This window comes from Canis lupus, chromosome 8 (genome assembly GCF_048164855.1).
Source record: "Canis lupus baileyi chromosome 8, mCanLup2.hap1, whole genome shotgun sequence".
NCBI classification, from domain to species: domain Eukaryota; kingdom Metazoa; phylum Chordata; class Mammalia; order Carnivora; family Canidae; genus Canis; species Canis lupus.
The window spans coordinates 44896855-45816189 of NC_132845.1; the positions used below are offsets into that span (position 1 = coordinate 44896855).

At 45.6% G+C, this 919335-nt stretch overlaps 6 protein-coding genes and 3 long non-coding RNA genes across 17 annotated transcripts; 3 read left to right on the forward strand and 6 right to left on the reverse strand.

Moving 5' to 3' along the window:
* Positions 1–106097: 106097 nt before the first annotated feature.
* Positions 106098–652698, reverse strand: GRIN2A (glutamate ionotropic receptor NMDA type subunit 2A). 3 transcript variants are annotated; one of them, XR_012035468.1, is made up of 15 exons: positions 483330–483978; positions 482506–482696; positions 480633–481064; positions 261210–261802; positions 222973–223087; positions 186408–186613; positions 180668–180836; positions 180406–180559; positions 174197–174322; positions 170383–170612; positions 162453–162613; positions 144781–144968; positions 121402–121640; positions 115452–117363; positions 106098–114928 (listed from the first exon to the last, which is right to left on the reverse strand). XR_012035468.1 is itself a non-coding variant. In XM_072835762.1 (14 exons), the coding sequence occupies exons 3-14, from the start codon at positions 481044–481046 to the stop codon at positions 115564–115566; spliced, it is 4395 nt and encodes a 1464-aa protein (XP_072691863.1). In that variant the 5' UTR covers positions 481047–481064; positions 482506–482696; positions 652469–652698; the 3' UTR covers positions 106098–115563. The 3 variants fall into 3 exon arrangements, 2 of the variants coding, with proteins under 2 accessions (XP_072691863.1, XP_072691862.1); XM_072835762.1 differs by lacking the exon at positions 483330–483978 and adding an exon at positions 652469–652698 and having other exon boundaries at positions 106098–117363; XM_072835761.1 differs by having other exon boundaries at positions 106098–117363.
* LOC140638429 (uncharacterized) lies at positions 194048–200122 on the reverse strand. Its single transcript, XR_012035470.1, has 3 exons — positions 197882–200122; positions 195273–195394; positions 194048–194195 (listed from the first exon to the last, which is right to left on the reverse strand). It is a non-coding gene; the product is annotated as an uncharacterized lncRNA (long non-coding RNA).
* On the forward strand, positions 276091–280930 carry LOC140638428 (uncharacterized). Its single transcript, XR_012035469.1, has 3 exons — positions 276091–276259; positions 276550–276757; positions 277165–280930. It is a non-coding gene; the product is annotated as an uncharacterized lncRNA (long non-coding RNA).
* Positions 650902–706025, forward strand: ATF7IP2 (activating transcription factor 7 interacting protein 2). Of its 4 annotated transcripts, none has more exons than XM_072835764.1 (11): positions 650902–651028; positions 666084–666928; positions 667958–668082; positions 672198–672332; positions 672911–673009; positions 677455–677612; positions 693836–693909; positions 695218–695279; positions 695717–695786; positions 703623–703708; positions 704494–706025. In XM_072835764.1, exons 2-11 carry the CDS (start codon positions 666094–666096, stop codon positions 704905–704907), a joined length of 2058 nt encoding a protein of 685 aa, XP_072691865.1. In that variant the 5' UTR covers positions 650902–651028; positions 666084–666093; the 3' UTR covers positions 704908–706025. The 4 variants fall into 4 exon arrangements, with proteins under 4 accessions (XP_072691865.1, XP_072691867.1, XP_072691864.1 ...); XM_072835766.1 differs by lacking the exon at positions 650902–651028 and adding an exon at positions 651145–651259; XM_072835763.1 differs by lacking the exon at positions 650902–651028 and adding an exon at positions 651266–651385.
* Positions 706026–723595: 17570 nt separating this feature from the next.
* EMP2 (epithelial membrane protein 2) lies at positions 723596–757693 on the reverse strand. Of its 2 annotated transcripts, none has more exons than XM_072835768.1 (5): positions 757572–757693; positions 733199–733331; positions 730809–730899; positions 728419–728565; positions 723596–727146 (listed from the first exon to the last, which is right to left on the reverse strand). In XM_072835768.1, the coding sequence occupies exons 2-5, from the start codon at positions 733274–733276 to the stop codon at positions 726959–726961; spliced, it is 504 nt and encodes a 167-aa protein (XP_072691869.1). In that variant the 5' UTR covers positions 733277–733331; positions 757572–757693; the 3' UTR covers positions 723596–726958. The 2 variants fall into 2 exon arrangements, with proteins under 2 accessions (XP_072691869.1, XP_072691870.1); XM_072835769.1 differs by lacking the exon at positions 757572–757693 and adding an exon at positions 741554–741708.
* Positions 757694–807873: 50180 nt separating this feature from the next.
* Positions 807874–847587, reverse strand: TEKT5 (tektin 5). 2 transcript variants are annotated; one of them, XM_072835770.1, is made up of 8 exons: positions 846919–847587; positions 844181–844264; positions 843296–843366; positions 838424–838567; positions 834053–834275; positions 812188–812391; positions 811952–812106; positions 807874–808276 (listed from the first exon to the last, which is right to left on the reverse strand). In XM_072835770.1, exons 1-8 carry the CDS (start codon positions 847492–847494, stop codon positions 808060–808062), a joined length of 1674 nt encoding a protein of 557 aa, XP_072691871.1. In that variant the 5' UTR covers positions 847495–847587; the 3' UTR covers positions 807874–808059. The 2 variants fall into 2 exon arrangements, with proteins under 2 accessions (XP_072691871.1, XP_072691872.1); XM_072835771.1 differs by lacking the exon at positions 812188–812391 and having other exon boundaries at positions 846919–847584.
* A 6503-nt stretch (positions 847588–854090) lies between these two features.
* On the reverse strand, positions 854091–862373 carry LOC140638434 (uncharacterized). 2 transcript variants are annotated; one of them, XR_012035472.1, is made up of 4 exons: positions 862061–862373; positions 861082–861242; positions 858002–858172; positions 854091–857346 (listed from the first exon to the last, which is right to left on the reverse strand). It is a non-coding gene; the product is annotated as an uncharacterized lncRNA (long non-coding RNA). The 2 variants fall into 2 exon arrangements; XR_012035471.1 differs by lacking the exon at positions 854091–857346 and having other exon boundaries at positions 857888–858172.
* NUBP1 (NUBP iron-sulfur cluster assembly factor 1, cytosolic) lies at positions 862026–883551 on the forward strand. Its single transcript, XM_072835772.1, has 11 exons — positions 862026–862170; positions 862250–862354; positions 864455–864588; positions 871577–871645; positions 874168–874200; positions 874802–874892; positions 875520–875674; positions 878298–878408; positions 878676–878778; positions 881754–881837; positions 882367–883551. Exons 1-11 carry the CDS (start codon positions 862152–862154, stop codon positions 882423–882425), a joined length of 963 nt encoding a protein of 320 aa, XP_072691873.1. The 5' UTR covers positions 862026–862151; the 3' UTR covers positions 882426–883551.
* Positions 882524–912938, reverse strand: TVP23A (trans-golgi network vesicle protein 23 homolog A). Its single transcript, XM_072835774.1, has 8 exons — positions 912780–912938; positions 912458–912537; positions 886134–886278; positions 885566–885655; positions 885209–885337; positions 884022–884150; positions 883253–883312; positions 882524–882727 (listed from the first exon to the last, which is right to left on the reverse strand). The coding sequence occupies exons 1-7, from the start codon at positions 912786–912788 to the stop codon at positions 883253–883255; spliced, it is 642 nt and encodes a 213-aa protein (XP_072691875.1). The 5' UTR covers positions 912789–912938; the 3' UTR covers positions 882524–882727.
* Positions 912939–919335: the final 6397 nt, after the last annotated feature.

Here is a 919335-nt window from a genome sequence, read left to right on the forward strand (position 1 = left end):
TTATCATAAAACTTACAGTCTACTGGGGACTTGGCTTTAACAAATGCCTCTGATGCCCATAAGATTCCATGCATAACTCAAGTCTTAAATATTAAGGGCAGTGAATCATCTAAAAACTTAGTGGCTTAAAATCATCGTTTGTTCTTTCATGGCTTCTGTAGATCAGGAATTAGAGAACAGCTTGGGTTGGCAATCTGGCTCAGTAGGGGGTAGCAGGGGGTGGCGGGGGGCGGTGAAAGTCTCTCATGAAACTGTGGTTAGGTTGTAACTGAGGTGATGGTCAATTTTCCTTGGCCGTTGGTGCCAGAAGGACTCAAAGACATGGAGGCCAACGTAGCTTGGCCATCTCTCTCTGGCTCTGAGACTCTTCTACCTGGCAGCCACAGGGTCCATGGGCTCCTTGCTTGGCTTAGGCATCAAGGGCAGGAATGGAGAGAGGGGGAGAGAGCACCAATTGGATGCTTTTTTGTCTTTTATGACCTGGCCTTGGAAGTCATGCAGTATCACGTCTACTTTGTTGTATTGGTCAAGGTGGTTACAACGATCCACCCGCCATCCAATTTGAAGGAAAGGGGATAAAAAAAAAAATGAAGGAAAGGGGATATAGATCCCAGTACTTGAAGGAGGATCGTCAATGTCACATGAGGAGGAGAACACGTGGGGCTAGATATACACTGGTGTGGTCATCTTTACCAAAAATAGTCTCCCATGGCTCCTGATTTTAGCCTCAGCTATAACAGACAGCTCTGTGTGACCTCAGAGTCACCTTGTGATGAAGATATCCCACCACTAGTATGCACCACGGGGTTTTCTGCTCTCTATCCCGGAACCTTCTCCATTGCTACAGGAAACCATTTGGCCCATGTGCAAGCAAAGCTTGGAAATGTGGGCAGTTAACACTCCTTCAGGGCACCTTCAACCCTTAGGGAATGGGAGCCGATGGCTACATGCCCCAACCAAAGTGTCTTTCTGGAGAACATTCTCTGGAGTCTTCAGAATGTCCTGTTGGAAAGGTCTGCTTAAAAAGCTTTGTCATTTACTAGCTGTGTGACTTTCCCTGTGCCTCAGGGCCTCATCCGTAAGATGGGGACAATAAAATGATCTACCTCCTAGGATTGCTGGCAGATTGATGGGATGATTCAGGCAAAGCCCTTGGCACATAACAGTTCAACAAGGGGGTGGCTGCTGTGGTGCTGACAATCCCTGGACTCTGGAGGGATTTCTAGAATTTCTCGTGGTTGGGAATACAGCCGCAGCTTCTAAGTGAGGGTCACTGTGTGTGACAGCGAGGAAGAAGCAAACTCCTCCTCCTGGCCCCCAGACTGATGACCTTGGAGCTCAAAGAAGTGAAGAAGGGGAGGTTGGCTCACAAGAACGACCTCTAAATCGGATTGGAAACTTAAGAGAGCCTCCCCCGCTGCCCCCACCTTCTGCTTGCTGAGAAGGAAAAACAGTTCTATGAAGATAAGAGAAAGGGGATTTAGTAACCACTGTGATATGCTCTCATGGTTTTATAAATACATTCTCTTATGGTAAGCAGTAGTTTATCACAATGTCTGGATTTGACAAACTATAAGGAGCTGGTTTATCAGATGATGCCTTTTGCATGAGCCCCATTTAATATTTCTGCAATAAGGAATGACGTATGTGCATTTCTAGCATTTTTATGACTTGAACAGATTATAAACCATATGTTTTGAAAGGCCTTGCAACTGATCAAACTGAATGGGGTGGGGGTGGCACCCAAATCCCAGGCATTCTCTTTGAGCTCTGTGACCTTGGAGACATCACATGGCTGCTAAGTCACATGATTTAGCCAAATGACCAAAATGGGCTTTGGAAATAGAAAATCTGGCTCAAATCTTGGATTTACCAGATTGCAGTTGTGTCGGCCTTGGGCAACATACCCAGCCCTCTGGGAACCTCACAGTTGTCAGCTGGTAAACAGAGAATGAGAACACCAACCTAGTATGATTGCCTTGTGGACACATTGAAATCAGGTGAAAACTGTAACAGTGTTTGACACCAAGCGGGGGCTCGATTAATGTCCATACTTTTGGTTCTCTTTTCTTTCATCAACGGCCCTGCCCCCCTCCCCAGCTATCTCCTCATCTTAAAAATGGGGCAATTTCTAAGTATCCTTTCAACCCAAAATAATTCTGGCTAATGTCTGGGGCTAATCTCTAAGATACAGATGGGTCATGCAGATGTGAAGGCACATCAGAAGCAAGATGGGATGGGGAAGGGGGAGCAGGTGTTAGGGGGGAGCAGGTGTTAGGTGGGTGCAAGTGTGAGGTTGAAAAAAGGCAGCTTGTAAGTGAACAGGATCAAAGATACATGGCAACAGTGACTATCTTTTTTATGGGGCAAAATGGATGCTTCAGCTGAAGCATCTTGGACCTAGAGAAATCAAGTGCAATGAGTAGTTAAATGGATGGGTCATGATATTATTATTATTATTATTATTATTATTATTATTATTATTACAGATGGAATAAGGCCTAGTTATTAGGTGCCTAGTTGAGATGAGACGTGTGCCAAATGAAGGCAGGGCCTGGCGGTCAGCATTCTTCATCAGTTAAGTGCCACAAAAGGAGACGCCTCCACAAGGCTTAAAACTTCACATAAGAACAAGCTAGATTCTTTCACGCATGGACGAGGCCTTGCTGCAAACCCATTATGTTAGTGACGTCATTCCTGACATTCACCTTGCAACACAGGTACCAGTATTGTACGAGGCATAGGAAACGACGTGGCCCAAGATCACAGAGCTTCCAACAGGTGCGGTGAGAACTCAGATCTTCTGGCTCCAAGGACCCGGCTTTTAACCACTGTTTCTGCAAATCATAGGACCTGTACACCTTTTAGAGCCATCGTGGGCTCAGGCTCCAGAGAGGTCTGCTTGGTGACCAGTGGCATTCAGTGGCCAGCCTTGGGAAGGATGCAGCTGGTCACATGAGCATCCACTCTGGTTGGGGCATTTGGGTTGTATCCATTTATCAAGCAGTGGGTCACCCAGTCAAGCAGCCAACAGGCTGAAAATCTGTGACATACCTTGCCCCTGACTGTCCTGTGGTGGACAGCTTCTCCCTGGATATGGTAGTTAATTCTAGCTTTTAGTAGCTAGTATTAGGGGGTCATCTCTAACAAAACTAAAGCCAGAGACATGCTCCCCATGCAGGTCCAGTCTCAAGGAGAAGGACATGACTGTGAGGCCATAAGTAACACACGTATCTGGAAGCTTATCTTACTCCCAATAAAACTGAAAACTTTCATTTGTGATGGAAGAGCCAGGAGAATGATCTTTCTATAAACCCCACATCCTTTCTGAGTAAGATTTTACAGGATTTTAGGAAGGGAATTAAATTTTATTTATTTTTACAAGATTTTACTTATTTGAGAGAGAGAGAGAGAAAGAGAGCGAGAGTGCATGAGCCAGGGGGAAGGGCAGAGGGAGAGGGAGAAACAGACTCCCTGCTGAGTGGGGAGCCCAATGCAGGACTCGATCCCAGGACCCCGAGATCGTGACCTGAGCCAAAGGGAGATGCTTCACCGATGGAACCACCCAGGTGCCCCAGGAAATAAAATTTTAAAAAGCAAAACTAATTTGAGTCCTTGGGGTTGGTTTTGACTCCCTGTTCTGTTATTTGTTAACACTGAAACCTCACTTTGCTTCCAAGGAACTTATTTCATGAATCAAATAACCCACATAAGTGGTATGTAGAAGCAGCCAGACATCTCGGGCCGAAGTCAGCAGAGAGAAGCGAAGTGGGTCATCCCGAGTACATCCCAGCAGCCCCCAGACTCCAGCAGAGGAGAACCCCTTCCTTCTGCTTCACTTAAGACCAGTTGGTAAGGGGCCCGACTCCTCCCCACAGATGGAGGTCAACGCGCGTGGTAAATGCAGAGCAATGCTTCTTAAATTTTCATGTGCATACCAATCACCTGGGGCTTTGTTAAAATGCAGGTTTTGATTCAGCCAATGTATTCATTTCCTTGGGGGTCGCTGTAACAAATTACCACACACTTGGTGGCTTAAAACAACAGAAATTTATTCTCTCACAGTTCCGGAGGCTCGAAGTCTGAAATCAAGAAGTTGGCAGGGCTGGTTGTGCCTGGAGAATCTGTTCCTTGCCTCTCTCCTGGCTTCTGGGGGTCACTGGGAATCCTGGGCGTGCTTGGCTTGTGTGTTTGCGTGTCCTCTCCTCTTCTGAGGACACTGGAGGGTGTGATTGGTCTCAAGATCCTGCAGGTAGTATCACCTGCAAAGACCCTTATTCTGAATAAGGTCACCTTCTGAGGTATCAGGTGGACAGATCTTTTTTTTTTTTAATTTGGGGGGGGGGACACTATTCTACTCCTTATGGAAGTTCTGGCGTGTGGCCTGGTGCTCTGCATTTCTAACGAGCTCCCGGGCACCGTGCAGTAGATTCACAGATCACACCCTTAGAAGCAGAGCTCTACAAGGGGCCACAATATTTGTTTTTGCAGCATTTCAGGTACATTACATATCACTTGGATGCACACACAGATCCCCTATAGGTTACAAGTTGTGTTAGCCAAAATTCTAGAACTTTTCAAGAGTGCAGAGTGAATGCACAGGGTGAGAACAGCAGAAGCATGATCTGAACAGGGATTTCTCGGGTCTCAGGCCTCCTCAAGTAACACTTGGCTTCTGATGACAATGTCCAAACAAGTAGGTCCTTGCCAAAATATGAAAGCAAGCAACAATCATGTTTCTGCTATTGTGTTTTTGTTCTTGGGGCTCAACAGGAATCTCTCCACCTGCCAGAGTAACTTTGACTAATAAGGTATGTGTTTCTATTAAAGGGGATGTTTAATACAAATATCCAAGTCTCCTTGTTACTTAAATAAACTCGCATCAGCAAGGCCAGAATTTCATCTAAGAGAGAAGCCAGGATCAGCAGCCTGCTGTCCCTAGTTGAACCCACTGCCTGGGTTCAGATCCAGGCTCCGTCATTTATCAGCTGTGTTACATTGGTCAAGTTTATTGCCTTCTCTGTGTTAGTTTCATCATAGGAAAAATATGGAAAATAATAGTACTTATTTCATAGAACTGTTTGAAGGTGTAAGAGCTAATACATAGAAAGCATTTGGAATAGTGCCTAGTATGTAGTAAACATTCCCCAAACGTAGCCATTATGATTATTATATTTATTATTATTTCCTTGTAGTTCACTCTGTAGTTCTGATGTAATGCCACCTTCTTATCTAGGTGTTCTTCAAAAAAGATCTTATTTATTTATTCATGAGAGACACAGAGAGAGGCAGAGACAAAGGCAGAGGGAGAAGCAGGCTCCCCACAGGGAACTTGATGTGGGACTTTTCCCAGGACCCCAGGATCATGACTCAAGCCAAAGGAAAGATGCTCAACCACTGAGCCACCCAGGTGCCCCTCTAGTTTTTTTTTAATAGAGAGTTTGGTCCAGGGACCACGATAAAAAAATCTATTTTCCTGTGCCTTTTAATATTTCATTTTTTATCTATTGATTTATCTCTCAGCTCATCCCCAGAAGGATATGAGGACAGTAGGAGCTCTGTAATCCATAACACTGACTATCTAGGGCTGGGTCATGGTTGTTTCCTGACCTTATTCCTTGGCATGTGTGAGTTGCCCATGGACATTTCATCCCAAGAGGTGCTACGTGGAGGAGATGATGCTGCCCCCCAATATTCGGGTTGACAGTAAGAAACTGGAGAAATGTTGACCTCTGATCCCTCGAGAGCTGGTATGGGGGAAGGGCTGTGACAAGCCTTTCCTAAAAATCTGTCTTTAGAGGGCATGTCCTAAGTGACAATCAGAAAGCGGCCGTGCTGCAGTAAGAAGCATCCGGAAGATGACCCCAGAAGATGGTCCCAGCCCAAACCTCTCCTTCCCTCCATGGTAAAGATTACTTTCAGATTGTTAAGTGTTCTATTACCCAGAATTCCACCTTCTGGATATAGCTCTTGGGGGGATAGAGTGATGGATGGTCCATCCACTAAACTTTAAATATTGATAAACAGAAATATGGTTTCCATAATAACAAAATCTTTTAATTTATGGTGCATAAATTGTCTATTAGGGACAATACTAGACATCTTATATATGGATCCACATTTAATGCTCATTATAACTCTGTAAATTAGGCACATTGTGCTCATTCTGCAATGTAATAAATGAACTGTAGAGGATACATAAATTCCCCAAGATCATAGACTTTGCGCATAGAGGAACTGTTGTTTATTTTGTTTTCCTTTTTTGTTTCTTTAAAAAGATTTATTTATTTGAGAGACAGAGAGACACAGAGAGAGTGCATGAGCAGAGAGAGGGGCAGAGGGAGAAGGAGAAGCAGACTGCCAACTGAGCAGGGTGCTGGACATGGGGCCAATCCCAGGACCCTGGGATCATGACCTGAGCTGAAGGCAGATGCTTAACCAATTGAGTCACCCAGGTGCTCTGAAACCAATGTTTTTTTTAAGTTTATTTTTATTATTTTATTTATTTATTTTAAAGCTTTTATTTCTTTATTTGAGAGAGAGCATGCACACGAGTTGGGGGAGGGGCAGAGGAGAGGGAGAAGCAGACTCCCCGCTGAGCAGGGAGCTGGACAATGCTGAGCTTGATCCCAGGGCCCTGGGATCATGACCTGAGCTGAGATCAGATGCTTAACTGACTGAGCCACCCAGGCGCCTGCCTATCTATCTATCTATCTATCTATCTATCTATCTATCTATCTATCTCTATCATCTATTTATTTATTTTTAAAAAATAATCTCTACTCCCAATGTGAGGCTCAGACTCACAACCCCAAAATCAAGGGTCTCATGCTCTACTGACTGAGCCAGCCAGGCACCCTGGGAGGAACCTATATTTGAACCCATGGTGCCTGACTCAAAAACTTTTAGGTTGTAATACAGGATATAGTATATATAGCATCCAAAATGCAATGTATAACATATAATAATGCCCTGGATACAGTGTTTCAATCATATACTTTACATGATTCTGAATGCTTCCCCATTTGCTGTCATGCACATTTGTTATTTTTCTAATATATATCTGTATTTTAAATATATCTATTTTAATATGTATTTAAGATTCTAATATGTTTCAAATATAACGTATTTGTGTGTGTGTGTGTGTGTGTTATATATATATATAATTATATATTCTTTTCAGCACTTTAAAGCAACTAACACAAAGCCAACCTGACAGGAGATGGTGATGAATGATAAGCTTTTCATAAAATTCCAGGCAAATGAGGCTGAATTCACCTGCGGATTTCAGAAATAACCTGAACAGGCCATTGAGTTTCATGGTCTGCTCAAAGTCAGTGTCACAGTGCATGATGGATGCTTTTATATATTTGTTGCATATGAGCAATCAGTGGCTAACTGGTAAGAAAATTACCTGTCAGTTTCCAGAAAGAACAGATGTCAATAAGCAAACCATGCTGTCGTACACATTGGAATGACTCGAACTTACTAGACATGTTTTGGACAATTGCCTTCTCTTGGAGCTAGAAGTTTTGATTCAAACCATCTTTTGATTAGTGCAGTCAGGTGGACAAGAAGGAAGGAAAGAGAAATATGGTTACAAACATTTATTGAGTTTTTATTATATGTCAGATACTGTTCTGAGTGCTTTGTGTGTGGTAAAGCATTTACTTCTCACAAAAGATCCACTAAGTAGCTACCATTCTAGTTCCAGTTTTACATATAAGAAAACACATGTGCTGGATATTCTCTGTCCCTCCAGGCTCATTCATTCTCCATGTATCTCCACCCTGCTCTATGACCTGGACACTGAACACCATGAACTGCTTCTACTAGGTTCCCTGGCCACCTGGCTTCCGATCAGGTTTGGCCAATAAGAGGCATCAGCTAGAAACTGGGGTGTGGAAGGGAAGAGAAACTGGAGATATTTCTTCCCCTGCCCCATCCCGGGTGGGCTGTGTGTTGGCAGTGACTGAATTCCTTTGCTGAAGACCACAGTTCATGTCAGGTGGCCCTCTCTAAAGGTTCTTGCAAAATTCTGATAAATGATCCCTCTTCCTATGCCTGCAGGGAGGGTGACTCTTTGCCTTTGCTGGTTCAGGGTATTTCAACATGCCTCATCAGGTTTTCTAAACCTTCCCATACCTTTGCACACACTTCCATCATTAGACTCTTCCATGGCTGCACCTTTTCTGACCATGGCCCCAAGAGTTAAGGGGAGCTTCCGGAAACTTCCCCAAGTGACACAGAGAGTGAATACAACAGGGAACACCAAAGAATGAGCAGATTTGGAAGTGAGAGGAAAGCTGAGTTAGATTTTGGACATGTTGGATTTGAACAACCTAGTGGAGGGTCTAGAGACAGCTCATACCAAGGTCTCAAGCCCTCAGAAGTGGACTGGGCTGAAGGACACAGACAGCAATGGAACGGAAGCCATGGGATGGTGTGAGACTCCTAGGAGCATGTTTCAGAAGAAGAAGAGTAGAGAGAACAGAACCAAGTCATGGGAAAAACCAACATCAAAGGCCCGGGAGGAGGATAGTCAGGGGTCCCTGGAGAGTGTAATAAAATAACACGCACCTTCAGGTCCTAGAAGTCAGTGGGATGAGAAGATGTCAAAGATGAAGGAGTGGTTAACAGAGTGGAATTTCCCAGAGTGGTCAAGTATACCAGGAATTGAGAAGATACCATGGCATGTTTAAAAATTGGGGTAAAATACACATACCATAAAATTTACCATTCCAACCACTTTAAAGTGTACAGTTCGATGTGAGTTTGCACAACTAGCCCATAATCTAGTTCCAGATATATCTGACTTATTACAAAGCTGTTTTATAAAACCCCATGGTAGCAGCACAATGAAACCCTTTTAAGTCAATGGTATGGTCTGCAGAGCCCAGAAATAGACCCAAACTTATATGGTCATAGATGTGAAAACGTTCCATAGGGAAAGAAAACTTTGGCCTCCTTCTTAAAACATATAAAAAAATTAGTTAGGGATGAACCACGAGCTTAAGCATAAAAGGCAAAAGTTTGAAGTTTTAGAAGAAAAGATATGCAAATAGTCACACAACCTGGAAGTGGTTAGAAATTTCTTAAGATAAAGAAAGAAAGAAAGAAAGAAAGAAAGAAAGAAAGACCTTCATCATCAAAATGAAATACTTTTGCTCATCAAAAATTGGAAAGAAATATTTTGCAAAACACCAATCCAACAAGAGACTTACATGAGAATATATAAGGATCTCCTGAAAGTCCATAATAAAGAAACAAACAATCCAGTTGAAAAGGGACAAAGCCTTCAGCACCCTCTTATAAGCAAAGATACATAGATGTCAAATAAGCACCTGAATATGTGCTCAACATCATCAGTCATTAGGCAAAAAAGTAAAGCTGCAGTGACATATCCCCACACCCTCACCTGACGGGCAAAACCAAACAAGATTGACAACATCGAGTGTTGGCAAGGATGTGGAGCAACCACAACCCTCATCCGTTGTTGGCAGACATGTAAAATGGTACGTCTACTTTGGAAAGAATTGGCAGCTTCTATGCAATAATGAAGCAATTCTACTCCTAGGTACAAACTGAAGAGAAATAAAAATACACATCCATGAACAAACTTGTTTAAGAATGCTGACAGGAGCCTCGTCGTAGCAAAAAGTTGGAAATAACCAAACTAGGCATAAACAGCAAAATGCATAAATAATTGGCATCATACTTACACAAGGGACTAACGACTCAGCAATAAATAGGAATGAACCATTTATCTATGTAACAACATAGATAAATCACTTCAATACGCTGGGTGAACATACTGGATGATTCCATTTACATAACGCTTTTTTTTTTAAAAAAAAGATTTTATTTATTCATGAGAGACACACAGAGAGAGGCAGAGACACAGGCAGAGAGAATAGCAGGCTCCATACAGGGACCCCAGTGTAGGACTCGATCCCAGGACCCAGGGATCACACCCTGAGCCGAAGGCAGATGCTGAACCACTGAACCACCCAGGCGCCCCTACATGACATTTTAATATAAGTAAAACTTGTCTAGTGGTGAAAACCATCAGAAAAGTGGCTGCTTTTTGTGAAGAACTGACTAGAAACCGGGGCAGAAGGGAATATTTTCTGGTGTGATGGAAACACTACATATATTGATAGGATTATAGATTCCACAGATGTATGTGTTTTCCAGAGTTCATGAATTATACATTTAAGATCTGTGCATTTCATTCTATGTAAATCTTACAAAAAAAAAAGAATTAAAAACAAAATTTGAACTCTAGTTAATTGGTTTGCTTTTTATAGTGGCATGAGTTAGCAAGTCTGAAACTACTCTTGTGTATCTTGGACTCGAGCAAAAGAGTAAATATTTTGTGATAACGAGATCTAGGTTTCTCACTATTAGAAAGGGAAGCTGTAAATATGGGGGTGAGGATCCAGAACTTTCTCTGAGCTGTGGGATTAGAATTAGGAGTATCACTATAAACTCGTGGTTTGTTGTTGTTGTTATTTGTTTTTAAAGATTTTATTATTTATTCATGAGAGACACACAGAGAGAGGCAGAGACACAGGCAGAGGGAGAAGCAGGGAGCCTGATGCGAGACTCAATCCCAGGATCCCGGGATCATGCCTTGAGCCAAAGGCAGACGCTCAATCACTGAGCCACCCAGGTGCCCTAAACTCATGGTTTTTAATACAGGTGCATGTGTAGACATGTATATATTCTAGTTGTTTCTGCTGCAAAAGTCTAGGAGCAATGTGCACATTCAGACTCACATCTTTTTGGTTTTTTGTTTTGTTTTGTTTTGTTTTAGTTTTAGCCTAAATTTCAGTTAGTTAATATATGGTGTAATATTAGTTTCAGGTGTACAATATAGTGATTCAACACTTCCCAGATGTACATCTTGGTTTCCAAATATCATTATCCTCTGGAAGGCACTTGATTCCTTGGAGAAAAGGCCAATTCAGGGCTGGAGATCCATTTTGTGCCAAAAGATAAGGACATGCTCAAGAGTGATGCGGATACGTCAAAAGGACATGGCCTCAACATGAAGGAGTTCCTGCTGGCTTAGTCTGGTACTGGTTGAGCAGGGAAATAAAAAATAATAATAGATTACAGCTCACTGAGTAAAGTAAGAATCCACGAGTCCAGAGTGATACAAATGATAAATGTATAAATAAACGCAGAAAATGGACAGAGTTTGAAAACCATCAATTAATGTTAAACCACAGTTGTGAACGTTTGATAAAGGAACAGGGTATGTACAGAGTTCCAAAGTATCTATGGACAAATGATGAATTTTAAAGGGAATTCAGTGCATGTGCCATGAAGAAATCTGGTAGGTACCACATTAACCAAGTGACTTTGAGGAACGTGCAACGAAGTAACCAATTGGAATCCTCAAAAGATTCAAGGTCAAGAGAGACAAAGACCGAGGAACATTCCAGATGAAAGACCAAAGAAACACGACCACTAAGTAAGTCAATGAGTGTGATCCTGGGTTGGAGGGTGGGGTGAAGTGGGGTGGGGGCTACAGGAGACATCACTGAGGAAACTGACAACATTTGAATACAGACCATGGATTTCACATGGTATTATGTTCACGTTATGTTTCTCAAATTTGCTAACTATACTGTGTTTATGCAAAAGAATATTCTTGATCTGAAGAAATACATTACAATTAATGACAAAGGGGTATGATGTCTCCAGCCTCTGCAATGCTTCAGAAAGAATACTTATGCAGCATGAGGAATGAGATGGGCACCATGTTAAGAATATGGTCAAAGGGTAGTAGGATTTTTCTTGGACTCGTCTTGCAGCCTTTCTGGAAGGTTGACATTATATCAAAACCAAAAGTTGAGGGAATGAAAGAGAGTACGGCCCAGGAGGGAACCCCTGAAGAACACGGCCTCAGGCCAGGCCCTTAAGCTCCATAAGCTCTGGCTAAATAAGACAAGGTGGAGCCTGGGTTGGCAGCTGCTGACAGGCAGAAATTGATGATTAGAAGTCTGTAAATCAGGGAGCTGGTCTAGACCATAAAATTGGAAGTTAAAGAAACGCATGTTGAGCTGTAGGCAATTTAATTCCTTTGCATATATTATTCTGACGGTTACTTTATAATTACAAGCATAACTAACACAAAGTTACATACTTTGTGGTTAAGGTTTTGTAGAGGAAGGAAAACGGTTAGCAGCTGGAGCTAGCGTTTCCATGCCTGTGTATGTGCCAGGCACCGGGAACCCACTTCTCTGGGTCTTCTGGACACCCGTCTCGGGGAGATGTCACCTGCATCGTCCAGAGCAGGGGTGTGTTTGCAAACTGGCCCCACACACCGAGGGCAGGGAGAGAAGTCGGCCACTCCAGGTAGCCAGGTGACAGGGTTAATAAGCAAGGAAACTTACTTAGGAGGCTTGTCCCAGGTGACACAAGATGAGTCCACACTTGCTGCTCAGAATCTTAAAAGATGATAGAGAGGCCTTAATGGGGTTCAGGTGCATCTATCTCCCAGATGGTCTCCACAACACATTGCTTTCTTAAGGCTGCATCCTTGAAAGTGGCTTCCCCTGTAGGACCAGGAAGGGGAACCCACCTTCCAGGAACTAGGGGATGGGGTGTGGAGCCTGGCATGTCTAGGAGCAGGTCCATCCATCAATCAGGGGTTGCATCCTCTCCATGACTGCCTCCAACAAGGGGAAAATTGATGCATTGGAAGCTGTTGTAGAAAATTGATGTTTTGGAAGTTGGTCCTGCCCAAGGTCACACAGCTAGAAAGTGTTTCAAGAAGGAGGTTGGGGGCGAGGGGGACTGCAGAGAGAATGGAAAATCGGGAGGCTTTTGACCTCATTACCTCCTCTGCAAGGTAAGGCCCAGGGAGTTAAGGGTCTTTGCCTACTCTGTTCAGGGATAGAAGTCAGAACCTAGAACAAACATCGCTCAAAGAAATGCTCAATAAGTAATTGCTGCATGAGTGAATGTACTCCCTCTTGGCTTTGGCTGGACCTAGGTCATTGTCAACTTCTGGTGACGGTCATTTGCAGTCAGGTGGCTCAAGGGGAGGATAAGAGGGAGTGAAGGCAATGAGTTAAGGCAACTCTTTTGAGGAACTTTGCTCAAAGGATGGAAGGGAAATTGGGCATTACCTGGACAGTGTGTGGGTCAGTGGAAGGAGGTCCTCTAGGACCTGTTACGTCGTATTTATATATCAGTGGGATGATCCAGTTAAGATGGAGAAATGACACAGGAGAGAAAGGGGATGCCAGGATCAGATGGGTTCCACAGTGACAGAATGTGGTCAGAAGGGACAGCATGAGAGCAGAAAGTGCCCAAGTCTTTTTTTTTTAATTTTTATTTATTTATGATAGTCACAGAGAGAGAGAGAGAGAGAGAGAGGCAGAGACACAGGCAGAGGAGAAAGAAGCAGGCTCCATGCACCGGGAGCCCGATGTGGGACTCGATCCCGGGTCTCCAGGATCACACCCTGGACCAAAGGCAGGCGCCAAACCGCTGCGTCACCCAGGGATCCCCGTGTCCAAGTCTTAAATACAAGCTACGGTGGAGTGTGCATGTTGTCGGTGCCTAGCCCCTCAAAGCAAGCCACTCTACAAGTCCTGGGGAGGATGTCTAATGTCCCTGTGTTATGTTATGCCAGTCAAAAGTTACCTTCCTGGTTTCTTTTTCCTCGGGGAGAAAAAAATCCCATAAATGTCTCATTTCTCTAACAAGCTTCTGGAAACTTCAGTCTGAAAAAAAGAGCTTCCTTCCTGAATATGCATTTTCCTAGAATGTGTCAGGGTCATATCAGATGCCTCATTGAAACCCCACAGTGATTATTAGGAAGTCTGTATTATAAAACCCACTTAATGATGTGGAATCGGAAGGCTACAACATTCACTCACTCATTATTTTTTTATTTTTAAAGATTTTATTAATTTATTCACGAGAGACACAGAGAGAGAGGCAGAGACACAGGCAGAGGGAGAGGCAGGCTCCCTGTGGGGAGCTGATGCGGGACTTGACCCCAGGATCATGACCTAAGTCGAAGGCAGATGCTCAACCACTAAGCCACCCAGGTGCTGCCCCCCCCCCTTTTTAGAGATTTTTATTTATTTATTCGTGAGAGACACACAAAGAGAGGCCACAACATTTAAAGAGCTTTCTAAACATCACATAGCTAAAAGTAACTTTCAGGAACTGACCCAAGTTTATCTGTCTGGGTCCATACTTTTCTATCACATCTTATGGGCTTTGTTGCTTATTTGTTGATGGCTTTTACAGGGTTCCCTGGACCAGAGAGCCCAGCCCAGAGGGAGAGCCCTGTGTGCTGCAGTGTGGCTCCAGAAGCTTCTGGCCAACCTGCTTCTCCGGTAAAAACCCCCAAGAGTTTGCCAGCATTTCCCCTGCCAACGTACTGGGGTAGGGCAAGCCAGACCCAGTGATTTTAATGTCACAGCGGGGGTGATATTTTTGCATCAATGGAACGAGCTTTCTTTCTATTTCTACAGAGAGCTTTCCAAATATCAGCATTTCGTCATTTATAATGTGCTTTCTCCCCACAGAGGAATGGAGGAACAACCTGAAGTCTATTCGTTCATAGAAAGAACCAACTACCCACATGTAAAAATACGAACGAGTCTCAAAAATATTATGTGGAGGGGCACCTGGGTGGCTCTGTTGGTTGAGCATCGGCCTTCAGCTCAGGTCATGATTCCAGGGTCCTGAGATCGAGTCCCACATTGGGCTCCCTGTGCAGCGGGGTGTCGGCTTCTCCCTTTCCCTCTGCCCCTCCTCCTGCTTGTGTTCTCTCTCTCTCTCTCTCAAATAAATAAATAAATAAAATCCTCAAAAACAGTATTATGTGGAGCAAAGGAGGAAGACACAAAAGCAGTGTGATTCCATTTACATAAAGTTCAAGGACAAGCAAAACCAGTCTACAGTGGTGGAAGTCAGAATAGGGATGGGTATTGATTGGCAGAGCTCAGGAATACATTTTCTGGTGTAGTGGGAATTTTCAATATTTTCATCTGGGTGGTGGGTTCACAGGGGTTTATATCCATACAAATTAATTGAGCTGAATCGTATATCTTGTAGGTCAACTATAGCTCTGTTTTAAAAGATTTTTTTCCCCTGAGAACATGGTCTTGGGGCCAGAAGGGTGAATATTCAGAAAAAGCATGGGGTGGACAGTCTTTCAGCAAAGGAGACATGAGACGGACTTGGGTGGTTAGGGGAACAAGCCAGGAGGGGGGTGTCTCTGCGGGCCACCAGGGCACTCCCAGGAGCTGGAATTCCCTGAATGGGAGCTGGGGACTGTCCGTGTCCTCAGCTTGGTCACTGGCGGGGCTGCTATCAGAACCAGAGGCCAGCAGAAGAGCTTCTCCCTTGTTCTGTGCCTTTGCACACTGCTGGGGAAGGAGAGACCTTGGAGCGCAGAGCTCTGTAGAGTCCATCAGGTTCAAAATCCGTGCAAGCACTGGGTGTTATTCTATATGTTGGCAAATTGAAGAAAGAAAAAAAAGAAAGAAAAGAAAGAAAGAAAGAAAGAAAGAAAGAAAGAAAGAAAGAAAGAAAGAAAGAAAGAAAGAAAGAAAAGAAAGAAAGAAAAGAAAGAAAGAAAGAAAACGAGATAGAATTAAAAAAAAAAATCTGTGTTTGTGTTTAGGTGGCCCTGCTCCCAGGAAGCCACGGAGCTGCCCTGGGAAGCTCAGCAGAATGGGCTCTGGTCGGGGATCTCTGGGTGGCTCAGTGGTTTAGCACCTGCCTTTGACCCAGGGTGTGATCCTGGAGGCCCGGGATCGAGTCCCGCATCGGGCTCCCTGCATGGAGCCTGCTTCTCCCTCTGCCTCTCTCTCCCTCTATGTCTATCATAAATAAATAAATCTTAAAAAAAAAAAAAAAAAAAGAATGGGCTCTGGTCAAATGCCCACACCCAACATGCGCGCCCTGTCCTCCTCTCTCCCTCCTTGATCCCTGGGTCACCGAGGTAGGTTTGGATGGGGTTTCAGCCGAACGCTCTCTCTTCGTCCACCTGGACGAGCCATTTTGTGGGACTTCATTCCAGAGTATTTTTCACAGAGCATTTCAAACAAGATCACAGGCTGTGCTTAGGACCTCAGAAGGGACGAGGAGCTGGGAGCAGGGGAAGCGGGAAGGAAGGGCAGGAGGGGGGCGGGCAGTGGGATGGAGGGGTGACAGGCAGCGAGGGGAGGATGGGCGGTCAGGGGAGGGGAGGAAGGGACGAGGGGGAGAGGACACACAGATTAGAGATGAGTCTGCTCTCCCTCTGCCCAAATCTTCTGCCCACGTCTCGCTCACACCCTGCCATCCTCACGTCCACGGGTAAAGAATAATATTCAGCCACAAGAGCCACTTGTGACCACATGGAGAGACGTTGAGGGCATTATGTTGAGTGCTATAAGCCAGAGAGAGAACAACAAATACTGCAGGATCCCACCTATATGTGGAATTAAGGAGGCCAACGTCGTAGAAACAGAGTAGAGTGGTGGTCACCTGGGGCAGGCAGGTGGGGGACTGCTTACACAGCATTGTAAAGTCCCCTGGTTTTTCCATCATGTTCATTAAGGGTTCCAGACAACAAAACCTTTTCAGACTCTTTGGAGGAGAGAGAAAGAAGAAAAGGATGCAAACCTTGGGCTACCTCATCTTTACAGCTCCTAGGAGTAAGGAATGAATGGCCAATTTTGCTTAACTTAAAATCTTCTCTCTCAATTGATGCTGAGCACCTCCCTGTGTCCACAGGTGCACATCGATTACATACTATATGCAGCCCTGACACGCTTCACTATGCGAAAGTACAAAAGAAATAAAAGGACTGATAAAGACACATATGTACACAGCGTATCAGTTACAACCACAAGCACAAGTAGATTTCTCTATTACGAGGCAAAAACTCCTTGTAAAATCTGTCTTAAAAACCCAAGTTATGTTGCTTGTGTCTTAAATGAGAAATAAAGGTGGCAAGTAGAAACTAGCAAGCAAACCTTAAGGAAAAAAATATTAAAAAGAAGGAAAGCAGACTTGGTCATATTACAAAATGGGCAATTTATTTATCTTTTTAAAGATTTTATGTATTTATTCCTGAGAGACACAGAGAGAGGCAGAGACACAGGCAGAGGGAGAAGCAGGCTCCATGCAGGGAGCCCGATGGGGGACTCAATCCCGGGACCCCGGGATCACAACCTGAGCCGAAGGCAGATGCTCAACAGCTGAGCCACCCAGATGCCCCCAAACCAGGCAATTTAAACAGTGTATCAGAATGAAAAGAATTTGGGTTTTGGACTTTGATCTCAGTTTCTATCTTCCCCTTGACTGATTATCAATCACCTTATTGAAAAAGTTAGGATTAAATAATACATTTCAGGCTTGTGATAATGAAAATGAATGATAAAGCACATGTATGGAACTCCCTAAGTATCTTGGCTCATGGTACCTCGCTCAGTATAGGGTGATATATACTGTTTCGATTATCACTATCTTAAAACTGATTCCTGCTCTAAAAAAGAGACGCAGTAGATCATCAACAATTTCAAGATCTAAGTCCTGAAATATGTACAAATCCTTAAATTCACACAGAACAACAACCAAACAAATAGTCCTTGTTATATATTTCTCTGAATGCTCACAAATAGACCAAACCCCAAAATGACAAGACCTCACATGATATCGAGCTACTAAAATCAGCTGTCTAGGCCAGGGACTGAAAAATCAAATCCATACAGAGATCAAGCTGGAAAGAAAATGAGCGAAACTGTCTGGGTAAGATGTATGCTTTCGACACAGACATACCGCATTTATATATTAAACACACAGGACGCATTTCAATTCCACAATCCTAAATTTTCTTGTGTTCTTGTGAGTCTGTATTTTGAAAGAAATGGGTGTAATAAATATTTCACTTTTCCCTTAATTATCCCAAAAGGAAAAGAACCCAAATGCGATTATAAACGTTAAGATGCACTTGAATTTAGGCTCAGAGAAGCAATAGGGAGTGGTGGGGAGTAGTGCAAATCAGTAAGTGAGACACCGTCACCTCCAAACAGGTGGTTGCCAAGTGGGTCTAGCCTTGCTAGATTTCTCAGTCTTTCCAAAGACACAGGAAATCTGGATTTTTATGGAGGAGGGGGTGTAACATTCCAATATTTAAATAAGGCTTTAAAAAAACAAACAAACATGATGTGGGCTGACATTTCATGAGCCAAACAAAATACGTTTATGGATGTCTGGCTGGCAAAGGTCCTTAATAAAAACCACATGGCCATGGAATCATCTTATAAAAAATCAGTTATTAATTTACTCCATACATAGGCACTTCTTCCTCCTGAGTTCCAAGCATTCATGCTAAACACCAGAGGAGGCCTCAGCCTGAGGACACTGGAGTAGAGTCTGCAACTATGGCTTTTGGAATCAGACATCCTTCTTTGGCACCTCAGCTGTGCCACCTCTGAGCTCTGTGTGCAACTGGGCGATATGCCCATCACCAACCAATAAAGTGGGAGTTATTCCTAATTTTTTAGGGTGTTATGACAAATGACATAACATGTCGATTGTTCGTAGCGAACCTATATTTGCTGACTGTTCACAGCCTGGCACAAATAAAGGCTTACCCGTATGATAATTCACAGCCCAGCCATAAAGTCCTGGCATTTTGTCCCATGTGTCTGTAATCTTCCACGGCCACCTTCCTGCCAGCTCTGGCTGGGGTTCCTTTTTCTTTTTGGATAATGCCCACTCATCCAGCTACCAACCAAATTAACACAGCTGATGGAGATACAGATGCCTCTTCTCTGGACATTTCGGCCGTCATGTTGAATTATGTGGCTCAAACCTCATCGTGCCACCATGCCTTGTAACAGGCTGTTACATCGGATGCCGTGAATCACCCAGGCCTGTTAGACCCAATTTATGTCCAGCTGCAGAGCTGTATTTTCTTGTGTCATGTCATGTTATATGCATCCTTTCTGGCTCACTGAGGCGGTGGCTGGAAGATCCCCTAAATTCAGAGTCCTGGAATGTGCTGCTGTATCAAGGAGCCCCTTCCCTTCCCTTCCTGGCTCCGTGCACCCATCCTCAGCGTTCCTGGAAGACTCCACCTTGTTCTTACTAGAAAGCTCACATTCTCAGGCCCTCTGATTCAGGCTAATTGCTTTCCTACTTCATGACTTCTCCAAAAGCTTGATGGATCTGCTTATCCATCTTGGGTAAAGAACTGATGCTGGCTGCATTCTAGATCGTATACACCCTTACATCCTCACGAATGCTCTTTCCGGCCCTTGTGTATTTTCCCCTATACTCTTATTCAATTTTGAGGACTTCCAGAACTCTTATTTTTATGACTTCTCTCATATTTGGGAAAAAGGATCATTTATGCGTACAGCATGACATAAAGAAAAGTCTAAAACCTCTGGGGTCAGGTAGCCATGCATTTTGAGCTCCACTTACGTGCCAGCTGTTTGACTTTGGGCGGGTTACTTTTCCCCTTGAGCTAAGACTCATCATCTGTTCAATGAGGTTGTTCATGTTACCTGATTCATACAGCTGTAGAGCCTGAGTGGACAGTGAGATTGACCATCAGCATTTCTGGCACATAATCAACACTTGACACATGTTTGCTTGCTCATTATAACAGGAAAAAATGCTTATTATAATATGCCACAGGATTTTAACTCCTGAGGGTAAGGACGATGACTTCATCCTTTCTGAACCTACTGGAGAGGCTAACATGTGAAGGAAGAGAGATGAGTGTGTGGACAGGAAGCCCTTCTAGAGGACACGAACCCATAATGCAAGCCCCTTGCTTCCCAAAGTAAACAGAGCTGTCAGAATCTTCCCACCCCCAGCACCCACAAACTTCCCTCCAAGTGTGGGCTGAATCCTTGTAACACTTACACTAATCACTCAGAGGACATCAGAATCACCTGCAGGGTTTGTTCAAACAGACAGGTCCTTAACAGGTCCTTAACCACCACCACCCATCTTCTGATTCAGTAGGTTTTGGGGGGACCAAATGGTTTGCTTTTCTAACATGTTCCCAGAGGTAGCTGCTGTTGCTCTAAGAAGCACACTTTTGAAAGCCATTGACATTTTTATCACCACTCCACTCTTCCTTAGTGGTTCTCAACCAGGGATCAATTCTGCACCTCCCAGAGGACATCTGGCAAAATCTGGAGACATTTTTGGTGGTCACAACTGGGTTGGTGGAGGTGCTATGATAGACAACCAGTGGGAGAGGCTGGAGATGCTGTCACACATCCTACAGGGCACAGGACAGCCCCCCATGACAGAGAATGTCACTTGTGTCCAGGTTGAAAAGCCCTGCTCTTCCTCCCCATCCCAGGAGGTATTCAGAATGACATCCACCCGGAGGTCAGCAGGCCTCCCCTGCTGGTCCCGTCTCATCCCCTCTGCCTTGCAGAGACAACACCATGGTCTCATTCCCCAGGGCTCCCCACTCTGCAGCCAGAGCCATCTGATCACACCACCAGCTTGCCTAGAGCCCTTCCGTGGCTCCTCGCTGCCCCTCTGACAAAGACTAAGACCCTGCCTGTGGGCCGGCCTCCTCTCCACACCCACCTCACCGACTTTATCCATCAGCCACTCAGATCTGCCCTCGGATTCTCGAACAGTATGAAGCTTCCTCTTACCCTGGACCTTAGCTCATTTGCTCACTGGTCTAGAATGTGCCTCCTCGGCTCTGGTACCAGTCTGCTAGAGCTGCCATAACAAAGCACCATAGTCTGGGTGGGTGGATTAAGCAAGAGAAATTTACTCTCTCGTAAGTACGGAGACTAGAAGTCTCCATATCAAGATCAAGGTGTTGTCAGGATTGGGTTCTCCTGAGGCCTCTCTTCTGGGCATAGAGATGGCCATCTTCTCCCTGTGTCCCCCCATGGTCTCCCTTCTGTATGTGCCTGTATCCTAGTCTCCCCTTATAAGAACACCAGTCAGATTAGATTAGGGACCACCCTAATGACTTCATTTTAACTTAACTGCCTCTTTACCTGACTTCATTTTAACCAAACTGCCTATTTAAAGACCCCAAAAGAGCCTCATTGGAGGTTCCGGGAATTAGGACTTCTGCATACGAATCTGGGGGCACACAGTTTAGTCCATGACAGTAGGTCACCAGAATTTTCCCTCAACTTCAACTTCCTCATCTCTCAAATAGGGACGATGATGGATGGAAAAGCCCTGGCCCGGAAGAGAAGTTTGGTGAATAAACATGTCCTTCCGAGTACCAACTCAACGGCCCATCATTTATCTAGCTTCTTTTCCAGGGGGGCCAGAGGTGGGAGGGTTGGAGGAGGGACAAGTGTCTCACGCAGCATCACCGTCTGGAATCCTGCTCCTTAGAGCGTGGTCACTGAACCGTCAGCCGCACCTGGGAGCTTGCTGGCAATCCAGACTCTCAGGCCCCCCCTCACCCCCCAGACCTATAGAGTCAGATGCAACATTTTAACAAGATCTTGTGGTGACCTGTGTGCATATTAAAATAAAGCAGTGCAGGTATAGGCAACGCACGGAGTCGTTCGATTGCCTCCCACTGCAACATGCCTCCCCGGCCCTGACTGCACTTCCAGAGCTAGGAGTTCTGTTTACCATGCTTTTCAAGTCCCTCTTCTTCTTCCTGTTGTCATTTCTCCCAGAAGACAAGAGGAGGAAACATTTTCTCAGAAAGACAAGGTTCGGTCCTGACATTTAAACCCTGGGGCCTGCAGCCTGTCAATCGGGGGAGGCCCGGAGGTCACCCACCTGATCTTCGTGTGGTTCGGGCCTCCTTGTCTGCTCTTGAGAAGGTCAGCAGGCCCAGCCTTCGAATTAACGCAGCAGAGAAGCAAAATCACCCAGGATGGGTCATTAACACGCAGCAGGCAGACAGCATGGCTAGGAATTCATGGTCCGGAATGTCAAACTGCTCTTAGACCTGTCAGGAGACATACTCCATTAATTCTGTCCTTTAACATCTGCCCGAGAAAGGTCTCTGCACAGAAGCGCAATCCACGCTACCAGGTCTCAGAGCTCACCTGCATGCTCCTGGCTTGGGCGTGTGCCCCCAGAATCTGGGGATGCTGGCTCCAGACACACCAGGCACATCCCACTACCAGCCAAGTGCTTTCAGCTGTGGCCACGCATTCGGAACCAGGAGAACTTCTGGCCCCAATTTCAAAAAGGCTGCCTCGTTTTTCAGCATGGCTTGGGTCCCACGGCTCCCCTAGGGCCGCTGTGCTCTCGGTAAACACGGCTAACCCCACAAAACAGATTAGCATCTCAGCCTGCTACGTTCTGCTGCCCAGACGCTGCCGTCTGTAGTCGGACCCAGCTGCAGCCACAGCAGCCACAGATGGAGCGGGTTAGGAGACAGGGACAGCCGTTTTGTGTCCCTGTGCATGGGGTTCTGAGCAGCCTGGATGAGCGGCTGAACAATTTCCTAAGGCTCTTCGGTCTGTTGCCCAGACACCTGGGGATCCCACTGCCGTGTTCTCTGCAATGCCTCATTTCTGGCAACCTACCACACACGCGCTGTTAAATATCCATCCCCAAATGTCAGCCAGGCCCTTGCCTGATATCCACATCTGAGGGTTTCATTCTGTGCACCATCTCAGGTACAAAATAGCCCCTCAACCCACGGGATGCAGCCCTTTGATTTGTACGTGATTCCCAGGTGGTGCTAGCACTGATGGGCGATGCTCTAAATATGTGCAGGAGCTACTTGACCTATGTCAGCACCTGTTTTTTATAAAGTTATTTTACTTTTAAAGATTTATTTATTTGAGAGGAGGAGAGAGAGAGAGAGAGATTGAATCTCAAGCAGACTCCCCACTGAGCACAGAGCCCGATGTGGGGCTTGATCTCACAACCCTGAGATCAGGACCTGAGCCAAAATCAAGAGTTGGACGCTTAACCAACTGAGCCACCAAGGCACCCCGCATCAGGTTTTTTGAATTAATTTTTAATTTTTTAATTTAAATTCAATTTGCCAACATAGAGTATGACACCCAGTGCTCATCCCATCAAGTGCCCTCCTCGGTGCCTGTCACTCAGTCATTTGATCACTTGATCCCCCCATCCCCCTCCCCTCCCACAACGCTTTGTTTCCCAGAGTTAGGAGTCTCTCATGGTTTGTCTTCCTCTCTCATTTTCCCCACTCAGTTTCCCTCCTTTCCCTTATGATCCCTTTCACTATTTCTTATATTCCGCATATGAGTGAAACCATATGATAATTGTCCTTCTCTGATTGACTTACCTCACTCAGCATAACACCCTCCAGTTCCATCCATGTTGATGTAAATGGTAGATATTCGTCCTTTCTGATGGCGGAGTAATATTCCATCGTGTATATAGACCATATCCTCTTTATCCATCATCTGTTGAAGGATGTCATGGCTCCTTCCACAGTTTGGTCATTGTGGACATTGCTGCTGTGAACATTGGGGTGCAGGTGTCCCAGCATTTCACTACATCTGTATCTTTGCGGTAAATACCCAATAGTGCAATTTCTGGGTCATAGGGTAGCTCTATTTTTAACTCTTTGAGGACCCTCCACACAGTTTTCCAGAGTGGCTGCACCAGCTCACCTCCCCACCAACAGTGCAAGAGGGTTCCCCTTTCTCCACATCCTCGCCAACATTCATTGTTTCCTGTCTTAATTTTCACCATTCTCACTGGTGTGAGGTGGTATCTCATTGTGGTTTTGATTTGTATTTCCCTGATGGTGAGTGTGTATTAGTTTTTTAAAAGGTGAATGGTTTTGATTGAATTTGTCTCCTTGGCCCCTCTGAAACGTTGTGAAGCTTAATCAATGGCAACCAAGTAACGGCAATGATGACTGGCAGATGTCTGGTGGTGTCGCGTGGTGCTTCCCAAGTGAAAATATTTCTGTACCACTTTTTTTTTTAATTAAACTTTTTTTTAAATCAAACTTATGTGAATTCATGCAAAGTCGTAAGAATTCAGGCAGAGAGTTCCAGCATACCTTTCATCGAGTTTCCCCTAAGCGCAATGGCACCCAACACTATGTACAATATCACAACCGGGCTGTTGATACTGATACAACCAAGATACAGAGCACCTGTCCCCACAAGCATCCTTCGTGATGCCCTTTTATAGACATACCCGCTCTCTCTTCCCCCGTGTGACGCAAATATGTTGTGCTCCATTTCTAGAACTTGATCACTTCGAGGAAGTTATATAAATGGGATCATATAGTACCTAACCCTTTGAGATGGGCTTTTTTTTTTTTTTTTTTTTTTTTCACTTAGAATCATTCTCTGGAGATTCGTCCAAGCTGTGTTTATGTGTCATTTGTTCCCTTTTATTGCTGGGCAATATTTCATGGTATAGATGTACCAACTTGTTTAACTAGCCACCCACTGAAGGACATCTGGGCTTTGGCTATAATAAATAAAGCTTATGTAAACATCTGTGTACAGATTTTGTGGGAACATATGTCTTCTTTTCTCTGGGATAAATGCCCAGCAGTGCAATCGTTGGGTTATATGGTAGCTGCCTGTTTGATCTTTTTTTAAAAGAAACTGCCAACTAGTGTTCCAGAGTGGCTGTACCATCCCTCACTCCCGCCAGCAATGCAGGAGTGATCCAGTTTCTCCACATCTTTCACAGCATTTGGTGGCGTTGCTGTCTCTTATTTTAGTCACTCTGACCGAAGTCAGAGATGTATCGTGATAGCCCATTTGTTTTCATTTGTATTTCCCCGCTGGCTGTTAATATTAAACATCTTTTCACGTGTTTATTTTTATCTGTTTATCCTCTTCGGTGTAACCTCTCTTTATAGCTTTTGCCCATTTTATATTTTTCTTTTCTTTTTTTTTACGGTTGAGTTTTGAAATTTCTTTATACATTCTAGATGCCAGTCTTCTGTCAGATGTGTGGTTTGCAAATATTCTCTCTCTATCAGTAGCTTATCTTTTCCTCCACTTACCAGGACCTTCCATAGAGCCAAAGTTCTTAATTTTGATAAAGTCAAAATTTGGTCTTTTTTTTTTAATGGATCATGTTTGTGGTATCAAGTCTAAGAATTGCCTGATCCTAGATCTCCAAGACGGTGTTTTATTATTTTTTAAATGGTTTTACATTTCAGACTATAGTTCATTTGGAATTTATATATAAAGTATAAGACTTTGGTGGAGATTCCTTTTTTATTTATTTTGCCTCTGAATGTTCAGTGTCTCCAGGATCTTTCATTGAATCTTTCTCCATCAAATTACTTTTATGCTTCTGTCAGAATAAGTCAGGTGTATTTGTGGGAATCTATTTCCGCATCCTCCATTCTGTTCCACTGGTCTATGTGTTCATCTATCAATACCATCAATTTTTACTATAATTATTATAAAATATTATAAAATTATGTAATTATTATAGGCTATAGCTATATAACAAATCTTGAAATCAGGCTGATTACCTCACACAGTATTTTTCTTTTTCAAAAATGGTTTCACTTATTTTAGTTTCTTTGCTTTACATATACATTTTAGAATAATCTTGTCTCCCATAAACTTGCTGAACTCATTTATTAGTTCTAGGAGGTTTGTCTGATGGGGCTTTTTTGTTTTGTAAGTAATTTGGGGGTTTTCTCTATAATCATGTCATCTGCAAATAGGGACAGTGTTTTTTCTTGCCTTATTACATTTGCTGGAATTTGGAGCACAATGTTGGTTAATGAGGGTGAGAATAGATGTTCTTGCCTGGCTCCCGCTCTTGAAAAATATTCAGGATGTTCTAAAAAATTATGAAAGTTTGTTTCTAATCCCTTTTTCTGAGTTTTTCTTTAATCAAAAATAAGTGTTGAATCTTGTCAAATACTTTCTCTTTGCCAGTTGATATGATCATGTGATTTATTCTTTAATCTGTTACTATGGTGGATTACATTGATTGACTTTCAAATATTATATCCCTGAAATAAACCCCACTTGGCCAGGTGTGTAATGCTTTCTATATATTGTTGTTCTGTTGATTAATATTTTGTGAAAGATTTTTGTATTTATATTCATGAAGGATACTAGTATGTGCTTTTCCTGTTTTGTATTATCTTTTGTGTGGTTTCGGTATCCTGGTGTCAGGATAATATCAGCTTCTTAAAATGAATTTGTAAATTTTCCCTCCTCTGAAAGAGACTGCATAGATTTAAGGTTGTTTCTTCTTTAAATCTGTATTAGAATTCTCTAGGGAAAACATCAGGGCCTGGAGGTTTCTTTTTTAAGAATTTTATATTACAAATTCAATTTCCTTAATAGCTATAGGGCTATTCACATTATCTGTTTCATATTGAGTAAGTTGCAGTAATCTGTGTTTTTCAAAGAAGTGGTACATTTCATCTCAGTTGTCAAATTTGTGCGTATAGAGTTATTTATAGGGTTCCCTTATCCTTTTGATAGCTGTGGGGTCTCTAAGGATAGCCCCTGTTTTATTCCTGATTATGGTAATTTGTGGCTTCTCTCTTTTTTGCTTTTTTCAGTTTCACTAGCGGTGTATCGATTTATCTTTTCAAAGAACCAGTTGTTTCATCATCATCTCTATTGTTTTCCTGTTTTCAATTTCATTGATTTCCGCTGTTGTATTTATTATTTCCTTCCTCATGCTTGCTTTGGGTTTACTCTGCTCCTCTTTTAGCTTTTTGAATTTGGAGCTTAAGTTATTGATACTTATGGATTAAATTATTGCTACTTCTCCTAATGTATGCATCCAGTGCTATACATTTCCCTCTCAGCACTGCTTTAGTTGCGGGCTACAAATTCTGATATTGTTGTATTATCATTTTCATTTAGATCAATATATTTTTAAAATCTCCCTTGATACTTTCTCTTTGCCCCATGGGTTATGCAGGAATGTGTTGTTTAGTTTCCAATTGCTTGGAGATTTTCCTGTTATCTTTCTGTTGATATCTTCTTTGATTCCATTGAAGTTGGAGGATGTACTCTGCATGATTTCAAACCTTTTCAATTACATGAGGATTATTTTATGGCCCAGGACACAGCTGTCTTGGAACATGATTCCGCCAGGTATTTGAAAAGAATCTGTATTTCGTTGTCAGGTGGCATGTTATATAAATGTTGATTAGATCTTGTTAATTGATGATATTGTGTTCTCTCACATTCTCGCTAATTTTCTGTCTCACTGTTCCAACAATTACAGAAGGAGAGGTGTGGATGTCTCAGCCATCATGATGGACTTGTCTCCTTTTATGTCTATCCATTTTTGCTTCACATACTTTGCAATTCTGTTGCTTAGTGTTTACATCTTTAGGACTGCTCTGTCTTCTCCTTTGAGGAACACTTTTACGTTTATATAATGTTAATGTCCATGTCTGTTTCTGCCCTTTTTTTTTTTTTTTGGTTTTTGCTATGACATCATTTTATCTGATATTAATATTGACATCCCTTTTCTTCTATTAATATTTATAGCATAGGGCAGCCCAGGTGGCTCAGTGGTTTAGCGCTGCCTTCAGCCCAGGGCCTGATCCTGGAGACCCAGGATCGAGTCCTGCGTTGGGCTCTTTGCATGGAGCCTGCTTTTCCCTCTGCCTGTGTCTCTGCCTCTCTCTCTCTCTCTCTCTGTCTCTCATGAATAAATAAATAAAATCTTTAAAAAAATTATAAAAAATATTTATAGCATATATCTTTTCTAACCACTTACTTTAAATCTGCCTATGTTGTTATATTTAAAATGAGTTTCTTGTAGATAACATGTATTTGGGTTATGCTTTTGAATCCACCCTGCCAATCTATGTCTTCTAATTGGTATATTTAGATGATGTGCATTTAATATAATTATTGTTTTGCTGGGGCTCTAGTCTTTTTTTTTTTCCTGCTTTTTCTTTCTGCTTTTAATTTCTCTGTTTTCTTTTCTTTGCTTTTCTATAAGTTACATGAACATTTAGAATTCCATTTGGAAGTATCTATAATATTTATTAGTGTATTTCTTTGTACAGATATTTCAGTTGTGCTGTTTCACTCTCTATACAGAAATTATCACAATCTACTGCCGTCATCACTGTACCAGTATCTGCAAAGCATAGAAATCTTGCTTACCTTTATGCACATTTACCATCCCCATTTATAATGTCATTAGCCTCTGTTTTTTTTTTTTCTTTTTTAAGTCTGTGCCTACTGGCATTTCTGGGTTGCCAGCTCCTTCATCTCTGTATCTGAGAAGACATGCAGAAACCCCAGAGAACTCAGCCTTGAGTCATTCCTCGGTCTCCAGGGTCCTCAGCCAGTTTGTCTTCTCACCATCTTTCAGAATCTTCTTATACTTATTTTATATGTAACTTCTAGGATTTTTATTTGCACTTGATAAGAGGAATAGGGAAAGCAGGTCTACTCCATCTTTCCAGGAACAGATGTCTACCCTCATTATTTTTGTCATATTTCATCAACTCTAAGATGATTTTGTCACATATTTTTATAACAACCTTTTTGAGAACCTTATTCACATCCCATAAAATTGACTGTTTTAAGTGTTCAATTCATGGGTTTGGTGTATTAGGGAGTTGTGCAACTATCACCACAAACTGACTTTCGGACATTTTCATCACTCCCCAAAGAAACTCTATACCCATTAGCAGCTATTCCCCATTTCCCAGTCCCCACACCACTGGCAACCGCTAATCTACTTTCTGCTTCTGTGAGTTTACCTGTTTTGGACATTTTGTATAACTGGAATCGTACAACATGCAGTGGTTGGCTTTTTATTCATAATATTTTCAATGCTCATTAACATAGCAAGTATCAGTACATCATTCCTTTTCTTTATAGCTAAATAATATTCCATTGTACAAAGAACACGATATTTGTTTATCTGTTCTGCAGTTGATGTATGTTTAGATTATTTCTGTTTTTTGGCTATTACGAATAATGCTGCTATAAATATTCATGTACAAGTTTTCATATAGATATAAGCTTTCATTTTTCTTGAGTAAATACTCAGCAGTGGGACTCTGCTGGGTCATATGTTGACTCTATGTTTACCATTTTGAAGAACTGCCAGACTGTTTCCAAAACAGTTGCAAAACCATTTTGCATTCCCATCAGGAATGTCTAAGGCTTACATCATACATTTTTTAACATCTCTGAAGTTGGGATGTATCTTTTAATCGATGACACTCTAAAATGAGAATTGGCAATGTCTTTTTTCTTTCCTAATGGCAAATAAAATGACCCATTTTGCAATCCACAGCATCTTAGATTTGATGGTACATGGTAATTGTTCATCGTCGTATAGACATGACCAGTCTGGATAATAATGCAAAAGCACAGGTGATATAAATTGAGTGGTGGGTGAGGGAGCAGAGTTGATAGGTGGAATTTAGATTTCACCTCTGGTTGACAGAACAAGGAAAGAAGATATGTAGGGGATATTTACAATAAAGGGACTTATAAATGTGATATATTTGAGAGGAAGAAAGAGGTGAAGTAGTTTAAATGAAGCAGATCCTCATCTATCATAGCAAGGAATCAATAGATAATGCATAAAACTCATTGATCCATAAACAGCAGAATGAGCACATTACTTAGAAATATGGAATTAATGATCATAAGAAACAATGAAAGGTGACAAGGGTGGTTGGTGTCTTTGTCATCATGTATTCTAGGAGTGGGAGGAATGTGGGGTTGGTGATGTGCAGGGGCTACTCCTTTATAAGTCCTTTTGTTCTGTTTGTTGTTCGGCCATGTATATGGCTTTAATAAAAATGTCTAAAATCCATACTAAAATGAATTTTAAAAGACATTTTATGAAAGTAAACTCCTTGTGAACTTTGACAATGCAAAGAAATATAGGATGACAAAAAGGAAGGAAGTAATGCCTGCCAATAGATTGAACAAAATTGCCCACTACACAGACACTATTTATCCAACGCCAGTTCCATTATATCCATTACTTAGGCTATTTCTCCAAGACCCAAGGAGACCATAAGCTCAAGAAGAGAAAAAGAGAGAAGCATATTTTCAGTTTTACAACATACTAACGACTCCAAGTTTTGAGGTGGAGGAGGTTAACATTGGGATTCAGATTCTCTTCCCCGCATTACCCAGATGCATGATTAAGCTATTTAATCTCTCTGTGACTCAATTTTCTCATCCCTAAAATGGGGATAATACTCGACTTAGTTCACAAGACTGTTATGAAAATTAAACAAAACTGATGGTATAAAAATTCCTGGACAAGTATGGAGTGTGGGTAAGCATTCCTTGTTAAGGCTTCTTGCACATTACCAAAGTAGGCATTTGTAATTATGACATGGGACTCCCTAGGCTTTCCTGGGAATTATTAATATTTGACAATATGGAAGCTAAGCTTCCAGTTTTGCTTTGCTCCTCTTCCTTCAAAATATTAAATACAAAGAATCAAAGCATTCACAAATCATCTCTGTACGAGTCATGATGTAAGAAATGTATATGTCACATGCCAGTTGTCAATAAAGTGTGACTCTAAGGTCTTGTGTAGTGTTTCATGAACCAGGAAACATGCCTTGGGCATGTGTGAAATATTCTTGTGTGGCAAATGACTGAAGGCTTCTGTTTACATACATATTTTAAGATACTCCATCTGGTTCTCTCGTCCCAACTCAAATGGACATGGGGCATCACAAGCAATTCACCGTCGCCCACAGTAAGACTGAAAGCATTTTCTAGACGACGATCATTTTTTTGACTTTTAGAAACATATGTCATATGTCAGAACAGAGTTAGCTCTTCCTCTGTGGCCTCTGTGGACTCCAAGAGTGTAGGAATGAAAGTCTGTTGACATGTGTGGCATGCATACAATGAGCCTCAGCACTCAGCTTTTTGCTGGGCATGGAGCCTCTCATCTTACACAAATTTAAGGCATGCTGTTCATTCTCCCCACCTTACAAATGAGGAAGCAGGCTTAGAAAGATCGGCCAAATTGTTCAGAGTCAATGGACTAGAAAAGGAGAAGCCAGAAGTCAAGCACTACCTTGGAAGGCTGAGCTCTTAATCAGGTGGTGTGCACCCCTGTTGTGTACACCAGGAACTGACTGAAGATCCAAAGGGGAAGAGGCCTTAGTATCTATCATTTAATCTTTGCAGTAGCCCCGAGGGATTGATTTTATGATCACCATTACTCTTTTCTTCTCACCAATGAGAAAATAAAGAAGCAGAGACATGAGGAGAAGAGGGAAGTAAAACAGAGGCAGGGTCAGAAGTGATGGCCATGCAGTCCATGGGAGGTAGGGAGGAAAAAGCTGGAACAGTGTATTGGTGGGTGGAAGCCAAGAAGCAGGTAAGGGGTGTCAAGGATTCTGGCTCAATGCTCAGCTTATTATGATGTGCCCTGGCCTGGAAGTATCATGAGCCAACTTTATAGTGAAACCTGGAGTTGCCCATGGGACAATAAAGCTAGAAGGCAGTAAACATGGTGCTGGATGCCTCTTTGACCCCATTTGGGAAGTTGGTAACGAAGCCAACACAGAGGTCACCAGAGCCAAGAGATGGAGTGAGAAACATTCCTAATGATGTCATTTTGGCACCTGGATCCGGCTACGTGTGAGGTCACCACTGGACTCTGTCATGATGGCCAATGCCCTTCTCCCTTGTGCTTAGTCTGAAATGAGTTTCCATGCATCTAAGTTGCAAGAGTTCTGAAAACAGACGCCTACAGCTTTTCATGGCACAGATATCCAACTGTTCTATCCATAGGACCATGACGCTATCTGGGACGCTGTGGTGGACATGAGGGACTTCCCCAAGGTCACGCTGCCAAACACAGAGGCTGAGATTCAAGATCCAGAATTGCACTCCCGATCTCCACCTTCAACCTACAATTGGGACAAAATAAGGAGGCTTTTCACTATATGGATCTTGTTAATTTTCTTTTGGATTCTTTCGATCGTGTTCCACAACTAGAGTTTCGCAAGCAACTGGAGAGTAGCTCCTTTTTTGTAGTACTTGGGAAATCCTTTTGGGGAATAAATGGATGAGGCATTGTGTAGGCATTTGGGGAGAGATTATTTATCTCATTTATTTCTCAAATTAACTCTCAAAGAGGATTATTCTCATTTCCACAGGGTGGATGAAAAATACTAAGAGTCTAAACTCAGCCAGCTGATCCCATATCCCATACCTGTAACAGCTTCACTGTGGGGCTTTCTACACAGTGATATGGGGACGGGGGGTGGGGGGTGGCTGTCCTTGAGGAGCTCCTGCACATTCTGTATAACTTGTAGCAGAAAGCAGCTGCGAGATGAAGCTCATCTCGCCTCCATCTATCAGCCGTGATTTGGACAAGTGACATCACTTCTCTGAACCTCTCCGCTTCCCATCTGTAAATTTGGGATAAATCAAATACCTACGGGAGTGTTGTGAGAATTGATTAAATACACGTGCAGCTACAGTAATCCTCACCACCACAACAAAATAAAGGAACCGAGTGAAGTGATGGATATGCTAATTAGCTTGATTACAGTGATCATTTTCCAATGTATGCGTGTATCAAATCATCATGTTGCACATCTTAAACATATACAATTTTTATTTGTCAATTATATCTCTATAAAGCTCAGGGCGGGATGGGGGGTAGGGTGGAAATAGCTTACAGAGCATCTCCTGCATGCCAGCAGAAGACGGTGGGGGGGGGGCATGATGGAAGCAGTGAACACAAGGGTGGGGAGTGGGTGTCCCGATGTTAAGGGAATTGATAGACAGGCTCAGGCACCTATAAGTTGAGCGATTTTGAGTAAATCCCCTGACATTCTTAGACTTCGTTTTCCTGCTATGTAATTCAGGGACAGTGGTATGATGAATGACACAGTGTGTATAAATCGCAAAGCCTGAGCCACATAGTATGGGACCTCTATTAGGTGTTGCTGCTACTCCCAGACATCAGCACTGGATGGGGGGGGGGGGGTTCTTCATCTTCGGCTGCCTGCATATGAAAGTCGCCTGGGGAGCTTTTAAAATTTTGATTCCCAGCCATACTAGGCCAACTAAATCATAACCTTCGAGGATGAAAGCCAGAGATCAATATTTTGTAAAGCTCCCAGGGTGACTCCAAGGTGTAGCCAAGATGTATCTTGTGGCATGGAATCAAAGATGATTTTAGGGAAGCTCGCCCTCCCTCTGGGAACCTCACAGTCTTCCTGAGAAGCCTGGCGCGTAATTAGATTATACAGACGGTGATTCTATATTCCAGGTACGGGCAAGGCAGGAGGAGAAAACTGCAGGAGGACTGGTCAGTACTAAGGTGTCTTTGAATCAAAGAGGCATAAAAAGTAAGGAAAAAAAAAAAGAACCTCATACTATTTTTCTTGTTTTATATTCAGAAGAAAGTAACTGCCGTTGAGTCATATTCTGGAAGAAGGTGCTTTTTCATGAAAGTCACTAGGTCACTCCATCCCAGCCTGACTCCAGCCACCGGCAGTTACAGAGAGGTCCTGGGTGTCTGTTAACCTCTCGGGGCCTCGACTTGCTCCTTCATGAGGTGGGAGAGTAGCTGTAATGCTCTTTCTAGGGCCTGCCAGATGGTGAATCATTACCTGCCTCCAACAGGTGTTCAAAGAGAGCTGTGGAGCCCAGGAGACTCACCGCAATCCGCTCAGGGTGTCTGAGATCAGAACCATCCTCTGTGATCAACGCTGCCATCCCACCTGCACAGCCCACATTCCTCTGGTTCTTTTCAGTGAAAGACTCTTGATAAGTCAATGCTCAATTCAGAGTTCACACCAAGGACAAAGAAGCCTGATACCAACGACTCTTGATAAGTCAATGCTCAATTCAGAGTTCACACCAAGGACAAAGAAGCCTGATACCAACCCGTGTGGTGTTATGGGTTGAATTGTGTCTTCCGCCAAGAGATATGTGGACGTCTTGATCCTCAGGGCCTGTGAATGTGACGTTCTTTGAAAATAGGGTCTTTGCAGATGCAGGTCTTAGTGGATCCAGGTGGGCTCTACAGTAAGTGCTGCTGTCCTGATAAGGAGACGGAGGTATCGACGTGCAAGGGGAAGAGGCCAGGTGACAATAGAGGCACAGATCAGAGTGATCAGAGGCATGCCAAGGACTGCTGGTGGCACAAGCTAGAAGAGACAAGGGACCCTCCCCTGGACCCTTCAGGGACACCTTGATTTTGGACTTCAAGTCTCCAAAACCGTGAGCCAATACATCTCCGTTGTTTTCAGCCAGTCGGTTTTCTGGTCATTCGTCACTGCAGCCCTTGGAAACGACTACAGCCAGTGACCTCTCCCTTTTCAAACAGGAGCAAGAATCAGCGGAAGCCAACTAGCTCTGCCCAGAGAGCCTCAGAGCAGAAAGATCACTGTCCACTGGGGACTGAGATTGAGTGTGTTGGCTCTCGCAAGCCAGGATCTCAGGTGTCTCAAGCTTCCTAAGAATTGTTCGGAAGGCTCATTGCCTTTATTTTGCTCATGGCAGATGGAACATGGCTTTCAAAGAATTTGGTAAAATCAATTGGGTTTTTAAAAGACCTTTACTTTTAAAAGTGAAGATTTCTGGGGGGTCTGGGTAGCTCAGCTGGTCAAGCGGCTGCCTTCTACTCAAGGCATGATCCCGGGGTGCTGGGATTAAGCCCTGCATTGGGCTCCCTGCTCAGCAGGGAGTCTGTTCCTCCCCCTGCTTATGGTCATTCTAGCTTAAATAAATAAATAAATAAATAAATAAATAAATAAATAAATAATTTTTAAAGATTTTATCTATTTATTCATGAGAGACACACACAGAGAGAGAGAGAGGCAGAGACACAGGCAGAGGGAGAAGCAGGCTCCACGAAGGGAGCCCGATGTAGGACTTGATCCTGGGTCTCCAGGATCAGGCCCTGGGCTGAAGGCAGACGCTAAACCACTGAGCCACCTGGGCTGCCCAATAACTTTTTTTAAAACATGAAAACTTCTGTTGGGTCATCTGGCCATAAAGGCACTAATAATAGCAGGCTCTCCCTACCCCCATAGTAAAGAAGGTCAAAGAACCTTCCCTTCCATTCCTTTAGCTTCTTGAAAGAAGACCATACTTGGCTTCAAGCCAGACTCAGCTTTATGATATTATCTCTGGTTTCTTCCCAGGCCCGCCCCCTTCAATAATCACGATTCATGACCAGAGTTCTGCATAAAATAGATGTTTCCACCTTTCTAGGACCTCCTGAACACTATGCAGACAGATTCGCTCACAATCCACAATCTAAGTCCTGTTATCCTATTTATGTCTAACACACCCTTATTTGTTCATTCAGACACGTTTATGGTGTCTTTTGTCTTCATAGAATGGAGGTAGATGCTGGGGATGGATGGAACAGAACAGAGCAGGCAAGCTCTCCATTCTCCTGGAGCTCGGGTTTGGCATTATCAGGAATCCTACAATATAGAGTCTGCAGATAACAAAGAGGGGCCGGTGAGACCCCTGTCAAGAGAGCTTTAATACAGGAGATAAGAGGAAAAGCATAGGTGGGAAAAAGGTATTTTAAAGTGCTTAGCTGGGAAAGCAGAGAGGAAGAGAAGGATCAATTATGGAAATAAAGGATTAGTTCTTGAGAAGTGTAGAGATGCTTGTTAGAACACAAAGGTAAGGGAGGGATCCCTGGGTGGCGCAGCGGTTTAGCGCCTGCCTTTGGCCCAGGGCGCGATCCTGGAGACCTGGGATCGAATCCCACGTCAGGCTCCCGGTGCATGGAGCCTGCTTCTCCCTCTGCACACAAAGGTAAGGGAGAGAGAGGTGTTTTTTCTTTTTTTCTTTTTTTTTTCTGGTCCTTCCTCTTGGGTCATTTCCATATGTTTGAATACCAAGCCCCAGACTGCTTGGTGGGATTACAGCTGGAGAATGCTGGTTTTCATACAGAGGGAGAGGTAGGAAGGCCAGGTGGGCAGGGAAGACCCAGTCTGGGCCTCACCCCTGCCAGCCCTGGGATTCCGATAATTTCCCTCACTTCTGGATACCTTGGTGTTCTCATCTATATGTATTTTTTCTGGAAGGACCTCCTTTAAAAATGAGATAACTTACTATACACAGCAGCTGGGAAGGACTCAAGGAGATAATGCCTATAAAATGCACCTCGGGTGGTTGGCAAATAATGTTAGGTATTCTTTTCACGGGTTGTATATGAAATATTTACCACGATAGCACTCCTATTGGGTGGCTTCGCTTGTCATGCTTGGATTCACAAGCCCCTAATTTGTTTTCCCTGCAGATGCCAAGCACCGCCTTCCATTTCTCTTCTCACCTGATATCTGGAATCCAAGGTGAGTGGCTCCTCTCAAGAGAGAGAACAAGAAAATACACATAAAATAAGGACAGGTATCATTCAATGCTCCAAAAGACACACAAAGTGAACAGTAATTGTCGGACGCTACGGCACATTATCAGAGGCTGGGGGAGGGGGGGGGTCCCAGGCCCCTGAAGACCACAGAAGTGGCATTGCAAGCTGAACTAATGCTGCAACACGGAGTGGTCTTCGTTTGGATGTTCATTAGCTATGACAGCATAGAGGTCACCACAGGCCTGCTGGTCACTCAGCAAAAGCAAACGCGTGCGGGAGGCGAGGATTTTGCCAATAGCTCCTGTAAATTCTACCCTCTGATCTCCAGTTACATTTACCACCTTTGCTCTGACCCTTAGATGTATGTTTGCAAGAAGGAAGGAAGGACAGGAGGAAGAGGAGGAGGAGGCAGCAGCTAGCATGGCTGTTCAGAGATAAAACCTGCCTTGGTCTTTCTAAAAAGGTCATTGTGGGATTTTAATTTCTTCTCTAAGCAGTAAATGGAGATGAAGTTTGCCCCCCCCCAAATAATTTGAGAATATTGCTTCTTCATTTAATCAGGAAATTCCCGCAGAAGTATTTTCACTGAAAAAAAAAGAATAACTCAGTTAAGTATAATCAAAGAAGATAAGCATGCAGATCTCGATGGAGGAGGCAACTCAAAGCTTGGTGGTGGAGGGAGACTCTCAAAGCCCTGGGAAGGCTCTCCAGTGACCCACGTCTGCCTCTCCTCTCCAGAAGCTCTGTCCTACCAATGACTTTCCTCTATCACCAGGTGGAGAGACCAGGGGGCTTTGGCAAAACGACAGGTGCCAGGGTGGTCAATGTTGGTGGATGGACTTTGACCACCTCTGGGTAAAGGGACCCCAGTGGTGCTCTGCCCTGGCCCGGATGACTGGACATCCTTTCTCCCCACCACCTTCACCTTTCTCCCCTTCACCACCTTCACAGCTCTTGGCATATATAAGATGCTGCTGCCCTGGGAGATGGTGTGCTGCGAAATGCCTTCAGAATAAGAAAAAAACCCTGCTTGGTCGCCTCCTCTGCCTTGGACAGTGAACCTTGCCTCTCAGGTGGTGTTTTCTGCTTTGTACAGTAGGGACCTGAACACGGGGATTAAGGAAACGTCAGCATGTGTGTCAATTATCTGGCACATAGTAGGTACTCAGTAAATGGTTTCCAGGGTCTTCATTGTTGACCTTAGAAAATAAGAGTCCAGCCATAGCCAGAGGGTCCTGAAAGCAGAGAGGGACTCACAGCTTGGCTGAGGGTGGGAAGATAACCAAAGCAGGAAGAAGAGAGATGCAGGAGTTTGAGTCCCTCTGTCTCTCTGGCCACCTGAGTCACTCTCCTAAGCTGCTTTAGCCTGTGCCCACCTGCTTTTGGAGATACAACAGAGATCTGAATGAGTGGGATGAACACTACCACCACCTTCCTATCCCTGCTTCTCTGATCTGTTATTTGACACTCACTGGTGCCAGAGGAAGTGGCTTCAAGTTCAGTTATGACAGTGACCTCCAGAGCAGGACTTTTCAGCTTTCAGGGGGATTCTTGCAAATAGCATTTCGTTGGATCATCACAAACATTTTTTTGAGACCTTGTTTGCCAGGTGGGTAACTGAGGCCCAGGACCACCAATGGACTCATGCCAGATCCAGAGAGATGCAGAGTCAGACTTGAACCCAGTTCTCAAGACCAAGGTGTCAAGCCAAAATCCCAAGTGAGAGCCTCTTTTTTTTTAAAATAAATATTTTATTTATTTATTCATGAGAGAGAGAGAGAGAGAGGCAGAGACACAGACAGAGGGAGAAGAAGGCTCCATGCAGGGAGCCCGATGTGGGACTCCATCCCCGGACCTGGGATCGTGCCCTGATCTGAAGGCAGATGCTCTACTGCTGAGCCACCCAGGCGTCCCCCAAATGAAGGCTTCTCCATGGTGCCTTGTGCCCAGCACACAGCAGCACACACCTCTGTTGAAGCCAAGTGAATCCATGCCAGAGGCCAACTCCAGAGGCATGAAGGAGAGCCACTGAACAACACTGTGGGACACACCTTTGTGGTTCTGAGGCCAGGGGAAGGAGAGCTGACGCTTACCTGGGCTTGCCTGCTCTTTCCTCAGTACACTTCTCCCATGTGGCACAGCTGCCATGTTCTGTGGCTTCTTTCTATGCCGTTGGCTTTGATTAATTGCACCTTTCATGATTCATATTGCCCAATTGCTTTCTAAATGGGTTATTCCTAGGTGGTAACCTTATGAGAGAGGTTTGTGGGTCTCCAGAGTGCCTTAAGTATGATGTTGCGAAGCTATAACTAAATGAGGCATGATCTCCTGATAGTACAAGGCAGACACAGGAAGGATGTTGCGTATTCTCCAGAGCAGTGCTGTTCCACAGAACCTTCTGCGTTGAGGGAAATATCAGACACTATCCAATGCAGCAGCTACCAGCCACATGTGGCCATTGAACACTTGAAATGCGTGGCACTCGATTTTTAATTTCATTGAATCGGAGTGATTTTAAATTTATATGTAAATAGCCACACGTGTCTGGGGGCCACCATATTCGACAGTGTAGCTTGAGAGTAATCAAAAGATTGATTTCGCAGAATGAGATTCGAATCCCAGCTCGGCCCATCACTGCCTGCATGACCTTGGACATGCCAGTTAAGCTCTCTGAGCTTCAGTTTTCTCGTCTATTAAGCAGGCTAAATAAATTTTTTCCCCTGCAGCTCTCATAATAATTTGATCATATACTGTATATTAAAGGTCCTGATCAGTGCCAGGCACATAAAAATGGAAGCCATTCAGTGACAGCTGTTAATCTCACGCTTCCAACTGCAGGTGTTCCTTTTGGGCCCCAACATGAGAACAAATGTGGCTCTGACTCCCGTTAATTCAGGAGCTAAGGGACCAAGACCCTTACACTTAGGTATAAGTTGTTGAGCCTCAGAAATAGCCCTGCATGACTCCTGGGGGTGGGAGCATGTCCCCACATCCCTTCCCAATTCCCAGGCACTTATCATGTAGACAGCTATAGTAGAATGATTTACAACTACTCCGTGTTTTCCATCAGGAAGCTGAAAAATGTCACATATTTTGTAATACCAATTCCAGAGCCTCTCACACAAAGTGGCCACTGGTGACTTTCTGCAGACCTGCCTACCTTTGTCCCCGACCCACACATACTTTCTAATGAAGGGCTCAGCTGGCCCGTGGCAGTCCTGCCTTGACTTGGCTCTAAGCAGCAGGGAGGGACACACATTGAAACCACGGCAGTGTGGAGAAAAAGGTATACATTTGTGGGTTTTCTAAGTAATGAAATCTCCCTGCGTCTCCACTGGGCTTCACGTAGTTTATTAAACTTTCACATTCTCCTTCTTCATAACAAATGGACTCACTTAACAAATAAGGGTTAATACTTACCGAAGCTCTTTCATGTGCCGGATGGTGGGGACACTGAGCTGGAAAAAATACCCAGCTTCTGTCCCCACGTCTCGTTGGAGGGAGGGGGATGGCACGCTGCGCTGTGCGGTGTGATAGACATTATGGCAGGGTCAGGGTGGGGTGCTATGGGACACAAGGTTGGGAGGGGGCTCTTGCTCTGCTTGAGGAGATCTGGGAAGGCTTCACAGAGGAAGGGGGCATTTAGGTTGTGCGTCTGTGGCTTGCAAAAGTGAGAAAGCTGGAGGGAGGCGCAGGCAGGGGGAACAAATTTGGGACAGGCCTCGGGGGCATGGAAAGCTGCTTGTACCTGACCAGGCTGTGGCACCAGTCACCTGATCAAACCCTAATCTAGGTGTTGCTCCAAGGGTGGGTTGGAGGTGGGAAACACCTATCGTCAGTCGATTCCAAGTAAAGGGGAGTATTGGCTATGATGTGAGTGGGCCTCCCTCAAGGAGCTTAAAGCGTGTAGGAGCCAAACCGAGGTTTTCTGCTGAAGAAATGCATCCTCAAGACTAGTACTAACCTCTGCCTGGGCTTACAGCTTGAGGGGCTGCTTTCTGGATTTCAGATCTACCGGCCCGCCAAGTCCTTGAGCTAAATCTCTCACAATGATCATGTCTACATCCTTCTCTTTTTCCCTCTTTGCCTCAGTTCTGTTCCTCCGCAGAGCCCTGGTTGGCAGACCCAGGTTGGGTGCTAGCTCTATTACCCACCAGCTGTGCAACCCGGATGAGGCTCCCCCGCTCTCTAGGCTTTGGGCTCCTCTTGCACACACGAGGGCACAACAGTCCCTGCCTTACAGGGTGGCATGGAGGATGAAGTAAGACAGGGCCTGTGCAGTTGTGCTGGGCATCTCCTTCTCCCACATCAACCCTCTCTGTGCTCCGAGAGCTGAAACCCCTCAGGCTGTGGCAGCCTGGGCTCCCTTGCCCCTTCAGGCTGAGTGGTCCCTGGTTTCTCAGTGGGCTAGCCCTGGGGTACCTCACCATATCTCTTAACTTGCCCCTATCCTTGTAAATGGGCCTCTTATTAAACTGAATTACCTCTTTGGTGTATGTCCACCACACTCCAATACTCCAATACATGGAGTTGTTATTATAATTATTATTCTTACCATATTATGTTTCTTATGATCAAATAGAGATACAAAGAGGACATTTGACTTGCTGAAAGTCCTAAAGAAGCTAATGTTTAGCGGGAACCCTGTGTCTGCTAACTGCCTCGCACACACAGGAACCTTCAGTCCTCATTGTTGGTCTCATCTCCACTGACAAGCAAGCAAACCGACGCACAGAGTGGTGAAGACACTTGCTTGAGTTTGCACAGCTAGTAAAGGGCAGACCCTGGGTTCAAACCCAGAACTTTGGGGGCTTGCCCCATCCCGCAGCGACATCACCTCTTCGCTCTGGCCACCCTGAAACAGCCAGAGCTCTACCCTGTGCTGTCCTCCTTCTTCCTTCACCTGCCAAGACATCTCTGCTTCCCATCACAGCCATCCCCACCTCTCAGCTGATAACATTAGACCACGAGTCCATCCGTCCGCAGGAGCCAGGAGGGCCTGGGAGGTGCGTGGGGTTGGGATGGGCCAGTCTCAGCCAAGTGTATCATTGGAATGAGGTCCCCCTTTCCTCTCCTGCCTGGGTTAGGTCACCTCCTCCCTTCCCTGGAATCAAATCAGTCTGCCATCTCCAGATCTCCCCGAACATCCTCCCCGTCTCAATCATTCTAGATGCCTGGGAGGATTTGTCAGGTAGTTGGATGCGTCAGCTCCCCAGGATGAGGGCTCACAGGGTCAACCCTGGCCCCCCGGCTGACAGCCTCAGGGATTGGGTCTCTCATGTGAACAGTTTGAGTCAATACCGCGCTGTTATTAATTACGGGCCAAGGCTGGGCAGCTAGTTGTCCATCAGGCCTTCACAGGCCGGCCAGACCCGAATTGTCGGGATCCCGTGGCCCCTTCTGCTAGCCTAGGGCTTGAGCTCCTGCAGTCAGGATGCAAAAGCTCCTGTTCTATCCAATGATTTGAAATTTCTTTGCAGCTGAATTGTTGGTGTTTGTTGGGCTCTAGCTTCGTGAGTGTGTAATGTCAGAGCAATGGGATTTTGAGGTCCAGAAATTCCTTTAATTTCATTTCAATTTCTTTTCTTCTGTTATGTACAGGAGAAAATTTGCTTGCTTTGCTATTTCTTTATTTATGTAGGACACAGAGACCAACGCAAGGCCTGAACTCACGACCCTGAGATCAAGACCTGAGTTGAAACCAAGCGTCAGATGCTCAACTGACTGAGCCACCCAGGTGCCCCTGGAGAAAAATAATTTAATATTGTAGTTCCAAAAAGTCAGGATACTATGGTCCCTTTTTTATGAGCTTGTATCTATCTGTTGACCTCCTATCTATTAGTACATAAGCTTAGAAAGGTGTCCAAAGTGATCTTCCTCAAGCGTTAACCATGGCTGCTTCTGGATGGCAGGATTTGGGGGTAAGTCTGGCATTTATTTCTCCTCTCTACTTCTCTAAATTACTTAAATGTTTTACAACTGTTAAATATCATTTCTGAGAAGACCATCATAATTCTCTTGAGAAAGAGAGAGAGAGAGAGAAGTATAGGAGCTTATAGGTAAGAAGAGGGCCTCCAGAGTTTCTTTTTTTTTTTTAATTTTTATTTATTTATGATAGTCACAGAGAGAGAGAGAGAGAGAGAGAAAGAGGCAGAGACATAGGCAGAGGGAGAAGCAGGCTCCATGCACCGGGAGCCTGATGTGGGATTCGATCCCGGGTCTCCAGGATCGCACCCTGGGCCAAAGGCAGGCGCTAAACCACTGCGCCACCCAGGGATCCCCGCCTCCAGAGTTTCAAGTTCACACTTCCATAACATAGATGAAGAAACAGAGGGTCAGAGTTACAGAGTTACCTCAGGTCATGTGGTAATTTGATTGGTGAAGCAAAGCTAGATCTTAGTCTGGACTTTCTCCAGTGTTCATGCATTCACTCATCAAACCTTTCATGAATATGTAGAGATAAGAGGAATCCAATGCCCTCAAAGAGAGAGGGCTGAATCAAGGTGTATATTGTAATCACTGAAATTATGGAGGAGGCCACAGAAGCATGAGGGGTGGACCTAGCCCAGGCAGGAGAGGAAAGGGGGGCCCCAGGAAAGCCTCATGGGGGAGAAGTTATAAGTAGCTACGTTAGATGAGGAAGGTGTCCAAGGCCAGAGAACGGCATGAGCACATCCATGGACGCTAGAGGGAACATGAGCCACTTATTTGAGAAGCAAGAATCACCATGTGGTTAAAACCATGTGAGAGCAGCAGTGAGGGCCAGGGGAGGTATCGAGCTGGAGGGGTGATGTGGAAAAGTTAGAGTGGATCTCCCTAGAATCGAGAGCACAGACTTTGTCTTTCTTATTCACTGCAGCATCCCCAGCTCCTACGATAGATGGGCAACAGCTATTTGTTACAGAAATAGCTTAGCAAAAACGGGTACCCCTTGCTGGAAGCCTTCTCAGCTCCCCCTCACTCCGGTGCCAAAATTAACCTTGCAAACAAAAAACAAAAACAAAAACAAAGAAACAAAATTAACCTCACTTCTATTCCTTAGACCTTTGTTGATTTATATCAACACCGATAATAATTTGTCTGGTAGAAGAGATTTTTTTTATATTTATTTATTTATTTATTTATTTATTTATTTATTTATTTATTTATTTATTTTGAGATTTTTTTTAAATGTCTGTCTTCCTCACTAAAAAAGAAATGCCTGATTCTCCTATGTATCACCCCAGAGTACCCAGCACACAGTAGGTACTCAATAAAAGTTTACTTTAAAAGAAAAAAAACAACACCTATAATTCCAAATCTTCCCTCCCAACTTACTCGGAGCCTTTCAGTACACGTGGCCACAGCGTCTAAAATTCTAAGCACCGACCTAAAGGGTTCCACTAGGATCTTCAGGAAGGAGGAAGGACTCTCCTGGGATGGTGAGGACTACAGTGGGTACCTATGGCTGCCACCTGTTTAGGGATCATCCCCCTTCTCTTGGTCACCAACACTTGTTTTCCTTTGGTGAGCTACCCATTGAATGCAGTTTTGGTGGGAATGTCAGTCTAGGGGATCCATCCAACCCTGACCTGTGGTTGACTGACAGGCTGGGCCAATTGACTCGTCTCTTCCAGGATTTTCAAAAGCACACAGAGTGATGCCCCCAAAAAATATTTGGAATGAATTCACCCCAAATGTGTTTCCCCATCCTTACGGCGAACAGAATCTGCTTCTGTGGACAAGGCCAATGAGATCAAGGGATGACTGAGTTTCGGGACAGGAACATGCTCTGTCATGTGGCCCTCAAAGGCCCCTGGGCCCCCAGCCTGTTGGAAAGTCAAGGTCCCGGTACTCACGCAGCAGATCAGTGCCGCCTGTATGACCCGGCTGGTCTTGAAACTGGAGGTGACCATCTTCTCCTCTAAGGCCAGGGAATCTATGACATTCTCACACTGTACTTGGTCTGCAGGGCAGAAAGGAGTATCGAGGGGGAGACATGTGCCCAGAGGCACAGGATGCATCCCTGGATGAGGACAGAGCCCCTTCAGCCTCCTCCACTGGCCTCAGTTCATCAACCGCCTCCAAAAGCGACTCTGTCATGGGGAGTGGGGCTGGGCCAAGGTTATAAAGCCTGGTCATACATCATGATCATGAAGCTCTGGAGCCAGACTGCCAGTGTTCAAGCCCTGACTTGGTCAGTCCTAACAGGGTGACCATGGGGAGACAAGCTAGTACCCCTGTACCTCAGTTTCTCCATCTGTATTGTCTGAGTTTTAAATCAAGAGTGTTTAGCAGAGTCTGGTACATAGGAAAATTCCAGGAAGAGCTAGCCATGATTGGGACACTTGGATGGCTCAGCCATTGAGCGCCTGCCTTCAGCTCAGGGCATGATCCTGGAGTCCTGCAATCGAGTCTTGCATCAGCTCCCTGCATGGGGCCTGCTTCTCCCCCTGCCTGTGTCTCTGCCTCTCTCTCTCTGTGTGTATCTCTTATGAATAAATAAATAAAATTTAAAAAATACAAAGTAGCTAAGTATGATGGAATCTAATTACATGTTGTAGATGGGGATACAATGATGAGCTTTGTATTGTGGCCAGATGCTCATTGACTGGAACTACACTGGCTTTTTTCAATTTCTTGTTGTCACAATGCTCTTCTCTCCACAGGACCTTTGCATATGCTGTTCTTTTGAGTTCTCCAACCTTCTTCACCTCTTTAACACCTCATCATCCTTTGGTTCCCAGAATTAGCTTCATTTCCTCAGGGAAGTCCTCTCCAACTTCCTTACCTAGGTTAAAACTTTCTAGTATCATTTGCTACTACATCACAGCCCTTATCATACAGCCCTTTTACATATACTTTACAAACACTGGGTTACTACCTGCCTCTTCCAATAGACTTTAAGCAACACGGGAGGAAGACACTGGATTTTCTTTTACTAATCACTGTATCCCCAGGACCCAGTATGGTGTTGCATTCAGCAGGAGAAGAATATGCTTTTTTTTTTTTTTTTTTTTTGTAAGAATGAACAAATAAGTGAATGAGTTTGGGATTCTCCCAGGATCTGCTTGGAGAGTTTGGTACTTTGGTTTCTAGCCTACATTCGGATGATAATTTGATTCCCATCTCTTAAATGTCACTATAACTTAAGCTCTGTGAGGACAGCGGGTCTTGTCTGCTTTGATCTGTTGTAACCCAACACTTGTCATGTTTTAGATCATAATTATTTTTTCCCATGCCACATCTCTTCACCACCTTTGAGACTCGGGGGAGCAGGCGTTAGATCCTGCCCCCTTGTGTGACCATGAGTCATAAGCCTGGAACCAGAACTCAGTGATCCCGTGTCCCTGTTGCAGGGCACCGCTTGGAGCCCCTGCAGACAGTTTAACGTGGACGTCCTACTCAAAGTTGGACTCACCAGTCCCCTAAATCTTCACAGAGCTCACTCACTGACCAATGAAGACATGCAGGTTCCTCTGGTACCCAGATCTCCCTCGTTGTGTCACAAATGATGTACAAGAAGGCATGACCTCGCCCCTGCCACTGTACTATCACAGGGGCAGAGGATAAGAGTTCCAGGCAGCATGGAGAGGCAAGGATCTGAGTTCAAGCTACAACACTTCCACACTACTAAAAACACTCTTATAACACATCTCTTTAATGCTACACACACACACACAAAAAAATAAATAAAAAAATAAATAAATAAAAGGAAGCAAATAGCCGCGAATGTGGTGTTAAGACCATCTTATATATGGTTTCATTCTATTGATAGTAAGTCTATAGAGCGGGCAATACTCTATATCATTTTAATAACTAGGAAATGGATATTCAGAGGTGAAAATCACTTACTCAAGGTCCTCCTGCTGTTAGCTGGTAGGGCAGAGAAGAGAACCCAGACCTCTCTGACCCCAAAGTGGGGCTCTTTCCTCGACACCAGCTTGCCTTCGACCCTGGCTGTTCGACCCTGAAGAAGCTGCTTAACCTCTCTGATCCTTCCCTTCCTCATCCGGTGACGGAGATGATCACCTCCAACGGCTGCCCTGAGGGTCCAATGATAAAGACAGCACGGATTTAAGGCAATTACAAATGTCAGTTACCGTGCTCAATGTCCACAGAGATCAGAAAGCATAAAGTCATTCGTTTGGTGTGTTTAAGACAGAAAGAGCTCTTACTATTCCTGAAAAAGTTATCACAGCCGGAGAAGCAGCAGTACGATTCCTGCAATAAAAGTGAATGTATTGGGGGTTGGGGGAAGGGAGGAGGGGGCTCCAAGGCAACGCAGCTCTGTCTCTTCCAACCCAGACTGGTTTCATTATTTATTTTATTTTATCTATTTATTTTTATTTTATTTTATTTTTTTTTTTACCAAAATGCAATTTCAGATTAGATTGGTTATTCTTGGTTGGAGGTATGAGAGTTTACAGCCCAACTGTTGGGAGCAAGCGCAGAGTGTTAAACATTGCTCTGCACCCTGGCTCCCTGCCAGCCGCCCGACACACGGCTCAGCCCACCTCGCTCATCCCCCTGAAACTCTATCTCTGTGCTGCCTTCTGCTCTGTACCATGTGCCCCACCTTTCCCTGTGCGGGGCTGTTTTCCTACCTGTTGAAAGGGTCAGTCATAGTCACAAGGTTGGCAGTTAGCAGGATATCCAATTTGGACCCTAATGATGCTCCAAAGCTCCAGCACCTTACCTTGACTCAGTTTACCTGTTTCCTGAGAGTTGCTTCTGAATGAGTCCCCTGACCCACCACCGACCCCAGGGAGGTGGGGTTGTAAATGCTCACAATGCTCAGAAACCCAGTCTCTTTTTGCAGCATAGGGAAGACAAGAGAGCAAATAATGACCCCCGAGTGAACAGAGGGGAAGAGGCCACTTGACTGCCCTCAAAGAGTAGACCATTCACAAGAAGACAGTCATGCCATCACCTCCAGAGCTCAGCGTGGGCCAGGCATCGCTAAGTGTGTGAGGCAATTTACCACGTTTGAATTTCACAAGTCCAAGAGGAAGGTATCATGATTCCCCTCCCCATCTTACAGATAAGGAAACTGAGGCTAACTAAAATCGTGGCTCATACCAGGTGGGAGGAGGAAGCTGCACACCAAGAGTCTGTGCTCTTAACCACTCTAGTATAGCTTCTGTGATTACCGTAGCCTATCGTGTAGGCTTGATGGAGGGGAGTTTTAAAGACTGTGCGTGGACAAAGGGATTCCAGACAGAGGCAGCCACACACACATGCAAAGTCCCTGAGGTAGGTGCCAAAGGACCTGCAGAGATAGGGAACAAAAACCCAGCTCACGTCAGTGGGAGCATGACAAGGCATGGGGGAATGAGGAGATACAGATTCCATGAGACAGGAAGAGTGGGTGGTGGCCGAACCATCTGCTTTGGTCTCCTGCATTTGGAGAGAGACAGCGGGGCGGGGAGGCCCTCAGGATCCCGACCCCCCGGGGTGTCCCTCAGCCTGAAGGCCTGTGTCTTGGCAGTAGTGTGCCTGTAAGTAACCAATACGTGCTCATAGATTGGATTGCTAGTCCCGCAAGGGATGAGAGCTGGCCGGTGAGACCATGGGCAGAGAAATCTGCTGCCCTTCCACGACTGAAACGTCTAATGATAACGTCAATTTTCTGGTTATTCGCAAAGGACAGAGAGCCACTCCCTAGCCCACAGGAACTCTGGAGGGCATCTGGGTTTTGCCTGCCTTGGGGGCAGGGGGCACCTGCCTGCCCCCCTCCCCTCCTCTGTGTTGCTCACCGGGACTTGTCAGCCAGCTTCATTTCCCCCACGGTGACTGGCCCAGGGGTGCACATAGGCAAGGAGGATCAATCAAGAGTTCTGCTATGAAATCTGACCGATGGATACAGGGTCAGAGCCAGCCCCTGCTGGGACATGAAGCCAACACTCCCGACGTGCGTTAGGGAGTGAGCCTAAACACGAAGTGACATCCAGGGAAAGGGGACTGGGGACGGGGAACGATGGAATCTCCGTTATATAATTGAGCCCTATTGACACAGCTGAGCCTGAAGTCAACCCAGATCTATTTGCAAATTCACATCCCCTCTCCAAGGCCGCCAACAAATTAGAACTCAGTCTCACCGGCTCGTCCCCGTCCCCCAGTCAATCACTGAGGTCAAGGGGGTGGAATATGCTGGGTGGCCAGGCCTGAGTCACGTGACCCCTACTGAGGCCAGGTGCTGGGCCTGAGTTGGGCAGGGGGCTTTGGGGGGGTGGGGGTGGGCTACGGGCGTTGGGAGAACCACCACAACAGAATCACACAAATAGGAAGTCAGGGTCAGGGGCTTCCCAGGCAAAACCAAGGTCTTATTATGAGAAGAATGAGACATGGTTTCCGGGCTGGCAAGAAACAAGTCGTACTCTACAAACTTCTGCAGGACAAATGTTAAGGTGACATCAGTCTCTCACACTCAGGAGGCCTTAGACAAGAACTCCCAGGCGAGCACAGGTGGGATAGGAGGTAGGGGGGTGAATGGCTGTCTTCATCTCAACACCCCCCCTCCTCCGTTTTCAGCCCCATCTCCTCATTACTCTGTCACCCAAAGCCACTGGGGTCAGCCAATACACAAAGTTTTGTTTCTGTGAGCCCGGGGCCTCTGCTTCTAACTTCTCCTGCCTTTGCCCTCACATTAGCATCCATGGACTCAGGCTGTCAGAGAGTCTCAGATAATTAGAGGCGATAAACAAATGCTAATTAGCACTCTGACTGTACCCAGAGGATGCCCCAGGCAGAGACCCAAGCCTGGTGTGTGCGTTTCCAGGATTCCTTGAATTCCCACATCTAACAACCCTTTACGAAGCTTCTTGATGCAAGAAGGCGCTCAGAGGCAGTACGGCATTTGGTGGAAGGCTTCTCCACCTCAGCTCTGCTGCTTACTGATGCTAAATCTGTAGGCAAGTTACCCAGACTCGCCGAGTCTCAGTTGTCTTATCCATAAAATGGGAATAACAATCATCTCAACTTGAACATCTTTTTATTATGTGAACTAAATAACGCTTCCAATGTGTGCAGTACTTGGCACGTGACACTAATGTATCATTTAGCAAATGAGTTTCCGTGAGTTTATAGTAAAATACAAGGGGGGGGAGGACGGTGGTGATGGGAGGGGACACGTGAAGATCTGGGTGGAGAGTCCTCTGTGCTCCCTCCGTCCCCATCACCACTCTTTGGCTTGACGCGGTCACCGTTCATGTGTGGACCTCTGCAGCGTCCTTTGGTCTGGTTGCGATTCCTTCTCTATCTTCTCCCTCCAGATCGTTTTCTGTGTTTCCTAAGATTGCTGTGACAAAGTGCCATAAAACTGGCAGCTTAAAACAACATCAACGTGTTGTCTCGTGCTCTGGAGGCCAGAAGTGTGAAGGCAAGTTGTTGGCAGGGTTGATTCCTTCTGGAGGCTCTGAGGGAGATTCCATTCCTTGGTTCTCTTCCAGCTTCAGGTGGTTGCCAGAAATCCTTGGTGTTTCTTGGCTTGTGGACGCATGTCTCCAACCCCTGCTTTCTGACTCCACGTGGCCTTCTCTTCTTTCTGAGTCTTCCCCTCTCTGTCTAATCTCCTTCGAGACTCTGCCCTTAGAAGGACCCCTGTCATTGAGTTTGGGGCCCACCCAGGTAATCCAGGGTGATCTCAAATCAAGATCCTTTAATTACCATCTGCAAAGACCCTTTTTCCAAAATGGGTCATGGTCACAGGTTCTTGGGGTTGGCACGTGGACATATTTTCTTGGTGGTGGCTCAATTTTCCACCTACTACATGTCCCAAATGCCCCATCCCATTTCAAGGTTGATCTTTCCCAAAACCATCTGTGTTCCTGGCATCCCGCCACTAACATGCCAAGAAGTCCACAAAGACTTTTCACATTTTCAACCTAAAAGATCACGTTAGTCTTCCACATGAGGCCCTCCCAGAGCAGACCCCAAGCCTCTCCTCCCTTCATGCGCCCTTGACGGCAGGTGCTAAGCTTCTGCCTCCCCACTGTTTCCTCTTCCCACCTCTTCCGAGGTCCTTCCATCTAAGTTCCCATCCTGGGCTCTGAATTAATTTTCTTTTGCTGCAGACAAAACCACTGCTAATGGAGGCGCTTAACATGACATGCATTTGCTGTCTTATAGTCTCTGTGTGTCAGAAGTTTGGAGAGAGCATTGTTGGGCTCTTTGCTCAGAGTCTCACAAAAGCACAACAGGGTGTCAGCCAGGCCGTGTTCTCAGATGGAGGTCTGACTGGGGAAGAGTCCACCCCAAACTCATCCGGGGATTGGTGGAATCCATTTGCTTGCTCTGGAGGACTGAGGGCCCATGTTCTGCTGGCTGCTGGCTGGAGGCCACAAGGAGTTTGTAGAGGCCACCCTATTGACACACCATACGTCCTGCCCACCCTCAAAGGGAGAGGGTTGTATAGGACATGACAACCTGGAGGCTGGAATCTTGGGACCACCTTGGAGTCTGCCTGCCACTGGCTCACTTGTGCATCAAAGGGGAGCATCCCCCTCTACATCCCCAACGAGGCCACTCTTATCCAGCTGGATCATCTCTCCCTCTTCCTAAGTCCTGGTGGCTTTGTTTTTACCCTTCTTAAGGCATTTATCGATTTATTTAAGAGGCAGCAACACAACAGCAGACAAGAGTAAAGAATAAGATCTCAGGAGTCAGAGAGCCCTGGGTTCATCTGGATCCTCTACTTATGCAGTGTGGCCCTGGACTACTCACCTTTCAATGCCCAATTAGAAACATGCACAAGAATCTCTTCCTGGGTTGTTATAATGATTGGGGGTGCTAAATTATCATACAGTTTGCAGTGTCTAGTTCACAGGAAGGATCCAAGACAAGGTTATTTTGTACAGAGTCAGGACGGGCTAGGTTACACTGCAGTAACAAAAGGCCCCTGACCCAGAAAAACTCAGGGGCTTAAAACAAATATTCCTTTCTTCCCCCTGCTGCATGCCCACTGAAAGTTCGCAGGGGAGTTCTGTGCATGTTTCTCTCTTGGGGTCCCAGGCTGATGGAGTTCCCATCGCACTAAAAGTCGCTGGTTGCAGAGCTGAAGAAGAAAGAGACCAGGGTGGGTCTCACCAAGTGAATGAGTGGTCCAGCTCAGAAGTGAAGTGGGACACTCATGTCCACAGCTCGTTAGCCAGAATGAGTCACATGATCCCATCAGGGGGCCAGGAGATAATCCCGCCCCCATGTCCCTAAAGGAAGGAGACCCATATATAGGTGCTCATGATGGTATTTCTGTTAATTTCAAGCTCATTTCTCCATAAGGAAGAATAGGTTCTCACCACCCTTTATCCATAAAGGCGCTGACCACAGTGCCTAGCGCACAGGTTGGGTGTAAGAACCAAACGTCAGAAAGTCTAACTCTAAAAATAGAACAGTTCCAACGCACAGAAGCCACCATCGTCTTTATAATATAGTTTGAAGAGACAAAAGTTCCCATCTACCCTTAAATATTTCCCTTCTTCATGCACTCCCATGTCTCCTATTTCTGCCAGTAGCTTGATCCATTAGGGGTTTTCGAGGTACATTTGTACAGCCCAAGGCACTGCACTGTCCAGGCAGGGTAAGATATTTGCTAATACACCATTTGTTCAATTTAGCCTGTTACTGGGGCTGCCACACAATCCACCCAGTATTTGTTTAACTCGGTGCCAGGCGGCATGCTTGAAGCCAGGACAGTTTCCAACGCAGACCCAATCCTCGATCTTCAAGTAGCAGGCAGAGTCTCAAGAGGGGACAGGAGACTGATACATTTTGGAGGAGGAAATAACAGTGCCAGCTAATAATTACAAAGTGCTTGGCTAGGCAAACATGGATTTGTGAGACTTAACCTTCATAACAACCCTCAGCAGGGTGGAGGCTAGAATTTCCCTCTATAGGAGGCAGATGGGAGAGGATTTCCACTGCTCCTTCACAAGATGGGTCCTTCCAGGAGGTACGAGGATGTTCTCAGGACTCCAATAACGTGGGGGCAAGAGGACAGAGAACATGACATTAAAGTTTTCCAGAAGCTGCCTTTGCTACAAACCCTGCCGGCCCCTCACTAGCAGCGTGAACTTCTCTGGGTCCCAGAGTCTTTTATGGTCATTGTGGGCTCCTGAATTCTCCCCAGGGGTTTGGCCCTGGTGTTATTCTCAGACCAGGAAGAGCCACAACAGCACAGAGACACTGAACCAAATCCCTGGCTAAAAAACTTAAAAACTTTTGAATGATCGGGTAATTTTTTAAAAATTCATTTTTAAGGAGCGCCTGGGTGGTTCAGTCTGTTAAACGTCTGCCTTTAGCTTAGGTGCTTAGTGGGGAGGGACTCTGCTTGTCCGTCTCCCTCTGCCCCTCCCCCTTATGTTCAAATAAATAAATAAATAAATAAATAAATAAAATCTTTTTAAAAATTCGTTTTTAAGACGATTTTCAAATAAGTTAAAAAATTATTTTCAGAGCTGTCTAATAGCACTGATTCAGACTGGGAATACTGGAGATGAAGTTTTGGAAAATGCAAGCTATTAAACTCTATTAAAGACCCCATGTGCATTTTTTATGTAGAGAAGCAATTCCAACAGTTGGGTGTTGATGTGTGATCAGGGCTGGGCTCCAGCACTTGGGGTGTTGGAACAGAAACCCCTGCAAACTGCAGAAAGCGCATTCGGCTTGCCTTGAGCGACACACAGATAATGTGCGCTCGATTGTTTGGGACTTGGCGGCAAGGAGCAGTGGAAATAATTCTTTGGGAACGAAGAGAATCAGCAAAACATGAGGCAAAAAATAGACAAACGGAGAGAGAAAATGGAACAAGAGAAAGACGGTCGGGAACGGGCCGGTTTTCTCTGCCTCACGCGGCTTTGGTGGCTTGCAGTAAATGAGTTCCTAACGATGTTTTTAAAGAACGGGTCTTATTTATCGGGGCTGACGCAGCTCCTGCAGCGTCTTGGGCTGTGTCCTGGGGAACCAGATGAAAGCAGGAGGGAGAAGCTTGGGCCTCGGCTGTCTTTCCCTTTGTCCTCCTGGGAAGGACCCCGGCCAGATGCTTGTCCCGTCCCCACTCGCAGCACTGGGTAGTTGAGCAGACCCTCCTCCTGTGTGCCCTCAGCCCTGACCCTGGAGATTCTCAGCATGTGTGTGAAAGCCACACAGACACACAGTGATAAAGCTGTGCTAAGAAGTGTTTCTTTGAATGACTGAGGGGTGCCAGGGGAGGTTATTTTTTGAATGAATGAACAAAGGAGTGAATGGATGTGTGAAGCACAAGGTACTCTGTGGGTCCGGAGATAGCGTGTGCTCACCTTGGGAGGAAGGAGGGAACACCGAAGGCTTCCTGGTGGAGGTGATGCAGGAGAACTCAGGAAAAGATGACACACATGGGAGTTTGAGGCAGAAGGGATGTTGAATGAATTCATGAAGGGCTATTGAAAAGCACATCCCAGTCCAGGAATTTCAGGTCAATCCCATCTGGGTAGAAGGTGTTGCAGGGAGGAAAAGTAATTTTTCCTCTACTCTTGTAGGTTCTTGTCTACCCCCTCCCCATGATGAAAGATTAATAGGAAACAAAGAAAAAGGAGCTAAATAACATGTATACGTCCTGTATACATGGGACCTACCCAGGAAAACTGAGTAATTCCCTGGAATGGCCCAAGCCACCAGCTTAAACACCCAGCTAAGGACAAAAGAAGACACTGGGGGGCTGGTGGGAGCCAGCAGTGGGGAGGCTGTCAGGAAAAGCATGGTAATCACAGGTGAGGTTGCTCTGCGGATTTAGATCCTTGTCTTCTTTGAAGAGAATTTCTAGAGATTTAGTTAGTCTCTCTTCCTGATACTGAGAGGAAGACACCCCTATGAATAGAGGTTTTCCCCAAAAATGTACCTTTCTCTTATAAAAGGGTAACTTCTACTTGCCTTGCCAGAGCTTCTCCTGTGTCTGCTGTTTCTTAAAAATAATCAGCCTAAAATAATCCTTATGCCAATGACGCTCACTTTGGGGTGGCACATTCTGCTCCCCTTCAAGGGTTTTAGAGGCAGGTGTTGGAAGCTGATAAGGATGGCCCTTATCAAGCACATGCTGTGTACCTGGGGACATCTGGCAATAGCTAGAGACAGTTTTTGGTTATCACAGCTAAAGCGAGGAAGGGGGTGCCACCGGCATCCAGAGGGATACAGGTCAGGGATGCCTCTAAGCCTCCTGCAGTGCTCAAGACAGCTAACTCCCGAGGCCAGATATGCACAGACTAAGGAAACTTGATGGATGCCAACCTTGGAGGGGAGGGGAACACAGCTCATGCTTCAAATCCTTTCATTCTCATCATAGCCCCATGAGTCATGGACTTATCCCCATTTCTCAGAAAGGAAAATGAGGCTCTGAGAACTTCAGTCACTTGCCTAAAGTCACAGGGTAAGAGGCAGAGTGTGGATTTGTACTCAGGCAGCCGAGCTCCAGCTCCCAGCTATTAATGACCACAACTGAGAAATCCATGGCCCTGCCGTGAAGGTCTCTGGATGTACGTTACAGGGTTTGGGTGTACACCTGTTCTGTAATTCCTAAATATTTTTTCATCTTCAGATTTGTCACCTTCTCACTCACTGGAGTACTTTCCCCCTAAGAGGTGAGTGCTGGAGTCAAGTGAATTTCCCATCTGTAAGCAGAGAGACAGAGCAGAGGATTTTTCCAACGTGTTCATCGAATTACGCTCCTCCCCGCCTCCCTCCTGCCAGGCCAGACAAGCTCTGGCCCATCACTAAATACAATGGCAAGAGCAACTGCCCGAATTTATTCAGAAAGTGCCTTAAAATGTAATTAATGGAAGTCTCCCACTGTGGCTTCAGGTTTTCCTTCCTGTGTGGTAGGAAACCGGAGTCCTAGTGTGTTCTGTTATTATGACATTTCCTTGAAACGGTAATCAGGTGCACAGCGATTTCTCTGCAGGTCCTTGCAGAGGTGCAGGATTCCAGTGCACACTTGTCAGGTCTGTTTTTCCTCCTAATGATGTCACATGGGCCAGCTTCCCCTGAGCAGCATAGGCCACTGCAGCTTAGAGAAGAGGAAGCTGCCTCGGGCCTCACGGCAGCAGGGACAAGCTCAGAGTTTTTGCAAGCAGACATCTAGAAACAGGACAGTGATGGCTCTTGCAGCCTTTGGTTGGATGCCAGCTTCAGTACGGGATCTTCTTGTGCTAATACCCCTAGTGTTCACCACAGTCTCGAGAGGCAGCAGTTAACCCTCCCACTGGACAGATTAGTAAACTGATCTCAAAGAACCCAAGTCATAAATGTCCCGCTGGCATGCAAACCTGGGCACTTCAACTAAGCACAGGGTGTAATGAACCAACAGGCTGGCCATTTATTTGTTTAAAGGCTTCGGAGCAGAAGCCCTTCTGGTTTTGTGTCCTGATCTTAGCACAGTGTCTTTGCTCAATAAAGATTATGTCAATCACATAAAGCAAACTTATCACAGACAGATGACCCCTGCAGGGAGGTTCTTGATTCTGATCTCATTCCTTTTTCTCTAAATATGTAACTCTAATAGGATGGGAGATTATGGTGAATTTCTCTATTTCGCAACTTGTTGAGAACACAGGCTCTGGTGAGAACCAGGTTTGGGTTTGAATCCTGGCCCTCACCCTCCCTGGCTGTGTGACATAGGGCTAGTGAATTCACCTCTCTGAGCCTATAAGATGGAGATGATAAACCCCCACTTTGCTGAGTTGCTATGAGATAAACCAAGAGAAGAGGAAATTCCTTTATTGACACTGTACTATGCACATGAAGTGATTATTTAATTCCCTAATCATATTTTCCTTAAGGCTTTTACTCATTTCAACACAAAGTTTTATATTCCCTTTGATAATTGAAGAAAGGCTCAGAGAGTTTATGTAACTTGCCTGGAGACACACAGCCAGAAGGTGCCATAGCTGGGATTTGAATGCAGAGCAATCAAACTCCGCATTTGCCACTTTCTGATATACCTTCTCAAGCCCTCCTACAAGGGCTTGAGAATTTGGAATTTTGATTCCAAATGTAGAGGGTTTGGCGGTGAAAGAAGGGGACAAGGAAGTATTTCAAATGAGTGGGAAGTAGATGAGGAAATATCTGTCTTTAAAAGTGAGCATTGATAAGTCTGAGTTTGAGGAAAGCTGATTCTGCTCTTGGTCTGTTGTATCTGGGGCTTTACTCTTTTGAGGGAGTAAGTACATTACATCAAATCCCTTCTCTGATGGGAAAGGATTATAGAACAACAAAAAGGGACACACAAGATAAGAACAGAAATATGTATTTCCTGGAATGAAACACTGACATGCAGTCTAGAGGAAAAAAAGGCTGAGGGGTTGAATGTCTGGTCTATAGAAACTTGTACCCATAATATATAAAGAACTCTTACAAATCAACAATAAGACGACAATCTGATTTTTAAATTGGCAAGAGACTTGAATAGATATTTCTGCAAAGATGACATACAGACAGCCGGTAAGTACATGAAAAGGCTCAACAGCATTAGCCCTCGGGGAAAGGGCCTGAAGCCATGACGAGGTACCACTTCACACCCATGAAGATGGCTAAAATAAAAAAAGAGATAATAACCAGTGCTGGAGACTATGTGGAGAAATTAGGACCCTTACCCATTGCCAGTGGGAATATAAATGGATAAGTAGGATGCAGTCACTTTGAAAAATACTGTGACAGTTTCTCAAAATATTAAGTCTAACATTACCGCATGACCCAGCAATTTCATTCCTAGGTGAATTAAAAACATGTTTGTACAAAAGCTTGTACATGAATATGTGTAGCCGCATCCTTCATTACAATTGAAAAGTGGGAACAACCCAGACGTCCATCAAGTGATGAATGGATAAACAAAGCATGGTCCCTCCATACTGTGGAGTATCATTCAGCTGTGAAGAGGAAGGAAGAACTGGTATGTGCCACACATGGGTGAACCTCAGAGCATTTTTGCTAAGTGAAAGAATTTGGGCACAAAATGTATTTGGGCACAATACATTAATTCCATTTATATGAATTTTTCAGAAAAGGCAAACTTATTGAGACAAGTAGATGATGAGTAGTCACCTAAGAGATGGGGTGAAGGAGGGGGACTTGGAGAGTGACTGCTAATGGACATCAGATGTTTTTAAAGATTTATTTATTTATTCATGAGACACACACACACAGAGAGAGAGAGAGAGAGGCAGAGATTCTCAGACTCAACCACTGAGCCACACAGGCATCCTAGGAGTGAAACTTTAAACATTAAAAAGAAATTAAGAAAAAAAAATAAGAAAAAAAAATAAGAAAAAAAAATAAGAAAAAAAAAAGAAATTAAGAAAGAGCTTGTTAGGGATTGATTTTTTTTAAAGATTTTATTTATTTATTCATGAGAGACACAGAAAGAGAGAGAGGGGCAGAGACACAGGCAGAGGGAGAAGCAGGCTCTCTTCTCTCATCAGGGAGCCTGATGCAAGACTCGATCCCAGAACCCCAGGATCATGCCCTGAGCTGAAAGCAGATGCTCAACCGCTGAGCCACCCAGGCATCCCGGACATCAGATTTCTTTTGGGGGTGATGGTAAGATTCTAGTATTAGATTATGGTGATGGTTGCACAATTCCATAAGTGTGCTGGACATCACTGAAGTATATACTTAGAATGGATGAATTGTACCGTAGGCAAATTATATCTTAAGCTCTTAAAAGGGGTCTGGGCCATTACCCCGGCCAGTGAGTGTCACCCTGGACCCTAAGCGGTCTGACCCCACTCTTGTGTCCACCGCACAGCACAGCCCTCCTGCAGCGTGAGGCTACATTCTAAACTTACTTAGATCACAGAAGCTTTTTCTCATGGGGCCCAGGAACCCAACTTGGATGAAGTCAAGCTCCCGGTTTGTTCCCGAGGGAGTCATTACTACGGGGCGCTCCCAGGACAGTCACCAGCCAGTCCAGAGGCCAGAGGGGACCCTCCCCGGTAACATCTCTGGCATGATTAAGTCAGCAATCTCCAATGTGTCTGTTAGATTTGTATCAGGGCTCCCCCTACCCCCCCACCCCCCAGCCTGGCTGGCCATTCATCCAGGACTTTGTGGGATTGGGCTACCAACTGATTCATCGCTGTATCAACAAAACCCAGGGCTGGCCATCTTCTGATGAATTATATTGTTTAAATGAACTTAACAGCTGCATTAAAGAAAGAAAACAAGGGAAATCAATAAAGGAGAATTCCCTCCATCAAAGAGTCAGCATCTCTCGCGGACTGGAGGTCAGTGTGGAGATGAGCACTTAGCACACAGCGGAGATGCTGTTTGTCACTGGCAAGATGGTACCTTGCTTACACACAGGATCGTAAAACAAGAACAGCAGAGCCCTGGAGCCCAGGAGAAGCAGAATGGGGCTGGCACGAAGCCCAGACTCTGGAGTCCCTGAGACCTTGTTTCAAATACCAACAGCTCTACTTCCTAGACATGGGTTGGGGCAAACCACCTAACCGGGGCCTTGCTTTCTTTTACCTGCAAAACAGGATGATAACAGAACCAATATCTCAGTGTTGGTATATCGAGTGTCAGGATTACGTTCGATAAATTGGAGTAACATCGTAGTTCTTGCTAAACAGGTGCTCGATGAAGGTGTTTGCCATTGACCGTGTAACATTTTTCTCATGTTAAGAGGCTTCCAGGAGCAGAGCCTCCTCCTTCCATCCTCCTCCATGACAGGTGACATAGTGGCTGCTTTTTAAATTTAATTTCTTGGGACGCCTGGGTGGCTCAGCGGTTGAGCAGATGCCTTAGGCTCAGGACGCAATCCCGGGGGTCCTGGGACCAAGTCTCGCATGGGGCTCCCTACAGGGAGCCTGTTTCTCCCTCTGCCTATGACACTGCCTCTCTCTGTGTCTCTCATGAATAAATAAAATCTTCTAAACATATTTTAAAAATTTTTTTTTAAAATTTAATTTCTTAAATCGACATACGTTCACATAGATGTTTTTGGTGTGAAGTTTTTTTTTTAAGATTTTATTTATTCATTCATGAGAGACAGAGAAAGACAGAAAGAGAGAGAGAGAAAGAGAGAGAGAGAGAGACAGGCAGAGGGAGAAACAGGCTCCTCACAGGGACCCTGGGATCACACCTTGAGCCAATGACAGACACTCAACCACTGAGCCACCCAGGCATCCCTTTGGTGTGAAGTTTTATGAATTTTAATACAAGTGTACATTTGTATAAACCACCAACCACAATCGTGTCTTAGTCTGCACGGGCTGCTACAACAAAACACCATGGATGGAGTGGCTCAAACAACAGACATTTATTTCTCACTGTTCTGGAGGCTGGAGGTTCAAGATCAAGGTGCCATCAGGGCCTGGTTTCCAGTTTCTCTCTCAGCTTTCGGACATTTTCAGACATTTTTCAGCCTTTTTACTCTGTCTTCATGGGTCAGACAGAGGAAGCTCTGGGGTCTCTGCCTCTCCTCGTAAGAGCACTAATTCCAACACAGGGGATCCACCTCCTAATACACTGTATATAGCAGGTGAGGATTAAAACATATGAATTTGGGGACACGGAAATGTGCAGTCCGTGACGATCCGTATACAGAACAGACGAACACCTGCTCCTACTTGTCTCAGGCTATCCTTCTGCAGTGACATCCTACCCTCTTCCTACACCTCGCCCCTGGCAACCACTGATCTGGCTCCATGCCCATAGCTTTAGCTTCTGGAGAATGCCCCAGAAACGGAATCACATAGCACACCGCATTCCAAAACCGGCTTTAGTTCGATTCTTTTTACTGCTGAGTAGTATCCCAGTATGTGTGGACGTACCATATGGTTTATCTGTTCATTCGCTGGAGAACATCTGGGCTGTTTAGGTTTGGGTCGTGACGAACAGAGCTACTCTAAATGTCAATGGACAGGTTTTTGTACATATGTTTTTGCTTCTCTAGGGTAAGTACCCAGGAGTGGGAACTCTGGGTGGGACACTAAATGTTGCAGTACATTAAAAACTGCCACTCTGTTTTCCAAACAACATATTTCTTGGCCCTAGCAAACTATGAGTGTTCTTTTTTTTCAATGTTTAAGACCTTTCTCTTTTTTATTATTTTATTTTTAATAGGCTCCACACCCAACTGAGAGCTCAAAATCAAGACCTGGAGACCCAGAGTCACATGCCCTATCAACTTAGCCACCTGCCCTAATTTGTCCGAATCTAGGATTAGATATTGACAGTTCTGTCTACCTCAACCATCTCTATAATGTTTGGTAGTACTTTATTGTGCTTTTAAGTTGAATTTCCCTACTGGCTAATGATGCCAAACAAGTTTCCTGTGCTCACTTGCCTTCCATCTACCCTCCTCAGCAAGGTGTCTGTTCACATCTTTTGCCCATTTTGTAATGTGATTATTTGTCTTCTGGCAGTTGGAGCTGAGAGCTCTGTCTCTGTTGCGGGCATGGGTCCTTCATCAATTGCACCATCAGCAAACTCACGGTCTGTAAGTTTGTCTTCATTCTCTTCACAGCATCTTCCATGAACAAAGGATCTAAATTTTGATGAAGTGCAATTCATCAATTTATCTTTTATGGAGTGTGCTTTTAGCATCATGTCTACTTCTCCTCCTATATTTCCCTCTAAAAGTTTTATGGCTTTGCTTTTTACACCTTGATCTATCAGCCACTTAGGTTGATTTTTGTCTAAAGGTGTGAGGTGCAGGTCAAGGAGTACTTTCTTTGCACGTGCACATCCACCTGTTCCAATACCATTTGGTTGAAAAGACCACCCCTCTCCATGGAATGTCCTTGTCAGCTTTTTGAAAATCGCCCAGACACACTCATCTGGGTCTATTTCTGAGCTCTCTATTCTTGTTCATTGATCTATGTTTGTCTGTCCTTTTGCCAATCCCATAGCGTACTAATTATTGTATTTTCTCCTAGTAAATCTTAAAACAGGGTGGTATGATTCCTCTAGCTTTGTTTTTAAATTATTTTGGCTCTTTTACGTCTTTTGACTTCCCACATAAATTTTAGATTTGGGTCGAAAGATTGTTTCTTGGAAGGCTTTATTTTTTAAAAAAATTTTTGTTTTACTATGAATTTAATTTCTTTTATACAACTACATCCATTCAGATTATCTGTCTCAGCTTCGTGAATTTGGTAGCTCACACTTTTTAAGGAAATTGGTCCATTTCATCTAAATGCTTGAATTTATGCATATAGAGTTGTCTGTGAGGTTCTCATATTAGTCTTTTAATAGCCACAGGGTCTGTAGTGTTATTCCCTCATCCATCCCTAACATTGGTAATTTGTCTTCTTACATTTTTTTTTCTTTTCCCATCTTAGAGGTTTATCAAGATGCACTGATCTTTTTCAAAGGACCAGTATCTTTTGATCTCGTTAGCTTTTTTTCTCCCCTATACTCCTTTTCTATTCTCAAGTCCACTGACTGCTACTCTTCCCTTAATCATTTCCTCATTGCAAGCAAATAGAATAGTGTTATAGAATAATGTTATTCTATTTGCTTTGAGATGTTTTGCTCATTATTTTCAAATTTTTTAAAGTGGAGGCTTAGGCTGTTGATTTGAGACGTTTCTTCTTTTTAATGCTATGAAGTTGCCTCCTGCATTATTCTGTTTCCATCCCACCAATTGTGCTGTGCTCTACTTTATTTCCATTCAGTTCCGGTATTATTTTCTGATTTTTCTTGATTCAAACCTTTTTGAGCATCCCATTTTCATTTATAAATTGTAGCTGAGTATATCTATTGTAAAATTTTGTTTTTGTAGCAGTTGCTCTAAAAATGCTTAACTTCACAGCTTATTTAGAGTCTTTTTTTTTTTTTTACCATGCCAGGTGGAATATGGAAATACTGCCGCCGTACGGATCCCCTTGCCCTCTCTCTTCATGCTGGCGTGGCTTATGTATTGCATCTGCATACACTATAAATCCCACCAGACAATGGTATTTTGTTGGCTTTCAACAAGTCTACTTTAAAGAATTCAAGAGGAGAAGAGTAGATTATATTTCACCCAGATATCTTCTACTTCTGTAATGCTCCTTTCATTGCTAATGTTCCCAATTGTTTTTCCAGTTTAGTTCCTTTAGCCTAAAAGAATTTCCTTCAGCATTTTTTTTAAGGAAGATCTACTGACAACAGATTCCTATTTCTCCTTCATGTAAGAATGTCTGTATTTTACCCTCATTCTTGAGGGATATTTTCTCTATATATCAAGTTCTGAGTTGACAGTCCTTTCCATCCATGTTAAAAATATCGTTCTTCCTTTTGGCTTCCATAGTTTCTGATGAGAAATCCAGTCACTCAATGTGTTGCCTTATAAATAATATACTTCCCCCAGCTGTGTTCAAGATTTTTATTTTAATTAAAATTTTTTGAAGTATAAGTGACACACAATGTTACATTAGTTTCAAGTGTACAACGTAGTGACTTCAAGGGCCTGTAGGTTATGCTGCACTTACAAGTTCACCAAACAACTACCTCTGTTCACCAAACAACACTGTTACAATATCATGGACTGTGTTCTCTATGCTGTACCTTCATAAGATTAAGTTCCTTGACTTATTCTTTCCATAGCTGGAAACTTGTACCTCCTACTCCCCTCCACCCCTGTTGTCCACCTTCATTTTTAATTTTCTGAAGGTTATGATGTATCTGGACAAGACGTTTTAGGGGCTACCCTGCTTGGGGTTCACCAAGGTTTTGTAGGTTTATGTGGTCTGGGCAGGGGAAAGTTTTCAGTGATGATCTGAAATATTTTCTCCACTCCCCGTGTTCTTCCACTCATGATATGAATGGTACACGTTTTAGTATTATCTGTGTGAGTGTGTTCTGTTTCTAAAAATGTTATCTCTGTGGTTCAGATTGGATAATTTCCACTGATATGTCTGGAGAATCATGGACTTTTTCCTATTTCCATTCTGCTCTTAGATCCTTCTGGAAAGCTTTTTAATTTTTTATTGTATTTTCAGGTCTGAAATTTCCACTGGGCTCTTCTTTCTAGCTTCTCTTTCTTTGCTGACACTTTTGATGTTTTCATTCATTTCAAGGGTGTGTGCCTATTGGAGTTTTGTCACAGATGCCTTAATGTCTTTTTCAAATAATTCCAACATTTGTGTCATCGTGGAGTTGGCATCTGTTGGAGGGTCTTTTCCCATGCAAGCTGAGTTTTTCCCAGTTTTTCATAGTCTTGGTAATTCTTGAGCATATCCTTGTATTACATTCTGAGACTGGACATTGTTTAGATCTTATCAAGAAGGTTGTATTTCTGTTTTAGTGGACTACTGACTCTGTTGGCTTGAGACCACATATTCCTACTGCCCATGTATAGCTTATGGTTCAACGTCACTTTACTTTCAAAGGATTTGCAGTGCTATTTGGAGCTGGCTCTTGCGTGCGCCACCCATAGTCAGTCTGGGATCTAGCCAGTGGTCTACTTTATCGTGAAGAACCAAACCCAACCCATGTGCAGCTCAGAGATGAGCCCAGGAGCTCCAACAACATTATGTGGGCATTTCTCTAAGCTCCCACCCTTCTGAAACCTTCTAGTATTTTCTGAAGCCTTTCTTCTTTTTTGGTCCTTCATCCAGGGAAATAGGGGTTGTTTTCCTCACTCTGCTGAACACTCTCATTGTTGTATGAAAGCAGAGAGGGAAGGAGCAAGTTTTTGCCTCGCTGCCCCAGAGGCTCCCTGCTGCTGCTGCTGCTGCTCTTCATAGGAGACCCCTTTCCTGTTCTGGAGCCTGACCTACAGGATTTGTCCTGGTGCTGTCTTCACTGATGCTTGCATCCTGGTTTGGGGGCTATTTTGAGTCCAGGCTAGGGGATATCAGAAGAAATAAGGCCAAACTTCTTGACGATCCTGGGGTACCATCCAATTATAGTCTTCCCTCCAATCTGCCTGCTACTTTTTACTTTTCAGAGTCCTCAAATGCTGGTTCACACCATAGACTCAATTTTTATAGCTCTGTTCAGTCAGAGAGGCAGGGGTTTGGATACTCCCAGCGTACCCAGAATTGGAAACTTCTAGCTGTTTTGAAAGCACGGTGATACCCTTAGAGACTAGAAATAGTTAAGGGCTTATTCATTAGTGTCAATGTAACTTTGAAACCTGTTACAGGTTTGTCCAAATAACTTGTGAAATTAATTATAGAGAACACATTGATGGTCCCCAGAGGGGAGGTGGGTGGGTGGGGGATGGGGGAAACAGATGATGGGGATGAAGGTGAGCACTTGTGATGAGAACTGGGTGATGGATGGAAGTGTTGAATCACTATATTGTATGCTTGGAACTAACAGAACACTGTATGTTAGCTATACTGGAAACAAAAACTTAAAAAAATGTTTAAAAGAATTACGCCATTTTGTGAGGGCTTACATAAACTAAGCAAATTCCCTGGAGCACACGGCTGGTCATTAGCATAAGTAGAATTTGAACCCAGCTCCTGCTAGGTCACAGACCCACTGTTCTTTCAGTACCACTTGCTGCTATCACAGAATTGGCTTTTTACCTACAAGCACAAAGCTTATGCTTACCTTTCTTAGAGAGTGGTGACTGATGGCAGCCCTTAAGTGCCACCATTGGATTATCAAGTCCCAACACAATTTTGTTCAATAAAACAATAAAAACCTAAGACAATTCATTGCTTTCTGAGCCTTTGTTCTTTCACAGAGATTTGTGAGGGGGAACGGCCACCTTCTCTGGCTTTATGCCTTATCCTTTGAAAATACAGCTGCCCTAGAATCCTGACCCTTTGCTCCAATTTTGCAGATACCCATTTTGGAAAAGAGAGCAGTCTCCTCATGTTGAATGCAGGGAATATACTTAAGCAAAAACAATTCACTCTGTACTTGTGAAAATGAGGGACATGTAGCTAGCAGCTGAGACCCAGACAGAGATTCAGAAATTACTACGTGCTTTATCCCCCGTACATCTGCCCAATAGTTCTGTTCCCTTTGGAGCCAAAGGGTTCAACGAATATTGGTTGGTTTTAGGAGAAAAGGTGTTAATTCGCCTAAGCATCTTCCTGACCCACTGGAATATCTCAGTGAATTGATACCTTTTCATCTGATGTCAAGAAAGTCCTATTGTATTCAGACTACAGAGAATGACACTAAGGAGGAATGATGGAAAGCTCTGACATTCTTTCAGAAGAGAATGGGGCTCTGAAGTCTCTGCCAAGAAGTTTTAAAATCACAAATGCAAGGGGCAGAGCCCTAAAATAGAAGTCAGGAGGCTGCATAAGTTAGGATTATTTTAGTCGGTGTCAGAAACTAAATTAGCTTCAGGAAGGGAATAGAAAGTATTGACTGAAAAAAAATGTCTCTTTGCATTCTAGGAATGGTCCTAGCTTCAGGCACGGCTCAATCAAGGCGCTAGACAACAACAGGAGCTTCTCTACATACTTTCCTGTGTGCTGGCTTGATTCTTGAGATGACTGTCCACATACAAAGGCAAGGATGATCACCAGTAGCTCCTGACTTCCATCCCAGCTCTTCAGCAATCCTACCAGAAAGACAGCATGTCCATCTCAATAATTCCAGAAAAGGCTTTAGGGCAGACTCTCATGGACTGTTCTCAACCAGCCTGGGTTATACGACCACTTTCGACCATGACTGTGATCATGACGACGCATTTCTCTGATAACCCATGGCTAAGCCTGGATTATCCAGTCATTTCTGTAGCCTCCCCCTAGGAGGGACCAGGTCAACCTGAGTCACAAGGACAACGAAGGGAGAAGAGGTAGCATCCGAAGGAGAACTGAGGTCTTGCCAAACGAATGGAGAGGGCAATGGTGGTGCTAGGTAGTAGAATAAAATAGGAAGGCAGGGAGGAAAGGGGGGTGGGAGGAGAAAAAGAGAGAGAGAAAAGCCTATCTGCTACGTCTGCTGCCTGGTACTGGTGCTGCCGTGTACTACTTCCCTGCCGCCTTGAGCAGATCTGTTCCCATATTGACCTTCCATTTCTTCATGCGCAGAAATTAGGGATGTGGACAAGCATTTAAGATCCTTTCCAGAGATGCCTGGGTGACTCAGCGGTTGGGCGCCTGCTTTCGGCTCAGGCCATGATCCCGGAATCAGGGATCGAGTCCCACGTCAGGCTCCCTGTGAGGAGCCTGCTTCTCCCTCTGCCTGTGTCTCTGCCTCTCTCAGTCTGTGTCTCTCATGAATAAATAAATCTTTAAAAAAAAAAGATCCTTTCCAGTTCTAAGTATTCCTGATGACACACGATGTACACTCAGATGCTCCTCAAATCCCACATCACGGACAGTATGGGAGCCTGAAGCAGCACCACCCCTGGACCTTAAAAGGAGATGATTTAAAAAAAAATACAAGAACCACCTTCCTCGCAGAATTTATTGTTTGGAGAACACAGACTCTGGAGCTGAATGCTTAGGCTTGAATCCCAGATGACTGAGAAACTGTGGCAAGTGTTTAAACCCCAGTGCTGATGTGTACAGTGGATATCATAACAATACCCACCTCAGAGAGTGGTAATGAAGGGCATGGCACACAGAATCCTAAGATGGCCCTGTGGTTCCCACACCCTGGCACCTGTGCCCCTGCATATTCCCTCTGTATGAGAAGGAATCTGCCACCTGTTTTTTTTTTTTTTTTAAGATTTTACTTATTTGAGAGAGAGAGAGAGCAAGCAGGGGAAGGGGCAGAGGGAGAAGCAGGGAGCCAGACACGGGGCTCAATCCCAGGACCCCGAGATCACAACCTGAGCCAAAGGCAGATGCTTAACCGATGGAGCCACCCAGGCACTTCCTGTGAGTTTGCTTCTATCCAACAGGGTATGGCAAAGGGGATGGGACAGTCACTCCTGTGCTTGTGTTGCATTATGTAAGGCCCCATCTAATACACAAAAAAGGAAAAAATCTAAAATTTTACCATTTGAGAGAAACTTAAAACACAGGTGGTTCCTACAGGTTTAGCCACCTGGTGCTAGAGTTTTTCCTGCTCTTCTTGTGGCAGGAAGCTGCTCTGCTAGGAGGGGAGGGGACCAGGACAGGGACCAGAGGACAGCCTCCAGGGCCTTCGAGAGGTCTCAGGCTGATGGCTGACAAGAATATAGGGACCTCAGTCCTATGAGGATGAGAATGTGGATTCTGCAAGAAGTACCTGGGGAAGGTTGGAAGTGAGCTCTTCCCCAGTCAAGACTCCAAATAGGAACGCAGTGTGACCAATACCTCAAATGCAGTCTTAGGAAATCCTGAATAGGGGACCCAGCAAAGCCTAGAATCCTAATCCTTGCGAAATGGGAGACAATGCACATTTGTTGTTTTAAGTCGCAAAATCCGTGGTAATTTGTTATGTAACAACAGAAAACTCATACAAAGGATAAATGAGATAATGCATGTAAAATGCATAAACTTAGATGTTGCGTAGCTAAGTATTCAATATTAGCTATTTTTTGGATTATAATGAAAGAGTCGGGTGTTGTAGATTCCAGACAATACCAGGCTATAAATCTCCCTGTGTCCTTCCGAGACAGCCTTCTGGGCTGCAGGGAGCCCACTCTGGGGCCATCCTTCAGTACAATGAACGCCATCTCCGCGGACATCTATACAGCCAAGTGATGGCCAAGGCGATGAGCCATTATTTGCAATATAATTTATTATCATCCAATTTCAGCAGAAACTGGCTCAGTACAGCGGGAAATGATCCAGAACATTAGTGCTGGAGGGGCACTGAGCCTCCATGGTGAGATGAGATGAGATCAGGTAAGGGAGGAACAGGTGCTTCAAACAAGCTCAGCTTAAAAATTCTAAAATTGGGTTCATCCAGGCTTTGCCGATGAGGAGAGCACAAAATAATATTCATCGAGCACCTGCCAGATGGCCTCAAACACATTATTGCCTTTAATACGAATCACCCAGAGGAAAGAAATTATCCTCTTCACTCTAAGGCTGGAAGAGATGAGAGGAAAGAAAGTGAGCCCAGGGAAGTTAAGTGACATGCTGAGGGGCACCTGGGTCTCATGGACACTGCTTGATGACTTTGACAACTGGGAGAATTGGGAGCCCACTGTGAAGGGGATTATAATGTGTGTATGGGAACAGCACCTAGCTCACAAAGGGGGAAATGGGCATGCATGAGTAGGAGCAGAAGCCAAAACACCTTGATTTGAAAACTTTGAAAAAAAAAAAAAGAAAACTTTGACATTTGGCTCAACTCGTATCAAGTCTGTCCCAAGAAAAGAACCATAAGGGAGACAACAGGACAATAGATGTATCCATTTCTGAAGCCTCAAGAGAAAGGGGACATGAAGAGCAGACACCTTCCTTATTGTTCATTTTACTGTAGTAAGAACACTTAATATGGAGATCTACGCTTTTAAGTTTTCAAGCGTACAGCACAGCATAGCTATATATAGACACAGTGTGGCACGGAAAGCTCTGGGTCTTCTTCATCCTGGTATAATGGAAGGTTTATACCCATCGGTTAGCAGCTCCTCATCTCCTCCCCTCCTGGGGCCCTGGCAACACCATTCTATTCTTTGCTTCTATGGGTTTGACTCATTTAGATACTTCGTGTAAAGGGGATCATGTGGTGCTTGACCTTCTGTGACTGGGTTAGTGCACTGGGTCAGTCCACTCAGCGTAGTGTCCCCAGTCTCCATCTGTGTTGCTACACATCACAGCCTCTCCTTCTTTTTAGGTGGAATAATATTCCATTGCTCATACACACCACATTTGCTGTACCCATTCTTTGGCCGATGGACACGTAGGTTGTTTCCATATCTTGGCTATTGTGAAGAGTGCTGCCATCAACATGGGAGTGATCTCTCTTCAAGACCCTGGCTTCAATTCTTTTTGGGTAAACACCCAGGGGTGGGATTGCTGGATCATAGGGTAGCTCTATTTTGAATTTTTTTGCAGAACCTCCATGCTCTTTTCCACTGTGGCCATATCATCTTGGATTCCTACCACCAGGGCACAAAGGTCCCCCCAATTCTCCCAATCCCTACCAATGCATTTTTTAAAAAAATAATCGTCATTTTAACAGGTGTGGGTTTTTTTTTCTTTTTTAAGATTTTGTTTATTTATTCGAGAGAGAGAGAGAGAGAAGCAGAGACAGAGGCAGAGGGAGAAACAGGCTCTCTGCAGGAAGCCTGATGTGGGACTCAAACCTGGGGCCCTGGGGTCACAACCTGAGTCCAAGGCAGATGTTCAATTGCTGAGCCACCCAGGTGTCCCAGAGTGTGGTTTTGATTTACATTTCCCTGTTGATTAGTGATGCTACATGCCTTTTCACATACTTGTTGGTCATTTGTAGGTCTTCTCTGAGGGAATGTCTATTTTAATCTTTTACCCATTTTTAAGTCAGATTAAAAAAACCACAGGTAACAAAAGCAAAAAAATATATTAAAAAAATAGAAAAGTGGTATAACACCAAGCTAAAAAACTTTTGCTCACAGCCAGGTAAATAAGGAACAGAGTGTAAAGGTAACATATGGAATGGGAGAAAATATCTGCAACCCACGTATCTGATAAAGGGTTAACTTCCAAAAGATACCTTCCATTTCTAGGGTGCTTATTCCTCATTTTCTTGGTGGTAACCTCTATATTGAATTTTTTTCTTCCAAAATTTTTTTAATTGATCCCTGAGAATTGAAATGCTAGAGACTGTCAGGTTCTTTTTTTTCTTTAATTTTGTATTAGAATGTTTCTATCCTAGCTTGTTTCAAACGGGATTTGAGGCAGATATGAAAGAAAATATACAATCTTTCACATATGATACATCATAACTAATTAAGAAGATGCAACCCCCCCCAAAACACACACACACACACACAAATCAGTCAAGTGAGGGAGAGCCATGGGCAAGATTTGTTATACAAAGTCTGTGCCTAGGAGTCCTGGATGCTTGCTGAATGCTGGCCACAAATTTGCGTCTGTACCTCCCAGCATCTAGCAGGATGAGGCAATGACAGTTATGAGTTACGTGTCTAAGCACAGGCACAGACAGTGGTGAGCTTTTACCGAGCACAGACTAAATCCCAGGCCTGTACACACTTTACCTCCTCTAGTCCTTACAACCAACCTGCCAGCTGAGTATCACTGTCCATGTTTGAAGGGGCCCGAGAGAGAGGCTCAGGTTTAAAGAGCTAAAAAGTGTTAAAGGAGGAAATTCACATCCAAATCCCATCCCTCCAAGACCTGACCCTTCCCACTGCCCTGTCCTGCGTCTCCCCACCAGCAAAGTGTAGCTTTCTCTTGTACTGAAAACCAAACAGAACTTCTCTGAGGGCTTCTCAGAGGGACAGCCCCATGTTAGGTAATGAGCTCTGCTGCCAACAGCAGCCTGAGAGCAAACACAGGAACCTGGTCCCTCAAAGCAAGTGGGTGGCATCACGCCAAGGTAAAGTTTGGCAAGAAGGCACCCCCACGGGGAGATATCCAAGACGTGATGGGTCATTCCTATTTTATTCTTTAAACATGCTGATGGGAAACCTACTCCAACAGAGAAACTTCTGGTCTGCTGCGAAGTCTCGGAGGCCCCTGCAATCGGAGTCCATGTTCCACGTCTGGCATCTGACTAATGAACCCCAGAGAGGTCAGCTCTGTTTCAGTTAGCACCTGCGGGGAGGTAATGAGCTGCAGCCGGGCCTGCAGTAATTACCCAGGTTAGAGGCAGAGGCTGAGCGGGGCCCGTTTCACTGGACACAGAGCTGCCAAGAGCAAGAGCATGACGGGTGTGGGTGAGAGGCAGGAGAGATGTGTCTGGGAGACCGCGGATTTCAATCAAGTGCAGGCTTCATTAGAACTGAAATGGCTAAAAAAGTAAAACATCTTCATGTACTCTCAGAATTACCAGCCATGTACATCCTCATCTTGGCCGGATCCTAGATTCCAGGGCTCTTCAATCACCTGTTCACAAAATACCTACTGTGCAGCCTCTGGGGGCACGGAGTGAGCCCTGCCCTCTTGGGGATCCCCTTCTAGAGCATCTGGGCTCTTATCCCTACCCCAGGCAGCTGGGAGGAGAGGGAAACACCTCAGGGAGACAGAATGGAGATGCACTTCGCTCCGATGGATGCAGATAAAGGGGTCTAGCTTTCTGGAGTGTCATGCACTTGGTACTCCTGAGCCTATGCACCCCGAATCTTGGGGATGGGGGACCAGCCTCCGTGTTGGGGGGTAACGAAGGCTGGGATTGGGCTCTAGTTTGGTCGGACTGGAAAGTCCGATTCCCTTCACAGCATCTCGCGGTGCTTGACGAGACGATCAGAGGTCTGGGTCATGATCCAGCACCTGCAATGGAAATGCCTCCCTTGAGCTATCTGTAGCCTTCCCCCTGGGGGAATCTCGAATGAAATAAAACCCCAAACCTTGTTATATAGATCTGATGTGTTGTTCGTATGCCAGTGGTCATTTTCAGAGCAATCTTGCCTATTCAAATCCTCAGTGAGAAGCAGGGATTAGCCAGCAACCTGACGCCAAAAAACAACAGAGGATCCCAAAGTAATGAGGCCAATATTGCTCAAAGCAAACCCTGGACTCTGAAGTCTGTGATGGAGGCAAGATCTCATGCTTTGAACTCGACCAAAGAAGGGGGTGAGGCGGAGCCTGGGGAAGCAGGTATAGTGGGGCAGCTGACAGCCCCACAGAGGAGGATTCAGAAAACCTGAAGAGTCCACACAGCTCAGAAAGCTCATTATTTCTAAAAGCCAGCCCACCCAGCCCTGGATATTTCCAAAGCCTCAGAGCATTATCGGACTTGGGGAAGTTGCCAGAGAGACTGTGTGCTGAATAGTAATAAGTCAGGGTTACCTGGGCATAGCATGACTTATACTGAGGTTCAATTATTAGTTAAAACAGGATTGGTATGGGGAAAAAAAATCCTGATTTTTTACAGCATCCCTGTAATGCCCCCCCCACACACACACACAACTGATATTCTGATAGATATCTGATATTATCTCTAGGAAGATGACCATGCATGGCCATGTATTAACATGATTACTTTCATCCCTTTGGGCATTTCTGTTGCCCTAATTCCTTTAAAATACCTGTGTTATTCCAGGTGCCTGGGTGGCTCAATCGGTTAAGAGAGTCTGACTCTTGATTTTGGCTCAGATCGTGATCTCTGGGTCGGGAGATCAAGCCCCACGTGGGGCTCCCCACTCAGTGCTAAGTCTGCTTGAGATTCTCTCTCCTCCTCTCCCCTCTGCCCCTCCCCTTGCTCATGTGTGTGCACGCTCTCTCAATAAATAAACAAAATTTTTAAAAATAAAATACCTGTGGGCAGCCCAGGTAGCTCAGTGGTTTAGTTCCACCTTTGGCCCAGGGCATGATTCTGGAGACCCAGGATTAAGTCCCACGTCAGGCTCCCAGTGTGGAGCCTGCTTCTCCCTCTGCCTGTGTCTCTTTTTCTCTCTCTCAAGAATAAATAAATAAAATCATTAAAAAAATAAAATACCTGTATTATTTCCATTCACCCTTCAGATAGGTGCTTAGGCCCATCAATATGGAAAACATGGATTCATGGGGCATCCTCAGAGCACAGGACTGAAAGTAAGGGGTGGTGCCATAAACTTTGGAGGCATCAAAGGGGAGCTCCCCTGACCCATCACGTTGCCATGGTGATGAGAGCTTGGAGGAGACCAGGCAACATCACTAACCAATGCCATCTGGACAGAACCTCCTGGGCACCAGGCACTGTGCATTCAGCTTTAATCTGCAGAAAGACTCTCCCAGGGTCTGCTTTTTACAGATGAGGAAACCAAGGCATGGGAAGTTAAGTATCTCATGCAAAGCCTTGCATCTAGAGGATGCCACAAGCCAGGATCCAAAGCCAAGCAGTGTGGCTCCTGGTCACTGAGCCATCACTAGCTGCTGCCTAGAGAGGGGATGAAACGTGGCGATGCTCACACTATGGATGCACATGGTCCTCTCCGATTCCTGCTGCAGGACAGGTATGCTGGAGGCAGCAGCACCTCATACGGTGACCCTAGAACCACGAAGGGGCCGCCACGGCTCAGAGGATGGCTCCAAGGATGCTCATCACCTCGAGTGATGAACTGGATTCTTCCCTCTAAACTGTTCTGAAGGTAGGAAACCAGTGGGTGACAAAGGGGGACAGTCAAGGGAAAGAAGAAGAAAGTCCACATGTTTTGGTTCCATGAGAAACCCCAGCAGACATTCCACAACGAGCGACACGTAGGGGTTCACACCTGTCGTCTTTTTTGGCAACACAAATTCTGGTTATTCTGGATCTGCTCAAAGAGAAGAGTGTACAGTAAGACCTGGCTGTTCCCCATCTAGATACTTACCCAGAAGAAATCAAAGCGTATGTCCAAACAAAGACTTGTGCGTGGACAGGGAACAGTGCCAGCCAACAACCCAAATGTCTCCCAATAGGTGAGAAGACGAATGCATCGTGCTGTATCTATTTGCTACGGGACAGTACGCAGTGCACCAGTCAGTCCATGGGGATAAAGTGCTGATACTTGCAGCAACCCAGATGAAGCTCAGAAAGACTCCAAGTGAAAGAAGCTAGACCCCAAAGAGCCCACCCATGCTGCAGGACTCTACTGATCTAAAATCCTAGAAAGTGCAAACCAGCCTCTAAAGGCACAAAGTGGACCTAGTGTCTTCCTGGGTGTGGGAGGCCTGCAGAGGGACAGGAGGGAGCATCTGGGGTGATGGGGAGGGGTGGTTCCTATGCTCCTCTAGATCGCAGCTATGGTTTTACAGGTGCATACGCTCATCAAAACTTCTCAAGCTGCACACTTGAAACAGTTGTATGCATGTCAGTTGTGTCTCAATAAGAGGACAAGCGTGCATGACAGGCCTTCTGGTAGAGGAAGCTGCTTGCAGGAAACAAGGGGTGGGAGGCCCAGTGGTGCAATGTGGAGCTTTCGTTCCAAAGGACTAGCTCGGAGAAAACAGAGTGGATGCAAGGAAGTCATAGAACCAAGCTGGGAGGCGGTGGGGTAATGTGGCCAGGGGTACTGGGGAAGCTGGCAAGGAGACAGACGCCGCCGAGGGATGGTGTTCTGGGGTGGCCCTGGGCACGTCAGATGGGGAGCAAACATTGAGGGGCAACGGGGGCAAACTAGAAGTACCCCCGTGCTTCTGAAGTTTCCAGAAAGCTTCTCAGAGCCAGTGGGAGCTCGGTCAGCAGGCCAGAAGACCTGGCTGCTGGAACACAAAGCTTCCTCAAAGGGCTTTGCTTGTCCTTTTCATAGAACTGCTGTGTCCTTGAACTAGGGCAGTGTGGGTCACCCAAGGTCACCTGGGGAGAGGGAATCTCCAGCCACCGTGGATAATGCAGCCGGCATGCCTCTCCTGCAGTGACCACCACAGCTTCCTGAGGACTCAACATCTACCACCTCGAAGCCCTTCCAGAACATCCTGCCCCTCATGGGCTGTCTGTTCCACGAAGGTCTGCTTCACAAAGCAGTGGATGGACTGCCGGCTCCTCCCCAGGAGTGAGACAGACCCAGGTTGGGGGGGCAGGCCAAGGGTGGCCAGCGTCCCTTGGTGCCTTCATGCTCCCTAGGCCCAGGGAAGGAGCAGAGGCTCCAATATGCCTCCCAGCCGCCTCTCCACACAAATTCTGCAGGCAGCTCTTGGTCTAAAGCCACAGTTTCAAGGAAGTGTCTCTGGAAACGAAGGCAAACAGATCTAGCGAAGGTGGGGCTGGACCCGGAGGTCACATTCAGGTGTCGCTCAGCGATGGCCAGACTGAATCACTGACCTGTGCTTGCTCCCAACATGCAAATGCTTTGTCTTTCACCCCTCAAAAGAGTTTGTGTCTCTCTCTTGGATTCTAAGAGCTAGAAAAGATCTTGGAAACACAATCTAGTCAACCATCGGTGAGGGCAAGGCAAGGAATCATGGAAAGCCATGGAGCAGTGGCTTCAACTCTGTAGATGGTGGGGCCTGGGTCGAGGTGGGGGTGGAGTCGCAGGGTGAGAGATGGGGAGGCCCCGAGTCACCAAGGGGCTGGTGTGCTTGCCTTGATCCTGAAAGCTTGGGAGTGATGCTCTCAGATTTGTACTTTGGAAGATCATGATGGCAGACTTGAGTAAGATAAAGCCAGTTCAAGAGGCGGGAAGACCATCAAAGTCCAGAGTCTGGTCTAAGGTCACAGAGGTACGTAGGTAGGGACACAGGAAGGGCCAGCATGTGTGCTGGCTGGCTCAGAGGTCATCCCCTTCAACCTGCCCACCTTCCTGGCTCTGCTCTCTGCCTGCAGCTTCTACTCCCTTCCTAGCCCTCCCTTACAATCTCCAGAGGCCCCAATTCCTCGGCTGGTCTGCCACAGGCCCTGACCTCTTCCCAATTAGCCTAAACCAGGGCCTCCCACATCGTTTCTCTGGCAGGAACTCCAAGAAATTCACCTGTCTAATGTCATCCTGTGGCTTGAGCCCTCTCAACACTAATACAAGCACACAAACCCTTTGGGGTTCCTCAAAGCACCAACCTCATTCCTGCCTCAGGACATTTGCACATGCTGTCCCTGCCTTGCCCATCTCTGCCTCGAATGACCTTCCACCTCACTGCTTCTGCAAATGTCTCATCCTTCAGGGCTTAACATTTATCTTCAAAGCAGACTTTTTTGGTTAAATCTCCCACTTTCCCACCCTCTACCCCAGCTGAATTAGATTTTTTTTTCAATTTAAATTCAATATATACTGTATTATTGGTTTCAGAGGTAGAGTTCAGTGATCCGTCAGTCCTAATAACACCCCAGGACTCGTTACATCCCCCAATTAGCCCATCCCCCACCCCCCTCCAGCAACCTCCTGTTTCCTTTTTTTAAAATTTTTTTAAAAAGATTTTATTTATTTATTAGAGACACAGAGAGAGAAGGAGGCAGAGAGAGAAGCAGGCTCCATGCAGGGAGCTGCATGTGGGATTCGATCCCCGGTCTCCAGGATCACACCCTGGGCTAAAGGCGGCACTAAACCACTGAGCCACCAGGGCTGCCCTCCAGTTTGTTTCCTATGATTAAGAGTTTCTTATGATTTGTCTGCCTCTCTGATTTCGTCTTATTTTTCCCCTCCCTTTTCCCATGCCCCTCTAAGTTCCACATGAGTGAAATCATAATTGTTTTCTCTGATTTATTTTGCTTAGCATATACCCTCTAGTTCCATCCATGTTGTTGAAAATGGCAAGATCTAATTTTTTCTGATGGCTGAGTAATATTCCATTGTGTAGAGATATATAATAAATATAATATGTATATTATATATATAATATATATACCTCCCACATCTTTATATATCTCTATCTTTATATATATCTGAATATATCTAAATATTCCATTGTGTGTAAATATATCTACGTATATAGTATTTATATATATGTCTATATAGAACATATCTAAATATAATATATATTATACATATACATATCTATATATAGATATGTCGATGGACATCCTGGCTCCTTCCATAGTTTGGTTATTGTGGACATCGCTGCTATAAACACTGGAGTGCAGGTGCCCCTTCGGATCACTATGTTTGTATCTTTGGGGGTAAACACCGAGTAGTGCAATTGCTGGGTTGCAGGGTAGCTCTGTTCCCTTTGTTTTTCTTAATAACACTGTTCATAGTCTGAAATTATATGACCCATTTATTCTATGTTAACAACAGTCCTGTGTAGTAGACTACACAGGGCAGGGAGTATATCTGTTCTGTTCAGCTCTGCATCCCCAGCATTTATTTCCGTGCTTGGCATAGAGTCAATGCCCGATAAACGGTTGAATATTCAGGCCTATCCTGCAGCTTTGGTTCTGCTCCTCCCTTGTCTGACACACAATCAGTTACAGGAAATATCCTCAAGTGGTTTCTAATTATTATAACAGTCCTATTACAAAGGAAACCTATTTAGTGGACCTTTGGCATCCCCAAGACCTGGGTTCGAATCCCAGCTCTACCTCTGAGTGGGATCATTAATTTTTGAGACTCAGGGTTCTCATGAGCAGAGTGCAAGATCTTTACTTTATCCATGTGGTTTCTCCAAGCTTCAAATACAACTATACATCCATCCCTCAGACAGTGCCCAACATCTATTAAGCATGTGGGAAAGGCGAGTCCCCTCTCCTCACGACCAGGTGTCACTGGCCAGGAAATGGCTTCTATTTAATAGAATTAAACATTGTGATATTGACCAGAACTAGAAAATACAATATTTGAATTCAGTTCCATGTAAAAAATAAAAGCAATTTCCTGATTCCCACCATAAGTGCATTAGCCACATTTTCAAGTACAGAAACCTTAAGTACACGCAACGGTTTATAAAACATGACTCTGTAACACATTTGCATTCATGCCATAAAATCGTATGTATCTGTAGCTTCAGCATGGGGCTTGAAATCTGACTGCGGCTCACAAGCTGAGGGACCTCAGCCCCTAGGAGCCCATTTCCTCAAATGCACAGTGCAGATGATCACTGACTTCACAGCAGTCAATCTGCACAGAAAGCAGAGAAGTGAGGTCTGACATGTAGAAAGTTCTAGGTGTATTTTGGGGCGATTAATACACTTTGGGACGGTGCCTGATGCGCAGTAAATAGGACTCACGTGGGCTACGATCAACGTGCTTCTTGCTGAAGTCTGTTGGGTGGGATCCAGGAGCAGTGAGAAGCGGCAGGGCGAGGGGTCTCGGGCAGCTGGTCTACACAGGGCTGGGGGGCTGCTGTTGCTTTAAGAGAGAAAGTCAAGGATGCTTTTCCTCTAAAACCCACAAACAAGTGAGAACGTCAGGAGGAGACTGGGATTCAGATGCACACGTTTCACTTGACATGTTCTAACCTCACAAGTGTGAGCCCACGTCTCCTCTGTGGCGTACTTTCATGGATATATTAAGACTGTCTATCCAGGAGGTTTTGATTTTTTTTTTAAGCACTTGGAAATATTTAAGGCTTTCAAGCAAGAGCAAGAGAGTTTGGAGCGAAGGGTAGGAAAGAACCCTTATTTTCCCTCTGAGATCTTACAGCCGAGCCTCCTCCAGAGAAATAAAATGGGAGCAATTTGGTGGCCAGTGTCAGGGGCACGGCACCTCCATCCGGTTGAAATTGGTTTCTAGCTTCTAACTAGTAAACTAGCACATGCTTAGGCTGCCCGGGATGTAATTCTCTTTAATGACTGGTTACCTTGGGCACCTCAGAGTGGCTCATCCGGGAGAAAAATTAGAGGTGCCAAAAGAACACTGCTGTTTGCTGGCTTCTGATGTCACGGGTGGGAGAGGCTGTGCAGTGAGAAAGAGCTGGAACCCCGAGAGCCATTTTTCAGCTTTGCAGGGAGGAAACTGCAGCCTCAGAGGCCTCCAGGACATTGGGCAGATAAAGTAGCCTGAGCCAGCATCTGAACCCAGGACACTGGGGTCTCTGGGTCCAGGGCTATTTTCTCTGACATGTTGAAGTCTTTATTTATTGACCCTCCCACTCTTGGGGAATCACTGTCCAACAGCATCTCATCTATCTTGGTGCATGCATGCCATATCATGTGGTCTCAATTTGGGGAACCCCACCCTCACTTTGGAGGGACAGACAAGTCCTCACATCGTGGACCTGACTTAGTGACACCCAGGATGGCATATACAGCCACTCCTCCCTCAACAAGCCTCCACTGAGCACCCAGAATGGAGCAGAGGAAATCGCTCAGATGGCTGCAGGTGCTATTTTCTTCACTAAGACAGGGAAGTCCATGAGCTCCCAGAACTTTACACTTTAGTGAGGGGACACGAGAATGAAGAGATGCCTACCATAATTTCAGATGGTGGTAAATGCCATGAACACAAAACAGAAGCAGGTCACGGAGAGAGACTGGAGATGGGGGGCCAAGGTATACAGAGCAGTCAAGGAGGGTCCCTGGGAGACACACGATGCTGGGGTGCACAGCTGAATGGATGGAAGGAAACAGAACATTCTTGGAGGTGAGAACAGCATTCCTAAGAATGAGCCTGGTGTGTTTGAGGAATAGTCATGAGCCCCCAGTGCCTGGAATGAGTGAGGGATGGGAGTCTGGTAGGCGATGGAGTCAGACACAGAGAGGCAGGAGCCTACTGCCTGTGAGGTTATAGTGGGTTGAGTGGAGGCCCTCCAAAAATATATGCCCACCTAGAACTTTATTTGAATGGGATCTTATTTGAAAACAAGACCTTTTCAGATATAATTAATCTTGAAATGGTATTACCCTGGATTAAGATGGGCCTTAAATCCAACAATTGTCCTTTATAAGAAAAAAAGAGGAGGAGAAGATACACAGATGAGAGAGCGATGTGAAGACTCAGGAAGAGATTGGAAGGATGCACTGAGAAGCAACCAGAAGCCAGGGGACAGCATGGAGCAGACCATCCCTCAGAGGCTCCAGAAGAAACCAACCCTGCTGACACATTGACTTTGGACTCCTGGCCTCCAGATTTGTAAGAGAAGCAGTTTCCTTGGTGTTAGGTCACCAAACATGGGGTAACTCCTTACAGAAGCCACAGGAAACCCACACAGGAGTCATGACTCAGGGCTGACTCCGAGAGCCCACCACTATTCGGCTCCAAGCTGGTGCTAGGGGTCGGCACCCCATCCAGCTCCTGAGGAACCAGGTCAGACTCCCATCAGCTCGTCCCCTCTCCCAGAAACATCTGCCTCTCCATTCGGAATGTTCTAGGAACGCTCAAGAGACCATCATCACTTGAATTCATGCACTTGGAAAGATGACATCTGTGTGTTTGAAAATTCAGCTCAATTGTTGAGTCCGCCTTGGCAGCCATCCTTGCACGGAGCTTAAATTATCTTTCTGGTATCATCGAAATTCAATAGCAGAATTGTGCTGGGTCCAGCTCTAAGGGCTTCAAATAATTATTAGCAATTGCTCATTATATCTTTCGGAAACCCTAAATATATACCTATTTTTTAAGACATTGGCCCATCAGGACGGGAAAGAGAAAGACTCAAACTCTTGGGACTGATGTGAATCGGGACATCATTAGGAAAGCGAAAGTTTGTGGGCTGCTGGATGCCAACTGGAAATATTGATGGTTGGGACATCAGCCTCAGCTTTCAGATGTGACACCCGAAATAAGACATGGGGGACGAGGAGGGAGCTGTTTCACTGTGTTCTCCAAGCCATCCAACTTTGTCTCAGGGATGCGTGCCCATCATTTGTCAGACCCCCACCATGTCCTACCTTAGAATGAGCAAGCTGGTCTCACACACGTACCCAAGGTCAGCTGAGCAGGTGGCAGGGACGAGTGGGTCTAGGATGAGCTCACTCACATGCCTGGTGGGCTGGCTGGTGGCTGGGGTGTCAGGGACTGGGTCACACGTCACTTGTCATTCCACAAGCTAGCTGGGCTTGCTCACAAGGCAGCTGGGTGAGTTTCCAAGAACAGGGGCGCGAGTCCTGGAGGCCTCAGCTCGGAACTGGCCCTATCACCCCCACTGCATGCTGTTTACTAAAGCACGTCCTTGGGCCAGCCTGCACTCCAGGGGGTGCAGAACGGGCCTCCAGCTGTGGATGAGAGAATCTGCAAGGGCACCTGACAAAGTTATGGGTGCAGGGAGTGGGAAAGACTCAGGGACCATTTTGGAATCAATCTAGCACACACAGAGGTTCTAGATGAGGAAGGCGAGGCTCAGAGAGGCCCAAGGCCCTGGAATTCTGATCCAGGCAGTCTCAGCTCAGAGCTCAAGCCTGGAATATGACATTATCTGGTGGGCATGTCACTGCCCCTTCAGAGTCCCCATGGATGGGATCATCTTTGCCCAACTGGTAGAAGGTACATAAGGAAAGCTACTAGTTTCTCTGCCCCTGAATCTCTCAGTCTGCAAGGGGCTTCAATCTTGGGGAGGAGGAAGAGAACGGCTTTTGGACTTTAATGAAAGGATCCAGAATCAATCTAGGGACCGAGGGCAGAAACAGACACCGTGGGTTCTGCTCGCCCAGCCTCAGGTCCTGCACTGGCTTCTAGGACCCCGACTTTCCTTTGGGAAGCACCCCTGGCACACATTCCATCTCTTGTCCACACTGATGGATTTAATGAAGCCTGTCAGAGCCATTGAGAGTTAGCCCTGTGACCCTGGGCATCTTGGGGAAGGGAAACTCTCCTTCAGGTGGTTGCTGAGTTGCTACAGTGAAAGGGTGGCATCTCATCACCGCACATGGAGAGCACATGGCAAATAAAGCCAACACGGAGGAAAGCGAGGACAAGAGATGGAGGGAAATGCAAGATCCATCCGTGCCTGAAGCTGCACATTGCTGTTAGTTATACGAGCCGCTACAGTTCTGTCTCCCCCTCTAACAGTCTCTATTTCTCTCTTTCAGCTTATGCAAATTTTTTTTTAAAAGATTTTATTTATTCACAAGAGATGCACAGAGAGAGGCAGAGACACAGGCAGAGGGAGAAGCAGACTCCTCGCAGGGAGCCCGATGCAGGACTCGGTCCCAGGACCCCAGGATCATGACCAGAGCTGAAGGCAGATGCTTCACCACTGGGCCACCCGGGCGCCCCAGCTTATGCAAACTTAAGCTGTGTTTCCATCCACTGAAACCAGCAGCCGCACGCAACATGGAAATTCAGCCATAACTCCATCAATCTTTCTACAATTTTTCTTAACCAAAAGTCCTTCTTTCTTCCCCAAATAAAATGGCCTTGCAAATCAATGAATGCCAAGAGTCTGGCGTGACCAGGAGAGGTGCAGCATAAAGAAGATGCGACCTGCAATCGGCTGTGTCTGAGCCACCCAAGATCCATACTTCTTACACACATACACATGCACACACAGACTCTTTCCCCTGGAAAGCAAGGTTAGATGAACTGAGGCACGTGGTTTCAGGTCCCATGACGTCTGAAGCCCTTCTGTGGGTTTTCTGTCAATCTGGGAGGGAAGGGGTGGTAGGATCTTGAGGTCACCTCTGATGTCAGGGTCCGAGTTCTCTCAAGCCTCCTCTGTTCCAGCCTTCCCTGAACAGTGCGAGATGCACGCCCTCCCGAAGTGTACACATACACACAGATACGAAGATACGAAGCACTTGTGATTATCGATTGAACAAACACAGAGACAACTGCACAAACAGCTTTAAATGGAGTGACACAGACCCTCTTCTTTCAAGTGTCCATCCTCTCCCCAGAATCTCCCCGCTGGCGCAGAGCCTCACACAGTCCTGGGCACTCCCCCTCCTTTCCTTTCCCGCTCCTTCTCCCGAGCTAGGAAACCTCCCTCATTCTTCCACACAAGGAGCGCCTCCCTCCCTGAACCACACCAATATCCCCAAGCTCATCTTCTACACCAAACAGCTCTCCATTGTATGATTTCAGATGCTAAAAGACATTCATGGCCAGATCTGAAGATAATATTTTCCCTTTATACCTTCCTGGAGAAACATCAGATAAACTCTAACATATTAGCAGTGGTCAATTAGGTTATAGGTGGTTTTTATTTTCTCCTTTAAAGAATTGTATTCCTAACTAACTTGCAGTAGGTGATGTATTGCATTGTTGTATAAGTGTTCCGGAAGAGAACATAAATTAATCGGTTATTCTTAGACTCACAGAATGTGGGCTTTTCTGACAATACACGGGCTCAGGGAATGACACCTGAGCCACCTGATTCTAGCCTCATTTTCTAGAAGGACTTCAAGGACACTTTTTCCTGCTAAACACAGATACTCAGAGCTCAGAGAGGTCACGGAATTTCTCCGAGGTCACACAGCTGGAAAGAGGCAGAGCCCAGATTCAGACTCACACATCTGAGTCTGAAGACCATGATCTTTTCACTGTTGTACATCTCTGCCTGGAGACCCTGAAGCTGCAGGTTTCTCACAGGGCTCCCCAACATGACTATGAGTGCCCAGGCATGGGAATGTGCTGCTGGGGGTCGGATGATCTTCATGCTTCGCCCCCAAGCATGCCTGAGAAGATATGCTCAGCATTCCTCACCACCACTAGACACACTTCGCCTGTGTGACACAATGCTGGGGAGGGTCTCCAGGACAATTATTCCTACAAAATGTTGTGATTGAAACATGGCCTTTTAAAAATGAATGTAATCAGGCTGAATTTGGCTATAGTCATTTGAGACACTGACTCATCACACTTTTATTAGAACCAGAGGATGGTCTCCATGGTTTTCTGCCTGGGAGAGAGGCATCCCCCCCGCCCCCGCCCCTCCCCGCCACCATTCTGGAGCAAGAAGAATATAAGCTGTGGATGATGTGTGTCCGTCCATCCATGTGAATACTTGTGATTCTGCATTTCGTGTAGGGGCCAGGGAAACAGACCCCACCCTGGGAAGGCAGGCTCTCCTCCTCCAATCCCCTCTCTGAGTTTTGGGCTCTATTTTATCTAGAAGGCAATAAAACAAGCATCAAAGCCCAAAGTGATAAGGCCCTAATAATAACCATGCAGAAGATGGAAGCACAGTGATTAGAACTTGACTCAGGCGGGCTCCTTTGGTCAATTATTCCACAAATACTTATTGTACACCTACTATGTGCCAGTCACTAGACAGTACCCTTGCTTTCATGATGTTTCAGGTCACACTGAGGGAGAGAAATAGCTTATAAGCAAGGACCTAGCAATGGCATGGGGTGACAAGGGACAGAAACCCAGGGTGGGGTGACGAGGGGAGGGGGATGCAGGGCTTGGGGGCTGCTTTCACTGTGGTTGCAGGGGAGTGGTGGTGATCAGGGAAGATCCCTTTGTGGAATGGCTTTCAAGTGAGAACCTGGAGGATGAGAATCAGCCAAGATGAGAATTTCTGGCAGATGAATGCCATGTACTAGTTGTGACCTTGGGATAGCTCTGAACCCTGCGGGGCTCAGTGTCTCATTTACAAAATGGGAGTAATAAAAGACCACTGTTAAGACTGAATGCCATGACCCATCTGCAGGCCCAGCACCCCGCACGAGGCCTAACCATAGGAGATTAATGATGCCTGTTTCTGGCCCATAAGACGGCATGTTATATCATCCAACTATATCTCTGTTTAATTAATGACAACTATTACTATTCATCATTACTGTGTATTGAGCCCTGGCTATGTGCCAGACACAGTCTTGTTTACTTTTTCTTAATATGGCTTCTAAGCTCTACAATTTAACAAAGTACACATCATGAGCTGCATTTTCTAGACTAGGGAATCGAGGTTCAAAAGAGAAGTCATTTGCCCAAGGCCACAGGGTCAGTTACAGGGACTGTCTGTCCCCAAGCTGATGGTGCTCCAGCAAACCCCCTGCTGCCACGGCGGTTCCAACGCAGCCGCCCAGAAGGGGCTCAAATGAGCCCCTTGGAAGCTGGTGCTGCTTCCCTACATCCAGGATGACCAGGAATGCCTTCAATAACCCTGAAGATCTCCCCAGGCATCCCATAAACTCACTTCCCAAGTGTCATTTCAAAAAGGCTATGGAAGTTTCCCTAAGTGGCATAACACATCTGGGCTAGGATTTGTCACAAGTCTAAGATAGAAAACTCTAAACAAGCTTTAATTAACCCCGTGCACATGGAAACCATCCAGGAGGCTTTAAACAACGGGGATGCCTAGGTCCTGACCCCAGGGATCTGGATTTGATTGGGGCCAGCACAAGTATATATATATATATATATATATATATATATATATATATATATACACACCACACACACACACATACATAACTCTCTCTCTCTGGAATATTACTCAGCCATCAAAAAGATCTTGCAGTTAGCAATGACATGGATGGAGCAAGTAAGTGAAAGGAGTCAGAGAAAGACAAATACCATATGATCTCACACACATGTGAAATTTAATAAATAAATGAGCAAAGGGGGAAAAAAGACAAATCAAGAAGCAAACTTTTCACTATGGAGAGCAGATGGTCACCAGAGGGGAGGTGGGTGGGTGGATGGGGGAAACGGGATGAAGGAGCACCCTTGCCATGATGAGCACGGGGTCATGTATGGAAGTGTCCAATCACTATATTGCACACTCAAAACTAACTCAACGCTGTATGTTAACTGAAATTCAAATAAAAACTTAAAAAACAAAAAACAACCCAGGACATTTCGTGTAAAGCTAAATAAACCAGCTTTGGACCAGTACTTCAGGACAACACTTCTGAGTTTCTCCTCTCTGCCCCAAGAGAAAGCTAGCAAAGGAGAAAACAGCATATCCCCTTGGTTAGGGGCAAGAATGTGCACTAAAAACCTGTGGGAACATGAAAGACTCCTAACTCTGGGAAATGAACTAGGGGTGGTGGAAGGGGAGGTGGGCAGGGGGTGGGGGTCACTGGGTGACAGGCACTGAGGGGGGCACTTGACGGGATGAGCACTGGGTGTTATTCTATATGTTGGCAAATTGAACACCAATAAAAAATAAATTTATTAAAAAAATTAAAAAATAAAAAAAATAAAAACCTGTGGAACTGTTCCTGACCTGCTGTGTGACCATGAGCAGGTTACTGAACCTCTCAGATTTCAATTTCCTTATATGTATAATATGGACGGTGAACCTACCCTGTGAAGATACTAGTCTCTCTATATATGAAAACATATATACAATACGATAGTTATTCTGTAATATACACCTATCACATGTATCCTAAGTATATTATACAAATATGTTTATAATATATAAATACACATTTCTAACATTACTGTATCTACTTAGCAATGTGCCTGCCTAACACATAGGAAATATTTAAGTAACAACAGATGCCATTTCTTAAAAGATATAGCAGGGGTTAGGAGGCAGCCATCCCCCTGGTTGCAGCAGCAGACATTTCTGGGTGATGGCACCCCAGACCATTCCTCCCGCTGTCCTGGAGCTGGGTGTCACTTCCATTTTGCAAATAAGGAAACTGAGGCTCAGACTGGTTCCCTGGCTGTTGAGAGCACATGTTTCCCAATGGTGAAGCTGCAAACTGGATTCAGGCATAACTTTCAATTCTGCCACTGAGCCATTCAAAGACTTGGATTAAAATATAAAACATGAAATTACTCCTGGAGCCTGACCACGGGGGTCGGTTAACTGTTCCACCCGATGGCCGGGCTGAGCCTGCAGATCAAGAGCAACTGCATTGCCTTGGTGGACACCATATCTGAGGCAGGAAGGGATTCTTGGGCTTTTTCAGGTTTCCTACAATGAAGGCTAAAGCCGGAGGATGTCCCTCATTAAAATCTCTCCCACCTGTGCTTGCTCCAGGACGCCTCAGCTGTTACCAATTCATTTAGATCCAGAGCTGAGTCCAGGTGAGTCAGAGAGGAACCGCACAGAATTAGGGGGAAATCTGAGATTCATCAGAATCGCCTGAGAGCCTTCCGGATGCTTTTAAATTCAGCATTGAGAAAGGACTTAGTAAGATATTCTGACTCAGTACACACAGTTGGGGCCCTCGAGTCTGTTTTTACTGGGCACCCTGGGTCTGATGCCCATGTGAATGAACAAAGGCTGCCCAAAGGAAAATATCGGGCTTCTCTCTACAGGCTGTGCATTGTGCACTGCTTCTACAGACGTTCACTGAGCATCTATTACGTGCCAGCAGTGATACCAAATGTGGGAGATACAGACAGTAATGCCATTCCAGTTGAGTACATCATATTCACTGACTGGGGTTAAGTTTCTTCCTTCAGAATATTTTATTTTTTCAGTTTTATTGAGATATAATTGACACTTAGGAATAGAGTGCATTTAAGATACCGAGCTTGACATTTTGACATGGGTCTACCTTGTGGAATGAGCATGATGATCAGGTCAGTTAAGGTACGCATTACCTCCATTGCCCTAGACTGTTACCTTCTGTTTTTTTTTTTTTTTTTTTTTTTTTTTTTTTTTTTTTGTAGCGAGAACACTTAAAGTCCATCCCCCTAGCAAATTTCAAATATGCAATACAATATTGACAACTGTAATATTAGTTGGTAAATTGGCCCAGCACACACAAGGAGGGCAGGGGGTTAGGGGGTAGGGGGAGTGAAGAGAGAAGCAGGCAGCACCAAACCGGCAGGCACTGAGGTTGGTAAGCAAGGGGACTTACCTTCGAGGCCTGTCCTGGGTGCTGTGAGGCCGGCGGATCTCTGCACCTGCTGGAGGGTCTCTGCACCTGCCGGGGGAACCCTGATTTTACAGAGAGACCCTAGGGGGCCAGGCCACATCTATGATGGGAGGGTCTCCACCCCGCCTCACCCTCCAGGCTGCTTCCTTGCCCTGGCTCACACCCCCTGGGGCTGGGTCACCGGGGTTGTGCCCTCTGGCTGACCTCCTGCATCATCTTCTCCATGGCCAGGCCTGGCTTGGTCCCCAGCACCAGGGCCCCTCGGTGGGTCGGGAGGCCTGTGCACTCCTGGCCCGGTGCAGGGTGACCAAGGACCCCAGCGTCCCCTCCAGCTCGTGCACCCCGCGGGGTGGGCACGGAGCGCTGGCAGGCGGTGGGGCGCCCACCCTGGGGGCCGCGGATCGGAGGGTGCGCAGAGGCCTCATGGGGCTTGGCTGTCCGCATGCGGGTCGCCCCCCTGCCCCACACCTGACTCTCCCCAGGCCTGGGCCTGGCAATGCCTGCAGGGGGCAGGGGGTACAGCAGGCCTTCCAGAAAGGTCTGAACGGGGAGCCGCCCACCGCGGGGTCAAGCCCTCGCCGTGACCCGGTGCAACAAATCTGCATGCTGTTCCGAAGGCCTGCGGAGCTGGTTGGTCCGGCCTAACTGAAACTTCGTACCTTTTACCACCATTCCCCCCACCCCGCCCCACCCCACCCCACCCCAAAAGCCACCCTTCTGTTCTCTCTGCCTCTGCGAGTCCAGCCACACAAACTCCTGCCTCTAAGTGAGTTGATTCAACATTCAGCCTTGTGCATCTGGCTTATTTCACCAGGCAAAATGTCCTACAGGTCCATCCTTGTTGTTCAAAAGGTAAAAATTCCTGCTTCTTAAATAACATCATATTCCATTATCTATGCCTTTATCCGTTTGGCTGCTGATAGATGCTTGGGTTGTGTCCGTGCCTTGGCTGTTGTGAACATGGGCACACAGATAACTCCTCGAAATTCAGAGTTCATTTGCTTCGGGTAAATACCCAGAAGTGCGATTGCTGGGTCCTATGGTAGCTCAATCTTTAATTTTTTTCAAGGAACTTCCATGGTGCTTTCCACAGTGGCTGCACCAATTTGCATTCCCACCAACAGCGCACGAGGGCTCTGCACATGCTCACCAACACCTGTTGTCTCTAGCATTTTTTTTTTTATTGGTGTTCAATTTACTAACATACAGAATAACACCCAGTGCCCGTCACCCATTCACTCCCACCCCCCGCCCTCCTCCCCTTCTACCACCCCTAGTTCGTTTCCCAGAGTTAGCAGTCTTTACGTTCTGTCTCCCTTTCTGATATTTCCCACACATTTCTTCTCCCTTCCCTTATTTTCCCTTTCACTATTATTTATATTTCCCAAATGAATGAGAACATATAATGTTTGTGCTTCTCCGACTGACTTACTTCACTCAGCATAATACCCTCCAGTTCCATCCACGTTGAAGCAAATGGTGGGTATTTGTCATTTCTAATAGCTGAGTAATATTCCATTGTATACATAGACCACATCTTCTTTATCCATTCATCTTTCGTTGGACACCGAGGCTCCTTCCACAGTTTGGCTATCGTGGCCATTGCTGCTAGAAACATCGGGGTGCAGGTGTCCCGGCGTTTCATTGCATTTGTATCTTTGGGGTAAATCCCCAACAGTGCAATTGCTGGGTCGTAGGGCAGGTATATTTTTAACTGTTTGAGGAACCTCCACACAGTTTTCCAGAGTGGCTGCACCAGTTCACATTCCCACCAACAGTGTAAGAGGGTTCCCTTTTCTCCGCATCCTCTCCAACATTTGTTGTTTCCTGCCTTGTTAATTTTCCCCATTCTCACTGGTGTGAGGTGGTATCTCATTGTAGTTTTGATTTGTATTTCCCTGATGGCAAGTGATGCAGAGCATTTTCTCATATGCATGTTGGCCATGTCTATGTCCAAAGCTGTGGTCATCAAGACAGTGTGGTACTGGCACAAAAACAGACACATAGATCAGTGGAACAGAATAGAGAATCCAGAAGTGGACCCTGAACTTTATGGGCAACTAATATTCGATAAAGGAGGAAAGACTATCCATTGGAAGAAAGACAGTCTCTTCAATAAATGGTGCTGGGAAAATTGGACATCCACACGCAGAAGAATGAAACTAGACCACTCTCTTTCACCATACACAAAGATAAACTCAAAATGGATGAAAGATCTAAATGTGAGACAAGATTCCATCAAAATCCTAGAGAAGAACACAGGCAACACCCTTTTTGAACTCGGCCATAGTAACTTCTTGCAAGATACATCCACGAAGGCAAAAGAAACAAAAGCAAAAATGAACTATTGGGACTTCATCAAGATAAGAAGCTTTTGCACAGCAAAGGATACAGTCAACAAAACTAAAAGACAACCTACAGAATGGGAGAAGATATTTGCAAATGACATATCAGATAAAGGGCTAGTTTCCAAGATCTATAAAGAACTTATTAAACTCAACACCAAAGAAACAAACAATCCAATCATGAAATGGGCAAAAGACATGAACAGAAATCTCACAGAGGAAGACATAGACATGGCCAACATGCATATGAGAAAATGTCTCTAGCATTTTGAGGGCAGCCTTCCTAACAGGAATGAGATAAGAGCTCATTGTGGTTTTGATTTGCATTTCCCTAATGATGAGCGGTGTCTGGCATCTTTGCAGCTACCCTTTGGCCACACGTGTATGCACTTGTGTGTTTTCTTTTGAGAAATGTCTGTTCAGGTCCTTTGCCTCTCTTTTGGTTGGGTTATTTATCTTTTATTGCTATTGAGCTGTTTGAGTTCCTTATATATTTCGGATATCCACCCCTTACCAGCCAGCCTCATGGGCCGCAGATGGAAAAGCCGGGCTACCAGATGTACAGCCTGCCCTTTCCAGGTGAGAAGCTGAGGGCTGGGCTCTGTCGCTGGCCTGACTATGAGGAGGGGGTCATGCTTGCACCTGGATGTTTAAAGGCACCAGTCTGTTTTCTGTGGCCCTGGGAGGATGAGCGAGGGCTGGGCCATCAGCTTCAAGAGATATATGGGTTGGGAGCCAGTCCCTCGGGGAGCAGCTTAAAACGGATCCCTAGATGTGTGGTGCAAACCCCTTGGTTCTCAGTGACATGTTGACCGCCCTCTGCTGCATAGTGCATGATGGGAACTAGTGCTGCAGGCGGAAGGGGGGTGAAGGAGATATGGCCTTGCCCCCAGCAGCACGCGCTGGCATGGATGAGAGCCCAGAGCGAGTAAGGATGTGCAAAATCCACTCAATCACTGCTGGGAAGGTACACCAGGGTCTCCAGGGACAGGGCGGGCAGGAGAGCCAGCGGGCTGCCAGGCCTCACCCCCTCACCTGCAAGGTGGGTTAATAATAGTACCTTTGTTGTGGCTTCAGTGACGATTGTCCTGAACAACAGACACATGGCTTGAGTCGCTGCCCCGCCCTGGATAGATCCTCCCTGATAGCAGGTGCCCCACCCTGTCTGGTGAGAGCAGGTTTTGACAATACATCATATGCTTTGGGCCAAATGGAGTTTTTACCTGGCTGTGTGCACAGCACATCTTGTCTGCATTACCATAGCTCACCTGGATTTGGGCACCTTTCAAAAATCCCATTTCAGGTGACTCAAGCAATATATTACTTTTCCTTGTCCCCTAGGACATCTGACATGGGCCAGATAGGCAGAGATGGAGACTACAAATCATTTCGCATTGATAGAAGTCAGTGGGGCTATTTATTCCCTGGGACTATCTTGCATTTGAAGCAATAATCATTAGCAATTTTATATAATCGCCATCTAGGAGACTTCGACCACAAATCCTCTGCACAGCTGTATGCATGTACTGTGGGCAAGGTGGCGAATTGGGAGTGGCTGTGCATTCCAGCCACATTTCCTCCTCAGGGCCTTTGCACAGGCTGTCCTCCACATACAGCACAATCTGCTCCAACCAGCTTTACCCAGTTAACTCTGCTCAGCCGTCCCTTCATCATGGATGATTTTCCTGTTCTCCTCATCTAGCTCAGGTTTCTTTGATAATCTCAGTTCCATAACCATGTTCTGCAATTAAGCACCAAGTAGTGAAATTGTTTGGTTCTTCTCCGTTAGACTGAGGACTGGCCATGGGAGCAGGGACAGTGGCTTCTTCTCACTGTATGGTTCCCAAAGCATGCGTGGTATTTGCTTCATAGAAGATGTTCACAAAGTATCAATGAGAAGAAGGGAGGAAGAGAAGAAGGAGGGAAGTGGGGAGGGAGGAAGGGAAGGTGGTGGTTCATGATCATCTAAAATGGAAGCCCCAGGCATTTGGAAGCAAGACACATCGTTCTTGCTCTTTGGCCAGGAATTATCTTTCAGTTGTTTGTATCCTGAGATCACTGACCTAGAATGACTTAAAACGATACAATCCATTATCTGTAGCTGGCCAGAGTGGCATTCAAGGATTGGGTACCAGATAACAGGACAGTTTTATCATTAATCAAACATCTTTGGTGGGCTATGTCTGGGGTCAGACACTTTGCTCTGACCCTCTGTTTGTGCTGCAGTCAGCCCATTATTGCAGCACTTGCCATACTGGAGAGTAATTGTTTGTCAGTGTCCCCACCTAGATTCTCAGAGCACAAAGGCCTCGTCCAGGGGGTGCTGGGCTCCATCCTAAACATCTCTGTGCAGTAAATGAACGGGAATCAGATGGCTCCATCCTGTAGGGTAGCCATTAAAAAACAAAAAAGAGCGACCATCTCAGGGAAAGAGCCTCAAAGAGTTCAGAATTGTGTCGTAAATAAATGAATGGCACACCGTGTAAACTGCCTTTGTGAAAAAGCCAAGAGTTTATCTGAAAAATCACAATTCTTTTTCCTCGCATGGGAGAGATGAGCAGAGAAGGCTGGCAATGCAATTGTTTGGTGAAGCTGCAAGCGCCTTAGGGAGAAGGAAAAGAGAGCGACATACGTGACATTGAGCCCTACCAGGCACTCAAGCATCAGGCTGGTGCAGTGAACAGGTGTTGATTCTGGAGTCAGGATGACTTGGGTTTGAATCCTACTTCTACAACACCTGAACTCTGGGAGCCCTAGAGAAGTTACTAAGCGGTGTGGCTTTCTCCTAAAAGAGGGGGAAATTCGCCTATTTCGCTGAGTCATTGTAAAGTATAATCAATAATGAACGAGCGAAAAAACCCAATGATCAAACCAGAGAGCATATGCACAATGCCTTTGCACTGTGGATTATACCCCTGGGGAGGGTCTCTTTGAGAAGGTGACAATTAGCTTGAGGTGACAATTAGATCTAGAGGGTGAACCAGAGCCAATGGAGAAAGCAGGAGAAGAGGGGTCTTGGAGATTAAAGGCAGGTGGTGTGGAGGTCCAATGTGTAACAAAGGTTGGCATATTCAAAACCTGACTTTTAGCCAGTGCACTTGGAGCCCAGGGAGGCCAAGGGCTGTCTGACTCAGGCTAAGTCACTCCATGCCTTCAAGGTCCTTGATGGAGGCTGGCTTGCATTCTAAGGGACAAAGAACTAGATTCAGGGGGGGGGTCAACATAGAAGCAGAGAGAACCCAGCTGTTGCAGCGGAGGTCATGGTGGACGTGGTCGGAGGGAGGAGAGCAGGACGGGGCTGTGTGGTGGGTATGGGTGAGGCTGGGAGGGAATGCTGTGCTCTCTGTTGTGATCGCGGAGGCTGGAGGCACCGGCTGGCCTCTGCAGCAGGAAGGCTGTAGGATGAGTAACCGGACTTTGGGGAATGAGCTCAGGATTTCAGTTTGGGGAGTGTCAACTCTAAGATTATTGTTGGAAAGCCAAGTGGAAATGTCAGGTAGGCAGATGAAAATTGCCAGCCTGAAGCTCTCTGGGGAGGTCTAGACCAGAAATAGGAGTTTGAGAGTCGTCAGCCTATGGCGCGTGGCGAATGCCATGAGAGGGCCTCACAGACGGAGTCCGTGCAGAGAAGGAGACAGACCTTCATCTGTAGTTCAACACACACACCTGCTGTGAACAATGAACTTGGGGACACGGCTATTTGAATCCTGCCTCTGCCCTAACTTACAATTGTTGGAACTTTGGGCAAGTTATCCCACCTCTCGGACCCCATTTTTCCATAAAAGAGGAGAAGGTCTTCCGGGGGGTCAGAGATGATACGCCAGTGCTCCCCGGGCACGTGACCAGGGCACCGCAAATGAGAGTTGGTACGGGTTGCCCTAGACCCCCTCCCCAAACACCCCTCCCACATCCCCAGCCTTGCAGCTCCTTGGTTCACACCACACTTGCTCCTAATCTCATTCCAAACCTCCAGCAGCAAAAGGCAGACCATTGATAACTCTCTGTGGGGTTCCCAAGATTTCAGATATCCCTCCAATTTCCCTGCCTCTGAGTAATATCTGCCTCATCTGAGCAATCTCCAAACTTCTCATGTGGAAAAAGAATAGACTTTGGGGATGAGCCACTTTTGAAGCTGCATGCTAATAAGTGGCGTTCTTATTGTTATTATATTTGCTTTCAAATCAGCAAGAATTCTGATTAGATTGTGTGGATGGGGGACAATATTAGCCAGTGGTGTGAAGAAAATAAAAGCTATTCTTAGCAAATCTCTCTTGATTAGACCCTGCTGCTCATTGGGTAGTGGATAGTGTCAGTAGATGATCTGGAGAGGTGCTGGTGGGGAAGCTGAGGGGATGGTGAGGGTGGATATCTGAGTGTGGACCGGGGTGTGGCCTTCTGCAGGGCCACCTTCCCTCAGCAGTTGCTTCCAGGCCGGGACCCGCACCAGGCGCATCAGTTTTATTTTTTTATGTATTTTTAAAGATTTTATTTATTTATTTGAGAGTGAGCGAGCACGAGTGGGGGCAGGTGCAGAGACAGAGGGAAAAGCAGACTCCCCGCTGAGCAAGGAACCTGTTGTGGGGTTCCATCCCAGGACCCTGAGATCCTGGCCTGAGCTAAAGGCAGACGCCTAAATGACCGAGCCACCACCCAGGCACTGCCACCAGGCACATCTTCAATATCAATCGTGAGGCCGAGAGAGGACAATGAAGGGTTCAGGCTGGGGTCCACCCAGGATGGGTTCGATTGCAGTCTTTTCCAGTTGCTGTGACCTTGGCCAGGATACAAATCACCCAAGGTTTCTATGTCCTCTTCTGTATCACGGGAGACATGATGCCACCTGCCTTGTAGCTTTGTTGTGAGGATTAAAGGGGACAATTGTGGTAAATACTCAGGACTTTAGTAGGGGTTGGTGACTGCTCCATAAATGTTCCTTTTTATCATCTCATTATTTAGGATGGGTGCCAATATCATGTCACACAAACACACACCCCTGCCCCCGGCCCATCATCTCTTTGCTCAACTCACCCACAATGAAGCTCAAAGAGGTTAAGGACTGATCTGGAGATCTGGAGAAGATCCAAAGGGACGGTGTCTGATCTAAGATTTGAATCTGAGTCTTCCCTGACCGGGTCCGGCAGCCTTTCCACTACACCCATAACCGGAATATGTGCCAGAAAACCAGTGATGCGCCACCGTGGTGACCCGTAACTGACAGATGGTGGTGCTCTTGAGTGTGTGCAATCTGCCCAAAGACGGGCCTGTCATACTCAACACACACAATCTGCAAATACCAATTGAGCTCCCAGAAGTGCCGCCAGCTGGGCCAGACGCCAAGGGAGTCAACGTGTGTGTGTGTGTGTGTGTGTGTGTGTGTTGGGGAGGGTGGTGTGGAAGGTGATGCGAATCTCTGTCCTCCCACACTGTGTCCCTGACTCCCCGACCTAGCTGGAGGGCTCAGAGACAGCTTTCTTGAATAATTATAATAGTCATCACTTAATAATAATTATTAATGCATTTATCACATTACTATATGCCACTCTCTGGGTTTTCTTGTCCTGCTTTACCTATTATGCTCACAGCAGCCCTGTCGCATATCGCTACTGTGAGGCCCATTTTTAGAGATGATGGGGAATGCCTGGGTGGCTCAGTTGGTGAAGCGTCTGCCTTGGGCTCAGGTCATGATCCCGGGGTCCTGGGATTGAGCCCCGCATTGGGCCCCCTGCTCAGAGGGGGAGTCTGCTGCTCCTTCTGCCCCTCCCCTTGCTTGTGCTCTCTCTCTGTCTCTCAAATAAATAAATAAAATTTTTAAAAAGGAGAGATGAGGAAAGTGAGACCCAGAAAGGTTCAGTGAATTATTTGCTCCAGGTCCCAAGACTGGCAAATGGCAGAGTGGGTCCAGGTGGCTGGCTCTGAGTCTGTGTCCTTAGCTGGGTGGAGGTGTGCAGGATGTGGAGGCACTAAGCAGGAAGGAGGGGAAGCAGAGGACGGCAAGCATGGACCCCTCCATAGTGGGGGGTGCAGACTGCCCAGGCCTGGGTGAGCTGGAGCTCATGAAGATAGGGGAGCCGTGGGACAGCAGGGGTCACTGCTGACAGGGGCACGGGTGGACCATGAAGCCCCGCAGGCCAGGTTAGGGGCTTTGGTCTCTAACCTAAGAACTGTGGGTGTTCATGCAGGATTTGCATTTTCCAGAGTTCACTGTGACTGCTTCATGAAGTACAGGTTGAGGAAGTAGCAGAAGCAGCAGCAGGGAGACCAGTGTTGAGAGAATCTCGTCCTTTTCCAGGGTCTGGTGACAGAGGCCCCGACTGCAGGGTGACCGCAGGGCCGCAGAAAAGGTGACACATGAAAACCCAGTGGGGGGTGACACAAACAGGGCTTGTGGGTAACTGGAGCTGTGGGTAGGAGCCCTGGATCAAGGGCATGGCGAGCGGGTCACCAAAGCCAACACTGGGAAGGAAGACGGAAATGGTTGTCAACAGTCTGTGATCTAAAAAGACCCAGTAGGTTCTAGTGTAACTGAAATAAGTATAAATTCTTAGAATCATACCCTAAGGGGTGCCTTGGTGGCTCAGTCAGTGAAGCGTCTGCCTTTGGCTCAGTTCATGATCCTAGGGTCCTGGGATTGAGTCCTGAGTCAGGCTCCCTACTCAGCACAGAGTCTGCTTCTCCCTCTCCCTCTTTAATTTCTCACTCTCTCTTCTTGTTCTTTCTCTCAAGTAAATAAAATCTTAAAGAAAAAAAAAAAAGAACGAGGCCCTAAATGTGCACCATTCAAGGAGGTGATGGGGACGTCATTTCTCATCAGAGCACATGGTGGGAAAGGCTTTGGGCACTGAATTAGCTGGAGATGGTGAATCGTGTGCACAACACAACCACCAAAAGAATCCCATTGTCTCAGGTTGTCCCGCCTGCAGGAGGGGACACGTACCCTTTTCTGAGATGATCAGAAGACACAGTGAGCGTGACACACAATCCTGCATGGCATGCATTCAAGGAACCATCACACCCCAAGTGTTGGGACAGCATCCAGGATGCTGACAGGGAAACACATCCCCTCTTAGTCCGACCATTTATTCCATATCAAGCATTTGTGAGGCTCTTCATACATGTGGGCCCTAATTCTCTGAATCTTGTACTATGTTATTGCTGTTGACAAGGGGACAATGGGAGCTCAGATATTAAAGTGACTTATCAAAGCTGGGGCATCTCTTAAGAGACAAAGGAGAAACTGTAATTTGGGATCGCCTGGTTCAAATGTTTATGCTTTTTCTAGTATACTGTTTACAGTGGAAGGATGTTTAGCCTTGAAAATAAAGACTTGGTATTTATTTTGTGATACTTGCCCGAGGTTCCTCCTCTGTAAAATCGAGATGATGAGAATACCTAGCTTGTGGGATTATTTTAGGAGTAAATGACATAATGCTCATAAAACACCCAGTCTTGTGTCTGACACCTAATCCTTTAGAAACGTGAGTTCTTATTACCATTATTATTATTGGTGGCACAGTTGTCATTGTTGTTGAAAGGAAATTGAACTTATTTTAGGTGAGTCCAGAAGATGAAGGCAAAAAATGAAGGTAGATGTTACGGAGAAGTTGGTACGTCTCAGTGGGGGGCAGGCAAGTCTTTCAAATGGGTAGAGCCAACCCACAGTGCAAGGAACAGCCTCAGAAAGGGGTGAGCTCCCCGTCCCAGGAGCTGCCCAAACCTCGGCTAGACAGCCACTCACAGCAATGACAAATGACAGATGTGCTCATCAGATTGAGTTATAGAACCTCCAGGGGCCCCTTAAACCGAAAATCTGATTCTACCCTCCCCCTGCTCTGAAGTGCCAATTTTATTGTGACGTCGAGTAAATCTAGGGCACCTGTACCAAAAATAGCCTCAGAGTAAGGCAGAAGGAGGGGTTGGGCTTGTGTACGTCACCTTCCCTTTGACTCCCTCCTCCTATATGTCACAAGGCCAGACGGGAGGCGGGAATTGACCAGACAGTCCTTTTGCCCCATCCTCTGACATCCCGCAGCGCCTCACCTTGGGCAGGTGCCAGTCACTCCATCTGGCCCTGGGAGATCCAGTGTGGTGGCGGCTCCTAAGGGGCAGGCGCCCTACCTCTGACTGAGGCGTCTGCCCCAGGGACTCTTGGCCTGCCCTCTCTAAGGTCCTGATTCCGAACATCAAGAAGCCATCACTCTAAAAGGAGGCCAGGCTTTTGCTCTTAAGACTTTAGGACTAATTCACCCTTAGGACTTCTTTGAGGCCTCACCTGGAGGATTCATTGATGTTAAGCAAAGCGAGGGCTCCTTGAAGCTAAAGGTTATATTTATTCCTCTTTGTAGGCCTCGCAGTTTAGTCTGGGGTCTTGCACATCATACATGCTCGGTGAACATATGTGAATGCACGTATGCAGTGATGAGCAAACGCTGAAACAGTGGGATCTAGTCATCTGACAAATACGGCTCTACTGTCTTCTAGTTCAGCTCGGTGTTGACAAGTGGAGGGGTGCAAGTTAATGCAAGTATTAGTGGGTGGCTACAGGTTCAGGCAACATCTCTAGGTGAGGAAGAGTTCCAAACTTGGGGAGTACAACTGATATTTACATTTCTATGGGCAGGGCTGGGACGGATGCAAGATCCACTCCCATGCAGCAAAGACCAGGAACAGAGCAAGGATTGAACCACCATGAATAAAGTCAGGTCAGATATACTTGACTCTTCTCCCATACTTGGCTCTCTCTGCCTTGATAGTGTGTCAACATATGGAAACAAATTCTTTGATATGCCTCATCGCAAAAAAGTGAGGCTTGATTCCCTCTTTTTGAATGTGGGTTGGGCGTAGTAACTTGCTTCTGTAGTGTAGGCTATGGTGCAAGAGCTGGGTGTCCACTTCTGAGGCTGTATTACAGAAGGCAGGGCAGCCTTACCCCCCCTTCCCACCCCATCACTAGCCCCTCCTGGACCAGAGGATTTCACATCATGAGCACACTCAAGCAGCCTGCAGAGAGGCCCCTGGAGTAAGGAAAGGAGGTCTCCTGTGGTGGGTACATGAGTGAGCCTGGGGGTGCAATCTCCAGCCCCAGGCGAGCCTTCAGATGACCGGAGCCCTCCTTACCATCTTGACTACAGCCTCGTAAGAAAGCCTGATTTAAAACCACCCAGCCAAGCTGCTTTCAGATTCCTGACCCACTTTAAGGTAGTATGTGCCACTACTTGTTTGTACCCACTACATTTGGGGACAGTTGGTTTGGTAGAAATAGATACCGAATGCTGTTCTCTTTGCCATGCTTGGTGCCACATGTTGTGTCAGCCAAGACCCAATCAGATAAGGAGCACAGGAGATGGATTTGTTACAGGGACCTGAGCTTGTGTGGTTCTGGGGGCTGATTAAGGAGTGTCTGTGAGGTTTCTGTCCTCAGCTCTAATGCTGAAGTCTGAATTCTGCAGGAAAGGCCTCAAGGAGGGGAGGCTGATGTAAAGGGGGAGGGAAGGGAAGGGCAAGAGCAGTATGAAACCCATCAGCATGAGCCTGGGACCCTTGCCTTTGCCATGGAGCTCAACACCCACCTGGCTCCAGAGTCAGAGAAGCAAAGGGAGACCCAGGGGGTGGTGGAGCAGTTGCAGGGCAGCTGTGACCCACCCCAAAGAGGTGAGTAGCAGATGAGCAGCATGTAGGCATGACCCTGACCTTCCAAGTATAAATGTGATGACATCTCTCCCTCTCCATATCAACTTCTCTTTCTCTCACGGCCTATCCTGACTGGGGGGGGGGGGCAAGGGGTGGGTGGGCGGAGGCCCAGTGCAAATCCAACCCACTCTTCCAAGTGGTGTTATCCACATCCTTGGCTTTAATTATGATCTGTATCTTAGTGGCTTCCGAATTACCTCCATCCTTCCCCTGTGCCTCGTATTGGTCACTATCTTTTTGTCAAATGCTTTATTGAGGTATGATCGACCTGGAAAGAGCTTTACATATTTAATGTGTACAGCTTGATGAGTTTGGGGATCAGCACACGCATGTGAAACCATCACCACCATCAAGATCATGACATATCTGTGGCCTCCCAAAGTTTCCTCCTGCTTCCTTCTTCTGCCTCTGCTTCCTTTTCTTCTTCTTTTCCTTCTTATCATTGTAAGAATATTTAACATAAGATCTATCCTCCTACAGGTGGCTGGGTGACTCAGCCGGTTGAGTGTCCTACTCCTGATTTCAGCTCAGGTCATGATCTCAGGGTCATGAGATTGAGTCCTGCATTGGGCTCTGTGCTCAGTGGGGAGCCTGCTTGAGATTCTCTCTCTCTCCCGGTCCCTCTGATCCTCCCCGCCTGCTCACACACACACTTTCTCCAAACAAACACACACACACACACACACACACACACACACACACACACACACTATCCTTCTAGAAAATTTAAAGTATGTAATCAGTGTTTTTAGCTATAGGCCCCATATAGTATAGTAAATATCCAGAACTTATTGACCTTGCATAAATTAGACTTCATATCCTCTGATGAGCATCTCCCCATTTCCCTGTCCTTAACCCCCATGCCCCTGGCAGTCACCATTCTACTCTCTGCTTCTATGGCTTTGACTGTTTTAGATTCCACATATGAGTGAGATCACACAATATTTGTCTTTCTGTCTCTGGCTTATTTCACTCAGCAAACGTCATCCAGGCCCATCCATGTTATTGTCGCACATGGTAAGATTTCCTTCTTTTTGAAGGCCAAGTAATATTTGATTGTATGAGCATGCACCGCATGTTCTTTACCCATTCACCCACTGTTGGACACTTACGTTGCATCCAGGTCTTGGCTGATGTGAACAATGCCGTGCAGAAGATTGGTGAGCAGATATCTATCTCTCCAAGGTAGTGATTTCCTTTTTTTTCTTTGGATCTATACCCAGGAGTGGGATTGCTGGATCAGGTGGCAGCTCTATTTTTGACTTCTGAGGAACTTCCTACTGCTTTCCATAGTGGCTGCACCAGTTTGCATCTCTACCAACAATGTAGAGGAGACCCTTTGCTCCATCTGCCCACCAGTGAGTACCTCTCATCTTTTAATACTTGACATCCTGACAGGTGTGATGTGATCGCTCATTGTGGCTTTGATTGGTATTTCCCAGAAGAAGATTGATGGGGAGCATCTTTCCAAACCTACCTGTCGAGTCCCACAGGCCATTATCTTTAAGGGGACCCTACCAACAGGGGAGGGTAAACATGTAAAGGGACACGTGACACACTCCATTGGAGAAATGTGTGCACAGAAAGGCAGGGGTGCCCTGAAGACAGTGCCACTAAGTCTGGGGGAACAGAGAAAGGGCTCATGCAGGTGATGTGTGAGCCAGGATTTAAAGGCTATCCATGTGCTTGCCGGATGGTTACAGGTTATTTATGAAGAGGAAATAGTATTCGAGGACCCACTGGAGAGGTTCCGGAGGTTTGTTTTGGCTGGATCTGCATGTGCGTGCAAGGAAGCAGTGGGAGACGAGGTTGGGGGGTCAGTGTCTGCAAAAGCAGACCAGGAGCCTCCTTGCCAGACACGTCACGGGTTTTCGTCTTCGCTTCTGGGCAATGGGGAGTGATCAGAAGAGTTTCAGTTGGGGATGACATGGTCGGAATTTTATTTTAGAGCAATTACTGTGGCAGACAGATGGAGAAAACTCAAAGGTGGGTCTGGATTGGAGGCAGGGAGACTGTCACTAGACCATCACCATCAGTCATGAGAGAGAAGGTCAGAGACAGAAGGCAGGACGTGGGGACGGAGGGCAGGGGACAGCTGGGTTGCAGAGACCAGGAGCATTAACCAGAGTAGGGGAGGGACAAGAGGACAAGGGAGGAAGGTCAGGACTTGGATCTAGTGGCTGGGGACTGATGCTGCTCCTCTGCTCTCACCCGGGGAGACTCTAAAGGGGAGAAGCAGGTGTTGGCCACAGCAGGAGGAGGATGCATTTCACTTGGAATGTGTTAGGTTTGGAGGGCCTTCAGGATATCTGGGAGGCAGCCAAAAGTATGTATGTGCATTATTGTTTTTACTTACCTTATCTTTGATGAATGAATGTGAGCTTCACGATCCCGAACTTTATCCCTTAAGGTCAAATGTGAAAAATGCCCCAGACCAGTTAAACACTTTCCCCATGCTGCAGGCAACACAGATGCTCATGCTTCCTCCTCTACATTGTCCTCCCCTGCAGCTTATGATGGCAGGGCTGGGGCCAGGGTAGCGGGGGGTGGCGGGGGGAAATGTAGAATGGGCTTTGTGGGTAGTGGATTCAGAATGCCCTGGATTGCAAAGCCTCTTGTGTGTGTCATTTACACTGAAATAGGCTCGTGGTGCCACAGTTTGTATTCTGAGGACCTTTAAAGATCTTTAAGTCCAAAGAACATGCTATGGTTCCATGAGCCGGACTGGACCCTGGCTTCTTTATATTACTCTGAGCATACAAGGGAGGCCACAGAGAATCACCTCCTTGAGCCACAGCATCATAATTTACAAGGGGAAATCCATTGTGTTCGGTGAAAGGGGAGACAGTGTGGTATCTGAGTGCCCATGGACAGGGGCTGGCCCCTCTTCTCTCTCTCTTTCTCTCTCTCACTGCACATCCCTATTCCTCAGCTCTTGTTCACATGAAAGGCCCCAAGCAATCAAAAGTACCAGCAGCAGTGAGCACATCTGATGCCGATTGTTCCTGGGCCCCCGCCTCTGACACAGTGACCAGGGTTTCTTATCTGCTCAGGAAGGAATGGGAGAGAAGGAGGCTGTCCTTCAGATGGCAGGGCCGCCTGCAGCCCCGCTGAGTTAAGAACAAGGCAGCTGCTGCTTCTTCCCGGGAGAGGCCCGGGAAAGAAAGGGGAACTCTGGCATGTCAGCAGGGGTTGGGACATGGGGGAGACTTGGACTCTTCTTCAAGAGAAAATAAGGAATTTCAAATGGAAAGTCACAGCACGGTCTGTTCCCGACGTCTGCCAGCATGCTCGCTGGATGGAGCTTCTTGCCAAACCAGCGTGTGTACGCCTTTGTATCAACATCCCCAGAAATTTTAGCACCTTGGGGCTTCCAGAAGCAAAAGTGGGGACCTCTTTTCTATCTGCCTTGGGGTGAAGGCTTTGCACACTGAGCCCTGGAGCTTACAGCACCCTGGAACGTTCAAGAACAAAGCTGGTGGCCACTTTTCTCTCTGTTCCCTGAGAAGAAAGGCATGATCCATGACCTCTGATTCATGGGTCATTTTTCCCTCCAGGGAAAGATACTCCTTGTCCCCAGTAGAGCTGGGGCCAGGTGGCATAGACTTCCAGCCACTTCATAAGGAAGCTGTTTTTCCTTGGACATGCCCTGAGCACAACTTTTAAGTTCTAGAACTAAAAAAAAAAAAAGTACAAAAGGGAGTTATCTTTTGCAAGGTATGGTTAGTAGTGTTTCTGCACATGCCTATGAGGAGAACAAGCTGGAGCTAGATGCTCACTTCAGAGATATGAATAAGAGGACCGTGTGAAGAAGCAGAGGAGGAGGGGACTGGCCAGAGGTCACGTGGCGAGGCTGTGGCCAAGGACCCAGACCTCCTGGCTCCTCTCTCAGCTCCTTGTTTACTGAAAAATATTTATCGAGCATTTATAGTGTATAAGGCATTAGGCACACAGGCAGTTCCTGTCCGCCCTCCACCAGAATCTACATGACAGTAAGCACAGAAGTAGAGATGAAAGATCACAGAGTGTGGAGTCCAGCTGACAGGTGCTCACCCCTGACCCCGGCGACACAGCTGCCCGGGTCACCCCAACTCTCTGAGCCTTGGTTTCCAAATATGTAAAATGGGGATTATAATCCCCACTGCAAAGGAGTGCTCTCAAGATTTAAAAAGGGTTCTTTACAAAGTCGGGTTGGTTTAATGACCTTGGGCAAGTTTCCTCAGCACTTTTGGAAAAGAAGGTAAATGACCCCCAAACTCCATGTATAGGAGAGGACTACAGGATCTTCCAAAGAGAGATCTTTCTGGTCCTCTGAACTATAGCAAATTTGACTGGTAAATGAGAGCTTTGCCCTCCCGCAGGACAGTCTGTTAATTAAGTTTGGTCTGCTGTCTGGTCATCTGACTTCAGCCAGCAGAATCTTGGGGTGGAAAAGAAAGAACCGAGCCATTCTGGAAAGCCACATCACTGGCAGAAGCCAGTGTCCCAAGTTCCAAGTATAAATCGCTTTCTAATTAGGAAATAATTATGCCCCCAAATGGGGCTACATGGATGTGAAGGCATCTCACAAATTGCCGATTAGTTTCATAGCAGTGATGGTATTTAGTGCCACTTCAGTTCATGGAAAAATGTGTTGGAAATGGCCCATCTTCAGCTGCTCAAAAAAAGTGAGAAAAGGTCAGGGATGAGAAGCCCAGAAGAGGGGGGATGAGGTAAGAGGACAGGGAAATGTCTGCCTTCTTTTTTTTTTTTTTTTTTTTTTTTTTTGGGAGTGTGCAGTCATGTCAGAGTGTAGGGCACAGAGTTATTACAGTGGGAAAGAATTTTGACTTTATTCTCGTTGTAATGGAAAGGTAGTGCAGCCTCAAGAGCAGGTGAGGGATAGGATCAGATACCTTTAAAAGATTACCCTGCTCCTGCTGGAGAATGGCCACATGTGGAGGGTTGGAGAGCTATTATAGTCATACACGTGGGAGGTGATGGAGCGGAGGGATGGTGGTAGAAGGGCTGAGAAGCAGTGGCTCCTGAGTGGATTTTAAAGATGATACAGACTGAGCTGGCCAAGGGGGTGGATGTGATGGGGAGAGAGGGATGAAGGGCAACCAGCAGGTGTTCGGTCTGAGAACCCAGGTCCATAGCTATGCCACTTCCTGCAATGGGAACACTGGGGAGGTCAGATATCTGCTGGGAGGACTGGTCCTGAGGACTTTTCAAGGCATTTTGGAATGTGAATGGCTGTAACATCTCTAGGCGATGATGTCGGTAACATCTCTAGAAACTATAGATATGGATATAGGAGTTGAGAGTGTATGGAGGTGGTTGGGCCCAGATATAAAACTTTGGGGGTAATTGGTGGCATTTAAAGTCAAAGGATTGGGTGAGATATGGTAAATAAGGTAGAGAGTGAGGGAAACCAAGAGCAGGTCCCGAGGCCCTCCATCAGTCTGCCCCCCTGACCCCCACAGCCATCCCCTCACCCACCAGCCATCCACTCTTCCAACTAGCTGTCCCTCCATCCACCCAACAGTACTGAGGAAATGCCTTCTTTGAGTCCGATGCTGGTTGCTGGCATTCAGAGGTGAACAGTTATATACCCCTTGTCCTGGAAAAGCTCACAGATAGGGAGAGATAGCACACTTCACAAATATGGCAAACCTTGTGAGTGATTTGATAGACGCTTGTACATGGGGCTGGATTGTGGAGAAGTCACCTGTTAACTCTGCAGCAGGGGAGAGTTCAGAAAGGCTAAGGAGAGGTTTCGTTGAAGATACACCTCAGAGGGGGGTGACCAGTGTCCCAGGAAGATAGAGGAAGATAGATGCGGGAAGGGAGCTCATGGTGTCTCTGTGGAGGAGGAGGGTCACGAAGACCTTTGATGCAGAAGTAGTGTGAGGTACTCGGTAAGAAGGGGCCTGCCGGCGACCGGAGGCTTTGTGTGCTGGGCTCTGGAATCCAGGTTTTTCCTGTGGGCCACTGTTTTAAGCTGAAAAGGGGCAGTGGATGTGGCTGCATTTGGGTTTTAGGAATATGGCTTGATCTAGGGAAGAGAGGGGTCAGATCAAAATCCAATCTGGATTCCAGAAGGAGAGATTTTATGGAGGCAACTTATTTCAAGGGGGAGACGGGACTATTAAAATAGGGGGATAGGCAGTAAGAGGTTTTCTTCCACAGGGAGGAGGAAATGAAAGCAGAACAGGGGTTGAGAAGTGAGGTGAAGGGGGATGGCATGGGTGGACAGATCAGAGGATGTGGGGTCACCCTGGTCCCAGGGGAAGGGTGTGTGTTGACACAGGTCGACCATGTGCGGGGGCCTGGGAGGAGAGACACTTAACCATCACTTGGTTGACAAGCATATGGTTCCATCGAATGGTGGGGATATGAAGTTCAGCTAATCATTTGTGGGCAAAGACCTGGAGGGTCTGTGTCTGGCCATGACCTGAGGGTTGCCTGCGGGTCATATCAAAGTCAAATGGACTTTGAGGCAGTTCTTCGCAGTAAGCTGTTCCCTGGAATTCAGAAAGGAGGGGAGGTCTTTGACCACCACTTTTTTTTTTTTCTTTTTTGCAGAACCAGGAGTCACAGAAGCTTGGTGAAGTTCAGCATTATCAGAGTCAAAGCTGCAAGCACAGGAACTGCACAGGAAGATGATAACCAGGTAAGGGACAGTGGCAAAGCTTGCTGCTAAAATCTGGAAGCCGAGCCGTGGCTTCTTTGCGGCGTCATGCTTCCATCTACACTCCTATACTGGACAGAGAGGGAAATTAAGGTCGTTGCCCTTTGTACAAATACTAAGCCTGCCTGAAACGTTAATGGTGCCCACCATGGCAGCGCCAAGGACAATAAAGACCACAACTCCATGTCTCGTTTTCATATCAATCGGCAGAAATTATTTTTATTAGAAAAATGAGATTTTCCTGTATTTACATTTTTACACCATTGGACTGGGCACTTTTGTTGCCTTGGGAGTTATGTACATATCAGTTTGCACACACATTTCAAACCCCATTCCTTAAAACAGTTGATAACACGTTGAACGAAAAGAAAAGACATACTACAAGAAGACGACCATAGTATATACTTCCTCTATCATAGAAAGGTGTTAAGCAAACGTGTAATTTTGTAGCTATGCTTGGAAATATTGAATACAGTTATCAGCACTTCCTCATGCAGTGGATTAAAACATGACAGGTATAAACTGCCGTGATTGGTAAGTGAATGTCTATTCCCAAATGAGAACCACCGAGTAGAGCATACAGCTTGCATGGGGCTCCACCATACAAGAGATCAAGCCAGTTCTGACGTGGGTTTTGGACTGTGTTTGAGTATCACTGTGAATGGGAACCCTCTGCATATGGAGTTTGATCCTGCCCATGTTGGGTTAAGGATGGACTCGGACATGGGTCTTCAAAGCTGCTTTAATCCATGACTTCCTGTGGGCAATGACCAGCTTGTGTATTATGTATGCAACAGGTCTCATAACGTGACTCAAGGATATGAAGGGTTACCCTCTTTTTTTTCTGTCTGAGAAGGCCACTGTTTGTGACTTATCTGTTTCTTATTCAAACCACCAGTGAGACTCACCTAATTCTTTCTGAATATTCAGCTTGAAATATATATACTATACATAGACACATACGCACAAACATTCTATTGTGATCAACTACAGTGAAGTCTACTGACTAAATAATTTGGCAAGTATATGCTTTTAAGTTGGCTTTAGCAGGGGAATGAACAAGATTAAGATTTGGAGCTCCAGAACAACCGGTAATGAAATCTTTGGAGAACTTCAGGCTTGGAAGGCATCTGAGCCACAGCTAGCCACATAATTAGTGGTATCGAGTAGTTTCCTGACTTTTCTATGAAAATGTTATCCTTGACCTTATCTCTGACTTGGGGGAAAAATAGGCAATTGGCATCCTTTCCTAGTGAAAAACATGGGGAACGTGAATGTTACAAGTGCCCCTTTCATCTTTGCAAATCCACTAGAATTTTCAAAGATGATCACCTGAATTTGACCCAAAATAGTCTGAATCTTCAATTTCTCAACTGGAGCATTTCCTTAGCGGCCATGGCTTCAGAGCTGTGTCTACAAACCTAATAAACTTAAGAGTTTTTTTTTTTTTTAAATAAAATGGGTTTTAAAAAGTCAATACTGCTCATTTATTTGAGTTAGCTAAACTGAGAATAGAAATAATTCAATAGGTCTTAGATGTAATGTAATGTTAAAACCTCAGTTGAATTCGAAAGGCTATGATTATTTTTCATGGAGAAAACTGACAATGTTTTTATATTTCTGGACCTTCACTATTTGCTCAGCTATCAATAGTCTTTGATTTGAGCCCTTTAAAAGCTTAAAACAGCAAAATGTCAGATCAATGAGAAGCATTTAAAATGGCAAAGACAAACTTATGTTTGCTGGAGAACAATTAACCTTATTAATTTAAAAGGCAGCTGTGGTATTGGCTACGTGTTACGTTAATATTCTTTTGAAGGCTCATCTTAAATCCTTCCCAAAGGTGTGGGAGAGAATTAACTGGAGGAGGTTATGACCCAGGGCTATGGCTAATGAGGAATGTTCTAGACTTGCAGAGATGCAAACTTATCGTTTCATGGACCTGGTACCTAAGAAGGATATATGAGTGATAATTTCAGTTTCGTTTTGTTTGTCTCTGCATACTGCTGACACCTTACTTGAGGAAGTTAATCTGAGAAACGAGTCCATTGGAAACAGTTTGGTTCTGGCTCCCTGGAGAGCTATGTGCTTTGAAATCCAGCCCCAGGGAAGAAAGCCTACTGGCCAGATGGTTCTTTTGAGTGGTCCAGTTTCTCCACAGCTCAACAGCCCTGGGAGGATGTTCTCGTTCACTTGCAGACCCAATGATGGGATCTCAAAATAGGTATCAAATAATGATAACTATTTTTTGGCTTATGAGACTTTTTACTGCCAGCTTGAAAGATGTCAACAGCTAAAGAATTTCTCGGGGACAATGACAACGGTGCTTGGTTAGATTAACTGACCCTCCAGAAGGACTGGATCACAGAACCTCCCAGAAAAACATCCCTTCGAGTCCCAGTTCAGTTTCCTCACCTATGAAATGGACCTAATGTGGCCCCAGTTCACAGAAAACAGAAATGCCTGGCAGGAGGAGTGTGGCTTAGGACACATGAGCAGTGCAAGAAAGGCATGCACAGGCTCAGTGTCGCTGCCTCCCCAACGCATAACGCATGCCACCATTTTGGACTCGTAGAAAGCCTAATGGAAACATTCCAATTTAGTGCTCTTGAGTGAGGCAAACTGAATGAGCACTCAGTGGTTCAGCAGTTATCTTGGTGCCAGTGATGACCTAGCAGGGACGGTCACTTGCAAATACCATGACCTTTCTGAAAATGGGCCACACTGTTTAGGAGAGCTTTGATTGGGGGGGGGGGTAGCAGAGGGAAGTGTGTGTGCCCACACACATGGGAGGGTCTACTACTTTGCAAATGTTTAATGGAATTAACCCTGATATCTACTGAGAAAAAGAAGAGAGATTTGGAAGGGGATAGTTAAAATTAGGCACATGCTAAGTAGACAAAATAACTCCCCAGGAACCAAACAAGTGAATGCAGAGTGCAAGCAGATGGGGAGAGACACAAACGGCATTCAAGTGTCAGAAGGGATGGGAACAGAGGTGAGATCCCCTGGAGTTCTCGATACACCCCAAACCAGACGACGAGGGGTGGGACACTAACAAACCTCCTCTCAACAGAGGCTGAAGCGCAAGAGAGAGCCCAGGGGACCTCAAAACAGCCTACCTCTCTTTCCAACTTTTATTCTGACCTCCCTGGGGGAGGTCAGGCACTTTGAGAATTCACCCAATGTTAGGGATTTATTAGCAAACTCCTGCTGCTGATGAGGCTGAGACCAACCTGAGCCTCAGTTTCCTTATCTATAAAATAGGAGCAACTGTACTTCTATCCTATGGTTATTTGGAGGATTTCAGTCTAGGATATGCCTGGAATCAGTCTACACTCAATGTGGATGCATCTTGATACTTCCAAACTCATGTGCTGACCCAAGGCATATACGTGGGATAAGCAGAGTATCTCACATTCTGGCAAGGCACGGGATAGGACGGACAGAGAAAAGAAGCTCCCTCTGCACCTTGCCATTTTCCCGAAACACATCTTGACTCCTTTCACCATCTCTATGCCCCATTTTGTCTCTAGGGAACCTGATACGCTCTCTTTTGTCAGCCAGACAGTAGGCACTTGGGACTCAAAGAGGATTTCCCCCCACTCCCTTCCCTGATACATTTATACCCTGAACAATCAAAGGTATTCTTCATAAGACAAAAATAAAAATCAAACAAAAAAGCTTTCAGGAAATAGGCTTTTTACATCGCGGTCTGTTTTCTAATCCCTTGGAGGATTTCTTTCAACCTCTTCTTGAAGCCCATGCCATAATGCAGGGCTGGAAGGAGGCAGGATCTGGCAAGGGCTGGAGAACCCAGTGGAACCACAAATGCAGAAGGGCAAGTCTGGTCACCTGTTTGGATGCTCCTGGGTTTCCCAGATACTGTCTTTGAATAATCAAGGTTCAAGAACCAAGGATATCTCTCCAGGAGCACCAACTATATTCTCCAGAGTTACGTACGGCTTTAGGGAAGGATGGGTTGTTGGATTGTTTGGTCATGGAACCAGATTTTCATTTCCTGGTAAGAACTTGATTTCTCATTTCTAGTTTTTACACACAGTCTGTGTTTGTGTTTCAAGGACCCTTAGTTGTCTTTAGTGTTAGGGAGCACAATTTCTAGACCGTAAGCTGCTTATGGGAAGAGACTATATTTTCTGTCCCCTTTGCATCTCCCAACCTCAAATTGGCCTTAAAAGGAGAGTAGATACTCAGTCAAGTGCTATCAGCTGATCAGTGTCCTTTGTTCATCCTTGGCTCGAGAGAACTAGAACTCTATTATCTCAATGATCACCACCAGCTTTCATCTTTGGTTTGAGGTTTTAAACTATATCCCTTGTTGGCTCTTCCCAGGGAATTAGGTCCCTGAGAAAAGTTTTCTCTTCTCCAGGATTCTGAGGCAGGGAGTACTGGGGAGCTTAAGAGAAAACCAAATCCAAAGGGGGATGTATGGGTCTGTATAAGGCAAGAGGCAAAGAAAGCAGGGGCAATTCTACGATGTTCTCTGGCTCTTATCCCAGAGGTACCTGGAGAGCACTTTTGAGAGAAACCTAGAACTGAGTCAGCCTGGCAAAGGGAACCAGGCGAGGAATTAATTGGATCATGCATGAAGGTCTTGGTTTCTAGACCTGGCTCTGATATTGTCAATCCAACGATCCCATAGCGATTCTGTCCCTTTGGGAGCCCAATCTCCTAGTTTTCTCATCTCCCTTCCCCCAGATCTTGGTGTAGTTCTGTAAGTTCTATTTTTCTAAGACCCTTCTGGACAGGCACCTTTAGCTGATGCCATATCGAGAGTACTTCCAGGCACAGAACAAGTGGGCATGGAGAAGAGGATAAGGAATTGAAACAGAGACTGTGCCCTTTGGTGGGTTTACAGAAATCACCCACGTGTCCATATCAGCATTGTCTTCAGAAGTTAATGTGAGCAGAACATGGGCCACACCCTTAACCCCAGATGTCTTTTTTTGAAAAGAGGCCAAGAACACCAGCACCCAAATCCCACTTGGGCCCTGCCATTCTCCCTCCCTAGAACTGAGATTATTATTTAAAAACAAAAACAAAACAAAAAGAAAAAAGAAAAAAAAAACCAATAGCGCCCTCTCTTCCTAATTATCAGCCCATTGATAATCAGAATGGGTTTTCCACATGGTAATAAGCATCATCATGACTTAATTTTTAACATAAACTTTACATTATATACAATTTTATTTGGATAATACACTTTACGTGTCAGTGGTAGAAATCAGGCATGTATAGTATGTACATGTGTACACGAGCATTGGTATTCACAGGATTAAGTGCATTTTCTCTCCTCCGATGTGTATCAGGTGGCAAGCTGCCCTCATTGCTACGACTAGATGTGAACACAGTACGATGTGTAGGGGTTGAATGGAAAAGCACAACCACGCGTTGGTGTAGACCCCACCAACCCTCTCATTCAGCACTTCCGACCCTGTTGGCCAAAAGAAAACGGGGCATCCAGAAGGTCTAATTTTGTCTCAAATGAAAATACTGCTTTTGCATTGAAAACCACCTTCACGTGGAATCCTTAACTCCTGTTAAACACCAACCAATGAGTTTTGTTCCCACATACTCATTTTTTTCTCCCCCTAGAACTCCCAATTCTGTCCACTATAGCCGCGATTCGTACAAACAGTTTCTGCTTCAGAAACAATTCATGTGCCCTCTGCAAGGATTCACAAGCCACATCTACGCACAAGGAAACAGTATGGGGATGTGCCTGAAGTTAACGAATATATTCAGCTCTTCTGAAAGATACTTAGGTTTCTCAAATTAGTATTTATTTAGGTCTTAAACTGTATGGGATTTCAGTGCAAGGTATTTATTTATATGACAACTGATTATTAGAGCTGCACTTTTTAGGTTTAAAGGAGATAAATTTTTAATCACCATTTAATTAACATCAACCTTTACCACCCCCCTTTTTCATTAGCAATTCTATTTGCAAAGAATTCAGGGCATTTGTCATTTCCTGAGAAGGACGTAGAATATTAAATACACATTGGCAGACATATCAAATAGAATAAACAATGCGGGACTATATGGCTGCTATGGATCTTTTGACTAATTAACTGCCTTGGCGAGAATCCCATTTAAGTGAAACTATTTCATTTGTAAACAAGGTATAATTTTCTTGTTTCTCCCTTGAAAATAACTGTGAGTCGATGTGACTGATTTTGCGGCACTGGGTGAATTTTAATGGTTCTCTCAGAGCAGCTGAATATGAAAACTTCTCAGGCTCTCTGCAATGGGGAAGAGAAACCAGGTATAGGCCACAAGACATCTGGTCATGGTGCTGGCTGCAGTTTCGAAGTAAGATTCGCAGAGGGCGGAGGAGGAGTGGGGAGGTTATAATCCTGCACCTCTCAGGAAAGCAAGCCACACTGGCAGAAAAAGAGACCCATTAGGGACTTGTCTTCTCAGAGCATTGAAGCCAGGAGTGGCCTGGGACCTGCAGGGGTAAGGACAATGAAGCTTATTTTCTGGGGGCTCCCCAAGGTTTCCAGGGTAGAATTCATCCCCTGGAAGACTCTTTTCTTACAACAGACTATTTTAAGTTGGGCCTGTGTGCACTGTTACCCGTCGACAGAAACGTGAGTGTCTGCATTTACGTGTACCTGTTGGGGCCCTCTCAAGGGGAGAAAGCCACGTAGAGTCATGGAAGTACCATTACGGATGCCAGCTCCGACTTGAGTCAGGTGAAACTCAGGCCTGGTTTTGGGTTCAGAAATTCTGACTCTTTGGCATCAACGGATCTCAGATCTCAGGCTGGGATGTCAGAGGAACCCTCTATAAGGGATCCGGAGTTGGGAGGGCTTTCTACTGATGTCTTGATATTCTTTTTCCAAAGAACAGAACTGACTTGAATCACTTTCAAATAGCTCTACATCAATATCTTTCATTTGAAAGACTGCCTGCCTGATTAATGGTCGATTTTTATATGCTTGGGATCATTACAATTGAGAGTCAATGAATTTGTGCAGGAAGAGAATTGTGTATTCATTATATATAGCATTCTAATCCTCAGTGTTTATTTAAAGAAAACAAAACACGTTGGGTTTGAAAGGAACCACATTACTGTCGGTTCTTCCCAAAGCCTAATTTTTGGTCTTTTTCTATGTGAAAAAAGCATGGGGTTAACAGAAATAATGCTGTTATTAGAAGGGCTTTTGATCTATGGAACAGTTCTGACTGTAATTTGCATTCTCCCTGGAGGTCCCTGTCTTTTGGCAGGTCCCCTGGGCTTTAAAGACATGAGAGGAAGAGAGAAAGCCTCTTTGGATTGATGACATAGCACTGTTCCATGTGCTGGGGAGATTTTTAAATTCATGTCATGTCATGACACGCCAGTCTTCTGGGGAAATGAGGTGATCCTGGCTGGGGGTGGGGACATAGGTCTGGAAAGCCATGGGAGGACAAAGGCAGGATGTTCTAAAAGACAAAATAATCAGGAGCGTGCCTAAGAGTAGATATGGGGGTGAGGCCCTTCAGTCTGGGCTTCTCTGTTGTTGGGTCTTGGGGCAGCAGAAGGGCCAACATCCAAGAAAGAAAATGCAGGGGTTGGATCCATTTGTCATCAATGTCTAGCCAGCCTCTTCTACCTGTCAACCTCAAAGATGACGAGAAGACTTTCTCACCCGTGGCCGCCTCTGCCTCCCCACCAATGATCCTGAAACTTCCTGCAGCCACTTCTCGCCATTACTGGGTGCGCTCGCCCAAAGATGGGGCCATTCGATGAATCTGAGCTCTGAGAGAATTACTCCCAACACCTGCCCCCTCAGAAGAGAACACTCCCTACAAAATAGGACATGCTATAAGTAAGAGAAACAGGGTAACGTTTCAACCTGTCACTCTGTCCGCCCACTCCAGGAACCTAGAGCAAAATGCAGAAGGAAGCCAGGAGATGACCAGGCTAGTTAGCCTCGGCTGCGTGTCGCCCAACGGACTCAGCTACACTACGAGACCTGATGGCTAGTTATCCTGGATGTCTCAGGGACCTTCAGGAATTTAAAATACACTGAATTAGAACTATATGGAAATGCTGGGCTAATACCATTTGTGGGTTTTACAATACTTAATTTTTAAACTACAATAGTCTGGTCTGTAGTGACACAACCACTACCTTTTTGTTTTTGGCACTTGGTGTGTGCCAGGCCCGTGCTAAGAGATTTCCGTGCTAAAGACTCCCCTCCTTCCTGAATGAGTATCATTCCAGATCACATAGGCACAGATCTGAGTAAAGTAAGAATGGGACAATAGGGGTGACTCGGAAATGACAAATGCTCTGAGGAATTTTTTTTTTTTTTTAACATATCCCTGTCGGTGTCAGTGAAGCAGGTTGGCTCCAATGGAGCGAACGTTTCAGAAGAGCGAAATCACTTTCGCCACTAAAGTTGATCCACAATTTGGAGGATGCTCAGAGTGGATGCATGAGTGTCTCTCATGTTTTGAAGGCTTTTGATCTGAGGAGGTTGGGGTGGAAACGAGTGTCCAACCAAATCTCACAATGCTCAGGAAGAGAGACCTAGAACCATGCTAGCCTTCAGCGGACAGATGGCATTGTTACTTCCTACAGATCATAGTACACATATGGCTGCTGGCACATGCCACCACGTTAACCCGGGGAACGGCAACACACACTTAATTAGATGCCACCATGGCTGTTTGGGGACCAAACGGGCCATGGTCACTCGGGGAGGGGAGGGGTAACAGATACTATACAACCCTGAGTCGTCACCAGAAGGGGGGAAACACAAACTTACATATACGAGAGTCTTCAGGATAAACTACAACAGCCGCTGTGTCAGAGACAGGAGATCCAGAGATCAGAGAACGGAGACACGTTCTGTGTTTGTGCAGCTCTGAAGGAGACCATCGGGGCCAAGGGTGAGAGAGTGGTCTGTGGAACGCACGAGTCGACATCCAGAGAGATCCTCGTAGCTCTCCACCTGAGGGCCCTTCTGGCCTTTTATTCCAGATGTGTCTTGGAAATGGACTATAATGAAGGTAGTAGCATAGTTACTGTGCACACGGATTGGCTATTCTTTGGGGGAGCCTGGAGTTCTGGGGTTGGGCCTGGGCAGTGATGGGAGGCATAACAGTAAAGCTGAAACGGTTACAGAGCCAAACTTCCTAATCTCTTGCACATCCATCTCGCTACAACGCAGACGCATTCGTAACTGTTCTGTGTCAGGTGTACATGCATACCATATTGCTTATTCGGAATGAGAGAGACCGTTAGGCATTTCTGATGAGGAAATCACATGGTGGACTGGTCTGAATGGAATTTGCAATATAGGAAATCATAACATCACCATGGGCATCCAACGCATTCTTATTGCCAACATACCCAGCGGGCGTGTCCAGGAGACTTGCCCTTGTGTTTGTGTTTTTGGTTAAGGACTCACCTATCTGGTATCTGCCATGCTCAGCACACACCTCACAAGATTCCTTGAGTGGAAGACTACGGCATGGAGCCATGTGCAAAAGAACCAACAAAAAAAAAAAAAAAAAAGTACCTTCCTAAATCCTCTTCCTCTTTGCAGGGCACCATCGGACATCCGACATTTACCCTCCGGAACAGTGGCCGTTACGTATGTTTCCCTATAGATAAAACATTAATGGAAGGTTTTAAACATCAGATTCAATACTAGGCATTTTCTTGTACACACGTCTATTGCTGCAGGAATTCAAAACCCTGGGGGTAGAGTACATACTGTTCTTATTCGCAGCATAAGGCATAACATGCTCTGAAATATACACATCGTTGTGGCCTCTACTGTCTCTGGAGCAGTACGATGCTGTCGACCTCAAGGACGACCGAAGGTAGCTGTCGTTCACGGCCGGGGATGGCAGCGAGTGTTTGTAAGGGTCTGAGGGACATCTCCCGATGACTAAGCGTCGGTCGTCCCCATAGCAACGGAGGAAGGGGTTATCGGAGGTGTGGTCTGGCAAAAGGGACTTGCTCCGCTTCCTGTCCTCCAGACCCTGGGGGAAGAGGGAGCTCTTGTTCCCCGAGAGTTTGCTTGAGGGGACGCTAAAGAGACTCCCGTACAGATTGCCCTCCAGGAGCCGTTCCCGGTCCTTGAGGCTTATGCTCCTGGAGGGCCGGCTAAGGTCCATCTCCCTGGGCTTGTCAACGATGTTATCGTAGGAATGCTGACGGCTGATCCTGAGCTTGTTCTTCTGGAACTGGAGGGTGCTGTTCTGCGCCCAGTCCTGCTGGTAGACCTCCTCCTGGGCGGCCGGGCTCCCGGTCTCCTGAAGCATCTGGTCTTCATCGATGTCGTAGAGGTTCCCCATCCGCAGGCAGGCGTCGCACTTGAAGGGGGACCTCACGGTGAAGTGGCCCGAGTAGGTGGGCAGGTTGGAGAGGCAGCTCCGGCAGTGCGTGGAGTTCTGCCGGTAGCGGTCGCTGCCCTCGCTGTGAGGGGAGCTCTTGTCCTTCAGGGTGAAGTGCTTGGAGTAGAATTTGTGTTTGTCGTTGTTGGGGAGCACGTCTTCATTGTGCGTGGGGTTCCTGTTCGTGGGCAGCGCCGGGTCCCCCTTGCGGAAGTTTTCGTTGGGGTCCTGGTACGGGTCTGGGAAGTCCACATTCTCGGGGAGGGCCATGTTCTCCACAAACTGGGGAGGGTCTAAGTGGAAACTGGGCTCCTTCTCACCATCGATGGTGTAGATCTTGTCCCTGGGGGAGCTCGCTTTGGTTTTCAGATAGGAGCGCTCAACCTCGCTGCAGTCCTTGGGGTATTTGGAGGCCGCCGACCTTTTGAAGTTGTCCTTGGTCTTGTGGTTCTTACTGTTGTCGGGCTCCCTGTGGCATGTGGCCCGACTTGAAGTTTCCGAAATGTCTGAGTGGGCCACCTCCTCCGGAAGGTACCGAGGACTCTTCAGGGAGTGGGTCCTGTTCTCTGCTGCAACCTCATCCCTCTGGGAGACTGGGTTCTGGCTCAGTGAATCCTGGCGGAGCGACTCCATGGATTTCTTCCAAAGCTGCCGGGGCCTGGAGTTCGCCTTGGACTCTGTGCTCACGGCCACCTCCACTGTGTTCGGGTTGGACTCGTTGAGAGTAAGAGGGTGCTGTCCCTGGAACACGTAGTTATTGAGATTGTCCTTGTGCCTGTTGGCCACGAACGTTTGCAGCTCATTCATGTTGTCCCCAAACATGTTGTCCTTCCCCTGAAAGGATCTGTTGTCTGAATATATCAAATTCCCTTTCTCGGAAACCATGTCCATGATGAGGGAACCTCTTTGGATGAAATCAGCAGCCCTTTTGGGGGAATCCATTCTGGAGGAGTTCACGTTGGACACGTCGGAGATGTTTTTGGCTGACCGAAGGAGTTTCAACATGTTGCTCTGTGATCCGGTCAGGTTGAAGTCTGGAGACTTCTTCTTCTCCTCGATGTGCACTCCATGAATGCAGCTGTAAATACCCTGTGGGAAGGAAAATGAGACATAATCAGCAGTAGCAGGAGCACGAAACCACCACACACTTGGTCTTTACCTGCGAAGGTGAGAGGTGTTCTTCTTGGAGGAGCCTTGGAAGGATCTTAAAGTCCAATCTGAATCCCGGGAATGTTCCTGAAATCTATGAGACCACAGTTGCCAGGCTTCTTTCGTCTCTCTGGCTCAAGATTATTACTTTTGTGGATGGTCATATATGTTGGGTTTGAGAAAGGGAATCAACTAATGCTTATGTATCTATAAAGGTCACAGTGCCCCCGAGTTGGCACGTAAGGAGATTGAGTTGATCCCTGGTTCACTAGCTCATCTTTTGCCAGAGTTTCCCAGGGTCATCTCTAGAGTCTGGATACCAGACTCAGCTATTAAACTGGGCTTAAAAGGACCACCAGTTATTAATTCTTCAGGGGAAATGGCACCTACCCACATACTGAAGCTATTGGTAAAGGCATGAGACCCAAGCAGGTCAACCAGAAATCCCTTTCTGGGTGCTTCAATGCTGGGCATAAAAATCCATGGAAGATCAATCAGCCATTTTGGGGAAGGAAAGCTGTAGAAGCTGGGCTAGAAGGAGCAGATGCAGGGGACTAGTCTTGCCACCATGTGGGATGTTAGCCTGAGAGTGAAACCATCATAGAAAGGAGCGGAGCACAGGGGATAGTTTGGACAACACTTGGGCCTTTTCACATATGCCACTTAATCTATTCTGTGTGTGTGTGTGTGTGTGTGTGTGTGTGTGTGTGTGTGTGTTCCACATGGTCAGAGTTGGGTGTTAGCCACTAGGAACAGTGAAGACTCCTGAGGACATAGGAATGAAGCACTAAAATTCATCCAGGGACGGAGTGACTTCAGGACTTCTGGGTGGCTCAGACATGATGGGTCTCTTGTTTTCCACTGCGCCTTGTTCCTTTCTTAAAAATAGCTGTTTACTCTGACTTCAAAGTAACTCGTGCTTCGTGGCACAACATAGGCAGGGCGGCTTCAGGGACATTGTGATTTATGTTCCCCTTCCCCACTGCTACCCCCAGATGGTGGCAGCCGGACATAATGGGGACAGTCTGAACAGGACTCCTGGGTCTGGGCTGGTCTCCCTAAGACTGACAGGGAACCAGCCCAAGAAGGGGTCTGGAAAGCAAACGTGGTGGCTGCTGCTGACCAGGGCATAAACCAGGAGATGCGTCATTTCAAGGAAATATAAGATGAAGCCAAAAGAGTCCTATTCCAACCTTTGGGGCCTCAGTTTCTCCATATCCACAGGATGGGTGTGATTACATCAAACTCACAGGTGTCGTAAGGATTAGAGAGGATGGAGGAAAGCTATCTGGCCCTGCCCTTATTCACACATGACATAATTCATTGTGGGGTTGTGGTCTTGCCTTTGTGGGAAGGTAGGTTCTCAGCTTGGGAATTGCCTGTGGAGATTTGTTCAAGTAAATGATTATGTGTGTACAATGAAGACACTTGTCTGTGTGTGCTCTCTGCTCTGTGTAAGGAATATACACGTAAGGTGGCATATGTGTGAATGCCCATAAGACAAGCTTTAGACGTGTGTTAGCCCTTGATGAGAAAGGAAGAGTGTTTATTTAGCAACCCAGAAGCCCCAGAAATGGGAGCTGAGCCCATTTCAAGTTCCCCTAACAAACGAGAGAGGCAGGAAAGTATATTAAATATGAAATCCTTCTATTCATGCATGTTGGGCTGTGCTAATTTTAAAAGACAGATATTATCTGTGGAGAAGGGTGGGTCAGTGCAGAAGTAGGGCTCCCTGCAGCCTTTGAGGACAGAGGAGTGATGGTGGCTGGGAGTCCCCAAAAGGGGCATAGAAATCCTTGCAGTGCTCCTATGAGACACAGGGTCTTCTCTCCCCCAGGGAGGGGAGACTAAAGTTCAGATTCCAGGATGCCTGCTCCTGTGTGCCCCAGTCCCCTCCAATCCCATCCCTCAAGATGCTTGGAAGGGAAGTGAGGATTTAGTTCATTTCTCATAACGACGATCCTCTCAGCCTGGCTTCCTTAGTGGTATCTCAGACAAAGGAAATGGTCTTCCAGATACAAGCAGGATTTACAAGGAAAAGCAACAGTGTGCATTTGCTCATGATAATCCCAGAGTCATTTGGATATGGAAAGCCTTTAGTAATTGGTGGAGAGAATTAGCTTAACGTTGGCATAATACCTAGCTATACGCATGCACGTTGTTATATTTAAGCAATCTGTGTGTTTAGACGCCATCAAGTTAATTAGGAAATATGTATTTGCACAGAATGCAAGTTAAGAGTGCCACTGAACAGAAAAAAATAAATCATCCTCACTAAGCTAATGTGTGCCTTCTGAATCTCCAAAGTTCTTAAAATCACCTAATGCTAAGAATATACAAATCCCCTTAGACATAATTGTTTTGTTTTCCCAATAACCATTAGCATATAAAACTAGGTGTTTTTAACCAAATGTGTTTCACCATGTTTCATATCCTCTTTAAATTTGTTCAGAGTAAAATCATTCCAAGGTGAGCAAATGGGAGAAATAGCTAGATAAATAGACAGGCAGATGGATGGATGGATGAATGGATGGGATGGATGAAATAGGTGGATGGATGGATGGAAAGATGATCGGCTGCACGACAGATAATGCCATGTTTTGTTAGAAGATGAGTGACTATGTACATACGATGCAACTAAGTGACAAGATTGTGTTGAATATGTAAACATGTCAGGTGTGTGCACATATGTGTTGCATAGTATAGATTTCTATCAAATCTCTTGTGTTGCTTGCATTGGATGTTCATTGCTTGTGTAAGAGCATGTGCTCTGGCTGGTACCACACCACCTAGATTTGAGTCCCAGCTTCACCAAGACTGTGCAGCTTTGAGCAATCATCTAACCCCATAACGTTGAGCTTCCCTATAATCTAGGGCTAATGACAGTTACCCACCTCACAGAGATAGTTTGTAGGTTAAACGAGCTGAGGAGTACACAGCCCTTACAGGGTGCCTGGCACATATAGGTGCTCCACAAATAATCATCATTTTCTGTGATTGTCATCATTACTGATGAATTGTAGGTGCTGTTTTATGGTAACATACACATGCTGCATTGTGCCACACGAGAGGGGTTACTTTGAATACTGTGTGAGCTCACTACAGCACGTGTGTTCTGTTGCTGTGGTTTATGCTGGGTTCAATGTTACTTTGGTTTCTATTTGATGTGCCAGGCATTTTCTCATGGTTCTTCCCATCTTTGTTCCATTTGAGACTATTGCATCGCACAGCCTACTTGTGTTTTGTTAGACGTGTATACACACAGCATGGTCTTGTGTGTAGATTTTGTTTTGGTATACATGTTCCACTGGAATGGCATGTTCCACTGGAATGGCATGTTCCACTGGAATGGCATGGTCCACTGGAATGCATGCATGAACTGTAATGTCTTGCATAAGGATTTTAGGAGCATCATAGAGCACATCCGGCTGCTAATGGTGGATGCCACATATAGACTGCTTTGTTTGGCCTACATGGTTTAAAAAAATTGAATTAGTTACTAATATTTAAAAATGGAAAGGTTTCACATAAAATCAGATGACTGCATTCTCTTTTAAAAACTAGAATACCTGATAATATTGCCCTTGCATTCCCATAGATAATACTCAGCAGGACTTGAGGAGGGCTGACCCCTTCAGGTGGGGCAGGGCAGGCATACTTAAATGTTCCCTCACCCTGACGCCCAGGGGCATTTGCTGTTTTTTTTCATCGCATTTGTGCTATTTTGTTGTGCCCAGCTTGCTTTACCCCATCCTCCTCCCCTCTCTGGCCTCCACAGTCACCTGGGATTGCAGTGGCTGGGTTGTGAATGCACAGACCTGGATTCCTTTCCTACACGCCCAGGAAAGGTTGGTGAGCGAGGGGGAGGATGTGCTGACCGTCCCCACCCTGAAGTCAAGAATCCCGGATTCTCTGGAAGCCCCCGAGCTCCTGTGGACCTGCCCACAGCATTAGGAAGTAGCTGTCTGAGGTACTGACCCTGCTGATGGAGAAGAGGAGCCCTGGCCGGTCGGAGCACACGCCCGTGAAACAGAAGCGCAACTTCCAGTAGAAGAGGTGTTCCCAAATGAAGGTGATGAGGCTGAGGGCCATGGCGGCCGCCAGCATGTAGAACACGCCTGCCATGTTGTCGATGTCCAGCTGGCTGCTCATCACCTCGTTCTTCTCGTTGTGACAGATCCCCGTGAGCCACAGCGTCTCCAGCTCCTCCATCTCGCCTGCACAGAAGACAAGAAACACAGGCCGTGAGGGAGCAGGGCATGCACTCTGGGTCCCAGTCACTTACACTTCTGGGACCTTAAGGCAAGTGACTGAGCTCTCCAGGCCTGCGCATGCTCACTTGAGGGCTGACGCTAATCATGGTCAGGGTACCCACCTAATATTGTTGGAGGGAAGATGAAATAGGATGATGTATAGTTACGTCCAGTCCCTATTGTGTTTTCTTAATTATTGTCACTATGTTCTGCTTTACTCCACCTGTGTCCCCTGCCACCCACCCATGCCTGGAACAGGATGGGACATAAACTCGCAGCATGCTACCTCGGACACACTCGCCTTCCAGTTATGACTATATCATTCACTAGCTGTGTGACCTCAGAGCCACATCTCTCCCGTCTGGGAAATGAACAGAATAAAAGTGCGCACTTCCTAGAGTTCTGATGAGGACCAAAGGAGCTCGCGTATGCAAATACCCCAAAAGAATAAATTTTCATAAATAGTAGTGTTGACGGGATTGTTCCAGAGGAAGTGCCCAGCACAGTGCCTGACACACAACAGTCCTCAAATGTATTAATTTCTTCTTACATCTTCCTTTAGAATGTCTGGGATTGTTCCAAGATGCCACCCACTAGCAGTGCACTGAGGGCAGAAAACCTTGAAACGAGACATCCCAATCAACTCTTAATGGCCCCTTCTGAACTAAACACCTCCTCACTTCAGTAAGCAGGTAAAGAAGCAGGTGGAGTTTTCAGCGAGAAAGAAAAGGTAGGCCGTGCTTGGCGTTATTTTGTCTTTCTTTTGTGTGCATTTCATCCAGTTGCCATCTAGGAGGAATATCTCTGATCTGAATGTCTAGCAATTAAGCTGACTGTCTAGCAATTCACTAAACGATGGCACTTACGCTGTAATTCAGACGTTAAAAATTATTCTTCAAGGACAGTGAAAATCCAAGAGGATGCATGTACTGTTAAATGCAAAGTATGACTGGGTTGTGCGTGTTTGTGTGACTAAGATACAATATGAAACGTACAGAGGAAAGGAAACACTCCAAATGTTTCTTTGATTCTCCTTTGAAGAGGTTAGCATAATTACTGCTTTCATACTGCTGTCTTTTTTAAGTTTCGTGAAATTAGCGTGTCATGCTTTTGGCTTGTTCGCGCTCTGGAATGATTTGGCTGAACAGAGAAATCTAAGTTGCTCCTTCTTTTTCCTGGACCTTTTGAAGATGTTACTGAGTTTTCTTCTGATATAGATTATGGTTGTTGAGAAGTTGGCTAATAATCTAATTGTCACTACTCTCTATGCCATCTGTATTTTTTCTCTGATGGTTTTGGAGACTTTCATTTTGTCTTTGGTGTGGAAAGTAGGTGTGGACTTGCTTTATTTTTTGTTCTGCTCTGGACTCAGTGTCTTTCTTCAATGTCTGACTCATAACTTTAATTCTGGAAAAAAAAAAAACCTCACCCATTCTTACTTTGAATATCAACTCTCCCTATCCCTTTTTAAAAAAATATATTTTACTTATTTATTTTTTTAGAATAGTTTCAGGGTCATAGAAACATTGAACAGGAAGTACAGAGGCTACAGAGAGTTCCCATACACTCCTCCTCCCCATTGCCTCAGTTTCTCCTATTAACATACATCTGGCATTGGGGTGGTTTCTTTTGTTGTTGTTTTTTACAATTGATGAACAAATCTCAATACATTATTATTAACTAAAGCCCACAGTTTACATTAGGGTTCACACTTTGTGTTGTACCTTCTGTGGGTTTTGCCCGATGCTTAAAGCCATGTGCCCATCGTTACAGTATCATATGGAAGGAATAGTCTTGTTGCCTTAAAAGTCCCCTATAGGGCCCCTGGTTCAACTTTCTTCATGCCCCCATCCCAATGCCTGGCAACCACTGATCTTTTAATGGTCTCTATAGTTTTACCCTTTCCAGAACATCACATAGCTGGAACCACTGCATACATAGTAGCCATACATAGTAGCCAGAAGACTGGCTTCTTTCTTTCTTTCTGTTTTAAAAATATTTTATTTATTTACTCATGAGAGACACAGAAAGAGAGGCAGAGACACAGGCAGAGGGAGAAGCAGACTCTCTGCAAGGAGCCTGGTGCAGGACTCAATTCCAGGACCCTGGCATCACGCCCTGAGCTGAAGGCAGACGCTCAACCACTGAGCCACTCAGGTGCCTCCAGACTGGCTTCTTTGATGATAACAAGATTTTTTTTTTTTTAATGTGAGCAATCATCTGATTTGTACAAAGATGAAAGAAAATTTAAAATGATATGAAATATCAAGTTCCAAACAACATCAAAAAGTGTACTTAATCATACTCAGCTCCTAAAAGAGCAAATGGATAAGAGGAATGATCCCTGGCAGTGCATTTTGCTATATGAACTGGCCACAGAAAAAGCTGATAAAGGGAGGTAGAGAAAATCCATCTTTGAAGAATTAGAACTGAGGGGCTCTGTAATCAGCTCTATAATCATCTCTTATGGTTAGAAATGTCCACGATGGGAACTCCAGGGATCTTTTGGATCCTTCCTTTAAGGTCCCTGTTACCTGTGGCCACAGTGTTAACACTTGTGCTGAGAACAATACGCGTTCAAGTTCCTCTACTTCTTTCCATGGCTTGACCACTTCCTTTTTTTTCTTTCTTTCTTTTTTTTTTTTTTTTTGCAAACATTTTTCCATTACATAGATGGACAGTTTGCCTATCATTCACCTACTGAAGGACATCCTGGCTGCTTCCAAGTTTTGGCAATTATGAATAATGCTTCTCTGTACATCTGTGTGTGAGAGGTTTTGGTGGGGAATGAGTTTTCAATTCATTTGGGTAAATACCTAGGAGTACGGCTGCAGGATTGTGTGGTAAGGATATGCTTAGCTTTGTGGGGCACTGCCAGGCCCTCTTCCAAAGTGGCCGTGCCACTTTGTGTCCACACCAGCAATGAACAAGACTTCATATTGCTCCACATCCTCACCAGAATTTATTAGTGTTGTCAGTGTTTTGGATTTTAGCCATGCTAACCAGGTACGTTGTGCTATGGCATTGTTTTAATCTGCAAGCCCCTAAGAATGCATGATAATTCTGTTTCCTTTTCTTCTAAAGAATGGTGTTTAGGATATTCTAACCCTTCTCATTCTATCCCTCTAGGTTATTAACTTTATTTTAATATTTTCCACTCCTTTATGCCTCTGTCCTACAGTTAGATGCTTCCCACAGATCTATTTTCCAGCTCATTTATTCTTTCATTAATAATATTTAGCCCTATGTTTTCATTTAATCTATTTTAATCAGATATTCATCTGGCCATCTTAAAGTTCTGCCCGTTGTTTTTATTGTAAAACAATAAATCTGCTCATTCTTCTCTTATGATTCTTAAAAAACTTTTAGACATTTAATCATTTCAAACCCACTGTCTTCCAGATTATTCTCTTGCTCTCCCTCCTCCCCACCACCTTAGTTCTTGGGATTCACATTTGTCTGCTTGCTGTGTGTGCTGGCTCTTATGGTGGATTTCTTTCTTGTGATGTTTTATGTTTTAACTTTTTGAGTATGAGCTCATCTTCAGCAAGGCTGGTCTCCCTCTAAGTCCCATGGGGCCCCCAAGCACACTGGGCTATAGAAATGTTCCTACAGCGGGTTCTGCCCGCTGCTCCTGCCACGGTTCCAGGAGCTTCAAACGTACCCGTTCTTGTAGGAGAAAAATGTGATTACCACTGCCACACTCTGTAGGTAGTATACATTTGGACTTCCATACTCATCTAGGTTTTAATTTCTCACCCAGAGCTTCAAACAGATGGTGAGACTTCTTGTACTTTCTTGGTTTTGATGGACAGTTTTCCCCAGTCTTTTCACAGATGCGCTGAGTCGCTCCCGATCTCAGATTCATGCAGTGGTATCATTTTCTACTCTGCATAGTTCAGGGCTCCCATGTGGATGCTAAAGCCTCGGTGTCCACCCCTGGGCTCTATGTCCTCTTAGGCTGCTGCACTCCACAGAGAGGTGCTGTGAGAATATTCCATTCCCCTCTGTTTCCAGCACCTGAAGAAAACTTCCCTTTGCTTCACTGTGCTTTGTGCATGCATGTGTGTAGGTATGAGCATGCAGTTCGTGTGTGTGTGCATGTGTACGTGTACGTGCTTCTAATCCTGCCCTGCTTTGTGTTTGTAACATGAAAGGGGCTCCTGTCACTTTAGTCTCCCATCATGCCATGACCATATAGTCATGCATAACTTTTGTTATCATGGCTAAAAGAGAAAAAAATTCACATTGATGGGAGTTAAAAATGGGAAACCAAAAAAAAAAAAAAAAAAAAAAAAAAGGGAAACTTATCCCTTTGTAGATTCATAGCCCATAAGGAAGGATGCTGGTTAATCAGAGGTGCAGGCAAAGTTATGGGAAGGGATATCTTCGTCTCAATTCCTTTCCTTCCAGCAGCCTCTGGTCCTTTCTTCATACAGTCACACTTGTCCTGGGAGCCTCTGCTGTCCAGCCAGCAGCTCCACCTGCTTGTCCAAACTCATGTGCCTCAAGATTTACATCATTGGCTTCCTCTTCTCAAAACCACTGATGCCATCTCTTTGGAACTACAGCACACTGTTGACTTTTCTCTACCTTGGGAGTTTGCGAGGACACAGAAGTGGGTTTCCTCGCCATGTTTTTTTCCTGTTGGTGTCGTCCCAAAGATAGCCAAGTTTGTATGCCTAGAACAGGGTCAGTCTGGGTAGAAGAAATATCATTAGATTCTTTTCATGATGTAAATATACAGATCTTTCCTCTGCCTTCTGACCAAACACCTCTCTTTGAATAAGTCAATTTGGTAAACCAGACCCGCGTGGTGAGAGGAGGCCAAATGCACATTTCTCAATCCCAATTACAGCCTGTTCCAATCATTTTGCAGTTATTCATTTCCTGCCTTGTGGCCTTCCACTAGTGCACTGAACTGTAGTTCAAATACTTTCTTATTTCGTTTTTAATTTACTCAAGTATATTGTAATCTCCTTGGGGGCGATCAGGGACCGTGTTTTATGATTTTGATATTTCTCATAGCCTGCAGCACAGAGCGAGCACTGAATCCATATTTTCTGTTTCTATTTCTTTCCTTGCATTCTCGGGCTTAAATTAGGCAGCATTGCAAACATGTTCAGATCTGCCGGGTGAGTTTTTCTGCCATATAAATAGAAGGAAGTACAGATCAAAAGGGAACTTGCCACAGGCCTGGGAGTCAGAGGTGGTGAAGTCCGCATGTCCTTAGCTGGGGTGAAGCAGCAAAGGTCATTTTTCCAAGGAGCAGCTTTCAGATGCTCATTCTGTCGTCTGTTTCCTCCGTTACCAAGAGGCCATGATCTTTGTCAATGTGGTCCTGTGAACTGGAGCTGGTAAGTGGGACAATAAAATCTGTTTCCCGAAGCAGGCATTCTTGCTGGGAAGACAAAAGCTAAACGCTCTCCCGGGAGCCAAGGGAGCCTGAGCCGCTGTGGGTTTGCAGCCAGGCTACAGTCTTCCTGCCTACACCCAGGAGGACTGGTCCCTGCATGATGCCAGAAGGTCCCCCTTTCTCTATTTATACCTCTAAGGACAGGAAGCTCATGTGCACCAGAGAACACCTCTGCATCCGTGCAAGTCATGTCTGCTCAGGAGCCCTTCCTGGATCTGGCTTCAGGGGGAGCTGTTGCCTGCCACAGGTCCCCCTGCCGACCTCTGGGTTCCGTGCCATCCTGAGGAAGGCCATAAGGCCAGCACACAGAGCAGGAATCCCAGCTCCCTCCCTGTCCAACGCTGCTATTAAAAGGCAGACTGGTGGGGCTTTAAGAGGCAGGAGCCAGGAAGTTGTACAACCTAAAAGGGAATGCACAAGAATAATTGAGACGGCGTTGTGCATATGCCTGAGATGTGCTTCCGTTAGTGGCTGGGATGCTACGCAAGAGGCTGCATGGTACGCATCCCGCTACTTGCTCACTCACAAGGTACAAGCCATGGGTTTCTAATTTGCAAAAAAGGAATCGATGAAAATTCAAGTAGACACCATCCCAAAAATCACAAGATAGAATGTTTCAGGTAGAAAACACTGGAATGAGCCACAAAAGGGAGCGCCCTGCCCTGACGGGTTTGGGGAGCATGGCAAGTCAGTGTGTGAGATCTAGATGCCACAGGAGGTAGGATGAGGGTTGCCTGCTGGCACCCAGTGCCTTCACCCACTATGACTGGTCTGACCTTGGTCCAGGTACTCTACTTCCCTATCCATCCACTCATCCATTTCTTAATCTATTTTCCTATTCTGTGATTTAACAAAGTTACATAAATTCCATCCCATTTCAGGCACTGTACTAGGACTTTCAAAAATTAACCCATGAGGCCCTCCTAGGAACCCAATGTGGCTGGTGCCATTATCACGGCCGTTTACAGACGAGGCACACAGAGGCATTTGCTTGGCCTCTCTAGCATCTACTAACTGGAGCAAAACAGTATTTACCTCATACGAGTCGTGCTCGAATTAAACGAGGCTGCACTGCACACAGCGCCTGGCACATCCTGATTACTCAGTAAGTATCACTGGAGACACCTCTCTTTGCTGCCTGAAGCCAGGGCCGCCGGGGGTGGGGGGTGGATCGCATACCCCTCCCTGTGCCCTGCCAATTCGTGGAGTCTGTGATTCTGGAGAGGCATGTCCAGAGAGAGGGCTTAGCCCTCCAAGAAGAAATCTGTTATGTCCAAAGTAAGAGAAATCAGTTCCTGATTTGCCCTCAGACTCATTCTCTGTACTTCCAGAGGGACTGCAGTAGCTTTTCAGATTAGATTTCACTCTATTCCACAAGACTGTCTGAGAGCTGAGGGGATTACTCCAGGAAAGGATTTTATAGCATGCAATGTGACTAGCCTTCAGACTTCCTGAGCATTTCTCCCCCGAGGTCGGTTGTAAAAAGTTCATTTTGAACCTGTAGCCTTTAGGCTGTCCAGGGCCTGTGAATATGCTGGCGTGCATCTTCGACAGTCAGCCCACACAGAGACCCTAGCAGGCGCACATCTATATAGTGTTTGTCTTGTTTTCTGGCCAGAGCACCTGACCCTACGCAGTGATGGTACTGGGAGATACCATGTCTGGTTTTGAGAGGCTGGCTTTGTGTCCTGTCTCATTACCAGTCAGGGAAGCTAATGCTTTTTGGTTCTCAGAGGACTTCATTTGGTTTTAATCTTCTTTATCTCTCTCCCTCATTCATTCATTCACTGAATTCATTCATTCATTGGAAAAGGAACATTTCACACTGGGTGTTATTCTGTATGTTAGTAAATTGAACACCAATTAAAAAAAAAAAAATAAACTGCTTTATACGAATGCAAAAAAAAAAAAAAAAAAAGGAAAAGGAACATTTCTAAAGCACTTAGCACACATGGACAGCGGCATCTCTGTATTTTCATAGGGAGACAAATTGCACCTAGTCTTTGGGCTCCATGAGCTCAGAGTTCTGTGGGAGAGAGCGTCCTGCAAGCCGGTCATTCTGGCCAGATGAGATGACTGAATCCGCATAGGGCTGGAGGCAGAAAGAAACATGGAACATTTGGACATCAGAGAGAGGTTCAGAATTTGGGGGAAGGAAGAAGTGATGAAAGGAGAGGCCAATTGCAAAGGACCCAGCCTTTGTGCTGAGGAGTTGGGGTATCCTGGGAATACTGGGCGGGGGGCAGTGGATGAGACCAGCTGTATGCTTGCTGGACCTACGATTCTTAGTTGTTGTGTTCTCACACAGAATATAAGGCAGGCTGTTACAGATGGGTGCTGTGGCAGATTTGAAGGACTCCATCCTTCTCCAGCAAACTCCATCCCACTGACATAATCACTGCGGGGTCCTGTGGTAGTCTCAGGGGCAGGCAGGACATGCAGTTGAAACTCTCCTGCTCCCAGGCTATGTGGTGACTAGAGAGAAACCCATTTGCAGGAAGTGACTGATAAGGATCCACTCTGAATTGTCATCCATATCACCGTCGCCCGTAACAATTTACTCTGGCTAGACCAGCTGCATGGTATCAGGCTGAAAACTTGCCGATGGCTACCTCTGGAGCACAGCTCGGAGGTCTCCACTTCCACGAAGTCTTCCCTGGGTGGACAAGGATGTGCGTATGAGACAGTTTCTCCTTTTACAACATCCTGGGTTTCTCATCAGTAGAGAATCTGTCACACTAGAGTCTAATCGCCATTTGCTCCTAAGTCCTTCCCTTTGGGAAGTGAGTTTATTCAAGGGTGGGCATCTTGCCATATTCTTTTTGTATCCCCAGTCCCTGGTGTGGGCTCGACACACAGTAGGGGGTCCATACAACTGTGTTGACTGCCAATGACACAAGACTCTTCCTCCTTGATCAGCTTGTGATACACTGTTCTGAGCATCAGCAAAAGCCTGAGAAAGGGAGGAATCTGTGAAGCCCCACACAGAGGGGTCAGGGATAATATCTGAAGCCCAGAAATCAAGGCTGACTCTCGGGGCAAGCAAGTTCCAATCAAAGATTCTAGCGGTAGAGTTTGGTGGTTCCCCACAGGGAACCGACTTCCATCTATAGCCGAAAGACGTCAGAATGATGTTGCTGCTGATCCCAGTAGGGTTCACTGTGAACACCAAGAGGGGAACTGACCCCGTTTCAGTCCTGTTTCATGTCTTGCCCAGGGATTGGGCACTCCAGGTTTCTCAGAAGCCCGAATGGAATTGGAAATGGCAAAGGAACAATATTCTTTGTAGAAAATCTAGGGCACCATCATCGACAGGCCCATGTTCTCGATGAGGACGGATTCAGGGGCTGTGAGCTCTGGAATGTGGTCCCTGGAGTGAGGACAGCTTGGGGGCTGCAGGGTTGAGGCCACGTGCTCTCCTTGCCTAGTTGTCCTGGAAGGAAACTGCTGGTCAGATCTGGGATGTAGTCTGTGGACTTGGAACAGGGTAAGATTAGCCAGTCCATTCAATTACTGACCTTGGTGTCTTAGCTTCATTCATCCTATACTCTTGACTCAAAGCCAAGTCACCTTGGATCTGGAAATAATAGCATTCTGGAGCCTCAGACCTCTGTATCCATGACCTATGAGGGTCACTGAACAATTTGCTGGAGAGAAAAAAAAATACCTTCAGGGGTTGTGGTGGTGGGTAGAGTCCAAGATTCTGGACACAGACTAAATCTGGAAGGCGCATCTCCCTTATTTAAATGTCAGAATATTCCATTTCTGTATATTGCTGAGAAGTCACAAAAGCAAAATAAAAATAGGGCTAAGCTTAAAAGTATCCAGTTAGATGCAGAGACAGGCTGTCTTTGGTATAAATGTTTTACTACCACCTTCCAGCTGAGGTCCGATGGCGCCCCAGCCCTGCCGGAGGCACTGCTGTTTGCCGCCATCTGGCTGGTGTTTCGCGGGCCACAAGATCAGCCATGCAGGTTGGAGTTGGGGCTTTTTGTGTGCACAGGTCCCCAACCTGTGTCTCTTGAAGAAGAAAAAAGGAAGAAGAGTGCTGAGGTTGGGTCTCCCCATCAAACACCAGACAACGTACTTGGTCACAATTTTCCAATGGGGGTTGGGGGGAGATTGGCGAGAAACAATTCTCTAGAGTAAGGCTACAGAAAAATGTCACTGATGAATTCTGTGTATGCCAAGCACCTCTGGAGTCTGCTTAGTCCATTTGTCTCACCCACAAATAGATGGTCAAGGTGCCATGACTTGGAAGGCACAGGTGCTGGCGTGCATAAACGAATTCGCAGTAACTTTAACAACTGTACCCTGTCTCCATCGACAGTCCTGAAAATCCTGTGATTCTTCGTGAAAGAGTGGAGTGCTTTTCAGTGCCACAGAGGGGTTCCTTGTGTTTTAAAAGGTTGTCGACATAAGGGGAAGGAGAAGAAAAGCATAGCAATAATCCAACATCCCAGGTTGAGAAAGCTCTTTCCTTCTTTGAGCAGGTAAAATGGCATCCCCACTTTTTGGTTCCTTTTTTTATTGAAGTGTGGTCAGTGAGCTTCCTGAGGCTATGGAGTCCTTAAGCAAAGGGATCACAGCCATTGTCCAGGATGGTGCAGGGACTTAAAGGCATTCAAGTCTTGGTTGTGGCATGGAGGAGAGAGAGGAGGAGAGGGTGGGGAGGGAAGCAGAGAGGGAGGCTGTGAGGGGAAGACAAAGAAGGCAGAAGAACAGAAAGGGGAAATGGGACCTTTATAGGAAGGACCCTGTATCTGCTGGCAGTGCTGCCCCTCACCAAAGCAGAAGGCAGGCTCAGTTTGTCTTTTTATGGAGAGAGTGGGTTACAACTTAAGAGAGCTCTAAGACCTCATTGATGACCATCCTCTCCCCTCATTACAGGTGGCAGCGCTCCTCTGGCCTCTTCTTCCTTCTCCCAAGTTGGAATCACCAGGTAGGGGTGAGACCACTGCCAGGGATGAGTGGGAGAGTGTATGGGGATGGGAGTATGATTACATTCAGATGCCAACTCAGGAACGTGTTCAGGGCAGATACTACTGCATCTCCATTCTGCACAGGAAGGGAGATGGAGAACCATGGGCTACGATTGTACAACAACCTTCAACCACAGCCACTGATGACCACACCTACAGTTCAGGGACACAAGCCCCCTTTACCTCTCTCCTGGAAGGGAGAGTCAAGGCACTCAGAAATTACAGGGACCACATACTTTGCTGATGGGAACGTAAACTGGTCGTTCGTTCTCTTAAAATTCTTAGGAAGTATCTACTGGAACACAGTATAGGCAAGTTCTGTGACCCAACAATTTCACTCATAGGAATATTCCCAGTTAAGTGCCTACAATGCACTGAAAAGGTATGAGGATGTTCAAAGCAGACACAAGTGAAAAATAACACAAATGTCCATCAATAGCAAATGTATAAGTAAACTGCAGTGTGTTCGTACAATGGAACACTGTGCAGTAATAAATAGGAGTTATATGCATTGATGTGGATTAATGTCCTAAAGGATACAAATGAATAGATGTTGTTATGATTCCGCCATTTATTTACAATTCAAAAGGAGGCAAAGCCCATCCGTACTCATGAAGGTCAGAATGGTGGTTACCTTTGGGGGGAATATTGGCTGGAAGGGAGTTTTCTGGGTACTGGCCATGTTCTCAACTCTAAGTGGTAGTCATACAGTTGTATAAAAATTAATTGGACATGAGATTTGTGCAGTATAATGAATGTATATTATAATTTACAGAAGGAAAAAAAAAAGTAACGGGCATTCTTCCATTTTGGTTGTCAAGAGAGAAAATAAGAAGCAAAGGGGAAGAAAAAGGACTTTCTAACCCAGAAAGAGGAAAAAAAATCCTCATTTCTTTTTTAGAAACATGACTTTTTTTTTTCACAAAGAAAAAGTTCTTAAAGGATAAAGAGGGATGAGTTATGTTAAATTCTTCCATATTGTTGGAATTATTTTAAAACAACATGTTGTATTTTTATTGTTAAAGCTAAAAGTCACCAACCTTTCTGAAGAGGTCTAATTAGTAAATATTCTCAGCTCTGTGGGCCCTGTCGTCTCTGTCCCAACTACCCCGCTCTGCCCCTGCAGCACAAGAGCATCCTTAGACACATACAGTGATGTGTCTGTGTCCTAATAAAACTTCATTGACCAAAACAGGCAACAGGGCAATGTGGGCCATAGTTAGCAGAATCGTGATTTAAGTGATTTTTTTAAAACATGATTTTTTAAAAAGTATATATATGAACAAGAATAAATCTCAATTTAAGGAGACTCGAATCTTTGTTATGATCTATGATAACGTGCTGAGTACCTACCGATGGGTACTATACCTAGCAGTTCTCATACATTATACCCTTCAACTTGTTGAGGTCGGTTCCATGACAATCCCTAATTTAAAGCGGAGGAATGTGGCCCTTACAAAGGGTAAATAACTTTCCCGAGACCATAGAGCTAGTAGAGATCAATTGTACATTTGAACTCGAAGCCTTTGGTCTCAACTATATCCTGTGCTGCTACATTTTTTTGCATGAAATACTACAATCGAGGGTTTAATAAATTACTACGATATACAAACTATTAAAATCTATAAAATATAAAGTATTTTCATATAAAATAAATATGAAATAAAGTATATTTTAGTATACTTTAGTATGAAAGTATAAAACTATAAAATAAAGGATATATAAAATATATACAAAGTATATAAAATATACCTTAGTTAAATGGTCAAAAAAGATGAAAAGACAACTCATTTTTTTTTTTTCATTTTCATTGCTATTCCAAGGAATTCTAAGGCAATGCTGAGAGGCGCCTTCTAAAATAGCAGAAAGAACCATAATGCTCAAAGCTGCTTGACTGTTTTAAAATTGGTACATGGATTCATTATTAATAGTACTTTTAGATGGGAACAAACCTTTTGGGCATTCATATGACAGTAGAGATCAAGACTCCTGATGGTGTTTATAGCCATTAACCCTTCAAATTCTACATCTAAGAGTTTGTTACAATTAGACAATTCAAACAAAAAATGCGCATGAACATGTTCCTCCCATCATTATATATACATATACCAGCCAAAAAAAAGAACGTTTTAACATTAGGAAAAATAATGTAATGAATTATGGTTTAATAATGACTATGACATTTTATGCACAAATTAAAACAATTGTGGGGACCCGATTGTGTAATGACATAAACAAAAGTTCAAAACATAATGCAAGTGAAAATAATGCAATATAAAAGTGCCTATAACCAATCATTATATATATTTAAAGCAATGTGTCTGCAAGAAAAAGGTCCAGAAGGTAATATCTCCACTGAAAACAATTATGTTAAGGTAGTAGGCAGGGTGATTTTATATGGATATTATATTGCCTTTCCAAATAGGTGTTTACAAAATCATAGACTGAAAGGGATTTGAGGCCAGTGTTTATCCATCCCGTAATTCCCACATCAGATCCTCTGACATCAGCTTTTGACTTACCAGCGTGCCATTCATTATGTCTTATTTCAACGTTGATGGTTCTCTTGACATTTGACTTTCCCTGGTTGGAGCGATTCACTGCTTGTCAGGCACAAATCTGGCACCACTGATCTTGCTCTAATCCTGGCGTCGGATTGATAATAAACACTGCAGCTCTGAATCTCAGGAGACCTATCGGGGAAATTCACTGAGAACTTAACGCATATGAAAACCCTCAGCGCTCTCGAGCACACAGGGAAAGTCAATGGCCCTCCAGGATATTTATGGATTTTTATCTGTTTCTTAAGTAAGTGCTGTTCCATTATTATTCCAAATATGTCTCTAGTTAAAATTAGGAGGGAGATAAACAAGTCTAATTTTTATGATACCATCTGGTCACAGGCCAATGAAGAAGCAGTTAAACCCTTTATTGCTAATCTATGCTTAGGACCAACACATTTCTTCCTCTCAAAGCATTTCATTTCTGAATGAATAGTGTGCCATGGACATAGTTTTTAGGTCGTAGGAGGGTCAAAGTGACTTGGTTGCTGGGGGCATCAAAGTGGTCACTGGTCATCACCCTCTTTGGGGGGTTGTGGCATCAAAGCTGCTATTCTGTGTAGAAGTGAGGTTGGTGTGTGGATGTCAGAGTCATCTGCAAAGAGCATCACCTCTGTTCCTTATTGTGGGAGCTGTGCCAGCTGATGCTTACACGTTCCACACGATTTCTCTCTTGGGTTTTCACAATCTCCAAGGCCTCTCGATATGGAAAGCTAGTTAAGAACCTTGGGAGAGGAGAGTGGATAAAACTCAGGATAAAGATGCAATTTCATGGACCCTAAATGAGTGATCTGTTGGCCACTGGCACTTGTGTCCAGTACTTGGTAATTAGAGAATAATGCTTCTAAGTGCTAAATACTGTTATTCTAAGGAGTGGCTCTTAAATCTTACTGGGTATTAGGATATTCCAGAGGGTATGTAAAAAAAAATGCCACCATGGGGTCAAAGTTAGGAATCTATATTTTCAACAGGCTCTCCAAGTGAGTCTGATGGACACAGATGTGCCACAAGCACTTTATAAGGAAACTATTTGGGGCAAATAGAGCGGGAGCCTCTAATCATTTTTATATCCCACCACCTGGAGCTTAGAAGCTGCTCAGTTATTCTTTGTTGAATGAACGTCTAGAGGCAGAGTGAATGAATGAATGAACAACTGGGTTAATAAATCAGGGGGGCTTTGTCAATGGCACCCGGTCTCGCTAACTTGATTAGAAAGTTTGTGATTTATAGAGTAGCCTAGCTCAGACCAAACTGTGAGTTCTGCCTTTGAAGTCTCAATTTGATTAAAACACGTTTAGCAGGGAACAATAATTTTCTGAAATGCTGAGGATTATGCAGCTCGGAGGAGCTCTGTGGGGAACAAGCAATTCCGGCAACCAGGGATGGTCTTTGTGAACCTGGAGAGGCCGCTCTGCGAGCCTGTATCAGGGCCAAACATCTGACTCCTCTTAATTACATTCTGTCCTTGTTTCCTTCCTTCTCATCTTTGGCTTCTGGGTCCAGAGTTTTCCCCAAACTGCCAGGGCTGCATGATCTCAAAAATTAGGCTGAGCCTGTTCCCATGGTGCCAGGGCCTAGGGCATGGACAAGTCTCCTCCTCCATGGAAAAATGGGAAAAAGCATAGGGTCACTTGCTCTCCCACCCTCAGCCTCTGTTGCCAAGTTAATTCTGCCCAGAATCATCTGCAGGAGACTGATGCTATTCCTTCAGCAAAAGGAGGAACAAACAGTGAATCTGGATTCGGACCAATCTGCATGTAAATTGCAGCTTTGACCCTTTCCAGGTAGAGACAGAGAGAGACTGCTATGAGGGTTATAGCAAAGGAGAAACAATACTGCATCGTGGTTAAAGCAAAGGCCCTGTGGCCCATTTGACCAGTCCCAATCTCTCAGGTCTACCCCTTAGGAGCCACACCTTACTTAACCTGCCTGTGACTCAATTTCCTCATCTGCACACAGGGCTTAATGATCATAGCTCACGCCACCTAACCATTGTGAAGACTGAATGAATTAACACAGAGACAGAGATGATTCTGTGACCCCCAGTTATCCCTCCCTCTGCAAGTGTCCCCTCTTATTATGAATGTCGGTAACAGTGATCAGTGGGGCTGCTGAACAACTTCCCTTTGGAGAACTGGAAACCGTCTCTGCCGCTCACATGGGGCCTCTCAGATCATCGGCACCTCCTCTCCCCCCAGCCCCACCCCGCCTCCCTCCAGTCCTTATTTTGGCGTTTATCTCTTTAAATGGGCTGAGGATGCTGGTTGCAATAGGGTGCTGCTGAGTCATCCAAGGACACGGGGACCTATGTCACGAAGAACTGCTGGCAGGGAAGCAGTGGGAGACAGATTAAGAGGCCTCGGAGGCAGAAGTGAGTCAGCCGGGGGTCTATGCCTCACTCCAGCACCGAGCCAGCTGAGATAGGGGTGGCCACTGGCTTGCAGACTTTTCCAGTTTCTGCTGCACCGAGGCTAATTGCTCTAGATCTGTGGACGCCCAGGCTGAGTCCTGCCTGCCCGGTGGCCCCTATACACCTCCCTCTGGTCTGCTCTCCTCCGCTCCTCTGTCTCCTCCTCCTCCTCCCTCCCCATCAGGCTTGCTCCTTCCCCATCCCTTAGGAGAACCGGACAGCGTAGGTTTTCCAGCCTTCTCTGCCCTTCTTGTCTCTCTCCAGACAGCCTACGAACAGAAGCCGTCACATTTTCTATGAGGGGCCAGACTGCAAATATTTGGACCTTGGCAGGCGGCGCAGTGGCTGTCGCGGCCACTCAACTGTGCCAGTGCAGGCTGAAGGCAGCCACAGGTGGTTCCTGAGCGAATGGATGTGGCTGTGTCCCAATAAAACTTTCTCTTCAAAAACAGGCAGTGGTTGGAGTCTGCGCCAGGGCCATACTTTGCTAAATCCAGAGGAAAACACCGGTTTTCCTGTCTACCTGCTTGACTCAGAGACGGTAAACTTGGTAACCATTTACAATGTATTGCAATTCTAAAAGCCAGGAAATACATAATCTTGCCAGTTATACCCATCCTAGAAAATCACGTTACAAAGAAAACGCAAATCCGATGTTTGACTACAAGAGCACGGAGAATAAACAGTGGAAGACTGTGCTTCTGTCTTACAGTGAATCCAGGGCTCAGAGGCTTGGGTAGATTTTCAGATTAGACAGTGAATTAGTGACTACTTCCCTGCGTCCCTCTCCCTAGAGGGACATCTCGTGTCCTTCCTAAAGGAAATGACGTTCCCTTCATCAGAGAAGATATTTAATTGTTGGAATAAGCCCTGCAAACATGCACCCGTGGCATTTTTGAATCCATTTGTTTGCCCATTCATCCATGAGTTCCATGTGAGCACCTACTGTGTACCAAAGTCAGTAGTGAGTCCTAAGGGAGACAAAAGGGGAACAAGAATGGGTATGATAGTGTCCGCCCTCCAGGGACTAAGAACGTAGTGCCCCTCGGTGGGTTTGGTGGGTCAGGGACAAGGGGAGGACAGCGGTGAGTGGGCATCTAATACGTGCTAAACACCAGGCTCTTTCTGTTTGCTTTCACATTTAATCCCCGAACAACTCCAACATAGAGATAAGAAAACTGGAACTCAGAGAAATTAATTTGCCCAAGATCATCCAGCTTGGAAGTTGTAGAACCTTCCATCTTTCCCTGTTACCGGTCGGGCTTTGCTAAATGGCACAAGAACACTGTAAGCATAGAGCTAAAAGGGTTCACAGTTTATAAACTTTAGTGTAAAGCTGTGATCTTTAAGGAAATCTTAAAGGAAGACATCGACAGAAGGATAGGTCAGATACCGAATTGGGAAATGGGTTTAGGAGGAGATAGAAGAAGGATTTTTTTTTTTTTAAAGAGAGAGAATCTTAAGCAGACTCCACACCCAGCACAGAGCCCAAAGCGGGGCTCGATCTCACAACCCTGAGATCATGATCTGAGCTGAAACCAAGAGTCAGACTCTTAACTGACTTAGCCACCTACGTGCCCAGGAATTTCATTTTTAAAGGAGTTGCATAGAAGATTCCATGCTTATCTGAGAAAACTTCCAAGTAGTAGAACTGCAGACACTGTGGAAAGTGGAATGAGGAAAACATTTACGAGCTCCCCAGTGATCTCCTCAGCCAACACTGCCAAACATTCCTAAACCAGCCCCGGAAGACAGGCTGCAAAGGCCACTTAGGGAGGAGCCCAGCCTCGGAGTGGAGGCATGGGCAGTTATCACCACCCAAGCTGCGGGCATGTCCAGCTCTCCCCGAGACTCGGACATTAGCCCAAAGATATTAAGCTGAGAAGCTGGAGTTGGGCAGTGAGGAGGATATTAGCAACCCATCCAGTGGCTCAGAGCAATTTATGAGAATCCTAATTAGAGACACAAAGAGCTTCTGCAATCACACGCTCTCTACTCTGGCCAGCAGCATGGGGTCCCTCACCATCAAGAGCCATCCTGCATGCTTCAGTGAAAGAGAGGTCAACAAACAAGCAATCAGGAACTGTTAACACTGACTCACTTGGAAGCAGGGAGTGGGCTTCTCCCCTCCAGCACTCCCCACTCCAAGATCTGTGAGCATGAGCATTGTTATCCTGGAGTGGTGCTTTCCAAAGCTCTAGAGTCTATGGTAGCAAGGTGTCTTATTAATACAAGAGCAGAGGGTTAGGTCCCTTCCAATTTGTTATCAATCTGGAGGAGTCTTTACGGTTGCTTGAAAAATTGCAAAGTGTCCCAGAGTACCTATCCAACTGAAATGACATATATAGTATTTTTCAAATATTACCGTATGATACTCATATATACCCAAATAGGATATAACTGGGGTCACTAACTAGTTTTAAACTGAGCAAGTCCCAGCAAAATGGATTGAGTTAGTCACCCTATTCATATAATATTAGCATATAAATAAGGTATAAAGATATATGATAAATACATATATTTGGTTTTATTTGTCCACTGAATTCAGATGAGCTACCGGGGACAAGTAATGTATTTCTGGGTTTAAAAATAAACCAACAACCATGAAAACTGAGCAAAGTACAAAGAGGAAGATTAAATGCTTCTTGATGCTGGAGCGTATTATTTATAGCTAAGGTGATCTGGCCACTAGCAACCAAGATTTTTTTCCCTGGAGCATGGTTTAATGGAAAGACGATCAGAACTGGAGTTACGTGAACTACAAAAATCCATACAGGGTGTTGTCCAGAGACCAGCAGCATCAGCATCACCTGAAGCTTGTTAGAAATGCCAAATCTCAGGCTCCCCATCCTCAGACCGACTGAAACAGAATCTGCATTTTAACAAGATCCCCAGGTGATTCCTGTTGACATTACAGTTTAAAAGTTGTGCTGTAGCTCATTTAACCCAATGGAGCCTCATTTTCCTGCTCTGTGACATGGAAATAATATGTACCTGAGAATACTGTATGAAGCGTTGGTAAGAATATTTGTGACTCACTTGGCACTGCACTGGGCCACTGAGTATGGGCTCAAAAACAATTATCTCCTTCCTTTTCCTCAGCATCATTTGCTGCTGAATAATATTATTATACACCCTTGTTCTCCTCAATTTCTTTTTGTTGGCCTCTATATGCCAAAAGAACTTTAACCTCTATGTCTTCCTTCTGTCTCTTCAAATCCCAGGATCACATTTAAAAAAAATTACAGAATCCATAAGATTGATGGGACCTAACAGATCTCCCATTCAACCTGATCTTTGAAGCTGGAAATGCCATTTTTTAGGTCCCAGACTGACTCATTCTTTATGTTCTCACTCAAGTGTCACCTGTTAGGTGCCAGGGAGATACCAGATACTCAATAGATATTTGCTGGTCACTGGATAAAGTAATGAATGACACTCTATGAACTCTGGCCCATTCTATTCTTCATTGAAATCTTACTTTTCTTTATGACTTACTCTACCTTTTCATCTTTCCATTAAAAAACCCTGTATCTCATATTTCTCCTTGATTCCTCTTTCACTTATCCAAGATAAGAATATATACACACATACGTATATATGAATTCACATATACGAATTATTATCAAATATGTTCATATTTTGAGATGAGATATTTTAAGTTTATATATTGCCAATCAACATGACTGTAAGTTCCTTGAAGGAGAGATGAAAAGGACCATGATATCCTCTTCTTGGAACATCAGTGTCTAGGAATGTATGTTTCTCAGTAAATGTTGGATACTGGTGATCAATGCTGAAAAGTACCCATGTGTTGTTACTAAAGTACTAAGAATTGAAGATCTCCATGGTGCACTCTACTATCTCAGAAAGGATACAACAATTAGACAAGGAAGGTAAGGTCTTACTGGGATCCTGTGTTAGAGAAATCAACAGTCCTTTTCCTAGGGAAATGCCTGGCAGGCTTCATGTAAGAGGTTCTCCCAATAACCAAACACTCCACTCAAAGGTTATATTTACACAGCTCATTAGGAAAATTTTTTATACTTTTGACACTCATTAGACTCGTAATCGTCCACTGAAGCTACTCTATAACAAGAGATAAACACTCCATTCTAGAGGATGAATAATAATTAGGTACTGCTTAGCACTGTGCTCTTTACAGGTCTAATTTTAGAGCATAATTAATCCTGCTGAAGCTGCATAAGATAAGTGAAATATTTATGCAGCTGTGTTAATTCATGTATTTACTCCTAGAGAGACATTCAGAATTGGACATGGCTTTCCGGGAAGATTATCTTAAGACACCCCCTGGAGCAATGTCATTTTCTCTCCAATGTCTTTGCTTCCAGATGGTCTCTAAAGATGAAGCTGAGAAGACACGTTTCCCAATCCCTACAGTCTGACCAGGGAAGCAATGAATTTAGATGCTCTGCTAGTACAAGGAACACACTTCTGGCCTATCTGGATGCCTTTACTTTGTATTTTTTATTTGCCACAAAGAGGACATTTTGTGTTTGGCATCATAAGTGTTGTTTTCATGATACTCTTAGCACCAATACCCAATACAACACTAAATAAGCTATATTGAATACTGAAGTTGTGGATGGACAATGAGGAGGAGAACGAGGTGGAAAATGGTGAATGATGATCATGCTGGTGATAAAATGATGGTAGTGTTGGTGATGGTGGTGATGACCATGATGATGATGATGATGATGATGGTGGTGGTGTTGGTTCTGATGGTAGTGGTAATGATGATGGTGATGATGATAGAGGTGACGGTGATGGGGGTGGGGGTCGGGGTGGTGGTGGTGGTAATGGTGATGGTGGTGGTGATGATGATGGTGATAGTGATGGTGATAGTGGTGGTGATGGTGATGATGGTAGTGATTATGATGGTGGTGGTGGTGGTGATGATGGTGATGGTGGTGATAGTGATGATGATGATAGTCATGGTCATGATAATGATGATGGAAATGATAGTAATAGCTAGCATTTATTGAACCATTTCTATTTCCAGGTGCTGTGCTTAGCTAAGTTCTTTACATATATCCTCTCATTTCATCCTGACACCAACCCTATTAGGGAAATATTTCTGCATGTATTTATTCACAGATGAGTAAACAGAGGCTAAGAAAGATTACCCACTTCATAGAAGTATTTGTCAGTAGGACAATAGATTTAGTTCAGATATACACTAAATTACTCCTTTCTAAAGGATCTATAAATCTCAAGCACCTAATTAGCCAACTTCAATAGACATCCTAGGGAATTAAATGAAGCAGTTTTACATAATTGACCTGCTTCCAGAGCAAGGCCCCTGAAGTAGAAGCCCTACCACTTACTAGCTAGCTCTCTGAACTTCTGTTTTCCCCTCTGTAAAATGTGTAGAAGCAACAAAAAATTTCATAAAGTCATTATGAATATTGAAGAACATAGGTAATGTATCCAATATGGTAACTGGCATATCCCACTCCCTAAATATGTTGCTGTTCCATAGCAGATGCTGCCAGAGTAACAGCAAGGAGTTAACAGTAGGAATAGAGTTAGAACTCACTTATTTGACAGCTATCCATCATATTTAAGAGTTTCCTGTCAAATGAAATATATTTCAACACTGACCATTCACCTGTGCATGTGTTTGTTCATTCATTCCTTCATTGACCAGTTATCGGGTCAGGATAAGCTCAGGATTTTGTGGTATTTACTGATGGAAACAAGACTCATTTGTTGAATATTCACTCTGTTAGGGGGACTTGGGCGACCAGTGTGGTAGGTGGAGGAAACGGTCGCAATTGTTACCCCCACCCTTCTCTGCGTCCACATCCCTTGTCATTTAATTCCAAATTCCTCCTGTAAAAGGCAGAGTATACCTCTGATCCCTTTACTCTGGCGTCGGCCATTTGACTTGCTTTACATGGAAGTGTGTTCGTAGATGTGAACAAGGCAAAGCAGAGCCTTGAAATGCACATATACGATTAGGTATCCTCCTCTATGCCAGTGACATAAGCAAGAAAAGACCTTCTCCCAGGCGACTCTTACTCTCTTGGCCTGAGACCCAGAATAAACACATGCAGGGCAGACACCGCACATTTTAATCCATGGCTGCACAGCAGGGGACAGAGCCATCACGCCATCACAGCCTGAGACAGAGCTCCTCCACTCAACCTGCACTCCCCTGAGCAAAATAAATGCATAGTGGCGTATGCCTCTCAGATTTCACAGCCAGAGCTGACCGACACAGCCACAAATCACTGTTACACAATAGAGAACATGGCTCATGATCAGAAGAAGGTACAAATGCCCCATAGGGAATTTGGAGGATCAGATGTTCTTATTTGGGAGTTAAATATAAAACACATTTAGATGTTTTGATGGCACTTGGAGAATCCAGGGCTTAATTCTGGGAGCAGAGAGAGGAGAAGTTGCAAGGAGATAGGTACCTGGTTCAAATTCACACCACACTGTGCACTAATGTCAGTGCACTTCAGTGTTGTGTTTGACCCACAGTGGTTGCCGGATTCTCCTCTCCCAGCTCTGGAGAGCTACGACAGACTCTGCAACCATCTCTGAACATGGCCTCCAGCTGCCTTTGCATGCAGCTTCTGCCCTGGGCTTGAGCTTTTGTATCCCATTCACACTTACTCAAGTTCTCGGGATCAACCTGCCATTTCTGCTTTACCTTTCTCACTGTTGGGAATTCCAAAGGAAACCAACATGCCTTTTGAGCCAGGACAGTATCCTAAAAACCACGTTATGGAACTCCATGCAATGAGATCAGCAACTGGGAAGTACGAGGGCAGACTGAAGGCAATGCTGCTGGAGACATGGTCCACCCAAGTATCTATACTGCTCCCTAAATGCCATGGTCCCGTTAGACTGTAAGACCCATGGGGGTAAAAACTGTCTTTTGGCATGAGAAGCAGGTAGGTTTTAGTGGAAACCCAAGGGATTTCTGCTCATGTTCCTTTTCTAGAGATTGCTTCTCCTTCACTCCTCCACTGGATAATATCAGGAGCCTCTGTGTTAGTACAACATAACCCCACCCCTTAAGCACTCCTGATGGGTCCAGGAAAAAGTCTTCGATTCAAAAATGCACCAGGAATCCTTCCTCTTAAATTTGATATTTAGAATCTAGAGAGCAGAGATTAGGGCCAGAGCCAAGTCATGTAACATCATGGTTCCTCTACCCCAGAGCTACTAACCTTTGAGGTCAGACAATTTTGTGTGCTGAGATGAGGGGGCCGTCCTGGGCATTGTATGATGTTTGCCAGCATCCCCGGCCTCTCCTCACTTGATGCCAGTAGCAAACAGCCTCCCAATCATGACAAACAAAGATGTCTCCAGACATAGCCAAGTGCCCCCTGGGGGGCAAAATTGCCCCCATTGAGAATCACTACCTCAGTACAAGACTTATGAATTCCTGCTATTAATATTCCAGGATTGCTCTGGTTCCTGTTTTATTTTTTTTCCTAAACCTATTTGCTCAACTCTTTCCTAAATTCACTGAGATAGACAGTTCTGCATCCTTAAAATAAATTTCTTTAGAAAATGTTGTTGTCTAAAATTGGTTTCCATTATAAGCAACCTAAAAAGCCATGGTATCGTGTGAGAGGCACCCAATAAATAGTGAGCAAACTCATCATACGAAAATCCATTGGAAAGCCAATCAGCAACAAGAAAGAGTGCAAGGGTGTCCAGTCCCCTGAGAGGGGGTCACCCAAGGTCTTACCATCACCCACAAACTGGAGCAGGGCCAGGTCAATCTGCCTCTTCCACGGGGAGCCCTTCTGGAGGGCAATCCCATAACCAGTGGTGGCAAAGATGTACCCACTCCCAATGGTCACCAGCTTGCAGCCTTCATCCCTCCCAGCCTTGTAATTCAAGACTGCTGCATCGTAGATGAAAGCGTCCAGTTTCCTGCAATGACAAGAAAAACAGGGGGTCATGGGCATGGCCAGGTACCATTTTGGGGCCCAGCTCCCAAGGCCTGATCCAGCATCACACACTTCCTTTCACACTGTACAAGGTGACTCATGGCCACTCCATCCCCTCATCATAAAAGGATCTATTTTTAATGAGGAGATAAAAGCCAGAACCTTTTCTCTCCAAGTTACAAGAGGCAGCTAAATAAAGACATGAAGAATCCTTATGCCCAAGTGAGTAAACAGTTGAGTTTGCTGGTTTGCTAAGTGTTTGGCCTTAGCACTCCGAACAGTGGGGAACAGCGGCCTATTTAGAAAGGTTTGCATCAGACCAAAATAAACCATTAAGGTTCAGGAGATTTGGTGTAGGGTGCAGGAAAGCAGAATAAGTAAATAGGAATGATGTCTTACTTCCAAGGGACACATATTTACTATTTACATTACAAAAAATATTACATGATAATTTTTAGAAACTCAAATAATATAGAAAATATAAAAAATGCAATTGACATTTAAATTGCCTGATAATTCCATAATTCAGAGGCAACCTCTGTTAACCCATTGGTGAATAGCCTTCCAAATTTCTTATGTGTGTGTGTGCACGTGCATGTGCGCAAATGTGCACACCCCTTTTAGAATAGGAGTTGGCAAACTTTTTCTGTAAAGACTAGATAAATAGTTTAAGGTTTATGGGCCATACAGTCTGTATCACGACTATTCAACTCTGTTGCTGTGGTCCCTCCACCCCTCAAATCCGTATGTCGAAGACCTAACCCCCAGCACCTCAGAATATGATCTTATTTGGGAAAAGGTCATTGCAGATGTGATTAGCTAACATGAGATCACATGGGGGAAGGGTAGGCCCCCACCCCAAATGCTGGGGTGTTCTCATAAACAAAGAAGGAAATCAGACCACAAACGCACAAACAGGGAGACCACCACCATGTGAAGACTGGAGTTAAGACCCCTGCAAGCCACGCAACCACCAGAAGCAGGGAGAAGGACCGGAATAGATGCTACCCTCGTGCCTTCAGAGCAAGCACAGCCCTGCTAACACCTTAATCTCACACTTCCAGCCTTCCAGAACCATGAGATGGAAAAGTCCCATTGTTTAAGCCTCTCTGTTTGTGGCACTTTGCTATGGTAGACCTACGCAGTGAATACACAGCACAAAAGCAGCCCTAGATAATACATAAATGAATGAATTCAGCTCTGTTCCATAAAAGGTTATTTACAAACACAGATTAGCCCATGGGCCGCAGTGTGTCCTTGTTTCAACCCCTAAAGCTTATTTCAAATCACATGTGAATGTATCTCTATGTCAATAAACATAAAGCCTTTTCCCCTTCATTGATGTGCTTATTTTTATTAACCTGCAACACATCTGCAATAAGTGGCGAGGTAAATTTTTGCATGTGTGTCCATCCTGGAAATCACCATGCAGATTAAAACATCGAATGTTATCACCTCAGAAGTCTTGCATGACCCAGCCCAGTTCTCACCCCCAAAAGGCAAGTGTTGAATCATCCCTAGATGGCATGGCTGTGACTTATTCATTACCTAGGTCACTACCAGTGGACCTGAGGACTTGTTCTCAATTTTTAGAGTTATTTCCCAAGGCTGGAGTGATCACTCTTGTGCATGGGGATGGATGGCTCAAAACTAGGTAGGGATGGGGTGGGGATAAGCTAAAGTAGGTTGGAAAACTAAAATGGAGATTACTCAAAGTCCTGACACTTTCTCAACGCTACTGCCTTTCTTTCTTTCTTTACCAAGAGCACATAAAACAGTGAAGCAAAGAAAAATAAAAATGGCAGGGAGAGGAGGTAAAATGTTGCATCCTTTCAGAGACAGCTGCCGAAGGCCTCCCGAAGGGAACAAAACTATTTGGAATGTTTGCGGCTGCATGCTTCATTTTAATTTTTCTGTTTTTGTGATGGTGAGAGGTAGGGCAAGACTACAAGGCTCATCTCACCAACACAAAGACTCTAAAGCCTTTCTCCCAAGGCTGTAGGATTGGAGGTTTGGTGTTATGCTTAGAGAGTATTAAAAGGAGATCAGATCATCCAAGCGGAAGGGGAAGGAAACGAAGCATTGTTAATGGTGATGGTAAACCAGAGCTGACGAACCGAGAGGAAACAGCCTTCTGGACAGCCAGCAACATCGAGAGCTTTGGAAATACGGAATGGGGAGTTAAAAGTAATTTGTATGTGACGGCAGGAGCTGTGTGATAGGAGCAGTTAGGAGGGGATCTGGTTTCTACTCTAGATTTGGATGGTGACAGGACCTCAGGAGAGTCCCTTCCTTTGGATTGCGGGTTCCTCATCTGTGACATGAGGTGGTCACTTTGGGCCTGTTGAGACACTCATCTAGCCATGGCATTTTGATTCCTCAAGCCAATAGTCACCTGCTGTGACTATTGACAAGAACACTGAGACACTAGATGACGAGTATCCTGAAGGCTTCAGGCCATGGATGGCATCTGTCCTTTTGATGAAGCTGGGGTGTTTGCAACGTCAATACCTAAACATATCAACGCTGCCATGGAGATGCCAGGAGCCCGGGTTTTACTGAGCCCTTCACACCTTCTTCTCTTCATTGCTTAAAAAATAAACAAATACACACATACCTGTGCACAGAGGCATTCAAATACTAAGGCCATCTGTTTGTATTCGTGTGGTAAAACCTTTCCCTGTCCTGCTAACCCACCACACACTGATGCACTTCTGGGGTGGAATTCTAAAACTGCACCTGGCAACCACACAAAAGTCACCCAACGGCAGCTTAAATCAGTATTTATGGACAGGCACAGATTTCTGCAAATCATTACCATATTTCATGACAAAATACTCTTTAGCTGAGAAACAGCCAGATGAGCAGAAAGAAAACAGGAAGTTTTCTCAGGCGACAAAGTTTACAAAAGTAAGATGCTGGCAAGTCAGAGGGAGGACAGTCACAAAAGATGTGAGCGAAGCAATTACACAGCGGCGTGCCTGGGGTGGGCTGGTGGCCACAGTGGGCCTGCCTTTCATGGGCTGACTGTGGTCTCGGGGCCACATCGGAACCAAAATGAGGATAGCACATGAGGAGAGCTGCAGAGTACGTGATGTTGGTTTCTCTCTGTCATCAATGATTCTAGAGAGCTGGGGTCTAAATGCAGTGGTCAGAGATGCCTGCATTTTACAAACATCCAGGGGTGGGACGCCTGGGTGGCTCAATGGTTGAGCATCTGCCTTTGGCTCAGGTCATGATCCCAGGGTCCTATGATCGAGTCCTGCCTCCCCAGGGGGAACCTGCTTCTCCCTCTGCCTGTGTCTCTGCTCCTCTCTCTGTGTCTCTCATGAATAAAATCTTTAAAAGAATAATAAAAAAAATAAAAACATCCTGGGGCTTGCACAGCCCCCTCTGATAGACAGGGCTTGTTTGCACAGTGCTTTACAAAAGCGAGTCCAGTGGAAAGATACACAATTATTATTATTATTATTTTCCTATGTTGTCTCTGAGCGGAGGAGGCTCCACGAAGCAGCCTGAAGCTCATCAGTATTATTTCTAAGTTCTGTATTGCAAACTCTCTATGACAGCGCTGTCTAGTACAGCTTGCTTGCTGAAAGAAATGCTCTAGATCTACGCTAATACAGCTATCATGCGCTTGAAATGTGGTTAGTGCGAACAGGGAACTGACTTTTTAATTTTATTTCATTGCATTAATTTCGATTCTGACATAAATGGTCACGCATGGCTGGTGGCTCCTCCAGTGGACAGCAGAGCTGTAAGCGGGCAGGGGAAAGCTCGGAGAGCAAGGCTCTGGGTTCCTTCCTCGCTCTGACTCAAAACGGTCTACTTGCTCTCTTCTCCATTGAAAGAAAAATGTTCCCATTGTTAAAAAGGAAAAACTAAGACTGGCTGATGTCTTCAAGAGTGCGCTCTGTTGGTCAAAGTCTTGGAGCAAGGGGCCTGTGTTTCCGAGCCCCAGTCTCCTCTCTGTAAAGCAGGGCAGACGATCTCTGCCCTCAGAGGGCTTTGGGAGTAAAGAGAAGGTAGGTAAGTGTGCACCACGCCTGGCACAAAACAAATGCTCAAAACATATGGGTGCATTCAATCAAATTTGGAATTTATGGCAGTGCTTATGGCGTTTCCCACACCATTCTACGCATCCTCTGTGACAGATCCAGTCCTGGATACTTTACACGCATTATCTCATCCCGTTGACTCCTACCAGCATAAGGATGAATGTGCTACTGCCCATCCCCACTGCCGGATAACGAAACTGAGTCACTAAGAGGTCAGGTGACTCAACGCCACCACCCAGCTTCCAGGTGTCACCACAGCATTTGGACTTCCACAGTCTGATGTTAGAGGCCGCAGACATAACTGCTGTGACCACGATGTCCATGACACTTGTGGCATAAACAAAGGCAACTCTGTCTATTGCTCATGAAATTCAGACGGTGGTTAGAGCTCTAAGTCAAGCCTGGTGTAATGGAAACAGCAGCCAGGATGAGAGCTGAGCAGCCGGGTTTAAAGAGCTTTGATGGGTAGCTCAGCTTCATTTGTCTCTTTCCCAGCAGGTGCACAGCCACATAAGGGCCAGAGTCACCCCCCGCAGAAACCTTCTCTTGCCCCCAGCACAGCCTACGCCTGCCTTCTGGAGACATTTAGGCCTAGAAAGCCATAGCTCCTTGTGAGGGTAGAGGGTAAGGAAGAGGAAAGCCACCCGAAACTAAAGCCCAATTTAGGCCACAAGCATCTGGGGGACTGGAGCTGAGGTCATGGGAGACGGTGATGCATCAGGCTGCAGCCTGGTAATTGGCAGCCCCCGGTCTGGAGGAACACAGATTAAAGGCTGGCTCTGCAGGAGAGCAAGCCTCAGAGCTCCCAGCAGTCAGCTGGAGGCTGGCCTCCCAGGTAAGGAAGCCAGTTATGCTGCTCCGCTCTGTGTTTCTTGCTCCTGCTTTGCAAGAGGAAACCATCTCTGTCTCCACCTTCCCAGCTCCTGCCCATGTCCCACAACTGTCATCAGCTTAATAATAGCTGCTCCCACGGGCCCAGCGAGGCTCCCGGGAGTGGGTGTGAGAGCAGTGATGGGGACAAAGCACCCACCCAGGCCCATCTTTCTGCCTCCGCTCCGCACAGAAGGGGTCATCTCTTCTCCAAACATTTGTGACAAATGAAAGGACACCTCGGCTCCTCAGCCTGAGGGCCGGAACAGAATCGATGCTCGAAACGAAGGCCTGCCCTGCCTTGCTCTGGCCTCTGGTGCTATGCCGCGCTGGTGGCAAGATGTCCCCTCTGCCAGGCCTCGTGGGGGTGCCGAGGGTGTGTCATTCTCTCCCTGCCATGGGCAATCCTCAAGGAAAGCAAATGATTAAAAATGACAGTAATTCAGAGCAAGAGGGGGAAATAAGATCTCCTGTCTGCAAATTTGCGGAGAAGCAACGTAAGGAGTCACACGTGTCCCACACGACTTTCAGCTGGTGGTTTCCTGCCAGTGTTTTCGACAGCTCTCAAGAGCTGCTCTGGCTTCCTGGGGGGTGTCGATGTGACCCTGTTACTTCAGCCGGTCTCTGCTGGACCTGCGGTGATGGCCTGGAAGTTCACTCCCAGCCCCCAGAGGGTCTGGGGGCGCATCCGCTGCCCCCTCCACAAGGCAGGCCATGGCCCCTTTCGGGAAAGGAGCTTGTACCGTCAGGCAGCTTGACGTTTCCTAATCAAAAGTTTCCGGTTTTAGCTCATCATCTCCTTATGCGTGTTTTCAGATGCTCTCTGGGGGTCTCAGCACATTTAAGGCTAATTATATAGTTAAAGTTAATTATTCATTCATTAACATTCAAGAAGGCTTTAACAAGACACTGACTTGTTCTGATGAATTAATGAAACTGGAGTGTGCACGGGCGTGTGTGTGCGTGCGTGCGGGTGCGTGTGTGTTTTAGAGTCTAAAGTGTCATGAAAATTAAACATCTCTTTGATGATAACTGAGTGCACTTTTTAAGGTCCCATCAAAGCCTTGCACAGAAGGGAAAGGTATCAGCCAGCCATATGGGCCAGTCCGCACACCCAGGCCCCTCTCTGCCCGCTTGGTGGAGGAGGCCCCATCATGGGACTTCTCTGAGGTTCAGTTTTCTCATCTGTAAAAGGGGGAAATAGCATCTCTCTCCAGGGGTGGCTGTTGGGTGGATGAAGACGGAAGTGAAAGTGTTGTAGAGATTTAGGTGCAAATTCAGGACGCTGACATGGCAGTGACAACATCACCGTGCACAGAAGCAAGGGCAGTGTAATCCTTAGCCAGCACCTGGACACAGGCTGTTGAGGGGTGGAGGGTGTTTCTGCACCCAAGAAACAGGACCACTGAGGCATGACAGCCTTTGGACGTGCCTGCTTGGGGAGGAGACAGCGTGCTCAGAGACCATGTTGGCCATCAGCACAGGATGGCCTAGAACTGGCTTTAGGAAAATGTCCTGGAATCACATTTGAACTCTGAGTCTGTGAACACAAGCTGTAAAATCAGTGTTATATGGACATGGATGCATTTTCACCAGGGAAGCATTTTTGTTTGTTTGTTTTTTGGGGGGTTTTTTAGAGCAAACTCCATTAAGCTAATCTAATTCCTAAATTGATGTCTCCCACAGCCTAAACTGTTTCCTACATTTCTGGAAACCGTTTTCACTGGGATCAATTCCTTTGTGTTTAAAATTCTATAAGGATTTGATTCACTAATCAGTGTTGGGACCGCAACCAGCTTTACCAACTTATAGCTGCTGCCATTTGGAGCTTCTTACGTGGTTACGATTTCCACTGAGTTTAATTCTCCTGGGTCAAAATTGTGTAGAGACTCAAAGTTGCTGAGGAAGATTCAAGTCCTCTCTGGATATTTTGAGTCTGTAACAGGTCTCAGCCTGTGTGCTTTTAACTGTTGTCTGTTTAACTTGCATTGATCACATCTGCTGGTAATAGTCACTATGAGCAGGGTTTTAAAAAGACCCATGGTTAATATTTATTTTTTCACTGAGAACTTTCTTAGAGGTTTTGTGAGACAGAGAAAGGCAGAGAAGGATGGAGACTGAGAGGGAGGGAGAGAAGCAGAGGGAAGGAGGCACTGAGCAAAACAGGAAGACAGAGAAAGAACGAGAAAAGACGAAGTCAGAAAAAGAGATGAGGAGGGCGCCTGGGCGGCACAGTCGGTTAGGCGTCTACCTTTGGCTCAGGTTATGATCTCAGGGTCCTTGGATCGAGCCCTGCATTGGGCTCCCTGCTCAGTAGGGAGTCTGTTTCTCCCTCTCCTTCGGTGCTCACCCCCACACCGCTAATAAGTAAAATTTTAAAAAGAGAAAGAGATGAGGAAGGGGGAGACAGAAAGACACAGACAAGGAGAAATCAGGGGCAGATGGATTTATGGAGAAAGAGAGAGAATGTGAGAGCAAACAGGGAGCTGGGATGTACCCCTTACCTATTGATTACTAACCTCTAAAGTAAGAAACAGTTTAAAAAATACAGCCAATCCCTGCTTTGTTTCTGTTAAGTTTAACCCTGGACCCAAACCAGCTGTGTCCAAGGAGTTGGTAGGCCACACAATGCAGTCTTTTACTACTTCAGATAAGCAAATGGAGGCCCAGGGATCTTCGTGATAGGGTCCATGACTCACCCAAGCATGTGCCTTTGGGACACTGCTGCAGGGCCATCTCATGTGGGATGTGGGGTCAGAGGAACAAGGCTGTGGCACGTCGGGTGAGTGTCTTTCTCTAAGCCTTGAGTTCTCCACCTGACCAGAAGGAAAGCAGTCTCTCCCACACGGCTATATGCTGGTTGGATGACGTAACGACTGTAAATTTGCTTGGTGAGCTGTAAAGCACTAGGCATATGCTGTTCTTCACTCTACCGCTCATGACATTGGAAAAATATTGATTCCTTCTGGAATATAAATCTTTTATATAGAGTTCCTTAGATTACACTCCTCAAGGGGTGGGATCATGCTAACTGCCAATTCCATGGCACATAGCATATTATAAAGAACGTTCAGAAATGTGTTCCTTGGGATCCCTGGGTGGCGCAGTGGTTTAGTGCCTGCCTTTGGCCCGGGGCGCGATCCTGGAGACCCGGGATCGAATCCCACGTCGGGCTCCCGGTGCATGGAGCCTGCTTCTTCCTCTGCCTGTGTCTCTGCCTCTCTCTCTCTCTCTGTGTGACTATCATAAATAAATAAAAAAAATTTTTTTTAAAATGTGTTCCTCGTTCAGACTTCTCTCGAATGTTTACCAGAGGCCAGACGCTACGTTGTTTCCTTGTCTATCTCATTTAACCCTGCAACGTTCTCCTAAGCAGAGGAGCCAAAATTAGCATCATTTTGTAAATAGGAAAACTGGAGTCTAAGAGGTTAATTAACTTGTCCAAGGCCCCACAGCTGGACCTCGGCAGAGGGGGCTCAGCTTAAAGCATCACACGATACTGCTGGTGGTGATAATGATGCTGTTGAACTTGTCACACACCAGAACTCAATGGTGGGGAATCCCAAATACCAAAAAATACCATGAAAATGAAAGAAAGAATGGAAAAAGGATCAACATTGGATAAAATGCTAGTATGTGTCAAGATACACTGCTGAGCACTTTCCCTAAAGTCAATTCATTTAATTCCAGGGGACAGGATTGTACAGTTGGGGTAAAAGATCAGAGAGGTTATTTATTTGCCAATGGTCACACAGCTGGTCATTATCACAGCCAGGATATGAAGCTACTTATTTCTCCCTCCAAAGTTCATGTTCTGTACCACGTGTCCACTCATAAAATAAGCCAATCAATCATCTGCAGAAGACTAATGTTTTTCAAGAAGGTATATAAATACTTTGAGTCAGAAACTCTACTTCTCACAATCGTTCCTAGAGAATGAGTTGCAGAGGTGTGCAGAGGACTCATCACAGCCATGTGACCAACAGTCCCCAAAGGGAAATGGCTAAACAGACCTGATGTGTGTAGACCATGGAATTCTTCCCAGAAGAGAATGAAGACAAAAGACACCTACAGATACAGAAGATGTGTCAAAACATATTAATTAAACATCCAATTGTGATATACTGCATAGAGTTTGATAGCATCCCACAGAATGAATTGATTATTATATGTAGACATGTCAATACATGTGGATGCATAGAACAAAGGTCTAGGAGAAATGGCATGTACTAGCAAACAGATAATAGTGCCTACCTGGTTGTGTGTGGAAGGGTTGTTGTTGGTGGTGGTTTGGGATTGGGATGTAGTCAAAAGGGTACTTATTTTTCTGTATTTTTGATTTTTTACAAGGATTTATTTTTCAGTGAGAAGTAGTACAGCATAGTGGTTAAGGGCAAAAGTGCTAGAGCCAGTTTGAATCCCAGCTCTGAAGTTTATCAGCCCTCGCCTGGGCAAGAGCATGAACCGCCACAGTCGAGCCTTCCTGCCTCATGACAAAGGCATCCAACTCTCCCAGGATTGTTCACCTGCAGAGAGTTAGCATCCATGGGTAGAAAGAGATGTTGGGTTGAGTTTGAATGCCAGCTCTGACACTCACTTAACCCTTAGGCAAGTTTTCTCTGCTCCCCGAGCCTTGGTTTACTCTTCTGTAAAATGGAGAGAAGGCCTATTTGGCAGAGTCCAAAGCAGGATGAAATGAGATCGTATATTTGAAGTCTCCATGTGAGTTCAGGAAGCAGTAAGAGGAGGCAGTCCCTTGGGAGATGGAATCTTCCAGGGAGCTCCTGCCTCTCTTCATGGTCTCCAGGAGAAACTCTGAACCATGTGTATCCCAATATAAAAAATATATCCTTTTGGGGGGGGGGGTTGTTTTGTCCTTGACTACATTTCTTCTCCCCATTTCAATGGAAAGAGAAATATTGCCCCCTTTCAAAGCAGCATTAAGATTGTCAAAGGAAACAAAAGACATTTTAAAGTTAAAATGTGAACAAAATTGGTTTGGTTTTGTATAATAGTGGGCAATTAGAAGCAGGCTAATTGTGCAATGTTACGGGAATGTTCATATTTATTATTTTGAATTGTGGCTCAAAGCCTGGGCTCTGGAGCAAGTGTGACCCAGACAAGCTATTTACTCTCTCTCTCTCTCTGCCTATTTCCTCCACTGTAAATAGGAAATCATGATAGTGGCTGTGTCACAGGGTTGCTGTGAGATTTGAATAATGCAGGCAAAAAATTCAGGACAGTACCTGGCATGTAGGTAAGCTCCCAATAAATGTTATCTGTTTGTTAGAAATGCCTTGCTTGGTTCCCAGAAGAATTCAGGTAGTTTATTACAATTGCAACAGAATAAGGTTTAAACAAACGGATAAAGCCATCTGATTGAGTTAAGGGAATTCAGAGGTAGGACAGTGGCTAAGGCCTTGGGCGAGTCAGGAAGCAGATATTCAGGTCACAAGCTCTCCACAGCTGCTAACAGCAGATCATAAATTGAGCTCTGAATTACAGCGTAGCCGAAGCAAGAAGGAAACTCCGAGGAGTTACAGGGATTGTGCTGTCCACCAGACAGAAGCACGCCTTCCAGGGGACTAGAGCAACACCGTTCATGGTGCAGACGTCTGAGAGATGGTGGAGGATGGTGTTCTTAGCGAATTGGTCTACAATAATAATATCAGCCAGCTCTCTAAAATAGCTATTTCTTGTAGGGGCCCCCAGCGCCAGCCGAAGGAGAATGAAAATGCAGAGCAATGCCAGGTAAATTAATTAATATTCCTTTCGCTCAGTGAAATATCTCCCAGTGGTTAAATGTGAAAACAGTCCAACAGAACAGTACAGGTTCAACTGGGAAAAGCAAAGCATGGATTTGCATGCACAGCACGGATTTGCACGCGCACCGATGTGTACAAACTGTAGGAACACCAGACACCAGGAGGAAATGAAGTGTTGTGTTCAGAAGAAACTTCTTTCCTGATGACTGCAAGTGATACTTTGGTTGCAGAACGTTTGTTACATGTACAAGGATATAAAGGAGACCATATAATCATCTAGCAGCATCTCTGATAACACTTTGGTGTAATTCATTCTTGCTTCCTTTATATCGCTCTGTCCTGCTCGCTCCATCTCTGGGTTTACAGAATTGGGACCTCACTCTAAACTTTCCCCCATTTGTTCCCCTTTTTAACGCTTTATGGGGTGGCCCTGAAAATCCACTAGGATCGTTGTAATCCAGTTTAACAAGAATTAATTGCAACCACATACACACATGCACAAAAAAAGCTGCCTGTGCTTTCCTGAGTTTTTACTAAGAACAAAAAAATTCCTAATGCTGTGATGTGGTGGCAATTACTTCTAAGCTTTATTTGCAGTGTGGGGGTGGATCTCAGAAACCAGGTCACTGTCCATCTGATTTTCTCTGGAGATGATGCTGTCATCCCCTAAGATGACTTAGGAGAACGGTTCACCTCACCCTGACGTCTATGCGTGCTCTTGAACACAGTAGCTGAAAATGAACCCTTTGAGTTTCATTCTACATGACTGATAAAATATAGCAAATAAAACCCACTTAAACAGCATCCTGAAAAGAACACACTCTGCATAGCAGCTCACTGTCTGGGAGGATCCTTATGCCTCCCCAGTCCACCTTTGCCTCGGCAATCTCCAAGTCTCTGGACCATTTCTTTTGAGGATGGAAATGAGAATGCTGTGACCTCATCAACTCTCAGATAGATAGTCAGTTGATACATATATAGCATAAAATAGATGTATGTTATATGCAGTATTAAATATGTATATATACTTATATAGATATAATACATAACTTGAGTCTCTAAATTCTTCCCTGAGCTCTAACCTCTTCCACCCAACTGCCAAGCTGGCACTGCCAAGTGGGGAGGCCAGCCCAATAATAATTCTTAATAATTCAAACAATATAATTACTTAGTCAAATAGCCTTAGTTAAGCTCAGCTTCTTCAACTCTTGAGAGAGATAATGATATCTAGCTCGTAAGAGTGCTGGGAGGAGGGGTGCCTGGATGTCTCAGCTGGTTAAGCATCCAACTCTTGATCTCAACTCAGGCCATGATCTCAGGGTCTGAGATTGAGGCCCATGTGGGGCTCTGCGCTTGCCAGGGAGTCTTGCCTGAGATTTTCTCTTGCTCTGCCCTGCCCACTCATGCTCTCTCTTAAATAAATCTTAAAAAAAAAAAGTGCTATGAAGATTAAATGACATTATGCCTATGAAGCACCTGGGACTGCATCTTGGAAACTGTTAGGTTTCAATTAATGCAGGGATGAGATGGCTATTTGATGATGCTGTCTCAAAGGCACTTCCAATTGAACATTCCCAAACTGTCCCTCTGGGCCTCCGCTCCTGCTATGCCCTCCTCCTGAAATGCCCTTCCTCTTCCCTGTCCTGTCCGCTCCAGACAGAACACCATTTCCACATATTCAACCAACAAACCTCTCAAAAGCCATGGACCACCTGTATCTGAGTCACCAGAAGTGCTAATAAAAACATGGATTCCTCGATCCCACAGGCTTGGAGACTCTGTGCTCCAGAATAGGGGTTCAGTGCTCACCCTTTATCACAAAAGCAGTTCTGAGGCATGCAAGAGGCTGTGACCACTCCCCTGATTTTATTCTTACAGACACATCACTGGGCACAATGCGAGCCTTGCAGTAAAGGCTTGTCAGTCAAAATGCAACCTTGCCTCCCAATTCTTCTCTCCAACTACTCAATATAAGGGAAGCCAAAAGATGCCAGCCTGTTTGCCAACATCATGGGGCTGGAAATGAAATCAGATAAATAGGGGACCAGGTGGCCAAGAGCTAAAGATGGATGCTTCTAAAGGAAATCACGACTTTTCATAAACTTATGTACAAATAACCGTACATGACCATCAGTTAAAATGAACATAAACCATCCCACTATGTCTTGAAATATTAGGCTCTTAGGAGTCCTGGGGATGTTGATTGTTTCATTTAAATCTGGCATAAATGCTTTGCTTGCAGTTCTGCCCACTTGCCAAAACTGCTTGGAGAACGTCAGCTTCTGATGACGGAGCATTTGTAAATCTAAATCTGCCTCCACTCATTTCAGTTTCAGCTCCCTCTTCTAGAGCAGATGTTCTCAAAATTGGATTAGTGCACGTCAGAATCACCTGAGGAGCTTGCTGAAGCATGCAGGTTCCCCGGGCCTGCCCCTGGAGATCTGGATTCTGCAGGCTTGGTGGGGCTCAGGAATCTACCTTTTTATTAGCACCCCTACTGACTCATTACTCAGGCCACCCTCTGGGAAATCCTGTTCTAGAAACCTGCGATCACAAACCACTTATCCGCCTTTGGTTCTGGAGAGCCCCACATGTCACAACAGACCTATTCCTATCGACGTTCGCACGTCAAATCTTGTTTTCTCATTGATTCGCCTGATAACCTCTGGAATGGTTTCTCTCCATTTATCTTAAGTTTTGATAAACAATGAAACTCAATTTAGTTTCAAGTTTCTCCCTACCTATGCTTTTAGAGCCATTATGAATCCCAGAGATAAGCTACATGGTTATATTGATTGGTCTACTTTTCTTATGTTGTCTCAATAAAACGTGTTTATGGAACTTACTCCTTCAGAACAGTACTTCTCAAAATTCAGCATGTGTCAGGATCACCTGGTGCTTGTTAAAATGCAGGCTCTCAGGCTCTAGCACCATGAGAGAAGGTCCTACGTCAGGCCCAGAAACTTGCATTGAACACGTAACCATGTGACTCGGGTAGAGTTGGTTCACTGGTCACGCGTAGAGACCCCCCCAGCCTTGGAGACTTATTCTACATCCTTTCTGCACAACTGACAGCATTTATATACGTGGCTTGTCTAGATTTTGTATTTTTGGAAAGTTCTAAATTAAGTACTCAAGCGTTCAACCCAAACAAGAGAGTATCAGGACCATTTCAGAGATCTAAGAATTCAGCGTTTTAACTTTTTAGATGGGAAACGGAGACTCTGAGACATGACATGATTAGCCCAAGGCCATGGCTGGCTAATGACAGAACCCAGGCTGAGACCAAGCTGGAACTCTTAACCATAATCCAAGGCCTCTGTTGTGTTCCAGGCTTTTCCAGGCTGTATAAGGGAGCCTCCACATCCATTGACCCTGGTGTATATGCCCACGTCTTCACTGAGCAGCAGATGTCACAGACCTGTGTGCACATAGGCAGGACCCAACAGCTGAACTATGCTCTGGTTTTCTAAGTCAGAGCTCACTGGATTTTAGGGTGCTGAGAGCCCCATATAGGGAATGCCCTCAAGTTTAACAATTCAGGGGCACACAAGGCATCTCTATCTTCCAGAGGGATAGAACCTTCCAGAGATGCTTTGGTGAAGGAGGGGAATGACTACATTTTTAAAGCCAGGTGGTGGGTACATGAGTTCGTTTTGTTATTATTATTCCTTCAACACTATATCCCCATGATATTTACTCTTGTAAAATTATTTCATACTATACATCATAAATTAAAATAACTTATTTCATGATGAAAAATTTAAAAAGGAAATGAGATATGAGAGGGACAGAAAAGATCAGAAGTTAAGCAGACACGTAAAGGACAGAAGTCTTGGAGGAGGAGGAATAGAAGCAGAGATGACCCACACAGAGTTGGGTGGATCTTGAGAGCAATTCTATGGTGGCATTTAGCTTCTCATTTTCACTTGAGATCACTTGAGGGGCTGTAGTCATAGCTCATGCTATCTACACCAAGAGGAAGTCAAAACATGAAAAATGTAATCAGAATAGAAGAAAACACCAAGAAAGTAACTTTCTGCCTTCAGAGTGGAGATGAACTTTTAAATTACGACCCACAATCCAGAAGCCTTAAAAAAAGATTGATAAATTTGACTGTAAAAAAATAATAATAATAAAAATCAGCATGAAAAAAAAAAAACCATCTGGAAGCTCAAAAGATAAGAAAGCTGGGAACACCATTTGTAACTGCACCACCAACAAAGGGCTTATTTCTCCAATACATAAATTAATAAGAAAAAGACCAATAGACCCATAGAAGAAAAAATAATGAATGTTTTCAAAAAAAAAAAAAAAGGAACTGCAAAAGGCTTTTAATTACACATTGATTGATCTGGAGGGACACAAGGACACTCAGGAAATGTGGTCACTGTGGGGAGCATTCGGCAGAAGAGAAACAGTGTGGGAGGAAGTTTCTTCACTGTTTAGCTTTTTATACAATACTTTTTGATTTTGTATTATGTAAATGTGTTCTCTATTCACAATTTAATTTAACTAATTTAAATAATTAACTAAGCTGCTCATTAAACTTGTAGTGAGTGGTTTTCCCAACCTCAACTCCACCAAAACTGAACCTTCTGGAATGATCATGGTTAAGCCTTCACCCTTATGGGCATGCAGAGTTATTTCTTTAAAAAAGACTCATAGCCCCTCTAGCTCTGAGTTTAATGTAACAGCACAAAACGTCCCCCACATGGAAGACTGAGTATAGGGTACACTCGCCATCTGCCCAAGTTTGCTGGGATGGATGTCATAATTATTACAGGGCTTCCAAAAAGCAATTTGTACAATTTATGGCCAGGAACTGTTTCCATTCCTCTACTCCGTTTTGTTCGTATTGTTTTTTAAAAAATGGAAAAAGAAAGAAAATGCAGTTTGTGCCCTGGGTGACAGATGGATAGAGAGGAGGCGAGCGAAGCTTCGCTGGTTGTTTCTAACCATTTTCATCTACGTTTGCGTTCACGGTCTGTCCGAAGTGATAGGACGTGTTGATGAAAAGACCATGGCAGAAACAAACAAACAGAACCCATACCTGGGGCTCAGCTGGAAAGTCATCAGAATTTTCTGGTATCTGTTAGAATCGAACATACATGTAACCTATAGCTTGGCAATTCCTGTCTTAGGTATATACCGAGAGCGGCGTGCTCACTCATGCAACCAGAGATGTGGTGAGAGTACGCCTAGAGGCCCTACTCGCCATGGCCCCGAAAGGGACACTACCCTGATGTTTACCAAGATTAGAAGAGAGGGGTGACCCCATCATGAAACATCATGCAGCAATGAGAATGGAAGACCTAGAATGACCTAGAATGACATGCAATGATGTCACAAACAGACCTGCAAGCTAGAAGATGGGCAGAAAAAATGTCTGGTGTGATTTCATTTACATGTTAGAATAACAGGCCAAAAGCATCCTCAGCTTTAGAAGTGAGGCGGGCCACTGGGAAAAGGGTGTGCTGGGGTTTCTGGGGCCTGGCTACATCTTGGGAATTGACCTGGATGGTCCGTTTTTACAGTCATCAAGCACTATACTTCATATGTGTCTCTTCTCTGTATCCCCATTATGCTTTAATAAAACATTTTTAAAAATCACCCCGGGGCCAGAATGAGCAGAATGAGTCTGGGATAAGTGACTGGCGCTCTCTCTCTCTCTGCTTCTCAAACCCCTGCTGAGGTCCCAAAGAGATTCCACAGAGACAGAAGGGACAAAATGCTACCAGCCAGAGATCCCAGGAATCATGCAGAGACGGGGCTGAGGGTTTAGGCGGGGCCCATCTGCCCTCCCAGACACCACGGAGGGGCCCCAGTGGGCCTGCAGAACAGCCGAGAGGGAGAGGCTGTGGATGAAGCTACAGGCTAACCCATGACAGTCATGTCTCCGAGTTCAAAAATCCCTGATGACTGACATGGCCCATGGAAATTCATTTTCTAGATAAGCAAAACTGCCCTCCTTCATTTAAAACAGAATTGTTTTTGATGGCACCTTCCCCAAAATGCACTTCGCATGTCCCCGACATTCTGAAGGTCCCATTATGATTTCCATCTTACAGACGAGGCTGAGAACAATGAGGTATCTGCCCAAAGTCGGAAACAATAGCAGCAGGGGGAGGAGAAGCACACTCCAGCTTCACATCCTAAACTGGCCTCTGTGAGGTCTTTTCATGACAGCTCCTTATTTCTAGTGTGCACGCTCTGTACCACCAGGAACATTAGCAGCAGCATTACAGAGGCCAAGTTCACATTGCTTTTCTCTCCCTATTTCCTTTCTCCTTCATCGATGGTATGCTACTGGCTTCCACACAAAGCTGTACCCCAAAAACTCCTACCTAAAATCAGATAAAAATCTACAGTGCTTTGTTTGCAGAACTTTAAATAAGCTAACAAACTCTTTAGATCTTTCTCTGTGGCTAACATATCCCATGGAGTTGGGCCAAGTTCTTTATCAGTCTAAGAAACCCCTCTGGTTCTCTGCATTTCAAAGTGTCCTGGATTTGCTTTTCCTTAACACAGCTCAGAAGGAAGCCTATGATGCTCATCAGGTTCACAAAAGCAGCCCTCAACTGGGGTTCAATCTTAACCACAGCTGCTTTCCAGAAAATACAGTGGTGAGGGCAGATAAGCACCAAGGCATGCAGAGAGTCATTTTCTGTGAGGTTTATGGGCTGGCAGGCCTGCGAGGGGAAAACAAAACAAAACAAAACAAAACAAAAAAAAACCAAAAAAAAACAACCAAACAAATCCCATCATCCTTACCCTGTTTTCAAGCTGACCAAGGCATCCTCCACTCCCTTCTGATTGAATTTGGTCATGTACTGATGCATGTAGGGGTAGTTATTACGAATGTTTCTCTCCGTACTGCCATTAGGCACCGTGCCAAATCGGAAAGGTGGGGAATAGTCGTGAGGTCTCTGAAACTGGAGAGAGACAGACAGACAGATGGAGAGACAGGACAGAGACAGAGAGAGAAAAGGAGGAGAAGTCAGCCACCATTCTGTCTTGTGTCAGGAGTTAAACATACGCCGCATGCCCTAGCACAGGACAGATGAAAAATCATTCATTTCTATGCTTCCTTTTTTTTTTTTTTTTTTTTTTTTATTTAATCACACCTGCTACTGGCCTGTGAGCTCTAGGAGTTTGGAAACAATGTCTGCCTTGCTCCCATCTGTCCCCCAGTATCTAGCACAGGGCCTGGCTGGGTGTGCAAGAGATTTTTGTTGGATTGATTTTTCTGGCCCCATTCTAGACACTAGCCTTGTGGTTGGCACATGGGCCATGCTCGGGAAACACTAAGCTGGAATTAAGATATTACTTTAACTCAGTTTGTTTATCTACCTTCTGATGAAATTTCCTGTTTTCCTCACCAATCCCTCCCTTCTCTGAATCCCATTGACAATTACCATCACCTCCCCCAGGAAATGATGAAGAGCAACCGAACATGTCATCCCAAAATATGCCTCTTTGGCATAAGCATCCTCTTAGGCTGGTTATTTTTAAGAAACAGCAGAGACAGGAGAAGCTCTGAAGAGCAGATGTTAACCCTTTCGTAAGAGACATTTATACTGAGAAGGGAAAGCTCTACTTATAGGGATATCTTCCTCTCAGCACCTGGAAAAGGAATATGACTAAAACTCTAGAAACTCTTATCACTTTTGAAGGCACCAACTTCAATCTTCATGAATCTCACCCTAGTTTACTATGCTTTTCCTGACAACCTGGCCTCTCCACCCCAGCTCCCAACAATTCTCTTCTGTGGTTAGCTGGAGGTGGTGTTTAAGCTGGTGGCTTAGGCCATTTCAGGGAGTTACTTGGTTTTCCTGGGTATGTCTCATGTCTACAGAAAGGATCCATATTATTAAACTTGTTTGTTTCTCTCCTGTCAATCTGTCTAGATTAACCCAAGAACCTAAAAGAGTAGAGGGAAAATTATCTTTCCTCCCCTACAATGACTGTATGTTTGCCATTCACTCATTCTCCATGCATACAATACTTATGGGGGAGCCCTAATATATTCTAGGCATAATGGCATGCTCCATGAACATTTCTTGAGCTGAAATTCTTCCCAACCATTAGCTTCCTGAGGATGCCCATGTCTTGTACAGCTCTCATGCCTCAAAAAAGTTGGATGTCCATACTCTGCTTGTCTTTCCTCATTGACTGACATGGTTTGTTCACAACTTCAGTGTTTGGAGAAACTCAACCAGATTAAAAGTCAAGAATTCTAGGTCTACTGAGGTGCCTGGGTGGTTCAGTTGGTTAAGCATCTGCCTTTGGCTCAAGTCATGATCCCTGGGTCCTGGGATCGAGCCCTGTATCAGGCTCACTGCTCAGTTGAGAGTCTGCTTCTCCCTCTGCCCCTCACCCCATTTGTTCTCTCTCTCAAATAAATAAATAAAGCCTTAAGGGAAAAAAAGAGTACTAGGTCTGAGTCTCAGACATACAATTAAAATCTAGAGTCAGCACAGGGCAATAAGTTCAAGTGTGAGCTTAGGTTCAAAGGTTAAAAGTCAGATTCTACCATTAATAAACTGTGGGATCTTAGAGAAGGCACTTCACACTGCCTCCATTTATTTTCTGTCTCTACAGTGGAAAACATACCAGTACTTCCTTTGTAGGGTCAATGGGAAGTTCTAAAACTGCTAAAACTTTTTCAAGTAATTAAAATAGTACCTGGAACAGAGTAAGCACTCAAACATAAAAATTATTATTACTTTTTATTTTTACTATCAGAGTGGGCCAAAGAAAGGGGCTTCATTTTTTCCATGAAATACGAAATTCTGGAAGTATAAAGTAATTATAATAATGAGTAGCACTTTTTGAGGACTTGCGTGGGGCCAGATTTGCTAGATCACTTGCTAGATCATTTCATCCTCACGATGAACCTGTCAGGTAGCTAATCTCAGAGGCTCCATTTTACAGATGAAGAAATCAAGGTTCAGACCTATTTAGGATCTCTCATGAATAAATAAATAAAATCTTGAAAAAAAGAAAATCGTGTCCCCTAAATTAGGCATGCTGCCATGTAATAAGCAACCACCACTGCATTTGGGGGAAGTGGCCATACATTGTCCAAATGAGATCCTCCTTCTGGTGCCTTGCACTGCAAGAATGTGTGTGCATGTGTGTGTGCGTGTGTGTACACATGCAAATGAACAGCAAGATGCTCTTTGCACTCACTCTGGCAGGCAGTGCCTCAACTCATCACGAAAAGAGGAGGAGGCACCAGCCCCCGCTCGATGGCACAGCAGCCACCTGCTTTGGGGACAGAGGTAATGGTGTTGTTCATAAATCTAGGTGTTACAGCAGCTGCTCTAATCTCCAGAGGCATGCGAGATGGCCCATTTGACCAAATGCCTTCCACTTCACTCCCCATCTGCTGCAGAGGAGCCACGTAGCTCTTTAGATTTCCTTTCACCTCTACCTCTGGTTTGCACAGTGACAGAGATGGATATTTAGCCTCAATGATGAATCTCCACACTCCTCCGGCCTTGACTATACCCTCCCCACACACACAATTCAGCCCAGCACTGAGACCCAAGAACCTTTCCTGCCGGGGTAAAGACTGTCAGACTTCTAGAAGCACGACTCTCAGTACTTGTCCCATGGACCAGGACATGTCTTCACGTCCACCCTGTCCACACACACATGCACACGTGTGCCACTGCAGAGCACTCTTTCACAGAGCACATGTGATATACTCTGATGTCATCCGCTACGGTCTATTTATTTTTTTAAATAGTCATGATCCTTAAAATAATTTCATGGCTCACTAAAAAGCCAGGACATACAGTGTGGAAAATAGGTAGGGGCAAGCATGGCTCATCTCTTAAATCCTGGGGCCTCCCACTGAGGGCATATTCCATGCAGCTTATAGGAATGTTTTCTAGTGCAACTTTCTCCCAGAGAGTTCTGTGTGCAAACAGGGAGGAACAACGGTGGGCTCTGGCAAAGGAAGGGGTGCTGCAGAGGTGTCCACGGTCAGCAAGACCACAGAGCAATGTCATCATGATGCCCAGGGTCTGGAGAACTCCCTGGGGTTTCTCTCTCCTTCAAGGCTCCCCTCACTCGTCATGTTAACTGGCTTCACCTGGTCTTGTGCTTAGACACTGCAGCTTCTCATCAGCCCCTTGGAAACTGAGTCATTTGGGGCAACTACTTAACCTCTCCGAGCCTCAGTTTCTCCATCCATAAGTGGAGGATTGCTTTTGCATGCAGTGCTTGAAAGAATACCTGGTATCCCATATTCTTGATACATATCACCTTGTCACCTGTTGTCACCCAAAGTGATGTTAGCCAAACAATGGAGCCAGTTTCCTTCTAACTGGAAAACAAAGGACTAGGAGATTATTTTCTAACATTTTTTTTTGCCATTCACTAAGTGAACAGGTCTGAAAGTCATCCAAGAGCATAAGACATGGCAAGCCCTTCAGTTTGGAGGAAGTAGAGATGCAAAATATGGGGAAAATGTTTAGGGAAAACATGGCAATTGACCAGGACATTTCTGCCTTCCTCTGACACATCCTAAGTATACATTCATTAAAAATATCTGTCCTCCTGGGTGCCGGACACTGAGGTGGGCACTTGACGGGATGAGCACTGGGTGTTATTCTATATGTTGGCAAATTGAACACCAATAAAAAATAAATTTATAAAAAAAAAATCTGTCCTCTGTGGCTATAAATAAGGGGCATTGGCCCCTAAAGCGCTGTATTTCAAGTACAGTCTTCTCCCACTGTTGAACTGCTGCAAGCTTCTGGAGGTCAGCATCAAACAACCATGGCCCTGAGGAAGGAGGAGAGGCTCAGAGGCCTCTATTTAGCCAGTGACCCCTCGGCAGTAGAAGCACAGCGCTCAGAGATGGCACAGCTCCATGGGGACACACTCGTGGGCTCCTCTACCAATGGATGTTCCCCAATTATCCCATTGTCACCAAGGCCAATGAGTGCAGTGACACTTTAGACCCCAGAAGTGAGGAACAGCTTATCATACAGTGAGGCTGATAATGCGGAGGAGGTGGGTGATGAAGAGGAGGGGAAGGGGCAGTGGAGGAGGGGAGCAAGAGGAGGTGGAGGAAGAAGCACTTATAACAGGATTATCTACCCTGTGCCAGGCACTGTGTGAGGATTATTTTAAGCCTCATATCAACCTTGCCAGAAAGGTATTAATACCCGCCCCCACTCTTATTAGGAAATGAAGCCTTGGGGATACTGACATACTGAAGGCCACATGACCATTTTATGGCAAGGTCAAGATCTGAATGCAGGTTCATCTGACCCTGAATACAACATTGCTCTTCCCACTACATTAATCTGCCTCCCAGAGCTGGAGCTCATCTACCCTAGTGATCGCCGACACGTTGGAAAGCTTCCACACCAACATTTCAACTTTCCTTTAGTAACTCCTAGGGGAAGATCTACCCATGAATCTATTTATAATTGAAGCCCAGGCTCATCTGAGCTCACCGTGGGCTTCAAAGGTGCTTTTCCCAGCAAGCACTAAGACTGCAAAATGCTTTAAAAGCATCATAAACCTGAGTTGTTATACAGGTAATCATGATTAAAAAGAAAAAAATATGAAGAAAGTGAAAAACAAAACAAAACAAAAAAACAAAAAAAGCCCACTGTGTACAGTATTAAAATGAATTCATTCAATATAGATTTTTTTTTCATTTTGCAGACTTTCTTGGTGTATCCGCTATTAATCTTCTGGGATCACTTAGCTTATTTACTCCAAGAATTTTTCTGTTTACCTAATTGTATCAAACATTTAATTAAAAGAGCTATCTGCTTGCCACTAATGCTCCCAGCTTGGAAGCTGAGCTGCGTCCCGTGAGGATGTGGTATCTGTTCCTAGTTGTCTCCAACTCAGAGAAGGTCAGTCAAACTATTAGTGATTCTAATTAGTTTTCCCACAAGCGGTCATGTTCCTTAGACTCAAAACTACGGAACAAGGGATTTCTTTTTCCGCCCTTGCCTTGGAAAATAGCAACAAGAAGCAAAACAGGTTGCCAACTACTTTTTTTTTTTTTTTTTTTTTTTAGTTTTTTTTGTTTTGTTTTGTTTTTTAAAGCTCTATGTTTTTTTCTTTTAATTTTTATTTACTTATGATAGTCACACAGAGAGAGAGAGAGAGACAGAGACATAGGCAGAGGGACAAGCAGGCTCCATGCACCGGGAGCCCAATGTGGGATTCGATCCCAGGTCTCCAGGATCGCGTCCTGGGCCAAAGGCAGGCACCAAACTGCTGCGCCACCCAGGGATCCTGACAACTACTTTCTTGAAAAGCCCTCCACTGAGGACATGGTCCCCATTGCTTCTGCTGGAGCTCCTGCTGCTTCTTCGAGGAACTATCTTTTGCTCCCGCAGGGTGATGGGAGTCATGGACCCCCACTTTGTGGCCGTGGGGGATTTCATAGGCTACAAGGCACATTCACGATTGCTGTCTCCTCTCACGCCCACTCCTACCTCTTCTCCCAGATGGACAGGGAGGAACGAGGAGGCACGGCCAGGTTCTGTGACCATAAGAGCACCACACAGCCAGTACCTGGTAGAGGGGACAGGGACACAGCCTTCCTGACTTGATCTGCTGTCTCAGTGGCCACATGCTTTAGAAGCCAACCTAAGCCAAGGGTTGGGCGAACATGACTTAGTAAGTTAGGGCTCCCAGAGAAATCAGGAAGGGGGTGGAGGTAGGAGAGGAAGCCAGCCGAAGCTGTGATTTGGGGCCAAGTCTCTGTCTCCACCTGATCCCGCGGGGAGCCTCAGGGGGTTAACCCCACTCTGAGTTTGCCCCGCCTGGAAGCAACAGTGCGGCTGGGGTCTTGTGCTCTCACACTGGGGGTGGTTACAGGTAAGGGGTTGGGGGTACTCAAATATCCAGGTGTTCACTGTTCTAGGGCCCCAAGGTAAGCACCCTGGGAAGATCCCTGGTAGGAGCCTCTGTCAGCAGAAATGGGATGTGCACAGAGAACTGGAGTGGGGAGGCCAGGAGAGCCAGATAGGGTGCCTACCGTGTCCTACATGGCACGCATTTCTCACTCAGCACACAAGCGTGTCCTGAGCACCTACTAAGTGCCAGATAACTCTATCCTGAGCATTCTCCTTGTCAGCCCCTTCCCCAGCCACCTTTAACCTTATCAGTCTTATCTCCTTTATAACACTTGTTCCTGCCTGGAATGTTCTTCCCCATTTATGTTTACTTGCATATTGTCTGTTTCTTCCAACTAGAATTGGAGTTTCACGGGAGTAGGAGCTCAGGCTGTGAAGTTCGCCACAGTGGATGGGAGGACCTCTCCCAAGAGGTCATATATTTCCCTAAGACTTGAAAGTCATGGAGAAGCCAGCCATGAATAATGGGGAAAAAAATATTCCAGGCAGAGGATGTAACAAGTGCAAGATCACTGTGGTGGAAAGATGCTTGGGCTACTGAAGGGACATGATGGTGGTGGGGGATGCAGCTTGTGAGCAAGAGGGAGAGAACTGATAATTCAGGGCTCTGTGACCACGGGAAGCAGAGTGGCATTTACTCAAGCTGCAATGGGAAGCCGACAGAGAGAGGCCAACCACTAGCCCCCGCCCCTCATCATCTCTCTGATGACAGGCCTTCTCTGTACCCCTTTCAAGCCCAGCATATGTCACAGATAAGCTGTTAGGGCTTTTCATGGTTGATTTTCTATTCAGCAGTTTGTTGATGAATGCCAAAAGAATATACGTAGACTTATGTCAGCAAGACACGCTGGTGAGATTTTATAAAGAGAGACGATTAGCCACACGCACGAGACGGACAATCTTTGCCGTGTGGCAATCCCCACACTGCTGAGCTTAGCAAGTCAGGATTTGTTTCCTGAACTTAAAATTTCAATGGGAGGATGCACCCAGTTTACATCCTTTCTTCCTCCGTGTAGCTTTCTGAATAGCCACTCACATCCTGCACCCCTCGCGACACTCGAGCGGAGAAGGGAGACAGCAGGTGTGATTCCTGCCACCTTATTGATAGGGGATGCACAACCCCATGGGGGAGGGCTGGAGATGTGTGTGTCAATGGAGCTGGTGGCGAATGAAAAGCCTCTCTGCTCCTTCTGTGTCCCCTGAGGAAATTTCAGGTGAGTCGGAAATGTAGGTAGTGGGGCTGCCTGGCTACTACCTGGGTAAAGAGGAGCTGCAAGTTTTGTCTCTGGGTAGGCCTTAGAGACAACTTTTTTCATGTCATAGGTGAGAAATCCAAGGCATGGAGTCTATTAGAGACTCAACCAAGGCCAGAGAACGGGGAGGTAGCTACAGCCTAGAGCACCCCACTTCACCCTTTCTCCTCGTCTAGGCTCATGGATCTTCTGCAACATCACACACTCTCTTGTAGGGAGAGCTCCAGCCAGGGCTCTAACATGAGTCACAGTGCCTTGGTAAGCATCACACTCATGATCCTATAAATAAGAGAAATGACCACTTGGGGAAACTATGCTTCCACATTGGATCTGGAATCTTTTAGAACTTGGAGGGCCAAGCTTAAGGTTCTGTTTCTAAAATTCTTAGAAATGTATCAACTCAAGTTAGGAGAAAAACCAAAACCCCTCTGGCTTTGTGTTTTTAGAGTCGGTGGGTTTGGATGATAGGAATCCGTGTGGTGCTCTGCTGAGGAGAGAGCATTTAAGATCTACTCCTTGGCATCGAGGAAAGCAAGGTGACCTTACCTTTTTGTCACTGAGGCCGGTTACTTGGTCCACAAATTCCTCCTGGATCATGAAAGCAGCTAGATTGGCTGTGTAGCTGGCCAGGAATATGACGGCAAAGAAGGCCCACACGGACACCATGATCTTGCTGGTGGTCCCTTTGGGGTTCTGGACAGGCACGGAGTTATTGAACACCAGGCCCCAGAGAAGCCATATAGCTTTTCCAATCGTAAAAGAAGGCCCGTGGGGTGCTGCAAATAACAGAAAGGGCATTCTCAGCATTTTCTCCTAAGGGCTACTTGGCAGCCTCCCGCAGCCCCGCCAGCTGCCAGAACACAGAACCGTCTCTTGTGCTTATACCCCCATCATTGCCCAGAACCAGAGCCACCACCGCTCCCTTGGTCTTTAAAAAACAAGCATTCTTCCCACATTTCTATCTGGCTGGATTTTTGCCACGTTTCTGAAAAGAAGGGGACATAAAAAATAAGCAAGAAAGGAAGAACAAATGGCCATGCAAAATGTGGGTCTGGATGAGAAGTCGCATTAGGGCCGGTTTTGAATTTGGATTCAATTCCATTTGGGGGAACCAATCACCTTAATAAACGTAACAAGCCTTTATGAAAATATGTGTGTGTGAGGGGGGGAGTGGGGGGGCGCTGCTTCAGTTCTCATCGGCTGCACTGCCGCTGCCGGGTAAAGACCGTGTAGTGGGACTGATGTGTGGGCCTCTAATCCGACGGTCCCTAGCAATTGCTCTCGTTCAAACTCAGATGCAGAGAGTGCACAATATAGTAATGAAGCCAAACTAAAACCCTCCACAAATGGAGACATCAAAAGACAGGACAACAGAGCTTAATTCTTCCATCACGTTGCAGATGGAAGACATTTAATTGCAGGTCATGGAAAATGAGCTCTGCTATCACAGCACTTTTTCTCCTTCTGTGTATCCTTGCAACAGCCACGGGTCCCTTTTAAGATTCTTAAATGTTCCTTGTAGCCTCTTAAGAGGCAGGACAACATGGCACCGTTTATTGGGGTGGGGAGTATGCACTCTGCAAAACGCACACGTTAGGGCTTTTGCATCTGTTTTGCACAAGGGGAAAAAAAATTCAATTTATGCCCTCATTTCATGGGAAAGAGGTCTTCCTTTAACAGAAGGTTAATTTTTATGTCATCTAAGTAAATGAAGATATGAATAAATGATCTACTCAGACTTCAGCTGGCAACGCAAGCAGAGCAGACAATAAATAAAATGGCAGAAGTGAATCACTGATGGAAGGTATGAAGTTCTGGGCAGGGAGCCTGGGAAAAGCAAGCTTTCTACATGTTGGAGGCCAAACTCTGGCTACAGCAATATTTATAATATCCCCGTACAGCACATTAAAGGGAAGGCAATTAATTCTGTTATGCTCAGTCTCAAACTCTTCTGTCTCTCCTTGCCTAGTTTTATAATCTTCTGGGCTTATTCCCAAGATGCCAAGAACTCTTAGGAAAAAAAAAAATAATTAGAGTCAATCCAGTTAACTGTATGAACTATTTAGTTTTATTAGGGACACATGTTGATCAGAAGTGACAGCTGTTTGGGAATCAGAAATAGGCACTTGCGGGGGTTCTGTCCAAGACTTTTGGGAATTCCCGATTCATGGATCCTATAATTGAGCTGTACATAAAAATCTTCCCCATAAAGTTCAGTGAAATGTAAAAGAAAACCATATTACACCAACAGACAAGTCACTATCATTTCTGGAGAGCTTCCACAAGCAGATGAGCAGGAAACAAAAAGCCTTGAGGTAATGGTTGGGCCGGGGAGTTGGCGTGCTAGATTCCTTGCTTTATGATAGTCTTTGAAGTGTGCGCTTCAGCCAAAGGAGGAACGACTGCATGTGATAGCCTCTGGATCTTTTTTTTTTTTTTTTGTCTCCCAAGATATATCCCTGATTTATCTACTTATCTCCAGCCAAGTCCAAACCACCGTAATCCTTTCTCTCAGAAAACTGACACCCTCTTAATAGAAAACTAACACCTAACTAACTCGCTCCATCCACTGCTACTTGCCCATCCTGTTGTCCTGACAGAGCAGCCCTAGTGATGTGACCTTCCCACATTGCATATGTTTCGTCCCACCTCTTCCCTTCATCTTGTATCACTGCCCACCTTACTCATTGACATCTTTTCTGTTCCATCAAGATTGATTCCCTGACAAGGCCTTTGCATTTGCTGTTCCCTCTGTGTGAAATGCTTTTCCTTCTGTTTTTCACTTGATGTCTCATCCTTCAGATCTCAGCTCAAATGTCATGTCTTCCAAAAGTTCTTCCCTGATTGGTCATCTCATCTAAAGTAATGGCCCCCTCCCTCATCACTTCACTTTGGTTTCTATTCCCCTTTTCCTTGAGATTTATTACCATCTGTGATTATCGATGTATGTGTTCACATGTGGTCTTCACAACTAAATCCTCAGCTCTCTGGGGGTCAGCAAGTCTCTATCCAACCTACCATGTTGTCCCCCTGCACTAGCACAGTGCCTGGCCCATTGTACTCACTCAGTAAATACTCATTAAAGAAATGCATGAATTCACAAACAGCACAAACTCCATAAATGTGAACACTGAGGTATGGTCACTCACAGAATACCATCTCAGGTCCCACTCTGTTGGGAGCTCCTTATAGGTTGGTTACATGACCCTCTTAGTGGAGGCTGAAAATTCTCCCATTTTAACACAAAATGATTATTTACAGCATTTTCACTGTGTTTGGTTGATGGGAGATGGTTTACGTAGTAACCACCACTTTTCAATGGTGAAGAAGTGGGAGGCTTTCTTTAAAACTAAGTTCCTCCCTGGTTATTGGCCTGTTCTAATGGCTTTATAAAAAATAAAATTTAATTTGACCTAATGCTAACAATAATTTTATAACTGAAACAGAAGTTATGACATTATACCAATAAAGAAAAGTAATCCTAAAACTAAGTTCCTAACAGATTGCCATGACCTGCTGGCTGTTTCCAATTCTGAATCTTCCAAGTGAAAACAGTACGTGGCAAATTCAAGTGCCTTGATTTTGCGTGACTGTTATGAAAGGCCTGCTGTCTTCTACCAACTTAAGTCATGTTTTGGGAAAGAGATTTGGTCCTGGCAGCAGCCTTTGGAGCCATCCACTTAGGACTTGTTGTGCACGGAGGAACATTCACTCAGAGTGATGTAATGTGTTTATGTCTATAACATGAATATTAGTTTTGCATAGGAGCCTCTTAATAAGCTATAGCCAATGAGTGTCACCCAATGCAATTTACTATCTCCTGATGGCAGTTTTATCAAGTATAATGCACTAAGGTCAGGCACTGCCAAGAGGAAAATGTAATTCTTTGGGGGAAAGTACCACTTTATAATTATTTTTATCATCAAATGAACACAAGCGTGATTCAGTAGTCTGGAGAATGTTCTTAAGCTAGGTTCTATAAAAGCCATTTTCTCTGCATAGACTGAAGGTGAGATTCACTGCAATCTTAACATTTCTTTTGACACAGATTTTAAAAGTTAATTGCCAGAAAGACTTCTTCAAATCTGCTCTCTCGACAAATTGTCAGTAGTTTCCACCTAACAAGTACAGGTTCCACATGATAACAGGATGAAAATGTTTCATTTCGTTTGATCCCCTTTTCAGTTGGAGCAAGCAATCCACAATTGTATGGAATTATGAGTCATACTGGTGACCCAGCTCCATTCATATCATGGGATAGCAAGACAATACAGGGCAATGTGTTCTGAATCAGAAACCTTTGTGGGACATAAATTAAACAGCATCAACTTTGGGTCATACTTATGAGAGGGGGTCTCACCTTTCCCTTTGGCTAAGTTTCTGTTGTATCCAACAGGACTGAAGTACTCGAAGACAAAAACAGCGATGGCGGACACAATGAGCAGCATCACAAACATCATCACCCAGACGGAGGCGCTGAACGGTTCTGCGGGCGAACAGGCCAAAGGAGTGGGACATGGTCAGTTGGCGCATCCTCACAAGCAGGGCTGGCAGGAAGCCCAGAGGTCCACTTGCAGGCTCCCTGAGAAACCCTCCCTCACGTGCCTCCCATCATTCAAAAGAAGCTAGTCATTGTGGATTCATACATCTGCACCATCCTTCACTCCACAAAATATCTGAGGTATTTTATAAGGCTGTATATATAGTAGGATAAAAATAGAGAAAACTGTATGACATTTTCCAAATTGGGCCAAGGATAGTAAAAACAAAATGGGAGAAAGAATGCAAATAAAGAAGCCATCGGGTCCTATGTGATCATAGCATCATCCAGGGGATCAACACTCCGGGGAAAGCAAGATTAGATCCAAATGGTCAGTCCTAAGGCTTCTGCAGATCAGCAAGGGTTTAATTCTTATTTTCATTTTTATCCTTACATGCCAGAGGGATGAGGTGCAGGGAATTCCAGAAGGAAAGAGAGCATTACAGCCTGTTAGAAAAGGCTCATAAAATCATGGGGTTGACAGCAATATCAGAAGGTCATCATCTGCCACCATGACCACCACACTCCCCATCCTGCCCTGAGCTCTGGACCAATGAGATCTCTACAAGTTTAAAATCTTGTTGATGTTGGTCATGGCCTTCAATGTATTTGAAAAGTCATTTGAGGAGATTATGGTCATGGTAATTCAATGAGAAAGCATTGCTTCAAGAGTATAGGCAACTGAAATTATAGATGGATAAATGGTTATTTCTCCCCCAAGGAGTTTACGTCAGCTCATGTTCATTCAGATGTCTCAGAAGGGCAGGCCAAATCACAGGGTTCTAAATCTTAGAACACTCTAGAAAGTTAAGAGATTTTATGTAAAATAAATTAACATTTATATTCAGTCCAATTGAGGATATGAAAAATGAGCTGAATGGAGTCACTGTATCCGTATGTGACACAGATTTGCTAGAAAATTGACAGAGGCTAAAATTTTGAAAAATGAATATATCTCCACCTGAATGCATCATTGGGAAGAAACTGCCCTTGGATACCAATAAACTTATAATCCTTTTCATCATAAGCAAACATTTTCTGAAGGTAAAATATAAGAAGCCCAATAACACCTTTTGAATAGTAGACATTTTATTATTTTTAAATTGTTTTTCTGATGGAGGTGGTAATAATCATAAAGAACTAGACTGGTAGCAAGCCACCTTATGATTAAAGTCTGTGACTACCTAACACAGCTAGAGGTCATCATAAATTCCAATTTAATGAGCTTACTACATCACAAGAAACTAATATGTCCGAAGCTTTAACTACACAGGATAATTTAGAAACTGGAAGGAACGCTTTGCAATGCAGTTTCAAAAGTGCGAATATGTTAAAAAGGAACCCGTAACAACACAGCCTACTCAGTTTGAATAACACAAGATGAATTTGAAGAAATCAATGAGATTGCAACTATATTTTAGTTAAAATTACCTTGGGTAATAACAATATTACATCCCTGAAATCACTGCAATCACTGTAATGAGGTGTATCCAAAAAGGAGAACTAAAGGAATAATTAGGGGATTAAAAATACTGAATATTCAAGATAGGAATAAATGGTAAGGTAATTCTCCAAGTAGGGTATGTTAAAGGCCTGGTGTGTCTTACCAGATCACCATGAGGGGTAAATGAGCATGCACACGGAAAGCGTGTGGTGGTGTGTGTTGCACACTGTACACATGATAAATTAAATGGAATAGTTATCTGATTCTATGGTTAAAGCCAGACCCGATGGTGGTGGTGTGCTGTGTAGGGTCCTGAAAAAGGCATCTTGGTTTAAAACATTATTAACATTAAGTAATCCGGTAACTTCTTTTCTCTGCAGGCTGTGGTAACATTATGAAAACTATTAGGGGGCATCCTTCCTGAATTCTTCATTCACACGTCAGAATCTGTAAACCTGCAGTGGACTTCATTTGGCAGTTGATGCATCCTCATGGGGACACTTACTGTTCCAGAAATTGGGTGGGAGCCTGAACAAGCAACTGATTGTCCAGACGTTTTCCCATTTAGCAGTGACATCTGTCCCTTGAGTTGTGAGCATGGCAGGGGGATAAAAGGATTCTGCTGCACTGTTCTGGTTTTAGTAAGGTAGGTACCTAGGAGTGTCCTGAAGGATTGCTATTCTCTCTACTACCATCACCACCACCACTACCATGGAGAAAAGCGCTGGAATAATGGTGAAGCACCATCTATAATGTCTAAGGAGTACCCCAGAAATATCTTGGGTAGATATGGATTATATCCTCTACTGGTTTATTTTTTTAATATTTTATTTATTTATTCATGAGAGACACACAGAGAGAGGCAGAGACACGGCAGAGGGAGAAGCAAGCTCCTTGCAGGGAGCCCGATGTGGGACTCAATGCCGGGATGCCAGGATCATGCCCTGGGCCGAAGGCAGGCGCTAAACTGCTGAGCCATCCAGGGATTTCCCCCTCTACTGGTTTAAAAGCAAATACAACATTCATCCACAAAGGGACTTCAATCTAGGATACTCTGGGTTGGCATTTCTTTGGATCAAACAATCCAACCTGCTTGGAAAGCCTTTCGGAAGTAACTGAATGGAAATATTGCAAGAGATGCTGCCTCTGTCCTTGAAGAGCTGCTGGTTACATTTTTACACAAACGCTCAGAGGCATTACCTGCAAGTGTTTCCAATGTGAGTTAATGGAGTTTGCGGAGAGAGGATAGGAAATAATGACGAGCAATGCAATCAGATTTTGAATGTTTGGGTTCTTCCAGATGACTGAGCCAGTGAATGGAAAAATGTAGCTTAGCATGGTTGGTTCATTATGACTTTCAAAACCTGCAGATAATGACCATAAATAAGGGGGTGCACAATTGAATAGGGATGTAATTTAGTGACTGGAAAAAATATTAAGCCTACTGTGTCAAAACAGCTTTGAAAATAGTTTCCTCTGGCTACGATGTATTTTATTTTCTTTTTAAAGATACAGTAGGAAGAATAAGGAGGAAAGGAGGCTTGGCTTAACTTAGTAAAAATACCTGATTTGTTATGGAAATGCTGTACTAATGCAGGTAAGACAAAAATCTAGGGGAACCTGGGTTGAGGCCAGATTTTATATTAGCGACCCCCCCCCGTTTTTTTTAATGAGCCAAGCCAGTTGATGGTATTTTTTTTTTCACTCTGTTTGAATTGGAAAAAACGTTCACTCTAGTTCACTATGGAGATATGTCAACAACTTGTGAAAAGAAACAGATCTCTGGGAGCGCCTGAATGGTTCAGTAGGTTGAGCGTCTGACTCTTGATTTTGGCTCAGGTCATGATCTCAGAGTCAAGATGGAGCCCCAAAATGGGCTCCATGCTGGGCGTAGAGCCTGCTTGGGATTCTCCTTCTCCCTTGTCCCTCCTGCTACTCGCTCTCTCTCTCAAAAAAAAAGATATGAGGAAGGGAAGAAGGAAGGAAGGTGGAAGGAAGGAAGGAAGGAAGGAAGGAAGGAAGGAAGGAAGGAAGGAAGGAGTGAAACTGAACTCTTTCCATTCTTTCCATGAACTCACTTCCTCTAAACTTTTTTTAACCTCCAGGGCCAAAGAGCCCTGTTAAAGGGTCTGCTAGGGAGTGGGACACCACGACAAGGAGAGTGGCTCATGCGCGAGGGTCCACCCAATCATTGTTAAGAATCTGCACGTTGTCTCTATCAGCTGCATTTTTCATGGTGCTGTGAGGCTCCTTTACTGAGAGAGGGGTCCCTTATCCATATCAGACCAAGACACAAAGGGAACATAATGAGGTGTGTATCTGTCAAGGTCCACATTATTCCAATAAAGGTGACGAGAATGGAAGCGGGGAGTGCAAAATCAAATCCACGGAGAGCGGTAAGGATTTCAACGGCTTAAATGGATTATCAAAAATGGAAATAGCAAATCCATATGTCTCCGTGAGTGAGGCAGTATCCAAAATCCTGTTAGTCAACGTTTCACTCAAGAGAATGAATGAAGCACAGACAGCTTCCCTGGAAGCCATCGTGACATACCAAAGAAGATGGTAGGAGAACAAGACTGTGGGCTTGAAGCGTGTGTCCACAAAGTGCTAGCTCTCTAATAGACAAAGGTTCTTCTGTGTGGGTCTGGAAAAATGCAAGAAATTTACTGACTTTGATCTGGCTCCCCTGTATCATGCAATTTTCTTTTGGGGTCAGTGTTTGCCTTAGCCTTCCCAAATCTGGGACAAACCCACGGATGACGGGGGTGCTAAGGAGAATGAAATTTGAATCCTACAATCTTCAAGGTAGTCACTGTCAAAAACTGTTGATAACCAAACATCCCACACAATACTTTTCTTTAAAGAAAAAATAAGTAATGCTTGCCTTTGTCCCATGCAGTTTCTGCCTCTCTGACCAGGCCGCATCAGGCATATATACACACAGCGCTAAAGAAAACAAGATGAGGGACAGAGGGACACCTGGGTGGCTCTGCAGTTTAGTGTATGCCTTTGGCTCAGGATGTGATCCCAGAGTCCCAGAATTAAGTCCCACATTGGGCTCCCCTCAGGGAGCCGGCTTCTCCTTCTGCCTGTGTCTCTGTCTCTCTCCCTATGACTCTCATGAATAAATAAATAAAAATTTTTAAAAAAATTTAAAAAAAAATAAAACAAGATGAAAGTCGAGCTCTACCTTGCTCTAAAAAAAGAAAGAAAAAAGAAAGAAAGAAAGAAAGAAAGAAAGAAAGAGAAAGAGAAAGAAAAGAAAGAAAAAGAAAGAAAGAGAAAGAAAGAAAGAGAAAGAAAGAAAGAAAGAAAGAAAGAAAGAAAGAAAGAAAGAAAGAAAGAAAGAAAGAAAGAAAGAAAGAAATCCTGCCCTACGACACAGCAATTGCACTGCTGGAGATTTACCACAAAGATACAGATGCAGTGAAACGCCGGGACACCTGCACCCCGATGTTTCTAGCAGCAATGTCCACAATAGCCAAACTGTGGAAGGAGCCTTGGTGTCCATTGAAAGATGAATGGATAAAAAAGATGTGGTTTATGTATACAATGGAACATTCCTCAGCCATCAGAAATGACAAATACCCACCATTTGCTTCAACGTGGATGGAACTGGAGGGTATTATGCTGAGTGAAGTAAGTCAATCGGAGAAGGACAAACATTATGTGGTCTCATTCATTTGGGGAATATAAAAAATAGTGACATGGAATAAAGGGGAAAGGAAAGAAAATGAGTGGGAAATATCAGAGAGGGAGACACAACATGAGAGACTCCTAACTCTGGGAAACGAACAAGGGGTAGTGGAAGGGGAGGTGGGCGGAGGGTTGGGGTGACTGGGTGATGGGCACTGAGGGGGGCACTTGACAGGATGAGCACTGGGTGATATGCTGTATGTTGGCAAATTGAAATCCAATAAAAATAATTAAAAAAGAAATCTTTTATATCAAAACATAAATTTATGAAATAGTTGAGAGTAAGGAATTTCATCCCTTACAAACCAGACAGCTTGAAGGATAGTCACATTTAAAGTATGATTCCATTAATTTTCAATCAGTGTATGCTCTTCAGACTACTTGTATTTTGTTTATCGGAGTGCTGGTATAAATCACTGCGTGGTCATCATCATTTCACCCTCACATCCAGTAAATAAACGGCTGTCATGCCAGCGAGGGATGGAGGATGGGAACGAGGATGCCGGATAAAGGCTTATGGGCTGATTTAAATGAACTGTGGACAGACAGGTTTATTTATTTTGTAACGTTTTCAAGGCTCTGAGACATATATCCACTGATCTACATTCTACACAATCAAGACCAGTATCTGAATATGTGATTGTGTTTTCAACAGATAGTTCCAAGTCAGAGAGAAATGAAAGATGTTAATGGCTGGGGCAGGGGCGGGGGTGGGGGGAGGATTGAATTGAAATGATTCAAATAGGACTCACTCTGGAGTGTGCTGATGGCGCTACATGGAACTGACCAAGGTCCTACCTGGTTCCATCCTTTGAGCAAAGACAAATAGCTACAATTGCTACAGTTCCCTATTAGGAAAACAGTAGTGACCGTGACGTTCACATACCTAGAAAAGCAGAAGGTGAGACAGTGCCGTTGCTTCTTGAAACCATGACACTGATCCCTGTCTCCACGAAGGGCACAGAGAAATCCACCACTTCAGAGCGCTCCTCATTGATGGTGAGGGAGCCAACGGCCATGACCGCCCGTTGGTAGACCACCTGTATGCAAGGCAAAGGAGGACAGGGATTTAATTTTTCCTTCCCACCACTCCCAAGCATCGCAGGTGTAGAGGCCGGATGGGAGCCCGCAGGAGGAAGGCCACTTACTTCGCCAATCATCCCGTTCCACACGTTGTTGACTTTCTTGCCATGCTTCCCGTTAGTCACCAGATAAAGGTCGTAGGTGAACTTCACGGTGCGGGAAAGCTTCTTCAGGATATCGATGCAGAAACCTTTGCAGCATTTTTTAACGTTCATTCCCTCATTGGTTGAATTGCTGTAGGAAAAACCCCGAGATTGTAGAGTATTAGCACCGCAAGATTTGTTCATAGTCATTACCAAACACACTTCCACTGTTTTCCGTGCGGGAAAACATGAGGAGGTGGCTTTTTCGAGGACATGCAGTAGTTTACGTCGGCAAAAGTAGAAAGTGTTCTTAATTGTGACAGCAGCCATGACAACGGCTAACTTTTACCGAGTTATTATTATTTTTACCGTGTACCATGCTTCCTAACCATTGTTGAAATAAACTTCAAGGTATTTCTCTTAGTTAATAATGTTTCCCCCATTGTACCGTTGAGAGTTGCCACCTCTTATTCTTAAGTTTATGACACCTACAGCATCTTTAGGCCAGAGTTCAGGCACAGGATCTCAGCAGAATTAAAAAGCTTACGGGAAAATGGAAAAGGGACAGAAGACATGAAATTCTCCACCGAAGGAGGGTTTTGCTTTATCCTATCACCGCAAATAGAGGTTTGCAACCAAAGAGAAGAAATAAAGGTGACTTACTTAGGGAAGGCACTTTCCTTCCTGAGGAAAATGTGGCTGAGAATCAGAAGACCCAGGATCCACCTGGTGCCTGACTCCATGGACTTAATGTGTCTTGATGGAGTCATCTGTCAAGTGCGGGCTCATTCCTAACACTTTCCCACCCTCCCTATATGGCAGGAAGTATACAAAGTGACACTATGAAATAGCAATGCCCTTTTGCAGGAAAAATCCCTATTACTGCAGTCTTAAAAGCCATCATCACCTACCAAGGTGACATACTTTGCTTTGTGCCAGCCACCTCACTTTATTTACCTGGCCAAGTCCTATTCAAAGGACGTATAAAAATCAGAAATGCCTTTAAAAAGGAAAGAAACAGGGTCTTCCCAATTAACAGCTACTACTTAGATGACTCATGGAGGAAGATCAAGACCTCTCTGGGCAATACACCCGGTCCACCTTGCGCTGGGGCATTTGGTTTAGCTCAACTCCCCGAGTCATGCATGTCATGAGATATGTGCTCTGGATATTCCATGGCTGGCACACCCACACATCAGATGGTTACCTAAGCACTACATTGATGTTTATGGAAATCCAACATCACAATAGGAAAATACTTCCATTTCCATATCACAGGGGAAAAAAAGTAGGTTACACAGTGTTACATACAGAACAGTCCTAGCTATATAAAAACAGATGAGCTTATGAAATATCTGGATGGAAAAACAATGAAATACAAAGCACAGCTATTTTTGAATGGTGAGAAATTACTTTTTCTCTTTTTCCTATTTTTAGGTTTTTCCCCCACAAATTAACTGCAGTGAGTATATACTACATATATAATTAGATATACACACACATCAAGTACCATTGATGTCTATCTATGCCCATGAAAGGGGGTAGATTTGACAATGTGACTTTGAGGAACGGAAACAGGTTGCAAAATGCCATAAACATGATAGAAATGTGTCCTAAGTACATTAAACCAATGACATGTCCAAATATGACCTCCTTGGTACCTATCTGTGGCTCATTAAAAAACATGCAAGAGCCAACTCTCTCTTTTTTCCTGGCCACCATGGGCCACACATTGATGCTCCTTCTCTACCTCTTCCCTCTGCTCCCTCCCTTCCTCTATCACAGGGTCTTCCTTCCCCTGGTCAGGATTCCTAGGAGAGTCTGGATAGGAGTTATGAACGCCCCTGGCTTAAGATCCAGGGTCACAGGCACACGGTGATATTCTTTGGCCTCATGGAGAACCTCAGCCAGTTAGTGAGTTGATTATCTCCCCATGTCTCCTAATGCCAGGTTTATTTCTAGATACAGCCATCATTAATACATTTTCAACCAACAAGCCACCACTGAGTACCCACTATGTATAAGACATGCAATTAAGCACTAAGGACAAGGGATGAGAAGACATGTAGCAAATGCGACAGATGAATTTCTCAGATTTCTCAGAGAGATTATGAAAACACAGACCAGCTTGTAATTGGCAACTTTCATTGGTTCCAATCACAGCCCTTGTGTACATGTGAAGGGGGGTGTCACTTGACTATACAAACATCTGAGAAATGGCGCTCGATGCATTCTTTCCCTGCTCCCACCAATCACCCGAAAGTAAAGGTGGCCCATAAAAGTCAATGTGGGGAAACGACTCCAATAAGGAATCTAGTTCAGCTCCAGTTTCCCAGCATGCCCAGTGGATAGGATCGCAGCCATGCAGGTTGACAGCACTGCCACCAGGTCCCAGGTCTGCTCCTAACAACCAAGAAGACACACATGAGTGTCTTCACTAATGAGCCTCAGTTTGCTCACTTGCAAACTGAGAAGGCTGATGCTTACCTTGCAGGATAGTCGGGGAGATTAAATAAAATAAAGCATCTAAAGCACGTCTCGCATAAATGCTTAGAAATACATTTCCTCTCTTCTCACCGACAATCTGACAGTTTGGGGGATTAATCGACAGTGTGGCCATTTCCCCTGACATATCAAGCCAGATCATTTTTCCTCAATTTTCTCTTCATGCCTTAACACCCAACTAACAGATGACGAGAGATGCTTGATTTCTCAGCTCATTTCCTCTTACCTATGTTTTTAGAAGACTGATGTGTGTCCTAAAGACCCCACCATTCACCAGAAGTGAGAGACAAAGAGTTTTCCCTGGGAGACTATCACCAAGAAAAATATAACCATGTTACCTAACAGAATCCTTCTTAGAGCCAATCAGCCTGCCTCAAAGATATTACCTGTAGGAAATGCAATTGATCTGATCTGTGTTAATGTTGGGATGAATGGGTCCCAGTGATTGCCTATGGCTTTCAAAGACTTTAATGACACCTAGATGTGCAGTCAACTTGTCATGTCGCCAAGTGGGGAAGGGAAGCTGCAAGCCGCCACCTCCCACAGCAACCAAAAATGTGCATTTGAACCTGTTAATCTGTTTATAGTCTCCAGTAAAGAAAAAGTCAATTCTTTTAAAGAGAGTAATTTATTGGGGGGTTCATTTTCTCCATACAAATGTGGCTCAGGGCTCACTGCCCTATGTTGTCAGCTCCAAGGCTTCTGATGTTAAAGATTTAAAGCTCCTATTACTGGCTGTGAAGCCCAAGAGGCTCTACTCGATTGGCCTTATTGAAACAAAGAAGGCGCTGCTGTCATAAAGGAGGTCCCCCTACAGAGGGAAGAGTCTTTGCTTTGTGACAATCTCTCTGCTTTCTTCATCTGACCAAGTTGTGCTCGAAGAACGCCCACCCCAATCAATATCTCCTTGGACAACTTTCCCACATTTACCCCTTCTGTCTCCTGCCCAGCTCATCACTCTCTGGCATTGCCCTGGGCTTCCTTTTGTTTCCCACACCTGCTGATCTCTTTCCTCCCCCAGGGCCTTTGCACCTGCTGCTCCCTCTACCCGGAAGGCTCTTCCCTCTGTTCTTCACATGTTCATCATCCTTTTCTACCTCATCTTACGCCTCACTGGTGTGAGCTAACGAAGCTCCACATACTTCAAGTTACTCTCTCATCACACTAGTTGTATCTTTCACAAGGTTTATCATAACATGGATATGATGTCCTGGTCTTTTATTGGTTGACTTGTTTTCTTCTTAACTGTGTACACTCCATACTGCAAGACCCTGGTCTTCTCTGTTCACTGATGTATGGTCTGTTCCCAGCACTGTGCTTAATGTATATTTATTTATTGACTAATCTATTCAGAATATTAACTCCAAAGAGGCTCCTCATTGATTAAAAAAAAAGAATTTTCTGCAAACGAAAATGTGCCTTCAAAATACATTTTGCAATCATATTTTTAAAAAATTATCTTTATCCCAAGTGCTGAGCTCTGGGGATCTGCATCTCGTATAATGACTTACATCAGAATTCAGAATGTGGGAAGATAAGTAGCCATTCACTTGTCTGTTTAAGCATTATCAACACTGGTGTGTCATATTTCATGCTTGTCACTGAGCATACAGACACGTAAGCCATGTTTCCAATATTTAGGTAGCTCATACTCCAGTGGGCAGGGGGAGGTGGGGCTTTATAGGCCATAAAAACAGGTGATAGAGAGATCCAACGGTATGCACTGAATGTTTGGGTTCCTTTGAATTCATATGTTGAAACCCTAAACTCCAGTGTGATAGTGTTAGGAGGTGGGGCCTTTGGGAGGTCCAGAGGTCAGAGGGTGAAGCCCTCATGAATGGGAGGAGCACCCTTAGAACAAGACAGGAGAGCTTGCTTCCTTTCTGTCTCCGCTCCAGCATGTGATGATACTGAGAGAAGAAGGCCGTCTGTAAACCAGACACCTTGCTGGTGGACTCCCAGCCCTCAGAATTATGAGAAACAAGTCTCTCTTTTTTTTTAAGCCACGTCATCTGTGGTGACTTGTCACAGTAGCCTGAACACACTAAGGCACAGAGACACACCCTGGGTTCTGTGGAATGAGGGACCACAAACTCAACTTGGGAAGGAACTTAAAGTTCACGGGAGAATTATCTGGATGACAGGAAGGGCTCAGAAAAATATGGATAGGGGTGCCTGGGTGATTCAGTGGTTGAGCATCTCCTTTGGTTCAGGTCGTGATCTCTAAGTCCTGGGATCGAGTCTCCCATCAGGCTCTCCTGCAGGGAAACTGCTTCTCCCTCTGCCTGTGTCTCTGCCTCTCTCTCTGTATTTCTCAACAATAAATAAATAAAATCTTTAAAAGAAAAGAAAATATGGACAAAAATACTCCAACGGTAGGCCTTTTCCTTTGGCAAAATCCCCACAAGGATGTGTCTTTATTTGTGTTTGCACTAGAAAGACTAGACTCGGGGTCATGGACTTGGTCATGAAGCTTTATGCTTCCCTAAAAGGCTGACAGGTTAAGGACAAACTTCACCAGAAGCTCTCACAAAAACTGTCAGTTCTTCCTTCGATTGTTAATAAAAGAGGAAACGGCACAGATGTGATACTGGCTTACTGTCGGTGAGCTAGGAAACCACCAGAAGGGCAGGTCTACACTGATCACATCAGAAAGTCATATGGAAGGTGTACAATGACCCCCAGCTGGAGAGAAGTTTTCAAAGTTTTTGAAGAGTTTGTATCTGGGATATATATTAAAAAAAAAAAAAAAAGATGGAAGGGAGTAGATGGATGTGCAGGGTTGGAGGACGAACCAGCCAGAAAAATAAAAAAAGTAATAATAATTTAAGGTGAGACCGAAGGGGAAGTTTGAGTCAGCACAGTGGTTAAGAATATGGAGTTGGACGGAGCAGCGTCTGAGTCCTAGCTCATCCGTTCACTCATTGAATGGCTTTGAGCATTTTTCTGAATCTCCCCATAACTCAGTTTAAATACCTAAAACCACTTACCTCCTATTGCTGTTGCTGGAATTAAATGAAAGTAAGCCACCTGGCGCAATTCCAGTTATTTATTTCAGTCTTTAAAACACCCCTAATATCATAGATCATCATATAGTATTATAATGGTCTATTTTATATGACATTTTATTATGGTATTATGGACACCACCATTGTCGATGACACTGGCTATTTGTAAAGGATTGGGTGCGTTCACCCAATGGCCTCCCCAGACTCACTTGATCTTGACGAACTTCCGACATGGCACGGTGTTCCTCACACATGTCTCGGTCAGCGGGTCTATGTCTTCCACGATGACAAAGGGGGCTTCCTCTAGGGTGACGATGCTCAGATGGTTGTCGTCTGGCTCACAGTCTGAGAAGGATTTGTACCTCGGCCACACGGCATGCCTCAGGCTCAGGCTCTGGTTCTCCCACTTGCCCACCTGCATCAGAAAGACAAAGGCACATCTGTGCTTTCTGGCAGCGCCAACTTCTAGAAAGGTGAGTCCTTCCCCATAAGAGGAACGAGAACCCCTCCTGATCCTCAGGGCTTTGCTGCGACCTACTTCAACATATGCTTCTGTTTATATGCTAAGAAACATAAGGATAAAGGGAAAGCAGAATATTGGGCAGTCTCCATGCCCTGGCCTCCCCCAGGCTAATGAATACGGTGGTGGCGCCCATGCATGGAGAGGAGTAGAGCTTCCTCAGGCGACCCTCATGTCCTGCCAGAAGTCGGGGACCCCTGATGTCATGAGAGCAGCAGGGGCTTTCCTAATCAGAGAAGTCTTGCCTGGGATCGCCACCCTCTGCCACTTTCTAGCTACACAAACCCGGGGAAGCTCTGAACCACTGTGAACATCTGTTTCCTCCTCTGTAAACAGCACACCTCCACCTGCTTTATAAGGACCTTGTGGCGATCAAATACGATGATCTGTGAACAGCACGCAGCCCAGTGCCCGGCACGTAGCAGGGACTCCATACTCTTAGGTACAGGAGGGAGATGGGGAGGAGATATTTTTAAAGATGCTAAAGCGAAGAGGAAGAGGAAGAAGAAGATGATATGGAAGAGCCAAAAAAAAAAAAAAAAAAAAGGCAGGAGGATTGACGGGAGAGTCGACACAAGGAGGACGCACAGGAGAGGAAATCAGGAGTGTCACATCGAGCTCAGATATGGTTCTATTTAAGTTGCAAAGTAACGTGAGCTGTTATTAATCTGGCCCGGAGCGGAGACTTCCAGCGCTCAGCACTGCACCAAGTCCTGTCAAAATAGGATCGATCTGTTCCCTCTGAGCAGCAGTCGGCATGTTAGTGAAATCAGATTGAAGGCTGTATGTTTTGAACCTTGATTTTATTTGACAGCTTATTGGCACTATTCATATACACACCGGGGAGGGAAAGCTGCTCCTAGCATTGCGCTTCCTCCTTCCTCCCGCTCCCAGGCGCAATTGCTTGACACCACAGGTCAGCGCTTTATTTGTAATACCAACCTCAAGGAAACACCTCGTCTGAAAAGCTAAGTGCCAAGTCCGGGCTTGTCTGTGTTGACGTGACTCACTGACCTCCCTTCCTGTAATGTGAGTGTCGCCAGAAATGAATTTCAGGCCCGTAAAGAGAATTCAGACACGCCGGGCACCCGAAGGGGTGATGGGGTGGGAGGAGATGCTCCCTCAGATTGCCTTGTCATTTGGACCTGGAAAATGTTTGCTGCTCTTACTGAAACATTCCACGTGGCCGATTACAAAACTGTCCGGCATCGCTGATACCCTCCCTTTTAAGACAGGAAAGGCAATAGAATGATTTGGTCAAACAGACACGTTCATCTCCCCGAGCTGGGATGTGTAACGCAGGCTGGAGAGAATGTGGAGCCCATCAGATTCATTAGTCACTCAACGCGGATTTACTGAACACCAACTATGTGTGTTTGGTAAGTTCGTGTTGAGTGTGAAGGAAGGGGTCAGATGATGCAAAGCCTTGCAGGTCCTCGTAGGGAGCTGAGACCGATGATGGATAAAACTGAATAATCCCTGCCTTGGCAAAGTCACTTGACCTCTCTGAACTTCACGTTCTCTACCTGCAAAATGCAACAGGATGTGCCCTTAAGGACTGTAAGGAGCTTCGTTCGGGTGAGCCAAAATGTCCAGGAAGCGTTGAGCCCGTAACATACACGGTAACTGCCATCATTTTATTATCGCTGTGGTTTGCATTTAAGACTTTGCTCAAATATCAACTGACCTCTAAGGGCATACCTGCCTTCCCTAGTAATAGAGAACTTTGCACCTGTCCACCCCAGCTCTTTGGCGCTATAATTATGACAGTGTCACTTTTGAGCTTGCCTTTGTAGTCAGGAAATGTATCGATATCGCCAGCTACTCTGAGCCCTACAGATCCCCAGGGTAAGGGCTGTTATTCCAACTTTGCAGTTCAGAGAACTGAAGCTGGGAAGCAGTTGGGACCAGGGCCACACCACAGGGCTGTGTGAATCCAAAGGTGCTTCTATTAAGTGACCCGTGGTAACCATGTTATGGCTCAGAGACCCTTGCTCCCCTGCAGAGACAGCCCTGAAAGTCCCAAGAAATGGAAATTAAGGCAAAGACCATTTAGCCTTTGATGATGTCATTGAGGGCGTCACTGTACCCTCACCTGTGGAGTCAGGCAAAGGTTCCCGCCCAAGGCCGACTGGCTCCTGGGAGAGAGGCCATGAAGGTTTATGAGTTCCTGGAGTTCAGTGACTCCCCAAATCTCCCCTAAGTTATTCTCTCCCTTCTCCTGGCTAAGTAAGCACCCACCAGTCAGCCAAGGAGGCTGGAAGCAAGCTATGAGTGGAAAAAGTTGAACAGAGCCAAAGCCTCTGTGTCAGGGCTGCGCTGCATCTCGAGAGGTCCCATCACCTCCTCTGAGTCCAACAGGCTGTCCAGATAGGCTCCCCAAGTCCCCAAATCCCCGCTCCAGGATTCTATATACCCCCACATAAGGGGTAGGAGGAGACTTTCCCCTTCTATGTGCACGTTCACAAGGGACTATAACTGAGTCAACCCAGTGCTTGTAGACAGGATTAAGAGGGATCCATTCAATCCATAAGGATTTGTGGAGTGGCCACTAGGTGTCAAGCAGCACATGAGACACCAAGGAGACCATGGAACACGCAATGAAGTTTTTACTTTGCACGGAATGTCTATGCTAATTGGGAAAACAGGCCTGAGTCAGATAATTGCACAAAGACACACCATACAACCTGGGTGGAAGAAAGAAAAAAAAATGGGTCTAAGAGAACAGATGAGTGAAGGAAGGGGTCGGATGATGCAAAGCCTTGCAGGTCCTTGTAAGATGAGCACTAGGTGTTATTCTATATGTTGGCAAATTGAACACCAATAAAAAATAAATTTATAAAAATAAATAAATAAATAAAATTAAATAAAAAAAAAAAAAAGCTAAGATTTACCCTACTAGTGTATCTAGTCTGTTAGCCAGGGTGGGAAAGCTGGATGGAAGCCACCAGGGATATGCGTCCATATGTAACCTGCCCGGAGTCTTATGTCCCCCTCAGTTCATCTCTGTCTTCTTTTTCATGATGGAAAATTTTAAACTCATACGAAAGCGGGAGAGTATAATGAATCTCCATGTTCCCATTATCTAGCTGCAATAATTACTAACTCATGACCAATCTCATTTCGTTTATACTGCCACCCACTTCTCCGGTATCATACTGAAGGAACTCCCAGACAGGGTAACATTTCATTCATAAATCCTTAAATCGATTTAAATATCTAATCTCTATTTGCTTAATAATATTATACCCCAACAAGCTATGTCTTTCTCTGATTAGATTACACTTCCCCAGCCTAGGAGGGATTCCACACAGGCAGTGATTGGTTTCTCTGAGGTCCACAGCTTCTAACTCAGGGCCCTGCACAAGAAGAGACTTAATGGGACAGGGACAGCTGTCGATGGAATGAAGGAACATTCGACCTGAATTTTTAAAAACGTCTATGAGTCAGAAGATACTAGTAGACTCGATCAGCCTGTCCATACTGGCCTCAGCTACGGGATCTTGCACTCTGAGAAAAATATTGAAATACCGAACCTGCATTCTCTCCCTCACTCATGCTTCACTTTGACTTCAGTCCCCCGGACGCAGAGCCATTGAGAGTGGCTGCCCAACAGCCTGTGTATACATTTTCCAGACAGAGCCGAGACCATCATGCCAATGCCGATTTAATAGGGGCTCCGGCCGCACTGAGGTGTTCAGGAGGATGGCAAGCTTCAATGGAATAAACTCTGAATTGAGAAGAAACTTCAGTCACACCATCTGGACTTGCCTCAGTGTCCACAGGCACTAAATGGATACAGAATATGAATGCTCCACATGCCTTTCTCTAAAAGTCATGTCCAAGACAGAAGAACCCTGTACCCTCTGAGGACAGTAGTAATCAATCTCTCTCCCTGCTCTCATCTTTGAGCTGATAGTGACTGTCCTGCTATGCTCTAAACTGAACCTTCTCCTGGCTCCCAAACCCCTCCAGAATCGTGCATGCCCCATGGGGCAGAGCCTGTAACTTTAGATCAGCAGTTACTGCCTGACCAGGAGGAGCTGTGCATTCCCAAGCTGCACCACATTTCCTCCCAGGGTAAGTTTTCTTTTTTTTCTTTCCCCCAGGGTAAGTTTTCAATGCATCAGAGCAAATGAAGTGATACAGTCTCTGTTGAACACACGGTCCTATTTCTGAAGCTCAAAGGGAAAATGAAGTCCCAGGAGGCCTTGCCTAGTCCACAAGACTAGGACAGGAAGGTGTACCTGTGTGTGTGTGTTGGATACAGGCACCTACGGATCCATCGACGTCCCAGGGATCAGCCTCATCCCTACGGGACCCTTCCCTTCTCTCCCTCACATGGAACAGAGGGAAAATCTTCAGAATCATTAATACCATGATCTTCAGAAGAGTCAGACAGGTTCAAATCCCACCACGGCCCTTAGCTATGTGACCATGTGTGAGTCACATGATCTTTCCGAACTTCAGTTTCCCCAACCACCAAATGACAATATTTCAATTTTGTCATTGTGAGGGTTTTAAGTGACACAATGATGGCAAATGTCTCTGAATACACAGTTCCTGGCGCACAGCAAGTTCTCCATATGTGGCACTATTATCATCGATTCAACATCTTTTAAGCCTCTCTTTGGGAAATCGGGAAACCTCTGCATCAGAAGCACTCACTGAATTCCCATGACAACATGCCTTTGACCTTTAATCTCACTGGGTCTTGGTCTCCTCTCCTGTAACAGAGAGATGGGGGCTAAGGGTAGACTGATGATCTCTATAGTTTTTGGGACCCAAGGTTCTGTGCCAAGTGCAGGAAAAGTTGCCCTCTCAGCTTGCTCCTTACTGGGATCAGGGCAATGACTAGATCATTAGGAAGGGGTCAATGATGATAGCGTGGCTCACAACTTGATGTTTAATTCTGGAGAGTGGCTACGTGCCACCAGAGGCCGGGGAAATGACATGCCTCACTCTGAAGAAGACATGATAGTTCTGAGAACCAAGCTGGAAGACCAAGAAGAAAGAATGAGGTCACTAGAGCCTTCCTAGTTGGGAGTTCTCTCCTGCACAGGAGCTGGTACTGCTCAGACGTGAAGCTTCTCTCAAAGCTGACTCTTACTCATTCTGCACAGAGGAGTGTGGGTTCAAATCCTGACTTGGCCAAGTCCTAGCTGGGGCAAGTCAGACAATAAGGATCAAGTCAGTCGTTAACATTTATCAGGTGCTTTACTATGTGTTTCCAGGCTCAGCGCTGAGAGTTTATCATGTATTATCTGACTCAAATCTCAAAGCAACTCTAGGAGGTGGTGAACGACGACTACACTTATTGCTTGGTGGTAAAGTGAGGCTCAAAAAGATGAAGTATCTTGCTTAGGTCACAATGTAAAGGTCAAAGCAGGAATTTAAACTTGGTCAGTAAAGATGAGCACTGCTAGGGATGCCTGGGTGGCTCAGTCAGTTAAGCGTTTGCCTTTGGCTTAGGTCAGGATCCCGGGGTCCTGGGATCGAGCCCCAAATGGGGCTCCCCACTCAGCAGGGAGTTTGCTTCTCCCTCTGCCTGCTTGTATGCTTGCTGTCTGTCTCTGTCTCTCTCTCTCAAATAAATAAAATCTTTAAAAAAGAATAAGCACTGCTTCATCTCTACCTTCCTCTATGAAATTTGGTTTCTTCATATCTTAAAGGTAAATAATAGTGTCTACCTTATAGATTTGGCATAAGAATTACATAAGATCCTAAATTAAGTCTTTCTGAGGGCACCTGGGTGATGCAGTCAGTTAGTCAGTCAGTTGAGTGTCTGACTCTTTTTTTTTTTAAGATTTTATTTATTTATCCATGAAAGACAGAAAGAGAGAGAGAGAGAGAGAGAGAGAGAGAGAGAGGCAGAAACACAGGCAGAGAGAGAAGCAGGCTCCATGCAGGGAGCCCGATGTGGGACTCAATCCTGGGACTCCAGGATCATGCCCCGGGCTGAAGGCAGGTGCTAAACTGCTGAGCTACTCAGGGATCCCGAGTGTCCAACTCTTGACTTCAGATCAGATCATGATCTCAGGGTCATGAGACTGAGTCCTGTACCAGGCTCAGTGCTCAGCATAGAGTCTGCTTAAGATTTTCTCTCTCCCTCTCCCTTTGCCCCTCCTGCTCATGCTCTTTCTCACTAAAATAAATAAATAAATATTCTAAAAAAATAAGTATTTCTGTTTCCACTATTCTGGGAATTTTAAATATTAATTCATGTAATTCTAAAAAATAGACTGGTGAATAAGATATTATACTATTATCACTTCATTTTATGGATGAGGGGACTGAGGCATGGGGTTTAAGCAACTCGTTTAGTCCCTGCAGCATGGGTGGGAGAATCAGGATCTGAACCCAGGACTCACTTTTAAATAAGTGAGGAAATGCAATGAGAAGGTTTTGCTAGGGCAAAAGGGGGAGGGCAGGGAGAGGAGAAAACTTGGATAATGCAGAAACCTGACAATCAGCCAGATGGTTAAGGTCAATTCCAACAGGGATAGGTCATTTTGATAGTATGTGTGGTCTTCCTCCAAAAGCACATAACCTCACTCTGATCGTTAAGAAAAATATTGGAAATTTCCCAACTTTGGGGCATCTTTGAAAAGAGCTGACCAAAACTCCTCAAAACTGTGAAGGTCATCAGAATACAAGGAATGGCCGGGAAACTGTCACAGCCATGAGGAGTGTAAGGAGACCTTGTGATTGAATGTAGCGGGGTGTCCTAGATGAGACAGTAGGATGGCACAGAAAAAAGACAGTAGATAGAAACCAGTGAAATCTGAATGAAACATAGGCGTTAGTCAACAATAACGAATCAATACTGGCTCATGAATTGGGACACACACCATATTAGTGTCAGATGTTAGTAATCAGAGTAATGTGAGGCATGTGAGAACTCATTGTATTGCTTTCTCAATCTCTCTGTAAATCAAAAACTATTCAAAATACAAAGGTTAATTTTTTTTCTGAATTCGAAAGAGAGAATTTTTAAAAATAGCACATATACTCTCAGAGAGACAAGAGTAGGAGAGTTGCCACAAGTGTGAACTGTGGAACCAGGTGTCCTGGCTTCAGATCCCAGCTGTGCCACCTGGACATACAGTTGACCCTTGAACAACATGGTTTTGAGCTGTGTTATATGCAGCTGGTCTTTGATCAAGACAGCATGGTACCATAAGTGTATTTCCTCCTGCTTGTGATTTTCTCCATAACATTTTCTTTTCTCAAGCTTATTTTATTGTAAGAATGCAGTACGTAATAAATAGGACATGCAAAATACATGTTAATCAGCTGTTTATATCATCAGTAATGGTTTCAGTCAACAGGCCATTAGTTGTGAAGTTTTTGGGGGAATCAAAAGTTATACTTGGATTTTCAACTGCATGGCATAGGGGGTAGGGTAGGCGCCCCTAACCCCTCTGTTCAAGGGTCAGGTGTATTGCTTGCTGTCTTTCTGCTTCAATAGCATCATCTGAAAAATACAATGATGATAGTAGTATAACTCATGTTTTTGCTGAGAGGACTAACTCGGTTACTCTATGTAAGACACAAGGAGAAATGGCCAGCCCAGGGGAAGGTGCTGTATGTCTTTTGTCGTGGCTTAAATCAATGACCAAAAAAAAAAAAAAAAAAAAAAAAAAAAAGCTTTTAAAGGGGAGTTCATATTGGGGTGCCTGGGTGGTACATTCAGTCAATCAGTGGACTCTTGGCTTCAGCTCAGGTCATGGTCTCAGGGTCATGAGCTGGAGCCCTGCATCAGGCTCCACACTCAGCAGGGAGTCTGCCTCTGCCTTTCTCTCTCTCTTTCTCAAAAAATAAACAAATCTAAAAAACTAAATAAGTAAAGGGGAGTTCATATCATTTCATGTTCTAACTCCATAAAAACATTTCTACTTTCTTTTTTTCATAAAGGCATTCCTGGATACTAACCTGAGTTAGTTTTTTTCCTCCCCCACAGCAGGGATTTTAGCAACATGTCACCATCTTCTCCACATTTCGCCCTAGGGTTCTGTAACAACCTTCTGCTTCGTGCATGCCCATTGTCAGTTTCCCGTGTTTTTAGGTGGCAGCATGTTGGCTTTCCTTCGTTGAGATCCCTGACTCTAATTTTGAGAACAGGCACGTGGCCCTTACATGGCACATCTGTGCATTTGGCCTCTGAGCCATAGTAATTTCGGCTCAGGAATGTGCATGTGACCTAGGCTGAGCCAATGGGAGTTTGTCCTGGGACTTTTGGGATGATTAACATAGGGTGGTCATGATGGAAGAACCTATCAGAGAAAGGCTGCAGAGCTAAGCAACAGGAGACAGCAATAAAATCTGAATGGCATTGCTTGAGCTCTTACAAAAATAAAAGCTGACATTCACAAGGCACTTAGTATGTATTAGGTGCTATTCTTAGCACTATTTTAATTCTTATAAATACTCTACACAGAATACATAGGTGCAAGCAGATGATTTTTACCTCTATCATGAATTTTTTAATAATTAAGAACAGTCCCAAACCCACCCAAATGTACTGTGTGGGAGGAGGAAAAAAAATCTTTACCTTCAAAATAAACTGGATTTTGGTGATAAACCTTTGAGCATTTTCGGCAAATATACTGAAGTCTTGAGGACAAAGAAAAATAATTGACCTCTGATGGAGAAAAGCGATTCTGTTAAAAAGAACTATAAAAGGGGGAAATTAACTTTGCAATGATTTTTTTATCCATTTTTATTAATAAAATTTAAATACAGTGCCTTTAGAAAGCTAATTGCTCTTCAGCTCTTGGAAAATGTTTTCTGAAAGGGCAGTGATTAGTTATCAAAATGTTCAGCCACTATTTTCTTAGAGCAGAGATAATTTCATGTCCAGAAATTGTCATAAGTTAATGTTCACCCCTTCATGGCTGGGTAGATTCAGAGAGATGTCACAGAGGCCGTACGGGGCTGGAAGAAATTAGGTTAATAGGTGTTTGTGGCTCTCCTCTCAAAGAGCTGTGTTTGATTTTTATTTGATCTGTTCATGAAATGCTTGCAAGAAACAATTAAAATCTCCTCGTAACTGGTCTCCTGAGCCACCCCCTAAAATCACATCAAAACACCAAAATCATGCCTCTACCCTCCCTCAAATCTTTCTATGACTCATAGAGTCCACAGAATCAAATGCAGACTCCCCTTAAGATGAATGGACTAACCAACGGATCTCACCACCTTCTCTGCTCTCTACTTGCTCTCACTTTTCCTCTCTCTCAGACGCCCTATGCACACTCTCACACATGTAGGCATCCGAATGCACATATACTCACACCTACACATACTCATCTATGTGCACATGTACAGATATACATATCATTATACCAAAACATCTATACATAAACCCAAAGGCAAACCCACATCTATACAGACACATACTCATACCTGCCCAAACTTGCCATACGGCCATAGATGCACTCACATCCACCCACACATGCACAACTACACAGCTACACAGACATTGCACACACACTCACATGTCTACACATCCACAATACTAAGCCACAACAGTGCATACGCTTTCTGCTTCTCACCAGACACACCCAGGCTGACACCCACTTCCTTGCCTTTGCCAGCACTATTTCCTTCTCCTTGTCACCTCCACAAACTGAAGTCCTACCCGTGCTTTCCAGATCCAGCTCATATACCACTTCTTACATGAAGCCTGATTCTCCAGCTGGAATGCAATTTTGCATTTTCTGGGCCTCCAGAACACCCTCTCTTGCCCTTGAATTCTCTCATGTGTTCATTTATGGCTCGATATGTGCATCTGGTGCTTGACACCATTGCAGGCACTGTAGGAGGCCCCAGGGCTACTACAATCATGAACAGTGCAGGCCTGGCCCCTGTCTTCAGCATTTCCACTCTGGTTGGAGAAGAGAAGTCAAAGCTCAACAGCAATAGAGAGAGATAATGGCCGCGCAGGGAGTGAGCACAGGATGAGAGAGTTTCCTGCTCTGGAAGGGGACCAAGAGATACTTCTAACAGGAAGTGACTTCCAACAATGAACCAGAGCCCACGTGTGGCTTGTTAAGGGGTTCCATCTTTATTTAGCCTTAGGATACTTTTTATCAGGGGAGGGATAAAACCGGTCTGATGGATCAGAATGCTTCTTCTCAATGCAGTGCAGAGAAAGGGTTTGTGGCTAAAAGATTTTGGACATGGGGAGATATGGCTAGGAGGCAGCTGCATTAATTTGGATGAGCAGGATGCAGGACCACCAGGATGAGGCTGGCATGAACTTGAGCTCTCCAAGTGGCCCAATCACCAGAACTCAGAGACTGACTGTATGACTGTGTGGGTATGGGGAAATGAAGGCCCAGTTTGTCTTGCGTGGTAGTTCTGTTAAAGGGTTGACCTGGCCAGTCTTGCGCAACCACGTCAGCCACATCAAGCTGCACCACAGTGCTCACCCACCAGTCAGCTTGATAAATATTTGCTGAATTGAACCTGATTCAGACTGCCGCACACCCTCCATTTTTACTCAGAATTCAAAGGTAAAAGAGGAGAGTAGAGTAGCCTGTTTACTCAGCTCCTCTCCTTGGAGACAAGACAATAGGGATTGCTAAATTAAAAATCAGAGAGGAAATTTATTAAAACCGACAATGGAAGCAGAGTTCACACTATCTAGGCTCCAGGTTGACTGGCCCCGCTTAGCTCATTTCATAACCAAGGGACAAACAGGCTTTAAAACAAACACTTAGCGTGTGCGAAACATCGGAACGCATTTCACTCCAGATAATAAGCAGTGATTTACTCCCAAGCTGGAGAAAATATGAGTAATTAACTCTTCAGGAAGATGAATTTAAGGAGAAAAACAAAGCAAACAAGAGGCCAATTTCTCTCTACCTGAAATATAAAGTCTTTCAAAGGACATGAGATGAATGGTCGTGAAGGGAATCTAAAATGATTTAATGTCCATATTTAGCATAAACAGCATCATCGATTAGCATCACTTCTTGCCTCAGCATGCAAATCTAATGCAAAAGCAAGCTGGTGGCAGCTTTACACACGAGTAATTCTACGTCTTGGGTTGTTCCTTGAAACCAAAAGCAGATCTGAATTTGATTGATCTGGAAATCACAACAAGGATGCCGGAGTCCCAACCATGGCCTAATAGGGAACTGAAATGCACTCTACCTGGAGCACTTTGCAGTTGAGCCCAAAGATTTTTGTTTTAAACCAAGATCCGACCTAAAGTTCATCCAAGGTGGCTAGGGTCTTCTGAAACCAGAAGTCACACCGGAATCCGCTTTCTCCTGCATGGTGTATGTGAACAAGCTTCTGCAAAGAAACCACTGAAGAGCAGTGGGGCCAAACCATTTTGTCTTTGATGCCACAGGGCCTCAGATGGGGCCAACTGGCAGAGTGAAACCAAGAGCTGCTTTTCAGTAATGAGGTACAATGTCTCGTTTTTTTTGGTAGTGTCCCCTTCTTTTGAATGCCTGGGTTTAAATGCCATTATCCAAGGTGGTGGTATCATGAAACTTTGGTGTGAATAAGACCCTTTCCTGGGGGGCTGATTCAGAATGCAGACCTAGATCTTTAAAGTGCCTGCATCAGTAGGTCTGGGATGAGGCCTGAGAGTCTGACTTTTCAACCAGGATCCTAGGGCGTTCTGCTTTAGGTGGTCTGAGGATCATATTTTGGGAAGCACCAAAAGGATCATACCTCTGGCCACCAGCAGGATTAAATCCGGGGAAAGTAAAAGACGGAAATCTTTCTTCTCGGGTTACTTATGTAACCAGTGGCAATTGCCAGCAGATCTAAAATAAGTTTAATCAGCTATTAGAGCCTTAATTAAATTCCTCTCAGTTGAAATTTCAGAATTGCCTAATTGTTACACAGCTCACATTAGAGCAGTTGCTTTTTTTTTTCCTCCCATAATAACTGCTCTCGAGATAATCTAATATCTTTATGGATAGCAGCATCAACTGTCTTAGAATCCAGCACTGATCTGGTAATTCATGGAGATGAGTTTTGATCGCTGCTATTTCCATAAACAACCTGCATATTTGCTTTCATTCTTCTCTTGAGGTTCAGCCAACGGAAGAAGAGCTCCAAGCTTGTTCGACCACAAATTTAAAAATGAAAGTCTCTGGAATGATGGGCCACCATTTTCTTCAGCAGTTCACTTAAAATACCTCATCCTCCAGAGTCCCTGTGTTCCCAGGTCCCGAGAGAGGGATAGAAGTTCTATTTCTTTGGTTTACTTTTTTGTGTGTGCTCTTAGAAGTGATGTGACCTGATAATTAGCTCAACAGTTAATCGCATTTTCTTTGTCTTCTTTGGCTCTACATCGGAATGATACAACATTAGAAACTTGAAAATTCAGCAAAACATAAAACAGAGCTAGCTTATAATTACTAATTAACTTTTTGCACATGCTCTTGGGATGTATCTGTCGGCCTTCCCTGGGCAGCAGTGATGATTATTAAATAATTAATAACTACAAGAACTGCATTTCTTGATGCCTTTTTTCATCTCACTCTGACAGCCCTGTAAGGAAGAGCCCATCATCACCCTCATCTGACCAGTTGAGAAATGGGGAGCTTACGTGGCTTGTGGCTTGCCCAAGATCAAACAGTGACTGTGACTTGAGAGCCTGGGGCCATTGTCACTGCCTGTCTTGTTCCCAAGGCTGCCATCATATTTGCTTCAGTAAATACGAGGACAGACAGGAGCAGTTTGCTCTGTTGAGGGAATATTCCATGGATCAATCGGAAAGACAGAAAAGAGCCATATCCTGGGCAGCTGGGACTCCTGAGAAGGAGAGAGAACAGCCAGAGGTGGTGGTCTCACAGGTCTCTTTCATGTATGGCAGTTTTCCTTCCTCAGTTTACCTAATAGCTAATTCTTCTAAGGACCCTGGACTCCTCCATGGGAAAGGCTCTAACAGCAGAACTGTAGTCAGCCCTTACACTGCTACCAACACCCCACATCCAAAAGGCGATTAGAATAATAATAGATCAGGGGGAGAAAAAAATCAACCGCTCAAATGTGAACTGAGTGACAATTAGGTAATTTGGGGATTTCGACCAAGAGGAATGTAATTAAGGCTCTAACAGCTGATTAGACTTTTTCTGTGCCTCTGTGGTAATCTCCAACCGTTACATAAGGAGCCATAGAAGGGAGGATTCCATCTTCCTTTTGTATCATGGTTACTTGGGATGCTGATGGTCAAGGCCTCGTGTCTCCAACTACAGTGCTGCATGGGTTATTATCAAAACTCAGACATAAACTTGGTGGAGATCCTTATAGGACTGTAGCCTTGGAGAAGAAAACCAGAGTGGATACAAGTCTGCAAATTCAGCTCAGAAAGAGACGTGATGGGGAAGGGGACAATCATAGCATCACGTGGGTGGCCAGGGCTGGGGAGGCTTGGGGGTGGGTAGGAGCAGTAGGCATAGAACACTGACCTAAGGAATAGAATAGGCATAGAATCTGACCTAAGGTCAATCCTCTGTAACAATAGCAGGGATAATCACTATCATTTTTAACACCTTCACAAGGACACTTTAGAAATACGCTCATGGTTTCCCTTTTGACCTTCCAATGTACTTTTTCTGGGTAAATTTCAGAGATCAGGGTGGTTTCTACTTGTGAGATAAATGAAATGCCATCTGTAATGTGGCAGAGTAAATAGCTCTTTCTTGATTGTTTTACCTGAATGATATTTAGCAGCTCTCACTGCCTTGGCAGAGTTGCCAGTAAACGTTAGGATGTGGTCAAGAGAGGCAGGCTCAGACCCAGACTGATACCTAGGAGGACAGCTCCTTGGTTGGGATTATCAAGTCATTCTTCATTCTCACTAGACTGAAAATTACGACAAGGCTGGGCATGAATATAGATGGGATGCCTCCTTTTCACCCTGGGTAACTTTTTTTTAAATGAAAACCTTGAAAAGTGGCAAACATTTTGGGCTGAGTGTGTAACAGTTTATAAAAGGAGATAAGTTCCAGGTAATTAAATTGCAGACCAAGGAAGCAAGGGACTTCAATGCATCAAACTTGACTTGAGGGATGGAACAGGCAAAACCTGATGGATTTCCTCACTCAGCATTATGTAAAAAAGCCAATTCCATTTGGATCTCGGCCCTGAACGAAGTTAACCTCATTGACAGTGTCTGCAGAGTTTTAAAATAAGGTTAAAAGACCTGAGGGTATCGATTAGCTGCAAAGCATTTCATCCCCTTGCCTGTGAAGTTCCTGGGTTGTCAAAGTGGGGTGCTCAGAACTTGGTGTCAGGTCTCTGATGGGCATTTGTTCTTCAGTATCTGGGGAAAAATAACAAATTTAAGTCTTTGAGCTGGACGGTTTCCTCCTTCCAGATGAAAAGGGAAAGCCAGGGGTTGGTGCCTGAGGCCCTGCTAGTTATTAGGAGGATGCTAACCTAAACTCCCCATATGTGGGTAAGACCTATTGCCGTGATGAAATGCACTGATCACAGTTCCAATTCTCCTTAGGTGAGACGGCGTTTTGACAATCGTTTTTCTTTGCTCAGCTCAGGCCCCAAACTACTTTGTTCCAGGCTTGTCTGAGCCCTAAAGTCTTCCAGCAAGAGGATGCTTTGAAATACTAAAGCCAACAGAAGATTTAATGGTGAGGAAACAGTAATAAGCTTATCCACAGCTTTGCCCACTATTAAAAACATGATTAGTAGGAGGCAGTGGGGGAGAGGAGGATCCCCTTAGGATCGGCTAGATAAGATTCACTATTTCAGAACACTGAGCATAAGTAACCCTCCACTGTCGATCCAATTTCACCCAAACCAATTATCCTCATCTTGGACACTAATGAACAATTCCAGAGCGCTGTCCATACTGGGACGAAATTCAGATCTTGGTGACCAACCAGGCAGCTACTCAGCATTTCCTGTTGAATTATACTGGCAACCTCATAGTTTAAAAGGCTCTTGGAGTCAAAAGATCCAAGTGCAAGTTCAATAATGGTAAGTATGAGCTGTGTCACCAAGGTTAAATTAAAGCTTTTCAGACCCTCGCAAATTGTTTCCAAAGATTCTGAGCATCAACAACTGATAGGCAAAGCTAGTCTCTAGGCTTTCAGCCACTTAGGGTTGGAGTACATGGATTCATGGGTGACTTTATTCAACAAATGCTTACTGAGTGCCTAGCATGTGTCATAAACTGTTCGAACACTGGTGATACAGCACTTAGTAGGCTCAAAGCTGGGGAACGGTCAGCAAACTGCAGCCCAAAGGCCAACAATACTTGGATAGCCCATGAGCTAAGAATCAATTTTACATTTTTAAGTGGTTGAAAAAAAAATCAAAAGAATCGTATGCCATCACATATGAAAACTGTACAAGATCTGAATTTGTGTCCATAAATAAAGTTTGATTGGAACACAGCCATGCACATTCCCTTATGTGTTGTTTAAGGTCGTTTTCACACTAAAACAGCAGAACTGAGTACTTGCCATCTAGACAAATGGCCCACAAAGCCTACAATATTTACTAGCTGCCCTTTACAGAAAGTGTTTGCCAACCCCTGATCTAAGTTCCTATCTAGAAGAGACCCACTTACTAACCAGGAAAATGAAATAAAAGGCCACAGAATCAGTTTTAAAAAATATATTATGACAAGTGACAGAAACAGAATGGTGAAATAAATTGGTAGGGGGTGGGCACCAGGAGTGGGAGAGCAGATCTCGTGGGAGAGATGAGAAGTTACAGGTAGAGGGTCAATGGGGGGAGGGGGAGTGGTGGTTTGCAGAGAAGGCGCAGAAGTTGGAAAACCAGAACGGGGAGAAGTGACTTCTTGGATGAATGAATTGCGTGGACAAAAGCATCACAATTTAGCCAAGGGACATGTTTGTTGAAGGAAGTTCAACAAATTGGATGAAAGGTAGTTGCCTGAATTGGATAAAAAGACACACGATATACAAAGGAGATGAGAGAGAAAGAGGGATAAAGGGATACATCAGAACGGGATGACAGAAACCCTGGGATGTTGGGCTCAAATACGTGTATGTTGGAATTTGGTTGCACATGAGTTCAAACTGGCAATTGGCCTTGGGGCCCCCGAAGGATTTGCTCAATACCCAGGGATAATATGGTGACTTTATCCACGTATGGCTGGTTTTTATCATCTCCTACATCTTTTGGAATTGTTGCATTTTCAAATTATTGTATCGTTTCCTTCATAAATACTTTCATACTTGTCGGACCATATGGATCCAGTTAGAGGTCAGTTTTATAACTTCCCTACATTGTCCCCTTCCAGTCCACTTTAGCCATCCTTCCTCATAGGGGGAAATTCACTTAGAATTGCTTGATTTTGATGACTTTAAATTTAGCTAATCCACAATTCCACAATGCCCTCCCTCGGCACAGGTCTTCCCTCGCATCCCTCTGGCATGTGTCCCTGGGGCACTCTATTTTTCTCCAATTGGTCTACTCACTCATGCCTTCACTTCCTCCCTGTTCCAAACTAGTCCTCTTCGTCCATCACATTGCTCGATGTTTTGCCTACCCACAATAATCCCATCCCTGCTCTGTCCCTCTGTCACACCCTCCTGGCATCACCCTCAGGTCATCAATCTAACCACTGACTTGGCTGTAAACCACTGAGTGCAGGTGGGGATCACATAACCACAGAGATCAATATCATTTCAAATGCAAGGAATCCCTCTCTGCCCCAAAATCCTGCTCTCCTTTCCTATCCCATTCCCTAAGAACTATTTCAAACCTTCACACCTGCCCACGAGACTGCAGCTCTGCCAGCTACATCCTCACTCCCGGGTGATGTATCTGTCTCTTATTTCATAAAGTCTTATGGACAAGCCACACAGCCCATAGGCTTACCTGCTGCGGGACACCTGTCTTCCTTCTTCTCTCCTTCAGTAATGAAAGAGGCCTTCTCCTCAAGCCTAACACCACCATTTGTCCTCTAGTCATTGTCCTTTTGTGCAACCAAGACCACCAGTGGCTTTCTCAACACCAAATCCAGCAGATGCACATGTGACCTTGAGAGACCCTCCCATCTTCCATGAGTCTCCTTGCTCTGGACAGTCACACTCCTACCCTTTCTCTGCACATTTTACACGTCCTGATCCTCCCCACTGGCCTCAGACCTCCATGTTCATGTTTCTCTTACTGCCCACTCCTTGAGTATCATCGCTCTGTTGACCACCCTCAGATCTGTCTTCCCTCAGTTACTCTCAACTGCCTTCAGGAAACCTCAAACTCAATAGACTTTGAGTAGAACTCACCATCTTACCTTCAGTTGAAAAATATGCATACTTTCTCTCCCAGAGGCCAAATATGAGTTCTGGGACTCCCAACCCTGGAAATATGCCTTAATTCACCTATCTCCCTGCACCACCATATATATTAAATCAATCAGCAATCCTTGATAGCCTTAATGTTTGAATAGTTTTCCTTGACCACTTCTTCCCTAGTTTAAGATCACTACTTCATGTTAGCCCTCACCACTCACTGGTTTCTGTCACAGCTTCCAGACTGGTTTCCCTGCCCCAGAGAGGGCCTTTCAGCCTATCCCTTCCACAGTAGCCCTAGCCAGCACTCTAAATATCTCTGCATATGTGATTGGTCCACTCTCTCCCTTAGAGCATTTTGATGGCTTCTCACTCCACTTGAAATAAAGCAGAAATGCCTGATCATAGTCTAATCAACCCAGCCCATTCCCAGGTCTCTGTAGCTGGCTGCATTCATGCCAACATAATTTCTGACAACAAAATCCCCGTTCCACCCCTACCCCCTACACATTGACTCTTGAATCCCATTGAACTAATCATAGCCTTCCAAGTACATCTAACTCCTCCCGTGCTAGCTAATAATCAACACCTGCAACTCACCCTGCAAATAAAATACTTTCCCACTCTCTACCTGGCAGCCTCCTACTTGCCCTTTGAAACTCAACTTAGAAGGCAGCTCTTCTGGGAAGCAGTCCCTAACCCCACAAAACCGGCCAAGTGACCTCCTCTTTGCTTATGTCATCAAGGATTTTAAGTACCCATCAAGTCGCCTGTCTGCCCCAGCAGACTCACTGAGGGTAGGGACTGTGTTCTGTGCCTTAGCATCCCTTATATCCAGCCCAGAGCCTCTTGCAGAGTAGACACGTGTTTATTATGTAAGCAATTGAATAAATAAATGTATCAGCATGGCCACCATCACCATGATCTTCCTGTAACCAATTGCCAATTTCCTGTGGTATCATCTGGTAAAACATACTGAGAGTAATGTGGATTCCAGAGTTGGCTGAACCTGAGCACCAGCTCTTCTGCTTCTTAGCTGTGTGACCTTGGCCTTTGCTTCCTCCTCTGTAAAGTGGGCATAACACAGGTAACCATATCCTATGATTACTGTAAGAATTTTTTTTAAATGCCTACAAAGACTTTATTGTTCCATTTGTCATGTGGTCATAGTACAACCAGTATCAGGTGTTTTATGATATACAGGGCTCTGGAAAATATTACATGAATCCATTTAAATGAACCTTCCAGCCTGTTCCATCACAGGTATTCAATCAAGGTTAGGGCCATCATACCTACAGTGTGCACGTCTTCACGAAGTTGAAGTTAACCCCTGTATGTAAGTCCAGAACTGGAAAGAGCAAGGCACTAATTTTATCAGAACTCTTATTTACCAATATGACACTTAGGAAATGCATTTGCTCTTTTCCCCCTCAGGGGAGACAGATATGCTCATTCTTTACTGTTCTCTATTTTAGATGGAACGGGTATTGCCCTATTAATATAATTCTGTGCACAGAGAAGAAGGTCCTGCCAAGAGCAGCCTGGTGTTATTTTAGCTCTATCCATAAATCCAAAGGCCTGACAATTATTTTTAATTCCACTTGCTAGTTTGAGGTTCTGCGCAATTAATCCATACCATTAATTTCATAACTATAAATATAACCCAAGTTTTCCTGGATCCTTATGCCAAAAAGTGCAATCTTATGAATATACTTGTTAGTGTTCCACTGGCTAAGAAGCTATATTGGGGAAAAAAGAGAGAAAAGAATCAGAAAAAGGAAATTTCAGATAATAGACACACTTGGAAAAGCATCCTGGCTGGAGTGCTACGTGTCATTACATGGATAATAATATAAAATCCCAAGCTTACATAGCCTTTTATGGGCTACCAGTTGCTGTTTATTATCTCATGTTGTTTGAGTCTTATGGTGGATGGTCACATACAGAGAAGGAGATAGTATTACCATTTTTCAGAGTGGTAAACTAATGTACATTCAAGGAACGTGGACCAGAAAGTTCAGCACATTGATGAAAGAACTGGAGACAGTTTTCTGGCCACAGGCAGGACCTGTGTGATTGTATATTTTGGTATTCATCTTGTGTGGGGTGCAAAGAGAAAACAAGTGGACAATGATGCCTAAATATGTTCATCTTCAAAGTCTGAGCCTAGCTCCTCTGAGAAAAGAAAATGCTAGCAATAGGCTTCTAGAAATCTACTCAAAATGCAAAAAAAGTCCTAATAATCCCCATTTAAAAATCCATATTGCACTGTGCAGAATAGTTTCCATTTATTAAACTCCTTTTACTATATAGCAGGCCCTAGGCTAGATGCTTTATATACATTATTTATAATCCCCACAAGTTATGAAGTGCCTGGGTGACCATGTTCCAATGAATTACTTCACTGGTCCTCAACATTCTCATCTACAAAATAAAAATAATTATAATACTCACCATTTAGGGTTCTGGAGAACATAAAATGTGATCATGTATGTAGTATGTTTGGCTCAAAGCCTATGTCATGGTCAATGCTCAGACATTGTTATTAGGCTTTTTGTTTTCACTGTTTGAAATTATATAGAAAAAACTCCATGCTTTTCCCATTTGAACCCCCTGCCTCCTGCAACACTGGATGATGTCACCTGCATAATAGAATTTGGTTGGAAAAAAAAAAAAAAAAGAACTAAGTGGCCAGAGCGTGGGTTTCAGAATCAGACAAATGGGGGTTCAAGCCCAGTTCAGATTCTTGGAAATTAACTTGTCCTCTATATTCTTCAGTTTTCTCATTTATGAGATGGAGATAATAATAGTACCAATCCCATAGAATTTTTGTGTGAATTAAGAGAAACTAAAAGCTCTTTCTGCTCACAGGAAGTATTTAATAAATGGTAGCATTAATATCCTCACAGGAAGCCTGTGGGGTGGATGATATCATTAGCTCCGTTTGACTAATAGAGACACTGATAATCTGAGAAATACAAAAATTGCCAACTCTTCAGGGTTGGTTTGGATCTCAGAACTAAGCATTACCCATGGCCAAACTCAATCCTGTAGAGTTGCTCAACACCCTCCCCCCCTTAAATGTCTCAGCTGCTAACCAGTGCCATGCTCTAAGGGGCAGGAATGGAAGAGGGCCTCCACCCATTTCTGCTGACCATGGTGGTGACCTCTCTTTGTGTGGATCACTCCCCTATCTTTTGAGAAGGATTTGGGATTGAGACTCTGGATTAGATACATCTTTGTCTTCAACTTCTTTTTTTTTTAAAGATTTTATTTATTTATTTATTCATTCATTCATTCATTCATTCATTCATTCATTCATGAGAGGCACACAGAGAGAGGCAGAGACATAGGCAGAGGGAGAAGCAGGCTCCCTGTGGGGAGCCCGATGCGGGACTCTATCCCAGAATGCCAGGATCATGACCTGAGCCGAAGGCAGACGCTCATCCACTGAGCCACTCAGGTGCCCTTGTCTTCAACTTCTGTCCTGATTGATTCATAGTATAACTTGATGACTATTCCATATTTTTTTTGTTCCATATTTTTTTGAAGGCTCATCCATTTTCAAAGAGACGACAATTCCTGAATGCACAGCCTAGGGTGTCATTTTGGTAATGGAATTCAAATCTGGCTGTGATGATTCAAGTTACCAGCTCAAATGCTATTTGGGGAGCGAAATGTGTTCAGTCCTTTCTGAGAAACCTTGAACAAGTCGCTTATTTTGCCTGAATCTCCATGTCCTCACCTGTTAAAAGGAGGGAAATGTTCCTGTTCTCCTTACAAAATTGGTGCTTGTTGGAGGTTGATCCAAATCTGATTTTTGCCCTCTTTTTCTACCTTATATCTGCTTGTCCTATTTTCTTCAAACACATTTTAATCATGAAAATAAAAATATAGATAGCATCAGCTCTAATCTGCTGGCACGCATAGAGGCTAGTGTGGTGGGAAATGACACGAAGAATCAAGATTCCTCCGACTCAGATTGTCCATTTCAACATGAAAATTAAACACAACATAAGAGAGAGGCTATTGGTTTCTTCACATCACTCTACAACTCCCTTCAAGGAAATAAAGGTTGATTATCTTGTCTTTTTCTCAGTTTCACATTTTTCTCCTATATGCATTTCCAATGGAGTCTTTATTTGCACACTGAGAGAAACCAAGATGGTTCAGCCCCTATCTCATTCCTTCTCAAACAGGTCCATTCAGTCTTTCTAATTTACAGAATTATAATTCAAATGGGAGGAAAATAGACTCTAAGAACTCTCTAGATGTGATTGTGATGAGTTTTAAAACACATTTTCGAGACAGTGGCTATAGATAACGAACCGTGTGGTAGAGTAATGAGGAATGAACAAGCAGCACCCTGCAGGAGTCAGGGGAATTTACATCTTCAGGTTTGCAGAGGGATGCTGACTGGTTTTGCACAAAGCTGCAAGAGACTGATTATGTGGCAGATTTGCATGAGGCTCAGTGGGATGCTCTGAGCAAAGCTCAGGAAGACTCCTGGTCCAGCAGGGAATCTTGTACCTGTAATAGCTCTTCTTGCAAACATTGGGAGCATGTCAGCCATGCAGGGATGGGGGACTCCCAATGTAGCTTGTCATAATTAAAGCAATGGCAACCTTTACTACTAACATACAAAGAACCTCTCTCTCTACCATATGGTGTTGTTGAAATCAAATGGACCTCAGCATCTAACACACATGAGCCAGAGTCTAGAAGTTGCCACTTCCTTGCTCTCTAACCTTGAGCAAGTCATCAATCCTCACAGAGCCTTGGTTTCTTTAGATATGAACTAGGGGAAAGACTAATAGTACTCTTGTTGAACGCCTGTTAAAAAAGAATCAAAGTAATACATATAAATCCCCTAAGCTATAGCCAGGACACAATATTTTTTTCCATTGTTAATTATTTTATACAATGTGGGGAATTATCTTGAGGTACAGAAAGCTAGTTTCTTTGTCTTCAGAGTCTGAAAGCACCCTCAGTGCTTCCACAGCTTAGAGACCAACACTGGGAATATTCAAATCACTCTCTATCTCTGCCTCTCCCTCTGGCCCACCCAGGCTCCAATGCCAAGAAAAACAGCATAGTGGGGAGTGCAACCTCTGCTGCCAACAGTACAAATAAGAAAACCACACTGCAGCTACAGAAGGCAGCCTGACACAGCCACTTGTAGCCAGAAGCAGATTGCCGGGGTACACCACTTCACTGTTCTCTTTTCTAACAGACAAATGTCATTCCTGTCTGCACCAACAGCATGTACATGGGGAAATAAGAGAAACTGACAGAGACAATGTTGAGAAAGTCGAGAGCAGTTTCAGACAACAAACCACTGAGGTCTGGTAGTCGTAGGTGGGGTGGGAAGCAATCCAGCTGCTGCCAGCCAGATGAACTGTGAAATGAGAAAAATATGAGGAGCCTCTAATGTTTATGATTCAGTTCATAAAGTGGGTCAGATGACCCACTTGATGTCCCTTGGATAACTCTTCTCTATCCTTTAGGACTCAGGACACGTGTTAGCTCTTTCAGGAAGCCTTTGTTTGTTGCTTTCCTCACAGCCAGGGTGGGTAGACATTGGGCAGTGCCCGAGGCTTGCCTCTACTATTAGCACTCATCTTACTATGAGTATGCCGTAATAGAAAGTTCGTTTCAGGGCTCCTGGGTGGCTCAATGGATTAAGTGTCTGCCTCTTGATTTCAGCTCAGGTCAGGATAAAGCCCTGTGTCAGGCTCTGTGCTGGGCATGGAATCTACTTAAGATTTTCTCTCTCCTCCCTCTGCCACTCCCCGCTCCACTCTCTTTCTCTCTCAAACAAAGTTCATTTCTCCATGTCTCCCACTAGACTGTGAGCTTCCTGAGGTCAGGGACATTGTATTATTCATCTCTGCTTCACCCATAATTACCACAGTCTTGGCACAGGTCGGTAATCGATAAATACCCAGCAAAAGATCAGTAGGGGTAACTTGGTAGGTTCAAGAGTGGATGACCAACATGGATGGATGAGAGATGGTTTGTCAGATGAGTTGATGGATGGATGGACAGACAGATGGTTTATTACTGAACATTGGATGACTAGATGGATGAATGGGTGAATAACTGGATGGGTGGGTGAATAGTTCAATCGTATCACACACTCATAGTTAGTAGTTACTTTACCCCAAAGAGTAAGATTTGAATCTATGTAATAGGCTAGGTATTACACTAGCCTCCTAGCCCCCTCCACTCAACTTTCAAGGCAGATATAAGCCACAAGAATCTCTAGGCCCTTTATGAAAATTGGCATCATTCATCCTAGAAACTGTACAACATGATGGAACAAGCACCAGATGTGGAAACTCCTAAGACCTACATTTGAATCTTTTATCAGCTATTGATAAAAAATGTCACTGAATATCTCCAAGTATTCCCTACTCAAAAATCCGAGAGTACCAGCCACTTCACAAGATTATCACGCAGCTAAAATTAAATTGTAAATATGAAAGCCAACATTGTAAGGTTTGGCATAGAAGATTTGCATTATATTCAGAGGGCCATTAAAGTTGATCTCCTTTGTCTACTCATTTTCAAATTTGTTTTAGAAATATTCTATCTTTTCCCCAAATGAGAGCTCACTTGGAATACCAATATACCAATCAGACAGAGCATTACCATCTCTGGTTAAAGCTGGATCCTGTCTCATTAACCCCTATCCATTCAGAGACCACTGTGGCACTCTGGAAGAATCTGGCATCCCGGAGAACGCAGGAAAAAGCTCTCTCCTATATGATGCAGGGAAGTCTCATTCTATGTTCTGCAGTGTTGGGCTGAAACCCTGCTGTTCTACTTATCCTCCCTCTCCTTCTCTTCCCCCTTCTGTCAGAGGAGCACAGGGCTTTGCATTCATCTATGCAAAGAGGAGGTGATGACCCTGTCAGAAAATAAAAATGGTTTTCATCTGTCTCTTTAGGAGTTTCTAGAAATACTTCTGACTGAGAGGCTCTCTGAATAATTCACTCATCTGAGATCATTTAAATAATCTATTCACTCATTTTCATAATTGATGGCAATGGCACACTATCAAGGGTACAGCCTTTGCCTTACATTTATACCATCTATCAGCTTGATCATGCCCCCATCACCCTCAGATAGCTTCCTTATCAAGTTGGGTTTATGGGTTCCATAGACATGGATTCTCCAGATGACATCATGGTTGACTCTGGCTCTCTTGAGAGAGATACTGCTGGGGTTCCAATTCTACCCTTGCCACTGTCTCCTTGGGCAAGTCATTTATCCTATGCAGCTTCTGATTTCTCTCCTATGATATGGAACTCCAATTATAATTGAAGCTGGCATTTACTGACCATCTACTTTGTGCCAGTCAGTATTATAGGCACTAGATAAACATATTTTTAAAATTTCCCAACAACCTATGAGGTATGTACTATTATTAGCTCCCTTTTAGATATAATAAAATGCAGAGAATGTTGTGATATTTAAACAAGATAATGCCCTGAAAACATTTAACTGCATCATATAATAGGAACTCAACTATTGGCACCTGTTACTATCATGACCCTCACATCAACCAACACCACTACCATCATCACCACCAAACATCCTTATTATTAACATTCCCATCAACGCATGTTCCCACAGAGATATCTTGTCTGTAAACTGCTTTTTTCCCCTAACTTCTGAAATCGAGAAAATTTTTAGCAGAATGTTGCCTTGCAGGAGAGCACTGATTTAACTGCTATTCTTTTGGGAATTGTTTTGATGATACAAATGCAAAGAGAGAAAGAGAGAACCAATGCAAGACAGAAACAGAAACACACACACATGCATACACACACACACACACACAGAGGGAGACCGTACCACTTACCTCAGTTTCAAGTGTTAATTTGCTAGAGACCTACTATCTTTTCCCCACTGTGACCTAACATATTGTACTGTGTAGGTATTTAAAATAGCCACAGTGCATGACTCTAGGGAAGTCAGATGATCATTTTAAATCTTCTGTGATGGCTTTACTTTCCCTCTCTAGGGCTCGCATCATTTGAAAAACTTAATGATCATTACATAAGGAAACAAGTCAAATTTCACACAGATTCTGCTAAGGCAGTGGAATCACCAAACCCATTTTACAAATGGGCTCTTGACTTTAGATGTGGCTTAGGAGGAAAAAGGAAAGGGACGCCTAGGCAGCTCAGCAGTTGAGCGCCTGCCTTCGGCCCAAGGCATGATCCTGGAGTCCCGGGATGGAGTTCCACATTGGGCTCCCTAAATAGAGCCTACTTCTTTCTCTGCCTGTGTCTTTGCTTCTCTCTCTGTCTCTTATGGATAAATAAATATCTTTTTTTTTAAAGGAGTAAAAAGGAAAGAAAGAGAGAAAAGGAAGCAGGGGTCAAGGGGGAATAAGGAAAGAAGGAAGACAAACAATGTCATTAATGGGCATGACAGATTTCTTCCAGAAATACTCAACCCAGAAATGCCTAAGGACAGACCCGAGCCTAAAAATTAAAAAAATATATATATCTGACTGATTCTGCTCTGTTATGAATCTCTCAGCCAATCATCCAGTGAATGCTATGTGCTTCCAATACCCTTCTGAGGTTCCTTTCAGATCCCACTGACACTGTCCTCTTCATACCTACACTTCCTTTAAACCAAGCTATTTAAACAGCCCCTGAGAATTTATTCCAAAGATCCCTACCAATCACCACTTCATTTTTAAAGCAGCAACAGAGTTCACGAGTTCACATCTAAGAGAACAGGCTGTGGCTCTGCAACCCTGTGCTAGTTATTGAATTTGTCTGGGCTTCATTCCCTAATTTATAAAAGAGGGTAACAACATCTGTATTCCAGTGTCCATGTGAGGACAAGATGAGTTTATATATTTGAATGCTTAGCGCCCTGCATGGTGCCTCGTCAATGCTAAACAAATGTTAGATATTACTAATCATTATTTTTCTGTTTTCTTCTCCTTCAATAGCGCTCCAACAATTACTGAATAAAGTCCTGCAGCCTAGAATTCACATTCCAGCACGGTGCTTCCTTCTCATCGTTTCTTCCCAACAATACATATTCATTTTCTGTTGTCGCGTAAAAAACGGCCTCCAACACTGTTCTGCAGGCCCAAAGTCCAGTGGGGCTTGACCGAACTCTCTGCTTGGGGTCTCACAAGGCCAAAATCAAGGTGTCAACCAGTCTGGACACATGGCTGGAGGATCTGGGAAGAATCCACTTCCAAACCCATTTAGGTCATTGGCCTAGTCCAGCTCTTTGAGGGCTGTGGGACTGAAGACCTTGCTTCCTTGCTGGCTGCTGGCCAGGGACAAAACTCAGCTCCCAGTGACCCCCGACAGGCTTTGTCACGTGGCCCCTCAGTCCTCAAGCCTAGCAGTCAAATCCTTCCTGTGCTAGAATCTGTCTGGCCTCTTCTGCTGTTGCAGAAAAGTCTCTACTTTTAAAAGTCTCATGTGATGACATTAGGCCCAGCCTGATAATCTCTCTCTTGATGAACTCAAAATCAGCTGACAACCCCTTTGGCTCCCTAACATAACAATGATGGAAGACCTATCTCATCATATCCACACACCCTCCAGGAGGGAAAGATTACAGGGGGCAAGGGGCATTGCCCCCTACCACGCAAGCTATTTCAAACACATTAGAATGTTGAATGTTGGAACATTAGAATGTTCCTTACCTTAGAATGTTGCCTACCACACAAGCTATTTCAAACACATTGAACTCCTTGATACTGGGCTTGCATTTATAATGTTCCTTCTACATGGAATGGCCTCCTACATATATTCAGAAGTCCAGATCATGCTTATTCTCTGACACTTGTTCAAATGAGAAGTCCTCTGTACAGATGCCCTCAATCTTTCTGCCTATACATAATGCATATCTTCTCTAAATATGATAGAGTTTTATCAAAACATCTTTTGTGGCACATATCACACTGTCTTGTGGTTATGAGTAATCCCTAGTGCCCTACTAGACTCTATGTATCTTGAAGACTGGTCCATGTGTTAACCACAACTCTCCACAATGACCTGCACACAGTAGCTATTTTGAACATCTTGTTTGATGGAGTACATGTATGAATGAATAAGCGTTATGCACCCCAAATCCAACCACCTCTGTTTATGCAGGACAGATTTAACAGAAAAATAAATCATTTAATAACAACAGTTATGGAGAATATACCAGGTGACAGGAACTGATCTACATTATTAAACAACATTTTCTTTGACATTGGTACAGTCTCATCAGAGATTATTCAAGGTGCAACAAAAAATCTCCTTATTTCCTTTTCTCTTAGGCTTTGCCACTAAATATTGTATTCCAAAGGAAGAAAGAAGTGCAAAGACTAAGAAGCAGAGAGTCCTAATAACTAGGATGACATAGATAAAACCATTTTTTCAGGGTCACAAAGAGTAGATCTATGCCCTAAAGCTGTGCTTCTAGGTCTTTCAGGGGCATGAGAATCATGAGGAGAGCTTGTGAAAAAAGCAGAATCGGAAATGATCATTCTGTAGGTTTGAAGTAGGGATAAGACCTCCACATCTTTCCCACAGTGATTCTGATACAGGGAGCCCCATGAACTATACCTGAATGACCAACCAACACTGAAAAATGCTCCTCGTATGGGAAAGTTCATGAAAACCAATCTTTCCATCCATTCTTACATCCATTCTACAAATACTGAGTCTCAGCATTTAAGCACCAAAAATCAAATGGTAAGAGAACAGTGAAAATCTGAGAACAGTGCTCTCTCAGGGCTAGTCATGGCCAGAGTGCATGGCTTCATCAATGGGCTGCCACTGTCTTCCAAGCAAAGTGAGCACATAGAAGAAGCCAGAATGTCCTTCTCCCTCCTTGTAGTATGTGTAAACCATGCTCTTCACTTTCAGCAATGCACACAATTGTTCTATCGATTAGTCATTTACTAGTGGTGTCTCAATTTTAATTTTCTTCCAAGACTTCATTCACATAATCACTGGAATATGTGTGTGCAGAAGCCAAGTACAATGTTTGCATAAATACTTCACTCCTTTAGCAGGATGAACCTGTTTGCAGATTATTGATATTACATGCAAATACACACACACAAGCAAACACATACTAGAAATCTTCTGCACATTCTCATGAGTTCTTGAGACTACTCACTGAGTCATTCTGGGCTAAACATGGTGGGTAACTGACAGTGGGGTAGTTGAAACACAGTGATCTAGAAGAGAGGGAGTTACAGCAATCTGCAATTAGGAATCACATCCTGTCACAATTGTACCCCATGCATACACCACTGTTGGTGAAAGCCTCCCTAGATCTCATCACCCACTGACATGCCATGTCAGAACTAGACATTCCAGACTTCAGTCTAAGCTTTTTCAAAGACCTCCTGTATCATATATGCACCAGGAATTCTTTAAGAGGCATCTCCTTCATTATGCACAAAAAACAAGGGACAGGGTATGATCCTGGAAGATGGAACTGCTATAGACCAGAATAAACCATGGCCTGTGAAGTATGATAAATATTTATCCCCCAAGTTCCAGTGAGTTGGGTTTGAGTGGAATCTGCTGCATCTCATGAGAAAAAGGAAGTGGATGTCACTCTAAGGTGGGGGGTAGAGGGAAGAACTCTCAATTTCTCCTCTAAAATATCCCTGTGCCACTGCCAGTCTTTCCTTAAGATATGATTAGGAATGCAGTCTTTGGGGTCAGGCCAACCTCCACTCATACTCTTTTTTTTTTTTTAAGATTTTATTTATTTACTCATGAAAGATACACACACACACACACACACAGAGAGAGAGAGAGAGAGAGAGAGAGAGACAGAGGCAGAGGGAGAAGCAGGCTCCATGCAGGGAGCCTGATGTGGGACTTGATCCCAGGTCTCCAGGATCACTCCCTGGGCTGAAAGCAGGTGTTAAACTGCTGAGCCACCTAGGGATCCCCTCATACTCTGCCTCTATTACATACTAGGCTGGGGGAATCTGAAACCAGTCATGCTAACATGAATTTCTGTTTGTGAGGCAGGAATAAGAAATGCCTCCTTGAGATGAGTTGTGGGAACCACTAAATGAGATCATGCATGTGAAATTCTCACATAGTTCTTGGTGCAGAGTAGCCCTAATGAATGGTAACTGTAATCTGAAGTCCTCATTACCAACAGATTGTACAGAGACCCTTCTGGATGCTAGAAACAAAGCCCTATGGCAAGGCTAAAGAAACATGGAAGGAACAGACCTTTTCTCAGGTGGGGCTGGTGGTCTAATCGGAGATAAATATGCAAGCAAACAATGACAATGCAAAGTGACACTCTTAGGAGTTAGTACACAGGTCTGTAGAAATGAAGTGGAAAGGGCCCCACCCACTTGAGATTATCCAGGAAGGTTGTCCTTGGCAAAATGAGAAAAACATTCAAAGGATCAAGGACATCAGGGAGCACAGCATAAGCCCATGACAACCGAATATGAGGGCATGCGGCGAGGGGAGGGGGGGCAGGGGGTTTGGTACTGGGAGGGTAAGAGTGAAGATGCCTGTGCTGGGACACAGGAGAATGACCATACCTTAGACAAGAGGAAGGTGGAGATCTGTGGGCTCTCTGAATGGGGGTGTTGTGCAAGCAAGAGTGGAGATCGGAGGTCTGGGCTGGTGCAAGGGATCTGGGAGTCATCCCATGTGGAAGGCAGCTGGCACCAAGGACATCAAAGAGAATGCAAACAGGGAGGAGGAGGAAGGGGAGGCAGATGCATCAGAGCATGGGAGCAGGACTTTTGGTTTGGGAAGACATGATGGGTCTCTCTCATGTCTTCTGGGGCATTGCTACCATCCTTAATTACTGCATCTCTAGAAAACAAAAGGATTATTTAACTTTAATATATATATGGGTTTGGTTCTCTTTATGCTTGAGGTCAAAAATTCAAAACTGCTTTCAAAATCTTTCTGTGAATCTCTCTCTCCCTGTCTCTCTTTCTAAATCTATCTCCATTTTAAAGCTAGTCTGTACATACGTGTATATATGTGTGTGCATATACACATACATATTTTCATTTTAAAGCAGTATAACCTGAATATGATGAGTAGAATTATTCCCAAAGCATTTTTTCAGGTCATTAATAAGAATATTATTCAATTTGGAGAAATCCTGTCTATGCTCAAACCCTAGCCCCGAAGGCCTTACCCTCTTGGAGACTACCCCAATGGGCTGAGTCAGGTTCAACCTTCTCACCCCAGTGAAGGCTTGGTTATGAGCCACTTGAAGAGAAGGATGGTTCCTACTCACCCTTGGATAAGTCCTAGTGCCTGATAGAATGATGGCCACAGAGTTGGTGCCCAGGGAGTACTGGTTGTACTGGCCTGGGCTGTCAATTGCCTTGCTTCCGTGGTACTGTTTGCAAACATCTCTGGGAAGCCTTGGGCCCACCAAGCTCCAAGGCAGAGCAAAACCACTAGAGAAAAGGAGAGGCAAAGAACATGGAAACCCTGATTTATAAGAGGAAGCCTTCTTAGCACTGAATTCTATGTCTGCTGGACACAAGCATGCATTGGTCTTGGCCCTGGAGTAATCCACACCAGCCATACACAAGGGCCCAGCAGAAAGCAAATGCCCCTCCAAGAGCTTGTCATAATTTCCAAGACACCCTCATTACATGCTGCTGCTTCCAATGAGGCCAGAGATGACCTCAGAGATAAAAAGAAGTGGCAGCTGAGCCCCAGGATAACAGCTCCCTCCTTCCGTAGGCCATCCCCTCTGATGACCTGCTGAACCTCGGATGCTGCTGGCAGGCAGGCTTAAGGATAACATGACTGGTATTTACCTGCTCCACTGCCTTCCTCTTTCTTTAAGACAGAAGCACAAGGAGTTTTTTTCTGAAGCACCTGATCCCCTGAGTGCCAAGAGAATAGCCCAACTACAGGAAGCATTTGTACATTCTAAGCTCAATTCGGCAGTAATTCCCTGAGCTGCCTATTTGAGAAATTGTTGTATTTCAACAAGAATTTGAAGGAGGACACACAAAATATTAAAAGGCCATTTTCTGTTTCTGGAAGCGGAGGATGTCAGGGGCAGCTTTCTTTTGTGCAATGTTATCACCTGCGAGGCAGTGGTCTCCCTATAGACAGGCTCCCTGGCAAATGAGCTAGATCCAAAGGCAGCACTGACAATTCACAGGTGTGAGCCAAGTCTGACCCAGGACTGGTGAAATCCAGCCAAGGAGAACAATTTCACAGCTCCACAAGTGATCCTCAGGTTGTATAACTTCAAACAGCTGAAAAATAACCTCAAAAGGCAACACCATAAGGCAGAAAAGGCCCACATTCCCTACCTCCTATTAAGAACAGGAAAAAAGTAATTTGCATTTGGCTTTGCCTTTGTAAGAAAGAAAATCCAGAAGTTGAAGGATGGATAAAAGAAGGTGCGGGTACAGGAAAACATTACACATTAAACAAAACAAAACAAAACCAGCATGTTCAGTGTCCCAGATGCACAAAGGAGCCCAGCTCTGTGATGGGGAGGTGGGCCACAGGGTATATCAGATGCCAGTTAAGTAGAACCCAAAGCTTTCCTCAAGCATCACTCAAGGCACAGACTCCTACCGCCCCCCTCCTGTACATACAGACTAGAATCTAAGTTTCATGAGTACAGAAATTATTTTTTTGTTCACTGATGGATTCCAAGCATCAAGAATAGTGCCTGGCATACAGTAGGCACTGAATAAATATTTGTTGAATGAATGAATGAAGTACAATTCAGTGCTGGGGTATATTACCTAGAGAAGAACTAGAGTAAGTGTTCAATAACTAGTATTCGTGTCCAGAAGTTAAATGCAAAAACTCAGTAAACACTGGTAGTTAATTGTGCTGGGTATCTCAATTTGAAGGGTTTCAAAATTGTTTTTAATTAAGATGTAATGACATGCAATAAAATAAACAGATCTTGAGTGATAATTTGATGAACTTTGACAAATGTTCATGATAGGAAATATTACCATAACTCTAGAAAGCTCCCTGTGCCCCCTTTCTGTTGATTGCCCTCCTCCACAAAAGCAGCCATTATTCTTGTATCTAATCCCATAGACTGGCTTTGCCTCTTCTTGAACTTCACATAAATGGAATTATGCACTATATTCCTCAATGCCTGGCTTCTTTTGTTCAACATAACGTTTTGGCAACTCATCCATGTTCTAGGTATTACCACTTCATTTAATGAGCAGCATTCCATTTTATGAATATACCATAATTTATTTATCCATTCCTTGTTGATAGACATTGGCATTCCTTCTGATGTTTTGCTGTGATGAATAAAGTTGCAGTGAACATTTTTATACAAATATTACTTTTGGGGCATATGTTTACATTTCTTTATAGTAAATACCTAGGAATGTAATTGCTGGGTTGAAAGGTTTGTGTAAGTTTTTCACTTTGTGAGAAACTGCCAAACACTTTTCCGTAATGGTTATAATTTTACATTTCCACCAGCCATACAGAAGCGATTCGGTTGCTCCATATCCTTACCAACACTTGGTATTGTCAGTCTTTTTCATTTTTAGCCATTCAGCAGGTGTGAAATGATACATCATTCTGGCTTTAGTTTGCATGTCTCTGAAGGTCAACGATGGTAAGCACATTTGAGTGTCTAACTTAATTTTCTGTTTTTATGTTGTTTTACTTTTTATTGTTCTATAGTTCTTTATATATTCTTGATATGAGCCCTTTGGGATATACACAGAGAGTTAATATTTTTTTCCCCAATCTACGGCTTGCCTTTTCCTCTTTCAACTGTCAGTACATGAGCAAAATTTAACAATTTTTAAATTTTGATGGAGTCTATTATTTTTACTATACACTGAATGCCTTTTGCCTTCTGCTTTCTCAGATCACAGTAATATCCTCCTAAATTTTCTCCCAGAAATTTTACAATTTTACCTTTTACATTTAGGTCCTAAATTTATTTTAAGTAATTTTTGTGTGTAATGTAAGCTATGGACATAGGTATTTTTTTCCTACATAGATATCTGGTTGATATAGCACCATTTATTAAAAAGATTTACTTTCAGGGTACCTGTATAGCTTAGTCAGCTAAGTGTCTCACTCTTGGTTTTGGCTCAGGTCATGATGTCAAGGTCATGAGATTGAGCCCCGTGTAGGGCTCCATGCTTACTGTGGTGTTTACTTGAGACTTTCTGCCTCTCCTTATTCTTCTGTCCCTCCTCTACAGCTCATTCCCAAGCTCTCTCTGTCTCTCTAAAATAAATAAGTAAATCTTTTTGGGGCACCTGGGTGGTTCAGTAGTTGAGCGTCTGCCGTCGGCTCAGGTCATGACCCCGGGGTCCTGGGATCAAGTCCCACATCAGGCTCCCCACAGGGAGTCTGCTTCTCCCTCTGCCTGTGTGTCTGCCTCTCTCTCTTCCTGTGTTTCTCATGAATAAATAAATAAAATCTTAAATTTTCTTTCCTTTCCCCCATTGTCATAATTATTCATCAAAAAGCAATTGAATGCATGTTTGTGGATTTATTTTCATCATTTCATCACTATATGAGATGTCAGTTATAGGGTTTTCATAGATAACCTTTATCAGATTGAGAATTCTTCCTCCTTTATCATGAATGGATATATTGGATTTTGTCAAATGCTTTTTCTGCATCTAATGACATGACCATACAATTTTATCCTTTATTATATTAATATGGTAAGTTACATTGATTTATTTTTTGAATGTTAAACAAATCTTGTGTTCCCAAAATAAGTACCATTTATCCATGATGTATTATTTTTTAATATATTGCTGGATTATGATTACTAATATATTGAAACACTATGTAGATTGGTGTTATTTCTTTTTAAAATGTCTGATGGAATTCACATCAAGGCCATCTAGGTCAGGAGTTTTTCTTGTTTATGAAATGGGAAAGATTTTAGTTATGAATTCAACTTCTTGGCGAGCTTAGAAAGAGACTCCAGACTATTTCATTTTTAGGTCTTTTGGAAATTTTTAGGTTGTTTTTTTTTTTTCAAAAACTATACCCATTTTATCTACATTGTAGAATTTGTTGGCATACATTATTCATAATGTTTTTTACCATTTTATTGTCTGTAGTATCTGTAATGTCTGTAGTGATATTCCCTCTTACTCTTTAGTATTTTTTAGTAGTATTTGTGCTTTCTCTGTGATCACTCTTGCTAGAAATTACAAATTTAATCTTTTCAAAGAAACTATCTTTTGGCTTTGTTGATTTTCTCTATATTTTGTGTTCTACTTTGATTTTTACTCTTATGTTTATTATTTTCTTCCTTCTATTTCATTTGGGTTTAATTTGCTCTTCTTTTTCTAGCTTCTTAATGTAGAAGTTTAAATTACTGACTTTACACTTTTCCTATTTAATTATAAGCATTTAAAGCTATAAACATCCCCTGTAGTACATCTTCCACTTCATTCTTCAAATCTGGTATGTTGTGTTTTCATTGTCATTTCATTCAAAATAGTTGCTAATATCTTTTGACTTCTTCTTTGACCCACGGGCTATTCAGAAGTTTTATCTTGGGGACCTGGGTGGCTTAGTGGTTGAGCGTCTGCCTTTGGCTCAAATCATGATCCTGGAATGGAGTTCTGCATTGGGCTTCCCATGGGGAGCCTGCTTCTCCCTCTGCCTCTGTCTCTGCCTCTCTCCCATGTCTCTCATGAATAAATAAATAAGTAAAATCTTTTTTGAGAAGTTTTAACTAATTTCCAAACATCTGGGGATTCTCTGGATTTATTTTTATTATTAACTCTTATTTTAACAATATGTGGTCAAAGAATGCATTCTGTATTATTTCAGTCCTTTTAAATACATCGAGACTTGTTTTACCCTCCAGAACACAGTCGACTTTGGTGACTTTTCTAAGTACGCTTGAAGGAAAGTTTCTTTTGTAGCTGTTGGGTGTAGCGGGCAAAAATTTATCCAAAGCTTTCTCTTCATCTTCCCTTCTAGGAATCTATCACTGATCCCCCAAAGTCAATGCTTCTGTTTGCACAGTATTTTCTTCTGATCCTAGTTAATTATAGTATGGCTCCCACACCACATCCTGCATCTTCCTACCCCTAGGATCTCTCAAGCCTCCATCTGATGTGCAAAGTGAAGAGAAATCTCAAGCTGCTTGAAGCAGTTTAGAAGTCATGCCTTGCTTGTCAAAAAAGACAAGATAGTGACCCAGGCTTCCTTTTGATATCTTTTATTCTGCTCTGTATGTGATAGTGTGGTGACTAACTTGGGATTTGGTGGGAGAGAGGGCAAGTGGGGCAGATGTTGTCATCCTTCATGTGGGGTCATCTGTAAATCCCCTGTGACGTCTCCCCTGTCTGACTCAGGACACGGCTTGGGTGGGACGTGTGATGATTTTTTTCCTGCAGAGCTTTGTTTTATATTTTTATATTTTTTATTTTTTTTTGTTTTATATCTTTAATAGTTAATACACATGTAGCTAGACAGTGTACTTCACAAACAACAGAACCTCCCTCTCCAACCTTTGATTTACAGAAGTGATACACTTATGTCCTGGAAATTATTTGACTTTAAATAAATGACTATGTAAATGAAAATACAGGGGTTCATCTCTATGGCCAAATGTGTAAATAGGGTACCTAATATGGGGTTTAGGCAAACTGGTGTGATCACTGCTATATAGTGAACATTTGCTATTACAACAATGTGAACCAAACTGTAGTCTTTAAATTATTTATTCTAAGTCCTTAAAGGACCCTTCCTAATGAGATTAGAAAAGCCAGCATGAGGATCAGCACACAGTTACCACAGTTTACCCAGAAAAAGCATTCCAGCTACACCTTACGATATTTGGTCTATCTCGTTCCAAGAATGATCTGCTTCTGGTCATGGGATGGGATCTGGAGCAGTTCAGCAGGAAATGTATTGGGAAAAGGAGTAAGTTGGCCACCTCTGTTGCCCATGCTTTCATCCCTCCCCGGCATCTTCATACATGCAGAAGGATGCTCACCTTTTCCCATTCTCGGTCCTTGTTCAGCACGATCACTACCAGCCTGGGGTGCACCTGGTAGCCTTCCTCAGTGAAGGACAAGTCTTTGCCATCCCATGTCACATTGACCATAAATCTAGAGAGGGGAAGAGAGAAAGACAAGATTTTAGGAAAGAAGGAAAGAGGTCAGACGAGTGGATGGCACCATCTGTGTAACACTCAGAAAGTGAAGCCTCACATGGCCATCATCACTCATGACAAGTGGCCTATACCTGTGTGGGTATTAGTACCCAGGCAGGCACTCATTTCCATGGGCCTATGCTCACCCTCAGAATCTCCCATCCTGCACAGATGTTATCAATTGACTGTAGTTAGCACATGGGATGGAAACTTTCTGTCCTGCCACATCCATAGACCTCTGTCCAAATGATACTACAGGAGGATCTTAAACCATGTTCTGTTAAGTTTAAACAAGTTTCCCTAAAGGAAGCTGATGGCTCATTAACCATATGGTATGCAACTTCAAAGAAATGGTATGCCACTAGTCATTCCACTAATGCTTATTAAACACTTGCTACATGCCAGGACTCAGCAACTTGGCTGAGGATGAATAAGGAAACAGATATGATCCCTCTCCTCATGAAGCTTAGAGTCTAAAGGAGAGGACAGGCATTAATTAATTACAGATCTATGACAAGTGTTGTAATAATGAGGTGGATGTGCTATTTGGAAGTAAAAGAGGGGTCAGGCAAGGCTTCTGCAGGGAAGTGCAACTTCGCCCGAAGGATGAGTTAGCATTAGCTGGGTTAGAAAAAGAGACATGAGCAGATTCCAGGCAAAGCAGGCAGCATGTGCAAAGGCCCTGTGGCAATGCACACAAAGGACTGACTGCAAGCCAGTGAGACCAAAGCAGAGAGAGACAGAAGAATGTGGGATGTTGTGTGGCTAAGAAAGTGAATAGGGGAGATAGTGCAAAGCTTCTCAGGCCATGTTAAAGAGTTTTGTCTTTGTTTTAAAATGGTAGGAGCACACTGAAGGTTTTAATTAAGGAAGCAATACAATCAGACTTTTCTTTTCTTGTATAATATGCCCTGAAGGCTGTGTAGAGAATTGGTTGGAGGGGACCAGCGTGGATACAGGCGGGGGTAAGTTATGGGATGTTTATTATCCAGGTCAGAGCTGATGTTGGTTTTGGCTCTGTTGTGGCCCCAAAAGAGGAGGAGGAGACGGGAAGAGTACAAGTCGTCATGAATAGGACCAAGTAGAGAATATTTAGCAGGTATGTAGTGATGTGAAGGTTGGGGAGAGAGAAGCAACAAGGACAATGCCTCAGCATCTGTCTTATATAACATCCGCAAGGTCAACCATCGGCCTAGTACATCAGTGCACATGACATTTACCTGCCTTATGGTATTCTTGCCTCCACCACTCCTCCAAGCCACCTTGCCTGGAGGCGGGCTGGACGCAGATGGGGAGGGAGGTAAGGCATAGCTCGCTTCCCAGGATTTGGGAGGGAGGATCCCCGGGAGTCCACATCTCCTTGTAGCTTGAGAAAAAGGTGATATTGTTGGAGACTTCCAAGGGAATACACCACTTAACAGGTACTCAATTAATGCAGTACGGTGCATTGAAATATTCGGAGATCCCCCAGAGAGACAGGGTATCTCAAAACCGTGGCATTTTCTTGCTTTGTGCTCCTTTAACACCAAAAGCAGCTGAAGAAGTAAAATATTAAGGAGGAGAAATAGACTATAAACAATTTCAAAAAGGAGATATGGACCTAACCGGTCACTGTGTGCCCCTGGACTGCCAGAGTGCAGGCTGTGTCTTGTGGATGGAGAGTCAGGTCTCCCAGGAGAAGTTAAAGAAATCAGGGAAAAAGGCAAAGAACAAATAATGCGTATCCATTCAATGAACTATTTGAGTTTTTAAAAATCATGTCTTTGATGACAAGTTAATGGCGAGGAGAAAATGCTCACTGATGTTAAACAAGCAGAAGAGGATAAAAATAGGGTTTGCTACGCATAAAAGGATTAAGGTACCTTTTATTCTCTTTTGTGTATCTTTGTTTTCTCCAGGTTTTCTGCAAAGTGTTTGTTTAAGAAACAGAAAAAAAAAAAAAAAACCCACTGCAATTCTAGGAGCAGAGAGTAATCACTCTTCTATTTGGTACATGTGCGGTATCTGTGATCATTTCCTAGGAGGATATTTTGTTGATTCAACAACTATTTGCTGCATGTCTATTATGTGTCAGGCCCTATGGGGAGTCCTATAGATACAGAAATAAAAACCCCAGTGCCTGTCCGCCCTCCTACCCACATCTTCATCACTCAGTGACACAGGCATATAAACAATGACAGCACACAGAATGCTGCTGGTGCAGAGATACACAGTAAGTGGAAGAAGTGAGTGCAGAGAAGGCCCCTCACTCAACCTAAGGGATTTGGGGTGGGGGGGCTTCCTGGGGAATCTTGAAAAATGAAAGTATTAAGAAGAGGTGGGAGATGGGCACGTGGGTGACTCAGTCAGCTAAGGGTCCAACTCTTGGTCTAAGCTCAGGTCTTGATTTCAGGGTCATGAGCTCAAGCCCTCCACTGGGCTCAGGGCTGAGCATGAAGCCTACTTAAAAAAAAAAAAGAAGATGGGGCACCTGGGTGGCTCAGTGGTTGGGCATCTGCGTTTGGCTCAGAGTGTGATCCAGGGGTCCTGGAATCGAGTCCCACATTGGGCTCCCCACAGGGAGTCTGCTTCTCCCTCTGCCTGTGTCTCTGCCTCTCTCTCTGTCTTTCATGAATAAATAAAAGTAAAATCTTTAAAAAAGAAAAAAGATGAAGGAGGAGGAGAAAAGAACTCTGAGCAAAGGAATCACCTTGAGTAAAGAAGAGTCAGCAAAGGTCGGCAGCATGACACATGCTGGGCAAAGCAGGGAATAGCTTTAGTAAGCTGAGGCGCAGTGGGATTTGTCTGGAGAGGATTCCTGAAGCCAGATCCTAAAGGACCTTGGATGCCATCCTAAAGGGTTTGGATTTTGTTCAGAAGGTCAGAGGGATCCATGAAAGATTTTAAATAAAGGAGTGATGCATAGATTTGCTGACAAGAGAGGCAGAAGTAAAAACGCTTCTATCTCTGCATCAGAGGACAACTTCCAACATTTATGTTTATGGTTGCTAACCTTTCATTAATGGGGGGGGGGCTAAATTAGGCTATTGATATTTTCCCAGTTGACTTTTTGTTTTGTTCCCCATGATTATTTTTAGGCTTGTTACATTGTCTGGTACACTGTAAGGCTGGAGTTCATGTCTGGTGGTTGAGTGTGTTGATAGATCACCAGAAGTGCCAACCATCCACGTCTACAACCAAGAGCCCATCCATCTTGTCCCTATGTCCATCTATCCATCCATCTGCCAATCCATCAATCTATCCATCCATCCATCAATATGTTCATCCATCTATCCATCCAATAGAAATACTTGCATACACCTACTATGTGTCATGACCTGTGCAAAGAACTGTGGTAGGAAAAATGATACAAAAATAAACAAATATATTTCTGCAATCAATAACTGCAGTACAGAATAGTAGGTGTAGGGACACCTGGGTAGCTCAATGGTTGAGTGTCTGCCTTTGACTCAGGGCATGATCCCAGAGTCCTAGGATCGAGTCCCACATCAGGCTTCCTGCGTGAAGCCTGCTTTTCCCTCTGCCTATGTCTCTGCCTCTCTCTCTGTGTCTCTCAAGAAGAGATAAATAAAATATTAAAAAAAACAGTAGGTGTAAAAGTAGAGATATGTATTAAGTAGGCTGGTGAAGAGCATTAAGAATAGAGTGGCCAGGGATCCCTGGGTGGCGCAGCAGTTTAGCGCCTGCCTTTGGCCCAGGGCGCGATCCTGGAGACCCAGGATCAAATCCCATGTCAGGCTCCCAGTGCATGGAGCCTGCTTCTCCCTCTGCCTGTGTCTCTGCCTCTCTCTCTCTCACTGTGTGCCTATCATAAATAAATAAAAATTAAAAAAAAATGCTTCATCAACTTTAAAAAAAAAAAAAAGAATAGAGTGGCCAATTCTATTGCAGAGGCAGAGCTGGCAAAAGGAAACAAAGTGGAAGAGCATGGGCTGGCCGGGTGAATGGCCAGGGATAAGGGGTGGTGAGGCACTGCAGGGAGGAAACCGAAACGCCAAAGGCATAGAACAATGGAAGAGGATGGAATACTGTTCACGGAATCTCAACATAAACACTGCAGACAAAGCAAGTAGTCTTTACGTGAGCTCATAGGCAATCAGTGATCAAGTCTCTGTATCTGCTACCCCAAACTCGGAGTTAGGTCAGCCAATTTGCTGAGGTTTTTAATTTATTATTCTTGTTGTTGTTGAATCAAGTTAGCTATCAAGCCAGGTTTTGATCTGTCCAACACTTTGGGATGGATTGAGTTCAGGTTGGATCTACCCAATGACCCAAAGGCGGATGAACTCAAATTGTCAGTCAATTCTCAAAAGGTTCAAAAACACCCAGTTTGTTATCTTTTTGGAAAAGGCAGACCAGAGAGCAAATGCTTTGGTTTTGACATAGACATGTGGCCCTGGCAAGAGCCATCTGCAGGGTTACATGTCGTGTGACCTGAACATCACAGTCATCTTTTTAATCAAGGAGCTAGCATGTACCACTGGGCATCCAGATCTTTTGATTTGCCAGTTGAATTTACTCAAACCTCCCTTTCTTTAATTCCCCATCTTTACTTTCTCTACTCAATCCCATCTTGTGGTGAAATCAGATGGAATGAGCAAGGTGACTATTTAGATGTGATCACTCCTCTTCAGATAGTATGGAAACCACTATATGGATGTGCTCCTTCATTGTCTGTGTTCCTTTAAGATTCAATATCCTGGACCGATAGGTCTGTATACTCCACATTAATATTATTTTTTGTTTCTCCTTTCTTGTTTTTTTTAGTGACAGTCTTCAGCCCCTTGTGTGTATTTGGGGGGGGGGGGGGCTCTAACAGAATTTTTTGCTGAACAGTAATTTCATTGTGAAGTTGTCAGGATGCAAGCACCTATTACCTTAATTCCCCCATCCAATTTCTAGGAATGACAATCCATATTTTCTCAGACATTCCTCCCATTTAAACTAGCTCCAGAGCAAAATTCTTTACCTAGGGAAATCCCATTACACACCCCATTGCTTGGTCCCCATTAACACCTGCTGGGTACTTGTATTAAACAGTAAAATCTTATCACTGTTTTGTTTATCTCTCAAAAATGGATTATAAACTTTTAGTGACCAGATGAAATATTAGAAATTCTGGTGGCTGCTAAGCTTCAAATTACATCTTCAATATTTCCATTAGGAGCAATAAATACAGGAAAGCATGCTGGCAAAATGTGGCAGGATGGAGGCTCCAGGGGTTTGCAGAGGATTTTCTCCTGTGTTATTATCAACCATTGATAGTAAAGCCACGTAGTTGTTTTTTTTTTTTTAATTGTCAATGACGTACATCACGTTAAACTAGAAAATATGTAAACTACATGACATACACACGTACAAGACTCCTTTGGTATCTACTTAGGTGTATGAAGCTAAGTTCAGGTGAAAGAAACACTTGTCTATTATTTGTATTCTGTGCCCCGTGAATGGCTGATGTGAGGGGATCAGAAATAACACTGAAGAACGGGCCATTTTTCCTAAATTATGACTGCAAAAGAAATTAGGCCTAAATTATCAAGTTCTCTCCAGACCTGTACTGTCTAATCTAATCTAGCAGCCGCCAACTACATGTGGCTATTGAGCACCTGGTTAGTCTGAATGGAGATGTGTCACCTGGGCATAATACACACTAGATTTGGAGACTCCATATAAAAAAAAAATCACGTAAAAAATCTCATAAATCATTTTATATTGACTTCACGTTGAAATATTTTAGACATCTTGGGTGAAATAAGACATATTATTAAAATTAATTTCATCTATTTCTTTTTATTTGTTTAATGTGATGCCAGAAAGTTTAAGATGACAAGAGGCTTGCATTCTACTCCTGTTGGACAGCTGCTCTTGACTGTCGTTGGCTTGGGTTTTTTTTTTTTTTTTTTTTTTTTTTTTAACCAGTAGACAGTACGCATCATGAAGGCAGGGACCTCTTCCATGTTTAGTATCATATTTCCAGTGTCAAAGAGAGTGCCTGGCACACAGCTGGTGCTGATGAATAAAAGAATGAATTGCAATTTCCACGCCGTGGAAAACAGAACAGGGATCAAAGCCTGGCTCCATGCTCCCGTCTGTGTCACTTTGGGCAGTATATTCAAAATTCTCTGAGCCTTCATTTCTTTCCTTTTAAAAAATGGATCAGGTTAAACCGTATGAAGTAACCAAGACAGTCTCATGTGGTTTCAGCTAACTGTTACCTAACTCCCGGGTTTAGGGGTAGCACGAGGGATGGTACACTAAAAATGCCTGGCACCATGCCTGGTTTATGGCTGTCACCTAATAAACAGTAGCTAAGATTTACAGGCATTTCCTAGCATTTTTGTTGTTGTTTCTTTACTACTTTTCCAGCCTGTCATATTTTCTAATACCCCATCCCAGATGCAACCTGGTCTTTTTAAGGCCATGCTTATTGTGGCTACTCATGCGCTCCTTTCCAGGGTCCCTCTGTCCTCCCATCAAAAGTCAACCATATACAGGCTGCCGAAGTGCCTTGAACTCTCACTTAAAATGTCTCATTCCCTCTGATTTCTATTTTCTCTCTTTTGCCTTTACGGTCATAAGTCTCCCTTAACTTCCAAAATCTGATTATTTGAAATGTTCTCGAGACATATTTATTATTCACTATTTCCCTTCAGACTCTAATTCTCTTACTGTCTCACAAATGCCACTGTAACCCACTTAGTGTTTCTCAATTTTTGGTTAATTTCCCATCTGCTTTGCCATTTCCTACATTCCCCCCGGGTTTTGTTTTTTGTTATTTTCCCCAAGTCACGCGCTGCCTGAAGTGCCTCCTGGAACTGCTTTGGGTGTCACCCTTCTTCGTCTGTCATGTAATTTACATGTTTCTGAAAACAGAGTCACTGTTCTCTGGAACCTCTTTTCACTCCTCAGGACACTCCCATCCTTTGCAAATGTTTTTTGCTCTCTGCAGCATCCTCGCAGTGTGTGGTTTGGAATCCCATCAACTCTGATGCAGCGTCTGAGGGCTCCCCCATCTTCCATTAACCCTTTCTCCATTACAGGCCAGACGCAGGGAGCTTTCACCAGCTCCCACCCATGCACTGGCCCTTCCCTGCACACACGTGTGCACCACTTCTTTCCAGTAAGCCTCCAGATGACCGTATTTCCCTCTTTGCCCTGGTGCTCGATTTCCAGGCTCATCGATGCTTTCCCACTTTCCCTGAACAAATACCAAAGGCATGACGGCAGAGCTACAACTTAATTGTCAGGACAGAAAGAAATGTAATCACTCCAACACACAGATCACCATATATTCTAGGCCAGTAGCATCTAGAACGGGCTTAGAAAAACAAGGAGGAAAAAAAAATCTGGATTTAAAAAAAAAAAAGAGGGAAGTATTTACTTTTTCAACTCAAATTCTATTGTGGCCCTTTACAAAAATAATAATGTCACTTGCCTTGACTGAGCAATACTGAATTTTTAAGAATTAGAACAGGAGATGGTAAGTTCCATAAAGGCAGGGATCTTTGTCTTGATCACTGCTTTTCTAAGACACCTAGAGAAGTATGGTTTGCAGCACGAACTGAAAAGCAGGCATAAAGAAATGAATGAATGGCAGACACAGGCATCCAAGACCTTGTGCATTTAAGGCTTATGTCCTATGCAACAGCCTGACCAGGGTGAGTCTGCGAGGCAACTGTTTAGTCTGGAATCAGCCTGGGTTAGAATGCTCTGCTGTTGCTTTCAATCACAGGTAAGTATCCTAAATTCTCAGAGCATCTGTCTCCTCCTTTGTAAGAACAAGGTTGTAATAGCCACGCCACTGTGTAATTATAGAGGTAAACTTAGATGGAATGTATCGGGGTAACATGAGTGCCATGGGCAGCAGAGTGTTTGGCACGTAATAAGTGATGGTGGCAGGGGTAATAGGAGTTGTCACAGTTTCACAAATTTATCTTTTTTCCTCTGAAAATTTGAGATTAAACAGCTTTCATCTTTTAGATGCTGGAGGACTATTTTGGTTGCTAATCCCAGTTGTCCAAGGGAAGTGATGTGCTCCCGTGGGCCCTTACACCTCAGGAAAGAGGAGAAGCTAGTCCAATGGCTCAGCGGCCACAGTACCCCTGGGCCAGGTTATGGGGCAAGGACAGTGACCCAGCTGCCAGCCTTCCCTTCACACCACCCGGGCTCCCCATCTCTCTTTGGTGAGCACGTCGGAACCAAAGGTGGCTTTTTGGGGACATGTCCCACATGCTGTCTTTTGTAACACAACCTCTAAGTCTAAAACTGGTAGTAAGTGAGGGCAAAGCTTTTTCTGTGAATATGACCATTCCCTCTGTCCTCATCGCCAGACAGCATACTTGAATCATCTTGCCAAGGATTACACTGGGAGCAGGAAATAGAGAGTAGGATCTAAGAGGCATGCCCTAATTATACTTTATCAGGAGTTTTTGGAAGCCCAAGCGTCCACTAATAGAGTGGTTCTCAGAATCCCACATGTGCTTTTGTTCCTTATATGTGTACTTCTCTCACGAACCTGGTGGGGTTCTGGAAGTTTCTGAAATCCTGAATAGTATTTTTTTTTTAAGATTTTATTTATTTATTCATGAGACAGACACACACACACGGGGGGGGGGGGTGGGCAGAGACACAGGCAGAGGGAGAAGCAGGCTCCATGTAGGGAGCCCAATGTGGGACTCAAACCCTGGCCTCCAGAATCAGGCCCTGGGCTGAAGGCAGTGCTAAATCACTGAGCCACCCGGGGCTGCCCCTGAATAGTATCATACACCACCACCGACATAGCACCAAATATATCACCATTAACTTCTAATGGCTCTGCCTCGCCTAACCATTTGGAACTGGCTGGCACAGGGTTAATGGAGCCATCTCATGTCACAAACATCTATTCCAAGATAACCAAAGGAAATAAACAACAGGTAATGTGACAAGCAGTTTCCATGAGCTCATTCGATCACCTGTGTCTATGCAGTCACACTATTCAGGATCTCAAACAGGCAGTATACATGGGAGTTGCCTCCTCACCACCCCCAACCCCCAAACGTAATATGTAGAATGAGATGATGCGAATCAATTCAAAGTGCGATTTTACCCAAGAATTTCTGGATACCCCCAACTCTGGAATATAGGCCCCATAAGGGCAAGGCATTTGTCTCTTGTTCTCAGCTGCACCCCATTCCAGAACTGGGAACTGTTCCTGGCATAAAGCAGATGCTCATTACCTGCCTACTGAGGGAACGAAAGGTCTGGGTTCTGTCCTATTTTCTCACTCTCTGACAATGAGCCCTACTTTATCTGTCTGTCCAGTGGGCGTCTACCTGGGGATCCGATGGATGAGGGAACTCAAAGACAGAGGAGAAAGACTGGGGGTGGGGGAAGCCAGTGGGCTTCTAGGATTCCCACCTCTGCCTGAATCACCCATACACTGCACTTCCTTATAAATTATTATTGGGAAAAAAATTCTACCACTCATATCAATCAATTAAACCAACAAGCCAGAAAACACTTAAGAAACTGTTCCTCCACACTGTAGCACACGAAGACCCTGGTCTTCAATTCAGCAGAAGCTCTTGTTCTACCTCCCCGGATATGTAATAACAATGACCTTTAAAAGTGGGGGGGGGGGATGAAAACATATTTAGCACCGAATAGGTATTAAATGCTAGACCAGATACTTTCCATATGCTACCTGAATTTTTACCTGAAGAACTAAATGTGCATTATTCCATTTTACTGAGAAAGAACAGAGGCTCGGAGGATTCTATGATGGTGCCAAAGGCCACGCAGGGTGTCAGACTTTCTGGTTGTTCTTCAATATCCCTGCTTCTCAAAAAAAATATCCTTGCTTCTCTCCCACTTTAGTAATCAGAAACCCCCATTTTTAGCTGTGCACATAGTCTTCTATAATAAAGTTTACATTTTCTAGCCCTCCATGTAGCTAAGCATGATCATGTGGTTATGTTCTGGCCAAAGGCAAGGAGGAAAGCATGATATTTAAAACGTATACGGAGGGAATGAATCCTTCTTTGCTCCTTCTTCCTTCCTGCTGGTTGCAATGCAGACATGATGGCAGGAGCACTAGCAGCCAGTTTGGACTGTGAGGTGGAAGCCACTGGTTAGCCATGGCAAAGCCACAAGGCAGAGAAGCCTGGGTCCCTGACATAATGCAACACCAGGCAAGTCCTGGGGATAATGCCTATAAGTGGCCCACAACCCCTGAGTTCAGGGGTTGGAGCTAAACTGGAGTGGTAAAAAAATCAGAAGAATCCTACAAAGAAGAATGCTTCTGATACAATAAATAAAATTCTGTAACACAGTCCTCTTTGGACAATGGGAGTATGATGTCCTTGAAATGTATTTTTTTGGATGACATCTCGTCATCATTGATATATAGTTAGCGTGTTGATTGTTAGTCCTAGTGCTAGTCGGGTTATTGAGTTGAAGTGAAATCATATGATTAGGTTTATGATGTTATAAGAAGGGCTGAGAGAGCTCCTGTCAGTGCTCATGGACTTGGATTAACTATATGATATGCACGAGTTTGGTGGGTCATTAGGTGTTATCATGTAGATATAAACTTACTAGTAGGGTGAAGATGTAGGCTTGAATTAAGACTACAGTGAATTCAAGAATGGTTAATAGGATTAAAATAATAAAGGTAATAAGAGTTGTGGTAGTGCTAATATTTATTAAGGTGTGAGTAGCTCCTCAATAAGGTGAATTAATAGGTGGCCTGCAGTGATGTTGGCTGTTAGTCGTACGGCCAGGGCTATGGGTTGAATAAATAGGCTGATAGTTTCGATGCCTACAAGTATTGGGATGAGAGGGAGAGATGTTCCTTGGGGAAGGAAATGTGCTAGGGATACCTCTGGACTTCATTTACAAGAGAGGCAATTCATTCAATGCCTATCCCATTGAAGCCACTTTTATGTTTTGGGCTTTCTGTCACTTGAAAACAAAATTGATCCTGACTGGTTTAGGTGGTATAGTGACTATCTGAACCAAAATAGAGTCCAAATCCTTTGAATTAAGCTTCACCAGTTCCTAGTTGGCCTCTCTGCATCTCAGTTAACCTTCTCTCAAAAGAATGGGCATAGTACTATATATTTCTTTGTTTCCTTCCTAGCTTCACAGTATTTGATCCTCTCTCCTGATTCCCCTCCCAGTACACAATGCATTTGGGCCTACTCCCCTCTTGCAGTATATGCTGTTCCTCTTGCTCAAAATGTCTTTCCCCTCCACTATCTTTAAACTAAACACAAGACTTCCTGGGGCAGGGTAAAGCTAAGTATCAAGCTCTATTTCTCCCATTGGTCTTTCCTGATAATCTTTCCTTCCTTAGTTCATTTTTTAAAAAGATTTATTTATTTTTATTTATGATAGACACAGAGAGAGACAAAGAGGCAGAGACACAGGAGGAGGGAGAAGCAGGCTCCATGCCGGGAGCCTGACGCGGGACTCAATCCCAGGACTCCAGGATCGCGCCCTGGGCCAAAGGCAGGCGTCAAATCACTGAGTCACCCAGGGATCCCCCCTTAGTTCATTTTAATCCACACCTCCTGTTATAGCCCTTAGCAATACATCAACCCTGACTGTTCCCTAAAAAATTCACACTCATACATTTGGTCTCAACAAAAGCAGAGAGCAGGTCTTGGCTTCAGTCATTCATGTTTATCTAGCGCCATGCTGTCGGGCACAGCATACTCAATAGTTATTGACTTTATTCACAAAGCAGTGTATTAATCTTCACCCCAGGATCACGTTTTCCCCACTTAACACCAAATCCAGGACTGAATGGTGACAATAAGCCAGGCCATATGTCTTTGTCCACACAATATTCGGTGGCTATAATTCCTTCTCATCTACCCCCCCCCCCCGACCATGTATACTGGCCACCCTTCAAGACCAACTCAAATAACATCTCCTCGACAAAGTCTTCCCTGACACCTCCAAATCAGATACACCCTCTCTCAGCTCTCAGCTGTATCAAGTAGTATGCTCCCCTCTTTGAGGACCTCCATTATTTATGTGTCATCCCAACCACTTGGAATGACTTTTTTAAAGACATCTATTTCAGAAGATCTTTGTGAGGGTTAATTTTATGTGACTGGGCTAAGGGATGCCCAGAGAGCACGTAAAACAATACTTTTGAATGTGGCAGTAAGGATGTCTCTGGAAGAGGTTAGCATTCAAGTTGGTAGAGTAAATAAATAAGACTGCCCTCACCAGTGTGGTGGGCATCATCCAATCCATCGAGAGAGTGTGAATTGAATAAAAAAGCAGAGGATGGGGAATCTGTTGTCTTTGCTTGAGCTTGGACGTGCATTTTCACCTGCCTTCATGGATCTACATGCCTGCTTCTCAGACATTTGGAGATGAACTGGCACCACAAACCACACCACTGGCTTTCCTGAGCCTCTAGCTTGCAGACAGCAGATCATGGAACCCCTCAGCTCCATATTCATGTGAATTAGTCCATCGTAATAAACCTCTTACTTTATAGCTTCTTGGTTTTGTTTCTCTGGAGGACCCTGGCTAATACAACCCTATACTACCATCTTCTAGAAAAATAGAAGAAAATCTCTGATGAATGTGATGTGAAGGGAAATTCCCAGGCTGGTGTTAATCATAACCTGCATGACTTCACCACCTATGCTAGACTAGAACCTTATTGAAGACAAGAGTTCATAACCCAGGACTCTGAACTCTTAGAACATTGTCAGGTAGAAGACAGAAGAGCAGGTGTAGGAGATGAACTGGGGTTGAGTTTTAAATCTACCATTACTGGCACTGTCCCCACAAGCAAGGCCTTTGAGATTCAGCTCAGTCCCATGTCAGATGGGGGGTAACACCACTGTCTTAGCCTGCTGTTCCTGCTATAACAAACTACCATAAATTGAGTGGCTTAAACGATGAGACTTTGTTTCTCACAGCTCTGAAGGCTGGAAATCCAAGATGGAACCCTGGTAGATTTGGAATCTGGTGAAAGCCTGCTTCCTGTTTATGAATGGCCATCTTCTCATCATGTCCTCATGTGTCAGTGAGGGACAGCATACTCTGGTCTCTCTGTCTCTTCTTCTAAGATCACTTATTCCATCAGGAGAGGTATGACTCTAAGACTTCCCCTCCAACTCACCTCTGAATCACATCACATTAGGGATTAGGGTTTTGACATATGATTTTTGGGAGGACACAAACATGCAGAGCATAGCACCCACACAGTGTAACTGAGAACTTTCAGGGCAGGACTATGAAGAGTGCAATGAGGGCCTAACATGAACACATTTCTTGACTGACTTCCATAAGTAATGTGAACAATTATCTCACTTTTCCCAGCACAGAGGGGTTTCCTGGGGCATGGCACATTCAGTGTTAAAACTTGGACCATAAGTTACAGACCATGAATTCAGAGCAATATCTCAAAAGCACACCTATTGAAATGCTTCAAATCCATTTTCTTAGCCAACACATTTGTTGAACCATCAGTTCAAATAAATATTGCTTGAGTACCTACTATTGGTTGATTGGTTAAGTACCTACTATATGCCAGCAACATGCAGGAGATAAGATGATAAGTAAAAAACTTGTGGTTCTTTCACCAAAGTCACTTAGAGTTTAGGGAAAAACAAATAATCATTATCAGGAAGTAATTATACCAACATAAATAATTACAACAAGTGTTAATATATTTGTAGCTGATGTCCCTGATGCCATAGCAGTATTAGTGGAAGATCTAATTGTCAGAATACTGGTTAGTCTTCCATTATCCCATTTCTACTTTTTTTTTTTCCCCAGGACAAACAACAAGTTGAGTTCTCAGAAGGAAACACAAACCCTCATGCTTTCTAGGATAGGGCAGGTAAAAATCCATGAGTAAAATGGGCCAGGTACAAGATTATCTATTGAGAGCAGTGAAAATCCCAGCTAGAGGTAACCAAATTCGTTTAAAAACAGTATTTTAAGTGAAATAAAACACATCTGTGGACCATTCATTTGAACTCTGTTCTAGTTTCAAACTTAAGAATTTTCATGTTCCTTCCCCTAGCAAAACCCGGGCTCTTCTCCTATGGTGGCTTATTGGTATGCAATAAGTCCTCTTCTTTGGGAAAGGCCTCCTCTATATAAACCTGAATGTTTATACGTCCTTCAGATATAAAAAATAGGTCTGGTGGGAGAAGGGGGTGCCCCTTCCCAAGCTGGATCCACCACACTCTCTCTCCTAAGAACTTGAAGACTGACAGGTAAGAGAGAGACTGGGAATTATTCATCAGACTTAGGACAATAGTAACTTTCCTCCATCAATGACTGTGCCTCACCTTCTGACCTTTCCAAAGCTGGGCCGCTCAACTTTTACTTTGTTTTTTTTTTTTTTAATTTATTTTTTATTGGTGTTCAATTTACTAACATACAGTATAACCCAAACTAGAAGTCCTAACGACGAGGGTTAACGAGGTGGAAGAACGAGTGAGTGACATAGAAGACAAGTTGATAGCAAAGAGGGAAACTGAGGAAAAAAGAGACAAACAATTAAAAGACCATGAAGATAGATTAAGGGAAATAAACGACAGCCTGAGAAAGAAAAACCTACGTTTAATTGGGGTTCCCGAGGGCGCCGAAAGGGACAGAGGGCCAGAATATGTATTTGAACAAATTCTAGCTCAACTTTTACTTTGATTTGTTAAGATATCCCAGTCAAGCCCCAACATGTTTTCTATTATTCCTTCTTTATTGCCTACTATTGATTAAATTAAGGGAGTCAGAGTTCACTTCTGTTGCTTACCACCAGAACACCCAAAGCAGTACTCACTCTGCTCCAAGCCAGACCTTTATAACATCTTACCTGGCCCCCAGATTCCCTGTGTTCTCATCCCCACACTCAAAATAAGTCTACCTGCCAGATAAATGTTCCTAAGCTTTGGTCCTGATTATGTAAAACTCTGCTCAAAAGCCTAAAATGGTTCCCTATTGTCCAGAAATAAAATTCATGCTCCTTAGCCAAATTTAACTTCCAACCTTACTTCCTAAAACTGTTCTTTACATATCCTGCATTGGAGCAAACCCAAACAACTCATGATGTCCTTGTGATTTCCCACTTCTTGGCTTCTGCTCCTACACTTCCTTCCATTGGGAAAGCAGTAATACCTTGTTGTTTCTGGCTACTTCCATTTCCTTATATCTTCCCCTACCCAGCCAAGAGGAGTATCTCTGACCATGATGATTGGTTCAGGGGTGGATACTTGACTCAACCTCATCCAATCAGATTCCTTCTCTGGGACTAGTTGCAGCTAGAGAGGATAATTATCTCTCTTGACTGAAGGAGATGTGGTAATAAAAGTATGTGAATCCACACCTAGATGATGTTCTTCCCCATCTCATGTTGGGAAACAGTGAACCATAACAGACAGAAACACAAAAGAGATAGATAGAGAGAGAGAGAGAGAGAGAGAGAGAGAGAGATCTGAAAACATCATTTGAACCTGGATCTAGATATGCTAGATAACAAGCACACTCCATCCATTCCAGTTGAATGGGCGGATAAATCCTTCAGGTTTTGTTTTTCTTTTGCTTTTGCTGTCAATGAGAGTTGATTTTCTATCACTTAAAATCACAAAAGTCTCACCTAATACAAAGATTTTTATACCCTAAATATTCACATGTTCAGACCATCTAAAACTGAGTTTACCTCTTCCCAAAAGGTTCACTGAGATTCCAGCCTCCACTCCATCCTGAGAATTCTCATCACATTCTCTGCATCTCCCTTTCCACCTTGTTATTATAGTTTTTCACACACATGTACACACACACGCACACATACAATGTCCTTTGCGGGAGGCTAAACTCCGGGGGAACAGAGAGACCATGTCTGATTTTTGCTGTATACCCCACACCCTGAGCACAGCGTCCAGCATATGGTAGGGGATCAATGACCATTTGCTGAATGAACAGGAGCAGATTTTCATCTGGCCAGTGCTGGAGTCCTCAGCAGCATGAAGAATGTCCCGTTGTGCTGGATGACACCTCAGAACCATCAGGACAGAGTTAAATATGTCCTGGCCTAAATAGCAGTCTAAATGCTGCCCAGTCTCATAATGAAACTTGACAGCCCTGTGTAAATTCAGCAATAATAATGTCTCACATCCTGCCACGGATTTCTGGTGTGGAAATGTGTCCCCCAGAAGACTCAGCTTTGCAATCCCAGCCACTGCCCTGAAATTCCTATCTTCGCCCATAACTGCTAGGCTACTTCCTTGTTGGGGAAGAAAATGATGTATTTGCCTCCTAAAGAGCAAAGAAGAATGGCTAGACCAAGCAGGAACTTGGCAACTTTTTTCTTTCTGTATAAGTCATAGAAAGAATACAGTTTTTCTTGTTTCTTGTATCACTCTTCCTCCTACTTTTTTTCCCAAATAGTTAAGGGTTAATTTTACAACTACAGGGAAGTAATTGTGGGGAGAACAGAAAGAAGAGTAAAAGGACAAAAGGAGGAAGAGAAGTTACTAAGAAGGAAAAGCTACAGAAAGAGAGAGCAAGACAGACAAGACAGTAGAGAGAAGCGTGGATAAAGGAGGGGCCATGTCTTCTTACACTTGGATAACAAAACAACATGGAATGTGAAGCAGAGCGGGGCCCTTCAGGAAATCTGGAAAGTGCTATGTGGGAGGAGATCCTCGCATCAATAGCACAAGAGGGAGAGAGAGTGGCAAGATGGAGTGAGGCCAGAGCTGGCCGAGCAGCAAGCAGGAAGGGGAGCGGCGAGAGGAGGTCCCACGCTGTGGTTTGGCACCAAGCCCTCCCTGGTGACATTGGGAAAGTAGGTCAGTTTGAGAGCTGGCTGGGGGATGAATGGTCAGCCAGGAACAAGTGATAAGAAGTGCGGATGTTGAGTGAGAGATTGACCTAAGCATGGGATCTGGAGATAGGGTGCTTCCCTACTATAAGAAGAACAAAAGCCAACTCTAGAAAATACTGGCCAACTGACCTTTCCCCAAGGATGGAAAAGTCATATATTTTTGATGTCAGAGATGGTACCACTTGTCACCTGTGGCTATCGCACTTGAAATATGAACAGTATGACTGAGGAACTGAATTTTAAATCTTATTTCATTCTAATTAATTTAGATCTAAATAGTCACATGGCTAGTGGCTGCCATATTAGACAACTTAAATCTAGGGAAAGGAGCCATGTGGATCAAATTCAAGAAGGAATTGACGGCCAAGAGAAACCAAAAGGTTGTTTTCCTAGATGTCATCGGTGTGATTCAGGTGGTATACTGATGGGTACATTTAGATAGTACATGGGCTAGCTTTATTTTTAGAATTAAATTTGTTTTAATTAATGTATATTCTTATATGGAACCAATATATCAAACCCACTGTTTCATAGATTTCATTACTTAGGAAGAAATTACAGTGAAATTTTATATCTCTAAAAAAAGTAAATCAATGTAAATAAAAAGAACTATGTGAAAAATATTGCAGAGGGTTTGTTTACAGAGATGAAAAAAAGTAATAAACATATTTCATATAAGTGGAATCACAATATGTGGCCTTTTGTGTCTGACTGACTTCACTGAGCATACTATATCTTCAAGATTCATCCATGTCAGGGCAGGTATGAACATTTCATCCCTTTAGGGCTGAATAATCTTCCACTGCATGGATACACATTAAGCTTATCCATTCATCTGCCAATAGACATTGGAGTTGTTTATACCTTTGGGTTACTGTGAATAGTGCTGATATAAACATTCATGTACAAAATGGAAATTTTTATATGTATTTTGCCACAGTGAAAAATTATTTTTAAAAAAGCAATGAAGACAGTTAGCAGAGGCTGAATAGAGACTGAGCTAATTTGAATGATACAATAAATAGTCTAAATTGGGATGTAAGGTTAATCAGAGTTCCAAGTTATTTAGATTCAGCATTCTACCCAACAGTCATTTCTACAATACCTCCAACAGAAACATGAGCCTGGACACCAAAAGCACAAGCAACAAGAGAAAATAAAAAGCAAGTGGAACCACATCAAACTAAAAAGCTTCTGTAAAACAGTCAACAAAATGAAGAGGCAATCTACGAAATGGGAGAAAAGTCTTTGCAACCCACATATAAGGGGTTAATACCCAAAACATATAAGAAACTTACATGACTCAATAGCAAAAATAGTAATACTCCAACTTAACAATGAGAATAGTCATTTTTTTCAAAGGAGACATAAAAATGGCTCAGGAAAAGATGAACATCCCTCATCATCAGGGAAATGCAAATCAAAGCCACAGTGAGATAGCCCCTCACACCTGTCAGAATGGCTGTCATCAAAAAGATAAGCGATATGTGTTGGCAAGAATGTGGGGAAAAAAGGGAACCCTGGTGCACTGCTGGTGGAAACGTAATTGGTACAACTCTCCCACTTCTGGGAATACATCTGAAGCAAATGAAAAGAGAATCTCAAAGAGATACTATACTCCCATGTTCGTTGCAGCTTTACCCACAAGAGCCAAGACAGGGAAACAACCTAAGCGTCAACTGCAGATGAACAGATAGAGAAGATGTGAGACACACACACACACACACACACACACACACACACAAATAACTTTCAGCCACAAAAAAGGAATGAAATTCTTCCATTTGTGACAACATAGATATACTTTGAGGGCACTATGCTAAGTGAAATCAATCAGACAAATATCATGATCTCACATGTGGAATCTAGGAAACAAAACAATACAAACCAAACTTATAGATACAGAGAACAGGCTGGTAGTTGCCAGAGGCAAGGGGTAGAGGTAAGAGGTAGCAAAATGGGTGAAGGAGGGTAAGGGTAGAAATTTCCAGTTATAAAACAAAAAAGTCCCGGGGATGTAATGCTGTGGCATGGTGTACCATGATGACTGTAGTTAATAACACCTTACTGCATATTTGAAAGTTGCCAGGAGAGTAAATCTAAAAAGCTGTTATCACAAGAAAAAAAATTTTAACTATGAATGGTAGCAGATTAACTAGACATATATGTATATACAAATATATATTATATAATAAATAGAATCATCATAATATGTTAATTATTCTTCGAATAAAAATAAATACTTATGGGGCTGCTGTAAGCATTAGAAGAGGAAGGTACACAAAGCACCTTGTGCCAATCCTGGAACATCGTAACTGAAGAATAAATGTTAAGTTACACTGGTATCAATGGGCATAATCGAAGCTGAAGTGATCTGGGCCAGGAAACAAATGCTATGAATTTCCTATCGAAGGAGCAGTAAGAGCTGCGCTGTTGAGCAAAAGTGGATGGGAAGAGTCCAAAGCAGAAGGGTTATAGGGTTATTTATCTAAACTGAGGAACTACCTCTCCTCCACACATTGTACAACCCCTGTTGAGAAGCAATCATTGTCTGCGTGATATCCCCCCACTTCTGAGGAGGGTCCCTTTCACTGACAGCTCAAAGTGTTTAGCAAAGACTTCCTTCCACTGAGCCAGAATTATTTCCTCAGGAATTCAACCACTGGCTCTAGTTCTCTGTTATCAGTGAAGAAAACTTATGACAAACCCTCAAGATGCTGAAGATGACTTGCGTCACCCCTCAGAGGCCCCTTCTGTGGAATCTTTCACCCATTCCTCACACAGATATATATTAGACACGGTGCTGCTTCCTGTCCCAAAAACACACTTGTGGATTCTTCTCCCTTTTGTCTCGACAGGATCTAAAATTCTCAGAACATTTTCAGAATGAGATCCTATCCTAGGGGCCTTTTGGTAAAGATTTCTAGGCATTCACTGCAAAGAGCTACATATTCTTGTATTTCTGGCCAAAGAAGTAGTTGAAATGAGTTGCTTTATATTTCACCTCTATGTAGGATTAACAGTAATGTTAAATTGAGGGTCGAACATGTGCCGGGCTCCGTGCTGAGTGCTTAACATAAGTCGTCCCACTTCAGATTCCAATAGCTCCATAAGCTAATAAGCAGCAAATACAATCGAGAGTGTTCACGTGTTTTGGAAATTGGGTCTTGGATCCTGGAAAGGAGCTCTATTCTGTGCTTCATTTGCACTTCACTCATAAAAACACCCTTTGGTAAGAGCCATTTGATGTACAAGGTCCCTCTTTTTTAGCTTTTGGCTTTAACTAAGAGGTCACGTTTTGTGTTCTCTGACTCAGTCCTCAAAGGCTCTCAGCCTGCTTAAAAATGTAGAAGGCAGATCACATTGGTGAGGACTTGAAGGTGGGGGAAAACATTTTCTTCCCCATCTCTTCTTTGGGAGGGATATTGTTATTTTAGCCACAGGGGTTCTTTCTACTTGTTGCTGATGTTGAAAAGAAAAAAAGAAAGGAAGAAGAAAAAAATACAAAAATCTATTATGCGAGGACATTAAAATCGAGTGTGAGAAAACAATTTAGAAGAGGCTCTTGAAAACCTATGATTTAAAGAGAAATAGAAAATCATTCTTGGTCAAAAAGATAAGGCACTTGCAATATTAACATGAAATCAGAGACGAATTCCTTCTAGGTGAAATGGAGCTGGGAGTCAAAAATGCCAAGTCATCATTAAAAAGAAAAAAAAAAAAGGGCAAATCTTCGCATCTCTCTGACGGAAACACCTAGAAAGACAATAAAACTTTACAGAACTGTCAATTTCCAACATGCTGGCAGCCAAACCCAGCAGATGTACAACAAGAAAGGCAGACCTAACCAGCCGAGCAGGGGCATCATTTGGCAAGTGGACGGCCTGCCACCATACTGGTTTCTATTTCAGACAACAAAATTGTCCAACACAGTCTAATAGAGTTAACTCAACCAGCTGTGTGGCTGACAGGTCTGCACCTGCTTGCAGCGTCAGAACTGGCTTCTGAACAGCACGGTCTATTCTGGTTCTTCTCACCATGGTAAAACACAGCACAAAATTTCCCAGTGTACAAATTCGAGAACTAGCTCAGTGCATGTGATATGCTCTGGCACAGAAGTTAGGTTTATCAAAGATGTACAAAGGGCCCCAGAGTGAAAAGTACTAAGGGGCTTTCAGACCCAAGGCAGAGCGAGAAGTCGGTGACCCGAACTTGCTGTGAATGCCACGTTAGCTCCCTCACCTGGATATCAGACCAGCCCCCGGAGATGAAGAGCCTCAATTGGAAGCTGAAGCTTCACCCTTGCAAAGGCAGCTAAGCAGCAGAACAGCCAACAGCGACATTTCCCACATGCAGGGAGGTGCATATGTTTCCATTTATTTGCATCCTATTGACTATGCAGAATTCTTAATAAGGCAAGCGGAAGGAGCAGAAGCTGACAGCAAAATACAAGGCAAGAAAATAGGAATCAACTGGTTAAGGAACACATCAAAACCAGGAAGGCTGGAACTGAGCCTGCTATCCTTAACAACAGCAGCCGCCTTCCTTAGGAAGAAGGGCGGGGATCTATGCAACTACCCAAACATTCTGATTCTGGTAGAAGATACATTGAGGAGCAATTTTTTCTATGATGGCAGCTCCACAATCCGATTATTTATCATGGTGATTGCTTCTATTACTCGTTTCTATTTGTTTACATGGAAAGAACATAATGGCATCCTATTCCTAAAACTTTCTTCTTCTTCTTCTTCCTTTTTTTAATCAAGAGTGAGCAAAAAAATTCACAACCAGGAATATGCTTAATGCAATGAACTGGTGTGATTCCCATAAGCCAAAAGCATGCCCTCAGTGGAAGCAATGTAAGAGGTGATAATGATACCGTTAAACCGTTGGGGTCTGGGAACTATCTCTGCAATGTGACGATTATACAAACTGGGGGTGTTTCCTTTACCTCTTTGAGCCTCAACTTCTTCATCTGTTAAATGGACATAATAACACGTACTTCATGGTGGTGTTATGAGGACTGAGTTGGTTAATCAATAGAAAGAACGTAGCACGGTGTGCCAGGCACACTCTAGGCACTCAACCAATGCCCAATGTTGCAGAAGAAGTAATTCTGTTAGTTCATGTTATTCATAGGCATCTTTACTACCCCCCACCCCGGATTGTTGAGAGAGGTGGGACCACATCCCACTTCCACTGCTTTGCACCCTTTATCTTCTGGATTTGGAGGCAGAGAGTTGGGTCATTGTCTTTGTGTGATCTTGAAGACATGTCACCTCTGTGAACTTTATTACCTTCACTTGTTATGTGGGAATATATAACGTGTGACTTATAGAATTGTTACAAGGAGAAAAGGACCTTTGTATTTGAATCTCACAAGCTCTAACTAATACTATTGTGACTGTTGTTAACCGTGTCTATGCAGAAGCAGAATCAGGCAAAATGATGGTCGTGTTAGTCATAGATCCTCCCACATAATGCAAAGCTTCAGGATGTGAGTCCTTGGGAGAAGGAAAAAGGAAAGTGACATTAAAGTGCCACCCAACCTTTCAAGGGGTCGAAGGGATTGAGAATGAGAGCTTTCCCTATACCCTGAATCTGTGGCCATTTGTAAATGGCTGGGTCCTCTCACTCTGTGGTCCTCCTGTTGGGAGCGAAGATGCTGGAGGAAACCATTCTGGAGCTAAAAGGCACAACTTTAAGAGCCACAGGGGCAATGTGCCTTCCAGTTAGTGGATTAACAGAGACGTCTCATGTTCCAGCAGGGGGCTGGGAGCTGGTCCGAAAGGAATTATCCTCTGGAGGAGTAAGTTCTTGATGTGAGATGATGGACATCCCTCTGACAACCACTGCTCCATGGTCCTTTGTGCCTTTCACTCAAAAGCTCCTTCTGCAGAGGCAGGGTGGCCTCATGGTCAGAAAGATCTGGAAGGGAGTCTACCATCCTCACATTTTTTTTCATTTCCTTATACACACCGAAGTCTTTCTCAGCTCAGAGACTTTGCAAACTCTGTTCCCCTTGCCTGGAAGGACTTTCTCTGGCTTTGCTTTTTCTTCACCTAAGAAAGAAGTGCTCCTCCCATCCTTGATGTTCCCCATTTCAGGACCCCATATCCTTCCTTCTCAGCTGACATAATGAAGGACAGTTATTTTATTTATTTGATTCCCTTCTCATCTTCCTTAGAATTCCCTATGAGGCCATACTCTCATGAAGATAAGAACTATACTCTTGTTCTTCCGTCAACGATCCCCTTCCCTTGAGGACAGTGAACAGGAGTTAAGTTCTTCAAACAAATGGACGAATGCAATTGTGACTCTTGCCCACCAATGATATGATCTTGAAAAAGTCACTGAACTTTCCTGAACCTTGATTTTTTCATCTGTAATACAAGGGGATCACCAGTCTATAGGCCATTAGAGCACTGGACATGGTAGTCACTGTTACTCTAGTGACCCAATTTTAAGATGCCCATCTCCTGCATGCTAACCCTTTAAAAAAAAGATTTATTTATTTATTTGAGAGAGAGCAAAAGTGGGAAGAGCAGGGAGAGGGAGAAAGAATCTTAAGCAGACTCCACTCTGAGCACAGAATTCAGTGCGGGGCTCCATCTCAGAGTGGCGCTGAGATTACGACCTGAGCCAAAATCAAGAGTCTAATGCTCAACCAACTGAGCCACCCAGGCACCCTGCATGTTAACCTTTTTGAGATAAAGATCATTTTATAATAGCTTGGGTCTTAGATTATATTCAATAGAGTAACATCTCACTCTTAGGCAGGACCCACATTCTCGTTGCACTTAATGAAGTCCTCTGGAAAGCCGTGGTGCTGTGGTTCCAGGCAACAGCTATTTCTCATTTAAGAAGGAAGTTAATATCAACACGAATGCATTCAACTCCACAATTTCACCATTGCCTCCCTCTAATTTCCCCTGTAAGTCCAGTCTCCTCCCTACTCTCTTAGTTAATGAGACGACTTTCCCAAATTTTTAAAATCTATTTTTCCTTCAAAAGCCCCAGGGAGTTAGAATAATGAAACACACTTAATTAAGCTATGCAGAACAGTCCTGCCATGTAGGTGGTATTTTTCGTCCCACTTTCCCTCGTTGTCCAGAGAATTTTTCTTCTTATGAAAGAACTAACATTCATAGCATCATGGAGCATGTGCCGGGCATCGAGCTAAATGCTTTTCATGCTTTACTAGATTCTCATAGACTCCCCACCATGAGTGAGGACCAGCACAATCTCTGTTGTACAGATGACAAAAATGAGGTCCAGATGTATTTAATTACTTCCTCAAGATCCCACAGCTAATATGTGGCCGAAAAAGTTAGGATCTGCTTCCAAAGGCTGTGGATTTATAGGCTGGTATCCTCCAGAGGCTACAAAACATGTATTGAGCACAAATTTTGTCCATCAAGGAGTTTTCTGTCTGCAATTATAGAGCTATACTTGTCTTGTATAAAATAATCTTTCTAAAATTTTTAGTTATAATATCCCTCTGTTGGTCAAATTCAGCTTTACCCAAAGCAACCACATTCATTTAAGGAGTATAATACATGAATTAATTAGCATACTACTCCAGATGAGCTGCCAAATACGCACATCCATCAAAATTCTTTTGGTTGCAAGTAGCAGGAAAGAAACTTGAACCAACTTAAACCAACAAGGAATCTGGTGGTTAATATCTGAAAGGATCAGTGTTAGGGTGAACTTCAGGTGCAGTTTGATCTTGTCTCTGGATTCTTCTTTTTGTTCTGTCTCATGTGTGAGTCACCTCTATCCTCAGCTTGATTGATATTTTTTCATGGAGGAAAAATGGCAGCAAAAATTCCATGCCTCTCCTCTGCACATTTCCCATATATCAAATGGATAGGATATATGACCTAGTAGACCAACTCAGATCTCATGTCTGCTCTTCAACCAACTGGCACAGTGAGATGGATGGGGTATTTCTTTATTAGCTGTGGCCAAATAGGAGCTGCCCACAGCACAGGCTGCATAATGCAGGTGGGGAAGAATGAAGAAGCAAGTGCCTTATACTCCACAGTAAGTAACACTTGTTGCTAACAGGAAAAGAAATGGCACAGGGGAAGAAAAAGACAAATGAGGCTCAGGATTCACTGTGGAAGCTTACCTCACAACCCTGCTAAAACTCTCCAGCACCTTCCCATGACACTTGAAACAAAGCCTGACACCTTACCCGTCGCCTCCAAGACCCTATAACTTGGTCTATCTCTCCACAGGCATGTTCTACTCACCCATCCCGCTTCTGCCACTTGGACCTTCCTGCTGTTCCTCAAACCATCCAGGCAGTTTTCCAGCTCTGGTCCGTGCCCGTGCTGGTCTCTCACCCAGAATATTCTTTCCCTAGCTTTCTTATTTACTTCATTCGGATATCAGCCAAAACGTCACCTCCCCAACCACTGAATCTAAAATAACCCTTTTCATGATGGACATGATGAGGGCACTTGATAAATTAGTACTGGGTGTTATATGCAACTGACAAATCACTAAATTCTATCCCTGAAACTAATATTATACTATATGTTGACCTAACTGAATTTATATAAAAAAATCAATATTGGAAAAATAAATAAAAAATAAAAGGGCCCCTTTCATTCTCTATCCCCTTACCCTGCCCTATTTTTCTTCCTATCCCATGTCCATCCCAACTTGACATTATATGTACAATCATCTATTTGTGGTCTCCCCACCAGAATGGGAGCTTTAGGTGGGGAGCCTTTGTCTGTTGTGCTTGTGGCTGCCTGTGTCTCATACCTACTATAGGGTTGACTACATGAGTGGGTCCATGCACAGAAACAAATGCAAGCATGCAGGAATGAATGAATGGACAAATGAAAGAATGAGATGCAGGCAGCCAGTGAGCATGGATAATAGATGCCAGGGGGCCACTTTTGTTCTGATTGTTTTTGTTGTGTTGTGTTTTCAGCTGAAGACAAACACTTTCTCCCAGTCCTGTGTTCAGAGCTCAGAATCTATTTAAGAAAGGCTCTGTTTTGAAAGTGGAAGATTTCTTCAACTCAAGCTCTCTAAATGGCTTAGAGGCAGGCACGATAGCTTCTTCCCCCATCTCCTATACTGAGTGGAAGCTGTGAGCCGGTGGTTTGGCCTCCCTGCACGCATGTGAACACTTTAAAAAATCAAGGCAGATCACCCCCATTATGACCTGCCACACACCCAGTGTCAAAATTGAATATGGGTTTTCTCTTCCTTTCTGCCTTTTATTTTCTTCCCTCTGCCTAAGCCAGAATTACTGAGGCTCCCTTGTTGATGTTTTTTCGCTCAATTCTTTGCATCCAGTTAATATTTATTGGCACTCCTCAGAGATGCACAAAGTCTGAAGGGACTCATTCTAGAACTAATTTAAAGGGAGCTGATGACTCTGCAATTGAGCCTTTGACTATTCTCATAAAAATTCTCCCAGGAAAGGTCAACTTCCCCGCTTTGTTCTCCACTCTTTTTATTTTCAACAACGCCAACGCTCATCTCTATGCTAATGGCAATAATAATAATTGATGTTGATGATAAGGATATTAACATTTTTAGGAAAGTTTTGTGATTTATAAAATGAAGTCCCATGCATTGCATTTCTGTGACAAGTTAACTTGCAAGACACTCAAGTGACTCCTGCCCACAATGGGCGGATCTCCGTACCTGCTTTGTTGCACTGGAAGACTCCCTAGGGCCTCCTGAAAACACATCTTGAAGGTCTCTTTCCTGGGGTGCCAGAGGGTCAGAGGAACAGGTGCTAAAACCAGAAAGGCAATCTTGGTCCTGGCTCTACCATTAAATGACCCTGGGAAAGTCATTTTTATGAGATTTTTTTTTCTCATGCAAAAATGGGAATAACGGTAGCACAAGTTTCATGGAGTTGTGAGGATAAAATAAAATAATGCTTGTAAACATCCTTAATGTAGCATCCCAATAAGAGCCAGTGCTGCATTAGCAGCTATCATTATGCACCTACTGACATGCGTTTAAGTGTCTACACTATGCTAGGTAGTGGTATACACAGATAACATGGACAAAGTCCCTGGAGTTGTTCTTCATCATCATCATCATCATCATCACCATCACCACCAATACCACATTATTATTATTATTATTATTATTATTATTATTTCACAAAGGATCTAGAACGAAAGAGGACACAGGTGCAGTGGAAGCAACCCACTTAAGTCTGGGAGGAAGGGAACCTGTGTTTCATATGCCTCTGCCATTAACCAGTCTCCCATCAGTGAAAACTGAGCCCTGTGTCTTTCAGGCCGCAAATTCCTCACCTGTAATAAAGCACAGAGAAGTAATGGACAATTTCAATGTTATAAAACTAGTTGAGAATAATTTGTAACAATTAATAATATATTTTGTGGATTTTGAGCCATAAAGAAGAAAAATCAGCTTAGAAACACATATTTTACAAGGTTTAAATGATAAAGTGGCCTTGTCAGCAGTGACCCTTGACACGTGGTATATAGGTTCCACCAGAGTCCCTTGTTTGCCATTTATTTGACAGATTTCAGGATACTGCAAAAAGCTGGAACCCATCCCTTTGCCTCACTACCACCCAGAAAAAGTATTTTCTTCCAGCTTCACAAGAACATCTACAACTTAATCTGAACTGATGGGTGGGAACTCCCTTTGGGTAATTTAGTAAGTTCTTGTCTTTCGGCAAAGTCACTATAAGCACAAACAATTCAAATTCCCATATGTAAGTTGAACAGAAAAGTAGGTTTATGAACTAGGGCCACAGAGAATGACTACTTAGTCCCTGATGACTATGTCCTAGGCACCCCCAGCTGGAACTTTAAAAGCCTGTTATGAAAAAAAAAAAAAATAAATAAATAAATAAAAGCCTGTTATGTTTTGAGAAAACGTGAGTGAGAGATTAGAGGCACCTCCCCAATATTGTGGGGCCTCTCATCACAGAGAATCACACACCAACAGTTTTTTATGTGATTTCACCAGAATGTCTGTCCAGTAATGCTGAAAGCATACAGAATGAGAGAGACTCATGCTTTCCATAGACCTAGTTGTACAGACCCAAGTCTAAAGATCTCTGGAGGTGAGATACCAAAACTTCCTGTTATCACTCATTCTAAATATCTACCAGCCTGAAGGTCCATCAAGTTCTTGTTTTGGTGATGATTATTAAGGATGATGATTACAACAAAGCAATAAAACAATATAAGATACCTTGTTACAAAGTAGAATGCTTAAAGAGGCCATAGATGTAATATGAATAAATGGTCCAGGTGAGGACTAAGATGAACTGGGAAGGGCTTCTTGATAACACCCAGTTGACTGCCTCCAGATAGGAGGAAGGTTCTGGTCCAAGATGGCAGCATAGAAGACTCCTGAACTCACCTCTTCCCATATACATCAAATCTAGAATTACATATGCAGCAATTACCTCTGAAAGAAATTCACAAACTAGCTCCATGACTCCTAGACGTCAAGTGAACAAGAAAATGCCCATATCAGAATGGGTAGGAAAGGCCAAGATGCTCTTTCCATAAACCCTACCACCTGCACAACAACATATAGTTAGGATGTGACTCACAACTCCCAGCTTCTCCTTGAGGAGGGAAGGGTTTGGACCTCAATACCTGGAGCTCCAACTTTGAAGACTTTGAAAGAGGAATGTGGAATTATCATTTTTTTTTGTATTTTTCAAGATTAGCTGAAAATCTAATTTTTGGTGATATCTTTCCATTTTTAGACGTTGAGAGTTATTCAACTTTTGAAAACATCCTGTGAGTCAAACAAACAGAATAGGAAAATACCACAACTTCAGGTCAATTTGCAACCACAGGAAGGAGTATAATGGGATTTAGATCTACACAAAACTGGATTTGAATTCTAGCTCCATGTTATATTAGTTGTGTGGATTTTGTCAAGTTGTAGAACTTCCTCATCTTAATATAAGTTGTTAGGATTTATGATTTGACCTTCTGGTAGTCTATTCAGCATCCATTTTCCTTTCCTCTTTCCTTCCTCAAAAAAGGTGGCTGGAGTTAACAGAATTCACATTTGTTGAAACTTTATGCTTCCTGTAAGATTCGACAGGCTCTGGAGGGAGCTCACCCAATCCTCAGTTCTTTCTTAGAGTATATCTAGTTTGGCTTAATGTAATCCTATTTGCCTTTTCAGTGATTGGACTAGAAGTCCAGAATTAAGCCAGTCAGTACAGGGCGGTTTTAAAATGGCTCTTATTGGCTCAACGATAGGCATATGACCTAATTTGGCCATGAACAAAATAAGTCATCCCAGGTGTTGCTGACTGCCAACTTAAGGTCACAGAGGAAGATATTTGATAACAAAAACTATAATTTCCAAAGCACAGAGTCAAGAGATCATAGGGAAAAGAGCCAGAATCTTGATCACACTGCATCTGAAGTCTGTGCTACCTATGGAATTCCAATCAAGTAATTCAATCATATAACTGAATTTAACTGTTACCTGCAGCAAAAATATCCTAATTCATATCTGAAGAATTAAAGAGAATGTATTTAAAGTGACTAGCACATAATACATGAACGTTGTATCATTAAGGTTCTTTAAATTTTCCATTATATCATACTTTAAAATATATATGCTTCTGTAACATTATGTAACTTATAAAACTTGAAGTTTCTCTGCCCCCCCCCACACACATAATGATGTATTAATCAAACTGTTAAAACTTCCTTTTACTAACAGTGATGGAAACAAAAAGGAAATCAGTCCATGTCTCAGCAGAACTGTTCTCCATCACACAGGAAATGGAGTGGTGTGTGTATTTATTCCTTGTGTTTGGACAGGACTTAACCAAATGAAGCAAATCCTAAGGAACTGGCTGTGGGGATTTGGACAAGAGTACACCAGGCATCAGCAGGTCAGCCAGTTCAATCCCCAAACTGTGGGGCCTGGATAAAAATGTGGTTGGCCTCCCATGCCCGTTCCAAACCTAGCTAGTATCACCAACCTAACAGTGGCTCCTCCATCCCTGGGATCCAGAACAGGTACTGAGGTACCAGGAGGCTGCATGGGGGCTCAGTCACATCTGCAGGCAGGCAGTATCCATGTGAAGGCAAGAGAAGGGCAGAAGCTGAGAAGCAAGGGGACAAAAGCAGAGAATGGGTGGAAAGGCTCGTTCTGGCTGTCTAGCTCCCATCTGGAAGGGATGACAGGGAGGGCTTCTGTCCCACATGTGAGGAGGTGCACAGGCAAATGCTCTTCCAGAAGAGCAAACAAAAGACAGCTTGTAAATAAACCAGCCCTTCACACTGGACCACTGGGCCTCCCTTGTGCTGGAGAAAATTTTTGATTTGTTGCTTTGTGTGACTTTGGATGTTTTTCAGTTCATGCGAAGAAGGTAGCAAAAGCAGAGAATTTTTTCCTTCCCCTTTCTTGAAGTGTCATCTCCTCATCCCTCCTGATCTGAAGCTCAGCTTGCCATCCAATCCCTGGCTCCAGCCAAGTATATGGTACTGGTTTCCTAGAACTCCAAGAATTGGCTGCTCTGATGACCTGCCTGGCACTTCATCATGTGATAAGTTTTACTTTCTCCATGTATTGATTAAAACTGCTCGTAGGATTATTTAAATCTCTTGGGCTGCACTAAATCCAGGTATATTAGCAGTGGCCATAGATTATAGATCTTTGTAAGGCTCACCGTACCTGCCACGATGTCTAGCGTATGGCAGACACTCTACAGACACCCATCAAGCTCCATAACAAAAGTGGGGGGACAGACGGTCTCCATGGGAAAAAAAGGCGGCTGGAGTTCCCAGTCTGACCCTCTCTCCCTAGGATTCTTCTTTCCCTCGGGGGTTATTTGCCAATGAATGTGAAGTTCCTCGGGGTTTGAGTCCAGTCCCTCTTCTGATTTTTTATTTCCCCTCTCGGTGATGTTACCCGGTCCTGGGGCTTTAAACACCATCAACAAGCTCACAACCTGTGCCTTGCAATTTGCAGTCTGAACTCAGACTCTCCTCTTCAATTGCCTACTTGAGATTTCCACTTGAATGTCCAGAGTGTGTTCCCCTGAGCGTGTTTGAAACTGGGTGTTTCTCCTGACCTCCTCCTCCCCCAATCTGCTTTTTCTCTAGTTTTGTAAAAGGCACCATCATCTATTCAGCCATCCGAGTGAAAAATTATTAGTTGTTTTATCTCTTTTAACACTTCATATTCATTCATCTGTCGGGTCTTACTCATTTTACTCCAAAACATGCATGAAACTCACCCACTTCTCTCTGAATACCCGGCTATTACTCTCACCCAAGTCACTGCCTGCTCTCTCCTAGACTATGCCACGGTCTCCTAACTGGTCTCTGCGCTTACACTTTAAGACCATCTGTTCCCAATATACTCTCTGTCAGCAGGTACCAGGGTAGGGAAGATGCTGTTTTTTCTTTGCTTTATCTTTTCACAGAAGAGAATTGCAGCAAATTATTAGTATAGGTCACCGAATTAACAAGTCTGAAAATGAAAAGTGTCCTCCTGTTCAGCCCTGGAGGAAACAGATCAATAGATCTTTTTGTTAGGCATGCTGGTCCCCAAATCCAAAGACTTGCATCTGACTGAGGCAAATGCGAACAATTTGTGTGCTTTATGTATGACCCCAAAACAACCCAAACCACCTTTCCCTCAAGGCAAAGGCATGGCCAATTTCTGGTCCTTTCAACTTGCCAGCATCAGGTTTCCACCATTTGTCGAGCTATTCATTGGATGCCAGTTGGAAATGATTGACTTGCATTGCAGGGTTGGCATACGGTACTTTTGACTTCCAGCCAAAAAAAGAGATGTCTGTGTTCCAGGAGAGAGGCCACAAACAGAGATGATGCTGAAGAGAGGCTGTTGACTTAGCTGTCAGGCTGGACACCCACAGAGCACAGTCCACCTCTCCTGGGTCCATCAAGACATAGGCGAGGGCAGATCAAGCTGTGCATCTGGCCCAGGGAAGAAGGACAATTAACATCTGTAGGGTGCCAACTATAACGTAGATGCTTGGCTGAGTATATAACATGTATTTAAGTGTCACCATGGTTCTCTAGGGTTGGAATGATCTCTGTTTGCAATCAAAGAAGTGGAGGCTCAGAGAAGTTCGGTAACTTGCCCAAGATAACCGCAGTGAGAGGGTGTGACATGGCACCATCCAAGCCCACATTCCACAAAGTCACAGAGCCTGGTGGAATGTGCTTTGGGTTCTCAATTTGGCACATGCCCCTGGATCCTCTCATATCTCATTTCTACATACCTCTTGCTAATTTACTTTGAGGCTCAGCCTTCCCCCACCACCCGATTGCTGAGTCCAAAGTCTCACATTTACAGCACAAACCCACAGAATGGCTTGGTCTCCTGGGTAAGCGGTGCCATTGCCAGAAAGCTTGTGGTGCATATGGTGATCCCACAGATAAATATTTGCAAAGAGTTATCACGTTCACCCAGGGAAGTTTTCACTCTGGTCAAGCTCTGAGATTTAACTGAGTAGGCTCTTTTATTGGCATTAAAAAAAAGAAACCAACAGTGATAATTTTGACTATCAAATAAAACTATGCCAACCCAGGTTAGTGCAGTCTCTTAATGGGTCATTAAGCCAGGAACTTTTCCTGTGGTTATTTTAGAAATGAAGATTGAAAAAAGTATCAAGGGAACTTGGATATGAATTAAACGCACATTCAGGTATATATCTTCCTTCCATTTCCTCTTCTGTCAGGGTAATAATTTACAGTGTTGTTGCTTCTTAATGCAGAAGCCTGACTTCATAAATCAAGGAGTTAATGTAAAGTACGTAAGTGGTCAAGCCAGGTATCATCAATTAAAGCCAAATAACTTCTCTTCAACATGAATCCATAACTCTCTCGGGAGAAGATGTTCTTTTCCTCCCTCATTTGTGCTATAGATCTCCTTGAACACCTCTGACTTCCAATGCACTCACCTCTCCACGTCCTACTCCCTTAACCAAAATAGGAGCCGCCATAGGACACACAAGTCATAATTCCACAGTTAAAAAACAAGATAGAAATCTATTTCTCACTTCCCTGTGAATACCCCGCAGTACAATGAGTATAAATTAAATAAATAATAACAATGATCACTACCACAATAATAATAAGACAATAATGACATGACCATTATTTGTGAAATGTCTACTATATGCCAGGCACAATGGTGTTTTGTGTATGTGATTTCACCTAATTCTGATACAACAAGATGATTACAACACACATACACACACACAGACATAAGTGCACTTTAGAAAAATGCTGGGTTTAGGATGGTTAGTAACTTACACTTGGTAAGCCATATGTGGCTAATTCCAAGCCTGGCCATGTGGACTTTTCTATCACACTACCTTCTTCTTCACATGGGCTGTTCTCCTCCCAGGGCAATCCTTTAGTCAAAGGGTTTAGGCCTTAAAAACATCCACCTTCTCCCTTCTATGACCTCCTCCCTCCTCAGTGAGTGGCAATGTGTCCCCTGACATGTGGAAGAGGTAACACGTAGGAACACATACACACATGCACACACCGCTCACAACACAAATTTAATGTTTTGTGTCCTACAGAACTGCAGTCCTAAAATGTGACACGGACTTCTTCTGGTCTACAAGCTTGAGCCAAGAGACAGAGTGAGTCTTACCAAGTATTACTAGAGCTGTGCTATCAGAAGAAGGAATAAAGGCCACCAGGAAGAAGTCTGGGAAATATTAGCAGAGCATCGAGTCCTCCCAACTCCTGAGGTGTTCTGTTTCCCCAGAGGGACATAATACCCTTTCCTCCAACCTACTGATATGAACCTCTGCTATGGGACAGGTCCACTGACCCACAGGCCTCAGAGACAACAAGACACAAATGGTGACTCTGTCTCGCCTAATATTCACATGGGGGTTTCCTCTGTCTCACCATCTCTGGAGGGTTGGTGTCTCATGTAGGGAGGGTACTAAATACCTTTTTGGGGAATGAATAATTGGCAATGTTGTGAACTATGGTGTGCAGATACATTGGGCTCATTCACAACTTTATACCTGCAAGTTTTATCATAATAATAACGATTGATAGATTGCTTTCCATGTGCCAGGCTCTGGGACAAGAAGTAAACACTTTTCTTGTTCCCATTTACATCTCAGGGGGCAGACTTGGAGGAATTAAGGGACTTGCCCAAAGCCTTAGATCTAGAAGAGTTCTGACCCAGGATTTAAACCCAGGGAGGTTGGCTTCAGTGCCAGATGCTCCACTCTGATGTCACACTGCCTCCCAGGGGGCCCTGTCCACCTGCGGCCCAGAGGCACTCTCGGGACAGGACCGGACAGAACAGCTTTGGTTCCACGCCAGCAGAACAGGTAATGATCTACCGTCACGATTCCAGGAGTTACCAGTGATCTGCCCTGAGCCTGGGAAGGGACAGATGTTTAATAACTTTGCAGTAGCAAGGAGGAGGTTACATAACACGGCTGAGCTATTTTTGAACTTTATAAAATGCTGACTGCTCTTTTCAAAGTGCCTTCTGTAAAACCAGAAATATTAAACATAAAGAACATTTTCCCCTTTCCCCCACCTTTTTCCCCCCTGAAATCCCAGGGACAGAAACAGATCCACGTCATCCTCAGCAAGTAGTCTTTTCTACTAGGTCCCACATCATAAGCAGTAAGTCATGGTTACAGTGTCCTAAGTACACAAGCTCTGGGTAGATTACAAGCCATGTCCCTGACGACCACAGAGGGACATGTGTAACTGATTCCAAGATGGTGCACTCAACCAGTCAAAGCTGCACCCCAGACCCCCGCACCAGTGCACCAGGATACCCATTAGCATGAATTCATCAGAGCTCCTTCTGAAGCTTTGAGCATCCTCCTTACTACACAGGGGGAGTAATGGGAGCTGCTTGGCTATTGGATGCTTTGGAGAACCCTCAACTCCAGAGTCCTGGGCTTCTGCTGAATAAGCGGATGAATCCGACTCAGTCTACAGATACTAAAGATCCCTTACCAGTGACAACATAAAAGTCCATCAGAGGGGGATGATCAAACAAACAATGCAACAGTTATACAACAGAACACAAACAGCAACCATGATGAATGTACTAGAATGACATGGGTCCTCATAGATTCATCTTGAACCACAAGGCTGAGGTAAAGGAAACTTGAAGGTATCAGATACCACTCAGGTGCATTAAAAAGAACTGTGCGTATAAAGACATCTATACTAGAAGTACAAAACAGGCACACAGGTTTGGATCCCTACCAAATTCAGGACAGTGTTTTTCCCTCCCAAGGAGAGGAAGGGAAGAAAGTGGGACTCGAGAGAGAGAGAGAGAATCAGGACTGTTACATCATCAGTCATGTTTTATTTTTTAGAATTTTGAAACAAATGTGACACATTCACCTTTGTTCTCTGTGATGAGTGTTGGGGTGGGTGTTTTATCAGACTCTGTACTATTCTTTTTTTTTTCTCTCACCCTAATATTTTTGAAGAAAGTCCTTGCTACCCGAGTTTGTCGTGAGACAAATTTCGTCTATCTTCACCAGATTGTGCATTCTTTGAGAAAAGAAGTTGTATCTTCATTCCTGTCTGTATTTCAGGGACCAGCACGGGGTCCATTTGATGGGAAGAATGACCAATGTAGGAGAGAATAGTGCCCTGAAGGCTCTTCTGAAAAACTGCTGTTTTGGGGGGTGGGGTGGGGAAGCTTCCTCCAGCTCCCAGTCCTTTCCTTGCCTGGCAAGCTTCTCTGATTCCCTGGGTGAGTTTAAGAAACACCATGACAGTGGGCAAGTGTGGGAAGGAGCCACTGCCTATGCTGCATTCCAGCCTCATATGTGGGGTGAGCACTGTCAGTGCCCCATGGATGGAGAGATGTTTCATTAAACACCAGGCAGTGGGTGACGGCTTACCACACTTGATGCATTGCTACTCTGGGGCTGAAACACCATCTACAAAATTGCTGCATTCAAACATAACTCCTAGAAATAGCATGACAGCATTTCACAGCAGTAGGATTTTTTTTTTTTTTTTTTTTTTAGAAATGGAATTCAGGGTGCTCACTGGAAGGAGCTTTGCATGTCTTGACGATTACCCTTCTCAAATTCCTTTTCCTGTATATATTATATTTCAATTGCCCTAAAATTGAGTTACGTTTTCATCAGAATTATACATTTCTGCATATTCCAGCTGTAGGGCACTTCTTATGGGAAGGAAGCATTCATTAGCCCAGCCCTTGTCTTTGGGCTGGCAGGAATCCTGCCTCCATAAGAGGCTTCCATGCCTCATACTGATTGATCTGAGTTCCTTCCTGATATTTAGACAATTATTTAAAATGCTGGAAGTGGTAATGTAGAAAGAGGATCCCTAGAGAGCAAATGAGGAGATGGGAGGGGAACATTTCAAAGGACCACAGGTTCTTAATTCAATAGTTCATTTTTTAGGTGTAAACCAATTTTAAAGAAGTATAATCTCTCTATCTTGTTATACACACACATACACACACATGTCTCCAGACTCCGCTCAGAGATAATGCCTGAACTGTAGCAAATTCAAAGTCATAAAACCTCCCAGAGACATTTGAAAGTGACGTGTTACTCTGCTGATAATCAATCAGCCCAGTCTGATGACTGTAATTTCTGTTGACCAAAAGCAACTTCACTGGTCATTCTACAGTTATTTGATAATCACTGGGTGCCAGGCACGGTGCTAAGCAGTACTTTTCATGCATCACTTAGGCCTATCTATAGAATATTGGTTCTCAATGCATGATCCTTAGACCAGCAATATTGAATCACTCAGGAACCTGCTGGAATTGCGAGTTCTGGGGGCCTACCCACCCCAGGGCTACTAAATTACAGACTGTGAAACCCAGCATTCCATGGTTTAGCAAATCCTCCTGGTGATTCTGATACATACGGAAGTTTGAGAAGCGCCACCTAGGAAGTAGTGCTATTATCATCACTTTGCAATGAGCAACTGAACCCTAAAAAGGTAAAATGATTGTCCTGAGGCACATAGGAAGTAGACAAGATTTGAACCCTAACAAATCAACCTCCAGATCCCAGTCCCCTCATCACAGAACTACACTGCTCATTATCTGAAGAAGGAGTGTGGATTCAATCACCAAACAACAGGCAAAGGCATGCAAAATGGATACAGGAATGATCATCCTAAATCTCAACAGCTGAGCCATAATGATGGGCCACAAAGAACAATGACATTTCTCAGAAATATAAAATTGAAATGTCTACCAAGATGGGAGTAGTTAAATAAATTAGAATGTACCCATAGGATGAAATATATGCAGCTTTAAAAGTGGTATTTGCCAAGATTCTCAATGACCTACAAAAACAGGACATAAAAAGGGAAGAAAGTCAGATGCAAACTCAGAGGATAGAAGCCCCAACATGGGCAGTCTTCCTGAAGTGTAACATGTTGGTGAGGATGTGGGAAATCTAGTGACTTCACAAACTGCTTGTGTGAATATAAATTGGTAGAGTTCCTTTGTAGGACAATTTGGTGACAGACACTTCAATTTTTAAATGCAGGTACTCTGTGACCCCAAGATTCTACCTCTTAGGATTCACCCTGAAGAAACAATTTGCACATGTGCACAGAGATGTGGGATGATGAGCACTGCAGCTTAGTTTCTAATGGAAAAAAATCAGAAAACACCTAAATTTTTTATCATTATGGAGACTGGATAAATAAATCATGGTATATCCCTGTTGAGAAATGCAATGCATAGGTTGCGACAAATACACACACACACGTATATCTACACATACATATCTATCTATATACCTTCATACATGTGAATATTACGTATAATCCATACATGTGTGTCTGCATATAAAAATCCATCTATATCTATATATACACACACATCCACAGGCACACGTGATATATAGCTATAGATAGAAAATGGATAGAGAGATACATAGTTGGATACATAGACAGGTCTTGGGCATAGGTTTCCAAGGTAGATTGTTGAGTAAAAGAAAAAAGTTACAGAAAACAAAGTATGATGTAAGTTATAAACAAAAGAGGAGTCAACAGGAAGAGAGAAGAAGAGAGTAAACAAAAAGAATCCCATAAGCACACATGCAACATTGTCTACTTGTAGCGCACATTTCCAGTAGGAATTATGTACGAATTGCTCTGACTATTCACACACACAAACAAGCACACAAACAACAAAACTCCAGTCCCAATTGGGAGACAAGCAAAGATCGCCCTCTTACTGGTGCAGAGTGTGCAGTGGGGTCTCTGGCTTCTCCGTCTGTCCGTAGCAGCTGGCCTTGGCCTCAGGGATGTAGGAGAACTTCTCCAACATGGAATATGCGGCAGTGGTTAGGATGCCCAGGCCATCCCTCACTCTCGCCTCCAGGCTGTAGTCCCAATCATCGTAGGAGACTGAAATGAGTCCTGATGGAAACTCCTTAGGGATGAGTTCTGTGTTCCCAGAAACCAAGCTGGGAACAATCCAGAAGAAATCATATCCGGTGAGGCCCAGGGAGCGAGCCTCACTCAGGATGAGGACAGCCTCATCTTTGGAACAGTACAGCAAGATGACGGAAGAGTGGATCTTCTTCAACTGGACTTGCGTCTTTGCATCCTCAAAGGAAGTGTCCAAGGTGATCACATTCTGCATGTCCCAGCCCACAAAGCTGTTGTCCACTGTGGTCTTGATGAAGCTGATGAAGTCCCTGTAACCAGGGAAGATGGTGGTCACTAGGGAGAAGACATGCCAGTCGTAATCCTGCATGATCTTCAACATGACCGTAGCTTGTTGCTGGATGGACGCTCCAAACTGGAAGAAGGTTGATGTCGGATCCTGCCAACAACAGGTGTAAAAAAAAAAAAAAAAAAAAAAAGCAAAACAGAGGATGAGGCAGAAGGCGGTTTATATAGAACCATCTGTCTTTATAGGCTTAAAAAGCGCCTCCTGAGAAGGGAGGGAAAATACATCACACACCTATCCATTTGCAAACATTCCTGAGCACCTACTATATGCCACACTTTGGAACAGACACTGGAAATACAGAGGAGAGAGATCCTGAACTTGGAGTCTGCAGCCTCATGCATGAAGGACACCTGTTCTTTTTGCCTCTGGTTTATCCCATTCCTCCTGCCCTTTAGACCCATGTGGTTTCAAGCCCCATATAGTTTCAACACAACAAACTCTATCTGGCCCCTGGCTCAGGACTGAAAAATGTAAGCCAAGAGAGACAACATCAGGACATAGAGGCATCCAAATGATGACACACTTGGAGCACCCAGACTCTACCATTTACTCTGGATCTGTTGGTTAGAGAAGCCAATAAGTTCCTATGATCACAGGAGCCAGTTTGGGTAGGATTTCTGTCACTTGGACTCTAGACTCCTGTGTAACATGAAGTATAATAAAGGCTAGCTGGACACCTGTCTCAACATCTATCTAAATAAATGAGTATTTGTTGAACATCTAATTATGCAGAAATGCTATTTTAGAACTTGGGGAAACAATGATAGATAAGACAGACACAGACATGGTCTCTGCCTTCCTTCATAGATCTGGTAGGAATTTGAGGAAGAGCAATTTCCAGGGACTAGAGGCTGAGAGAAGTATAAGGGGATGCTGAAGGAGTATCCGGGTCAGGAGGAAGGGAAATGGGAGGACATTATAGTCAGAGGAGTTCTGTAGATACAATCTTGACTATTTTTAGGAGCTGGAAACAAATGCATATGGCTCATGAAGTTGGGGGGATGTGATGATGTTGAAGAGCTTGGCAGGAACCCTATCATGTATGGCCTCAGGGATTTGTTCAGAGGCTTAGAGCTTATTCAAGCATAAGGGGGAGCTGCTGAATGCTCTTACTCTGGAAAGTGGCATGGCAACTTGTGTTGGGTTAAAGGGCCTCTATCAGTTCTTTTCTTTTTAAGATTTTATTTGAGAGAGACAGAGAGAGAGAGGGGGTGGGGGAAGAGAGAGAGAAAGAGAGTGAACAAGTGCACCAGCAAGGGAGAGGGGCAGAGGGAGAAGGAGAAGCAGACTCCCTGCTGAGCAGGAAGCCCAACTCGGGGCTTGATCCCAGGACCCTAGGATCATGACCTGAGCTGAAGATAGATGCTCAACCCACCGAGGCACCCAGGCTCCCCAAGGGCCTCTAATAGTGCTAACACCTCCCTAAATCATGATCTGATCATGACAGCAATATTCCACTTAGAAGAGGCAGGCAGCATCAGGGAAATACAAATCAAAACCACAATGAGATACCACCTCACACTAGTGAGAATGGGGAAAATTAACAAGACAGGAAACAACAAATGTTGGAGAGGATGCGGAGAAAAGGGAACCCTCTTGTACTGTTGGTGGGAATGTGAACCAGTGCAGCCACTCTGGAAAACTGTGTGGAGGTTCCTCAAAGAGTTAAAAATAGATCTGCCCTACAACCCAGCAATTGCACTGCTGGGATTTACCCCAAAGATACAGATGCAGTGAAAAGCCGAGACATCTGCACCCCAATGTTTATAGCAGCGATGCCCACAATAGCCAAACAGTGCAAGGAGCCTCGGTGTCCATCGAAAGATGAATGGATAAAGATGTGGTTTATGTATACAATGGAATATTCCTCAGCCATTAGAAACGACAAATACCCACCATTTGCTTTGACGTGGATGGAACTGGAGGGTATTATGCTGAGTGAAGTAAGTCAATCGGAGAAGGACAAACATTATATGGTCTCATTATTTGGGGAATATAAAAAATAATGAAAGGGAATAAAGGGGAAAGGAGAGAAAATGAGTGGGAAATATCAGAGAGAGAGACACAACACAAGAGACTCCTAACTCTGGGAAACAAACAAGGGGTGGTGGGAAGGGAGGTGGGCAGGCGGTTGGGGCGACTGGGTGACAGGCACTGAGGGGGGCACTTGATGGGATAAGCACTGGGGGATATGCTATATGTTGGCAAATTGAACTCCAATTAAAAAAAATGTTTTGACCACCGCTCCACAGCAACACCCTGAACTTACAATCAGGGGGTTATATAACATTGGGGAAAAAATTTCATGAAACAATAAAAAAGAAAGAAAGAAAGGGCAGGCAGGCAGCGCATACAGTTGTAGAATTTACAAACTACCTTCACACCCCTTAACACATAAAATTCCCATGATGACTCTATGAAGGTGGCGTTGTTGGCAGGGGGAAATGAGGCTCAAAATGAACTTGGGTTCTGGTTCCATGGCCAGCCCCCTTTCCAAAACACAGCCACAACTTTCTTGGGATCATTGAAGATCTGCAGATAGCAGATGCTTAAACCATGCTGTTGACGGACTGGCATGGTACAAAAATGCCAGCTAAACAGAAGGTATGTCTGCGTGTTACAGCAAAACACAATTTGACAAGTGCTGAGATATTATTTTTCTTTCCCTGGGACCTAAAAGAATTCTCAAGGAGTCATTATAGTGTAGCCATGCTTTCATTTTGCATTCTGTGGTTACCGTATGCATTAACCTCAATAGTAGGAATATGGGGATTCCATTGTATTTGTGTGTATTAAGAGTGGATTGATTCCATTCATCTTTCAAAACAATAAGGCTGTGCATGTCAACCCTTTCAAGAAGTGGGCAGAGTTTTCCCTATGGGTGTTCACTGAATAGAAAGTTTTATCCGAATGGGCCAAAAGCTATAGTTCTTCAAAATACTTCCCTTTTCTAAAATGCATAGGTTTGGGGGATAATTCAAGTGCAGCATGGCCTGAAGGCAGAGAGGGAAAAAAAACAACAACAGGAATAAATGCCTCTGGGCTCCTTCCAACAATACAATTTTATGAATTTTATCTAATTAAATCAATTAAAGTGGGTAACAGATTTAAAGACTTTGGATAATTATCTTTTTCCCTACAGTAGCTTTTGGAGAAATCCAATATTCTTGGATTGATTAATCATTTTTAAATCATGCCTCAACAAGACCATGAATGGCTCAAGGGCAGAGATTCTGCTGTCCTCGTCTCTGTCCCCAGAACCTGGCAGAAGGCTTGGCACATGACACATCAGGGAATGCAGCATGAGGGAATGCATGAGTAAATGAATGTGTGAATGAAATCTAAGAGGAATGTCCTTGCTTTAAAAAATATAACAGCAAAACAGTAGAATTCAGTGTCTGAGATTGTATTTTTTATGGCTCTTGAATGTCATGTCCAGAAAATAAAATCTTTCAACATCACCAACCTACCACTCCTCCATCCAATGTCTGAAATAAGGGGTGACCTTTATTGATCAGAAGAGGAATACAGGAGTCCTATAAGCCTCAACAGCTGTCCATAGGACCTCATTAAATACCAAAAAACAGCGACAACATAAATAACCCAACAATTGAAGAAGGCACAGAAGTCTCAAGGCAGTTATATTATCCATCAACCTTATGCGCTGTCAGGTGCTTCTTGGGATGGGACTGAGAAGTTCCAAACTTAATTACAAAGGATATGGAATAATTCCTATGGAGCAAGGAAGCTAGTGACCGGAGTCAACATTAGGACTGCAAAAGGCAAAGGGATCAGGGTCTTCTTGCACTGAGCACACGTGGAATGGAGAAAGATGTCAGGAGGGCAAATGCTAAGGGCACGATCAGAACCCAATTAAAAGGGTCTCTGGGATGATCCGTACATACACACTTCTTAGGAATAATCGGTATTAGTGTAGAGGTGAGGATGAAGCATGCTAGATGCGGGGGTTGGTGATGTTTGGGATGCTCCAACACCCCTGCTCTGTGTGCTATGAGCCAGACGTTACTGTATCTGTGAGCAGCTTTGTGCAACAGAACAGAGCTGTAAGCAAGTGCAGCCTTATCTAATTCTCCATGTGGGGAGGAGGGCATGGCTGCATTGTGAACTTGGTGAAAGAGAAAGATAATTATAGGGACAGCAGTTCATTAGCCAAGAGCTCACTTGGCACAGCTATCTGTATAAGAATATGTTCCAGCTCCTTGCCTGTGCCATTCCTGCTCTCCGATCTTGCAGGGCTTTGTCCAAGCTGCATCTCTCCTATAACTCTCTCCTGATCCCCATTAGTACCTTCTCCCCAGGACGGACAACACTGTAGCTTCTGGGGTCATGCTATCCAGGTACCAGTCCTAATTGTGCGGACTGAAGTAGTGAAAAACTACTTCACCTTTCCAAGACTCAGTTTCCACATCTGTACAATGGGTAATGGCAATGCCAACAGTTATGCTAGTTAATGTGCCTACGAGAGTCATGCAGCTCAATGGTTTCAATGTAGTGTCTCATTTAATCCTACCCCCAACCACCTTCCTAAACTGGTACCAGCATTGTCCCCAACATACAAATGAAGAAACAGACCCAGAGGCAGGACACCTCTCCCAGGGTCATACAAGGCAGTGACTCAGGTTTGCCTGCTTTGGAGGTTCCAAGCTTTTCATCCCTACAGTATCTGGTTGGTGATGATAGCACTTCCTCATTGAGCTGTGAGGATTAAATGACCTTGTATAAAAGCAGCCAGTATAGTATCCATCACATATCAAGTACTCAACAAATAGACGTCACTGTTATTCTCCCCGTGGGTGAGGACTCTTGGTGTTTCACATCAGGGGCTCATGGTACCCACTCCCTCACAAGAGGCAATTCCCACTCTGGACTTGAGCATTCCAACAATTAACCCCATTCATGACTACCTGATTGAAGTTCCTGGTTGAACATTGCTTTAACCATGCCACTCTTCTCCACTATGGTCATCTGTGGCTCCCCTAGATAATCACATTAAGTATAAACTCTCCAGCCTCCCCCTTAATGCACACTAGTCATGTTATAGTTGAAATAGTGTGGGCCCTGGGGTGTATTGGACTCAAGTTGAAGTGCTGGCTCAGCACTTGCTAATCACGTGACTGTTAGTAAATTCTGAAACTCTCTGCATCTGAGTTTCTTTGCCTATAATGTGGGCATAAAAAGCACCATCCTGGGGGGGGGAGGGGCGCTGTCATGAAGAAGGGCTGAACCGGTAGGATGACAGGCTCATCTATCACCTACACCTGATTCCTAACAGTCTAGGAGCTGTCCTCTCCATGTCCGCAGTCCTCTAGACAACATGGACAGAGCCTGAAACCTAAAGGGATCCTGATCCTATTTCAGAAACCAGTATGTCCAGATCCACTGCCATGCAAGTGTCACATTGCCCCTCCCCTCCACACACTGGCCTACTCGCTCTGAGCCCAAGGAGATTGCATGAAGAGAAGGAACTGTCTCCTCAGTGATGAATCACGCTTTGGAGAGAAACTATCACTCATGTCCTTCATGGACTTCCCGCAGTTACCCTACACCACTGTCATTTCCATTGGCATCCGCATCTTCAAAACCCAGGATGGACCCAAGGCACTGTATGCCTTATGGAGGGATGGAAGCGAGAAGTTATTTTCAAAACATACGGCACCACAAGACACAGAAGAGGCTCACGTTTAGCTCTGGATTTTTCAAAGGTATTTTTATGGACTGGCAGGAGGTGATAGAGGAATTTGGCCACACTCCCAGGGCCTGGCATCTGATATGCCACATGGCCCTGTTTTCAAGGCCCTGAACATTCCTCCCGCTTCCTACCTTAGTAGCCGAGGATGTCTCTCCTGCACTCACCACCTCCTGCCATCCCTCAGCCTGTCCTTTTCGGATTCCACAGACCAGTCTCTGACCACCTCTGGCACCGGTTTCCTCGGCAGTGTGCAGCCGGGGGAGAGGAACAGATTTTAGACACCCACTTTGCTTCTGAAGCAAGAGCAGCTCTCTCCCCAGGCTCGCTGCTCTGCTGAAGACAGAACAAACTGTTTTAAACACAGAGCGAGGGAGGCAGGGGGGTGTGGGATTCTGGGATTCTGCTCTCAACTCTCCGCTTCAGTCCTATCCTAACTGAGGTCTCATGAGAGTTCCTGATCTAATGTTCCAGAATGTTCCAGAGCTTGCTGAGTGTTCAGGGTGAGACCTGACTCTGTGGGTATTAAGGCATGATGTTTAATAGAGTTTAATACCAACTTTCATTTCACTTACCCATTCACAAAGGCTATAAAGGACACTCACACTCATTGTCTCTTTGATTGTAACTACCCACGGGATGAGGTGTTGCAAGAAGTTATAACCCCCATGGATGGCATTTCTCATAAAGACACAGGAAGAGGGGTTAAGTGATTTCCCTAAAATCTACATGGCCCCATGCTGACAACAGTTTTGTTACAAGATGTAAGATGTCATCCAATGTTCCCTTGCACACACCAGTGGCTCTTGTTCCTGCCTGCACAGGAGAATCACTTTAGGGCTGTAAAAAAAAGAAAAAAAGAAAAAGAAGAAAAAAGAAGAAAGAAAAGAAAGAAAGAAAATGCCCATGCTTGTGCTTCCTGCCAGTCCAAGTGAAGGTGAATTCCTGATCTAGGTATGTGAACCCCAATGCTGATTTGTTCGTTTTTCTCAGTCTTACCCCAACAATAGCATGAGTATTATTTAAGTTAGTATCTTCAGAGCCTAGCACAATGTCTGACACACAGTATGGGCTCAATATATATTTGGTGAGGAAATAAATGAGCGGGAAGCTCATCCCTAGGAAGCATGAGAGAATTGGTCACTGTTGTCAACCTTGCATCCATGTCCATAGCTTCTCTTTCTTTCTGCCTGCCAGGGTGGATACCAAAAAAAAAAAAAAAAAAAAAAAAAAAAAAGATAATGATGCAGGTGACCTAGCAAAAATCGAGAGGGGCTCCTTGGGAATTGTTTCTCTTGTGAGAGGATTGTCCTAGTGAGCCTTGGTGTGTTTTATGTCACTCTTATTGTGTATTAACTGAGCTTTTAAATATATTTTGTTTCTGCTTCCGTGGATGAGAGGAAAAATAAAGGCATCAGACTTGATAAGACTGAGGATTCAGAAGAATAGCATGCTCACATACATATAAGCTGGTTCTGTCCCACTGAAGGATCTCTATCCCATCATCAGCCATTCTTCTCCTCCTCTTCCATCACTACCTCCATTATCATCTACTGTCATATCCTCTGCCAGTATCATTATCCACAACCATCATCATCTATCACCACCACCACCATCATCATAATCCTCCAACTCTACTATCTACCATTATATCGTCTACCACCATCATTTTCCACAACCATCATCATGTACCACCACCATCATCACTTACCCTCATTCATCATCTACCATCATCATCATCCACTAGCACCATCATCATTATCCATCATCACATCCATTTTCCTCCTTCACCTCCTCCCTATCATCCACCACTGTCATCATCGTCATCCACCATCATTGTCCATCATCACATTCATTCATCCATCCATCCCTTTCCTCCTCATCAGAATGATCTTGACCGTCACCATGGTTATCATCACAGCTAACATTTACTGGGCATATTTGGTATAATGTAGCATGTAGCAAAAGGTCTTATTATTTTCCCTATATTACAGATTCTAAAACTCCAGCTCAGAGAAGGTAACTTACCTAAACATTCACAGCTGGTACATGGTAGGGTCAGGATTCAAGACCAGGTAATGAATCTAGATGCTTAGCTAGTGGGAAACACAGATTCCAGGTGCAGAGAACAGGAAACAAGTAGGTAGGTAGGGGTGTGTGTGTGTGTGTGTGTGTGTGTGTTGAATAACCACCAGTCATTCTTCAGGCATCCAACTAGAAAAGAAAATGCCCAGAAATAGGAAACCAATGCCAGTGATCTCACATCAACTGTCAATCAATTGATGCAGAAAACTGGGGCTATAAGGAGAAATTGTACCCAGGGGCCATTGCCTCAAAACATATCAGCTCCATCAACCACAAACATGCAATTTCACTCCAGGCAACCTCCATTTATTGATTGTTTTATAATTTATGTTCTATCACTTATTTTTCTTCTTTCAAGATAGGAAGGATCTCTTCCCACATTTACTACTGCACTTAACCACCACTCAAACATAGAGGCTATCCATTATTTCTTTTTCCTTTCCCTGTTGTACCTGCCCACGTTCCAGACCCTTGGTGGTTCTCTCTCAAACAAGAGTGAGAACCTCCTGTATGGAGTCCCTACCAAGTCCTGTCCCTCTCCCACCCACCTTCCACACTGCTGCTCTAGTTACTTTTTTTAAAGTTCAAACTGGAGCATGATGTCCTCCTTCTTAAATTTTTTTTTTCATTAGTTCTCACAACATTCAGGATAAAGTTAAAACACACACCAGTCCCATGACAGTCTGGACTCAAGTGTTTCGGGCTCAGTGCCCATCTCAGTACCTGAGAGAGGTCAGGTACCCCCACATACATGCAATAAAGCAAATTTCTCAGTGAGCTAATGAAGCCAAGTGATATATACCTGGGAGGAAGACCAAAGAAAGTCTTCATATTTTACTCCTGTCCATCATTTCCCAAGAGGCACATCACCTCCCTCACCAACACCGAATTCCACTCTAAGCAACCTCCACTCATAGGACCATTTCATGATTTATACTCTCCCCCATTTTGCTTCTCCTGTGAGCTGATCCACCACCATTCTTCTAAAATAACCTAACACAACCTTTCTTTGTTCTCTCCTCCTCTCTGTTCAAATGAGAAGTTTAACCTTAAATATCTGGTGACTGGTGGGTTTCCAAAAAACTAGGGTGGCTGTCATGTTCTGAGTTGGAAACCAAGAGAGACACTCCAGTCTTAATTCAGTCTGTGAGCTAGGCTCTCAGACTCAGTGGGAGAAGATGGATATCATGTAAAGTAATTCCTAAGAAGAGCTCTATCATTGGAGATGAAATGAGGAATGGAACCTCTTACAATGACCAAGACTTCCACTTCATCCTAGCCTGGGTCTTCAATACAGCACCTACTGGCCACATGTGACAATTTAAACTTAATTTAAGAGTATTAATTATTTGGTTTCTCAGAAACACTAGCCAGCAGTCTTTAAACTTTAAAGCAGATGCTCTCCCACCCCCACCAGCCCCACACTTAAAGATGCCAACTGACTGGGTCTGGGATAGGGTCCAGGATTTTTAAAATTCCCTAGGTGAATGTGATGTGCAGCCAGGGTTGAAAACGCTAATCTAAGTCTTCAGTATCCAACCCTGTAGCTGTGCTCCCCTGGGGGGAGGGATTTCTCCTACCCTCAGATTTCCAGGCTCCAAGCCACCTCCATTGAACCAGAATCTTTATTTAGGAGTTCTAGAATATGTGTGTTCTCCAGAATATGCTGATATTCAGCAAGACTTAGTCCTGCTAAGTCCAATTTCTCTATCTATTTGCTAGGTGAGGAAATGAAGTTTCCAAAATCTTGCATGACTTACTCCATATTTCACATAATCAGTGGGGACCGCAGGAACAGAGACAGGGTCTCTCCCCCCAATTCAGTGCTATAATAATGTGTCATGACACCATCAAGTGTGAAACGTTTTCTACACAGAGAAACCACAAGGAATGGGGGCTGTGTAGGAAGAACATGGGCTTTGCTGGCAGCCTGAGCAGCATCTGCTTCTTTCTGCAAGGAAGTTGTTTGACCTAAGCCTCTGTTTCCCTACCTGATAAATGGAAATGACAATAGCAGGCACCACCTTGGAGGGTTTCTATGCATACATTGAGAGATGATGCACATAGAGCACTTGGCATGTAACACGGGCTCGGTCAAGCTGAGTTGGTGATGACAGTGGTATAGACAGTAGCCTTGACCGTCAAGCCCCAGCTCCCACATCTGTCATAGACTCCCTAGTACTCCCACTTCTGAATTTCCAGCACCTCTCCCTTTCTATCTCATTCCTCAGCCCTGAATTGTATGCGGTTGCTTAGTTACTGAGAGGCATGCATCTTGCCTGCTCCTCAGACTAGAATTCTTGAGGGCAAGGCACAGTGTCCTTCTGAGACATCCTCAGTACCTTGCATGGCACTGGGCCACTGCTTTGGGGATAAAACTGGGGGCATAATTCTGAGTCTGCAAGGATGCCACTGGCTGGAAAGAGAAACTAGCACTTTATGTATTTGAGCAGAACTGCCACATATACTGCTTGAGAAATGTTCATCTATTGATTGCTTTCCATCCACTCAATGAATCTAACAAACTCCAGCTATGTACCAGGCATTGTTCCAGGGGAGTGAATCTAGGGAAAGAGGATACCAGAAGTGAAGGTCCCTGCTTTTATGAAGGGAGCAGATAGACCAAAAAAGAATGAACTCAACACACAGAATAACTTCAAGGAAATCAGATGATGTCACAGTTTGGGAATGGCACGGAGAAGAGCACCACCTTAGATCAGCTGGTCTGCTGCCCTAGTGCTGTTCAAAAAAGATATGAAGAAATCAGCCAGGCAAAGATGAGGTATGGGGCAGGGTAAGAAGAGCCATCCAAGAAGGAGGAGAAGCATGTAGTAGGAAGGAGCTTGGCAAGGTCAGGGAACAGGAGGAGCATCAAAACAGCTGAAGTTTGGGATCCCTGGGTGGCGCAGCGGTTTGGCGCCTGCCTTTGGCCCAGGGCGCGATCCTGGAGACCCGGGATCGAATCCCACGTCAGGCTCCTGTTGCATGGAGCCTGCTTCTCCCTCTGCCTGTGTCTCTGCCTCTCTCTCTCTCTCTCTCTCTCTCTCTGTGACTATCATAAATAAATAAAAACTTAAAAAAAAAACAGCTGAAGTTTAATGACTGAGAGAGAGAGAAAGAGAGAGAGATGAGAGATGAGTTAGGACAGGAAGCAGAGACCACAGGGAGTGTCCTGAAGATCATGGTAAGGGGTCTTATTTAATTCCTAGGCCAATCTTATTCCAAATAATTCATCTACTAAATGCACCAAGTAGCATCTTCCATCTGGGGATGTTAGGGCTTTATGTGAACCAGCTCTATTCTCCCCTTTGGAATTCTGATCTGTGCCGAGAGGGGAGCCTGCATTCAAAGCGCAGTAAGGCACATAAATGTCTGCTATATTGTTCAATCAACTGGTATGCTAATCTCAGAGAGTGTGGCTTTAACTCCCATGTCTACCTGAGCATTCCAGACCTAGTTCATCATCCAGATGCAAGCTCTCCCTCTAGCAAGTAATGCAATGTTGAAGGCAAGAATTCACAAACGCATGGAGAGACGTATTCCTTGAGTCCCACTGCAACTAGTTAAAGACAGCCCAACGCTCTCTACATTCATCAAAACCACACGGTGATTGCTGCTCTTGGACCCAGCCCTGCTTTCTAGATCATTAGCAGGCTGACCAAGAAGAGACACCTGCTGAGCCTGAGGCTCTTATATCTATGCAAGGACAGAGAAGTCCCAAGCTGGCTTCACCCAGTGCTCTGTCAACCTGCGGGTGAGCGTCTGACTCAAGGCTTCAAAACAGGGTCGTTAGTGATGATGGATTAACCGAGGCCAGGTCCAGCCATTCCCACACAGAAAACCAAAGGGAAATTCTTTGAGTCAGGTCTCTGAGTTGCTGATAAACCCAAGTACAGGGATCTTTTTTGTTTTTTCCCCTGCCAGTCCCAACTGTGATTGAGCTACTGGCCTTGATCAATGCACCAGAAGCCATTTTTTTCAGATTTGTTTTCTTGGAGAACCACAAGCCTCTCTGAGATACACCATGGACATTTGTTATTCCAACCACTGAGCATCCTTTCTTTCTTTGTTGGTAATAGTGAATTTTCATAGAGAGCCATCCTTTCCCCGCTGTCAGCCAACCCCATTGGCTCATCCAAACCCCATAATTCCAGCAATCAGTTCAAGGGTGGGAATGTGTCCTAAAAGGTCCAATCAGAATGACTCTCAGGGTTTCTGGAATACGTGACTAGGAAAAGACAGTTTCTCTTATTGTTAAACTTGAACCTGGAAGGATGTTCAGCCAGGATTTCTGGCAGCCATGATGCCACCATGTACCATCCTGAGAAGGAAACCATCACAGGCAAAGGCAAAGCTGAAAGATAAAGAGTTACCAAGTCCTGATATCTCTGTTGAGCACTTCGTTCAACCCATACCTGAAGCCATCTTACCCTGTCACTGCCATGTCCCAATTAATCATCTCATTTTGCTTATGACAATTTGAATCAGCTTTTCTGTCCTTAGCAACCAAAGATTCTGGACACCACTTTGGCTCAGGGAAAAAGTGGAGAACAATAGGACTCCTTCTGCTCTCATCTTCTGAACTTAGATTGGAAGACCTCAACAATGATGGAGTGGTGTATTTCCATTCACCATCCTCCCCTTTTCTGATCCATGCTTTTACCCTAGGGGCAGCTGCCTCCCTCCACATAGCTCTGTCTTCCCCACATGAGCTCTTCATCCTTCCTTTGTTTCTGTTTTGTTCTTCTTTAATAGGCCACTGAGATTGGTTTCCTCTCTGGGAGTCTGAGAGCCACCACTGCCATGACCCAGACGAAAGACATGACAAGTTGCCGCCAATAATAATCGCTTGTCATTAGGCTGTTCCAGCAAGGAGAAAATGCAAACAAGGTCCTGTTCATTATGTTTTTGTCTCTAGCTGTCATACACACAGAGGCTACTGCTGGACTGAAGGAGGCAGCTTTATTTTTGGAAAGAGGAGAATTTCAGGCTTTCCCATAACCTCTGTGAGGGGCAGGTCCTGGCAGTAAACATTAGAGTAGAAATGTCCTCTTCAAAATGACTCTGTCCTCCAAGAAACACCTACAAACAGCTCTGAGAGCTGAACCTCGGGAGGTAATGGCTTCTCCCCTTGGGAGTCTGTATGCCGGTGGGATTGAAGGCACAGAGGCTGTCGTCACACAGACAGAGGGTTCAGTCTCAGCACCTCCTCTTACTGAAGTCAGGGCTTGTGCAAAATACATGGTATCTGCAAGGCTCCATTTTCTCATTTGTAAGATGAGGGGGATTTAGTCCCTACTTTAAGGAGGTTGTAGAGACTGAGATAATGCATGTGCCACTCTCTCCAGTCGAGAGATTGATTCATGAGGGCTACGATTATGAGGGCTGTTGTCCTCACAAAAGAACCAACCACGTTGGTGATGATGAAACCCAAAACAGTACAACCAGCCAGCACAGTGTCAGTGCAGATGTGAACAGTTCTCCTGTGGTTCCTCCCCATGTGGCTCCTAAACGTCCTAATAATGGCACTCCACTCCATGGGAGCTATTACTGTGTGCCAGGCATGAGCTGGGAGAAGGTGGACAACTCGTCCCAGGGTTAAAACCTGAAGTCCAGCACCCTGGAGCCCCTTGGCCCTGGGCAAACCAGGGCAAAACTGCAGCCATACAGAGAGCTCTGCATGCACTAACCTGTCAGGGAAGGTATTTCTGATCCCATTTTACAGGTGAGGAAGCTGAGGTTTATAGAGAGGTCCTTATTTATTTTAATGAGCCCAGGAATCACTGGGGGATCTAGTTCTACCACTGATTTGGATTCAGCACACAAGGGCTGCAGTGTTGCCAGCAAGCTTCCAGGTGGCACTGAAACAGCTGGTCCATGGACCGAGCTTTGAGTAGCAGCGCTACAGAGGTTTTCAGTCACATGCCCACAGCCACCCAGCATTTGGCAGAGCAGAGGCTCAGACCTACAGATCTGACCCCACAGAGGCCTCTGTCTTTCAGGGAAGAATGGGGAGTGATGCCAGACAGTGTCTGCTGACATCCTCACCTCCTTGTGCTTCCATCCAGCCTCCCCAGCTGAGACAGCCACATGTCACAGCCTGTCAGTCCCCTCATCTCAACCAACAAAGCACTTTGGGGAAGATGGGGGACCCCGTGAGGCAGAATGTACTATGGGGGAGCAAAGGCAGAGAGGCCTGCCTGGGGTGAACTGCTCCACTCCCGGGAGAGAGCCGGAGCCATCCAGGAACCAGGCAAGTGGTGGCCACCAGGCGGATGGTGCCCGCTCCCAGGTGCCACATGAGAAAGGACTCCACCGGGCATGCCACCCTCTCTCCCACACGCAGGCCCTTCTGCAAACCGGAGCCAGTCACTGAATCTCCCTGTACCTCCCTGTTTTTCATCCGTAAAGTGGACCTAGCGGGACTCTAGTTACCTGGAGGGGTGCTGGGTACCCAGGGCTTGGCGACGCACAAGAGCTCCATGAACCACAGAGCACAGACAAATGCCAGCTCACCCACTGCATGTCGAGCGGCTGCCACCTCTTCTGTCCTCCCTCCCCCACTCCACCCCCACGATGCTCCCAGAACACACTGTCCACGCCTGTGCTGTCGATCTCGTCAGCAGGTATTTTGAGTGTCTATTTAAATATCTGTCTCCATGCAACTAGATTCATGCGAACTAATTCATCCCCGCGGCAACAGTACCCAGCCCGGCTCCTAGTAGCTGATGGAGCTCAGAACACGTTAGCTGAAGGTATGAGTAAGCTGAGGCATGAATGAACGAGAGTGGAGGAAAGAAGGAATGTTTGGTGGAGAAACTGCGGCTGCGTTAGGAGCACGGATGGAGCTGGGGACGGGGGTGCCTGCGTGCTGTGCGATTGGGGGCGTAAGATGAAGGCGCTGGAGGTGGAGCTCAGAGTCTGAAACACAGGAATCCTTTGCTGCCCAAACTCCTGCGGGCAGGAAACAAATGCACAGTTTGGGGCGGGGGGAGACTGGGCCAGCCTTCCTCACTGTCTCAACTCTTGCTACTTGGCTCTCCAGAACTGGGGAACCAAACTGATGCAGACAGAAATGGTAGCCCCTGTCTACCCACGCCCCGGAATGGAACCTGTGTCCACACCGCTCAGGGCTTCCCCAGCCCACACCCGACTTCCGAGCGGCTCACCCGAGGTATCCCCAGCACAGGAGGCTGGACACAAAACACCTGCGTCTACTGCAAGGCTCCGATTATATGACACGTCTGCAACAGGTGAATCATAGAGGTGGGAAGCGTGGCAGTGCGTGCCAGGTGCTGGGAAGGAGAGAGGGACCAGAGATGGCCCAGGTGGAAGGAGGAAGCTCCTGGGGGTCTTGCGGAGAGCACACTGCCCACCCCCCACCCCCTGCCTGAGTCCCCAAGTGTGCCAAGTTTCCAAGCAGCCCAGCGGTCATCACGCAGCCCCGACCTCGCGCTCCCCCCAACAGGAGCAGGCTCTCACATCAGCCTGCTCCAGACACGGCCCGTCCCCTTCTTTGACACACTCAAACAGGGCGGCTATGCTTGCTTTTCATGAGCACGGACCCAACGGCATCGTGGGAAGGGAGCTGGTGGGGTGGAAGGCACGGGGATCTGGGGATGAGACATATCTGAGCTCAAACCTCTGTTCTCCCACATAGCAGCTCTGTGGCCTTGAGAAGCTGACTCAACGCCGTGAAGCCTCCGTTTCCTCCCCTATGCGACAGGAAAAGCAACCGCCACCTACCTACCTTGTGGAGGCGATGAGCCACACACACAGCCGGGCAGCCCAGGGCCTGACCCACCGTGGCTACTGTCTCCCCGTTGTTGATGACGGTACCTCATTTTATCATGAGTACAAACACATGGAGTCAGCAGTATTCAGGTCAAAGTAATTTAAGTTGGATTTTGTTGGATCCCAAAGCACTTGCTCACCACCACTGAGCAATGGCACCTTCCTCTTCATCAGTTTTAACCTGCCAGGTTCCTTTCCTTCCACCTTTCCTTGATCCGTGTTCCTGCTGCATGTGTTCAGATACCACTGGAAGATCATCCCTTCCTGTCATCATCTCCTAGAAGTGATGCTTTCAGGTATTAGAATGAGGCCCAGGGACGGCTGGGCGGCTCAGTGGTGGAGCGTCTGCCTTCAGCTCAGTGTGTGATCCCAGGGTTCTGGGATCGAGTCCCGCATCGGGATCCCTGCATGGAGCCTGCTTCTCCCTCTGCTTGTGTCTCTGCTTCTCTCTGTGTGTCTCTCATGATTAAATAAATAAAATCTTTAAAAAAAAATGAGGCCTGGACCAACACCGAGAGATTAGCAACCGAATCTGCCCCATGTCGTTGGGGCCTAACACTCTGCTTCCTAACTGCTTCTCCATGAAGCTAGTGGAATGTGGAGCCTCCTATACCATATGCAGACCTAGGAATTTTCAGAACATCAAATTTGTTCATCTCTCACACTTGGAAGACTAGTGGACCAAACAAAAAATACCACTGGCTCCTTTAAAAGAGCAACACTTGTTTCTCACGTGCGCATTTGTGCTCTGTGCGCACGCACACGGCAAAAAGCTACACCTGCTGGTTCCCTCCAACAAGGACTAAGCCAGGACCCACCAGAAGCTCAGAAAAAGAGGATGGACTAATTGGGACCAGAGTTCGCCATCACAGTTGAACCCCGAGCACAAAAGGCATTAGGAAACGTAAACAGGAGTGGGAAGGGAGAGATTTTAACAGAAAAATTGATGGTTTGAGTGTTTTCCTAAGAAGTGGCATAAAAGGGAAAATTGAATGTCAATTCAATGTGGATTCAAAGTGACGTGCAGCCTCTGAAAAGCGTTCCAAATGACTGTTGGAAAGGAGAAACACATAATCGATGATGGTCCATTTGTGCTCCTGCTCAGCCCCAGGGCCTCCAGTTCCGGCCATGCTCAGTGCTGGCTTCAGGCCAGGGCCCAGTCAGCTGCCCAGCTCTGCAGGCTGCAGAGTCATTGAGCACAGAAGCGACCCCTTCCTCGGGGTCTCCGAGGCAAGGAGTGTCCCAACGTATCACCCTCTGACCCTCCCCCAGTGAGGCCCTCACCCTCAGGTGGCAACCCTGAGACATTGGCAGATGGCTCTCCTTCTTCCCATTCTGTACATGAGAATATTGAGACTGGAGGGTCGGGGGGCTGGCTGGGTGGCCCCCTAGACTCACTCAGAGAGAAAGCCACAGGGCTCGGCTCATCCTCAGGGAGCCCACAGTCCAGAAGGGCCGACAGCCGAGACCAGGGAATGAACACGGAACCAGGGGTGGATTCAGAAAGAGGGAATCCACCTGACCCAGCCAGTGGGGGGCATAAGGGCCCAGAGCTGGTGACCCCTAAGCTATTTCTGATTGGAAGGCAACTGGGCACAGGCCAGAGAGGTGTGGAGAGAACATCCTGTGCCAAGATGCAGAGGTACGAAGAGCATGGTGTGCACTGAGAACGGCGAGCAGCTTGCTGCCAAAGAAATGTAGACAGAAAAGCCAAGAGCAGGGGAACCATGAGGCTGGGGGAGGAGGTGGGCCCAAGGGGAGACCTATGCTTCTGGCACAGAGGCGGAGTTCCACACAATCTGGTGTCAAAGCACACAACACCTTGAATGTGCCGTGGAATTCACACGATTTCCTTATCAGGCTTGTTGCTTCCTATATGGTCCCCGATAGAATATAAGCTCTATGAGGTCGGGAATATTTTGTTTGTTTGTTGATGTATCCAAAGCGCTTGTCGCAGAGCCTTCCGTGTGATGGGACTTAATAGATAATACCTGTGGAGCTGAATTGAAGATGCTCAAATCATTGCTGGAAGGATGGCCAGAGCTCAGAGTGACCCAAGGGACGGAAGGGGACCAGACGGCAGGAGACGGTAGAAGAAGCCCCAGCCTTCCTGTGCACCGTATCTGGAGGCAGAGAAGACCGCTCTCTGAGCTGGGGTTCAGGCCCCTGGCCATCCCACATCTCGTGGCCTTCGTCGCTCTTCCCATCCGCCAGTCCTCCACGTCCTTCCTCCCAGGCTGGGCAAAGACACGCAGGCAGGAAAACACGAGAAGTTCTAAAGTAACGCCCTCCGCACCGAAGGACCCCGGGCTGACTGTTGTTCTGTTTGATTCTCAAATGCATGCTCGCAACACACAGCATCCAACGCTGAAGGCTGGCATTCCTCAGATCTTCGCTCTGGGCCTCTGTCCTTGCCGGACAAACAGACAACCTGGCCGTGCTCGGCTCCCAGACGCTCAAGTCCCTATAGCCAATTGCCTGAATCAGGAAACGGTTTCACCCTCTTGATACCATGAGTTTACCTCCATCTTGGCACTGACCCCTCAGTGTCAACTGGCTTTTGGGACAAATATCACAAACCACAGTGTGCATAATACCCTCCAGTTCCATCCACGTTGAAGCAAATGGTGGGTATTTGTCATTTCTAATGGCTGAGGAATATTCCATTGTATACATAAACCACATCTTCTTTATCCATTCATCTTTCAATGGACTCCAAGGCTCCTTCCACTGTTTGGCTATTGTGGACATTGTTGCTAGAAACATCGGGGTGCAGGGGTCCCGGCGTTTCATTGCATCTGTATCTTTGGGGTAAATCCCCAACAGTGCAATTGCTGGGTCGTAGGGCAGGTCTATTTTTAACTCTTTGAGGAACCTCCACACAGTTTTCCAGAGTGGCTGCACCAGTTCACATTTCCCACCAACAGTGTAAGAGGGTTCCCTTTTCTCCGCATCCTCTCCAACATTTGTGGTTTCCTGCCTTGTTAATTTTCCCCATTCTCACTGGTGTGAGGTGGTATCTCATTGTGGTTTTGATTTGTATTTCCCTGATGGCAAGTGATGCAGAGCATTTTCTCATGTGCATGTTGGCCAAGTCTATGTCCTCCTCTGTGAGATTTCTGTTCATGTCTTTTGCCCATTTCATGATTGGATTGTTTGTTTCTTTGGTGTTGAGTTTAAGAAGTTCTTTATAGATCTTGGAAACTAGCCCTTTATCTGATAGGTCATTTGCAAATATCTTCTCCCATTCTGTAGGTTGTCTTTTAGTTTTGTTGACTGTATCCTTTGCTGTGCAAAAGCTTCTTATCTTGATGAAGTCCCAATAGTTCATTTTTGCTTTTGTTTCTTTTGCCTTCGTGGATGTATCTTGCAAGACGTTACTGTGGCCGAGTTCAAAAAGGGTGTTGCCTGTGTTCTCCTCTAGGATTTTGATGGAATCTTGTCTCACATTTAGATCTTTCATCCATTTTGAGTTTATCTTTATAAGTCAATCGGAGAAGGACAAACATTATATGTTCTCATTCATTTGGGGAATATAAATAATAGTGAAAGGGAATAGAAAGGAAGGGAGAAGAAATGGGTAGGAAATATCAGAAAGGGAGACAGAACATAAAGACTCCTAACTCTGGGAAACGAACTAGGGGTGGTGGAAGGGGAGGAGGGCGGGGGGTGAGGGTGAATGGGTGACGGGCACTGAGGGGGGCACTTGACGGGATGAGCACTGGGTGTTATTCTGTATGTTGGCAAATTGAACACCAATACAAAATAAATTTATTATTAAAAAAATACAAACTGAGATCCTATATATGACATGTTTATACAAAATGGAAGATCATCAATGTATTAGTTTGGGTGTCAATGGATAAAGATTAAGAGAGAGATTGAGAGAGATGGGGAGGGACAATAGACACAGACTTTGGAGTAAACTTTTTTTTTGTTTGATCATTTCTGCATACACTCCAGATTCTTATGATAGTACAATTTAGGAAAGTATAGTTTGTATGGAGCTGTTGGCTTCAATTCAGACTGGCCTGCCCAAGTCCACTTTCAGTAGAGTACTCAGATGAGCGTAACAATACTGTGAATCGGGACTTTTGTGATATGATGAAGCCAAAACAAAGAACAACAAAGAAATACATATAACCAATGCTGATGTAAGGCTGCCACTGTTACCATTTACCTTGTTAAAAAATTAGTTCCTAAAAATAAAAAATAAAAATAAAAAAATAAAAAAACCACAGTGTGGCCTGTAGAGGCCAGCGGTGTCTGAACCCTGTTACCTTAGAGGCTCGTCTCACACCACACACTGCCTCAGTTTCTCCCCTCCCACTGCAGTAATCTCTCATGCCCTCATGTCTGCCACAGGGCCTTTGCTTGTACTGTTCCATTTCTCTTGGAAAGCTCCCCCTGTAGGCAGGTTGGGCGTCAGGGTTCCCAGAGAAAGAAAGACAAGACGTAGCTTCCTTAACATGAGAGAAATCATTTTAGGCCCCCAGCCGTTTTGTGCTTGATGCCTGACTGGCACTACTTGCCCAAGCCCGTTTCTTGCAGAACTTCCTGGGCTGTGTCAGAATTGCAGAAAAACAGACCTCAGTAGTTAATGATTTTAAGGGAACAACAACAACAAAAAATGCAAAAACAAACAGGACTACCAGGCCAGGAAATACCCTAACTGTATCAGAGATGATAAATCAGTGGCAAAATGCCCAGTGATGTTTCGAAAGTAAAGATTGACCTAACACACAATTTTGAGTCATTTTTGCAGGATTTAAACCCCTTTGAGCACTTACTGCTGGACTAAATGGAGCCGGAAAATTCATGCGGTCAACTCTTGCCTGCCTCCCAGGGCTTTGGCCCACCAGGACCCTGGGCTTCGGCCCACCAGGACCTCAGGGCTTCGGCCCACCAGGACCCCGGGGCTTCAGCCCACCAGGACCTGGACTCTGTCAACTTACTGGATGACTTCTGCCTGATTCTAGACCTCCTTTGCCAAGCCCATCATGAATACGCATGCACCTTTAGCTTAAAACTTCCCCAATTTAAAAACAAAACAAAACAAAACAAAAAAAAACTTCCCCAATTTTATTGTTCGGTGGGGACAACTGATTTTGGGAAAAATCATCGGTGGTCTCCCAGCTATTGCAAGTAAACCCCTTTCTCTCCCCAGTGTTTGGCTCAATTGTGTCTCTCAGCCCTACAGCAGCAAGAGGCGATCCCTGGTTCTGGTCACACCTTCTTCCTCATCCTTCCTTTCACTGCTGAATCACCAGTTTGTAAGGTATGCTTCTCCTGCCCTCCTTGATTAGGTAAACTTCCTCCCTTCTACTGCCCTTCCTTGTATTTTCATAGCACTTAATATGGCTGATAATTGACATTTATTTATGGGCTTCCTCTTGTGTGTGTGTGTGTCCCCCCTGGAATATACATCGACTGTACAGAGGCAGGTACCGTGTGTGATGTTTTATTTTGTTTGTTCAACTTCGTTTTACTAATTACTGTATCCAGCGCACAGAGGGGTCTGATCCAATTTTTGCTTTGGTTTGGTTGACTGGTTTGTTTTGAATGAGGCTAGGAGTCCTGCCCAAGTGTGTCAGCGTGAATTAAGTCTTCTAGTCACACAGCACCAAGGAAGACACTTAATTCAGGCTCTCTCTCTCCACATCCAACTTCAATAAGCCAAGAAGCTCAGCCGGCTGCACAACCTTTGGGCAGAAATGCCCAGTGGCTCACATACACATCGTCATGCTGACAAATCTCAGCCAGGCATTGGGTGCTGGCTCCTACCATCATTCCATTATTTTCCACATTGTTCCTTAAAGTTGCTTGTGTCATGATCAGAAGGTGTTCCTGCCTCAAGCTGGTGGCAAGGTACAGAAGACAGAGATACAGAACCATTCCTGGGGCTGGAGTCAGCCCCTGCCCAAGCCTGCTGCCAGGTGAACACGAAGGTTTGTCCCAGGCAAATTAAAGGCAACAGTTAGTTGACCCAGAAGTAAAGAGCTCCATCCAAATCCATTGTCCTGTGTGCTTTGTTGTCTCTTTCAATTCTTGTTTTTGTTGTTGTATGCTTGTTTTAAGCTAAAATTTTAAGCTTCTACTTTTACTAATAAGCGACCTGATGCCCACTAGAACAAAATCTCAGATACTCCAGGGTTCCATACACCTTCCAGTTTATGAGGTGTGTGTTTGGGGAAATTTGATTCATGTCACTGATCCCAGAGCTTCAGTTTCTTCATGGGCATGACAAATAGCACAGGCTTTACCAACTTCCTAGAACTGCACCAAGGTCCAGATGTCAAGTTATCACTGAACAGTATAGTATCTTTCTTTAGTTAGTTAATTAATCAATTACTTCCATTTATTTATTCATCTCTATACCAGGCACCATGCTGAAGGCTGGAAATCCAGTGGTGAAAAAACAGCCATGGAATCTGTACCCACAGAGTTTATGGTCTCAAAGGGAAAGACAAAGATTAATCAAACAGTCACATGAATGTGAAATTGGTACTAACATTTGTATTTTGAAGGAAAGCTCTATGGTGTTTTAAGAACCCACAGTGAAGGAAACTGAACAATCTAGGTAGTCAGAGATACCCTTGAGGAAGGAGTAGGAATGATGTTGACAAAGAAGAGAAGAAACATCATCACATGCAAAGGCCCTGTGATTTCAAGCAAGTAGGAGGGTCTGAAAGGAAGCCATTGGGGCAAGGGTGGGAGAGAGCTGTTCTCCACTTATAAAATATAATTTTATCCCTTTATATACAGAATACAGGCTATTACCTTTCTCTCACTTCTCAGTTACCCAGGGATCTTTTCACAGTTTCTATTTAATTCTCTTTCAATAATTCCCTGGCTGCTAATCAGAGAAAAGGTGCTAATTACCTTATTAGCACTCTGCTTCTCTGTGATCACAAAATGCTCTTAACTTTCTCTACCATGGGAACTCCATTGGCTTGTCACTCTGGCCCTGCCCTCAGCCAGTTTTCAGCTAGGAGTGTCAGGAGTACCTGGCACCAGGCCCTAGTTTTACTCATGGGGAAGATGAGTTAAAGGACCTACCCCAGGTCAGCTCACCAATGATGGTTCCAGGCTGGCCCTACAAACAAATCCAGAGCTGCTTGGGCTGCATGACACAGCCACAACTTGCCCCATGGGCCATCCAAGGAGGGGCACGGTCTTTCACTTCCAAAAGACTCCTCGGCATTTGGATGCAAGACTGTGGTTTCCTTTAAGGAACCTTTTTTTTTTCATGCCTCCCCTTGTGAAACTCCAATTTACCTTGTAAGATGTTATCAGGAACAAAACTGCAATCCACAGTTTTTCTCTGATTACACTGGGCAACCAGAGTAGCAGAAATGAGGCAAATAGAAACCTCGAGGGGCAATTCCTAGAGGAAAGGAGATCACTAGAACAATGCAATTACATTGTGCCCAGAGACGGGGTGAGAATCCCCAGCCATGGGAAAGGCTGCAAGGGAGGGGGCAATGTCAAGTCTTCTTTGATTAGAGTCTGACAACACCAAGATGATCAAAGATGACTATGAAGGTCTAGGTGGCTCAGAAAGGTATTCCCTGAATCTCTCTGTACCTTACCCAAGAACTGTTCTATAGATCTAGGCAGGAGAACGTTGCCTGGACCTCTTCCTGGAGGTTTCTAGCAACCACACTCAGGGTTCCAGAGTGTGACACGGGTCACCCTCATGAGCAAATCTGCCAGTGAGATAAAAGTCCTCCTCAAAGGACAGGCTGGCTTGGTATTCACATTTTATGGTACATGTTTCTCTTATCTTTTCTCTCACTTATACTGGAAGGAAGGATATTGAGAAACTGCATTAGGATTCCAACTCTGTCATCTTCACGCTGGGCAACTTAAGGCTATTTGTTCAATCTCTCTGTGCCTTGGTTTCCTCCTCTGTCAGTGGACATAACAATTGTACATTATGCATAAGAGACTATGAGAAGAGGCAATGATGTAAAAGCACCTGGCATGCAATGAACTCCAAATACACTTAGCTATTACTATAACTGCCATTATATATAATCCAGCATTCCTTGAGCTTCCTACAAGTCCATCCTCCTTGAATGCTTACTGGCCACAGGACCATGGTTCCCCTTGCTGAAGTGGACAGTGTTGGGTCTCTAAAGCCATCTTTGCTGGCAAACCAGATTGTAAGCTGCCAAACTTACTATTGGGTACTCCTCAAATGTATCAAGGACCATACACACACACGCACACAGTTCAGTATGCTCTCCATATTTTTATCCATGATTCCCTATGGCCCTATTCCCATATATTTTATTTGGTATCAGTAGCCTGAGGTGTGGCACAGGAATCTTTATTAAAAGCAGATTCTGAGTCCTCTGGCCCTCAGATTGGCCCTAGGACCAACCCCGTGGGATAGAAACATTCTTGCCAAAATGTATAGTCAGTTGGGAAAAGAGTATTTGCTTCATGTTAAGTATGTGTTGCACATTTTAACTTTCATCCAGATTGCAAAGTACTTGAGGGCAGAAATTGGCATTGAAGAGCTTCATACTTCTACCTCCCCCTGAGCCTCAGAGAACAGGTGCTCAATAAATATCTAAAGTATTTATTTAGACCATGGTTCTACCCCAGCAGACTACAAAGCTGTTCGTAGCTGTACTGGCTATGTGGGCATACAGGAGGTGTTCACATTTTACTGAATGAATTAATTAGCAGATGAATATAGTGGAACTGGTATAGAAAAGACAATGCAAAGAATCAGCATCAATTTATATTGGTATAGAAAAAATCCTCAAATATTCCCCTTGGCACACATTTTTACAGCCATCAAGCCTCCAGACAGCCTCATGAGTACCTGTTTCCATTCACATGTTTGGTCTTGAGTGTCACAAGGTTGAGTTGCCATCCAGACCAGAGAAATAGGCTGGATTTGCATTCATCTGCTGCAATGCCCAGAAATCTGTCTCACAGGATTCACAACCCTCTTGAAAAGATCTTATTCAACCCCCTACGGGATACAAAGTCTAGCTTCAGTGGCCCATCCCTGACCCACCCACCAGCTCTCATCTCTGAACCTCAGGGGAAATTACCTGACATTTGTCTCCTCCTATCTCAATTTCTCATGCCTTGCACGTTCCACAAAAAGAGCTCATAATAGGCCTGCAGATGACACCTGATTCTGAAAATCAAGTTATGGCACTAGGGATTTGGAATCCCTTCAATCTATTTGCAGAGCAAGCCTTGTTAGTATTTAAATATGCAACCCGAGCTCCCGGTATGTGATATCTGAACTCCTCACCTGCAATGATATATTCCAGAGTCCCTGCTCCAATTTGTTACACAGGATTCCTGGTGAACAAAGCACAGACCCCAAGGGATATGTGGGGAATTGTTGATGGTGTTCTTGTGGTTTTTCTTCTTTTATTAATTAAAAAAAATAGCACAAAGCAGCAAAACTAGGAATTCATTAAAGGCACATAATCCAGGAATGCCAACACTCTAAGCAGGAGATGGTATGGCTTCCTGGTTGGGATCTAGCTACACTGACTCCAGTAGGGGACACTAGAGCCTAATAGTAAAGAATATGAGTTTTGCATTGTATTCTGCACACAGGAGGGCTCAATAAATAATGTTGCACAGAAATAATCCATATATATCAGTTAGATGAGTACTGAATGAAATTCACGGGGAATCTGGGTGGCTCAGTTGGTTGGGAGTCTGCCTTTGGCCTAGGTCATAATTCCAGTGTCCTGGGATGGAGTCCTACATCAGGCTTTCCGCAGGGAACCTGCTTCTCCCTCTGCCTATGTCTCTGCCTCTCTCCATGTATCTCTCATGAATAAATAAATAAAATCTTTAAAGAAAAAAAAAGAAATTCACCATAGCCACTGAGTTTATAACAATCCAGGAAAACGTTACATGAAAAAGTAAGGTAAAATAATAAAGATGAGAGCAGAAATATATGAAATAGAACTAAAAAAACCACACACAAAAGAACAGTTCAATGAAATCAGGAGCTGGTACTTTGAAAAGAACAACAAAATTGATAAACCTTTATCCAGACTCCTCAAAAAAAAAAAAAGTGCTCAAATTAATAAACTCAGAAATGAAAGAAGAGAAATAACAACTGACACCACAGAAATACAAAGGATTATAAGAGAATATTATGAAAAGTTATATGTCAACAAATTGAACAAACTAGAAGAAATTGATAAGTTCCTAGAAACATATAACCTCCCAAAACTGAATCAGAAAGAAATAGAAAATTTGAACTGCCCCATAACCAGCAATGAAATTGAACCAGTCATCAAAAAACTCCCAAAAGACAAAAGCCCAGGACCAGATGGCTTCCCAGATGAATTCTACCAAACATTTAAAGAAGAATTAATGCCTATTCTTCTCAAACTATCCAAAAAATAGAAGTGGCAAGAAAGCTTCCAAATTCATTCTATGAGGCCAGCATTGCCCTGATATCAAAATCAGATAAAGACACTACAAAAAAAAGAGAACTCCAGGCCAATATCTCTGATCAACATGGATACAAAAATCTCCACAAAAATATTAGCAAACCAAATCCAATAATACATTTAAAAAATCATTCATTGCAATCAAGTGGGATTTATTCCTGGGATACAATGGGGACTCAACATTCACAAAATCAATCAATGTGACACACATCACATCAACAACAGAAAGGATAAAAACCAGAAAAAGTGTTTGACAAAGTACAACATACACTCATGATAAATACCCTCAATAAGTAGGTTTAGAGGGAACACATCTCAACTATGAAATTCCCACAGCTAACATCCTCAGTGGTGAAAAACTGAGCTTTTCCTCTAAAATGAGGAACAAGACCAGGATGTCCACTCTCACCACTTTTATTCAACATAGTACTGGAAATCTTAGCCATAGCAATCAGACAATAAAAAGAAATAAAAGGAATTTCTATTCCTTTTAAGGAATATGAACATGAAAGGAAAGAGGAAGTCAAACTTTCGCTGTTTGCTGACAGTATCATAGCATATGTAGAAAACCCTACAGAAGCCACCAAAAAGCTACTACAACTAGTAAATGAATTCGGTAAGATTGCAGGATACAAAATCAATACACAGAAATCATTGCATTTCTATACACTAATAATGAAGTGGCAGAAAGGCAAATTAAGAAAATAATCCCATATATAATTGTGGCAAAAATAATAAATTACCTAGGAATGAACTTATCCAAGGAGGTGAAAGACCTGTACTCTAAAAACTATAAAACTTTGATCAAAGAAATTGAGATGACACAAACAAATGGAAATATATCCTACGTTCATGGATTGGGAGAAGGAATATTGTTAAAATGTCTATACTACTCAAAGCAATCTACAGATTTAATGCTATCCCTATCAACACGCCAACAGCATTTTTTTCACAGAACTAGAACAAATAATCCTGAAATTTGTATGGAATCACACAAAAAAAAAAAAAAAAAAAAAAAAAAAAAAACCCTGAAAAACCAAAGCAGTCTTGAAAAAGAACAAAACTGGAGATATCAAAATCCCAAATTTCATGATACATAACAAGGCTGTAATAATCAAGACAGTATAGTACTGGGACAAAAACAGACACATAGGTCAACAGAACAGAATAGAGAGCTCAGGAAAAAACTCACAATTACATGGTCAACTAGTCTTAGATAAAGGAGGCAAAAATATGCAATGGGAAACAGTCTCTTCAACAAATGAGAACTGGACAGCTACATGTAAAAGAATGAAACTGGACCACTTTCTTACACCATACACAAAAATAAATTCAAAGTGCATTAAAGACCTAAATGTGAGACCTGAAACCATAAAAATCCTGGAAGAGAACAAAGGCAGTAATTTTTCTGACATTGGCCATAACAAAATTTTCTAGCTATATCACCTACAGTAAAAGGAAACAAAAGCAAAAATAAACCACTGGGACTACATCAAAATAAAAAGTTTCTGCACAGCAAAGAAAACAATCAACAAAACAAAAAGACCACTACTGAATGGGAGAATATATTCGCAAATGATATATCTGATAAGGGACTCGTATCCAAAATATATAATGAACTTATAAAACGCAACACCAAAAAAACAACCCAATTAAAAATGAGAAGACAAAAACAGACTTTTTTCCAAAGAAGGCAAACAGATAAAACAACAAACACATAAAATTTACTCAACATCACTAATCATCAAGGAAATGCAAATCAAAACTGCAATAGGATATCACTTCACACCTGTCAGAATAGCTAAAATTAAAAAAAAACAAAAAAAAGAAACAAGTGTTCGTAAGGATATGGAAAAAAGGAATCTTCATGCATGGCTGGTGGGAATACAAACTGGTACAGCCACTGTGGAACAGAGCATGGAGGTTCCTCAAAAAAATCAAAATCAGAATTACCATATAATCCAGTAATTCCACTATTGGGTATTTACCCAAAGAATATGAAAACACTAAATTCAAAAAGATATATGCCCCCTTATGTTTATAGCAGCATTAGTTACAATAGTCAAATTATGGGAGCAACCCAAGTGTCCCTTGGCAGATGAATGGATAAAGAAGATGTGATATATATATATATATATATATATATATATAATGAATATGACTCAGCCATAAAAAAGAATTAGATCTTGCCATTTGCAACATGAATGGACCTAGAGAGTATTATGCTAAGTGAAAGAAGTCACTCAGAGAAAGATGAATACCATATAATGTCATTCATTTACTGTGGAATTTAAGAAACAAAACAAAGAAAAGAGACAAAATAAACACAGATCTTAGCTATAGAGAACAAACGGATGGTTACCAAAGGGGAGGAGGGTGGGAGGATGGGTGAAATAGATGAAGACGATGAAAAGTACAATTATCATCATGAACATGGAGTCATATATGGAATGGTTGAATCACTATTGTACACCTGAAAATAATACAACACTGTGTTAATTATATTTGAAGTAAAATTAAGAAAAATATAAAAAGCAACAGAAAAAAAATAAATACAAACTTTTTCAAGCTTTAAAAAAAAGTAAGATAAAAATTTTACAGGTGCACCATGACCATAACTATATTTTAAAAACAAGTACTATGCTGTACATAGGAAATAATAAAAGATGTAACATACCCGAAAATATTAATAGTGATGGTCCCGGGTGGTGGCACAGAGATGCCAACATGGATTACCAACAATGGATTACCAACATCCATTCTATGTTTTCTTCCTCCTGCTTTTCTGTATTTCTCAAATTTTCTAATAATTACCCTGTTTGCTTTACAAAGGAGAAATCAATTTACTTTAAAAAGAGACAGCCCAGGGGTACCTTGGTGGCTCAGTCAGTTAAGCATCTGACTCTTGATTTCAGCTCAGGTTGTGATCAGTCATGAGATTGAGCCCCTCATGAGGCTCTTTGCTCAGCGTGGAGTCTGCTTGAGATACTCTGTCTCCTTCTCCCCATCCCTCCATGCATGATAGATAGATAGATAGATAGATAGATAGATAGATAGATAGATAGATCTTTTTAAAAATCAAAATAAAATAGACAGCCCTGACTAGTGAGGAGAACATATTCATTGCAATCAACCAGTCTATCACTCTTTAGCATAGGATATGGGTCAAACCTGCCACTTTATTGGTCTCAATTTCCTGACTTATATACTAGGGATAATAACATCTACCATCTACCATTCAAGTGAGCTGTTGTTTTCATTTACATGAGACAATGAATGTAAACTGCTCAGCACTACAGTGTCTGGTATATGATAAACCCCCAATAGATGTTAGTGCTTGCTCATGTACTCATTTATTTAATGGCCCTTCATTAAGTCTCAATATGTACCAGCAGCCACTTTACCATTGAAGCTGTCACCCATGAGCCAGACACTCTGAGCTTGAATGACCACGTACCATTCAGATGTCTAGAAGGAGCCATAATGCAATGAAAGGCTCATCCTCTAGTCTGGGAGCTCATCTAAGAGAAAGGGGATCACTGGCCGAATGCAGAAATAAAAGAGCTTTCTGCATGCAACATTATGGATGAACCTCAAAAACATTACACTACATAAGAGAAGCCTGCCACAAAAAGAATGTATACTATACAGGTCATTTATAACAGAACAGGACAAAAATTTTATATAAAGCTCAAGAACAGTCAAAACTAATTTATGGTGATTGATTTCAGAGGAGTAGTGCTCTTGGGTTTGATGGGAAGGGAGTAAAAGAGAACTTTCTGGGGCACTGGAAATGTTGAGTATCTTGATCTGGGTGGTGATGTCATGGCTGTATACACACGTAAAAATCCAGTGAGTTGTACACTTCAGATTTGTATATTATACTATATATAAATTATACCTCCATAAATTATCATTGAAAAAATAAATAAAACACTTTTCAACAATTACTACAGGCTTACCAACATCCATTCTCTGTATATTTACTAAAAATGTGCTACTCACTAGGTCATCCATTCAACAGACATTTATTATGTACCTACTATGCTCCAGGCACTGTTCTAGGCACTGGCACACAGCAATGATGGGCGAGGCAGATCTAGTGCTACGTCCTGGTAAAGAGAGGCAGTGTGATCCACAAACTGGGAGAGCTCCGTCTGGTGGGAAGACAGACACAGGCAATGCTGTACTGTGTGGAAGGTGCTGTGATAGGGCATGTAGACCTCTTTGATGCTACTGATACACAGGAAAAATGGGTCCTGTGGCCTGGCCGCAACTTTGGAGACACAACATAGCCTGAGTGGAGGGCTGTAGTGGAGCTTCCAGTGGATCTTTAGAGGAGACAGGACTATTCTCAATGGCGTGAATTCAAAAGCACAGCTGAAATGGTGGGGAATGGATGCTCAGGGATCCACATGGAGTTTGATACTGTGGCACCAACATGACATCTCTGTGCATGTGTGGCTCTGGGACCAAGAATCCAATCCTGGTTCTACAACTCGATAAACATGTAACATTGGGTGTTTACTCAGCCTTGGATTCCTCTTCCCAAAAACGTGACTAATATTAGTAGTTTTGAGCACTTTTGAGGTTTTTGAGGATTTATTGAGATCAACCATGGTGTATTAGTGTCCTCTTGCTGCTATAACAAGGTGCCTTGATGGCTTAAACAGTACAAGTTTGTTTGTTACAGTTCTGGTGGTCAGAGTCCAAAGAGGGTCTCTCTGAGCTAAAATCAAAGTGTTGGCAGGGTTGTATTCCTTTCCGGAGGCCCTAGAGTAGACTCCACTCCCCTCCCTTCCGGTTTCTAGAGGCACTGTATTCCTTAGCTCATGGCTCCTTCCTCCACCTTCAGAGCCAGTTGTGCAACATCTCTCTGACCTTTCTTCTGCTACCACACTTTTCTCTGATCACAGCCTAGAAAGGCCTTCTGCTTTTAAAGATTCATATGATTAAATGAGGCCCATCTGGATAATCCACAGTAATCTCTCCATCTCCACGAGAGTCACAACTGCAAAGTCCCTTTATGTCATGTAACATAAAGAATTCACAAATTGTGGAGATGAGGACATGGACAGCTTTGGGGAGCCATTGTGCCTACGGTATACAACACTACTTAGCACAATGGCTGGCTTACAGCAGTTGCTGGAGAATGCTTAGTTGTTATGATATCACTCTTGTTATTATGACGCCAGATTCAAAGAAGTATGAGAAGGAAATGCCCGAGCCACTTGGGGCCAGTAGGCATACAAACCTGAACCAAACTAGTTGTAAATCCTGGGCATGCTCAGGTCTTAATAAATGGCTCCAAAGGATGTACAAATCTGGAATTTCCATTTGGACAAAGTTCCTAATAAAGTAAAGACTTTCTCACTCGATACTCCCCATTGCATGCTCATATGCTGGCAGAACAAACACTGATGGTGTTTCAGCATTTCCATACCAACAGCAAGAACAGATTCCTCTCCTAACTCCCTATGCTGGATCAACCAGCTGGTCTTATCTGACTCATAAATGATGATGGCCTGGTGGTGGGTGACGAGAGCTCTGTGAGCCATTTGCAAAGAACCCCCAGCAACTGGTGGGGTGGAACTGAGAATGCTCCCCTAAACTGCCTCAATCTCTTTAAAAGTTGGGCAGTTAGGAAACTGGAAAATTGAGTGCAAGTATATTGGGCAGAGCTACAGAATAGATGCTCTTTGGGTAGCTAGTAAACTCTCTCCCCCACATTACGATGAGCCATTGCAATAGATTTCAACACTGTTCAACTATCTACACACACACACACACACACACACACACACACACACACACATACACTGGATGAGACCACAAGCCCCATAAGAGCAAGGACCTCCCCAGGAATCAGCAGTCATTCTCCCTGTGTGCCCAGTTCAGTGTCAGGCACATGGTTGAGACCTAATAAAAAGTGTTGAATTAAAGAAGGATGGATGGATGGATGGATGGATGGATGGATGGATGGATAGAGAATCACTGATGGGAAGATGAGCAAACCGGGATCACACCCAGGGATGACACTTAGATTCTAAAGCAGGAGTTGACAATCTGTCGCCCAAAGGCCAAATCTAGCATGCAGCCTGTTTTCTACGGCCCCAAAACACAGCCATGCTCACTCTGTAACACACTGTCTTTAACTGTTTTCTGCTACAGCAGCAGAGCATGTGGCCTCTTTGTCTGCCAAGCCTGGAATAATTACTGTCTGACCCTTTACAGAACACATGTGTGGACCTCTGCTTTACAATATATTATGGTGGCTCAAGAGAGTAACTGTGGGACAATTTAAATATGTAGTCACATAGGACCAGGATCTGTATTTACCTAGTTTTTCATGGTTGAGATTCTTTGCACTAAAAGAGTACCGAACTGATTTCACAAGGACATGGTTCTAAATGTTTATATTGAACCAAAATCACCCAAAAGGCTTGTGAAAACACAGGCTGACAGGCCCTACTCCCGAAGTTTCTGCCTCAGTAGGACTTCATTGTAGGCCCAAGAAGGTATACTTCTTAGTCCTGTCCTCGGCTGCTGCTGCTGCTGCTGCTTATCTAGGGACCACACTTTGAGAACCACTGTATCCATCACTGTTCAAGCATCACTCATGTTCCACATTATCGGCAGCAGATTCTGGGTTGAGTGGAGGTGAAACATGGAGTGAATTCTTCCTGCAGCTCTGCGGCAATAAAGGGTAGAAACTTTGAATGCATGAGGAGGCTGAGGTAGCAAACTGTCAGAGAGATACTTAATGACTGTGGCTGAATTACTTTCGTAAAGTGTTTCATCCCCTACAAAGTTCATCTTCATCTATCACCTCATTTAAATCCCAGAACAGGGATGCCTGGGTGGCTCAGTGGTTGAGCGTCTGCCTTCAGTTCAGGGCATGATCCCAGGATCCAGGATCAAGTCCCACCCACATCGGGCTCCTTGCAGGGAGCCTGCTTCTCCCTCTGCCTGTATCTCTGCCTCTCTCTCTCTCTCTCTCTCTCGATGTGTCTCTCATGGATAAATAATTAAAATTAAAAAAATAATAAATCCTAGAACAACCCCATAGGGAGGCATTATTACTACATGATCCTCCTCCCCATTTTTCAGAATGAGGCTCAACAGGGTTGATGGTAGAGATGAGATCTCTCTCTTTCATGCCACCCACCTGACCAGTGGCAATCTTTCTAGGCCTGTCTTGCTTCATTCTTTCTTCCTAACTCACCTATCATTTCTTCTCTATTGACTCTTTTACCCTTGGCCTCAAACACGCCCAAATCTCCCTTCCTAAAAATAAACTTTGTTTATTTTACTCTGCCTCTTACCCTAAGATGACAAGGAAAACATAATGCCAGCCACATATGTAATTTTACATTGTATTGCACAAACAGGTGTAATCAATTTTAATCATGTATCTTATTCAACCCAATATATCCAAAATATTATCATTTCAATGTGCAATCACCATAAAAATGATTAATGAGATATTTTATGTTCTTTCTTTCTCATAGCAAATCTGAAATCCAATATGAATTTTATATTTATAGCATATCTCAGCTCAGTTGAGCCACATTTCCACTGCTCAGGAGCCACATGTAGTCAGCCGCAGTGTGGCCACCATATTGAAGATGAAATCTGGTAGATATATCCCATGAACCCTTTTCAGACATGGTATTAGTGAATCTTTCTTCTATCATCTCTTTTTACTCCTTGCCAACTCTTCTTCTAGTGTTTTCTGAAACACCTTCTTTCTCGTTATCCTTCTCCTACATCCATGATTATTTCTTCTTATGGGCACCTCTCTTCCTTCACTCACCTCTTAAAGAGTTGGTGGTGTTCCCAAAGGTTGTTTTCTGCCCATTGTTCTTCTCTTGGTTCATCATTTACTTTATCCATTCTTCATGGTTTTAACTATATGCTGATGAATCACAAATCCATATCAGTAGGCATTCATGGTACCCTAGAAGCTGACTGAATTCAACAGGCTCTAAAACTGACCGTATAATCCACAACTTAAGCCTGCTCAGTGAATGATATACCAATCCATGGGCCATCTAGACCAGAAACCCTCAAGCCATGGTTCTCAGCAGGGGATGATTAGACACCCCCCCCAGGGGGGCATTTGGCATTATCTGGAGGCATATTTGGTTGTAGCTTTGGGGAAGGGGGTGCCACTGGTACTAATGGGTAAAGACCAGAGATGGTGCTAACCACCCTGCAGTGTTCAAAAAAACTCCATCCAATACAGAATTATGTGGTGAAATTGGGTTCTTATGCTAAACCATACAGAAAAAATCAACTCAAGATGGATTAAAGGCTTAAATGTAAGACCTGAAACTGTAAAATTCCTAGAAGAAAACATAAGGGAAAAGCTTCATGACACTGGTCTTGGCAGTGATTTCTTGGATATGACACCAAAGCACAGGCAACAAAAACAAAAATAGACAAGTAGGACTACATCAACCTAAAAAGCTTCTGCACAGCAAAGGGGAAAAAATCAACAGAGTGAAAAGGTGATCCCCAAAATGGGAGAAAATATTTACAAACTATATATCTAAACAAGAGTCAATTTCTAAAGCATATAAAAAAAGTTCTACAACTCAATACCAAGAGCTAAATAACCTGATTTTAAAATGGGCAAAGAACTTGAATAGACATTTCTCCAGAGGAGACATTTCTCCAAAGGACAAGAGGTATATAAAAAGATGCTCGACGTCACTTATCATCATGGAAATGCAAATCAAAACCATGAAATATCACCTCACACTTGTTAGCATGGCTATTATTGAAAAAACAAAAGATAACACCTTGGATGAAGAGAATTTGGAGAAAAGGGAACTCTGATATAGCTACTGTGAAAAACACTACGGTTGTTTTGCAAAAAAATAAATAAATAAAAATAGAACTACCATGCAATCCAGCAAGTCCACTTCTGGGAAACTTAACAAAGCCACTGAAATCCAGATCTCAAAGAGATACCTGCACTCCTATGTCCATCGCAGCATTATTCACGATAGCAAAGATCTGAAAACAACTTAAATGTCCATCAATAGATGAATAGGTAAAGAAAAATGTGACACATACATACAACAGAACATTACTCCACCTTAAAAAAGGAAATTCTGCCATTTGTGACAACATGGAAAAACCTGGAATACTATGGTGAATGAAATAAGCTAGACACAGAAGGACAAATATTGCATGACAGCACTCAAATGAAGAATCTAAAATGGTCAAAATCAGAGACGCAGAGAGTAAAATGGTGGTTGCCAGGGGCTGGTGGTGGTGGGAAATGGAGAGTAGTTGTTCCACAGGTATATTCTGTTATGCATGATGAATAAATCTAGAGATCTTCTGGATAATATTGTGTCTATGGTTAGCAATGCTGTACAGTACACTTAAAAATTTGGTAAGAGGGTTGATCTCATGTTATGCATTCTTACTATAATAATAATTTTAAAAGATTAAGCAGCCTAAAATGTCAAGAGTTCCACTGTTGAGAAACATTGCTTTAAAGCCTTGTCACTCAAAGAATAGCCTAGGGACCAAGTTGCTTTAGCATCATATGGGAGCCTAGTGGATATGCCATTCTTGGGCTCAACCCCAGACCTACTGGACTAGAATCTCTGGAGCGTGGTCCAGAATTAATGTTTTAACACATGATTTCAACCTTCAGAATCCAACCTCCTGGGCCTCCAGGTAAATAATTTGACTCTTTTTTCCATTTATTAGCATTATTCCAGAAGAATCAACTCATATGTTTCATGGTCCAAGGCAACTAGTATTTGATGCACAATCTGCTTCTTGGTCATGGAGCTCAGAGCTGATTTCTTCGAGTTTGAAACTGAGAGAGACAGAGAGAGAGAAGTGCTTGGTGCATTGCCCATTAGAGGGACCAATGCAGGAAAATGCTCAACTCTTTCCACCCTATTAAACTCAGCTTATACTCTAAAATATGAAAGGATGTGCTCTTGAGAAGTAGGATAAAGATGTAGCCTGGATATACTAAGGAAAATGGACCTTGAGGATTATTTAGATTTATTCAGCTGCCAGAGAACCCTAGAGGGAATTAACTTACAGAGAAATAAATCTGGAATCTACTTCTGGTTTTGCCAACTGACCATGTGAATTAAAAAAAATCATTCTCGTTCAAGAAATGTTTATTAAGCATTTCTGATGAGCCAGGCACTGGGAACATAATCAACAAAACACACATAGTCCCCCAACCTTAGGGAGGTTGCAGGCTGGCAAACTCTCAATTGAAGAAATGGTGGATGAATCAAATATGTTTGGTTACTTCCCTTGAGTAATTCAGACTAGTTGGTGAGGAAGACAAAGAGGTCTTGTAATTGCAGAACAATGTGAGAAATGCTGAGGTATGTACGAAGTGCTAATGATAACAGAGAATGGAAAGTTCATTAGCTCTGGGGAGTAAAGGAAGTCTTTCTCTCTCACTCTGCTCTCTCCCTCTCAAACAAATAAATTAAAAATCTTTAAGAAAATTAGCAGAGCAGTGTTTAACATACATGGGATTAAAGTGCCTGAAGAGTAAGAATGGGTTAGAAAACAATATCGAAGAATAATGGCTAAAACCCTCCCAAATTTAGTGGAAGACACAAATCTACAACTTCAAAAATCTCAGAGAACCCCAAACAGAATACATGTGAAAAAAACCATGCCAGGCACATTGAAGTCAAACTAATGAAAATCAAAAGAAAAAGAAAATCTTGAAACTTGCAAGAGAAAAAGGACATTCTATACAGAGCACAATGTTCCAGAATTTCAACAGACTTAGCATCAGAAATTATAGAGTCCAGAAGACAGTGGAATAATATCTTTAAGGTGCTGAAAGAAAACAAAATTCCATATTTCATGGAAATTCCCATCAAGAATGAAAGCAATTTAGGGCACCTAAGTGGCTCAGTCATTAATGGACAACTCTTGATTTTGGCTCAAGATTATGAGATCAAGCCCCGAGTCAGGCTCACATGGGGGGTGAAGCCTGCCTGGGATTCTCTCTCTCCCTCTACTCCCACCTCCCTGTCAAATGAATAAATAAATCTTTAAAAAAAAAAAAAGAATGAAAACAAATTAAAGACTTCTCTGATAAAAGAAAATGAAAAGTATTCATTGCCAGCATACCAACACTCCAAGAAATGCTCAAGGAAGTTCTTTAAGCTGAAGGGAAATGATCACAGAGGGAAATCCAAATTCCTCCAGGGACAAATGAGGAGCATTAAAAATGGTAAATATCTCAGTAAGTGTAAAAGATTATTTGTCCTCAATTAAAAAAAAATACATATGCATATGACTGTTTAAAGCAAAAATTCTTATATCGTCTCCCGGGGTTTTAATGTATGTAGATGCTATGCATATCACACTATATGGTCCATAGAACTAGGAGGGGTGGTCATGGGCTTATATAGTGAAAGGTTTTTACATTTCACATTTCATGTGCAGTGGTACATTATTAACCCAATGCAGCCCTGTGAAAAGATACGGATGTTTAACATAATCCCTAGATAGCCACTTTAAAAATACAAGACATATGGCTAAAACTGATAAACAAGTTAAAATGGAACTCTCAAATGTCCTAAAATTTTTTCTTTTCTTTTTTTTTTTTTATTTTTATGATAGTCACAGAGAGAGAGAGAGAGAGGCAGAGACATAGGCAGAGGGAGAAGCAGGCTCCATGCACCAGGAGCCCGATGTGGGACTCGATCCCGGGTCTCCAGGATCGCGCCCTGGGCCAAAGGCAGGCGCCAAACCGCTGCGCCACCCAGGGATCCCAAATTTTTTCTTTTTAATTTAAAAACAGGCGTTGTGGATAGAATGGTGCCCAAAGATGTCCATATCCTAATCCCTAGATCCTGCAAACATGTTGTACATGGAAAAACGACTGCAGATGTATCTAAGGACCTTAAAAGCAGCAGGTTATCCTATTGTGCCCGGTCTAATCGCACGTGTCCTTAAAAGCAGAGATTTTCTGCATCTGAAAGCAGAGACATGTGGCAGAGAAGCTGGAGAAGTTTAGAAATGCCATGTGTGAGAGGAACGCAACCCACCGTTGCTGGAGGGGCCAAATGGAAAGACAGGGAGGGATGTCGGCAGCCTCCAGAGACCAGCTCCCAGCCCCACAGACAGCAAGTAAGCACGGACCTCAGACCCACAACCTTTTGCAGTTAATTTGTGACAGCAGCAATAGAAAATACCGCAGCAGGGCAGGGAGAAGGGAGGAAGGAAAAAAGTAATAAAATGGTCTATCTAATCCAAACACATCCACAGTCCCATTAAAAGGCAGTGGGCTAAAAAGACAGAGATTATCATAATGGATCCAAAAAGCAAGAGCAACTCTTTGCTCTCTCCAAGAGATGCACTTTTAATATAAAGACACAAACCAATTGAAAGTAAATTAATGGAAAAAGATACGCCACACCACAGGCAAGGCCGAAGCATCAGATAAAATAGACTTCAAGACAAAGGGGACAACCAGAGGGACATTTTGTGATGACAAAAGGGTCGATTCATCAGGAAGAGATGACCATCACAAAAGTGTATGCACTTAATAACAGAATCCCAAAATATATAGGATGGTATTAGAGGGAGAAAGAGACAACGCTACAATCAGTTTCTCTTCAGCTTAAATCCCAGACATTTGCCATTACTCATTATTGTTTCTAAATCAGCTCACTTTTTAAAATATAATTAAGATATTTTAATGCAAATTTTATTCCCATGCATAAATGGGAGACTGTGTCCCGTACATAAATAATCAATGTAAAAACAAAAATAATCAATGTAAAAAACAAAGCACACCGTATTATTAGATCCCAGAGTTACTGCAGGATACATGCCAGCTCTGTGAATCTGCGTTCTTTAATCTGGGGCAAACCCCCACGAAACCACGGCATTCACCAGATGTGTCCCATGTTCTGGGAAACACAAATGTAACCCAACTCCTTCACGTGTGCAAAGGGAGTAACTGACTGGACATGTCACAAACCATGTTATAACCAAACCCCCACCTCCTCGATCCTCTGCTGAGTGCTCCTTCCTCTGACCTGTTCAATCTCCTGCTCGTCGTAAGTGCACCCCAAGTCTCCCCCTTGAAGTCAGCATTTAGAGCCCAACAGAAACCCCAAGGTCCCGGAGCCAGAACCAACTTAGAGTCACCTATGGGTATTGCATAGACTTTTAATTTTCTGTATCTTAGGATGTTCTGACATCTTTAAAAAAAAAGCTTTCTAGCTCAGAAAACATTGCCGCTTCTGGGGCTACGCAATTCCTAGAGATGCCCAAGGGCTCAGTGGGAGCATGGCTTTGATAGGCAGCCCAGAGTCGTAGCTCCTCTATCTGGGCAGGACACACGAGGAAATAATACTCCTCGGCCTTGACCACCCCAGGACCAGGTACCAGGCAACTAGGGACCACCCCTGTAACTCAGAGGCCACTGAAATTAGTCAAATTAGCCAATCCTACACTATCTACCCCATCCTGTCCTGCCTGTCCCCCAGAAACCTCCCAAAAAGCACTAGCCTGAATTTACCACTGCTTCCTAATCAAAAGCTGGTGCTCCTCCTCCATGGCAAGTCACGTGCCTCCATACGTAACGTGAGATTTTTCTTTCAATGGCAACGGCCTCTCTGTGACTCTACTCAGTCACCTTTACAAATTAAGACCAGGCACAGAACAGTCTTGGTAGCAGTCAGCATCCAAGAATACTCAGCGTCAAGTCTATGCTGTCTTTCTAATATGACCGATGTCATCAGTAGAGTTAACGGAAGACTGGGAGTGACCACTCCAGTCACAGAAGTGGACTCTCAGGCGAGCAACTCCTCCCCAACACCCCACAGGAACCTCACGAATGATGCATGCCCTCCGAAGCTGTTCAGTGGTGGGACGTGTGAATTGATCCTTGCGAGGAGGCCTTTATTCATCAGGTGGCCAGACTGGTGACACACAGGGTGAGGAATGAGACCTCAGAGTCCAAGGCTCATCAGGCAAAGGCTGCCACATGAGTGGAGCACAAAACAGCATGTCTTGCGTATGCTCAGCTCCCTCTTAGAAATGAACGGCGTCTGAGGCCTGAAACAGGAGAGCTTAAAACAAGATAGCTTCTGCTTCCAGTAACAAAGAGGGGCTTAACTCTCCTCCATGCCCCCCACTTGATCCATGATGGTGATTAATCTCCAATCAGCCACGTGGGTACCTGGCCCCACTCCACGGGAAGCTGGTATGCAAGGCACCAATTGGAAAAATTAAACAGACTGGGGTTTGAGTCCTGGGCCTGTCATTTGCTAATTGCGTGGTTTGGGGAAGCTGGCTAAATCTGCCAATCTCGATTCCTAATCTGAAAAGCTGAGGAAGTATTATTTATCCCACAGTAAATGGGAAAATTATAAGAAAAATTCATCACGTGCATTAAATGCCATCTGCCAGAAGCTGGGCCGAGACTTTTAGGTGTCCTGGAGCATGAATGCAGAATGTACAGGAGAGCTGTCTACACATCCAGGGGCTCAATGTACAATATATGGCCCAACCTGGGCTGTCTACACATCCAGGACTCACTGTACAGTATGCTGCCCAAATGCCGGCTATCTACATATCCAGGTGCTCACTGTAAAGTATGCTGCACAAACCAGGGCAGTCTACACATCCAGGTGCTCACTGTACAGTCTGCTGCCCAGACCCAGGACTGTCTACATATCCAGGTGCTCAGTGTACAGTCTTCTGCCCACCCCGGGGCTGTCTAAACATTCGGGTACTTATATTACAGTATTCTGTCCACACCCGGGACTGTCTGCATTTCCAGGTGCTCACTGTACAGTATGCTAACCAAACCCGGGGCTGTCTATACATCCAGGTACTTGCTATACGGTATGCTATCAATTCCGGGGTTGTCTACACATCCAGGTGCTTACTGTACAGTAGCCTGTGCATACCGGGACTGTCTACACATCTAGCTGCCCACTGTAGAGTGAGCCTGTCTATGCCTCCAAGTGTTCACTGTACAGAATGCTGCCCACACCCGGGCTGTCTACACATCCAGGCATCACTGTACAAAATGCTGGCCACATCCTGGGCTCTCTAACACCCAGGCACTCACTGGACAGAATGCTGCCCACACCCGGAACTGTCTACACGTTGAGGTGCTCACTGTACAGTATGCTGCCGAATTCTGAGCTGTCTACACATCCAGGTGCCCATTGTACAGGATGCTGCCCACACCCGGGACTGTCTACACACCCAGGTACTCACTGTACAGAATGCTGCCCACACCCAGGACTGTCTACACATCTAGGTGTTCACTGTACACTATGCTGCGCACACCCAGGCTATTTACACATCCAAGTACCCTTGTACACTATATGACACACACCTGGGTTGTCTACATATCCAGGGGCTCACTGTACATTATGCTGCCCACACATGGAGCTGATTACACATCCAGCTGCTCACTGTACCATATGCTGTCGAAATCTGGGCTGTCTACACATCCAGTTGTTCACTGTACAGTATGCAGACCACACCCAAGGTGTCTACACATCCAGGTGCTCACTGTACAGTATGCTGCACACACCCGGGCTGTCTACACAACAGGTGCCTACATTACAGTGTCCTGTCCACACCCGGACTGTCTACACCTCCAGGTGCTCACTGTACAGAATGCTGCCAACACCTGGGCTGTCTACACATCCAGGTGCTTACTGTACAGTATGCTGCATACATCCTGGGCTGTCTACATACCCAGGTGCTCACTGTACAGAATGCTGTACACAACCGGGGCTGTCTACACATCCAGGGGCTCACTGTACAGTACACTGCACACACCAGGGCCTGTCTACACATCCAGGTGCTCACTCTACAGTATGATGCCCACACACATGCTTTCTACACATCCAGGTGCTCATTGTACAGTCAGCTGCCCATACTCTGGGCTGTCTACACAACCATGTTCTTACTCTACAGTATGCTGCCCAAACCCCTGGCTGTCTACACATCAGTTGTTCACTGACTGCTTTATACCCACATTGGTGGTGTTGACAAGTCCAGGTGCTCACTCTACTGGATGCTGCTCACACCACGGGCTTTCTACACATCCAAGTGCTCACTGTACAGTATGTGCCCACACCTGGGGCTGTCTACACATCCAGGTACTTACTCTAAGTTATGCTGTCCACAACCTGACTGTCTACATATCCTGGTGCTCACTGTACAGTATGCTGCACAACCCAAAATGTCTACACATCCAGGTGCTCACTGTGCCGTATGCTGCCCACACCCGGGCTGTCAACACATCCAGTTGCTCACTGTACAGTCTGCAGCCAACACTGATTGGCTACACATCCAGGGGCTCACTGTACAGTATGCTGCCCACACCCCAACTTTCTACACATCAGGTGCTCACGGTACTGTCTGATGAACACACCAGGTCTGTCTTCACATCCAGCTGCTCACTGTACAGAATGTTGCCCACACCTGGAACTGTCTACACATCCAGGTGCACACTATGTAGTATGCTGCACCAACCGGGCTGTCTACCCATCCAGGGGCTCACTTTACACTATTCTGCCTACATCGGGCTGTCTACACATCCAAGTGCACACTGTACTGTATGCTACCCACACCTGGGCATCGATACATCCAGGTTCTCACTTTACAATATGCTGCCCACACTGGGTCTGCCTACACATCCAGTAGCTCACTGGACAGTATGCTGCACACACCCGAACTATCTACACATCACATACTCACTGTACCCTCTGATGCCCACACTGGGCCTGTCTACACATAATGGGCTCACTGTACTATCTGATGCCCACACCCGGAGCAGTCTACACATCCAGGTGCTCACTGTACAGTATGTGGCCACACCCGGGGCTGTCTATAGATCTAGGTGCTCACCGTACAGTATGCTGCTCACACCCAGGGCTGTCTACACATCCAGGTGCTCACTGTACAGAATGCTGCCAACACCCAGGCTGCCTACACATCCAGAAGCTCACTCTACAGTGCGATGCCACACCCGTGCTGTCTACACATCCAGGTACTCACACTACAGTCAGCTGCTCACACCCAGGACTGTCTACACACTATGGTGCTCACTCTACAGTATGATGCCCACATCCCTGGCTGTCTACACATTAGGTGCTCACTGACTAATTTATATCCACACTGGGGTGGCTTACATGTCCAGGTGTAGGCCACCCGGACAGTCTACTCTTCCAGGTCCTCACTCTACTATATGCTGCCCACACCTGGGCTGTCTACACATCCAAGTGTTCACTATAGAGTATGCTGCTCACACCACGAGCTGTCTACACATCCAGGTACTCACTATACAGTATGTGCCCACACCTGGGGCTGTCTACACATGCAGGTGCTTACTCAAAGTTATGCTGTCCACAGCTTGAATCTCTACACATCAAGATGCTCACTGTACAGTATGCTGCTCACACCGCAAGCTATCTACACATCCAGGTGCTCACAGTACAGTATACTGCCCACACCGGGGGCTGTCTCGACAAACTGGTGCTCACTGTAGAGGGTGCTGGCCACACCCGGGCTATCTACACATCCAGGTTCTCACTGTACACTTTGCTGCCAAAACCCGGGTTGTCTACACATCTAGATGCTCACTGTACAGTACGCTGCCCACACCTGGGGCTGTCTACACATCCACTGTACAGTCTGATGGCCACTTCCAGGATGTCTACACATCCAGGTGCTCATTGTACAATATGTTGCCCACATCTGGTCTGTCTACACATCCAGGTGTACACTGAACAGAATGCTGCACACACTTGGGGCTCTCTACTCATCCAAGTGCTCACTGTACAGTATGCTGTACACACCCAGGGCTGTCTACACATCCAGGTGCTCATTGTACAGTATGCTGCACACACCTGTGCTGTCTATACATCCGGGTGCTCACTGTCTGTCTAATGCCCACACCAGCTGTGCCTAGGCATCCAGGTGCTCACTGTTCACTCTGATGCCCACTCCCAGGTTGTCTACACATCCACGGGATCACTGTACAGTCTACTGCCCACATTCAGGCTGTCTATGCATTCAGGAACTCACTGTACAGTATGCTGTGCAACCCAGACTGTCTACGCATCCAGATGCTCACTGTACCGTATGCTGCCCACACTCAGAACTGTCTACACATTCAGGTGCTCACTGTAGAGTATGCTGCAGACACCCAGGGTTGTCTACACATCCAGGTGCTCACTCTACATTCTGCCTCCCACACCCAGGGCTGTCTACACATTCAGGTCCTCACTGTACAGTATGCTACCCACAACTGGGCTGTCTACACATCCAGGTGCTGATGGTACAGTATGCTGCCCACACCGGGGCTGTCTATACATTCAGGTGCTCACTGTACAGTGTCCTTCCCACACCGGTGTTGCCTTCACATCCAGGTACTTACTGTACATTATGCTGTGCATACCCAGACTGTCTACACGTCCAAGTGCTCACTGTAATTATGCTCTACACACCTGGACTGTCTACACGTCCAAGTGCTCACTGTACCATGTGCTGCCCACACCGGGGGTGTCTCCATATCTGGGTCCTCACTTTAGAGGATGCTTCCCAGACTGTGGGCTGTCTACACATCCAGGTACTCACTGTACAGTATGCAGCCCACACAGGAGCTGCCTACACATCCAGGTACTCACACGACAGTCAGCTGCCCAAACCTGGGGCTGTCTATACACCCTGGTGCTCACTCTACAGTATGATGCCCACACCCGTGCTATCTACACATCCAGGTGCTCACTGTATAGCATGTGGCCCACACCCAGGGCTGTCTACACATCCAGGTGCTCACTGTACTGTCCACAGCCCACAACCAGGGCTGTCGACACATCCAGTTATTTACTCTACTGGATATTGCCCACACCCCTAGCTGTCTACACATCAGGTGCCCACTGACTGTTTGATGCCCACAACCGGTTTCTCTACACGGCCAGCTGCTCACTAAACATTATGCTGCCCACACCCGGGACTGTTTAAACATCCAAGTACTCACTATACAGTATGCAACCCACACCTGGGACTGTATACACATCCAGATGCCCACTGTATACTATGCTGCCAACACCTGGACTGTCTATACATCCAGTTGCTCAAAGTACAGTATGCTGCATGTTCCTGTTCCTGGGCTGTCTACACACCCTTGTGCTCACTGTACAATCTGCTGCCCACACTCGGGTCTCTCTACACACCCAGGTGCTCACTGTACAATCTGCTGCCCACAACCAGGAGTTTCTACACATCCAGGTGCTCACTGTACAGTATGCTGCGCACAACCGGACTGTCTGCACATGCAGGTGCTCACTGTACAGTATGCTGCCCACACCCGAGCTGTCTACACATACAGGTGCTCACTGTAAGGTATGCTCTACAAGCTGGGGCTGTCTAAACATCCAGGTGCTCAATGTACAGTGTACTGCCCAGACCCAGGCTGTCTACACATCCCAGTACTCAAGGTACAGTATGCTGCCCACACTTGGGGCTGTCTACACATCCAGGTGCTCAGTGTATAGTATGCTGCTCACACCCAGTATGTCTACACATCCTGACGCTCACTATACAGTATGCTGAGCACACCTGGGGCTATCTAAAAATCCAGTTCCTCACTGTACAGTATGCTGCCCACATCCAGGCTGTCTACACATCCAGGTTCCCAAGGTACAGTATGCAGCTCACACCCATGCTGTCCACAAATCCAGACGCTCACCACAGTATGCTGCCCACAATGGAGCTGTCTACACACCCAGATTATCACTGTACAGTATCCTGCCTACACTCAGGGCTGTCTACACATCTAGGTGCTCACTGTACAGTATGCTGAGCACACCCGAATGTCTACACATCCTGATGCTCAGTGTACAGTATGCTGCCCACACCAAGGTGTTTACACATCCAGGTGCTCACTGTAGGGTATGTGGCTACACCTGGGCTGTCTACACTTCCAGGTGCTCACTGTACAGTATGCAGCCCACACCCAGGCTGTCCGCACATCCAAGTGCTAACTGTACAGTATGCTGCACACACCCAGGCTGCCTACACATCCTGATGATCAGTGTACAGAATGCACCCCACACCCGGGCTATCTATACATCCAGGTTCTCACTGTACAGTCTGCTGCCCTCACTGGGGCTGTCTACACATCCAGGTGTTCACTGTATAGTATTGTGTGCACGCCAGGACTGTCTACACATCCAGATGCACACTGTTCATTATGCTGCCCATACCCGGGCTTCTCTACACATGCAGGTGCTCACTGTACACTATCCTGCCCACACCTGGAGTTGTCTACACATCCAGGTGCTCACTGTTATCGTGGGCTGTGCACACTCAGGGCTGTCTACACATCCAGGTGCTCACTGTACATTATGCTGCTCTTACCCAGGCTGTCTGCACATCCAGGTGCTCACTGTACACCTGCGGACCCCACTCAGGACTGTCTAGACATTCAGGTGCTCACTGTACAGTATGCTGAGCACACCTGGGGCTCTCTACACATCCAGGTTCTCAGTGTATAGGCTGCTGCCAACTCCTGGGCTGTCTATACATCCAGTTCCTCACTGTACAGTATACTCCCACACCCAGGCTGTCTACACATCCAAGGGCTCACTACAGTATGCTGCGCACACCCGTACTTTCTACACATCCCTATGCTCAGTGTACAGTATGCTGCACACACCAAGGGCTGTCTACACATCCCAACACTCACTGTACAGGATGCTGAGCACACCTGGGGCTATCTACACATCCAGGTGCTCAGTGTAGAGTATGCTGCCCATTCCTGGGCTGTCTACACATCCAGGTGCTCGCTCTACCATATGCTGTGACAATTGGGCTGTCCAAACATCCAGGTGCTCACTGTACAGTATGCTGCTCACTCCATGGTCTGTCTACACATCCAGGTGCTCTCTGTACAGTCTGCTGCCCACATCTGGGCTGTCTACACATCAAGTACTCACTGTACTGTAAGCTACCCATTCTTGTGCTGTCTACACATCCAGGTGCTCAGTGTACAGTATGCTGCCCATTCTGGGGCTGTCTACACATCCAGGTGCTCACTGTACAGTATGTAGCCCACACCTGGGGTTTCTGAACGTCCAGGTGCTCCCTGTACACTATGCTGGACATACCTGGGCTGTCTACACAACCAGATACTCACTGTACAGTATTGTGTCCATACCTGGGCTGTCTACATATCCAGGTGCTCAGAGTACAGTCTGCTGCCCACACCCCGGGCTTTCTACACATCAGGTGCTCACTTACAGTTTGATGCCCACACCACAGGCTGTCTACACATCCAGGTGCTCACTCTACAGTATGCTGTCCACACTGGGGCTGAATGTGGGGGTAGAACTGTTCTTAGACTATCCGCCACTGAATTGTACCCAGCACATGTATAAATGTGCCTGGTCCCCACCTGCCCCCCCCATGTGTGCACGTGCACACACACACACCTCAACTTAGCTGCTTGGCTCTCCCCAGAGTAGACTGTGGTGACCACCTCACTTAGCCTATGTCCCCACTCCAAGAAACTGCAAATCCTCCCAGTTGAGAAAGGAAGGATGTCCTTAATTAGCCTGACGCTGGCGCTTGATCACACAGGAAATGAAACAGAAGACCTTTGGCAAGATCAAGGCAGCCATGGTTTGAGAAGGCAGTGAACGTGGAGTTAGGACTTGGCTCCTGGCTCGGCCGCTCATTAGCGGGGCAGTGGGGACACATTCTTCACCTTTCAGAGCCTCTTCTTGCGTGCAACATGAGACCGCAGGATGCTACATTTCTGGAATTGTATGATGCTACAGCATAAGCAGGCACCAACCCCTCCCTTCTCAAAGCACTTGTGGAGAAGCTGTGGGCTGCAGGGAAGAGTGGTGCACAGGCCACGTTTCACTTCCTGCTGTCTTGTGTGAACGTGGGCAGGACACTCACCTCACTTAGCCTCAACTTGTAGAAAGAGGATTATTAATGCCTAGCCTGGCTGGGGTTTTGTAAGGATTAATGTGAGTGTGTAAAGTGCTCCATAGGCACTATTCCTCCTCCTCCTCCACCTTCCTCCTCCTCCTCCACCTTCCTCCTCTTTCTCCACCTTCCTCCTCCTCCTCCTCCTTCCTCCTTCCTCCTCCTCCTTCCTCCTTCCTCCTCCTCCTCCCTCCTCCTCCTCCCTCCTCCCTCCTCCTCCTCCCTCCTCCTCCTCCTCCTCCTCCCTCCTCCTCCTCCTCCTCCTCCTCCCTCTCCTCCTCCCTCCTCCTCTTCCTCTTTCCTCCTCCTCCACCTTCCTCCTCCTCCTCCTCCTCCTCCTCCTCCTTCTCCTCCATAAAGGGAGCGTCTACTCTCAGTGACCACATCACAGCTCTCTCCCTCTGCATCCCGGGTCAAGTTCACCATGAAAACAATCGTGTCAGTAGGAACATGCTCCAGAAGCCTTTCTATCACTTTCCTCTCTGAAGAAGGGCAAGCCGGGAATCAACAGTTGGCAGCTCCCACAGGATAAAAGTTGCTCCGTGTTCTGAGCTGAGGCTCCACCGGAATCAGAGTAATGCCTTCATCTCTGTTCTGATGACAACACGTGGCTTTGGTTCTTCATCTCAAATGGCAGGTTACTCAGCAAGACCGAGGGAGAGCAGCAGATGGATGTGACAGTAAATTCTGCTATGTACCCACAGACACTTCTAAGGCATTAAGAAGTTGTGCCCACATTTCCTACTCCCACGGCGGAACCCGTGAAGAAATCCTGATGTCAGTTGGAGGAGCACGTGGGATCTCGCTTCTCTCTGCCACACAAGGTGCCTCCCTCAGGTCACGTCACACGCAGCTGAAACTGACCTCTCTGGTTGTGAGAAAGGGAAGGCAAAAGGAGACCAAGGCTGTAAAGGGTTTATTTTGTCTGCCTGGTAGGAACACCAGATCTGGAGTCTCGGAGGAGACTTGGGGAAAGGATCTGAGCTTTTGTTCTGTGACTTGGTAGCAAGGATACGGGAGGGCTGCCTTAGGTGTGACATCTGTAAAAGGCGAGGAACGAGAGAACAGCCCCACATGGTTATTCTGAAGACCAGATTAGACCCCATCCCCTGGGCCACTCCCTGCTCATTGATGACACTCTAACCACCAGACTGCGACCGTTTCCATACTGTGACAGGCGGGTTCCTGGCTTAGCGGCTTTGCACTGGCTGTTCCCTCTGCCTGAAATGCTTTTCCCCCAGCTCTTCCCATCACTCGTGGCTCGTTTTCATGCTTCAGGTCTTAGCTGAAGTGTCACCTACTCTCACCTACTCTGAGAGGTCCTCCTCTTCTAGAGCACAGCCTCATGCCCATGAGTCTTGACCACAGGCTCTGCTTTTTTATTTCCCAGAACACTTCTCCGAATCTGCAATTTATTTACTTGCCTGTGTATCCATGTCTCCCTACACCAGAAAGTAAACTAGAGTCTAGTTTTTTCATACTGTATCCTCATAAACCAGTGCAGCGCCAGCTACCTAAGCATTTCATAAATAGTCACTGAGTGAATGAATGTACTAGAAAGCACGGGGGACCTGTAAAATCCTATATACGTGTAGGGGACGTCATATGCACACCCACATACCAGACGCAAAGTGAAATTACAGACTCATGCTGGTGATCTGGGAAGACTGGAGATCATTTCACCCAGGGGTCCCCCAGCACACGGGAACTTAGAAGAGGAACAGAGGGTGTCATGAGCTCCAGAATGAAAAGACACCAGTCTCAGCACTTGTCATGCACCCACCAGGAAATGCACAAATTAGCATTAGAATAAAAACTGAAATGCCATCCGGGCTGTCTGTTATTAACTTCCTGACTCCACGGATTCTCCTCTATAATCTGAAGGCAGCACAACCATGCCGTTCAGAGTCTCCAGAGATGTTTAAAAGAAATTGGGTTGGTGGATGCTTACCCATCTGCAAGGCTTTGTGATAGCCCCCTTAAGTCGTTTAGGGGAACGTTTACAGAAACTCAGGTCACTATATATTTTTTTTGAACTTGCTATCATGAGAAATGGCAAACACAGAAAAGAGAAAGAATATTATAATGAACTCCTGCATGCCCATCACCCAGCTTCAATAATTTTCCATTTCAGACGGTCTTGCTTTGTCCATATTCTTACCAATGTCCTCCTTTCCCTGGATTATTTTAAAGAGGACCCCCAGATGTCATGTTGGTTCCCATGTCAGTATTTCAGAATCTCTAAAAGCCAAGGACTGTGCTTTCCAGATATCACAACACCATCATCACACTGCAACATGTTTTTAAATCCTTAATATTATCAAGTATCTTTTCTGTGTTCACAATTTCCCTGATTCTCCTGAATATTAAAAAAAAAAAATGGAGGCACCCCCGTGGTACAGTTGGTTAAGCTGATTAAGTATCTGACTCTTGGTTTTGGATCAGGTCATGATCTCAGGGTCATGGGATGGAGCCCCGTGCTGGGCTCTGTGGCATGGAAGCTGCTTGGATTCTCTCTCTCTCCCTTTGCCCCTCTCCCACAACCCCCTCTAAAAATAAATAAACTTTAAAAACTTTTTATTTCTTTTAATTAGACACAGAGTCCATAGAGTATGATTGGCCAATTTGGCTCAAATCTCTTTTATAGATTTAGATAGATATAGATAGTATAGCTAGATAGATAGATATAGATAGTATATTTAGATAGATAGATAGATAGATAGATAGATAGATAGATAGATATAGATGATAGATAGATAGATAGATAGATAGATAGATAGATAGATAGATAGATATAGATAGTATATTTAGATAGCTATAGATAGTATAGCTCCTCATTCCACCTTTGTATTTCCTTGGTTGAGAAAACTGGGTCTTTTGTCTGTTTCTTGCCCTCTGGATTTTGCTGTTGGCATTCCTATGGTGGTGTTAAAAAGAAAACCACAGGCCCGAAATGGAAACACTCAGGCCAAATCACCAAACTAGACCTCAACACCTAATCCAACTGCAGTTTCAACAACCCCCAGAGCACTGGGTGTTATACTATATTTTGGCAAATTGAATTTAAATTAAAAAAAGACCCCCAGCTCTTCCCCCTAAGGGAAGGTGACCTTGCCTGGAGCAATCCTTTCTTTCCTTTTGCTAATAACTTCCTTGCTGCCCCCCTTCTTGGAAAAATCAATTTTCTTTAACTCTGGAGCTCCTCTCTACTTGCTGGATGGGATCCTCCTAGATTCATGAATTGCTTAACAAAGCCAATTAGATCTTCAAACAGCAGACACTGGAGAAGCCAAAGTTAAGTTGAATTTTTGTTCTTTAACAATGTCATTTATCAGATGTTTTCCCCCTCCTGTTGGAAATCGGTAGTTGAATCTAAAGGTTTGCTTGGATCCAGATTTCATTTGTTTTTCCAAGACTATCTCATAGGTGATATGTGTACTTTCTTTAGGTGACAAGAGTTTTCTAGTCTCTTTCTCTAACATTAACAAGCATTGATGATCATTGCCTAGATCCATTAATTCATTAGAGTTTGCAATGTAGTGACAGTCCAATTCTAACACCTTCTTCACTCATTACCTTGAAACAACGCCAACTGTCACCTTTGGAACAATGACAAAAAGAGAAACGCTGCCCTCATCAATATATTTGGTTAGCCTGAAGGACAGTTTATCTAAGAAAGACAGAATAAATGCAGAGTGTTTCCCTTTACATAGATTTTTAAAGCAAGGAGTTGGCTTTTTAGCATCCTCCAAAGGTTCCCATGAGTTATCTTTTAAAACATTTTATCATAAACTCAATGAATGTATTATTATAAACTCATGGATTTTGTAGGCTTCAATCCCTTGCAGTATCCTTATTGATGACCACATTGTTCCATCTCTGGCCAGTGGGGATTTCATGTTGGCTTCCATCTCTTTGGACCTGTCGTCTTTGCTAACTGCTGTGCTCTCTGCTATGGAAAGCCGCTCTGAGAAGGATCAGCCCCTCACCTTGAAACAGCCTCTTCCAATTTGAATGACTTTTATTTCTTTTTGTTGCCTGATTGCTGAGGCTAGGACTTCTAGTACTATGTTGAATAGCAGTGGTGAGAGTGGACATCCCTGTCTTGTTCCTGATCTTAGGGGAAAGGCTCCCAGTGCTTCCCCATTGAGAATAATATTTGCAGGGGGCTTTTTGTAGATGGCTTTTAAGATGCTAAGGAATGTTCCCTCTATCCCTACACTCTGAAGTGTCTGTCAGGCTCTGCCAGAAATGAAACTATTGACCAAAGTTACCTGATACTTCAGGTCTCTGACTATGCCCCTCAGCTGATCTCCTAGGGAGGTCAATTCCCTTGCTATCAGTAAGAACAAACCAAATGGTATTATTACAACATCCAGCTATGAGGCCAAATAATCTATATGTTCATTTCTATTTGGTTCTCTATATGGAATGGGAAGAAATTTCAACTTATCCTTCTGATTCCTATCTATCTTCATCACCAGCAAGTAATGTTTTATTACTAATACAAAGTGTTTTAAAAGGAAAATACATTGAATGAGGTTGTAACTTGGCCAAAACCATATGCAATCAGAGTCATTTTGCTCCTGGCTAATGGAGCGTTCTCAACCATTTGGCTGGGACAACAACTTTGAAAGAAAATAGTAGCATCCATTTTCCTTTGGGAACAGAAACCATCGACACCTCTATCCCTTCTGCCTGGGTACGAGGATATGCTGATAAGAAAGGAAATCCCCCTGATGGAATTTTCTATACCCAATAAAAAGGAATTCTACAACCAAGAAAGCAGTGTTGATGGAAAGGTTGTAGTAAGGGAAATGCTAAGATATTGGAGATTAAAAGCAGTATATGCACAAGACAATCTTAAAAGATACTCATATGCAAAAAGAAACATTGAAAATTATACCAAAATGTTACAATAGAGATGGGATAACAAGTGATCTTTCTGCTCTGTTTTATAATACTTTCTATTTTTAACAACATGCATTTATTATAATAAACAAAAGGCTTTTTAAAGAAATAAAATATGCCAATTTTGTCAGCATTTTGTTCATTTTTCAAGATCTAGAAGTCATTCACCCTCTTCCACAAACCCTACAAGCCCACATAGGGATTTTCCATTCTCCAAATTTTGAAAGTGCTAAAAGCAGTAACTTGATAATTTGATGAACACCAATATCACTCAAATGAGCTCTTTAAAAGGTATATATCTGAGTTCCTCTCCAGTCCCACTGAATCAGGATCTCTGAACATGGTGCCCAGGACTTTGTATTTTGAACCAGCATATCTGGTATTATTGATGCAGGTGTTCCTGGACCCCACTTGGAGACACTGTGTTAAGGACCTGACTTTTCATAGGGCACACAATTTGATACTGGTATGGCTGTTTGTTATTGTGGAGTGTGTCTAGTGCCTATAACCAGGTTGATAATTATGGAAAAAAGAGCCACAACTTGTCCCTGAACCCTTTAAAATGATTCTGGGCAGCAGACCAATAAAGATGACCCCAAAATGTGCTCACCTCTTCCTTTTTTTATGGAGTTGCATATCAAAGTCTATTCACTTCCATCTGTAACTTAGAAACTACCAGAGTAGCAGAAAAACAGCTAGAATAATGTGATTTTATTTGTATACCTTTAGGCACATATGTGGAATCTACCTCTTTACTAAGAATAGTATCTGTCTGATAACGGCTAGTTTATGCCCTGTCCAGGTGCCGTAGAATAAACAAGGGCATGTGAAGGTAAACAAATATGCCCATACATATTTTAAAAGACGCATACTAAAAATATCTAGTCACCTCTGCCTTGAGCTAAGCTGAGAAAATAAAACCAACAGCCCCAAAAAAGAAGCAAACTATTAGACATTCAAGTTGTATACGTTTGGCTTCAACAAAAGCAAAAGAAAAAAAGACAGAGAAGTTGTCATTCGTATGAGATCTGTTTATTCTGCTGAGCCCAATTCAGAGGCAGTCGTCTTACATAGTTCTTGGGGTACCTAAACGAACTCACATCTAGACTGAATATATATGTACCCATTCTAGAAGGGGAGATTTCCCAAGCATGGAGCCAATTTAATAAACATCAAGAGGTTGCGCTTTATAAGTTGATGTCTTTCCAGACTGCAAGTAGGAGGATGACTCTACCCACTCTTAAATCCAAAAAGTGTAAGGCTAATATTTCAATGGCCAGCACTGTGCTAAATAGTTTACCTGAATCGTCTCTAATCCTCCAGCAACCATTCTGCAGACAAGACATCTGAGTCTTGTACAAAATAAATCCAAGGTTCGGACCTTAATTTCTCTGCCTCCAAGGTCCATGTGGCTTCCTCTTATACCAACCTACCACCTAACAGAAGCAGTGGAAGAATGCTGGGCCCAAAGGAAAATATGAGCCTAAGTCATATTCTTTGTCAGGGGCAGGAATCAATAGTGCAAGAAAGGAAGTGCCAAGATGTTCTGGGATTGTGTTTCTCCTGGACACTGAAGAAAGAGGTCCCTTGTTATAAATAGGCATGTGTGGGTGTGATAAATCTCACAGATACACATTTTTAGTAAAATTTTAGTACATGAGGATGGTGGACAAATTGTTACAGTATACCACTCAATTGATTTTTTACAGTGTGAACACACCCTTGTAACCACTTCCGAAAGCAAGTTACAGACAGAAACCTACCTCCAAGTCTATTCACTCAAAGGCTCTCTGTGGCTCTCTGGTCATCTCTTTCTCTCTCTCTCTCATCCTCTGTTTCTCTCTCTCCCTCTCAATCACACACACACACACACACACACACACACATACACACATACACAATTTTTATAAGGACAAAGAATATCTAAAGAGCACCTTCTTGCAAGATACATCCATGAAGGCAAAAGAAACAAAAACAAAAATGAACTATTGGGACTTCATCAGGATAAGAAGCTTTTGCACAGCAAAGGATACAGTCAACAAAACTAAAAGACAACCTACAGAATGGGAGAAGATATTTGCAAACGACGTATCAGATAAAGGGCTAGTTTCCAAGATCTATAAAGAACTTATTAAACTCAACACCAAAGAAACAAACAATCCAATCATGAAATGGGCAAAAGACATGAACAGAAATCTCACAGAGGAATACATAGACATGGCCAATAAGCACATGAGAAAATGCTCCGCATCACTTGCCATCAGGGAAATACAAATCAAAACCACAATGAGATACCACCTCACACCAGTGAGAATGGGGAAAATTAACAAGGCAGGAAACCACAAATGTTGGAGAGGATGCAGAGAAAAGGGAACCCTCTTACACTGTTGGTGGGAATGTGAACTGGTGCAGCCACTCTGGAAAACTGTGTGGAGGTTCCTCAAAGAGTTAAAAATAGACCTGCCCTACGACCCAGCAATTGCACTGTTGGGGAGTTACCCCAAAGAGATGCAATGAAATGCCGGGACTCCTGCACCCCGCTGTTTCTAGCAGCAATGTCCACAATAGCCAAACTGTGGAAGGAGCCTTGGTGTCCATCAAAAGATGAATGGATAAAGAAGATGTGGTTTATGTATACAACAGAATATTCCTCAGCCATTAGAAACGACAAATACCCACCATTTGCTTCAACGTGGATGGAACTGGAGGGTATTATGCTGAGTGAAGTAAGTCAATCGGAGAAGGACAAACATGATATGCTCTCATTCATTTGGGGAATATAAATAATAGTGAAAGGGAATATAAGGGAAGGGAGAAGAAGTGTGTGGGAAATATCAGAAAGGGAGACAGAACATAAAGACTCCTAACTCTGGGAAACGAACTAGGGGTGGTGGAAGGGGAGGGGGGCAGGGGTGGGGGTGAATGGGTGACGGGCACTGAGGGGGCACTTGACGGGATGAGCACCGGGTGTTATTCTGTAAGTTGGCAAATTGAACACCAATAAAAAATAAATTTATTATAAAAAATAAAAAATAAAGAGCACCTTCAGTTCACCTCATTTTAACAACAGTCTTTTGAAAAAAATCATTGTTCCTCCATTATGACCAAGTGGGAATCAAGGCTCAAAGATGGCAAAGAAATTTCCCAGGATGATATAGTGAGAAATAAGCCAAGGCATGATCTGACCTCAAGTCAGACTAACCGCAAGCCCATGGCCTTTCCATACCACAGAGCCCCCAGTACGCCCCCTTTGGATGCAATGTAACCTAAGATCCCCAAAAACCAAATGTCGCCAACCAGAAAGATAAGAAGGAAGAACATATTATCAACATAGCTATCTAGCTAGGGGTGCCTGAATGGCTCAGCCGGTCAAGCACCTGCCTTCTGCTCAGTCATGATCCTGGAGTCCGGGATCTGGCCCTGCATTGGGTTCCCTGCTCATCAGAGAGCCTGCTTCCCCCTCTCCCTCTCCATCTGCCCCTCCCCTGGCTCATGCTCTCATTCACTTTTCTGTTTCAAATAAATAAATAAAATTTAAAAACAAAAACAAAACAAAAAATCCATACCTATCTAGCTAATAGTTTCCATCCTACAACCAGCCCTAATTTTTGCCATAAGTCAATGTGGAAAATTTAATATGTTGGTCCATTTTTCCTGACTTAATAAGGAGATGAAATCTGAATATGTGTGTATCTTGATGTGTGATGGTGACTCAGGCAGGAGTCTTACCCTGAACATCAATACTCTTTGCCGAGGGATCAAAAATACAGAGTTATGGTAAAAATGAGCACTGACACTAGATTCTGTCTAGACACAGAATGTTGACTACACTCTTAACATTGGCATTTCTTTCACCTGCCTTTCTCATAAAGGTCAAGTGTAGGAGAAATTTTGCCTAAAAGAGCTTGTAACGTAGGTGTTAGATAATACAGTTTTCTTGTTTTAACAAATAACCTGATATTTATAAGATGCCAATGTCCTCATTAAAAGAAAAAAAGGAAAAGGCAAGTGCCTGGCATTTCTTAATGAGGCTCTACATTCAGCATATCACAGAAGATCTGATTTAATGCTCCTAACAATCTAATATCAGGTACTATTTACTCCATTTGCAGTTTAGGAAAGACAAGCAATGACATCCGTGAGGTGGAGAAATAACCAAGCCTTGGTCGTTGGACCCCATAATCCAGTTCTGTATTATTAAGTGGCCTAACTGGTAAAAGACAGGCTGAAATTTCAAGTTGCAATCATAGTTCTTAGTATGAAGGCTTCTCAGATATTAAGATAGTTTACAGAGAGTGCTGGAAGAAGAGAAGACAGGGATTTATGTGCCTAGAAGCTCTTGGGCTTATGTTCCCATGTGAAGATAGAACAGAGAAGAGATATTCTATTTGCTCAGCAGAAAAAGGGTCAGCTTCCCTCTTGGCCAGTTAACTGCAAAGTGTTTGTGTCCTATTTCTTTGTGCCATCAAAGGTAAGAAACAGGTCAATATATTTCTCAGTTCCCAAAGTGAAGGAGAAGCTATCTGTGGCGAAAATAACCTGTTCTGTTTTAGCTCCTTCAACCAGAGGCAAAGTACAGGACCAACAAATTCACTTATTGTGAGTAATGTTCTGAGTATTTGCTGATGGGGCAGGTTATAAATTGCTCTTGATTTTGCACAGAGGTTCGCTTTGCATCAACCAAGGCTAATAAATCAGGCCAAAAAGGAATCAAAGCAGCCACACAAATTGCAGTTCGTGGAGAAATGTTGACACGGGACAAATCTGAGACAGAGAGGCGATGCTCCGCTAAGTAACTGAGTGGTATGCAACAGAAAGTACAGTGGGTACCACACTCAGGCCCCAATTTATCTCCTTTCAGTCTTGTTTCCAACACTACTTCTTCCTGCAATAAATAATGATGGTAAACTCTCACAATGTTTTAAAGATTTTATTTATTTATTTATTTATTTATTTATTTATTTATTTATTTATTTATTCAAGAGACACAGAGAGAGATTGAGAGGCACAGACACAGGCAGAGGGAGAAGCAGGCTCCATGCAGGGAGCCCGACGTGGGACTCGATCCCGGGTCTCCAAGATTACACCCTGGCCGAAAGTGGTGCTAAACCACTGAGCCACCCAGGCTGCCCAAACTCTCACACTTAAAAATATATATATATATTGTTTCTCTAGGAGTGGAGACTCTTTGATTTCAAATTTCTCCCATTCATGGAATGTGCCTCCATCCTGTATTTCAGGTGATGACATAGAGACATGGGGCAATTGGATGACTTCCCTAAAGGCACCCAAAACACTCTTGTCAAAGGGAGAACTGGGGCCATAACCTAAACCCACCACATTGGCAACCCCCTCCCACAATGGTAAAGATCCTGGGCTCTGGATCAGTAGAGGCAAGAGGCCCCAGGGTGCATCAAGAATCAGGAGAGATGGCCTGTACAAAAAAGAGAATACAATCCTTGTCCTTGTTACTGCCCCAGATTTCAGAAGCATCATTGCCATTGTCTGATGTTCTGTTGTACTATCATTTCTACTCAGTTGCAAAGAGTAGTTTGCTATTGTACAGGAATTGTAGGTGGACTTATTCTCAAACATTCTGGAGCAAGGGAAGAAGAAATACATCACATGGATATCATCCTGCATCCTCTACCCTCACATCTTTAGCACAAGCGCCCAGCAGTAAGGGCTATACTGTGAAACACCTTTCCCACTTAAAAGAAAGTCTCTAGATCATCAATCTGGATCATTTTCCCAATTTCCAAGGCAAACTGCTAAAGGGGTCCTTGCACTTGTCAGAAGACAAAACCCATTTGTCAGCTCTTGGATAGTTTCTTTCAGTTATTTGAAGAGGTGACTTGGGTTACTCATCTCATATTGCCTGTGTCCATGCCTTGTATCTCCTTCTTTCCAAGGCAATAAAGCAAAATGTCATTGTTCGGGGGACCACGGAGCCCTCCGCATCCCCAGGTGAGAGGTGGAATGAAAGGTTCTCTGTGCAGGGATCCAATCAATTAGGAGGAAAACATTCTCTTAACTGAGTTCTGCCCCCAAGGATCGACTTCCCCAAGATGCTAACCTTTGTGTGCCAATGGAGAGGGGAGACTGGAGAGTTGGTCTACTTTTCTAAATGCAGGGGCAAGATGAAGGGAACTATTGATTTCTGTCAACATAGACAAAGAGCAAATAGAAGTGAAGACTATGGACAGGGATGGACTTGAATACAAATGGAAACCACCAGGTATAACATTGAGAGTTTCTGGGCTAAGTTTCATTTCAGGCCAGGGGCAACTACATCACCAGCAAACAAAAAAATATTAAGCAAAATGCCAGTCTCAACATCTCCATGTCAGTGGATTTCCAGTATCCTGAGAGCGTTTCCCATTGCCTGTAGTTGCTATGGTAATGAAGGTGTGCTTGGCCAGGATCTTGACAACAGTAAATAAGCAAACAAACAACCTAGTTTCAGCTAGTTATAAGGGTTAAGAAGCAAATAAATCAAGCTGATGGGATGGAGTGTGATAAGGGAGGGGGGCTCTTAGAGACTGATGAGACAGTACAGATGCCCAAGAGGTCCAGGGATGGGCTGCAGGAAGCTGAGAAATCCCTTGAAATTGGGGGTAACAAAAATCGATGTGAATACATGCATGTTCCTATACATCCTATACATCCAAGTTCCCAGCTTTTATCAAATGCTTCAAGATGTCTTCTCTCCCTCCCTAACCGCCCTCTACCACCAAAAAAAAAAAAAAAAAAAAAAAAAAAAAAAAAAAAAAAAAGTTTAGGAATAACTTCAAGAAAGAATCATGAGATTCTCTGAGGGCCCAGATTACAAGAAGAAACCAAGCAGAGCTGGGGAAATACAAGGGAGAGTAAGGCTCAGCTGACATAGTTGATACAGTGATGGTCAAGAGAATTTAGGGAACAAACAGGAGATGAGAGACTTTTGAACAGGTTCATGGAAGGGATAGAGGAGATGATAGGATCTTAAAAAGACCTTCTAAGTGTTCATCTCCTCAGGAGCTTCAATAAAGAAGAATTTTGTTGTCACTTTGGCTAAGATATCACGAGGAACTCCCACTTTTTCCAGCTATACTGGCTAAATTCAAGAGGGAAGGCTGGGGCACATGTGAGCAAATGGAGGAAGGGTTCAAAAAACCAGTCTGACCCATGGCCAGAATAAAGCATCTCCAAATATATAAATGTACCCAAAGTCCTGGTCGCCTAATAACAAAACTTCCCATGTCCTTGTCTCCCCTAAGCTCACTCCAGCAACACAATGAGTAACACTGTGCTTAAAATGTTAATGATTCCTGCAATCCACATTCCCCAATGTTCTCACTTTTCTTTGAATGTATCTTCAGAATGCTTTTTCCATGCAAGGGGTTAATAGTCCCTAGAACTGTCACTGCCACCCATGGAGGGGTAATGAAGTAATAATGCTTGCAGGGTCCATGTGGTCCCTTGGATGGGTCTAAGATATGGGGGAGGGGGTGGAGCTTGTAGGGAGGGAGAGAAATAAAAGGAACAAAGATTGGGGATCCCTGGGTGGCACAGCGGTTTGGCGCCTGCCTTTGGCCCAGGGCGCGATCCTGGAGACCCGGGATCGAGTCCCACGTCGGGCTCCCGGTGCATGGAGCCTGCTTCTCCCTCTGCCTATGTCTCTGCCTCTCTTTCTCTCTCTCTCTGTGTGACTATCATAAATTTAAAAATTTTTAAAAAAAGGAACAAAGATTGTTGGGAGTACACTGAGCAAGGGTGAGAAAAGAGATCAAATAATAGACTAAGGAGAAAATGGGATGGGACCAAAAGAGGGCAGGGACAATCAGGGAAGAGAGAGGAAAGGAAGAGAATGGAAGGAAAGAGAAAGAGAAACATGTGAAAATAAAAGAATAAAAGCATGGAAGATGACGATGCCAGGAAAGGAAGAAGCAAGACTACCGAGAAACTCAGAGTTAGGCAAGGTGGAAGGTCATCTCCAACACTTAGGACCGACCATGTCATTCTGTGCTGCTTTCTGCCCCAATGAGTCAGCTGCGGACAGAGGAAATCCAAGTCTCTTCCACAATCATGCACCATGTCAGACCACGTCTGTCACCACTGCCATGACGCGTGTTCCCCCAAACAGCCAGTCACTCCGACTGGGGGGTGCATGGATTCTGAGTTCAACTAAATTCACACCAGACTCTGAAAGACAGGTTCCTGCTTTACCGTGGTCATTAAGAGAGAAAATAATTGTCTAAAGCCAGAGTGTGGAAGTCCAACTAGAGGTCTCTTCCCAAGACATGTGTCCCTGAGTGGATGCTGTGGGCACACCTGTAAGTTATAGTCCAAATTCATCTGTCTACACAGAATTTCCCTTGTTAAGATTTATAACCACATATACCATAGTTGTGGTGGTGGTTGTTGAATATCCATCTCCCCTAATACACTATAAACTCCATCCATGGGGACAAGCCATGGTTAATTTTTTTAATCCCTTAGCATTTTGTGCCTACTAACCACTCATTAAATAATTCTGAAGAATGGGAAAATGAATAGGGATGGAGATCCCAGCCCAGAACTCACAGTTATTGACAAGGAAAGCAGGCTAGAAGTATACTGCTCAATTTTCTGGTCTGATTCCTCTAACAGGTTTTTTTGTTTGCTTTGTTTTTAAATCTTAAGATTGTTGGAACGCCTGGGTGGCTCAGTTGGTTGAGAGTGTCCGGCTCTTGATTTGGGCCCAGGTCATGATCTCAGGGTGGTGAGATAGAGCTCCACATAGGGCTCTGTGCTGGGCATGGAGCCTACTTAGGATTCTCTCTCTTCCTCTCCCTCTGTCCCCACCCCAATCCCCCACCCCTGCTTGTGTGAGCTCTCCCTCTCTTTAAAAATAAAAAATCTTAAAATTATTTCTCCCACATTGAATAGTTAATTGCTATAAAGTTGCAAACAAATGGCGCCAATCTTTACACAATTCCGAAAGCTATGATCCTCCATTCTTTTTTAGCAAACCACAATTTTATCACCACCATCCCCCAAATTTATCATCCTGACAACACAGAAAGAACAACTTGATTAAACTTGGAAAACTTTCTCGAAAATCGAAACACTGATTGTTGAGTCAGACTCGAAACAGTAGATGTGTCCTGAACCGGCCTCTAGACTTTCTAACATGGGAACAAACCGATAATCACCAGCGTTGGAGATGCTATAATTAAAGTCGGTTCTTACAATGGGGAGAAGGCCGAATCTAAAATCTCTCACTGTTCGGCACTCCCCCACTCATGCTGTTCCGCTCCAAAGCGTAGAGTAATGATGTGATGGATGGTTTCACCCAAATTCCACCCCAGGGCATCTCAGTCTTTGTGGGCTTCCCTCTGTGCCTCTTTGTTGGTTTCTTTCTCTTTGTCTTTCCCTCTGTCTCTCTTTTTCCTTTCAATCTGATTCACTTACATGTACACATTCTGTATATAAATATATTCTTCTTTGGCAAACCCAGACATTGAGAGGCAAAGCTGAAGTCCCCTTGACCACCATCCCAATCCCAGGTCATCCCCCCACGGCAACCACTATTGTGTTCTTTATTTGTTGTATACCCAACCAAATCTCTGCCTGTGCATTTATGTCCCTACATTTATAGAGAGAGTTATATCACCCCATTTCATAACTTTTTGCATAAATAATAGGATATGCTTTTTGTTCTAGAACTTGCTGTTTTCACCCAAAATGGTGTCTGAGAGACCTCTCTACATCAGTCTAAGACTCTACTTCACTCTATCAAGTTTTTCCCCCCATGGTGCATAGTTTAGCCACAGCTCTACAATTCTCATAGTTTAGCCACAGCTCTACAATTAATATTTAGTCCACGTCTAGTTGTTGGTGTTGCCCTCGAAAATACTGTGCTACGGTGAAAGATGCCATTTATAGAAGTGCCCAGGTCAATGCATACAGACAGATCACAGACTGGTGGTTGTTAGGGGATAGGGGGAGGGAAGAAATAGTGAGTGACCACTTAATAGGCATGGGGTTTCCATTTGGGGTGATGCAAATGTTCTGGCTCTAGACAGGGGTGATGGCTGCTCAATATGGTGAACGTACTTAAATGCCACTGAATTGCACACTTTAAAAATGGTTAAAATATTAATCTTTATATTAGGGGTATTTTAGTAAAATAAAACTTGCTGGATTACAGAATATATGTTCCTTTAATTTTAATAAATATTGGTAAATTGCAAAATCTTACTCCTTTTCCCTGGTGTTTGTATGACCATGTATCCCTTTCTATATATCTTTCTCAATTGATTTCAGCGTCTGTCACTCCCTCTCCCTTTCCCCTGCCCCTCTCTCTTCGTCTCTCCCTTGCTCCCTTCCTTACCCCGCAATGCTCTGTTCAGGAAACCCCCCTCTGACCTTCCTCTCTGCCTCTACAAATCGTTCTGATGATAGTCACATAGTCACAATTGCTCCTTCTGCCCCACAAAAAATTCAGATGACGTGTCGTTTGGAATTATATGTGTGGCCTTCCCCTCCCTGTGGCTCACAGCTGACTCCCTGGATGGCTGATTGAAGAACATAAACACGCTGAGTGTGAGGACACATGGAAAGCTTATCCCTGTAGTCAGGTCAGAATCAGGAGAAGCACTGCATCAGTAGAAGAACCTAAGTTAAATCAGAGGCCCCAGTGGGCCACAATTCCTGTTACACAAGTAAAGGATTTCCTTATCAACAGCACCAAACTCTGCATGTCAGGCAATTTCCCAGGTACCTGCTGGCCCAGAAAGGACATTTCAATGTCTAAAACTTTCCAGCTACAGTGCAGTGGTTAGGAACCCAGGTTCTGGTATCGAACTGCCTGGGTTCAAATCCTGACTCAATCACCTAACTAATGAAGAGACTCTAGGTATATTAATCTACCTCTCTGGGCAGTATTCGGCAATTTTTACGATGAAGGATGGATTACAAAGTAAGCAAGAATAATGTGTATAAAACATTGAGCACAGGCCCTGTCATGGGCTGTATCAGTTTCCAATCACTGCTGTAACAAATTACCATAAGCCTAGTGGCTTAAACCAACACATACTTCTTATCCGACAATTCTGGAAATTTTAGATTACAAATGAACCTCACTGGGCTAAAATCAAAGGGTCCACAGGGCCGTGTTCCTCTGGGTGCTCTAGAGCAGAATCCACTTCATTGATTTTTTTTCCAGCTTCTAGGATTTGCCACCTTCTTTGGGCCCTCCCCCATAACTTCCAGCATGCTCATTACTTGGACCTCTGCTTCTTCTGCTTCTGTCATCATGTCTCTTCCTCTGCTTCTGACCCTCCTGCCTCCTTCTTTCACCTAGAACAACCCGCGAGATCCCATGGGGCCCACTCAAATGATCCAGAATTATCTCCCCATTTCAAAATCCTTAACGTAATCACGTCTTCAAAGTCCCTTTTGCCATGTGAAGTAATATACCCACCATTCTGAGGACTAGAACATGGATAACTTTGGGAACCCATTATGGTGCCTACTACATATGGTGAGACTCATGTATTAGCTGCCGCTGTTTCTGTGTTCCTCCTACTACTACAGAGAAAGACAATCTCTTGTCCTCCTGAAAGGAAAATGAGAAGCAGTCATGGCTCAGCTATCAAGAAACAATATCTTTCTCTCTTAAAATTCCTCTCAAATGACTTAATAAAACATTTCCTTCCTTTTTGCCAATGGGCCACCTGTTTGAAGTACTAAGCACTGAGTTATGTTCTAAGGCATTTTTAGTGGCCCTAAAGTACTTGAAGGTACTTTGGCATAAAATATCCAAGGGAAAAGAGAAGAAAGAAAAAGTGTTCTGGGTGTCTTGGCTTAGCTGAACCACACGAATTTCATTGTGTTAAAGAAGAGAGAAGGGCCCGGATTCTTCTTTTATTCCTCATGCTTCTTTTGTTTTAGATAGCATCTCATGAGCACCTTTTTCCTCTTTCTCTGGCCTTTTTCTTCTTTTTCCTTTTTCACTGTCTTCACTCACTCCCTTCTCTCTCACTTTTCAGAAACTGTTGCAATACTGGGTATCTCCAGCTTTCCATCCCTATTGCTTTGGTCCTAGTCTTGGCTACAATATGTAGGCAGACTCCACAAACAAACTCCAGACTCCTGCTGGTTCCAGGATGCCTATTCCATCACCCACAGTATCCATGATCTGTAGGCAAGGGCTCTAGATCAATGAGGAAAAAACAACATTTAACTAGTATGATAAACCAAAAAAAGAAAAAAAAAAGGAATAAAGGTGCTGTGATGTGAAAAAGAACAGTGCACTGGGGTCCAGCCCACCTTAGCCTTGAACTCCAATTGACTTGGACAAGTTCTTTTTCCTTTCTTGGCCTCAAGTTCCTTGTCTGTAAACATCACAGGCTGGACAGTACAATCTCAGTAGTCTCTTTCAGCTCTGAAATTCTATGATTCTATGGAAAGAAGGTCTATCCAAACCAAGCAAGGAAGAACAAATGGCATCGATTTGGGGGCTAGATGGTTCTGGGTTTGAATCATGGCCCCATTGCTTGCTACCTACTCATGTATCCATATCTGGTTGCAAATGACAGAAAATTCAAACCATCTTAAGCAATAAAGAAGATCATCAGCTCATGTGACTGTCATGCTATCATATGACTAGCAGCTCATTTGACCGAATGACCAGTGACAAAGATGGCTTCAGGATTATTTGAGTTGGTGGACCAATGCTGCCATCAAGATTTTGTTTTTTCCAACTCTTGTTCTGCATTCCTTATGCTAAAACCATGCTATAGGCACAACCATTCCATGAGCCACATGCATGCTCCTCCATGTCCTAGCTAATAAAAAGAGGGCTGCGTCAGAAGGTTCCCAGAATCCCCCTGACCAAATCTTCTCTGATGTCATTGTTTTAACAGTGATTCATGCTAAGCAAGGAACCAATCACTGCAGCCAGTGAATGAGAATTGCCCTGCTTGGTTTAAGCCTGAGACCCATGGTCTGTCTTCCCCAAAGGACAGGAACTGCATGGGGCGCAGATGGATATCCAAAGGAAAAATTATGGCAGTTACCAGAAGGCAGAGGAATCGGTTTTAGAGAAACAAACACAATGTCTACCACAATGGTCTCTGAGAATACATGTAACAGCTCTGAGCCTCAGTTTACTCATCTACAAACTAAGATAATACCTACCTTTAATTAGGGTTAGACACAATAATGCTTGTTAATCACTTATTCTGGCATATGGTTTACCCTGGCTGCAGTTTTCCAATAAAAGATAGCTACTAATATCATTATCATTATCAACACACAATTATCATTATAAAAGCTAACATAAATTCCTTTGGATCCTGCCAAGTGAACTTTGAGAAATCTCTCAGGTGTCCACATACATCATACTGGAGCTTCCAAATGGCATAAAATAACTAGATAAAGAATGTTAGAGGATGAAAAGGCATCCTCTGGTGCTTTATAATTAACACAGTGCAAATGTTGAATTACAGCCCTTAGTGGGCCTAAGCCCTTGGGAATGCAGTGGAAACAAGTCTGGGAGGGGTACAATAATCCACATCAATGCCCCATGAGTATACCTCCAACCAAAGGAGGTAAGAGATGAAAATGTTACTTCAATCTGCAGAGGAACTTCCTTCCAGGGAGAACTGATTATAGAAGGAATAGCTACATGGGAAGGTGATGAGCACATCACTGGAGGCTCAAAGACCGGATTCAAGATATAGGAAAGGGACATTCATGGATGAGGTGGGTGAGGGAGGGGTCAGTGTTGATGTCTATATGATGCCTTCCTCCTGTGAGCCCAGAAGACAAGCTGCAAACTCAGATGCCTACGTCAGGCAGATAACATAATTGAGCAAAGTAGGGTGGATAAATACCAGATCAAAATGAACCAAAGATTGCCACCTTATCCCCATGGGCAGCAAGTGCTCAACTCCAGCTATCTATGGCCATACAAGAATGCAAGCTTAATCTTACCAGATCTTTCAGTTTTTTAAAGATAACCCAGAAATCAGGGTTTTGTGTGAAATAATCCTATTTTAAAGGTTGGCAACTCACCCACATTTAAGATCTCATGAGAACCCACTGGTGAACCAGAAGCATCCAATGCCCCCCCCCATCTTGTGGCCTCTGTGAGAAAGATAATTTCCATAGATGACCCCATGAAGTCTTTTATTCATGTCAAAATTCATCAAAATTTATGAAATGTAATAAATTTTAAGCATTAACTACTAAAACTGGCATCTTGCTGCTGAGTAAGTATATAGCTGCAGGTACTGAGACTTATTGACATTAAGGCCCAACCTAGCTCTTGAGACACACTTATTTTTTTTTATTTTTTTTAAGATTTTATTTATTTATTCATGAGAGTTAGAGAGAGGCAGACACACAGGCAGAGGGAGCCTGATGTGGGACTCGATCCCGGATCTCCAGGATCAGGCCTGGGCTGAAATCGACACCAAACCGCTGAGCCGCCTGGGCTGCCCTTGAGACATATTTAAAGAGAAATAAAATATATAGCAGTCAATGTAAAATTAGAACCACATTTCTTGGGAGGCCTCCATGTGTCTTTGTATGTGGGGAATACAGAGTCCCTGATCCTCCATTCATTTCGATTGGTCCAGTCCAGATGTAAGGAAGCAGAAATAGAAACCCTGGATATGGAGTCCAATGGCAGAGGTGTGGAGTAGTCAAGAGTGGAAAGGAAGAGAGAGTAAAGCCCATGTTGAAGGGGTTGAAGGTAATTACTATAGAGGGACTTCAGATAGCAAATCCATTATATAGGAAAAGGAAAAGACAGGGTTAGGAGGAATTAAAGAACTAAGTTAGTAGATGCAGGAAAAACTGTATAGACCTGTTAAAACATTGATTAGAAAGAGATAAAAATGAACAGGCTTGACCACGGAATGGTTTGCACTATTTTGGCTCCAGGAGACACGATAACCAAAAACACAGTGGGAGCATCCCAGGTAGATCCGAGTTCTTGGACAAGACCAGAATTGTGCGTGCTGGCGCTTATGGTTGCCCTGGCAACGAGACTCCTACTTTATACTAATGACATTAGAATGAGTAAAACCCTAAGCAAAAGACTCCTACTTTATACAAATGACATTAGAATGAGTAAAACCCCACACTGTGATTAGAGGCATCTCCTGTGACATGTAGTCTAGATGAGAACACCATGGCAGAGGAAAGTTTAGAATATTGTTTGGCTGGGCCTGTCCAACAATGAATGAGGTCACAAAGGAAAGAAATGGAGTTAAGAATAAAAGGGGAAAATGCTTGAGAAAGACTGAGTTTTCCAGACCTGTTGGTTCTCCCACTGATTTGCGTCATTATAGATAACAGATCATATAGTCATGTTGTCCACATTGCCTCATCTGCTCTATTTTTCTGTGTCCCTCCTGGAACAGGAATCACAGAATGGGGAAAGATGGTGGCTTACTGTCCTAGTCTCCTGTGCACACTGCCTCACTGATACACCCAGAAAAGAGAGTCAAAAGGAACCTGGAAAAGTTTCATGGAGTGACTTATGAACACATAAAGAAACAGGCCTGTTATGGAATGTAATAGCTTCTTACAGCTGCTGTGACAAACTGCTACAAATTTGATGGCTTAAAACACCTTCTCCTATAGTTCTAAATGTCAGAAGTCCTCAATCAATTGCACTGGGTTGAAATCAAGGTGCCAGTACTCTCCAGAGGCTCTGGAGGAAAAGCCATTCCCTTGCCTTTTCCATCTCTGAAAGCTGTAGTCCTTTCGTTCCTTAGCTGGTGGCCCCTTTCTCCATCTTCAAAGCAAGAAGCATAGCATTTTATTTCAGCCATCAAATGCCTTCATCTCTTTCCATCACAGAAGCTCCCTCTGCCTTCCCCTTGTTAGGATATTTGTGATTGTATTACTGAGTCCACCTGCAAAGTCCAGGATAATCTCCCATCTCAAGATCCTTAATTCAAACACATCTGCAAAATCTCTTTTTGCCATATACAGTGACATATTCACAGAGTCCAGGGATTATGACATGGATATTTTAGGGTATTATTATCTAGCCTACAACATGGAGCAAGAGAGAGTAGACGCAGAGGGGAAAGGTGATTTTTATGAATCATTACTTAAAGTGCTTTATATTATAAATTATATCCTCATTAATTTGTTGGGAAGATACAAGTAAAGATGGGGATTTCTGTTAAATAACTGTTAATTATATTTCCTCTGAATTTGACGCAGTTCTGATACTGGACCACAAGCAGTGCCGGCATATATGTAGGTAACATACATTCATCAATTAAAATAATCATTTGGGGGAAATGACGTCCAGATACATGCATCACTTAAAGTAATCATTTCAAGTAATGACTTGTTTGCCAGCATTTATTTTAAATAAGTACTGATGTGCAAAGCAGCAAGATAAGATTTAGATATCAAGACACCTACTTATATTCCAAGCCAGTGTAATCTTAAATGTTACTCCCTCATCTGCTCTCTCTCAGATGTCTGCTGTGTGTATTGGTAACTGTAGGCAATTATATCAATTAACAAACATGGATATATTGTTTTTTATTACTCACATTACTGCCATGTCCCATTCTGAAGGGCAATGGATGAGAAATATCAGAACAAAGGTCACAAAACCAAACCCTATAGGAGCTAAGCATGTAACGTAAGTCCCGAAAGTGGGACAGGTGGGAAAAGTGGCAAACCCGGTGGGGTACGTGCCCTACCTAGAGAAAGAAGCCAGTACTCACCTTGATCTTGCTATAACCATTGCAAAAGGCAGTATCACCAGAGCTTTTAAATATTTGCAGGACATTAATATCCCAGAATTTCATGCAATATTTCCTGATTGTCAAATGTTGGAGACTGATTCAAAACACCATGCAGACCAAATAAAGCTCATGTTACCTGTGGCTTGACACTGTGTAAGCTCCACTGTAAGTTGTGCTAAGTATTTTTGACTTTTCAACCTGAAGATACAGAGATTTCACTGAGTGGCAAGATATGGCCATGTTTGTGTTAATTTTGTTATTTCTAATGCAACCACGTGCACGCACATATATGCACACACACACACACACACACACACACACATCCCTACCTAGACCTACGATAGTGCAACTGCATCATTTCTGAAACCATAAATTCTTAAAGGATAGCTTTTCTCCTCACCTTACAGCTTTGGCCAGCACTGTCCAATAATTTGTTTGCCTACAGTGAAGATCTATTTAGGGCTATTGGTTGTTATAATAATAACCTACTTGATATAACAGAAAACAATCCTCCCAAATGCAATGTGACCAGCCTCAGAGGTCTATCTAGGCAAAAGGAGCCCAGAAACCTGCAGCCGAAGAGGTCACTAGCCATGTCCTCCTGACCTGTGGTTAGGTCTTAAATGGAACTGTCCTAGACATATAAGCATTCACTCAGATTTCAAAATCTAGGTTTCTTTTTTTTTTTAAGTGACTCCAAAGTCCACACCAACAAATAAAACATGTGACCAATGAAAATGATTTTGTAAGATAGTGAGAAGAGCTCTGTGCAAGACAACATAGGGCACTGAGGTAGAATGTGATCAGAGGGGGAGGTCAAGAAAGATATGCCACTCCTGAGGAGGTGACATTCATGCTGTGAAAGAAACCAACCATGGAAAGATTAGGGAGCTAAATATTCTTGGCAGAGGGGAATAGAAATGCAAAGGCCCTGTGGCAGGAATGAGCCTGTAAACTCACATGGCAGAAAGAAAGCTATGGGACCTGGAGCAAGGTGGGAGAGGAAGCAAGTGGGATTAAAGTGGAATTAAGGCCATTGGCAAAGAACAGGTAAGAATATGGGAGTGCTCTCAACTGGAAGGTCTTCAGGAAGTCATTTTTGTCTTCTTTACATTTTTGGAAGAAGTAGAAGTCATTCTACTTCTTTGAGCCTCTGTTACACCCTCTCTAAGAATATTAGCCATAATATTCTTGTTTTATAGGACTCTTTAGACAGTTAAATTGGATCTTGAGCAGAAGGCATCCAACATACGGTAGGCGCACTATGAAAGTGAGCTGAACCTGTGCAAGTTGAGCAGTTAGAGCGCTAACTCCATGGAGAGGAGGTAGGGGCTGCAGGTAATGGAGGGAACAGCTCTCCTGATCCCTGATGGCCCCAGCTCCTAAGAGAGATTGTGATGGCATGGCAGGACCTCCCCACAGCCTGGACCTGATCCCTCATGCTACAGCTGTGCCCCAACTAGCATCCTACTGTGGCTTCCAACAGGAAAACTAATTTGGTTGTATGGTACTGAGAAATCCACCTTCTAATATAAATGTAACAGGTTAGCAGGCAAAGAATAGATTGCTGGGGACCACAGAGGTTAGCAAGACAGACTGGGCAAAGCTGAACAGGGGGCATCTGTTCTCTCCTCCCATCACTGCAGCTCTGCAGAGCCAAGAAAGGGGGTGGATTGTTTCTAACAGTAGCCACCAGCACACAGTGAAACAATGAGGCAGTATCTACTCCAAATCCCACCAACCACAATCTGTAACACAGCCCAGCAGTTCCCTTTTGTAGGGAATGTCCTGGAGGTGCTGAAACCTATAGACAGGGAGGTGTGTGCAAACATGTTCAGGGCATCTTATCTGTAATGGCAAGAGATGAGGAACAAGCTAGATGGTCATCAGAAGGGGACTGGTCACCTAGGTTAGGAGACATCCTCATCATGGATGTACATTCTCTGCAGCTGATTAGAAAGCAAAACTGGGCTGACAAAGAACAATTTGAGAAACACAGTGCTAGACAAGGAAGGCAAGGTCCAGACTGGTGTCAACAGACAGCCACCACTCGTTAGAGGAGTGAGAGGTCTATTCATCGATTGACTGAGAGCCTTTTTTGGTGCCAGGCACTGGGGCTACAGCACTGAGGCAAACAGACCGTGGCTGCATGGAGTTTACAAACTGATGAAGAAAGACAGACAAGCACAGGAAAATACATTATACATCAGGTGGTGAGAAAATACAGGTACCATATTTCTGCTTGAATTCAACTGAACCACATGAAATTGCCAGCATTCAACTACTCTGACCTATAAGGTAATTTCCGAAGGTCTAACCTATCACGTACACAGACAAAAATGATATAAAATGAACAGCGGGTCCTCCAGGTAGGGAGAGTAAGGAAGAGAAACGCTGGCTCTTCATGTGGTGGGCTGATTATTTTATCACACGTATGCATTGCCTATTCAAAACAAATAAATCTCTTAAAATATGTAATCATAGGAGGAGAGGAGACTTGGCACACAGAGAAGGAAAAGGTAGATATGAATGGAGTGAGGATTAAGAGCTAAAAAGAGGTGGAATATTTTAAATGCAAAAGTCAGCAGGTACAGTGACATAGTGTACAAGGGTATGCTCAGCTTGAAACTCAAAGTGGCCTTTGATTTGTGATTCAACTCAGCCCCCAAGGACAGCACAACCCCTAGACACAGATCAGGAGAGACCAGTGGCAACTGGGGAGAGACCTGGGCAGGATGGGGTGCAGTGGGCTCTGTGTCTAAGCTCACCAGTGCACCTGCTCCAGATGATCCTCGTCGTGGGTCTTTCTGACCTGCACTCGCGCTGATACCAGGAGGGATTACAAAAGGTCATTTCCCATTGTCACCCTCCACGTCCTCAGTGCCTCCCTCAAATGGGCAAACCTGCTAACCCATCTTTCCTGCAAGAAATGAAAACCAACATATATTGTTCCAGCACAGACCAGAGAGGCGTCCAAGCAGCAAGGTCTTGTGGCCAGAGGCAAGCTCCCCAGGGAGAGGTTCTTATGGGACCGAGGTGAGCAAGAGACGGAAATAAGATGGGATGACGGCCAGATACACACAGAGACTGGACATGAGGTTCCTGAAGATGCGGCCTGGCACGAAGCAGCCACTTATTCTGGGCCAGACACAAACCTAGTCCACTCTACCCTATGCGAGGGTGGTGACGCCTGATGAGACATGAAAACTTTGAACTCGGTCCACATTCCAGCTCTCTACTGCCTAGCTTTGTGCTCTGGGGCACACCAACAACCATCTCTGAGCCTCTCAGCTCCAGCCTAAAAGGCAGATAAACACAAGACCTATCTGATTGGTATCCTCATTTTATTATTAATTACCTAGTCATTCATTTTCACATGTATGTCTTGCTCTTTGTATAACTCTAAATGTTTATGCAAGAATAACCCCCACCTACGTGAATTCCCACATCCTTATTTTTCAGAGCCCTCCAGAACTTTTGAGGTAGGAGCTTATTCTAGAAACAAGACAGTATTTGGTCTTGAGAGGATTAACAATTGTACCTACCCCTGAAAATCATTGTAAAATGTATTGTAAATTATTTTACTTAGGTGCAGTTCCTAGCACTTAGTAGATTCTCAATAAAGGCTTCCCATCATTATTGCCCATCCAGGAATACCATGGGTATGCAGCATTAACAAGGGATAAGTGGGCCTGGGTGGCTCAGTTGGGTAAACATCTGACTCTTCGTTTCAGCTCAGGTCATGATCTCAGGGTCACAGGATCGAGCCCCACCTTGGGATCCACACTCAGTGGAGAGCTGGCTTAGGATTTTCTCTCTCTCCCTTTCTCTCAGAAGGCTGAGAGAAAGACTTCAGAGATTGTGAGAAACCTTACAAGTAATTAATAAAATCTTAAAAAAATAAATAATCAAGGGATAACTCAAGAGCAAACCTGAACCCTGGACACCCTTCTCTTGCCCATCTAAGGCCTTTACCCTGGTCCCCAGGGAAACTTTTGTGCATTTAGATTGTGCTGGTCTCTCAGCCAGGACTATTACTTTGCACAACTGTAGAGGGCAGCATTTAGATAGTATTCCATGAGCACAATCTCCCACAGGCATCTGGGGTTGTGCAACATGGCAGTCCTTGCATGCTAAAGCTTTGGGTTTGTTAGGTTATCACCATAGCATTTGCTTCCATGGTACCTCACCCTGACTCTTCACAGCCATCCATCAATGCCACACTCCTTCCTTAGCAACCATCACCCACCAGCAACTGGGCAGATACGGACCTATTTTTCTGATTCATGAATCAACTTGAAATTACCGGGAATATTTGTGCCTTTTATATGGAGATGGTTCTTAACATTAATTGCAGAAAAATGTTAAACTAACTTTTTGAATGCTATGATGATTTTGCCCGGGGCTTTATGCCAGATAGAGTTCTCAGCTGGGAGGTGAGAGGGGTCGTAAAGATGTTCCATGCTGTGCTCCCCACTTTAAGAGAAAAAAGTGAAGCCAAGGAAGGAAAATAGATTCGATCAACTCCACTGAGCTCACAACAACTCTCTGCACTATTCCACATCTCCAGCTCACCGTCCCATACTTAGATGATGAGGGACCTCAGGAGTCACTTGGGCCTCAACCTAAAAACCATTTCAAGTAAAAAGCTGACATCAGCATCCAACTCTTCTTGTATTAGTAGCAATATCCTATTTCCCTTTGGGAATCAACTCCCCCCAGTCACACCAGTAAAGGCATCAATCAAGGCACCTGCCCTCCCCAGGTCAAGGTGGGACCAATAAGACTCATTCCCCCAAGAATTCACATCTCAGAGGGAAGACATACGTTCAGAGCTGATTCACCCAGGCTGCTGAGTATTAATGTAACTGCCCATCAGATCCTGCCTCATTGGTCCCCAGAGAGATCCTCCTTCCTGCTCTTATAGAGGTGTGCTTTTTCAAAGCATCCCTGACACCTACCTGTGAATCATTTTTCAATCTGATCTAGCCAAGCCCTTTAACTCAGAGATCACCAAGGCAAATGTCTACAGTGGAGAGGTAGGTAAAGGAACTACATAAAACCCATTCAGGAGCCTAAAGGGGTGGCCACGTGGGGTGCATGGGATAATGGCCCCCAAAGATGTCCACATCCTGATCCCTGTTACATTACACGGCACCTTTTGCCATGCAAGGTAACATAAAACAGACCCAAGTACAGAGACCTGTGGCATACCACCAGAGACCTGCTTTCAGGTGACTTATTCAAGTCCGCGACAACGACTAGCTTCCTCAAGCAAGAAAAAAAAAGACTTCCTGCTGATTCTGAAAGCACTTCCAATGTCTGCATATACTTAAAATTGGAAAATCACTTTGCCCTTCTGCATGTAGTGTGCATTAGATTCATCTGCATGCATTTAACAGTGCGGTCTGAGCGTGCTAAGCCCTTCACCTGTTCCATCACCCTTCACTGCATTCCTTCAACAAACATTTACTGAGCATATACTATTTACCAGGCTCTGGCAACTGCAGCAGACAAGGGGGCAAAACCACTCAACCCCTGCTTACAGGGAGCTCAGGGGCAGTGAGGGAAACAGGCACCCAAGCAGATCCTCCATGTTGATGGAGCAGATAAAGCAAACGTTCAACACAATGCCTGGCACGTGACAGGGGTTCAGCATATGACAGCAATTGCTTATTTTCCTTTCCTAATCATTGCTATCATCACTTTTATTAGGCTGTGAGTATTAGAATTAGATCATGCATGTAAAAAAAAAAATCCATCAGTCTGGCACATGGCCAAAGCACAAGAAACGGTAGGCATCGTCCTAAGGGTGGTGGGGAGGAAACAGCAAAATCTGGGAGGCACTTTCAAGAGGAAAACTAAGATAGTATTTCTAAGAAGAATCTGTGGGGATACATCAATGTAAAGGCAAAATGCATTTCAGGGCGCCTGAGTAGCTCAGTGGGTTAAGTGTCTGACTCTTGATGTCAGCTCAGGTCGTGATCTCAGGGTCACAGGATAGAGCCCCAGGTTGGGCTAGGCACTGAGCGTGGAGCCTGCTTGAGGATTCTCTCTCTCCTACTCCCTTTGCCCCTCCTCTCTCTCTCTCTCTCTCTCAAAAAAAAAAAAAAGAGAGAGAGACCGAAAAAACAAATTTATAATTAGTAGCGTTATTTGCACGTAAGACAACTTATCTACCCAAGGCAAAAACAAACACAAAAAACAAACAAACAAAAAAAAACCGGTTTGCTCTCAAGGGGATTAAACCACCCCCGCCTGTGCCCCAATTTCTCTTTCTGCTCATCTGCTTGGCCAGTGCTTTCCTCTGAGACTGCAGCCAGATCAACTTCAGCCTAGCACAGAAAGGACTCAGAACTACAGATGTCGGAAGTAATGACTCCTGGGTTTGCCTCACACTGACTCCCCTGCCAACTTAGAAATTACCTTGAAGACATGAAGAGTCTCCGTAGCTCCATGCCCAGGGTGTGACACCACAGAATTGTACTTTTCCCCCACAGGTGGCTGGTTTAGAACATTTAGTCTCTGATCTTAAAAGGAAGTTTGTCACCGATGCTACTGTGGGGCAGAAACTTGGGGGAATTGTTCCGTCTAGGAGGTGGTGCTATAAGACAGCGACCTGCGTTTTTCTGTGTTGGAGATGGTTCATCAATGAAGAGGGAGAAGAAAAAAAGCAGGCTCATGACACCCGGGCTGCTGAGCTTAGCGATGTTGGAATTGCAAAACTGGTCCAGCTGCTGGCTGGTCCAAGCTCTGCTTCTCTGCAAGTCCGTGAGGACACACACAAGCTGTCCCTGCAATTTCAGGGGCAGTCAGGCCTCCAGGGGCTGCCCAGACCTGACCTCCCCACCAAGTACTGACTTCCCCGTTCCTTTTCCTTTTCCACCATCCATCCAGGGGGCCAGGGAATGCACAAGGACTCCCATGGAAAGTGGCCTCCAATTAAGCAAAGGCACTTTCAAGATCCTCCAGAAGGAGAAGGCTGTCCCTGAGCTACTGGAAGGAAAAAAAAAATAGCCCTGAGCTGGGATTGGAGATGGTACTAGATCTGGCTTGACCATGAACCTAATCTCTCCAGCCCTCAGCTTCCCTGTCTGTGAGACATGGGGAAAATAGGGAATAATCTCCATCTGCCACCTCTCAAGAACTGTTTCCAGCAAAATATTGGACATAAGCATTCAAAAGCCATCTTAACCTTCACTTTAAAATATATATATATTTATTCATGAGAGAGAAAGAGTGAGGGGAGGGGCAGAGGGGGAAAAAAATCCAAAACAGACTTCTTACTGAGCAGAGCCTGATGCAGGGCTCAATCCCACAACCACAAGATCACTACGGAAGCCAAAACCAAGAGTCTGATGTTAAACAAACTGAGCCACCGAGGTAGGTACCCCATAGGGTACTTCTTAAAAATTCAGATGCCTGGGCCCCACTTCAGAAGCACTAAATCAGAAAGCCCTAGGGTTGCTAATGGGCACAAGGGGTAGGGAGCCACAAGGCAAGATAAAGACGAGGTAGTGCAGAAGCATGTGCCTCTCAAGGCATGCTGCCCCTCGTGAGGTCCACGGACCTGTTTGTTATGAGTCCTGGACAAGATGATACAGAAATTGAGACTAAAGTGTCTAGAAACTTTTATAAGCAATTTGGCACTGCTGCAATGTCCAGCTGTAGGATCATTTGTGTAGTAATTAATGTTGATTACATTTTACAAAAGTTCCTGACAATGAAGGATTAAGAATTTAAAAAATAAAAGTAGATCTCCTCTCCCTCTCCGCCCCGTAGCACAGAGTGATCAGCTGTGACCTCAGGTGAACCTCTATCCAGACCCAGGCTCGGTTTTCCTTCATGGCACTGAAGCTCCTTGGGTCCGCTTTCCTCATCTGGAAAACGGGAATCTGCATACGTGCCCTGTGTTATTTTTCTGACCAGCCCAGGAGTCATTTATGTAGAAAACACCTTTTGTGTGCAGATGACCAATAAATATAAAATTTAAGTTCTGCAGATTACTGCAGTACAAGGGGGAAGTTAAACACATAGGGCACATAGTAGGTGCTCAATAAATGTAAGGTTAGATTTTTCCCTGCTGAGTTTCTGAATAACCAAGGAGAGCTTGGACTCTGGAGTCAGGGGATCAAATGTGCTTACTAGCTCTACCATACAAGGTGAATTAATTCAGTGTTCCCATCCTCAGCTGCAAAATGAGGGTAAAATAATCATGGTATAACTAACCCATGATGTTATAGGGATGAAATAAAATTAAGTATATATGAAGCACCACGCATAGTGCTTGGCCCTGGTTACATGTTAAGTAAATAGCAGTACTGTACTGTGATGATAATCACAGATCTGGCCCGGGTCAGCCCCCCCGGGCCTAGAAGACCACGGATGCAGAGTCTGGCCACGTCACTGGGAGCCGCCGTGGGTCTCAGCCAGGGCCCCCGCACCTCTGCAGCCTTTGAGCAGTGCCATCCCATGGGCTTCTCTCTCTCACCTCTCAGTATGTGTGAAACAGCTTACCAGGCAGCTTCAGACTCATTAACATCTCATCAGTTGTAATTAGCTGCAATTCGGCAGACTGGGCTGTGGGAAACGTTCTCCTAGGGGGCAGGTGGCTGCTAAGATCCACACGGAAGGATACCCGTGGCCTTTGGGGACCAGCCACTTAGAGGATGAGAGAGGAAGACCAGAATTAGGTCCTTGAAGAAACTGTGCCTCCCCAGCTCTGAGGCAGCCACAGAACATAGGCATTGAAAGAGGGAGTGAAGGACACATTGACCAAGCGTGGGCCTGTTCACACATACTTACTGAGCACCTACTATATTCAGGTAGTGTACTAGGTACTGGTGGTACGGCCCATGAATAGAATGGATGGTTCCCTGCCCCCATGGAGTTGAGAGTCTTGTGGGGGAGATAGATCAGAAAGCAAGAGAACAAAGGCACTAAAATGACCAGCAAACATTGACCACCTATGGTGTGTCAGGTTCTGCTCTCCCAGAAGCCCTTCTTGAAGATCCTATGAGGAAAGGTGTACTATTAAACCCCCTTTTCAAGAAGATGAGAATGGAGCCCAGGAAGTTGGCCCAATCTCCCAGCAGCTGGTAAGTGGTGAAGCCAAGAGTCTCACCCCAGCAATCTGCCCCAGAATGAGCAACCACCAGATATCAAGATGGTAGATCCCAATAAGGCTGACCTCATACCACATTGTAAATAATAGGATGACCACCAGATGCTGTCAGTATTCCAGGTGCATTCCAATGCTAGACATTTCCAAATTTGGAGTGATTCAGCCAACAAAGGCAGTGGCTCTCTAAACACCACCAGGAGCCAAGGAGAAAATATGGGGTAGATACCACATGGCCTCTTTGCTATTTTCTCTAATACTTGTGATTTTTCATAATGACTCTTCAAAGTCTGTATTACGATTACAACTTTACAGATGAGGAAACTAAGGACGAGATTTGTTTAGTAATCTGGCAAAGCCTTAAAACCAGCTGAAGGGGACACACCAGGATTTAAACCCCAACACAAGCTCATTTTCTACTATTACCACTGATGGTTGAGAACTGAAAGTCCTCAGTAACCAGAGATGGAAGAACTATGTATGATGGAATTAACAGAGCAGAGAGAGCCTTCTGGAATTTCCTCTTGCCCTGGTTCAGTGACCTCTCCTGGGAGGAAAGTTGTCAGTGTGTGTTGATTATAAACAGGCATTGTCGTCTTGCTAGTTGAACCTGCAGACAGAAATAATATGAGCAGTACCAAGTCCACACATTTCCACAGGTGTTCCTAAGAGGGCTTTGATATATGGTGTGTCAGCTAATCGCCCCACGGCCCTGGGAGGTGGGCTCTGGTGCCATTTTATGAACAAAGGAAGTGAGATCCCAAAACGGTGAGAACAGTGATGACAAATTTATATTAAGTATGTGCCTTTGGGCAGGCACTTGGCACATAATGCCATTCAATCCGCTCATGTGAAGCTGTCATGGTATCCCCTTTTTAGAAGAGCAGAGTGGGGCTCAGGGAGGTTAAATGACTCACCCAAGGTCCTATAGGTGGTCATCAGAGCCAGAACTCTCACCCAAAGACATGCTCTTCACCAGCAAGGCCTCCCGCCTCTTCCCAAGACAGACAAGGGTTCATCCTGCATTCACCAGACTCCCAGCAGACACCTGCCAGTTTGTTTGGATTTGTGGCTCATTACAGACTTTTGTGAAGACTTCCTTGATGCCATACACAGTTCTGAACAAAGATGTATTTTGGTCTCAGCCAACCGAGGTCCTTGCCACCTCTTCCCTGTCTCCTGTTGCCTGCTGGAAACCGCATGATAGACCACAGGGGGCCCAGCTTTCAGAGACTTTCCTGTTGCAATCCCATTTGAGCCACAGAGTTAGAGTGGTACCCACATGAGAGGCCTCAACAATACTGGGGAGACCCGCATTCAGGCATCACCCCCTATTCCCCGCTCACCGAAGATGCAGGCACAATAGCTTTCCCACTGCTTGGCATTATTTTATGTCAAGCGAGAATCATCGAGCGGCATGAGAGACCACTTGTAGACACAGAATAGCTCTTTGGTTGGTTGGTTGTTCATTTGTTGAGGAAACGGAAAGAGCTTTTAATTCCAACACAACCTCCAACAAACCAACCCAAGAGTGAACAAGAAGGAGGTGACAGCTGGAGTGAAGAGAGTCTGTGGAGACCAAAGGGTCTGACCGGGAGAGGGTCAGGGAGGAGGAAGAGTGACAGAGGGGTGAGGAGAGGAGACGGTGGGACGAGACCGTGCAGGAGAAAATAAAGAAATGTGGCAGAGACTGGGGGGCTGACAAGGAAAAAAAAGACATGATCCCTGGTGCAGCTGAATCATAAAACTTGCATGTTTATTAGAAACATGACTCCACCTCTGTGTGTGTGTGTGTGTGTGTGTGTCTCACGAATAAATCAATAAAATCTTTAAAAAGAAAAAAGAAAAAAGAAACGTGGCTCCAGGGTTTCACAAAAGGTGCAATGCCTCAACTTGCCAGACTGGGGAAGCACCAGGACTTCTGGAACATGCTGAAGTAAGGAGGCCAGAATGCCTTGTGATTGGACTCCAGGAGAAGGATGGTTTGCCCCAGAGGTGAAAATAAGGGCATAAAGTTAGCATAGGGAGCAGGGACCACCTGAGGGTACTCACAGGAGCCACCACCACGTAGTGTTGCCCGACTGTGAGAGGCAGGCCAGGGCGTGCAAAGGCTCACTGGCAGACACACAGTCTGGCTCCCGAGGAATCCTGCTGCAGACCCAGGAGACTCCCAGGCCAGGCTTTGGACAGGGTTGCAATGACGTTATGTATTCCAGGCAGTGGAAGTTTCCTCCAAAGGAAAAAGGGAGGCAAGAGGCTTAAGCAAGGCAGGCAAAGCACACTTGGGCAGCCAGAGCCCTGGAGTAGACCCCAAGGCAGCTTCTCCGACCCACAGTGCTGTCTGGCTCCATGGCATTGCCGTTCTCAGCCTCCTGCCTCCCCCCTGGTTGCAACAGCCCTGGACGCTCACCACGGAGAGCAGACACAAAGGCAGAAGGATGAGGAGAAGATGTCGGGAACCCCCAGCCACTGGCAGCCACAAGGACACAACTCAGCTGCTCAGGAGCTGGGTTCAAATCCAGACTTAGGTTCTCGCTAACTGGGTGATCTAGGGGAAAGGCACTTCACCTTCCTAGGCCTGTTTCCTCGTTGGTTCAATGGAAGTAACAAAATGTGGAAAAAATGAAATGCCTGATGCGCCGTCCAGCAGGTATAGGAAGCTACTGCTGTTATTGATTACTGTTCGTATTTGCACCTGTTCTTCCCTCTCTCGCAATGCTCTTCCTCAAGCACCTGCAGCGATCACACCTTCTCCTACTCGACCCATCTGCTCTCAAACGGCTCTTCTCAGAAGTCCCCTCTGATGGCTCTACTTAGAATCGAAACCCCCAATGCACCAGCACCCTAACCTTCCCTTTTGCCTTCCCAGCTCTGTCTCTCAGCTGATGTATCACACATTGTCTTTGCTTACGTCTCTCTACACCTTCTCCCTAATAGGCTGCAACCAAAAAAAAAAAAAGAGAGAGAGAGAGAGATTTTGCCTATTTTATGTCTCTGCAGCACTCAGAGCTGAAAGAGAGAGAGAGAAAAAAATAGTTGAGTTGTTTATAGCTCTGCATGAAGGTGTAAGGGAGCTCATACAGCAGCTGTCCATGTTACCAATGAGGAAACCAAGATCCAGGGAGGAGAAGGGACTGGTCCAAGGTCTCTCAGCAAAGTTTAGCAGTTCAGCTGGCAAGAACACTCTGATACCACTGTTTGAATGCACTGCATGTCCCCTCACTGCTTGGAGCAATGTTCATCTACCTCATCTCAGAAATGATGTCCAGTATCAAAGCAGCAGGGTGGGAGCCGGGCTGCCAGCCCCGGGTCTGCGCTGACCAGCTCTGTGTGGTTGGTGCATCCCTCAGTGATTCCATCTGGCCATCTGCACAATGGAACAGTAAATCCCGCCTTTACCACCAACCAGGGCTACACTGAGCATCAGTAGAATATTTTGGAAAGTTTCTCGGCTCCCGTGGCGGAAGAGAACCTAGTGAGACATGGGGCGCTCTTGCTGAGTGCCACAGGGAGTGCTAAAGTCAGTGTGCTCCCAGCAGGGCTGGCCTAGTGCCTCAGTGACTTCTCACTCAGACACTCCCCCGCCACTTGTCATAAGCAAGGGGATGTTGTCTCAGTAAAGGACAGAAGCAGGGGTGCTGCTGCACCCACGAACCAAGCACTCTCTGCCTGCCCACCTCTGCCTCTCCCCAGGCATTCCATAGACATCATGTGCCTTGGACAGAGGACCCTTCCACGCTCTGTCTGTCCCCACTGTCTTGGCCTGGATAAATCTCTCCAGGAAGCATACACACAGCTTCCCCCAGAGAAGAGCTCTAAAGGATGTTGCTCATACACCATTGGGGTTTTCTGGGAAGTCACTGGAAATGTCATCATGATCGTCGGTGACTGACTTTTCTGTCTGCCCCAGGCCAGACCTGTGCTAAGCACTGCACACAGCACAGAGGGTTCCTTGCTCCTACAACAATTCTAAGAGGTAGGCACTGTTGCTACATCCACTTCCAAGATGTGGAAACTGCACAGTGTTTGATTAAATTCCTCAAAGTTCCACAGTCAATAAGCAGCAGTGATGATTCAAAGTCAGGCATCCAGCATGGCCAGGAAAGAGTAGGGTGGTGACAGCTATCTGCCCAAAACAAATGTGTGCTCCCTATTACATAAATAGTATGGCCCCTGCGCTGGAGGCAGCTGCTCAGCCACGGACTACATTTCCCAGCATCCCTTGTACTTGGGCGTGGCCACGTGACTAGTTCTCACCAATAGGACGCGAGTCAGAGTTCTAAAAAAAGGTGAAAAGCCTTCTCCTCCCCTTCCTTGCTGCATTGGCTGGCTGTGGAGCACTGCAAGGTGTTGGAGGATGAGGGAGTCACAGGATGATAGGAACCGAGTCCTTAAATCCCCACATGATGGGAAGCTGCCTGCTGACCTGCCCTGGACCACTGGATGACTAAGAAATAAGTTTTATTTTATTTTTTTAATATTTATTTTATTGTTTATTTATTTTATTCTTAATCAGAGGTCAGCAAACTTTTTTCCCCGTAACAGGCCAGAGAGCAAATGTGTTCACCTTTATGGTTGACCTAACTGTGCCATTGTACCATGAATGCTTCTTTAGGCAGTCTGTAAATAAACAGGTATAGCTGCGTTCCAATAAAAACTTTATACACGAATAAAGCAGACCTCGGGCCAGATTTGGCCCACAGGCTGCAGTCTGCCAAACCCTGGGGTAAGCCATGGAAATGGGGGGTGGGGGGGAGCATTGGTCTTTGCAGCTAATGTTAATCGGGTATTATGGGGGAAGGGAGAGGAATGGTCATAGTCCTCATTGGTCCCCTGATCATCCATGACCCTACACACTCGAAAGGATCTCAGGGCACGGTCCCATGTCACCTCCCCTAAAGCTCGAGCAGGCCACGAATCCAGACCATAGGCTTCACCGCCTGTGGGAAACCAGAAGGGGGTGTCCCCAAAGAGGGCACTCCACTTCCCAGCCAGTTCGCACATTCTCCCAAAGGCTGCTGTCATGTGGATTCACATGAAAAAGAGCATTTTAAAAAGAGGACATGCTGAATAAAACGTTAAATAGGAGGGAAAAAAAAAAAAAAAAACAAGCAAAAACCCAATGCAGCACTTAATGTTTCAACATTTACTTGGGGGATGAAGCATATGTCTCACCTCATCTGTGATTTAAAAGTTCCCTGCCTTACTCGGCACAGCGGCTTTTTGGTTGTTTGCGTCGTGCAGCCAATGAGAGTAGAAATAGTGGGTGGACTTTGCTGACTGTGATGGAAAGGGAGCACCAGCAAGGGGCTGCACCCTGCTGCCCGCAGGTGGGAAGAAATCCTTCCAGACCTCTCCGGAGTCATCTCTCCAGATGCCACCTCTCAGGAGGGGGGGCCACAGCTCTCCGCATTCGCATCCGGGGGCTCTGTGGGCAGCGGGCTGTGAAACCTGAGGGTGTTTCCTTTCCGGCTCCTGCCTGCACTTTCTTCTGCGGATCCAAGCCACCCCGGGGAAGGTCCCACACAAGCACCCAGACATTTTCATCTCAGGTTCCTTCTATGTGCACTCCATCTCAAGCCCATTGACTTTTTCTTTTGCACTTTTATAGTGATGAATGACCAAGGGGCCTCTCTCCCTTCCCTGTCTTCTTTCTAGCCATCGCCCCCTCTTTTCCAGCCAAACCTCCGCTCTCCAGCCAGGAGGGGTTACCTAGACATGTTAAGTGTAGGGTGATCATCTACTCGCTCAGCAAATAGTCCCTGATGTCTACAGTCTCACAGCCTACTTCAGCCTCGGAGGCACAGTGGTGAGCAAATCACAGCGGCCACCAAGACGCCTACACTCTGGTGGGGGAAAACAGTAAACGTCTAACGTGTCACCCCCAAAATGAAAAGTAATGCCTCCTTGGTTTCACCTTTCCTACACCTTTAGGGGATGGGCTTTGCTGCCCTGGCTTCTGGCATTAAAAAATGCTAGGGACCCAGGGAGAAATCCGAGCTTGGGAAAACAGCCTGGGGTGTCTTGGAATTGGAAGACTGAAAGGCCTCAGCTGGAGTCCTCCTGCCACTCCCTTCATGTCATTTCCCATTTCCACAGGCCTCTTCTCACTCCCTGAACAGAGTTGAAACCCTCAACATGGACTTCAAGACCCCCACGTGATCTGCTTCTGCTACTTCTCTGCACACACCCTCTATTCCCTCTCTCCGGCCCACTGGCTTCTTTCTTGTTCTATCCACACAGAGCTTGTTTCCGCCTCAGGGCCTTTGCACTTGCTGTGCCCTCCCCCTGGCTGCTCTTCCCCCAGATAGTCACAGGGCTGCTGCACTCACTTCACATGTCAGCATCTCAAGAAGTCTTTCCTATCTAAATGGCAGTTGAAAATTCATGTTGAAATCCTAACCCTCAGTGTGATAGTATTTGGAGGTGGGGCCTTTGGGAGGTGATGAATGGGATGGGTGCCTTTATGAAAAGACAGAAGAGCTTTCTGTCCCTCCCTCTCCTCTCTCTCTCTCTCACTCTCCTCGAGTCCCTCTCCTTCTCTGCTCTCTGTCACGTGAGGGCACGGCAAGGAGACACCATCTGCAAGCGAGGAAATGGGTCCTCACCAGGAGCTGAATCTGTCAGCACCTTGATCTTGGACTCCTCGGCCTCCAGCACTGAGAGAGGTAGGTGCTTGTTGTTCAGGCCACCCAGTCTATGGTAACAGGATGCAGCAGCCCATAAGGGCTAAGACACCAGCTTTCAGGTCTTCCCAGCCCACCTCTCTTCCTGCCACAGTATCCGTGCGCTCGCTGCTCTCTCTGGTGTCCTCCTCCTCCAGAACATCAGCTCTCGAAGGCTGATCCGTGGATGATGAATGCCGCTTAGCAGCTGTAACCTACTGTGCCCACTCTGCTCCCCTCCTGCCAGCTTTCCATGTGGCTGTCAGAGGATGCTTCCAGAAGGTACATCTGATGCTTATCACCACCCTCCATCATGTCTTTACAATCTTCAGTGGCTTCTCTCTGCTCTCAGGATACAGATACAACTTCCCAACGTGGCCCTCAAGCCTCTGCACCTGCCACCTCCATCCTCACCGTCCAAGCTCCAGAGTCTTCTGTGGCATTTTTTCAGGCTTTATGTTTGCTCCAGTCTCTCCTGCCACAGGGCCTTTGCCTGGGCTGCTCTCACCACTTGGGACACTCTTCTCTCCTCATCCAGTCATCACCTGCTCATCCTCATATCACAGCTTCTATCCGTGACCTTGGGAAACCTCTGACATCCCTGATGGGTCAAAGCCCTACCTCCTGCTTTCATGCCTGGGTTTCACAGGATTTGTTATGGGTATTGCACAGGATTTGTTATGGGTATTGCATTTTTATTTGAGTGATACTTTTTCCCATATCTGTCCCCTCTTCTGGACCATAAGCTCCAGGTGAGCAGAGAAAGCATTGCTCTTCCTCCCCATTTTATGCTCAGAACCTAGCACATAGTAGGCTTTCCAGAAACACGTGAACAAATAGCTAAAGGAACATGATTTTCAAACAAGCTACTTAATGCTTGCCAAGCCTTGGGCAGTAATGGCAGGGATGTGGGGGCCCTTGATGAGATAAAACTTAAAAATCAGGATAAAGCTTTGTAAATAGAAATAGGCATGCATCACACAAATTAACTGATTATTTAAAGACGTGGCCATCCTCCCCCAACATCTATGTGTGTTATCTGATCTACTGACTTTGAAAGCTTCCACAAGACTCATGAACCCACATAACCACCTCTGCTCAGTTTATCAGTCTTTTGCATATTAAAAATCAATATTTTAGAGGATCTCCTGGGGCTCAGTCAGTTAAGCGTATGATTCTTGATTTCAGCTCAGGGTCCTGAGATCAAACCCTGAATCTGGCTCTGCGCTTAGCACACAGAGTCTGCTTGTCCCTCTCCCTCTGCTTCTCCCCCAGCTCACAGGCTCTTTATCTATATATTTCTAAAATAAATAAATAAAATCTTAAAATAATTTTTTTTTCAGAGTATCTCCTCACCAAACCAGCAAGTTGAGCATTTACTGTGTGTCTTAAGTGCTTTACGTGATGAACACATTCAGCTCTTACGACCTATCTTTATTTTTGTTGTACAGATGGGGAAACTGAGGCATGCAGGAGAGAGAGGGCCTGCCAACACACACACACAACTGGAATGTGGTGGATTTGGGGTTTGAACCATCACCTAGCAGCAGTGGAAGTCACACGCAAATGACAAACAAGGAAACAGGCCTGGACAGGGTTTCTTGTCTGCCTGACTCAGAGTATGAAGCCACCATGCATGAAAGAGACTAATGTCCAATGTCCTCACCAGTGGGGAGCCCCTTGAACCCATCACTACAGCATCCTCCCTAGCATACCCAGGCTCCCTGGATGCCTGCGATGCCCCAGCCAGGCTGCACCTATGGGTGCAGTTCACCTGCACTCCTGGGCAAACACTTATACCTGTACTGGGTCACTTCTGCGACTCCCCCAGGTGCATGTACCGGGTGCCCCCACCTGTTAGGTCAAGCTCAGGCTGTAGTTCCATTCCATCAGCACCCATCAGGGTTCTACTACATGGAACAGGGCAGAGGGAAAAGGCTACAGTGTGAGGCTTTAGTCAGGCCTGTGTTCGAATGATCCATTCCTTCACTCCCTCATTCCTCTCTCTGTTGTGGAAGCCTGCCTACATGATGGGGCTGCACGATGCACTCAGGATACCAAGGTCAACCCACCAGGCAGGGGCAACTCAGAGCCACTGAGACACCACACACGCGAACACACAAGAAAATCAGTGGTTGTGCTTCACACAGGGATGGAGGTAAGCAAGGTGATGTGGCATGAGGAAACCAAGAGTGAAGGGTTGGAGAGATCTTTAAAACAGGGCCTGGGACCTGCCCGACATGTTCCATGCCTTTGGGCTAGTCACTTAACCCTCCAAGCCATGTTTTCCAGATCCTTGGGTGGGGATGGCAGTAGGTACTGCATAAGTAAAATGGCCAGAAACGAAAGCTACACTTTTCTTAAGCTGGGTGCTAGGCATTCAAGTGTGAGTAGGATATTTTCTGCAGCCCAGGAAGGGAGAGACCATAGGAAGGCATGTGCCACCAGCCTTTAGGGGACACCACAGTTGATCCTCCCAGGAGCCCTAGCCCCAGCTCCTCTCAGTGCGGCCTGCTGGGGAGAGTCCGTGCCTGTCCACCGCCCACCAGAACTGGCGAGCTCTCCAGGCCCACCCTGCCCAGCAGCCAGCCGTGAGAAAGGCAGCGTGACGCGCCTTCCTCCTCTCACCTTGCTGGGTCATTGAGCAAAGAGGAGACAGAGGCAGATGGGCCCACTTTCTGACTCTGTCTTGTTTTTTTCCTCTCGCCCCAGGTCAAAAAAGCCAGCAAGGAGTACCTGCTGAGAGACGTCATAGGAAGAGGCCAGAGCTTGGCATAGATGGATGTCTTCATGAAGCCAGGCTGCCATGAGAGCCGAGATTAGAAGGGTGACGGGCAGACAGCCCTACATTCTATCTGACCAAATCATATTCCTCCAGAAACAACAGCCCATCATTCTCTGCCTTCAGGCTGGGTCCGCGATCAGGGGAGCTTAGCAAATTGGGTCAAAACCGACTCAGATATGATAGAGCCAGGCTCTGGTGGCGGGGAAAGAATCGTGATTTGCTGTCTAATGGTCAAGGTCGAGAGATAAAGGATCACTCATCTTTTAATAGCCCCAGGTGGGAGAAAATGGGTATGTCTATTTGGGAGATTTGTTGGCTTGTGGTATTCTTAAAGATTCCCCAAATCAAGGCATTCTCGGCATCCCCACTACACACATATGCACATATACAGATACACATGCATGTATATAAAGGGATACAAACACATATGTACACACACACATATACATAGTGGATAGACACACACATGGCACATAGACACATATGCAAACATGTAAATACATACACGTTTCCACATATAATGATGTGTGTATATGCAAACACCAAGGGACATTATATGTAAAGACACATACATGTAGAGACAGAAAGACATATATGCATATAAATGCACGCGTATGTAGACATACACGCCCGCGCAGGCACTGCTGTCGTCTCGTATCACATTCACCCTAAAAAAAAACTTCAGTGTCCTCCATGAAGAATAAATTCCTCCTTGCCCTAAGACCTCCACAATTTGACCTCACCTTCCTTATACCCAACTGTTCCCTTTTTTAAGCATTTATACTTTCCTTTTTTTTTTTAAGATTTTATTTATTGGACAGAGTGATAGAACCTGAGAGCACAAGTGGGGGGAATGACAGAGGCAGAGGGAGAAGCAGGCTTCCTGCTGAGAGGGAGCCCCATGCGAGGCTCGATCCCAAGACCCCAGGATCATGACCTGAGCTGAAGGCAGACGCTTCATTGACTGAGCCACCCCGGCGCCCCAACATTTATACTTTTCATTGCATCTTCTACACTGGTATCTCCTCAACTTCTATCCTACAGAAACTACCTTTGTGATTTTTTTGCCGTGTGTTGCAAACCACCTGTTTTATTAGTGACTTAATATTTTTTTAGATTGGGTTAGGTTTCACCTAAATCAATTTATTCTGAAAGACAACTTTATTTGCAGTACAGTAAGTGAAAAGCCAGTGCCATTCACCATGACATCAAGGCAGCCATAAAAGTAAATGCAGTGAATATGAGAGAAAGCTGGTGAATTCCTGCTGGGGACAGGAGCCAGGCCAAGGCCCTCAGTCAGAGATCTGCTGAGGGTTTGCTAAGGAGGAGGAGGAAAAGCCAGTGCTGGAGGTGGGACACCTTCAAGTAGCACCTTTTCCTCAACATGATCTGGAAAACTGGAAAAAACTTGAAACGGGGGTCTGTGATTCTGCTGATCTAATCTGGTGTGGTGTGGCCCTTCCCTTCATCTCGAGAAGCACCAGACTTCAGCTTCCACTTCGAGAAACAGTGGCTGAGACGCGTCCTCGGTGACTTGTCGAGTGGAGCATCCTCACGTGCTCAGCCTTTCTGAGTGTCTTTTACACAAATTACCCATCGATGCTTCATCCTACAGCAATCGTCCTGAAACTCCTTCAGGGGCTCCCCATTAAATATGAGCTCTCCTGGCATTGGAATCCTTCACGACATGACAACGTCCTTGGCTTCCTCCTCACTTCTCACCGCGTGCCTTTACTAATTTCCACTCTCTTCTTCATGTGCTCCACCCCCGGGCAGACTGAGCTGCTCTGTTTCCCCTAAACGTGTCTCATGCTTCCACATCTTCCTGTCGCTGCACCATCTGAAATGTCCTTCCCTGGTCTTCCTGAAGCCCTACCCATCCTTCAAGGAGCATCTCCAGTGTCACCTCCATCACGAAGCTTCCCTGGCCTTCTCTTGGGTCTCAAGTACCCTGGGCCAGTGGCTCTCAACCTTGAGCATCTGGCAGCACCACTGGGGGTTTCTGTTGCAGGAGGGAGGCCCAAGAGCTTGCACTCCTCGATGATGCTGATGCTGCTGGTCTGGGGACCACACCTGGAGAACCACTGCACCAGGCGATTAATAGATTTCTGTAAATTTCATTTCCTTTCTGCCTCCTGCCTACAGGTGAAAGTGGCGACTGTGTGGTTGTTAGATCCTTCTTCTAACAACTCCTCGCTTGTGACACTGAGATCAGAGGGTCTTTCTGAAATACACCAGGACCTCCTCCGTCTGTGCATCCCGATATATTTGTTCCCAGTGCTGACAGAGCAAAGATCCACTAGTGAGTGGCTTGAACAACAGACACTTATTCTTTCACAGTCTGGAGGCTACAAGTCTATGATTAAGGTGTTGGCAGCATTGGTTCCTTGTGAGACTGGGAGGGAGAATCTATCACAGGTCCCTCTCCTGGCTTCTGGGGGCCTCAGGCATTCCTTGACTTGAATATGGTGCTCGCTCATTTAGGCCATTAAAAAAATATATTAGTACTTGCCTATTTTTAAAAAAATTATATATGTCTTGGGGCACCCGGATGGCTCAGTCGGTTAAGCATCTGCCTTCGGGACAGGTCATGATGCTGTGTCCTGGGACTGAGCCCCCAGTAGGGTTCTCTGCTCAGTAGGGGCCTGCTTCTCCCTCTCCCTCTGCCTCTGCTCATGCTCTCTCGCTCTCTCTTTATCTCAAATAAATAAAATCTTTTAAAAAATTATATATGTCTTCACATTACCTTCCCTCCATGCATGTCTAACTCTGTGTCCAAAATTCCCCTTTTTCTAAGGACACCAGTCATTTGGGACTATGGCCCACCCTCATGACCTCATCTGAACCTGATTCCCTCTGTAAACACCCCATCTCCAAATCAGGTCCCATCCTGAGGTCCTGAGGGCTAGGACTCCTACATGTATGAGGGGGAAAGGGGGTGGACACAATGGGACCCATGATACCCTGTCGGGTCATACCTATGATCCCAGGAGTCCCATGTTATGGAGACAAACAACTCACTTGCCTTGATGACACATCATCCCAAAGGGATCCCTCGTCACCAGTCCAAGCTCTGGGGTTTGGGCTACCGGAGAATTCTGCTCGAGTTAGCAAAAGCAAGTTGCTCATATTATTGTGCAATGTGCTGACCCGGTTGATAACTTCAATGAACGGGCGCTGGCAGCCATGCAAAACGTTGGACACACATCTCACCAACGCTTGTCTTTCCAGAGCTTTCTTCTTGAAATATAAAAACGACCCTGTTATGTAACTGCATTCCACAGCACTGAGTTAACTAAGCTGACTCTAAGCCCTTCTATGGAAACAGTGATTGCCTCTGGGCTGGCCTGCAGTAAGAGACCCCTGCCCAGGGGGCCAGCCCTGTCTCCTCCATCCCACTGGCCAGTTCCATTCCTCTCTCCCCTTGCCCCCCTCCTTGCAGAGTGACCTTTCTAAAACCAAACTTAATCATGACACTCCCCTGATGAAAACATTGTAGCAGACCACCTCACTCCAAGATAAAGGGACAGTCAAGCTCTTAGCAGGACAGTCAAGCGTCTTCCTTAACTCGCACATGACAACATCTCTATTCCCATTTCCAAGCCCTCCTCCACAGCCGGCAGCCCTTCCAGAAAGGCCCAGCTCCCTGAAGCTCCTCTCTCACAGTACCCGGAATGCCCTTCTCTTCTGTTTTGCCTGAGCCTGGAGCTTCTCAACTTAATATTGCCCACATTTAAGGCTGGGTAGTTGTGCCTTGTGAGGGGCTGTCCTGTGCGCTCCAGGATGGTTAGCAGCTTCCCCGGTCTCTATCCACTGAAGGCCAGTAGCAACTCTTCCCCACACTTGGTACTGACAACCAAAGATGTCCCTAGACATTGCCAAATGCCCCCTGGCCTGGATAATTCCAACCGGTCCTTCAAAAATCAAGGCAGTGTCAACTCCTCCAGAAAGCTCTTCAGTCCCTCCTCCAGGACCCAGTGTGCAATATCCCGCTTTTTACTGCGCCTAGCACACTGCTTTTTTCTTTTTAAAAATTTTGTTGATTGATTGATGAGAGACACAGAGAGATAGAGGCAGAGACACAGGCAGAGGGAGAAGCAGGCTCTCTGATGCAGGACTCCATCCCAGGACCCCAGGATGGACCTGAGCCAAAGGCAGATGCTCAACCCCCGAGCCACCCAAGTGCCCCTAGCACACTGTTTTGTGTTTACTTTGGGTCTCCCCCAAATTAGAATGGACTGTGTCTGCTTTATTTTGAGCCCCTGGTGCTAACACAGCACCTGCCTAGCAGGAGGCAGGTGTGTTTATGGACCAAGCCAATGAAAAAGCGGTGAGCAGAGAAGAAAAGGAGAGAAGGGGCTGGTCCTGCCCCCTGGTGCCAGGACTTAGGGAGGTCCTCGCTGTGTCTGCAGAGGCCTTCTGAGCTGTGCTCAGGCTCACCATTCAAAGGCAAATAAGGAGGTACCTGTATAAATCGCCTGCCAAGCCACACCACACCTGTTCTCTATCCCTGGGGTCTCAGATAAATGTTGCCTTGTTTCAACTACACTCACTAGATTTTCTTTTCTTTGCTTTTTAAAAATTTTAAAAATAGGTGTGATTTTTTTTTTAAGGCAAGAAGCTAAAGTCTTAAGGCTTTTGCTGAAGCTAATCTTCCCAGATGCAAAGATGGGAGCAAGGTTTATCAACGCTGCCACCTACAGAACAGTGCGGCCGCCAGGAGCATTACGGGAGAAGGAACGGGCTGGAGGGGCCAGGCAAGGACATCCTCCAGGAGTAGGGCCCAGGGTCAGCGCCGTGGAGAGGCAGGCTCCTGGTCCCTCAGCTAGTGGGAGGAGACTGTCTTGCAGAGAAGCTCTGAGAACAGGGCGAAAGGCAGAAATCAGTCCCCTCTCAGCCACAAAGGAGCTGGGCTAGAGGAGAGAGAGAGAGAGAGAGAGAAACCCATTGTCCCAACTCACTCAAAGGAAGGGTATGGGGGCAGCCACACACACACATTCACAACCCTCCCCCCCATATGCTCAGCACACAAAGAGTCAGACTCACACACACACTCACACACACACACAAACACACATCACAGGCAAAGCAGGAATGCTTTTGCATACACATTCACACAGATCACATATACACACAATACACTCATACTGTTGTGCCTTTCATTTTCTTTACATCTGCCTCTCCCGTCCTCAGAAAGCCCCTCTGGAGGCTGAGGTACAGCTGCGGGGTGAACGCAGCCATGGAGGGGGTGCTCTTGGAGGGTGTCCCACAGTGCTCCAGGCTGGGCTGCAGTCCAGGTTTGGCACGAGCAATCACAGCTCGTAACTTTCCCTTCTAATAGGTTTGTTTGGGTTTGGGTTTGGGTTTGGGTTTGGGTTTGGGTTTGGGTTTGGGTTTGGGTTGGAGCAGGGGGTTCTCTGCGCTTCCTGTGATCCCCTCCCAGCCTCTACCTGACACCAAAGCATCCTGGCAAAGTAATCACGGTTGACACACTCCCTCCTCCCTCTGATACTCTATTCCCATACACAAGGGATCTCCAAGTGAGTGGGTGGAGTTCCAGGTGTTAATTAACAACAATTAATGGGTTTTTACTTCAATAAACCTTATCATCTTTATAATTTTTTTAAAAATGAATTTAATTTTTAAGACCTCACATCCGCCATGAGACCTTCCCACTTTCACAAAACTAGTTTTTCAAAGCTAATTGTTCTAACAACCTTGTCCACAGAAGCTACAACACAGAGTAGGAATTCAGGGGGAGATATGTGCAAAGTAAATCTTAATAAATTTTGAATCATATTTTCAATGTGCTGGGTGGGGTGTGGGCTTGATAATTAGGGAGATTCTTTAGTAAAGGTTCAATAAAATGACAAATTCTTTTGTAAAGAGATTACTCACTGCTGTACCTACTCCCTAAAACTAAATTATTATATAAAAAGCCTGACTTCTAACAAGGTAGTCACGTTTCTTAAGGCAAGACGCTGGCTCCCAGGTTGGCTGAAACACAAGGATCCCATAAGCAAGTATTCTGAGTGGAGCCTCTCACCAGCGACTGGGGGAGCACTTGAAGTCAGGAGTTTGTTTCTCCATCTGTAAAATGCAGATAATATTGCCTGTCTCCCAGAAGTGTTATAAGGGTTAAAAATACCCATGTACCATGTGGTATTTTATTAGGTGTTCAATGAATGCTAGTTAACACGTTTGGCAAAGTCATGCTCCTCACCAGCCCCAATCCCCATCTCTGACCATAGATCTTCCAGTTCAAAGCCTACCTCCTCCAAGAAGTCTCTCCCTGAATGTGGAGAGATGTGAATGTGCTTATCTGAAGTAAACCAATTCCTTCTATAATCTACACCCACCCCTTAGCACTTCAGCTGTCTCGCTCCTGGGGCACCTTCAGCTTTCTAGATCATAATACAATTACCAGCATGTCTTACCACAATTACCAGAGTTCATGTCTAACTCACCCCTATGCCTCCCTCAGCACTCAGAACAATGAGATGCACTCAGATGCTCCATGTGGGTCATTTATATTAGTAGTAATAATAGCTTGGCAGGCATCATGGTTGGTTCCCCAATGTGCACTTTACCCCTGAACACTAGATAACTAGTTCTAAGACAATCATGGATTTTCTGTTGCACCATCCATGGGGTAGTTTTAAAATATGTCCCCCAAAATATTTACATACCACTCCTCCTTCAAAGAATGAAGACTGATCTCCTCCTATGCACTTAGTGATTCATTTCTAATGAATGGAAATGTGGTAGAAATAATAGAGACTACTGAGATGAGATCAACAAAAGCACTGTGGTTCCCTTCTCTCTCTCGTGGATCACTCATTCTGAAAATCAGCTGCCATGACCTGAGGACACTCAAGTAACCCCTTGAAAAGGTTTTCAAAGGGAATAAATGGAGCCCAATGCCAATAGCTGTGTGAGCAAGTCCATCTTGGCAGCAGATACTCCATCCTGGTCCAACCCTTACCCAACCGCAACCCTAACCAACGTACTGACCTCAACCTCGTGAAATACCCCAAACCAGAATCCACCAAGTTGTTTCTGAATTCCTTATCCACAGAATGTTTAAGATAATAAATGTTTGTTGTTGCAAACTAAGTTTGGGGATTGTTTGTTATGCACCAAGAGCTAGCTAACACATTCCATCAGCACATGGTTCCGAAATTTGGTCTGATCCTGGCCAATGATACACTTAGAGGAAACAGCTAAGGGAGAGAGGTCTGGAGAATACTTTTTTACTCATTTCTAAGGGGGTCATAGGAAGATAAAATCTCTCTTCTGCTACAAGATGTTTGTGTCTGGATGTGATGCCTTTTGGTACCAGTCTATGAGTGAAGCCAATACTGAGGATGGTAGGCAGCAAGAAGGAAGGAAGCTGGGTGATGACGGTGAACCACTATCTCCAACAATCCCAAAGCCTGATCCACTTCAGTTTCTGGTCACATGAGATAATAAACTGATACACTGAACAAGCTACTTTCAGTCAAACTTCTCTCACTTGCAAGTAAACACACCCCAACTCATTCAAAGAGCTACATGTAATGCACTTGTACTTTACATTAAACAATATTGTCCTTGACACTTCCTTGACACAAATTATTTCTAATCTCTCCGGGATCCTACAATCGTACAATTTAGATATTACCATCCCTATTTTATTTTATTTATTTACATATTTTTAAGGATTTTATTTTTTTTTATTTATTTGAGAGAGAAACTTTGCAAGTGGCGAGGGGTTGGGAGAGAAGCAGAGGGGGAGGGAGAGAGAATCTGAAGCAGATTCTGTCCACATTGGAGTGTGGACCCCAATGTACGGCTCAGTCTTATGACTGCGAGGTCATGACTAGAGCTGAAACCAAGAGTCAGACGCTTAACCGACTGAGCCACCCAGGCGCCCCTACAAACCCTATTTTAAAGATGAGGACATTAAAGCCCAAAAAGGTCAAGTAACTTGTCTGAGTTCACACAGCCAGTGAGAGGCACAGCTGGGATCCAGTATATGCCTTTACTGAAACTCCAAGTCCACATTCTTTCTAACACACCATCCCGATGAGCAAACGGAATGCTTAAACAGTTCCCCAGGATTCACTCAGACAGGCAGCCAGAACTACAACAGCAGCAAAACTGAACCTGACATGCTAACTCCTTATCTTTGTGTGTAGCTAAACACTGCCCTATGCCATGTAGCCTCCCAAAGCTGGACAGGTCTTGATGTGATTTTCCACTTCTCACTATATAAGGTATTATTTCTCAATATCCTACAAAGACACCACCAACCCTCAATTACCTCAGCTGGGTATGCTTCTGCAACCACTCTAACCCACGGAAGGCTCCCTGCTCTGAACCCCTACTGTATGACAACCAGAACTACATAGTTTCACACTGAAAGGGCTTTCAAATTGCTTCCAGCATCCAAACTTGCCTCCATCATCCCAGCTGTCTGCTTCTTTAGATCAAATCCCTGTGCGGAGTTCTTCTCTATCCGGAACCCAAGTCTATGTATCAAAGTATTAGGTATAATGTGGTGCCTAATACATGCTTTCACACTGTCTGATCAATGGAAAGGGGCTGCAATATTATTTTTTAAATCTTGTTTCCATGGCTTTTTGCTGCATCAAAAACTTTGACTTGTCTGCCCTCTGTGACACCTTTTGTTTTCCCCAGGCCTTTGCTCAACCCTTGTGAAATCTGTCCTAACACCATCCTCAACCCCCCCAAATTAAGTCAGTTTCCTTCTAGGCTATCATTGTGATATATATATATATATATATATATATATATATATATATATATATATCTTTAATAAAGCAAAAATCCTATTGCTTTATGATTATCTGCCCTTGAAAAGCTCTTGGGGATTCAGGTATGTGAAAAGAAAAAAAAAATTTTCAATTCCCCAAGTACCAAAGGTTGGTATTTAGGTATTATGGTATTATGCTTAATAAGTATTGGTGAAATGAAACAAGCACATTTATGATTCAAATGATATCCAGTGTCTGCTATGCTTCGGCAACAGTGACCACCTGTCTCAACCCACTACGTTGCAATTATATGTGCGAGACTATCTCCTACACTGGACTGAGTTTCCAAAAGTAAAAACTGGATTATTTTTACCAGTGCAGCTCTAACATCAAGCATAGGGCACAAGGCAAGCATCCTTGCCTTGGTTGGAAGCAAGTGGTTGTTACCTGTCTAGTTAAGCATAAATGGTTGATTGTTCCTCAATCAGTCACCAGTGAATTTTTGGACAATACGAAGAAACTGGTCTTGAATTAAAAATTTACTATATACAATATCTGGTGGAAATAGTTCAAAAATTTTAGAAAATATTTTTTTGGGGGAGGACCATTAGTTGAGTCATAAACTTCTTTGAATCAGTTGACAGCTTCCTGCCAACTGGCCAAAACCTCGCATAGGAAGGCTGCAGACCTAACTCAAAGGTTCGTGATAAGGTCTGCCTATGAAAGTGTATCCCAGGAGTTTAGCAACACAAAGTGGCATTTGAAAAAAAATACAGATTCCCTCTGCCAGGAAATTATTATTTCCTTCCCTGCATAAAAGGAAGTTAGGGACACCTGGGTGGCTCAGCGGTAGAGCATCTGCCTTTGGCTCAGGGCGTGATCCTGCATCTGGGGATCGAGTCCTGCATCAGGCTCCTGTGAGGAGCCTGCTTCTCCCTCTGCCTATGTCTCTGCCTCTCTCTGTGTGTCTCTAATGAATAAATAAATAATTTTTTTAAAAAAAGAAGGAAGTTAAAAAATGTTCTTCCTCTAATGAGGTACTGTATGTTGGCTAATTGAATTTAAATGAATAGAGAGAGAAAAAAAAGAAAAAGAAAAGAAACGTTCTTCCTTTTCCTTATATTCACCAGGGGTCTCTCACTAGTCCTCCGCCCTTTGCATAGCAGGCTCCACCTCAAGCCTCCTGGAAACTGGTCGGAACTGCTCAGGCTGCAGAAGAGAGAGGTTCAAAGTGGGACACAGCTTCACCATCAATTAATCCTGACTGATCTCCTGCCAGAGGTGACGTCTTATCCTCGGGGTTTGGCAGCAAGCCTGATGGAGATAAGAAATGCCAGACTGGGTCAGACCAATGGCCTGTTCAGGCCACAGCAGTGTCTGACGGAGGCATCCAGAGATGTTTTGTAGAAAAGAACTGTATGTGTCTCCTGTGACATCAGTCACCAAAAATGTGCAAAGCCCTTCTGCAGCAGACTATCCTGGTGGCCCGTCCAACTTCTCTGCCTCCCTTCTTCCATGCTGATGGAGTCCCCATTTTGTTCAGGTGTCCATGCTCCCACTATGAAGGTTGGGATTCAATCCCTTTTGCCCCACACCAGAATTTGTTGACCTCTCCACTACTGATATTTTGAACCAGATAATTATTTGCTGTGGGGACTTTGTAGGATTGTGCATTACAAAACATTCCTCAGCATCCTTGTCACTTTGTGCAATATACTAATACAACCCCCATCCCAACACCAAATTGTGACAACCAAAAATATCCACAAACATTGCTCTGAGGGGGAAAGGAGACAAATATTCCTCCAGCTGAGAAACACTCTAAGCCAATATGGTAGCCCCACTGCCTTAGCCAGTCACTGGTTGAAGGGTGAACATATGAACCAGTTCTGAAAATGAAACATGAGGGTAAGTCATTTTCAGGGCATCTTATAACTACCCTGAATGCAGCCAGTGAAAAGGATGAAAAAGTTAAATTTTAGAAACCCTGGTTCCCCAACTGACTTGACCTACCTGACGGCCAGCATTCAAGAACTTCTTGTTACATGAAAGAATAAATGTAGTTATTGAGAAACAAATCTGAGTTGGGACTTTGTTACTTGCAGCCAAAAGCACACGAATAGATACACCTTCCTATCTTCTCCATAACCTACTTGGCCTCTAAGTAAATCAAAATGTCACCTTTGAATTCACTCAATAGCCACGTGGGATAGTTTCAAGGGCCCAGGATGTTGTTAGTAATCATAATGCAATACATGAAAGTATCAAACCAATGGGTGTACCTCAAATGTACACAACGTTATCTGTCAATTGCACCAGTAAAAAAAAAAAAAAAAAAAATTTTAAGGAGCCCTGGATTCGGAGTCAGACCGCTAAGTGCAAGCAGTAGCTCCACATACAGCTCTGGCATCTTCAGAAGTCACTTATTTTCCCTCATCTTTATGATGGTGAAAATATCATCAATTATGTATCCCTTTGGGATTTTATGATGGTCAAATGAGATCATGCACATAAATATGCTTTTGGTGAACTCTAAATTCTTCATGAGTATTCTTTTCTTTTCAATCCCTACCACTCTTTGAAGAGTGCCACATCCACACATTCATCACCAGTTATTGAGACATTCAGCTAACATTTATTAAGCCTGTACTCACCACTGTATAGATCAGTTTCCCAACCCCCAGCACTGTTGGCATTTGGGGGCAGATCATCCTGTGTTAGTTGAGGCTGTCTTGTGCATTGTGGGGGATTTAGCAGCATCTCTGGCTCTACCCACTAGATGCTGGTAGCAGCCACTCTCCCAGTCATGACAACCCAAGATGTCTCCAGAAGTGATAAATAGGGGACATTTGTCTCTGAAAGACAAAATGGCCCCTCACTAGAAACCACTGGTGTAGGGACACCTGGGTAGCTCAGTGGTTGAGCATCTGCCTTTGGCTCAGGGTGTGATCCCGGGGTCCTGGGATCGAGTCCTGCATCGGGCTCCCTGTATGGAGCCTGCTTCTCCCCCTGCCTGTGTCTCTGCCTCTCTCTCTCTGTCTCTCATGAATAAATAAATAAATTAAATCTTAAAAAAAAAAAAAAAAGAAACCACTGGGGTAGATGAGGGTGACATATAGATGAAAAGATTTGTTCCCTGACCTCAAGGAACTGACACTCTTGGGTAAATAATCATTTATTTTCATACTGTAAAACCAGTACAACTATTACTTGGGAGCACAGAGATCATAGATCTACATTCACTCTCTTACTAGCCTGGGGCATTACTGTCTCAAACTCAGTTTCCCTATCCAGAAAATGGGGGTAACAAGGCCTACCTCATCTGGATCATTTTCAGATTTAAATAAGATAGTGTGTGCAAAACGTCTAACAAAATGCTGAGCATACAGTTAGCACTTAATACATGTTGGGTTTGCTTATTATTATGTTCTTGGTTCAAAGATTGTCTGGTTTTAAGAATGAGGATTTAGTCCCTATTAACCCTCTTTACTTCATTCCATGTCTATACCGACTTGGGTCTCACACCTATAAAACAGATGTCGTTGGTGATCCACTGAAATACCATTTTGTCAAGGCTAGCTTGACTTCCCCTAGCCAGTACCTGCATCCTTGCAAGAGGGCAACCCTGCAGATGTTGGGCCCCACATTCCCCAGACCCTTCCGACCTCCATGCATCCTCCACTGGAATAGTTTTTAACTGATGACTGATAATGGGTGGGGGAGTATAAATACCCCCACTTACCTCATTCCTCTGCAGGGATAACTCTCAGGCATATGTTTTATATGGATTCCTAGAACTTCCCTGCAAGATAAACTTTTAGCTGCCTACCATGCTATCAGGCTTAATAACGTACCCATCTTGTATCACCTCTGCTCTCCCCCCGCTGGTGCTTCTGCATGCCCTAGATAAACCAACCATGTGCACTGCCCTTAGTCAGGGTCTGTTTCTAGGGGGGAATTTAAAAAAAAAAACACTCTCCTTTGAATTTAGTGATTAGGAGTCCAGCTCCTATACTGAGAGCTATACTGTCTGGTTAGAATTCCATTTCCAACATCCATTAGTTTTGCAGCCTTGGGAAAGCTATTTACCCTGTCTAGGGCATCATTTCTCTATGTAAAATTGAGAATATAATACCTACTTCATAAAGTTATTATGAGGACAAAACAGGTTAATATTTGTTAAATACTTAAAACAGTGCTGGATACCTAGTCAGTCCTACGTAAGCAATTATTCTTTAAATGCCTTCGTAATGAATCTCAGTCTCCTTGGCATTCTGGGTCAAGTTTCCAGGGTTTAGGATTGCTTCCCATCCTCTCAAGCCAAACACATCAAGACCTGTTTAAGAATCTAATTTTCAAACACAGTCAACAGCGAGAAGGAAGCTTCTTCCATTTGCCCCAAGCACAATCCCAGTCTTCCTTGGTGGAGACATATGTGGGGACATGTTGCTTGCATATTGTCTGGATTTCTGAACTTCAATTAACACTCAGGAAATATGCCTGGTTAAATATGCAACTGCTGAATAATCCCTCTGACATGGGAAAGACCAGAGATACCAGTGTCCCCAGAGGCTGACACACCCTACTACAGTACCTGGCAGACACAGGCATTCATTTCCCAGGTGGTGGAATGGGCAAGCAACCATCCATCCTGCAAGACAGCAATGCCACCACTCTTAACCTTTCTTGGGCTGGTCCTATCAGTAGCCCAAAATGTTTCAACCTAGAAAATATTTCTCTCCCCACTTCCTCTCTTCACTTCAACCCTGTAGGATCTCTATTTCCCAAAACCTTTCTACACTGCAGTTGGGATCTCAGTGCAAACTCCAGAGCCAAGTTCTACAAGTCTGTGATCTGCTGACATAGGGGAAGGAGCAAGAGAAGACTTCTCTGGCCCCAGTCTGTCCAATATTCTTTCATCAAAAACTTACTTTCCCTATTGTGAGTTATTTGCCTTCCACTTGTGGCTATTCCAAAAGAGAGCCAAATGGGAGGAAAATCTCTAATAGAATCTTAATTTTCTACTATGTCATACTCCATACTGAAATAGACCTTCCGAAGTTAAGAGTGCCTTTTGGCAAAAGTCCAGTGAATTTCAGTGAATCTTACCATCCTGAAAGACTGGATTTTGTTTTATGTGTGGTGGGATAACAATAAGGGGATAGATTACCTATTTATGTATTTAGCTTAATTTCTAACCTACATTTAAGAGAATTTACACTGTGCCAGGCACTGTCCTAAGCCCTTTACATTCATTATCTCAAATGTCACCTTCTCAGGGAGCTCCCAGCATTCTCCACTCTCCTCCCTGCCTTGATTTTCGTCCATCACACTCAGCACCCTCCAATATATTACATCATTTATGCCTTTGGGTTTTTTTAACTTCAAATTTTATTTCATTAACTTAGAAGGTGAACAAAATGTGTATTTCAAATCTTATTAAAGTCATTTATCTTAAAGGTGTTTACAAAGAGGACACACAGATACAAGATTTCAAGTAACTTATAGTAGAGTCCACTGTGCATTTAAAAATATGCTTCTTTCTTCCACAAAAGTGGCATTAAAAAGCAAAATAAAATAAAATAAAATAAAATAAAATAAAAACTTTCTTTTCTATTGCGTAAGAACTAGATGCAAACTTCTGCTGTAAATTTATTTCACTGTCAACTCTGATGCTGAAGCTGGGAGGCACACGCACTCATAGCTCAATTAAGTGATGCAAACAAAAAGCTTCTGTTTCTCAGGGCACCTGGGTGGCTCAGTCAGTTGAGCATTCAACTCTTGGTTATGGCTCAGGTCATGATCTCAGGGTCATGGGATTGACCCCCATGTCAGGCTCCACACTCAGCAGGGAGTCTGCTTGGGGATCTCTCTCCCTCTCTGTCTCTCTCAAATAAATAAATAAATAAATAAATAAATAAATAAATAAATCTTTTAAAAAATAAGCTTCTGTTTCTTTCAACACAAATCAGAAGCCTCCATTCATGGATGTCTCACAATAGAATGATACATTTTATTCTCATAACAGGGCACTTCTTTCCTTCCACTTTCTCACTCCCCTCTCGTTGAAGACTTGGTTACTGCCTCGTGTTTTTGGGGGGGTCCTTGTGTTTAATTTAAGTATCATTTCCATGACATACAACTTGACCTGACTCACGATGTGAACTGTACAGGCGGAGGATGCCATCTTCCTATTTGAGCTGGACCTGGACTCTGCACTAGGACTGAACACAATTCCATTCGCTTGAGTACATGTTATTTTTCTGAAGAAATACATTAAGTACAACTGCTGAGCATGTGTCTTGAATCTCTGCAGCTGTAGGGGTTCAACAGCCTTACCTACAGGGATTTGCCTCCTCTCTCAGATGGTCTTCTTGTTATTAAAATAAGCAGGATAGATGCAAATGAATCTGTCCCAGTCAGTGCACAGCCCTCCTCACCGAGGCCCACATTGTACCAACCCAAGGCTAGCAGTGAAAACAGTCACAGTGATCCTGCTCCTTTACTTTGCTTGTCTATTTACCCTGATTAGAATGGAAACTCTATGAGGACAAGGAATTCTGTACTTTTTTGGGTGTGTGGGCAGTGCCCAGCTCATAGGAACCATTTGATTAACATCTACTGAATGAATGAATGAATGAATGAATGAATGAATATCCTGGCACCCTTCCAACAACCCAATAGGAAAGCCAAGGTTATCATTATACCATATCATTTATATCGGCCAGGCAGGATGATGCGCCCTGCCTCCAACTAAAGATGTAATTACCCTAACAGCAGGAATCCATGAATATTACCTTACATGGCAAAAGAGAGTTTGCAGATGTGATTTAGGATCTTGATATGGGAAGGTTATCCTGAATTATCAGATTGGGCCCCATGTAATCACAAGTGTCCTTGTAAGAGGGAGGCAAGAGGGTCAGACAGAGACAGATATTTGGAGACAAGGTGGCTAGCTTTGAAGATAGAAGGAATCATGCATGAACCAAGGAATGAATGCAGGGGCCTTTAGAAGCCAGAAAGGGCAAGGAAGCCTGTTCTGTCCTTGTTACAGAGAAATACAGCCTCGCTTTTTACACACTTTGTTTTTCACCCAGTTAGATCCATTTTGGACCTCTGTCCTCTAGAACACATAACTTACGTGAAATAATAAATATGTGTCACTGGAGGTTAATATGTTTGTAGTCACCTGTTATAGCAGCAAGAGGAAACTGATACACCCATTACTCAGATGAGGAAGTCAGGACTAGGATCATATCCCAGGTCCTGCAGGCACTTAGGTGGTAGAGCACAGATGCAAACATAATCACCCAAACTACCCACCTCTCCCTCTTAATTTCTTTACAAAATAGAGCAGTTGGAGCTCAGCATTTTGGTCAAATGAAAAGAAATAAACTATGTGTAACACCCAGCTCCCAGGACATTCATACCATTACATTGATCATTCACTCTGCAGTTTCTACAGCACCTACTATGCCTTCAGGGCATACTTTTTCCTCTGTGTGCAGTTGTTCACCTCCTACTTCAAATGCCTGCAGCCAACAATGAAAATGCACAAGACACTGCCACATGTGATCTCAGAGTTTAGTGGAACAGACAGAGTCATAGATGAACAGCAGTAAAGCACCAGGAAGATAAATTCCATGGGTTCAGGGAGTCTGCCTTGTCATAGAGCCTAGATCAATGCCTGACACATATAGTAGGTGCTCAATGAATATTTGTTGAAGGAACAAATGAGTGAGTAGTACTCAAAGTAATCTTTTACAGCATGGCCACTTTTATTATAATGAGCTTTCTTTTTGGCAAATAACACTTCTTCTATGGTTGAAAGTTTCAATATGTATGTAATCCTTGATTCTCAACATTCCTTTGTTTAATTCTTGAGAATAAACCTGGAGTGATCATAAAATACCAGCAAGAGAGGGGCCATGGAATTCATAGAGTTTGTTTCTCTGTCTTCTCCCTTCCTTTTATAGAAAAGTCTACCTCCTTCTTGGACCTAAACAAACAATGTTAAGTTTGGCCATGCAGGAGGTCAATGTTCTAATCCTTGGGACTCACTTTTCCTTCCCCAACTATATTGACTTATAATTGACAAATAAATTTGTATACATCTAAAGTATACAATGTGAGGTTATATGTACACTCTGTGAACATATATTTATATGTTTTATAAATATATATTAGATCTTTTATATTAGATCCTCAGAACTTATTCATCTTATAACTAAAAGTTTGTGCACTCTGACCAGCATCTTCCCACTGCCCCCACCCCCCAGCTACTCTCTATTCTACTCTCTGTTTCTATGAATTTGAATTTTTTCCTTTTTTTTAAGATTCCACATATAAATGACACCTATGCAATATTTATCTTTCTATGTCAAGCTTATTTCACTTAGCAGAATGCCCTCCTGGTTTATTCATCAAAGTATTTTTATAGTGCTTTGGGCATGCAAAGCTGGAAGAGATTAATTCTGCCCTGGGTTTGTGTATGAATAGGGGCACAGGAAGGGGAGATATCAGGGAATGAGCCATTTGAAGTGAAATTCCCAAGACTCATAAGATTTGACCAGGAGAAAGGGCATTCCAAGCAGGGGAACAGCATAAACCCAGAGCAAAAGAGGTGGGAAAATGGTAGGGAAGGCAGGTTATTTCAGTGCAAGTTCAATACTGGGCAGGTGGCTCAAAACATGGGAGATGGGCTGACCAGGTGGTACCTGACCAGCCTGGCTGACCTGCTCCTGTCAGCCACCGGGCCAGCACAGATGTTCAAGCAGAAGGGCGATTGGTATTTTATAATAAAAAGACTACACGTGTAGCAATGTGGACATCATAATGATGCATTTTCATTTCTCATATCACTGTCAATTCAAAAAAACAAAACAAAAAAACAAACAAACAACCCTTTTTTTGTGTTGAGGGATACCAAGCTACCTGTTTTACTGAAGACTTTAGTAGAAAAACTGCAGAATCATAATGGGCTGGAAAGAGAAGTCCCTGAAGGACAAAGATTGAGGCCAGAAGACATCATGCATGCTGAAAACAATGTCGTCAGGAAATTCAAGAAGTTATTAAATCTTACCGTAGAGGAAAATAACAGAAAGGTAATCTTAATGATAGATGTATTCTTGCAATAATTTAAGCTATTTCCCATTTGGAATAGGAGAAAAGGAAATGACTCTTCAAAGAGCCTATGATGTTCAATCTTTCCCTGAAGACCAGTGAGGTAAACATAGCTATCACCATTTTATAGTTAAGAAGACTGAGCATCCACTATGGAAACAGCATGGAGGTTCCTCAAAATTTTAAAATAGAACTACCATATGATCTAGCAATTCCACTTCCGGGTATGAATCCAAAGGAAATGAAAACAGGATCTCAAAAAGATATCTGCACCCTGCCATTTTCAACACGGATGGAGCTTGGGCACATAAATCAGAGAAAGACAAATCTGTATGATATTACTTATATGTGTAATCTAAAAAAACAAAACAAAACAAAACAAAAACCGAACTTGTCCAAACAGAGAATACAGTGGTGATTACCAGGGGCTGGGAAGTAGGGAAATAGGGGATGTGTTGTTTAAGGGGACAAACTTGAAACTAATCAATAAGTAAGCCCTAGAGATCTAATGCACAGCAAATTACATCTAGCAATATTAAATTATAAACTTCCAAGCTGCTAGGAAGTTTATAAAACTTCCAATCTTAATTGCTCCCACCACAGGAAAGAAATTATACTTATGTGATGGGGTATTGACTAGCAATATGGTGGTCATCATATTGCAGTACATAAACATATTAAATCAACATACTATATACCTTAAATATACATAAAGTTTTATATCAACGGTATCTCAATAAAAATACATTTTTAAACCAGAAGAAGACTGAGAAGGTTGAGCCAGGTGTACCAGACCAGAGTCAGAATTTTAACCCAGGTAGTAACAAAGCCATGCACTACACCATAGCTATGGCTATCTATTCCATGCAAAACATTTAAAAAAAATTATAAGGAACTCAGTAATGTCAAACAAGATAGGTGAGACAGTATGTAGAAATTTTAAAACCTCATTGAATGACTTAAAATAGGTCCCAAATAAATAAATGAAAAAGCTATACCATATTCATGAATGGGAAAATTACCTACCGGATGTTGATTTGCTCTAAATTGATCTGTGAATTCAGTACAACTTTAATCAGTCAATGGAATCAGTGGAATGTTTTCTATAATACGACAAGCTGAGTGCAAAATTTATATCTAAGGATAAAGGCCAATGAAGAGCAAAGGAAATTATAATAAAGACAAACAAGGCAGAGGGACCTAACCTTAGAAAGTAAATCTTATTATAAAGCTATATTAATGCAAAAAATAAATAAATAAACCAATATGAAAAAGGTATGAGGATAAATAGTTCAATGGAACAAAAGAATCCAGAAAGAAGTGTATTACTGAGGAGTTATTACAAATTTGTGAGAAAATGATGTGATACTCAACAAACAGTGTGAAGTAATTGGCTCCCCATGTGAAAATTAGATCCCTATTTCACATCACATACAAAAGATATTCTAGATGATATAAATATCTAAATGTGAAATGCAAACCTTTAAACTTTAAAGGGTCTATCTCTATGCCACTGCAGTAGGAAATGAGTTCTTTTAAAGGATGCAGAAAGCAAAACCCATTAAGAAAAAGTTTCCTAAATTCTCATTTTTTAAATTATGAGACCCAATTTATAATTTTAAAAGATAAAGACTGGGATAAAAAAAATATCTGCAATGCATTCAGGAGATTCAAAACGTAATATCTATGATATATTTAAAAATGCCTATAAATCAATAAGAAAAAAATAAACACCCCAATAGAAAGGAAACCCAAATGGCCAATAAACATGAAAATATGTTCAATTTCCCAAGTAATAAGATAAATGCAAATTGAAAAAAACAATAAGACTCCATCTCACACCTATCCTATAAGCAAAAAGGGACAAGACAAGATTTGAAAAGAATGCATGAAAGTTGTATCATTTGTTCCTTGCTGTGGAAGTGAGCATAGCCTGGCTCAGTCATTTTGCAGAACAAATTGGCAATCTCCAGTGATGTTGAAGATGCCCACACCTTGTCTCTCAGAAACTCTATTTACAGGCAGATTTGCTTGAGAAAATCTCTTACATGTGCAAGGATTTTTCACTGCTTCGTAGCTCAAAATAACAAAAAGGTTGCCCACCACTCAGTTTGTGGATAGGTGAAATTTTTACACATGTGTACAATAGATACTATAAAACAGTGAAACCAACTGGAGCTAAACATAAATGAATCTCAATAACATATTATTGAGAAAAGAACAAGTTGCAGAAGTATATGTAAAATAGAATACTGTTCATAAAAAGCTTTAAAATATTAATACCATCTACTCTTTAGGTTTGCACACATAGGGAAAGACATGGTTATCCACTTCAGGGTAGAGGTCTCCTCTAATGAGGGAGACAAGGAAATGGCATGAAAGTGAAAGGCTTCAATGAGATATTTATATTTTTATATTCTGAAATAATTGTGACAAAAATGTTAACTTTTGTTACAGAGGTATTTGTTATTTTACTCCCTATAATTCTCTGTATGTCTGAAATATTCTAGCATTTATAAATCTTTTCTCCTTAGAGAGAAATAGAAAAGTCTTTAAGCACAATAGGACTACTTCTCTGAGACTTCCAAGTTCACATACCTGGACCAATGCTAAAGAATGCTCTGAGCAGACAAAACGTCTGAGATCTTTGGCATCTGATGAAGTGCATCCATCTGGCACCAGCCTGCAAACCTCCCTATTAAAAGAGTGCTGGCAAATGCAAATCGCTTAAATAGACAACATCAAAGCAGGTGCTTTTAAATTCAACTAAACCCTTCTCCAGACAAATAAAACCTTCAATAGAAATCAACACTCAAACTTTAGAATCATCAACACTGTAAAATTAATTGTTGTCCAATCTGAAATCATGAGAGCAAATGCGGATACCTATGGAGTATTTATCTGCCACCAGGTTTAAGATTTTAAATATATAACAACTAGGATATGAAACAGTTGTACCTATAAATATTTTTAGCTCCTAAACAACACAAATTATACCCAACATGTAATTTCTTAACAGAGTTGTTCCAAAAGCCAGAAACACATTCCAGTCTGGACATAAATCCAGACTGGTTATCACACCAAGTGAATACACACGCACACACACACACACACACCTCTCTGATGGAGGTTCACAAACCAGGAAAGCAATCAGTAGCCACTGCAGTGAATCTCTTAATGCAGAGAAAACAAGACAACAAATATTTAATAAGCACTTCCTGGGCAGCCCGGGTGGCTCAGTGGTTTAGCGCCACCTTCAGCCCAGGGCATGATCCTGGAGTCGCAGGATCAAGTCCCACATCAGGCTCCCTGCATGGAGCCTGCTTCTCCCTCTGCCTGTGTCTCTGCCTCTCTCTCTCTCTCCTCTCTGTGTGTTCTCATGAATAAATAAATAAAATCTTTTAAAAAAATAAATAAACTTTATTGAAAAAAAATAAGCACTTCCTAAACACAAAGTGTCATACTTTGTGTCAAGTATTACAAGTGTCATACTTGTAATAAAGACAGAGATAAACATACATGCCATGAATTCTACTACGAAGAATTTTATAATCTAATTGATTCATCCATCCATCCAACCAGCCATCTCTCCACTCATTTACCCTTCTACCCATCTAACTTTCCATTCAATCTGATATCCTTTATAATCATCCATACAACCTCTTCACCCATCCATCCTTCCACCCTTCCAACAACCTTGATCCTCCCTTAAAGTCTCCACTCACCCACTCAACTCCCTTCATTACTCCACACATCCATCCTTTCAACTCTCTAACCATCTTTACTGGGTTAAATAGTGTGCCTCCCAAATTCATCCCCACCCAGAATCTCAGAAGGTGACCTCATTTGGAAACAGAGTTTTTACAAGTTTAATTAGTTAAATTAAGATGATGTCATATTCAATCACAGTGGGTCCTGATCCAATGACTGGTGTCATTACGAGAGGAGAAAATAGACACAGAGAGACACACACACAAGGAAGCTGCCATATAACAAGGGCAAAGGTGAGAATGATGTGTCTACAAGCCAAGGAATGCCAAGAATTGTTGGCAACAACTAGAAACTAGGAGAGGCAAGGAAAGATCTTCCCTTAGAGTCCTCAGAGAGAGCACAGACCTACCAACACCTTGATTTTAGATTTCTGACCTCCAGAACTCTGGCACAATAAATTTCTATTGTTTTAGGCCACCAAATTTGTAGTACTTTGTTTCAGCACCCTTAGGAACCTAAAACACCACTCTTCCAACCAACTACTCCTTTCTACATCTCCAATCTCCAACCAGTGATTCTTCCAACTATCCAACTCTCCATCCATTCACTCTACCCAATATTCCTTCCATCCATCCCTCCATCCATCCATCCATCCATCCATCCATCCGCCCACCCAACCATCCATAGTCTATTTAGGGTCTATGTGCCAGGTATTGTTCTGTGCACTAGGTATACAGGTAACAATGGCAATAGCAAGATGATGTCATGAGTTCTGCCTCCCATAGATACCAACATCCCCACTAATATCACCAGATCCTAAGTATAAACTAAGTAAATATCATGACTTGCTAAGCAAGCAAGTTGAGCTCCAAGGCATGTTCCCTAGCCATCCCTGGCATCCCTAACCACAATGGTGGCACTTAGGCCCTTCCAAAATAAAAATTCTGATACTTCCACTAGGTGATGAGCAAAACATTTGTGTTTTCATCTCCTACAAAGACATTAAGCAAATAATCATACAAATAAATACATATTCGTAAGCCATGCTAAGTTCTTCGAAGGAAAAAATCTCAATTCTGTGAAGAAGACAGCAACACTGCACAGGCCAGGGTGCTAATTATAAATGAGAAGGACTCTAGGAGTTGGAAAATGAAGACAAACTCATAAAAAGTGACACATCCCCTCTCAAAGGGGCTTTATTGCAGGATCAAGGGTTTATTGGGTTTGCCAAACATATGAGTAAGTGCTACACACTTTTGAAGGAGGGGGAATCTGCTGTGGGATACAAAGACTTTTTGGAGAAAGATCTGCCTGGACCCTGAAAGAAAAATGGGATTGAAGGGGTGTGGGAGAGAGAGGGAGAGAGATGCTCCTATTCTTACGGGGGTGCTCAATAAATGAAAGTGCTCTCTCTCTCAAATAAATAAATAAAATCTTAAAAAATATATATTAAAAACAAGTGAAGAAGTTACTCATTCATTCCAAGGGAATGACTTGACTTTTTTCTGCCCAAGGACCACTTTGGCAGGCGGGTGAAGCCTTCAAACTCTTTCTCAGGACAAAGCTATTATGTGACTAAAAACACATCAAACTACAAAGGAAACCAGTTATATCAAAACACAGTTATATCAACAATTTAAAAAATAAGAAATTTATGAAATGTATATGTCTATATTAACATGTTAAATAAAAAGGTCTATGCTCTGTCTAGTAATGACAATGATCTCAAAGTAATCTGATGAAAGTATACAGTAATTCTAAGATATCTGCAACAATGGTGATGTGATATGAAAATATAAGTGATTTTTCTTGGTGAAAAGAATCAGGGAACTGTTACCATCACTGTGGTTTGTTACTGCCATTCAAAATGAAAGGAAATAGAATTTTCAGTTACAGGTGAGTGGAAATAGGTGGTTTCCCCCATATCCAAGTTATAGACCACTGAATTCTATCCACAGACCCCTTGGGGGCCCTTGGATCCCAGGTTCAGAACCCCTGACTACATGTTTAAATATTTATTCAGTGAACTACTCACTTATCCATTCATTTGCTTCCCAAATCCTGAGTGCTTATGACATGCTTGACTATGGGCTTAAGTGCTAGGAACACATTGGCACAAAAAAGACAGATGTGGTCTTTGCCCCAAGGAGCTTATATCCCAGGGGGCAGAAATAGTCAAGAAGCAGGTAAATATACAAGACAGTTAAAGAATGTGATGACTTCTGGGAAGGGAGTCTGCAAGTGACATAGTAGAGACAAACTACAGTAGGGACAGGGGAAGTACGCTTGGTGTGAGAACCCATGAGGCTTGAGCCATGCCAGAGCCCAAGCCACTGCCAACCAGGGAAGAACGCAGAACACAAAGGCCTAGAAGGGAGAGGAGCTTGGGATGTGAGGAACGGGAAGAAGGCTCGTCTCGTTGGAGTGATGACAGCAACAGGAGAGGTAGAAAGTGAAAACCAAGATGGAACAACTGGACTTTGCAGACCATGGGAACAGGTCTGGGTTGCACTTGAAATACAGTATATAACCACTGACGTTAAGCAGGGAAAGAAAAGGATCATGGAGCATTTGGGTGACTCAGTTAAGCATCTGACTCTTGATTTTAGCTCAGGGTCATGTTTGAGCCCCATGTGGGACTCCATGCTGGGCATGGAGTCTGCTTAAGATTCTCTCTCTCTCTCTCTCTCCCTCTGCCCCTTCTCCCCATGCTCACAGCCTCTCTCTCAAAAAGAAAAAAAAAAAAAGGATCTGATCCTACTGCTTTAAAATATTTCTTTGGTTGCTGAGTGGAGAATGAATAGTACAAGAGAAAAGATAACTGGCAGGAGTGACCAGCTTAGAGGCCATTGTATTCATCCAAGTGAGAGGCAATGTGCGTTGTGTTGGGGCTTGGGCTGGGGCTGGGGCTGGGGCTGGGCTGGGGTGAGATGAATGAGGCATCTAGGGTACAAAAGAAGTATCAAGGAAGCACTCACTCCCAGGGCTGTTCAAGTGCAGGGTTACAGGGTTCAGATAGCCACGGCTCGCACTGGTGGCAGAGATAGAAAAGTGTGGGCAGCTAGAAGATATATTTTGGAGGTAATGGGCAAGACAGAAAAAAAGAAATTATTCCGGGAATATAAAGTTCAGAAGTGAGTAATAATTTTAGAAAGGAGCTTACGCAACAGTATATGGAGGGTCTTGAATAATGGAGAAAGGAATCTTGACTTTCTCCAGTAGCAAATGAAGACTCACGGAATTAAATAAAATTATATGCGTTGTCCTGACCAAAGACTGTGGTGCTCCAACATCCATTTAGGAACATGCAGCAACTTCAATGACACAAACCATATACTTAGGAACACAAGAAATGCAGAATGGGCCTTGATCTATGATGACACCATGAAGCCATCATGGCAGCCTGACCACCTACCTCCAGGCTGCTTTGAGCTAGTAGAAAGTAAAGGAAGTAAACTTCTACTTCGTTTTAGCAACTCACTTCCAACCTGCCCGCTGGCAAATACAACTCCTAACCAATGCAGGAATGTGCCCACAATGGCTTCCTAAAATCCACATGAATAGAGATCCCTGTGCATACTCATTTCCACTCACTCATTCTGATTTTTTTTTTTTTTTTACTCATTCTGATTTAAATACAGTCAACTGTGTGTCTCACTTTGGTTGATTGAGTGTCATCAAAAGGAGACCTTTCTCCCTTGTTGCTTCAGAAAAAGACTCTCAAACCCAGAGTGAAATAACTCTGGGGCACAGAGAGGTGGTGTGATATTATATATGTCATTATAAACTCTAAGTGCCTCTTTTCCAACTCAGAGAAGGTTAGTAACAGCCAAGGCACCAAAAAGTCGCAGTGATGAATAGAACACGTTGGACCTAATGAATGCCAGCTCTGACAAATGCCAGTTGTCAATCCAAAATGAAGAAAGTAAGGCTTTCGCTCCAAAGGTGGGGAAGGGGACACCTTCACAAACAGAACACAAGGCAACACAAGGCAGCCAAATGGAACGTGCTCAATCCGTGCCTGGCATCTTGTCAGCCCATAAAATCAGCTTGTCTGCTGAAGTCAGCCAAGTTCTGCAAGGGACTTCTGGAATCAGTTGTTCAGTGTCCCCGTTCTGTGATGCAACGGAGGCCCAGACAGGGTAGCAGCCTGACCAAAGTCAAAAGGAAAATTAACGGACTAGGACAGGAGTCTGGGTCCCATACTTCCCTGTTTCTCCGTTGATATACTACCTCCTCGTGGATTGTGAGAATCAGCTTTTACCTAAGGCAGGAACTGCAAACCCCTCTGCAGCAGGTTTAGGTCTGAGAGCCCCAGGGTCTCCATGGCAACTCCCAACTCTGCTATTGGTGCAGTATGCACCCTAGCAAACAACTGGGTGTGGCTGTGTTCCAACAAAGTTTATTTAGAAAAACAGCTAGATTTGACCCACCATGGGCCAGAGGTTGCCACCCCCTTACTTAAGTCACTGTTATCCATGTGGGCCCTGCTTCAGCAGCATCAGCAACATCTAGAACTTGTTAAAAATGCGGATCCTCAGTCTCCCACCTCCAAACCTTCTGAATCATGAATTCCAAGGGTGACATCCAGAAATGTTTTTGTCACAAGCCCTCCAGATGATTCTGACACCACACCAAAGTTTGAAAACCATCAAGCTCAAACAGAATCACAGCAAATCACTGTCCTACAGAGTCATTCTTAGCACACAGTCTCCGGTGTTTGGATTCTAGTAGGTGCCTGAGAGAGCAACTACTAGTTCCCATCAAAAAAATCTATTCTACTCTTCTTCTTATTGTTAGAATCCCAAGTCTCAGCTGGACTTACAGCTACTCAGAAAAAAGCCTGCATTTCTACACTTTTCAGGTTCCCTTGCAGCTTGGTTTGGCCATATAACTAAATTCTGACCACTGATGTAAGGTTAAGTATTGAATGGCAGCTCCTGGGGAGCTCCATATAAAGAGAGCCTCTTTCTCCTCTTTCCGCTGTCTGAAATGTAGACATAATGGCTGGAGCTCTAGCAACCATACTGAACCATGAGGTGACCTTGGGAATAGAAGCCATGCAGTAAGGAACAACAGGATAGAAGAAACTTGTACTTTTGTCCTCATGTGGCCACTTTACAGGAATTGAGCTGTCTGCCAGATTTCCATTATTTGAGAGCAAAATAAAATTCTGTCTTGCTTCAGTCACTGTTAATTTTTCTATCATAAACCACCAAACCTAATCCAATTGGCTCATTGTCCGGTGAATATCTGTTGAATGAATAAATCAAATGCAAGTAAATGAAAAGAATATGGATGGCAAGTTACAGGGAAATTTGATTAGTATAAATGATTCTTCAAAGCAGAATGTCCACGGGGCCAAAATAAGAAGGACCACATTTGGTGGTGAAAACATTGGAAATTTCTATGCATATGGCAGGCTTCATTTCTTGCACTGCCCAAAGCCAGGCTGGTAATGGAACAAAATCCCCCTCCCTCAGGCTCCCAGAGGAGGGGTCCCCTATATCCCTGACCCAACAGTCCCTTCATCCTGGAAGTCCTTCCTAATTAGAGCATTCCTGGCATTCCAGGGTTTTGTGTCTCACAGCAATCCTATAGGATTGTTTTGTCCTGCTTCATTCAATTCCCACTGATCTGTCATTTTGCAGTGATTCTCAAATTACTTTTCAAGCAGAGAGCTTTTCTAACGCGTGGTAAGCTCTCAATCGATAACCTGTAGAATTGAACTAACTTTGTTGGGGACTGTTTTGTTTCTCTTGCCAGAACAGAAATTCCTTGAGAAGCTGGGACTGACTTTTCCATTTCCGAAGCAATGCCACCCCACTAGCCACAGCCACCTGCTTGAGCTCTGCCCCTGCAGGCATTCAATGAGTGGTCTTTGGTGCATGAGTGCTCCTGAGCACATCCCAACACTTCCCCTCCCCGGCCCATTTTCATGCACCAGAACAACTTTGACACTGACCTCTCCTCATCTCCACTTTCTGGAGACTGAGGTCTAGCCTGATCCCCAAAGCCCTAAACAGAGGTCCTCAAACATTTTCAATGATGACCTTAGATAGCAACCAGAAAAAAGTTAGCAATTTTGCTGTGCATCACACCAGCAACTACATCAAACCAATGCTTCTTTCTACTGCTCATGCCTTTACACTAGTGTTTCCCAGGCTTTTATAACCTATGTCACTTTAGTACACGTTTTCAATAGCTTTATTGAGATATAACTGATATACAACTGTATATACTGATATACAACAAACTGTACAGAAAGCATACAATGTGATGTTTGGATATATAGGTATACCTGTGAAACCACCACCACAATATCAAGGTAACTGCCTATGCATCACGTTGGTGTCTCCTTGTGTCCCATGTATGTTTTGTTTTGCTTATGGTTAGAACACTTATAACTTAAGAAGACAGATCTCGTGTCAAGTGCATAACACAGAACTATAGACCACAGGCACTACATCTCTAGAACTAATTCATCTTGCATAACCGACTTCACACCAGTTGGACAACTCCTCATTTCCCCCTCCTCTTGGCCCCTGATCACCATGGTTCTATTCCCTGCTTCTCTGAGTTTGACAATTTTAGGTACCTTATGTAAGGAGAATCATCCAGTATTTGTCCTTCCATGACTGGCTTATTTCACTTAGCATAACGCCCTCCAGGTTCATCCATGTCGTCACAAATGACAGAATTTCTTTCTTTTTTTTAAGGCTAAATATTCCACTGTTTTTTTCTTTTTTTTTTTTTTAGGATTTTATTTATTCATGAGACACACACACACACAGAGAAGCAGAGACACAGGCAGAGGGAGAAGCAGGCTCCATGCAGGGAGCCCAATGTAGGACTCAGTCCAGGGACTCTGGGATCACAACCTAAGCCAAAGTCTGACGCTCAGGTGCTGAGCCACCCAGGCATCCCTCCACTGTTTTTCTTTACTCATTTATCTTGATATACATTTTTCACTTGCACCTTCCTCCAATGCTATTTGAAATTTCAAGATAAATTAACATTGTGACTAAACATGTCAAGTCATGTCAATGTTCAGCAGCCTCTACAATCACGACCCAGGAACACTACACACATATGCCTCAACTAGAAAATCTTTGCTACATGTGCTATTCTTTGACTCTTGCTTGTTCAATCTGTTTGACTCCATAGACTAAAGCAGGGGAAAATCTCCAATGCTTAGGACAGAACTCATATCAGGCCAGTTGTTAGATAGTTGGCATCCATTCATTTGGTCAGTGCATCCATTCAAACTGACCAGTGCCTATGCATGACCAATTATTGTAACATGTAAGAAGACTCTCTACACATCTCCTCACACAGAATAAGAGTGTAATAGATCTCTGGTGCGACTGTGAATTCAAACAAGCCAGTAAGTTCTGTGCTTTATTTTAGCTTTTTTTTTTTTCTCTTAAGTTCCAGCATGGAGCCCAGTTTGGGGCTTGAACTCACAACCCTGTGATCAAGACCTGAACTGGAACAAGAGTCAGACACTTGACCATCTGAGCCACCCAGGCACTCCAAGTTTTGTGCTTATTTTAAATAAATATATATGCCTGCCGCTACCCACCTGGGAGCCCATTGTGTGGAGGTATCCACCAAAGAAACAACTAGTTAGCAAAATAATGCACCTGCAACTCAGAGCGTTTAGCCTTATGACTTCCTATTTAGGGCTCCTTGTTCAAACCAGTTTCTTTCTCCATCACTACCTATTTCTCCACAGTGGCTTCAGGGTCTGCTCACTCCCAAAGTTCATTGAATGTACATTTAGGTCACTGTCATTTGCTCCCTGTGTGGTCTTGGGCAATTTACTTAACCTCAGTTTCCTCATCTGTAAAATGGAACTAAGAATAGCCTCTACCTCATAGGGTTTTTAAAAGAGTTCAGTGGGATCATGGATCAGAAGCAGGCTTGGTGTGCAGCACATTTTCAATAGTGTTAGTACTTACAGGACATTTCGTTGGCCACTAAACCGGTAAAGGGTTGAATGTACCATTAACTGGAACCCTGGCCCATACTAAGACCATACTAACAGCATGCTGAGAGCTCCCTGTCCATTCCTTACAGGCTGTTCCTTGAGAGAACGTTTGGAAATGGACTGAAGCACCATGACTTCAACAGCCAGGAAATCATTTCTCCTGTCCTCCTGACATCTTCTATCACCACTCACACCCTCATCCCATCTCAGGAGCTGAGCAGAAACATCCTTCAGGCCCTGGAAAGCAGATGACACTCTGTCCTGCCACAAGATTTCATATCTCCCAGGGTCACAGCAGGAGCCTGACAGCCTTTGAAGTTCAGAATGTATCTCTCTCTATGTGCCTCTGGGGGTCTTCTGCTACACTGCACTCTGGGGAGGGCTAGCTAAATGCTAGCTCACAAAGTGGCCCCTGGGGTCCTTCCCAGATTCTGATCCTGTCTGTCTCATCGTGTCCTTCTTCCAAAAAGACCACTAACTTATTATCTCCCTGTCATAAAAAGGAAAGAGGGAAGGAGTGGCGGCAAGTTTCAAGGTTAGCCAATGTCTGTGGAGTCTAGATGGTATGTGGCGCAGCGGTTTGGCGCCTGCCTTTGGCCCAGGGCGCGGTCCTGGATATCCGGGATCGAATCCCGCGTCAGGCTCCCAGTGCATGGAGCCTGCTTCTCCCTCTACCTGTGTCTCTGCCTCTCTCTCTCTCTCACTGTGTACCTATCATAAATAAATAAATAAATAAATAAATAAATAAATAAATAAATAAATAAATAAAAATAGTGATATGAAGCACATACTGGGCAACAGAAACTTTAAATACACACCCCTAACTGTTATACCAATGCTGAAAGGGGAATATACAGTCATCACCACCTCTCTGGGCCTCACTTTCACCTGATGGTAGTGCTGACCTCATAGGGCAGCTATGAGAGCTAAACAAGATCACCCGTGAGCAGGCATGGCATGCAGGAAGCTCCAAAGAAACTGGCTGTACCAGCAGCGAGCATATGCAGCTCACTCTCTCTCTCTGGCCCCTTCTAAGCTGCCTGCTGAAAGTGAGCAATCTCCACTCAAGACATTTGCTGTAGTTAGAAGGAAGGATGAGGACCCCCTGGGATACGCCCAACTCCCCTCTTCCAGGAAATTTTCCCTTATTGCCCCCAAGACAGGCCTTGAGGCCTTCCTCAGACTACCCTAGCCCCTATGCCTCCCTCTTCCCCACCATGACATACTGTGTCGTAATAAATGTTGACTTGTGTGTCTTCCACAGACACCTAGAACAAATTTGTACCCAACCCCCAGCACCACTACACTCCCTAGCATAGTATGTCTGATGGATGAACAGATGGACAGACAGATGAATGGGAGGATAGACAGAAAGACGGACAGAAGGATGGATGGATGGATGGATGGATGGATGGATGGATGGAAGGAAAGAAGGAAGAAAGGATAAATGAATGGGAAGGTGGGTGGATGGATGAGTGAACAAAAAAGGGAGTCCTACCCTCTAACTCCTCTGGGTAGGAGCTCACTCACATTCTCTTTCTGACATACATACTCCTTTTCTATGCCCTTATTCATCCCTTATACTTAATAAGACACTTGCCTTTGCAGCTTCTTCTGAAGCTCCATCTCTTGTACTTTAGAAGACATCTGTATTTGGGAGTGAATTTCATCTGCCCCTCCAAAAAGGCAGGAAATAAATTCTTACCTTAAAATCCACACAAAACACCCAAGAAAAATTCACACTTGTCCTTGAATGAAGAAAGTCTGAGCGTCTAGGCTGTTGTGGTGGTAGAGCCACACGTCTGTTTTGACAAGTTATCTCCTCATAAACACACTGGTTTATCTCATGCTAAACAATTAGACGTGCCATTTAGGCAAAGGAAAAAAAAAGTATTGCAAATTTTCTAGGCAGTCTGTTAGTGTCCATGCCAATGACACAAGCAGCTGACATAGGGCTGATGTTAAATAAACCAGAAAAGCAAATGTTTATTGCAACACTTGGAACACACCATCCATTTGCTGCATTCCCAGAAGGATACACAGGAAGTCTGCAGGAAACGATGGGATGAAGAAGAGCCCACAAGAAAAACAGTGGCTCTCTGTCTGAGAGGACTAGGACAGGCAGGGATCAAAGCAGGGGGCATAGGAGAGGCTGAAATTATCCACAAGCTGAGCTAGTGATCCTCAACCAGGGGCCAGTTTGGATCCCAACATTGAGAGGGTGGAGGCCAGGGGCTGTGTTAAATGTCCTAGAGTGCACAGGACAGCCACCTCTCCCACCCCACAACAAAGAATTATTTGGACCCAAAATTGTCATGCCAAGGTCAGGAAACCCTGGGCTAAGACTAAAGCAGATGCAAACCAGCTCTGCTGCTCAGTGGCTGTGTAACTTGGGCAGGCTGATCCAAGTCTCCAGGCCACAGCTGAACATGAGAGCAATCTGTGGGAGAGAGTAAATGAGACAGTAGGTGCGTAATGCACACAGTAGGTACTTCGATGAATGTGAGCCCCTTTCAAGCACTCATCCCTGTCCTCTGCTTTTGCAAAGCTTAGTTATTCACTAATTCATACTCTCTTTTAATCATTAGGTGTTGAGTATCTACTCAGAGCATAGACCTGGGCACTGAATATTCAACAGTGGACAAGGACGGCCGGATCCCTGCCCTCATAGAGCTAACAACCAAGCAGGAGAAGTAGACAATCAATGATGCACAGACCAAATTTCTGATCAATACCATGAAGGTAAACTACAGGTGTGAAATGCAGTGAGGTCCGTGAAAGTCTCTCTGAGGAAAAGATAGCAGAGGTCAGAAGGCAGCAGGAGCTAGCAGTAAAGACATACTTTTTTTTTTTTTTTTGGTTGGTTCTAGGCCAAGGAACAGAGTCTACAAAAACTCTAAGAACACAGGATGTGTTCGGAAAGGAGAGAGAGCCAGTGCAGTGGGGCACAGATGGCAAAGGGAAGAGGGGTAAGAAATGTGGGGCTCTGAAGGTCAAGAGAAGGCATGGGGATTCCAGCCAAGAGGCCATGAGAAGTCTTCGAAGGCTATAAGAAGAGCAGTGACCTGGCTGCAGTGGGAAGGATGGACTGGAGAGGGATAGAGGTGGGAACAGAAAGACCAGTTAGAAGTGATTCTAGAGGTCCGTGGGAGAGATGATGGTGGTGGCAGTGGAGACAGGGAGGACTTTGAGATATATATTTGAAGGTGAATAATTATAAATTGCCCTAGACTGGGTATGAAAGAAGAGAGAAAGGGGATATCTCACTGTTCAGTGGGTGGTCAGGCTGCATGACCAAGTTTAAAAGACAGGTAAGTGTCACCCAGGGAAGAGATGAATGCATGACGCAAGGTCACTGAGAACAGAAAAAACATGCACACTGGGCTCAAATGGTCCAGTGCTTACTTACAGCAAGAGGAGAAAGAGAATGTACAAGATCCAGTCCTTTGCAATATGTCTGTCCCCATGGCCAGGGATCCATACCAGAGCCGATGCTGCAGTGTGGCTGCACCCACTTCATGCTGCAGGAAAGGATCCCAATCCCTCCCCACTGGGAATAAATAGAGCAGTGGGGGGTGGCCAGGTGCCATATGACACACATACATAAGCAGAACAAAGAAGTACATGTCAAGCTCAGAACAGGGAAAGATATGCCCAAGCAAGGACACAAATCCAGCACAGGCTGTGAGGGCTCTTTATCTCTTTGCAAGGAAATGTTCCAGGCCCACGGCTGCCCTTACGCAGCCATGCAGGAATAGTCCAAGCTATGCAGGCCTGAGAAAAAAGGTCAGCACTCAGGTCTCCGGTTTAAGCAGTTGGGGGAATGGTGGGTATAATTACTGAGCAGAGAAAGACTTGAGAAGACACAGTTGGGGGCAGGAGGAAAGACAATCAAGAAAAGTATCTATGTGTTCCTCCTCCCTGGCCACTCCCTACTCTCCTTCCTCCCTGGATCATCCCTCTGATCATCCCCTACTCTCCTTCCTCACTGACCATCTTCTACTCTCCTTCCTCCCTGACCATCCCCTACCCTTCCTCCTCCCTGACCATCCCCTACTCTCCCTCCTCCTCGACCATCCCCCACTCTCCCTCCTCCTCGACCATCCCCTACTCTCCCTCCTCCCTGACCATCCTCTACTCTCCCTCCTCCCTGACCATCCCCCACTCTCCCTCCTCCCTGGCCATCCCCTACTCCCCTTCCTCTTTGACCATCTCCTACTCTTCCTCCTCTCTTTCCCTAAGTAAGCTCAATGTCAATGTTCTCAACTCCAGCAGCCATGAGATTTTGAGAGCAACTTCTCTACCTGAGAAATAGCCAAAGAGGCTGATTCTTTACCCTCCCCTAGAGGAGTCTCCAAGCCCTCTCCTGGACAAGGACTCCAGAGATGCCAGCAATGCTTTCTGGGTACCTCAGTTGCTGCTATGCTACCAGGAAGGACCTCCACTCAGGCCCCTGCATCTGTTTATCAAGCATTCCTGTAGCCTCACTACTCATGGTGTGGTCCACAGACTGGCAGCACGGCATCGCCTGGGAGCTTCTTACAAATGCAGAGTCCCAGGCTCCATCTCAGATCTGCTGAACCAGAATCTGCATTTGAACCAGATCTCAGATTCGTGAGCACATTATAGTCTGAGAAGCGCTGGTCTACACAGCTCAGACGCCAGCCATCTATAACATTCCTATATGTCAGCTGTTTGTAATTATGGTAAAAAATGCTACCAGCGTGGCCTGAGATGATTTGTTCTTAAACTTCAAGCACCACCCGGGGGCCCAGGATCCTGGTGGCATGGAGATATTTATGTTATGAATTTTCCCCTCATGTGTTGTCTGAGCACTAATCATCAGATTTTCCAGATAGTAAATTTTAAGCAGGCCCTTCTTTTCCCTCTGCTCCCGTCGGGATCTCTGTGGCTTCTCTCTGAGATTTCATGAACTGGCTCAAATTGTTTGCTTGGGCTAGCCAGCTCTGCAAGCTGCCTCACACGCAGACCATCTGGGCCCGATGGTTTAAAAAAAAGACATGTTCCAAGTGTCCTCTTTCCTTTGCCTGCCTTTCTCGGGGGAACTTTCTCCTCCAAAAAGTCGGCTCCCTCTGTCTATTCAGGTTTGCCCTCCTCTCCCCACTCCTCTGCTTTTGGGAGAGCCGCTGGCATCAACATGGCAGCTCCCTGAGAGCTGCCCTGGATGTGGAGATCGTGGGGACTCCGTATCCTCCTAGAGTGACAACTGTCATTTATCCAACACTTTCCCGGTGCCAACAATGGGCGGCATTGATCAGAAGGGGAAATCTAGCATGTTGAAACTGGGAAATCAGTTAAAGTAATCATACGTAAAAGAACCATGGCCAAATGTTGAATACTGTTGAACAAAAACTTGGGGCTTGTGGTCGGTTTTATAAAAGTATAATCCTGTAGATGCATAAACTTGGAGATATTCTAAAAATTATGCTAGTAGAAATGCAATGTCGTTAATTTACTAGCTCAAAGAGAACATGTCATTGTCAGTCATTTGGATCACAGCCAGGTGAGGTAACGGCAGAGCCATAAAGAGTCTACACTCTACAATTGCAATACACTCAAACAGGATAGTTGGGAGTCTGACCAGGTGAGACATGATCTCGCCAAGAAGAGGGACACGTATCCCTTCTGGTTGCCTCAACAGGAACGGACCATCCTCACACTGTGGACATTATACTGAACAAAACTGCTAGTGCGTTAGACAGCCAAGATGGAGCTACATGGTGTTATCACAAGCTGTGCCTTCAGAGAGAGACTGTTGTGGAGTCTGGAAAGGTGTTAAATAGAGGGCAAATGATAGTCTCACCAGCAGGGCTGGGGCAGTAAATGAGAGGGACCTACCAAGCGTGTGCCCTTGAGAGCATTCTGGACGAGGTATCCAGCCATTGTTTCTATAGCTGGCATGGTCCCAAGCACCCCCCTGCCTGTCAACATTGCTGCTTGGAAGGTAGCCCTAGAGAAAGAAGGGGAATTGGCATCAGCCATGGGCTAAATATTTTACATGGATCATTTTGTTTTAATTCTTAAGACAATTCTTTTTTTTTTTTTTTCTTTCTCTCCGGAAGCTTAATCACATTCATCTATCTATTTGTTTGCTTATGTTTATTTTTATTTTATTGGAGAAAGAATGCTTCACATGAGATCTATCCTCATAAGACACTTTTAACTACACAATATAGGACTGCTGACTTATAGGTACAATGTTGTCCATTAGATCTCTAGAACCTATTCCTTCTGCTGAACTGAAACTTCATTCCCATTGATTAGTAACTCCCCATTTTCCCCTCACCCCAGCTCCTGGCAACCATCATTCCACTCTCTGATTCTATGAATTCGACTATTTTAGATTCCTCATATATTTGGAATCATGCAGTATTTGTGACTGGCTGGTTTCATTGAGCATAACATCCTCCAGATTCATCCAAGTTGGCCCATTGCAACGTTTCCTTCTTTTTTTAAGGCAATTATTCCATTATGTGTATATATTCTTTATCCATTCATCTACTTAAGACGGTTATTCAGTACCTTTTCTGTATCCCCACTACACAGATGAGAAAACAGACTCAGGGAGGACCTGTAGTCCACCCACCTAAGCAGGAGAGCTAAAATCCAAACCAGGCAGCTTGACTCCAAAGTCTACACTGTTTTTAATAATATATATTATTTATTAGAGAGAGAGAGAGAGAGCACGAGTAGGAGGAGGAGTAGGAGAGGGAGAACTAGACTCCTCACTGAGCAGGGGGCCTGACACAGAGCTCGATCCCAGGACCCTGAGATCCTGAGCAGAGAAGGCAGACGCTTCACCAACTGAGCCACCCATGCACCCCAAAAGTCCACATTCTTTTTTTTTTTTTAAAGTCCACATTCTTGACCACTTTGTAGGACATCATCCCCAGAAAGATCCTGGAGCCACAAGTTCACAATCAGAAGCTGACAATCCCTTTCTCTGGGGGTTTGGGATGTCAGTGGCTCCCTCAAAAAGCCCAGGTCAATCTAGTGCCATCATGAGAACGAGTAAAGATGTGTCAAGTGTTGTCCTGTGTGGTGAGCAAAGCATTGTCGTAGGAACTTGGAGATGTATACACCTGCCACCTCTTACAATCTTGTGCCCTCAAATCTGCAGCACAAGAATAAAAACCTGCAGCATAGGTAAAAGAGAAGAGTCAACCCCAGAGTCCCACTTACCTGAGTGGGTTAGAGGGCTCAGCAAAGGAAAACAGCACATAAAATTTACAGCTACCAGTGGAGGCAGATTATGTAACCTCTGATTTTCAGCCCTAGCTGCACCTTGGAGCCACCCAGGGAGCTTTAAAACCTGCTGATGCCTGGGTCCCACGCTCAGAGATTCCGATTTGACTGGTCCATGCTGTGGCGTGGCAGTCAAGAGGTTTTAAGATTCCCCAGGTGACTCTAATATGCGGCCAAGTTTGAGAACCATATCTGGGGCTTACCATATCTGGGGCCTCGGGACAAATTGGAGCATGTAGGTCAGCGCCTCTCAAAGATGTGGCCTGTACCCTCAACCCCACATCCTAATCGCCTGAGGATCTAGTTAAACACACACATCCCCCAGAAATTCAGATTCAGTGTTTCTGGGGAATGGCCCAGGCATCTGCAGGTTTATGAGCAAGTTTCCGGGGCGGGGGGGTTCTGACACATGTTGGGGTTTGGGACCCCCAAGAATTGAGTGCAGCCAGAGCCTGCAGTTGGTCTTCATCAAGGAGGCTGTGGGGACGCAGAGGAAAAATGAACTGTGATAGACGCAGACACAGACACAGACACAGACTGAGGAAATACAGGACAGGACCTCATAACTCTTTAGTGTTCCTGACATCTAGGGAGGGAGACAGAAAGTGCTTGCAGGTGAGGTCCAAGGGAGACAGGAAAAAACATTCACAGACAGATGCTTCCAAAGAATGGGCTGCTTCATCACACACTGATGTCAGGCAGGATTGGTCTAGGAAAAGGAATCTGAAGCCGGGGAAGTGATAGAGGCCACAAGGTGCTAGCTCTGAGTGACCACATGACCCCTCTCAGCCTGAGTCTGGGGTCCGCCAAAACACAGAGGGCTGGTCTTCTTCCTTCCAGCACCAGCAGAGCACTAGCAAGTTCCTAAGCCGCAGTCATGGATGAAGACAAGAAAATGGGACCAGAGCAGGAAGCAGATTGTAAACAGCAATACTAGGCAAGCTTCATCCAAGCTAAAAAGTTTCCCGCATCAAAGGACACTGTAGACAAGTGAAAAGACAACCCACAGAATGGAAGGACATATTCAAAATATCATATATCTGATAAGGGTCTACCATCCAGAACATATAAAGAACTCTTACAATTCAACAAAAGACAGGAAAAAAAAAAAAACAATTAAAAATAGGTCAAGCACAATGTCCTTCAACAGATGAATGGATAAAGAGGATGTGGTCTATCTATACAATAGAATATTACTCAGCCATCAGAAAGGATGAATATCTACCATTTACATTGACATGGATGGAACTGGAGGGAATTATGCTGAGTGACATAGGTCAATCAGAGAAAGACAATTATATCATTTCACTCATGTGGAAGGAATATCAGAAATAGTGAAAGGGACCATAAGGGAAGGGGGGGGGGACATTGAGCAGGGAAAAATCAGAGAGAAAGACAAACCATGAAAGACTCCAAACTCTGGGAAACAAAGGGTTGCAGAAGGGGAGATGGGTAGAGGGCTGGGGTGACTGGGTGACGGGCACTAAGGAGGGCACTGGATGGGCTGAGCACTGGATGTTATACTATATTGTTGGCAAACTGAATTTAAATAAAATATTTTAAAAAATAAAAAATAGGCCAAGGACCTCAGTAGACTTTTCTCAAAAGGCAAAATACAAATAGTCAAAAAGCACATGCAAAGATGCTCAACATCACTGTTGATGAGGGAAGTGCACTCCCACGTTCACTTCAGCATCATCCACAACAGCCAAGATGGGGAAACAAGCCAAGAGGCTGGAGATGGATGAGTGCATAAGGACAATGGGATATTATTGAGACTTTAAAAAGAGGGAAACCCTGCCATGTGCGACAATGTGGACGAACCCAGAGGACATTATTCTATGTGGAATAAGGCAGACACAGAAACACAAATATTGCTCATATGTGAAATCTAAGCATCATAATAATCATGAATAGTAAAAATAATAAAAGCTGAACTCAGTGAGTGAGAGTAAAATGGTGGCTACTAGAAGCTAGGGTGTGGGAGAAGAGGGAGAGAGGGAGGGAAGGAGGAGGGAGGAGGCAGGTACAGGAGGCTGGAAGTAGGGAAATGGAGAGCAAGTGTCTCATGGGCACAGGGTTTCAGTTCTGCGGGATGAAGAGTCCTGTGGAGGCTGGTGGAGGTGGTCGCACAATATGATGGACTTAATGCTATGAAACTATGCACATCAGAATGGTTAAGATGTTAAATTTTACATTATGTATAGTTTACTACCATAAAAAAAATGAAAGAAAGAAAGAAAGAAAGAAAGAAAGAAAGAAAGAAAGAAAGAAAAAAGAAAGAAAAAAGAAAGAGAAAGAAAGAAAGAAAGAAGAAAGAAAGAAAGAAAGAAAGAAAGAAAGAAAGAAAGAAAGAAAAAGAAAAAGAAAGAAAGAAAGAAAGAAAAAAGAAAGAAAGAAAGAAAGAAAGAAAGAAAGAAAGAAAGAAAGAAAGAAAGAAAGAAAGAAAGAAAGAAGGAAAGAAAGACACTCAGCCCTGACGTTGCTGGCTGTGGAGTGCTGCATCAGCCATCCTGTCTCTCTGTGCCTCAGTTTCCCATTCCATATACTGGAAGAAACATTAGTGTCCAGGACCTGGCACACAGTAAGCATCTAGTAAGTGCTGGTGATTATTTTCACAACCACATGCAATTGGGCAAGGAAACAGAGCCAGAGAGTTGACATGAGCAGTCTAAGATCCCAAGGCTAGCATGGACAGCTCAGAATGAAGGCTGGGGGACTCCGGAGACTGTTCTTAGCCATGGTGCTTCCAGAAGGACAGTGAGTGAGAGAATTCAAATGGTCGTAAGGAAGTGCATTCTGAGACCCACCTGCAAAGGTAAAGCGCGTGCCTGCTGTGCTCTGTGCTACCCTGGGAAGGCCCAGGAAAATCAGGAAGTTGCTTGTGCTCAGACACGGGGCAGACCTGAGCAGAGATTGCCCTCGTCCTGCATTTGGGATGTCAGCTAGCAAAGCGGGTGAAGGATCCCACCCCCACAGGCTTTCCTCTGAGTCCCCAGTAGGAAGTGCTCTCCTGCTGCTTGTTTTTATTTACCCTCTCCACTGTTAGGCACTGCTAAACTCTGCAGATTCACTCACGGCGGGATCCAGTGGGCCACAGAACTGGGCCTTGACCCAAAAACCATCCACAGGAGAATGTGCATGTGGCAACATCTGCTGCATCCGTCCCACAGAACCCCAAACCACAGTGCCAAGTCCATGTGCAGAGTGACAAAGGTGGGGACCTGACGGTCTGCCACTGGCTCTTAGGAGACCTGCCATCGCCACGAGGCCGGGCAGAGAATGGGTGTCGTTGGCTGTCCTGAGAGCTAGGCCCTGGATCTCCCTTGGGTCACAGATGAGTTTGGTGCAAAGTTGGTCTCAAACTATATTCATGTCACATTCTTTGGGGTGTGGCTCTCAGGAATAGAAAAAGGAAAAGACACAGGCTCTGTCCACACAGCGCTCAGAGTCTGGAGGACAAGGAGCCACAGGCATGGAACAAACAGGACATGCGAGTCCAAAAGAGCGGAGAGGACTGTGGGCCACCCCCCAAGCTGCAGCTTCAGCTATGCCTCCCCCCCCCGAAATCCAGACTCACACATCCAGCTGTCTCCCGACATCTCCACCTGGACACATGTGCCGGCTGGCAGGGCAATGACCCCAAATGAGTCCATGTACTAATCCCTGGAACCTGTGTGTTCATTACCTTACGGGGGCAGAGGGAGATCTGCAGCTGTGATTCAGAAAGAAAGAAAACGTTATGAAGAAAGTCATAAGGAAGAGAAAGTACATCTACGGTACTGTATTTACTAGGAAAAAAGAAAATCCATGTCTAAGTGGACCCAAGTAGTTCAAACCCATGTTGTTCAAGGGTCAGCTGTAACCACAAGGGTTCTTAGAAGCAGAGGGCCGCTCCCAGGTTTGGTTGGTGGCAGATGTGGCTGTCAGAGAAAGGCACAGGGATGCGATGTGCTGGCTCTAGAGATGGAGGGGGGAGCCATGGGCCAAGGGAGGCAGGCAGCCTCTAGAAGCTGGAAAAGGCAGATTCTCCCCTAGGATGTTCAGAAGGCACCCAGCCCTGCTGATACCTTGATTTCAGCCTGCAATGGATGCCCAGGGAAGACCTCACTCCATCCTATAAGGCCCTCTGCAGTCCAGCTACAGTCCTACCCTTCTGCTATCATCAGTTTCCCAAGCCATCCTGGCCTCTTTAATGGTCCTCAAGTGCCTCCACCTCAGGGCCTTTGCACATGCTGTTCTGCTTCTTAGAATGCTCTTCGGAATGGTCTACTCCCTCACCTCTGTGGGGTCTTTATTCAGATCTCCTCCTCCTTGACATCCTATTTAAAACTACAGCCTCATCTCCAACACCCTTCACCTCTAAGATGAATGTCTTAGGGCGTCTCTAACGTGAACATACACTTGTCCAAGCTGAGATGTTTCTGAGACTATCAACGATCACCCTGCAAAAACAGATCTAAACTTGGACAGAACCTGGAAACTCCCTCCCTGATTCATGTTTCTCCATAGCAGCTTTACAATGTTGTAACTACAGATTTACTCATCGATCTCATTTATCTTCTCCATCTTCCCCTTCCTCCTACTCAAGAAGAGAGACATCATAGGGGCAGGGATTTTTGCCCACCTGGTTCATTTCCCCAGCACATAGTAGCTGCTCAGTAAATATTTGCTGAAGAAAGAGAGGAATGGGCCTCAGGAGAGGGGTTCTCAACCCAAAGGGTGGGTCATGTCACAGAAGGCTTTTGGAGAAGGGAATGGCCTGAGAGCAAGGAGTGAAATAGTCACATGGAAGAGGGGGAGGGAGAGAGCAGAGGAGGTGGCCGCAAGAGGACAAGTTAGTTCGAGAGTAGGGACCAGGTGGGCAAACGTGTGGTTAGTAACCAAAACCACCACCACCAGCAGCGGTAACGGCACAGCATATCCTGGGGCCTTGGCTCCGGTCTGGACGCCATACTAAGCATTCATCGGGTGTTGCTGAGTCAGTGCACAGAACACACACACGGGTCAGTGCTACTACTATCCTCAGTGATGAAACCGAGAGCCCAGAGATTAAGAGACTTGTCCGAGGTCACGAAGCTGGCAAGCCGCAGAGGTGGGCATTAAACCAGGCAGCGTGGGGCAGCCCGGGTGGCGCAGCAGTTTAGTGCCGTCTTCGGCCCAGGGCCTGATCCTGGAGACCCGGGATCAAGTCCCACATCAGGCTCCCGGTGCATGGAGCCTGCTTCTCCCTCAACCTCTTTCTCTCTCTCTCTCTCATAAATAAATAAAATCTTAAAAAAAAAAAAAAAAAAAAAACAGGCAGCGTGACTCCATGGACTAGCAGTTCAAGGAGATGGAGAAAAGATACTCTGGGTCGGGGAGGAGCAAGGAAGAGCAGTCCAAACAAATGCATGGAGTCTAAGAAAAGCACCCCAAAAGCATCCAGAGTGTGAGCGGAGAAACACGCACAGGATTTGGGGGAGGACCGTGCACAGGATCTGCACAGGCACCAGGTCCTGCAGTTTCCAGGACCTCCGGAGTCCAGCTCTGGGGAACTGGGATGCCACATCTAATAACACCCATCGGGTTTTCCCCAACATCCCCAGGTGCCACTGAGCTGAGGAGCCTGGAATCAGCCTATGGGTTTGGGACGCAACCAGTAGGTGATTACCTCCCTGAAAAGCCGGAAAGCTGTCGATCTAGACCACCACTCTGCCCTCACAGAGCTGCCCGTCTCATTGTTGTAAAGTGAGCTCACTGACATGGTGTCCAGCTTGCAGGCGGTAGCGGTATGGGCCAGGAGACCAACTGACGCCAACACAGCTCAGGTGGCTTTGCTCTTCAGCGCTGCAAACCGCCAAGCGGGTGTGAGCAATCGTGCCTCCTCCGACCGCAGCAGCAGGGAAATGTCCACTACCCAGGGAGGCGGTGGTGGGGAGCTCGGGCCCAGGTCAGGCAGTTCGGCCTCTGGCCACCAGGCAACCCAGGAGAAGCCACTTACGCCTCTCAGTCTCTGTTTTCCTCATCGGTAACAGAGGCACGCAAGAAGGCTTGCACAACGTCACAGTAATGGTTTCATCCGTGTGCGTGTGTGTCAACACTTGCAAAGTCGTACAGTTTTTTGCAGGTCAACTGTGCCTCAACAAAGCTGTTAAAATCACACTTTTAATAATACCGATAATGTAGTTATTCCAATACCTGAAACATTTTCATTAAATGTGAGATGCTAGGGGTGCCTGGGTGGCTCAGTCGGTTGAGTGACTGCCTTGGGCTCAGGTCATGATTTCTGGGTTCTGGGATCGAGACCCGCATCAGGACTCCCTGCTCAGTGGGGAGCCTGCTTCTCCCTCTCCCTCTGCCCCTCCTCCTGCTTGTGTTCTCTCTCTGTCTCTCTCTCTCCAAATAAATAAATCTTTAAAAAAAAATATGAGGTGCTGATTTGTTGTCATTAGTGGGATGGGACAGGCTCCATAGGATTTTATCAGCCAAGTGTCCCAGACAGTGCCGGGGAAATGTCAGCCCCATCCAGTCCTCACGACAGCACCATTGGTCACCATAATCCCCATCTCACAGGGGAACAGAGTGTGACTCAGAGGCCACATGGGTCGAATGTTCTAGAACAAAGTCCTGTTTCTGGCAGGTACTCGTGACAGATGATATAAGGCGTAAGAGAAGGAAGCAAATCAAGAGGCTGCAAAATAAGGTGCTGTGAGGGCGGCAGCCAATGGCACCAAGGATTCTCCGAGCACCGGACAGGTCCCCAGCTCCTGAAGTTCGGTCCTTAGGGAGAAAGCAGCCTGCACCCTCAGCTCTGTGCTGGGTCACTGCTGCCCTGCAGAGGCACCAGCACAGACTGAGATTCCCTCTTTTTCTCTGCCTGCAGCAGCTGCGTGGGATTCAGGGCACTGCCCCCTTCTCTGAGAGAAGGGTGGGGCAGGGCGGGGGGCAGCTGTCAGGGAGCTGATGTCTCTGTCACCCACAGAGTCATTGCAGAAGCAGAAACCTACCAAGCCACCCCACAGTTGGCAGACAGGCCCCCCCCCCCTCCTGTCACCCTGGAGGAGAGGCGCACGCTGATGGGCTCTCTTGATCCTGGTTCTGCACTGCAATCCCAAATGTTCTGTTGTGCCTTCACAGTGTCCGATGTCTCACCTCTTCACCAGCCACAGTAATGAAGGTACTAACAAAGGCCACACAGCCTCCCACTCACGGCTTCATCCATCCTGACAACAAGGCATCCACGATGCCTGAGATTTGTCCTGTGCCTGTGTCCCTCCCCTGACCATGCACGAATATTTACCAAGGACCCACCACGCGCCAGGCTCCACCTTAGGGCTACAGATATGAAGGTCATTGAGATGCACGAGCTCCACACCTCCAGGAGCTTACATGCAGTGGGGATTGGCGGGGAGGGACAACTGGATTGAAGCGAACAAACCTGGGAACGCCACAATGCAACAAGGACTGTGAAGGAAATAAAGTGTTGAGCCACAGAACAAGAGGGAAGAGCTTAGCGGATACTCCGAGAAGGCCTGCGGAAGAGCTGGCCCTCAAGCTGAGCCCGGGAGGACGAGAAAGCCCCACCTCAGAGCTTGAGCAAGTTACCCTGCGTGTCCTACTGCTCTCAACTAGCAAATGAGGCACCCAAGTCCTCCAACTGTTGTGAAGACTGATCTAGTTAATTCGAGGGAAGTGCTTAAAACACAGCATGTAGTAAGTGCTCAATAAACGTCAGCTATTATTTCTATCACTCCCCTGCCTGGTTGCTGGGATTCGATACCAAAGAGCATGTTCAGGGCTTAGTGTTTAGCTCCGATTCACCTCTGCAAGATGCCCCCACTGAGTTCCTTGTTGTGGTTGTCGCTTACAAGGCAGTCGGTAAATATTTGTTGAATGAGCAAATAAATGAATGAGTGGGCTTCCTGATTACCTTATCTCTGAGCCACTGAAATGCACCATCAGGTCTCCTTATGATTAAGATTTCCTTTGTAAGCTCTGTGATCTGGCCTGGAGTGTTGTGTTCCTGGAATTTGCAGGAAGAGAGGGTGGAAGGGAGATGGTTATTAGCCACTGTCTCTGCAAACACCAGGCCATCTGCACCCCATTACCTAAGTACAGACCTCTGTGAGCGCCGAACTTCAGAGCCCTGAAAGTTGGAAGGGATTCCGAGCTTGGATCCCTCGGGCTAGGCTATTCTTGGAAGCTGAGCACCGTGCCTGCCACAGGGAGATGACTCATGCACAGGGTAAAGGCTTGATGGATTTCTCCGCAAGCGCAGCTATTTATCGGCCGATCTGTGTGCCCCAGAGCCCCGGGACGGGACTGGACGCGAGGGGAGGGCTGGGTTCCGGCCTGATGCTGCTAAAGCATACCATCCTCGCCTGCATCCTTGCACTGTTACCAGGTAACACCAGGGACCCTCTCACCATGCACATGCCCACCTCAAGGAGGCCAAATGTGGTCCTTTGACATACTGCCCCCGGCCACATACGCGCAGCCCTTCGTAGAGCCGGAAAAGCAGTGCCTGGACACGGCTCCCCCCTTCACGCCATTCGTCAATTCCTATCTTGTGGGTTCTTTCCCCCTGAGGGCCCTCGCCTTCCTGTAGGGCTCTAAGATCTTCGAAGGTCTTGTATGCAGAGTTCACCATTGCTCATAAAACTCCACGTTGCGCCAGAAGGCAGAAATCACAGTGGTCTTACTTCGTTTATTTTTTGCCCAGTCCCAACTGTAGAAGAGAGTGACATGCCATAAACAGCGTGAAAGCCAATGATATAAATAGTCATTGGGGGGGGTGGGATCGGTTTCTTAAGATCCAGTTGTGTTGCCCCAAGTTCAGCATGAAGCACCCACACCCACCGCTCTGGCTTTGCACACTTGTCTCAGGGGACAGCGGGCTGGGCCTGGGATGGACAGGGGGCCCATGCACCTGATTTGGGCACCTGGTTAATCCCACCTGCCTGGTTTCCTCTGTGCTTTCCAAACTGCCTGGCGACGCGTCTCGGATGTCAGCCTCCGATGGCACTTCTGAAGTCCTGCTCCTCACATTTGCTCCCAGAAAGTTGCTCCAAGTGAAAGCGGCTTAATTAAAAACCACATTCAATCAAACTGTCACGTTGTTTATGAAAAAGTGTCGAGTGGCTGGAAATGGCAGGAACAAGCACTAAAGATTAATGCTCAAGATTTGTTCTGATTAAAAGTCCGATGGAGGCATTAAGAAAGAAAGCCTGTGAACCCGCGGGGGCCGTGAGCCCGACACCTGGCCGGCTCCAAACACAACTGGGGATGGCTGCAGATACAAATACAACTTTTCTCTGCCTAGAGGGTTTCTCTACCTTCATGCAAAGCATCGAGCTGCAACTCGATGAAAGGCAACATACCGGCCTGTGCCCACCGGTATCTCTCCCCACACCTGCCTGCTTCTTAAATGGCACATGTTCCAAAGGTGATGTTTGCTGGATCCGGGTGACACCGTGGAGCTGACATTACAACGAGGAGGGACCCCATGCCCCCTCTGACCCTACTCCCTCATCTCTCAGAGTGGGAAGCTGAGACCTAGGCACACAAGGCACAGACGGACACAGACCTGCAGTCGGGAGGCCCGAGGTTAGCTTCCCCTCCAGAACTGGTCAGCCTCTAGAGCCCTTGTTTCTCCCACAGGGTTACAAAGCCACTGCCCTATTTCTCCAGGAGAGTGACCAGTTCTAACAAAGCCCACCTAGAAACAGGTGGCTTTTACTTGGCTCCAAAAACAAGGGGTGCTTCTTCTGCTTCCACTTTACCCATATCTGAAAACCCCAAAATACTTGCATGCCATACGCCACCTCCTCTTACAATGGCATCAGGAGAGGGGTTCACGATACAGCTGTTCTCCAAGCCAAAGATCAGCAAGAAGAGGATAGTCTCTCCCTCCGGCTTAGGTTACCAGCTCTGGCGGGCAGAGTCCAAGCTGGCCCCCACCCTCACATGCTCATGGCTGGCTCCTGAATATGATGGGGAACCACTCCTGTGACTATACCACATCCTATGATAAAGGCGAAAAGATTGACAGATGTCACGCAGGGCCCTAATCGCTTAGCTTTGAGTAAATCCAAAGGGAGAATAACCTAGGTGGGCCTGACCTCCTCAGGTGAGTGCTTTAAAAGAGGGGTACGAGGGGTGCCTGGGTGGTGCAGTTGGTTGGAAGTCTGATGCTTGGTTTCAGCTCAGGGTGTGATCTCAGGGTCATGGAATGGATCCCCGCATTGGACCCTTGGCTCAGCGTGGGGTCTGCTTGAAGATTCTCTCTCCCTCCCCTTATGCCCCTTCCCTCCCACACTCCCTTTCTCTCTAAAAATAAATGCATACATCTTAAAAAAAAAAAAAAGAGGGGCTAGACTTTCCCTTCTCTTCCCTCTACCCCTCCCTCCCTACTCCCCCTACCCCCCCCCACACACACACACACACAAGGCTAGTTTTGAAGAAGGACGCCTCTAGGAGCTCCGCACCCACAGGGAAATGATTCTTGCCACCTGCCAACCATCTTGTGAGCTTGGAAAAAGACCTGGGCCCCAGTGAGACCCCACGGACACCTGGATTGCAGCCCTGAACAGAAAACCCCGCTAAGCCACCTCCAACCTCCCGACAAAGTCTGTGAAATAATGAGTAGATGTCAACCACTACGTCTGGGGTAATTCGTTACACAGCATTGCACCAGCCGATGACCAACGATCCCTAAGGAGGCCAAGGTGGGGATGACGTCAGCAGTACCAAGATGAGGAACTAGCTAGCACTAGACATGCCCGGTGTGGACCTCCTCCAATTATAATAAAGCAGAAAAGACTTCAAAACCTAACTGGCCCATTTCCTTTACCAGTGGTTCTCTTTTTGAAAATTAAAGGCTAACACAGGCACCCCGGGCGGACTTGATCACAGCAGGAGTAGAGAAGCTTCTCCTAAGAGTTCAAAGGACTTTGTTAGCATAGGAGGAACAAGTTGCTCTTTGAGAGAGAGAGAGAGAAAGAGAGAGAGAGAGAGAGAGAGAGAAAAAAAAACATGTTTTCAAAAGGAAACATTTGAGTCTCAAACCTAAAAAAACAACAATTTGAGCCAAGAAGAAACTCCCACCATTTGGCATTTGCAGGAGCTAGAGGCGATGATGCAAAAGGGAACCAGCTCTGCGTGTGCAAATCTGACAGGTGTGCAAGACACAGCACTCCCTACATCGGGTCCTCTCATCCCAGGCCCCTAGCAGGTGCCTGGACACGTGAGCAGACAGGCCTGGCTGCTGGGAGGTGGGATGAAACTCGTGAGACAGTATTTAATGAAGTGCTAAACTGCTGGTCACTGGGTTTCAGCGGTGACCTTTGTGCGAAGCCAGTTTGATCATGGGATGCTTCCGTGTCGGCAATTACTTGTGTGGTTACCCAATGCCGTTGGGATGAGAGTCCAAGCGATGGAGCGAGGCCTCTAGAGCCCCTGGTGTGCTCCCCACCGCGCCCACCTCCCCGCCCCACCATCCTCACTGCTCGTGTCCGTGTCCGTTCTGTCCTGCAGGCTCACCAAGCTCTCTCGTGGAAGCAGCTTCCACTTACCATGTGCTTCCCAGCTCCAACCTCTCCCCACCTGGACAGATACTACTCCTTCCTCGAGACGTGCCTCAGTCACCACCTCCAGGAAGCCTTCTCGGACTTTCTACGATACCTAGATATCCCAGGATGGCCTGTGCCCAGTTTCCTTATCGGTCCAACCGTGACAAACAGCGCTTCAGCTGTAAAAATTAAATAAGTTCATCTATATCAAGTGCTTACGACCTGGCGACACATCTTCAGCGCTTAACGAGCCCTCGGTGAATATTTCTATTATTCGCTGAGCACCTACTAAGTATAAAATGTTATGCAGGCCGCTGAAGTGCAAAAGCAGGCGCTGGCCCTGCCCTTTCTCCCAGCACCAGGTGTGTGGGCCCAGCACAGGCCCCTGCACAGAGCAAGCCCTCCTCATGTCCTTGCCAGGGATCTGAAGCTGGGACAAAGGCCTTCCCGGAACCCATGACCCTAATGCCAATGCTGTTAAGTCCAGAACTAAGCCCGGGGTCCTGATCTCATTTGGAATCCGTTTATAGGAGCGGAGAAGGACAACGACGACGATACTGCAACGTTTCAGCAAGATCTCATTTGGGGACTGGATGTTGGGTACCAGCCTCCTATGGCTGTATCGTCACCTCGGCTGCTGGCAGCCCTTCTGGAGAGGCTTTCATAACCTCTGCTCATTAGGAATTCATCTCTCCCTCCTCTGACTTTTCTAGAGTCTGACTGGAACCTCTTGTGTACATTTCTTCCAAGCCCTAACCACCGGCTGCTGCATTATATATTTATTTGTCTGTTTTCTGTCCTTCCGTCCTCTGAACTGTAAGCTCCCCAGGGGCAAGGGTTTGGATGTGGCTCATTGTCCTGTGATGAGGACCCAGGTCAGAACTTGGACTTCAGTAGATGCTCAGTAAATATCTGTTGAGTGGATTATAGGAGAGGAACCAACACTTTGATAGTGCTGCCTCTGTACCAGGAACTGCTCTGAGGGCCTTCCGTAGATTTTGTAATATGGTGATATTAGCTCATTTAATCCATGCAACAACTCTGTGAGTGAGGCACTGTTATTAGCTGAGCCACAGGGCATTTCAGCCACTTGTCCTGTCAGACAGCCAGTGTGTTAGAATGAGGATGCAAACTCGGGCAGTGTGGCTCTAAAATGTATGCTCTTAATCACAACAGTGGAAAGAAAGAAGGAAAAGAAGGACGGAAGGGGGGATTCCTGGGGGGCTCAGCGGTTTAGCTCCTGCCTTCAGCCCAGGGCGTGATCTGGAGTCCCGGGATCGAGTCCTGCATCGGCTCCCTGCATGGAGCCTGCTTCTCCCTCTGTTTGTGTCTCTGCCTCTCTCTGTCTCTCATGAATAAATAAATAAAAATCTTAAAACAAAAAAAGAAGGAAGGAAGGAAGGAAGGAAGGAAGGAAGGAAGGAAGGAAGGAAGGAAGGAAGGAAGGAAGGAAGGAAGGAAAAGGGAGGAAGGAAGGAAGGTAGTTGGCTGGTTTAAAAAGATATTATCAACGGGGTGACAGGCACTAAGGGCACACGATGAGATGAGCACTGGGTGTTATATGTTGGCAAATTGAATTTAAACAAAACAAAAATAAATAAATAAAAAGTTAATGTCTATCACATCTGCACATGTGATGCCTGGGGTTATTGGAGGATGTGCTTCTCTGCTCCCCAGGGGTCTTCCGGAACATCATAACCTCTACACGAAGCAAAATCCCATGCCTTGCACAGAGTAGGTACTCCGGAAGTGTTTCCTCAACTGGATCCCACCTGAGTCAGTACTTCCAGTTATGCTAAACACCTCTCCCTGCAAATCCCCAGCTTTCTTTCCCATGGAGATTCACAACACCTAGGCAACCAGATGCAGGGCTGCTGGTCCTTATCCAGAGCTTTGGACAACAAGCAAACCAAAGCCACAGTGCCTCACGGTGACACTGCCACCAACTTCTGGACCATAAGAGTGTTCGATACTTGCAGATGAGTTTGGAAGAGCAATGATGCCAATGGCAATCACCACTTCCTGAGCCTTCAGAATCTTCTCATTCTCCCTGAGGAGGGAATGTGCATTCCGCCTGCCCAGGAGGGGAGGCGAAGCTGCAAACACATAAGACGTCTGTGGCAAGAACCAGCAGGTTCCTGGCCAGACTCAACTGCAAGTGAGCAAATCCCACCATCTTCGCTGGCTCAGAAGCAGCTGCAACATCATGGTGGGTCCCCAGGAGAAGCTACACCATACAAAGGGGAGGAGCAGTCAGCGGAGAAGGGAAGCAGAGAAAAAAAAAAATCTGGCTACATATCTACCTGGGACAATCTGTTTTCCCAACAGCACAGAGGACTGTGTACCAGGACCAGGCAGGCAAAGCGCGGACATATGCCACTCCTGGGTTAATCCACGGACCGCGAGGAAGAGCAAGCAGCACTGCAAGGCTGCTGAGCTCTAAAAATACCCAGCACATTCCCACCATGGCACGAACAGTTAGCTCTCTCGGTGGACAGGAATCCTGCCAAACAAATGGCTAGCTGGACACTCCAGAATGAGTCTCCGGGCTGGGCACTCTGAAAACGTGGAAAGCAGCTAGGGAAGTGGTTTTCTCTTGAGCACTGTCAGGGATTGGTGAAGCTTTAAGAGACTGGTGTGTTTGGATTGCGCTGAGCTGGAGGGAGGGAGGAGGAGAGGGGGAGAGAGAAGCCTGCTGCCACAGGTTAAAGCCACAGGCTCTGGAGTCACATTGAGTCCATTTATACTGGGGATCCAGCACTTAATAATCACACAACACTAGAGAAAAATTCACTCCCTCTGAGCCTCTGTTTCCTCATCCATAAAAAGGGAAAGATAATAATAACATTAACTACCTCATTGATTTTTTTTTTAAGATTATTTATTTACTTGAGAGTGTGAGTGTGAGTGTGAGCAGGGGCAGAGCAGAGAGGAGAGAGAGAATTCCAAGCAGGCTCCATGCTGAGCACAGAGCCCAAGGCAGGGCTCGATCCCATGACCCTGAGATCATGTCCTGAGCTGAAATCCAGAGTCAGACACTCAACCGACTGAGCCACCCAGGCGCCCACGCTCATTGACTTCTATGAGTTCAATAGATTGCATTGTTGTTCAAATATTCACTGCCCCTTTCTGCAGGTCTGCAGGATCCCTCTGTACTGGGCAGCCAGAGTACCCCCTGATGTCAGATTCAGAGCCACTGGAAGTGATGTGTGCCACTTCCAAGAAGAACCTTTTTTTTTTTTTTTTTTTTTTTTAAGTAGCTCCAAACTGTAGGGGCCAAGACGGGGCTTGAACTCACAACTTGAGCTGAGATCGAGAGTTGGATGCTTAACTGACTGAGCGACCCAGGTACCCACAAGAAGAACCCTTAAGATCCATTTGATGGTCTATACTTTTCTCTTTTCCCTGTACCACGAGACTTGCAATGACCCACATAGGAGCTACTTGTGCAGCCCAAGTCCTGCCTCTAAGATATGAAGCAGAGCCACAACTAACTTAACATAACCTGTGGGCAAGAAATAAACTTGTTTTGTAAGCCATTGACATTTCGAAATTGTTTGTTACTGCAGCATAAATATGCTTAAATTGACTGATATAAGGATTAAAAGAGATAATGTATATAATGCTACATATCTGGCATTTTCTAAGCACTTAATAAAGCCTATTTATCATGACTATTATCCATATTGTCATCACTGGTTCTTACCCTTTTGGAGATGTCACATGCCTCATTGGGAAATGAGTGAAAGCTCTGGATCCTCTCCCTTAAAAAATGCATTTTCAGACCAAGTACGCACGCTGCTACAGGTGGCTCATGTGTCCCAGGCTGGGAGCCCCTGGTAGAGACATCCAGGCTGAGAAACTCATGGTGCAATCTTGAAACAGATTCCCCAAGCTCCAGCATGGAAATTGCCATCATAGCATATCAACCATTACCGGTACAGATGGGGAAAAATGCCACAGAGCCGCTTTCTATCCTAGATCAACAGGCCCAGACACACAGAGGACACAGATCAGTAGATATGGAAGGGAACTGGCCATGGCTAGGTCTCCACTGCTACACTCAGGTTGTCAGTGACGATGGCACAGAGAAGATTCCGGATCTCCCTGAGACCTGTCGCAATTCTTGCTCTGTTCCTGCAACACAGCTCCTGGCTCCTGATTCTGGTGCCCAGGACTCAATGGAGAACATGTAGCTCTCTGGTGTTTAGGTACCACTAGCTAATTTCTGTGTCCGATTTCAAAGGAACTGTTCTTCCCTGGAGGAGATTCTACTCAAGGGATATGCTATCTTTGGCTCCCACCTACTCAGCTTTGTTGTGGGAAGCCAGCATTTCCACTCACTCCATCCTAACCCTCCCTTTTACCCCACTTTGAGGCCACAGCATGGAAATCCAAACGTTCCCCAGACCTCTCCATAACCTTATAATCCCCTCCTCCCACCAAAAATGCAATTCAATACAGTGCAGAGGCCCTGTTTCCAACCAGAAACAAAAGGATCACTTCATTCATTCTGTTTATTTATTCACCTATTTTTTAAAACTAAATACTTATTGAAAAGCTTCTATATGCCATGGCATATTGCCTGCGTGACTTTGAGTGTACTACATAATCTCTTTTTCTCCATGCTTCAGTTTCTCATCTACAAAATGAGATGATATTAAGCCAGCAAGGCACAATAGTGATTAAATATATTAATATACATACAAGACTTGTTTGATATTTTGCAAGGCACTGTGCTAAGCCCTAGGGATCAAAATGATGAGTGAAAACAAATACAAATCCTGCCCCTATGAAGCTGAAGATTCCCTGGGAGAGATATATATTAATCAAATAATCATACTAATTAATATTTTAAAATGTAACTATCAGCAAGTGTTACCAAGAAGTACATGGTTCTATGAGGGTATATGATACGACAATGATCTAGGAGATTCTTCTCTAAGGAAGTGATGATGGAACTGAGGTCTGAAGGATGCTTACAAATTATGTACATGAGGATTTGAGGGTGGGGGTGATTCTACATGGGGGTGGGCATGCTGTTCCAGGCAGAAGGAGCAGCATGAACAAAGGTGTCTTTCCATATCCCACATTTTAGACATATAAAACCTTCTGACCTATAGCCTAAGTGGTAACTATACGATAGCACCAACAAGTTATCTTGATAAAGTTCTTCCCTCTCTCAAAAATTTATAATCAACACCACTTCAAGAATTTCCCAAATCCTCTAGGATCAATTCCATCCTCCTCCAGGAGCGGTGACAGGTGGGAAATGAAATTGAAAAGGACACTCAAGTATTATCACATTAGAGGATTTAAAAACCTTTGTGAATTTGTGAATTTCACACTCTCTGATTTGGTCCAGAATCTTTCCCTGCTCTCAAGGTACAGAGGGTGCTATGTGATCAAAAACTATCTTAGGATATATTTATCCATTTCCTTAACAGATATTTTAGAGTATTTAGGTTCTAGCAGGTAACACATGAGATACTAAAGATGTAGTGGACAGCAAGACATGTGCGGCCAGGGTCTCTATCTCCTGTCCTCCATTTTATCTTACCCACCCCAACCCCTAACAGACACTGCGGGAGGAGTCTCCAAGAGCTGCCGCAAAATAGACTAAAATAAACAGCTGAGGCAGCCTTCAAATAAAAATGATGGTAGTTAGAAGAAGTGAGGGCAAGAGGCAGAGACCGCTGTCCCCCAATGAGATGGAGGAGGCCTATAGCACCAGCAAGTCACCTTTTCTCTATAGCAGAAAGATGGAGCTGAAGTTAAATAATAAAATTCCATATGAAATTTAGGATTTTTCCCCTCTATTTCTGTGGAAAATGCCATTGAAATTTAATAGGTATTTCAAAAAATCACTTTGGGTAGTAGGGACATTTTCACAATTTGATTATAATGTGTCTTGGTGTAATAATCTTTGAGTTAATCTTGCTTAGAGTCTTTTGAGCTTCATGTACCTGGATATCCATATCTCTCCTAAGATTTGGGAGTTTTCAGCTATTATTTCTTTCAATAAAATTTCTGCCTCTTTCTCTATCTCTTCTTCTGGGACTCCCATGAGGCAAATGTTCATTCACTTGGTGATACCCCATAATTCACACAGTCTTTCTTCACTCATTTTCATAAAACTTATTTATTTTAAAATATCCTTAACTAGACTGACCAAGAAAATAGGAAAAGATTTCAAATTACTAAAATCAGGAGTGTAAGAAGATATCCCTATCAGCCATACAGAAATCAAATGGATTAAAAGGGAATATCATGAACAACACTATAGCAACAAATTTAACAACTTAAACGAAATGGACACATTCCTAGAAAGATACAAATTATGAAAACTGACTCAAGAAGAAATAGAAAATTTTAATAGCCCTATAGCAAGTAAGGAAATTGTATTAGTAACTAAGAATTTTCCTGGAAAAGTCTAAGCCTAGATGGCTTCACTGCTAAATTCTATCAATTATTTTAAAAATACATAGTACCAACCCTTCACAAACAGGGGAGGGCACACTCCCCAACTTATTCTATGAGGCCTGTGTTACCCTAATATTGAAACAAAATGTGGACAATAAAAGAAAACCACAGTCCAGTATCTCTTATGAATATAGATGTAAAAATCCTTAACAAGATATTAGCAAACTGAATTCAGCAATATGTTAAAAAGGATTATATACCATGACCAAGTTGGATTTTTCCCAAGAATGCAAGGTTTGTTAAATATCTCAAGTTCAATTAATGTAATATACCATATTAATAGAATTTTTTAAAAAGCTTCCTCATCATCTTCATAGACTCAGAAAAAGAATTTAACAAAATCCAAACCATTTATGGTAAAAACCCTCCAAAAGAGAAGAGAAGGTTACATTCTAAAACTGATAAAGGGCCTCTATAAAAAATCCACAGCTAACACTACACTCAATCGTAAAAAACTGAATGTTTTCCCTCCAAAGATCAGGAGCAAGGCAAGACTTTTTCCATTTCTATTCAGTATTGTCCTAGAGATTATGACCCATGCAATTTGATAAATAAACAATATTTAATTAGCTAATTAACTAAGGCCATCCAGATAAGAAAGGAAGCAGAATTGTCTTTATTCACAGATGACATAATACCAATGAAAATCGCAAAGAATCCAGAAAAAACAAGTTGCACTAATGAACTAATACTAGGAACAAAATTTAGAAAACAAGTCCATTCATAATAGCATCAAAAAAGAATAAAGTATTTGGGAAAGAATTTAACAAAAGAAGCGCAAGATTTGTACCCTGATGGTTGCACAATATTCTCTGAGAGGATTAGAGAATATCTAAATAAAAAGAATGACATCCCATGGTCATGAATTGGAAGACTATTAGATCCAATACAATCCCCATCCACATTCCAGCAGCAGACATTTTTGTAAAAATTGACAAGCAGATTCTAAAATTTATATGTAAATGTAAAAGATATGGGATAGCCAAAATACTTTTGAATAGAATAACAACGATGGAGGAATTACACTACCCAATTTCAGACTTAATATAAAGCTATGGTAGTCAATCAAGTGTAGTATTAAAGTAAGACTAGACATGTAGATCAGTGGAATATAACTAAAAGTTCAGAAATAAACCCTTATATTTATGTCAACTCATTTTTGACAAAGATGACTCAATTGGGAAAGAATAGTCTTTTCAGCAAATAACACAGGGAAAACTTAGTTTTCATATGTAAAACAGTGAACTGAAGTCTTATCTTAAGCCACACACATATATTAACTCAAAATGGATCATAAACATAAAAGTAGAAGCTATAACTACAGAGCTTTTAGGGGAAAAAAAACTGGAGAAAGTCTTTGTAACTCTGGGTTAAGCAATGAGTTCTTAGACATAGCACCATTTTTTATGAGCCAATATTTTTTATGAGAAAAAACATGGATAAATCAAGACTTCATTAAGCTTAAAAAAACCTTTGCTCTCCAAAAGACATCATTAAGAAAATGAAGACACACTACAGACTGGGAGAAAATATTTTCAAATCATGTATACGATAAAGGGCTTGTATCAAGAATATATAAAGAACTCTTACAGCTCAATAATAAGACAGACAAACAACTCAATTGAAAAATGGTTAAAAAGACTTAACAGGTATTTCACCAAAGACGACCTACAGGTGGCTAATAAGCCTATGAAAAGGTGCTCTCACTATCAGTCATTAGGAAAGGAAACTCAAAACCACCTTGAGGTACCAATTACACATTCAATAGAATGCCAAATAATAAAAAACTGGCAAGGAACTGAAATTCTCACTCATTGCTGATCGGAATGTGAAATGGTACAGCCACTGTAGAAAACAGTGTGACACTTTCTACTCCTAGGTGTCTACCCAAGAGAAATTAAAACATGTCCACACAAATAGTCATGCATGAATGTTTGTAGGAGGATTATTTATAACATACAAAAGGTAGAAAGCAACCCAAATGCCCATCGCCTAGTGGATGGATACACAAAATATTATATGTGCACACAACAGGATAATATTTGGCAACAGAAATGTATGAAACACTGATACATAGATACATACTATGACATGGATTAACCTCAGAAACATGATCCTAAGTGAAAGAAGCCAGACTCGAGAGACTACATGTTATATGACTACATTTATGTGAAACGTCCAGGAAAGGCAATTCCATATACAGAGAAAGCAGACCAGGGGTCATCAGTGGGTCGGAAGCAATAACTGACTATGTACAGGCTCGGGGGAATTTTGTAGAGCCGATAAAAATGTTCTAAAGCTTCCTAGGGTCATGGTGGCAAAATTCTGTAAATTTACTAAAAAATAAAAATCACTGAATTTACAGTAAGCGAATTTTATGACTTGTAAACTGCACAGCATTAAATGTGTGAAAACAGAGAAAATAATTAAGCTCCCCCCACTCCCACCCACAAGCCCACCCAAATAGTCTACTCCTCTGTGTGGCTTGCTGTAACCACCAACCTTTCCTTTCAACAAGGGGTAGGAGAGTCTAGTCAGAGGATGGGGTCTTTGAAGTTGGAGAGGTTCTTAACCTCTTTCTCTTTAAATAATCTTCCCCAAACAATATTTAGGAAGACTTTTTAAAAACTGACACAAACAGCACATGGTGTCAGCAGCAGAGTTACATATAATTTTAATCTCTTCAGCTCTAGAAAGGGAGTCTTATTACAGTCCAGCAAAACTCAGTCTTTATGCTGAATAATAAATCAGCATTTCAGCAAAAAGGCAATGTTGTGTGAGATCTTCCGGCGCCAGCATTTAGTCAGACCGCAGGGAACAGCAGCGCCTCCAGGGGGATGAGGAGCCAGGATGGGCAGCGTGAGCTTGGTAAATTCTTGACAAGTGCATTCTCTCTGAAATATCAGAGTGGAAGGGAACCTCTTTTATCTGATAAAATAACTTCTCAGTTCCAAAAGAAGAACTAGAGATTTTTTTTCTCTCTCTCAATGATTTGGCCTTTAATGATAACTAACTCTTAATCAATGCTTACTTTGTGTCAGTTATTGCTCTAAGCACTTTATTATTTATTTATTTATTTATTTATTTATTTATTTATTTATTTATTTATTTATTTATTTTTACTTTTGAGAGAGAGAATGTGCACGCATGCAGGAGCTGGAGGGCGAAGGGTGGCAGAGGGAGAGGAGGAGAGGATCCCAAGCAGGTTTTACACTCAGCGGAGTCCAACAGAGGACTCCAACTCACGACCCTGAGAACATGATCTGAGCCCAAATCAAGATACAGATGCCCAGCCGACTGAGCCATCCAGGCGCCCTCCACGCACTTTATATGTATTAACTAATTTAACACTCATAACAACCCTATGAGGCCAGTTCTATGTTATTCCCCTTTTACAAACGAGGAAATTAGAGCACAAAGAGCTTAAGTAACTTGCCTAAGATCACACAGCAGGGTGGTATAAAGGAACTAGTATTTGTACCAGGAAGATAACTAACTCTAGAGTCCCTTTTCTTAAGCCCTCCACCTCTTGTACTCAGAGGCAGTAAATCTCAAAGTGTAAGAAAAATATAAGTAATTTAAAAAATATATTGTATTTATTTACTAAAGAGAGGCAGAAGGAAAGGCAGGCTCCTTGCAGGAAGCCCAATGCGGGACTCGATCCAGAGACTCTGGGATCATACTCTGAGCCGAAGGCAGACGTTCAACCACTGAGCCACCCAGGCGTCCCCAAAATACAAGTATTTTTAATGCTATTTCCTATCCCTCTGAGACCTAGAAAGAAAAAAAATAATAAGTAAGTGGAAGTAAGAGTTACAGTTCCCCTGCCTTGTAGGCAGGATATGTATGTCATAATAGCAGACCAGGGTACGATAAGTGGTTCCAGCAGCCTGCAGGTCCCAGAAGAAGCCGTATCCCTTCCTCTTGCCTGGTCAGAACCCACCTATCCGAGGCACATCCTCCAGGGTAGTGTCCTCTTTCTCGCCGGGTCTTCCCAGATACTGGACCACTAACTTCAGACCTGACTTGCAGGAGGGGCCAGGCATCCATAGGTTCTAAAAATACACAGCTAACATTCGGTGTTACTCCCCTATTTGCCACACAGCGCTGGCACCTTAACTCCAGTACTGTATTACAGTCAGGTGGCATCAACCAGCTTTATATTTAAGACCTACAGTCTCTGGTTACTTTAGGGGACACCCTGGCAACCAGAAAAGCAAAGAGAGGAACCTTTTGTGGAAGATTATATTCTCAGCTCAATTCTTCGCTCCTTACTGTGTACGTATCCCTTGTTATGGGATTCTGTGGTCCTTTCCAAGAAAGGGGCGAGCAGGGGCTGTATTTCCTATCACTTTACTTTGGGGTTCAGCATGTGACCTGGTTTGGCCAATAGCATGAGACAAGAGTGACCAAGTGCTGGTTCCAAGCCTAGGCCTTATGAGACCTTGCATGTTTCTGCTTTGTTCTCTTAAGTCCCAAATTAATCATCAAGGGGAACTTCCCCAGAGAGCAGCTGCCTTCTCATCTAAGCCACAGAACAAACACACACCCCAGAGCAGCCCTGAGCCCAGTGCTCACAGTGCAGCTAAGCCAGGCCAAAATCAGTAAATTCCTGCCAACCCACAGGTACCCAAGTGATAATAGGTCATTATTGTTTTCAGGGTAGTTTGTTACGCAGCAATAGTTAACCAGTGTACTTTGTTACAATGTGGCTCTTGCTGAGGGGGGTCCAGGATGGGGATGGTCCTAGGGACCACTGACCAAGACATCGGCATAGGGCTCACACGGTTTGGTCTCTTTCCTTTTATAAAGGAAACATGTGGCCCAAAGAGGGGAACTGATGTGTCACCCAGTGATCTACATTGTAAACCCACATCCATCATCTGTCTTCCTAATCTAGCTTACCACCATCCGACATCCCAGATGTCAGTCAAATCATCTGAAACCCCAAGATTTTACTCAGCAGCATATTTGTTTGCTAGGGCTGCCATAACAAAGTATCACAGGTGAGAGGTCCTCAACAACAGGAATTTATTTTCTCATGGTCCTGGAGGCTAGAAATGTGAGATCAGCAAGGTGCCAACAAGGTTGGTTTCTCCTGAAGTCTTGACGTGCCTTGTCCTGTCCTCACTTGGTCTTCCCTCTGTACATATCTGTGTCCTAATCTCTGCTTCTTAAAAGGACACCAGGCATGGTTGACTGGGGTCCACCCTCTTGGCTTCTTTTTTAACTGAATTACCTCTTTAAAGACCCAGTCTCCAAATACAGTCACATTGTGGGATACTAAGGATTAGGATTTCAACATACAAGTTTGGGTGGAGCGAGGGGGAGGGACACATCAGCTTGTAACAAGAAGTTACCGTCTGCTCTGTGCTGTGACAAGTGTTATGAGGGAAACACATTATAATCAGAGACCCAGTCATGTTCTTTATTAGTACCTCCTCCATAGCACTTGGCATATTAACCTGTGATGGAGCAAATGAGTCACACCCCTGAGACAGTGAGACATATACACACCAAACAGTTAGGGGGCAGCAGGGTTTGGTTTTTGACAAGCGCAGCCCTGGCAATCAGGAGGTAAGAAAGGGTTGTCGGCTCAGGTCTGCCACGCGTCTGCTATGTGACTTCGAACAAATCCCTCCCCGTCTCTGTCCCGGCTTCCTCATCGACACAGTGTGGGCGTGCAGGAGGGGGTTGCTCAAGAACTATAGTTCTCGAATCTGGCAGCATTGTATTCTCACCTGGGGAGCATATTTTTAAAAAAGAACCCAGATGCCTAGAGAAATAACTGATGGCTGACTCCTGGGTTAATGCAAGGAAAGTACAAGATGAGCCTGAAACATCCTGTTGTTCCAGAAGGTAAGTATGCAAAAAACCAAGGGGCATGCTATGAAATGAACTGTGCCCCCCAAACCCCTCTGTTGATGCCCTCAACACCAATGTGACTTACCTTTTTTTTATTTATTTATTTATTTATTTATTTATTTATTTATTTATTTATTGTGACTGTGTTTAGAGATAGGGCTTTTAGGAGGTAAAATTGAGGTTAAATGATATCATAAGGGCAGGTCCTAATCAGACAGGGCTGGCAGCCAGATAAGGATAGGAAGATATCTTTCTCTCTTTCTCTCTCTCTCCAGCCATCCCTTCACCCTGTCCATGCACAAGTTCATGCACCAAGGAAAGGCCATGTGAACACACAGCAAGCCAAACTCCAACCATCTCGGAACCCTGATCTTGGACCCCCAGCCTCTAGAACTATAACAGATAAATTTCTGTGGTTTAAACCATCCAGTCTAAGGTATTTTGTTATAGCAGCCCTTGCTAAGACAGTAACATGTCAAAAGAACACAAGAGCCGGGCTGAAGAGAGGCTGATTGGCCAAACCTGGGAAAATTTAAGCATAAAAATAAATTATAGTAGCAGACTATAGCCCATTGAAAAAATTAAGAATCCCAAGTCCATACTGATAAAAATAAATGAAGAAACTCTTCCTTTTTGCGGAAAACCAACAAAGAGAAGGAATGATGTACTCATAGCACAGCAATGGATGCTAAAACTAGTGAGCAAAAAAAAAAAAAGAAGATGGGAAACAGGTGTATATTGTCACCTCCTCTCCCTGCAAATCTCTTATTAATTGCAAAGAGGAAAACAGTAACTTTGCAGTAAAGACAGCAAACCAGCAAACGCTACCTTAACCAAGTAATCGAAATGAGTCTCACCAATATTGGGACCAAGTGACATCGCATGCATCTTGATAGGAGGACAGCACATCACTTCAGTGATGTTCCTGCCGGAAATGTGTAAAGAAAATAGGGCAAAATGTAAATAGTTGGTGAATCTGGGTAAAGGGCATATAGAAATTCTTTCTACTATTCTTCCAACTTTTCAGTAAACCTGAATTACATCAAAATACGCAGTTTAAGAAAATATATGCATCCAGGGCCCATCCCAGACTCATATGCGATTGGATTCACTGGGTGTGGGGATGAGGCACGTATATATTTGTTTTTATGTGTGTTGTTTATGCTCCCCGGGTGACTGTAAAGTTCTTCCTGGGTTGAGAACTCCTATAGGTCACACGGAGGACCCTTACAAACTGACCTTCTCTGGAGCAGTGCACACCGAGGTGAACGGTCTACTTCAGTGCAGCTCACACTGCAGCCCCGAGCCAGCAGCAGCATCACCTGGGAACTTGTCAGAAATGCATATCCTTGGGCCGCACTCTGACCAATGAATCAGGCCCAGGGGAGGCTGTTTTAACAGGTCTTCTGGAAGGCTCTTCACACTAAAGTTTGAGAGTAATAGTTTGCACTCTTTCTCAGTTATTTTTAAGGTGACTGATTGTATTCCTCTTTTTCCTTGATTTTTTTTAAAAGATTTTATTTATTTATTCATGAGAGACACACGCAGAGGGAGAAGTAGGCTGGATCCCTGCAGGGAGCCCGATGTGGGACTCGATCCCGGGACTCTGGGATCACACTGCTGAGCCACCCAGGCATCCCTCTCCTTGATATGTTTTAACTTTTAGTTGGGGTTTTAAAAAAGACCACATAAGATAAAATTTACTGGCTTAACATTTTTTAATGTATAGTTCAGTAGCATTAAGTCTATTCACAGTGTCATGCAACAGGGCTCCAGAATTTTTTTTTCATCTTGCAAAACTGAAATGCTGTGCCTATGAAACAGCTGCCTGTTTCCCCCTCCCTACAGTCCCTGGCAACCACCTTATTTGTGTTTCTATGAATTCAACAACCTGAGATACTTTACCTAAGTGGGGTCACATGGTATCTGCCTTTCTGTGATTGGGTTATTTCACTTAGCAGAACATCCTCAAGGTTTATCCATATTATAGCATGCAACATGGTTCCATTCCTTTTTTAAGGCTGAATAATATTCCACTGTCTGCATATACCACATAATATTTTTCTTTTCATCTGTGGATGGGCACTTAAGTTACTTCCACTTCTTGGCTACTGTGAATAATGATGCCATGATCATGGGTGTGTAACCTCAACTGTAGTATTTATACAAATCACCTGTGAAGAGATCTTAAAATACAAGGGATCTTGGTGGGAACTCCCAGATTATGTATTTCTAACAAGCTCTGAGGCTGATACTGCTGGTCTACAGACCACATGTTGAACAGCAAAGGTCTAGACCCAGTGAGAGGAGAGAAAGGAGCTCAGAAAAGTTTTAACTCAGTGTAGACCCTAAGCCCCAGATCACCTTTCCCAAATGTCTCCCAAAGGACAAAGTCCAGATACAACAGTGCATTTGTGCATTTGGCTTCCACTATTCCAACCCATGCCAGATGCCCTCCTACCCATGCTACATACTCCATCTTTTTACTTTCCCTGTAGGTCAGTACCCCACGCACTGCCCGGCTACAATGACCACTGACTCCTTGAAACTAACCTGTCTTCTCCATCACTCTCATGCCAGGCACCCTGACATGAACAATAAAAACCAATCTACAGAATCACCTGATTCAGGGTTGTCTACTGGAAAAGGCTAGAACACTTTCCCAAGTGTGAGGCTGTAATACTGGTGTTAATGTGATGGTTTTTAGGTGGTACAAGAATGCAGAATAAAGTAACATCAAATCACCTGGTGACAAAGCCTCTCCCTCTCAAGTCTGTGTTCAACCCCTCTGAAAAAGGTCAAGGAAAGAGTCCCAAACACCAAACACTTGCCGATCTTCCTTTCGAACAGAGATCAGGCCTTGGGCTCAGGGCCTTAGGCAGGCGGCAGTCTCCAGCTAGAAATGAAAAGCATGTTTGGTCTTTGTTGTATTTATTTTTGCACTTACTTTCTATTTGTGGGAAGTGATCCTGATTTTCCATTTATGGCTCTGATGCCAAGTTGCTTTTTTTTAAAGTAAATGTACTCAAATTTAAAAGCAAGTGATTTAAGGCACACATTAAACAAATAATCGTAGAAATGTTTGAAGCTGGAAATCCGAAAGGAGGAAGACCTGGGCGTCTTCCCTGCCATGCTCACACCACACATGACCCTGTGTCTCACCACACACATGATCCTGCATCTCAGAGGTGGCATCCTCTCGTGATCTAACCTATAAAGCATCAGGGAAGGAACAGAGCCTCCAGCCTGCCTGGAGAGCACCTGTTCCAGTAGAGGAACCAGCAAAACCTGTTTTCACCCCTCCTTCTAGTCCCTGAAAATCAGGGGCTGGAGAAGGACCCTGACCCAAGTCTGCCACAGTGGGAAGACCCTCTATTCTGTGGAGCCCAGATGGACAGCAGTGGAGACAGGAGAAGGCTGACCCATGTGGTCAGATCCTTAAACTGCATGCGGGCTTCCCGCACATTCTCTCTTAAACTCCCCCATCTACAGGAATTTGGATCAGAGCAAAGAGGTTTCTAAAATTCTCCATACTGTGTGCATCTGACCAAAGATTTCCTCCTTGACCTTAAAGACTTATAAAGGGCATCATTATGGGTAATTGCAAAACCATTATGAAAATCAACTACCTATTTTGAGATGACTCCACATGTTCAGTATAAAAGATACTTACTCTAAAGCTTTTGGTGTTTTCATTCCAAAAGGAACTTCTTTTAATGCTGCGAGAGCAGCATTACAATTTTAAAAGAGAGGAACATTCTCAGTAATTAAATGCAAATCACCAGAGCTCCAAATTCAAGGCCCTGTCTCCGGGAGTGAGTGCACCTAGATTCAGCACTCAGGGGAAACAAATAACTCAGGAAAGAGGATGTTGTCCTACCTCCCTCTCTCCTACCCGCCTCCTCAGCTCACCGATGCTCCCGGGCTCAAGGAAAATGCGGAAGCAGGTGATCATTCATGAGGCCGATGTGAACTGGAGCTGCTTTCTTCCAAGAGCAGGATGGATCAGAAGAGACCCGTTCATACTCTGCTTCCCAGTCCTGCCACGTCTCTGAAGTCCTGATTTGTTGACTTGTTTACGAAGGCTAAGACACAGAATCCAAGTAACTGGCTTCAAAGGTTGGATTCCAATGCTCCTTCTTCCAGAATGCCATCAGGACCCTCCCTCACTACCACTTAAAGGGACTCTGCTTTCCATGGTGTGGAGTCAGAACGTTCTCTGTTCAAGCAACAGCGCTGGGACATCTTCCCTTTTCAATAAGTTCTGGTGCACCTGCTATGGGCAGAACACTATGCTGGGTGTGAGAAATCCAGCAGTGAGGACAAATAGGTAATTCTCTATCCTTCTGGAGCTTAGAGTGCAGGGAGACAGGAGCTAGTCAAATAAGTCGCCAAAGTATGTGGACCATCACAAATTGTAGTGAGTGCTGTTAAGATGCCGGAAAGGCATTTACTAGTCAAAGAGGAATAGTGGAAGGAATGCCAGGTGCCAATGGCCCGTGTCAGAAGGAAGCAAGGGACTGTGAGGGGAACTGCAGCGACAGTATGGCTTGTGCACAGAGCAAGGGAGCAGGGGAGACAAGCAGCTGGGGCAGCAGCTGAGAAGACCATGGAGACCCAGTTTATTCCAATCACCACAGTGAGGGAGTCATTGAAGGGGCATAAGCAGGGGAGCGATAGGACAGGTGTGTATTTGCTAAGATCCCCTGGCTTCAGCAGACAGGAGGATTGGAAAGAGGGGCTAAGACGCACGTGGGAGAGCAGTGTGAGGACCTGCAGTGGTTCTGGCAAGAGATGCTGAGGGGCTGGGCCACGGAGGTGATGGCGGAGATGGGGACCAGCATTTGCACAGTTTGTGCGAGGTCAGTCCGTCCCTCCTCTGCACCCTCCATTTCCCCACCTGTAGAGCAGGAATGACAACACCCACACCTCCTAATGAAACGAGATGACCTGTGGCAGCCGGTCTTCCGTTAGGACTCAATAAATGTCAATGATTTTTATAATGATGTTCTTCTCTGCACCTCTCGTAAGACCCTTGTCCATTATACCTTTTAAATGATCGTTTGGCCATGCTTCTCATTTCATCTGCGAGGCTCTACATTCTTCAAAGCCAAGGTCCCTGCTGGGTTCACTGGACAGCAAAGCAGGCTGCCCACCAGGGTGACTCGCATCCAGGCAGTGAATATGTGTGGAGGGAACTCTGCCAGCCTCCCTAATCTTTTTTTCCTCCTCCCTAATCTTTTGAGTTTACCCATCATAGACCGGCTGGCCTCCAGGTATGACTTCTATGGAGTTCCAGAACATGTTGCTCTGCCAGAGGAGCACAGTTCACTTGGCCTCCAATGAGAGTGCCCTCTAGATCATTTCCGCTTTGGAGCTGAGGCCACGCCTTACCCAGTAGTCCCCAGCCAGTGACCAAGCACAGTGGGAACACTGGGGCCTGGCCATTCCTGCCCAGTGTAGAACTCCTCCAATGGATGACCTCTGCTCCAGAGCTTTCTCTTGGGTTGGCTGAGACTTTGTCAGATCTGTATCTTGGTCTCCCCCTTTGCCCAATCCTGCTTGCTCCCCACCTCGTTTTATTTTTCGCAGGCATTTACCCTCATCTTACACTCTTGACTCTGACTCAGCCTCTGCTTCTTGGAGGAGGTAATGGGCCAACCTTGGGAGAAGAGAAACTAACTGCTACCACATGAAAGGCACAGAACAGAATGAGGTGAGCTAAGTAACCCAGCACTATCTGTTCGCTCAAAGGATTAAGAGCTCCAAGAGCTATAAAAGAGAATGGTCTAATTAATTAAGTTGGCTCAAATTACCAGGAAGCCTTCTGAGTAATAGCAGATGTTGGGGTTCCAGGAAAGATGGCTCCCTGCTTTTGGCCAGAAGCCCAGGGGTCATTTAGGGCTGTGATTAGGCAGTTCTCCCCTTCGGGCCAACACCTCTCAATCCATTATTTTGGATACTAATTATAAACTTGGGACAAAAGCCTAATCTTCCAGCAAAAAAATACTCAGGGATGTCAGTCTACTTTACCTCTGCCTGCCTTGAAAATCAGTGTGAGTCTCAAGCTAAGAGAAATCGGATGGGGAGACATAAAAAAACATAGATACACATCATACTACCATCCCTAAAAGACCCATCCCTAAAAGACCTTCCAAATCCCCTATTGGAGACAGAACACTACTCCAAGAAGGAATTGCCATTGCTAGAATTTGGGGGATAGTTTGGCAGGTTTGGGGGAATCCACTCAAAGTTTAGTCTAGTCTCACTTTCTAGGACATCAAGTCCCCATCGAGAAGGCAAAGGTGATAGGCTAAACTGGCAACAGGGTAGTAATCTTAAAGATAATATTTAGCAACTGGTGTTTCTGAAGCAAGCAGTATGTTTCTAGAACAGAGTGAGGTATTTTGACACACTTAACTCATCTATTCATCACAGGAACTTCCTGTCATTGGTGATCCTATCAGACATGTTTTCAATGAAGACACAAAGGCTCAGAGAGGTGAAATAACTTGTTTGAGGTCACAGAGCTCATAAGTAGTAGGGCTAGGATTCAAAGTGAGGTCTCTCCAGAATCAAAGACTACATTTATCATCCTTCTCTCATTGTCCTAGAGCTCTCCTTCTCTGGGATTTCACTTATTCTCTGAGACAGTCACCCACTCACAGACAGACATGGATGCTTTGGTTGCTGCATCATGTGACAAACATTTATTGTCTACTCTGAGCCACACCTTGTGCTAGACAATGGAAAGAAAGGAATGAATGATCTCTGACACCGAGAAGCTCACAAACCAGTGGAGGAGATGCTATGCAGCAGTTTCTCTTATGCTCTCTCGTGGGAGACCCACCCTCAACTCCCAGGAGTTACATGTTTTTAAGGATGGAGAAACTGAAAAGGGAGGACACAGACTTGTCCAAAGATGAACATCGGGTCATAACAAAGCTATAAGCCCAAGCTAGGTGAGCCAACATATCCCAGCCTCTGGATCACCACCACCAAAAGAAACAACACATGTGGGGAGGGAGAAGGCTCTCCTTGCATAAGTCAGGATGCAACTTACAGATATTGTGTGGAACAGAAAACATGTGAGTGTCTGAAGAGTGGTGATCAATCATTTCAGCCAACTTAAGCGAGACCAGAATAGATCCAAAGAGAATCACAACTGCACATAATTCTAACAGTCAAGGGTATGAACTAACCTCCAGAATATCTCTTCTTGAAACTCTATGGCCATAGTTTTAGCAGTGGGGTGGATAACAAGAGATAGTAGTTTAGGTGGCTGAAGCAATATCTATCTATTAGATGGGACTATTGCCTGAAGTCCTAATAACCTCATAGAACTTGGGGGAAAAGAGAGGTTACACACACACACAAGTCAAACCTCATGCAAGAACACTCACTGGAGCCTCTGGGAGATATGCTCATTCAGACTATGACTCTCCAAAGACAAAGAACTCTAAACCATTGTTCTTTTCTATACTTTACAGAGCCAGATTCCATCTCTTCTGGGCTCTACTTCTTCCTTGAGCTTCTAGAGCACCATGGAACACATACAGACCTTCAAATAATCACATATAGCAAGCTACTCAGCCTTCTCCCTCCTTCATTTGTCTCCAATCCCAGAAACACACACACTTATCTTCCCATTGATGTTCCTAGGGAGCCATTTCCAGCAGCCTGTACCACCCCCCAGACATTTTCCTCTTAACAAGCTCAGTCTATCACTATCTTTAAAATACAAAACCCAGACTCAAATACAGCCAAAGAAATCGTATTTGTGAAGGTGCTTTGAAAACTATAATATATTAGATAGAAGCAAAAGAATTTTTCCTCCCCCTGGAACCAAGCAAGAATAAAAACAACAGTTCTCTGAATACAAACTGGTTTGAAGAAACTATGAAATTCATTCATTCATTTGTTCATTCATCTCGCAGATCTGTGCTGGTTATAAAACTGTGGACTAAAAGAGCACACCCCAAAACCATAAAGAAACTCAATCTGTTCTTTATTGGTCACCATCAATGCTCAGTCCATGATCCTCTTCTCTTCCCTCCTAGCGTGATCTTATCTGCCTCCAGCGAAGCTTCTGGAATGCTCACCAGCCACCCAGCTCTAGACTTCTGTCAGGATCACCCACAGCCTCCTCCAACCCAACAAGTTCAAAAAAGAACTCCTCGTTTCCCTCTCTTCAAACTAACCCCCCATCTCGGTGCACGGCACCACCATCCTGTCACGTGCCCAAGCTGAAACTCTGTGATTCTTGCCTCCTTCCTTTCCTTCACACTCATCCCCAGTCACTATGCCCCCTATTTACTATTCAGATCCATCCATCCACTTTTCTCATTTCTCTCATTCCCCAACTCCCCCCTGTAATCTCCAGGCTGAACATAATCAGTAACATCTGAGCCTTTCTTGCTCTTCCATGGTTTCCCCCTATAATCCTTCCCCCACCCAGCAACCAGGGAGATCTTTTAAAGAACAAAAATGTCAGGGTGACCTGGGTGGCTCAGTCAGTTAGTTAAATTCTACCTTTGGCTCAAATCATGATCCTAGAGTCCTGGGATTGAGCCCCAAAGTTGGGCTCCCTGCTCAGCTGGGAGTCTGCTTCTTCTTCCCCCTCTGCCCCTCCCCATCGCTGTTCTCTCTCTCTCTCTCTTTCTCTCTCAAATAAATAAAATCTTAAAAAAAAAAAAAAACAGACAATGTGATCAAGTCTGTTTCCTGCCTAAGTAAAACCTTCATGGATCTCCTCAAAGTTGCCTGCTTATCTCTACATGGCCTGGCCTCTCCAGAGGCCACCAGCATCATTCCATTCCTCTACTCTCAACTCCCTGATCTTCAGCATCATTATTTTGACCTTTTAATTCTTTAAACTCACCATATTCCTTCCAACCCCAGGGCCTTTGCACATGTTGGAATGTTCTGCCCCTTTGCCATTCTCTCCTCCAACCCTTGTCTTTACCTAGCTAACTCCTCACTGCCCTTCAGAAATGGTTCAAACATCACACTTCCTTAGAGAAGCCTTCCTTGAGCACCACCTTCTACCCTGAGACCTCCCCCCCCACACACACAGCAGTCTGTAATGCTCACGCATTGCAATACGGCAATTACAATTAAACAATTTGTTGCATTCTTCATTATGTGGTATTTCTCTCTGATGAGACTGGAAGTTCAATAAAGGCTGAGATTTGCATTCCTGTCTTGCATTCCTACAAATCACTCATGGCTAGCACCTTGCACTGTATATAAAATAGGTGATCAATAAAAGGACGAATAGAGGTACAAAGTCAGAAAATACAGGTATGGCAGATACACATACGAAAAAAAGTATGACTCAACTCCATCAAAAATAAAAAAGCTGGGTAAGAAAGTTGAGTCCAAACTTTTCCTCTTAACCACTTTATGTATATAGACACAGCCATGATTCAGACATGGCTATGAACTATTTATGTTTCAACCTGAGGCTCCCAAAAGAATCTCACCAAATATGATGCTCATTTTTCATAGCTCCTGGAGAAACTCTCTTTCCCCATCCTCTCCCAACTCCAAGAAAGAAAGAGAGTGGGAGGTGGGCAAGTGGGGAGAGAACCCAGAACACGCTGTTTGTTTGTGGGCTTTTTTGTGGAAGGATTTGAGGGAGAGGGACAAGCAGACTCTGCACCGAGTGCAGAGTACAGAGCCCGACGTGGGGCTTGATCTAATGACCCCAAGATCACAAGCTGAGCCGAAATCAAGAGTCGGACACTTAACTGACTGAGCCAACCCAGCACTCCCGCTTTTCTTTTGCCAAGAACCTGGCATGACAGTAATGCTCCTGCCTTTATCATTCTATTTCCCTACTGTGGATGAGTCTCTAAGTTCCATCTGTCTTGTTTACTGATGTATCCCCACCACCTCAAACAGCAGTAGACCCTCAATAAATATATGTTAAATGAACAATTTCAGACGTGAGAGTTGCACGAGGCTAAGAAAAAAATGTTTTCAATTTTGTTATTCCCGGTGCCTCGCAGGGGGGCCCTGAATATCATAGAAATCCCAAACATACTGTCGGGATAAATTGTTTCATGAAATAAATAATAAATATGTAAGCTACATTAATTCTCCTACGCCACCTAATTTCACTTAATGATAAAATGCCTTCTTCTATTTGGGGAGCTTGCATGTGCGTGATTTGAGCTGCAGGGAGGAATGGTGTCCCCCTCCGTGTGTGTATACGAGTCTATATGTATTTTCCGGTTACTGGATGCTTTGGGTCACCCGCATAACAATGCCAAGTTTCTATACCGAGTCCTGATTCCCTGGAGGAAAAGTGAAGGGAATACTTATAAATAAATAAATACCCAGCCTTAAAAATCGATAAAATGATCCCTCAGCCCCTGGCAGGTCAATACGTCAGACCCAACTGTGTGTGTGCAGGTACACCAGCAGATGCCTGGGATACAAAGAGAAACAGACATTTACACATCCTTCATGACCTCAAAGTCTCTGAGAAAGACCGATGGACAAGCCAAAATAAAATAAAATGAAAAGACAACACAGTGTGATAAGCAATATAAGAGAAGCACATGCTAAGTGTTATGGGAGCACAGAGGAGGCATAAAATAAAAGCCTGAAGTCAACTTTTAATTAATTGCCAAAAAAAGTCTTTGGTCTTCTCTGCCAAAATTAAAACAATGTTGCCCTGGGTCTACCACCAGCAATCATGGTCCCAAAGGAGCCAAGGTTCATCCTAAATCTTTTCTGTAGATGAAGCCCAGAGAAGTTGTTCACCAGAAGCAAGAAGGTTCTGAAACCCTGATAAAAAGCTTAGGGATCCTAAAAAAAAAAAAAAAAAAAGCTTAGGGATCCTTACCTAGCAACACCGACCATGACAGTTAAAAACTGAAGCTAATCCTCCAGAGAGGAAAAAGCCTTGCCCTTTAGTGAAGCTGCCAAAACTCTCCAAAGTTAGCAATTTGTACGGTGCTTTTTGCAGACACAGAAAAATGACAAGGGAGACCTAAGGGTCACATCAAAACCAGGAGAACATTGGGCTATGAGCCATCATCTCAGGCCTGGGCGGTAGGACCAGATGATCCAACGTTAATAGAGACACTAAAAATATACAAACAGAAGGAAACTACATTTAAAAGTCACAACGAGGGTGCCTGGGTGGCTCAGTCAGTTAAGCATCTCAGTCTTGGTTTCGGTTCAGGTCATGATCTCAAGGTCATAAGATTGAGCCCTGCACTCAGCACAGTCTGCTTGCAATTCTCTCTCTCCTTCTCTCCCCCCTCTCCTAGCTCATGCACTTGCTCTCTCTTAAAAAAAAAAAAAAAAAAAGATCACAAGGGGGCGGTTGGTTAAATGTGTATGAACCAAGCCATAAGATAGAGCATGTGGCAGCTATGATAAACATAAGTAATTTTAATGCCACACAGGAATTCCTTATGACATCCTAAATAAATAAAGCAAGCTAAAAGTTATACAGCAGACCACTGTGTTAAAATTTTTTCTATAGCCAACCTTGTACACATGGAATTTTTTTATAGATTTTATCTATCTGTCTATCTATCTATCTGAGAGAGATGTAGAGAGCGCAAGCAGGGGGTTGGTTGGGGAGAGGGAGAAGCAGACTCCCCACTGAGCAGGGATTCCCAACTGGGGGCTGATCCCAGGACCCTGAGATCATGACCTGAGCTGAAGGCAAATGCTTAACCCACAGGTGTCCCTACACATGGAATTAGGAATGGAGAAAGACCTGCATTCCCAAGAACTCCGACTATAAAGTGAGACAAGCATAGCTCCCCATCTAAAACATCAAAGATGATGAGCATTCTAGAGAAAGAAATTCATGGGAAGTTTCTTTGGTTTGGGGTTTTCTTTTTCTTTTTTCTAAATCCCTATTACAAAATTTTTTTAAAGAAAAATTTTTTAAGTAAGACATAGTTCCCAAATGCCACCACCTGAACACAGCCATGCTGACTACACCAACACACAGGAGACAGTTTGTAGTGCCCTGCTCTAGGGCCCAACTCTAAGTTTCTTGATGGCAGGAGTGTGGCTAATTTGTCTCTGAATCCTTAGTGCCTGGAAGCAACCTGACACCAAGAAGGTGCCCACATCATGTTTGTTAGATGCAAGTGTGAAGGCAGAAGAGATGTGCTTTTTTAACAAAGTAAAATGGCATTCCAAGAAATGGAAGCCTGTTTCTCCACTTCTGGGGAAAGGAGGAGAATCAGAGGCAAAAATTCAAAATACTCTTGTGAAGATCCATGCGATCAGCAGGGTAGGTGTCCATGAAGGGAGAGAAGGGAGGAGAGAAAGGAGAAGGACTGTTCTTCTGGGGTTCACAAGATCCCGGAAGTTCCCTTCCCTGCACAGGGATCCCAGCAGTCTAGAAGATTCTTGAGAGGAAAATGAACAGCTCACCTGAGATAAGCTGTGCATGTGGAGTAAACCTGTGTATTATTCCATCCTGTGAAGAACCCTTCAAGGTAGGCATGCTGCCATCATTAAGTTCAGGTGGAGAAAACAAGATAAAGGAATCGGAATAAAGAGATAGTGTTCACAAATGGACATGTGGAAACCTGAACCCATGTCAGCCGGCTTCAGATCTATAAAACCCTAACCCTGAAGGAACATTGTGAAGCTAGAGCATGGTGCAGGGGGATTGCACCAAACTTCCCTACTGAAGGAACACTGAACCAAGCATGTGGGCAGCAATCCTAAGCCCACAGAGGAAAGTTCTTTCTGCATTTGCAAGGACCAGGTGTGTACAGCACTGTTCCTATGCCCTGCTCCTTCTCCTAGGGAACAGGACACGTTCATGTAGGAAGACGAAGAACAGCTCTATGGGTCTCCTAGCACCAAAGGAGACCTCTGGGCATGAACAGCAGCAGCCCCTCCCCTTCCCTGAGAACATGACACACACAACCTCTTTCCTCAGCTCTGGTATGGAAACTGCCAGGAACCAACTTTAAATTCATCACGGGTGGTTGCACGGAAAATACTTACAGGATCCTGCTGAGTCTGTTTTTTACGTTTTATCACTGAGTCCTGTAGCCTTAGAATAAATGCCAGTGCTCCTGTCAGGCCAAGTTAGCAAACAGCACAGTGCCATGTTTGGAATTTGCAAACCCAGGCTGGAGGAAGATGGGCATGCTCCTGTGAAAAGGAACTGTTCTTCTGGGGTTCACAAGATCTCAGAAGTTCCCTTCCCTACGCAGGGATCCCAGCAGTCTAGAAGATTCTTAGGAGGAAAATGAACAGCTCACCTGAGATAAGCTGGTGCCAGCAAAGATGACCAAAGGCTAAATTCTAAGGCTACTATTTACCTGCTGAGCTTTGGGGCACTGAAGGCAGAGCTCAGACTTCATAAATAAGCATTTTACAAGCGCTTCTAAGTGTCTGCTCTGAGCACACAGTTCTAGGTGGTGGGGATATAGAGGTAGGCAAAACATGTAAAGTGTCGGCCACAGGGGCATTTACCCTCTGGCAAGAGGAGCTGATGTCCTTAGGGATGGAGTCTGAGGGAGGAGTGCTCCATCCACACAGACAGACCCAGGGCTAGGTCTTCCTTAAGCGGGTCTCATGCAGGTCTCCCCAAAACCTCACAGTTGAGTACTCTGTCTATGAAATCATTTTACAGAAGAGAAAACTGGGGCTCAGAGAGGTCAGTGGTTGCCTCCAAGGTCAAACAGCCAGCAAGCTGGCAAAGACATAACTCACACCCCAGTCCTCCAGCTCACAGAGCCAGTGTTCTCCACTGCCACACTGCACAGCCCTCCTCTCGAAAGGATCAGAAACCATGAGAGAGGACTTTGTGACTCACAACATTTGTAACCCATGCCATTGCACGGAACTCTTGGCACTAGCATTCTGTGAGATGGGAGTAACAGTACCTGAGGCTTGTCACAGCAATCAAGAGAGTCCCCAAACCACCCCAGGCTGGCATGCTCTGGGTGCCCAGCTGGGCTCTCTCATTTACAAGCTTTTAGCAGCAATGATTCAGAGGATCTCATGCCATTTTTGTCAAAAATCATAAACATTCAGGGCAAAAATCAATTTCCCAAAATGTTCTCCACATAACTTTATTCTGCAAGATGCTTCCCAAAGAGCTTTTTTAAAAAGGCAGCCTGGGGCACCCGGGTAGCTCAGTTGGTTAAGCATCTGACTCTTGATTTCAGCTCAGGTCATGATCTCAGGGTGATAAGATCCAACCCCATGTTGGGCTCTGTGCTCATTGGGGAATCTGCTTGAGATTCTCTCCTTCTCCCTCTGCCCCTACCCCCAACATATGCTTTCTCATGCTCTCAAAAAAGAGAAAAGAAAAGCAGCCTGCATTTATTAAGCTCTTACTGTGTAACAGGAATTGTGCCGAAAACATATTAACTCATATATCTCCCACAATCCCATAAGTTTCTACTTTACAGATACAAAAACTGAGACCCAGTGAGGTTGGTCAACCAGTATGTGTCTAAGATCACATATCTAGTAAATGGTAAAGCTAAGATTCAAGTCCAGATTGGCCAACTCTAAAGCCTACTCTTAACCAGTAGTGTTATTCCAATACTCTCAGAAACTGCCATGTGTGTCCATGGAAATCTGCAAGGCACATTAGCGTGTTGGATAGAAATATTACTGTTCATGAATATCTGAAAATTATGTAACAGCAAAGGCACATAACAAACAGATGATGAGCAAATAAAGAATATAAGTACATATGCCACTTTAAGTAGAACGGAAACATTCTTCTGAGAAGACATTTAGGCAGACATGTAAATGAAAAATAACAGAAAAACACCAATGAAACCCAAAGATGGTTCTTTGAAAAAAATCAATTAAAACTGATACTTAGATTGATCAAGAAAAAGAGAAGACAGTAGTGAAAATAAAATAGGAGACATCATTACAGACCTTTCAGGTATTAAAAGGACAGCAAAGGAATATTATGAACAACTTAGAATATTCTGACAGCCTAGATGAAATGGACAAATTCCTTGAAAGATGCTCTTCTGGTGTTCTGAGACCAATTTCAATGTGTTTGGGCGGGCAGGCCCACTCCAACAAGCAATTCTTGGTCTCAGTAGAGTGTCTAAGAATTCAACTCAATTCAACTCCATTTTACCTCTTTTCTACCTGGATACTGCATCTGGTTCCACAGGTAAGAGTCCAGGTCCCACACAACTGCTCCCCACCCCTTTAGACACCCATCACAAGTCCAGGTAATCACCCACGCTTCAAAGCAACTGATTATACATCAGAGGTTCCCACAACATCCTCCCTCCTTTAATTAACTTGCTAGAGGGGCTCACATAACTCAGAGAAACAGTTTACCTACTAGATTACAGGTTCTTTACAAAGGATGTAACTCAGGTACAGCCAGATGAAAGAGAAACCTAAGGCAAGATCTGGGGAAAGAATGAAGAGCTTTCATGTCCTCTCCAGGCATACCTCTCCTGGAATCTCCACTAACCTGGAAGGTCTTTGCCTTTTTTATGGAGGCTTCATTACACAGGTATGACTGATGAAATCTCTGGTCCTTGATAACTGATTCAACCTCCATCCTCCTCTCCCCTTCCCAGAAGTTGTGGGGGATGGGACTGAAAATGTTCCAACCTTCCCAAATCACAAGGTTGGCTCCACTGGCAACTATCCCACCCCTCCTCAATCCCATGCCTATGCTTTCCAAAGGTCACCTGATTAACATAACTAAAGACACTTTTATCACACTTTACATTTAGAAAATTCCAAGGGCTTTAGGAGCTCTGCACCAGGAACAGGGTCAAAAACCAAAAATATATTTATTATAAATCATGGTGTCTCAAATGCAAATTACCAAAACTCTCCCAAGAACAAAAAAGCTGAATAGCCCTATACCAATTTTAAAAAACAAATTCATAATTTAAAACATTTCCACAAAGAAAATTTCAATCCCAGATGTCTTCCCTAATGAATTTTTATCAAACATTTAAGGTGGGAGGGACACAATCCCACACAAATTATTGCGTAAATCAGGGCGGGGAGGGAGGATACACTTCCTAGTTCATTTTATGAATCTAGTGTTACCCTTGAATCCAAAACCAGAAAAAGCCTTGGTAAGCAAACTAGAGATCAACATCCCTCATAAACATAGATGTAAAAATGCTTCACCAAATATTAGCAAATCAAATTTAAAAATATCAAAAGGTGACGCATCTTAACCAAGTGGGTTAATCCCATGAATGTAGGCTGAGATGGATAAGTCAGGGGATACTCTGGACAAAACCAACTAGATGTAGGAGATGAGAAGACATTGTGTAACAGGGTCTGGATAAGTGATCACAAAACCCACTTCCTTTCCTTATAAAGCCTCCTGTGCTCCTCCCCTCCCCTTCCATACTCTAGGTAGATGAGCCCAGTGGCCTCAGAAGCCACGTGGTGAAGCAGGCAGGGACAGGAAACAGAAGGAGCTGAGTCCCTAACTTGCCACTAGGCAAAAAAAAAAAAAAAAAACTTTCCTCTGAACACAAACACCCTCATCAAACTTCAAGTGATTGAGAAAAAATTTCTACAGGGTTAAGTCCCTGATGTTCAGTGCTTTGCGTGGTATGACAACCATTCTTAACCTATTATTTAATCCAGAAAGAAATCAAGAAAAACTAGTTTACTGGCTTGACCAGTTGACCAAGTGGAGCTTTACTGTACCCTTACTTCAGCTCTTATAAGAAGAAATAAATGAATTTAACAGAAGTTAGACAGCGGACTCTCAAGAGATGAATTTGATCCCATGTCTAAAAGCAGTCTCTGCTGGGGAACCTTGGTGGCTCAATCAGTTAAGGGTCTGCCTTCTGCTCAGATCATGATCCCATTGTCCTGGGCTAGAACCCCATGTCCCCTGCCAATCAGGGAGCCTGCTTTTCTCTCTCCCTCTGCCTGCTGCTCCCCCTGCTTGTGCTCTCTCTCTGTCAAGTAAATTTTTAAAATCTTTTAAAAAAATAAAAGAAATCTATGCTAAAAAATAATGAGAAATATAAAGATTTATGCACAGGGACGTTTATGACAGTGTTATTTCTATTTAGCAAAAATGTCCATGCAAACAGCTGAGACATCCAACACTGGATAAGTGGTTAAACAGCACCATCAGGATATGGCCTTAGGCAGGCATTAAAAATGATGCTTACAGAGAATTTGATATTAAGTGAAAAAGGCAGATGCAAACTTTATGTATAAATTATTCTTAATTATTGGTTAATGTGTGTGTATAAACACGCATACGTGCATACACACACTCTGCTATGGACTGAACATTTCTGTCCCCCCAAAAATCACATTGAAAACCTAACTCCCGGGACGCCTGGGTGGCTCAGCAGTTAAGCACCGGCCTTCAGCCCAGGGTGTGATCCTGGAGTCCCGGGATCCAGTCCTGCATCAGGCTTCCTGCATGGAGCCTGCTTCTCCCTCTGCCTGTGTCTCTCTGTCTCTCTGTCTCTCTTTCTGTGTATGTGTCTCTCATGAACAAGTAAATAAAATCTTTAAAAAAAAAAAAAAAGAAAACCTAACCCCCAAGGTGATGGTATTAAGAGAGAGGTGGGGCATTTGAGAAGTGCCCAGGTCAAAAGAGTACAGTTCCCATGAATAGGATTAGTGTCCTTAAGAAGAGATCCCAGAGAGATCAAATGTCCTTTCTGTCATGTGAGGACATGAGGAACAGCTGGCCATCAAGGAGGCATGCCCTCATCAGACACCGACTCTGCCAGCACCATGAACTTGGACTTGCCAGGCTCACAAACTGTGAGAAATGAGTGTTTGTTGTTCACAAGCCACCCAGGTTATGGTATTCTTGTTACAGCAGCCTGATCAGACAAAAACACATACAGACACATACTGACACACACATCTATAGAAGGAAATGGGAGGAAAAATGCTTTTGTGTCTAATACGGATGGCAGGATTATTGATCATTTTAATTGTATTCTGTATCTCCCAAACAATGAAGATAAAACATTCTTGAGATCAGATGAAAATAAACTATATACAATGAAAAAAAAAAACTATATACAATGAATATCATTTTTGACTTTTATTATTTTTTATTTTTTATTTTTTTCATTTTTGACTTTTTAAAACACCATCTCATGACCTGGAGGAGTAGAGTCCTGAAGAGCATCTTAAGAAGTGGTTCAATCCTTCATAAAATCATAAAACTATAGAACAGGACCTAATGTCACTGTGCCCTGCAATACCGTTGCTGAAACGTGCTCTTGGGGAGCCTAAGCACAGGGGAACCTACTTGGATACTTGAGAGAGAGTTGAAGGAGTTATTTTTGATCTGCTCAACAAGGTATAGGTGTGCAAAGCCAAGAGAACTCCAGACTTAGAAGTTCCACCCTGGGTGAAATGAACCCAATGAAGCAGAGCAGAGAGAGGATGCTGTAGGCCACTCACCCACAGAGGAATCATAACCTTTGCTAGTCGATTGTGTAAACACATGACAGAGAGGAGGAAGATGTATCCTCTGTGCCCCAGCAGTCCCCAGGCCCCAGCCACATCGATCCCAGGATGTCCATGGCTGATTTGTTTTGGGAAGCTAAAAACAATGCCCACTCGCCAAAATAAAAGTGGCTTCTGCAAATAGTTATGCAGCCATCGATTCCTCCAGCAAGTATATCCCAGACAAAATCCAGACCTGTGCTCAAAAAATCTGGTGATCAAAACCGAGGAATTCACAAAAATGATAGTGTCCTACCGGAGTCAAGTTAGCACAACGGCCATGAATGAACTCATGCCTCCTTTGATGGGGCAAAGTCAGGCCCCCAATCTATCAGACCAACAAGCTGTTTTTAAGACTTTTTTGTTGGGACATGTGGGTGGCTCAGACGCTGAGCATCTGCCTTCGGCTCAGGGTGTGATTCTGGGGTCCCGGGATCCAGTCCTGCATCAGGTTCCCTGCATGGGGCTTGCTTCTCCCTCTGCCTGTGTCTCTGCCTCTCTCTGTGTCTCTCATGAATAAATAAATAAAATCTTTTTAAAAAAAAAATAAAACCTTATTGTTTAACAATTTTTTTAATGTAAAAGTAAGGTTATTTCATTTACAAATCTCAATTTCCAGTTTTTTTCTGAAAGATTGGAAAAGCTGACAACAGCAAGCCTGTATTCCCTGGTGGCACTGATCGGGTGACTGGCTTCTGGTCACTCAAAATTCGCCACTGTCTTCTTTAATTTTTTGAGTTTGCAGTCCCTACAGTAGGTGAGTTCCCTACCACTTAAAATGTGATGCTTCCAATCCTCTTCTGGAATTGTGTGCAAAGTCAGATGATTCTCCTTTGAATAAAGCACATAGACTTCAAGACTGTTGTTGCCCGTGATCTAAGATTCTTTTTTTCTCATCTTACTTTGTGATTTTTTTTTAAGATTTTATTTATTTATTTATTTGAGAAAGTGAGTAAGCAAGCATGAGGCCGGGGGTGGGGGGTGGGGTGGGAGGAGCAGAGGCAGAGGGAAAAGTGGAGTCCCCCTGGAGCAGAGAGCCCGATGTGGGGCTTGATCCCAGGACCCTGAGATCATGACCTGAGCCGAAGGCAGACACTTAACCAACTAAGCCACCCAGGTGCCCCTCTATCTTATCTTTTCTTTTCTTTTCTTTTCTTTTCTTTTCTTTTCTTTTCTTTTCTTTTCTTTTCTTTTCTTTTCTTTTTTTCTTTTCTTTTCTTTCTTTCTTTCTTTCTTTCTTTCTTTCTTTCTTTCTTTCTTTCTTTCTTTCTTTCTTTCTTTCTTTCTTTCATTTTTTTTAACTTTGTGATTTTCTTACAGGTTCAAGGTGCCGGATAACTGGTCTCCAGGTTAGTGGAACACTGCTGGGACCCTTTAGTGAAGCTGCTGATTTCAACATCAACTTAGCATTTGCAAGCACATTTTCACTCATAAAGAGTAGGAAAGACACCTTTTAAAAGATTTTATTCATCTATTTAAGAAGGAGAGGGTGGGGGGGGAGGAGGAGCAAAGAGGGAGAGTGAGAAGCAGACTCCATACTGAGCAGAGTGCCCAACATGCGACTCAATCCCTGAGATCCGGACCTGAGCCAGAAGCAAGAGTCGGACATCTAACTGACCGAGCCCACCCCAGTACCCCAGGAAAGACACCTTTTTAGAAGATCACAATTCTTTGTCCTCAGGCTCAGCAGCAGTGAAGGACAAGAAGATGGGCTTCTCAGAGTAGCACTCAGATTACCCCATACGTAGCTTCCTCCTCTGGAGTCACAACTGAGGCTCTTATTCTGGGTCCCTGTGACCATGGCAATCGTACCAAGGCAGCTCTCTAGAAACTCCAGGAATACAAAGGCACAAGCTCATCGATTTCCATAACACCAACGCAAGCCAAGGCACCAGCCCGGCCCAGCCGCACATCAAGAATTTCCAGGCCACTGTGACTGAGTTGAAATCATCTTTCATTGCACAGGAACGTGGGGGTTTCTCAAAACTATGACTCATGGCAAAGCACCTAGGCAAACATGAAGAAAACCTTTCTTTCCTGGGAAAGGAGGTAAGCAAATGTTAAAACTTTTGACATTCTGATACAGCTCTGGCCTTGGCCAATTTGACTCGGTATGAAAGATTTCAAATAACAGGAATGCTGTCAGACAAAAAAAAAAGAGGTTGGGGTGGGGGAGAAAGCAGAATGTGCATAACATCTCCCATGGCCCTGCAAACAAGAGGGAAGCGTGATTTAATTAAAAGAAAGTAAAAGGCTGTTTCCAGGCTCCTGAGCACGCTTCCCACAGGTTTCGTGTCAGAGGGGCTTAGACACGACATCCAGCGGCATGGGCCCGGCTGCCACTCTCCCAACATCTTTTCTTTCTGGCCACTACCAGCTGTGAGATTGGTAACCTATTGATGAATATGTCCTTTTTCCAGCTGCACCCATCCTCAAGAGCTTAAGCAGCAAAACTCCCTAATAATACCTGGCCCCGAGTCAGAATGCATTATGCACCTCCTGTAGCCAGAGCCAGAAAAACGCAGAAGAGACCTGGCACCGTGCAAAAGGGCCCCTTTTTAGCATTGGCTGTCCCCTTGCAGTTCATTAGAGCTGGAGGAGTATTAATCCAAGTAAAATCTCTTTCAGGAGACTCTTGGTAAAGAAGCTACAAAGAGGGAGGGGGAGGGGGAGGAGCCCCAGGCTCTGCAAAGTAAAGGAACATTACAGCAGGTTAGGCTATTCAGAACGAGCTATTTTCTCCCAAATCCTGTAATTGCCTGGAGCACGTGATCTCTGTGAAGGTCATTAAAGACATGCTGCTGTCAGATTCCTCCCAGAAAGTTTCTGCTTTGATTACTTTCCTGATGCTTATTTCCTAAAAGGCTCTTTTTGTCCCTAAAAAAAAAAAAAAAATGAGGAGCATTAAAATTTTGAAAAAGGAATTGGATGAATAACCTGCTAAACGGAACTTGGCAAGATGAAAAGAAACAGCAAAGTAATATGGAAATGGCACTGACCTTGCTAGGATCCCCCCACCCACCCCCTGCAGGCTCCTTAGAGACAGGGTCAGCAGAGCCCCTCCCCAAAACTAAGGTGCCTCCTAGGTACTTGACGTGAATCCTCTTCTACGCAAACCACCCATCCTTTTGACTTGAACGGGACCACAGACGTCGTTGGTAGAGCTGACGTGGCCTCACAGCCTCTGGGGCATTTATAGACTGGAAAAGATTTTTTTAAAAAGCCTCTCCCTGTGTATAAGGATGCAGGTGGCTCAGAGCATCTAGAAGGATCTAATGAAATAAAGAACTGCGAGCTCAGTGACTGACCATTGACAGCGATCGCATCTATAGCTCACCATGCCAATGTTCCGAATCAAAGAAGGAAACCAAAGTATCTCCTCCAGCACAGCAAGATGGAGCCAGTTCCTTTTGGATCAAAGACTCCTTTTGTGCTCGCCACATCTGCAGACATGTGAGTCACAGGCAGACCCAACGTGATAGTTACCTTTCCAGGCCGTGGAGACGCAGCTTGCCAAGAATCCACCAGCCATGTGGACGCCTGCAGCAATGCTAGCTCGGAGGCTCCCCGGTGGTTTGGATGTAAGACTGTGTCAATAGTGTCCTGGAGACTACAGCAGCCTCCTTTTATTATTATTTTTTTGTTAAGCCTTGGATCAACTCTGTAAGTTCCACTTGCTCTTATTTTTGTCGAAGGTACTAAATTAATTTGTCATCACTCATCCCTCGAGCAAAGGAGGCAACTGCTCGTTAACTCCATAATTTGTAAGATACTGAACTCACGGGCTGTCTTCCACAACCCACATGCCCTGAACCTCCAGCTTTTGACTTCATTAAGGCCCCACTTCCTTCACATTCACACGGCTTCTGGGGTGGCGCATCTCAGGCGTCACTGGCATATGGCACATGCATCACCACTGGGGGGATTTGCTAAAATGCAGATTCTGACCCAAATGTTCGAGGGCGAAGGCCTGATACCTGGCATTTCTAACACGCTCCCAGGGCTGCTGGGATCCCATGGATCACATCCTGAGGGGGTCAGAGCCTAGGAGGCTTTACTTAGCTAGTCAGTAGGTACATGGTGGTTGAGCCCGTGAGCCCTGAAATCAGGTTACCTGGGTATATCCGTATAAAGCACTCCACACAGCATGTGGCCCCCAGTAAGCACCCTGGATGTGGGCTGTTGCTGCTCTGGCATTTTTCCCCAGTCCCCTTGGGTCCCCTCCTTCCTTGCTGAAGGAAATCAGGGGAGTCCCAGAGGCAGAGGACGTGAAATTGAATGTTTCTGACCCTCACGACTCTAGCCACCGACTGGCTTAGTCCTTTTTGAAAAGTAAGGTGTTGCCAGGATGCTCACGACAGCATCCTAGTTTGAGAAGGTGTGAGTGTGCATGTCTTGCAAAAGCCAGGGCGCACCACAGAGTGGACAAACAGCATGGGCTTTGGAGTCGGGCAGCACCATGTGCAAATGGACCTCTGGCAACTTCTATATCCTCACCTGTGAGGTGGGGATGGTAAAACCTACGGTGGAGGGATGATGCATGCCAAGTGCCTATGCCACGTGCAGCAGACAGTCAGTAAATGGAGCTGGTAATGTGCTGCTACCAAAACCCCATGGGCGCAACGACAGGAGAGGGCACCAGTGTAACCGGCAACACAGCCTGGAGGACTCTGTCCACCCCGGGCAGGCAGATGGGAGCAGGACTGCTCAGTGCCTGGGGGCAGAGCTTTTCCGTGACCTCTGATACAAGGGCACTGAAATGGGTGGATGCAAGTGGCTTCTCCCTGAGGCCCAGGCATGACTGAGCTGAGAGGGCAGGAAAGCTGTTTTCCTAGAGAGTTACCATTCATTCGTAATAATTTTGGGTTGGCCCTCGTGCCAGCTGCTCTACCAAACACCCAATGGTGAACGAGGCGGAGGCGCCACCCTCAAGGAGTGCCCATGTCACGGAGGACACAGAACCACATAAAGGAACGGGTAAGGGTCCGGTCTGCAGTGCAGGGCTCCTAGGAGGACAGCTAGCAGAAGTGTCATGGAGAGCCTCTCCGGGGAAAGGCATTTAAACAAGACAGGGAAAGGATGAGTCTCGAAGGATGGGAAGGAATCCACCTGGTGAAAAGTAGCAGAAGAATATTTTAGGCAGAGGGGACAGTAAGTGCAAAGGCCCTGGGGTTAGAAAGGAGAAGGAGGATGGTAGGAAACAAAGCCTCAAGCAGGTTTAAACAAAATGCCACACATCTGTCCTACAAACCCAGAGACTGAACACTGCAGGAATCAAGAAACCTTGGGGTCTGGCCTTGTCTTTTAAAAGCCTCTACATCCACGGCATCTGGGTGGCTCAGTTGGTAGGTTAAGTATCCAACTTTTGATCTCAGCTCTGGTCTTGATCTCAGGATCATGAATTCGAGCCCCGCATTGGGCTCCACACTGGGCATAAAGCCTACTTAATAAAAAAAAAAAAAAAAAAAAAGAAGAGCCTCTACTTCCTCCCTCCTCCTAGGAATTGAAAGTCCTTGACCCTGGGGACACCATCCCAGTATGGAATTTCTTAGAGCCTTTTGCATTCAATAACAAAAGAACAGAGGAAGCAAAGTACTTTTGGAAGTCCCTGGAAGCTCTGGATAGATCTGCCCCAAAAGCTTGTTTGAGAAGTGAGCGCTCTGGGAGAAGGTGCTGAGCAAACACGCCGCTGACCATCCCTCCATCATGGGCTCTGCACTCCTATGGAGCAAGTAAATCCTGCCGTAAATTGCCCTGGCAGCCTCTTCAATTACACAAATCCAAGACATGACGGTGAGCTGCAGAGAGATTCTCCTCCAGTGACTCAGAAAGCCCAGAGCAAAGCGGAAGAGCTAAAATCTAATCCCCACGCCATGAAGGAAGCAGGGCTCCCCAGGTCCCCTGGCCCCTGGCTGCGTAGCTCAGCCCTAGGTCTGTCTACCCGAGGCTGGGCGGTCAAGGGCAAAGCGGCCTCCTTACCCTCTACGGCGATGTTCCAGGCACTCTGGGAAAACGAGAGGGAGGGTACCTTCTTCCTCTGCCAAGAAACTCGGGCATCCTGCAGGGAGCAGGCCTAAGGGAAGAGGCTGGGGTAGGAGGAGGCTTGAAGGCGAGTCTTTCCCTGTCCTCAGCTCACTGGAGTATAGAGTTCTCTCCCACTCAGAACAGAAGGAGGTCTGACACATGCACACCTGCTGGGAAACCAGGGTGCAGGCAGTGGGAGACAAAAGGAGGGCACAGGAAGCTGTCAAACCACAGAGGGGAGGAGCCCAGACCTCCCTCCCCTCCCCTACGCCGCTTCCCACCAAAATGAAGTAGGAAGGCCTCGGAGAAAACCCCTTCCGACTGCCCTGTTTTGTGTGCTTGTGGTTTCGTGGTCCTTAAATTATAAATATAATACGGATCCCCTCTTAACACAGACTGTATTCACTGATTGACTTCTTTATTTTGTTTCAAAAATCTTGCATTATTAGTGGGCTTTAGCATTTTCTCAGGGGTTATTAACCTTTGCGTTTTTATTCTCTAACCGCTTATTAATTTTCCCGGCCTGTTTTTCATTTGGCACATTTGCCTTTTTCTTAATTTGTAAGTAAGCTTTTTGTATACAATACTAACCTTTGGCCAGTATCGCCAACTTTTTTTCCCCTCCTGTTTGTTGGTTCCTATTGCTTTTTCATGGCGTCTTGAACTCTCTGAAAGGACCACACAGCGGCCATCTAATTCTGCCAAAGAAATATTTTCTGTCTTTGAAATCTGATAATCACTCATCACCAGGGAAATACAAATCAAAACCATGAATGAGATACCACCTCACACCTGTCAGAATGGCTAAAATCAACGGCACAAGAAACGACAGGTGTTGGCGAGGATGCGGAGAAAGGGGAACTCTCGTGCACTGTTGGCGGGAATGCAAACTGGTGCAGCCACTCTGGAGAAGAGTCTAGAGGTTCCTCAGGAAGTTAAAAATAGAACTACCCTGAGATCCATCAATTGCTCTATTAGGTATTTACCCAAAGGATACAAAAATAGAAATTCTAAGGAATACATGCACCCCCGAGTTTATAGCATCATTATCAACAATAGCCCAACTATGGAGAGAGCCCAGATGTCCATCAACTGATGAATGGATAAAGAAGATGTGGTTATACATATAATGTGGTGTGTGTACACACACGTGCGTGCGTACACACACGCGCACACACGCTGAAATAGTACTCAGCCAGCAAAAAGAATGAAATCTTGCCATTTGCAACCACATGGATGGAGTCAGAGCATATTATGCTAAGTGAAAGAAGTCAGGTGGAGAAAGACAAATACGCTCATATGTGGAATTTAAGAAAGAAAACATGAATATATGGGAAGGGGGTAAAAAAAAAAGAGAGAGAGAGAGAAGGAAACAAGCCCTAAGAGACTCTTAACTCTAGAGAACAAACGGAGGGTTGATGGAGGAAGATGCGGGGGTGGGGAAAGGGCTAGATGGGGGATGGATATTAAAGAGGGCACCTGTTGTGATGAGCACTGGGTATTGTATGTAAGTGATGAATCACTGAATTCTACTCCAGATACCAATATTGCACTGTTTATTAGCTACCTAAAATTAAAAAAAAAAAAAATTGGGCATCCCGGGTGGCGCAGCAGTTTAGTGCCGCCTGCAGCCCAGGGTGTGATTCTGGAGACCCGGGATCAAGTCCTACATCGGGCTTCCTGTATGGAGCCTGTTTCTCCCTCTGCCTGTGTCTCTGCCTCTCTTTCTCTCTCTGTGTCTCTCATGAATAAATAAATAAAATCTTTTAAAAATAATTAATTAATTAATTTAAAATATTTTTAAAGAAATATGGTTTCAGAATCTCCATGAATCACCTCCCAGGCCCAAAACATCTCAGAAATCCTTTGCTTTTATAAACAACAGCGTGGTCCACAGCACCACTCTACACTTTTTCTTACCCTGTAGAGTTTATGACCACATCTGGGAAACTTCTGAATCACACTCCGAAGTCCTGAGGTCACTATAGACCAAGGACAGTTTTTTTGATAACTTGGTGATGCCCCAATGTCAATGAAAACCGCATCGCACTCAACCCCTTCTATTCACCTCCATTCCTTTTTGTCTAGAACACATCCTAACAGCAACAGGGTCAAGAATCCCTCACAGAAACCCCAGTTTCTTGGTTTCCATATCCAACTGCACTGGCACAAGATGGAGGAATCTCTGATAGTGTTTGTTGACCACACACTGAATATGAATCACCTGTGAGCTGTAGCCTCCAAAAAAATGCGGAGTGCTTCATGCTCATCATGTGCTTTCCCACCCCCACACCTTTGCAGTGATCTTCTTTTACCTAAATACCACCTCCCACTCCCATACACCACCTGGGTTGGCCACCTTCTAGTCATGTGTCCAATCTCAGATTAACCACCACAGCCTTTGGAAAGCCTTCACTGTCAGCCAGGCTGCAATAGCATCCCTCCACCAAGAACCCTTAGAATCATTTCTAGCACCATAACTGTATAATTATCTTCGAGTATAATTGCCTGTTTACCCATCTGTCTCCCCAGCCTTTGATGGCTTGAACTATGTCTTTCACCACTGTATCCCTAGCAACTAGCAAAGAGCCGGGCTCATGGCTCACAATCAATATACATTTGTGGAATCAATGGATCTTTTCAAGTGTTAGAACAAGAAAAGGGCTAGGCCCACTGCCATCTGCAAAAGTCCATATCAGGAATGTCAGGTTTAAAAAAAAAAAAAAAAAGGAATGTCAGGTTTAACTTTTATGTAGTAAAGAATTAAATCTTGCCCAAAGGAGATCTGGTCTTTCCCTTGGCTTCTCACTAAATGCCTGGAAGGTCATGGCTGATGGGAGTGTTTCTGTCTCCCTGGGAACCTTGTCTCAGATTGGATAGTCTGTCTAACAATGTGATTTAGGGTGGGGACATTGAGTCCCACAGAATCAGCTCAACTGGAGACTGAGATGAGCCATGTGGGCAGTCAATCACTCAGTTAATCCTCTGAGCACTAAGGCTCCAGCAAGCTTCTCTGGTTGACAATACTACATGCTTATTGTCACACGTCTTTGCAGGAAAAGTAGCACTGTCCATGACTCCTTAGGAAACAGACAATGGGAGGCTCCATGTTTGGAACCTCCCCAAACTCTGTTCTGTGTGCTTCCCTTGGTCCATTTTAGTCTGGATCCTTAGCTGTAATAAAACACAACCGTGGGTATGACAGCCTCCAGTTCTGTGGGCTTCCAGCGAATTGTTGATGCTAAGGGTGGTCTTGAGGACTCCCCAACTTACAACTGGTACCAAAAGTGGGGGTGGTTCTGGAGACTGTGCCCCCCCACCCCCACTCCCAGATTTGCAGTTTCACTTCTAAGGACAGTCTGAAGGCGGTGGCTGTAATAATAACTCATCTGGAAAACGCGAACCATAAAGGGCAGGCCCCCACGTACAGAATGTCGAGACTGGCAAAGCCAACACTGTGGATGCTTCATTCATTAAAACCAGCCTTGGAATGCAGACTGTTCCTCTGTGTCCCACCCTTCCAGGATCAAGATGGGCAGCACCCTCCAGGCAAGAGAATGAATCATGAGTAGCTGTTCACTGCTCCCCCTCTCTCTGACAGATGACTGGGCAAAAATAGACGAGAATTCCTCCTTTATAAATATCTTTACATGCTAAATGTCTCCAAAAGGCACCATGTGCCAAGCTAGTCTGCTAAGACACAGATGCAGCACAGATGCAATGGCCCACCAGATAGCTGAGAAGTTAGAGGATTTTTATTCAACAAGAGGCAGAAAAGTTTCCTGGGAGCAAAATATGATTCAGGACAGCCTGAGGCAGCTAGTGAGCCACAGATAGTCTGGCTCCCAGCTATTAACATAGCATGTCTTACCAAGGCAGTTTCAAAGCATATACACATGTGTGTGTGTACTTTTATTACATCCCTGTGTTCACTCTTTATTCATTCATTTAGTAGATATTTATTAAGCATCTACTATATGCACAACTCTATTCTTGAAATAAAGGATATAGAGATATAGAGGTTACCATGACACGTAATTTCCCTGGTAGCGAAGGACACATTCTAATAGATAAAAATATGAACAGAATAGTGTTTCGATAGACCTGCGCAAGGAAGAAAACAGAGCTGATAACATAGTCATGCTGAAGGAGGAGGCAGCCTGAACTCGAGTGACCAAGAAAGGCCTGTGAGAGGCAGCAACAGGTGAGGTAAAACCTGAATGATGAGAAGAAGCTAACAGAGATCTGAGGGAAGACCATCCCGGCAGAGGAAACAGCAAGAGCAAAGGCCCCGAGGTAGGTGGGAGGATTGTTCCAGGAAGACAAAGAAGGAACAGGGGAAGGGAGAATAGGAATTGGTCTGGTAGATGATCAAGAGATTATGGCAGGCTTTCTGGGCCATGGCGAGGCATTGATTTTAATTCTTGGTAAAATGGAAAGCTGTAGGAAGGTTTTAGGATTAATGTGATTAGATTTATGGATTTTGTTGTTACTGTTCTTAATCACCCAGGCAGCTAGGTCATGCAGTGACTATAGGGTATTGAGACTGGAAACGGAGACCCTCTGAAGGTGTTGCTGTCATCGGTGGTGGCTTAAGTAGTTACAGCGTACATGGAGAAACATTTTATGGCTATGTTTTAAACGCAGAGCTAACCACGCTTGCTGATGATTTGGATGTAGCAAGTAAGGGAGAAAGAAATCAAAGACGACTCCTAGGCGTGTAGTCTGAACAGCTAAACAGAAAGGGGGGGCCATTTAACTCAGACAGGAAAGGTAGAGGGAGGCATAGATTTGGGGACAGACGAAATAAGAAATGAGACTCAGAAAAGCCAAGAGATTCGTTCAAGGTCACACAGCTGATGGGATCCCTGGGTGGCGCAGCGGTTTGGCGCCTGCCTTTGGCCCAGGGCGCGATCCTGGAGACCCGGGATCGAGTCCCATATCGGGCTCCAGATGCATGGAGCCTGCTTCTCCCTCTGCCTGTGTCTCTGCCTCTCTCTCTCTCTCTGTGACTATCATAAGTAAATAAATAAAAATTTAAAAAAAAAAAAAAAAGGTCACACAGCTGGAACATGAGGGAGGCAGGGTTTGAACCCTGGTCCACGGGCCCCCCCGGGGGCAAAATCCAAAAGGCAGAAGCAAGTGGAATTTCCAAGCCAGGTTCAGAGAGGACTTGAAGGGAGAAATCAAGTCGGTAACCCAGGCAAATTCAGGGCACGCCACGTGGCAGATCTATTTTTAGCACCCACTCATGTGAAGGCTACTTGTAGAATCATACAATTAATAGAATTTTCGAGCTGAGCAGATCCTTAGGCTCAAAAGGGCACCTGCGTCTTTGCAAACATGATTCACCGAGCATCCCCTGAGTAGGCAGATGGGTCAGGCTGCTGAGTAGACTTTGCTTTGAATGGAGCTCTGGACACAGACCCATCTTCCCAACCATCCTATCCGCTTCCTCCCCCCACCTCCCCCGCTGTCAAAAGGAACAGGACATTATATAAACCTCCTGAAATGCCAAAAGGAGGAATTCTATATTTAACTCCCCTCCCAGCATCCAAACATCACGTGATGGAATGTTGAGGATCCAATTCAACAATATTGAGTAACGAAGAGATAACCCAAGGGACTCTCCCCTTCTCTCTTCTCCTCTGACTTCCTGTCTCCAGCCACCCACTGTCACATCTTCATTAAGGAAGTTCAGGAGCCGTGTGGCTCCGGCAGTTCCCCGGGAAAGCAAACAGCTGGGGGAGTCAGAAGGATTATGCTAATAGAGATGCTATTAACACAGGCGTCGCTACCGCTACCGGGGAGCTGGAACTCAGAGCCAACCGTGGGCTTTACCTCGCCAGCATTCCCGAGAAGTGTGGGAACTGAGGAATGAGAGGCAAGTAGGCTGCTAAATAAAAATCCAAGGCCCTCAAGGCTCAGGAGACAAATCAAATGGAACTTCAGCTCCTGCCATCTCCACTGCTGCTGGGACTTCAGTTAGAAAGGTGCAGGTACCAAAAAAAAAAAAAAGAAAGAAAGAAAAAGAAAAAGGTCAAGGCACGTCTACAAGGTCGCAAGAGAAGAGCTGGGGGACGGAAGAAGCATCAGGAACAGATCAAGAAGGCATGGAGAGAGGCTCCCAAACACACTTATTGACCAGACTGCATGCTGTGGGCGATCAATAAATATTCAACACAGATGCTGGTAGAAGAACAGGTTTTAATGAGGCCAGGAACACGGAGAGAGTGGGCTGTCGTGGGAAAGGGCCATGGAGATGCTAAGCAACCAGCTGCATCTCTGCGGTCCCATCCACGCCTTTCCCTGCAGTGCTCTTAGTCACAAAAGGAAAAAAGCAAACCAACTCTGGGGAAATTGGAAGCTGAGGGGCCTTCCCTGGCATAGCTCAGGTCTCATCCTGCCATTCATTTGATTAAAAAAAAAAAAATCCACAGGACAGAATAAATGAGAGACTGAGGGAAGCTCTACCTTCAGCAAGTTTCCAGGTCCCTGGGGCAGGTGCCAAGCATACTGATGATACTGGAGTAGGGAAGTACTTTGTGGTATACAAGCCCAGAGAGCAAGAGAATCCGTTCCAGCCAAGGTCAGGGAAGACTTCCAGGGAGAAGTGGCTTTGGAACAGAGAAATGAACCAAAGAGAGCAACCAATGTAAGCAGCAGAGAAGGCTGGTCCAAGTGGGGAACGTGGCATTTGCAAAGGCTTGGAGGACTTGCCTTCCCCACGTTACGTGCTCATACCCCTTGTGCACCACGGATCTTGTGTTCTTTCCCCCAGTGTCACTTTGCCGAGAATTCTATAACAGGTGAGTGATTCGTCATTGTTATTATATAAGTCAGTTGTCTTGTTATTACCATCACTATCATCATCATTATTATTCTATTAAGTGCCAGGAACTGTGCTAAGCATTTTACCCACATTTTTCTCTTTTAAGCCCCACGTCCCTATAACGACAGATACTACTGGCTTCCCCATTTGTTTATTTTTTATTTTTATTTTTAAAACATTTTATTTATTTATTCATGAGAGACACACAGAGGCAGAGACACAAGCAAAGGGAGAAGCAGGCTCCCTGCAGGGAGCCCAATGCGGGACTCAATCCCAGGACCCCGGAGTCATGACCTGAGCCAAAGGCATATGATCAACCACTGAGCCATCCAGGCATCCCTGGATGGTGAGGACAGACTCAGGCCAGAGAGGTAAAAGGTGACCCCACTGGTAAACATGGCAAACTGGATTTGAGCCAGGCGATGTGACTCCAGTGCCCTTGGACCTCTGCTCTCCCACTTGCCACTGAGCACCACACACACCTGTGCAAAGCCTCCCAGTGAACTCGGTCCTCACAGCCCTCCAGCCTGCCTGTGTGTGCCCCTCACGTCCCTCAGCATTTATCATTCGGGACCTCATCCATACATGCTGGAATCAGCTGGAGGTGGGGTTAAACCCCAGACCTCTACCTACGGGCTCCACCATTTTAGGCAAGCTCTCTAAACTCTGAAGGCTCCCATTTTCACAGTCACAAGGTGGGGACAACGAGGCCCCGATCCTGAAGGGCTGCTGAGAGCATCAACAAGATAACAAGTGCACCCGAAGGTCTAGCACTGGTTGTATTAGTTGCCTACCACTGTCATAAGAAGGCATCACAACCCCAAAACAATGTAAATCTATTATAGTTCTGGAGGTCGGAAGGCTACAATGGGCCCGTAGGGTTTCCTAGAACTTCCCTCTGAGGACTCTTGGGCAGAATCTTGCCTTTTCCAACTTCTGGAAGCTGCCTGTGTTCCTTGGCTCATGGCCACGTCTCTCTGAACCCTGCGCACACTATCACTGCTCCTTCTCTGACTCTGACCCCCTACTTTCCCATAAGGACCGCTGTGATTACGTTAGGTCCCCCAGGTAATCGAGGCTATGCTTCCCATCACAACATGGGGAGATTCTTCACTTGATCATACGTCAAAGTCTCTCTGCCATAAAAGTGAACATATTTTCAAGTTTCTGGGTATAGAAGGTGGCTATTTTGGGGGGCCTGTGATCCTGTTTACCACTGTCCACTATCTGCCCCCAAAAGGGTCACAACTGTCCCACTTTCAAAGTATATCCCTGAAGGTTTCAGCCTGTTACAGCATCAACTCAGAGTCCTAAAATCTCCTTTTAAATTTCATCAGCCCCATCATCTTACTTAGGTGTAAGTACGAGACTCTGGGATATGCCAACCTGGGGCCCAACTTCTCTCCATCTATGGACTTACAAAATTAAAAACAAATGATCTGCTCCCAACATCCTATTGTGGGGCAGGCACAGGATTCCAGTTATAGGGACACCTACATGGCTCAGTGGTTGGGTGACTGCTTTTGGCTCAGGTAATGATCCTGGGGTCCCAGGATCAAGTCCCACACTGGGCTTCCCACAGGGAGCCTGCTTTTCCCCCTGCCTGTGTCTCTGCCTCTCTCTATGTGTCTCTGATGAATAAATAAATAAAAAAATTTTTAAAAAAAGGACTCTAGTTATGGGCACTACTGATCTAAAAAAAAAAAAAAAAAAAAAAACCAGAAAGAAAAAAATATTTACAAAAAAAAACCCAACCAACCAAACAAACAAACAAAAACAAAACACCTAGTTACCACACCCAAGCAATGTGGAAATCCAGTTAGGCAAAGTAGCATTAGGGTTTCCAGGCCTGGGAATGATCCCCAGGGTCTCCTTGCTCTGCCTTCTGAGTGACCCTCCCTTTATGAGAAGGGGCAGCAGGTGTCTGAAGCCTCATATTTAGGAAGCCCGTCTCCTGCCTGTGGAATCTGGGAAGTGCCCGGCCTTCTTTCATCTCATCTTTTCCCTGTTTCTTTGGTCCAAGTTGGCAATGTTCCTGCTGGTATGAAATTTCAAGAACCTTGTGGGTCTTCTGTGTATTTCACAGGGATTCACTGCATCAGACATGAGACTCCGCCAGAAATCTCTCCTAGATAATTCTATCTCTAACCCGGCTTCTGGGTCGATGACCGAGGGGTCCATGAGTCACATACATAGTCTCTTTCAAGATCCCTCTGTATGATCAAATACTGTGACTTTTTGATCCTGTCCAGGTACTCGGAAAAATGTTACCTAGCCATGCCCTTGGTTTTCTCTCCAGAGTGCCTTTCCTGGCAGCGAGTCTCCTATTTTAGCATCTTTTATAATTTCGATAGGCTGAGACATTTCCCAGGTCAGCCCTTCTGTCTTACCAGTTCTCCCCTCAATCTATCTCTTCTCTCACATTTTATAAAAGCAGCAAGAAGAAATCAGGGCTGCGCCTCCAACATTTTGCTCAGAAATCTCAGCTAACTACCCAGGTTCATTGCTTGCAAGTTCAGATTCCCATATAACTGTAGGACACAATTCAGCTCCGTTTTCTGCCTCTACCTAACAAGTATCCTCTTTCCTCCAGTTTCCAAAAACATGTTCCTCACTTCCGTCTGAGCTAGCCCTCACAGGTAGGGCCTTTGATGTCTTTATTTCTACCAATAGTGTGTTCATGATGATTTAGGTATTCTCTAAGGTCATATGTGTTTTCTCTCTGATGCCCCTGTTCTTTCTAGTCCTTGATCCCAGAGTTGTTACTGCTCATATTTCTGCAACAGCATGTTCAGGAAAATCTAGGGTTTTTCTATGATGTGTCTCAAAATTCTTCCAGCCTCTGCCCACTGTCCAATGCCAAGGCCACTTCACTCTTATAAGTATATTTGTTACTGCAGCACCCTGCTCCTGGCCCTAAAATCTGTATGAGTCAGGGTTCAATCAGAGAAGCAGACCAGTAGGTGATATAGATAAGAAGACTTATCACAAGGCATTTGCCCGCATACTTGTGGGGAATGCACAGACACATCTGAAATCTGTAGGGCAGGCTGGAACCCTGGGACAGGAGCCGAGGCTTCTATCCTCAGGTGGAATTCCTTCTGGGAAGGCTCAGTTCCACTGGAGGCCTGTCACTGATTAAATCAGGCCCACCTAGATTATCTAGGATAATCTCCCCTGAAGTCAACTGATGACAGACTTTAATCACAACTACAGAACAGCTAATAATCCACACTGGATTAGTGTTTGATTAAATAACTGGTGAAAGTAGCCTAGCCACGTTGACCCATAAGACAGACACATAAAACCCATCAAGTGGGTGCTATCTTCATCATGCTATGTTCTTGACATTCAAGACAGCCTCTGATGCATTCCTACCTCCCCTTCCCAACATCCAGAACCCAGAATAAGCACACATTAGTCAAATGAGCAAGTTTACAAACAAATAAACTTCCTTTATCACTGCTTTTTATCACCCTACCACTCCTGCCCCACCACCCAAGCCCAACTGGCTTTGAAGATGCCCTGCAGTCCTTCCCTCCCAGCAGGTGCATCATCTTACAGGATGGGAAGCCAAAACTGCAAACACTGGAGCATAATAACCCACAGCATAAACCCTATAATCCCACCTCTTCAACAGATAAAAGCTAATGAAAATCCACGAGTAATTCTCTCTGGCCCCCAACAAGGACTGCAAGCTTGAATATCAACAGAAACTTCAAAGATGAGGTTCTTTTGCAATGAGGTTCTCACAAAACCAGTTCTTCTTGCAAGAAAATCAAAACAGGTAACTCAGAATGACCAAATGCAGATGCAGAAAGTACTTGACTAATCATATTCCCACAGACCTGCCATCTGTGGTGCTGAACAAGGACTGAAGGTTAAAAAAACTGATAAATAATTAATAAACTGTCTCCTTAAAAAAAAAAAAAAAGAAACGATTTCAATACTTTGCTGCACACACGCTGGGTGACCTTTTCCTTCACATTTTTCTTCATAATTTTGGATGAACTTATCTGTCAGTGCAAATGTCTTGAAAGAATGAGCTCATTCTACCTTCAGAATGATGATGATGATGATGATGATGATGATGGTGATGATGGCCATGATAGCAGGTAGCATTTATCTTGTGCCAAGAGACTGTGCTAAGCACTTTAATATAGCATTTAATTTGATCATTTTAATAACCTGTCATATTTTGAGTTCTCCCAGCAGGAGACCCTGACACAAAGATACATCCAACACATCTGAGAAATGATCCCAGAAAACACTGGTGGAGGCACAGAGAAGAGAGACAGGGAAGGAAAGGGGAGCAATAAATGGTATTTTTTTAAAGCAAACTCTGAGCAACTGAACCTTATTACCACTGGGGGCATCTGGAATCTAGCATAGAACATCTACATCATGGTCATTCCACTTAAAAGGCGAAGGCCTGAGTACTTACCCACAGCTCCCTATCACTGGCTGCTTCCCTCCATTCACTCACCTGCACAGCCCGAGGTGCTGGGAAGACACTGGATGGAGAGTAAGAAGCCAGAGCCCAAATCTGGCTCTGCTGTTCTCTGGCCACATCAGTCTCAGACCCCAGTTCTGCCATCACCAAAGTGGGCAGAGCACCATCCTTAAGGTGGGAGCAATTAAAGACTCTGTTGATCATGTTCTGTGAATAGCGAGTTTCCTTCATCGAGCATGACTCATGTTCGTTCATACGTGTCATGGTTAAAAATGCAGACTCAGAAGTCAGAGAGAGCTGGGTTTGAATCCAGGTCCAATCACTTACCAGCTGTTTGCCAACTTGGTTTCATGTCGATGAGCCTCAGTTTTGTCATCTGCCAAATGGGGCTAGGAATACTGACAGCATCACAGTTAGTATGACGATTAAATGAGATATTTAAAGCACCTGGCACAATGCCTGGTGCATAGCAAATTCTCAGTACTTGCCAAATAGTAACATTACCATTATTATTAGTATGCCATCATTATCAGAATGCTTCGACTGAATGAAAGCTGAGAAAAGAACATTATCAGCTAAGGCCTGGCAGTGCCTGGATTTCAGAATTCTTCATATGGAAGTTCTCCGCTGGGGAAACAAAAAGCGTCGCAATTAAGAAACCTGAAAAAGAACAGAACAGGCCTGGCCAAATTGCCTAAGCCCAGTCATGTGTGAAATGCTTCAGAACACTTGATGGGGATAGAGCGGGGCAGCCTGTGCCAAAATTGAAATCATGAGAGAGGCCTGGGGGTCTGGAATTTGCAGAGATCGGAGGACCTGGGGTCAAGCCGGCCTTCTCCAACAGGGCAAGATCTCCAGCTGTTTAGAATCTTGAGCTTCACAGAGCGCCTTCCCCTGTCATCTGTGAGTGGCAGGAGGGATGGGACAGGTCTCTACTAGCAGTCAGGCAGGAGAGACAGGAAGAGGCCTGGGGCAAGGAATTTGGGGGAGGAACCATACTAAAATGAAAACAGAAAAGAGGTCAAATCAAAAGCCAATGTATGACACCGCTCCGTTCAAATGCAGATTCTGGTCTGGCTGGAGTAGGGTGGACATTTGCGATTTAAACAAGATACCCCAGGCAATACAGATCCTTCCAGTCCGTTGGCCACACTCAATAGCAAAGCTCAGATATTTCTTAGCCCAGCGTTTCCAAACCTCCTTTGTAAGTCACCTGGGAGTCTCTTGTTAAAAAGGCAACTATCCAGACTGAGCAAACCCACTGAATCAAAATGGGTGGGATTGGGGGCTGGGGCGGGGGCGGGGGGGTGGGGAAGCTATCCCAGAAGCTGTGTGTTTAAAAAGCAACGCCCAGGGGCCCCCGAGTGGCTCAGTTGGTTGACAGACCAAACTCTTGATCTTGATTTTGGTTCAGGTCATAATCTCAGGGTTGTAAGATGGAGCCCCAGGTCCCTTCGGCACTGAGCCCGGAGCCTGGTTAAAATTCTCTCTCCCTCTGCTCCTCCTCCGCTCTCACTCTCTCGCCCAATCTCTCGCTCTCTGTCTCTTAAAAAGAAATGAAGAAAGAAAGAAAAACAAAAAGGAACTCCCGGTTATTTTTAACATGAGGGAGGTTTAGAAAATGCTGATTTGGTCTGAGTCCTGTGCAGCAAATTCAAACACCCCAGAACCCATGATCTACAGTGTCCAGATGTAACAACAGGCAGGGACCGGGAGTGTACTTTGGAGCAGCATGCCTCGGTTAAAGGAGGCAGCCAGTTCTCTGCTAAATCAGACACTGCCAGGAGGAAACCCAGGCTGCATATTTCCAGATCTTTTGATTTTTCAGCAGAAACTCCAGATTCAGATTTTTCGGTGAACTGTCTTGACATATTTTAAGACTCCTGCATGAGCAAAACAAACACATCTGCAGGCAACCATCTGTAACTCCTGGGGCTCAGCAGATGAGAAACTGGGATCCGCGGCTGTGCTGAATATTCATAAATCTTGGCAGAATTCAGGCTGCCCTCTGGCCATTCCGAGGACTTCATCCCTCGGCCGCAGTGATTGGCTCAGTCGTGGTCACGGGGTGCAGAGAAGTCCAATCAGACTTAGCCCTGGCTCTTTTGATGGAGCTACCAGGAAGGAAACTCTGCACTCTGGTTTCTCAGAGTCATTTAACCAGTGGGGGGAAGATGCAAAGTTTCTGGCAACGATCTTGCCCCCCTGAGCACCAGGGTGAGGGGTATAATCCCTGGGAATGAAGCCAATCCAGAGAAGAGCCAAGCTGGGAAAGGGGAGAGACCAATGGCTTCTTCTAGCCAGACTAGAAGATGACTCCTGGCATTTCCAGGTCCATCACCCAGCTTCTGACTTTGTACAGCTGCCAGCGCTTAATAATAACTACAAAACTGATTTTTTTTTTTTTTTTGGTACTGAGATTTAGATTTTACAGATAAAGTTTGTTTGCATTATGGCGTGTCATCCTCAAAGCAACTCTGAGAGGTAAACAGGCTACGGGCTGTTTTCCACATTTTACAGATGAGATGCCAGGGCACAGAGGGGAGCATTGCCTTGCAGTAGGTCGCACAGCTCACCAAAGGCAGGACAGGGGCAATAAATCTAGTCTCATAACTCCAGTTCAGAGTGCTTCCCAGCTTCCACGCCTGCCTCAACTAGGAGACGTGTCCGTCTCTCCTTTAACACTCAACAAGGATGTGTCTGGGAGGCTGGCTCCGGCTCCAAGCTCCACTGCAAAATTCTTCCAGGCTGCTTGTTCTGAGATACGGAAAGAAGAACAGTACATCCCAAAAATGCCCATGTCCACACAGTCCAATTTGTGGAGGGACACGAACCCACAAGGAGAAGCTGGAAGATTTACCAAATCACAAGAAGACAAGAATAAAGTAAGTGCAACAAAGAAGACAGAGCCCAGAGTCGGAGTCAGCTGGAACAAACAGAGCTCAGATGCTTACGTTCAGAGTGGAGAGTAAATTTTAAAAACAAGTAAATAATAAGGACCCAGGGTGCCCCAAAGGCAAGAGCTGCCCAGACTCAAGTTCAACCAACCCTAGACATCCAGATGCTCTCCAGTTCCTTCCCTGGTGCACACAACCCCTGCCTCAGAGTCAGGCCCCCTAGCTCCGATGGTCCTCAATTGTGTTCCCGTGTAAAATTCTCGGGTCTCGTCCCTTTCCCAATTAGGTACTTAATACAACTTGGATCCTTGTGCCACCACATAATAATTTACACAGAACACTTAATTAGCTTCTTAGATAAAAATAACATGTAATTTGTTTGGTAATTATATGTTTCCACAACTGCTGAAAGCAACTCATTATAGGAATTTGGTACACTTAGGATAGATTACCTTAATTCTATTTTCTGTTTATCCAATTATATCTGTCGGTCTTAATTGTATTGTAAATTGTGTGGAGCTGGTGAAGGTGACTGTAAAGCTGTTGTTCCTTCAGATGTCGTGGCTGGTTTACAGGTCCCCGGTGTTCATGCCAGGCACCAACTGGCTCTGGCGGCATGGTGGGAACAAGGGCATGCTAAGACCCTTCCCATGAACAAAGAAGAAACTCGGTAGAACTTTCTGCCAAGTGCCTCCTTAACATGGCGGGTCCCAAAGTGAGGGTGTGTGGATATATTTTCTTTCAAAGTTTTTTAATAATTCAGTAGCTATTCTAATGTGCATGAGAAAAAATATAAATAGCATTTCCAAGCCATAATTCCAAGCAAATTGTTGCTTGGAATGAAGCTTCGGTAGGTATTTATGCTTAAAACATTGAGACAATTTATGTGTAACCGATGGTATTAAGGATTTATTACCTTTTTAAATGTAATAACAAAATTACATTTATATTCAACAAATGGAGCCCTTATCTTGTAAAATACATACTGGAATTTTATAATAAAATGATAATAATTCCCGCAACATGTTTTAAAATAATCGAGGTGGTGGGTATTGAGGAAGATAGGATATTAAGAAAACAAAATTAGCCATGAGTGAATGCTAGATTGATGGTACATGAGGGTTCATTATATTTTCTCTCTACGCTTTTGTGTTTGATAATTTCCACAATAATCATTTAAAAATCGAGTCAACCTAAAGAAAACATTGGTTAAATAATAATGTAGGCCAGAGGTCAGTATACTTTTCTGTAAAAGGCCAAAAAGTAAATATTTTAGGCTTTGGGAGTCATACAGACTCTGTGATGATTACTCAACTCTATAGAAGTATCATAAAAGCAGCCACAGATGCTATGTACATGAATGGGGACTGTTCTGTCCCAATAAAACTTTATTACCAAAAAAGGGACAGATCTTTGATTAGGTAACACACCAATATGGCAAAAATCATGAAGGTAGTACAGAAAAGACTGTTAAGAGGAAGAAAAGTGCTCAATTCTTGGAACCTTGAGACTCCTTCCTTTAGGGTAATCAGTTCTTATTGACTCAGTCTGAGACACAACTACCAGCCAGGTCCTGTGCTAGGCAGAGACACAGATAAAAGGGAAACAGGGATAAGGTGGGAGCAGAGCAGCATATCCATTCATCTGCTCATTCAACAACATTTCATAAAGGACGACATCATACCATGACACCACTAGGGGGTGGTGCAAGGGGACTTAACCCATTCCTTGTCACTTCCTGCTTCTGCTGAGACCAGCTCACAGATCTCCCTCCATTGTGTCTAATACTGTGGGAATAAAGGCTCCCCCACCGAGTATAAATTGGTACAGCTATTTCAGAGTGAGGGCTATTAATATTATTATTGTTCTGACTCTGAAAGTCCACTAATCTTTGGGTTTCCATCTAGAGGTGAAGGATAGGCATTGGGGAGGTGACTCTAGGGGATTTCAAGCACTAGCCTGAATACTAGAACCCACAGTTAATAGTCACACTTAAGAAAAAAAGCACCTGGGTGGCTCAGCCAGTTGGGTGTCTAACTCTTGATTTTGACTTGGGTCATGATCTCAGGGTTGTAGGATCAAGCCCTGCTTTGGGCTCCATGCTTAGCAAGGAGTCTGCTTGAGATTCTCTCTCCCTCTGCCCCTCCCCCTGTTCACACATGTATTTGTTCTCTCTCTCTCACTCAAAAACATAAATCTTAAAAAAAAAAAAAAAAAGATAAAGAGTTTCCTTAACTCTGATATCCACTTGCTTCTGGAGAAACTATGTGACAGTGGCCCTCCCAAGCTGCTGAAGGAGGTGTGAGGTGAGAGACCTCAACAGTCCAGAAATTGCATGAGAAGTGACACCAGGATGTGATTGTCTCCATGATGATGACTACATAGCCCTCTCAAGTGCAAATCCTGTATCCCCAGCAAAGATCAGACATCCTGAACTCTTCCCTGCAGACTTCCCTTCCTTCTCCATTGTGTCATCAATAAATCAAAACCCTGCTCACTCAACAAAATACTTACCAAGCCTTTAATACACAGCAGGCACAATATTAGGAACCAGAGAGATCTAGAAGAATGCACTGAGTTCCTGCCCTCCCAGGGCTCACCTTGTAACTCAGTGGTTCTCAATGAGGAGCGGTGGTGTCCCTAGGAAATATGTGGCAATGTCTCAACACACTTTTGTTTATCTTAACCAGGTGAGGGGGGTGCTATTGTCATCTAGTGGGTAGAGGCCAAAGATGCTTCTAAACGTGTTACAGTGCACAGAACAGCCCCCGCGGCAAAAAAATTATCCAGCACCAAATACAAATGCACTAAAGACTGAGAAACTCTGCCCTCATAGAAGACATGGATTTTAAATAAATGGCCACATGAAAGATTCAATTATAGAAGTGTGTACAGGGTACAAGGGCAGAAAATGGTAGAGATCGGCTCTGAAATACAAAGCTTCTACCTTAAAAACAGAAACAAAATCCCGTGTTTGATCCCATGCCCCTCTCTGGATAATTTCCATTTCTCGGTTCTCTTTTACAGCAAAAATGATCTGAGTTGTCTATAGCGACCACGGCTACTTCTTCATCTACCATTCTGTCCCCTACCAACTCCAGGCAGGTCTGGTCACCATGGAGCTGCTAAAAGGCTGTCATTAAGGGCCCTGCCACCTCCATGCTGTGAGATCCACCTGACATCTGACCCTGTGGATCCCTCCTTTCTGGGCTTCCTGCCCCCCTACTGGCGCAGACTCCTTGCTGATTCCTCCATGCCCTCCTGACCTCTCAACACTAGAGGCACCTAAGAGTTTACAGCCTGAGGGCCAAATCCAGTCTCCCGCCCTGTTTTTGTAAATCAAGTTTCATTAGACCCCAGCCATGCCCACTCATTTAGATATTGTCTAGACTGCTTTCTCTACACCGCAGGGTTGAGTTGTCACAACAGAGACTGTATGTTCTACAAAGCCTAAAACATTTTCTATTTAGCCCTCATAGAAAAGTGTGCCGACCCCTGGCCTAAATTATTGAATTTTATTATTTTTGCTTAAATTGACTCCATTTTTAAATGAATTTTTCATTAGAGAAATTATGAAATATACAAGAGTAGAGAATTCTATGATGTTAAGGAACACATAAATGCAGGCAGCAGTGTCTACAACCCAGGCTCTCTGCTGACTTCCCAATTCATGTAGCCAGCCAACTTATTTGACATCTATCTCCACTTGGATATAAAAATGACATGATACTATGGCCCAAGAAGAACTAGAGACTCTCCTTCTTCTCTATATCTTCTCCCATCTCAACAAATAGCAATTTCATCCACCATGTTAACCATATTAAAACTCTGGGATTTGGGGGCACCTGGGTGGCTCAGTCAGTTGAGCATCCGACTCTTGGTTTCAGCTCAGGTCATGATCTCTGAGTCGTAGGTTCTGGCCCCATGTCAGGCTCTGTGCTCAGCATGGAGTCTGCTTGAGATTCTCTCCCTCCCCCTCTCCCCTCCCCCCTTCTCTCTCTCTAAAATAAACAAAATCTTTTAAAAACCACCAACTCTGGGGTTTTACCCAGTAGGGAAAACCAGCTGAAAGGTATACTGAAATTGTCTGTATTACCTTTGCAACCTTTCTATAAATCTGAAATTATCTCCAAATAAAAAAGTTCACTAAGTAAAATTCTTAGGAGTCACTCTTCCTCTCTCATTCCTGATCCCTCTTTCTCTCATTCTGCATATCCAATCAGCCAGCAAGTAAGAGCAATCTACCTCCCAAGCAGATACCAAATCTGACCATTCTCATCATGCCCACCAGCACCTGCCAGCCCAAGTAACTCTCCCCAGCCACAGTCTAGTCTCACACCCGGATTACTGCAATACCCTCCCAACTGGCCTCCCTGGTGCTCTTCTTGTCCCCTCCTCACACTCTTCTACTGTCAACACAGCAGCCAGACTAATTTTTAAAAGCATAAATAAGGCTATGTCACCCTTTTGTTCAAATTCCTCTAATGGCCCACAAGTTCCATGGGAGCTGCCTCTGCCCACCTCCCAGAACCTGTCTCCTCCAACTTTCCATCTGATCACTCTGATCCAGTCGTCCAGATCTGTTCCCTTTATGTGCCAAGCCTTCCCACCACCACCCCAGGGGCTAGACACTTGCTGCCATCCTCTGTTCATCCTCCACACAATTCACTCCCCCTAACTCCGCAACTTAAGTCTCTACTGAGATGTCACCTCCTTCAGAGAGACCTTCCTTGGTCAGTCTATCTAAAATCCTCTACCTCGCCCATCCCCAGTACTCTGTCTCTCACCTCACCCTGCTTTATTTCCTTGCCCAGCACTTATGGCTACCTGAATTTATCTTCTATGGTTATTCATTCCTTCATTATTTATCTTCCCCACTAGAAAGTAAATTCCTTGTTGGCAGGGGCTTTGTCTATCTTGTTGATCGCTGCACCTGGTTGCTTTGAACATGCCTGGTGCATAGTAGATGCTCAAATATCTGTTCAATGTTACATATTGAACGAACTCTGCCTAGAGAAGTCAAAGAAACTTCCATGAGGAGATGACCATTGAGCTGGGGCCTGAAAGATGGTGAAATGCTCACATGTTAATTTCTTTGCCAGCAGAACAACCACCACTACCATGAATGAATGCCTTTGGGGAATCTTCACCCTTGCCATCCACCATCTTGGAGAATCTGTTACATGCCCTCCCCTGGTCAAGATCTGAGACATGGGATTGGGAGGGAGGGGTTTGTGTGGGTTTTGAGTCGCTTTTATTCCTCTAACTTCAGGAGCTGCTTTGGCCCTGCCCCTTCAGCCTCTCAATTTTATTTTATTTTATTTTATTTTTTTTTTTAGGACAGCCTCTCAATTTTAGATGCTAACCAACCTCTCTTCTCCTGGCCAGAGAATGTGCCTACAAGTGACTTTTACGATTGGGTGTGGAGGGGCATTCTAGACACAGGGAAGAACTTGACCAACTGTAGGAAGCATAACAAAAGGAAATGATGAGGCATGAAAATCAAGTCCCTTCAAGGTACAGACGTACTGTTTCCAAACTCTGAAACTCCCTAGGGATTTGATTCAAAAGCTGCAGAGCTATTTTCCTATAACATCTCTGACTCACAGAAAACAGGACATTTTCTGCAAGATCAATGTTGGGCCAGTATTTTTTGGGCCTCCATTTTTGCATCCTTAAAATGATATCCACTGGAGAGCTCAAACTTTCGTCTTATCTTTATCATAACTACTCTAACAGTCATTCCCATCTTGTTTGTCTAGTAATTTCAGTTTTTCAAAGAGCTTCCAAATCCACGAACACAGAGGTGCTTCCAAAGCCTCTGAGTTCAAGGCATTAAAATACCAACATGTTAAAACAAGAACAAAAACAAAAAACCCTCAAAGTCACCAAGAGAGCCCAGCTTTTTTGTGACCCCTGATCCTTCTTATCAGACACTGAAGCTTTTCTCAAGGAAGCTGCAGGTGAGACATTCATTCAAACCAGCAGGAAGGTAAATGCTGAGCCTGCACACTTAGAACCTTCTGCTGACTTAGTATCATGCCAACAGAGATGCTGAACTTGTCACTCATTCTGAGGAGTCACCACATGCCCAAGTGAGCCAGTCTCAGGCAGCTTCTCCCTGGCAGTGGCCACTAGGGAAGCTGGTACAAAGGTGTCTGAGTAAAGAGGCCCACAGGACTGGGTAAGCAGTTCCCAGAAAGTCAAGACACCTGGAAGATCCAGGAACATGTTTGGATCCTATTTCCATTTGTGTCAAATTAGAGTCAAAATCAAGAAGAGTTAGGGGTAAGATGCAAACACCCCATGCTCCAACCACAACCATCTATGTATTGTTCCCCTTATGCACCGTGTACTTGGCCGCCTACATCTTTATTCATGCTGTTTTCTTTTGCTGGAGAAGTGCAGGGAAATTGCTTATTTTTGCCAAAGTCAGCATTTAATATGGACATAATTAATGGTCAAACACCCATGTGGTGATCTCCTCCTCCCCAGCCCCAAGCTCCACAATTGAAATTCTACTCATCCATCAAGCCTGTTCTTCCTCCCCACAAGCTCTCACTCTAACCTGGTTCATTTCCCTGTGGCGTCAGCTAATTGTTCCTTAGCTTCATCATCCTCCTTGACTTGGTGTTCAACTCACCATTGCCTTTCCCAGATAAATTCACTCTTCCTCAAGTTACATCCATTTCACCAATCAATAGGCAATGGCCCTGAAGTCAGAACTCTTTCCATAGTCAAACCCTGAAAAATGGACAGCCTTCCCTTCCCTCAGCCAACCAGTCCATAAGCATTGGATGTACTGGTTGTCCATCACTTGCCAGGCACTCATCTAGGAGCTAGGGATACTCACTAAAGGAGACAGACACACCCCTGCCCTCTTGGAGTGTGCCAGGGAATCTGGACAGTGCTGGAGTCACTACAAAGACAATAACGCCATCAGGTATACACATGGGTAAGCACTGCCTTTCCTCTTTATATGCATTTAGTAAATATTATATGGTTAGAGTGACTTTGTATGTTTCTGTCTTGTTTCTTGGCTAAAACATAAGATCCTTGAATGAAAAGTCCTCAAAGAATGGGTCAAAGTAAATCATGTAGCCAGAGGCAAGCTGAATAAACTGATTCTATGTCCTTTAGCTGAAAGACTCCAATATGAAACATCATTGTTTGGGCTGGTTAGATGTTTTGTTCCCACAAACATGCATGTACCTCTATCTGTCACTTGGGCAACCAGAATAACAAGATCCCATAAATGCAGAAAGTCCTGTAATTCAAAATATTCATTCAACAAATATTGCCTGGTCACCTACTCATGCCAAACCCCTTTCTCCTCCATCATGACAACCAGCCACACTCCATGTGGCACTCCATGTGGCCCTGCCCACCTCAGTGCCCAAGTGAAGGAATGTGGAGCAGAGCTCTTCACTGACCCTCGGTGGAAATGCCGCGTAAATGAAAACTAAGCCTTCATTGTTATGAGCCACTGAGATATGGGGACTATTGTTTCTGATTGTTTCTGCAGTGTAACCTAACACATCCTAGCTGATGCAGCTTTTTGGAAATCCCTAAGCCAAAGGGCAACTCCAGTCATCCTCTGTGTCTTTTCTGGCATTTATCTTAACACTTACCACAATCTGACATTATCTAATTTGTCCTAAGTTCTTATTTTGTCCCCAGTCCCCTTGAATGTAAGCTCTCTGTCCACCCTCACCACCACCCCAATCCCCAGCATCCTGAGTACCTTCAACTGTGTGCCTGGACACAGGAGTCACAATATGTATTTATGGAATGATTCAGTGAGTGAATGAATAGAAATAGATAAGACATGGCTTCTATCCTCAGCAAGAATATCCTCAGCAGAAGCTACAAAAGCTCAGCAAATACATCTCATCCCATGGGGGTTAAGGGTGCAAGTTTTCCCAAAGGGCAGGACATCTAAGATGAGTTTTGAAGGATATGAGAGAAGCAGGAGCAGCAGCAGGGGCCAGTGCCAGAAAATGTGAAAGATGTCCAGCGTACTGAAGCCACCAGAGCAATGGTTTTGTTTTATTTTATCAAGCCAACAAGAACAAATGTTGTATAAAAAAACAAAAGGGGAGTTTTACGGTCAAATTGATGTAGGAAACAATTTAAACACAGTTTAAAAAATGTCTGTAGCACATGACTTCTCAGAACCTTGAATGGTCTAACATGTTTTGTAAATGTCTGAGGGTTTCCTGACATTCAGTACCTTCTTTTTTTTTTATTTTTATTTTTTTTTTATTTACTTATGATAGTCACAGAGAGAGAGAGAGAGAGAGGCAGAGACACAGGCAGAGGGAGAAGCAGGCTCCATGCATCGGAAGCCTGATATGGGATTCGATCCCGGGTCTCCAGGATCGCGCCCTGGGCCAAAGGCAGGCGCCAAACCGCTGCGCCACCCAGGGATCCCCATTCAGTACCTTCTAAACTTATTTTGGCTTAACCTCTTCTCTGGAGAGAACACCTTCTGGAACTCTCTCTCTGGGAAGTGTAGGACAAGAGCAAACCACAAAAGGGGGAGATAACTGAATAGCGGTGAGAGAGTGTTGGGCAGAGGTCAGAAATTAGGGAAAGGGGATTTGTATGGCCAGCAGTTTACAATTAATCTGAAAGCAATGTGGTGTAAGTGATGAGTTTGCAGCAAGAAGAGGTTTTTCTCACCAACCCCCATCATAGAAAAAGAGTGTCACTGCTGTCCCTTTCAATAACACCAGTAACCAACACCTGATGGGCCAAGAGGCTTGTGGCCTAGGACTCAGGGAGGAGGGGGCCTTTCAGCAAGTCCGTGAACCTCTTGGAGCCTCATATTCCACATCTGCCAGACGGTCCAGCTAAATACACTCTCTCTATGGACTCTGTCGATTAATGTGACTTCGATACCATCAACGATTATAGTGTGAGGTATAAAGGTCTAAGGAGCCGTCTTTCCCACTGAAAGAGCTCAAAGGCTCAAAAGATTTGAAAAGAAGCAAAGAGAGTAGATAATTAAGCAAATAATAATAATAATAAATACATTTTACGTGGAAGGGACCCCAGACAACGGAAGGGATGGCTTAGCCCGGAGACCAGAAGTGTTCGCTCTCCTCCCCACCTCCGCACCTGCACATGTACCTGCCTCCTGACTCCCCCGGGACGCCTGGGTCTCCGCGCGGTCAGGCGATTTTCAACACTCTTGCCACTCAGGGAGTCAGCCATTCTGTGGCTCCACCCAAACCTTCTGATGCAAAGAGCAAGAGGGAAAGAATCATGCCACGAGGCTGGGCTGCCTGCTAACTAAGTGTGGTCGGCGGTAGAGCACGATAGACATTTTCAAAGCGCAAATGATTAAATTGTCACCGTGTGCAACCAATAGGGCATGAAAAATCAGCAAAGAGGATGGAGCCAGGGCAGCTCCAGCTCCCTCCACTCCTGGTCCAGGAGACGAGACACTCTCTCGCCAGTTTGCTCTTTCAAACCACACGTACTAGGCTCTGGGGGCAAGAGCAATGGACAGGCTGCATCAAGGACAGACAAGGACTGCACTCAGCCACGTGGGGAGGCTCTTCTGTCTGTCATGTGGCACGAAAGACACCGAGGGCACAGCACACAGGGAAGGCAACTGCTTCGAACTTAAATGGAAAAGGCCCTGGAGCCCCTAACACTGAAAACCTACAGACCGAAGAAAAAGCAGGACCAGCAAGGACATGTTTTGCACTCGTATTTCTTTTTAGAGGGTTCGAGGTCTCATTTGATCTTCGTAAATCCTGAGAGTTAGGGACGCCTGGGAGACTCAGTGGTTGAGCACCTTTCTTCAGCTCAGGTCGTGATCCTGGGGTCATGGGATCTAGTCCTGCATTGGGCTCCCCACAGGGAGCCTGCTTCTCTCTCTGCCTGTATCTCTGCCTCTCTCTCTCTCTCTCTCTATCTGTCTCTCATGAATAAATGGGTAAAATATTTTTTTAAAAAATCCTGAGAGGTCAACTGAGATGAAGAGTGACACTGGTGAAGCGGGGTGGGGGAGGCCCTCAGGGACAGCATCAGAACAGTGGGACAAGCTCTCATTCACCTGATGGGGACAGAAAGAGCTGGAAATAGGGCAGATTGCAGTGATTCATGGGCACCAGGCTAAGGGTTTTTTTTTTTTTTTAAAGATTTTATTTATTTATTCATGAGAGACACAGAGAGAGAGAGAGAGAGAGAGAGGCAGAGACACAGGCTGAGGGAGGAGCAGGCTCCATGCAGAGAGCCCAACGTGGAACTCGATCCTGGGTCTCCAGGATCATGCCTGGGCTGAAGGCAGCGCTAAACCGCTGAGCCACCGGGGCTGCCCAGGCTAAGGGTTTAGATGTGACCCTGGAAATCATGGAGATACCACCAAAGCTGCAAGAGGCCAGAGCAATGTGCTCCAACCCCTCCTTATATGGTACGAGCAGTGACTGATGGTGGGCATGTGAGCAGGGATATTAGAAGACTGAAGGCAAAGTCAGGGTCGGAGCAAGAGGTGAGAAGGACCTGGTGACAAAGACAGGAAGGAGATCTCCACGAGGTGGGGGGATAGAACCTGAGGGCCAGGTGTGGTACAGAGATGCTTCCATCCTACGAGGCAGGCAGTAATATTAAAGCACAAGGGATAAAAGCCCTGATCCTTTTTTTGATCCCTCCAATTAGTTGATGAGAAAGTCTCATTTTTGGAGCTAAGAGATCTTCAACACCTTTCTAACACTTACTAAGCTCTCCTTTTTAAGGAGCATGTAACATGCTGAGTCTTTAGTAGGAAATGGCACCTAGTTATATTTTAATAGCACTGTTGCATTTCCTCTTTTTAAAATTTTCTTTTGAGGTTTTTTTTTTTTAATTTGTGTGATTTTTATTTGTTTGTTAGTTTACTGCTGCCATCTATTAATGGCAAGGGAAACTGGTTTCTGTTTTTGGTGATGGTATGGAATTTCCTTTTTAAATATATTTACTTTTCTTTTAAGATGTAAATTCTAGCATTGGTGGGGAGGCACAGTGGAGAAAAGGAATAAAAAAAAGTCAATCCCCCATCAATTCAACATAGCTTTACCATTTGACCCAGCAAGTCTACTGCCGGATATATACCCAAATAATTGAAAATAGGAGTTCACACACCTGCAAAATTGTATAAGAATGTTCACAGCAGCAGTATTCACAAAAGGTAGAAAAAAACATAAATGTCCACCAAGGTGTGAATGGGCAAACTAAATGTGGTCTACCCCCACAATGGAATGCTCTTCAGCCATAAAAGGGAATAAAGTTGCCCTGACACCTGCTACAGTGTGTTTGAACCTCGAAAACATCATGCTCGTTGAAAGACACCCGACACTAGAGGCCATGTAGTCTATGATTCCATTCCGTCAGGGATAAGTAAATCTACAGAGACAGAAAGTCTAGTGGACGCCAGGGCAACAGGGAAGGAAGCGGGGGGTCATGACTGATTAATGGTTATGGGGTCTCCATGTGGAGTGATGAAGATGTCCTGGAACCAGAGAGAGGCGAAGGGTCATACAATAGGGTCATACACTAAGCACCACTGAATCGTTCACTCAACCTATTTATTATTATGTGTTCTTTACCACAATTTTAAAAAATAGCCAAATGGCCCCAAAATTGTGAAGGTGGCATGGGAAGAACTGGAGCTTAAGAAGCTCTTGTGAGAGGGATTCCTGGGTGGCTCTTTTGTTAAGTGTCCAACTCTTGATTTTGGCTCAGGTCATGATTTCAGGAACGTGGGATTGAGCTCCACATCTGGCTCTATGCTCAGCACACAGTCGGCTCAGGATTCTCTCTCTCTCTCTCTCTCTCTCTCCTTCTACCCCTCCCTGCCACATGTGTGCACATGCATTCTCTCTCTCTCTCTCCCTCTCTCAAATAAATAAATCTTTAAAAAGGAAAAAAAGAAGCTCTTATGGGAAAAAACACAGGCTGTGGGGTCAGAAGACTGGAGTCCAAGTCCCAGGTCTATTACCTACTAGCTACATGACCAAGGGCAAGTAGTTACTACTCACTGGGCTTTACTTCCTTGCACACAATGAAGGTGGTGCTCCTCCATTACCAGCCAGCAGCATGCTGCCTGTACATCTAGGAGCTCAAGTTACATCCACCCGTCCTTCCCCTTCTGAAAGCATATGACTTGAATAGCAGAAACATCAATGACACAGGGGACCCATTATGAGGATGAGTCAGGAGGGGACAGGTTCTGGGCACGTTCAGTTTGAGATGCTCATGGTTCAGCAGCTCCTGCATGGCTTGTGGCTTGTGGATCACTGCACAGCATGTGCTACTTTATGTCAAGGGGAGGAGCCCACCAAGCAGCTGGGGGAATGGGACATAACCCAGGGCAAGAAGTTGGGACTACAGGTACAGACTGTGCATCTACACAGCTCCAGCTAAGGAATACCACATCTGGAGAGGAGCAGTTGTCAGAGATGTTTTGAGGGCCTCACCTGTACAGGGGCACAGGTCTCACTCACCTGTACAGGGGCACAGGTCCTGCCTCACCTGTACAGGGGCACAGGTCCTACTACCAAGTAGAAAGAAGGCAGATTATTATCAGCCAAGTTGGAGGGACTCCTGACCCCCAAGCAGCAGCAGATCCCCATTATCAAGGAGGGGCACTTAAACCAATCCCAATCCCATTTTAAAGATAAAGAAAGGTGAGGTCCAGAGAGGACAAAGAAACAAAGAAGATACACTACCAATGTGTGATTTCATAGATATAAAATTCCTTTTTGACAGGGGAAAATGTTGAAAGTCAGATGCCATCCTGGGTCTGCCTAACTCAATGGCCCCAAGTTTCTAATATGACCTGCTGTTCTCACCACACAGCTCACCCAGAGGAAGAAAGATGCTTAAGCTGGAAGAGCACTCAGCCCAACCTCCTCACCTACAAATGAGGAAACTGAGCCCCAGAGCTTTCCCAGCCTTCCCACCCAAGCTCACTCTACTAGCATGGTGGTGTGAAGGACATTCGCTAGCATGATCCTGCTGTGTGCCCTGTGATGAGTCAGTTATTATGACCCCTGTAGCCAGCTAACCCATGGCCTCTAAGATACCTGGGCCCTAATCCCTGGTAATTTGCAAGTGTTCCTTTAAATGCCAATAGATCCTGTAAGTGTGATTAAATTAGGGATCTTGGGGGGGCACCTGGCTGGCTCAGTTGATGGAACATGGAACTCCTGATCCTGAGTTCAAGTCCCACATTAGGTGTGGAGCATACATATATACATACATACATACATATTTGTTAGTTTATAAAAATAAATAAATTAAGGATCATGGGATGGAGGGAATATCGTGGATATTTGGATGAGCCTTAAATGTCATCACAAGAGTCCTTATGGGAGACACGACAAGGGAGGCAAGATGCTACACTGCTGGTTTTGGAGATGGAGGAAGGGGCCAGAAGCCAAGAAGTGCAGCTCTAGAAACTGGGGAAGGCCAGGAAACACATTCTGCCATAGAGCCTCCAGAGGCAGCACAGCCTTGCCAACACCCTGGTTTCAGCGTAGTGAGCCTGAATTCAGATTTCTGCCCTCTGGAGCTGTAAGAGGATGGCAATGTGTTGTTTTCAGACACTGAGTTTGTGATAACTTCTTTACAGCAGTGATGGGAAATGGATACAGTCCTGGCCCTAGCCCTTCCTACTTACCCACTATTTCTCGTAAACATCTACTGAGCACCTACCCTGCCTCAAACCAGTGTACTGGTTCCTGGGAATAGAGATCATAGATGGGGTCATAAATAGAATTGGGGTACAGTCCCCACAAACCAAGTAGGTGGGAGCACATGCCACAGGAGGGAGTGGACCTAATGCAGGTGAATGGTGGATGGGACATGGACTTGGGCAAGGCTAAGTCCAGCTTCTAAGTCCTGCCCCAACCAGGATGTGACTTTAGGAACAGAAGAGAAGGCTGCCTGAAAGGCCCTCATTAAAACTTACAATCTCAGTGGGATTCCTGATAACGGGTGGGATCAGAGATCTGTCTAGACCTCGCCTATTGTAACTGTGTGGCTGAGGATTCATATTCTTGCTACAACTGCTTGGAGGAGGACGTATGGTCAGAGAACAAAAGCTTTCCTGTGTGCAGTTGAGCCAGAGATCTTGGCTGCTTTAATGAATTCTTCCAACCAATTGCACTAACCCAAATCACCCATAAAAGTTAACAGATTCACTTAAGAAATAAAATTTGATCTCAATGTATTTTGGAGAGATGCCCAAATTTACAGAAAGCTCATTATTAATTAGTTTTTTTCTCTTTTCTCTTCCTCAAGTATCTTGAATTTCTTGACTCTTTTTTTTCCCCATCCAGGTCCAAGAATGATAGGGAAATTGCTCATGAAGAATTTGGTGGAGACACTTTTATTTTTCAGACAACTCCCCGTAAGGCCACGTGTGAGCTACATGAATCATCCCTCTCCAAAAGGATATTAAGCACCGATGTGCACAAGCGTCTGTGCCTTTTGCAATCTGCTCAGTGCCCTTACTCACTCTGCCTCATCGTTTCTCAGCTGCCAGAGAAGCCAACAAGAAGTGTTAACACACTTGCACAAAACGTCTCTCGTGGTCTTGACACCAGCCCTCAACTAGGGGAGTAGATTCCACAGGACACTGGTTTGGTAAAGAGATAGGAACATTAACTGACCCTTGTCTGTTCAGAGCTTTGCAGGTTTTATGAAACATGGAAGCCCAAGTGTAATGATGACTCTACTTATCGAGCACCTGCTGTGTGTGTTCAGTATCACACAGTGATCAGACCTTAAACCTTGGAACCATGCTTCTCAACCAGGGATGAAAGTCACCCCCAGAGAATATTGAGCAGCGTCTGGAGACAACTGGGGGCGGGGGAGATGCTACTGGAATCCAGTATGTGGAGACTAGGGATGCTGCTAAACATCCTGCAGTGTACAGAACAGCTGCCACAACAAGAAGTTATCCAGCCAACATGTCAGTAGTGCAAGTTTAAGAAACCTTGCCAGAATGCCAAACTAGCTGGGTTCCAATCCTGGCCTCCCCTACTTCCTGCCTGTGTGAATTCATGCAAATTATAATAACATAACTTTACCCATCAGGCTGTTGCAGGGATGAAAAGTGTTAATACATAGAATAGATTTGTATTAGAGCAGTGCTCACTACATGGCACGTCCTAGTGTGCTATACGCTTTTCAAAGATAATTGTTGGTCTTTACAACAACCTTGCAAGACATCCGTCTTGCCACCCATTTTATAGATAAGAAACTTGAGGCTCGGAGTAGTTAGGTGACTTGCCCAAGGATACAGAGCTAGTAAGTTCAGGAGCCAGGTTTTGAGTTGTCTGGATGGAAGGCACACACCCTTCCAGGATCCTCACATAGAGGTAGGCACAGCCCAGTGGTGCATACTTGCAAGGAACGAATATAGTAGAGTGTCCTAGAGTATTGATTTTGCTTGACTACTTGATGAAGGGATAAACTGAGACATCTATCTGGAAAGTCATTTTAAAATTGGGCAGCCCGGGTGGCTCAGCGGTTTAGCGCCACCTTCATCCCAGGGTGTGATCCCTGGAGACCCGGGATGGAGTCCCACGTCAGGCTCCCTGCATGGAGCCTCCTTCTCCCTCTGCCTGTGTCTCTGCCTCTCTCTCTCTGTTTGTCTCTCATGAATAAATAAATAAAATATTTAAATAAATAAAATAAAACTATTTTGGCTTTAATACCAACACAGTTATGTTATGAGATGGAGTGAATTTTCAAGGTCACGTGCTGAGAGAAGGCCACTTGGGGCACAGCCTGCCCTCCAGCACATGTTTACCAGATTCTCCCCTGTACTGGTTTCCAACAAATTACCAGAAACTTAGTGGCTTAAAGTGACACACATTTGTCCTCTTATAGCTCCAGAGGTCCAAAGTCTGGAATGGGCCTCACTGGACTGAAATCTAGGTGTCAATGAGGCGGTGTTGCTTCTGGAGGCTCCAGTGGACGATCTATTTCCTGGCGTTTCTCAGCTGCTGGGCCCCCCTGTGCTCCTTGGCTCATGGCCACTGCCTCCGTATTCACAGCAAATCACTCCACCCTGGGCTCTGTCATCATCTCTCCTTCTCTGGCTCTTCTAAAGATCCTTGTGATTACATTGGACCCACCCGATAATCCAAGAGAATCTCATTTGAAGATCCTTCACTTACTCCTATTCACAAAGTCCCTTCTGCCATATAAGGTAACGTATTTGTGGGTCCAGGCATGGGGACATCTTTGGAGGGCCATTATCCTATCATAGCCCCTAGAGTAAAAATTTTTAGGAAGCACTGAGCCTGGACATCCTAGACATGTCCCAGGAAGGATTCCAAGACAAGGACTTAGTTCTTCATGTGGGAACCCTGCTGCCAGAATGGAAACCTCACCATGGGAAGTCAGTTTTAGAGTGGATATGGGTCTGGGTTCTGAGCTGGGGCACTGTAACCTCCTCCCAGTTCGGTAGAAGAGCACTAAGGAGCCTTAGAACTGAGCTTCATGTACCTCCCCACCTCTCTGTACTGGTTTGCTGGGGCTGCCGTTAGAGAGTGCCAGACACTTGACAGCTCATAGAACAGTTTCAGAGGCTGGAAGTACAAGATTAAGGTGTCAGCAGGCTGGTTTCTCCTGAGGCCCCTCTCTTAGGTGTACAGACAGCCATTATCTTTTCTTTTTTTTTTTTAATTTTTTTTTTTATTGGAGTTCAATTTGCCAACACATAGCATAACATCCAGTGCTCATCCCACCAAGTGCCCCTCTCATTGCCCATCACCCAGTCACCCCAACCCCCCGCCCACTTCCCCTTCCACTACCCCTTGTTCATTTCCCAGAGTTAGGTCAGACAGCCATTTTCTCCCTGCATCTCCATATGATCTTTTCTCCATGCATGTCAGTGTCCTAATCTCTTCACATAGGGACATCAGTCATATTTTTTTAAGAGAGAGAAAGACAGAGTGAGCATGTGTGTGCATAAGCAGGGATGAAGGGGACGAGGGAGAGAGAGAATATTAAGCAGCTTCCACACCCAGTGTAGAGCCCAATATGGGGCTTGATCTCATGACCTTGAGATCATGACCTGAGCCAAAACCAAGAGTTGAGACACTTAACAGATTGAGCCACTTGGGTGCCCCACACCAGTCATATTGTATTAGGGCCCATTTTAACCCAAATTATAACCTCATTTTACCTTAATTATCTCTTTAAGGGCCCGAACACCAAGTACAGTCACATTCTGAGATACTGGGTGTTAGGACTTCAACATATGACTGTTAGGGTGACATAATTCAGCCCATAATCTCGCAAGCAATAAATTCCAACCCCAGGCTCCTCCTACCCTCAGATGAAGCCCGAGGTGTGCCACTTCCCCTGGAAATCACTAGAATTTTAAGACCTCTATGCACAAGCACAGGGGATGGAGAATTTCCCATTCTGAAGGACAAAGGGAAGCCACAGACACAACCAGCAAATCAAGTACATGATCTCATTAAGGTACATCCATGGCCTTATTTTGAGAATTGATCTTTAACAAAGCTTATTTAGGTTGCAGAGTATTTCCACTGAATTACAAGATTATTTTCTTGCCTCTGCAAGTGGCCACATCACACTCCAAAACCAGAGACTGAAACAGACCCTTTCATCCAACCCTAGGGAAAACAGGAGTTTCTTGGGAAGGTCTTACCCTGCAGGACAAGGGGGCAAGGGGCTGGAGACAAAAGCTGGCTTTGGTGTCTCACAGTTCTGGAGGCCAAAAGTCCAAGATCAAGGCACTGGCAGATTCAGTGTCTGATGACAGTTGACAGTCCATGTCCTGGTTCATAGATGACCATCTTCCTAGCGTGTCTTCACAGGGCAGAAGAGGTGAGGGAGCTCTGTGGGGTCTCTTTTATGAGGGCACTAATCTCATTGGTGAGGACTCCACCCTCATGACCTCATCACCTCTCAAAGGCTCACCTTCTGATACCACATCATTGGAGTTAGGATCTCAACATTCGATTGTGGGATGGGGCGCACATTCAGTCCCTACTAATGATCATTCTATACTAGTAGTTAAATATTTTGAAGACTCCCCCCACAACTGCTAATGGCAGTCCTAAATCCCTTCTACTTTCGTTTAAAATTCATTTCACTGCCCTCACCCCCGCCATGGGAAAGAACAGCTACTCATGCCGCCCACATGATATCCCTTTCAGATTACAGGGCAGCTACTGTCACATCATCACCCTGCCTTCGCTCTTCTAGAGAAAGGAACAGCCCACAGCTCCAGATCCCTAAGGTTCCCCACAAAACCCATGTCGCGAGCACATCCCAGGCCCGCTAGGACAAGGTTCTCTATCGCGCCTCCCAGCATATCATAATAGTCCAATCCCACAAAATGATTTTCTGCTGGGAAATCTTACATTGTAAAGCAATTCTTGAAGCAACATTGATACAGACACAATGGTTGAGCAATGCCTGGTGACTAAGAATGAATAATCACAGAACTCTCTGCCAGGCTTCAAAATATTTATTATTTTTTAGAAATTCAAATTATTTCACTGTACTTTATATTGGAATCCATCATTTTCTGAGGTTTTCCATTTACACAACGAAAAATATCAAAGAGGTGAAGATGTACAACACCTAGGGATATGAAAGTCTGACTAAATTAAAATATATTCCGCGGCAGGTGCCATAAAAGAGATGCAAATTAAGACAACGAATGAGGTAACATTTTCACGGAACCAATCGGGACAACTTCTGTTTCAAGAGCAGGCCAGAGTTAGGTGAAGGAGGTACTTCAGTGTAGCTACTCAAAGTGTCCGTTATCCAATCCTTCTGGAAACCAATTAGCAGGATGCATCATGAACCTTAAAATTATTCACACACAGTGATCCAGTGATTTCAGACATAGGATTTGATTCAAAACCAATAATTTGGGGTGCCTGGGTGGCTCAGTTGGTTAAATATCTGACTTTGGCTCAGGTCATGATCTCGGTGTCCTAGGATCAAGCCCATCGGGCTCTGCACTTGGTGGGGAGTCTGCTTATCCCTCTGCTCATCTCCCTGTGTGTGCGCATGCACTCTTTCTCTCTCTCATATAAATAAAATTTTTTTTTTAAAAAAAAGCCCAATAATCTGCAATTCAGACATTTCATTATGAAGATGTTCACTGGGGGGTTGTTTTTAACAGTAACAAATGTGAAGAAATCCAAATTATCAAAGAAATCATGTGCCCGTGGAATGGAAAAGTAGCAGGTAAGAATGCTTACAAATAATCTGAAATGCTCACGAAAAAATGGGAAGTAAATTAGAAGCCGTCCATGAAATTATGTGATTGATATGTATGTGTGTTTGTATAGCAGGTACAGAAAGGACTAGAAGGAAATACACCAAAATGGCGAGAGTAGCTGTCTGCGGTTAGGGACATCCAAGGTAATTTTTATTTTCTTTATACGTCTTTCAATCTTTCAAATCCTTTGTTAGATTACTTTTATGTTAGCCAAGGCTATTTTTTTTAATAGTTTGCAAAATTCTCTGGAGATGTACATCGACATATTTGTAGGTGAAATGAATAATGTCAGACCCGGTGGTGGGGCGACTGGGAGTTGAAACAAGAGCAGTCATGCGATGGTAACTGTTGATGCCAGGTGATGGGGACAGGAGGGCTCAGACAATTGTCTCTACTTCTGGGTGTGTTTGAAATTCTTCATGATAAAAGTGTTTCTTCGAACACTGCCAAAGAGCTTTACAAAGGAATGAAAAAACCAGACAATAACAGTACCAAAAACGAGTACCAATTAACCAGGGAAAAACCAAGAGCAATGAACTAAAGAGCAATTTGATTGTGAAGCTCGGTCTTCACCTGACGGCGCTGCCTCTTCCAGAATCCCGTTGGTAGAAGCATTGCTGACCACTCGGCGCCAGAGCTGCAGCAAGCCTGTCAGCTTCTAGAGCTTAGCACCCTCTCCCGCATTCTGGCTTCATTCACCCGAGTCAACCAATATTGCATTTCCCCAGCCCGACAAAGAGCTTTAAAACAATTCGTCTAGAAAATATGTTGTTTTTCAGCCCTAGGACTACAGACATGCAAGACAATATGGATTTCAAATGCCACTCACTCTTTCTGGCTAGAGTTTCCTAATTTGGAAGAGACGAGATAGAGCAGGAGACATCCAGCCATTTGTGACAACAGAACAGAAATCGGTGAAAAGCTCAATGTTTTGATTGTGAGAACTGCCATCCAGAGGAAAATTCACGAGCTATCAAAACAACACTCAAGCCTGGCAGCCTGGAACATGTCAACGGGAGGGAAAGGCCTAGACTATAAGCTGGCACCTGGGCCTCCGTGAGCTAGCCTCTTCCACTCTGCAGTTCATCCTCTGACGCCATGAATGTGACCTGCAGGGGCAGACATGTGGGATGCCAGCCTCTTCTGGCCTGGAGTTCTCAAATTCAACTCTAGACCACAGCCCTCCAGGGCACCTCCTTTGACAAGCCCCTACCTCATGCCTCTGGATGAGGTGCCCCTCTGCTCTGTTCCCACAGTCCCCTGGAGCAACCCCAATTACCGATACCTCGTTCTGGTCTTTAACTGCCAGTCTCCCCCAGCCAGGTGCCTATCAAACCAAATAATCTGATCACAGAGAGAGCTACAGAACATTTTTGGCACTGGGTACAGGCTCAATAAATGTTTGAAGAATGAACATATTAATAAACCAATAAATAAATAAATAAATAAATAAATAAATAAATAAATAAATTCCAAGGAGATCTACAAATGGGTTCCAGAAGATCTACGAACCCCTAACAATTGCACATAATGTTGAATGCTTGCTTGGGAGTTGAGTGCACACTCCTCTGGAAAGGGTCTATAGCTTTTATTAGCGTATAAAATGATCATGACCCTACCTGACTCACTCTGAATTATCTTCTATTCCTTGGGTGAGTATGTGGCCCCAGCTTTGATTTTAAAGAAGTCAATCTTATATTCCAGAGTGAGTTTTTATTTTGTTTTGGGAAAACAAGCATAGTTGGGGACCCATAGAAAATGATTAACCTCTTCCAAGTCAGCAAGACTTTGGAAGAAAAGATCCTTGTAACATATCAACTCCAGCAAAAATTACAAATGGCAACAAGCTACCACTCCCGTTTCATATTTTTCCTCTTTGAACAGGTAATATGGTCACCTCCAGAGAGAGGAACATGTGTCCGAGGAGCTGCCATGCATGTGTTGAGCAAATATTCCTTCTCTTGGACTCTGTGTTGTTATTGTTTGGAGTTTTTTTTTACTCTAATTCTAATAAATAAATAATTAGAATATACACCATTTCCATCATATGGCACATTGTAAAATTTGAATGCAAAGACAAAGCGTTTGGAAAGCAACTCTGGATTTTGTTTTTTCTTGGGAGATGTGAAGGAGAAACAGGGAAGGGAGTAGGTAAACAATGACTAGCACCCAGAGCCATTACTGCCGTAAGGAAATGTTCAAAATGCAAGGGGTACAATAGACAAGAAAGAAAAACTTGACAACTGGAAGTTCAGAGAAGGTTCTGGCTCTCTCTTTAGGATATGAAAGTATTCTTACAATAACATGTACAAAAACGTGAATATACTTCAGTTAAGTAATCATGATTAACTGATGCAGTAGCAAAAGCTCCCCATTTGGAGATTGTTGGCAATTATTCTAAACATCGTCTTCAGTAGCTGTGCTTCTTAGCCAAAAACATTCCCACTAGTAAATATGACGCCGGCTGACCTACTTATGTTTATATTTATATATGTGTGTGTGAGTTGGTATATACATAGGTTTTCTGCTTTTCAAATACTGTCTACCCTTCAGGATGATGTAAAGTCCTTTGGGGATTTGAGGTGATGATGCTGGGATCATAAATTCGTCCCCCAAGCTGGGCAAATTTATACTGAATTACTCACACGCTTGCAGAAAGTGAGGATGTTGGTTTTCAGCCAAATCCAAAGGCCTAAAGTACCAGGACTTGGGGATTTAAAAAAAAAAAAATCGAGGGTTTAAGAGGTGCAGAGTCTCTGAGTTAGAAAGAATCTCAGAGGTGACCCCATCCAATCTTGCCACTAGGAATCCAGCTCGCCACCCCGTTCCTGACAGATGGGCAGTCACTCTAGGCTCAGGCACATCCGACAGACACTCATTCTATGAAACATCACAGCCTGCAGTCAGGGACCTAATTGCCAAAGCTGAGCCTCACATCAAGCTGAAACTTTACTCCTGATAATTTCATCTTCTGGCCTCAGTTCTGTGCCCAAAATAATAAAAACAAAAATTAGGACTAAACCTTCTACCTCATAAAAGCCCATCTTTCACATCCTCTCTGAGACTTCTCTTCCCCAGGCTGAATTACCCTAAATATTTATTTCTGAGACTCTTACCATATGTCATTTAGATCCTATGCAATCCCCAAAGCTTTATTGCCTCTGGACACACTAGTTTTTCAACACCCATCTTTAAATATTATCCACTAAAACAAAGGCAAGTCTACAGATCATGGTGCTTGTGTTGCTAGAGACATCATCAGTTGTATCACTTATCCATTGCTCCTACACTCCTGCTAACAGCAGCAATTTTTGCATTGGTGGCAATTATCCATTCTTGGAAAAGAATCTTGACTTTTAATCTCTACCAGTGATGTTCAAGGGGTGGCATGTGACCCAGTTCTGGCCAATGAAATGTAAGGGGACATCAACTCTGATGGAAGAAAAGAAGGCCTACAAGAAAGCTTCTTTTCCTCTCCTTTTTCTTCCCATTTTGAATGCTGGCGTGTGAAGATGTGATGGCCGGAACAGAAGCAGCCATCCTGTGACCAAGAGGCAACAACAGCTGAAAGAGGCAAAATAGAAAAATGGAAAGGACTTGAGTCCTTGATGGGTTACTGAGTCACTAAATCAGACCTGGGGCTCCTTGTTAAACAAAAAAACTACATGTTTTAATTGTTAGAGCTACCACTAGTCAAATATTCTGTAATTTGCAGCTAAAGGCACTCTTAACAACAGAAAAGGTATAATGGAGCTACCGCCTCTTTTGATTTGGACATTGTATTTCTAGAAATGTAGCCTTCACTTTTTTAAGAGTCATATCACTACTCAGAATCTGCTGTGCATCTGGTCCAAACCAAACAAGCAAATAAACAAAATCCCTATGACTGGAGATCACAATCTCAAATGCTTGCAGAGACCAAGCAATTAACATAAATGGGTGAATCTGGCTAGATGTGAGATAATAGAGAACAAGGACATTGAAATTCAAGCATTTTAAATACTATATTAGTGAAACAAAATACTAATATATCTATGAGGAAGATTTGGCAGGCAGTCCACCAGTTCATGACCCTTGCAAAAATCATCCTCAAGCTTGACAGCTACATATCCCCGTTCCTGTAAGAGTATCATTTCTTCTTAAATCCTCCAGTATAGCCTGTAGTTTAGTCTGAGTCTTTCATTTCAATCCAGAAATACAGTCCTGAATTTTAATTCTATCACCCAACATCTTAATCAATTTAGTTAAGACAACCAAAATATTAACATCAAAATCTACTGTCCCTCTTTAATCTAAGCCTCTTGCTTAAACCAGCAGGATTCACAATCGTTGATTTGAGAAGGCAATAAAATAAGAGTGTAAAGAATAAGCACATAAGGATTCTTTAACCAAATACCTTTGGGGCTGCCAGGTTCCCTGGGCTATCACTGAGTTATTTTATCCTTGGCAGAGACAAAATGAGAAACTATATCTGTCCACACCCTAAAGACCTAAGCCCGGTGCAAACATATGGTCCAATCGGGGGAGTTATTTACTGCAAAGCTCACTGAGACTGGCTCCTCTCGAGGTCATTTCTGCACTGGCAACATTTACCTTCAGTTTGCCGGGATAAAGCCCCTGGCAAATCTGAAGAACTAAAAGCTCCTGGTTGTCCCAGGAAATTCTTATTGCTATTCATGTTCATGTTAAGGAAATGTGAATCAGTTCGTGTTGGACTCGCCACTTCTGAGAGTTCTAGAGGATTCATCCCCGGTTGTTTGCAGGGCTTACCATCATATCCCCACGTCACCCTTCATCATTTCTCTAGTTCTTAAAAAGTACATGACCATTTGACAAAAACAAAAGCTAGAAAATACAAACACAATAACAAGAGCATTCCCATAGTATTTTTTATGAGCCAAGCAGTGAGCTATTCTATGAAATAGGTACCATTTCTGTCTCCTCTTTAAAAATGAAGACACTGGGGGTAGGCTGGGGCCAGAAACAAAGCAACAACAAAGACCCTAGGCTCAGAGCCATTCAGGAGCTTCCCCATGATCACCCATCTGGTAAGTGAAAGCTTAAATTTAAACCCAGACCACCTAACTCAAGGTTCAACTTATTAACCATGCTGGAATGACATTTTTTAGACGACTGAAATAGCCATAAGTCTATCACTCACAGATAACCACTGCTCACATGCTGGCATGTTTCTTGTCGGTCTTTTCTCGAAGGTGATTAAAATTTTCAGAGCTGGGAAGAGGCCTCAAAGATGGTATCATCCCAAACCTCATTTCACAGGAGAAACTAAGGCCCAGAAAGGTGAAGAGCCTTCCTCCAGGTCATACTGCTATTTGGAAATGGAATTTAGGCCCTCGGACCCTTCGTCTAAGGTTTTTCTGGGGCCTTCTGACTCAAATTGGTTGGCAGTGGCTTTCGGGAGTACCATGTTGAGAAGGGTTTAAGGCCTGTGGGCTCAGAGGTACTACAGTAGATTAGTGATGGCGACAGTGAACACAGCAGCATGGCCACATGCACATCAAGAATTTACCACCTACCAAGAAGCAGCCCCTGGAAGAGAAGGAGAATGTCCAGGAAAGGCTGCTTTTTTTTTTTTTTTTAGATTTTATTTATTTATTAGAGACACACACACACACACACAGAGAGAGAGAGAGAGAGAGAGAGAGACAGGCAGAGGGAGAAGCAGGCTCCATGCAGGAAACCCGACATGGAACTCAATCCCAGTTCTCCAGAATCACTCCCTGGGCTGAAGGCGGCACTAAACTGCTAAGCCACCAGGGCTGCCCAGGAAAGGCTTTCTTAACAAAGACCAGGTATGTTCTTCCCCTATGTCGGGGATCTCAAACCCCAGGGCCTTCAGGGCCAAGTCTCTAACATGAATGGGTGAAGTGGGCAAGTGCAGAAATGAACAAAGAAGAGCACCAGCCAGCTCCACTTCATCTCCAGCCAACTGTTGCCTCCCGAGGGGAAAGCTGGGGCCGATGCTCCCAGGCCTTCCTATTTTTTCCAATGAAGCATGAAATTCAGATTTTTTTTTTTTTTTTTTTAGAAATGTGATGTCTCCTAACTTTAATGCTGGCAACTAATTCAAATTGGAATAATAAACAGGCAGTGTAGGACAAACAAAGCACATCAGCTAATAACATTACAACCTCTTGTTTTCATGATGGCCTTACCAAAAGTTATCATTCTGTATTACAAACCCAAGATTCTATTTGTATTTTTCCTCCCCTTTTCTCTCACTCTCTCCTTTTCTACCTCCCTCCCACTCCCCTTTATCTTCCTCCACCATTCCATCTAGAGAAGCATCCTACCTGGGGCTACCAAAAAGAACATGGACACTGCCCCTTCCAAACCCACCAGAGCACAGCTATGGAGAGTCCAAGTGATTACCAATGACCCCGAGGACCATTTGGGAAGTTAGTCATGCCTCTTGGGGTGATGCCTTTTGCTCTCCGATGACTTATGTAAGGAGGAGTAGATGATTGCATCTGACATGCCTCATCGCAAAGGCTAAAGATAGGCCTCCCCACTCTCTCAGAAACTACCCGATGCCTCCATAGCAGGAGCTGAGTGGGCTCCACCAACATTCTGATGTGCGTGTCTGCCCTTTCCATGAGCTTTCAGTGTTTCACTCACAGTCGAACACCAGAGCTGCCAGGTTATCAGAGAAAGTTCCCCTCCTGCTGATGACCTATTACTCAGCAGCAGCAGCCGGGCCTTTTGTATGGAACCCCCCAATTTCTGTTAATCCCAAGGATGGCTAGTAATTATCTGCCCACTAAAAAGAAGAGGAGACTTGGCACACACCTATGAAATCAATCAGCATTTAGGGAACAAACACTGCATGGAAAGCCCTGAACCACAATGTGATAAGTTCATCTGGAAACTGCAGCAAGCAGGCATCAGAACCAATAACTTGATTCATTCATTCAATCAACAAACAATTACTAAGCAACAAATACAAAGGGCAAGATCAGAACAAGGTGTCAAAAAGAACACACTGTGAACAAGAAATCAACCTTACTAAAGGTAGAAAAATAGAAGTATTAGTTTCAATAATTGTGGTATAAACAGAATACTCCACAGCCATTTAAAATCATATTTGAGAAGTCTATCCAATAATAAGGGAAAATTTCATGAATACATAATCAGGTTTGAAAAAAATAAAAGCCAGATGTGAAATATAATTGGGTCAAAATCAGAGTGAACACACTGAGTAACCTCCCTTTTCTGTTCCTAAGACACAGAACTTATAGATAAATCTTTAGATGTTTTAAAATTTACATAGTGCTGCTTAGAAATAGGAAAAGGGAATCACAGATCAAAAATAAAGAGGACTCCCTGAAAATAAATGAATCAAAAGATAGGACTCTACAATTTCAAAATCAAAGCCACATAGTTCATGGGGGATGGGTCCAATATGAGCCATGGAAGCAAAGGTCCCAACATCTACCCAGGAAATAACAGGCAAAACTGTACCCAAAACCATACTGCTAGGAGTCACAGCCAAAAAATATGCCCCTGTCTGTGGCAAGGAGCCAAAATGAAGTAACTTACATGGGACTAGTACCCAAGCCCGCACCACAAGATATATAGAGCAACGAGAGAGCTCTGAGCGGCGATGTTGACATGAGCTTTAGTTTAAAAGCACATACCCTTGCGGACATAGGGCAGAAAAAAAATCACCTTAAAATTCACAAACAAAAATTAGAGGACATATGAAGACATCCAATGATCAGAATCTATAAAGTGAAAGAATTCATACCTGAAGAAACAAAGACACTAAAGCAATCAAAGAAGGACTTCACAGTATTTTATTCTTTAAAATCCTCAAAAGGACAGAGGAAGGATTTACATTCACAAGTGAAAAGAGTTTTTTATAAAACAAACAAACAAAAAAGCAGGAGGGTATAAAAAGGGGCCGATTATTTATCTTGGAAATATGTGAGCCACTGTTGAAATTAAAAGCTCAACAGATAGGCAAAATAAGACACCAGATACAAATAAAAAGAGTTGGTTAACTGGAATATAGAACTGAGGAAACCTTCCCAAACAATGCACGGAGAGATAGAGAATTGGAAAAAAAGATGTTTAATTTAAGATACCTGGAGGACTCATCGAGAAACTACATATGGAGAGAACAGAGAAAATGTTGGAGAGGAAACATCCAACACATAATGGCTGAGATTTTTCCGGAATTAAAGAAAACCCTGGATCTTCTGACTAAAAAAAGCCCACAGAGTGCAAAGTACCAAAAAAAAAAAAAAATCCATCCCATATATACAGTATAATCCTAAACTGATAACTAACTAAATGGAGCTTAGAAGGAAATAGACCCACATGTCCAACTGTGGTTACTCCTGGTGAGAGGACATAGAGGGGAGAAATTTATTTTTTCTTTAAACATTAATATACTAAGCCATCTACAATGAAAAATTATTTTTATAAACTGTGGAGGAGGAGTATTCATTATTTCAAATACACATAAACACACTTTAAAAAAAAAATTGTCCTCAAGGAATTTACTGTCTAGTAGAAGAGATGAGGCATGCATAGAAACATCATATAAAGCGAAGTCCATGTAGTAACTGACATGGATAGATGTAGCTGAAATCTAAGCCTTGCCTTTTCCCCCAGGGAGCCAACAGAAATAGAGGAGAGGGAGGAGGATGTGAGGACACCGAGCAGAAATGTGAAGGTTTAGTGCATATGCCTGATTTATTAGGGGCTATTGCTGCATCCAGAGTGTATTCCATTTGGAGAGGATCAAAATGGCCAAACCAAGATAGGATTAGAATTTTATCTCCATCAACCATTTATTTTTACTTCTAAATTAATTATATTTCAAGACCACCCATTGACAGGAGCAAAAATTAACATCTCTATTGTAAATTTACACCACAAAAATCTGCCACTTAACAGATTATTTCTATTTTTATATTTCAATTATTATAAGGCTTTGTTCTTTTTTTCATGGGTCAAGTAGACTGAGGGAAAGGTAAAAATAGTGTGGAGGGGGCAGCGTTCAATTTACATAATAATCAAATTAACTACCACTCCTATCCATGGGGGCACTATCAACTATCATGTTATCAATTTGGAAGTGAAAACAACACAGGTATGTTCTGGGCTTTACCAAATGAACATCTAAATCATAGCGGGAGACAGAAAGGCCTTTTCAGTTTGGGGAGATTCAGGCTTTGGGGTCATAACACCATTGGCACACTCAACCAAGCAAGGTAGGGTTTTAGGCAACGTCTCATGGCTGCTTCTTAAGAGCCAAACAAACTGCATGCAGCGTTCAGCTCCAAAAGAAACAGGTGGCAAAGGCACAAGCCAACTAGATGTGCTACTAATGGAAGGAAGGGCTGTTCACATCTCAGACAATCTCTTTCCTTTTTTAACACATCCAGGTTTCTCAAAATACCACTCTTTAACCCACCTCCTGTCAACATCACCTGCTCATCCCACACATGGGGCCCAACATATACCCCAACATTATCTGCGCTCACTTCTTTGATTCCCTGCCATCAAGACCAACTCGGAAAGCCTCGACAATAATGAGGAGTAACCAATTCCCTTCACCATTTTTGAATCAATGTACACTTTCTTTCCTCTCCCCTTTCTCCGCTCTTAAATCTCTCTCTAATCTTGATTTCTCTCAAAATGTCCTTTCTCATCTTCTGCTTGCCATTTCCTGATTCTCTTTTCCTTCTGTACTATTAAGTGGGATCACGCTCCTGTCCATTCTCCATAAAGCAGTTTCATTCTACAGGAGCAGAGAATGCTTCCACGCACATCCTCAAAACTCCCTCTTAATACCCCTTAAGGGAGGAACAGCTGCTGGTCCAGTAGGTCAGAGCCTGACATTCATGGTGGACAGGGTCACCGTATATCAAACAGGTGCCCAACTATGAGCCCGCTCTCTGTTCTTACTTCTTTGCATGGGTAGGTCCAGTAAGAGCCTGAGCTACACACCTGCCAACTCAGACCTCCCAGCCTCAAGACACCTCCTCTACGTCGGATTTCACCAGATTTCCTCTTGATTGTCCTGAGCCCTAGTCTATACATACGTTTCACTTTCAGCATGGCTACTATCTTTTGTGTGTTGCCTCTGTGGTCAAAACTTTAGAAGTGGAGGAGGAGTCGGGGGTAATATTTAGATCCCCAAATCATACTCTAAACCCCTACTAGGAACTGCATTCTTCTTCATGTCTTCATCAGAGGGCTGGTCATTCCTTATGCATAAGCCCTAGGCTCTGATTCACTGCACCTCTCCATGGCTTAGTACTTCCTATATAAAATGGAGATTAATTCCTTGACCCTCTTGAAGATGTGATGACAAAGTTAAAGAATAGGCTTAATTTGCTGGAATGTGAGATCACAGGTTGCAAACGGAAAACTGAGATCTAGTTCCATTGTCCACCATGTGGCCTCGGCCAAGTCATTACCTGCCCCCTATGCCTCAGGCACGCCATCTGAAAGTTGTAGAATGCTCTAGTAGATTCTAAGACCTTTCCCAGTTTGAACAACTGGTGGCAGGGCACAGCTGCTCCTTACTTTTTTCATCCTGGAAAGGAGCCCCCCACCCTGCCCCCAAAACTGAGAGATAGTTGGGAAAATGCTCAGCCACACGAAGGATTTCTGCTAGGCTGTAAACCATGTAAAATGAATGTTTAATAAGATACCGCATCGGTTGTATACTTGGGCTGAATGTGCTGCAGCCCAGGAGACCTGAAAGAATTAATACTGTTCCCAAAGGAGCTGGTGGGAATTGCTGAGGCAGAGGCAGCATCTGATTTGATGAATATAAAAGTGCTTTCAGAGCGTCAGAAGGAAAGTGCTCTGACAAATGTCTGCTCACTCCATTAGGATGTCTCCTGCTATCCAAGGAACACACTCCAAGAAGGTCTCAGGGCTGGGGCCCATGGCACACAAATACACCCACCCCCTCCTCCGTTCTTACCCCAGCTGGTCCTTTCCTGGGGCTCAGATGGAGATCCTGTGTGCCCCCGTAACTCCAATGTTTTTCTCCTTCCTCACCTTGCTTCTCCCTTCTGACCCTCTTCCGATCCTTCACTTCTGCCTGACTCTCAAACCAGGCCTTCATATAACCTCTCACCCCAGTCTTGGAATCTTTCTCTCCTCTTCCCCAAACCAACACTCTCAGACACTCCACAGAAAGACTTTACCTCTCATTCTAAGTCAAGGGCTGTGGACACACCTTCTTTCATTAGGACACTCTCCCAACTTCATGCCAAAACCCATCCTGGGGAGGCAACCCCTCCATCTGAGGTTCTGGGTGCCCCTGTCAGCCCCACTCGGGGAACATGTAGGAAAATGCTCAGGGTCTGCAGTCAATTGTCTCCACTCACTCCTTAGAGGAACATTCTCCTGGGCACCTCCAGCCCAGGGCTTCTCAAATTCTTTACCCCACTTCCCCCAACAGTAGACAGTCTATGGAAGCATGACATTTCTCTGCTCTTTTGTGCTTCACCTAAAAACTAGGCATTCTATTCCAATAACATACCCACATTTAATCTTTTTTTTAAAAATAGTTTTAGTCACTTACCACGGAGGGGGAAAAAATGACATTTTCCCACAAATCCGGTAAAATTGGTATCATAGAAATATGAGCCATAGTGTGGCAAGTGCCCCTGGCTCACCTCTGTGCACTACTTGGAAACCTCCAAGCATCCCACCACTTCATTACACATCTGCATCTTCCTGGCACACCCAAGGTGCCTCTGAGTACCCCACTTTCAGAACCAAGGGAAAAAGCATTGACATTCATTTCTGGGTTTGGAGAAGCAGGACTTGGCTCTCACCAGGGCCGAGCGGCCACGACCCTCTTTCAAATCCAAACAGATGCCAGAGGCTCCCAAAGACCTGTGGTGGCTGCGGTATGCTTGGCACACTCCCGGGTCCCGGCGGCCTATCACCTCTCCGACTTACCTTGTCAGCCATGATCATAGATGCGCCCCCGTGGATGCCCAGGATGGGGATGAAAGTCTGTGAAGAGATAAAATCCAGCATCTGAGCCACGGCCTCCTGGTCGGTGTCGTCTCCAAACACAAGGCCATGGATGCGCGCCCCAGACATGAGGTCGCACACATGCGTGATGAGGCTCTTGGGGTCTGTGCGGTTCATCAGCAGGGCTACCACGTTCACGTCCAGGGGCAGGCCTGTTGCCTGCTCAGGGCCCCACAGGTTTCGCAGTTCGCGCTCCGTCACGTCGTGGCTGTGACCCAGCAGCACCGCAATGTTCAGCGCCGGAGGACCCTTCTCCGCCGCCGTGCCCTGCGCCGGACCGCGCCAGACCAGAAGGGCCGGCAGCACCAGCAAGGTCCAATAACCCAGTCTGCCCATAGTCGCCACTTACGGTCCCTGCAAGGCGGAGAGGGAGAGTCAGGGCCGGGGAGCAACGGTTCTGGAAGGAAGGGATCACCGACCCAGCCCTTGCGCTAGGAGCCACGTGGAGAGCCCATCGCCCATCCCCAGAGCCCGCCGACAGAGTCACCCACTCCGCTCCCCATTCCCAACGCCATCCACATCCCTCCACCCAACTCTATCCATAACTCCAATCCGAGCTAATCCTCCAGCCCTGGCCCCATGTCCATCTTCGCATCCAACCTCCTCCCCCCCGTGTCTCCAGCCTCCTCTCCACACACCTAGCTCTGCCCACATCTCCCACCACACCCCCCAAGGTAGCTGGGGACCACAGCCCCCGAGCGTAGGCGCTCAGAGCAAACCCGGCACCCGCCCCCTCCTACCCGGCTAGTGCGGATCAAGTTACCGACCCCGCCCCCTGCTCCCGGCGAGGGGAGCGAACTACAGACCAGCCCCCGCGCGTGCGGAGGAGAGGAGGCGGAGGAGACGGTGCGGAGACTCCGCAGCCCCGCTCCCGCGCCGGGCTAGTTGGCTGACCCCGCCCCCTGCGAGCCCGCGGGGCGCAGCACAGGCCTGCCTCCGCGGGGCACCCCCTCCCAAGCGCAAGGCAGCGAGGACACTCGCTTGTGCGCCCCGGGGTCCGGGGTGCCTGGGGGGAATTTCGGGCCCGCGCCACCTCCCTTGGAGGGATCCCGAGGCGACTTCCACTCAACTGAAGGCGGGCTCCAGGGCCCGCCCCCTACACGCGTGCATGTGCACACACACACATACACACACACGCCCTCTCTCACGCTTGCCGCGTGCAATGCAGAATCCCGGAGAGGAGAGGAGGCGCGTCCGCCCCCCCCAGCCGTGGGCCGGCGCGTGGGAGCCGGCTGGGAACGTGCGTGGGGGGAAAGGTGGGCTCCTAAGCCGCTCTCCAACCGACGTGAACCCTACAGCCCCTCCCCAGGCTTTGCAGCCCAGATCCTGTTACCAAGTGTTAGGGGCACGTGGGCAGTGGGCTGCACAGCCTCTCAGGCACGCGCGCATTGCTGCGCACAGCCGCAGGCCGCCGTGGCGGTGCCCACGGCCATCCGGAGTCCGCACACGTCCTCGGCCGGTGCACACACATGTATCGCGCCAGGTGCACAACTGCGCGTGCCTGCAAATACCAGCACGGTCGTGCACGCGTGCACAGGCGCGCGCCCCTCGGGCCCCGCGCCCGCCGGAGCCAGGGGAAGTTGGGGAGAAGTCGTTCTGGCCGACGCGCTCTTCGGGGCGAGCGCCGCGGAGCGCGGAGCCGCAGCGCCCCCTGGTGCTCCTCCCGCGCCTTGCCGCAGATGCTCCCTCTCCCGCTCTCCTCTCCCTCGCTCTCCTGATCCTCCCGCTCTCTCTCCTCGGGTCGAGTCTTCCTCTTCCCCGGCCGGCCCAGCCCAGGTCTCCCGCTGGGACGTACCTGTAGCCGGAGAAGGTCGAGGATGCAGTGGGGCGCGCTGCGCGCACGAGCATCTCGGCCGCCTCAGCAGCCACCGGGTTTAGCGGGTTCCCGCATGCTGCGGCCCCCGCGCGCTCCCCTGGCTGTCCCGCGCTGTCCGCATCGCCCCCACGGGGGGCGGCTATCCCAGCCGGAGGCTCTGCAGCAGGGCTCTACCGGGGTGGAGAAGAAAGAGACAGAGAGGCAGGGTCAGCTCCCCGGCAGGGGAAGGGGAGCTGGGGGGGGGGGGTGCGGAGGGCAGGCTGCAGTCTGCAGTGCTCACGGCCCCCTGTGCGCACAGGGGGCTCGCCCAGAGAGGGGAAGCCGGACCTCAGTGCCCAAGACCCGCTGTGCGTACCCTCAGACCCCGCGGCCGATATGGAGAGCTCCGCTCCGGGGCGCACGGGAGAACCGGAGCCCCGGGCTGGCCACGCACGAGAAGCTAACTGGGCATCTCCACCCTCACCCCCTACCACCTCCCCGGCGGCGCCGGCTGCTGGGAGTTGTTCGGCCAGGAGCTGCTGCGCGAGGGGGGTAGGGAGAGAAAGAGGAGGGAAGGGGGGGTGGGGGCTGGCTGAGTTTGCGATGAGCCGGCAGGAGAGGGGGAGGGAAGGGCTCGGGCTCCCGCGGTCCCGGATCCCCGAGGGAGGGAGGTGCGATTATTCCCACACAGCGACCCTCTTGCGGTCCTGCCGCCCCCTCCCATCCAGGCCTCCCACCCTCTCTCTCCCCCCCACCCCCACCCCCACCTCCACCCCCACCCGCGAAGGGGCCGCCCAGGCCCCGCGTCCCGCGCCAGCACTCACCGCAGCCTCTCTCCACATAGTTCTCAGCAGTGGCCGCTCCTGGTCATCTCCAGGGCTGATGGCTGCGGCCACGACTCTCAGCGCTCACCCAGCCCCATGCTCCGGCCAACCCCGCGGCGCCTCCCTCCAGGAGCCGGAGCTCGGCTTCCTGCCCCACTCCGGACAGCAGCTGCCCGGTCCTCTGTGCGCGCCCAAGAGCCCTCTCCGCAGCCCAGGCTCGGGGCTGGTGGTGTGTGCGAGGGCGAGTGTGTGTGTGCGAGTGAGTGTGGGAGCGCGCGCGCGCGTGTGGCCGGGGATCCCCGCGGTCCCCGGCGGGGAGAGGCGCGGGCGGAGGATGGCAGCTCCCCCTCCGGGCCCTGCGCTGCGGGGCCGGCTCGCCGCCGGGCGGGCGTTCAGCTCCCCATTTCCCGACGGGAGTCCGGAGAGCGCCTAGCCACCCTGGATGCCGGCACTGGCCACGCTGGGCTTCTGGGGCGTGCTTCTGCTGCGGTCGCCTCGGAGGAAGGGGAGGAGGGGGGCAGGGGCGCCCCCCACGCCAACTTGGGGACTTGTTCCCGGTCGACTAGACGCAGCAGCCCCCGCGACAGCCAGGGAGGCTTGGAGCTCCGGTGGGCGAACGCATCTCCCGCCCGTGGCCGCCTCCCCGGGGGCGGGCCGGGGCTGACCCCGCAGTCCCTGGGCCGCGGGTTCCCGGAGCGCACGGCGGCGGCCAGGCCAGGCCCGGCGGCTGCCTGGCGGAGGGGGCGCCTGCGGCGGCGAGCCGCTGTCCGTGGTGCTGAAACCACGCTCTCCGCCCGCTCCCGAGCGTCTGGTGCGGCTGAAGAATCAATTATTCACATCTCTGCTACCGCTTCCTCCTCCCCCAGTGCCTCGCGCTGGGTACAGCAATCCCCCTCCACGCACAGGCGCGCCGACACACACACACACACACGCACACACACACACACACACACCCCACAGAATCTGCTCCAGTGCTTCTCCCTGTGCCTCGCCACCCCCGGAAGGGAACCCACTCCTCTGTCTCAGGGAGCCAGAATCCTAAAAGTAAAGACTTCTCAACATTCCCCCACTTGCTTCCTTCTTGTTTTCTAAGTTACATCAAACAAAAGTCGCCCTGAGGCTGCCACTTCTAAGCTACCAGCAGGGGTGAGCCAGAGAGCATGGGACTGCCTGGGTGTGTGGCGGGGCCTGGCTGGCAACCTGGCATGAATGAAGAACATTGTCAGATGAGGACCTTTGCCCCTTTTACACTCAACTGTATCTCTCCTTCCAATTCCCTGGTCCCTGTTTTCCTTACCTCAGGTTTGGAAAGAAAGAGGCCTTAAATTATAAGAGGTTTTCCCAATCACTGTTCTTTCTAACCCTGCATCCTCCACTCATCAGCCTGATGTCACCTTTCAGCTTGCTATATATTTAATCTTCCCTTATCAATTCCTAATCTGAAAAGTGAAAATATCTATTTCTCGGGGTTATCTCAAAAAGAAACTGAGATAGCCTTGGTAAAGCAGCCAACAAAACCCAGCACATAGTAAGTAGGTGCTTGATCAACATGGGGTCCCTAGAAGGTAGGTTAAGAGCACAGGGCCTCTTTCTGGGAATGCTCAATACTGATATAGAGACAAGAAAGGACACAGTTTAGAGAACTATGGGTTTGTTATCAAGATGGCTGTTGTATGTTAAGTCTCTGGAGTTTTATTATTCAAAAGACAGAAAGAATGGAAGAAAATCTGGAAGGAAAACGAAAATGGTGGGTTGTGTGAAATACAGCAAAGAACAGAGAAGCATTCCCTTTCTTGAGGCCGTAACTGGGCTGAGCTGGATTGACTGAAGACAACAATGCGGATTGTATCCATGGAGCTTTTTAAAATACAGGTAGTTGTACCCACTTTAGACCTACTCCTTCAAAGTCTACAGGGGTGAAGCCAAGCATGTCTATTTGTTTAACTTCCATAGCTGATTCTGAGTATGCCCTGCTTAATAACCCACCATACCTTCCATACTTGTATATCATCGTGGACCCTGAAATAGTCTCTGATAAAAATTATTGGCATGTAGAGCTTAAAGTCATTCGTGACCAGACCCATAGAAAGGTAGATCAAACAGGTGTGGTCTCTTTTGAATAGAGAAAGAAGACAGTCCTCCATTTGAAGGAACCATCTATCTCTGCAGACACAGGCAGCTACAGTTGCCCCAGGCTGGACATCTCCCCAGGGTGGAGAGCCTTTTAGGGCCAGACACTTCGAATTCCACCACACAGGTGAAGACTGTAACAGTGTGTATGTGATCACGACAATTTACCATGTTCTGTGCTGCAAAAACTAAACCTACCACAGAGCCAAGGACACTGAGCAGGATTTTGCTACTCAAGACTTTCAGATGAAAAACCTTCATAGCAGCTATGCTGACAAAAACTATGTGAAAAAAAAAAAAAAAGAGCCCCTAGTCACACTGTTCTGCAGTCAATTTTGCCAATTGGTTTTATTGCCAGTCACATCATTAAAGTGACTGAAATTACCTAGTCTAGTCTTAAGGAACAAATTGTTTCAGTTGTTTTCAATTCGATTGATTTATCTCCAAATGCTTCACTAAAGAAATGACCCCCATGGTTGCCACTTGCTTTGAGCCACTTGAATGCTGTGGTTAGAAACCAACCACCATATCGTGTCATTTTACAGAGAAGTAAAATGAGCCAATCATTGATTGTGCTTCTGTTAATATCTCTATTCTCAAAGGAAACAAATAAAGAATGGCAGCATTTTAGCTGAAAGACCTTTAGAGATGATCCTGTACTGTGCATTCTGTTTTCAAGTTTAGGGAACTCTACTTACCTGAGTCACTTTAAAGTGAATTCTTACATTAAAGGATCTGAGAAGTCCTGTGGGTTAATGTGTTTATTAATCCAGCAATATTCCAAAAAAAAATTGATCATGGAAGCCTGCTTTATTTCACATAAAAGTTGCTGCCATCCTATGGAACTAATGTTTCTCTGAATGCTTTATTTTTTTTTTAATTTTATTTATTTATGATAGTCACAGAGAGAGACAGAGACATAGGCAGAGGGAGAAGCAGGCTCCATGCAAGGAGCCCGACATGGGATTCGATCCCGGGTCTCCAGGATCGCGCCCTGGGCCAAAGGCAGGCGCCAAACCGCTGCGCCACCCAGGGATCCCTCTCTGAATGCTTTAAAAGAATTTCAGACCTAGCCCAAAACCTTTCTTTTGCATATGGGGAAAGTAAAACTAATGAACTTTAGTACTGTGAGATAAGAGGTCAAAGGCAAAATTTGAACCAAGATCCAAAACTTTTGTTTTATGTGTTTCTGTGTAAAATAAAATATAAGTGTGTTTGCGTTCTACAAGGCTATTGGGGTTCCAAAGCAGGGTGATAGAATCCTGAGAGAGAAAGAGTAAAAGAGAAATTTAGGGTGGCCAAGAAACCTGAAACACCAGCCTTGCCACCACCTTCAGTCCTTGTTTCATCACTGGTAATCTATCTGTACCATCCCTCCAAATTCCAGCCTGTGGGTCCACCTCTCATGCTAACCATGGTCCCTTCCTGATGTTATCTTTTACATACTAGCAGTTACATGTGTACCACATGGATATATACACAGGACTGGCGAGAGCACACTACTCACCTGTCCTGTCCTGTGCCAAGGCAGACATCATTAATCAATTTGTGAACTCTTTCTTTCAAAATTTTGATAGAACATCATAAGCTTGCTCAGTTCTAGGCATTCTGGGTGGCCCTGTCCATTGATCAGAACTGGCTCCACTTTGACATTCCTAATGGCAAGCTCTCATAGATATCTGAGTGTAGCATAATCTGACTCTGATTACCTATATCTCCTTTACTTTCTCTCGGATCCTTACTTCCATGTTACCAGGTGACCTTAAAGACTTTCTCCTCTTTAGATCTCAGTTTGTCCGTTTGTAAAACAAAGGTTTACACAAGCCATGATGACCTCAGAGCTGCCTTCCATGTTTGATGCTCAATGATTCTGTAACTTTTTTTTTTGAAGGTCTTGACTTTGGGATCAACCGAGGTGCTAGTTAACCCTCCCATAATATCCAAAAGGCTTTAAAAATCCCTTCCTGCTCCCATAACTCATTGAGATATCAATAGTTCTAATCAGAGAGTAAGGTTTTTTTCTAAACAAATCCACTGCTAGTCTTGAGAACTAAAATTAAGAGAGCAACAAAAGATTTTGTACCTTGTTGGTCTTCACCCAATGCAACCCAGTGTCCTACCTTAAACCAGACAGAGGCCTGGGAGACACCACAACATGCCATTGAGAAAGGAATAATTGTACATTCTACCACTTAGAGAAAAGTCATGAACCTTTCCAGGTCTCAGTTTTTTCATCAGTAAAATGGGAGTAAAATCACTCTGCCTCCCCCCAGCACCACAGTGAATGTTACATAAGAGTATGTTTTAGTGTGAATCCCTCCAATAGCCTAACGGTCCTACACCCAATTCCAAAGTTGGGGGTGGGTGTCCCCACACCACCAAGCAATCTTTGACACCAGTTGGGTGTCCTACAATTCAACTCAAATCTGACCCTACATGGAGATACCATCAGACTCCATAGGTTAAGGACTCAGTCCCTACCCTCCAGTTCAGATGTCAACTGCAAGTCCAGGCTGTTTCCTGTGTTTCTGATTGGCTATAAATCAGAGATTCCCACGGCCCCCTCCTTGGGTTTGATCAATTTGCTAGAGCAGCTCACAGAAGTTAGGAAACCCGTTTACTGACTAGATTACTGGTTTATTGCAATAGATATTAAAGGAATCAAATCAACAGCAGAGATATGCAGATATATAGACTATAGAATATAGATTATCATATATAGGGCAAGGTATGGGGGAAGGGTGCAAACCTTCCACATCATCCCCAGATGCACCACTCTCCCAGTATCTCCATGTTTCCACCAACCTGGAAGCTCTCCAAACCCTGTCCTTTGGATTTTTATGGAGGCTTCATGACATAAGCGTGATTGATTAAATCATTGGCCATTGGTGATTGAGTTCACATCTCCCCTCCCTCTCCCCTCCCTGGAGAGCCAGGGATGGGACCAAAAATTCCAACCTTCTAATCACGTGGTTGGCTCCACTGGGCAGGTAATCAGCTCCCATTCTTAGGGGCAAGGAAAAAAAAAAAAAACACCTTTTATCATAACAAAAGGCACCTTTGTGATCTTATCTCTTAGGAAATCCCAAAGATTTTGGGAGTTCCAAGCCAGAAACAGGAACAAAGAATATATATCTTATTATAAATCACCATATCACAAAAAGACCCTGAGATCAGGATCTGAGAACCTTAGTTTATTTGGGAGATGATCTAGAAAGCACAAAATGAAGTGGGAGAGGAGGAAGCCAATAAAAAGCATGTTTAAAGGAGAGGGGTCAATAGGGGCAACTCAGCCCCAATTCAGCTGAAGACCAGCTGAGAGACTGTGCACAACACACTCAGGATTATCACACTTCGTGGCAAGGAATGAGGGATGGAGGGCAGAATTAATCCACCCTCTCATCAGATGAAGCTATTAACTCTTCTATTAACCACCTTTCTAGTGTGCCCTGTATACAGACATACAGGAAGGCATTGAGGTCCACTTAGGCTTCCTACTAGTGACCCTATGGACAGGGTGGGCCAGGGAGATCTGAGTGGAGCTAGGACCATGCTGCCCAACCAATCACAGGGGCCTGGATCAAGTGAAGGCACCAAAGTGAGTGGGACAGAAGAGAAGGGCCAGAAGGAGAGAGATGGTCAGGCCCCTGATGTGAAATGAGCCTGAGCCTTATAACTCCTTGGGCTTCCGAGAGGAGGAAACCAAACATGTGTGTCACCTCTAAACAACCAGTCACCTTGCTCACTAGAAAGCATGGCTCCATCAGTGTTCTGAAATCTGACCAACCAAATCAGAAGCATCTTGTCCAAAAGAAAGAACAAGGAGGGGCTCCTGCACCCCCCTGCAGGCTACGCTGTTATACCCCAAGGAAGTGTCTTGGGTGCTCTTTCTTGCACTCACCAACACAGGGAAATTTCTGTGCTCAGAGGAAGGCAGGCCTCTCCTTTAGAAATTTCTTCCCTTCCCTCCGACTTCAGGGTGTGGAGAGTCCAGCCTGACGTCAAGCTCTCTCACTCGGCTGTGGCTGGGTCAGAGCAGTCCCTCAGAACAGGGCTTTGAAAGCCCTGCAGCCAGACCATTTGAGGCCAATTTCCCAAGGCCAGGAATACTCAAAAACTCTCATCACTCACCTCACAGATAGAGAGGGACACTCGGTCAATTATGATTCTGTCTGATTCATGAGTCTGCATGTAGGGAGAAGACTTCTCGGAGAAATGTCTGGATGCCAAGGAGAGAGGTCATATTTCCCGGTGCCTACAATCATTGAAGCATGCCATCTTGAAGCTTCAGGGGCCCATGGGGATCATCAAACCTCCAATACTGCTCTTTAAAGGTGAGGGCACCAAAGCCTAGAGATGTGAAGCTAGGTGCTGAAGGTCACACAGTTACTATGGGTCACACACAGCTTCTTATTTGGGTCTTTTTGTCACAGGGATGGCCCTTCTCTAACCCCGAACACAGACTCTGTGGGGCACGAATTGCAGTAGAGGTTGCCAGACGGAAAGTCTCTACAATTGTTCTTTGAGGTGGGGACAGTCTTTGGGTACCCCTGGTATCTGCATCTAACTGGGCAGGTCCAAAGACATTTGACTTGGAAATTAGGGCTGGGAGTGAGGAGGGGAAGGAAAGATGATCCAGTTACTGAGTTCTTTCACTAGAGGAGTAACTTGGGACATCACTATCCCTCTTAATGGTAGTAAAACAGTGCAACAGTGCAGTAGTCAAGAAGTCAAGTAGGCAAGTCAAACACTTGCCTCTGACCAAGAATGCCAAATAGTACCAGGCAGAGCTAGGGCTTGAACCCATTTGTGTCAGGCTCCAGAACCCGCATTTTGAACCACTGCATTGTCTAAGTCACCAATATGCTGGATCTATTTAGATGGGTCCCTTAGTCTCTCTAAGGCTTCTCTTCCTCCTCTTCTAGGATATAAGAAGGTCAGGTCAGCAATTGCTAATGCTCATATCCTGAGTAGCAGGACCCCTTCTGCATGCCATCCCTCACAGGAAGCAGTGAAGAGTGGTGCTTTGATCCCAGGTGGAAAGGGAGTAGGAGGTTCCTCGCCCCTTCCCCAACTCCACCCCCACCCACACATAGCTCCTGGAAGAATGCTAGGATTCTGATGAACGCAGTTTGGAAATGTGGTCCAACCCCTGCACTGTAGAGGAAGAGACTGAAGAACTATAAGGAGCAGGTGACCACACAGAATTGCTCATCAGGGAGTCACTGAGCCAAGATCAGAATCCAGGGCTCATGAGGCAGCCAAGCAGTAACAAATAGAATGTGAACCTGGCTCTTAAACGTATAAGCTGCGTGACTGTGGGTAGGTCCTGTAGCCTCTCTGTGCCTCAGTTTCCTCCTCTATAAAATAAGGATGATAATAATAGCACTTAATTAAATATGGGGCTTTGTAAGGAGTAAATTAGTGAGACAATACACAGCACTTAGAGCAGCCAGCCATAGTCAGAATTGTTAGTAAGCTTATTATTGCCTGACAGGAACCTTTGGGGGCTTAAAGAAGAGGTTCCCCTGGGATGATCTGTCCCCTGACAGATACTTCCCTCAACTGAACACTCCCCGTGTACGCTCAGGGAGGTGAGGCCCACAGGGCGGGGGAGGCAGCCATTGGCCGGCCCTGGCTCCCCCGGCTCAGTGCATCCCAGATGGTGCCCACAGGGGAGCTGGCCAGTGACACGTTGGCAGAGTCTCCCTTCCTTACACAGTTCACCGAGCCACGCAGGGCCCAGGAGCCTCGGGCTGTAGCCCACTGTGCCAAGGCGGCAGGCTGCCCAGCCAGGACTGATGGAGCCAGGCGTGGTAGGCCCCAGGGAGCTGCTTGTGCCTCTAGCCTCTGGAGAAGGTACAGGTAAGGCACTTGTCCGGCCACCTCCCCAACCTATCCCAGCACCCCAGCTTCTCTCTGAGAGGGAGAGGGAGGGACCGAGTCAGAAGCCAGCTCCTGCTCCACCTGACCTGGGTCCATGCCTATCTTTACACTTTTGCTGAAAGCAGTAGCTCTTAGAACACAACCATGCAGTGGAAGATGATGATCCTCTCCTTAGTCAAATGGCAAGTCAATGTCTTCAACCGTAAATGGAAATAAATACGATTCCCACCTCAGAGAGTCGCCTCGGGGATTGAGTGCTATATTGCATACAGTGAGTGGAAGAGTATATGCCACACAGATACGGGACTATATGTGGTGGCCACTGTCTGTGTCTGTGTTACATTCATATTTGTATCAATATAGTAGCACAGTGATAAAAAGCAGACTCTGGAACTCCTCTGCCCAGGCCCAATCTTGCATGTAACCCTTCCTATTTCTGTGGCTGCCCGCAAGTTGCTCCATGCCTGACCCCTCAATTTCCTGATCCACAAAATGGGGAGGATATCTGTACCTCCCTCCCTGATGGGATTGCTGAAATTAAATCAGGTGATAGACATGAATTCTTTAACCACAGCACCTGATACACAAGAGATCGACAAGGAGAGGCTATCGCTATTATATTAATGAGCATTAATATTATTGCCCAACAGCCAGTTAGGACTAGAATTGGTGCCTCCTGCCTCCCTATTTGGTGCTCACTCTGCTACTTGCTGCTGTCTCTCCTCCAGTTGAAGTTCCTGGCTCTGCCCTCCGAGAGTCACTGTTCCTAAAAAAGAACTCCATTTTTACTGGGAAGTCACAAAACAAAGTGTCGCCAAGTCCAGCGGTCGGGTCCAAATTGCATAAAGAACATTTCTTTTCATTAGGCAAAGCCGCCCAAGGATCCAGGCTATAGGGAAAGGAGGAAAGACCGAAGTCCCAGCAACCAGACTCAGGTACCAACAGACCTGGCTGCAACCACACTTCTGTGCCTCCCCTCTGGTTGCACAAGTACAGGCAAGCCATCCTGCCTTCCGGGGCCTCAGTTTCCTTGTCTGTAAAATCACAGTGGCGGCGAGAATGAAATGAGGTAAAGCATCTGGCACATACTGGGTCTGTAATAAATGTAATAAAAGTAATCATACTTCATAGCTTTCTTTGTTGAATGTGATATTTGTGGGGCTTGGGGTTTTTTTTGTTTGTTTGTTTGTCTGTTTCATTTTGTTTTGCTCTTAGTGAAAAGATGGAGGATTTTTATGCTTTCTGCCGATGGGCGTGTTTTGCAGTTTCTAGGGCTCCTCAGCCCCTGGCAGACAGCTGGATCTCTTTCCATTGGAAGAGATGGGCCAGGTCAGCCAGAATGAGCTTTTCTGGAAAGCTCAGGGACATAGGCATGCTGGAGCCTGAGGCCCTGCCTTGGCCATGGAGATCCCTCCCCTTTGCTACCATCAGGGTGTTGCTTTAAGCACATCACCCATGCCTGCCCTGAGACTGTGAGCACGTGCAGACACCCACTCTCACACACCAACACAACCACCCACTACATCCTTGCCATCTTGGCCTTTTACTCATTTCTTTTTTTTTTTAAAGATTTAATTTATTTATTCATGAGAGACACACAGAGAGAAAGAGGCAGAGACACAGGCAGAGAGAGAAGCAGGCCCCATGCCAGGAGCCCAACGCGGGACTCGATTCCGGGTCTCCAGGATCACGCCCTGGGCTGGAGGCAGCACCAAACCGCTGAGCCATCCGGGCTGCCCATTTTTACTCATTTCTTAAACAAAAGGTAATATTTGTGCACGTCAAAGACAAACCAAGCCCTACAGCGAGAAGCAGCTCTCCTCTCTCACTTGTCTCTCTCTTTACTGTCCCTTTCTTTGCTCTCTTTTTTCCCTGCCCTGGGCACCTAGTTTCTCTCCCCAGAGGCAACCACTATTGCCACTTCCTCAACAAGTGGTTCAGTTTATGAAGCCTCTTTTACTTCCTCAGGTAAATACAGCACAGGAAAGGTGTCGCTAAGTGACTACTGAGGCTAGACTGTCAAAAAGCAATGTAATTCCACCTTGTTCTCATAGGACATTCACTCTTGGAAAGTGTAGCTGCCATGCTGTGAGGAAGCCCTAGCATCCAATGGAGAGGCTTCCATAAAGAAGAACCAAGGCCCACAGCCCAAAGCCTACAGTCCTGGCAGGAATCCTCACCAACAAGCACACTGATCTGCCAGCCACGTGAGTAAGTCACTTTGAAAGTGGATCCTACAGGCCCCAGCTGAGCTGCCCCAGCAAAGACAAGCTGTTACTGCTAAATGCTACCTGAGTTGAAGATTCATCAGCAAATTAACTATTGTTGTTTTAAGCCACTAAGATTTGGGGCAGTGTGTTACGCTGCACTTTTAACAAGCCTCCCACCTGTCATAGGTGACCAGAAGTTAATACTTTGGGAAGTTAATACTTTGGGAAGTTAATACTTGGCCAACCTCTGTGAACATGGGAGGCACCTTAGTGAATCCACTACAGGGTTTATAAACACCAAAGCCACCTTCACAGAGAAACTTTGAGAATCCCTTTTTCTACAATGGGGTTGATGAGCAAAACCTGGGCCTCCTTTGTACCCACATATGTTTGCACCAAAGGCTTTCCCAAGAATGCTTGCAGCTCTCCCCCCTTCTGAATAAGCAAAGTCAATTTCCCATCCATATTTGCAGAGGTATTTGTTACCTAAGCAAGAAGCAGGTTTGCAAATTCTTGGGTAAATAACACAAGTCCAAGAACAATACTCCCATGCCAGTAGCCACGAGATGCTGGAAATGACAGATCTCTTGGGGACCGCTCAATCTCACAGACTCAGCAAGGCACTGACTTCAAAGACTATGTGGCCCCTGCTACTCTCAGCAGAGCAGGAAGCTGAAGGCGAGACAGAGCACTATGATTAAACACGAGGACTTGTGTTTGCATCCTGGCTCTGTGACTCACTAGCTGTGTGACTTCAGGCAAGTTGCTTAACCTTTATGAACCTCAGTTTTTCACTATGCAAAATAACACTTTCCTCATTGGGTCACTATTAAGATAACCATGAGAATCATCTAGTGCAGGGTAGAACTTAGTACATACTCAGTAGATGGTAAGAGCTACTATTTTTTAACATGTTTTATTATTATATGCTGCCCAAATAAAAAGTAGGCAGAGGAGGCCCTGGGATGGAAGTCAGGAGACTTGGAGTCTTATGTTGTTTTTGTTACTTGCCTGCTCACCTATCCAGGCAAGGTGATTAACAATGCTGGAGGTAGTTGTAAAATAAGGTAGAGGGACCAGAAGGTGATCTCTAAGCTCTGGGAACACCCTAGCTTTCTCTTTCTTTGGACTCTGAAAGGGCCCTATTGCCTAATATCTCAGATATCTATCTATCATCTATCTATCTATTTATCTATCTATCATCTATCTATCTTATTTATTTTCAGATACCCTTTTAAATGGCAGAAACAACCTCAGAATCACTTAAGCCAAAAAAGGAGGGGGCGGAGCAGAGAAGGAGAAATGGTTGGCTCAGAGAAGCCAAAAATGGGTTGAACAGTCAAACCCCGAGATACAGTTTGATCCCAAGGACAGCTGGAATCTGGCTTCCACATGTCTCTCTCCCTCTTACTCACTGCATTCACCCTCCCTCACCAAACTGCCGTCCTCTATAGTCAGAGAGCGTATTTGTGCTCCCTGTTTCCAATAAACCCTAAACCCAGAGGAAAGAATGACTGACCACCCTCCCTCTCCGAGCCCAAACAGCCCAAGCCAATGATTCATTGGCCCAGCCTGCGTCAACTGCCTGACATCTTGACCAATCAACCGTGACACTGGGGTAGGGTCATGTTAGAACATGGCAGCTCTCCAGGAAAGCATACGCTGCTATCTCCCCAGCCAGGGCAGCACATCTGAACTTGCAACTCTTGCAGTGCACCCTAGAGGGGAGCTCTTATACCTCCATCATTTCTTTTTAAAGCGCTCCCACTTCTATCCCTATATAATCTTATAACAACCTCACATCAGAAATAGAAGTGACAGCTTTAAATCTGACATAATGCAGAAGGACACTGGGGCTTAGGGAAGCCAGACACCATGACCAAAGACACTTAGCCTGTCCATGGCAGAGGCAAATCTAGCTAGGAACCCAGGTGCCTGAATTCTCCTAGTGTCCTTTCCCAAAGGCACTGTGTCCTTTGCCTGATTTTTCTAGAATGAGCATGAATGCAGACCCAAGAACGGAATAGTTGGAGAATCCCATGTGTCCCTTACCCTGGCAACTACGAAGGCTCTCTAGAGGGCTGCTTTCTGGGTCTGATGTCTCCTTGCCTATAAATAGCAGACTCTGGAACTCTCAAGCCCAGACAAGGAAAAGCACAAGCTTCTTAGGGCCCTTCCAATCTGCTAAGAATGGAAGAAATGGAAGGAAAGCAGGAAAAAAAAAAGGTGAAGGAAAGCAGAAGGAAGCCCTGGAGATGTTCAGAACAGCTCCAAGCTCTGGCTCAAGGAGAGACTTAATCATTGTAGATGCCACTCGATCCCCTCCCTCCAGACTCCTCCCCAGGCATCATGGCAAGGTCCCCTCCCTGGAAGATGGCACTGAGTATCCCCAAGGGAAGGGGGAGTTGGCTTCCCTAACTTCCTCCTTAGTTTGCAGTGCCTCTTTCAGTTCTTTTAACACTGGGTGGTGGTTAAGCATGCTGGCTTGAGAGCCGGTCTGGCCAGCTCTCCAGCCCTGCCAAGTTATTTCACTTGTGTGCCTCATCTCCATCATTTATAAAATGATTGAATTTTTTTTAAAAAAGAGTGTTTATTCCTTGAGTTTATTGTGTGAATTATTTTCTTTAAGACTTTATTTATTTTTTTGAGAGAGAGAGCACGTGTCAAAGAGCATAAGCAGTGGAGAGGGAGAAGCAGGCTGCCCATGGAGCAGGGAGCCAGATGCAGGGCTCAATCCCTGGACCCTGGGATCATGGCCTGAGCCAAAGGCAGCTGCTTAACCCACTGAGCCACCCAGATGCCCCATTATGTGAATCTAATAAGATACTACAAATAAAGTGCTTAGACATGGCACATGTAGTTGCTATTGCTGCTTATGCAGTAGGGAGAGTGGCTGGGAACTACAGAGGTGGTATATTTTGTATCACATTGTTGTCCTATTATAAAAGCAACTAACCAGAAAGGAAAAGCTAATGCAGAAGCTGAGACATTCAGGGGAACACCTGGCTGGTCTGTGTTGTGCATGATTTTTTTTTTAAGATTTATTTGTTTATTTATTTGAGAAGGGGGAAGGGCATGAGCAGAGGGAGGGAGAGAATCTCAAGCAGACTCTGTGCTGAGCATGGAGCCCAATGCGGGGCTCAATCCCAGGACCCTGAGATCATGATTTGAGCCAAACCAAGAGCTTAACTGACTGATCCACCTAGGCACCCCCATCATATTATATATATTAATATATAATATATATTAATTATATATTGATATATTTTATATATTAATATATTTAATATATATTAAGGTACAAATGGGGAAATTTGAATATAGAGTATGTATCAGATAACATTAAGGAATTATTCCTCATTTTGTCAAATGTGATCATGGTATGATGATTAGGTAGGAAACTACTCTTATTTTTTTTAGAGATACATATTAAAATATCTAGGAAGAAAGTAGTATGATATCAGTAACTCTAAAATGTTTCACCCAAGGGGCACCTGGTTAAGCATCTGCCTTCAGCTCAGGTCATGATCCCAGAGTCCTAGGATCGAGCCCCACATCAGGCTCCCTGCTCAGCGGGGCATCTGCTTCTCCCTCTCCCTTCCCCTGCTCATGTTCTCTCCCACACACATGCTCTTTCACTCTCTCAAATAAAGAAATAAAATCTTTAGAAAAAATTTCACCCAAAAGAAAAATAAAGATGAATTGAATATGGCAAAATGTTAACAATCATTAAATCTAAGGGATGGGTTTATGTTCATAATATTTATTCATAATACTAGCCTCTCTATTTTTGGGTATGTTGGGAAATTTTCATAATAAATAAAACATACTTATGCAAAAAATTAAAACCTACAGAAACCACACTGAAGAAAATAGTAATTCTAACACATGAAGAAAAAAAATCACTAAAAATGTTCCACTGTATCTCCATCATGTTTTTATTCTGTTTTAACATCACTGCAATCACAAAGCACACGACATCCTGCGGTCTGCTTTTCGTAAACTTATCATAACCTGAGCATTTTTCCCTGTTATTAAACTGTCTTTGCAAACACCATTTTTAGTGGCTGCAGAATATTCTCTGAGGGGATGAACCAGGAAACTTTTTAATTCCTCCCCTTCTAGGCTTGGAATTATGATAGTTAAATATAATTTTAATTCAAATTATAATGATAATGAAAATGATGATTATGAAGATGATGATGATGGCTAATATTCACTGGGTGCTTACTATGTGCCTGGCACTTTAACAAAGGACACCCCTTTTAATCTTTGCAACCTGTGAAGTAGCTATTATTATTACCAACTAACACTCAGGGAAGTCTAGTGACTTATTCAGGGTCACACAGCTAGGAAGGGGCAGAGCACAGACTCCTATTCACAGGCACAAATGTAAGCTCGTATCTTTAATTTCATTCCTTTATTTATTCACCAAACATTAGTAGGGTCAGGTACTCGGCTGTGAACAAGGTCTGTGGCAGGAATGCTAACAATTTAAATCTGTCAGACCCAATGTCTCAAGAGCAGTGATTCCGGAGGCTACGATACCTGCACTCCTTCTCTGAATAAGCCAAATAAGCCAAATCCCAGACTTGTGGTAATGACTCTTCCTGTCCAGGGAAGAAGGGATCCCTGACAGCCAGAGAGAGGGTGGGGGTGGAGAATAATTTATCATTGATAATTCCTGACACCAGAAACCTTTTAATATTCAAATTATTTATTCTTAGTCCTGCCTGCCTGAACCAGCACTAATAGTTCGTTGTTAATGAGACTGAAGCATTTTTAAATCAACTTAATTGACATTTTTATGATGTTCAGAAGGGCCTAAACATAGGATTTTCAGTGGGGAGCTGAATGTGAGCTATGGGAAGGGACAGGACCCCCGGCGCCTGGTGCGGAGGAAGGTCACTAAGGAGGGGCCGAGGGGCAAGGAGCCTCATGGCTCCCCAGCTGGATCCAGGAATTCTAACCCATGGCTCCTTCTTGGTCCTCCACTTCGTTCCCATCACAACACTGCCCCTCCCTCCAGCCCTTGAGGTTCCGCTAGTTCTGCAATGTTGGGCATGGGACTGTAACTGCTCAGTGCCTCGATTTCCCCATCTGTAAAATGGGAATGAGAACAGTCCTTTCCTCACAAGGTTGTTATGAGGGTTTAAATGGGTTAACATATGGGATGAACTTAGAACCACATCCGGTACTTTGCTACTGTTGGTATCATTATTGTTTATAAAATGAATTTTATAAGGTTTCCATGGTTGATTTTGATGATGTCTTCCAAGGATTCTGGATTATCTCCTATGTGAGTTTTATGTCCCCACCCTACGGGACTCAGCAGTGGCCATGTGACTTGTTCTGGCTGCCGACATACAGGTGGAATGGACATGTGTCACTTCCAGGCAGATTTAACATTACTCACCACGTCTTCTTTTCCCCCCTCTCCTCAAAACTGGCATGTTCCACGCAGTGATACTTCCATCTGCCAGATCCCAGAGTGAAGATGACATGGAGAGAGGCCGTGGGTGGACAGGCGATGTGAGGAAGAAATGAACTTTTGCAGCTGGAGGTCACGAAGCTCTGGGGTTGTTTGTTACTGCAGCAAAACCCAGCCTATAGTAGCTGACACAGTATCTTGCCTTAAGGTGCCCTTGGTCCCAAGGGGAAGACATCATACACAGAGAGGGCTGTGACACTGGAGCTCAAAGGGGTGCCGGGATTCCCAAGGAAGAACACCAGACCCAGCCAGGAAGGACAGAGGGGGAAGAAACCAGCCTGCCAGTTTGAGCTGGGAAAAAGCATTACATCACAGGGCGGTACGCTAATGTTGATCGATTGCTTACTCTGCTCCAGATAGTTTTTCATGTTCTCCATTTAATCTTCAAAACAGCCCTAGGAAGTAGTTACTGTTATTGTGATGACTTCTTCTTTTTTTTTTTTTTTTTTTAAGTAGGGGTGATGAAACTTTAAAAGTTTCAGTAAGTAAGTAAGTAAATAAATAAATAAATAAATGTTTCCGTAATCTGCCCCAAGTCTCATAGGAGAGGATTGGGACTCAAGCAGAGTGTACAGACTTTCCACCACGTTGTATTGTCTCCTGTGCAGGCCCTCACCTTCCACCTGCATCTGAACCCCTGGGAGCATGGGGGCAGTCGGGTCATTAAAATGAAGATTTACAAGCCCATCCCAGGTCTGCCATAGGAGGCAGAATTTTCAGATGTCCTCACATGATTTCCACCCCCTGGTGTTATATTCCGTACAGTCCCCTCTCCTGAGTGTGACCAGGGTCTGTGACTTGCTTCTACCCAATAGAGTATGGTATCTGTAACTGGGTACCTTCATGTTCTCTAGAAAGTAGGAAATAGGGGCACCTGGGTGGCTCAGCGGTTGAGCGTCTGCCTTTGGCTCAGGTCATGATCCCAGAGTCCTGGGATCGAGTCCCACATCGGGTTCCTCGCAGGGAACCTGCTTCTCCCTCTGCCTGAGTCTCTGCCTCTTTCTGTGTGTCTCTCATGAATAAATAAATAAAATATTTTTTAAAAAAGAAAGTAGGAAATAAGGCTAAAGCTATAATTGATGGAGATGCAGCGGTCACTCATATTCACCAGGATGGGTTTGTAGCTTGGACACGCTTCCTGTTTTGTCTGTGTTCAGACAGGACTGCAGAGTGGTCTTCTCTGTCTTGACCCATCAGGGTCACAGAATGGCCTTGTCTGATGCCGGCGATCTATGAAACCTCTTCTGCTCAACAGAACACCGAGGCCCAGCTATGAGCACCAGGCCAGCTCCCAGCCAACAGGGGCTGCTTTCCTCTTGCTCAGAAAGGTGGAAAGTGAGGAACACAACAAGAGGGAGAGAGAGGCAAGAGCCAGTTGCACAGGGGCTTCCGCATGGAGACCTGGCCCCTTGGAGGCCGTTAAAGAGACAAGGTCTAGCTGTTTGGAGGCTCTCACTCCAAGCTTAGGGAGCAAGAGGAAGGATCTCTCCTTCCTTCCCTTCTCCTCACGGCTAGGAGCTGGCATCACTTAGGACTTGGGTTAGGAATTACAACCATGTCGTTGCTTGAGAAATAATGACCACCCAGCTGGGCTTTAGCTCTCCCCTCCTCCACCCCTGGAGACCAAACAGTTCTTGATTCCTTAATTCATGCATTCATTACTTTATCTAATATTTATTAAATGCCAACTGAGTGTCAGGCACTTTGCCTGAGCATTATTGATAGAACAGAAAACAAGACTGATGATTGTGCCAGCCAAGTGATTTTCAACAAAATCCCTTTTCCCCAAATTGCATGCTTTCCTCTTCTAGCCTCCAATGCTCTCACTCTTCTCCACACCCTGCCTATGAAAACCCCAACTATCCATCATTTGAGGTCCATCCCAGAAGCTTCCTCCTCCATGAGGATTTCTAGATCCATCCTGGCCCCGAACAGGACACTCCCCCATAAGACCCTTTCCCCAGAACCCTTTTGCATGAAGAGGTGCTGCATGATTGGACAAGGGTCTGATGGGCTTGATACTGGTTGGGTCTGAAAGACAGACAGCCTAAACCAACAAGAAGAGAGAGTGGGCCCAAGGGATCAGTGAGGGCTGATGGTCATCACTCCCTAATGAAAATGGAGAGACTTCACCAAAACTGGGAAGCCCCAGGAACTGGGCCACCAGGGAGCAGGTGACCAGTGAAGTGTGTTGGGGAGCCACCCACTTGCGGACTTTCATGAGTTGGAAGACAAGACTGAGACCTAAACGGAAGGGCTTCCTTGTGCATTCTACTAAACACTAATCATAGAGACTGTTGGGTGCGGCCCTCCCTCGGGTGCAGAGCTGGGTTCAGTGCATTCCGGAATCATGGTGGTTGCAAGGTCGAGTTCCCAGCATGCACAGCACTCTGGGCAAGACACCAGCCACCAGCCAAGTTGAGATCATGCCCCTGAGAGCTGAGACATTCACCCGAAGACTGGGGCTCCCAACACACTTTAAAGAGGCTCCTTTTCTGCTTCATCAGCCCAAGCTGGCTTCTATTAAGAACTCTAATGGGTACACCCACCATCCACCTACTCAGGGATGATCACCATTAACTCCACGGGGTTCAGATTTCCCAATCTTTTTCTGGTCATATATGAATTAACACTTTTTCATAAAAGTGGAACTGCATTTTATATAATGTTGTATAACCTACCAGAATTTATTTGAGCAATTCACTGATTGTTTGAAGCTTTTTTCCTACTAATCCTCTATTTTTGAACAATCTGATTGCTCCACCTAATCCTTGACTGTTTCCAGTGCTCACACAGAGGAGCACTGTCTGACTGATAATGGTTTACAAAAGAAGAAAAGCTCCTCACCACCTCTAGTTCTTTTAAGGCAGACAAAATATTAACGGCTGACTACCAGGTTTTTAGTGTTTATTTTTGTATCAGGGAATGTTCTAAATTCTTAACATATATTATCTCATTTAATCCTCACCAAAATCCAGCATGGGTTGTGAGAGGTGGGTCATTCTCCCCATTTTTTCTGGATGGGGAAGCTCAGACCTAGGGTAGGTCTGATGCTTGCCAAAGACCACACAGCCTGAATATATATATCTATATATTCAAATCTATATTTTCTGATAAAAATCTCTAGGCACACCACAGCAGGGAGGATCCCCATCTCTTGTGGATGTTTGGAAATATCCACGTAGGAACAGCTCATAGGCAGCTCTGACCCATCCACCATTTGCTTCAAATATCTGATAAGGTCTGACCGTTCACTCCTCTGAATTTCTTACTACCCCTGCCATTCCCTCCTCTCTTCCTCTCCGGGACTAACTCAGTAACGGAGAGAGCTGATACCACGCATACGCATGTCACTGCTCCCTTATCAAAAACCCACTGCAGACATTGCCAATCAATCATGTTCTTTTTCCTGATGGGTCTGAATGGACCTCAGAATCTTTCTTAACACAGTACCCCCAAGCACTGTCAATCGGTTAGAGTTGACATACGAGACAGAGCCTCTTTGCCATCTCTATTCTAGACTATGAGTATTTCCAGAGCAGGAACTGTACATTATTCAACCTTTTAATACAATTAAAAAAAAATACCGGCGACAACTACCATTTTATATGCTTTTAATGTACTTCAGACACTGTGTTTAGGGGCTTATAAATATCTTCTGCCTTAATCCTTAAGGAAGATATTTATAACGCCCATTTCTCAGATGAGGAAGGAAAGGCATGGTGAGCTTGACCGAACAAAGCATGAAAATTGTGCTGCTAATAAATGGTGGAGGCAAGACCACAACCTATGCCGTCTGAGTAGCAAAACACGCTCTTAATCATATGCACCATCGCCACTGCCCCACTTCCAAAGTCCCCAGGCTCCATCCAGCGCGTGGCACGCAGTAAACACAAACTCAGCATTCCATAAATGAATGCACGCACACATAAATAAATGGATTAGATCAAAGTCGGGCTCCAAGGGGGCAGGGCAAGGTGGTTATCAGCCTCTCCAGGAGGCTGGGCTGTGGGAGACGGTTTCTGACTCAGACCCAGCTCCCAAACCGGGCAGGAAGAGCTGCCTCCCTGCTTCTCAGCCTGAGATTCAAACCTTCCAAGATTATAATTATCTGGCTCGCCCCGCCCACGGCCCTGCTTCTCCATGGAGCCACCGCTCACGGCCTGGGGGCTCCAGAGGAGAGGGGGCGGCTGAGGGTTGGCAGAAGGGGGGCCTCCGGGGTTCTCTTAGTCAGAGAGGGAGAGGAATGAGCCAGAGGGGGCTGCAGCCCTGGGGTGGGGGAGGTAAGCCTTGGAGGAGCCACAGGTCATCAAGAGTCCCCTCGCATCCGCAGCTGATGCCAGGAGCAGGGGGTGGGGGCACACAGGCAAGGTGGCAAGCAGACACAGAGAGCCAGGACTCGGTGGGTGGGGCCCAGCTGTGCCCCACTAAGGCACCCGGTCTTCGATCGTTCATTTCTGCTACCCAGGCCTCCACTGGCCCATCCTGAAAAGTGGCAGAGGAGCAGGAGCCTAATGTTCTCTAACTGGCACATTTTTCATTGCACAGGAAGCACATGTGCTTTTCCCCCTCCTACCCCCACCCTGGCTCTCCCTTTGGATCCAGCCTGGAACCCTGGTGCTCAGACCTCCCCGCTCCCCGCCCTTCACCATCAGCATTTTCACCACCCAAAGCTGTCTAGGACCCACCTGAGTCGCCGCCGGTCCCTCCCTCACCAGGCATACACGGGGAGGCCACACAGTCTGGCACCACAGACCTTATTTGGGCACTTATTTTAGGCATGTATTTTAATATCAGTAAATCATCTTTTAGGCATTTTCGCCTTTGCTTCTGGACTTGGTGGCTACCCTACAGAAGGCACCCTTCACAAATGCGATGCTGGAAATCTCCTGGGCTTTGCCACCAAACAGGCTGAATTCCAAACCAATTCCCACACCGACTGCCTGCATGGTTTTGGGCTAATCTCCCCCTTCCAGAGTTTCGGCTTCCTCGTCTGCCCAAGGGAGACAGGACAGGTGCAAGGAGAACAGGTTTTTGTTACTAGACATACGGTAACTATCTTGCCTCCTCAGTCGTTTTGCTAACTCCTTTGCTAAGAGGTTTTTCCTACTCAAGACCAGGCAGGGTAGCAAAGGGCCCCCGCCCAACCCCCCCCCCCCAGGAACAACCTCTAGTGAATCCCTGAGCTGCCCCCTTGAGCATCTGGGCGCACACCGTGTCAGGAACCGGGGAGAGCACACCTGCTCGATGCAGGGGAGCAGGTGATGTGTGATGGCTTGAAGCCCCGTTGTAGTAAACAGTTAATGTCAGCTGTAGCCATCATCAAGGGGGAGACGTGAGCCACCCGATGGAGCAGATAATCTGGCCACCTTCTGTGCTCACAGCATGTGTAAGTGGAATAAGAAGGAGAAGCAGGAAAAAAAAAAAAAAAAGAACGGAGTCCTCTGAGCATTGGTCTAGCCTGAAATGAGCCTAGAGGGACCAGGTTGCCAAGAATCTGTAGCTTTTCTGGCATTTCCGTCTGGCCATGGCCAGCCACTCTGCATCTCCTTTCAGCTAGCAGGAAGGGGAACGAGATGAAAATGCAGAGAGAGTCTCGGGAGACACAAGGAGAACGTCCTGGCTGCAGTGGAAAGCATGGGACTCCAGGCAACGGACACATGGCACGGGGTCTTCCGCGCATCCTTCCTCCCTCTGCCACCAGCTGTGGCTGCAGCTGCGCCTGACACCATCCCTCCTCAGGCTGCCATGGCCCTCCATATTTCTGTTTCGGGACTCTTTCCAGAATGATAGAAGCTCACTCAGTTGGGTCTCCACACACAGGGCAGTCTGGGCTTGCAGAGAAGTCACACCCTGGTGCGATCGTCAACCACCGAAAATCGGTGCCCAAGCTCCCGTGCTCCGGAGGGACAGCTCTGAAGTATATTTTGGGTCCAAGAAGCACCAAGGCCTAGGTGCCTACAGGTCAATAATACACTTCTTATTGGTTTCCTCCCTTCCAAGACATATCGTCCCTTGTCACCTCTGTCCTGTCTCCTGGGGTCCTCTCCCAAATGAAATACCTGCACCCACATCCTTGTGCCGGGTTCTACTTTCAGAAAAGCCTGAACTAGGACTAAACCTAGAGTGACATCACCTCTGTCCTCACTCCAGGACACCCCTGTTGACCTCAACCCCAGGCTGACTTGATCCTGCATCTCCAGCTCCGGCCAACATCTGTGCAGACATCCGCATGGTCCACCGCATCCCACTCTACAGTCTCAGGGCATCTGCGAGCTCACTCCTAGGTGCTTGCAGACCGAGACATCTCCTCATCACTGTAAGGCTAAAGGCACTCCTTATTCTATCGCAGTTGTGATCATCATTATCAACAGACACATCGGCTCTGGCAGCCTCTACACTGACATTTAGCTTTTTTCTAGAAGGTAATGTGGTGCTCTATGGAAAAAACAGAGTTGACAGTTAACTTGATTACCTGATTCTTAACTATTACCTGTGGATTCAATAAAGTAATAGTTACATGAAAAATGACAGCAACAGACTACTTTGCAGCCATTTATGATTTTAAAGTATTTTATTATAATAAATTTTGCTGAGCACTTAGGATATACCACACACTGGGGTAAAAGGTTTTAAATGCATTATTTCATTTGATCCCCACAATAACACTACCATATAGGTTCTGGTATTATTATCCTTATTATCATTGCTGTTACGTTACAAATGAAGAAATTGAATCTTTTATAAGATCGATGATTAATGCTCATAATGTAATATTGAGGTAAAAATTAGGATATAAATTTGTTTGATATGTCAGTTCTGTTTAAATATATATGTGGAGGGGAAAAAGACTAAAAGGTAATGTATTAAAATGTTAGCTGTTGTTGTCTCTGAATAATGAGATTATAGGCAACATTTCTTTCCTCTGAGTATATCTAGCTTGGAGATTATATATAATTAATGTCTTTGGGTTGGGTCCCAATGGCTCTATCTTCGTCTCCCTGAGATTCAGGATGGGTTCCCAGGGCTCCATCTTCTCCACCCTGAGATGCAGGCTGGATCTCCAGGGCTCCCTTCTCCTTGAGATGCAGGTGGATCCCCAGGGCTTCATCCTCTAGTCCCTGAGATTCTGGTTGGGTCCCCAGAGCTCCATCTTCTCCTCCCTGAGATGCAGGCCGGGTTCCCACAGCTCAATCTATTCCCTAAGATGCAGGTTGGGTCCCCAGGGCTCCATTTTCTCCTCCATAAGAAACAGGTGCCAGAGCCTATGAACCCTGAGAGTCCTGAGGAGCCTTCCTTGGTTAAATGTGCCAGAATTCTACAATTTCAGTGTCGAGAAGAAATTGCCAAGGAGCCAAGCAAGACCCAGCATACAAGAGAGGCTACAGCAATTATGCTGGTCAGACCACTGAAACAACTCACAAGACTCCCAACAAAAAAAGTCATGAAAGGCTTTGTTACAGGAAAAACTCAGAACAACAGGGTAAGGAAACTTGGAGGAACTTGAGGAAGATATGCCAACATCCATGAGCAGTTGCTAGGGCCCCTTGATCTCTAGACCATTATCACCTAGATGAAGGATCTCAGCCTCAGGGATGCCAAGACATAAGTTTCAATGAGACATTTGTTCATTTTATCTCCCCAGACTGGGCTGAGCTACCCCGCATAATAACTGAAACCAGGTGCAGACCATACATCTATGTTTTTACAATAAACTATGTAGCAAATTAGTACATGGCACCTCCAGGCAGTTTTGGACTTCAGACAGCGCACTATAAATCACTGATTAATACATCCCATCCCATCCTGGCCAAGTCTCTGGTTCTAGTGTCTCTGGAGATAAGCACAGAGTTACATAGACCAGCTGCAAATTGGCCCTATTCTTAGAAGGGCCAACACTGAAGATTCCTGGGTCCCAAAAAGCCACACCCAGCCATGCTCCAGATAGGAAGAGTGGCAAGTGTGCAAGAAATCTCCTGGTCATGGAGAAAGCATTAAAAAATGTCCCCCTAGTGCCTGGGTCCAGACTGGAGTGTCCCTTTCAGTCACCACTGCTCCTTCGATTCTGGCAAAGTAAGAGCAGTGGAAGTGAAGACAAAAACTATTTTCCTGCCTCTTCACTCCCACATCCTTTCCCACCTTCCCTCCCCATAGACCTCTGCCAACATCCCATGGCCTGGCAGAGGAGAGAAAGCTTGGGATGGAGTGGGAACCAATCAACCCGAATTCCATCTTCCTTCAAGGACGGTTAACTCTTCCCAGCGTGTCAAGAGCTGTGCCAGATGCCATTGAGTCCACGGGACTAGGCAGAGACCATCCCTATTTACATGGAACTTACAGCCTAGCAGGAAAGACAGATATTTAACATTCAAATAAATATATGACTTCAAATCCATACAAGGGAAAAGAAGCAGGTTGTCATAAGAGAGAATAAAGGGGGTTGGAGCCTGCAGGAGACCAGAGGCCAAGGGAAGTGATACTCCCTAAGGGACTGACACCTGAGACCTGAAGGACTGGCATAGATGAAGTGGGAGGGTAGGGCATTCCAGTGGGAGGAAATATCATGTGCAAAGGGCCTGCAGAGGGAATGCTTGTTAAGTTAAAAGAAGATGGCGGTGGGTGCGCAGTGTGGCCGAAAGGCAGCAGGTGCTGGGGAAAGCAGTAGAAGTGAGACTGGAATGATGAGAGCCCATCAGGCCTGGCCCTGCAGCCACAGTGAGGAGTTTGGATCTCACATCAGGCCTCACGATATTGTGAATTGAGTTCCCCAGAACTCAAGCAGAGCCTGAGACGAGGGTTTGGAGCAGGAGATTTATTGGGGAGATGACTTCAAGAAGTAGGAATGAGGCTGTGGAAAATCTGGGAGGGGAAAGCCATCCACCGCTGAGGGTAACAGAAGCCCAGAATGCTGTTGGGACCTCCAAGAAGTGAGCAAGGAGGCTCCCAGCAATTTCCTCCTGAAGGAGGGAGGGTAGTGCATCTTTTCTACCAGCTCCGCTGGTTAACAGATGCCTCCTGGACTGTTTACTCTTGCACTTTTGCACGGATTGAGTAGGTTCCGGCAGCATCTGAGAAGGCCCTGGGGCAGAAAGCAGAGGATGCTGGACATGCTCTTGAGGTGGACAGCTATGAACACGAGTGAGTCTCAGCTCAGAGGAGGACCACAGGGATAAGACGCAGGCACAAGGGATTTCTGCCACTGATGGGGAGTCTCGGAAAGTCTGTAAGCAGAAGAGGCCCATCTGATCTGCAAGGTAGAGGACATTTGCCCAGCTATGCAGGCCAAGGAAACAGGAAGAACCTTTCTGTGTATGAAGCATCTAGCCATGCACCAGTATTGGGACCTCTACACACATCATCTTTAATTCATCACAAGAGGAATATTATCCCCATTACAGATGTGGAAACTGAGACTCAGAGGCATGAACTGATTTGCAGGAGGTCTCACAGGGAGCAACGGAGCTAGGAGCCCCTCCTGGCCCCCACTCAGACAAGACTGAGCCTCTGACAAGAGCAGGGGGCCTGTGCCACTGTGTTCTCCTGGGGTGGGGGGGGGGTCCACAGCCCATAGGCTCTGTCCAGCCCAGGTAGCACTGAGAAGCCAGCCCCCCAGACCCCCCCCAGGGCCTGCAGGTGTTTGCCTCCCCCACACACAGAACTGTGCCGCCAGGAAGACCAATTATAAATGCCGGGTATTTATAGTGACTTTCTCCACCCAGTACTTCCAGCACCTCCAAGGAACTATTTACGGAATCCTCCCAGCACCTCGGAGAGAAAGGCAGAGCCTCAAAGGGGAAACTGAGGTGAAGCTGAGGGGGCAGGGTGCCCCCGAGGAAGGACCCCGAGCTGAGGCGACTTTGCAGGTGTCCTCTGAGGGATCTGACAGGACAGCCGCAGGCAGAGAGCAAGCCAGAGGAAACCCGCAAATGCCCACGCGCCCACGGCCCTTCCCAAGCATCCGCCCCCTTAATCCCTCGGCCTTGACTTTCTCGCCTGTGACATGGGGCTGCCTCATCGACTTGTGAGATTTCAAGGAGCTCAAACAAGTACAGAACAACTCCTGGCAAGGCGTAAACCTCAGTAAATGTCAGCGATTTCTGATTTTCATTATGATCATCCTTACGACTAACCCGGTAAGGCAGGGAAGCGCTATGTGCAGGGTTTGAGCTTCAGAAAGCTAATGATCCTAATTAAGGTTTCCAGTTGTTTCCTCCATAACGTACGATTGTATATGAGGCTATTTGGGAACCAAATTAATAAAGGCCAAGGCAGGTCTTAATGCCTCCACCCAGAGCAGAGGACAAAGAAAAGTGGGGACGGTCAGGGGATACACAGACAGACTTGTTTCTGGCTCTATGCTGACGGCCAAAGCATGGTGACCCACACGGCATGTGACAGATGAGCTGGCAAAAATGAGAAACTGGGACAAGATCTTTGGGGGCAGCCACACAACCATACCTCCCACCTTGCAGCAGGGGCCAAGCTAAGAGCTAAGCACGGGTCACTCAAGTTTTCAGCTGCCAGCGAGGCTCCAGTGGCTGAACCAGAGAACTCTGGAGATCCTCCCCAAAATGTGCAGCATGAAGTGGTTACCATCTCCCACCTTTCAAGACCTAGTGAGGACAGGCCAATAACACACGTACAGAGTTACTGGTGCACGGTGTGGCTTTTCCAAAAACGGTCACCATTATTTCCTTTATGATTTGTTTCTTATCCAGTCTTTGGTGTCTTTTATATATGAAAACTATAATGTGTTTGGTATTAAAAACAACCCAAACTGTAAAGCAGGATGGAGGCAAGGGGGAAAAAAGGCCCCTCCTCCTTTCTCACCCCCAAATTGTCACTGATGTTGTTGCTATTATTTTTGCTTCCTTGGGTCGGGGCAGAAATCCTCAATCCAGAAAGGCAAGAGTCTGACTCCTCTCCTAGAATAACCAGCAACCCTCTGACCTACCTACCCCGTGCAAGCCATTTTCACTCCATGGGAATTGTCCTCTTCTGTGTCAGGAAGGAGGTGGATTAGACCAGCCATTCCTAAACTGTGCTGCACGTTAAAATCACCTGGGAGGTCTGAATGATCCCAACGCCCGGGCCACACACCAGGCAGATGAATCAGGTGGGACCTGGGCATCAGTGTGTTTTTCAAACTCTCTAGGTGGTTTCAATGAGCAGCTGTGGTTGTAGGGAACCACCCCAGGGCCTTCTCGGACTTCAGCATGTGTAGAGATTGTTCTAGGTCTTGGCTAAAATGCAGATTCTGATTCCTCAGATTCTAGGGTAGAGCCTGAGACTCTGAATTTCCAGCAAGCAGCCAGGCGATGCTCATGCTGCTGGCCCAGGGATCCTATTTAGAGCAGTGAGGGACTAGACTCCTGGTTGAAAAACTTTGTTAGCCTTGGACATTTTAAAGGAAGGAAATTTTACATGGAACTAGTCTGGATGAAGTAAGGAATAGGAAGCAGGGGTCCCACACTCAGACTTACCCCCAACCCCCGTGTAAGGGAGAATCATGGCCCCCAAAGACATCCTAATCCCTAGAACCTGTGAATATGTCCTGTTACATGCAAAGGGGAAATTGAGATTTCAGGTGAAATTAAAGGCTGATAATCAGCTGACCCTAAAATATGGAGACTATTCTGGATTATCTAGGTGGCCCCACTTCATCAAAGGATGTCCTTAAACGTGAAAGAGGTCAGAGATAAGAGATATGAGAACCCACCCCACTGTTGATGGCTTTGAAGATAGAAGAGGCCACGAACCAAGGAGTGCAAGCAGCCTCTGGAAGCCAGAAAGGACAAGGCAATGGAGTCTCCCCCCAAAGCCCCCAGAAAAGAACACCTTGATTTTAGCCAAGTGAGACCCATACCAGACTGCTGACCCCCCAATACTGTAAGATCAATTTGTGGGGTTTTTTTATAAGGCAGTCAGAGTTTGTGTTACTTGATTACAGCAGCAATAGGAAACTAATACACGGCCGGCAGCATCTCCTGTGAAGTTCTAAATCACGAAGAACAGCTGGACTAGATGACCTTCATCACCACGGATCCGTGACGGGGCTGAAACACTCTAAGCTTGCCCTACACAGCGTCCTCCTGGGCAGGCAGTGTTCCAGGACTGCTAGCACATCCTAGTCCTGTGGAACCCGCTTCCTCGGGGCTCCAGGGCCCCCACTGCCCCTCTTTCTGGCAGGAGGGGAATCCCCAATAGACTCCTCAGCAAACTGGAAGTTATTTTCAGCTCAGCAGTTGAGCATTTCAGCAAAAAGCAGCTTGGAAGTGTCTCTTGGCCCCTCGGGGAGGCCTCTGTTGCTCTCCTTGTGGTGTACACACCAGATTTAGCCTAACACCTGCCCGCTCCCCACTACCATGCTGCCCAGAACATCTCTGGTCCAACCAACCAAGCCAGAGCAGGACTGGGTGAGGAGGAGACCCTGAGTCTGCCCTAGTCTGGTCTCTATTGCAGAGGTGGATGCTGAACTGTTCTGTAGAAGAGCAGGTGGACAGAGTCTCAGGGGTGTCCTGGAACAATGAAGCACTAGAACAGTGGTTCTCAGCTCTGCTACACACTAGATTCACCCAGGGGCATTCAGACTGATGATGTCCAGGTTGTGGCACCCCAACTCAGTTAAATCTGAATTTTTGGGGGTAGGGCCAAGGTGGCAAGTTATGGTTTGGTTTTGTTTTTTTTTTTTTTTAAGCTTTCATTGTGCAGTCAGGGCTGAGACCTGCTAGACCAATGGTTCTCAGAATGTGCATCACAGATCAACAAGGTGAACATCATCTGGAAGCTTGTTGGAACGGTAGAGTCTTAGACTCCAACCCAGACCCACCAGGATCAGACTCTGCATTTTAACAAGGTCCCCATGAGGGTCCTGAGTACATGAAGTTTGAGAAGCATGACTGCAGAGCTTAATAGTTAAGACTGCCAGCTCCGGGTCAGACTGCCTGAGTCAGTGGGAGGGTCTCTACCACCTCTTAGCCACCAGGCCTTGGGCACACAACCTCTCAGCAACTCTACCTTTGGCTTTTCCCCATGTCCCACATTGGGGTTGAGCCAGGAAACCCCAAGAGTCCACAACATTTCAGGAAGCCCAGGGGAGAAATCCGAAAGAACCCACAGCCTGTCTTGGAAGAAGAGGTTCAGGGGGACCCGAGCACCGAGACAATCTGGAGGCCCTCCCAGAGAAAACGAATCTGAAATCCCACATATAAAATCAGATGCATCAGGAAACGGGTCCAATTTTAAGTACTCTGCCCCTCTGACTCTTTAAGTACTCTGCACCCTCATCAGATTTCCTGTCCCGACTTCCGGTTCCCAGAAAACAGTCTTTTTGCGTATGCGTTGGATCCATAATCTCGGCCTCTGGAAAAATTAACAACCCATCTGTAGTAGCTGAAAAATACCAGAAGCTTCAGGATGTTCAAGGGAAGAAGGATTACGGAAAGCACTTAATTGAAGCACCTCCATTGATGTCATCGGGGACTAGAAGAATGTTGGAAAAGCCAGTGCTTCAGAGGGAGAACCAGGCAGCTCTCTGAAGAAATTTTTAAAGCAGGAACAAGGATTTCTCAGTTTGCAGGGCTCTCTGGAAGCGGGCCCTTTCGGATGAAGGCAGGCAGGCTATACTTAGAAAGAGACGCATGGTGAAGAGCAGTTCTGTTACTATAAATTCATCTCCAAAAGCCAAACATATGTGTGTGCGCACACATAAATACCATATATATGGAGGAGATAAATCAGCGTATGACATTTAGCCCTTCCTAAATTGGGAAATATATAAATTACTACTTTTCTCTCTCTCTCTCTCTCTCTGAGTGTGTGAATAAGAAAGAAGACCTCTCACTCCTGTAAGATCGATCTGATAGAGGATAATCTATATATCTGAGTGTAGCTCATTCATTGACTCATTCAGTCTGCAAATAGTTGAGAGCTTCCGTATGCCAGTGAGGAACAAGACTGACATAATTCCCGTCTTCGTGAAGACCGCAACCCGGTGCCCACCTCTCCAAGTGTGGTCCTGGACCTGTCAGCGTTGGCCTCTTCTGGGAGCTGGTTAAAATGCAGGTTCTCAGGGCCCGTCCTAGACCTACTAAATCAGAATCTGTACTTTATTTCAGCACGGTCTCCCAGAGGCGTGCATACACAGCAAGGCTGGAGAAGCACCGATCTAGTACAACCCAGTTTCCAAGTCTGCTTAGCCACAAAGGAAAGTTGATTTCACCTGCGAACCGCAGATAGGGTGTTGTTAAATGGGAAGATTAATAAAGTTAGCTATACCCAACCCGATCACTTGCCCCCACCGACGCAGATGATGAGTCCAAGACACTGCCGATTTATGTCCTCACAGAAGACGGTGGAAATTGGCAACAGCGATAAGGGAAGCCGGGACGTATTATACAACCATTTCATGATTCATGGGTCCAGGAACCCTCTCAGAAAGGAAGAGATGGGTTCAAGTTGCAGGGTGAGAGGGTTTGGAAGAAGAGCTTGCTTATCTTGGTACAGAAACTGAAAAGTGTCAGATTCCAACTCTGACACTCAAGCCCACTAATGGATGGACTGACTCCAAGTTCGGCAGGGTAACAGATGGAAGTGGAAGGAAAAAAAATATCATTTCCCCCAAACTTGCTGAGTCCGAGGAAGATGTCGGAAGATTTGGATGCAGCCAGCATGATTAATCTTACTGACTTTACCTTGAGCTTCGTTTTTGGCGGGGGAATGGCATCGGCTTAAAAGTTAATTACAAGCAAGAAACAAATCATGCAGCTGATGTGCACATTACAAACAAATTAAGTTCTTAAAATAGGCAACACACCACTTGGAACAATGGTTTATGAGCCCAAGGGTGCATGAAAATAATTGTGGAAGGTGAGCAAACTAATAGCTGATATAGATGGATTAAATGAGGGCAAATTGCAGATATTAACCAAAAAAGAAAGAGAAACATAGTCAGCCTCTCATTTTGTAAACAACAAGCCAAGCGGAACAATCCAGAATGCAACCCCCCTGTGGAATGGGGGGGGGCCTGCCAGAGACGAGGCTCCCCAAAGATGCGGAAGCAGCCGGAGAGCTGTGAATCAGGCCAGGAGGAGGGGCCGCCGGCAGGGGAAGCTCAGATCGGCGCTGGCAGGCAGCAGCCCACCAAGGGTAAATTCAGAGGTGTGTGGGAGAGAAAGTTTCTGTTGTACAAAGTTGGAAATTAAGCCCACAGTCCTCATCAGGAAATGAAACCAGGCACGGAGAGCAGAGGTAAATCTCCCAGGGTAGCAGAGCGAGTGTCAGAGTCCTGGCTCGAACCCCAGGCTGCCCTCCCCAAGCCGGGCTTCCTTCTCATTCAGCAGGGACTGCAAATTCATGTGCAGGCATGCAAGAAGCTGGCCTGATGGGGGGGACCGCAGGCCGGCACCGTCCACAGAAATCTGCTGAACTTCATGGGCAAGAGAGCTCTCTGGAGACTCGAGTCTAAGGCACTAATCCCATCCGTGAGGGCTCCACCTTCATGACTTGAAAGCCTCTCAAAGGCCCCACCTCCTAATACCATCACCCTTGGAGGTTAGGATTTCAACAGATGAATTGGGAGCGGAGAGGGGACCTGAACCTTCAGACCACAGCGCGGTGCTAGCCAGAACGGATCTGAGAATCATCATGGGGGCCACCGTCTCCCAACCTGCATCTTACACCAGGCTACCTCCCCACCCCCACAAAGAGCAACTTCTTTTTTTTTTTAATGTTTTTTCTAGCAACTTCTTTAAATAAGCATCTTAAGCATCCTTAGGAACCTCATATGAATCATTAACCAACCACCCTTATTGATGAGTTCAAGTCTGACCCTGTCACTCCTCCACTACAGGAAATTTGGTGAGTTAACTTCTCTGGATGTCAGTTTTCTCCGAAATGGGAATAATCTCTTTCACGGGCATGTTTTAAGGGCCAAATGAGAAGATTAAATGGAAAAGCATCTCGTAACTGACAAAACACTGCCCAAACATAACGGCGGTGACTGAGACATCCTCGGAGACTAGGACATGGCTAATAGGGCATGCGATGCATCTGAGACCTCACCTGCCACCGTCACTGGGATTCCAAGCCCTGCCTGTCCACACCCCACCCCTGAAGTACAGAAGAGCCTTCTTCACCAAGAGTTCTCTGCCTTTCTAGGCCCCTTGTACCCCCTGTATTACATGCCAGGTGGACACGGATTCACTTGTTCACTCAACAAACAACCACTGAGCACGCACCTGGCATCAGTTGTTCTGGGAACGGAGGGTAGATGGTGTATGGACACTGTCCGTGTCCCCCTTATCAGGTCGCTGCTCCTCTCCCACATTCTGTGTGCCCAGCTCACTCCTGCCACCTTCTTCAGAGGACTGCCTTTGAGCTACAGGATCACCATCACCCACATCTCAGCAGCAGTGCCTGTGAACTGACATCCCCAGTGACTCACGTGGGCAGGCGTACACAAGCCCAGCTGCTCCTTGGCTCAAGAAGGGACAGACTCTAAGATGTCATTTATGCTCCAGAGCTCCCCAGGGATCAGTCTGAACTGGGTCTGAAATCTCATCCTTTTAGGCTGCATCCCCTTCCCTGTCCTATTTCCCCCCTTGCTGTCAATTTCTCCCTTGCTGAGAGCACATTCCTAATAAATCACGTGCTCAGGAATCCTTGTCCCAGGATCCGACTCTGGGGGAACCTGACAAGGACACACACGTTCACACATAGCCCCTGCCCTCAAGCAGCTCTCCAGCTAACTGGAGAGGCTGACGTGTCACAAACTGGAAAGCGTTTTTTTTTTTTTTTTAAGATTTTATTTATTGATTCATGAGACGCACAGAGAGACAGAGAGGCAGAGACACAGGCAGAGGGAGAAGTAGGCTCCATGCAGGGAGCCCGACATGGGACTCGACCCCGGGACTCCAGGATCACGCCCTGAGCTGAAGGCGGTGCTAAACCGCTGAGCCACCCAGGCTGCCCTGGAAAGAGTTTTATTCACCAGGATTCCCTTTGGGGAAAGTGCTATATTGGTTTGCAAGGATGCCTTAATAAATTCACCAGGGGCAACACTGATTCCCTGTGGGCATGAGTGACGCTGGTGCCAAGACTTCAATAGAAGAGGAAGAAAACTGCTCTGTGTGAGACCACAAGAAGGATTTGTTTCTTCCCCAGAGCAGAAAAGGAAGGAGGGTTCTGGGCATGGAGGGGAGGCCGGGAGCAGTGTGCTGTGGCATGATCCCCTCATCGTCCACAAGTTACAGAGCCAGCATGCGGACACAGGCACTAGAGACAGAAGAGACCACAAGGAACCGGCCCTTGAGAAATCACGCAGAGGGCTTTGAGCCATCTGAAACCACGGTATCAGGGATCTCTGAGGCAAGTTTGGGTGCTGCCACCAATACTCACTAGGAAGACTGCAGTAGGCTCCTATGCGGGCTCCTTCTTCTGTACCTGTCCCCCTTCCATACACGGTCAGTTCTCTACCAGTAGCCAGAGGGAACTTTTGAAATGCAACCAGGTCTTGATAGCTACCTTTAAAAAGTCCCCGAGTCCAGGGCTGTTTCAAACCCTGCCTTCCCATTGCATTTACAACAAAACCCTGAGTTCTTACCCTAGCCTTCATGACCCTGTAAAGTCCTCCTTTCTGTTCCTTGAAAAGACCCATCTTGTTACCACCCCAGGCCCTTTGCACTGGCTGTTTGTTCCACCTCGACCACTCTCTCAACTCCCATATCTTCCCAGGGCTGAGTGCTTCTCATCGTTCAGTTCTCAGCTCAACTATCACCTCCTTGCTCGAGTCTTTCTTCCTCAGCACTCTATGGACTGGGGCGCCTCCCCCTAATCTATAGCATGTATTCTATATCCGTGTCTTCAGAACACTATCATCTGAACTTGCACTATTGGCTCATGTGTTGCTTATTATCTCTCTGTCCCCAGAACATAAGCCTCATGAAGGGCAGAGACCTTATCTTATTTACCAATGGGTCTACAGGGTCTGACACTTAGTAGATGCTCAAGAAACACTTGTTGAGTGACAAAATGAGCTTCTGAGGGACAGGGGAGCCCCAAATGGCATTCAGATGGTGTGAACAAGTGATGTTGACAGAGAGTACGTGAAGGAAGGATGTACCAAGAGATACAGGGGGGCCAGAGAAGGTTCCCCAGAAGAGAGGGTATATGAGCGTAGCCTTGGCATGCTAGCCTTTGCCTTGTTCAGACTGTTCCTCAGAAGCACAGAGCTCCTTCTGATTCAGGCCTTTAGCAAATGCTGTTCCCTCTCTCTGGGAAGCTCCTCTCCATTCTTCACCTGGAGAATTTCTTATCACACTCCAAGTCTCAGTTGGAATGCCACTTGCTCAGCCAAACATTCATTCCTTGACCCACTCTCATCCAAATTAGATCTCCCTATTGTTCTCTCTCCAAAGATCCTATCTTCTTCATTCTCTTACTCTCTGGGGATCCTCTGTTTAATGGGCTCTCCCCATTAGACTATAAGTTCCATTAGGGCAAGAACTGTGTCTTCTTCACTATTGTATCCACCACTCCTAGAATGCCGCCCAGCACACAGTAGGTGTTCAATAATTTCACTAGCAAATGAATCAGTGAGAGAGTCCACAGGCAAGGCAGAGGAAAGGGAGATTCCCAAGAGAGTTAGAAGCATATGCAAAGCTAGTAAGCCTTTGGGAAGTCACACATTGTTGAGTGTGCCAAGAGAATAATGTGCACATGGAGAAACGACATGAGATGCGGTAAGAGAAGAAGGAAGATGTGAGATTGGGATGGAGATTTTCAATCACCCCTGTTTTCCCTGCCAGCTAGACCGGTCCCTACAATCACTGGCTGCATCTGCATCTTTGCATGATGACGGAAAGAGTGGGTTTGCTTGTCCAAGTTCTCCTGGGATAGTATATGTGCTGCCGAAGTGAGCACGGTTCTCCTGGGATAAAAGAAGAATCTTTGTGGCTACCAAGGGGAAGAAAAGTCCCATGTGCCAAGAAGGTGAAGATGCAGAAAGAGTCAACAGCTCTAATAAATTGTAGGTCACTATGGGTCTGGACCAATGAGACCAGGCAACACAGTCACCTAAGAAGAAGAGATCCAAACAAACTGCGATCCAAACAAATGTGGGTCAACCTGTGTCACTTTGGATCATCTACTTTTTCCTTGCAATGATGCTTTCTGAAAAGGAGTCAATCTGTGTTGAGAGAGATGACTGGATGGGAAATGGAGGACAGGAGATCCTGTGAGAAGTGTATGTAATAATCCCAGTCAGAGAAGATTTGGGTCCCAAAGGTACCTGTTGAGGTCGTCACCACCGATTCACCAGATGTTCTCCAGCTTCCGTCTTCCAGGTTCCTGGTGGAAGAGTACTTCTGGGACCTTTGCCACACGGTGGAGCCACATGACTAGTTCCACACAGTGAGTCATGCACACAATGGTATGTGTCACTTCTGGACTGGGACATTTAATTGACAGCACAAGACCTTCTATACCTCTCTTTACCTTGGTCTTTCTCCAGAATGCACCATTATTTCTGCTAAGCTCCCCTCTCTCTACCCCCCACCGCACAATCTAGGGAGAAGCCTCACTCTCCTCAAACTCCATTGCGATTTTGAGTGATTTCCCAATCACTCGGGAATTTTTCTGAATCCTTTTCATTCTCCCAATGGCTGAGACGTTTGAAAGCTAAACACTAAAGTCAGGCACTTGCAGACTTTCTTCTTTATACTGTCCCATATATTTTTTATACCATGCTATTCCTCCCCCCTAGGAAATAGCCCAGCCATCTGTTTAGCTTAGGGTAGAAGAAGCACGGAGAGAAAAAGGAAAAAGGAGAGAAAGTACATCAACTAATACTTCAAAAATACCATTGATCTATTTTCAAATTCCCTGACTCTTTCCTCTGTCATCTTTATTCTGCTGTTTTAACTCTTTGCCATGGATATTTTATTTCAGTTATTATACATTTTAGATCTAGAATCTCCATTTCCTTCTTTCCCATCATTTCTATTTTTGGCTGAGATTTCTTATCTTTTCATTTATCATGAGCAGATTTTCCTTTACATCACTGAGCACAGTTACAACAGCTCCTTTAAAAATCCTTGTCCGCTAATTCCCACATCTGGGTCATCTTGGGCTCAGCCTCCATAGATTGTCTTTTCTTATGAGAATGAGTCACATTTTCCTATTTCTTTGCATTTCGAGTAATTTTGGATTGTATGCTAGATATTTCCAATGTTATGCTGCAGAGACTGGATTCTGTTCTTTCTCCCCCAAAGGGTGTTGATTTTTACATTTGTTTTAGGAGGCAGTGAACTTAATTGGACTCAAACTGCAAATTCTACCAGGTGGGCAGCAGTGCAAGTCTGGGTTCTTCTCTTTTAGCCTCATCAGAGCTGCTTAGGGATTGTCACAAGCAAGCATGCTTCAGAAGTCAGCCAGAGATTTGTGCAGATCCATCCATGGATTTGAGGCTCCCCACTCTGTCTCCTTTTCTTTGACAGCAGTTGCCCAGAACTCTGTCCTCTGTCTCTTCAGGTCACAAAGAGTCCAGGTTTCCTATCAGAGTTTCCTGCAGGAGTTGGAGGTTTTTTAATGTTTTTTCTCCGCCAGGGTTGATATTTGTTATCTATGGAAAGATCAGTTCAGTCAGCACTTACTACATACTTGGCCATTATTAATAGAGCAAAATTCCATATTTCACTTAAGAAAGGATTTTAAACTAAAAAAAAAATCCAAAGCACATCATCTCATAATAAAGGACAAGTCTTGAGAGACATATGTATCTTTATTAATAATTGAATACACGTTATTTTTCATTTTGTCGCAAACCTGTGAAAACATCTGGGATATATGAGAGTCAAAGAGAAAGTTTGGGAATGACTCTGAATTTGTAACCACTTCCCACCTCCCCTGTAGGTGTGGCTCCTCCCTAGAAACCAAAGGATGAAATTGATATTTGTAGGGTACTTTCTAAGTATCCAAGCCTTTGCTAGACAATTTGCCAGTTTAAGACACAGACTTGCCCTCATTATATCGATGATAAAACCTGGGCTTTGAGAGAATAAGTGGATTGGCAAAGTCTCAAAGTTACAGAGTGATGGACCTGGAGTTTGCCCTCAGGTGACAGGAGTATTCCATAAAGGTAGATGCTGTCATCAAAGAAGACACCTGCCAGGCACACACACCCTCCTCCACACTTGAAAAAGCCAGGTGTGTCTATCTTCTCTAAACAATACTACCCATGCTCAGCCAGAAATCACACAGCTAGAGGTGACTAAGCAGGTCAAGAGTGTTGGGATCCCTTCAATGTCATATTTAATGACGTTCCACATGATTCTACGTTGTGGTCCTATGTAAGCCACAAACTCAAAGAGATCCCAGTCCCACTCTGCCTGCTTTGAAATTTCTCCAGCATGCCCTTATAAATGACAAATATCAACCCTTTCCTTATTCTGCTGGTGGGGCTATAAATTGCCCTTTCTAGGGGACAATTTGGCAATACCTCATTAAAACTGTCCAGACCTTCTCACCAAGGAATTTCACTTCTAGGAACATAGCCTGAAGGCACAATCATAGAAGCACACTGAGATTTATATACAAAGATGAACACTGCAGTATCATTTATAATGGTGAAAAATTGCAAAAAATTGAAATGTCCAAAAGTAGGGAATGGCTAAATAAAATATGATACAGCCATACCATAGAATATTAATATGCAGCTGCTAAGAATCATGTTCTTGGAGAATATTTAAGAACATGGGGAAATGCCAATGGTATATAGTATTGAGCTAAATAAAATAATGCAGAACACAGGTCACTGTGTAATACAATCCCATGTATAGGTGTGTGTGTGTGTGTGTGTGTGTGTGTGAGCATATGGGTCTGTTTGTATATGCATATGTAGGTATGTATCTGTCGATCTCTAAATGTATCTGAAAGGACATACAACAAAACGTTAATGGTGATTATCCCTGGGGGTTGATATTACACATAACTTTAAAATTTTATCTCTCATACCATATCCTGAAGTGAGTATGTATAGTTCTTAAAACGAAATATTTAAATTGTAAATGCTATCAAGAGAAACCAGAGTGTCAAAGGGTAGAGAAGAGGGTAATATAGATTCTTAAATACTGGAATTTCAAATATTCAGGGAAGATAAGGGCATTTCAGATCAGATAATTAACAGCCATGTATCAGTTAACCTCTGCCACAGAATACCCATAAAACCTCAGGGTATGAGGTTGACGTATGACAGAAGGCATTCATTACATTCACCTGTCTGAGTGGACTAGGGTTGGCTGATGGAGGCTGAGCTCGCTACTGTACCCCTGGGCTGGCTGAGTTTGGGTGGCCTAGGTGGAGCTACAACAGCTGCATGGGGTAGCTACAGTGGCAAGGCTCTGCAAGTTCTTCCTATGCTGGTGGGAGTGTACAAGACAGCAAGTGCCTTCATGCAAACGATTTTGCCTCTCCGGGGACATTATATATGTTGCCATTCTATTGGCTAGAGTGGATCACATGACCAGACCCAAATTCAAGGGGCAATCCTGCCTCTTTAACAGGAGGAAGCGCAAAGGCATATGAATGGCCCCAATATGAAAAACTGGGGCCATTATTCTACTTACAAGTGGTCACCACCCTACTTGACAGATGCTTACGCGTGGTGTGAATTGGAAACCTTAACTTATGAGGGCCATTCTGTGTGGTCTGAGACAGACTGCCCAAGTCTACCAATTCCACATCCACTAAAGCCATCCAACTAATACTTTTTGTTCCACGGATATCAAGCATGCCAAGTTTCTCGATGACTGGTTGTTTGAATTTGTTTGTTGTTTGGTTTGTTGGTTGGTTGGCTTTGGCTTTTTTACATCATTCAAACCATTAATTATCTTTGAGATGCCTGTTAATTTGTCCCATTGCATGTTTCACTGTTGCATTCCTGATGACACAAAGAATAATAGCAGTGTTCTAAAAGTCACATGGCGTACTTGAGAAACACAGACGTGAAAACCACAACGTTTAGCCACACAGGCTGGGCACTGCAAGACTTCAGGGCAGTACTGTCCAAACAGTGGGTGCTACTGGAATTGAAACTTTAGCTAACTAAACTTAGGTGAGATTTCATTAAAATTAAATACAACTTAAAATGCTGTGTCTAGGTCGCACAAGACACATTCCAAATACTCGATGGCTACATGCGGCTGGCCGGTGGCTGCCCTACTAGACAGTGCAGAACAGAATAGATCCGTGTTTGCAGAAGGTGCTGATGGACAGCACTGCTCCAGATGACACCACAGACATAGACCATGGTGTGGATGGCGCCCCCTGGAGTTGTGCCATCCAGCAATCCTGATCCACCGACCCAGCTAACTTGTGCCTGGGTTTTTGAGCAACATTCATAAAGGCATTGGCTTCCTCCCTTCTTTCAATGTAACTGAAATGAACCTGCTGCCCTTTTAACTAAACTAGTTCCTGCCAACCCCGTTCATCCGGGATGTTTTTCAGAGAGTAATGGGTTTCTCTGACATTCTAGTTCCTTCACTTGGCAGCCCCAGCCCTGGAGCATCTTTCAGTTCTCATCCCCCAACACTCCTTACCTCATGCTCTTGCTCCAGCACTTTGTAGTTCAGCACATATGGTATATTGTTCTGTGTCTCTGGACTTGGGGACTTTTGGACATTCTGCCCCTGCAGCTAGAATGCTTTTCTTACTCATCACCTGGTCTTTTAAGACTGAATGCCAGCCTGCATCCTGGGGATGCTTTTCCTAACGACATTGATTCAGATGCTTCCCTCCACCCTCAGGTGCCCACAGTAACCTGGGTTTGCCTTTATCATTGGCCCTGTGCTCCACTGCCTGGCTTCCTTTCTAGGATGTGAGCTCCCTCAAGTCAGGACAGATTATCATGATTTTGTCCAATTCAGATTATTAAAATGGTCTGGAGCCAGACCCATCTGGATATGATTGCTCCTCTACCACTTGCTAGCTATGTAATCATAAACAAGTTGCTGTAGCTTATCTATGTCTCATTTTCCTCAACTGTAAAATGGGGATAATAATAGGGTGTTTTAGGGATGACTTGCAATGATACCAGAAGGAAACTTAGAACAGTACTACCCACACACTTTAAGTGCCTACTATGTGTCAGCTGTTTCTCCTTATATGGCAAGAGTCTAGCATATAAAAGGGACTCAGTTATTGCTGCTTGAATTAGCAAAATGATAGGAGACCCAAATTACTTTAAAAGAAGTCCCTGTGGATTATCATAGTGCTACAGAACAACCAGGCACTTTTAAATAATTCTCCCAAGAAAAGCTTAGAGCTTTCCCCCTAAGGTCAGGAACTAGACAAAGATGTCCACTCATCACTTTTATTTAACACAGTACTGGAAGTCTGTGATTGCCACAGCAATCAGACAACAAAAAGAAATAAAAGGAATCCAAATTGGTAAGGAAGAAATAAAACTTTCACTATTTGCAGATGACACAATACTATATATAGAAAACCCTGAAGACTTCACCCAAAATCTGCTAGAACTGATAAATGAATTCACTAAAGTCACAGGATACAAAATCAATGTACAGAAATCTGTTGCATTTCTATACACCAATAACGAAGTGGCAGAAGGAGATATTACGAAAACAATTCCATTTATGATTACAGCACAAATAATAAGATACCTAAAATAAACCTAATCAAAGAGGTGAAAGACCTGTACTCTGAAAACTATAAAACACTGATGAAAGAAATGCAAGACAACACAAAGAAGTGGAAAGACATTCCATGCTTATGACTTGAAAGAACAAATGTTAAAATGACTATACTACCCAAAGCAATCTATACACTTAGTGGAATCCATATCAAAGTACTAACAGCATTTTCCAAAGAACCAGGACAAACCATCTTAAAATTTGTAGAGACACAAAAGACCCTGAATAGCCAAAGCATTCTTGAAAAAGAAAAGGAAAGCTGGAGGCATCACAATTCCAGACTGCATGTTATATTACAAAGCTGTAGTAATCAAAACAGTATGACGCTGGCACGAAAATAGAATAGAATAGAAAAGCCAGGGGATCCCTGGGTGGCGCAGCAGTTTGGCGCCTGCCTTTGGCCCAGGGCGCGATCCTGGAGACCCGGGATCGAATCCCACGTCAGGCTTCCGGTGCATGGAGCCTGCTTCTCCCTCTGCCTGTGTCTCTGCCTCTCTCTCTCTCTCTCTCTCTCTCTCTCTGTGACTATCATAAATAAGTAAAAAAAAAAAAAAGAATAGAAAAGCCAGAAATTAACCCATAACTATATGATTAATTAATCCTTGACAAAGCAAGAAAGAATATCCAATAGGAAAGATAATCTCTTCAACAAATGGTGTTGGGAAAACTGGACAGCAACATGAAAAAGAATGAACCTGGACCACTTTCTTACACCATACACAGAAATAAATTCAAAATGGATAAAAACCTAAATGTGAGACCCAAACCATAAAAATCCCAGAAAATAACAAAGGCAGTAACTTATTTGACATCATCTATAAAACTTCTTTCTAGACATTTCTCCTGAAGCAAGGGAAACAAAAGCAAAAATAAACTATTGGGACTTCATCAAAATAAATAATAGATTCTGCACAGCAAAGGAAACCAACAACAGGGACGCCTGGGTGGCTCAGCAGTTGAGCACCTGCCTTCAGCCAGGGCCTGATCCTGTAGTCCCAGGATCGAGTCCCACATTGGGCTCCTTGCATGGGGCCTGCTTCTCTCTCTGCCTATGTCTCTGCCTCTCTCTCTCTGTCTCTCATGAATAAACAAATAAAATCTTAAAAAAAAAAAAAGGAAACCAACAACAAAACTGAAAGGCAGCCAACGGAATGGGAGAAGATATTTGGAAATGACATTATCTGATAAAGGGCTAGTATAAAAAAATATATAAAGAACTTATAAAATTCAACACCTAGAAAAAATAATCCAAGTAAAAAATGAGCAGAAGACATGAATAGACATTTATCCAAAGAGGACTTCAGATGGCCAATAGACACATGAAGAGATGCTTGAGGCACCTGAGTGGCTCAGTTGGTTAAGCATCCAACTCTTGACTTTGGCTCAGGTTACGATCTCAGGGTCATGAGATCGAGCCCCGTGTCAGACTGCAGTGTGCATGGATTCACACTGTGCTTAAGATTCTCTCTCTCCTTTCCATCCACCCCTCCCTGCTCACATGCTCTCTCACTTTTTCTTTAAAGAAAAAGGGCAGGGGGAAGATGCTCAGCATCATTTATCACCAGGGAAGTGCAAATCAAAACTACCATGAGATACCACCCAACCCCTGTCAGGATGGCTAAAATCCATAACACAAGAAACAACAGGTATTGGTGAGGATGGGAAGCAGAACCCTCATGCACTGTTGATGGTAATGCAAACTGGTGCAACCACTAGGGAAAACAGTATGTAGGTTCCTCAGAAAGTTAAAAATAGAGCTACCCTACGATCCAGCAATCATACTCCTGGGTATTCACCCAAGGAATACAAGAACATTAATTCAAAGGGATACATGCACCCCTGTGTTTATAGCAGTATTATTTACAATAGCCGAGATATGGAACCAGCCCAAGTGTCCACTAAATATATGGATGGATAAAGATGTGGTGTGTCACACCACCGGGGGCATCATAATGCCAGATTTATGTATATATATATATATATATATACACACACACACAAACACACACACACACACACACACACACCACATAAACACATACACACACACAGAGGGATATTATTCAGCCATAAAAAAAAGAATGAAATCTCACCATTTGTAATGACATGGATGGATCTACAGAGTATAATGCTAAGTGAAATAAGTCAGAGAAAGACAAATATATGAGTTCACTTATACATGGATTTTAAGAAACAAAACAGGCAAAGGGGGAAAAATAAGAAAGATAAAGACACAAATCAAGAAACAGACTCTGAATTATAGAGAATTATAGAGCACACTGATGATAACCAGAGGGGAGGTGGTGGGGATATGGGTGAAACAGGTGATTGGAGACTAAAGAGTGTACTTGTTGCGATGAGCACTGAGTGATATGTGGAACTGCTGAATCACTATATTGTACACCTGAAACTAAAAGAACACTATATGTTAACTACCTGAAGTTAAATAAAAACTTTTTAAAAATTAAATTAAATTAAATTAATCCCCCTGAGACAAAGTACAGCATCCTTTCTTCTTCTTCTTTTTTTTTTTTTTTTCAGCAGCCTTTCTTGATTAAAACTCCTCACAGTATAGGGATACAGGGAACATACCTCAATATCATAAAACCCATATATGAAAAGCCCACAGCAAATATCATTCTCAACAGGAAAAAACTGAGAGCTTTTCTCCTAAAGTCAGGATGTTCACTCTCACCACTGTTGTTCAACATAGTACTAGAAGTCCTAGCCTTGGCAATCAGACAACAAAAAGAAATAAAAGGCATTCAAACTGGCAAAGAAGAAGTCAAACTCTCACTCTTCACAGGTAGCATGATACTTCATGTGGAAAACCCAAAAGACTCCACCCCAAAACTGCTAGAACTCATACGAGAATTCAGCAACATGGCAAGTTACAGAAATCAGTTGCATTTCTATACACTAACAATGAGACAGAAGAAAGAGAAATTAAAGAGTCAGTCCCATTTACAATTGTACCAAAAACCATAAGATACCTAGGAATAAACCTAACCAAAGAAGCAAAGGATCTGTACTCAGAAAACTATAGAACACTCATGAAAGAAATTGAGGAACACAAAGAAATGGAAAAGTGTTCCACACTCATGGATTGGAAGAACAAATATGTTAAAACGTCTATGCTACCTAGAGCAATCTATGCATTCAATGCAATCCCTATCAAAATACCATCAGCATTTTTCACAGAGCTGGAACAAATAATTCTAAAATTTGTATGGAACCAGAAAAGACCCCAAATAGCCAGTGGAATGTGGGAAAAGAAAACCAGAGCCAGGGGGATCACAATGCCAGATTTCAAGTTGTACTACAAAGCTGTGATCATCAAGACAGTATGGTACTGGCACAAAAACAGACACATAGATCAGTGAAACAGAATACAGAACCCATACAGCCCTCGACTCTATGGTCAACTAATCCTCAACAAAGCAGGAAAGAATATCCAGTGGAAAAAAGAGTTTCTTCAACAAATGGTGTTGGGAAAATTGGACAGACATGTGCCGAAGAATAAAACTGGACCATTTTCTTATACCATACATATAAATCGACTCAAAATGAATGAAAGACCTAAATGTGAGACAGGAATCTACCAAAACCCTAGAGGAGAACACAGGCAGCAGCTTCTTTGACCTCAGCCACAGCAAGTTCTTGCTAGACACATCTCCAAAGGCAAGGGAAACAAAGGCAAAGATGAACTATTGGGACGTCATCAAAATAAAAGCTTCTGCACAGCAAAGGAAATAGTCAACAAAACAAAAAAACCTACAGGATGGGAGAAGATATTTGCAAATGTCTTATCAGATAAATGGCTAGTATCCAAGATTTCTAAAGAATTTATCAAACTCAACACCCAAAAAACAGTCTAGTCAAGAAATGGGCAGAAGACATGAACAGCCATTTCTCCAAAGAAGACCTACAAATAACCAAAAGACACATGAAAAAATGCTCATCACTCAGCATCAGGGAAATACAAACCAAAACCACAACAAGATGCCACCTCACACCAGTCAGAATGGCCAAAATTAACAAGTCAGGAAACAACAAATGTTGACAAGGAGGTGGATAAAGGGGAAATCCTCTTACACTGTTGGTGGGAATGCAAGCTGGTGCAGCCACTGTGGAAAACTGTGTGGAGGTTCTTTAAAAACAGAGCTACCCTGCAACCCAGCAATTGCACCACAAAGTATTTACCCCAAAGATACAAATGTAGTACTCCAAAGGGGCACCTGCACCCCAATATTCATAACAGCAATGTCCACAATAACCAAACTATAGAGAGAGCCACAATGTCCATCAACAGATAAATGGATAAAGAAGATGTGGTCTGTATAATGGAATATCAGCCATCAAAAACAATGAAATCTTGCCATTTGCAACAAAGTGGATGGATCATAGAGGGCATTATGCTAAGCGAAATAAGTCAAACAGAAAAGACAATTGTATGATTTCACTCATATGAGGAATTTAAGAAACAAAACAGAGGAGCATAGGGGAAGGTGGGGGAGATAAAACAAGATGAGATTAGAGGGGAGACAAACCATGAGAGACTTTTAATCATAAGGAAACAAACTGAGGGTTGCTGGAGGGGAAGTAGGGGGGATGGGGTAACTGTGTGAGGGCACTTGATGTAATGAGCACTGGGTATTATATACAATTGATGAATCACTGAATTCTACATCTGAAACTAATATACTAGATGTTAATTAACTGAATTTAAATTTTTAAAATAATTTAAAAATCCCCCCAAAAGGGATTGGGAACAAAAACTGCTGACTATTGCCAAGGAGAAAGCACAGCTCTTTGGGATGCTTTTCCCTTCAGGCTACCCTAACCAGGGAGAAGCTCCAGATTTTCTCAAGAGGTTAAGGAATTCCCAAAAGGACTTTTCTGGCAGCCTAGCTTTGAGATAGCTTAGGGTCCAATCAGAATAATAATCATAAAATGCCTATCATGTAATGGGCACTTACTATGTGCCAATGGTTCTTAAGTAAGAGCAATTTCTGCCCCCTTCCCCTGCTCCAATGGACACTTGTCCATGTCTAGAGACATCTTCAGTTGTCACAACTGGGAGTGGTGGTGCTGCTGGCACCTAGTGGGTAGAGTGCATGGGACAGCACCCCCACAGTGAAGAATGATCCAGCCCCAGATGTCAATGGTGTCAAGGCTGAGAAACCCAGTAATGTTCCAAGACACTGAGCATCAGAAGCATCATCTTATTGAACAATTTGTCAGTGAGGCACTGTTGCTACTTTCAGGGTTCCCACCTTCCAGCGAGGAAGCTGAGGTTCACTGATGCAAACTGTCCACAGTCACACAGCCAGAAAGTGGGAGAGACTTGATTTGACTCAGGCGCCCTGACACGGAGCCCATGCTCTTAGTATGTGCCACACAGTGGCAGGCACAACACGCTCTGATCCCTATGGGTTAGCAGAGAGAACCTGGGCCATCATCACTCAGACCTAGGTGGGAGGCCTCACTTGAGCCATGTGATCTTGGGCACACCACCTGGTAAGCCATCTAAGCTTCTATTTTCCCCATCTGTGCAATGGGGGAAGGATGCCCACCTCACGGGGTGGTTTAAGGCTTCCATCTGACGATGACTGTAAATGCCTGGGGAAGAGCCTGCCACTCATTAGATGGGAGCTGCTTCTGTACTGTTGTCCTCGTCAACATCACTATGATCATGCCCATTGCCTTGGAGGCCTGGACTCCCTCCCACCCGATCCTAAGGAAACAAGAACTCGGTTTTGTAGCTGGTCCCGGTGCGCCAGCTGGCAATCCGAGACCAGTGGGATGCTGCCTCCCCGGCGCCAGATTTCTCCCCTGTAGAAGGGGGCCTGTGCTTCGGGAAGCAGAAGCAGCTCAGAGGGAAAGAGGCATGTTGCTCACATGCTCAGGGCTGTGAGACCCCAAGCAGGCGGCTGGGCCACTTGGGCTGCGCCCTCTTTCCCAGATGGGGTTAGTTCTTTCTGGTCCCCCCACCCGGAAGCACTAGAGCCCTTCAATATGGGAAGTGGTGCTCCTTTGGCCCTGCCCCAGATTCATGCTGCCCTCAGAGGCTCCGTTCCCCAACACTGGGAGGGAGATGGTGGCCAAGGGGGAGAGTGGAATTCTTTGAAGAGAAAAATAATTTCTCTGCTAACTGTCTGGGAATGCCTGTCTTTTGGAAGGTGCCAAGAGAGTACAACAGCCAAACTGGAGAGAATATGCTAGAAAAGCTTCCAAAGCATGGGAGCCGGGGTTGATTAAGGCAGTGCTTCCATGAAGCCTCGCAGACCTAAGGCCAGCTTCACTTCATGTCTCTGTTAGTTAACAGAGAGAAGAAGATGATGAGCCACTGTGTGTGGGGTGGGGTGGGGTGGGAGGCACTGTTATAACTACTTCTCTTACTTCACCATCTCTAACCTTGTAATTGGCGTACCCCTTCAGAGGACGGACTGTTGTGTCATCACATAAACGTTGCCTTCAAGGGGGGCAAGATGACAACGTTCGCAATCAACATCAGCATCACTACAACAATTGCTACTATCACTGCCCTGCGAGGTAGGTATTGTCTCCGTGGAACAGCAGGGCAAACAGAGGCTCAGAGGGGCTGATTTGCCCAAGGCCGTGAAGGAGGCAGGAAAGCACAGTGGTGAGGCCAACATTCAAACCCTGATCTGGCTGTTTAGTAACCACATGCCAACCTGAGCAAGCTATCTCCCTCTCTGAGCCCTGGATGTCCCTCCTGCAAAAGGAAGGAATAGAATAAAGGCCAAAATGGTGATTCAACCTGCTTGTTTCATTATGGAAACTCATCTCTCCAGTACAGAAAGTGCAAATCAGACTGATGTTTTGTGAAGATTGAGCCTTCCCTGCCCTTACGGGGAAAAAAAAGAACCAATTTTGTGTGGCTAGTACTATGCAGGCTCCACTGTTAAGGGCCAGAGAGGATCATCTTGCCCCGCCTACCATAAAGGCCACCGTGGAAGACCGGAAGACAGGCAGGATCAGGGCCACTGAGGTGAAAGCGGTGGAGAAGGAATCCGACACAGGAGGCCCTGTACCAAAAGCAGTTCAGAGTGGTACCAATCCCTAGGAAATGCCAGGTGAGCAGGACCCTCTCTGCTAGACCAGAGGCTCTCCTGCTGCCGCCCCTCTTCGGCGGATCCTGGAAGGCAAGAGAGGCATCTGCCCCAGAGTCAAGGTCTTCATTTCTGCTGTGTGTTGATGGTGCAAGAACACACCCTTCCCCACCCCTCGACAGCCATAAAACCCAAGGCAACTTCTAGATGCCGAGAAGGGCAGTGAGAAAGACATACACACGCACGCACGCATGCATATAGGGTGAGTTAAAGTGATCCCACTTGGGTATTCCGAGATGAGACAGTGGAGCATGGATGCCCCCATCCCATTAACTGCTGTCATTGTCACTACCATTCATCATCCTCAGGCTGGGCTGCAGGTTGAAGAAGAATTCCCTGAACTCTGCTCTCAAGTCCCTCCAAAGCCTCTCTGACTCTCCAGCATTGACCTCTTTCCTCTGCTCATCCAGCCACCTGGAAGCAAAGCTGTCCGTGCTGCTTCTCTCCCCCACCCAGCGCTGCAGGCTGGTCAGCAAGCCCTCCCCTGGCAGGGAATGGGAGTGCAGGAAGTAGCCTGGGGCCCTGCTTGCTAAGCCTCTGAGGCAGGGGGTGGTGTTGGGGGAGGACAAGGCTTTTGTACACAAAGCAGATGCGCCAGAAACTCATACTCCCCGGGCACAGACACTCCGGGGGAAATGCTGCCGATTTTACCCACTCATTCCTCTGAAAATAACTGCACACACTACCTGCCAAGTTTCCGGAACAGAACAAGTGCTGAGGAATAGGGACCTGATGGAGAGATGGGAGTTTGGGGCGATAGGAAGTCAACCACACTGCTTTGCCCAACTGTAGGTCTCTGACAGAGAAGGATTTGTACTGGACTCTATTATGTCAACTGTTTTTAATAGCAGTGATACTAATTGCTACCATTTCTAAAGCAGCCATCCTGTCCTGGCTCTATACTTTACATACATGGTTCCATCTAACTCTGCTGGTACTGGTAGTGTTCCCATTTTCCCATTTTTACAGATGAGTTAAGTGAGGCTCTGACAGGTTAAGTAACTGGCCCAAGGTCATAGAGTAAAATATAATCATGATTCAAAGCCAGGTCTCCCTGACTTCTGAACCTGTCCTTTCGAAAGCTACCTCTCAAACAACCCATCCACCTGTGTTTCTCAATAACGGATGGATGGATGGATGGATGGATGGATGGATGGATGGATGGAATTAAGGACAGAGATAGATAAGAGAGAGATAAGTAAGTAGGTAGATAGGCTAAAGATAGATGGATACATAGATGATAGATGATTGATAGATAAATAGAGAGAGATATGAGAGAAAGAGAAAACTGAAAACTATGATAAACATAAGACATATCTCAACCACCCACTTTTCTAGATGAGGCAGCTGAAGTGCCTAGGGGTTGAATAAAACTTGCTGCAAGTCTTATAGTCAGCTGAAATCAGAACCCATCCATCTTGTACTCAAGGACTACGTGCTGAGGGTCTACTTTGTGTCAGGCACAGCATTAGGCACTAGTGATGAGATCTGCTCCCATGAAGTTTAAGTCTGACAGAGAGGACAGAGTTAAACAAGCAATAACAGCAAAGGTGGGTCTGTATTGCAATACAGACCCCAAGATAATGGGGGGTCTGGGAAGGCAGCCTTGATGAGGAAGGGCCCAGCCTAATAGTCTCTGGAAGAACAAGTGCTGGGGAAAGAGGGAAGGACTAGAGACAGCGGTCAGCTGGGGCGTCCGCCGGTAGGACCAGTGGCAGCAGAGAAGATTCAGTTAGCAGCCAGACCACACAGGACTGTAGGGGTTAAGCTTATGCCTCTGAACATGATCCTGACAGCACTGAATCCTTACTGGAGACTGCCAGCAGGCAGTTAGCATGACCAGTTTATGTTTAAGAAAGATCCCCTGGGATTCTGGGTGGCTGCAGAGGCCAGTTAGGAGGCTGCTGGAGTCATCCAGGTAAGGCACAAAAGTGGCTTGGAAAGGTTGGCAGCCGAGGGGATGAAAGGATAATGGGCACACTGGAAAACATCTAGAAGAGAAGAACTGCAAGATTTGGCTAGATATGGTGACCAGGTGTCCCATACATCTGAGGACCTTCCCACTTTGAATGCAATGTTCTATTATTTGACCTTATTGTCCCAGTTTTTGTTCAAAAATCTATAATCCAGGCAGCCCAGGTGGCTCAGCAGTTTTGTGCCACCTTCAGCCCAGGGCGTGATCCTGGAGACCCGGGATCGAGTCCCGCATCAGGCTTCCGACATGGAGCCTGCTTCTCCCTCTGCCTGCTTGTCCCTCTGCCTGTGTCTCTGCCTCTCTCTCTGTTTCTTCAATAAATAAATAAAATCTTTTTAAAAAAATTTTTAAAAAATCTATAATCCCCTTAAGGGACACCTGGGTGTCTCAGTGGTTAAGCGCCTGCCTTTGGCTTAGGGTGTGATCCTGGAGTCCTGGGATCGAGTCCCTTATCAGGCTCCCTACATGGAGCCTGCTTCTCCCTCTACCTATGTCTCTCATGAATAAATAAATAAAATTTAAAAATTTATAATCCCCTTAAATAGTTACAGGCAGGTGTCCCAACCCCTAGTTGAGTATTTATTCCTATCCTACTGCCCACTTTTGTATGAGGGGACACCCTCCATAGACAGAGATCTTTTGAGCAAATGTGAAAGCAGTTCCTCACAGGTGAAGCCCCACCATGGTCACAGAAGACTGCTCTTCGCCCAAGATGTTCACTTCCTAGTCCCCAGAACATGTAAATATGTTACCTTACCTGGCAAAGGGATTTAGAAAATGCAGTAAAGTAAGAATTTTGAGATGGAGAGATTATCCTGGATTATCCAGTTGGACCCAGTGTAATGCAGAGGTCCTTATAAGAGGAAGGTGGGAAGTTTAGAAAAAAGAGAAATGATGGGAGAAGCAGAGGTCAGAATGAGGGACTGAAAAGGTAGAGAAGGAGCCAGGAACCTGGGGAATGCAAGCAGGAACCCTCCAGCAGCTGGGAAAGACGAGGAGATGGATGGATTCTTCTCTGGAGCCTCCAGAAAGAATACAGCCCTGCCGACCCCTTGATTTTAGCCTCCCTCAAACTGACTTTGGACTTCTGACCAGAACGGTGAGATAATAAATTCGTGTTGTTTTAAGCCAATAACTTTGTGCTAATCTGTTACAGAAGCCATAGAAAAATAATAAATGGGTTTCCTGACTTAAAATAAAGCTGCATTTTGCAAAGAAGCAATTAAAACATTTTAAGTCTGCATTACATTCATGCAAGGGGAGATGCAAAGAAGCAGTGGTATGGGAGGAGATTCAGAAAGAAACAGATGCCACCACAAACAGAAACAAGAACAGAGTTCAATAGATACCTACTGTTACAGGGACTGAATTGTGTTTCCCCAGAAGAAGTATATTGAAGTCCTAACCCCCAGTACCTCCGAATGTGACCTTATTAGGAAATAGAGTCAATGACCCTAAGTCTCACTGGAATAGGATGGGCCTCTAATCCAATAGGACCGGTGACCCTATCAGGAGAGGGAAATACAGACAGAGGCACATCCACTGGGAGAAGTCCACATGATGGCAGAGGTAGAGACCAGAGGTGTACAGTCGCAAACCAGGGGAGGCCAAAGACCACCAGACACCACCAGAAGCTAGAGAGAGTTAAGAATGGATTGCTCCAGGTTTCAGAGGGAGGGTAGTTCTGCAAACACCTTGATCTCAGACTTCCAGCCTCCAGAAATACATGTTAGGGAACACATTTGTTTTAAGCCATCCAGTTTGTGGTCCTTTGTTAGGGCAGCTCTAGCAAAATACAACACCTGCTTTCATGAAGCCCCATCTACTGGATTTGGGGAATATTGTTACTAAATATGTTGCATTTTTGTAGCTATAGGCATAGACTTTTCAGCTCCCCCAAAATCAAAGTCTACCATACTTTCATGTTTCTGAAACTTCTTACCCCAACTATTTACATTTAATATAAACGTCTTCCTTTCTTTGTTTGTTCTTTTCTTTCTTTCTTTCTTTCTTTCTTTCTTTCTTTCTTTCTTTCTTTTTTTTTTTTTTGTCTCTTTCTCTCCTTTGCTTTTACTACCAAAGGCCACCCTTCAATTAGTGGGTGCATCTTATAACCAAGAGCATTTTAGAATCAAGAATACAAAATAAGTGGATATCCAGGAGACCGTAAGCAACATGAATGCAGGATGCCTCTGAATCCCAGTACTTAGACCAAACACTGGCAGGTGGAAATCTTATTGGATAAGTGACTGTGTGTTGAAAGAGAGGCATGGAGGGAGGTCAGGGGGAAGGGAGAGAAAGAGAGTCTGGACTAGAAGGAACTGATCTAAGGCTGGATGAGGCCTCAAGCAGAAATATCCCCCACCTACATGAAATACTGGTTTCTTCTCTGAGTCTCATTAAGCTCTAGGACTCTGTAATTCTAACAGACCGTTAATTTCCTATTAAGAATTCCATGTGTTTACATAAACTCCCTTTAAAGTTGGAGAAATCCTCTAAAGCCTCATCAGTTTCTGAAGAACAGTGCTCTGGAAGTTGGGGGAAATGACAAGTCCCCTGGAGCTGGGAGAGGGGCTTGGGGCTAGGGAGTAAAACAGTTGGAAAAGTCTCAGAGGTGCATAAGCCCTGGGAGACATCCCCTGGGACGTGGCCCAGGACAGGAGGGCAATATGTGCAGACAAGTGGGCAGCTCAGCACCAGACCCAGACGTGGCCCTGTCCCTAGCCCAGTGGAAGATGACACCTGTTGGGGGCCTCAGGTCTTCATGTGTACAAGAAGGGTCTGAGACTAAGTTCAAGAGTGACAACTGGGGCCATGCCAGGGAAGTAGGTCAAATGTGAGGCTGGGAGTCAGGAGTGGCAGAGTTAATGGCTCATAAGCAGGGGTTCTCAACCTGGGACAATTATACCTCTCAGGGGACACTTAGAAATGTATGGAAACATTTTTTGGTTGTCACAGCTTGGGGAAGAGGTGCTACCAGCATCGAGTGAGAAGAGGCCAGGAGTGCTGCTCAACATCCTACAATGCACGGCCCCTTAGATGACAAGGAATTATCTGACCCAAGATGTCAGTCGTGCCAAATCTGAATAACCCTGGCCTGCAGTCTACTAGCATTCAGTTTGTTTTATTAAAAAAAAAAAAAAGTAGATGGAGGGGGGAGGTAGAAAGATACAATAGACGGATGGATGGACAGGTGGGTAGATGGATGGGTGGGTGGAGAGGTGGGTGGATAGATAGATCAAAAGAAAAACACAGAGAATGTCTGTGCCATCAGTCATCTGTTTGTAACTGGGACAGAGAAACTATCTCACATTCTACTTTGAGGACAAGCACATCCCAAGTAAGGTTACAAGACCTTCCACCGGGAAGAGGTCCTCACTTCCCAGGCTAACCCACAGCAAGGAGCTATTGGGGAGCAGGTCTGACTGGTTATGTCATCACAGCTGCCTCCATTTTGTGGGCTCATCTCCATTTGCCTCAGTTGCATGTGGAAAGGATGTGGGGTCAGGGAGCGGCCCAGAACACTTTGCCATTGGACAGGGAGTTGGGAAGGAGACACGCTCCCTAACAACCCCCCAACTTGAGTCAGGTCCCCCTTTTATGTGCCCCACTCTTCTGCATAGCACTTGCCACAGTGTGATTCAGTAACAACCGGTATTACCATTTAAGGATTATCTTCCTCCCGCCACAACACACCGCAAGTTCCATGACACTGACCCCTTACGTGTCCTGCCACTGCAGCATCTCCAGCAACCAGCAGGGTGCGTATTAGTTGTTGAGTGAACAAGTGACCACAGGTGATGAGTGCATGATGGGAACGAGAGCCCCATGAATGAATATAGCTCTGACAAACGAGATGCCCAGAGGAGGGCTGTAATCAAGGCTGCCTACCAGGATCTGAGTGGTCACATCGCCACCCGTGGGGGGTCACCTTTTCTTCTGTCTGCTTAGGGATCTGAGTGGTCACATCACCACCAGTAGGGGGTCACCTTTTCTTCTGTCGGCTTAGCTTCATCATCCGGTGCCTCAAAACCAAGGGGTCCACTTGGAGTCTCCCCCGTTCCCAGCCATATCTAACCCAGGGAGGACTGTGGAAAACAGTGCTTGAGAGAGCAAGTCGGAACATTCTGGGCCATGTGAAATCAGGGTCTGAAAAAACACAAGCGTAACTAAGACATGTGTGGACACGTTTGGCATCTTTGTTCTCCTTCTAAGGACCAATTATTCATCCTGGACCCAAATAGTGGCAAGTCTCCTTCCCAGGGGGACAGACGGCAGATGCCAGAGGACAGAGGTGGCACCCGGGGGTGGGCGAGGAGGGCACAGGATGGGAAGACTGGACGCCACCTTTGCCGGGGGAGGGAGAGCGGTGGGAGTGGCTACCCTCCAGGGCACCCTCCTGCAAGGTTATCTGTAGCACTGGCTTGAAAGGCTTGAAAGCCACGGGGCAATAAAAGTGAGTCATCGTCACCCAGCAAGAGCCGACTCAGCCGCCTGGGGCTCCGTGAAGCGTGTCCCCAGATGCAAAGTTACTCAAATGCTGGAATGAGTTTTGCCTGAATAAAGGGCATAAAAATGTCCAGGCCCATAAAGACCGGCTGCTGGGTATAGCCAGTGTGGCTGACTATGCCAGGGTGATCAGCTGACAGGCACCGCCTGAAATGCGCCTCATGCTGGAGACAGACAGTGTCATACCCTTTAGAGACATCTGTCCTGAGACGCCTAACCCAGCTCCCTGGCTGCCTAGCCGTACGACCTTGGGCAGGGATATCTCCTCTCTGATATTCGTGCTCCGCACCCCTAAATGATCCCTACAGTGCCCTTCATACTCTGAGACGCATGCAATAGCTATGAATAGCTCTGTGTATTATTCTTCCCAGGGCTGATGTTTGCATTTTAACCAGAAGTGTCTGCTCTCTCCAGGAGCCTACTGGTGAAAATCATAGATCCCAGAATCCATTTGTCCAGGTTCGAAGCCTGGCCTCATCGGTGGTTAGCTCTGTGACTTTAGGCAGATCACTCAACCTCTCTGAGCCTTCACTTCTTCATGCGAAGGGTAATATAACCAATGGAAGGGCAGGGAGTCTTCTCCCAAACCCCCAACTTTTGATTGGATTCCTCATGGTCCAACATCTTTGGGCTGAGGTTTCTGGGTGCTAATGTTTGGGGCAGAAGCCGGAGCATCATGATAACCAGGCCATTTGCTCCACAGATAACAGCTGGCAAAGGCCCTCCGCCAACATGCTTTCTTGCTCTCCTTCATTACTCTGTGTTATTTTTCTTTCTATGCCTATTCACACCCAGAATTATCTATTTCGTCTATTTACTCATTCGCTATGCACCTTCCTCCACTGGATTTCAGCTCCAGGAGATCATGGACTTAGTGTAATTCATGACTGTATTCCCAGCAACTAGCATATTGCCCGGCACATAGCAAGTGCTCAATAAACACCGGTCAGTGCATGAATGAAGAATGAAAGAATGAAGGAACTGCCATTCATCAGTGGCTTCTCACATCCACCTTCCCAAACTAAGTTTCTCTGTATCTCTGCTTTGCAGATGAAGGAACAGAGCCTCGTGGGGTGGGGAGGACCCAAGGTCACCTAGCAGTGACTGACACGCAGGTCTGCTTGCCTCCAAATCCCACATGGCAGCCCTTCCCAGGAATGGGTTTACCCTCTAACAAGAAAGCTTGGCGAAGGCAACAGCACTAAAGAGGTTATGGGGCGTGAGCTGTGAGCCTGCCAATCCCAGGTCGGCACTATGATAGACTCACTCGGGCAAGGGACTTTTTTTTGGGGGGGGGGGGGGACTTAGATAAGGATAAATTTATTTGAAAGGGTTATTATAAGAGAGAGAAACTGGCATGAATGCAGTAGGAGTGTAGGATGATGATCATGGGGAGAAGATTCAGACTGTGACCTGTAAGAGTTTCATAGGTTAAGCAGAAAAGCCTCTTGTTGGGACACCTGTGTGGCTCAGCGGTTAAGCATCTGCCTTTGGCTCAGGGCATGATCCTGGAGACCAGGGATCAAGTCCCATATCGGGCTCCCTGCATGGAGCCTGCTTCTCCCTCTGCCTGTGTCTCTGCCCCTCGCTCTCTGTGTGTCTCTCAAGAATGAATAAATAAATAAAATCTTAAAAAAAAAAGTCTCTTGTAAAGGGAACCTATAAACATGGTTTGAAAGAACCTAGAGTGAGCAACCTTGGTGGCTCAGTCTGTTGAGCATCTGATTATTGATCTCTGCTCAGGTTATGACCTCAGAGTACTGAGATCAAGCCCCATGTTCAAGCCCCATGTTGGACTCAGCACTCAGTGGGGAGCCTTTAAAGATTCTTTTCCAGGGGCAGGGCAAGATGGCAGAGGAGATCCCCAGGTCATCTATCCCCACCAACTTACCTAGATAACTTTCAAATCATCCTGAATACCTACGAATTCGTCCTGAGATGTAAAGAGAGAACTGCCTGAATGCTACAGAGAGAAGGGTTTTCGCTTCTAACAAGGTAGGAAGGCAGAAGAAAAATAAAAAAGCACCCAGTGGGGGTGGGGGGTGGCCCACGAGGACTTGGTCAAGGGACTTAACCTGGGCCTCAGTCTCCCCATGAGCAACGGGAGGATAATACTGCCAATATGTTCCTCTTAAGGCTGAGATTATCAGGACAGATTAAGCCCACTGTGCACACTGCACATAGTAGGCCCTCAATAAATGTTAGCTCGTATGTGTTACTACTTGTACTGCAGCCTTGTGGAGAACCCCACGGGCTGTTCCACTCCCCCTACAGAAGCACATGGGGGCCTGCCATAGCCCACACCACTCTGCTGTCCACATCAGGCCGTGCGCTCCCAATGATGGCCCCCTGGCCTCTGACCTCCCCAGCCACCTCCTGCACCCACCTGCATTCCCATCGGACCCACTCCTGTGGGAGGAGAGCCCCACCGCCACAGCTGATCAGGAGAGCAAACCTCACTGCCCCTGGCTCCTTAATCCACTGCCATCGGGCTTCCTCCCCAGGCTGCCCACACCTGCCCTAGCCAGGGCCATAATGCCTCCCACGCACCATGTCCCCCATCTTTCTTAGGTCCTGCGTGTCTCCTGGGAGGGAACACGTAATGTTGATGACCACCACCTCACCACCTACCTTATTCTGACTCCCTCCTCTCTCAACTGCTCTGACCCTGCCCACTCCGACTGTTCTGTCCCTTTCTGTCCAGACTCGCTCACTCCCACACTCTTCTAGTCAACTTTTAATGCGATCCTACCCTCAGCTGAACATTGCTGGGACATCATGAAGAACAGGGCAGACCCTGAGAACAATATGCTCCTATGGTAGGAGGTTGCATCAGGATCACCTGAGATCAACTCCCGGCTCTGCCAACCTGCAAGCTGTGTGTCATTGGGCAGCCCCCTTACCCTCTCGGAGCCTGTACTATACGGATGGAGGTTTCTGTGATTTGTCCTGCATAAGTGACCACCCAGACCCAAACATATGCAGGCAGGCTAAGAATGTTCATGAGGCTCGTGCTGCATGAATGATCTAGGGAGACCAGTTGTTTGAAATACATTATGTGGCCTCCAGGTCAGAACTGGCCCTTCTGCTCTGGATGCCAAGAGCTATAAATCTTGCCTTATACCCCCTCCTGCTCCAGGCTGGGCTGGCCCCTTAGGATGGAATTGGGGAGGGGAGATGGGCACACGTAGCCCAGGCTCCTTGAAAATGTAAAAGCCTGATAACATGGAAATGCAGCTCGCTCCAAACTGCATGTAGGAGAACAAATGCCTAACTTCAGACCCCATCATTTGCCCTATAAATTCGGCCCTTATGGGGAGGGTCAGCTGAAGTGTCAGCTGAGAGGAGGATGCTCTGCCCAGACCTCCAGCCTGGCTTTCCAGCTGGTGAGGCTGGAGGTTGTAAACACCTGACCTGATGTAACTCCGCCGCCGTAGTCTTGGGTCTCGCCCACTGTTACCTTCATCTGTGCATAGGTTCCTTTCCTCTTCTGTTTCTATTAGATTTTTAGAATATCAGTATTTTTCCCTTTTGAAACAGGAAGTATGGCTGTCATGAATCTTTTCTTTAGAACAGGTCCTCAATGACCTCCTCCATAAAATGGGGACTGACTGTGAGATTTACACGAGGCCCATAAAGCATTCAGTGTGGTGAGTTTCCATTATTGTCTTGTCCCACCTTAGCCCATTTTTTGCACAGCAGCCAGCATGATTTTGAAATATAAATTAGGTTTTGGCAATTGCTCACCTAAAGCCCCTCCAAAGGCTTCCTGTTGCTCTGAGCATAGAACCCAGACTCCTCACAATGGCTTGTGTGGCCCTGTGATCCTCTCACCTCGTGTTGGGCCATTCTTGCCTTGGTTCAGAAAATCCCAGCCTGGGATTCCTTCATTCCTTATCAGGACTAACGCAGTACTGTTCCCTCTGCTTGGAATGCTGAGCCCTGCCTTCTTGTCCCTCCATGTCCTGGGTCTCAGCTTCAACGCCACCTCCTCAGGGGCCTTCCCCGACCACTGGGGACAAATATTATTGTGTCCCATCCAGATCCCCATCACCAGGCCCTACAGGTACTGGCCACTCCTGGCTTACACCCAGAGGACTAGCCTTGGCCATAGGGAGCTGCCTCACCTGGAAATGCTGGCAGGTAATGCCCTCCCCAGGCCAGTGACTGATGGGACATGTAGGACCACAGCATCCTTGCCCCTGGGTGAGACCCCAGAGCCCATGGGAGCAGATCAAAGCTAGATTTCTCTTGCAGTAGCATCTTCATGCAGCTCCTTTCCTATCGTCCCTGGCATCCCTCACTGTCCTTTCTCCTGAGAGCATCCCTCAGTAAATTATTTCCCTGGGGATCCCCCATCTCAGTGTCTGCTTTTAGGGAGTCCAACTTAAGACAAGCTGGGTCTTGTTATTTACTTTGGTTTCTTTCAGAGCACTTCGTTATTAGCTCTACGGAATGTTTGGCACACATCTGTCTGTCTGCCCCACTACAGGGCAAGAATTGCACCTGTTCAATCCATCCCTTTGTGCCCAAGGCCCAGCATGAGGCATGCACGTAGGAGATACTGATAACTATTTCCTGGATTCAGGAAATGGTGTGTTACAGGCCATCCATAAATGGATTTTGGAGGATGACTTCTTCTCCACCTTCTCCTCTCTCAGCTGTCTTGTTGGTCCACAGTGTTTCCCCTTAGGTGACCTGCCAGGATCAGAACCAGGGGGTCCAGAGGAGAGTTGACCATCCACCCTTGGGAGAAGAGCTCTACCCCCGACTTCCCTACATCTGGCAGGAGCACCAGCTCTCCAGGACCAATGCCATAAAACGCGGATGTCCTTTCTGACTCGCTGAGGTTGGTCCTCCCTGCAGCTGGTTGGTGGCCCAGAGGTGTCCAAGCCAGCACATCCACATGGTCCTCTCTCCCATGCTCTGTGCTCATAGCCTTTGGGCCAGCTCCAGCCCACATATGAAAGTCCTGACAGTTCACAGAACCACGTTCCAGTGCTTTGCCTGAGTCTGGCATTCAAAGCTCCCAATAATAAATCCCCAAACCACCTCTTCCAGCCTTGTCTGTAATATTACTAAAGGTGAGAATAATAGCAATAGTGATAGAAAAGGCTTACAGAGCTATACTGTATGCCAGGTGGGACCACACACCTTTCTGAAACCCTGATAGCACCTGCCTCCCACATAACAGCTACTGGATATATATTCAATGAGGAAATTATTACAATGTGCTGGGCATGTTCTTCAGGTTAAATACAATCTGATTGTATTTAACCTGAAGAACAGCCTATGGGGTGAGGACACTGAGGCTCAGACACATGATCACTTCCCTCCAGCCAGAGCCGAAAGCCAGGGCCAACCAAGCCAGAAGCTGGGCACGGAATCGCTATGCTCCCAGCCACAGCTTCCCTGACCCATGGCTAAGCAGAACTAGCCTACCCATTCCCTAGCTCACACTCTACCCCACATTCATTCCCATGCCTTGTAAGCTTTGTTCAAACTGGGTATTTGCTTGCAAAGTCCTCTTATGTTTCTGTATACTCAGATTCTTTATAGCCTCTCTTGAAAATATCATGTCCATCAAGAATTCTTTTATATCTATCTCCAGCCATTGTGTCTTCCATAAAATCCCCAATGGATTTCTACCCAATCCTTGCTCATAGATTCACACAGTCATTCAACAAAAACATTACCTGAGCACCTACTCTGGGCCAGGTCCATACCTGGTGCTGGGCATAAAGAGATGGATCACAATCCCTGGGCCTCAAGTCAAATCCAGTAGTCCGTCCATCCATCCATCCATCCATCCAACCATCCATCCAACCAACCATCTATCCATTCATTTGGTAAATAATGACTGAGCTCCTACTATATGCTAGGTATTATCCAGGTTGAGTGGACAGCAGTGACAAAAATAGTCACAGTGTCTGCTCTCACAGAACTTGCATTTTAGTGGGAGAGACAGACAATAAATAATAACCCCTAATGTATGTGGAGGGCTGATGAGCTTACAGGCACTCTTCTAAATATGTCACACCCCATGCTGATTTGATCCTTACAACTAGAAGTGTCATTATCTCCATGTCACAGATAAAGACTGAGGCTTGGCACAATTCAGTAATGTGTTCAAATCACATCACTTGCAAATGCAAAGTGGACCCTAACCCAGACCATAGAATCTATGCTTGTAACCATGCTATACTGTTTCCCTAGTAATTATCCAAATAAACAAGGAACGTGTCAAATGGTGGGACATGCTCTGCACAAAAATAAAGTAACATGAAGGAGACTGGCAGGCCATGAGGGGTGGTCAGGGAAGGCCTCTCTGAGAAGATGACATCTGAGCCCAGCTCTGACTCACAAGAGAGAGCATATGGTTTTCAAACTCTGGGGCACCTCAGAATCCCTTAGGAATGTAAAAATACATAAATTCCTGAGGTTTACCCTGGATCTACTGTGTCAAAATCCAGTGATGAAGGCTGTATTTTTTTTTTTAACAAGCTTCCTAGGAAATTCTGTAGGGACACTTAGAATCCACAGGTCAAGGATCAGAGAGATGGATAAATGGACGGGAAGACTCATAAATCAATAAGTTGTGGGGTGCCTGGGTGACTCAGTCAGTTAAGTGTCCAACTCTCAATTTCAGCTCAGATCATGATCTCAGGGTCATGAGATTGACCCCTGCATTGAGCTCCACTCACTGGGGAGTCTGCTTGATATTCTCTCTGCTTCTCCTTCTGTCCCTCCCCTCTACCACACACTCTCTCTAAAATAAATAAATAAATTTATTAAAAAAAAAGTTGTAACAACGAATCCCAGAGCTATGTCTAAAGAGCCAAAAGCACAAAAGCACTGAAATTCTTTCTTTCTGGGAAACCCAGGAAGGTATTAAGGACGAAGGTCTTAAAGGATGAGTGGTGTGCTAAGGGAAAAGAGAAGGAAGTGAGCTCCAGATAGAGAGAGCAACCTGCAGCAGAGGCCCTGGGCTATGGCAAGAGAAGATCACCAACAGGGAGCCATGATTACATTAGGAGTCAGCGAAGGGCACAGGGGGCAGGTGGTGTGGGAAATATAACTGAGGCTGGAGTCGGGGCACTGAAGACCAGAAGGGGAAGGGCTGTAGGGTCTCTTGATTAGGCTGGAGTTTGTTCTCACGTCACCAGGAGGCACCACAGGTCAAGCGCGGGATCGGCTGGAGTAGCTTCCCTTGGCTGGGAAGTGGCCCTGAGTGGGGTTGGTAGTGAGGTGGCTATAGCAGTGAAGAGTTCATAAAGAAATAAAAAGGCCTGAATGAGGGCCATAAATGCGATTTATAGCTTCCACAGCATGTCTTTTGGCCTGTGTTAGAATTAGTGTGTGCCAAAGATAAACTCAATATGGTTGAAAGATCTAAATGTGAGACAAGACTCCATCAAAATCCTAGAGGAGAACACAGGCAACAACCTCTTCGACCTCAGCCACAGCCACTTCTTGCTAGACACATCTCCAAGGCAAGGGAAACAAAAGCCAAAATGAACTATTGGGACTTCATCAAGACAAAAAGTTTCTGCACAGTAAAGGAAACGGCCAATAAAACTAAAAGACAAACTACAGAATGGGAGAAGATATTTGCAAATGACATATCAGATAAAGGGCTAGTATCCAAGATCTATAAAGAACATACCAAACTCAAAACCCAAGAAACAAACAATCCAGTCATGAAATGGGCAGAAGGCATGAACAGACATTTCTCCAACAAAGACATGGCCAACAAGCACATGAGAAAATGCTCCGCATCACTTGATCAGGGAAATACAAATCAAAACCACAGTGAGATACCACCTCACACCAGTGAGAATGGGGAAAATTAACAAGACAGGAAACAACAAATGTTGGCGAGGATGTGGAAAAAGGGGAACCCTCTTGCACTGTTGATGGGGATGTGAACTGGTATAGCCACTCTGGAAAACTGTGTGGAGGTTCCTCAAAGAGTTAAAAATAGAGCTACCCTACGACCCAGAAATTGCAATACTGGGGATTTACCCCAAAGGTAAATATAGTGAAACGACAGAACACTTATACCCCAATGTTCACAGCAGCAATGTCCACAAGAGCCAAACTGTGGAAGGAGCCGCAATGTCCTTCAACAGATGATGGATAAAGAAAATGTGGTCTATATATACAATGGAACATTATTCAGCTATCAGAAAGGATGAATACCGGGATGCCAGGATGGCTCAGGGGTTGAGCGTCTACCTTCTGCTCAGGTCCTGATCCTGGGATCCGGGATCGAGTCCCACATTGGACTCCTTGTGGAGAGTCTGCTTCTCCCTCTGCCTGTGTCTCTGCCTCTCTCTCTCTCTTCTCTCTCACTGTCTCTCATGAATAAATAAATAAAATCTTTAAAAAAAATATAAAGGATGAATACCTACCATTTATTCCGACATGGATGAACCTGGAGGGTATTATGTTGAGTGAAATAAGTCCATCAAAGACAGACAGCCATCATATGGTTTCACTCATATGTGGAATATAAGAAATAGTGAAAGGGATTATATGGGAAGGAGGGAAACTGAGCAGGGAAAAATTAGAGAGGGAGATAAACCATGAGAGACTGTTAACTCTGGGAAACAAACACAAGGTTACAGAACGGGATGTGGAGGTGGTTGGGGTAAATGGGTGACGGGCATTAAGGAGGGCACATGATGAGATGAGCACTGGGTGTTATACTATATGTTGGCAAATTGAATTTAAATAAAATACTAAAACATTCTTAAAAATTAGCGTGTGGGGACACTTGGGAGGCTCAGCAGTTGAGCATCTGCCGTCAGCTCAGGGCGTGATCCGGGATCTGGGATTGGTTCCGGCATTGGGCTCCCTGCAGGGAGTCTGCTTCTCCCTCTGCCTCTCTCTGTGTGTCTTTCATAAATAAATGAATAAAATCTTTTTAAAAAATTAGTATGTGCATTTGGCACATCTCTGCACTGACTCAGATGGAAGCAAAACTTGTATAAAGTATTGCCTAGAACAGGGTTTCTCAACGTTGGCACTGATGACATTGGGGGCTGATGCTTCTTGTGAGGATTGTCCTGCGCATTACATGATGTTTAGCAGCATCCCTGACATTCCCACTAGAGGCCAGTTGGTAATCCCATCTCAACTAGTGATGAGCAAAAATGTCTCCAGACATTGTCGCCTGTCCCCCTGAAGACAAAGTCCCCCTCAGTTGAGAACTTCTGGGTCTAAATGAAGGGCTGAGCGGTTCTACTCTGTCTTGGCTCTGCCACTTCCTGGCTAGGTGCCTTGAGCCGACGTCTGTCCCCATTTTACAGATGAGCAAACTGAAAGGCATCTCTCTGTGCCTCTGGTTCCTATCAAGTAGGGACAGTAAAGGATTGGCTTCATAGTCACTGTGAGAATTAAATGCTGTGATTGACGGGGAGGGCGCGCATGGTGAATGGCATCAGATCTCAAGGAAACGAGCGCTAGACATATAGGAAACCTTTAGCAAATGTTGGCCACTGTTGCTCCTGCCCTTATTTGCTTACTCATAACTGCACAGCTCCTCCTGGCACCTGGATGGGTCTTGCACATACACACTTGCCAAAGAAAACTCAGTGGATGGCAATGAGAGGGGAGGATGCCTACTTTCTAAGATGTGACCTTGCCCCTGCTGGTGGTGTCTCGCCACCTCTACGCACACTAATGCTGTGGGGGTGGCTATGATGCCTACGATGAGGCAACTACACCCCCAACCCAAGAACTCCCTAAAGGTGCATCCCAAGGGATACTAAACTCGAAAGGTATTTCTCCTAAAAACGGGTTTTCAGGCTGGAAAATGCAAGAGACCCCGTTCCTTTTTGAACCAACTAAGCGTGTTCAGTGAAAAAAGGCTCTGAGAGGCCCTTGATTTTAAGCTCTGGGAAGTCAGGGACCAAGCCTAGCTCACTACAGTATCCCTGCTCCTTGAATAATGCTGAACAAAAGGGGGCACTCAATGAGCATGTGATCAGTGAACGCATGAAATGAGTATTTACATGAATGAGCTTGTTTGTTAAAGAAGCCGGTTTGGCTGTGCCTTAAGCAGTGTTCTCAAACTTTTTAGATCACTCCGCCGTGCATAACATCCCCTACAACCAGAGTCGCCCCAGACCTGCTTTGGAAAATGTGACCCGTCCCTAGGATGGCAAAGCAAAGGTGAGAGACTACAAAGGCAGTACTCACCACTGGCTTCTACAATTCCCAAGGACTTTAGGTCCACCCAAAATAAATTGAAAACATTTTATTTTAGTTCCAAAATGAGCCCAGAGGGATTGAAAAGAAAATGCACTCTTAGGGACTCTTGACAAAAGGACTCTATTCTAAGAGGAACCTGGCACTCTGTGTGCCATTTTGTGTGCGGTGGAATGGCGAAGCAAGTGTCACCCATAGAGGTGATACCAACCTCACTCCTCATGTCCACAGCAAAAACCATAGCTCCTACACCCGAGAAGACTTAAGTTTTTCCCAAGTCCTGGTTCTATTCTATGGCAATTCTGCCCCATGGCACTTAGGGCAAAGGTCAAGACAACTACCAATGGCAAACTCAGTTCCGGGTTCTGATTTTTCAAGTATATGTGGTTAGACAAATGCCCCCCTTGTTTGCAGCTAAAATTTCCACCTGGATGCACAGTAAGCCAAACAAACCACTGTGGTAAATGTGCTCCAGAGGCATGAAGACTGTGCAACAGAAAAGGGGGAGAAGCGCGCTGTGCTCACTGTATGTCAGATCCCATCCCAGGTGCTTCACGGGCAACAAGCTCAGTCCTCCAAGCAGCCCTACAAGGCTGGGTCCTGGCATTGTTCCCATTTGACAGAGGGGTCCATTGCAGCTCTGAGACTAAAGTGACTGAGCCCAGGACAGGAGCTGGCATTTGGACCATAGTCAACACTACCCTCTATAACCGCAGGAACTTGCAGGAATCACCAATGCTGTTCTTGTTTTCGGGAAAAGCTTTAACATGCACTGAGGTGATCCCCTTATCAACTAAGGCCTGGGTTAATTATCTGCTAGGAATATGGAACGTGTAGGGAGAAAGAGTCCCTTTCCATCTCCAAGATCTACTAGATTCCTTCCGGTGCTTCATTGCCCTCTGACCTGGAGGACATACAAGGCAAGGTGTAGTTACCATTCAGCAGTAAGAGGCAGTTACCAAATCTATCCCTTCTTTCGTGCTCCTGGTATGGTCCAAAAAGGTTTAAAACAAACAGAAGATGTCTGGGATGCCAGCTCAACTTGCACAATTTTAACGAATCAATTCCCAAAAACATTCAGAACAGTTAACATCCCCACTTCATCCCCTGGCCTTCCTCTGCCCACCCCCCCCCCAAAAATTATTTGATCCCTTTATATACATTGGTGTAGTAACAACCTATGGTATCTCATTTAATCCCTGGCTTAATGGGAAAAGCAGAACATAGTCCCCATTTTACAGATGAAGAAACTAAGGTTCAGAGTGGCTAGATGCCTTGCCCAAAGTCACAACAGCTAAAGGACACAGGGAGGGTTCTAAGCCAGGTCTCTGTTTCCAAAATCTTCAGGTCCTGCTGTTTTATGGAGTCTAAGGTAAATTTACCCAAGAAAAAAAAGTGGGTTTGTTTTTTTTTAAAGTTTTTTTAAAAGCCCCAGAAAAAATTTTTTTTCTAGGCAAATGTCCTCATGAGAGCTGGAGATGTTGTAAATGTTACTGAACTTGAGATTCTGCTGGCTGGGAACTGTGACCAATTACATAGCTGTCTCTCTGTTCTGAGCTACATCAGGCTTGTCGATGAGACTGGCAGGTCAGCAGAGCGAAGGTAATAGTAACTCTGAGGCATAACACCAGGAATCTATGGGAGAAGACAGACCAGATCTGAAACCTAATATGGGTGGAGCCCAGGGTTGAGGCCAACAGCTGTAAATATACATTAATAGTAACACCTGTGATATCCTTCCCACCAATGAGAATGTTATGTGATGTGTAAAAAAATTTGATATGCTAAAAAAAAAGTATTATCTTTATTCATACAGATCAAATGGAGACATTAAACCTCTCTGTGGGTTTCATTTCTTTTGGGTACAAACACATTTTGTCATATTCAAACACAAAATCTCTGAGGCTGCTGCTTGCTCTCGAAAAACTAATAATAATGCATCAACTGCTACAAGCTATTCCTTGCTCTGGTTGAAAAATTTCAAAAATCTCCAGGGGGACCATTTTTTTTTTCACAGGGCTTTGTACAAGGTTGCTGCTCTTTCCAGGGTGCACATCCTGAAATGTGGGCATGAGGGTGAGGTTGGGGAAGGGTCAATGCCAGAGCTCTCATCTAAATATTTGAATCTGAATTTAAAACTTTATTTTTTAATTCAACAAACTGTTTCTGAGCGACTGCTGTGTACAAAGAACACTGCTCCTGACCCTGAGGCTTGAAGCAGGGGAAGAAGAGGACCAGGTCTGCCTCCTTGGAAGTTTATATCCTGGGGAGAAGGGGCAGGGTAAGCAATAAACCAGACAAACTCCCCTCTGTAATGGGTACAATTATGTCCCCCTAAAAGATATGTTCAAGTCCTAACACCCAGCACCTGTGAATATGACCTTATTTGGAAATAAGGTTTTTATGTCAAGTTCTGATGGGGTTCTGCTGGGTTTGGGTGGGCAATAAGCCCCTGCGATGGGCGTTCTTGTAAGACACAGGAAATTCAGGCACACACAGGGCAGAAGGCCATGTGAAGACAGAGGCAGAGACTGGAGTGATGCATCTAACGAACTAAGGAATACCAAGTACCAAGGATTGCTGGCAGCCACCAGAAGCCAGGTAGGAGAGAAGCAAGGAAGGGTGGTCCCTGGAGCCTCCAGAGGGAGCATGGCCAGGCTGACACCTTGGTTTCAGAACTCTGACCACCAGAACTACAAGAGAATAAACTTTTGTTGTTTTAAGCCACTCTGTTTGCAATACTTTCTTACCTTGGCCCCCCAAAAGGAATACAACAGCTAACATGCTACCAAAGAGTGCCAAATGGTATGAAGAAAAACAAGCAGGGTAAGGGGATGAAGAGTAACTGGGGAGGGACTATTTCCAATAACGGAGTCAAGGTGGGGGAGAGTGCACAAGGATGGGATTGTCGGGCCAGTGCCACAGGAGGCAGACATTATCCGAGCTCTGGCTGCCACGACAAAATACCATAGACCCGATGGCTTAAAGACAGACATTTATTTCTCAGTCTCCTGGAAGCTGGGAAGTAGCAGATCAAGGTGCCAGTAAGGTAGGTTTCATCCTGAGGCCTCTCCTCCGGACTTGTAGGAGGCCACCATCCACTGTGTGCTCACACGACAGCACACAGCACAAGTGTGTACCCTTTGTGTGAGTATGTAGCCCTAACTACTTCCTTACTGTAAATACGGCCACACTGGGGGGTCAGGGCTTCAACATTTGATTGGGGGGTGGTGGGAGGGGAGTGGGGTCAGCCACACATACATGACAGAGAATCTCATCCAAAAGCCAGCTCTACCAACGATGCAGAAGATACAGGTGCCCCTAAGACCCAGGTGAAGCCAGCAGGATTCCTCCGGCCCTTCCTTGTGCATTAGGACACACTCAGGCCTGGGATTTACATCCGAGGCCTCTAAGTGATTCCAGGCAGGACTACTTTTGTGATACAACAGCTCCATTTTATATCCAACAGTCTATTTTCCAAAAGTCTATTAATTCCAAGTTGGCTTATCATCAGTAAATTCAACCAGCCAGGGTTAGCCTGCTGGAAGCATTCTATACCAGGAAAAAGGCAGCGACCCAACGCCAACCTCCAGTACAACATATAATGAGGGATGCTCCGTCCAAGAATTACTGAAGAATTTCAAGATGATGACCACGGAACATTAAACAAAGTGGAGGGGGTCTAACCACAGACCCCCGTGTGACTGATGAGGCCTGGCCCTTATCTGTCTGTGGTGAATACCAGCAAGAGGAGCCAGGAGCTTGTTCACTAGGAGATCTGACCTTATCATGTCTTTCTTTTACTGTCTTCTCTTCCCCGGCTTCTCCAGGTGAAGGTGGAGGACTGACCAGCTGTAACCATTCTTCCCCAGGAGGCTCACTGGGTGAGCTGGCCCTGGACCACAGCCTTCTGAGGAGGAGAAGGGCCATGAGAGGGCCCTGGGGCCTGGCAGACTGGGCCAAGGGCTTTGGCTCTACTCCGTTGCGATGAGACCTCATGGGCAGGCTTCCAGAGAGGGAGTCACATGATCTGACATTTCTGAATGCTAGTCCAGCTGTTGTTGTGAAGAATAACCAAGACCCTCCTTGTGATCCTGAGAGTTATAATTGTGGGACAAATGCCCAGAACTGCCATGCCCACCTAACAGCAGGTAACAAAAAGGTTCTGCGTTAGTGACCTGACTTTTAGATTTTACCTTCATTCTCGGGGCTAGCTATGTAATGTTTACCTCCCCCTGGTCAACCGTTAGCTCCAGGATCAAAGAAGTGTCTTGCATGCAACTGTCTCTAGTGCCCAGCACCTTGTCCCACACAAACTAATGCTCAATAAATACTTGTTAAATGAATTAGTCCTATTGAAGCCAAATGTTTTTGTTGTCATCTTTTTTTTTTCATTCTTAATTGTGGGAAATATTCATAAAATAAAATTTACTATTTTAACCATTTTCTAGTGGCATTAAAGTACATTCACAATGTTGTCTCTAGAACTTTCCAACAGCCTAACTGAAACTCTGTCCCCATTAAAAATAACTCTCATTATTCCCTCTCTTCTTGCCCCTAGTAATTATTGTCCTACATCCCGTCTTTATGAATTTGATTACTCTGAGTACCCCATATAAGTGGAATCATACAATACTTGCCCTCTTGTGTCTGGCTTATTTGATCTAGCATAGTATCTTCAAAGTTCATCCGTGCTGTAACACTTACCAGAATTTCCTTCCCTTTTTAAAAGCTAAATGTTCACTGTATGGATAGACCACATTGTGTTTATCCATTCACCCATCGATGGACATCTGGGTTCTTTCTACCCTTTGGCTATTGTAAATAATGCTGCTAACATGGGTGTGGAAATATCTGCTTTGAGTCCCTGCTTTGGATTCTTTTTTGTGTGTATCTTTTTAAATTAAGCTTTTTAATTTGAAAAAAAAATTGAAAACCTCAGAAAAAATGCAAAATATCAAAATGAAACCCATGTACCCTGTGCTTCTATTCTTCATGTTAGATTGGAAACAAATCTTAATAGCTTTTCTCAGTTACCCTGGATTCAACTGGGGGGGTGAAGAGGAGGCTGGTAAGAGGGAGGGGGCTGAGGGGTTATTATTTGAAAGCAAGGAAGAAGTTTATGTTCTTGTGCAGAATGAGAATGGGGGTAGCCTGGGTGGCTAAGTGGTTTAGCGCTGCCTTCAGCTCAGGGCGTGACCCTGGAGACCCGGGATCGAGTCCCGCATCAGGTTCCCTGCACGGAGCCTGCTTCTCCCTCTGCCTGTGTCTCTGCCTTTCTCTCTCCCTTTTTGTGTCTCTCATGAGTAAATAAATAAAATCTTTAAAAAAAACAAACAAAAAAAAGAATGAGAATGGTAGGCTGATGGGAGCAGCATAGGTGGGGGGTGATACAATTTCTCCAAGCCTCACTTCCCTGTATTGTAGAATGGGAATAACTCATAGAACTAATTCACAGGATCATTGAGAGAACCAAGATGATGTGGGTGCTGTCTTATCACAGTGTCTAATTACCCATAAGTGTCAGCCATTCTCATCACTAATTATGATTAGAGAAATGTTTCTTTCTTCCACCTGGTTTCATTTGAGGGCTCAGAAGAATTAGAAGTTTCCAAAGTCACAAGAGGCAGTCTGAGATTGGTGCACGGGTTCAAATGGTGGAAGAAGGCTGAGACTTGAACCCTTTGCTTTACATCTTTTGACATACTCTTGGCATTTGAGCAAAAAGGAGTTTCATTCTTTCCTAAAGGCTGTGTCCTTAAATCATATCTTGATGGGATTTGGATGGTCAAGCAGGACAAAAATAATACATTTTCAAGACAGAAGTGCTAAATATGACATTTTCTCTTTGGAATAGGAGAATAATCAAAATCAGTAAGTATAAATTCCCTCTTTCATGTGAGCATGCACCCTGGAATCCTGAGTTTGTTTTTACCTAATCAACAACTTCAGGAGATTCAAAAAGTCATATAAGGCCATCAAGAGTGTAAAACATTTCTTGATATCCACATTAATTAATCAGACTCAGCCCAAGAGTGGCTGACCAAATTAGACAGGATAAACAATTAGGCAAACTGAGTTTTCACACTGGGAAACCGAAAAGCCAAAATTGTTTCCTCCAAGGACAATGAGCCATACCCATCATTGGGTACTGCTGATTAATCCAAAACTGACTCAGAGCAATTAGCAAGCTACAGCTGACAGATTTGGGCTCTTCCATAAAGGCATGTAACATTTGCACTTATACCTTGCTTGTAATTTTTAATCACTGGTTAGGATTATGTTAGATTAACTGTATGATTCACATGAGTTTGACTTGACATGTCAACTCTTTGCGCTAACACAATTTTCTTAAGGAAATTTCCCCAGGGATCCCTGGGTGGCGCAGCGGTTTAGCGCCTGCCTTTGGCCCAGGGCAGGATCCTGGAGACCCGGGATCGAATCCCACGTCGGGTTCCCGGTGCATGGAGCCTGCTTCTCCCTCTGCCTATGTCTCTGCCTCTCTCTCTCTCTCTCTCTCTCTCTCTGTGACTATCATAAATAAATAAAAATTTAAAAAAAAAAAAAGGAAATTTCCCCAAAGTGAAAATTACATAAAATTCTGAAACCAAAAGAAACTTTATAAGATTAAAGTTGATTTTTTTGGAAACTGAAATTTTGGAAGTGAGAAAAAAAGGTTTGCACCCTTAAAATTCTGATCCATATTGTCAAGTTGAACTTCCTTCAGAGAGTCTTAGCCACTTTCAGTGACACCAACACAGCATGAGCATGTCCCCTTCACACATACTCACACACTGGCTCTGGACTCAGTACTACCTTTGCCACCGTGATCAGTAGAAAACAAACTCATTCATTAGTCTCAGTAGGAATAACGCGATAGTCTGGGGAAGAGAAATCAATCAAGTCTTTCCAAATTAGGATGCCACTTCCTTGAAGGGACCAGAAGAACATAGCAGCTGTCAATCAGCCATGTCCCTGTATCTGCCTTCCCAAAGGACCTAAGCATTGACACCTGCCGACCACCCATCTCAGTTATACCCAGCAACAACCCTTAGAAACACCAGACTTTCAGGACACCTGGGTGGCTCAGTGGTTGAGAGTCTGCCTTTGGCTCAGGGTGTGATTCCAGGGTCCTGGGATCGAATCTCTCACCAGGCTCCCCACAGGGAGCCTGCCTCTCCCTCTGCCAATGTCTCTCATGAATAAATAAACAAAATCATTAAAAATGAAAGAAAAAATAAAAATAAAAAGGAAAGAAAAAAGAAATACCAGACTTCCAATAAAAGTAGAAGGCTTTGGGCCAACTGAGAGTCCTGTGTATATAGGAGCCAGGGCACTGAACTATGCACAAGGCCATCAAGAGTGTTGATGCCCTGGTTTTGCTCTCTTGTGCCTGCCATTTCACTTCTCTGGGATATACAGTTCCAGGGACTACAGGTCATTCAGTCCAATGAAATGGTTCAAATGAAATGAATTTCAGAGACAACTCTGCAAGTCTCCAGCTTTACAAAGGAGGAAACCAAAGCTCAGAGCACTTAAAGTTCATCTTTTCTTCACTCAACAGGTATTTGTTGAGTGACTAACGTGCTCAGTGGCAGGCATGGTGCTAGGAGATTGGGACAGAGAGGGAGACTGGACAGGCTTGTTTCTGACCTCACAAAGTTCACAGCCTAGCGCCGCAAAAGAGGTGGGCCTTAACTTAATCTGGGGTCAGGGACCACTTGGAAAATCTAATGAACCCTACCCTCACATAAACACAAGTCAGCCTATGAATTCTGGTAGATGCACTGACTCCTAGAAGCCTATCCATGGATCCCCAATTTAAAAATTGTTCATTAACACGAAACACACTGTCATCACAGTAAGCCATTTTATTTGGAATCTTTACAACAACCCAGTAAGTAGATAGAGATTCATAGTCTCATTTTACGGAGGAAGAAACCAACACACAACAAAGTCAACGAACATGCTCAGATCATTTTGCAAGCTGTTGTTTACATTAGTTGCGTTCTTTCAGTGCAAGTAATAGGAATTTGCTCTGGCAAGCTGATGAAGAAAAGGAATGAATGGAGAAGATATCACATACCTTGAAGAATCAAAAAGAAGGCTATGGAATTGGGCTCAAAGCAATAGGAGTCAGGGTAGCTCTACAGTGATTGACCTCTGGGTATTATGACATTTTGCAGTTTAACAGACATAAGGTCATAAAAATAGTGGTTATAACAAAAAAAAAAATAGTGGCTATAGACAAGATGGTGTGTGTCCCTTATGCTAAGCCCCTGGTATCTCATTCCCTACTGGTTTTAAGATTATGATTCAAATCATTGATTCATCAACACTTGGTAACAGGTTATATGTTGGCTTTATGAGTAGTAGTTTTACTGAGTTAATCTGTCGTTTAATAAAATTTATGATCTAATTGATGATACAGGGTCCTATTGTTATGGCTAATAGCAAGAAGATGAGGGGTCCCACAGCAGCTGACACAAGGGTGGTGACCCATGGTGACCAGTTAAACAGGTTTTCGAACCACTTATTTTGTTATTTCATTATTTTTTTTAGCTTCGATTTTGTTTGTTCATTTTGACTAGAGACAGGCTCTTTTATTAGAGTTGTTAACATAAAAACAACAATTTTCTCCTAGGGCTACACAGAGGCCTCCTTGTTGGAGAAAAAGGAGTCCAGGCCCCGTCTGTTTTATAAAACCATTTCTGCTAGAGGATTCACTTGGCTCTCAAGGTGTGAAATGGAACTTTCGAGGTGTCCTAAGTCAGCATCTATTTGAGTTGAAAGCTCACCAAAAAAAAAAAAAAAAAAAAAAAAAACCTCACCAATACTGATGTTTCCTTTTATAAGGACTGAGGCCCCTATAGCTGTTGATCCTGCAATTTTGAGCCCGACAAGAATGGGCATTGGGATTGGGACTCATTTCCAGTGATATGAGGAGACGGTGCTAAATAGATAAGGGTTCTTTCTCCATCCCCATCATATAAGAGTATCTGGGGTAAAATGTAGACCAAAATACAGAGCCGGGGTTTTGATTGATTTGTAAATTGAGTAACGGCCACATATTTAGTGAGCCCATTTGTACAGGCTAGCCAGGTTTGATTTGGAGCTTGATAAAGGGTTCCAGAGCTATTATTACTTATTAGAATAGTCTGATTGCAAGCTTAGGTATAAGGTAATTGCTGGAAATTATAGTGGGTTGAAATTAAACATGTTCCTGCTCCCTTTATGTCTCCCAATGTTCGTTTTGACTCTTCCCGATAAAAGTTTTTGGGGTTTTGGGTAGATGGGATGGGCCCAGGAAGGCCCATTCCTATATAATACGGTGGTTTTGAGTTAAAGCATAACCAGCAATCAGCTCCTAAACCTGGCTAGGAAGCATTTATAAGCCAATAGACAGTATCTAGTATATTTAGTAGAGGCGGTTCCCACGGGAAACCTAGATGGGGGCGGGGAGGGAGGCGGTAGTTGATTTTGGGGGCCAGGTTTAGACAGGGTAGTTTCTATAGAGGCTGTGGGTGGCCCAGTAGGGCTTTTGTTTATGGGTATTGGCAAAGCTAAGTCAGCAAGGGGCCCATTGGTCTCCTGAGCGAAGATGAGATTCTTTTTTGAATAGTAAATAGGGTTCCCAGGTCCCTTCCTGATACATAGAGTCTAATTCCCCATGTTTTTCCAGTTTCCCATGAGCCTGAAGCAGAGTAACCTTGTTTAGGTGTGAATTTCACCGGGTTATATTCTCCTATTTTACAAGCGGTGGGGATGGATTCCCGACTAAATTTTAGGTTGATATCCCCATTTTTGTGATACCCATAGACAGTTGATAGGGTTTCACAAGCCTGCATGGGCAGAAGTATTCTCCTGAGTTTAAACATCGAAAGTTAATCTTTTCTGTGCCCTGGCAAAGGTAGATTCCTATCCTTTGTAGCTTTTGTTTAGCCTTTTTAGTTCCACATCCCCAAGGTGCTCCTCATCCCTGCCCTATACCTATTTTTATGTAATTTCCGAACAAGGGGCAGAGGTCTGTTTTTAGATTAGTTTCTCCCCAAGTGGTTTGTGTAACATTTGTAAGTATTTCTCCAGTAATCCCATTTCTGAGTTCCCATATAGCCTGGGGTTTAGGCTGGTAAGGGTCTACAGATTTACTTGCACAGAATGTGATAAGGGTTAGGATTAGGGAACATGTGAGAGTCTTATCTTTAAAGGATCTTGGGTTTCCTGAACCTTCCATGTTGCTTTTTTCTTTTTGACACAGGACTGACGGAGCCAGATGGGGATGCCCCTGACTTTAACGGCAGTTGGCGTGGTTAAGACAACCGTGTGTGGTCCCTTCCAAGTGGGAGTTAGTCCCTGGGTGGTAAACTTCTTTATCCAAACTAAGTCTCCAGGCTGGAAAGAGTGTACTGGATCTGTTGATGATTCAGGCAAAGCTTCCTGGACTTGTTTACGAACCACCTCCTGGGTGAGTTGTAGGGCCTGTACAAACTTGGTTAGAGAGTGATGATGAATTTTAGCCTTTAACTCCTCTTGGAGTTTGGGAAGAATAGGAAGGGGTCTTGAGAACATAATTTTTTTTTGAGAACATAATTTTATGGGGGATGAACCCATCCCTATAGTAATAGGGGTACAGGAGGGCAAGAGGGAGTAGGGTGGTCCAGGTTTCACCAGTTTTCAGGGTGAGTTTTGTCTGGGTTTCCTTTAGAGTTCTACTCATTTGCTCTACCCAAACTTTAGGGGCGATACACACAATGTAATTTCCAATTAATATTTAGGGCTTTAGCAATGTCTTGGGAGATTTTAGCTGCAAAAGCAGGGCCATTATCTGAACCAATAGTTGTTGGTAAGCCAAATCTAGGAATGATTTCCTGGAGTAATTTCTTTAGTGCCACTGCTGTTTCCGCCCTTGTAGGACAGGTTTCTGCCCATCCAGAAAAGGTATCTACAAAGACCAGGAGATGTTTATATCCTGCTGTCGGGGGTTTTATTTCTGTGAAGTTTATTTTCCAAAATTCCCCTGGGGAGACTCCCCTTAACTGAATTCTAAGAGGAGCTTTCTTTCCTTGCATTGTGTTTACCTGTGCATAGATGGTACATCTAGAGACAAGGTGGTCTATTAGGCTGCTTAGGTTAGGAATATAATATCTATTTTTTAATAGTTCATTGAGCTTTGTTTGACCTAAATGTGTTGACTGGTGCAAACGGTTAATTAAAGTCCGACCTAGAGCCTCAGGGACCAGTAACCTTCCGTCTGGTAGGGTCCACCACCCATTTGTTTCCAGGCAGGCCCCTTTCCATGGGCCAGGATGTTTCTGCTTCCATGTAAGTAGGTGAGATAGGTAGTTCCGATCGGGTATAGTCATTAAGATCTGTAAAGGCCCCATTGGTTTTTGTGTGACCCCTCGGGCTACCTGGTCTACCATTCGATTTCCTCTGGCTTCAGTTGAGTCCCCCTTCTGATGTCCCTTGCAGTGGACTATGGCAACTGCCTTGGCAGCCATATGGCCTCTAGCTAGGCTAGAATTTCTTGTTCTTAACGTCCTTGCCTGCTGAGGCTAGCAGTCCCCTTCTCTTGATATATTGTGCCAAAGCCATGTGCTGTGGAGAATGCATACCTGTTATCACTATAGATGGTTACAGTCTTTTCTTTTGTATATTGGAGAGCCTGGATGAAGGTAACAGTTCAGCCTTTTGAGCTGAAGTTCCTCTGTTGAGGGCTTATGCCCAGATGATCTGATCCAAGGTTACTACTGCTGCCCCACGTACCTGATTCCTTCCTGGACATAATTGCTGCTGTCAGTGAATAACAGCTCATTGGAAGCAGGCAGTGGCGCATCCTTCAGGTTCAGGTGAGCAGTCTATACTATATCAATTGTTTCCAGGCAGTGGTGTATTGGTTCCTCCAGGTCATTATCTGGGAGCAAGTTTGCAGGATTTATACCCAGAGTTTTTTGAAACTTAATACAAGGCTGATCTAACTGAAGGGTCTGAAACTGAGTAACATGAGCATTTGACATCCAACGTTCCAGTGCCCCTCGGAGTAGGGTTTCGACCGAGTTAATAAGAATTCTTGCCCCAACATCAGTTTGTCCACTTTTTTGACCAACAGGGCAACTGCAGCCACATCTCGGAGGCATGCTGGCCATCTGGCTGCAACTGGATCCAATCTTTTGGACAGGTAGGCCACGGGTCTCTTCCAGGGCCCCAGTGTTTGGGTTAGTATCCCTTTCATCATTCCCTGCCTTTCACGTATATAGAAATGGAAAGGCTTTGTGACATCCAGTAAGCCCAGTGCAGGGGCTGAGGTGAGAGCCCTTTTTAACTGTTCAAAGTCCAATCAATAAGTTTCTGTCCAGTCCAGGGGCTGGGTACCCCCATGTTGAAATATAGGGGCTTAGCAATCTCAGTGAACCCTGGAATCTATAGGTGGCAATATCCAACCACTCCCAGGAACTCCCATACCTGCCACTTTGTTTTAGGCATGGGAATTTGTAGGATGGCTTTGACACTACCAAGAGAAAGGGTCCGTTCACCCTTGCTGATATTGTATCCCAGGTATGCAACTGTGGGGGAGCATAGCTGAGCCATTTTGGCCGAGACCGGGTAGCTCAGAGTCTGCAAGGTTTCTAAGAGATCCTCAGTAGCTTCTTGACAATTAGCCTCATTATCAGTGGCTAATAGAAGGTCATCCCCATACTGGAGTAGGGTGCATTTAGGATGCCCTGTCGGAACATGTGGAGGTCTGAACTTAGAGCCTCGTCGAATAGGGTGGGAGAATTTTTGAATTCCTGTGGCAACCTAGTCCAAGTTAATTGTCCAGAGAAGCCTCCTTCTGGATCCATCCATCCAAAAGTAAAGATGGGCTGACTGATGGGTGCCAAGGGAATGCTAAAAAAAAAAAAAAAAAAAAAAAAAAAAAAAAAAAAAAAAAAAAAAAATCTTTTAAGTCTAAAACAGTATAGAACTTGCGTTCTGGAGTTAGGAGGCTTAATAAAGTATAAGGGTTAGGGACGGTGGGGTGTAAGTCTCTACTCGTTTGTTTACTTCTCTGAGGTCCTGCACCAGCCAATAGTCCCTAGTTCCTGGCTTCTGGACAGGAAGTAGAGGGGGATTCCAAGACGCCTGGAGAGGGACTAGAATTCCTTCTTGTCCCAGTCTGGAGATATATATGGTGCTGCCTTTTTTTGCATCCAAACTCATGGAGCATTATTTTACCCGGACAGGAGTGGTGGTGGCTAATAGCTGCACTACCACTGGGGTCTGATGACTGGCCAGTCCCAGAGGGCTGTCTTCCACCCACACTCAGGGAAACTTTTCTCGGAGTTTTGAAAGATATTTGGAAGGCTCTGGAGGGCCGGTACTCACCCTTTCTTCTAGTATATATTCTGATAGTGGACAAGTGAGGAAGACCCACATTGGGGGTTGAGGAGTTTGTTCTGTGGGTTCCAGTCCCTGCCTGATGGTCAGGGTGGCCTTTGCCCTTTCAAATGAAATAGCAGCTTGGAGCTTTTGGAGGAGATCACGCCCGAGCAGGAGGTACAGGCATCTTGGAATGACTAAGAATAAGTGAGTGACTGTGTTTTTTCCTAGATCCACAGTTCGTAGCGTGGTCCATGGGCATGAGATGGATTGCTTGGTGGCCCTCTGAATGGAGGTTTTAGGAGAGGTCAAAGATCCCATCGGCTCAGTCAAGACTAAATGAGTTGCACCACTGTCTATTACAAAATTAACATGCTTGCCCCCTATCTGCATAGTGACCAGGGGCTCCCGAGGGCTCAGCAAAAAGGAGCACAGACCCCATCAGTTCTCTTTTAGGCTTAGGACTTTTGGTATCTATGCCTGTTGAAGGTCTCTTTTCTGTTGAGACACTCTTTTTTCCAATGTCCCTTCTCTTTACAATAGGCGCATTGGTCCTTCTTCAGCTGTATTTTAGGACCTTTGGGTATTTAATTTCCTTTTGTGTTTCCTTCCCCAGGTCAGTTTCTCTGATGGCTGTTACAAAATCTTTGCTATTTTCTTATCTTGTTTTTCCCCAGGGGTGTCCCTGTTGTTAAAAACCTTCTGTGCGATTTCTACCAATTGAGATTGGTTTGTATCTTCGAACCCTTCCAATTTTTGTAGGGTGGACTGCATGACAAAGGCAACATTTATCGCCCTCTGATTCTCTGGAGCTTCTAGGCCTATTGGGGTGTAGACCCAGTATGCTTCTTAGAGGCCTTTTAGAAAAGCAGCAGGCAATTCCTGGAGTCCTGGGGTTGTTTCGGTAGCTTTTGACAAACTGGTTAGTTTGGGGGCTGCTGCTTTTAAACCTGATACAAGAATACAGTGAAAAGTGTCCAGAACATCCTTTCCAGCTACTGTTTTTGGGTCCCATTGTGGACGCAAAGAGGGGAAGACTTCCTCAATTGTGTCTCTATTCTCCTTGAGTGACCCTCCTCTTGGCCCTAAGACCGCCTTTTTAGATTTCAGCTAGATTTTTTCCCTTTCTTCAGATGTGAAAAGAGTAACCAAGACCTGCTGACAGTCATCCTAAGTGGGTTGATGTGTGTGAAAAACCAATTCTAACAGACTAGAGCATGTGATTTCTCTGAGAAAGGGGGATTTGGGGCTTTTCAATTGTAGAGGTCATAAGTGGAGAATGGGACATATACCATGAAAGGCCACCCTCCCAAGTCCCCATCCACCCAGGGAGCTTCCCTGAGGGGTAAGACAGCCTCTCCTCTACAGCTTTCCTGTGTATTTTCTTCCCGAGTGAGACCAAGTGTGCGGGGATGAGATCACAGACTCACTACCATCATTTTTTTTTCTCTCCCTCTTGGCCTATCCCTGGCTGTTTGAGGGTTGTAAGGGGGCGGGAGGTCAGCCTCGTCGGGGTGTGACTGGAGGACAGAGGCTCCCTCTCGTGGGCCCCTCCTAGTTGCTAATTTTTGTTGTATTATGAGGACATGGGTTCCAGTTTTTAGAGCATATGTTTGTAACCAAGGGGATGGATTTGGACTAGGGTGAGCCATTGGTCAATATATGGGAACTGGTCTGGGTGGCCTAGCCTTCCCATCACAACATTCCAAACAGCCTGTGCGAAATGGAAATCAAAAGATCCCACATCTGGTCAACCAACTCCAAAGGTGGGCCACTCAAGTTCGCATAGTGTCCTCAGAGTTCCTGGGGTTAACTTAACCCCATAATCACAGTTTTCCTCAAATGCCTGCTTGAAATGTCTTAACATGCATCCCAGTGGGGTTTTAGCCATGCTGGGGCATCCCCCCACCATGGAGACTGAGATCAGAAGGGGAAAGAGTTTGAGGGTTGTGGGTAGAGCCAGACTAGTCAGTCGTCCAGCATGGGCGGAATAAACGTCCTCCAGGAATTATATTAAGGTTCTGATAACATTCAGGAAAAAAACAGAAGAAGAACCAAAACAAAGGTCACGAAGATTCCAAGCAGGATCAGCCAGTTACTTCATGAATGAGGAGACACAAAAGAGGAGCATGAACAGAAGGAGGAACTGGGTTCAGGTAGGGCCAACATTCCCTTATGATGGGAAGGGGGATTGACCGAACCCTTCACCTGAGTCTTAAGACCAGCAGCCACGCTACTCACTTTTAAATGGCTGACCCGCATTGGGTCCCTTAAGTAGAAGCCAGGAGGGACCCCCACTGGGTCCCCTAAGCAGAATCCAGGAGGACCCCCATTGGGTTCCTTAAGTAGAAGCCAGGAGGACCCCCATTGGGTCCCATAAGTAGAAGCCAGGAGGACCCCCATTGGGGCCCTGCAAGGGGGCTCGTGAACTCCAAAATCTCGCAGCCGCCGGCTTTTAATAAAGACTCCTTAATTTGGCCTTCTGACTGTGGCGTCCATCTGTGTAACTCATGGCTCTAGATATAACAAGTTTATCTTTTAACACTGTCCTCAAAATTTAAAGCCCTGTGCCACCGACCAAGGCTCTGTCCTTAACCAAGCTATAGTCAGGTTCCTCGGAAACCTCCTCTCAACTAGTCCCCAACCTCTGGGTGTCCTCACTCACCACAGCAGTGCTTTATTTGAGCAAAAATCCTGTCATGTCAGTGTAGCCTGAATCCACACCTTCCACATTTGATCAAATTCCTCACCTGCTGCCGTCCCCGGAGGCTTTCTGCTCACCTTGGGCTGCCTTCAGCGAGAATCCCATTAGGTCAGGTAAGCAAGAATTACCCTGTTTCTTCCACCCACTCCTTGCCTTAAATCCCCACGGTTCATGCTGCCTTTGGGGGTGAGCCCAATCTCTCCCCCCTGCTGCCCTGTCCCACCGCAGTGGTCCCTTGAATAAAGTCCTTGGTACTGTTCTTCAACAAGTGTCAGAATCATTGTTTTTTGACACTATGGGGCAGGTTCCCCTGGGTGGGTCAGGTGTACATCCACGGCTAGAGCATGGTCTTCACAAGGCTGTGTACTATGGGAAGGCAGATCTCTGAAAGGAAAGTGGAATGCATTAACTAAAACCAAAGTAGGGAGGCCATAAGGACCCACGAACTTACAGTAAAAAAAAGGCATGTGTAGAACCACGGTTTCAGAGCAAATCCAAAGAAGGTATCCCCACCCTCCTTTCAAGATTCTTTCATTTGAACAGAAGTCAAACTCACTGGTAATTAGTCATTGTATCTAATTAATGTTTCTCTCCACCCTGAATTCTTAATTCAATTATCCTAATGATATTCCAGAAACTTTGAGCCATCTCTGACCTGTGAGCTCTCAGAAAGTAAATCTAAAGCCAAATGCATTGTTAGGCTGCATCCCAGGCCTTGGATGACTCATGAATGTGCAGACGTCATGGAAGGATGTAGTTTTGCCTTCCCAGCATCTATCCCTCCTTCTGCTGATAACAGCATCCTGATTTTCCCCTGCTCTGTACTCCAGAGGGTGTATAGGAACCAGGCAGATAATCAGCATTAGTCCCAGGAATGAAAATATCGGGCAAAGTATTGGGAAACGCATGTGGTTTTTTCCCTAGGTTTGCTAGCCTAGAAGGCAGACTCAGGCTAATGGGTCATTATTTCATCATTTAAGCACCCTGATCCAGCCATACCTGAAGCTTTATGAACTTTTTTAGTTAGGTCATTTGATGTTGTGTGTGTGTATGTGTTTTAATATTAGGTTTATCACCTGGAAGCCTATTTATCTATCTATATATCTATCATCTATCTATCTATCTTACATGAGCGTATATGTATATTATATATACATATGTATATATAGGCTAATATAAAGGTTAAGTTTTACCATGTCTAATCATGTAGTGATACCAATGATTTTAGTTTGTTAGTACAGGTATTTTGTTTTGTTTTTTAAATTAATCACATAATATAGTATAAACATAGAACAGGAGAAACAGAAGAAAAAAAAAAGAAGAAGAAGAACAGGAGAAACACAAGAGAGCAAACACAAGACCAGCTCACTCTTCCTCTTCCATCCCTATTTCCAGGCTCCTTTTTTTATAGGCACCCAATATTATCAAGATGCTGGGTTATCCACCATTCACAACTTTTACTAACAAAATTAAATGACCAAGGACCCAAGATTTTAATGTATTTTTGTCACTGCAGTGGTTTGCATTTTAAGAGCCACCTTTAAGAAAGGGCAACATATCCAATGGAACCAATTAATAATGGTGGGATTTCAGGGGCGCCTGGGTGGCACAGTTAAGTATCCAGCTCTTGGTTTCAGCTCAGGTCATGACCTCAGGGTAGTGAGATCGAGTCTCGCATCAGGCTCTGCGCTCTGCGCTCTGCTTAAGATTCTCTCTCCCGGGGATCCCTGGGTGGCTCAGCGGTTTAGCACCTGTCTTTGGACCGGGGCATGATCCTGGAGACCAGGATCCCTGCATGGAGCCTGCTTCTCCCTCTGCCTCTCTCTCTCTCTCTCTCTCTCTCTCTCTCGTCTCTCGTCTCTCATGAATAAATAAATAAAATCTTTAAAAAAAAAAAGATTTCTCTCCCTCTGCCCCTCGCCCCACTTGCATGCATACACGCTTGCTCTCTCACTCTCTCAAACAAGTAAATTAATTAATTAATGGTGAACTTCAAGTATTTATCTAATACAATGGACTGAATGTTTATGTCCTACTCAAATTCATATTTTGAGATCCTAACCCCCAATGTGATGGCATTAGGAGGTGCAGCCTTTAGGAAGTGATTAGATCATGAGGGCAGTGTCCCCTTGAATGGGATTAGCACTCTCATAAAAGAGACCCCAGAGAGCTCCCTTGCCCCTTCCAGCTGGTGAGGACACAGCAAGAAGATGTTATCTGTGAACCAGCAAGTGGGTTCTCACCAGACACTGAAGCTGCCAGCATCTTGATCATCACCTCCAGAGCTGTGAGAAAGATGTTTGTGGTTTACATCACCTTGTGTGTGGAGTCTTTGTTATAGTAGCCCAAATAGACAAAGAGGACCTAATAAAGATTTACTGAGCATCTACCACGTGCCAGACAAGATACCATGATACAAGAGTATACAAATGTTCTCTTCTCGCAGAGAATTTGCAGACAACTTCAGAGAGCAGCTCCGTGTTAAGATGATGCTGTGAACACATTCCCTGGACACCTACCCTCTGGGAGAGGGAGACGGCCACCAGGAGCAGCTTCCTCTAACCTAGCACATTATTTCTAGTCTGAGCACAGCATCTAGCACACAGTGTCTGCTCTGTAAATATGAACTATGCAATGGAACAAGCTGGTGTGAGCCTGAGTGTTTTGGGGCTGCGGATCTGCCTCCTTTGGTGCTACACCTCAGCTCTCTCCAAAGGGCACACCATCAGGCTAGGCAGTGTTTTCCTCAGCCTCAGAGGGGCGGCCAATCTGCTCGCCTTGTTTACTCTGCTATGGTCTCTCTCCCAGTCACTACCATCCTCTTGTCAGGGTCGTAGGCTTTGGACTACCAGCAATTAGTCAGGAAGTTCTGCACAGGATAAACAAACAGGGAACTGCTTTAGAGCCAAACTCTGGCATCTGGAGTGGCAGTGTATGATTTTGAATACTTGAGGAGAGAAGGGTAGGTGATTTAGGTTGAGCTCTGGGCCTGGCTGCAGCTACCCTAGAACAATTACAAAGGAAACTGAGAAGGTAGAAACATAGTCCAGCAACCCCCTAATTATGTCTTTTTTTAAAAAAGATTTTATTTATTTATTCATGAGAGACACAGAGAAAGAGAGAAGCAGAGACACAGGCAGAGGGAGAAGCAGGCTCCACGCAAGGAACCCGACATGGGACTTGATCCCAGGGCTCCAGGATCATACCCTGGGCTGACGGCGGTGCTAAACTGCTGAGCCACTAGTGCTGCCCGGCCCCCTAATTATGTTGATCAAAGTTAATGAATTATGGTGAAAAGACACTGCTGTCAGCCAGGAGGATCCAGGGTAGATCCAACTGGCAGCACTTGTAATGTCCAAGATCAAATTCCACACGTTAAAAACAGCATACTTGAGTATTGCCAAGCAGAGGGAACAGAGATGCAGGCAGATTGGCAAAGACTCAGAGAGAAAAAAAGGAGGGAACACTCATGGAATTAGACAGAAGCTTCAGGTGTATAACGTGTGTGTGTGTGTGTGTGTGTGTGTGTGTGTGTTCGTTCCCCGTGCTCTAGTCAGGGTGGAACTCCCCATTAGGCACAGGGGTCACAATAACTAGGGCCCATGTTACTTGTAAGTATCATGTTTTCATTTTATTTTAAAATCAGAAATAAGAAATGAGTATGGCATTACTTATCCCAGTTTGGATTTCATTCACCTTGATACCAGCAGGGCTGCAAAATATGATTTCATTTTTTTAAAGATTTTATTTATTTATTCGTGAGACACACACACACACAGAGAGAGAGAGAGAGAGAGAGAGAGGCAGAGATGCAGGAAGAGGGAGAAGCAGGCTCCACGCAGGGAGCCCGATGTGGGACTCAATCCCGGGTCTCCAGGATCACACCCCGGGCTGCAGGCGGTGCTAAACTACTGCACCACCGGGGCTGCCCTGATTTTGTATTTTTTTTAATGGAGGAAAGGACCTATGACAGCAAAAGTTGCCTAGGGCCTATAAAGTCGTAACGTGGCCACGGCCCGCCTGTCTAGAACAGCTTCGCTCAATCACTACATACGAATTATGATCATCTGTTACCCTAATATTCCTTTCTTTCCCTGGCAATATCAGCTCCACTCCACAGAGGAGGCCACTGCTGCCCCAAAACAGGCAGATCTGCGGTGACAGGACAGGCTGGTGACAAAATGAGTGCTAGAACCCAGGCCCCACCTCCCACTTCAAGCTCTTTCTTAACACACTACGCTGTCAGAGCTTCAGCACCTGTTGGAAGGAGCCCTGAATACAAATCACTGCGGTAGGAGCATGTCTACCAATCAAGAGCAGCAGCTTATATGGGATGCACCACCACCGTTTCATCTCTCTGGTGATCGATGCCTCAACCCTCTGGTCCTGCTCAGCCCTGCACTGGCTTCTCCAGCCAGTGCTTATTAACCTCAGGGTTGGCTAGCACCAGAATCTCTATCTTCCGGGAGATTTTAGAACCATAAACTATTAGTAAGGAGCTGAATGTGTTGACTACCATGGTTCCACCCAGCTTGGAGCCACCTCGCTACTACCACCAGACACAGCCTGAATCCCATGGAGCAAGGTTTTAGAGTCAACACTTAAGATGACCAACACATGTGAGTAGAATTACCCTTGAAGGCTCCCACTCGGAGACCACTATCCTGCACGGTCTCCAGTAGGTCCAGTCCAGCCAGCATCGCTTGCTTCCAGTAAAGGGAGACATTGCTAGTTTCTTCCTTATGTGTTAGGTGGTATGGGTGAGCTGCACTTAGGGGCCAGGCTGTACCTTAACAATAAGCCATCTCTTAATACGTAGCAATCTGCTTATCTATTCCAACTCTGCATCTAGGAGAGCCATGCTGGCCCTGAGTGCCCAAGGGACTCGTGGTCACATCTCCCCACTGCACAATCGCCCCAGAGCACAGATCACAGAGTGGAATGTGGGATGCCCCACACTATTTTAAACTCTCTCCTTCCTTTTCTCCCTCCTTCTCCTCCTTGAGTGAGGATAGCTGAATTTACATATGTTATTTGCATCTAGGATACGACTTCATATTACTCAACAGAATGTGGTCTTTGGAGCAGTCACCCCTGGGTTCAAATCCCAACTCTTCCACCTCCTAACTGAACCCTCAGAAAGGCAACTTTGCTCTGCCCTAAGCCTTAATGTCCTCATCTGTTAAGTGGGAATGATTCTCTGGGTCCACAGGTTGCTATGAAGGTTAAAAATAATTTATGCTTGGGCAGCCTGGGTGGCTCAGCAGTTGAGCCTCTGCCTTCGGCCCAGGACATGATCCCAGGGTCCTGGTATCGAGTCCCACATCGGGCTCCATCCATGGAGCCTGCTTCTCCCTCTGCCTGTGTCTCTGCCTTTCTCTTTCTGTCTCATGAATAAATAAATAAAATCTTAAAAAAAAATACCTTATGCTTTATTGTGTCCTTAGCAACAAAAGGGCATTATAGCACAGCAAACTCCATTCCCCAGGCCAAATTCAGCTTGCTGCCTGTTTTTGTGAAGAACGTTTCATTGGGACACAGCACATCTGTTTATTTATATATTGTCTATGGCTGCTTTCCTGCCACAACGGCAGAACTAAGTGATTGCAACAAAAACTGAACAGCCCACATGGACTAAAAGATTTTCTACCTGATTCTCTAAAGAAAATGTCTACTGACCCCAGGCACAGTTCATTGCAATAATAATGACATTAAATTAATTAAACAAGGACGCGGTTCTAATACCTTAGCAGCCTACATAAGTAAACCAAAACTTAACCCAGGCAATCAGAACCTGCCTGCTCAGGTGGGTACCTAACCTAACCTAAAGACTCTTTGTTATCCCGAATAAGGAAGGTCACCCTGCGTTAACCAGTGTTTGCCTAGGCTGACTTCCTTCTTTCTGCTTACCTTGGGCTATCAAACACTTGTTGCTTTGTCCGCTCTTCAGAGCTCCTTTCTATTTTCTAGACTGGATGCTTCCCAATTAATAAATTGCAAAATAAAGTCAACTAGATCTTGGGCTCCTGGGTGGCTCAGTCAGTTGGCATCTGCCTTCAGCTCAGGTCATGATCTCTGGGTACGAGCCCCACATCAGGGTCCCTGCTCAGCAGGGAGTCTGTTTCTCTCTCTCTCCCTCTACCTTTCCTGCCACCCCTCTCCCCCCTTGTGTACACTCTTTCTCTAATAAATAAATAAAATCTTAAAAAAAAAGTCAACTAGATCTAAAAATTAAGTATCTGTGGGATTTTATTTTAACAATGATAAAGATTTTTTTTTAATGTTTTCAGGTTCAAAAGAATGTAAAGACCTTTTCTAGAGGATCCAGTTGCTTTTGTGGGGGTTCAGAATGTCACCCCGAAATATGCCACTTTGGCATACTGATTATTTTGAATTAAAGACGTTTCAGAAACAGCCATTACAAGAAAAGCACTCTGACCCTCCTTTGTCCCCCTGAAAGCAGGAGATAAATCACTCAAATGAAAAGTACTCTCCCTGTGCCCCGAGGGTAGAAGGCATCACCAGAGACAGGGGATTTGGGGCCAAGAATTCTGTATAAACAAACAAAGCTTGTTACTTCTTCATTATTCTACTACTCCTAGACCAAACCCCTTCATCTTGTCAATTCTTCACAAATTGTTTCTTTGTCTAAAAGGTATAAAAGCCTCCTGCTTTGGTCACTTCTTTGAGACTTATATTTTTGTGGGGTTTCCATACATATGTCACTAAATTTGGCTTTCTCCTGTTAATTTGCCTTTATTATGGGGGAGAGTGGCAGTGTGTGGGGGAGGGGTTCTCTGCCAAGAACCTAGAAGGACAGAGGGAAAATTTTTTTCTCCCCTACACTTTCTGCAGGAATGTGGGGAATGTAAATGGAGCCCCTCCTCTGCCTCTTTCAGCTCTCTCAGTAAGTGAGTTCAAATCTTGCCTCAATCATTCAGTTGTTTGGAAATCTGGACCAGGATGCTCAGTCCCTGGCATAGCCTCCTTGTCTTGGGAGTTACCTCAGATTAGTCCTCTATACCCCCAGCCCACCTAGAAGAGTCTTTCCAATGAGCATTATCGCCTCAAACCTCTGTGTTGGTCTTCCCTGCCTTGGGCCAGTTTTCAGTGTTTTTATTGCATCTGGCTCCCTAGAACAGACTTGAAAGGAAATTGGGTCCCCTGGGGGAAGAGGCTGGGGACAAAGAAAAGAGGTCTCTTGTCCAGTTTAAGGCAGACCAGTCAGCCCTCCCAAAAGGCCAGGAGTGGTCTTTATCATACTATAAGTGCCTTTTTCTTTTCTCCTTGAGTTGCATTATAAAAGACCTCCTGCTATCCTGGCAGGGTGGGGGTTGACTCAAGGACAGAGAGAAGGCTGGAGATGGAAATGAGGGGTGGAGTTTTCTGCCTCATTCTGTGTCACACAACTTCTGGCACACACAGTAGTGGCTGCCTTAACAGATTTGTACTTTGAGCCAGTCATGGTGCTAAGAACCTTCCTGTAGTCGTCATCCCAGCTCCACTTTGAAATTGGCTCTATTCTTATTCTTTTTCTTATGAATGAGGCCAAAGTGGTTAAATGATATGCTTCTGATCACAGAGCTACAGTGTCAGACCCCGGTCCTCAAAACCAGGATGGTTGAGGCCAAACCTTATACTCCATCAAAGCGTAAGTCTCCAAAGAACATTTTTTTAATAATTCTCATTCAAACAGATAATATGCACGTGTCCAAGTCTTATTTAGCTTATTTATGAGGGAAGCAAAATAATGACAAGCCTACTACGCTGTGAGAAATTGAAATGTTGTAGACACTTAAAAAAAAAAAGCTGAGATAGAATTGCTGTTACCAAATTAGACATAAAATTGGTTAATATCCTACAGGGCAATAAAACCATAACCTTTAGGTTAATCATCTCTATTAGACAGAAAAGTCATCACACCTTATTAATTCTATAAAATGATAAGGTATCTGGACACTAATCAGTTGTGCAAATAGAGTTGCTTTCCCCAGGGTATCAACTAAGCTTTAAGTAGGTTCTTTAGATGTCCTCGCAGGCTGTGATCATCTTTTTGCCTTATTTCCAAGTTTTAGATGGTTCTCCTTAGCAAATCTTAACCTCCATATTATTGTTATTGTAGATGAGAACAGGGCCCTGCTCCTTGGTCTTCTCAATGAATCCCCAACTATCCCTATGCTGGGGCTTTTCTGTGATCCCATTTCTCTATTGCTCCCAAGTTTGGTCAGGACCAAGATGTGGAACTTCTCATCAGGCAGTAATCAAGTCTGACACTTGGTCAGGAGCTGGGGACATGAACTTCCTTCCAGCTTTCAAGGATGTGACTCATAATGCAGAGAACAGGGAAACTTGCGTACCAGGATCTTTACCCTCTTGGCTCTGGCCACTCTTGTATTTAAAATGTCGTCTTCTCGCTGCCTGTCTCTATTAACCTCACTTTCTGTTGGAAAGTCAAATGCCTCCAAGGAAAGTCATCGTGTTCAGAGGCAAATGAGCAGAAAATCCGCTACTGGCTAATTGGGAAATGTACCGTGAGCAAAAAGTCGTCTGTTGAAAGGGGGCCCCTCTGGTCCTGCCCTTGTTTTCTGAGGAGGAAACTAAAGATGAAGTTGGGGGAGAAATGGCTTTTTTTTCCTCCCCTTGCTAAAGTTCACATTTTTCCCCTGGAATAATTTTAACTGTCCCCAGAATAATTTTAACTGTCATGTGATATGAATTTAAAATATTCATAACTTAATCCTGATGTTGTGGGGTCGCCAAGTACAACAGCCAAGAAAGAATTCTTGAGATGCTGTATGGTGTAACTTAGGAAACTTATTTAAGTAGCATGGGGATAGGACCTGTGAGCAGAAAGGGCTGCATCTTTGCTGTATGAAGCTGGTGGTTATGTGCTTAGTGCTCAAGAGGAAGGGGATGTGCAGGGAATATTAAATCAAGAATGTCTTCTTCAGGGGATCCCTGGGTGGCTCAGCGGTTCAGCGCCCACCTTTGGCCCAGGGCGTGGACCCGGGATCGAGTCCCGCATCGGGCTCCCTGCATGGAGCCTGCTTCTCCCTCTGCCTGTGTCTCTGCCTCTCTCCCTCCCTCTGTGTCTCTCATGAATAAATAAATAAAATCTTTAAAAAAAAAAAAAAAGAACGTCTTCTTTGAATTTCTACTCATAAAACTACTTTCACAAGATTTTTCTGGTGCTTATCACTCAGTTTGCTATTAACTTTCAGTGAGAAATACAAGCAGTTGTGAGACTCTTTAAGAGTGTAACACCCTGCGTGTATTTGATCTTCATCAAAACTACACAGGCTACCCGGTCAGCCTTCTGAACATTTTCTGCTTCTATTCTTCATCACTGGTGTTTCCTTTGATTCAGAAAATGGGCCTATGGATAAGGAAATAATATCTCATAATAATGCTCACAGTAAGGACAGGCACTGGCTTGTGAAGAAAAGAAACTCTACATTACAATGGCTTATAAGAGCAAACATGAAAGTATATTTTCCTTTCCCCTCCAAAAAATGCAAGCAGCTTTAGTGGTTCTGCTTTGCAAAGCTCTCAGGACCCTGGGAGCCTTTTATTTTTATTGTGCTTTTATCTCTAAGGTGTTATCCTTATTCTCCTGGCCCAAAGTCCACACTCCAATCAGTAGAAAGGTGAAAAATGACTAACAGAAGACACAGCTTACTTTATAAGGCAAAATCTAGAGGCTATTCACAGCACTTCCTCTCACAAACCATTGGACCAAAATGTAGTCACATGGACACACCTTATCACAAAGGAGCCTAGGAAATGTAGTTTTTATTCTGGAAAGCATGTCCAGCAAAAACCTAGTGGTCCTCTAAATAGAGGAGAGGGGAATGTCTTTTAGAGAAAGGCAGGCAGGTTTGTGCTATGGCGAGGTAGCTGAGTATTTGGCCATTTCCAGACCTCACTGATGATTTTCTCTTTGCAAGGGGCTTCTTTAAGAGAAATGCACCCAAGACAAAGTTGTTAAATACTTAGAATTCTTTCCAGTGAATTATATAACAAGTGAAAAAAGTGAGTTCTTTTTATGGATGTGTATGTGTGCGTGCATGTGTGTGTGTGTGTGTGTGTGTGTGTGTGTACATATATATTTATCTGCCCTGGAAATTTCTGAAAGGATACTCCGGAGACTGTTAAAAATGGTTAACTTTGGAGAGTGGAACAGGCTGTGAAGAGGAGGGAGGCTTTACATTTCATTTTATTCCCTTCCATGCTGTTAAAGACACTTGCCATGTACATGGATTTCCTTTATAATAATGAGAACTAGTTAATAAAAATAAGTGAGATTCTGGCTTTGATTCAGAAGCATACAATTTAAAGTTGGAAAATGGGATTTAGCAGAAACTCAAGTTAAGATATACTATCAAATGGAGGGAAGCAGTTGAAGATTCAGTTTGACTACTATGATCCTGTTTGGGTTTTTAAATTATATGTAGGATATAAATATACACATGTGGGTGTGAATATAGATAGACATAGCTACATAAAAAATTGGAGGAGTACACATCAAATCATGAACTGTACTTATCTCTGGATGTTAATGATGTGGAGGAGTTTACTTCCTCTTTTATTTATTTTCGTAATAACATTATTATTATATTGGCTCACGTCTTAATAAGTAGAAAGACAACACCATAGATAAAAATGGAAAGATTCCAACAAGGGTTTTTTTTTTTTTTTCAATTCCTTCTACAAAAGCTCTAGCATTCAGGCTCTCATTAAATAATTTCAATAAAGGAGAATTCTTTCATTTATTACAGAAAAATATATGAAATATGGCCCACCATGGTGGGCTCTAGGAATACAAAGATGAAATAAATCCAGAGGGGTCTTTGCTCTGGAGCTCCAAGCAGTCAAACAAGGATAAAAATGGAAGAGGAAGTGGGGACAAGGAGGTGGCAAGTCAAGAGAAGAGCACTATAAGGGTAGATCGTGCCTATCTTTCCATGGTTGCATCCCACTTCCTAGACTAGGAGCTAGCACATAATAGGTGCTCAGTAAATTTTTTTTAAATAAATGAGTAGCAGAGGAAGAAGAGATGGCAAATAATCTGATTTGTCAGATGGAAAGATCATTCTGTCAGCAGCGTAAGGAAGAATCAGGGATAGGATAAATGAAGGCAGCAGTCATGGTCAGTTAGGGGGCAGGGAATGCAGAACTGGATTTCTGAAGAAAACAAATGCAAAAGACATATGGGGTAACCTCTAATTCTGTCCTTTCTTTTGTCACATCTTCCTCCTTACACCTTCCAGTCATCTGTATTTTGCTATATAAATAAAGGTGTTATGCCGGTATGGTGATTAGAAAGTTAGTGATAGGGGCAGCCCGGGTGGCTCAGTGGTTTAGTGCCTGCCTTCGGCCCAGGGTGTGGTCCTGGAGTCCTGGGATCGAGTCCCACAGTGGGCTCCCTGCATGGAGCCTGCTTCTCCCTCTGCCTGTGTCTCTGCCTCTCTCTCTCTCTGGGTCTCTCATGAATGAATAAATAAAATCTTAAAAAAAAAAAAGTTAGTGATAATTACAATTGCTTCCTTTGGTTCTCCTGCAATTAGACTAGATATTTCATGTGGTATATACATTTTATTCAATTATACTGAGCTGACTTTGATGATGGAAAAATACAAAAGAGTTCACTGATCATTATAACAGGATATTTAGCATAATTTCCAAGGAGTCCCAGATTTAGTTCATTCTTTTAGAGTGAACCTCAAAAGATGAGTTTGAGTCTCCTTACAATTTTTTTTACTTCAACAATCTCTCCACCATGAGATTGTGTTACCTCTATAATAATACTTTGTAGAAAAAACTGATAACAATAAAGCCACCAAAGATTTTACTTCTGTTCTAATCACACCAAAAGTTCTGGGGGCACTAAGTATCACCAGCAAAGGGGAAAAAAAGAATTTTCCAGGCTGCTACAATGGAAAGTGACCACTCCCCCTTCCTCTTGCCAGAATGTTTCCATGAGAAATCTACTGGTTATAAATCCTTTCTCTAACCTTTCAGTATGTCTGTAAATTTCCTTAGAGGTAAATAAGCTTCTTGCCCATTTTACAACCCGGAAACATTTTTGCAAAATTCTGGAATTCATCCCTTTTGAAATGTGAACTTCTGAAAAGGTAATAGCCCTGTCTCCCTGTCACCAAGGGTACCATTCTCTGAGCTAGCAGGGGAAGGAAGAAAAGTCATACTGCAAATTTTCAGCCCCTCCAGGCAATGAAGCCCACTATCTTCACTATCTGTCTAAATAAAAGAAAAATTCTTTGATCCTTCAATACACTGTCAAACTTGCATGTACTCAGTGCCACTGGATATGGATAGGGTTCTCTACTCAGCACCTACGGCTTCAATCTCTCTGGCAAACCAGGTAAGATTTCTTACAGCTGAACTGGAAACAAGGAGTCTTAAATTGTAGTCTCAGCTCCACCACTGATAAGAAGAGGGATCACCTCTCAAAGGTATCCCTCTTCTTCAATTTCATTCTCCATACAGGGGAAGTGCTAAATCCTTTCCATTTAAATTACCAGAAGATTCATTCAGCCTTAGCTGGGCAGTATGTCTGGTATCTTTTCCTCCCACTTAAAGGAGACAGTGGATTGAATCTTCAACCAACATTAATATCCCACAAACCTCTGCCAAGAATTTGATTAATGTATGCCCCAAAGTGCTACAGACAACCAGTGCAAAAAGTACACGTTGGAATGCCCGGCCAACTCGAACGAATCCTCCTCCTCTAGGTAATGTCTTTTTGAGTACTCTAGACAAATAAGGGATTTATGACAAATAAGATGATGGTTTTCCTTTCTTGTCCAAAAACCTAGATGGTAATTACTGGCCAAACGATGCAAAAAGAAAGAGTGAATGGGTAGCATCATCCAAGCAGTTCCTACAAAGCCAGCACTTGGTGTTGAGTGGGCTGGTTAATGCTATAATAAATATTCATCATGTTTCTGGGAAATTCAATCTAGGAGAAATACAAATACAAAAAAAAAAAAACCCTACAGTTTTTTAATTTATCTCTTATCTCAGTTCAATGGTCTTTGCAAATAAAGAGCAAAATTTAGTGAAATGAATAAATCTAATACAAAGAATGAGGTAAGATGTATCTTAACCAAAAAGGTGTTCAAGAACAAGGACCAGATCAGGCCTCAGATGTCACTGGATGGTGATATTTGGAATAATATAAAAGAAACAGCAGGTCTATAAGATTCAGAGCTAATTAGTTTTGGTCAACATTTATGCAGTCAACAAATAATGAGCATGTATCACGTGCCTGACATGATGTGTGGTGCTGGAGTAAAACCAGACATGCCCCCGTCCTCAAGGAGCTTACTGTCACATAAGGGAGACAGACATTTATCAGACACCCAGATAAATGTTTTATCTCCTATGTCCTGAATGAAAGGGTCCCAGATAGGTGGTCTTAACCCAGAGAGAGCAGAGGAGGCTCTCTTGATGAAATGATGCTTATGAAGGATGAGAACCGAAAGTAAGAGGAAGCAAGAGTGATTAATAGAGGGGACTAGCAGTGCCAAAGTTGTGGCCAAAGGGAGAGGGACAAATACACAGGACAGAAGGAGCTCATGCGTGGGCAGAGCAGAGAGAGCTGGAAAGGGGACAAGGACAGCTGATTTGCATTTTAAAAGAACTCTCAAATAAGCTACCAAGCCCTGAAAAGACCCAGAGGAAACTTACATGCATATTACCAAGTGAAAGAAGTCAGTTTGAAAAGGTGAAAGTGAAAGAAGGGATGAGGGATGCCTGGGTGGTTCAACATTTGAGCGGCTGGCTTCTGCTCAGGGTGTGATCCCAGTCTGGGGTTCGAGTCCCACATTGGGCTCCCTGTGAGGAGCCTGTTTCTCCCTCTGCCTATGTCTCTGCCTTTCTCTGTGTCTCTCATGAAAAAATAAATAAAATCAAGAAAGAAAGAAAGAAAGAAAGAAAGAAAGAAAGAAAGAAAGAAAGAAAGAAAGAAAGAAAGAGAAAGAAAGAAAGAAAGAAAGAAAGAAAGAAAGAAAGAAAGAAAGAAAGAAAGAAAGAGAAGGGATGAGTAGATGGAACACAAAATATTTTCAAGGCAACGAAACTCATCTATATGATGCTGTGATGCTGGACACATGTCACCATGCCTTTGTCCAAACCTAGAGAACATCCCACACCAAGAGTGAATCCAAATGCAAGCTATGGACCCTGGATGATAATGAGGTGTCCATGCTGGTGTCAAAGGACATTAATTCCTACCTTTTCAAGGGTCTATCTAGCTAGACTAAGAATCAAATTGATATGAGATAAATTCCAGTAGAAAATAAAATTTAATAGCATAGGTATAGGAAATTCACACAGACATGAAAATGCCAAAGACAGGCAACATGAGGTATATATGTCATCCTGAACTAAGGACCAAGGGGCAGGCAGGGGTCTGAGATTGCAGAGAAAGGGAAAGCATTTCACAGGGTGATAAGAGCAGATGTTCCATAATGAGATGTTTGCCCTGCCATGAAGATGGGTCACTTGGATAAAATTTATCTCTGATAATAACCCTTATGCTGGGAAACACCCCCAGTTGAGATTCTTCTAGGTAGTTAAGGGAGGAGCAAAAGTTTCTCTTGAGGGGCACCTGGGTGCTGCAGTCAGTTGGACATTGACCTCTTGGTTTTGGCTCAGATCAGGCTCTTAGGGTCATGGGCTCAAATCCCAGATCGGGCTCTGTGCTCAGTGAGGAGTCTGCTTGAGATTCTCCCCCCTCTCTCCCTCTGCCCCTCCTCATTACACTCATGCTCTCTCTAAAAACAAATAGATAAATCTTAAAAAAAAAAAAATTTCTCTTGAGCCTGCAAGATCCCAAATGCCTTCAGCTCAAAATAATCCACATGCCAAAGTAGCACGCTGGAGGGGGGAGGAGGGACTGTCTTGAACACCTTCATAGGTTCACCAATTATAACAAATGTGCCAATCTGATCGGAGTGTTGATAACATGGGAGGCTGTGCATGTGTGGGGACAGGGAGTGCACAGGAAATCTCTATCTTCTGCTCAGTTTGGCTGTGAACCTACAACTGCTCTGAAAAATAAAGTCTATTAAAAAAAAAAAAGAAAGGCACCTCTAGTTTCACAATCAAGAATGGGACAGGTGGGAAATTATGCAAAATGAAAGTTAGAAGGCATCTACAACATTCCAGGCAAGAGATGGTCACGTCTTAGACCAGGAAGGTGGAAATGAAGATGGAGAGAAGAGTACTGAAAAGTACTAACACATTTAGGAGATGAAATCATTAGGACTGGGTGATAGATGGATACAGAGGTTGGGGAGAGGCAGGAGGCATCAGCAATGGTGTGCAAGAGCCGATTCAGACTGTCTCATGAGAGCTGATAGTTACATTTCCAGAAATTCTGCAAGCTGATTGTTAAACAGCCACTATTAGAAGTTATAAAATTATAAAAATTATATTTCTTTTTTAAAAATTTTTTTTAATTTATTTATGATAGTCACACAGAGAGAGAGAGAGAGAGAGAGAGAGAGAGAGTCAGAGACACAGGCAGAGGGAGAAGCAGGCTCCATGCACTGGGAGCCCGACGTGGGATTCGATCCCGGGTCTCCAGGATCGCGCCCTGGGCCAGAGGCAGGCGCTAAACCGCTGCACCACCCAGGGATCCCTAAAAATTATATTTCTTGTTAAAAAACAAAATACTCAAAATTTATCACTTTCTAGTTATTTCACTACATTTTACTATTATCTACACTCCTGAGATTAGTTATGCTCACAGTATTTATGTGGTGGGAATATTGCATCATGGGTGGCTCCTCTATGTTTCTTCCCAATTCCAAGTTCTGTGACATCATGTCAGTAGCTTGAAACTGGCTGTGGTGGAAATGTTTATGTCACAAAAGTTGGCAAAGGACACAAATCGAGTTTTTATTTTCCCTAAAGAGTAAGTTGTTGAACGTTTACTAGCAAACTACCGGTGAGGGAATAAAACAGCAGTGAGGGTTTCTGCAAATCCACAAGACAGAAGATCACTATAAAGTCTATACCAGAAACAAGAAACAAGTTATTACTGTGAATTATGATTACTCTACCACCAAACATTTACTAAGCTCTTGCCAGTGTTGTGTTCACTGCTCAACATGGAGTCTTGCTTTAGTCTTCATGGCAATCCTAGGAGACTGGCGCTCTTGGTGTTGTCCACTTTCCTGGTGAGAAAATCCAGGTTCAGATAGGTTGGGTGACTTGCCAGGGGCAACATGACAAGTAGGCAGCACAGCCAGGACTGGAGGCTGAGTCTGTCTCCCTAGAGTCCCGTTCTTTCTCTTAAGGGGATTAGAACCAAACTCGATTCTGAGGCATCTTGAGAACAGATCTAGGGCTCCTTAATTCAGAGAAAAGATGTATTCTAGAGTCTTCTATTCCCCTCCCCTTGTCTTTTCTTGTCTATGTCTTTCTCTCTTCCTTCCTCTCTCTGCTCCTTCCCCAATTCCCCCCATTTCTATTTCTCCCTGACTCTATGCCTTATAAAACAGCTCACAGGACACCTGAGTGGCTCAGGAGTTAAGTGTCTGCCCTCAGCTCAGGGCATGATCCCTGGGTCCTGGGATTGAGTCCTGCATTGGGCTCCCTCCATGGACTTGCTTCTCCCTCTGCCTGTGTCTCTGCCTCTCTCTCTCTCTCTCGCTCTCTCTCTCTCTGTCTCTCATGAATAAATAAATTAAATCTTTAACAATAAATAAGTAAGTAAAGAAATAAAGAAATCAGTTCACAATTTCCTCATGGGATAACTAAGAAATGCAGATTATCACTCTTTTATTCAATTCATAACAAGTATTAAAGCTATAAATTATCAATGCAAGTAACACCGAAAACAACTACACATCACAGAGGGTCAAATTTACTTCTGCTTAAAAACTGACAAATGAAAAAAAAATTGACAAATGAATCACATTTTTCTCGACAAAATGTGCATCTTTGCTAAATTTATCCCAGGAAAATAGAACTTGGCAGAAATAATGGTCTCAAAATGAAATCAATAGTAAGTTGTAATCAGTGTATGGGGGAAATAGTAGATTAAATAAAATTTGTCACAAAACTTAAGTGGAAAACAAGTGATTTGGAACGCCTGGGTGGCTCAGTGGTTTGGTGCCTGCCTTCAGCTCAGGTCATGATCCCGGGGTCCTGGGATCGAGTCCCACATCAGGCTCCCTGCATGGAACCTGCTTCTCCCTCTGCCTCTGTCTCTGGAGGCATGAATAAATGAATGAATAAATAAATAAAATCTTTTTTAAAAAATTGATTCCCAGTCCACTAATTTCAGCAAACTAAAAAAGAAAGAAGATTCAGGGAAAAGTAAGAATAACTTATTGACCCAGGTAGATCATTGATCACAGAATTAAGTTGACTTAATAGAACTCACTTTAGATAATGCTTTCTCATTAACAATTCATCCATGTTGATATCATTCTAATACAAACATTTACATTGAAAATATCCTTTGCATCACATTAGTGTGTAAAAGAGGGTAAAAACACTTTTCTCTGGCCCCTGAGACCAGTTCTACCCAGTTCAACATCCTTGCTTGTTTCTTAAGTCTCTTTCATCCCAAAGTGTCCTTACTAATCCAGAAGACAATGAAGATCTTTGGGCTTCCTGTAAAGGTATCTTTTTACAGTCAAAACTAAGTAGGAGTGGCAAAGCATCCCAGGGTCTTGGGAATCAACTCTGGCCCATTGCACTTCTGAAAGCTGAAGATGAATAAAGATTTTGCCCTTATTTACAGTAACTGGTATATAGTAGCTGTTCAAAAATGTTAGAAGGATACATGGCTGAATGGGCAAATGTATAGATTTACTGGGGGAACAACATACCCTTAAAAATCCATTTTTTGTCTTCTCTCCTTGGCTCACCATATAGTTATAAAAGTTAAGTATGGAGGTACCAAGACCATCCAGTCTAGCCAATAAAGTAAAACTCCTAGAGATATTAATGATTAGGTTAGCTAAAATGTCTAGACTGCTGATACTTCACATACCAAGAAAATTTGATGAAAAGTTTATTGCTCACACAAGGGACTTCTGGGGAGACCAGAGTAGACACTAGCAACTTGAGACTGGCTACAGGGAAGTAGAGAGAGCAAGTGGGACCTTTGTAGTGGCTAAGGGGTGAGGCTCAGGGAAAGTTCCTATGCACAGACTAGAAATTTGTAAAGTCTGAATTTCCTACCAGCCCCAAAACAGGAAGGACACATGGGCTTTATTGGCCTGTCCAGATGTGGGCCAAAGGAGAAAGGGAGGGTGAGGTCAAAAGAAGAACATCAAGGGGTTCCTAGGTGGCTCCATCAGTTGAGTGTCAAACTCTTGGTTTCAACTCAGGTCATGATCTCAGGGTCATGAGATGGAGCCCCATGTCAGGCTCCACACTTAGTACAGCGTCTGCTTGAGATTCTCTCTCTCCCTCTGCCCCACCCCTCCCACTTGTATTCTCTCTGCCAAATAAATAAATAACATTTTTTTTAAATGTATATGCTGTTAAAAAAAGAAGAATGGGATACCTGGGTGGCTCAGTGGTTGAGCATCTGCCTTCGGCTCAGGGCGTGATCCCCAGAGTCCTGGGATTGAGTCCCACGTGGGGCTCCTTGCATGGAGCCTGCTTCTCTTTTCTCTGCCTATGTCTCTGCCTCTCTCTATGCTTCTCATGAATACATAAATAAAATCTTTTAAGAAAAGAAGAAGAAGAAGAATGTCAAGAACTGGAGTCTATATTGTAACCAGAGCCCATGGGTGCAAGAGCACCTGGAGTCCCAAACAGACCAGGTTCAGCCATCCACCGCTGATAAAATCCAAAGACAGAGAGACGAGTGGTGGTGAAACAAGGAATTTATTTTAGGGAGGCCAACACCAGGAAGACAGTGGACTAGCATCTCAAAAACTGTCTCCAAAGTGCTGAAAATACTTCTATGTATATATTAGAATGGAGGACAAAAGTCAGTGGATACATGGAAATGGGAAGTAGAGGTCAGGTAAACCATTGTCTTGAGACCAATCAAGTGGGGTCTTCCTGGCATCAGAGCAGTTGTTATTGATGGAGGGGTAGTTTTTGTGCCCATCACGGATGCTTTGCCCACCAGTCTCTTGCCTCTTGCCTTAGTTAAGAGAAAACCTATAAAGAAGAACTTAATCAATTAGAAAGTACAGACTGAGGTCAAAGTGGAGGCAGCTGAAGTCCTCTTTCATTATCACAGTAACGTGTGTCCTACCTATCACACCAGCTATATGAAGATAAAAATGAGAAAATGTAGGTAGCTTTAATTTTTTATGAAATTTTTTTAATTTCATATTTGTGTGTGACTTCATCATTACCAACAATGCAACAGATGAAGGGTCGGTCACTAAATTTTTCTGTAAAAGGCCAGATGGTAAATTTGTTAGGTTTTGCGAGCCATTCAGTCCCTGGCGCAACAACTCAGCTCTGCTCTTGTACAAAAACCACCATGGATGATACCCAATAAAAGGGCATGGCTGTGTTCCTGCTAGCAAGGAGGCAACAGGAAGTTCTCAAATAAGAGGGCTGAACACTACAGCAGAAGAGAGGAGAGGAAGGGACAAAAGAAGGGAAGAAATGTGTTTCGGTTTGCAGAACCAATAGTTCCAGCCAAGGAGACACCCAAGTGTCTGATAGCCCTTTATGTGAGCCAGTTTGAGCCAGCCTGGAGTGAGAGTCTGCACCGAAGCCCCCCTGAGCTGACCTGAAGTTACCTTTAGCTCATTATAATACTAAGATCTCTTCACAGGGGCAGAGTTTTCAGCCATTTTTTGAACATGTGATGTATGCCCTCGCATGCTGGCACGTTAGGCATGTGCCTCTGCAAGCTCCCTGCCTCTGCCCCCATGCGCTGAATAAAAGTTTCCTGTACTAACCCCCGGGGGGTTTGCTTTGAGAGCTATCTCCCTGTCTCCTCACTTGTAACAAGTAATGAAAATTCTTGGCTTTCATCACTTCCTTGGGTTGTGTTCAATTTGGTATATGTGAAGCAGCAAGTCTCTTGAGTTTTGTTACATTCCTGTAAAACTGAAGGGGCTCAGAACAAGTCTTCCCAAAATGTGCCATTGTGGCAATGTGGCCTATTTTGAGCTGAAGATGACCAAGACTCCACAGTTTCAAAAAAAACCTTTTACCTCTCCCTAGAACTGTCACAAGAGATAACTACAAAAATATGGACTAAGTGTGATAAGTTGGTGGGAGCTCAGCAGAGCCTGGAAATGGGGTCCTCTCTGTACCCTACTGTTTCTATATGCCCAGCAAACATTTGTTTACCAAACATTTACTCTTTTTCATTTTTCTGTGCATTATATCTCTCTCCTTTGAAGTCTGAGACCTCCATCTCCGTCTCCTCAACTCTGGATGGCATATAAGCCTCAACTGCCTGACCATCTGTCTAATTTTAAGGAACCCTGGAACTGAATTTTTCTCCTATTAATTTGTCCTATGTTAATTTGATTACTAGGCTAGTAAAGAACCAAGAAAGGGAGAGAAAAAAAAATGTTTCCTCTAAAAGGAACTTGATTTATGGACACCGAAACTTGAATGTCATATAATTTTCACATGTCATGAAATCTCCTTTTTATTTTTTCAACCCTAAAAAAAAATGTAAAAACCATTCACAGCCCATAAGCCATACAAAAACAGATAGCACTGTTGAAATCAACAACACAAAAAAACAACAGGTGTTGGTGAGAATGTGGAGAAAAAGGAAACTCTCTTGCATTGTTGGTGAGAATGCAAACTGGTGCAGCCACTGTGGAAAGCTATATGGAGGTTTCTCAAAAAGTTAAAAATAGAACTACCCTACAATCCAATTCTTTGAGTATTCACCCAAAGAATATAAAAACATTCATTCAAAGGGATAGGTGCACCCCTATGTTTATAGCAGCATTATTTACAATTGCCAGGATTTTACAGAAATATATTTACAGATATTTACAGAAGCAGCCCAGGTGTCCATCAGTAGGTGAATACATAAAGTAGTGTATACACACACACACACACACACACACACACAGGAATATTCTTCAGCCACGAAGAGGAATGAAATCTTGCCATCTGCAACAACATGGATAAATCTAGAGAGTATAATGCTAAGTGAAAAAATTCAGTCGGAAAAAGACAAATACCACATGATTTCACTCATATGTGGAAATTAAGAAACAAAACAAATGAGCAAAAAAGGGAAAAAAACAGAGAGAGAAAGAGAGACAAACTCTTAACTATAGAAAACTAATGGTTATCAGAGGGGAAGTGGGTGGGGGATGGGTGAAATAGGTGATGAGGATTAAGGAGGACATTTGTCATGATGAGCACAGGGTGACTATGGAAATGTTGAATGACTGTATTATACACCTGAAACTAACATGTCACTGTATGTGAACTAACTGGAATTAAAATTAGAACTTTAGGGACGCCTGGGTGGCTCAGCAGTTGAGCATCTGCCTTTGGCTCAGGATGTGATTCTGGAGTCCCGGGATCAAGATCCACATCAGGCTTCCTGCAGGGAGCCTGCTTCTCCCTCTGCCTGTATCTCTGCCTCTCTCTCTGTGTCCCTCATGAATAAATAAATAAAATCTTTTTTAAAAATTAGAACTTTAAAAAAAGAAAGAAAAATAAAGAACTGGGTGGATGAATTATGAGAGCAAAGTATACAGTTGATTTCAAACAAAAAAAGAAACTTGTAATTACATATTTTTTTTCTCCTCCTCCACCATTTCCATTGATGGAGTATATTTCCCACCTCTACTGATGCTAGACTTGGCCATATGACTTGCTTTGGACAATGAGATATCAGCAACTATGGTGGATGTAAATAAAGATATGAAACTGTGATTTATAATAAGATATATGTGGGCAGCCCGGATGGCTCAGCAGGTTAGCGCCGCCTTCAGCCCAGGGTGTGATCCTGGAGACCCTGGATTCGAGTCCCACGTAGGTCTCCCTGCATGGGGCCTGCATCTCCCTCTGCCTGTGTCTCTGCCTCTCTCTCTCTCTCTCTCTCAGTCTCTCTCTCTCTGTCTCTCATTAATAAATAAATAAAATCTTAGAAGAAAAAAAAAGAAATATGTATTTTTGTCTTCATCCCCATTTCTGACACAGAGATCCTAAAATCCTTAAAATTTCCTAAGTGATAAAAGAAATAAAGCTTTCTTTTGTTATTCATAACAAGCCCCTTTCAACCACACCTGAGTTTGTATTAATGAGGTGACTTTTAGAAAGCCAAAAGGATGGAGGCTGGTTGCCAAGGGGATCAACCAGATGAGAAAGTTAGACCTTTCAGCCCCAACTCCCACAACCTCCAAGGAGGGAGGCCAAGTACCAGTGGCCAATGATTTAATTAATCATGCCTACAATATGAAGCTTCCAGAAAGATCCCTAATATATGGGGTTTACAGAGCTTCTGAACTGGTAAACATGCAAAGACGTGACACACCCAAAGAGGGCATGAAAGCTCTGCATCCCTCCCACGTACCTCGCCCTATGCACCTCTTCCATCTGGTTATTCCTCAGTTATGTCCTTGTATGATAACCAGGTACTCAAGTAAGTAAATTATTTTCCTTAGCTCTATGAGCCACCCAGGCAAACTAACTGAACCCAAGGAGTAGTTTAATGGGAACATCTTGGGCAGCCCAGGTGGCTCAGTGGTATAGCGCCGCCTTCACCCATGGCCTGATCCTGGAGACCTGGGATCAAGTCCCACATCAGGCTCCCTGCATGGAGCCTGCTTCTCCCTCTGCCTGTTTCTCTGCCTCTCTCTCTCTCTCATGAATAAATAAATAAAATCTTTTAAAAAATAATGGGAACATCTGATTTATAGCTGGTAAATCAGAATAGCCAGTCAGCATAAGTAACAACCTGGATTTGTGATTGGTGTTTGTGGGGGCATGGGATTGGGGTCAGGCATCCTTGTAGGACCAAAACTATAGGGGCCAAAGGCAGGCCACTCCAAGATGTCACTTTGGCATGCAGGCTGTTTTGAGCTAAAAGCAATCAAGTCCCTAAGGGCTCAAGATAAACTTTTTGCTCCTCCCTTAACTAAATAGAAGAATCTAAATTGGAGGTCTTCCCAGAATAAGGGTTATTAACAGAGATAAATTTTATCTGAGTGACCCATCTGTATGGAAGAGCAAAGATCTCTTCTTATTGCCCTGGGAACTGCATTTCTTTCTGCTGAAATCCCAAGAACTCCCTTCTCTTTAGTTCAGGATACCTACACACGTACCTCATTTTGCCTGTCTTTGGAATTTCCACATCTGTGGATTCCCCATACGTAGGCTATTGAATTTTATTTTCTCCTGTTATTTTGTCTCATGTCAATTTGATCCTTAGTCCAGCTAGGAGGACCTAGAAGGAGACGGAAAACTCTTGCTCCCCACAAACCTTGAGCCTGCAGGATCTAATGCTATTTCCAGGCAGACTGTGTCAGATGTGAGTTAAATTGTTGGACATCCAGTCCAGGTTTACTGAGAATTGGAGAATGGCTTGGTGGTACTGAGAAAACACCTCAGGAAAAGTTAAAAAGGCACTAGTAGAGTTATGCCATCACCTAAAAGGGCTTCTCATGGGTAGCTGTTGCCACGTGGCCTGGGCCCCAGAATGAACACACCTGAAGCAGCCCTAAAAATGTCAGCAAAAAACCAGGACCAGCTAGACCAGCTTCACAGCCTAAAGCAGAGCCACCAAAAAAGCTCATCAACCCCTAGCCAGACCTGCAGATGCCTGAGAAATAAATGCTTACTGTTGTATGCCACTGAGGCTCTGAAACTATTTGTTACTCGGCAACTGCTGACTGCTGACAAGCAACATCATTATTTTTAAAATATTATCTCTGCCATGCATTCACTTTATTGTTAGGCATCACATAGATTGCTTTATGTTATTTAATCTTCATTTCAGGAGATGAGTATTATTCCCCATCTTATAAATCAGAAAATTGAAGCTCAGAAGTTTCTAAGAGGCTTGAAGAACAGGAAACAAACCCAGCTGTATCTAGCCCCAAGGCTACTGTCTTTTCCATTAAGGTTTCAAATAATAGTAGTGCCACTCACCTGCTATCTAACATATTAACCTCTTTGAGGCTTTTTGCATCTGAAAAACCCAGGTAACAAATATAATAAACTTCAAAGGGTTCCTTTGATGACTAATTAGAAAATACCTATAAATCATTAATTTCATCACCTGATACACAGTAAGTGATAAATGGAGCTGCTATTGTTATGTTGAAATTATTATTAATAATAGTAGTATTGCCTACAAGTATCGTCTACACTGCTTCCTTTCCCTGCAATACCCTTCCTCCACATTCTTGAGTGGAATAACTCATTACTCGACCTTTAAGTTTCAACTCCCCTGAGCTCTCCTGGCCTCCTGGACTGACAACCTCACAACTCTTTATCCCCACTGCACTTGTATGAGCTTCTTTCTGACACCAATCAACTCTGACACCAACTGAATGTCCAGCAATTCAACCCAATTCTGACACTAACTCCAGATCCCACAAGTTCAAAGGGCTCCATCTCACAAGACTGCTCCCATATCAAATGTTAGTCATGAGCCCTGGGCCACCTGTACTCCAGACCAACCACATATAAAGCAGAGGTTCCCAGGACTCCCTCCCTCAGGTTTGAAAATTTGATAGAATGGCTCTCAGAACTCAGGAAAATACCTTACTTATGTTTACTAGTTTATTATAAAGGATACAAGTGAGGAACAGCCAAATGGAAGAGATGCAAAGGGCCAGTATGAGAAAAGTGTGCATAGAGCTTCTTGCCTTCTCTGGGTATCTCACATTCCTAGCACCTGGAAGTGTTCATCAACCTGGAAGTTTCTTGAACCTCATTCTTCAAGAGCTTTTATAGAGCTCAAAGTTCTGCCTCCTCTCCCAGTGTGGGGCAGATGGGGCTGAAAGTTCCCATCTTTAAACTACTTGCTCTTTCTGGCTATCAGCCCCATCCTGAGGCTATCTGGGGCCTCATCCTAAGTCAGCTCATTAGCATAAACTCAGGTATGATAGTAAAGAGCCCCTTATAAATAATAAGACATCCCTGTCACTCGGAAAATTCTAAGGGTTTTAAGAGCTGTATCAGCAACCACAGACAAAAACCAAATATATTTCTTATTCTTCCACAACATGGCTATTTGTTTCTCTTCCTCCTAGATGTTTGAATGCCCAAGGGATAAGTCTAGTTACTTTGAATTTCTACCGCCTGGCACACAGTTAGAATCAATATATAATTGTTGGTTTTATTAATCTCACCATGACAGTTGTTCTTTTATTAGTAGTATAATATCTACCTCGCAAGAAGTTACTATGGCCGAGTTCAAAAAGGGTGTTGCCTGTGTTCTTCTCTAGGATTTTGATGGAATCTTGTCTCACATTTAGATCTTTTATCCATTTTGAGTTTATTTTTGTGTATGGTGAAAGAGAGTGGTCTAGTTTCATTCTTCTGCATGTGGATGTCCAATTTTCCCAGCACCATTTATTGAAGAGACTGTCTTTCTTCCAATGGATAGTCTTTCCTCCTTTATCGAATATTAGTTGCCCATAAAGTTCAGGGTCCACTTCTGGATTCTCTATTCTGTTCCACTGATCTATGTGTCTGTTTTTGTGCCAGTACCACACTGTCTTGATGACCACAGCTTTGTAGTACAACCTGAAATCTGGCAACGTGATGCCCCCAGATATGGTTTTCTTTTTTAAAATTCCCCTGGCTATTCGGGGTCTTTTCTGATTCCACACAAATCTTAAAATAATTTGTTCTAACTCTCTGAAGAAAGTCCATGGTATTTTGATAGGGATTGCATTAAATGTGTATATTGCCCTGGGTAACATTGACATTTTCACAATATTAATTCTGCCAATCCATGAGCATGGAATATTTTTCCATCTCTTTGTGTCTTCCTCAATTTCTTTCAGAAGTGTTCTATAGTTTTGAGGGTATAGATCCTTTACATCTTTGGTTAGGTTTATTCCTAGGTATCTGGTGCAGCCACTCTGGAAAACTGTGTGGAGGTTCCTCAAAGAGTTAAAAATAGACCTGCCCTACGACCCAGCAATTGCACTGTTGGGGATTTACCCCAAAGATACAGATGCAGTGAAACGCCGGGACACCTGCACCCCGATGTTTATAGCAGCAATGGCCACGATAGCCAAACTGTGGAAGGAGCCTCGGTGTCCAACGAAAGATGAATGGATAAAGAAGCTGTGGTTTATGTATACAATGGAATATTACTCAGCTATTAGAAATGACAAATACCCACCATTTGCTTCAACGTGGATGGAACTGGAGGGTATCATGCTGAGTGAAGTAAGCCAGTCGGAGAAGGACAAACATTATATGTTCTCATTCATTTGGGGAATATAAATAATAGTGAAAGGGAATATAAGGGAAGGGGGAAGAAGTGTGTGGGAAATATCAGAAAGGGAGACAGAACGTAAAGACTGCTAACTCTGGGAAACGAACTAGGGGTGTTGGAAGGGGAGGAGGGCGGGGGGTGGGAGTGAATGGGTGACGGGCACTGGGGGTTATTCTGTATGTTAGTAAATTGAACACCAATAAAAAAAAAAAACAAAAAAACAAAAAAAAAAATATCTACCTCATGGTTGCTTAGTTCTTTCAGTGACATGAGCTCTGTGAAGTTATTTAGTAGAAGATTTAATGAATACTTTTCACTATCCTTTCCATGTAAGTCCAGAGAAAGCTACCTACTGTCTTGGCCAAGGCACCCTAACTCTTTGGAACAGAAATCAAATTTCTTGACTCTAGAGTACTCATTTGATTGCATGCTCAAAGATACCCAAAAAACTTTTTAGCATATTGGCCACTGAGACAAAAGAATTTCCAACCACAGTGACAGATCCCAACTCTGACTTCCTGATTCCCTTTTTCATCTTACTTTCCAAGGTCATCCTTTCCCCATGGCTGTATAAAATAGATGGAATCAAATGAACCCCATTATACCCACTGCTTCCCTCCACCAGGGCCAAGAGCAGCCCAGCTATACACTGCTCACTGAAGACAGACATTGGTCAAAGCGCTATACTCCTCTTTCCTTCAAACCAAAAACAAAAACAGCTGGCTGTCTCAGCCAGTAGAGCATGCAACTCTTGATTTGGGGGTTGTAATTTCGAGCCCCATGTTGGATATGGAGATTGCTTAAAAATAAAATCTTAAAAAAAAAAATGAGACATTACTTCTGTAGTCTTTCCCCCAAGAACTGATAACCTGTGTCTGATCATGAGAAAAATATGAGACAAAACCCAATAAAGAGACGTTCCGTAAAATACCTGACCAGTACTTCTCAAAACTGTCATCAAAAACAAGACAGTCTGAGAAAATATAAGAGTCCAGAGGAGGGGATCCCTGGGTGGCTCAGCGGTTTGGCGCCTGCCTTTGGCCCAGGGCGCGATCCTGGAGACCCAGGTTTGAATCCCACGTCGGGCTCCCGGTGCATGGAGCCTGCCTCTCCCTCTCCCTCTGCCTATGTCTCTGCCTCATTCTCTCTCTCTCTCTCTGTGACTATCACAAATAAATAAAAAAATTAAAAAAAAAAATAAAAGAGTCCAGAGGAGTCTAAAGAGACTAACAACTAAATACAATGTGGTATTTTGGATGGGTCCTAGAACAGAAAAGGGACACTAGGTAAAAACTAAGGAAATCTGTATAAAGTATGAATTCTATTTAATAATGATGCATCAATACTGGTTCATTAATTGCAACAAATGCGTTGTACTAATACAAGATAATGATGCGGAAAACTGACTGCAGGGAGTAGAGGCTGCTTTTAGACGATAGGCTTGAGGAATGCCTGGGTGGCTCAGTGGTTGAGCATCTGCCTTTGGCTCAGGGTGTGATCCTGTAGTTCCAGGATCGAGTCCCACATCGGGCTCCCTGCATGGAACCTGCTTCTCCCTCTACCTGTGTCTCTGCCTCTCTCTGTGTGTCTCTCATGAATAAATAAATGAAATCTTAAAAAAAAAAAAAAAGAAAAGAAAGAAAAAAAAGACAATAGGCCTGAACAATGGCCCACAGGGACAACCTGGCTAAATACAGGCAGGCCCATCAGGTGACCCACCTCAAAAAATCCAGAAGCCCTAGCTAACCAATGTGCTATTTACAACCAGGCACAGTTACCAAAACAGGGAAGATTTCATACATTGCCATACCTCCTCATCTTCTCCCTTTAAAAACAGTGCCTACACACTGCCTCCTTGTAGACAGCCTCACCTCTGTGGTCCTGCCTGCTGCTGTGTCTGCAGCATATTCAATAAGTTTCTATCTCCTTTGTTCTGCCTCAGGTGAATCTTTCACTGCCCACACCATGGCTTCCACCCCATCGTCACCCCACATTTGAGGACCCCCATCTGATCAAGAGACAGACACCATATATGGGGACTGACTGTACTATCTCCACAATCTCACCTTTTTTTTCTTTTTCTTAAGATTTTTATTTATTTATTCATGAGAGACATAGAGAGGCAGAGACATAGGCAGAGGGAGAAGCAGGCTCCATGCAGGGAGCCCGAGGTGGGACTCAGTCCTGGGACTCCAGGATCACATCCTGAGCCAAAGGCAGATGCTCAACCACTGAGCCACCCAGGTGTCCCCACAATCTCTCTTTAAGTCTAAAACTATTCTTAAAATATTAAATTTATTTAAAAAAACAAAAACAGGGGATCCCTGGGTGGCCCAGGGGTTTAGTGCCTGCCTATGGCCCAGGGCGTAATCCTGGAGTCCCGGGATCGAGTCCCACATCAGGCTCCCTGCATAGAACCTGCTTCTCCCTCTGCCTATGTCTCTGTCTCTCTCTCTCTGTTTCTCTCTCTGTCTCTCTCTGTCTCTCTCTCTCTGTTTCTCATGAATAAATAAATAAAATCTTTAAAAATATAAAAATAAATAAAAAACAAAAACAAGACCATTTTTTAAAAATCTCTCAGAAGTATATCAATGTAAAATATTTCCTAAAATATTTACATTCAAGAAGGAGCTTCAGAATAGACCACATGAATAAAATATAGTAAAAGCTGCAGAGAAATTGATTTCTCTAGAGAGTAAGAAAATAATAGCCAGTACCTATTCAACAATACAAGGGATCAAAGAAAGAACATGCCAAAGGAAGGGAAATTATTCCAATTGGTCTCCTCCTGCAGAAACTATAAATATAAAGATGAAATTGTGCTATGAATCTCTCTTTGAAAAAGGGGAGGTGATCAATAGCTTACATCTAGTTTCACTGCCCCGCTGAGATGACACTGTTTCTAAAGGGGGAAAAACAAGCTGCCAATGAGAAAGCATTCAGATGACTAAGAAAGACATCATCTTGGGAACTTCTAAATGGAGTCTGACTGTTAATCCATTTGCAGAGTGGTTGTTATATGTCAGTTCTTCTCCAGAAGATGGAGCTTTAGTCTAAAATATGGATGCAAGACAAGTTGGCAAACAGAGCCAAGAATGATAAAGTTCAAAGAAAATGCATAAAAATGCAGTCTATATCAAGGAGGGTTTCACAAGGATCTTAAATCTCCTTGGAGATGAGTTCATTTGACCTGATTCTCCTACCCATTATAAACATCCATTGCTTCAACTGTTTTATCCAGGCAAAAATGAAAATTGTAGTGGGAGTCATAAAAATAATTATGTATCATCTTTTCCTATGGCATTTCTCTTCCCTGAAGTCTAAAGGCTCAATATTAACTTGTTGGGCACTTTTTATGTTGAAGGAGGTGACATTTAAGTTCACTGTTCTGGTAAATTTATGACACAGTTATGAATTTTCTCCAAAATATTCTGATGTAAAATTCATCTCTCACGCTTTATTCTAAAACAGATCGATCTGACCTGGCCCACATCTCAGTCATATTTTTCTCATTTCTAGCCTCCGTAAATAACATATATGGGAAGAATTCTGATTGGCATTTGTTATTTACGAATATTTATGTCCCCACAAAATTCATGTGTTGAGATCCTAACCCCAACAGGATGGTATTAGGAGGTGGGGTATTTGGGAAATGATTAGGTCTTAAAGCCTCATAAATGAGATTAGTGCCCTTATCACAGAACCTCAGGGACCTCCCTTCTCTCTTCTACCATGCGAGGATACGTCTATGAACAAGAATGCAAGCTCTCTCACCAGACCTAATATGCCAGTGCCTTAATCTTGGAGTTCAGCTCCAGAGAATGAGAAACTGTGTTTTCCAGCCACCCAGTCTTTAGTATTCAATTAGAGCAAACTGGATGAAGTAAGACACATATCTTGATTTACCTGCTCATTTCAACTCATCACAGTTGACTATGGGAATGGTCCCATGAGGAGCCAGGATGGCTCATGTGCGCATTCCTACGTGTAGCCAGCAATGTGGGATAACATGACTGCCTACTGCCTACTTTCTTTGAGGCCAAGGAATCTGAACAAAATTTATATTCTGTTAGTTGGGAAGAAGGGATGGAAATAGATGTTTTTAGGCAATAAATAGTCCCTGCCATGTTCTTTCTATCCAGTGAGCAACCGCTGCACAACAAATTGCCCCAAAACTCAATAACTTAAAATAATAGGCATTGGAGTCTATATAGGTCAGCTGGGTGGGTCTGCTCATCTCAGCTGGGCTCACACCTGCATCCATGTTAGGTGCAATTAGGTAGGTGGCTTTGCTGATCTAGGTTGGGGTCTCACATGATGGGAGATGGGCTGGAAACAGAAGGAGATAGGTGCCTTGACTCATTTCCCAACACGGCCTCCTTCTCTAGCAGGCTAACTTGGGGTTGTTCACATGACAGACAGGGTTCTAAGAGAAAGAGTAGTAGAGACCTTGGACCAAAACTGGCACACTCCCAATTCTACTGCATTCCATTAGCCAGAGCAAGACATCAGGCCATCCTATACTGAAGGGCCAGGAACATGGGGCACCTGGGTGGCTCAGTCAGTCAAACATCTAACTCCTGATTTCGGCTCAGGTCATGATCTCATGGTCATGAGACTGAGTACCACGCCGAGGTCCCCATGCAGTGAGGAGTCTGTAAGGAGTCCCCCCTGCCCTCTCTCCCTCCCTCCCTCCCTCCCTCCCTAAAATAAATAAATAAATCTTTGAAGGGTCAGGGACAGTACTCTGTCTCTTGACAGGAGGAGCAGCAACGTTATGTTATAAGGCAGTTATGGAGAATGAGATAAAGAATTGTGGTTGTTTGCGCAATCAATGTACATTATGTTTTTTTTTCTTTTTCACATGATGTTTTTTATATAGAGTAAACTCTGAGCATGCTTGATCATATTTATAAGTATAGATGGATCACAACTGAATTGAAAGACTGATCATGCAAAAGGGAATTTCATTATCCTCACAACCCCCCTCCCAACACACACATATTATGCAATCATATCATTTGGAGCACTGCATTTTGGTGGAGGGTTTACTGCACTTTCACGCTGTATACACATGGTATATAAAGGTCGGCCATCAACTCTCCAAGGATCTCAGATAAAACCTGTTGACCGAGCAAAGCTGTTTATTGTGTCCACTGCAGTAAGGAAGAACATCATCTCGACAAGATCTTGATAGTATCTCAAGATGGAGAAATCAGTATCAGGGAGGAAAAACTTTTCCTCTACTGTCTTAAGTTTTTTATCTGGAGCCTGTGAGTTAAACTAGCAAAAGACAGATTAACAGGGGGAAAGTCACTGCATGCAGTAATGTTTGCATGCATGGGAGTTCACAGAAAAAAGTGAAAACTCAAAACAGTTGTTAGACCCAGGGGCTTATATACCCTTTTAACAAAGGAAAGAGGGTTTGGGCTCCAAGGGACAATAAAGTATGAGGAAAGGACAAGGAAATCTGTGAGAGAACTGATGCAGAAAAGAGTTATTTTAGTAGGATCTGTTCCTACAAATTCTTCTTGCTGTAGACTCCTCATCTATAATGGTAAAGATTGCTTTTCTCTCCCTGGTACTGGAGGGAAGGGGATAGTACCTTCTTCAAAGGACACTTGTGCCCTGCTCTCAGTCAGCTTAGGGGAGGGTAGTTACTTTTCCTGCATTTGTTGATTCTATTATTATTATTATTATTATTATTATTATTATTATTATTTTAAATGATCTCTCATGGGGCACAAACTCACAACCCCAAGATCAAGAGTCACATGCTCTATGGACTGTGACAGCCAGGTGCCCTCATTTGTTGATTCTTAATTGACTTGAGCACCAAATAATCCTTACACTAAAGTGGCATATTTTGGGGTGGCATATTCGGATACCCTTCATTAGCAAAGGGCATTTGTAGGATTTTAGGGCCCGGGGTTGGGTGATTTTCATGTGGGTTTCGCAAGGTAGGGATCCAACAAGGATTGAACATAGTTTATGATAGACTGCTCTGGATAGGTAGACCCTACTGAGGGGGAACACAGGGCTAGCTGAGGACAAGGCACGAGCCCAGGGCAGCACACTGACAAGTCCTTGAAACAGGCAGAGGGACATTCCTCTACGGACTCAACTGCCTCAATGTTCATACTTTGCTGAGGGCAAAAGGCAATCTTAGCCTGACCCTCAGGAGCCTGTAAGTCTGCTTTAACATAAAAAAATTCCTCTAGAAATTTCCCTTTATCTCTAAACCCCCAAGATTCGTGTTGGCGATCGTCCCCCAAGCACAAGGCCCACCGATACACATCTGAAGGGTCTCATGACTCAGGTCCTGTTAGATGGTAACAAGTGACCTTTTCCCAACAACAGCTAGCCCCCTCAAGGTCCTGGAAACCTTGCTTCCAAAATTCCTTAGAGAGTCCGCTATCCTCAAACCCCTCCCAACTCCCAGGTATATAAGCAGCCTCCCCTCACAGGCCCAGGGCGGCCACTCTTCCTGCCCACGGATCCTGTCCTGCTTTCATAAAACCACCATTTTGCACCAAAGATGTCTCAAGAATTCCTTCTTGGTCATCGGCTCTGGACCTCACCTATATTCCAAAACTTCATCACTATGACTTGAAAGTTTTATTTATTTTTTTAAAAGATTTTTAAAAATTTATTTATTCATAAGAGACACACACAGAGAGAGGTAGAACCACAGGCAGAGGGAGAAGCAGGCTCCATGAAGGGAGCCCAATGTGGGACTTGATCCTGGATCTCCAGGATCACACCCCGGGTTAAAGGTGGAGCTAAACCTCTGGGCCACTGGGGCTGCCCGACTTGAAAGTTTTAAAGCAAATTCTGATCTTTTTCTGGTTCATAGTCTTATCTTCCAGGAAGACGTATTTCCTAAAATCAACAACTGAATGTTTATGCTTGGTCTCTGTATTATTTAATAGAAGCATAGCAGAGTGTACCTGGCCCTAGTATGGTTTAATTCATGGACAGGAAATTATGTCAGTTTCCGTTCTCATATACATTCAACGTGTTTTATTGAGCCCCTACTTTTCTTTAACTCTGGCTGTGTCTGGGTATAATATCCCATGACCTCACCTCTTAAAAGCATAAGATGGTTTTGAACTGCAAACAAAGTTTAAATTCAGGCAAAACAGTCAACAAAATACTGAAAAAGCTAGCTCAGTTCCAAGTAGGGAATTAGTTGAAAGGCCTGATTTCACTATTTTTGCAAACAGGACACAGACTCCCACACAACCTCTTTTAAAAATCACTTCATCTTCAGAAAAGCCAATTTTCTCAACCAAGGTTCAGTACATTTTTACAGTAACACTGTAAAAAGCTCTGACATTGACAGATTCCAAAGAAAATGAGGCAAGATATAAAACTTAGAATACTACTCATTGAACATATGGCTAGACACTTTATTTAAAGGAAAAGACAAGGCATTCAGAAAGGCTATAATTAGAAGATGACTTCACGTATTGCTCATAGGAACAAGGAGTTTTCCTAGGACCCTGAACATTTGAGATAATGGCCTCTGACATTTTGAAAAATGGCCATATTTTATCAAGTCAATAAACATGAGAAGACACACTCTGTGAACAGAAAACTGGGTAATGTGACATACTTTTTGCTGTCTACTGATGGAGGAAGTTGATGGACTGTATTTTCTTTGTTCCTTTGACAATCATTTTCCTTTGTAGGATGGACAACTGTGCCATAATTTGGTGAGTTCAACCAAAGCCAAAACAAGTGAAGCAGGATGGGAATCTACCATCTTTTGCTGATATGATCAGGACGGCCTTCTATTCCCACCCAGCTCCATTCCATTCTTCAGGCAGCAGTAAGCACCATCCTCAACATGATCAATCATTCTCTACATAAGTCACACCGCTGTTTACAAAACCCATGAGTGTTGTCTCCTTGGATTAGCCTAACTCCATAACCTGGCCCCTGGATCTCTCACCAATTTTACTTTGTGCCAGTCTCCCTTGAACAGTTTCTCATCACTGGAAGGTTTTGTCTACCCCTGCATAGCTGTTCCTTCTGCTCAGAATGGTCTCCCCACAGACCCCTGCATGGCTGACTTCTATTCCCCCCTCAAGTGGCAGGAAATTTTGCCTTTACAGAAAGGCCTTCCCTGCCACCCTAGGTACTCTAAGTCTTCCCTCAGCCCTTGCCTCTTTCAGCTCTCAGCTCTCCATTTGTTTTCACCATAATTACACCAAATTGTAAGAATATCATCTGTATCTCCATTCACTAATTTACTGTCCTTCTCTCCTAATAAAACATGACTCCCATGAGAATGGGGACGCTGTCAGCCTCGTTCATTGAAATATCCTCAGTGCCTGCCACATCTAAACTCAACAGTATTTCTTGAATAAGATAAATGGAATGATAAAGGTCCAGCCAGCAGAGAAATGAATGGAGAAAGGAGGGAGGAAGGAGAGAGAGAGGGTTATCTGATGGCATGATCTGAGCTGTGCCCGAATATAATGCCTGTAGGCTTTTCAATTAGGTGAGTCAAAAATTCTGTATTTATTGTTTAGGCCAGTCTGGCTTGTATTTCTGTCCTTTGCCATTGAAAAATCACTCTAAATCCATATTTTTGTTGTTGGTAGTGGTGGTGTATCCTTCAATCCTAATATCTTTCTATAGATTTGGTTTTTGAAATGGCCGCTATTGAATTCCCATGTGCAAGTAAGTTTTTTTTGTCTGGTTATAAGGTCTTTCCACACTCTCCAGAACTAGTTATGGAGGATGATCTTAGCTATAGATTTTTATTAATTCCGATTTTCTCCCTAGAAAAACACCTGTAGTCATATACAGGTGGGGGTGGAGGAAGGGGGCACTCTGGGAAGAGGAGAGAAACCTGTGACCTTGTCAGCATGAAAACTCAAAAGGAATGCAGAATTGTTATAAAATCCTTGGCTTTCCATGTGACCTCAGACTTCAAAAACGTATTAGAAGGGACCCCCAATAATATGACTTCTCAATCACCACTTCTCTCAAGCCCCTTTCTTTAAAGCAGCATGTTAATTCAGTTATTCTATTTAGGGGCAGCGGCTCTCCACCGGGAAAATAGATAATGAGCACTGTCTCTGAGGATAACAAATGTGGTCAGCCTTGGGTGGAAGGGAGTGGAAAAGATAAAAAGTCCTTGAAAAAAGGAAATAGGAGCTAAAAGGTATCACGTGTCTTTGAGAAAGAGAGAGATCACTATAGAACAAGATAAGCAAATACTGGGAGGCTTGGTTGGGATGGAAAACAGGACCTCACCTCTTGGGCAGGGAAAGGAGGAAGTGGTGGGGGTAGGTCTGCACCTCCTGGGAAGAACAACTTAGAGAAAAGAGAAGAGGTATCAGGGGTCTGTAAGCCATGTCTGCAGCTGCTTCCTGGACCTCAGGAGCAGGGATGTGTCTTCACTCCATCAGTTGGGAGACTGATGTAAAGTCTTCAAAATTAATAGCAAAACTAAGCCATATAGGGTTTACTGTGTGCCATGTATGATTCTAAGTGATTTTCAGACATATGCCCAGTTAGCCCCATCAAAGAAAACCCAGAGCTGGACAGTGAAGTGGCAAAAACCAATTTTATGCAGGAACTATCGTAACAGGGTGGCAAAGACCACAGTGTAAATCCAGGCTTGACTGCAAGGACAAGGAAGTGGGAATTTGTACCCCAGAAGCAGGGAGGAGGTTGGTTGAGTAAATTTTCTAAGAGGAAACATCAGAGGTCAGGGGGCATTCTGACTAACCCTACCTAACAGGACTCTGACTGAGAGCAGGTCAGGGTGTCAGACACCAGCTGGGGGTTCCCCAGGGATAAGGAATGTGGTTGGGTACCCATGATGATCAGATATTGAGAACAGGGATTCTGGGTCACCTGACTTCCTTGACAGGACCCTTGCTAAAATTGGAGAATGCAAAGAAGACTGAGGTCCAAAGTTGAGGCCTAGTAGCAAAGGGTCCGGAAGAGCTTGACTGAGGTTTGGTCAAGAAGAGAGTCTCTGTCAACCCTTCAAACAACAACCTGGAATAAACAGTATTGTTCCTTCTACAAATGGGAACACTGGGGTGTTCACAGGCCTGCTTGCTGCAGATTGAGCATTCCGTGCTCAGCAGTGTAATTTAGAGTAGGTGTGGAAGGGGGCTGTTGATCTGTCATGCATATGGCTAGGTTTGGCCAATCAGCAGCATCCATGATGCTCCCCTTGTACCTCAGTGTCAGTGGTTTGGAGGATGACTACCTTCTTTAAGTATTCCCCCCAAGGCCTTCCGAAGTGAAATCTGTATGTTCTTCATCGCCTATTTTTCAAGTGAAGGGGATCGGGATATGTCACTTTGGCAAAAGAATTGAGCTGAACGAAAGGTATCTGTGTTCCTGAAATCCCTTATCTACTTAAAAGCAGCCGCGCCCAAAAGAACTTACTTTCCTAAGGACCCTCTCAACCACACCCAGACTGACGCCATCACAAGACTTTCCTGTCTCCCATCTGATCTCCTAAGGCCCCTTTATCATCCAAAAAAGCCATTTGCTTTTCAATAATAACCCTTTCTCCCCCTTCCCTTTGCCCTACCAAGTTGGGTGGACAGACCACAAATCCTAACTATGTCTTTGAACTATTCATCCCTTGGTACTCCCCCCTGTATGTGCCATGCATGTGCTAATAAACTTCTGTCAGATTCTTCTCTTGGCTTTTTATTTGTTTTACATTATTCTTTTGTTAATGTGTCTTTTGTCAGTCTAATTTACAGGGCCCCAGCTGTAGAAGCTATGATAGATAGAGGGAAAAGATTTTTTTTTCCTCCCCTATACAACCCAGAACATCTTAAACACACCTTCCATGTTTGGTGGAAATCCATCCAGTCTTTTTTGCCCAATTAAGTGAGTTAGGGACAAACGGAGCTAGGCAGGGCTAGGTAGGGGGCCACGGAATCAGGCTCACAAAAATTCCAAAAATGCTGAGGTGTAAGGAAACCAGAGATAAAGAAACAAGCCAGACCACTCTGCCCTAGCTGTGGATGGTCATCCATAACCAACAAAGAATAACCAGACCCCAAAGAAGAAGTAAGCCATTAAAGGTGTTATCACTGGTCCTTACTCAATGACCATATCAATAGATATGTTAAAAGGATTTAGGTTCCCTGGTTAGCTTTCAATAAAAGATCAACCCTACAAGCCCTCAGCGGCAACCCTATCGGGATCCCTCTCACTTCTGAGAGCTTTCTCTGTATATTTGCTTAATAAACTTCTCTTGCTTTACTCACTCTCTCCTTTGCGAGATTGATTCTTCAACTCCGTGAGACAAGAACCAAGCTCTCCCATATCAGAAACAACAAGTATTTTTGGAACCTGGTCTTATCTACACAGATGAGCACTCTCATGGCATGGCCACATTCCCTGATGTCTCAGCTCTGAGGTTTGGAGCCTAGAGGTTTGAGAGAATAAATTATACTGGGTGATACACTCTATTTCTTCAGATTTTAACCCCAAGTGGTACCCAAGTTTTATGATGCCTTTGCATTTTAAACTGTCTTAGCAGAACTGATCTGGAGAACTGTGTTATTTACTGACGTCTAACAAGACACCTCCAAACATAGTGCCTTAAAACAGCAATGAGTTAAGTTTTTTTTTTTTTTTATCATTCTGTGAGATGGCTGTGATGAGGGAGCAGGGCTCGCTGAGGACAAAGCACAGCTGATTTCCCACAAACAACCCCCACCCAGGGTGGGCTCTGTGTGACATTCTTCAGGAAGCTTCCAGTTGTTTTAATGTTAATACCTTGCTAGAGGAAAAAGCAATCTTTAACTTGACAATGGCAAGGCCTCCAGTATTTTGTAGGTCCTACCTAGCATATGAAAATCCTTTTGGAATCTCCCTTTTGCTTACTTTCCCCAACTCCTGGGTATATAATCAGCCACTCCTCAGAGGGCCAGGACAGCAGCTCTTCCTGCCCACGGGTCCTGTCCCCGTGCCTTAATAAAACCACCATTTTCCACTGAAGACGTCTCAAGAATTCTTTCTTGGTCGTTGGCTCCGGACCTCACCTATATTCCAAAACTTCATCAGCTGGGCATTTTTGGCTGGCCTCACCCAGGGTCACTCAAGTGGCTGCATTCAGCTGGAGGGTCTACTGGACTAGATGGCCACAATGTCCCCACTCACATGTCTGCAACTGGTGCTACTGTTAGTTGAGGCACCTTTATCCTTCTCATCATTGCATCTGTCACCAGCAACTCGCTAACAAGCTCCGAACAAGCCACAATTACCCACTTTTTTAATCCTGCTTACAGGTGTTGCTTGTCATCAGAAACTAAGGCCAGATGACAGAAGCTCCAAGCCCCAAAGAAGCCCCCATAACCCAATTTTCGACAGTTTGATCCAGTTCAGATGCCGCTAACCCTCCAGATGACCTTGAGATCATCACTATATAACTGTAATAACCAAAAAAAAAAAAAAAAAAAACACACACACACACCCATGAGAACCATGACAGATTCAACTGCACCCATTTGAGGGAAGAAAAGAGGTGGCACTCTGATTCCCAGAAACATCCTCTCCTTTCCTTAGAAAACCCCAAAATCAGCTTACTTACAAAACCCTTAATTACCCTGACCCCATAAAACCCTGTCCATGAGACCTAACTGCAGAGAAGGCGCCTTTAAAACATAAGGTCCCCTTCTCCATTTTGCCCATTGAATAAATTACCTCCTTGCCATCAAATACTGTTGGGGTTTTTTTTTTTGGCTAACAGTATGAAGTAGGAAAAGAACATTCCACCATGGTGACATAGCCCTACTGTAGGCTCCATGAGCTTCCTCACAAGGTAGTCTCAAGGTAGCACTCGGAGAGAGCAAAACCTCCTGAGGCCTGGGCTCAAAAGTTAACACAGTTTCCATCACATTCTATTGATGAAGGCAAGTCACAGGCCAGTCCCCGTTTATGGGCAAGAGAAATAGATCCCACTTTTAGATGCAAAAAGGGTCCTATTGCAATGTGCGTATACAAAGCAAGGGGAGAAACTGTGGCAACCATTCTCAAAAACCACTGCAAATCACATGTACACTTACTTGATAGTGAATTTATTAGCAGAAGGAACCAACAAAAGCAAAAGGGTTTTTTCGGTCATAAAAAAGAATGAAATCCTGCCATTTGTGATAACATAGACAAACCTTGAGGGCATTACCCTAAATAAATCAGAAAGAAAAGAAGAATACCATAAGGTCTCATTTACATGTGGAACCTAAAAACAAAACAAAACCCCCAAAACCAAGGACACAGATACAGGGAACAACAGATTGGTGGTTGCCAGAGGTGGACGAGGGGGGCAAGTTGAGAAATGGGTGAAACACGTCAAAAGAGGCAAACTTCCAGTTATAAAATAACTCCTGGGGATGTGATGTGCAGCATGGTGACTACAGTTAATAGTGATGTGGAAAACAAAGGCAGAAGAAAAGTTATCAAGTTTCCTTACTACTGGGACACCTGGGTGGCTTAGCAGTTGAGCATCTGCCATTGGCTCAGGGCATGATCCCAGGTGCAGGGATCTAGTCCTGCATCAGGCTCCCCACAGGGAACCACTCTCACTGTGTCTCTCGAATCAATAAATAAAATCTTTAAAAAAAATTTTTTTCCTTACTACCTACAGCCCACTGACATGTCCCTGAAATATGTGTATGACCCACTAATATGCATCTGAAAGGTCTCATACTAACGGTTTTATTAGACAATAATAAATGACCTTTTGCCAGCAATAACTAGCCCTCTCAAGGTCCTGGAAACCCTGCTTCCAAATTCCTTAGAGGCTTACGCTATCCCTAACCCCCTCCCATCTTGAAAGTATATGACAGGCCACTGCTCATGACCCCACTGCAGCTCTTTCTGCCCATCCATCCTGTCCCCATGCTGCACCAAAGATGTCTGAAGAATTCTTGGTCATCAGCTTCGAACCCTAACACCTTTTCCTACATCAATAGCACTGCATTGCATATTTGAAAATCACTAAAAAAGTAGATTTTAAAAGTTCTCATCATAAGAAAAAACTATGTAAGGTGACCGGAAATTATCTAGACTTATTGGGGTCGTCATTTCACAATGTATACAAATATCATATCATCATGTTGCACACCTGAAGCTAAGATAATGTTGTATATCAATTATATACAATTAAAAAAAAAACAGCAAAAAGGTGATTTAATTTTTTGGACAATTTAATTTTTTTAAAGATTTTATTTATTCATTTGAGATGTAGAGATAGAGATGGAGAGAGAGTGAGAGAAAGAGAGAGAGAGCATGAACAGAGGCAGAAGGAGATTCCCTACTGAGCCTGGAGTGGAAATGGAGCTTCATCCCAGGACCCAGAGATCATGACCTGAGAAGAAGGTAGACACTTAGCTATCTGAGCCACCCAGGCACTCGTTTTGGACAATTTTAATCTTCTCAGCACATTCTCCTTTTCCAGCCACTTCCCACATCCTGGCTTCCTGGATAAATATACCACTATGAAAATTAAAGCCTGTTGAACACAGAACATATAAAATCTTTCTCCCTAAGCGGCTCTATTTGCAGCATTTTTCAACTCTTAACAGTACACAGATGTAACCACACATATCTGAATCTGAATCATAATTCCCTTGCCTCTCTGGCTTTTTTCTTGATTTGTTTTTAGCGGTTTCCTTTTCATTACATCAAATGTAATGGCTGCATCTGTTAGGATGCTCTGAATACCAAGGAACAGAGATCCGTATCTACCATCTTAAAAAATTAGCATCATGGGGACACCTGCATGTGATTCTTGATCTTATGATCATGAGTTTGAGCCCCATGTTGGGGGCAGAGTTTACTTTCAAAAATAATAAGAAAAAAATAGGAAGAATGTATTGCCCCACAAAATTAGTAAGCCCAGTGAAGAACAGACTTTAGCTGAGACCTAACAGAGCCACTCAGCAATGGCACCTATGATCTGATTTCTTTTGAACTATCTTTTAAAAAAAATATTATTTATTAAATGAAGTTTTGTACCGAACACCATTTTGTGGCAAAATCTATATGTATTTTCTTTTGAAACCTGTGTTGCATATTTTTTGAAGGTTTGTTGATTTTTTTTACTTTTTAGTAATTTCTATACCCAACGTGGGGCTTGAACTTACAACCCTGAGATCAAGGGACACGCACTCTTCCAACTGAGCTGGCCAGGTGTCCCTCTTTTGAAGTATCTTTGTCTTCTCTAAAACTGGCTTCAAGCTAAGGCCATAGAAGCATTCAGAACATGCCACCCCAAAATCTGCTGTAGGAGCAGAAAATTTTTCATTTTACCCTTCTACGTTCTTTGGATAGTCTAACAATAAAATGACAGAAAGTAGATTAAAAGGAGAAAAAAAATTTAATTTTATATGTATAGGAGTCCCACTAAAAATATGACGACATTCAGGGGCACCTGGGTGGTGCGGTCAGTTAAGCATCTGTTCTTTTTTTCAGCTCAGGTCATGATCTTAGGGTCCTGAGATCAAGCCCCATGCAGAAAGTCTGCCTGGGATTCTCTCTCCTTCTCCCTCTGCCCCACCCTGCTCTCTCAAAAGTAAATGAATCTTTTTTTAAAAAAGTGAGACCCCAGGGACGCCTGAGTGGCTCAGCGGTTGTGCATCTGCCTTTGGCTCAGGGTGTGATCCTGGAGTCCCGGGATCGAGTCCCACATCGGGCTCCCTGCATGGAGCCTGCTTCTCCTCCCCCTGCCTGTGTTTCTGCCTCTCTCTGTGTCTTGTATGAATAAATTAATTAAATCTTAAAAAAAAGAGAGAGAGAGAGACCCCAAAGCAGTCAGGCAGTTAAGGCTTACATAACATCCTGAGCTAGGGAATGCGTCAGGGGTCTGGGGCTTCACAAGGGAGGAGAGTGATTCACAGGAAGATAAGAAGAGCAGATGTTTGGTAATTAGGTGAGTTGGATAAAATGTTACTCTCATTCTGGGCCAGGAACCCCATCTAAATTCTTGTAGACAGTTAAGAAAGAGGCAAAAGCTTTTCTTGAGTTTGCTAGGTCTTGATTATCTTCACTTCAAAATAATCCACTGCCAAAGTGGCCCATTTGGAGGTGGCATATTTCACTCTCCTCACCACGTTGGCATATTGATTACCTTGAGCTGAAGGCATTTGAGAAGCAGCAAATGCAGGAAGGGCTCTCTAACCTTTCTTTCTACCTAAAAGGAAGTCAAAAAATTTGGCATGAGAAAGTTACCCTCTCTGCACCAGGAAGAGGAGAACATTCTTTTTTTTTTTTTTTTTAAAGATTTATTGATTTATTTATTCATGATAGACACAGAGATTGAGAGAGAGGCAGAGACACAGGAGGAGGGAGAAGCGGGCCCCATGCCGGGAGCCCGACGTGGGACTCGATCCCGGGACTCCAGGATCGCGCCCTGGGCCAAAGGCAGGCGCCAAACCGCTGAGCCACCCAGGGATCCCGAGGAGAACATTCTTATCACAAGACTGGTAGTCAATACCAACAAGGATCTGTCCAGACCAACCTGCTAACAGAATCCTTGTATTCATTTCATCAGCTTTCCCCCACATATTTCCTAGCTATTGTCTCACACTTTACTGCCCCTAGCCCAAGCCCCTTGGCCTCCTGTTACATCCCCACAATTTATTGCTCCTTGTGAACTTTTAGGTCTCATGGTTTCTTGGGGTCTTCATTTTCCTCATGAAGACTCCCATGTATACATGAAAATATTACATAAAATGTGTATACTTTTCTCCTTTAATCTATCTTATGTGAATTTAATTCTTAGCCCCAGCTACTGAACCTAAGAGGGGAGAGAAAGGTTTTCCCTCCCCATATCGGCCTCCAGTGTGGTCCCAAGATGACTGCAAGGACATCCAGGGCTATAGACTTCATCCCAATTAGAAGACGCCTCTTTCCCTGTACTGTGTTAGAAAAGAGAAGAAGCCTTTCCCAGAATTAACCAGCAGCTAATTGCCTCTTGTAGGGCAAATCTGGTCACATGGACATATATTCTTAAGGCAATCACAAGTCCTAGGAAGTGAAGTGGTTTTCGGCAATTGCATTAAACTGAGTGGGTACAGCCCCCGAATCTGTAGGTAGGATCTATCCAGTTATGACCAATGGGAAGGAATGGGTGCTAGGCAGCAAGCAATAAAGTTCAGTTATAATAGCTTAAATTTAATAATTATGAAATTCTTTAAACTATGTCTCTGCCTTCTAAAACATATTGGGACAAAAAAACCTTAAATATTGGTAGGAAGCTTTGTAAAAGTACTCCTATTCATATCACATGTGAATGAGGGAAAAATGCTGTCCTTGGTTTACCATATATTTCTCTCATTTCCTCCTAGAATATGCAAATAATAAAACAAGTCTTCTTTTTTTTTTTTTTTTTTTTTTTCATTTAAGTCATCAAATGACCCAGCTGGTCCTGTGCCCTTTTCCTATGTTAAATCTGTTTTGATGTCATGTGGACATGCTCATCTCATTGCTTTTCTTCTTAATTTATTGGGGAGAAATATCTCAGATCATTTCTCTTTCATAAGGAAGGTTATCTGGACTAGTCCTAGGATGCCAAGAATTCAGGATGAAGTATAGAAATGAGTTTATGGGCATTTTTGAGAAAATGCCCATAAGGGGTAGGTGGCTGAACACACAGACACTAAGTCTGGAATAGTGTTTATTAGAGGAGATGATAGAGATGGGGCAGTGGCAGGTGTGTGACCCCTCTCCCCTCCAGTGCTCACTGTCTTACCAGAGCCAAATAGGAGTGCAGGAGATGAACTCTAACCTCTGGACTTACCAGTTCTGTGGCTGAGGATACATAAGCCTCTCCTTGATGACCTTGGGCTGTGGTTCAATTCTTGTGGATACAGACATTTGATAGGACATACTACCTCAACCCAGTTTCACTACATCAGCATTCTGCCAGAGTGTTTATTCTTTTCACTCTCAGCTTTAACCAGCTTCTGTAACCCAAACAGACTCTGTCCACAGGAAGTCAACTTCCTCCCTAGGAAGCCTGTCTATGGGGAAGCAGTCTCTGGACATGTTTATCCTTGCCTCTCAATCCTTCTAATTTCAAAGGATAGCTGCTGCGTGTCATATTCCACTCTACCAGCAGACTTGTACCTGTCCCTGTTGAACCATAAGGATTGTGAGGCTACTACTGTCTGGTTTTGCTGTAGGAGACACTGAAAGATGATTAGAAAGGCAAGTAGGAAAAGGAAGATCCTAACACCTGAAGCCCTCCCCAAAACCAGAATTAAGGGATCCCACAGCAGACAAGAGAAGAGGTTCTCGGTTGCTGATCAGCCATTCTACCTATTTCTAGATATAAGAGTCCAATTGCTCTACCTTGATACCAGTTTTGAACTAAACAATACAGTTGGGTCAGGATACAGTCCACCCCTTGGCTGGCCAACAATAGAGAGTAAGAAACAATTCTATTGTCTAAGACCACTCTGACCAAGACATCCAGACTGGCTTGCTTGCACCCTAAGGCTTGAGCCATTTCACCGGCTACTTGGTCTATTTAGCAGGGTGAGGATTCCCATAGGAATCTCTGCAATTAACAGCACCCCTAACCCAGAAATAAACCCCCATATGAAGTTATATTATCATGTACAAAAAACAATTTTAGGCTTGAGGATGGTTGCAGATCCCAGGAGGGAGTCCTAGAAAACTTGGACTGGTCACCCCAGAGTGATGGAATGACCACCCCATAGTGCTCACCCCCAGAGTGATGATGAGATGCATTAAAGGCAGCCTGCAGATGACTATTGATCCAGATAGTTAGAACAAATACAATGAAGTATTCCAAGAGGCCAGGACAGCTGGGAGCAGACCCTGGGACAGTGGCCAACTTTCTCTCTCCACATGTAGTTCCAGACTGATGCCCCACCTTGGAGACCAACACACCTTCTCCCTAATAATCAACACAGTAAGTCTTCTCTCCAAGTTTAGATTAAGTTGTACATTCACGAACACCAGACGAAGTGCTTAGCTTGTGTCTGGAGGCATGCCGAACAAAAATAGCTGCTTTTCACATACTAGAGCCACATTCTGGGCAACAAGACATACATTCTATGACAAGCACCACTTCAGAAGTCAGGCTTGGGAGAAAATGCAGATTTCTATCTCCCAATTAAGCTCAGCTGGATGGGACACAGGTCAGCAAGTAGAAACCTGTGTAGAATCTGATGACGAAAAAAAAAATATAACTAAAGCCTTGGTATATAAAGGAAGCCATTTTAGATTTAGATTTTTTTTTCTAAGTCAGCATGACTGGACATAAACTTTATTTAAACCAAAAACTTGACTTATGGCCAGTCAAGCATGCATTGTGCATCTGCCTTGCAAATGAGTAGCCTAAGGAAACATCTTGTCCTTCAGATATTGATCAATGCCCCCACTCCTTACATTCCATGACGTTAATACTTGTGATTCCTGCCTACATGTTAATCTATAATCTTTTTGAACTTTTATAAGAATGTACTCCTAACATATTGACTTATGGCTCTTTCTGTAAAAAGTATATATAATCCCATAAAACGCGTTCATTCTGTGGAGCACTTTCCTCCCTCTAAAGATTGTGTTTTGCAGGCAGCTGTCCTACCAAGGCTCAAATAAAACTCTGTATCTCCTTCTTATATTACAGTTTTTTTCTGTTCACTTTATGTGAACATTTATTGGTGTACTCAGCAGTATATCACAGAAACCCACCTGAGGCCTTTCTGAGGTCCTCTAGAATCTGATAAATGGTTCCCATGTGTCCCTCCAGCTTCTCAGCAACCTTCCTGTAGATTGGTGAATTCTCCTGATACCCAGACATTCTTATTTTAACTTGATGGTCTTAACTTTCTTTTGAGCTGTTTTTAGACTGATTTTGTTTGTATTGGTATGATTTTCTAGCTAGGAAATCTAAAGGGAAGGGAGTAAAACTTGAGCTGGCTAATTCGTATTTGACCTTGATTTTGCAATAAAACTTCAAAGACTGTACAGTGCTGACTGGTCAGAAAATGAGAGACTGAATTATCCAGCTCTGAAGATAAAGGACACTTGCTCCTTCCAGCCAAAAGGCATCCTCAGGTGACTGAGAACTTAGTGAAAGGGTCTGGAGTTTATTCCTCTAGACAAGCAGTCCCATAGGGAATCCCATCTTCTTCACATAGTAAATAGTTTAGCTTGTCCAGAGACGCACATATAAGGGTTCATCATAGGATGCTCAGAGCCTCCATGGTGGTTTTAGACTATTAGTGGGAGAAACTAAGACTCCTAAAAGAATGCTTCACGGTCTTCTGGAATGATGCTCATAAATGGCACACTTCGATCCACTACATTCTCCTCTCCCAAGAGAACTGTCCAGATTTTATACTAAAACTCAAATCAAAAGAAAACAGAATCATGCTTTCAAAGCCTAACAGCTCCCAAACACACAACAGCCACCCACAGAAACTATAGCAGATTTTACACATAATACATACAGAATTTATATTTGCAAGTGTTTGAACAGGAAAATTCAACAAAAGATAATCTAAGTGTTAGAGGGCCAAAATGGCCAAAATTTAATTTACCAAAAATAGTTTTCTTGCAAGCACAACTGGAAAAAGCCAGCTATAAAGTTACACAAATGGAATGGCAAACTAATTTCTTCATTTACTTATTTATTTATTTTGTATTTTTTTAAATTGGAGTTCGATTTGACAACATATAGCATATCACCCAGTGCTCATCCCATCAAGTGCCCCCCTCAGCGCCCATCATCCAGTCACCCCATCTCCCTGTCCACCTTCCCTTCCACTACCCCTTGTTTGTTTCCGAGTTAGGAGTCTCATGTTGTGTCACCCTCTCTGGTTTTTCCCACTCATTTTCTCTCCTTTCCCCTATAATCCCTTTCATTATTTTTTATATTCCCCGTATGAGTGAACCCATATAATGATTGTCCTTCTCCGATTGACTTACTTCACTCAGCATAATACTCTCCAGTTCCATCTACGTCGAAGCACGTGGTGGGCATTCGTCATTTCTAATAGCTGAGGAATAGTCCATTGTATACATAAACCACATCTTCTCTACCCATTCATCTTTCCGTGGACACTGAGGCTCCTTCCACAGTTTGGCTATTGTGGACATTGCTGCTGTAAACATTGGGGGGGGGGGCAGATGTCTTGACTTTTCACTGTGTCTGTATCTTTGGGGTAAATCCCCAGCAGTGCAATTGCTGGGTCGTAGGGTAGCTCTATTTTTAACTCTTTGAGGAACTTCCACACACTTTTCCAGAGTGGCTGCACCAGTTCACCTTCCCACCAACAGTGCAAGAGGGTCCCCCTTTCTCCACATGATCACCAACATTTGTTGTTTCCTGTCTCGTTAATTTTCCCCATTCTCACTGGTGTGAGGTGGTATCTCATTGTGGTTTTGATTTGTATTTCCCTGATGGCAAGGGATGTGGAGCATTTTCTCATGTGCTTGTTGGCCATGTCTATGTTTTCCTCTGCAAAATTTCTATTAATGTCTTTTGCCCATTTCATGATTGGATTGTTTGTCTTTTTGCTGTTGAGTTTAATAAGTTCTTTCTAGATCTTGGATACTAGCCCTTTATCTGATAGGTCATTTGCAAATATCTTCTCCCATTCTGTAGGTTGTCTTTTAGTTTTGTTGACTGTTTCTTTTGCTGTACAGAAGCTTTTTATCTTGATGAAGTCCCAATAGTTCATTTTTGCTTTTGTTTCCCTTGCCTTTATAGATGTATCTTGCAAGAAGTTGCTGTGGCCAAGTTCAAAAAGGGTGTTGCCTGTGTTCTCCTCTAGGATTCTGATGGGATCTTGTCTCACATTTAGATCTTTCATCCATTTTGAGTTTATCTTTGTGTATGGTGAAAGAGAATGGTCTAGTTCCATACTTCTACACGTGGCTGTCCCATTTTCCCAGCACCATTTATTGAAGAGACTGTCCTTTTTCCAGCAGATAGTTGTTCTTGTTTCGTCAAATATTAGTTGACCATAGAGTTGAGGGTCCATTTCTGGGTTTTCTATTCTGTTCCATTGATCTATGTGTCTGTTTTTGTGCCAGTACCACACTGTCTTGATGATCACAGCTTTGTAGTACAACTTGAAATCCGGCATTGTGATGCCCCTGGCTCTGGTTTTTTCTTTTGTTTCTTTCTCTTTCTTTCTTTATTCATTTATTTGTGAAAGACAGACAGAGAGAGAGAGAGAGAGAGAGGCAGAGGCACAGGCAGAAACACAGGCAGAGGGAGAAGCAGGCTCCACACCGGAAGCCTGATGTGGGACTCGATCTTGGGTCTCCAGGATCACGCCCTGGGCCAAAGGCAGGCGCTAAACCACTGAGCAACCCCGGGATCCCCATGGTTTTCTTTTGCAATATTCCCCTGGCTATTTGGGGTCTTTTCTGATTCCATACAAATTTTAAGATTATTTGTTCCAAATCTGTGAAGGAAGTCGATGGTATTTTGATAGGGATTGCCTTGAATGTGTAAATTGCCCTGGGTAGCATAGACATTTTCACAATATTAATTCTTCCAATTCAAGAGCATGGAATATTTTTCCATCTCTTTGTGTCTTCCTCAATTTCTTTCAGAAGTGTTCTGTAGTTTTTAGGGTATAGATCCTTTACCTCTTTGGTTAGGTTTATTCCTAGGTATCTTATGCTTTTGGGTGCAATTGTAAACGGGATTGTGGGGCAGCCTGGGTGGCTCAGTGGTTTAGCACAATCTTCAGACCAGAGCCTGATCCTGGAGACATGGGAGCGAGTCCCATGTCGGGCTCCCTGCATGGAGCCTGCTTCTCCTTCTGCCTGTGTCTCTGCCTCTCTGTCTCTCTCATTAATGAATAAATAAAATCTTTAAAAAAAAAAAAACTTGACTTAAAAAAAAAGTAAATGGGATTGACTCTTTAATTTCTCTTTCTTCAGTCTCATTGTTAGTATATCGAAATGCCACTGATTTCTGGGTATCGATTTTGTATCCTGCCACACTGCTGAATTGCTGTATGAACTCTAGCAATCGTGGGGTAGAGTCTTTTGGGTTTTCTATGTACAGTATCGTGTCTTCGCAGATGAGAGGGAGAGGGAGAGTTTGACTTCTTCTTTGTCAATTTGAATGCTTTTTATTTCTTCTTGTTGTCTTATTGCTGAGGCTAGGACTTCTAGTACTATGTTGAATAGCAGTGGTGAGAGTGGACATCCCTGTTGTGTTCCTGATCCTAGGGGAAAGGCTCTCAATGTTTTCCCCATTGAGAATGATATTTGCTGTGGGCTTTTCATAGATGGCGTTTAAGATGTTGAGGAATATTCTCTCTATCCCTACACTCTGAAGAGCTTTGATCAGGAATGGATGCTGTATTTTGTCAAATGCTTTCTCTGCATCTATTGAGAGGATCATATGGTTCTTGTTTTTTTTTCTCTTGTTGATGTGATCTATCACGTTGATTATTTTAGGAGTGCTGAAACACCCTTGCAGCCCAGGGATAAATCCCACTTGGTCATGGTGAATAATCTTCTTAATGTACTGTTGGATCCTAGTGGTATCTTGTTGAGAATTTTTACATCTGAGGATTGCTACCCCAGCTTTCTTTTGAGGACCATTTGAATGGTAAATGGTTCTCCAACCTTTCATTTTCAGGCTCGAGGTGTCCTTAGGACTAAAATGAATCTCTTGTAGACAGCAAATAGATGGGTCTTGTTTTATCCAGTCTGAAACCCTATGTCTTTTGATGGGATCATTTAGCCCATTCACATTCAGAGTAACTACTGAAAGATATGAATTTAGTGTCATCGTAATACCTATTCAGTCCCAGTTTTTGTGGATTATTTCTTTGGGTTTCTTCTTTCTTTTACAGGGTCCCCCTTAATATTACTTGCAGAGCTGGTTTGGTGGTCACATATTCTTTCAGTTTCTGCCTATCTTGGAAGCTCTTTATCTCTCCTTCTATTCTGAATGAGAGCCTTGCTGGATAGAGTATTCTTGGCTGCCTGTTCTCATTTAGGCGCCTGAATACATCCTGCCAGCCCGTTCTGGCCTGCCAGATCTCTGTAGAGAGGTCTGCTGTTAATCTAATATTTCTCCCCATATAAGTTAAGAATCTCTTATCTCTTGCTGCTTTAAGGATTTTCTCTTTATCTTTGGAATTTGCAAGTTTCACTATTAAATGTCAAGGTGTTGAATGGTTTTTATTGATTTTGGGGGGGACCTCTCCATCTCCTGGATCTCAATACCTGTTTCCCTCCCCAAGTTAGAGAAGTTCTCAGCTATGATTTGTTCAAATATGCTTTCTGGAACCCCAATAATATGTAAATTCTTCCTTTTGAGGCTATCATTTATTTCCCTTAACCTTTCCTTATGGTCTTTTGCCTTTCTCTTCTTTACTCAGCTTCCTTCCTTGACATCAACTTGTCTTCTATGTCAGTCACTCTTTCTTCCACCTCATTAACCGTCATCGTTAGGACTTCCAGTTTGGATTGCATCTCATTTAATTGATGTTTAATTTCGGCCTAATTAGATCTAAATTCGGCAGTCATGAAGTCTTTTGAATCCTTTATACTTTTTTTCAGAGCCACCGGTAGCTTTCTAATTGTGCTTCTGAATTGGCTTTCTGACATCAAATTGTAATCCATATTCTATAACTCTGTGGCAGAGAGTAGTGTTTCTGATTTTTTCTTTTGTGGTGAGTTCTTCCTTCTAGTGATTTTGCTCAGTGCAGAGTGATTGTATGAGTGGGATGAGTCAAGAATATCAACCATGACCTAAGTAAATTTCACCGGAGATGATTCTTGCTAGAAGAAAAATGCTTCTCTTTCTTCCAGACATTCTCTCTTTAAATCTCAGGTCAAATTCATAGGTGTTCAGGATGATTTGAAAGTTATCTTACCTAGATAAGTTGTCTTACCTAGGTAAGTTGGTGGAGCCAGATGAGTTGAGGACCCCCTACTCTTCTGCCATCTTGCCCTGCCAGACTCAGGAAACTAAGTTAAAAATTTTAGAATCTACTGCTAAACTGATGAAAACTTTGGAAATGCCAGCTACTAGCTTTTCCCCACCTTTAGACCACTCTGGTCCTTTATATTCCCTTCTTCCTGAATTCCTCTGTCCTGAGGTATCTGCTTGGCCTCTACCTCCTTTCCCAAAGGAAGAAGCCCCCAAAATTTAAGGAATTAATAGAGAGGGACTAACAATTATTCCAGTCCCTGTTAAGGAAAAACCTGTGTTAGGGAGAGGTGAGGCAGCATTTACTTTCACCCCGCTGGATCAGAACAGAGCTTAAATATTTACCTAAATATTTCCTGGACCCTTTACAAGATCCCACAGGTATTGCTTGAGAATTCGATTTAACTGTTAGAGTATATGAACCTGGATATTCTGACCTATACCAGTCTGTACATGTGCTTATAGCTAAGAGTAAAACAAAGGAATGAATAAATAAGGCAGAATGGAAAGCACCAACGGATTTCCTGATACATGAGGCCTTGAAAAGTACAGAATTGCCATCCCTGAGGTTTTCCCTTAAAATTCAACAATATAAACAAAAACCTGGAGAAACCATTTTTTACTATTTTGAAAAATTCAAAAAATCATTTAAACAGCACTTTGGAATAACTCCTGAGAGTTTACAAAATCGACAGAATGATCCGCTCTTCAATGTGTCCTTTCTAGAAGGTCTAGATGAAGAATTGGCTTTATTAGTAAAGCAATATTACATAGGATGGGCAACAATACCTCCTAAAGTACTTATTACCCTTGTGGATCAACTTTCTTAAAAAAAAAGTTATTTAGCCATTTATTTGAGAGAAAGAGAGAAAAAGAGAGAGCACACACAGGGGAGGAGCAGATGAAGAGGGAGAGAGAGAACCCCAAGCAGACTCCCCGCTGGGGGTGGAGGCCTACACAGGGCTCAATCCCACAACCCTGAGATTACGACCTGAGCCAAAACCAAGAGTTGGACATTCAACTAACTAAGCCACTGAGGTGCCCTGGGGATCACCTTTCTAAGTCTTTACAAAAGAAAGAAAAGGAAAAAGAACCTTAAGTTATGAATTTACAATTACAACAGCTTAATGGTCCCACGAAGATGCCTTTTCAAAATCCCAAAGGCTTGAGAAGATGGGCTCTGCTGCTATTGCAAACAAAAACAAAAACAAAAACCCCTGAGCATTTCAAGCAAGACTGTCACAGGTTTAAGTGGGACACTGAGAATAATAAAATCAAAAAGACTAGGGATGCTCCTAATACCTTAGGAGAAGTCAACATCACTACTGGAGGGGACACTTCAAGGACCCGAACAGACACTTGGGTTACCTTATCTCTTCTCAGTCCTACTTTCTCACAATGCCCTCACCCTTGGAGTAAAAATTCAGTTCAAATGGTAGGGGTTTCAAATCTGACAATTTCAGCATTTGAATCAGAACCAATAACTTTCCATTTAGGAAATATGATGAAATCATGTCTTTGTGTAGTCTATGCCCCCAATTGTCTTATAGAGTGAGACCATTCAAACACATATAATGCTCAAACATTTCTCAAAAAGGTGAAATGATTTTAGATTTAGAAGGCACTGATGAAGACCACAATCTGGTTTCTGAAAACTTAATTATTACAAAACAAATAGACCAAACAATCCAACAGGAAGATAACCATTTATTATTATAAGTCCCCCACAAATTATGGTCTTCTTCTCCTTCTGATGCTGGAAAAGGTAATTTGGCAACTCCAAATTAGGTGACTGCCAATAATACTAAACCATGACCTAATATTTGACAACATCCACTCAAATCAGAACAAAATACCTCTGTAACGACATGGGAGAGCTTGGTTCTTGTCTCATGGAGGCAAAGAATTAATATTGCAGAGAAAGGAGAGTGAGTAAAGCAAGAGAAGTTTATTAAGCAAATATACAGAGCAAGCTCTCAGAAGTGAGAGGGGACCCAACAGGGTTGCCACTGAGGGCTTGTAGGGTTGGTCTTTTATTGAAAGCTAACCAGGGAACCTAAGTCCTTTTTAACATCATTCATATCACCACTAAGGGCCAGTGACAACATCTTTAATGGTTTATGTCTTTGGGGTCTGGTTATTCTTTGTTGGTCAGTAATGACTGTCATAAAAAAGACACCCTCCCCACCCATACCTAGGGCAGGATGGTCTGGCTAGTTCCCTTATCTCTGGTTTCCCTACACCTCAGCATTTTTGGGATTTTTGCGAGCCTGATTCCATGGCCCCCTACCTAGCCCTGCCTAGCTCCGTTTGTCCCTATCTCAGTAATACTCCTTGATTTATTTTGTTAATGGGAGTACTTTTTTGTCATAATGCTACTGCTATATGGTGTAATACTGGCTTTGCAATTCACATTGCCTGATGCTAACAAAAACTATACTAATATTGATTTTGATGACTAAATATTTTGGGAGATAGAATTACAACCACTACAAGACGTACTACTATAGAAATTAGCTGGCCAGAAAATCGTTACAGATAGTAACAGAAAATTTATTTACCATTTTAGCCAATCAGCTCAAACAGATCACAAAGCACAAATAACTAGATGGAGGCAAACAGATACTCAAATTAGTCCAAGATCATCAAAATACATGTAACAAAATTTTTAGATGCTTCTATTTCTTATTTGTACCTACTCCCCACTGGTTGCTTCAAATGTTATTAATTGGGTTTTTACTATTATCTCTATATTTATGATTTAAATATGTTGCCAGGTAACCTGGGGACAGCCTGGGGCCCATGAGGCCTCGACAGAGCCCATCCCAAAGAGGTGACCAAAGGCTCTTGGTCTTGTCCCGAGACAGAATTCAAAAAGAGACACAACACTGCAGAGGAGGACACAGCAGGAAAGTACATGCTTGAGGTGTGAGAGCAGGAGCCCTCAAGAGAGGAGAGAAAACTGAATGCCCTGGGGGTTGGATTGCTATCTCTTATGGACAGTTGTTATGTAAAGGGTGGAATATTCATTACTTAGGGTGAGGCTTTCTTGGAAGGGGTGTTTTTGTTCTTCCATATTTGGTCAGGGGTTTCCCGCCTACTTTGTCAGCTGTCTTGGGCCTGTCTGGTTTGATCCGGCTACTTGTGGCTTTGTTTGGAGTGCTGCCAGGACAGGCCTCTGAGTTTCCAGCTAGCCATGACTTCTTGGTTGGCTTCAAGGCATCCTGTGAGAACCTAACTGCCTCTACCATATGTTATCAAAAAACGCAATGGCAAAAACTCACCACAAAGCACACGTATGATGTTTGCATGACAATTCAATCTCACTGAAAATAAAAATAAATCAATTATAACATTCCTATGAAAGACTACACTGCTGACTCCCCAGTGTAGACTCCTGGGCAACTTACATTGGGCCTTGTGGTGAGAGTAAGATGGAGTCACCCATGTCAAGCAGTAACGTAGGCCAAAAAATGATGCAAGTGACCAAAGGAATCTCAGTGAAGACCACATTTTGCTGAAACTAGCACCAGCTAAGGACACAGTCCTCAGAACTGAGAACCAGCAGAACCAGAGAAGGTCTGCAAAGCCCAAAACTGATTAAATCCCTTTATAAAGGGAGGATTTATGCGGCAAACCATCCAACGTTCTAGGCACTGACCCTTTCACGTCTGACCACATAAAAAAGGCAACTGAAGGTTGTGCCCAGATGATCTCTAAACATAACAGAGATCCTCCATTGTAGGACCATAATAAGCAGCAAGTGCTGAGAGCAGACCTGGACCAGATCAGGGCTTCATCTTAGCTGGGTGCTCCCAGACTTGAAGTTTGGTTCATTAACTTCTTATTCCCCCACCCCCATGGCACCCACCCCATTCTATCTTATCTTTGTTGTGCAACTTGTCTTGTGCTTTGCTTTGTATGATGTGCAAGAAGCCAAGTTCAAACACACGGTAAAATATCACTGAGTTTGTAATCCTGAACCTGCTTTATAATTATGTTAACCTCTCTGTATGACCAAATAAAGCTAATGCTGTGAAAGGTACTATTTGTGTGTACCTTCGCAGATAGCATGCTCATGACACCTATCATCAAGGGATATGATGCAACCAGGGCAGATAAGATCCTCAGATCTTATCAAGGGACAAAATAATGATCATCAATGCTTTATATCAAAAGATTTTTTTAAAAGATTATATTTTTAATGAATTTTTGCACCCAACATGAGGCTTGAACTTAAAACCCCAAGATCAAGAGTCATAGGCTCTACTGACTTGAGCCAGCCAGGCGCCCCTCTGTTGAAAGATTATTGATCAGAAAGGAGGAAATGACGAGAGACAACCTTCTAAAGGCCTGATAAATAAGGGAAGCCATTTTATATCTAAGTCGACATAACTGTATATAAACTTTGTCTAAACTAAAAACCTGATTTATGGCTGGTCAAGCATGCATTGTGCATCTGCCTTGCAAATGAGTAGCCTAAGGGAAACATCATGTCCTTCAGATATTGATCAATGCCCCTAGTCCTTGCATTCTACAACATTAAAACTTGCAATTCCTGCTTACATGTTAATCTATAATTTTTTCGAACTTTTATAAGAATGAACCCTTGACATATTGATTTATGGCTCTTTACGTACAAAAAACACATAACCCCGTAAAAAATGTTCATTCTCTGGAGCACTTTCTTCCCTCTGAAGATCGTGTTTCCTGGGCAGCTGTCCTATTCAGTTTCAAATAAAACTCTGTTTTCTTCTCAAATTAGAGTTCAAGTCAATTTGCATCAATACATCCTAATGTGGAAGGCGTGAGGTGGTATAAGAGAGGAAAGAATTTTCCTAGACCTTCTTAGGCCAGTCTCTGGCTGGATTTAAAAATTTGCTCAATGCAGATAGAAAGAGCAAAGAAATTGATGTAAAGTCTGTTTTACATGGCATGGGTGCCTTCATAGGGAAATGGGAACCCAAAGAAACAGACCTGAGCACCTTTATGTTGAGTACGTTTGATGAAGAATGGGCATCTTGGAGGGATAGGAAAGGTTAAGGAGCAGGAGGAAAGTATGATAAACCACGGACAGAAACTCAACGAGATCTGTTTGTTAGCATTCTTCTCTGCATCCCTCGAGTCAGCTCAGGATGTTCCCTTTCTCGAGGTAGCGGGAGAGGGCATCTCCCATAGGAAAGTGTGATGGCCTGTTTCAGAGAAGAAGGGCAGGAGGGGGAAGATCAGAGTGACCTTCCTGTTTCTGCCGCTTTCTCAAACTCCTCCAGCTTAAAATATTCAATACACAAAGGTGCCATATTTTGGGGCAGCACGTCCTGAACTCCATTGGAGGCCGTCACCTCCCTGTCTTTCTTTATTAAGCAGAGAAAGTCTGATCACCTTTACCCTGTGGCTCCTGCTCAGTTCTTGCCTTTGCCTCAGCTCTCCCCAGACCTGATAAAGAAATGCACCTGAGGCAACTATTTGTGCAGAGAATTTGCCAAAGGGACAACTGAGGAGGAAATCCTACGCTTATTTCATCAGCGCGCCACACTGCAACAATTTTTGTCACAGAGACTGCTATTAATCATGTTGTACAACAAATCACAAGAAAAGTGCCAGAATCTATTTTCTATGGTATATATATATATATATATATATATATATATATATATATATTTAATATATTTACACAATACACGAATGCAGAATACATTCCTGTAAAGTGTTTCTAAAAATATGCAAATGTGTAGGATTAAAAGATAAAGTCTCCTTTTTCCCCCTTCCTCCACCTGCCCCCCCACCTCTGCTTTCCCCTTCAGAGGAGACTCAGACTTTTTTTTTTTTTTTTTTTGACTCAGACTTTTTTTATGCATAGCAAGAAACAAAGGCCCAAGTGGTCTGAGAGGTCCATCGAATCCTCTGGCTTCCTGGGTCTTTTGCCCCTCAAAGATGCACTTTGCCCTCCAATCAAGGCCCTCAGGTCATCAAAGGCTTCATGTGGTATGAAGATTCTTATTTATTTATAAGGAGCTTGACCTGAAAGTTGGACCTTGCCAGACACAAACCTCAACCCTTTGATCAATGACTTGCGATCTGTGGTGATAGGAAGGTGGGAGGGTGGGTCTAGTTAGGATTCTGGGCTTGTACAGAGGAATTGAGATGGATTAAAAGATATTAAGGATGCCCCGTCCCCTGTCTCCCTTGTTTCTGGAAACCTTCCCAGCCAATCTCACATATTCCGGAGACTTCAATTACCACCTTCAGGATAATGACCCCAAAGCTCTGCCATGGAATCTGACCTTATAGTCAAGAGTGATCCTCAAGAGATTTAGCAAGAGTGGCACCACCATCTACCCTACGGTCCTAACAGAAGCCTGAGTGTCACACCCATCACCCTCTCCATGTCTCCCAATCAAATTGGCTGCCAAGCCCAGAGGCTTCTTCCTCCCTGACAGCTCTCACATCAGAGCTTCCCATCCAATGGGCCTGCACATTGGTATTGAGGCAGGAGACCTTGGTTCTATCTCACAGAATTGAAGAATGAATCTCTAGGACAAAGGAGAGTGAGTAAAGCTGTATTAAGCAAGGATACAGAGAATGCTCTCAGAAGTGAGAGGGGACCCGACAGGGTTGCCACTGAAGGTTTTCTGGCTGGAGATGATGGTCTTGAGATTCCTTGTGCCGTCTTAAGTGAATAACATATGGCTGGTTCTGAGTCTGGTCTCTGTGATTATTCTGTAGCCATCAAAGGAAGATACTCCCTAGCATTTTGGAGCCAGGTGGCCGGATCTACTTCTTTATCTCTGGTTTTGTTGCATCTCACTGTCCTTGGGATTTATGGGAGCCTGATTCTGGGGCCTCTTCTTATCTGTCCCTGCCGAGCTTTATCTGTCCCTTACTCAGTATCCCCCGGACTGGGTCAGGGTTACTGATGGAGCAGCTGGTGGGTGAGAGGCAGATTCCCAGGGCCAGCAGGGAAGCCTGCATCCATCTTGTTAGTACAGATGAAAGAATGAATACTAGAGCTCACATTGTGGTCCCCAGGCCTGGCCATACTTGCCAAGGAACACATAGGCCTAGGGTGATGGGGTTGCTTGCTTATCATTCAAAGGAATACGTAGGAGGAATGCAACCTCACTAGCTTATGAGTAGTTAATCAGCACCACCCTAAAGATATAATCACCAGATATATCTAAAGAAATGTCTAACATACAGAACAAAGATATTTTTCAGATTCCAAGTCTCTTGAGATGGAACACAGTTCGAGGTAAGAGTTGAAGCCGTACTAAAAACTACGGAGTACCATTTGAGAACATGATCTCTTGGGCCTCCAATCAACAGCATCCGCCTTCTGGGAGACACCTGCCTCAAATTTTGCCTTTAAAAACCCTCACTTGGGGATCCCTGGGTGGCTCAGTGGTTTAGCGCTTGCCTTCCGTCCAGGGCGTGATCCCGGAGTTCCAGGATCAAGTCCCACATCGGGCTCCCTGAATGGAGTCTGCTTCTCCCTTTGCCTGTGTCTCTGCCTCTCTCTCTCTCTCTCTCTCTCTCTCTCTCTCATGAATGGATTAAAAATCTTTAAAAAAATAAAAAGAATAAAAACCCTCACTCGTGCCCAGGGCACCTGGCTGGCTCAGTCAGTAGAATATGCGACTCTTGATCTCAGGGGTTGTAAGTCTGAGCCCCACGTTGGGTGGAGAGATTACTTCAAAATAAAATCTTAAAAAAATGAATAAATTAAAAACCCTCACTTGCGAGTCATCAAGGAATTTTAAGCCTTAGTTCCCCCTTCTCTTAGGGGGCACCATGCCAGTAAATACCTACTTTTCTTCACTGCAAAAGCACAGTGTCTGTTATTTATTGGCTATTTGTGTATTGGGTAGAGGAACTCTCCTTTGCTTTCATTACGGTGGCCTCAATCTGTGAGCTTGTGTCCGCAAGTACCCCAAACATACAGGATAAATATTAAATGATAAATCATTTTTCTCTGCATCCTGACACTTAAAAAGATGTGTCCTCTCTATCTCCACTGCTACCATGACTGTGGTCCCCACCATGTGACATTTCTGCTTCGGGCTGGCCATCACCCCATGCTCTACACCGGAGCTAGCGATCTGACCCTGACCCCGACAGCCACAGAATAAACTTCAAAATCTCAGGCCAGTAAATCGGGTTACAAGACTCTTCTTTACCCACTGACCTCCTTTTTTTCTCCCTACACACCGTCTTTCTTTCCCTACTTTCCAGGCAGGCCAAACTACAGTTCCATCAATCATCCCATAAAGGCAGTTTCAAAATCAAAATCCAAACTAGTTGTAACAACTAAAATTTCTTTCACAGTAAATTCACTTGCTACAAAGCCTGACTTTGGGCTACTTTGGTCTTAACTGTCATACACAGTGTGCCTATCTGTATATTTTTCTATGAATAAGTTAGTATTTTGCATTACTCATGTTAAAAAGAATACCATGGGCCCAATATGGAGTCATTTATGCTAGGGCACGTAACCAAATCGGAGCTTAATAACTAATCTAATTATACTTTCAATCTTCCCTAGAAATGTAGTCGTGACCAGTCAGTAAGGAATTTCCTGGTCAGAAACAGTAAGATTATCTGTCACATGGGCACTCTCTGTCCCCCAAAGAAAGCTGAGGTAATCAACTTACTAAGTCCCTTTGTCCCTAAAAAAAAAGGTGACTTCCCTTGAAATAATCCCTTTTTTCTGGTTATAACATTCGTGTCCTGCCTTTTAAAAACCTTCCCTGGGATCCCTGGGTGGCGCAGCGGTTTAGCGCCTGCCTTTGGCCCAGGGCGCGATCCTGGAGACCCGGAATTGAGTCCCACGTTGGGCTCCCGGTGCATGGAGCCTGCTTCTCCCTCTGCCTGTGTCTCTGTCTGTCTCTCTCTCTGTGACTATCATAAATAAATAAAAATTAAAAAAAAAGAAAAATAAATAAATAAAATCTTTAAAAAAATAAAAACCTTCCCTTTCTGTAGCCCCTTGGAGCTCCCCTCTACTTGCTAGATGGGATGCTGACTGATTCAGGACTTGATTAATAAAGCAAATTAGAACCTTAAAATTTCAGTTGAATTTTTGTTAATACACACAGAGGATGTTATGAAAATATGGTATAAGTACCATATCAAAAATTCCAAATCCTAAAATCAAAAATCCTGAATTCTGAACTACAGCTCACCTTGAGGATTTTGAGTAAACGGGTGTGGGCCTGTAACAGATGTTAGAATTGGATGGGGCCCACAATACCCTTTTTATCTGGTTAAAAGATAAAAAGGATTGCTGGAGAACAAACCATCCTAAAGCTTAGAGGGTTGAAACAACAATCTTTTCTTTAGCTCACACATCTGCAGTTTGGTCGGGTTTCAGCAGAGAGCTTGGCTCTGTTTCAGACAGCATCGGCTGGCATGGGGTGGGGGGTGTTCCACAGGGACTGAAAGACCCATTTCTAGGATGGCTCACTCACATGGCTGGCAAGTGAGGCTGGCCCCTGGCTGAGAACTCAGCTGAGGCTGAGGGGTGGGGGCTTAGGGGCCCTCAGCTTCTTTCCACAGGAGCCTCTCCACCCACCTTTTCCACAGACTGCACTGCATGGGCTTCCTCACAGCATGGCAGTCGAGTTTTAAGAAAGTGTTTGAGGGACAGGAAATAGAAGCCACTCATTTCAAAAGCTGGGCCCAGAAATTGGCACAGCATCACTTCCACCTTATTCTGGTGATCAAGGAGTATAAGGTACACACTGGCTGGCTGGTTTGTGCAAGCACACCCTGAGGGCCCCTGTCAATCACTATCTTGAAAATGTACAGATCCCATCCTTCCTCTATATTCCTATCAAACAGGATATGTAGAAAAACATGATCAGCATTCAAGGTCAGGGACTCCAGGGGTGGCCAACCTGGTACAGCTTCTTTGTAACAAAGAATGCTTGTATGGCAGGCCTTCCTCTCCTTGGAGCGCTGCTGGCCACAGGTAGTTGCTGAGCCAGTTGCTGCAGCATAAAAACTGCTGGTGTAGATCCCAGCAGCGGATGTTATGTCAAGTCTGCTGCTTCTGGGCCTCCTGTAGGTAAGTAAGTTCCCCCAATAAATCACTGTCTCCATCACCATCTCCAGGACATTTTTTTGGTCTCACTCAGTCTTCACACACCCAAGGTATACAGTCTGCAAGAGTGTGGCTGCACAGCAGTCACAGGTCTTCAGGTGAGGAGTGTCACAGAATTTTGGAATCTTGGTTTAAATGGCCACACTACCCCTCCTCATTCTTCCACGAGCTGCTCCAACAGCATCAAGTATGAGACGTCTCTAGCACTCTTGAAAAAGAACAAAGCACCCCTCCTCTGTATTTGCCTACAGTGCTCAGAGAATTTCCTTTTTCACATCAACTTTAATGAGGTATAATTTACATACAATAAAATGCCCCTATTGTAAGTCTACAGTTTGATGGGTTTTGACAAATTGTATACACCTGCGTAAGCACTACCACAATCAAGATACAGATATTTTCATTACCCTAAAAAGTCCCCTCGAGCCCTATAGATTTCTTAAAGAGCTCTGTCAAGGCTCTCCTTGGTTTTGTTTGTTTGTCTCTGGCTAGGAAATATCAAAGAAAAACTGATTAGAAACCACTCTTCTGAATCCGGAAGTACATATAACCATGTATTTGTCAGCTACGGATAGCCACAAAAGTTTGGTAGTTCTGAGTGTTGCTATACTTTGCTCAAAGAGGAGTTAGGTAGAGTGAACAATGACAAATGAGCCCTACTTCTGCGGGCTCATATAAGTTAGATCTGATGATCTCTGGTTAAGGTACTCCAATGGTTTCCTATTGCCTTGAAAATGAAATCTAACCACCTTGTCCCAAATGATGCCACTGTGATCTGGCCTGTAGGAGTCACTATGCTTTGGTCATCTGGCCTTTTTCCAGGTACTCTAAATGTACCATGTACCCCTAGGCCTTTGCATTAGTTGTTTCCCCTTCTTGTCTGTCAGATATCTCTTTGAACGTTACCTCCTCAGAGAGGCTACCCCTGAATTCCTGATCCAAATACATTCCCTTGCATATCACCAAACCAAAAATTCCATATTTGAACAGGGAACACAGAAAGATCTAGATTTCATATCTTCTATCTAGAGTGTTCCTCTACTGTTTTGGCTGTGAGCTCTGTATCTTAGGACTAAGCACCCCTGGTGGCACTCTATTAGTGAAATTGAACTTGTGACACATCATGTGATCATAGCATTGATCAGACTATATTAAAGTTATTGATTTACTTGTCCACCTTAATTTCAGATGGCAAATCCCTTGAGGACATGGACTGGGTCCTGCTCATCGTGCCCTTGCATACATTAAATATGTGTTAAATGACTGAAGGAATAAATGAATAAAAACCCTGTAATTACAGATCTGACCAGTACAGTGTGCGAAGCCACTGTCACTGGTTGAGACTTTGAATTATGTCCTAACAAGAATATTTATAATTCTCCTGGCCTCCTACTCTAGTTGCTACAAGGTTATTTTATGTGTCACTTTGACTAGGCTAAGGATGCCCAGATAGCTGGTATTACAAATACATTTTTTTTGTCTCCTAATATCCAATTTGTGGCCCCTTATTCAGATACCTACACATATATACACAATACCACCAAGCTCTTTTACAAGGTGGTAGTACCATTTTACATTCCCGCTAGCAGTATATAAGAATCCAGTTGCTGTATATCCTCACCAACACTCAGTGTGGTGAGTCTTTCAAATTTTTGCCATTCTATAGGGTGCATGATGACATCTTATCATGGTTTTATATGACATTTCCAATTATGTTGAGTGCTTTTACATGTTTTCATAGGTGATCCCTAGATGAAGTATAACAAGTTAACTTCAAAGACAAAAAAATAAATAAGCGAAAAAAATCACAAAAGAACACAAGCTTTTGAGAGAAAGAGAACTCTCACACATTCTTGGTAGGAATGCAAAATTGTACAACCACTATGGAAAACAGTATGGAGGTTCCTTTAAAAAAGTTAAAAGCCAGAACTACCATAGGATACAGCAATTCCACTTCTATTTATCAGAAGAAAACAAAAACACTAACTTGAAAAGTTATATGCACATTTATGTACATTGAAGCATTATTTACAATAACCAAGATATGGAAGTGACTAAAGTATCCATTAATAGATGAATGGGGAAAGGAGATGTGAATGTATATATATAAAATGTAATATTACTCAACCATAAAAAAGAATAGAATTTTGCCATGGGTGACAACATGGATGGACCTAGAGGGTATTATGCTAAGTGAAATCAGTCAGAGAAAGACGAATACTGTATGACTTCACTCATATATGTAATGGTCTAAAAAACAAAACAACACACACACACACAAAGAAACAGACTCATAGAGAACAATCTAGAGGTATAGAGAACAATCTGATGATCACCAGAGGGAAATGGGGTAGGGGCATGAGCAAAATAGGGGAAAGGGGTTAAAAGATACAAATGTTCAGTTATGTTAACATTAAAAATTAAAAAAATGAAAGCAAATGTTCAGTTATAAAATAAATAAGATACACAATATAATGTTTGGCATAGGAAAGATAATTATATGTGACAACTTTGTATGATGACAGATGGTAGCTAGATTTATCTGGTGATCACTTGGAAAACACACACACACAAGAATACAACTTGTGCTCTGAAACTTCTAAACAATGACTTTAAAGGCCACATGCCTCTGCTAGGTAACTTTGTCCACTTCCTGAAGTTGAAAGGTGTAGTGAACACCTTCCTGTTCCCCAACTCCTAGAGATGAATATGCAATTTCTATCACGCAGTTAGCAAATACACTAGAACCACAGTCCTATATCCAAAATGCCTAACAAAATGGAACCAGATGTAGAGCAAACAACCTGTCATTCTTGCCCGGCTGCCCTCAGCATCATCATATAGACCAAGACTCCAGAGCAATATCTAGAGCTCATCCCACTGATGTGGATATTGTGCAAGTATTTCACTTGGAAATATTTATGGACTGTAAGTGAAATTACTGTGTTAACTATATATTGTCATATACTAAATATATTTCAGAAACTACTATATTTTCTTAAAAGAATCTTAAGTGTTAATTTTTTTCTCAGGTGTTTCTTCCATCTAATCAGCTGAAGATACTTGTGATTTTTTTTAATATGTATTTATTTGGTGGGGGGGCAACTGGTTGGCTCAGTCATTTGAGCATCTGCCTTTGGCTCAGGTCATGATCTCAGGGTCCTGGCATCAAGCCCCATTTTGGGCTCCCTGCTCAGTGGGGAGTCTCCTTCTCCCATTCCTCTTTACCGCCTGCTTGTATGTGTGCTTGCTCTGTCTCTCTCTCAAATAAATAAATAAAATATTTTAAAAAAATAAATAAATAAAAATTAAAAATAAATATTTATTCATTTGGGGCACCTGGGTGGCTCAGCTGGTTGAGTATCTGCCTTCCACTGCCATCCACTCCAGTCCTAACCCTAGCAGGGCGTCTGCTTTTCCCACTTCCTCTGCCCCTACCCTTGCATGTGCACGTTCTCTCTCTCACTCACTCACTGTCTCTCAAAACTTTTTAAAAAAGATTTATTTAGAGAGTGCACACAAGCAGGGGGAGGGACCAAGGGGGAGAGAATCTCAAGCAGACTTCACACTGAGCATGGAAGCTGATGTGGGGCCTGATCTCATGACTCTGAGATCATACCCAAGCTGAAATCAAGAGTTGGCCACTCAACTGACTGAGCCACCAAGGCACCCTGCCTGCGAATTCTTAAGAAAGATTTCAAACTTCTTCAAAGAAGCTTTGACCAGATTCACAGGAGAGGATATTTTTGTTAGAGTTAAGTTATGAAAGGAGAAATAGCTCCAAATCAATTAAAAACAAAACAAAATAGGAATTAAAACAGATTGGATCTTGACAGGAACTCCATGGCTGTGAAATGATGTGGGTTTTGGACAAACACAAACTTGAGGCAGGAACTCGTGACATGAAGCAAGCCATGGCATGTGACAAACTTGTTCTGTAATCAAACTCGGTACATGCCTCATCTGAATGTATTCTTTGAGAGCAATTGTTTCTTCCTGCCACAAGAACAGGACCCTTGTTCAGTTTGGGTCCAGACACGTCTGGCAGGAACAGAGCCATCAGTGACTTGCAACTGTTGTGAGCTGAACTGTATTCCCCCAAAAAGATAAAGCTTAGTCCCCAGTACCTGTGAGTGGGATCTTATTTGGAAAAGAGTCTTTGTAGGTACAAAGTTAAAATGAGAATGTACTAGAAATGGCCTTCAATCTAATTTGACTGGTGTCATCATAAGAAGAAAGAACATGGGGTGCCTGGGTGGCTTAATCAGTTAAGCATCTGTCTTTAGCTCATGTCATGATCTCAGGATCCTGGAAGACTCCCACATCAGGCTCAGCGGGGAGCCTGCTTCTTCCTCTCCGTCTGCCTGCTACTCCTCTTGCTTGTGCTCTCTCCTCTCTATCAAATGAATAAATAAAAATCTTAAAAAAAAAAAAAAAAGAACAAGAAGAAGAGGAAGAGGAGAGAACACACAGGAGGTGCCTGGGTGGGTCAGTCAGTTAAGCATCTGACTCTTGGTTTCAGCTCAGGTCATGATCTCCTGGGTGGTAAGATCAAGCCCCACATAGTGGGCAGTATGCTTGAGATTCTCTCTCCCTGTCTCTCTGCCCCCACCCCTACTTGCCCACATTCTCTATTTCTAAGTAAATAAACCTTAAAAAAAAAAGAGAGAGAGAACACAGAGACATACATGGAAGAAGGCCATGTGACAATGCAGCCAGAGATCCAAGTGATACAGCTACAGCTTAGAACTCCAAGGACTGTTGGCAACCACTAGAAGCTAGGAAAGTATCTCCAGAAGACACCAACACTCCCAACACCTTGGTTTTGGAACTCTGGCCTCCAGAACTGTGAGAGGATAAATTTGTTGGTTAGCCACCCAGTTTGTGGTACTTTGTTATAGCAGCTCTGGGAAACTAATCTACTAGCCAGTGCAAACATGAGCAAGTGAGTGATTAGCCTTTGTTGCTGACATCACTGAGATGTTGGTGTCATGTTTGTTAAAAGTTAACATAGAAAACTGAAAAACACAGGAAAGAAAGTACACAAACCCTATCAACAGTCTTAAGCACTTGAGACTCTGATGTGTCCTGCTAGGTCCTATGTGTGTATATACAGAACTAAGCAAATGTTTTTATTGAGTTAAGATTATACAGTATGCATCATACATTTTTACATATCACAATCATGAATATTTACCAATACAAAGTCCAAAAACCATGAGTATTTTGATAGCCAATGGTTTACTACACCAACTGAATCAGGAAAAAAAAAAAGGAAAGGATAAAAGAAATCCTGCCTTTTCTGGTGTGATGGCTAATTTTATGTGTTAACTTGACTGTTGGGATGCCTGGGTGGCTCAGCGGTTGAGCATCTGCCTTTAGCCCAGGGTGTGATCCTGGAGACCCAGGATCGAGTCCCACATCGGGCTCCCTGTGTGGAGCCTGCCTCTCCCTCTGCCTGTCTCTGCCTCTCTTTCTGTGTGTGTGTCTCTCATAAATAAATAAAATATTAAAAAAAAAACTTGACTGGTAATAGAGTACCCAGATTGAACATTACTTCTAGGTGTTTATAGAACCAATTCCAATCATTCAATCAATCAATCAGTTATGGTTATGTTCCTCTAGAATAATACTACTACCAATAGTAATAATTAGTAATTTCCTAATACACTTGGGAACAAAAATTTCATAAAAGACAAGAAAAAAAAATGTCAACGGGCCTCTATTCTCCAAAGAAGACATACAGATGGCTAACAGACACATGAAAAGATGCGATCCTCGTAACCACTTACCATCAGGGAAATGTAAATAAAAACTAAAATTTGATGTCACCTTATACCTGTCAGAATGGCTAAAATCAACAACACAAGAAACAACTTGTTGGCAAGGATGTGGAGAAGAAGGAACCCTCACGTGCCACTGGTGGGAATGCAAAATGGTGCAGCCACTGTGGAAAACAGTATGGAGGTTCCTCAAAAAGTTAAAAATAGAAATACCCTAAGATCCAGCAATCGCACTCCTGTGTGTTTAGCCAACAAATACAAAAACACTCATTCAAAAGGATATGTGCACCTCTATATTTATAGCAGCATTATTTACAATAGCCGAGATACAGAAGTAGCTCAAATGTCCATCAACTGATGAATGGGTAAAGAAGATGTGGTATAAATAAATATACAATGGAATATTATTCAGTCATAAAAAAGAATGAAATCTTGCCATTTGCAACACACATGGATAGAGCTAGAAAGTATAATGCTAGGTGAAATAAGCCAATCAGAAAAAAACAAATACCATATGATTTCACTCATCTGTGGAATTTAAGAAACAAAACAAAATGAGCAAAGGGGAAAAAGAGAGAGAAACAAAATGAGAAACAGACTCTCAACTATGGAGAACAAACTGATGGTTACTAGAGAGGGTGAGCAGAGGGATAGGTGAAATAGGTGATGGGGATTAAGCAGTTCACTTATCATGATGAGCACTGAGTAATTTATGGAAGGGTTGAATCACTATATTGTACCCTGAAACTAATATAACACTATATGTTAACTAACTGGAATTAAAATTAAAACTTTAAAAAATGGGAATAGGTCTCCAGATAAGGATATTGACAGAATTACAAAGAAAATACTGCATTCCCTATGCTCAGTATTAAGTGAGATGTAAAGCAATAGAGTAGAATGATTTTAAGAGAATTAATTATCAGATTTTTAAAAAATTTTATTAAGGCCCCCAGCCCCGCTCCAGATATTTTTTAAAAATATTGTCCAGAAGCTATGTTTCCATTGAATTATTTAACAGTATATTTCTACGGTATAACCAAAGGAGTTATATATGTGCAGTAATAGTTATCATCAAAGTGTAAATAGAATGTACATGTATGCCTACATCCCTCCCTGCCACTGACCTCCTGTACAAGTCCTGGCATTCACTGCCTAGAGGTAGCTCCACAGTTCCCACGTCCAAGATACTTCTTTTCTAGTTACTATTTTTTAAGTTATTTACACAGTCGTTAATTCACTACCTCTTCTTTTTATCATACATTTTCACCTCAAGACATCCAAAAAGCTTCGAAGTTGCAAAATAAAGACTGAGCTTTGTCCCCAGTAAACAGAGGCACCTTATAAAAAATTCACATGCAGAACTATGGACATAATCCCAAACTGTCCTCCAGGTGTGGAGACAGTAGCAAAGGGCCCCTCTCGGCCCCCTTCCTTTTCGCCCTCTCCTACCACTGCAATGACTCAAGTTCAGAAACTCATCTAACACCAAGGGGTGGATGAACCAAAAATCCAATTTGGTGACTCCACTTTCGTCACTTACTTTCTTTAACAGCTAAAAAAGACTAGGCATTGTAAAATTTGAACGTGTTGATCCTTTACATATACTATATACACCACAAATTAAAACAGAATGCACAGAACACACAAGGATGACGGTTCCTCTTGTCTAACTATAAGCAGATTGGCATTGAGCCCTTGGCACTTCCTTCTCTTCCCTCTTCCCCGAACCAGCACGAACACAATGTGTTCTGCTCAGAGAGGTAGTCTGACCGTTCCATTTCCAAAATATACCACTTTGTGTGAATTTTAACAAAAGGATATTTATAAAATGTGTTATTTCGCTACCTCTGCTTTTAACGTACTTTATGTACTTCCAACCATCTAGAAGAGCTAATATGTTTCAAATAGGGACTTAAGTCTGCCCACTGTGTACACAGCAGTGTAGAATCAACTACACTACTGTGACAATGGTTATATCTGAAGGTGACTTCTGATTAGGGACGTTATAGCCCGGAATCCTTTGATTCCTTTTCTCCAAAAACGACCCACTGAACACGATGTGGTTTTATAATACCATTCCCAAAACCATTTCAGAAGACCATCTTTCTATGGACCCCTAACAACACAAAGTGAATAAAATCTGTTAGGTTACTAACTTTATGGTGGTCTCTGTTGGGGAAACAGAATTACAAATAAAATCTCCTCCCAACCCAGAAATCCTCTCCACCAAAAGTTTTTGAGAAAGAAAACAGCTTTATGACTGAATACGGATTAACCCAAGATGTGATGCTCATCACAGACAATCCACGGAGAGTCTAAAAAGACAGGAAGAAATCTCACCCTGTCTTCCTGGCAACACTTCTCACACCAACCAGATACAACCCATGACTTACATGTTCTAAAGATAAGTGATAATTATGCTCAAGTAAGAGGACCTGACAGCACCATTTGTCACACATAGTCCATCCTAGATTCACCTGGTAAATGAGGTGGCCATCTGGGTGTGCTAATTGGCTTTATCCAGAGGAAAAATAAACTTATTTCGAGCATTTATGACAGAAGGTAGTTTTGCAACTTGGTAGGCGCCCACTGAAGCTAGGCTCCTACCCTCCCACAGAAGCTGGGAGATATGGTGTGAGATCATAGAAAATATATATATTGGTCTCTGCCCCCAGTTCCTGGTACTGAGCTCCTGAAATCCTTTCGTTTCCTAAGTGATAAGAGCACTAGGAACATCTCCTGTTCTAATATTTGTCTTTAACTCTGTCCCTGACACAGAGCTTCTAAAACCCTTGTAAATTCCTAAGTGACTCTGGGTGGCCTCCTGGAGGGCTCTTGCTTGGGGGCTGGTCACCAGAAAGATGAAGCCAAGAGCAGAAGATTGGAAGTCTCAGCCCTATTCCCTATCCAACAGAGGAAATGGAGTTAATCATTGATCATGCCTATGTGAGACAGCCTCCTTGAAATCCCAATAGTGGGGACTTTGGGGAACTTCCAGATTGGCAAACATATCCATATACAGGGAGGGTAACGCAACCCAACTCATGGAGGCAAAAGCTCCTGCTCTTGGGACCCTCCCAGATCTGGTCCTATGTATTTCTTCACCCAGCTATTCAACTGTATCATTTATCGTATCCTTCAATAAACTGGTAAACATAAGTACAGTAATCCCCCCCCTTACCTGCAGGATATATATTCTGAGACCCCCCCACTGGATGCCTGAAACTCAGATAGTATCAAACCCTAAATATATTATGCTTTTTCCTATACACATACACACTTATGATAAAGTTTAATTTATATATTAGGCACAGTAAGAGATGAACAACAATAACTAATAATAACATAGGACAATTATACCAGTAACTGTAATAAAAGTTACGTGAATGTGGTCTCTCTCTCAAAATACCTTAATGTACTGTATTTGCCCTTTTTCTTGGATGACATGAGGGGATAAAATGCCTACATGAGGAGATGAAGTAAGGGGGATGACTGTTGGCATTGTGATGTGCCCTTATGCTACTACTGACCTTCTGAGGATCCCTGAGAAGAAGGATCATCTGCTTCCCTACAGTGGTTGACTACTGGTCACTGAAACTGCTGAAAACCAAGCATTACTGAAAATGCTTCCCTGAATTTTGGGAGCTATTCTGGCAAATACTGGAACCTAAGAGAGAGGAGGTCATAGAAACCTCCGATTTGTGGCCAACTCACACAGGAGTTGTGGGTAACCTGGGGACCTGTCACTTACAGTTGGCATCTTAACTCAGAGGCGGTCTCATAGGACTGAACCCTTAACCTATGGGATCTAATGCTAACTCCAGGTAGACAGTGTCAGAATTGAGTTGAACTATAGGACACCTAACTGGTGTTACAGAATTACTTGGTGTGTGGGAAACCCCACAATTTGGTGACCAAAAAAAAAAAAAAAAAAAGAAAAAAATTTGGTGACCAGAAGTGTCATAAGAGAAGCATTCTGCATGAAAGTAAAGGAAACGAACAGAGAGAGAGAGTTGGAGGGTTTTCTGATACATATGGGCTACCACCCTTGATGGTTGCTTTTCAGAGATGGTTTCCAGGCCCTTGAAGAAGATAATCCTGGATGTACACACACTACAGCAAAGTTAAATGGAATGTATGTTACACACTGGGCAGTGTGTTACATGAAATCTTCTGGTATATGCCAGCAAAACACATCTTGCAATTTCTTCTCTCCCAAGACCCTCAACCCAAAACACAAGCCCCAAGAATCTACTGTTCACAGAGATAGTTTGACAATCCCATTTGCAAGAGATGATATATCTCTCATCAATTTTTAAAAACTGCTTATTGCAAAGCACCTGTGTGGCTCAGACACTTAAGCATCTGACTTCAGCTCAGGTCATGATCTCGGGGTCCTAGGATAGAGACCCATGTCTGCTTCCCTGCTCAGCGGGGAGTCTGCTTCTCCTGCCTCTCCCCCACCTCTCAACTGTGAGCTCTCTCTGTGTCAAATAAATAAATGAAATCTTTAAAAGAAAATAAAAAAACACTGCTTATTGTAGTAAAATATACATAACATTAAATTTACCATGTCTTAAAAAAAAAAAAGGGAGTGGGGAGAGCCTGGCTGGTTCAGCCAGTGGAACATGCAACTCTTGATCTCAGGGTTGTAAGTTTGAGCCCCACACTGTGTATACACATTACTTAAAAATAAAATCTTTAAAATAATTGATCACATAAACATTTTAAAATCTCCAGTCCAGTGGCATAAAGTGAATTCACATTCTCATGCAACCATCACCAGCATCATCTCCGGAACTTTTTACCATCCCAAACTGAAATGCTGTACCCAGTCAACAAGAATTTCCATTAGCACAGTTCCCTCCAGCCCCTCATAACCACCATTCTACCTTCTATCTCTATGAATTTGATTATTCTAAATACTTCATATAAGTGGAATCATATAATATTCCCACCAATTTTCTTTTCCTTTTTTTTTTTTTAAAGATTTTATTTACTTATTCATAAGAGACACACAGAGAGAGGCAGAGACGCAGGAAGAGGGAGAAGTAGGCTCCCTGCAGGGAGCCTGATGCAGAACTCGATTCCAGGACCCCGGGATCACGAACCTGAGCCCAAGGCAGACCCTCAAACGCTGAGCCACCCAGGCGTCCCATTCCCACCAATTTTCAAAAGCTATTTATAGGAGGGGAAAAGCTATTTAAAGGAGCTCCTTTGGTGGTTCAGTTGGTTAAGTGTCTGACTCTTGATTTTGGCTCAGATCTTGACCTCAAGGCTGTGAGTTCAAGCCCTGCATTGGGCTGTACACCTAACATGAAGCCTACCTAACAAATAAAGTAAATTTTTAAAAAAAGCTATTTACAGAACATTATTCTATCATTTCTAATTTTAGATCAAACACTTCTAAACATCCAGAAAGACTCGCTATTTCAAATAAGGACTGACTTATACACTACATATATACAGTACCGTTAAATAAAAGTGCACGCACTGAGCAATGGTTACAGCTGAGGTATCTTCTAAATGTGACCATTTGGGCCTTGAAATTCCTTCCTGACTTCCTTCTCTCCACCACAATTCAGTGGACAAGTACAAGCTTAGAGGTGGTTGAATAAATTCATATCCAAAAGTCATTTACAGAAAATAGGTTTCCCTGTACATTTCAACACAAACCGTACAAAATGTGCTAGTTTTTCTAAGTCTACTTTGCCATATTTTGGTGACCTCTTTACATCTAGAGACTAGATAGCATAAAATGAGGACTCATTTGTCTATTATACACCACTAGGTACACAGCAAAATAAGATGCACATAACATCCAAATACAGATTTGTCTGAAACTATCCAAATATGGACGTATTAGCATATCACTTTTTGTATTTCTTTTCCTCCTCAAAACTACTAAACAGGTATAGACAGTAGTATACTACTCACAGAGGTAGTTTAGCAATTAAATTTCTAAAAGGCAATATTTCCTATGAATTTTAGCACAAAGATACGTACATATTGATAGTTCACTACTTCTACTTTATTTTTTATTTTTTATTTTATTTTTTTTTTTTTTCACTACTTCTACTTTAAACATATGGCATTGGACACTGCAAAACATCTACACAGACTAGCTGTTTCACACAAGGACTACGTTTGTCCACTATATAGAGAGCAGTCCTGAGTAAATCGCACACATATAGCAACCTTTATAATCTAAAAGCATCTTCTACGTAATCTGAAAGTATCCTTTAGGTTCTGAGCTAGAACCCTTTATTCTTCTCTCTCCCCCCCACCAACCCAGTGTGTGGTACATGTTAGATGGCTGATTTGCACAAGCACACCCTGAATGCCCCTGTTAATCGCTATCTTGAGAATGTATGGATCCTGTGCTGTCTATATTCCCATCAAACAGAATATGTAGAAGAAAGTGTCATTCAGCTTTCAAGGTCAGGGGCTCTGGGGGTGGCTAACCCAGAGCATCTCCTTTGAAACAAAGAATGCCCAGATGGCAGGCCTTGATCTCACTGGAATGCTGGCCATGCAAGAAGGGAAAAGGCTACAGATAACTAACAAGGCTAATTGCTACACTATAAAACTTGCTACATGTAGATCTCAGCAGCAGATGTTTTTTCCAGTCAGATACTCCTGGTACCTAAGTTCCCCCAATACATGTATGTCTTCATTGCAGTCTCCAGGTCATTTCATAGGTCTTGTTGGGCCATCACCCACCCTTGACATAGACTCCAATGGAGTGTGGCTCTAAGTAGGCTATAAATGCTCAAATTCTCAGGAGACAGTCTTTCCTAGGAACTTTAACACAAAGCATACAAAATGTATTAGCCTAACATCTATATTCTAGTCATAAACTGCCAACCTCTTTAACATCCACAAAGACTAGATGCTGTAAACTAGGACTTGCTTGTCCATTACAGGCGCTGTTACACACACAGCAATGCAGAGCATAATGTTTGAACCAGAGGGATAATGGTTAATCCTAAGTATAAATACACTTGCATAGAGGCCTTTATATTTGCTTCGTCTGTCTTCTCCACCAAACTAGTGCCCAAACAATGTGTACTTAAGGAAGTGGTTTGGCCATTCCAAAACAAACAAGCGGTATTTCTTATTGTTAACCTTAACAACAACAACAACAACAACAAAAAAAAAAAAAAAAAGAAAAGAAAAGAAAGAAAAAAGAAAAGAAAGCCCTAGCCAGTGATTTCAACAGCAAAATAGGTTTACTCAGGAATAGCAAAGAATTGCAATCCAGGACATGCATGCTACAGCAAAACCATGGGCAAATCTGAGCCAAAAAAGGAGAAGAACATTATTCCCTGGAGAAGAACGGGGAATTGGGAGGGATTGTTTTGAAGAAAGTCCACTGGAGAAAAGCAAGAATTCAGGGTGAGGACAGATTCTCATTGGCTGAGTGGCTGTGACAGTCTATTGCTTATATAGGAGAGGCAATCACGTCTTTTCCTGTTGGGGCTTCTAATTGATGAGTCTTTCCTATTGACAATTCTTCCCCTCCAGTAATCGACCCAGAGTGGTACTGAAGCCAACATCCATCTTGTTAATTCAGATGAAAGAATGAACACTGGAGGCTACTGAATGAACTAGCAGGCCTAGGTTCATGAGGCAGGCATGCTTGCTTAGGATTCAAGGAAACATGAAGGAATGCAACCCCACTAGTTTACCCATGTGTAGGTAATTAACTGGCACTACCCTAAAGATATAATCACCACATGTACCTAATAAAATTTCTTTTTTTTTTCAAAGATTTTATTTATTTATTCATGAGAGACACGGAGAGAGCGAGAGAGGCAGAGACACAAAGGAGAAGCAGGCTCCATGCAGGGAGCCCGATGCAGGACTCGATCCCGGGACTTCAGGATCATGCCCTGGGCCGAAGGCAGGCACTAAACCGCTGAGCCACCCAGGGATCCCCCCCCTAATGAAATTTCTAACCTAATGGGCAAAGATATTTTTCAGATTCCAAGTTTCTTTTCCTTTATTATTTTTTAAATTTTTATTTTGAGAGAGAGAGAGATAGAAAGTGCAGGAAGGGTGGGGAGGGGCAGACAGATGGGGAGAGAACCTTAAGCAGACTCTGCACAGAATGCAGAGCGCGACTTGGGGCTCGGTTTCATGACCCTGAGATCATGACGTGGGCCAAAATCAAGTGTGGGATGCAAAACAGACTGAGCCACCCAGGTGCCCCCAGATTCCAAGCCTCTTGAGATAGAACAGACCTTTTTGTGACCAGATGAAGTGGCACCAGGAGTTACTAAGTAACATCTACTAACATGACTTTGTGGGCCTCCTATCAACATGGGACTCAGGAGACCATTGCCCTAAACTGTGCCTTTAAAATCAGGACTTCCTTCACTAAATCCTTCTTCTGGGTGGCACCACACCAATAAACAGCTTTCTACACTGCCAAAGCTCAGCGACAGTTTGGCTTTTTTATTGGCTTGCGGTGCATCAGGTTGACCAACCCTCCTTTTGTCCAGTTAGGGGATGAGCTCTCCTGTCTAGCTTCTTGCCTCCCTTTTAGTGAAGTTTCATTTTCATATTATACATTTGAACCAAAAAAATTTACGTAATGAATTATTGTACAAACTTCAGCCTTAACATATATCAGGCAGTTCTGGGCGTCTAAATAGAAAAGATAATTTAAGAAAAAGTACTAAGCACTGTCAACTGTACAAGGTGAGGAATAAAATATTACACACAGAACAATGGCTTTAATGTGATAGCATTTCCTGAATACAGCCGGCCTGACATAGAAGCTTCCTTTCTTTTTCCTCGCACCCTTTGGCTTCACGTCCTCTAACCTAGGCGTGAACACAGAGGTGTGTAACACCTGACGTCGCTTCTAGAGGTCACCTAACAAGGCCTAGAGGTAGCAGAAACTTTCTTTTAAAAGGCTGGGGATGGGGCAGCCCATCCCAAGGGGTTTAGCACCTGCCTTCAGCCCAGGGCCTGATCCTGGAGAACCAGAATCAAGTCCCAAGTCGAACTCCCTGCATGGAGCCTGCTGCTCCCTCTGCCTGTGTCTCTGCCTCTCATAAATAAGTAAATAAGTAAATAAGTAAGTAAGTAAGTAAATAAATAAGGTGGAATAAATATTTTAAAAAAATAAAATAAAAAAATAAAAGGCTGGGGATGGGGGACAGGAGAGCCACTTTATCCTCTTTCGGGCACAGACCTTCTGTAATCAGCCAGCAGAGGCTCCCAAGGGGGGCAGCCCTGCCCACAGGCCCAGGGCGCTGCCTTCGGCCACCACCTGCGGCCACCAACGGTTCCAGCTCCTGCTGCCATGTGGTCTGTGCACCTGCTGCTGGAAGGTCTCACCCACACGGTCTGGGATGGGGGTCATTAGCCTGATAGAGGTGGCCAGCTGGCGGCCCAGGCCCGCGCTCCCCTACCACTCTGCGTTCCTGAGTCTCTGGTCCACGTTCCCTGCCACTGACGACCACGTGTGTCCCTGGCGGCCCAACTGCGACCTGCCACCGCAGGTCCCTGGCGGTGGGATGGAGGGGTGGCCACCGCAGGCCTCGCATCTCCCCCTCATCCCGGTGCCTGTGCCCCCAAATGGGCATCCCTATTGTTCCTTTTTTAACTGCAGTGGAGCAAACACAATCCGCGGAAGTTGTTAGCACTGAATGACCTTGTGTTTCCACCCCACATTTTGGAGTCACTCTGGATTGGCAGGATCTGAGTCACTGCACTGGGGAAGTGAAAGGAAGCGAAGCTGGCATCCATGTGGTCAGAGCAGATGAAGGAATCAACACGCAAGGTCACACTGTCCCCAGGCTCGGCAGGGCCTGCCAAGGAACTTGTAGGGCTAGGTTCAGCAGATAGGAATGCTTGCATATTCAAAGAACATGTAGGAATGCAACCCCACGAGCTCAGGCCTATCAAAGCCCTTTAGGCAGCTTACCCACTTATAAGTAGCTCATCAGCACCACCCTAAAGATAGCATCAGCACAGTGTACCACTTTGACATTTTTAACCTAAAAAAACCAAAGCTATTTGTCAGATTCCAGGTCTCCTGTGATGGAACACACCTTCCTGCGACCAGATAAAGTGGTACCAAAAGTTATTAAGTAATATCTACTAACAGGATTTCAGGAGCTTCTCATCAATAGCATTTACCTTCTCAGGAGATCCATGCCCCAAATTATGCCCTTAAAAACTCTCACTTGCAAACTATGGGGGAGTTTGGGACTTTTAAGCATTTACTCCCATTCTCTTGGGTGATACCACGCCAATAAATGACCTTTCTTCACTTCAAAAGCTCAGTTGTCAATTATTATTGGTGTACTGAGCAACAGGAGGCAGTGGGGGTCAAGGAGGTTCTCATTTGGTTCAGTTACAGGAACACTATTTTGTGATGGCTAACTTTTTCTAGATTTTGGGTACTTTGGATTTTTTTTTCAAAGATTTTACTTATTCATGGAGACACACAGGGAGAGAGAGAGACAGACAGAGAGACAGAGACACAGGCAGAGGGAGAAGCAGGCTCCATGCAGGGAGCCTGATGTGGGACTCGATCCCATGACCCTGGGACCTCATCCCGAGCCAAAGGCAGATGCTTAACTGCTGAGCCACCCAGGCCTCCCAACTTTGGATTTTTTCCTGTTACTTGCAAAACAAATAAAATCTGCAAAACAGATAAAAATCTGTCTTCCTGGAACAACTTCCCTTTTAGAACACTTCCCTTTTTGAGCAACTTCCCATGAATCCATCATTTGGCAATTACTGTCAAAATCTGACATACAGAGAGCATTTAGCTGAAGACTTTTTTCACTCATATGTCCTTAATTTCTAGAACTAGGAGGGCAAGACTGAAAAGATATTGATTATATGAGAAAAAAAGGAGGGCATCATTTCATGTCCTCTGATTAGCAATTGATTAAGTAAATTATGTCAACACAACAGTACACAGTACAGGTTTTAAGAATGAACTAGCTCTACACTGATGTGGAAAGAACATATTATATCTTGATTAATAAAAGGTAAGATGAGCCCATTCATGCAATAATAAAAACTCTAAATTTGTGTTTATGTATAGAAGTGTGTGCATGTAAATAGGAAAAAGTCTGGAAAGCATGTTAAGAAGGTTAGAGTAGGGATGTGGTTAAGCTCAGTTGTGAGTAAGGGATCTCAGGGGCACCTGGGTGGCTCAGTGGTCTGCCTTTGGCTCAGGTTGTGATCCCGAGGTTCTGGGATCAAGTCCCACTTTGGGTACCCCGCAGGGAGCCTGCTACTCCTTCTGCCTATGTCTCTGCCTCTCTCTCTGAGTCTCTTATGAATAAATAAATAAAAATCCTTAAAAATAAAAAAAGAAGAAGGGATTTCAATGTTGATTGTATAGAATGCTATATGCTTTGCATTTCATAAGGATGTATATGAATAATAACTGGGTACTTTTAAAAAATCAAAATCATATCATGTACTTGGGGTAGTTTTAAAATATGCCTCCAGGGGCACCTGGGTGACTCAGGTGGTCAAGCCTTTGACTCTTGATTTCAGCTCAGGTAATGAATGATCTCAGTCAGAGTTGCGAGATCAAGCCCCGTGTTGGCTCTGGCTCTGTGCTTGGGTGTGGAGCCTGCTTAGGATTCTCTCTCCTTCTGCCCCTCCACCTCCACCTCTCTCCCTTTTTCTCTCAAACAGACAAACAAAAAGAAACAAAACAAAACAAAACATGTCTACACATTCTAGAATATTCTTCCATTTAAGTGGTAAAATTTAATTCCCTTCCTCATGAATATCAGATGTTCCAGGTAACTTGTACTTTCCTGCATAGACCTGGAATCAACTATTTCTCCAAGAAGCTCTGGTTTCTTGCAGTGGGAAGTAATATATACAATGAACACTGGGAGAGTCAGTTGCCACTAGGTTGGTCTTTTTTCTTGGCTTTTCTGTGGGGAAATTTAGAAATACATTATTTCTTTTTGTTTTCAAAAGAATTATAAATTCACAGTGTACAAAAAAGCTATTCGGATGAAGGTGCTTTTATGATGTAGATGAATAGACAATACCGCATTTTCAATGGTATTTTTAAAGTTTAGTTGCTAAGGACACACCATCAAATAATTTTTTCTTGTGGTAATGAATCTTCTATTTTAGTTAGAAAGACAGAAACAATTATTCTCTCTTTTTCTAATATAGTTACTTGTCTCTGAATCATTCAAATTAAATTGAGCTGTTGCATAACCAAAATTAGTATCTTTTTTGGTCTAGCTAAATATTTTTAAAATAATATTTTTGAGACGGAAAAGTAAAAAGAACAAAAGTATTCTACAATCCCAGCACTCAGAAGATTACTATTACTATTTTTAATAAAAATTATACATACACATGATAGACAGTACTTGTCAAAGTATTAACTATTTATGGATTGAAAGATTCAGTACTTTTAAGAGTCTCATGCTCTACCGACTGAGCTAGCCGGGCTGATTCAGTACTTTTAAGATGTCAATTCTCCCGTATTTGTCTATGTATTCAATATAGTCAAAATCAAAATCAGTGTACTTCTTTTTTTATATAAAGTAACAAGTGGATTTTATATTTTTATGAAAATGAGAAGGACCCAGGATAGGCAAGTGGTTTTGAAAAAGAAAAACAAACTTGGAGGATTTATACCCTCTAAATTTGAGACCTATTATAAGGCCATAGTAATCAAAACCATAGGATGCTGGCATGAGGATAAATATATAAATCCATAGGTACACATAGGGAGTCCAGAAACAGATCCATATACATATGGTCAATTGCATTTGATAAAGGTGCAGAGTAATTCAATGAGGGAATAGTGTTTTCAACAAATGTTACTAAAACAAGAAAAAACAGTATGAACAAAAGAATGACCCTTGATCCTAACCTCACACCATCTACAAAAATTAATGGAAAACTGATCTAGAACTAAATATAAAAACTATAGCTATGGGGTGCCTGGGTGGCTTAGTGGTTGAGCATCTGCCTTTGGCTCAGGGCATGATGCTGGGATGGAGTCCCTCATCGCGCTCCCTGCAGGGAGCCTGCTTCTCCTTCTGCCTATGTCTCTGCCTCTCTGTATCTCTCATAAATAAATAAAATAAAATCTTTTTTAATAAAGCTATAGCTATAAAATGTCTAAAAGAAAACATAGGGGATCCCTGGGTGGTGCAGCGGTTTGGCGCCTGCCTTTGGCCCAGGGCGCGATCCTGGAGACCCAGGATCGAATCCCACGTCGGGCTCCCGGTGCATGGAGCCTGCTTCTCCCTCTGCCTGTGTCTCTGCCTCTCTCTCTCTCTGTGTGTGACTATCATAAATAAATAAAGAAAAAATAAAAATAAAAAATAAAAGAAAACATAGGAGTGTATCTTTGTAACCTTGATTGCCTGCATTCGGTGAACTATGGATGACTGACCATATCTGACCCACTACCCATTTTTGTAAATAAAATTTTATTGGAACACAGCCATGCTCATTCAATTATGTACTGCCTATAGCTGCTTTCACACTACAATAGCTGACTTGAGCAGTCGTAACAGAGATCATATGAACCACAAAGCCTAAAATATTTACTTTTTGGCCCTTAGAGAAAAACTTTTGCTGACCTTTAAAGTTAATGTATATTTATTATATATATTTAGCAGTTCCACTCCCAGGTAGGAAAAAGAAAAAAAACATATTCCCTGAAAGACTTAAACACAAATGTTCAGAGCAACTTTATTCATAATAGATAAAACTGGAAACAACTCAAATGCCTATCAGCAGGTAAATGGATAAACAAAGTGCAGTTCATCCATACAATAAAATGCTATTCCCCATTAAAACAGAAAAAAAAAAGTATTAAACACACAGCACATAGATGAATCTCAAAAATATTATGCTGGGGGCACCTAGGTGGCTCAGTGGTTGAGTGTCTGCTTTTGGCTCAGGTCATGATCCCAAGGTCCTGGGATTGAGTTCCGCATCTGGCTCCCTGCAGGGAGCCTGCTTCTCCCTCTGCCTGTGTCTCTGCCTCTCTCCGTATCTTTCATTAATAAATAAAATCTTTTTTAAAAATTATGCTGAATGAAAGATATAAAAGAGTATACACCATGTAATTCCATGTATATGAAGTTCTAGAATAGGAACAATGAATATATTTTGATTGAAAGCAAATCAGGGGTTTCCTGGGATGGGGAATCAGAGTTTGGGGGTGACTGCAAAGGATACAAGGGAATTTTGGGGAGGAGAATATTCTTGACAATGGTGGTGGTTACATTTCTCAGAACTCACTGTAATTTAAAATGTGTATTTTATGTTATTTTTATGTTCATAAAGTTGATTTTAAAAGTAAAAAAATGGGACGCTTGGGTGGCTCAGCGGTTAAGCGTCTGCCTTTGGCCCAGGACATGATCCTGAGTCTGGGGATCAAGTCCCACACTGGGCTCCCTGCATGGAGCCTGCTTTTCCCTCTGCCTGTGTCTCTGCCTCTCTCTCGCTCTGTGTCTCTCTTGAATAAATAAAATCTTTAAAAATAAAAAAATAAAAAACAAATAAAATAAAAGTAAAAAAAAAAAGTGAATGAATCAAACTTGAAATTCATACCATAGAAACAAATATTAAAGTCTCACTTAGTACAACACTTGTAATAATCTATGCAGAAACATATTTAAGTTCTGAAGCCTACTTCTGATATAATAAGCACCTTAGAGATTAACCTTGATCCCCTTGATCCCCTTGAATAAATGGTTAGGAATGTTCTGAGTAGGTTTGTGCTAGTTACCAACTGACAAGCATAAAATAACATAAATGTTTTGGGTTCTTTTTTTTTTTTTTTTTTTTTTTTTTTGATGTTTTGGGTTCTGCTGTAAAGATTTCCCATCAAACACACTGCAGATCAGAGACAGGAGAAGTAAATGGTAAACAGGCAGACATGTAACAGTCAGTCTTCCTCCTAGGGAGGGCCATAATGCTATAAAGACTCTCTCAAATCAGGAGAGGGAAAAAGAAAAGCTTCACAGAGTCCACATTCTAGTGCGGCTTTATCATCAATAGTCACACAACCATGGAGGATGTCCAGGGAACCAACACCTAGTATCGTTGCCTGTTTGCACAGTTATTAGCCTGTGGATGTTTCCATAAACTTTGCCATCAAAGACACCTTACGTTCCTAAACATCTTTGTGGCATCTTTGTGGCATCAAAGACACCTTACGTTCCTAAACATCTTTGTGGGCATCTTTTAATCACAGCACCCTCCCCAACTCTGATACCCATCTGTGGTGAATGCCCTAAAATGAGAACTTTGACAGGAATGGAATAATTTCAGAATTGGCAGGCTGAATGCATCCTAAACATATCTAAGCTCTTTCCATTTTAGTTGCTAAATGGATCATCCTTTATCAAGATTAGACTTGGATTATGTATGATTTGTTGTCTGTGAAGTCAGTAGGAAAGCACAAGTGTAGGAAAATTCTGTGGTCCTAATAGCCTTGTATTGATTCTATTTTCTGCTCTGTATTTCATCTATCTCTGCTCCGATTGTTATTATTTCTTCCTTCTGGTGGCTTTTTTTTTTTTTAAGATTTTATTTATTTATGAGAGACACAGAAAGAAAGAGAGAAGCAGAGACACTGGCAGAGGGAGAAGCAAGCTCCACGCAGGGAGCCCAATGTGGGACTCGATCCCAGGACCCCAGGATGACGCCCTGGGCCGAAGGCAGGCGCTAAACCGCTGAGCCACCCAGGGATCCCTAGCTTTTGGTTTTAGTTTAGGAACTTTTTCCAGTTCCTTAAGGTGTAAAGTTTGGTTATTTATTTGAGATCTTTCTTCTCACATAGGCATTTAGATCTCTAGATTTTTCTCAGAACCCTGTTTTCTCTGCAACTCCCCTCTCCCTCTCCCCGCAACCCCTAAGTTTTGGTTATTGTGTTTTCATTTTCACTCATGTCAAAGTATTTTCTGATTTCCTCTTTGGCCCATTGGTTGTTTAAGAACATGTTGGTTAAGTTGTACATACACGGGTGCTTTTCTGGTTTTCCTTCTATTACTGATTTCTAGTTTTATTTCACTGTGGCCAGAGGAGATCCTTTTGTGATTTCAATCTTTTTCAATGTTTCTAAGACTTGTATTGTGGCCTAACATCTGGTCTGTCCTGGAGAACTGTTCCGTGTGCATGTGAAGGTGATCATTTTCCTGTTTTGATATGGGATATCCTTCACAGGTCTGTTAGGTCTGGTTAATTTATACTGTTGTTCAAGCCCTCTATTTCCTTACTGACCTTCTTTCAGTTGTTCTAACCATTGTTGAAAGTGGCATCTCCCGTGACTGTTGCAGAATTGTCTATTTCTCCCTTGTGAGTGAATATGTTTATGACTGGATGGACCGATCTTTTTATTAATATTTAATATCCTTCTCTGTCTCTTGAAACAGTTCTTGACTATAAATCTATTTTGTCTAATATTGGTATAGCCACCCCACATGCTCTTTTGGTTGCTGTTTGCCTGGAATTACCTATTTTCAATCTACTTGTGTCTTTAGATCTCAGCTGAGTCTCTTAGCATATAATGGGGTCATGGTAATGGTTGTTTTTTAATCTATTCTGTCAAACTAGCTCTACTTTTTTTTCCCCTAAGATTTTACTTATTTATTTAGAGAGACTGAGCGGGGGGGGGGGGGGGGGGGAGCCGAGGGAAGATAGAGAGTCTGAGCAGACTCCCTGCTGATCATAGAGCCCAATGTGGGGCTTAATCTCACAACCCTGAGATCATGACCTGAGCTGAAAACAAGAGTTGGACACTGAACGGACTCAGCCACCCAGGTGCCCCAATCTATCTCTACCTTTAGAGAGTTTAATCCATTTACATTTAAAGTAGCTACTGATAAGGAAAATCTTATTGTTCTCCATTTGCTATTTCTCTCTTTTTTTCTTGTCATTCTTCAGTATCTCCAATCCTGCCTTCTTCTGTTTACATGATTTTTTTATAGTGTACCTTTTTTTTCCATTCTCATTTCCTTTTCTCTGAACATGTTAAACGTTATTGTCTTACTAGTTACCCTGGGAGATTATAGACTCTTAAACCTATTACAATCTATTTTGCATTAATATCACCTTAACTTCAATAGTACACAAACCCTGCTTTTATACAGCTCCTTCCCTCCCCTTGTATCTCAACACAAATTTCATCTTTACATATTGGCTTTATCTAAAGTCAACTGATTTGTAGCTATCATTAAATCTACAAAATATATTCACAACAAAATCTAGAATGGTATTTGATCAAACAACTGAGCACACAGCCTTGCCAAGTAGACACATAAATTTTAACCATCACAATAATCATACTAAAAACAAAAAAACAAAAAAAACTTCAAGATAATAATAAATTGTCTAACTCCAGAAATGTTCTTCAGTCTACAGTATTGAGAACCATATATAATCCTGACTTCTTTTTTTTTTTTTTTAAGATATATTTATTTTAGAAAGAGAATGAGAAAGAGCATGCACAATGCACACAAGGGGAGGGGCACAGGGAGAAAAGAATCTCAAGCAGACTCCCCCTGAGCATAGCCCCTGATGTAGGGCTTGAGTTCACCACCCTGAGATCATGACCTGAGCTAAAATTACCAGTCGGATATTCAGATATTTAACCAACTTAGCCACCCCAGCACCCTTATAATATTGACTTCAGACGTTGTATTTTATGGCTGCTAAAATTCTCCAGTAGATAAAGTAGTAACAATTTGTATGTTTTTTAAATATTTTTTTCTTAATTATGTAGGCTCTACACCCAGTGAGGCTCAAATCGACAACTTAGACATTGAGAAGCACTCTCCACCAACTGAACCATCCAGGTACCCCAACGTGTATGTTAAGGTAGGAATGTTGACAGATAGGTTAGGAAAAAGGCAAAAAAAACTGGTTTTTAGTAGTGCCCATTTAGTAATCACATGAATAGCTCTCCACAAAAAAATAGTGATAAACATTCATTGAGCACCTACTGTGTGTTAAATGCTTTATTATAGGCTTTACATGGATTTAATCCATGTAATTTAATCCATGCAACAATTCTAAACGGTTGCTTCCCCCCCCCCTTTTTCTAAGAGGTAACTTTTTACTATATTTCTTGTATTGGTAATTTCCACTTTACAGATAAGGAAACTGAGGTATAGCTTAGAGTACAATCAAGAAAATAGAAACCACTGCAGAAATGTCAAGCATAATGTTATTTTGTGCAGAGAATTTGGTGCTTAAAATTCTTTAGGAGGAAAAAAGCCTTTGGAAGGGCCAGAGGGGTGACTGTTACATTGGTTTTATTTGAGCCACAGCTTCTATGTTCCAAGGAGTAGGGAAGCTGATGCTGTTGCTGCCAAAAAAGTTCAGAAAAAAACACATTTGATTGTCACAGCTGCCTTATATCACTGAAGCAGGGACTGGCAGGGAAGAGAGCCAAAGCCCAAGCAAAATATACAGAATGGCAATTTGTCTTTCTTCTACTTTCCAAAACTCAGAAAGCGTTGTCCTACTTGGCAAAATGACAATAAATACAGAGCAGTGGCCATGGGGCATCTGGGAAACGCAGCTCCCAGGATTCTAGCCGTGGCCCTGGGATTGCTGAGAGGGGTATGAGAAAGAATGCTAGTATTAATTTTCTATTGTCCCCGTAACCAATCACTACAAATTTAGTGGCTTAAAACAATGCTCAGTTGTCGTGTCACAGTTTTATAAGTCGGAAGCCCAGTGGACTCAGCCTGTAGAGCATGTAACTCTTGATCTCAAGGTCGTGAGTTCACGTCCCATGTTGTGCATACAGCTTACTTTAAAATAAAAAAAAAAAAGGCACACAATTATACTATTACCCTAAATGGACATGACATTTCTAAAGGCTACTTCTCACTCTTTGAATTAAGTCCAAATTCTTTATCTGGCTCCAATTCACTTGCCTCCCATACCCTCTCTTTTTTTCTCAGCAACCCTATGTATACTCTTCAACTATATTGAAAATCATTTTTCCAAAACAAAAACAGTTGTGCAAGGATTGGCGCTGGTTTGCATTTTTCGCCCATTTCCTTAGTGTTTGACCTCAGATCATCGGATTCTCGTGTCTGTTTCTGCCTTTGTAGATGTTGCAATAGCACCTAACACTTTTCCAGAAATTTCTAGAAAAATCCACTGAACACACCTGAGACCACTGGAACGAAAATGGGAAAAAAAAAAAAAGGGGGGGGTAAGGGGGACAAATAACGTCTATTAAAAAAAAATAGTATTGACTTTGCGGACACCCTCCCCCCCTTCCAGAATCCCTGGACCTGGTTTTGGGAACCCACTGGGTACTTTATTGTGCTCATGACCCAGCCTGCTGGAATGTCAGGCCTCCTCTCCTTTTTCTCGTGGCCAGTGACTGTTCCAAGGCAGGGCAGCTCTCTCTTGGCGACCAGAAGGGCTTTACCGCACAACTGACCCTTGTTCGTTGGGTCAGCCTCGAGCACAGAGAGAGGGCACTCAGGACTGCCTGGACGCACAGCAATCCCACCGAGGGCCATTAACCGCCTCAGGAAACCCAATGCAGCCTGGGGGCGGGGGGGTGCATGGTGGGTGGGGGATGGGGGGTGGGAGAGGGGCAGGTTCCCAGGACAAACTGCAGGAAACTCCAGAAAATGCCACTGGGTGGGCCTGGCCCGCCTGCCCGGCTCGCACAATTTAAGGAGCGGCCCCCCCCAACTCCGCAATCCCGGTAAATAAAATGCTAAAGGCCAGAGTGTGAACATTCAAATGGGTTTTTGCAAACAAGGTTGCCCTGGTAACGCCAACAGCGTCGCACGAGCTCCGCGGAGCAGCAGCCCGGCCCCGCCCCCTTCTCAGGCCCCGCCCCCTCCTCAGGCCCCGCCCCCGCCCCGGCGGCTATGGCGGGGAGCGAGCTGCCGGCACCCCGCAGCCGACTTCCACACCTCCGGCCGCGGCCCCCTCCCAGCCCCGCCCACCCCGCCCGGGCGCCCCTGATTGGCTGCGCCGCCGCACGTTCGCACGGTCATTGGCTGCGCCTCCGGCGGGGGGCGGGCGCGGGCAGACTCACCTCGGCGCGCGCTGGCTGGAGCCTCATTGTGCGCGGCGATTGCCGTCGGCGGGGCTGTCGTGGCGGGAGGCGGCGGGCGAGCGCCGCCCGAGGTACGTTGGCGCCGGCGGGAGCCCCGCGCGAGCGGCGGTTGGCCGGGTCGGCGGTTGCGCGGGCCGCGCGCCTCTGCAGGGCCGGGCCGCAGTGACCCGGGGACGCCGCGCGAGCTTGGCGGTCGTGGTCGCGGTCGCGGCGGCGGCGGCGGCGGCGGCGGGGCGGGGCGGAGCGGAGCGGCCCCGGGGCTCCCACTGGCGGAGGAGATGCCCGCGGCGGGCGGCTGCACGGTCCGCGGCGCTTCCCGAGGGGGCGGGCGGGGGGCGGCGGCGTGCGCCCCGCCGGGGCGGGCGGGCGAGGGGCGGGGTCGCGCCTCCCGAGGGACTCGGCGGCGGCCCGGGGATTCCAACTTCCGCGTAAGTACCGCGTCGGGGGCGCGGCTGGGCGGGCCAAGCGGGGGCCGGCGGGGCCGGGACAGACAGAGGGCGGTGGGGGGCGAGGCGAGGCGAAGCGGGCCCTGCTCTGGCCGGGGGTCCGACGGCGCGGCTGGGGCGCGGCTGGGGCGCGGCTGGGGCGCGGCTGGGGCGGGGCTGGCGCGCACGTGGCTCCAGCCCTCGCCGACGGGGCCCTTCCGCCCTCGCTTTTAAGGCCCACGGTGAAGTCCGTGCCTACCTCCGCCTCTGAGATTGCTGTCTGCCCCCGACCATCCGCCCCCGCATCCATCCCCCCACCCACCCCCTTCCATCCCCTCACCCACCCCCCTCCACCACCCATCCACCCCATCTATCCCCCATTCTTCCCCGTCCACCCCCCTCCATCCCCCCATCCAGCCCCCTCATCCCCCATCCTTCTCCCATCCAGCCCCCTCCATCCCCCATCCTTCCCCCATCCACCCTCCCTCCATCCCCCATCCAGCCCCCTCCATCCCCCATCCAGCCCCCTCCATCCCCCATCCTTCCCCCATCCACCCCCCTCCATCCCCCCTCCATCACCCATCCACCCCATCTATCCCCCATGCTTCCCCCGTCCACCCCCCTCCATCCCCCCATCCAGCCCCCTCATCCCCCTCCATCCCCCATCCAGCCCCCTCCATCCCCCATCTTTCCCCATCCACCCTCCCTCCATCCCCCATCCAGCCCCCTCCATCCCCCATCCATCCCCCATCCAGCCCCCTCCATCCCCCATCCTTCCCCCATCCACCCGTCTCCATCCCATCCATCCCCTTCCATCCCCCATCCACCCCCCTCCATCCCCCCTCCATCACCCATTCACCCCATCTATCCCCCATGCTTCCCCCGTCCACCCCCCATCCAGCCCCCTCATCCCCTATCCTCCCATCCAGCCCCCTCATCCCCCATCCTTCTCCCATCCAGCCCCCTCCATCCCCCATCCTTCCCCCTTCCACCCCATCCATCCCCCATTCTTCCCCCATCCACCCGTCTCCATCCCATCCATCCCCTTCCACCCCCATTTATCCCTCCCCTCGTCCATCCCCCTACCGGCTCTGCCTCCCGTTCTGGCAAAGTTGGAGGCAGTGTGCAGTGCAGAGAGGACGAAGCGGTCGGTAGGGTTTGAAAAACGTGCCTTCCCGCGCCGCCTTGCCTGTTTGGGTGCCTGAAAGACGAAGCCGCTGCCTGTCGGGGGCTCCAAGCCGAGCTCGCTCCGCCGGCCCTAGCGACGCGTGTGTGCGCGAGGCCCCTTAGAAGGGAAGCGGTGCAAGGGCTTGCGTGCGGTCTCGGCAGGCTGGGCGTCCGTGTTCGCCCCGCAAGGATTTTGTCCTGAGTCTGACTCGTAGCCCTTTAAGCCACCCGCGAGACGCAGGTGTTTGCAAAGCAAGCGGTGAAGAGCAGTCAAGGCGTAACTTCTGTCCCGCGAGAGCTATTGAGAATGCAAAAAGGCAGCGCCTCTGAATCGAGGATTGATTACGTGGAGTTCAGGCCTCTGTGAAGTAGGCCTGCGTAGTGGGCCCTGCAGTGCAGCTGGAGAGTTGTTGGGTCTGGCCCGAATCAAAGTCGACCTAACGCGCAGTCCTGTCTGCAGATTTTTACAGACCTCCTAGGGCCGACTTCTGCCCCCAAACAGAGGCACGGACAGTGCCGTGTCGGAAATGAATTCCGTCTTCCAAGACCTGGCGCGTCTGGCTGGGTACATCTTGAATTCTGCTGCTTTACCTTATTGACGCCTGTACGTCACCTCGGCTTTCTGTCCACTGTATTTCCTTGCTACTCAATATCTTGAATTTGGTATGAAAATACTGTGTGCCCCCCACACCTTTGCTTGTGCATGCCCTGTAATTATCTTGTAGTGGGTGGGTACAAATGTATTGCATTTCATGTAATCAGATTTTTCGTCATCTGTTACAAATAAAGATGAATTTTATAACTGAATGTGCAAGAGTGTTAATTCTCATTAAGTTGAGGAAGATTATAGTAAATCTAAAAAATAACTATACCTTATTTTGTCTCCTATTCTTGCATCACTTACATACTCAGTCCTCTGAGGTTTTTTTTTTTTTTTTTTTAAAGATGTTATTTAAGAAGAGAGCAGGAGCAGGGGAAGGAGGAGGGGCAGTATGAGAGGGACAAACAGAATTCCCTCCTGAGCGGGGGAAATTGACTGGTGACCTGTTCCTGGGACCCTTAACCAATGTAGCCACCCAGGCACCCCTGTTCTCTGAGTCTTAAACTTTGACATACACCTTTAAAATGTATTACTCTAGACTCAGGTACCTAACTTCTTATCACTCTTCAGCTTTACCAATCTCAGTAGGACAGAAAGATCGTAGTCAGGCAATATTTGGAGAGAAATAACTGACTCTCTGGTAGGGAGAGATAATAAGATGTAGTTTGAGTTTTTGAACTCCTGATTAAATTTCGTGGGATATGAAGGATGTTCATTGACAAACCTTCCTAAATTTAATGATGTAGATGCACTAAATGTATCTAATGCACTAAGTGTACTGTTAATATACTTCTGTGACTCTGTGGTGTACAGTGCTGCTGATGGGAAATAGCTATGGTAAAAGTTGCTGAGGGCTGTTTTTGGTACTTTAAGGGAAAAATAACCCTGGTTGGCTTTCCAGAAGTTAATTTTTATATGGTAGCATACATTTAATCAGCATTTTATAAAGCTGTATGAGCATCATCTTCCTTAGGATATAAAAGTAAATAAAACAGCTCTGCTCTCAAAGCTCATTACTAAAAATATGTTTGTAATGGAATATTCGCATAAGGAAGTCATTCTCTTGGAGGAAGGCGTTATTGAAGAGATGATCTTTAAACATGACCTTGAAGGAGTGGGGAAAAGGGAAAAGGATACTTGACAGTTGTGATTAATTTTAAAACAGTTAAGGATAGAATTATAGGAAATCAGGAGACAAATTATCAATAGCTTCAGGAAAAACAAGATCTAATAGGAAAGATAATGTAATCATGATACTCCGATTATATAGAAAATATTTGCCTAAAACTTAAATATTAGCTATAAATATGATAAGGCATATAGGGTGTAGAAAAGAGCTAAATCTCCTCTGTAAACATAGGGACTTAATAATGGTTAGAATTTGTAACTCCAGTAACTAGTGTGAACATATTTTAAAATCCTGAGATCTAAAACAAGTTGTTAAATCATTTAAAATTGATTGCCACTGGGCATTAAGGAATGCTGACAAGCAACTACTTCATTTTATTATGAACACCTTAGACTTTTATGGTATTAAATTGTTAAAATTTTGAAGTTAAAGCAAAATTCTGACAGCACTTAGAAAGTGGCTAATGCAGCTGGTCCATGGACCACACCTAGAGTTGTAAGGATTAGTTTATAATCATGAGATTGTCACTTGGGACAAGTTGGTCAAGTTTTGTCATTTTGTTGACCATTGTATACCCTGGAAGATAACCTTGTCTCTTCATAATTCCTTATCAGACTTAATCTTTCAATACAAGATTTGTTTGAGTCTTAAAATCTGAGGATTAAATGCTGGCTTCAAACTGTGTTTCCTTGAACAAGTTTTATAGGGTAGCTCAGTCTGGTTGGTTTTTTTAAGTTTCACTTTTTAGTAAAGGGAAGGTAAAGATTTGGTCCAGTGCATTTTTAAAAATAGAACAAGAATTGCTATTTTAGGGTTGATAATGTACTATCAGCCAAAAGCATTATGAGAGATTTCGTAATCTCTCAATCCATCACCAGCAATAGAGAAAATAAATCAGTATCTACTAAATGCTTCAAATTATATAAAGGGAAAAAACACAATGATTAAAAGAGGTGGACAAACCCACAATCAGTGTTTTTAATAGCTGGAAGATTTTGAACAGCACAACAAAAAAATCTGAACTAGTTGCTAGTTGGTGTTTACATATAATAATACCACCCCCAATGATGTTAGAAGACATATTTGCTCAAGTATATATGGAGCTTTTGGAAAAATTAACCGTGAACTTAGATTCAACAAATAAGAAGATTGAAATCATTTTGGAGGATATTCTCCAATTATGGTACAATTAAGCTAACTTTCAACAGAAATATAAATAGGGAATCTGCAATTACCTTGATATTAATGTTTTAAAATAATCCACAGATCATAGAAGAAATTATAGTGGAAACTAGAAAATATTTTGAACCAAATGTTAAAATTGAGATAGGGTTTGTCAAAAAATGTGGGATTCAACTAAAGCAGAACTAGAGGAAAATGTTAATAGCTTTAAGTGTAAAGTAAGGAGGGGAAAAGAATGGAAAACTAAAGATCTGAGTTTTCATCCCAAGGTGGAAAAAGAACAAAACCTGAAGAAAATGGAGTTAAAGTGTTAACAGGAGGTTACCTGGGTGGCTAGGTTGGTTAAGTGCCTTTTACATGGATCATGATCTTGGGGTCCTGGGATTAAGTCTTGTGTCAAGCTCCCTTCTCAATGAGGAGTCTGCTTCTCTCTGTCCCTCTGCCCCGCCTCCCCCCCCTTGTGTGCACACACTTTCTCTCAGATAAATATAATCTTTAAAGATAAAATGCCAACAGGAAATGATGAATACTGTGTACAGTAGGAAGTCAGGAAAGCCAAACATCAGTGCTTTGAAAGTATTGATTAAATGGACGAATTTCTAGTAAGAATGATGAAGGAAAAAAAACCCCACATCACTAATATCAAGGATAAAAAGAACACTACACCAGGCTCAGTGAAGCTTTGCTGGCTATAAGGGCAAAGGAGCAGTGGCAGCAGCAACAACAGCAGAGTCCCTGTGCCAGACAGCCACGGGCCAGAGTGACTTCAACCCGCTGAACCACTGGGGCTGGGCCTGCTGCAAAACCAACTTCCGGTGCCCATGGGTGCAAATATACTTTGACTTCACTCAGTGTGCTGACATCTGCCCAGATGAGAAGGCTGTGCAGGTGGTAAGACAGCTGGAGTCTGGCCTGCGCTGACACCACCCCCGTCCATTTTTTAAAAAGAAAAGTACTACAGATCTTGCCAATGTTACAAATATAGAGAATATTATGAAGAACTTTATAAATTTGAAATTCTTGTGAAAGGGAAAACAACTAAAAGGAACAAAAAGATGCAAAATATATTAATGGTTCTGTGTCTATCTTTAAAAATTCAATCATAGTTGAAAACCTTTATCACTAAGTTAACTCCAAGCCCAGATGGTATTATGGTGAATTATTTCTCACATTTAAGAAAGAAGTAATACCATCTGTAAACATAAACTCTTCAGAAAGTCTTTTATTTAGACTTTTACGAGGTCACCATAACCTTGGTGTAAAAACCCAGTAAAGGAAAATTAGACTCCTCTCTCTTAACATTGATACAAAATTCCTAAACACAATGTTAACAAATTGAATCCAGGAATATGGAATATCTAGGAATAAGATAGAGTAAATAATTTAAAATATGTATCAGTGTGATGCAAAATAATGGAAATTTATAAAATATATAATCTCATGAGATTATATGATCATCTAAATAGATATGAAAAGATTTGATTAAATACTACATTCATGATAATTAGGAATAAAGGTGTGATTATTAATGCAATAAAGTGTATCTCCAAAAATTATTACAAAAACCATATTTAGTGATGAAGTGCCACTTGTCAAAGTTTGATTTGATGAGAGAAACAACACTAACAGCATGCCTATTCATATATTGGAGGTTTTAAATGTAGAAAGAAAAAATAAGGATTAGCAAGAGAAAATCATGACATTACCTACATAGAAGATTCAAACAAGTGCATCTAATGAATTAATTGGAGATGTGATCAATTACAACACGGATTATATTTCTCTAATAAGCAGAACTGTGAAATTTTAAAGATTTTTTATTCATTTGAGAGAGTAGGAGCACAAGTAAGGGGGCAGGTGAGAGGGAAAAGTAGACTCCAAGCTGAGCAGGGAATCTAATGTGGGCCTTGATCCCAAGACCCCAGGATCATGACCTGAGCTGAAGGCAGATGCTCAACTGAGCCACTCAGGTGCCCCATAAATATGAAATCTCCATACCACTTACAAAGCATTTTAAGCTAATAACTAGGGCATTAAAGGAAGTAATAGAGAAGCAAAAGATGTTGGACATAAAAAAGCAAAAAGTAAAATGAGACATAAACTATCAATAATATCAAATGTGAATGGATTAAACAATCTAGTCATAGATTTTCAGACTGGAGGAAAAACGGCATCCAAGTATATGCGGTCTGCAGGAGATACACTTCAGTTTGAAGGATACAAATATGTTGAACATGAAAGGATAGAAAAAGATCTTTTGTCCAAAGAGCAACCATAAGAAAGTGTGGTTATATGGATTTCAGACAAAATAGACTTTAAAACAAAAATTTAACTAAAGATAAAGGAGGATGTTTTATAATAAAAGGACCAGTCAGTCCTTCAGAAGTTAGAACAGATATATATATATATATATATCTGTATATATATATACACACACGCACACAGTTATATATATTTATATACACACATATACATATGTGTATATATGTGTGTGTGTGATATACCTAATAACACCACTAAAATATGTAAAGCAAGTATTGACAAGAATTGAAGGGAGAAATAGACAATTCAGTAATCATGACTGGCAGCCTCAATACAGCACTTTCATAATGGATTGAAAACTAGCCAGGAGATCAGTAAGACTTGAATGACACTATGAACCAACTAGACCTAAGAGAACATCTTGTGAAACAGTAAACAAAATAACAGCAAAAAACATTCTTCTCCTGTATATAGGACATTCTCCAGTACAGACATACAGAGCCATAAAACAAACCTCAGCAAACTTAAAAGGATTGAAATGAATGAAGTACTTTCTCTGATCACGGAATGAAATTAGGATTCAGTGCCAAGAAGAAATTTTAGGAATTCAGAACTATATGGAAATTAAACAACCCCTGAATAACCACTGTGTCAAAGAACTCGTCAAAAGAAAATAGGAAATATTTTGAAATGAATATAAATGACATAACACACCAAAACATTGTAGTGAAATTAAAGCAATTCTTTGAATTGTAGTTAAGGAGCCTGAGTGGCTCAATCAGTTGGGTGTCTGACTCTTGGTTTCAGCTCAGGTCTCAATCTCAGGCCCTTAAATCAGGCCCTGTCCCTCATTGGGCTCTGCACTCCACAGGGAATCTGCTTAAATCCTTTCACCCTCTCCCCTGCTCGTGTTCACACACATTGTCTAAAATAATCATTTTTTTTCTTTATAAAGGAAATTTGTAGTGATGGATACCTATATTTAAAAAGGAGTTCTTGGGGCACCTGGGTGGCTCAGTCCGTTGAGCATCCAAATCTTGATCTCAGCTTGTCTTGATCTAAGGGTTGTGAGCTCAAGCCCCACGTTGGGCTCCATGCTGGACTCTCATTACTTTTTTTTGTTGTTGTTTAAGATTTTATTTATGTATTCATGAGAAACAGAGAGAGAGAGAGAGGTGGGGACAGGCAGAGGGAGAAGAAGCAGGCTTCTCGCAGGGAGCCCAATGCAGGACTTGATCCCGGGACTCAGGATGATGCCCTGAGCCGAAGGCAGACAATCACTGAGCCACCCAGGCATCTCTCCATTACTTTAAAAAAAAAAAAAAAAAAGGTAAAAATAAAAGTTAAAAACCTCAAGTTAATAACCTTTTAATCTTAATACAAAAAGAAGAGCAAACTAAACCTAAGGAAATAAAGATTACAGCAGAAAATAATAAAGTTAAGAAAGAAAAATACGGAAAATCAAGAAAGCCAAAAATTGTTTTTCAAAAAAAGGTCAAAGATTGACAAACCTTTGCCTAGAATGACTATGAAAGAGATTCAAATAGCAAATCAAGACTGAAAGAGCATTAGTACTGACATTCCAGAAGTTAAAACAATTACGAGAATACTGTGGAACAAATCACTTCTATTCCAGCCAGTTAACTAGTTGAAATAGACCAGTACTTAAAGAGACTCAAATGAACAAAAACAGACTCAAGAAGAAATAGAAAATCTGAACAGGCCTATAACAAGTATAGGGATTGAATTAGAACACAAAGAGAAGCTTCATATCAGGTAGCTTTATTGTTGAATTCTACAAAACACATAAAAATAACAATTCTTTACAGATTTTTTTTTTTAAGAAACAGAAGAGGAAGGAAACCTTTCCCTAATCATTCTGTGAGGCTAGGAGGCCAGTATTTTCCTGATAACAAAATCAAAGACCTCGCAAGAAAACTACAGAACAATATCTCTTGTGAATATATGTAAGAATCACTAACAAAAAACTAAAAAATTCAATCCAGCAACAGAGAAAGGATTATACACCATGGCCAAGCAGGATTTATCCCAAGAATGCAAGGTTGGTTTCACAACCAAAAATAAATTAATCTACCATATCATTAGAATAAGGAACCAAGAAATATGATTATGATAATAGATGCTAAAACATTTCCTGACAAAATGCGATGCTCCTTTATGATAAAAACATTAAATAAAGTTGAGATAGTTGGGAAACTCCTTATCTTGATAAAGGGCATCTGTGAAAAATTCCACAGCTAAAGTATAAATGATTAAAGGTTTTTCCCCTGAGTCAGAACAAGAGGAGGATGTCAGCACTTTCCACTTCTATTCTCATTGTACAGGAGTTCCTAGTCAGGATAGGCAAGAAAATGAAATAGAAGGCATCAAGACCGGGAAGGAAGAAATAAAACTACTGACACGTGATAGGATCTTTTTTGTAGGAAATCCTAAAGAACAACCCCTCCCCCCCCCAAAAAAAAAAACAGATAAAAACAAGGTCAACAATGCTGCAGGTCAGATCAATATATAGTATTGTTTGTATTTCTATTGTACTTGCAATGAACAGTCCAAAAATGAAATTAAGAAAAAAGTTTCACTTACAACAGTATCAAAATGAAGTGCAAAACTCTAAAAACTACAATATACCTTTGAAAAGAGATTAAACATCTAAATAAATGGAAAGACTTCCATGTTCCTGGATCAGAATACCTGATAGAATTGAGGTAGTTATACTCCCTAAATTGATCTATAGGTTCAACACAATTCACTGTTAAAGTCCAATAGGCTTCTTTGCAGAAGTTGTTGATCTGATCCTGGAATTCATGCACATATTCAAGGAACTCAGAATAGCCGAAACAATCCTCAAAAAACAAAACATAAAGTTGAGAACTCATCCTAAATTTAAAACTTAACAGCTACAGCAGTTGAGACCTATATATCAGTGGGATAAAATTGAGAATCCTGAAATAAACTTAATATTTAAATTACTTGGTTTTGACAAGAGTGTCAAAACAATTCAGTAGGGGAAAGAATGGCCGTTTTAAAAGGTGCTGGAACACCTGTCCACATGCAAAAGAATAAATGGATCCTCTTCACGCTATTTAAAAATTAAAATGGATCAATAAAATTTTACAACTATTAAATATTCATGACCTTGGATTAAGCAGTGATTTTTTTTTTTTAGATCTTATACCAAAAACTCAACAAATAAAAAACTTAATTGGATTTTATCAAAATTAAAAACTTGGGGCACCTGGATGGCACAATTGGTTAGGCCTCTGGCTCTTGGTTTTGGCTCAGGTAGTGGTCTCAAGGTTGTGAGGTCAAGCCCCACATTGGGCTCCACACTCAGCTTGCGGTCTGCTTAAGATTCCCTCTTCTCTGCCCCCCTCCATAAATATATATTTTTAAAAAGTTAAAAACCTTAATTTTTCAAAGCATATCATCAAGAAATTGAAAATAGAATGTGTGAAAACATTTGCAAATCATATGTGAAATGGGACTGAAATATAGAATATATAGATAGAACTCTTATAAGTCAATAATAAAAAGGCAAATAACCCAGTTTTAAAGTGGGCAAATGACCAGAATAAATAAGATAAACAAGTGGCCAATAAACAGCATCATTAACCATCAGGGAAATGCAAATCAAAAGGACAGTGAGGTATCGCATCACTCATCAAAATGACTCTACTGGAAAAAGAGACAGTAACAAATGTCATGAAGAGATATTAAAATAAAATCACTCTTTTGCTCCCTATTGTGAAAATATTGGTCTAGATGCTTTTAAAACAGTTTGTTCCTCTGAAGGTTAAATATGGAGTTAAAGTATGATTCAGCAATTTCACATAAGGCATATAACTAAGAAAAATGAAAACATGTCTACACAGAAATTTATACCTGATTTTTATAGCAGATTTATTAATAATAGTCAATTTTGGCTCTGAAGCAGAATGTAAATATCCAGAATTCTTGAAGGTATATATAACATAAAAGTAAGGTAAAATCTGGGATGTAAAGTGTGAATACTTTTTATTTATTTAAGTAATCTCTACCCCCAACGTGGGGCTCAAATTCATGACCCAGAGATCAAGTCATATGCTTTTCCAACTGCACCAGCCAGGCACCCCTTGAATACTTTAAGATAATGTGTATTTAAATAATGTTTCACTTTTTACTTAAATGGTTATTGAGGGGATCCCTGGGTGGTGCAGCGGTTTAGCGCTTGCCTTTGGCCCAGGGTGCGATCCTGGAGATGTGGGATCGAATCCCCCGTTGGGCTCCCGGTGCATGGAGCTTGCTTCTCCCTCTGCCTGTGTCTCTGCCTCTCTCTCTCTCTTTCTCTCTCTCTATCATAAATAATAAAAAAAAAATTTAAAAAAATTAAATGGTTATTGAAACATTGGCTAAAATGTTTTTGGAAAACTTTAAAATATATTAGAATCCATGGAATCCTGAGGCATATGTAAGACTTTATAAAATAAAAAGGACATTTTCATAACAATAGAAAGTAAAATATAGCAGCAGAAAGCTATGAAGATCAGAAGGCAGGACACCAAGAATAAGTGGCATTATATTAAATGTAACTGGATTAAAATCTATTAAAAGATTCATTATGCTAAAATATTTTCATTGTTTAACAAGAGGCATCTAAAACAAATTAATGAAATAGACAACAGCATGTTCAGCAGGAGTCATATCATTGGATAAATAAAAGATAATTTTAAAGTTCAAAATTAATAGGACACTGTCCAACAACTATATACCTGAGGGCAAAATGAAATGAGATCCCTTACTCTCAGTATATTCTAAAATCAATTCTAGATGGATTAGACAGTCAAATTTGAAAGACAGATCTTTAAAACTTGAGAAAATATAGATGACTTCTCTTTTCAACCTTGTGCTGCTGGACAAGTACCATGATTCCAGAGATCTGTACAAAATGTGGCTTATTTGACAGCAAAGGATTCAAGCTGGTTGAAGAGAGAAGTTCTGTGATGGCAGGATCCCCTAATTAGACTGTCTTTTATTTTTATTTTCCCAGTAATAAATTTTACTAAACCTCTCTACAGTATGTTAAAGTCTCATTTACTTTAGAGGCAGTTACCAGTACTTAACTTCCCTGAGCCTTTTATTGGCAGTTTAACTTATTTTTCCCTAAGCATACTTCCACATGGAGTATCTCTCTGTAGTGCCCTATGTTTTATCAGCTAGCAAGGTGCACGCTGTTATGACCAATTTTCTCATATTTAATTTAATTTATTTAATTTAATTCTCTCTGACCAAGTATTCCTATTATATATTCATTCAGGTCTGCTCTTAATATATTTTTAATTGCATAGTCATGGTACAGGTCTGTGTCTTGAGATGATCTCGATCAGAAGAAGGCTTCTGTACTATCAGAGGGCTTCATTATGTTACACATTACCTAGGGGTGGGAAAGGATTTTTCAAGAGTGATTAAACAATAACAGAAAAGAAATTATTAAAATTAGGAAGATCCAGGGGTACCTAGGTGGCTCAGTCAGTTAAGCATATGCCCTTTGGCTTAGGTCATGATCCCAGAACTCCAGGATTGAGCCCCATGTCGGGCTCCCTGGTCAGCAGAGTGTCTGCTTCTCCCTCTGCCTTTTACCGTGTTCTTGTGCTTTCTCACTTTCTCTCTCTCTCTCTCTCTCTCAAATATAGAAGTAAAATCTTTAAAAAATTAGGAAGATCTAAAGACAAGCCACAAATGAGAGAAGATACTTGTAACTCATACAACAAATGATTGGCAAAGGATTTCAACTGTAATCATTTAAGAATACTGTCTCTCTTCATCTTGACTTCTTACCTTTGTGTCACCTGGCAGTAGAATAGCTTCAGGCATTTTGTGATTGGGGATATACTTAGTGTAGGTTTAATAGGATACATTTGTGGTTCATAGTCAATTTTGAAAGTAGGTAGTTACTACCTGTTGGCTTTTGATGGGAATAGGGTCTGCAATGCCTGGTACCTGAAATATATGAGGAATAAAGAAGCCATGAATTGAAATTTATGAAGGTAGTCAGGAGAAATATTCCCCAATTACCTGATGTTTAAAACTAAGTAGAGGATTTAGTTCTCATGGATTTCCAGTCAAAAGAACTTCTCTGTTAGAAAAATAATAACATAGCATATTAAAAATTCACCATACTTTTTGTTGTTAGGAATCCTGCCTTTAAAAGAAAACAAGAATTTTTGTGTTTATAGGGCACACAGCTGTAGCAGTACCAAAAAGAAATGTCTTTACATGAAGCTGATTGTTTCATGCATTCTGATTATCAATTAAAATTTAATCACCTATGCTGTGCGGCACCAGAGTGGCTAAGTCGGTTAAACATCCAGTTCTTGATCTGGGCTCAGGTTTGTTGTGTTTTGTTTTTATTTTAAGGTTTTATTTATTTGAGAGAGAGAGAGAGCACAAGCAGGAGGAGCAGCAGAGGGAGAAGCAGACTCCCCACTGAGCAGGGAACCCGATGCAGAGCTCAATCCCAGGACCCAGGTATCATGGGTCCCAAGCCAAAGCAGACGCCTAATCAACTGAGCCACCCAGACACCCCCTAGACTCAGGTTTTGATCTCAGGGTCATGAGTTCAAACCATGTGTTGGGCTCCTCACTGCTGGGCAGGGAACATACATTAAAAAAAAAAATTACGCTAGAAGATAGACTTAGTTTGTTCATTTTCTCTGGGAAATACTACAAAAATAGGTAATCAAATAGTCCTATAGGAAAAAAATCTTATATTGAATCAGGCCCTTAATGAAAGTATGCAGCTTTTTTGGTTTTTGTGATTTTTTAAAAATATATGACAGTTTTGTTTTTGTTTTGGAGGTGTTTGTTTATTTAAGTAGGTTCCATGCCCAGTGTGGAGCCCAAAATGGGGCTTGAACTCAGGACCCTGAGATGAAATGTTGGAGTTTACTGTCTGAGCCCCTGTAAATGACAGGTTTTTAAAATATGAATCAACAAATGTTGATTTTTTTTTTCTTGTTCTAAAGAAATATTTGCCTCAACCTTCAGGTCTCACAGATCCTGGGACTGTTCCTGATCAAATGATATGGTAAATAAAAAAATAAAGGAAAGCTCCAAGTAAGATATGTGATAAATGAAAAAATTATTCAGGTAGCTTTGACTGGTTATTTGTGCCTTAAAAAGTCCTAGCTTCTGTCATTTCAGTTTAAAAGTTCTCTATATTTTGTTAGATAACTGTCATGCCTGTATATATTTTTTTTCTTTTTCATTTCTTATGCCTTTGATTGCCTTGTAATTTGGCAGAGTAATTTCCTTTAAACTATATACCTACCTATAGTTTACATCAGACTTGATGTAGATCCTAAGAGATAAATTCTAAACTGTTTTTTTTTGCTATGTAGGTTTTTACTAAATTATGAGAAATAATTATAAAATTTAAATTAGCTTTCTTGTTTGAACTGGCATCCTGTTGTGTATCTTTAGTGCTCATTTTATATTCCTATTGGGAATTACTCCTGCAGTACCACTTATTTTGGAAATATGAGCATTAGGAAAGAAAATGCAGGGATCCCTGGGTGGCGCAGCGGTTTAGCACCTGCCTTTGGCCCAGGGCGCGATCCTGGAGACCCGGGTTTGAATCCCATGTCAGGCTCCCGGTGCATGGAGCCTGCTTCTCCCTCTGCCTGTGACTCTGCCTCTCTCTCTCTCTCTCTGTCTCTCTCTCTCTCTCTCTCTCTGTGTGACTATCATAAATAAATAAAAATTAAAAAAAAAAAGAAAATGCAAAATTCTTTGCAAAAAATTGAGTTTTGTTTTTTTAGGAAATGGAATTTAATCTTTACATCATGTAAAGTATAGCCTGCTTGGATTATTGAAACTAGACTTTAATGGTTATGACAGTGAGGTGATAAAACAAAAAGTAGCCAGATAAAATTTTCAGGTTTTTATTAAGTAGAGGCTTACTAGCAATATAAAGTTTGAATTTATTTAGTTTAGATTTATAGAAAAGATTAAAGTTACTTGTACGTTTTCAGTGATAGGTAAGAATGGATATAATTTTCAAGAAAAATTATTATCTAAATCTTTAGAGGGGGCAGCCCCAGTGGCCCAGTGGTTTAGTGCCACCTTCAGCCTGGGGTGTGATCCGGGATCGAGTCCCTACATCAGGCTCCCTGCATGGAGCCTGCTTCTCTCTCTGCCTGTATCTCTGCCTCTTTCTCTCTCTGTGTCTCTCATGAATAAATAAATAAATAAAATCTTTAAAAAAAACTTTAGAGGGAGTCTGAACATTATTTTAATACACCAAATAAATAAACTTTTGTCTATTAGAGAAATGCATCTAAATATAGTACTTTAAATTCTAGGTTATAAAAGATGGCCAGTCCAGACAGAAGTAAGCGCAAGGTACTAAAAGCCAAAAAAACAATGCCTGCAAGTTGCCGGAAGCAAGTAGAGATCCTGAATAAGTCGAAGAATGTCGAAGCACTGAAAACAGCAACTGGGAATAATGTGTCAAGTGGTAATCAGAGTTTAAGTACTGGTGTCATAAGTAGCAAATATGGACATTCTGAAAATGATGCTTCCTTATTGGACTCCAACAAAAATTCAGTATGCTCAGAGAATAGTAAAGTATTTTCTCAGAATATTGTGAAACCACTAGAAATTGTTGCTTCAGAAACAAGATTGGAAAACTTTGAAGAGCAAGTTCTGTGCCCTTACCAAAAGTCAAGAAAAACAACAGAATTTTCCAAGAAGCTCTTTACACAAGAGGCAAAAGAGTCACAAAACACTTCTGAAAACCATTTTGAATGTCAGACAGATGTAACAAGATCTTGTTTTGAACAACTTGAAGATTATAATCTGAAACCCATTTATTGTCCATCTAGTGTATCTAGTGGTGTTGTTCAAATGCCAGAAACTACAGTAAACAGTGCCTTGGATGATAAGAGGATCAACAAAATGGTTTCCTGTTTAGAAAACTCCGGTTCTGAGTCATGTGATAAAAGACAAGATGACATTTTAAGTTCAAATACCCGTTTTGTGCCTGTTGATAAAGTACCTAAGTTGAACAATTCAGTCATTTCCAGTAACTATGCTGCTGCTATTTTGAAAAGTGAAGAATCCTGTAGGACCTGTCATTCTAGCATTTCAAGTTGTGAAAGTGTAGACTCAACACTGCTGGCAGCACTTGACACTGGTAGGAATAATAGTAAGTATATACTTATGCATCTTTTAGAGAAATTAAAATAGTCACTTTCCTTTTGGGGGATATTTTTAGCCTCAGATATAGAAATAGTAGAGCATATATAGCCAAGAGAAAAGTAAATCATGAAATAATTGTTTCAGAGTGTCTTGTTTCTGAACCATTTAGGGTGAGGAGGGGGAAACGGTATCCTCCATATCTGAAAGGAGGTAAATTCTGGCAAAGAAGGAATCAGTCACTTTGCCTTGAGAGTACAAAAAAAAAAAAAAAAAAATCAAAAAGGTGACATAGGGCGATTGTTTGGTTTATTTCATCTACATCTTAATTTGAAGTTTTATTTATTAGATTAATGAGGCTAGTTGAAAGAGTTTTTTTTTTTTAATCGTTGATGAACTCATTTCTTTCCATAGAATTAACCTGTAAATCATAGGCCAAATGTAAGGTGATAGATAATACATACATGTGTGCATGGAGTGACAGAAACATCGAATAACTAATGAAATTCTAGAATTATAAAATCATTAAAGTAACAAAAGTAAATTTCATTAAAAGTAGGATGTTTTTGTAAGTTAATGAAATAAAAAGAAAAAACATTTCTTAGGATAAAATTTTATTTGTGTTCTTATGTAGGTTACGTAGTCATTTAACAAGATGGATTTAAAATTGCTTAAAAATAATAACAGGATCACCTATTAAAAAAAATGTCAGACTGCGTAAGTAACTGTACTGTATAAAAATGATGTATGACTGCTTAAGTAACTAGAGGATTAAGTATTATAATTTATTCAGTTTTTGTTGGTATTAAATAGGTATTAAAGTTGAAAGGAAAGTGTATCTGAGACCAGAATCCTACCTAGGAACCTGATAGAATCATTTTTTGAAGGTTATATTTTGTCACAAGTTTTTAGACAATTACATTTGCTAAAAAATGCTGCCTGACATCACATTTTAGTTTATTTCCTTAGAGAGTCTGAATTCCCTTGTTTCCTTCCTTAGAAGGAATATTTTTACTTCTGATCTTTCCATTTCCCCAAGGCCATAATCAAAAGAAGAGGATGTTTTCAGAAAACAAAGAAAATGTTAAGCGCATGAAAACTTCAGAGCAAATTAATGAAAATATTTGTGTAACTCTGGAAAAGCATACAGCATTGCTAGAACAGGTAAAATATTGGGGCTTCAAACCTTCTGATTAGTAAAAAAATGGTAAAAGTTAATTGATCTCCATGGTGATTTAGTACAGATGACTTTCACTTGGTGCAAAGGTGGTGTATGAAAGTAGAATCAAACGATGGAGGTATTAGGGAAAGATAATTGTTTACATTACCAAAACATCTCCAGTTAATTGAAAATAATCTTATGCAGAGTAGCCTGGAGAATCCTGTTTAGGTAGAGTGCTGTAGTAGAAAGAGAATGGACCATTTTAGTCAACATTACATTTAAATCTCTTTGAAAGACATTGTCTGACCTTAAGTTTTGCTGAATAATTCAATCTCTTTTGTACTGGTCTTAGGGTTCTCTGATCTGCAGCTTCAGCTGTTTGTATACCTCATCACAATTGACCACTGTGTCATAAACTCAGACAACCCAGAAGTTCGTCATAAAGTCCTGTTGCATTCAGGTTTAGTGACCTAATTTCCAGGTTTACATGGATATGTTGCATTATCTGACTCTGCTTTATAACATCATTGAATGCACATTTTGCTTTCATTTTGCCCCATTTTATTTCATTGTACTCTAGTTTCCCATGTCTGATCAACTCTGAATTTAAGTGTGAGATTCAATTTTACTTTTTATCTTTTTTATGAGATTCAATTTTAATAGGTCCTGTAATGAGGACCTGTTTTAATGATGTTTTGCTATTTTACTACCACTAGAATTATTCAGCTAAAAGTCATTATATGATAGATTAATGTCTGTCACCTATAATAGGTCTTAATGTCAGAACCAAACTACCCTGCTGTTTTAGGAAGGAAAACACTACTGTTTTCTAAAACAGACCATTACAACTATATAGTTACTATATAGTTACGTGTTATATGGATATATACTCACATAATAAATAAATGGAAACCTTTTTGAAGGACTCTTGCAGAACCAGCATCTAAGGTGAGCCAGCAGTTTTTCCATTTCTACCTTGTCTTTTCTTCCAGGAAGACCAAAGGGAACAGTAAAATAAAGATGTCTAAGTCTTATTATTTGCTGGATAGGACTAATAGAATTACGGTGAACAAAGATCTAGCTTAAGAAAAAGGCTGTGTCTTACTCCCAGGAATTAGTAGCTGAATTTAGAAATAAATTCTGATAGGGACATATAAAGATAAAATTTAATCTGAATATTTTGGTTTCACTGGCATGGAAAAATTAGTTTTCATTCATTACTATTACCTCTCTCACAAAATACTTGGTTTGAGTTGACACAGAAAATGGTCCTTTCCAGTGAGGTTTAAGAAATGCAGTTTATTTTGTTTTCTCAACCACCACCACCACCCCTGGCAGAAGTTTCTTGCACATTCCTCAGAGACATTTGGTGTTTTAGCTAATTACTATCTTTTCACCTATCTCCTAATAGCTAGCTTTCCATAACTTGATATTTTAATTCCTGTCCAAAGACTTAAGTCTCTAAACCACATCTTTTTGGATTTTTTGTTTGAATCCCAGTGGAATAGGGATTATCATTCTGATGTTCTTCTCTGAGAGAGTCCCCTAGCTGTTGACTCTTCTGAGGTTTTATAAGGATCTTGGCCTCCTTGATTCCAATTGAGTTAATGAAGTATAGAGGAGTTTTTCTTCTAAAGTCCAAGTTTTTAATATTTATTTATTTTTAAGATTTTATTTATTTGACAGCACAGGTAGGTAGAGTAGCAGCCAGGGGGAGAGGGGAGAAGCAGGCTCACCCCTGAACAGAGAGCCAAACATGGGGGTCGATCTCAAGACTCTGGGATCATGACCTGAGCCAAAAACAGACACTTAACCAACTGAGCCACGAGGCGCTCCTTTAAAGTCCAAGTTCTTCATTCTACCTACTATCGTAGAAAGTTGAGGCAGATTGGAAATATATAATTGCTAGTCTTTGTCCAATTTTTAGGATACTTTGGCTGTCATCTGCAAGTTGTACCTAGGATTTCCGTCTGATACCATAATTTTGGATATATTACTATCAGCAGAAGACATTTATGAGGTATTTTTTTGGTCGAGGTTATTGTGTCCTCTTTATGAGGAACATCACCACTAAATGAGAACAAATGTCCACTCTAATCAAGAGTAACAACCTATGGATGGGCATTTAGTACTTTTAAATAACCAGGTTTTAAGAGTCTGCCTCCATCTGAATTGTCCGGAGTGATTCAGACTTTCTTGCTTAAATTGTGGTTTATTGAGCTTACTAACAGTTGAAGACTGTCATTTTCGACTACTCTTTCCTCAGACTTACCTGATCAGAATTACTAGTGATGCCTGTTAATTAGATGGTTTTTCAGACCTTTTTCCAGGAAATTCTGTTTGGTGAATCCAGGTTAGGGCCTAGGAATCTATGATTTTAGCAAATGTCCCATGTGTTACCAGGAAAGTTTCACAAACACTGTGTGGCCTCCTCTTGTTAGCAAAACAGTATTTCCTTTTTTTTTTTTTTTTTTTTTTTAAATTATTTATTTATGATAGTCACACACACAGAGAGAGAGAGAGAGAGAGGCAGAGACAGGCAGAGGGAGAAGCAGGCTCCATGCACCGGGAGCCTGACGTGGGATTCGATCCCGGGTCCCCAGGATCGCGCCCTGGGCCAAAGGCAGGCGCTAAACCGCTGTGCCACCCAGAGATCCCCAAAACAGTATTTCCATACTCAAGACATTTAGAAAGTTTCTCCAAGATTCATCTGAGTATGAGCTTTACATATTGAGCCCAGCCATTGAACTAGCAAGCATGCAGGAAAAACCACACATGGGTAACAGGGGTCACCTATCAGTAAAAATAATGTGTTTTTGAGCACTTATTAAATACTTAAAAGTTTGTTAGTAAAAATGATAATGTTGAGAAACCATTGAAGAAATATTAAGCATTACAGAAAAAGTCAAGTACATGGTTATGTTGAAGAGCAAGAACAATGACAAATGAGAAGGAAAAACCTTAGGATTAATCAAATAAAATTGCTTAATATCCCTAATCATTCTGGTGATATCCATATAATAAAAGAGTTTAACATAGAAGGTTTGTGTTCCAATTTCAAACACCAAGAAGCAAGAATTTAGGGGAAAGATAGAAATATTACTAATAAGTACCTCAGATGTATCATGACAGGTTTTGTTATTGAGAGAGACGACCAACTCTGTTACGAAAGCAGTTTACGAGAGGATACTAATTCAGCAAAAAACTACAGTGGATGTTTCTGAATACATGGCTCAGCAGAGCTGTTTGTATCAGTGGGCATTGAGATTAATTATGCTCCCTGAAAATAGGTTCGTCTGTTTTCTAAAAAACAGCCAGATAATGAAATGCATTAATGTTTCATGTGACAGCTACTACACATTATTAGAATAGCATGCATTATGCCAAATAGCATTAGTCACTAACTAATTGTGCCTGGCTTCTTTCATTTTAACAATAAGAAAGTCACCCCCTAAAAAAGCTATTCAAGTAAAATAGATTATCTTCCTTTTTATCAATTCACTTTTTTCTGTTTTATGGAGCTCTTTCACATATTAACCTTTTATACTTTTACAAAAATCCTGTGAGCATCACACATTCAACATTGTATTATCTGCCCACATGTGAGCAAGGAAAATGAAGCAAAGTGTGTGACTTTCCAAAGGTCATACAGCTTTTGTTAATGGCCAGATCAAGGCTCAGACTTTCATAATTTGCATCGTAATCTACTACAGACCAAACCAACCATTTTCATTGGTCTCTGGCTTTCAGATTAGTGGAGTTCCTTTTTATGGAATATTTGGTTTCATTTATGCTCATTAGAAAAATAAATGTGATAGAGGCTTTTACCTTTAATATGTATTATGGAATTCAGCTGAAACTGTAAAAAACAAAAATTAGCCCTTGGAGAATAAGTTTATTTTCTAACATCAATATATTTAGATACTGGGTGTGTTTCGCTGAATTTGATATTCAAACTTCTATAAAACTTACTTGTAATATGAACATAAAATATGAAAAAATGTATTTTATCGGTTACAGTAAATCTAGAAAAGAACAAAGCTATTTTTAAGGAGTAGAAAATAAAATTGCTTTTAAATTTGAAATGGGTGTTTTGGTTTTTATTTTAAAATTCTAGGTCAAACATTTGATTCGACAGGAGATCTATAGTATAAATTACAAGCTATTTGATAGCAAACTGAAAGAATTGACCGAACGCATTGGGAAGACACAGTGCAGGAATAAACATGAAGCAATAGCTGATGAACTCTTTGTAAGTTTCTAATTTCATTTAATTTCATTTGAAGTAGATTTTTTTGCATGTTATGAAAGGAAAACAATAAAGCAGACCCAAATCTGATCTTTGCCCACAAGCCTGATATACTATACCATAAGTAACAGAATTTCTTAGCTGTATTGGCCCTCATGAAATACTTTTGGAAATACTATACTGTGTTCTTCTGTTGTCAATTATTTTGTGTCAACTGACAGGCATAATACATAAGCGGTTTCTTTTAATTAAAAATATATTCTGTGTTAGAGCTTGTACAACATATTTCAGACTGTTCTGGGGTTTTTATTTTGTTCTTATCCCTATAGGCTTACTTGCTGATTGCTGTTTCTACCAACATTAACTTTATTGTGGCTCCATTAGAAGTTTGATGTTTTTATCTTCCATTCTTATGTGCCATACTGGCATCAAACGTGATTTAAATTTTTGCTTATATAAGAATTTGTCATTTATTTGGGTGGATGCCTAAGTCTTATGAGACTGCTTTGGCAGATACATAGTTTTCCTTCAATCTCTATATATTATTTAGTGCGCTGGTTTTGTATTTTTCTTTTTTCTAGGCAAAAATATCAAAACTTCAAAGACGTATTAAAGCAGTATTGCAATGTCAAAAGAATTTCTTGGAAACAAATGTATTAACCAGTAATACAGCCTGTAAGGTTGGTATAAACCCATATGAGCTTTAATTAGCTCATTGACCCACTATTGTAGGTAGTTGGATTTTAAGAAATGAAATCTATTTCCAAACTAAGAAGGCTTTAAAGACAAATTTATATGTAGAATATTCCTGTGATACTATCTCTGGAGAAGATACTGTTAGGTAGCCAAAAGTAAATGCCACTTGTATTTATTTCAAGTGAATAAGAGACAATTTGTGATCCCTACCATTTTATCATGAAACAGATAGTATATAGCAAAGTTGACCAAATTTTACAATGAACACTCATAGATGCAACACTTACATATTTTACCTTCACTATTTTAATATCTATATGTCTGTCAATCTGTTCATCTCCTAAGCCATCTTTATATTTTGTGTATTCATAAATACATTTTTTTGTATCAAAATACACTCTGCAGTATATGCTTCCAAAATATTTCAGCAGGGATATCATTAGAGTTTTGTATCTGTTTGTATTTTTTATATAAAATTTAAATATAATCTTCAGTATATATTCACTGAATTTTTTTCTTGTAGGATCTTTATTAGCTTTGGTATCATATTTATGCTAGCCTCAATAATTAAATTGGAAAGCACTCCCTCCCCTGTATTCTGGAAGTTTGTGTGTAAGATTTTTTTACTTCCTTAAATGTTTGATAGATTGCATCTCTGAAAACTATGTGTGGGCAAGGAGCTTTCTTTTGTAGGAAGACTTTTTCTTGAAATTCAATTCTTTAATAGGTATGGGGCAATTCAGATTTTTCTATTTCCTTTCCTCCTGTATGTTTTGTAAGTTATCTTCACAAGGAATGTGTCCCTTGTATCTATGTTGTTGAATTTGTTGACATAAATTATTGACAACATTTTTTTGTCCTTTTAATATTTGTAGATCTGTAATGATAGACTCTTTCATTTCTGATATTGGTAATCTATATTTTCTGTTTTTCTGGATGAGACTTGCTAGAGTCTTAAAAATCTTATTCTCAAAAAAAAATCTTATTCTTTGTTGTCTCTTCTATTTTTTTATAATTTTCTTTCTTATGTTTGATGTAATTTCTTTTTTCAATTTCTTCAGTGTTAATTTTAAATCATCTTTGTTACTAGAAAACATTTAAAGCTATAAATTTCCTTCTAAGCACTGCTTTTTCTAAGCATTTTCTATGCATCTTTTCAGTGATTAGACATTGTACTTTTGTTTTTCTTCAGTTGAAAATAATTTATAACTTCCCTTGTGGTATTGTTCTTTGACCTATGGGTTATTTAGAAGTATGTGTTTAATTTCCAGCATTTGGGACCTCTCTATTTTATTTTGGTCAGAGAACATACTGTGTAAAATTTCAGTCTTGAGAGTTACTGACACTTACTTTATAGCCCAAGATATGCTTTTCCTTCCTTAGTGAATGTTCCATGTACACTTGAATGTTGGATATAATGTTCTACAAATGTCACTTTTGTATTGAGTTTGCCACAGTGCTTGATAGTGGCGAATAATGATCCCTAAAAGCTATCCATGGCTTCATCCCCAGAACCTGTGAGTATGTTACTCTGCATGTTCAAAGAAGCTCATAGATGGGGAGATTATCCTTGTGGGATTAGTGTGATTATTTCAAAGGCAGAAGAAAGAGATGGGATGATGGAAGCAGAGGTTGGAATGATTGCACTGAAGATGGAGGAAGGGGCTAGGAGCCCAGGAATCCTGGCAGCTTCTAGAAGCTAGAAAAAGGAAACACTCCCTTGAAGCCTTCCAGAAAGGATGCAGCCCTGCCAACACTTGATCTTGGCATAGTGAAACTTGATTTCAAACTTCTAGCCTCCAGAACTGTTAAGGAATAAATTTCTGTTATTTTAAACCACCCAGTTTGTGGTAATTTGCTATAGCAGCCTTGGGAAACTAATAGAGAATGTGGTACCGGCAAGTGTGGGATACTACTGTAACAAACACCTAAAAATGTGCAAGTGGATTTGGAATGGGGTCATGGATGGAGGCTGAAAGAATACTGATGAGCATGAGTTTTTAAAAGCCTGGATTGACTTTCAGTAGAAATACAGATGTTAAAGACTGCAAGCAAGTGCTCAGAAGACATGAGGAGTACCTAAGAGAAAATCTGTATTGCCCCAGAGAATACGTAAATATTCATAAACTGACAGTTGGTGGAAATTCGGACATTTATTTATTTTTAAAAGATTTTATTTATTTATTCATGAGAGACACAGAGCGAGAGGCAGAGACACAGGCAGAGGGAGAAGCAGGCTCCATGTAGGGAGCCCTATGCGGGACTCGATCCCGGGTCCCCAGGGCAACACCCTGGGCTGAAGGCAGGCTCTAAACCGCTGAGCCACCCGGGCTGCCCAAATTCGGACATTTAAAAGCACCATTGGTGAGGACCCTAAAGAAATGAGGAACATTACTAGAGACTGTAGGAAAGGAGATTCTTGTTACATAGTGGCAGAAAGCGTAGCTGAACCGTGTGCTACAGTGACATGGAAAACAATTTGTAAGTGATGGAATGGGATTTCATTAGGCAGATGAGATTTTTTTTAAAAAAAAGATTTACTTATTTGAGAGAGAAAGGAGGAGCAGAGGGAGAGGAAGGAGCAGACTCCCTGCTGAGCGTGAAGCCTGACCTAGGGTTCAATCCTAGGATCCTGAGATCATGACCTGAGCCAGAGTCAGATGCTTAACTGACTGAGCCACCCACGCACCCCAGGCCAATGAGATTTTTAAGCAGTGTTGAAGGTTTGGCTTGATTTCTTTCTTGTGAGAGGGAAGAGATCATTTGAAGGAGTTTCTATCTAACAAAAAGGAAGCACAACTTGATTGGGATATTCTGAGCCTACTCAGGTTACAGAAGACCCTAAAATTAGGAAGTTCACCATCAAAAAAACCATGTGCCTGAGAGAAAGCCAGTGGTGTATTGGATCCTTTGGCTAGTGCCTTACAAGGATCAAAAGGTCAGAGTATTCAGTCACACGTCACATGGAAGTTCTTTGAAGAGCTTAAGTATTTGACTCCTTATACAGGCAGTTACCTGGTTTAGATTTAGCATACAGGTCCTGGACTCCTTCTGTGACTCCTTTTAGTCACAAAGACAGTTTACTTTTCAAAGCCCATAGAGTGCTGTTTTGGTTGGTTTCCTTCTTCTGGCTCCACTGGATCTCCTGTTCAATCCTTGCAGTTGCTCCCTGGGCATCCTGTTGACTTTGGGTGGGAATTTCAGGAAACATTAGCCTGTAGTCACTCCCATGGCAGTGGATGGGGCCTGCCACTGCCCCAGCGATGGAGTAGAAACAACACTGATGCTTCAGTAATCCTTGCCCAGGCTGTCCCAAATGAGGGTTGATAGTCCCGCCTCTGTTCCAGGTGTGGAGTCCTGGGATTTGGTCCCTGGCTGGGCTTTGCTAATACTGCTACTGTACTGTGCTCAGGTTGTCAGGTGGGGACCAAGATACACAAATGCAGTGAATATGGCTGCTGGTTTTGCAGGTATGGAGTAGGGGTTCAGCCACCCCTGCTCTAGGTTTGGGGAGAAGGATGGGTCCCTGGCATTTGTGGCACCCATTGTGTAGGATATACGGATAGTAAAAACAGAGGGAGCTCACTGTGCTTTCTCTCTGCAATCTCACGATCCGCAGTCAGCCTGCCCTTTTCTTCCACCCTTCAGAGGCATTTTATGATGGATCTGTTATCTCCGGGGTTTTTCATTATACTTAGATGAGAACAGCAGGGAAAAGTGAGCCACTTTGTCCTGGAACTGAAAGGATACCAAATATTTTTTGCTATTGTTTTCCAATGTTGTTTGAACCTCTTTCTAACATACAGAATCTGCAAACTTAATAACATTTCAGAATTCTGTCTCTGTGTACGGTCGTCTTTGTTCATGTTACCCACCAGAAAGGCTCATGAGTTGGGCAATCAGCTTGATCCTTTTGTATTGATTAATAGACGTATATTTTAAGTACTGCACATTCTCAACCAAATACGGACTAAGTGTTTCAGCTTCCAAGTTGTAAACAAAACTCAACTGGAAGAACAATTTGAAAATTAGTTTTATTTCTGGTCTTCACTTATTAGGAGTATAATGGAAGTACAAGTTTGCTTGTTAAGAGTCTAGTGTTTCTGAGTTCCTAAAACATAGTCTAACAGGAATAAAATGCTGTCTGAGTACTTAGGTATTTGTTTTTCCTTTCCACCCAAGCTAGGCAGTTGATTTGTACTATCATTATTTTTATTTCTTAGAAGTATTTTTTAAATTCATCTTGGCAGAGAAACTGCAAGCATTGTCATGAGCCATTGAAATACATATAATTTAACATATGTTTTGCCATTTGTATTCAAGAATATTTTGAAAACGTTTTCCAAGTGAAATTTTACCTATATCAATTTCGTGTAGAAGACAAGTGGTAACACTCCTTTTAACTGCTTTTTCTCCACCCAATTAACAGGTTATAAATTCAGAGACCATGAATTTGAATCAGAATCCAGAGTCAGTCAGTCCAGATGAAAGACAGACCTCTGTGAGTTCTGAAACTTCTGACCCTTCAGAAAAATCAAATGAGAAGGTTAATTTATCACGGGATCGTGATGAGGCTGTTTCAGAAAGGTAGGCATTTCTACAAAAATGCATAAACTTATCTAAGTATATGCTTGTAAACATACCATTTCTCAGTTAAGCATGAAACAGCTTAAAGGTTCGTATTCGTTCTTGCCTGTTATGAAGGAATGGGGTTGGTTATCCAGGGCTTTTATCATTGTTTTAACAGTACCAAGTATGGGTATACCTGGCTGACTCTCTCCATAGAGTATGCGACTCTTGATCCTCCAGTTACTGGGTTCGAGCCCCATTTGGGAATAGAGTTTACCTTTAAAAAAAAAAAGAAACTGTACTAAATAAAATTTTGTATTAGCTAGGGGATTGGATTTTGCATTGTGGTGTGTTTGGTATGCATCTTTGGTATGGTAATCCGAGTGATCACTTGATCATTCTCATGGTTTGTGTTCTACACTTGGAAAAGTCAATGTCCTATAAAACAGTGGCTTACAAAAGTTAGAAGAGGAAGGCTAAGAAAGTTAAGAGTAGGAAAGAAGTTCCTAAAAGTATTTGTTTCCTACAGGTTGAAAGCAGTATCATGAATCATGATAACATTAAACTGCAGCAAACAGGTTAACTTATTTGTCTAATCGAGTCAAAAAGCAGCCACGACACCTTAAGAGATTAAGGGCTGGTAGGGAAGAAATCATTTAGTTTAACAAAGGAACACGGTTTGTGATTCCCACCTAGATTGATGTTGCTGGGAGGGACATTTTAATGAATTGTTTTCTTTGGTCTGGTGATTTGCAACAGTTTGGAGCTTTATAGTATTATATATTTATTCTTAGCATTAACTCCATAAAATGTTTCTAAGGTTTTTCCTTTTATATGTTAAATTGTAATCCAGCTTTTAAAAAGAGAATATATAGCCCAAAATAAGGAATTATTTGAAGAATAACACCCTTTGCCCCATATCGCTACCCAGACTCAAGGAGGCGACAAAATGAAGTCTACAAATCTGTATCATCTGCAGTATATCCTTTGTTTTGAGGAATTTACATGCAGTTTTGACTCTTCCAAAGAAACCCTAATATTGCATGGTATTGAATCCTACATTTTAGTTTTGAACCAGGAAGCTGCTATGAAGAAGTCATTTATTTAGTTTGTGAAGGCAAGAGTCACATTTCAGTGAGTCTTTGTTGTTACCACTTTTTTTTTTTTTTTTAAGATTTTATTTATTTATTCATGAGAGACAGAGAGAGGCAGAGACACAGGCAGAGGGAGAAGCAGGCTCCATTCAGGGAGCCCGACGTGGGACTAGATCCCTGGTCTCCAGGATCACGCCCTGGGCTGAAGGCCGCGCTAAACTGCAGAGCCACCTGGGCTGCCCATGTTGTTACCACTTCTTAATGTGTTTGCTGAAACTCAAAAAAGGGACAGAAAAGAAAACTAAAATGTTAGTGATAGAAGCAAAAAAGTGAAGACCCCATTAAAATAGCATTTTGTGGACTAATGTGTCAAATTTTTATCAGTGGCTTCTATCTATGTTATGAACAACCCACCTTATGCTCTATAATAAAGGAAGAACCTGCAATTTAAGAAACTTGTCCCAGGCAGCTGTGCTAACAAGAGAGTATATAACTTGAACCTGATGGGTGGATTCAATGGTGAGTTTTCTAAAACACTGAAGAAAGAACACCAATTTTAAACAAATTTCCAAAGAATAAGAAAAGAGGGAATATTTTTCAGTTCATTTTATGAGACTAGATACTAAAATCTAGTATATCTGTGATACTCTGATACTAAAATCAATTTTAACATTTTACAGAAATGGAAAATTACAATCCATTTTTACCCATAAAATAGATGTAGATATCCTAAACAAGACACTAGTAAAGCCAAGTTCAACATCTATAAAAGTTGAGTTTGTCTCAGGAATGCTGCAAGGTTGGTTCAATAATAATAATAAAAAAAAAATCAGTTAATGTAATTTTCCAGGACAAGAATCATTATTAACTCACAATAGAAGTAAGATTTGATAAAATACTTGTTTATGATTAAAAACAAATTCTTGGCAAACTTGGAATAGGGAGGTACTTCCTTAATCTGATAAAGAGTATCCAGAAAAACCCTAAGAGAGATCGGATGATCAAATATTGGAAGTATTTCCTTTGAGTACAAAATAGAAGAATGCCTCCTGTCACCACTTTAACATTATACTGTGGCTCTTGGCTAATGAAAGAAAAAGAGGTTAATATAGAAAGGATTGAAAAAAAGGAATAAATATTATTGCTATTCATGGATGATTGGGGTAGGTATATAATGTAGGAAATCCGAAGTAACTTACAGATAAATTATTAGGATTAACAAGATGTTAGCAAGATTGCCATTCTCAAATATATAAGAAATTATATTCCTATATACCAGATACAAACAATTAGGGAATTAAAGAATGTTTTGAAAGGACATGATACCAATACTATAGCACCAAACCTAGGAATACATTTAATAAAACATGTAATAATTGAAGAAAATTATAAAACTTTGAGAGATAGTAATTCAGTGACGAAATGAACTATGTTTATGGGTTGGACAATGCAGTATTTATTAGAATGTTTTCACTTTTGTTCAAATTAATTTATAGAGTGCAATTTCAATCAGTTTTCTACTGTGTAATTTTGTGGAACTTGACAACTAATTTGATTCTAAAATGTATACATAAATGCAGTGGATTAAGAGACCAAGATATCCATCAACTAGAGAAATTAAAAGGAAGAAATTTGCTATCAGATGTCAGGACACTACAAAACCACAGCAATTAAAATACTGTGATGTTATTCATCAATTCAAGTGATAGACAAATAGAGCCAGGGTCACAGAGAACCCAGAAACCCATGCATATGTGTATGTGTGATATGTGATGGAGGTTATATGGTGTACATCATTTAGGAAATGATTTAGTAAATGGTGTAGTTACTTTGGTATTCATGTTGAGTGAAATATGAAAGATATTGGATCCCTATGTCAGACCACATTAAAATCAATCTGTGGATTAAGGAACTCAAAATCTAAAGGAAAGTTATAAAGCTTTTAGAAGGTAATATAGAATATCTTCATGAACGTTGGATAAGGAAGGATTTCTTTCTCTTTTTTTTTAAGGATTTTATTTATTCATTTATTTATTCACGAGAGACACACAGAGAGCCCAACGTGGGACTCCATCGCAGCACCCCGGGATCACAGCCTGAGCTGTGCTCAGCAGCTGAGCCACCCAGGCATCCCTAAGGAAGGATTTCTTAAGACACAAATACCTTTGCAATAAAAAAAAAAATTGATCAGTTTTACAACATTAAAATTAGAAACTTCTCTTAAGCTGCTGTAATTTTAGTGAGAAGATAGGCTATCAAGTGAGAAAGACACTTGCACCACATAGAACCTCTAGAGGCCCAGGTCCCAGAGTATACATAAAGAACTTTAAATCAATGAGGAAAAAGTCAGATAATACAAAAGAAAAATGGGCAAAAAGACTTGTGTATCTACTTCACAAAAGAGGAATTCCAAATGACCAGTATGAAAAGGTGCTCATCTTCATTAGTAATCAGAAATGCAAGTTAAAGCCACAGTGAGATGCCTTTTCATATTGGTAAGGAAAAGTAAAGCATTTTAAAATCTGACAACACCAGGTGTATCGGTGAGGTTTTGAAATAACAGGAATTGATTTTATTTAACATTTTTGTTGTTAGAACAGTAAATTGGTGTAATGCTTTAGAAAAAATTTGGCAGAGGCACCTGGGTAGCTCAGTGGTTGAGCGTTTGCCTTTGGCTTAGGTTGTGATCCTGGGGTCCTGGGATAGAGTCCAACATCAGGCTCCTCGCAGGGAGCCTGTTTCTCCCTCTGCCTATGTTTCTGCCTCTCTCTCTGTGAATAAATAAATAAAATCCTTAAAAAAAAATTGGCATTATCTAAAAATATTTAAGATCTGAATATTCTTTGATCTCACAGGCCCACTTTTTATATTGATCCACTAAATGTGCAATAAATATATGTAGAGGAATGTTCATTAGCATTTTTTGTAATCAAAAACTAGAATGACAAAAACCCTATCTACAATTGAAAAGAAAATTACATTGTAGTAAGTCCTTATAAAGGAATTCTGTATTTTAATGGAAATGGAAAAACTGTGGTCACATGCAGCAATATGAGTTACTCCAAAAACATGGAAAAGCAGACACAAATAGTAGGATTCTGTTCAGTTAAAGGTCAAATATAGCCAGAAAGAAAGTACATTATGTAGGAAGTCAAGGGTAAATAGTAAATCTCCAAAACAAAGAATTTAGCACTACAAATGCCATTTATGGAGGAAATTTATGATACAGAATAGAGATGTGTGTGTTTCTGAAGTGCTGATCGTGTAAACTGTATTTATCTGAGCGGCGGCTATATGCTTTGTAATTATTTCTTAAACTATACATGTGCTTTTAATCCAATTCAAAAAGTCTATTAGAAAATTTAGATTGTCTAATCTCACTGAGATGTGTGGGTTCATACTACTTGCTTGCTTTCATCTATTTTATGGGCCTTTTCCCCTGTCTGTCTGTCTCTATTTTAACCTTCTTTTGGGTTAATCTTTTTTCTTTTCCCATTACTTATTAATTATACATCTTTCATTGTTTCTTTAGAAATTATCCTTAAAAAAATCATGATTTTGATTCTCGACTGTAATAATTAGAATCCAATATGAATTACGTTTACCATTTTGTAGGTAATGTTTGACCTTAAAACCCTGTAATTCCATTTACTGCTTCCCCTCCATCTTTTGTGTGTTTTCACACAATTTTATATTACAGTTGACCATTGAACAACACAGCACCAACTCACACGTAATTTTTGACTCACCTTGAATTTAACTATTAATAGTCTACTGTTGACTGGAAGCCTTACTGATAATATAAACAGCCAGTTAAGCATTTTGTATATGCTATATGGTATATACATAATTTTTTTAGTAACATAACTTAGAGAAAAGAAAATATTAAAAATTGTAAGAGAAAATGCACTTGAGTGTACTATACCTTATTCATTGAGAAAAAATCCATATACAGTTCGAACCCTTGTTGTTGGAGGTCAGCTATATTTTAAGTCTCAGAAGATGAAATCACAATTTTGTATAGTCATTATTCATTTAGAGCTATCTACCTATTTACCCTTCCTGTTGCTCTTCATATATTTCCATCTGGGAAAATTTTCCTTCTGCCTGTAGAACTTTGTTACTTCTTTTTTTAGTTTTGCTCAAGATAAATTCTGTCAAGTTTTTTTGGTCCGGAAATAATTCTATTTTGTCTTTATTTCTAAAGGATATTTTAACATAAGTATTGAATTGTAGGTATTTCCTTTCAGAACTTGCAAGATATCATTACATGTCTTGACTTCTATAATTTCTGTTGAAAAGTTAGCTTCATTCTTATTGTGGCTTCTTTGAAGATAATATCTGTATTTATGCTTTTAAGATATTCCACTTCTGTTTGGTTTTTCTTAATATACTGTATGGTGCTATTTGTGGGGACATGGATTTAATGTTTGTTTTTTTTAAGTTATCTTGATTGGGGCTCACAGTTTTTCATGAATCTGGTTTTATGTCTTCCATTATCTTTGGAAAACTCTTCACCATTATCCTTCAGAAATTCCTTCAGCACCACTCCATCACTTCTACCCTTCAGTATTCTAATTATATGCACACCATCCTTCAGTCTGGATATTTTCTACTGCACTGTTTTCCAGTTTATTAATGTTCCCTTCATCTGGATCCAAGTGGCTGTTAAACCCATGTATCAAATTGTCAATTTCATTTTGCTTAATTTTTAGTTCTTCCCTTCCCCTTTCCATTTTATTTTATTTTATTTTATTTTATTTTATTTTTAAGAGAGCAAGAGGGCATGCGCATTTGCGAGCAGTGGGGCAGGAACAAAGGATGAGGGAGGGAGGAAATCTTAAACAGGCTCCACACTGAACGCTAAGCCCGCTAAGCCAGATACTGGGTTTGATTGCACAACCCTGAGATCATGACCTGAGCTGAAATCCAGAATCAGATGCTTAACCGACAGTCACCTATGCAGCCCACCGTTGTATTCTTTTCTATAGATTGAGGTTCTCTGGTGATATTCTTTATCTTGTCCATGTGTTGAACATTTAAATCACTGTCATTTTCTGTTCCATTTATTATGACCCTTGTATCCAGCTCACCCTGAGCTCTGTTTCTATTTGGTATTTTTAAATTTTTATCCTATTTCTTATTGTAACTGCTAATTTTTTTATTTTAATCTTAAACATTGTGTATTGAAAATTGTAGAAATTCTAAATGAAGTTACCTTCCACCAGAGTAGATTTACCCTACACTCTGGCAGGCAGCAGATAGAGGGACAGACTCTGTTGATGGTCTTAAAATATGGGCACACATTCTTTGATATACTCTTCCTTTAAAAAAATGGAGTCTAATTTTTGTCTTGGGCTATACTTAGTGACAGCAGATAGAATATGGCATAAGTGACAATATGTAACGCATCATAGCTTTCTTTTTCTCTCTTGGATTGCTTGCTCTGGGGCAAGTTAACTGCCATATTAACATGGCAGCAAACATAGGTTACTAGAGGACATCAAGCAGCCTGTGCAGAATCCTACATGGTAAGGCATTCTGCCAACAGCCATGAGTAAACCATTTTGGGAGCAGGACCTTCAGCCCTCATTGAGCCTTCAGTTGATTGCAGCTCCTGCCATCATCCTGACTGCAACCTCATGACCGATCCTGAGCCTAAAACCCCAACTATACTGCTCCATATTACATTACCCAGAGAAACTGAAATAATAAATATTTATTTTTTAAGCCATTATGTTAAATAACACATTTCAGTCTAATCAGGAATTGAACAGAACTGAAGCTTATTTGCAGTCTTTATAAGACTCCATCTATTTTGATTTTTACTCCATCCTCCATGTATGGCATAGCCTTCTGTGACTTCCACCAGAAAGACTGGAATGTTACCTTTGGCTCCCCTTCTATTGCTGGTCATATGTTCCAATTTTTGCCTCCCCAATACAGTCCATTGTAATATCAGCCACCATCTGCCTGGCTTCTCAGTATTCCTGAATGGTTTAGTTGACAGACGCCCTAAGAGGAACACCAGTGGCAAGTGTCTAGCCCACTTCTATATACACTCTCTCTCTGGAATCTCAGTTCTTTAAGTTGTTTTCTACTACAGCTTTCTGATGTCTTCAAAGATAGATATATGTGTGTACACACATACACTATCAAACAAATACATATAAAGTTACATTTCTTAAAAATTTTGTAAATAATACCTTCTCAAATTGTTCAAGTATAGGGGTTCCATCATAGCTGTTCTGTGTAACAGTTTATATACTACTTTATGACTTATTTAAAATTTTTCAAAAAATATTTAAGAAATAAAGGAATTTTAAAAAGGAAAGCAAAAACATATTGTTCCCACTATTATTACAACTCTAGAGAAAGCCAGGAGGTTTTATGCCTGTTTTTTCTGTTAACCCCGAGTATTGAAGGAATTAATGCCACAACTATGTCTGTAATGGTTGGATTTAGAAGTGTAAGCATTTTTCTTCTGAGAATGTGAAGAAAATGGGAAAGGCAGTAATAGCTAAGCTGAAGAAGTTCAGAGCAGATAAGGCTTATGGACTAGAACACATGTTTGAAGGAAAGGAACTTGCTTAAATAGGAAGAAAATGCCTTTATATGCAGTCATTTCCAAAGATGAAAAGCAAGATCAAGGTGTAAGGCATCCAAGAACAGAGTATTTCACCAATGTTGATTGAATGAAACATTAATTATGCCTAAAACATAAGTGTGGATTGAATTTTATGAGAAATATTTGTAGAAATCAAAGGGTGAAAAGCCATTACCAGCCACAATATTTTAATATTTCCTACAATGTTGCATGTGCTCCTTCCTACTCATTCTTTATTAACATTAATTTAATCTTAAGAAAATTCTCCCTGTTTTATAGATGAAGAAACCAAGGCACAGTTTCTTGCCCAAAACACTCAGCTAGTAAGTGGCCAAGCCAGTAAAGCCACCAGTGCATTTAGACCCAGACAAATTTGTCTCCAGAACCCATGATTTTACATTATTATAACATTACCCAGAAAGTTGTAATTACTTTATCTATCTATCTATTTATAATTACTCGTTTTAGACACAAATTTTTCTCTAAGGTAAAATGCAGGTAGAAAACATAGGTATATCTAGAATGAATATGAAAATCATCCCTGTCTTTGGTTTTCTTCTCAGATATGGTTCATTTAAAAAAATAACCATCATTGGGGCATCTGGGTGGCTCGGTTGGTTACGCGTCTGACTCTTGACTTCAGCTCAGATCATGAGATTGAGCCCTGTGTCATTCTGCACTGGGCATGGAACCTGCTTCAGAACTTCTCTCTCCTTCTCCACCCACTGCCTACATTCATACACTCTTGCTTTCTTAAAAAAAAAAAAAAAAAGTTTAAAAAAAGAACAGCCCTTGGGGTGCCTGGCTGACTCAATTAGTTGGGTGTCCAACTCTTGATTTCAGCTCAGGTCATGATCTCAGGCTCATGGGATCTAGCTCCTCATTGGGCTCTAAGTTCAGTGGAGAATCTGCTTGATATTTCTCTCTCTCTCTCTCTCTCTCTCTCTGTATATATATCCCTCTGCCCCTCCCCCACCACTTGCTCTCTCACTCTTTCTCTAAAATAAATAAGTCTTAAAAAAACAAAAATAACAGCCATCATTGGTAGCAGTCAGTGGAACAGTTTTGTAAAAGTAATGTATCATATGCTCATAAAATTTCAGTCTTTAGTTTGCAGATAGATTTCTTGGGATAAATAGTAACAACTTTATATACACAAACACATGCCCTATATGTGTATAATTTTTTAAATAAAGTTAATTGAATAATACTCACTGAACTCTGCACAAACTGAGCATATCCCTTGGCAAATTTTGACAAAGTAAACACACTTTGTAAATATCTCCCAGATCAAATTAGTGGCATCTAATCTGCCTCATGTCCCACCCCTAGTCTCTAATCCCACCCCTACCACATTGACCTAAGTAACCACTATCTGAGCTTTAACACCATAAATTGTTTTTGTTTAGTTTTCAGGTTTATATAAATGGAGTCATACTCTGAACTCTTAGGTGTCTTTTTTGCCCAACACTGTGTGTTGTGAGGGTCACCTGTGCTGTTGCTTAGCTGTAATAATTTATTCATTCTTGTTGCTATATAGTACTCATCACACAAATAAACCTCAGTTTGCTTATTCACAACTGGGCATCTAGGTTGTTTGCAGATTGGGAAAATTTGAGAAGTGCTATTGTGAACATTCCATCACTTGTCTTTTGGTGAATGCACATACATTTCTGTTGGACACTTGCCTAGGAATGGAATTGATAGGTCATAGAATATGTATATTTTGAGGTTTAATAGATATTACCAAACACTTTACCAAGGAGAGATCATACCAAACCTACATTCCCATTAGATAGTATAATGAGGTTTTTTGTTTTTCCATGTCCTTGCCATCACTTAATATTAGCTGCCTTTTTTGCTTTAGCCACACTGCTATGTATATAGCATCATGTACTGAGTTTTGTTTTGTTTTTGTAAGATTTTATATATGTATTTGAGAGAGAGTCTGAGCAAGCATGAGCAGGGGAGGTGGGAGAGAGAGAGAAGCAGACTCCCTGCTGAGCAAGGAGCCCAGTGATGCAGAGCTGGATCCCAGGACCCCGGGATCATGACCAGAGCCAAAGGCAGATGCTCAACCATTTGAGCCATCCAGGGGCTCCCATATATTAGCTTTAATTTGTATTTCCTTCTGATAATGAAGGGAAGCACATTTTTATGTTAGTCATTTTGATACCTTTTATGACATTTCTCAAGACTTTTGTGTTTTCCCTTTGACTTGCCTATCTTAAGTTTTTTGTCTATATATTTACTATAAGTATCTTTTTCCATCCAAGTCTTTCCACTTTTCTAATAGTGTCTTTATGTGAATTGACTTCCTAATTTCACTGTAGTCTTTTTTTTTTTTTTTCATAATTTCTACTTTTTAATGTGCATGTTTTATAACCCTAGCTTCAGGATCATCTATATAATGATTTCTGTTGTCTGTCCATTTCTGGTCATTTCAGTCTGTCTTTTGGCATGCTTGATAATTTCTGAAAAATTGGTGAGGCTATGGAATATCATCTTACTGTACACAAGGTTTATTCTCTCTGGCAGAGTATGACCTGGTCACCTAATATACTTAGGGAAAGGTATAAATTGAGGCTTGTTGTTAATGTGGTAAGACTCCTACCCCTAGTTCACTGTGGCTCTTAAGACATAGACCTCCATGGATTCCCAGCTGAAAACCTGGAGCCTTCACTAGGATCCCTCCACCTTAATGGGTCCCTCTTTACTGCCTCAGCCCAATGAGAAAACCAGAAATTCCACTCTGCTCTTTAAGGTCTTTCTGCTTGGTTTCTTAAACTCCTAAATAATACTATATTTGATGTACTATAGCAGCAAGCAGAAATACTTAAAATACTAGAAATATTGGGACACCTGGTTGGCTCAGTTGGAGGAGCATGTGATTCTTGATCTTGGAGTTATACATTTGAGCCCCATGTTGGGAGTAGAGATTACTTAAATAAACTTTTAAAAAATAAAATATTAGAAATATTTTAGAAATGTTAAATGAAGAATTTTGAGATAGGAGATTTTGACTACAGTGTAATGAACATCTGAAAAGAATTGTTTATAATTAAGCAACAAAATATAGTCATCAGTCTTCCAGCCATATGATGACTATTTCTAGTAGAAAAAAAAAATATATATATAAAATAAACTTTGTAAGTTTTGTTGGAGGCCAAAAATAGAAGAATGGAATATTCTTGATAAAATTTAGATCTAAACATTTGTTTTTGTTTACTGAACTTAGAAATAATGGCTACTAGAATTTCTTACTGATACATTTGGGAAAAATTATTGAATTAACTATGTTTTAAAATGTGTATGAAAAAAATGAAATGTGCTTGAAAACCAGTTGATTTCAGAAAACTAAAATGAACGTGTAGAAAATGTCTGCTTCTGCCCATGAAATATTAATTGCTACAGGAATTGTTCTTTTGTTGTCAACAAGTAGAAAACCAAAGTAAAAAAGAATTGTGTGCAGACATTGTTCAACAGGGAGCAAAAACTCTCTCCCTGGGAGAAGGGAAAGTGTGAAATGCACTCTACAATTGTTTCAAGATTACTCCCTGGAGGCATTTCACAGGTTGAAGGACAAGGGCAGGAAGAGCTCAAACAGCCTTAGAGGTCTTACCACATTTATTTATTTTTTTAAATTTTTTTTAAAAGATTTTATTTATTTATTCATGAGAGACACACACAGAGAGAGAGGCAGAGACACAGGCAGAGGGAGAAGCAGGCTCCATGCAAGGAGCCCAATGTGGGACTCGATCCTGGGTCTCCAGGATCACACCCTGGGCTGCAGACGGCGCTAAACCGCTGCGCCACCGGGGCTGCCCCTCTTACCACATTTAGATCAGAGATTGGGGAGTCTGAGTTGGCTAAGACTTTGTGCGGAGGAACAATGAAGAAAGCAAATTGTGTAAAGGTAGAACTCGGTTGATCTCCAAAGAGAACCTCTTAAATCATTGGCTGAATACAGATCTATGCATGCAAAGACTGAAACTACAAGAGGCCAGGGGGAAAAAAAACATTGAAAAGAAGACCAAACATTTCTTGGATATTGTACAGGGCTGGGAACATTTTGTTTTCCCTACTAGCTATAATGAAAAAATTTATAATGTAGAGTAACAGTAAAGAGTCCTTAGGTAGACATAATAGTGAGGGTGACCTAGTCCTAGACTAAGGACTGCAGTGGGCCTACTCCCGAAAAGCTAAAAGGATACAGAGGATACAACTAATCCTGAGTAATTTAACTGCATACCAGAGTAAAGTCCAGCACTCTTTGAAAGAATGAAACATCATCCATCATTCATGTGAATTTTACAATGTCTGGCATCTAATCAAAAATTACCAGGCATGCAAAGTAGCAAAATATAGCAAGGAGAAAACAGATATGCTAGAAACAATGTTTGATGGACAACAATGATGTAAAGCAGCTATTATCAGGATAGTGTTCATGTCCCAACAGTAAAAAGGAAAATGTGAAAATAGAAGATGTTAAAAAGAAAAATTGAACTTCTAGAGACAAAAACTGAAGAGTCAAGAGTACATTGATTAGGATTAACAACAGGATAGGTAATTACTGATTTTTAAAGACAGTGGAATAGCAATATAAACTTTAAACAAAAGCATGGGGAGAAAAAAGACTAAAACGATGAACAGAACAGCAAAGACCTTTGGAACAGTATCAAGGAGTCTAATATTATATATATATCTTTGAAGTTTCACCAGTTGGGAGAAGAGAGCAAAGATGTTAAATCTAAAATTTTTCCAAATTTGTTAAAAATTCAAAACCCACAAATGTTAAAAAAAAAAAAAAAAGTGATAAAGATTAAAGGAAAACCACATAATCAGACTGGTGAAAGCCAGTAGTGACAAGAAAATCTTAAAAACAGCCAGAGAGAAAAGACTCATCATACAGAAAGGAATAAAAAGATAAGACCAAGAAACTTCTTGATGTGCACTATTTAAACTAAAAGACATCTCTAAAGCATTGAAATACAGGGACATCTCTAAGACATTGAAAGAAAAACTACCCATTAAAATTTCTATACTCTGTGAAAATATCTTTCAGACATGTAGGGGAAAACACATTTTCACACTAAAAAAAAGGTGGGGGGGGGGGCGTGTGTAGAGAATACATCAGCAGGAGACCTGCATTGCAGGAATTGTTAAAGGAAGTTTTACAGGAAGAAGGAAAATAAAACTAGATGGAAATTTGCAAAGGTAAAAAGATGAAGAGTGCTGGATATTATAAATATGTGGGTAATAGAAAATATATTTCTGTGTATATATATATGTGTACATCATACTATTCCTGTATATTATGTGGGAGGGTGTATAAATCATACTATTTATAGTTTTTCTGTATATAGGCAACAAATAGTTGGAATTTAAAATTTTAAATCAATACTATTTACAATAACATTAAAGAACATGATATACAGAGGGATAAGATTATCAAAATATCTGTAAGACCTAACCTCAAAACTACAAAGTAGATTTCAGATTTGTGATTTAGCACATAAGGAGTCTTACAAACTGAAAAAACCAGCACCTCCTTTTAAATCCATTAGATAAGTAAAGTCACTGAGCAAAACACTGCCCCCAAAGTTGGAGCGACGACAGAGGCAGAAATGATAATCACAACATTTGGGAACGAGAGCAGAAACCCAAAAGCAGAAACTTCCATGGGAACCAGTGCCAGTTTAGGAAAACCTAAACTTAATTGCCGGAGGCTCAGAATAGACACATCAAGAGTTAAAAACTCCAGGGGAGCCCATAATTTTGTTTTACCTCCAGGAGCGCTACCAGGTCCTTACAGTGAATCCTGGAGAAAATACCTCCCGCCTGCAGCAGCCAGTTGGTGAAAGGAGCCTTTGAAATGTACCAGACCACTCTGTTCTTAACAAGGCCTGTCCAGGGAGAAACTACTACTAGAGCCCAACTCCTGCTCCCGCTAGCCTTCCACATGGAGGAAGTGAATCCCCAACTCTAGCAGCTCCATCCATCCTGTCCCACCTAAAGCAGACGGGCAGTCAGAGAAGCACTGGTGAAGTTTACACTCCAGGGGTGTAGGCTTACTTAGAAGACAGAGCTAATCATAGGATTAGTAGAGCCACTACGTTACTAAAGGCCCGTTTATCATATTCCTTTTACCTAGTGTATCATGTCCACTGTTCAGCAAAATACCATAAAACATACTAAAAGGCAACCCCCCCCCAATTTGAAGAGACTAAATAAGCATCAGAAACAGAGTCAGGTATGACAGAAATGTTCACATTATCAGACCAAGAATTTTGAAAAAACTATTTGCAAAGGGCTTCAATGAAAAATGTAGGGGAAAAAAAGGTAGATAGTATAAAAGAAATGGAAAAGGAAGGTACTTCACTTATTTGTGAAGCCGGATAGTATTATTTGAAAGTGGACTTGAGTTAGCTGTAAATGTATATTGCAAAAAGGAAGTAGAATTGATAGGCTAAGAAAGGAGAGGAGAATCCTATACAGTGCAATTTTATTCATAATTGCCAAAACTCGGATGCAACCAAGATGTCCCTCTGTAGGTGAATGGATAAATAAATCATTACATTGAGACAATGGAATGTTATTCAGTACTAAAAAAGAAATGAGCTATCAAAAGACACAGGAAACTTAAATGCATATTACAAAACGAAAAAAATCAAAGTGAGAAGGCTACATACTGTATGAGTCCAACTACATGACATTCTAGAAAAGGCGAAACAATGGAGACAATAAAAAGATCCAATACTGCCAGGGCTTAATGGGGAGGAATGAATAGGCAGAGCAAAGGAATTTTTATCACACAGAAACTATTCTGTGTGATACTATAATGATGAATATACATCGTTGTACATTTATAGTATGTGGAATGTATACCCTAAGAGTGAACTCTATAGTAGACTGTGGAGTTTGATCATGATGGTGATGATGTATCAAGTGTAGGTTCATTCTTTGCGACAAGCATACCTGTGGTGTAGGATTTTGGTGGGGAAGCATGCGTGGGGCGGTTGGTTAGAGATAGTAGGTTTATGGGGAACGCTCTGTACCTTCCAGTTAATTTTGCTATAAACCTAAAACTGTTCTTAAAATAGTTTAATTAATTTTTAAATATATAAAAAGTTGAGAAAAATGAAAGGAGACTTAAATATTTGGTGAGATATGTCATGTTTACAAATCAGAGAATTCATTATTAATGTTACATCACCCAAATCATTTTGTACATTTAATGCAATCTAAATCAAAATCTTGGCAGCCTTTTTTAAATAGAAAGTAACAAGCTGGGATCCCTGGGTGGCGCAGCGGTTTAGTGCCTGCCTTTGGCCCAGGGCACGATCCTGGAGACCTGGGATCGAATCCCATGTCGGGCTCCCGGTGCATAAAGCCTGCTTCTCCCTCTGCCTGTGTCTCTGCCTCTCTCTCTCTCTCTCTGTGACTATCATAAATAAAAAAAATAAAAAATAAAAAATAAATAAATAAACAATTAAAAAAAAAAAGTAACAAGCTGATTAAAAACTTATACGAAATGGAGTTGTTGAAGACCTACAAGAGGAAAACAGTGTTGGAAACAAAGTTGGAAGATACTACCTAAGTTTAAGACTTCTATAAAGTTAAAGTAATTAAGACAATAGTGTTGTCTTAGGATAGACCTACCAAATCCATGGACAGATTAGAAACTATTCTATATCATCCATCGGTTTTCAAAGAAGATGCCAAGGTAATTTGTTGAAGAAAAGATAGTTTTTTTTCAACAGCTGTTGCAGGAATATCCAGAGGGGAAGAGTGAACCTCCCTTCCTACCTCACACCATATACAAAAATAATTTGAAGTGGATCATAGACCTAAATACAAAAGCTAAAAATTAAAAACATCTATAAGAAAGTGGTATAACTCTGTGCATAGAAAATTCATCTAGCAATTTTATAGGCTCCATGAAGTCTGTGTCAAGATCTTAACAAAGATTCTGATGTGAATGTCAAACTCATGAAGTAGAGTCAGGGTCAAATGGGAGCAGTAATCATAATCCGTGTCATTTACCATCTTTGCTTAGTTTAGCAAGTATGTGGTCAGTATTTCTACTGTAGTGATGTAACGTAGAATTGTGGCAGGACTAATTTTTTAACAGCCTTATTTTTTACAGTCCTGTGTAAGAGTCAAAGTGTCTTACTGGGTTTTTTTCAATTACACTTTTCATTTTCATGAAGGCAAGTCTATGTGCTAGAGTGACTTTTGCATATTTTGTACATTTATGTGTATTGAATGCTTATAGGTTATATATTTGGATTCATTGTAAATGAGTTTCTAGTAAGTTTTAAGGATCCATTATATTGGACACTTTTGGTCATATAATTGGCAACACATAGGGTTTCTTGGGCATTTAGTTTTATCTCCAATTCCCCACCACAATTGTTAGATTAAAACTTGTCAGTTATGAAATGTTAAGTCAGAAGAATTCTAACCATTGATTGCATGTTTCATCTTGATAATACATGTTTAGTTTATTTTTGTTTTTAATTTTCTTATCATTTTAGTAACAATGATGATGTTATGTTGATTTCTCTGGAAAGTCCTAATTTGACAACTCCAATTACATCAAATCCAACAGGTATCTTAAGTTGATTAAAATATGATCTATGAAATTAGAAAGCCTCAAGTCAATATTTGTTTAAAATAGAGAATTGAACATTATCTTTCAATAAAAAACTCTACTTTCAAAAATGTTTTAATTTATATCTGTGACTAATATCTGAACAAATAAATGATTTCCTAACTATAATTGAGGGTTTTTTTTTTTTACCCTTGTGTTTATCAATTTATGACCTTTTGTTTGTTTATTGTGCTTAATGGATTTGTAAGTTAGAAAACTACTTAACCTTTCATATACATTATTCTCTGTTTGCTGTGGCCTGTGATGATGGTAATACTTTGGTTCTTGTTTATGTTTGTTTTATTTTAAGATTTAAAGTTTGACTATTCTTTAGCATCTTTTTTTTTTTTTTTTGACTTTTGGCTTTTTGAGAGTACTTTGTTCCTCTTTGGTGTTTCTGTCTTACTACATTTACGTAAAAGTCTTTAACCTCAGGTTTCTAATAAAGTTCCTCTCTCTTAAAATGGCTCTCTTGTTGGCCTATAAGTTCTCATTCAAAATTCCCCATTTCCTTTTCTTTGTTTACTATTTTAGAGTATTTGTATCTTGATATGAGAAAGCTTTCCCATCACTTAAATAGCTATTCAATTGCCCCCAAGGCTTGGACTGTTAAGATCCTGAATCAGATAGTTACAAGGGATAATAAGCATTTATCTGAGGTTTTTCTCCTGTTCTAGATAGAATGCCCCTCAGCTATCTCGAGTCTGGTTTAGAGATACTATGAAGAAAAACTACATTTGGGCAGTCCTGGTAGCTCAGCAGGTTTAGCCCGCCTCCAGCCCAGGGCATGATCCCAGAGACCCGGGATCGAGTCCCACATCAGGCTCCCTGCATAGAGCCTGCTTCTCCTATGCCTGTGTCTCTGCCTCTCTCTCTCTGTGTCTCTATGAATAAATAAATAAAATGTTTAAAAAAAAAAAAAGAAAAAGAAAAACTACATTTCCAAGTCCGTTTTCTCAAATGCCATATTAATTTACATATTAATTTACATATTAATTTACAGATGGATTTTCAGAAAAACTAATAGTTGTAAAGTTACAGGACAAAATCTTTTAAACAAATTACATTTTTTTTTTGTTTCAATTGGTTCCTTGGTCTTTAGAATAGATAATGTCAATTGAATTACATTTTTGTGATTATGTAATAAATGGTTAATGCGAATCCTCATTATTATTGTGTTTCAGCATTCATATGTTATAAAGTTCATAAATATTTAATAGCTTAATAAATTTGCCAAATGTTGATATTTTAATAATTTTCTTTCAGATACTGGAAAAACTACATCAGGAAATTCTAACAATTCACTTGGTGCGGAAACAGAAGTTACGGTAGGTAATAAATATTGCCTCTGAACGTTGTTCATTTGAGTATGTTAGTTTTCTGGGAACTTTAGTGTTGCTACCTGGGAAAGATGGACTTAGTTTTGTCATTCGTTGTTTGGGAGATTCATTGTGTGTGAAATTAATGCTTGACTAGTTACTATACCCAGTTTCCAGTCTAGCTTAAACATTAAAGCAGACAGTTAGTGACAAACATATTTCAAAAGCCTACTTATTTACCAAGCTAACTCAGACTTTGCCTAGTCGTATTCTCAGAAACCATATAGTATTTCATGACCTTCTCTCTCCTAATAGTGTTAAACTGTAAGAATTTACAGGATAGTTAATCTCCCAGCTTATAAATGGTAATTTAAAATCTGTGTTTTCTTTTTCAAAAATATTTTGTGCTACTGAGGCAAAATCTTAGTTTTTTAACAACTTTTCAGGTAGTAGAGAAGAAGAAATTTGATTCTGTGGTTGATGTGACAAAAGAAGCCTTATCAAAGTACAACACAAGTAAGTGTTTCTTTTTAAGAAAGAGGGAAGGTGACTGTTCAAAAAGCATTTGACCCATTTATAAAGTTTGTTTTAATGTGTGTGTGTGTGTGTGTGTGTGTGTGTGCGCGTGCGCATATAGCTGTATGTAGTTTTATCATGTATAGATTGATGGAATGGTCACCACAATCAAATTACACAACTATCCTTGGGTGTTATATGATGATACAGTGTGTATCTTTTTGAGATTGGCCTCTTTTCCTTAGCATAATTCCCCCACGTTTCATCAAAGTTGCATATCAGTAGTATTCCTTTTTGTTGTTGAGTGGTATTCCATAGTATAGATGTATAATAGTTTATGTGTTCACTCACTGAAAGATAGCTGGGTTGTTTGGGGCTATTATGAATCTCATTTCTGGTACACACCTTTTTTCTTTAGATCATTAATACTATGAGAGGGTATTAGGGCATAATATGAAAATGTAGAAGAATGATTACAGTGCCCTCTTTCTTAGATTTAAACAGGAAGAGGTAAAATTAAAGTCATTTGGAGCTAGTTATAAGTTATAAAGTTTCATCTCTTAATAATTGCCCTTGAATGTTCTTGATACTCTTGATAAAAATCTTAGAATATCACTTTTTTAGCATTGAAAAGTATATAATACTTAAAAATGGAGAGTAGCATAGGAAATACATAGCCAATTCCTTCTCCCCTTTCAACTGTGGATTCAAACAAAGGTTAGAACCATAGGAATCTCCAGGTACCTCATGATATAATTAAAAAACCCTTCAGTTTCCAGTTTCATGATGAAAATGAGAAATATACATTTGACAAATGAATTGGGAATCTAGAATAATCAGTTACTTTTTCATTAAGATTATTAAATCATTTCCACACTTGAGTACAGGATTTGAGATACAGTAAAATAAAAAGTAGGAACACCGATCCATTCAGTGCTTAATAAATCAGACCTCTAACTTGGGAGGGGGGCGTTAGTTTGAAATCTAACAGTTGGACATGCTGCTGACTCATAACAGCGTGGATCTGTTCACCTTGTAGAGTGTCCAGTTCTGAACGAAGGTATGGTTTGTCAGGTTGAACCTGGGCTGTTCCCATATTCCTTGATGAATGGTATCACCAGCTGGCCCAGCTTCCCTAAGCTAGACATGAAAGAGTCACTTTGGACTCTTTGATCTGCCTCATTCCACTGTGCAGTCAGTTTTCAAGGCCACCAATTCTGTCTCCTTTAAAGCTGACAGGTCTGGTCCATGTATTTCCTTATTTCAGAATTCCATCACTTTTTGTCTATTCTACTGCCATAACTTAGCAAGTAACCAATGTTTCTGCCCTAACTTAAACTGCTTCTTTTGAGTCTCCCAAGCTGCCACTGAAATGCTCCTTCCTATAGACAGATCTGATTTTGCTTTTATCTGTAGGATAAAATCCCAACTCCTTAGCAAGACAGACTCCATAATGACTTAGACCCTGAAAACTTTTCTAGCTTATGTTCTACAAACTCCTTACCTGTGCCTTAATAGCTTCTCAATAGGTAATGCTTCTCCTCTCCTTACCACCTCTGCATAGTTCTCTTTGCCAGGAATGCTGTCCTCTCTGTCTCTCCCCAGGTGTGTCTGATGACCCCACTCATCATTCTTTCATACTCCCTTTAGACACTTAGATTGTACTGTTACTTCTAGGTTCTCCTTACCATTGGTATTTAGTGCACACCTAGATTACAGCTGTATTACATTGCTCTGTAATTGTTTCTTTTCATCTGTCTTCCTGAGAGGACTTGAGATTCTTTTCAGCAGCATCAGACTTCCTAATCTGTAACTTTCCATCCTTTTAGTACAGTGCTTAGCCTCTAGTATACTTTACCCCCCAATACTAAATTAATGCAGCAGATTTTCCACTGAAGAGTTTTAAAGGAACTGTAAGTATCCATACTCTGAATGGGAGTATAAATCTTTCTGGGGAGGTATTTTGTCAACATCAGAAACTTTAGAAATATACAAGCCTTTGACCCCCAAATTCTTTGAATAGTTACCTAAAGAAACTAAGGTTAAGTATATGGGGAAGTATGAAAATGTTCATCACAGTGCTATTTGTGAAAAATTAAACTTTGGAAACCCTTAAATTTCTAGAAATAAAGGACTAATTACACAAATTAGATTTATATGGTACAGCAGTATTCAACCATTAAAAATAACGTTGTAGAAGAAGTACACGTGTTGATGTAAACATGTTAGTAATGTAACGAGAAAAAAGTTATAAACGTATTTTGAGAGAGTAGTAATGGGAGTAAAGAGCCCAGACATAACTTTTCTGCCATAAACAACTAGAAAACTAAATAAGATGTAATAAAAAAAAAAAAAAAACCTTTCCAGATATTGCAGTATAGGACTACAATCCCTGAGAGAAGGGAATGAGTGAGATGAACTGTATGGATTGCCCTAGCTTTCTTCCTAGACTGTGGTACAGTGGAGGAACTGCCAAGCAGAGAATGTCTGGCAGAGCGTGGCTGTCTTATTGAGGTCAAGAGACAGAGATTGGCATTCAGAGAGGCTGAGGCAACTAGAATGAAGGGGAAGAGCATAACATCAGGATGAGGAAGGCACTCAGAAAAAAACTCCCAAGAGATTAGCATAGAGTCCTCTTGAGTCCTTGCTCTGAAGTATTAAGCCCCACATGCGTAGAGTAAAACCCCATAAATATTGGCAAAGAATGACCAAAGAGCTTTATGCTCAGGGGTGAGAAATGTTCAGTTCTGACCAGCTGTAGTGCCAGATTCTTACTGAATACCTGGGTGTAAACTCATCTTAGAACAAAGGCAACTATGGCCTTACCCTAATAAAACCTAAAAACAGGGCAGCCTGGGTGGCTCAGCGGTTTAGCACCGCCTTCAACCCAGGGCGTGATCCTGAAATACCCGGATCGAGTCCCGCGTCAGGCTACCTGCATGGAGCCTGCTTTTCTCTCTCTCTCTCTCTCTCTCTCTCTCTCTCTCTCTCTGACTCGCATGAATAAATAAATAAAATCTTTAAAAAAAAAAAACCTAAAAACAAACTTTGAAAGGATCAAATTGAACTACATATAACTCAATAGCTTATCACACAAAGCCCACTGTGTTCTGGAGAACGGAATTCAACCCACAACCATTTAAAATTTATAATATCCATCATCCAATTTTAAAAAATCACTAGAGATACAGAGACAAAAAATGGAATCTATAACCAGGAGAAAAATCAGTTAATGGAAACAAACTCAAACAACAGAGATGACAACTAATAGACCAGGACTTTGAAGGAGCTGATAGAAATATGCTCAAAGTGGGGTACCTGGCTGGTTTAGTCAGTAAAGCATGTAACTCTTGATCTTGAGGGCATGAGTTTGGGCCCCACACTGGGGGCCAAGATTACATAGAAAAATAAAATTTTAAAAATGTAATAAAAGAAGAAAGAGGGAATCCCTGGGTGGCTCAGTGGTCTAGCACCTAACTTTTTTTTTTTTTTTAAAGATTTTATTTATTTATTCATGAGAATACACAGAGAAGAGAGAGAGAGAGAGGCAGAGACATAGGCCGAGGGAGAAGCAGGCTCCACGCAGGGAGCCCGACGTGGGACTCGATCCCGGGACTCCAGGATCACGCCCTGGGCTGAAGGCGGCGCTAAACCGCTGAGCCACCCGGGCTGCCCTAGCACCTAACTTTGACCCAGGGCATGATCCTGGAGCCCCAGGATCGAGTCCCACATCAGGCTCCCTGCGTGGAGCCTGCTTCTCCCTCGGCCTGTGTCTCTGCCTGCTTCTCTCTCTCTCTCTCTCTCTCTCTCATGAATAAATAAAATCTTTAAAAAAGAAAGAAATATGCTCAAAGATAAAAAGTAAACAAGAACATAATGAAATAAAAGATATAAAAAGAGAACCAAAAAATTTTTAAAATTCTATATATTTATTCATGAGAGACACAGAGAGAGAGAGAGAGACAGAGACACAGGCAGAGGGAAAAGCAAGCTCCATGCAGGGAGCCTGACGTGGGACTCAATCCCGGGTCTCCAGGACCACAGCCTGGGCTGAAGACGGCGCTAAACTGCTGAGCCACCCAGGCTGCCCTAGAACCAAATTTTAAATTTTTTTTTTTTTTTTATGATAAGCACACAGTGAGAGAGAGAGAGAGGCAGAGACACAGGCAGAGGGAGAAGCAGGCTCCATGCACCGGGAGCCCGACGTGGGATTCGATCCCGGATCTCCAGGATCGTGCCCTGGGCCAAAGGCCGGCGCTAAACCACTGCGCCACCCAGGGATCCCTAGAACCAAATTTGAAAAAAGAAAATACTTAAAGTTCCATGGATGGAATATAAACAGCTTATTACACACTGAAGAAGGACAAAACAAATTGGTAAACTGGAGGAAATAGTACCTGACCAAATAGTTTGGAAAGAAACTATCCAAGCTAAAGGAGGATTAAAAAGAGAAAAAGAAGGCTAGGAAAAGGGAATCAAACTTTAAATGAATGTGGGATAAAATCAAGTGATCCAACATAATTGTATGGTCAGAAGCCTTCTAAATTTAATGAAAAGTACAAATCCACATAATTAAGGACTTCAATAAATTCCAAGTGGGATAAATACAAAGAAAATCATATCAAGATACATCATAGTCTCCATTCCTGAAAACCAGTGATAAAGAGAAAAACCTTAAAAGCAAACAAAAAAAAAAATTTTTTTTCTTAAAAGTTTTTTTTATATCATAAAATATAGAGAAGAACAAAGAATTCAGTTTTATCAATTGGAACTATGCAAGCCAAATGATAGTCAAATGATATCATTGAGAGGCTAAAGAAACCCTTAACCTAGAATTCTATATCCACCAAGTATATCTTTCAAAAGTGAAAGCAAAATTAAGATTTTTTCAGATAAAGTTTGTTGCTGGCAAATCTTCATTATCAAAAAGAGGGGTGCCTGGGTGGTGCAGTTGGTTGATGTCTAACTCTTGGCCAACTCAGGTCATGATCTCATGGTCGTGAGATCAAGCCCCACACGGGCAATCTAAGCTTCTCTCTAGGGGGAAAAAAGAACAAATTAAATCCAAAGCAGGTAAAGGATACTTCACTGTAGAAGATGGGGGGAATGGCACAAGCCACAAGAAGACATTATCCTCATCATCGTTACTCACCAGGGAAATGGAGATGATGTGAGATGCCACAGCTTATCTAGTAGAATGATGAAAATGAAAACTGAAATACACAAAGTGTTGGCAGGATGTGGAGCAACCTGGAACTCTTAGGCTTTTGTGGGAGGAATGTGAAATGATAAAACTCCTTTGAAGTGGCTGAGCAGTTCCTCCAAATATTAACTATACTCTTACTATGTGACAGTGTTAGTCGTAGGTATTTACCTGAGAAATGAAAACCTATATCTACACAGACTCCTACACAACTTACTCAAAATTGTCCCGAACTGGAAGCAGCGCAAATGTCCACCAGCAGATAAATGGATAAATGGGTTGTGGCATATCTATCTGTACAGCCAATACTACTCAACAGTCCACAACACAATACGGGGTACCTGGCTGGCTCCATTGGTGGAGCACATGCCTCTTGATCTCCAGGTTGTGAGTTTGAGCCCCACACTAGGCATGGAGCTCACTTTAAAAACAATGAACAAGATGTTTTTATATGCAGCATGGATGAATCTCAGAAACATTATGTTGGGCCAAAGAATTCTCTGTACTGCGTGATTTGATTTTTATTAAATTTTATAGAAAAGTCAAATCTAGTCCATAGTGACAACAGTCCTGTGGTTTCACGGGGCCAGAGTGAGAGAGATCCCCTGAGAAGGGATCCTGAACAGCTTGGGGTCTGATGAAAACATTCTGTGTCCTGATTTTGGTGATGGCTTCACAAGGGCACATTTGTCAAAACTCAAGGAATCGCACATTTAAAATAAATACATTTTATTATATGTAAATTATATCTGAATGGTTCATTAAAAACCCAAATTTTTAAAACTTTTTATATTATAAGTATTTACATATGCTTGTGTGTGTGTGTGTGTGTGTGTGTACACATGAGCATATCCATGCGGCAGAGGATCTGGAAGGTCAAACATCAGAAGGTTAATTTGCAACCAGAGGTCACAGTTCTCACCTAGCAGCTTAAAGAGTAATCTTTATATAATGGGCTACTGGCTGCTGCTGCTTCAAGAATTCCAAGGACTGAAGTAATCCTTACTCATTTGTTTATAGATGAGGGTAAAAGCTAGAGAGTGCTTAGAAGGTGTGGGTGCTGATGGCACAGGGTATAAACAGGAGCAGGTTTGGGACCAAAGTTCTGTGTTGTCTCTTCTTACCATCCTGAAGTTGTGTTTCTATCTGGCCCTATTTTAAGGACCAGCTGACTTACCACCTTGGAAGAAGGAATGTTAGTTAGAGGGGGTTCTATTTGTTAGAATGTTTTGAGTATCGTTCACTGGATGTCCTCTGTGTCCTTCCGCCACCTTCCGGTTATGATCTCACAGGTCTAGCTCTAGTTGCATTAACCAGTTAGGGACCCTGTTACAGACTCATAATTAAAATTGAGAGGTCTTTACAACTCATACAAAGGTTCTTTACACCAGTAGATAAATTGACTAATGAATTAACTTTGAAACACAATGCAGAATCTGGATTATCCTTGTTAGTCACAAGAAAATATAAATTAAAAAAATTTTGTTTGGAGAGATTGAGAATGTATATTCAACGGTTATATCATTGTGCACACAGTGGATCAAAATGGTTTTGATGCTTATTAGACGCATTCAAACTTGCGAAGTTTTTAGCTTCCTGGCCTAACTACTTCCCAACAGGAGATCCTGTTTCTTAACCACCACCCATATAGCCTCTCCCCAGTTGTTTTAGACAATTCTAACACCTACTTAAACCTTCTTTCTCTCCCTGACGCCTACAGTTTCTCTATTTTTCCCTTTCTTCCCCTCACCATCTCTCTTCCATTGACCTGTTTGCCCCTCCTTCCTCCTCTCTCCCTTACCACAGTCCACAGTTTACACTTAACCACAATTTACATTTGACCCTGAGCAATGTGGGGTTAGGGTCACTGACCCCACATGCAGTTGAAAATCTGTATATAACTATTAACTCCCTCAAAACTTAACTACTGACAGCCACTGTTGACCAGAAACTTTACCAATAACATAACGTCAATTAACACCTATTTTGTATGCTGTATGGATTATATACTGTTTTCTCACAATAAAGTAAGCTAGAGAAAAAAATGTTCTTAAAATCACAAGGAAGAGAAAATAGATTTACAGTACTGTACTGAATTTAGTGAAATGAAAAACATCCATGTATAAGTGAATCCACACAGTTCAAGCCTTATGTTGTTCAAGGGTAAGCTGTATATCTGATTCCCTCCAGGCTAACACAGCCGCAGCAGCAGAGATTCCTTTAACCCTCAGACTGCCTGATATTTAGTTTGAATTCCCAGGACTTGCGTGTGTCACATATTTATATTGGATTGTAAATGGCTCTGTGTTTGCAAACATCCTGTTGACCTAAGAGCATAAGGCACCTCTAAGAACGCTGAGCAAGGGTCCCTCTCCCATGTATAACTTTTCCTAGTTCCAGGTTAAATAAAGACTTAGGTGTTTATCCTTAAGAGGGGAATTTCTGTCATATTAAAGGGAAATTCTCTATATTTGGCACCTTTGGTTCTTGAACTTTTATCAAAAATTAATTATCTTATTTCATAGTTTTGTAATTTTAGTTCACATTTAGTTACCACCTAAGTTGGTTTTGCTTAAAGGCTATGGAATTGATTATCGATGATAAATTTTACTTCTCAAACCTTGTGTTCACAGAAAGTTCAGTATCCACCCTGGAGTCACTTACAAAAGCTGCTCTGATTGCAAAAGAGACAACCCAAGTGGCACAAAATGCAGCCCAGGTACTGATATGAAATGCTCTATTAAGGGATATTCATTCTACATTGAGTGGAAGTACCCATTTTACTTATGCAGAAACATTTGGGTCATATTTCAGCTTGTGCCTTTTGAAAATGTATTATTGTGCATCTACTTATTTATGCAATCAAAATAATTTAATTTTCCAGAAACTAGAAGCTAAAACTATATATATATATATATTTTAACACAACAAAATATATTTTTTAAAGATTTTATTTATTTATTCATGAGAATACACAGAGAGGAGGGAGAGAGGCAGAGACCCCGGCAGAGGGAGAGGCAGGCTTCATGCAGGGAGCCTGATGTGGGACTCGATCCCGGGTCTCCAGGATCACACCCTGGGCTGCAGGAAGCGCTAAACCGCTGAGCCACCGGGGCTGCCCCCAACAAAATATTTATAAGAGTAGTTAGCCATTGTTGATGAGGGTGGAGGGGTGATGGGGCGTTCTTGTACACTCACACTTTTCATGCAAATTAGCACAGTGTTTGATCACTTTTAGGGAATGAGATGGAATATTTGTCCAGAGTGTCTGGGACCTAACCCTTTCTGGATTTGTGATATTCCAGAGTGTAGAAATCTTAATGCCAAAAGCAGCTTATGCTTGAAAAGAGTGGATCCAGCCCCACATATTTATGAAGCATCCTTTTGTTCTTATGATTTCAATAAATGGATCAAAGACTAGGAAATATATTTAGAACTGCAGTTGAGCCCTTTAATCAAAACCGGCCAGTTCAGCTTGCTAAACTTTACAAATGTGTTTCCTAGGTTCTTGAGTCCTTTGAGCACTTGCCACCTCTCCCAGAGCCACCACCACTCCTGCCTGAACTGGTAGACAAAATCCGAGACACACTTCCTCCCCAGAAGCCCGAGCTCAAAGTGAAACGGGTGCTGAGACCCAAGGGCATTGCCCTGACTTGGAACATCAGCAAAATCAATCCCAAGTGTGCTCCAGTGGAAAGCTATCACCTCTTTCTCTGTCATGAGAACCCCAATCATAAGTTGATTTGGAAGAAAATTGGAGAAATTAAAGCTTTGCCACTCCCAATGGCCTGTACTTTATCTCAATTTTTGGCTTCCAACAAATACTATTTTACTGTCCAGTCAAAAGACATTTTTGGGCGATATGGACCATTTTGTGATATAAAATCTATCCCAGGGTTTTCTGAAAATCTTACCTAGAAGGGAAAAGTCTCCAGTAATTATATATTGTACTACATTGCTTTGTTTTTTTCCTATTTGATTTGTTGGTTTACAGTGTTCTCTAACACTATTTGCCATCTTAAAAGGTCAATTCAGATTGTGAACCCTTTGTATGGGGACAGTCGTCTTCCCTATGTTGTAAATGGCCTTTCCTTTCATGAATTTCTGATTTGCATTCAGTAAGTACTTCCAGTGGATATGTTCTGAAAGATACACTACCGTGCACCTGTGTCACTGAGCTGTGCCATGTACGATACCACTGGTCACTGTGGGCTGCTGCTTATTTATATCAAAGCCTTAGGATATAAGCAGCCACAATTTCCTCTGCCAGCAATCCACTGTTGGTGACTTGCTCTTGTGGTCAGTGTAGGTCAGTAAAAAAAATCCGCTCTTTACTGAGGCAGGATCAGCCCTGACGTGCATCTGACCAAGATCTTACAAAACTGTCTTACTCTGTTTGAAATCTAAGGGCTATTAATTTGCTCTCTCCCTTATTTTTCCTTTTTGGCTATGTCAATCCCATGGGGAAAGAGTCTGGAGGTTTTCTCCTAAATCAGTTTGTATATTTAGGTACATAATAAAATTAGTCCAACAGTGTGTGCTGTGTACACAGAACATAGAGGATCTCTTGTAAAAGCATTCTCCAGCCCACTGTTTCAGCTCCAGAAAATGGAGTTGTCTGCCCTAGGTTTAAGGCCTTAATTTGTTGGTTCTTCCATGCTACTGGCTGTTCATCTCCTGGCTGCCATCAGTACTCGGAGAAAGAAAGTAAGGCGAAGGGACCCCGATAGATGCGTCCCGTGCACACCTCTGAGGGCACTGTAGTGAAGCTGTGGCTAGCACAAGCCACCTAAGAGACTCCGCGAGCAAGCAGACTAGATAAGTGTGCGTCGAGGCCCGGTGGGATGTTGAGAAAACAAGCATGACTGTTGGTATGAAGAATAGTCTGTTCACAAGAGGTGTTCTTCCCCGATACGGAGTGAAAGTTCAGTCCTCAGGCTCTGAGATTTCAAAAATTGAATAAGGAATGGTTTTCTTTGGCATTTTGTAAATGTCTTCACATCTTCAGTCATAAATAAAGCTATTATTTTTCAGTCTCCTGTGTGTGTCTTCGAAAAACATTACAACTGGAAAGTCCAGATTCTGAGCTGACCCCCTGTGAGGTCTTGTTTCAGGCCCAGAGCAATGGTGGTCATCCTGTGGCACAGGACAAGGCTTCATTTTAGGGGATCGTTGCACCCTTGGGTTGGCGCAGACTAGACATTCATGTACATGCTCAGCGACGCCCAAAAACTTGACACCATAAGCAAGATTTGAGCGTGCGTCACCAAAGTGAGAATACATCCCCAACCAGCAAATCTGGAACGTCGGGTGCACAGGTCTTCAGCAGGAGCTTTCACAATAAGTTGAGTGAGGAGGGCTGGTAGCAAGCATTTTAGAGCTGGGGGCTCAAAAAGCATTCATTTTTCCTGCCTTGTGGAGAGTGTAGGAGCAAGATTCTCAACCTTTAACCTTGCAGTGGCACCAGAAGAGAGCCAGCCTCAGGACAGGAAGGACCGAGTACATAGTACAGTTGCATAGTACAAAGGGGAATGTCTGCCCTGATTCTAGGCAGGAAGAGGGAAAGCAAAGAGGTCTTCTGTGCCTGCTGTTTCTCAGTGACCTTCAGCTCACCACAACCCTTACGCCAGAGCAGCATATTTGGGGTGTGTTTGGATTTCCTTCAGCATGGATAGAAATATCAAGTAGTTGCGTGTATCCCCTAACAAAAAATCTATGAGGCTGAAAGATAGGAACTGATTGGATTTTAGAGCTGCATTAGAGGACCTTTTTTTTTTTTTTAAGTTCAGTTTTACTCTACCTTCTGGATTTGTGGTAATGGGTTATATATAAAAGTGTTAATCTCTGAATTTCTGGCACTTCGGCTTCTATAAAGATTGCAGCAAGTTGAATCAGTCTCAAGGGACACAGCTATAGATGCTGTCACCAGCCAGATGTGTGTCAGCCCTTGTGGGGCAAGGACACATCTGGAAGTTCTTTTTCCTTCTTTGATGGAGGGAAATAATGTCTGATCTGTGAAGATAATATTTCTGTACTCAAGCCTTAGTTAATTAAAACTATTTTCCAACCCAATTCTTTTCCACTGGATTTGGGGGGGATCCTGTGTGTGCAGTTGCACAGGCAGGATGGAATGGACTTAGGATAACACAAGAGGCAGAGGATAGTTGATTTTTGCAGCATAGAGTTTTAACTCTTTGGATGTAAGGAAATAGTTTGGGGGCGCACCTAATGATGGGAGTGATTTGTGGGCCTGACGTCCAGAGTGCCTTGAAGAAAGGGTGCAGACACGGCAGAGAGGGTGAAAGCCACACATGGGGGTAACTACTCAGGGCCACAGGGTATTTTCTGGCCTGTCTGCAAATGAACCTGGTCACCACCAGAACTTGAGGTCAGCTCCCATTGGGTGAACTGTGCTGCTCTGTCCATGAAAAAGAAGTTGTCCCATAGCTAGGGACCCTGCCTCTTGCTCACACACGGGGGCCCATGAGTGGCAAGCACAGATACTTGGGTAGTTCAGCAGTAGGATTTGGGACCTTGTTTCAGCCCAAACGGGCTCTGTATAAAACCAGTTTGGTAAATTTATGCGCACAGGTTATTCCTTAGAGCCGAATAGAGAGGCCAGGCTTGGGTAGGCTGGGGAGCAGCCCGACACCAAGGAGAAATTCTTAGCAGTTGTGCCAAGAGGTTTATGACATGGTAAAGGTTTGGAACATGAAGCTCAGCCAACCCAAAATTGTTTTCACCGATTCATTAAATTTTCCCAATTATTCATGTATTCATTCATCAAGGAATTATTGAACAGCTGCCATACGCCAGACACCAGGCCGGGGGCTAACATGGCAAACGAGTAGATACTGTCCCTGCCCTTTAGGAACGGACCTAAGGACATTACCAAGTAAAAGTAAACAAGATTTTCAGAGAGCGGCACAATGTGGTCCTTGAGGAAAAGGAGCAGAGAGATACAGGGGAGCGTGGTGGTGAGGCTACGTGAGACAAGCTAGTCAGGGAGAGCTTCTCGGAGGGGGCGGCCCTTAGGCCTGGAGGAGGAGAGGGCACAAGACAGAGTACGTCTGCTGGAAGGGTTTGTGCCAGGTCAAGGGGTCTAACCCACACTGGAAAGTCCTTTGATGGAAGAGGATTTGGGCCTAAGAGGGGATCCCGTGGGCTAACGAAATGCAGTGCATGATTCATGGTGGGTTCTGGATTCAGAAAAACAGCTGCAGAGGACAGTATTTGGACAACTGGCAAAGTCCCAAACTATAGGCTATATAAATAATAGTGCTGTGTCCGTGTTAAATGATGGACACTTAACTCCATGCCTTGACGGCAACTAACAAATGGTTCAAAAATACACACAGAAAGATGAGAGCAAATAAAACCACAGTGTTAATAGCTGGTGAATCTAAGTGGAAGGTGTATGGGTGTCATGTTATTCTTGCAACACTCCTGTAGGTTGAAACTTTTAAAAATAAAAAGGAGACAGCTCTTAGAGTCCATGTTGGGGTCCGGAAATCCTGATTGAGCCGAGATCTGCAAAATGGGTAGAGCTCACCAGGTTAAGAGCCCAGAGAAGAAAAGGTGCAGGATCATTGAGCGAGGCCTGCAGAGGTGAGCGTGACATGGACAACAGAGTGTGGAGTACCTCCCAGGCCACCTGGTCTCCTGCAGTACGGCCTTGCCTCTCCCCCAGCTAGCGGGGCAGTCTGTCTCTCCAGCCCCTTGACCCCGGGCAGGTCTGTGACTGCTTTGGCCACAGTGGAAACGGTGCTGTGGCAGCTCTTGGAGCTGGCCTGGCAGCTTCCACTCCCTGCTTCTTGGAAGCCAGCCACCGTCTAAGAAGTGCAGCCACCCTATGATCACCTTGCTGCTAGTAGCTTATGCCATGCGACCCTGGAGGACGAGATGTCACACACGGTGGCAGGGGGGCGGCCAGGGAGCCCTCAGGGGGCAGACCCACGAGTGAGGAAGCCGTCTTTGAAGGAGAAAAGCTGGGTTTCAGATGCCCCCGCTGAAGTCATGTGGGTCAGACAAGCAGCTCAGCTGAGCCCCATTCAAATTTCTGACCCACACAACTAAGCAAAACAAAAGTTATTTTAAGCCTCTAAGTTTGGGGCTTGTTTATGAGGCAGCAACAGCACCTGAGACACTGTTAGAGCCCAGCAGTCCCATGTTAGGAAGCAGGGCCATTATTATAAATAAATGCTGCTATAAACATAGGGGTGCACGTATCCCTTTGAATTTGTGTTTGTATTTTTTGGGTAAATACCCAGTAGGGCGGTGACTGGATCATAGGTGGTTCCATTCTTAACTTTTTGAGGAACCTCTATACTATAGCAGCATTATTTACAATAGCCAAACCTTGGAAGCAGCCCAGGTGTCCATCAATTGATGAATGGATGAAGATATGGTGTAAATATACAACAGAGTATTATTCGGCCATAAAAAGGAATGAAACCTTGCCAGGTGCAATGACACGGATGGAGCTAGAGAGTACAATGCTAAGCAAAATAAGTCCGTCTGAGAAAGACAAATACCATAGGAAATCATATTGCACTCATGTGTGATTTAACTGACACATGGACAAAGGAAAAAAAAAAACAAATCAAGAAATAGACTCTTCACTATGGAGAGCACACCGATGATTACCCCAGGGGTGGGGGTGGGGGATGGGGGAAACAGGTGATGGTGATGAAGGAGCGGTGATGAGCACCAGGTGATGGATGGAAGTGTTGAATCTATATTGTACACCTGAAACTAATATAACGCTGTTAACTATACTGGAGTTAAAATTAAAACTTTAAAAAAAAAAGAAGAAGAAGAAGAAGAATCTGGGTCGTTATCTTGGGAGTGATGGAGAGCCAACAATGAAGACTTCAAACAAGATGGTAACAGGATCAGATGAAGTTGAGATCACTCTGGTTGCCCTGTAGAAGGTAAACTGGAGAATGGGTGGGAGTGGTGGGTAGACCAGGGGACCAGGGTGACTAACTGCAAGCCTGTTGCAATGTGCTGAACAACAGGACAGCAGCCGGCCTGGAGTCATGGAAGTCCCGTCCAAGGGCAGGAGACTCAAGAGGGTTTCTAGGGAACCCTCAGTGCATGTACCAGGCCGACCTCAGGATCCAGTTACTCTGCCCTGAGGCCACTGAGGAGGCCAGAGTAAAGATGCACACCGTCCTTCCTCCAGGAAAAATAACTCGGCAGAGGGAAATGTAGAATGACTGCGGAGGGAATCGCTTGGAATCGTTCCTCTTCTTTGGGGGGAATATCTGCTCTTACAAAAATAACTTTTATCGGACCAAACCAAATTGTTCTGGCTCATAATTGAGATTTTTGTTGACTATAGAGACGTCGGTATCCCAGGTCAAGAGCCGACTGCTTGAGAGCATTGGGATGTTTGCGTTTCACTACTACATTCAGGGTCACCAATCTCTTCCCTAAAAAGCCTCATCACACAATTTGGAAAAATAGCCACCAGGTGGCAGTACGCCTCTTCCCCATCTTTCTGAAATTGGAATTAAATCTTTTTTCTTGAAGCGTTGAAACCCATTGTAATAACGCTACTAATATATTTGAAATATGGTGCCAGTGTGGCCGGTCTTTTAGCTAACACCTAGATACAACATTGATTCTGAAGGGGCTCAGAACAAGGGTCCCTCAAAATGTGCCACTTTGGCACGGGGACCGTTTTGAGCTGAAGGCATTCAAGACCCAGCCAACTCAAGAAAAACTTTTACCTCTGCCTCAAACTACCTAAAAGAATTCAGGTAGGGGGTCTGGCCCAGAAAGAGAGCCATTACCAAGAGATAACTTTTTAATCTGAAATGACCTGTCCATACAGCAAAATTTCGTTTCGGCTAATTACCAAGCATTTGCTCTCCTTGCCCTGTGAGGCCCCCTCCCCCACTTTGAAGCCCCAGGACCTTGTCTCATTCATTGGCTCAAAATGACAGGCGAGCCTCAGTTGCCTGGCTTGTCCTTGGGTCTCACTGTCTTTGTGGGGCTCTGGTATGTACTAATTCAATTTATTTTTCTCCTGTTAATCTGTCCCATGTTAATTTGATTATTGGACCAATCCCAAGCAAACAAAGCCAAGAAGCGTAGGGGAAAAATGCTTGCTGGCAATCTCGATTTCAATTTTGAATTTGACTCACAAATTGCAACTGGAATTGTCACAGAAGTCAGCTTTTCAAAAGCCCTTCCCTGACTGTTCTCAATTTCAGAACTTCAGTTCTACCTAGACACAAAGCCTTTGGAGTGGGGGGCACCTGAGTGGCTCAGCGGTTGAGCATCTGCCTTGGGCCCAGGACGTGATCCTGGGGTCCTGGGATCGAGTTCCGCATCGGGCTTCCCGCATGGAGCCTGCTTCTCCCTCTGCCTGTGTCCCTGCCTCTCTCTTTGTCTCTCATTATAAATAAATAAAATCTGTTTTTTTTTCTTTTTTTAAAAAAGCCATTGCAGGTGGATTTTATCACCTTCCCCAACCCTTCCTTCTTCCGCACTTTTGTCACATGGGAGTCAAATGATGCAGATTAAATCACTTTCTCGAAGCAGAACCCAGCACAAGTCGAAGACTCACCTCCGTAAGACTCTAGAGGCAGCGTTGCCTGTGTTGACCGCCATGAAGATGGGAAGCTTCGCTGGTGGACTGCGTTGAGTGGGGCAGGTGCATGGCGCAGCAGTGACTCCCATTCTCATCTCCACCTCAGCTCTTCCCCTCTCCCAAGACAAGACAAAGCTTTCCAGAACTTTGCAGCGACACTCAGATACACAGAGAGAGAGGCCTTCAGAGTTGCCAAGCAGACCAGAATTTAAGGAGTAGGGTTTAGAGAGGGATGGAAGGAGGGTCACATAACTGTGGTGTAGAGTAGGGCAGGCTCAGAACGGGGCACACATGAGATGCACCTGCTCCAGGGGGTAAATGCCAACAGGCTTTTCCACCCTCACCGAGCCGACGAGGGTCTACGAAAGAAACGATTGGCCTCACACGCAGCAAGACCTCTAAGTGACCTGCCCGTCAGATTGCCCACAGGGAGGGAGACGATTCTCCAAAAGGAATTCCGGGGTGTTGTTACCAAAGCAAGAGGGACCGTGTATGAGCCAAAAAAAAAAAAAAAATCAATAAATATCCAGATGATTAACAGGTATTTTGACAATCAACAGGCCATGTGTGGGAGGGGAGGTTCCCTTTTCATTTTTAATTTATCAGTCTTGGCTGGGCTGCACTCCCATCAGGTCACTGTGCCTCCAAGCCACCTTCGAGGTGCACTGTGACCTGATGGCACCCAGTGAGACGGAGCGGGGAGTGGCGGAGAGGAAAGGAGGTGGGGGGCTGGCAGGCCCAGACCTCCCCAGAAGCACTCCCGGCGCCGGCCCCCTGCTGCCTCCCTGGGGTCCCCAGAGCTTGTTAAGTGGCAGATTCCCGGGCCCCACCAACCAGGGTCAGGCTCAGCCTGGGGGGACCGGGACCCCAAGCTCAGCACCTGCCGACTTGAAATCGGCGGAGCTGCCAGCACCATGCGGCTGGTCACACGTCTTGCCCTGTCTTGCCCGCTGGGGCCAGGAGACAGGCCGAGCACAGTGGGGACTGGCAGGGGGCACTGAGCCATCACCCCCTCAACATGCACCTGGGTGCTGTGTCAGCGCCCCCCCCACCCCTGGGAAGCTCCCAGAGCTTCCATCCCCAAGGTCAGCTGAGCCCCCACCTCCTCCAGGAAGCCCCCCTGGATGCAGCCCTGCTCTTTGGGGGCTCTCACCCCTCTGGAGCCTTCAGCACTTCTCTGAACCACCCGTTGGACACTGTGGTGGTGTTTTAATTGTGATGAAAAATAAAACAGCTTCTTAAGGTCTTGACTGTCCACTATCATTCCCCATAAACACTATGTTGTATATGGGATTTCTAGAACTTTTTCAAAGCTGCATGAGTGAACCTCTGTCCCCTGGAACCCCAGCTTCCCCTCTCGCTTCCCCAGCTGCTGGCAACCACATCCTACTTTCTGTTCCTGTGAGTCTATTTGAGGTACCTGGTGAAGTGCTATCTAGAGGCGGTGACAAACTGAGTCCCCATCAACAACGCATAGTGGGGACGCCTGGGTGGCTCAGCGGTTGAGCACCTACCCTGGGATCCTGGGATCGAGTCCCACGTCGGGCTCCCTGCATGGAGCCTGCTTCTCCCTCTGCCTGTGTCCCTGCCCCCCCGCCCCGTGTGTGTCTCTCATGAATAAATAAATGGAATCTTTAAAAAAAAAAAACACTGAGTGTTTAAGAACACTGAGTGGATTAAGAAAAGATGGTGTGTACATACGATGGAGTATTAGGCGTAAAGAAGAAGTAATCCGGTGACGAGCAACATTGTGGACGGACCCGGAGGACGTTATGCTAAGTGAAGTTAGCCAGTCACAGAGGGTCAAATACTCTAGGGTCCTGACTTACTCGATCGCACCTGAGTTACAAGGCGGCCCCATCACAGGTTCTCCGCCTCGGGCTACCCGCTACCCGTTAGCATCACCTGGAGAACCTTAACAACCGCCCCACCCAGGCTGCTCCCCAGCCCAGTAAATGAGCACCTCTGTGGGATCTGGGTTCCAGGAGCACCCCCAGGGGCTCCAGCACGTGCCAAGGTTAAGAACCCGGGATGCGGGGTCAGCACATCTAACCCCAAGCCTTGAATCTGCCACTTACTTGGTAGGTGCCCTTGACAATAAGAAGAGATTAACGGCCCTCATTGAGCACTGACTGTATGCCCCCGGCAAGTATGCCACAGCCAGTCCCATTTTCCAGGACGCAGAGGCCCAGAGAAATCCAGCCGTTGGCTGTGCGGCACACAGCACGGGAACCACTGGGACCAGATTTGCATGGAGGCGGCCAGCTCAGCAGGGTCCTTAGCCCGGTGAGGCCAGGCTCCTGGGTCCTACAGAGGTAATTCCCCTTGATCTGGGTGCCACACCTCATTCTGAAAAGGTCTGGGGGGCTTCGCAGGATCCTTTTTTCTGGACAAAAGTCCCAGGATGCCATAGGATGACAAAGATGAAGGGTGGGCTTCAGAAAAAAGCAAATGTAGTGGGGCGCCCAGATGGCTCCATCGGGTGAGCATCTGCCTTCAGCTCAGGTCATGATCCCGGGGTCCTGGGATCGAGCCCCACGTTGGGCTCCCTGCTCAGAACAGAGCTTGCTTCTCCCTCTGCTCCTCATCCTGCTCTTGGTCTCTCTCTCTCTCTCAAATAAATAAAATCTTTTTTAAAAAAATAAAATAAAACTTAAAAAAAAAAAAGCTAAGAGCATAGAGGCATAGTGGCCCCTGTTAACACTCCTGTCCCCCGTCACCACTCGGGGTCAGACAAGGAAGGCGGCCGGCCTTCTGGCCGGGCTCTGGCTCCCGCAGCTCACTCAGCCACCATTCCCTTCTGGCCGAGGCAGCAGCACATCCTGGCAACTTAACTTCTCCTTCTGGGGGAAAAGAAAAAAAAATCTGTTATTGAAGGTGACCCTGTGCCAAGGGCAGGTCACCCCTCTCTTTCCTCGCCTGTGTCCAAGCTCCTGGTGAAATGACGCTATTATCCCTCTGCAAACACGGAGGAGCAATTTCCTCCTGGCTCCTCCCGCCTCTGTTTGTTCCACTGGATGACAAATATTGAGCAAATTTGCAGTTTGAGCTTGGGGACCAGGAACATCCCATGCTGTCCTCCCATGTGTTCAGACAAGCCCAGGGCCACAGTGGGGCAAGGCCGTCATTGGCTCTGCCCTATTCTCCCGCGACGGTGTGAGCTGCATGGGGCTAGCCACCGTCAGAGCAGTTTCTAGCAGTGTCCTCGCCCTGGCAGTGTCCCCAGGATTGCCAGGCACCCTATTTCCTGGTATTTAAAACCCTACAGCAGGGGCTCCCAACTGGCGGCAGTTTGGCCTCCGCTCCCCAGGGGACTTTTCTTGCTGCCACAATTTGTGGGTGGTTGGGGGGGGGTGTCTACTGGCATCTGATGGGGGGAAGCCAGGGCTGCCGCTGAGTGCCAGGTACACAGAAGGCAGTCCCCACAACAGAGCATGATCTGGTCCCCAAAGTCCATTGCGCCAACGCTGAGAAGCTTCAGTATGGACTTGGGAGCTCTTACAAGGATGAATTTTGAAAGGACACATTGACAGGTGCTTTTCATAATGTAAGTATTTACTTATTTATTTATTTTTAAGATTTTATTTATTTATTCATGAGAGACACAGAAGGAGAGAGAGGCAGAGACACAGGCAGAGGGAGAAGCAGGCCCCATGCAGGGAGCCCGAAGTGGGACTTGATCCCAGGTCTCCAGTATCACACCCCAGCTGAAGGCGGCGCTAAACCGCTGAGCCACCAGGGCTCCCCCATAATGTAAGTATTTAAAACGGCTTCAAAGTAGTTTTGTGCTGAAGATACTCTCGTCTCATGGAAGGATGGTAATTTCTGGGGGTGCCTGGATGGCTCAGTGGTGGAGCATCTGCCTTTGCCCTAGGGCATGATCCCGGGGTCCCGGGATCGAGTCCTGCATCAGGCTCCCTGCATGGAGCCTGCTTCTCCCTCTGCCTGTGTCTCTCCCTCTCTCTCTATGTGTGTATCTCTCATGAATAAATAAATAAAATCTTTGGGGAAAAAAAAAAGGCAATAGTAGTGAGGCAGAGACCAGCAGCTACGATGGTCTTTCCTTCCCTTAAAAAAAAAAAAAAAGGTAACTTCTGTACTGACTCTCGGCTGTAAACTGCAAATCTGTCTCGAGGCTGTAATACTCTACCAACTGTCAACAAGAGTACAGAGGTCGCACGGCTAAACATTAACTAATTAAGCTAATGAAAATCGGTACAAAGCAATGCTCCGGTCGGATGGATCGAACTGCATGGTAATAGGGATCAACTCGCGTCAGCTTTGTCAGCTGTGTTGGGTTTGGCTAAACTGTATGTGAAAGAACCTTAGCTTCGCTATGGGGAGGAGGAGCTTCGTTGCTATGTTGTGTGGCCACACTGCACCCCTAGGGGGTGATAGTGTCACCCGCTCGTCCACTTTCTGGCCACTTAGCCTCCCGGAGTCCACAGAGCAAGTGCCTGGGGTGCTGGATAATTTTTGGATACATATTTTTTGGAGGGGTGGAGTACATAATGATATGCGTGTCCTGGTGTTTACCTCCAAATGTAAAATTAAAACTCCTCTGACTTATGTACATCGGTCTGACCCCTTAAAAGGATGGTTTGCCAACAGTGACCATCTGAAGAACCTGAAAGTCCTAAAATTCAGATCCTGGGTCAGTCCCTTTGAGATGTAACAGGTCTGGAATCTGCATTTTCGTGAGGATTCCCTAAATGGTGTGTGTTCTAGATGGTTCCATTGCCACACACACACACACACACACACACCTTTCTCTATTTTATGGCCCTGAAGTCTGCACTAACGGATTGCATTAACGGCCTCAATACGTGGCTCCCTCCCGCCCTCACCTTCTCACCCCCATCCCCCGAGGTGACTGTGTGGTCCTGTCACTGAAGGAGGGTGTCGGTTTCCCCTCCCTTGCACCTAGGAGAGATCTGTAGCCGGCTTGGCCAAGAAAAGGCAGCGGAAGTGGTATCCCAGTCCCAAGCCTAAGAGAACGTATATGTTTCTGCTTGCTCTCCTGCATCTCCCCCATCACTGTGAGTCTATGCCTGGGTCAGTCTGATCCAGGACGAGGGATCTCTAGGACAAGGTTGAGTGCCCCAGCCATCTGCGGGAGGAGCCGCAGGCCTGTGTGAATCCCCTTCAGCCAGCGAGGACTTTGGCTTATGCTTTTTTTATACTGCTGTTATGAGGCAAATACCCCAAGGCCAGTCCTCATCAGCCAACCCCCAGACTTGAGGGCACGTCCAGCCAGAGCCAGCAGAGCTGCCCAGCCAACCCCCAGCTGAGCCTGGACCTGTGAACAATGAACACTCGCTGGTGTGTGCCAGCGTGCATTGTGGCTGCTTGTTATGCAGCTGTAGCTAGCACATCCACTCCCATCTTGCAGGTGTCCACCATCCGTCAAAGGAGGTGGCTCTGGGAAGAAGAGAGACCAATGGAAATGGCTTAGTCTCCTTGCTGTACTTCCCTGCTCCTCTTGTCACTCGCCCACCAATCAATTGAGGCCTCTCTACCTGACGGGACGAGAATCAAATGTAATGATACAATTCATGTGAAGGTGTTGTGCAAACCAGAGTTCTTTCTGGGTGTCTCTGCGGGTACTTAGCATCCTCCACATGGTGCCACATTGTCTTGCATGTGCCCTGAATGCCCACAACCCTGTGAAACAGCTGGTCCTATGGCCCCATCCCATCTGCCCTCAGCTCTTCTAACACAGGTCTTGGCATCAACATCATGTTAGCAACAAGTCCTCACCTGCCCTGAGTTGCTATCTTCCTGTCACACCATTTCCATGTCCACAGATTGCACTCCAATTTGTAGTTTTGTTCACCTTGCTTGTCGTCTGCTCCCCGCTGCAATGAAAGCTCCATGAGCGCATGGGATGTCTGGTACATCCCTGAGTCTCCATGCCTGCCCCAGTGTGTGGTGCCCAGTAGGTGCTCAACACGAATCAGCGGAACGGGAGACCAGAGGGACCAAGCATTACCCCATTTTGCAGATTAGGCCATGAGGTCTGCAGAGTCTAATAGCTGTGCAAGGCCTCTCCGTGACTAACTGCTGAGTTGGACTGGAACCTGGGCCTGTCTACTTCTGGGGTCCATGAAGTGACTTCCAGGTTCTTCAGATGGTCACCGTTGGCAAACCATCCTTTTAAGGGGTCAGACGGATGTACATAAGTCAGAGGAGTTTTAATTTTACATTTGGAGGTAAACACCAGGACACGCATATCAATATGTACTTCATGTTCCTTCACGTGGCCCAGCCTGGCCTCCCAGGCAGGGTTTGGTTGGTTGCAGAAGTCCTAGGCCATGGCCTTGGGTGGGAGCAAGAAATGCAGTGATCAGAAAAAGCCAAATCCTAGCTCCTGCTCCCCGGGGGCAATGAGTCAGAAACCTCAGCTCCTTAAAAAGCCAGACACGCTCTGTAATTAGTGCACTCCAGACCCCTGGCAGAGCAGCCGCTCCTGCCGGCCGTGCGGAATCACACAAGGCCCTCCTGGGTCACTGCCGCTCCAGAAGCTCGAGTGGGGCTTGTGGGCAAGGGGGGTGAGAGTACGGGGCACACGGGCTTCCGTGGAGGCTGGCAGCATCTGATTACACACCCAGGTGTGGCTAAACCCAAATGCCTATGTCTCATCTCCCATTGGATTGGGATGTATTACTAGGCCAGCTTGAAAGAGGTTCAGAAAGAGCAGGCTCAGGCAGTGCGGTAGGGAGGAGCCGCAGGCCTGTGTGAATCCCCTTCAGCCAGCGAGGACTTTGGCTTATGCTTTTTTTATACTGCTGTTATGAGGCAAATACCCCAAGTGGTACCCAACGAATCTAGGTAGCACCTGCAGACACCCCCACGGAGGGAGGCCACTGCCTTCTCTGTTCTCTTGTTAGCTTTCTGATTACATCAGGCAGCTATGGTCCTGATCATATATTAACACCTTCCCGTCTTTTCCTAGCCTCCTTTCTTGGGGAAGGACCAGTCCTCAGGTCAAAACCTCCACTGGACGACAGTTTGTACTAAACTCTTAAACGCATTCTTGTTTTAAATCGTATCTAGGTCACTTAGGACACCCGATGCCGATTTTCAACTTACCTTAGAGTTTCCCTCTGAATAAACGTATTTCTGTAAAGAAATAGTTTTTTAAAGAAAAATGTCCAGTAAATAATAGTGCAGGCTATCAGTGCCTGTAAGCAGAGTAACAGGCGAGAGATGGGTCAGTAAAGCTGGGAAGCATGAGCTCAGCTGTGGGTTAGCAGGGAATGGGATTCTGATAGGATGTAGCCGCCAGTTGTCATTGGGTTCGACTGCCCAGCACTTGAACTTCCGTCCTCTGTTGGGGAAATCCCTTCCTCCTGAGTCTTGGCAGGTTGCAACCTTACCTCCCACCACCAACGCTGAAAATGCCCACTAACTAGTTGCCAGCCTCCCTTGCAGCGAGGGCGTGGTCACATGACCCAGGCTTTGCCCATCGGATGGATGCACCTTGCCTCCGAAGGAGTAGGGATGGCATGGACTGTTGCCTTCCGTTGGAGCAATGGGCTGCACAAGATCAAGTTCCCAGCACGAAGGACCACCTTGCAGCGCCGGCGGTGGATTCCTTACCAAACTGTTCTGTGGAAGAATGTGAGGCAATCAACAGGGACTTGGCTGCCTACCTCCCAGCCTTGCCCCACCTGATTTCCTGTTACTGAATTCCTGTTCTGCGGAAGTCAGCCAGTCACTGTTGCTTGCAATGAAGAAGAGGAATGATACAAAATTTGGACGCTACAAGCAACAGACACTGTAGTGTGCAATTGGCCAGTCGAGGGGGCAGGGCCATGAGGGCCTGCTATTCCAGGCTGGGACGCGATGGCCCTTGCATGATCTTTGCAAGGCATTTGTTGGACATGAAGGCTCGGCAAGCTTTCCTGTAAAGGGCCAGATAGTCACTGCGTCAGGCTTAGGGGTCAGTATGGTCTCCTTGGCAGCCACTCACCTCTGCCTTTGAAAGCGGCCGCAAACGGTGTGTCAGCTGGTATGTGTGTGGCTGGTTGCCAAGATCATTTTGCTTACAAAATCATGTGGTGGGCCGGATTGGGCCCATGGATCAGATGTTTGACCCTGGTTTAAACTGTTGTGGAAACATATCTAGCTGCTGCCATGTTCAGCTTCCTAGAGTCTTCACCTCCTTCGAGAAAAAGTCAATCTTGAGCCACAGGTGGCTCATTGAGTGGCAAAAGTGGAAGACAGTAGGGGCATCACTGAGATTCTTTCTGCCTGAAGCCTTAACAATCTAAACTGATAAGTCCAGGGATTCAGAGGTTTGCGGGGACAGGCGACTCAAATTCTAAGCAGGAATTGGTGCGCTTGGCCCGTAAGGGCCAGACGGTAAAGAGCTCAGATGTTACAGGCCACATAAAGCCTTTGTTTGTTTCTTCTTCACATTTTTTTTGCAACTCTTTAAAAACAAAAAAGCAGGACACCTGGGTGGCTCAGAGGTTGAGCATCTACCTTTGGCTCCAGTCGTGAGCCCACAGTCCCAGGATCGAGTCCCACATCGGGCTCCCTGCATGGAGCCTGCTTCTCCCTCCGCCTCTGTCTCTGTCTCTGTCTCTCATGAATGAACAAATAAAATCTTTATAATAAAAAATAAAAATAAAAACAAAAACCATTCTTATCTCCTGGGCCATTAAAAAGCAGGCTATTGGCCAGCGAGCCTGTCATGTGCTAAACTGTGCTCTAAACTATACAGATCAGTGGTGTGGAGGCAGAAAGCGGAGTGGAATGGACGAGACATCTAGAAAAGATGCGCCAGGTCCTAGCCTTTTCCACCAGAGGGACAAGCCCAGGGACATAGCTTGGACTATGACAGCTTGAAGTTATTGCCTCAAGACATAGAGCCATGACACTAGGAGACAGCAATTCTCGAGCTCAAAGATTAGGCCCATCTCATAAGAGACCATAAGACAGAACCATCCAGCTATGCTGCGCCTGGATTACTGTCAAAACCTGTGCGACAGGAGCACCTGTGTGGCTCAGTGGGTGAGCACCTGCCTTCAGCTCAGGTCGTGATCCTGGGATCAGGGGATCGAGTTCCACATCGGGCTCCCTCTGCTTGTGTCTCTGCATCTCTCTCTGTGTCTCTCATGAATAAATGAATAAAATCTAAAACAAAACAAAACAAAAAACCTGTGTGATAATAAATGCTTGTCGTTTGAAAAAAGAAAAGATCCAGGTACGATCTCTGGCTGACTTGCCCACTAACTAGTTGCCAGCCTCCCTTGCAGCGAGGGCATGGTCACATGACCCAGGCTTCGCCCATTGGATGGATGCACCTTTGGCCTTGCATGGCCAAAGGAACCTTATCTGTGACCAAACACATCCCATGAATGTCCTCCCCTGAGGCACTTCTGAGACACTGGGCCTCATGTCCACAGAAAGGAAGAAGGGGCTCGTCTCCACTGCCCATCTTGGGTATGACCTTGGAGCGCTGTGCCCGGGAGATGGTCCCCCTGAGTGGAATCAAAGGCCATGGACTGACCAACCACTGACCTCACTCTCCACCAGGGAGTGGTACTTGCAACTGACAAGGAACTTTGGCCACTGGGCATGGATTCTCCTTCTGCTCATCCATTTTCCAAAGGGGATCATCTGTTACAGGGATTCTGTTCCTTTTCCCCCATTATGTGTTGCTGCGTTGGGCGTATAGGACTTAGCTTTTCGTCATAGGTCACTGGGCCATGAGGAGCCACATCTGGATCTGACACAGGATAATCCATGTCACCAAATGATTCTGGAGCTGGAAGTACTAACTGGTTTTGGCGTCAGGGTGTGTACCTCTTGGGAAGGGGTTAGTTCACTTCATGAATATATAAGAATCTTAAAAATTCTTATGAAGTTGTGTGTGGATGTTGGGCAGCCCAGGGACAGACTGTGGCAGACCCTGTTGGTGGCCTCTTCTCTTCTCTAGGAGTGTGGTTGATAAGTATATCCCTCACTGAGAGACTCTAATGCCCAGCTTAGAGTTCAACACCAGTCGTGGTCATTTTAATTACCTCTCCCAGTGTTTGGGTTAAGCACGAAAATCGGAATCCTCAGGCATTGGGAAGAGTTTGCCAAAGGATTCTAAGAAAACTCTTCTTGTTCCTAAAAAGAGACACACACGAAAAAAGAGAGTACCCTTCTCATTTGATTAGACCAGGGAATGGCAAACATTTTCTGTAACAGGCCAGATAGTATTACAGGCTGCAGGCTGTGCGTGTTCTGTGGTAACCCTCCCGATGTAGCCTGAAATCAGCCTGCATGATATCTAAACAAAACAGCCACGCTCCAATAAAACCTTATAGATGGACGCTGAGATTTGAATTTCATGTAATTTTCATGTGTCACCAAGTATTCCTCTTTTCACTTCTGTTTTTTGTTGTTTGTTTGTTTGTTTGTTTGTTTGTTTTAAATTGGGAACTAAGATAAGTCTAGACAATGGCAGGGACTAAGTACCAAACACCCAGCACAACACTTATGCCATAATACATACACAAATACTTGGTGAATAAATATTTACAATACCCTCATGACGAATTGACCCCTTTAGCAGAAATATTAGTGCACCATCATTACTGCAACATCAGAGCACCTAGATATCAAGCAATAGTAACAGATCCAAGTAACAGATCCAAAGGGAGGGATACAGTAATAGTAGCAGACTTCAGTACCCCACCGTCAGCAATGGATAGATCATCCAGGCAGAAAATCAATAAGGAAACATTGGGTTTGAGCTAGACTTTAGACCAAATGGACCAGAAAACATCTATGGAACGTTCCCTCCGAGAGCAGCGGAATATACATTCTTCTCAAGCACGCAGGGAGCATTCTCCAGGATGAATCATGCTAGGCCACCAATACTTGGTGAATGAATGAATGACATGCTTCCTTCCAAGTGGAAGAAATATATAAAATTGAGTTCTCTGGGGTGCCCACCATCTATCTTCCACATGGACCAAAAACCAAACCAAACTGACCATGAAAAGACCCTAGAAACACAAAGAATACAGACAGTAAGTAAGCCTTGGAGGTTTTTAGTTTGCAACTCCTACATAGAGACAAGTGAACGCAGGTTCTCCATATAGATTGCCTTTACTACTTTTGGCATTCCTTCACTAAAAATTCAAGATCTCACTCTGTCTCCATCTATCATCTATCTATCCATCCATCCTGTCTGTCCATCCTATCTACCTATCCATCCTATTATCATCTATCTATCTTCTATCCATCCTATCTATCCATCCATCCTATCTACCCGCCTATCCATCTTATCTATCAACTATCTATCTATCTATCCTGTCTACCCATCCTATCTAATCTACCTATCCATTCTATCTATCTATCTATCTATCTATCTATCTATCTATCTATCATCTATCTATCTATCTCTACCTATCTATCATCATCATCAATCTATCCATCCTATCTACCTGCCTATCCTATCCTAGCTATCTACCTATCCATTCTATCTTCTATCTATCCATCCTACCTACCCATCCTATCATCTATCTATCTGCCTACCTACCAATGTATCTATCATCTCTTTCTTTCTTTCTGCTGAATTTTTCATTGTTTAGCAGAGTGTGCTGTAAAGATAGTCTGATATTCATCATCACCCAACCCTTTAAAGCAGAAGTCTTCATTAAGCAAACTGGAGAAGAAGGTTGGCTATATGATTTTCAGGGACCCTGCAAATAGAAAATGTGAAGCCATTGGTTCAATATCACTAAGAATTTTAAGACGGCACCAGCAGATTGCTAACCAAACAGGGAGTCCTGAACAACTGCAGGTCATTCTTCCAGGAAGCTGGTTCCATGAGAGGCAAAGGGTTGGAAACTGTCCTGTGAGGAACTCTCAAACATCAGTTGCTCACTATGAAAACCGCACGATTATCTCGATGAGAAATCACGTGGTGCCCTGCCACTCAAAACGGTGGCAGTCTACCCTGGATGCTGGCACAGTTGGAACACTGGAGTCTGTTGCTCTGGGCCATTTGGTTCCAAACTTTATTTGCCATGTACAGTTTCACAGTATATAAAATATAGGAAATAAACTATTTGAAAGGCACGTGAAATAGAACATATCTAACCAAAGTCACATTTTGTCCCCAAACCAAGATTCAGATTTAGCCTCTAGGCCATTCCCTCACATTTTCCCCAAAACCACTACTCCCCCCAGTACACAAAACTGTCTAGTCTGCTGTACTATAAATAACCTTTCAACTATTAGCGAGTTGATTCCCCACTCAGGCAGATTTTAAATGAAGCCACAGCTACTATCAACCTTCCAGCTACTGTGTTTAGTGTGTGTATGTTTGGGCTTGGGGTCAGAGTTTCTGCATCATCAGTAAATACAGAGCATCAGGGGACTCCGATGCGCTCAGGCTCACAACCTACAGCAGAGAGCATGGGGGTGGGGGGACGTCGCCAACTTTCCTGTATTCACGTATGAATATACACATTCACTCAGAGCAACAAATCAATCCTACAAACTCATCTCAACAGAGACCCAAAGTCATTTTAATGCAAATAACAAAACAAATTAGTCTGTCTCCATCCATAGCCTCTCCACAAAAGAAGTACAGTACTTTATAAAAATGTTCTAAAATGCGCAAACTACAGTTCCTTCAAATACAATTGTTACGGGTAACACATTTGGTCCTAATATTTGCTTCCTGGATGTCTCAGCTAATTTTCTTCATTGGGGTTGTTCTTGAGTCACTGATAATAAGCACTGAGTGAGGGCTGGTTCTGCCTACAGGTAAGAAGTTTGGACAGTTTCCTCCTCCCACCATCACCTCTTCCTTGCTTCCCCGAAGGCATGTCACACCCGTGGGGGATGGAAAGTTGCTCTCATGTTTCACAAAACCTTGGTGTCACAGATGGGTGTGGACATTGAATGCTACATGGTAGTGGTGACCAGCCAGGAAAACCCATGGGGTCATTTTGGATGCTCACGGACCCCTCAAATTTTGGGGAAGGATGTTCACACACTACCTGGAGAGTAGGCTTTCCAGATTTCTGGCTCTGAGCGTTTTTGTTTCCAGTGTGGCTACAAGAAAAATCTGGAAGAGCCACCTGGGTGGAAAGCCCTGGGGGACTCAGGCCCACCTTCCTCCTTGAGGCTCAGATAGCATCTTGCAAACCCCAGGGGTGTGATCCACACTCCTACCCACAACAGGACTTAAAAGAGTTTTCCATGGAGACAGGAGGTGACAATGTGTCCCGTCCCTGTCCCTGTGTCACCTTCCACCGGGCTGGTGACCTCTCCATGAGGAGGGGGCCCTGTCTCAGAGAGCATGTCTGAATTTGCCTGCCCCGTGTGTTGAGAGCTTCACACAGTGCCTGGCACATAACAAGCATTTAATACTCTGTTGAAAATGCATGCACGAATGAGTGAATGGATGGGTGGATGGAGAGAAAACCTGATCTTGTCCTGGTGTCCACGGCGGCCCTGAAACCACTCAAACCAGACAGCCTCCCAGCTCCACGGGAACCGGGCTGATGACAGAGCATCACTGCACTTAGCAAAAGGTCAGGTGCACTCAGCAGAAGCACTCACATAGCGTCAGCGCAGAGGCGTGGCCATCAGGTCCACCCGCGGCCCCAGCCACATGTCCCCAGCAGCACGCTCAAAACCCAAGAGGCTAATAGGCAGCGAGGTGCAAAGAGCTTCTTCCACAGGTACTCCGGGGCCACCTGCCTTGCCACACATTCACAGGTGCTTTCACGCCTAAGGACAAACTCCCCACGGCTGCGTTCCGCAGGACAGTCTCAGAATCACCTGGAGCGCTCTTCACCCAGACCCTGGCAAAGCACGTTCCCAAGTGGCACGGTCCACGCTGCAGCTTGAGAGTCACGGCAATCTGGAAGCTTCTCACGGCTTCGTTTGCCATCGGGACCCCCAGACCCTCCAGGGAAGTGTCCTCTGGGTGTGAACCAGACACCATGGCCCAGCGAAGGCACTCTGAGGGGCTGGTGGCAGTGGTATTTTAGCCCATCTAAGTGAGCGTTTCACTTATAAATGCTCTCGTTTGAACCTGCGGTGTGTCCTCTGCAGCTTTCCTTGCAGCGTGTGATTACCTTCCCTACATTTTCAATCTATCTCCGCCGCGGGATGGTGAGGCCCCGAGGACAGAGATTGTCCCCACGCGGCAGCCCCTGTGCCCAGCAGGCACCAAGCCCTCCGTGATGTATGCTGCTGAATGAATGGCAGGTGGGTCCGTGGAGGCTCTAGGAATGGGGGTTTGCAGAGGCCGGCCAGCCTTAGAAGGCAGGGCAGGAGAAGATGGGCCTTCAGCACCCCTGGGCTGTCTGTCTGGACACAGGGCCCGGCTGCTGTTGGGATGGCCCATCTGTGAGCAGCCGTGAAGGCCGAGAGCTGATGGAGGCCAGGGGCGGCCGGCACCTCGCCATCTCCCCACAACTAGATCTTTAACGTTTAGGAGGCAGCTCCACTTGCCTGGCCCTGGGGCTGAGATTCTCGGCTTCACTGCACCTGCACATCCCCAGGGAGCTTGTCAGAAATGCAGGTGCCCAGGCCCCATCCTGAAGGCTCTGATTCCATAGGTCTAGGGAGGGGCCCCCTGCCAGTCTGCATCCTACTGCATCTGCTGGGGATCACATGCTGAGGTTCTTGGCCTCAGGGTGAGCCCAAATCTGACCTCAGGCTGAAGATCGCCTTCCCTAAGGCAAACAGGAAGCAAGTGACACTGTCAGCAAAGGTGGGTGACACTCTCTGGCCACCAGCCCATTACAGGAGGGTTGGGGCTCTGGTCTGGATAGACAGTAAAGCAGGGCCTACTACCCCTGTTTCTCACATGGAACTTGGCTAAACATCTGAGGAGGCTTCACCCCTCCCCTGGACTCCCCTCACCCCACCTCCAACACTAACACAGACCGAATGGGGAGGGAGGGCTGAGCTGAGACAGGGCAGGGGGGCTCGGCATGGCTCAAAACCTATGGAACGATGTCCCCCGAGACCTGGTGTTCTTGGTCTCCTGTCCCATCACATCACACCCCCACGGTTAAGAAACATCCTGCTGAACATTTATGGATTTGAGTATTGCTGAATTTTGGGCTTTGTGCCGCCGTTGAGACTTTCAGATGGACAGGAGTCCCGAATCCCAGCCTTCATAGTCTAATTCTCTGATCTCAAGAATGCAAAAACACTCTTCTCTCTCTCTCTCTCTCTCTCTCTTTTTTTTTTTTTTTTTTTTTTTTTGGCTTTTAAAGGAAACAATATGTTTGCTAGAAAAACCACACACACAAAAAATGGATTATATACAAAACGGTTATCTGAATGTGGATTCTGTACTGCAGCAAAAGCGACCTAGCTCCCCGGGTTCTATTTGCGCTTCCTCAAGATCAGGTACATGAGGCCGCTGATGAAGGTGAAGGCGAAGGCCACCCACGCCAGGATGAAGGAGTAGCCGTAGCTGCCTTCCAGGGTCAGGGAGTACCATCCCGGGTTGTTCTTGTGAAGGTCTTCACGCCGGTCTGTGTATATGGAGGCTGCAATCATGACACACAGGCCTGCCGAAAGCAAGCAGATAATTAAATCACAGACCACGTCACAGCGCGCACCATGGACCCGAGCGGACCGCGGCCGGACAGGAAGGCAAAGTCAGGCTCTGATTATTGGCGGGTATTCCTTTTAATCTATGGGAAAGATCACAAGTGGTAGTTTGTGGCAGGACATTGCTGCCTACCCTGGAGCCGCTTCACTTCCCGCTTGCTCCGGCTGAGCCCGATTTTGCCCGGGCAGCTGTACACCCAGCCCAGAGGCTAAGCCATAACTGGTCTAAGCCATGGGTCAGCCAGACAGAGAGTACTTTCGGGTTTGTGTGCCACACACATGCTCTGTCCCAACTACTCAGCTCAGCCCTACTGGCGTGGAAGTGGTGGTGTGGAAATAGCCAGAGGCAGTATGCAAATAAGAGGGCGGAGCTATGTTCCGGTAAAATGTCATTTACAAAAACAGGCAGCGAGCCAGATCTGGCCCCTGGACCATAGTCTGCCAACTGACCATCCCCCCACTACCCTACCCCACCCCAGGCAATCCTGTTCTTGTTTACTCGTAACAGTTTATGGATCCCTATGTGTCCCAGTTCTGGCCACAGAAAAATCCTAGAGTGAAAAAGACTACTCCCTAGAAAGACACAGATAGGGAGGAGAAGGCGTTTTTTGTTGCTGTACTTTCCCTTGTTTACTGCTTTAGATATTGTCAGGTCAGGATGAATGTCTGGAGCTGCAGCAGCCTTTCAGGGGCCATGAGGAGGTCATCACTGACACCCTGAAGATGAAAGCATCCGAGGATCAAGTAGAGGTTCTTGATGCTGCTCAGCTGCCAAACCTACAATGGCACCTCCCACCTTCAAGCTTCTTGTTGTATCAAAAAAGTAAAGGCCTTTGTGGCCAAAGTCATTGTTAACTGGCTTTTTTTTCTCTTACTCGAAGTCAAAAGCATCCTGAGTGAAGCACCAACAGACATTAGTGGGAGGATGAGGTCAAGTACCCTGATCTTCCTTGGGGAAACTGTGCCTTGTCCCTCGGTACCAAGACAGCACGTTCTCACAACCACTCCTCCTTACCCTACAGAGGCTGGCTCAGGCTTCGTGTCTTGGGCACGCTGGCCCCGACCCTCGGACCTGACCCTTCCAGACTCTGAAGTACAGGATGTCCCGCCGCAGCACGGCGGCCAACGTCCCCGTTCCAAATCCACACCTGCCCCGCGGCTCCTGACTCCCCCGACTCGGTGGCCGGGGAAGGAAGCGCTTCCTCCAGGAAGCCCGCCATTGTACTTACACGACATGAGCTGGATGATGGAGGTTAACACGAACCTCTCTCCCTGCTTGAGGCGGAAGAGCTGGAGCAAAAAGATCAGGAAGGCAATGCAGCAGAGGATGGTGGACAGGATCATGGTGGCCTGGACCGCCTGCATCGTGGAGTAATCTGTGGGGAGAGGGCGAGAGAGCATGAGGGAGGACAGCAGACACCCGGGGCCCCTCGGGGGGGTTCAGTGACGGTGCTGGCTCCAGAGTGAGGAGCAGAAGTAAATTTGCATAGCATGGGCTCGAGAACAGCCAAGCGATCTCCCCAACATCCCCTCCCTGTGGCGACCATCTGCGCGCGGGACCAGATGACCCCACTGGCCTTATCCGGGAAATGGAGCAAGCAGCACCTGCTCTGTCATTCGTCTCAGCCTGGTATTGCCCCCAAATGCGAAGCTCGTGGTCGGGGAATTTTTTTTTAATTTATTTTTTATTGGTGTTCAATTTACTAACATACAGAATAACCCCCAGTGCCCATCACCCATTCACTCCCACCCCCCGCCCTCCTCCCCTTCTACCACCCCTAGTTCGTTTCCCAGAGTTAGCAGTCTTTACGTTCTGTCTCCCTTTCTGATATTTCCCACACATTTCTTCTCCCTTCCCTTATATTCCCTTTCACTATTATTTATATTCCCCAAATGAATGAGAACATATAATGTTTGTTCTTCTCCGATTGACTTACTTCACTCAGCATAATACCCTCCAGTTCCATCCACGTTGAAGCAAATGGTGGGTATTTGTCATTTCTAATAGCTGAGGAATATTCCATTGTATACATAAACCACATCTTCTTTATCCATTCATCTTTCGTTGCAATGGCCACGATAGCCAAACTGTGGAAGGAGCCTCGGTGTTTTTTTTTTAAATGTACAAACGCTCAGGTTTCAATCTGGCCGATTATGGTTTGGGAGCTCAGGATGGATGAGGGATGATTAGGGATCTCCAGAGGAACTCTTGGGGGGATTTGGGGCTCACGGGGCTGAGTGACCTTCAGAACGTGCTCTGCAGACTACCTAACACCCCCTAAAAGGATGAGAGTTAGCCTTGCGAGTGCTGCTTAGGAAAAGAGAAAGGGAGGTTTCTCGGATTAGCCTCGGGGAGCGGGGCTCGGCGACGGAAGTCCCAGCAGAGAAAGGAGCCCGTCTTGGACGGAGGGCACCGCATGTGGGAAGGACACGGCGGAAGGCACGCCCTGCAGGTGGAGAGAAGGGGTCAAGGGCACAGACCGGACCTCCTGCGTGGTCCTCAGTGTCCTCGCCTGAAAAAACAGGGATGGTAACAGCTTCCACTGCATCAGGCAGGGGAGGCAGAAAAAATTCATCCACTTGAATTTAGGGGGTGCTGCAAAAGGGGGGTTCCCGCGTAAGGGCTGAACCTTATCACCAGGATGGCAGCTAAGACAGGTGAGGGGACAGTGACCAAAGTTACCCAGGAAAATCTAAGAACCAACCTTCTTCTTTTTCCCCAATTTTGCCTGAAGCATAATTCATAAGCATGTAATGAAAGGCTTGGTGCCACGGATCATGGTTCCTCTGGGCTGCACATCACGATCACCCCCAGAGCACCCAGGCCCTCGGCCTCGCCCCATTCCTCATGTTGAGGAAGGAAGCCCGACCCGCACACAAACACACACACACACAAGAGGAGGAGAAGGAGGAGGAGAAGGAGGAGGAGGAGAAGGAGGAGGAGGAGGAGAAGAAAGAAGAAGAAGGAAGAAGAAGAAAGAGAAGGAAGAAGGAAGAAAGAAGAAGAAGAAAAAAAGAAGAAGAAGAAGAAGAAGAAGAAGAAGAAGAAGAAGAAGAAGAAGAAGAAGAAGAAGAAGAAGAAGAAGAAGAAAGGAACAGACTCCTAGACCTCTCCCCCTGAGATTATGGTACAGTTGTTCTGGGATGGGCACCAGGAATCTGCATTTTGAAGTACCCCAGGTGACAGTGCCCATAGGGACCACTGTGGACGGCTTGGATCTCCTTAGAGTTCCTATGTTGCAATCCTAACCCCCAACAGGACGGCATTAGGACGGAGGTCATCGGGGCGCGAGGGCGGAGGCCTCGTGAATGGAAGGCACAGCAGCTTGTTTGGCTGTCTGCCCTCGGCCTTGGGAGGCCCCAGGGAGGAGGTGGCTGTGCACAAGCCAGGAAGAGAGGCCTCACCACACACAGCTCCACTGACCCCTGGTGACACACAGAAGCTCTGCCCAGAAATGGGGAAGGGGAAGGGTGCACCCAACTCAGCCTGGGCCGAGCCCCCCGGCCAGGCCCCTCTGGGCACCCAAGTGTGCAGGGGAGGGTGTGACAGCAGAGAACAGAGGAGCCCTTAGATTGAGCACTCCTTCACTGGGGGTTTCCGTATCAGCGGGGCACTCACCCTGAAAGTTGGCACCGATTTCTGTACAATTCGTGTTGTTGACACACACTCTCCAGACATCTGCAAAAAACTCTTCTCCTACCCACCAGGCCTGTAACGTAGGAAACACAGGGAGGGGCTGCGTGTTAATCATGAAAACGCTGCCTTCTACTCGAGTGTAAGGCACGGCGGTAAATAGATATTCGGGACCAGCGCTTCTCCATGTGCCGCGTGCACACGAGTCACCTGGGAATCGGGTTAGAGCGCGGGTTCTGATGTGAGGGGTCGGGGGTGGGGCCTGGGCTTCTGCATTTGCAACAGGCTCCCCAGTGAGCCCCATGCTGTGGGGCTGCTCAAAGGTAAGTCGCGGGCTGGGCCCTCACGGGGCGCAGGAGAGCGGCGAGGCTTAGCTGGTGATGACGAGTGTGCACAGTGGTAAATCCCCAAGAACTAGGGGGACGATGTCAAGCAGAGTCAGGAAGGCTGAAATCCAGGGCCAAGGCCTGTTACGGAGGGAATGACACAACTCTCCTATCAGAGGCCTTCTGCCTCTCTGCCTCTGCCTGCCTTCTCTGCCTTCCATCCATCCAGACTGGAATCTCCCCCTCCCTTCCTCCAGTCAACGGACGTTCACCGAACTCCTACTATGTGCCAGCCACATGCCAAGCCCAATTCCTAACTCAGATGAACAGCACAGGAGTCCCTGGTGGGCAAAAAAAAAAAAAAAAAAAAAAGGCCCATCTGTGTCTTCTCGTAAGTGCCACAGCAACACAAACACCCAGCGGTGCCCCCAAAGGATTAACTGGTGCTGGGGCCAATGGCTTTTCTTTTCTTCCCCTAATGTCCGTCCATCCCTTTCAGGATCCCAAAGGGGTAGATGCAAGGCATAGAGAAAGGAGCCTCCAGAAGGACATTCACTACCGGGGCACCTGGGTGGCTCAACGGTCGAGTGTCTGCCTTCAGCTCAGAGTGTGATCCCAGGGTCCTGGGATCGAGTCCTACATCAGGCTCCCCACAAGAAACCTGCTTTTCCCTCTATGTCTCTCTCTCCGTGTGTCTTTCATGAATAAATAAAATCTTAAAAAAAAAAAAAAAGAACATTCACTACCATTTATTTCACAGAGCGTGGGCCCTCTGGATAATGGCAGTCCAAATACTTTAAGCCACAGCATCAGTGTGCTCTCTGCCCTGGCCACTCACAGCAACTTGAGAACTTGTAAGAACCCAAACCCATCACTGCATTTAACCCCCTTACGGAATCTAGGGTCAGGAGTGGTTCAAATCCCAGCTCCGCCACTCACTGCAGCAGAGACTCCACAGGTGTCCCAGCTGCCCCGAGGCGGTGCCAGAAGACAGCCCATCTCGTAGGCTTGAGGTGAGGACCAAATGAGCTGATGCAGGTAAAAGGGCCGAGCGCAGGACCTGGCTGGAGTGAGCACTCTCTAAGTGGCAGGGGTTGAGATGGTCTATGTTGCTCTGTGATGATTAATCAACAGGAGCCTAGATGTCGGCAGAGCTGTTGGCCACTCGTGGGGTGTGCTTGGTGGCTTTCTGGGCAGTGTTTCTGACTCGAGACGCCTCTGAGTTTGAAATGGTCAGGACTGAAGCCAGGCCTTTGGGTCAAGGTGTGGGCCACTGTCTGGCACAAAGCTTCATTTCCTGCTAGGAGAGACAGTAATCTATACCAATAGGTCATTTATCAAATGCATCCCTGCCATATGGCTGCAAAATGGATGCTAAAGTGAAACGTTCAATTTTCTAGGGGGGCATGGGCAGCCAGATTTCCAGCCATGAACTCTGCTGGGGAGGGCAGGGCAAGGTGACTATCAATTGGGTTCCTGATTTGTAAGAAGATGAAGGCAGGAGGGGTGGAGAGCACCTGGGATGGGTCACCTGGGGGGATCTGGAGCAGTGGTCCTCAGTGAGAGCGGTCTTGCTCCCCCTCAGGACATCTGGCCGTGTCCAAAGACATTTTTGGTTGTCACAAGTAGGGGTGGGAGGGGTTGCCATCTAGTGGGCAGGGACCAGAGATGCTGCTGAGCACCCTACAGGGCCCAGGAGGGCCCCAGAGCAAAGAATGATCCAGCCCCATATGGCACACTGCTGAGGCTGAGAAGTTTATCTAGAATTTTATCTCCAAGAGTTTGAGACACCAGAGGCACCACACCAGGCTCTGTGGGGGAATCAGGGATGAGAGCAGCCAGGTCCCCGCACATCCAGGCCTAACCAGAGACGCTCTGAACCTCCAACCTCCACACGTAGGCCGAGTCCTTGGGCCTGAGTCGAGATGGGCGTGTCTGGGTAGGGAGGACTGGCCCAAATCCTCATCCCCTTGGGGAAGCTCTCAATCCTGCCTCCAAGGACTACAGGACCCAGGGGCTCTGGGGTGGTCAGAAGGAAAGGGAACTTACATTGTCGATGGTGGCGATGAACAGCAATGCGGCAGAGGTGATGTGGAAGAGGATGATGAAAGCCAGGAGCACCAACATTTTCACGGGGCACTGTGGGGCGGGGGTCGCGCTTTAAAGCCTGGAGAGAGAGACGCTAGAGGGAGCATGAGACAGAGATACACTTGTCAATGCCAGAACAAAATTAAATGAAAAACAGGCAATTTTTAGTGGGGATTTTTAGAAAATCAAAAACTGGGCCACGTGAGTAGCTCAGTTGGTTGCGCATCTGACTCTCGATTTCGGCTCAGGTCATGATCTCAGAGGTCATGATCTCAGGGTCCTGAGATCAAGCCCTGAGTCAGGCTCCACGCTCAGTGGGGAGTTTGCTTGGGATTCTCCCTCTCCCTCTGCCCCTTCCCACACTTGCTCTCTCTCTCTCTCTCTCTCTCTCTCAATAAATAAATAAAATCGGGCAGCCTGGGTGGCTCAGCGGTTTAGTGCTGCCTTTGGCCCAGGGTGTGATCCTGGAGACCCAGGATGGAGTCCCACATTGGGCTCCCTGCATGGAGCCTGCTTCTCCCTTTGCCTGTGTCTTTGCCTCTCTCCCTCTCCGCGTCTTTCATGAATAAATAAATAAAAATCTTAAAAATAAATAAATAAATAAATAAATAAATAAATAAATAGAATAAATCTTAAAAAGGAAAAAAAAAAAGAAAATCTAAAACGTCTCTTCTCATCATTCCTCCCCTGGAGAGACTTTACTGAACAAAATCTGGCCTAAGGAGCTGCTCCTTGTTGCACCCAGATGCCAAATATTCCTGGTGGAGGACAGGTGAGGACCAATTAAAATCCCCAGTTCAGAAAAGCATCGCACCTCCTCAGAGCTGGCGCCAGGGCAGGAAGAAGCTGCTCTGTATGGGCTAGAGGGCTGCTCCCCACCTGCCACCCACCAGGCAATGGTGGCAATGCCTTGGGCGGGGGTGGGGTGTCATGGCCTAAGGGGTGGCGGGAGGAGGTGCTGGGTCTGAGTATTCAGATCACAGCCACGGTGCATAACAAAGTAAAATCCCAACACAAAACTATTCCCTAATGATACGGCCATCTGTCAAATTAATCCCCACGCAAACCCCCCTCCTCTTGACGTCTACCTCTAAGTGAAGACACAGTGTAGGGCCCATGGCTGCTGATTCACTTTCTTCTCCCGGGACCTGGAAGGGCTGCATATCCCAGGCTCCCCTGTGGTTAGACTGGAGCCTTGTGCCTAATTCTGGGCAATGGGCTGTAGCAACCCTGGTGCAAGGCATTTGGGGGCTGAAGAGCAGGTGTGAGCTCTCCCAAATCCCTCCCCTGGAAGCCTCACACTTTGGATTGATACTGTGATGGACAAACAAGCCTCTCTGGAGGTTAAAACACTGAGATTTCAGGGTACTTTTTTTTTTTTTTTTTTTTTACTGTGGCTGGACGGTCTGAATAATATGCAACGGGAAGCAACTGCAAAGTTAAATTGGAAATCTTGCAAAAGAACTGGGGTTGTATCTGCTTTTTCAAAGTGATGCTGGAGAGCTCCTCAAAAGGTGCCAAAGGCATTCGCACAAGAGGCCTTGTCCTGTCTGACCATGCTGACTCTCACTCATGGGACTCATTCCGTCATGGGGACGGACGCTGGTGCGCTCGCACAGGGCGACTCCGTAAGACCCAGGACTCACTAACAACCAGCCAGGAGCCTTGGCTGCAGAGCTCCGCCTGGGGAGTCCCAGCTGTGAGTCTGCACACCATCACTTAGAAGAACCCAATGAACCAGCTTCGAGATGCTTCCAATTCTTTTTAAAAGGACAAATACTACTTTGTTTACGCCTGCATCATATTAAAAAAAAAGATTTTGCTTATTTATTTGATAGAGATAGAGCATGAGCGAGGAAGGGAGGGCCAGAGGGAAAGGGAGAAGCAGACTCCCTGCTGTGGGGCTCCATCCCAGGACCTATCAATCAATGTTCCATCCCAGGACCCTGGGACCCTGGGATCATGACCTGAGCCAAAGGCAGACGCTTAACCAACTGAACCACCCAGGTGCCACTTTTTAAAAAAGATTTTATTTGTTAGAGAGAGAGAGAGAGAGTTGGGGAAGGGGCAGAGGGAGAAGGAGAGGGAGAGAGAGAGAGGGAGAAGCAGACTCTTCACTGAGTGTGGAGCCAACTCGGGGCTCCATCCCAGGACCGTGAGATCATGACCTGAGCTGAAGGCAGACGCTTCCCCGACTGAGCCACCCAGGTGCCCACGCCACGCCATCATTCTTAACTGCCACCATGGGCTGCTTCCAAACAGATACATTTCTGACCCCTGCCAAAATGCCAACCAGAGCAGGCAGGGCCATCAACACCAGGGTGACAGCGGACTTCATATGTTATCCAGTTCAGATGACACAAGAGCATACAGACACATAACTAAAACCTTCCAGAAGAGGGGGGAAAAGTTCAAGCTCCGTTTTCTCCAAAGTGTGACGTTCAGATGCTCCAGGGCATGATTTGGTTGGAGCATTGATTGATAGGGCATTAAATTAACACTGAAACACATAGTGAGAAAGTCCCCATTCTAATCCTCCTCAGTCCATCAAGGAAAGAGACCCAGTTTGGTGCTAGCCTGACTCAACACTTGCCATTTTAAAAAAAGGGAAAAAAAGAAGGCAGGCGACACCTGGGTGGTTCAGTCGGTTATGGATCTGCCTTTGGCTCAGGTGATAATCCCAGGGTCCTGGAATTGAGCCCCACATTGTGCTCCCTGCTCAGAGGGGAGTCTGCTTCTCCCTCTCCCTACTGCTCTGCCCGTTTGCGTGCTCTTTCTCTGTCAAATAAGTAAATAAAATCTTAAAAAAAAAAAAAGAAAAGAAAAAGAAAAAGCTGCACTTTAGGCAGATTATAGTGTGGCTAGAATTTAACAACGTTGTTTAGATTTTATTACATTTATTTTTAAGGTTCTTTCTGTTTATAAGAAGCAATGCTATTTATAGACAAATTTGAAGTTTTAAAAGTGAGTCACTTAAGAAAAATATTATGTCAACGAAAGGACAGGTGGCCTTGAGAGTTTACAAAAATCCTGAGGGTGGTTCTCGAATGCCTCACGTCTGGGAGGCACTGCTTTACCACCTGGGAGTGAGTCCAGCTGGAATTCCAGACTCTAGGAAGGAGCCCCTGCAGAGAAGAGGGTAAGTTTTTACAAGTGGTCTCGAGTCCAGTGTAAGAGAAAGATCTAGGAGCCTACGAGGTGGCGACAGATTGGCTTGAACGGTTAGACGTCCCGGAAGATTAGGACGCAGAGCAGTAAATGCTAACTACTAGGCGCTCCCCCATGATGATGTCTGGCTCTCTCACAAAAGGAAAATGGGGGTAAAAAGAGACCTTGTGGATCTAGAGCATTGCTAGTGACCTCATCAGAGGCTTGGGAGGAAATTATTCATAAGTACAAGAGATCCCTTGAACCTTCAAGAGGGACCCTTTGCTCCTGCATCTTTACACCAAGCATCCTTTAACCACTTTCCCTGAGGCCACCCTCCTCCTTCCCTCAGGGAACCGCTCTTCAGGTCTGCTGGGCGTCCTTCCAGAAGCATCCGCCAGGTGGAACTGCACCAGAGCGACAGGTGTGGCCTCATGCCCCGCCCCGCCCTCTCTCCTTGGCTCCTGAGGGAGCACCAGTGCCAGCCTTCCAGATTGGTGGAGCTCTCTGCATCTCTTCCCAACCCCGGGGAGCCGGACAGTCTGCTCAGCCCGAGTCCCGGGGTTCCCTGGGCTGGGGGTGGGGGGTCCCTGAGCTGCAGCGGGGCAGGGTGTGGAGCAGAGAGCCCATCCTCCAACCGAGCTTCTCATCCCACCAGGACCCCTCCGGGATGGTTCTCTTCCAGCCAGTCCACCTTGTTGCTGATGCCACAGTGTACTCACTGGTTCCCTGCTGGTGGCCACTTCGGTCCTTGCCGGACGTCCTTACATCCATCCGTCCTTCCTTCCCTCCTTCTTTCCTTTCTTCTCCTCCTCCTCTTTTCTCCTTCTTCTTCTTCTTCTTCTTCTTCTTCTTCTTCTTCTTCTTCTTCTTCTTCTTCTTCTTCTTCTTCTTCTTCTTCCTCCTCCTCCTCCTCCTCCTCCTCCTCTTGTTCTTCTTCTTCTCCTTCTTTTTTTTTTTTTAATATTTTATTCTTAACTAATCTCTACTCCCAATGTGGGGCTTGAACTCAGGACCCCGAGATCAGGAGTCACTCACTCCTCTGCCTGAGCCAGCCAGACACCCCACTTACACTTATTTCTCTGCATGTTGGCATCAGTGTATCTGAAGGGCAGAGTCCTAGAAGTGAGGGGGCTGGGTCGAAGGATTTGCACCTGTAGCTGATTTTGCTCTTACTTTCTTTTTAAATTTAATTTTATTTTTATTTTTTAAAGATTTATTTATTCATGAGAGACACAGAGAGAGAGAGAGAGAGAGAGAGGGGCAGAGACACAGGCAGAGGGAGAAGCAGGCTCCATGCAGAGAGCCGGACGTGGGACTCGATACTGGGTCTCCGGGATCACGCCCTGGGCTGAAGGCGGCGCTAAACCACTGAGCCACCCAGGCTGTCCCTTTTACTTTCTTTCTAACTCAATTTAGTACCCGGGACACTTGGTGCTGTGACATCCTCCACCTTCAAAGGTGACCTACTGGACCAACTGCTGTGCATGGCCTGGGTGGGTGAAGAAGCCTGGCACAACCAGCTGCCTCTTCCAGCCCTTTATGGTCACATCATTGACTTGTTACCACCCGAGTTCCCCAGGAAGTGTAATCCTCTGCCATCTCCTGGCCCTTCCCAGCGGAGCACCCCTTCCCGGGACACCGCCCTCCCCATCTTTCCCTCCTGTACCGGGTCTCCGTGCACCCTCTCTGGGGATCCTGAAAAGCAGACAGTGCCCTGAATTGGGGGCTGCATGAACAACCGCCCACCAAACCCAACATAGTGCCTAATTTATCCCTGCTGTTCACAGAGATTTGTTTTCCCCCTGACAAACGTCATACTCAGTGCAGATCCCTCCTGCTTCTCCTTGTCCTTGCGGGCTTCAGGGCTCTGCGGGGCTGGACTCCCTCCTCGCCACCGTCAGCTGGCTCTCCCTCCTACCGCCTGGGCCTCAATTCCAACACCCACCCTCAGGGAAGCGCCCGGATCACCTGCTCTGAAGCACCCACACCCCCTCCCATAGGGTCTATCCTGTGCCCCTGCTTTATTTTCTTCCAAGGACTTTCAGGGTCTCAGAGTATCTCCTTTGTTCATATGTGTATTATCTATTTCCTCTTCTGCTCGCTGCCGTGCCAGTGTATAGAAAGCTATGTCCTATCATTGGTAGTTTTAAAAACGTATTAACTGTGAAGGCTCTCGAAAAACTCAAGGCCCTGATCGTCCAGAGGCAGGAACGAGGCCAGGGTGGGCCACGCCTTGCCCGGATCCCACAGCAAAGCAGGAGCAAGGGCAGGACTGGAGGGTATCCTGGCCGCTGCTCTAACTGTCCCTTGGGCCTCAGTGGGAGACCCCGCAGAGGACGGGGGACGGTCTTCCAGCGTCAGCAAGCACTTCCCGGTGGCCTCTGCACGTGCCAGCACAACCTTCACCGGGTGGCGCGTGTCTTCAGGGGCCACACCAGCCTAGGCTCTGACAGGCCACCTGGCTTTGGGCGTTCACCTGTCCGAAGGTGGGAGGCCGCGCTGGGTGAGCTTTTCAAGTCCCTGCCTAGAAATCAAAGTCTTAGGACTTGCAGGGCTTCTCTTTTAAAAATACGTTTTGATCTACATAATACATGTGATGACAAAGAAAAAAAAACAAAAGATAAAAGAACCAAAGGCATGTGATAAAAAAAACCACAGCCTCTACCCTGCCTCCAGTCCGGACCTCCTCCGGAAGCCATCACTTTTAACCCTTTCAGTTGTGTTCCCGCCCCCCCCAATTTTCCATGTTTCCAAACAATATTCATTTCTCGATTTCTATTTCTCGATTCCTCCACTGTAAATATCGACTTCCTGCCCACAGTAGAGTTTCTCTGCCACCATCACCACCCCCCCACCGACACCTGCCCATTCCCTTCTTTTCCTTGGCACAACCAGCTCCTCTTCCAGCCCTCGGTGGCTCCGTCTACTGTCCCCCACATCTTTGGTTCTCCCCACATTTGGATCGTTCCGAACCCTTGGTCGCAGAACACCAGATGTCAAGCAAAGGCACTGTCTCAGTCACCAGCCTGTGGTCAGATGTCCCTCGCAGGGTACGTGACCCGGCCAGGCCCTCTCTCCCAGCCCTGGTCCCCTCTGCTCTTGGCCATGTGCAGCCTCAGCAGCTGCCGCCACGGAGGACTAGCAAACTCGCCCCTGACCGTGACCAGGGCACAGGAATGCCCGCGGGACCCCAGGACATGTAGGAGGTAAAGCAGGTCCCGGATGGGGTGGGGTAGGGTGGGGTGGGGGTGCTCCAAGGGCTCATCCCACAAGACTCCTCATGACTAAAGCTGGAGCTGCAGTCTACACGGCAGATCTTGTGTCGGACCTTCATGTCAACCCTGTGAAGCTGGCAGGGCGAGGTATCATTATCCCCACTTTACAGATGAAAAGATGGAGGCTCAGAAGGCATCAGGTGATTTGTCAACGTTGGCAGAGATGCATTCCAACCCCGGGTTTTCCAAGTCTGGCTCCAGGACATTTTCTGCTACCCTCCTCCCTGCTCCCACATTTAGGGCCTGATGAAGATCACATGGTGGCCTAATTAGCATCAGGCAAGAGGGTGCAGGCGGTGTCTGCACCCACTACCTTTGGTGGGATGTCCCTCAAGCTCTGCAGGAGGCCGGAGGGCCCTGGGGAGGCGGCGTCCCTCTGCACTGACCCATTGGCTAAACTGGCATACGACCCTTCATTCATACTAAAAATAGTGTTTCCTGCAGTTTTGATCCTATTAGCTCACTGGCCCCACAGGAAGCGAGTGTTGTCTTTATTGATCTCCTTGGGAGTTTGGTCTGGATGTGGGGGGAGAGCTTTTTCCTTGATCATTGAGAGGATTCATTCAGAAAGTACAGGGACTTGGGGCACCCAGTGGCTCAGCGGTTAAGCATTTGCCTTTGGCTCAGGGCGTGTTCCCAGGGTCCTGGGATTGAGTCCCACATCAGGCTCCCTGCATGGAGCTGCTTCTCCCTCCACATAGGTCTCTGCCTCTCTCTCTGTGTCTCTCATGAATAAATAAATAAAATATTTAAAATAAAATAGAAAGTATAGGGACTCGGTTCTGTTTGCTACATTTATCACAATGCCCCCTCCCCCACTTTCCACCTGGAAACTCAGGTGGCTCTTGCAGGGCACAACACCTGGACCCTCCAAGCTCGATCGAGGTGCAAGGCCATGGGAAAGTATCTTGAGATTGAAGGCCTAGAGGCTCTCCATTCTATAAAACACCCACAAAAATAATCACATAAAATAAGAGGGAACCTGGGGTATGAGAATTTAAGAACTCAAAAGAATTTTTTTTTTTTTTTTTTTTTTTAGGAAAGAAAGAGAAACGGTAGCTGGAGTAGGAGCAGTAGCTAGTGGGTTTCCGGAAGCAAGCACCCTCTGGGCAGCAGCGAGCGGGGGTGAAGCATGGGGGGTGGTTGTCAGGACTACGGAAACTCCGCACACCGAATGGAGCATTTGCAGCTCAGTGAGTTTTATGTTCTGACGGTGGACGGGACGAGGGACGGCACTCCCAGAGATGTCCAGCCAGACCTCAGGCAACAAACAGGACATGCCCCAAATTGGCACACGCTCACTGGCTCCTGGGCAGAGGCTCTGTCCTGCTGCGCCGTGGTCCGATGTTTGCCTGAAGCATGTGTGCGTGCGTGCACGTGTGTGCGTGTGTGCACGTGTGTGTGTGCGCGCAGGCACGTCTACCCCTGGGTGTGGAGAATGTCCTGCTGGTGACTCACCGGCCCTCTCTTCCCCCAGGAGCAGCATCAGATCTGCTGTCGATGGTGGGACACGACCAGGACGTGTCGCGGGTGAAAAGAAGGCTGCGGAACCTGCCCAGGGCAGCGTCAGGGTCCCTCGTCTGGTCCCCTTCATGGAGACGCAGCTCCACACTGCAGCCCCTGCCTGTTGCTAAGAGGGAGTGGCTCTGGCACCTGCTCCGCTACGTGCCGTGCCGTGCCGGGGAGCAAGAGGGAGCAAGCCGGCCCGCCTCCCTGCTAAGATGACCACTCGCCACGGCCACCGCCACCCCCACCCCCTGGTTTCTATCCCCACCCTCGGGAGTTCTTCCTACAATTTAAACCACGGCCCAGTCTCAGCCTGAGTTGGAGCCCGTTCCCGGAATTGTAAGCAGGAGGACAATCCCGAGATGTGGGACTTTTCAAAACAGACCTGAGATGTTTGGCGTCTGGAGGTCCGGGGTAGTTCCTTCTACCCAGAAGCGCCCCACCCACAGCTCCGGCTGCAAAGGCCAAGGAGGCCCTGGGTGGAACCCCGGGGAGGGCCGCCCCGCCCGAGGGACTCCGAGGTCCGCTCTGGAGCTGGACTGCCACCCCAGGCTGGCTGGCTGCGAGCCAGGCCCCTCCCGCCACCCGCGGCACTCGGAGGGGACGGTGGCTTGGGCCTCCGTTTTCAGGAAGGCAGAGGTCAGCTCAGCCTCCTGCCTGGTATCTGGACACTGGCCATACTGGGACATCCAGGCGTCCGAGATGCCCTGGGGCTGGCGGAAGCCCCTTGGCCCCAGGCGGCCCAGCTTTGCGCTCCCTGTGGCTGGGGCTTCTGGGCACGGCGCCAACACTTGGCCTGGTGCAGAAAGGGCAACAGGCGGGACGCTGGGAGTTAGCAGTGCTCCGGGGCAGAAGCCGCTGGGGAGGATCCCGGCCGTGCAGGCCTGAGTCTTTCAGTCCATTGGAATAATCGCGACCACAACATCACTGATACTGGCAGCCAACATTTAGTGCCTACTGGATGCTAGGCAGTGTTCTAAGCTCTTACTCATTCCTCACAAAAACACTACGAGGTAGGTCCTGTAGTTAGCTTCATTTAATAGGTGAAGGCTCAGAGAGGTGAAGCAACTTCCCTAAGGTCACACAGCCAGGAAAGGCTGCATCTGGCAGTACAGAAACTACCATGTTGCCCACCTGAAATCTAAATTCCTCTTCCCTTGGGGGGGTCCTATTACTTTAAGGTCTGATCAGATTGCTCCAAGTTTCTGGGGCCACAGGTGGCCCTGGATGCTGGCCATCACTACACACCATTCCTCTAGGACCCACAAGGTGAGACACATTTTGTGAAACACCCTGGAGACAAAGTTCCCCAGGAGTCCCCCAGGCTGAAAGCATCTCTCTTTACTGCATGCAGGGTAAACGCCTGTCAGTGAGGAGACAGCCCCCCGTCATGAGGATGAGCAAGGGCTGGGACACCTGGGGGGCTCAGCGGTTGAGCACCTGCCTTCAGCCCAGGGCGTGATCTCGGGGTCCTGGGATCGAGTCCAGCATTGGGCTCCCTGCATGGAGCCTGCTTCTCCCTCTGCCTGTGTCTCTGCCTCTCTCTGTGTCTCTCATAAATAAATAATCTTGAAAAAAAAAAAAAGAACAGGCAAAGGCTATGGTCCCCTTTGCAGGCTAGAAGTCCAACTCAGAGGATCTGCCCATATCATCAACTTAGCAGGTGGCAGAAGCAGGCTCAAAGCCCAGCCTGCTGCTCACTGCCTTAAAATGGAGCAGTTATCATATCACCAGAGCCCACCGGATACCGGGCTCTGGTGATACACAGATGAGTCAGGCAGGCCTGTGTCCCCCCGGAGCTGCTAGTCTGTGAAGAACCTGGGTGGATAAATAAACAAACATGACATGCTGTAACGCCCGATGTGAGAACACAGAGGAAGGTGTGAGCAGCCCCGTGGGGGCAGCCTCGGCAGCTTCATGAAGGAAGTGACATCCCAGCTGGGTCTCCAAGGGGAAGGCGGGAGGACCGGCAGTTTGGCAGGAGAACCCTGGTGCTCGAGGCACCAAAGCACTAGTGTGAGCAGGGTGTGTGCTGGGCAGGGCCCGGAGACTGGCCAGGAGCTTACTGGGCCTTGGAAGCTTGCACATTGTCCTAGAGGCCGTGGGGAGGGGCAGAGGCTTTTAGGAGGAACATACTGACATCTGACTCTGGAAGAAACACATTCCACTGTCAGAGGATGGGTTAGAAGGAGGCTAAGGGGCAGATCCTGGGGAGAAACGAGGGTCTGGACCAGGGTGGGCAGCGGGCTGGGGAGCAGAGGAGGGAGCAGGAGCTCCCCATGAACAGTCACCAGGCCTGGTGCTGGGCTGGGGGGATGGGTGGGGGGCTCAGCTGAGCAGAGCAGACACTGGTTCCCTAATGACCCTAGATCATGACCTGAGCCGAAGCAGACGCTTAACAGCTGAGCCCCACAGGCGCCCCGATGGTGCCCTGGATTTAGCCAAGTCTGGTAGCAATGCGGAAACATGCCCAGGAAGGTGGAAATATGGGCAGGACCTTCCCTCAGGAGAGAACAGGAGCGGCCAGCAGAGCCCCTGGGGTCATGGGGTGGGAGACGGAGCCCCTGGTGGGTATCAAATCCCACCTGGGAAGAAGACTGGGGGGTGGGCACAGAGTGGGGAGAAAACCAAGAGCTGATGGTGGGACGCAGAAGTAGAAGCCAAGAGAGATCTGAGAAGAGGGCATTGGGCAAAGTTGCTGATGACAATCTTCGTGACGTGAACTAAAGCCTTTCTGGGGACACTCGGGTGGCTCAGTGGTTGATCAGGCTCCCTGCTCAGTGGGGGATCACTTCTCCCTCTCCCTCTGCCCCTCCTCCCTGCCTGTGCATGCGCTCTCCGAATAAATAGACAAAATCTTAAAACAAAAACAACAAAACCTAAAGCCTTTCTTTATTCTTCCCCCGTAGCACCTGTCCTGGCCTGATGCTATGCTGCAGCTGTTGCCCTGCGTGCCCTCGCCCTCCCCTGCCATGGCAGCGGGGCCCTCGTGCAGGGACTCCCAGCACTCAGCACGGTGCCCGGCCTCCAAATGGTGCCCAGTAAGCATGTGCCAAAGGAAGAGCTGAACGAGCCAGGTTTCCAGGAGCTGAAGAGGTAAGAAGAAGAAACAGAGCTAGGCCTTTCTACCAAGTTTGGTAATGGAAGGAGGAAGAAATGTTTATCAAGGAGAACCCTTCCCCAAGATAAAACTCGGGGCCTGGGTGGCTTCACCGATGAACTCTGCCAAACATTCGAGGAAGAATAATGCCAACTCCATATGATACACACCTCCATAAAAATCAAAGAAGAGGGAGCACCCCCTCCTTGCACCCACATGCATGCTCTCATTCTATGAGGCCAGCATCATCCTGATTCCAAAAGCAGGTGAGACATCACAAGAAGAGAAAAATGCAGGGCCCAGTGGTTGAGCATCTGCCTTTGACTCAGGGCCTGATCCCGGGGTCCTTGGGATCAAGTCCTGCATCGGGCTCCCTGCAGGGAGCCTGCTTCTCCCTCTGCCTGTGTCTCTGCCTCTCTCTCTGTGTGTTTCTCATGAATAAATACACAAAATCTTTGAGAGAGAGAGAGAGAGAGAGAGAAATGCAGACCAACATCCTTCACATTCTCAAGTACAAAGGTTCTAACAAAATTTCAGCAAATCAAATCTTCCCTTGGAGGGAAGTGCCTGGGTGCCATCTAGGGGTGCCTGGGGGGCACATTCAGTTGAGCATCTAACTCTTGGTTTTGGCTCAGGCAGTGACCCCGAGGTCGTGGGATGGAGCCCTGGCATCATGCTCCACACTCAGCGCAGAGTCTCCTCAAGGTTGTCTCTCTCCCTCTGCCCCTCCCGCTCAAGCACGCTTTCTCTCTTTCTCTAAAATAAATAAATGAATCTTAAAAAAAAAAAAAAAAAAGAGGTGGAATCTATTTCCCCACCCACTGAACCCTGGCTGCCCTCGTGGTTTCTTCTATCAATAAAAGGCAGTGGAAAAGAGACGGTGCCAATGCTGAGCCGGGGCCTCCAGAGGCCTCAAGCGCTTCCTCTCTCTCTCTCTGCTCAGCTACTGCATGAACAAGCCCGGCCTGGCCTGCTGCGGTAGGAGGGTAGGAGACCGCACGGAGCCCAGACGAGCCTTTCCAGCAAGGACCACGCTGGACCAGCCAGTCCCCAGCTGACCCGCCAGCTGACCATAGACACGTGAGAGCGCCCAGCTGTGCCCAGCCCGCACTGGCCACCCGCAGAATCAGGAACTAGATCGCTGTCTTCTGTTATAAGCCATTACGTTTCAGAATGCTTTGTTACGCAGCAAGAGCTCACTGATACAGGGCAAACAGCGCTTTCACAGATTCAGTTCTCAAGGACAGAGATCATGCCTTACTCCTCTTCATCATGCCCAGGGCCCAAGGCTATTCATTAAATACTTGTTGAATGCCTGCTACCTTGGGCAGCTTTTGCAGAAGACCTAATAACCACCACTCTGCCAATGACTGTGCCTGACCCCGCAATTAAAGATCCCACTGCTGGCTGCTGTCATCCGAGGAGCTCCTTGTAATTATGTCACCCGGCAAACCCACACCCCAGCTCAAAGAAGGTTGGTGGTAGTACCTGCAGGCCTACATGTCTGCGTGGGGGTGGAGTGGGTTTGGATGAGGCGGCTAGGGGTGAAGCAGGTGTCAAATTCAGGGTGTTACCCATCCCCTATATTAGTGACTTTCAAATCATCCCTGGGTGATTCAGTGGCATTCACTTTAACAGCCTTGTCATCTTTCCTAAGTGACACAAGCTGTCATTTCTGTAGGCGCATTCTGCTGGCGAGTTAGGGACCAGGAATCACCTCCTACAACTTCGCCAGGTCCGAGGAGCCCCACGATCAGGAAAGCCAGGCTTGGGCCTCCAGACAGGTTAACACAGGAAGGTGGACAAAGGGGAGAAGGGTGGGCAGGGAGTAAGGTGTGCAGAGACAGGAGCAGCGACAGAGCCGGACGGAATGGACTGGAGCCTGGCATGTCAGTACCCTGTGCCCGTCTCCTCCCTGGCAAAAGGGGGACAGTGGCATGCCTACCTGCCAGGCCTCCTGGGAGATACAACAGTGGAGGAAGTGCTTAGAGCAGCGACTGGCACACAGCTGGTGCCAGATGCGCCACCCATCGTGGCCACTACCATGGCCAAGGAGCTCCTTAGAGCCGCCACCCCCAGGCCACTCCTGCCCACGGAGCCACATGCTCTCCTCCTGTCCCCACCACCACTCTCCAATGGGAGCCTCCACGTGGAAATCAAGCACTAGCATCTGTCTCCTCGGTCCAGAAGTGCAACCCGGCAACGGGCAGCTCAGGGCACGTGGACCATTAGAAGATGTTTCAGGCACCATCCCCACTAGGCTCCTGTACGTTTCCCCAAATCCATCACTCCTGTGCCCGCCTTGAGAATCTCGGGCATTTCCACGTACTACCCTTGCTTCCTAGTAGATCCCTCACTTTTTAAGGTCACATCCTTCATAAAAGGAAACCTGGGAGCAGGACTCGAACACAAAGTCAGCGTTGCCTGCCATTAATCAAGGGGGCTGGGAAAAGAAAATGCAATGAAAACAACGTGGTTAGATGCCCAGCTAGACGTAGCGGCCGCTGAAAGCTCACGTCCAAGGCCAACTTTGTCTCTTTCCGTGCTGAAGCAGGATGTCACGTGTGTTTGGGAAGTGTTAAAGGACCTACTGGCACAGAACTGAGACTTTCTCCTTGGAAGGTTGGATGGGAATTCAAAAGGGAATGATTTTAAAGGGGATCTATCTTATGTCACACTGTGTGTCTACCTTACTTAAAACACAGCTGTGATCGTTAGTTGTATGTGTCAACTCAGTTGAGCCACTAGATTTCTCTGAGGGTGTCTTTGGATGCGATTAGCATTTAGATTATCCTCCCTTGTGTCAGGTGGGCCTCGTCCCATCAGGTGAAGGTGTGACCAGAGCACAAAGGCTAACCTTCTCCAAGGCCTGAAACTGCAGCATCAGCTCTTCCCTGGGTCTCCAGCCCGCCAGCCCACCCTGCAGACGTTGCACTCCCCAGCCTCCATGACTAGGTAAGCCGACTTCTTAAAACACGTCTCTACACACACACACACACACACACACACACACACACACACATCCTATTGGTTGTATTGGAATCACCGTGTAACATTTCCCCGCCGGGATGCCTGGGGAAGAGGGGGAGGATGGGCTGCGGAGCAAAGGCTATCCCCCCAAATCCCTCACCCTTCTGACTGGGGTGCCTCTGATGACCCGGCATCTGCAGCGATGACACCGTCAAGCCGTGGCATCGGGAAACTGACCCCACACAATGAGACTCGCGAACTCATGCAGTGTCAGCGGAAAGGCACCGTGCGATCCCGCAGAACCACCCCTGCCTGCCCACAGCCTCCGCCCGCATTATTTTTACAGCACCCGGTTTGCATTCGTATGTGCCCCAGGACTGGGGACCTCACCGCCACCTGACACTGCCTCCGATCACCGGGGCCCTGCATCGTAGGACAAGGTTGCCCCAAGCTTCGTTGGCCTGTCACCTCTGGAGCACCGCTGTGGGATCCTCCTGCATACTGGGCTTTAAATAAACCCACTCTCCAACAGAAACACACGCTATTTAAAAGAGGCCTTTTGGCTCCCTGGAAGCGGAAAATCGGCATCATTTGCCACAAATAGAGATTGATTGTGAAAGCAAACACCCCTTGCCCGCCCCCCCCCGCCCCCCCCGGCCCACCGAAAGCTGCAAGTCCTGGCTCAGCGCTGCTGCTGTCAAAGGGCTCAGCCCGAGACCCACTCTGTCTGGTTCAAGAAGGCAAATGAAGTCGGAAAGGCATGAGACATGCCAGCACCGGCCAAGATGTGTCCGCAGTGGAATCAGAACTGTTGAATGAGGGCTGAAAAGGGGACCACGTTCTCACAGCGTGATTTAACGCCATTGAATGCTGTGTCCAGGGCCACCCAGAGTCCCTACGGCATCTGGGTTCCATTTCTACCTTGGGCAGCCCCCACCCAGGGGACCACAGAGCATGGGACCCCCTGTCCTTCCACACACACACTCCCTTCCCGCCCACTGAGCCAGGCCAGCAGGTCCCAGAACTTTTCGGGGGGTCCTCACTTAGCCCCAGCTCCCAGGAACCGGCTCGCGATCCATAGGAGCCTCACCAGCAGAGAGGCTCCCAGAGGAGCCAGAACTGAGGCCAGGCCCGGGGTCAGGATTAAATCCTGGGGAAGCAGAGAACGCGGAGCCCTCAGACATTCTGGGGGGAACCATGGCAAGGTGCAGCCACTTTGCAAAACAGTCCATCGGCTTCACACAATTACCCATGGTTGCCATAGGAACCCACAATCCCACTCCTGGGGCTGACCCAAGAGAACAGAAAACAAGGGTCCATATATGTATGCGAATGTTTACGGCAGCATTATTCACAACGGCCAGAAGGTGGAAACAGCCCACCTACCCCTCAACTCAGAGGTGGGTAAACAAAACTCGGTCTAGCCTCTCAGTAGGATGAGATTGGGCCCTAAAGAGGAATGAAGCCCCAACTCCCCCCAGAACACAGACAGCCCTTGAAGACGTTATGTGGAGTACAAGACGCCAGACACAAAGGGCCATGTAGTGTATGACCCCATTTATAGGACGTGTCCGCAATAGGCGGATCTGTAGAGAGAGAATACAGATTAGGGGCTGAGCTCCCCGGGGGCTGGTATTCCAACACCTGTGCCCCCTGACACCATAAAGGCACCTAAGAGCCATCTGCAGCCCCTGACGTGGGAGGGACCATGAAGACTGGAAGGATGTCCAGTAAGAGGGTCTCCAGGTGCGCAGTGTCCTCCTCCCACCTTGGAAATCCCAGCTAGCCTCCTGGCTTTGGAGGTCAGCCACCTGGTTTCGAGGACAGACTCCTGGCTTTGAGGTCAGCCTCCTGGCTTCAGTGTTTGCTTCCTGGTTTTAAGGACAATTTTTTTATTTCGAGGATGGCCTCCTGGCTTTGAGGTTGGCCTCCTGGTTCTGGGGTCGGCCTCCTGATTTCAAGGACAACCTCTTTATTTCGAGGATGGCCTCCTGGCTTCGAGGTTGGCCTCCTGGCTTCAAGGCTGGCCTCCTGGTTTTGAGGACAACTTCTTTATTTTGAGGATGGCCTCCTGGCTTCGAGGTTGGCCTCCTGGCTTCAGGGTTGGTCTCCTGGTTCTGGGGTCAGCCTCCTGGTTTCGAGGACAGCCTCTTGATTTCAAGGTTGGCCTCCTGGCTTCGAGGTTGGCCTCCTGGTTCTGGGGTCGGCCTCCTGGTATTGAGGACAACTTCTTTATTTCGAGGATGGCCTCCTGGCTTCAAGGTTGGCCTCCTGGCTTCAAGGTTGGCCTCCTGGTTCTGAGGTCGGCCTCCTGGTTTCGAGGACAGCCTCTTGATTTCGAGGTCGGCCTCCTAGCTTTGAGGACCAGCAGGCCTCTGAGTGCAGGGAGATTGGCACCCCGAGGCTCATCAGCTCCTGCCTGGAACCTGTCGTGAAAGCACCAGGGCTCCACACGGGGGACGTTGGGCTGGGGCTCAGGCCAGGCTCCAGGATCACAGCTGGGTGAGTGCCCTGGGGTGTGGTCCACAAGCCCAGAGGTTAGGAGCCTAACTTGGAGTGAGCGGTGAGGGGTGAGGGGTGAGGGGTTCTCAGGATTCTCCAGAGAATCATTAGCGGCCAACACTCGTGGCATCTCAGGGCGGGGGAGGGGGGGCGCCTACCATCGAGTGAAGGGGACCTGTCTGTGCACCACCTGTCCTACGCGCAGCCCATAATTGCCCTGACAACAGTCAGCTTAAATCGACTAGTTCCTAAATGGGTATTACTCCGTAGAAAGGAGACTCAGTTCCCCTTGCCAAGCAGCTGACATTTTACTAATGCACTTGAAAATAAACGTGAGCACACCACAGTTTGTACCGGGCCATACGCCGCACACTGCATCTCCAAATGCCTGTGGGCGTGCACCCCGCAGTCTGGGTGTGGCCGTGATGAAGCCTCTTTGGGGCTCTGGCCTAGAAGAATGTGACCCCGCGTCACACTGTATAAATGGACCCTGACCCTGCTGCCCGGGCCTGACATGGCTCCAGGCGACAGAGCCAGCTGCAGGAGGGTGAGGGAGCAGCTGCCCGGCCCCAGTTATCGCTCGCACTCCCCAAACCTCGCCCCTCCCTTCCCACCCCCTGCAGCCTCCAGCTGGCTCCTCACCCACCCCTGGGGCCTCCTTCTGGGACTCCTCCCCTGGGACCGGCTGGAAAGCAGGGAGCCCAAGACTCCCGGTGACTCCCCGTCTCGGCTCTTCGGGTGCCAGAGATTCACTGCGTACCTACTACATACCTAGCTCTGTGGGTGCTGGAGGAGCCCCGGGGAGCTCAACAGACAGGGGTCCCTGCGTCCACCAGCCTTCCCTCCCTCAGGCAGGGGTCTGTCCTCGTGAGACAGGTTGGGGGGCAGAAAGCTCATGGCCAGGACCCTCGGGGCGGAGACGGCTGACTCTGGATGAAGAATCCCTGCCCTGGGACACCCCCAGAACATCTGTAACAAAGGAGCTTTCCTGAACCAAAGCACTGGGATTATTTCCAGGAGGACCCAGATGCCCGATTTTACAAAGACGGACGGGACGGGATACAGCAAACGCAGCAGGGGCCGTGAGCTCCGCCAGACTTGGATTCAAATCCAAACACAGCTACTGGGTGTTTTTTGTTTGTTTGTTTGTTTTTGTTTTTGTTTTTTTTTGTACTGGGTGGTTTTAAGCGAGAATTTTAAGGCTCCACCTTTCCATCTATAAATGGGCATAACAGAAGTCCCCACCTCATAGGGGCTGTTGCTCATTTTAAACGAGGCAAAGGATATCAAGCCGCAGCCCAGGAAACTGCCCTGCACCCCACAAATGCTACACTAACTGCAATGCTGGTCATCATTCTTGCTGAAATCTAAGTCGTTTTCTACTACCTTCAAATGCCAACCTGCAACCGCAGCTCCAGACCCAGGCCCTCGTGTGTCTCCAGATGCTCTTCAAAGCTCCAGGCTCCCATTCCCCATGGCGTCCTGGCCACCTTGCTGGGGTTCTCATCATGGCCCTGCTGGGGCCCACTGTGCCCATGTTGCCCCCTCTGCCCTTAACACCCACACAGGAGACCCATTACACCCACCAGGTGTCCACGGTGGGATGTTCCAAGGGGATGCTCTGGGGTGTGGGGGGGCGGGTGGCACCTCCCGAGCTAAGTCCCCATTACCTTGGCCCCTGGTGACCGTGCCGCCCCCACCCGCCCCTCTCCAGCAGGCAACCCAGCTCCCAAGGCTCCCCACCCCCACACCTGCAGCACCTGAGCGCCTTGCTGAATTCAGGGAAGACCATTTTACTATTATTCTTGAACTTCGGGTCCAGAGCAAGCTCGTGAGTACGTCCCCCCTGGTGTAGATGAGCCTGGAGTCCGTCTGTCCATGCTTTCCGCTGCTTCTCCTGCCCCTCCCCTCTCTCCAGAGGCAGCCACCTGACCTATTCTGATGTGTCCTTCCTGGTACGCACGTAACACATACGAGGCCATAGGAAACCCAGCGAGCTCTTGTTTGTTTTTTACATAAAAAGCTATTTTCTTTCCACCTATTGCTTAGCTACTTGCTTTTTTTTTTTTTTTTTTTTTTTTTAAATTCAACAATGTCTCACAGATCTCTCTACACTGGTGCACACAGATGAACCTCGCTCCTCTTAACTTCTGCGAACGGTCCTGCTGTGATCGATGGATATTTAGGTCGCTTTCGGGTTACTCCCACATTTTCCCTGGCTCCTGTCTCCATTCCAACAATGCCGTGTGAACGTCACCGTGCCTGCCTCGCTCGCCAGGTCCCCCCACGGCGCCTCTCCGCCCTCTGGGCTCCGTGCCCCAGAGCTGCCCTCCCTTCACGCTCTGCACCTGCACAGCTCCCCCCGCAGGGTCCCTGCCAGCATCTTCTGCTTCTCTTCTCTCTTCCTGGCTGCACACCCCCCAGAGCCGGCGCTGCTTGGGGAAATCCTAGGGACTCTTCTGAGCCCGTCCCTGGTCCTATAGGCTTAAGGAAAGCCTTGCCTGCCACGGCCATGGGCTGCCCTGAAACCACATCTCCCATCCCCGGTCCTGGCGCACACGCATCCTTGGACCCATCATCCCCTCCCTAGCCGGCAGGCCTCCTTTGAGGAGAGAGATGCCCCTCTGCCTAGTGCTGCTCAGTAAGACCCATCAAGGTGAAAGCGGGCTAGCCAGCCTCTCGCTCGGCCTTCCTGGGTTCAAGCAAGCCACTTCCTTTTTGTTGTTGTTGTTGCTTTTTTAAAGATTCTATTTACTGATTCATGAGAGACGCAGAGAGAGAGGCAGAGACACAGGCAGAGGGAGAAGCAGGCTCCATGCAGGGAGCTCAATGCAGGACTCAAACCCAGGACCCCGGGATCATGCCCTGAGCTGAAGGCAGACGCTCCATCGCTGAGCCCCACCCCGCCCCCGGTGCCCCAAGCAAGCCACTTCCATCTACACCACTATACCAACTCCTCTGATCCCTAGAATATCTTCCAAGTTCATGCGGGCACCACGACGACCCCCACTGAAGTAGGAGAGACTCCCTGGCAAGCCAAGTGGCCGCTGGGCCTGAAGCTGAACGCAGGGGCCTCTTTGCAGCAGAGGAGCTCGGGCGGGGGGCTCCTGGATGCCCCCCCATGGGCTGTGCTGCGGAAAGTGTGAACCGTGTCCACCCCATAAGCTACAGTTGTGCCACTTCCCAAATGTCAGTCACTCCAGGCCTAAAATTTTTGCCTCAGGTCACCTGTGCTTATTGACAAAATATTTTGATTATTGAAAAAAAAAGTTTTAAAGTTGGGGCGCCTGGGCGTCTCAGTTGGCCCAGCATCCAACTCTCCATCTAAGCTCAGGTCTTGATCTCAGGGTCGTCAGTTCAAGCCTGGCACTGGGCTCCATGCTGAGCATGGAGCTCACTTTAAAATTAAAAAAAAAAAAAAGTATATATATAAAAAAAACTTTTAAAGTTCAAAGTATCAACCTTAGTTTCACTCTACCAAACAGCATCTGTGAAATTACGGGTCTGGGTGCAGCTTATGTTTTTTTTGAAATACCAAGGGAGAAAAAGACACTAATTACTCTTTCTTGTTTTATATTCAGCTGCAGAAACTTTTAAAATGATCTTGCCTTGCCACCAGCGACAGCATGCTGTGAGAAGCATTCATGAGAACAAGATTAATGGGACAACTCCAGGTTGTATTTATTCACTGCAAATTTTTAGAAGTTAAATTTTTTTATTTTAATCTTTATTTATTTATTTATTTATTTTTTTAAGGAGAGGCCACTTGCCAGGTAAGCTGGCGATCAGAGGCGTCAGAACAAGAAATCCTCCAAGTGCCTCCTCTATGGGGAAGCAGTCTGCACTGAGGGACTTAACTTGTCCCTCCCTATGTTAGTTTATGCCTGTATTTCTCAAGATCACCTTGATGCTGAATGTCACCCTGGTGACCCTTCCTTAAGCCTGAGACCCGAGAGTGCTAGGAAGCTTCTAGAAGCTGAGGTCATCCAACCTGTCCCGAGAGGGCAGGAATGTGGGCAAGCTCTTCACCCTCAGTTCCCTTTCAGATCACCAGAAACCCTGCTTCCCAAGGACAGTGAGCTTCCTGAGGACGGTGATGACCCGAGGAATTCAATGATTCTGGTTAACAACTGCTCGTCAGGCAGTGGAGACACCGTGTGAACACAACCAACAGTGTCTTCAGATGGGAAGGAAGGAGGAACTCGGTTAGCCGGTTCCCCTCGAGCCCCCTCCTCCTTGCATCCTGCCCCAGGATGGGCCAACATCCCCAGAGCCCCACAGCTGTGCCCGAGAGCGCCCCTGTGCCCTGTGCAAAGTGACCCACTGCCTAAGCACGCCTCTTGCCCACCTTTCTCCCATCAGTACGTGAGTGTGGAAATTCAGCATCCCAGATGGAAGACACATGCCACAAGGGACCCTGGCCCTGGGGACCTGGCCTGGAGCCCCAGTGACCACTCCGAAGCCATTGAGCTCCTGGGCAGTGAATCCCAAGACCCAGATCTAGTCCTGGTTCTGCTGCCAACCTGCTGGGTGATCTTGGGTGAGCCACCCCCCACCTCTGTGCCCCTCATTGTCAAACCGGGACTTTCTAAGGTTCTCATGTCCTTGAAATTCCCCGACCTTAGCCCATGGCTGCCCGTGAGGAGTCACTGCCGGACTGCCGTGAGCTCTCACCCCCTCCAGGCCTCTGCCCCAGGTTTGGCTGCCTGGAAGAGCCCAAGTGACTGGAACAGAGCTTCGCTAGTTTTGCGTCAGAGGCACCACCACCAGCCCCCACCCTGGGTATCGGGTTTCTAGCCCAGCACTCTCTCTCGCTGGGTGGCAGCTCTGCCTCTGATATATTTAGACTCCCCCCTTGGCCTGTGCCTAACGAAAGCCAGATGCATCTGAAGAGGATTCCACTCTTTGCACTCTTTGGGTAGCTCCTGCAGGAAGCCAGACTCCATCACTCCTGGGGCAAGAAGGGGAGCCTCCTCTTCCTGCCACCCCCAGCCCACCCCCTAGTCCTTCCCAGTCCGTCTCTGGTGCCAGCTGCCTTCTTTCCCCATTCCAGCTGCTGCCTCCAATGGCCTGCTCTCCTAAGCCGTGTAAGACATCCAGAGCCCACTCTCCCACCCAGGAGTCTCTCCCTGGACCTTCACCTGCCTCTTCTGGAAGGGCTCTGCTCCCCAGTCCCAGTGCCTGGGACCCCACCCTACTTTGGGGGGATGGCTGCCAACACTCCAGCTCTGCAGCTCCCCAGAGCCCGGGTCAGAGGCCCCACTTGTCCACGGAGTTGGGCACCAGCCACATGTTACAACACACACAGACACAATTATCTCCCCCCCCCAAGGATGGTGGCTGGACTCTTCCTCCCAAACAAACACACCAACCAGCCAGCAATCCAACGCCATCCCCTCTGGCCTGGAAAGGCATTTACGTATTTTTGTCTTGACAGATTCCCTTCCTGGTCATGTCTGGCAGAGTTTACTATGACAAAGAGCCGGCCTCTGCTGTGACCCCATTAACCAGAGGGGCTGCAGAGAGGGACAAGAGAGTCCCTGGGGGTGAAAAATTGGCCAGTTGAGTCAACCTATAAATCACCTGTTGCCATGAAATTGAGAGTCTGGACACACATGTACGGGCTTTCAGCTCCTGCCTGAAATACATATGTGAGGCAGGGAAAGGAAACCTAGGTGAGCCTTCCGCTTCCACTCCAGGAAGAAAGGGCCTCATAAAATATCTGCATGTGGGGCAGGGTGACTGAGTGGACGTGCCCTGAATCCACGGTTAGATGCCAGGGAGTCCTGCAGGCCCCTCATGAGCTGTGCCATGTAATGGGGGCCACGCCACCAGACACGGTGCCACTTCTCCTCTGGGTGGGGCAGTGCAGTCGCAGCCCCAGGGCCTCCCCACCACGCTGGCCCCCTCCGAGGCTTCCACCACCAACACCTGTCCTCGGGTTTTACGTGAATCGCAGTTTCCCCACTTTGGGGACATAGGAGGCTCCAGGCTACGTGGCTTGCTCTCTGACTCTCTCTCCCACTCCCCAATTCCTGGCAGGGGTGGTGGCGGCAGATCCCAAATCCCTCAGTGGGAGAACAGGTTTGGCACCTTCCTGCCACCCCCATGCCCCTCCCTCGGCTGTGGGCTTGGCATCTGCCAAGGCCCCCCTGGGCATGGGCCCTGGTTTCTCCAGAAGGGTCTCCCTCTCTTTCCGGGAAACCCACCAGGGCATATCCAGGGGGACAAGGGAAGAGGCAGACGGGGGTTCAAAGTCGTGGCCCTTAGTGGCTCAGTGATCTTGAGAAACTGACTTAATGTCTCTGGCCTGGCCCTCCCCACTTGCCACCTGGGGAGCAGGGATGGCAGGAGCCACACCAGGGTTCCAGAAGTGGAGAGCGTGGGCGCCCTGCAAAAGCTCCATTAGCTTTGGTTCTCGCCTTGGTCCCTTCCTGATGCTGGGGAAACCCGGGCTCCTGGTCCCCCCCTCGGCCTCCTTCCACTTCCTTATACTGAGGCCAAATCCTGGGGACAGGTGGCCTGCAACAGTCAACAGCCTCGGGGATTCCTGACTAATTCAGACGAAGCATAGAGGGAACTGGAGACTTTTTTTTTTTTTAATTGTGGCAAAATATACATAACCTACTACCAATCATGTAACCACTTTAACTGCAGAATTCACATACGTTAAATACACCCCAAATGTCACGTAACCATCACCACTACCTATGTCCCAAATGTTTTCATCCTGCTGGACAGAAACTCCAGACCCATAAAGCAATGACTCCCACCTGCTTTGGCGCCTGGTGACCTGTACTTTCTGTTTCTGCCCCTATGAATCTGCCCCTCCTAGGCGCCCTGCCTCAGTGGGGTCACACAGGAGGTGGGCTGCAGGCTTCTCAAGCCCCTCACCTCTCCTCTGCCCTCCACTTTTCAGGCTGGTCTCTCCACTGCAGACACAGCTAGGTTAAGAGACCACTCCCGACCCCACCCCATATCTTTGGAGCTTGGGAGGAGGCCAGTGCAGGTTTTTCCCAAACCCGAAACTGGGCTGTCTGCCTTGTTCCCAAATAATGTATTGGGTTCTGTGGCCTGGAGGGAGGGCTTTGCCCTGCGGGGTGTCCCTCCACTGGTCTCTGCTTGTGAGGTTTCCCCGTGGATTCAGCCCCAAATTAGGGCCTCCGTGGGGTGTGCTGAGGACCCTGGATTTGGAGAGTGTATGGCTCCTGTCTACGCGAGCTCTGCCTCTCCCTTCTCCGGAGCCCACGGCAGGGGGGATCCTCAAAGCCTCCAACCCAACCAGAGTGGGGAGGGACCAGCGTGGGCCCTGCGGCGCCTCCAGGCTCCTCCGCCCCTCCAGACCTCAGGAAGTTGCTCCTGGTCGCTGGGGGGCGCCACGGAGCCGCCGCCGGGGAGAGCAGGGGACCGCTGACCCCGCCTGGGCGCAGCCCGCCCCGTCCGCTCGGCCAGGAGGGAGACTGCGCCCGGGGCGCCGGGACCTTCGCGACCAGGGGCTGCCCTGACTCCGGGAGCCCCGGGAGCGCAGTCCGGGCGCGAGGGGCGCCGCCCTGACTCCTCCCCAAACTTTTCCCGCCCGCCTCGGCGCAAAAGGCGCAGGAAGCAGTCCGGGGGTGGGGAGGTGGAATTCGGGGTCCGGGCGAGCTCGGCGCAGTGGGGGGACGGCCGCGCCCGGGGCGGCGGTACGGATGGGCCTCGGCCCCTCCCCACGGCGGGGGCTCCCTCGGTCCGCGGGTGCGGGGGCTCGCGGCCCCTCCCCGGGCGCACGCTGCCCGCAGCCCCCCCGTGGCCCCGCGCCCCGCGCCTCCCCGGGCGGCCGAGCCCCACTCACCCGGCGCTGGCGCGGCTGGACCGACGACGGGCTGGGCGCGAGGCGAGGCCGCCGGGCTGTTTTGAAGCTCTGGCTGGGACTGCGCGCCCTCCCTCCTCCCTCCTCCCTCCCCCCCCCTCCCCGCGTCCCCTCCTTCCCGGATCCCGCCTCCCGGGGCGTGATGTCAGGGACCCGGAGAGCCGAGTGGGAGGGCCGGCGGCTGGCGGGAAAGGCCGCAGCCCGGGGGGCGCCCCCGGACCCCGCACCCCAGGGCCCCCGCCCTCCGGCCACCTCCCCCCGGCCCCGGACCTCGGGCTCCCGGTCCCCCGGCAGTGCCCCCGCCCCCCTCGGTACCCCGGCCCCCATCCCCCGGGGACGCCCCCGGACACCCATCCCCCCGGGGCGCCCCCGGACCCCAGGCCCCCGCCCTCCGGCCACCTCCCCACGCCACTCCGGCCCCTCCACCTCCGGCCCCCGGTCCCCCGGCAGTGCCCCGGCCCCCCGCCCCCCCATCCGATCCTCCAGCACCCCGGGACCCCGATTCCCGGGGAGCTCCCTCGGACCCCAACCCCCCAACCCACCCATCCAGTCCCCTGCTGCCTCCCCTCACCACTCCAGCCAAGTATGGGGCAGAGTCTGTGGCACAGTTGGAGAAAGAGGGAGAAAAGCTCCGCTCCTCCAGCCTGGACTCCCTCCTGGGTGCTCACCCTGACCTGCCTCCACTCCCTCCCCTGTCCCTCTGCTCCCGGATTCTCCCCTTCCCTTCCCGTGAGGGTTAAGGATGAGGGTTCTAGAATCGGACTCCCAGCTTTAGAACACCTTCTCTGGTGCTTTTCTTCAGCTTCCTGACCTTACCCCTCGCGGTCCCTGCCTCAGTTCCCCCATCTGGAAACTGAGAGGACAAAAGTGCTCTGGAGGTTCTTGGGGGGATGGGGAGGAGGTCAGAGGGACCCGCCTCCCATCTCCGGAGTGGGGGAAGCAGTGAGCAAATTGAACAGTTGAAATTCCAAAACAGGCCCCCAATGGGTACGGTATATTTCAAGCTTTTAATTTAACAGGTAAAAAATAATAATAATAATTTAACAGGTGAGTGATATTCGCATACACCCCAAAATATAAGGCAAGAGATTGTGCTACGGAAGAGAGAATTAGAAACACTTTTAGGAAATACAAATATATTGCGCACTGGCTGGTGGGGCCAGGACGTGATGTTTAAATTGTCTGGTGCCTTTTTTCAATCCTGCTGGGATTGAGAGCCTCCCTGGGTAGAAACTGGAGATCTTTAGGAGATTAGAGACCCCCTCTAAAGGCCCTCCTCCCTCCTGCCGAGGTCCTGAGGTTCCTGGCTGTTCCTGTGGCCCACCTGTTCTCTCCCTTTGAATTCTGGGATTTAATGGCTGCTCCAGGCCACCAACCCCGATGCAGGGGACTCTCTGTAGGGCTGGAGGGGGTGGGGGCAGGAAGGTGTTCATTTGAACAGAGGCCCTGCCTTTAAAAGGGAAGAAAAGCAGAAGAGGATTAGAGTCCCATTGGCCACTTGGAAGACAGAGGAACTCAGGAAGTTCTCCCAGAATGGACAGCCCAGGTAGGGGCTGGAGCCGGTGGGTTTCCATCATCTCCGGAGTGTTTACTGTGTCCCAACACTTTGCAAACATTACCTTCAATATAACACAACAGCCCTATGAAAGAAGTTCTAACCATGAAGAAACTGAAGGTCAGAGAAGCTACCTAAGGAACCTGCTCAAAGGCCCCCCCATATGACACATGAAGGGTGGGTTTGAACCCCGACCAACTGCAGCAAGCCCCACTCTTCTGTTCTTACCACTTCACTGTTTACCAGATGCTAACCAAAGGCCAAGCCATCGTTCCTGCCATATCCACGTGCCACCTGTACCAGCATTCACTTAATATTTTCTCTTTAAATCAACTGTTTATTTAACTCTATTCATTTCCAAAGGAAGCCCTATAGCATCCCAGTAAACAGGAAACCAGTGCCATTTACCCAACATAGAGGACTAACTCACAGATACAAACACTGCCCCCAAATACCCAGTGTTAGTATATTCCAGCCAGATCCTGTTGCCTGGAAGAGTCCGGGAACCTGGGGTTCAGAGTCTATCAGTCAGCCAGGGAGGGGTTGGGGACTCGCTAGCACAGAAGGACACTCTCCTTGGCGTCAGAATCATTGCAAGATCACCAGGAAAGGGAATCTCACTCTCACGCTGTGATTCAAAGCTAGGCGGTGCCTCCTCCTGTATCGTATCTCCTAAACCACCTCCCGTGTGCCGGCTCGTGGGGTGTGCCTCACCGTGGGAAGAACCTCACCAGACACCAGAGAGCCTCTCCAGGACTGAGAGAAAGGAGGGGATCCCCAGTGCCTCTCTATTGTCCCCAAAACCACTCCACAGCCCCACCTACCCTGCCATCCACCTGCAGCCTGCACCACCTTGTCCGGTTTCTTTAAATACAGTCCTGTCTCTCCGGTAAGACTTGAGGCAGACACCTGCCTTTACCCACTTCTATTTCCCTCCAAGTGTTTCCATAATAAACTTGAAACTTCAATGTGGTGCAGCGTGAGGTTGGGGTGGGGGGAACGGATAAGTGTGTTTTACTGAGTTCTGGGTCCCGAATCTTCACCCTCTATACGGTGCATCCACACCTAGCCCCCATGGCCAGCAGAGCATGCATCCCCCCTTGACCTTGAGCTACGCCGTTGATAGGCTTTGGCCGGTGAGATATTAGCAGATGGGACACACACGCAAAGGCTGGGAATGTGCTTGGGCATTAGGGCTTGCCCTCTTGTGCTTTTGCCACGTCCATAAGCAGAACATACCTGCGGCAGCCCATTGTTCCCAGAAAAATGAAAGACATGGGGAGCAGAGCTACCCTCAGGGTGACCTATAGAACCTCCATCTGGGCTGCAGAGCTGTGCCAGCCAAGCTGCAGACACATAAATGAGAAATGCATGTCTGTTACTGTGTGTACTGAGGCATCATGGTTAGTTGTTTCATAGCAATAACTGGTTGATAAAAGGCTGGGGGTGAGGGTCGGGGTTGAGGAGACAAAGTCATTGAGAACTCCGTCCTCTTTCATGTGGCCTTTCTGGCTTGAATGTTTCAAGGTTCCACAAGTTGCTTCTAACCTGCTTTGTTGGCTCTTTTCTGTCGCTACAAGGGATGACTAGGGGTTGGAGCAGGATAAGTAACAGAGAACATGTGGGCTTTTGTCAAGGAAGGATGGAGACCTAAAGAAAATATCTAAATCCATAAAGCCGGGATGGGAATGGATCAAGTATGAATGAAGGTGATTTAGCCATGGAAACCTGCTTTTGGTTGATGGGCCAGTGTAATCTTGGCAGATGGCAGAGGGCTCCCCGACTTTCAACCAATAAATAGTTCCTTTGAAAACAAACTGGTGGATAGGCTGCTAGGGTGGCCCCATGTGGTCCTACCTCCTGTAGCCCACACCCTTCCGTAATGCCCCGCCCTGGAGACTTGGCGGGACACACAACTGGCTTTTCATGAATAGAGTAAGACAAACATGATGGATGTCACTTCCATGATTAGGTTGTAAGAACTGTGACTTCTGATCTGCTAGCAGACCGTCTATTGCCTTCTAGGCTTGCATGTTCTCATGAAGTAAGTGGCCGTGTTAGAGAGGCCCCATGGGCAAGCTCTGGCCAACAGCCAGCCAGGAACTGAGGCCTTAAGCTCACCACTCCCCGAGGACCAGGGTGCTGCCAACAACCATGTGAGCTTGGAAGCAGATCCTTCCCCAGGTGAACCTCTAGATGGGACCCCAGATCTGGCCAACACCCTGACGGAAGCCTTCCGAGAAGCTCTGGGGCAAGGAACCCAGTTAAGCTGCGCTCAGGTCCCTGACCCACAGAAACTGTGAGTTAATACATGTGTGTTGCTTTAGGCTCCTACATTTTGGGGTAATTTGTCATGCAGGGATAAATAACTCACATGCAAAGGAAGTAATTAATATCTACTGCCTCGGATTTGGAAGGATGGTGTTTAGTTGTATCCCTGTATTGGGTTATGTCATGAAAAATGATCCCAAGATCTCTGCGGCTTGCAACCCAGGTATTGCTATATCTTGCTGTGTTACACGTCCATTATGGGTTGATCGTGACCATTGATCAATATCATCTTTACTGCAGGATGCAGGCTGATGGAGCAGCCTCTATGTGGGCCATTGTTGGTCTCAGGGAGGTAGGAAGATAGGGGAGCGAAGCACAAGCCGGCTATTAAAAGCTTCTGCATGCTCACATTTCAAGGGGAAAGCAAGTCATGAAGCCAAATGGCAAAAGAAATCTCCCACTAGCCATGTTATCCTGGCCAATCACTTCTTCTCTCAGGGTCCAACTCTATCTTTGACCTTGGCTTACAGCTCTAAATGCCTCTGGAAGTAGGAATGCAGCAAGCGCATTCAAGGAGCTCACAATCGACATCTTCTCTTGGCGACTCTTCCAGATGTGAAGCAGGACCCTCAGAGGAGAGCCACCCGGGAGAAATTCCAAGTGTCAAAGTTACAGGCAACTACTTTGGGGTCGAAGCCGCACCCCCACTGCTAGTCAAACGCCCTGCCATCAGCACTTCCAGGCATGGCTCAGCTAGCTGGCTGCCCATCTTGCCATAACAGAGACAGCTGGGAAAGCCTCTAGTGCCTTCTGTATGAAGAGCCAAGAAACCTGAATTCCTGGAGTGGGATCTGAGAAATACACTCTTTTGAGAGACCATTTCCTCCCTGTCGCCCACATCCACAGACTGGGTGGGGGTGGGCTGTAGACAATGGTTTCCAGCAGAGCAACAAGCCCTGGTGTCCTCTGGACCAGAGATAGCTCGGACCTCTGGATCTCATCGCTTTTCCCCATCATTAAACATCCTGCAAGTAAAAGAAGGATTCACAGTACAAATATTGTGCATTTGTCTTATGACTGAGAGATCTCTCACCAAAGTCAAAGGAGATACGGCTCACAGCCACGTCATCATGGGCTTTCACGTCTTTTAATGATACCACGTGTAATGAATGCAAATGGACAGTGAATAGAACAAACCTACCGGGTTGTGTCTGGGTTTTCCCCATCCTGGGAATGTCTGGCGCTGAGCCCCAGGGCATCTGGCGGCTTGACCGTAGGCCCCAATTTCTATCAGGAGGTTTGGCACCAGAGGGGCAGAGCTTGAATTTCCCTGAAATACAGTCAGAAAGAGGAACAGGAAGCCGGGGAGCTTGCTCTCTACCGCCAGCATCATTACCACCCAAACATCTGGAGCCCAGGTAGGGCCCGTGGGATGTTCTTGGCAAGTCACAGAAGAAAATCCTCTGGTGTCTCCCAGCGTGGCAAGGCGGGTAGAGGCCTGCTCTCCTAGCCCATCTTCTGAAGAGACAGAGTACAGTTTAACACTGAAAAGGCAGAGGAGAAGAAAAAAAGCTGCTGCTGTTAATAGTATCCCAGGGTGCGCTCTCATTTTCATGGGACCTCAAGCACAGCCATAAATATTATTCCTTCAGGCTTTGAGAGCATCCTTTGTGCTTTTCTAAATATTTTTAATTTAAAAAAAATCCCCCTTTTTCCCTCCTTCCTGCCAAACAATTGCTCATGGAAATAATATTTTTTCCAATCATTCACTTAAAGGATACTTGCTGTGAATGTCCCACCGCTTGAGGCCCTGGGAATATCACCTTGGACAAGCAGATCCTAGGTCTCATGGCACATACTGACCAACACTGATCGGCTCTCTTCATTACCCTGCTTGAAATGATACAGATTTTTTTTTCTTTGCATTTCTTCCTAAGATACCTGGATATCCTTGTTGGAGAGGGGAGGGGGGGAGTTGACTCTTAGGCTGTAAGCTCATAGAAATATCCCCTAAGCTGAGTGACCCCTGGCCCAGCCAGGCAACCCCAGTCTCAGGACTCAGGTGAGACTCCCAAATCCGTATGAACTTTGGGTAGGGGGAAGTAAGGAAGTCTTCTGTTTCCAGAACACACACACATACACACATACCCCACTCATGATGCCTTAGTCCCAAACTCAAAGAATGACAACAACTTGGGAGGAAGGGGCCTAGAAATTCTTGTCCATTCCCAAGCTTCCAGGCATGAAGGTATGTGAACCATGCTGGGCCATTGAGATTCTCGATCTTGAAGTCCTTACACCTGAACAGCCTGGGAATTCCCTCCTTGTGTGGGATTCGGATCCTCTGGACACAGCCTGTTTCTGTTTGCTCTTGTTCCCTCCTCCCCTGCAGGATAACCCCTGAACATAGGTGGTCCTGGGTAGGCAGTCTACACCTCCTGACTCTGGCCTCTGCCTCTGAGGAGCCAGCACACAGTAGGTGCTTAGCAGAAGGGCTTTTCTCCCAAAACACTGCTTACAATCTGTGGTTATATTTCTTAAATTTTTGTTTATGCACACTATTACTCATTGTCTTCATCCTCCAATAGAACACAAGCTCTGTAAGAGCAGAGGCCGTATCTCTCTTGCCCATGGTTTTTTCCCTACCGTCTGACACATAATGGGTGATGAATCAGGGTTTTCCGTTAGTCCCTACAGCTCTTTTATGAACATTTGAAAAAGCTGCCTCTTGCAAACCAATGATTTAGAAAAAGGCATCCTTTCATACAGGTAGCTTAGCACAAAGAGGTCACCTTTTTGCAAAGGAAAAACAAAACAAAGTGCCCGTCTCCAGGCAGACACAACCCCAAGCCAGGCATGTGGCTTGCAGGACCTACCTCTCAGCTAGGAACCCTTGTGCCATACTCAAACTATGCGACAAGAGGTAGGAGCACTGGAATCAATAAATATTTGAGGAATAAATTAATAAAATTCAAATCCTTGGAGATAGGTGGTAGTTTCAAAACATGTCTGCAAATTCTCTGACACTCAGCCCTGTTGAGAGCTTGGGCTCACTGATTGGCGACCAATCAACCAATAGACTATGGTGGAAGCGATGTCATATCACTTTCAAGGGGACATCACAAATAACCATGCAGGATCTCCCTAGTTCTCTGGAGCCAGGTGCTGGAAGCACAATGATGAGCAGAAACAAGCAAAGCTCTGGTCCTTGTGGAGCTTACAGTCTGGTGGGGTGGCTACCCCTGGGACGACCATATAAACTATCATCCAGGGCAGCCTGGGTGGCTCAGCGGTTTAGTGCTGCCTTCAGCCCAGGGTGTGATCCTGGAGACCTGGGATTGGGTCCCACATTGGGCTCCCTGCATGGAGCCTGTTTCCCCCTCTGCCTGTGTCTCTGCCTTTCTTTCTCTGTATGTCTCTCATGAATAAATAAATAAAATATTAAAAAAAAACTGTCATCCAAAGTAAGGCAATTTGAGAGTGAAGGGGGTGCTATTAATAATTGCAGTGGGACAATAATCATAAATCGGAGTTCCAGGGAAACTGGGGTGCACAATCACCCTAACTGTACTGAATTACTGAACTAAGTAATCACTCAGCTAAATGTGAACATGGTGGCGTGACAAGCAGGCTCTGAAGGAAGAGGTAGAGTGCTCTGAGAGCCTGCAGGAAGGGGATTTGACCCAGGCAGAGATATCAGGGAGGACTTCCCTGAGGAAGCGGTACCAGAGCTTAGGCCTGAGATCTGAAGGACACCTAGGAGTTGGCTTGGCAAAAGGGAAGAGAGAGGGCCCCAGGTAGAGAAGCAGCAAGTTCAAAGGCACTGTGATTGAACAGGAACATCTGAAAGAAGCCAGTGTGGCTAGAAAGGGAAAAGCAAGTTTGAGGTTGTGGAAGGCAGTGGGGCCAAGGTAGGATTGGGGGCTTCATTGCACCAGCTTCTTTCCAGATGGGTTGAGGGGCCCGTCCTCCCTGTTCGCTTATCACATCGAAGGAAGCAGAGTTATTCTCACAGTACCCACTCCTGTTTAATTAAGCCTTCTTCCTTGGGAGATTGGAGGTTACATGATATATTTTGTGGTCATAATCTGATGTGGCTCAAAAATTAGTATTGAATTTATAGCATGCGCAGAACGGTGAAATATTTTACGCATGTCCATAAAGGGAACACCTGTTCTCGCTCCACAGAGAATGGAAATTGGAAGTCAAACACCCTTTGTATTCCAAAACAGAGCCTCAACATAGTTTGAAGTTTTCATTTAAATTGTTAGAGGAGGGCAGCCCCGGTGGCGCAGTGGTTTGGCACCGCCTGCAGCCTGGGGTGTGATCCTGGAGACCCGGGATCGAGTCCCACATCGGGCTCCCTGCGTGGAGCCTGCTTCTCCCTCTCCCTCTGCCTGTGTCTCTGCCTCTCTCTCTCTCTGTGTCTATGAATAAATAAATAAAAATCTTTTAAAAAAAATTGTTAGAGGAGGTTTGGTGCTATTGGTTAATCTATCTTCCAGTACACCGTTTAATATAGCACTGAATCGATGATGCAAATTCCCAGTGGGGAATGATCAACCACTAGCTCTGCTAGTAAATGAACTATTTTTCTTCAATACAGTTGCATGAAATTAAAACAAGGAAAAGCAGCGACATGGTCCACGTGACTGCTGCATGGAGGTTGTCAGGGGTAGGGGGCGAGTGGGCTCAGGCAGAGAAATGATGAGGTGAGTAATGATAGGAATGTGGAATTCAAGACTGCACTCACACTTTAGAATGGCACCGGGTCTGGGAAAACTAAGGGTGAATGTGTAAGGAAAAAACATCATAGAGAAGCCTGAAGAGTCTGGGGCTCCGATGAACATCTGAGTGTGTGGGGCATGGTTTAGATCACTGGAGTATTTGCTGGTGCAGATATGGGCTGCAAAGATGGGCTGGGCTCGGGGACTGGTTGGCTCAAGGTGTAATAAGGAAGAATTCACCGGGTAGCTTCTATGTGGGCTGCACTTTGATGGCAGGTTCTTTGGCAAGAGGAGCATCAAAGGGGCAGGGTGGATCCCTAGGACACCTAGTCGCATATAAAGCCTAGTGTATTTACTCTACTCTCTGGTTTCCAAAGAAGTTTGAGGTGGCTTATGATCAAAGACACACAACAATAGAGCTGACACAAAAGGAAATAAAAACTATGTACATAGACTGAGGAGGAGGCAGATATATGACCCCAGAGACTTTGAAAGGTAGCACATATGAATCATCTGGGGAGCCTATGAACCATGCAACTCCCTGGGCCCGGCTTCCAAAGGTGCTGGAACAGGAGGTCTGGGGTGGAGTGTGTCTGCGTATTTTACAAGCTCTTTCCCTACCCTCAACTTCAGGTACCAGTGGTATGTGACCCACATTTTCCCTACCCTCAACTTCAGGTACCAGTGGTATGTGACCCACATTTTGAGAAACATATTAGTCCTTTAACCAAACATGGTCATAGTCACCGAGTATCCAACTTAACACTAGGCATGTGGTGAGTTGACATCTTGGTGGCAGAGGGCCACCTTACCTTCCCATAGACATGGGCCCCTGGGGAGCAACCGTCAGTTTAGCTGAACTTGTCCTACAGTTGTTCCTTTCTGTGTCCAGAGAGGGCTATGGGTGAGTCCGTGGGTGGGGTGGAAACCAGATATTGTCACCACAGCAGTGGGGAGTACCCACTTCTGGAACAGCCAGGCCAGGTGTGGTAAGCTGGTGGCTGTGCATGGTGAACTTTGCATTGAGAAGGGAGGCAACCTGGTGAGGCAGAGGCTAACTATCCCAGCCTTGGAACAGCCTACCACCTTGCTGGGAGAGACCTAGGGTGTGACTATCTTTGTTCAGGCCCCTAAGGTCCACACATGCTGGGTTGTATCCACTGGACACCTCTGAAAGCCTGGTGTGCCATTCTCAGCTAAGCTTCTGGAGCTTCGTTAGCTCTGCACTCCCTCAAATTTCTCCTACTTCTTTACTAATCCTTTCTTGGGTTTCAATAGCCCCTTTCATGCTTCTGAAACACTAGAAACCTCTCTTCAGGCATTGGGACCAGAGAAAGGGGATGGATGAGGGTGGTGGGATGGACACACTTTACCTAGGATATTGCTAATTAAGGCAGGATCCAGAGGCTGGCAACATCCCATGAGAACCCTTGAAAAATGCAGACTCTCAGGCCCTACCTACCCACTTACTGAATCAGAATCTGCATTTTAGTAAACTCTCTAGGTGCATCACATGTACATTAAAGCTTAGAAGCATTGCTATCCTTGTTTCTTCATCTAACAACTGTTGACTGTGGGCTCCCTGCTAGGTGTTGAGAGATGAATGATACATACAGGTGAATGAAAATGACATGGTCCTTGACCCAGTGGAGGGTACAATTTGGCAAGGGAGCCCTGAGATAACAAGTGAACAAACAAACAAACATATAATTATAAGTTGTGGCAACTGCTATTAAGGAAGTAAAGAAATACCAGTGGTCAGAGGGCCCAAAGAAGGGAAGGACACTCTGGAAAGGTGTGTGTTAAGCTTAGAAGGTGGCTAATCCTTGGAAAAGGAGTTGGAATATTCTAGAATGGATGCCCAAGGCTTGTCCGGGATCACGCAGTGAGTTAGAATCAGGTCATGGTCTCTTATGACCATGGGAGCAAGCCCCTCTTCGGGGTCATGCCCAACACAGAGACTGCTTGAGAGTCTCTCTCTCTCTGTCCTTCTCCCTTTGCCCCTCCCCCCACCTGCACATGCTCTCTCCCACTCTGTCTCTAAAATAAATAAAATCTTAAAAAAAAAAAAATCCAAGCAGATCAGTAGAGCCAAGTGTTGGCCTGAAGAGTCTCAAGACGCTCAGTGGTCATGCAAAAGTCTAGGAGAGCCAACCACTGGGCATCATGAGGCCATGGGCTGTCCTAACTGGTCAGGTTTATATTCCTCAAAGCAAGGAGCATATACCCTGGCAGATATTCATACCATTAAATTACGGAGTAAGAATGCTATTTTCTTCTCAAGTCCTTTTTTTTTTTTTTTTTTCTTCTCAAGTCCTGTTCAGGCTCTCTGATGACCACAAGGAGAAAGTCTCAGTTGGGTGCTAGGATGCCTTCAGCACCTATGGATGGAGCGTGGTGGTTACATCTGGGTTCTGCATCTCTATGTAAGTCAGCTACTTAAACAAGACAAGTTGACTCCCTCACCATTCTGGAGGCTGGAGGTCCAATATCAAAGTGTCAGCAGGGTTGGTTTCCTCTGGGGCTTCTCTCCTTGGCTTGTCTTCTTCCTGAGTCTTGACATGACCTTCCCCTCTGTATGTGTGTCTGTGTTCCCATCTCCTCTTCTTTTTTTTTTTTTTTTTTAAGATTTTATTTGTTTATTCATGAGAGACACAGATTGGGAGATTGGGACGCAGAGACACAGGCAGAGGGAGAAGTAGGCTCTCTGTAGGGACCCCAATGTGGGACTCAATCCCAGGACCCCCGGGATCATGACCTGAACCCAAGCAGATGCTCAACCACTGAACCACCCAGGCATCCCTCCATCTCCTCTTCTTATGAGAACGCCAGTCATATTGGATTAGGACCCACCCCAACAACTCCCTTTTAACTTTAATTGCCTCTCTAAAGACCCTGTCTCCAAACAGTCACACTCTGAAGTACTGAGGGTTAGGACTACACTGTATGAATTTCTGTGTGTGTGTGGGGGGGGGGCACAATCCAGCCCATAACAACCTTCCCAGTAGTCTAATTTTCACAGACTTCTCAACTTCTCTGTGCCTCGATTTGCCTATCTGATAAAGGGGATGATGGTACCCACCTCATAGGACTATAGAGTTTAACAAATGGACACAGACGAAATGCCTAGAATAGCACTTGGCACCAAGCAAGCCCCACAAGGGCAACACTCATTATAACTCATGGCATATTGAGCAGGTGCTCAATAATTGCCTGTTGCATAAATGAAAGAATCATATCTTTCTTTAGAAAGAGGGCTCAGGCCACAACTCAAAAGTTTGGTTAGGTAGGGGGCAAAACAGGCAAAGGTGATTAAGAGGTACAAAGTTCTAGTTATAAAATAAATAAGTTGTGGGGATATAACATACAGAACACAGGATATAGTCAGTAACCTTGTAATAACTTTGTATGGCGACAGGTGGTGACTAGACTTACCATGGGTATCATTTCATAATTTTACAAATATTGAAGTACTATGATACACATGTGAAACTAAGAGGGTATTATTTGTCAATTACACTTCAATAAAAACCTGAAACAAAAACAAAAAAGTAGTCTTCTTAGGCAAGAGGATGTAGGTAGAAATGAAAAATATTATTTTGCTTTCATTACATTTATTTTCTTTGTTGTTGTTGTTGTTTTGTTTTCATTACATTTATTTTCATTCACAGGTAGGGAGTCTGGTTTTCTATTCATAGCAGTGATAAAATTTTCTCTCCCCCCCCCCCTTTTTTTTAGAGAGCCTGAGAGCAGGGGCGGGGGATAGCCGCAGAGGGAGAGGGAGAGAGAGAAGCTTAAGCACTCAGGGCAAAATCTGACCTGAGGATCAATCCCAGGACCCCGAGATCCTGACCTGAGCCAAAACCAAGAATCAGACACTTAACCAATTGAGCTACCCAGGTGCCCCAAAAGTTTCACTTTTAAGGAAGCCTATTTGAGTCAAAAACACAAGTTGATTTTTTTTTTTTTAATGAAGCAAAATCAAGAGTCAGCACACTTTTTATGGCAAATATTTTTGACCCTGGGAGCACAGACCTCGGAGCTCTAAAGCCAATCCAAGATGAATAGGGGTGGCTGTGCACCAAGAAAAATAAAAGCAGGGACACCTGGGTGGCTCAGTGGTTGAGCCTCTGCCTTCGGCCCAGGGCCTGATCCTGGAGTCCCGGGATCGACTCCCACATCAGGGTCCCTGCATGGAGCCTGCTTCTCTCTCTGCCTGTGTCTCTGCCTCTGTGTGTGTGTGTCTCTCTCATGAATAAATAAATAAAATTTAAAAAAAAAAAAAAACTAAAAGCAGCCATGGGACTACATTTGGCCCCCAGACAAAGTTTAACAAGCTCTGAAATGATAGCATGGGTCAGAGGTACAGAAATGACAGCAATAGTGAAGGTGATACTCAGAGGACGAAATTCAGGGAAACTTGTTCTAGAATAAATGTAAGTATAAGAAAAAAGGAAGAGAGTCAATCTCGGGTCCTCTTCCCACACGCAGCCCCCAGACCTTTCCCGGGCACATCATTGATCCTGTCCTTGTGCAGCCCGCACGTGGCAATGTATCACAGGATCCCCAGGGAAATGATGTAGGATGCTTCACTGTCTCCCCACTTCCCTCTTTCCAGTTGTGTGAGCTCCCGCCCATCCAATACACCCAGGGCCTGGTACTAGTGCTCTCAAGAGAGGTAGGAAAATACAGAAGGCCCCTTCTGGGCTTATCCCCACCTCCACCCCCACCCCAGGGGCTCTTCAGAGAATGTTCCTTTGGCTTCTCGAGCCATCGCTGATTAATATGTAAATATTCTTAGAAGGAGAACCTCATTAAGCCATTATCCTATTAGCTACAATCAGCCATTAACACCTTAGCTAGAGCCATTAGCAACCGCTCCCCAGAGGGACAGGTTAGAATCCGGAACTGGAAGGATCCAGAAGGGTGGGGCCCATCCCTACATTTCCTACACAAGGAAAGGAAAACTGCGTTAGGAGAAAAAGCAAGGGGTGTTATACTATATGTTGGCAGGTCGAACTCCAATAAAAAAATATACAGAAAGAGAAGAGAAGAGAAGAGAAGAGAAGAGAAGAGAAGAGAAGAGAAGAAGAGAAGAGAAGAGAGAGAAGAGAAGAGAAAAAAGAGAAAAGAAAGAAAAGAAAAGAAAAGAAAAGAAAAGAAGAAAAGAAAAGAAAAAAAAGAAAGAAAAGAAAGAAAAGAAAAGAAAAGAAAAGAAAAGAAAAGAAAAGAAAAGAAAAGAAAAGAAAAGAAAAGAAAAGAAAAAGCAAGGGTTGCAGGGAGCAAGATGGTCCTCAAAGCCATCCCCCCAAGCTCATTTTATTGAGCCAGTACTGAGCGCTAAGCACCTTACATGTCCTGGCTCATTTAATCCTCACACCACCATGAAGAGGTGGGGACTGTGGTCCCCCTTTCACACATGGGGAACCCGAGGCTCACAGGTTAGTTAAATAGGAGGCAGAGCCAGGATTCAAAGGTCTTTGTGGCTCGAAACACCCACCCCATAGGTAAGGCCCCCACCGAGGCTTCTCTCCTCGCTGCCTCTTCCTCCAGCGGCTTATCTTGAGCCAATCTCTGTGCTCGGGGCCACTCCATTCGCCCCAATGTTTCCTCCTCGCCTTCCACCCATGAGCCACTCTGGGGAAGCCCTGTCCCCCAGATCTGAGCCCAGCACCTCCCTGGCTCCTGGAAGGATGCCAGGGACTCCTCTCTGGTCTCCTGTCGATGGTCCCACACCGGCCTCAGTGCCGACGAGCCGGAGAGACGCTGGGAGGCCACCTGTCTTCCCGGAGCGCCTCTCCATCTCCAGGCTGGGGGTGTCACAGTTCACCGGCTGGCACCGTCACCAGCCCACACCCCACACTCACCCAACCAGTCAGACCACACCACCCACATGCCAGCCAGAGCCGCATGGACGGCTGTATGGCAGGACCCAGCTCGTCTGCCCGCTGCCTGTCCTCCCGGCCTCCCATCCTCCCACCCCGCAGGTGCGCTGGGGCTCCTCCGTCCACTTCCGGTTTCTCACAAAGAAGAGAAGCAAAGACTCCCTCCTGGACCCCCAAACCCATGCGTTCCCTTTGGAGGGAGCTGGGGCAGTCCTGCTTCCACAGGGAAGGAAGTCCAGGCTCAGAGAATCCTGATACGGCCTCTTCTCTCACCGACTGTCAATTTTCCCCTCTGCAAATAGGACCAAGAAGTCCCTCATGAATCTTGAAGTATTCCATATGAGGACTGCCTGGGGTTAGACTCACCCCGTTGCCTCATTCATTCATTCATTCATTCATTCATTCAAACATTATTTCTTGAGCACCAGCCATGTGCCAGGGCCTCTTCCAGGCTCAGGGAAGTAAGACACCCAGAGAAGGGCTCTTCCAGGGTTTATGTGAGGGAAGGAAAACAGAAATGAACCAACAAATAGGTCGGCAAAATAACTGGAGCCATGGTTGTATGTCAGAAAGCAAATACAAAAAACAAACAAAAAGAAAGCAAATACAACTGGAGGATACAGTAGGTACCGGGCAGGAGGGTGGGGCATGGGCTCAGCTGGGTGATCTTCGGAGGGTTCTCTGAGGACACCTTTGGTGAAGGCTGAAATGACAAAAAAAGAAGCTAGGAATGGGAAGGAAGGTCTGGAATGGAATGTTCCAAGCAGAGGGAACAGCAAGTGCAAATGCCCTGGGGCAAGGAGTTGCCCTGTCAGAGGAATAAAAGGGCGACAGGGTAGCCTGACCGTGGAGAGTGATGAGAAATGAGGTCAGAGGGCCATCTGTGGCTGCGGTGTCACCGTGGCGGGGCAGGGGGTGGGGTGGTGGGGGTGGTGGTGGGGGATCTGGAAGCGGGCATTGACTTCCTCTTTCCCTTCCTGCTTCCCCAAGCTGAAATTCCAATTTGGAGAGGGGAGCTGATTGGCCGAGATCAGGTTGCGTGGCCACCAGGGGAAGGCAGGACATTGTGCCCGGAGCCGCTGATTCTACATGGGGTGGCCAAGGGCTAGTTCCCAGCAGATAACGGGGCGCTGCCAGCAGATGGAGGGGCCCAACGCGACCCAAGCACTAACATGGGCACTCCACCCCACCTCCAAGTTCTGGCGCAGACCCTCATGCCTTTCCCTGCCATCGCCCCCGCCCCCGCCCCCGCCCTAGAGTCTATGTGACGCTTGCAGGTGACACTCATTTCTCACTTACTAGAATCACAAACTAGAGAGGGAGGCCCATCTTCTCCGTACTTTGGAAATGGGGAAACTGAGTCTGGGGTGGTAGGAAGCAGTTGGGGCTGCTGATTTCCCCCATCAGGGGGATGCTTCACTGTCTCCCCACTTTCCTCCTTCCAGTTGTGTGAGCGCCTGCCCATCCAATACACCCAGGGCTTGGTACTAGTGCTCTGGAGAGAGGTAGGAGAAAGCAGGAAGCCCCTCCTGGGCTTATCCCCACCCCTGCCTCCACGGGGGGTGGGTGGGGGGGCTCTGCGGAGATGTTCCCTTGGCTTCTCAAGCTGTTGCTGATTAATATGCAAATATTCTTAGATGGGGAACCTCATTAAGCCATTATCTTAATGGCTCCTCTTTCCATCAGGGTCTGGAGAGAACCCCTTGTCCCCCGACCCCTGCCCTCTGCAGCCTGGTTATGCCCCAGAGGGAGCGGTCACCGTAAAATGGAGTGGATTTCCTCTGCCTGTGCAACCAAGCCAGCCCAGGGTCTCCTCAGGGGCCAGTCTCCTCAGGGGCCGTAGGTACGTACAGCATAGGGAGCTGGCTACGCCTGGGTCTGACCAGCGGTGTGACCTTGGCCAGGTCACTAACCTCTCCGTGTCTTCATTTTCTCGTCTGTAAGATGCAAATACTGCTACTTAGTAGCATTCAGCTCCCTCACAGGGTGGTTGCAAGAGAAAGTGGGTTCACATACGTAATCCCCAAGATCACCCCTGGCACGCACGTATTGCGGTTGGGATGGCGACGTGTGCAGTCTCCAACCCTGACAGTACCTTGCCCGCCCTGCGTGCTTTGAAACTCTGTCACTTTCTTTTGTCCATTTCTTCAGCCAAAACTTACTGAGCATTTGTCAGGCCCAGGAACTCAGAGCAAAAAGGCCAGAAAAGGTCCCAGCCCTTGAGGAGTTTACTTTCTAGAGACAGATCATAAACTTAAAAACCAAAGTTCACAAATAAGACAGTTTTAATTGTGATCAGTGTTGGGGAGAAACAAAACAGACTGACAGAGACAGTGATGGGGGGGGGGGCTATTTTAGACAGAGTGATCTGGTCTGGGAAGGTCTCTTTCTGAAGGGTAACAGGGAGAACAGAAGAATGACCAGCCATGGGAAGAGTGTTTCATGTAGAGGGAAGAAATAGCAAGTCCCAAGGCCCTGGGGTAGGAAAGAGTTCAGTGAGGAAAGGCCAGCTGTTGTACTCAGGATGAGCAAGGGGGAGGGGAGAAATCAGAGAGCCTGGGGCCACATCAAGCAGCTCTCATGGGCCGTAGTAGGAGTCGGGATTTATCTTTAGGGCAGCAGGGAGCCCATGAACAGTTTAAACAGTGGAGTGATGGATCCAGCTCCCGTTTTCCCAAGAACATGCTGGCTGCCTTGAGGAAAACAAATGGAAGGGGCAAGATTGGAAGGGGTGAGATCAGTGGTGAGGCTCTCAGCTGTGAGAGATGGTGAGGATAGAGACTCGCCCTTAGATCCCTACAGAGCATTTACACAGCCACCTGGGAGCGTGGCCCACCAGCCAGAAGCCTGGGCCTTGTCTGCAAGGAGGCGGCATTACTCCGAGGGGGAAAGAGAGCTCGCTGCACTCGGGGTGCCCCCGGCAGACAGCTGGAGCCGAGCATTCCTGCCTGGAACTCTGGCAGGATCGGCCCCATCCACAGCTCCTTCGTACCTCCCACCTCCAGGGAGTGCCCAGGGCAGAAATCCGGCCCTGCCCACCCTGCACTGTGCTCTGATAACCTCCCCGAAGGGGAAGCCGGTTGTTTGGAAGGAAATGGTACAGAATGAGGCAGTGGCCACGCTGAAAATAGGGCTGGGGCCTGTTTCCAGGGCTGACCTGGGAGCTTGAAGGCCGCAATTCCAGTTGAGGAACCGGGAGGCCTTCCCGGGGCTGTGGCGGGGGAGACTGAGTGAGGCACCTGCTCCATGGGGCCCCCAGGGGCTCAGAGCACCGCGCCGAGCAAGGAGGGATGTGATGGCTCTTAATCCTCAGTTCTGGGTGCCTGGGTGGCTCAGTGGGTGAAGCGTCTGCCCTCAGCTCGGGTCATGGTCTCAGGGTCCCAGGATCCAGCCCCACGTCCGGCTCCCTGCTCATCGGGGTCTGCTTCTCCCTCTGCCTCTGCGGTGCTCTCTCTCAAATAAATAAAATCTTTAAAAAGAAAAAATCTTTAGTCCCGTGAAGTGGGTTCAGGAGAAAGATCACAGGGGATGATGTGGGAGGGGGGTCCTTGGGGCTGACCCAGAATGCAGGTTGACCCTCCCTGCCCCTGCCTCCTTCAACCTGGCATCCCACCCGGTGTGAAGGGGAAAAGAACCGGATATGTAATTACAATCCTAGGACTGCACATTGGCAACCCCTGGAGAGATTTTAAAGGGGACCCCACCCCTACCCAATTCAGTTAGGCCCTGGAGTGGGGCCCGGACACTTGTCTTTAAAAAAAAAATCTCCGCCCCCACCAAAAAAAAAGAAAAAAGAAAAAAAATCTCCCCAGAGCATCCTCCTGTGCAGCCAAAGTCAAGAACGTCTGCTTTAGAAAGTTTAAATTCTGTGCTTCTCAACCCTGAGGGATCAGCCCAATCTCCTTGGCAGATTTTTTTTTTTTAAATAAACCCCCATCTGGACTTCTCCCCAGACTATGTAGGCTGGGATCCCTGAGTATGGGGTGCACTCCTGGGGTTCTGTTGCCTCACAGGGCAGTTTACTTTGAGCTCATTAAAGGGGGCCGCTCCCCAGGTGAGCCAAGCCTAGTCACATGGGCCCCCTAGAACCAAGACGTCTCCCCTGGCAGGTGGTGGGGCGGAGCAGGGTCACTGGACTCAAGTGGGCACTGGAGGACTTGCTTTGCCAGTGTCAGCTTGGGAAATGGGGCCACGGGAGGAGGCAGAGAGCGTCCCCCACCCCGGGGACAGCCAGCAGGGAGACGGGGACCACAGAGCAGCCGCCAGCAACCACACTCTGTTGTCGGCAAGCAGAGTGAGCTTGGAAGCAGATTCCCCTCCGAGGTCTCCATGTAAAGGCTGACCCCCTGAATCCAGACCCCCGGGGGGCCTAGAGAAGGGCCTAGAGAAGGCCACGCCTGGCCTTCTCACCTACAGGGGATTTGCGATGCTGCAGTGGAGACCCAATGTACTCCCCGCAGCTGGAGGAGAAGCCTGACCCACCCCCAGATCCCCCTCCAAAGCCAGGCTTTCCCCAAGGCACCCGGGAAAGGAGAGACGGTGAGGATGAAGTCAGAGGGCTGTTGCCAGAGACGCCAGGCAGATGGAGCAGCCAAGGGGTAGGTGACAACAGGTGGGCATGGAGCTCAGCCAGGGCCCCACGCCGCCGGGGACACACCAAGGGTGATGCCCCTCCCCGTCCTCCTGCCCCACCCCCTTCCAGCTCAACTCAGACAAGGGGGCATGAATGAGGGGATGGCGTGGGCACAGGTGTGGGACACGGGCCAGGGGTCAATACTGTCCCACAGACCCCTCCCCATGCCTGGGGTGAGATCTGGGGCCCTGGGGAACCTAAGCCCCCTACAGGGCAGGACCTCACCTCCTCTTGCACTTGGGAGGTGGAGCAGCTGCGGCCCTCCAGGGTGCAAGCAAGCAGACAGCAAAGCCAGGCTTGAACTTGATCAGGACAGAGCCCCCTGCCTGGAGTGGCCTCTCCCTCTCTGTCCTTCTTTCTTCCCCTGAGGGCTTCTAGGACGGCTGTCTGTGCCTGGTTATGTTGTCTAACCCCCGCCTTCTCCTGTGGGTAGCATCTTGCACGCCCAAGCCCACCCACCTGGGTCCCCCAGACTTTCACCCAGAGCTCCAGGAGGTCCTGAGGCTCCCAGGGGCCTGAGCTCAGAGGTGAAGTGAAGGAGGGTGAGGCCAATGGCCCTGACGGCTCCCAGGGGAGACATTCCTGCGCTGCAATCCCCAGAGCTTGGTGCTCACCAAGCCATTTTTCGGTGAAGGGCCAGTTTGCTTGTTTTTTTGGGGGGGGATCCATTCATCACGAGCCCATTCCATACCATGCAATAAAAACAATGAAACCCGCCACAGGCCTGCACGTTGCTAACGGCTAACAGCTCCCCAGATTTCCGAAGCTGGACTCCACGTGTGGTGCTCGGCACTCGGTGGGCTGGGAGCAGTTCGTGAGATGTGTGAATGGACAACATGCTGTCTGGACACACGGACGGTGGCGTGAGTGGGCAAGTGCTGGCTGCTACAAGGCCCCAGATATGCGCCCGGAGGCCGGGGGCAGCACGATGGGGGACCTGGTGAGGGGAGGTCACAGTGTGTGACCCCGACAGGAAGGAGCCAGGGTGGGAACCAGGAGAAAAACCCCGGGAAGTGGGGCTCATGGGGGGGAGCAGGCTTGGTGTGGGGGGGTCCCCAGCCCAGAATCCATGTCTGGATGTTTGCAGGGCGGGGAGCAGACCTGCCCTGGCCCGGGCTTGTCACCGCCACTCCACTTTGGCCTGGAGTCCTTAAACTCCTCTGGAGTTGTTTGTCAAGTGCGTCCTGGCGCAGATTCCAGTCCTAGAGGAATGCACACTAAGGACAGGAAAGCAGGGTCGGAGGCCTCGCAGCTCCCTGGGCCCAGCCTGGGGACAGCTGGCTTCAGCGGGGGGTCGGGCAGCAGGCAGGGTGGGGTGGCGATGCTGTCCCTGCCCAGTGTGCCCCAGGGATGGCAGCCCGCATCGCCCTGCCCTGCCCCTCCCTGGGTTCCCAAGGAGCCCCAGACACAGAGGGAGGGGAGATCGAAACTCTCCCCCACCTTCGAGAGCCGGCTGACCCCCGCGCTCCACGGGCTGGCTGCCACAGCTTCTGGGCAGGGAGCTCCCCACCTCCTGCACACAGTAGGCGCTCAAGCACTTAGCCAGGCCTGCATGGAACCCGACCCCCGCCCGGCGTCACCTCCCGGGCCTCCTCAGGCCTGTGGTGGCTGCATTGTTCCAATTCCTCTCGGGTTTGGAATGTCTCTGTTTACCATCAGTGTCAACCTGACTCAAGAACATCCAGCTCCGAGAGGCCTGCTGGGGTCCAAGGGGGAACATGGGCCGGGGGGACGGGAGCAGCCCCCAGCCCCCTACAAGGCCTGCGAGGTCAGAAGCCCCACACCAGGCACAGGCCTCTTCAGGCCTTGGGATAGAGTAGCCAGGTGGGTGGTGGTGGGGGTTCCCTGGGTCCTCGCAGTTCTCTGCCTGGGCCCCCAGCCCCTCTTCTCTCCTCCCTTCTTCAGAGGGGCGCAAGGAATAACGGCTCCTCCTCCAAAGACGGCCCCTCCTCGGTCCCGGACCACACAGGGCTCTCCACCCAGCAGGACACGACAGGACACGACCTCGCCCACCTCCATCGTTGCAAACCCACCGTGTGAGATCTCAGCTCTTATGGCTGGCCGGCTGGGATCTCAATCCACCCCCCACCCTTTCTAGCTGTGCCACCTTGGGCAAGTCACTCGACCTCTCCGTGCTTCTATTTCCTCATCTGTGACGTGAGAAAAGTCGGGAACGTCTCTCACATCCGTGGCCACCTGTCATCTTCGGATAACCCTCCGTCTCTGGGGAAGGGCTCGTGGTAGGAGCCCACCCTCGCTGGCGTGGAAGTAGAACCCAAGTTTGCAGCCCCCTTGGACCTCGGACCAAGCGCTGTATCATAAACAGATGCAGCCACAAGAGACTTCCACGGGAAGGGGATTAGATAACTCGGGCGTTGTCTTTGCTTTTGGTGGACTTGGTGGCAGGGGCACCTGGATTTCTGGGAATGGCTGTGGCGGTACCCATGTGTCCACAGCAGCTCTGCCTGTTGGGGCGGTTGTGTGCTTGTTAGAGCGTCCCCCACGCTAAGTGTTACGTGTAAGCCGTGTGCTGTATAAACCCAGTTTGTCTCCCCCACCCTGAGTTCGCAGAGCTACCTACTTTTTTTAAGGAAAACCTTTCCCAGGGGCACTTGGGTGACTCAGTCAGTTAAGCATCTGACTCTTGGTTTCGGCTCAGGTGGTGATCTCAGGGTCGTGGGATCGAGCCCCAGGTCAGGCTCTGTGCTCAGCATAGTCTGCTTAAGTCTGTCTGTCTCTCTCTCTCTCTCTAATCCTTTTTGAAAAAGGAAAGAAAAAAGAAAAGAAAAAGAGAAAGAAAAACCTTTTCTGCTTAAATTAGTCAGAGTGGATTCTGTTACTTGCAACCAAGACCTTAAATGAATTCATGGGGGCAATAGTAATGTCTACCTCCCAGGGCGGTTGTGAGGATGAAGCAACCCCACAGCCTTGCTGAGGACTCAAGAGGAAGCCAGGTCAGCACTCTGAGCACCGTCCCTGTGTCTGGGGTGTCCAGCTCCACGGTTTGGGGACAGAGTGCTACGCCTATGTCCTGGAGCACAGCTCCCTCACAGATGGGTTGGTTTTCCCTGCCCTCCCCTTCAAGGAGGCCAAGAACCCGGAGGGGGGCGGTGCGTACACATATGACCGCATGCCCAAGGACCCCATGCTCTGAACCCAGGATTGAAATAAGATGTGCTTCCTACAGACACCGGGAGCTCCTGCAGCTGGGAGCAGCCCCCATCCCCAAGGGGAGTTCAGTGACACCTGAGAAGCACTGAGTTTCCTGACGCAGGGGCACATCCCCAGCCCCAGAAACCACTGTCTGGAGTAGGACTGGGATCCCAGGGTCCTAGCTAGTTAGGCACTCAGCCAGTCCTGGCATGTGGTTCCCATACCCACGGTCACTTCCCTGGGGCTGCAAGCTCACCCACGGGGGGTTTGGTGGAGGCAAGACTTAGAACCTCTGCCTTGCAGCCCCAGAGCTAATGTGCCCAACCTTCTGCTCACGGGGAGCTCCCCCCACACGGCCACTCTGGGGCAGGGCTGGCCTCCCAGGCATCCTGAAACAACCTAGTGGTCACTGAAAGAACTGACAGAAGCCCATGTCGGGCTATGTCCATGCTGCTGCTTCTCCCCTCCTGCCTCTTTTATTCTCCAAAACAGGTCACCCGGAAGACCTCCTTTGCTCTACTCAAGGAGATCCCGGTGCTGAGATGGCCAGTGTCCTTCCCAAAATCATGTCTACCCAGAGCCTCACAACACAACCTTATTAGGAAATAGGGTCTCAGAAATACAAATCAAAACCACGATGGGACACCACCTCACACCTGTCGGAATGGCTAAAATTAACAACAGAGGAAATAACAGGTGTTGGCGAGGACACAGAGAAAGGGTAACCCTCTTGCACTGGTGGTGGGAACACAAACTGGTGCAGCCACCTTGGAGAACAGTGGGGAGATCCTCAAAGAGTTAAAAATAGAGCTACCCCATGACCCAGAAATTGCACTACTAGGTATTTACCCAAAGATTATAAAAATACTGATTCAGAGGGATACGTACACCCCCAGGTTTCTAGCAGCATTATCTACAATAGCCAAGCACGGAAATGGCCCAAATGTCCATCGATAGACCAACAGTAAAGACGACATGGGGGGGACCTGGGTGGCTCAGTGGTTGCACCTTCGGCTCTGGGTGTGATCCCGGGGTCCTGGGATCGAGTCCTGCATGGGGTCCCTGCATGGAGCTGCTTCTCCCTCTGCCTGTGTCTCTCATGAATAAATAAATAAAATCTTTTTTTAAAAGAATATGTGGCATATATACACAATGGAATATTGCTAAGCTATCAAAAGGAATGAACTCTTGCCATTTGTAGCAACATGGACAGAGCTAGAGGGTGTAATGGTAAGTGAAATAAGTCAGAGAAAGACAAATACCATATACCAGATGCCATTTCACTCTGATGTAGAATTTAAGAAAGAAAACAGATGAACATAGGAGACAGGGGGGACAGAAACAGAGGAAAGCAGGGGATCCCTGGGTGGCTCAGTGGCTTAGAGCCTGCCTTCGGCCCAGGGCGTGATCCTGGAGTCCCGAGATCGAGTCCCACATCGGGCTTCCTGTGAGGAGCCTGCTTCTCCTTCTGCCTGTGTCTCTGCCTCTCTCTCTCTCTCTCATAAATAAATAAAATCTTAAAACACACACACACACACAGAGGAAAGCAAACCGTAAGAGACTCTCAACTGTAGAGGAAAAACAGGGTTGATGGCAGGAGGTGGGCGGGGATGGGGATTAACCAGGGCACTTGTGATGAGCACGGAGTCCTATTTGTAAGTGATGAATCACTAAATCCTACTCCTGAAATCAATATTACACCAAATGTTAACTAACTAGAATTTAAATAAAAACTTGAAATATACACAAAAGAAACAGGATATCATTAGTTAATAATTACAAAGTTCACGCTGGGGGCACCTGGATGGCTCAGTGTGGTAAGCGTTTGACTTTTGATTTCAGCTCAGGTCATAATCTCAGGGTCGGGCTCTGCGACGGGCGTGGAGCCTGCTTAGGATTCTCTCTCTCCTCCTCCCTCAGCCCCCACTCCTGCAACTCACGTTTTCTCTCTCAAAAAAAAAAGTTACACTAAAAAGGGAATTTGGGGGGCACCTGGGTGGCTCAGCAGTTGAGCACCTGCCTTCAGCTCAGGGTGTGATCCTGGGGACCTGGAATCGAGTCCCACATTGGGCTCCCCACAGGGAGCCTGCTTCTCCCTCTGCCTATGACACTGCCTCTGTGTCTCTCTCATGAATAAACAAAATATTAAAAATAAATAAAAAGGGAATTTTGGACACACAGAAGGGAGAAGACCATGTGGTGGCGAGAGCAGATGGGGTGATGTAGTGCAAGCCCAGGGACCCCAAGGACTGCCGGCTGCCAGCAGAAGCTGGGAACAGACACTCCCCAGAGCCGGGAGGAACCGGCTCTGCCCACATCTTTATTTCTAACTTGTGGCCCCCAGAATGAGAGAGATCAACACTGTTGCCCTTCTCAGCCCCCTCCTTGTGAGAACTTGTGAGCAGCCCCAGGAGACTCATACAGTTCCCTTTTTTATTAATAGGAGGCTGGGGAAGAGGGAGCTGCTAGTGGTATTCTTCTGACGGGGGTCTGTAGGTGCATGAAGAGGAGTCTCCCATCCCTGCGTCCCAGGAGGTCTGTACCTTAAAGGTACCTAGGATACAGTTAGGAAATTTTGGAAAAGGGATTTGGATTGGATTTGGATTCCCTCTGAGAAGGAAGTAATCGAGATGCTGTCCAATAAAAAGAGAATATATATTTTATATTTTCTAGTATATATATAGAATATAATTTTATATTTTCTAGTAGCCATGTTAAAAAATGGCAAGATTCAACTGAATAATACATTTTCTTTAACCTAAGAGATCACAATTATTGCAGCATGCAACTGAGATGCAGCCTCCCAATAAGATATTTTACATCTCTCTTTTTTAAAACTAAGTCTGAAAAAAATAAAAAATAAACTAAGTTTTCAGGGGCACCTAGGTGCCCCCATTGGTTCAGCATCTGCCTTTGGCTCAGCTCATGATCCCAGGGTCCTGGTATCAAACCCTGCATGAGGCTCCACTACTCAGCAGGGAGCCTGCTTCTCCCTCTCCTGCTCTCCCTGCTTGTACTTTATTTCTGTCAAATAAAATCTTTTTAAAAAAAAACAAAAACCTAAGTCTTCAAATTCACACCAGCCACACATCAGGCACTCAGGGGCCACCTCCGGCTGTGGTGTGCATTACCGACAGTGCAGCCTGATTCTGAGCTGCAAATGTAGTGGTGTTTGGTCTGGTGGCGAATGGGACAATTCCTTTTCCATGCTGGTCTGTGGGATGGCCCCGGCGGCCTGTGGGGCAGGCTGGTAAGTCTGGCTGCTTATCTGCAAGCCTTGGTAAGTGATCGCATGCCAATCTTCTGTGTCGTAAGCAGTGGGAGTGGGCTGCACACGGTTCCTTCCCCTAATACCCATCCCGCCCCCCCCCCCCCCAGTCTGTTTCATCCAAACTTGCACAGCCAGCAGGGAAACAGGTTCTACGCGGACCTGGCACCTTCAGCTGCATGTAGGAGGGTAGGGCAGGTAGAGAGGGTGTGGAAGGGGAGGGGCTGAGGTGTCCAGGCTCCCACTTGGGAGTCTAGACTACACATTCGGGGAAGGAGAGCCCCATGTGCGGTCTTGGTGTTGGAAGACGTTACACTGAGTAAGCTGGAGGTGGATCTGTCCACGGTCACTCAGGACCACGGATAAAGAACTGAGCCTTTGGACTCCCCCAGCCCAGAGCTGTTTGCTAGCACGCCACCCAGTTACTCTGAGCACCCAGGGACTAAAGCATTGCTTCTCAGAGCATGGTCCCAGGACCACCAATGAGGGACTCCCACCTGTGTGGGGGCCAGGGGAACGCTTGTGAGAACATAGAATCTTGAACCTCGGGCAACAGGGTTGAGGAACCTGCATTTTTAATTAATTCCCCAAGTGGTTTCTGGAGACACTGACATTTCACATACAAAAACACATAAATGTCGTGTAATTTGCTGTGTGACTATGGGTGGTTGCCTTTCTGGGACTCAGTTTACCTGCATGTAAAATAAAGGTGTGGAAATCAATTTCTAAGCGACTTTCTAACACTACTTTCTAGGGCGATGTTGGTGGTGGGGGGGTCAATTCCACCCCTACTCCCACCCCCACCCCTGGGCCAGGCAGTGTAACCCGCAGGGGTAAATGCACCCTTCCTGTAGCATATCCCATCTGGACAACTGCTGCCATGTTGGGAATGTGGGCCCCAGGCACCCACACTTCCAATTATCCAAGAGGGAGCCAGGAGCCAGATCTTTCTGTTAAATGTCTCGATTTAAATATTGCATCTGGGATGCCTGGGTGGCTCAGTGGTTGAGCATCTGCCTTCAGCCAAGGGTGTGATCCCAGGGTCCTGGGATCAAGTTCCGCATCGGGCTCCTCCCCACAGGGAGCCTGCTTCTCCCTCTGCCTGTGTCTCTGCCTCTCTCCATGTGTCTCTAATGAATTAAAAAGGAATCTTAAAAAACATACCTATTGCATCTAATTTCTAAAATGCAAAGGTTTGTGTCTAAAATTTTAAAAACTGGAGAAGTCGGTTTGGGCCCTATCATTTTTATGAAGCATCTGGCCAAGAATTAATGGCATAATAACCATTTCCCAGCCACAGATAGGGTGCTTCCCTCATCTATACTTGGCAAAAGGATCCCTCCTTTATGGGAGCAGTTTCACCAGTGACCCTGCATAAGTGACCTAACCACTTTGTACCTCTCTTCCCTCATCTGTGACACAGAGATAATAAAGGTCATCCCCTCATAGGGCTGTCATTAAGATAAAGAGAATGAATTTTGTGAAGGGCTCAAAGAGTAAGCCCTCGGTAGATATTTGCTCTCTTATTGTTATTAGTGGCTTAAATGGCTTGGAGCAGGGACAGTCTGTGTCCCTCCTGCCCCACCACTCCCGGTGTGTGGGGAGCTCAGCAAGGCACATGCGCTCCTATAAAGAGGGAGATGACACGCTGCTTCGGGGAGGATGGGATGCAGCCTTCCCCGACTCTGTGCCCAAAAGCCGCTGCATCTGCAAAGCTATAGTTGAAGACTAAGGGTAGGGATGCTGAAAGGGTCAGGGTGGTCCCTGCTCAACAATGGGTGGAGGGGCCCCTGGCTTCCCAGAGGAAGGGGAAGAAAGGGCTGCCAGCGAGTGAGAGGTGTGGCTGGGATGGTGGAGGTTGGGGAGTGACGGCTCAGGCTCCGTGCCAGCCCACCCCCACCCCAAGGTGCACGCCGGTCAGTACGTCGGTCTGCATCCTTGCTTGACATCATTCAATACCTCCTAAGCTCTCAGGCGAAGTCCCGTTCCTCAGCGTTCAGGACTTTCCTGGGCTGCTCCCCTCCTCTATTGCCATCTGTGTCCACCGGCTTTGAACCTGACGCTGGAGTCCCCTTCATTAGACGCCCTCCGTCATGCACACCAGTTTGCACCTGCGGTTTCTTTCCTCTGCTCAGAAAGCTCTTTCCCAGCCGGTCTCACCTGGCTGGGATTCTTGTCGTCCTTACAGCACCTCCTCCAGGAAGGCTTCCGGACCCTCCCCACGGGGGTCAACATTCTTCTATGATGAGGAGGCAATTTCTGTTCCAGTGGCCATGTCCCCTGTCTAAGCTGTCAGCATCAAGGCAGGGATACTGTTGGGGTGGGGCTGAAGAATCCCAAAGGGGTGCTTTCCATTCCCTGTCCCCCCAACCTTGACTTTAAACACTGCCTTGCAGGGGTGCTTTGAGCCGATCTGTGCTCCCCTCTCAAATTCATCTGTGGGTGTCCTAAACCCCAGCACCTCAGACTGTGACTGTATTTGGAGACAAGGGTCTTTGAGGAGGGGATTAAGGAAAAATGAGGTCATGTGAGTGGGTCCTCATCGAAGGGACTGGGGTCCTTACAGGAGATTCCAACACAGGCATAGCAGAAAATAAGACGATACCACTGTAAGAGCCCAGAAACCGATGTGGATGAATGACATGATCCCTGGATCCAGGAACTGGAAAGGCCCCTTGGTGTCCCCTACCTGTCCTGGTAAATGAGGAGACTGAGGCCAAGTAGGGGCAAGGGACCTGCCCAAGGTCTCCTGGTAATGGGAGAGCCTCCGGGGCTGGAGCAGAGCCTCCAGGCTGAGCGCCAGCCACACCATCCTGTTAGTTGCGGGTTTCAATAGGCAGTAAAATTCTCTGGTTCTTGGTTGCCCTGCTTGCCTTGGGCCAACTGGCCAACTTGACCCTTCCTTGATGACACAGTCTGGGAGGAGGACACTGACTGGCTGCTGGGGACAGCCAGCAGGGGACAAGGTGTTTCTGGCTTTGCATCTGCTAAGATACTCTCTCTGAGGGCCTCTCCATGTGTCCAGGGAGCCAAGAATGTCCCCCACTCGGGAGCTTTGCGCAGGATCTGGGGCTGAGCAGAGGGCAATGGGACAGGGCACCCTCTAAACACTGGGGGCAGGAGAGAAGGGGACCTCATGGAGCTACCTGGAGCTGCTCTAAGCCACTAGGACCGGGAAGGCAGGCAGGGCCCCATCCTTCCTCTGGCCAGCTGCTGCCCCCTGAGCCTACACTGTATCATGCTGGACGCCCTTGGGTCCTGCCGTGTGGGAGGGAGGGCAGCTCTCTACATCACCTGCAGGGGGACATGAGCCCCATGAGCCCCTCTATGGCTAGGAGCCTCAAGCTCTAGAAACCCACAAGTCAGGGCACCTGGGTGGCTCAGTAGGTTGAGCACCTGCCTTTGGCTCAGGTCATGATCTCAGGGTCCTGAGCATCGGGTTCCCTGCTCAGTGGGGAACCTGCTTCTCCCTCTGCCTCTGCCGCTCCCCCTGCTTGTGCTGTCAAATAAAATCTTTTTAAAAAAGAAACCCACAAGTCTCCAGCTCCGCATCATCCTATGCCACCACCACGTCTCCATCATGTGTCCTCGGCTTGCAGCACACTCAGGATGAGGAGCTCACTACCAACAAAGTGCTCTATCCCACTGTTGCGGGGTCCTAAATCCACGCCATGCAGCTGAATTATAACGGAAGCACATTCACGTTGCCTCAAGCAGTAAAAAGAAAACAGGCAAAATTAATTTAATTTAATTTTAGTTTAGTTTATTTTTTTTATTTTTATGATAGACACACAGTGAGAGAGAGAGGCAGAGACACAGGCAGAGGAAGAAGCAGGCTCCACGCACCGGGAGCCCGACGTGGGATTCGATCCCAGGTCTCCAGGATCGCGCCCTGGGCCAAAGGCAGGCGCTAAACCGCTGCACCACCCAGGGATCCCGCAAAATTAATTTTAATAAATTTTTTTTACCCTACATATCCAAAATACGATCAGCAAGGAACATTTTAAAACATTTAGTGAGAGGTTTTACATTCTGCTGCTTTGCACTGGGTCTTGGAAATCTGTTTTTTTTTTTTTTTTTTTAACACTTAAGCACTTCTCCATGAGGCTAGCAATCCTGGTGCTCCAACGTCACATGGGGCTGGCGCCTGTAGTACTGGGCAGTGCAGCTCTCGCTCCCGGACTCCTTTCTTATGCTGCATTAAAATCTAACACGCTGCCCATTGGTTTTCTTTTTGTTCACTGTGCTTACAGACTGATCAGCTATTTGGTAACAATGAGTAGCTACAAATAAACTGTTATGCTCTTAACTCTAGTGCCAGCCAGTAAGCCAGATGCCTTATGTGAATTCCATTTAAAACCCACACAGCCCAATAGTGCCAGTTTTCAAAGGAAGACATCAAAAAGGTCACATAGTTAGCAAATGAGAAAGCCAGGACACGGCCCCAGGTCTGTGATCCACTCACTTCGTCTGTAACACCAGGCTGCCCAATATGGTAGCTGCCACCATCTATCACAGCCCAAGCATTTGAAACGTGGCTGGCCCAAACTGAGGCACGCCGTAAGTGTAAAATACACACCCGATTTCCAAGACCTAGTACCCAAAACCAATCATTTTTCTGTTGATACCATGCTGAAATGACACTATTTTGGTTAAGTAAAATATTAGGTCATTAAAATTGCTTACTCCTGTTTCTCTTTGTGTTTTTCTTTAAAGTGGCTATTAGAAAGTTTAAAATTTCCTATGCATCTGGCATTATATTTTATTGGACAATGCTGCTCTAGCCTGTTTCCTTCTGGGCTAAATATTTTCCTTTCCTTTACCAGTTCAGGCATAACATCATTTCTAATCCTTTCCCCGAGGTGCTCCTTTGGATCAATTCTTCTTGCAACGATCAATGGTCCGGCTGACTATCCTTCCGTGATTTGCCTGTTCATGTTGTTTGCCCAGTTTGGATGTGAGACTTTTTTGTATTTAGAGGCATTTATGTCTTCTGTCCATTGCAAGATTGCAAATATTTTCTCCCAATCATTATCAGCCTTTCGATTTTTTCTGTGGTGTCTTTGGCCACATAGGTTTCTGGTTTTATGCACCCCATCTGCAAATAGTTTCCTCGGGGGCTATTTAGAGGCATTTATGTCTTCTGTCCATTGCAAGATTGCAAATATTTTCTCCCAATCATTATCAGCCTTTCGATTTTTTCTGTGGTGTCTTTGGCCACATAGGTTTCTGGTTTTATGCACCCCATCTGCAAATAGTTTCCTCGGGGGCTTTGGGATTTCAGATCACAGAAATTCAGAGAAATCTAAGATTTTTGCCCACTCCCAAATCTATCAAAAAAGCACTCTGCATTCTCTTCTACTATATTCACTTTTCAATCCTTTTTTCTTTCATCCAGCTGGAACTATTCTGTTTGTAATGCGAGGAAGGGATCTGACTTAATTTTCCCCTAAGTGTGTAGCCAATTGTCCCATTTAGTGAATAATTCATTCTTTTCTTTATGAAATGCCATTTTAAAAAATCATCTTTGAGCTCTGTTTTCCCTCTGTTGGCAGGCAAATGAGGCACCAGCCGCTCCAAATTTACATCCGACCAGCTCAACAAATAGAGGTCTTCTCTAGGTAGTGCCAGCAAAAGTCCCAGGGCTGACTCTTGGCAGACCCTTGACCCAACCTGGTGGCCAGGAAAAGATTATGCTAACAGGCCAAGTCTGATCTGTTTGTCTCCTGGACAAGGAGCAGAGGGGTAAGGACATTTGAGAAAGTGGGGGAAGGTGGTAGTTCCTCAAAGGGAAATTGGGATGCTGGAGATAGAAGAATAAATGCTGATCATCAAAAACATGCCTAGCACAATGTGGACCCTCCTAGCCTGTCACTGGGTGCCCCAGAGCCCAAGCTCCATAGACATTTTGAGGGAGTCCTTCAGGTCCATTCTGTACTAGCTGGGCTTCGCCCTCAAGGATCAGCTAGGGTCGTGTCTGCTCAGAAATTCAGATCTGGCTCCAGATGCCTTTGCAGAGGGATCCCCACCAGCCTGGAAAATCAGCACAGTGGGGCCGGGGGGGTGGAGACTGCCTTGCTGACTCCTGCCCCAGGACCCTTGGCCAGGTCCCTTCTCCCTGCCCAAGGGGGTGAAGCTCGGGGAGGGCAGGAAGAAGGAAAGGTGACAGCAGGGCAGGGCCACTGTTTACAAACAGAAAGCAGCTCCTTCCTGCCCGTCCCTAAGAATGTTGCTGTCAGGACTGGCTCAGGAAGTTGAGCTACTATAAGCAGGGTCCCCAGAATGCCTCTTCTGGCCTCCTTCCAAGGGCAGCCCCTGGGCCACTAGGGATAGAATACAGAGATCAAGCTCTTCTGCAGAGAGGTTTTGCAACACAGGCCAGAATGTTGACCTTGGGGGACAGGAGCCTGTGTTTCTACACAGGACGCCCCAGCCCTCAGTGCATCACGCCACAGATGCTGGCACTGCAAGCCCCGCCCTCTAAGCCTACGGGGGAGCAGGGCAAGATATGAGGAGTCCTCAACACAGGAGGCCAGACCCCGATTCTCCTGCTGGCTCCTCATCTCCATGGACCTCTCCAAAGCACCCCCTCCTGCCATATTAATAATACACTGACCAGAACAATAGTAACTGAAAACACCATATAAAATGAGAATAAAAGTCTCTTTAGAAAACTTTGCTCCACTGGATGACACAGAACTTTGGCAACTAAACAAAAGCAGGCTGCTTGCTATACAGAGGGAGGGCACCAGGACACCAGGGTTCAAAGCTCAGCATTGCCACTTGCTGGCAGCGGCCCGGAGGCAGCTCGTTAAACATTTCAAGCTTTTGTTGACTCCCCTTCAAAATGAGGCTGAGGACAGCCCCGCTTCCTAAGGTCATGTGAGGCTCTGCAAATCGAATGACTTCCATAAATGATCGATAACTGCGATGTGTTGGGTGACTGTAGCACCTGGGAAGGGACATGAGTGGCAGCTGTGCTGTAAGGGAGGGGAGGGAGAGCGTAGGAAGACTCTGTGAAGCAATAGAAAGTGCATGGAGATTAGCTATAGATGCATATTATAAGATCTTTAGGTCAGCCACTAAAAACATACATATATATTATATATATATTTATATATATATAAAATATATATATTTTTTTCTTTTTAAGATGTATTTGAGAGAGAGAGAAAAAAAGAAGAGCCGGGGGAGAGAGAGAGAGAATCGCTCTTTTTTTTTTTTTTTGAGAGAGAGAGAGAATCTCAAGCAGACTCCTTGCTGAGTGCAGAGCCAAGATCCTGAGATCATGACCCGAGTTGAAATCAAGAGTCAAAAAAAAAAAAAAAGAAAGAAAAAAGAAAAATCAAGAGTCAGACAGGTAACCAACTAAGCCCTCCCCAGACACCCCTAAAATTTTTCTGAAATAGGGCAGCCCCGGTAGCCCAGTGTTTTAGTGCTGCCTTCAGCCTGGGGTGTGATCCTGGAGACCCAGGATCAAGTCCCATGTCGGGCTCCCTGCATGGAACCTGCTTCTCCCTCTGCCTGTGTCTCTGCCCCTCTCTCTGTCTGTCATAAATAAATTTTTAAAAACTTTAAAAAAATAAAATTTTTCTGAAATAAGTATAATTGGAAAAAAAAGTATAATTGATAGGCAAGGAGAGGAGGAAAAATGGAATCATATGAAACCATTAAAAATAGAGAAGGCAGAAAAGGAGGGGAAGTTTTTTTTAAAGGAAGAACAAGTGCACTGAGTACTATGCAGACATAGTAGATATTAACCGAACTATACCATTATATTAAATGTGAACGGCCTAAATACACCAGTGAGGAAACACAGACCATTAGAGTACATAAAAAACAAGACCCAATCATATGATGTCTACAAGAAACTCCCTTATTTTTAGTTTTTAAAAATATTTTATTTATTTATTCATGAGACACAGAGAGAGAGAGGTAGAGATACAGGCAGAGGGAGAAGCAGGCTCCCCGCGGGGAGCCCAATGCAGGACTCGATCCCAGGACCCCGGGATCACACCCTGTGCTGAAGACAGATGCTCAACCACTGAGCCACCCAGGTACCCCCTACAAGAAACCCCTTTAAACACCAATGAATGGGAGTGGAAGGCAAAGAGCTATGGAACCAAGTTGCCCAGGACTGACCTGGCCATTTCCTCAACCTGAGACTCCATTTTCTCTGCTGTAAAATGGGGATAGGAGGGGTTCTGATCATATAGAGGTGTTGTGAGGATTGGTTGAGTTAATTCATATAAAGCATTTAGAATGAAGACTGGCACAGAGTAAGTGCTGGAAGACTATAATCTCTTCAGCGCCATCATTATTATTATCCAAGTGCAGGTTCAGGACTTGTCCAGCTCTCACTTCCACCCAGCCTTTCACTGAAAAGCTTCCCCTTAACAGAAACTCTATAGAGCCACCACTGTTTCCTTGAGTTTTAAGACCAAGATGAGCCATAATTTTCAAGGTCTAGTGCAAAATGACAAAGCGGGGCCCCTGGTTCAAAATTAGGAATTTCAAGAAGGTGTACAGACAGAACATTAAATGGAGGGCAGGGCCCTTGTGAACTCAGGGCCTAGTGAGGTTACACAAGCCAAAAAGGCAGTCAGAATCTAGGATGCCAACCACCCTGCCCTTCCCCCTCTGCTGACCCAGCCCGCTCCTCCCCATTGGGTCAGGAATACAGTGACCTCCACGCTGTGAGCACACCTCGCCCCTCCAGACCCATGCAACGCCAGCCCAGAAATCCCAGCGTCCCTTCCGAGAGCAATGCTTTGCTACCTGCTTTCTTTTCAAATCCTGGACAGACCCCCAGTTTCCAAGGGGGCCTCCTTTCTGGGCCCACCAAAGCTGGGTGCCAGGTTTGGAAAGGGAAAGGGCTAATAACATCGTTTCTGGGAGCCTTGCCCAGGGTGGGCTGGGAACCCCTGGTCCACGTACTCCCCACCCTCAGTCCATCCAGTTGGCCACGCACAGCCCCCACACCAGGGGTTGGGGCTGGCAGAGAGAGATCTCAGAGCTTTTTACCTCTCGGGGCCCCTGTTTACCAGATCTGGCAAAGTCCAGGGGCTCAGCTCACTCTGGTCCCTCCCTACTCTGTCCCAAAGGTCACCACCCAGGGACCCTTGCCCTCTGGGGCACTCTCAGAGCTGCAGGGGGATGCAGGCCTGGGCGGGGGTGGGGAGTGGGGGGTGCCTACTGGCCACAGGCACTGTGTAAGCCGCAGCCCTGGTGCCCAGCCTAAGGCAATTCCCAGCGAGTGTGGGCAGGAGGCAAACAAGCCTTTAGTGTCAGCACGGCCCACCCGGCTCAGAAACACTCTTCAGTCCTTAGGAACTTAGGCTTAGAAACTTAGTCTCTTCAGTCCTAGGAGGTGGGGTGGGGGTCTGATAGTAACCCTTCGGGGCTCAGGGACTGCAGGGCAACAGGCCCCCAAAGCCTGCCCTCCCCCACACCTGCCTCTGTTTTGCATACCCATCCCTCCCCTGCTGCACCAGAGGGGAGGGACTCCCTGCAGGCCTGGGTGCGGGCCAGCTGGGTTTTGATCTGGAAGATAGGGTCCATCCCAGCCTGGGTGGGGCACTGGGAAAGCCTCTTGCTCCTCCGCCGCTTTCCATTCTCTGCCCCCTCAGAAATGAACCTCGCAGGCTGCCTGCCAAGCTCAAAATCCTGAAATGCAAGCAGCTGCCTCGTGGGTGCCGTGCCGGCTGCGGCTGCAGGGTGGGAAGCCAGGATGGAGAAGGGCTGGGGTGGGGCTGGAGCCCTCTGCTGCACCCCATCCTTCCCCCCTTCCCCCTCGCCCGAATTCCAGGATGTTTTCAGAACCCCAAATCAAGAGCTCCTGTGTGACGCGCGCAGGGACCCTGGGCAGAGGGGACCGGTTTGACAACCAAGGACACCGCGCAGAGCAGAAGGAAGGCGGGGAAACAGCTGTTCCAATTCAGAGCTTAACACTTGGCAGAGGTGAGGGGGAGGGAAGGGAGAGGAAGGGAGTGCAGGGCAGGGAATAAAGGTGCTGCCTCTGCCCCAGCAGCTACTGGGTTGCAAGAGCGAACTTGTATAATCTCAGAACAGGGCCTAGCATTATAGGGGTGCCAAAAATGCGTACTTAATGATGGTTACTATTATAATTGTTGCTACCCTGGCTTGTTTCCTCACCTCCCCACAGGTGTCAACAGTTCTCCGGCCTCCGCCTACTTTGGTGGTGGTGGTGGGTGGGGGGTTGACAATACTTTCCCAGGGGAGGGGATGGATTTAGCTACCTTGGGTGGCCTCCAGGGTACTTTGGCCTCTACCGGGGGCTCACAGCCCAGGCAGGCTCCTCCCCCCACCACCCCTCCCTGAAAACCTGCCTCTAACTCAGACCCCAGCATGGGTTTATTCATGTCCTAGTCAACTCTCTGTCACTCAGCTCGAACTCCCAGGGGTCCATCAATCCACGTGGGATTCTCCTAGGGAGATAGTCTTGTGGAGGCAGGGTAAGAAGTACACTTGGAATTGAATTAAAGTTGCTCACTGGAACTAATTCCATTCATTCTGTAGTCATCCAGTCATTTAACAAATATCTCTGGCGGCCTATCACCTGCCAGACGCTGGGCCAGAGGTAGGCTTGCAAGAATGAAGAAAAAGATAGTGCCCGCCTCCTGGCACCGGGAGCTGAGCTGGGGTGCAGACAATGACCACCCATGGTGTTGGACAGGATCACCTGAGGGGTGCGATAAACCGCACCCTTTCTGGTCCGATGCCGGGGCTGCGGAAGGACCCAGGACTCTGCATTTCCAAAGTACTTCGCATGATTCTCATTCCTGTTCCCCCAAGGAGCAAGAATTCTAGACAGAGCGGAGCCCTGGGAAAGGAAGGACGCTGAGGGCAGGTAGGGCTGTCCTGGCGCACTGATGTAGAGGTGGGCGCTGAAGCACGAGTGGGAGAGTGCGCGAGAGTGGGAACAGCATGTGCAAAGGCCCTGCGGGGAAAGTGGGAGGCCAGTGTGGCTGGAACTCAGGAGGGAGGAGGAGCTGGAGAGGAGGAGCAAGGTGGAAGTTGGAGTGGGGGGGGGGAGGCACGCCTGGAGCTCTGGGGAGCCCTGGGAAGGTTTTGTGCAAAATGGGCCCGATGTGCTTGGTGTTTGAAGGATTTTTCTTCCAGCTCATAGGCATGCTGAGCCCCACCGCCAGACTGGCAAAATCAGGCTTCTCTGGCAATTTCTTCCCCCTGTGGGGCCCTGCAGAGGGCGGGGAGCCCAGGGAGCCCGGGGGGCCAGCCTTGGCAGGCAGGAAGCTTTGGACTTGGTTTTTGCTCCCACCTTTGGAGCCCACCTCTTGGGCAAGGATTCGTTTTCCAGTGCCACTGCCAAGATCCACCCCTGCTCTCTGGCCCCTCAGAGGCCAGGGCCAGCCCCCTATTCCACCACCCACCTCCTCTGCACTCCCCCCCACCGGGGGTCACCTGCCAGGAAGCTAACAGCGCAGGGGGAATGCAGAAGAGCAGACACTCAGCCCTTCAGGGCATGCTCCTCCTCGCCTGCGAGCTGGAGCCCCCTCTCCCACAACCTCAGGCCCCCCAGGTGGCTGGCAGCCCGGAGCTGGGGGCTCCGCGGCCCCTCCACAGTCCTGCAGAAGCTGGTGGGGAGGAGGTGGCACTTGGGGAAGGCGGGCAGTGCCTCGGGGAGTGGGTGGCCAGGGCCCGAAGGCCTCCTCTCCATCCCTTCAGGGACTGGGGGGGCCTGGCATGGCTTGTGGGGCGGGGCTACAGACTGGGCCTTATTTGCATATGGCATGAGGGGCGGGGCCAAGCCTGTCTTAATTTCTTTTTTTAAAGATTTTATTTATTTATTCATGAGAGACAGAGAGAGAGAGAGAGAGAGAGAGGCAGAGACGCAGGCAGAGGGAGCAGGCTCCTCACAGGGAGTCTGATGCAAGACTCGATCCCAGGACCCTGGAATCACGACTTGAGCCCAAGGCAGATGCTCAACTGCTGAGCCACCCAGGCATCCCTGTCCTAATTCTTCATCTGTGATCTCCCCACCTCCACCCTCATAACGGGAGGGGGCGCGCCTCCACCGCCTCCCCAGCACCTTTACTCTGATTACATGTAAAGCTCCTGGACCAGTTGGAGGGGGAGGAAGGAGAGGAAGGGGAGGAATGGCCCCCATTCTGGAAAACATTTCTGGGTAAAGCCAAGTGGGCATGGGGGGATGGGTTATGCATTCTTCCATTCCAAGGGTGATCACCCCCTCCAATCCTTTCCTGGGGGGCCCAAACTCTCCCCCCCACACCTCCCCGGCTCCTGTCCCAAGGGCAGCAGTGAAGCCCCTTCACCATACTTACTCCATTGTTTGCTAAATCAGCGAATCTCTGTGCTATCAAGGCCTCTGAAGGGAAGGCCCCCAACCCTGCCTGTCCCCCCACCTCCAGCCCCCTCACATGCCCTGGAGCTCTCTGAGTGGTGGCAGGAGGTCCCTAATTGATCCTGGGCAAGTGGGACCACCTAGCCAAGCCCCTGCTGTGTGCCAGTCTCTGCGGCCTGAAGTTCATAGATCTTATCTCAAACGACCCTGGCTGAGCCCCTGGGAGCAGGAACAATGACAACATCGTCGGCATTTGACAGATAAGACTCAGGTAGTGGGATCCTTGGGTGGCGCAGCGGTTTAGTGCCTGCCTTTGGCCCAGGGCGCGATCCTGGAGACCCGGGATCGAATCCCACGTCGGGCTCCCGGTGCATGGAGCCTGCTTCTCCCTCTGCCTGTGTCTCTGCCTCTCTCTCTCTCTCTCTCTCTCTGTGTGTGACTATCATAAATAAATAAAAATTAAAAAAAAAAAAGACTCAGGTAGTGAAGAGAGTTGCCCACAGTCACCCAGAGAGTGAGCAGAGAGCCTAGGTTGACACCCAGGCAAAGAGGCTCCAGACCTCTCGCAGGGAGGGCTTTTCACCATTACACTGACTCACAAAGAAGGCAAAAGACTCCCCCCCTCACCTGTAGGGAAAGGGAAAGTTGGGGGACAGGAGACAGAAGCCCAGAGCACCTGGGGAGGTGACTGGGGGCAGGGTGGAGACCAGGTAAGGCAAGCCAGGAGCAAAGCATCAGGAGGCCCTGGGTTCCTGCACCTGCGGACCCTGTCCTGGTAGGTCCCTGAGCCCCTGAGCCCCTGAACCCAAGGCCTCCTTACGTTTATGTGTACGCATTGATTTATTATGTAAAATGTCAAGATATTGTCCAATTTTTCCGTCAACATGTTTGTTTGTATCTAGTGGAAATGGGCCAGAGTCCACACAGACATTTACTTAGGAAAATGAGGTTGGAGGGAAGGAGTGGCCATAACGGATTCTCCCTCTCTTGATTTTTTTAAAGCCAAGGTCAAATTCACATCATGTAAAATGCACCGAAGTGCACAGTTCAGTGGTGTTTAGTACATCCACCGTGTTGCACCGCCACCACTTCCGCGGGTTCCAAGGCCTTTTCATCAGCTCCAAAGAGGGGCCTGTACCCTTCGAGCAGTCATCGCCACCCCACCTTTCTCCCCAGATCGGTAAGAGTGAGGCGAATCTGAGGAGCACTTGCTGGCAGTCCGGCCCTGCTAGGATGTGAGGCTTCTCAGTTCCCTATCAGGATGACCCTTTATCAGGAGGCCACACACCCCTTGGGGAGGCCAGTTCTCTGACTCATATCCCAGCCTGATGGGTCTCCCTCATCTTCTGGAACTGCCAGCAGCCAAAACCCCGGGGAAGGGGGAGGACACTCCCTCTTCCCTTCTCCCACTGCCAGGCTCAAACCCACCAGGCATGTGGTGGCGGTGGGGGTGGGGGGTGGGGGTGGGGGGGTGGGGGCGGGTAGGTAGGCAGGGAGAGGGGGAGCTGGGCAGGCAGCCCCCTGGGTGCTCCCCACTCACGCTATCCTGGGCTCTGCTCCCCATGGGTGCCCACACCCGTGCCTGCCCCCAGAGGAGCGCCAGGAATCCCAAGCAGCATAGTTGGGTGGGGAGGAGGAAAGGACCAGCTGTCTTCTGGGACACCGAATTCCTTCCTCCCTGGAGCCTGTCGCCAGTCACATGGGCACAGAGAAGGTGCAGCAAGAGGCTTCAAGTCCAGCCCCCCAGCCCGATATAGAGACCAAGAATGTTCTGTGTGTTTTTAGTGGAGGAATAGAAGGGCTTCACATAGTTCCCTAGGAATTTTAATTGTGTGCTTTGAACCTGCCTCCCATTCCTGCCCCTCCGCCCTCAGCCTTCGTGAGGGGACACTTGTCAAAAGCTCCCCGGAACTACAGGAGCAAACAGCCAGGACTTTGTGTGATGGTGACGCACAGACATTTCTGGGCAAGGCCAACAATGTAGCCGCCCCCCTCCCAGAGCCTCGCAGCCTGACACTGGCTGGTGTGTGTGTGTGTGTGTGTATGGGTGGGGAGCCCCAGTGGGGAGCCACCTGGGGGCCAGTGCCAGCTCAGCCTGTGTCACTGTGGCCGCTCTGTGCCTCAGTTTCCTCTTCTGTAAAATGGAGACAGAAACTGCAGCTACTCTCAAGGATGAGTTGGGTAAAGCACCTGGCATCTCAGGAGCACTCACAAGGTGACCTCCAATTATTATTATTATTGCTATATGTTAGCAGAGAAGGAGAAATGCTCTTCCCCCAGGGCAGCTGCTGGGCGAGTAAGGCTGGGAGGGGACCTCTGTTCCTGTGGGGCTGGCCTTTGCCACCACCCTTGCCAGACCATCTCCTGGACTCTCGGGCCCCCTCGACATCTCTCTCCTTTATCTGGGAGGCTCTGGTCAGTGATTCAGACCCTGACGTCACACAGCAGGGCTTAAGTCCTGTCTCGGCCATTTATTCTCTGTGTGACTGTGGGCAAGTTTCTTAACCTCCCTGTGCCTCTATTTCCATTTCCATAAAATGGCATGTAAACAGAACCCATGTTCCAGGGCTGAGTGATTACATGAGACAGCACTTTGCAAAACTGTCTGGCACAGAGCAGTACTCAATAAAGGTGAGCTGCCAAAAACACACTACTGAATACCCTCGTGTGTAGGATTATAGGGAACCTCGACAGTCACCTATAAAAGGGTGTTTTGGTAACAACAATGGGAGAGTCTTACTGGGCCCATTTTATGGATGGGAAAACAGAGACAGAAAACAGAACGGTGAAACGGCTCTCCCAAGAGCAGCACAGCCTGTAGAGGGTGGAGTCCACGTTAGAACCCGGATCTAACCTGAAAGCCCGGCTTTTAATCATGACATTATTCCCACTGCTTCTTTTAAATAATGATTAAGAGGGGGGCAGCCCGGGTGGCTCAGTGGTTTAGCGCAGCCTTCAACCCAGGGTGTGATCCCGAAGACGCAGGATCGAGTCCCACGTCAGGCTCCCTGCATGGAGCTGCTTCTCCCTCTGCCTCTCGCTGTGTTTCTCATGAATAAATAAAATCTTTTTAAAAAATAGTGATTAAGAGGCCCCCTTCCACCCATGACAGAGAGTCCTGGTCTTCAGGATTTGTTGAGAAAAATCTGGAACAACAGAAGGCCAGTATCAATCTAACAATGTATTGGTTAAACACAGCAGCATCCATCGACATTTAACATAGTTGATTATGTGCTGTTTGAGATGTATTATGTAGTTTTCTGCCCATGCCTTGATGGTCCTGTGGGCTCAAGGAGCCGCTCCTGGCAATGCTGAGGCCTCCCTTAGGGTCCTGGAGGAGGGCACACTGGGGGCAGAGGGAGGGCGAGCATGGGATCTCCTGTGCTTAGTGAGTGGGACAGGTAGGGTGGCTTAGGGAGCACTGGGTTTTACTAAAACCACAAAGGGAGGGACAGTGAACTACTCAACAGTAGAGAGGGGCCAGTCACTGGTGCATGCAGCATGGATGAATCTCAAAACAATTACACTGAGTGCAAGAAAGGAGGGGGGGAAAGGTGCACGGTATATGGTTCCATTTGTAAAAAACCCTAGAAATGTCTAGTGATAGAAAGCAAATCAGTAAATCAGCTGGTTGAGGGAGGATGGCCATGGGGACACACAGGAAACTCGTCAGGGTGATGGGTTCATATGCTGTCTTGGCTGTAGCTAAGGTTTCTTGGGTGAATACATATGTTAAAACTGATCACATTGGGGTACCTGGGCGGCTCAGGTCATGATCTCAGGGTCCTGGGATTGAGCCCCACTTTGGACTCCACGATCAGCGAGGAGCCCGCTTCTCCCTCTCCCTCTGCCCTACCCCTACTTTCTCTCTTTCTCTCGCTCTCTCTCAAATAAATAATTAAAAATCTTAATCTGAGGCCTCTGGGTGAATTCAGGGGTGAAGAGACAAGGTGTGGGATGGCCAAACTCACCTGGAGAGCGCCCTGGGTTGGAGCAGGACTTGGAGAGGGTGCCCAGGCAGAGCAAAGCTCAGCTTCAGGGAATAGGAATAAAAGAAGGCCCTACAAATTCACTTTTTTCAGGAGATGAGTATACATTGGAGTATACATTTTTAAAAATCTCACTTGACTCCACAGCCAAACACTTGTTTCCCCCACCCCGGGATGTTGACAGGCAATGAGGGGGTTGGGAGTTCCAAGAAGGCAGGACTTGGCCTGGTGTAGTTCCTGCTGGGGCTGCGAGGCCTGGCACAGGTGTTGGCGTGTGTGAGGCGCTCGGGGAATAGTTCACATGAAGGTGTGAATGAATGAACGAACGAACGAACGGAGACAACCTCTTATTGAGGAAGGCAGCCTCCAAGGGCAGCTGGCCCACGCATCCTGACTCACAGCCACCTTCATTCCCAGAGCAGACGGTGTAACTCCTATGGCCTGCAGGGTCCCCTCAGCACAGACAGAGCCAGGGTGACCCCTCAGCTCTCCTAACTGGGCCAAGGAGGAGGACTGAGACCCCACAACAGGGTTTCCCACAACGGTCCTGGGAGTTCTGGAGGGAACAGGAGTCTTGAGCTCCACCTCTAAACAGCTGCGTGACTATAAGCAAATCACCATGCCTCTCTGGATGGGGCTTTCAATTCTCAAAAATAAAGGGTTGAAAGTATCCACTCCCAAAGGCTTCCCTAGCTCTATCCATTCACTCAAGAAATCTCCTGCAATTCTGAAGCATAAAACCGAAAAGGGGGCCTATGGGATCACCTTTGTTAACCAGAAAATGAAAACTCTCCCAGACTTTTGCATTCCTAGAGCATCACTATTGAGCTTTCGCTATCCTTTTCCTGGACTCAGTTTTGTGGAATGATGAAACAGAACTGGGAAAGAGAAGACGTACATAGCCTTCAAGTTCGTAAGGGTCCTGGCCTCCTGCAGCTCTAGCCCTTATGTCTTAGATCCCATGCTCCTCTAGTGCACCCCTACTGGGAAGTGGACTGCAAGGACGGTCGCTTTGGTGTCTGGTACAACATGGCAGGTAGGAAGCACGGTATCACAGGAAGTCAGCAGGACAGGAGTCCGGCACCTTGGTCCCCATCCCAGATCGGCTTCCTCTGTGGTTAGGTGACGCTGCCTGACATTCCTTGTCTTTCTCTAGTCCCTAAGTGGTCAGCAGGCAAGATACGGGGTGAAGCAGGACTAGTGTGTGGCAATAGGGAGTGGTGGGGACTGTGACAAAATCAACGCCATAAGCTCAGCATATCAGCTACATGGGGAGATGTGGGTGTGGGGTCATCAGATAACCCAATCTTTACCAAAAACCCAAAAGAATACATTGTAACACAGAATTTGTTATTAAAATGTTGGTAATGAATTCAATACATTTTTTGAAGGTTTCCTACAAGTTGAGACAGGTCCGGGCCTGTCAACCTTGCCAGCCCCTACATCTTCAATCTCATCTCCTTTCTTGTGGTTCCTCACCTCATTTCCGAAGTCTGCTGGATGTCTAGCACATGTGTGGTCTTCTGAAAAATGTTAAAATTCTGGGTTAGGCCGGAGGCAGGAGAATGCTAGAAGTGTGAGCACATGCATGCACGCGTGCGTGCATGTGCACGCACACACACAAGCCCTGTTTAGGGAGTGATGTGTCCCCTGGAGCCAGCTGGGGAGTGTCCCTTCCAAGCAGACTGGGAAAGCAAGTCAACTGGGAGATCCTCCAAGTTATCCCAATTTGTTCTCAGGCCTGGCAGGGAGCCAGCACTTGCCTCTGGGATTTCCTGCCTGGGCTGTCATGGGGAGACACCCTGTAAGGCTGGGTCAGCATGCCAGCTTCTGAGGGCCACTCTGGGATCCCACATTACTGGCCTCTTGGGTTGTAAACAGCACACAAATTGGAAGGCTTACTTACTTTCTCCACATCCAAATGCAACTACCCTCCTCTTTTTCTCCTAAAACTCAGAAACGACCCACCGGTCCAAGATGGATATATATGCGTTTGTATATGCTTGTGTGGCCATTCATCATTCGCTCAATAAAGGATTTATGGGACGCCTACTGTGTGCAGGGACTGAGGGTACAGAAGTGACTAAAATCTCAGGGCATCCCCATTCCCTCCGCATCACCTCCTGCCCCCCACCCCATCACTCTGCCAAAACCACTTCTCACAGCTCATCCAAAGTCTCCTGGGCACCAAAGCCGGTAATCTTTCTTTTGTCCTCACTAAAAAATTTTCTTAACAGTAAGCACACCCAACATCACTCATCACTAGGGACATGCAAATCAAAACCACAGTGAAATACCACCTCCTACCCAGGAGGATGCCTACTATCAAAAAACCAGAAAAGAACAAGTATTAACCAGGATGTGGGGAAATGGGAACCATCACTGGAAATAGCATGGTGGTCCCTCAAAAGATTAAAACTAGAATTACCATATGACCTAGCAATTCCTCTTCTGGGTATATACCCCAAAGAACTGAAAGCAGGGGGGCACCTGGGTGGCTCAGTCGGTTGGATGTCCGACTTCTGATTTCAGCTCAGGTCATGGTCTCGGGGTCCTGGGAATTGAGCCCCATATTGGGCTCCCTGTTCCATTCAGAGTCTGCTTGTCCCTCTCTCTCCCCCTGCTTGCTTTCACTCTCTCTCAAGTACATAAAATCATAACACCACCACCAAAGAATTGAAAGCAGGGCCTCAAAGAGATAGTTGTACTCCCATACTCATTGTGGCATTATCCCAGCAGCTAAAACATGGAAGCAACTGGAGTGGCCATCGACGGATGGGTGCAGAAGCAAAATGTAGTAGATACGTGCAATGGAAGACCGTTCAGCCTTAAAAAGGAAGGAAATTCTGATAGATGCTACAACATGGATGACCTTGAGGACAACTGCTAAGTGAAATAAGCTGTCAAAAAAGACAAGTACCGTGTGATCTCCCATGTATGATATAGTCAGAATCATAGGAACAGAAAGTAGAATGGTGGTGGGTGGGGGCTGGGGGGAATGGCGAGTTAGTGCTTAATGGGTAGAGAGTTTCAGTTTTCTAAGATGGAAAGGGTTAGGGAGACAGATGGTGGTAACGTTTGCACGGCATTACGAGTGTATCCCATACCCCCGAACTGTACATTTAAAAATGGTTGTGATGGTCAATTTTATGTTATGTGGATTTTACCACCAATGAGAGAAATAAAAAAATCTCAGCAATGAGCACACCCAACACCCAAACCTTGGTTTCCTTTAAAAACTATTTTTTTTTGAGTATAGTTGATGCATATTACCAGACCTTGGTTTCTAAATATTATTCTCAAAAAACCCACAAAACCCAAAAAAAACAACTGGGGCACTTGGGTGGCTCAGTCGGTTAAGCATCTGCCTTCAGCTCAGGTCATGATCTCAGGGTCCTGGGATTGAGCCCCACATTGGGTTCCCTGCTGGGCAGGGGAGCCTGCTTCTCCCTCTCCCTCTACTCCCCTCTCCCTGCTTGTGTTCTCTCTCTCTCTCAAGTAAATAAATAAATAAAACAAAACAACTAGAACCAAGAAAGAAACAAACAAACAAAAACCAAACCAGGGCTCCCTGGTTAAACAGGTGATTCTAGGGATGAAGCAGAGGGAAAAAAAAAAAAAAAATCAAGATGAGCCTGGAGCGTCTTGTAGGGTTGGAAAGCAAAAAAGTACTCAAAACAACAAACGAGTGGGGCGGGGTGGGGGGGTGGGGGGTGTCAGAGGGTCAATGAGAACCAACCTGAGAGAGCTCCCATTGGCCAAAGCCAGAATAATTGGAGTGACACAGTAAATAATAGTAGTATTAGATCATAACCCAAAGCATAAAATAAGCATCCATGAGTGTATGAACACAAATAAATGTTAGAATGAATGAGGGTGAAGGCAGGTACTTGGAGAAGAATTATAAATAAAACAGGTAAATACTCTCCCCCCAAGGTAGGGGGTCTTAGTCCCCCTGCCCTTGAGCATGGGCTGGGCCTAGTGACTTACTTCTAGAGCACGGAAAGGAAAAAGCAATAACATATGGTGGAAGACGCCTGGCGGACACTACCCCTTACCCATCGGTCCTCATCACCAGGGACACCATCCACCACGGGGACGTCACAAACACCCTGATACGAGCGGACGAGAAGGGCATTTCACCTCAGTGGTCTTCCCCCCAAACCCGTAATCCAGGACCAATCATGAGGAGAACCTCAGACAAACCCCAATTCGCCGGGGCACCTGGGTGGCCTGGCGGTTGAGCATCTGCCTTCGGCTCAGGGCATGATCCTGGGGTCCTGGGATCGAGTCCTGCATCGGGCTCCCCGCAGGGAGCCTGCTTCTCCCTCTGCCTGTGTCTCCGCCTCTCTCATGAATAAATAAGTAAAACCTTAAAAAAGAAATCAAGGGACACCTGGGTGGCTCAGCGGTTGAGCATCTGCCCTCGGCTCGGGGCATGATCCCATGGTCCCCAGATCGAGTCCCACATCAGGCTCCCTGCATGGAGCCTGCTTCTCCCTCTGCCTATGTCTCTGCCTGCCTCTCTCTCTGTCCCTCATGAATAGATAAATAAAATCTTAAAAAAAAAAAAAAAAAAAAGAAAGAAATCAATTTGGAGATGGTTCGCAAACACCTTCAATTCCCCTACCAACACAAGGACTCTTCAAAACCCTCAAGGTGGGCAGCCTGGGTGGCTCAGTGGCTTAGCGCCGCCTTCAGCCCAGGGTCTGATCCTGGAGACCCGGGATCGAGTCCCACTTCGGGCTCCCTGCATGGAGCCTGCTTCTCCCTCTGCCTGTGTCTCTGCCTCTCTCTGTGTGTCTCTCATGAATAAGTAAATAAAATATTAAAAAAAAAAAACCCTCAAGGTCACAAAAAAACAGAGGCCGCCGGAGAAGCTGTCATAGAGGGAATTAACACCTGAATGCCATGTGCTCCTCTGGGTCGGATCCTTGGACAAAAAGAGGATGAACCACAGACACAAACTCCAGAGCTGGTTAACCCTAAGGCACCGATGTCAAACGCGACCCCAGGACGCCTAAGGAAGACGCCAATGCCAGGGCGAGGCAGGTGACGGGCGCACGGGAACCCCCTGTGTATCCTCCCTGCAACTTTGCTAGAAATCCCGAACGACTGCAAAATAAAGACTATTTATAAAAGCCCTTCCTCCCGATTAATACAGGAACGCATGTTCACCGCAGATAATTCATCACATAAACAAGTAACCGGCGCTTGCTTACCGTCCGCTGTGAACGTGCCAGGGTATTTCAATCCGACCTTTCTTTCCTGTGCGCTCTTGACGCAACCGAGGGTAAGGTAACCTCGCGAATTTTGGCCTCTGGGCTCTCAGCCCTCCGAGCACATTCCCTCGGCATTCAAGCATTGGGCACCGGTCCTGTAGCTCCTCGCTATCCCAGGAATCGCCGTACTTTGCTTAGCTGCTCTCCCTGCTGCTGGACGCGGCGTTCAGAGGTCCTCTTATGATAAATAAACTCTAGTGCGCACAGCTGGGTCTGCACGGGGGCTAGTTTCCTAAAGTGAGTCTTGAGAAAGCATTCCTAAGTGGAAGGATGTGGATACTTTCAAGGCTCTTGACGGGTGTTCCTAACTTGCCTTCCAAAACAGTACTCTTGTGAGTACCTCGGCCAGCGGGATATTTAGGACACCTGCTTCTGCAGGGCTTGCTTTATTCTTCGGAACATCCCCATGCTTGCCTTTCTGGCTGCAATCCCCTGGACGTTGCTCCCCCTGGACTCTACTTACCCCTGGACACATCAGGCTCCCTGCATGGAGCCTGCTTCTCCCTCTGCCTATGTCTCTGCCCTCTCCACAGTGGCCTCTCCGTGGCCCCTGCCCGCACTCCACAGTGGCCCCTGCCCGCACTCCACAGTGCCCCTCTTTCTCTTGCTCGGGAACTCCCTGTGCCAGTCCATCTCTTCCTGAGGCTTCAGGCATCCCCCCAGCCCCCAGGCACGGCCTCGGCTAGCCTCCCTCTGGAGCTCCAACACCACTTGCCTTTCAGATGTTTACACCAGGACATCCCTCAGGCGGATTCTGACTCCCAGCGCAAAAGGGAAGTTGTGACTTCTCCCTGCCTCTGTCTCCCGCAACCCCTTGCTCCAGGCAGGGCACTTCTATGCCATCTTGACCTCCACTCACTCCCTGTAAGCCACACTCTTAAGGATGGTGGCTTTGGCCCCACAAACGTGCCTCCTGCAGCTGTCTGTCCTTCTGCCTTAAATTCTAATAAATTGTGCCCCACCCCCACCCCCACCCTCAACTTCTCTCTCCTCCTGACTCCTCTGCATGGAGGAATTAATTCTAAAACACCAACCTGGTCATTTCACATCCCCATGTTGAAGACCCCATGGACTCTCTGCTGCCTGCCAAGTGCCTCAGATTCATGCATTCAAAGGCCTGAAATAGGATTGAAGCTTATTTGTAGAAAAATTGACTCTGTCCTCTTTCAAGCAAGCTTACCTCAAGGACCGTCTTCTGTGCTAGACACTGGACAGTACGGAGGCTTTAATACTTTTTTTAGACTTGCTGATATCCCTTGAGAACAAAGGAGAGAAGCTTTCAGCCAACATCACCTTGGACAGACAATACTTCCTAACCAGACATCGTTAGTAATATGCTTTGTGCAACCCTGGGCACAGGTTCCTGTCTGCAGTCCCGCTACAGATTTGCCTTTAAAATAGATCTAAGTTGGGGCACCTGTGTGGCTCAGTGGTTGAGCATCTGCATTTGGCTCAGGGCATGATTCCAGGGTCCTGGGATTGAGTCCTGCATTGGGCTCTCCGTAGGGAGCCCGCTTCTCCCACTGCCTGTGTCTCTGCCTCCCTTTCTCTTTGTGCCCCTCATGAATAAATAAATAACATAATTTAAAAAATAGATCTAAGTTTTTTTTAAAGATTTTTATTTATTCATTCATGAGAGTCACAGAGAGAGAGAGAGACAGAGACACAGAGAGAGACGCAGAGACACAGGCAGAGGGAGAAGCAGACCCCTCATAGGGAGCCCGATGCGGGACTCGATTCCAGGATCCCAGGATCATGCCCCAGTCCGAAGGCAGGTGCCAAACTGCTGAGCCACCCAGGGATCCCAGATCTAAGTTGTTTTTGTTTTAAAGTGCAAAAATCTAGAAGATGGAGTAAATAACAGTAAAGGTGGTGCTGGATCACAGCAGACCAGGTGGAGGTGTTACAATTCCTCCCAGGATGGTCCCTGGGCTCTCAGCAGCACCTGGGAGCTTGTCAGAACTTAAGAACCCCAGGCTCGGCCTCAGACCCCATGACTCAGAATCTGTGTTTGAACGAGGTCTGCAGGTGATCTGCGCATGCATGTTAAACTCTGGGAAGCACTGATGTGTATGATGAAGTCTTGGAAACACTGACCTCAGGACAAAAAGCCCACCCTCCTCTGTCTCCACCTCCTTGCCGTTCAAGACTCAGATCCAAGAGGACTTTTTGTCCTTTTGTTTGATTGAGGTGACTTTCACGTAACACAAAATTCACCCCTTAAAGTGAGTGATTCTATGGCATTCAGCACATCTGCGATGTGTCTCCACTTGTGTCTAATCCCCAAGTTTTGTTTTTTGTTTTTTCATTCATTTATAGACGCTTGGGTTTTCACTGTTTAGCTATTGTGTGTAGCGCTGCTATGAATGTCCGTGTACCAGTGTCTTTTTGAGTATCTGTTTTCAGTGCTCCTGGTTATATACCTAGGAGTACAACTGCTGGGTAGTGGTGCATTTCTACATTTAATGTTTTCAGGCAAAAAAAAAAATGTTTTCAGGCAATGTCACATCAAAATAGAGATTTTCCTTGACCCTCAGAACTAATTTTGTCTCCTTTGCCTCCTAAGCAATTTCAAAAACACCCCACATTGAGGTGCCTGGGTGGCTCAGTCGGTTAAGAGTCTGCCTTTGGCTCGGGTCATGATCCCAGGGTTCTGGGACTGAGCCCCCCATTGGGCTCCCTGCACAGTGGGGAGCCTGCTTCTCCCTCTCCCTCTGCCCTTCCCCATCATTTGTACTCTCTGTGCTCTTCTCTCAAAATAAATTAAAAAACAAAACAAAACAAAAACCACCCCACATAGCAAAGCTGGGATTCAAACCCAGGACTTCTGGCTATGAATCCTAGCTTTTTCTGCCCCCCACAGCAGGCAGTCGCCTCTGCCTGGGACTGACCTCATTTTATAGATGAGGGTGCTCATCAGGTTGGGAACCCGTGCAAAGCCACACAGCTCCTAGGTGACAGCTGGGCTCTGGACTCTCAGCTCCAGCGTCTAATCTATGGATCCTGTGGTCTGTACTATGCTCCTAAATGGACAAACAGGTTTCAAAAAAAAAAAATATGCCCCCTTCCATTCCTGCGGATGCTAAGAACCTCGCGATGCTCCATCCCCCATGAAGTTGGTCTCCTCCCAGGATCTGCCATGAGGCTAGTTCTGCAGCAAGGAATGAGCTCCAGGATCTTTGGTTTGGGCATGTTTATTTGGCTCTTAATATATATATTTATATAATTTGGGTTTTTTTTTCCATGATAGGAGGAGAGGGAGAAAAATGACACTTTATTTTGTTTTTCTGCCTTTTCCATTTCTATGCTGCACAGGGATCGGGTGCAGAGCAGGATGCTGGGGCGGGGCCAGGCCGGCAGTGGCTCAGGTGTAGCCCACCAGGCGCGGCGTGCAGGGGAAGGTCTTGCGCATGCTCATGCACTTCTCTTTGTCGATGCAGAGGGTGTTGGCTTTGATGGCCAGCTCGTGCTCCAGCCGGCACTTGGTCATTACCAGCAGCTGCAGCGTGTCCTGCGTCTCCCGCAGTCTCAGCCTGAGGGTCTGTAAGGTGTCATCAATGGTGAACACCTCATTCACAAGCCTGGGGCAGGAGCAGAAAAGAAGGCACAGTTTACCGAGCTGCTCAGCACAGATGTGCCTGCTAGGTGCCAGGAACTGTGCCCAGCACCAGAGGCAGCTGTGAGCAAGATGGACGAGGGAAGACAGAGGTACAGCAGGGAGATGGGGGAGCCGCTGAGGGGTGTGAGCACAAAGGGAGAAACAGGCTGTTTAGGGCAACAATCTGGCAGCTCCTCAGTACGTTAAATGTAGACTTAGCCACATGACCCAGCAATTCCGCTCCTGGGTATATACCCCCAAGAACTGCTAACAGACACTCAAACAAATACTTGTACAAATCCTGGTGCAGCACTAATCACAAGAGTTAAAAGGTGAAAATAATCCCTACATCCTTCAACCAGATGAATGGATAAACAATGGGTGGTCTATCCATACGATGGGATATCGTTCAGCCATAATAAAAACAAATAAAGCACAGCCACCCGCAACAGTATGATGACCCTTGAAGACTCGTGCCGAGTGAAAAGAAACCAGTCACAAAAGGTTATATATTGTACAATCTACATGAAATGCCAAAATAGGTAAATCCATAGAGACAGGAAAGTGAGTGGTTGGCAGGGGCTGGGGGGAGGTGGCTCTGGGGTTTCCTTTTGGGTGGAATAAATGAAGATGTTCTGGAGCTAGATGGTAGGGGTGGCTGCACACCACTGTGAATGTACGAAATATCACTAATACTAAATTTTATGTTGTATGTATTTTGTTCCATTAAAAAAAAGCAACTCTGATAACTTGGTCCCCCTTTCTGGCTGAGGCACGTGTGTTGGCTGCTCATAGGTCCACAATTCTCCAGAGAAGCTGACGGCTCACCAACATAGGGGGACAGGAGGCCATCCCTTGCCTCAAGGTGGGAACAGACAGCTCCATGGTGCAAGCATGCTCCAGTCTCTCCAGTGGGATCGGACTGAATCTGAGCTTCCCTGTCCTACCTCTTCACCCACCTTCTCCTTAAGGAAACTCCCAAAGGCACCAGGAAAGGCCCCCCTGGAGAGGGAACTTTTGATGTGAGAATAAAAGATGAGAACCAGCTGGCTGCGTGAAGCCCAGGAGGGGAGAGTATGCTATAGCTGTGCCATGGGACAGGACTCTACAATGTTGGAAACGTTCTATACCTGCACTGCCCATTCTGCATACCACTGGCCACACAGGGCGCGTAAGCACCTGTGATGCAGAGAGATCACGGAGGAACTTATTTTTAATGGTATTTAATTTTTAATCATTGAAATGTAAGTGGGAGAGCCATACACAGCTGGAAGCTGGCTACCCAAGTGGACAGACAGCATAGTTCTAGAGAAAAGGATAGATGCCAAATCCAAAGCTGGGAGGCCTGGATTTTGTTCTCAGTGCAAGGAGAAGCCACTGGGGGCTTAATGGGGTGGGGTGACTCACATTTTGGACAAGTCTCCAGGCTGCTGTGTAAAGATGAGATTGGAAGGGGACTAGAGCACAGGCAGGAGAGGGGTTAGGAGGTTATCACAATATCCAGATCGAGTGAATTGAACAGTGACCCCCAAAGATGTGTCCAAGTCCAAACTGGCAGGGCCTGTGAATGTGATGTTATTTGGAAATAGGGTCTTCATAGGCGTATTTAAGTGAAGGATCTCGGGATGAGATCGTCCTGTATTTAGGATGGGCCCTAACTCCAATGACTGGGCTCCTTATAACAGGAAGGAGGGGGAGATATGAGACATGGAGGGACACATGGGAAGAAGGCTGCAGAGACCAAGTGGTGAGGCCACTCCACGCCAAGGGCGCCAAGCATGGCTGGCAACACCAGAAGCCAGGAGGAGGCACGGTGCAGCCTCTCCTCAGGACCTCGGCAGGAACCAGCCCTGCCAACACCCGGATTTCAGACAGTTGGCCTCCCAAAGTGTGAGGGAATCAAGGAATGTTGTTCAAGCCACTTGGTCTCTGCTGACTTGTTACAGCAGCCTTAGGGAATGAATGATATGCCACATGAGCTGTGATGGCAGCTTGGTGGCAGGGCTGTGCTCAGGCCTAGGGACACGCTACTGGAAGGGCTTGAGTTGGCTATCAGGGTGGGCTTCCTGGAAGGAAGCCTGGGCTAGAGAGAGGTCACAGAGCAGCCTGGAACCCCTCTGCTCCTTGGGGCTCTAGCCCAGCACTGTCCACCAGAACATTCCGAAGCCTCAGGAACATTCTGTGCTGTCCAACATGGCAGCCTCTCGCCACCCACGTGAGATGTGGTTTGTGGATATAAGGAGCTGAGTTTTAACATTTATTTCTGTTAATTAATTTAAATGTAAATTTAAATGGGTGTTCATTTTCGGGAATGGGCATGGATAGGACCTGACCCATGAGGGAGGGTCAGAGGGGGAGGGGTTACCTGTAGAAGAAACAGGAAAGAAGGCCCAGAGGTGGGAAAGGAGGGATTGGGAGGTGAGGGAGGTAATGCAAAGCCAGGGCAGTTCAGCTGCTGGAGAAGGCAGACGGCTTGAGTCCAGTTCTCTGCTCAGTTCCCAATACACTCGTGCATACACACAGACACGCACAGACACACGTGTGCGTGCACCCACACTGCCTGGGGCTCCTTAGGCAAACATGGCCCATCCATGCTCCTCGTCTACCCCTTTCAGAGGCACAGCTGGTGGACGAGGAGGTGGGGAGCTTGTTCTAGAGTAGGAGGTCCTCAAGGACAAATCTAGTCCCCAAAAGCCCTGTTCTGTGTAAGTGATGATCACCCCTCGGGTGGGTCATCAGAGAGCCCTCGGCCCCACAGGGTGCTGGAACCCAACCTAAGCATCTAAAAAGTGGGGGCAGTGCAGGAGGGATGGGGAGAGCTTCCCCCAAGTCCTCAACAGGGACCTAGACCCCCTTCCAGCCCAGCTGGGGTGGTACCCTGGACCCTGCACCCACTTCCAGGGGCGAAGAGCTTCCGGGCAGCAGCAGGCTGCGGAGTAGGTAGCCAGGCCTTCCAGTTCAAAGCCTGGGGTCACATTCCCTGCCCACTCCCTGCCCACACACACACCCAGCTTTTCCGTTTCCTGAGTGATTATCTGGCAGCAACGAGGCTGTGCAAACATCAAACACCATCACCTGGAGCCATCCAGCATTTTCTCTTACAATATTCTTCCTCTCTTTACTCCGGCTCTCTTCCCATCTGCACACATCTAGCTTAGGATGAGGACAAGCCCCTGAGTCGTGGGGCATTTGTTATGCAGCAACAGGTGGCTGATACAGTGCCCCTAACGTGGAGGGCACACAAATTCCCACATCTGATGGCCTGTTCCTGCTTTGCCTGGCCCTCATCCCATTCCAGACCCCTACTCCAGGCTCACAAAGCCCTGCTCTGGGCCTGCAATGAGCTTCCCCCGCCTCTGATGAGGAGACCCTTGGCTAATAGACGCAGCCCCTCCTTCACAAATTGGGATGGGCGGGATTAAGCTTTTCCAGGGTACTCGGAGAACTTTACAAGAGAGAGTGCTGGAGACCAAGGGGGTCCCGGAGCACAAGGTAGGGGAGGCCATGGAGGGGACCCCAGAACCCCAGAACCCTGCCCAGTGTCCTGCTGAGCTGTGGGGCCACTTGTCCTGATTGGGGAGAGGGGAGAGGCCCAGTTTTCAGGTTTCCCGGGAGCTCTGGAGACCCACGCCGCCCCGTCCTGAGCTCCCCCACTCACTTGAATTGTGGGATGTCCTTGCACAGCTCCACATTGGGACGCCGGGTCCGGCACTCCAGCCTCGTCTGCGCCACCTTCAGCGGGCACTCCTTGGCCATGATGGACCTTTCCAGAAGCATGATGGTATTCTCCGCCTGGAAGATCTCCTGCAGCGTCTGTGGGGAACATGCGGGGTGTGTCACAGAAGGGGCAGGCTCCGGGTTGGGTGCGTCAGTGAGGACTTCCCCAACCTTGACCTGGTCGGTGGCGGGGGGCATGGGGTGTTGCACTCTTCCTAAAGCAACCTCAGGAAAGCAGCTGGAGCCCCTCTGGTCAGCCAGGACGCTGTGAACACCGGAGAGGGGCAGGTACCAAGGCTGGTTGTGTTTCCAATCTCCAACATCCACTGGAGTCAGCCAGTTAGTATTCAGAGGGAGGGACAGGAGGAGGAGGAGAAAGGCCTGTAAGAGTAACACGATAATCCAAAGTGACAGCTCATCTCTGAATCCACTTCAATCTGACTTAATCTAGATTGTTCTAGATGTTTTTATAATCCAAAATTTACCTTTATAGTAACTAGGTCAGCAAATAAACTGGGAAAGAAGAAAGGAAGGAAGGAAGGAGGAAGAGGAGAAAGAGACTCAAAATTTTCTATTTCCATGTAGTATTTCCCCCAATATAATGCCATACAATTGATGGAAGTACCGATCCCAGGAAGGGACAGGAGAGAGCCTGCTGGGGACCGGGAACATTCTATATCTTAATCTGGGTGGAGGCTTCCTAGGTGTAAACATGGGTGGACAATCTTTATCAGAACTCATCAGGCTGTACACTTTCGAGAGCAAATAAAGCTAAAGCCAGAAAAAGGTCAATCATGAGAAAAGATTGGCAAAATGGTGATGTTCATGTTGGGTGCCTGGGGGTCTTTTACACAAGGATGCTCTTTACTTCTGTATGTTTGAAATCTCCCACAATAAAAAACAAAAGCACGAGAGGACTAATGAAGAACCGGCGCCCTGGCGCAGTCCGTGACCCGAGGGACCCCGATCCCACACCCGGCTGACCACAAGCGCACCAGAATTGAGAGTACCCCGCACACGTCACCCCACTGTGGCTGACGTCCACTCCCCTCCCTACCACCATGTGACCGGGTCTAGTTCTCATGGTGCCCCTCGCCTTCCAGAAGACTCCTTGTGCGTGGGCTGTGCCAACCCCCCTTCCAGTGGCGAGGTTCCATGTTCTCCCTTCCTGACCAGCCCCCAGGTGGCACCCTGCCCCGGGACCTCCCACATCCCTCCTTCTGCTAGCTGTCTGTCCATCTCCCTCACTAGTATGTGCCCTCCAAGAAGTCGGGGGCTCTGTTTTGTCCCTGTGGCATCCCCGTCGCCAGGAACGGTGCTCAGTGCAGATTGAGGGCTGCCAGATAAAACACAGCACACCCAGTTTAGTGTGAATTTTGGATCGACAACAAAGCGCCTTTTAAGTGTACATGTCAGCTACTGCACGAGACATACCTAAAAAAAAAAAAAATTTGTCGTTGCTCTGAAATTCAAGCTTAACTGGGCATCTTGCATTTTTCTTCTTTTTTTTTTTTTTTGCATTTTTCTTCTTTTTTTGCATTTTTTTCTTCTTCTAAATCTATCAACTCTATTCATGGTAGGAATTCAATAAAGTCATAGAATGGGTGAATAAATGAATGAATGGATCACAGTGGGATCTGGGAGTCTGGATGTTTAGCTAGCTCCTCCATGGTCCTTATCCACAAATGAGGTTTGGGAATAGTGTGGCCCTGGACTTTATATGGTCAGGTTCATCCCTGATTTCGATTATCAGGGAAAATTGCTCACACACAAAAATGCCAGGGCTCCTGAATGGGGTGGGATTGCGAGTATGAGACCTAGTCCCTGCCTTCCGGGACATTACATTCACATTGTTTTTCATCTATTTGTGAGCTAGGAAACATTCACAAATCCTAACAGTACTGGGATGACTATTTTAGCTGGGTGGAGCCCATATTCTATGGGCACCAAGACATTGCTTTAAAAAAAAAATTATTTTCCCCAAAAGATTTAAAGTCCTGGCTTCCCTATTAGCTTAGGGAGGGGAAAAAGTCTAGAAAGAGAGCATTTTGCTATTTCAAGGTAACAGCAGGATGCCCTCTCCCTATAGGGCTATGGGAAGGGGTGGGAGGCTACTGGGCCTCCTTCAAACCCCGGGAGGAGGAAGGCTCCTCACCTGGTCCTCAGTGAGCCACCCAGAACCAGAGTGGCGCCGACCACATGTTGGTTAAACATTATCCTATGAGAATGTTCTGCGCTCAGCACGTGAGCTGCCATGTAAACACTCCAGTGGGGGAGGGAGGGCTGGATATCTCTCTTAGGAGCTGTAGGGATTTTTCCTTAGAAATACATGCCCTTTTGTGTGTGGAGGGGTGGGGAGGAGCTGCCACAGATGCAGATCTCAGGAAGCACAACCCCAACCTGATACAGAAGAAAACCAAGACTTCTAGAGATGAAAAAAGCTTCTTAGCATCACACTGCCCCGTGCAGAAAACAGCCCCTCCGTCTCCCATCTACACGTCTGTGGCCTGTTGGCGGCGTGGGGTTAAGGAGGACATCACAGAGGGTCTGGCGGCTGGTGGGACCTGCCAGGCCTGCCTCAGCCTCAGCCTGTGAAGGCAGCTCCCAGCACACTCATCTGCTGCTAAGGAAACCTTGAGGGTTGAGATGCTCCGGGCCAGTGTGCCAAGGCTGTGCTTGTCTTGCTCTTTCCTATTTGCTCCCTCCATCCCCTGGTCCCCAGCTCAGAGCTTGGCCAGCCTCCCTAGTGGCCTGAAACTTGACATAAGGCCTGTCCCTCGGGTCTAGGGATGGTGTTGACACTCATTCACAGGCTCAATCGCCTCTTCAATTCACTCTATTTAGGGTTTCATTCATTCACACGTTGCCTTCTCAAACGTTCACCGAGGACACATTGGGTGCAGAGCACTTCTAGGAAGGGGACGCCACAATGAACACAAAAGATGGAAAAAACCCTGTCCCGGGGGAGCTCACATTCTAGTGGCGACTTCACTCATTCATCTGCTCCTTTGTGCAACAAACATTTTTTGTACCCAACACGTGTTTCTTAGCACTGACAAGTGCTTCCTACAGCTGCAAGCGCTTTCTTCAACATCACAGAAATTCAAGTTCCTGCTGCCACCCTCTCTCGGTTTAAAAAAAAAAGACGGAACACCTGGGTGGCTTAGTGATTGAGCGTCTACCTTCCGCTCAGGGCGTGATCCCAGGGTCCTGGGATCAAGTCCTGCATCGGGCTCCCTGCAGGGAGCCTGCTTCTCCCTCTGCCTGTGTCTCTGCCTCTCTCTGTGTGTGTCTCATGAATAAATAAATAAAATTAAAAAAAAAAGACTTAGGGGGTGTGTTTAGTGTACAGGACTCTGGCAGGGGACGGGGCCACAGGAGGGGCATCTGATACGAGTTCATCTCAGTTCTTGGGGAAGTCCCTCGTGAGCACAGTGGAGGGACAGGGACACAGCCACAAGCCTGGTGGGTGGAACCCAGAGGTTTCTGCCGGCAACAGGCTGTAGCTACCTTTTAACAGCTTTGCTCTGCTTTCCTTCTCTATATCCTTCTCTGTATCCCTCCAGTGAAGGCAAGTGCTATTGGGTCTCCAATTAAACAAGGGATAGAAATACGGTTTGAAGGATCGTGGTTTTAAGCATTTGTCAGGGACTGGAGTTACAGAGAAATACAAATACTAGCCCCGGGGGCTCGTGGATATGGTAATATTGGGAGGGTGGCCCAGGAGCGAGTAGAGTTGGGAAACCCCACATCACACTGTCCCCCAGGTACACAGATCCAGCAGGTGAGAGAGTGGAGGGGGGCTGGGGAGCGGGGGCGGGCAGTTACAGCCCAAATGAGGATGTGAAGGGGTGGAGTCCCCTGTGAAGTCGTCCACCTCCCATCTTCCGGAGGCTGGCATCTGGTGGTGTTGAGGGGGTGGGGGCAGTGCTGGGGCTGATTGGTGGTTGTTTCTCCAAGTCACCACCTCCTGTCTCCTATGGGCGTTTCTTGAGCAGGCCTGCCTGTGGATGTTCCAGAACAGTAGGGGTTTTCCAGAATTGGCCACTCTAGAACCGGCCGATGACTCATACCCAAAGCAAATATGCCCAGGTGAATGTACTCTGCTGAGACTGTTCCCCACAACCTCGTGTCCAGGCTCTGTCACTCACGCCAGGGTCCTTTTCGTTGGAAGGGAGAAAAAAGCCACACACACTCACACATGTACACACACACACCCATTCATTCTGTCTTGGGGGCAGCTCCTGCCCAGCCACCCCCACCCCCACCCCGGTCCTACCAGCCTCTAAAGCTTCAGGAGCCCCATGTGCAATGACACAGCCTCCAGAAGTTTGAGGAACGACACCTGCAAAGGCTGAGAGGCAGAGACCAAGTGGCCTGCACACACAGTAACCTTGACTTCATGCCCACAAGGAAGCTAAGGACCTGCTTGGTGCCAACAGAGGCTCCAAGTGCCAGCCTGGCCCACCAAGCTCCAGGTCAGCCTGGTTCCGGGACCCCAGATTCCATAATGTGCCCTGAGAGAAGAGCCCCAAGTCTACGAGGGCGATGCACATACCCGAGTACATCCACTCCTGGGTATACACTGTCGTATCGCAAGACCACTAGGAACATCCATGTCGAGGATGTTGAGTGCAGTATCACTTGGAGTGGGCAGTGAGCTGGCAGTGGGTGCCCTTGGCCACAGAGAAGGACGAGAAGAAGACAGCAAGTGGGCCCTGCAGAGGATTTTGGTGGCTGTCAGGTGCCAAGGGTTAGGGGTGGATGGAACCAAGGCCGGATCTTTAAAACCATGCAGGATGAGCAAAGAAGGAAACAGAATGAGCTATATTACAGGATCCCTTTTGAGAAAATTAAAATCCCTGCACCTACAACAGCCTTATACATTTTGAAAGAATACATCTCAACTAAGGGATCCATGTCCAACAATTAAAACAGTCGTCTATGGGAAAGTCGTCCAGGGGAGAAAGGGAGTGAGCGTAAAGTAGGGGGATAAAAGGAAGGAAACGAAAAATAAGCAAAGGGCTTTTTACAAACAGGATGTGCCAAGAAGTGAGGAGTATGATAAATTCCTCTCTCTTCACTGGGGTCAGAAAGGAAAATATTCCCATAACCCTACCAAATTTAAGCTTCCTTTTAAAATAACTTTAGTTTTTGCTTTTTTTTTTTTTTAAATGGGAGAAAGCCAATTAAAGAAAAAAATACCATCTGACAGTAAAGGGTATTGTTTCTTGAATTTGGCTGCATGTTAATTTTTATTTTTTTTTTTTGAGTAGGCTCCACACCCAGCATGGAGCCCGACGTGGGGCTTGAACTCATAACCCGGAGATCAAGGCCTGAGTTGAGATCAAAGGTTGGATGCTCAACTCACTGAGCCACCTGGGCACACCGGATTTGGCTGCATGTTAGGATCACCAAGAGGGTTTTTAAAAAGATAGATGCCTGGGCCCCTTTCCCGAGAGGTTCTGATTTCATCGGTCTGTGTATCAGGTCAGCAGAGCTCCCTGAGCATTTCAAAGTGCAGTCATGGTCAGGAACCACTGGTGCGAGGGATGCAGAGACAGGCAAACATTGAAAGTCTCCAAGGGAAGGAAATGGGTTAAGGACCACAGCCAGGGACTTGGTGCTGTAAGTCAGGGTGGCTGTCTCGGCAGGAAGCCCCAGGGAGGGTAAAGGGATTAAGTTCATCCCCAACACCTACCAGAAGGTAAAAAGGTAAAAGACTTTTTTTTTTTTTTTTTTTGAGACGTGCTTTGGGTTTCCCGAAAGGAGCCTGGGGAAGGAGCAACTGGCTCATCACAGGGTTGAAAACCTGGTATTCTGATGGCACAGCCCAGAGCTGTGCCCTCCTCCCACCATGCCCCGGGGAATCCAGACCCCAGGGAGGAAGGAAGGCAGGGAGGAAGGTCTGAGCACACGCAGCCTTCCAAGGTGGGAAGGTCCGGGCAAGCTGAACACGGTCCCAAGCTCAGGATCCCTCAGACTCAAGGCACCTGTTATATGCAAATGTACATGCACGCACCTGCTCCGGTGCACGCGCACACCCCCCACACACACACAGAATGAGTGTCCCAAACAGCTCCATCTCCCTTTGCAGTCACCCACCCACTTACTGCCAGAGATGGTGTATCCCACGCACCCACATCAAACCCACACACTCCCACCACAGGGCCTTTGTACCGTCCCCTCTGCCTGGATGCTCCTTCCCCAGATGTCCACATGGCTCATTCTCTCACCTCCTTCGGGGTGCGGCTAGAATGCCCAGAAGGGCCTTCTCTGACCATTTCCTTTCAAGCAGCCACCCCCAAACTGGCCAGCACTCCCAACTGCCCAAACCACTGCTTTATTTTCTCTATAGCCCTTACACCAGGTGACACACTATGTGTTTTATTCATTTATGTTATTCATCTCCCCAACCAGAAAGTTAGCTCAAAGTGAGGAAGGACTTTTATTTTGCTCACTGCTGAATCCCCAGTGTCTATACCAATCGGTGCTTGGCACATAGTAATAATAATAAGAAGAATAATAAGAATAATAAGAATAATACTGAACAGCCAACACTTGAAATAGTGCTCACTGTGCACCAGGCACTTTGCAGAGGGCTTTGCATATATGGACCAATTGGTTGGTGCTCAATGACACTTGCCCCCAGGACGGATTAATACACGCCACGGGGTGTTTGGTTAAAAAGAGGACGGTCGTTGGCACCAGCCTGCCTGAGTCTGTTTAAATCCTGGCCCAAGCTGGTTGACCTTAGCAAGTGTCCTAGGGTCTCTGAGCCTTTCTAGTAAAAAGGGGATGCTAGTTACTCCCACCAAATGCAGAGCAGAGGTGAGGTGACTGGGGGCAGGCCCGGGAGGAGCCCCTCCACTGCCCGGCACACAGACACACACACACACACAGACACACACACACACACACACACACACACACACACACACACACATCCTTAGAGCCACACGATGAGCACCGGTGCAGCATCCTGCTTCCCAAAGCAAGTATGTGCACGCGTGTGTGCGCGCATTTCTCCTACAAACACACCCTGGAAAGAGCCACAGGAAAGTCATCATCCCCCTTTCCCATCTTTCCTAGACCGGGGTGAGTGATGTCTGTCTGTCTATCTCTCTCTTTCCTCCTCTCTCTCCCAGCCCCTGAGCTGTGAGGGGCACCTTGAGCCCTAGAAGCATCCCCTCTCCCGTAGGCCCCAGGGGTATTAACCGTTCTGCTCCCACAAAGCCCAAGAAGCAGGGGGAAAGAGGCTCCTGAGGCAGGGTGCAGCCTGGCTCACCCAGGCTGGGCGGGTCGCTGCGGGATTGGCCCAGGGGGTCACCCCATGGGAGGAGCCTCAGCAGCCTCACTCAGAAGCTGGAACTCAGTTGGGAAGGAGGTGGAGGCAGTGGAGGGCTCAGCTCACCCACCGGGCTCCCCTAGTCCAGGGCTCTGTGCTCTGTGCTGCAGCCGCAGGGTTGAGACAGGAGGTCTGGGGGAGTCCTGAGCCTCTCATCTGCAGTGCATGGTTTGGGGGAGCAGTAGGTCACTCTGGGCCACTAAGCCCCTCTGCAGTCACACAGATCTAGGTTCAAATGCCAGCTCCGGCTCTTCCCCACTGTGTGACCTTGAACAGGCCACTCCACGTCTCTGTGCCTCATGCAATCAAGCTCTTAACATCTACCGAGCCCCTTCACCGAGGAGCCCCTTTCACAGAGCCAGACACTGGGTGGGGGCACTGGTTCTCCTGTGCAAAACCAGCATAACAATAACTCACCTGCATTACATGAGATAGTGTGTGCAAACTGCTTAGTCCAGTGCCTGGCACATACCATGGGACTGTCCTGCACCCCCACTCTATCCCTGACCCCCATCCTGCAATGTTCAGTCTATTAGATTTTTTTCCTTTGGGATCATTGGTCTTTTTCCTTTTCTTTCTTTCTTTTTTTTTTTTTTTTTTACTGTACGAAAGTAGGAAACTTAGATTCATTTGACAGAATTTGTTTTCTCAGGCAACCCATAAACTCCCTCAGACCTCCAGTCCAGGGCTCAGGCTTAGCTTCCATTAACCCACTTATTTGGATGTAAGGGGTCAAGGCAGCCTGTGCAAGGGAGGAGGAATGTCCTCTTTCCCAGCCTCTGGAATGTGGCTCGGAGAGGCGGCCAGCCCAGGGCAGATGGCGGCCCACATCCTCCCAACCAAACTTCTTTTTGTTAACCAACCCCCCTCCAGGCAGATACCCAGCCACAGGGGCCTCCGTGCAGGGTGTCTCGGAGGTAGGAGCCTTGGGCAGAAAAGTCAGGAGACCCAGGTTCCCATCCAAACCCTAACACAAACCAGCTGTGGAGCCCACGCCCCCACTCAGAGCCCTGGGCCACAGGGGTGATTTCCTTACCGGGCACATGGGGATCAAGGCCTGTGCTCCCTCGCTGGCTAGGGTGCTGCAAGGTCTCCCGGACCAGGCGATGTGCTCTGTACCCTAAACCATGGCCAGTCTTCCCCGCGTGCCTGGAGCCACTTCCCTGGAACCCAGCCTGAGACCTGTCAGCTGCAGGGATGGCTCTGGTGTGTGTGTTTTTAAGCCTTCATTCAACCCTGTCCAGATGTCCAGGAGTCCGAGTACACAGCCTTCCGGAGCATCTGGAAGATGCTCTAACAGCGGACAGCTTTTTCTGTAAAGGTCAGTGTGGTAGATATTTCAGGCTTTATGTGGTCTCTGTCACGGCCACTTGGGCACTGTGGTGCCAAGGGAGCCCCAGATAATATGTAAATGTACAGAGATGGGGGGAGATCCTGTGTTTCAATAAAACTTTATGTACAAAAATAGGCTGAGAGGGGGAAGAGTGGGCCTTGGGGCCAGAATTTTGAGACACCCTGCTGTAGCCCATCACAGACAAATCCTGATTACCCTAAGCAGCCCATGTCGTGCAAGGCTGCTGCTCCTCTGGGGTTTCCTACATTTAGAAAATCATTTTTCTACTGCCTTGTCACTCCAAGTGCAGTCTGTAGACTGGCATCGCTGTGGACTCAGAGCGCTTTTTAGAAACGCAGGGTCTCAGGCCCTGCCCCAGACCTACCAAGGGAATCTGTGTTTCAGCAAAACCCTCAGGATGATCCCATGCACCATAAAGTTATAAAGTGGGAGGATGGGCCCGAATTTGTAGTTTGGCGGGGAGCTCTCTGGCTGCTGCCACGTGGAGGGTGGAAGCAGGAGGGCAGTGGGCACTGGAGAAGCAAGAGGACCCACACCGAGGTGGGATGGAGAGACATGGAAGGAGAAAGGTCACAGGGGTATTCAAAAGGTAAAACAAGGAGCACTGGTAGCAGATGGGAGGGGGCCAAGTGAGGCGAGGCCAGGTTTCACAGATCTCAGCCTGCCCAGCCCTAAAATTAGGAGGAACCTCCTAGAAGAGAGGCGTGGGAGCTGCCAGCCTGCACATGAATGCCAACACCTAAGTCCTGAGCATGCGGCCTGAGCAAATCACCACACCTCTCTGAGCCTCAATACCCCCATCCATATAACGGAGATGACAGTAGTATCCACCTCAGGGGGTGACTGAGACGACTGATGTAGGCACCCCACGTTTAGCACTGTGGCTGGCACACAGCCAGCACGCTCTAGATCTGGGTTTCTCAACCGGAGCACTTTCCACCTGTTCATCTGTCCATCCATGTATCCATCCGTCTGCCTATTTGCTATCTTTTTTCTTTCGTCTTCATTTTTAAAAAAATTATTTGTGAGAAAGTGGGCAAGCATGAGTGGAGGGAAAAGGGGGAAAAAGGAGAATCAGATGCCCCACTGAGCAGGGAGCCTGATGCGGGGCTCGATCCCAGGACCCTGAGATCATGCCCTGAGCTGAAGGCAGATGCTTAACCAACTGAGCCACCCAGCCGCACCTTCGCACCTTTCTTTCTTTCTTTCTTTCTTTCTCTTTCTTTCTTTCTTTCTTTCTTTCTTTCTTTCTTTCTTTCTTTCTTTCTTTCTTTCTTCTTCTTCTTCTTCTTCTTCTTCTTCTTCTTCTTCTTCTTCTTCTTCTCCTCCTCCTCCTCCTCCTCCTCCTCCTCCTCCTCCTTCTCCTTCTTCTTCTCCTTAATACCAGGAGCCCAGGGCTTCTCAGCCTCAGCACTACTAACATCAGGGGCCGGGTGATAGTCTGTGGTGGGGGCCATCCTGTGCACTGTGGGATGCTAGCAGCATCCCTGGTGTCACCTGCTAGATGCTAGCAGCACCACCTCCCCTGCCAAGTCATAGCAACCAAAATGTCCCCATCGTCAGATGCCCCCCTGGGGTGCAACACTGTCCCGTCGGAGGGTCACCAATCTAACCATTACCTGTTATTTTTTTACGAGATTTATTTGTTTGAGAGAGAGAAAGTGCAAGTGCGAGCAGGGGAAGAGGCAGAGGGAGAGAGAGAATCCCAAACGGACTCTGTGCTGAGTGAGGAGCTTGCCGTGGGCTCGATCCCAAAACCCCGAGACCATGACCTGAGCCGAAATCAAGAGTCAGCCGCTAAACTGCCTGAGCCACCCAGGCACTCCCAAATGTGACCTGTTATTATTAATCATTACCACTCTTGGGGATCCCTGGGTGGCTCAGTGGTTTAGCACCTGCCTTTGGCCCAGGGCGCAATCCTGGAGTCCCAGGATTGAGTCCCACGTCAGGCTCCCTGCATGGAGCCTGCTTCTCCCTCTGCCTGTGTCTCTGCCTCTCTCTCTCTATGTCTATCATAAATAAATAAAAATAAATCTTTAAAAAAAATCATTACCATTCTTATTATTCTCAGGCTATCCCCGTGGGAGTGGGGGGATGCTCACGACGACTCCCAGCAGGAACTCTGCAGCAAGACACCTGGACTCAGATCGTGGCCCTGCCGTTTACTAGGTGGACGAGGGCAGGCTTTACACAACTTGCTCAGCCTCGGTTTCCTCATCTGTAAAATGGGGCTAACGACGATTCCATCTTTACTAGGCTGCCCGAGGGAAAGAGGACTTAACACAAGGAAAGCACTGGGAACCCTGGCTGCACACAGTAAGCTTAGTCTTCAGGATGATTCTTCTCTTTCTCCTTCTGCTTGTGGCCTGATGGCTCACCAGACCCGGACTGTGATCAACCACTCTCAGCCCTCGCAGGGGAGCAGCTGAGGGCAAACTGCACCACTCACCCACTGCCCTCACCCCAGGCCCCTGGGTGGGGAAAGGGCGAGGTCCACGTTGGAAATGGGCTCTGGCTGTGTGTGAGGTGTGAACGGCAATTGCCGGGTCTGCCTCTGCCCAAACCAACCCCATGGCTCAGCGGAAAAGTGCCCTGATATTCCTGGCTGGAACAGAAATCCACCCAAAGGCTTTGAAAGGGGGGGATGGGTCTGGCGGGGTGGCTCGCCATGTAAAACTATCTGCCTGCGTCTTGTCTTGTGACAGCAGAGAAAGCGTCTAAGGCCAGGAAATTACTTTTGATGTGGAGGGGGAAAAAAATGAATTTAGCAATTCTAGCCGGCCTTAGGCTTCTGGGTGCTTTGTGCAACCTTGCAGATTCATTGTTTTCCAAATCGCGCCAAGCCAAGGGGTTTCCAAGGAGGTGCCTGGCTCAAGTGCAGCCTTCTCTGCTCAGGAAGAGAGAAGGCAGCTTGGAATCCTTTTGCTGGTCAAATGGTGGAAGGTTTTCAAGTAAAGCCACTCCCGGGGACAAGGGGAGAGAGAGAGGACAGGACCGCTCGGAGTGACCTCACCAGAAATTCAGGTCGTGAAAGCTCGAGAGCGTGCTGTCCCAAACTCAGCACATTGACAGAGGCAGATGCTTCTTTGTTGTGGGGGCTGCTCTGTGCCTCGTGGAGTGTTTAGCAGCAGCCCTGGGTTCTACTTGCCATGTCAGTAGCTCACTGCCCTCACAGTTACGACAACCAAAACATCTCCAGATATTGGCAAATGCCACCGGGGAGGAAATTTGCCCCAGATGAGGAGGAGGAGCCTGTTGACTAAGCCCTATTCCCAGCCATTGCTGTCCAGAGGTGGCCAGCTGCCTTTGGACAATGCCAAGCCAATGCAAACACGAGCTGCTGAGAGGCCGTCCGAGGTCAGGGGTCCTGCGAGCCCTGGAAGAGGCTCTCTGCTAAAGAGGACACTTACGTGAGTGTGAAAATTCATGGTCATCCACCAGCTCGGGTCTTCAAGTTCCCTTCATATTTATCACAATTTCTATTTAATTGTGTGCTTTTAAAAAAAGATTTTATTTATTTACTCATGAGAGACAGTGAGAGAGGCAGAGATATAGGCAGAGGGAGAAGCAGGCTCCATGCAGGGAGCCTGATGTGGGACTCCATCCCAGGACCCCGGGATCACGCCCTGAGCGTGATGCTCAACCACTAAACCACCCAGGTGTCCCAAATGTGTTTGTTTTTTAAAAAACCAGTCTCCCCTATTAGAACATAAGCCCCCTTGAGGGCAGGGATCTTGTCCCATTCATGTTGTATCCTCAGAACCTAAATCAGAGTCTAATACATAAGATATGTAAGTGGGCATCTGCTTCCGGGAGGCAGGGAATTAACAGACATTTGTTGCATGTCTACACCTGGGAGATACACCTGGAGGACTTGTTAAAACTCAGATGGATAGGTCCCAGAGTTTCTGATTCAGAAGGTCTGGAATGGAGCCCAAGGATTTGCATTTCAAATACGGGACTGGGTGATGCTGATGCTGTCGGTCCAAGGACCACACTCTAAGAAACACTGGTCTGAACTCAGAACCTCTGGTTCTCAATCTTGGCTCAGGGAGTCTAAAAGGTTGAATAAATATCCAGGCCACACCCCAACCATTTAGATCAGGATCCCTAGAGGCAAGACCTGGGCTTCTGGGTGATTCCAGTGTGCAGCCAAGCCCAAGAACTGCTCCCCTGCACCCTCCCCTCTCATCTCACAGCCTTATACATCAAGACACGGAGATTCAGAAAGTTAGTCACTCTCCCGAGATCCCTTAGCTCTACCAAAATTCATCCCTGGTCTTCTGACTCCAAACTCCATGTTCTTTTGGCCACCTTGCTTGCTCCTCCCTCCAGATGGGAGATCAGAGCCCGGCTTTTGGAACCATCCTTCCAGTTGATCTTCATGGAGCACCAGCACGGAGATGGGCAGAGCTGTTGTTATTCTCACAGATAGGGGTCAACCATTGCCACTCCCATCCTGCAGACGGGGAAAACGCTGGCCTTGGCCACTTAGCCAGGAAGTACTAGGGCCAGAATTGAGTGCAGCCATCTGCACCCACCAGTGGGGCTCACACGTGGAGATGCCAGGGGTATCTGGACCGGGACAAGGAGAGCAAATGCAACAGCCGGGCAGCAGGTCCCGAGCAGGCAAACAGCCAAAGACCCAGAAGTGGACAACCCACAACTTGGAAGAAATTAGCAAATCGCTAGGACCTAGCTGAGGATGAGACAACGCTCTTCCTCGGCCAGGCAGCATCTTATCGGCTTCCTGTGTCAGCTTTAACCAATCCCAGCGATGGCCCCACCCTTGGCTTCCAGTCAAAGGCCGACACCAGCTGGAGCTTGCACTGGGGAGAGGGAAGGAAGAGCTTGGAGTATTGATGGTGGCCACAAAGTGAGCCCGACACAGCCTCATTTGCACCGGCCACCCGGAGCTCAGAACTACTGGTTCTCTCCCGTTCTCTGAGGCCTCTTCTGTCTGGTCCCTCCAGTGTTCTGCATTTGTTGGCTGCCTCCCCAGCTCTGGACCTCAGCCCTCTCTTCCTGATTCCAGCAGTTTCTCTCCCATTTGTTCAGTGTCACTGCTGACAGATATATGGTGACACAGTCCATTTCCCCATCACCCGGCTCTCAGAACTGCCCGTACCTGGGCTCTCACAGGCCCCTCAGGATGGGTGACTCAGGCACACGTGGCCCAGGTACAGCAATGAGACCTATCTCCAAGGGACACAGGTGAGCCTCTGATTCCTCCTGGTGTAAGGGTGAATATTAGGCAGAGATCTACTGCACGCCACCCCAAGGCTTTTCTTGAGTTACCCTGCCCTACCCACATACCATCTGTATAAGGATTTCATTTTTCTTCAAATCAACCCCCTTTTCAGCCTTGGACAAATGTATTTGAAATAGGATCTTAATTTCATTGCCACAAGTGGAAAACCGATCTCCCTCACCATTAATAGAGGGTACCATAACAAGAGAGAAAGTGGGAAAAAGAAGGTTAGTCTAAGTTCCTTTGTCTTTAGGGTTTCAAAGCCTGCTTGAGACTCGATGCCTCGCCGTCAGATAGAAAGATGTTAAAGGCAAATTAGCATCACTTCCAGTCTTGGCGCTATCGGAAAGCCTGATGACACTTGGAAAAGGGAACTTTCTCGCCAAGCTGCAATGGTGTTGAAGGCTCGCACCCGCCCCTCCTCTCCAGACTACCCACAGCCACAGGGGCAGGCAGGCCGGCTCCACTTCCCCTGGTCTGGGCCAGTTTTAGAAAGAGCCGTCAGTAGCTTGGCTGCGGGTACCGGTGCTGGACAGGATCCGGCTGCTTGCAAAGCACAAAAGTATTTCCCACTCCACAATGGGTTCCAGACCTCCTTGGACAAACACGGGGGCTGGCAGTAGGAGCTGGGGCCCTCAGATCGCCGGCTTTGGGCCCTCACCCCTCAGACACTGTGACTTCCTGCGCTGGCACTGCCTCCCAGGCAGGGAAAGGGTGTTCTTTTGGTGTTAATGACCGCTTGGAAAGCAAAACCCCAAAGACATCTCAGAGTAAAAGCAATGGCTTTCAAGGTTAAAATTCATAGTCCTTCTGTGTTCTGCTCAACTCTTCCCATGCCTGACTGCCTTATACATCTGCTTTCTTACATTTCCCCCGACGCATGCAGCAAAACGTGCTAATGCATGAGCCTACAGGAACCCAGGCGAGTAATGCAAATGAGCTAAGTGGCCCATGACAGGGGTGGTGAGGACCAAGGTGAACTGGAGAGCCTGGGCTCCTACTCACTATTCCCCTGGAGAAAGCTGAGCTCAGGGTTGCTAGAGCTACCCACTTTTCTACAGGTTCTGGAAATCTGAACTGTCCTGTGAAATCTCCATTTTTTAACCAAAAAGTTAAAAACAAAAACAAGCCACAAAAGACCTGTATGAGAGTGCATATAAAAGTATGGACATTCATGTCCACTGCAGCTTTAAAGGTGACAGCCCAAACTGGAAACAGCTCTCGTGTCCTTAAACAGCGGAATGGATAAGCAAATTCTGGTATGTGGATACAATACATACCAGGGGTGTCTACGTACAATACAATATCCGCACAACACACACTGCCCCACAATAGAGAGTCAACCAGACTCACAATTACGCTGAGTGAAAGAAGCCAAATGAAAAAAAAATGCATAGGGTACCTCTCCCTTTATAAAATATTTCTAGAAAATGCAAATTCAAGCAGATCAGTGGTTGTGTGGGATGGTGGTCGGGAGTGGAGAAAGATGACAAGGGGGCACAAGGAAACTGCCTTTTATGTGTTCACGATCTTGATTGAGGTGGTGGCCTCATGACATATATTGGTCAAAACTTCTCAAATTGTACACTTCAAACATGTGCACCTAATTACATGACAAGGATAAATAAAGCTGTTAAAAAGAAAAACAACATGGGGGCCAAAGATAGGCGGGCCAAGTTCAGCCCACGGACTACTAGGTTTTGTCCTCGGATTGAAACCGCTCACCAGCGTTTACTTGAGGTGCGGTGCACCACGCATTTCAGGGGGTGGTGCTGGGTTTACAAAGGTGAGGAGTCCCCGGGACAGCAGTGGTGCAGATCAGCCCGGTCCCAGTGAACATGCTGACCCATGGACAACTGGCAGGTGCTACCCAGACAGAGCCTCTCACCTGCACCTTTCTGGCCACACTCTCAAGGTTTTCTCTTTGGAAATCGAAAGCAGTTGAAATTTCTCTGTAAATCAAATGCCCTTTTAACGAGCTGCCAGCTACTCTGTGGGTACTCTCAAAAGCAAACAGGGAGGCAGGGAGGCCACAGCAGTAACCCAGGCAGGAGATGGTAGAGGTCCCCCAGGGTGGAGGCAGAAGGGGGCAGCCAGAGGATCGTGGTGAGGTTCTGAAAGTAGAACCAACTGGATTTACTGATGGAGCGGCCGCGGGATGGGAGAGGAAGAGAGGCATCCTAGTGGGCTCCAAGGTGTGGGACTGAGCACTCCAAGTCAGAGCCCTGGAAGCCCCTGGAAGCCCCTGGAAGCCCCTGGAAGCCTGAGCCGCAGAGAAAAAAATGAGGCAGCAGGCAGCAGGGTAGATGTCCTCATGGGAAAGCTGGCTCCCGTTTGCTACCAGAAAGCCCACAGCACGTGCAAGGACAAAGCTGCTGAGAGGAAGTTGAGAAATCCCACTTATCTCTTTGACAGCCTGACCCCCAGCTCCTGGCGTTCTCATTTGCTCCAGACACATTCACATCCAAGACGGGAAAATATGACTTTGACTCAAGGGCTCGCATGACCAAGAGGTGCAGAAACCCCAGAGGGGCGTTTGCCTCTGCACTAATGGGGCTGACCCTGGTGACAGGGTAAGCTGGCCGGATCCATGCGGGAGGGACGACTGGGCTCGGCTTGGAAGCTTGGAAACAAATTGCACTTAGGGAAAATCAGATTAGACTGGCTGCCCAAGGTTTGCCTTCGGAAGGATTTGGTTCCCCCAATACTCTGAGTCTGGAAGAGGGGAGGAAAGAGAGACGGAGGGAGACAGCTGCTCACCCAGATGTCTGTCAAAGCTGACTTTGCTGGACAACCCACACTCCGGCTACTTCCTCCTGGCGGCACCGCCACCCTCACTGCCCCCTCAGCCCCAGTTGGTTCAAAACACAGACCCTCAGGCCCAGCAGATTGTTCTGCCAGCATCTGCATTTCATTGCAATATCCGGGTACTGGTACTATCTGACACATGGGTCTACGCGGCTGTTTCCCAAGAGTCAGGCCTCCACCGACCACCCTTACCATGTCCACCATAACCCCTTCACACCGTTCCTCGCTCAATGAACAATCTTAGCTGCAAATCCATTCAGTTGTTAAAAAACAAAAAACAAAACAAAACAAAACAAAACAAAAACACCTCAAATGCCTCTATTCGAAAATAAAACTTTGTATCCCTATCATCTGGAAAGTCGGCATCATTTTCGTAAGTGCAAATAACCATAAAAGTGCATGAAACAAGAGGCAAGTAAAACCATGCTATTTAAGGTGGTGGCCTCATAACATATATTGGTCAAAACTTCTCAAATTCCTCCAAGGCCAGCACTCGCTGTTTAGAAGAGGTGGAGAAGGTCGTCTAGCATGTGATCATTTCAGGGACTGAAACAGGACAGAAGGAAGAATCACGTTCTTGCTTGCGATACACTCACTGTCACTTGCCCTGCCAGGGCCTGGCTTCCATACTTCAGGATAAGCACTGCTCTAGAGCGGTGACCTCATCCCTCCCCCGGGTCACCTTTCTCCCACATTAAGAGTCCACCCCCTTAACAAAGCATATTCAACTGGGTCGTTGGATACAGGTGGGGACTTATGCCGATCTGGAGTCCCGGGCACTCCAGGACCCCTAGGGGGGTCCCAACTCTCAGGAGGCATCGATTCTCAAAGGCAGCAGCCTGCTCTCAGGTCAGCAACTGCTCCAGCCCAGAGAAGTCACCAGCCTCTCTTCTAGCAGAGGTCAACATGACTGGGACACACCCTGGGCCCCAGAGTGCGAGGATAAAGTGCATGGACGAGATCCAGGACATATTACAAAGTTTAGGGTGTGGCCTTAGGGATGGGAACCCTAGGATCATGGTGAACAGCTAAGGCTGTCTATACACCTCCATACCCCTGCTGGATTCAAAGTCTGCATGGGAACTGTGTAGACCTGGCCTTTCAAAGTGGATTCCTATGACTACCTGGACAATACTTACTTTGTAGCATGGGTGAGGATGGGGGCTTCCAGAAATGCTCCTTGCCAAGGGAATCAGGTTTAGCTCAACAATTAACAGGTAAAATTTTAAAGGAAAATTTCAAATCCTCCATCTGAACCCACCACTGAAAGATGAAATGGTTAGGATGCCCAGGTGGCTCAGCAGTTGAGCATCTGCCTTTGGCTCAGGCCATGATCCCAGGGTCCAGGGATCAAGTCCCGCATCAGGCTTCCTGTGAGGAGCCTACTTCTCCCCCTGCCTATGTCTCTGCCTCTCTTTGTGTGTCTCTTATGAATTTTTTTTTAAAAAGTGACGATTGCTATATATTTACCTTCATTCCATCAACTCCTTCTTTTATTATCTTAGAAAAACATGATATAGGATCGTCACCAACCAGGAGGCAAGTCCTCGCTCAGGGAGTGTTGTCACAGGTGCTGGGCTGGGGTGTGGTGTGTTTCAAATGGGTGCTGGCTTATTTACAAAGCAGGTGGTGATTAAATTATAAATATTAATAAAAATCCTCATAGTTACAAAAACTCTCTCATCAGGGAGGAGGAGACTGTTGGTAACAATTCCAAACTTCCCTGGAGAAATTTAGGGAAAAGGCTTTGCTCCCCACCATCACCCAAGAGATCCTTTTTCTCCCCATTAATAATAGTATGAATACTTAGTTACCTTTTATTGAATGTTTATCATGAGCCAAGCACTGTGCTAAGGACACCACAGAAATGTATGCCTTGATCAACTAACTCTACTGTTCCCTGTTTCACCGAGGAGAAACCAGTCGCTGAGACCCACCAAAGGAGCTTCTCAAGTCACCTCCAGGCCTCAGACCTTGTGCCATGAAACATGACAAGGTGCTGTATTTGACCCACAATATGAAATGTCTCCTCAAAAGAAAATGCTTGATCTGCCTTTGGGGCATCTGGGTGGCTCGGTCGGGTAAGCATCTGACTGTAGCCCAGGACATGATCTCAGGGTCCATCTGCTACATGGAGGAACCTCGGAGACACCATGCTCAGTGAAATTAGCCCGTCGCAAAAGGACAAATAGTGTATGATTCCACTCGTGTGGAAGTGTGACCTGGAGTGGTCAATTTGTAAGAGACAGAAAGGAGGGTGGTGGCTGCCAGGGGGACAGGGGACTGGTGAGTGGGTGAGTGGTTTAATGTACATGGAGTTCCTTAAACCTGGGAGTTCTTTTCAGTTTGGGAAGATGGGAAAACGTTCTGGAGACAGATGGTGGTGATGCTTGCACAACAGCCTGAAGTTACTTTACACCAGTGAACTATACACTTAATAGTGGTTGCTACGGACTGAGTGTGTGTCTTCCAAAATTCATGTTGAAACCTCATCCCCATTGTGACAGTAAGAGGAGGCGGGGTTTCAGAGAGACAGTGAGGTCCCTAGTAGGCTCATGAATGGGATTTTAGTGCCCTGATATGAGAGACCTTGGAGAGCTCCTCCCATCTGTGCCATTGCCATGGGAGGACACAGCGAGAAGACGATGTCTGTGGATCAAGAAGCAGACACCGAATCTGCCCAAGCTTTGGTTCCTGAGGCTTACAATCATGTAAGATAAATGTCTATTGTTTATAAGCCTCCCAGCCTGCGGCATTTTTGTTACAGCAACCTGAACAGACCAAGAAAATGGTACTCTTTTTGTACCACAATAATAGGACAACTTTTCCCAGAAGGAAGGAAGGAAGGAAAGTAGGAATGAAGAGAAAGAAAGAATAGGCTTGAAATTAAAAGTATTAATTTTTACTGGATTCATGGATCATTCTTTGAAAAACATCAACAGGAAACTCAACATTGTAGATTCCTCTCCTTCATCGAACAAAGATCTAAGGGGTGTCTACGGTGTGCCAGGTGATACACGAAGCAGGGGGGCTACATAGCGGGGTTGGGAGTCATGTTCTGGGGAGATGCAGACAAGTCAACCAACTAATACAGTAAAATCATAGCCACCGACACAGTGTTTACTCTGGACCAGGCACTAGTTCGGCTGGTTTACCTACTACGTTAACTCAGATAATCCTTCTGGCAGCCCTGAAGTCAGAACCAATATTATCCCCATCCTACGGATAAGGAGACTGAGGCACAGAGAGGTTAAGGAAACTGTCCAGGATTGCAGAGATGGGGAGCCAGGACTCACACCCGGGCAGCCACGCTCTGTCCATACTTCTAACCACATGCCATGGGGTGGAGAGGACAGTGATAATCTACGTAAAACTGCATGTGCAGTCAGCAAGCTGCAACCTGTAGGCCACATCCGGCCCACCGCCGACTTTGGTAAATAAAGTTTTATTGGAACACAGCTGTGGGATGCCTGGGTGGCTCCTGGGATTGAGTCACGCATCGGGCTCCCCGCAGGGAGCCTGCTTCTCCCTCTGCCTGTGTCTCTGCCTCTCTCTCTGTGTCTGTCATGAATAAATAAATAAAATCTTAAAAAAAAAAAGTAATACAGCCGTGCTCATTTGTGTCCATATTGTCTACAGCCGTCCAGATGAGCAGGACTGAGTAGTTGCGACAGAAACCGTACGGCCCACAGAGCCAAAAAGAGGATCTGGCCCTTTACAGAAAGTGTCTCAACCCTGCTTTGGGAAGATTAATAGAAAAGTGTTCAGGAAAGGAGGGAGGGAAGGCACATCTGCCAACTCTGTCTTCTCAAGATAGTTCACATCTCTCCCTCCCCCTCCCATCTGATGCACAGGTGGCCATCCCCCCTCACTGGATGCCCTCAAGAGCCTCTTAACCATGCTGTGTCCACGCCCCACCTCTGCAACCATTTCCCCTCTTTCTCTGGAAAGAGATCTACCAAGGATGAGATTAGATCCCAATCCCTTCCGTTTAAAGACCTTCTAAGCCTCTCTTCTGTTCTCAGAGTAAAGTCCAGACCCCTCACCATGACCTACCAGGACCTGTAGGACCTCAGCCTGCCCAGGGCTTCAACCTCATACCACACATGTCCTTTGTACTCACTGGCCACTCTTAGGATACTCTTCCCACCATCTCTTGCCTGCCCAACTCCTTAGTGACCTGCTCTTGATGCCACCCAGTGTAAGGTCCCTATGTGAAGCCCTGATGCTTCTCTTTGCTCTTCCCTCATACTAGAAACTTCCATTTTCTCTGCTCCCTCCATACCTGAGGCTCTAGGGTGGCGTTTGTGGGGGCTTACACTGACCCTGTCTAATTTCCATTGAACCTTGCATGCCACACACACACACACACACACACACACACATATATATATATATATATATATATATATATATATATATAATCCTTTATATATGTACATACAACATATCCTTGAATCTACAATTCTATTTTGTGAATGCAGGTTCAAGGCTAGTCCTTTGTCACCACCTCCCCCAATCAGACTGTCGTACCTGTGTCCTTCAAATGTGTAGATTTTATAGCCACCACTGCTCTACACCAGAATGCAAATCCCCTGAGGATAGGAAGCAAGGGGTTATTTGCACAGCCCCTGCTTTCATTCCCTGTGGCCAGCAAACATGTGGCACCCAGTATGTTCACTGAGTGTAGGTGGAGCAGGGAGGATAAATTCCATGCAGGGAGGACCCCCAGAAATGTGAGACAGCACACTGCATTCCCACAGGAGCAGTAGAAAGGGCAGGCAGTATGGCAGTGGCAGGAGATAGTGACAAAACTAGGCAATCCTTCACCCCTGATGCTGTGGAAGCCTTCGAAGGTCAAAAGGTTACATTTCCAAAGATGCTGATGTGGGCCAAGAGCTACTCGGCCCATTTCCTGGGGCTCTGATAACTGCGCCCATGTTCACTGACTATGTTCTGCTGCAGGGCCTTCAGATGGAGCGAAGGACCCTGGGGGCCGCCAGCATCCTCTTGGGTGATGTGCTGATGGGCAGGCCAAGCTCCAAGCTCCATCATCGGGGGGAGCAGGGAAGGATCTACCCCAGATGCTGGAATCCCTGTGGGACGCTCATGGCCCCTCCCCTTTCCGGGGGACACCCTCCAGATCCGGACCAGTAGGCCGGTTCAGCACCAGGGGTGGGTGGGCAGCTTGGCCAGATGCCGCTGAGGCCCTTAGGAGGCAGGTGAGGACTCAGCTGAGTGGACAGTGGTCCTTACGTGCACATGCGTGAGTCTCACTTACCTTAGCCAGCTGTATCTGCAGCTTATTCTTCACGTCTGTCACCTCGGAGATTCGGGCGCTGAAGGCCAGGTTGGTGTGGGTAAACTGCTTCCAGAGCTGATCTGACAAGGTCTGGAAGAGGTTCTCAGCCTCCTCGCGCAGCCGGATGGAGTTGGCCCGCATGTTCTGCGAGTGCCTGATGTTGTCATTGCTGAACTTGGCCCAGGTCTCAGGCACAGAGATCCTGCAGGAGGTACAGGGATGAACTAGGGATGAACTGAACTCAAGACAGAAATTGGGATGGGGGTGGAAGGCAGGGCTTGGAGAACCCCCAATCCCAAGTCTCATGCTGGGCACTCTTGCCATCTCGAGTGGGACCATCTCTGTTGGGGGGTCACCCTGGGCACTGTCGGATGATTAGCAGCACCCCTCTGCCTGCCAGATGCCAATAGTACTGCCCCTCCAGTCATGACAACCAAAAATGTCTCTAGACATTGCCAAACGTCCCTTGGGAGAGGGGGAACCACTGCCCCCCGTTGAGAACCACTGGACTAATCCATCCCCCTCGTTCCCCATTTTGCAGGGCAGGTAACTGGAGCCTAGCCAGAGCTCATCTTCCAAAGAGCACCTGGTGAATTGTAGGGAAAAGAGATTCCTTCAAAAAGCTCTTTTTCTGAGCTCTCCCTTCTCACCACCAAAATCACGAGCCAGGCCACGAAGCAGACACTGGGGCACGGTGCTGGCTGCAGGCCCTTTCAATTCAGTGACGAGAGCGTGCCCATGCTACCTGCCCCACCTCACTCATTCAACGATTCAACGAACATTGTCTGAGCGACTACCACGTGCCAAGCACTGTTCCAGGCACCCAGGATAGAGCCAGAAACAAGAGCATCAACGTCCCTGTCCTCACGGTGCTAAGCTTCCAGGAGGGGAAGATAGACATCAAATAAAGAAGATATTTACGCATGGTGTATGTACTGTGAAGAACTTTAGCCGGGGAAAGACAGGCTGATGGAGTGCAGCCATCATGCATCTGTCAGGGTCATAAATGGGAAGAAAAAGGATCGGAAGGCGTCGCGGGGCTCCTGGGTGAGCCGAGGCACAAGGCTGTCACCACTGAGGGCCAGAGCAGAGGGAGGGGAAGGAGAAGGGAAGCCCTGGTTGGGGAGAGAGTGGGAGCAATCCACCCCCAACCTCCTGCTCCTCCTGCCCTCCGCCTCCCGCTGGTGCCTCTCCTCCAGGCTGAACCCAAGTGGGAACCAGATGGGAAGGCGGTCTGCTGCAGTGGGCAGCCCCCACTATAGGACAGCAGCCGGAGAGTGGATCTGGGGGGCGGGGGGATGAACGGAGACACAGACTATTATCAGAAAAGGCAGGCAGGGAAAGCTTCTCAGAGGTGGTGCAGCATAAGGTATTCAGTATAGACAACAGAAAGTACTTCCTGGCAGAGTCTGCAAATCCCTGCAACACACAGCTGATGTACTGCATGGGGGTCTTCTCCTCTGGGAAGCCTCTTAGAAGGAGGGGCATGTATTTCTCGGGAGCCGGCTTCATTTCGGGGGCAAACCAGACTGGGTGAATTTTTAAGATCTCTCCTAGCTGGGAAGTCTCCAGTTCTTAAATAAAACATCTCTCTTCTCAGGCAGTAGAAAAAAGAGACTCAACTTTCTGAAATAGAAGTCTCCTTTCAACATTTTAAAGCACACTTAGATTGCATGGTGAATAGAAATTTTTAAAAACCATATATCATATGTGGTCGCCTTGTCTGTCTTTTGCAGGAATTTTAAAAAATCAAGCAGTAACGGGGGTCTCTCAGCCTTCTGGAGGCGGGAGAGGGCACGGTGTCTGATCCAGACCTTTCAGCCAACAAACACTTGAGGCTCAGAGAGGTGAAGTGTCTTTTCCAAGGTCACACAGCTACTCGTCATTGATCCACGAAGGGAGAGGCACCTGGGATAGCAGATAGAGACTGCGGACTGACTCGGGAGCGTGCCTCCTGCTGCTGAACGGAGCACTGTCAAGGTCAGGAGCAGCAACCTCTAAGCCCTCGCCCTCCCCTGGAGCAGACAGCTGTGCTCCCCAGAGAAAACAACCCGCTCCATCACACTCTCCCTGGGGGGCATGTGCCAGAGGCAGCTTGTCTGCGGAAGGTGGTGTGCTTTAGTAAGGGGGACGACCTTTCTGGAGCTTGTGTCCTCTAAGGATGGAGGAGGTGGCAAGCTTTGCCAGGAGGCCGGAAGGTGCCGAGGTAAAACAGGCTCTGTGTCCAACGTGGGCTCACACTGTGGCTCTGCCACTCGCTGTGTGAGGTTGGTCCAGTTGCTTCAACTCTCTGAGCCTTATTCTCCTCATAGTAAAATGGGGAGAATAATGGTATCTACCCTGCAGTTGTTGAGCAACTAAACGTGAAACCCCTATTTGGCACCTGGCAACAGGAAGCGCTTGATAAGTGTTTTAGAGTCACAAGACGCTGTTTGCAAAGTGTCGTGTCTAGCACTTAGCAAACATCCAGCAAAGGGCACCTACTACCAGCACCATCACCATCATCATCATCATCGGTTAAACTGCGGCAAGGAGAACTTGGGTGAGCAGAGATCCTTGCAATGTGGTCTCCCAACGTCCTTCCGCCTGCCCTGCCATGGCCCTGTCTCAAGAAAACCTCCAATACAGAGCCTGGGCTAGCATATCTGGTGAGCAATCAGTCACAGCCACGGCACTTGCCCTCCAGCTGGAGTCGCTGGACGGGGACTTTAAACAGCAGGCCCCGAGTCTCTGCCAGCCCCTGGTTTTGAGCTCTCAGGGAAGCATCTGTCTGGGAAGGGGATCCTCCAGACTCCCACTCCGGATGGCCAGCTGCCGCTGAGGGGACGAGGTGCCTGAAGTCCTGCTCACATGGCCAGTGCCATGGGGAGTGGAGGGGGGGGGGAGTCCCCTTGTTGGGAACAGGAGGAGGAGGAGGGTCCCCATGAGTTGCCACTACCGGAAACCCCAAAGGGTCATTGCAATACTTTGATATTTACTGAGGTCCAGCTGGTGGCCCCAGGTTCAGACCAAGGAGACTGCCAAGAAATTCCTTTCCTCTCTTCTCTCTTTCTTCCCCCGCTCCCTTCCTCTTTTCACTCATTTGCTCACTCAACAAGCGTTTACTGTGTGACAGGCACAAATATGTGTACTAGAAGTCTTCTTTCTCTCTCTTTTTTAAAAAAAGATTTTACTTATTTACTCATGAGAGACACACAGAGATGAGAGAGAGAAAGAGAGAGAGAGAGAGGCAGAGACACAGGCAGAGGGAGAAGCAGGCTCCATGCAGGGAGCCCAACGTGGGACTCGATCCCGGGTCTCCAGGATCACACCCTGGGCCGAAGGTGACACTAAACTGCCGAGCCACCCGGGATGCCCTCCCTCTCTCTTTTTTTAAGAGACCAAGAGAGATACCACCATCTCTACTTGTACCCAGAGCACTGCTCTGTCCAGCCCTCATCATCCCAGACCTTAGACTGCCGATTGGGAGAGCAGGCCTAAGTTCTGCGTGAAATTCCATCAACAGGGACATGCCTATGACATAGCCAGGCACACAGAAGGCACCTACCTCGGAGCTGCTGTGACAAGAAAATGAGGTCACACCGCAAACACTCAATACATGTTCGCTGCTGTCTTTCCCCCACACTGGACTCTGTGCTCAGCGCTCCACACACCCACCTTTTTATACTCAGAGCAGCTCTGGGAGGTGGGCACTATTTTTACTGCAGTACAGATGGGGCCCAGAGAGATTAAGTACTTTGTCCCAAGCATGAGTGCAGAGGCTGAATCTGAAGCCAGGCAGCCTGGCTCCAGAATCCACTCTTAAGCCGCCACCAGCGCTGACGGGCATTCGTTGGCTCTTGCAGCAGAGCTTGGATTCCTCCTCCGCCTGGTTACAGCCATTCTATTTTGGATTTGTTTAGTGGAATTGCCACTCGGGGTGCCTGGCATGCCCTGGCTCATGGCAGTGGCTGTGTGACCCTCCCTAAGCCAATCTCTTACACCTACACCCCCTTGCTGGAATTTGAATCTTGGGCAAAGTGGGGCAAGAATGAAGAGAGGAGGGCTCTGACAATACAGCTGATTAGCTCCCACTGCCTGGCTCATTCAAGCTGCTAGAACCTTCCCGTCCATCCAGCCTTCTCCTGAAGTCTGTGGCTCCCCCAGCAGCCTTCCAGTAAATTCCATCTTGTCTTATGTTAGCCAGCATTGGATTCCGTGGCTTGCAACAGAGAATTCTCAATCACCCACTTTGCCTCTTACTTGACTGATGCATGATAACCCCTTATGGTTCCTTGGCAGAAGCAGACCTGGAAGCCCTCACATCCATCAAGCTCGGCCAGAGATAGGTACCAAGAGCCCACTACTTACGTGCCATCGACTTTCTCCATGCCATGGAAAAAGCTGATGCAGTCTGACGTGTTCCTCAGGTTAAAGCACTTCTCATCAATAAACTGGGCTGAGGTTTTGTCCTCCAGGTCCCTCTCCAGAGCATGCTGAGCATCTCGGTTATCCCTGTGTGGGGCAAGGATTTGTCCCTAGGTTATGTACTTACCCAGAGTCCCTCACATGACGTTACCCAGGAGCGTGGTGCAGAGCCATTGCTGAAAGCCAAGCCTCTGGACTCCCAGAAGGGTGCTCTGTCTATCCCCAGTGGCTTCTCGGCCTCTTCCCACTTTGATGCCCTCATCACACTACTCCCATCCCCTTAATACACTAGGATCTGTTGTCATCTAGAACAGGGGTGGACATTTACTGTAAAGGGTCAAATACTAAATATTTTGGGCTTTGTAAGTCATAGGGTCTCTGCTGCAACTACTCAGCTATGCAGGAAAACAGTACATGAACGGGCATGACTATGTCCCAATAAAACTTTACAGAAGCAGGTGGTGGGCCAGACTTGGGCCCCCAGCTGTACTTTGCTGACCCGATTGAGAAGATATGAATTCTCACTGCGGACAGAGCCCAGTATTGATTTAGATCACTTCACAGATCATTGTGTTTGACCCTATGCTGGGCACAGAGGGAAAAGACATGAACTCATTCACTACCAGTGACCCAGTCACTACTACCAGACCCAGTCACTACCTTCCAGTTGCTTACAGATTTGTATAGATAGAGCAAAGATAAATAAAGAATGGTAGGGTTTGAAAAGGATACTAAGTAATGCAGAGGAGGAAGCCATTAACTCCAGGTGAGAACGTTTCTGAGGTAGGTTCCATAAAACAGTAGACAGGTGGGTCAAGAACGTTTCTGTGGTAGGTTCCATAAAACAGTAGATAGGTGGGCGGGGGAATGAGGAGTCCAAGCTGAGGACTTCACATGTGCAAAAGCAAAGAAACGAGACACCCAGGTGTTTAGGGACCTCTTAGCAGCTCATTAAGGCTGACAGAATAAGGGGCTGGCAGAGTCAGGAGCTAGGGGGAGCCAGGACCTGGACAGTCAGATGGGTAGGATCAGAGACTGGGCCGAGTCAGGGAGCCTGCAGAGCTAGTGACTGGTGGGGCGAAGCATGGGACAGTCAGGAATTGGACAGTCAGGGATGGGTGGAGTCAGGGAGGGGGCGGAGTCAGGGTGGGCGGAGTCAGGGACTGGACAGAGTCCAGGGTCTTGATTGGGCGGAGCCAGGACCTGGTCAGAGATGGGTGGGATCAATGAGTGGGCGGAGTCAGGGAGTGGGTGGAGTCAGAGTGGGCGGAGCCAGAGACTGGACTGAATCAGGCAGTGGGCGGGGTCGGGGTGGGCGGAGTCAGGGCTGACAGAATCAGGGAGTGGGCGGAGTCAGGGCCTGGACAGAATCAGAGAGTGGGCGGAGTCAGGGACTGGGCAGAGTCAGAGAGTGGGCGGAGTCAGAGAGTGGGCGGAGTCAGGGACTGGGCAGGGTCTTGATTGGGCGGAGCCAGGACCTAGACAGAGATGGGTGGGATCAAGGATTGGGTGGAGTCAGGGAGTGGGCGGAGTCAGGGGCCGGACAGCATCAAGGAGTGGGCGGAGTTAGGGAGTGGGCGGAGTCGGGGTGGGCGGAGTCAGTGACTGGGCGGAGCCAAACATTGGACGGTCAGGGATGGGGGAATCAGAGACTGGGCGGAGTCAGGGACACAGTAGAGGTGAGCCGAGGACCGCGGTAGGGCCAGTACTTGGTGCCTTCAGGGCTGGTATCTTGCCTGGGAACCTTAGACTTACAGGCCACCGTGTGCCAAACTCCAGACCCTGGAGAACCACTTTTGTGGTTCTTGTCATGTTCTCAAAGTACCTGTGCTATTATTTACCTGCCACTTTTCATAAATCACTTCTAAAATATAAATAAGTGTATTTTTTTTTTTTCAGTCTTCATTTATTTATTATATATTTTATGCCAGACACTAAACAAGCAGCAGAGTAATTCTGAGGAATGATATATTGGAGACTACAGTTTGGTGGGGTAAATAAGTGTATTTTAAAGGGAAAAATCTGCATCGCTGTCTTTAAAGGAACATCAGTAGCACCGTCCATTATTGGGTCACCTCAAACATAAATACTAAGAAAACACTAACAGAATCCTAGCTAGAATCTGTTGTCTCCAGAAGGTTCTAAGCCTGAACCCTTCTGTCTCTCTCTTAATAGAAACAAGACTAGTCAGTGTTAAGACACACGAGCATCAACTGGGACTCTGCCCTTGAAGTGCTTGGAAATGACGAGGAGTAACCTTCACTGAGCCAGCTAATGTCCAGACACCAACTAAAGTGAGTGGTGCACATTTCATACTGGGGTGTCTGTGTGTCTGTGCGTCTGTGTGCATGTGCATGATCCTTCTCTCTTTCTTCCTCATCTTTCTTGGCTTCTCTCTGTCTTGGGGATTTTGTGTCTCATTCTCTGTCCCTCTCCCCCTGTCTCTGTTAATCTTTTTTGCCACTTTCTCTTTCTGCTGTGGACACCGGATGCTGGTGACAGCTTTCAAACAGGCTGGAAGCAAAGAAAGTAAATCGTGTTGGTGGGTTCCCACTTATCAGAATGCTCAGAGAGTCATGTTGGGACAGAAGAAACCATCCTGAGTCCCCTGAGGCCTTCTGAATTGGCAGAGCCATGGAGGAATGGGGCCCTGTCCTGCCTAATGAACTGGAACGTGAAGACCAGAATGTAGAAAAGAAACATGCCAGAGCCTTAGAGGGGACCCAGGGCCTCAGAATCCCTGGCCTACTGGTCCAGCTAATGAGCCTAGAGAAAGAGGGGACAGCCCCTGTCTCCCCACCTCAGCCAGTGACGTAGAGCCCAGCCAGAGCCAAGGCTCACCCTGCTGTCGGCCTGCAAGGAAAAGCCCTGATAGGGCTTCTGCTCAGCCTTTTCTGCCTTGCCAAGGCTTCTGGTGACGTAGGGACACAGCTCCGCCTGGATGCAGGCCTGAGGCCTCCCCCAGAAAACCATGAGGCCACAGGCCAGCACCAGGGAGGCCACCTGAGCCGGTCAGCAGTGGAGCCTCCCCACGGGGGCAAGGCTACACTGAGTTCTACCCAGCCACTGAGGCTCCGGCCAGTGCCAGGTTAATCAGGGAGCCCTGGCAACATGAGCTGCTTCCTGCCAGAAGACAGGCCTCCTCTGCGAGAGAGCCACTGCCCAAGGTCAAAGAGCCTCTCTCGAAGGTGGCTCGGCCTCTGTTCTGGCAAAGGGGAGGGATGCCTCTCCACCTGCTCACGTTCTCTACCCCCACCCTCCCTGCCCCAGCTGCCTGCACCTCTCAGTGTCTGTCCTCAATCCCCCCAACTTTTCCTCTGTCTCTGTGTCCACCCCTCTCCTCCTCTCTAGCTGTTGGTACACTCCCACATCTTGCTTCCTTGCTGAGATTGCACAAGCAGTACCCCCCTCACCGTCCCATCTTGGGATTTCCCCTCCTTGAGTCCAGCTCCCCAATGTCAAGTCTGGGATTCTGTTCACTCTGTGGGCTCAAACTATCCCGTCCCAAACTCCAGCCCTCTGTCACCCCCATACGCCGAGTTCCTGCCATAGCCTTAAATAGGGAACCTCAAGCACAAATAGGGAACCTCTTTCTTGCCCAAAGTGATCATAAAAATAAGGGCAAGAAAAAACCCAGTGAAGACATTTCCTTACCCAAAGCGCTCTCTTTGTTAAAAAGATTCCTTTTTAAATATAAATATGTAAGGGTTTTTTTTTAAAGCAAATTGATGTATAGACAAACACGAGGCAAACAGTAGTCCAGGTGGGAGGTGAAAGTATCAGAAATCAGGTCAGAGGCGCGCAAATGACCCTGCTTTCATCCATTTACAGGTCCCTGCATCACTGCTGTGTGTGCACCTGATTTCAGACACCTCTGCCTCTAAGATCTGCCCTGACCACACCCTTAGATCTGCAGGGAGATTTTCAGCACTGCCCTGGATGCTGTTCTATCCTGGGTGATCCTGTCCCTTCCACCTACTCCTCAATGGAGGCGGGGGGCTGCTCTATATGTGTTGGGAGGGCAGGTGACTGCTCCTTCTGGGGCACAGCAAGCCCCCAGAGCCTAGCTGCAAGCCGCCTGACCCCTGAGCATCTCATCCAGGTTACCCACATGCCCCACGCAGCTGGAAGGGGCAGCTGTGGCTAGGTGACCAGCCCTGCTCTTGTCCTCTGTGTCTGAGTATATGAAGAGGAGAAACCAGCAGAGTAGTGCACCCCATAAGAGTTGAAGGCAGTGCCCAGCTCCAGCATCAAGAGGGAAGGCTACCTCCAGGGGAGCCAAGCGCCAAGGGCTTCGCTATAGGCCCCAAGCCCTGTAAAACTCAGGTCTCCCTTTAATTATGAGGGGGAGCCTCCTGGCTTGTCATGATACTGGTTATGTAATCTTCCAAGAACAAAAAGATGATTGCTTTTGAAGACTCCCGGCTCAAGGCGCCTGCCAGCTCCCCTCTGGAGATGCCCTGGCCCCTCACCTTGATGCCTGATGCCACCCGCTCTCAGCCATCTCCCCAAGTTCAGAACAAACACGGGGAAGCCCCAGGCTAAGAGAGGCCTCAGTGAGGCCCATTTCTTTTGCCAAGGCCCTGCGTGCAAATAAGAACAATCAGCAACGGTGGTGGCAGCACCGACCCCGCTGGCCTTGCAGATGCTACAAATCAGGATTTTATTTTCTTCCCTGGAGAGCTGGTTGTTAAACACTTGCCAACACACCACTGACCGAAAGAACCACCTAGAGACGGACAGCCATCTGCTTGCCCTCAGAAACCAAGGAGACCCAAAACAGATGCCAGAAGGGGGAGAGAAAGCAGTTCTTACCGCATCTGGATATCAATTCTTTGAGCTAGTTTTCTCATCTGTTCTTGGCAACATTTTAGCAAATCTACTTCCTGCAATGAAAAATATCAAAAAAACAAAAAAACAAAAAAAAAAACAGCGTCACTTAGGAAGTCATGGCACCTCACTTCCCAGGCTAGTGACTCTACCCCTGCCTCTCGTCGCCCACCTTGACCGTCCCCCCCAAGGTGAAATGTCAGGGCAGGGTCCATTTCCTGCCTCATCCCACCTGATCCCCGGGCCAGATAGGTAAGGGTCAGCTGTGGAGGCTCTACATTCCTCGTCTTTTTTTTTTTTTTAAGATTTTATTTATTTATTCATGAGAGACAGAGAGAGGCAGTGACACGGGCAGAGGGAGAAGCAGGCTGCATGCAGGGAGCCCAATGTGGGACTCGATCCTGGGACCAGGATCACCCCCTCAGCCAAAGGCAAGCACTAAACTGCTGAGCCACCCAGGGATCCCCTGCATTCCTCGTCTTACTTCCTTTTTTATACACTTTCTGATTAAAAGAAAATTTAGCACCTACTATGTGCCAAGTGCTCAATTGTAGATTGTTTCATCATTATATTAAATAATGCATATGAAATGGTACAGTGTATGACATCCAGTAGGTGCTCTATAAACACTAGCTTTTGTTATTGTTACTTATTGGTATTATTGTTAAGTTGTTCATTTTGGAGATCAAAACTGAGGGTCCCATGACCTCACTTCCCTGTTCTCTATGGAATGTAGGCCTTCAATGATGCTTTCTGATCCCTGACTTTTCATGTGGTGACACGTGGCTTCTGCTCCTGATGGGCAGCTCAGAAACCTCTGTGACTAGACAAGCCTCCTCCCTTGGGGCGGGGGGGCGGGGGGCATCTTACCCGGATAAGATTCTTCTCCACATCGTCATGGACCAAATCAATCCCAATCCTTTTCTCTCTATGGTACAGGCACTCCAGAGCCACCTGTAGGGAGCAGCAGGAGTGACATGTTTTCCCTGCACCCATATGGAGATGCTGACCAGAGGTGACTCACATCCACCTTTGCTACAATCTGTTTTATCCTCAGGAAACCTGGATGCTTCATGTAGCCTCATCGCTGTGCACATGAGCGGGCTTCCACCTCCCCTTCTCCCTCCGTGGGGACGACGGGGTGCCAGGACTGCCAATGGGTAGCATGCTGGTGCCTATCTCTCAGGTTTGCTGTGTGGATTAAGTTGGCTCGACAAATGTAAAGCACTCAGAATATGGTCAATAATTATTACCTATGAACATGTGTGAAAGCCCCTTTTTGAAGATCTGTAAATGGGGAGGAGGGGAAAGCTTTGCAAAGTGACCAAGGCCATGTGAGACCCAGGCAACCCTGTGACACAGTCATGCACCTTGAAGCTGTCATGGGGACATGGGCAGAATGGAACAGAAAATGGGAAAAGTGGCTGCTCAGGGGAGCTCCCAGAATGAGAGGCTGAGAAAGGCTGGTGATTGGGCCACGAGCCCGTGACGTCACAAAGACTAGCAGAAGCAAGAAGGAAGGGAGGGAACAGCCCATCTTGGTGCTGGAATGCAAATGCATCTGGGAACTCAGGAGGGGAGAGGGGTTCACATCACAAGAATTTACTGAGCCCCTTTTCCGACCACACCCGATCAAGGTGCTAGGGATACCACAACCAACTGATCAGAGGGTCCCTGCACTAATGGAGCTCTAAGAGACAGGAGAGAACACACACAAGTAAACACAGAAAGAGGTGCAATCATTTCAGTAAGGAGGACTTGGATGAGAATAGTCAGGGCGATGTGGGGTTGGCCAGGAAGGACTTTGCTAGGGAGATGACAGACCAAGACCTGAATTATCAGAAGCAGCAGAGGTGAATGGGAATGATGTGCCAGGAAGAGGGAACAGCAGGTGCAAAGGTCCTGAGGTAGGAAGGGGAGCAGACAGGAAGGCCCTGGAACTGGAGGAGGTGAGGCTGGAGCAGTGAGTAGAGCCTGGGCCGTGCAGAGGCTAGGGCTGGTGACAAGGAATTTAGATGTTAACCAGGGTGAATCAAGGGGGTTTTAGTGAGGGCGTGTGGAGATCCAATTTAATATATAAAATCACCCCTCTGGCTGGAAGATGGGTGGGAGGAGGGCAGGAGTGGGGAGGAGAGGAAGGAGGTAGTCATCGTTGTCCAAGGGGAGGGCAGTAGTGCTGGAGATGGGGAGAAATGGAGCTGAAAAATCTCTCATCCCCAAGTCACCCTGCGGCTGTCGGGGAGCTGCCTGCGACCAAGTGGAGCCAGGTTTTCCGGACAGGCGGAGCCAGGACCTTTCCTGCAGATGTCCTCACACCTGACACGGAGCAGAAATGGCAGCAGGGGGCTTCCAGGCAGGAGGTTCTGAGTCCCTGCCTGCTCTGGGGAGCAGCAGAACATCATCCTGTGTGACCAAGGTTGGCTCCCAGAGCATGAGAGGAAGGTAATGCCAGTTCCTTACCCAATGTCCACTCCAGGACCCAGTGAAGACCACTCACCCACCCAGACTCCTCTGCAGCCACAGAGCCCAGGAGACTTCCGGCAGATGGGCTAGGAATGGAAACACAGGATGTTTCCTTCCAGAAAACTGACATTCCCTGCCACAGCTGGCACAGGTGCCCTTTGCCCTAGCCCTATCTTCCTGCCTCAAATGAGAACATCAAAATGCTCCTTGCAAGCAGGAGCCTGCAACATGAGATACAAAATCTCTTCGCAAGCAATAGGACAAAAGCCACATGCTGACGATGGCAGAGCAGAAAGACGGGCACCTGGGTCGCCTCCGGCATCAAGTGGAGGCGGCAACAGGCTGCTCTGTTTCCTCCTGGAATTCTCATTAGGACAGAAAAATCAGTTCCTACTTGGCTGAGCCTTGGCTGAGCGGCCATCAGGTACCCGTTACATGCCGCCAAAAGAAGCCTAACTGATCCGGGATGTGATTGGAGATCAGAAGTGTCGGGAACACTCCCATCCAGGTATTTATTCATTTACTCAACACACACAGAGTGCCTACTATGTGCCACGCACTGTGCTAGGCTGGGAAGATATTCAGAACACTGGCCCAGATGACTGCCGTCCGCATAGACACTGCTCACGGAGGACCAGCACAGACGTGCTGCCCAGCACAGCTGAGGATCCGTCTGGAACACGCCGGTGACAGGGCAGACAAGAATCCCTGCCCTCGTGGCACTTAGATTCTAGCTCGGGGAGCAAAAAATAAATAAATATATGGCGCAAGTGATAGAGTATGTTAGAAGGTGTTCACAGGTATGGGGCAAAATACAGCAATTATTTTAAGTATATCCTTTAAAGACCACCCTGTGCGCATGAGTGCACGCACACACACGTACGCGTGCGCACACACACGGGATGACTGGATAAAACCTCTGCAGTTCCGATGTAATCCCAAGGGGAAAAGGAAATCCGATTCAGCCTGAGGAACCCTGATTTGACTGGGATGATCCTGGACTGTAGAAAGGGATCGCAGAAGATAATGCAGCTCAAACTGACCTGCAAAGTGCCTGTGGCCTTCACCCAAGAGGAGCTGATCGCACAGGGCTGCATCCCAGAGGCTGCCTTGCCCCCCCCCCCGCCCCCCACCCCCGCACTCACCTGCAGTGGACAGTTGAGCTCCTCGGCCGCACACTCCAGCCGCCTCTTGACTGTCTCCAAGCTGTAGCTCTCGTTCAGAAGCCTCTCCAGCTCGTAGCACAGCTCAGACTTCCAGAAGCCAATGTCCGACAGCCTCTGGCCCAGGTTCCGGCTGGTGCCCTCCTGCATCTGGCGCGTCAGCTGGTCCTTGTCCTGCATGAGCCGCATGGAGTCGCCCGTCAGCCGGCTGGCCCATAGCCGAGAGGCCTCGGCCCCGCGCATCTGCAGCTCATTGGACTGGTCCCAGTCGTGGGGGTTGTAGCGGCAGAAGAGCGCAGAGCGCAGCGCGGGCAGGATGGTGGGTGGCCGCAGGGTGCTGCGGCACGTGGCTCCCTCATCCACGCAGGTCTGGGCATTGGAGATCTTGTAGAGGAGGCTGGGTCTCCAGGAGTTGAGGCAGCGGTACCCAGGCAGGTAATAGGGCTGGTAACATTCCTGGATCTCTGGGGCTGGCACAGCCGGGGGCAGCGTACTGAAGCCACAGCCTTTCTTGGGGCCACAGTAATTGGCGGTTTGAGTGGTTCCAAGAAACTCCATCCTGCCCCATCAGCCACACTAGGGCAAAACTCTGAGGGGACAAGGCACCGAGGAAGGGGAAGGATCTTCTCTTAGAGATGGGCAGGACCTCTATGACTCAGCACTGTTGTCATAAAGCCCCAGGGGAGCGGGGCTCTCATGGGGCTTTTGCTCATTTCAGGCCCACTAGGCCATATTGTCCCAGTCAAAACACATGCAAGAAACAAAGTGAATAGGGGCTTCTCAAGCCACGGAATTGGAGGTGCAAGAAATGGCATTTATCTATTCTGCGGTAATAATCAAATCTGCCTTTCACACCTTTCACACCTAACGCTGCCTATGGGAGAAAATAGAATGTCAGCTCAGAGGCCATCTGGTGGTTAGTTGTCTTCCTTCCCCCTTTGTCCTCAAGATGGCAGCAGAGTGGAGCATCTGTAGTGTGGAGCACTACTCAGCAGTAAAAAAGGAATCACAAATGTATTAAGCCAAGTGGAAGCGGCTAGACTCAAAAGGCCACACAACCTGTATGGCTCCATCTAATAGACGGCATTCTGGAGACGTGGATTCATATGGACAGAGGACAGATCAGGGGCAACTGGGGGCTGGGGGTAGTGGGGCAGGAAGACTGACCACAAGGGAGCAAAGAAGCATGGGAAAACGTGGGGGCAATGACAGTACTATCCCATGTCTTGTCTGTGTTGGGAGTTACACAGCTGTTTGTGTTTGTCAAAACCCACAGAGCTATTCACTGAAAAGGGTGAATTTTACTGTACATAAGTCATACTTCAATAACTTTAACTCAAGAAGGGCAGCAAGGGGAGAGATTGTGAGGCAGAGACCTCATAGCTCACCCACCAAGCCCCAGCACCCAGCACGCCGATGAATAAATGAATGAATCAATGAATGGGCATCTAGAATCAAGAGTTTTATTGTGCCAGAAAGCATATTCAATCCTCTACTCTATACCAATGTTTTTATCCATCAAGAAACTTACTCCCTTCTTGGGCTGGTGGGAGTGGCAACGAGATCCCAAGGCAGAGAACCAGAGGGGTGCTTGACCGGTGGGGCCTTCCCCCCTTCTGATATGGGAAAAAGCAGAACCTAACCTGCAAATAAGTGGTCCTTGTTAGGGAGGTGTGATGGTCAAGGGGAACTTTCGCCCTAATTACAATTGAAACCAGGGGTTACAGAGGACCAAGGCAGAGAGAGATGACCAAGCCCCTTCTGCATATCTGATGCTTTACATATACTCATTGAATTTCCACAGTGAACCTAGAACAAAAGGGTGGGCTCTGCACTCATCTTGCAGGGTGGGCTCTGCACCCCCTCCACACCCACAACACTTTACTTTGTAAGATCCTTTAAGATGAGACACCACACACAGGAAGTGCTTGCACATCCAGAGCTGTCAAGAAAGGGACCAAAAAGACTCGGCGTATGTTTTAAGCACTAAAGGTTCATGTCTAAAAATAACAATGTGACTAATACTTAAGGGTATAAAGTAAAATTTGGGTTTCTCCCTCCCACTACCTCTAGTTATTTTCAGTCTTCCTAGATATAACTACTATTAATCAGAATTTGTATATTTTTCCAGAGATCACCCATGCATATACAAGCACATGCAAGCAGAATCTGGCTGAGTTGGGCTGGGACAGGGCTTGAGATGCTGTCTTCTTTCAAGTCCCCAGCTGAGGCTGGTCCAGGGACCACACTTGGAATAATAGTGAGACTCTGAAATCAGTTCTACGAGGGAAAGGACCTTGTTTGGGATTGTCCTTGTCATCGCATCCACGGCACTCAGTAGAACACCTGGAACATAGTCAGTGCCCAATTTGGGTTTGTGGAATGAATGAAAAAAAAAATGGATGGATGAGTGGATGGGTGGATGGATGAAGCAACAGAACTTCAGAAGCCGTTAAATGAGAGTAGAAAGAAGAGTAGGCTATAGCTCAAATGAAAAAGGAATGGTAAGCCTGACAGCACAGTTCAAGAGGCTCAAGGAATCAAGTTCTAAACATTTAGCAATGAAAATACTGAAAGTAAGGCCTTTGGAGTAGAGGCCTTACTTTTACTTTTTACTTTTTACCTCGCCGCAGTGGGGCAGTGGCATTTCCAAGTTTCAGCCATGTTGTAGCAGATCTCAGGACTTTATTTCTTTTTGTAGCTGAATAATATGATGGATCGCTCATGTTTATCCATTCAGCCGTAGATGGACCTTTGGACATTATGAAAAATGCTGCTATGAATATTCCTATACAAGTTTTCAATCCTCTTGAATATATATCAAGGAGTATCAAGGAGAGGGAACTGCTGGGTCCTGTGATAATTCTGTTTAAGATATTGTTGAGTTCTAATAAAGTTTCAAATTAGCATGTTTTTCTTGCTTATTCTCTATTAAACAGTATACGTAGAAGTTAAATCAGGGAACCCCTAGAGGGCACCTGGGTGGCTCAGAGGCTGAGCGTCTGCCTTCAGCTCAGGTCGCGATCCCAGGGTCCCGGGATCGAGTCCCGAATCAGGCTTCCCGCTGGGAACCTGCTTCTTCCTCTGCCTGTGTCTCTGCCTCTCTCTGTGTCTCTCATGAATAAATAAATAAAATCTTAAAAACAACCAAAACAAAGAACCCCTAGCTATGCAGTCAGCCCCGACACATGCAGGCTCCCGACACTCTGATTTGAGAGTCAGTTCCTAATGGCTGGGAATCGGTGGCGCTCTCTCTGGATACAATTTTCATCTCCAACCCCTTGTGCAGACAGTAGGCTTGATACACACAAGGGGAACCAAGATGGAAAGAAACCAGAACTTGGTTACTTCCATCTGTCATTCTGTGTGACCACTCATGCCCAGAATGTACAACAGTGAAGCAGAGAGTGACCTTCAAGGTATAATATTTTTATTTGGAAAGTGGACATTTTTAGTTCGTACATGAAATCTTTTCTGAATGCAGTGCTTTAAAACTGAAATGCTATCTCTGTATTTGTCAGCTATATCAAAACCAACCAGGAACAAAACTATTTCCCAAAATACTGTTGTATACAGGGCAGGGGTGTTAATACAATTATCTACTTGGGCTGTTAAATACGGTAGGTAGTCACTGATTAGAGACCTCTCATCCACCATGTTTTATTTATTTATTTTTCAGTCTCCCATTTTTTTAAAAGATTTTATTTATTTATTCATGAGAGACACACACACACACAGAGACAGAGACAAAGGCAGAGGGAGAAGCAGGCTCCATGCAGGGAACCCGATGTGAGACTTGATCCCCGGACTCCAGGATCATGCCCTGGGCTGAAGGCAGATGCTCAACTGCTGAGCCACCCAGGGATTCCTCCCTCAGTCTCTTTTAAGACATGTGGATGGAAAACGCATTCTCTTTCTGGAATCTCTGTAGGAGGTGGATGGGGAGAGGCTGGGGAGCTGGGAACATGGACATTTGAGTGACCCCCCTCCCTCAGTGGGGCTCCCCATCGTCAGCCAGCTCTGCCTCCCAAAAGGCAGACACCCACACCCAGCACTGACTACCACAATCTCTGCCTGGATCCCGCTGTTATGAGATCACTGCTGACTTCCACGGGCTGTGAAGGGGACAGCTTCATGTCTGTGAATTTAATGGGAAACCCAATAGTCTGGGGAAGAAAAGAATCTAGGTGATGGCTGGAGCAGCGCTGTCCCATGGAACTTTCTGCTGCGATCAAATCAAATCAAGCATTCCTTGGGTGCCCCCTGTGGGTAGGCAGGGATCTTGACCTGCACCTGCTTGGCAGCCAAAATTGGGGACTGGAGGTGGTTCCAAGCAGTGCTTAGAAAAATGACAAAATAGGGACACACGTGGAGGAAACAGAAAATCCAGAAAGAAGCTGCTTTCAATTCAGCATCTCTGTCAGATTGCATCATTCAAGAACAAAACCTGCATTTTACCATAAAGTGTTCCCCACTCCCCTTTGAATTTAAGAGGGTATCTTTTGGGATACCCTTGGCTGGTGTCTAATAATCCAGCAATCTTTCTGGAAATTTCCCTACCGATACATGCCTTTGTGAGTGTTAAATGCATGTTCATATATCCATGTATTATTCACAGCTGTGTTGATTGTAGCAGCGAAAAAAGGCAGAATTAACTGAGGTCCCCCGGTAGGGGATGGCTAAATAAAAGCCATCTTTTTATGCTGTAGCATAAAAAGAAGATGGACTTGTAGTTGCTGATAAGAATGGATTTCTAAGATATAAGTAAAGAAAAGCAAGATACAGGACAGTTTACATGCTACAATGCCACTTGTGCAAATATATGTGTAGTTGTATACATGGAAACACTCCTGGAAGGATACATAGGAACCAGTATCAGGGTGATTACTCTTGGCGGGGGACAGGACTGGAATTGAGGGGTGAGGGGCACAGTGGGAGACTTTTACTTTTTGGTTAAGCCTTCCATACCAATATATATACACACACGTTCACAAGATTTTATTTTAGCGTATACATGTATATATTTCATGTATGCTAATGTATATAGAGTCTGGTGTATATCTTATATATCTTCCATACTTATAACTTAATAGGACTTCCACTTCTGGCCAAGATTGGATAATAGAGATTGGCTGTACTCTCCCAACTGAAACAATTCAAAAACACTCAGAATATATGATTTTTAAGTCACTGGACATCAGACCATGAAGGACAGTCACCCCTGAGGGATGAGAAACAAATGAAGCCAGTTGTACAATTAGGCCAGGCTCACTGCCTGGACAAAGCTTCCAGACTGTGGCACAATTCCTTGAGTTGAGGAGACAGAGCTGGGAAGGCAGGGCACCAGTGTCGCCAGAGTCCAAAGGACAGAGCTTTAAAGTGGAGGGAGCTACCCACAGCGAGCTCTGGACATATGCAGAATGGCCCTCTTGGGGAATCATCCTGAAGGATTAGAGGGAACCATCCCCTGAGCTCCCATGGGGTGCGGAATAGCTCCCTATCCCACCAACCACAGTAGAAAATTTCATAACTTGGGCAGCATCAAGTCAAATACTCAGGAGGATTTTGCCTTCATGTTAGGACAAAATTAGCCCAGGACTTCTAAGGAAGCTTAAAAGCAAGATCTCAAAAGATAAAAATCTTTCCAGTCAATTAACCATGCCCCAGAAAAAAAGATCAAGAATACTTGTAAAAGGAGTAAAATTTTCAGCACTCAACAAGGTAAAATTCACAATGTCTGGCATTTAATAAAAAATTACCAGGCAGGCAAGGAAGCAGGAAAATATGATTGATAATCGGTGTGGGGGGAAATCAACCAATTGAAACCAAACCAGGAATCACACAGATAATAGAATGGGTAGGCAAGAACATGTTAAAGATTTTTTAAAAATTTATCCATTTGAAAGAGAGAGAGAACATGAGCAGGAGGGAGGGGCAGAGGCAGAGGGAGAAGCAGGATCCCTGCTCAGCAGGGAGCCCGATGTGGGGCTGAAACCCAGGACCCTGGGATCATGACCTGAGCTGAAGGCAGATTCTCAACCGACTGAGCCACCCAGGTCCCCTGAGAAGGACACTTTAAACATTATAACTCCATTACATGTGTTCAGGAAGCTAGACAACAGATAGGATACGTTGAGTGGAGGCATGGCAGATATATACACACAAATACGTACACATACCTGAATTGAACATTGAGAGATAGAACTACAATGTCTGTGATGAAAAATACACAAGACGGGATTATAGGGCTGCTGTAAAGAATCACAGATTGGGGGGATTAGAAACAGCAAAAACAGATTTTTTTTAAATTTCATTTATTTATTGGAGAGAGAAAGCATGGTGCGGGGATGGGGGGGTAAGAGGGAGAGGGAAAAGCAGGCTCCCCACTGAACAGGGAGCCCAGGACCCCAAGAGCTGAAGTCAGGTGCTTAACTGAATAAGCCACCCAGGTGCCCCCAGAAATGTATTTCTCCCAGTTCTGGAGCCTTTAAGTCCAAGATTAGGGTGCCAGCCCAGTCGGTTCTGGCAAGGCTCTCTCGCTGGCAGATAGATGGCCACCTTCACCTTCTCTCTGTGTCCCAATATGGCCTTTCCTCATGTAGACAAAGTGAGCTCCCTGATGTCTCTTCTTATAAGGGCACTAATCACATCACAAGACCCAAGACTCACAGCCACCCTAATCACCTCCCCAAGGCCCAGCTCCTAACACCACCACATGGGGAATCAGGGCTTCTATATAGGAATTGGCGTGGGGTGGGGGGAGACCAACATTCAGTCCATAACTCGGCAGATTGGGATAATGCAGAAGAAAAAATCGGTGAAGTTGAAGACAAAGCAATAGAAAGTCTCCAAAAAGAAATAGAAGACTGAAAAAAAAAAACTATAAAATGTTGCTGAGAGAACTTTAGAAGAACCTAAATAGAGCGCTATATTATGTGTGTGGACAGGAACCCTCCATAAGTGTTAAGATGTTACTTCTACCCCAGTTGAAGGTCAAAGTCAAAGCAAACTCCAATGAAAATCCCAGCAGGTTTTTTTCTTTTTTTTTTTCTGGGTAGAAACTCATAAACCGGTTCTAAAATTTAAATGCAAATTCAAAGGACCTAAAATAGCCAAAAACAATGTTGAAAAGCAAAAAGGAGGAGGATATAGACTTTCTGAATTCAGGATTTATTGTAAAGCTACAGTATGGTATCGGCATAAAGATAGACAAAGATCAATGGAATAGCACAGAGTTCTAAGAGATCAATGCAGAATAAAGTATCCAGAAATATATCCACATATTCACAGTCAACTGATTTTCAACAAAGGCACAAAGTTAATTCTGTGGAGAAAGGATAGTCTTCTCAACAAATGGTACTGGAACTATTGGGTATCCATATATATATTTTTAAAAATGAATTTCAGCCCACACCTTGCACTGTATACCAAAATTACATATAAAAATGAACTCCAAATGGGTCACAGACAGAAGTATAAAGTCTGAAACTATAAAGATTCTTGAAAGAAATGGAAAATCTTTGTGACCTCATGTTAGGCAGCGATTTCTCAGACGTGATACTAAAAACGCAATCCATAAAAGAGAAAACTCGCAAACTGGGCCTCATCAGAATTAAGAATGGCTCCTCAAAAGGCATTAAGAGAATGAAAAGACAAGACATAGACTAGGAGAAAATACTCACCAAACGTATAATCGATGAAAGGCTCATATCCAGAATATGTAATATATTTTTTAAAGATTTATTTATTTATTTATTTATGATAGACATAGAGAGAGAGAGAGGCAGAGACACAGGAGGAGAAAGAAGCGGGCTCCATGCCGGGAGCCCGACGTGGGACTCGATCCCGGGACTCCAGGATGGCGCCCTGGGCCAAAGGCAGGCGCTAAACCGCTGAGCCACCCAGGGATCCCCCAGAATATGTAATATTCTTGAAACGCAATATGAAACAACCAAAAATGTTTTTAAGTGGGCTTAGGATCTGAGCAGACATTTCGGTGAGGAAGATATGCTAATGGCAAATGAGCACATGAAAAGATGTTCAACATAATTACACGCTAGGGGAATGCAAATTAAAGCCCCGGTAAGATATGGCTGGGCACCTACAGGAACGTCAACGTGTTTAATCTTCCCAACAACTAACCTTTTGAGGCAGTTAATATTATTATTGCTGTTTTATGGAGGAAGAAGCTGAAGCACGGAGAAAAGACTCAAAAGCTGGCAACTGGGGAGCTGGGATTTGGGTGCAGACAGCTGGCATTGAAGAATGCATGTTCTTAACCAACATGAGTGGGGTTCCCTATATGTAATAAATCTCTTATTTTTTGACTCGATTTTATGTTAAGTGCCTGCAGTATATATAGACAGCTCTTTGTTAGATATTTTTGCCGGATCCATGGGAAGAGAGAGAAAATTCTCTACACCTATAACTTAAATTTTCGGACTACTTTGATCATAGGTGGGGTGAGAATGCCACCTACTGGCACAAAGTGAAACTGCAGGCACCTCGAAAGCGTGTTTTCTCCACCTGCATGTGTTTAAAATGCTCCCATCCTGCTGAATCAGTACCGAAATGTTTAACCAGGTTGATCCAGGTGCTAGTCTTAGTTCATTCACTAACCTGCTGTGTGATTTTGGGCAACTTTCCCCATCTGGGCCCCTGTTGCCCACATTTGTAAATAAGGTGCAGGATCTCACCCCTGCAGCTCTCACCTGCAACCCTGAGTCTACTTAAACACAACCTGTATTGGATCCTTGCTCTCTGGATGTTCTGTGTTTGGTGCTTTACATGAATCACAGTGTTTTATCCCTACGGCAACCTCATGGGGGAAAATAAAATGCCTTTATCACCCCCATTTTACAGGTGAGCAAACCGAGGCTGATGGGAAGGCATTTGCCCAATGTTGTTCAGCTCAAAAGAACTGGAGTCAGGATTTGAACATGTCCTCTGACTTCAGAGCAGGAGCTGTAAAGCCCGGTGTCATCTGCCTTCACCCATCTCACATATCCCCACCACAGGAGTCTGTAGTGCCATGGCTACTGACCCCGAAGGGTTATTTCTCATTTTTTAAAATTTTGACAATTTTATTGCTTAAAAAATAAGTCTCACGTTTGACATACAAAGTAATTTTAAATGTCACTGAAGGGTTTTTAAAATATGCTGTGATGCTCTAATTTATAATAAGTATCTATTTGGTCTTGCTCCCCATCATTGACACAAAGCTAAAACTCTGGCAATTTCAGAGTGAGTAAGGTGTATCTTGTTATGTTAATAAGGCGACTGCATGGACAGGGGCTGGTTGCCAGGGAATCAACCTCCTGATTGGAGGGATGGAATATTCAGTCCCTCCGCACCCCCAACCCCCCCACCCCCCCCTGACCTCCCAGGGCCTGGAGGTTGAGCCAATCACCAAGTGGCCAATGATTTAATCAAGTGTGCCTGTGTAACGAAACCTCCATAAAACCCATAAGGACAGCGTTTGAAGAGCTTCCAGTGTGGTGAACCTATGGGAGTTTAGGGAGAGTGTCGTGCCTAGTGAGGGCATGGGAGCCCTGTACCCTCTCCCTGTAACATTGCCTTATGCATCTCTTCCACCTGCCTGGTCCTGAATTATATCCTTTTATAGCAAAAACGGTAATCTGGTAAGTGGAAAGTTTTTCTGAGTTCTGTGGGTCACTCTAGCAAGTTAACCGAATCCAAAGGGGGTGGGGAGATCATGGAAAACTGATTTTGTAGCCACTCGGTCAGAGAGAACAATCTGGACTTTTGACAGGCATCTGCAGTCCAAGGAGGGGGTCACCGAACCCCCAACCTACAGCTGGGCAGACAAAAACACCGGTGACAACCTGGATTTGCAAATGACATATAATGTCGGGGGTGGGGCAGCCCTGTAAAATTGAGCCTGTAACCTGTAGAATTGATCACTATCTCTAGGCAAAATAGCGTCAGAATCAAGGGACCCAGCTGAATTGTAGGGCACTTGGCTGGCATCCTCAGCATTGTCTGTTCAGAGAAACCACACCCCTCACATTGGAAACTGGGTTGAGAGCTTCTTTACGTGCCAAAGCCCCATGCCCAAGGGTCTAACTTAACTAATTGTGGGGGACTAGGTCCCTAGCATAAGGTCCTCTAGGGGATCATAACATGCAGCTGCCTCGAGAAGTGCAAGCTACAGGTGACCTAGCACCCTAACTCCACATTTAAGGTCTAATAACTTGAGAAGCATAAACAAACTTTAAAAACAAACAAAAAAGGGCAGCCCCGGTGGTGCAGCAGTTTAGCGCCGCCTGCGGCCCAGGGCGTGATCCTGGAGACCCCGGATCGAGTCCCACGACGGGCTCCCTGCATGGAGCCTGCTTCTCCCTCTGCCTGTGTCTCTGCCTCTCTCTCTGTCTCTCTCTCTCTGGGTCTCTGTGAATAAATAAATTCTTTAAAAAAAATAAATAAATAAAAATAAAAATAAAAGAAAAACTACTTTTTAAAGCCGTTTTAGCCATACGGAAAAATGTATCAGGAAGTTCAGAGAGTTCCCGAATATTCCCTCTTTACCTCCCCTACCCCAATTACCCCCATTATTAACCTCTGGCGTTGGTGTGGTCATCTGTTACAGTGGATGAACCATGATAGCGATTCGTTTTCAGTAACTAAAATCCCTGGCGCAAGTCAGAGTTCACTCTTGGTGGTGTAGGCTCTGTGAGCCTTGACGCACGCATAACGTCAAGTCTTCAGCACCACGGCATCAGGATAGTTTCCCTGCCCTGAAAATCCCCTGCGCTTTGTCCAGTCATCCCTCCGCCTCTGCCTCCCCCAGGCCCTGGCAACCACTGATCTTTCTGCTGTGTCTCTACTTTCACAAACTTATTTTTAAAAGCACTTAAAAATGTAGCTAATTAAATCTTTTGGCACTTAGTAAGGTTTCCACATTTGCAACGACAACATTTCCAGCTCTCGCTTTGTAGCTTTTAGTCGCTGCCACCTTTAATCGGGGGGACAGAAATAACAATTTTAAATTTAAAACCTATCAAACTCCCCAAACTAAATAAATGTAAAGGAGAGGTAAACAGACTTCTTCAAATGCTGGGTCTGGTTCAGTTTGCGGCGTTCACACTTTTCGACGCTGCTAAATACAGCAAACTGGGCTCCGACTTCTGGAACACGCCGCCGTGTTCAGGAAAGAAGGCCGCGGATTCCACAGGCCATTAGCACCTGCTTCCATGGGATGATGCAGAGAGGTGACCTGTCAGAGGAGGGTCGGCAGGGAGGACAGTCGTGACAAAGGACCCGTGTGAGCCAGGATAATGGCTGGCGTGCCAGGGAAATGTCCGCTGTTCAGTTTTAGAGCCTGGCACGCACAGTGGCACACAGTGAGCTATGGGGCCGGAGGGGTCAAATGGGCCGGGGGCGGGCACCGAAAACCATGTCCAGATTGTTGTGAACCTGGCCATAGGGAGCTGTTGAAGGTGCGCAGGTAGCAGAGTGACCCAGGCTGAACTGTGAGGGGAAAGGACCCTAAGACATGTGGCAGACAAACCCCCTGGGGAACCTTTTTTGGGTGTGACCGTGTGGCCGATTCTCCTGATGGAAGGTATGTGATGAGGGGTCGATCCTGGCTGGAAGCATTTAAGCAGCATTGTACAAATCACACGCTCTCCCTTGAAGCCTGCATTCAGTGGCAACAGGAGATGGCAGGGCCATCGTCTCCTGGATCCCCGAGGAACGGCGAGCAAGTCTCTGCCAACGAAGCTGTCCAAGTAGCCGGAGCCAAAAATGATCTCTGCTGCCTTGAGCCTCTGCAGTCTGCGGGATGTTTGTCCTGGCAGCAGAGCCTAGCGGGGCTGCTAGGAAAGTACTGCAGGCCCAGGGGAATGAGGGTCCAGAGGAAGGCAGCAGGGTGATGGTGTCATGCAGTGTCAGCTGTCTGTTGCCACCCCAGACTTGGGAACTTAAGATAATAAGTGTTTATTTAGCTCATGTGTCTGTGGGTTGGCTGGATGGTTCTTCTAGACTCACTCACACACCTGGTGGTTGCCTGTGGGTCTGGAGAGGTGGCTCTGCACCGCTTGGCTGGAGTCTCCCTGTTGTCTCAGGGTCACTGGTTTGGAATGGGCTTGTCTGGGACCACCAGGTGGCCCGGCTCTACCCCATATGTCTTCCCTTCTGCGGGCTAGCCTAGAGATGTTCCCCTCGTGATGGCAGAGAGGAAAGCAAAGAAAGCAAAAACAGGCAAGTACTTGTTTTTTGTTAGGTCACACTGGCTAACGTCTCCTTAGCAAAGTATGTCACATGCCTGAGCCTTGCGTCTGGGGTAGAACAGAGGCTCTGCCCGCAGTGAGAGGACACACATACAGAGAGGGGTGAGGAGTTGGGGCCACTTGGGCAACTACAGCATCACATCACAGAGGTGAAGCCACAGGACTTGATGCCTGATTGGACATGGTTGGTTGGGGGGGGGGGGGGGTTATCGTGACTGTTTACAGCCACGGCCACCAGCCTTTACCGCCACTGCTACACATGCCTGCCACTTCATCCATCTACATGTGGCCTCTGGCTGCCCCGTGACTTGTTTTGACCAGTACAATGTGAGAAAGTGACCTTGTCCAGCTGCCACATAAAGGTGCTCAGGCTAGACCACTGAATGATTGGAGACCACGTGGAGAGACAGTGGCCACATGGAGGGAAACTAAGGCACACGTGAAAATGAGAATCTCCTACTCAATTCCCCCGTGGACGGTGCCACGTGAGTGAGCCCAGATAAAACCAGAGGACTCCTGAGAAATAACAAACCACTGTTGTTTTAACCACTATGAACATATATATACATGGGGGTGACTTGTTACGGGGAGTTGCTAACTTGCTACAGGGGAGATGGTGAGAAGGAAGCAAGGCTGATGCTTAGACTCTGGACTCGAGTTCGTAGAGCAGTAGCATTCTCTAAGATAAGAATTCCAGAAGGAGGAATAGGGTTTGAGGAAGGAGTTGTGGCTAGAGGAGTGTTAGGCCGGAGAGGCACCCACGTGGTAAAATCCACCAGGTGGCGGCTGAACTAGGAAGAGCGGGGCTGGAACTTCATGATGGATAGTGGATGACGCCATGGACCTAAAGCTGCTCACCCCAGAAGGATGTGGAAAGTGTGCCTACGAGTGGGCCATGGACAGAGTCTCGAGGCGCACCCCTCTTCAGAAGTGGTTCTCAAACTTTAGTGAACAGAACTGCTATCTGGTGAGAGTGTAAAGATGCGCATTCCCTGGCCCAGCCCTTGAGTTTCTGACTCAGGAGGTCAGGATGGGCCTGGGAATCTGCTCTGCAGCCTCGTGCCTGCCCTACTGCTCGCACGACCACAGGTGGAAAATTCTATCCCAGGTGAGACAGGAGTTTGGCCGGGGACGGTGGGAGAGAGATGGGAGCAAAGCTGAGGGGAGGCTTATTCGATTTTATTTCTTAGTGTAGAATGTGATCGTTTACAGCCTTGTGGGGAGGAGTGCGTAGTGAGGGAGAGACTGAAGAATGGAAGATCTTTCTTCCCTGCTACTGAGGAGACAGACTCGCTGAGTGGGAGGGTCGCCTGGGTAATCAGAGACTGCGGGGCTCTAATGTGGCACTGCTGCTGAAGACAGCTGGCGGGAACATGCCGGAAATGTCTGCGGGGACCTCAGAAGGACATGAAGCGGGCAGGCCTCAGGTCTCTACTGTGTGGCTGGGAGGGTGGGGAGGAAAGAGCCTATGGTCAGGAGAGTTGGGTGGAGCCTTCTGGCTGTGAGACCCTGAGCAAGCTGCTTAACCTCTCTGAGCCTCACTTTCTTCAGTGAAAGGAGGATAATGTGCATCCTGCTCCCAGTGTACAGCATAGTGGTCAAGAGCCCAGGCCCTACATCAGAGTTTCCTGGCACCCCAGCTGTGCTGCTTACCAGCTCTGAGACCTTGGGCAAGTCATTCTTGGTGACCCTGTCTTCCTACCTGCAAACTGGAGGTCACAAAAGTCCCTGCGGGTGAATTCCTCTCTGACCGCTCTGACCCCTGGGCTTGTTCATGCTGGTTCATTCTGTCTGAAATACCATATGTCCTCCCCACCGCCACCCCGTCCCTCCCTCGGCTTTAAGGAATCGCCCTGGTTGTCTCGTGTCGTAGCCTTTGTAAAGCTGTAGTTACCTGCTTCGTCATCCGCTGCCCCAACCAGGCTAGGTGCCAGGACGACAGGACTCGGGGCGGTTTGGTGGCGCCAGCACCTCGCACACGGCCACTTGGCACCGCGTATCCCGGATGACAGCCCGGGTTCATCACTCTGGCTCCCTCGCTAGGAGCTGTGTGACCTGAGGAAGGAAGTTCAAACATTGTGTTCTCATCCGAAGGCACAATTCTGGAAACACTGCTAGAACGGATTCAGGCCGGAATGAGGCTGAGTGCAAGGCTGACGAACAGGATACTCCCATGATCTCAACGAATCGCTTCAGATTCTTTCTTCGTCACAAACGGAAAAGCGGACCATCCGATGCAGAGGTGGGACGGATGCCACCTTCACCAAGTGGTCGAGGATGGGACCCACTGGTGTCCTGTGCCTCTGGCCGTGGCACAACAGTTGTACACATCGGTCAAGTACCTTCTGCCAGAATGTCTTAACCTGAATCTAATCATGAGGCAGGGAATCAGACAAATTAAGATACTGGGGCGGGTTTTCTTTAAGGCAATTGGCCTACACCATATCCAAATGTATCCATGTCCTAAAAGATGACCCCCCACCCCACTCCCCAAAAAAGGGTAAGGGGTGGTGAGAAGAGGACTGTTCTGAATTAAAAGGCACTGAGAACAAAGGAAGGTGCGACTTTTGATTGGCTCCAGGATGGGGGTGGGGTGGGGGGAGCAGACCTTATTTGGGACAGCGGAGTAAACTTGAATATAAAGTTTATTTTCGCTAATAACTTTGCATCGGTATCAAATTTCTTGGGTATGAAAGGGCATGGACGTGTCGCGTAGGATAACGCCCGTGCCCGGGAGCTCCGTGCTGAATAATTGATGAATGCTCTCCGCTGCCCAGTTTAAACGGCGACAGAAATTAAAGACCAGTCCCCCTCCCCCCTGCAAGCACCTGATGAAGTCCGCGCGTGCGCACAGCCCCCATTTCGAGACTTACTTGGCGCGCCTGGAGAGTCAGATTGGGCGCCAGGAGGCGGAAATACGTAAGGGCGGGTTCCGGTGACCGCGCAGACGTCGAAGGCGGCCGAATGGAGGAGGTGCCTCAGGGTGAGCGCACGGAGGGGGGCGTGGGTGGTGGGGCTGAAGGGACAGGAGCCACTCTAACTGTGACCTTGTCACCGCGCAGGCTGTCCCGGGACCGGCAGCGCCCAGGCGGGCCGAGGGGCCTCATGTCAGGGCTGCCCCAACCAGCGGCTCTGCGCTTCCGGAGCCGGCGCGGCTCCCGACCCAGGTGAGGAAGGGGCAAGGCCTGAACCGGAAGTGAAGGGCGCCAGCCAGGAAGAGGCGGGACCGGGAGGAGACCGGCAGTGGGAAAGCACAGAAGGAAGTAGCGGGGTGGGGCGGAGCCTGAAGGATCAGTGACAGGCGTGGAGTCCAATGGGATCTCAGGAGGGGCGGGGCTAGGGGTTTGAGTGACAGGGGCCCCGCGGCTGGAGAATAGGGTTTATAGACCTTGAACTAGGGGTTTGCTCGGGCTTATTATTTAGACAAAATTGTCTTCCTTTGGGAATAGGAGCGATTTTCTCACTCATTTAGCATAAATACGTATTGATTTCTCCTGAGCATAGTGCTCTGCGCTGGGGTTACAGCTGTGAGTGAGACAGGGTTACTGCCCTAACGATATTAAGCTAATAGGGGAGACCCTCCGTAAATAACTGAGCGAGCGAGGAAATCATCGCATGATAAGTTCGGTGAAGGACAAGTCGCAGGATGGGGAAGGCTCTGGGAACTCGCCTAAAGGATCTTAAAAAGCAGGAGGCGGGATCCCTGGGTGGCGCAGGGGTTTAGCGCCTGCCTTTGGCCCAGGGCGCCATCCTGGAGACCCGGGATCGAGTCCCCCGTCGGGCTCCCGGTGCATGGAGCCTGCTTCTCCCTCTGCCTGTGTCTCTGCCTCTCTCTGTGTGTGTGTGTGTGACTATCATAAATAAATAAAAATTAAAAAAAAAAAAAAGGAGGCTGGGAGGATGCTGAAGGAGTTGAGCGGGAGACTGAGGCTGGATTCCTGGGTCCTGCAAACGGGGTGACCTTGAGTGAGAGTCCTCAGGTCTCTGAGCCTCCGTTTCCTTATCTAAAGTGGAGGAGGGGCACCTGGCTGGGTCAGTCCACAGAGCATGCAACTCTTTTTTTTTTTTTTTTTAAGATTTTATTTATTTATTGATGATGGGGGGCAGGCAGAGACACAGGCAGAGGGAGAAGCAGGCCCCATGCAGGGAGCTCGACGTCGGATTCCATCCCAGGGCTCCCCAGCATGCAACTCTTGATGTCAGGGTCATGAGTTCAAGCCCCACGTAGGGCTTGGAACCAACTTAAAAAAGAAAAAAGACTTACTCATTTGAAAGAGAGAGAGAGCGCACATGCACACGCATGAGCAGGTGAAGAGGAGGAGGAGAGGCAAAGAATCCCAAGCAGACTCACCACTGAGCGTGGAGCTGGACCTGGGACTGGATCCCAGGACCCTGAAATCATGACCTGAGCAGAAACCAAGAGTCAGGCATTTAACTGACTGAGCCACCTGGGCATCCCCTGAGAACCTGCTTTTTAAATAAGAAGAAGCTAGTATAATTACCTCATGGTGTTATTTTAAGGAATTGAAGTGAAACGTTGAATGCACAGAAAATGTATGATCTGTGATAGTTACCTGTGACTGGTCCTCATAAACGTTTGCTCTTTGTCAGGGACTCTCAACCTTGGCACTACTGACATTTGGATCTGGATAATTATTTGGGGTAGGAGGCTGTCCTGAGCATTGTTAGACCTTTTTTTTAAAGATTTAGAGACAGAATGCAAGCAGGGGGAGAGACTCTCCAGCAGACTCCACTCTGAGCACAGAGCCTGAGACAGGGCTCGATCTCATGGCCCTGAGATCAGAGCTGAAACCAAGAGTCAGATGCTTAAACAACTGTGCCATCCAGGCACCCCGTGTTTTTAGCCAGTTAGCAGCGTCTGTGGCTCTACCCACTGAATGCCAGTAGTACCCCTTCCTGGTGACAACCAGAAATGTCCCCAAGGCAGATTTTGCCCCTAGGTTGGGAACCATTACTACGTGTGGAGCTCTCCTGGAGCTGGGAGTGTAGCAATGAACAGTTCAGGTAATTTCTATTCTCATGGAACTTGTATCCTAACAAGAGGAGACAGAGAAGTGAACTAATAAACAAGAAAATGTCAATGATGTCAATAGCCTTTGTAGTACTTACTACTGTCACTGATTAGGTGGTATTTCACACACAGTCCTGTGAAATAGTCCCAGGGATTTAGCTCCTTCTAGTCCATTGGAAGAGTGACGTTTGAAATTTAGTCAGAGACTTCATCACCTGATTTGCTTTCTTTGTAGCCATAGAAGAAATCAAAGAAAAAATGAAGACCGTGAAACACAAGATCTTGGTGTTATCTGGGAAAGGTGGTGTTGGAAAAAGCACATTCAGTGCTCACCTTGCCCACGGCCTAGCAGAGGATGAAAACACGCAGGTGAGACCTTGGGAAAAACTGGAAGAGGCTCCTGTATGAGAGTTTGTGATGCTTCCTAGAGAACTGATCCCTTAGACCAAGTTGGATTGGTCTCGGGAATCTAGATCCTTGCAGAGAGAAGGAGGGAAATGCATGGGGAAATGCATCAGATTCTCTACCTGTGAAAATGGATAGCAGGTGTAATGTCTCTTGGCATGCTGATTATTTTGTTAAGTTCAGACTTCTTTTTCTTAGCCACTTTCTACTTGTGTCTGGGCCAGGGGTGTGCAAACTATAACCTATGGGCTTATTCAGCCCCTCTCTTGCCTTTCTATGGCTGTGAGCTAAGAATGGTTTTTACGTCTATAAATGGATGCTTTTTAAATTACTTTTAATAAAAGATTTTATTTATTTATTCATGAGAGACAGAGGCAGAGACACAGGCAGAGGGAGAAGCAGGCTTCTTGCAGGGAGCGTGATGTGGGACTCAATCCCCAAACCTGGGGATCACGCCCTGAGCCAAAGGCAGATGCCCAACCAATGAGCCACCCAGGCATCCCTATAAACCGTTGCTTTTAAATTGTTTTATAGTATCCTTGATTTTTGTCTACAAAACCTAAAATACTGTTGACCCTTGAACAACAAGGGTTTGAACTGCATGGTTCCACTTACATGTGGATTTTTTTAGTGGTACTATAATGTATTTTCTCTTCATGTTTTTCGTAACATTTTTTCTTTAGCTTACTGTAGTAGTGCAATGTATAATATACAAATAGGTGTTCATCAGTTGTTACCTATAAGCTTCTGGTCGGCAACAGGCTATCAGTAGTTAAATTTTGGTGGAGTCAGAAGTTACACATGAATTTTCATGTATAAGGCCCCTAATTCCCACCTTGTTCAAAAGTCAAGTGTATTTTCTCTTTAGCTCTTGAGGAAGGAAACATTTACCAAGCCTTGAACTGGGCCTCTCACCTAGTACCCAAGTATACATATGAGCATGCAATCACCAAATTGCTCAGTAAAAATCCAGCTGCTCTCTGGATTTCAGCTTTAATGAAAGATGCGGTATGGAGAAGAAGAAAAAAATAATTTTCACTACAAAGTTGGAATGGAAATTTACAGTACCTGCGATTTTAAAAATACATTGGATCATTCATGGGACTCATGATAATTTTGCATTGACCTTAGAAAAGTGATCCTATCACTTACTTTACACTTGATACCTAATAAAACCATGAATACTGTGTTTTCTAAATTTTTTTAAACACGGAACACATTCCATCTTTGTGTTCTTGTAAAATGAAATTTTATTCAAAATTCCAGTGGAAAAAATGCTTACACATCAGAACTGCTAGAGCACCACGGATGTCTCTTAGAACCCAGCTCTCGGGGACGCCTGGGTGGCTCAGCGGTTGAGCATCTGCCTTTGGCCCAGGGTGTGATCCTGGAGACCCCGGATCGAGTCCCACATCAGGCTTCCGCATGGAGCCTGCTTCTCCCTTTGCCTGTGTCTCTGCCTCTCGCCTCTCTCTCTGTCTCACATGAATAAATAAAATCTTTAAAAAATAAAGAACCCAGCTCTCTGTCAAGGTGAGCCCTGAAGCAAGAGACCTCGCTAAGGACTTGTGTGCTGGCTTTGTGGGTGCCCTGGGTTAGAGAGCCTACTGTTCTCAGGATGGGAATTGCCAGTTAACTGCCCTCTCCCTTCTCAGGACACTGTTCATGTTTCCTTTCCAGGAAAGCAGTTGTTTTGTTCATATTGAAAGCTGTGTCTCCCCATTTCAATTCTTCCCATGGTCTTCATGCCTTCTTCATACATTGACTTATTTCTCAGTATTTGTTTTCTCTTCATGCATTTTGAATGAATGAATTTTATATATGAGGGCTGACTTTCAGTTCAGATTTCTCTTCTAGCAGATAAATAGCTTTTCCCCTTTGACTTAAAAAAAAAAAAAAAAAAACCAGTAGGGGTTTAGAGGTACATTTAATCTAATGTTGAAATTTCAAAACTGCCACACATTGTCCTTTCTATTTTAAAACTCTAAAAGCTGGTTAAATTTCAGTGTTGTGTGCTCATAGTAGATAAGCCATCCTATGTAAGCATGAAATCGTACTGTAAGACCTTAACATAAGACTTTATTTTCTCTGCAAAAAAAGTCAGCTACAGTGGGCCCACCATTCTGACATGTGCACAGTACACACACAGGCGCTGAGACACCACCCAGTCCCCAAGGACTCCAGGAATACAGTTTTCAAATCACTGGATTAAGAAATTAGAGTTTGCTTCAGGGGTGGGCAAACTTGTTGTGTAAAGAGTCAGATGGTGAGTATTTTAGATTTTGTGGGCCATATGGTTCCTATAGCACCTGTCCAGTCCTGCCCTGACACACAAAAGCAGCCATAGACTATCTGTAAACAAACTTGGCTGTGTTTTAACACAATTTTATTGTCACTGATACTTGGATTTCATATAATGTTTATGTCATGAAATAGAGTTTTTTTAATTCCACCCCCATCCCCAGCCTTCTAAAAGTGTAATAACTGTTCTTACCTTGTGGGCTGTACAAAAACAGGTAGCAGGCTGCGATTGGCTCCAGGAGCACTGGTGCTTGCTGGGAGAGTGCGTCTTTGGAGGAAGATTGAAAGTCTGGGCCAGCCTGGCCTTCTCGGGAGTGAGGAGGGTGGACTTGGTGAACTCAGTGCTCCTCGCACTTACCCAGGCTCTCCATTCTGCCTTATTCCTCCTTTCTGTTCCGATCATTTTCTTTTCTTTCTTTTTTTTTTTTTTAAGATTTTATTTATTCATGAGAGAGAACAGAGAGAGAGAGAGAGAGAGAGAGAGAGAGATGGGGGGCGGGGGGGGGGCGGGCAGAGGCAAAGACACAGGCAGAGGAAGAAGCAGGCCCCATGCAGGGAGCCCGACGTGGGACTCGATCCCGGGTCTCCAGGATCAGGCCCTGGGCTGAAGGCGGTGCTAAAATGCTGAGCCACCCAGGCTGCCCAGTTCTGATCATTTTCTAATGGTGGAGCTGTTTGTGCTGGCCTGCCAGTCGCTGAGGTGGGCTTCTCTGGAATCTGGCCTCCACCATCCCAAGATGTGCTCTAGGGATGTGGGACCAGGGAGAGATGACTGGGCTTGGAAAGGAGGTGCCTGGACTGTGAGGGGGACCGATAGGGTATGTGTATGTGGCTCCTCCAGTGAAGAGGGCTGAGGATGAGGCTGAGCCAGACCGGGGAAGGCTTTGAATGACCTGCTAGGACATTTGGCAAGCAAAGAGGCAGGGTTTGAGTGTTGCTTTAGGAGCATTGCAAGGATAGTCAGCCGAGTGTGTGATTTGGGTATCATCGGAGGGTACAGGAAGCCGGATGGGAATTGGTATTCTCCTCTCCGTGAGCAGCCACGAGCATCCAGATCAGGGAACAAATGAGGGCAGAGTCAGGGAGGTAGAAGAAGCAGGGCCTCAGCACTTTGGAGCAGAGGGGCAAGTCAGAATTCTGAGCATTTGGGGCATGGTGGCCAGGAGTACAGGCTCTGCAGTCTGCCCAGGTTCACATCCCGCTTTGCCCACGCCACCTCTCTGACCTTGGGCAGGTTACCAGGCTCTCTGCCTCGGTTTTCCTTGTAAAATGAGAGTTCGGAGCGAATGAGATAACGCACAGTAAATGTCCATGACGGCAATCAGTATTACTTTATCCACTGCCTGGAATGTGGGGGAAAGGCACTGATGATTTCTGCTTTGGCACCAAGTTTGTAGCCTACCCCCACCAAATACAGTGCTGAGTAGGTTCAGAATCCATTTGTTGATTTATTCTTCTGTTAATCAACAATCTCCTGCCATCTGAGGGTCAAATTTGTATTGGCCAATTGGTTGGCCAAAAACTGATTATTTCTAAGAGAGTATCCGTATCATCCAGAATGCTCTTTGCTGGGATCCCTGGGTGGCGCAGCGGTTTAGCGCCTGCCTTTGGCCCAGGGCGCGATCCTGGAGACCCGGGATCGAATCCCACGTCTGGCTCCCGGTGCATGGAGCCTGCTTCTCCCTCTGCCTGTGTCTCTGCCTCTCTCTCTCTCTCTCTCACTGTGTGCCTATCATAAATAAAATAAAAAAATAAATAAATAAAATAAAAAAATTTAAAAAAAAGAATGCTCTTTGCTTTTAGAAGCTATCAGGCATGTGTGTGTACGTACGCGCACAATAATTTTTTTTATTTAAAATCAGATGATTAACATGGTGTAGTATTAGTTTCAGGGTAGAATGTAGTGATTCAATTTTTTTTTTTTTTTTTTTTTTTTTATATAGTCACACACAGAGAGAGAGAGAGAGAGAGAGAGAGAGGCAGAGACACAGGCAGAGGGAGAAGCAGGCTCCATGTACCGGGAGCCCGACGTGGGATTTGATCCCGGGTCTCCAGGATCTTGCCCTGGGCCAAAGGCAGGCGCTAAACCGCTGCGCCACCCAGGGATCCCCTGATTCATTGTTAATAGTGCTCATTACATGAAGTGCCTTACATGCCCATCACCCACTTAGTCCATCCCCCGCACCTGCTTCCCCTCCAGCAGCCCTCAGTTTCTTTCTTAGAGTTACGAGTCTCTTGTGGTTTGTCTCCATCTCTGATTTCATCTTATTTTTCCCTCCTTTCTCCCATGTTCATCTATTTTGTATCTTAACTCTCTGAAGATGGGCTTTAACCAGGCCAGATACAAGTACGTACTTGGAAATAGAGAATTGTTTGCATATTATGGTGCTTCTGTATAATTCTGCTCTGAAGTAGTTTGCCCGGACTTTGCAACTGACGGAAAATGCTCCATCCAGTGTGAAAATATGGCAAAGTAAGCTGGTTTTCTTTATGCAACAATAGCTTAGCTTACAAAAAAAAAAAATCTGTACTTAGGAAAGTGTATTTCCCCACAAGTCCTACTCATGACTGAGACTGCCGCTGTATCCAGAGGGTGCTGGATGTTGACAGATCGTAGACTCCATCTGCCTGGTTGATTAATCTCAGCGCACATTCCTCCCTTCCCTAAATTCAGAGGGGAAACACCCAATCCCTTTTCTGTCTGGTGGAAGCTCATCCCTCTCAGCAGGACTGTTCTATGTTAGTGTTCAAGGCAGACAGGCGTCCGGTAGCTTATAGCAAAGGCCCATGAGCCAAGAGGGAGCAGAATTGGGAACCTTCCCCCCCCCCCCCCCCCCCCGACTAATCACAGGCCAGCCAGGGATGTGTGAGTTGTGGTGAAGGGAGCAGGAGGAGCCTTGGTGGTTGTACCTGAGCTGAGGGACACCAAAGACTATAGCATTAACAGGTCCACCTTGGGGCTTCCGGGCTGGAGTGTTTGAGGCTCCTGTGGCTTGTAGACTTTGGAGCTGGAAGGGGCCTGATGATTTGCACACTTGTTTCACAGATCAGAAGCTCCAACAAAAACATTTTGTAAGAGGTGACACAGCCATTTTAGTGCCAAGAATCAGGACTAGAGCCCACCTTCCATGACCTCTTAAGGGGATGTTTGGGGGTGCTGAGTATGGGAAAGGTCTGGATCCCGACAGCACTCTGCTCCACCAGTCTGTGGCTGGAAGAGAGCTGTGGCAAAACCTATTTGTCTCATCAGGTTTCTAGCACCTTCCACAGAGGCCCTGGTTAAGATTTACCCAGGCACTTTGCTCTCTGCTCAGGTTCTCTGGCCTGAGCAGAAAGGGAATCCGTTGGATAGATTTAGGGTAGTGACAGGTTCAGCAGGAAGTCTGCAAAAGACAGGACACGGGGCCCCTCGGAGGTCTGCATAGCGGGGACATGTCACAACTTCTTTGAGTACCACCCCAGGAGTGAATGCCCGTGATTTGTTTCCGCATCCTCACATCCTTCCACTCCATATTCACCTACTTGGTTGTGGGGAGCATAGTTCCTTGAAATGTTAAATTGTTCCTGAAAGCAAGGGCAGAGACTGAGTGGCTAGAAACTGGGAGTCCCGTTCGTCTGTTAGGGTCGCGGTGAGGCTGTGGTTTCCTAAGTCTGGAGGCTCTGAGGTAGAATGTCTGCAGTCATTTATGCACTCGGTCCTTTGTCTGTAGGTGAAGGCAGGCAGGTCGTCAGCCCAAGCATCGCTCTGTTGCTTCTTCAGTTGGTCCAGCAGAGGGCAGGGGAGGCAAGCGGCTGATAGGAGAATGAAGAGTCTTTCTGATTACAGAGTGAAAAAGCGGAGGTGGGGCTTTGCTGGGAGCAAAGAAACTAATTTAGGGCAAGTTAAAAAGTTACCCAGTGGTGTTGTACTTTAGATGCTTGATATTTGAGCTTTCAAGATGAATATTAACTCTGCTGTTCAGACTGTCTCAGATCTTCTCGTTTCTCACACCCAGAAAACAGCGTGTCTGGGGTGAAAGTCTTCCGAGGTTGCATATTCACTAGCAAAGAGCTTTTCTAGACTTCCTTCTTATTTTCAGTTTTATTTTAGAAGTTGAGGTTAAGCCATCCTTCACCTTCAGGATCACAAGACAGTGGGGCTCGGTGAGAGCTCAGCATGAGGCTCTACTCTGGCCCTCCTCTCCAGGCCCCCTGGGGTAGCAGAAAGAGCCCCGGTGTTGGGAATCACCAGACCTCAGGTTAGTCGTAGCTCTGCTGCTTGCTTTTACTGAGCAAGTCACTGGGCCTCTCCGGACCTCCATGTCCTCTTCTGTAAAGCAGGGATAATGATACTCACTCCTTAGGCACATGGTAAATGCTGAGTGTATGGTGCTTGGGCCTGACACTGGGCCCAGAAGATCACCCTGGAGTTAGGCGCCAGACTTGGGGGATGGGTGTGGAAGTCAGTGATGTGTGGACGTGCTTTGCCAAGCTCTCTCTACGAGTTCTAGACTGTGTGTCTGTGGCCTGGAAGATGAAAGTTGGAACTCCCCCGAGATTCCTTTCCATTTCCCCATCCTCCTTTCAAACTCAAACCCTCTCCCCCTCCCAGTTGTGCACATCTGGAACATGGTATATTCTGTTGCATCACTGCTTTGGTCTCGTTTCCCAGGTTGCTCTTCTGGACATTGATATATGTGGGCCATCGATTCCCAAGATAATGGGCTTGGAAGGAGAACAGGTAATAACTATAGTACGAACCTCAGGAAAGTATCCTCACAGCAAACCAGAGCACCGAACTGCTAATCCCAAACCAAGGGGTCAGCAGAGCCATGTGTTTTTAGGCGGCCATGCTAAGAGCAGCTCGGTGTTCCTAGCCTGCCGGCCTCAACAACAACTGTGAGCTTTGGGGTTTGGAACCATATATAAAGTTCACCCACACCACTTGAGAAGCATTTGTTTCAGTGCCTTCTTAGAGGGGAAGGGAAACAGCAAGCGAAATGCAGAAGTAGGACACAGAGACTTCACACTGCTGGGAAAGCCAGACCAGTCTGTGCTTGGTTCTGTACCCTGGAAACAAGGGAATGTTTTTGCCCTTGTTGTCACCCCTGGGGAACTGAGACTATGAGGTGGGAGAGTGATGTGGGGTGGGGGACAGGCCGTGGCACCACCGCAGTCCATGCAGGTACTGGTCACTCCCTCTGGGTTGTAGGGAGCAGTCCCAGAAAGGGTCCCTCTTAAAGGCAGTGCACTGAAATGGGGCTGGGCGGGGGGTAGGGGAGTGCTTGGATGTTTCAGGATGTCGGATGGGTTCATTCTTTATGTGACGGTTGGGTGCTAGGATACAGTGGTGAGCAAGACAAATAAAGCCCCCAGCCCTGATGGGAAGGGGCAGCTGATAGAAAATGAAAGCTGGGTAAGGGGATGGGGTGAGCAAGGGTGTGGTCAAGGGCACCCCTCTATGGAAAGCTAGCAAAGAGCCTTATGGGCCAAGGGAGCAAATGCAGGAGTCCTGAGGCATGAGTGTCTGCAGCAGGATGACCGGTGGCAGAGGGACAAGGGGAGGGTAGCTGGACAGTGGCCTGAGGCACACAGGCCAGGCCTGTGGACTCTGCTCAGGGCTTGGGCTAGGCTGCCGAGGGTGCTGGAAAGGGGTGATTCCATCCAGGGTGGAGGCAGAGCTGCACTATCCAACGTCTGTGCCCACGTGCCCATCAGTAACACTTTGTAGTACTCACCCACAGTATGGCTGTGTGTTTGTTTATTTATGAGTTATATACATCTAGCACTGACTGTACCGGTACATGAGTGTTTGATAAACACTGATATTTTCACTATGGTGTTGAATGGTGAGATAAAACAAGTCCCACTATTTTCTTCTACACTGCGGGTCATTTCGTTTATTCCTCTTTTAAGCCTGTCACCATGGAGAATGAGTTTTAAATAGGAATGAAGAGTGATAGTTGTTTTTATTTTTTATTTTTATTTTTAAAATATTAGAGAGGGCCAGAGATAGAGCACGAACAGGAAAGAGAGGGAGAAGCAGGCTCCTCGCTGAGCAGAGAGACCAACATAGGGCTTAGGACCCCAGGATTATGACCTGCGCCTAAGGCAGACACTTAACTGAGCCACCCAGTTGCCCTTTTTTTTAAAATTAAGACCTGGGTGAACTAGGTGCAGAGAATGATTGCTTGGGTGATGAGCAGGGACTCAATGTATGGAATTGTTGAATCATTATATGGTACCCCCCAAAACTGATAACAATGTTGCACGTTAACTGTACTGAAATTTAAAAAGGACACAAAAATTTAAAAAGACCTTAAAGCCAGTCACCCAAGATAATGTATTACAGGGTTGCATTTCTGTGAAGTGTCCAGAACAGGCACATCTGCGGAGGCAGAGAGGAGATGGGGGTCGCCTAGGATTGAGGTGGCATGCACGTGGGGGCGAAGGATTGGATGTGACCGTCACAGGGTGTAGGGTATCGTCTCGGAGTGATAAAAATAACTGACTGGTGCCCAGCTCTGGGAATATTCTGAAAGCCACTGAATTGTACACTTTGAGCAGGAGACTGGTGTGGTATGTGAATTAGCTCTCCCTAGAGCTGTTAGAGAGGTAAGACTTCTTCAAGAAAATGGGCCTTCTGTCTTGGCTCCTAGGTTGCCCTAAAGCCCAACTGCTGAGACTCATGTGTAGTTGGAAGTTGAGTCAGTTCTAGTTTCACGATGAAGAGGCGGTGCGGAGTTGAACGCCGGCTGTTAAAGAATACCTACTGAAGGAGAGTGTGAATCTTGAAGTGGCCCCACCCTTCCTGTTGGCCCCCTCCTCCCAGGGGTGCAGCAGACCAGCACTGAGGCACTGACGCTCAGGCCACAGGCGGGGCAGGTCCTGGGCTGCCCATCTCACTGAAGCAAACACCCTCACTCCTAGATTTGGCAGAGGCAGCCTTGCCCACACCACAACCACCTGCGTTGCCCCAGCCACCCCCAACTGGTTCTTGTCCTATTTGTAAAACACCTTAGACCCCAAATTATGTTTGAATTCAGCCAAGTTTACCTCCTGACTAGATCTCTAAGCAGAGTTTCAGAACATTCCAACGTGTGTGTTTGTGTGTGTGTGGGGGGGGGGTTCTGTTACCCGCTGCCTCTCCCCCAGCTGCTCACTCTAATGAGAATTGAGTGGGAGCTTTAAAGACAACGAACTGTAGTATGCCCAGAGTGCAGAATTTCTTATCGGTGAACGTCGATGTTTATGTTCATGCAGGTTCACCAGAGCGGCTCGGGCTGGTCTCCAGTGGTGAGTTTTTACACCTTTGTCTTATTTGCCGGGTAGTGTATTCCGGGTCCTGGTTTCAGAACGGCTATGGTTTGGGCGGGCAGCACTTTCCTCAACCCAGCTGTCTATCAGTTAAAAAGTAACAATCAGCATGCCCTTGTAGACATAGGGAGCACAGGTAATGTCAGGGATTGGCACACTGTGTCTGTAAAGGGTCAGACAGTACATATTTTCAGTCTGTGGGCCATACACTGTCCAGCATTGTAGCATGAGGGTCATAATGTGCAAGCGAATGACCATGTATTCCAAGAAAACTTGATGGACAATGCCAGAAGGTGGGCCAGATTTGGCCCTGGAGGCTGTGGTTTGCCAGCCCAGGCGAGGGTAGCTAAGGACATACTTCTGCTGTGGTTTCTGCACTCTAGCACACGGCCCCAGGGGGCCTCGTTCAGGTCCCCCTGTATGATAACCCTTCCTCTCCCAAAATGATTTGTGAATTCAAAGAATGAATAGACCCAAGATCACATGATCATTTTGTTCTCAAAATGCCTTCAGCTCTGATAAACGACAAGGAAGTGACCTGTGCTGTGGTTTTAAGTGTTCTTTGCTTCATCCTCTCCAGTTCGTGGAAGACAATCTGGGGGTGATGTCGGTTGGTTTCTTGCTCAGCAGTCCTGATGATGCCGTTATCTGGAGGGGACCAAAGAAAAATGGTTTGCCACCCTGCTTTCTCTCCGTGAGCATGATCTTCCAAGAGCAGAACTACTTCAGGTTTCCTTTGCAGCCTGTCCCATCAGCATGGCAGCAGTCCTCTGCTGGGCTTTGCAGAGGATCATGGTTAAGCATCCGGTTGCCTCTGTCTTTGCTTGTTGAAGAGAGCTAGTAGAGATACCTGTTTTTGTTTTATAATTTATAATGTCTACTATGAGTTTCTCTGTCTTTAAAGCCTATGTGACATTGGAATTGTTTTTACTCTAGTTTTATAGTAGCTTATTTAGGTCCAAGATGTGAGTGAGGTGAAATCCTAGCAGGTTGATTGGGCCCAGAGCTTAAAATAACAATGCAGAAGTGTCATTTGTAAGGCAGGGCTTCTCAGTCTTTGCAGTGTTGCCATTTGGGGCCAGATAATTCTTTGTTAGGGGAGGGGTGGGCTGTGCTCTACACTTGCAGAAGGTTAGAGCACCCCGGGCTTCTACCCACTGGATGCCAGTAGTTCCCCGCACCCCAGTCATGACAACCAGACAGGTCAAGTGTACGTGAAGATCATAAAGTGCCTCTGTAGAGTTGTAAGTACAGAAAAGAGAGAAAAGGCATCACTGGCTCGCCCTCTCTCTCCTTAGGCATGATCAAGCAGTTCCTTCGTGACGTGGACTGGGGAGAGGTTGACTACCTCATCGTGGACACTCCTCCTGGCACGTCGGATGAACATCTCTCGGCTGTCCAGTACCTGTCGTCGACACACATCGATGGGGCGGTGATCATCACCACTCCCCAGGTGAGTGAGTGCCCCAGTAGAGCTGGCTTTGAACTCTGCTGTGTTGGGAGCTTCTTTCTCATATGGCTTTGAGACCCTTTTCTGGAAGTAGCTCCCCAGAACACATGCTCCAACAGCCCTCAGGGTGGATCTACAAAAACTTTGTTAGAAGTTTTATCTTAGGTATTTGCTGTTAACAAGTAGGCATTCCACGGTTATGTATGTGCACAGATCAAAGCAGTAGTGGCTCAGAATTGCCCTTCACATTTCCTTCACTCAGCCGGCAAGACCACTGGTGCCATTCAGTTCGGCTTGTCCCTCGTGGTCCTGTCCCCTCTGCTGTGCTCATGCTTCAGTCCTCATAACCCGCAGTGCTGCTTCTGTGCACCTTTCCCACCAACTCCCAAGACCGCCTGGTTTTCTGTAGAGCCACCCTGGGTGTATTCTAGATAAGCTGCTGTGGTCCTTGCTGCTGCTTTAGCAACGCCCAGCTCTTGTTCCAGGCCCATAGAGGCCATACTGAACCCAAACTGAGAGTGCACGGTAGTGTCATCCTGAGTGAATCCAGCAGTGAATAGACGCAGTCTGGTCTGCGATGTGCTTTATTATTGTTGCCAAGAAACCAGCAGATTATTCTGCTCAGCTGTACCTTTTGTCGTGATCCTCTTCTCCAATCCTAAGGAAGCACACCAAAGGAGGCCTCAGTCTGTGAATCAGTATCTCCTCATGCTTCACCAAACCTTCACAGAGCAGCACCTATCTGTGGCTCTGTGCCAGGCATCAGGGAGGAAATAGGCCTGTCCTCCCTCATGGCCTATATGATTCACTGAGGAATGTGGGTACCGGACACTGCACACATGCAGTGCTCCAACAGCAGTGTGACAGGCCCCACGGGCCATGTGAAGATGCCTGGGTCGGGGAGTGGTAGGACGGGATGCGTGTGTGAGATGTCTGGTGCCCCGTGGAGGGTGTCTTGGAGGCACGTGGAAGAGCAGGATGCCGCATAAGTGGTAGGGCCAGAGGTAGGGAACACCTGGCCCAGGGAGTGGCAGATGGATTTGTCTTTGATAATGCTTTTGAATTTTTACAGTGTTTGGGCCCCACTCTAGACCAGCAGAACTGTCAAGGGTGAGTCCCAGACGAGTTACCCAAAAGGAAAAATCTTTTTGGAATAGAGCACTGTGCTGTGTGATGTTGATAGTGGGGACGTTTTATGGGTGTAGGGGCAAGGGACATATGGGAACTCTTTCTGCCCAGTTTTGCTTTGAACATAAAACCATTTCTCAAGATGGCCTGTCCAAAGCCACATTTACTGTGAAAAAAGGGTGTGGTGCCCCCCTTGGGCTCAAGAAGAGGGAAACAGATGGAGCAGATGCTGGCCCTTCTCCAGGAAGCCATGGGAGGACGTTCCACCCTTTGTGTGGAACGTTTATGGAGAGTGTGACTTAACACGAGGGTCACCCACCTTCTCAGAGCCTTTCACAGCCACTTGCACAAGCAGGTGACTCTTTTGGGGGTCCTTTTTGACAAAGCAGGGCCACCAAGGAGAGAACCACAGTGGTGCAAGGAGCACGGAGACTAATACCAGTTTATACTGGTTTTCTTTCTAGCTAAATGCCTTTTTGTCTGTACCTCAATCTCATAGGGATGAAGAACCAAATGTGTGCCTGGGGAGAAATAGGTATCTCAAAGCCTTGAACCTTTGGGAACTCAGAAGCGTTAGAGCCACAGAGGGTAGAGTGCGGCCACACTTGACAACAGCAAGCGAGGAATAATGTGTCCGTGATAACCGTGACCTGGGGGGCATAGAGAGGGTGCCAAGCCTGGATGTCACACTCTATGTATCACTGTAAAAGAAGCTTTTAGAGTTCAGAAGTGAATTTGATCTAACTAGACTATTCCTCATTTTCTTCTTGTCTGTAAAGTTGTTTGTGCTCATAATCTAGATCAGAGGTTAGCAAACTTTTTCTATAAAGGGCTGGATAGTAAATATTTGTGGACCACATGGCCTGTCACAGCCACTCATTTGTACCATTGTAGGATGAAAGCAGCCAGTGATAATATGTAGAGGAACATATGTGGCTGTGTCCAGTTTATTTAGAAAAACAGGGGTGCCTGAGCGGCTCAGTTAAGTGTCCAACTCTAGGTTTTGGTTCAGGTGGTGAGATCAAGCCCCACGTCCATTTCCATGCTGGGTGTAGAGTCTGCTTGAGATTCTTTCCCTCCCCCCCATCCCACACCCTTTTTCTCTCTTGAATAAATCTTAAAAAAAAAAAAAAAAAGCCAGACATTGAGACTGGCTCACAGGCCACACTTTGCTGTTCCCCTAACCTAGAAAATAGTGCAGTTTGGCTTGGTGTAGTATATCAATGAGAAAAATAGAACATGAGGATATCATAAAAGGTCCTTTTTGTGCATTTGTTTTCTGTTGATATTTGGCTGTTCACATTTATCCTTTTGAGGTTTGGCGGGAAATAGCAGCTAGCATAGGGCTTAGTGCATGGTTGACACTAACGAGATACTTACTGAATACTCTGTAAGGTTTCATGGTGGTCAACCCACTACATTGCACCAACCGTCCCTGCAAGCACGCCAACTTTTTTCTTATGCTTTGACTTTGAAATGGTGTTTTGAACCTTGATAGGAGGTGTCCCTCCAAGATGTCCGGAAAGAAATCAACTTCTGCCACAAGGTGAAGCTGCCCATCATCGGAGTGGTGGAGAACATGAGTGGCTTCATCTGCCCCAAGTGCAAGGTGGGGGCGCATCGGCCCATGGCTTGGCTAAGCAGTCCCTTCTGAGGAGGAGGAAAGCCTGGGGAGGGGTCTCTGACATGGTTTATGCTTTTCCTTGTCACTTTGGAAAGTAGAGTCACAATCTCTATTGCTGATTTAATGAGAATTCTTCTAGTGGTTAATGTTTCACTTTCAGACAGCCATTTTTTTTTAAGTTGTTTTAAAGTGTCCATTTCTAGTGATTCTGAAACAAAATCCTAATTCTTCCCTTTTTAACTTACCTCACAGAAGGAATCTCAGATATTCCCACCAACGACAGGGGGTGCAGAAGTCATGTGCCAGAATCTGAAGATCCCGCTCCTTGGAAAAGTGCCTCTGGATCCACACATAGGTGGGTGAGTCTAAATGCCATCCTGACCCTCCATTGCCAGATGGGGCCTTTACACCCTGCTCACTCCACACAGGCATGACTGGGCAGTGGGGCAGCAGACGCAGAGCCCACCCTCAGGAGCTCAGCTCCGGTCTAGGGACACAGGCATGTCACTGTGGGAGTGAGCAGACTGCATATGAAGGGTGTGGTTGGGTGAGGCGTGGAGGGTGGGGTGAGGACTGGTCAGGGAGGTGCTGGGAGGCCCCAGAAAAGGAATCCACCAAGTAGAGAGGACAGGACAGGGAAATGCCATGGGTGTGTGCTGGGGTCCTGTCTCAGACAGGAATTAGGTTCTGAGGTGAAAGGCATGAATCAGAATTAGCCTTGAAAACCCCTTACGAAGACCGGCCTGCCTCCTGGGAGGTCCAGCACAGCGTGGACGGCCCCGTCTCTCGGCATTAGATGAGGGCGTTGGCCTGCCTACAGGGGCCCCGTGCATGAAAAATGTTTCACCCTTTTCATCCCAGAGTCCTCTGGGTCCCTTCCATGAGCAGCAGCAAGACTGACGGAGTGGGTGGGGTGGTGGACCCCATCCCCATCCTGCACTCACTCTAGAGTGTTAGCTTGCTGAGCACCATGATCGGGAGGGCCACTCACATTCTTCAAATTATACTTGCCTCCAAATGTTTGTTTCCCTGAGGTAGAGTCAAACTTGCTTAAGTTAGCTGAGCCTGTGACCTGAGGAAGTGGTAGGGCGGTTGCGTCAGCAGAGGGGCCTGGGCCAAAGGAAGCCCGGGGAGAAGGCGGGAAGGCAGGCTGGAACCCAGATGTGGACGGCTCTGCAGCCAGGCCCGAGAGCTGGGCCTTCAGGGTGAGGAAATGAGAACCTGAGACTGAGAGGGAGGCCTTCAGGCGTCCCTGTAGGGGAGTGTGGGGAGGAGATTAGGGCTTGCCCAGACCTGGAGATGAGACACACAGCAGTGGGAAGGGGACACGATTTGATGCTTGGGGAGAAAGGTGGCAGATGTCTGCCCGCTCTAGAAGATGGGGACAGCCCTCAGAAGCTGTGACCGTTGGTGGGGGGGCAGTGTTGTTGAGGAGAGCAGGTTCCCTCGCATGTTGGGTCTAGAGGAGCCTTCGGTTGGTCAGCAGGCTCAGGGACATTGTGGGACGTGCCTATTCAGGCGAGATTGCTGGGGGTGTACAGAGTGGAGGAGCCAAGAGTGGGGTGGGAGGGCGCAGCCTTGAGGGGCTGCTCGGGGACTGATGGCTGCTCTGAGAAGCCTGGCACCTAAGTGCATATCCGGAGAACCTTCCTCGCGTATTCTCCGGCCCTGAAACACCACTTTGCTCTGTGTTTTCCCCCATGAAACATGGAAAACTCCAGCTGCTGCTTTAGCGAGTATGCAAACACCCAGGAAGATGAATCTGTTTGCACTGACCAGACGTGGTGCCAAGTTTCCCCACCTTAACCCTCCAGGTCTAAGAGTGTCTCCTGCTCAGAGGCCCCTCGAGGCAGGTGGGATGTAGGGATGAGTATGAGTGACTTGAGGCGGGTCATTGCCCGTCCTGGCTCACTCACTGCTGTCAGCCCCAGCATCTGCCACCACCTGAGTGTGGGCCCCGAGGAAAGGAGTGGTGGGCAGGAGATTAGGGGGATGCCTGGCAGAGAACGGGCAGGCAGCCTGCTGAGGCTGGGAGAGCCTCAGACCCCAATGCAGGACCCAACCCCCGAGAAGGCGAGGGGAAGGGAGGCATCTGCCCTCCTGCCTGGCTCCAGCTTCTGCCGAGCTTTTCTTTTTAGGGCCACTTTTCACAAAGCAGTGAAGTTCTGATTACTTGCCAGGAGCCAGTAGCACAGCAGATGCCCTGAGGGCAGCTGCTACTCAGTCCCAAGCTCAGAGGATGAAGGGCCTTCTGGGGAGTGGGCCTGTGTGACAAGTTACATGGCCCTAGCCTCCCTTCTAGCTGAAAGCACAAGGCCCGTGGGCAGCAGAGAAGGGTGGTTGGCGCTGTCCTGTACTGGAAAGCAGGACAAAACTGTGAGGTCACTGTGACAGGCCACCTCCTTCCCCCCCAGAGTTATTTTTGTCCAGCGAGAGCAAAGGCAGATCCCTGGGAATAGGACGGCGTGAGGGCACACATTTCAGCCTGTGCTGGGATCCCTGGCAGAAGGAGGTGCCATATCTCTGGCACTGTGCCAAGCCTGTGGACCCACCCGGCTGAGGCTCTGGGGTCGATGTCCAGCCTCAGAGCCCGGCTCTTCCACCGCTAGCTGGAGGCTCCAAGCCCTGATGGCCTCATCTGTAAGAGGGGGTGGTAACCGTGCCCCCTGCCCAGGGAGTGGCAAAGATGACAGGAGAGGAGACCCAGAAAACTGCAGAAACCAGCTCTTTGGACAGTAATGCCTGGTCACGGAGCACGGTGAGAGGGATGGAAGTTTTATTAAAACGGGGAGGGGGAGGGTCCCCCGGGGCAGGGAAGACTTGAACACTGTGAAAATTGTACCCAGTGGCTAGTATGTGACTCTTCTGGGACCTAGGACTTCCGGACCTGGTCCAGCACATTCCCAGGGTGGCTCGGGTTCATCTGGACTCCAGCTCTGCCAGCTCCTCCTCCTGACTCCTTTCCTCCCTCAGTTTCCCTGGCTCCTGGGGCAGCTGGCCTTGCAGGGCCCAGCTGAGGTGGGGGAGCAGCGCCACTGACTTGCTTCTGCAGTTGTGCCGAGCAGGCGCACAGGGTCTGCCCAGGTTTGGGGGTGGGCAGAGCAGTGGAAGAGGGGCAAGGAGGACCTGCCTGGGCAGCCCCGAGGAGTGTAAATACACACGTTCCACATGTGTACTTATGCTCGCATTCATCTCGTGTGTTTCCTCAGCTATACTCTCCACTGCAAGTGAGGTGGGCTCAGGGTCTTAACATCACAGGCCCGAGAGGGCCTCCAGTTCACCTTGCCACGGTTTTCTTCATGGATTTTTTTCTTTTCATTTCTCTTCAAGGTAAGAGTTGCGATAAAGGACAGTCTTTTCTGATTGACGCTCCGGATTCCCCAGCCACTTTAGCCTACAGAAGTATCATTCAAAGTACGTGTGTGCCTGACTCCTGTGCTCTGCTGGGTGTGAACATCCCATTTAGAGCCATTTATGGGTTATTAGGGTCACTGCCACTCAGCCTTGAGTGGGGACAGTAGGGCTCGTGAGGGCTGGGATGACCCCTCAGCCTAGGAAGCCAGGTGTCCATGAGAAAGCTTTTGAGAGGAGAAAGCACATGTGCAGCCTGAGTGTGCTGGTGAGTGGCCAGTGGAGGCCTGGACGTTAAGGCAGCTTGGGCAGGGGCAGTCATTAAAGCTGTCACGCATTCCTTTTACCTAGGAGAAGGGCATCCAGGGCGGGGAATGGCATTCCCAGGCTCTTGATCTGTGGAATGGGCCCATGTAAGATCTCCAGCCACACACTTAGGACCGTGGACAAGCACTTTTGAGGAGTCAGCATTGGCAGAAACAGGACTGTTTTGGGAATTCAGCCATGCAGGGCTTCAGCCCTCACCAGCACAGGCAGGGCTGCCTGAGAGAGGGGCACCGCATCACCGCTTCTCTGTTGTCTCATGTTCCAGGAATCCAGGAGTTCTGTGGTCGCCATCTGCCAGAAGAAGGGCACCTCATCAGTTCCTGAAACATGAGAGTGTTCAGGACACGAGCCGACCCCGCAGCCCGGCCCAAGCAGCCTGGGGACACGGGCAGAAAGGGACCAGACGCTGGTAGGGCGTGAAGTCACTTTTTCAGAGACGCTTTAATTGTCGTGTTCATACACTGTCAGCATACATAAAGGCAAGAATAAAAACGTCTCGGGCCTCTCCCCTGAGGCCTACTTCCGGCAGGAAACCAACGGCTTATTGGTCAGGGAATTCTTCTCTGCTAAAGCTTATTTAAGAACAGAACCTCTTGCTTCAGCCACTGCAGGCTCAGAAGAGAAGCCTAAAAAAGAACCAGAGGGATGGATGTGTGGCTTCATTGCAAAATCCAGTCATGGTTTTAAATAACAGTCCAAACGCCATTGCTTCAGATTGAGAGGAAAAGTGAAAATAGTCCCAAAAAGCCCATAAATCACCCATGTAAACAGAACGGGGGTCTGTGCCCCGTGCAGTAATATATGTGCAATGTCCAGTAATTTCCAGTGTCCTCCAAGACCATTTATGGGGTATTTTTTTTTTTTTAATTACGTAAAAGTGAAGTAAATTCTAGAATTCTCCTCATTGCCGGGAGATGTGCAGGAACTGGCACCAATGAGGGAAGAGGTGATTCCCAAGTTCCAGCTCCCTCTGGGCAGCTGTGGAGAGTTGGGCAAATCCCGTTGTTCTCTCCCCCCATTCCTGCCCCGTCCCTCGTGCCTGCACACAGGGTGGAGTTTGCACCCCTTCCACGTGAGCCAAGGGAGGGGGCCATGGAGCCCTGGGATGACCCCCTACCCTGGCTGGCTCCCACCTCGATCTCACCTCTTACCTAATGCTTGTGAATCTCCAGCCCCTCCAGGCCAGGCTTCTGGAAGTCACCCGGGCCAGCCTGCAAGAAGATAAGTCCACTGTGGCTTTGTCCCCACACATGAGGGGCCTGATTCTGCTGATTCAAGAGCCAGAGCAAACCCACAACATAACCAAAAACCTGCAGGGCTCATTGCTCAATCAAGGTCTTGGCAGAAAGCAGCACTGTTCAAATTTTAAGATGGGTCAAACCATTTTAAGAGGAGCTGGTCAAATTTAAAAGTTCTTATGCTTCTAGAAATATATGCTAGGTTAAAATTGTGTGTGTGTGGTACTTAATCCTGTAGTTTTAAAATCACTTAAAGCTAATAGTGGCAGTCACAAAAGGACCAGTACTGCAGGATTTGACTTCCGTGAAGTTCCCAAAGGAGTCAGGTTCAGAGAGCCAAATAGATGGTGGGAGGGGAGGCTGGGACTTACTGTGTCATGGGGACAGAACCTCAGTTTGGGGAGATGAGAAAGTTCTGGAGATGGATGGTGGTGATGGCTGCATGACAGTGCGAATATACTTACCACCACTGATCTGTATGTTTAAAGTGGTAAGTTTTATGTTGTATAAATTTTATGCCCCGCCTCCATGGGCACATGCGTGTGCATGCACACACACACATACACAGAACACTGTGGCAGCCGACTTGACACGAAAACGGTTAAAACTGCATTTGCCACTAGGCCACCTGTGCTTCAAACATCGAGTGCAGGGGTCCAGGAGTAAGACTTCAGGAACTCACCGTCTGGAATACCGTCTGGGACAGAAAACTGGCTGTGACTTTGCTGAGGTCACTCTCACCTCCCATCTTACAGAGGATATAACCATACAGGTTAGCGGCTTGGAGAGAAATCCCAGCTATCACAAGGGCCTGCTCACAAAGCAAAAGTAGTTCTTGTAAGAGCATGTATGGGAATGTTCCTCTCGAACCACAGAAGTGGCTCTGGTCTGTACCTAGTAACAACCAGACGTTTTTTGAGAACTCACAAATCATGGACACCTTATCTAGCAACAACAAAAGACAGTGCCATTATCATCCCATTTTATAGGGAAGAAACTGAAACCCACAGAAACAAAAGTCTCAGAGCTGATGCATGGCTGGGCCAACAGCCAAACGCCAGAGTGCCCCCCACTTTTGATCTGGATGTTTTCTCACAGAAGGAGCCAGATCACAGCAATGAAATAGAATAATTAAAATAGGGGTGGCTGGCGGTTGAGCGTCAGACTCTTGGTCTCAGCTTAGTTCACGATCTCAGCATTGGGATCCATGCTGGCTGTGGAGCGTGCTAAAAAAAAAAAAAAAAAAAAGCCTATAAAAACTTAAGAACTCTGAGGCTTGCTTTTAGGAAGAGTTCTAAAGTAGGATATCACATGGTTTTGCTTACAACTTCTCTCAGCATTATTCACAGGAGTCTGAAAGGTTCAACCAAATGTCTGTCAGTGGATGAACAGAAAAAAATGCAGCATGGCCCTACAATGGAATATTATGCAGCCACAAAAAGGAAAGAAGTCTTGATAAATGCTAGAACACAGATGACCCTTAGATAGACTACGTTAAGTGGAAGAAGGGTACAAACGTGTTATATAACTCCAGTTACAGAAAATGTTGGGAATAGGTAAGTGTTGAGACAGGAAGATGAGTGCCAGGCATGGAGGAAGAGGGGCACAGGGGAGGTGGAAATGGCTGGAAGGAGGGTACAGGGCTTCTTTTGGGAGTGCCAATAATATCCTAGGATGGGCTGTGGTGCTGACCGCACACACTTGTGAATATACTAGAAACCTGTTGCGTTGCATGCGCTGAATGGGTGGATTGTAGGGTCTGTGAAAGCTCAGCAAAGCTGTCGCAAATCAACAGCTAATAAAACCCACTTCTGCAATCCTGGTCTGTGCACATGGCAAAGCACTGTCCAAGTCAGAGTGTCACCTTACCAGCCACTTGAGCTTCAGGGAGAATAAGGTGCTGAAGAGGAACACGATCCAAATAAGCGGGCAGATGATGAGGCCGAGCCAGAAGATACGTGCTTCAGCCTCTGTGGCGGCAATGTGATTCGGAGAGGCCTGTTTGGGAGGAAGACTGCATTTTCAGAATGAGTGAAAATGGTTGCAAAGTCACTTGCGGTCCTCTTGGCTTCTCGTCCATGAACTTCCGCCACACGCTGGTGGCAGCGGCGTGCCTGCAGCGGTAGCTTCAGCCCTGCCTGGGAACCCGATCTGCACAAAGCCCACAAGGGACCTGTGCAGACTTCCCACAGCCTTTGCCTTGGTTCAACTCCTAATGGACAATACCTTTCTGGCTTCAAAAATCCAGTGGCTTTTCCCATCTTCATCGATCTGGTTCCACCAACGAAGGCCCACCATGAGTCTTCCCGTTACGTTCTGGGGGAAACGGACAGAAGGACTCTAAGCATGCCATAGGAAAAGAGTCATTGTCTTTTCACTGATGAACAAAGTAAAAGTCTCCAGTTGGTGTTGAACTTGCCCGGGGAGTGGGAGTGGGAGCAGAGGGGTCTGAGATGTGGTGGGTTCTCAAAGCCAGCTGGAGGCTTCTAATTTTTAACCAAGCTTACCTTAACAAGTGATTTCCCCGCCCTGCAACACGTTTTACAAAAAAATGCAAAGCCTACGGAGTTGCCACCCTCTTGAGATACATATTGGTGACAGTGGCAGTTGAGAACTGGACATTTTTTTCAACTCTGAAACAATGTATTTTTTCATACTCTTAAGTATGTATCTGCTGTTTAAGCGAAAGCACCTCTTGGCCCAAACCAGCCACATTCATTGGTAACGTCAGTGACATTGAACTATGGCCCTCGTGTTTCAGGAGCGATGGCGTCACGAGCCAGGGGGGCCTTACCTTCACAGACCAGAAGTCAAAGGACAGGAGGAGGAGCACGGTGACAAAGCAGCCCACAAAGCTTCTGCTGAACCAGTCACAGCACACATACGTGACAATGGCACTCACTCGGAAAAACAGATGGAAAAAGGTGGCCAGTGGGTGCCTAGGAAAGAACCCAGAAGCCCCCTCACTGCAAAGGCCAAGAGGGCAATCCCCGAACTCACTGGGTGGGTTCTGACTTGTCACGTTTTCCCCAGTGCTTGTCAAGCCAAAGTCAGGCTGCAGCCCTGAGGACGTCAGCAAATCACAAGTTTTGAGCCACTCATTATTATACTAGAACCTTTCCCCTCTCGAAGAATCCAGTACTTTCCCCCAATTTGATTCCAAATATCATTTGTCCTCTTCGAAACACAGCCACCTTTGAAGTGAAACAGGACAGTGGTCACCTCCTTCCCACCTGGTAGTGATAAGGACCAACCAGTTCCCTAAAGGTAAAGGTTGGGCTGTTCCACCAGTTACTGAGCAGTTCACATGCAGCCCACGGGGTGCCGTCTCCTGTCACCAAGGAACACGTGTTCTGGATAGAGGGAAATCCTGACTCACCCCACACCAATTGCTTTAAAGGAAAAAAGTCTAGAAAGACCAAAGACTCAAAGTTAGCTCAAGAACGAAGACCACCCACCCATATCCAGTGCAGAGAGAACAAATGCCCACAGGGGTCAGGCAGGGGATGGTGGGTGACACGGACCAGGCCAAAGACATGGCATTGTGTCTGCCCCCCCCCCCCCCCCGCCTTTGGAATCCACCTCGGTGGAGCACAGGTAGAAACAAAGCTCGAGAAGGCAACAGTGCAAGCCAGGTGGTGAGAGGCAGTGAAAGCCCCACCTGGTGCTAGGGAGCAAGGGGCAGAAGGGCCTCCTCACCCAGTACTGGCAGATCCTTTAGTTTCACAAGGAGCCAGAAATTGAGAATTGCGACAGGAAAATGTTTTTAAATGATGGCGGCTAAGAATGTTGAAATACAGCAGGCTGGGTCTTACGCTGGCCCACGAGCCTCCACCTGGGTGGTCAGAGAGAGAGCCAGCAGAGCCGGAGTTGCATCAGGGAGGCACCTGCTTGTTCTCGCAAGGAAGGACCATGCCAAGTAAGCAAACGGGGGCTCATATGGAATTGTGCAGTTTCTGACTCTCAAGGGAACATGAACTTCCTCAGAAGCAGGATTTATAGTGACTTCTGCATTTTACTCCTGGTGTTCCAAAGGAAGGAGCAGTGCCCAAACCCTAGCTGTCCACCTCAAGGCTTCCCCTTTGTGCCTTCCAGATGCTGGCCTCTCCTGGCGGCCTGGGTGCAAGCCAGCCTGGGACATGTACCCGGCCCTGAAGAATCAGACGTGATCCCACACAGCCTCCACATCTGGAATGTTCCCAAAGATTAGAACCTTGGGTGTCTCTCGTATTTGTTTGTCTGTTATTACATTTTATTGCCTTTTTTTTTTTTTTTTTTGAGAAAGAGAACATGCAGTGGGGAGGAGGGTCAGAGGGGGAGAGAATCTCAAGCAGACTCCACATTGAGCACGGAGCCCAACTTGGCACTTGATCCCACAACTTGGAGATCAAGACCTGAGCTGAAACCAAGAGTTGGATGTTCAACCGACTGAAGCCACCCAGGTGCCCCTTCTCTCATACCCTTTAACCCTTAAATCTTCCTGAGGATCTTTTAACTAAATGTCTTAATACAATCTTGCCTCTTTGCCCTGAAGATAAGAGAGTCCCCCGTGCAGTAACTGAAAACTTTTTGAGGTCAGAAGCCATGTCCGAGATTATTTTATGTCCTCAATAGCACCTGGCATTTAAGATTCTCAGCAAATATTTACCGTGTTAAGCCTTGTAATCAGGTCTATATTGCCAAACAGTATATTGTAGGACAGTATAGACTTAAAAGATGTAAAAGACCCACGTGGCCCATGATCCAGGGTAAAACCTGGAAGTTAATGCATATGAATAAATCCCCTGCCCACCCACTTTCGGCTGTGGTTTCTTGAAATGCAGAAAAATTCCCATTGTTGGAAGGTTCTTGGTTGGGTTCTTAAATGATGTCCTTAATGTGTAATGGAAAGTACTAACACCATGGCTACTGTCCTCACTCCGACAAAGCCCAGAGTAGAAAATGATGCTGACTTTGCTCTCAAATACTGCTTTCCTTTCATTTGATGCAGGCTGTCCTCTGGGCCACTCTCCAAGCCCTCCCTTCGGTCCCCCTCCGCGGTTGGCCCAGCCTGTGTCTGCCGCCAACGCCTACATGGTCTCAGACCAGTTTCCTGGTTTTGAGAGTTGCAAAGGTCATGGCTTAACATCTGTCCACCCTTCCCTGCTGGGTCTCCCAGGGTTTTCTCTGCTACCTCCATGGGCACAGAGCACACGAATAGTCATCTCCACCTCCCAATGCCACTGGCTTGCAACCCCACCCTCCCAGGCACCCACCTGGTGGCCCATCGAGAGGCAACCAGTACAGAGGTACCAGGCTGCCAGCATTCAAATCCTAGCTCCAACCTCAGACCAGTGCCACACACCCACTGGACACCTCAGTCTCCACTCCTGTAAAACGGGCATGCCAACAGTGGAACAGTGGCCACTTCATCGCTATTAAAAGATCAAGTGAAGGTGGCACATAAAAAGTGCCTGAAACCCAGATCGTGCTCAGGGACTGTGACAAGCTTACCTCAGCCACTCGAAACTGACCCACCTCCAAGGAGCTCCGCTGTGAAATTCCCCACCTGACCACAACTTTCTCTCTCACCAGCCAGGGGCAGACCTTCACCTCTGCAGGGATCCCCCACATCTCCTGACCGCTCCACATCCCCCCCTTCCCTCCACATCACCGAAGAACCTTCTTCGTTTCTTCACTTTAACAGGCAGTGCTTCCCACTTGATAGCAAAGCCCTCACCCTCTGCAGGCCAGGTAGGAGCCTGGAGGCTGACAGGAGGAGGGGAGGACAGACAGGGGAACAGAAAATGAGATTAATGCAAGGGTAGTGAAGGTGGGGAAAATCTGTGGGTACCTGGATGGCTCAGTGGTTGAGCATCTGCCTTTGGCTCAGGGCGTGATCCTGAGATCCCGGGATCGAATCCCACATTGGGATCCCTGCAAGGAGCCTGCTTCTCCCTCTGCCTGTGTCTCTGCCTCTCTCTGTGTCTCTCGTGAATAAATAAATAAAATCTTTTTTAAAAAGGGGGGGTGGGGAGAGTCTGGCTGGGTTTCTGTTTCAGTTCAAATCCATTTTCATGGATCTGGGACCCACAACTGAGATCTTCCCTCTTGGAGGAAAGCGCGGCCCAGACCCAAATTTTACAAGGAAAGCCCTGCTCTACACTGGATTCGTAAACTCTGGCCCAAGAGCCAAATCTGGCCCACTTCCTGTTTCTGTAAGTAAAGTTTTATTGGAACGCAGCCATGCTTATTCATTCACTCGCTGGCAGTCGGAAATATTTACCCAGAAAGTATGCCAAGCTCTCTGCTCCAGAGCTATCCTGAACAATGATGAAATTAGGTGCTGTTCAAAACAAACCCAAATAAAGCAAATTACTACTAATGGCCCCTCCCCACCCCCAAAAAAAGTCTGCTTTCAAAAGCTGCAGGGTGGAAGCTGGCTGACTGGCAGGACCAATGGATTGTACTAGAAATCAGAGTAGTTTATCTATGGGGACGGCTGAGGGGACAGTGCCTGGGAAGGTACAGAAACAGGGCTGCTGGACACACTCCCATATCTTTTTTTAAGATTTATTTATTTATTCATGAGTGATACACAGAGGCTGAGACGCAGGCAGAGGGAGAAACAGGCTCCATGCAGGGAGCCCATCGTGGGACTCGATCCCAGGAGCCCAGGATCACAACCTGGGCCAAAGGCGGATGCCCAACTGCTGAGCCACCCAGGTATCCCCCACATTCCTATATCTTGATCTCATGCATATACACATAACAAAAGTCCAAACCATCTATTCAGATCAGTGCACTTTATGTACATCACACCTTTAAAAGTTTTGATCGAAACCACTACCCAAAGAGAAATCTTTGCAAATCACCCCAAAAGTTCTAAATGTGATCCCGTCCAGCAATCACACCACTCAGAATTCACCCAAAGGGGTTGAAAACTTGGGTCCACGCCTGCAACAGGACACAGATATTCGCAGCAGTGTTATGCATCATTGCCCCAAACTGGGAGCAATCCAGGATGTCCTTACCAGGTGAATGGATAAACTGTGGTGCATCCCACAAAGTGGCATATTACCGAGCACTAAAGGGAAGTGAGCTCTCGGGACGCCTGGATGGCTCAGCAGTTGAGCGTCAAGCCGTGAAAAGATGAGGAACCTTAAATGTGTATTACACAATGAAAGAAGCCAGTCTGGGATGGCTGCATACTATAGGACTCCAACAGTAGGATATTCTGGAAAATACTAGAAATACTATGCACACAGTAAAAAATAAATAAATAAAAAATAAAAATAAAAGGCTGCCAAAGGTCAGTAGGGGAGGGAAGGGATGAATAAGCAAAGCAGAGGGGACTTTCATGGCAGTGAAACTACTCTATATGACACAATAATGGTGGGTCGTTGTCATTACATGTGTCAAAGCCCAGGCAATGCACAGGGATAAAACTTTACATAAATGGCTTTAGGTAACAATGCTGCGTTGGCTCAGCATTTGTAATAAATATAAGACACTAATGCAAGATGTTAGTAGGAGGAAGTTTGGGGTGGGGGGACTTATGGGAAATCTGTACTTTTCGCTGTTTTCCTGTAAACCTAAAAGTACTCTAAAAAATGGACACAGGCAGTGGGTGGGGGTGTGTCTAAACAGTAAATAGGGTAAAATCAGGGAAAGAAAGGTGTCCCATAGGCACACATATCTTCTTTCACATAAACTTTCCCCCCCCATAAACTACTAAAGCAAGTCTGACCCGAGAGGAAAGGCGGGTGTAATCCTAAAGTCAGCAAGGATCAAACAGCATCCTAAAGCGTTGTCCTTCATTGCACTGTTTAAATTACTTTGAAAACCCGTGCTCTGGTTTTTAAAGACTGTCTCTGGCTTTAATTCCTCAGCAAACAACCTATTTTAAGCTCTCTTTCTTTAAAAAACTCACTCTCAAAAAAAAAATTAAATAATAAATAAATAAATAAATAAATAAACAAACTCACTCACTCACTCTCCAGACACTCTGGAAAGCTCTCTGCTTTTCACCAGGACAAAGGTTGAGGAAAGACTTAACCTTTCCTCCTTGGCTTGCTTTTGCCACTTAAAACAAAAAAACCCCAAGCATCTGAGATGATGCCTAGGATCTGCTTCCCAACAAGCCGAGGCCCCCAGAATGGATGGGGGAGAAGAGGAAGTCAGCCACGTGCTGATCCTGACGGAGGCTCACTGTTCCCCATACTTTGAAGTCAATCTGAATTTAAAAAGTAGAAAAATAAAGAAATCAGAGGGAGCCTCCACTTTGCATTGAGGCAAGACATCTTTCAGAATAAACCAAGCCCATGCATGGGCTGATATTCTGGGGGCTCTCTGTGGTCAACATAAAAAATCCAGACCTAAAAATCCCCAATTGAGTAATTGGCCATCACAGTTGGATGCATGAGGAAAATTTCAGAAAGCAGGTCCTTCCTTCTGGACTTACCAGTTCTGCAAAAAAACAAAACAAAAACAAAAACAAAAAAAACCATAGTGGGGAGACGGGGAGAGGCCACCCCTACTTGGAACATAGATGCGCACCGGGTCCCCACCTGGACAGAGCGGGCCGTGAGAGCCAGAGCCAGCCACGCATTCGCACACCATCCTTGCCCTTGCAGGTACACGGCCCGGGGCAACGTACTACCATCCAGGGCCTTGGTGTACTCATCTGTGAAGTGGGAGGACAACATCAACCCTAGGTGCCTGAGGTTCCCGGAGAGGAAATACCTAGGCCACCAGGCCAGAGGGGACCTTGGGTGGCTGTGGCTGCTCACTCCACTTATTGTCTCTCATTCATTGTCACGATTTTTGAGAGAAGTGACGGGCGGGGGGGGGGGGGGGGGCGGGGAGCCTTGGCCAGTGGTGCTCTTTTTGGACATCCCGTGTCAGAGGTTTTCCCCCACTGTTAAAAACGAACAGGGTGCTGCTATTTATTTCTTCAGCCCAACGCCCACTTAGAGTCAGGTGGCTCTTCCGCTCACGGCGGTGGCCGCCAGGAAGATGCGGGAGGAAGGGGACCCCCATGCGCTGGGGGAGACAGCTAAGGCACCACCTGCCCCTCCCTCAGCCTCTCCCCTTGCCTACCGGGACCTTGTTAGAAATGCAGGATCAGGGGATTCCCCCCGCCCCCAGACTTCCTAAGCCCAAATCTGAGTTTTAATAAGACCGCGGGGGGACTCACAAGTGAGGGGCCCTCCTCCATCCCATCTGCAAGGGAAACTCAGCTTGAGGAACAAAGCAGAGGGAGGCTGGAGGGACCCACACCTCGGAGAGCAGAGACCCCGATATGGCCTGCTGAAGCCCGTGGGCCTGGCGAGCTGCAGGGCAGGGGGTAAGCATCTGGGCGGAACCTGGTTTTTCTCTTCTAGAACGCCCCAGAGGCAGTGTTAGCACCCCTGTCCTTCAGACTCTGGCCTCTTGCTTCAAATGACAGCACATCCCCCTCCACTCCTAGGATCTCAGCCCAGGACAGGCAGGTTTGTAGACACCTGGGATGTCTGTGTCCTCATTGCTTCCATTCAAAGGGCAGCATGATAGAGGTCTGCGTGTGGAAGCAAAACAAAACAACCCAAAAACCAAAAAAATAAAATAAAATAAAATAAAACAACAACTAAAAAACCAGACTTCCCTCTGGTCACCAGGGTTTTAACTCTTGTTTCTGTTCTTTATTTCTTCTTAAAGAGACATCCCAACTTTAGAGGCTGGACAGGCTTAGTGGCAAATCCAAGTGAACCCCCCAGGGCTGAGTCAGCAGGGACGGGGGGCTGCTCAGCCTAGGCTGGGCCCTGCTGTGGGGGATCCTCCCCTCTTCTCCTGGGGGGGGGGGCACCTCAACATGGCCCAGAGTTTTCAAAACACCTAGAAGCCAAGGAGCTGAAAAACCTGTCTTCGAACAAAAACTTGGCACACGCATGTTCGTAAGAGCACTAAAGGGAAGTGAGCTCACCATCCTCAAAAGGTGGAAACCCGTGTCCCTTACCAGATGAACAAAGTGTGACCGACCTGTCCACACAGTGGGACGTTACCCTGCTGTAGACAAGAATGAGGCAGGGACGCACGCGCCCATGAGGACAGACCTGGAAAACATGAGGCTTAGTCACAGAAGCACAGGTAGTGTAGGACTGTGCTGAGAAGAGGCCATGGAGCGGGCAGGTGGGTAGGACGGCCCGGGGCCTTGGTGTGGGCTGGTAGGAACGTTCTGGAGACAGATGGTGGTGATGGTGGCATAGCAGTGGGAGCCTATTTACCACTGCTCCACAGTACACGAGAAAATGATGAAGACGGGGGTGCCTGGGTGGCTCAGTCCGTTAAGCACCTGCCTTTGGCTCAGATCATGATCTCAGGGTTCTGGGATCGAGCCCCATGTAGGGCTCCCTGCCCAGCAGGCAGCCTGCCTCTCCCTCCGTCTGCCTCTCCCTCCTGCTTGTGTGTTCTCTCTGTTAAATAGTCTTTTTTTTTTTAATGGTGAAAATGGTAAATTTTAGATTAGGCCTATTTCACCACAATAAAAAAATGTGGCAAAAGTTAAAAAAGGGAATGAAGCCGTACTGGCCAATGCTATAACATGAAGGAGTCTGGAAAATATGATCGTGAGCAAAAGCAGCCAGGTCACGTACTGTAGGATCCGGCTCATAGGAAACATCTAGAAACAGGCCAGTCTAGGGGGATGGTGAGCGCCTGAGAGGCTGCCTGGGGCTGGGGGCACAGGGGGGTTGTGTTTAATGGGGATGGGCTTCCTTTTGGGGGTGACCAAAAGGGACTGGAACCAGATAATAGTAACGGCTGCACACATGTCACTGAATTGTTACTTTAGATGGTGAAAATAGTCCCTTTCGCATCATGTATATTTAACCGCAATTTAAAAGCAAGAGAGGGATGCCTGCCTGGGTGGCCCAGTGGTTGAGCATCTGCCTTGGGCTCAGGGTGTGATCCCAGGGTCCTGGGATCGAGTCCTGGGTCGAGCTCCCCGCAGGGAGCCTGCTTCTCCCTCTGCCTGTGTCTCTGCCTCTCTGTGTGTGTCTCATGAATAAGTAAATAAAATCTTTAAAAATAAATAAAAACAAGAGAAAAGAAATGGAGGAATGAGAGGCACAGCTTTCAAGAGTTCTGCAGGAAGAAGGCAGGGCAGGGGAGCAGGGGGTAGTGGGCACAAATTCAGGCGCGCGCACACGTCAGCTGCCCAGGTGCAAACCCCAGCACCACCCCTGGAGACCTGTATGACCTCGAGCAGGTGACTTCACCTGTATGAGTCCCAGTTCAGAGTCAGGGCTGCCAGGGGCTTCCGGTCAATCACAGTTCACATGAGGCATGTTCCCTCAAGTTGTGCAGCGTGAGAGCCACTAGCGGCACAACTGCATGCGCCGAGCTGCGGGGAAGATCCCAGAGAACCTGCGAGGCTCAGGATATGGCCCGGTGGGCGGCGGGGCTTCAGGAAGTGCCAGGCGTGACCAGAAATCACGCACTTGTACTGGGGTGCACTCCTTCCACCAGCAGAAGCCCCTTTGCTGCACGGACATCTCACCTGGGTCTCCCATTAAATCAGGATGTGGATTCGGAAGGCCTGGGGTGGGGCCTGCACTTCATTGAGCACTAGGTGATGCCGCTGCCCTTGGGGCCGCAGGAAGAGGGGAAAGCAATCGCCCGGTATTCCTTCCTTCCCCCGGCACCGCAAGCAGGGATGGCTTCAGACAGAAATTTCTCTCCCGCAGCCTGGAGGCCAGAACTCCCAAATCACAGTGTGCACAGGGCGGGCTCCTGGAGGGCTGCGGGGGAGCCTCCACCCCAGGCCTCTCTCCCACCCGACCTCCTGATGGCAGCTTAGGCCTCCTCGGCCTGTGGCTCCTCACCCCAACCTCCGCCCCCAACCTTCTCCACGGGTCTGTCTTCACAAGGCTGGCCTTTTACAAGGACACCAGCCACGCTGCAGTAGCAGCCCCCCTCCACCCGCCGGCTCCTTTTAACTACGTCCACAGAGACTCTACTTCCAGATAAGGTCACCTTTGGGGGGGGCTAGAACTCCCACCTGTTTTGGAGAGGAGACAAGTCAGCCCCTAACACCTACCTTGGGACAACTGAGCCCAAATAAGCCAGGTAGGAAGGAGCTAGAGAGGAGGACGTGAAAGGAGGACGTGGAAGCCCAGGGAAGCGAACCGTCCCAGGGTCTGAGCAAAGCAGCATCAACGCAGGGGATGGCAGCTGGAATCAGGCCCCCCTCCCGTCTCCAGCTGGGCGCCCTCTCCGGGGAGGAAGGGTCCCCCTTCCTGGTTTGCACGAAGCCCTAAGGGCTAGCAGCTGCTCTGAGCCCCAGCTCAGCCCCGCGGGGAGCCACAGATCAACGGAAAGGGGACCCGTACTTGCTGACGACAGTGACCCCGGCCCCCAAAATATGTCCACTAAGAGATGGCAGTCCGGGCCCACCTGACGCACATCGTAGCCACAGAGCCTGGGGGCTGAGGCAGGACACGCACCCGGATTCCTGGCACGGGTGGAGAAACACGCGCGGTGAGGCCGCGGGCAGCAGGGAAGCCGTCGGAGGCCGCCAGAGTCGGGTCAGGAGGCTCAGAGGCCGCCTGCCAGGGGCGCCCCGCGGCGACAGCGGGCCAATCCGAGTACCAAGGACCACGCACCCTCCCCCGCGAGTCACCTGAGTCAAGGGGCCCTCGGCGCCCACCCCCGAGGTGCGAGAGGACAGACTCCCCACCAGAACGCACCATGGTGAAGGGCACGCGTCTGACGCGCCTCGTGCCTTTTCTCTACAACGTACACGGGGCAATGACCTCCATGCCGATGAGGGGAAGTTTCTGGATCACTTCGGCTCACCAATGAAGACCGAATGACAGGACTGGAAAGCATCTGGACCATGACCCCGAAAGGACCCAGGGGTGGAGCCGCAGAGGACCACCAGGCACGAGGAACCCCTGGGGGAAGCATGCCCCCGCCCTCCGAACAGCCACACCCGAATCTCATCAAGCCTCCGGCTCCAACTACTAATTAGCAAGAAGTAGAGCAGCCGAAGGAAAACACTGAAGGGCGCGACTTAAATCCAGATCCCAGGAAGCTCTACAGAACGTCAGCGTGATGGCAAAGGGGAAGAAAAGACAGGGGGCAGCCGGGGAGCCCATGGGTTAAGGACCTAAGGAATCCAGCAGCCCATCGCAACCTGTGCACGTTACTGCACTGCAAGCTCCAACAAATAATACAAGTTACGAGACAATCAAACTCCAGGCCCCAGCTGGATATTTCACAGTATTGGGGGATTATTCATTATTTTCAAGTGAGTTGATGCTATTAAAGGTGATGCTAATCGAGGTGTTGGTTTTAAAACTGAGTTCTTGGGACGCCTGGGTGGCTCAGCGGTTGAGCACCTGCCTTTGGCCCAGGGCGTGATCCCGGAGTCCTGGGATCAAGTCCCGCATCGGGCTCCCTGCATGGAGCCTCCTTCTCCCTCTACCTGTGTCTTTGCCTCTCTCTCTATGTCTCTCATGAATAAATAAATAAAAATAAATAAAACTGAGTCCTTGGGGGTGCTGGGGCGCTCAGTTGGTTAAGTGTCTGACTCTTGATTTCTGCTCGAGTCACAATCTAAGTGTTGTGAGATTGAGTCCTGGGTCGGGCTCTGCACTGGGCATGGAACCTACTTGGGATTCTCTCTCTCTCCCCTGCCCACCTCACCCTCTCCCTCCTCCTCTCTAAAAAAAATAAAACTGAGTTCTTTTCAATATGACAGAGTACGTTTGAAGTGGCGTGAGGTCTGGCTTCAAAACGATCAGAGTATAAATGAAAGATTGGTCCTGAGTCGATCATTTCCGAAGCTGTGTGATGGGTACGCGGAGTTCATTATTCTATTCGATTTGGCATATGTTTTGAACTCTCTATGATAAATTTTTTTTTTAAATAGTCAGGGAAGCAGATGACTGCCTTGCGAATTTCAGTTCTGCTATTTACTGTGTGACCTTAGACAAATGACTTAACTTTCCTGGTCTGGTTTCCTCACCTGCAAAATGGGGATAATCACATCTACATCATAGCAGGGCCTGGAGCACAGTGGGCACTCTGTAGACACACATGCATTTGTTCCTTCTTTGGGCGAGGCTCTGAGATGCTCCCCAATGACCCCAACCTTCTGGTGTGTACACACTTGTGTAGTCACCTCCCACAGTGAACCAAGGCTGGTCTGCCTGCCTGATAGAACAGACTAGACGTGACCATACGTCACTGTTGAGACCAGGTTATAAGACACTTTGGCTTTCCGTCTCAGTCACTTGCTCTCTCGTGCTCTCCCTGAGGGAAGCCAGCTGTCGTGCTGGGAGCAGTGCTGTGGACAGGCCCACATGGCAAGGAGCTGGGGCCTCCAACCAACAGACATGTGAGGGCACCATCTTGGGAGTGGCTCCTTCTGCCCCAGTTGAGCTTTCAGATGACCTCAGCCCTGGCCGATCACTTGACTACGGCGTCATGAGACCCAGAACCACCCAGCGAAGTAGTAGAACTCCTGTGACATTTCAAAACACATTTGTGCTTTCTGGCAACAAAAGCTTATGCCAGATCCAGTCTGAGTAATTTCCACATCCAGATTTGGAACTGGCTCCTCTCTAAGGAGCCCTGGGTTCTTTGGCGAGAGAATCGAAGACCAAAATCTGGGGCCTGGGGTGGAGCTAAGAGGTGGTGGAGGACAAAGAAAAAAATGCCACTTCTAGGCCATCTTTAGTAGTGACAGAGCTTGAAAAAAAAAAGTCTTTTTATGAGACAACACTTTTTTTTTTCTGCAGTATTTCTGCCAAAAATCATCACTTGGCTTTAACCATGGATAATATCAGACAGACCTAAGTTTAGGTACATTTCTCCAAAAAGCTGGCCTTAGTTCTTCAAAACAACCTATGTCATGAAAGATTAAGAAAGGGTAGAAATATCCCAGAATAACTAAATGCAGTGGGCAATCCGGGTTGGCATGCATTCACACCTCCATACACACCTATGCACACACACACAGCAAAGTGCCAACAACTGGTGAACCAAGGTAAAGCTAAGTCCTTTGTACTATCCTTGCTGCTTTCTGGTAAGTTTGAATTTATTTCAAAATAAGAGGTTTAAGTCATTTTAAAGATGTTGATTCAAAATATTATTTTCTAACAACATACTTCGTTGCTGTGATTTTCTTCCTCAGGCATTCCATCAACCATTGCATTGAAAGCCGTAGGCTTTGTCACTGCTGCACATGTGATTTTATTATTTGCAGGTCGGTGTTCACTTTGGCAGGACATATACTAAAATTAGAATGATATTGTTTGCAGATCATTTCAGTACCCCAAACAATTAATGCTAAAATTAAAATGGTAGTTTAAATTGTCCAAGGGCATAGAATTATATTTGCAACCCACATATAGTTTACATTGATTTTCAAAATTGTTTAAGAAATAAGTACATTGAGGGACACCTGGCTGGCTCAGTGGGTGGCTTTTGTGATTCTTGATCTCAAGATTGTGGGTTCAATCCCCACACTGGGTATAATAGAAATTACTTAAAATTTAAAAAACATATATTTAAAAATAAAAGAAGTGAGTTTAATAAATAAATAGAGCTGAAAGCAATGCCACCACATTTGTTAAGCACCTACTATTTACCAAGCTCATCTGGGTGAAGTGCAGTGAGCAAATGGACCAAGTCTCCCCCTCCCCCCGACAAACATCACCAGTGTCTCAGGAGAGGCAAAGAAGCAAATGGGCAATTTCAACTCAGTGTGAAAAGTATCATTAATGGGATAAGCAGAGTCATAATCAAAATAGTCAACAACTTTACCCCAAAGGTACAGATGCAGTGAAATGCCAAGACACCTGCACCCCAATGTTCACAGCAGCAATGTCCTCAATAGCCAAACTGTGGAAAGAGCCACAATGTCCTTCGACAGATGATGGATAGAGGAGATGCGGCCTATATATATGATGGAACATTACTCCACCACCAGAAAGGACGAATATCTACCATTTACATCAACATGGATGGACCTGGTGGGTATTACACTGGAGGGTATTACACTGAGTGAAGTAAGTCAATCAGAGAAGGACAATTATCATATGGTTTCACTCATACACGGAATATAAGAAATAGTGAAAGGGATTATAGGGGAAAGGAGGGAAGATTAGGGAGGAAGACAAACCATGAGAGACTCCTAACTCTGGGAAACAAAGGGTAGTGGAAGGGAAGGTGGGTGGGGGTTTGGGGTAACTGGGTGATGGGCACTGAGGAGGGTGCTTAATGGGATGAGCATTGGAGTTATATGTTGGCAAACTGAACTTACTTATTTACTTTGTAAAAGATTTTATTTATTTATTCATGAGAGACACAGAGAGAGAAAGGCAGAGACACAGGCAGAGGGAGAAGCAGGCTCCATGCAGGGAGCCTGAGAGGAGGAGCACCTGGGATGCTTCTTCGCAGTGATGAGAACATGTTCTGGAATGAACCACCCAGGCATCCCTAAAAACCACCTTAAAGGGGTGACATTTGTGATATGGGAGTTATATCTCCGTTAAAACATAAAGAATTTTTAAAACTATTTGAAGATCTAAAGGACAAATTTGTCAGCAGAGAGCTCAGTGTAAACCAAGGCCAGTGGAGGGTGTGGGGGGTGAGCAGGAATGGGGGGGTGCTCAGGGTAAGTGGTGTCAGATGTCCACACACAGCGTGAGCCCTGACCCCTCAACCCCCTGATGGCCTCAGGAAGTTTGGGGAGAAAACCCCACGATCACAGAGGAATTCCAACTCAAGGGCTCTCACTCCCCAGGAAAGTGGAGGAAATTCTGCTGTAGGATCAGTGTTCACTCCCCCCTGTCCTCAAGGGGTGGGAACAGGGAGTGTGTGTGTGTGTGTGTGTGTGTGTGTGCGCGTGCGCGCGCAAATGCAGGCGCTCAGGGCCGAGCTGGGCAGGGAAGTAAGTCCACCAGAGCTGGGTGAGGGCCGGGCTCACCCAGATGGAGCAGATCCCAAACTCAGCCCACCCTGCAGCTCTCACAGCTTTCCCGATAAAGCCAGCAATCAGTTACTTGTTTTAAATTATCTCATTGCATCATATTACTAAGTGAAAGAAGCCAGTCTCAAAAGGCTGCATACGATGATTCCAGCTACCCAACGCTCTGGAAAAAGCAAAACTATAAAGACAGGAAAGAAGATCCGTGGCTGCCAGGGGTTGGGGGGAGGGAGGGATGAACAGAGCGCAGGGAATTTTTAGGGCAGTGAAGCCAGTGTGTAGGATATGCTAAGGGGAATGTGCAACATGAGACCAAACCCTAATGTAAAGTGTGCACTTTGGGTGATGATGCAGGTTCGTCAACTGCAGGAAATGTTTTATCTGGGGGGGCGGGATGGTGATTTGGGGGAGGCCGTGCATGTGTGGGGGCAGAAGGCTGTGGGGACATTTGTGTACCTTCTCCTCAGTTTTGCTGTGAACCTAAAACTGCTTTTAAAAATAACATCTTTAGGGGCACCTTGGGGGCTCAGCAGTTGAGCATCTGCTTTCGGCTCAGGTCATGATCCTGGGGTCCTGGGATTGAATCCCTCATGGGGCTCCCCACAGGGAGCCTGCTTCTCTCTCTGCCTGTGTCTCTGCCTCTCTCTCTCTCTCTCCCTCTCTCTCTCTCTGTCTCTCATGAATAAATAAATAAATAAAATCTTTAAAAATAAATAAATAAAAATAAAAATGATGTCTTTTTTTAAAATCGGGAGTTCAATTTGCCAACATATAGCATAACATTCAGTGCTCATCCGGAAAAATGACATATTTTAAAAATAAAAAAAATACCACGACAACAATGTATGGGGGTGAAATTCACATCACATAAAATTAACCGTTTTAAAGTGAACATTTCAGTGGCATTTAGAAATTCACACTGTTGTTCCAAAACCGTCCCATCATTCCAAAGTAAAACCCCAAACCCCATCAGGCACTCTCCTCGTTCTGTCCTCCCTGCAGCCCCGGGAGACAACCCACTTGCCTCTTGTCTTTGGTTCACCTACGCTAAGCAAGTCAGGTTTCTCATGTGACCTGTTCCAATTTTTTAAAATTAAAATTCAAACTCATTTAAAATACTTCCCCAGCCTAAGAGAGTGTGAGGCTCGGAATCTGTATCCCTGACTATCCCTTTGTAATTCCTTTTCTAGAGTATTTTAAAATCCAGGGGAGAGAGACATCTCTAGTGAAATGCAGGGAAAATGTGAGGATCCACGGCCTTGACCTGTGGCTGTGTCTGAGTCATCCTGAAAGCGCCTTGCTCCTGTGACGAGTGAGGAGTGACTACGTAGCCCTGGGACACCCAGAGCCGGGCCCCTGTGTGAGGATTCCTCCCAGGGCTGGAGAAGGGCCTGCCCCGGGCTCTGTCTCCTTGAATTCCAGCTCAAGTTCATTGCGTCGGTCTTACTAAGGAAATGTCATGAGCATCACTCGCCAGAATTTATGGCTAAGCTCTGTACCAACACAATACCCCCCCACCCCGTGCCAAAGAAGCTGATCACACGCGCGCACGCACACTCTCACACTCACACGAACCAGTGCGAGCATTCCTCCTTCACTCACAAATGGACAATCCAGAAAAATCTGCCACGTTGCTCAGGGCACAGCAGTCACGCTGCTGGAGACTTTCACACCCATCTCAACATGTTGTCAGCATCCTCGGGGATGGAGCCCGAGAACCCCAAGTCTTGGCCCTTCCTTGAGTTCCCCCGGGGATGCTGATGAAGTCAGGACCCCAAGACCTGCATCGAGGCCCCACTGCTCCCAATCATCTCCCTCCGACCTGGGAGTCTTGGGCCTGCAGCTTTGCACCAAGTCCCCTGACGTGTCCCTGGTGTTCAGCTGGTCCAGTCCACCGGCATCTTCCACCTACACCCTGGCTCCACCAGCCCTAAAATACACACCCTGCCCCAGGGCCTCTGCGCTTGCTGTTTCCCTGCCAAGGCTCTCCTCCTTGTGCCTTTTCCCATGCCTGGCTCCTCCTCCACATTTGGGTCCCTTGGTTCAAATGTACCTCTTCCAAGAGGACACTTCTGAGCCCCCCTAATCTGAAGGAGCCCCTCATTTGCCCACACACCCCTCCCTAGGGCTTACCCCTCTCTGAAGTTACTTTGTTTATGGATATTTGCTTAGATGGTCACTGTCTTCTCCTTAATTAAAATGTCAGCTCCGTGAGGCTCAGGACCAGGCCTGGCTGGTTTTCTCTGTGTCCCCCAGAATGGTGTTCAGCACACAAACGTTCTTGAAAATTTTTGTTGATTTTTTTAATTTTTATTAGATTTTATTTATTTATTCCTGAGAGACATACAGAGAGAGACAGAGACACAGGCAGAGGGAGAAGCAGGCTCCATGCAAAGAGCCTGATGTGGGACTCGATCCTGGGACCCCAGGATCACGCCCTGAGCTGAAGGCAGACACTCAAGCGCTGAGCAACCCAGGCATCCCCTTTTTTTTAAAATTAGTTCCTGATTTAGTGAATACATGAAATGAATGCAAGAATAAGCCAGTGGTTCTCAAAGAGGAAGGGATTTTGTATCCCCCACACACACACCTCCCCCCCCCCCCCCCCGCCGCGATATCTGGAGACATCTGTGGTTGTCCCAGCTGAGGGACTGCTACTATCTAGTGGGTATGGCCAGGAGTGCTGCTCAAGACCCAACAGTGCACAGCACCGCCCCCGCACAAGGAATGTCTGGCCCCAAATGTCAATGGTGCCAACCCCTGAATGAATGAGTTAGTGAATTAGACACTCCCGGTCCACGAGGTCAGCCTGCCGTCCAATATCAAACATCAGGGAACCTGAGTGACGTCCCCAAATGCCTTCCCTGACTGTGTGGGTCCCACTTCAGCAGAAATCTCCTCTCGGTGATTTTATCGTTGGCAGGGCTTATGCAATTTCAAGTTAACGAGAAATATAAATAAGGGGAAGTAAAGCTGCTGTAGATGTAAGGAGTTAATTTCAAAATATGTAATTCCGTGCCCTAATCAAAGAGAACTGAAATTCGCCTAGTTCCCTGATTCTGCGGGTTATTTTCCTTGGTAATCATGGACCTTCCTCAAAACTAAACAATCAGCTCTTGGTGGGACCTGCTTATGTGTTACTATTTCTACATTTTTAAAATACAGCTTTCAGAGTGCGGGGTGAGGGGCAGCATGACCTCCCCAGGGACACCAGGGACAGGGGTCTCACTTATTGAGACTTCCTGGAAATACAGCAAAGAAAAACCAAAATTCCTCTCCTCAGAATGTTAGAGCATGGGGTGCGTGCATGCGTGTGTAGCAACACAGCTGCACCTGCCTTGCATGTGGCCACCAAGGCTCTGTCTGTGGTCACCTGCTAAGTGCGCCTTCCTTACCTCCCACCTCGCCAGCTTCCCTTGCGACAGTGTCAAACACAGAGGTGTCCCGAATGCTCTGGGTCCCCTCAAATGCACATTTAATTTACCCAAACCCAAATCCAAACCCCAGAGAGAGAGAGAATAATCTCATCAAAGTTCTCAATAGGAGCGATTCTGCCCCTACGGGACTTTTGACCACATCCGGAGACATTTCTGGTTATCACCCCGAGATGGGGATGCATTGCTAATGCTGCCAAAAATCCTACAATGCACGGGATAGCCCCCAAAGCGAAGAATTATCCAGTCTAAAATATCAATAAGTGACGAAATTAAGAAAATCTGCTCTAAGGGGCGCCTGGGTAGCCCAGTCGGTTAAACATCCGACTCTTGATCTTAGCTCAGCTCTTGCTCTCAGGGGTGTGGGTTCAAGCCCTGAGTTGGGGTCCACACTGGGCATGGAGACTACTTTTAAAAAAAAGAAAAGAGAGACCCTTGGTGGCTCAGGGGTTGAGCGTCTGCCTTTGGCTCAGGGCATGATCCCAGGGTCTGGAGATTGGGTCCCGTATTGGGCTCCCCACAGGGGAGCTTGCTTCTCCCTCTGTCTCTGCCTCTCTCTCTGTGTCTCTCAGGAATAAATAAAATATTTTTTTAAAAAAAAAAAGAATGAAAGAAAAGAAGAGCCACTCTAAAAATTGGGAACAATTCTGCACTCTCACGGACACAGGGAAAATGTAAAGTATTCCCCAGAGTAAGCGTAAGATGAAAGCCCTGAACATGCTGCTCCCACGGCTCATCTCTGAGCATCCCTCCCTACGTGAGCATCTGGCCTCCTAAGCAGAGTGTAACACAAGACTCAGACTCTAAGGGTTCAAATCCCCATCCTGCAGCCTCGTAGTGGTGTGGCCTTGAGCCAGTCACTCAACTCTATCAGTTTATTGAATCTTCAAACAACTAAAAAAACCCACAGTATCCACTTCACAGGTTTGCAACACAGATTAAACACATCATTCTAACTCTGACGCTCAAAACAGTACGTGCTGGTTAAGTACGTACGTGCTGGTTAAGTCTTTGTTACTGCTCGTACTACTTTCCATTCACTATAACTTCCCCTCAAACAAGCCAACGATTTCATCTATGGCTCATTTTTGAGGAACAGCTTTTGCATCCAGCATGGGAAGAGAGAGACTTCTTGAGAGACAGAACATTACTCTGCGTGATGAGCCCATCAGGGATTTGCAGGGGGTGGATGAGGACCAGCCATGGAACACGGACCCACCAACCCACCAGCCTTGATAATTAAGACCAAAATCAGATCTAAGAACTCTGCCCACGGTAGGAGGAAACCATCCTACTCTGAGTGGGAGGCCACTGGATCCCATGGCCTTTGGGTCTAAATGAATTTTGTAAAGACAGTACCTTGGAAGTATAAACAAAACTTACAAGAGGAGAGTCTCCAGCTCCCTTGTGACCTCCTGTTCCAATTGAGAACCTGCCTCCACCCCGGCCCTGCCCACAGTAGCAAGACACAGAAGTCACCAGAAGGCAGATAGGAGGTACCGTTCATGGAGCCCACACAAGGTGTCAGGGGTCCCGCCCAGCCAGTTATATACATTTGTCACCTCATCTAGTCCTCTTTATGCAACCTTATGAGGGAGCCAACATCATCCCCATGTTACAGCTGAGACAATAGGAGATCCAGAAGGTGCTCTGATCTGTTCAAGGTCACTGGGAGTACGTGACTAACATCAGGCCTGCGTGGGAATGATCTGGGTCTCCCAGGGCAATGTTGCACCTGCCGGCTCCTAGCATGGAACTGCCCCTGGGCTGCAGAGGAACTGGACCTCAGTGAACATAGAAAAGAGAATCATAGAAAAGGCTGGTGAGAAAGGGAAGCCGAAGCTTCTAGATGACTCACAGCACTTTGGCTGATGCACCCGGCACCCCAATATGGCCCATGCAGGTGGCAGGCACAAGAAACTGTGGATCTCCCGACAGGACAAAGACGCGGTGTCACTGGCCTGCATCTCCTTCCATAGGATCCCGAATCCATGTAGTTTTGTCAGAAAGCCTGCCTGTGAGGGGCCCCTGCGCGACTCCGTCAGTGAAGCATCTACCTTCATCTCAGGTCATGATCTCAGGGTCCTGGGATCGAGCCCCATGACAGGCTCTCTGCTCAGTGGGAGCCCGCTTCTCCCCCTCCCTCTCCCTCTGTCTATCTCCCTCTATCTCTCTTTCAAATAAATAAATACTTTTTTTTAAAAGCCTCTTTGTGTCTTGTGAGGCTGTCTGCTAAATTGAACCCTTAACCACAGTTAGTTGGCTGGAGAATGGTAGAACCAGGACCCAAACCTGGGTCTCTCTGATCTCGAGTCCAAGCTCCTTCTACTCCGTGAGGTACCTGGGAGCCCAGAGTACTCACTAAAAGTTGGTCTGCAGCACAGCATGCCTAAAACATAGAGTTTATTATATGGTTCAGCCACTTCCCTCCTAGGTTAATGGCAGAGAGAACTGGAAACACAAGCTCACAGGAAAACTTGTACACGGATGTTCATGGCAACACTTTTTTTTTTAACACTTTTCTTTTTAAAGATTTTATTTATTTATTCATGAGAGACACACAGAGAGAGGCAGAGACACAGACAGAGGGAGAAGCAGGCTCCCTGCAGGGAGCCCGATGCAGGGCTCGATCCCAGGACCCCGGGATCATGCCCTGGGCCGAAGGCAGACGCTCAGCCACTGCACCATGCAGGTGCCCAGCGCTTCTCATAAGAACCAACAAGTAGAAATAATGCAAATATCCATCAATTACAAATGGATAAACTAGATGTGCTCTAGCCATACGATGAAACACTATTCAGCCTTAAAAAGGAATGAAGAAATGTCAAAACATGGACAAACCTAGAAGCATGATGCTCAGTGAGAGAAGCCAAAGGGCCACACACTGTATGGTTCCAACTCTATAGAATTTCCAGAACAGGCACATTGGTAGGGACACTGATTGGTGGTTGCCAGCAGGCCGGGGTGGCGATGTGGGAAGAACAACTGCTGAATAGGCACAGCGCTTCCATCTGGGGTGATGAAAACTTCTGGAACTAGACAGTGGTCATGGTTGCACAATCCTGTTAATATACTAAAACCCACACTGAGCTGCATTCTTGGAAATGGTGGTTTACAATATTAAGTTATATTTCCAATTTAAAACACGCCCAATGCAATATGGCACCAAAAGCAACAATAAGTAAAGTATAAATAGACAAGTAGAACTACTTCAAACTAAACCACTTTTGTGCAACAGAGGACACAATTGATAAAGAAAGGCAACCTATGGAAAAGGAGAGACTATCTGCAAATTATGTTTCTCATAAGGGGTTAATACGCAGACTACATAAAGAAGTCCTACAGCTTGATGGTAAAAAATCCAGTAACCCGGTTTAGAAATGGGCAAAGGACTTGAATGGACATTTCTCAAAAGATGTACAAATGGCCAATAAGCACACAAGATGATGCTCACCACCAACAATCAGTGGGGAAACGTCAATCGCCACCACAATGAGATATTGCCTCACGTCCATCAGGATGGCTCCTGTGAAAAATCTAGGGAATAACAAGTGCCAGTGGGGATGTGGAGTAATTAGAGCCCTGCACATCACTGGCAGGGCACTAGAGCACTGCACATCACTTGTAAAATGGTACAAGGGTTATGGAAAATAGCATGAAAATGCCTCAAAAAATTAGAATTACTATGGGACCCAGCGATTCCACTTCTGGGTATATACTGAAAGCAGGGTCTTGAAGATAGATCTGCACATCCGTGTTCTTTGCGGTACTATTCACAAGAGCTAAAACATGGAAGCAAGTCAGCGTCCACCGATAGATGAACAGAAGGACATGATGAGTTGGTACGTCCGTACGATGGACCACTACTCACCCTTTAAAAAGGACGTTAGGGGAACTGAAATAAGCCAGACACCAAATCTATATGACTCCACTTACATGAGGTAAGTGAATGTGAAAGTTGTCACATTCATAGGGACAAAAAGAACGATGGTTGCCAGGGGCTGGGGAGGAGGAAATGGGGAGTTGTTTAATGGGTACGAGAATTTCAGATTTGCAAACTGAGAAAGTTCTAGAGATCTGTTTCATCACAACATAAATAGCACTCAGTGCTACTGAACTGTATACTTAAGAGTGGTTATATTGGTAACTTTCAGATTGTGGGTTTTTCCCACAATAAAATTGAAAAAAAAAAAAAAGAAACAGGAAAAGGTAGCCAGTGGGGAACACACGTGCGTGCGCGTGCACACACACAGCATAGCTAACAGCTCCTCCACCTGCCCAGGTGTGCTGCAGGGTCCCATCCTCCCCTGATCCTGCCAGGTGCCCTTCCCTAAGAGCCACTACTACAATACTGCGCCTTGCTGACCTAGAACTGGGGACAGGAAGGGGAGGACCAGCTCTGGTCTTTAACCTAGGGCTTGGCCCAGCACCTGGTACCCAGCAGATGCTGGATAAATATTTGCTGAACAAACTTCATAAAAAACATGTGGTAGGGGATCCCTGGGGGGCTCACTGGTTTGGCGCCTGCCTTCGGCCCAGGGCGTGATCCTGGAGTCCCAGGATCGAATCCCACATCAGGTTCCCTGCATAGAGCCTGCTTCTCCCTCTGCCTATGTCTCTGCCTCTCGCTCTCTGTGTTTCTCATGAATAAATAAATAAAATCTTAAAACAACAACAACAACATGCAGTAAGGTCAGGCTGGTACAATTATCCCCATTTTACACACAGGCTAATGGAGGCTCAGCAAGGCAAGGTGACCTTTCTAAAACCACAAAACCAGCAAGTGGTAACAGAAGAGATGACCCCGATATCCTGGACTCCTGTTAGATGGCCCTTCACAGTCAGTCAGGCCCCTATTTCAGGAAATTCCAACAGGAATTTCAAAATAATAATTCTTGCCTTATATTAGTGACTCTTAACTTTTTTTGGATCATGGACCCGTTTGGCAATCTAATAGAGGTCTGAGTCCTTTTCCTAAAGCAACACGCATGTGAGACTTAGATGATAGTTTTTAGGGGGATCCTGGACTCCCCTGAAGCGCATTCATTGACCTGATTAAGAACTCCCTTTCCACCCTGCTATCTGGGGGGCTCATTTATCCTCAGGATTTTAGAGTCATCTCTATATTCTTGAGCATCAGAGTCAAGGAAAGATATTATTTTATTTTTTTAAAATTTTAAGATTTTATTTATTTATTCATGAGAGACACAGAGACACAGGCAGAGGGAGAAGCAGGCTCCCTGCAGGGAGCCCGATGTGGGAGTGGGACTCGATCCCGGAACCCTAGGATCATGCCCTGAGCTGAAGGCAGATGCTCAACCACTGAGCCACCCAGGCATCCCAGGATGTTATTTTAAATTCATACTCCCAGGCCCATCTCTTGTGGATCTGGTAAAGTAGGCACAGGGCTGTGCCCAGAAATCTACAGAAGGTGCATCGGAGGATTCCGGGATTGGTGGCTCTGAGGCACACGGGGGGCTGGAAGCTGCTGCCTCTCAGGCTTCAGAATGCTGCCCCGAAGATCCCCTGAGCTCCCAGCCTCTGTCTTCAGCTGCCTACCAAACCTGGCTCTTAGCCATTCCAGCACAACCCAATAAGGACTTCCTGAGCCCAACATCTGTGACCCCAGAAGTGCTCCTTTACTGGGATCACTAGGCCAGAAACCTGGGTGTCACCATTGACTTGTCCCTGTCCCTGTCCCCACCCCACATCTCGACCATCACCAAGGCCAGCTGATTCTATTCTCTATGTGCCTCTGGACACCCCCACTTCCCTCTATCACCCCTGCCAGCACCGTTGTCCATGCTTCCAGCTTCTGCCCCCTGCTTCCATCTGGGTGTACCATCCATTCTCTGTCCTGTGCTCTACCATGGTGACCAAACTCTAGAGCTGCACTATCCAATATGCTAGCCACACATGGCTACTTAAATTTAAATTAAATATCCAAAGTTCTGCCCAAAGTTCACACTCATTACATATCAATGGCTCAAGAGCCGCATGTGGCCAGTGATTACCATACTGGATGGTGTAGATAGAGCACATTCCCATCTTCACAGAAAGTTCTAGTGGACAGTGGAGCTCTACAACTTCACTTATGAGCCCTTCAGGGTCTGGCCCCAGCCTCTGCTCAGACCACTCCCCAGCATCCCTGGTCTTGAGCCACAGTGAACCACTCTCAACAACCTAAACTCATGCTCTCACCTCTAAACCATTGCATGTCATACCCTTCCTGTCTTTCTTGCTTGGCTAACTCCTACCCACGCTTCAGGTCTCCACTGTCACTTCTCCCCGAACCAGGATAAGTGCCCAAGCTTTTGCCAATCACAGCATTTAAAACACGGAGTCATAACAGCCATGGGCATGCCTACACCCATTACAGCCATACCAACAATTTTCAACGAGGGGCAAGTTTGCCCGCCCCTCCTGGGGGTCACCTGCAGTGCCTGGATTCATTATTAGCGAGGTGCTACTGGCACCCAGGGTAGAGGCCAGGAACACTGCTAACATCCTACAGTGCACAGGACAAACCCCCACGGCAAAGAATCATCCGGCCCAGAATGTCGGCAGCGTTGAGGCTGACCATGCTTGCTCTACGCTGGACAGCTCCGTAACGGACCGGTGTGTGTCCCGTATGCCCAGCCCCAGCCCAGGGCTGGGCATAGAATGAGTACAGGGGTTCTCTAAGAGTTTCCCCAGGATTCCAGTTCTCTTACATGGTCTTAGAATGACAGTCATTGATCATTACAGCAGGCTGAATAATGTCCTCCCACCCTGCCACCCAAATATCCAGGTCCTAACCCTGGAACCTGTGAGCGTCACTATACATGGCAAAAGAGACTCTGCACGGGTGATTCAGTAAAGGATCTTGAGACAGGAAGATTCTCCAGGATTATCCTGATGGGTCCTAAATGCCCTCACAAGCCCCCCTAGCAGAGGAAGACAGAGGGACACCTGACAGAGAAAAGGCAGCGTGAAGATGGGGCAGAGAGATTGTAAGATGTCACAACGCGGGCCGTGAAGATGGGGAAGGGGCCCCAGCCGGCATCCACTGGAAGGGACAGATGGTCCCCCCGAGTCTCCAGCAGGGTGTGGCCAGGCTGATGCTTTTTTTGGCCCAGGGAGGCTGATTTTGGACTTCTGGCCTCCAGAACTGTGTGTTCTGGATAGACAGGTGTTTCTGTGATTTGCCCTGCACAGCTGGGACCTGCGGGTAGGCAGGCAGGCTAAGGAATGTTGTTCGTGAGGCTCGTGCTGCATGGATGACCTCGGGAGCCCAGTTGTTTGGGATGCCAAGGGCTACCGATCTTGTCTCACACCCCCTTCTGCTCCTGGACTCCCCCGCAATGGAATCCGGAATCGGGGAGGGGAGGTGGGCACACGAAGCCCGGGCTCCTTGAAAATGTAAAAGCCTGATAACATGGAAATGCAGCTCGCTCCAAACTGCATGTAGGAGAACAAATGTCTAACTTCAGACCCCATCATTTGCCCTATAAATTCGGCCCTTATGGGGAGGGTCAGCTGAAGTGTCAGCTGAGAGGAGGATGCTCTGCCCAGACCTCCAGCCCGGCTTCTCCAAGGGGCTTCCCAGCTGGTGAGGCCGAGGTTGTAAACATCTGACCTGATGTAACTCCGCCGTAGTCTCGGGTCTCGCCCACTGTTACCTGCACGGATTCCCCGCCTCTCCTGGCTCTGTTAGGTTTCAATACGTTAATTAACGTTAATAATAATGTCATTAATGTCATTAACGTTAATAATAACGTTGTCATTCCTTTTCGAAACTGACACAACGGCTGCTGTGAATCTTTTGCTCACAACGCTGCGAGAGGATACACATCTGCTGTTTCTAGGCCAACACGTTTCTAGTCATTTGTTACAGTGGCCCGAGGACACTCCTACAGTCCTGTTCCAACCTGGGGTTTATTGGATTTGGATCAGAGCATCGGAAAGGAATGGCGTTTAGGGGAGGCCCCCCCACCCTGCTGGCTCTGAGGGCGGGAAGGAGAGATGGTAAGGGTGCCCAAGGCAGGTGTTTCTAGATGGAGGTGCCCGGGTCGTCAGCCCTGGTGTCTGTGGGTCATTCCTCACACCTAGTCCTGCTGCCTCCAGGGGTGCGGGATGTCTCTGGTAGCAAGGGACTTAGCTCAGGACGTTACATCTGTCTGGTGCTGAAGCGAGGATTAGAATAAGAATGGAAGTTCTTGTCCAGCTCCCCAGCCTCCCTGCCAACCCCTCTCCCTTCCTCCACTACCATCCAGACACAGGGGCCTTTCTCTGACCTTCCAACACAGCCCTGGGGCCTCTGCACCTGTTATTCTTCTGCTTAGAACATTCTTCTTCCAGAGTCTCCCATGGCTGGCTGCTTCTCCTCATTCAGGTCTCAGTGCAAATGCAGCCTCCTCCCAGAAGCCCTCCTCGCTTGCACTCGGGGCCAGGGCCCTTCACATCACCTTCTGTCACCACCCGCTTATTTCCTTCCCAAATCATCTCCCGCTGTAACGATCCCATGACCATCTTTGTCTGCTCACGGTTAGTCCCCTGCAGGCTGGACTGCAGGTGCCAGGAGGGCAAGGACCATGTCTGATCTGTCCAGGGTGTGTCCCTAGCCCCACGCCTGGCACACACCAGGCGCTCAACACATTGGGAAGGAATGAATGAGTGGGTGAGTGAATGTGAGCGAGCGAATTTGCAGCCCTGGAGGATGCTTGCCACATGCCAGGTCCTACGTACCTGATCTTGGCTTTCCGAAAGGCCAGCTCGTCTTCATTGCCAAAGTCCAGGGACACGTCCTCAGTATCGTCCACCAGCGCCTGGGGGACACCAAAGGCAGGTGGCGGGCGCTGCGCATCCCCACCCCCACCAGCTCTGCCGGCCGGGCCCCTCCCCCACGGCTGCAATCCGAGGCCTCCTGCGCATTTGGGGTGCGGCCCAGCCCAGGCCGGGGCTCGTGCATCCCTCCTCCTCCCTTCCCCTCCCCTCCCCCCGGGCGCCCCCGCAGCCTCCTCCCGTCCTCTCCTCCATCCTCCAGCCCCCAGCATCCCCGCGGCCCTACCTGCTTCATCCTCCCCGGAGCGCACCTGGAGCCCCCAGCCGAGGGGCCGGTCCCCCGAGGGTGCGGGGCGCGGGGTCCGAGGCGACGCCCCGCGGAGCAGGTCCCGGGTGGGGGCGGGGCGCGCGGGGCCCAGAGCGCAGTCGCGGGCTGGGGAGCTGGGCTGGGGCGGGCGGGGGCGGGGCTTGGCTCGCTGGGGACCCCCGGAGGGAGGAGGGAGACAGCGGATGCCCAGAGTGGAGGGATGCGGGGCGAAGACCGAGCGCGCCCAGGAGGGGACGATTAGGTGCACTCGGGGATGGGGACGGTGGCCCTGGGGGAACAGAGGGGGTGGGCCCGTGAATGAGCTGGATGTCCCATAATTGGATGGGTGAGCGAACCAGGGAATGAATGTCGGTGTTGGGCAGCCTCATTTAGGGTTTGCAGAAGGCCAGTGTTTCCCCAAAGTCTCTGAGTGGGAGGAAATCACCCCTCTCTGGGCCCTGATTAAAAGCAGATTCCCAGGCCCAGCCCTGGAGATTGGGAAGGCCTGGGTGCAGGCTGAGGCACCTGCTTTTAACCGGTGAGTCGGAAAAAAAAACAAATTAAATTAAATTAAAAAAACAAACAGGTGAGTCCGCTGACCACAGCGAGATCTTCCCTCATCCGGGCGCCAACACATACTGAGCACAAAAATAAATATCATGGGCAGTTCTGATAGTCGTTCTGGACGGCGAGAGCTCCCTGAGTATCTCCCAGGAAAGAAGGTTTGCCACCTGAAAGTCTTTCCTGGCCCCCGACAAGGTCACGGCCCTCCCTGTCCTGACCCCCCGCCCCCCAGGAGCAGAGGGCTGAAAGTCTAGATGCTGAGGCCCCTGGTCCTGCCTTTGCCCACCCGACACGGGCAATGCGGGCCTTTCCCCCATCCCTGGTGACCTGTAAAAGGACCACTGGTCCACAAGCTCCTGACACAACCCCTTCACTGCTGGCCCCCTGAAAGGACAAGTGGCCTGGGGTGTGCCCAGGGGGAGCAGTAGGAAGCACAGCTGCCTGAGCTCTGATCCCTGGGTGAGGACCGCTTCCCTCCCCCGCTCACCTGACCCAACAAAGGGCCTGGCAGGTGTGTGGGGGGAGGATACTTTCTCCTGGGGACAGAATGCCATCCTGAGGGGTCAGCAGCTCTGGGCTGGCCTGCAATGCGTCTCTCTAACAAGCTCCCAGGTGATGCTGATACTGTGGGCCTCTGCACCGCCCTCTGAACCATAAGGACTTACATTACTGAATTCGGGTTTCTAGAAAGGCCTGTTGTGTCTTCCAGCCCAAAGTTGGCTCCAGGCACAGGAGAGGGTCACGCTGAGTGGCTAGAGGACCCTAAGCATCCCCTACCCCGCGAGTCCCCAGCTGCCTGGGATACTCAAGGGAGGGCAGGTGGAGGTGAAAAGCCGTTGCAAAATATTTAGGGGCTTTTCCTACAACCCTGAAAGTCACCAGCTGTTGCTAGCTGCTAAGTCTGGGCTCAGAGTCCCCAAGGGGTGAGAAGGTAGGAAAACCCCCTTGGAAACCCCACCTAGGGACAAACTGTCATTCTTGCCCATCAGGTTGGGGATGCCTCGAGAAACAGCCATGGCCCCGCCGTGTAGAAGTCACCCCACAAACACAACGTCATGCCACACTCCCCCTTCCTGACCACATCAGGGGACAGGCTAAGGATGAAGATGCCAGGGCCAGACCCAGGGCCTAGGCTTTCCCTCCCCAGGAGAAAGTGCTCCCCCTGGATATATGCCCAGCTGGCCCTCTGCAGAGTCGGCCAGGAGAACTGGGAGCGTGGGCAGAGAACCCATCGCTTCTGCAAAGAATTCATCATTGGCTTTGAAATCAGCTACAGTGGATTTACCTGAGGCTGCTGGTTAACAGGCAGATTCCAGGGCCCCGCTCTAGGCCTTCTGAATCCCCAGGGCCAGGGCCTAGGAATCTGCTTTTAATATGGGCTCTGGGGAGGGGCACCTGGGTGGCTCAGGTCGTGATCTTGGGGTCCTGAGATCAACCCAGGAGCCTGCTTCTCCCTCTGCCTCTGTTACTTTCATGAATAAATAAATAAAATCTTTATATATATATATATATGGAGAGAGGGAGAGAGAGTGTGTGTGTCAGTCTCTCTCTGGGGAATTCCTGAGCACAGAGACCTTGGGGAAATACTGACTTTCCCCTTCACGCTGGTGCCACTAAATATGGCCACTAGGGTCCTGACACAAGTCGCCTTCTGCTGGTCCTGGCTCAGGAGGAGTGTGGGGAGCAGTCTGAAAGAGCAGGCTCATCTCTGATCCCTGGCTCCCAAGGAAAGGGACTCCAGGCTCCAGCAGCCACTGGAGTCCAGGTGGCCCCTGGAGGCCAACATCTGGAATTGGGCAGGCCCGACTGGGAACATGCTCCACCACTTCCTGTCTGGGTGGCCTTGGGCAGGGGACTTCATGTCCCCGGCCTCGATCTCCACATCTGTAAAATGGGGTCACACCTCCCCTCACCCTCATCATTAGGGATGATGCAAGACCCGGAGAAAACACAGGTGGAAGGCCCTCCTCAGAGCTGGGCCTCCGGAAACAGCAGCTCTGGAGATTGACTTTGATCATCAGCAGAGGGCCCTGGGATCTGAGGAACACCCCTTCCATGGGGCTGGGCCACACACAGGGTGTGAACCCCGTGCCAGTCACTTGTTCCACTGAGAGGCGTCTGTCTTAATGGGGGAACAGGCACTGCACATCCAGCGTGGCCGTTTCCCAAACACTGTTTAGCCGGGACAAGTGACAGCTGGGACAGAGGACGAGCTTGGGACCCGAGGAGTCCCAGAAAGTAGGGGCTTGGGTGTGAACTGCCGTGGCTGAACACTGGAACCAGGAGCAAGGGGAGGACGGGGTCAGCCTGGCTGGACTGCTCCGATCCTTATCCTATAGGAGAAGGACAGCAGGCGCAGGGGGGCATATCCGAGGCTGGAAAGAGCTCCTGAGCTGCACTGTCCCCCCACATCAGGGCAAAAGCTGCAGCTTCCAGGCCTGTCATCCTCAGGCCTGCATTGCCGTGGGCCGGCCCTAAGACCTGCCAGTGGCCCTGCCATTCCTCCTCAGGCAGGGCTCAGGGTCTCACAAAATGAGCCAATAGAAGGGAGCCCGCTGACATGCACCTGGAGGGAAACAGCAAATCAGTTCTTAGGGTAAGTATATCCCAGGCAACATTTGGGATATACCTATGCTTGAGAAAGGCTCAGTCGTTTACCTCAAATTCACATTTACCTGGGGTCCTGTATTTCGTCTGGCAGCCCTGTGCCTCCAGGCCAGGGTGCACCCAGGCTCAGGAGGCCCCAAGGCTCCCACCCTGGTGCCCAGGCAGCTGTCCCCATGCCTCTCCCCTTCCTGCCTCCCCCAGATGCTCCGCTCACCGCACAGGGCTCCTCCCACCTGCCGTGGCCTCTGGCTGCCAGGCTGGCAGCCTGGGCAGTGTGCCTCCCGTGGGCTGTCCCTGGGGGTCCCCCCTCCACACCCCCGTCTGCCTTGTTGGGGGCAGAGGTGCCCGGAGTGACTCCTGGATTCCTACCAGACAGAGTCAGCTGCGCCTGGACCTCTGTGACATGGGGCGAGATGGGCGGCCCTGCACACTCGCGGGGACTCAGCCACCGACTCTGCTGAATCCAGACACCAGGCCCTGCCCTCAGCAAGCCGAGATTCCACTTAAGAGAGAAATAAGAATTACCAAAGCTGAGGGCACCTGGGTGGCTCAGTGAGTTGGGCGGCTGACTCTGGATTTCGCCTTGGAGCCTGATCTCAGGGTCGTAGAATCAAGAGCCCCATGGGGGTGAGCTCAGAGCTGAGTCTGCTTCTACCTTTCCACACCCCTCCCACCTCTCCCCTCTCACATGCATGCGCTCTCTCTCTCAAAAAAATAAAATCTTAAAAAAAAATTAATTACCAAACTGGCAAAAAAAGAAAAAAAGAAAAGAATTACAGAAGATGTTAAAGGTCTGTCAAGAAGAGAACAAAGGAGGGATCCCTGGGGGGCTCAGTGGTTGAGCACCTGCCTTTGGCTCAGGTCGTGATCCCAGAGTCCCGGGATCGAGTCCCACGTTGGACTCCTTGCGGGGAGCCTGCTTCTCCTTCTGCCTGTGTCTCTGCCTCTCGCTCTGTGTCTCTCATGAATAAATAAATAAAATCTTAAAAACAAAAAGAAAGAGAGAGAACAAAGGCATAGAGATAGTAGGGGCTTTGCGGGGTCATTTACATTTTCAGCTCATGCACATGGGTGTGGGTGCTGGGGGAGCATGGACGCCGAGCAAACAGCAGGTGCAAAGGCCCTGAGCAGGGCAAGCCCTGGGTAGAATGTGGCGGAGGGGACCAGGATGGGCGTTCAGGGGCCACCTGAGGGGAGGGTGAAGGTGGAAGACCCCTGGATGAGGACAGAGGCCCAGCTCTCCAGTCCCTACCTCTGCACAAGGCCAAGCACAGCCCCCAGGGACAGTGCGGGGGGCGGGGGGCAGTGGTGGTGGCGCTCTGGCCAATCCCCGCTCAGTGGAAAGGTAAGAGGGCCTGGCAAGGGTCTTGTTTGTTGGGGACCTCCTGGTCTCAGGCAGCCGCCCCCATTCACTCAGCAAACGGTTTACAGATAAGGCCTAGCCCTTCCCGTTCACCCAGCACCCGCTCTGCCCCCACCCCAGCTCTGCAGTGAGATGTCTGTGGTCTCACCAGCTGCCCCTGGGGCGGGAATGGGGTGGCCCGCCTGGGTGCCAGGCAGGCTGAGGATGCGGGGTCCTCCACCCCAGGGTTGCAACAGAACACAGACCGTGGGAACCTGCAGAGGGCAGAGGGCCTGGGTCCCTCCACAAACATGTTTCAAGAAAACAGCTGGGAAGAAGAAACTTCTGGTTTAAAGAGATTTATCCAGGGGTTGATCACACACAGCCCTCCTGAGGGCAGTCCCCCCATGCCTTGATCCCTTACTAGGACGGGATTCAAACAGCCACGGGCAGTAAAAGTATTTCTGGGACAATTAAGGGATGGGCCCTGAAGGGGTTCGGGGCAATCCGCCTAACGCTAAGGATAATGAGCCATTGTTTTAAGGCATAATGATGATGTTGCGGCTTTTAAAGGCTGAGATAAAATTCACACGCCATAAAATTCACTCTTTCAAACTATGACACTATGGTGACACTATGGTGGTTTTAGCAGATTCACAAAGGGGTGCGACCATCACCTGTATCCAGCTCCAGAACATTCTCATGACCCCAAAAAGGAATGATTATATAAATATCAGTCACCCCTCATCCCCCACCCCAGCCCCTGGGGACCACTCATCTGCTTTCGGCCTCCGTGGATTTGCCTGTTCTGGACATCCCGTAGAAGTGGAATCTTCCACCATGTGGTCTTCTGCTCTGGCTGCCTTCTCTGAGCCTCGTGTTTGCGAGGTTCCTCCGTCTCGTAGCAGGTGTCAGGGCTTCGTTCCTCTGTATGGCCGTACACCTGCTTGGAGGGAGCTAGGGCCCTTGGTTTAGCCCTTCGTCGGCTGGTGGACGTGAGTGGGAATAATGCCACTCTGACACTCCTGTTCCCCTTTGGGCGAACACGGGTTCAGTTCTCTCCGGCACATGCCTAGAAGTGGAGTCGCTTGCAGCTTTGTTTTCCAAAAAGAGTCCCTTGACCTGAAAAGATAAGATGTTGGGGCTCGCTTCAAGATTGCCATAGGGGTTTGCGGTGGGGCGCCTGGGTGGCTCTGTCGGTTGAGTCTCCAACTCTTGATTTTGGCTGAGGTCATAGTCTCAGGGTCACGGGATCAGGCCCCAAGTAGGGCTCCAGGCTTAGCACAGAGTCTTCTTGAGATTCTCTCCCTCTCCCTTTGCCCCTCCCCTCATTTGTGCTCAATAAACAAACAAATAAATAAAATCTTTAAAAATCATACAGAAGGGGGGAAGTAGGGTGTGTATCAATGCCCAAAGACAGGCTGTACGAGTTGAGAATTTTGGATCAGAACAAGTTGGGGTTTATTTTTTTGTTGTTGTTTAACTTTTTACTTATTTATTTATTCATTCATTCATTCATGAGAGGCACAGAGAGAGAGGCGGAGACAAAGGCAGAGGAGAAGCAGCCTGATGTGGGACTCGATCCTGAGACTCCTGGACCAGGCCCTAAGCTGAAGGCAGACACTCAACCCCTGAGCCACCCAGGTGCCCCCAGGTTGGGGCTTATTATGCTGTTTACTTTATAGCTGTTTAAATTCCTGCATAAAATTGTTTTTGGATATTGAGGCTTGGTTTACAGCAACCTTTTGTTCTTATTTCAATTTCCTCCCTACTTACCCCGAGCAATAGAAATGTCATGTAAGGGGTGCCCGGGTGGCTCAGTCAGTTAAATGTCTCACTTAACTGTGATTTCAGCTCAGGTCTTAATCTCAGAAATGTGAGTTCAAGCCCCATGCTGTACTCCACCATGGGCATGGAACTTTGTTTTTTTTTATTTGTTTGTTTGTTTGTTTGTTTTAAAGAAATGGAGATGCATGGATGGCTCAGTGGTTGAGTGTCTACCGTCACGGCGTGATCCTGGGG

Coding starts and splice junctions, on each gene's coding strand:
- GRIN2A (XM_072835762.1), bottom strand. CDS start 481,046: ATGGGCAGACTGGGTTATTGGACCTTGCTGGTGCTGCCGGCCCTTCTG. Junction 180,837..186,407: donor CGGAAGTTCGTCAAGATCAA/GTGAGTCTGGGG, acceptor TTTTTCCTACAG/CAATTCAACCAATGAGGGAA. Junction 121,641..144,780: donor GCTCCAGTTTGTGGGTGATG/GTAAGACCTTGG, acceptor TCTTCTGTGCAG/GCGAGATGGAGGAGCTGGAG.
- ATF7IP2 (XM_072835764.1), top strand. CDS start 666,094: ATGGCCAGTCCAGACAGAAGTAAGCGCAAGGTACTAAAAGCCAAAAAA. Junction 668,083..672,197: donor ATACAGCATTGCTAGAACAG/GTAAAATATTGG, acceptor TTAAAATTCTAG/GTCAAACATTTGATTCGACA. Junction 695,280..695,716: donor GTGCGGAAACAGAAGTTACG/GTAGGTAATAAA, acceptor ACAACTTTTCAG/GTAGTAGAGAAGAAGAAATT.
- EMP2 (XM_072835768.1), bottom strand. CDS start 733,276: ATGTTGGTGCTCCTGGCTTTCATCATCCTCTTCCACATCACCTCTGCC. Junction 728,566..730,808: donor AATCGGTGCCAACTTTCAGG/GTGAGTGCCCCG, acceptor CTCTCCCCACAG/ATTACTCCACGATGCAGGCG. Junction 727,147..728,418: donor CATCATCCAGCTCATGTCGT/GTAAGTACAATG, acceptor TGCTTTCGGCAG/GCCTGTGTGTCATGATTGCA.
- TEKT5 (XM_072835770.1), bottom strand. CDS start 847,494: ATGGAGTTTCTTGGAACCACTCAAACCGCCAATTACTGTGGCCCCAAG. Junction 834,276..838,423: donor ATGGAGAAAGTCGATGGCAC/GTAAGTAGTGGG, acceptor TACCTCCTGCAG/GATCTCTGTGCCTGAGACCT. Junction 808,277..811,951: donor AAGGACATCCCACAATTCAA/GTGAGTGGGGGA, acceptor CTCCTGCCCCAG/GCTTGTGAATGAGGTGTTCA.
- NUBP1 (XM_072835772.1), top strand. Junction 874,201..874,801: donor GCTCGGGCTGGTCTCCAGTG/GTGAGTTTTTAC, acceptor CATCCTCTCCAG/TTCGTGGAAGACAATCTGGG. Junction 874,893..875,519: donor GAGGGGACCAAAGAAAAATG/GTTTGCCACCCT, acceptor CTCTCTCCTTAG/GCATGATCAAGCAGTTCCTT.
- TVP23A (XM_072835774.1), bottom strand. Junction 884,151..885,208: donor CCCTGAAGCTCAAGTGGCTG/GTAAGGTGACAC, acceptor CTTTGTGAGCAG/GCCCTTGTGATAGCTGGGAT. Junction 883,313..884,021: donor CCCAGACGGTATTCCAGACG/GTGAGTTCCTGA, acceptor ATCTTCTTGCAG/GCTGGCCCGGGTGACTTCCA.